Consider the following 1,130,193-nt stretch of genomic DNA (forward strand, 5'->3'; position numbering starts at 1 on the left):
GGGTGGAGACTTGGAGCCCGAGGAGTGATGACTGTGGCCCGCGAGCATTCTCTGGCGCAGCCCTTGAACCAGGAACAGCGCTGGGATGAGTGCCGGACCTCCAGCAGCTTCCGGTGCCGCTCCCTCAAGGCCTTCGGGCCATGGCCCGACAGTTCAGACAGGACCAGGAGTCGTGGTTGTCTCCAGGCAGTAGAGGCAGACGGCGTGGGGGTCCGCCACCGACATATTGAGACGGAAGGTCCCACAAAACTTAAACCCAGGCATCCCTATGTGCACCAGAGTGAACCAAAACTTACAGGAGACAAAAGGTCTCAAAAAGGTAGTCAAAAAGTGACTAAGGTACGTGCACTAACCGGATCTGCACTTACTGGCTCAGAAAAAGAAAGAACTGACATTAGCGCGCCTGGGTGGTGCCTAAGTAGTCTCTGTGCCGTCATCTCGGCGCAGATGACGCCAGCGACGGACGCGGAGCACACAACGCCAGCTGCACAAGTTACTTACCTTCGGTAACGATAGATCTGTAAGAAACAGTAGTTAGTATTAGATTCCTTACTTTAGAATACCCCCAGGCGTCAGACTGGATCCGGAAACTTTTGCGTAGGAGTACCCTTGCGCGTCGGTAGGCGTTGTCTGTGGCTCCGCGTCTGTCGTCGGTGTCGTGGGCGCCGGGATGACGTCGCCAGAGTACTTAGATGCCGCCCTCGCGCGCTGACATCAGTTCTTATACACAACTTTTTCCGCGCCAGAAACACAGAGCCATGATAAAAACCAACACTGGTGCCATGAAACTAGGGCCCTGAAAGGGGATGACCTTAACCCTAGATATCGGTTCGCAGAACGGGGAAGATGGGTGGGGCAGTAAGGAATCTAATACTAACTACTGTTTCTTACAGATATATCATTACCGAAGGAAAGTAACTTGTGCATCTGAAAGAAACAGCTTAGTATTAAATTCCTTACCTTAGAATAGATACCCCAGCAATACCAACCCCGGAGGTGGGTCTGCGAACCAATGATCACACCAGAAAGTCCTGGAGAACGGAACGGCCGAAAAAGCCATCTCTCCAGACTTGGCTGTCCAGGCAGTAGTGTCTTGCGAACGTGTGCAGCGAGGCCCACGTAGCTGCCCGCTAGATGTCCTGCAAGGGGACTCCCCGGCCCAGGGCAGTAGTAGCCACCGTAGCCCATGTGGAATGAGCCCGAAGCCCCACAGGAGGCTCCTTTTGAGCCAAAGAGTAACAAGCCTTGATGCACAAGATGACCCATCGAGAAATGGTTCGCTTGTGCACCGCCCGTCCCTTCTTAGCGCCCACGTAACCAACAAAGAGTTAGTCATCGACCCGGAAAAGGTGTGTGCGATCAAGATAGGAGAGCACATGTTTTGGGTCCAGCCGGTGGAGCCTCTCTTCCTCTTTGAAGGGATGCGGAGGCGGAAAGAAGGTGGGGAAAGTGATGGACTGCCCAATGTGGAAGGCTGTGACTACCTTGTGCAGGAAGAGGGTTGCGTCCGGAACACAACTTTGTCCGGATGGACTGAAAGGAGGCTTCGAAGAAAGGGCCTGGAGCTCACTCACTCTCCTGGCAGAGGTGATGGCAACCAGGAAAGCGGTCTTCAGAGTAAGGAGGCGAAGAGGACAGTTATGAAGTGGCTCAAAGGGAGCGCACATCAGAAAAGTTAGAACAAGGTTCAAGTCCCACTGAGGCATTACGAAAGGAACTGGAGGAAACATATGAGTGATGCCCTTAAAAACCTATTTACAACTGGGGACTTGAACAAGGAGGGCTGATCAGGTAGCCTTAAGAAGGCGGAAATGGCCGAGAGGTAGCCCTTCAGAGTGCCCAGAGGCCAGAGCCCTGCTAGGCAAGAGAAAGAAGAAAGTGGAGAACCTCCGAAAGAGGGGCAGAAAAGGGATCGACAGCCTTTACTGTGCACCATGCCACAAATTTGTTCCACCTGCAGGCGTATAGCGATTTTGCGGAGGGACGCCTGGCTGCCAGAATGACATTACAGACTTCAGGAGGCAAGTCAAATGGCTTCAACTGCCGCCGTTCAATCTCCACGCATGTAAGTGGAGACTGGACAAGTTCGGGTGGAGGACCGTCCCCTGCTGCTGCGACAGAAGGTCCTCTTGAAGGGGCAGACGAATCGGGGGATCAACAGATATGCTGAGTAGCTCAGGATACCAGAACCTCCGTGCCCACTCCGGAGCCACAAGGATGACTTGGGCCCGGTCGCGCCTGATCTTCTTCAGCACTCTGGGCAGAAGTGGTATAGGCGGAAAGGCGTACAACAGACCGCAACTCCACTCGCGACGAAAAGCGTCTCCGAGGGAGTTCCGCCTTGGAAATTCCAACGAGCAGAACTGATGACATTGCGCGTTCTCTTCTGTGGCGAATAGATCTAATCAAGGCTCTCCCCACTGCTGAAAGAGGCCTTGCGCCACGTCCGAGTTCAGACGCCATTCGTGATCCATCATGCACCGACGGCTGAGTTTGTCCGCCCTGGCGCAGAGCCTCCTGGCATAGGGTGCACAACCCCATCCCGCCCTGTTTGTTGCAGTACCACATGGCGGTGGTGTTGTCCGTGAACACCTGCACTACACTCCCCCGGACAGAGGGGAGGAATGCCCTAAGTGCAAGCCAGATCGCCCGCAGCTCCAGAAGGTTGATATGGAGCCGGGACTCCGCCGGAAATCAGAGGCCTCTGATCTCCGCCTCTCCCATGTGGCCTCCCCAGCCCTGGAGGGAAGCGTCCGTCACAACTACGTGCTCCGGTTGGAGTAGGGAGAGGGATCTGCCGCTGACCCAATCGCAGTCCGTGAGCCACCACTGCAACTGTCTTGCAGTGCCCTCCCAAATCAAGACATGGTCGGACAAGTTGCCCTGATGCTGGGCCCACTGAAACTTCAGGTCCCACTGTAAAGCCAGCATCCGTCACCTGGCGTGATGCACCAGAAGGATGCAGGAGGCCATCAGCCCCAGGAGCCGCAGCGTCAACCTGACCGAGACTCGGGATAACGGCTGAAAGATCGGAATCAGAGCCTGAATATCCCTCTGTTCGGGAGGATAAACCCGAAACTGCGCCGAGTCTAGAACCGCTCCGATGAAGAGGAGCTTCTGAGAGGGACACAGGTGTGACTTCGGCACATTGTCGGATGTCTTTTGCTTCTTGGTCTTTTATTTTTGTGGAACTTACCGAAATGACCGGGCAACTTCGACAAACTTCGACGAAGATTGATGGCTCCATGACCAATTCTGGGACCTTTCACTTGACTGGGCTGGAGACCATCGCAACAGCATCGCTCGTCAAGCGTAAAGGAGCTTGAGGGATTTTCTCCATAAGACATTAAGATGCAAGATATGTCATTGACATCTATCTGTAACAGGTGCAACAGGGCTTGAAGCAAGCTTTTCTAGTGGATAACCTTGCCAAACTAGGAGAAAAATTCTCAAAAGACTTTAATAAAAGGTCGAAAAAGGGTCAGTCAAAAAGCGACTGGGGTTGCTTTCTCCAGGTCACCGCTCACTGGCGTGGAAATCAAATAACTGACTTCAGCACACTCGGATGGCGCCTATATAGGCACTGCACACAACACTTCTGATGCAGAGGACTCCACCTACTGGCTCGCAGGGGTACTGCTCACAAAAAAATGTTCAGATCCAGTCTGACACCTGGGGATAATTGTAAGGTAAGTAATCTGTGGCTGAAAGTCTCTATCAGATACAGGCTTCTGAAGGTTCACTCTCCACTTTCACTTTTAGGTACTGGTGTAATGGCTCTGAAATGCCCTGAGCCCTGCTAAACAGGACTCTCCATGTGCTCTGACCCTCAAAATGGTGTATGTTTAATTGGCTTGTCCCCAGTTGGCATAATCCGACTTGCTTGTAAGTCCCTAGTATATAGGACCAGGGGTAACTAGGGCCTGTTGTAAGTTGAGGTGTCTCTCGTAGACTGCAGCACTAATTTGTGCCTCCACAAGTACTATAAAGTAAAACATGGCTCTTGATCTGCCACTGCAGACTAGAAGGGCAGTTTAAAACTGCTAACTTGACTTAAGCATGTGAAGTAATGGCAAAGCCAAAACCTCCCTTATTATTAATGTATCTAAATCATTCCTATGGAATGCTAACGAGCCCTAAGTCACAGTGCTGTATGTTAAAAAGTGATACCTGTACTTTTACATGTTCCTGGAGTAAAAACCCTAAATTGCAGTTTTTACTGTGGAAAGGCTAGTAGCCCCATTGGCAAGTATAGCATTATAGGCTGGCAGCCCAGCCCTGCTAACTTCTGAATGGAACTCCTAAGATTGTTACTGTTTGGTCTGTTTGGTATTAAAAGAATCAGTACATTCAATCAGATTCAATAGTTAAATAAAATGTAATGTCACTGGTAGGAAAAGTGCAACTTTAAAAGTTGTCACTGTAGGTGCCCAAGTTTTCCAGCACCTGTTTACTGATATACATGGGGTTTGTCCTACATACAGCTTCCTGCCCTCCTGTGGAGACGTGCTGACTAGACATAGGAAAGGATACAATAGGGGCCTGCATTGGAGAGAGGTGTTACCTCCCTAGGGCATCCCTTTGAAGGGCAAATGGGTAACATTTAGGAGAGGGGCACTCTATTGTTTATGCAGATAGTCTGGCATTAGGGACAAGAAAGGATAAGCCAGCTGTCAAACCGTTTTTTCCAGGGGTTTGTAGCCCCTTCACAGTCAGCCCTCTAGGGGTGGGCTAGGAAGCTCTGATTGTCAAAAGAGGGGTCTTGCCATGTTGGGAGTGGGCAGCATGGTGCACCCTGGGATAGCCAGTTGCCACACTTCCCAGGAAGCGGTCATCTGGTGGACCAGTGGCTACCAAACGTATCCTACCCTGAAATAATGTTTTGAAGATACCCAGAACTCATATCTAGACTGAATTGGAAGATGTGATGAAGAAGGACTTCCCTGCTGCACCAACGAGAACTGCTCGCCAGCTAAGAGAGACACTGTACCTGCCATGTCCTGCTCAAGGAGAAGCAGTCTCCAGATCCTAGTCAAGCCAAGAGAGCTCCAAGGGCCAGCTGACTGGCCTCCTGTTGCAGCACAGGGACACAAGAGCTGAAAAGCCTGCTGGGGCAAGTTGTTAGCCTACCACCACCGCCATGCAGCACCAAGGACAAAGGCCCGACCCACAGAGTTGCACCCCGGTTCGCTGAGCCTGGTAGAGCTGTCTGAGAGTTGCTGAGACCCTCATGAAGCCAGTTATCAACCAAAGAACGATTGGTCTGTGTCCACGACAATGGATGACTGATAGTCCAGTGGGTAACTGGACTTCGGCTAGAACGGAGAGGACTTTGTGAGATATCAACGCTGCAAACAGGACCCCCTTCTCTGCGGGTCGAGGAATCCCTTCAAGAAGACCCCCATTGATCTCATTGCATACGCAGTATTCTTAAAACATCTTCAGTATTCTTCATCCAGTGCATCAGGACCACTCCATAGGAATCCTTTGCACAGCAGAAAAGTGCCTGGAACTGCTGAAGGATCACTTCTTCTGTGAAGGCAACTGTTCTTGAGGACCTTGCTGGTCTCCCTGACAAGCTTCATGTCGGAAGTGGTCACCCCAAGTACTTCTACCAACTGAATTCACTCTTGCTTATGTTTTCCTCTGAAAAGTTTCTTAGTGTCTGACCCAGATGGGATGCATGCACATGTACGCCAACATCAGTTCCTTTCTTTCCACACCTCCAGATGCCGATCAGGGAGCTCCACTGGTCTCTCTGAGACTGTTTTTTCCCCTCAAGCTTTTCATGTTAAATTTTAGCGTCAGTGTGAGGGACATGTCTCCCAAAAAGTTGTTAGGCATTAAGCCTTGAGGCGAAGAAGTAGCCTTCTGATGGCTTACAGGCTTTTTGGACCAGAGCCAAGACTAATACTACTGCATTGGGATGTAGTGTGCTTGACCAGGGCTTGTGCCAGGTTGCAACGTGGGCGACTTTACATGCTTTCTCGAAGGACTACTGTCTGGAAAGCCCGGTCCGGCGAATAGAGCATTTTGCTTTTTCGGTCCTGCAAGACTTTTTAGTTTGAGCCAGTTCACAGACCCATCTCCTGGGAGGTACTGCTCTGTTAACTATTCTAAGATGAGGACTATGCAGTTAAAAATCACTATCAGAATAGAAGTTACTAACCTTTGGTAACGCCTCTTCTAGAAAAGAATTTGTCTAACTGCAGATTCTTCAGCGACCCACCCATCCTCCCCATTCTGCGAACTGCACTCTTTCACCTAGAAAGATCCTACTTTACGTACCTGCACACCAGTCATGACAAGTTACAATTTTTGCTCCACATCTAAGAGCGTGGAAGTGTCAGGAAATTAGATGATTGCAGCACACATGGGTGACATCTATATTGGTCAACGTACATCACATCCATCCAGAGTGGGTGATGTGATTGAAGAGCCCAAGGCACCGTCTCCTAGCATGCAGGGGTACTGCTTCAATGTTTTCCAGATCCAGTCTGAGTACTTACTACTAAATGGGAGGATATTAGATAAGGTAAGAAGGGATTTAGGGAGGGATATGAAACTGCACCCACCCACAAGTGTACCCACTGCGATTCACAAACTACACTTCGAAAGTTACTACAGTCACAAAGGTCTCCAAACACTAGTAAATGTACACCAGTGCAGCCTTTGAGTATGTTCAGCCTCACACATGGCCACTCACAGACACTGCAACACACAAAATATTGGAGACAGAGGCTTAATATAAAACCAGATAGGAAAAAATGTTAATTAAAAGAATTTTGACTGACAGAACCATATTTTTTGTTTAATGTTAGCAATTATGAGCACAATAATTATTATATTATAAAATGTAATATTTTTAAAGTTATAGTTAAAGATTTAAACCTTTAAAAATATTATACATAACTTAATAAATTTGAATGTATGTTAAATACAAATAAAGTGCTAGATGTATGATAAATGTTTACATTATTTTTAATAAATTGAATTATTTAAATATACATTACATTCATTAATGCACATTTAAATGAATGTGCTGTGGCATTTTATTTTATGTGCTCTAGATTTAAAAAAATAGCTAAAAAAAATCAATAACATTTTTGTACTATTTGTTTTGAAAGTTTAGCAAACTTAAATTTTTACTATATTTCACAATAGGGAGACCCGAGACGTCCGCTGAACTGTGAAAATTTAGAAGTAGTAACTTTACACTCACATATTTGTCTCCATTTCCTAGTTTCAGGGGATTAGAGACCCATATGTGGACACTCAAAAATGGCAAACAGTAGTAAAGTGACTCCTAAGTGTTAGGGTCCATTTACACATAGGTAAATCTACAAGTACTAGTTTACTTTTGTGAATAGGCCCCACAGGTTCTAGTCCCACCATGAAGGTAGCTTTGTCATATTTCAACAAGCCTGTAAATGTCTCAAACTAACTGAATTTGTATGCTGTAAATAACTACCTCTTGTACAAGCATTAGATCAGCAATATATTTTAAATGGCAGCAAACAACTGGCCCCCAACAACTAGTTTGGAGGTATAAATGGCAATTTAGACATAAATAAGAGAAATATTAAATCATTTTATATAGAAAATATGTAAGCTTTAATTAAATTAATGCCATTTCTACATAATCTAACTGAATTCAATGCAAAATATCAATAAAGGTTCAACAGATATGTATGCAACAATTTCAACAATGCTTGGAAGAGATACAGGCTTTTTCGCAATTACAAATATACAACTTTGACTCAAAACAATTGAATTGAATAGCCAATATTTTATAAATACACTATACAAATTGCATGGCACAGAAACATTTCTGAATAACCAGAAATTCAGTTACATGCATGTTTTCATCCTTTCATCCTTGAAGACTGAAATATGCTTCTTAAATGCCCAGTCCAGAAGGAATTTCTCCTAGGAAGAAAAACAGTAGTATAATTAGAAACTGTGCATAAAAGATATACAACTTCCAACCTCCTCATTCTGTTCTTTTATTTCCAACTGGTCGCACTCTCAACCCTCAGAAGCTGGGTGGTGGTGTCAAAACCTGGTAATTACCAACCCCTGTTCTTAAAGTCAGAAATCTATTTGTCTAATATCCTTCCTACTTTCTAAGAGATTTCCAACTTCTATAGGATTCACACAAGTACATATGAAAATTACATCTATATATTTCCAGTTGTATTCCAACTTTCCAAAAACTGATCCTACTGGATTTACTAATATGTGAGAAATAAGAAACACATTTTTCTTTTATCTCCTCTTTCTGCTGCACTCCCATGCCTAAAAAGACACTATTCCTGCATTCAACAGGAGTAGGTTTACATGACTTTCTTGGATGGGAAAAAGCCTGTTATAAGTATTTGTAAGCACACTATTACCTGAGATGGTATCCTGGGTCTGAGGCAGGTGAAGCCTGGCCTACTGAGGCCTGTCTAGTGAGCTATTCCAAGAGCCAGGTCTTCAGCTTCCGATGTAATTCAGGAAGTGAGGAGGAGGCTCCAGGATATGTAAAAGCAAGTCTGTTCAGGTCTTGGGAGGGATGTGTGAGAAGGCTAGGCTGCCACTTCTGGTTCTGCATATGCGTGGGGTGTATGTAAGACTCCGGTAAAGTGGAGGCACCTGGTAGGTTTGTGAAGACATTGAAGAGGGTCGAGTTGAGTGAGGATTTTTGCGGTGCTCCACAGATGAGATTGTGGGCATCCAGTGTGTACGGGGACTGTGTTCTTCTGGACAGGTAATGCAGATACAGCAGAGAGTGGGTGCTTGTATTCCATTCTGGTGCAGGGGTCGGATGAGGTGGGATACCATAGCAAAGGCAGTAGCAGTGGAGAGGCCAAGTAGGATGAGGGTGGCTGTGACTCCTCTGTCCAGTATCATGTGGATATCGTCTGTTAAGGTGATGACAGCTGTTTCCGTGTTTTGATTGGGTCCGAAGCCAATGGAGTGACATTGAGGAGTTGGTGGTCATTGAGATGGTTGGTGAGGCATTTGTTGATAAGATTCTCCAAAATTGTGGATGGGTGCGGGTGTAGTCCTTTTGTGAAGGTTTGGTGGGGACAAGTCTGATGGTGCGGAGGTGGTTTCATCTGTGGTGATTATGGGTCGATGGTCAAGATGTGGATTCTGATGGGTCTGAGGGTCAAGGATGACGCTTATGGAAGTTATCTTGCTGAAGTAGAATTGTGATAGCCTGTTGAGGGGTCATGCTTTTAGAAGCGGGTGCTGGGGATGTGAAATCCTTCACAATACCAAAGATCTTTGTTGCTGTTGGAGCGGAGATTGACCTGTGTTAGCGTATTAGGGTGGATTTGAAGATAGTCCAGTCCTTGCTATCTTAGGTCACTTTTCATCTGCCCCGCTGTTGTCTGCAGTGGCGTTTTGACATCTTGAGTTCTGTGTTTCAGCTGGCTTGTGGTCTGGATCTCGTGACTTTGGTGGGTTTGAGGGGAGCCAGGGTGTCAGCTCAGGTGTTGATCTAGTTGTTGAGGTTGGTGATGGCATCTATTAGGCTGCTGTTATGTTCAGGCTGGTGTTCCGTGAGTAAGGTTATCTAGTCTGTCTCTGTTGTGCTGTTCCAGTCTCTGCAAGCTAGCCTGGTGTCAGCGGCTGTATGATGGTGTGGGACAGGAATGTTGAATTTGATAAGGGCATGGTTGATCTAGGTGATAGGCAAGAGCTTGTTGACAGGGATACTGATGCAGATATGGTCCAGCAGGTTTCTGGCGAAGTGTGTGGGCTTGTCACTCTATGGGTGAGGTTAAAGTTTCCTAGCTTGCCGAATAAGGCTATTATTTCTTCAGGTCCATGGAGTCTTCTAGGTGAAAGTTCAGGTTACCCAGGAGGAAGTTATTTGCGTTGAGAATAAGGGGCGCAATGAAGTCAGTAATGGTGTTAACATAGTCGGTACATCACCGGGTTCAATAAGCACATCCAGTATCATCAGCAGTTTGTCTCCGAACCCAACAACTGCCCCAACAGGTAACCTATCATCAGCAATATATTTCCAGGTTGAGCCAAGCCAAGCACCAAAGCTCAATCAGCTAGTACCATCAAGGAATATTCAACCTCAGTCTAATGCAGAGTGTGAAGTCAATCTGGAGCCATCTCCCACCGTGAACCCTCTAGCTGCAAGCCCAGACATTCGAACACCCCCCTCAACAGCAGTAAGCAAGATCAGACCAGTACAAAGAATGGTAGTTACAGAGCGTCTCATAGGCAAGTCAAATAAAGGAGACGAAGAAAGACCCTTGACAACACTAATTAAGAAACCCGTCTCAGTGACCTTGCGCAAAACAGTCTCTAACAAAGCGGCCTCGCATCCTTGAAGTGAACTCGTAACCCCTCAGCAACAACTACCTTCAGCTCAACGGAGAATGGACCAAACTACAAAAAAGACTGAGTCCCCCATCACTGTTACAGAGCATAACTTGGCTACAGGTAGCTCTCACACCAAACTGTTGCTAATTCCGGAGTATACCTCACAAGGCCTGCACAACATCTTACATCGAGGAAACATCCTCAGACTTTTTTAATCAATTCCAGAACTCGTAACCTGGACTTTAATGACATAACTTCAATTGAATTTAAACCCTGTGACAGCAATCAAGAAACCAAAATAACACTAATTACATTAGCATCCGATGCAATAAAGGAACTGGTTCAATGAAAGGCAGATCAATTCAACAGTTAGGGCATTAAATTAATAACTCCCAGTGTCCTACGGTATCCATCAATACTTGCAAATCCCCCAGTTCTCCCCAGTCATTGGGGAAATCCACACTTTTCAATACTAAAATTGGCTCAAAGCCGCACTGTAGATGGAAATGATGGTCAAGCAAGAGAGCGTCAAGCCACCTCAAGGGCCATCTGGACCTGCTTGCCAGCAGCCCTGTTCCGGGGTTCGAAAGATTGAAACATCACTCCTCTTGGTCTAACAACATGTTCTTGGAACATCAATGGCTTTATCATGAAATCTCATTCTGTCGATATGTTGGAATTTATAAAAAAAAAACACATCATATTTCTCCAGGAAACTTGGTTGGTGACAAGCATTCCAATAGAAGGCTACCTGGAATTTTGGTCTCCCGCCTTAAGACAGCACAAGTACGGCACACCTCAGGGAGGGCTTTCGATTTATGCTGCCTTTAAACTAAACTTAAACATCAACAAGCTAGAATTTGATGAAGACTGGATTATCTGCATCAGAGTCACAAGCCTTAATTCGACAAGACAGGTGATCTTGCTCAACATATACATTTCTCTATATGCCAGAGAGAAAAAGGCTAAATTGGATCATTTGACCCAGACTGTGTGTAATTTATTAGGCGAACATGGAAATAAACCCTGTCTAATTTCAGGTGATTTCAACACAAACCTCTTTCAAACATTACAGAGGAGTATAATGATATACATACAGCGGTCCCATTACATCTAGCAGGCCAATCGAAACCTGCCAGTAACAGGACGGGCAAATTAGGAGAATATACAGTTATACAACTTAACAGTATGGGTTAAACTATACTGAATGACAGTTTTCCCATGGATACTCCACCATCCTGGACAAGAACAAACGGTCACACCCATTCATTTTTGGACTTCACGCTAAGCAACAATGAAATGCTTCCCCTGATAGAGAATTATTTCATCACATCACTCGGAGAGAGTGAACACCATCCTCAAATAATCAGTTTATCTCTCAATGTCGCCTGTCACTCGGCAACTAGTCAAACAACAACCGGAATTCGCACAGAGAATCTCAAAAGGCTATAATGGTCAGATCGCTCAATCCCAGCAATAGTGACAAAATGCAGAACTCTCCTAGGAGCAAGGAGAGAAGTTGACACTGCACCAATAGAAGCATGGGAGTTGCTCTCAAACCAACTACTCAGTAAATTTCCGTCAACCAGCAACCAATTACGTATCTCAGCTGAGACAAAATTTTTTTTAAACTCAACGTAACTTAGCCCTACGTAACACCAGGAAGAGTCCAGGAGCTGCTCTGTTACTTAAAATTTACCAGCAAGCCCCAATAAGCATTTAGGCAAGCTATTTAACAAGATAAACAAAAACTGCCAATCAGTTTTGGCTGAAATTAGTACATGCCAGCAAAAACCTCAATCCAAAGTTATTTTGGTCCCTTGTGAACAGGAGGATTCTGGGCTCATGAGGGCAAACATAAGCAAAGCTGAATGGGTATTGTTTTTAACAGACCACTTTAATGAATCCAAAAATGGAGAGGACCGATTCAGCATCTTCATACCATCTAAACCTTCGCAGCCCTTACTGGAAACAACGAGTGCTGGTATGCAAGTTCTGCAAAATGAACCGGCCGTTCCCTCTCAAGTTACTAACACTATCGCTATTGTGAACCAGCAAGATGATCTCCTGTTAAAGGTTTCAAAGGCTCCGGAAGTTCTGAGATTAAAAATAGCATGCATCATAAGCAACGCCCAGTCAGACGGAGATCCCGGGCCTAACGGTCTTCCCCAGGCCCTGTATAAATGAGATCCTAATATGTGGTCTGAACATCTAGCCCCTTTATTCTCTTACTACTGGCTCAGCCATCACATACCAGAGTCATGGAAAGGAGCCATTATCCACCCCATCTGTAAAGGAGGTAGGAGAGCCGATCCCAAAAAGTATAGGATGATAGCTCTCCTGGACGTCAAATTCAAACATTACGCCAGTCTTTTGCTTGAAGAGCTGTTTTCTTGGGCACATAAAAGCCATTATCTACCTTTTAATCAGACCAGATTTGTGGTCAAATAAGGAACAACAAGTAATCTGCTCGCTTTATCTGTATTGACTGAGAAAGCAACAGTCCTAAGAATGCCACTCCATTGTTGCTTTGTCTACTTTAAAGCAGCCTTTGACCGGGTGCCCAGGGGTCTGCTATGGTATAAACAGCAGAAATGGTGAATCCCTCCTGTCCTCTTAAAGGCAATAATCCAACTCCAATCAAATACTTGACCTCCTATAAAGCTGGGAGAGGGATCTCATGTCGCAAGAAAAATACAAACCTCCTGCAGCGTTAAACAAGGATGTGTGATGGCTCCCCTCCTTTTTAACCTTTTTATTTCTGATTTATCACAGTTGCTGGACAATGTCAACTCCCACTCTCCTCAACTAGGCGGATCCTGCATAAGGAATCTGCTATAGGCAGACAACCTTATTTTACTCAGCCACACAAGGGTCGGTCTACAGAGGCTTCTAGATCAGCTGCTTCCCTATACAACAAGAATTAAACTTATCGAAAACAAAGACAATTTCTTTCGGGAATCGGAAGCAGCCGAATGGTGGGTGGCTTTTTAATGGCAAAAACATTGAAACTGTGACATTCTATAAATATTTGGGGGTCTATTAGGACTCAAAGGGAACTTTCTCAAAACAAAAGTAGGTGGATGAGGCAAAAGCCTGTTAATCGAGGCAGCATTAACGTAGCTTGCGAGGCAGGTACTTGGTCCAAGCTTAACTCCACTTTTAACGGTTATGAAAGCTACGATTATAAATTGCCTATCTTAATGCTGAGTGGAGCAATTTCAATATGGTGAACAAAATAATAACAAGAACTTTTGAACGAGTATGACACCTGCCGAAATGCTCATCCCCAACCCAGATAAGACTAGAGTTCGGCCTATTAGTTCATTAAGGGGTTGGGGCTGGCGCCTTCACCAAGTTGTGTAACAGACTGCGTAATTCACGGGAAGGATTTCTGGAGGCTAGGCTGTGGCAAGAAATATCGGCCAGCAAAGTTGGACAAAAACACTCCCTGCAATTGCTGGACGTAAAAGAATACTGGAGAACCAACCCACCCCAGCAGGCACTAAACATATCCATTAAAAGAAGAGCCTGACTTTGGTCTTTTCATTCGTATAGGGCACAACTGGCAAAAAGAAAACATGCCTGGATGGTCCTTACGGGGTTTGATACTGGAGCAGAGACACCCTATTTATCAAGCACTTATGCAGTTCTATGCAAAAAAACATTTTTGGCCCCGAGGATGGGTGAATGGCCTTTTTTACAACATCTACCAGATTGGTGCCGCCCAAGTGCCAACACCGAGTGCAGGGGGAGCGGGCACCACTTGGAATCGATTGAGCATGTGGTATGTGTCTATTCCGCCTTACTCAACGACAGAAGTATTCTGCCGTGGGGAGAATGGGACAAACTCGGGGTCAGGTCGTCCTGACAAGCCATCATAGCAGCTGTGAATCCAGAAAACACGATGCTTAACATCCGGTTTGCCAAATTCGTTAAAAGAACAAACATTTAAGCGCAGCAGAATCGCAAGTAACCCTGCTCCAGCCTGTACATTCTTGATGATACCTGAGACTACATTTAATTTTCGAATCTCTAGAGACAATCACCAAGTTTGCCTCCCTTTTTCTTCTCTTTTTTCACCTTCCTAACCTGGGCCTGTCCCCCCTTTTTAACAATGAAGTTTTAGTGTCTGCTGGCCTACACCCTTCATTAGACAAATGACAACGCTGGAAAAGTGTGCATATTTAATATCTGGGACACTATGCCTTCTATGAAATTTTAGAAACATTATTGCTTTTTTTATAAAAGGTTCGCTTTTATTAAGTCCTTTTCATACAAATTAAATATTTTCTAATTGTTTTAAATAATCAAACAATAAAGTCAAATTCAATAGTCGGTGCATAGTCCTGGAGGTTTGTATGTGGGGGTGCAGTTAGCGTTGAATTTGTAAGTGATGTAGAGTTTGGAGGGCAAGTGTTCCATGTTGTTGGGGATTGTTTCTGAGGAGGAGGTGCAGCTAATGGTGTCCTTTAACATTATGGCAATTCTGCAGGTTTATGTTGCCGGTCCTGGCTACAAAATAGCAAGGTAGAAGGGACGGCTGTAGCGATGTTGAGGGTCGATGCAGGGTTAAGCAAGGTTTCTGTGAGGATCCGCAGGTCCGGTGCATAGTCGTACAGCATGTTCTATACACCTGTGGAGTGTTGGCTGAGTAGCATGCTGAACAGCGAGGTGTGCTGTGCTGTCGGTGGGTGAAGAATGTGGGTGAGAGAGAGGGGTGGTAGCAGCGTGGCGAACAGCAGCTTTAGTTGAGAGTGGAGAGTCATGGTGGGTGGGCCATATGGGTTTGCCTTTGACATGCCAGCAACATGCCCACTTCGTGAACCCACTACATATGTCATTAATTAAATGGGTCCTGGGAGGGCCTGGGGGCGGCGCAAAAGAGCACACAGTGAGGCAGTCAGGAAAAAGGTTAAAGAAAGGTTTAGAGCAATGAAAGAGCAAGAAGATGCCAAAAGAGGCAAATAGAATCCACAAAATACTTCACACAGAGTCAGATCCACTCTGTTTTACGGATCCAGAAGACTGGATGATGTCTTTGGATTTGCGGGGCTTGTATCTACAAAGAGGAGTACGTGCAACAACCAGGGAATTTGCTTCTTCGGGGGCACTAGCCTGCACCCCAGCTGGGGTCCCGCAAACCGGACCTGGGCTTACTACCTGTTATACCACTTCACAATGGTACAGTTGTGTACGCAGTAAAATGTTATCTCTTCATAATTTTTACATTCTTCAATTTCTACTACAACCATGATACTTCAAACCTCTATTCTGTGTATGTTCTGCATAGTTTTGCGTCTAATAGAAACCTCTAATGATACAAGTTCAGTTTCTTGTGTGTGTGGTTTCTTTAGTAAAGCGGTGAGAGGAACCCAGAAAAAAATACCCATCTTTGGCAGGTTTGTCTTTACCTAATCTGTATCTTTTTCCAGGTATGTTTAGGGGTTCACAAGACATCGGTCTGTGTTCCACACTCCGAATTTTAGTTGTTATACTTGTATTTTATTGGATGTGAGCGAGATTAGCTTGGACACATGACAGCATCACAATCTTCCTGTCACTAGACATTGTGCAGAGAAAACTTCCTTGCATTTGATCTCAAGACGTTTGTGGTGGCCTTCAATGAACACATATGTCACTTCAAGGCAATGACAAACAATGACCCCTTGGACTGCGACAACTGTTATAAATATATGACATTTGTTAGGACTGTACAGGAATTTACTTTCAAACTTACCAGATCAGATGGAAGCACTCTGACAATAATACCACTAGATGTCCCTCCCTAAAGATGGTCCATTACCCAAATTACCTACAGCTCCTGAAATGGCTATTGTCTTTTTCAGGAAAATATTTTTTCATCTTCTCAGTCCACGACAGTAGACAATCTCAGTCCATGCTACACTTCTAACTGGAAGGCTGCTTGCAAAAAACCTGAGAATCGATATTGAGATTTTATACAAAGACCAACAGCAAAGCAGAGTGAGCTATTGAGCAAAGCCTAATACGTTTCATTAAGACTACTTAGTCAGTGAAACACCTTTCTTATAATTCATACTCCTAACGTGTTTTTCTGCTTTCTTTGCTTTCTATGAATACTCTCCTCCTATTTTACCAGTCAAAGTGATTACTGATGTCATGTTGCTGCAGTTGCTGATCTCTTTTCTGTTCTTCAGATGACAAAGAACTTAGTGCCCTCTAAGTTTACCTATCAAGCCTCAGCAAATACAATATGGCATCCTTCTACAGTATCAATTGCCTGTCAAAAAGTCAAGTTATAGTTCAAATTTTTCCTGCGTGATGTGTGTCCAAAAAGCTTTCACCTCTGTTTTACGGTCCTTTTCTTATTTTGCAGTGGTTTTGTTTACCTGCAGTAAGGATTTATTTACTCCTTAAATAGAGGATCTATACAGTCTCATGTTTATCAGATCAAGCCTGCTCTGAGGCCTGGCATGGTTGTCTCCTCCACCTTCATCTGTCCTAGTGGATGAGCATCTTGAGTAAGTGTGCATTTTTGGTGCACCACTGCAGTTTTCAGTTTGTAGTACACTGGAAAGTTTATAGAGTAGCAGAACAGTCTTGCAATGCATTTTCCCATTCACTGTCTTCTGTTGTGCAGAATAATTTTTTCGAGTGAGTCAATTCTGAGATTACAAGAATTTTAAAGGAGTGGTATAGTGTCACATTGCAGCCTTCTGTGGTTCCCTGTGCTCATGTCCAATCCAGCACAAGTGCAGAAGTTCAAACTCAGCTCTGCAGGGGGATAGGAAATTTGAGAAAATGGGTCACAGTGCTCTCTGGCAGCAAATAGTCGTAAAACAACCACTGTTAGATTGTTACCTCTTGATGCATTTTGTACAGTTAACCCAGATAAGCATGGCTGCCAACAACTTTCTGGTCAATGGTGGTAGAGCTCAGAGCTGCGCTTGAATAGTGCGAGCCAACTACCCTTGGGTAACTGTGGGCGGACCCCCAGCCCTGGGACCGCCCTGGCCGTGGTGTTGCCGCTCTTGTAGCGCCCCCCCTTGCAAGGAAGCCTTTCTGGGGTGCTGGATAGCCCGATGGAGGCGTTGTGATCGAGGTGTGCCCGCCCCCGGGGGAGCGACTGGCCTCCCGTACCAACACTGACACTCTTCTCCAGGCGATCCACTCCTCTAGGACAGCACTCAAGGGGAAAATAGGTGCAGTGGGCACAGAGGTGACACTCCTGCGGCAGGATTTGCAGAATCTGGTGATCAGGTTCACAGAATCGGAGACTAGCCTGGGAGAGGCGGAAGATACCCTACAAGATCTACGTAAGGGTATGACATACTTGCAATCATCGTATAAAAAGATCTACAGTGGCAAGTAGATGATGCGGAAAACAGGGCATGCGACAATAATTTCCGATTTGTGGGCTTTAGAAAAGGAATTGAGGGATCAAACTTGTTGGACTTTCTTCATTCTTGGCTCCTGCGCATATTTCCAAAGGACAAATTCTCTATCTGCTTTGTCATAGAAAGAGCCCATAGGGCACTGATGGCCCGGTCACCTGTAGAGGCACAGCCACGGCCTGTCATAGCCTGCTTCTTAAACTTTCTCGACAGAGACAGGATCCTTAGAGAAGCTAGGAAGCTCGGGGAGATCCGAAATGAAAATGCACGTATAATGATCTTCCCAGACTACAGCAGAGAGGTGCAGAAACAGAGACACATTTTTGACTCGGTGAAGGCAAAGCTGCGAGAACACGAGATGCAATACATGCTACTCTTCCCTGCAAAACAGTAAGTGATTTTCCTAGGCAGATCTCATTTATTCCAGACACCAGAGGAGGTATGGCAGTGGCTAGAGGAACGATCCGCGCTGGAGCGGCCGGAAATTCGACCACGCCGTAAGCAGTCATCGTCAGGGAAATGCCCGGCGGTCCCCAGGCCCTCAAAGATCATTGAGACCCCGACAAGCTGACAAAGACCGACTTCGGGAGGCAACCCCTTATGCACCGAGGGATAATGGCAGACCCCGAAGACGTAGTGGCCAATCACTGGACTCTCACCTCTCAGCGGGCTTGCGCACTCTCCGTCTGACCATCCGGATCCGGATACAGAGTCTGAAACCAGAGACACTACCTCCGGAGAGGAGGAGGAAGATGGGCCCTCTCTGCACCCATTGGCGGCCCAAATAGTGGCAATGGAGCAAGACACAGCAACAGACAACCTGGCCTCACAAAGGGAACCACCGGACTCGCACTCATGAGCATGGGCTTGTGAGGTTGACTGTGGAAACAAACTGAGATTCCGGAGTATGCCTGTTGGACACTTACCCCCCTTGCTGCTCCACCTGCTGAAACCTGCGAAGTTTTGAAGACCTCGACTGTACAGTGGACGAGAGGCCTTGAGTAGCCACGGACTTGGGCTCCTTCCAACCTTTCTTTTCTATTTCTCCCTTGATCGTCTGAGCCTTTCTCTTTACCTGTTTCTCTTTCTCCTTTCTTAAAGCAGTGCTCCTTTTTCTTTGGACCTCCACTGTTTGGGGGAGACGCTTTATCTAAGAACTTCTGGGAACACTGCAGGAGTTTGAACTTGTGGCGTAAGTTGGGTTTGGGGAGGACGTTAGACCTCCACCACCTTAATGCTCATCCTGGAGCGCCTGGCAGAGGATGCGACATCGTGGAGGAGGAAGGTGTAGTGGGGGGTAGGAATGGGGGGTTTTCAACAGTTCATATTACATGGTTTGTTTTATTTTGTCCTATTTTGTTGTGCAGCAGTCACAAATTTACAAAAGCGTGCCCAAGTACCCACTTCCCCCATAGCATAGCCACCCATGCTTATGTGTCCAGAAATTGCTCACAGACACTCTGTGATTGAGTCAGGGTCTAGCCCCTCTCACTTGGAATGTGAATGCCTGGGGGATAGAATTAAATGAGAGCTGGTGTCCTCATAAAACGGATTCACCCAGACGTGGTTCTCCTACAGGAGAACCACCTTAGGGGCACGAACTGCGGGTTTGTGGTGAGGGGAGCCTACACTGTCCTAGCGCATGCGGGGTACACCTCCGGTTCTCGGGGTGTAGCCATTCTGATTAAAAAGTCCCCTCCTTAAAAGGTGACACACACGTGGATGGACCCCCAGGGAACGTACGTGGGAGTGACATGCACATGGGGGAAACGGAAGGTCACTATTGTATCAGTTGATGCTTCTCCAAAGCTACAGGTAAGGACTCTACATGGGGTGACTGACATCCTCTTGGAGACACCGAGCACGATGCATATCATTGGGGGCGATTTTAATGATATAATGTCCATCCCCAAGGACGGCTCCGGGGATCATGCTGACCCCTTCCCCCCCGACTACACAGTTGGCTCAACTGACAGACACCCTGGGTTTGGTGAACGTGTGGCGACATCTACATACAGACAAACAACAGGATTCGTATTATTCTGGGGCACAGAGGGTTCACTGACGACTAGACTATGTCTTGCTTACTCGGGGTGTTTTTGAGAATATCTATGAGGCGGAATATCTGGCCCGTGGACTTTCTGACCATTCACCCCTGTTTGTTAAGGTAGGGGGAGGTCCCAGGTGGGACGAGGGAGCTGGAGGCTATCAGCCTGGGATCTGCAGAACAAAGAGGTGTTACAGGGACTCCGGGCTGGACAGAGGAGGCTAAAGCACAGGCGACCCTCCATAGGCTATATGATGTGGGGGATAAATCTGGAAAACTATTGGCTTGGCTTAGTCGTAAGGAAGTGGAAGCCCGATGGGTGGAGAAAGTAGTAGATCCCCAGAGAAGGATGCAGACGGGAGACGCACAGATAGTTCAGACCTTCGCCTCCTACTTCCATAACTTCTATGAGGCCCAGGAGCTGGGAGCCCCATCGGAGATTGTAGCATACCTGGAGACTATCCGGACCCCGTCTTTGGGTGACGATGGGAGGGAAGGACTGGAATCGGACATAACGGTTGTTGAACTTAAGGACGCGATAGCTAGATTGCGCCCTGGGAAGTCCCCGGACTCGAATGGTCTCCCTGCGGAATTCTACAGGAAAGGGGCGTACCTCTTGTCAGTGCACCTATTAGTGCTGTTCCGGGACGCGGCACAGGAAGGGGTCATACCTCTGTATCTCAGAATGGGCATGATTATCCCCACTTACAAACCGGGGAAACCTCCCGAAGATTGGGCTTCCTACCGCCCAATTTCCCTCCTCGTCATAGAAGTCAAACTCTTGGCTTTCCATCTCCGCCAGGTCATCACTACCCTGGAGACTGGTCAAGTTTGGTATTGGCCCCAAGTTTTGACGCTGGATAGGCCTTCTATATGCGGATCCTCGCACTCGGGTTAAGGTTAATGGGCAACTGTCTGAAGATTTTCCCAACAGGGCTGCCCGCTATCCCCCCTACTTTTCGCCCTCAAAATAGAAATAGTGGCATGCGAGTAGAGATACGAGGGTTCCAAATCACCCCGACTGACGTGGGGAAGAAAAGATCTCACTCTATGCAGATGATATCTTATTATATGTTACTCGGCCGGATGACACAATCCCCGCCCTGTTTGAGCTCATGGGCTGATAAGGGTCCTTCTCGGGATATGCCATAAACTGGCACAAATCGGTCATATATAGCCCAAGAGTCTTAGAGGTCTGTCCCTCTCTCCCCGGGGCCCTTCAGGTAGCGCAGGCGGGGTTCACGTATTTGGGGATTTATTTCACCATGGACAAAAAACTCTTGTATCAGAATAATACCCAGCGGGTCATAACTAATTTTGCTGCCAACGCATTGTCGTGGGAAGCACTCCCTCTCATGATCCTTGGCCGGGCGGCGATGTTTAAATTGATCACCTTGCCCAGCTTCCTATATGCCCTACAAAATTAGTATTTCCCCCTCTCCAGGCAGACATTCTGGGTAATAGATGTGGAATTGCGCTCTCTGCTGTGGCTCGGGAAGCAACTGAGAGTCGGGCTGACCACACTACAGTGGAACCAATACAATGGGGGGATATCTTTGCCAGATATTGAGGCCTACTATTGGGCGGAACACCGATGAACCAATGGATACATGCTGAGGCAGACCACCCCACTTATAGACTAGAGAGAGATACCATGACACAGCGTACAGGCCTATATTTCCTATATGGAGGGCGAGGTAAGGTTCACCTACTCCCAGCCACACAAGTCACACTGGAAGTCTGGGACAGAGCGACTAAGATAACAGGCTGGGCACGCAAACCAACAAAGCAGCCGCCAATCTGGCACTGCTCCTGGTTGAAGGAGCTCCACAAACTTAGGGGCTTTGGGAGATGGGATGACATAGGCATCTCCACCATAGGAGATGTAGTGGCCAAGGGAGAACTCAAAAGTTTCAGGACATTAGCAACAGAATGCAGATTACACACTTCCCAATTTTTAAAATATGCGCATCTAAGACATGCTTGGTTAGCTGAGAGCTCGCTCTCCACTCCACTGCCGGAATAGGCACCGCTGGAAGGACGCCTATTACAAAAACAGGTATTCAAAAAGGCAGTCTCTCTAACATACCGGACCCTGAATAACAACATGCCAGACAGACTGGGGAAGCGGAGGGAATCGTGGGAACAGAACCTTGGTACGTTAGAAAACATTGCCTGGGAAGCGGCTCTGATGCACCACAGAGAGGTGGCCATTAAATCCCGCCTCTGACTTATCCAATATAAGATATTACACAGAGTATACTACGACAGAGCCCGACTCTATCGCATGGGCCGAGCCAGCGACCCGAATTGTATGAGATGCGGACAGCCACAGGGGGACTTCTATCATACTATCTGGGACTGCCCCATCATCCAGATATACTGGGAACTAGTATTGGGAGAACTGGGCAAAGTACTTGGCCAAACACTACCCCTAGACCCCAAATTTATACTATTGGGCATATCCGGAGATGTAGATTTGGACCGCCCACAGCTTATTTTTGCAATGTTGGGGCTGGTGGTGGCAAAATGAGACGTGACCCGCACTTGGGGGGGCGACGCTACCTCCCCAGCTTCGAGAGTGGAAGATGGGGATGGACATGTATATGGCAACAGAAAGGGTCACATACAAAGTGAGAGGGTGCCCGCAAAAGTTTCGTAGGTAATGGGGTAAATGGGGAAAATATTATGGGCTGGATTGAGGGTTGGGAGCCGACTAGCCAGCCAGTGATTGGGACCATGCTGTATCTCTGGCGAGGTGGCCAACGGGCCTGTTTTTCAGACCCTCTGGGAAGACGCACGATGTGGGGGAGGCCTTTGCAAGATTTAATCATTGTTGGGGAACTTCATATTTGCACCGCCCGAAAGAGGGAGGAGGTGGAGCTTTTTACGATGTGGATGGTACATAAATGTCTCTGCACGACTGTAACCAAATGTGACATGCTTATTGTTTTTTGGTGGATGAAAATGCAAATAAAAATATTTATAAAAGAAAAAAACTGTGGTAGAGCTAGCCAGTTTGCTATTTCAAGGTGAGTAGACAGCAAGGAAGAAACATTTCAAGCACTCTCTCACTGGCATCCAATATTTTTGTGCATTGACACTGCCTTGTTACTGCTCAGCTGTTGTGTTTTTTTGTTCAGTCTAGGTCATGCTTGCAGTGTTGTTAGTTGCTGTGCCTGTATGTTGTATTGCTGTTGAGTTTTCCATAGCCACCTTTTTTTTGCCTGACACGTTTTTTTATTTTAGCTTCTTCTTTTTATTGTTAGGTGGTGTTTTGTGGTTCTTGTTTCATGCCTGCTCCTTCTAAAGATTCAGTTTTTTTGTAATATTCCTTTCTGGCACAGTTTTCCTGCTTCACTTCGCAAACTTGTTTTCTTAGATCTTATGTCATCCCGAAGATGTTGCAGTTATCACCCCTCCAGCCAACATCAGAGTAAGGTAAGGGTTAACTTAAGGGTACCACAAGTTACTACGTCTGTAACGATATATCTGTAAGAGACATTAGTTGGTGATAGATTCCTTAACTTAGAATATCCCCAGGCGTCAGACTGGACGCAGAAAGTTTTTCGTCAGCCGTACCCCTGCGCATCGGTAGGTGGCATTGTGCGGTTCTGCATCTGTCGCTGGCCTCGTAGGCGCCGAGATGACATCTCGGAGGCTACCTAGGCACCACCTATGCGAGCTGACATCAGTTCTGTACATGACTATCCGCGCCAGGAACGCAGAGCCATGCAAGAAACGGACCACTGGTGCCATGAAGCTAGGGCACTGAAAGGGATGACCTTAACCATAGAAATCAGTTCGCAGAACGGTGAGGATGGGTGGGGCGGTAAGGAATCACTCACTAACTAATATCTTTTACAGATATATTGTTACACAGGTAGTAACTTGTGCATCTGAAAGAGACAGGCTAGTGATAAATTCCTTACCTTAGAATAGATACCCCAGCAACACCAGCCCCAGAACAAGATTATACCAGAAAGTCACGGAGAACAGAACGGCCAAGGAAGCCGTCTCCCCGGACTTGACTGTCAAGACAATAATGCTTGGTAAACGTGTGCAACGAGGCCCATGTAGCTGCCTGACAAATGTTCTGCAAGGGAACGCCGCGTCCCAAGGCAGTAGTGGCTGCCGTTGCCCTGGTAGAATGGGCCCACAGGAGGCTCCTTAGGATTAGGGATTTATAGAGCGCGTAGCTACCCTTAGGCATCCCAGCGCTGTATGAGACATGACAAGGGAATTCTAGCAGATACGTTTTTAGTGAAACAGCCATGTTTTCAATCTTTTTTTAAAGGTCAATTCATTCTCGGTCAACGAGTAACATGCTTTGATGCACAGAACGACTCACCGAGAGATGGTTCGTTTGTGCACGGCCCGACATTTCGTGGCACCCACGTAGCCAACAAAGAGTTGGTCATCCACCCGCAACTGTTGTGTGCGCTTTAGATAGAACGAGAGTGCACATTTTTGTTCCAGACGGTGGAGCCTCACCTCCTCTTTTGAAGGATGCAGAGGTGGAAAGAAGGTGGGCAAAGTGATGGTCTGCCCCATGTGGAAGGGCGTGACAACCTTTGGCAAGAAAGGACGGGTCCTTCAAACCACCTAGTCCGGATGAACAGAAAGGAATGGAGGTTTAGAAGAAAGAGCCTGGAGCTCACTCACTCTTCGGGCAGAGGTGATAGCTACCAGGAAAGCCGCCTTCAGAGTGAGAAGACGTAATGGACAGTTATGAAGGGGCTCAAAGGGAGCGCACATCAGATAGGTCAAGACAAGATTTAAGTCCCATTGAGGCATTATGAAAGGCACAGGAGGGAAAGGGTGTGTAATGTCTTCAAGGGAGCGATTAACAACCGGGGACTTAAAAAGAGAAGGCTGATCCGGAAGCCGTAGAAAGACGGAGATGGCAGAAATATAACCTTTGATAGAGCAGAGCCCTGTTGGGCCAAAGAGAGGAGGAACAGAAGGACCTCAGAAAGAGGGGCAGAAAGGGGATCCACAGCCTTTGCTGTGCACCATGCCACAAATGTGTTCCTCCTGCAGGTGTATAAAGGCGCAGAGACTCCTGACATAAGTTCCACAGCCCCACCCCACCCTGTTTGTTGCAGTACCACATGGCGGTGGTGTTGTCCGAGAACACCTGCACTACACTTCCCCGGAAAGAGGGAAGGAATGCTTTCAGTGCAAGTCGGATCGCCCGAAGCTCCAAAAGGTTGATATGGAGCCGGGACTCCGCCAAAGACCATAGGCCTCTGATCTCCGCCTCTCCAAAGTGGCCGCCCCATCACAGGACGTAAGCATCCGTCACCACTGTGTGTTCCCGTTGGGGAAAGGAGAGAGATTTGCCATTGACCCAATCACGATTCGTGATCCACCACTGCAATTGTCGCGCAGTGCCCTCCGAGATCTGGACATGATCGGACAGGTTGCCCTGATGCTGTGCCCACTGGAACTTCATTTCCCACTGCAGAGCCCGCATATGCCATCTGGCATGTTGCACTAGCAGGATGCAGGAGGCCATCAGGCCCAGGAGCCGGATGGTCATCCTGACTGAAACCCGGGATAGAGGCTGAAAGATCGGAGTCATAGCCTGCATATCCCGGACTCGCTGCTCGGGAGGATAAACCCGAAACTGCGTCAAGTCCAGAACAGCTCCGATGAAGGGAAGCTTCTGAGAGGAACTCGGGTGCGACTTCGGCAGGTTGATGGAGAACCCCAGCAAATGCAGGAGGTCGGCCGTAGTCTGGAGGTGGGAGACAACTGCCTGGGGTGAGCCCGCCTTCAACAACCAGTCGTCGAGTTAGGGGAAGACTGGAACCTCTGATCTGCGCAGATGAGCTGCAACCACCTCCATCACTTTTGTGAACACCCGAGGGGCACTCTTAAGCCCGAAGGGGAGCACAGCAAACTGAAAGTGCTCTTGGCCTACCGTGAACCGTAGGTAACGCCGGGTGGCCGGCAGGACGGGGATGTGAAAATATGAGTCCTGCAAGTCCAACGCTACCATCCAATCTCCAGGGTCGAGGGCAGCCAAGACCTGAGCCAGAGTCAACTTCTCCTTCCTGAGGAAGCGATTGAACTTCCTGAGGTCCAAGATGGGGCGCAGGCCCCCTTTCTCCTTCTTGGGGACCAGAAAGTAGTGGGAATAACAACCACGTCCTACTTCTGGCCCAGGAACGTGCTTGATGGCCCCCTTGGCCAAGAGGGCCGTGACTTCCTATTGGAGAAACGATTAGTAATCCCCCGACATGCAGAGGAGCTGAGGTGGCATAGCTGGGGGGGCAGACTCGAAGGAGAGCGAGTAGCCCCTTCGGATGATTTGCAGCACCCACCCGTCCGAAGTGACAGAACGTGCCAGTGGGAGCAGTGATGACAAATTCTGCCGCCCACCGGCATGGTGCGCACCCCAAAGCTCGGAGTAGGAAGGCTTTGAGGCAGAAGCTGCGGGAGCCGAGGTGGACTGATCCACACACTGGCCCCCTGATCCGCCGAGGCAGGGGTCATGTCCGCGGCCGCGCGGAGGTTGGTTCTGCGCAGGCTTTTAGCTGAACGATCATGTTGGGGCGCCCCTTCCGTGGCCACAGTAGGAACGAAAAGCAGACGTGGCGGGCAAGTGGTGGAAAGACCCAAGGACTTGGCCGTAGCCCGGGAGTCCTTAAAACGCTCCAGTGCACTATCTGCCTGATCTCCAAACAGGCGGGTACCATGAAAAGGCATGTCCATAAGGAAACTCTGAACATCCCCGGAGAATCCCGTGGACCGTAACCAGGCGTGGCGACGCAGGGCCACTGTGGTGGAAATTGTCCTTCCCAGTGAGTCTGCGGTGTCCAGGCCACACCGGATGGAGAACTTTGCAGCATCTTTACCCCCAGCCACAGCTTGGGAAAGCAATGCCTGAACCTCCTCCGGACACGGAGGCAGCATCTGCACAACCGTGTCCCACACAGCATGAGAGTAACGGCCCAAGAGGCATGCGGTGTTCACCGACTGCAGTCCAAAGCTGGCACAAGAACACAGTTTCTTGCCAAACTGTTCCAGCTTCTTAGATTCCTTATCCGGTGGGGCAGTAGGGAATGCGCTTTGGGAGGTGGAGGCTTGGATGACCAGGCTCTCTGGAATTGGATGGTTCGTCAAAAAGGCAGGGTCACCTCGGGCAGGGCGATGACGCCTGGCCACGTTCTTATCCACGGGGACCCCGGTGGCGGCCCTCGACCAGGTGTCCATCAACACATCACTTAACGCATCATTGAACGGTAGCAGAGGCTCCCTAGAGCTTGCCGCCGGCTGAAAGACTTCAGTGAGGAGGTTAGTTTTCAGAGTTACAGTAGGCAGGTCAAGGGCCTCAGCTGCTCTACGGAGCACCACATTGTATGTAGCACCTTCTTCCATGGCCACAGCAGGAGGAGAAACAAAACCAGGCTCAGAGGATAGGTCAAGGCCACCTGCATCCTCTGACTCTTCTGCCCACTCCTGTTCTGATTCGCACTACCGTGCAAAAGGGTCCTCAGACCCCTCCTAGTCGTCCCCCTCTTCCAACTACCTGGAGGCACAGGCTGCACGGGAGGAACAGGGGAATAAAAATGGTCCAATGGCACTGGGAACTGCGTCGGTCGGCGCTGGTCCAGCTCCATATCCCAGTTAGGGTCCCAACCTGGAGCAAAATTGTCCGGAAACCCGGGCAAGGGCAGGGGTGGAACCAACAGAACCCATTGCGGCGCCGGGGCCGGAGCCGCCTGCGGCACAGGTAGCAGAGCCAGCGACAAGGGCGGGCCCCCAGGTGGGACCGCAGGGCCCGAGCCCGAGACCTGAAGGGGTGGTCCATGGCCACAAGCAAATCTTGCAGCTGGGCCAGAGAAGACGACGGACTCTGATAAGGTGGGTAGGCCGCGGGACTCACTGGCTCCAACAGAGCTGCGGGGGAGGTACTCCCTTCCCCCGTCCGAATCCAGAGACTGACGGGGGGACCTTGGAGAGCATAACACTTCTTTGACTTCTTATGACGTCTCTTGCCCGACCACGAGGAGCGGTGATGAAGGCTCCGCGGTCGGTCCCTCAAGCGACCCCGGGACCTCGAACGGTGCAGAGACGACTGCCGGGCCTCCAGCAGCTTACGGGACCGCTCTTGCAAGGCCTTCGGAGCCATGGCCAGACAGTAGGAACATGACTCCAAACAGTAGAGAGAGAGACGCCTGGAGTCAAAGACTCAAAAAAGCGGAGACAAAAGTCCAAAAACGTTAGTCAAAAAGTGACTACGGTACGCACTCTAACCGGATCTGCGCTTGCTGGCGCGGAAATAGAAAAAACTGACGTCAGTGTGCATGGGTGGCACCTAAGTAGTCTCTGTGACGTCATCTCGGCGCCTACGATGCCAGTGACGGACGCAGAGCCGCACAACGCCACCTACCGACGCTCAGGGGTACTGCTGATGAAATACTTTCCGGATCCAGTCTGACCCCTGGGGATATTCTAAGGTAAGGAATCTATCACTAACGTGTCTCTTTCAGATGAGTGATGCTAATAATGTTCAGTTACTCAGGTCAAAAGCAACTAGTAAAATCCAAATCCGAGATACATGACTTGAAAAGCTCAAACTTCTAATGATTACAGATGAAGGGCGGGGGGGCTGGGGTTTGTGGCCTGGCTAGGCTAGACAGTGGACACACTTGCCATAGTGCGCCCAGTGATAAACTATGGTATCCTTAAAAATCTTATCATTTAAAGAGAGCGTGGCTTTGTTGAATGGCCAGGGCTACTGGAAGCAATCTTACAATCCCAGAAAATGGTAGTGAAAAGAAAGCAAAGGAACTGATGGGGCTCACTCAGCAAGCTGAGTCTGATGCAGGGAGAAGAGATACCACAGTGCTGGACAGCCAGGTGGTACTAGAGAGCCGAATCAGCCTGTTCCCTCTCACACAACTGCACACTGGTTGCAGACTGAATCACCAGAGATTTTGGCACTTGTATGGTTGGGTGGCAAGGACTATACAATGTTGGTGGTGTGATCCTGATGTGAGAGGGCTAGAGAGGTGCACTGGAACTGGGGGCAACAGTGTGGCACTTGGATGCCAAGCCAAACTACCTTTGTCTGAGGTGGTGCATAAAGGCTAGGCCTGGAAAAAGCAGCATGCAGAGATTGATTTCTCTGATGCATCTCTGATCAGCTGAGTTTCTACTTTATAAACAAAAAGCAGGGGGCAGAAATAAAAACAAAAGGACTGCACATTACCCACATGGACGAATGCTGGCACGCAGCATTTACCTGACAGAGAACCCATAGGAGCTTGCTGGGGCGAACCTGAACCATTTATCAACTCCTGTCTACATTCTTTGCTTGGTCCAAGGGAACGGCCTACATTCTTTTTGGTAAAGCATGCCCATCGGCCCATTTGCACCCCCTCCACCCCCATTGCCCCATGTACCAGAACCCCACGCCGTTAGGTGAAATATCACCTGCCTCCTTATACAAGGACTGTGTTGAACAAATTACTTACTTTTGGTAATGCTCTTTATGGTGGACCTTGTGAATCTCACCGAGAACCAGAAAACTCACTTCAATAGGTCCTGAGCAACGGCAGGTGGAGCCATCAGCCTTAGTCATGACTTTCCACTTCCGGAAGACATGGGACGCATGTGAAAGAAGTCTGCTGCGGGGAGCATGCACAGGCAGCCTGGGTTGAGGGCAACATCTGTGGGATACAGAGTGGGGTGATATAAGTGACATTGAGATAGTTTACTTGAACCATGCGCAACCGGGAGGAAATCGCTAGCTCTCGGGGTGCAAGGCAGACCTCTCTCCAGTCAGTTTCATCCAGCTCACCCACATAATCCACCCACTTCTGGTGGAGAGAATCAAAGCGATCAGTGGCATTGATGATCAGGATCCAATAGATTGTGGAAATGGCTCCCTTCCCCAGGCGCCTCAGGAAAAGTTTGGCCTCAAGCAGTCTGTACTCAGGCAGCAAAGTGGTCATGGAATGTGGGATCGCAATGCACGTTGCATCTCAAGGATTTGGCAGAATTGTGTACTGGTAAGGGTATATTGGTCTTTTAAGTCTTGGAAGGATATCATTTTGTCGCCCCTGCAGACATCCCCAAAATATGAGATGCCTATACGGTCCCCATGGGTGAAGCCCTCAAGGGTGGAAAGATGCTGGAGCCACGTACCCTGCCATAGAGGAGTCATACCAATCAGGCAGTAGTTCCAATTAATAAAACGCGGAGCCACCCTCCAGCACAAGACCAGTACCCTGGTGCAAAAAGGCAGTGCCCAGGGCAGCCGAGAGCGGAGGAGTCCCTCAAAGCCAATAGGCCGGGTCATCCCACCCCTGGTGTACCATTAATTACTAGGCACAAGTAGTACATGTAGATGTCAGACTAGCCAAGACATCTGTCAAAGGGTGATTCACTTGCTAAGTGGAATGCCACTCTGTGGTGTTTGCTAGCCCATATAACGGCAGTAAATCTAGAGGTCAGGGTCCGGAACTGTCTTCAGGGGAAAGGATGAGAGAAGCTCGCCAGGACGTATAAGTAACGGAGGAAGCAAAGCACCTTGAAGAGTGCCAGTCAGAGCTTATTTTAAATGGTAGCAAGGACTCCACAGTCGACAGCCCAGGCTGTAAGATCTCATTCAAAGCTTAGCCTTAGTTTCCCTGTAGGCAACTGTAAATCTAACACATTTTTGTTTCTGCCTCCCACCACCGCAAAAAAAGGCACTTTTCTCAGTTGGAGCCCAAAAGCTCATTCAAACCATTTCTAGTGAAGTGTCTAAGCCACTGGCGTTTTACAGGCTAAGACCTAAGTCCGTTTCAGAATAATGAGAGGGAAACAAGTTGTCCACCTTCTCCTCATCGTGTTCATAGTGAAGAATATGTTCATGTCCTTGAAAAGCCAAAGGGAACCTCCATCCTCTATTAGAGACAAGTGGGTAGCAGGAGAGTCATCCTCAACCTGAAGTGGTGCCATGGTAATTGTGTAGTGCAACGTGGGACACATCGTAGCTTCCACGTCTCCAAATCTTTCTTTAGAGACAGAGCGGAATCTGCAATTGGTAGCCCTGGGGCCAGGGCCAGATCCGAAACATTAACAATCGTCAGAGCCTGCAACAAGGGATTCAAGGTACAGCACAGTGCTGGAGGTGGAATGGGCTGAGATCAAAGGGATCAGTTGTTGTCAGGAAAAGACTCACTTGTGTAAGTCCTTATGAAGGCTCCGACAGATCTGTGGGTGCAAAAGAGCACAATAGGGATTTGCAACCGTCTTGAAAAGTTGGAGCATGGCCTTCTGGAAGGCATTAATTCGCTGTGGATCAGTGATGGCCTGAGAAACTACGGGTGCATTTGTCCCAAGCCAGTATCTCATCTGAACTGGATGTCAGCTCCATGAGAGCCAATGATGAGCCTTGCTTGGACTCCATGGGCGAACACTGTTCGAGTAAAGTGTTCAATTATGCAAACCCTCCTGCAATTAAGGGCAAATCGAACAATCCAATTGCGAGAACACCAACATAAAGCACGACCTGTCAACTCTGGACAGTGCCTACAAGCACCTAACCCGTCCTTGCATACGTAAAACGGCCACACACAGCCCCACCCACTCTGAATTGTGAAGTGTAGCTGGATGCTGTCAAACTGTGGTTTGGAGATAATAGTCAGCAGGTGTAATCAGTCTCTTATTAAGATCATCCTTAGTGCAGACTTAAGGGTGCTGCAGTTGGTTATTTGTGCTTCTGGGTGGGGGCGAAGCAAATTGGAGATTAATAGGGCTCGTCTCTGCCGCACAGTTTTATGCTTAGGATTTTTTTGTTAGCTGAGCTTTAGGAGTAATAAAAAAAATTAAGTGACTAAAGAGAACACTCGCAAGATGTATGTATGGAAAAGTAAACAATACCATTTGCATACATATACATATTTATTATAAGTAGGTTCAATCCACAGTTCTTTCCAAAGGCAATTGTGTGAAGTAACAGGATCGCAGACACTCAAGGGTAAGACAAAACACAAAAGGCAATTAACAATGCACACAATGGGAAAAATCACAATGCAAATAAGGACTTGTTCCCCAGTGCTCATAGAATGCTAAAGACAACTATATTGCCATCTATGTTTACATTTTCCTCTTCACTGCAGGTCACATGTGAAGTGCTAGATATAGATGGTAATTTTCTATACCTCTCATTGTGAAGATGACTCCTGCACACTCTCCAATTCTCTTACCCCCTTTTGGCCAATCTGAACATTAAACTTCTATCAGCTTAGCTGATGCAGTTGAATGGTGGGATTCTGGGAGCATTCTGACTCAGAAGAATATGAGTTAGAAAGATCATGTAAATGATAGTGAATATTGTGCCCAGGGAGTAGGGTTTGGGAGTGCACGGACTTGACAAATGAACAAGTTACTTACCGTCTCTAATGTTCTTTCTACTGGATTCTTAGGCTTTCCTGTTTTAGATTTAAAACTATGACAACTGATAAATCCCCACTGAAAGGGGGAAAAAAAGCCCAGCCCTCATCAGAGTAAACATATAAACACTTGCACAAAAACATACTAAAATGCCATTCAAAGAAAGGAAAGTGGGAGAGAATGGGTCATTTTTATTACTTCTTTCTTAAGGGGTCAACACAATGTAACTTTGTTATACAAGGTTGCAGCAAGAAAGACGAATTTAAGATTAAACGGCTTGAGGTTTGTAGTTAAGGAATGCCACTAAATATTGTTTCTTATTTCTTTTATTGTGCATGGTTTAAAGGTGCAGGATTCAGAAACACCCTTTCGGTCGATCTAATTATTTTATACACTGTTGAGAATCTGGGAATATTAAAATTATATTTGATCTTCTGGCAGTGTTTAATTCTTTCACTGATTGGTAAAATGTCTGGCTAATAAGAATCTTCGCTAATATACACTATCATCTTTACTCACAGACATGAAATGTTTAAAACTCTCTAATACATCAACCCCTTTTCTAACAAGTCAGTATTGATAGCAAGTTATCTGCCAAACAACCCAGGCTTTAAACATTCAATACAAGATATAGTCACTGGCACCTGTGAAGAGTACTGCCACCATGCCCATGGGATAGTGGAGAAAACAAGACCTAGATTATTACAATTTTATGTTTTTACTTTTGCACTGCGAGAAAGCAGTGAGGCGACGCTCCTCCGCCATAGCAGAAGAGCATCCATTGCCCCTGGAATATGTAGTGGATTCTGCTTCCTACAGAGTGGGTATGTATCACAAAGAGCACCCTAAAGAGGTTCTGGAGTTGTTGTTGGAAGGGTGGGGGAATTTAATGGACGTTGTCTGGGATAACCTGGTCATTGTCTGTCTGGGCCAAGGCCCAACCTCAAAACGCAAACCATTAAAACTAGGCTGTTCCACGAGACAGCTTTCTGCCTTTCTGGAGAGACGAGCCAACGACTCTCATAAAGGAGAACAACGAGGGACTGCAGACCAGGGAGGGGTTACCTCCCCCCCACAGGAAGCCACTTGGGTGTTGGCCTCAAAAGGGAGACCTCAAAGGAGAAGCTGCCATTGAAGGGCAAACACTAGGGAGGAGGGCTTCCCCATTGTTTAGACAGACAGTCTTGCACAGAAAGCAGAGAGGGAAAACCAGTTGCCAAACCGGTTTCGGCAGGGGCTTGTAGCCCTAAGGTAGCCACACCATCGGAGTGGGTTAGGGAGGTCTTAACCCCAGTAGAGGAGTGTCGCTATCTTGGGAGTGGGCAGAATAGTGCATCCTGAGGTAGTCAGATGTCACACTCCACAGGAAATGGTGACCAGGTGGGAGGGAGCCAAGTAGCCCATTGGCTACCAACTGCACCCTACCGTCAGAGCACTTTCCAAGCATAAAAGGGCACCGAGGCACCCAGACATCAGAACTCAACCGACTTGGAAGAAGGAACACAGCACCATAGAAAGACTTTCATGTGAGTCCGTCATTGACATTTGTTTGTGGCAATCCCTGTAGGGCTTGAAGGCTGTTGGCGTTGGAGGGGAGGTGATATGCCCTTTGCACTTTTGGAAAATACAGTCTATTAGGCTTAAGAGAATTTGAATGAGAGAGCTCTGGATCTGTATGTTACGGTAATTATATTTTTAAAGCGCAGCAGTTACCCGGGGTGTCCTGGCGCTAGTTACACCTCCATTAGGCAGGAAACGGAAGGAAAGAGTTTTATTGGGCAAAGAGTCAGGTTTTTAAGCCTTTCCTGAAAGTTAAGAGATCCGTGGCATTTCTCAGGGGAAACGGCAAATCATTCCAAGCTTTTGCCGCACAGTGAGCAAAACTTCTACCACCCCACCAAGCTTTTTTAGTGTGTGGCACTAAGACTAACTTGGCACCCAGTGAGTGAAGTATTCTTTTCGTACCAACGGAACTGCTGCTTTAAATAGTTTGGTCCTGTACCTTGAAGCGCTTTAAAAAACAAACAGAGGGATTTAAAACGCACCCGATTCCTTACCGGGGGCCAGTGCAGTGTTTTTATTTCCTTGGATATGGGAGAGAACCTGGACGTGCCAGTAAGAAGTCTGGCAGCTGCATTCTGCAGCAGATGAAGTCTGTTCAAGAATATTTGTTGTATCAGAAGATACAGAAAGAAAGGAACTGAAATCAAAGTATGGAGTGGCAAACTACGTAAGGACTCCAATGCTTACTTTCTAGAGAGGATGGGTTGCAAAATAATTTGATGCTGGAGACTGAGAAGATGGCCAAAACGTCTATGGGGTAGGATAGGGTATTTTGCAATTAATGGAGCATTTAAATAATCTACCTTTTTTGGATGACTTGAGGTAGTCAGCAACTACAGCTAATCTTTCTTAGAGTGATTCACTTCAGCCTGTTATCAATGATTCAGAGGTTGTTCAAAGGCATGGGTAAGGGGCAGACCAGGCCTGGAACCATCTCAGGAGGAACCGCTAAGAGAATGGGAGAGCTAGGAATGTGAGGGGTTAGTTCTAAGTGAGTGAGTGGTTCTATTTGTAGCATTACCTTATACAGATGAAACATTCAGCTATGCAATGTAAAATAAGATAAAATATATTGACATTTAAATTGAATAGAACAATGGTTCTAAATCTTTCCAGAAATTCAAGGCTTGTATTCATGAGTGGCATTTGTCATTTTAATCTTCATTGACAAAATGGTTGATGGTGTTGTATTCCTGGTTAATAATAATTCTGCAGTGAAATATAGACATCACAAAGTCTTGTATGTTTCGTTACTGATACGTTCCTATTGATTACCAATTAAAACACTTAAATAAGAAATAACTTTTTGGGTGGAAGATTTGTCTTTATACTTGAAATTCTATGTTTTTGTGGGAACGCCATACAATGTTTTTTCAAAATATTTAGGATCATACCTGATACTCACCTAAAAAAATCTTTTACTCTGCTTCTTCTGGCTTGAGGTATGGTGCACAGTCAATTACACGTTTAAGTTGACTTGCATCCACTTTTTCGGAACACATGGGACATACACTTTCTGTATCCAACATCCTTGAGGAAGAAAAAATTGAAAGACAAGATAAAGAGTGTGTATTTGATCACAAACTTTTGATAGTGTTTGAAATCCAACAAGTAAACATTTGTTTTAATTTTAGTTATTTAATTGAATTCTTTCAGCGTCTTATGAAATCGAAAAGCTAAGCCTGGGAGTGATTAGAATTGAGGGATTTACTTTTTTTTAGTAAGGACAGTTTTCATTAAGAAGCATTTTAATTAGTTTTGAGTATTTGTTTGTGAAGCACTATATACAACAGTCATTTATGTTACATGTTTCAACAGTATGCATGCTGCAACTAAAATGTCACACTTTTATAATATGAACAATGGATGTTCTAAATGTTCCCGCCCAGTAGACAAGAGCCAAATTGAAGTTGAAATTCTTAGCTTTCCTAGCACCTGGGATGAACAACATAACCTTATGATGGCTCCAGCTCTAAATTGAAATGGAACTGTGCAAAATGAAGGAAAACAGCTATCACACTCAGGGTGAACACAGCATATAAAATAAGGTGCAGAATGAGTTCATGTCATGTTCAATTATCTCTACTGTATATGGATCTGAAAACCATGGACTAGGCTCGCAGATGACTTTGCAGTGCGCATACATTTGTCCCACAAAATACTCTTTTAAGGAGACGTTTCATGTCTAAAGGAATATCCTTTGTACCATTTGCATGCAGCCATTTGGTTGTCTATCTAGTCCTGGAAGTTATCCTTAGCAGCAGGTCCCTTGCATGAGCATATTGTCATTTTGTATGCACAGGACCTCAGAATGTAGGGACTGCGTCACCATACCACATCAGTATCTATTGGCCCAAATCCGACTAGCTCACGGTGCCTTACTTGCCCTCTTAAACTTTCCAGAGTAACAGGTAAATTGGCATTCTACAACCCAACGCTCTGGTCTCCAGGTTTACTGTGGAAATAGATCATCACTTTTCGCTTTCTCACTCATGCATGTCCATATTAAATAAAAGAATGACAGGATGAAAGTTTACAATATTTATTGAAACTGTTGGGTTCTATTATGAAGCAACGGTACTGCGATTATAAAATGTATACAACAGAACAGAGTAATTAGCATTACAAGTAAACTGTATACAATGAAAAGCCCTACCACGGTAGCTGGTATATCTGACTAAGCCTACCTTCAATATGTTAGCACAGGTATATATTAGTGACCCTGTGGAGGTATATATTAGTGACCTTGTGGATTAGATATGGATGGACCCCATACCTGGCATGTGTAGTTACTTGGTGTGCATCTAAGGTTGCGCAAGGCTGTTGCACCTGTTCCAAGACCTTTTCCCTCTGCTAGAATTCTCCTCTCTATCCTCGCTAGGAGGTGTCTGCCGGGACACCTCCTAGCGAGGTAGCTGTTTGCGCTTTATAAAATGAAGTATTATTATTATTATTTTGCAACAGGAATGTCTGAGTTTATATGGTAAGAAGTGCTGTGTTGGAAAACAGGAGCTGCTCTTGTGTTGTCTCTAAATGTTAGAATATGTTGCTGATCAACCACAAAAAAAACAGGGCACACTGTTGTTCGACCTTCTAGGAAATGTTCAGACTGAATCCCAGGAAGAAGTATTGAATAATAAAAACATGTGCACCAGATTATGTTGTAGCACAAAAACAAATGTGAAATGTGTAACTGTGCAAAGCAAAGCGGCCAACAATGTGCAGTTAGGCTAAAATATGGGAGAACCAAGTGGGCCCTAAAGGGAACTTACGTGATCACCTTGCACTTATTGGAGAGTTCTGATTCGAAATGACTCTTGAGAAGGGCATGATCAGTTCCTGATAGTGGGTGGGAATCAGATAAATAAAGGTTGGTGGGGTGAGGAACAACAGAATGTTACGGTTGTGCATCGCAGTGTGACCATGTGAGGATTCCTTTGCTAAATGAGCAAATCCCATGTTTTCCCTATCATCCCATTTTCACTGAATGCAGGCCCTAGAGGCAAGTTTACCCAGAAGAGCACATGTTGGCAGGGTCACTAATTATTGGGTTTAGTCAACAAGATGTACATGGAAGGATAGGATTTTTTTTGCGGGGGGAAATAGGGAGTGGAACAGTGTACAGGCGGAGGTGGTTAGGCTGCAGGCATCTACTTAGAAGTCATTTGGAAACTCATAGATCACTCACATCACCCAAATCTCAAATATCTACACTGGCCGCCAATCTACAAACGAGCCCTCTTCAAACTCATCACGCACAAACAGAGCCTTACATAGAATTGGCCTCACGTATCTCAAGATACACATAATCCTGTAAAAACCTACCAGACAACTCCGCTCAGCCGGATTCCTCTTTGCACACCCCTCACGTTCTTCCACCTCACTCCTAAAGTCTGGAACAACCTGCCCCTACACATCAGAGCCACCTGCTCAGTTCTTGAGTTCCAGCAAGAAACTAAAGACCTGCTTTTCATCTAGCCTCAGCCCTGGCTCTGCCCATACAGCTCCCGATTCAGCACGAGGATGCCTGCCCGAGTGAGTTGTGCTCTATACAAATACACATAACTGGTTCCTTCAAGGACATTCCACAAATCAAGCTCTGTGTAAGATTCTATCCATCAAAAAAGATACATTATTGGAAACATTCAACACATAACTAGGAGTAATATACAATTCATTGTTCTAATATCTGGACAGGACTGGTATAGTGGGACAAGATGTGATTTCTTCAGTTCACGGGGCTGAGAGACTGCTTTCACAGGGTTAGGTGGACTTCCTACCAACTTCTGAAAAAAAAACAATCCAGACACAGCCTCTGCCGCCAGCCACAGAACAAAGCTTCCCTGCAGAGGAAGCTGTAAATTTATAGGCTTGGCTTATCCCAGTCATTATGGCAATAGGCGGTTTACATTGTGGCCATCAACTCCGTGGTTCTGGGAAAGTTGCAACAGGCACGGCACACCCCTCCTGCTCTTGTTACTTTTTCCCAAAGTAAGGATACAAAGAAAGAGAGGAGCCTTTGGGAGCAGCAGCTAGCAGTACCTATATTCGGTTGTAATACACTTTTGTAGACAGTCTTTGCAACCACCACTATTTCCATTACTTCAGGGTCAGCATTAATTGCATTAACTCTCCATTTAAAGGGAGGAGGAGGATGCAATTTAGCTTCCAAGCCAGGAGAATGTTGTTGACTTAATAATAGTGCCTTTTATAAGGTGGAACTGGGTATATTCAAACAAGCATATAAACAGTCTTTACATAAAGGGGGTGGAAATTGTTAGTATTTAGCATAATGGGAATACAGAATTATTGTTATTATTGATAATTGATATAACACCCTATGGCCCCTGTGCTGTGGGTGTTCTTTATAAAGAACATCAGTTACAAATGACAACTTTTAGATTATAAATATTATAATGTAATTTCAATACAAATAGGCCATAAAAATACAAAAATAGACCAGAACTAAAGAATGTGTTACTTTCCTTCGGTAACGCTCTTTCTAGTGGATACTCTATCCTTACCTTCTGAATACTCCTAGGTGCCAGACTAGATCCAGAGATTTTTTTCAGCAATTCGCTTGCATGCCTGTAGGTGGCAAAATACGGCTCTTAATCAGTTTTATCCTGGTCCAGAGGTGATGTCATGGCCACAATATAACCGTTACCTCCGCGCGTCAATGTCAGTTTCTTTCTGATGTCGGTTAACGCAGTCGGACATGCAGCCTTTAATAAACAGATTACACCAGCGCACAGATCTCTAACTTTTTTTTTTTAAATGTCTTTATTGCCATTTTAAACAAGCGATGTCATTACATTCCAACAAGCCAGTCAGGTATGAAGCAATAAAGGATCATGGATACGTAGGTACACATCAGTACACACTTATCCTGACCAATCTTTCCGTAACTCCTCTCCCCAAATCTCGTACAGGATGGTAAATTTACAATACAAAGTACACACTGTTTATCAATGTTGCCACAAATGTAATAATGCAACACACATGTGTCCCTGAGAGGACTAGTAGTACACTTGCACATCTAATCAGCAAACCAAATGCAGCGTCTCCCACTCATTATAATGGAACGTGGGTGGGAGGTGTGCACACATCACTCCTGCAATGGATTCTGCAAACTCCTTCCCCCCAGCCCTTCAACTGTCGTTTGAAATCCGGCATTCCAAGACAGGAACGGCCCCCATATATCTCGGGGTCTAGAGGAAGGTGGCAACAGTTCCCAGAAGGTGCTGAGTTGTACCTGCCCATAGGTAACACCTCCAATCCACTCCAAGGAGGGCACACACCGTCTGCCCCAGTAACCGCAACCTGATATTTTGCAAACAGGAGGAGAAGCGCATGTAGGTTACGTAGCTTGGGCGGAGTGTCCTTTACATATCCCAAAAGACCAATTAAGGGGGTGGGAGCTAGCGACATCTCCAGTATGCTGCTCACTGATTCAAAAACCTTTACCCAAAATTCGGCAATCCTGGGGTTGTACCATGGCACGTGCAAGAATGTGGCTGGGGCATGACCACATCTCCAGCAATCACTCTCGCTCGAAGACCCATAGGATGAGAGCTCACAGGAGTTCAGCAAATACTTAAAATGGATCAGCCTTAATTTGTAGTTCGTAGAGATCTGTCAGAGCTGCCCACAGCAATATTCCCATTGGGTGTCAGTCAGTGGTGGATCTAGCTCGTCATTCCAATGTGTGAGAGAGAGTGGCGTTACTATTGAGGCAGTATCTTGCATGCGGGTGTATAGGCGCGTGACAAGCTTGCGCGGGGAGGGATATTTCAGCATGTTGTCTAGGTCATGCAGTGTCGGCGGCGCTTTCGGGAACTCATCCCAGAATGAACGGCACGCCGTGCATATTCTATGATATAAAAAAAAGTTCAGTGAATGGTATCATCTGGCCCTCGGGCGCAGCGGGGGGTGGTCATTTCCAGGGTACAAGTCCTCAAACGTTTGAAGATTCATTTTCTGAGCAAGAGACTTACTCATGCTGTCTCGTATGCAAGGCATCATTGGGTTTTGTGGGAGGGGGATGGAGGGGGCATATAGCAACGGAATACCTGCCCTCTGGCGCAGCTCATCACACGACCAGCATAAGGTCCCTGCAGAATCTCTGTAGCCTCGTGGGCAGCGTGGCTTTTGATACAGCGCGACCTAGAGCGGGAGGGGGCCATAACATCGGTCTCGACCGCTACATGTGGTTGGAAGGGGGTCGGATGCACCCAGTATTGAAAAAATTGAGCTTGTGCACATAATGCATACAGTCGCATATACGCCGGCTCCCAAACCCCCCTGCCGCAGAGGGAGAGTCAGTAAATCCCAAGAGGCTCTGACCTGTTTTACGGCCCATACCAGAGTAATCAAATGGGATTTGAGGGTATCGAAAAAGTGTCTGGTGAGTGGGACCGGAATATTAACAAATAATTATAAAAATGTTGGCAAGACAACCATTTTGGCTAGTGATATCCTGCCAGTCAATAATAGCGGCAGTTTAGCCCACACCATTACTTTATCCTCCAGCCACGTCATCGTACGGCCGTATATTAGGCGCCACACCTCCTCCGTATCTCGGCTTATCCAGATCCCCAAATAATTGACTTCGTCAGCCTCCCAGCGTAAGGGGAATTCCGACACTACCGGGGGAGTACTCTCTGTCAGCGGGAATACCACAGACTTGGCCCAGTTTATAAAAACGCCCAAAAGCCCACCAAAGCGTATGAACTCTCTCAGCAACGGGTCTAGACAGTCTTCGGGGTTCATAATGTAAAGCGTGACATCGTCCGCATACAAGGAAATAAGCAGACTATGAGAGCTAAAGCCTCTATCACGTGTGGTGTGGTGTTGCTGGACACGAGCAGCCAGGGGCTCCATTGCAATGGCAAAAAGTAAAGGGGACAATGGGCATCCCTGTCTAGTGCCTCGTGAGAGTAAAAAAGGGTCTGATAGCAGACCATTTACCTGAATGCGCGCCATAGGTGAGGAGTACAGCAGTTTGATGCGATTCAGAAAAAGTGGACTAAACCCCATACGCCCAAGGATGAAAAAAAGATAAGACCACTCCAGCGTGTCAGACGTCTAGGTGGCGTTGAGGAACACCACTGCGGCCTTTTCGCTGGGATGGAGATAATGCAGTACCGAAAAGATAGTACGTAAATTATGGGAGGTCGACCTCCCCGAAATATATCCAGATTGGTCCGGCAAAGCAATCATTGGCAGAAAAGGCTGTAACCTATTAGCAATTAGTTTCGCCAATATCTTTACATCCACATTAATCATAGAAAGCGGATGGTAGGAGTCCAGTACTTCCTCGGATTTCCGAGGTTTAAGGAGCGTAAGAATCATTGCCTCTCTCATAGTCTAAGGTAACACCCCTTCTTCCAGTGCCTCCTCATAAACCGCCAGTAGCCTAGGCGCCAGTTCCTCAGCATATGTCTTGTAAAAGGCCGTAGTAAGACTGTCAGGGCCAGGAGCCTTACCTAAAGGCAGGCTTTTAATGACCTGAGCCACGTCCTCCACTGTAAACGGGAGGTCCATATACACCCTATGAGTATCGTTGAACCAGACCAATGCCAGTGTGTCAAGGAATGACTGCAGTTCTTCAGTATTGGCCCCCTGAGTTGTCTGCCTTGTTGCCAAACAGGAGACGGCCAACAAAGGGCATGTCCAAAAGGGTCGATTGGACATCCTCAAAGAAGCCAGTGGACCTCAGACATGCAGTGTTCACTGGCTGCAGTCCTAAGCTGTGGAAGAAAACATCTTCTTCCCAAGATGGTCCAGCTTCTTGTATTCCCTATCTGGGGGAGCAGTAGGGAACGAGCCTTTTAAGGTTGAGGCCTGACCACCAAGCTCTCACGGGTGCGGCGTTGGGAGAGGAAAAGTGGGTCGCACAACCAGCGGCGGAGATGTCATCAAAGGAATAGGCTCCGGGGGGGGTGTCGTAAGGTCTACCAGCAACAATCAAGAACCAGGCCTGGATCCTTGGGGGCCCATAGCCCCAGCTGAGTTTGCGGGGCATATAGGCGCGCCGGCGGAGTCGGGCTGCCCAAAGATGGAGTGGGGAGCTTCGTAAAATGCACCAAGCTGGGCAGGGGACGCTCCGGCTCCCGGGAAGGGAAGGAAGCTTGGACCCGTCCTAACTGGCTCTGCAGGCGGAAACGAATGACGATGACCTTCAGCGTCCCGTGTCACATCAGCCGACGGACGGGGAGAAGGCGAAGAGTGACGGTGCTTCTTCGCCTTCTTCTTGTGCTTCGACTTACCCAAAGACAAAGATTTCAACAATGAATGGTGGTGGTGACTCCGCAACTGGTCGCGCGACCTCCCTCTAGACAGGGACCTCGAGCGGCACGGAGCCGACTGCCGGGACTCCAGAAGCTTTTGGGACCACTCCAGCAAAGACTCTGGGCTCGTGGCCTGACAGTCAGAGCACGACTTCGAGTCGTAGTCGCGCTCCAAACACCAAAGGCACATGAGGTGTGGTTCCGTGACCAACATCAATTTGTGACAGGAGTCACAAGGTTTGAAGCCGATACGTCAATGGGACATCCCTACGTGCACCAGGAGTCGAAATACTCAAAAAAAGATTTCGAAAAAAGTCGAAAATACTTTAGTCAAAAAGGGACTAAGGATACCACTCTCTTCGGATCTGTGTTGGCTGGCGCGGAAAAAGAAAGAATTGACATCATCGCGCAGGGGTGGCATCTAGGTATATACAGCAACATCATTCCAGCGACCACGACGCCAACGACGAACATGAGTCGACTGATGCCACCTACTGACACGCAGGGGAACTGATGAAGAAAAATTCTCCAGATCCAGTCTGACACCTGGGGTAATTCTAAGGTAAGGAATCTATAACTAATAGTCTCTTTTAGATTATATTTATATCTGTACACTTTGCATTAGCGTTAGCCTTCCTCCACTACATACTTGAGTGGCATCTAAAATTTTATAGAGTAAGCCTTCCTGAACGCATCACCTACAAGATTAATGGCAAGCTGGAGGTGTTTGACAGCGTGTGGGGTGCTTTCCTTGCCTATGAACCTCGCCTCTATGTGCTACTGCTCCTCTTCCTTTGACTCTGGGGCTTCTACCCCAGACTCGCATGACAACATGTGCACCTTGATATCTCCCCACCCTTATTTAGCTTGTATTTGAATTTAGTGCCTCCTAGAATCGGAATTGCCACCTGGTTCCAGTGCCATCCTTGTTCTGTTAATATATGGCGGCGATGTGGCTCAGCTTACATTATGATCCAGAATCTTGTTCACTTCTGGCTTTTCCCCTAATCCCAGTCCAATCAATCAATCAATCAATCAAGCATTTATATAGCGCACTACTCACCCGGAAGGTCTCAAGGCGCTTGGGGAGGGGGGGTCCGCTATTGCTCGAACAGCCAGGTCTTGAGCTGCTTCCTGAAGGCGAGGTGGTCTTGGGTCAGGCAGAGGTGGGTCGGGAGAGAGTTCCAAGTCTTGGCGGCCAGGTAGGAGAAGGACCATCCTCCTGTGGTGGCTCTTCGGATGCGGGGGAAGGCGGCGAGGGCTTGGCTGGTCGATCGAAGCTGGCAAGTGGGAGTGTAGAAGTTGAGGCGGCTGTTGAGGTATTGGGCCTTGGTTGTGTAGGGCTTTGTGTGCGTGGGTGAGGAGACGGAAGGTGATTCTCTTGTTGACCGGGAGCCAGTGCAGGTCTCTCAGGTGTCCGGAGATGTGGCTGTGTTGGGGGATGTCGAGGATGAGTCTTGCTGAGGCGTTCTGGATCCGCTGGAGTCTCTTCTGGAGTTTGGCAGTGGTTCCGGCGTAGAGGGAGTTGCCGTAGTCCAGTCGGCTGGTGACGAGGGCCTGGGTGACCGTCTTCCTGGTCTCGGTGGGGATCCACCGGAAGATCTTACGTAGCATGCGCAGGATGTTGAAGCACGACAAGGAGACGGCGTTGACTTGTCTGGTCATGGAGAGGGAGGAGTCCAGGATGAAGCCCAGGTTACGTGCATGGTCTGTTAGTTTGGGTGCGCCGCCCAGGGCGGGGGGCCACCAGGAGTCGTCCCAGGCGGAGGGTGCAGAGCCCAGGATGAGGACGTCCATCTTGTCTGAGTTCAGTTTCAGGCGGCTGTTCATCATCCACTCGGCTATGTTTGTCATCCCTTCGTGTAGATTGGCTCTGGCGGTGGAGGGGTCGTTGGTGAGGGAGAGGATCAGCTGGGTGTCGTCAGCGTAAGAGATGATGTTGAGGTTGTGCTTGCGTGCGATGGCTGCGAGGGGGCTCATTTAGATGTTGAAGAGGGTGGGGCTGAGAGATGATCCTTGTGGTACGCCACAGATGGCTTCGGTGGCCTCGGATCTGAACGGAGGGAGGCGGACTCTCTGTGTCCTTCCGGCGAGGAAGGAGATGATCCAATATAGTGCCTTCTCTTGGATTCCGACGTTGCTGAGGCGCTGCACTAGGGTGCAGTGGCAGACAGTGTCGAATGCCGCAGAGAGGTCCAGGAGGATGACGGCCGCAGTTTCCCCGTTGTCGAGCAGGGCTCCGATGTCATTGGTGGCTGCGATGAGGGCGGTCTCGGTGCTGTGGTTGGCCCGGAAGCCAGACTGCGAGAGGTCGAGGCAATCCGTTAGTCTCGAGGAAGGCGGCCAGTTGCAATTAGTCCCCCTCCCTGCTGACATTTCATATTAAGACCAGCCTTGAGAGCCTATTGATGGGAGGTGTGGGAGTTAGTAGAGACTGGAAGATGGATAATAATGGGTGGGCTGTTAAGCCCCTGGTGCAATCTTACAGGGTTGATGGCCCAACTCCTCCTCGCACTTTGAGTCAGATGTGTGTTAGATTTGTATTAGAATGACTGGATGACAAAACTGTAGGTTTTTGTTCGTGTAGGATCTAAGATATACATAAATGCGCAGATGTTTATGAACATTTATATTTGAAGACCATCAGGCAGAAATACTGGAAAACTGTGACATTGGTTTGATTGTAATGCTAATAACAAAAAAATGGATTGTATGACCATTTATGCACACTAGTAGCTTTCTATCTTCATATATACCCATTCCAGTATATCATTACATTATAATGCGGTGCCCCTACTCCGATATCTTATGAATATTGGCATATGTATGCTACCTTAATCTCTTCTTGGTTTTTTCTCTTCCTTGCCCCTTCCATATCGACATCCCTCTTCCTTTCCCTCTTCCCCACACTTTGGACATCACGGCCTCCTTAAATTAACTAGGCTCCATGTTAGAAATGGGGGTCTCTAGTTGGCAAGGGCTGGCAACTTTGTCCAAGTAGAGGCCCTTCTTCCTAGTCAGGATAAGAGAGTTACACTCCTAAAATAGCCCCTGCTCACCCCCTTGGTAGCCTGGCAAGAGCAGTCAGGCTTATCTTAGAGGCAGTGTGTAAAGCATTTGCACCTAACCAACAGTAATACAATGTGAGCACTACAAAAGGACACCACACCAGTTTAGAAAAATAGACAATATTTTTATATACAAGACCAAAAAGCATAAGAATCCACAATACAGTACTTAAAAATCTACAGTTATCAAAATACGCTTTAAAAACAGTTCCTTGATATCGATAGCTCAGCCGGGGCTATCACGGCGTTGTGAGCAAACAAATCCAAACAGTTCAGGCTGGTTGCAGCGTCGCAGACCAGCTACGGTGTCAGGAAGACCCGCAAACAGTACCTGTTAGAGATGCAGGGCGCCGAGGCACTTGAAGTCACTCGCGTTGCAGGTCGAGCTCCTTTCTATTGGGATCAGGAGCGCTGGCATCGGCAGGCATTGGGTGCTGCGGTGCGGTCTTGCGGTGCCCTCAGGTCACGGTGCAAGCAGCGGCTCGGTGGCGGCGTCAGATGGCGTCATCGGTGAGACCAGGGTTGGGGTGCGAGCTGAAGGCAGTGCTTGTCACGGTGCTGGCAGGTCACGGTGTAAGCAGCGGCAGCGTCGGTGCTGAAGCGTTGTCGTCGGTTGATGGTGCTGGTAGGCCAAGGTTGCGGTGCGGGATGAGGGCGGTGCGTCGTGTAACTTTATGAACGGTGCCCTCGAACCACGGTACAAGCAGTGGCGATGATTTCGGCGTGGAGCGTCGTCGTCGGGGATACCAAGGCGTTGCGAGGCAGTGCGGAGTGCGGTGCCCAAGGTCTCGGTGCGAGCAGCTGCTCGGTGGCGGCGTCAGCAGGCGTCGTCAGTGAGACCAGGGTCGCATTGCGGCAGTGCTTTCTGCGGTGGCGGGAAGCGAGGCAGTGCGGAGTGCGGTGCACACAGGTCGCGGTGCAAGCAGTGGCTCCGTGGCGGCATTAGCAGGTGTCGTTGGTGAGACCAGGGTCGTGTTGCGGCAGCACCCTCTGCAGTGCCGTCAGGACACTGCTTCTGTTGCAGCACAAATCACACAGTTCCCAGTTCTGAGGGCAGAAGAGCTTGAAGTCTTTGGGGTTCCTGAGACTTCTTTAACAGGGGGTAAGCTCGACCTCCAGCCCTTGGAGAAACTCACAAAAGTAGACTGCAGAAAGTTCAGTCCAGTCCTTTCACTGCTCAAGACAGAAGCAGCCACGGTAGGCCAACACAGCAAAGCACACAGCAAAGGGATAGTCCCTCCCCACAGCTTCTCCAACTCTTCTTCTTGGCAGTCTTCTTGATCCAAAAGAGTTCTAAAGTTCAGGGGTCTAGGCCCCAGTACATGTACACAAAAATTCTTTGATCTGGCAGGCAGAGGGTGTCTGTGCCCGGCCATAACCAGTTCGGCCTTCTCTGGTGTGATTTCCTGGCAGGAGGTGGAGACGGCATTGTCAGAGGGAGACCAGGCCTTTTGAGGTGCAAGGAAATCTCCTCTCCCTTCCCCCATCGCAGCCCAGGTCCATTCAGCCCTTTCCTGACCTACCTAGACTATCTGGCGCCCCTCTGGCTCCCCAGCGTTCTCTCATCCAAAACCCAGACAGGCAATCCACATTCCAGCAGAGGCACACAGGATGACTGAGCAAGAAAATACCTACTTTCCAAAAGTGGTATTTTCAAACCCAGAATGTAAAAATAACCTTCACTAAATGATGCATTTTAGATACTAAATTCGTTTTTCTACCATGTTCCCTCGGTCAGTTAGGGATATAAGATGTCATAACCAAACTGCCTATTCTGTACTATGGGGAACAAATAGCCTTGCAATAGTGAAAAGCTAAATGGGCTGTAATTCACTATCAGGACATGTCACACACACTGAATGAATGAATGAATGAAGGCAATCTTATAATGCGCAAATTAGCCCAAAGGGCATCAAGGCGCCTAGCAGATGATATCACATAAGGACAGTAGAGCATGTCCTACCTTTCACACACACTGCACCCTGCCCACTGGGGTACCTTGGGCCTTCCTTAGGGGTGCCTGACATGTAAGAAAAGGAAAAGTTAGGGACCGGAAAGTGTGTACACTGGCCAAGTAGACATGGCAGTTTCAAACTGCACGCAGACTCTGCAATGGCAGGTCTGAGGTACCTTTTTAAGGCTACTTACGTGGGGGGCACAAACAGTGCTGCAGCCCATTAGTAGTTGTTGATTTACAGGCCCTGGCACACTCAGTGCACTTTAGTGGGGACTAACAAGTAAGTCAAAAACTCAATCATTGAAACACTAATCCATAACACAAATTACCACAGGAGCACTTGCACTTTACCACTGACCAGCAGTGAGAACAGTGCGCAAAAACACTACGCCAGCAAAAACAGAGTCAAAACCGGGAGAGCAGAAAGCAAAAACTCAGGGGAAACACACCAAAAGATGCCAAGTCTAACCCTCCATAATTACTTGAAAGTCATATTTAAACTTTTCCAAACAGGCCATAGCTTTCCAGGCTTGTCACTTGTGGTTCACACAGGAGGCCATATTTAATAACATTTAGGGCCAGATGTAGGTAATCCCAGATTACCGATTCTTAAATACCGAATCATACCGATTCTGTATTTAAGAACAGGCAAATGGGATGTAGGTAATTTTACCCAAAAATTACCGAATCGGTATTTACCGATTCGGTAATTGCCATTCATTCCTATGGACTTGGAGGCCCATAGGAATGAATGTCAATTACCGAATCTGTAAATACCGATTCGGTAATTGGGGGAAACATTGAAGGGTGGCAGGGTGTCACTTTGACACCCTGTTGCACCCCTCAATTGTGTATGGGTGCACAACATACATGCCCTGCGGGCAGGTATGTCTGCAACATGGCACTGAATCAATTTGAATAAAATTGCTTTTTGGGGGTGGTTTTCTTTATTTACCACCAACTTGTAATTGGTGGTAAATAACGAATCCCAAAAAGGGGAAAGCACTCATTTGAGTGCTCCCTACATTGCTAATTCGGTAATTTACCGATTCTGTATTTTAAAGCATCGGTATTTTACCGATTCCTTAAAATACAGAATCGGTAAATTACTGAATTAGCATTTTGGGCACCTACATCTCAGTAGCCTAATTCCGGTCAGTAATTTGGTAATTTCGGCCGTTACCGACAGGAATTACGCCTACTACATCTGGCCCTAAGTGTTGTGGTTGCATCATTTTTTTTGTGCGGCCATGACACAGAATGTTAGTTGGGATTTACAAAGACATGCAAATCAGATTTGCATGGCTTTCTATGGGATTTTTTCCCAAAAATAACCCAAAGCATAGTGCTGCCTTGCGTTATTTTGCATCAGGAAGGTGTTCCATGGATGGAGTATGGGTGTTCCCATGCATTCACCCATAGATTTTTTAGCAATACCAGATTTACTAAGGCGAGTAAACCTGGGATTGCGCAAAAATGCTATGCCTCCCTGACCCAGGCAAAATGAGGATAAATACCCTTAGTTCTTCTTGTTATTTCCTTTTTCTATGCCTGCTCCATTCTGCAGCACACATAGAAAGAAGAAAATGCCTCAATGGATTGTTTTTGTGCAGTAAGGCATCTCTTCCTGCACAAAAACAACCCAGCCCATACAGCAGGCACCCTTGCACCATGGTGCAACGGTTCGTACATTGGCGCTAGGCAGTGCACTGTGTACCAGAGGTAGAAGACAGCAGAAATGTGCACCATCTTACTAGATACAGAGCATTTCTGCTGTCTCTCTTGCTGCCCTGCTTTGCATGAAAGGTTAGTTAATCTGGCCCTAGTTCTGTAAAATTTTAGTATAGCTCTTTGGCGCTGGTAGGGAACGCTGACTCCATATCGACGCCAGACAAACAGCCAAACAAAACAGCCCACACACTGACCTGTCTCACAAGCCTGTCAGGCACTGCCAGACTACCTGATGGGCTTGTCCTATAATGTTCTAGGAGTTCAGGGAGTGTCAAAGGAATGGCTGAAAAACTTTGCAACACACAAATGTAAATACCTATAAATGGACTGTACACATTCAGCAGTTAGGAAACCAAAAATGAAGCACATTTTTGTAACTCTGAAGTGTGATGGAAACAAACAATTTAACAGAATTAAAACCAATCTAGACACTTTACTTGGAGATGCACAAATGATAAATTTCAATACATTATATTTTGTGTGCAATATAGTTTTATCAGTAAAACTGTATGTCTGCGCAAATATAGTGGCTATTTCAATGAAAAATGTGCTACCACACGATGCTTTAGTTACATTCAAATATTGCCCAGCTTCATGTCCACTAAAGCTAGGTGAGCTGCAAACATTTGTCGTTCTCAACATTAGGTTGTGGCTCCAAAATGTATGGGAAGCACCAGTCTAGTCTGTCCGGGCCTAGAGCTATCAGGTCCTGAATTTTCAGACTTGATAACTCCAGGCCTGGAGATACTGAGAATTGCAGATTGCAAGCTTTCATCCAGAGTAATCAGTCTGGGGATAATTCCACCACTCTACATGAGGGTCATAGTGTGTAGCTTAACAAACACATTACAGATTGCAAATAGAAACATATGATTTGATAGACTATGATCTGGAAAAACTGAAATTTTCTACATTACCAACCAATTCCACTCGAATATCAATGAATTTGGTGTGAATTTCCAGACAACAATGTTATTAAGTATCATGCAAACTAAAATGCAACTCATACTTACATTTTGAATTCAGAGTACAGAGCTGAAAAGTCACAGTGAGGGCAGACTGTCCAGTCTTCTTTGACCATGTGTCGACCCTGAAAAATATTTTTTTATTAACATTTTTCTATTGACAACTGTCATAGATGCATCAAGGGTGCAATCAAAACGCTTAAAAAATCAGCACCAAGTAGTGTATTCCATCAAAGCAGCTCATCGAGTGCTGGCCTCAGTATTAAGTCACACCTAATAGAACAAGACAACAACAAGGTCAGCAACCGGCGACATCCCATAATACAATAAGAGAGAAGGAGGTAAGCCACTGCACACGCCCTGTGATGGTCAAAAACACACATAAAGTTCACTGGCCAACTATAAGCAGGACCTAGACTATCCTCCTTAACCAGCCGCTCGGTAATGAAGCACGCCACAATTACTGGGTATGGCGTCATCACTGAATAGAATTGGCACTTCAGGATCTTGATATGGCTTTTTATAATCCTGAATAGGGTTTTCTGCGGGGTTCCTTTTTCAAGTAGAAATTGTTTGAGGTCAAATTGGCTGCTTACAGTTGGCCAACCCACTTTTATGTTGTTTTTGAGCAACTGAGAACAGCCAGCACCCCCAGCAAACAAAGAGAGGGACAAGGAGGGCTATATTTAACGGGGTCCAGTGTACAAGCCCTGAGACTATGTAAACAATGAAAGGTACGCTGTACCCCAGGGTGAAAAGAGTGAATGAACCGAGCAATGAGTGAAGGCCCCAACAAAGGAGGAAAGGGAGGGGAATCCTCCTTTTCGGAACTAAAACCCTCACACACCCAGCAAGCTAGGTATCATGCTTCATCATCTGGGGTTGCTCCTCGTCAGACTGGCGGTGGAATGTCTTTCAGGGCGGCCTCGGCCGCCTGTATTTTCACAAGAAATGCATCAGCCAATCTTTTGGCAGTCTTGACGATAAGGAATAGGAGGTTTTTAGTACACTTCCAGGATACCTGGCACCAATCCTGTTTGAATGGTCCATCTTCCAGGAAAATCCTTGGGAGGATGTTGACTATCAGACCATGTGGTGCAATATTTGCTCTCATGTATTCCGTCATTAAAGCCCCATGGATGGTGATCCTTAGCCAGTCTTTTTTCAGTTGTTTTATTATGACCCAGTCATCAGTCGTAGAGCCTGAGGCTGCAGCCCCCCCAGGGCGGGGCTGATCTCAAGGCGTCAGCTATTGCTTCTTCATCGAAGCTAAGCCCCGGGATATCCTCCATGTCTGGTAGGAAACCCTGCTATCCACACTCAAGGGAGTGTTGGTATAGCTAGTGTGAAGGTAATGGGCCAAGCAGTGTGCAATGCACTGTTGGTAACTTCTAGAGAGTCCAACAGGGGTTGCCGTGCAAGAACCAGCAAACAAAGAGAGGGACAAGGAGGGCTATATTTAACGGGGTCCAGTGTACAAGCCCTGAGAACAATGAAAGGTACGCTTTCTTGTAACAGGATGTGATCACACAGCCTGCCCCCCAATATCCTGTGGTTGGTAGACTCTTGACAACCACAAGGTGTAGATAGTTACCCTTTATAGGTCCTGATGAATTGCATTGTATCTATATGAACACATAGCATGAAACCTGTTAACCAACAAGTAGAGCATACTTCCCTGGATCATTGCACCAGTGTGTATTCTCTCCTCACTTTTTTAATAAGGTAGATGAGCACACCATTAAATTCATTCAGTGGATTTTCTGACCTTTTTTAAATATCACTATTCTCCTACATCTACACTTCCCTTAGGGCCCTCACACCCACAGCACCAACGGCAGGAACAAAAGATCTCCGGTAAAGAGCCCCTTTATGGGTGTCCGTCAGACATTGCACCGCCAGTCTGACGAGGAGCAAACCCAGATGATGAAGCATGAAACCTAGCTTGCTGGGTGTGTGAGGGTTTTAGTTCTGAAAAGGAGGATTCCCTCCCTTTCCTCCGTTGTTGGAGCCTTCACTCATTGCTCGGTTCATTCACTTTTTTCACCCTGGGGAACAGTGTACCTTTCATTGTTTAAACAGCCAGCACCCCTTCACTTGGTTCAGAAATGAAGAAGCTTTAAAGTATTATTTGGGGGAGGAGTTAAATATAGTATCTGTAAGAAAACTAACATTTCTTAAAAGTCCATTTGTCATCTTAAGAAAACAATGTCCTCCTAGTTCTGAACACTCTACTCTGCAACAGAACTATAAAAATTACCATGCAATGGTGTCTCTTGCACCACTTAGATAAAATAATTTTAGGTTTAAAGCATTTTTATTAAGACAAAAAAGGCATGGGGAAGGGGAATAGGAGGTTAAGGTTACATACAGTATGGCAAAAAAAAGAAGCGCATCGCAGGAGTGTCGGCCAATAGCAGTTCGGAGGTCCAGAAGGAAAATGCAACAAATGTGAGGCCATTAAGCAATCTGTATAACCCTCTCGTGCATCTCAACACCCCATCCTTAGCCACGCGCAAATAGCCATCAATGATCCATCAAAGCACAACAGCATACCCCCGAGCCCCCCACCCCCAATGAAGGAAAAAGGAAAGAAAACAACACCCCAACTCCCCCGTCCAGTGGCCCTGTATTAGGATAGCCCGCCCCAAACAGCCCACACCCCATCCCCCAAGATCTAGTCTTATGTGCACTCTAATCCACCGGGGCCGCCGGTGGCGTCAGCCTAAGGAGTCGAAGGTACCTCGGGCAGGTGAGTTCCCGGAATTCTGAGGACAGTAGCGCTAGGAAGGGTTGCCATAGCTCCTCAAACTGATCTACATCCCCAGCCACCGTAAGCGACATCTTCTCCATACCCAACACCTGCCAGAGTCTATGCAGCCAACCAGTAATGGAGGGGACAGTGGTAGTGCGCCAGTGGATAAGAATATTCTGGACCGCTGAGCCTAGCGCAATTGCAATCTGTCTACCCCTGCGTGACTTCAACGGATACATTAGATCATTAGGGAGGCCCAACAAAACATACGCTGGGAAGCGCGGCAGCTCAATCTCAAAGTGCCTATCTACCTCGTCCAAGACCTCCTTCCAGTAGGCAGTCAACACCGGGCAAGCCCAAAGAATGTGTGAGAGGGTACCCTCCTGTCCGCATCCCCGCCAGCAACTCTTGTCAGTGTGTCTACGCATTTCGTATAGTCTCTCCGGGGTGTAATACCAGTAAGTAGACACCTTAGTGAAGGTCTCCGTGAGACCAGTGCGGTATGCAGAGTGCCTCGCCCGATATGCAATTTGGTCCCACTCCCTATGGCTAAGTGTCCTTCCCAATTCTCTGTGCCAGCGCTCCCTCCCTGGGTTATGATAGTGGAACGGCGGGGGCTGAAGGAATTTATACAAGTCAGTGATCAACTTGGCGTCCGAGGTTCGGGTCACCAACCACCGCTCATATGATGTAATTTGGCGAGCAGCGGTATCGCGCACCTGGGGCTGGAGAGCCCAGTGTCGGACCTGCATATAGCGCAGTCTGTCCGCCTCCGTCAGGCCGTATTCCTGTCGAAGTTGTTGGAAGGGAAGCACGCCTTCCGGCCCGTAGATCTGGAAAAGCGCCCTGCAGCCCGCGCTCACCCAATGGGAAAAGGTCCCGGTTCCAGCCCCGGGGTAAAGTCCGGGTTACCCACTATGGGCGTGAGCGGCGAGGGGAAGGTGGTCAGCTCATAAGCCTCGCAAACCACATCCCACACCCGCAGGGGGACCCGTGTGACAAAAGAAGCGTAGAGGTTAGCAGGGCGATGCGCGCGGCGCAAGAACGGAACCTCCTGGAGGGTGCAACCCGCCACCGCCTGGTCTTGAAAAAGCCAGTGCTTGTCGGATTCCCACCTGCTCCACTCCACCAAGTATCGCAGTTGGGCCGCCTGAAAATATTTGCGGAGGTCCGGGATACCAAGGCCCCCCGCCTCCGGAGCAAGCGTAGAGAGGACCCTCTTCATCCGCGGTTTACGGCCTTGCCAAACAAAGCGGGAGATATCAGCCTGCGTCCTCTGTATCCAACCCACCGGGGGCTGGAGAGGCAGAGCACGAAAGAGGTACAGAATCTGGGGCAGCACCGTCATCTTAACCGCTGCAACACGACCCAACCACGACAGCAGGCCTTTGCTCCAGCGGCCAAGTTCCTCCTTGATCTTCCTGCTAAGGGAAGTGTAATTGGCTGTTACCATCTCCGGTAGTGTGGGCGCCAGCAGGATCCCCAGGTATGGCACCGTAGACGAGGACCACTGCATGGGAAAAAGGCGCTGAAGGTCCCTCCTGGTTTCCGCGGCCAGTGACACATCCAACGCCACCGACTTGCTCATATTCATTTTGAAGCCGGCTACACGTGCAAAGGCATCCAGTTCCTGGATGCACGCCGGGAGGGACCTCTTGGGGTCGTCTAGGGTCAGCAGGACATCATCCGCATAAAGGCTGACCGTGTGGACATATTGGCCCATCTTAACCCCAATGGCGTCTGGATTATCGCGGATCCTCTGAGCAAAGGGCTCCATGTAGAGGGCGAACAAAAGCGGCGAGAGGGGACAACCTTGTCTCGTACCGCGTTCGATGGCAAAACTACTGGAGCTACACCCATTGACCCGCACAGACGCCGATGGACTCTTATAATAGTTGAAGACCATGGTGCGGAACTTCTCGCCGATCCCCAGTTTCCTGAGAACCAGCTCAAGGTACGGCCAATGAACTCTGTCGAAGGCCTTCTCCGCATCAACTGATAGCAACATCCGCTCCCCAGAGACGCGCGAGGCCTTCTCTAGTACGTGCGTCACTCTCTTGGTGTTGTCCACCGTCTGTCTGCCGGGTACGAAACCAGCCTGGTCCGCCTCCACTAGTCCCGGTAGGTGTAGACCAAGCCTGGACGCTAGAATCCCTGTATATAGTTTGAGGTCTACATTTAAAAGCGAAATAGGCCTGTACGAACCACTCAAGGCACGGTCCTTCCCGGGTTTCGGGATGACTGATATCGTGGCGTTAAGGAGATCCGGGGGGATAGCGCCAGGCTTGGAGAAGGAGTTAAACAGTCGAGTCAGATTCGGGGCCACAGCGGTGCAAAAGGTCTTATAAAACAAAGCCGTGTAGCCATCCGGGCCCGGGGCCTTACCATGTTTCAGTCGCGCTATAGCGGAGATGACTTCTTCGACATGGATGTCCCTCTCTAGGTGGTCCGCCTGGGCGGAATCCAGCGCCGGGAGGGCCACTGACTCCAAATAGTCCTCGGCTGCTCGCGGCGAGGAGGGCTCCCCAGCATACAGTGCTTCGTAGAAGCCGCGAAAGGTTTCCGCCACCTCCTCGTCCCCAGAAGCAGGAACTCCGTCCGCACCCACCAGTTCCCTCACGACATTACGCTGTTGTGCGACCCGGAGCCGATGGGCCAGGAGCTTACCGCACTTGTCCCCCCCTGAGTAAAAGGCATGCTTCAGGCGTAAAGCGGCATACTCCGCCCTATCAAGATCCAGTGCTGATAGGAGCTTCCTTTCAATTGCCTCCAAACTCTCGGAGCCCCCGTGCGGCGATGAACCTGCTCAAGCTCCCTGACCTGCGCGGTCAGTTCGTCCCTTTTACGCTGCCGTTCCTTATTTTCGGCTGAGGAGATGGAGATAAATTCCCCCCGGAGGACCGCTTTCAAAGCCGCCCACTGCGTTGCTTGAGACGTGTCGGAGTTGCCGTTGTGAGTCAAATAATCCTGAATGACCTCCCCTATGCGCTTCACAACCGACTTCTTATGTAAAAGAGTATCGCGAATACGCCACATCCCTCGAGAGGGAGAGGGTCCCGGCCATTTGAAAACGCCGGAAACCGGCGCATGGTCAGACAGGGATAGGACTCCAATGTCCGCCGCCGTAGCGGCGGTGCACAGCGGTCCACTCACCAGGAGGTAATCCAGCCGCGAGTACGTGCGGTGCGCATGGGAAAAATAAGAGTAGTCCCTATCAGCGGGGTGCATAGAGCGCCAGAGGTCGTGCAAATCCATCTCCGCAATCCGATCCTTCACCGCGCGGGGGAGTTCCCCCGTCTGCGGGAAGCGTTGCGCCGACCTGTCCATAGCAGAGTCGAAAACAATGTTAAGGTCCCCTCCCAGGATAACATGGCGATCGGGCGAGGCAGTGACATCCACCAGCACGGAGTCTAAGAAACGATCCTGGTGATCATTCGGGCTATAGACCGATCCAACCGTGAAAGTTATTCCCCCTAGTCGCATGCGATATGCTAGGAGCCTCCCCTTCTGTTCGGTATACTTGTATAGAACCTCACCTCTAAAGGAGCTAGCTAAAAGAATGACTAAACCCGCACTCTTGTTCGCTGCTGAGGAGAAAAATTGAGTGGGGAACTTGGCAGAGCGCAGCCTGTGACAATCCCTGGGCAGCAAATGGGTCTCCTGCAGAAGGCATATGTCCGCCTGCGTCCCCTCCAGCAGTGATAGAATGGCCCTTCGCTTCACAGGGTTATTCAGACCCTTAACATTAAGGGTCACTACCTTTAAGAACGGCATTCCTCCCGGGGAACTGAGGCGCTATGCAACAAGCAAGGGATCTGCGGGCGGGGCGCATGGGGCAGGCGCGCGGGAAAGGCCAGGACAGGCCAGGCGTGGGCTTGGACAACATTGGACGGGACCCCCCCAACAACAAAACAACCCTTACTCCCTCCCAAAACACACTCAAGGCAACTAGCCAAAAACAAAAGCAAACACCCCATTGTCTCAGTCAAGCCCCAGAACGGGCAAGTCCGTAGAAAGCAGTAAAGTGGACGTTCAGCCACTCACCTCCAACCGCCCCTCCCCGACCCCCGGCCCCAAACCCAGCATCGTAGAAGCTAAGAATCTCTCCCCCCGGAGTGAATTTAGGCCGTCAAGGCCACAACATTGGAGTCGGCTAAGTTCTCGGCTGCTGCCCTCAAAGCATCTGCCATGTCCACCCTAATAGTAGGGGAATCAGGGCGACTCGCAGTCGCTGGTGACTGTCTCCTCGTCGACCTCCGCCGGCTCCGTCTTTCTGAGCACCTCCACGACGGCGTAGCTCCGTCTTCCTCTCCGTGGCAGTGAGTCCCAGTACTCCACAGATGTCCTGGAGGGAGCGCAATTGGTGTAGCACCCCATTCCATCGAAAGATCAGACGGAAGGGGTGTCCCCAGGAGTAGGGCGTCTCGTGTTCGCGTAGAAAGTCAGTGGCAATCCTGAAGGACCTGCGCTTCTGCAGCGTGATGGCGGAGAGGTCTTGGTAGAGCGCTACAGGCCGCTCTCTGAAAGTTAAAGGTTGCTTCCTCCGGGCCTCCGCCATGATGCGTTCTTTCAGTGGAAAATCGGGCAAGAACGCCAAAATGTCCGGGGGGGGGTGCCGATGACTGGCGCTGTCGGCCTACCCTATGCGCTCTGTCGATGCGGATAGGGAAGTCTGCGTCTTCCCCCAAGACCTCACGGAACAAGTCCTGTAGATAGGCCACCAAGTCGGTCCCCTCGTCCGCGGATGGGACCCCTCGCACCCGGATGTTGTTCCGCCTGGACCTGTTCTCGAGGTCTTCAGAGTGGGCCTGGAGCTCGACACATTGCTCCCGGAGACGGAGAACGTCCTGTTGGAGATGGACAATCTCTTCATCTCGGCGCTGGCTCGCCGTCTCTACCGTGTCAACTCGTTCGCCGAGGCCCTCCACCTCTCTGCGCACCTCACGGACTTCGCTGGCCACCTCTCTCTTCAACGTTTGGAAGTCTTCCTTGAGGGAGCTAAATAATTCCTCCATAAAGGACCTCGTGACTGGTGGCTCGCCCCCAGTCGCATCTGCCGAGGCCCGGGAGGATCCCGGCGACGGCTGTGTTCTGTCCCGCAACTGCTGGGCCCTGCCAAGCATGTCCGGCAGGGTGCGGTCTCCCCTTCTCGAGCCGCCCCTTCCAGTCATCGTGGTTGCCGCAGTGGACGAGGCCCAAGTCCGGCCGTCCCAGAGTCGCCCAGTCGCCTGTGTGCGCCAGACGTGAAGGCCACTCTGCAAGCAAGGGTGTTGCGTCACAAGCGACAAAATGGCGGCCCGGCCCGGGCACTACCAGTCGCGACGCCCGGCCAGTATGGCGACCGGGGGCCAAAGCCAGGGTCTCTCCTCAGCAAACCTCGCAGGAAGGTAGTTCAGCAGCGAAGGCGATGGCAAGCACCCACCAGCCCAAGGCGCAGACGGAGGCCACCAACTCCAGCTCCTCAGGGACAAGATGGCGGCAGGGTGGGGCCCGACCGAGCGACCCGGGCCGGCGGCACAGTTGGCGACCCTCGGGATATAGCGATCAAAGAAAGATTGTAGCCAATGTCACACAGTACCGTCGAGGGGCCAAGGTGGGCCGATCCCGGCGTCGAGGCCTCCGGTCGTCGGTCAAGGGGCCGGGGCTACACAGCGCAGAGTGTCGCAGTCACTAGTCGGAGGGCCATGGCGCGAACTCAAACCCAGAGTCTTCCGTGTCACCAAAACACCGCTCGTAGGGCTCCGCTATTCTCCGGTATTCGGCAAGTCCGGTCACCTTCGGCTCGTCAGCTTTCAGCACCAGGCCCAGCCGCGGCGCCTGGACAGCGGTGCCTGGAACGCACCGTCGTTCGCCCCGCCTCTCGGGCTCTTCTCCGTATCCAGATCTTCGACCAAACTTTTGAAATGCTTCCCCCGAGGCGATGAGGGTCAAAGTGGTATCAATGTGCGCGTCAGGTTCTCCGGCACACTCCTCTCGCCCACTGAGCAGCAGCGGTGGGAGAGAAGCGCTGAAAAAGGGGCTCGAGCTGAACTGGGCCGGAGGAGCTACGGGAGGAAGCGTCCGTTCACCCCGCCATCTTGGCCACGCCCCCCGATAAAATAATTTTATAGTAAATCCCAGTGTAACCTCTGAGGCAGAGAAAGTCAAACTGCTTAAAGTGGATATGCGGTTGAAAGAATGTGGAGCTCTTTGAAATTAACCATCATACTTGAACAGGAAACCACAGCTGTGTATTGCTACGATCTGTGTACAGGAGAGGCAGATTAAAAAATGGGAAAGACTATAGGGAAAAGTCAATAGGTACCACCTTCAGGACCTATTGGCTTTTCCGATGGTTTTTAGAGTTGTTGTAGAGCACACCATGCTAAAGAATACTGAATTATACATTAAGGGGTACCTTTACTATTTTTTCACGCAGTGTGGTATGCAGGGGCACTTGCTGTGCTGAATTGCATGAAAGGGAGAGAGCAGAAATGCCCCACTGTGGGTTGCCTAGCTCCAACACATGCATACCAACCAACCATAGTGCAAGGCTGCCTGCGTTACAGACATACAGGGATACCTTCCCGCACAAAAACAATCATCAGAGACCTATTCCTTTTTCTATGTGTGCAGAATGCAGAACACATGGAAAGATGAAATAACAGGGGGAGGGCGGTGGGAAACAACTAACAAGGTTGAGGTAAGGGGGCAATATGGAGCACGTAGGGTGGAATAAAGGAGCAAATGAAAGCAAGTGGTTGAAGAAATGGATGAGCTGGCGTGGGGGAAGTAGGAGCAACACGGAGAGTGTGAGGATGATGCATGCGGAAGAAGCACACAAGCGAGACAGCAAGAAAGCACATGCACTCTCATTGAGTGATGAATGAAACAATAAATTCCATGAATGTGAACAGTGAAACATTACAAGTCATCTAGTCCAAAGGATGGGAAGGAAGATATGCTCCAAGGTATGCCAAACACAAGAAGATGAAAGAAAGCCATGGAATAAAAAGCAAGCAAACAAGAGTGAATGTAAAGAAAACCAATGGCAACAAAGGGGCTGGCTCCAAGCCCACTGTGAGGTTTTGGTTTGGAGCACTGGAGGTCTTTTTACAACAGACAGCTAAAAGCAGCCTCTAGGTGAGACCTCAAAACTTCATTTGAGAGGCAGCTCTAAAGTAAATGTAACCGATGTAGGGATTGAAGGGCCTCCCTCTTCTCTGGGCCCCAGTGCCACTGCATCAGCTGCACCACTAACAGCTACGCCTGTGGATCAAGTAATGGCAAAGAAATGGGGGAAAAACCTTTCAATACATTTAAAAAAGAACTGTTTCCAGAGAATGCACAAATAAAACGTTCTGCCAAAATTAGGATTCCAAGATGTGCAAACATTACTGCAGAAGGAGTATTTTCCTCAGAAAAAAAATGATCTGGCATTCAGTTTTGCAGCATCATTCCAAAGCCATTTCCTACATAAAGCACCAATGTCATGCCATTTTCCCACTACGACCCTCCATATGAAAAGCATAATTGGCACACCCTTCTTCTCAGTATGTAAAGTTCAATTATGATACTAGTTACCATACACTCCCGCATCCCCTTAGAGTGTAATGCACAATTACCATATTAGTTGCCACGCATTCCACGGCAGTAGGTAAGCATTATTGTCAACCCAGCTCCAATCCTCCCTTCCCAGAGGAGCCCTAATGGCAAATATTTTTGATATACAGTTTCCAACCCCAGAATGCGAAGTACCATTGTCATAATGAAAAAAGGTGCTTACCCTTGGTAACGCATTCTGCAGCAGACATAGAAAGAGCAAATCACCATTATTGATTGTTTATGTGCAGGGAGTTGTCCCTTCCTGCATATAAACAATCTCCCCTGCAGCGCAGGCACCCTGGCCAATCGTGGCAGGGTGCCCGCGCTGGCTCTAGGCAGCTTTTTTTTAGGTAGTGCTAGGAGAAATATAGCAGTGTGCCTTATTCATGTGAATATGGCACATCCCTGCATTTTAAAAAATGGCAGAGCTCGGTGTTGCCAAATTTGGCGTACCACCGCACTCTGACATTTTTTGTAAATATGCTCCTGCCCATTGAAACATTGTGCTAAAATAAAAGCCATCCTTGTGTCCGATAATCACAGATTTTGTTTTAAGGATCTGAATGTCACAATGAACTATGTGAGACCAAAGAAATCTCAGTTCGCTGAGCGGGCGGATGGAAGGGTTGTTAAGGAATATGCTGCTAGATCCGGTCTCTACCAGATAATGTGTAGCCAAAGATAAGTAACTTGTCCATCTGATAGAGACATCTAGTCACAGGTTCCTTACTTTAGATACCAAAGTCATACCATGCCCAGAGAAGGGTCTGCTAACTGATAACATTAAAAGCCTCCTGCTAGAACAGAACCAGTCTAGACCAAGGGAAAATGACTGGACATTCATAGTAATGTCGATGAGCAATAACATACCCTACCACGTAAATTCCAGTGGTCGTAAGACACTAAAATCTTGGTAATAAAATATCTATGTTAGTATGACAAATCTGGGTCAGAAACCAACCAATAACATGAATATAAAACTATTTGCACAAATAATGGGATCCAAACCCATGCATTCTCATCCCACAATAACTGTGGACAGGACCACGGTACCAAAAGTCATACAAACACTAAAAGCATGGGGAGAACATTACCCATGACAATAGGACAATTTTGCCAAATGACCCCTTGAATATAAACCGATTTAGTCTTCTATGCAGGCCCGAACCACGTGTTCAATACTTGTGAAACACAGACCAGTAGGCCATGCCACTGAACAATACCTCTACACCATATTAATGCCCGATCTAGCCAGAAATGCCCTGATAAATTAAAAGAAGTCAAAGACAACAATATTTACTATTGGTATAGAAACAATCCTACCGTAGGAAAAACAACTAGAGTTAATACAAATACCTCTAGGAAATCCCTAATATTTATACTGACATAGAAGTAAAATAAACACCTACGCATGAACAAAAGAAAATTCCTTTACATAGATATAAATAAAAAGCCAAATAATCAGCAGAGAATACTGACATAGCAGATTGGAACTATAATGGGCTCATACCACTTAGGAGAGCTACCACTTAGGAGAGCAACAGCCATCCAACCCGTCAGAGTAATGCAAGTTGCCTGAGACACTACCATTAGGTAATAGTAGTACAAAGTTGAATCTGATATTAAGTATGAAAACGAAAAACCTGGATAACCTAGCGAAAACCAAGGTTAGTAGGTGACCTTACTCAATGAATAGAGCCCCATCTACAGATGATCCAGAAAAAGTCCCCCATACTGAAACTGCAAATTTTAAAGGATTCCACAAATAAAGAATCCGACTGATCTATTAAATAAACATCAATTTGCATATGTCATCTAGGGACCACACTTCTCAAAGGGTGAACCCCACTAGAAGAGCAACTAGAGTTGAGTAAATGGTGAAATTAGTTGTCCCCTAGAAAGGCAACGATCCTGTGTAATAGGAATACAAGTCATCTACAAAAAGCAGAGCTATGAGGCAAATGCCTATTCCCCTCATGGACCAACATATATGAACACCTTCACACAGTGGCGTAGCAGGGGTGGGGGGATGGAGCTGAGCAAGTTGCACCTGTCGACTACCACCATCCCCCCGCCTCGAGAACAAGTCGTCTGGAAGCTGCCACCCCCGCTCTTAACTGCACCGGATGGCAAACTTAGGGTCCGCCCCAGATGGCAGTAGGTCTAGCTATGTTACTGCCTTCATAGAGAAGAAAAGGTACACCATTAGGCACAAAGACACCCCCGCTCTTACCTGCACCAGGCAGCAAACTTAGGGTTTGGCCTGGGTTGCAGTAGGTCTAGCTACGCCACTTCCTTCATAGAGAAGATAAAGTACACGATTAGAGGGCAATGTCCCTCAGAAAAGAAGAAAATCTTTAGCAATAACGCTAAGTGTTAAAACAACCCCAAATGAGTGAAGAATATTAAGTGCCCTTCATAAAGAACAAGTTACTTACCTTAGGTAAAGATATATCTTAAGAAACATAGGTTAGTTATTGATACCTTACCTTAGAATTATGCCCAGGCGTCAGACTAGCTCTGGAAAGTTTTTTTGTCAGCAGTACCCCTGCGCGTCGGAAGGTGGCGTCGGTCGACTCCACATTCGTCGTCGTTGGGATGACGTCGCAGTAGCTATTTAGACACTGCCTTCGCGCACTGATGTCAGTTCTGTACATGACTTTCCATGCCAGAAGCGCAGAGCCATGCAAGACACTGACCACTGGTGTATAAAACTAGGGCTCCGAAAGAAGTCCTTAACCCTAGAAGTCAGTTCCCAGAACGAGGAGGATGGGTGGGGTCGTAAGGAATCTATAACTAACCTAGGTTTCTTACAGATATATCGTTGCCAAAGGTAAGTAACTTGTTCATCTGAAAGACATAGATACCCCAGCAATACCAACAGCGGAGGTGGGTCTGCAAACCAAGTTCACACCAGGACGTCCTGGAGAACAGACTGGCCAAAGAAGCTGTCTCTCCATACTTGGCTGTCCAGGCAGTAGTGTTTGGTGAACGTGTGCAGCGATGCCCACGTAGCTGCATGACAGATGTCATTTAGGGGGACTCCTCGTCCCAAAGCAGAAGTAGCTGCCGTCGCCCTGGTGGAATGGGGTCGCAGCCCCACTGGAGGCTCCTTCTTTCCCAAAGAATAGCAGGATTTGATGCACAGAACGACCCACCTGGAGATGGTCCGTTTGTGCACGGCCCGACCTTTCTTAGCGCCCACATAACCAACAAAGAGCTGGTCGTCCACCCGGAATTGCTTTGTGCGAACCAAGTAGAAGGAAAGTGCATATTTTGGATCCATACGGTGGAGCCTCTCTTCCTCTTTCGAAGGATGCGGAGATGGAAAGAAGGTGGGCAAAGTGATGGTTTGGCCAATGTGGAAATAAGTAACCACCTTGGGAAGAAAGGAAGGTCTAGTTCTAAGGACAACGTTTTCCGGATGGACAGCCAGAAAGGGAGGCTTGGACGAAAGAGCTTGTGGCTCACTCACCCTGCATGCAGAGGTGATGGCCACCAGAAAGGTAGTTTTCAAAGTGAGAATTCTGAGAGGACAGTTATGTAGTGGGTCAAAGGGAGCGCACATAAGATAGGTAAGAACCAAGTTCAAGTCCCACTGAGGCATTAAGAAGGGAGCAGGAGGAAAAAGATGAGTAATGCCCTTAAGGAATCTATTTTCAAGAGGGTACTTGAATAGAGAAGGCTGATCAGGAAGCCTAAGGAAGGCTGAAATGGCCAAGAGGTAGCCCTTTAGAGTGCCCAGAGCAGAGCCCTGCTGTGCCAAAGAAAGGAGGAATAAGAGAACCTCAAATAGAGGGGCGGAAAAGGAATCCACAGCGTAGGACCATCCCCTGCTGCTGCAACAGAAGATCCTCCCGAAGAGGCAGTCGGATCAGAGGATCAATGGCCAGGTTGAGCAGCCCGGTATACCAGACTCTTTGTGCCCAATAGGGAACCACAAGAATGACTTGGGCCCGGTCGTGCTTGATCTTCTTCAGCAGTCGGGCAGAAGTGGTATAGGCGGAAAGACGGGTAGAAGACTGCAACTCCACTCGCGACAAAAAGCGTCACCTAGTGAGTGCAGTTTTGGAAATTACAACGCGCAGAACTACTAACATTGCGCGTTCTCTTCTGTGGCGAATAGATCTAACCAAGGCTCTCCCAACTGCTGAAAGAGACCTTGCACCCCCTTTGAGTGAAGACGCCATTCGTGACCTATCATGCACCTGCGGCTGAGTTCATCCGCCCTGGCGTTCAGTGAACATGCCACGTGTTGTACCACCTGATGTTCCAGCCATGCCCAGAGGTGGAGGGCCTCCTGCCTAGGGTCCATGACCCCACCCTGCCCTGTTTGTTGCAGTACCACATGGTGTGGTGAACACATGCACTACTCTTTTCCGGACAGAGGGAAGGAATGCTTTCAGTGCAAGAAGAATTGCCCGAAGCTCCAGAAGGTTGATGCCGGATACCAAAGGCCTCTGATCTCTGCCTCCCCCATGTGGCTGCCCCATCCCAGAAGTGATGCATCGGTCACCACGGTTTACTCTGGTTGGGGAAGGGAGAGGGATCTGCCGTCGACCCAATCCTGGTTTGTGAGCCACCACTGCAGTTGGTGAGTAGTGCCCTCCGAGATCTGGACGCAATCAGACAGGTTTCCCTAATGCTGTGCCCACTGAAACTTCATCCCACTGCAGAACCCGCATATGCCATCTGGCATGATCCACTAGCAGGATGCAGGAGCCCATCAGGCCCAGTAGCCGGATGGTCATCCTAACCGAAACCAGAGATAGAGGCTGAAAGATCGGAATCAAAGCCCAAATATCCCGGACTCGCTATTTGGGAGGATAGACCCAAAACTGCACCGTGTCTAGAACCACTCCAATGAAGAGTAACAGGTGTGACTTCGGCACATTGATGGAGAACTCCAGCGAATGCAGGAGGTCGGCGGTAGTTTGTAGGTGGGAGATGACTGCCTGGGGCGAGATAGGGGAAGACTGAAACCCCTGATCTGCGCAGATGAGCTGCGACCAGCGCCATCACTTTCGTGAACACCCAAGGGGCGCTGGTAAAGCCAAAGGAGAGCATGGTAAACTGAAAGTGCTCGTGGCCTACCGTGAACTGCAGTTGGCGCCGGTGGCCCGGCTGGACTGGGATATGAAAATAAGCGTCCTGCAAGTCCAACGCTACCATCCAGTCTTCAGGGTCGAGGGCAGACAGGACCTGAGCAAGGGTCAACATTTTGAACTTCTCCTTCCAGAGGAAGCGGTTGCCGTTCCTGAGATCCAAGATAGGACACAGGCCCTTGTCTTTCTTGGGCACCAGAAAGTAGTGTGAATAGCAACCACAAACTACTTCTGGGGCAGAAACTTGTTTGATGGCTCCCTTGGCCAAGAGAGACGTAACTTCCTGTTGGAGAAGTGCCAGATGATCCCCCAACATTCGATGGTACTGACGTGGCATGGCTGGGGGGGTAGTCTTGAAGGGGAGGGAGTAGCCCCTACGGACTATCTGCAAAATCCACCTATCCCACGTGATGGTACATCAGTAGGGGAGGTGATGGCGAACCCTGCCACCCACTGGCATATGATGGGCCTGAAAGGTCAGACTAGGAGGGTTTGGAGGCTGCTGCAGGGGGGCGGTGGTGGACTGGCCCGCCCGCTGGCCCCCCAAACCACAATGGTGGTTCCCACGTCCCTGGCCGTGCTGCGGCTGAAAAGCTTGCACCAGCACTCTAGCGCACCGTCTGCCTTGTCGCCAAACAGGCGACGGCCATCAAAGGCCATGTCCATCAGGGTGTTCTGGACATCCCCAGACAATCCAGTTGACCTAAGCTAGGCATAGCGTCTAAGGCTACAGTAGTTGAAATCGTCCTACCCAGCATGTCGGCGGTGTCCTGTCCACAGCGGATGGTAAACTTCGCCGCTTTTCTCCCCTCTGCGACTGCACGGGAGAGCATGGCCCGGGTCTCCTCCAGGCACTGGGGAAGCACCTGCGCTAACATATCCCACACAGAGTGGGTGTAACGGCCCAACAGACATGCAGGGTTTACCAACCGCAGTTCCAAGCTGGAGGGAAAAAACATTTTCTCCCCAACGTGGTGCAGCTTTTTGGATTCCCTATTGGGTGGTGTGTTAGGGAATGCGCCTTTAAACATGGAGGCTTGGACCACCAAGCTCTCAAGGGTGGGGTGTTGGGAAAGGAAAGTAGGGTGAGCCGGGCGGTGGCGTCGGGCAATCAGCCTGTCCACAGGAGCCCCTCTGTGTTGAGCTTGGACCAGGTGCCCAAAAGGACGTCCGTGAGGGCTTCATTAAACTGTAGCAGCTCGATGCTGTCTGAAGCACCTCTGTCAGGAGGTTAGTCCTGACTGCCACGGTAAGTAGCTTGAGGTTGAGAGCCTCGGCAGGAGCAATGGTAGGAGGAGACAACATGCCACGGTCTGGGGAAGTATCTAGACCACTGGCTTCCCCCAGTTCCTCTCTCCAGTCCGGGTCATACTCCAACTGGTCAGTTAGAGTGTCTCCAGATGCCTCCCAGTCCTCCTCACCCTCCTCTGGTTGGCAATCTGGCCTGATTGAAGCATCAGGGTAGAACAAGGACACAAAGGTACCCATCAGTGCTGGATCCAGCATAGGTAGAGGCCAGTCCGGCTCCGTGTCCAGTTCGGGGCAGAGGCCAGGGTCGATGCCGGCTGGGGGCACAACCGGCTGCAGACGTGGTGCTGGTGGAATCGGCGCCGGGGAAGGTGTAATCAGGTCGACCGGCACCGATCCAGATCCAAGCCTGGATCCAAGGGGACCTTGCTGTTCTGGGGCCGGATCCGCCGGCGACGAAGGCCCAGGGCCCCCAGCCAAGTCCGCGGGCCCGAAGGCTCACCGGCAGAGTCAGGCTGCCCAAAGATGGCATCGCTTTGTGAAAGGTGCGAAGCTGGGTAGGGGTCGCTCCGGGTCCCGAGAAGGGAGGGAAACTGGGAGTCGATCCTTTGGGGTCCGCAAACGGAGGGGCACCACCCGCATCACTAATCGCGTCAGCCGACCGACGAGGAGAAGTCTTAGAGTGAAGATGCTTCTTCAACTTCTTCTTGTGCTTCGACTGACCTGAGGAGTGCGAAGACTGTGAAAAGACTGGCGGTGCTGGCTTTGTGACCGGGACCTCGAATGGTGTGGAGCCAACTGCCGGGCTTCAAGAAGATTTCGGGACTGCTCCCACAAAGACTTCGGATTCATGGTCCGGCAGTCGTAGCACGACTTGGGATCGTGGTCGCGCTCCAGGCAAAACAGTCACCGGCGGTGCAGCTCTGTCACTGACTTCAGCCGGCTGCAGGAGATGCAAGCCTTAAAACCGGGCATCCCTGAAGTGAAACCGGGCATCCCTGAAGTGCACCAGGAGTCGAAGGCTCAAAAATGGTGTCGACAAAAGTTGCCAAAAAGTCAGTCAAAAAGTGACTGGAGGTACCACTCTCTCCGCATCTGCGCTGACTGGTGCGGAAAAAGAAAGAACTGCCATCAGCGCGCGAGGGCAGCGTCTAAGCAGCTACTGCAACGTCATCCCGGCGACCACGACACCAACGGCGAAAGCGGAGCCAACCCATGCCACCTTTCGACGCGCAGGAGTACTACTGACGAAAAACTTTCCGGATTCAGTCTGACACCTGGGGGTAATATACAAGGTAAGGAATCTATGACTAATTGTCTCTTTCAGATTGTATCTTTATGTCAAGTGTGAAGCCTCTGTCATCCTGGACACGGAGAGCTTTAACCTTGACAAGGAATTGGAGTGCAGTCACATGAGTGAAGATCTGCAGGTTTGGGAGTGGAGGACAGTCTTGATAACACCCGGGGATGATGAGGAGGATGGTGACAACTCTCTCGCCCTTGTGGTAGAGCCAAATGTACTCACTCTTCTTCCCCCATTTCGCTCCAAGGTACCCTCATTTCCAAGTCTTGAAGCTTCCTGTAAGGAAACAACAGAGTAGCACTGTGCATTTTTATGAAGTGCCAGTCTGTAAGGGAATTGATGAACACATCATGCTTATCCTTTCAGGACCACTTGCTCTCCAGAAGAAAGGCATTTTATTGAGGACAGATGGCATAGTGCCTCAGGAAACAGGCAGACGAGAGGTAACAACTTGGGAACAAATTGAAGAAAAAAGGCATCTAGCTTATAAAAAAAAGTAATTCTAACAAATAAGTTGCAAACCGCAAGAAAAATTGAGCTTTTCAATGCAAAAATAGCCATATGAAAGGCAGCTGCCTACGGGCATCCTTGTTAGTGAGCCAAAAAAAACAAATTTTCTGCCTAACTCTGTTGAGTATGACAGGAAGGTGAGGCTTCAGGAATTCTTAAAGATGTAGTATCAGTTTCACAGCTTATGCCAGTCTACTTCTTCTCTTTATTTCTCATTTTTTATAACAGGAAAGAAATACTGGCGTTTTCAACTAAATATACTTTATGGCTGATTTGACCAACTGGTTTCATCATTTAAAACCAGAAAAATATTTTTAAAAATGCAGCCTATGAATAGCATAATTCTTTTGTCTCTATTTTCAAATTAAAATACAATATATTGGAAAAAAAGTGTTCCATGGAGCCTAAATACCCATTGAGATACTCAATACAGTTAACAGATGGACGAAAGAATCCTAACAGGGAGAAAAAAAATGTCAACTTTATAAGACAGATACTTCCAAAAATTAAAAGAAAATACAATGTGCCTACACCGAGAAGAATGTTTAAAGATACTTACGGTTATGATGCAGTAAGGGAGATTGTTTTTACACCCCGGACAAAGAAGTTCACATTCTGGCAATTGGAATCCACAAAATGGACAAGGTGCTGTAGCTTCTTCTGCCTCTGACGTATCAGGCCGTCTACAAGGAAAGTTCATTAATGTTTATGTTGGGGAAAAAACTTTTTTTGCAGAGTAAATTTGATTTATATATGAAAATAAGCCAATAAAGGTTTAATTTATCACCCGATGATGATCAGAATGTGAACTCATCTTCCATTTGCCTGAGCTTGTGACAGAATGTCAGCAATGGTTGAAACACGCTTTTACCATTTATGTTAAGTGGTACAAACTACTAATAGAAAAAGCATCTTTCAGGTGCGCCTGAAACAAATGAACCTGCAATGTCCTGTTCTTAAATGACAGTGCTGTCTACGTCTCACCTTTACTATGATGCAGCTTTCTGAACAGACTGAAAACAGAGGAGCTGAACATAGGCCAGTTAAGCACTCACATTTCCCTTTGTTTTTTGGTTAAATCCCATGATGGAGATGGACTACAAACTTTAGAATGATCAATGCAGATCGCTAAAACAGCCAGCTACAGTGGTAGGATTTGTGCACCATGTCACACATAAAAAAATAAAAGGAAAAACGTCAGCAGAGACTGTACAAGGTAATACAGGAACAGGAAGTAATCAGGAAAGGCAGGAGGAATGGGTGATGATAGTGTTTGAGGAAAAATGGGACAAAACAAGTGGGGGAACATCCTCTTAGAAAGCGATTTCTTATCAAATAGTAAATCAGAGAAACTTCACCTTGTCCCCTATAGCCCTATTTCCTTGGGAGCCTTCAAGTTCCAAGTTCAACTGCATTCAGGCACCATCAGATCAAAGTCAGCTTTTCCTTACGGACATAGCATGACCTTTGTTCAGTGACTCCAGAAAGATTTATACCTGAACAAAGACAGAGAGTTTCCCCTTCTTTACCTCTCAAACAGGCAGCCTGTTGCACACCACTACACCTCTCTATGTGAGAGGAGAGGGATGGTGCAAGATGGTGCTCATTATCGGATGGGCCCGAATTGAGCATATAGGCCTGCCCGGGGTGGAAGAGGCGATTTGCAGCGTAGAGCAAAATTATCCTGCATTTCAGTTCCTGGTGTTCAATGATCACGCCAGGTGTCTCACAATCAGGGAGATGCCCTGACGTTCCGACACTTCAACAGGTATGGAGCCTCCTGGCACAGGACCCAGTACTCCTCTGTGCCCTGCCTATTGCAGTACCACATGGCAGTGCTGTTGTCTGAGAGAATTTATACCAGCCTCCCCTTGAAGGTATCTGGCCATCAATGGCAGATGAGTGGCCTGTAACTCCAAAAGATCGATACGTGTCAATGTTCCGATGTAGTACAATGTACTCTGAACTTCACCTCTCCCAGATGATCTCCTCAAACCAGCAGTGATGCATCCATCACCACTGTCAGATCTAGGTGGGGACAGGAGAAGGATCTGCTGCTGATCAGGTTGTGGTTGAGCAGCCACCACTGCAGAGCTTATGGTGTCTTCACTGAAACCTGGATGACATCCGACAGGTTTCCTTGGTGATAGGCCCACTAAGACTTCAAATTTCACTGCCCGGCCCGCATATGCGACCTAGCGAAGTGGACAAATAGAATAAGTGTGGCCAACATGCCAAGAAACCTGAGAGCTGCTCTCACCACGATCCAGCACGGAGGCAGAAACATGGAATCATAGCCCAAATGTCCTGGATTCACTGCAATGGATTAAAGTCTTTGAACTGCACCATTGTCTAGAAAAGCTCTTCTAACGGGAAGCCTCTGTGAAGGAATCAGGTGTCACTTTGGCACATTGATCAAGAACTCAAACAATGTCAGGAGGTTTGCCATTGTCTGGAGGTGGTCTACTCCTGACTGTAGACAGACAGTTGTTGAGGTAGGAGATAAATGGCACTCGTGACCTGTGAAAATGGGTGGTGACCAACACCATTACTTTAGTGAACGCCTTTGGGGGCTTGTAAGGTCGAAGGGGAACATAGCAAACTGAAAATACTCATAGCCTACATTGAACCACAAGTAAAATCTGTGGGCCTGAAGGACAGACACATGATAATACATGTCCTTCAGGTCTAAGGCTATCATCCAGTCACCCAGGAATAGGGCAGACAGAATATGGGCTAGTGTGAGCATTTTCAGTGTGTCCTTCTACAGGAAGGAATTGAGAGAGCGTATATCTAAATTAGAACAAAGGTCACCATCCATCGTCAGCACAAGGAAACAGAGGAAGTAATAACCCATCCTGATTAGGTAGGTTGCTAATCTGAAAGCTGCTCTGATGTGGGCACAAGTTGTAGTGGGTCAGAAGGAAAAGGAAGGGCATAGTCATGCCGTCAATGTGAAGGACCCACCTGTCGGATGTGATGGACTACCACCCTGGGAGAAAATGTCAGTTTCTCCCTTCCACAGGCTGGTTGTGCGCTAGTAAAGGCAAATAAAAGCAGCTTGGAAGCAGATAACCCAGGGGAGGGGGACTGGGAAGATCGGTGCCTCTGGTGAACTGCATGTTGTCTACAGAAGCCTTGGAAAGACCGAAACTGATGAGGAAAAGTCAACTGAATGGCATAAGTCAAAAGATCTAACAAGCATGCTGTGCCCTGGCATTACTTGAAGCTCTCCAGGCCAGCATGAGTTTTTTTACAAAAAAGGGGAGCTCCATCAAAAGGCATATCCATAAGTGTGGCCCGCACATCTTCTGACTAATGATGACCATTTCGCCTAAACAATTGGTAGTATCCAGGCTAGCCCAAATCATGTCATCCGCGGCATCTTACCATCTTGAATGGTTTGTGCTAAGGAGACTCTAATCTCTTCCAGAACCGTTGCCAAGATCTCGCTGGCCAAGTCCCAGAGCGGCATGTGTATAATGGCCTAGCAGACAACTTGCGTTCACCAACCTCAAAGCTAGGCTGGCTGAAGAGAACGTTAATTTCCCCATCACATCAAACCTCTTAAAATTCCCATCAGGGAGTTCATGGGGAACAAATTAAGATTCATCTTGCTGGTGGAAACTTGAACCAGCATACTCTCAGGAGTAAGATTCTTTATAAGAAAATCAGGGTTGCCAGGTGCCGTGCCGTGGCATCTGGCCACCTGCCTTTTCACTGGTGGGCAAGTGCAAGGTTTAGAAAAAGTGCCCAGAACAGTATCAGTTAGGGCTTTTTTGAATGGAAAATGGAAATGGAAATGGATGTGAATTTATAGAGCGCGAATTGCTGCCCGAGGGCGTCCAAGCGCTAGAAAATAACAAAGGTGACCTCGTAGAGAGGCTAGCTAAGACTTAGTAGGGAAGGTTGAAAAGGAATGTTTTTAACTGCTTGCGGAATGAAGAGAGGTTGGAATTGGCTCTAAGATGTAGGGGGAGGGTATTCCAGGTCTTGGATGCATTGTAGGGGAACGTCCTGCCACCAGACCTAGTCTCTTTTATTCTTGGGGGCATAGCCAAAAAGGTCTGGCTGGAGCGGAGGTTTCTGCTGGGTCGGTAATGGGTGACTAAGTCACGGGTAATCATGGGACCTGTGTCCCAGGAGGTCTGATGAGCAATGCACATGGCCTTGAAGAGGATTCTCTGGTGCACTGGCAGCCAATGAAGGCTGACCAGACCGGCCCTCACTGATTGTCTGCGAGGAAGCTCGAGCAGTGAGCAAGCCGCACAGTTCTGCACTGTCTGGAGTCTGCGTAAGGTGTCATCTGGAGCGCCGAGGTAGAGCACGTTGTTAAAGTCTAGGCGAGACTGTATTAGACCCTGTATAGCTACCTGCTTGGCTTCCATGGGTAGAAGGGGATGGATTTTCTTTATCATCCTAAGGAGGCCAAAACAGGTAGCTGAAAGTTTTGTGGCTTGAGTATTGAATGAGAGGGATCTATCCAGCCATACCCCAAGGCTCTTGATGTTGTCCTTTGGTGCTGGAGGGGGGCCTAGACAAGGGGGCCACAGAGAGTTGAAGAAGCAGGGGTCGGAGGGGCCCAGGAGCATCAGCTCCGTTTTGTCCCCATTTAGTTTGAGGGATGATGAGGACATCCAGCTCTTTACTTCCTCTAGGCACTCTCTAAGTCCGCCAGACGCAGGTGTGTTGGCCTCCTGCGCCAGTGAGACCAACAGCTGTGTGTCGTCCGCGTAAGAAATAATCTTAACCCAAAATGGGCGGACGACCTCAGCCAGTGGTCTCATATAGATTTTGAAAAGTGCGGGGCTTAAAGAGGAGTCCTGAGGGACTCCGCACCTTAGTGGTCTACTGGTGGACACAGACTCACCATCGAATACTCGAAAGGATCTGTCCTCCAGGAAGGATTTGAACCAGAGCCAGGCTTTGTCCTTGATTCCGTCGCGCCCGCTGCGCTCGTCCGCTGCGCTTCCGGTAAATACACATGTTTATAGGGAAGAGGGAGGGTACAAGGGGCGTGGCCTCAAAGTGGGCGTGTCCCTTGGCTCGGCGTGGGTAATGGCGGCTGAAATTGGTCCAAGAGTTCTCCCTCTCCAGCGCTAATTCCGCTGTGTAGGGGTGCCTGCACAGAATGGTAGTAAGGGCTGGGAAGAAACCGGCCCAGGCTGTGGTATTCAGAAAGTACATGTATTTTAAGCTCAGAATAAGAAAGTTGTAAGCTCATGGCATGAGCAGCATGTCTAATGACTACTGTTAGAAAGTGTCCTTTTTGTCAAGGTCACCCCCTACCTTTTGCTCTAGATGCTGTCTTTATAGATCTGGAAGTGCACTGAGGCTTGCTAACCAGGCCCAAGTGCCAGTGCTTTTTTCCCCTAAACTGTAACTGTGTATTGGTACACCCAATTGGCAAGGCATGGTGATAGGAGGGGTCACCAGGGCTGCAGCACTTTATCGTGCCACTCTGTGTGACCTGAGTAAACGTTTGCCTGCAGGTTTGCCATTGCAGCTCTGAGCAAGCAGCCTCTCTGCTCAAGAAGAGCTCCGCACACACCAGGTGCTGCAGAGCCACACCACTACCTTAATGTAATCAAGTCACTCTTAAGGTTGTCCTCATAAGCCCAGGAAGTAAAGTGCATTATATTAAAAGTGTGGATATATATGTTCATACATATATATCCCTACAGTAACCCTGCAAACCAAGGTTTACTGTAAGTGACCAGCGGTCCACAGAGTAACATGGGCTGGCTACAGGATGCTAGCCTGCTCCAATATGGTCCCACCGAATAGTGTCTGTTAGGTATACCACACAGTGCTTTTTCACCCCCAACATGTTTCTTGTGTCGAGGGTGATTTGGCATGCACAGTGGTGCCACCCTGTGTGGGTGCCCCCGTCAGGATACAAAGATCCAGTGCCTTGGCGAGCTTCCCCAAGCTGTTTGCCGCCAAGACAAGAGTCTGCCCTCCTGGTGGGATGTGCCTGTGGAGAAGTGTGGCTCAATGGTTAGTAAGCAGACCCTGATGCAGAGGTCTAGCCCGGGACCAGGGTTCAATTCCCCGCCTCGGCGGGTCTTGGGCTCAAAAATTCCACGGACCTGATAATTCTCGCCTCGGTGCCTATTCCAATCATGGAGTCCCACTCTGCAACTCTGGTCAGTAGCTTGCTTAATCTCCACAACGGCCCCCACAACGCTAAGGATGCCTGGCTTCCACCTTGGGGGTGCCCAGGAGTAGACGCCTCATAGGGAAAGCCAGGATGGGTTCCACAGCGGTATTTGTACAAGCGCTTTGAGACCCTTGCGGGTGAGTAGTGCGCTATACAAGTATCAATTTATGTGCCAGCACTTCCCCAGGATGGAGGCAAAGGTCTCCGCTGGAAGGAGGTCACACCTCCTCCCTCCCAGGATGGCTAGTGTTAACAGTCATCAAGGCGGTGAGCCTAAAAGGTTTTCACCGCCCTTAATGTGTAATTACCTTGTACCCCACTCGAGGACAAAGACCTTGCTGTGTCGGTAGCTCAGGCAGGAGGGGAAATTAGTTATTCAGTAGGCGTACACCTCCAAAAGGCTAGCCACACATTTAGGTGTGGGCTGGAAGGTCTGTGCAGCCAAGAAGGGTCCTTCCCTTTTGGGAGACCCTGAAAAAGAGTATTCTGGGTAGCACAGTGATGTACATTTACATGGTGTTGCCACTACAGGGGTGGGTTAGCCACAGGACCAGTAGCCCATTGGCCACTGTCCATCACCTCATTAACACCCCCTAAACTAAGATTTATGGGGCTCCTCTGAAATCAGAACCTCAGTTCTAATTTGGAATCCGAAAAGAGGCACAGAGAAGACGCCGTCACCGACAACAAGACTTTGGAACCAAAAAGCTAGTGGAGAAAGTGATGACAGTTCTGTGGTAGTTCTTTGAATCTGACTGTTCAGGAACCAGGTGCAAAGGAGTAGAGTCAGAGCTCGACCTCGGTGACGGTCGAGATGGATTCGGCTGGGGGTCGGACCCCAGTGTCAGCAGAGGACCTTCCTCTAGCACAAGCGATGTTGGGAAGGGTGTAAACAAAGAAAGAACTAGTACAGTTCCTGGAGTCCGAATCGAAGTCGCCACCGGAGTCAGTGCAATACCCAAGGCGGGTTACAGGGGATGGGATTGCACAGAGGATGGATCCACTGGCAGCAATCTGTCTGGAGGCCCCTGAGGATTCTGGGGCTAGAAGGCGTGTCAGAGAGAGCTGTAAGTGCCAAAAAATGCTGCAAGGCCTCCTTAACCCCTTCCATGCTCGTGACGGAACCGTTCCATCACGAGCCTCGGGTGGGCTGTGCTGGTGACGGAACAGTTCCATCACGGCCCGCTCGCCGCGCCGCCGCGGTGCGAATTCCGCGCCTGCGCGGCACGTTCTATTGAGCGGGCGGGGCCGTGACGGAACCGTTCCGTCACAAGCACAGCTCACCCGCGAGCCGTGAAGGAGCGGTTCCGTCACGAGCACGGGACCGCCGCGCGGCCCCCCCACCCCCTTAGCACTGCGGCGGAATAGCCGCCGCAGTGAAGGGGTTAAAGGCCTTAACCTGCTGGGGTGCTGCTGATAGCCCAGGGGACTTGGAGAGCATCGGGGTCATCAGTGAGATTGGTTTCTTAATCTGTGATTGGGAGCAAGATCGAGTGGCACCTTGACACTCTCATGACTTCTCTTTAGAAAGAGAGTGGCAGGATGTGTCGGGTTCTTCTTCTATATGGACTTTGACTTACCAGATGACCTTGCTGAGGAACTGTTGTGGGATCAACCTTGACAGCAGGAATGGTCTGCACCCTAGATTTAGAGTGGGAGCAGGACTTACATGGCTTCTTTCAATGTTCGGTGACATACAGCTTCGAGTCATGTCCCAGATCACCTTAGGCTGCATGAGGGCACACTCCTCACATGACTGTGAGTCGTGCACAAGCCCAAACACCAGATGCCCATCTTGTGCTTGCCCATCACCAACATTTGTTTCTGACAGTCACACCTTAGTTTGAACCCTGCAGTTTTAGGTGGAGACATTGTTCGTTTCAACACTGAAATTCAGTTTCAAAACCTCAAACGAAAGTAAAAGGGAGGGGTTGTGAACAACCGCCCATGATGTCCATTGCGGGTTAAGTGTGCTCCTGTCTGCAGCTTGGAAAATACTCTTCATCTGTGCTGAGCAGCTCACTATCCGTGAGGCCCCAAGGCATTGGAGACCAAAGCGTGATGGACCTGGCAGTAGTGAAGGGTGCTTCCGCAGGTGAGCTCCTCACAAAGCGCACACTCAATGGTATAAGGTGAGTGACCTGGTGGACAGCGGAGCAGCGGGAGACAATTGCAGTTCACCCTCCTGCGGGTGACCGGATGGGCATTGCAGTGAGCGCAGATAGCCCCCTGGAGTTGCGGGATGAGCCGCTCATGACCTATCAATTAGCGGCACCGAGCCCGGCAATTCAAGAAAAGGAGGGATGGCCCAACCAGTGGTCCAGGCTGTATGGGAGGAAATTTGGACTTGACGCTAGATTCAGATCGGTACCGAGCATTGCATGAGCATCTTGCCACACCTCTTGGGCAACCTGATGTTGGGGGTGACTGCGATGGGGCCTATTTTTCTGGCTGTCCGCTGCGGCGCACCATTGCCCAGGGCTTTGCCCATGACCCTGCTTCCTTCACATGGATTGGTTGAGTGCAAACGGATTTCATCTTGCTGACCCCATGTGTCTAGGAGGCATTAAAAGGGGGCCCTAGATGACTTGACTCTCCTTGTGCCCCCTGAGCAGATTGTGGACCTCTACACCAGACAGAGGACAGCCTGTCTATGCCGAACCCACTTCTCTGGCGTGGCATCAGTAGAGGAGTGTACAGTGCATGGCTGTCCCCAACGCATCAACGGATTTCCTTGGACTCTGAGACACAGAAATTGGTGATGACAGGGGGTGTAGAACACTCCCGCGACACTCTTCCTAGCTAAGTGTCAGTGCACCGCCCAGCTGCCATGGGGAAGCATATGGTGGGGAGTGCGACCATCCAGCATAATCAAGGACCCATAATGGATGTGACATTGGAGGGGTGTCTGGGTGATTTGGTCTCCTCCTCCCAGCAGTCGAGCTCCCCGGCTGAACTGCAGATAAACTCAATACTGTACTAATGGCCATTAACGACACCAAAACTGAACTGGAACACACAATAGAAACTGTGGCCCTGGACCTGGGAGTCCTCTCTGAAGACCAGAGCAAGCTGTGGAAGAGGGTGCAGGCCAACGTTGGATTTGAAGGTCCTTGGCCAGACAGCTTCTGCTCACTCTTTGCAAATTGCAGAGCTCCTGCATAAAGTCTGGATCCTAGAAGAGCACACTGAAGGTAGCGCTCTGCAGAATAACTTAAGCATAGTCGGAACCCCGCAAGGTAAGGGGAGGACACATTTAACAAGCTTTATTGACTTCATGGACCTATAAGCAACGTTTGCTGTAGAACGGGCCCACAGAATTCCGACTCTATGGCCCCCTCCAGGAGCCCCGCCTCACCCATTGACTCCATGGACCTATCAGCAATGTTTATAGTAGAATGGGCCCAAGGGGTTTCGATGTGACGAGCCCCTCCTTGTAAAGTTCCAGGAATGTGACTTTATCCTGCAGGTTGTCAGGCGAAGAGACCCATTTCTGTGGACTCCTCCCAAGTGGTAATACTCTGATAAGCCTTGCTTTTTCTGGTCCACTTTTGAGTGGTGGTGGGCAATCAAACACATTTTTTCGAGGATACCAATGCAGCATGGACATGACTGGAGACACACCAAGGACTGATATCTCCCTGACAAGAGACAACCCGCCTGGGCCTTGCCCGCACCCAAAGCTGCGGAGAGCCGCAAAAATGCCCTTAGATCAGCAGCTGTTTTGGGGAACTGCCCCAAAAACCTATCCCTGTGCGGACTCTGGAGCCAATTCCTCTGACTCAGAGCCTGAATATTTGCTGCTCTTGAGAGACTTGTGAGCAACCCCACAGACAGTGGATGAGCTACTGTGATCTGCTGCGTTCTTAACCTATGCTTCGACTCATGGGAGATCCCGATCACCTATGACAGAGTAACTCTTCTGTTTACCTGTGGGCTCGCGGAACGAATTACTTAGATTTGGTAAAGCTTTCTCTGGTAGAGACTCTATCTAGCTGCAGATTCCTTACCATTGAATTTCCCAGCCGTCAGGCTGGATCCGGAAACGTTTGCTGAGGAATACCCCTTGCGCATGAAGTTGGGTAACTACACTCGGCTCTGCGTGACATCGTCAGCGCCGTTAATGATGTGGCGGTACCGATATAGGTGCCACCCAGGCGAGCGGACGTCAGTACTTTTCTTTTTTTCCATGCCAGAAGCACAGAGCCACGAAGTAACTGACGTAGTCGTGTGCTAAACTAGGCCTCTGAAAGGGGGAGTAACCCTAGCCCTTACACTATCAGTCCGCAAAGCGGGGAGGCATGGGTGGGGCTGTAAGGAATCTGCAGCTAGATAGGTTTCTACCAGATAATGCAGTACTGAAACTAAGTTCCTTGTTCATCTGATAGAGTCTTCTAGCTGCAGATTCCTTACCTTTGAATTAGATGTCCATGCCATACCATACCGGCGGTGGTTCCGTACCAATATCGCAAACTAGAAAGTCCTGTAGGACTGAATGGGCAATATGCCCATCCTGCGGACCTGGCTGTCTAGGCAGTAGTGCTAGGCAAATGTTTGCAAAGATGCCTACGTTGCTGCCTGACAGATGTTTATGACTGGGACACCCCAAGCCAAGGCCGTAGTCGTAGCCTTTACCCTGGTGGAATGTACCCTTAATCCCTCAGGGGGCTGCTTCTTCGCCAGGGCATAGTAGATCTTAATGTAGAGTATGACCTAGCGAGATATGGTCATTTTCTGCACTGCCCTTCCCTTCTTCGCTCCCAAGTACTCCACAAAGAGTTGGTCGCCCACCCAGAACTCTTTTGTGCGGTCAAGGTAGAACAACGATGCTCTTTTTGGGTCCAATTGGTGGAGACACTCCTCCCCTATAGAGGAATGCGGGGAGCAAAGGTGGTGCGCAATGTGATGAATTGACCCAGATGAAATTGGGTCACGCCCTTTGGTAAAAAGGTAGACGTGTGCGGAGCACCACTTTGTCTGGAGAAGACAATAGGTAGGGAGGGGTGCAAGGTAACACCTGCAACTCATTCACCCTCCAGGCAGATGTAATCACCACTAGAAAGGCTGTCTTGATGGTCAGCTGCTGAAGGGGACAGTTATGTAAAGGCTCAAAGGGAGCACATATTGGATAGGTGAGGCCAAATTAAGGTCCCACTGTGGCATAACAAAGGGGGTGGGTGGAAACAACTGAGCCAACCCTTTTAAAAACCTATGTACAATCTGAGACTTAAAGATAGAGGGCTGATCTGGCAGCTGCAAAAAAGCAGACAGAGTAGAAAGAATAACTCTTGAGAGTTTCCAAAGCAGAGCCCTGCTTGGCAAAAAGGGCAGTGGAAAGTGAAGCAGAAAGAGGGTCAATAGACCTTTCTGTACAGCATAATACAAATCTCTGCCATCAGCAGGCATATACCGTCTTAGTGAAAGGACGCCTGGCTGCAAAAATAACGTTACAGACTTCGGGTGGAAGGTGAAAAGCCATCAACTGCTGCTGCTCAATCTCCATGCATGGAGGCGCAGAGTTTACAGGATCAGGTGTAGAACCCTCCCATACTGCTGCGATAGAAGGTCCTCCCAAGGGGAAGCTCATCTTCAAAAGCTCTGGATACCAGACTCTCCTCACCCAGTCCAGAGCCACAAGGATGACTTGGGCCCGGTCGTTTCTGATCTTCTTCTGAACCCTGGGCAGGAGTGATTTGGGTGGAAAGGCGTAGCCGAGGCCTGAGCTCCACTCATGTCGAAAGGCATGTCCGTGGGATAGCCGCCTTGGAAACTCCAACGTGCAGTATTCCTGACACAGTGTGTACTCTTTGGAGGTGAACAATTCTAACCAAGGTTCTCCCCACTGCTGAAAGAGACCTTGTACCACCTCCGACTGGAGATGCCATTGGCGATCCACTAGGCACCGGTGGCTGAGTTTGTCCACCCTGGCATTCAGAAAACCTGCCAAGTGTGAATGCCCTGCCATTCCAGCCATGTCGAGGGCCTCTCGACAAAGGGTCCATGACCTCACTCCGTCCTGCTTGTTGCAGTACCACATGGCGGTGGTGTTGTTCATGAACACCTGCACTAACTTACCCTTGACAGAGGGAAGAAATGCTTTCAACGCCAACTGAATCTCTCTGTGCTCCAACAAATATATGTGGAGCCCTGACTCCACCAGAGACCACTGTCCCCTGATCTCCACCTCTCCCAGATGGCCACCCCATCCCAGAAGTGTCGCATCTGCCACAACTGTGAGATCTGGTTGGGGAAGAGAGAGGGGTCTGCTGTTTACCCAATCGTGGTTCATTAACCACCACAGCAGATCTTTTGCAGTTCCTTCTGAGATCTCAACCATGTCGGTGAGATTTCCTCATTGCTGTGCCCATTGGAACTTTCAGTTCCACTGCAGAGCCTGCATATGCCACCTGGCGCACAAGTTACTACTTGTGTAACCATATATCTGTAAGAGACATTAGTTAGTGATAGATTCCTTACCTTAGAATATCCCCAGGCATCAGACTGGATCCGGAAATGTTTGCGTAGCAGTACCCTTGCGCGTCGGTAAGTATCGTCTGCGGCTCCGTGTCCGTCGTCGGAGTCGTGGGCAAGTAGTCTGAGTACTTAGACACCGCCTCCGCGTGCTGACGCCAGTTTTAGACACAGCTTTTCCGCGCCAAAAACGCAGAGCCATGTCAAAAACCAACACTGGTGCCATTGAAACTAGGGCCCTGAAGGGGGATGACCTTAACCCTAGATATCGGTTTGCAGAAAGGGGAGGATGGGTGGGTCGGTAAGGAATCTATCACTAACTAATGTCTCTTACAGATATATCGTTCCACAAGTAGTAACTTGTGCATCTGAAAGAGACACGTTAGTGATAGATTCCTTACCTTAGAATAGATACCCCAGCAATACCAACCCCGGTGGTGGGTCTGCGAACCAATAATCACACCAGAAAGTCCTGGAGGACGGAACGGCCAAAGTAGCCATCCCTCCGGACTTGGTTGTCCAGGCAGTAGTGTCTTGCGAACGTGTGCAGCGAGGCCCACGTAGCTGCCTGACAAATGTCCTGCAAGGGAACTCCTCAGCCCAGGGCAGTAGTAGTCGCCGTGGCCCAAGTGGAATGGGCCCTTAGCCCAACAGGAGGTTCCTTCTTAGCCATAGAGTAGCATGCTTGGATGCACAACACGATCCACCGAGAGATGGTCCATTTGTGCACCGCCCGTCCTTTCTTAGCGTCTATGTAAGCAACAAATTTTTGGTCATTCACTCGGAACTGGCGTGTGCCATCCAGATAGTATGAGAGCGCACGTTTTGGGTCAAGATGGTGGAGCCTCTCTTCCTCTTTCGAGGGATGCGGAGGCGGGAAGAAGGTGGGCAAGGTGATGGACTGCCCGATGTGGAAGGCTGTGACTACCTTGGGCAGGAAAGAGGGTTTTGTCCGCAACACAACCTTGTCCGGATGGACAGAAAGGAAAGGAGGTTTAGAGGATAGAGCCTGGAGCTCACTCACCCTCCTGGCAGAGGTGATGGCAACCAGGAAAGCAGTCTTTAGAACCAGAAAGGCGGATAGGACAGTTGTGAAGTGGCTCAAAGGGAGCGCACATCAGAAAAGTAAGAACCAGGTTCAAGTCCCACTGAGGCATCATGAAGGGAACAGGTGGAAACGTGTGTGATGCCCTTCAGAAAACGATTTACAATAGGGGACTTGAACAAAAATGGTTGATCAGGCAGCCTTAGAAAGGCTGAACGAGCAGAAAGGTAGCCCTTGATAGTGCCCAGAGCAGAGCCCTGCTGGGCAAGAGAAAGAAGGAAGAGAAGAAACTCAGAAAGAGGGGCAGAGAGAGGATCCACAGCCTTTGCTGTGCAACATGCCACAAATCTGTTCCACCTGCAGGCATATACCGACTTAGTGGAGGGCCGCCTGGCCACCAGAATGATATTACAGACTTCAGGAGGCAAGTCAAATGGCCTCAACTGTCGCCGCTCAATCTCCAAGCATGGAGGTGGAGACTGGACAGGTTCGGGTGGAGGACCGTCCCCTGTTGCTGCGACAGAAGGTCCTCCTGAAGAGGCAGACGAACCGGGGGGTCGACTGACATACTGATTAGCTTGGGATACCAGTACCTTCGTGCCCAGTCCGGAGCCACAAGGATGACTTGGGCCCGGTCGTGTTTGATCTTCTTCAACACTCTGGGCAGAAGTGGTATAGAGGGAAAGGCATACAACAGACCGCAACTACACTCGCGACGAAAAGCGTCTCCGAGCGAGTGCCGCCTTGGAAATTCCAACGCGCAGAACTGATGACATTGCGCGTTCTCTTCTATGGAGAATAGAGCTAAGCAAGGCTCTCCCCACTGCTGAAAGAGGCATTGCGCCACGTCCGAGTTCAGACACCATTCGTTATCCATCATGCACCGACGGCTGAGTTCGTCCGCCCTGGCGTTCAGAGAACCTACCAGGTATTGAACCACCAGGGTCACGCCCTGATGTTCCAGCCATTGCCAGAGGCGCAGAGCCTCCTGGCATAGGGTCCACGACCCCACCCGCCCTGTTTGTTGCAGTACCACATGGCGGTGGTGTTGTCCGTGAACACCTGCACTACACTCCCTCGACAGAGGGGAGGAATGCCTTCAGTGCAAGACGAATCGCCCGCAGCTCCAAAAGGTTGATATGGAGCCGGGACTCCGCCGGAGACCAGAGGCCTCTGATCTCCGCCTGTCCCATGTGGCCTCCCCAGCCTTGGAGGGACGCGTCCGTCACAACTACGTGCTCCGGTTGGGGAAGGGAGAGGGATCTGCCGCTGACCCAATCGCTGTCCGTGAGCCACCACTGCAGCTGTCTCGCAGTGCCCTCCGAGATCAGGACATGGTCGGACAGGTTGCCCTGATGCTGGGCCCACTGAAACTTCAGGTCCCACTGCAGAGCCCGCATCCGCCAAAAGGCGTGATGCACCAGAAGGATGCAGGAAGCCATCAGCCCCAGAAGCCGCAGCGTCAACCTGACCGAGACTCGGGATAAAGGCTGAAATATCGGAATCAGAGCCTGAATATCCAGAACCCGCTGCTCGGGGGGATAAACCCGAAACTACACCGAGTTGAGAACCGCTCCGATGAAGAGGAGCCTTTGAGAGCGACACAGGTGTGACTTCAGCACGTTGATGGAGAACCCCAGCAGGTGCAGGAGATCCGCCGTCGTCTGGAGGTGGCTGACGACTGTCTGGGGCGAGCCCGCCTTCAACAACCAGTCGTCGAGGTAGGGGAAGACTGAAACTTCTAAGCTGCGCAGATGAGCTGCGACCACGGCCATCACTTTTGTGAACACCCGTGGGGCGCTGGTAAGGCCGAAGGGGAGCACAGTAAACTGAAAGTGCTCGTGGCCTATCGTGAACCGCAGGCAGCGCCAGTGGGCCGGCAAGACGGGGATGTGGAAATAAGCGTCCTGCAAGTCCAAAGCTACCATCCAGTCTCCTGGGTCCAGGGCAGCTAAGACCTGAGCCAGTGTCAGCATTTTGAACTTCTCCTTCCGGAGGAAGCCGTTGACGTTCCGTAGATCCAAGATAGGGCGTAGGCCCCTTTTGACCTTCTTGGGTACCAGAAAGTAGTGGGAGTAGCAACCACACCCTACTTCTGGCCCAGGAACGCGCTCGATGGCCCCCTTGGCCAAGAGGGCCGTAACTTCCTCCTGCAGAAGCCGCATATGATCCCCCGATACGCGGTAGTATTGCGGTGGCATGGCTTGAGGGGTCGTCTCGAAGGGGATGGAGTAGCCCCTTCGGACGATTTGCAGCACCCACCTGTCAGATGTGACAGTGCGCCAGTGGGAGTGGTGATGGCGAACCCTGGCCTCACATGGGCCTGAAAGCACGGACTAGGAGGGTTTTGAGGCGGATGCTGCGGGGGAAGGTGTGGACTGGCCTCGCCGTTGTCCCCGACCGCCTCCACGGCGATTTCCACGGCCGCCACCGCGTTGTATGTTAGTCTGCGGTGCGTGGCAGGCAGCACGTGTGGGGGCACCCCTTCCTTGGCCGCGAAAGGCACCCGTTTGCTGGCGCGGGGCCGAGAGGCCCAAGGACTTGGCCGTAGCCCTGGAGTCCTTAAAGCGCTCAAGCGCATGGTCTGCCTTGTCGCCAAAGAGGCGACGGCCATCAAACGGTATGTCCATCAGCGTATTCTGGACATCCGCTGAAAAGTTGGCGGATCTCAACCAGGCGTGGCGACGAATCGCCACCATGGTTGCCATCGCTCTGCCCAGTGAGTCGGTGGTATCCAGCCCACACCGGCTGGAGAATCGTGCCTCATCTCGACCCTCCGCAAGGGCTTGGGCGAGTTTAGCCTTGACCTCCGCCGGGCATTGTGGCAGCACGATCGTGACCGTGTCCCACAGGGAGTGGGTGTAACGGCCCAAGAGGCATGCGGTGTTGGAAGACCGCAGTCCCAAACTAAGGGAGGAGAATATTTTCTTTCCATAATTCTCATACCTCTTGGATTCCCGATCAGGCGGAGCCGACGGGAATGAGGTTTGGGAATTGGAGGCCTGGATAACCAGGCTCTCAGGGGTGGGGTGGGTGGACAGGAAACAAAGGTCGCCCGGAGCCGGGCGGTGATGTCTGGCCACGTTCTTATCTACAGGCTGACCTGTAGCGGGCCTGGACCAAGTGCCCAAAAGAACGTCAGTCAAGGCCTCATTAAACGGCAGCAGAGGCTCGGTTGAGCTTGACTGCGGTTTAAGGACCTCAGGGAGGAGATTAGTCCTCACGGCAGCGACGGGGAGCTCAAGGCCCAAGGCCTTGGCTGCCCGCGTCAACACCACACTGAAGGTTGCCCCCTCCTCGGTAGCCACGCTAGGAGGCGAGACAAAACCAGTGTCTGGCGAGGTCTCCAGACCACTGGCATCCCCAAGTCCACCTGTCCAGTCCTCCTGGGACTGACACTCACGTGTCAGAGTGTCCTCAGACCCCTCCCAATACTCCTCCTCATCACCCATCGCCTGGTACTCAGGGTTGACAAATGATGGGTCCGGTTCATTGAAGTAGAACTCCCCAAGCGGCGTCGAGAGCGGCGTCCAGCGGCGCCGCTCCGGCGCCGGAACCGGATCGAGGGAGGTATTGGGGATGGCGCCGGAGGTGACACCTGTGGAACCGGCGCTGGTGAGGTCGTCAGGTCGGCCGGCGACGACCCAGATCCGGAAGCGGATCCAGTGGGGCCCTGCAGCGCCGGGCCTGAAGGCGCCAGCGGCGTGGGGGCCAAAGCACCCGATTCGCTAGGACCCCCAGACGGGTCCGCTGGGCCTGAAGGTGCCGCGGAACCCGCCGGAGGAGTGAGGGACCTCATGGCCATGAGGAAGCGCTCGATCTCCTCCGGCGTCGCTTGCTGCCCAGGGACCGAAGGGTATGGGGCTGGTCGCGACGCCCGCGACTCCGAAGGAGCCGCGTGGGCGGTGTCACCCGAACCCCCGGCCGCGTCACGCGAGCGTCGGGGGAGTTGGAAGAGCGATGACGTCTCTTCGACTTCTTGTGCTTACCTGACGACGACTTCGAACCTGAGGAGTGATGTCGACTCCCGGAGCTGTGATGGCTCCGCCCCCGCGACCGGTCCCTCGACCTCCGTCCGGACAGGGACATCTCACGGGGCGGGGCAAACTGCGGAGCTCGAGCCGCTTGCGGGACCGCTCCCGCCTAGCTTTCGAGGTTAAGGCCGACAGTCGGAGCAGGCCTTGTCGTCGTGATCGACGCCGAGACAATGGAGGCACCGACGGTGAGGGTCGGTGACCGACATCAGTCGGTCGCAGTCCCCACAAGGCTGAAACCTGGCTTCCCTATAGGCACCGATCGGAGTCGAAGACTCTGAGAATGATCAAAAAGATCTCAAAAAAGTTTAGTCAAAGTGACTAAGGTACAACTTTTTCCGGATCTGCGCTGCTGGCGCGGAAAAAAGAAGAACTGACGTCAGCACGCGGAGGCGGCGTCTAAGTACTCCGACGACGTCATCACGACGCCCACGACTCCCACGACAGACGCGGATCCGCAGACGACGCCTACCGACGCGTGAGGGCTCTGCTACGAAAAAATTTCCGGATCCAGTCTGACGCCTGGGGATATTCTATGGTAAGGAATCTATCACTAACGTGTATCTTTCAGATGTGCTTTACCAACAGGATGCAGGCGGCCATGAGGCCCAACAGCCTCAGAGTCGGTCTCACCAAAATCCAGAGGAGACCAAATCGGAATCATAACCTGAATATCCTGGACTTCCTGCTCCGGAGAACAGCTCCGATGAAAGGGAGTGTCTGAGAAGGAGTCAGGTGTCACTTTGGCACGTTGATAGAGAATCCCAGCGAGTGCAGGAGGTCCGCCGTAGGAACTTAATAAGCTTTGCCAAAAAGGTACAACTAGAGATTTTTTGCTTTTAGAAGATTTTACAAGGACGTGGGTAAGGGGGGAACCAGTCTGTTTCGTGATGTTAAACACTTATTTTGTACACTTGTTAACTGTGACTGGATGCAAAACATCGGAAAAGAGGATCAAACTCCGAAACACCTGAAGGCACAATATTCACTTTCGCTATTTCTTGTCTGACGTTATTCACTTTAGTCGAAAAATATCTCAACAGATCGCTGAAAGGAGTAATGTTACTTCCGTACATAATTCCCAATCAAACTGAATAGGTAATTTTTTTTACATAATTCATGAAAATATTTTTCCAAAGTAAATATTTCTGAAGACTTTTTCTTTTTTTTTAGCCTAGTAAAGTGAATATGTGATTGTGTTTTTCACCACAATAGCATGATTTTGTAGTCGCATCACAGTTCTTTCTCCATTTCCTTTTCAACTTAAGCAGCAATGATTTTGATTTTTGAGTTAGGAAATAAAACATTTACATTTCAAAAACTTTAATATGGGGCTGAAGCATTTAAAGGTGTATTTTGGAAATACTGAAGAAAATTTACTAATCCACTCTTTCTGGTGATTGGCATTAAAAGAACCTATGGAGAGAACAAATTCTGCCTAAAGTGAAAAAAAAGTCTTCATCAGATTATTTCTGCCATGTATGATTTTGATAGGATAAGGAAGTATCAGACACCTTCTCCTTTGCATTCCCTAAGTCTAAAATTTCAAAGAAGAACATTTTGTGCTCAGACCACAAAATGATATGAAAGGAACTTATCTTAGGCCTGAAAGGAAAACTAAAACTCAAATCTAGAGTGTGGCTACCATTATGGGTGGCAGCAACTACTCTTTGCTTAAGGTTTAAAGAGGCCATACTCTCAAACAAACCAAGAACAAAGGGATGATTTGCATCTTCTCTACAATCATTAAAATCCCCTAAACCAACCAGTTTCTTAAAATTAGTAATATTGGAAACCACAATTTCATTTAATCATGTAAAACCCCGACTGAGCAGTTAGGAGTGTGATAAACTTAAATGATTCCATCTTTTAGAATGAAAATAGGAAAAGAAAGCACAGTGCCTGGGGGTTGCGTGCAAGTACTTACTTCAAAGGGAAGTTTCTGAGTCAAAAATCACAGCTATTCCTCTACCTTTTTATTAGATTTCAATCATGTGTAAGCTTCACAATGTATCAGTTATAAAAAGTGCTTGCAGTTTCTCTTCTTGAATGGTCACATTTAGAAGTTGGGATTTGGCTAGAGCCGAACCTTCATTATTAAAGCCAGCAGTAAGGACGGGTCAGTTTTTATTTGCATACACCTGCCACCCATGTTAGGACCATATTTTCCCTCCTAATTGCTGGTGTTGCCTCATAATCGGGACAGAACAACCAAAGAAGGGACTTACCAAATAGGTTTGTATAGAGAAAACTCCAGTAAATAGCATTAACCATCTCTGCTCACCTAGGCTGCAATAGGCACACACAGGCTTGCTTTAAGCATGCATCTGGCAAGCCAGTGGCTGCCCCTGGGCAGATGAGCAGTGACCAATACTAAATGGCATGTAGTTGCCCATCTCAAGACAATCAGGGTAATGGACATCCTTGTCTAAGCTATGTCAGGCACAGATAACAATAGGCAAACATAAGGTATACTGATAAATAAAACAATTAATATAATAAAGATAACACAAGAAGAAGCATATGGCTAGGTACTATCAATCAAGGGTTACAAAGGAAAACTATATATAACAACAAAATTAAAACTAAATAAAAGAATAGCACAATTTCTCCTAGGAGAAATTACACGCCACAAACTGAGCTAATGGTCAGTGCTGGGTTAAATGACAGATGCAAACGCTCTCACAACAGGTTTTATAATTTTGTGCAATGAAGGGTGAACAAACTAATAGGGCTGAAAAGCTAGCAGGAGTAATTGAAGCTAAGTTGAACAAGGCAGCTGTCCATCGGCTAGAACAGAGATGCCATCAACAAAGTCAAAAGAAGTTTCAAATCGTAATGAGGAACAATAAATATGTAAGAGAACAAGTAAAGCAAACTTTTTACAAAATGCCACACTAGTGGCAATCTAAACAGGGTAGGTTGATCAGGCAGACACCATCAGGGCCAACTGAGGGATGGACAATATAATAAGAAAGGGATTGATATTGTCTGACTAGAACCACTGAAATAAATTAGTCTGCAGCCTTTTCAGGAAGGCAAAAGTACTCAGACAGACACCATTAAAAATACAGGTGTACAGCCAAAGCATTTAGGAATTGGGGTGGATTGGGGACCATTCTGCAGCAAAAGTAGATCCACTCAGGAAAGGGGTGGCCGAATACTGAGTACTGACATATCAGTGTACAGATCCTCCGTGCCTAGACTATGTGTGATTAGAATCGGCTGTCTTATATCCTCCAGCAACGTATGCAGGACTTTTGACAGAAGCAGAGTCAGAGGAAATGCATACAGGAAGCCCTGGCAACCCACAGCAAACCATTGAAAGGGAATTCTATGGCATAGAACCAAGGACATGTTTTACTCTAAGCAGTGTGTGAAGAAATCCACAAAAGGAAACCCAAACCTATAAAATATATCCATTTGTCACCTCATGGTGTAGTTTCCACTCATGTCCACAAGAGACGTGCAACTGAGCGCATCTGTCCTCACATTGACAGAGATGGCTAAGTGACTGGGAAGAGTTTCCGTTGTACAGCTGAATTGGTTCCCAAGAAAGGGTCCGTTACCTCCACACTACCCTGCCTGCTCATACAAAGGGCAGTGGTGGTGCCATCTGACAGAATCATCTGGATATAAAAGCATCCCAGTCCAATAAGGAGACATATGTGGCCACAGGAGCATGAGCTTGCAGAGGGCTGAATGGGCGGCCCCTTAGAAGGTTGGAGTGGTACGATGCTATTAAGAAAGATACATTGACTATTGGTACCATTATTTGTAACTGACTCCATTTTCTGTGCTCTCACACAGTTGCAGGGTGGGGAGGGGATGTTTTCGCTCTTCATTTATTTTCGCTCCTTCCTGTGCAGAGTAAGCGGGAACATGTTGGTGAGATGAGCGCTTGGTAATTTTCAGGGCAGAGATTGTTGTTGCCAGAGAATCTTTCGGAATCTACAGCTCTATCTCGGAGCCAAAATACAGGGGACTGGCTAGCTTCTGTCTTGACCCTGACATAGACCAGAAAGGTCAGCTCGGTTTTCGTACCAGAAGAAAGGGGGGAGGCGTCTAGAAACTTCTCCTCAGGTCGAGTAAAAGGTATTAAAGGGAGGAAATCTTGACGATCAGACAGGAGCTTGCTGTGGAGCAGATGTGTTGCCACAGAGAACTTTGAGGGTCCCGATCAAGACTTCCCCCTGGCTGTCAAGGGCTTCTACAGCCGAGTTGGCAAGAATGTTGAACACTCTTTTGAAGATGTATTATTATTATTTACTTCATGTATATAACGTACAAGTTTCTCTGCTCCATGTATATATGCCATTTGTTATCTTGTTTTTGTGCCTATGTTACGTGATATGTGGAACTTTGTATTAACTAATATATTCTGCCTTCCTTCTAAAAGTGTTGAGGTAATAAATACACATTTTATTTTAAATGCACCTGAATCTGTTTTCTTGCCTCATCTTGAGAGTGCTGAGTCCTTTTTGTACGCGTGCCATTTAAACGTGCAGTGGTACATTTGCCTCCACTTAGGAGTTCTGAGTTTAGGTGTGTCCTATTGCTTCAAATCAAAAGCTATACAAGGGGTCCATCCACCAGTGCAGGGACTGATGCACGTACTGAAAGACCTGTACCTGAGCAAAATACTTCTTTGGGTTGCTATTGCCCCAACAGATGCCACTGGAGGGCTTTCAGCCACAATCAGGTGTGGGAAACCTATACTATGAATTCAAACTAACAGGTGCAAGACCTGTAGGACCTAGATCCAAGCTTGAGGCAGATACATTGGGATCATCGTCCGAATATCCACCATATTCTGAAAAGGAGGAAAGTACTGTGCTGTGCCAAAAACCACCCCAATAAAAGACAGCTTCTGTATGGAAGTGAAGTGAGACTTCTGGACGTTGATGGTAAAGAGGAGGCTGAGAGGAGGAGAGCCATCCTCTGCTGACATGTACAAGGACCAGCCTCTGGGACTCAGCCTTCACTAGCCAGTCATGTAAGTATGGAAATGCATGGACTCCTGACCTCTGCAGTGAAGCTGCTATGTTTGCCAGCACCTTTGTTAAGACCTATGGTGCTGTCATTCATCTGAACAGGAGGACCACAAACTAACATTGTTGGGATCTGACTGTGAACCTCAAGCATAACCTGTGGGTGGGGAGAATTGGAATATGGAACTAAGTGTTTTGGAGGTCCTGAGTTCAAACCCACCAGGACATGGCTCAGGGACTGCATACTGAAATGGTCCTGCCAGATGAACAGGTTCAGAAGCCACAGGTCTAGAACAGTATTCAGGCCTCTGTGCTTTCTGGAGACCAAGTAGTAAAGGGAGTAAAATCTCATGTCCCTTTCTTCTAGAGGCACCCTTTCTATGGCCCCTTGTGCCAACCTGAAGGAAGAGGGGTTGTCCAGTGAGGGGGACATGAAGGTAAGGGCATTGACAGATCATTAGGGCAAACCAATGGTCTGTAGCGATAGCCCCCAATTTGTGACAAAAGGGACATCATCCCCTCACCGGAAGAGGGTCCTATGAGGGGGAGGAGTCCAAGGGGCTTTGAGGAAGCAGAGTACGGTGAGGGATCATGATGATGATGCTTACGGCGATGATGCCTTCTAAGGTGACTTAACAGTCTGAGATAGTTTCCATTGTTGTAACTGCATGGCCTTGAAGTAACCACTGAACATGAAATATTATTAGTGGGTTTGACATGAAAGGTAGGCCAATACCAGAGTACCGTCAACAGACCTGCTGTTCTTGATGGTTTCCAAGGAAGAGTTGGCTTTCTCTCATAACAGCTGTTCTTCATTAAAGGTCATGTGTATAAGCCTGGGCTTTTTTTTAAATGCCAGTGGAGCACATCCAAATATGTTGTCACAACATGACAGCCGAGCCCACTGACCAGACAATGGTACCTGGATAGTCAAAGCCACATTTCCATATCTGTTTTGATGCATCTTGGCAGTCACCCACAAGATCAGAGAAAGACATCTTCATGTGCTCTGCAAGGTTGATGATTTTCAGTTATGTGATTTCCCATAAGACATGGGAATAGCAAGCCAAAATGCAAGTGGGGCTAGCTGTGTGTGTAGCATCAAGCTACAGGAAGCAAAACATTGCACCAACTTTCTTGGAGTCTCTACCCAGAGGGGCCGTAGAAAAGGTGTTCTGTTTTGAAGATGATGTCTGAACCACCAAACCCTCCAGTGACAGATGGGTGTACACAAAAATGTGGGAATCACTGGTACAGACCAGTGCTGTCTGGTGATCTGCCTACAACTTCCTAGGATCGAAAAGTGTTTCTTCCATGCAGCCATTATAGGGTCTGGGACAGCCTAGTTAAATGGGAGCAAGGGCTCTGCGCCAACTGTAGAGAGTTTCAAGACATACACAAAAGTGTTTGACTTTACTTCTACAAAAGGCGAAATCAGTTCCAAGGCCTCCGTCACTTTCTGAACAACTGTTGTGAAAGACATGACCTCCTCATAGACCGGGTTCAAAGATGCTGGACTCATGAAACTCACAAGAACAGCCCGCTCCCCAACTATTCCTACACACTGGGGAAATACTATTCCTACAGGCCTGGGGAAATACGTCCCTGCCTGCAACCTAAGATCATCCATGGGTGGCCAACTAACCTGCCCGCGGTTTAACTACACGACTAAAGGAGGGCAAGCCTTCTCCGTCCTCATACTGCAACTGTGGAATAGGTTGCCACACCACCTTGAGTACGAAAAAGCCCTGGTTCTGTTCAGGAAGAAACTGACGACTCTCCTCTTCACTGAAGCCTGGGAATAACACAGTCCAGTCAGGGGTCACATTCACTAGTGGGGAATGTAGCTACTCTTCTCTCAGCGCTTATAGACCTGCCGGTATTAAGAGCTCTACAAATCAAAATTAACATTAACATTAACACTCCACCCCCAGAAGGTAGCCCAGTGTTTTTTAGGGCCTTCCTAAAAAGATCCAGCATTGCTAGCCAGAGAGCCTCAACCTAAGCAGGATTGGCAGAAGGACTGGAGAACTCTGATCTCGACTTGTTAGGCGTTGGAGGCTCACCTGGCGCCCAGGAGGAGTGTAATGTCAGCGAATGGGGTCAAGACTCTGAACAGTCCATCAGAAAAGCTGTTCTCCATCTACTTAATGGCTCCTACTTGCTTTATGAGCCACAAGTGAGACTTCTGTTATTCTTCCTCTAAGCATCCACCTCAGCTCTCCTCACCCAGCAGATGTGACATGTCCCAATATCACTATACCCTGAGGCAACACTGCAGGTACCCACTGCCAGTACAACTGCCATCTCTTCTAGGTATGTCCTCTTCTTGTCTGCTCTGCACCTAAGCATACAGTGCCAAAATACAGGGAAGGAAAATAAAGGGAGCCACAAGTGTCAGAAGTATGAATGAATGAATGATATTGTATTGTTGGTTACTGAAAACCATTACATAAAACCAAAGATACAAAATTCACAACATTACAAAAGTTACAGAAGTTACAGAAGTACTGGCAGCACCCCTTTCCCTAACCCCTACAACATGGTCACACTGCACTCGCCAGTCACAGACATTAACACATTTTCCTGCTCATGAGGGCTTATATGCTTCTGCTTTGTGAATTCATAAGGACCACCAATGTATGTGATCTCTTGCCACCAGTCTAAGAATGATAGGTTCAGGCTTTAAGCAGCACATAATTTTTGTTTCTGCACATACATATAGGAGATAAAATTATCACAATGGAAGACAGCATCAGGGAGAAAGGGTAGCATTTCATTCATGGTAACGCTGCCATTTTCTTTAAAGGACTTGTTACATACCTCTAGACTATGTAGCAAACTACTCCCACTCATTATCATGTCAGCCTCCTCCAGCACTCCTCCTCTAATTTGTAGTGGAGTGGTAGTTCGTCTTTTGGTGCTTGCTCCATGCAGACACCACAGAGAATAATCTATTCGCAGCCCAACATCAATATTATTTGATAAGGAGGTTCTTTGTGAGCTATGCTGATACGTTTAATTAGTTGGTTCAGTAGCAGTTATCCTTTTTTTTTGTTTTTATTTTTTTAAATAAAAAAAAGTGTTTTGAATCTTTCATACACACCTACACAATGACTAGGACAACATGGAATTAAACAAAACATATATAAAGGTGTGTTTACCTGACCATTGCCTCTATCTTTTTTTTGTATTTTGTATCTATTTTATTGCGGTATTCAGGTCTCATTAACATTGCAGCAAAACTGAAGGCAGAGTTTCTCAATCCTGCTCTGTGACATTCAATTACCGTGGAGGTAAGGATTGGGACAATATCTGCAAGCAGCAAAAAAGAAAACATAAAATGTTATTGAAAATGTACATGGTATAGAGAGTAAAGAAAAACACAAAAGTTAATGCAGCTTTAACTCACTCTCAGAACAGGGAAAGTTTGGACTCAGCCCTAATTCCAGTGTTGAGAAACACACTTTCAAATACTACTAATAGGCCAGATTACGAACCACTCTGTAAATAAGGTTGTAATAGCTCACTGGGATTATCACTACAGCCAGTTATAGAATAGACATTAATTTTTAGGACTAACTGGTGATGATGTTGTTATCACTAGTCATTTACAAATTATCACTCTGACAGACTTAAGCTCTCAGAAGAATAGGTTATTTATCTTCAATATTCTTTTTGGTGGGTACTCTACCTACAGATTTCTCACGTTATGAATCTCCCAAGGCACCAGAAAGGATCTGGAAAATGTAAATAGCTCTTTAGTGGATGGTTGGTGCCACATTTCAAGCTCTACTGCAGTGCCTCCTTGTATGTGATGCCACTGAGCCATATATGGCAAGGTCCCAGCACTCTGATGTCATTTATTTATAGTTTTTTCCCATGCACCAATAGCCGGAAACAAGACTGAAGAAAATGGAAGGAATGGATTGTAGGGAACTCACTTGGAATCTTATAAAAACCTGCAAGACCACTCACTCCGAAAGGGGAGTTGGCTGATTCATTGGGGGATCAGTAAGTAGACAGAGTATCCACACCAAATGATCATTACCAAATGGTAAGTAACTTATACTTAATAAACATACTTTTATAAATTTCTCCTTGCATGAATCAATACCAAAACAGCACTCCCCAGGAGGAAGGTTGGGGGAGATAATTCAGTTAAAAAATCTTGTCCCATGGACTCATCAGGTGTCAGTCCTTGCAATCCTAGGGCCAAGATACTAACATCTGGCAAAGGCATGAATCACACATTATAGTTCAACTCATTGATTAATCACGAACACTTCTGGACAGTGCCAAAGAAACAGTTTTTTCCCCCCAAGAACAACGATGTAGCAGGACACATATGTGCTTATAACTCCATGTAACTAATCTATCCAACAAAGATTAGTCAGCCAGAAAATTGTCAAGGTCAAAGAATATGAAACTTAAAATTCAGAAAAGATGCATGTCTCTTTCTCTTCTTTGGAATGAGGCTCCAGCTAAAAGGCCTATAGAAAAAAAGCTAAACAAAGGTTAGAAGTACCAACATGTTAGTCTAAATGAAGCAAAGCATGAATTTACAGACTACACAAGTAACACTGAAACATGTCAAACAGACAATATAAAGTCATAAAATAGAACAATAACAAATGCAACTCTGCTTTGGTTCACATCATCAACCCATCAGAAACAAGGATGTGTCTAGGTACCATTGTGGTCTGATGAATGGTGAAAAAAGAAGGCATAAGCCAGTCCTATCAAGGAAAGAAGGATACTTGATCAGGTGAACAAGAAAAATCTTTGCCAGCCCAAAGGTTACATGAAGCATGTCAGCAAAAGGAAGAAAGACTGCCTCTTTAGCACATCACACAAAACAAATCCTAAGACCCACTAACATAATTTGCAGTCCCAAAAGAAGGGCAGCACTAATCCAATATAATTTAATCACCTTAGAGATAAAGCGGATAGTTCAGGTAGCCTCAGCCGTGTCCTTCAAATGAAGCTAGCCTGTCTGAAGGCTAGTCTGAAGAACCTATAGCTCTGCAATGAAAGGAGACACATCATAAATGTAATGTAATGTAATGTAATGTGTCTTGTAAAGCGCACTGCTGCCCTGAGGCGTCGTGGCGCTGTAGACCGCTGGCGAACCCGTCCTGGCTATCCCTGTGAGATGGTCCCTACTGGGTATCTCCAAGGTGAAACCAGGCATCCCCGGCGAATGTGGGGGGCAGATGTAGAGATGAGGCAAGCTAATGCCCAAAGTTGCCGAGTGTGATCCCTGGTTAGAGTAGGCACCGAGGCGAGAATTATCGAGTCCGCTGACCCTGGTCCACGACCCTGCCGCATCGGGAATTGAACCCTGGTCCCGGGCCGTTCTCTGCTTCCGGGTCTGCCGCCTCTAACCAGTGAGCCACACCACTCCACATGGAGGTGGAAGACAAACACAGACGTGTAATAGGTCCTTGTGCCTCCCCTTTCCCAGTTGTCTTGTTGCATTTAAAATTGCCTGACACCATTTTGATGAGACTTCCTCTGAACACGAATAAGTAGAAAAATGAGAGAAGGCATGAGATTAGAAACAAAATAAAACCCGACAGGAAATAAATCTCACAGAAGAAACTGTGATGACGCTCCAATGCGAAGTGTAAGTTGGATTTTCTCCAGAAGATGACAATATTTGTTAGTAAAATGATGCAAATGAAAATCATCTAACTTCTTGGTCAGCTAACTGGTCAGATATTATGGTCAACTAGCTCAATTTTCAGTCTCAATACTATATCCATCAAGGACCAAGACACAAACATTATTCACACTATCCTGTGCATAGATTCCATCTTCTGAAATAACAGGAGCAGAGCCTAACTGCACTGGTCACTCCTAGGATGATGCATGATTGTTAAGGCACCGAATAGCAACCCTATACCAATAAGAGGTGCAGAATATAAGCTGATAGTGAAGACATGAAGCAAGTGAAGAGAAGGTCCCAAAACACAGATGACCATGCTGAGGGTGGAAATTGTTTTCCGTCATGGGGAGCACTCCCCACCAGTACTTGAGACAGGGAAACAAGTGTATCCCTGATCCACTAAGATGACCTATCATAACCAACATAACCTGCATGAAGTGCATACGCCAAGCCAAAAAGCAGAACTGCCAGTTGAAAACTAGTAAACCCTACCACAAAACACAAAATTTGCCTACGAGAGTGAATGAAACACATTCTGTGGGTCGAATTAGAAAAAACCCAGACTTCAGGACTAAAGAAATCTGTGCTAGAACAGCGACATAAAGACTGCCCTAAGAAGATGGAATTCTCGAACTCCGGAACCCTCTCTATATCTTGCCCAGGGAGAGAAGGCTCTCTTCTCGAAGATGTGTCATGTCTGGCAGGTGTACAGAAAAAAATACAGTTAAATGTACAGACTCCTGAAAAGTGAAGCCACAATCCAAAGAAGTCAGTGGCATGCTTGTATGATATGCCAACACGTCAGGCTGGAAGACAGAGCAATGGAGAACATTTACCCATTTCTACCAATGATCACAGAGAAAACCATAGATTTGGCCACCAAATCCATAGTGTCAAGACTAGAGCAAAATATTGGCGTTGTGGCACTAAGTACATCCTGAACTACTTCATCAAAGTGCCCTTTAACATGTTCAAGTAGAAGGGGGCACACCAATGGCTCCAACTCCCATAAAGCATGGGAGCAGCATACCAACAGGCATGTGGCATTCAATGGACAAAGAGCATGGCATCTTGATCCATTGTGACTCTCTGCAGGAGGAAGAGGAGGGAAATGAACCAGTCTTAATGTTGGAGCAATAAGGAGTCCGAAGTACCAGACTCTTGAGCAAAGGCTGAAAGGATAGAAATGTTGGCTCTTCTACAGACAGGCAATGATGATGAGCAACCAGGCTGTGGACAGACTTGGAAGAGGCTAGCTTAACTCAAAGCAGGTATAATAGGGTCTAGAAGAGCTTCATTAGAAAGCAATAAGAGTTCTGATTGGGAGTATAAGGGCTGGAGGATTTCTGACAGTAGGTTAGTGTTTACCTCTGAAACTGGCAAAGTCAGTGAAGGACACCAACCACTTTAATTAGAAAAGTCTTAAAGTAAAGAATGTGTTTCTAGGGGACCTTATAAAAGTATTTACATCGCTGCCACTTCATAATATGAAAACCATGCCCCTAGGTTAACTCCAACAGTGGATCCAGAAGTGGCACATGGATGATACTGGTACTGGTGTCAATGGCAGAAAAGTTGTCAGGGAACTCATTGGCAAAAGACGGGCTGTTGTGAACACTGTTCAGTTCCTGTTCAAGTTTCTCTACTTCAAAGTTTTTAGCCTTATCATGCTATACTGGTGTCATTCTAGGCCTACCTTCAGACTCTTTATCACTTTTGTAGAAAGTGTGATGTTTTTAAGACATGCATAGAACAGTTACTATCATGTCTCCTTACGACCTAAGCTGACATATTGTCATGTCCCCTTACAGTGTAAGATGACATTGGGATGATGCATGTGTCGCCATGACTGTTTAGTCTGGTTGATATGTTGGTGTTTTCTAGTCTTGCATTTGTTTCATAACATATGATTACATCGACAATGAGAATCTATGAAACCCCAAGTATGGAACCATAGTCAGAGAAGGAATTTAGGCTAACACTATCACAACAGAGGTCATGCCAGTTTGGAGCGCTAAACAGCCTCAGTCGGAGGCGACATTGGGGACAGCGAGAAGAAATGGCCTTCAGTCAGTTGCTATTTATACTAAAGTCCCAAACAAGCTGTGATAGGGAATACTTAACTTGCTATATCGTAACAAAAGCTCAGATACATTAATATTGTATGCTCTAGGTAAGGATTTTAAACATAAAACATTTTAAAATACATTTTATGTTTCCTAGTACTATTTTGAGTGTGTTTTTTATTTACAAAAGGGGGCTTGGAGTACCACTGTGTCTCTGACCTCATTTTGTGGCATTGATTGTTACCAGAAAACACTTCCTGCCCAGTGTTGCTTATTGGGTTGTATATGGGTTGCCGGCCAATTGGATTTTTAATTTGCATTGGTGCTTTGACAAAGTTCTTGCACCAGGGGGGTTGGAAATTCAACCCTGTGACTCTGAGGGGAAGCTTCCAGGTCATATCAGAGCTGTGAGGTTTGGAACTGGGTCATGAGCATCACCTGGTCAACCTCTGCCAGGGTAGACATCACTGGTGGTGGCACACACAAAGATCTCACGGGCACCTTAAGGCCCAAAGGTGCACAAGAGGAAGTCAGAGGCAGTCAGATCATATCCAGCAAGGCCAGGGTGAAAGCTGTCACTTGAACGTTGTTGGCAACGCGCAGGGCTCATGCCCTCCAAAACAGTAAATGCATGTGAAGAAAACATCTAAGTAGGAGTGGGGGTGGGGAAAGAAAGGCCCCACCAACCTATCAACTTGCCCAAAGTCAGGGAGTGACATTGAGAGAAAGAAGAGTCCTCCAATCAGTACTTCTTACATGTGGTGCAGAAGTTTTTCTCCTGAAATGAATGTACCAGTCTTTACATCGGAAATTTGATCCAAATGAGGACAAGAAGGCTGGAATAAGGAAGGGATCTAAGGGGACCAATGACACTGCTGAACACTAACCAGTGGGAGCCTGCCGAGCATAACCTCCATCAGACTTTGTCGCTTTAGCTTACAAAGTTGGCTAGTGGGCCATTTGCCTGGACTCTAATCTCCCCATGTGACTGGGAGGCCACTGCACATGGCTGAATAAGAGTAAATACATTGACAAGGAATTCCCATACACCGGAGCAAGATATAGAGAAAGGAGAATCCATTGACCCACACCAGACATCTAAGTAAGTGTCTGGCACTCAAGACCAACTACATCACTTCTTGATACCGAAGACTGACACAGTAACTCTCAATGTTTTTCTGTTACATGCAGACCAATTCCATGTAGGGATTCAAGATCACCATCTTCAACAAGTGGATCAGGAGAAGACTCCATCCGTCCAAAGGACTCAGATGGGCAGTCTCTAGTGGATCAGAGGGATCCGGAGGTCAGCCGATGACTTCAGACTTAATTATCTAATGAAGGTCAGAGTATGCGGATAGGAGTGTCATTTAAACTTTCTGCTATATTCTTTGTAATTGTTTTTACTATTCCTTCAGACAACTTCATTGTTAAAGTTGTACATTTGTGGCAGGTTTGTATGACAGGCTTGCAGAGGCAGTAGATCATGCCCACACAGGAGACCATTATCCATAACTCCACACTCCACATGGGGGTAGAGCCTGCTACATAGTACAAGTTATCCCTGGTGGCTAGCATTTGCAAGGAAACACTGTGGTTTTAAATCATTGCACTGTATTATTGGAGTATTTCTACTGTGTTGTGAAGTTCAAAAGTTAATACCTGAAAGATACCAATAGTTATAAATTCCTTACCTTAGAATTACCCCCAGGCGTCAGACTGGTTTCGGAGAATTTTCTCTGTAGCAGTACCCCTGCGCGTCGGTCGACTCCGCGTCAGTCGTCGGTGTCGTGGTCACCGGGATGACGTTGCGGTGTCTACTTAGACACCGCCCCTGCTTGCTGACGTCACATTTTTTTTTCCGCCCCAGCCAGCGCAGATCTGCAGAGAACCTTGCCCCTTAGTCATTTTTTGACTAAACTTTTTTTGACTTCTGTTGACGTCTTTTTGAGCCTTCGACTCCTGGTAGAACAAGGGATGTCCCATCGTCGGACTGGCGTCAAACCTTGTGACTCCTGTCACAAATTGATGTCTGTCACGGATCCGCACCTTGTGTGCCTTTGGTGCCTGGGGCACGACCATGACCCGAAGTCGTGGAGCACGACCATGACCCGAAGTCGTGCTCAGACGGCCGGGCCATGAATGAATCTTTGCGGGAGCAGTCCAGACAGCTCTTGGAGGCGCGGCAGTCCGCTCCACTTCGTTCAAGGTACCGGTAGAGAGGAAGGTCTCGGGACAGGTCGCGGAGCCACCACCACTTGTCATAAAAGTATTTGCACTCCTCGGGTAAGTCAAAGCACAAGAAGAAGGCGAAGAAGTATTGTCGCTCTTCGCCTTCTCCCCGTCCGTCGGAGCCCGCTTCTAGGACTGCTCCGCACTTCTCTCACTTTACTGGAGCCAGAGCGTCCCCTGCCCAGCTTTGAGCTTTTTAAGAAGCACTTCATTGCATTTGTGGGCTGCCCGACTCGGCCGACGAGCCTTCAGGCCCCTCAGCTGGGGGCCCTGGGCCTTCGATGCCGGTGACTTCGGCGCCAGAGGGCCCCAGAGGATCCAGGCCTGGATCCGGATCGACGCTGGTCGACCTCACTGTACCTTACCCGGTGCTGATTCCAGTGGCAACGCCCCTGACGTTGGTTGCACCCCCAACCGGCGTCGACTCCAGCCTCACCCCCGACTTAGACACGGTGCCAGAACAAGGTTGCTCGACGTCTGTACTGGCGCCGGAGGGTAGTTTTGTACCGCTGTTCATCCCTGGTGTTCCCTATCGCCCTGAGTGGCAGCCAGAGGAGGGTAAGAAGGACTGGGAGGTGTCTGGAGACCCTTTAGCTGACCAGATTGAAGAGCTGGACTGGCGAGAGGACCTGGCTGATGCCAGTGGTTTGGATACCTCTCCAGACCTTGGCATGCTCCACCCCTACCATGGCTACAGAGGAGGGACCTTCGTACAGAGTGGTGTTGCCTAGGGCAGCTGAGGCCCTGGGCCTGAAGCTTCCTACAGTGGCAGTCAGGACTAACCTCCTAACAGAGGTACTTCAACCAGCAGCAGCCTCTTCAGAGCCCCTGCTGACTTTTAATGAAGACTTCCCTAACGTACTTCTGGGCACTTGGTCCAAGCCCAGCACAGGGGCTCCTGTGGACAGGATGACTGCCCGTCGCCACAGCCTGGGCGACCCACTTTTCCTCCCCCAACACCCTACACCCCAGAGATTGGTGGTACAAGCCTCATCTTCTTAGGGCGCATTCCCTACTGCTCCCCCAGATAGGGAATCGAAGCAGCTGGACCACCTTGGGAAGAAGCTGTTTACTTCCGCCAGCTTAGCACTGCGGTCGGTGAACCCTGCATGCTTCTTGGGCCGTTATACCCATACTGTAGGGAATATGGTTGTGCAAGTGCTGCCACAGTGCCCTGAGGAGGCCCGGGCCATTCTCACCCACACAGTGGCAGAGGGTCGAGAGACAGCCAAGTTCACCATTCTAAGTGGACTGGATACCGCCGACTCTCTGGGCAGAACAATTTCCGTGTCAGTAGCCTTGAGGTTGAGGACGTTTGTTTTCTCTGGGGTTGTCCAATCCACCCTTTTGGACATGCCCTTTGATGGACGTCACCTGTTTAGTGACAAGGCGGACTCTTCTAGGACTATGGCCAGATTCTTGGGCCTCGCAGCAACCTCTTGCCCCACGCAGTTTGCCTTTCGCCCCTTTCATAGCTACGGAAGGGGTGCCCCACCACGTTCCACCCAATCTGGCCAGAGGGTAGGGCAGGCTACACAGCCTCTGCAAGGCCGCGGACGAGGGACCCAGCGATACGGGTCTAGGCGCCAGCGGGTGAGCCATGTCACCCATGCCCCCCCTGCCACAGCCTCCAAACCCTACTTCCACGACCTTTCAGGGCCATCAGAGGCCAGTGGGCAGTGTCTGAGATTGGGCTGACTTGCTCCCCTGGACAGCATGTGTATGGCCTTGTGTGTTGTCAGCTTGGTCATTAGGCTGGATATGGTTATCACCTTCCACACTGGTAAAACATCACATCGGACAGGTGGGATTTGCAGAAAGTCTGGAGGGGCTACTCCCTCCCCTTTGAAACTACCTCTCCCTCCATGCCACCAGCATTCCATCACATGTCGGAGGATCATATGGCCCTTCTCTGCCAGGAAGTTGCAGTTCTCTTGACCAAAGGAGCTATCGAAAGGGCCCTGTGTCAGAAGTAGGTTGTGGTTGTTACTCTCACTACTTTCTGGTACTCAATAAGGGCAAATGCCTACGTCCTATCTTAGAACTCAGGGCCCCCAACCGATTCCTCCAGAAGGAGAAGCTCAAAATGCTCACCTTGGCTCAGGTCCTGTCTGCCCTTGATCCAGATGACTGGATGGCAACATTGGACTTGCATGATGCCTATTTACACATACCCGCCCTGCCAGCCCACTACCTACGGTTCACGGTAGGCCACGAGTATGTTCAGTTTATCATGCTCCCTTTTGGCCTCACCAGTGCCCCTCGGGTATTCACAAAAGTGATGGCAGTGGTCGCAGCTCATCTGCGCAGTTGAGGGGTTTAAGTCTTGCCCTATCTCGACGACTGACTGTTGAAGGCGAGCTCGCCCCAGGCTGATATCGCCCACCTCTAAACTACGGCGGACCTCCTGCACTCGCTGGGGTTCACTATCAATGTGCCGAAGTCACTGCAGAGTCAAATCTCCACATCCACCTGTTGGAGCTCTGGGTGATCCGTCTTGCACTGAATGCATTACTTCTTTCTGTCAAAGGAAGAATAGTGCAGGGGTTCACAGACAACACCACGGCCATGTGGTACTGCAACAAACATGGCGGGCGGGGTCGTGGACCCTATGTCAAGAGGCTCTTCCGCTTTGGACATGACTGGAAAATCAGGTCATATCTCTGGTGATTCAACACCTGACAGGTTGTCTGAACGCCAGGGCGGAAAAACTCAGCCACTGGTGCATGATGGATCACGAATGGCATCTTCACTCGGAGGTGTTGCAAGGTCTCTTTCAGCAGTGGGGAGAGCCTTGGTTAGATCAGTTCGCCACAGAAGAGAACAAACAATGTCAGCAGTTCTGCGCGTTGGAGTTTCCGAGGAGGCACTCGCTCAGCGACACTTTTCGTCATGAATAGAATTATGGCAGCCTGTATGCCTTTCCGCATGTACCACATGTACCACTTCTGCTCAGAGTGCAGACGAAGATCAAGCATGACTGGGCCCAAGTCATTCTTGTGGCTCCACACTTGGGCACGAAGAGTCTGGTATCCCGAGCTCTTTAGCATGGCCATCAATCCTTCGATTCGACTGCCTCTTCAAGAAGGATCTTCTGTCGCAGCAGCTGGGGATGGTCCTCCACCCCGAATCCGTCCAGCCTCCACCTCCTTGCGTGGAGATTGAGCGGCAACAGTTGAAAGCTTTTGATCTTCCTCCCAAAGTCTGTAATGTCATCTTGCCAGCCAAAAACGATTTACAAAAAGGGGGTGGTGATGAACAGAGTGTCTGAGTTAAACAGACCACTCTTACCCAGTCCAAAGATCAGGGCTTGATCCATCACCGTTATTTATCTCACTGCCCCATCCCAGCTCAGAACCTGGCTATATGCAAATCAGTCTGTCCCTGGCCCAGTGCATCATGGGAACAGGGCAGACTAAACTACCAAGCCAATTCTTCACGGTGTTGGATCTAGCCCTGATCTCTTGACTGGGTGAGAGTATTCTGTTTAATTCAGAGACTCTGTCCCTCACCACCCCTTGTTGTAAATATTTTTGTCCACCCTAAGCGTGGAAGGGTATACTCAGATGTGAGTCCCTTGCTCATTGCACCATCAGGATTCAAGCAAGCCGGGCCGAAGAGGCTGAAATGCCAGAAACCGGTCCCCGGTAGCTTGTTTCCTTCCCAGTGTAAGAATTGGCTTTTGTAGTTTGGTTTGCCCTGTTCCCATCATGCACTGGGACAGGAACAGACTAATTTGCATACAGCCAGGTTCTGAAACTGGGATGGTGCAGTGAGCTAAAAAACGGTGTTGGATCTAGCCCTGATCTCTTGACTGGGTGAGAGTATTCTGTTTAATTCAGAGACTCTGTCCCTCACCACCCCTTGTTGTAAATATTTTTGTCCACCCTAAGCGTGGAAGGGTATACTCAGATGTGAGTCCCTTGCTCATTGCACCATCAGGATTCAAGCAAGCCGGGCCGAAGAGGCTGAAATGCCAGAAACCGGTCCCCGGTAGCTTGTTTCCTTCCCAGTGTAAGAATTGGCTTTTGTAGTTTGGTTTGCCCTGTTCCCATCATGCACTGGGACAGGAACAGACTAATTTGCATACAGCCAGGTTCTGAAACTGGGATGGTGCAGTGAGCTAAAAAACGGTGTTGGATCTAGCCCTGATCTCTTGACTGGGTGAGAGTATTCTGTTTAATTCAGAGACTCTGTCCCTCACCACCCCTTGTTGTAAATATTTTTGTCCACCCTAAGCGTGGAAGGGTATACTCAGATGTGAGTCCCTTGCTCATTGCACCATCAGGATTCAAGCAAGCCGGGCCGAAGAGGCTGAAATGCCAGAAACCGGTCCCCGGTAGCTTGTTTCCTTCCCAGTGTAAGAATTGGCTTTTGTAGTTTGGTTTGCCCTGTTCCCATCATGCACTGGGACAGGAACAGACTAATTTGCATACAGCCAGGTTCTGAAACTGGGATGGTGCAGTGAGCTAAAAAACGGTGTTGGATCTAGCCCTGATCTCTTGACTGGGTGAGAGTATTCTGTTTAATTCAGAGACTCTGTCCCTCACCACCCCTTGTTGTAAATATTTTTGTCCACCCTAAGCGTGGAAGGGTATACTCAGATGTGAGTCCCTTGCTCATTGCACCATCAGGATTCAAGCAAGCCGGGCCGAAGAGGCTGAAATGCCAGAAACCGGTCCCCGGTAGCTTGTTTCCTTCCCAGTGTAAGAATTGGCTTTTGTAGTTTGGTTTGCCCTGTTCCCATCATGCACTGGGACAGGAACAGACTAATTTGCATACAGCCAGGTTCTGAAACTGGGATGGTGCAGTGAGCTAAAAAACGGTGTTGGATCTAGCCCTGATCTCTTGACTGGGTGAGAGTATTCTGTTTAATTCAGAGACTCTGTCCCTCACCACCCCTTGTTGTAAATAATCTTGCCAGCCAGGCGTCCCTCCACTAAAATGGTATACTCCTGTAGATGGAACACATTTTTGGCATGGTGCAAAGGCTGTGGATCCCCTTTCTGCCCCTCTTTCAGAGGTTCTCCTCTACATTCTATCTTTGGGCCAGCATGGCTCTGCTCTTAAAGGCTACCTTTCGGCCATCTCTCCCTTTCTGCCCCTTCCTGATCAGCCTTCTCTTTTCAAGTCTCTGATTGTTAATAGGTTTCTAAAGGGAATTATTCATCTCTTCTTCCCTATCCTTTTGTAATGCCCCAGTGGGACTTGAATCTTGTTCTTTCTTTCCTTATGTGTGCTCCCATCAAGCCACTACATAATTTTCCTGCCTCCGCACCCTTCCATAGACGAGGAGGGATTTCCGGGTGGACGGTCAACTCTTCGTGGGTTATGTGAGCACCAAGAAAGGTCGGGCTCAAACGCACCATCTCTCGATGCATCAAAATCTGTTACTCTTTGGCGAAAAATGAACCTCCAGTAGGACTGTGCGCCCACTCCACCAGAGCAACGGCAGCCTCTACTGCTTTGGGACGCGGAGTTCCGTTGATTGACATCTGCCAGGCAGCCATGTGGGCATCCATGCACATGTTCCCAAAACATTACCGCCTGGATAGCCAAGCCCAGAGAGATGGCTTTTTTGGCATTTCTGTTCTCCAGGACTTGCTGGTGTGAAATTAGTTCGCAGACCGACCTCCAGGGTTGGTATTGGTGGGGTATCTATTCTAAGGTAAGGAATCTACAAGTAATGTTCTCTTTCAGATGTATCTGTATGAGACATTCATTAGTTATAGATTCCTTACCGCCCCACCCATCTTCTCCGTTCTGCGAACTGACTTCTAGGGATAGGGACTCCCTTCCAGGGCCCTAGTTTTGTGCACAAGTGGTCAGTGTCTTTCGTGGCTCAGCGCTTTCGGCGTGGAAAGTCATGTCAGAACTGACGTCAGCGCGCAGGGGCGATGTCTAAGTAGACACTGCAACGTCATCCTGGCGACCATGACGCCTACGACGGACGCAGAGTAGACTGACGCCACCTACCAACGTGCAAGGGGTACTGCTACAGAAAGAATTCTACGGTTCCACTCTGATGTCTGGGGGTAATTCTAAGGTAAGGAATCCATAACTAATGTATGTCTCTTAAGGTAAGTAATTTGTTCTTTAAACCCAGTCATAGGGTCCTGGGTTTCACAGTGTAGAGAGCAGGAGAGTTATTGTTTATTATACAATGATAAAATACTCATGAGGGGCATAAACATAAGGAACGGAGCATGGCAAAGCCTGCCACTACACAGGACAATAGGAAACAGCTGTTGGAGGCCACTGTAAGAAGAACAGGAGAGAAGTGTTGGCCTCACAAGAAGGCAGAAACCGTTAAACCAGCATCATACCACACCAACTAGCATATACATTCATAACTTGGAGCGATCGGGGCATTCAGCTCTCTGTCGGTCAACAAAGAGTAATAGCCTAGTTTCTTATTTTCCTTACATTTGATTTGTAGTTTTAACCAACAGTAGTGGCAATACTGGTACAACACAGAGCGTTTTATAGTTTTCACACCTCCAAACACATTCTATTACATCTGGTAGTACTTTAGACTGCGGTTTATCATCCCAATCATCAGTCTGCTTGAATATTCCAGATTTCTCTACTGATTACCCAAAACCATCCATAATTACTGTTCCTCCTCATCCCAGTCCCCACCTTAAGTGGTCTATGATTTGGTGGCTCTGACAGTATGGACAACATTTCCGCCCATTCAGCCAAATCCTCGTTCATTTTCTCATCTTGTCTGTTTAATGCGCTGTTCACTAGCCTATGCCCAAACCTGTAAGTCTTTTTTCATTCTAGTAAGTTCTAGGGATCTGGGGCAACCCCAATGAATTGCAATTTGCTTCTTTGCCAGGACGGTCCTCAGTGCTAGCATTTGTATTTTATGTTACACCCCGTTTGACCCAATAGGGACTGTTTTACACATACAGGTAACCCTGCCACTGTAACATGTGAAAGACTACCAATAACCTTCCTCCAAAATACCTCAACCTTTGGAAAGTTCCAAGTCATGTGTAAAAAAAGTCTGCTTTCATTCGAGCACACCTCTTGCAAGCTGATGACCTGTCCGGGTTTATCCATGCTAACAGCTAAGGGGTTAGCTACGTCCTCTGTAAGAAGAGAAAATGTATCAGTTTGAAATGGGCATTAGGGGAGATGCCCCTTACGTGTTCCCCAGCCTTCCTCCAGCCCCCTGTGTCAGGGGATCTAGACAGTCCTCCATTCATTTAGTGCAGGCCCTCTCCATATTCCCCTCTCTGTCTGATATTAGAGCAGCATAGAGATGTGGTATGAGTTTCCTACAGATCCCAGGAGTTGATGCATAATATGATATGCTGGTGGGGCTTCTAGGAACATGTTTCAAATGCCTCTTACAGTGTGCACTATCCTGGCGTATTACAAAAATTGTCCTGACCTCACCCAAACAGATTTTGTACTTGTGTGAAGGAGAGAAACTTAATATAAAGAAATAAGCCCCTTACCTCCCAACACCACCTTCCTGATCACTCCAGAGAGACTTGTTCATGTTTTCAAATGGATGCAGTACCCACAACAAGTTCAAGTTCAAGTTCGGGAATTTGTATAGCACACTGCTCACCCAGAGGGTCTCAAGGCGCTTGGGGAAGGGGTTCATTATTTGTCAAATAGCCAGGTTTTAAGTTCTTTTCTGAAGGAGATGTGGTTTTGAGTAAGGCGGAGGTGAGTGGGGAGTGAGTTCCAGGTCTTGGCAGCAAGGAAGGAGAAGGATCTGCCACCCATGGAGGATTTTCGGATGCGCGGGACAGCGGCGAGGGCTTGATTGGACGATCTTAGTTGGCGGGTGGGTTTGTAGAAGGACAGTCGAGTGTTGAGGCATTCGGGTCCTAGATTGTAGAGGGCCTTGTGTGCGTGGGTGAGAAGGCGGAATGTAATTCTTTTGTTGACGGGAAGCCAGTGGAGGTCTTTTAGGTGTCCGGTGATGTGATCTTGGCGAGGGATGTCTAATATGAGTCTCGCTGACGCGTTTTGGATGCGTTGGAGTTTTTTCTGTAATTTTGCTGTGATTCCGGCGTATAGTGTGTTACCATAATCCAGTCGACTCGTGACCAGTGCGTGGGTGACAGTCTTTCTTGTCTCGAGGGGGATCCAACTGAAGATCTTTTTGAGAATGCGAAGTACGTTGAAGCAGGAGGATGAGACTGCGTTGACTTGTCTGGACATCGAGAGAGAGGAGTCTAGGATGAAGCCAAGGTTACGTGCATGGTCTGTGGGTGCTGTGCCCAGAGTGGAAGGCCACCAAGAGTCGTCCCAGGCAGAGGGGGAAGATCCTAGGATGAGCACCTCCGTTTTGTCTGAGTTGAGTTTTAGGCGGCTATGTTTCATCCATTCGGCTACTTCTTTCATGCCTTCGTGAAGATTGGTTTTGGCGGTGCTAGGGTCTTTGGTGAGGGAAAGGATTAACTGGGTGTCGTCGGCGTAAGAGATGATGTTAAGGTTGTGTTGACGCGCGATGGAGACGAGTGGACTCATGTAAACGTTGAAGAGGGTGGGACTGAGTTAAGATCCTTGTGGTACGCCACAGATGACTTCAGTGGCCTCAGAGTTGAAAGGGGGAAGTCAGACTCTTTGAGTTCTCCCAGCCAGGAATGAGGTGATCCAGTCCAAGGCTTTTCCTTGTATTCTGACGTTGCTGAGGCGTTGTATAAGGGTGCTGTGGCAGACTGTGTCAAAAGCGGCGGAGAGGTCGAGTAGAATGAGGGCCACTGTTTCACCGTTGTCCAGTAGTGTTCGGATGTCGTCAGTCGCTGCAATGAGGGTGGTTTCGGTGCTGTGTTTGGCTCAAAACCCGGATTGAGATGGATCGAGGGAGTTGTTGGATTCAAGGAAGGCGGCGAGCTGGTTGTTGACGGCTTTCTCGATGACTTTGGCCGGGATATGGGTCGGTAGTTTTTAAGTTCAGAGGGGTCTGCTGTGGGTTTCTTCAGAAGGGCGCTGAGTTCGGCGTGTTTCCAGCTTTCTGGAAAGGTGGCAGAGTTGAACGAGCAGTTGATGACATCACGGAGATGGGGTGCGATGATGGAGTCCGCTTTGTTGAAGATGTGGTGGGGGAAGGGCTCAGTTGGCGAGCCAGAGTGGATTGCGTTCATTAGGCGGATGGTGTCTTCAGTGGTGATTGGGTTCCAGGCGCTAAGGTTGTTAGTTGGCGGAGTAGGATCTGAGGGGTGTGGGGAGGGTTGAACGCTGGGAGTATTCTCGAAGCTGTTGTGGATGTCGGCAATTTTGTTGTAGAAGAAGGAGGATAACGCATCGCAGAGGTCTTGGGACTGAGTGATGTCGTTAGATGCTGCGGTGGGGTTGGTGAATTCTTTGACGATGTTGAAAAGTTCCTTGCTGTTGTGAGTGTTGTTGTCAAGACGATCCTTGAATGCTGATTTCTTGGCGGATCGAATCAGTTGGTGGTGTTTGCGGGTGGCTGCCTTGAGGGTGGGCATGTTGTCGTTGTTTGGTTTTTTTCTCCATGTTTTCTCCAGGGTGCGGCATAGCTTCTTGGATTTTTTTAAGGTCATCATTGAACCAGGGAGCCTTTTTGCTGGCTGATTTGATCTGGTGTTTTTTCAGGGGTGCTAATTCGTCAGCACTGTGGGTGATCCATTGTTTGAGATTGGTGGCCGCTTGGTTTGGGTCCAATGAGAGGGTGGGAGGGTTTTGGTTGAGTGATGTGAGGAGTTGGTCGGAGGTGATTTTGTTCCAGTTTCTCCGAGGAATAGGTTGTGGGCGGTTGTGGGTCAGGGTGGTTTTGTAGCTGAAGTGAACACAGCTGTGGTCCGTCCAGTGAAGAGCTGTGGTGCGATCGAAGGAGATGTGCTTGCTGGAGGTGAAGATAGGGTCGAGCGTGTGTCCGGCTACATGGGTGGGGGTGTCAACAAGTTGTTTGAGTCCGAGATTGGCCAGGTTGTCCAGAAGGGCGGTGGTGTTGCTGTCGTGTTTGTTTTCAAGGTGGTAGTTGAAGTCTCCTAAAAGAATGTAGTTCTCGGAGGCGAGGGCATGTGGGCTGACAAAGTCAGTGATATCATCGCTGAATTGAGTGCGGGTACCTGGAGGCCTGTAGATGAGGGTGCCTCTAAGTGTGGTCCTAGGGTCGGTGTGGATCTGAAAGTGGAGATGTTCGGCGGTTGCAAGATTATCATCGGAGCTGGTCGTGATTTTGATGGTGTTCTTATGGATGATGGCGATGCCTCCTCCTGTTTGATTGGTGCGGTCTTTACGGGTAATCTTGTAAGCGTCCGGTATGGCTATGGCGATGTCGGGTGCTGATGATGTGTTCATCCATGTTTCTGTAAGGAAGGCGATGTCCGGTGACGCAGTGTCGAGTAGGTCCCAGAGTTCCGTTGCGTGTCTGTGGACCGAGCGGGTGTTGAGCAGGATGCACTTCAGGCGGTTAGAGTCAGAGCTGTGTATGGAGGAAGTGGATTTGGTGAGGGTCCTGAAGCAGTTGAACTTGCAGGAGAGGCAGGCGAATGGGCCGTGGGTGCGTCCTGGGGTGGCTTCGCAGCATTGTGGTGCGCGTCCGGGGTTGAGGGCGAGGAGAGTTGCGGCATCATATGTGACTCTAGTGGGCTGGGTACGGCGGGGACCAGGAGGTCTGGCGCGGGCGCGGTCCAGGCGCGGGTGGGCGTAGACGGGCATACCTTTGGCGCACCTTCGGCGCGACTGGGGCGCGACCGCTGCGCGTGAACGCTGCGCGGAAAGACATCAGTCATATATAGATAGTGGAGGGGGAGGGGCGAGGGAGGAGCAGCTGGGAGGCGGGAGGCGGGGTGGATATCCGGGGAGGGAAGGCTAAACAACAACAAGATACTAAACAAGATGTCAGTCGGCTAAATTCTATGCAGTGTTAGGGCACAGAGTATGAATAACACGCTAAGATACTTGTATTTGGGCACAAAGAATCAAAATAGTGAAATGCAGGCACCACAGACAAAGCTCAGCGTTACAGCGCGCTATGGAGGGCTAGCGCTATGCTAGTATGCTAATTAGTACAATTGGGACTAGCGCTACGCTGCTATGACAAACTGCACAACTACTAAGGTAATGGAGCGCTATGTAAATAAATAATTCTGCAAATGGGGCGCAGCTGAAAGCAGGTCACGATACCGCAGTGAGGTAGGGGAGGCAGCGTGAAGAGGAGCGACCGCTTCTGACGAGTCAGGAATGTCAATCAGAAACGGTGATCTCTTGAGTATACCTAATACTATTTTATACCACATCTTTCCCATCTGCAGGCTAAGGTAGAGTTATGATCTACTTGAGAAGCACAAGTTACATACTTACCTTCGGTAACGATATATCTGTAAGAAACAGTAGTTAGTGTTAGATTCCTTACCTTAGAATATCCCCAGGCGTCAGACAGTAGTGTCTAGCAGACGTGTGCAGCGAAGCCCAAGTAGCTGCCTGACAGATGTCCTGCAAGGGGACTCCCCAACCCAGGGTAGTAGTAGCCGCCGTGGCCCGAGTGGAATGGGCCCTCAGCCCAACAGGGGGCTCCTTTCTAGGCAAGGAATAACAGACCTTGATGCACAACACGACCCACCGAGAGATGGTTCGTTTGTGCACCGCCCGTCCCTACTTCGCACCCACGTAACCAACAAAGAGATGGTCGTCCACCCGGAACTGGCGTGTGCGATCAAGGTAGAAGGAGAGCGCACGTTTTGGGTCCAGACGGTGGAGCCTCTCTTCATCTTTCTAGGGATGCGGAGGCGGAAAGAAGGTGGGCAAGGTGATGGACTGCCCGCCATAACTACCTTGGGCAGGAAAGAAAGACGCATTCTTAAAACAACTTTGTCCGGATGGACAGAAAGGAAAGGAGGCTTAGAAGATAGAGCCTGAAGCTTACTCACTCTCCTGATAGAGGTGATTGTAACCAGGAATGCAGTCTTAAGAGTCAGAAGACGAAGAGGGCAATTGTGAAGTGGCTCGAAAGGAGCGCACATCAGAAAGGTTAGAACAAGGTTCAAGTCCCACTGAGGCATCACGAAAGGGACAGTAGGAAACATGTGCGTGATGCCCTTCAAGAGTCTATTTACAACAGGGGACTTGAAAAGAGAATGCTGATCAAGAAGCCTCAAGAAGGCAGAAATGGCAGAGAGGTAGCCCTTAAGAGTGCCCAGAGCAGAGCCCTGCTGGGCAAGAGAAAGAAGGAAGAAGAGATCCTCTGAAAGGGGGGCAGAGAGAGGATCCACAGTCTTTGTTGTGCACCATGCCACTAATTTGTTCCAACGGCAGGCGTATACTGATTTTGTGGAGGGACGCCTGGCTGCCAGAATCACATCACAGACTTCAGGAGGCAAGTCAAATGGCCTCAACTGCTGCCGCTCAATCTCCACGCATGGAGGTGGAGGCTGGACAGGTTCGGGGGGAGGACTGTCCCCTGCTGCTGCGACAGAAGGTCCTCCTGAAGAGGCAGACGAATCGGGGGATCGACTGACATGCTGAGTAGCTCGGGATACCAAAACCTTTGCGCCCAGTCCGGAGCCACAAGGATAAATTGGGCCCAGTCGCGCCTGATCTTCTTCAGCACTCTGGGTAGAAGTTGTATAGGCAGAAAGGCGTACAACAGACTGCAGCTCCACTCGCGACGAAAAGCGTCTCCGAGCGAGTGCCGCCTTGGAAATTCCAACGCGCAGAACTGATGACATTGCGCGTTTTCTTCGGTGGCGAATAGATCTAACCAAAGCTCTCCCCACTGCTGAAAGAGGCCTTGCGCCACGTCAGAGTTCAGACGCCATTCGTGATCCATCATGCACCGGTAGCTGAGTTCGTCCGCCCTGGCGTTCAGGGAACCTGCCAGGTGTTGAACCACCAAGGAAATGCCTTGATGTTCCAACCATGTCCAGAGGCGCAAAGCCTCCTGACAAAGGGACCACGACCCCACCCCGCCTTGTTTGTTGCAGTACCACATGGCGGTGGTGTTGTCCGTGAACACCTGCACTACACTTCCTCGGATGTTGCTAGGATGGAATATTAGCTTTTGATTATAGGAGTTGGTTTGTGAGCTGTGAAGCTGCGCTGGAGGAATCTACCTTTACTCTCCAATAAAGCAATTTATCTTTCATCAAATTGACTGGAAATTGGATCTTTTCACAGAGCTGTTCGGGGGGATAAACCAGAAACTTCGCTGAGTTCAGAACCGCTTCGATGAAGAGGAGCTTCTGAGAGGGGCACAGGTGTGACTTCAGCACGTTGATAAGGAACCCCAGCGAGTGCAGGAGGTCGGCCGTAGTCTGGAGGTGGGAGACGACTGTCTGGGGTGAGCCCGCTTTCAACAACCAATAGTCAAGATAGGGGAAGACTGAAACCCCTAATCTGCGCAGATGAGCTGTGACCACTTTCGTGAACATCCGTGGGGCGCTGGTAAGGCCAAAGGGGAGCGCGGTAAACTGAAAGTGCTCGTGGCCTACCCTGAACCGCAGGTAACGCCAGTGGGCCTGCAGGACAGGGATGTGGAAATACGCGTCCTGCAAGTCCAACGCTACCATCCAGTCTTCTGGGTTCAGGGCAGCGAGGACCTGAGCCAAAGTCAGGCGTAGGCCCCCTTGGCCCTTCTTGGGTACCAGAAAGTAGTGGGAATAGCAACCACGTCCTACTTCTGACCCAGGAACGAGCTAGACTGCCCCCTTGGCCAAGAGGGCCGTAACTTCCTCCTGCAGAAGTTGCAAGTGATCCCCCTACATGCGGTAGTACTGCGGTGGCATGGCTGGAGGGGTCACCTCGAAGGGGAGGGAGAAGCCCCTTCGGACGATTTGCAGCACCCACCTGTCCGATGTGATAGAGCGCCAGTGGAGGAGTTGATGGAGAACCCTGCCCCCCACTGGCGTCGAATGGGCCTGAAAACTCGGACTAGAAGGATTTTGAGGCAGATGCTGCGGGAGCGAGTGTGGACTGACCTTGCTGGTGTCCCCTGCACCGCCAAGGCAGTTACCACGTCTGCGACTGCGTTGAGGTTGGTTCTGCGGCCTGTGGCTAGCTGGACATTTGGGGGCGCCCCTTCCTTGGCCACGAAAGGGACTAAAGGTGGAGGTCTGCTGGTGTTGGCGAGGCCCAAGGACTTGGCCGTAGCCCTGGAGTCCTTGAAACGCTACAGCGTGCTGTCCGCCTTGTCCCCAAAGAGCCGACGGCTATCAAAGGGCATGTACATAAGAAAAGCTTGGACATCGCCCGAAAAGTTGGCAGACCTCAGCCAGGCGTGGCAGCAAACCGCCACCATCATTGCAATCGCCCTGCCTAGAGAGTCTGTGGTACCCAGTCCACAAAGAATAGAATATCGTGCTGCATCCCTTCCCTCCGCAAGTGCTTGGGTAAGCTTAACCTGGACCTCCGCCGGGCACTGCAGCAGCACTTCCGCAACCGTATCCCACAAAGAGTAGGAGTAACGGCCCAAAAGGCAGGCGGTGCTGACAGACCGCAACCCCAAACTCAGTGAGGAGAACAGCTTCTTACCAAACTGGTCGTACCTTTTGGATTCCCGATCCGGAGGGGCGGTCGGTAGATCGCTGTCCGGGAAGTTGAGGCCTGGATCACCAGGCTCTCAGGGGTGGGGTAGACGGACAAGAAACTGGGGTCGCCCGGAGCCGGGCGGTTGCGTCGGGCAACGTTCCAATCTACAGGGAGGCCTGTAGAGGGCTTGGACCAGGTGCCGAACAGAAAGTAAGTGAGGGCTTTGTTGAAAGGCAGAAGAGGCTCCATGGAGCTTGCCTGCGGTTTGAGCACCTCAGTGAGGAGGTTAGTCCTCACAGCCGCGACTGGGAGCTCAAGAGCCAAGGCCTTGGCTGCCCTAGTCAACACCACGCTGTAAGCAGCCCCCTCCTCCGTAGCCACGGTAGGAGGGGAGACAAAGCCAGTGTCGGGCGAAGTGTCCAGACCACTGGCCTCCCTCAGTTCATCTGCCCAGTCCTGGCTCAACTGGCACTGCAGTGCCAGAGGGTCCTCAGACCCCTCCCAATCCCCATCGTCATCCATCTCCTGAAGGTCAGGAAGAAATGATGGAGCCGGTCGTCGGTGAAGGGTTCACCGATCGACGTCGAAAACGGGGCCGGGGGGCGCCGGTCCAACGCCAGATCCAGACCGGGGTGGGGATCGGGGACGCCGCCCGAGGAGGGAGCCGGGAGCGACACCCTTGGTGATGACGTCGACAGAGTGGTCAGAAGGTCGACTGGCGTCGAAACGGATGCAGGCCTGGATCTGTGACCTCGAGCGGCGCGGGCCGACAGTCGGGTCACGACTTGTCATCGTGGTCGGCCCGAGGCAATAAAGGCACAGACGGTGTGGGTCGGTAACCGACATCAGTTGGTTACAGTTGTCGCAGGGTTTGAACCCGGGCATCCCTATCGGCACCGGAGTCGGGAATCGACTCGAGAAGATCCAAAATAGATCAAAAAAGTTAGTCAAAAAGTGACTAGGAGTACTGCTCTTCCCGGATCTGCACTTGCTGGCGCAGAAAAAAGAAGAACTGACGTCAGCGCGCGAGGGCGGCGTCTAAGTACTCCGACGCTTTCATCCCGGCGACCATGACGCCGCCGAAAGACGCGGAGCCGCAGACGACGCCTACCGACGCGCAGGGGTACTGCTACGCAAAACTTTCCGGATCCAGTCTGATGCCTGGGGATATTCTAAGGTAAGGAATCTAACACTAACCTGCTTTTTTCAGATAAAAAGGATCTCATGTAGCCTTCCACCTAGAAACCCACTTGTCTCAATCAGAAATAAAATAACTGGGAAATAGGTGGAGGGGTAACTGATTGCGTTGCGGTTTACTTACGATTATGGGCCACTCATATGGCCAAAAGCAATGGCTGAGCTTTAAACTGAAAAGATATCATTGATAAAGGTGCGAATTATGTCACAGTCTGGGGATTTATAGATGGTATTGCACTGACATTGATGTGTCTATGTTCCAAATGTACTACCTGTCGACTTACTGTCATGCAACATACTTAATAAAAGGATATCCAGTTTGATATGAGGTAGTGACTTGAACTGCAGCATTGACTTGGACCATGATAGATATTTTTACTCAGTGAGTTCCACTGTGAGTTCCAAACATGCTATGGCCTTTAATTAATGGATGTGGAATGTGCAATGTGTTGATGACAGAACACACCAGTCTATGGGAATCTTCCTTCAACTCACCAGTACATACATTATGCATAAGTATAGGCAGATTTGTCATGAGACATGAAACACTTCAGACAATAGTATCGTCAGAATATGCAGGCAGGTCAAATTTAGATTACAGTCCCCTTATAATGACTGTCAACTTGAGCAGACTGCTTTTATTTATACCATAATGCCCATGTTCTTCTTGTAACATGGGGGTGCAATAGACCACTATTTCATGGAAAATTAGAACTCAGTAGGAGACAAAAGCATTGTTTGGGAGGCACTCAAGATAATGATCAGGATGGAAAGGGATTAGAGGTGTGATCCTGCTAGATCTAGAAAAAGGTGAGAAAGATATGAAACATTGAAAATTGGCTTCTGCTATGCACCGAACACTAAAGAGAAGCCTGAGTGCCACCTGACAGTCCCTATTTGCCTAGCTGGAGCTAATGTGCTGTTTCACCTATAACATGAACACAACAAAAATAAAATGCTCAATTGGTGATAAAGGTAGGACATTACTTGCTTCTTAACTCACAATGACGGCAGAATACATCAGACTCGGCCTGACTTCTCTACGTGACATTATGCACTAGCAAATGGATATTAATTGTATATTTGCGGACTATCATATATTATTTTAAACTCAGGCCTCCAGTAATATGCTACGCTAGTACAGGTTTACCTGGAATCGGCAGGCCTTGAGAACCTACTGCAAGAGTGAGCAAGCTCCTTAGAGCCGTCCATCACAGCCAAGGAGATGAGGAAGTTCATTTAAGCCAAGGATTTAAATAAGATGCTGGGTTTGGATGGCCAACCAGTAGAATCCTATGAGAAGTTCACCTTCAAATCGTTGCCAAAATTGTTAGACTAATAAAATGACAGGAGTCATCGGCACAAGTTGCCAACACAACTAGAGAAGCACTGATAGTGGTCTTGCACAAACTAGGCAAGAATAGACTAGCGATAATGTCCTAAAGGCCCCTGTCTTTCCTGAACCTAGAGTACAACATATTAACAAAAATACTATCCACCAAACAGGATCTGAAGAGGCCACAACTGTGTTATTCCTTGCAGCCTTAAGACCTAAATGAAGTTCTAAATAGCCATCTAATGCATGAAGCACAAGCATAAGCAGCTCCATTGGCATGCAGAGGATCCAAACTACAAGGGCAGATGTCAGAGGGGTCCAAAAAGAACCCATAAGAGTGAAAGGAATCATATCTATATGAACCTGACTTTTTTGTAGGTGACCCTTTTCCTTCAAAACACCTTAAATATGATGGTGAAAGCACAACTGTAGTGGAGAGCCAACCTTGATCCATTTTGAGGGATGTGGAAAGAATTATATAAAGGCACTGTTGTGGTGCCCTATACAATTCTGTGACGTCGCATCGAAGGAGGCGTCCGAGTTGAGCAGGAGCTATGATGTTACCTACCAGCACAGGAGAACTATTTCAATTTGCTAGATCCATTCTGGTGCCTGGGGGGGAATCATGAGATGGTAAATCTGCAGGTAGAATTATCCATCAGAAACATTTGCAACAAAATACCAAGATGATTGAAGTGTTACCATCACATCTCTAGGTAATCTTACCAATTGCTGTAAGAGGACAGAGTTGAACAAATGTTACTTCTAACATAAGAAGCTCTGCTCAGAGGATTCTGAGGTAAATATACACTGCTGTGACACAGTCCAATTTGAAAAGAATGGAGGGACTATATCAAGAGCATTGGTCTCACTGGTTTTTCATACTGATCGGATCTTGGCCTTTCCACCTTTTCTATTAATTTCCAGAGGGAAAGGGGGGTAGTAGCTGTGAATAGGTTTTGACAGTGGACATGACAGGTCTCTGTTTTTCACCTTTAAGCAATTGTTTTTCCTATCACCTCTGACATTCAGTTGTGTTGCCTCAATTGCTGTGGTCTACCATGTTGACAGCTGAATCTGTCCACAGGGTAGAACACAAGGCAGGAATGCAGGACTTAAAAATGTCACATAAACCTCTCCATGTATTCATGTGTGCAATTTAGCATTCACTAAGTGGTCTTATGTCGCCACTGTGCATCACTCTAGAGCTGAGTCACAGGTAAGGATGAGGTGATGTGGAGCATGGGGCGGGAGTTCTGATCTTGGACCTGGGATAATCTTTTAATTTTACACCTCTTTCATGAGGGTTTTGAGCTCAGTTTAGATTAAGCAATGAAAGATCAGGAGTCTATCAATTAAATTAGTCAAGAACACTGTGATGGCTGGAATACTTGGAGTGTTGTATGTACTGGCTTCACAAGGGATTTTTTCGACTTCATTCTAGTAAACAAATTGCTTTCCTATCAGAGATCTTCCACTAATTATAGAGGCATTAAGAAAGCTTTGTGCGAACATTCCTTGGAGGTTTCTGTGACGATATCCAAACTGTAGGTGATATTGTCTTTGGCCATGACTGTAACTAGCGATGTCAGGGAATTCAATATACTGATGTTCAAGTCAAAATGACTGTGGTAAACTCAGTTTCATCTGGGCCATCGTTTCATTTGGAGAAAGAGACCTCTCTTTCTTCACTTCTTCCCAATCTTGCAACCGAGCTGGAATCCTGGCACTTATTTTTGAACATTACCTGTTTAGTGGGCCTCTACCTCCACTGGTCATTTCCCTACTGTCACTATAAAAATATTTTTCATTGGTAAGAAAAACATTTTTAAGTCTTCCAATGTCATAATTTTCAGGTGTATTTCGATGAATATTTGTCAGGCCTAGGCAAGGGTAGAGAAGAATTGAAATGCCTCAGGCCATATGGCCCAGAACAATGGCTCCACTGGTCTTGAAGTTAGGTGTCTCTATTAGCCATACATCAGAAAGCTAGTGACCTGGGCTACCTGTTCTATTTTTATTTTCCACTGCAGGCTGTAGGAATGAGAGTGTGGTGCTTACTTTGGCATTACAGGCTTAAAGTATCAGTTTTTTTCTGTTTGGTGTTTATATGAATCTGCTTGCAATAGCCTTGAAGTGGTGCATTCTTTTGTTGGTTACTGCTATCGAAATGATGGCAAGCCTCTTCAGTATATAACATTTTAAAAAGGAAATACAAGGACAAGAATTCTCCCTTCCTCATGCCAGCCTTGTACCACCTCGCTTATTCAAAGAACGCTTCCATTTCTAATGCTTTTGAGGAAATACAACCAGGAAAGATTGTGGGGAGGACAACCTTTATGGTCACTCCCAAGCAACCTTTCAAGGCGCACTTTAGAGGTCACATGGTATGTAGGTACTGGGAGAATAACAGATCTGCTAAGTAGCAAAATGGGTTCTTACCTGTAGGAGTAGTTTTGCAACTTAAAGACTTTTATGGATTCACATGCTGTGCATTATTCCGCTATCTAGTGGTTGAGTCTGGAATTCTCTTTTGTATTAGTAGTCTTGTATTAGTAGACTTCTTCTCTGTTTTTTATTTAATTTTTGGTTGGCAACAGTCTACCATTTGGTGCTTTATCCAGCCTCTTATGATGTCATACGCCCTCCCCGGAAACTCCCACGTGTGGTTGCCATCGTCAGATTTTTCTTTTTTTTTTTGTAATTGCTCCCTCATTTTCTGGGGTGGTGGGTGGTACGCGTGTAAATTGGGAAAAACCTACGAGCTGCAAAACTACTCCCACAGGTAAGAAACCATTTTGTTTTGAAGTGCGAATCTTTTCTGGATTCACAGGCGGTGCATCGATTTTGTAGCAGTTTTTTTATCCTTGTGGTGGTTGGGTTGAATATGGGTTTCAGCTTGTAAATAAATGTTTTAGTACTCTTTGTCCCACTTGAGCTTCCTTGTTCATTTGTATTTCTAAGCAGCAGTGCTTTGTGAATGTGTGGAATGATGACCAAGTAGCTGCCAAGCAGATATCCTGCAATGGTATATTTGCCAGAAAGACAATCATTTTTACGAGTGGAATGTGCTTTACGTTTGGTTTGTAGATGTATTCCCTCTGTTGAGTGACATTTGGCTTGTTTATGTGATCCATCTTGAGATGCCATTGTTTGTAATTGGTTTCCCCATGTTATTGTCTGCGGATGACACAAGAGCTGTTTTTCCCTTCTAATTGGTCTTGTCTTCTCCATATAGTACATTACAACTCTTTGGGCGTCTAGCGTGTGTAGCGCTCTTTCCACTTGTGTCTTTGGTTCCTGAAAGAAACTTGGTATTTCTATTGATTGGTTTATGTGGAAATTCAATGACTTTGGGTAAAAAATGTGGGTCTACCTCATGACTATCCAGTCTTTGTATATTTGCATGCATTGCTCTTGGATTCTGAGTGCTTGCAATTCACTCACTCTCTGAAGGCTTCTCAGTGCGATAAGGAAACCCGTCATCAACGTGACCAGTTTTAATGAGGCCTTGTGAAGTGGTTAAAATGGTTTTCTCATTAGTTGTGTTCGCACTAAGTTTAAGTTCCGTGTTGGTGCTGCCCGCCCCCTAACCCCTTCTTGGTGGTGCTATTCGTTTTGCTTCCTCAAGGAATCTTTGGATTACAGGGGTTTTGAAGAAACTCCTTCCTGTATGACCGCTTGTGTAGGCCAATATTGCTGCCAAATGTACTTTCAAAGACGCATACGTTAGTTTGTTGCCTAGTAGGTGTGTGAGATATCGTAGGACTGTAGTGTCCTTTGTATGGTCTTTTAAAATGCCAAAATTGTGCCACCACCTGGAGTATCTTTTGCATTTGGCTGTGTAGCATGTTCTTGTTGTTGGTCTTGCTCTCTGAGAATCACCATTGTGTTCTCTGGTAGATTGAGATGTCCAAAATCTATGTCCTCAGGAGCCAAGCTGCTAAACTCAGGGTTTTCAGCTCTGGAAGGTGAATTCTCCCCCCATGAATGGAGAGGAGATCTTGTAGGCCCACAAGCTTCTGCATATAGTCTTGGGCTATCTGTATAAGGTCTTAGAACCAAGTTTGTCTCGCCCACTGGAGTGCAATAAGTAATAGTGTAATTTGAGACTGTTTGCCTTTTTTGATTGCTTTGGGTAACAGTGGGATCATGGGAAATCATAAGAAAATCTCTCTGACCAGTCTATCGACAGAGCATTCCCCAAGTAGTGGTATGTGGGTTTCTGGATGCAAAGGATTGGCATTTTGCGTTGTTTGGCACTGCAAACTGGTCAACTTCTGATCTTCCCCATTCCCAGAATATGTGTTTGAGTAATGTTTTCTTGAGTTCCGACTCGCATGAGGAGGATGCTTGTCTGCTTAGCTTGTCCGCTTCTACGTTGCCTTTCCCTGCATGATGTATTGTTGTTAAGTTTCTCTCTGGATGGCCCACCTCTAGATCTATTGTGCTAATTTTGACAGTACAAATGATTTTGGCCCTCCCTGTTTGTTGAGATAGAACATTGTTGTTGTATTGCATGTTTGAATTAGTAATGACGTTCCCCACAGCTATTTCTAAAAGGCTTTTACAGGTAGGAACACTGACATGTTGTACATCTTCCTGCTATTTCCAAATTTCGCTGATTTTGAGTTTCCCCATATGAGCTCCCTGTAGGAAACTAGGCTTTTGTTGAAGTAGTCCCCCCACTTTTTGCCTGGTACTTGATGCAACTTTGACTGAAGTGCACTGGGTTCCTGATAACCAGGTCCCCAGTGCCAGTGTTCTTTACTCCAAAACAAGACACCTGGTCACTTGATCCCCAAGTGACCAGACCTTTAGCCCCTCTGTAAGTCCCTAGTAAGTGGTACCTCTGATATCTAGGCCATGGGAACTAAACAGGGACCCTAAGAGCTGTAGCATATCTTGTGCCACTCTAAGTGACCCAGCACCAAACTCATGCAGACTGGCACTGCAGGCTGCATGATAAGGTGCTCCAAAGAGTGAAAACACGACATGACACACTTGTGTGTCATGTCCCCTAAACACTGTATATAATATTTGTAAGTCAACCCACAGCAAGCCTAAACAGCTCTAAGGCAGGGTGCATTATATTACATGTGAGGACATATCTTCATAAGCAGATATGCCCTTGTGCTGGTCAGTTCCATTACTGCTAGTACAAGTGTTCTGGGAAGCCATTTTAAAACATGTTCTGAACACTATTAAAAACAAGTTCCCCAGCAACATGATGGCTTCACTAAAAATAGGGATGTTTGGTATCAAACATCTCATATTAATAAACCCACACTGATTCCAGTGATGGATTTATTAATACATGCACCCAGTGGGCACCTTAGGAGTGGCACCCTGAAAACCTACCAGCTACTAGTGCGCTAGCGGACTGGTCTTACCCAGCCTGTCACCACAGATTACTTTCTGATCCCCAGGGATGAGGGCCTGTGCTCTCAGGAGGTCATAAACAATTCCTGCTCGGGCAGAGGGTGTTTACACACCCTCCCAAAGGATGACCTGCGAATTAGCACGCCAAAGGCAGGGAGCCTCAAAGAGTCTACCAATTAATCAATCAAATAATCTTTATTCAGTTTTAGATATTAAAACCATAAAAGCACATATTAAATATAATAATACAGTAGCAACATCTAGTTAAAAACAATCCTCACAGGGATCAGCTGGCGAATTAAAAATAACTTGCACCAATGGGAATGCAAAAATTTGATGGGTCCAATATCATTCATGCTGTACCAGCAAAACATTTCAACCAGGATCAATACAGTAAAAGAGAACAAGCTAGTTAATCACAACTAGATCTAAGTCTGAAGGCGGATTTAAAGAATTGAAGTACACGTAACACAGTGCTACCTGTCAGCATTTGTAAAAAGGTAAAAGCTGGGTGCACTTGTCTAAAATTAGCCTATGTCAGAATCGGAATTATGAAGGACTTTCTAGGAATTTCATAAAAACTACAAAAACATCATAAAAGGAGTCATGTCCTGTGGAGACTGACCATCACAGCCACAGGACAGCAAAGTTTCTCACTTACTACAACCCCTAGGATAAGCAAGGAGGAGGTGAAAAAGAAGGAATCTGTCATAGGAGGTTATGAATCCCAGTAAGTAAGGCTCAGCCGACTTGGAGGTTTTTAACATGACAAAGCGACGGACGCTAGGCTTCAGGAGCTCCCTCTCTTCCCTTGCCATAGCCCGCTGCACACAAAAAGTTGCCTTCATAAGGTTTCATGACTCTCTTAGTTGTCCGGTCCAGATTGGTAAAAAAATCACCGCTCCCCATGCTTGTTAAGCTCACTTTGATGTACTTGAGCCACGGTATGTGTGGGGCGTGATCAAGAGCCAAACAATCTTTTAGGATGTGTTTATTTAATGTTATTTAATGTTGTCCCCTTACAGGCCCAAGTTTTTAGCCATAGGGATACAAGATGAAACGCTACCAGGTCAGTTATATATGACATACCAAGTGTCTCATGTATTGTGAAAGAGGAGGTGCCTTGAGGAACGGATAGAAGCCGTCTCAAAAACTTCTTTTCCACGATTTGAAGGTCCTCAGTATTAGTATACCCCAAATTTCACTGCCATATAATGTCTTGGAGAGACACTTAGTGATGTAGAGCTTTAGTAAGGCTCCCACCGGTCTTTTCCCCAGTCCAGTTGCAAATTAAATAGGGCTGCGGACACTCTGGATAGGTCGTTTCTGCTATGGGTACGTTGGGGCCCACATTTTTTCCTCCATCAAAACACCCAGATATGAAAAAACACTCGACCTTCTGACGGGGTGGACCCTACCCTAAAGGTTTATGGCCTGCTGGGGTGGGCCCCTGTTTGCATGGTAAAAAACTTAAAATTGTTAACCAGGAGGTCCTGCTCCACCATAAACTGAATGAAAGAGTTTAGTAACGTTTGTAACCACCGTCCCGGCCTGACCATCAAAACAGCGTCATCTGCATACAGCAGAAAGGGAAGACCACGCCGCCCTACCTCAGGGAAGTCCGCCATGGTCTCGATAAGGTTCCTCTCCAGATCGTTAATATACACATTCAGTAGAAAAGGGGCCAAGATACAGCCATGTCGTACCCCTCTCCTGAAAGGGAATACGCGTGAGACCTTCATGTCACCCGAGTAACACACAGCCGCCCTTGTCTCTTGGTGGAGATCCTGTAAGAAAAGGACTATATCCCTGTCCACCCCCAGGAAGAGCAGGGTCTGCCACAACCTACCTCTATTCACGCAATCAAATGCAGAAGAAAGGTCCCACCACCTTTGGTAAGCAAATCTGGCTCCCCTCACAGGACAGAATGCTAACCCCACTGCCCTGGGCCATCTGGCAATGGGACAGGCGGGATAATTAGCCTTGCAGGAGGTGTGTTGTAATGCCAGACTGGAAACACTGCTAGGGTGACCAGCTGGAAGTGCACACAACTTTAGAGATTCCACCATTTTATGGGTGGTGGAATTACGAATTCTTGGACAGTGTGATGCCCAATACCAAAAGCAAGTGGCCATCTAGGGGGTGTAGTGACTTCATTGTCTACTACCCCTCACTCCTCTTAACGCCCCTAAATTGAGCATTTAGGTGACCTCCTGATACCAGGACTTCAGATTTCTACAGACCAAAAGAAGAAGTGGACAAAGAAGAAGACTGCTGAATCGAGAACTGAGGAGCACAAGTGACTTGATGCCAACCCTGCCATCCTCCCTGCTGCACCTAACCCTTGTGGAGCAACTGACTTGTCCTGCTGCTTTGCAGACCTATAGAAACTCAGAGGGCTGGCAGTGCTTCAATTTCCAAACGAACTCCATTGGAGTAGAGGAGATACTCCCCTGTAGCAGTAGGCAACAAAGAAGCAAGACCCAGTACATCGACCTGCCGCCTACAGATTCTACCAATGCAACAAATTTCCAGGAAGAGGTAGCAGTGCTCCTACAGGTCAGATCCATCCTCCCTCCATGAGTTGGGACGCCAGGACTCACCAGAGCTGCACTGTACTAATACATGGGGTACTGGACCGCATGCAGCAGCCAAGGCTTGTTGTGCCCATTGCGTCCTGTCGAACAGTTATGTGCACTGGGTCAATCATCATGCGTCCTACGTCCGAATCAGTCTTGGCCCACAGATACGGAGGCAGGATGTCAAGTAGGGACGAGTCAGTCCAGAAGAACAGTCCCGTTAGGTGCTGGCAAGTGCCTGAATGCAACACATGTTTTTTCTCCATAGGATAACATTACCGCTTTAGAAAGTACAGTGTTCATTTTGGAAAACTGTAAAAGTTCATAACTCGAAAAGTACTTACCTGATTCCGATGATCTTGGTATCTAAATTTATTTTAGAAAGTATGTCATTTTTAGGTCTTGCCTACGCAGCGCGCATGCGCTGCATAGTAGGGGCCCTCTTGAAATCGATTCGCTTTTTTGCCCAAAAACGGGCATGCTTTGCTTGCTTTTAATTGCAATGGGTGTACGTTTGGCGTTTCCCTTGCGAGAGCGAGCTTTGACGACATCTGTTTGTAATTATCTTGCAAACAGATGGTGACCCTGCTTGCTCCCGCAAGGAAAATGCTGTGTGTGCTCTCGGTCGCACTCCCCCAACCCCTCCCACTTGTTTACTGAGCGTCTCATATCTCGTATCATATTACAGGCCCATTTACAATCCGCTCCCATCTCTTTTATCCATCTCGGATAGGGACATGCGGAGTCAGACAGCAGGGCTAAAGACGAGACCTGCCGTTCACGCACTGATTTGTTCAACAGAAGTGTTGTGTCACTGAGGTATTTATTTAGGGAATTACCTAAGATTGCATTCAGGTGGAAACTTGCTCTTGAAAAGCCTCCTTTACGCACTTAATTCCCCTTAAAAATTAAATATCGTAACTTAAAGTGAGGTAAATCCTTTCCCTTTTAAAGAAGCCCGTCTTCTTCAAGTTCGATGACTTTACACAGCTCAGCCAGACCCGTTGAAGTTTATTCTTCTCTGTGTCTTTAACAAATGTGCTGTGTCTGTTTGTCTCTTCCTCCTCCTCCTGCGCTTTTCTCTCTCCACCCCTCTCTTCCAGGTTTGTACAAATCCTCCGCTCCGTCTCTTCTCCTCTCACAGAGACGACATTTCTCCACCTGTCTATTAAACAGGACGGTCTCTTCCCGTTAGAGCCATTTTTAGGCTTCATTCAAATTCAATTAATGACTCCTGCTGCCCCCAACCCCTGCACCACCAGCAAGGGGAGGGCCCGAGGACTGGGGCCCGGTGAAGCGAAGCCCCTTGAGCCCCGGCCTGCGGTGGTAAACAGAAAGTTTTATCGTATATTTCAGGACATGTTTTATTCTGGGAGCGCTTCGTTTCATCACTAACTACAGCTTTTATGAATTTTTGTCTTAGCTTGGAGGGAGGAGGGGGTCCTTTTTTATTTTCATCTCTCCCCCATCCCCCCAGTCCTATTGCGGGGTGCTCAGGTTCTGTAGGGATGAGTGATGTACATTAAAGACCAGAAATGAAGGCCCACAATAATTAATAATTGAAGTGCAGGGCGGGCTCGGGTCAGGCGCAGTAGATATTACTGCATCGCCCTCACAGATGGGAATTTGCAGCCTCGGCTTCGGGTGGGGGAGGGGACGTCATTTGGCCGCTTTTTTGCAATCACACTGAACCTCGTCTTAGAAGAGAGCGGGGGAAGGGGTTGGGGCGATAGGGAATCCTGAGGGACAAAATCAGGGTCTTCCCTAAAATGTCCTCTAGGGGTACTCGGAGGTGGGGGTCCTACGTGAGTATTTGCGAGAGTGCGTGTGAGTATGTCTGTGCATGGTCATGGGTGCGTGCATGTGTACGTGTGTTCTAGTGTGCGTGCGTTTATCTCTGTGTTTGTGTACGACCGAAGCAGTGTATATCTCTCTCTGCGTGTTTTTGCGTGTCTTTGGATTTATGTGTGAGTGTGTGTACTTCTCGGTATGTTCGCATACGCTACCCTGTGTTTGTGCGCACACCTGTTTCTTTGTGTGACAGTGTATATCTATACGTATATGTGTAAATCAATGCATGTGTGCCTCACTAGTTTGTGTGTCTGTGCATGTTTCAGCATGTGTCTGTATGTGGCTGTCAGTGTGTAACATGTGTGCGTGTTTCAACTACAGAGACAACAAGCAATGGCATAGCCAATAGGTCTCGCCTTTGGGACCTTATAAGTGTTTACCATGCAAACTTTAATGTTGTTGCACCAAGGATATTGTGCTGCATAACTAAATACTTATAAGGTCCCAAAAGAGAGACCTATTGGCTATGAAAATGCTTGTTAGGTCTCACTAGAACCAACGCATGTGCTCCTCTGACGAGATATTTTGAAGCTGGCTTTTAAAAGTGCTGCTTTTGCAGCCACCAGCTTGCTGTTACGCACACAAGTGTGCGTGATGTGCACTGCTGGCATCTTGCTTGTAATGGCTCAGTGCACGCGCGCAGACATCATCTGCTGCGCGGGCACACCGCGATCGCGATCACTTTTGCTTTCACGGCCGTTACTTTCACGGCCGCGCGGCCAATGCTTGTTTCCAGGGTTAATGCGCCGCTAAGCTTTTGGTAAGCACGCTGTTGGTAACCTCCACAATGCGCCTAATTAAACGTTTGCTTGTCTGCCCCCGCCTTGATTTCGCCCCTCTTGGTAAGTAGCGGGTTCTTTAGCTTGGCTCTCATATGAGTACAGGAATGGCACCTCTCAGTGGGCAGAGAGGGCTTTGGGTAAGTGTGTTGTTGTGTGCTTTCAGCAGCGTGCAGATCCGTGCTTTTCAGAAGCGTGCTGTCAAAGGGTGCGCTGCTAGGAGCCATCTACATTTGTTCAGGTTCTTTTCTCTTTTATCCGAAAGAAAGCTAATTAACCCGTGGGAGGCGAGTTCCTTCAGCAATATTATTTTTTCTCCGCGACCTCTAAAAGCTTCTCAGTGTAAGTCAGCTCATTAACTTCTCAGAGTGAAGTGCCGAAGTATACAGTATTTGGTAGGTAGCTGAAAGTCCTATCAGCAGGCAGAACTCACACTGTAGCTTATTGAGTAGTCTTCCATTCAGTCTTAGCAGCAGTGCTGGAACTTGGCACAAGCCCTTCATCTCCAGTCTGGACTTTAACTTGCCTGTTCGTAGTGAAAAGGTTTTGCACAATAGCATTTGTAGGAGGTTTGCTTGATTACCTGTATTGACCAAAGGTTTTTTACCTAATAATAACTTTGTGAGTGGTGGACGCACTTGTACCTGCAGAATAGCAAATGCGAATTTCTCATCTTGTGTCCCAGTAATTATTTCATGCACTTTTTTAAATGATTTTCAGGGTTGCATTGCATTGCATGTTAACGAGCACCACTACGTGTAAACTTCAAAAAACTGGTGATAAGGGTGTGTGTAAAATAGTCTAAGGTAACCACAGGAAAATTATATGTGGTACAGGTACTTTAACTAAGTAAACAAGCATTGGCATAGCCAATAAGTCTCGCTTTTGGGACCTTATAGGTATTTAGCTATCCAGCATAATATCCTTGGTGCAACAACATAAACTATGGCATGGCTAAACACTTATAAGGTTCCAAAGGCGAGACCTATTGGCTATGCCAATGCTTGTTATACATTGGTGTCAGTTTTATTTATTGAGTGTGTGTCACCTTTACTGCCTTTGTGTGTGTAATAAATGCTAAGCACTAGCCTCTGATATTTCTAACTGCTCGCCCACACTACTGTAAAAGGTAGTTTGGGGTGTAATGTGTGCCTTTGAAATTTCTTTGTGGTTTGCTTGGACTCTTTACACAGTGGATCTCTTTTTGGTCCACCATAAAAAGAGCCAGTTTCCTACATTCCTTAACCTGTATGCGATGCATCGGTAGTAATGGTTACCATGGGAATTGGGGAAATGAATGCTCTCCCCCTTTGTATATCTGTCCTATTCCACCAGCTCATCTCCTCCAGAACTCTGCGTGACTCTGCGCGACTACCACTAGATATTCCCAACTCTCTGTGGCAATGGTATGAAGGCCATTTTTCCCAGCCTTTTACACACAGTCATCACTGTCAGAGACTGACCCTTCTGGTATAGGTGATGTAGGAAGCTGGCTCTGTATATAGTATACCAAAGTAAGGTAAAGTGTGCACAGAGTCCAGAGACTCCCCAGAGGTATAGCAGAGGATAAATTAGGTAAGTACTAACAGCTCTCTTTGTGGTAGTGTGGACGAGCAGTTAGGCTTAACCAGAGGGTGTGTTAAGCAATTATTGTATTCACTCACTCAAGACTGATGGCACACACTCAGTGACAGAATCCAGACCAATTGGGTAAGTTTAGAAAAGGGTATACTTGATTGCACTTCCTGCACTTAGAATGTATTGCTGGGCCTCTCAACTGGTGGTCCTCAATCACTGGGCCCATCGTCCTACTGCGGACCCAGCGTACAGAATGGACCGCTTTAATATGACATTGGGTAATTATATGAGGGCACTATACGGTGGGCCCAAGCATGTACCTCTGTTCCCACCCACCTCCACCACAATTTCAATCTGGCATGTGCCCAAAACCGTGTTGAGTTGGAAGGGCAAAATCACACGAGTTACTCCAGTGTTAGAATCCTGTCACTTAGGGATGTTGTCACATCAGCCCTGTTTTGATAAATGGGACCTGATTGGTCTCTTTGAAGTTAGAGACATATGGGTGAAGGGCACAGTAATTCCATTTGCTCACCTGCAGGCCAAATACCAGCTCCATGTGGGGGAAACACTCTGCTACCTACAAGCACGTAGCGCACTCACCAAGGCCATTCCTAAGGGCACTGATCTCCCAGCCTCATCGCCTTTAGAAGATAGGCTTCTAGACGACTACCTGCCAGATAAGGCTATTTCCTTAACATACCGTAAGATACTCAACCACCTACCAGAACCACTTGATAAAATTTGTATGAAATGGGTGGCCGATTTAGGGGATATACCGGATGATGACTGGAAGGAGGCCCTGGCATCTCCCAGGGAGGTGGCCATCAGGTCCCGATTTAAACTTATCCAACTAAAATTACTACACAGAGCTTATTATACATCCACAGCTCTAGTTAAGATGGGATTCCTAACCTCCCCACTTTGCCCACGTGACTGTGGTGACGTGGGTACTTTTGTGCATCAGTGGTGGGACTGTCCGATCCTCCAACACTACATAAACGAGACTGTATCCCTTATGTCCCAAATATGTCGGAAACCAATAGAACCCTCCACAAGGTTATGTCTCTTAAACATTTGGGATGCTACAGATCTGAATCGTTCCGAACAACTGTGGGTTGTATTGTAGTAAAGAGGAATATTGCCAAACCATGGAAGGGAGGAGTCGTGCCCCGAAGTACGGATTGGGCTGCAGATATGGACTGGTGCATGCAAGCTGAGAGGGTGATATACAAAGGCAGAGGCTGCCCGGCCAAATGGACTAGAATATGGGGCCCATGGATTGAATACAGAGGACTTTTGTGTACCCACTTTGCAGATGATGCTCCTTATAATGTAGATTGAGAATCCCTTTAGAGATCAAAAACTACGATATGCCTATATGTCATTGTTACTGTCTATTTTAATTTGTATTGATCGCATGTATAAGACATTTATTTTCAGTGATGTATCCTCCTTGATGATTGCTTTATTTATTGTTGTTGTTTTTTGTTGTATTGTTAATTTTAGTTCCATAATAAAAAAGATTAATAAAAAAAAGGGTATACTTGTATTTTATTTCTAGAAGCAAGCAGGACTTAGTACAGGTAGGTAAAATATACTTTCTATTGTAAACCTTTACACAGAAATACACTTGAGGATGGGTCTGCAATTGTTACAGATTTGTATCATTTTAAAATGCAGTTTGAATTACACAGTAATTACTTTCAGATTACTTTTTCATTACTTTTGGATTACTTTGAGTGCTGAGGTGGTATGCCTAGATACCACACCTGAGGATCTCACAATACAAGGTTAGTAAGACTTTTTATACAGTTTAGTTCTCCTTTTTCCATACAAACATCAGTTCCACTGAACAATCTCTTAACATGGGTTCCTACGGGAGAAAAATGGTTATTGGTTTTACAGGTAAGTATACGTCTTACAAGTGGGAGTTTTGGGGGTTAGGGCCATGGTTCACCAAGTTCCAGGTAGGTACTCAAATTGCACCACCAGCGGCACTAGGGCGGCAGGGTGCAGAGTGCAGGATACCAATGTTAGACAATGTGGCTTGGGGGCAACTCGGTTGGGGGCTGATCACGGGCAGGCCACTCGGTCGCAAGAGCCAAGCTCCTAGGGTTAAGGTCAGGGCAAAGGGGGTTCCAGGTCAGCACTAAGCCAACACCACCAGTGGCGTAGAGGAGGCAGGGTGCTTAGGAGGAGTCCCGAGCCCAATGCAATCCTACAGGGGTTGCTGGTTTTGGATTTTGGCTGCACGCTCGGTCCAGGAAGAATTCTGGGAGTAACCAACAGCTGGGCAGGTAAGTTGGAGGACATAGGGACGTAGGTGCACCTCAGGTCCTCTTCTCCAGGGCGCAGGATGCAGGGGTGCCTTTTAAGGTCAATTTCACCTTACCGGGCCACTCACGGTTGGGTGGTCTCCGTGCAGAGGCTGAAGGTGATGTCAGGGAGACATGGGGTGGTCAACCCACGGTGGACTCAGATTCTGGAGTACTGAGGGACCTCGCTGGGACCGGTGGGCCACTTGGACTCGGGCCGTAGGCGGGGGTGCAGTAGTGGTTCTGGGTGTCGGGTTTCTTCGTCTTCAGGAGGCTCAGTGGCTGTCTTTGGAGTTTCTTTTGAAGAGAGAAGGTGTTTGCAGGAGATCCGGTCTTTGTTTTAGTCAGTCAGTACTCCCAGGGGTTTTGGAAGTCACTAGCTGCAGGACAAATCGGCTTTTGGTGCAGGATCTCCGGAAACTGCAGACGGGTCGGTAGGGATGGGCCCTGGACCGTTCTTCACTGTATTCTCCTCTGCTGGTCAAATTCTTCCATCTTTCTTTTTCGTAGGCTGCAGAATCTCCCTTCTGAGTTTAGGGATGCCCCCTAAATACTGTATATAGGGGACGTTTAGTTGTCTTTCGGTAGTAGCCAATGGGCTACTGACCTTAGAGTGACTACACCCTTGGTGTGCTCACACCACGTGGGGGAGTGGGCACAATCCCTAATCCTGATTGGAGAGTAACGTTGCTAAGACGGAAGTGATGCTGTTCGGTGAGGCCAAACTTCTGTGGACCCCTGACTAGTGGCCTCAAGATCTTGGCCCAGTCCCCGAGCCCAAGCAGGTGGTGAAAAACCTCGGCGTCCGGTTGGACCAGGAGCTTTCCCTAAAACAACATGGCAACCAAGTGGTGGGTTCCTGTTTCCATATCATTGGGATGCTACGGAAAGTATTTCCTTTGCTGCCAGACTCTACTAGAAAAACCTTGGTGCAGGCTCTAGTATTGAGTCGCCTGGATTACTGCAATGGGCTACTACTGTCAGCAAATGAAGCAGTAATTTCCAGGCTTCAGGTGGTACAAAATACCGCTGCTCGCCTTGTTCTAAACCGGCCCCCTCGCACCCCCTCTAAACCCCTTCTGACCATGCTGCACTGGTTATCCATCAAACAGAGGGTGAAGTTCAAAACCTGCTGTATAATACACAAATGTTTACAGGGGAAGGGCCCTGCTTACCTGTCCAATAAATTCTCCCTTTACACACCCACGCGCTCTCTGAGATCTAGCGAACAGGCCTTGCTGCGTGTACCTAGAGCAAAAAAAGCAAGACAAGGAGATAGAGCCCTTTCAGTTGCTGGCCCAACCCTATGGAATAGTCTCCCACTAACTTTGAGACTTTGTAAGGATCACCTCCCATTTAGGAAACAATTAAAAACTTTCCTATTCCAAAATTGCTAGCATTCACTGCCAGCACTCGTTATTTGCATTATGGCTGCCAAAGGCGCGGAGATACTCCTTCGGGAGTCGATCCCAGCACGATACAAACACGCAAAATAAAAAATAAATAAAGAGTGCCTGGCATCTGCAAGATTTTGGGCACTGAAAATTGGGCTTCACCTCGCCTCCCCTACCTGAGGGTTGGGGTTGGCAGAGGTGGGCACACCTTCTGGGCTGTTCTAATTTTTCCCACCTGTCTTCCTTCCGAAAAGGGAGTGAGATAGGAAGGGGTCCTACTCCTGATAGCAGGAGAGGCTGGGGGCATGTTGCAAAGGCGACAAGGCCTTTGAAGCTCCCCTGCCACAGATGGCTCTTCCTGACCTGAAGGAGGTGTGAACAGCTCCGCCCAGGAAAGTCTTTGGTTCTGGGCCCAGGGGTCCAGAAACTTGTCTTGTGGTGGCAGACCGAAGTTTACCAGTCGGGGAACCCACCAGAGGCTGGTTGTTTTTCAGGGAGCATCTCTAAGATGCCCTCTGAGTGCATTGTATAATAAATACCACACTGGCATACTGTGGATTTATTTCCTCAGAGGTTTGCTAACAAACTTCCCAGAAATCAGTAAAGCCATTATGGTGCTGTGGAGTTCATGATGACAAAACTCCCAGACTATATACCCTTTATGGCTTTTTCTGCACTTACTATGCCTAAGAATTGAAAACGACACTGCAGTGGCAGTGGGTTCCAGGCATGGCTCACAGGTATGAGACAACATATACATTGGTAATAGGTAGTCTCATAATATTCAGTTGAAATGCAGAGCTTTGTTGAGATTCAAAATGAACCACAATTTGAAACACACTTTCAGAAAACACAGATTTAGAATACCCAGTATTGGGCTTTATACAAATGTATTTATTGAAGCATGATCACTGAAATGAAAGAGCCCTTTGCAATTGTACAAAGCTTTTTATGGTTGCCAATAGGAGTAGGTATGCACATCTAGGGGGTCTATGTCACCTAGACAGGGCTAATAATGGTGTCTCAAATGATTGATATATAGGTGGGCCATACCCCTGAAAACCCACGATTTAATAAGGAAGAATGACCAAGGATATAGGTTAGTCATGTATGGTATGTAAATCCAATTGTCAAATCAGAATTATTCTGAGTATGCTGAAAACAAAAAGTCCATATGTTATCATATTATGGTGAAGTGTTTTATTAATCTTGTAGGTCTTGCTGATCTTCGATACATGGTTTCAAATACAGTGAGCGGCAACAAATGTTTCAACCTGATGCGGCAGGCAGGCTTGGGGCTTTTTCAAGGCTGTGTATAGGTTCCAGAATACCATAGGTGAATCCCATAGTAAAGTAATGTGATAACATGCGTAAATAGTGGTTTAAAATAGACAAAACGAAAAGTACCAATTGCATCATTTCAGTGCCTTTAACATATTTAATGTTTGGAAAAGAGAATACAATACAATTTTAAAAAGTTATGATGAACATAAATCATGTACACCATGACAGGACAAACAGAAAAAGAAAAAAGAAAAAAAAGTCTGCATGAGCATTTAGTTATATCATATCATAATGAGCAAAGATTGTATGCATTGGGCGTGCACTACAATCGTGTCAAAACATGTCACAGAACGCGGGACGCGGCACACTGATGGTCAATCAATATGAGCTCTAAATGATAAGGTGGCAGAGTGGTGCTAGTGTCCTTGCATGTAGTAGTCATGCATGGATAACCTAGTTATTGGATAATGCTTCATCTCAATTGTGCTTCATACAAGTGTCATTTGAGTATAACTGTATTAGGACCTTTGAAATGGTCAAAAACTAAACAAAACTGTCATCCTAAGTGTTACTGGTAGGAGAAGATGCCTACTGATAAAGCAATGGGTATGGATGGTTTAATATCTTCCGAAATTGGTAGGTAAAAAAGTAGTACATTATAGTATATGGCAATCAAATAGGAAAGAAGTCTCAGCCTCACGTTCAATGGCTCAATGTTGACTTGTCACAAGAAAGAAAAAAATTAAAAAAGAACCAAAAATTATTTTATATTATAGAGATTCTTTACACAGTTATGCAAAAACCTTACAGGAATATTGCACATCTCTTTACTTACGTGAAGGGAATTTACTTATGTTGTTAGCAACACGAATTAGCATCCTTGCCCCTTTCATGTGATCACCACGTTTAACATGAATCTAAAAAGAAATAATAGAAAATTATAAAAGTATGGCAATACTGTTTAATACACAAAAATAAATAATGGTAAAACTATTTTTCAAAATGTAAAAATTACTCTAGGTAATTCATTTATTTGGCTGTAAATTACACATTCGAGTCACTTCCAAAGCCTAAATCTCACTTTGTAAGCAGAGGTTATAGGAATGGGAACTTTAGTGTTTCCCCTGGGAGAAGCCATTGGGAACGTGGGTTGGAGCCATGGGAATGTGTGGAACAATTACAAAGTGATAACTTTTTTGCCATTTAACAGCTTTCACAATAGTTACATGTAAATAATTTTCGCACCTAACTTTAATGTTAAAAAAATAAAACTGTGAAATTGATTATTAAAAATGCCACCAACGCCAAATATTTTAGCTGGTTTAGGAGAAAGGATTTTATCTATAAAAATGTTTTTCATATGGGGAAAAAGAATAAAAAGTAAAGTTACATCAGTACTTTAACCCTAAATTTGATGATGGTATGCCATTTGAAGTTCCAACTGTTTGTGTTAGGCATTTTCATGAAAATCGATTTACATAGATTATATTATGTAGGGGCTAATATTGAGTTGGCGGGCAGAGGGTACTCCATTAGGATGATAGAGAACAATGTTCCCACCATCCTGAGGGACCTCCACCTGCCATATTTAGACGGGTCTGCCAGTCACACAGACAAATCTAAACATTGGCACAAACTGCTCTGACAGCGGTTCCTAACATTGTTCTAAAAGTTTGACGGACGGCTCCATCAAACATTTACAACGTTTTTTATTTTGTAGAAAGAAAAACTCCCAAAGCAGAAGTTTGCTTCTGAAAATTGAAACATTAATGATCCCCCACACCATCAGTGTTTTCTTCCAAGGTGACAGACAGTATAAAAAAAAGATCTTAACACCGTCCACTCTAAATCGGGTGGACAGTGTTTTGTGTGAACCTCCGATGGCCTATACTCATTCTGGTGGTCGGAGGGGTATGTCAGCAACATACTTTAAATAGGGCTGGCAGGTCTTGAGTTTGGCAAAGAGGGTGTTGCAACAGAGTACCCTTTCTTCCGCCACACTCTTAAACAGCGCCAGAGATGTAAAACTACGATTTACAACAGAATGGGAAAAGAGAGGAATCTGAGGTTGGATAGAGTATCTAGCAGAATGAGCATTAGCAAATGGAGGTAACTTGTTCTTCTGAAGGTACCTCTACCGGCAGATTCCACACCTTTAGAACACATACCAAAGCAGTTTCTCCGAAGGTGATTCAGATTAGAGTCCTGCACGACTGAATGAGTGAAATGCCCTTCCTGTCGGACCAGACTGTCAAGTACTGCTTCATAAATGTCTAAATGAATGCCCAAGTCAGCTATGAGTACTCTGATTTGAAGCAACACAACTGTGGCTGACCAACGTTTCACACTTAAATTTCAGTAGCGGATAGTCAGTAAGAGGCTGTGCACAAAAACATCCGGAGCTAGCCACAGAGAAGCTCCACTGTTGAGACAGATACCAAATCCTATAGGAAGGGATGGTGCACCAGAATTAGAAGTCCAGAGAAGTTGTAGTATTCAGAAAAAAAATCCTTTATTGTTTCAATTCTTTAAAAGGCCTCAGCCAACGAGTTTCGTTCCCGTAGGAACTTCATCAGGGCTAGATTGTTTTTTGGAGTCCCATGGAGCAGCCAATTAAATGCAAATCAAAAACCTCCACATTGTGGGTAGGTCAACTTCTTATAATAAGTAGAAGAGACGTGATAAGTAAGGTTTCAGAAGGCCAATTGACATCAAAAAGGCAGAGGTATTCGCAGTCCAGGCAGAAAAGGATAACAACAGTGGTAGTACGTCAAAATAAGTAAATCAAATGGGTCACAGTCGTCGACGTATCAGACAATGGACCATATAGTGGAAATACAACTGTTTACAGAGAGGTAATCACCTCTCAACAAGAACTGCAGCCTCAAAGTGCCCAGAGGTGTGGGTATATCAAAACTGGGGGTAAGAACTGCAATTAAGCAAAAAACGATGTGTATAGGGCATATATCCGCCTGGTCTCTAAAGAAACAGAAGTCATCAAACAGCATGTCCATAAGTGAGGCTTGAACAGCCCCTACTAAGCCAGTCATTCTCAGCCAGGCATGGCGCCGTAGGCCACTGATGAAGAAACCGCTGTCAGTAGTGAGTTGGTCATGTCAAGTCCACATATGATTCTGAACTTGGCTGCAACTGTCCCGTCTGCCATAGCTTGGGAGGGTATAGCCAGGGCCTCCTATGAGACAATGGACTGCACCTAGACAACAAAATATTACTGTGCATGGAAGTAACCGCCCAAAAGGCAAGCGGTGTTTAAGGCCCACAGTGCCAGGCTGGTGAAAGAAAACATTTTGTTGCCTAAAGTGTCCAGCCTCTGGATTCCGATCTGGTGGAGTGGTGGGGAATGTACAAGAGTTTACAGGGGAACTGGAGGCTTGGATCACCAAGCTCTCCAGGGTAGGGTATTGGTTGAAGAAATTAGAGTCCCCTGAGGTGGGATAATGGTAGCTGGCAATTATCCTGTTCATAAGAGCCCCTGTGCTGTGCTTGGACCAGGTCCTAAACCAGGACGTCCGTTAGGGCTTCATTAAATAGGAGAAGCGGTTCGGAGGGGGGTTACTCCCGGCTGAAGCACATCTGTCAAGATGTTAGTCTTGACTGCCACAGAGGGAAGGCTAAGGTCCAGGACCTCGGCCGCCCTTCTCACCACCATAGCAATAGAAGCTCACTCCTCTTTAGCCATGGTAGAGAGACCATGCCAGTATCTGGGGAGATGTCCAGTACACTGTTGTCTGCACATTCCTCACACCATTCCATGTTGAGGCCTAGATGTTGGTATTACTCAGGGTCCAGTGGCCTCTCCCAATCCTCCCGAAGACCTAGCCCATAGGAATAGGGCTCAGACTCTATTCTGGAGGTCAAGGCTCCTGTCAGCACCGGAGTGGGGCGAATCAGGGATGAGAATGGGACTGGCGCCATAGGGAGTGTCGACATCGGTACCAGTGTTGGGGAAGGTCAAGGTGGTATGACCAGTGCCGGTCAATATCTATCTGTGGATTCAAGGGTCTTGACTGGTGGCGGGGACGGACTCGCCTGCGTGGAACTAGTAGGGGCCAATCCCAAACACATGGCGCCGGAAGGCGCACCAGTGGGGACAGGCTTCCCAATTATGAGGTTAATGGCCTAGTAACATTCAGAGTTGGGCGGGGGTTGTCCGGCTCTTGGGAACGAAGCCATCCCAGGCTCAACTGTGGAGCCAGGTTTTGAATGACGATGCTCCCTTGTCTTGTCGAATAACTTAGACGGACAGGGTACTCTTTTTCTCCTTGTGGGACTTACCCGAATGACCTGACGGCTTCGACTACAATGAAGATCGATGGCTTAGCGACGGATCCCGGGACCTTCCTCTTGACCGGGATCGAGACCGTTGCATGTTGAGTGGCAAGGAGCTTCACACATCCTTCCTGTTCTGCGAACTGACTTCTAGGGATAGGGACTCCTTTCTAGAGCCCTAGTTATGTGCACCAGTGGTCAGTGTCTAGCATGGCTCTGCGCTTCTGGCATGGAAAGTTGTGTCAGAACTGACGTCAACGCGCAGGGGGGCGTTTAAGTAGACACCGTGACGTCATCCTGGTGACCACGGACGTGGAGTCGACTGATGCCATCTGCCGATGCGCAGGGGTACTGCTACGAAAAAATTCTTTGGATCCAGTCTGATGCCTGGGAGTAATTCTAAAGGTAAGGAATCTATAATTACAGTTTTTTTCAGGTAGGCGCCGCAGGGTTTGAAGCCAGCTTTCCTGGTGGACATCCCTGCCATAACAGGAGAAAGATCTCAAAACACTTTGAGAAAAAGTCGAAAAAGGCCAGTCAAAAAATGACTGGGGGTAGCGCAGTCTCGATCTGTGCTAACTGGCACAGAAAGAAAAGAAATGATGTCAGCATGCTGGGGTGGCAGCTACATAGGCACCGCGCATGCCACTTCCTGCGTGGATGATGCCCTCGACACCACATGGAGCTGACCAACAGCACCTGCTGGCGCACAGGAGTACTGCTCATGAAAAAAGTCTGGATCCAGCCTGATGCCTGAGGATAATTCTAAGGAACGGAATCTGTGGCTAGAAGTCTCTATCAGAAGTATGAGGTATTTCTCAAACACTTTACATTCTCAGAGCAGTACATTTTTGCAGTTATTCTGATTCTACACATTTTGCTTATTTTAAATAAGAGTGTGAATAAATAATAAGCACAAAGTCACTAATAGCTTTGGAACATACTATCTGCAAGTCCATCCTACAACACTGAAACCTGCTACAGCTTTGGAGCTCTGAATATTTTTTTACGGAACTCCATCTTTGTGAGTAACTATGTAAATGAAATGATAGGGAATCAGAGCAAACAAGACCTGCAGAAGCCAAACAAAATGCTAACCATTACAGAATCTTCCACCAAGAGGAGCCACCTTTACAGGCTATATATGCATTCAAGTGTCTGAAACATTAGTTGCCAACCCAGTTGAAAAATTAAGGGTTCCACCAATTAGAAGCCCTTACATTAGAAAAATCAAAATAAAATCATGCTAGGATATTTCAGGAATCAAAGCCGTTCTTGTTATGACTGGCTCATGAAAGCAAGAGGTAGTTTCTGATGTCACATATTCGACTCAGCACACTGAATATAAAGTAATCCATGCATGGTCCACTGCCTGTCCAAAAACAATCGATGAAATACAGTCAGTGAAGGTAAACCACTAATACAAAAGTTCACATACAGCAAACGTGACAGAACAAAAATTGTTCATTTACAGTAAAGAGACTGCGTTTTGCTAGATCATTTCTACTATTTTCACTCAATCACACTTTGAGGCGTTTGGGAGAATATCCATAAAAAACTGGAGCTGTTCATTGAATTAAAAAAAAAACAGGCCTACATTGAGATATATATATATATATATACATATTTTTTTTTCATTTTCATTGATATATAGCGCATATTCTTTTCTTAAAATTACAGCGTGATGGAAATAAAACTTTTTGCGAGTAAGTGTATTATATCTTAAAAGGATGAAAAAGATGAATGTACAATTCATTACCTTCACTAGAATGTAGCTGTGCAAAATCATCAAGTTTGTCGCCATCTCCGAGGGGATTTTAATTTTCTGTGTTCTCAGTTCTGTATACATACTGAATAGTACATCATGAGCATTCCGATAATTTCCTAAAATGGCAATGAACAGAAATTCAGAAGTTCAACTTGCATGTTACTGCACTCCATTTGTACACTGTAGTCAGTACACAGTTATCATACTCTGGTCAACTCACACTTGAATGGATCTATTCTAAGTGCTTATCTATAGTACAGTAGGAGGTTGGAAAGTTGACTATGTTGACCGTGTTGTGACCTGACCACCTATGATGGCAAAGAAGAAGATTCTTGTGCAAGGGCATCAAGCCTCCAATAAGTATTCTGCTGTTCATAAGGGTGTACTGAAAACAGTAGAAAGTGCTCTGATGGCACAAAATACGAGTAGTAGAACCACAAACTGCTGCTAGAATTCCGTGAAGACGTTCCAGGGTCCTGGTGATACATAAGGTGTGAATTCTGCCACCTGGCTCCACCCACTCCAATTTGCAACGCAAAATATGCATGTTTTGCAACAGCAATTGATGTGGTACACCACTGAGAGGCTAACAAGCGGTCAAAGCTGATTCGGAAATCAGATGTTTTTAGTGATGGACAGCTTTTGCTCTGTCTAACATAGTTGTTGCAGCAGGCAGAGTTCCTGAGAAACACAGCATGCTCGCTAGGATGCCATTTGCAGATTGTCTATTTTAGTTTTTTAAATATGCACTCTGTAAGTGCGGTCACGTCACAGTCAATGAGATGAAAAATTACATTCATCACAAGATCGTGGGCTCTAATATGCAGTGTTTTCTTGCTGATTAATATTTTCATGTCTTATAAGACAAGGGGACCCAAATATGATTGGTCGGGACCTAAGGTAATTGCTAGTTTTGGACACCGTTGTCCCCAAACAAGGGCAATGGACAAGACAAAGGATGAATATTGACGCAAAGCCAGTCATATATTTAAAGCTGTCCAGCCGGACAGGGATATTTTTAATATTCAAAAATTGGAACAAAAACAATAAAGTGGGACACAAGCCTGTGCTATCAGAATGTGCAACATACACGCAAGCTAATCTGCATGAGCCTTTTTTGTTTCTTGAGTCTGTATTTTGTTTGTGTTTCATATGTCTAGTAGGATAAAGGCTTGTGTCCCACTTTGTTTTTGTTCGAATTTGTTAATATTAAAAATATCCCTGTCCAGCTGGACAGCTTTAAATATAGGACTGACTGAGTCTATATTCATCCTTTGTCTTGTCCATTGCTCTTGTCTAGGGACCACTGTGTCTAATATTTTAACAGCAATTAGTAAAGTAAAACTACAACACCAATAATACTGCTCTCCCTGAGAAGAACTAGAAACAAAAAGGAAAGGCTAGCTGTCCATATTTCGAGGCTGCTCCACAACACTATACGCCACTCTATGCCCCTCCACTAAACAACACTCTACACCACTCTACTTCAATCTGTGCCACTCCACTCTACAACACTCCACTCGTACAACTCTTCAATCTGTGACACTTTAGCACTCTACTCTACAACTCCCCGCTCTATGCTACTCCACGCCACTTTAGTCTACTTTACACCGCTCCTCTCTACAAGACTCCACTATACGACCCTACTCCATTGTACGCCACTCCACTGTACGTCACTACTACATGGTGCACATGTATCAAAATAGACAACAGCGATTCCTTAATTGTGATTTTTAAGGAATTGCAATTAAAGAATCGCTATTGCCTATGCATGTGGGAATCGCAAAACAATTTGCGATTCCTACAAATTCCTTAATTGCGACCTGCAAATTGCGAGTTGCAATTAAGGAATTGATTCCAATTCATTCCTATGGGCTTAGAGGCCCATAGGAATCAATGGGAATTGCATGCGCAATTTGCGAGTACCCAACAGGTACTTGCAAATTGCGCATGCAATTTCAAGGGTGCAGGGGTGCCAAAAGGACACCCTGTTGCACCCCTGAAATTATAATTTATCCACATGTTGTGAACACACATGCCCAAAGGGCATGTCTGTGTGTGTAACATGAGACTTTGAAAAATGCATTTTAGTGCATTTTTCAAAGAAATCGCAAATTACCTTTAATTTTAGATTGACAGTAATTTGCAATTCAAATTTGCGAAATAGCAATAAAAATTGTTTAATGCATTGCATTTAAGGAATCGCAATTTCCGAGTTGTAAAATTACAAGGGGTTGCTTTTACTCATTTCAGGTTGGCTTGAGTTGGTATTTCACTAATTCAAAGCTGTAATATTGTGCCTGGAGTGGTAAATGGCTTTTGTAATTTTACAGCTCGGCAAGGACAGCACTGTACTAGTCCTATGCTTAAAGACTTTGCTGTATAAATTGCAAAATACTTTGTCATTTTCTATCTCGGCGTGGATAGCACTGTGCTAATCCTATGCTTAAAAACTTTGATAGAAAAACAGACATTTGAGGTGAGCAGATCTAGAGTGTCACTGGTGTTGAGAGTGCTCTAACAGGGGCTGCTTTCCACCTAAACTTGAGAACTACCCAGAGTTCTCTCCTTCTTTTTTGCATAATTTATGTGTCACTCTATGCCTGAAAGGGTTTTGTTTTGATATATATATATATATATATGCGCTGAATGTGATCAAGGGCTCGTGAAGCCCGAAACGTGTTGTTGCAGGCTTTGGAAAGAACGTTAATAAAAATATACTTTGCCCGAGTTGCTGTGGTGGTCTGAATTCCTGCTTCGCCGTGAATCGGAAGTGGTCAGAATTGTTTGGTTCATATATATATATATATATATGTGTATATATTAAACACACGGACCTGACTTCATGCAATTACTGCAGCAAACATGCAGGAACGGACCACCACGCAGGAAAGTGTTTCTTCAGTGCTTTATTTCTCCAAACTGCAACATGACGCGTTTCGACCGAGTTTCCCCAGTCTTGATCACATGACATGTCGAGACCAATCGTGACTTAAATACAATTGCACAGATATAATTCCCACAGGGTAATCGTTTTTTATACATTTGTCTAATTGTCACCATATAGGACACTTCTCATTTACATCACATTGTATGCTTATAAAACGTATCAGAAATATAGGGCAAGTGCCCAATTGCTCTTTGGCATCAGAAGTTTGCCAACGCAAAACCATTAAAAATCTAATTCGTCTGTCGAAATAATAAAGTGCATAGTGCAAAATTCTAAGTCTTGATACCGGACTAAAGTGCATACTAAACCTAAAGTGTAAATAAATGCAAATTACCTATTAAGATCATATCCAACTTGCCAATAGAAAAATATAATTAATAGAATAGGTGATGCAGACGCTTAAAAAATACATCACATAAAGTACTTATACACAATCGTGTTTAAGTGCCCAACAACAATATATCATGTTGTAATAAATAGATCACGCAAATGTCCATATGTGCAACTCATTTTCAGCATAGAAAGTGCAAATCGGATATACTTAAATATGTGCAAAAAACGCTGTGTCAGAGATCAGATCATATATACAATAAATATCTACAAAGTTGAACCATAATATACACATATATATATTTGATTATTTAATCAATGGTGTAGGACCAACCACTACCGGATCCCAATACCCCACAGACACCAAATAAAAACCAGTAAAACTAGGTATCTAGTAAAACCAGTTAAAACTCGATAAAAGTAAGGCTAAAATCCTAATAAATAATCGGTTCCACAAAAAAATATATATGTAAAAAGGTGAATTCATTATTACAGTAGCAGCAATGGTTCTCAAATATAAACATTACAGAAAATTATACAGATCTTCCCCAGTGTTCAGGCCATTTGGCATCTTAGTATCTAACCGTAAAATGTATTGACTCTCTAATTGACGCTGTTTCTTCTCTCCATTTCCTTCCCTTATTGATCTAGGGACTGCATTGATTACAAAATAGCTGAGTCATTTAGGTTGTTATGGTGCACTAATTTAAAATGACACACAACCGGATACGTAGAATCCGAATTGACAATCGCGCGTAAGTGCTGCAAAATACGGTTAAATACCTGAAGCTTAGTGCTTCCTATGTATTGTAGATGACCAGTGCATTCCAAAACATAGATGGCATTGGCAGTTTTGCATGTATGTAGGCCCTTGATTTTGTGAGGGGTAGGCGAAAAAGCATCTAACAATTCTTGTTTATTTACCCCAAACTTGCATGCCCTGAAGGAACTGCACTTATAAAACCCTGTTCTATTTGATAACCAATGTCCGGTTTCACATACTTCTGGACTGGTTCTTACTAGAGCATCCCTCATCGAGGGTGCCTTTATAAAAGTAATAGCTGGCAGAGCATACAATTCTGGGGCAAGAGTTATGTTAGATTTTAAAATAGACCAATTCTTGTTTATGATCTTTCTGACCTGCTCCTCCTGACAACTGAAAGTAGTAATCAGCCTGACCACTGGTTTTTTACTTTCCAGGGTTTGTGATCTCTCTACTGATGCCAACTCGTCACTGTATGACCTCAATGATACATTGTCTTGATCATGGATTTTCGAAACAGCAGTCTGTAAGTCGCTCATTCTATAACCCCGGGCCATAAACCTCTGTACTGAATCAGCTAAACAGACTGACAGGTCACTCTCATTGCTGCAAATCCTCTTAATTCTTAAAAACTCCCCATAGGGGATGCTTTTAATAAGGTGTCCGGGATGGGTATTGCTAGCATGTAATATAGAATTGCCAGCCGTGGCCTTTCTATGTAACTTTGTATTGATAATATCGTGTTCCACATAGATCTCTACATCCAAAAATTCAACTATTTCATTGCTTAAGGTTGCTATGAATTCCAGGTTCAAATTTTTCTTATTGATTTCTTCAACAAAACTTTGAGCTGACTCTTTCGATCCCTGCCACACCACACAAACGTCATCAATAAAACGCCACCACTTGATGACATTGTTGTAAAATGGGTCTCCGTGCGTGTGTGTGCTCGAGGACATGCTTCTCCAACCAACCAACGTGTAAACACGCGTAGCTGGGGGAGAAGCATGCCCCCATAGCCACACCCCTCAGTTGCTGGTGCACTTCTTTGTTGAATAAAAACACATTTCTATCATTTTTAACAACATCTTATTGTGCTGATAATAACACACACTTCTACTTGAAAGAAACTGACGTATTGCTTTTAACCATCATAGTGATTCATACTCGTATACAGTGAGCATATGTCCATTACTATAAAATAGTAATCCTTGTTCCAGGTGACTTTTCTCAGCTTCTCCAGAAAGTGGCCAGTATCTCTGGTGTAGGAGGAAAGGCCTTCTACATGTTCATGGATGAAGAAGTCTACATACTTAGACATTGATTCTAATAGCCCCCGTTGTGCTGAAATTATTGGTCGGCCAGGGACAGGAATTACTTGTTTATGCACTTTTGGAATAAAGTACAAAGTTGGGATGATAGAATGGTCTGTTTTAGGGAAATTGTATTCATCTTTACTTATTAGACCTTCTCACTTCCATTGTGCTAGCTCTTTGAACACATATTCTTTTACCACTTTTAATTCATTAAATTAAGCTTTTCTGTAGCACATGGGGTTATTCAAATGTCTCGTAGCCTCCTCCAAATAAGCATCACGAGGCCAAAGCACTATATTGCCCCACTTGTCCGCTTTATTCACTATGATGTTTTTGTTGTCATTGAACTTTCGCATAAGTTGGGAATATTGCTGTTCAACATGATTTCTGTGTTTATTTTTTTGAACCCAAGATCTGTTGAGCACCTTTAAATTCTCAATAACACAATCTCCAAATATATCAATGGCATCCCTCGGCATCATAGGGATAAACGTTGATGGAGGGCGGAAAGGAGTTTGTACTGCACTGGCGCTAGCAATGCCCATATGTTGAAGTTCATCCTGCGTGTTTAAATTAGATTCATCAGAGAACCGGCACTCACCCTTATAAAAATGTTTGTACAAACAAATTGCATTCTCCAATTGAGCTGAATGCTTGTTGACAAGTAGTGATAATTGTTATTGTCACCCCGCTGGTGTTGTTGTGTGGGTTGATGTAGTTTTTTTTTTTCCAGAGGCTTGTGCACTCATGAGCCTCTTTTGAAGGGCCGTCGTGCTTGTTTTTATGTTGCGTGCGGCCTGCAGGTGTACAGGGAGTGGACACTCAGCCTCTCACACAGGTAATAATTTATAAAGCACCTCAGAGAGCCAATATTACTCTAACTGCAAGGATGCAGCCCAAAGAGCGGGTCTTAGCAATGACAAAAGCTAATACCGCTTTGTTCCTTCCTGCTACAAGAATGTATGCTCGGGCCGGCATGTGTTTCGCTCCAAAGCCTGTGCGGTGCCAGATCCCCACTGCGTTACCTCTGACTACGATTTCCAGTGGACTGCCTCCTCCTGCAGAGCAGCGGAGCTTCAGTGGGTCCAGGCTTACTTCTGTGGCACACCCTAGGACTTGTAGTTTTTGCTTGCACATCTAGTGTATGCATTTCAAGCGTGCTTGGGGATGTGTCTAATTACCCCTGGTTGAGTGATGGAATTTCTGAGCTAATTAATTCTTGTAGACCAAGCTACAGGCTCAATATTGTAAGAAATATTTTCATTTGTGAAATGTGATCAACTTTCTCATATAAGAACTCTTGTGTCAAGAGCTCATATAAGAACACTGGGGCTATAACTGCTTGAAGCATCTTAGGTTTTGGTAGGCTGTGATGCCGAAGGAAGTGCCCAGCATAGAGGTCTTTCTTCCAGGGACAGGATGCAGACAGGCCAAGCAGGAACTTGGAAAACAGTACAGACGAAGTTTGGAGCCCAAACTGAGTCATAGGATTCCAGTACATAACCTTTTTCCTTATGCTTTCCATTGCTCATAAGTAGAAAAACATAAAATCCAGCTAAGGTTTGTGGTGTAAGTCAGAGAAGCCCTACTAACCATGACGGCTTGGACAACGCAACTCAGATTTGGCAGATCTGATTCAGGAATGAAGATGGGGAACTCGGGCTTTCAAATGAGTGATCTTGCCACTTTACTAATTGTTTTAATCCACGTACAACTGAAAGCATGCTCAAGTAAGTGGGCAGAGAACTGTCCTAGAAATCCAAGGCTGTTCCAATCACATCTTCATCGTTGGTCTTTGACAAGCATGATACCTCATAAGTACTTGGTTCCTCTCACCTATCATTCATGCTACCTCATTAAGTACTTGGTTCCTCTCACCTGTCACTGAACTTTGATGACCTTTGAGATAGTTAATGGTGTCTCAGAGAAATCAACCCTAATTTTTTTAATGCACCAACAAATGAAAAAATGGAGGCGCCTTGGATCAATTCTGTCACATGTAGGTCTTATGCAGGTCAGTTAAGTTGGACACTAAGGTCAGTTTCTGCATGTGGCAACCATGAAATTGTTTTAAATAGAAAAAGGATGGTCAAACTTTGAAATGTAAACATATTTTGTTGCTGCTGAACAAGGGAGAAGTCTTTTTGCAAAATGTTAAACAAAAAGGTAGTTGAGGAAAGTAGTCGCTGGGTCATGAATATTACAACCATGAACACTTGTAATTAGAAGGAGTAAACTAATATCCATAACAGCAGTCAGGGGAAAAATTGAACTAAATGCCGTGAGCATAGAAGGTTAAACAGGACACACTGAAAAGCACAGTGCTTAGTCTTAGCTTCTTTCACTTTAATGTTATGTTATGTTATGTTAATGACTCTTTTATCGCGTATGACTCACCCAGGGGCATCTCAGCGCTCACCAGGGGAGGGGATCCTGTGGTCAGAAAGTTTTCAGAACAACCAGGTTTTTAATTGTTTCCTAAAGGTCAGGTAGGTGGTGGATTTTCGCAGCATCACTAGGAGGGAGTTCCAGTATTTAGGTGCTACAAATGAGAATGCTCTACCGCTTGTGCGGGTTAGCCGTATCCGGGGAATGTTCAGGAGGGCAAGAGCATTTGATCTTAGGTTACACTCACGTGCGTGCTTAAAACGTTTGTCCCTAAGATAAGCTGGACCCTCACCTCTTAGAGCCTTGAAGGACAGGCAGCAGATCTTGAACATGGCGCGTTTTTGAATTGGCAGCCAATGCAGTTGTCTGAGCAGGGGGAGGGAGGGAGTTCCAGGGGGGCAGTTCAAGACCATTCTGGCCGCGGTGTTCTGTATTACTTGCAGCTTTGATAGGGTAGTGACTCCTATCTCTGCCAGGAGAGTGTTGCCATAATCCAGCCTGCTTCCGATCATTGCCTGCACTACGGTTCTGCGATGCTCCAGAGGTAGATAGGGAATAATTCTGCGTAGTAGGCGTAGGTTATAATAACATGATCCTGCGATGTTTTTCACATTTTCCTTCATATCCAGTTTGACATCCAGTAGGATTCCCAGGCTTTTTACTGAGGTAGAAGGTGTTGGTGCTGAGCCCAGTTGGATGGGCCACCAATCCGAGGTCCAGAGGACTGCGGACTTCCCTAATAGCATTAGGTCTGTTTTTCCCGGGTTAAGTTGTAGGCATTGCTCCCTCATCCAGTTTGCGATCTCCAGCATACCACCCGTAAACCGTTGTTTCTCTTCAGTGATGTTTTTACCGATTGGGAATAGTAGCTGCGTATCGTCGGCGTAAGAGATAATCTTGAAGCCAAAGGATTGAATCAACTTGGCCAGGAGAGCTAGATAAACATTAAACAGGGTGGGGCTAAGACATGAGCCCTGTGGTACCCCCTTATCCTGTAGGAACTTCTTTTTGGAGACAAATGGGCAGAGCATGATAGTTTGCCATCTGTCCTTTAGGAAGTTTCTCAGCCACTGAAGGGTAGTGCCACCGATACCACACTCACTTAGCGATCTAAAAGGATCAAGATAGAAGAGCCCTCGTCATCGAGGGTACGTCTTAGTGAGTCAGTGACCGCCAGCGTAGCTGTTTCTGTGCTGAATCCCCGTCGGAAACCTGATTGGGACGGGTCAAGCATGTTGTTTGCTTCCAGATATTGGCTAAGTTGAGTGTTTATATTTGCTTCCAGTAATTTCCCCAGTAAAGGTAGCAGAGATATTGGCCTATAGTTACTTAGTTCCAATGGGTCTGCGGATGGTTTCTTCAAAATCGTCCGTACGACGGCTTCTTTCCAAGCCCTCGGGATGAGACCAGTCTCAATTGAAGCATTAAAGATACGTTGAATCATTGGGGCACATAATGGAGAGACAAGGGCCATCGTACTGGGTGGACATAGATCCTGTGGGGACCCGGATTTGGCTGCTGATAACAGTTTGCTTGTCTCTGCCAGTCAGACATGATTGAATTGATTGAGCATAGCACAATTCGTTGTGGGGGGGGTTTCCGATTCATTGTTTGATTGGATCTTATTTATGTCCGCGACTGGGAAGTTTGCGTAGATTTTAGCGATTTTATCATGAAAAAAGTATGCAATAGAGTCACATAGTTCCTGGGATTCTGATGGTAATTGTTTGAATACTGGGGGAGAGGTGAAATCTCTAACAATATCAAACAGGGCTTTGGTCGAATTTTTTGACTTTTCTATTTGGGTTTGAATATAGGAGCACCGACACCTAACAACATTGTAGGTATTTACTGGACCTACCACAAAGAGGCAGTAATTTCGTTACATTAGGAAAAGTTGGAGCAATAAATATCATTATCAAAATATGTTTGATGGTGTATCATCACCTGCTAGGTATCACTACTTGATTGGCTCCGGATTATTTCTTGGATATATTATGTGTGTTTCTGGTCTCTGCTTTGCTCTTCGCACCTGCACTCAATCATCTTTACTGCTTCTAGTTTTTATACAGACTATGATAAACATTGAAAACAGATTACTGCAACCTTGCTTGTTAAATCTTGCTTCTTATCGCCTTTGTGTAATAATTTACAATGTCGTAGACTGTATTGCTCTTTTTCATTTAATCGAATAATTACTCTTGACTCCGAAGCTGTGGTTTTTCACGTATTTAGTTTTGATGAATATACAAAATATACAGAGTCAGACATGCAGTAGAGATCTGGGACCTCCTCGACACACTTTCAGCAGACGTCGCCTTCTTTACGGAAACATGGAACAGCTCCACCTCCGCCCGACATTGCTACCGCCATCCCAGATGGGTACAAGATCCAGAGGAAGGACCGCCTCACCACCCAGGAGGAGAACTTGTCATCGCACACAAGAACTTCCTCCTACTCACCACCTCCAGAACGAACGACTCCACGTCCCTCACGGAAAACCTCCATTTCCAGATCCAGACCCAGAATGTCCCTACGCTGCACCCTCACCTAGAGACCTCCCGGACCACAAACCGCGCTCACCACAACCTTCATTGACCTCACTGCGCCCCACACCATCACCCCCATGGACTACATACTGCTCAGAGACCTTAATTTCCACCTCGACAACCTCAGCGATCCCAATTCCACCGCCCTCCTGGACATCGGACTGAAACAGCTTGTAACCACCCCTACCTACAAGGCAGGACACACCCACTACCCTTTTTTCACAGGAGGTAACAACATCGCCTTCAGCCACACCACGCAACACCCCTGGACAAACCACCACTGCATACACTTCTCTTTCATCAAAGCTACAGCTCCTAAACCTACACCATGCCCTCCGCAAAGAAACTGGCGCAAGGTCACCGAAGAGCACCTCCACACCACCCTCCAACCTCAACCAACGTCAACTCTGCAGCTAACAAACTGCGCAGACAAGCTCGTCCCCCTCCGCAACCCCGACAGAAGGTTCCCCATGAAATCCACCAGGTTCACCACAGACCTCAGAGAATCCAGACACACATGCAGATGTCTCAAGAAATTATAGAGAAACAACAAAACCTTGGTAGGACAGACCACCTACAAGAACGCCATGACAGAATACCACCAACACATCAGATCCACCAAAGGGACTTTCATCGAGAACAAAATCCTCACCAAATCCAGCAACTCGAAGGAACTCTTCAGCATCATTCAGGAATTTACCAAAACCCCAAGCGTAGCCTCGGACGTCACACCCTCCCAGGAACTCTACAGCAAACTATGCTCCTATTTCCATCTGAAAATCAAGTCCCTCTACGACAACTTCAACTAACAGATACCAGACACCGAAACCACTACCTCCTACAGAAACGCCAGCCAGCCTACCATCTACACCCAGACCCCGCTCACCACCGAATCCACCACCACGACCATGGCGAGAATTCACACAAGAGCCTCCACCGACCCTTGCCCACCGCACATTTTCCACGGAGCCGCTGCTGCCATAGCACCCGAGCTACGATGCACCATCAACGCCACCTTCGAATCCGGCACATTCCCCGACAATTGGAAACTCGCAGAAGTCAAGCCCCTTCTCAAGAAGCCCTCTGCAGACCCGCCAGACCTCAAAAACTACCGACCCATCTCTCTCCTCCCCTTTGCGGCAAAAGTCACAGAGGAGATCGTCAACATCCAGCTAACAAACTTCATTGAAGACAACTCCATTCTCAACCTTTGCCAATCCAGATTCCGCAGAAACCACAGCACCGAGACCGCCCTCCTCGCTGCCACAGACGACATCAGCACTCTCCTCGACCAGGGCCACACCCCGGCCATCATCCTACTAGACCTCTTTGCAGCCTTTGACACGTCTCCAACCACACTCTCACTGCCAGACTCCACGACGCCAGCATACATGGAACCGCCCTCAACTGGATCTGCTCCTTCGTCACTGGCCGAACCCAAAGAATCTGACTCCCGCCCTTCCTCTCCAAACCCACAGAGATCAACTGCGGAGTACCCCAAGGATCATCGCCTAGCCCCACGCTGTTCAACATCTACATAGCCCCCCTCGCCGCCATCATCAGACATCATGGACTCAGCATAGTATCCTACGCCGATGACACCCAGCTCATCCACTCCCTCACAAAGGATCCCCGCACCACCAGACTGAGCTTCCAGGAAGGAATGAAAGAGGTTGCATCCTGGATGATGAACAGCTGTCTGAAGCTCAACTCGGAGAAGACAGCTTGGGACAGCACCTGGTGGCCCACTGCCCTCAGCAACCCCACCACTCCAGCGGACCACGTCCAAAACCTCGGCATCATACTCGACTCCTCCCTCACAATGACCCGACAGATCGACAGACTCGCCTCCACTTGCTTCAACACCCTCTGCATTCTACGCAAAACCTTCAAATGGATCCCACCCGAATCCAGAAAGACCGTCACGCATGCACTCATAACAAGCAGATTGGACTACGGAAACGCCCTCTATGCCGGAATCAACAATTTCCTGCTTGGCAAACTCCAGACCATCCAGAACACAGCGGCCAGACTCGTCCATGGCATACTACGATATGAACGCATCACCCAGCACCTGCAAGTCCTCCACTGGCTCCCCATCTAGAAGAGAGTAACCTTCAAGCTACTCACTCATGCCTACAAATCCCTCCACAACACCGAACCCCAATACCTCAACAAAAGAGTTTTCTTTCACGTACCCAAGAGAGACCTCCCGCCGCCGACCTCACCCTGACCGAAACCACACGCATACGCAGAGCCAGAACAGGTTGAAGAGCCTTCTCCTACATCGCGGCAAAGAGCTGGAACGAGCTCCTGATCAACATCAGTCACTCCCCCACTCTGTACACCTTCAAGAAGAACCTCAAGACCTGGCTCTTCAGCTGACTCGGAGCTGCACGCCCGCCCCCCAGAGCCTTGAGATCTTACGGTGAGCAGCACGCTTCACAAATCCCTGATTGACTGATTGATTAAGAATACATCAGTATTTCTAAAATAGGATACTATGTTTGGCTATGTCAATGAAAGAAAGGATTGCTGACGTACCTGCCGATTGATCCTCCCTGGCAATTATGATGGCTGTGCGAGCAGCTTCTCTATATTGCTTTAATGCCATATATAAACGAAAGAGGTACTTGGCGTCCTTGAAGGAAACAATAATGAAATGAACTCACATTTATTCTTGTACTAGTAAAATCACAAATAAGAAAGTTAAATCGGGTATTTGAAGTCTAACAAAATGAACAGCAAATGCTTTAAACTTCATTATGATACAGCTTTAGGAAGTCTAGTCAAAAGAAATCAACATGTGAGATGTTTAATAAAGGATACACTACATTATAGGCATGGAGTGGGAAAATCCTATTTTTATAGAACGCTTCTAGGCACTCTTAGGTTTGTCAGATGAAAGCATAGAAGCAAAGCAAAATAAAAAAATTTCCCAGTCACAATCCTTCAGTTTGAAGGGTTGTGCTCTACAAGTCTATCACTAATCAGAGAGGGGGTTTGCCAATTAATATAAAAGAGTCCTACTACTTAGTAATCAACGTGATGTTAGAAATTGTACATTTTCCTTTTAAGCAGAGGGGATAGTTATTTTCAGGGGACTTGAGTGAAAGCTCTTCCATATTTTATTCCAGTACAGTCCTGTGTAGAAGAACTACAATCAAGCGTTGCTACAACTAACGGAATACAAGATTTTCATGACACTCCGGTTTTACTGCTATAGTTGTACTCGAAGTATAGAAATAAAAGCTTCCTTGGATCCTTGTACATAACCTGAGAAAGAAAAAAACGGTGGGGTCCAAGAGCCTAGTGAAAAAATGAAGCACAAGTTACAAACCTGCTGTAACGAGTAGTATCCCTGCGCGTCGGTAGGCGTCGTCTGCGGCTCCGCGTCCGTCGTCGGCTTCGTTGGCGCCGGGATGCCGTTGCCGAAGTACTTAGATGCCGCCCTCGCGTGCTGACGTCAGTTCTTATACACAGCTTTTTCGCACCAGGAAGGCAGAGCCATGATAAAAACCGACACTGGTGGCATAAAACTAGGTCCCTCAAAGGGATGTACCTTAACCCTGGATATCGGTTCGCAGAACTGGGAGGATGGGTGGGGCGGTAAGGAATCTAACACTAACTACTGTTTCTTACAGATATATCGTTACAGAAGGTAAGCAACTTGTGCATCTGAAAGAAACAGGTTAGTGTTAGATTCCTTACCTTAGAATAGATACCTCAGCAAAACCAACCCCGGCGGTGGGTCTGCGAACCAATGATCACACCAGAAAGTCCTGGAGAACAGAACGGCCGAAAAAGCCATCTCTCCGGACTTGGCTGTCCAGGCAGTAGTGTCTAGCAAACGTGTGCAGCGAGGCCCACGTAGCTGCCTGACAGATGTCCTGCAAGGGGACTCCCCGACCCAGGGCAGTAGGAGCCGCCGTGGCCCGAGTGGAATAGGCACGCAGGCCCACAGGAGGCTCCTTTTTAGCCAGTGAATAACAAGCCTTGATACACAAAACGATCCATCGACCCATCGAGAAACGGTCCATTTGGCATCACCTGTCCCTTCTTAGCGCCCCCGTAACCAACAAAGAGCTGGTCGTCCACCTGGAACTGGCGTGTGCAGTCCAGATAGAATGAGAGCGCACGTTTGGATCCAGACGGTGGAGCCTCTCTCCCTCTTTCGAGGGATGCAGAGGCTGAAAGAAGGTGGGCATGGTGATGGACTGCCGATGTGGAAGGCTGTGACTACTTTGGGCAGGAAAGGGGGACGCATTCTCAAGACAACTTTGTCCGGATGGACAGAGAGGAAAGGAGGTTGAGAAGATAGAGCCTGGAGCTCACTCACTCTCCTGGCAGAGGTGATGATAACCGGAAATGCAGTCTTAAGAGTTAGAAGACGAAGAGGGCAATTGCGAAGTGTCTCGAAAGGAGCGCACATTATATAAGTCAGAACAAGGTTCAAGTTCCACTGAGGCATCACGAAAGAACAGGAGGAAACATGTGAGTGATGCCCTTCAAGAATCTATTTACCACAGGGGACTTGAAAAGAGAAGGCTGATCAGGAAGCCTTAAGAAGGCTGAGATGGCAGAGAGGTAGCCTTTGATAGTGCCCAGAGCAGATCCCTGCTGGGCAAGAGAAAGAAGAAAGAGGAGAACCTCTGAAAGGGGGGGCAGAAAGGGGATCCACAGCCTTTGCTGTGCACCATGCCACAAATTTGTTCCACCTGCAGGCGTATACCGATTTTGTGGAGGGACGCCTGGCTGCCAAAATCAAATCACAAACTTCAGGAGGCAAGTCAAATGGCCTCAACTGCCGCCGCTCAATCTCCACACATGTAGGATGAGACTGGACAGGTTCTGGTGGAGGACCGTCCCCAGCTTCTGCGACAGAAGGTCCTCCTGAAGAGGCAGACGAATCGGGGGATCGACTGACATGCTGAGGAGCTCGGGATACCAGTATCTTCGTGCCCAGTCCGGAGCCACAAGGATGACTTGGGTCCCGTCGCGCCTGATCGTCTTCAGCACTCTGGGCAGAAGTGGTATAGGTGGAAAGGCGTACAGCAGACTGCAGATCCACTCGCGACGAAAAACGTCTCGGAGCGAGTGCCTCCTTGGAAATTCCAACGCGCAGTACTGATGACATTGCGAGTTCTCTTCGGTGGCGAATAGATCTAACCAAGGCTCTCCGCACTGCTGAAAGAGACCTTGCGCCACGTCCGAAATTAGACGCCATTCGTGATCCATCATGCACCGGCGGCTGAGTTCGTCCACCCTGGCGTTCAGGGAACGACTAGAGTGACGCCCTGGTGTTCCAGCCACTGCCAGAGGCGCAGAGCCTCCTGGCAAAGGGTCCATGACCCCCACCCCACCCTGTTTGTTGAAGTACCAGAAGGCGGTGGTGTTGTCTGTGAACGCCTGCACTACACTTCCCTGGTCAGAGGGAAGGAAGGCCTTCAGTGCAAGTCGTATCGCCAGCAGCTCCAGAAGGTTGATATGGACCCGGGACTCCGCCAGAGACCAGAGGCCTCTGATCTGCGCCTCTCCCATGTGCCCCCCCCCCCCAGCCCAGGAGGGATGCATCCGTCACTACTACGTGCTCCGGTTGGGGTAGTGAGAGGGATCTGCCGCTGACCCAATCGCGGTCCGTGTGCCACCACTGCAACTGGCTCGCAGTGCTCTCCGAGATCAGGACGTGGTCGGACAGGTTGCCCTGATGCTGGGCCCACTCAAACTTCAGGTCCCACCGCTGAGCCCGCATCCGCCATCTGGCGTGATACACCAGAAGGATGCAGGAGGCCATCAGCCCCAGAAGCTGCAGCGTAAACCTGACTGAGACTCGGGATAAAGGCTGAAAGATCGGAATCAGAGCCTGAATATCCCGAACCCGCTGTTCAGGAGGATACACCCGAAACTGCGCCGAATCCAGAACCGTTCAGATGAAGAGGAGCTTCTGAGAGGGACACAGGTGTGAGTTCGGCACATTGATGGAGAACCCCAGCAGGTGCAGGAGGTCGGCCGTAGTCTGGAAGTGGCGGACAACTGTCTGGGGCGAGCCCGCCTTCAACAACCAGTCGTCGAGGTAGGGGAAGACTGACACCCCTAATCTGCGCAGATGAGCTGCGACCACCACCATCACTTTCGTGAACACTCGAGGGGCGCTGGTAAGGTAGAAGGGGAGCATGGTAAACTGAAAGTGCTCGCAGCCTACCGTGAACCGCAGGTAACGTTGGTGGGCCGGCAGGACGGGGATGTGAAAATATGCGTCCTGCAAGTCCAACGATACCATCCAGTCTTCTGGGTCTAGGGCAGCTAAGACCTGAGCCAAAGTCAGCATCTTGAACTTCTCCTTCTGGAGGAAGCCGTTGACGTTCCGCAGGTCCAAGATAGGGCATAGGCCCCCTTTGCCCTACTTGGGAACCAGAAAGTAGTGAGAGTAACAACCACACCCTACTTCTGGCCCAGGAACGCGCTCAATGGCCCCCTTGGCCAAGAGGGCCGTAACTTCCTCTTGCAGAAGTTGCAAGTGATTCCCCGACACGCAGTGGTACTGCGGTGGCATGGCTGGAGGGGTCACCTCGAAGGGGAGGGAGTAGCCCCTTCGGACGATTTGCAGCACCCACCTGTCCGATGTGATGGTGCGCCAGTGGAGGAGGTGATGGCGAACCCTGCCCTCCACTGGCGTCAAATGGGCCTGAAAGCTCGGACTAGGAAGGCTTTGAGTCGGATGCTGCGAGGGTGGATGTGGACTGGCCTCGCCGCTGTCCCCTGGCACCGCCACGGCGGTTACCACGTCTGACGCCGCACTGGATGTTAGTCTGCGGCCCGTGGTGACAGGACGTGAGGGGGCACCCCTTCCTCTGCCACAAAAAGGGTGAAAGGCAGAAGATTGCTGGCGCTGGCCCGACAGGCCCAAGGACTTGGCCGTAGCCCTGGAGTCCTTGAAACGTTCAAGCGAACTGTCTGCCTTGTCACCAAAGAGGCGACGGCCATCAAACGGCATGTTCATGAGGGAATTCTGGACATCAGTTGAAAAGTTGGCAGACCTTAGCCAGGCGTGGCGGCGAACCGTCACCGTCATGGAAATCGCCCTGCTCAGCAAGTAAGAGGTATCCAGCCCACATAGGATAGAGTACCGTGCTGCATCCCGCCCTTCCGCCAGGGCTTTAGTGAGTTTGACCCGGCCTCCTCCAGGCAAGCTGGTAGCACGTCCGCGACCGTGTCTCACAGAGAGTGGGTATAACGGCCCAAAAGGCAAGCGGTGTTGAACAACCGCAACCCCAGATGAAGTGAGGAGAACAGCTTCTTACCGAACTGCTCATACCTTTTGGATTCCCGATCAGGTAGAGCAGTCGGGTATGCGGTATGGGAGTTAGAGGCCTGGATAACCAGGCTCTCGGGGCGGGGTGGGTGGACAGGAAGCTAGGGTCGCCCGGGGCCAGGCGGTGGCGCCTGGCAACGTTCCGATCTACAGGGGGACCTGTGGCAGGCCTGGAACAGGTGCCCAACAGAACATCAGTAAGGGCCTCATTCAACGGCAGTAGAGGCTCCGAAGAGCTTGCCTGTGGTTTAAGGACCTCGGTGAGGAGGTTAGTCCTGATGGTCGCGACGTGGAGCTCAAGAGGCAAGGCCTTGGCTGCCCTCGTCAGCACCACGCTGTAAGCAGCCCCCTCCTCCGTAGCCACGGTCGGAGGGGAGACAAAGCCAGTGTCGGGCGAAGTGTCCAAACCACTGGCCTCCCCTAGATCCACTGCCCAGTCCTCATACGACTGGCACTCTCGTGCCAGAGGGTCCTCAGACCCCTCCCAATCCTCCTGGTCTCTCATCTCCTGATAGTCAGGCGCAAAGGATGGGGCCGGATCATAGAAGAATTGCTCTTCTCTCGGCGTCGAATGCGGCGTTGAGCGACACCGGATCCGGACCGAGGGAGGGACCGGGGATGACGTCGTCTGTCGACGGCGTCGGGGGTGACACTCTGGGGGTCGGCACCAGCGGAGGGGTCGTAAGGTCGACCAGCGGCGACTCAGATCCGGACCCGGACCCGGTGGGGCCCTGTGGCGTCAGGACCGAAGTCGTCGACGGCGCCGGGGCAGAAGCACCCGACGGCGCCGGGGCCGAAGCACCCGGCCCGCTTGGGCTCCCAGTCAGAGAAGAGAGCGACCTCTTGGCCATGAGGAAGGCATCGATCTCCTCCGGCATCGCATTCAGCACAGGGACGGCGGGTATGGAGCTCACAGCGGCGCCTGTGGCTCCGGCGGAGCCGCATGGGCGGTGTCGCCCGAACCCCCAGCTGCATCGTGCGAGCGTCGGGGGGAGTCGGAAGAGCGATGTCGTCTATCCGACTTCTTGTGCCTCTTACCTGAGGACTTGGAGCCCAACGAATGGTGTCGACTCGCCGAGCTGCGATGACTGTGGCCCCGCGACTGGTCCTTCAACCCCCTCCTCGACCTGGACTGTGAACGGCGCGGGCCGACTGCCGGAGCTCGAGGCGCTTACGGGACCGCTCCCGTCTAGATTTCGACGTCAAGGCCCGGCAGTCGGGGCACGACTTGTCGTCGTGGTCGCCCCAAGGCAATACATGCACCGACGGTGGGGGTCGGTAACCGACATCAGACGGTTACAGTCAGCACAGGGCTTGAACTCCGGCATCCCTAGCGGCACCGAGAGTTTACCAACTAGAAAATGGACCCAAAAAGGATTGAAAAAGTTAGTCAAAAAGTGACTAAGACGTACTGCTTTTTCCGGATCTCCGCTTGCTGGTGCGGAAAAAAGAACTGACGTCAGCGCGTGAGGGCGGCGTCTAAGTACTCCGGCGACGTCATCCCGGCGCCAACGACGGACACGGAGCCGCAGACGACGCCTACTGATGCGCAGGGGTACTGCTACGCAAAACTTTCCGGATCCAGTCTGACGCCTGGGGATATTCTAAGGTAAGGTGTGAAGGATTCTGCTGGAAATATAATCTTCGGACCCGCTCTGCTCGCGTGGTGGCACACCTCCCTGGCTCACCTGCCTTACTGACCCGGAGGCCCTGGCTGGCACCCTTTGAGTCGGGCGGACAGCTGACTCGATTACTGACACTGCCCCTGGGATCCTGGCAACCCCCCAACTCTGCCCCCGACTCCTCCAATCGTCCACCTGGGCCGCTGCTAGTTGGACATTGTTCCTTTGCCCCCAGCCGGGCCTCCCCCTGTGTGCTCTTCATTTCGGGTGGCCGACATGGGTAAGGCTGACCCCAAACAACCCAGGCTCACATTTGACCAGCTCAGTCAGACCCGCCAGGAGGGCGCAGTCGCCGACGGAGGTGACCCAACTACCCCCGCAGAGATGGCTGCCTCTTGGGAAGTTGACCTCAACTCCATCATGTTGGAGGTCAAATCTGCCGCCTCAGGCATTGCTACCCAGTTGGAACAGCTGTCCTCTCACCTGGATGTGGTCAAATCTCGAGTGGATTCACACGAAAATCGCTTGCTGCATGTCGAGTCGAGGGTCTCCGACATTGAGGATGCCGCCACTGAAGACCGTCAAAAACTCCTCCAAATGGACAAAATCCTGGACCTAATAGGCACCAAGAACGATGATTTGGAGGCTCGCTCCCGGTGGAGCAACCTCCGTATCACAGGGGTGCCTGAGTCCACCAACATTTCGTGAATGGAAGACTCGTGGAGCAACTGGTGCGAGAACTGTTTGGTGACGTACTCTATCAATCAAACAGGGATGACAGGGGGGAAAAAAGGCAATATAGGGCAGCCCCCCACTCAACAAATATGAAACAAAAAGCCCTAATCAGCCTGCATGGTTAAAGTCACAAAGCCCTGTAACTATTGGGGCCATACCTCTTATTGGCTCACCAAGGTAAAATTAGTGTTGTGTTACAGGTCCGACCATACCTTAAAACGTAAAAAATAACTGTGTACAGCTACACCCACAAAGAAAATATGTGAGAAAGCAAGGAAAGTACCTCACGGACGTAACACCCGAGGGGGTTCCCGGTTTGTTAATCACCGGTATACCCACTTCTCATCATCGGTTACTTTCCTTGTTGAGAGGATGAAACATGTGCAAAGAAGATGTGCACAGGAGAGAATAGATAGAGACAGAAAAGGAGTGTACAAATACACAACCTAGTAGGAAAGAAAAGGTGCTTAGAAAAGAATGCCAAGTGCCTACACCCAACAACCAACAAATATAAAACAAGTGAGGTTTGGCTGGCTGAGTCGATTTTATTCTGATGCTGCCAAACTTCACTATTAAAAAATGGTTAAGTTAATACCATAGATGCATTGTAACTGGACCGACATGTTTCATTGCCTTGTCATTGGCAACTTCGTCAGGGTACGTAGTTGGGTCTCAATTCTCAATCCTCCGTATTTTTGTGAGGACCTTATGCTCGACTATGGTAATCGTACCATCAAGCATCAAAGGACGACGTGTCAAAGATCACGTGTCCGTCATGGATACTCCTTGAGGTGAGTAACCACTGCCGAGTCCCTCCGGCGCTTCCGACGTCTCACAGAATGTGAGACGACGAAGTTGCCAATGACAAGGCAATGAAACATGTCGGTCCAGTTACAATGCATCTATGATGTTAACTTAACCATTTTTTAATAGTGAAGTTTGGCAGCATCAGAATAAAATCGACTCAGCCAGCCAAATCTCACTTGTTTTATATTTGTTGGGTGTTGGGTGTAGGCACTTTGCATTCTTTTCTAAGCACCTTTTCTTTCCTACTAGGTTGTGTATTTGTACACTCCTTTTCTGTCTCTATCTATTCTCTCCTGTGCACATCTTTGAACATGTTTCATCCTCTCAACAAGGAAAGTAACCGATGATGAGAACTGGGTATACCGGTGATTAACAAACCGGGAACCCCCTCGGGTGTTACGTCCGTGAGGTACTTTCCTTGCTTTCTCACATATTTTCTTTGTGGGTGTAGCTGTACACAGTTATTTTTTACGTTTGAAGGTATGGTCGGACCTGTAACACAACACTAATTTTACCTTGGTGAGCCAATAAGAGGTATGGCCCCAATAGTTACAGGGCTTTGTGACCATGCAGGCTGATTAGGGCTTTTTGGTGACGTACTCTCCCCGGTCTTTATTGTGGAAAGAGAGCACCGCTCCTTCGGATCCCGTCTGGCCCCGGATTGCCAGCCCGCCCAATCATCGCCAACATTTCTGGGATTGTGATGCAATTCTCCGGGCGGCCAGGGAAAAAGGTGAAATCCGTCATCAAGGCAACTCATTGTCATTCTACCCCGACTACATCTTGGCGGTATAGGCTGCCCGCCGCGAGTTCCTGTCTGTGAAGCGTGCTCTCCAAAAACATGAGATCCTATACTCTCTTGCTTATCCAGCCATATTACGAGTCAGGAAGGGCTCTAAGACTCTGGTCTTCCCGGATCCTAAGGCCGCCCTTGTCTTCGCCAAGAAAATTGATCGCACCCATCGCTCCACCCCAGCTAACTGCCAGGACTCAGGTGCCGCCAATCTCAGCGACAATGACTGACACAATCTTCTCCAGTGCCTTTTGTTGTTTATCTCTGCCCCCATGATTGCCTTTATACCTGTCTAACATGGTCTCATTGCGCCCTCTGGCCTCCTGAATGTTTGCCTCCTTCAGCATGCCTAGGGGCGTGGCACACCGGCTCCTTTTTTTAGGCATATGATGTATCCTGAATTCTGCTTCCACATCTGGCTTGGCCACCCTGCCTTCGCTGGCAGGGGTGTACGCTGAGGGACGCCATGCCTCCGAGGGATAATTCCCACTTTGGCTATTGACTGTCCCTTCCCAAGTTGTGGTTCCCCGGGGTGGCTGCGGGTGGGCTTCTCAACCTGTTTGGGGGATTAGAGTGGGTGGAGGGAGGGAGGGATTTGGGTGTTTGCGTCCTCCTTCTGAGGTGCTTTTGTACTTGACTGTATGCTTTCTGCTGTTTTTTAGCACGTCTCACGTTGCCGTATTACAATTTGTGTGGGGGTTAGTGTGGGTTGGGGGTTTCTTAGGGATGCATGGCCTCTTCTTGAGGCGACGTTTTAAAAAAAAAACTGTAGGAGATTAGGGTCTGCTATCCTATGGTCACCCCAATTTTTGCTTTTTGCTTCACTGGTTTTCGACTTCCTGAGGCTGTGGGCCTGCTAATCAGACCCCCAGCCTGCTGTTCTCTCTCTAAATTTATAATACATGTGCTATAGGTACATACCACAATTGGAAATGGACTCCTTGTCAGCCCCTGTACCATGCACTATAGGTGCTCAGGGCATAGGTGCCACCAAGGCCTACCAGGGGCTGAAGCATAGCTTTTGCCACCCCTGGCTGGTTCTTAAATTGACACAACTGGCTGATCACTCAGCTGGGGCAAGTGGGTGTAATCACCCCTTGCTTAGATATAGTATACCTATATCTAAACCTATATCTGGACACATATATAGCCTGTAAGCCACTCCTATGGAAGGCCTCATCAATCCTGGAGGCAGAGTGCGTGGTTTTATGTGAGATGGAGCTCTGGCATGAGCTGAGCCTGTCTGCAGCTGTCGGGAACAACTCCCTAAGCTGATCCGGGATAATGCCATACCATATACTCTTAAATGCCTTATAATCCTCGCGGTTATATAGCAACTTTGGTTTGGCTTTATCAAAACATGTCGTGTAAGGTGTCATACGATTTGGAATACTACCCCCTCGCCAGTTCTGGCGACGGGGGTAGCATTCCACCCTTCTAGAGGGATAAGACATGTTACTTTACTGAAACGCGGTTGATTTAAAATGAGCCTCAGATCCACAAAATGGATGCCTCTGCCACAGACACGGGTCTGGCCTCCTGCTGCTGACCGAAACTCAGCATATGGTGGCCTGGACAAAGAGTTTCCTGTCGCAGGGCGGTGTCAAACCACCCCAGACAGGAGATAGTGGATTGTAGTAGGGAGGTTTCAAAGAAACCAGACACTGCCTGGGGAGCACAAGGCTGCCCCTTGCATAATCCGGCCAAACCGGTTCTGGGGCCTTCCAGCCCCCGTCCCAGCGCGGCCTGGATCAAAGGAAAGGGGTGTAACCACCCCCTTCCTGGGTCCCACCCATAGGAGGGGACCTAGCAGGATGTCCAGCCCACCAGATTCGAATAAGAGTGGGAGCAGTGCCAATGCAACTCAGATCATCCTGAAGAAACATAAGAAACGAATTCTGGACCCTTCGACTTTCTACTCAAAATAGAAGACGGAAGAATCTCCCTTGTGGTCAAGGAGTGACCACCCTGTGCAAACAGGCAACATCCAGCCCTCGACCCTTGCTTTGTTGCAGTTCCCGCCGGAACTCGAGCGACAGAGATCGACGAGATCAAGCTTGCCTGCCTTCTCCCTGCCCGATCCACAGTCCCTGCAGAGCTGAGACCAGTGGAGGCGACCGGAAGCGTGGGGCACGCCATCTTGAAAAGGCCACGAGACGCTGACCGTGCAGCCCACGAGTGACCCTCGAAGCTGTACACCGGGGTTTGAGAAGCCCCCACCCCGAGCTCCACTTGCACCAAAGCTACCCCCTCCACACTCGACGAGTGCTGCGTGGGGCCCTTCTGCTTGTGTTGGCTCGACGCGTTGGACCGGTCACTTGCCAGCTGGCTTGTGGCCCCTGTGCCGACGAAACCTTAAATACGACTCGCTTTTCTGGTTGCTCCAGATCTGCACCAGCTCCTGTGAAAAGGAGCCCCCACTCTGACCCTCCTGGTTCGAGTGATAAGCAATCTCCCGGTTCCGCGTGGATTGCTTTTGCCAAGTGCTGTTTGCTGCAATCTTGAAGCCGACGGTGCTGACGGCGAGAGCCTACGTGGGACAGATCGTGACCTGCTCCTGGACGTCGCAGATGCCCCAGAGCCCACGTGACAGCGGAGAGAAGCCTATCGACAACCACCTGATTGCGCCCGACATTGCCTGGTTCCGTCCTGGTTCCACCCTGGTCACTGCTGAGTGACCCAGACTCTGTCCCCTCTGCTTTCAGGTACTTTTCTACTTCGATCCACCCTTGGAACGCACCGGACACTTCTGCTTCACATCGCCTGCAGCTGCAACAGCTCCAAGCACCAAGAGCCTGCGTGTCAAAACCCGACGCCACTTCGACCCTGTGCACCCACGGCCTGTGGGTGAGGTAACATTGCAACGCCGGTGTTCCCACACTGGTACACACCTCTAGGGTCTGTGTCTAAAGTTTTGTTCCTCTAGGTTCAGCGGAAGCCTCTTTTAATTCACTTTGTGTAACTTTTACGCACCATTGACATTGCATTGGTGCAAGCCGCACTTTCCGTGCTGCACCTGTCTCCTGTTGGCTACTCCCGACTTCAGCATTGCTAGTCCTGACTGCTCCCAGCGAATCTCTAGGCCCTAGGCCTAACCACTGTTCGATTGGTATCTCTTATACCACTTTTTTAGTATATGGTTTAAGTGGCCACCGGCCCTTATCCAAAATTGTGCAACTTTGTATGTTATACTGTGCTTTTGATTTAACGCTTGTGCCCCTTTCCTCATAAAGAGTACTGGGGAGTAATTTAGAAATAAATACATATATTTTTATAATATATACTTGTGTGGTGTCCTTTCATTTGATTACAGGATTGTATGTGGTAAAACAGCTCGCTTAACACGACCTCTTAAGTTAAGCCTTTAAGGCTGCTTAGTCCATGCTACCACTAGGATAGCTTGTCTAACAAGGTTGACTTACAACCTGACATCTTTGGGGTTTGTTTGGACTTATACCCAGTGGTTCCAGAATTGGAAACACTACCTATCAGGCCAACTTCTCACAAAAACAATAAAAAAAACATTCCTGTTGAGACTTCCCTCCCACCAGGAAAGCACTAAAATCAATATTAATTGCCTTCAATGGCATATCTAGGAGAGGTTAGAGTATGTTCCCATGAAAGCTAGTCAATTTCTCAATTGTCTAAGAGTGCCCTAGTTGGAATTTATAATATACAGAGTTACCACTACCCTTATTGCTATCAGCAGAAGAACTACTACTCAAAAATGTGCGAATCTGCAAGTTAAAATTTTGATGCAGATCTCCTGAAAGCCATGCATCAATTATATTTGATTAGCTATACTGCTTAAAAAACAAATGTGGAAGTTGCTCGCAAAGGTTTGCCAGTCACCATCTCTCAGGTTTTGTGCCTTAATTCTCTATATGTTGGCCACTTAGTGGCAGGGGATACTTTCCCTGGGTGGTAGTGGGCACTGCAATAACACTTGACACCACCTATGGGAGAGTTTCCATTACAACCACTGATGTGTAAGGTGAAATCTTTTGCAATGCACTGTACTGCATTTTGTTTTCCACACTGCAGTGCTTGTACCTAGCAGGACAGCAGTAAAGGGCAATGAAAAAAGTGGAACAATGGCAAGGATTTTAAGAAAATGAAGGAGAAAATGACATCAGTATGACAATGATTGAATGAATAGAATCAATTAGAATGACAATGAAGTAGGGGAGTTGGTCTTCACCCTTTCCATGCTGGTGAGGGAGGAGTGAACAGAGAAAGGAGGAAAAAATCTACATTTAAGAACATTAAGGTTAACAGGGAGGTCGGCCTTCATTTTCGGCATGCTCGAGAGGTAATCTACAATGTTATATTTTTAAAGCTAAGCTTCAGTGTATTGTCTAAGATGAAAATTCTCCTTCACAGGTCTTGGTTTTCTTAGTTGGTGAACCCTTTTTCTACCACTGAAACATGATGATCCTATAAGTGAGGTTCTATATTTGGTGGGGAGAAAAAGAGTCATGCTTGGAGTGGGGAAGAGATCATAGCAGCCTATCAGATAACTGTTAAGTACTAAATAAGATTTTAGTATCAAAAACAACTCTGGGATTCTTAACAGATTAGAAGAAGTTGAGAGTTCACCCATGTTACCCGGACATAAGGAAGGGAGTACTGAAGATAGAGAATACCCTGAGATATGAATTTCAGTTTTATTTTCATGTAAGGGTAGGCTGCCAGCTGACACCAGTGGCCATATTGAAGTGGATTTCAATAATGATAGCGAAAATCATCCGTGGTTCATACCAGGCACTATGCAAAAAGTAGGTTTAGTGACAAAATGGCATTAACGTTACTATTCAGATGTTACCAGACATGATCTCAAAAAAGGTGCATTTCTTAACCATGCTTTTGCTTCATTAACAGCATGGAACCTAGTAAAATAGCCGCACCTTGGATGGAGAACCAATGGGCACTGATGTCAGCAAAGTCCTAGAGAATGTCATCAAGTTAATCTCCTCACACTTAATGCATAATAGCGTATGAATCTAGTAAAGGGCTGGGAAAAGTGATCTCATACTGTACTTGTTAAGGTGTTAAACCCTCTTGGTGGATGTGAGTTCTCAAGATAGGTGATAACCTCAGGCCGTCCTTTCATCAAAGTACTGCTGGAACTATTCTGAATTAGGAGACTTAAGCCATCCACCCCCAAAAGCACATGACATCCATGATCTCCACAGAGCAAGCGGTTTTACATTTCTGATAAAAAGAAAAACATTGAAGATCTATATGACTACTGTTCCCTTCAGATCCACAACATTTCATTCAAAATGAAAAATATCCCACCATGTACATTAGATTGTTTTTGGCACATTATGCATTGTGGTCATTACCCTTGGATCATCTATATATTGTACAGAGCACACAATCAAAAGGTGAAACATTTGAGATTGATGGTCAAGGACGTCACACTACTTGATGTGGGTAATGTATGCTTTGGGGAACAAATCTAATCTCAGTTACTTTGGGTGTGCTCGCTGTGGTTTACAGCCACTAACTATCCCAAAACCAATTCTCCATTCCTTGTGGGTTGAAGAATAATAGAGGGAATGGAAGATGGTTGGAGAATAATAGAGGGAATGGAAGATGGGTGATCAATAATACTGATGCCAAGAGAATGACCATCAGCCTGACCACCACCAACATGTTGTGCTCCAAGCGGAATAGTACTGTGGTTTTCTATGGGCCCAATGTGTCTAAGTAAGCTTCTGTTTCATGTGCCATATTTCTCTTGTCTCTTATACTGAGGCTACCAGAGAAACAATTGGACTCTACTTAACATTCAGTAACTCAACACCTCCAAGACTGACATCCTTTTATTCACCAAAAACAAACAATGAGCCCAGATCTGGTTCAATGGCATAACCTGGAAGGCTTCAACCCCCAACTATCTACCAACATTAACTAACTATGATTCACCTTTGACACCAAATGCTCCCTCAAGGAACACATAAGTTGACCAAAATGGCACTAGGCCAAGCTCTTCCTTGTGAAAATAAGTGATACAGTTCCTCTTTATAAGTAATTTCAGAACTGCTGATCAAGTCCTTGTACTTTTGCAACTATCAGGCTACCATAAACATTCCCTCTGTAAGGCTTGGCTGACAAGCTAATCTTCTCTGGTGGACCCCAGTGCACCTGCAAGCCAGCCTGCCACGCTCATGGGAGACAAAGAACTGTAAGGAAGAAACATCCAGGTAACAGGCTTTCACCACCTAGGCACCCAGAATATGCAACTGCAGCTCCTTAATAATGAAAACTGCCCCAGCTCTTGCCTAATTCAGGAAAGAACTGTAAATGTGCCTCTACAAAGAACACTACTTTTTGACACCTTGGAAAGCCCGTTCCTTTTACTGTCACTTTCTCCCACTCATAAACGATCACGGATCACAATCTTTGACCTTGGGCAGATTTGCGATACACAAATACCCAATCTGAGTACTTGTTGTCAAGATTGGTTGCATCACCGATAAGGTTGTGCTAGTTTAAAGCTTTTGGAGTTGCAACACACCAAAGATATTGTCATCTTTCTTCAATTTTTTTTAAGTATTATCTACCAAAAACCTTTGTTTTCAATAAAGTATGCAGAGGTTTGAAATGTTCATCAAGAGAAATATCGGAAAGGGGCGGCCAAGCAAGATGGTTAACAACACACCTTAGACAGAGTATCTGTAAGCTCCTGGCACATCCTGCAGCATCCTGGGTTACTCTTGGCCAATACAGTGGTGTCACAAGTCAGAACAGGTGGCGTAATGATGAGGAATCCTACGGCAGAATGAAATGGACTGAGCAGAAACTGCACTTTCGAGCAGACGGGCATGCTGGGACGTGTATGCAGCAAGATGGTGGCCGCCGAGTGATAGTGTCATCCAGGGGTCCAAATCTGAAGCTGGCCTGCCCTGCTATCAGGCGTGGGTGCAGCGCACTGAGTGGAAAGTATCCCTGGGCATCGAAGCAGGCCAACAAAGTCTTCGAGCGCTTCCCAAGATGAGAAGTTGAAGAGGGGGACTGGTGCTAATCTGGGGCTGCGCATGGTTGAGCGGCTGCTGGCATGGATCAGCGTCCCTGGAGGTCAACGGGGCTGAAGGAGCAATCTGCTTGTCGATGAGGCTGCAGCAGAGCTGTTGCATTGGAGAGCGGAGCCTGAACCAGTCCGATGAGGGTTGAAGCTTGTTTTAGAGGCGCAGAGGTGGGGCGCAGAAGAGCTGCCGCAAGTGGCAGCTGATTGCAGTGAGCTACCCAAGTGAGGGGATTCTTGAACTGGGTACATTACTCCAGGTAACTACCATGGTGTGCCAGGGGACACCACTCTTGAGACAAATCTGCCAGAGACTCACAGCAGATGAGAATGGATCGATTTGCCAATTCTGTGAGGTCTGGTGTGAAGCAAGGGAGCACTGGAGCAGATCCGCTTTGTAGGAAAGGAGGATCTGCTTTCATGGTTACCCCCACTTTTTGCTGGTGTTATCTGTTTTCTGACTAGTCTGACAGGGATCCTGCTAATCAGGACCCCAGTCACTGTGCTGTTTCCTTACATGTGACAATGGTAAGTAATTTGTTACTTTCCCAATTGGCTACTGGTGCACCCATATAAGTCCCTAGTACATGCTACTATGGTATCCAGGGGATTGGTACACCAGGGGCCTCCCATCGGTTGCAGCATGTATTAGGCCACCCAGGAGAGACCACTCAAACTGTGGCTACAGGCCTGCCATTGCAGCCTGTGTAAGCTGGTGCTAGCACGAAGTACAACAGATACACAGTTCCTTATATCCGAGGTCACTGCACTTAAAACCTATAAGTTACCGCTATTGCAGGCACTTCAGTCCTGAGGGCATGGTGCTTGGTTACAAGCATTTGGGTGCCCCTGCATGAGTAGGGCCCTTCAACAAACCCCAGAGTAGATTTGCCAGGCTTTGTAAGTGTGGTCAGCCATTTTATACATATAGTGGACATTCAGTCAAATACGAGATGTCTAACTATATATTGGCTGCACCGAAACCGGTCATGTTTGATAGCAAACATGTTGGAATCCTACCCCAACACCGATTCCAGTGTTGGGTGTAGGATCCCTTGCCCTGGGGGCTCCCCTAAGGAGGCCTGTTGTATTCCCAGTACCAGCCTTTTACGATCTACCAGAAAGCTAGTGCTAATGGCTACCACAGACTAGATTCTGCCCTCCAGCTGCTGAGCCAAGCCCGAACAGGGGAAGGTAGAACATTAGGTTTCCTGTCACAGGGAGGTGAGACCACCTCCTCGGACAGGACTTAGTGTATTGGGCTGGGGTGGGGGCACTTGCCAGCGCCACCAGAATGCTTTGAAGGGCACATATGGTGCCTTCCTTTCATACTCCAGTTTGAGATAGTTCAAGGAGCCATTGGCTCCCGCTCTGGTGTGAAACTGGACAAAGGACAGGGGAGTATCCTCCCCCTGTCCAGGTCCTCCTTTTGGAGGGATCCTTGAATCGTCCCAACCCTTTCCCTAGGGTACTTAAGGGCTTACCTGTGGATGTCTCTTCAGCTTCGTCATGAGACAAGATTCAAACCCAAAACCACTTCAACTTCAACAGTCTGGCCACCTTGGACTTTGCCTAAAACCGAGAATGCATCAAGGAAGACTCCTGTTGCTCCTGGTCTCGTCGCCCTGCCAGTCTTCTGCCTCGTCTGTGCATGTGCCTCTCCAGGTCTGGGGAATCAAATACACTTATCTTATCTCATCTTATCCAGAATTTGTACAGCGCACGTACACCCGAGGGTTTCATGGCGCTAACCAGCAATGCTAGAGACTAAACCAAGGGAGGAAAAAGGGGAGTTACGCCAGCGTCTGCACAAAGAGCCACGTTTTGAGTTGCTGCCTAAACTGGAGAAGAGTGGTAGAGAAACGAATCTCCAGGGTGAGGGTGTACCATAGCTTGGCGGCAAGCGTGGCAAACCTACGTCCTCCCTTACGTTGGAATTTGAAGCGGGGAACAATCAAGAGGGTTTGAGAGGCAGACCGAAGATTGCGTAAAGGGATGTATTTAGGCAAAAGATTCTGAATGAACCTGGGGCTACGAACATTAAGGGTTTGAACGTCATGCAGGCAGCTTTGAAGAGAGTGCGTTGTACAACAGGAAGCCAATGGAGTTGCTTAAGCAGCGGTCTAGCAGATTGCCAACTAGGGAGACGATAGATAAGTCTGGCGGCTTGGTTCTGAGCCAGCTGCAGACGCTTGCTAAGGGCGACCGGGAGGCTGAGGTAAATGGCGTTGGAATAATCTAAGTGCGACAGTACCAGGGCCATTACAACCTGGGTCAGGGCGGATTGGGTGAACAATCGGCTGATCTTCTTTATTTTCCGAAGCTGGAAAAAGCACGATGACACCACAGCATTAACTTGAGGTCTCAATGAGAGCTCATCATCAATCAGTACCCCCAAGCTTTTCACAGATTTGGATGGATTAGGAGGGGGGGCCAAGTTTGGAAGGCCAATAATGTGGTCCCCAAAATAGCTTACTTTTGCCGAAAAGAACCAGTTCTGTCTTTCCGGGGTTCAGCTTGAGATGGTTACTATCCATCCATTGACCTATAAAAAGCAAGGTGGATTGAAATTGAAGGGCAGATTCAGGGGAGTCGTCAATGGTAAAGGTGAGTTGCAGATCGCCTGCATAGTTGAAGGTGGTTACTTTAAAGGATTTTAATAAATTCAACAGAGGGAACATGTAAATGTTAAACAAGATCGGTGATAAAGAAGAGCCCTGCGGAACTCCGCAGGTAGTGCGCAATTTAGACGAGGAAAAGGGAAGAAGGCCTACTGATTGGGAGCGGGAACTAAGGAAAGACCTAACCCAGTCGTGGGCGAGGCCACGTATGCCGGCTAGTTTGACACTGTCGAGAAGGATGTCATGGTCGACCGTGTCAAACGCGGCCGACAAATCAAGCAGAACCAGGGCCTGGGGAATGCCTAGGTCTGCATTGTGGCGTAGAGAATCCAGGACTGCTGTAATAACCGCTTCGGTGGAGTGGGCTGGACGGAATCCCGCTTGAGCAGGGTCCAGAAAATCCGACTGCTCGATGAAGTTAGAAAGATGAGCTTCCAAGACTTTCGCCAAATAGGGTAACAAAGAGATAGGCCTATAATTTGATAGTATGGCAGGATCCCAGCCTGGCTTCTTTTGTAATGGTATCACTACAGCCTCTTTAAAGGAGCTTGGCACCACGCCCGATACTAGAGAGCTGTTACGAAGACTCAGTATGGGCAGGGGAAGGGCAGTGATCACCTTTTTTAGGATCTGAGGTGGACAGAGGTCATGAGGGGAGCCTGACTTAACCCTAGCTATCAGGGCAAGCAAGGACGGGACATCCAGCAGAGGGAAGGAATCAAGGGAGGAAGTATTGGAAAGGAGGGTGGCATCATGGGGAGTGGGAAGGGTAGCTGGGATACTGGACTTGATAAGCCCAATTTTATCTTGAAAATATTTATTGAGGGTATTACAAAATTCTTGTGTGGCTTTAGGTTTGGGCTGGGTTCTTGCCGGATTGGTGAGCTTATCAACAATGGAGAAAATGTCCTTCGACCTATTGAGAGAGTTTTCAATAATGTTGGAAAAAAATTCTGCTTTAGCTAAGACAATGGCCTTCATATAAGTGGAGCGAGCAGCCAAGTATTGGGTTTTCACAGAAGGATCATAATTCCTTCTCTACTGGTGTTCCATCTGACGGACAATAAGTTTCTTAGCCCTGAGGTCTGGGGAAAACCATTAATGAGCGTCAGAATGACGCAAAGTTTTTGACATTTTTGTGGGGCGTGTATGTTGCTGGCTTTAACAAGCCATTCAGAAATGTCAGCTGCAGATTGGTCGAGATCGTCATTATTGACAGGGACTGAATTCTGCAGACTGTCAAGAAAGGCAGAAATGTCCAAAGAGCCCCACTTCCTAATCATGCCTTTTTTATTGTCAGTATTAGTGGAAGGTTTAGGAATGGAGATATAGATTTGGATCAAAAAGTGATCAGACCATATACACGGCGAGATCGTAGGCAGTGAAGCGCTGAGATTGGAACTCCAAATCTGATCCAGCGTGTGCCCTTTAATATGCGTGGCAACATCAATATGGTGGCTGAAATTAAGTCCTGTAAGGAGATCCCCAAATTCGCTTGCTGCCGAGTCTCTCGACCCATTATCCAACCAGTATTTAAAGTCGCCGACCATCAAAATCTTAGAGTAATCAGTGACCAACATAGCCAACTGATCGCACAAAGAGAGTGGGAAAGAGGGCATACTTTGGGGGGTCTGTACATTAGTATACATAGAAAGGTTCCTGTCCCAGAGTCAAACCTGATCACCAAATTGTCGACTGCTGGGAGGTCGAGTGACATCAATTTGGTAAATGATAAATGTTTATTTATGATGGCAGCAACTCCGCCACCCATTTTACCTGGGGCTCGATCTACCTGTAAAATATAATAATTCTCAGGAAGTGCTGCTAGAATGTCAGGTGAGGAGTCCGCGTTAAACTATGTCTCTGAGAGAAGGAGAATGTCAGGTTTTTGATCGGCTAGGAAGCGAAAAATATCCAGTTGATGTTTTACTAACAATCTCGTGTTGAGATACCAGATGTATAATTGTTGTTGAATGTCGGCTTTAATTTGGCTAAGTGGAGAAGGCCTATAGGGCATAGGAGGAGGGGATTGGTAAATACCTAATTGAGTAAGATGTCTGACTATGGAGGGGCTAAGAGGTCTAACAGTACTAGAAGGAATCTCCCTTGAAGTGGAGGAGTCACTCCCCTACATCTGCAGGCACACCAACCAAGCTGACTGGTCTGCTCCTCCGGATGTCCTACGGACTCCGAGAGGCTCAGCAACACAGGTGGTGGTTCTGCAACTCCCTCGAGGCCTGCACTGCCTTGTCAGCAAGTTTGAGGCCAGTATCCCTCATCGGAACTGCTGGAACAGAACTCATGTGCACAGCGTCGACTTGCCGTTGCCAAGGTTTTTTGACTCTGTTCTCCAGAGATCTTCAGGCTGCAAGAAACTCCAGCCTCCAGCATATCTTCCTGCCAAGATCTTCGTCCTCACCGCATCCTCTGCACCATGGGCCTGCATCTTTGGTGGGATGCTCAAGGTCCTCTTGCGACTCCTGTGTCTCTGGCCTGTGGGGCCTCTTGAGGGTCTTCTTTGGCTTCAGTGGGCTCCCCTGCTTGGGCCTGCTCTGACTCTTGCAGTAGGTGAGTCCCTTGCACCTTGCTGGTCCAAACGCTGCACCTTTTTCTTTTGCCACATCTGTTGCTGCTGCCTAGACTTGTTGGTGTTCCCGCCGGACACCGACCCCCTGGTTCTTGACTTCTGATGTGGGACAACTCGTGAATAGCTCCTGGTCTTCCACAATGCCGCTTTGTCCTCACAGCTGCAGCGACAAGGTCACCATCATCTCCCCCACATCTTCCGTCATCGGTGGTTATTGGTTTGCAGTGCCTCCTGGTCACTTCCAAGTGGCATAGGCTCTGTCCCCTCTGCTTGCAGGTACTCCTCTTGAAGAATCCATCCTTGGATTCTACTGGACTCTTTCCCCTACGTCACCAGTGGCATCCTTTCTGAAGTCCTGCAAGGCACTTCACTTAAATAAGTGTGCACCATATACTAACCACCATCCTACAACCTTGAGCTTCGCAAGCCCTAGCCCACAGCAGCGCACATTCTGGGGCCCATGGAAGGCTGCAATTAAGTGCTGGAGCAAAACATGGACACTATTACATTGAAAGTCAATCTTTTTACACACTGCCCTGCACAAGGTCAATCAATGTTCTTTGGAAACTGAGGAAAATACACGCAGGTTAACACTAGTAGTGAAGGAACACAAAAACATAGTTTGCATTCTTGCCAAGAATGTGAAGCGGTTTGACAAAAAAATGGAAGACTCAAAGGTTCGGTCGTGGCAATAAAAACTCTAAGTTTTGTTGGATTGTGGAATGTGAGGCAGGGGAGGCAACCAGGAGTTGCTTCTCGACCAGTGGCTCAGTGAGACCATGGGGATGGAGGGATTGTCCGCCTTTTTTGCTGTGGAGGGAACTCACCGTAGCACTGGTTCCCCGTTCGGCACTGGGTATTCCCCCCGTGTGCTATAATTGAGAAATTCACTAATTTAAGGGATAGAGATGGAATCCTTCAATGGGAGCACAAGCATTGAGACTCCAAGTTCAAAGGACAAACCATCTGAATTTTTTCAGAATAAACATGCAAAGTCCAGGCTCAGCAAAAGCCCTTACTGATGGTAAAGTAGAAATTGCACTGACTAAACACCAGATACATGCTCCTCTTCTCAGCAAAACGAAGAGTGGTAGAGGGTGGGGGGGGGGATTCATACTTTTTTCTCTGTCCTGAAGAAGGGTGAGACTGACTTGAAAGGGGACATCAATCTGGAGAGTGCAGCAGCACTGGCTTGGATACACACAGTAGAAGGAGAGGGAACAGATCGAGTGGTACGGCTGAGATGAGGCACTGGGGTATGGTGGTGGGCCAGGATAGGTCCCAGATCAAGGTCCTGCAAGATGGAATGCTGGCCATTGTTGAGCAATGGGCTTCAGGCTATGCAGTGGATCAAGACATCTCAGGATGCAGGAGAGTGATAAGTGCAAGGTCTAAACAGACCTATAGAATCAATGGAATGGAGGGCTCAGTGAACCATGTGGCCACTGAATGGGATGCATTCAAGAGGGTAATTAGAGTCCTGGGCGGTGCGTGAGGCGGGGTCACGCCCACGAGGAACATGGCGGCGGGCTGAGAGCCGGTCGCGGCAGCACCGAGGAGTTTCCTTATGACTGGGATTAAGGTCGTGCATTAGCGAGAGATCGCAAGTTCCCCTATGTCAAGGTAAGCAGCAGATGTATTATGCCCCAAATTTGTCCCAGGTCAGACTAAGCCGGTTCCTCTTTCTTTTGCGAGTTAACGGCTGTTTCCGCAGGGATTACAGCAGACGGCGCTAGGACCTGCGCTCACCCAGACCCGCATGACGTGGGAGGTATCGCTTTCACTGGGAGAACGCCGGCGCAGTCTATGGATCAGGTCACGCTTTGCTCTCATTCAGCTCCAGCTCAGAGGACCGGCGTGCGTGGGATCCCAGCATGTTTCACCCGGCGAACAGCATAATTACACTCCTGCGGTAAGGTGGGGAGTAAAGGGGGGATTAGTAACAAGTCCCCCGCCTTTGTTAATGAGGCAGGGTTATATGGAGCAAACATTAATAAAGGTCCCTGTCAAGAGAAATTTTTCTAAAGAGGCTCCGAAAATCGTGGAGAATCCCTCAGAACTAGACGTTGTGCCAGAGCAAGTGCAGAGGCAATCAGATCCTGTTACAGCAGCCTTAGCAGCCTTAGTCACAGCAACTGCAGTAACTGCGCCAGGTGCTTTAAACTTAAGCCTGAAAACAAAAACACTGAAAATAAGAACTACCCCCCCTCCAAGGAGGAATAGGTACCAGTTGAGATCACGGCAAGAGTTGAAGGAGGGTGGGGCCCTGGACTTCGAAGAGAGAGAGAGACCCATGCCATTAACCCCCTGCAAAAGGAAAAACAAAGGGACAACTTCGGTAAAAAAGTCTAAAGGGTCTAATATAGACAAACAGGTGGGGAAGAACACTCCCTCGCTCAAATCCTACTTCAAAGTCAGGGATCAGTCTATGAGCTCTACCACACAAATAGAGGGAAGTGTTAACACGGTGCCTCTAAAAAATTGGTTTGGGCCTTTGGAAAATTTATGTAACATGGAAGACGCCCGGCTGGTGGACCCCTTAAATGGAGGGGCAATAAGTGAAGAGGTTGGGGTTACAGAGACCTTGGTAATATCTGAGTCAGAGCATCAACAGGTTCAGTCGAATCTTCCAGAACATAAAATCTCTAACGTACCCCCCACACTTTTAACTTCCTCTTCCCTACCTCTCCCTCCCCCTCCTCCTGCTCCTTCTCATAAGACTCTGACCAGTGATAAAGCACCAGGCATACAAGACAACCGGCCATAAGAAACCTCCTGTAACAGCTACGCCTTTACTAAATGGCTTAATAGGAACCCAAGAAGGAACTACGAACCAGGGTCCATATAAAGATAGAAACCCAGAGCCCGCCCCTTCCAGATCAAGAAGAGGATCAGAAGAATTAAGTGAGCAAGATAGTGACCGATTGGGACATCTTTTTCAGTCTTTAAGGGGGGACATGATGTCTAAATTTGAGATATCCGAGAATAATCAAAAGACAATACATGACAGATTCGACCTTTTGGAGTCCAAGTTAGACGATGTTATTTGCCGTACTGGGAAATTGGAAACGTAAGTGGCAACATTAAGTAAATCTGTACAAGGAAACTCAAAAGATATAGATACCCTGAGAGCGCCAAACAGATCTCTGGTTACAGATGTCGAGAGATTGGAAACCCAGGCCCGAAGAAACAACTTCAGGATTTTGAAGATACCAGAGGGCGAGGAATTGGAAGACATTAAGGGATTTGTTTGTAGGCTTCTCAGGGAAGGAGTCTTAAAAGACCGTCCTGATATAGATCTGGAGGCGGAAATCCAAAGAGTACACAGAGACCCCTTCAAGAGACACACAGATAGGAAAGCCCCTAAAAAGATATTGGTAAATTTCCAAACTTTCAGTGTCAAGGAGCTTATCTTAGGGAGATGTCTGTCCAAAATTGATCTTCGTTATCGGTCTAACCCCTACCTCATCAGGTCAGACCTAGGAGCCAGAACTGCACAGAGACAATGGGAGCTCGGCACTAGAATGCCAGAATTGAGATCATTGGGAGCTCATGTGCAGATGAGGTTCCCCGCTCTACTTAGAATTATGTGGAAAAATAAGACTTACAGCTTCTCACAGCCTGATGAGGTAGATAATCTCTTAGGTCGTATGAGAGAAAATCAAGAAAATTAGTGAAGAATAAGACAAGATACTTATATTAGAATTGGATCTAAAAATGGGGTAAGGGATAAAGGAAAGGGAAAAAGAGAAAGAGGGAACAAAATAGAGAAAAAGGTAAGGAGAAAGGAGAAAAAGAAAAGGAAAGGTTTTTTTTTTTGATTTAACATATGTCGTGACACAATGCACCAATGCACTGAAGAGGGAAGGGAAAATCACCAGCACTATACTTTACTTGCTATAAAAGATTAGCTTTAGTTTGGATTCAGTCAGAGGATCCTCCTAGGAGCTCCAAAGGCGATGCCATCGTCTGGTATGTTGGGGGGGTTCCTCTGGGGGGAGGGAGTACACTGGGTGGAGGGAGCAGCGGGAGAAAAGACAAAAAAAAATCGTTCTATATAGAAAAAATTCATTTACACACAGCTCAGGATGGGTATGAGATCATAGTCAGGTTATGAGTAAGGCATATAAGCTTAAAGCCCTTTCATGGAATATAAACGGACTGGGGAAAAAAAGGAAACAGACTCGGATCTGTGAATTTTTAAGAGACTCAGATGCGCATCTTATAATGCTTACTTTTTAAGAAATTGAGATGGGTGCAGGAAATTATATGCTCTAGGCAGACGGGAACAACAAGGGGGGTCTCCATTATAATTCGCGCAAATTGTGGGATAAGTTTGAAAAAATACGAGACAGATCTGACAGGAAGCAGCTTGGTAGCAGCTATATCTATTCAAAATATCCCCTATACACTTGCAGTATATTATGGTTCAAACGACGTTAACCCCGGCCCGCTTCTCAAGTTAGCGACAGTTTTACTAGGGACAACTGGCCCAGTAATTTTGGGAGGTGATTTTAACTTGGTTTTCGATCAGACACTAGATAGAACCTCCAAATACAAGTATTACTCTCCCACTAAATCTCTCTCTACCTTAGGCGGTATAATGAAAGACTTTAGCCTTTTAGACGTATGGAGGAAGAAATATAGATCTACACGGGGATTCACCTTCTACAGTAAAAAATACAAAAATTACTCAAGGATTGACCACTTTTTAGTTGATCAGCATCTCCTTATTATTATGTTATTATTATTATGTTTCTTATATAGCGCCTGAATCGACCCCCGAAGGGGTATCTCCGCGCTTGCCTTGGGAACCCGTCCTGGCTTTTCCCTGTGAGATATCCCCTACAGGGCATCCCCAAGGTGAAAGCCAGGCATCCCGCCGCGGGGGGGCCGTTGTGGAGATTAAGCAAGCTTAATGCCCAGAGTTGCAGAGTGTGAACCCATGATTAGGTCAGGCACCGAAGCGAGAATTATCGAGTCCATGGACATTTGAGCTCAAGACCCTGCCGCGTCGGGAATTGAACCCTGGTCCCGGGTCTGACCTCTGCTTCAGGGTCTGCCTGCTCTAACCAGTGAGCCACACTTCTCCACTCTCCTTACAGACATTAATTCTCTTTCGTTTACACCCGTTGGGATGTCAGACCATGCAGTTTTGGAAATGGTAATTTTACTAAACTTGAGTCCCTTAAAAACAAGAAGGACCTTGGAAAGGTCATTGTTACTAAGTGACCAGGTAAAAAGAGAAGTTAAAGAAAAAAACACAGAATTTTTCACAATAAATATAGGCTCCTCCACCCCTCAGGTTGTTTGGGAAACTTATAAGGCTTTTCTGAGAGGGGTTTTGAGTTCCCTAATGGCCCACAAAAGAAAGGTTAAAAAAACCAAGAGAAGGGAAGATCTGGCGGCAATAACTAGAAAAGATTCTGAGCTACAAAACGCCATCTTATCAAACTCCGAGAGGGTCCAGGTGTTAGAGAAGGAGCTTATAGATTTACAACTTCAGCTTAAAGTCTGTGATGAGAAAATTATTAAAGAAAAATGGGAGACTAGCAAATTAAAGAACTTTGAATATGGTGAAAAATGCGGAGCCCTCAGTGCCTGGAAATCTAGAGAGGAAAGAACTAGGAACAATATCAAAGTTTTAATACAAATAGAGACAGGAGACTTGATCGAGGAAGATGCTGATATCAGAGATGAAGCCAGGAGCTTCATGAAAAGCCTCTATACTGAAGATAAAGACCCAAAGTTAGAAGAGATAGAAACCTGGTTGCTCCAGAAAAACCTACCTCAAATTTCTGAATTGGATAAAAGATATCTAGAAAGCGAGATCACAGAGGGGGAAATATCTAACCAATTAAAGAAAATGAAGAGGGGGAAAGCGGCAGGCTCAGACGGGCTTCCGGTCGAGCTCTATCTAGATTACTTAGAACAACTGTCACCCTCACTCATTACACTCTTTAATCATTTATTATCTCATGGCTACAGTATCCCCCCTTCTTGGGCTGAAGCCACAATAACGCTTATTGCAAAACCTAATAAAGACCCCAAGAAAATAGAGTCTTACAGGCCAATTTCTCTTTTAAACACGGATATGAAACTATATTCCGGGATCTTAGCGACCAGACTCGCGAAGATAATAAAATCTATAATCCATACTGATCAAAGAGGTTTCATTCCAGGGAGACAACTAAATGAACTAACCTTTCAAGTGATAGGGGCTATAGACTACGCTAAAGACAAAGGCCTCCCGTTAGCCTTGGTCGCGATAGACGAGGCCAAGGCCTTTGATCAGGTCAATTGGAATTATCTTTTGGCCACAATGACTGCATTTGGGTTCCCCCTAATATTTATAAAGGGTATTAAATCACTGTATCATAACCCAACGGGGTATTATCTGATTGGTTTGATATATCTCGAGGTACCAGACAGGGTTGCCCCTTATCTCCTCTTTTGTTTGATATTTATATGGAGCCTTTTGTTTGTGGTATTAGAAGCAACAATGTAATTCAACCTTTTAGGATGGCTAATTTGGAGTTAAAAACTGCCCTATATGCAGATGATCTCCTCTTATATACCTCTAACCACACTGAAGCTATACCCAGGCTATTTCACTTATCAGAAGAATTTGGAAAACTGTCAGGTTACCAAATTAACAAGGAGAAGACAGAGATAATGGGGTGGAATAATAATACTCCTATACAGGGGGCGAAGCAAAAAATGCGATATTTGGGAATTTACTTAACTCAAGATTTAAAGAATATACCAATAACTAGTTGGCAAACTGTTGTTAAATACATCACTAAAACATTAACAAGATGGGGCAATCTACCATTAAATATATATGGACGAGTTAACCTCATTAAAATGACTATACTCCCCAAACTGACCTTTCTGTATAATTCCATCCCTTTATCATTCTCATCAAAAGATATCACTAATCTCCAGGGCACGATTGGATCTTTTATCTGGGCCTGTAAATCCTCTAGGATAGCCTGGAAAAAATTGAGGAGGGGTTTAAAAATCGGAGGTCTAGCTCTACCGGACTTACTTTTATATTGTCATGCTTTCTACTTTAAAAATTTTAGGCTACTTGCAAACACACTAGATGCATCTTCACAGGGCCGTCTGTTCCAGGCTTTATTGTACGATCTACCTTATGGCCATGATTTTTTTTTATTTAAGTTTGGCAACCAGAAATTCTTTAAAAAAATTTGTCTTAAGATCCTACAGACCGCACTTAAAAACTGGGGGTTTATCCGAAAGGTATTGGGAATTCCCTACTATCATACGTACACTCCAATATGGGATTCTCCGGGAACTCCTGCGTGTCTTCAAGATCAGCTCTCACAGCCTTTGAGAATAGCTGGAATACTGAAATGGGGGGACTTATGGGTAGATTCGGGCCTTATGGACTGGAACTCCCTAACACTACTTACAAATGGGCTACTGACTAGATTTAAATTCTACCAATTATCTGCTTGGTGGTCAAGTTAGACCATACAGCGGGAAAAAGATACTGGACTTCTGGATGCAATTTGTAGGGGGGGATGGATTAGAGAAGTCTCATTCTGGTATAAACTGTTAACTACTGATGAAGAGAATAATCTACATCTTGAACTGACAAGCCTCTGGGGAAACATAATAGCTGAACTCCCTGAAGAGCGCAGTAAAATCATGTCAGATTATTTTACTTTATCCCACAGACTAATTAAACCAGCCAATCTAAGGCGTAATCATTTATTTACAGCTTACAAAGTATATTGGACCCCGGCTAAATTATACAAGATAACGCAAAATAACTACTACTGTCCCCGCTGTAATCTCATAGCAGCAGATGATATCCACATGTTTTTTGAGTGCCCGGAGATCCAGGAGTACTGGAGAGAGATAGTTGGCTTCCTGGGCGAGGTACTAACAACAACCATTTTATGTACACCTAGACTTGTATTTTTCGGTCTACTTTATGATTATAATATTAATAATCTACATTCACAGTTTATTTTCTATGTAGTGGTTATCGCCAGGAGAGAAATATGTAAAGAATGGAAGTCAGCTGTCCCTCCCAGATTTGCAGAGTGTCTAAAAAATATAATGGAAGTCTGTAAGATGGACATGGTCGGTCGCAATGGAAATACTGAGAATGTTTGGTCAAAACTGGAGGTCTGGTCTAACAAGTAAACGGTCCGATGATTATGCCAGAGGTTGTGTCAGTCCTGTCCTCCCCTGGCCTGAAGTATTCCATCATAGGTCAGGGGAGTGGATAAGGAAACAACCTACCTCTGGGACATTCCTGTCCGCTAAGATACTGTCCCCGGGGCGGATTCAGAAATGTCAGTATAAAAGGCGACAGTGAGACCCATCTAAGCATACAAAATCTGGTGGCATATATGAGGACAAAAAAAAAAAAAAAAGAATCAATGGAATGATGAACACTGACGAACACATATTGTTGAAGTTCTGATTATGACTCATTGACAAGTGGGAAGGACGGGGTGGACCCGATAGCAGTTTTGTTGGGAAGCATCAAGGATATACAAGTGAGGGTGTTTACCAAGGGGGAGAAGGGTTAATTTTGAAGTTCGTTGGATGTTATTCTGGCAGGCTAGGTGGAACATCTATTATATAATTGGGTGACCCATACTAGTCCACGGACCTGGGTAATGATCGGTATAGAAAACAATGGTCCTAGACAATTTTCTTAGGTAGGTATTCATTAAATCAACATCTATAAACATGATACACATAGAAATCAAGTTGCATCATCAATGCACCCCAGTTATTTCTCAATTTAAGTAAGTATATCCTCAAAATGACACACAAGCACCATAAATAGCTCAAATAGTTACTGTTTAATTTCACAGTTATTATAACAGATCACTGTGGTGAATGCTTCAAAACAGAAAAAATGATTGCTCCAGGGGGAGTGTGAAAAAAGGGAGTGTGCTCGTGAGAATAGAACAGATATATAGGGAGGGAAATCAAATAGTAATTTAAGCAATCAATTACATATAATAATATCCTTAGTAAACTTCCCCAACGGGACTGTGTACACTAAACAGGGAATAAATAGGCTGTTTTTAGACTAATATACCGAGTTGTACTGGAGCAAGTTACGGGTCGCTGGGGACGCTATTGGGGAATTCTTGGCAAAAGTAGAGCTTCCGCAACTTGAAAAGACACAGGCAGACTTGCTAAGGCAGGAGATCACGATAGGTGAAATTCGGAGTGCGGTTAAACATATGGCACCTAACAAAACGCTGGGTACGAATTGGCTACCAATAGAGTTTTACTCGACCTATGTTGATGTATTGGCCCCTAAGCTGTTGGCTGTTTTTAATGAGGCGAAGCAGGTTGGAATGCTGTCGCCCTCTACTCGAGAGGCTGTCATTATTCCATTACTGAAGCCCGGGAAGAGCCCCTCAGATAAAACAGCTTATCGCCACTTGTCCATGCTTACATCCGACAAAAAAATTCTTTGGTAGGATTCTTGCAACTCGCCTCCTCCCTCATATGATGCAACTGATCCACAGAGACCAAGCGGGATTTACCCCAACTCGGAATACTGCCACCAGTGTGCGATATCTACTCCGCATACTGGGGGAGGACTACTGTCCTACCACTTCCGCTGCTGTTCTATCGGTGGATATCGAAAAGGCGTTCAATAGCCTGGAATGGCCATACTTGTTCCAAGTTATGCGCGCATTTGGCAGTGGGGATGCTTTTGTGGGGTGGACAGAGATTCTCTACAAATCGGCGACAGCTCGGGTTCGGACGCCGACTCTGGTTTCTTCCTCTTGCTCTGTAGGGCACAGAACACGACAGGGGTGCCCGCTTTCCGCACTGCTATTTGCATTGGCCATTGATCCGTTGGCTGCACATGCTAGACTGGGATGGCACTATCTCGGGCTAGGCTTATGTGGGGTTGTGCAGTATATTTAGCTCTATGCCGATGATCTGCTTATGTTCTGGCTAATACAACGAAGGCCCTGGACGGGGTGACAACCCTTCTTCACAAATTCGGTAGTGTTTCAGGGCTTGGGGTGAACTGGGAGAAGACCTGCCTATTTCCGGTGACCCCGTCAGAAGCTGGCTCCACTCATACTAACAGCATCCGTTGGGAACCTCAGTGTTTGACTTATCTCGGAACCAACATCTAACATGCATCTGCTGACCTATTAGAAGGTAATATAGGCAGATCGGTGCAAGGGATTCGGGGTAGCTTAGCATTGTGGGGCACCCTGCCACTCTCAGTGGCCGGACGAGTGGCGCTGTTAAAGATGGTAACGCTTCCCCGTTTGCTGTATTACTTTAGGACACTGCTGATTTGGATTCTGGGATCAATTTTTAGGCAGCTCTGCTCAATGATCGGAGGGTTTTTATGGGCGAATGGTAGAGATGGGTGGAACTGGATACAAAGATGAGCCCGAGGGCTGATGGGGGACTGGCTGAGCCGGACTTTATAATACCTGGAGGCTCAATTGCAGTGGTTTACTCAAGCAGTGGCACTGGAGTTTAGAGGTCCAGACAGCCCTGATGGATGATGGATCCCACGCCATGTATTGTCCTCTATTGTTCTTCAGCAGCAGCTGCGACTTGGGATGCTTCCTAGTGAGGTGTGGACGGTGCGGCTGTGCCAGAACCCGAGCCAGCGTAGGGCTGGAATTGCCAGATACCTTTGGGTAAGTGTACCGCCTTCCCACATGGGGGGGATTGGACTGCTCTGTCCGAGTGGGAGACACTGGGGATACAAGTATTGGGTGATTTGTATGAAGATGGCACCCTGCTGCCTTATCAAGCTTTGCAGGATAGATAAGACCTCCCACGTGGGTTTTTCTTGCTACACTCGGCCCTCGTTTCGGCAATACAGCGTCATTGGAGGGAGGATCTATTGGAACCAAGGACGGCTATGGCATGTCAGTATGTAGTGATGGCAGCGGGGACCTTCAAAGCAATTACATGCATATATAGGCGCATAATAGGTAAGGGTATAGAGCCACTGGGGGACTTGCAGCGGAGGTGGGAGGGGGATCTAGGCAAGGAGATCCCTGAGAAGACGTGGACCCAACCGATGCAAGTCCTGCACGTCCAGGACCGATGCAAGCTCGGTCCTGGACGTGCAGGCGGGGTCGCCCTGAGCCATGTAAAGGTGGATTCAGGATTACAACCCCTCAGGTGGCGGTCTGCATAATTTCAGCGGTGAATAGAATAGGTATGGAGAAATCAATACGCAGAATTCAGGGCAGCAGTGTCGATTGAATCAGAACACTGGTAAAACAAGGCATCTCAGTAAGCCTTCGCGGCGCAGTTCCCGAGAATCAGCGCTGTACTCCTCGAGTCAAAGGTGGAGCATCTAGGCAGAAATACTATATGGCACAACACAACACTCCCACTGGGGCTGTATCGGGGGCACACATGACGACCTAGATGCTGAAGAATATGTCATTCCTCTCTGTCAGTATATGAGGGTGAGGGGGTCATCGCTAATGGTGGACTAGCATTGTCAGAGACACAAAAGTTATGTCCTGCAATGTTAGGGGCCTGCATGACCACACTAAGCGATATAGGGTACATTCCAACCCTCAGGCGATACAAAGTGAGTATAGGAATGCTGCTGGAGACTCAATTAGTTCATGCAGAAGCCAATAAGTAAAAGAAAAAAATGAAAAGTGCAACTGTACTCCTTAACTTATTCTACATATTGTAATTGCAATTGAATTTATATTGTGCTTACTACCCCATATGAGGTGTTGAAGCACTTTACAGTGAGTAGCGCGCTACTCCAGAACCCAAGGTTATAGGTTAATCTAGTGGTTATTGTGATTAGTCATGTGTTCAAGAAAAAACTGCATGCATTTACTCCAGTTATATTGATACAGATTATATTAATACTCACATTAGTGAGAGCTATGCAGTTTCAGGTAAATGGTTGGTAAAATAGGCTGGCAGAGATTAGGTAATGTTCATTTACAGGGATAGAGTTTTAAAGAGACGGGGTTGTGATCAATGAAATGAGATAGCCCATTGCAGAGTTACAATAAGAAGGATCAAGGCAAGATACTGAGATGAGACTATACACAGAAATAGAAGGCATGGAGAGGATGGAAGGTAAGAAGAGGGTCACTGCAAAAAGAAATTAGAGGAATCACGCGGAAGTCAGTTAGGTAAATTTTCTTGGTACAGGGTCTGTTCACTGCACAAGAGGATTTGGTGCTGAAAAAAAAGGTCCCATTCACAGATCACCCCTCACTATTATGTAATTAAAGGTTTATGATAAACTCACAAAAGTTGTAGTTATTTGGCACTCACTAGTGCACAGTCAGATTTATACTCTGATTTCTCATCTTAGTCATCCAAGTGTATGTTGTGCAAGTTTGTGTATGTGGCCAGTGTAGTATATGCATATTGCGTATAAGTGAAGCAGAGTGATGGAGGTCTGTGGGTTGTGTTGTTTTCCCAGAAAGAGAAAATGTCAGGAGTCGGCAGGAGGGAGTAGACCTAGACAGTAAAGTGAGGACAAAGGAGACAAGGCTCCTATAGAAATATGATTAAGTCCTTTACTCAGAGGGGCTCCTGACTAATCTTCCTGCAGCACTGCCACTCGGTGGATGATGTTGGTGAAGCGGGCTACAGTGTCGTGTGATCTGATGATGACATGGGCTTTGGTCTTTTTGACTAAATGGACATTAATCAGACTTTTAATTAAGTTTAAAAAAAAAAAAAAGCTAGGTGCAGATAGTTCACGTGTCTTTGTGCCTCTGTTATGGGTGCACCAGACTGAAGACTACCCTGTGGTGAGGAGCAACACCTCACACAAGGGCTGTCTCTGCAGAACAGAATAGAGGGGCAACTGAAAACAAAACCCACCCAAAACCAGTTGTCCTGCCTGCAGATTTCTGAAAAAAATAGCCATTTCTTTTTTTTCAGAGGGGGTTTTTAAGAAGTTAACAGTGGATTAAGAGGGCCAATATACAGCCTAAGTAGGATGTCTGCGGAAATGGGTGATAATGGCAGATTAAATATGTGAATGTCCCAGGAATCCCATTCTTTAGCCTGTGGACATTTAAAAGCCCCACCAGGAGATGTTTGAATGGTGATAGATGCAGTCAACAAAAAAGTAAATGAATGGGCAGCACACAGAGACAGTGTGAACATGGAATATACTGTTCAAACAGCATGCACAACCAATATAGTATACATACAAAACATACTTTGTACCATAAACATGGGACATTTTCGCACAATAAACAGTGCAATCAGTACAAAGGTCTACACATGAAACATTGGTGGTATTGTGTGTTTTGGTTGCACTTTCATTAGAATACATTTGTCACTTGAGTAACTGCATGGGCAAGAGGAGTGTCTATCTAGGTGACTACTAGGGTACCTTTTCAATTAAGAGAGGCACACACCGATGAGAAGGATACATATATTCTGTTATATGGCCTCCTGGATAGGGTGGAAATGTGCCCATTGAATGTATATGCCCCCAACCATGACAACAGTGCCTTCTTTGCGAAGATACTGAATGCCCCTGGAATGCATATGGGTATTCGTCTCTTATAGGGAGGCAACTTACAATTGTATTCGCAATGGGAACTAGGACAGGTCACCCCCGAGGAGTCTTACAGAGCCATGCATGGCTGAAGCGCTCAAAGAAATTATGGCACAAGTGGACTGCATAGATTTCTGGAGGTCATTGCACCCCACTGGCAAGGCGTTTCACTGGCAAGGAGTTAACATACTTCTCTCCGGTGCACAATATGTATGGTAGATTGTACATGGTGCTCATATCACATAGTCTTTCGGATTATGCACCACTGCTACTCATCTACACTTGGGACCGCAATAACCTGGCCATCCCTGCCTGGGTGTATTTTACGGATAATTGGGGTACAACAACAATTAGGGCCAAAGAGTATGAAACCTTGAAATTAGTCCTTTGAGGGGAATTCATCAGCGAGGTGTGTGGCAATAAGCGTCAGCTACAAAAAGACTTAGAGTCAAGAGTCACGCCTGGCACACTTAAAGCAGATGACTGTGCCAAAGCTCATGCAACATCTAAGGCGTGCGACCAGTATTAGACTAGATATCACTATAATACATTGTTTGTTGGGGTAATCCCACGTCCTAACAGTCAGAAGGTGTGATACAAGTTAGCACAACTGGGGCTATTATTCGCTAAGAAATGTATTGCTATTTGAAGGATGTCTACCTCATTGGTATGGACTAGGGATATGTCTGTGAAGGTGTTGACTGAGGAGAGAAGAATAAGGGAGGTGAGGGTAGATAAGCATGTAGAGGACAACGGTTTAGAATGGGCAACGATGTTGCAGAGTCTGATGACCAGGAAGAGGACGCCTCCCTCGTGCCGAGCTCAAGTGGACTGTTCTTGACTGGTAGACAGGAAGCAATGGCCATGGGGCATGTAAACGGAGATCATGGTGGAGTGGAGGGAGTGAGCTGTCAACAGAGAATGCAACAATCATAAATGGCAACAGGTGCAGGCTCGTGTAGTGAGTGTCTCCTAAACATTTTAGGATGAAGGTAAGGGTGGCGGCAGAAGTTTGTAATACATGCCGGGGGAACCAGCTGGAGTGATCTGGGTGTAATTATACCTTTGATGAAAGGGATGTGATAAGAAATCTATAATGTGTATGCCCTGCCAGCAGGGTTTACTCTGGAGTATTTGCTAAAAAAGGTTGCATCACTGTTGTTGACTGACTAATATACATTCCCAACAAAAATTAAAATAAAGATTTAATACAAAAAAGAGAAATACCAGAATTAATAATCAAGAACTCCTTAATATTGCAGATTAAGCGACAATTCTTCTAGCTATGGATTCCACATATTATTATGTGCTTTGACGAATCTAGACCATTGGATAGGTCTGGCTTCAAAGTCCCAGCTTGCTTCAGGCATATGATCTACAACCTTTTCCTCCCTTATCCACCACCAGCCAAAGCAAGTACTGGCATCTGTATGCATTGCCTGCCGCACTCACATTAAAATGTTATGGTGGGGGCGTGGCCACGATGGCGACGGAGTGAGACGCTCTTTCGAGTCCCTCCGGCGCCGAACCCAGCTTAGCCTTGTACAGCATATTTAGCGGCGTGCTGTCCGACTCCCAGAGGCCAGCTGTGGACCCCGGAGCGGAGGGGTAGGGTCCGGTGCTGCAAATAAGGACGGAGGTTGCCTGGAGGTGGTCTTGGGTGCGGCGGCGGACTGCGGCCCTGCGAGCCTCGGCCTCACGTAGGAAAGGGGCCGGACCTCCTGCTCCGCGGCGGCGTGGAAAAGACACAGGCGGAGAGCCGCGACGGACTCGGGGCTCTCAGCTCCCGTCCCGCCGCTTGCCGGGACCTGCGCACGCCCCTGGGGAGAAGCGGCTGCCTCGGGAGCCCCACGGCAGTCGGCGGACAAGTGCCGGTAAGACAGGCCGGCTGGGACCAGCGAGCACGGCGGCCGTGGTGCTGCCCCCCCGCCGCCTCTGACTTGACCTCTTGAGCGGGCCGCCCAGCCGAGCAAACTCACCCAACAGGGTCCTGTTGTGGCCCCCTGAACAGCGTGGTTGGGTTGGCGATATCCTCTGGCCGGCGGGGGCATAGGAGGGAACTGCGGTGATTTGGCGGTCCGCGGCCTAGGGATCCCTGGCCTGTGGTAACTGAGGGGCCCGGGCTCCCTGCCCCGAGGTGGTGGTGAGGATCCATTGGAGAGGGGCCGTGGCGGACTGAGCTCTTGGCATTCTGCACTCTCGGGCTACCACCTGACGGGGAGCTGCGCGGGGAGACGGGAGAGCGCCCTCCTTGCCGAGAGGCCACCACTGCGGTGCCGCCACGACTGGAAGCTTGGTGGCTACAGCATCGAACGGCAGGAGCCGGCGAGCACAGCACTTGCTCACTTCGTCCCCCCCAGTCTCTGACCTGACCGGGCGGTTGGGGCAGCCTGGCATCACGGCGGCGTCCTGGGACCAGGGGGTACTCCTAGGCCTCCCTGCCTGAACTGAACTTGGATACCCACAGAGATCGACCCCCCATTTGGGAGCAGCAGGCGGCTGGGCGGAGGCGTAGCACAGGTGCCTCCTGGGGTGAGGGTCCTAGCGGTGATCTCTGGAGGAAAGGAAGTTGATTTGACCCCTGGCTGAGCTGGCTGGTGGGGGTGCTGTACGGGCTGCTATTTCGACGGCAACAACGGGGTGCGGGCAACCGCATTGACGGCCCTTTGGCCACTGGAACGTGCACGGTCGTCCTGCCTTCCCGCCGACGCGGGAGTCCCACGATGTCCAACACGCTACGCAAAGGGAGGCCTGGGAAAGATGGCGCATCAAAATCCTCTCAGCAGCCGGCTTCCCCCGGAACCAGTGTGTCGTCCAAGCAATCGGATGATGAGGCCCCTGCTACCAAGGCCTTTATGACGGAACTCTTCGCCTCCATCAAGGAGGACATCTCTGAGCTTCACGCTCAATTGGCGTCGGACCTCCGGGAAGTGCCGAGAGATGTAGATGGCATTGGAGAACGAGTGGCGACGCTGGAGGATCATGACTTGAGCATGGCGAACGATGGTCACCAGTTACAGCAAGACGTCATCCGGCTCACGGAACAAAATTTGGACCTCCAGGCCCACTCGGAAGACCTGGAGAATCGTTCCCGGCGGAACAACATCCGCATTCGCACGGTGCCATGGGACGGAGAGGCGGGGGACCTGCGCGGATATGTCCAGGCTCTTTTCCTGCAGATTCTGGACGAGGAGGGTATTCAGGACATCAGAATGGATAGAGTCCATAGAGTCGGTCTGCCCAGGGGAGGAGGGGGGCCCCCCTCCGGATATTCTTGTTTGTGTGCACGACTTCCAGTTAAAGGAACGCATCTTGCAGAAGGCTAGAGCCATCCCGTCTTTGCAGTTCAGGGAGCATCGTCCGCAACTTTACCAGGACCTGGCGGCATCGACACTCCAGAAGAGACGGGAGTTCCGTCCAGTGACGACCTTCCTGCGGGAACGCAACATCTCCTACTCGTGGGGTCATCCTTTCCGCATCATCTTTCGATGGCAAAACAGACTGGCGCAGATTCGCTCTCTTCAGGTGGCGAAGGATCTTTTGGGCCTGGACGACGTCGCTCCATCGCAGGAGGCAAGCATCTCACCATCACGGAGGCGTCAACGGTCCTCCTCCTGGCAGAGAGTGGGTCCGACCCCGGACCAGAGAAGGCCAGACCGTACTACTAGCCTGCAGGAAAGGGGCGATGCGGTGGCGTCGGTGGCCTCAGCAATGTTGGCAGACTCCCAGCAAAGCTCTAGAGCGGCATGATCCTTGAGCCGCTGGTGGTTTGGTGCCGGAGGGGCACAGGATCTCAGGTCTCTTGGGTTTGGTTGTACTTTTGGAGAAGACACCTCGGACCGTGGCCCTGGGGGGCACTACGATGGTGCCCCAACCCCAGTCCAGGGGGGCCCTTACGGACTACGGTCTACTGGAACTGCTAAGTACAATGTTCAGGTTCAGTGCATTGTGTTACTTTCTCTTGTTCTTATGTTTGAAGGGGGGTGGGGGGGCTGGGTGACTTGGGGGTGGACTGCGCGGGGGGGACGTTGGGGCTCGGGGTGGGGGTGGGCAGGGGAGTGGTGGCGACCAATGGATGCTTGTGGTGAGTGTTGTCCCCTTTGGAGGACTGCTGAGTGGGCCTTTGGTGACGGTGCTTCTGTACAGGTGCTATCAATGAACCTTGCTCTGATAGGGATCCTATGCTTCCTACCGAATGACTGGACTTTGGGAGCCCTTGGAGCTTGGGGCCTGTGGTGGGAGAGAAGGGATGGGAGTCGGGCGGGGGTACTCAAGGGTGGGACTGGACCCTGGGAGGAGGCCTGGACGTTGGGGAGAGACAGGGGACGGGACCAGGTCACCATGTCGAGCGCACAGTATTGGGGCTTCATGACTCATTATGCCTGTTAGTGTTGGCACTTGGAATGTGAAAGGTCTCAACTCCCCACAGAAACGCCAGAAACTCTGGAAATACCTGTCGGACCATCATCTTGATGTGGTGGGCCTCCAGGAGACTCATCTGGCTAGGAAAGATGAACTTAGGCTCCGGCACAGACACTTCCCTCTCATCTATAGGGCGTCTGCATCCACCAAGCATAGGGGGGTGGCTCTCCTTTTCCGGGCGTCCCTTCACTTTCAGCCTGTGGGGGTGAGTAGCGATAAGGAGGGCCGTTGGTTAATGGTGATGGGGTCGTTGTATGGTCGATTGTGTTCCTTTGTGGTGTTGTATGCTCCCAATGCTAGACAGAATAGCTTTCTACAGGAACTGTTGGACAGGGTGGGGGACTTTGTGGAAGGGCACTTGTTCCTATTGGGGGATTTTAACATGGTGTGGGACAAAGATTTGGATAGCTCATGTGCACAGAGGGCAGAGGCTGGGGTCTTCTCTGATGAAACGCAGCGACAGGTGGGTGAACTGGGGTTGATTGATAGCTGGCGCTTCCTGCATCCCCAGACCAGGGATTACACCTTCTTCTCCCACGTCCACCGCTCCTACTCTCGCTTAGATCATATCTTCATGAGCCAGGCCCTTAGAGGTGATGTCCGTGTCTCCAGCGTCTTTCCACTTTCCGTGTGGGATCATAGCCTGGTGGTTCTCGGGCTGCATTGGTCGGAGGGGGGGGACGGGTGGCGGAAGTGGTATTTTCCGGCAGCACTGGTACGGGATGATGTCTCCTGCAGGGAGCTGTGGAAGGCCATTAGGGAGTTCCTGGCTCTTAACCCACCGTCGGACACCTCGGTGTACAACACTTGGGACGCCTGCAAGGCCTCGTTAAGGGGCACCTGCCTGGGCCTCAATGCGAACCTCAACAAATTAAGGAGGAAGGAGCGTGAGGACCTGGAGGCGAAACTCGCCGTATTGGAACAGGCGCACAAATCAAATCCGTCTAGGGTGACCCTCCGACCTCTAACTGCGGTGCGGGGGAAGCTGAGGGCCCACTACAATAACCGGGCTGAATTCACTCTCTTGCGCTTGCGGCGTGTTTCCTACTCGCAAGGAAACAAAGTTGGGCGGCACTTGGCCCGGCAACTCCGGGATATGAGGGAGAGGGACTACATTGGAGGGATTCAGGATCCGACGGGGTCCGTGCAGCACCGAGATGCGGACAAGGCGAATATCTTTGGCCGCTTTTATGCCGATCTTTATAGGGGCGACGCCCTAGATCGGGATGCCCAATCTGAGTTCTTGGACGGCCTCCCTATACCACAGGTCTCCAAGGAATGGAATGAATTGCTGTCTGCCCCTATCTCCAGGGAGGAGGTGTGGACGCTATCAAAGCTCTGAAGCTCCACAAAGCTCCGGGCCCAGATGGATACACTGCCTTGTGTTATAAAACGTTTGCGTCGGAGTTGTGCGATTGTCTGGTCTCCCTCTTTAATGAGATGGCAGTCACCGGGCTGACCTCTGGGACCATGGCTGAGGCCATGATTACCGTTCTCCCCAAACCGGGGAAAGATCTCACCAAGTGCTCGTCGTACCGCCCGATAGCTCTTTTCAATTTGGATGCTAAACTGTATTCCTCTATCATCGCGAGTAGGCTCCAGGACTTGATGCCGGCCCTCATTCATCCGGACCAGTCCGGATTCATAAAAGGGCGACAAACTCACGACAACCTGAGACGGGTGATCCATCTGATAGAAAAGGCCAACAGGTTTCGTATTCCGGCGGTGCTGGTGGGGCTCGACGCGGCAAAAGCCTTTGACCGCGTCGACTGGGGATTCTTGTATCGTACCTTGGAAGCCTTTGGCTTCTCTCACCATTTAATAAAAATGATCAGTGCCAATTACAGCAACCCCTCATCTAGGGTGATGGTCAATGGGCATAGATCCGCCTGCTTCCCTCACTCGCGCGGGACGAGACAGGGTTGTCCTCTCGCCCCTCTCCTCTTTGCTTTAAGTATCGAGCCTTTGGCCCTCGTAATCCGGGATAAGGAGCAAATCAAGGGTCTTCCTTTTACGGGTGAGCAGCACAAAATGACCCTATTCGCAGATGATGTGCTGCTGCTGGTGGGGGACCCGGCCCAGTCGCTACCTCACATTCAAACGGTGCTCTCTGACTTTGAGGTGGTGGAGGGTTCAAAGTCAACTTTGACAAATCGTACATACTGAACCTGACTCTTCCCCCCACGGAGGTAGACCGGGTGCGCGCGCTTACGCCCCTATCATGGTCGTCTGCCTCTCTGTTGTATCTGGGCATCCGGCTAACGTCTACCCTAGGCTCATTATTCTCGGCAAACTTTTCCCCAATGCTGATGGAAGTGTGCGCTGAGCTGGAGCGATGGAATCCGAAATACATCTCTTGGCTAGGTAGGGTCCACGCTATCAAGATGGTCCTCCTTCCTAAGTTCTTGTATCTTTTCCAGGCTCTACCTATACCGGTGGAGTTGGATTTTTTTCGCCGCCTCAAGACTTTGATGCTGAAGTTTGTGTGGCAGGGAGGCCGGGCGCGACTCTCGTTTGCAACGCTGAGGCGACCACGGAGGGAGGGAGGAGTGGGGTTCCCGGACATGCACCTGTATTATAAAGCCGCGCAGTTGCGGGTCCTGGTGGAATGGTCCCAGCAGCTATCAGAGAAACACTGGCTACATATGGATCGGAGTGTGGCCGGGAGATCCATCTGGGACTTGGCCTGGAAGCCTAAGGTTGACCAACCCAGGAATGCGTATATCAGCACTCCCACCAGCACAGTCCTAAAAGTCTGGGACACGGTCAGTGGCGATGACCGCTGGACCACGTTTCCGTCCCCGTTTACGCCTATTCACTTTAACCCGGCATTTCCTCCGGCCCTGAGATAGGGACCCTTTGGGCTGTGGAGAGAGGGAGGATGTAGAGCCCTTACCCATTTGTTCCACGGTACGGCGCCTCTCACCTTTCAAAATTGTATGCGAGAATATGGTGTTTCGCCCACTGAGCGCTTCCGCCACATTCAGCTCCTGCATTGGGCGACATCGGCGGGAGTAGTGGACGCCGCCACAAGACCATTGACAACATTTGAGGCCTTTATTCTCCGCACGTCCACTATGAAAGGGACGATCTCCTTCCTATATGGGTTGCTGCTGGACACCATGGTATCCCCTCGTCCCCGCTATATGGAACACTGGGAGGCCCTCCTAGGTAGAGACATTTCTGACTGCGAATGGAAGAGCCTCTGGCGGGACGTGGCAGCGCATAATCACTCGATATACCTTAGAGAAGCTCACCTGAAGCTCATGTTCGATTGGTACCTCTACCCGTCCAAGCTGCATCGGATATTCCCAGCCACCCCAGACAGGTGCTGGAGGGGTTGCGGTCTGTTGGGAGACTTCCGCCATATCTGGTGGGATTGTCCTACCATCCGCCCGTTCTGGTCTGAGATTTTGTCCCCCATCAAGGATGTTGTGGGTTATCCGATTCCAGAGTCGATGGATTATGTCCTGTTGGGGCTTCGTGATCCGATGTTGGAACACCAAACTAAGGCCGACAAATGTATTATATGGCTGTGTCTGGGAGCAGCCAAGTTAACACTAGCGGCAGTCTGGAAGAAACCGACTGCCCCGGCTATTTTACTGTGGCACGCGAGGCTATGGCGACTGCTGAGCATGGAGAGAATGTCAGATATATTTTTGGGTAATTTTAAAAATGTCTTGTTCCGCTGGGGTCCTCTGGTCCGATTTTTGTCTCGAGGTCTCTCGTCTGCGGTCTGTCCCTCCGCACTTCGTGCTCTTCACCTCTTCCAGATTTAACCAGCTGGTCTGTATGAGAGCCTGATATGAATGAGTGAATGGTCGCCACCGCCGGGGAGGGGAGTGTGGGGGGGGAAGGGGGGAGTTTGGTGGGGGGGGGGGGGGGGTTTGCTGTTGGGGTTGTTAGTTCTTCTCTGTTGCGACACTACTTAACCTATGGAGACGGACTATGTTGACATCTTATGCAGCTGTGTCCCCCAATCGGGGTCCTCACCTCTCATAGCAAGTTTACAGCCGATGGACCACTCGCGAAGGGGTTTGAGCCTAATTCTCCTTCTGCATCTGGCGAACATTGACTCTTGTACCTGCATTTAACGTTCATATATGCTGCCTCCCCTTGCCTCTTTTTTTTGTGAAAGCGTTCTCCAGCTGTGTGGGGTTATTTGGTGGCTTGTTGCCTGTACTTTTCTTTTTTTTCCTTCTTTCTTTCCCTCTTGTTCTTTCCTCCCTCTTTCATTCCTGCTCAAGAACAAATAAATAAAAAAAATTAAAAAAAAAATGTTATGGTGTTGCTTCTGTGGCTTAGTTATTCAAAAGCAAGAATTTGAAGAGCGATTCTGTGTACACCAGAGTGGATCGCACTGCAATACAGCATTGCATCATTACTCTGTTCAAGAGTTCAGTAAATGTTTTAAATGATCTTGGATAAAAGGCATAAATGGATAATAAAGACTGTCACTTAAGCTCAGCCCAGGTGAAAATCCTCCCATTCCAAATGAAAATCAGGCTAATTTTTAAGTGTATAGTTTAGTTTGCCTTTTACCACCAAACTGGATAGAAAGTGCAAACAGAGAAGCTCAGACTTTGGAGACACTCAAGAGCAAGTTGTTTGAAGTGAAACTTTATGTCCTTGGTGGGACAAAGGTTACCTTTGTATGCTCTGCAAACGTGGATGCCAATAACAGAGCCAATGTAACTCTAAACATACAACACAAACAATCTAGCAGAATGATAAGCAGAACACAGAGGACAGCTGGGAAGAAAAGGAAAATATATCACAAGAAGGAGGAATGACACTAAAGCAAGCTAAGAAGCGTCTAATTTTCAATATTCTTCAATTGTTTTACCTTAGGCATGCCATCACTCTCTCCCATAAGGTAGTCTATAAGCTGGTTTGTTAAGAGTTCATCTTTCGCTTGTCCAACCTGATTGATGGAAGAGGAATGTCAACTAGGTGCATCAAACATAAGCAAACATATTATTTGAACATAAATTATTAAAACAAGCAGTCTTTACACTATTTTTCTTTTTCATAGGAAAATGTAGTTTTAAAAAGCTCTAGAACTAGAATAAAAAGCATATTTGTATCTATTATAAAACACCCATTAGGAACCACAAATTGCATACTAACATTTCAACTAACAAAACTTAATCTAAATACCTTTAGAAAAGTTAACCTTGAACAAAATTTCTCAGAATTAACTGTGAATACTTTTAATTCTGCGCTAGGAGTAAATAACATACTTAAAAAATAACATAACAAAAAATGAACCCTAATAAAATAGTACTATATACATTATTAAACAATTTTGCAATTTTAAGAAACATTTAAAATAACATTTCATGAAGCATTATGATCACATTTATGAATAACTTCAAAAAGAAAAATTAAAATGATATGTTCTTCTTCTCATTTATCAAGCAATGTTGCAATGTAAAAAGACTTCATTAAATAGAACCCCTTACCCAATACTGCTATAACACACATCTCTTAGCTGAGAGGTCCTTGCTTGTATATTCCACTCCTGGTAAAAATAGCCACATTAAGCTAAAATATCACAGCAATGAAAGATTATAGGAGAACTCCAGTCATAGACTGTAGGTAAGCTGAAATAATATATGCATATCCTTTCACCCGAGGCTAGGATAATTTTCCATAGGCTTAACTGCAAACTGAAGTATATTCAAAGTTTCAGCCTGCAAGACATCTAAAGATTGATGGCAGCACTATTTGTGTTATATTATGCGATGTAGATTTGTGAGCGTGCTAATCACCTATGAAGGTATGCAGGCATTTCAGCAGGAGCGTAGGCACTAGGCCCTGCAGTATTAGTCAGAACAGCCATGTCATCAGCTTCTTGCAGTATTCAAGAAGCAAGGAGAAGGCTCTGATGTGTCGAGGAAGGTTGTTCTAGATTTGGGGTGCAATGTAGAAAAATTATTGACCACCAGTCTACTTTTGTTGGTTCGAGGTGTGTGTGTGTGTGTGTGTGTGTGTGTGTGTGTGTGTGTGTGTGTGCGCGCGAGTGACTGTGTGGCTGAGCCTAGGTGTCTGGTCAGCTGGTTAAAGTGTGTGTGGTTGATAAGGAATGCTGATCCAATGTTGTGAAGTGCTATGTACCCGTGTGTGAGGAGTTTGAATTGGCTGTATTTGTGTATACGGAGCCAGTGGAGCTCTCTGATGTGTGGTGAGATGTGGGGGCTATGTGGGAGGATGAGAATTAGTCTTGCTATAGTGCTCTGAATGGTCTAGATTCTCTGTAGGAGTGGGTTGGAGATCCAGACACAGAGTGTGTTGCCATAGTCGAGCCTGCTTGTGATGAGTGCTTGTGAGTTGGCGGAGAGGGTGTCCTTGGTGAGGGAGAGGATCAGCTGGGTGTCGTCGGCGTAGGAGATGATGTTGAGTTTGTGCAGTCAGGCGACGTCGGCGAGCGGTCCCATGTAGATGTTGAACAATGTCAGGCTGAGGGATGAGCCCTTGGGTACGCCGCAGATGATCTCAGTGGCTTCGGAGCAGAAAGGGGGGAGGCGGACGCTCTGGATTCTGCCGGGTAGGAAGGAGGTGGTCCAGTCCAGAGCCTTGTCTCGGTTCTCAGCGTCATGGAAGCGTGTGCGTAGGGTGCGGTGGCAGACACTGTCGAAGGCGGCTGACAGGTCCAGGAGGATGAGGGCCGTGGTTTCGCCGTTGTCCAGCAGGGCCCTGATGTCATCGGTTGCGGTGATGAGGGCAGTTTCGGTGCTGTGGTTGCTGCGGAACCCGGACTGGGATGGATCCAGGATGCTGTTCTCCTCGAGGTAGCGGGTCAGTTGTCTGTTGACAGTCTTCTCGATGACCTTTGCCGGGAACGGGAGCAGGGAGATGGGTCTGAAGCTCTTGAGTAAATTGAAGACATCTACATGATATCTTAATTTGAACAGTAACATCTATTGCAGTATTTGTTCAGGAAAGTAGGCCTTTTTTGACCGGCAATTAATTAAAAGGTTGGGTTTGCTTAACCACTGCATTCCTAGGATAACTTGAAAGCTGGGAGCATCTATGGTAGTTGGTAGAGGTGTAATTCCTGGGTGTGGTAAGATGTGGACCCGGATGTGAAGGTAAATCCATCCACTAATGACTTCAGGTCGAGTTTTAGTATGGGTTGGGATATGTTGCTGGCCTACTGACCTGGTGTCTATGAAGTTACAAGTGGCCGATACCTGTGGCTAAGGAAAACCATAACATGAAAACAGAGAGTAGAAGGCTATCACAAGGCACCACAAACATTCGAAATGAAGGTCACTTTCTGTCATCTGTCACTGATATTTCGCACAGACCTGACGACTTAGGAAGGTATAGACACTGTATGAAATATATGTTTTCTGATGTAATAACTTTGAAAATAACAATGAAAAAGTGCAAGGACATTGGGAAGCTCTGGAAGTTGTGTAAGACTGTAGAAATTACAGTGCCGAGGTGTCAGATAAAGGTGCTTTGTGTTGCCCCACACAGCAGCTATATATATATACACACAAGTACATTTAAAACATTAGTACACATGTAAATAAAAGCAAACACACTGAAATACAACTACTGCCTTTGTCCAAAAAACATTCATACATAATGATGAAAATAATCGCTTTTCTGTGGGAAAAAATGTCACATTTCTAAAAATAGAAATAATTTCATTGAACACCACATATATTAATACAAGCTCTTACTGTTTCAATGGCCATTTCTATTGCAGCGTTATCTTCAGTACTTGGACATTTCAAGAAGTGCTTTAATGCCTGAAAAATATTGAATTGGACAAATGAGCTAAGACAGTCAGCAAGTTAAATAAACTATAATTAATTAAAAAACGATAGAAAAAACTATTACATACATGACATTCTTTCTAATAGTTAATACTAGTAAAACAAGTATGTGCTGTGGGTAAATATGAACACACAAATGTCTAGTTAGACAGTCTGTACTGTTGCAGAAGCCAAACTAAGGTTCACAGCTGGAGGGAAATTTTAAGCTTCTTGCAAGGATCTTTGAAAATTAAGAAAAATAATATCAGTTATTCTCTTGCCTATGTTTTTTTCCTCTTTCTTTTATATTGTTTAATCTGTAGTGCACATTCTGTGCAGCAAAACCATTCCAGGGTATTCTGGGGTCGGTGATCAGCTCTAACCCCAGTTCCAGGAAAACTGAAAATCTGTAAAGAAAGTTAAGGTTCTTGCAATTAAAGGCTACACAGTAGGGGTGAAGAACAAGGTACTCACCTTTGGTAACGCTCTTGCTGGTTGATATTCAATCCTACATTAGATACCTTGCTGTAGAATATTCTCCAGGCCCTAGACTGGGTCCAGAACATTTTAAAGTAGTGCTCCTGAGCACTGCTAGGTGGTGTCGAGTGGCTCTCTGTTGGCCTTATCCTGCCCTGGAAGTGATCAGGCAAGATCTTGCTGTCAATGTCACAGAGAGTGCTTTTATAATGGGCGAGCAGAAAGTTTTCAATGACGGACCGCAAGGCTAGGCTGGCCGAAGAGGACATTTGCTTCTAAAATGCCTCAATCTTTTTTGACTACCTGTCCGGAAGAGGGGGCACAGGGCTGGAGGGTCATCGTAACTAAATCAGATTCACCCAGCTGGCTGAAGCTTTGACCACCCAGTGCTGTGTAAGAAAATCAAGGTCACCAGGCACTGGTCTTTGGCTTCTGGTCACCTGCCTGTTAACTGGTGGAATACAGCAAGGTATACACCAAGTGGTCAACAGATTATCAGTAAGGACTTTGTTGAACAGTAGTAAGGGCTCAGGAGAAACCGGCCTAGGCTGTAGAACATTTATAAGGACATTTGTTTTAACTACAACAGAAGGGAGTTGTAGATCCACACCTCAGCTGCATGTCTGATGATTACGGCAAAAGAAGCACTCTCTTCCATTGGTGGGTGAAATAGAGAAATCAACCTTGTATCAGGAGAAATTTCAAGGCCATTGGCCTGTTGCAAACCCATATAAAATAGTCAGCATCATAATGTGGGAGAAAATCATTCGCATCATTTCCACTGCCATCACCTACTAGCGGCATGTTCTGGTCAGAGTTGGAACTGAAAAAGGAGGAGGAGCAACTGACGATGGCTCCATGGTAGAGGAAGTCTTCTGTCAGAATCTGCTTATACAAGCTCGACCTCAGTTGCAGAGTCAAGATAGAATTCCCTCCAGAGCTGGTTTAGTTGCCCACAGCAAGAAGGCCGCACTTTGGTGATATTCGGCTGATCTGGGCCAAAATCCGTTCATTATCCGGCAAATGGACCACCATTTATCCTGTAACAAAGAAGGAAACAAGAGACTGTAGTATACAGAATAATGCAATGGCAGTAAGGCGAGTGAAAGAAGGATTGCAGGCCCGGGACGCATGGAATCCAAACAAAATGGCGACGCTCATGCCTCGTGGGCAGGTATAGATGATGAATCGGCGAGATGAGACAGTGACTGGAACAATGGTGTGCAGCTCTGAAAGGAGGAAGCTGTTGCAGAGCCCATACTACACGGAGCCGGTGAGTGCAATTCACTGGGAGAGCTCAACCGATCCAGTGCATACAAAGCGGGATTGGCGGGCTCTGCCTGGAAGGGCCAAAAGTGCAGCAAAGGCGGCCACCGTAGAGAGGTGAGAGCGAGCGCTGCAGTGAGAAAACACAGGTAGGCCGCGAATCCGGGAGTCGGTTCACAAATACTGTCAGAGCACATCGTCGTGGGACCCCAGTGCAGTGGTAAACACGCCTGTGCGGCGCTTGCTGGAATAACCCGGTACAGTCGCAAAGGACAGCATGAACAATATCCACGACCATAGGTGTGGAGGGCCGATATGGGGTGATGCCACAAAGAGAACCTGGGTGCTACACTGAGGCCCTTGATGCATCTGTAGACAACAGATACCTTAACCCCCCAGATGTGGCAGTCCTGATGAGCTGGAGCGAGGGGCCCTGCAGATTGCACAGCGGGCTGAAAGACTAGGCCTCCCTCAGACTATCAAAATTGACAGTGCTGGAGATAAAGAGGAACTACGGAGCATGATCTGGCAGAGAGGTGACTGGTAATCGCACCTCGTGCACACCAAGCGCATGTGACACTACGACCTGGCAGAAAGGGTATAAACCAGGACACCGGTTGGGGAAGCACTTCACCTAGATTATACCTGCCCTGAACTTGGTAGCGAGGGGGCAAAGAGAGGCAAGCATGGAATGACAGATAAACAGCAGATGAAGCTAACATTCGAGTCCAGGCAAATCACTAAATCGCAACCCCAGATTGGGTCGCATTCTGAACAGGCTATAAAAGCAGGTGGGGTCACTAACCCAGAGAGCACCCTGCTGGCAATACAAAATAGTCTGCTGTCCATTGACAGTAAGATAGACACCCTTAACTTGAGAATGGACAATACGGCGGCAAAGCTGGATATAGAGGGGGCCTGTATCAGAGAAGAAGAACAGAGGATATTCGTGGCGGAGGATACCCTAGGCACTGTACGCACCTCATGTGGGCAGATGGAGAAGCAACTGGTAATCATCCAAGCCAATAATGAACACCTGGAAGCCAGATCTAGACGGAACAATCTCTGCATAACTGGGGTGCCTGAGTCCACCAATACTGGCAGATTGGAGCTATATGTAGAAAACATGCTCAGAGACATATTTGGGGCAGAGCACTTCTTACCGGTTCTCATGGTGGAAAGAGCCCACAGATCGTTGGCCCACATACTGGTGCTGGGCACTACCCCGAGACCCATTATTGCAAAGCTATTGAATTACCGGGATCGGAACAAGGCGCTCAGACTGGGTGGGAGTGTCACAGAATATCAAGGTAACAAAATAGCCCTGTACCCGGACTATACGATGGCTGTGTAGCAAGCAAGACATGAATTTCAACAGGGCAAAAAGAAATGCAAACACTAAATATTCAAAACGCCATGCTTTATCGAGTTCACCTCAGAATCCAGATCTTTTTGTCACCTAAAGAAGCAATGACATTTATCAAGCAGCAGGAAAAGACAGAGTTGACTCCGCGACCTGGCGATGACAAAGACGATGTGGAATAAGTCTGCGAGACAGAGGAAGCCACCGCCGAGAGTTGACAGGCACACTATGGGGTGAGAAGTGGGAACCACGGTTAAGGGACGCTGAACTTAAACAACAGACCGTCTGCCAGCCAGTTGAATGCCACGGGAGGTATGTAGGGTGGAATGGTGGTCACGATGACTACTAATTGGCAATGAAGGTACCTTTGCAGCATACGGTGAATAGACATATATACATGATGGCGTGAACACTGAATTGTGTCGGACCAATTAGTTTGCACTGTCAATTCAAGACATTGTCCGAGAGAGCATCCCGACTGCCCCCCAACTACAGGGGAGTGTGACGGCCACTAGCGGCCCCCAGAGGGGATACCCTAAACGTTAAAGACTCTGAATACGTTTTCCTGTAGTCAGGCTCCAAGTAGGTTTAACTGTTTTGTAACTGTAGTGCTCTGGTTGCAAGGGAATTTCTTTAGCAGGTTTGGGATGCTAAGGTGGGTGCGTAGGGTGGTAGAGGTTCAGCATTTAGCCATAATATATTACGATCACAGTGCATGCATCAATAAAATAGCTGCGATACTGCAATTCATGATATTTGACAATATCGATAGGCTGAATGGGTGATAAAGGGAGGAACGTTGAGGGCTGCAATAAGGGTCACTTGGAACGTCAGGGGCCTTAACAATCCCAAAAAAACAAGACAGGTGCTGGCATATTTAGAGCAGCAGGGCATAAAGGTGGTGCTCCGGCAGGAAACACACCTCATGTGACATTCAGAGAACAAAGTGGCTGAGAAGTGGGCCAGGGTGAAGATAACCTCCTCTTACTATTCATTCTCGAAAGCGGTGATTATTTTCATCACAAAGAATTTGTATTTTGAGCTTATTCACACTGAGACAGACGAGCAGGCTAGATACATCATTGAACAGGGCAAAATGTGTGGTACATTGATTACTGTTGTTAATGTATATGGGCATTATACTGATGACCCTGAGTTCTTGAATTCAATATGGTCAAAATTCCACGCTCTGCCACCCTCTGCAATTGTATGGGTTGGAGATTTTAATGTTTCACTGGTCTCACATGAAGATCGTTCACCCTCAACAGGGGGAATACCTAAATAGACGACTAAGGCACTGATGGGGGGGAATGAGAAAGATGTGCTTTATTGATATATGGAGGCTGCGAAATCCTGAAAGTAAAGAGAACAAATATCATTCTTATGGTTATAACTCCTGGTCCCGACTAGACTACTGGCTAATCACAAAGGACATAAATGCTGGACAACCACAGTTCAACATTTGTCCAAAACGCTATTGGACCATGCCTCGGTTTTGTTGACAATGATGATTACCACATACACCCCATCGACATTCCGGTGGAGACTGCAGCCATCCTCACTACTAGATCAGGTCTTCAGGGAGGGAGTAAGACCAGCAATTGTAGAATATTTTGATAACAACATAGGGTTTGTACATAAAATGGGAACTGTCTGGGAAGCATTCAAAGTTACAATACGAAGGACTTGTATAGGTCTTTAAGCTGTGATTCTCACATCCACACCTGGGAGTCTCAACCAAATTGAATTGGCCCTGGGGAAACTAGAGAAGACATAAGAGGCCACTCATAGGGAAGACACGCTGGCAGAGATAAGAGAAAAAGTCACTGAGTAAGGAAGTACAACACATGTCGTGAAGGTGGCGGGCCTGGGTCTTTGGTGAGGGGGGCAGGCCGGGACGTGCGTTAGCCAATAGATTAGCAGAGCCATGGGCAAAAGCACATATACTGAAGGTGATATCTGTAGACGGCGGCCTAAGACATGATACACCGGGCATCTTGAAAATGTTTGTACAATACTATGAGCGTATGAATGTTGCTCAGCAGAGGAGCTAGAATCCGCAATATATCTTGAGGACATCGCCATGGTTTGGTTCTCACAGGGAGAGTATGAATCTTAGCCCAGCCACTCATGGTGGGGGAAGTTAAGGGGGCCATTGCTACTTTACGTAATGGAAAGGCTACTGAAAGTGATGAGCTACCCAGGGAATTTTATACAGAATACGCTTCTCTACTAGACCCATACCTGTATGCTATGTATATAGAGGTCTATCAGCGTCACTGCTTACCTGACACGCTCTGGGAAGCCCTTATTATCACACTATTGAACCCTGACAAACCCCTCTAATAAATGCAACTCATACTGCCCGCTATCTCTCATAAACACTGATGCTAAGATCCTTGGGAAGGCCCTGGCCACTAGAATCAGTCTTTTACTGCTCGTTATGGTGCTACCGGACCAATCGGCGATTGTGCTGGCAAGATCAACCTTGCATGATTTGCACACATTGTTCGTGGCCCTGCACCAACTGGATCCCACGCTCCCGGCTGAGGTGGTGTTACTAGACGCCGCCAAGGCTTTTGATTCAATTCAATGGGTGTACATGTTTGCAGTAATGCATCATAGGGTGGTACCATTAGCAGGTATGCTCTGGATTTGACTGATGTATACGGACTCGGTGGCTCGAGTACAGCTAAATAGACACACATCAGAGACCTTTTCAATTTAACGCAGTACGCAAGCGGGATGTCTACTGTCACTACTGCTATTCACAGTGGCGTTGGAGCCCTTTCCATGTATACTGAGGCAGAGGCATGCAGATACGGCATTATTATTTTGTCAAAGGCCATTGGCTATATCACTATACGCTGATGATATGGTGCTTTATGTCAGGGACCCTGGAGAGAATCTGGAGCGTCTCATATGGGAATATAGGCTGGGTTACGTGTAGGCAATATTCAACGAAATATTAGCGGGAATGTGTCACTAGTGCAACAGAAGTGAACATTGCCTCCTATTAACCATTCGATAAACTCCTCTTTTTGCAATCGCTACGTGCCCTGTCCTGAAGAGAGCCACATGTGTTTTGCTATTTTAGGTCAAAAAGTCAAAACTAGTGACAGTACTAATTATCTCCCTGTAACTTGACAAATCCTGTATGACCTACTAGATTGGAGTAATTTCAGTATAATTACATTCAGCCTGCTGTTCACGTTTGTTGCACTATTGACATTTACTTAGTTGAGCGCTTTCTTTTACACTGCATTGCACCTATCAGATTACATCTGTATAGATAGATGCATGTCGTATATTCACCTCAATGTAAGTAATTAAGTTTGCGAAAAAAAGGGTTTTCCTTGCCTAGTCCTTGCTTTGTTCTCCTATGTAAAGCCCTCCACTTCAAAACCCCCATCTACCTTGCACAAAAACTAGAACTATCCGGAGGGGGTGGACTGTCAAGGAGTGCTAATTCCCTTCTCTTGAAACCACAGATCTTCCGCAAAAAGAGAACATGACAACAAGCCTTCTCTGGCTCTGCTCCAAAAATAGGGAACTCTCTTCCACCGGAAATTCAGGGGATCTCTTCCAAGGATGCTTTCAAACTGGAAGCAAAAAGATTCCTCATGAATAAGTTCTTACCTTAACATGAGGTACAATTGTTAGCTCTAAGCGCATCAGACATACCATATTATAGGTTATTATCCCTGTATATGATTATTATTTTTGTGTGGGTTATTATTCCTGTACACGATTATTATATTAATTTGTATTTACTCCCCTTAAGTCATTATGCTCCCTCGTCTAGCCCATTCTTCGTTCCCCCAGGTGTATAAATGATCAGGTAGGTGTTCACCATTTGATTCAATGCCTATTAGACTCCCCATTTGACTCATGTTTTGATTATTGTTTTGATATTGGTTTTTATTCCTGTATATGATTATTGTACCTACTCCCCTTATGTCACTATGCTCCATCGTGTAGCCAATTCCTCGTTCACTGAGGTTTATAGATGATCTGCTATGTGTGCACTATTTGATTCAATGCCTCTTAGATTCCCCATATTAGACTCATGTTTTGATTTGTTACCTCCCTTTCCCTCAAATTGTAAAGCGCTCTGATATCCTTTGGGGTCAAGTTCATGCTATATAAATAAAATAAAAATAAATAAATAATATAAATATGCCTTTTGAATTGCTTTTGGTTTTGGGCATTAATTGGTCGAATTCAGTCATCTTTCCTCTGACCCTAGGCACAATACCCCATGTGCTGGAATACCCCCTGGAATGGTGCGAAGACCCTGCCAAGTATTTGGGGATATGCATACATAAGGATCCCAAACTGTTGGTACAATACAGTTACGGCAAAGCAATCTCACGCCTTGAAGAGCAGATTTCGAGATGGATATGACTCCCATTGTCCCTAGCTGACAAAATAGCCTTCATAGAAATGATAGTGCTGCCTACATTTTTATATTTATACACTAATATCCCCATCCGCACAGGCGCATTATGCCTACTACTGGTGTCATGCTCCGGACCATATCACGCAAGTAGCTGTGGAAAGTGATGGTCACAAAGGGAATCAGGAGTGTTGATCACCTTGAAAGAATCGGGGCTCCATACCATGGGAGATGTCTATCGAGAGGGTAAATGTATAGCCTCCTCTGCACTACATACAGAGGACACTATCTCCCCCATGCTTCTCTTTACGTACAGCAGACTATGTGCAGCATTTTCGCACACTGAACCCACAATTCCCAACTGAGCCGAGGACCCTGGGAGATCTAGAACTGACACCTACAACAAATACACGAATCCATTTAATAACGCACCTACATAACACATCACAGATAGACGAACAATCAATGGTAGAGAGCCCCATGTCTAAATAGAATAATACCATTTACACCCAAATTTGCATAGAATACTGGAGATTATGCTCTAAACTCACAGGACAGTTGATAGCAAGCTGTTACCTTAGAATTATACATTTCAAATACCTCCACCAATTATATTACACCTCAACACAACTGTATAAATTTGGATTACGAGAGAAGGTGGAATTTGCCCGGTATGTAGCACCAGAAGTAGATTTGATACATTTAGCGTGGGCATGCCCGAAGGTGCAGGTTTATTGGGAGCAAATCACAAGTACTACTCACTGAAATATTTATGGAGCAAGTCGAGTGCAATCCGCAGATATGCCTACTAGTCCTGATCAAGCACATCCAGCTGTCAAACTGTAAATTAGTGGCCATAGCCTTATTGCTAGCTAAACAGATGGTCTCTATTCACTGAGGGGTTGGGGGGAGAATAGCCCTAAAACATGAACACTGGTTGCGGGACATGGCATATTGTCGAGCTCAAGTTGAATATTCTGCTGAAGAACTTCCCCAGGTGTCGCACCCCCAAGATATATGGAGCCCTTTTACTACGTATTTGCTTGCCAGGGTTGACAACTGATGAATGCAAGTGTCGGTCACAAAGAGATGGATATATTGCAATGCTGTTATCCTATTTTATGGGAAACTAGACCTATGATTTGATGTATTGCATGATTAATGCTAAATAATGATATGCAAGAATAGATGTCTATGTTGACTAGATGTTTGTATCTGAAAAACCTTAATAAACAAATATATTAAAAAAAACTTTGAGTGGGAGATTTAGCTGGAGGTTTCTTTCGATGCACAGTCCTGGATCATCTTCAGGTGCATGAGGGCACATTCTCCACACAACTTGGAGTCGTGCCCCAAGCTGAAACACCAGAGGCACATTTTGTGCAGGTCTGCCTCTGTCGTGTGTTTATGACATACTGGTCACAGAATGGTTTGAGCTTTGTAGTTTTAAGTGGGGACATTGTTCCTTTCCACATGGAAATTCAGATTTGAAAAAGGTGTCAAACCGGTGAAAAAGAGAGCAGAGCTCTGGATCAGCACTGAAAAGAACAGAAAGAAAGTAACTGCCATTGGCGGCGAGGAATGGTGCTTACACACTGCTAGGCTCCGTCACTTTCAGGGCACAACAAAGCCAACACGGAGCTGCGGGGCATCACCTAAGAGTGCTTGGGAGCACTGCTGTATAAACCTCAGGATCCAGTATGGTGTGTGAGGAACATGTGGTCACAAGCATCGATTAGAAACAGTTTTCATAGTTACTTTTATCCTCTTGAAGCTTCACATTTTGTATTACCCAGGCAGGTACGTAGGAACTCTGTAAACTTATTCACAGAGGTGTGTTAAAAGATAGCTCGTTAAAACCTGTGGTAACAGCAGATAACAACACCCTCATTATAAAAGTTACATCCTACGCATCCCTTCTTCCATTACTAAAGTGACAAGGATCTTTGAGAATACACTTGAAAAGAGTACAAACATTTCGAAACAGACATTCATAAACACATTGGTACTCATTTAGAAGGAAATATTAATAGGAATAATAAACCACTCTTTAAGAATCAAAGGTGTATTTTACTTTCTTATTTTTAAGCACACCAAAAACAACAAGCCAGTAACCTGACACTGGAAGATGAGTGCACACCCTATAGCCTACTTGTGGGACCAGTCACTGGCGATTTGGACTGCAGCTGAGAGCAGCACGCTCAGAACAGACAGGAACAGGTCAAAGAACACAGGTAGTGCCTCCTTTCCCAATGTTGGGATGAACTACTACTGTTGCTCCAGACAAGCAATAAAGAGGATACCCTTTCCTTCCTAAGTATGCCATTTGGTCTACAGTAGCCGCGCCTTTTCCCTAATCTGGAAACAATCAGCATTGCCAATATTACTTTGATTAGTTATACATTCAGGTTCCATTGTGTGCATCGTGGAGAACTCAATAGTTGTGGCTCCTTAGCTCTAATGCCAGGACTCTTCCTTTTATTTTACATATTGGGCCCTGTTAGACCTGGAATCCTTGGCATGTATTCTCCCACGTTGTTTGCTTTCCCTCTTGCTTGCTGAATTCAATTTTGTTTGCTTTAGGACTTGGTGCACTTTACCACTGCTAACCAGTGCTAAAGTGCTTGTGCTCTTCTCCTTCAAACATGGTAAAATTGGCCTACACTTAAATTGTCATATTTAATTTACTTTTAAGTCCTGAGGAGATAGTACTACATGTATCAATGGCCTGTAAATTAAGGGGGCTTGGATGTGACACGATGAGCCATCCTGACAAAGTGACCGCGAATGAGCTATACCCAGATCCACTTACACTTCGAAGGGCTTTGCCTCCTGCATCCACAAAGGAACCTGACACTAGGCCTTCTCTGCCATCTGTCACCCCAGACAGCTTGGAGCCCTGACAGGGAAGAACGTTCCAGAATCAGATTTTAGGGTAGGACAAGGAGTCCCCCGACACAAAGGCTGACACCAGGAATAAATAGTAGACCTTCAAAGCCACTCATCAGAACACTCCTGGAAATTATAGAAGAACGGCCCTGCTGTGTGAAGGACTGCCTTGCTGTCTCAAAAGATAAGACTGTACCTGCTTGCCTTCATCCCAGGCTAACCAGAGTGACTCGAACGGTCAGTTGGCTATCTGCCGGTGTTAGCTACAGGGACACAACAAGCTTCAGCGGCCTCCCTGTAACTGACCTGCTGCAAATGGACTTGCCTGGAAGTGCAACTGGATCTTTTATGGGAAAATATTTTACACCGGGCACAGTGATTGATAATACGGAGTACAGCAATTCAACTTTGGACTCACACACCAAAATATGCAACAATGCGACTGATATATGACTGATGGTTACTTTATTCCGTTTTTTGTTGCGTCTTCTTTACTATAAAAACCTGTCCTGACTGTATAATGGTGGATCTCAGATGAACCACATGCCCGTCCTCCCTATCTTCAAAAGTGGTGGTTTCTCATCTGATCATCGTCCAAAACCTTGACGAATAAATTTGAAAGCCTGGGATACCTGAAAGCTGATCTATTGTGATGGCTTCCTTATGCACGTTAATTCAATGATTGGATCAAAGGTTCAAATCAGAAACTTGATAAATATATGGTGTCACTCAAGGATTGGAGTGTGCTCTAATTACATATGGATTTTTTGATAACCTTCTCCTTTGAATATTTGATAAGAGCAGAGGTATAGCCACCTCAAGCATTATGTTCGTGATCACAATCGCCTCCAACAATCTTCGGGCATGCAACAAAAAACTGAATAAAGTAACCACTGGTATGAAAACCCTGAAGAAGGCTTTGCTGAAACGCGTTGGTAGTTAACTCTAACCAGTGTTTTGAGAAAACGACATACATGTTGTGACTTGTGTGACAGAAATCAGACAGATCTTTGTAGATTGCATTTGATTTTTCGTTTGTACCATCTTAAGATCTACATGCTGTTCAAGTCATATCATACTATACAATAATTTGTGGTTCAAAGAACTATAAGAGTATTTAGAGAATATGTTTTATGAAATGAATAATTTATCATACAATATATGTATTTATAAATGTTTTCCAAACTCAAAACATTTTGAATGAAAAAAGAAAACAAAACATTTTTTAATGAAAAAAGAAAAAAACAAGTAAAATAAAAAGACAATATATTTTTTCATATATCAGTCGCATTGTTGCATATTTTGGTGTGTGAGTCTAAAGTTTAATTGCTGTACTCAGCACTGTGCCCGGTGTACAATATTTTCCCATAAAAGTTGTTTTCCCTGTTAGGGTAGTATTCTTTCTTTCAGGGGCCCCGTGTGTTTTCCAAAGTAAGTGCAACTGGATCTGCCTGAGCCATGTTACCTTTGCTGAAGTTGAGTCCCTGATCCCCAAGACGTGCCGCCCTTGATCCTGGACCCTGGGCTGGCATCAAAGTGTATTACTTTTAAAGAAAAGGTGAAAATACTGAAGTTTTGGCTCATGGCGAACGGGCCAGTTTGCGCGGAAACTTACCATCTGCAACAACTGCCCACGTGACACCTGCTCTTCCCACTAACGACAGTTCACGGCGAACAGCAATGCCCGACCTGCACTTCATGCTACAGCGATAACCAGCTGTGATGCTCAGACTCCTCGCAACTTCCTCCAAAATGAATGGAACTCTTTGTGCTGGACTGGGAAGATACCTTTTCAGCTGGACTAACCCGGTCCCTGAATCTAACCCGTGCCCCATCATGGTCAGCCTGAACTTGTTGCTTTCCCGCGGTCTAGCACAACCAGATGACTGCAAGCAACACTTTTAGGGGTTATTTTTACTTAGAACTTTTAAACTGTATATCTCTGGTTCTACTGATTGAAGTTTAGTCATTCTGGTATCATTTTATTTAATAAAATGTACTCTATCTTTCTAATTTGGTTTGGGATGTTTTCTTCTGTTGCATTTTCACTTCATCACTGTTTGTCTACTGCATTAATAATTTACATATTGCCTCTAATTAAGACTGACTGATTTTTGTGCAAAGCAACCAGAGGTTTTAGCAGAGGTTAATTGAGTGACTTTTAATTTACACCCCGACCAGGACTGTGAATGTTACTTGAGCAGGACTTCCACTCAACCAATAGCGTAATTTCTTACAAGCTCATTACAATTGCCACACAATTATTCCTCCCAATGTGCCTATGCTAGGGATCACAGTTTCCTGAGCTACACACCTTGTGCAATTTTCACCTTTCACATGACTAACCAGCCACTTCTCAAAGCCTGCCACAGCCCTCATGGTTTCATGTTAAACTCTAATGTAATTGAAGTGTGCAGTTCCTTCATTATCACTCTGACCAGGGCAGAAGAGTTTACTAAATTGTACCAACTACTGCTTAACAATGTAATAATATATCTATGATATCGCTGATGGTATGATCTGGATATCAGAAATACTGTATTCCACAAAGCACAAAGTCTATGTAATTAGAGAACACCCCTCCTTCGTGTATCATATACACTATGTAACAATGTTGCCATCTGGAAATGTATCAGTTTTGCTTTATTAAAAACGTAGTAAAAAAAAAGAACATTTAAAATAACTTTCCTATAGATGCCCACCTTTCCATTCCTCATTTCCAAGAATGTTACATCGGCAGGATAAAATATTCAAGTGCTTATTAGCTAGCATGTCAATTGGGGAGAGAATGTGGCCAAACAGCTAGGGCGGTTGACCTCCGAGCTGGGGCACCGGATTGGAGTCTCTGCAGTGACACTGAACATTCTGTGATTCTGGGCAAATCACTTAATCTCCCTATGCCTAACACAAATGAATGTGTCTGTCTGTAACGTAAAAACAACAGTTGATGGACAGAATGCAAAACACTGTCATACATTCACCCCAGTGCAGAGATCTGGGCCTAAATCCATAGTTTTTTTGCTCACAATGCCATTCCAGTTTGAACCCAGCCGTATGCAAATCATTTTTGACGATGTGCCCCATGGGAACAGTCCAGCCCGAACTGCCAAGCCAGGTCCTCCCTGGACTGGAAACAAGCATCCTAGGACCGGTTTCGGGCTTTCAGCCGTCTGTAACGTAACTGGTGCTCATATAAAGCGCTCTGATACCTTCGGCGCTATATAAAACTCCACACACTATTTTTTTAATTATATTGATCATCATGAAAACTAGCTCCTCAGGCATTAAGCATATTAACTTATTTGATCCATCTTTCCTGTTCTTTCATAATTTAAGTTGGCCAAGTAAACTACTGGCCTAAATTTGCATATTAGTCCTTTCCTCTTAGAGGTGTGGCCAGCAGTCGATAGCCTAATACATGTTTCACTCATAATAAAATCCCTTGAATTAATACAAGAGCACAGTAGCTACTTTGAGTCTACCAGGAGTCAGGAAACTAGTATTATCATGATAAGGGCACAGTCTTTAAGATGGCATCTGCCCTTGGGGCTCCTGTGAATATGCAGGCACAGTGAATGGTCTAGGAAGCACCAAGAGGCCATGCCTGCTGACAAAGGCACTTCATTACTCAATGGTTTCCTGTCTTGCAGAGCAGCAGCGCTGGACCGGTTGGCGCGGACACACTGAATAAACACAGCCTCTGTTTCCTGCTTACACACACACTCAAAATGCTCTAGAAATCTTCCATGGTTCCTCAACAACACTTGCAGAACCATCACCCAACACCCTCATCACCAGCAAGCTGAACTAACAGCAACACACTCTATGGTGGCATCAATGTTCAACTGATCAGGAAACTCCTGACCATACGTAACAGCCCACAGGCTCACCCTAAACCTTCGACCCCACACACACATCACCCCGCACGTCATAGAGCTCCACTAGCTCCCAATTCACAAATGAGCTTGCTTCAAATTTCTCATACCAACATACAGTCTCAACCAACATCTGCAGCATTTGCCTCAACAACCCCATAAACTTCCATAAAGCAACCAGACTCCTGCCTTTCCCTGCTTCAGTCTAAAAGACTGGAATAGCCTACCCCTGCAATCAGAGCAGCCTCCTCAGTTCTTGAATTCCACAAGAAACTGAAGACCTCCTAGCCCCAAGCCTGGCTCTGCACATGCAGCTCCTGCTTAAGAGTAAGGGAGCGGTGCGAGCACCATATCTCCTGATTTGGAGGGGGCTTAATTTGTACAGCAGCTGACGATGGGCCAATTTGACCCTTCCCTTTGGCACTTATCCCTTCCCCACCTCACCTACCCACCAGAGGGAGCAACTGTTATTGAAACTATTGTTCCCAGAGGGTGGAGACGTTTAAGGGGAGAATCATCTTACTCCACTGCCAGTAAGTTAATCCCTAACTCTCTGACTCTGGATAAGGTGATTTCTTTATCGCACCGAGTTGTGGTGAATACTGTAAAGACAATTTGAATATGAGGCTTGGGCCCAAGTCAGTGGATAGACAATGGAGTAGCCTACACCAAAGATTTTGGCTTATCCTGTGCCGAAACAGACAAACCAAAGCAGAAAAAGCTGCAATCACTTCTCTCAGCACCTCTGGTACAACTAAATGGCGCACTACTTCAGACATCAAAGTCACCAGAAATGTCCTCAGAGAGGACTGCGATACAGGTTCCCCTGCATAACCATACTGGGTGTTGCAAAAGACGCTCAGGAGACACTAGAATGGAAGATACACGTGGTGTACCTGAATCTGGGATTGTGAAGGGTGGATCAGAGTAAGCTGGCTGAAAGAGTAACTGAGAAATAAAGCCAATGGGCTACATTTTGACCCGATGCACAGGAATTATAAATGCAAGTGATAGTGTTAAAATGAAAGAATTTGGTTCCCTTAAATATTGTGCTGAAGACGTGGACAGATCTTCCCAGAGAAAAAATATACAATTAATAGGCCTACCTGAAAAGTGGAGGGAGGTAACACATGGAGTTGTTTTTCTAAAGATTGGTTCAGCAGGATGGTGACACCTGAAGGGCCTCTATCACTTCTTCACAGGTTAACTCATCTGCAAGGTCCACGCCACCCTTCTGGTATCAAGGGCACCACCCTAGTCAGTGGTGGTACAACTACTTAACTATAGGGACTAACACAAGCTGTTTCAGAGGATCAGGTAAAACAGCCCCTTTGAGATGGAGAACTGTGCAGTGCCTCTATTCCTTGGTCACATGGTTGCTTTGTGGAATAGTAGAACTTATTTCAAGATATCAAAGTAAAATTCTGCAAACTTCATCTCAAGTACATGCTGCTCCTCCCAGCCAAACTAAAAGTCCTTGATGAAGGTGACACATTCTTCTTCACAGACCCCACAGAAGAAATTAATTAGAGATAAAAGTGTGCAGCTTCAATGGAGGAGACATTGACATGGATTTCTATCTCAACCCAAAAAAAGGAGACATTTGATGGTGATTGCAACATAGAGGAGGTCAGTGAAATAATATTCAAGACACTTGCTGTAGTATCTGAAGTGAAAGTGTGTTTGGGCCGTTCACAATATATACTAGGAGTTTGGCAAAATGGGCTGCAACTCCTCCTCTAGGGTTGGCATTGGCGCCGATACAAAGGGTACTGGTGCAGGGAGTAGTGCAGAACTCAATGTGATTTCAAGGGGGACATGAGGTGCCAGGGGTGGACCTGTTGGCACAAGTACGTCTGGAAGCCCCTGCCCTGTGGATCCTTGAGCCCCAAAGGCACACTGAACAGAACCAGAAAAGTGCCACAAATGTGATGCATGTCCTCACTAAATGTCTCCATTCGCTGCAATGTCGCTGACGGACCTGGAAACTCAGGACGCTTTGGGATTTAACTCTGAATTGACTACAATGGAGATCAGAAGGGAGACATGAAGACTCCCTCACTCCCACTCTGGAGTTTGAGAGTGGTAGTGCGAGGCCAACTCCTGCTTTGACTGTTTGAGCTTTTTCTTGGAACTACATTAAGACTTCGACTCCAATGATGATATGCAGTAGGAACAGGACCTTCTTTTCGACTTTGACCAGTGGGGGCATGGAGTCTTCAATATTTGGTGTTGTACAGTTTGGTCTTGTGGTCCCCTGTATGGCCTTCAGATTCTTCTGTAAGCAGTCAACCTCAAGTCCTGGAATCATACCGTGAACCCAGGCACTAATGACACAATTCGTGAGAGTCTGTCAAAGACATCTGTTTGTGACAGTCCCTATACTGCTTGGACCCTGTTGTTTTAGTGGGGTGACATTTTCCCTTCATGAGGTACATTTTCTTAATGAAAATTGAGTCTTGAAAACCAAGGAGAAACTCAGATCGGCATAAAAAACACAGAAAGAAAAGCAATTCTACATGGGGGCACTTAGATGTAGCTCTTCTGGTCAATTCTGTAGCGGAACAATGTCACAGTAGAGCCGCACAACACCACGCGTGTTGAAGTACTGCTTCCGGATCCAATCTGATGCCGGGGAGAATTTTCACAGGGTGAGGAATCTGTGGTTATGTGTATCCATCAGAAATTATAATACACAAAGCTTCCCAATTACATGGTCACTCCCTTTACACTCAGTCTTCTATATTCCAGTTTCAACAACAGTGCTCTATGTACAGCACCTTCTGTTTATGATTGTTCCTCTTACAATAAAATGTTCTCTCGATAAGAATACCACTGCTTTATGGTGCTAGTTATCCACCGTACTAAGGAGAGACATGTGGGCAGACATCAGGCACATTTCTTAAGCATTAACTGATATACTCATCATTTGAACGGTTTGAGGGAAAACATTAGGATAAAATAACTACTACAGTTGACAATAAAGACATGGACATTTAGCTACCACATTAATTACCTTGAGCTTCATATTAAGGTTGACTTTTTCTGTCATTAATACTATCAATTTATTCCAGTAGTTATGTGCATACTTACTCGAGCGTGTTGACCACAGAGTAAAAAGAACTTGCCCGCCTGAAAATGTTTCTTTTCCCCCTCAAAGTAAAGTGCAATACTTTGGTAGTCTTCAGTGGTGGTATTTTCTGAACCTGTAACCAAAGCACATTGACAGTTCAATATCTAACAAAACTATGTATGGTTCATAGAAAGCTTTCTACTTGTACCAATCCCGCTACTATCCTTCAATTTGTCAGTACAGCTGTAACTGTCTTTCTCCTGATCAAATGGTAAAACAGGCCGTGGCAGAAGAATAGCATGGCATAGGCAGGAGCTTTTTTAAAATCATTTGTTTTATTGAAAACGTTCTGATAACATACAGTTTGACTGAGCATAGCCGTTGCCACATTGTTACAATCATATGTGCAAAGTGTAGTGGAAATAGCAAAACAGTATAGTGCACATCAGGGTGATAGGGTAGTCAGCAAGTAATTCAAGTGCAACAAAGGTGTGGATCACAGTACAATAACAGAAGAAAACAGAGCATAAAAGATGCATTGGCAGGAAACATGCGTTAAGTATGTAATCAAAAAGGCGTACACATATTATTACTGATTACTTGCATTACATCGCCATCCAAGGGCAGTGCTTTCAGCTACCCTCACTCATCACCTACAGCAGAATAATCATCACCCTGTCTCTTAGCCAACTAGGTATGGCTGGTAAAGACCCTAATGTTTCCTGGGGCAGCTCTGGGGTGAAAGTAATTCACTACGCGTGTCCGATTGTGTGTTTCAGTATACCATGTCAGCATTTCAATCCTTATGGTCGGTAGTGGACCACAAGCCCAAAGTGTAGTCACCCGATGTCTTGCAAGCAGTAAACCTATGGCTACCAGCCGCCTAACCTCCCAATCAATGTCCCCATCATACCCCAACATTGCTAGCATCGGAGTGAATTCTAATGATGCCCCAGTGATGTTCTCAGGCTCACTAAATACCGCCTGCCAAAACTCATGTACTATCGGGATGTGCAAGATGTGGAAATCTAGCTACTCTCTCTCTGCATCGCTGACACTCCGCGGTATCTCATAGTCCATATCTGAATAGTCGTTCTTAGTCCATTTCTAAATAGTCGCTGTAATATAATTGGTTAATATATTTAAAATGTATCAACCTGTGTCTACCATTCAAGGAGATAGTCTTAACTGCAGAACAACAGTATTGCCAGTGTTTGTCACTTATGCCTGTACCGAGATCCCTCTACAACTCACGCCGAGCCTTATTCAACCCAGGTTTGGGCGCTTCTGGAGAAAACGCATAAAGTCTCGCCACTAGCCTGATAGGGACGGCAACCTGCAGAAGAGAGGACGGTGCTCCATAAGATCGTCATGCAACAATTTTTATCATGTGTGTCCAGCTCTGTAAAAATGGTAGCGGGTCAGAGCCTTTGCCAATCAGTTTCTGAACCACCTCCAACTTGCACATTGTGCTATCTTGGAAGAAATCTCCCATGGAGCCAATCCCGAGCGTGAATAAGGCTTGCATCGCTGTTTTCTCCTTACCCATAGGAACATGCGGTGAATACAATATGGAACCGGCTTGGCGCTCCAGTAGACTATGCCTAGTGTGTACTGTAACATTTAGGGAATCTAAAATGCAATGCTGAGTGTCGGGTTACAAAACAACATTTGAGGTAATGTGCAGGGGTCTGCCGTGTCCCTTTCAAGAAACAGGTGTGGCAAATCACGCGGACCATATATCCAACAGTGAGCAAACATACTATGTGCTGCTTTGTAGTAGGTCTCCAAGTCCGGAGCATTCATGCCACCCACATCATAGGGCAGGGTGAGTATCTTCCGGTATACTCTAAGCTGTTTTCTTACCCAGGCTAATTTTATCATGAGGGAGCGTAAATTGTCAAACACCGCTCAGGATGAGCAACATCAGAATATTATGATACAGGAATAAAAATCTGGGTACCACCACCATGATGGGTATGAGCTCAATTAGGGATAACAGCGATTTAATCTAGCGGTCAAACGACTACAACAGTTTTTGTGCCGCCCTGCACTAATTATCGAGGAGGACCACACCTGTGTGCACCTGAATCCTCAGGCAATGCACTGATTCCATCAACCACAGAAAGGGATATTCAAGCGTTATTGGCGAAATGGCTGAGGTGAATAAAAAAATTATGTAATTGTCCCAGTTCACATGGAGGCCGGAGAATCCTCTGAAATTCACTACCTCACACAGTACAGAAGTGAGATTACGCTCAGGATGGCGCATGTATAGCAATGTATCATCCACGTACACTGGGAGTATCCGGTTGTAACCTGGGAAGCGCAAGCCCGATGTCGATGGTATCATGAAGAGCAGACATCAATGTTTCTGCCACCAATGCATATATGTCACTATTAAAGCCTGGCACATGGATGTAGGTATGATGCCTGTCTCTACCATGTCCATGTACAGTGTGACCAATTGAGAAACCAGTAGATCCTAGTAAGCCTTGTAAAAGGTTACCGAAACCCCCTGTGCCTGGCACTTTTCACGACTGCATACACTCAAGTGCTGGGTGTATCTCAGTCGGTTGCAGCAGTGTTGGCAAATGATCCCTATGTTCAGTGGTAAGCCAGGTCATAGCTATATGTGTTAAATAATCAATGGTTGTAGCATCATTGTGTGGAAGTCGTGACTGGTATAAGTCAGTACAGTATCTACAAAATCTGTCGGGTTTCTGGTCTGGGTCGCTTAAAAGTTGTCCTCTCTCATCATTTATTTCTAAGAGTACATCAGACTTCCAGCTGAGGTGCAGCAATGCAGCTAATGTAGCACTGGGGCGTTCTCCCTCACCATAAGTGCATACAAAAGCATATTTTCCTAAGTGATGAACTTTACTTTTGGCTGTCTTGTGGAACTCATCCAACTTTACTTTAAAGCTGCCCAGGATGAGGTCGCCAGCGGAGCTCTGATGTCTCCGCTCCAAATCCTATATCTTCCCTTAGAGGTGAGTCAAACAGCCCCGTAGTGAGCTAAGGACCCCTCCATGCTTAGATATCGTAACACCTCTGATATAGACCTTGTAAGTCTCCTAGACCATTGCAAACGTATTCACTGTATTGATGTTAATACAGAAAAACTTCTCAATGGCTTGGGCCAATTCAGCTCTGAATGCTGAGTTTAATTCGGAATAGGGGGAAAGTGGCAGGTAAATGCAGTAGCACTTTGGGTTCAGCGCTCAAGTTCTAACAGCACAGGCGAGTGATCAGAGTAGGTATGTAGCACAAGTTCACATCAGTTGACTCGAGACACCAATCCCCTCCATATAAGGCAAAAATCAATATGTGTGTGAATGACATGCACTGTGAAACAGTGAGAGTATCCCGTACCGGTGGGGGACCTTTGGTGCCAGATGTTAAGGAGGCCCTCTCTGCCAGCAATGTCTGAGAGCCCGCGCTGCAGCCAAAAGATAGACGCTATTATGTAATAGCCATGAGCTGTGTGGCAATAATTAGGTCCAGCAGAAACCTGCATGCCAGGACCCTAGGAAAATTGCCAGGGATCCCTCTTGCACTATAGGGCTTACAATTAAAAGGGACCGCTGAATGTTACCCTGCTTCCACCCTGCATGAGGCAGCAGCCTCAAATCCTTGCTTTCTTGCAGAACCTCAAGTGAATCACATTTTAAAAGCTGCACTGAGAACAAAATAACTCAAAACAATCACACATCTCAATGGGCACAACATCCCACATTGGAAAGAATTGGAAATTCTATAACTGCAGTTTGCTGAAAGTATAGGACATTGAAAACCATCTTTTATCTGAGTACCTATTTGAAATAATCTCATTAACTGAGGATCATTACTACACAATCACACACTGCATGACCCTCGGTCTTTGACACACATGATGGATCTATTAGCCTATAGATTAAGCATAGTAAACAGACTGGTTTACCCACTTACTAACTACATAGAAATGAGCTTGAGACAGTTCATAAGAATTAGTGACATTCGGTAGAAAGCAAAACTGCTAAGTAACAAAAAGCAAGGGAACTGCAGATGCACCATGTATGATGAATTCATTAATAGTTAGCAAAATTTTGCGTCGCTAATTAACGCACAAAGTAGCACTCACCAATGATATCAGCATAAATCTCCATCTTGTTATGCTGTTGAGCCAACTGAAATGCTTCATCATTACATTTGGACATGACCAGAAACTGAATTGCTGAACCATAATCCCCTAGTCGTAGAAAGAACCTAACCAGACAAAGAAGTGTTGTTAGAAGTGGACTAGGAAAATATAAAAACACACACATATAACACAACAAAAACTACTAAAAACAGCATTTACTGACACATCGTATTAAAGGAAAAGATGCAAGCTAAGCAGGTGGCTATAGAAAGGGGACTAGATCCTTTGCATTAATACACTGTTATGTTACAATATGCTCCAGTAAGCCTAAAGAAATACATCACTACTTTTGACATTGTGAACATACACTTCCAAAGAACTCATGACTTTCAGCTACCAGGTAGGGATTCTGATTGTTTGGTAAGGATATATTGGCTCTAAAACCCCTATGTTAATTGTTACCCAACTCAGTGGTACTCACTTTATTCAACCTCAGAAGAGGAAAAGCTGAGGGGACCGACAGGAATTCGAACCTGTGACCACAAAGATTCATGCATTAGTTTACCACACCCAGCTTATGTCCTTGTTTGGAAAAACAAGTTGACTAAATGGTCTAAGTATTTTTTTGGTCTGAGTAAAATCTTAGGCCCATTCTAACATTTAAGCTTTGGAGACATCTTTCTGACAGTCAAGTAGTACCGGCAAAGAAGTTGTTTGATACACACAAAAATCAGAATCTAACACTCTGAGATAGTGTCTTGTAGCACAACATCACGAATGATCCATTCATGACTTTTTTGTCTGTTGCGAACATCCACCGTAAGAGTTCACAATCCCAAGGAGATGCAAAGCATTCATGTAAAGATTTCTAGGAAAAATCCACTTCCATACTGCTTGCACTTCCAAAGATAGTGGTTCTTCATCTGGGGTTTTCTTGTTTACTTAATTGTACATGGTAGTGGTGTTGTCGTTTTGAATTAGTATTCTATTTGTTGCCAAAGAAGACAAGAAGGCCTTGATGTCTAATGGACTGCTCTGGTCACTGGTTTGATAAATAAATTCCCACTCTGACCATTAACCTTGCATTGTGGGAATCGCCTGTGTTTTATGCACCTTAACAGGAAGGTGGCTGAGACTACCATTTGGAACAGTAGATCTTGATGAAATGGAACTTCCTACCAAAGACTGCTTTGCCAGCACAAGAGGGGTAGAGACTGTCTAACAGCTTGTAAGAGACAAAGCTTGTCTTCATGTATTTGTCTAATCGGCTCCACTGATACTCCTGATACTGGTATATAGGTCATATGCTTATTCAGTCAGGCATTTGGTAAAATAAGTAGGCTCAATTCCATGGAGCTCAAGAGGGCTGAGATTTGTTTTGCTGGTGGACTCTGGATTTCCTGTAGTTGGGGATACTTCTTACCGTTAGTTACAAGTCTCTCCTCTGAAACAAACCTTTCCTTGGCATATATCTATGCTTACATAGCGACTGGAGTGGAGGAGAATTTCAGGAAACTGACCTGAAGCCCCTGGTGCTTAAGGCGTTGTATTGTGAAAATCATTGAAGGTCCTTTCGTAGATTGTCAACTGTGATCTGCAAGATGTCTAAGTAACATTAGAAGAATATTTTTGGCTTCCATGGGTGAACAGCCACCAAAGCCATGCATTTAGAGGAGTTCCAAGGAGCAGATGTGTGACCGATGGAGAGAATATGGTATTGAAAATGCATGTTTTTGAACAACAGGTACCAGAAACGTCCTGTATGTTTGAGGAAATACACATCCAGTAGATTTACTGCACACTCTCACTTTGGGTTGTGGGGCTATCTGATGGAACATTCATTTGTGAAATGGTTCCCTTCTGTTTCTCTTGTTAGCAGTATTTTGCTTGTTTTCATAGTTCTAGAATTGGCCTGTATTCTTTCTGTGGACCCTTTTTCTGGACAAAAACTATCTTGATACACCCCTTTCCCTATGTGAAAGAGGGAAAGGCTCTCTGACTGGTGTTTGAAGGGGATAGATGTTGCTTTGAATAGCAACTCCAGCTGAAATGTGTGTGATTTTCTTGGTGGGCTAGCTGATAGTGGTGGCTAGTCATTTTGCACAATATTCAGCTCCCATTTATCTTTGGTTATTTTCCACCAAATGTAATGCTGCAGTGTGACACTGCCCCCTGCTGGAGTGATACACTGGGACAGGGCTGAGGGGAAGTCATGGTCTTCAGTGCAGGGGGCTTCCCTATAGAAATGTATTCTTTTTTTGATCCTGCAGCTGTGGTACTCCGCCCTAAATGATGCCCCCTTTAAGTAAAGCTGATGGTTTTGTAGAAGAAATATGATTAATGAGTTGTTTTTAAGCTCTGCAAGTGATGTTGGTGGTATCACCAATCTCTTCGTTTGTTGTGAGATTTTAATTATTTTCTTCTCTGGAAGACCTACAGCTTTCAGCATCTTTGTCTCACCTTTCATGCTGTGCCTCTCACCTCTTCTTCATGAGGATCACAGAGTGATATCTTCATGATTTTCAACCGAACGTCATGCCTGAAGGTTGTTAGCCGTAACCACAGGGATCCTCTTGATCCTATTCCAATTTAAAATATCACCAGGCCTGCATAATTAATAGAGGAGCTGATCACCTGATTCCTCAGTGACTATCTTACAGAAGTCTTGTATTTTTTCTTTGGAAAGTTCTTCAGTAAACCTCTGCATGATTTCCAAAGGGACCGGTCATATCGCCCCACAACAGCTGCAACTCTTGAGGGGGCGTGGCTAGCAGCCAATGCAGACGGTCGCAGCCTAACGAGGCTCCCGACCCTCTGCCCATAATCCGCCGAATCATCCTGTTTCGGACCCGGGATCCCCGCGGAAACCGGGTCGATCCCGCAGACGATACCGAGGTCTGTCCCGGTTGGAGTGGCGAACCGCGGGAACACCCGCAAAGGGCACTGCAGAACGGAGATCTCCCGACCCTCGGAGCGCAAGATGGCGGCTGCCTGACCTACGAGTAAGGGACGACGACCGCGGGTCCGCCCGTGGGGTCTTACCGCCCGAGTAAGGAGAGCGGGGCAACATCAGACCACCGAGGGGAGACGGCGGCTGCCCGGTGAACCGGCGAACCCTGAGGGCGGTGTGCGGCTTGTCCGCGAACGCAGCTTCGGCGAGGCTCCGCCCCCTCGGCGAGGCAGGAAATCCAGTCCCCGGCTTCGCGGCCCATGACTCCGGTGAGTGCTGCCTGATCCCTGGCCCTGGCGGAGTGCCTAGAAAAGACCGCTCCGCGACGGGACTGATCCTCCGGGGACGCTCCGGAGTCTCTGAACGGGGAGCCAGCCCCAGTGCAGCCGAACCCTGCCCGGGAGGCCTGCTATGCAACCGGGTCTCGGGGCCGAGGATTAGGATCCCTGCCCACATCTGTACTGTGGCGCTAGCTTTGGCGGAGGGCCCGGGAGGGGCTCGGATCTACCACCGCATCATCGTGTTAGACCCAGGAGTCACTGGGGCAGAGAACTTCGGTGCGCTGGGGACTGCATCCTCTCCCTTGGGGGAGACTGCTTGGGGCCGCCTGAGCCCTGACCTCGAGCTGTGTGAGTTGCGGGCGCCCCTGCTTTGAGAGCTGAGTGAGACCGGCGGAGACCCCCTGAGACTGCTGCGACCCGGCCTCGTGCTCTGGGCGAGACACACCTGGGGATACCGGCACGCCGGCCCTGAGAGCTGGGACAGACCACCTGAGACCACTTGCCCCACCCCGGTGCTCTGGAGGAGCGCACCCCGCCTGCGAGACATTGTAAGTTTGGGGAACTGGTCGAGGCTTGAATACTCCTTTTATCCGGGGGAAGGCGGCTCCGACCCACCACTGCTGCATGGTGCGGACACCCCGAAGAGGAGCTGAGTGTGGTGAGGAGACCGGAGCTTGCCGCGTGGACCCTGAAGCGGACCCCTAGCTCTAGAGGCGGTAGAGGCGCACAGTGTGATCCCGAGGTGATATTCCCACGACTGGTGCCGACCTGATCCCCACGGATCTCCCCTGAGGAAGCATTACACCGCTGGACGTCGAGCCAGTAGCGGAGACGCCGAGGGGCCGCCGGCCTGCCTGTTGCCGGGGTCATCGTCTCTGCCCGACGGCTTTGGAGGCCCGAGCCCGCTCTGAGGGTGAAAGATGGGGAAGCCTAAAGGACCCAAGGGAGAGGGAGGTCCATCCACGGAAACGCCGGACGACTCCTCACGTCCTCCCACGGAGCTCCAGCAGATTCAAGACCGGATACTGGACGCCATTGCGGCCACAAAGGAGGCACTACACCAGGATATTGGTCAGGTGGCGACGGGGTTGGGGCTTCTGCGTGCGGACCATGCGAAGCTGGCGGACAGGGTCAAGGAAACAGAAGACGCCCTAAAAGATGTTGTACCGGCTCAAAAGTCGATGGAGGGACGGCTCACGGACGCGATGGAGCGGATACAAACCCTAGAGAGGAGAGCAGAGGATGCAGAAAACCGCAGTCGGCGGAATAATGTGCGTCTGGTGGGCCTTCCGGAAAAAAAAGAGGGCACGGACATGGTGGGTTACCTGACCGACTGGCTAAAAACTGTGGTTGCCCTGGAGGGCCTATCTCCCTTCTTCACCTTGGAGCGGGCGCACCGCGTGCCTTCCCGACCCCCGCCTGAGGGCCTGCCGCCCCGCCCAGTGGTCATCAAACTGCTCCACTACAAGGACAGGGATTGGCTCCTACAGCGGGCCAGGGACGCAGGCCCATTTCAAATAGATAACAGCAGGGTCACATTATTCCCGGACTACACGTTCGAAACCCAGAGACAGCGTGCATCCTTCCTCTCCATCAAAAAGGAATTGCGTACAGAGGGGCTGCAGTACTCCCTGCTGTTCCCGGCCAAACTCTGTGTGATTGTAGATGAGAGGGCGTTGTTTTTTTAAACATCTGCAGAGGCATGGACTTGGTGGGATACCTACAAAGCGGGAACGGACGGGGCCCGGTTCCGGGCGGAGGAGGAGCGCCAGGGCCACTCAATCAGACGATCACGCAGGCTTCGTAACCGCGGCAGGGGCCCCAGAAGACCGACGACCTCGCAAACGGAGGAAGAACGGAAGGCGGCACTACTAGCGGTGAAAGAGGTGTCGGGACCGGCACCGGCCCTCTCGACAAGGGACTCTGCCTCGGAGGCCCTGGCTACGGGCTCGGACACTGACTTGTCGGGATTGGATGGCGCCAGGGGCCCGAAGGTCACGCCGCAAACTTCGGGAGAGATCATCGGAATCTGACAGCTGCCTACGATTGCGGAGAGGTATGACTCTGAAGGCGACGCCTCCACGAACACTGGGACAGACCACTGTGAGACTTTTCTTTTATGAGTCACATTGGGTACTATAGGGCGGGGGGGCGTGGGGACGGGATTGGAAAGGGTCAGTAGCCAGTTCACGTACAACAGGGCCCATAAGGCCTCCGTGGTGTTTACTACGGACTACAAAGTTTAGTGGGCGCGGTTGCTCACAGGTTTGGATGGGAGCGACTACTTTGCAGTTGGGTCCTATTCTGGGGGTGGGGGGGCCTGGAGAAGTTGGGGAGACTCGAGGTGGGGTTTGGGGTGGGGGGAAGAGGGGGGCGTTGGGGATGGGAAGGGGCGGGATGGTGTCTGGTGTCCGGATGCGAACTGATATTGGACTGCAGCGATTAAGTTGGGACAATGGCTAGTATGGGTTTGCTGAAATGTGTGTCCTGGAATGTGCGGGGACTGAACTCAATGACGAGAAGGCACAAGATACATTCCCACCTTGTTCGTAGAGGGGTACACATAGCCTTTTTGCAAGAGACCCATTTAACTAAAAAGGAGGGGGTTGCTTTGCAGAGGAGGTGGAGGGGTCACCTGTTTCACACCACATACTCGGCGTTTGCTAGGGGGACACTAATTTGGATCAGGGCGGGGGTTCCCTTCCAGGTCACTAGGCACACTGTAGACCCTGACGGGAGATTTGTGGCGGTTGAGGTGTTACTCAGGGGTCGCCAGATTGTTCTATGTAGCGCCTATGCGCCGAACGTAGAGCAGGCTTCATACTTCACCAGGCTATCCAGGCTGTTGGCCTCTTATTTAACTGGGCCGGTGCTGATGGGGGGGGACTTCAACTCTATAGAGGATACCACCTTGGACAGATCGCACCCACCTCTGCAGGCATCTCCAGTACACAGACTAGCGAGGCACAGATCTACTTGGCAGGGGCGGTGGGACTTGACGGACGCATGGCGCGCACAGCACCCAGCTGAGAGGGATTACTCCTTCTACTCGGGCATACACGACCTTCATGTCTGCATAGACGCTTTCCTGTGCTCTCACTCGGTAATTCCGTCGGTTGCTCGGACGGAGTACCTGGCACGAACGATATCAGACCACAACCCCTTGCTCCTCACGCTTGCCTGGATGAACGAAGTCTCACCGATCCCGACGTGGCGGCTTCACCCAGACACGCTAGATGACCCACCGTTCAGAGGAGCGTTGGAAGAAAGGATCTCCCAGTACTTTGCGGAGAATGAGGGAACTGCCTCCTCCAGGGCCGTGGAATGGGACGCGCTAAAGGTAGTGGTGAGGGGGCACTGTATAGGGAAATTTGCGGGTGCGCGGCGGACACTTCTGGATGACCTGGACAGGGCTGAGCGAACCCTGCGAGTGGTAGAGAAACAAAGACCCAACCGCCCCGACTTGCAGGAAAGGGTATGTGCCGCGCGAGAGGCAGTGGCTGTAGAAGTGGAGCGCCTCCGTAGTTTCGATTATAAAACATACTTAACTAAGGCACTTGCTGAAGGAGACAAGACTGGGACACTCCTGGCCTGGTTGGCTAACCACAGCAGAGGCGCTGTCCCGATACTGTCAATGGCGAATGCGGATGGCACTTCATCCAACTCCCAGCCGGACATATTGCGTTGTTTCAGAGGGTATTACGAACGGCTGTATGGGAGAGACCCGGTGGATCGAGCCGAAATGGCAGACGCCTTGCTATCGGAGATCCAATTGCCACACCTCGAGCAAGAACAGGCAGAAGCCCTCGGGGGCCCGATTGAATTAGGGGAAATTAGAGGGGCCATAAAGAGAATGGCGCGCAATAAAACGCCGGGTGTGGATGGACTACCAGTGGAATTCTATAGTAAATATATTGATATCCTAGCACCACGACTCCAACTCGTATACCACGAGGCGAAAGAGAAAGGGGAGTTGCCCCGCTCGATGCGCGAGGCGATCATGATTCCCCTATTAAAACCACGTAGGGACGGCACTGATCCGGCGTCGTACCGACCTCTGTCGATGCTGACGACAGATTATAAAATACTGAGTACTATACTGGCCGCCAGATTAATAGCCCACATGCAGGACCTGATTCACAAGGACCAGTCGGGCTTCATACCCACCAGAAACACGTCACACAATATCCGCAGGTTGCTGAGGCTCTTGGCGGATCCCCCACCGCTCGCCAGAGCCCCTATGGTCATGGCGATCGACATAGAGAAGGCCTTTGACAGCCTGGATTGGTGCTACCTGTACAGGGTGATGCACTGTTTTGGCATAGGTGAGGGCTATATGCGATGGACGAAAGTGCTCTATGCGTCGGTTGGAGCCAGGGTACGAATAGGTGCGCTGATATCGGATCCCTATACAGTGCATAAGGGTACTAGGCAGGGGTGTGCGCTCTCCCCCTTGTTATTTGCCCTCGCGATGGAACCGTTAGCGGCACTGGCCAGGAGAGGAGACTATTACCAGGGGCTGGGAGTGGGCGGGATCCACCACTACATATCATTGTACGCGGACGACCTCCTGCCTTTCTTGGACAACGCAGAGGAAGCGGTGGAGGGGGCGGAGCGCCTTTTGGCGCGATTCGGGGAGATCTCGGGCCTGAGAGTGAACTAGGCAAAGACGTGCCTCTTCCCACTCCGGAGAGCGGAGCGATGTCCCAGGGCCCGCCCCAGGCTCCGCTGGGAACCGGACTGCCTCCCTTATTTGGGGGTACATATCTACCATGAGTCCGCAGACCTGCTGGAAGGCAACATCGGCCGCTGTATCCGTACATTACAAGGTAACATGACCTTTTGGGCCACTCTTCCGCTGTCCATGACAGGCCGGGTATCTCTGCTTAAAATGATAGCCCTGCCACGATTGTTATACTTCTTTAGGACTCTCCCAGTGTGGATACCGGGAAGCGTCTTTCGACGCCTGAAGTCCCAGGTGGTGTCCTTTCTATGGGGTACTGGCAGGCGGAGGATAGCTCTAGCGACCCTGACCCGCCCAAAGAACGAGGGCGGACTCGCGGTCCCGGACTTTGAACTCTATTATTTAGCTGCCCAGCTGCAGTTTTTCACACAAGAAGTGGCAAGGGTATACCGGGGCCCGGAACAGGAGAGGGACACTGGCACCCCCCGCCACGTATTGGCGTATATTACCTTGCAGCAGAAACTCACGCTCGGGGGTTTGTCCCAGGAAGAACGGATGCTGAGGCTCTGCTGGAATCGCATGCAGAAGCGGGCGGGTCCCGGTCATCCATATGCACCTGAAATCCCACTGGGTATGCTGACAGCATTTCCACATGGCGGCGACTGGTCGAACCTCCAAGGTTGGGAGGAGGCTGGCCTGCAGATGGTGGGAGACCTATACATTGATGGGGTGCTCGTGCCATACCAGACCTTGCAGGAGCAATATGACCTCCCGAGGGGTGACTACCTTTTGCATGCGGCCGTGGTACGCGTGATCCAGGCGCACTGGGGGGAAGGGCTGCTCGAACCCCCAACATCGCCAGCATGCCAATACACGATGATGGCTGCAGGGACGATCAAGGCAGTCACATGTCTGCACTCTAGACTACTCGAGGCTAATTTGCAGCCCCTGACGCGTCTAAAAACCCAATGGGAGACAGACCTGCAGAGAGAAATCCCGGACACGACGTGGGCTCAATTGGTTCAGAGGGCCAGGAAAAGCACCAGAAACGCCCGCTTCCAATTATTACACCTATACATACTCCATAGGGCCTACCTAACCCCGCATAAAATATCACAATACTTTGGCGCGGTGGACGCAGCGTGCCCCAGATGTGCGCTTTTAGGCGCGGACTTACTGCACATGCTAAGTGGCTGTCCACACCTGCAAGACTTCTGGAGGGAAGTGGGCGACACCTTGAAAGAAGTCACGGACAGAGATCTGCAATATGACAGTGCGACTACACTCTTACATTGGTTCCCACACACACGCAAAAATAAACTGACGAGCAAATTCATAGACATGGGCCTACTTATTGCGAAGAGGGAACTCACCAGGGGATGGAAGTCAAAGTCGGCGCCGACACACCGGAAATGGCTAACCGAATTTCAGAAGTGGGCGGCGGCAGAGAGCACAATCAGATACCAACTAGCACGACGGGGGTCAGACGAGAGAGCTCAGGAAACGGCACTGGCATGGGAAATCCTAGTCCAAGCACTCAGGGACAGTGCAGTGGAGAGCGAGGAGGAAGGGGAAACAGTAGACCCTGGGGTCCAGGGCGAGGCGGCGCCGATCCTTGCGCCTACCATGGACACACACACTCAATGATTTACTCCATCTTCCGTAGCTTACCCACATACTTTAGTACACTACTACCGGACACAGGCACTGGACACCACAGAACACCGGAGGGGAGGGGGGAGGGAAGAGCGAAGGGGGTGGGAGGTATAGCACCCCAATGATACCGAGACTAGAAGTACACACCGACCGGATGCTGGAGGGGGGGACCTGTTGGGGGGGAAAAAAAAGTTAAAAGCAGATGGCGGTTGACCACTGGAAATGCCTACACTGAGTAGTGAAGAGAATGCACTGATTACGATGAACGCCACCCGGCCTCAGGGATGCGGGTTATAAGGCTGTGTACATACTACTTAGAAGTAATGTGAGAAACTGGGGTCCTGCGCAAACATACTTGCAAATATGTTGTAATGATTGTATTGGAATCTGCAATAAAACTTGTTTTACAAAAAAAAAAAACAGCTGCAACTCTTGACGTTTTCATGGCTTTTATAGCTGCACCATATATTTTCCTTCCCATTGCAACCATTTGCTTTCTGGGTCTGAGGTCTGCATGTCAATTTCATACAGCTAATAATAATATGCCAGATACTAGCTTTTGGTCAGAACAAGGGATGGAAGGATCATTTGTATTTTAAGGCTGCCTCAGGGATAAATAATTGTGGTTTCTGGGGTGAGGAATTTTCCAGCTGATGATTCAGTGAACCCTCTTCAGACAGAAAAGAGCTGTTGCTTGCCCTCTTTTATCATCATCATGTTTACATCATGATTGACAATGAAGGCTATGGTGTTCAAAAGGAACATTAAACATCAGGGAATATTGTTATGTAATCCACAGGAGATACTCTAAAAGTTAACCAGGCAGTGCTGTTGGCATACATGGGTTAGAATCAGTGAGCCGATTCACAAAATCCTAAACTTACTGCCATTTTGGTATTCACAGAAGGTACTTACTCATTTTGGTATTCTCAGAAGGCACTTACTCATTTTGGTATTCTCAGAAGGCACTTACTCATTTTAAGTAAGTGCCTTCTGTGAATACCAAAATGAGTAAGTGCCTTCTATGAATACCAAAACGAGTTAATGCTAGTAAGTTTATGATTTTGTCTTAAGTTAGTTCTGTGAATCGGGCTCAGTGTCTGTATTTTGACCCCTGTGAGCTCTCTTCTTGGAGAGAAAAGAGTTGGTGTTCTCCTTTTAGAACAATGAGGCCTGGACACTTGAGGAATACTTCAAGCATCAGGTTGCGCCACTCACTGTATGGAGGATCTGGTTGTGGAAGTGAATGAATAGGGATAACCACAAAACACCAGTTTGTGTAGAGGGAGCAACATTTGGCAGAGAAGTTATCCTATGTGCAGATGCCACAGACCTTTGCCTCGGGATGCCTTTGTACAGCAATAGCATCTGCATATAGTCATCTGAAAGTATGATGATCACTGGAGGAGAAGGCTATTCAGGAGAAGCCATTTGAGTTGCAGAATACAAAGGGATACTTCTTTGCACTGAGGTTTTACAAATCAATGTTGAAGTGATGAGCGGCGGCCTTGAGAAACAACGATCAATAAATGACGTAGTATGAAGCAATGTCGCCTGGATGGACACTTGAGTGAGCTTTGCCATCAAATAGCACTTTCGCTTTGCCATTGTGTCTAACAAAGCACCGGTTCTTGACAGAGAGCATGTCTAGACCATGCAGGTTTTTGAGGGCAAAGCATCCAACGGAGAATGAGAGTGCTGTGAATGTCAGGCATGTCAATATAGCTCCTCGCTTCCGAGCAGAGTGGTCGCTCCCCTGCTGCTGCGTCCTCGTTGCAGAAGGCATACCACAAGATTTGCAGTACTTTTTAACATTTATATTCTGCTTTACGTTCTGATTGCCGCTGCGCGCTGTGTGTAACGATTTAGCCCATTTGCATAGTTAATTAGCTGTCTACTACAATTGTTGCATTGCCAGCGTGACTCTAGCTGCAGATTTAATCCCTGATTAGTTGCGTGTGCTCAAAATCGCCGCTTTGCCTATTGTCTTTGTCAATTGACAGCATTTCTCAGCATTTGTGTTTTCCCCCCAAGCGCTCTCTCCGTCCTGACCCCTCCGCCTCCATTTTGTTATTGTTGACCTCCTCCTCAGCCCGACCCGCCTCCCAGCTGAACCGCCCTCCCACAGTAAACAAACAGCGCTCCATTGCCTGAAAGCGCCGTGACTCGCTCCTCGCTTCCGAGCAGAGTGGTCGCTCCCCTGCTGCTGCGTCCTCGTTGCAGAAGGCATACCACAAGATTTGCAGTACTTTTTAACATTTATATTCTGCTTTACGTTCTGATTGCCGCTGCGCGCTGTGTGTAACGATTTAGCCCATTTGCATAGTTAATTAGCTGTCTACTACAATTGTTGCATTGCCAGCGTGACTCTAGCTGCAGATTTAATCCCTGATTAGTTGCGTGTGCTCAAAATCGCCGCTTTGCCTATTGTCTTTGTCAATTGACAGCATTTCTCAGCATTTGTGTTTTCCCCCCAAGCGCTCTCTCCGTCCTGACCCCTCCGCCTCCATTTTGTTATTGTTGACCTCCTCCTCAGCCCGACCCGCCTCCCAGCTGAACCGCCCTCGCCCCTCCCCCTCCTCTGTCCATTAATGTCAGATGGTCCCACGCGCAGCGTCCACGCGCTTCGGTCACGCCGAAGGTGCGCCAAAGGTAAGCCCGTCTACGCCCGTCCGCGCCTGGACCGCGCCCAGCGCCAGTCCCCCTGCCCCTCGCGCTGCCCAGCCCCCCCGCACTACCTACGATGCCGCCACCCTCCTAGCCCTTAACCCCGGTCGCGCCCCCAACTGCGTCCAAGCCGCTCCTGGACGCACCCATGGACCGTTCTCCTGCTTCTCCTGCAAATTTAGCGGCACCGACAACATCTCCGCTACGACCACACCACAGATTCCCGACCCCAACCACCTACAATGCATCCTTCTCAACACCCGCTCAGTCCACAGGCACGCCATTGACCTTTGGAACCTACTAGACACCATCTCTCCTGACGTCGCCTTCCTAAAGGAAACATGGATGAACGCTTCCTCCGCCCCTGACATCGCCATCGCTATCCCTGATGACTATAAGATCACACGCAAGGACCGCACCGACCATACAGGAGAAATCCATCCGCATCTCTACCAGCTCCGACGCCAACCTCGCTAACTCCGAACACCTTCACTTCCAGATCCACATCGACCCCAAGACAACTCTTAGAGGCACCCTCCTCTACAGACCACCAGGACCCCGCGCAAAATTCAGTGAAGACATCACGGACTTCATCACCCCACACGCGCTCCCCTCCAAAGACTACATCCTTCTGGGAGACCTCAACTTCCACCTTGAAAAGATCAACGACCGCAACACCGCCACCCTCTTAGACAACCTCGTCAACCTCTTACTTAAACAACTGGTCACTTCCCCCACCCACATCGCAGGTCACACACTCGACCCCATCTTCACCTCCAGCAACCATGTCTCCTTCAGCCACACTACGGATCTCCTCTGGACTGACCACAGCTGCGTTCACTTCACCTACAACAAGCCGAAACCCATCATCCACCTCCAACCAACTCTACAAAGAAACTGGAACAAAATCACCACGGATCAGATCTCCACATCGCTCCTTCGAACCTCCCCAGTCCTCTCTTCTAACGCCAACGAAGCCGCCTCCAACCTCACCCTTTGGTTATCCAACACCGCCGACACCTTAGCACCACTGAAAAAACGTCAACACAAACTTGGCAACAAGAAGGCCTCATGGTTCAACGATGATCTCAAGAAGTCCAAGAAACTGTGCCGCTCCCTTGAAAAGGCCTGGAAAAAAGACCCATCCACCAGCAACAAGGACGCCTTCAAAAGCGCCACCCGTACTCACCACCAACTGATCCGAAAAGCCAAGAAAACAGCATTCAAGGATCGACTTGACAACAACGCCCACAACAGCAAGGAACTTTTCAACATCGTCAAGGAATTTTCCAACCCCTCGACCAACTCCAACGACATCACCCCCTCTCAAACCCTCTGCGACTCCCTAGCCTCTTTTTTCCACAACAAGATTGCTGACATCCACAACAGCTTTGACAACCAACCCGGAAGCCAACCCACCCTACCATCTGCTGACCATCTTCCCCCCGTGAACACCCTTAACGCCTGGAACCCAATCTCCACTGAGGACACCATCCGCCTGATGAATTCCATCCACTCTGGATCCCCCACAGACCCATGCCCTCACCACATCTTCAACAAAGCAGACTCCGTCATAGCTCCGCACCTTCCCAGAAGACTGGAAACACGCTGAACTCACCGCCCTTCTGAAAAAACCAACAGCAGACCCCACCGAACTCAAAAACTACCGCCCCATCTCGCTTCTTCCATTCCCGGCCAAAGTCATCGAGAAAGCCGTCAACAACCAGCTCGCCGCCTTCCTCGAAGCCAACAAATCACTCGACCCCTCACAATCTGGCTTCCGAGCCAAACACAGCACTGAGACCGCCCTCATCGCAGCAACAGACGACATTCGAACTCTACTGGACAATGGAGACACAGTCGCCCTCATCCTCCTCGACCTCTCTGCAGCCTTCGACACAGTCTGCCACAGCACCCTTTTACAACGCCTCAGAAACATCGGAATCCAAGGAAAAGCACTGGAATGGATCACCTCGTTCCTCACCGGAAGAACCCAGAGAGTCCGCCTCCCACCATTCAAGTCCGAGGCCTCTGAAATCATCTGCGGCGTACCTCAAGGATCCTCACTCAGTCCCACCCTCTTCAACGTATACATGAGCCCCCTCGCGGCCATCGCCCGCCAACACAACCTCAACATCATCTCTTACGCGGATGACACTCAACTGATCCTTTCTCTCACCAAGGACCCCAGCACCGCCAAAACTAACCTACACGAAGGAATGAAAGAAGTCGCCGAATGGAACAAAGCCGTCTGAAACTGAACTCAGACAAAACAGAAGTCCTCATCTTAGGTACATCCCCCTCTGCATGGGACGACTCCTGGTGGCCGGAAGCCCTCGGAAAAGCACCCATCCCGACAGACCACGCACGGAACCTTGGCGTCATCCTGGATTCTTCACTCTCAATGAACAGACAAGTCAGCGCCGTATCCTCTTCCTGCTTTAACATTCTTCGCATGCTCAGAAAAACATTTCGCTGGATCCCCTCCGAAACAAGGAAAACAGTCACCCACGCTCTGGTCACGAGCCGACTGGACTACGGAAACACCCTCTACGCAGGTACCACCGCTAAACTCCAGAAGAAACTACAACGAATCCAAAACGCCTCAGCCAGGCTCATATTAGACATCCCACGCAACACACATCTCTGGTCACCTTAAAGACCTCCACTGGCTACCCGTCAATAAGAGGATCACTTTCCGACTGCTTACCCACGCACACAAATCACTCTACGACATCGGACCAGATTGCCTCAACTCTCGACTGTCCTTCTACACCCCCTCCCGCCAACTTCGCTCTTCCAGCCAAGCCTTCGCCACTGTACCTCGCATCAACAAGACCACCATGGGAGGCAGATCCTTTTCATACCTGGCTGCCAAAACATGGAACTCACTCCCCGCTTACCTTCGCCTCACCCAGAATCACCTAGCGTTCAGAAAGCAGCTTAAAACGTGGATATTTGACAAATAATCCTCCTCCCCTTCCTAAGCGCCTTGAAACCCTCTGGGTATGTAGTGCGCTATACAAATTTTATGACTTGACTTGACTTGACTATTTCTCGTGCCTCCCCTCTCCTCTCTGTGAGAGAGACTAGGAGTAGAAAGCTGGGTAGCAATAGAAAAAGTCCATCGGGTAGCAGTGGAGGAAGCCCATTGGGTAGCAATAGAGGAAGTTCATTGGCCAGCATCTCTATTTCACTCCTATACTCCTAGTTCCACTCCAATGTCAAGTAATAGAACTGGGCAACACAGGGGCATATCTGCTCATGCATATATGTCCTCACATGGCATGACACACTCCTGTGTGCCATGCCAAAGTCACTGCATCTAATATATGTAAGTCATCCATACAGCTGGCCTTTAAGCCCCAAGGCAGGGTGCATTATATTTTTATGTGAGGACATATATGCATGAGCAGATATGCCCTGTGTTGCCCAGTTCTATTACTTGGCATTACAAGTGAGAAAGTCATCTTAAGGTATGTACTGGGCACTGGTCAAAACGAGTTCCCCAGATACATAATGGCTTCTCTGAAACATATGGTGTTTGGTATCAAACACTTCATATTAATAGACCCACACTGTTACAGTGATGGATTTAGTCATACATTCACCCAGAGGGTACCTTAGAGGTACACCCTGAAACCTACCAGCCCTCTAGTGTCCTGGCTGACTGGTACAGTCCAGCCTGCCACAACAGATGAGTTTCTAACCCCCCAGAGTGAGAATCCACGCTCAAGAGGTCAGGAACAATGGCCGCTCTGGAAGGAGGAGTTTTACACCTACTCCAAGAAGGCTGATATATAAGAACTCCAAGGCGAGGGGCTTCAAACAGCTAACCGCCTTTAGTATGTCAATCTGTCTCCCTCCCCGACCCCCAGACCAGGGCCTATTTGGCACCAGGTCAGCGGGAAAATTAGTAGTCAGAGAGGCATGTCCACCCTCAGGCTAATTCTATCCCTGTGGTGGGCTACCTGATGTGGATACAAAATGTAATAGTCTGCCATCTTGGTGATGGTAGAACTAAAAACTCTGGGACAGGCTTATGCCCACTTCCTACAGGAAGTGGTCATGTAGGGGGCATAATGACCCCTGGGGTAAGGAGCCCAATGACTGGGGGGGCGGAGCTTGCTGGCAGCCGCGATGGCCGCCTAATCCCACAGCTCCGTCACACCACACAAACTATCCTACATAATCCTGCACCTGAGCAACACTGAGGCGATCCCGGACCTTCCCCCGACCCTCTAACTGACTGAGGACGAGGGAGGCGAGTCTTGCTGAGACGGAACAGCACAAAGGCTGGTGGCGACGCTGCGGCCGGAAACGGACTGGCGGGCCCAGAATCCCCGGCCTCAAGTGGCAGAGCTGCCCGGGGTGCGTCACGCGACGTGCGGACGAAGAGGGTGACGGCGAGCCGCCCTGCCCGGGAGGACTTCAGAGCACCCTCGGGACCCACGGCGCTGCCGATACGGTGGCAGAGCGGGGCAATACCAGCGGAGACACCTGGCAAAATACGAGCGATCTCCTGCTCCTGGCAGCCACTGCGAGAGGAACAAGAGTACAAAAGAAAGGAGAGGGCTTAAACCTGGGCCTGCCGCGCAGCTCCTGATCGGATCCTCGAAGCCTGTGAGCATAGTGGAGAGGTAGGCTGCAGTCATCACGAGCCATAGCGGGGTGAAGCGGGCATCTCCCCCTCTCCCCTCAGCAGTGCTGCATAGAGCCTCATAGTTTAACACTGGTCCTGGAATAGGAGGCTTGTGGTGGTGCTGCAACGAGACGGAGGCGCTGATGCGTTGGGCATAAGAAGGGCAGACGACCGAGGGCCCAGTAGCTTGTGAGAGCATCTATCTCCCCAGTAGGCGGCATAAATACCGACCAATACGCTGCGAGGACCGACGAGTGACGGCGGCTGCGCTCGCTAGGGAGGGTTGTGCTGTGTTGGATGGGGACAACAGCAGTGACCCTGGCCCCCGAGCTGCGCAAAGTCAATAGCATACCTAACTCCTTGGTCGCTGGGACCGCACAAGAGGCGCAGAACACCCTAGTGCCATAGGACTGGTACATCTCGACCAAATTGCATAATTTAACAGAGGTGTATAGGAGAGCGGTGGCAGACTATATTACAAGGCGAAAACGGCTACACGGAGACCCCAGAGCTCTGCCCCAAGAGCAAGCTGACATGATGGGAAGGGGTGACAAAACGCAGAGTAAACTGCCCTTCTCGCAACGACGAACGCAGCAGCAAGGAGCACCTGCAGTGGACAGTGTGGCGACCCAGCCGGAAGAAGAACAGGCAGCGGGCTCAGACATCAAATCTCTACTACTGTCCATGGAGAAAGGGCTGCAGACAAGTATATCCTCGCTGGGCACCAAGATAGACGCTTTGATTTATAGGATGGACCGCATGGCAGAACGATTGGATGAACACGCAGAGAGACTCGACATGACGGAGCGCGGGGTAACCGAAGTGGAGGAGGCCCAGACGGAAATTGATGTAGGACACAAAAAACTAGAGAAGATTATGCAAACCCTACAAGACAAGACGGAGTGCTTGGAGGCCCGCTCCTGGCGCTGTAAACTCCGCATTACGGGATTGCCGGAATCCACCTCCACAGGCCTCATGGTAACGTTGTGGAAAGACTCCTTACTACATTGCTGGGAGAGGGGGTGTTCTCGTCGATGTTTGTGGTGGAACAGGCTCATCGCACGCTGGGACCGCGCCCGTGCCCGGGTAATCCCCCATGACCTATCATCGCGAAACTACTAAATTACCGCGACAGGGACACTGCGCTCAGACTGGCGAGAACAAAGAAGTCGCTGCAATATGAGGGATCGGCGATTTCCTTATACCCAGACTTTACAGCCAAGGTACAGGAGGCACGCAAGCACTTTATACCCTGCAAGAGGCAGCTCCGAGAACTTGGCCTGGACTATGCAATGCTTTATCCGGCTAAACTGAGGGTTAATCGGCATATCTTCACAGATGTGAGGGCTCTGCAACAGGCGCTCAGGGGCTGGGCGAGGGACCAGTCCCGAGGCGCTCGCAGCTCCGATGAAGACGCCGAGGAGAGCAGCAGACTCAACGAACAGGAGTGAGGGTGATATTCTAACAGTACGTTAGGACTGGTCCATGGCGACAGTTCTCCCGCATAAGTCTTGGTCACTCTATCTGCGCACACGCCTCCCCACCTATACTTAATTACCTCTACTGCAGGTCTCTCTGGGTGGCACATTCCCCCGATGTGGACGCGGGACCTGTGCCTTGGGGCTGTGGTTTAACGGCTGCCTCTCGGCTGATTCAAGTGGAATGGGGGTGGGGCGTGGGACAAGACAACCGAAACTTTTGCTGCATGTGGTTATTGATACGTGCTGTATATCGTTGCGTGACAAACCCAAAGGAGGCTGGAGCTTTGGAACAGGATGAGGGGAGAAGGGGGAGGCCGAGTAGTGAATCAGGATTGACAGTTCATTATATAACTTTAAGGCTCACTTGGTTCTAGATGCAAGGTGTGGCAATAGCGGGGGCACAGCCTTATCAGAACTATGAGACAAGTCGGAGTGATGCCCCAGCACACATTGCACCACGGGGGGTTCTTTTTGTTTCAGTTGGGAAGTGGGAAGCTGGTGAGGGGGGTGGGGAGAGGATCTGCAAGGTCAGGTTGAGGGAGGTCTGCTGTGGAACAACTTCATTGCAAATATTAGTGAATAGTCCAATCACAGGAAAATCCACCAGTTCGTCTACGTAAGGTTCACAGGAAGACCAGGAGACTGAGGAGCAATGCATGGATGATTTTGGGCATGGTCTTTGGTGATGATGATGACTGCGACCTAGTAGCGAGCAAAACCTTGCAAAAGAAGGTTTGGGGACACTACCTTATGACAGAAACAGTTCTCTCCGCAAACTCATTTTGGGAACTCTTGAGCAAATGTTATTGCAAAATTCCACTTCTTAACGAAAGCTCTTCTGCTTAATTTGATCTCCCTATAATATTAACAGGAATTCATATATTTACTATACTGAAAAAAAAAATCGATTAAATCAATTATATTTTGGCCATGTATGAACAGAAGTTATTTTTTCAATGAAAACCTATTCACACTTATCACTTAGTACAGTGAAGAAGAACAGGCTTGTTTACATTACGTAATACTTTTTTCTGGTGGGTACTGTATCTACCTGCAGATTCCTCACCTTTTGACTATCAAAAGCGTCAGTCTGGATCTGGCAACTTTTTGACAGCTCTCCTAAGCTAGTAGGGAGAGCCGGCTCCATCTTGATGCTGCACGTGGCCCCTTGTGACATCACTAGAGCCATAAAGCGCTCCAGTCAGCATGCTGACGTTAATTTACATCCACATTTTTAGCTTGACTTCAAGGCAAAAGAATGAAATCAACATCTTACTCTATTAGACACAGGAGAAGTGTGGCTCAATGGTTAGAGGCGGCAGACCCGGAAGCTGAGATTGGCCCGGGACTAGGGTTCGATTCCCAAGGCGGCAGGGTCTTGGGTCAAAAATGTCCGCGGGCCTGATAATTCTCGACTCAGCGCCTACTCTAACCTTGGGATCCACTCTGCAACTCTGGGCAATAGCTTGCTTAATCTTCACAACGGCCCCTTCAACGCAGGGGATGCCTGGTCTCACCTTGGGGGTGCCCAGAGGGACCATCTCACAGGGAAAGCCAGGATGGGTTCCCCAGCGGTATACAGCGCCGGGACGCCTGCGGTGCGGGCAGCTGTGCGCTTTACAAGTATACAACATTTACATTTTATTTATTTTCAGTCATATTTAGAGCATGTAACAAGACTATTGGTATTTACAGCAATGTAACATGGAGGTGGGAGGGTTAGTGAGCACAAAGTCTGCACCACCAGGTGCACAGTGGTGGACGGGTGCAAATTTGGAAATAGGCCCAGTGTGTTTCAATGGAGACGGGGGTTCTTGAAGCCATGCTGCTTGCGGGTAAGTAAATTGGTTGCAGGGGTCAATCTCCGGGGATTAGAGTAGTACATGGGGCCACAAAACAGCCCCAAGCATACACTGCCAGCGGCACAGAGACAGCCAGGTGCAGGGTGAAAATAAAGCATCAGATGCCTACTGATTTTCAATGGAGAAATTCGGTTGGACAACCAGGCTGAAGGCGTCGAACTGGGGGCTGCACGAAGGAAACCAGCATCAGCAGAAGTAAGTCGAGTTGTTGCGGGTCATAGGGACACCATTGGTCGAGGTCCCCAAGGCCCACAGGCTTCAGGTGCAGGGGTGTCTTTTGACGTCAGAAATTATCTTTTCAGAGCTGGTTGAAGACGGTGGAGCCTTTGGATTCACACTGCAGGCATCGTTGTGGAGTCTAAGAGGGGCAAGCTAACACTGGACTTGGATTCAGGATTGCTGAGGAACCTTTTCTGGATTGATGGGCCACCTAGACACAGGCCGGAGGTGTCGGGTGTAGAGGGGCCAAGGATCGGGAGGGCACCAGAGTCCTTGGCATTGTTTTTTTGTGGACAGAGCCACTGTCCTCTGGAGTTCTGGTTTTCGGCAGAGGCAGGCCGGCAGGACGGTGTGTGGAGGTCGCTGACTGCTGGAAAGGTGTTGTTTCTTCACAGAGTTTTCGAGGGCTGCAGACAGGCCAGTAGGGCTGGGGCCAAGTCAGTAGGCGTCATCAGACTTCTTCGGCACAGTGTCTTCTTTGTCCTTTTTCTTCTTAAATCGGCAGGAACTAGTTTCAGGGTCTGAGGGAGCACCCTAAATACTAGATTATGGGACGTTAAAGGGGATTAGCAGGTAAGGGCTGATGGGTGCCTTACTTGAGGTGACTACACCAACTATTATAAAACCCTCCTGTGGGAGGGGGCATGGTCCTAGCCCTGATTGGAGGAGTCTCCCGATCTTTAAGATGGAGAGGACTGAAAGCTGTACTTCGCCTCTCCCCCTTCACCTTAGGGGTGGAGTTAGAGGAGGTGGCCACACCTCCTATTCTTAATAGGCTTTCCTGATAGTTTTCCCACCCAAAGTGGGGGTGTAAACCGGGGGCTGCCTCCTGCTGCTAGTAGCAGAGGCTGGGGTCATATCACAAAGGCAGCAGGCCTTTCAAGTTTCCCTTTCGAGCACTGTGCCCATCATGGAGGAGGAGGTGTGACACTTTCGTCCAAGAGGTGCTTTGTTTCTGGTCCCAGAGAGCAGAGGCTCTCGACCACGGTTCCAAAAACATGTCTTGTGGTGGCAAACTGCCTAAAGCCAGTCTGGGGACCCACCAAGGTTGGTTGGTTTGCAGCGGGCACCTCAGAGCTGCCCTCTGAGTACATGTTTCAATTAATACTAAACAGGCATTAGTGTGGGATTGTTGAGAGGTGTAGTTTGGTACCAAACACTCCTGAGTTCAGAGAAGCCATCATGGTGCTGGGGCACTCCAGTTGTCAAGTTTCCAGCCCATGTACCCTCTATGGCTTCCTGGCACTTACAAAATGTAAGAATGGACTTAAATATTGTAGGGGCATATCTGCTCATGCAGATATGCCCACACTTGTGGTAAAGTGCACCCAGCCTTAGGGCTGTAAGGCCTGCTAGAGGGGTGAATTAGCGAATACCTTTGGCAGTGCTAGTTGGCATGGCACACAGGCAGTGTGCCATGTCGACCTTGTCATTTAGTCTGCATCAGGCCATCCATACAGCAGTGGCAGTCTGCATGACCTAGGTGAGGGGTCCCTAGGGGGCCCTCTTCAGACCCAACGCCCTAGGTACCATTTGCTAGGGACTTACAGGAGCCTGAAGGGCTAATTGTGGAATAGTTTTAGGGAAGCAGCACTGGCACAGGGGACCGGTTTGGCAGGGACTCTGTACACTACAATCAAAGCCACATCAATTTCCAGGCAAAACAGGTAACCATGTAAAAATAGGCACTTTCTCACAGACAGGTAAATAAAAATGAAAATCCTGACTCATGCCAAGCTAGGGAGCCAGCAGAAGCTTTTGGGGTTTGGGGCTCCCACCTAATCCCAAATTATATCTAAACTATGGGTGTCCTAGGTGGGACCAGGACCCCAAAGAAAAAATAATGAATGGCAGAAGCCATTATTATTCACTTCTCCATCCCCGGAGTGCCCCATAATGCACTTTAAGGGCTTATTTACTTATTTTTCTTTGTTTTGTGGCACCCCAATCTGGCCAGCAGCACCACCAACATCTTACTAAGACATTGCATGGGACTGCAACAAACACAATCTTGTTTCTTTTTCTGTTTTGGGGCACTCATCTGAATCCCATTTTTAAAATCCCTCTTCCTGTCATTGAACCCTAATAACTCCTCATCTCCCTTTCCATAAAAATCCCTTATTTGCCTATCTCTACCCTCCTTTGAACGCTAAAAACCTCATGCCTCCCTTTACCTCCACCCTTGCCTTAACCCTAAAATCGGATCACTGAAAAAATATCAAGGGACAAAATATCGACTTGCAAAAATATCGTGGACAAAATATCGACAGTCAAAATATCGAGTTTGTATCTACAAACAGGTAAGTACAAAAATATCGAGTACAAAATATCGTTTACAATAATATAGTTATAAAAAATATCGACTTTATTAAAAACAGTGTTTAATTAAATAAATATTAAAATTTAATTACTAAAATATACTTAAAAATACTTAAATTAACTTATACTAATTAAATAATAAATGAAAATAATAAAAATAATTTTTTACTATCATATTTGTTAAAACATATATATATAGTAACATACTATAATTAAATAAGATACTATTATATTACCGTACAATACCAGAAGTGTAAAAAATACTATTCCCACTCCAAAGAGTATCGACTGTCACATTATCGACTTCCTAAAATATCATTAAAAAACTGAAAACTGACCCTGAACCCTAAAAATACCCCTTTACCCATAAACTGAAAACTGACCCTGAACCCTAAAAATTCCCCTTTACCCAAAAACCCAAAACTGACCCTGAACCCTAAAAATACCCCTTTACCCATAAACTGAAAACTGACCCTGAACCCTAAAAATACCCCTTTACCCAAAAACCCAAAACTGACCCTGAACCCTAAAAATACCCCTTTACCCTAAAACTGAAAACTGACCCTGAACCCTAAAAATACCCCTTTACCCAAAAACCCAAAACTGACCCTGAACCCTAAAAATACCCCTTTACCCTAAAACTGAAAACTGACCCTGAACCCTAAAAATGCCCATTTACCCAAAAACTGAAAACTGACCCTGAACCCTAAAAATACCCCTTTACCCATAAACTGAAAACTGACCCTGAACCCTAAAAATACTCCTTTACCCAAAATTTATCAATATTATTTAATTACCAATTAATTATTAATTAACAATAACAACAAAGTAAATATATTAGCACATTAGCTGTAATTAATTTAATAATTAATATTATTTTTCCCAATTAATTACTTAACAATAACACAAAATTATATATATAATTACCAATTAATTACTAATAAAAATATGTACAAAATTATAATAATTAATTAACGAATTACTATTAATAAAATTATCAATTAATTATTAATTAAAAATATTTTACAAACATATATTAATTAATTAATTATTATTAAATTACTTCCCCTATAACCCCACAACCCGCTACAGAATTACATTACGCAATTATTATAAAAACAAAATTCATTTAATAAAATATTTTATAACATTAATACACACTTTTCACACATATTATTACATAATAATACACTATAAAATATTATATATTATTAAAAATCGATATTTTTGCTATCTATATTTTATACAGTCGATATTACTTCACTTACCTTAAAAACAATATTTTTGTAGTCGATATTCTGTCCAGTCGATATTTTGTCCAGTCTATATTTAAAAGTCGATATTATGTCCAGTCGATATTTTGGAGTCAATATTTTGTCTGTGCACCCCTAAAATCACCTTACCTCTACACACTATTGAACCCTAAAATATTCTTACTTCCCTTTACCAATACCCTCCCCTGAACCTTAAGAACTAGCTTACATTAACCACTCTGATCTTTTACCCATCATTTACCCCTCAAATCCTCTATTTATAAATCATACAATAATTATGACATTTAAAGTACCAAAAAAGCGTTTGCAAAGTACTTATCTGGGTGATAACGTCCTTTGTGCTAAAGACATGGAATACAGGCTGCACACATTATCCTGCAGCTCACAAGTCTGAGACAGCCTGAAGCAAAACTCTGTAGGCTTTAAATGAGTATAAGTCATGATGAGCCAGCATAAAGCTGGCAAGATTCAATGGCAGAGCTCCTTAGAACTGATGGCGCTTTCGACATACAAAACTAAGATACAGCTAACAATACTGCCAGATGGATCCTTGAAGTACACTTCCTGCAAACAGAGAGAGGAAACAATAACCTTCTCAGAAAGACTGTAATTTGGGTCAAGATACCAACTTTGATTTTCCATTAGTGATGTGTTTATTGACCAATCTGAGACAGAGGAAAGGGCGTGAACCTTTGTGTACTTTGGAGAACAGAAAATACCATTTACACAACACTACAGACATTCAGCTTTAATGAAAAAGTAGATGGAGAAGGAGAGAATGTCTCAGGTGGTTGTTATAAACAAAGCAGTGGCCTCCAGAAAATAAGGGTCTTCTGAATAGCTTGCAGTCGAAGGAGAATTTTGCTCGACTGAGGAGACCGGGTACTCAATGAAGATGCGGTTCTAAAGGATTCATCTAATTGTATTAAAGTAGGTCCAGGAAAGCTTATTGTTACGCTCTAGAGGAGGTGTGGCTCGAATAACATCTTTAAACGTGACAGCAAGTTTTATAAAAACCAAGAAAAATGACTGTTACTTGGAGACCATGTAGAATGACTGTTTGCTGGACTTGTAAAGTGATATCAGAATAAAACACTGGGTAGATATGATTATTATTTGCGTCTTCAGTAGTATAGCTGAAGTAAAATACTGTGAAGCATAGCTTCTCTGTACCACATTGAACCATGACACTTATGGTGGATGTTTGTTAATGTTAATTGTATTTATAAAGCTCTGCTTCTACCAAAAGGTGTCATGGCGCTAGGGTAAAGTACCTAATGAGGGAGCTGGGAAATTAGTTATGAAAGCACCTAATTGGTGAAAAGCCATGTATTTTAGGCCTTCCTAAATGCCATTAAGTTGGACATATGTCTTGAATGCAGGGGGAGGAAGTTCCAGGCTTTGGCTGCATTAGTGACAAAATTTCGGCCGCCCAGATGGCTTTTTTCATCCAGGGCGTAATAACCATTTTGGCATCCGAAGATCGGAGAGTTCTTTTAGGCGAGTACCATGAAAATGTTTTTTTAGGAACTCTGGTCCTGTTCCATGCAGTGCCTTAAAAACTAGACACAAGGCCTTGAACTTGGTACGTTTCTCATAGGCAGCCGGTGGAGCTTTTTTATCAATCCTGTGATAGATGCGTATTTAGGCGTTCCAGTAAGGAGTCTGGCAGCTGCGTTCTGGAGAATCTGAAGTTTGTTCATTGGGCCTTCTTGTAACTTGAGGTATAGACTGTTACAGTAGTCTAGTTTAGACATTACTAATGCCATTACCACCATTTTTTGTGCTTCTTTAGGAATAAGGGGCATGATTTTTTTGCAGGATCTCAGGGTGAATGTGGTAGAAGATGCCACTGCGTTCACCTGGTCCTTGAAACTAAGAGTGTTGTCAACCAGATTCCCAGGTTTTTCACCTTCCTGGACGGGACTGGCAGTGGCCCTAATGAGTTCGGCCAGCAGTTGGGTGTCCAGAAAGAGGGGTTGTCCCCAAATAGCACCACCTCGGTCTTATTGAAATTTAACTTTAAACAGTTTAGTGCCATCCAGTTTCCTACCACGTACATGCAGTCCTGAAATTTGGCAGCAGTGTCTTGTGGTCGTTCTGGTTTAATAGCCACGCCGATTTGGTTGTCGTCGGCGTACAATGTCAAATTAAAACCATGGGATTCAATAAGGGGGGAAAGAGAGGATAAATAAACGTTAAAAAGTGTTGGGGCGTGGCTTAGCCGGCATCCGAGATGGTCGTGCCGAGCTAGAGCTCTCCGGTATCCTGTAACACATCTGACACACCAGCATTGTTATAGCGGCCAAAAATCGACCACAGGGCGTTGGAAAGGTGCATCATCCGATTCCGTTCCTTCCCCTCGCAAATCGACCCGCAAAACATCCGGGAAAAAGCAAAGGCGGCAAGTAGCCGCGAAATCCAAGATGGCAGCCAGGACGAGTGCCTGAGGACGCCTACTGCCCATCAGACCGGAGTCGACGCGATCGGAGGGATCGAGGAAGCCCGACACCCGAGAACCTGCCTGTGCTGGCCGGGGGTCGATGAGAGCAGGTGAGTTGGGCACATAACGGCGCGACCCGAGCTGTGCGCCCTGCTGCCCGTTTGTGGTCTGCTGCTGCGAGGCGGGGGGAGCCGAGTGCGTGGAGGGCCGGTGCATAGACTTATTTATTTTTTTATTTTAAACATTTATAAAGCGCGGCTGACACCTTGCAGGTTTCCTGGCGCTGGTGAATACTCTTAACTCAGGGGAACAGAAAGCGAGGAGCAGGTAAGAAGGGGTTGTTTCGAAGGGAATAACCACGTCTTGATGCGTTTCCTGAAAGGGAGGAGCTGTGAGATTTGACGGATATCAGGAGGCAGACTGTTCCACAGCTTAGCCGCTGCGACTCTGAAAGATCTGCCCCCCGTCCTGACTTTGTTATACTTAGGAACAATCACCAGACGGGCTGAGGCTGAGCGTAGAGCTCTGGAAGGGGTATACCATGTAAACATGGCCTGCAGAGGCTTAGGTCCAGCTCCATGGAGCGCTTTAAAAACAAGGCAGAGGGACTTAAAGGCCACACGTTGTTTAAGCGGAAGCCAGTGTAGTTCAGCTAGGGCCGCTGAGGCTGAAGATCTCCTAGTCCAACCCAGAACTAATTTGGCTGCGGCCGACTGAACTCTTTGAAGTCGGTCAAGCAGGGCCACTGGGGACTCAAGTAGCAGCGCGTTGCAATAGTCCAGGCAACTGAGGATGGTGCACCTGACTATCTGCTCCCGAGCTTGTGCGGGTAGCAGTGGCATAATTTTGCGCAGGGAGCGCAGGAGTGCTGTGCACGTTCCCACCGTTTTAACAACTTGGGTTTCAGTGTTCATTTTATCATTCAGTGTGGCCCCAAGGTTGCGAACCGATGTAACTGGCCGAGGTTTATCTGCTGTTTCCGGGGGCCAGAAGTCACAGGGGAATTGCCGAGGAATGCGACTTCCTGCACAATACAGAACCTCCGTTTTGGAGGAATTAAATTGCAGCGAGTTATTGTGTAGCCACCCAGCCATCTCCCTTAAGCAGTCGTGAAAGGCTGCAAGGGGGGTAGAGTCTTCTCCCTCCCAAGAGAGGATAAGCTGGGTGTCATCCGCATAGTTGATTGTTTTTAACCTGTGTGCCTTTATCAACGTGATCAGAGGTCTAAGGTACACGTTAAAAAGAATGGGGCTGATGGAGGAGCCCTGGGGCACCCCGTGGGGGACCGAAGAGAAGCTAGATTGATAAGGGGGGAGAGACACCGCCTGTCTCCTGTCCCGTAGGAAGGAGTGGAACCAAAGTAGGGCAGTGCCGTCTACCCCAGCCGTCCGGAGTCGCTCCAACAGGACCCCGTGGTTGACCGTATCGAAAGCGGCAGACAGGTCCAACAGGATCAAGGCTACTGCCTGGCCCCTGTCTGCGCGCATACGAAGGTCCTCCAGAGCTGTCAGGACAGCTGTTTCAGTCCCGTGAGCAGGACGAAAGCCAAACTGAAAATCGTCCAGAATCTGATTTTTCTCCAGATGAATGGAGAGACAGGTGCTAACCCAGCGCTCTGCAATTTTTGCTGGGAAAGGCAGGAGGGATATAGGCCGGTAATTGGACAAACAGTCAGGGTTCAAGGAAGGTTTTTTTAACAGTGGGGTGATGAGGGCCTCCTTCCAGGAGGATGGTACAAGGCCGCAGTGTAAGGATTGATTGCAGATCCTGCAGAGGGTGACAAAGAGGTCAGAACCAAAACTCTTCCAGACTTTTGGAGGCACCGGGTCTAGAGGGGATCCGGAGGTGATCCCAAGTGCCAGCCTTTCAAATTCCGATTCTGGAATGGGGGGAAACTCCTGCAGCTTTTCCATGAGAGGGACATCAGAGTACACCGAAACAGGATCACTAGTACAGGCTCTAGGTGTAATGAGACCACCTAGGGGAGGAGAGGAGTTCAGATTAAGAATAATGGTGTCGATTTTGTTTTTGAAAAATAGTGCAAGGTTACCGCAGAGGGCTTGTGTAGGAAGGGTAGATGTTATGGCACAATCAGGGTGGGTAAGGTTTTTGAGAATCTGAAAAATGCTTTTAGAACTGTTGGGGGCATTGCTGATCGTAGTGCAGAAATAGTTGGCTTTGCTCTGATTAATAGCCGTTTTATATGCTTGGAGATGGTTTTTCCAGATTACTTTATTCGAATCGGAGTAACCTTGTCTCCATTTCCTCTCTGATTGTCTGCAAGCTAGTTTAAGGGATTTCAGAGAGTCGTTAAACCAGGGGGCAGGAGCTCTGCTTTTTGCTTTGCCTTTCTTCAGGGGGGCAAGAGAGTCTACGGTGGAGGTAATTGCTAGACAGAAGGCTTTGAAGTTGTTCTCAACCGAGTTGGTGGGGGAGAAGCTGTTTTCAACATTGAATACAGTGCCCGCCGCTCTTAGTTTGTCAAGGGCTTTCCAATCTCTATACAGAAAATCTGAAGTAGTGCTAGGTGGGGGCCTTTTAGCTTTATCACATAAGATGTGAAATTTAATAAGTGCGTGGTCGGTCCAGCACATGGGCAGGATGTCACCCAGGTGTACCAATTGGGGAGAGGCAAAAATTAAATCCAGTTGGTGCCCGGCAGTGTGGGTGGGTTTGTTAACCAATTGTGAGAGGCCGACTCCATCACAGGAAAGCACTAAGTTGTGCAGTGCATTATCCAGGCTGCCGTTGGGCCAGAGATTAAAGTCTCCTAAAATGATAAGTTTGTGGTGGGAAGTGGCCAAATTAGTGAGAGTAGTGAGTAGCGATTGTTGCTGCTGGGCGTTGAAAACCCCAGGGGGGCGGTAGCAGATGATGGCTGTCACGGTGTCTCCCTGGTGACAGTTAATCGAAACGCCAAGGAGTTCCGTTCCGGCAACCGGGTCTATGTCAAGGATGGCAATCGACCAGGATGCTCGGGAGATGACCCCCACTCCCCCACCACGGCCCTTTGGCCTGGGGAGATGCAGTATTTTAAAATCTAGAGGGCATGCGAGACCGAGGTCGACGTTACAATCTGCATACGTCCAGGTCTCAGTGAGAAATAACGCGTCGAGGTGATGGGCGTCAATGAGCAGTTGGATTTCATTGGCATGTTTTGGTAAAGACCTGACATTGAGAAGGCCACAAGTTAGGAGGCCCTGACTGGTGAACTCGTGCAGGGGGAAAGCGGTATCAAGAAATGATAACTGACCCTTATGTGCGAAGTCACGCAGACGGAGAAGGGACTCACGCGTCAAATGTGGGAGGGGGGCGGCGGCTGGCGGAGGGATCAAGGCAGGGAGAGTTGCCCCAGTTGCGTCCGAGGCGCGGACGAGCGCAGACGAGCTTGCCTTAAGCGTGCCTTCGGCGCGCATTCGTCGCGCCCGCTGCGCTTCCGGCTGGTACTCATGTTTTGTAGAGTAGAGTTGGCAGTGGGAGGGGGGGCGTGGCCACCGGAGGTGGGCGTGTCCCTCACGCAGGGAATGGCGGCAAGACTCGGGTCCGGGCAGAGACAGCAAGCGATCTGCTTCCCTGCGCCGACCAGGTAAAGACCAGGGAATTGTGCAAATAAGCTTTTTTTAAAAAAAATACAGAGTACACCTAAAACACAGTATCAATCACAATATGGTTTAAAAATTATGGAGCTCCCGGCTAGTTCGCCTCAGGAGTATTCACGAGTGAGTGGGAGCGGCGCTGCAGTCAGCGCGAGGTTATAGCGTCCTGGGAGGGGGGGGGCGTGGCCACCGGAGGTGGGCGTGTCCCTCACGCAGGGAATGGCGGCAAGACTCGGGTCCGGGCAGAGACAGCAAGCGATCTGCTTCCCTGCGCCGACCAGGTAAAGACCAGGGAATTGTGCAAATAAGCTTTTTTTTAAAAAAATACAGAGTACACCTAAAACACAGTATCAATCACAATATGGTTTAAAAATTATGGAGCTCCCGGCTAGTTCGCCTCAGGAGTATTCACGAGTGAGTGCATACCACCTGGAGGTGCAGAGAGTCCCGCCCCACCATTTACGACCCCCCCGAGTGCTCTGCCAACAACGCAACTCCGCACCGCTCCCCCGCCCCCCCAAACCCCCGCCTCTCTGCCACAGTGCTCCATGCGAGACATTGCCCGGGCCACCTCAGCTGGGCCTACTACTGTCGCACAGGACCCTATTGCCATCATCGGGTAGCAGCGCGGCCCGTCATACTACACAATCACAATCACAAACACCGGAATCGGCACGTCCCCGAACCTGCTCATCCGCTGAGAATACTGGCCGCAGCCCAGGGAATTTGACTTCACGCACACACGCATGGAGCCCCATCAATAAATAACTGCTGCCCCTCGCCAACACGTGAAACCTTCCAAAGGGCCTATTCAGCCAGGGGGATTTTATAATTTGGAATCAGTGGTGCGTGGAGTGTTGATACAACCTGCTCCCAGGCCCCAATCCCCAGGCCACCACAGTGCCCTTCTGTGCTCCCCGCAGTGGACTAACGCCGTATGGGCAAAAAAGACCTACGGCAAGGCCAACTCTCCTTCGAGAAGTCGACGGTTAAGCACAAAGACCCGCCTCCCGGCATGGCAACAGGCGGACAGCCCCCTACCGCACCCACGGAAGAAATGGGACAACTTGGCCATTTGATACAGGAAATGCGTTCGGGGTTCAAGTCACTGGATGGCCGCTTTGATACCCTTGATAAGCACATTGCGGACTTGGGAGCTAAACTGCAAATCCAGGACCGGCGCCTGGACATGGCGGAATCTCGTACATCCGACCTTGAGGACGGCATGGCTCAGTCCCTGAAGAGGATCGACAGAATGGAGCGGATACTGAAGGAGGTGGCTATCAAAAACGAGTATTTGGAAGCCAGGAGCTGCAGAAATAACATCCGCCTGGTGGGCGTTCCAGAATCCACAGCGACTGGACGTATGGACAATTTGGTAGAGACCATCCTGATAGATCTTTTTGGGAAAGAAGCATTCACTCCAACCTTCATGGTGGAGCGTGCCCACAGATCCTTTGCCCCGAGGCCCAATCCAGGCCTTCCTCCACGCCCCATATCGCAAGGCTCCTAAACTTCTGTGATAGAGACACCACACTGCGAATGGCCAGGGAAAAAGGAGATCTTACGTGGCAGGGCTCCAAGCTGTCCGTATACCTAGACTTCACCACTATGGTGCAAGACGCCAGGAGGAAATTTCAGGGAGTTAAAGCCGCCCTCAGAAACTTGGGACTGAAATATGGAATGTTATACCCTGCCAAGCTAAGTGTGGAAGTGAACGGGCACTCCCATATATTTGAGACCCCTGCGGAGGCACAGGACTTTTGTCACTCTTACAAAACCTACAACAAAAACCCATCAGGCGTTGTATTTCCTTCCCCACCTCAGAGCGGTTCCGACGCCAGTGCCGACCTGTTCTCCTAATCTGGCCAGGGCTGAAAATATATCCTTTTTAAATATACTGCCGCTGCTTTTATGTTCTGAAGGACAATGGGTGATTACATTGACATTATTCGGCAAAAGTTACAGTTATACTGGTTAGTGAATGTCCCCCCGTTTTGGTGTACGCCTCTACCTGTGGTTGTTGCATTATTTTGTACCCTGTGATGCTAAATTTGTATACATGTCGAACGGATTGGACGATATGGGTTAATGTTGGCAATAGGTTATTCAAAATCAAAAGAGACTAGCTAGGTTTAAGCAGAAAAGACTCAAAGGAGTACGTATGTCAAGGGAAACCAGTAGGTTTTATTTGAAAGCCCTCACCCACCAACCTAGTTGGTGGCATGCTTCATCATCGGGCCCCACCGCAGTGGCACCTAACGTGCCCCGGGTGTGCTTCGACGCCAGATTACTGCGGAGCTGGTATAATTGCTGAGTGTGCAATGTGGTGAGTATGAAGGTGAAAATTTAAAAAGCCATACAGAAATCCCAGCACCCGAGGGTAAAAACTATTTTAATAAAACTGGGTATCTGTCGGCACGTTAAAAAGGCAGACGGACACAGTGGAGTATGGATTATGACCTCCAGTGTCCTGTGTGGTCTACATGTTTCAGCCTGGCCTTTCTTAATTTGAAACAGGCTTTCCTCAGGACCAAGTGAGTATGTGTGGGGGTATTAAAATAAATTACAGTGAGTGTGTTTAAGGTTCTATGTGTAGCACACACTAAGGTGCTATATGGGTGAGAAGGGGGTTCCCTCTCGCTTTGACAGTGTTTTGCTGATCAAAGCCTCCTTGGGTCGCCTGGCAGAGAAAGAGACCGAAACTGTCGATCTAGTTCCTCCCTGGACCTGTAATCCTTCTGCGGCGCCCGGATGTACATCCGGGCGCCGCAGAAGGAACCACATAGAACCACATAGAACCTTAAACACACTCACTGTAATTTATTTTAATACCCCCACACATACTCACTTGGTCCTGAGGAAAGCCTGTTTCAAATTAAGAAAGGCCAGGCTGAAACATGTAGACCACACAGGACACTGGAGGTCATAATCCATACTCCACTGTGTCCGTCTGCCTTTTTAACGTGCCGACAGATACCCAGTTTTATTAAAATAGTTTTTACCCTCGGGTGCTGGGATTTCTGTATGGCTTTTTAAATTTTCACCTTCATACTCACCACATTGCACACTCAGCAATTATACCAGCTCCGCAGTAATCTGGCGTCGAAGCACACCCGGGGCACGTTAGGTGCCACTGCGGTGGGGCCCGATGATGAAGCATGCCACCAACTAGGTTGGTGGGTGAGGGCTTTCAAATAAAACCTACTGGTTTCCCTTGACATACGTACTCCTTTGAGTCTTTTCTGCTTAAACCTAGCTAGTCTCTTTTGATTTTGAATATATAAACGGGGATCCAGACTAGCTTACCTAGTCCTCCCTCTCTCCTTTGATTTAGTGGCAATAGGTTATTGCCTTTCCGATTGGGCGGGAAGGCTGGGTGGGGGGAGGGAGAACGGGAATTGTGGTATTTCAATTGTGTTATGTTCAGATTTAGCTCAGTCGTTGATGCAATGGCAGGATGCGAGAAATGGCAGTTCACTACTCTAAAGATTAGCACACAGCTATGGCACACATAGGACATTGTACAACATAAGAAACACAGGGGGTCTGCCAGCTAACTATTAAAGCTACACTGTCAATACTGAGTCGACTAGATCTCAGAGTGTATACATCACAAAAACAGTGTATTTGTGAAGAAGAAAATTAAGAGGAATGGACTCAACATGCATAGAAGACCGATACATTATAGAGTATTCATAAATGGCTAACCAGTCCAAAACCAATGATATAGGGTTTCCATCAAAAGAGACTTAATGATCAGTCATATCATCTGGCCAAACCCTGGTGTGTGGAAGGCTGGACCCCTGATCATAGGAACCGAACCGCACATTGTTGATGTTTTGGGATTTGGTCCACCAACATAAATGAAACATCCATAATGACTGATCTTTGATGGTAGAAAAGACAGGTGCAACAAAACAAAAAGTGACTTAAAATAGGATGGAATTCCCTCCTTTTGACAACTTTATTCTATGGACATGACATGCCTCCTAATTAAAAACAGAACAGTGCAAGAAGATAGTAACAAATATCTGCCTATAAATGGGCATTTATAGGCAGATATTTGTTACTGTCTTCTTGCACTGTTCTGTTTTTAATTAAGAGGCATGTCATGTCCAGACTATGACATGAGGCGAACGGATTTACTAATACAATATAGAGAAGCAGAAGCAGCAGAGAAGGAAATACTGTATATGGGCAAATATCATAGCGCCAAGGTTTACGGGGAGGGAGACCGCCCCGGCAGGACACTAGCCCAGATGATTAGACCCCAGTATGCGAAATCATATGTTACAGAGCTGCACTCTGCGGCAGGCCATACCATTACAGACCCCCTGTTAATACAGGAAGAGTTTCTTGCCTATTTTAAGATGTTATATGCCACTAAATTGGGAACTGATCACTCTGGGCAGGAAGAGTATTTATCAGAAATTGCATCAGTCTATCTAGAAAGATTCATGCAAGATTTTTTAGCAGAACCCATCACCACGGATAACATTTAGGAGGCTATTGCTGCTCTAAACACCTCCACAGCCCCGGGACTAGACGGTTACACGCCTGAATTTTACAAGGCATATAGAGAATTACTGACCCCACACCTTTTGGATGTTTATGCAGAGGCCCTAGAGACGCAGCAACTCCCTCCCACCCTTCGGGAAACGGTAATAATCTTACTGCCGAAGCAAAGGCCCTCTCCACTGCAGCTCCTATCGACCTCTATCCCTTTTAAACCTGGGCTATAAAATCCTAGCAAAGGCCTTGGCATGTCGGCTATCCCTTTTAATCGAATCAATAATATCCCCGGCCCAATCGGGATTCATTCCACATCGCTCCACAGCATTTAATCTCAGAACCCTATTCAATGTTCTGCACCGGCTAGACCCAGAGACTCCTGCAGCAGCAATCCTATTAGACACTGAAAATGCGTTTGCCTCTTTGGAGTGGCCCTTCTTTCTCTCAATAATGAAGCGCATGGGAATGCCCCAGGGATTTATAGACACCACTGCCTTACTTTACACTTACCCCACGGCCAGGCTGAGACTGAATGGGACGCTATCTGCCTCCTTTGCTTTATCGCGTGGTACGCGTCAGGGATGCCCCCTCTGCCCCTTATTATTCATTCTAGTAATGGACCCGCTCATAAGGCACTTTCAGGAAAGACACCTACACAGGGGTTTGGTGTTTAGAACTGGCCCATTATTAGTCTCATTATATGCAGATGATACCATCCTGTACGTACACGATCCCCAAGTAAATCTGGACCCACTATTGAGAGAGATCATCCGATTTGGTAACTTCTCGGGTATGAAAATCAACTGGCACAAGTCAGTCATCTTCCCGCTGACAGAGGGGACATGTCTCTGGTCCCCAGAGTTCCCACTAGATTGGTGTACTGACTCAGTGAAGTACCTAGGAATCCACATCCACCGCAACACTGAGCAGGTGATACGGCGTAACTATGGAGAAGCAACATCCCAGCTAGAAAGTCGGATTGACTCATGGCTCAAACTCCCACTCTCCATGACAGGCTGCATTGCCTTGATAAAAATTATAGTACTCCCCAAATTTTTATATTTGTTTCAGAATATACCAATTCCTCTTACCAACATATTTTTTGGCACTTTGCGTTCTCTTTTGATTAAACTAGTTTGGAACGCCAAAACTCCCAGGGTAAAGTGGCAGGTGCTTACTCTTCCCTACGATCGAGGCGGCTATGGGGTACCCGATTTACATCTTTATTATCCAGCAGCCCAAGCTAGTTTTGCACATAGCTGGTATCATCCCGACGCCAGGATCCCCTACCTTCGCACAGAATCTGACTTTGTCCTTCCAGATGTCCTTGCCTCACTATTACCAACCGGTATTGATAGAGATCCTCAGGCTATTCGGCCAGTGTACACCACGAGCTGGGCATGGCTAAAGCTAGGTAAACTTACCCAAACAGCCCTCGTGTACTCCTCTTCCCTCCCTCTGCCAAATGCTCGTTTACTAACTATCACGGACGAGAAACTGGTTCAAAGGACGTGTGCCAAATTTAACTTTCACAAGTTAGAGGATTTCTTCCCAGGAGGCCAAATATTTGATATGGAGGACAGATCCCTGTTTCCGGAGGCCACATTTCTGGATTGTGCTGACTAGGTTGCGTGCAGCGCTGCGATCTACATTCCCTGGCTACCCATTAGAACCGCCCTCATTCTCCCCGCTCAGTTTGGTGATAGACAGCGCTGAGGGATTGCATCTCGTATCTAGGCTCTACAATGAATGCTCCGCTGTGATACCAGTGGATGACACAAGGGTTCGTTTGGCCTAGGAGGCGGACCTGGGCACTCCAATGACAGACGAGCAGTGGCAGGCATGTTGCCGGGTCACTAGCACGTTGTCATTGCATAGCAAACACAGACTGCTGCATTTTAAATACCTGCGTAGACTATATATCACACCCGCCAGAACGCACAGAATAGATCCATCCAGGCCACACTCCTGCCAACAATGTCGATCCCCACAAGCAGATTTTGCACACCTTGCTTGGACCTGCCCGCAGATCCACGTCTTCTGGGTAGACGTTCACAAACTCCTCAGCACAATGATACACATTCCGTTGACACCTCTGCCTGAGATAGCGTTGTTGGTTTTGTGGTGCAGCTCCCCTTGAAAGTTCGCAGATTCGTGGCTATTTCCCTGCTCTTGGCCAAGATAGAGGTAGCGATCTTTTGGGGCAGTAAAAGGGCACCAACAACAAAAGGCTGGCTGCAGAGCATGGCAACTTGTACGACGAAAAACGATATGTATGCTGACACTGCCCCATTGACATCCAGGCCCAAAGATATCTGGGGCCCTTTTCGAGCCTTCTTGGCCATGAAGCAACAGCCCCAGCTTACCCAGCAGGGTCAGGGTAAGGAGCCAATGGGAGTGGGCTAAAGACACAGTTTACCCCTGTTACAGAGATAGCGCCCTAGGGGGTATGACGTATTGTATTGTAGTCAAGGTTACGACCCATAGGGGATTGGATGCACTGTGTATATATCCCATAGATGCCGGAATGTTAAGCGGGAAGACCGAGTTACATGTAATGTAAGTGTCAAATTGTGTCATTGATATGCTGCGATATTATGTGTGATAGAAGACTTAAACTGCCCTGTCAAATGTATACTTGTCACGCAATAAGACTGAGCTTTGTACACTGTTTTCCTTCTGCAAACTTGCTAAATAAAGTTTTTAAAAAAACGTTAAAAAGTGTTGGGCTCAATGAAGACCCCTGTGGGACTCCACATGGTAGGGAGAAGGCCTCCGCCTCAAATTTGTCTAATTTGACAGTTTGGGTTCTTTCTCGAAGAAAGAATTTCAGGACTTTTTGGGCCTTGCCCTTAACTCCTTTCTCATCTGAACGGTCCACCAGTATTGCATGGTGGACTGTATCAAATGCTGCCGATAGGTCCAACATGATCAGGGCGGCCCTACCACCTTGATCTAGAACGGCTCTGATCTCTTCCGTTGACTTGATAGGAAAATGCTACTTACCAGTATGCATCTGTTCTTGGCATGTAGGGCTGCAGAACCTCACACTATTGCATAGATCACCATCTGGTGGTGGGCCCGGATGATTACACTTTGTTTTTTTCTTGGAAGAATCATTGTCTGTTGGATGACTCCTCCTGTAGATCGTAGTGCGCATGGGCATCAACTCCATCTTCAGATTGTTTTCGCCATTAGGGAAATGATGGAATTGTATGAGTACAGAGAAGGATGTCCATGTCTTGTGTATCTAATTAAGATATTACTGGAACAGATATAGGTAGCCGGGGAGGCAGGTGGGCGTGTGTGGTTCTGCAGCCCTACATGCCAAGAACAGATGCATACTGGTCAGTAGCATTTTCCGTTCGAGGCATATGGGCTGCAGACCACACACTATTGCATCGATTGCACAGCAGTTTTCTCCCTTAGCGGCGACCACTTGTATCTGTTGCAGTAGTTTGAAATAATGTTTTGAGTACAGCCTGACCCACACTAGCTTGTTGTTTTGCCTGCACATATACACAGTAGTGTTTTTTACATGTGTGCGGTATAGACCATGTAGTTGCTTTACATATATCATCTAGGGGTATATTTCCTAGGAATGCCATGGATGCCCATAATTTACGGGTGGAATGAGCCCTAGGGGGAATGGATAGAGTGCGTTTTGCTTTTTGATAACAGATTTGAATGCACTTAACAATCCACCTTGCAATGCCCGATTTTGAAATGGGATTACCTTTGTGTGGAGGAGAACACAAACAGTTGTTTTGTTTTACGAAACAGTTCTGTCCTATCAATGTAGTAGAAGTGAGCTCTTTTTACATCTAATGTGTGTAGAGCTCTTTCCGCAACTGTTTGCGGTTGAGAAAAAGAATACTGGCAACTCAATAGATTGGTTAAGGTGGAACTGTGAAATGACTTATGGAAGGAATTTTGGGTTTGTTTTAAGAACCACTTTCTTGTTATGGAGTTGTATAAATGGTTCTTGAATTGTTAATGCCTGGATTTCACTTACTCTTCTGAGTGAGGTAATAGCAACTAAAAAAGCAACTTTCCATGTAAGGAACTGTAACTCACACTTATGTAATGGTTCAAATGGAGGCCCCATAAGTCTAGTGAGAACAATATTTCAATTCCATACCGGAGAGGGTGGTATTCTGGGAGGAATTATTCTTTTGTGTCCTTCCATAAATGCTTTGATGGCAGGTACTCTAAACAATGACAAATGCTGTCTGTTTTGAAGGTAGGCTGCTATAGCAGCAAGATGTAACCTGATTGAGGAGTACGTTAAATTACATCTTTGTAGATGGAGCATTTAGTATATGATGTTTTGTATGGAAACATCTAATGAGTTAATGTTGTTATTTGGGCAATACACAACAAACCTTTTCCACTTCGCTGCATAGCATGCTCTAGTGGTGGGGCGTCTTGCTTCTTTTATGACATTTATGCAATCAGCCGGAAGATTGAGGTTTCCAAATTCTAAGACCTCAGGAGCCAAATCGCTAGATTGAGCTGCACTGTATCTGGATGCATGATCTCTCCATGGTTCTGGGTTAGTAGATGTGGAGAGAGTTTTAATTTTTGATGTGGTACTACTGAGAGCTCTAGTAGTGTGGTGTACCACGGTTATCTTGCCCGCATTGGTGCTATGAGAATCAATGTGAGGGAGTGTTGCTGTAGCTTGCGTACCACTAAGGGAATTAGTGGGAAAGGTTAAAAGCTTACGCAAATTTGTTTGACCAACTCATCCATACAGCATTGCCTTTGGACAATGGGTGTGGGTATCTGGTGGCGAAGCTTGGGCATTTGGAGTGGCGGTGTGTGACAAACAGATCTATTTCTGGTTGGCCCCACTTGTGAAAGAATGGTTGAAGAACTTGAGTCTTTGAGATCTAATGTGGCAAGGAAGTCGCCTTGTTTTAACAGCGGCAGAGCTTGGTGTAGTGTGACCATATGGAAGTGGTCGGATTGTATGTATAGGTTTAGGGGCCTTAGATCTAGCATAGGTCTGAGGGACCCGTCCTTTTTGGGTATGAGAAAGTATAGGGAGTAAACTCCTGTGTTTTGATGGTGTTTTGGGACTGGTTCTATTGCATTCTTTTGCAGTAAAGATGCAAACTCTTGTCTTAACCGCATCCGCGCTCAGAGAATTCTGCTCGCATGCTCAGATTTTCAAAATCCCATGCTTCATGACGAGCTGGGCTCGGCATCAGCGTGCGAGGAGGCTACGCCATGACGAGCCCAGCTCGTCATGAGCGTGGAAGGGGTTAAGAGTATGAGATGTTCCTGTGACATGGGACGTTGCCTGGTTGGTATTGTTGGAGGAGTGGAAGTGAGCTCCAGGCAATAACCTGATTGAATTATTTGTCTTACCCACCTGTCTGGGGTGATGGAGTTCCAGACAGGTAGGAACTGTTGTAATCTCCCCTGACAGGAGTGGAATGGTCAGGGGGATGGAAGGGAAGTCACTGTTTGGGAGTAGAGGCATTGCGTTGTTGTTGCATCTGCCTCTGCCCTTATTGTTGTAACCTCTATATCCTCCCCTGAAATACCCTCTACTGGGCGAGGGTTGGGTGGGTGCTTTATAAGAAGAGGAGGTGTTGTCAGTTTGAAAACCCTTAGAGGCATCTCTATATGAGGAGCGACGAAAGGACGCTCTATGGGTCTGAGTTTGTAAAGCTCCCATGGATTTTGCTGTATCCGTATCTTTTTTCATCTTCTCTAGTGCATTAGCAACTGTTGGACCAAAGAGATGTTGCTGGTCAAAGAGTTGATTTAAGATACTGACCTGTACTTCTGGCTTGAACCCTGAGATGCATAGCCATGCATTTCTACGCAACAGTACTCCCGTATTTATTACTCTAGAGGCTGTGTCTGCAGTGTCTAATGCACAGCGGATTGAGGTATTTGTAATAACCTTGCCTTCTTGTATTAAGTCAGAAGCCCTGGTCTTATATTGCTCTGGCAAATGTTGCATGAGTGATTCTAACTCATCATAATGAGCTGGATCATATCTCGCTAACAAAGCTTGTGTTAGCAATTCTACAGACATTGGCTGCTTGTGAGATGGTGCATTTCCCTGAAGAATCTAAAAGCTTGGACTCTTTATCAGGGGGTGGAGCATCCCCTGTTGTTTGCGAATTAACTCTTTTCCTCGCATTTGATACCACTAATGAGTTTAATGGCAGCTGACCTTTGATGTATGATGGGTCAGTTGGAGCAGCTTTATACTTTTTTTCCAGTCTGGGGTTACCCTGGCTCTGACGGGGTCTTTGAATACCTCTGGTGCATGTCTCACCACTCCACTAAGTATTGGTAATGTGATAGTGGTTTTATGTGACGACAATAGTGTATCCATGAGGAAGTCCTCTTCCACTGGATCTGTGTGTAAGTATACTCCATGAAAAGTGGCTGCTCTTTGAATGAGCTGTGTAAACCCAATAGTGTCATCTGGGGGAGATGGTTTAGAAGGGTATGCAAAATCTTGTGGCAGATCTGGTGCATCTGGCGCATTATAATCCTCCCAGGGATCATCTGATGGCCCAGAAATATTGTCTGGGTCATCTGTGTCATCTATGTGATGCTCACTTTCTACCCCCTGTGAATAATTGTCTTCATCATCATCATCCTGTGGTATAGGGCTATGTGTGCTGGATGGTGAGTGTACAGGAGAAATATCTGTTGGTATCTCTCTCAATGGTGAAGGAATTCTTATGGGGGAAGTTTGTGCATGCTTTTTGAGAGGAACTGGAGGTGGTTTGGGATAGTCCATTTTCCTCTTTTCAGGCACTGTAATGACATGTCCAGTCTTTGGATTAATACGAAGAGTTTTTTGCTTTGGGTCTGGGTGGAAAAGCTCTTCTGCTGAAAAATCCTTTTTCGGTGCCGATTTATCCTGTTTGGGACCGAAATGCTTAGGTTTTTCAGTGTCTATGTCTTTGGAGCAGATGTTGGCTTCGGTTACAAAGACTTGGTATCATGCTTCTTTCTCTGGTCTGTGCTTTTTGGATCCGGAATTGTTTTTCCTGAAGTGTGTTTGGAATCATCGACCTTCAGAGCCGAAGTGTGTTTTGATGCCGAAGCAGGCTTCGGGCCGACTTTTTTCAGAACCGGAGTTATCTTCGTTTCGGTAGACTTGGGAAAGTTTTTCGGTGGCGAGCTTGTTTTTGGCTCGACCAGTTTCGGTACCGATGGCTGCTTCGGTGCCGGGGTTAATTTTGGTTTGAGGACCTTTTGCTTGTCGGGACCGACAGACCGACTCAAGCCCGAGTCGACTGGAGGCTTCTTTTGAATCTTCATTGCAGAGCCAGAAGGCGGGGCGTCGGAAGGTTTTGGTCGGTGTGCACCTGGACCCGGAGGTGGAGGTGGAACCGAAGCCTGTCCCGGAATGGGGGGGTGAACAGGGTCGATGCTTGTACTCACGACCTGTTGACCAGCTGGAAGAAGATAGTCATCTTCTGACTGATCCTCGGCTCCGGAAGCTGAATTCTCTGCTTGGGAAACAATGTTGTCCTGCTGTTGTTCTTTGGACTCTACTTCGATCGGAGCCTCGTCTATGATGAGGTCTGGTGTTGATGAAGATGACTGCGCCATGAAAGACTCTTCGAGCTCGAGGGCCCCTGATGCTCATCTTGGACCGGAACGAAGAGCAGGCCTCACAGTCGCGACTCTCGTGCTCTGGAGACAAGCACAGATTGCAAACCTCATGAAGATCAGTGTGAGGAAATTTGTGTCCACACTGAGGGCACTTCTTCAAGGGTGTTCTTTCCATGAGCCAAAGGCCCAGTGGCGCAGTTAGGCCCGACGGCCCGACGAATGCTGGAATCGAGAAGCACAAGCCTTTCTTCTACATGGGTGACTGAATTACTGTCGAAGACGATACCGATGGTATGTTGTAGGACTGGAAGTCGAAAAGAGATTGGTAACAGGACCGAACGATAAACACATCCAAGCCCGATGGCGGAAAAAACAATCTGAAAATGGAATCGATGCCCATGCGCACTACGATCTACAGGAGGAGTCATCCAACAGACAAAGACTCTTCCAAGACAAAAACAAAGTGCCTCAAACAGAGCTGTTTCCGTACTATGGCTTTCTCTAAATCCATATTTGGGTGGGGTCAAGCGCCTGAGCAAGTTTAAGAAACTGGTTAACCTGATTATTCATATCTTTCTTTATTATTTTTGCTGGAAGGGGAAGTCTAGAAATGGGCCTGAAGTTATTAGCGTCAGTGGGGGTCCAGGTTTTTTTTTTTTTGCAGTGGCAGAATGGAAGCCCATTTTCAGTCGCTTGGTAAGTATCCATCTTTGTACATAAGGTTAAAGATAAAAGTGAGTTTACATGCCACAGTGTGCCCAGCTAGTTTTAATACCTCTATCGGGCAAGGATCATTGGGGGAACCGGATTTGGTTTTAACCAGGAGATTGTAAGTGTCCCCTTCAGAGAGGGGGCTGAAACAGGTACGTTTGTGATTAGAATTTTTATTTGAGTCTGTCCTTGGGTGGGTAGCGGGGTCAGATGTCATTCCATTGGATGAATCTAAATAAGTTGAGAAGATGACATTAACGTTATCAAAGAAGAATTTAGCAATTGTATTGTTGGCTTGCCGGGATAGCAGGGGCTCTAGGGTGGGCAAGAGAATTTATAGTTTTGAAAAGTACTCTGGGCGTGTTTCTGGCCTCAAGGAACTTGTCCATGTAGTATTTTTGTTTAGTGTTTTAGAGGCATCTGTTTATATTGAGCTAAACTTACTTTATATTCCTTTTTGTCTTTGTCCTTGTAACCCTTTCTCCAGTTTCTTTCTAGGTGTTTACAGATAAGTTTCTGGTCTTTGAGCTCCTGTGAATACGAAGGTGCGGAGGGTTTTGTTCCATGGAGTCAAACTGTTTTTAAGGGGGCTAGCTTATTCCCTGTTCTTCTAGCCACTTTGAGGAGGCTTTAGTAGCGTGATCCAGGTTTGTGGGAGATGGGGTGTCAGTAGATGTTAGGAGGCTGTGTATATCCTCCGCTGCTATGCTTTTCCAGGCTCTGGATTCAAAGTATTTATTAGAGGGTTTAGGGCCCGAGTGACTGGGAATGGTAAGCTTAAAAACTATTACTGAGTGATCTGATGATGTTTGTAGGTGGTGACATCAAGTATACCCAGAGAGGGCTCAGTGCAAAATAAATATTTGTGCAGTTGAGGATATAAGTCAATTCTAAGAGGCTGGCAGCATTGTTACCTTATAGTAGAATATGCATTAGGGGGGCGTGGTTTTGACGCCGATCGGGATGGCGGCGTGAGCTTGCAGCTCCGCGCAGGGTCCCGCAATTTCTCCTGAAAACTGTGCCTGGGGCGACCCCTGGTCGGCGCAACTTGTCGGCGAAGTGTTGGGGAACCATTGGTGAAAGGAGGATCCCTCTTCGGAGGCCGCTAGCCCCACGGGGACCGAGGCAGACGACGTTCGAGGTGTTGCCCGGAGTGTGAAAAACATGGCGGCGGCGGCGAGGATCGAGGGTCTCTGAACCGAAACTGAGCGGAGTTGGCATCGGCTGACGGGGTGGACCGCCCGAGCGAGATCGGAGTTGCAGGATCTGCTGGCACGGACCTGGGGAGTCGAGGAGATTGGTGGTCACAGTTGCATTGGATCATTGGAGACCGCGCTCATCTCTGCTTTCCCCCCGCCCCCCCCTCCCTCCTCCCTCCACCCCGGATCTGGAGGAAGTGGGAAGGACGGAGCTAGAACTTTTGATCCCAGGCGCGACGGACTTTGCAGAGGCTCCCTGTCACGATCGCTGCGGAGGAGCACGTCCCCTGGATAGAGATCGTCAGGACCTGGTGAGGTCCGGCCTACCAGTGTAGCTGCGACAGAGACTTCTAAGATGGCGGCTGAAAAGGGAGCGGCCATCACGGGGCAGAGCCGGGAGGATTCGGCCGCGCTATCCCAGGTTGGCGAGGCCTCCCCGTCGATAATGGATCAGGAGCAGAGACTGAACCGGCGACTGGATGCTATACTGGAAGCCATCACCTCGACCAAGGAGGCATTGCAGCAGGACATTGCGCAGGTTGCCACGGGGCTGGGGCTCCTACGAGCGGATCATGCTAAATTGGCGGACAAGGTTAAGGACCATGAACAGCTGTTGTTGGACATGAAACCGGCGGTGGTGACCGCGGAACATAAGATAACGGATATTTTGGCCCGGCTGGACTCGTTGGAACGGAGAGCGGAAGATGCTGAAAGCCGCAACAGGCGGAACAACGTACGGGTCGTCGGCCTGCTGGAAAGAATTGAGGGGGAGGATGCGGTGGCCTACATGGAGAACTGGTTCAAGACAGTGGTGGCGCCGGAGGGTCTTACTCCCTTCTTTACGTTAGAGCGGGCGCACAGGGTGCCGGCTCGCCCGCCAGCGCTTGGCCGCCCCCTTAGACCGATGGTGGTGAAGCTCCTTCATTACAAAGATCGGGACCTCCTCATCCAGAAAGCTCGGGCCTCGGGCCCGTATGAGGTGGAGAACAGCCGGGTCACGATCTTCCCGGATTATACTAGGCGGTCCAGAAGAATAGGGCATCCTTCTTGGCGGTGAAAAAGGAGCTGCGGGAGGAAGGCATCCAATATTCCTTGCTCTTCCCGGCCAAGCTGCGGATAATCCTGGATGGGGCCACTCATTTTTTCCAAACTCCGGATGAAGTATGGCTGTGGCTGGAATCATACCGGGCTAGCACGGACAGGAATAACAAGAATCAACGAGCGAAGCCTAACCCGCCCAAGGTCCGGAAATCTCAGAGGATTCGCTCCCGCACCAAGCTTCAACGAGAGAAGCGGGAGGCCAAATGGCTGCGGACAAGAGAGGGGCGCTGGCAGCGACGGTGGCCCTTACGAGGTCACAGCGGGAGAGTGACTTGGCGGCAACAGATTCCGGAGAAGACGGTGGCAGGACTGGAGAAGACTTTTCGGAGGCGGAGAGCGTAAAGGGGCCGGTGGTCACCCCCCAAACGTCTGATGAGATTTTTCATGGCTGATTCTTCTGAGGGACTTGGGACACTGTATCTGGTAGGGTGGCATCCTGTTGGCGCTGGGAGGGTCGCCTGGTGGGGTGCAGCATCAGTTAGCGGGATGGAATGCGCGGGGTGCGGGCTCCGCCTGGCCGGGGTCGGCGGGAACTCACCCCCTCAGGGCCCTTAAGGCCTTCTGTGGTGGCGACCACAGGTTAGTCGGATGTGTGTGTTGTTTTAGGTTTGGATCGGGGCTCACACTGGGTTTGTAGGCTCTGTCCTGGGGAGTGGGGTTTGGGGTGTTTTTCTTTTGACTTGTTTAGGGGGGGGCAACCGCTGTGATGTGGGCATGGAATGGCTATACCTGAACTGGACTGCTCGATGCTGGTATGGGGACGTTACCTAACTTGAAATGCCTAACGTGGAATGTCCGAGGGCTGCGAACTATGGTCAAACGCCGCAAAGTGCATACTTATTTGGTGAGGTGGGGGGTTCAGGTTGCCATGCTGCAAGAGACTCATCTCACGAAACAGGAATGCATAGCACTACAGAAGAGGTGGCGGGGTCAGGTCTTTGGCACTACTTACTCCGCGTTTGCTAGAGGGGTATTGATATGGGTGCGGGCGGGGATACCGTTCCAGGCGCTGAATCAATTGGTGGATCCTGAGGGCAGATATGTGGCAGTGGAGGGGAGGTTGTATGGCCGGGATGTGGTGTTTAGCTGCATTTACGCTCCCAATGTTGATCAGGCCCGCTTCTTTGATGGTTTGTCTGGCTCCTTGGCCTCTTTCTTAGCGGGGCCTCTGATACTGGGGGGGACTTTAATTCGATCACAGATATGGCCTTGGATAGATCCCACCCACCACTCGTTGATTCCCCTGTACGTAAGTTAGCCGCACACAGGAAGGATTGGCAGGAAAGATGGGGATTACTGGATGTGTGGCGGGAACAGCACCGGGATGGTAGGGACTATTCCTTTTTTTCGGCCCTACACGCCCTGCACGTGAGGATTGATTCGGTACTGTGCAGTGGATCCTTAGCCCCATTGGTCTCCCATACGGAGTATCTGGCCAGGACCGTGTCCGATCATAATCCTTTGCTGATGCATATCCAGTGGCAGAGGGCGCGCTCCGCGATTCCAACATGGCGGCTCCGACCCGACACCCTGGAGGACTCGGTGTTCAGTGACGCAGTTCAGCGGGGCATAGATCAGTACTTTGGCGAGAATGAAGGGACAGCTTCTTGTAGGTCTACTGAATGGGCTGCTATGAAAGTGGTAGTGAGAGGTGTGTGCTTGGGAAAGTTCTCGAATGCTCGAACGTCGGTGTTGAGTGCGCTTGCCACTGCGGAAGAGAAATTGAGAGACTTGGAGCGGCGCAGGCCGAACCGGCCGGATCTGCAGACCCGGCTGCTAGAAGCTAAAGAGGTAGTGGCCGCTGAAACGGAACGGTTGCGGAGCTATGACTATAGACAATATGCCATAAGAGCTCATGATGAGAGGGATAAGGTGGGCACGTTACTGGCTAGACTCGCTAATCCTGAACTTAGAGGCTGCCCGGTCTTGAGCATCAAAAATGATCTGGGGGAGACGGTCTACTCCCAAACGGCGGTACTGGAGTGCTTTAGGACCTACTATGCTGACTTGTACGAGAGTCAATTAGGAGTGGGGGCATGTGACATAGCGGAATATATGGAATCAGTGCAGCTTCCGGGGCTTGATGACGACGATGCGAAGGACCTGGGAGGTCCTGCCACGCTGGCCGAGATTCGGGCAGCCATTAAACACATGGCGAGGAATAAGACGCCAGGAGTGGATGGTCTGCCCATAGAATTTTACCAGAAGTATGCTGATAGCCTGGCGCCCAGACTACTGGTGGTATATGAAGAGGCTTACAAGTTAGGGAAACTGCCCGGATCGCTGAGAGAGGCATTGATAGTGCCATTGCTAAAACCTGGGAAGGAAGCGACTGACGTGAGATCCTATAGGCCACTGTCCATGCTGACGGTGGACTATAAGATATTAAGCCGGATCTTGGCCACTAGGTTGGCCCCCCACATGACCAGCCTGGTGCACAGGGACCAAGCGGGATTTATCCCCACGAAGAATACGGCGTTGAATATTCGCCGTCTGATAGGGATACTGGACGGCACGGTGGAAACGGACGGTACCCAGGCGGTGCTATCTGTGGACATCGAGAAGGCTTTTGATAGTTTGGAATGGGTTTATTTGGATGAAGTTCTAGGGAGGTTCGGCATAGGCGAAGGGTTCCGCAAATGGACGAAGGTGTTATATTCCTCGGCGACGGCGCGAGTACGACTGGGCAATCTGGTATCGGCGGCTTATCCTGTTGGTAGGGGGACGAGACAGGGGTGCTCCCTTTCCCCCCTTCTGTTTGCACTGGCGATGGAGCCACTAGCGGTACGAGCCAGGTCGGGAGACATGTACGCAGGGATTGAGAGAGGTGGCCAGTTGCACTACATATCATTGTACGCGGATGATTTGCTGCTGTATATGGAGGATACGGACCGGGCTCTGGAAGGAGCGGTGGAGATGCTGACTGAGTTCGGCCGGATGTCGGGCCTCAGGGTCAATTGGACGAAGACGTGTGTCTTCCCGCTTAGAGCGACCACGCCCTGCCCCGCCCGTGATATCGGGGTGGTTTGGGAGCCATCTTGCTTTACTTATCTGGGAGTCCGTATTTACCACGAGGTTGCGGACTTATTAGAGGGCAATATTGGGAGGTGCGTACGGGCCCTGAGGGGTTGCATGTCTTTCTGGGCGTCCCTCCCCCTGTCGGTGCTGGGTAGGGTGGCGCTGTTGAAGATGGTGGCGCTTCCGCGGCTCTTGTATTATTTTCGCACGTTGCCCGTCTGGATTCCCCAGAGGGTCTTCAGGGATCTGCGGACGATGGTCATTGACTTCCTTTGGGGGCACGGCCGCCGCAGAGTGGCACTTAATACGTTGCTTCGTCCTAAGCTTGAGGGGGGGATGGCCGTCCCGGACTTTGAGTTGTATTATTTGGCGGCGCAGCTTCAGGTCCTCACACAGCATGTGGCTAGGGTGTATAGGGGACCGGAACATGATTGAGAGCAGGGGATACAGCGCCATGTCTTGGCCTATATCATCATGCAGCAGAAACTGGAATTGCGAGGTCTTACAATGGAGGAGCGGACGCTCAGGTTGTGCTGGCAGAGGAGTCTGAGGAGGGCGAAGGCGGCCCGGCCGTATGCCCCGGAGATACCGATAGGCATGCTGACTGCGCTGCCGCATGGGGGCGATTGGTCTCCATTGTCGGAGTGGGAGGAGCTGGGACTGCAAGTGGTGGGGGACTTGTACGTTGATGGTACGTTGGTACCCTTCCGCACTCTACAAGAACAGTTTGGGCTGCCGGAGGGGAGTTTCCTCTTGCATGCGGCTGTGGTGGCGGCCATGCAAAAGCATTGGAGAGAGGGGCTCATTGAACCGGGCACGACTATGGCTTGTCAGTACGTAGTGATGCCCGCCGGCACCTTTAAAGCGGTGACCTGCCTTCATAATAGGATGTTGCATGAGGGGCTGGAACCGCTCCTAGGCCTGAAAGAGAAATGGGAGGAGAGCATAGGCAGGCCCATTCCTGACACGGTGTGGGGCCATATCCTTAAGCGCACGTGGAAGGGCACGAGGAATGCGCGCTTTCAGCAGGTGCATTTTTATGTTCTGCATAGGGCCTATCTGACTCCGGAGAAAATCAAACAATACTTTCAGGTACAGGAGGCGCGATGTCCAAGGTGCATGGCGTTGGAGGCGGATTTGGATCACCTGTTATGGGGCTGCCCAAGACTGGAGGATTACTGGGAGGAGGTTGGGGGACTCCTCAACGCAGTGACAGACAGGGAAGTGGAGTTTGATATGGCGGCGTGCTTGTTGCTCTTGTTCCCACATACGAAAAACACTAAGGTGACCAGCAAATTTATTGATCTGGGGCTGATATTGGCGCAGAGGGAGATCACTTGGCACTGGAAGTCCAGGGAGGGGCCATCGGTGAGGAGGTGGACGAATGAATTGCTGAGGTGGTCTGACTGCGAGAGTGTGCTCCGTATGAGACAAGCAGTTAAGCTTGACAACGAAAAGAACCTGGAATCAGCACGGGCGTGGGAATTGATAGTGCAGGCTCTGCGTGACTCCCTGGTGGATGATGAGGATTGAATGTTGAGGCATGAGGACACTGCGAGGCTTACGAGTATGGAGGTATATATGTAGATCTGTAGCGGAACCCATACCGGAGCTAGGGGCACAGCACACATCATTAGCGGTTGATGGGGGGGAGGGTGCGGGTGTTGTTCTAGAGTTGTTGGGAGGGGGGGTAGACACCGGGACCCGGGTTGGGGACGGAGGCACTGCTGGGCTGTGCCCGCCTCAAAGGTGGTGGAGCAGGGACGGATAGTGGCGCAGAGGTGGAGGCACAGGGTTCTGTCGCGACAGGGCCCCGCTGGGCCTGGGGGGCGGGACCACAGTATCAACAAGAGACTGGGCTGCAAGCTTGTGCTGGGCGGTGTTGGGGTTGAGTTCAGGGTTGGTGGGGTAAAATGCAGATACATGAAAGGTTTTCGACCTTCGTCCCTCAGGGATGCTCACTGTGATGTCTCACTGGCAATCCAGAACATTATGCCGCCCGGCCTCCGGGATATGGGCTGAATGGCTGTGTATACACTATTACTCGAACTCTGCGGGGGGACACCATGAGTGAGCTGGTTGATTTATTGTATGCAATGGTTTCTAATTCTGCAATAAAAACAGATTTAAAAAAATAAAAAAATAAAAAAATAGTAGAATATGCATTACAGGTGCCGACATTATCTGTAGGAACTCTAGGCTTAGCTCCGTAGTTGCAAGTACCAAGGAGGCAAGGAAACCAAAGAAAGAAATCACTATAGAACGGAGCGACCTGAGATTACCAACATATGAGAGTTTGGAAGGATCAAACTACTTTGATGTAGCAAAGTGCCAAGACAATTAAAATGGTCTTTAAGTCACTGACTAGCTAATTGAAGAGGACAATGATGTCCAAAGTGTAACATGCTAGGGTAATGGGTAGGAAGCATGGCATAAATGGGATAACTGTAGCTTCTCCTTGATCGAACTTTGTTGTTGAAATTTAGTATTGAGAGAACAAAATCTTTTGTTCCAATGTACAAATATGTTTACAGCCAAATCAACTACTGAAATAAGCTTTCGTAACTTTTGATTTAGAAACTGAAGCCACATTTATCTTACTATTCTTGTGAACTCAGACTTCAAACAATACAAGTAAAGTAACATTAAGGACCGAATTTAGAGTATGGTGATAAAAAAATTCACCAATTAATGAAGGAACAAGCTAAATTCAGAGAAGTATCCAACGGCTGAATTTACTCCACCATATGCATAATGCGGTTGAGCAAATTGAGGCAGTGACTTTTCCCTTTGGATTAATAATGTTTCTAAAGAAATTAAAGGAGTACAGCATCAATTTTAGGTTGAATTTACAGTCAGATTAAGAAACATGTATACAAAAAGCATATAAATATATTTCCTAAAACATTCAGTGACTATATCAAAGATCAGTTACCTCGCGACCATTTTGGCTCCATCAAGAGACTGGGTTTCCCTTACTATACCAACAGCCTTTTCTGGATTATTAAGGTGATCGAGATGAATGCGGATGAGGTTGTCCCAGTCTTTAGCATTTTCATAAGCAACAGCTGCTTCCTTGTATCTGCACAAAACAAACACAGTTTCAATTCATCAAAAGACCGCTGTGGCAAGATTTTTACAGTTCATTTCTAATATTTAATTACATATAAATTACCATGGCATTCTGAAATGCTGCATGTTATTAACATCCAATGGCACTCAAGCAGAAGAGTCAGAACATTGTTGGAGAAGCGAAAGGAGATATTACTATAAACATTCTTACAGTATTGAGAAATTATCTGGCCTACAGCTACATCCAAAATAAACACTTTTGAGCAGGAAGGGTTCCACCAGCATTTCATGAAAAAAGTGCTACCAATAAGAGAACAAACTATTAAGATCATGTTGATACAAAGAAATCAGCATCTGAATAACAAACACTCAAGAAGGCAGCTCTACAGTCAGATTACCACCATCACTGCAGTGAAAGACAGCATGTAACAAACATAATGAAAATACAAGCTATCATCCTAAAGGTATACAACTTCTAAAAGACGCAAGCCTCTGTATTCACAGGAGGTATTATTATTACAATGGGGCATCAAGGGGACTAATAGTGTTTATGATTCTTGGGGCAGCCACAGTACTCGAATATAGTCCCTTCAATAAACATATGCTTATCCATTCTCTGCGATCATTTCCTAATAGCAGACACATCCTTATGGTGCCAATTCTGCACAGTGCATCTTTTAAAAAAGAAGACGACTAGGTAGATAAATGTTTTAGTATGTATGTTTGCATCCAAAACCTCAGCTATGGTGCAAGTGTAATCATAGACCTACAGACAAACTTCTAAGAGACCTTCTGCCAAAAAGGTTGGAAAACGCTATAATAGGATACATGAAATCACCTTGCTTAGTGTGACAACATGTATCCCATTTATCATGCCACAGCTAGGACTCAATAAAGTACATTTTATACAAACAATTACATTCAATTCAGTGGTGTCGCACCAAGATAGTTATTTCCCAAGGTGTTATAAGTTCTTTCCTCAAGTCCCCCTAGCTGAAGTCCAACCAACTTCTTGTGAAAGTTACAGGTTAATAAGTACATCAGATGAATTAATAACCAATGTCTTTGAAACACCGTTTTTTTTTTACTGTCCTACCTATTAGTTATGAGATTCGCTTCCAGAGGATTGAGATGCCAAATAGTACGTTTTCTAATGGACACATTTGTAAATGTAAATGTGTTGTATTTGTATAGCGCGAACAGTCACCCGTAAGTATCCCGGCGCTTGTACTCCTACCACAAGGGAACCCCTCCTGGCTTTTTCCTTGTGAGGTGTCCACTCCTGGGCATCCCATGGTGAAACCAGGCATCCCTTGTGTATCGGGGGCCGTTGTGGAGACTAAGCAAGCTATTGCCCAGAGTTGCAGCGTGGGGCCCATGCTTAGATTCAGCACTGAGGCGAGAATATCCAGTCAGAGGAATTTAAGCCCGATCCCGCCGAGGCGGGAATCGAACCCTGGTCCCTGGCCAGCACTCTGCATCAAGGTCTGCCGCTCTAACCATTGAGCCACACTTCTCAATTTGCTCATAGGAACTTCTGGTACTCCTCATGGCCATACAATTAAACAAACTTGAGCCACTTACATCTGAAAAAGGTTTATTGTGATCATGACAGTTTTAAAGGGATTAAAAGAAACTTGGGAAGGAATACTATACCGTTGGTACAATTGTTTCTGATGGGCAGGTCTACTCGCATAGATTGCTCCCATTACTAAGCGGGAAATGAGACATGGAATTTTTTTCATGGACCTCCCCTTCACCGGAGTCACTGGAGTCAGCAACGCTACTTCAGCGGTGTCTTACAACTCCACTGGTAGGGGAATTCCAAACCATATAAGGCACCATGTATGCCTATGAAGTGAGTTCCATCTATTTGTCATGCATCCGATAACATAAGTATGTAAAATGATGGAGCACAAAAATGTAATATAATAAAGGCTGGGAGGATGGGAGCGCGTGAGAAACCTGCACAAGTAATCATATTATCAGAAATAATTTTACCAAATGTAACTAACTTGAACTTCCAATAGATATTAACTCCAGAAGAATGCTGACTTAAACACTCCCAAAACCTCATTCCTAAAGCAAAGGAGGAAAGACCAGGAGAGAGACCAAGCTAGTCCAAGAGGACTGTAAAACTGCATTACTAAACTGAGACTGAGATAGACACCCTATCCCATCTCCAGACAATCATTTTGAGAAAGATATACGAAAGAACCAGACTGTAGCGTTGGAAATAAAGTTCATGTGAACATCCCTCAAAAGAGCTAAAGTTGCAGAGATGCCCCCGAGGAATGAGACCCACATCCCTTTGCAGGAGTGCTCTTAAATAGTTAAAAAATGAGCATGACAGCAAACAACCTTCTACGACAAATAATCTGCTTTCTAACAGCAGATCCTGCCAATAATCATTTAAAAGACATAAACAGATTAACATCTTTCTGAAAATCCCATGTTCATTGGATATATAATGTCAAAGCTCTTTTATGATTCAAATTATGAAGCCACTCCTCATCCTGGTTAGGATGGGATAGAAAAAAGAAAGCAGGCAATGAAATAAACTAAGATGCATGGAACTCCAACACAAACTTGGGTTAAAAAAAAAAAGGTTTGGCCTGAAGCACTATTCTATTTTTCTGAAACACTGTTAAAGGAAGAGAAGCAGATAAAGCCTGCAAATCACCAATTGGCCTAGCAGAAGTGATCAGTACCAAAATAAAGCAATGGCCTTAAGAGAAACTTTAGATCATAGGAACGTGTTGGCTCAAAAGGGGAAGTCATATTATATGTCAACACCACGTTTAAATGAAAGCTGGAACAATTTAATAAAATAACTTGTGCTCACATGAGATTCATAGAATAATTACTACACACCAAGCAACAAACACAGACCACCTACTGGCACACACTGCCTGTATCAATAGCCTACGTGCTGCCAACTAAACATCTTTTTCTTCTTCAGGAATCATAAAGCAGATGAAACTACCATTCCAGGTAGAATACATCTCCCAAAATGCCCCCCATGGAAACTCCTGGGCTCCACTTCCTCCGCATGGGACGACTCCTGGTGGCCAGCAGCACTTGGAACACCCCCCCCCCCCCCCCCACCCACCCACCACACATGCAATTGGCATCATCCTCAACTCCTCGCTCTCTCTGAATCACCAAATCAATGCCATATCATCCTCCTGCTGCCACATGCTCTGCTTGCTTCGGAAGGTCTTCAAGTAGATCTCCACTAAGTCCAGGAGAATGGTCACCCAGGCGCTCGTCAGTAGCAAGCTGGACTACGGCAATGCCCTCTACGCCGGCACCACCCAAAAATTCCAAAATAAATTGCAATGCATTCAGAGCTCCTCTGCCAGACTTATCCTGGACATTTCCCACAGCAGCCACGTCTTCAGTAACCTGAGAGACCCTCAATGGCTCCTGTTCAACAAAAAAAATCAGCTTCAAACTCCCCACCGTCCCCTACAAAGCCCTCCACAACACCGGACCCAAATATCTCAATCACCCCCTCTCCTTCTACACACCGACCAACATCTCCACTCTGCCAATCCAACGGATCTGCAAGAACTTGGCTGGAGGAAGATCCTTCTTCTACCTCACAGCAAAGACCTGGAACTCCCTGCCTCTGCATCTCAGGCAATCCCAGTCACTGCGTCAATTTAGGAAAGACATCAAGACCTGGCTTTTCGACTGAACTGCAGACACCCCCCCCCCCCGAATCCCCTCCACCGCTTTGATACCCTTACAAGTGATTAGCTGCACTCTACAAGCGCCCTGATTGATTGAGCACAACCGGGAACAAAGTGACTTGTTTTTGTGGCAAAATCATCTATATGCAAACTTTCACAGATCTGGAATATCTTGCAATCCACCACTGTGTGACTCTTGAGTCACTAGTGTCGTCCTTCTCAGACAGGCACAATCTCATTCTCCTTTCCCACCAGATGAACAGCTGACAGTCCAATCTAAACACAACTCTAAGAGACTTAGGGTTTCCAAGCATAGATTACAAGAACCCAGACCCTCCTGCTTGGTTGGGTACAAAATAGTATTTAGGTTTTCACAGAATACAAGCACATGCTTAACTGATGCAGTGGTAGAAAGACATTCAATGTTAGACACATATGTCCAAAACCATTATGGCTAATTCTTTTAGTTTGACAACAAGAAATTGAACTTTGGATCTTGAAAGTGAGCACCACAACCTAGAAGTCTTGCATCTGTCACCAAAATCAATTCCAGCCAAGGAGCATGAAAGTGCTCCCCCTTCTACCTTTGGAAGGTGTTTTGCACAGTCTTAACACTAGAATACTGAGACAAATTTCGTCCTTCAAGTTTCCAAAGACAGATTCCACTGGATGTTGAGATCTCAGTAAAGGGACTGCATCTTCAGATAAGTCTGCAGGACTAGGACGCAGAACAGACTTGGATGGCCAAACGTTGTTGCCCTCAAACAACAGAATCTCTTGAATGGACCATGTCTTCTCTGGAGGGAGAAATACCTTCATAAGACAGGTATCCAAGACTGCTAATAGGTACCAAATCATCTGAGATGGATCAAGAAACTACAAAGGGTGATTGTAACCAACAAGCTCTCTGTTAACCAAAGAGGGAGAATTGGCCTTGACCAACCAGTTGTGCAGGTAGGGGTAGATGGAAATGGACTTTCGTCTCAAATGAGTTGCCACTACTGTCATGACTTTGGTAAACACTCAGCGGGGCTAGTATACACTTTGAACGAAAATGAATGAGGTAGTCATGCTCTTCTCAACTGCAGTAGAAGAGTAGAAGTAGAAGAAACAACAAATCCTTAAAAATTGGCCACCAAAGGAAACTTGAAGAAAGAAAGCTGATCAGGGAGGTAAAGAAAGAGAAGATAAGGCAGCCAGGTAGCACTCAACATCAACAGTAGAAACTAAAATGTTGCAAGGGAAGAAAGCAGAAAAAAATCAGACAGATGAGCAACAAAAGAACCCAATTTTTTTTGCATTACACCAACACCAAACATGTCCCAACAGCCAGCATACATTGACAAGGTGGAGGACTTCCTAGTAAAGATAGCATCTGATACCTATAAAGGTAGATCAAAGACATTCGGCTGACCTGGACCAATCTTAACATATAGAGCATTAACGTTCAAGGACTGAGCTGGAAGGCATGATTGCCCTGAAATGGCAGAGTATTTACTCTGTTTGGAAGTTGAGAATATATAGAAGCAGGATGGGGGGAACTCATATAGAAAGCCTTGTTCCAGAAAGAGGACAGCAGAGTACAAAGGTCAACAGACATGTCTTGTTGAGCTACACAAACAGGTCAATGCAAGTGTACTCTATGTGTGAAATTATAATTTTTGCCACCTTGCAATGAAGTACCTAGTGGTCTTCCAATCCTGACCTGTTCAAAGGAAAAATCCCATTCTCCAGGAATGACTGCCACAGATGTAAGGCCTCAGAAGAAGGAGTCTTCAATAAGATTACCATTTGCATGTCCAGATATTAGGCCGCTATAGTGTTGTCCAAGAGAACCTGCCCCACCAGACCCATAACACAGGGTAGAACGGCCTTCAAGGAAAGGCAGATGGCCTGCACCTCCAGCATGTTTATGTGCATGTGCTGTTTTGCAAGTGGTCAAAGACTGTGAACCATAATGTTTATCAGGTGACCAGCCAAGCCTCAGGAGGAAATGCATCACCACATTAGTTGGTGTCAAGGAAGGGTAAAACAGCCTTATTATTTTAAGATTGGAGGGTAAGATCCACTATTCCAGAGCCCAAAGCACCACCATAGATATCCTCAAGGTGGCAGAAAGACTGACTTGGTGCTGTGAACACTCACTCGGGAGACGCCATTGGAGAAACCTCACCCTCTACCGGACATGGGGAACAAGTATGCTACACAAGGCCATGAAGCCCAAGTGAGGGAGCACTTTCAGACCAGGTAGAACTGTTTGAGTCTGGAACATTATGATCCTATCCTGAATGTGCAAGTTCCTCTGAAGTGAAGAAAAGGTCCTCACACAGTCTAGGTTTGCTCCAATGAAGAGGTGGCCCTGGATTGAAGAAAAGTGTGTTTTCTGATGCACTTGCCTTCTGCAGCCAGTCTTCTAAGTACAGCAATAGGGGGATTCATGATCTGCTGTGGAAAAAGACTACCACCGCCAACACATTGGTGAAAACATGAGGTGCAGTCATCAGGCCTAAATGCAGCACCATACATTGGCAGTGCTGAGAGCACTCTATGAAGTGATGCTAAGGCTGGTGGGCTGGTATGACTGGGAGGCAAAGGTAGGCGCCCAGCAGAGCCACCCAGTCCTGGTAGCTGTATCACAAAAGGACCTGTCTTGGGGACACCATTTTCAAACCATGAGGCACACGTCCTTGAAGGACAAGAAAGTAGCAAGCATAACATTCTGCTCATCTCTTTTTTGGGGAACATTTCTATGGTTCCCCTCTGCAGCAGGGCATGAACCTCTCCTCCAAAATCAAGGGATGATCGCCAAAGCAATGCTGGTTAAAAGGTAGGTGCTCAGGCAGTGTTTGTTTAAAACACTCCAAGGAAGAGTCTGCCTTCTCCACGAACAGACTTTTTCCATAAATAGGTATGTTTATGAAGGAAGCCTGCATGACTCTGGAAAAGTCAGCAGTGAGCAGTCAGGCATGCCTGCCAAAGACCATTCCTGTTGACTTAAAGTATGCTACTGTACCAGCAGCATCAAGGCCATATTTCAGTATCTGTTAGGAGGCATCAAGCCCATCAAGGACTAACTGGGGATACAGCACCCTTTATAAGTTCAGGAAGGCTATTGGTAGCCAAAAGGTTATTTATTCTCCTGGGGGTGTGGACATCTCTCTCTCTCTCCAAGACACAGGTGTTATATGCAGAGAAAGGCTCTCTGACGCAAAGAACTTCCATTTCATGACATCTAGAAATTAGGATTCAAAGTCTGGCAGTGTGGAGAAAGCATTTAGATTCAGCTTTACAGAAGATGCCAGCACTATCAGGCACTCTGGTAAGGTTTGGGGTGACAGAAATTATGAGTAGGCCAGTGCAGGCCTGTGGTGGTGTGGCATCTGTTTATGGAAAATAGGCTCAAAAAGGTTTCTCCTAAGCTACTAAAACAGAGTCAAACTGGATTTCATTAAAGGGGAAGAAGCATTTTGAGAATCTTGGAAGATAGTTTCAAGATTTCTTTCAGGAAATTTGAATGTGATTCAACTGCTGGCAGAAGAAACTCAAGTAATTCTGCAGCTTTGTGCACTATAGTGATGAATAAGCAAACCATTTAGGAAAAAAAGGACCTGAAGGGTAATGAATGTCCTCCTCGAGTGTGTGTCCACACTGCTTGCATACAGGCGATCCAGATATTTAGGCCAGCATCAGTATAATGTGGAGGAAGGAAGTTATATGCTCCGATTAATCCTCCTCAGCACCCTGGAACTCCATGTTTGGTAACTACAGTATCCAAGACTAAGACAAAAAGCTAATCTATGCGGGCAAATCTCTGTTAGGGATTCCACCAATAGTTTGTTTTCAAAGGATGCTTGGACTTTCTATGTATCACAAATGATGAAGAAGCCAAATGAACGAAGAAGGGTGCAACTTGGCCATTGGAGACACTGACTTGAGAGAAGAAATCAAAAGCACCATGAAAGTTTAGCTGACAAGCACCAATAGTGGGGTGGCCAGGTCCACAAAGATGCAGTGATGAGAACAAAGCCTGGAACAGCACAGAGCTGGGAGGCAATAAGGACAAAGATATCAAAAGCAGCAACCCTTCAGGACATGTCACACCTTGAGAATTTGAGGGAGCCTATATGGAGGTGGGCCAGATCTGAGTACGTCTAGCATAGTCAGCCAAAAGAAACTCCACATTAAAAGCATCAGCTGACATAGGCAGAAACTCTAGACAGACCTTTTTTTAATATATATTTTATATTATTAAAAGAAACAAACTAAACATTAGCATCAGGTGATCAACATATAACATCATTGCAGGGTTCGAATTGTCATTCGTACAGAATCATAAATTACAATATGCATACATTTTGGGATCACGGGGAGTCCTGTGTTTCGACTTCCGTTTTTGTCTCGTCGGGGTGTACACAAATCGCCACGATGACTATTCCAGGCCCCCCAGATCTTCCCCCTCTTCTCCGGACAACCCCTAGCTACATACACTGCCCTTTCCCTAAACATACACCAGTCTAGATCCTGGGCCCACTTGGTAGTCTGGGGTGACTGGCTGGCTCCCCACAACTGAGCAATGTTACGCTTCGACACCATATATGCCAACGTCACCCATTGTCTCCGATACACATTAAAATCCGTGGGTTCCCATACATTCAATATACATCTCCGGGCTTCCGGTCGTATCTCCTCCCCCAGCATCGTGTAAGTTCATCCAATAATTTGGTATCTCTTCACAGTGCCATAGGATGTCTATGAAAGTGCCCAGTTCTCCACAACCTCTCCTACAGTCTCCGCTCATCGCTCGCCCCATGTGTACTAGTCTAGGCCCTGTGATATATGATCTATGTAGGATCTTAAGTTGCACCAACCTAAGCCTCATCTGAACCGCAACCACTTTGGGGGAGGAGACAGCCTCCACCCAATCTTCATCATCTAACTCCAATCCGTCCGCTCCCCACGCTGTTCTAATGCTCCCCAGTGGGTCTTCCATATTATTTACAAGCTTCCTATATACTAGGGAGATTTTTTTTCTGAGATGTGACCGTCAAGCACTCGGTTCTCAAGGGGAGAAGCCTCCGGAAGCTCCGTGCCTCTAGGTATGCGGGTAAGAAGGGCGTGTCTTAGGGCCTACCTCACGCCGGCGCTCATTAATAGGTATTTCCACTGCACGGATGCTTCCTGCCCCAGATGCGGAGAGTTAGACGCGGGCATCCTCCACCTTTTATGGAGCTGCCCTAGGCTGAGCTCCTACTGGAGTGTAATCGGCGAGCTGCTCAGTAGATGCACTGGGTGCACAATACCTCTTGACTGGCCGGAATACATTTTGCACCAGTTCAAGAGGCCGCCTGAAGACAAGGTGTTGTCCCGCTTTTTAGATCTGGGGATGGTGGTGGCTACGAGCCTCCTTATGAGGCGCTGGAAGGCGAGCGACCCACCAAGCGCGCAGGCATGGACCTCCTCCTTTCAGGCATGGGCCCGGGCAGAAAGGACGGCCATACACAGGGAGAAGACGGTGGGGATTTGTTAAGAAACAATGGCGGAGCACTGGGAGCATATGCTTAAAGCCTTGCAACGGACGGGTGGAGCTGGGGGCGTAGGTATTGTGGAGGACTAAATGTCGCCCTTTGTGATTGGGGTGCGCCGGGGGTTACTTTCCTGCCAAATAAGATGGCTTGACACCGTCATTGACTCCTGGGGTCACATAGGATTCAAGTGCAAGTCCAGTTGAGATTAGGGCGCATGCGCGTGTGGGAAGGGGGGGGGAGCCTGAGGGGAGGGGGGAGTGAATTAATAGGTACCAGCGTTATGGGCTTTGCCGCTATTGTTTTCTTATGCTCTTCAGTTTATTGTTTAATCACAGTTGTTGTATAAAAGCCATCTCTGTGCACAAACCTGGAGCTGGGAAGATCCACCCCCATCTATGCTCATGCACAAAAACTCAACGTGTGGACAGTCATGTACTCACTTTGGAGCGGCTGCCTTGACAACATGTGTTTTGCCAGTGTGGGGGGGGGGGGTATCCTTCATTATTAATCCGTATGTGGTCTTGTACTTCTTAATCATATGCTAACATGCCTTTAAATGCAAGACTAACGTGCCCAATTACTAGGCTATTAATGTTGAAACGTCCTATGTACTGTGATACCTTTTCAAAATGCTAATAAACAGATTTGACAAAAAAAAGAAGGGCATGTCTAATCTGTCGATAACAAAAGCGTACATTGTCATTCAGGCTGTATTGTTTTTGGAGAGTTTCGAAAGTCTGCACACAGCCCTTCCCCCACACATCTTTAATCTAACTAATTCCGATAAGGTCCCACTTATCGAACCCCTTTAGACTTCCACAAGCGTCCGAGCCTCTCTGAGCTAAACAGGGGGGTGGCCAATGTCAGTTTCCCTTCCCATCCCAAACTTCTGTTGGCCGCGTGCCAGACATGTATGGCATGCGCCGTCGGACCCGCCAACGTGAATCTTCCAGGCTTAGCATACAAGGCTTTAATGATATCTCCACCTGGTGCCTGCCCACGGTCCATAGCATACCCTGGGCCCCCCGGAGGGGCATAAATCATATGATTCACCGCCGCAAGATGTGAGGCCCAGTAATATTTTCTCAAGTCTGGGAGACCGATGCCCCCGTCATACCATGGGAGAGTCAACTATGCGGGGCCTGCCGTCTCATCGGAGATGCCGCTGAAGTGTCTCGATCTCCCTGAAGTAAGTAAGAGGCACTGGATCCATTGTGTTTTGGAGTATGTATAGGAACCGAAGCAAGGCCATCATCTTAACAACACCGCCCTCCCAAGTAATGACAGGGGAAGAGCCCTCCAGCGTTCGACATCTTTTTTTAACCGACTCAAGGGGGGCTCTAAATTATTAGCATACCTCGCCTTCGGGTCCAGTGTTATATATATGCCAAGATATTTAAATCCCACTAGTTCGATCTTTATAGGGCATGACTGCGGGACCACAGGCGGCCCACCCGATATAACAAACAACACCAACTTTGTCCAATTTATAGCAAACCCGGAGTATCTACCAAATATGGCCAGGACATCCAAGAAATTACTCAGAGACGCCCTGGGGTTAGTGAGATATAGCAGGATATCGTCTGTGTAAATCGATATTTTATCCTCCCACTCTGGTGTCCACTGCAGGCCACGTATCGACCGGTCCCTCCCGACCCAAGCTGCCAGAGGCTCCAACGCCAGTGCGAATAGAAGTGGGGACAATTGGCATCCCTGTCTCGTGCCCCTCCCGAGGGTAAAGTCAGCTAATTTACAATTATTTACGATCACTCTGGCCAATGGAGCGGCATACAACAATCAAACCCACCCAATAAATTCCGAGCCAAAGCCCATCTTAGTCAAAACCGCAAATAGATAAGCCCATTTAACCCTATCAAATGCCATAGTGGCATCCAAAGACACCAAAACCGCCGGTTCCAGTATCATCCGGGAGCCACCCAGAATCCCGTGGAGTCTCCCCAAGTTCAGGGCTGTGTTACGACGCAGCATGAAGCCAGATTGATCGGGGTGTATCAAGGTTGTAATGACCTTGACCAATCTAGTGGCGAGCAATTTCGCCAATATCTTGGGCTCTGCATTGAGAAGCGAGATGGGTCGATACGAGGAAGGGGATGTCCTAGTCTTGCCTGCTTTATGAAAAACCACAATATTCACCACCCGCTGGTCGTGCGGAAGTTGCCCCAACTCTCTACTTTCTAGAAACATGGCACAGATATGCGGTGCGATTTTATGGGCATTCAATTTATACAGCTCTATAGGCACCCCATTAGGACCCGTTGCTTTCTCAGACTTTATGTTTCTAATTGCTTGCGCGATTTCATCATCCGTAATGGAGGAGTCTAAATATTTCCTATTGTCCTCCGAGAGGCTCGGCATGCCTATATCTCTGATCATTTCGCCATTCTCAGTCTCGGTTAAACCATTCGCCGAGGTATATACTTCTTTGTAATACTCAGAAAAGACGTCTGCCACTGCCTGCAGATCAGTAATTCTATCAGGTCCCGTCCCTTCTATCTCAGGCACCAAACGAGAGGCCCGCTCTCTACATTCTAACCAAGCGATTAACTTACCGGCCTTATCTCCATGTTCGTATACTCGACTTTGTATGACATTGTTATGCGAGACTGCCCTCTCCCTGGACAGGCCCTTGTACTCATCTTGTTTCAATCTCAACAGATGCAGGTTTCCCTGAGCAGCAGTCTCAGCCACCCGTTTCTCCAACCCCACAACTTCGCCTCTACCCTGGTTACTTCCGCCTGGTGTTTCTTCTTTTTGCCTGCGATCAAGGAGAGGACCTCACCCCGCAGAACTACTTTATATGCCTCCCACAGTGACTGTGCTGAGTCGACGGTGCCCACATTCTCCTTATAATAGCATTCTGAAATTTGGCGTATCTCCTTTTTTGTGGCTGGGTCCTTCAAGTGCCATGCATTAATCGGAGCTACTCTGCCAACCGCTGGTTGCCCGATCTCAACCTGTAACCACATCGGGGAATGATCTGAGATGCCCCTCACCAGGTATCTTGCTTCTCTAATTGTGTCTGCCATAGCCGCCGGTATCAATATGTAGTCTAATCTGGACATACTGTTGTGTGTGGCGGACACATGAGTGAAGTGCCTCTGAGTCGGATTACGCACCCTCCAACTATCAACCAACCCCAGCAATTCAAGGAAGTCAGGGAGTCACTTCTGCAATGGTGAATGAATTTGTGCCAGGAATCTATCTATTCCCCCATCGAGTACTGCGTTGAAATCTTCCCCCAGCACCAAGAGACCCAGGGGCAGGGTTCGAAAAACAGCACTCAATTCTTTAAAAGTATCCGATTGAAGGCCCGGCGGTACATATATGGACAAGAAGGTAACCATACTACCTACCAGCTGCCCCGAGACACCCACATATCTGCCCCTCTGGCCTGACCATGTAGCCTGCAGTTCAAACGGAAAGGAATTTTTAATCAGATACCACTCCCCTAGACCTGGATGTACACCCAGCATGCGCCACTAGTTTATATCCCCCTTTATGGAGGGCCATGCACTGATTCCCAACAAAATGCGTCTCCTGCAATAGTGCAACTTCCGGGGAGTGTCTTCTAATTAGCTGATTCACCATCCCTCTCTTGATCTTGTCACCCAGACCATTGACATTCCAGCTCAACACTCTTATCCCTGATCCCTGGCTAGACCGAGAAATTTACCCCACACCGCTAGCATTGAATTGCAAAACTGTCACCTGATGCAGCCAATAATACTGTACTGATTACATTTGTAGTTTCAAACCCCCCCCCCCACAACTCTTGACCCCTCACCCTCCACCCTGCACCCCTGCATGTAGCTGGCGCACATCCCCAACCAGCAGTGTGCCTGTCGCCCCAACACTAGTCTACAACTAACTAAAAGAAGTAAATGGAGGGAGGCCCAAACTACCCGCCCGTCTCCTCCCCATCCAATCTCCCCATTACTTCTTCACTCCGGACTTGCCCAGTATAATTCCTAATCTAAAATAATTAACCCGTAGAGTCATTCCGGACCCGCCCCATCCCTCGCTCATAACATACAGCAAATCAAGTCCTGCAGTCGTCATTATGGGTTCTCCTATTGTTCATCTGCTTCCTCCCGACCTCGATTCTCCGCCTCTGTGGAGTGCACACTCTCCAACCAGTCCAACGCCACCTCAGGATTATCAGAAAACCAGGTCTTCCCGTCAAGTTCCACCCGAAGGCGGGCCGGAAACATCATGGCATATTTCAGCCTCTTGTCTCTCATCTTCTTTTTCACTGACAAGAAGCTCAGACGTTGTCTCGCTTGAGTAAAGTCCGGGAAGAAGGAGAGGGTCGCGTTTTGCTATTTCAGGGGGGGCCCGCACGCGCCATCTGTAGGATCGCATCTCTGTCGCGGAAATTAAGAACCCTTGCTCGACAGTGAAGAAATTGCTTAGTCCTTTAGGCTTAAGGTGGTTAAGAATAATGTACTCGAAGAACAGGTCCGGTGTTTGACCTTATGATTTCTCGGACACCTCAAGAATACGGAGGTTGTTGCGCCGGGCCCTCCGTTCATAGTAATCCAGCTTACGATCTGTAAGGAATCTTGAGGCTTTGAGGTCCCGCACCTCTTGTTGCAGCAGGGACACGTCGTCGATCAGGCTGGCCGTCTTGACCTCCAGTGTCTTCACCTTCTCACTCGCCTTAGTAAGATCCGCTCGCACCAGCCCCATCTCAATCATTACTGTATCCAGCTTATTATTTAGGGCATCCATCTTCTGACCCAGGGACAACTGAACCCCATTGATGGCTGCCATGAGATCTGTCATAGACCAAGCACAGCCTCTTCTCCGCCCACCTGGGTTCTTTTCACCTCCGTCGGGGACCCCTTGGGCATGGTATATCGGTCCAACTTGTTGGATTGAACACTTCTGGATCCCTTGGAGGATCTGGGCAGGGATCTATCCACGTCGTTCTTAGTCACCATCTCACTCCCTTGAGTATTGGTGCCAGGTACGTTCCGGAGCCCACACTAAGCGTTCGGGTCACAGTGTGTCTGCACCCCCTTGACACCCATCAACATCAGAACACCATTCACGCACCCCCCAGGGCCTCTGTCGGTCCAGCTCTGATCCTTCAGCGGATGACGGGTCAAATGGATTCCACCACACCAAGGGCTATTGCTAGGCGAGTATTATATAGTGGCCCGTTGCACCTCCAGAGGCCTTCCCGCTGTTACAGGCTCAGTCTGCCCAGATGCAGACCGTCAACGCCGCAGCGTGACACTACTGCCTCCATCACGCTTGATCGGCTACCTGGGCCCCAGGAGAAAAACAGATAGCTGGCCTGGCAGCAGAGAGTCTCCTTTGCCAAATGAGTCACCATCCGGCACGCCGCACAGACCACAAGATGTATTCCTGGGGTTTGCCCCTCGCCGCCTCCAGCCCAGTAAATCCAGCAGACACTCTGCGCGTCCCGCCACATCCAGCCACGTTGCCCCTGCACTGGCCTCTTAATTCTTTGGAGGTATGCAGCCTTCGTTGTCCGCGTTTGCCGGTGTTTTTTTAACCCCTCAGAGCTCCTGGGGTAACGTCACTGTGGGACCTAAGGGTCCGGAGCAGACACGTCCGTTATGCCCCGCACCCTTTCACTTCCGGGGGGGGGGCGCCAAATGGATCCGGGGGCGCTCGGGGCGAGGGTCAGGCCGGACCGGGGACTTTCGGTTACTGGCCCCCGTTGTTGACGCACTCGGGGCAGACACCACACCACTCGAGGTCCCGGCTTCACCGGACCTCCAGGCCCCAATTTATGGGGATGACGTATCTTCGTCTCTGAGCCTCGGAGACGGCTCAAAGTTGGTGCTGCAGGCGTCACTTCCTCTCGCGAAGCCGGGAGCGGGGCACAGTCCCAGGATATGGGTCAGGATAATGTGGCGAGGTAGGGAGGTCGGCGGAGCCGGTCTCCTACGCGGCCATCTTGGTCACTCACTAGGCTCCTCCACTCAGACAGAGCTTTTTCAGAAGTGGAGCAAACTTCAAAGAGGAAGATGAAGGTGTGGTTTGGTGAATGGTAAGATCTTGTCTCAAGAGCAGGACCTTTTCCCTGCATATCTTTTTGTTTTTTTATAGGAAAACCCATTGGAGGCCTGCTTTAATCTAGGGACTTACCTGATGGGACATAAGGACCCTTTAGGGGTCTGCTTACAGGTCCTAGTCAGGAACAACTTGCCCTTCCACTCCCTAAATCCTTCAGATACATGGAACCACACAACTCCATGAATTAAGGATCATGTTCTGGCCCCAAACACCACATGCAGATGTCATGGGGGTTGAAAAGAAAACTGTCTCGCAGCATTTGCAAAAAGGTTTCAACCCATACACCTTAAGAGATATCATTTGACCATGAAGTGGCAACAAATGTTCATCATCGGTGAAGACCAAATAGGAGCACCAGACCAACACTGGTTTGGCTCAGAAAGTCAGGAATTTGGTATATAATGTGAGGCAGTGCTATATGTAGGCTGATGCCAGTCATATCTGGGAGTTGTGTGTTAGAAACCTGGTGATGCTGGGAGGAAATTGCTTGAAGAGTATTTCTGATCAATGCTGGCGCCTAGGATATTCGTAAGGTAAGGAATCTGTAAGAATAAGTATGCATATGCCTTGGGGGTTTCTGATGCACTTTTAGGGTGTAATTCTCTGGGCTCTCACTTTTATAGTCCATCAATAAACCCTCTCCCGCAGTCCTTCTTACACATTATCCAAAGCTGTACCCTTCACTCAGCCCTGTCCATAGCTTACTATGGAGTGGAAAGTGCTGGCTACTGGTCCTCGGCCATCTCATAAGACCCCCCCCACTCAACTTTGCAGGCTATGCATTCCCCTCTAACTCAGGAGGAGCTTTGACTCAGACTTAATCCTTTCACTCCTACAGACACCAGATAAACAGGACCGGTACAATCTGGTAAAATTCACTTGTGTGGGATATCCTCCCAGTTCCCAGGAGATAAAGACACACCACTCTTTTTCCTGCCTGGTGCCTAAGCAGGGAATGGACTATCTTTAGATACAGCAGAAGTGTACTTAAAAGCAGCAGATTTCCAGTGTCCCATCTAAAAATGGGCAGATTCACAAAGTAGACTGGCACCTATAGCAGGTTTTAATGTTTGTATGTATGACATGTTCATGGTTCACAAAGATACATTGAATAGGCATTATAATTGGGTGTACTATAAACAATGTTTGTGCATCACACATGTAATTTCACCTGGGTATGTAAAAGTAGATATTCAGACAGAAGTGCTAAAAGAGTCGTGTAAGGAAATGCCTCTTTTTGTATGGTCACCTCCAACAATTTCGTCTGATGCTGCTAATTTTACGACTCTGAGAGTGAATTGAGGCCTGCTAACCTGACCTCGGTACCCTGACCCTAAAGTGTATTTCGATTTGGCTATACACAATTGGAAATAGCTAACATACCTGTAAGTTCCTAGTAAACGGTACCCTTGCACCCAGGGCATGTAAGTTAGAGGGGTATCCTAGGGCTTGCAACACCGATTGTGCCACCCTGGAGGTCCCCCAAGTAAAAGAAGTCCCAAAGCCGGCCACTGCAGACTGTCAAAGTCAAGCACTGCTAGCCTGACTTTGCCATTGAAAGCTATGGCAAAGCCACTACTTCCCCTGGACATGTGTGTAAGTCATCCCTCTGGCAGTCCTACCAAGCACCTGTACTATCACACACAAAAACACCTGGGTCTTAGGGAGGTACAGAAAGAATGTAGCCTAGCTTATCGGGGATTTTCCCTTTTAAGGACGAATTCCCTCACCCACCATATGTGGCAAGCTTTATCACTGGGAATCTCCTTGCACAGTAACAGCTATTCACGGTGCGGATTAGAACTTCCTCACTAAGAAGGAGCAGCTCTTCAGATGTTTTCAGAGTGTAGAAGAAACCATGTAGTGCACTAAATGGTGGTGAGGTATGCATAGCGTGAAAAAAGTGATATGTGATTAATACCGACTTCAACAGTTTTCTTTTTAGCTTTTTCCAGGAAATCCTGGAGTTTTTATTCGCCCAGATGAAGCTGCCTATTTTCCCCTGAATTTTAGCCAGAACTTTATATGGAAAGGTCAGTGGTATCATATTAAACAAGTATGTCAGTTTCAACAAAATTACCATTTTAACCAAATTAACACGACCATAGATTGTGAGCTGAAGATTCTGCCATCTCAGCAGAAGGTGATCAATGTATTTAGCCACTTTCTTTATGTTGGTCTGTGCTATAGTGTTAAGGTCCGATGTTATTGTTATACCCAGATACCTAAACTGACTGCTTCGGGCTCCCTCCCAATTATCTACCCCCCAGCACATTATTTCAGTTTTTAGGTTATTGATCATGTACCCAGAGTATTGGCCAAAGTCTGTCATTATCTCTTCCACTCTAGGAAAAACCTCGTCCGGATTGCTAGTATAGATTATTAAATCATCAGCATATAATGCCAGCTTACAACTAAAGTCTCCAACAGGGAGGGCTTGCGCTTCCTGACATCCTCTGGTATGCTTTTCTTTTTCAGTTGAAAAATATTCGATGCCTCCTTACTAGCCCCGATGACTCCAACTGGGGGAGGTTACTGAACATAATGGTGGAACAAGAGGGAGGCGGCCCTGGTTTTCTTTCACAAATTCAGTGCGCCAAAATTTTACAAAAAGGTGCGCCTAAAGGTACTGAAACATGCACTTTCAGTTTGGTCTAGAGTTAAGAGGAGATGGGGCATAAAGTACTATTCAGATCTCGCCCCTATTTGGGACTCCCCGGGGTTGCCGCCATGTTTGACGATAGTCTCTCTCTCCCTATAAGGAGAGCAGGGATAACAGTATGGTCAGATATAGTAACATCAGAGGGGGTTCTCCCATGGGAGGTTTTGAGATTGGAGATCGGGGATTCCTTCTCCAGATTTAAATATATTCAGATCTGCTCCTGGTTTACCGCTGAGAGAGAGAACATAGGTGGGAACTGGGATATCGAGTCTGCTCTCCAATCCCCTAGTCCCAGGAAGAAGGAAGTGGGATTCTGGTATAGAAAAATGCTTGAGGAGGAGGAATTGGAGGCCCCCCCAATGGATCAAATCTGGAATTCCTCTAGGCTGGAAGATGCAGCAGCTGCTCTCTATGATACATCTCTTTATATCTTGTATAAATATGTTAGATCAGCCTCCCTGAAGAAAAATCTTTTTTTTACCATTAACAGGCTGTATTACACGCCAAAAAAGATCGCGAAGTTTGTGAACCCACCACCATCGTGTCCTAGATGTGGATTAGTCGAAGCAGACGATATACATGTTTTTTATGACTGCCCTATTCTGGGTCTTTTCTGGTCTATGGTGGAGAAGGCTCTGGAAGGCATTTTTAAGGTGCAATTAAGCTTGAATTTAGCTAGAGTTTTCTTTGGGCTGGACATGGATCTTGTTGGTTTATTAAGGGGGGGCACAAGGTTTAGTTACTTACCTGTAATCCTAGTTCTCTTCCAGGGGTATACTCATCAAAGTCATAAGCACTGAATAGTCCCGCCCTCGTGCGGGACCCCGGAGCAATAGCAAATAATATGCATATATCTACCTATATATATAAAAACATATAAATACGCATAAAATAACTATATATATATAGATAATATGCATATACATATACATATGCAGCCCAATATACACCATATTAGGCTCAAAACCTGCCCTTACTGCCTGTAAAATCTTTACATTTGCTAAATAAAGACATATAAATTACATTATATGACAATGCAAAAAAGAAAACACTGCCCTGGTTTTCCCTGAAACACACAACCTTTATTTTGAAAGGTAAAACAGGCAGGATCATAGAGGCAGCTTTAGCCTAGATAGGCTGCATAGTAACAACAGAAAAATCTGGCGCCGTGCCTTTAAGATCTGTGTGAGCCTCCAGGCTCCCATCATGCACCACAGGTGACAGTTAGGTCTGTTCTTTTGGACGGCGTATAACAGTGTGATAACTGCATGGGTAACATGTAAAATAGACAGCTCTGGTATTCGTCCGGGGAGGAGGGTGGGTTGCTTATGACTTTGATGAGTATACCCCTGGAAGAGAACTAGGATTACAGGTAAGTAACTAATCCTTCTCTTCCAGGGGATACTCATCAATAGTCATAAGCACTGAATAGAGTAGCAAGCCCATCCCATAGCCTGCGGACCAATACCAGACTCTCTAAACAGTATACTAATATATATCACCCAAACAAATTCCTCAGGGATGCTTGACTAACTTGAGCATCCGCCTGAGTATCAGAATCAAGGCAGTAATGGCGAGCGAAGGTATGAACCGAACGCCACGTAGCTGCCTTACAAATTTCATGAACAGGAACATTTTTAAGCATTGCTATAGTAGCAGCCTTTCGTCTAGTGGAGTGCGCTCTCGGTTTGCCCGGGAGCTGTTTCCGTGCCAATTGATAAGATAACGTAATGCATGACACAATCCATCTAGAAATGGACCTCTTAGACGCAGGCAAGCCCATTTTCAGAGGACCGTAGTTCACAAATAGATGATCAGTCTTTCTAACACTTTTAGTTTTATCAAGATAAACCTTCAAAACTCTTTTCAAATCCAAAGAGTGTAAAGCTTTTTCAGCTAGAGTGTTCGGATTGGCAAAAAACGTAGGCAGTGTAACTGACTGGTTAATGTGAAAATCCGAGACTACCTTAGGAAGGAATCTTGGATGAGTCCGAAGCACCACTCTATTCGAATGGAAAACGAGATAGGGTTCTGTAGCACAAAAGGCCTGAATCTCGCTCACCCTGCGCTTAGAAGTGATAGCTACAAGGAAGGACACCTTCCACGATAGATGTTGAAGGGAGGCCTTATGAATAGGTTCGAATGGAGGACCCATCAATTAGACAAAACCACATTAAGCTCCCAAGGAGGAGAGGGAGCCCTCACGGGAGGATACACTTTTCTGAGACCCTCCAGAAAATCCTTCACAACTGGCATTTGAAAGAAAGAGACCTGCGCAGGGGACTTTCGATATGCTGTTATTGCTGCCAGATGGACCTTTATAGAAGAATATTGCAAACCTGCTTTGGCCAAAGAAAGTAAGTAAGGTAACCGTACCTGTTCCTGACCTCGAATAGGGTCATGACCTTCTGCAGCACACCACATGAAAAACCGCTTCCACTTGAAAGCATACAACTTTCTTGTAGAAGCTCTCCTTGCCTCTCTTAAAATGTGCATACAGTCCTGCGAGAGGCCTAGATGTCCATACTGGACGAACTCAGGAACCATACTGCTAGGTTCAGAAACGGCAGATTGGGATGGAACACCCTGCCGTTCTCTCTGGTCAGCAGATCCGGACAACAAGGAAGCCTCCTGTGTGGTACTTTGGATAGATACAGGAGATCCGGGTACCAAAATTGGCGAGGCCAATCCGGAGCCACCAGGATCATGTCTGTCTTGGATTTGTATAGCTTCTTGATCACTAAGGGAATGAGTGGAATCGGTGGAAAAGCGTAGAGTAATGTCTCTGACCAGTCCATTCAAAGAGCATTTCCCTTGGACCCTCGTTGTGGGTACCTGGACGCGAAGACGCGACATTTTGCGTTTTCGGCGTCCGCAAAGAGATCGATTTCTGGTGACCCCCAGGCCTGAAAGACATCTCTTATCACTTCGTCTTTTAAGACCCAGTCGTGTGCTTCTGCGAAGTGTCTGCTTAGGTTGTCTGCTTGGATGTTGAGAACACCTGGCAGATGAACAGCTGAAATTTGAATACCCCGAGCCAGAAGCCACTTCCAGATTGCTTGCGCTTCCAGCGACAGAGGTCTGGATCTCGTATCGCCCTGCTTGTTCAGATAGTACATTGTTGTTGTGTTGTCCGTTTGAACAAGCAGGGAGGATGTCTTGATCGCGGGAAAGAAAGCCTTGAGAGGTAGGTGGACAGATCTGAGTTCCAACATGTTTATATGATACAGTTTTTCTTTCTCTGACCACACTCCTTGAACTTGAAGGGACCCCAGATGGGCGCCCCATCCCTGAAGGGACGCATCTGTCACCAGCGATCGCCTGGGCATGTCCTCTTGAAAAGGCATTCCCACTACTAGATGACTCCGCTGCATCCACCATCGAATGGAGATCCGCACTGACAGAGGTAGTAACAGTTTGTCCTCTCAACGGTTTGAAAACTGGGACCACTGATCCTCCAGAGACAGCTGCAGAGGTCTCATGTGCAGCCTGGCGTTCGGAATGAGGAAAATGCAAGACGCCATGGACCCTAGCAGAGACGAGATCTGTCTGGCCGTTGGTCGAGGAGTCTCTAGCAAGGTTTGACACTTGAGGAGAATAGAGGATAGTCTCTCCTCCGAAGGATACGCTTTTGCGTCCTTTGAGTCCAGAAGTGCGCCCAGATAGTGTATCCTCTGCGTGGGATTGAGGATAGACTTTTTGAAGTTTACGTGCAGGCCCAGTCTCCGCAGCTGATGTATGCAGAGCGTGAGATGTTGCTGAAGCAGAATCGGAGATGCACTCTTTAGCAGCCAATCGTCTAGATATGGATAGACGAAAATTTGTCTTTTCCTTAGGAAAGCCGCTACGACTGCCATGCACTTTGAGAAGGTGCGAGGAGCTGACTTTAGCCCGAAGGGCAAGACTGTGAACTGGTAATGGCTGGTTTGTATGCAAAACCTTAGAAACTTCCGATGCTTTGGAGCGATGGGGATGTGAAAATACGCATCCTGAAGATCTATAGAGCACATCCAGTCCTCTTGATACAATAGTGGAATTATTTGATGTAACGCCAGCATTCTGAACTTTTCTCGCAGAATGAATTGATTGAGGCGCCTAAGATCTAGTATGGGCCTGAACTCCTTGTTTGGACCTTTCTTTGGAACAAGAAAATATCGGGAGTAAATGCCCTGTCGACGCTGTGCCCTTGGGACCTCCTCGATGGCCTTCTTAGGATTAATGCAGACACTTCCTGCTTTAAAAGATGAAGTCGATGGATCACAGTCTTTTGAGGAGAAATGGAGGGTGGAGGAGACTTGAACCTGATTGAATATCCATTTTTTACAATATTCAGCACACATTTGTCGATCGTGATGTTTTTCCACTCTTCCAGGCAAAAATGAACACTTCCCCCCACCGGAGTGGTTAACGGGCTCAGGGGAAGCAAAAACTCACTGTTTTTGTTGCTGCTGCTTGTTTCCAGGAGCAGACTGTCTGGAAATCCCACCCCTTCCTCTACCAGGACGACGCTGGGAGAACTGAGATCTTCCCTGAGTCTGCTGTGAAGACCATTGAGGGGTTTGAACCATCTGTTGGTTCGGTCTCCGATCATAAGGACGGTATTTTTTCTTGAAGTCCTTTCTCTTTTCGAGACCAACAGCTCTCACAGTATCAAGCTCTGACTTCATTCTCAACATCTCATCATCAGCATGAGAGCCAAAGAGCGATTTCCCATTAAACAGTAGATTAAGAATTCTGTTTTGCGCTTCAGGCTTAAGGCCCGTGAGTCTTAGCCAAGCTGAGCGCTTGGCACAGAGTCCATGGGCGTAACCATGTGTAGACAGGTCGGAAGCATCAGCACCTGCACTAATCACCTGATTAGCCACTAGACCACCTTCATGAAGAATTTCAAGAAAATCATGCTTGTCTTCTTTGGGAAGTTTCTCTGCAAACCGAGACAAGGAATCCCATAGTGCGCGGTCATAGCGACCCAGTAAAGCGGAGGCGCTGGCGACCTTCATGTAGGAAGCAGAGGTGGCACACATTCTCTTCCCGACCGAGTCCATAGTTTTGCTGTCTTTATCAGGAGGCACAGAGGATGACGTCGCTCCTGCCTGATTTTTACGTGCCGCTGAGACGATGACCGAATCAGGTTGTGGCTCAGACCTCAGAAATAATGGATCATTGTCCGGAGCCTTATACTTCTTTGCGATCCGCGAAGGAACCGCTCCCAAAGATGCAGGAGTCAAGAACTTATGCTCTGCAGGCTCCAACAGACCTAGAACCAGAGGAAGTAAAGGCCTTGATGATAATTTCTGATGTAACGTTTCGAAAATGATCGTTATCTTGGCAGTAGAGACAGGCATCTCAATATTAAGTTTCGCTGCTCCACGACAGAGAACTTAATTAAAAGCGATTACGTCATCAATCGGTGATATTCTACTTGGAGGAGTTGATGACAGTGTCGGTGAGTAATGCCTCTTCGAATCTGTAGACCTTGTCGAAGATCTAGCATCGCGTCTCCTAGATGAACGGTGATGCGAAGACCTCGGAGAGGGTGAAGCCCGCCTCCTCTCCGATGGAGACTTTCTCTGAGGGGTACGCTCACGTCTTCTCGGAGAATGGACCAACTGTACAAGAGGCGATCTTGATCTTCAAACAGGTCTTACCGACACAGGAGACCTGGACTTAGATCTTGGAAGGTTAATCCTCCTTATCTTCCAGTCTCTGATCTCCCCCAGCCATCGTGGAGAGATATTAACCCCTGTAGGTGAAGGCGCTCTTGAGGGCTCTGGAGAGATTTGTACAATCTTCAGCCCAGGGGAGGAAGAAGAACTCCCAGAAGACACCACAGAAACCTTAGATCGGTCTTTGGACAACGTTCTAGGCCTCTTAGCTGCAGGAGATTTGTCGACAGTCTCCTCGACGTCGATCTTTCCAACGGCGATCTCCTCAACGGCGATCTCCTCGGTGGCGACTTCCTCGGCGGCGACCTCCTCGGCGGCGACCTTCTCGCCGGCGACGTCCTCGGCGGCGACCCCCTCGGCGGCGATCTCCTCGACGACGGCGATGATTTTCTCGGTGTCGTGTGCCTCGACGCCACATGACTTGGGCTCTTCGACGTCGAAACCTCTACTGCCCGGTTCGGCGTCGACGTCATTGCGCCTCGCGACGGCGACCTTGACTGATGTTTCGAGCCTCTCGGCGGTGACCGTCGACGTCGATGAGACGACGTCGAGTCCCGTCCTCTCATAGTCGTAGGGGAGCCAGACCTGGATCGCCTACTCTCATGTCGCCTCTCACCTTGCTTAGACGGCGAATTCTTCTTTGACGGAGATTTCGACGTCGACGGATGCCGCGACGGTGATTTCCAATTTTGAGCACACAGGAAATTTTGAAGAAGATCTGTCCCTCGAAGTTGAAGGAGACCGATGTTTTCTCTTCTCCCCTCTGTCCTTACGCTCTTTGTGCTGAGAAGAAGGCTTCCTGGAGTGAAATTCTTCTCTTCCACTCACGGTTTCTCCTCTGTCATGCAGGGACTGAAGCCTGCTCTTCTCTCTCTCTCTCTCAAAGTTCTATTTGATAAACTTGCTGCAATGGTAGCAGAGTTCTGGCTTGTGTGAAGATGGTAGACAAGCCACACAGACCGAATGTGGGTCTGTCTTGGCCATTTTTTTTTACCACAGGCCGGACACTTAACAAATAAGGCCGACATTGTGACTGGAAAAAACAAACCAAAAAAACGCAAAAAATTGTTGGATTAGTCAGATAATGACTAAAGACGTCGAGTGAAGACGAAACAATTTGAGAATTACCAGAAGAAAGTGAAAAAATATCACCAACTGGCGAGCTCAATGCTCCAGGATCCTCACAGAAGGAGCCGGAAAAAAGAACTGACCTAACTGTCACCTGTGGTGCATGAGGGGAGCCTGGAGGCTCACAGAGGTCTTAAAGGCACTGCTCCAGATTTTTCTGTTGTTACTATGCAGCCTATCTAGGCTAAAGCTGCCTCTATGATCCTGCCTGTTTTACCTTTGAAAATAAAGGTTGTGTGTTTCAGAGAAAACCAGGGCAGTGTTTTCTTTTTTGCATTATCATATAATGTAATTTATATGTCTTTATTTAGCAAATGTAAAGATTTTACAGGCAGTAAGGGCAGGTTTTGAGCCTAGTATGGTGTATATTGGGCTGCATATGTATATGTATATGCATATTATCTATATATATATGGTTATTTTATGCGTATTTATATGTTTTTATATATATATGTAGATATATGCATATTATTGGCTATTGCTCCGGGGTTCCGCAAGAGGGCGGGACTATTCAGTGCTTATGACTATTGATGAGTATCCCCTGGAAGAGAAGTGGCGTTATTTCTTAGTCTAATCTTAATTGCGCGCAGAGAGATATGTAAATTATGGAAGGACGCCAGCCCACCTCTGTATGAAAGTTAGTTACGGGCGGCATTGAGTACTACGCGGCTAGAATCCGGATTGGCACAAAATGTAAATAGTACGGTGTGGGATCCCTTGTTGGAATGGGGAAGAGAGATGAGGCTGGTCTAAGGCCCTACTAGTCCTATGATTACACCGGGCCTCGGAATAAAGGGGCAGGGCGGGTCAGCCCAGGCTAATGCAAGAACGTCAGCCCCGGGCGCCCACGTCGGAATGGGTTGAGAAAGTTTATTTGCATTGCTTTTGGTGGAATGAGGAAAAAAAAAACGACTTCAAGACAAGCGTACAACTTTATTCATGCGCTCCTGGGTAATATTTATAAGAAAGACACTGTAGAGGTTGATTACCCCTGCTTAGGTGAATCGCTTAGAGTAGGTCAACATGTTTCTGCCATTTAAACTCTCAGAAGAGGTTTATTGCCATTCGGCAGGCACTGAGAGAATGGCTACAGCTCAAGGAAGCCTGGCATGGGGATCTGGATGCTCTCTGTGCTAGAGCCCCACGCCAGGGTCCCTCGAGCTGAGGCACAAAACCTGACGATTGCGGGCTGTTAATATTTTCCTTCTAATAATACCTTTGTTCAGCAGAAACACTTCTCACAAGTCCTGATGGAGCCCACTAGGACATAAATGTGGACAAGTTGAGTAAAGTAATTTGTTTATGTTTACACAGGGAATGTGCAAGCCAACTGGGACATGATTTATATTATTATTTACTCTTTGAATGCTGAATATGCTGAATATAAATATCATGTGTTGGAGATCAGAATGATGAGGGACAATAAGCCCACTACTGCATAATTGTGGGCAACTTCAATATGAAATGCGAAACCTTTGTTTTACTTGGAGCAAGTAACTGACAAACATGAAGTGTAAAATGTTTGTAAACTAAATATTCGTGCAAAATGTGACTGAAATTAACAAATACAATGAATTTATGTTGGTACATGAGATGGTAAAAAAAAAGCACAATGAAATGTGACCGTAGAGTATTTTGTTTATGTTTATACAGGAAATGTGCATATGAACACTTTAAATACAACACCAGTAATGGTGATGCTCATGAGTAAGCAAACCTGCATGAAGGTCGAAATGTGTTACGTCTCAAGTGTCTCAATAAACAGTACTATGGGAAATTGCCTTGGTGTGCTGGCATCTGGTTTCGTATGGAGGTGACCAGTGAAGGAGGATCAAAGGATAACAACTGCACACAGTCTCTTTTTTTGATTCTCTGGTAAAGGAACAGGTGTACACTTCAAAGGATACCCTGATAGGAACCTATGACATTAAGATCTGCATGGTTCACCCACAGAAGGTGAGGACGTTTTTGGATGTGCAAAGTTACTTTCTGGGTCGAGTGAGCAATTTACAGTTGGTAGAATCCAACTGATGCATAAGTCCACAAAAGAATCGTCATCAGGGTTATCCCTTTATTAGGGCCTGCTAGAGAGCAGCAATGAAACTTACCTGCCATCTGCTTCCTTTGATTTGGCATACTGCAAATGAATCTTGGGAGATGTAACATGAGGGAGTAGCTCACCAACCTTTGCCCTAAAAAACATAAATGTTTGAAAAGTTATACAGCAGTACCTGGTATAAATGCAACAACAAAATGTGAAGCACATGGTGTCACTAAATAAAGCATAGGATGAAAAAAACGCCTTTTTGACAAGTGATCCTTAGGAATATTTTGTTGTATCAGAATTGCAGATTGTTAAATAGATGAAGGCTCAATGATGAAGGTCAATGAATCTACAGCATTTCACTTCAATAATGAATCTGCTCTTATTTCATTAGAAAACATTACTATGTGTTTACTGGATGGCAGATTTATGTACAGAATGATACTGGCAAGAACTGCACAAGGTCAATAGGTAAGGGCCTTTGAGATGGTAATTTCCTTTTGGGATGGGCTTCCTAAAGAATCACTAAGTTCTTATTTGAACCATTTTAAAAGCAGGATCACTTGGTTATCATTGAAAATATAGACACTTTCAAAAATGGCTTTCATTGTGAGAATTTGTTTTTCATGTGCAATGGAAACATAGCAAGAGAGTTGTTTCTTTGAAACTGAATTCAATACTGACATATAAAACATTGATTTGTGTACTAAAGACACGAGCCGGTAAGCAGCAATAAAGAGGATAATGTTTATGGTTAGAGACTGTGTAAACATACAATCAGATTTTGCTTTCTTTCTGGAAATTCATTTTTTAACTACTTAATTTGTCAAGATGACTATTTGTATTACATAGGGTGAGGGATAGTAATTTGTTTTAAATTAAAGGGCCTTTACTATGGAATCCTTTTATTACTCGTTGAGTTGTTTTTTGTGTCCAACATATACATTTTATGTTCTTCTAGTATAGTTGATAATGCCAACAAAATTCCATTAAAAAAAAACAAGTGACTGCTGATTGTGTAGTAGATTTTTCAATCTTGAAAATATGGAATGCAATTTGGGGTCTCAGCAACTGTTAATAGAATAGAAACAAGGCTGTGTTTAGACATACCCAGTAATGCTCTGCTCCACCATACAGAATAACCAAAAGCAATGATGCCAGGAAATGTCCTAGCTGTTCATGTGCACTGGATTCTTGAACATGTATAATAAGTGATGTGCTACGCAGGGGAGTAAGTCTCATCAAGTTACTACAAATGATTCGACCCAACTATAGAAATCAATAAAGTGCCTAATTATAAATGTGTACTTATTAGAAATATAAACAAAGTTAAATTCACGTTAGACATATAGACTTACCAATTTTTACAGCGGATATATACAGAGGCTGCTTTGTCATAATATTGGCCCTTCTCATATAACTGGGCTGCTTCTGAAAATTGCTGCAGGAGGGAAATGTGTACTTCTTTTTTAATAATGTTCTTTTCCTTTTTTAAGTATTAGTTTTCATTTAACAATCAAATTTCTCAAATACAAAAAAGTGCAAAGACCTTCATGCTCTCCAAAATGGCTCCACAGTCTTTTTTCAGCAGTCGGCTGGGGTGTTTGATGGCCTGGTTCACACCTCTACGGATATCACCCATTCGTATTGACATACGTGCTACTCCAGCTAGACAAGCTTCATCATGTTCCAGAAACTGGTTTTTAGAAAAGAAACCAAAGAAAACAAATTATCTTCAAGCAGTAAAAGGTCTATTTTTGGACACTATAGATAACATTGTAATAATATTTGTTTGTTTTCAAATTCACATCAAAAGATTCAGATGTAGATTTCTATTTACTTTCATAGCAGGCGAGCTCAAGAAATTAATTTGCACAGTATAACACATACATAGTGCAAGGGACGTCAATCATCTTCACTTCAGACTTGAATAATTAACCCTCGTGAAGATATAAAAATTGACACTGAGAATGTCTCACTTGAATAGATTTAATTTAACAAAATACTACTTTAGTGAAGACAGACTAGACAGCAGTGCCAGGCATGGAGGAAATATACCTTTATTTCAAGTAGAAGTGGAGGGAGTTGTTGCTACACAGAGTTAAACACTGAGGAGATAAATCAAGGTAAAGAGGAAAATCAAATAAGTAACATTTCATGTATGACTTAAAAATAGGTGATAGAGTTTGCTTCTATATCACAAAGAGGTCAACATTGCATTATTTGTGTGTCTTCCAAACAAACTTCTAAAACAGAGGGCTGTTCTTGACATACAGTAAGTTCTCTTACTGTTTGTGGGAGCCATTAATTATTTTTCCTGCCTGAGACTGCGGTCTAAGGCACGAACAATGTACACTGGAAAGTCTGCAATAAATAGGGTGGGTCTTCTGGGAATATACTGGTGGTCCTGCGACAGATTGGTCACCAGGTCATAGGTTTCTGATGTTGCAGCCAGCAGAGGCTCTCCTGTCAAGAACCTTGTGGTTTTATGCCTCTAACGCATACAGGAAAACTGCAGATCTGGAGGGGCTCCCACTCTTCCAAATTAAATATTACCATGTTAAACCTCTTTAAAGATCAGTGAAAAACCTGTCCAAAGAATTTTTTGGGTCCATTGGAAAACACATACGTGAAGGTCAGAAGTAGAAGATTTAACAAGCACCTATATTATGGCAAAGGGAATGCTAAACCCCCTAGCTTCAATAAAGACCACGGCAATACATCTGAAAAACTCAAACCCGAGTGCTTACAAGATTGCAAAAGAAGAGCAAGGAAATTTGAGAAACTTGCACAGATCAAATAATCCTATTCCTGAGAAGCTAGAAGGAAAATAAAAGATCCCAGGTCTAATACTACATGCAAAGGCACAGTAATATATATATATATATATATATATATATATATATATATATATATATATATATATATATATATATATATATATATATATATATATATATATATATATATATATATATATATATATATATATATATATATATATATATATATATATATATATATATATATATATATATTATATATATATATATATAATATATATATATATATATATATATATATTTCAGGAACGATTTTCAAAATTAGACTTAAGGGGAAAAAATCACAATGAAAGGCTATCTTTCCAAGATAAAAAAGTTCAATGTGTGTGACTTCACCACCACTTTTTTTTCCACATCTGCCTCACCAGTTCTCAGTTTCTGCTGGTGTTCTTTCACTAAACAAACCTGTCATCCCTGTCAGGTTCCACCATTAGCTCAAAGTTGTAAATTATTATCAAAGGAGAATATAAACTAATACCAGACCCATGGTTGGTAGGTCTAACACATTCCTTTTTAGCAAGAGAAGATGTGTTTCAAGAGTCTAAGGCCAATCAGTGAAGTGATATTCCCAAGAATGTAATACAAAACAGCAAACATAGCATAATGTTTCCCCCTCACTCTCCTCCTGCAGAAATGGATGGGGACACTGTTGTATTTATTCACAAATGAAGAACACTTTAGGAATTAAATGTTCCTATATGGTGAGAGAGAGGCATTCTTAAAACCGGAGGTGAAGTATAGGAAAAAGAATAGGAGGCATCTCTGTAATTTGCTTACAGCAGGTTTCAACTTCAAAACACTGACATAGATTTAGACTTCTAAAAGTATCGTATTGTGGAAGGTTTGCAAATGTAAAACTGAACATCTATGTGGGAGGGTTGGCACCACAATGAGTACAAGGTTTCTCGGCTAAAACAAAACTAAATGGGTGCAAAAGTATACACAAATTTGATGGCATGGCGGGTACACAAGATGAAATAGGTTCTTACCTTTAGTAATACTCTCCCTATAGGATACTCTATCTAACCACATATTCCGCACCTTAAGAATATCCACAGGTGCCAGACTGATTCTGGAGAATGTTCTTAGCAAAGCTCTTGCATGCTGACAGGTGGTGGTATGGCCCCACAATTGACAGAGCCCCATATAAGCACCACGTTTCATGCTAAGGTAAGTTTCTCCTGGATGATTGCCTTCTGAAATGATGCTCTGTTGCTTCTGCTACTTCCATAGACGTAGGGCCTCCTAGCACAGGATTCAAAATTCCACTCAACCCTGCTTATTGCGGCACCACATGGGGGTTATGTTGCCCCTGAGAACCTGCACTAACCGCCCCTTGATGGATGGCAGGAAAGCTTTCAAGACCGGAGCGATCACCCAGAGCTCCAAAAGGAAGAATTGGAGCAGGCCAGGAGTAGGGGCCTCTGACCTCCAGATGAGCTCCTCCACCAAAGCATTGGCACTTCTGGTACATTGGTGAAGTCTGGGTGGGAAAGTGAGAGGGGCAGCCACAGTTCAGGCTGGCGCTTGTCTGCAATCACAGAAAATCATTATACCTGAGCTCAGTGGGAGATACTGATGATTTACCCCTGCTGGGCCCGGGTACACCGCCTTGGACTTGGAATGAGGAGGATGCACAAGGCAAGAAGCGCAAGAATCCTCAGAGCAGCCTTCTCTGAGACTCTGGATTGAGCCCCAATCACAAGAATCATGACCTGAATGTTGCAGACTGGCTGCAATGTTGGATGGGCACTGATTACTAGTGTCTAGGACATCCCCTGTGAAGGGACTCCTCTGCTTGGGTCTCACGAGGGACTTTAGCACATTGATAGAGTCCCATAAAGATATCAGGAGTTTGGCCATTTTCCGGAGGTGGTCCATGACTGACTCCATGAGATTGCCTTGAGCAGTCAGTTCTCAAGATACAGGAACACATTTACTCGTGACTACCAAACATGGACAGCAACCATTATCATCACTTTTGGGAACACCCGAGAGGCTGAGGGGAGGCCAAAGGGGAGCACCACAAATTGGAAGTGTGCACCAGGATGGTCTAGTCTCCTGGTTCCAGAGCAAAAAGACTTTGAGACAGTAAAGCATTTTTAATTTGTCTTCCTGCAGAAAGGCATTCTAGGGTCAGAGGTCCAGCAAAGGCCTGAGGCCTCCATCCATTTCTGGAGGCGGAAGTAGGGCAAATGTCACCCCCTCCTCTTTCAGATTCGAGCACCCACTCAATGGCACCCATGACAGTAAAAGGTTCACTTCTTGCATCAAGATGGTGGCATGATGAGGTAGAGTGGAAATGAAAGGCAAGGTCTAGCCCCTGTTGATGCTTTGCAAGACCCATCTGTCTAACATAACAGACCTCCATATTCTCAGCCTACTGGCTGAGTATGAACCGGCAAGGGCAAGTTAAAGCAGCATGGCAGCTGCAACAGTACAGGACAAAGAATTAGAGAAGAGCTGTCCCTTCTGCTTCTAACAGGCTCGTTCACAGACATGACATTACTTCTGCCCTGAAAGGACAGGGCCTGCGTCTGCTACACAGGTTGAGAGGCCTGGCGTTGACTGTACACCATCCCCATGGATTAACCCCTATCCTTCTTGTACTCCTGGTGAAACTGTTTGGCCCAGAGCTTGTGCTGTAGATCAACTGCCCTAAATTGTACAAGCACGGAGTTAAACTTGTCCCCAAACAATGTAGTGTCATCAAAAGAAATGTGGATATGGAACTCCTGAACATCCCCTGAAAACGAGAGTGAAAACATCCAGGTGTACCTTCTAAGCGCTTTTGTAAATAGCTCTTCCAATACAGTCCGGGGTGTCCAAACCAACAGGCAGGACTTACTTCAACGCATCCTGGCCATAATGTATCATATGATCCAGCAAGGTCCTGGGGTCTACCAGGATGGCTAGCAAGATTTTGCGGCCCATTTTCCATTTGCGTGCATCTAGCCACAAGCCACACTGCGTTCAAGGACCTCCCAGCCAAACGGATGTATGACGTTACAACGCATACTTTTACCACGCATGCCTTTACAACGCGGTTTTCACAACGCATGCCTTTACAACGCATAGTGCTTTGGGGCGCTGGATAGTGAATAGTTTAATTTACTATTCCAACTCCAGTCCCCGTGGATAGTAGGGAAGGTGTTGGATAGTAAATTAAACCTATTCCCTATCCTAGAGCAGCGCCCCCCAGCGCAATGCGTTGTAATGGTTTGCGTTGTAAAAGTTGAGTCGTAAAGGTACTTCGTTGTAAAAGTTGCGTTGTAAAGGTTGTTCACCCAGCCAAACTAGCCAATGTGTTTCTACTCTCCATCTCGAGGATTGGTCAACTGACCGGAGGCCCTAATCATGGGCCCAAGAATGGGTACCACAGCATTAGTTGGGGCAGAAAGAAGGCAGGCACGGAAAAAAAAATCACAATTTTTTATGTATCATTTATCACGACCATATGATGTGTGCCAGGACTAAATGTGGGTCGTGATAAGAGTCAGAAAATGCTTGTGTGGTATGATCGTTAGATGGTGATAGCCTGATTTCGAGTGGTGTGATGGGTCAACTCCCGTTTAGCTTTCTTGCACTTATGGCATATCTTTGACTTACAAGAAAACTTGAATGTGAAAAGGATGGGACTGAATCATTGAAAGGCAATGCTGATGGCTTCGCATCTTGGCACAAAAGTGTGATTTATTTTTCGACCGCAAATTCCTCTTATTTTTGGTGATGCAGATTTTCACCTTCAACCCATGGATAACTTTTGGGTGCATAAGGGCACATTTATCACACACCTTTGAATCGTGAATGGTATCAAAGCACCAAAGGCACACAATCATTTTAGGAGCCATGACCAACATAGGCTTCCTGCAGTCATGGATTGAATCCTAAAGTTTTCAGGGGAGACATCGTATCAGGCAAATATGTGTAATTTCTGGAGTTGTTCGAAAACCAACAAGTTGGGAGTGGAGCTCCAGATAAGGATCAAGGGGTGTGGAAAGAAAATAACCAATATCAGTGTGCAAGGCTGACGATTACATGCAGCTCTGCTCTGTCACTCCTGGGGTGGTATGATGTCACCTATTGGCACGTGAGAGCATTGATGAGAACATTCTACAGATACTGATGCAAGTGGATATTCTTAAGGTGAGTAATCTGCTGTTAGATGGATCCATCAGAGTAATTTTTAGTGAAACATTGATATTGAAATGTTTCACAGAAGCTGGCATAGCCAAATGTATTTAGGTACCTGAATCAATAGTTTAAAAGTTACCAAAATATTTTTTTGTCTATAATTTTTAGTTGTTACATCTGTTCTTGAACACAGAGAGTCCTTTATCATCATCAATACAATTACCTTATTGTCTCCTGTGATTCCCTTTTCATAATGAGCCAGAGCGTTAACGTAATCACCGCTGTCAAGCCAGAACAACAACAAAAAAATAATCAACATTTGTATGCATTATTCAATTATGACTCCACACTAGCAGAAGGAACATCAGCAGAACAGTTATAAAATAAAAGACATAACATATGGAGTAATAAACAGGTCACAACATACACGAGAAACAAGAGATCCCAAAAATAAAAACCACCAATACCTTACAACACAGATTTATTGTTTCTCCTGTTGCAACTGGAACTTTTTCTATCCCCAATATAGGCGGTAAGAAAAACTGAATTCAATGTTTACTTTAGCCCTCCTTCATGGGAATGTTAATTGACATCAACATTTGAATAGTCTCATGGGTGTAGGATCCCAGAACGGTATATATACATACATTTATTAAACAAAAAATTGACATTTTCAAAATGCCGATCAATTATATAATAAAGCCTATTCTAGACTACGTTTGCTGGATTTAGGTTTGTCTTTTACTTAACTTGACAGATGCTTATAAATACAAACATATACATACATACAAACACGCATATATAGACACAGTGATCATAATTGAGATTACGATGCAAAATCAGGAGTCACATTAAATAATTTCAAGCAGGGGGCTACATGTACTTATGGGCATAATCGCTCTTCCGAATGTATATCTGAAGAACTGTAAGGAAAGCATTCATTCTCAAACAAACAACCTGATATCTCTGTGTAATACCTTATGCCATGAGCTAAATAATTAAGATGTGCCAAGAATATCAGTTTTTTATGAAAACCCAACACACGTTAACCGCCAAGAACCTACGTGAACTCAAGTTGCATGGCATACTCCTTTGATATGAAAGAAATCTGGTTGGGAGCCAGCCGTTTTGCCAGTTGGAGGGCACTATCCCAGTGCTGCAGATCTCGCCTCATCTGAAAAAAAGAGAACGGAGTTGTATTTTGAGCATGGAAAACCAACTCTGCAAAAAGAAAGTCGCATAATGCTGTACAAGAAGTTCTATGTGCCCGCTAAAAGAGCTTTTATCAGATGGGCTGAGGTAGACATTTTTAAAGTGACTGAAAGGGACATTCAACAAGATGCCAAGACACTCCTTTCATTTGTATACATGACAAAATAGCATTTTACACCAACATAATTCTACAACGGTTTTCAGTGTTAATCTAATGAGGCGCATGTTCATGCTGCAGCACCAGCATGAACACAATATGCTTATTTACTGGATGCGTAATCCTAAGAGCCCTACAACAAATTAACATTATCTTTAGGGTGACTTTTTTACTCTAAGTTTGTAAACGCTTACACATTATCTACCTTGAGGCTACTCTGCCACTAAGTGGTCAGACCATAGAGTGTGTCAAAAGCTGTCAAAATTTGATTTTTAAGTACTAGCAACATGCATTGCAGTGGAATAGTCAGATAAATAAAATACCCTCCACTTGTAACCAAATGCCACTGAGCAAATGGGGCGTGCAGCCTGGCGCTCATTCGGGGTTTGCTTCACCCAAAGGGAATTTAGAAAACAGTGGGCCCGTGTAGGAAGCGGACTCTCTATATAGGGCACCTCAAAAGATGTACACTGCGCAGAGAGTCCAGTGAGTCCCCAACTGGTTTACAGAGGCAAAAGTAGATAATAGTAACGCTCTATTTGTGGTGGTGGGGGGGGCAGTTAGGTTTAACAGAGGGTTGTTCTAAGCATTTGTTGTACTCACAGAGGCAATAAATGAGACGCGCAATCGAGAATAAATCAGAGACCAATTTATATAAATAACAAGTCTTTTTATATATATTTTCAAATCAAGAACTATGTTCACAGGTAAGTACTGTATTTCCTATGAACTTCTCAAAGTTAGCAAACAGTTAAAAATTGTGTACAATTACGCACCATACAGTTCTATGGGAAGAAAAAGCAGGTAAGTAAATGTCAGACAGTTGGCACATTTCGCGCTGCAGCCATTAGGGACCCTCTTTAGGTTCCATACCCTAGATAGCAGATGTACCACTTAATAGGGACTTACAAGGGCCCTAAGGGTTTACCAATTATGGAAAATTGTACAGTTTAGGGAAGAACACTGGTGCTGGGGACCTGGTTAGAAGGAACACAGCACACTTTCAGTCAAAGTTACACCAGATACCAGGCAAAAAGTGTGTGGGGGTACTGCAATAAAACCCCAGTTGCCTACAGCCCTATTCACAAAACAAAATTTACATGTGCAGATTTACTAATTTGGCTCCTCCCTATCTTCCTAAATCACGTACATTTTCTTAACCAAATATTCTCAATTTTTCCTGCTACTCCCCCTCACATCCACTACAAATAAGAAAGTCTATGTATAAAATATAGCGTATAAAATATAGGAGATACTGAAGTCTCCGCATTTAGGCTTGTGAACAGCATTTTTTAGTATGCGAGTAGTACTATTGTAACACTACTAAACATACTATCAAGTGCACTTTGTGAATAAGCCTTAATGTGGAGTAACAGTTCATTTTACACCCCACCTGTCACAGAATTTTACCAAAAAAGATAGAGGCTTTCTAAGTAGCTCTGTATGGGCACACATGAAATAATCCCATTTGTCAAGTCCTACTACTGTGGCCACCCATTCATGCTTCTTTATCTCTCTTTCCATCCATCTAACCACCCATCTATCTATCCACCCTTCTCGCCATCATTTTTCTGCCTTCCATCCATTCATTCATCCTGCCTTCCTCCATCATCCTTTTTACTCATTTCCTTGCTTTTATCCCCATCCTTCGATCATTTATTTCCCTCCTTTCTTCCTCTCTCTATCCATCCATCATTCATTCCTTCTCTTCATTCACTCTGCCTTTTCTCCACCTCATTCTACCTTCTTTCTCCCCATCCATACATACATCCCACTCGCAGTCCACCCATCCAATTGTCCCTCCGTTCATCTGTGCACTCATACATCACTCCATCCGTTCAACCCCATCTTTCCATGCTTCTGTCAAGGCATCAATTTTTTTCTCCTTTTCCATCAACCCTTCTACTCATGGATCCATCTCTACATCGCTCATTCCCTCCATCCATTGTCCCATACCCCATCCTTCTCTCCAACTATCCATCTATCCTTCGCTCCAGCTAACCATCCAGTCACTCTTTTATATGTCCATTCATCCAGGCGTCATCCATCTTTCTCCTTATCCTCCCCCATTCTCGATCATTCTTTTCATGCTCCTTCATCCACCCCGTCCATCTAGCTATCCATCCATCAATCCATCAAACTGTCTATCTTTCCATCGTTCTCTGGATCCCTTCCTGCACCCTTTCCTTAAGATTAAAGTGAGAAAAGAGTAGCCTGCAGAAGAAGGAGCCTGGGTTAAAAATGTACGATCCAGAATGGAAAAGGAATGCAACTGCGAGGGACTGGGATGCTGAAAATAACAGATTTGGGAGGCATACCATAAAGACAATAAAGGAACAGAGAGGCGAATAAGAGCGGTCAAACATGAAAGTGGTAGATCATGAATACATTTAAAGATAAAACAAAGAAAATTAAGCTAAGATACGAATGTAAAGAAAGAAAACAGTGGTGTTAAAAGTATTTTAATATGTGATCACCAATGAAGATCAAAGGTAGAATGAAAAAAGATCAGAGGGGAGCAAAAACGAATAATCAAGGTAAGATAGAAGTAAAGGAGGAATTAGAATTTTGGGGGATTATTACTGAATAACTGAAAAACAACCAGTGTGGGAGTCAAGCTGGGTAAATATAGGGGAATAGTCAAAGATGACTCCAAGATTCCAAGCACAAGAGAATAAGATCAGAGGAAGATAAAATAATATAGTATGAAAGTAAAGGAATGGCTGTGTGGGGAGGGTGTTGAAATAAGTAAGGTTAAGGTGAAGGAAGTAAGAAGAGTCCAAGAGTCCGGAAGATCTGGAATGGGAGAAGTCATTTATATTGTAGTTCTACAAAAGAAAAAAGACAGGAAAGGAATAGAATATTAAAAACTAGTAGGGGAAATTAAACAGTGGAGAGGCATAGAAACAACGTTTCACCGCCGCTACTGCTCATGGTCCAAATGTCCTTGATACCATCAGATTCAGCATATGCTCATCAACCACCTTGAAAAAAAGGTGTTTCAGGCTGTCAAGAACAAGTTCTTGCTGGACTGTCCTATCCAAGAACCACCCTCCGACCTCTCCTCATGGAACTAGTTCCATGCCAAATCGACATCTGCACATTCATAATCAATTAATGTTTTTCTCATCTAAAACCCCCAGATAACATTACTTTTGTTGACAAATACACTAACTTCATCCATAAAGCACAACCCCCAGGTACCTGGGAGGTATCAACATACCAGAAACAACATCACTAAAAATGAAAACTTCTCTTCTAGATAATATAAAATCCTACTGCATAAATAATTACATCAAGTTACACAAACACACACACTCGTCAACATCCTCTCAATAAGTGGAAGATTTACAGACACAGATGCGTAATGGTTCTCCTTTTCTATCTGATTGATTACAGACTATCCAGAGAAACATTTCCTTCTCCTATCATCCGCCAGTGACTTGTGGAGTTCCAAAAAAGCCCCATCCATGGCATAGTCACCTTTAATCCTTTCATTCCTCCTTGACAACCATAATATCAAGATTCACAAACGTGCCAATAATACTCAACTGTTATTCAGTGCTCCATAAGCAAAGTCACTGACCTTTTCAGAAGTTAAACTATACCAAGAAATTATGTATACCCTTTGCCAATGCCAGCATACAAACCCATGTCTAAAACTAGATAAATAACCTGTAACTGGAAGAATACTCATCGTGACTCACAAATACATAATTCACTTCACATCATTTATCCAGAACTATTTTCCAAAATTCAGATCACAGACGTATGGGATTAAGCAACATATAGCACCCTTATCACCCACGGGAAGGGAGGTCACCTTCTTTTCTGAGGTGCATAGATCCTTTACCGGTACTGACGACCAAGTTACGTACCTTCGGAAATACATTATCTGGTAAAGACTCTATCGAGCTGCAGATTCCTTACCTTTGAATTTCTCAGGCGTCAGGCTGAATCCGGAAACTATTGCTGAGCAATACCTCTTGCGCGTGCCCTCAGGTGGCTCCATTTGGCTCCGCGTGACGTTGGCAGCATCAGTAGCATTGGTTATGATGTTGCTGTACCTGTATAGGTCCCACTCAGGCACACGGACGTTAATACTTTTTGTTTTTTCCACACCAGAAGCGCAGAGCCACAAAGTAACTGATGCAGTTGTGTGCAACTTAGAGCCCTGAAAGGTGGAATAACCCTCGCCCTACATTATTAGTCCACAAAGCGGGGAGGCATGGGTGGGGCTGTAAGGAATCTGCAGCTAGATAGAGTCTCTACCAGATAATGCGTTTCCGAAGGTAAGTAACTTGTTCATCTGATAGAGACTTTTAGTTGCAGATTCCTTACCTTTGAATTAGATACCCAAGCCATACCATTGCGGCTGTGGGCTGGGGACCGATACCTTGAACTAGAAAGTCCTGCAGGACCAAGCAGGCAAAGTTCCCGTCCCAGCAAACCTGACCATTCAGGCAGTAGTGTTTTGCAAACGTGAGCAATGATGCCCACTTAGGCGCCTGACAGATGTCTTGGATTGGGACACCCCGAGCCAAGGCCGTAGTCGCAGCCTTTTTCCCTGGTGGAATGGTCCCTTAATCCCTTATGGGGCGGCTTCTTTGCCAGGACATATCACATCTTAATGCAGAAAAAGACCCTGAGAGAAATGAGCCTTTTCTGCACTGCCCTCCCCTTCTTCGCTCCCATGTACCTCACAAAGAGTTGGTCATCCACCTGGAACTCTTGTGCGATTAAGGTAGAAAGACAGTGTTCTTTTTGGGCCCAGTCAGTGGAGACGCTCCTCTTCCTTACAGAGATGCGGCAGAGCAAAGAAGGTGGACAACATGATGGATTGACCCAGATGGAATGGGGTCACAACTTTTGGCAAAAAGGAAGCCTGGGTGCAAAGCACCACTTTGCTCGGAAAGGACATTAGATAGGGAGGCGAGCAGGATAACGCCTGCAACTCACTCACCGTTAGGGCCGATGTAATCGCCACTAAGAAAGCTGTTCTGATGTTCAACTGCCGGAGGGGACAACTGTATAGAGGCTCAAAGGGAGCACACATTAGATAGGTGAGGACCAAATTAAGGTCCCAAAGTGGCATAACAAAGGGCGTGGGTGGAAACAAGTGAGCCAGCCCTTTTTAAAATATAAGTAAAATAGTAGACTTGAAGAGAGAGAGTGGGTCAGCAGCAGCAAAAAAGCAGACAAAGCAGAGAGATAATCCTTGCGAGTTCCCAAAGCAGAGCCCTGTTGGCCAAGGGCTAGAATGAAAAGCAGTACAGTAGAAAGAGAAGCAGAAAGAGGGTCAATAGACCTTACTTACAGTATAATCGAAATTTCTGCCAACAGTAGGCATATACCATCTTAGTGGAGGGCTGCCTGGCTACCAGAATAACATTACAAACCTCAGAAGGAAGGTCAAAACCCTTAAAACTGCCTCCGCTCTAAATATAAAAAAAACAAGTTTATTACAACTGCCTCCACTCAATCTTCATGCATGGAGGCGCAGAGTTGACAGCTTTGGGGGAGAACCCTCCCCTGCTGCTGCGACAGAAGATTCTCCCAGAGGGGGAGCCTGATCGGAGGAACAATGCTCCTCTTCAGAAGCTCTGGCTACCAGACTCTCCTCACTTAATCCGGAGCCACAAGAATGATTTGGGTCTGGTCACTCTTGATCTTCTTCAGAACCCTAGGCAGGAGTGGTATAGGTGGAAAGGTTTACAGCAGGCCTGAGCTCCACTCGGGACGAAAGTTGTCGCCGAGCGATAGTCGCCTTGGAAATTCCAGCGCTCAGTATTGCTGACACTGGCCGTTCTCTTTGGAGACAAACATATCTAACCAAGGTTAGATATGATGTTGATCCTTGACCCAGTCCTGAGGCGGAAGCCGGGAGCTGGAGGTACTCCATAATTGCATATTTGTTCGTATTTTAAACTTGTGTGTGGTGTCACTTTCTTGCTAACTTGCTGCTTTTAAAGGCAAATACTGCTAACTGCGCGCAGCCGATTTAAACGCTGTCGCGCATTTAATCACCCTTCAGCCGCCGCCATCAGCCCAGGCGTGCGCGCTAAACCACGCCCACCTGCTAGGCCACGCCCACCTGACTGCCTTCTTAAACGCTGATAACAAGCGTCCTGTCATTGATCCTTGACCCAGTCCTGAGGCGGAAGCCGGGAGCTGGAGGTACTCCATAATTGCATATTTGTTCGTATTTTAAACTTGTGTGTGGTGTCACTTTCTTGCTAACTTGCTGCTTTTAAAGGCAAATACTGCTAACTGCACGCAGCCGATTTAAACGCTGTCGCGCATTTAATCACCCTTCAGCCGCCGCCATCAGCCCAGGCGTGTGCGCTAAACCACGCCCACCTGCTAGGCCACGCCCTTTCCTCCTCTGCTAGAAATGTGCATGTATAGGAAGCGCAGCGGACGAGCGCAGCGGGAGCGCCGTTTGCGCGCCTAAGGCAAGCCCGTCTGCGCCCGTCCGCGCCAAGACCGCGACAGGCGCAGGAAACTCTGCCCATTCTTCCTCCCACATCAGTTACCTGTCCAGTGACCTCTATCGACTACAGGGCACCAAGCACTGTCCCTGCAAACTAGACCCAGCTACACTAGCCGGCACAGTCAGTTGTAAGTTCTGCCGCTGGACTACTATTCAACACCCAGACTACACACCCGCCGCCCTATCACCCCCCAAAGCTTCCCAGCATCTCTTCAAAGGAGCTCTGATTAATGCACGCTCCATGTGCAAGCACAATCAAGATATACATGACCTCATCTATGACTCCGATCTTGACTGCCTAATGATAACCGAAACATGGCTAACGGAAGACAGCAATCCTGATATTGCCGTCTACCTACCCCAGGGCTTTTCATTTTGCAGACAAGACAGAGCTAAGGGCAGAGGCGGAGGTGTCGCCATTATACTTAAGAACACCTTCCCTTGCCATACTTTCAATCTAGAGCCCTTAAAAAACACAGAAGGCCTAGGTTTTTAAATTGAATGAACATACCTCCTTTTCAGGTGGTCTTATTTATCGCCCGCCTGGCAATGCCACTGAGTTTCTTGACTCACTGTGTGATTCCCTGGGACACTTTTTACTAAGATACCCACATTTTACCTTACTCGGGGATTTCAACCTACATCTTGAATCCAAATCCGATGCACAAACCATCAACTTCTCCCAAACCCTTGATATGTTCAACATCCAGCAATACGTCACTTTACCTACGCATTCGCTAGGTCATACCCTCGATGGTGTGTGCACCAACCTTTCCTCCCTAACCACCCTGCCCCCTCTTCCACAGATTTGGACTGATCATTTCCTGATCCCATTCCACATTAAGAATATGCATCCACCTCCCTGCAATAAAGTTAACTCTCACTTTACCAACTCCATCAATTGGAAAAAGGTCCAAGATAACATTAGCCTCAAACCCCTCCTGCAATCTCAATCTCCCACTTATCTGGGAACGTCGAAATCGACGCCGACCTTTTCCATAACTGGATCTCACATGAAATGAAATCTAGAAACCCTCCCAAACGTCTCTGTACCTCTCTGGAAAAAACCAAAATCAATGCCCCCTGGTTCACACCTGACCTAGCTACTGCTCATTTACTATGTAAGAAGGCAGAACGTAAATGGCGCAAGACATATGATAAGGACAATCGTCTTTCCTATATCCTAATAAGGAAAACTTATCTTTCAAAAATCAAATCGGCCAAAAAAACTTTCTACGTTAACGCCATCAAAGATTCCAGTCAAAAACAAAAGACGCTGTTTGCAATAGTAAAATCGTTCACTCAGCCCAAAGCACTCCTACCAGAAATACCCCCATCTCAAGATCTGTGTGACCAAATTTCTGATTATTTCGAAGACAAAATTACCTCCATCCATAGCAACTTCCCCACTCCAGATACTTCTCTCGTTCCCCCCCTCCCGGATTCTCGAGTCGGCAAACTTAGAAGCTTCTCTCTGGTCACCCTAGCGCAAACCAGAGAAGTTATCTTGGCCTGCAAATCAGGCTCCCTGTCTGACCCCTGTCCTCCCAAAATACTTCACCAACTAATCGAGGTGTTGAATCCTACTATCAACAACATAGTTAACTCGTCGCTCCTCACAGGATCTGTCCCCCGCCGATGGAAGAAGGGTATTGTCAAACCCCTTATGAAAAAGGCCAACAAATCCCCGACAGACCTGACCAATCTTCGCCCGATCTCACTACTCCCGGCCCTGGGAAAAATAACTGAACGACTAGTCTATCTAGAGCTCAAACGCTACCTGGAATATAACAACATTCTCCATCCTCAACAATCGGGTTTCCGTCCTAAACACTCGACCGAAACAGCACTGATAGAACTGTCCGATACCATTAAACTACTACAAGATCAGAGGAAAAACTCAATTCTCATCCTTCTCGACCTAACCGCGGCGTTTGACACCATTTCCCACTCCATCCTTATCAGCAGACTAATGGACATTGGTATCTCGGATTCCGCTCTATCTTGGATAAAGTCTTTTCTCACCGACCGATCACAAACTGTCGCTCTTGGTCCCTTCCATTCCAAAGAGAAGACGGTTTCCTCAGGTGTACCGCAGGGGTCCATCCTGAGTCCCCTACTTTTCAACATCTACCTCATCCTACTTCTGTCCCTGATCGAATCATTCGGCATACCAGTAACCTCGTATGCCGATGACACACAACTCATTGTGCCACTAGAGGACAACTCCACTGAAGCTGAGCTCAACCTCAAGCATTGCTTAACTGAAGTCTTCCGCTGGATGGACAGCAACCATTTAAAATGCAACTCTAGTAAAACAGAGATCCTTCCGATTGGAAAAAACACCTCCTTCTGCCCAGCCCTTTGGTGGCCAGACAATTCAGTCGCTCCCCCTCAGACAGTTACATCGGCCAGGAATCTTGGCGTCGTCTTTGACTCAGACCTCTCCTTTGACCAACATGCCAGGACTGTAGCCGGCAAATGTTTCGGAATAATCAAATCACTTAGAAAGTTTTTTGACTTCCTTCCAATCGACGCCAGAAAAACTGTGACAGTAGCGCTTATAATTTCACGCTTAGACTACTGCAACGGCCTTCTTGCAGGGGCAAAAAAGAACACGCTATCGAAACTCCAAAGCGTGCTTCACACAGCCGCGCGACTGGTCCTCAAATTACCCCGCAGAGCCTCTATCTTCGCAGCCCTTCGATTCTTACACTGGCTGCCCCTTCACAAGAGAATTCTTTTTAAAATATTGATCATCGCCTTCCGTGCCTTCAACAAATCCGGCCCTAGATACCTCTCCAAACGCTTTCCCCACTACACCCCCAGTCGCTCCCTTCGCTCGTCCCATGACAACCTCATCCTCCCTGCTAAGTACAATCTGAAGACGAAGGGCGGAAAAACCCTAAGCTTTCTGGCCACGAAAGCATGGAACAGCTTGCCCAAAACACTTAGACAACAGACCCTTGAAAAACCCTTCAGAAAGCTCTTAAAGACCTGGATATTCAACCTCTCTGATGACTACTCCAAGGCAGCCATCTAATTCCCCCCTCCTTCTCTAGGACAGGTCACCCAGGATTTTTAGCGCCAAGATGCTCCCTCCGGAGCGAACGTCGCGCTCTAGAAATACCCTCACAAATATCACAAAAGGTTCTTTCCAGTGTTGAAAGAGACCTTGCTCCACCTTTGACTGGAGACACCATTTGTGATCAGCTAGGCATCGAAGGCTGAGTTGGTCCGCCCTGGCATTCATAGAACCTACCAGGTGTTGAGGCATCAGGGTTATGCCCTGCTGTTCCAGCCATGTCCAGAGACACATGGCCTTACGACAAAGCGTCTATGACCCCACCCCGCAATTCTTTTTGCAGTTCCACATGGTGGTGGTGATGTCTATGAACACCTGCACTAGCTTCCCCTTTACAGAGGGAAGACATGCTTTCAATGCCAATCGAATCGCTCGGATCTCCAACAGATTTATGTGGAGCCTTGACTCCGCCACGGGCCTGTTTCCCCTGATCTTCTCCTCTCTCCTCTCCCAGATGGCCGCCCCCATCCCAGAAGTGACGCATCTTTCTCCAATGTGAATTCTGGTTGAGGAAGGGAGAGGGGTCTGCCTCTGACCCAATCGTGGTTCGTCAACTACCACTGCAGCTCTCTCGCAGTTCCATCCGAGATCTGGAATATGTCTGTGAGATTTCCTCGATGCTGTTCACAATGGAACTTCAGGTCCTACTTTAGAGCCTGCATATGCCACCTGCCATGCTTTACCAAAAGGATGCAGGAGGCCATGAGGCCCAACAGCCTCAGAAACAGTCTCACCGAAATCCAGGATAGAGGCTGCAACATCGGAATCATAACCTGGACTCGCTGCTTGGGAGAAGAGGCACAAAACTGCACTGTGTCCAGAACTGCTCCAGTAAAAGCGAGCGTCTGAGAAGGAGTCAGGTGTGACTTTGGCACGTTTATAGAAAACCCCAGCGAAAGCAGGAGATCCGCCATAGTCTGAAGGTGTGAGACGACTGCCTGGGGCGAGGACACCTTCAACAGCCAGTCGTTGATGTAGGGGAAGACTGACACCCCTAACCCGTGCAGATGAGCTGCGACCACCGCCATCATTTTTTTTTTTTTTTTTAAATATATTTTTATTGCAGGAATCAGTAAATCAATACAATAGCGACCAGCATTATATTATGAACCACGTATACACAAGAAAGCCCACCGACCCCCCTCCACAACGTTTGTGCACAGCCAATTAGCCCATCTCCCTGGGGTTGGGCGGCAAATGCAGCTGGGGTCAGTAGAATGCTGGAGCTGGTCCGGATAACACACTGTCCGTCATCTGCTTTTCTAAACAAACCCAAAACCCCCAAAATAAAACCCCCCCCTCGAAATACCCGTTAACTGTGGAACCCCCCCCTTCCCCCACCCCCCCCACCATCAGCGCCAGGGAGCTCATCTACATAGGATCCATTGCTCGACCCACGGGGAAGGTAATAGTGCTGTCAATGCTAATGTTTATCGGGACTCAGGGCGAGTTGCTTCATCACTTTCGGAGTCGCTGGGGGTACAATAATCTCTGAGGGCCTGCACCAGCGTTTCCCACTCTAACGCGGCCTCCTGCGCCTTCTCATTACCCTGCCTCCAAGCCAGCTGGTATCTTAGCGCGCTCTCACCCGCCGCCCATTTCAAAAGCTCACTATGCCATCTGCTGCCTGCAGGACCAGCCCGTGCCTTCCAGTTCCTGGTCACCTCTCGCTTAGCAAGTAGGAGCCCCAGGTCGATAAATTTACTGGAGATTTTATTCCGGGGGGTATGGGGAAACCAGTGCAAGAGCCCTACCGCCACATCGAATGATAAGTGCCTCCCCGTCACCTCCTCCAAAGTCGTCGCTACCTCCTGCCAGTAGGACGTCAGTCCTGGGCAGGCCCATAGCATGTGTAGAAGGTCCGCCTCCTGAGCCGGGCACCTAGGGCATTCCGCTGAAGCCGTGGCAAAATAACGTCTGATCTTAACCGGGGTCAGGTACGCTCTGTGGAGAACATAATAGTGGACCAGTTGGAAACGGGCGCTACGTGTACCCTTCCAGGCACGCCTCACCAGCTGGGCCCAGGTCGTCTCCGGGATCTCCCTACCAATGTCCTCTTCCCAGTGGGACTTCAATGTGGCGAGAGGAACCAACCCCTCAGTAATCAACCTGCCGTAGAGGCAAGTGACCGCCTTCACCGTGCCCGCCGACATCATCACATATTGGCATACCTGAGACAATTGGGGTTCCTCTAGCCCGTTCTGCCAGTGCGCCTGGATTGCTCGCACAATGGCCGAGTGCAGCAGAAAGTCGCCCCTGGAGATCCCGAAGCGGTCAATGAGATCCTGAAAGGACAGGAGCGCTCCGTCCTCGTATAGGTCCCCGACGAGCTGTAAGCCCGAATCCTCCCAGTCCGCCAATCGTGACCAATCCCCTCCGTGGGGGAGGGCCGTCAGCATCCCCAACGGTATTTCAGGCGCATATGGCGTCCGTAAGTGGCCTCTGGCGTGAGCCCGGTTCCAACATAGTCGGATAGTCCGCTCCTCCAGCGATAAGTCCCGTAGGACCAAGCGCTGTCGCAGCGCGATAAAGGAGAGGACGTGCCTGGCTATACCCGTCCCCCTACCGTCTTCCGGGCCTCTGAATTCCCTGGCTATCTCCTGGGTGTAGGTCTGGAGCTGCGCCGCCAGATAGTACTTCTCGAAATCCGGCACAGCGAGCCCCCCCTCGTCTTTTGGCCTCATCAGGGTATTGAGGGCCACCCGCCGCCGGCCCGTTCCCCAGAGGAACCCGACCACCATAGAACGCAGGCGACGAAACGTGGCCGGTGGGACCCAGATCGGCAAGGTTCGGAAGTAATACAATAGCCGGGGGAGCGCCACCATTTTAAGCAGGGCAATGCGTCCCGCCACTGAGAGCGGCAGGGTGGCCCAGAAGTCCATGCAACCTCGGAGCGCTCGCATGCATCGGGCAATGTTCCCATCTAGGAGGTCGGGTTGGTCGTGATACACAAATACCCCAAGGTATTTAAAGCAGTCGGGCTCCCACCTGATCTCCCTACTTAGCGCAGGAGCAGGGGTACCCCTGCGCATCGGGAAGAGGCAGGTCTTAGACCAGTTCACTCGGAGACCCGAGACTACTCCGAACTCCGTTAGCGCTAATTCCGCTCCCCGCAAAGCGTCGACCGGATCCTCTAGGAAAAGCAACAGGTCGTCCGCATAGAGCGAGACATAATGCGGGCCCGCCGCCGTCCATAAGCCCGTGTAATGGGCTCCCGAGCGAAGGTGCATCGCCAGTGGCTCCACCGCCAGTGCAAAAAGAAGCGGGGATAAGGAGCACCCCTGCCGCGTGCCACGCTCCACCGGATATCGCGATGAAATCAAAGGGCCCGATCTAACCCTGGCCGAAGCGGAAGCGTAGAGGACTGCGGTCCATTGGACAAATCCCTCCCCGAGGCCGAATCTCCGTAATACCGTGCATAGGTAGTCCCACTCCAGGCTATCAAAAGCCTTCTCCAGGTCCACCGACAAGACCACCGGGGACGGGGCATCCACGAATGGTTCCCCAAGCAAACGGAACAGCCTTCGGATGTTCATTGTCGTATTCCGCCGTGGGATGAAACCGGCCTGGTCCTCATGCACTAGGGAACTCATATGTCCCAGCAGTCTCGAGGCCAGAATGCTGCTCAATATTTTGTAGTCCACCGTCAACATGGATAGGGGACGGTAGGACCCCGGGTCGGAAGAGTCTCGGCCCGGTTTGAGGAGAGGAACCACCAACGCCTCACACATCGAGCCAGGGAGACGACCCAACCTCTTCGCCTCCCTGTAGACCACCAGTAACCGGGGGGCCAAGAGGTCAGCGTAAGCTGCATAGAACTCCACCGGGAGGCCATCTAGGCCCGGTGTCTTGTTTCTCGCCATCCGTTTGATGGCCCCGCGGATCTCCCCTAGGTCGATATCAGAACCCAGGGTGTCCGCCACTTCCTGTCCAACGGTGCGGAGTTCCAGCGGGCTAAGATAGTTATCAAGCCGATCTGGGTCACGTGCGGAGCGACTACGGTATAAACTTTCGTAGTAATGCCGGAAGCAACTAAGAATCTCCGGTTGGGTGCACACCTCGGTCCCATCAGCCCTACGCATATTTGTCGTCGTCTGGGACTGGCGCGTGGGGTTGGCCAACCACGCCAGCAACGCGCTCGACCTGTCTCCCTCCGCAATAGACCGGACCGTATAGGCCTTATAATCAAAACAGCGGAGCCGTTCGACCTCCTCCGCTACCTTCTCCCTCGCCTCTACCGTTTGTGTTTGCAGTTCCGGGTGTCCGGGACGGCTAACTTCAAGCTCGCGGAGTGCCCGGTCCGCTGTATCTAAATCAGCCAGGATAACACGCCTCATGCCCACCTTCTTAGAGATACAGTAGCCCCTCACCACCACCTTAAAAGCGTCCCATTCGAACGCCCTAGTACTCGCGGAACCGCCGTTGGACGCAAAATAATCCGTGATTCTCTCCCCTAGGTCCGCCTTGAAGACACTGTCCTCGAGGATCTCGGGGCGCAACTTCCAGGTGGGTACTGCCGGCGTCCCGGGGAACCAGCGAATGTCCAGTAGGAGGGGGTTATGGTCCGAGATGGTCCGCGACAAGTACTCCGACCGGACCGCTGCCGAAACTAGTTCGGGCGAACCAAGAAAGCCATCTAGCCTGACATGCAGCTCATGGAGGCTCGAGAAGTACGAATAATCTCTAGTCGCGGGGTGGTGCGCCCTCCAAATGTCCGTCAATCCCCAGCGGGTCTGCCAATCTTGACGACCCTTGGCCGTACGCCGGACCGGGGAATCGGGGAGCGGGGGATGCGAGCGGTCTATGTCCACATCCACTACGGAGTTAAAATCTCCCCCCAGCAGGAGGGGCCCGGCGAAAAAGTGGGCCAGCGAGCCCGATAACCTGGAAAGGAAGGCAGTCTGGTCAACATTAGGAGCATACACACAGCAAACGTTCAGATCCCTCCCTCCCAGGGTGCCTGAGATGGCCACGAAACGCCCCTCCGGGTCCAACACTGTCCTCGTGACCTGAAAGGGGACTCCTGCCCTAATCCATATTAGCGCCCCCCTGGCATAAGCAGAGTACGCCGTGGAGAAGACCTGCCCTCGCCACCTACGCTGAAGCGCCGCCCCTTCCGCCTTGTTCAGATGCGTTTCCTGCAGCAGCGCCATTTGCACTCCCCTACGCACTAAATAAGCATGGACCTTGTGACGCCTGGACATAGTGTGAAGCCCCCTCACGTTCCAAGTAACACATTTCAAGTTAGCAACATCAGCCATTGTCCCAGAGTGTTCTTGCACAGCCTCCCCGTTCGGGTCCCCACAAAGAAAAAGCATCAATCCTCCCAGCGCTGATGGCGGCCATTTTCCCCAACCAAAACCAAACTACCCAAGAATCAACAAGGCCCCCCCCCAACCACCCCAGAACAGGACCCAAACTGCACCATCTAGATCCCATCCAAACCTCGACGTATATCAACCCCCAAAACCCCCACTAGTCCCACGGTCGCCACCGTAGGAAGGCCTTATGGGCCAGGTGCGGGCTGGGCGGAGGCAGTGGGCCCTCGTCGCCCAGGCCACCAGGACTATAGCAAGCCCCCCCCGGTGTCAAAACCTCCCGGGGCAAGAGCAGGGGCCCCCCAACCCTTTCTCCACCGATGTCGGCTAAAAAGGGAACGGCAACCGCCTCCCCCCTGCCGGGCCCCCACCCAAAACAAGGCAGCATACCCCGTTACCCTTGTCCGTCCAAAAGGTCCTCCACCGATTTCGGTGTAATCACCGGTGTATGGGTGCTGTCTGCCACTGAGTCTTCCGAGTCCGACGGTGCCCCCTGAGCACCCGGGTTTTCTTCCTCCTCCTCGAGGGTTTCGCCTCTTGCTCCCGACAGTTCCGACAGAACCTCCAACACTCCCCTCCGTTCCGATGATGTCTCCGCAGTCGATGGCCCTCCCGTGCGGCCGCGGCGATTCCTGACTCTTTTGGATCGCCTCCTCTGTTCCGGCTCATCCTCCCGTTGGGTCGAGGCGCCGAACCCATCTTTCCCTGTCCGATACAGGTCAAGCCAGTCGCAGACCTCCTCCGGGGTGTCGAAGAACTGGGTTTTGTCGTCGACAATGACGCGGAGCTTTGCAGGAAATAGGAGGGAATATTGGATGCCCTCACTTCGAAGTTCACGCTTAACCGCCAGGAAGGAGAACCGCTTGCGCTGCGTCTCGTAGGTGTAGTCAGGGAAGATGTTCACCTGACTGTTCGCAACTTGAAACGGGCCATTGTGCCTGGCGGCATTTAGGATCAAGTCTCTGTCCCGAAAATGTAGCAACCGCGCCACCACCGGCCTTGGGGTACGTCCCTGCTGTGGGGGTCGTGCTGGAACTCTGTGGGCCCGTTCTAGAGTGTAGAAGGAGGACAGCCCCTCCGGGACCACCGTGTCTCGGAGCCAGGTCTCCAAGTATCGCACCATATCGCCGTCCTCGATTTTTTCCGGCAGGCCCACCACTCGAATGTTGTTCCTCCTGTTGCGGCCTTCCGCATCCTCCGCCCTCCGTTCGAGGGTCTCGATTCGGGACATGGCATCCTTTATCGTCGCCGCCAAGGTTCTCTGCGCCGGTTCCAAAGTTTTCACCGTGCCCTCCACCTCCTTGACCCGGTCTGAGAGTTTACCATGGTCTGCCCTAAGGAGGCCCAGGCCCGACGCCACCTGAGCAATGTCCTGTTGGAGGGCCGACCGAGTAGCCTCTATCGCCTCCAGTACACGGTCGAACTGTTGCTGCAGTGGTGCGCCACCAGGTCCTTTTGGGTCTCCTTGCTCTTCCTTGTCCTGGGCTTCAGAGTCCGAGGTGGTCTGGTTGGATCCTTTGGCTCCTCTAGGTTTCCCCATGCTGCCAGGGGCTCTCCGTGGGTGTCCCGGAGTATGCGTCTCCGTGTACAGGAGTCGATCGCGACCTTCCCGGGAGTTCGTTCTCACGTCGGGTATGGGCGATCGTCTTCTCCAGAGCCTGTAGGGACTCCGCCGCTCCGGCTCGCGCCACCGCCACGTTGTCCGAGGGCACCGATGAAGGGGCGGAGGCAACCGTCGCCTGGTTGGGCAGGCCCGTTCACCCACTATAGCTCCGGGGTGAGGGCCTCCAACTTCCTCGGTTGATCCGTGGCGCCAGAGTGTCGCGCCTCCCATATAGTTGGATTAGGCAGGAGATCGTAGCTGGTTGCGGAGTCGCGATGCGGTCCACCACCCGGAGCAGAGGGCACCCACTCCCGGTGCCCTCCAGTGCGTGGGCACCCGCCCTGTCGGCTAATCGAGTATGAACCCGTTGTAGAAGGTCCGAGCCTGTCAATGTCCAATGTCTAAAACAACCGGGGATGGTGAAGCCAGGTGCCAGTCGACACCCGCGAGACCTCCTCAGCCCAGTAGCTCCGATCAGGGGGACAAAGGAATCCGGGCGCCATGTTGGGTCGCACTCCGCAACTCCGCAAACTTCGGCATTTCTTCGGAACAACCCCCGTCCAAACTCCACCAGGGCCCCCGGCAGGGTGTCGTCGCCTCGCTCAACCGAATGCGGGGTCTGGGGTGCCCCTCAGCCACCGATGTTCAGGATAATCTCGGGCTTAGTCCCGGAGCCGAGCTCTCAGGCGACCATCGCCATCGGCGCCCAAGCCACGCCCCCCGCGACCACCGCCATCATGTTGGGTAACACCCAAGGGGCACTCGTAAGGGGAGCACAGTAAACTGAAAGTGTTAGCAGCCTACGTTGAACAGCAGGTAAAACGTGTTGCATGGCAGGATGGGCATGTGAAAATACACATCCTGCAGGTCCAATGCTACCATCCAGTCTTCAGGTTTAGGGTAGACAAAACCTGAGCTAGAGTGAGCATCATGAACTTCTCCTTCTTGAGGAAGAGATTGACGGTCCGAAGATCTAAAATGGGCTGCAACGCTATGCTCTTCTTCAGAATCAGAAAGTAGTGGGAATAACAACCACTGTCTACTTCTGAAACTACGACCCTTTCTATAGTTCCTTGGACAAGAGAGCTGTAACTTCCTCCTGGAGCAATTTCAGATGATCCTCTGTCAGCCGTTCCGGATTTGGCAGAATGGGAGGAGGAAAAGAAAGGAAAGGCAAAGAATAGCCCTCCTTGAATGATCTGCAAGACCCACTTGTCTGATGTTATGGATCTCCAGTGGGAGAGATGGTGATGTATTCTCCCACCAACTGGGGTATCTGCAAGACCCACTTGTCCGATGTTGTGGATCTCCAGTGGGAGAGATGGTGATGTATTCTCCCGCCAACTGGGGTAGTGTGGTCTTGCAGACTCAGACTAGGAGTGCTTGAAGGCTGTGGCTGCCGGGGGCAGGGTGGCCGATGACTTCTGGCCTCCATTCCTGGATTGGAATACACCGCGTCCACGTCCTCGCAGGTCTTGGGTAGTCTGTACAGGACAGTGGCTGGGATAGGGCTGACGCTGCTGGAAACCCTTCCGTTACAACGAAAGGAGTGAAAGGAAGATCGGCCACAAGGAGCACAGGAGAGGCCCTATGAGCTGGCCATAGCTCAAGAGTCCTTGAATCTGACCAGGTCCAAATCTGACTTCTTCCCAAAAAGACAAGTTCCCTCAAAGGACATATCCATGAGAAGCCAGTTGTCCTAAGCCAGGCGTGACGCCTTAAAGCCACTGTGATTGAAATCGATCTGCCCAGCGAATTTGTCTTTTCTAGGCCACACCGAATGGTGAATTTTGCTGCATCTCTAGCATCCTTGACTGCTTGGGACAGCACAGTCAGTGCCTCCTCCAGGACTTGCGGCAACACTTGCACAACTGTCCCCCTAAAGGGAGTGGGAGAAACGGCCCAATATTCACAGACCGCAATGCCAGGCTGGAGGAAGAAAACAATTTCTTCCCAAATGCATCCAACCTTTTGGATTCCCTGTCCGGAGGGGAGGAAGGGAATGCGCCCTTGGAAGTAGAGGCCTGCACCATTAAACTCTCTGGGGTGGGGTGTTGGCTGAGGAACCTCAAATCACCAGGTGCTGGGCGATTGCGGCGAGCAAACATCCTATTCACTGGAGCCTCTGTGCTAGGCTTGGACTACATGCCAAGAAGGACGTTTGTAAGAGCCTCATTTAAGGGCAAAAGGGGTTCAGAAGTGGAAGCCCGAAGTTGAAGCACTTCGGTCAGGAGTTTAGTCCTTACCTGCACTGAGGGTAGTTCTGGCCATTTACCTTAGCTACCCTTTTGAACACCATGTCATAGGATGCCACCTCCTCCGTAGCCACTGTTGGTGGAGAGAGCATGCCAGTATCTGGAGAAGTGTCCAGTCCACGGGCTTCCATAAGTTCCGCATACCAGTCCAACTCCACAGAGCCATCTTGGTGTTCCAAAGAGTCCATAGATCCTCCTATTCCTCTCCTGAGCCTAGCACATCCTCAAAGTGCTCAGACTACAACATAGAAGCCCTGGGTTCAATTGACATCTGAATCAGTGTTGAGTCGTCAGGGATGAGGATGGGGCTGGCACCACCGATGGGCACTAGTGCAGCGACAGGCACCGAGTCCGACGACAGAGGAGGTTGTGTTGGTATGACCAGCGTTGACCCGCATCGGGGATCAGATCCTTCCAGCGCCGTGGCCGGAGCCTATGGCGTTGAACCCGATGGGACCTCTTCTGACCCCGCAGGGCTCACCAGTGGGGTGGGCCTGCTCAAATACCCGACGCATGGCCTTGTAAAATTATTTTATCTGAGCGGGGGTCACTCTGGCTCGTCAGAAGGGAGGGAGGCGTGAAGTAGACCCAGGCTTTGGCTCCTCGAAACCGTGCCTAAAGCGTCAGTGCTCCTTACCTCTTTCGTCGACGGATGACAGCTGAGGTGAAGATGAAGCCCACTTGGACTTCTTCTTCTCATGCCTCTTCCCTGAGTGTCCTGAGGACCTCGAATGGGACGAAGAGGACTTAGGGCTCTGAGAGCGGTCCAGCGACCTCCTCTTCTTCGATTGGGACCGAGACCTTCATGGAGTCTCGCTTGACGGTGTTGACTGCCGAGCTGCAAGGATCATCATTGCCTGCTCCTTCAAGGCCTTTGGAGCCATGGCCCGGTAGTCGGAGCATGCCTTTGAGTCATGATCGCGCTCGAGACACCAAAGACAGACGAGGTAGGGGATGGTAACCGACATCATGCAGTGGCACTGCACCGCTTGAAACCGGTCTCCCTCGAAGACATCCCTTGCACACGAAGATGGACAAAAGTAAAAAAAAAAACTGTCAAAAGCAGCAGAGGAGTACCTCTTCCCAGATCGGCGATTAACTAGCGTGGAAAGAAAAGAACTGAGGTATGCGCTCCTGGGTGGTGCCTTTATAGGTACCTCGACTTCATAACCAATGCTACCGACGCCGATGACGTCACGCAGAGCTGAATGGAGCCACTCAACGGTGCACGCAAGGGGTAATGCTCAGCAAAAGTTTCCAGATCCAACCGTATGCCTGGGAAATTCAAAGGTAAGGAACCTGAAGCTAGAAGTCTCTATCAGATTATTATTTACACCTACCACGGACTTAAAGCTAATTAAAAGTGTTATCCTGTCTGCCAAGGTTCTTTCTGACCATGTACCTATTGAATTTAAGTTTTATGGTAAACCCTTGACTAGCCCCTAAAGATGATGGATGAGCCCCCGGTGACTTAAAAACAAGAAGGTATGGGACTCCTTGGAAGAAAACATGTCACCGTATTACGAAGCAGTAATTCAGGGTAAGATTATTAGCATAGTATCACACCAAAAGAAAGTACACTTAGTACAATTGGTTTAGGAGCTCCTTAGTGCCGAGGGGGAAAACAGAATAGCAATTACACAGACTGCCAACTGCACCTTGAACAAGTTAGAAAGAACCTGGCCTATATGACATGGTTGGCGAGGACTGGAGGAGGAGTCTAGATACATTTACCAGATATTAGAAAGGGATAAGAATCTCAATACACAACCAGATGAAATAGCAAACAAATTTGAACTCTATTATCGCTCACTTTATTGGAAGAATACCACAAGTCAACAAGACCACCTATCTGTCTATCTGACCTCTACATCCATGCCAAAACCATTCGCTACAGAATTGACTTAACTTGAGGGGCCCATAGCCATATCACAGGTTATAGAAGCTGTCAAACAGATAACCTCAGGTAAATCCCCACAACAAAATGGATTCCCGATCCAATTCTAAAAATGTCTTGTACATCCTCCTGGAGCAACCAATTCTGGATTTGTTTTGAGAGTGCCAGAGCCCAGGGGAGTCTTCCACTAGAACTAAGAGAGGCACACATAGTAAATATACTGAAACCGAAACCCCTTCAGAGAGGAGAGACTGACATAGAGCAATCTCCCTGATTGATACAAATGCAAAAATCCTTGCAGAGATTATGGTAATGGGCCTCACTACAATTATATCTAACCTGATTCACCAGGACCAAGTGGCTTCATGCCACACCGGACAACTGGGCATAAATTCCGTCAGACCTCTGATTAGGTCAGAGGATGAATGAGCCGCTGCACTTCAGTCTAGAAAAAGTCTTTGATAGTATATCATGGGATTACCTTTTCACACTTCTGGAATACATAGGCTTTGGATTTCAATTTGTTGCTATCATCTGCACACTCTACTCAAGGATGCATGCCTGGGGCAGGGTGGGGGGGACACTATTGTCCTACTTTCCATAGAAGAAGGGGGCGAGACAAGGATGTCTCTTTATTATTTGCAATTACAATAGAGATAAGAGACCCTGAGCAGGTCACTGGGTTTCAATGGTAGAGATCTTAGAGGACAAAATGTTACTCAAAGCTGAGAACCTCCTTATCTATTTAAGGAATCTATTAACCTCAGGCCCTACTGTAATGCAGATACTGAATTAATTTAGTTAATATTCAGGATTTAAATTTAACTTTATCCTTTGTGTACTGAGGAGGAATATGGAGCGTGGGTCAATGAAATTGAGATCAGAGTAAACAAACAGAGTACAAAATACATTGGCATACTTCTCACTAATGTAGAAGGGTTGCAGGAGTTAACAATATCACCCTTCTGCAGGAATGCGTCTGAAGGGATTCACAAACCAGAATGTTTCTCCCTTTATGATGATGGGAAGGATCCCTCTGCTGAAATTACCATTCTTATGATCCTTTACACACCACAAAACTATGTATACACCCTTTTTGCACACACACCCTGATTTCATTTCTGAAAATAAATTTGTGGAAAATACATTTGTGGAACACTGTAAGAAAGTAGGTAAGCAAAAATGCTACTTACCAGTATGCATTTGTTCTTGGCATGTAGAGCTGCAGCGTTACACACTGTTGCATAGATCGCCATTAGGGGTGAGCGCAAAATCCGTTCCGCTCGCGGATTTTGCGAATTTTCAGTAAATTCGCGATCCGCGAACTCCCGCGAATTTACCGAGAATTTGCAAATCCGCGAGCGGCGGATCCGGGGGCAAAAGTTGAAGCCTAGCCTGTTGTAACTATTTTAAGATGGCGCCGGCAAGCTGCCAGCACCATCCTAAAATAGTTACTAAGTTAGCTTCAACAGGAAGCTCTAATAGATAAAATAAAGCAGGTGCTCGATATCTATTAGAGCTTCCTGTTGAAGCTAATTTAGTAACTATTTTAGGTTGGCGCTGGCAGCTTGCCGGCGCCATCGTAAAATAGTTACACCATGCCCTTTGGTGTGCTTTTTTCCCAAATCTACCGACGAAAATCAGCTGTGATGCTGGATAGAGGCCTTTGCATCCTTGACTTTCACGAGCGCAATCCCTTTGCTGTTCCTGTGACCAGGAGGGAAGCCAGGCCAGCACAGCTCACTGAGGGGACCCCTGCGCCCTTCGGCGCGATTGCATAGTAACACACACATGGTCGCTGGAACTAGTTGAAGCTCAAATTCAGTGACGCATTCTTCAGCCCAAAAACAATTGTGAGCGTTGTCGAGGCTTGGCAGGTGTGCTTTCTTCCCAAATCTACTGACGAAAATCAGCTGTGATGCTGGATAGAGGCCTTTGCATCCTTGACTTTCACAAGCGCAATCCCTTTGCTGTTCCTGTGACCAGGAGGGTCTGTCACTTCATCTACTGCTCTGATCGGTCTCAGACCTTTTATACACACAAGAGGCATGTGAACTCGCATGGAAGACCCCCCCCCCCCACTTAAAAAATTCGCTAATTCGCGAATTTGCGGATACGCAAATTCGCAAAATCAGCAAATTTGCAAATCGCGAATTCGCAAAATTCGCCCATGCCTAATTGCCATCTAGTGTTGGGCTCCGTTGTTTGCACTTGTTTTTGTCCTGAAAAGTTCTTTGGGAGTCACAAGATAGGTGACTCCTCCTTTGGATCACATTGCGCATGAGCATCAGCTACATCCTCAGATTGTTTTTCGTCATTAGGGAAATTATGGAGCTTTGCAAGAAAAGGAAGCATGTCCATGTAAGCTGTATCTAATTAAGATAATACTGGAACAGATAAAGGTAGCCGGGGAGGTGGGTGGGCTCTACATGCCAAGAACAGATGCATACTGGTAAGTAGCATTTTCCGTTCAAAGAATATGAGCTGCAGATTACACACTGTTGCATAGATTATACAGCAGTACCCCCTCTTAGCGGCCACCACCAGTATGTGTTGCAGTAGTTTGAAATAGAGTTTTGAGTACAGCCTGGCCCACAGTAGCTTGTTGTTTAGTTTGCACATCTACACAATAATGTTTTGTGAATGTGTGAGGTGTAGACCATGTAGCTGCTTTGCAGATGTCATCTAAGAGAATGTTCCCTAAAAATGCCATTGAAGCCCCTATCTTTCTTGTAGAGTGGGCTTTAGGAGAAACAGATAAGGTATGTTTAGCTTTCTGGTAGCAAATGTGTATACATTTGACAATCGATGTAGCTAACCCAGATTTTGATATAGGGTTGCCTTTGTGTGGTGGTGAGAAATACACGAAAAGTTGTTTGGTTTTACGACAAGGTTGTGTTCTTTCAATGTAGTATAACAATGCTCTTTTGACATCTATAGCATGAAGAGCTCTTTCTGCGACTGTTTGTGGCTGCGAGAAAAAATAGGCAGTTTCACAGATTGACTGAGGTGGAAGGGAGAAATGACTTTGGAAAGGAATTTAGGATTAGTACGGAGAACGACCTCATTATGATGCATCTGCAGGAAAGGATCTTGAATGGTTAGTGCTTGTAGTTCACTAACTCTTCGTAGAGAAATAATAGCTACTAAAAACGCAACCTTCCATGTTAAGAATTGTAGTTCACATTTATGTAAAGGTTCGAAGGGAGGTCCCTTTAGCCGCGTGTAGTGACCGGATATTTTGTCCTATTTCTGAGTAATGGGGACTTTGGTCTACTACCATCCTAGTATAGTGATTAGATCCCTATTTTTAGCCTATTTGTAGGGTTTGCCTATTGGCTTTGGCATGATTCTATGTCTCTTTTGCCTCTTTTCGGGTCTAAAGTCCTAAACTAGAGAGCAGTCATCTTGTCTTCCTGCCTCAGTTGTCTGAGGCGCTTGTAGGTCAGAAGTGATCTTTAGAGTTGAGCCTGTTATTCACTAGTTAGAAACCGGTGAGGACCAGCCCTTATCGAAGGAATGTGCTTACTTCCCCGGGCTCTAGACGCAACTACAGCTGGCCACTGTGGGAGCGCAGGGAGCTCAGGGCTTGGTGCAGGAATTTGGTGGGAGGCGGGGTGCTTGCTGGAAATTTCCATGAGCAGAGAGCTTCCCATATTATCAGAGAACAGAAGAGCAGAGAGGTCAGATGTTTTTTGGAATTGAAGGAGTCAGTTGGTTTGCAGAGCTGGAGCTGAGAGCTGGAGCTGAGAGCTGGAGCTGTGAGCTGGAGCTGTGAGCTGGAGCTGTGAGTTGGACAGCTGATCTGTGAAGCAGTTACCAGGCCGATGGAAGAGTTGGAATTGTTGGCACACGATAAAGTTACATTTGGAGTGCAGTTGGAGTGAAGCTAGTACGTTGGTGATGGTGAAGGAGAGAGAGTCCTGATTCCACCAGAGAGAGAAACAGACAGATGGACCCTTCTTAACAGGGTGAGGTATTCTTAGCTAGTTTGCACTATATATAATCATTCATCCCTTTTTGTTTTCTACCGTACTGTATTATTGCAATGTTTTCTTTGTCTTGTTCTCTTTCCAATAAAGACCCCAATACCTGCCTGTACATCATGATTAATCACTTTTCTTTCAGCCATGTGTGAATTGTTTTTTTAGTAATAAAGCTTCCTTCTTGTCATTCTAATAAAGAGACCCCAATGTGCATTAGTATCATTTGTATGTTTTCCTTTGGGAGGGAGTAAGTGGGCTTTTCATAGCCAGGTGCTGACCTACAGAAGGCTGGTGGTCCCCTTCTTACAGGTAACTGAAGACAGTGAACTGTACTGCTTCTGATCAGAGAATAACTGCAAATGCATTAGTCAGATCTATGTATCTTTTTGGTGGGTATGTGTGCATTCCCTTTCATCTATATTGTTATTCCTCCTTGTCATTCTATTAGTGTGTAAAGAGGCCCCAATACGTAGTAATTGCACTTGAGAGTTGTTTACTAAGACAGAATTAACCTTTCTTTTTAGGCAGGTGCTGTCATATAGAAGGATGGGCAATTCCCTTCTTACAGGTAACTGAGAAATGGAAGACAGGGTAGTTTTGATAGGAAATAACTTCCAGTGAATATTAGGTACTTAGGAACTTCCCAATAGAGAGATAAAGAGCAGAAGGTATTAATAGGACAGTGAGATCGCTCAAGATAGAGCGTTAATGAGAGCACCAATTGGGATTGGTGTGTAATGAGATTGCTCAAGATAGGGCATTAGTGAGAGCACCAATTGGGGATGGTGTGTAATGAGATCGCTCAAGATAGGGCTTTAATGAGAGCACCAATTGTGATTGGTATGTAGTGAGATCGCTCAAGATAGGGCGTTAATGAGAACACCAATTGTGGTTGGTGTGGTAGAGTGAGCTACTCTCCACTATGAGAAGGAGGGCAGAATCGTCCGGGCCAGATTGTCGCGGGGCTATAAGGTAAGATCATAGGAAAGGACATGGAATTCCGTAGTTATTAGTGACTATTCTTAGTAATCCCTTAGATCTAGCAGTGTTTTTGATGATATAAGCTTGTATATTGCGAGTGCCCCATTCCCGGGTAAGTACTCCGGAACCATTGTAAATAGGGTCCGGGAAGGAATGGTGTTACGTTTTGGCCGGGTTGGTTGTATCTAGGTGAGTGGGTGATTCTTGGTCCGAGAATCCGGTCATTACACCGTGTGAGAACAATGTTTAAGTTTAGAGTGATAGATACTGTCTATTTTGTAGGTATGCAGCTATGGCACCAAGAAGCAGTCTAATAGACATGTAGGCTAAGTTACATCTTTGGAGGTGTAATAAGTAGCCTATGATGTGTTGAATAGCCACATCTAGAGGATTGATATTGTTGTTGTGACAATATATTACAAAGCGTTTCCACTTAGCGGTATAGCATGCTCTAGTCTAGTGGTTGGGCGTCTAGCTTCTTTAATGACGTTCATGCAGTCAGGAGGAAGGTTAAGGTAACCGAATTCTAGGACCTCAGGAGCCTGATCGCAAAGTTGAGCTGAGCTGGGTCCGGGTGTCTGATCTCTCCGTGGTTCTGGGTTAAGAGGCGTGGAGCTAGGTATCATTTTTGGTGTGGTACTACAGAAAGTTCCAGCAGTGTGGTGTGACGTGGTTGTCTGGCCCACTTTGGAGAAACTAGAATGAGGGTTAGAAAATGCTGCTGTAGTTTGCGTACTACTAGTGGCATGAGTGGGAGAGGTGGAAAAGCGTACGCAAATCTGCCTGACCAGTTCATCCATATCGCATTGCCTTTGGACAGTGGGTGTGGATATCTGGCGGTAAAGCTTGGGCATTTGGCGTTTTCGTGGGTGGCAAAGAGGTCTATTGAGGTTGTCCCACATCTGATAGAATGGTTGAAGAACTTGTGGATGAAGTTCCCACTCGTGGATCTGTTGTGTTTGACGGCTCAACACATCTGCCATGGTGTTCTGTACCCCTGGAACATGTTGGGCTAAGAGGAATATGTTTTGAGGTATAGCCCACCACCATATGTTTCGTACTAGCTGAGAGAGTTGCAGGGAGTGTGTTCCGCCCTGTTTCTGTATGTAATACATGGCTGTCATGTTGTCCATGCGGACTAATACAGTCTTGCCTGATATTTGCTTTCGGAATGCTTTTAAGGCTAAGAATATGGTTGGTAACTCCAGATGGTTGATATGGAGTAACTTTTGTTGTGGTGTCCACCTGCCCTGCACGGTGTGTTGCAGTAGGTAAGCTCCCCAGCCGGAGAGCGATGCGTCCGCTATCAATACTATCTGAGGAACTGGCTCGAGGAACGGTCACCCTTTGGAAAGGTTTTTGGTGTTCCACCACTGCAGAGAGTGATGAGTACGACCGTCCACCAACACTAGATCTGTCAACTGACCTTGAGCCTGGTTCCATTGGTGTGCTAAGCACTCTTGAAGAGGATGCATTTGTATTCTTGCATGGGGCATTATAAAAATGCAAGAGGCCATCCTCCCTATGAGCTGCATGAATACTCGAGCTGGAAGGGAGTGTTCTGGTTGAAATTTTGTGAGAAGAGCTTGCATGTTTGCTATACTGACTGGAGAGTGATAAGCTAGCGCTTTTGAGGTGTTTATTGTGGCACCGAGGTATTGTTGTATGTGGGACGGTTGCAGATGGGACTTGGAGTGGTTTATTGTGGACCCCAAGTCGTGAAGTAGCTGGATAGTGGCATGAGTGTGTTGTACACACTGGTTGTAAGAGCTGTCTTTTATGAGCCAGTCGTCCAGATATGGGAAGACGTGAATGTGCCGTCTTCTTAAGTGTCCTGCCACTACTGCTAAGCATTTGGTGAACACACTTGGTGCTGTTGTGACTCTGAATGGGAGTACTTTGAATTGATAATGCTGACCGTCTATTACAAATCTGAGATACTTTTTGTGAGCGGTGTGAATGGGAATGTGTAAGTAGGCGTCCTTGAGAACTAGAGTAACAAGGAAGTCGTTTTGTGAAAGAAGAGGAAGGACCTGCTGGAGTGTGACCATGTGGAAATGGTCTGACTGTATGTATATGTTTAGGGGTCTGAGGTCTAGAATAGGCCTTTGAGAGCTGTCCTTCTTTGGGATAAGAAAGTACAGGGAGGTAACTCCCTTGTTTTGTTGGTGCAGAGGAACTGGTTCTATTGCACTTTTTTCTAGGAGGGATATTACCTCTTGCTTTAGCAGTAATAGATGCTCTTGTGACATTGTATGCTGTCTAGGTGGTATGTTTGGGGGGTTGATGTTCGTTTGAGACAATACCCTGATTGAATAATTTGTCGCACCCACCTGTCTGATGTGATGTTTGTCCAGACAGGAAGGAATTGTTGTAATCTTCCCCCACTTGAGTGGAATGGTGAGGGGGAAGTGGAGGAAAGTCATTGGGTAGGGGTGGAGGCAGAGCAGGAGTTGTTAGTTTTGCCTCCGACTTTGTTATTGTTACCCCTGTAACCCCCTCTTTGGTAGCCCCTAGTGAAAGTGGATTGGCTAGGGGTTTTGTAAGAAGTAGAGGGGCTATCCGAGGAGTAGCCTCTGGTGTTGCTTCTGTAGGATGAGCGACAAAATGAGGGTCTGGGAGCTTGCGACTGCAAGGCTCCCATAGATTTAGCTGTGTCAGTATCCTTTTTCATTTTTTCAAGGGATACATCAACATTAGGGCCAATAGGTGTTTCTCATCGAATGGTTGATTGAGGATGGAACTCTGGACTTCAGGTTTGATACCTGAAATACATAGCCAGGCATGCCTACGCAAAAGGACGCTGGTGTTAATTGCCCTTGGAGCAGTATCTGCCGCATCTAGGGCACAACGGATGGAGGTATTAGTGATAGTTTTACCTTCTTGAATGAGTTCATTGGCCATATTTTTATATTTATTTGGGAGATGCTGCATTATGGATTCCAGCTCATCATAATGTGCCCTGTCGTACCTTGCTAACAGCGCTTGAGTATTGGCGATGCGCCATATGTTTATTTTATTTATTTATTTGTTTCATTTGTAGAGCGCTTGGTTACACCAACAGTGAGTCACTGCGCTAAGATACAATTAGATGAGTACTACTGTTGCGAAGAAGGTCTTACACTTTTCCCTCAAAAGTATTGGAGAACAGCCACGTCTTTAGCTGTTTTCTGAAAACTCTTTCGCTGGGTTCCAATCTTATGTTCGCTGCCTGTGACGCTGTTAGTTTACCAGAGGCGTCAAGGAGTTTAGACTCCTTATCTGGTGGTGGGGCCTCACCTGATGTTTGGGAATTGGCATTTTTTCGTGCATTTGAGACTAAAGGGGAGTCTAGAGGTGCAGGCCCCTAATATAGACTGGATCTGTAGGGGCAGCCTTATATTTTTTCTCAATTCGGGTGTTGAGGACTCGAGCCCTGACTGGATCTTTAAATACCTCTGGTGCATGCTTAATGATCAGCTTAAGCTTGGGTAGAATTGAAGTAGACCTTTGTGTGGTGTCAAAAGAGTCCATTAAGAAATCTTCCTTCACAGTGTCTGTGTGTAGGTCAACCCCATGGTATTGTGCAGCCCTATGGACAAGTAGGTTAAAGCCTATAGTGTCCTCTGGGGGGGGGGGGAAGGTCTGGAGGGATATATGTCATCCTGTTGAACATAAGGGACGTCCGGGTGTTATAACTATCCCATGGGTTAGAGGAAGAGTGTTCCCTAATGGATCATTCGCACCTCCCCCTGTATCATCATCAGAATCTGTATCATCATCACATCCTACTGGGGTAGGGGATGGTGTGGAAGAGTGATGTGGTGGGGGAGGAGGTGGGGAAGGGATCCTTTATGGAGAGGTTGCAATGTCTCTCTTTTTAGGAGGAGGCGCCGGTGCAGGTGCATCTAGTGGTCGCTTCTTGGAGCTAAGAACCAATTGACCAGTCTTAGGATCCTTCACGAGAGTCTTTTGAGTAGGATCTGGTGTAAAATGTTCCTCTATATAAGGCAGATCCTTGGGTGTCGAAGTTCTCGGTTCCGGAGACTTTTTCAGCACCGACTCGGTAGCTGTTCTAGGTTCTTTTGGCTTGGAACCGTGACCTTTTGGAATGTCTTTGGCTGGCGGAACGTGTAGTTTTTTCGGTTCCGAGGCCTTTTTCGGCTTCGAAGCATGGGAGTCGGGCCCTTAGGTGGCAGATTTTTGCTTGGCTCTGAGTGCGGTTTTGAAGTTGATGAGCCGGTGCCCGTCTTCGGAGCCGAGTGCTTGTGTGTGGAAGCAGCGGTCGGCGTAGATGAAGAAGATGGCTTCTTTTTCGGTGTCGCTTGTGTGTCAGCACCGGAAATAGGCTGGCTTGAGCCCGAGTCGCCTGAAGGCATAGTAGGCTTCTTTGCCGAGCCAAAGCTTGGGAAGCAGTCTCTCGGTGTGTACTCAGGCCCGAAGACGAGGGTGTGACCGAAGCTTTTTTTGAGGGTGTTGTGGAAGGGTCGGGCCAACATATGTACTTACAGTCCGCTGTGCTGGAGTGATGACCTCGACGTCTGAGCCTTCGGCGTCGGAGTAGCTGCCGCTTTCTTCGGCCTGCTGCGGTTCTGGTACATCAACGCCTTCTTCAAAGAGGTCATCGGGAATCGAAGCTGACGAGAGAGCCATTCTTCTTCGAGCTCGTCGGTCCCGAATTGTCTTTTTGGAGCGGAAAGAGGCACGAGCTGAACAGTCCCTGGCCTCGTGCTCAGGTGAGAGGCAAAGGTGACACACCTCATGGAGATCGGTGTGGGTAAACTTTGACCCACATTGAGGACACTTCTTGAATGACGTCCTTTCCATGAGCTAGAAGATAAGGACTAGGTAGGCCCGAAGGCCTTCGTCGACGACCGCAATCGAAGGCTGCAAAATTGTCGAGACTCGCGTCAAGATGGGAAGCGCGTTCGAGACAATACCGTCGGAAACAGGTGAGGGATTGCGCTTCAAAAGAAACTTGGTTCCATACCGGAGCGCAGAAAACACATCCGAGCCCGATGGCGGAAAAAAACAATCTGAGGATGGAGCCGATGCCCATGCGCAATGTGATCCAAAGGAGGAGTCACCTATCTCGTGACTTCCAAAGAACTTTTCAGGACAAAAACAAGTGCAAACATCCGGTCCCAATACTAGATGGCGATCTATGCAACAGTGTGTAATCTGCAGCTCATATGCGTCGAACATAATTTTATTTGTGTGATTAATAAAAGTTATTACAAAGTTCAACATAAAACAGTACAGTTGAGTATAAAAATGAGAGCTGTTTGGTCTACACAAAAGGCAGGGCTTAAAGAAGCCAATTCAAACTAATTCAAACGCAGTAATTTTTTTAAGAGATACCTTTCATACAATCCTGGGAATGTGGTCTTAGGATGACCCTATCAATTTCTCTGATGTCTAGGTCATAGTACATGACCAATCTGCTAAATAGCTGCATGTAATTGCCCAGAACACTGGGTGGAGTTGCTTCTTTTATTGCAAGGAGACCCAATCTTAAAAACCATGTCTGTAGCAATTCAACATAAAGGTCTAAAGGGCATGGACAAATACATAATATATAAGGAAAGGATTCAGGCTTGTAACCACATCCTCTACACATCATTTGCAGCACATAAGACTTTGGGATGTCGAAGTAGCACGAAAATCTGCTACGGCAAGAAGTTGGAACCTGATTCGCAAGAATTCCATTGTAACAGATGGTTTCAAATTCAATGACATGTAGTTCTAGGCTGCAAATAATTAAATGTAAGCGGGCTGTGGCTGTGAAGCACTTTGTTTTGAAAAAAATTAAAACCTAAAAAATCTTTCTACACAACGCGAATCCTTTGGATTGAGAACGAGTTTCTGTGCAAGGATACAAATTGAAGAAAAGTGCTGATTGCACAAGGATAAAAGTGACTTTATGTAATGTGCGCTGGTGTATCTGTTCTCTGTTAATATGTAAAACATGCTGCATCACATACAAATCAATAGCAAACACCACATCCCTCCTAATCATCTGGTAGAAACATTGCATAGCGATAGCGGTCAATGCTTCACAGTCAAACATTTCATCTGCAGAGCGCAAAAAAAGCTTCTAAAACACCTGAAATAACCCTTCACCATATAAGTACCCATATCTAGCACACTGTCTTGCCACATACCAGACTTGCCCCATTACGCCTGCTGTTTAGGAAAGCTCTGAAGCTATACATCTCCAAGGAGCATCTATTAATAGGATAAATGACACCATTTCCCTTGCACTCTGAATGATCAAACAACCTTTTTGCTCACTCAAACCTCTGTTAATGATCTTGAATAGTCTCCCTTCCCAGTTGCTGTATTTTGATGCTTCTACATACAACGCTCCATCAACATACCTCAAGTGCAGCAATAGGACACGTAGATGCCAGGTATAGATCCTGTGCCAGATTGAAATCACCGGTAAACATGGCAAGGTGACCGGCTATGAGGTTGTGATCTTCTATCCCCTGTTAACAGAAATACTGAAGTAAGAGTACTTATAAATTCTGATTTGTTCAGCTTTGCAAACACTCATTTTCAATTTCACATCATTGTATGTTTATTTATTTATGTTACATTTTATGGCAAAAGCAGTTTTAGTTCTAGGGAAACAAGATGGTAGGACTGCTGACAACAAGAACATGGATAATCACAGAATGAAACTGAAACTATAACATGTTTCACAACCTAAAATGCATTGCAGTGGTGGGAATAGTAAAGGAAATGGAATTTCACAAGATATTGAACTGTCGTAACTCGTAACATTTTATAACACATAGCGTCTTGAAAATCTTGAATGTTTTTCTTGAATATTCTGAAGTTATTAAAGTTTCAAAGGGCATCTCATTAAGTAGGGTATCTCTATGCAGCACACTCACAGATTTCAGTATATGTCATTCTTGATGTTAGGAACTGGAGCCTGTGAAAGAGTATCTGAGCTTAGTAATTTCAAGCAGGTACAATTATTGTTCAGTTTAATGTGACTTTTTGGTAGATGGAAATAATTTTTGTAATGTTTAATTGTTTTAATTTCTAAAGAAAACAACTCGTACAGTATACATTTTAGCAGCTGTTTGGATGCTTGTAACATATATGAGAGTTATTGATATTGCTCTACATCACTGTATCATGGACATATGACTGGCAGAGGCTAAAAGGTGCAACAGCACTATTGCATTTGCACACGGTGGACACTACTCCCACTGTTTTGCCATTCTTCACAATGTAGACTTGGTTACCAAAAAGGTTTATATTATGAATTAATCACAAGTTTGCAATTTCAATGGTTGCTTCAAAGTGAAAAGGTGAGTACGGTGCTCGTCGTAGTGCTCGTGAAGGGATGGGGATGTGATAGTAAAAATACAAATGCCAATATTTATAAAGATGAAAGCGACCTACCTAACTATGTATCATAAGACTGACTAAACAACCCAAGTAATAGAATGCCATGAATGCATAATGAATTATCGGCTTCTGGGCAGAATGGGTAAGTACAGGCCCGAATGTAAGCAAAGTTGATGTTTCAACCCGAGAAACTGGAAGAAGGTAATTTGTTCCTTACAACAGGGTCTTCATCAGGACCATTGGAGGATCAACCTCAGTAGAGCCCTGCCCGATCGACAGAGGAATTTATGTGATGGGGCGAAGTTGCTCCAGGTACATGAAAATGTAGGACACTGCGGGTACAGAACTGAAAGATAGAAAGGCTTCACAGCAATTGGTGAGGGTAAGCCTTGGAATTACTCAGGCATAGAGAATTGAATCCAACATGTGTGAATATGTGCTCAAAAATTCAATGTAGTGCAGGATAAATCAGCATTATTTTGGTCAAGGTCGATGAATCAGCCCGGGTGTCTCGAGCACCATACTCACCTTTTCACTTTGGAGCAACCATTGAAATTGCGAACTTGTGATTTATTCATAATATAAACTTTTTTTCTAACCAAGTTAACCTGGTCATTGTTCTATAAAATTATTGTGGGGTGTTCTCTAATTTTGTTTCCCTCCTTGAGAAGTTCACCTGTCAGTTGGACCACTTATTGTACGTACTATTATTGGCCCTGGACCAGCTGGCTACTGGGTATACCCTATTGTTATGCAACAAAATACATTCTTCACAATGTGGCAATGAGCCATATACCCACACTGCACCATGACCCAACAGTTGTCAGACCCTAAACACAGCAAGAGAAACCCTAATACCAGTACGCCGTCCTGTTGTCAAGCAGTTTCCAGACTACCTTTTCATTTTATAATACTGCATGCACAACAAATCACTTCAGTACAAAGAACTTTAAAAGGGATTCCACTTCTGAAGGGTGGCCAGTGCTGTCACCCAACTGAGGTACGCTGGTTGGCTAATGCAGTATGACTCTATCCCTCACCTAGGGTCCCTGAACAGTGATATGTGTACTTTCCAAGGTGAGGCTGAGGACACCCTATCAGCATCTGCTGGATGTATATGATTATGTTTAAAGGAAATTTGCAGGATTAACGGCATTTACTATTTCATAGATACCAATTCATAGAAGGTCTTTTTTTCAAATCGGCATTTGCATGCCTATTTTATTTTAAGGTGTAAATGCAGTGGTTGCAGGTCTTACTTTCAGAAGCATTTTCGTCTGAGGTATTTATTTCAGTTCTTTACCTCAGGAGACATTATTTCAGATTTATATCTTTTACATTGTTATATGCTTTTAATTCACTGACCCCTCACATCCCCTAAACACAATTTATTCCTGTCTCTTTCACAACCCCTAAACACCATCTACCCCTGCCCTCTACAAACCTTCCCTACATTTAAACTCTACCCATCCTTCTACAATAAAAACACATATCACACCTAAACTACACTGTAAGGTGAGACGGGTTCTGGGGGGAACTCCATCATGGCGGGCACCATAGGCCATAACCATGAGATCAGTAGCGCCTTAGTGCTTCTAGGGAAGGAGACAACCGAGTGGCCGTACCCCCCTGGGGTTCAAAAAGAGAACGAGGAGAATAGCAATCTCATGGAGGATCTGAGCAGAAGAAAAGACGCTTGCGGATCGAGACCCGGTGATCAGCTATGGACAAGGAACGTGGGCGGAAGGACAGCAACAAGACCGAAACTGCTGCTTTCGGAATCAGCTGAGCAAGAGGAACAGTTGGAGAGGTGACAGTGGTGCAAAGGGATATTGATGTGGTCAGACTTGCCGGTCGATTGAGGACACCCCAGGACAAGACTGTTCAACGGAAGCAGTCGGCTTCCAGACTGGAATTGGAGGGAAGGAGGCATCAGACGACAAAGTGCTGCAGTACACTGCTACTATGCCGGGCAGCCAGGAGAGTGACACAGACACCCCAGGTCTCATCGCCATAAACCCAGAATATGGGTGACGGGGGCACAAATTTCTTTTGGTGGGGGTGGTGGGGTGCACGAACGATCGAATACATGGGGAGTCAGCAGTTGTACCATGTTATCGACTTAACCTAGGTGTATGAAGACAGCCTAGGCACAACCTCCTATTGATGGTTGAACTGTTGTCAGGTTACAAAAATAACTGCACTGATCCTAGTTTGTTTGGGTTTGCTTTTGAGGAGTAACGTGTTGTGGTCAGGATGCCTTGTGAGAGGATCCTACACATACCTACGAAGTTATTAGGACAAGAGTAACCTGAGAATCTTGTCCTGGATACACCACTAAGACTTGACTGTTGTTACCTTGTTCTCAAATCCTTAGAAAATAAAAGCCTAAAAAAATCCCCTTAGTTGGATCTTACCATTTTCACTACTACTTTCACCCATCCATGATACCTAAACTCCACTCATCACTGAACCCTAAACTCCCTCAATATCCTTATACACCATCCATTCCTGAACCTTAAAAAACCCTTTCTTTAGCCTAACCAGCATAACCTTAAGCCCTAATAAACCCTCACTACCATTAAACACCATCTATCCAAGAGCCTAAAAAAAAAACCACCACTCTTAAACTCCGCCCATCCAAAAACCTTAAAAGCCCTTTTTACATCTAAACACCACTCCTTGAACCTTTAAACCACTCACCGCCCTAAATTCAACCCATTTCTGTACCCTAAACCTATCTCTGCATATAAACTCTACCCATCCCTGACCCCTTAAATCCCTTAACACCCCTAAACCAATCTCCTTCCTAAACATAAAAAACCTTCACCACCCCTAAACTCCACCCATTTGTGGACCCCTAAAACTCCTCAACACCCCTACACTCCACCCATCCCTGAACCCTAAAAACCCATCACCACCGCTAATCTAGACCCATTCCTGAACCCAAACCCCCTCACTACCCATAAATTCCATCCAAGTTTCAAATAATTTTGGATCTTTTTCTTAAATTGAAATTTATTTCAAAATGTTTTCTTTACTTTTTGATTTATTTGAATTTCTGTAAAATTGTCTTTAATTAAAATTGTTTTTGCACAATTTAATTTCCTCCAATGTGATTTCTTACTTTTCATTTTTCAGTTAATTCACATTTATCATTATCTGCCACCTCTTCCTGCTCAATGAAGAATAGTCCATAGTACTGACCAAGATAAAAATGTACAGAACACTTTGCACATCACTGAATCAAAAGTGATGGCAACACTGTCCCAAGTTGAGCATAAGCAAGAAAAAGCTGCTGGTATTTAGTAGCCTATATGAGCAGCCAGTATGACTTTTTTTTCGGATTTTGCAAACTGTCAAAGGAAGAAGAGCTAGTGAACTTGGACTAGTAGTTTCTAAACAAAGATGTTCTGCTATCCAGGGTCCCACTCAGAACAAAAGTTTTTACGGTATTTTGAAACACCACAACAGGCACTGGTAGTACTAACCTAACAGAAAGCACAATGACAGTACAGACAAGTGATGGAAGGCAAGAAAGTGTTAAGAAATTCCTAAAGACACTGCCAGGTTACTGGGCCTCAATTGTAAAAACAGTGCTCATTATTCACGGGTGCCATAAGCTACACAATATTAATCCACTCCACCGGTATGATCAAGTGAATCTCCTGTGGGACTTGACTCTCAGAGGGTAGTGTGGTTAAGTAGTCAAGATTTACTCAAATGGGTTGTGGAGGTTAGACACTCAGGATAGAGTTCGATAGGTAGTACTAATTAATAAAGTTAATGTTCAGTCAGATCTTTAAAAGGGAATTATCTGTAAGATGTATAAACTTTAACTGTACACCTCTGATGTCAGTCAGAAGAGCGAAACACATTCTGGGCTTCAGATCTGACCAGAAGCAGATTTAAATATCCACAAACTAATTACTAGAAATCTAGTTAAGATTGTCTATGTGGGTGGATTCAAAATACTTTTCAGTGATTGGAATGGGTAAGAAAGGTACCTCAAAGGCACGGAGAGCATAAAAAGGAAGCAGGCTAATCTACTCATTGAAGGCGACAAGGCCTCGCCTGCATCCTGATGATGTTGTAGGTCTTGTTTGCTTATTGGTCAGCTGAGGACTTTCTATCCACAGGAAAGTCATTGTCTGGTGAACTGTTCCACACAAGCCCTTGTAGTTAGCGGGGCTCTGCTCATCATTGAGGTTTGGTCACTCCTCCTGGTTGTCACTGCGCACAGCTTTGTTGGCTGTTTAGTGTTCCTCTTCACTCAGGTCAGCAGCAGCTCTGAAGTCTTGTATGAACTTCTGTCCAGAGTGGGGAGGAGTAGCAAACTACAGAGGTTCTCCTCCTGGATCACTGGGGGAGCTGATGAGACAAAACTGTCCAGAAATATACAAAGACAGGGAGGAACAATTTCACAAGGAGAGGGGTAACATACAATGAAAGCATTGGAGATATCCTGAACCTCTGCAATATTTGAAAAAAGTACAAACGTAAAGGTAACATTGCTGTGCTTCTCTTTTTAGACACTAAGTTTGATGAAGAAACTGAGCTGAAACTCCAGTTTTATTTTTTTTCTCAAAAGGAATAAAGTAAACAGGAGCAGACAACAAACAACTTCATAAGAGAGAGATTAGACACTGTCAATTTAAGGCAGCAAGTTAAACAGGGCATCCACTGCAGCAGTGACAGTGGGCTCACTGTGCACAGTCTGAGGAAGGATTTAGATATGGAAATTCAATCTACTCGACTTACTTTACCAGGGACAGGAGCAGGTGACTTATGAATTGAACCTGGTTACAGGTAATGGAGGACTATGACTACAAGTAAGTAAAGGTTCCAACTTCAGCATGAGATTTAAACCGGAGGCGGGTATGCCAGCAGGATGGAGAAAAGAGGTAGAAGAATGATTTACCAGATGCATTCAACAGAGAAGATTGGCCCAATAGAGTGTGTCAGTTTTCGAACCAGAATCAACCAATGCTTGTTAAAGGTGTGGACTTATCTCTTAAAAGCTACTCTTCAAAGATAGTACCCAACTGATTACGAACTGAATACCTGTCAGTAGTAAATTCAGTGATAGAGTTTGGCATTACATATGTTGTCTCACGATATTACCTTTTATTTTTCTTGATATTAAATGGTAGACCAGTAAGGGACATCAATATCACAAGAGAACTAAACAGCACTGTCCGTTGTCACCTATTTTATTTGCAACCTTTACTGAGCCTCTTGCAAGTGCATTAAGATCAACATAGTTGATTAAGACAGCTGTGCTGAGCCCCCCCAAGCTTAAATTGTATACAAACAATATAGTTGTATTTTTAGATTCTAATAGAGCTCAATAAAGCCCCTGCCAAGGCATGTGGAAAAAGGAAGCATGAGTATGGTGTCAATCTAGATGCTTTTGTTGAAACGGGCATTTCTATCTCTATCTCAGGATACCCTAGACCCTGTCCTTAAGGGCGGAAATAGCGACAATGATTTTCCTCCCACTGACACCCCAGACCGTTTGGATGGGGACTCGGATGTTGACCATGGCCCCTGCAGGCCCTGGTAACAGGATGCTGATGCAACTTAGAGCTATTGCAGCAAGGTTTTTTAGTGTCAGCAAAGCAATGGGTGCACTGCCAATGATAGAAGCACAAGAGAATGTATCTCAAATGGAACAAATAAGTGGTGCAACTGGGTGAGTGGAAAAACCCTAATAACCACTCATTTGTTAAACCAGCAAGCTGGTAGAACACAAGGATTCAAGGAAAGCAAGCCACATACCCACTCTGCTATTCCCTCACTCCGATCCGCTGATCTTGATGGTAGACTGTTGGGTTATTCGCTCTACATCTTCTACAAGCTACAGAGCTCCTGGGATTCCTGTCCGATCGTACTCTGTCGGCAGAGAAAGTCTCTACTTTCCTGTTCTCACTTGAATTGGTCACGGGCCCCACCGGGTCGGAAGTATCACCGGTGGAGCGACCTTCGACATATACGCAGTAGATTTTGAGCCCTGAGGATTCGCGGAAGCAATGAAACACGTGTCGGCTGGCTGCTGTTGTGTTAATGAAAATTAAAGAACTGAAGACTACCTTTTCTGTTCAGGAAATCACTGTTTTCTGTAGCCTTACTTGTTTTACTTGTTGCATGTCCAACTACATATGTTTATTTCTGATACTAGATGTGTGTGCATAGGGTTTCCTTTCCTTGAACAGGCTGCTGATGTCTTTAACACATCCTCTGCCCAATGGCTCAGGGAAAGACATATCTGCTGATCTCGACCCGGACGCCCTCTGGTACCCCCGCTTTTCTGAGTGGTCTCCGCCCAAGAAAGTAACGGCATATTTGGCAGGCCGCCTCAGAAAGCCTTTGGCACCCACCTCAGGGCAGAATTGCTGCATCCTTTCTTTGCTGGCAAAGTGGTCATGACCCAGAAATTGATACCAGGATGGCAACATTTTTGGGGAGGTATGTACAGAATCTAAAGATGAAGATACATTGTTGGATACTACTAGTCCCATTAGTAAGATTTTAAACATGGCCGAGGAAGCCAAATAATCGGGATCCCTGATCTCCCCTGAAGTCCTGTATAGGTGGACTCAACAAGCAATCATTTACTTATTTTATTTATTTTACAGTGTTTTATATAGCGCAAACTTGACCCGAATCAGGTATCAGAGCGCTTTACATAGCACCAGTTGCATTACATGTGGAGACATTCATTTTTGTTAGGCACGGGGAGATTAAGTGATTTGCCCAGAATCACAGGATGTTCAGCGTCACTGCCGAGACTCAAACCTAGTTCCCAAGATTCGAGGTTGACCGCCCTAGCCGTTAGGCCAAATCCTCTCCCCTTCTTACGGAGTGCTAATTGCGCCCTATCTATTGAGAAAAGCAGATCTCCTTTCATCAAAGTCGACCCAAAGCTTGGAAATGTGGACTCTTCAGAAGTAGGGGTGATTGCGCAAGGGGGGCTTGTTTGGTGTGCTGATACCTGCCAACTCACATGGTGTCATTGTGTGACGGATGATATAGGCTCCTATCACACGTTCGCCCGGTGAGGAGCCAGTGCCACACAGTAGCAGGGAGCACGAGCTGAAAACCACAGTAAATAGTCATTTTCAGGTCGTTTTCCCAGGCTTTGAACAGCCGACATCCATTAAGGGGTGTGAAAACATCCCAGAACTTCGGTATCAGCCTAAACACGCTTTTTCTTCTTTGGGAGGGGGGGCTTAAGGGTGGTGTGGGGTTCATAAGTGCCTCTTAGGTACTTCTTGGCAGATTCTGTAAGATTTTTAGGTCGAAGCCTAGAATAAGACTGCGCACATGCGCAGTCTCGCTGGCGAGATTAAGTGATATTGGGTAGCTTGCACTAGCAGGCTTTAAGCCCCGCCCCTCTTTCCCCTTGGCCGACGTCACCGTTTATGCTAAACGGTGGCCGGCCATTGGGAAAGAGGTTAGTGTGACATACACATTTCTCTTTTTCTGCCGTCCCACTTGGACAGACTGCCCTGACTTCTTGCTGGCGTAAAAGGTTTGTTATCTTTATGGGGCTAATAAAAACCTTTTACGCCAGAATGAAGTCAGGGCAGTCGTCCAAGTGGGATAGCAGAAAAAGACAAAAGTGTACGGCACAACCCTGGATGTCTGGCAAGCGCTTACAGACTTGTCTACTTAGCTGGTCGGACCCACCCGAATTGAACAGAGGAAATGGAGTTGAGGAAAAAGGTTGAGCGATGACAGTAGGGCAGAGGTACGTCTTTTTCTTTGATCCAGGCCTTTGTATGCCATCTTCCTCTGGGCTTTGTTTAACTGACTGCCAGGAGGAGGAGGAGCGTCTTGCGTATGCAGGCAAGGAGGTCTGGCTTATCATTTTCTTTGTCCTGGCTGTCGGAGAAGACTGTGGTGGTTACAGCTGGAGAGTAGATAAGAAAATAACGTTGCACAGTATCCTTCACCACCTGCTAACAAAACCTATGGGCCTTGCGGGTGCATGCTTGTTTATGAAATTATAAATATGTATTGATGATTTTTTCCCCGTCAAGTTTTTGTAATGTATTCCACTGTGTTTTATTTATTTTTCATTGCGCTTTCTTATATCGTAATTTTATTTTCCAGTCCTTTATGTAACTTCATCTCTAGATGGTATTTAAGAAGCAAATCATGTTTTTGTGTGTGTAAACGCCAGTGCCTTTTATTTTTTATTTTTATTCAAAATTTGAACTGTTTAAAGCAGAGGTACAGAGCATCCGTGCCCTGTGCCCCGGTTGAGTCATGAGGTCTGTGATTAGCACTACGGGTGATGTAGGGGGCACTGAGCCAGTACTGTGGTAAACACATTAAAGTGCTGCCTAAGAGAAGCGCGAGGAAGGGCGTCTTAGTGGTGAAATCAAAATAAAGGTCTAGCAGGGGGTAGTGTTGGAGAATAAAAGGGGGGTCTTTACCTAGAAACAGGAGGGCGGGCCGGGGTGCACCAGTCCGCCACTCTTCCAGTGATGACCTTCCATGCCTTTGATCTCGCCCCTCGTCAGGAAGTGACAAAAGGCAGGATTGTTCCTCCCTCGCGCAGAGTGAAATTCTCGAGTTTGCCAAATGGAACTGATTGGCTTTGGAATGCTGAGCGCACCCTTGAAGTAGATTAGGGTCAGCACGGCCTCATTTTCACTCAGACAGCACTCGCCGGCCTCACCGTGATAAGATGCTTCCAGGGAGCCCTCCCCCAGGCCTAGGACAAAGGGCCGCAGGTGTGTATGGCTCGCCCCGGGGGTGTTGTTTGAGCAGGACCCTACTAAGGGCGGCATGGGAGGAGGCGCTGGTGTTTGAGGCCTTTGTTCCCCCAGGATATCTTATGCATGTGGAGAGACTCTGCTATTGAATTACTCGGAGTGTTTCACTGCTGGGGGAGGGGCCAGCAGTAACCTGAACCTGGCCAGGCCTAACAGAACGAAACTTGGGCTGGTGCTTGGCATGCCAGCACTTGGGGTTTCTGTCATGTGGCAGCCTGCCTCCTGCTTCCCACCTGGTGTGCTCCCCATCACTTATTTGGATTGTGTTTAGCAGTTGGCTTTAGCAGTACTTATTATACCACCGGTGATTAGTTCGTGTCTGCCTGCAGAGTGAGCCGTGTTTACGGGCATTACCTGCAGTGTAAACTACAGATGGGTGCTGCATTGTCTGCAGTGCGGAATGCAGTGTCGCAACACCCTTCAGTTCTCTCAAAGCCAGACTTGAGACAAAGTCTGTATTGTTGGCTGGAGGCGGCCTCCGTGAAAAGGTATTTGTTGGCCAGTGGCTCTCACTGTAGGCAGAGCCAAGGTGGAATCAGGCATATGGGCACGAGTGAATCCCTTAAACACACACTCTTCACTCTCTCTTTATAGAGTTACTTGAGTGTCCTGGCTTGGAGGACTGAACCAGACCACTCCGTGTTCTGTTCTGCTGCTTCAAAGCCCTGTACGTTCTGGCCCATGTCCTAGAGCTGCCCTAAGCAAAGGACCGCCGTCCTCTCCACCACCCTGTACACATACAACATCTGATGCGCACTGGGGTAGTGTAGGGCGCCACAGACCTCTTCAAGGATGCCCCATGGTGCCCTAGAGTCGGCCCTGCACACCAGGGTTTCACATCCGTAGTGTGGTCCAGGCAGGCCAGGTTAGCAGCTTTCAAGGGCCCAGTGATGGGGCTGTGGAAAGATGTGGGTGGTTGTCTGGGTGATCACCACGCCAGGTAATTGCAGACACTTTCCATTTCGCGCCTTTTGATCATTGCTTTAGGGCATTCTGGGTGTTGAAGTCTTGTGTTGCTTCCATTGAACTCATTAGACTATCAGACCATCAGACCTGATCCCCCGTGATTTGAGGGTGAAACGTTCAGAGATAGGGTCGGTGTCAGTAATAACCTGGAATGAGGCAGCCACCCTGTTTTCAAAGGAGAGCACGGGGAGGAGCTCTGACGTGTCCTGGGTCTGTCGTTAAATCTGAGGCCTTACTCACGGGGCTGCGCACCCGAGGTGCCGCTCTGGCCTCGGTGCGCTCCTCGCTGCAGCTTCGAACCGTGATTAATGACAGAAGCGGAGTAATCTCTCTACTACTCACTCTCTACTAATCTCTGTAGTACTCACACTCTACTCTCTACTACTCACCCTCTACTCTACACTACTCACTCTCTACTCTACTCTCTACTACTATTCACACTACTACTCACTCTCTACGACTCTCTACTACTCACTCTCTACTAATCTCTCTACTACTCTCGCTACACTACTCTCTACTATTCACTCTCTACTACTCTCTCGCTACACTACTCTCTACTATTCACTCTCTACTACTCTCTCGCTACACTACTCTCTACTACGACTCTCCACTACTCGCTTTCTGCTACGACTCACTCTCTGCTACGACTCTCTGGTACGACTCTGCTACGACTCTCTGATACGACTCTGCTGCGACTCTGCTGCGAATCTCTGCTGCGACTCTACTGCGACTCTATTCCTCACTCGCTACAACTCTCTACTACTCACTCTCTACTAATATCTCTACTCCTCACTCGCTACTACTCTCTACAACTCTCTACTACTCACTCTCTACTAATCTCTCTACTACTGTCTACTACTCACTCTATTAATCTCGCCACTACTCACTCTACTCTACTCTCTACCTACTAATCTCCACTACTCACTCTACTCTACTCTCTCTACTACTCTCTCTCTACTCTCTAATACTCTCTCTACACGCACACATATGCATATGCATTTATATATATGTATGTGTATATATATACATATACACATACATATATATACACATCTGTATATCTATTTAAATACAAATATAAATGCATGCATACATATGCATGTTATGTACATGAAAGTTTGAAAAACACTAATAAAAGCAAAGCTAAAAAGCCACCTAATTACAAACAGAATTGCTTTAACTTAAACGAGGGCGAGACCAATTGCATTTTCAATGCTTGTTGTTCAGGTTGGCAGGTATGTGACCACTCTATTGAAGAGTTGTTGAAGTTCGTAACAACCTTTACTCCCTTGGTCACGGCAAGAAGGAGAAATTTCGCCCCAGGGTTTTCTTCAAGGGGCAGTCATGGCAGAGGGCACTCGGCCGGCTATTCCCTCTTTAAAGCCCCTGCAAGAGGCCAAAGCTTCCAACGTGGCCAGTAGCAGGATCAGTCAAGATTTGGGGGATTCTTCCCCTCCAGAGGCTTCTAGCATCACTAAAAAAGCAGAGGCAGTTTCCGTGAAAATTTGCTAAGAATTATTTGCGGTAAAAGTTCTCCCTTTTTCCCAAATAAAAGTGGAAGGGCAGTTGGCACATTTCATCCACAATTGGAGGAAACTAACATCCGACGCTTGGGTCCCTTAGACGGTCAAAGGTTTTCAAATAAAATTCTATGGCATGCTGAGGCAAACTCAGAAACCATGCCACCTCTCTTTTTCGGATTCCTCTTTTTAGGATTCCTAAGATTTCTGTTTCGATCCCGGTGATTCTGGACCTATGGGATCCAAACAGAAATCTTAGGAATCCTTGGTTGAAAATCAACATCTGGCCATTGAAATCAACTTGTATATATGTATACACTGTATATATTATTACACTTATTGAGCACCCCTTTTACCAAAAAGTCACAATATTGCACCTTTTCATGACGGTCATATCATGCATTGTAATGTATCGCTTTGATCTTATGACTTTGCTTTTTGAGCATTTATTTCTCAAAATTACGTTGTGTATCAGAGAGCTCTTTTGTTTGTTTGCATTAATAAGCATCCTCCAAATAATCTGTCTTACCCGACAGAACCATTGTCTTGTTTAACTATTGAATACCCAGGTTCTGAGGGACACAGGGTCACCCCTTTTTTTGTTAACCTATGGAAACTGACACAAGGATCCTCATGGAGATAGAAAACAGATGGGACCTTTTCACAGAAGTCCTGTTCGTCTTGAGGCTGGACCATCAGGTGAACAAGTACTTCATTTGGAGGTCAGATCTGCAAGCTTTGGCGATGGATGCCTTCCTTCAAGACTGGAGTGTAAAGGCGGGGTATGCATTTCCCCCATACACAACGATCACAAGGTTGTCAGCTCAAGTCAGAAGACAGAAGGCGAACTTGGAGGTCATCACATCGATCCAGTTCTGATGGAACTTTCTTAAGATTCTCCAATTCATCTTGCCCTGTTTCAAGAACCTTTCCTGAATCCTCTAAGGAACCCACACCACCATGTGGTGAGTGGCAGACCACATCTGACGGCATGTTAGATTACAGGGAATGATGGAAAGTCCCTGAACTTTCACGAGAAGCATAATAACATCTGTGAAACGCATGAGCAGATGGAAGAGTTAAGCAATACAGAGCCAAGATGGATGGGCTGCTGTCTGCAGAGTGCCATGGATCCAGTGGGGTCTGACTTCATGCGGTATTGAATGTGGAGTCACTCTTGGCTTCTAAAGGAATTGCTTATAAATCAGAGAATATGTCCCGGTCAGCCATGAAGAACAGCCCAGTAGAAGGATCTCCAGTCAAGGAACACCGTTTGGTAAAGAAACTGATGAGTGGAATACGTTTAGCTCTTCTCCCAGAACCCAAGTATTCATCTCAATGGGACATGAATAAAGTCCCTAATCTTTTTTTTTCCTGGAGGAAAAACAATTATCTCTCCAGAAAGGAGCTTTCGAGTAAGCTAACAAGCTGCTGTGTTTGATCTGCTGCAGAAGAGCCTCCAACAGTGCTTAATTTGTAAAAGACCTATGTGCCAGGGCTCTCTTCACAACATAAATGCCGCTGCAATGATAGTAACATCACAACTGCTAACCATCACAATTCAGACTATTTCTGGCCCCTAAAGCTATAAGAATGGCTTGAGCAACAGGTAATAGTCCTTTTTAAGTCTCGCCTGAGCCACTGCGCTTGCGTGGAGGCATTTAGTAAGGGCTTTAAACTGGAAACACACGCTTGTGCATGTGCTTTTTTTGTTTTAAATCTCCCGCTACTGGCCTTTGCGTGGGTCTTTCTAAGACAGAGAGCACGCAATTGACCTAAGGCGGTGCATGTCCCGCCTTCTATGTCCCCTGGCCTAAGATGCTCGGGAGCGAGCAGCAGCGCGCCCAGGTGCCAGCTGCATACCTCGCATCCCTGGCAGTGCACGCGCACCGCGCTTGTTGTTTTTGGGGAACTGAAGCTATTTCCTGATAACCATGAGTGTCACGAATCATGTGCAGTCTAGCGACATCTGATGACTGATGCAGCTCCTACAGTATTATGACTTTGGAGGCATTTAAACCACAATCGTCTTCTGAAGTGCTGACCCTTCCATGACACACTATGCAGTAATCATCTTTGCAGACTGCTTGGTTTTCTTACATGCTCAGGGTGTTTGAAGTCCAATATGAAGTTGTACTGCTGGGGGGGAAGGCATACGCTTGCGATTTATAAGAAGATAATCACATATGTACTTGTTTTCTCTTGTTCTACCGTACTCAGACTGTCATTTTTCTTTTTTTAGGTCTCGCCTATCCCATTCCGCAAGGAATGGATAGGGGAGAATTTTTGAGGGCAAAATAAGTCCTCAAACCATCAGGCGGATTTCAAACAGTTCACGTGAACACAAGCACGCATTTTTCCCTCGCTCCCGAGCCGCCTGCCTCCGAGAGCTTCACTTCAAAGGGCTCCGCTCCCCCGCCCACTACTTCACACTTCACGGCCGCCAGGCCGTGTCTCGCATTTCTCCTCCCCTCCTCCCCACAGCAATACCAAGAGCTTGTTAACTATCCCTGTGCGTGGTGCTGCTGTGCACTTTGTCCCGTGCAGTAATTTCTGTCACTTGCTTCTCATGGCTCTGGCAGTAACCTTTAACTATCAGTGTGCCTTTCTTTTTTGCACCAAAATCGCCCCTAGTTGTGATGATATTACCTCACTGTGCCAAAATAGCCGTCCTTTTAGGGAGCCTTAATTTGCTTGTCTTTAGCAAAGTGAGCACGGCACAGATTATGTGGCTTTACAGCCGATAACGAGCGGCACACATTCCTAAAAGTGGTAATATTGCCATGGGAAGTCTGTCTTTTATACAAAATCAGGGGCGTAGCTTCAATTGGTGAAGTGTCAAAGGGACCCAGAGATGTTGCGGGCCTATTCAACCCTGAATTTTGCTGGCTTTTACAATTCAAACAGTGACTAGGGACGCTCAGCTCCTTCCTCGTACTAGGGCCATTGCTAAACTTTAAACATGCTCAAATAATCCTTAAAGCCGCTGCAGCTACTATCAGGCCATACATGGCGGTGCACATGGTCACAATCAGGAGTATAGGACTGTGCACCCCTCTCCCCCACCCCCCATTTCAGGCCTCCATTACATTCTAAATTAGATAGGGGCTGAATTAGAATTGGTCCCCATCTCAACCAACCCCCAACTTCTCCTGTTCTTACTAGGACCATTCATTCCCCCCACCCCCTCCATCTCAACTCATTGCACTGGAATGCTCTCTGCTGGCAACATAGTGGGTGCAGTGCTCCCTAAGAAGAACCTTAAGACCTCCAGGTTTCCTTGAAGAGCAGCTTCGGTGTCGTATATCCTGAGGGGCTCGTGTTACACTGACAGTAGCTCTACTTCAGGAGCGTGGTCAAAACCACATCGCCTCTCATCCTTCCAAGGCGGATAGTAGGAACACTTCTGTTTAAAAGCAACATCTTTAATGAATTCCAAATAAATATGTATAGTTACTGCTGATTTGTCACACTTATTTTATTTTTGCAGTTCTATGTAATGCGAACTCGGCCTAAGAGCATTGACGCGCTTTATATGAGCACACGTTACACTACACAAAGTGAGATCTGTTTTTTAGCTTTTAGCCCATCGAAAGATAAGGTGTTTTGTCAGAATCACAGGCTATCGAGTTGAACCCAGGACTCAGAGGCTTCACAGTTCTAAAGTTGGCAGCTCAGGCAGTAACGTCACAACCTCCCCAGGATACCTGGTGGCTAGTTATTGCTTTATGTACACGTGGAATGCCAGTGCATTCTGTCTGCATTTTTTTTTTTAATGGCTTTTATTGTCCGGCAACATAAACAATGACTACTGTAATGATAAAATGTAGGTGTTTAATGATGATGAGCGAGTAGTTTACTATTAACCAGCATGCGTCATGACGTAGGTCATGTGTCAACTCTACACAGCTGGGCTCCCCTTGATAGAATGTTGATTTCAACTTTGTTACATTTTATTTGGGAGGCCGCGCCCTTTTCTTTGATCAAAGGGTGCCTCCAAAACGACTGTGATGCTTTATGTTTCAGTATGGCAGACGTGACTAACTTTCCATTTACAAATACTGTGCACGCTTCCATGGCGTGTTTTTCAAATGTTTATTTAAACGCTAATTGCTTTCCCCATCAACTAGTGTTTCATACCCCAACTGGCCCGCCATCAGGGTCTCACAAGATCACAGCAAATGGATAAACGGGTAAATACATGCATTTCTCTGTCATTTAAATAGTTCAAAGGGCCTGCTTTACACAAGAACTAGATAACGATCATGGTTGGTATGCTTTAGAAAGTGTCTAATTATTAAATAGTGCAGACTAATTGTTAAATGGAATAACATCTTTCTCCATTTGCAGATCAAGCCCCAAAATTAGAGAACATTTAAACAGCGTGGTAACATGGAAAGAGGATGTGGCCTTTCGGCCAGAGCAGTCGACTTTGAAGTTGGGAAAGCAGGTTTGAGCCTCGGCGTCGGTTCATCATCCTGTGATTCTGTGCAAATCACTTAATCTCCCTGTGTATAGCAACAATGAATATGTCCTTGTGTGTAACGTAACTAGTGCTCATTTGAAGCGCTCCAATACCTTCGAGTCGAGTTTGCGTTATATACTTCTATAAGAAAACAAATTGGGCACGGATTACTTTCAGGTTATTAGTTCAATTTAAAGTTGTAATATGAGCGCTCTCTCTTGTTTTTGTTGTTTTCTTTGCTTCATCCAAAAGCACTGCTATGAAGTTATTTTCCAAGGATCACACAGTTATGTTTAACACGTTTTCCCAGGATCACACAGTTATGTTTAACACGTGGAAGCCAGGATCGTATCTTAGGTGTCCTGGTTTTGCAGACAGCAATTTAGCAACCAGGCCACATCCTCTGCAAGGAGGGGGGAAGCTGCATATCACATGCCTGTGACAGAGCAGCCAGAGACTGAATTGCCTCTACGTACATCTGCTACCCAGCTCCCCACAGTGTGCCGTGTTACTTACTGATTTTAACCACCATCATAAATCTGCTTTCAGGGAGATAAACAGAACGTGAGAGCTATGAGGCAGATTAACCTCTCTAGCGCAGCCCGGCGTTCTGCAAAAGCGTTTATTTTTGCATATACTCCATAATAGGCATATCAATGTAAGAAGTTCCCAAGAGTCCGAATTTTTATCTGAACATTTTTGTCACATTAAAATTAAAGATATTAGGCCTTAGAGTCTTGTAATCACAATTTTTAAGAAGTGTTACATGTCTCCTAGAAAGTTTTTCGGTACGTTTACATGGAGACCCTGTGCAGTATTTCTCTTAAACTACCATAGAACAATCATTGGCATAGCCAATAGGTCTCTCTATCTATCGACCTCACTCTATCTATCTATCTATCTATCTATCTATCTATCTATCTATCTATCTATCTATCGCCCTCACTCTATCTATCTGTCTATCGCCCTCACTCTATCTATCGCCCTCACTCTATCTGTCTATCTCCCTCACTCTGTCTATCTGTCTATCGCCCTCACTCTGTCTATCTATCTATCTATCTATCTATCTATCTATCTATCTATCTATCTATCTATCTATCTATCACCCTCTATCTATCTATCTATCGCCCTCACTCTATCTATCTAACTATCGCCCTCAGTCTATCTATCTAACTATCGCCCTTACTCTATCTATCTGTGTATCGCCCTCACTCTATCTGTGTATCACCCTCACTCTATCTATCTATCTATCTATCTACCTATCTATCTCACTCTATCTATCTATCGCCCTCACTCTATCGCCCTCACTCTATCTATCGCCCTCACTCTATCTATCGCCCTCACTCTATTTATCTATTGCCTCACTATATCCCTATTGCACTCACTCTATCACCCTCACTCTATCTATCTATGGCCCTCACTCTATCGCCCTCACTCTATCTATTTATTGCCCTCACTCTATCTATCTCCCTCCCTCTATCTATCTATCACACTCACTCTATCTATCGCACTCACTCTATCTATCTATCGCACTCACTCTATCTATCGCATCACTCAGCACCACCACAGCATCACTCAGGGACACCACAACATCACTATGCGCTACCACAGCATCTCTGAACGCCACAGCATCACTTGTCGCCATCACAACATCACTCAGCACCACCACAGCATCAATCTGTGCAACCATTCAACAACAACTGGTTCAAATATGTTCTCTCAATGTTTCAAGCTTTATTACAAATGTCACAAAAATATGTTAATATTTCACTTCTGTTCTTGGATTTTCGTCACACTAAAATACACTGAGCATAATCTTTACAAAAGTTATTTACAAAAGTTTAAGCTATTGCCATTATAAATTACAGTAACTTTTATTTAAGTATTACTTATTTAAAAAAATTAAAAGCCATTTTTATTTGTAATATCAATACATCTAAGTCACGTAAATACAACACATACTGCATTACAAATGCTATAGGTGTCACATTTGCGAAAGTTAAAACTATTGGCATTGTAAATGACAAAGCTAATAATTTCTCTATTTTCAAAACCAACACATAAATAAAAAATGTGTCATTTACAATACCAATAGCTGTTTTCTTTTTTTTAGGATAATGCTATTTTGTATCTGATACCAAATTTGTAATACTCATATGAAAATGGTGCTGTATTTATTATGCCTTTTCCTTTTTTTCATCATGAATTATTTTTTGTATCTGTATTTTTTGTATCTGCCAAATAAAATCCAATAAAAAAAAAAAAATACAATACCAATAGCTCAAACTTTCCTAATGCGAGACCTCTTGCATTGCAAATGCTTGTTTTATATTCCTTCTTTCGCCCTATTGTTTAGTTTTCCAAATGTTCGCATTCGCATTCTACAAGCTTGGATAATCTTTTGTCTGTCAGCTTATCTCTAATTCAGAACTTTTACTCTGTATTGCTTGTGGTGTCCGCAGCTCTGCTTTGTGGGCCATAGTTTACCATAGCCTTTGTAGATCTAAGCTACAAAGTGCCTTACCAACATGGCTATGACATCACAGATAACATACAGTGAAATTTGAAGTTTATACTGGGCTCTTGTTTAATTTTCTGCATTTAAAGGTAACACGCGGAAAAAAATATTTTTGAAGCACACATTGTTTCTGTTCTGTATTGTAAGAAACGCTTTTTGTTCTTGATAACACCTCTTCTTAATGTGCCCCTTGAATTTTTTTTGTCTATTGTCATGATATGGTTTGCTTCATGTACTCTCCTGAGTTGTTTACTCAAGTTTGTCTTGGTTTTTTGGGGGTGCCGCACCCTGTAGTGCCTGGCGTCGCCACTCCCCCGCCCCACCAGATGTGAAGGAACGCCCAATGGATCCATAGCAGGCCTCCAGCCCGTTCTCCTTATCTTAAATTCCTCCTCCAGGGCAACCTTGTAATTAGACCCTTCGCTGCCTCTTTCTCAAGCTGCCGGAATGAGGGCCTTTGCCTGCCCCCTACCCGCTGCTCCCACTCATGCGTGCTTTTGTCTCCCTCTAACCCGACTCCAGTACTGAAGCATTTTACATGAGCATCCATTGAGTTACACCAGGACAAATTGCTTTTTGTGGTAGATAAAATAATTTTCCTAGGACCCAGGATATTGAACTATGCCGAAATACGAACCTGATTCCGCCACTCCAAAGTCAGCAGCTCTGAGCATAGGGCAGCTCCCTTCCCCCTTAAATCCCGCTATTGTCTACTGTTGTCTTGTGACGTACCCAACCCCCTCTTCAACCATCCTCACTGTGCCTATTCCGATTACCCTGGTGCCCACCCAAGTTCTACCCAGCAAGGACACAACCCCTTACTCATGATTTCCACACCCGCTTGTGGCAAACACCACAACTCTTGCCCTCCACCACCTAAGAATGCGCTCTTCCCCAGAGATCTCCTGTCACCCGTCCGTGCCTTAGAGCCCGGCATGTCACATTGTTCGCTTGTGTTGTGTGTTTTTCAGATTTTATGTCGACAGCATTTTAAAAAAACGTAAACATCCTGAGCAGCAGACAGACCCGATGTAAGGTGTGGACTCGGAATAGAGACCCTAAAGATCTTGTGCCTGCGATGCCATCATGCTGTGGGCAGGTGCTCAGTTGTATAGCTCACTAATGCAAAGTAGTAGGCACTTGTGGTCGACGACGCTAGGTTGTGGCCGCCTCAGCGGGGTCCCAGGCGTCTGTTGGTCTAGTGTGAGTTGAACCCTCCAGTGTCCACGACCCATATATGGATGCTAGAGGTGGGGGTTCGCGTGTAGTTGCATTCGCCCGGTGTCAGACGGCAGTTATCCCGAGCATGGCCCACATCCCTTGTGTGTGGTGTGCTGTGGCCTGTCGTGGCAACGAAGGTGTAATGTGTCCACAGGTACATGTCATTCTGCGACTTGTCACGGCGTGTAGGCTGTCTCCGTTAGTAACAATAGCGGACTTGGTCAGAGAACGTGACCAGTTAATAAACAATTACAAGTATCAACACAGTGGCGAAGGAACTAGGGAAGGGAGGGGAAAGAAGTTGCATGTCTACTGGCGTATTAGGGGAGGGGTGGTAGCAGTTCCGGCGAGGGGTCTTCGGCTCTGGGGCGGGGTGTGGCGGGACGGTTACTGAAGTGTGGAGGGGGTCCGGGTGGAGGCGCATATGCTATGTCTCCAGATTGTAGCTATCGGAGAGATCTTTCTCCAAAGGACATGGTTTGGATCTGTCATGTGGGAGATATCATGTGGCATGTCAGATACGTCGGTCTTCAGCCAGAACTCAGTTGCACCCTGTTGTAAACACATGGAGGCCACTACGTTCAAATTATGCACCACAGGGCTTTAAGTGGTCCGGGTTGCTCCGGGTCTCAGACCCGGAAGTATTTTAAAACAGACATTGAAATGGGTCTCTTTCGGGCCCTGTATTCATGTCCTTAACTCTTAGTGAAAAAGGCACTGATCTATTTCTGAACAAATGAAGTAAAAAACGTAAAAGCATCTGTTAGACCTGTCGGCCCTTTGGGTGGTCCCTCCTTTTATTTATTTATTTTTGTCCCCTTTTGCCTCCTAACACTTTCCATTTTTTCCTTTTTCATGTCCACTGGGATTTTTTAATGTTGTCCCGGGGGCTAGGTGCTGCTGGGTCCCTATGATTTTCTGAGGCCTTGGTGCCCTTTTTGGAAGTGCCTTTTTGACTAAATGTGAAAACTCACAAAATGGTGGCTTATAATTGCCATGATTTTTACCTCAGGCTCTAGGGCCATAGGGAGCTATGGGGAGGTTCTAGAACCTTCTGGCTTGTTCTGAACACAGTGGACTAAGAGTATATAAGGCCAACACCTGGGAGGCCATTTTGTCATTCTAGGGCCAGTTGGAGTTTAGGCTGTGGCAGTAGGAGGTTAGCGCAGAGTGGGAAGCTTGACCGCCTTTTGGGGCTGCTCTTCCTGTTTCCTGACGTTACCCCACATCCACCGATCTAGCCCAATCAGGGTACCAGCCTTTAGCCCTGGTATCTCCCAGGGTGTGTGAGCCCCCAGAAGTGATCGCGACATCACTGGACTGAACTTCCTTGACCCCCCCTCTTCCTCCCTCACGACAAGTAAAACGGAACGTGGCCGCTGTGTGACTTTGGGGCAAGAACTACTTTGCCTGCGGCCGCGTTCTGCCTGAGGTGGCCCTACCAACCCCAAGAACCTACCAGAGTGGTGGGTGGTTCGGCGACTCTTCAGGGCTTTGCTGCAGTGGCGGACCTCCACGCGACAGGTGATAGAGGTGAGGTGTGTCGCGCGAAGTTGGCGGAGCATCCAAGCAGCGTAACAGTGCCGGTGAGGGGAGGCGGAAGCTGCTGAAGGAGGCCGCCGGGAAGAAAGGTGGGAGTGACGTCCCCGCCCCCCCAAGGCATTGGCGGCTGCGCAAGGGGAGGGGAAGGCCAGTGGAGGCCGGACTTGGGCGGGAACTACCCCAGGTGAAGCCCGTCAGGGGGAGGAACCCCGAGGCACCCAGGAAGTACTGTCAGAGCCGGCGTGGGAAGAACCGTAGGAGTTCCATGCAGAGCGCAATATTTGCCGGCAGGAATTCAGCCAGGAATCAGCGCTGAGGTGGGCCGTCTCCATTTAACTTTTGTGAATAGTAAGGGAGCAAGGTCATTAGGAGAAAACCGTTACTGAGATTTTGGGCCCAAGCTGCGGGTAGTGGCTGCGAACCTTGACAGATTGTAATCCCCTCAAAGCTTAATGCTCCGATTTCTATTCTGTCTAAGTTAGACACTTTCCCCGTTTGTGAAGAGACTTTCTCGGAGGGCGGAGGGGAGATTCTTGTGCTAGTATTCAAGGGGACTCTCAAGTGTGGACAAACAAAACCACACAGGAGGTCCTGGTACACGTTCACATGGATAAGAGAGAATGTATTGCAGACGCATGTACTTAATTCGAGGTTAGAGAAATTCATGTTGGGAACTAGACAGGTCAGGCGACTGCAGCAGGAATTTAAAAGGCTAACTGTGATAAATGTGTAATTTGCCTATTCCATTTCTAGATTTGGTTGCTCAGAGATATTTATGAATACAACCAAATCACCTACGGAGCTATAAGTTGAACCCTGAACTTCAAAAGTGAAATAGCCAATGAACCGTGAGGGGTAAAGTACATACTAAATTCCTCATAGGGAAGTGTTGTCTTTATTGCTTACCTCATCTATTTTTGGGAACAAAAAGCTAAAAGGTGAAATGACAGGGTGAATATTGAAAGTCTTTCAACTTGTGGAAAAGGTATTTATTTATGTAAAGTAAAGTCTTAAGAATGTCAGAAATTGAATGTGGAGACATTTTACTGTTCTGTATGTAATTCCTGCTAAGAGGCCAGAAAATACCAAACAGAGTTTATACAGTAAGCCGTATTTTTCTAAACCGGTGTGGCGTCCTTATTTTCAGTGGTGGAACGCTGGGTTACTGTGAGTGAGTTTTGTAAGCACAACACATTTGCCTTGGAGATTAGCTGTCCCCGCTATGTGCCAGGCTACCCTATGTAGACTGGTAACCCCAGGTCTAACATATTTGGTGATCAGTGGTGGGATAGGAGCTTGTGCTTACATCCAGTTAGTAGTAACGCAGTACGTGCCACAGGCCTACACCTGGAGTTTTCTGCAAGCGGACTCCCTATTTAAAATTTTGTTTTTCCAAATTCTTTCCTGGTGGTGGGTGGAAGTAATCCTTACTTTACGCCCTTCCTTGTCTCCTAAGTGGCTATCCAAGACCCTGGTGGCAAAATGGAATTTGATCTGGAGGAATTGGAGACCTATACTGCGGCCCAACTCAGGGATTTTTGCCAAAGGAAGGGGGTGTTTTACAAGCGAGGTGCGAAAAAGAGTGAACTTCAAACTAGCTTGAGGGCATGGGTGGAAGTTCACTTAGAGGGGAAAATTGAGGAGGAAGAGGCAGACCGGGACACTGTCATCGGGGTAGATGTATTGTACCAACCTGAGGGGGAGAACCTACTGACAGGTCCCAGAACACTCTCAAGGGAGGGCAGCAATGTCTCTGTGAGGAGCTTAACTGAAGCGGAACTAATGGACCAGAGAGAAGAAAGGCGGTTAAAGTGGGAGTTGGCAAGATTGGAGAAGGAGAGGGAGGAAAGGAGGCTGGCTCACGAATTGAGTCTCAGAGAGTTAGACCTCAAGGCCCTGCAAATAGGGACTTCAGTACTCCTAATGGTGGCAGCGAATACAAAGACCTGACCAGGGAACCCAGACCCTATCTACCCAAGGACGAAGTCGCCAGCTACAGCGCAGGGGATGACATTGCAAAGTGGCTGGCTGCCTATGAGGTCTCCTTAAGAGCCCATGGGATTTTGGAAAAACACTGGGGGGGGGGGGGGGGGTGGGGGGGGTGGCTTGTATAAATACATGCCTCCTGCAGGAAGGGATACCCTTTTTGCCCTAGAGCAGGAAGAGCAGTCCCACTACCCCACCATGAAAGTGGCGCTGATAAAAACGCTTGGGCTGACTCCAGAAAAGTACCAACAGAAGTTTAGGAGCAGCCACAAACTAGGCACACAGAATTGGGTGGATTTCCTAGACTATGCAAAGAAGGCCCTAGAGGTTTGGGTGCAAGGCAGCGAAGTGGGGGACTACGAGGGGTTGTATAATCTTATCCTCAAGGAGCACCTACTCGAGAAATGTTTTCCCGAGCTGCGACAACACCTGGTGGACAGCAAGCTGACCAGCCCCCGGAAGCTTGCTGAGGAGGTGGACATTTGGACTAGTACCCGGGTGTCCTCAAAGGGGACTGGAGGGGATTCCCAAAGGACCGGACAGGGCTCCCCCCAGAAGAAAGAGGGGGGAGATAAGAAAGGGGAGTTCTCTAAAGGGCCCCAAAACAGTTTCCAGGGAAAGGGAACAGGACACAGTCCCAAGGGTAACCCTCCAAGAAACCCTCATCCTGGCCAAAGTCAGCAGCCAAGGGTTGTCCACTGTATTGAGTGTGGTGGGGTTGGGCACTATAAGGGGGATGTTAAGTGCCCAAAGAGACCACCCCCTCCCACTGGGAGGAAAAGCCCCAGGAGAAGCTAGTGTAGTGCTCGGGGAGGAGTTGCCCTTAGATAAGGGGGCAGAGTGGGCGGGTGTCACCTTAGTGTCCCTGGGAGATTGGGAGATGGTTCCTAAGATCCAGGTGCCCCCAAATACTACCAAGTATGGGCAGTTGGTCACCATCAATGGCCAAAGAGGGGAAGCTCTGAGAGACACAGGAGCCAGTATGACTATGGTAAGGAGTCATCTGGTGTCTCCAGAGCAGGTGATTCCACATGTACTCCACCCCGCCGCGATGGCTGACGGCAGAATGGGTCACTACCCGGTGGCCGAGGTTCCGTTTGAGTGGGAAGAGGTTGCAGGTCTACTTCGAGTTGCCGTAAGCCCTGCCGTGTCAGTTGATTGTTTGTTGGGGAATTATATGGAGCACAATGCTTGGAAGGAGGTGGAATACCGAACTCATACTGAGATGCTGGGTACACCTGACTGGGCCTGTGCCAGCACAAGGTCCGCGACTACCCGGATGGGGAGTTCGCTTACGCTGGGGCCTGGAACAAAGGCACAGCCAGCTGCCAGAAAGGGAATGAACCGGGGACAGGAGAAGCCTGCCTCGACATCCAAGCCTCGTGAGATTGATAGGCCACCTGCGGTGGTGGACCTGGAGTCCACGGAGGGAGATGTTGTCTCACTGGAGAACCTACCAATCCCTGCCAAATGGCATGTGGAGGGAGGGCCTACCGGGGAGGAGTTTTGTAAGGGCCAGAAGGAGTGCCCTACCCTTGAGGGACTAAGGCGACAGGCCGAAGCCCAGGCAGCAGGTAACGTTGCGGGGAACTACCACATTTACTGGGAGGATGGACTCCTCTACAGTGAACCCAAGGCACCAGTGCACGGTTCGTCACGGGCATTGGTTGTCCCACAACGTTACCGAGCCTTTCTATTAGAACTGGCTCATGAGATACCCTTGGCAGGACACTTGGGCCAGGACAAGACCTTTGCCCGGCTTGTCCTCCACTTTCATTGGCCACAGATGAAGGTGGCGTCCGACACTTACTGTAGGACATGTGTGTCTTGCCAAGCCAGTGGGAAAACAGGGGTGAAGCTGAAAGCTCCCCTGGAACCACTTCCTGTCGTTAGCACCCCCTTTGAAAGGGTGGGCATCGACATTGTGGGGCCATTGGATCCACCAAATTCAGCTGGTCACAGGTTTATCCTGGTTCTGGTGGATCACGCCACACGTTACCCAGAGGCAATTCCTCTGAGAACCATCACTGCACCTGCAGTGGCTGTGGAGAAGTGTGGCTCACTGGTTAGAGCAGGCAGACCCTGAAGCAGAGGTCAGACCCGGGACCAGGGTTCAATTCCCAACGCGGCAGGGTCTTGAGCTCAAATGTCCACGGACTCGATAATTCTCGCTTCGGTGCCTGACCTAATCATGGGTGCACACTCTGCAACTCTGGGCATTAAGCTTGCTTAATCTCCACAACGGCCCCCCCCGCGGCGGGATGCCTGGCTTTCACCTTGGGGATGCCCTGTAGGGGCTATCTCACAGGGAAAAGCCAGGACGGGTTCCCAAGGCAAGCGCGGAGATACCCCTTCGGGGGTCGATTCTGGCGCTATATAAGAAACGTAATAGGGCCCTGATGGGGATCTTTACCCGAGTGGGTTTCCCCAAGGAAGTTGTGTCCAACAGGGGGACCAACTTCATGTCAGCGTACATGCGGGCTATGTGGAAGGAGTGTGGGGTTACCTACCGGTTTACCACTCCTTACCACCCACAAACCAATGGTCTAGTGGAAAGGTTCAACAAAACCTTGAAAGGTATGATAAGAAGTCTGCCTGAGAGCCTGGGGAGGAAATGGGACATCCTCCTACCCTGCCTGTTGTTTTCCTACAGGGAAGGGCCACAGAAGGGAGTGGGCTTCAGCCCCTTCGAACTTCTGTATGGGCACCCTGTGCGCGGACCTCTCAGCCTGGTGAAAGACGGATGGGAAAAGACTCCCAGAAATCTTCCCCAGGATGTGGTGAGCTATATTCCGGAGCCAAATGGCTAAGTTGTGGAAGCAAGCTTCTGACAACTTGGAAGCCAGCCAAGCAGTGATGAAGGAGTGGTATGACCACAATGCTCACCCTGTGGAATTGGAGCGTGGCCAGAAAGTGTGGGTGATGGAACCTGGAGAGCTCAGTGCCCTTCAGGATCGCTGGACAGGCCCATTTGAGGTGATTGAGAAGAAGGGTAAGGCCACTTACCTAGTGGAACTTAAGACCCCCCCGGCAGCCCCATCGGGTGCTCCATGCCAATCGCCTCAAACCACACCATGAGAGGCCCGAGGTCATCTTGATGATGGTGACTGATGGAGCAGAGGAAGAGGAAAGCGAGCCTCTCCTTGATCTTTTTTCGTCTCAGGAAAAGGATGGGTCGTGGAGGGAGTGATTCTCTCACCATCCCTGACTCCTGAACAGCAGAGGGACTGCCGCCAGGTCCTGGAGCAATATTCCTCGCTGTTCTCCCTTGTCCCGGGAAGCACCCACCTGTGCACCCACGATGTGGACACAGGAGACAGCCCACCTGTGAAGTCTAAGATCTACCGGCTGTCAGACAAGGTGAAGGCCAGCATCCACAGTGAAGTCACTAAGATACTGGGGCTAGGAGTAATTGAACCTTCAAGTAGCCCCTGGTCCAGTCCGGTGGTTCTGGTACCAAAAGCTGCCCCACCGGGCACCACTCCAGAACTAAGGTTCTGTGTGGATTACCGGGGACTGAATTCAGTGACCAAAACAGATGCACATCTGATACCTAGGGTGGATGAACTCATTGACCGGCTGGGAGCTGCCCAATACTTGAGTACCTTTGACCTCACTTCAGGGTACTGGCAGATCTCCCTTACAAATGGAGCTAAGGAAAGGTCAGCCTTCTCCACGCCTGAGGGCCACTACCAGTTCTGTGTAATGCCCTTTGGGCTCAAGAACGCTCCTGCCACCTTTCAGCGGCTGGTGAACGAGGTCCTCTCCGGGATGGAGGCCTTCTCTGCTGCTTATCTGGATGACATTGCCGTCTTCAGCAGTAGCTGGGAGGACCATTTGTGTCATCTACAAGCTGTTCTCCAGGCCCTGAAACAGGCTGGCTTGACAATCAAGGCCAGCAAATGTCAGATCGGGCAGGGGTCGGTGGTGTACCTAGGCCACTTGGTGGGCAGGGGAACGGTGCAGCCCCTCCAGGAGAAGATTGAGGCTATCATGGCCTGGGAGCCCCCCAAGACCCAAACAGAGGTCCGAGCTTTCCTGGGCCTCACAAGTTACTACCGTCGCTTTGTGAAGGGGTATGGCACCATTGTGGCGCCCCTAACTGAACTTACATCCAAGAAACAACCCCGACGGGTAGTCTGGACGGAGGCTTGTCAGCGAGCCTTTGACACCTTGAAACAAGCAATGTGTGCTGCTCCAGTCCTCAGGGCCCCTGATTTCTCCAAGGAATTCATTGTCCAAACAGACGCATCAGAACATGGCATTGGGGCAGTGTTATCGCAACTCAAGGAAGAGGGTCTGGATCAACCTGTTGTCTTTCTGTCCAGGAGACTGCTTCCTCTGGAACAGAGGTTGAGTGCAATTGAGCGGGAAGCATTTGCGGTGGTATGGGCTCTAAAGAAGCTGCAGTCATACTTGTTTGGCTCGCACTTCCTGGTGCAGACCGACCACTAACCCCTTTGTTGGCTGATGCAAATGAAGGGAGAAAATCCCAAAATGTTGAGATGGTCCATCTCCCTACAGTGAATGGACTTCCGGGTGGAACATCGGCGTGGAGTGGACCACGCCAATGCAGACGGTCTCTCTAGGTATTTTCGCCTTAGTGATGAGAACTCCCAAGGGGGTGGGTAGCTCTCCCCACTTTCAGCTGGGGGGAACGCGTGTTAGACCTGTTGGCCTTTTGGGTGGTCCCTCCTTTTATTTATTTATTTTTGTCCCCTTTTGCCTTCTAACACTTTCCATTTTTTCCTTTTTCATGTCCACTGGGATTTTTTAATGTTGTCCCGGGGGCTAGGTGCTGCTGGGTCCCTATGAATTTCTGAGGCCTTGGTGCCTTTTTGACTAAATGTGAAAACCCACAAAATGGTGGCTTATAACTGCCATAATTTTTACCTCAGGGTCTAGGGCCATAGGGAGCTATGGGGAGGTTCTAGAACCTTCTGCCTTGTTCTGGACACAGGGGACTAGGAGTATATAAGGCCAACACCTGGGAGGCCATTTTGTCATTCTGGGGCCAGTTAGAGTTTAGGCTGTGGCAGTAGGAGGTCAGCGCAGAGTGGGAAGCTTGACCGCCTTTTGGGGCTGCTCTTCCTGTTTCCTGACGTTACCCCATATCCACCGATCTAGCCCAATCAGGGTACCAGCCTTTAGCCCTGGTATCACCCAGGGTTTGTGAGCCCCCAGAAGTGATCGCGACAGCACTGGACTGAACTTCCTTGACCCCCCTCTTCCTCCCTCACGACAAGTAAAACGGAACGTAGCCACTGTGTGACTTCGGGGCAAGAACTACTTTGCCTGCGGCCGCGTTCTGCCTGAGGTGGCCCTACCAACCCCAAGAACCTACCAGAGTGGTGGGTGGTTCGGCGACTCTTCAGGGCTTTGCTGCAGTGGCGGACCTCCACGCGACAGGTGATAGAGGTGAGGTGTGTCGGGCGAAGTTGGCGGAGCATCCAAGCCGTGTAACAGTGCCGGTGAGGGAGGCGGAAGCTGCTGAAGGAGGCCGCCGGGAAGAAAGGTGGGAGTGACGTCCCCGCCCTCCCTAAGCATTGGCAGCAGCGCAAGGGGAGGGGAGAAGCCAGTGGAGGGCGGACTTGGGCGGGAACTACCCCGGGTGAAGCCCGTCAGGGGGAGGAACACCGAGGCACCCAGGAAGTACTGTCAGAGCCGGCGTGGGAAGAACCGTAGGAGCGCTCAAGCACAGCAGGATATTTGCTGACAGGAATTCAGCCAGGAATCAGCGCTGAGGTGGGCCGTCTCCATTTAACTTTTGTGAATAGTAAGGGAGCAAGGTCATTAGGAGAAAACCGTGACTGAGATTTTGGGCCCAAGCTGCGGGTAGTGGCTGCGAACCTTGACAGATTGTAATCCCCTCACAGCTTAATGCCCCGATTTCTATTCTGTCTAAGTTAGACACTTTCCCCATTTGTGAAGAGACTTTCTCGGAGGGCGGAGGGGAGATTCTTGTGCTATTAATCAAGGGGACTCTCGAGTGTGGACAAACAAAAGCACACAGGAGGTCCTGGTACACGTTCACATGGATAAGAGAGAATGTATTGCAGACACATGTACTTAATTTGAGGTTAGAGAAATTCATGTTGGGAACTAGACAGGTCAGGCGACTGCAGCAGGAATTTAAAAGGCGAACTGTGATAAATGTGTAAGTTGCCTATTCCATTTCTAGATTTGGTTGCTCAGAGATATTTATGAATACAACCGAATCACCTACGGAGCTTTAAGTTGAACCCTGAACTTCAAAAGTGAAATAGCCAATGAACCGTGAGGGGTAAAGTACACACTAAATTCCTCATAGGGAAGTGTTGTCTTTATTGTTTACTATGTAGAGAAAGACAGTGTAGCAAAACTCTAAGGGCATAGATAATCCCTAAATCAAAATCCAAACAGAATAATAGACCCTCCAAAATAATCGAATAACTGTGTGCTGAAACGGGAATTTATACAAAAATTCTTCAATTTATTTATTTTGTTTGTTATTTTTATCCTTTGTACAAATTTCATTTACTTATTTAATTCATTGTCCATAAAGAAAGAACCTTGGTGTATAATACATGATGTTCAAACACAGGCAAAAACTTAATTATTTACAACTAAAGACGTACATAGTCAATAAGTGAAAACAGAAAAAAATTACATGAACACAATTACAAAAACAAATTAACCCAGTGATATACGAGATATTCAGTCGTTGGAATAATTGATGAAGGCAATGCGGTTGAATGGAACTACGCGCGTTTCGGCCCAAGGCCTTCGTCAGGTGACCGTCATTCGTATATTTAAAATAAATATAAAAGGTGATATAACACAACAATGGACAAGTTGATGAATCAACACTTCACTTCCTATGGCGACAGTTTTAATTTCATTTGTACCGAGTCAGTTATGCTCAGATATCCGAAATATTTGTAAAGTTTTTTTTCCCCTTCCACTCAAGGCAACCCGCAGAAAAAGTCAAAGGTTTTGGTCACTTTCCTTGTAGTCAATCTTGATGTAGTGACGCTGGCACATGAACGGGCTGAGAATATTAGCCACTTTGTCTTATGACTCTTGTGCGTTCAGACGGGGGTTCTGATCAGTCGATGCTTCTAAAGTCCGCGGTCTTTATTGTTTACCTCATCTATTTTTGGGAACAAAAAGCTAAAAGGTGAAATGACAGAGTGAATACTGAAAGTCTTTCAACTTGTGGAAAAAGTATTTATTTATGTAAAGTAAAGTCTAAAGAATGTCAGAAATTGGATGTGGAGACATTTTACTGTTATGTAAGTAATTCCTGCTAAGAGTCCAGAAAATACCAAACAGAGTTTTATAAAGTAAGCCGTATTTTTGTAAACCGGTGTGGAGTCCTTATTTTCAGTGGTGGAACGCTGGGTTACTGTGAGTGAGTTTTGTAAGCACAACACATTTGCCTTGGAGATTAGGTATCCCCGCTCTGTGCCAGGCTACCCTATGTAGACTGGTAACCCCAGGTCTAACAGCATCCCATGTCGTCCATCCTTATATATCACATCCTTTAATTAAACTTGCATTCGCTGTGAGTGTTTCCCTATCCACGATGCTGTGTTACTTTTTTTTTCTCTGACGACATATTACTCCTATCTGGTGCATCAGGGCTTTAAGTGAGATGAAAAAAGTGGGGGTCTTTCAAAGGGACGTGGCCTGTATAATTCAGGGTGTGGATTAAAAAACATAAGCTAAAAAAAACAGTGGTTGGCAATGTGTGCCACCGGACTGGTATTTTGCTGTTTCAGTCAATGCATCCAGATTTATAATACAGCAAGTAACATTATATCTACAAGCCAGGACTATTGGCTTTGTCAGTGGTTTTTAGCTGCATAAGTTAATTAAGCAACACCTATGGCTTTGTTGTACAGAATATTGAAAATGCTTTAGTTTGGAAATGATGAGACTGTGTAAGAAATTCAAAGATTCTCTTTGAAGTTACCTCAAAGGCAGTGAAGGGTGGTAATGCTCCAAAGTTAAGATTTTTATTTTCACCCTGAGGGTGAGAGCAGAAATGGAGAGCCCGATAGCGACCTGCCTCAGCACGTGCTTTTTAGAACTGCCGGTAGGACCCGGCCCATTTGTGCACCGCCCAGACACAGAGCAGTGCATTGCTACTTTCGTTCCATTAAAACAAATAGCATGTCCTTTTGTTGAAGTTGCAACAGCCCACTTTGTTTTGTTTGTTTGTATGGACAAGGTCTCAGAGAGCCTCAGTGAAGCAGCGAGTCCTGAACACTGCTTGATTGATGCAAACTCTGCTGAACATTTGGGGCAGGTACTATTTCCTAACCTCCAAACCAAAACACCCCCACCCCCCATAAAATAAAACAAACTATAAAGAGTTGTGGAACAGGCAAGAAGTTGCCAGCACTGCAAGGACAAAAAATTAGCAGAAACTTTTATATTCTTTCTTTAATAGGGTCGTTCAGATATACATAATGTCTTCTTGGTTATATTTAAAGTAACAAAAATGCTTATAGCACTTTTATATTATACCTTTTCAACATACTGCACAGTAACCACACTGCTCTACAACATAGCTTAAAAACATTGGCAAAGCCAATAGCTCTGCCTAAACACTTATAAGGTCCCAAAGGTGAGACCTATAGGCTATGCCAATGCTTGTTATGTATAGTTAATTAATAATTAACTGTAGTTGTAGTCATCTCAAAATTAGCCAAACAGCGCCCCCTTTTGTCGGACTGTAACAAGCGCCGGTGTTGACGATTAAGTGCCGGTGCCGAGCATCGGAAACCACTGGTTCAAATTAAGCACTGGTCCCCAATGTCAGGACCCTGGATATTATAGATAGAGTATTTACCCCTGATGGGGTTACTTTCATGCTTCCAGAAGAACAAAACGTAATTCCAGGATCAATTGATATCCAGCCTTTAAGGACACCTCAGACTTGTGTGTATTTAGGTTTATCAATGCCTATGAAGACGCGACTATTGAATTCTGTCCCCCAAGTGAGTGACAGTTACTGCTTTCAATTTGTATGCCTTTTAAGGAGGTTTCATCTCCCAATATAGCAAGATGGGTCAGGTGGACCATGCAAGAGGCAGGCACTGAAGCCTCAGTTTTAGGGGCACACTTTGACAGCAGAAACATGGCTATAAATGCCTTCTCCCTTGGGCCTCATTTGGAGGATTTAAAAGGTTTTACTTTAAAATGGTTTTGGATATGGCCACTTTGGTGGTAAGTAAGCTTTGAACTAGCCTAATCCTCATCTCCGGCCTGACATAGGAAATATCACATTCTATTTTTCGAAAAGGAAGCTTTCAATTCTATGACACAAAGGCAAGGATTATCCCACCAACAATCAAAAGGGACAGTATCACCACCCTATCATGATAAGGAATAAGAACTGCTGGATTGTGTCAATGCATATATATATATATATATATATATATATATATATATATAAGTATATATATATATAAGTATATATATATATAAGTATATATATATATAAGTATATATATATATATATATATATATATATATATATATATATATATATATATATATATATATATATATATATATATATATATATGTATTTGATGACTTTTGGTACCTGTCAATATCTTATGTTTAAGAAAGTTCTTTGTACATTCTATGACACAGGATAAAAATTATGAAGTGTGTGCAAAAGGTCAATGTATGGTTATATAACTGACACTGTTCGCTGATGGATTGGACCAAGGTACATTAAAGGAGTTTACTGTTGTAGGAAACAAAATCTCTAAACAGGAGAAATATCGGGCACAAAGAAGGCCTGGGTCGCATGAAGAAAGCGGGCATAAGAGTTGAAAAAAGACTGTAAAGGACAGCAAGCTCTGTGATTGGATAATAGTTTGTTTCTTCCTTTCCTGTAGTTTCTGGTTATATTAAGGATGTTGGACATTAATAAAATAAAAATAAAGAAAATTGAGAATAATTATCACCTCCATGTCCTTAATAGAACTGGAACCTCCATTAAGTAAGCTGGGAATTTTACACTCCACAAGTTCTCCCATGCTCCCAAGCCCTGTACTACATTGCAGATCGAAAAAATATCTAAATATTTTGATTATTCAAAATTATGATTACTTTTATAAATTAATTTATGATCAGTTGATTCAGAAAATTAGATGTTGATTAGAAAGATTATGTAACCTTCCTTCATAAATCAAGGGTAAAATTTTGATTATTATAATTATTATTATCTATACTTTAATTACATTTTATTTCTCTACACTCACTGTCATTTTGGAAAATATTGCTTGAAAAAAATGAAGAAATGATTAGTAGCTTTCTATGGAGCAAAGGCCCCCCTAGAATGATTTTGAAAAAATTATACTTCCAAACAGAAGGAGAAGGGCTGGCCATTGTAAACTATTAGAACTGTTAATTATCCGCGTATTTAATGGTGTACCCCTTACAATGTATTAAAATTAAAAACCTTTGATAATTTTTTTTAGATATAATAAAGGAGATAAATACTAACTTCCACCTTTGTAAAAAATAAAAGATCTGAAATCCCGATCTTGTACAATATCGTCCTTTAGATTCGATAAGACAATACGTATTTCATTCTTTACAGATACCCAATGTACATGTAAAGACAACATTAAGAACAATCTGTATAGAACTGTCATCAAGGGAAAGAAATCACTGAGAAACAATAGGCTTAAGCAATGCATTTATATCTTGGCAATATGTAAAGGAATCCGTACGCAAAAATAGGGGCCATTTCAATGTTCCTATTGTCAAATAAGCAGGATGAAAAATCCAGCGCCACAGTAGTCTCTTTTTAAGGTGGGCCCATTGCAGCAGTGTTTTGGCCACTGGGTTCTACTTTTGAAGAAGCAAAAAAACACTAACGTGCTGCTTGAGCAAATATTTAGAAAGTGGCAGAATGAAATCTGGTTAGTGATTAATTCTATAACTTGGAGTGAGGCATGTGAGTGTAGTTTAAACACTAACCATAGGAGGATGTGCACAGTGTCTTATTCTACTCCTGCTTATTTGTATAAGTGTACTCCAAACTTAATGGACCAATGCCATAGGTGTGAAGCAACAGGAAACTGAGTGCATATGTTAATGGCTGTTTGATCTGCAAAGAGATTTTTGTGGTAGGGTTTTCACATTTATAATGAACTGTTTAGTAATTCAGGTAACACTAGATGATGTTTCTATGTTATCAGGCTGTACAAGTGACATGGAAATTACATCAAAGCTGTGTTACATTGGTGTTTTTCAGTAATTATGACAGCAAGATCAGGGATAATACCTACTGTCTCCCTAAAGATCCTACACATTTTGCTTTTGTGGGTCAACAATGTATTTTAAGTTTTCAGCATGGAAAAACATATGTAAAGTGCACTGGTGCTCTAAATAACTTTAAAAAGATTTGATTCAGATATCAGAATTTTATGTAAATGACTTAACTGGTTAAGTATGCATTCAATATTTAAAGTATGACATTTATGTTACATTTGATAACCAAAGCTGAATTTTGAACTTAATTGTACCAATTGGGGAACCTAATAATAAAACAAATAAAAAGCAGAATTTGTTATAACCAGAGACAAGGTAAGATTTACATCTAAAGATTTAAATTTAAATTTGGATTTAATTTAGCATATTTCCCAATATTTCTTGCCTAATATGATGTTCTATAAAGCTAAATGTTTCACATAGGTTTTTGCTATTTGGAGTAAAAAACACTTTCTACGTTTTTATATTTCTGAACTGGTAAGGAATGCTGAACCTGTTACCTATATTATCAGGAATTTCTTATGCCTTTTGTTTAGTCTCTTTTTAGCAGAGCTGCATTTATTTGGTTTTCATCAAAACTCCTAGCCTGCCAAGAAGAGATTCTGCAAGACGAGTTCTGCAACTTAGAAATCATCCTATAAAAGACCACACTATGCACTGGAGTGAGAGCAATGTTTTGGCATCTATGAAGGTTGGCTTCTACCTGCATTCATCAGTATTCAAGGTGTAACCCTTTATTTTATGCAGGGAGGTCAGAGATATTCAAATCCAAGAGTAATTTAAATGTACAGTTGTGATTCTGAACTAAAATCATGTTTTGTTCCTACCCCAATATATCCTGTATGTTATATGTGAGCAAACCGTGTTATTTGGATGATCATTAGAATGTTTCAGATGTATATTTTGAGTGTGTAGGTGAGAAAAATATATCAAGAGTATATTTTTACACAGATACTGGTAAATTTCAACTATTTCAATGAGTAATTGTAATATGTGTTGAAACTCAAAGACATCTAACCATGTTTTGGTGTGGAGAGGTAGATGCAGGGGTGGGGTGATGCGCAGATTGTTATATACGTTTAGAATGGTTTATGATACTCTAAAGAACAGCATTTAGTTTTTTTTTCTCCATAAACTGCACTCAAATAACCACGCTTGGTGACATCGCAGAGACTAAAGTTCACTCTAATTTTCTTCATAGAGAGCTGATGGCTTATCACAGCCCTCCACATGACAGTGAACCATCTACAGAGAACAAATAAGTACTTGGTGAGAATACATATTTACAGTGAATCTTTTCATACATTTCATAAAATTGGCAAGATGGGGCATCCCTTGGTCGCTATTGAAAGCACTAATAGCCCTACACACAGACACTTGGGTTAAAGTAAGAGTTACATCGAGATGGTCTACTTCTAACAAAATCTATACTAGCAGAGGACTAAAACAAGGGTGCACCCTTGCACCATTACTCTTTAATCTGTACCTCGCAGATCTCCCTGAATGGCTGTCCCGCTCCAGAGCCTTTCCCCCAGGAATTGATCAAAGACAAATCCAAATTCTGCAATACGCAGGCGATACCATTCTCCTAGACCAAACTCAGGTGGGCTTTCAAAGACTGCTTGACTCCCTCGCCCAGTACTGCAACATCAATATGATAGAGATAAATGTTACTAAAACCAAAGCAATGGAAATATATTCTGTGAAAATAAAAAAGACCATGTGGTTTATTGAAGGGAAGCCACTGGAAACTGTCACCGCATACAAGTATCTGGGCGTTTGGATCGATCACAAAGGGAGACCCTCTGTGCATACAACTGAGATGCAGGCAGTTGCTCGTAGCATGGAGGGGGCCTTCATAAGAACGAAGAACGCTTTGCGCTCCCAGGACTTAATCCCGTTAATAAAATTGATTACTGCAAAATCTTTTTTGGTGCAATAATCTTTAAAGACAAAATGAATAACTGGTTAGACAGAGCGCAATCGTCATGTTACCGCAGGGTTTTTCGATTGCCAAACTCGACCTCCCATGCCCAAATTCGGAAAGAATTTTCTCCATCCTCCATGCGTTGGATTATGAGCGCAAGATATATCACCTATTGCCTAAAAACGAAACAAGCTAGCCCTCAAACTTTAAAGAGCTGCATATGGTCACTGCTTAGCAACCCCAAAACATTGTGGAATAAATATTTGACATTCTGCCTCGAATCCCTCAAAGCAAAGGACATATGGTCAACTCCCTTGCCAATTGAGGTGAAATCAAAGCTTTTAACCAAGCAAGCAAAAATTCTATCAAATGACCTTGGCGCGCAACAGGTACTCCAGCTCTTCCATGGCTCTTGAGCCTCCAAACTATATGCCCTGAAAACTCTACCGTCTTATCTTGCATCCTCCATGAAATCACATACAAAACTTCAACTAATGAGATTCCGCTTCGGCTTAATTCCGCTGAAGGCATGTAAGTTTGGCCAAGGATATAAGAAAGAAGCCTCCTCCCAATGCCGTTTTTGCATCCAGGAAGAGGAAAACTTCATTCATATCTTGTGTATCTTTCAACGCCTACGAGCCCAAAGAATTTTCTGGCTGAGACCAATTTGGCTTCTTCTGAATATCAGGACATGCCAAGAAGCACTCGATGCTTGCATGAGGGGAGACTCACCTCAGATGGCGACACGTTTTGTAAAGTTTATTACAGAAATTAACTCCTTGATCTTACCATCTGATCAAGTCTGAGCTTTATCCCCCTCTAAGTGACATTCCTCTCGTTCTTTTAACCAACAAACCCACTGTCTCTTTAATAGACTTGAATATTCTCTTTTTACAACGGTCAATTTTGAATGTGTATATTGCAAGTATTTTAATTAATTGTGCAAATACATTTTTTTACTTTACTTTTCATACAAGTTTAAACTGATTTGATGTTCTGTTACCTTGTAGCAAATGCTGCACAATAAAACCCCACATTTCTGAAAGAAAAATATTATGGGAACCAATAAAAATATATGGCTCACATATGGACATTAATGCATCAACATAATTACAAATTACAAAGAAATTTTGCTTTAAATTACATATTTTTTGCCCATGCACACATGTATTTTTACCTTGATCTGTTCCAAGGACATCACCATGCCAACATTTCCAATTGTCCGGTAAACACGTACTGCAAACTCTACCTCCATGTGGTGAAGGCATGCTCTGGCCAGCTCATTCCAACCTGATTGCTCATTTAGAATTTTACAAACTTCCCAGGCTTCCGAAAACCTAAGAAAGAACAAGGTGGCAGCACTATTTTATTTTTCTTTTGATTTATTGAGAAGAATTACATTTTCATTTTGATATACTAAACAGATAATTGAAATATGAAATGGAACAATTTAGATAGTAAGAACATCTCATGAAGTTTTAGTTTATTGGTATTCTGCATCATCTGTTCTCACTGGCATCTGTGAGGAGATCACTGCCGATCCAGGCCTTAGACTGTAAAATCAGGTTGTTCTACAGATCAGTACAGCACTGCTCAAACTAACCTAGAGTAACACTTGTCAGTACTGCAAATTGGGTTTGAGATGCCACAGTGACCAGTATGTGATGTGCAGATAGGGTCGAGGGCATAGATTTAATTGGACAGTAATTAAAAACTGTTCTTGAAATAGGTTCCTACTGATCCCTACATTCATGTACTGTACAACAAAGACTGTAGAAAGCCTTGAGGTAAGGCGTAACAATGCAGATTGTACTTATATTACATTTTTTTGTGAAACTTTTTTAAAACAATATGTTTTTTTTATGCTGCATGTCTGTGGTACTTTCATCTTATGTGAAATGAGTCGCCTCAGATCCTCCAGCCACCTTTTTAATCACTTTTAAATTAACACATTCATCTGACCAATGCAAAGCATTGAACTTTTACACCACACTCAGGCTATTGTGTGGCACTTGAAACCCAGTGCTTCAGCAATTAAAGTTGACTCATTCTTTTTTTTAAACTTTATTTTCATTTTGCATACAAACTGAAATCTAGACAATCATCACATTTAAGGCAGCAGCAAACCTAGTGGTATGATAACAATATAACAATTATCTCTTGGTTACAACCATTTTGTTTGGTACATTTGAAAGTTTTTACACACACCTGGTTACATACACGTTGCATTTTGGAAACCACAGCACATTTTTACTTCTATTTAGAGGCTAACGGCCTAGTCCCCCATACCATACAGTGTTGATGATATCAATGGTGTGTCTCCATTATTTATATGTTGGTTGAGTCAACTGACCTGTCATGTTCTTCCCCTGAACCTATGGACGGTGTATGACGAGTAGGATAGACCTTGAATGGGTCCCATATATATTTTGGCTGACACCTGATGGGCATAAAAGAATTGACATTTTCAGGCTGTGTATTGTAGTATGACATGTCAGTGCACCATTCCTTTAATGTAGGGGTGGGCCCCTCCATCCACCTCATCACTACCCTATGTTTTGCCAGCAAGAGACCCAGCGCAAGCAACCTGCGTGTACTCTTCAGGTACTTTTTCACATAGCCCAATAAGGGCTCCAATGGTGTTAACCTGAGTGTCGCTCCAGCTTTATCCTGCAAAGCAGCATGTATGGTCTCCCAAAACCTAAAAATATCAGGGCAGCCCCAAGCAAGATGAGTGAAATTAGCCGAATCCGCCCCACATCTTGCGCACCTCTCATCCTCCCTAAGACCTTATCTATATAAAGAGAACCAGAGTGTAGTACACCCTTTTCAGGTACTTAAAATGTGTCAAATGATGCCTACCATTTTGTGAAATTGACTTTGTGCTTGCGCAGCAATACTTCCAATGCTCGTCTTTGATTTCTATCTCTAGCTACAAACGCTATTCCTTCAGAGCCTTCCCATGGACAGAGCTTGGACCTGTGTTGGAGAGTGTATAGGACATCGAAATGATGTGTTGTGAGAATGTAGCTCTTAACAAATACGTCAGGGGGGCGTATTCGCGCGGTTCTGACATGCCTTCACCTAACTTTGCTCGCAGCGCGTGCTGTGCACGAAAATAGTGGAATCTTGCTATCGCAGGGGGTAATTTTGTAGCTGTTCCCATGTTTTAACCGTACCCTCCTCAAAGTAGTCACCCGCGGTAATGATGCCTAGAGACCGCATTGTTGTGATGAAGTCCTTCTCCTGCCTCATTGGTAGCCAGTTGCAGGGTTTGATCGGTAACTTAGGGGATTAAGCAACGTGATCCCTGCCTACGCGCTGCCCTCCAAAGCAGACTCCTCGTGTTTCCTACTGGGTCTATGACGTGATAGCGCCTGCGAGGAGTCCCACTCAGAAACTGCAGTAGTGTCAAGGGAAACACAGCCTGTCTTTCAAAGTGTATTTGCGGGCTGTCCTGTGGACCATGCAGCCATAAGTGAACATGCATCTGTTGTGCAGCACAATAATTAAGTTCAAAATCAGGGGCATTGAGTCTGCCTTTAGCATAAGTTTTGGTCAATATGCCCCATGACACACTTGCTTGTTTGCCTGCCCAGGCAAGGCGGATCAGGAGAGAGCGAAGTGTACCAAAAAATGACCTGGGCAATAAAATTGGGATGTTGGCTAATAAAAACAAAAATCTCGGGAGTACTATAATTTTCATGAGTGAGATTCACCCAAGCAGTGACAATGGTAACCGAATCCATTTATCAATCTATTACGAAAGTTTCTGTATTGCTCTGCAGTATTTCTCTCGAACCACAACCTCAGGGTCAGTGTGCATTTGTATGCCCAAGTACCTGGTGGGCTCTGATGTCCACTCAATAGGAAATGTACTCGCTACTGGAAGCGTATTAGGGGTCAGTGGAAACGCGACGGTTTTGCTCCAGTTAATACGAAGGCCCACAGTGTTGCCCAAATCGCTCTACCTCCTGCAGTATTGGTGTAAGTTTCTGCGCTGGTTCATGAACATATAGAAGGGTGTCGTCAGCGTAAGCCATAATTATTAAGTTGTACTGCGGAAGGGTATGCCTCAGAACCAATGGTATTCCCTCAGAGCACATGTAAGAGGTTCCGCGCCCAAAGTATATAGCAAGGGGGACAGAGGACATTCCTGTCTCGTGCCTCAAGTAATAACTATTGGGCCCGAGAGAAGCCCATTTACGCGAACAAGCGCAGTAGGCTGCTTATACAGCACGTCCACCAATTTAATAAATATCTCGCCCACTCCCACCCATTTCAATACTGCCCTCAGAAAGCACCACCCTACGGAATCAAAAGCTTTCTCAGCATCGAGAAAGACCGCCGCAGCACTCACCTCTGGGTCTATGCCAGCAATAGTTCCAAAAAGGGTCCACGGATTACTAGTCAACGATCTTGTGTGTACAAAGCCCGACTGTTCAGGAGCCACCACTAAGGGGAGCAAAGGAGCGAACCGGTTCGCAAGTATTTTGGCAAACAATTTGGTATCTGTGTTTAACAACAAGAGCGGCCTGTAGGAAGAACACTGTTGTGGGGGTTGATCTTTTTTCAGAAGCGTTATCAAAGTGGCCTCTCTCATACTGGGGGGCATGATACCATCGTGGCCATCTCCTCGAACAGGCTGACCAGATGGGGGAATTTAGGTTGACTCTTATTGTAGGAGTTACCTACTATAGAGTTGGTTTTCCTCTGTCTGAATCCCATCATGTATATAAGAAGTATCTGACATAGTGTCTGCATGTCAGTGATTTTATCTTGGTGCTGTCAAGTCCTAACAAAATTTGTCTTTGTTCACTTTCAGCTGGTTCATGTTGGGTCTTTAAAGCCATCAGCACTGCACAACTGCTTCTCTTAGGCATTAGCTGAACTGTTACCCATTTGCCTCTGCAATGCAACAGTGGATCACTTGGCCACTATTTGTGGTGGTTCTAGATGTGCCCTGAGAACAGCAGCACAAACAGGTACACTTTACTGACAGTTCATTAGCTTCCTGATGATTAGTTCTTCTTAGGTCTCATTTTGTGTCATTCTGAAGCCCTAAAAATAATGAATGCCTCGATAAATCAGGGCACACGGTTAACACAGCTGCTGGACTCACACTCATGTGATGTTAGAACTAAAATTTACATGTCAACAACATATTAAACACCATTCTGAGATGGTTCACTCCTATTCTTTCTGTTAGAGCTTCGAGCACTGGTCAAATCACAGTGTCACATAAAAGACATCATGTTTATAGATATGGAATTTTCTATTGCTGGTGAATGACAGTCACTGTGTAGTATCAGGATTCTTGATGAGATTTGGTAACTGTGCTTCCCCATCATAAAGATGTATGGCACGCCATTGCCCAGGTAGTAGGGTACATGCCCTACAAAGTCACTAGCTACTTTTTACAGCTCAGCATGTGCACAAGGGGAGTAGCTCCAAAGCCAGCAGCACCAAGGTCATTTACACACATTCATCTGGGAACACATGCATACTCACACACAAGTTCCATGTACATATATATACCACATACACAAAGTAACTGTTAATCACCCGTACACAAAACCTGTCCATTGTCCATGCTTGCACAAATACCCATCAATCCACAGACATTTTCCTTTCATATGCATTCTCCGACCACAGACATTCACCATTTGTCTACTCATCCACATAGCCAAACACATTCAGCATCCCTCAAAACATAAATTCATTAGCCAGCTCATCTGCCACTCACCCATATTTCCACAAGCTCACTTCACCCACTCACTGATGTATCATTACAGATATTCACCTTTCCACACATAACACAACATGACATCTATACTACTATTATAAAGAGAGAACACAAACCTTTGAGCCAGGTAAACTACAAAAGAAATGCACCAATCACTACACCCAATACACCATTTGAAAGGGGAGATGTGGCAGAAGGACATAGGCTATAGATATGTACACCATATACATTAAAAAAGCAAAAACGCCAAAAGTGGTAAAGTAGTCCCTTGGGGCGTGGCCGTGGGTGTCTCAAACCACAAATGTGGGTGTTTACAGGGCCGTGCCAAGTGCAAATAACAAACAATCGATCACTCCGATCAATGAACAATTTCATCATGACGGTTCCCCGCACTAGAACAGTGGCTTGGGGTGATCGCAGCTTCTACGTATCGACGGCATAACTCTGGAACTCCCTTGATTCAGACATTCGATCTGCTCCCACTCTGACTGCCTTTAGGAGAAAAATAAAAACATGGCTTTTTAACCAGTAACTCACCTTCCCTTTCACCCTGCCCTCATTCATAGCGCCGAGACGCCCTTGGGCAATTGTTCGCGCTCAATAAATCACATAAATAAATAAATAAATAAACATAGGTCGAGCGACTTCACAACACACTTACATATGCACACATAGAGCGGAAATGCACTTTCACTGAATTTAGAACGCACAATATGCAGACAAAGAGTGGAAATGTGCTTTCAATGAATTTAAATTCACACATAACACCAATATACAAAAACAGCAGAGGTGCGCGCTATAAAAAATATACACACATTCGTTGCAGTTACCCAGACAACATTGATGCCTTCGCATTAAAAACCGGGCGGGCCTTCCATCGACGAGGAGTGTCAAATGACGCCACACAGGGGGCAGGATTAATAGCATACTACACCAATCACAACGTACTAAAGAAAACACACACACGACTTCGGCTTACCAAAAAAAAAAAGTCTTTAACCATTGGCCATTGACCAACGACGTCACAGGGGGGTAAACACGAACAAAAAAAGCCGACATTTCTTAACGGAGAAACGCAATCGACTGCGCATTCACAAGACTTTCCTCACATCTTGCGGACAAGATAAAACGCTTACAATAAGACATACTAATAACGAAAATAACACAACTGCCCATAATTACTCGAGCACTGCCAGGACTTCACCACACAATTGACAAAACAAAAGGGAAACTTCTTTGAAGGGAAACAAAAACGAACACACGGAAAGAGTTTTCGAAAGAAAAAAAAACATTAAACAGTTGACACAACACTTTCCTCACATCTTGCGGACAACATAAAACACGGAAAACAATACATACGAATTAAAAAATAACACAAGTGGGCCAAATCAGTTGAACAGGGCCAGGACTTGCACAGACAACTCTTCTGCGGGGCGGGCGGGCGGGCACCCTGAAGCAGTCTTTTGCTCCCGGACAACGTCGGGACGGGCTGCTAGTATATATGTAAAGCGCACATTCACTCCCGGGGCATCTTGGTGCTGAAATGACAGAGGTTTGTATTCCATCATACATACTTAACCATTTACGTGCTCAACCGTCCATGCACTTACCAAATCCACACAACCGAACTGAAACATTTTTTTGAGGAAAATGTCTTTATTCACATTTTAACAAACATGATTGCATACAAATCTTAGCATGATCAACATGTTGCATATCTGTTTCGACATATGACCAGACTGTCAACATACCGCTGGCTACAGATCCAATACTATATGTGGCAGATCCAGGTAGTTCTAAGAATATACAAAAAAATACATCAGTCAACAGGATCACATATTTATAAGAAACTTTCTATAGTAGAAACAAATACTTTTGCGATAACTCCTCCAACCATTCCCACCCCCAGGCATCCATCTAGAGATCAGTCATCAGGTATACAATCAGAGATAAGAGCTGGCTGGTCAACCAAAGTAGGTGCATGTCCAGAGGATAAATCCCAGGCTGTTGGGTAATTCAGGGAACCGGCCAGGGCTCATTATTTGTAAACTTGTTCCAATTTTTGAAAGTGTCGATCATGGTTTAGTAAAATTGTTTTTTTTGTTAGTCGCTTGTGGCTTCCTCTATTAGATTGGCTAGAGCTTGTGCCATTAACCCAGAAGAGAGTAAATCTTCTGTCATCTAGTCATCTCGTCTACCACATGTGGGCCTCTTCTGCACCCGCCCATTCCAGCAAGTCATTTGTCTAAGCTCATGTTGTAGGAGGTCTGGTACTCAATCATCCTATTGCAATACGTCTCTTGGCCATTATAAGGCCTAGAATCGCAAACTGACTGCTTAATTTATTTTTGAGATTCTCCAGGATCAGGCCCAACAGACATTATTTGATATTACTAGGGAACTCCCACTCAGTGACGGTTTTAATATGGGACAACACCTCTGCCCAGTACATTGTAATGGTTGAGCAGTGCCACACAACATGAAGTCATCATTGGCGCAACCACACCTAGCGCATTAGAAGATCTATCAGGATATGTACTGTGTAAACTCCATGGTGAGAGGTAGGCGAGGTGTACGCAATTACATTGTATTAGTATGAACCAAGTGTTTATGGAGACCCCATATACAGTCTCATGAATTTTGATCCATTCCCTAGAAGTTAGTGGTTCCTCAAAGGCCTGCTCCCAAAACTCCTCTAGTTGGAGCAGTGCTACCTGCTGATCTGCATGGAGTTCCCAATATATGAGTGTTATGTATTTACGACCTCCAGCTTGGGAGAGTATAGTAATCAAGGTTTGCGCAGGTTCTGGGGCCCCCGGGAATTATGGCCAAAACTGCCTAGCTGTAGCTGTTATCTTGGCATACTGTAGAAACTGCCCTTGCCCAACGCCCACACGATTCAGAGGCGTCTTGTATGGTAACAAAATGGCTCACTGGGTAGAGGTCAGAGAGCATGAGACATCCACCCTCCTTTCATTTATCCGTTGACATAGCCTGGGCAATCTGTGCAAAGGGACGCACAATCCATAAATCTAAGTCTGGGGAGTAAGGCGCCAGTTGTAGCATCCGCTGCACTGTCCATTTCCCATAGTCAGCATAACAGCCGGATCACATGTGTTAATGAGTCACAGACATTTTTTCCTCTCATCAGCAGCACACTCAATTGGATTGGTGCCATTGTGGATACCCGCTAGGAGAGACCTCTCCCAGTTATCATCATCATCGAACCAATGAATGGCATGCTGAAGGTGTGCCGCTAAGTTGTACAGCTAAAGGTCTGGGACCTCCATACAGCCCTTTCCCTAATCCCATTTAAGAGTAACTAGGCCAATCCTGCACCTTTTCCCAGCCCATAAGAGTTGCACCAACAGGCCATCCAGCTCCTTAAAGACCCGGTGTGGAACCTCGTACATGGCTCCTGACGAACAAACAAGCACCTGGGCAACACTAATATTTTGATAAGGGCTATCGTACCCATAAGTGACAGCTCCAGAGAGTTCCAAAATTCTATTGAAGGACGGACATTACATATTATCCGTCCTAGATTTAGCTTATGGGCCTTTTGCTGCCCTTGCCTGGCATAAATAGCCAAAAATTTGACAGTATCAATTTTTCATGTTATACCCTTCTCTGGTAGCTCTGTAGTGGGTAATCTAGTCAAAACTCCAATTGGGAAAAGGGGCCACTTAGTATTATTAATGCGTAGGTCCAAATATTCACTGAAATCTTGCATGGCCTTAAATAAAATTGGGACTGATATATCGGGTTTGCGCAGGTATAGCTTCGCATCATTGGTGTAGAACAAAATTATGTGATCTGTGTGGCCAATACGTACACCTCAATTAAGGGGTACGTTTCTAGGAAGACACAATAGATGCTCCATTGCCAGAGCACAGATCAAGGGTGACAACAAACATCCCTGTTGTGTGCTGCGTTATGGTAGAATCTCAGCAGAACCATATTGGTCAGAGCACACTCTTGCGATGTTGCGCTCACACTATAGCTGAACACATTTTATATAATTGCGACCTTGTCCTATCGCATCCAACACCTGCCAGACATAGTACCAGTTAACTGATTCATGACTGCTCTATGTCTAAGAAGGCAAGGGCATAAAGGTCATCCACCAGCTGGGGCGCATGGAGGTCATTTGCTAGGCGGCAGAGGTTGCATAAGGTATTACAGCAGGGAATGAAACCCGACTGATCAATATGCATTAGTCGTGGAAGGGAGGGCAGTAACCGTGCCGCAAGTGTATGACTGAGATTTTTTTGATCGACGTTCAGCATTTATAGCGGGCAGTACAAGCCTGATTCTATTGGGGCTTCCCTCATAGTGTCTAGCAGGGCCTCTATCTCCCATGCCTCCAAGTACACAGCCAGGAGTCTAAACCCCGCTGGTAATCCATCATGCCCAGGTGTTTTAGAATGTTTTTGCAATTTCACTACGCCCAATAGTTCTTATTTGGCCAATGGTGCACCCAGAGACTAACAGTCCTTGGGTGTAAAACATGGTATTCCCCACAAATAACTAGGGAGGGTTTGGAGATCAGGGTCATGTGGCGTTGTATACCCTGCCCGCAAATGACCCTCAAAGACCCTATTCATCGCATGTTGGGTGATAGCAATGTGCCCCGTACAATCTCTCAGTGCCAATATAGGCTAAGTCGAGGTCTCTAACCGTATGAGGCATGCCAGTAGATGTCCCGTACTATTTCCTTCCATGTATAATCCCCTACGGCCAACTAAGCATGTAGGTCTATTTAGTTGATCCCTCAACGTGCACACCAGGTGTCACTGCCTATCCCATTCTGCCAGGACTACGGGGCTGTTCGAGAGTGATTGTGCTAGGGTTCTCAGTATCTCCTCTCCCTGCGTCAAGTCCCTCTACAATGTTTGACGTATGCCCACCGTTATCACTCTATAGCCCTACTGCCCGCACTATCCCAAGTAGTCACAAAATAGCTATCGCCAGCCTCCATAATGTGTTGGAGAAAACTGGATCTGTGAGGTCTTCTACTCTGAATCACCACAGTGGTACCTCGGAAGGTGTGCGAAGCAGTGAGTATGTGAACGATAAGGGTGAATGATCAGAAATGTACTGTCCCAAATAGGTCGGACCTAGTACACACTGTGAGGTAGTCGATTAAATAAGAAAGTAATCCAACATGCTATGTTTTTGTGTCACCAGGTGAGAAGGTGCGTGTATAAGGGTGCTGTGTCCGCCATGTGTCCACCAGTCCCATACCTGAGCGCAGCTGCGTAAGGGCCGACGTCATGTTGGGCTTTGTGGCCTGGCATGGGGGGACCTATCTGGCTGTCCATCAATTACACAATCAAAGTTGCCAGACTCCAGGTGCAGCTGGGCTGCCGCCAATACCTTGCAAAGAATGTGCCTTCATCAAGCATACGCATTTATCAAAGATACGTTATGGCCATCCAGTGTCCAAGCTAGTATAATACAACGGTCATCTGCTTCTACCTGACTTCAGAAAGGACACTCCTGGGGCAATCAATATCAGGATCCCACGTGCATACCCTGACTTATGTGTGGCGTAAATTATGATCTCGCCACCTTCTCTTCAAGCACCTCCCCACACGTGTCTCCTGAAAGAAGGCCATCGTCACCCTATATCGTATTATACCCTGTTCTTCTTTTCAGGTTTATTTAGGCCTCCCACATTCCAAATGACAAATGTGTATTTGGTCCCTCTGTCTGCCATAGTGCACTCTAGTATCACCACCAAGTCTCTAAATGACGTACATTTGACTGCAAACTTGTGAATCGTGAGAATCAACGGTGGAAGCCCCCAAGCAACAACAATACTAGATGTATCTTAGTTCCCCCACTTCCCTCTCCAGTCCTTCACAAAGGAAGGACTAACAGACCCGGCCCCCAACACAACCCGTGGCAAGTTGGGTCCCGATTCACGCCCCACGCTCCCACCCCCTGTATCCCAACTAAACACTAATAAAATTGTAAGTGTAGATATTATCTGAGACACCTACACCTGAATGAATAGCCAGTCCTGGGAGTGGTTCTCAGCGACTCAGAGGAAATGTAGCTCCCAGAAGCTACAACTCCTGGAGTAAATTTTACCATCTGTTAGCATTTTGTCACAGAGGTGCTACAAAAACAGTAACAATGAAAATGTGAACTGTGCACTCAGATACCCAGTAAGAGCCAGCCCTTCTCCCTATGAAGTGTGGAGCATACATCAAGTACAGTTTAGATTGTCTGTTGTTACCTGACAGTTTTTACCAGTTTAATATCTAGCACATAAGTAGACCCAATCAGCATGCATCCATGCTTTCGCTAAGAGTGTCCAGAACAATTTGAAGTTGTGAAAAAGAGTTTTGTGTTGCTAGGTCTGCCGTCTTGTTTTTCAGGGTCCCACCTGGACAAACTAGTATGCGTCCACTTATCTACGCAGCAAATTCCCAGGAGTGGTCCCTCTGTTACATCTTATTCCTGTTGGAGCTGCGTACTCCCTACCACGTTGGTTCATGCCATTTTGGAGTCTGACGTTCTTGAGCCAGTCCTAAACTATCAAACTAGTCAGCCACCGCCAGGGGTGACTCTAAGAATTGGACCCTGCCATTATGCTGAACTCTTAGCTTGAATGAGATTATTAGACTGTGCTTCATGTTGTGTTCTCGTAGGAGTTTTTAACCGGTACAAAGATTTTACGTAGGTCTTGGTCCTTTCGGGTAAATCAGGGAAGATGAGTATGGTCTTGTCCTTGAATTGTGGGGGGCTATGGGTGCCCACATGCTGAAGTATCTCATCTCGATACCTGTAGTTGAACAGGAAAGCTATTAAAGTGCGGGGACAGCTGGTCGAGGCCCTGACACCAGGGCTCGATGAGCCTGTTCAACTGTAAAAAAACTTTAAGAGGCATTTAGATTTGAGCATATTGACTAACCAATACTCCAAAAACAACTCAGGAAAGGCCCTCTACCCACACTGGAAACCCTATGAGGTAAATGTTATTTGTTCTGGATGGCTCCTCTGCATCTTTGATGCGATCTGCCCTGTGTAATGTACCACCCCTGATCTCTGCCACAGTGGCCCGAAGGGACTTGATTTCTGTTTTTAGGGTGGGTTTTTCATCTTTAGTGCCTGTGACACGTTTGGCCACTTTCCGGAGGTCCAAATGCAAATGTTTATGGTCAATAGCTATACTGTCCATCTTAGCCTCAGTGAGGTCCTGAAACCCTGTATGGCCGCCACAATCAAAGCAGTGGCTGGGGCCTGAGCCCCCAGGCCCAGGTTGGAATGCTCCCCCTGCACCTGACCCTGGGGCCCCTGCCCTAGGATGATGTATTGATCAATTGTATTTGATTGCGCAACTTTAATGCCTTTGTCTTTTCCCATCATTAGCTCCGTTTCACAGTACCAACAGCAGATTTCACCTCCAACATCACTAGTTTTGCAAACAGCTCAGGCCGGCAGGGTCCCCAGCCCCCCCTCAACCCAGAGTCGCCCCCTCAGAGCAAGGACTCTTATATATATTCCAATGCAGGCAATACAGGTCAGAACTGCACATCGTCACCCTCTCAGATGTGATGTTTCCAGAGGTATCTTGTCTACAAGATTTAAAGGGGGAATATGAACGTCATAGTTAACCCCTTCGCTGCTGATGACGAGCTCAGCTCGTCATCAGCCACGGGTGGCGTGTGCTGATGACGAGCTGAGCTCGTCATGTAACGCGGAAAATGGAAAACAGCCGCACAGGGCAAAAATCACCGCAGCTTCGATGCGGTTAACAGTGTCCCACCCCATGTCTCTTATCACTACACATTATTGATAGTGGTAATGGGACTCATCAGTGACAATGCCTGCGTCAAATGGTTGGAAGGGGCAGTAATAGCAATAGAAGCCCCTGTCCTCAGCCTCAGGAGGCTCACAGGCCAGTCAAATGCAGCCTCCACAGTTGCAACCAGCCTGTATCATACATTACAGGAAATTCATTGGGCCAGCTATTTTCATTAGGGGAGGGAGCGGGGGCTCCACACAGCAGCAGGCCACCTCAGTAGGCCCCAAAGCCCCTCTCTGCCCTGCAAGTGACCATGGCTAAGATCCCTTCAGTTGTGACCATGATGTGCCAACAACCAGCGGTGGTGTTAATGGGTAGTGTAACCCCAATATGGTCTGAAATTCAGGATTCTCAGATGGCCTTTTCAGCAGGGAGTCAAGCCCAATCTGTCCATAGCGTGTCAAGGGGGAGCAGCCGGTCCGGAAACCAGCCCTTGCGCTGCCTTTAAGTGCATGTGAGTCAATTGAGCTTATCAGCCTCTGTTACACTCGCCATGGCTTTCCCCAGTGCACGGATCAGATCAATGTGGGGGTCTCAGCTAGTGGGCCTCAGTCTACCAGCCCCCACTGCTCCTCACCTCGCGTCCAGTTTCCTCCGACACACAACAGGCAGTCTGGAGTTTCAGCCTCAGCACCCCCGGTAACAGCAGGGACAAGGGGATCACAGCCAGCAATTACAGGCAACGGTCCAGCTGCACATAGCACGCCAACGCTGCCTCCACACAGTCTATTATCTTTGTTCGCTCATCGGTAGGATCCCAAGCATTACTCTCACACCATTCACCCCTCTCACCTCATCCGAGCAAGTGCTGCAGTCAACACCGCTGATATGCCTAAGGTGGCCACCAGGCCCCTGGCACTATCCCAGTCTCCAGCAGCTTCCCAGTAAACGTGCTGTAATCACCCTCTAATCACCAGCGACATCATGGGGAGAGCAGATTCTGCAGGTGGGCTCAACACAGGTGTGGCTAGCTTCGCCCCCACTCGTCTCCTAGGGCTGGATAGTACATCCCCAAGGCACTGCAGACCCCCCTGAGCCGAACCCTCTGTATTTGAGCAGGAGCAGTACCTGGCAGCCTTCGTCTACTCCTGTGGCCCATCGGTGAACACTGCCATGCCTCGGCCCACGATCCGGGAGCCAATATGCTTTCTGTTTGGCACCTATGAGCCCGTCAGGGGACTGTACCACCGCCCGGCCCAGCAAGGAACCAGATGCCACGGAAAATAGGGGTGCTGCAGGATTGCAGGATTATGTAAGATTCTTATTTCCACAGCGGGAGCGGTAGCAGGGCACGTCTAGTCGGTCATCTTGGCTGGCCACGCCTCACCATACTGAAACATATGCATCAAATTGCCAAGGGGATTTCAGCACATCTGCTGTAGCTGTTATGTGACAGAGGAGGCTCCACTGATACTTGATAAGCTTTACCTATTCTGCAACAGAATAAAGCATGTACTGCTATTAGTGTTCTGTCAGAAGTGTGGCTTCCACTGCTGTGCCCATTCTGTACCTGTTCTGGCACGGAAGGAAGCATGCACTTTTCCCCATGCTGTACCTGTTGCATAAGAAATTGGAGCATGCACTGCTGATGCCCAACTGTAGCTGCTATGTGGGGCATGCCCTTGTCAGCTGATTCAAATAGTGTACCTGTTCTAAGCGAGTAGGACACTTGCACTGCTAATGTTATGCTGTGCCTGTTTTTAGAGTGACCCTTTCACTGCCGATAGTGTGCTGTTCTTCTGTGAGGGAGAGAAGCTCCCTCACCTGTCTCACTGAAGCTACTCCTCTCATGTTTCAGGAGCATTAATGACTCCCACTGTTGTGGACCTGGCTATTAGTGTCATTGAGTTGAATCTGGCTGTGGGTTGTAAACATGACTGTGAGCATCCAGATGGTGTCCAAGGTTGCACCTATCTCAGTAAAACTACTGGTCATTTCTGTGTATTCTGAGGTTATGGGAGGACCAGGATTTGGTACCTAAATTGCAGATTGTGTAAAATAGCCTATATTCTTTTTATTTAACATCAATTCTGCCTTGATTTGTATTAAAGGTCTAGACTACTTTGGACCTGTTGTCATCTTGTAGTTACTGCTTTATGTTAATATTTCGAGGGGGGAATACTGTTCTTAAATTACAGCTTGTGTGAAACATAACAATTTTTCCTTTATTTACATTAAAAAGCTTTAGGAATAGTCTAGACAGCTCTAAAATACTTCTAATATGTTATTATCTAGTGGTTGCTGCTTTATGTTTATAATTCAAATGGGCAAGATACTAGATTGTGATTTTCATGATTTTTTATTACCTAACTTGGCATTAAAATACTGGTCCGATAAATGGTCCCAGTTTCAATCCTCTTTAAATAGCTTGTATAGTTAATGTACTTACACCAAAGCATTCCATGTAAAGTTAGATCTCACATTTGTATTCTAAGTAAGATAGTATAGAGAGGGTAATCTTTTGTTACAGATACTCTTAAGTAAACACCTCCTAGCTCCCTTCCTTTTGTGTCTACCTAAAATTTCCCCATCATCTGACACAAAGAGGGTAGCGGTGGGGTTGATGATGTGGACTTAGTGTCTCCCATGTCCTTCCTGCCTCTGCCATTTTCCATCTACCCTTTCTATCATTATCTCCCTTTAAATTATCGCATTGTGGTGTCCTGTATCATATATATCAAAAGAGGGAGTGGAGAGGAAATGCGTCTTTACAGACACAAGGGGCGGATTCTCTCCCCAGTTACAGTTAATAAACAAAGATAATCCACCCATATAAGATAGGTGAAAGACGGGAAAAAGAAGGGAGTGTGCCTCCTACGATGGTGGGATGCACACAGTGTTCTTTAAATACCCCTCACACACCAAAAAGGCCCTTGGTGTCATGCTTCATCATAGGGGTCTTTGCGTCACTCTACGGAACGCGGCGTGCTACTGACCAGCGAATACGAGGGGGAGCACTGATATAATCGCTATGTGTAGTGTGTGAGGGTAGTGAAAGGTAGGGTCATGGGTGAATGCTAAGTGAATGTCCTGGCAAGTAAGGACTATGACGAATTGTAATATACCTCTGTTCTGGTATTGTTAACAAGCATTGGCATAGCCAATAGATCTCGCCTTTGGGACCTTATGAGTTTTTAGCCAAGCAGCATATTATTCTGGGTGCTTAACATTTATAGGTTTTACTACGTGTAGCACTAGGTGGCTATGTGGGCAGTGTTAGGGAGATTGCAAGCAAAACAAACGTACGTATGAAAGGTAGCCTGTAGGCTACCTTTCATAGCATTGTAGGTTTTGAACTGTTCACATATGCGACAGGAAACTGCTTCACTAGATTTAAAGTCTGCAACAGTAGCTTTGAAACCATGCCTGCTGTTGCTATGCAATGTTGTATGCAATGTTATGCTTCTTTTATTGTCAGAGCAATGATATCAGAAAATAAAACGCTAAAAATTCAGTAATTATGACAATTTGTTAAATGTAACAATTCACCTTATCTAAAAAAAAAAGTTATTAAAAAAAATCGAAATAACACGATTGGTTTATTTTTAGACCCTACAGCTGAGAGACAAATAACTGAATGACGAACAGTAATATGATCTTCTTTTCCCAGCAGAATGACATGTACTTTTGAAGTATCACAATACCAGTCCCTTCATAGGTTGTGTATAATACATTTTATAAAAACTGTCACTCAGAAGTCTCTTTTGGCACTTTCAAGCTGCCCTGGTGTGCCGGATTAATGCCCCAGACATCAATGCAAAAATTAAAATAAATATCCTTTCTCTGTATCACTCCCCCTTAAAAAAATGCTTTAAAAATTCCCACTGCATGCATCACCCGCTTGCACTTCTATCACAGTTGAAATACCAGTGCAAGGCAGAACGTCTCAAAAACAGGACATGGTTCCTAATGGTTTATGACAATTATTTATTTCAGATACACCGAAGTGGTGTAGCAGAACAGTCACGTCCCCTGTGTGTATTGTGTTTACTGCGAGGAGGGTTGGCTGTGCTATTCTTTGCGGCATGAACAAAAGCCAAAATTTCGACTTGCTGCAACTGGAAGCTAAGAAATATCAACATATTGACAGGAATACCTTTCCTACGTGAATATTAAAAAATATAAGAACTATAAAAATAAATAAATCTGCATTTGTAAAGCGCAAACTACTCACCCTTACGGGTCTCAAGGCCCTGCGGGCTGTAGTGGAAATTAAGTGAGCTTTGCCCAGAGTCACATAGTGCAGAGCTGAGCTGTCGCCGGGGATCAAACCGTGAACCCTGTGCTCCGAAGTCAGCTACCCTAGCTGCTGCACCAAACTTCTCCACTGGCACAGAAAAAATTTTTATTTAACAGAATCTCAAAACTTGGTTAAGTGTGAGAGGCCGGATCAGAACTCGGATCACACGTAGAAACAAGCACCTAAACATGGACCCATGTAGCGGAGGATTTAGAAAGTTATGGGTCTGAGCAAATCTTTGGTGCAGATGGACGCAATACAGAGCGGAGAGAGGTGTGAGAAGAGAGGAGCCCACTGAAGGGGGTTTGAGTGGAGCGGGGCCGGCAGCGCCACAGTGGGGAACGAGGGCGTGGCTTCGAGGCTCGGTCCAGGGTTTGAGGGGAGCGGGACCGGCAACACCACACTGGGGAACAGGGACGCGGCTTCGAGGCTCAGCCCAGAACCCCAGAGCAACCTAGTGCACAAGTGCACCAATAGAAGAACATTTTTTTTTTAGTTAATGCGCAACATCGCACGCGTTAAAAACAAGTACTTTGCTGAGGAACGGGTGGGAGGGGGCGGAACAGACATCAAAGTTAAAAGAAAGAAGAAATGTGCAGCCGCAAAAGTGACTGCCATCTGTTTCCAATTCGCGAGACAGGCCAATGTCAAGAAGCGCGGGTGCGATAATTAGAAACAGATGGCGCAGCTGCTCGCTCCCGAGACACATAGGCTATGGGAGGGGACATTTAAAGATAAGGCAGGACATACCCGAGCCTTTGGCCATTTGCGTGCTTTCTTTTGTGGAAGCATTAAGCAATGGCCAATCAAAGCCGGGGCAGTAAAAAAACAAAAAAAATCAAGGAAACGCTCTGGGAGTTGGAAGTCCTTACAATAAGCCTCACAGAGCAGTACATGCGCACTGGCTCAGGCGAGACCTAAAAAGGGTGTTTCATAGCCCTGAAAACCTTGGGGAAAAAAGTCCAGGATGCGAACTAAGAATATGCAGATATTGCTGAACCGAAATACATATTTGGCAGACACGGAATCAACGACCACTGCAAACAGTTTCATTATGAGAAGAAAGCAAACATTTTCTTTCCATTTAAAACATTGCATGAATGCTTTGCCTAATTGGCCGAATAACTGTGTACTTAAATATGGCGAGTACATTCACTTTATCAAAGGTGTACACACATAAGAAAATATTTTATATGGATACAAATCTCTATACCCTTATATAAATGATTTATTTTTTCTTTCTCTAAGTTTTATATAGCGCAAACTTGACCTGAAATCACGTATCAGAGCGCTTTACATGAGCACCAGTTGAGTTACACGAGGACACATTATTTTTGGTTAGGCACGGGGAGATTAAGTGATTTGCCCAGAATCACGGGATGTTGAGCATTGTTGCTGAGACTCGAACCCGATTCCCCAGATTTGAAGTCCACAGCTCTAACCGTTAGGCTACATCCTCTTCCCAAATTTCCTTGAGTAATGCTTCCCAACGTCTTACTGTTAACGTGTGTTAATACCAACATGAAATAACTTCTGTAAATCAATCTCAAAAGGACAGTTTTAAAAACTCTTAAGTTATCAGGGGTGCGATCTGTCCCAGCCAGAAGTTGTGTATTAATTAGGATAAGGGAGTGCCACCCCGCTTCACTTTTCCAGTCACTCCAAGGGCCTGAGGTGAAATACTCTGGACATCCATGAAATACTTGTACCCACCATTGGTAAAATGCTGGCCCTGGCAATAAGATATTACCTCTTGCCCACAGTAGTTATCCATGGCAGGAAGGTGTTTACCAATCAATTTCATAAATGTTGACCCTGGGATGATAGTGGTAATTCTTGCCAAACTGTGGGCAGTCATTCCATGAGGATGACCTCTCCTGGTAAAATCCCAGCTCAAGCATAATACTCCTACTTACTAGAATACTGTGGACATCAATGCCTAGATAAAGCCTCCCCTCCCCCGGTATAGTGCTTGATTTGCAATGGTTGTATCAGATTCCATGGCCCGATAGTGACCACCCGTGGTGTAATCTTGCCCTGACATAATGCTAGTAATTCAGAAACTGGACAACCAAAGCAATGTATTTCCCCACCCGCCTCAAAGCCTCGTCAGGGGTAGTAAGTGCTATATAAATGCAATTACAATGCAATACCGTTGATATAATACCCTAGCATACCGATGGCAATTTGTTGCATATTGTGGACATCACTGGCATAATAAAGCCTACCTATGATAAAATGCTGTCACTCACATTTTAGTAATTCCTGGCATATTTCATATCTATGGCCTCATTGTTCCTACTTCCGGAATTAGGGTTGTCCTGGCATAATGGTATTAATTCCATGCAGGGGAGTCATGAACCCCCTACTTTAGCAAATACAGCAGGGGTGGTGTTCTTTATGGGCCTCTTCTATGTGCAACTCGGCAGACAAAGGCTCTTCATTAATGCTGGAATACAGCGTCAATAGAAGAGCAAGCAGAAGCAAGAAACACAATACACTTGGGTATATTATATAGAACAGAGAAAAAGAGAAGGAATACTGGGAGGAATGGTGAAAAGAAGGAATATGAATGAATGAGTGGGTGGGTGAAAGGATGAGTGTGTCAAAGGTATATAGACAAGTAAAAGAATGGTAACATAGAGGGATGGATGGTTGAGTGAGTGAATGGATAGGTGGATGAACAGGTGAATGGATGGGAGAGTAAAGGGATGGATGGAAAGAAGATGGACAGGCGAAAGGCTGGCAGAGTGAATGGTTGGGAGTGAATGGATAAATGGTTGGACAGGCCAAAGAATGCCAGAGTAAAGGGATTGACAGAGAGGTGGATGAACAGGTGAAAGGATGACAGAGTAAAGGGATGGAACAGTGTGAAAATATGAGTTAATAGATGGCAGAGTGGATAGATAGAAGGCAGAATGGAGGGCTGGATGATGGATAGAGGCAGGATGAATGGCAGGGTAGCTGTATGGAGTGGATGGATAGATAGAAGCATGGAAGGATAAAGTGCGTGGATAGATGGCAGAATGAATGCATAGCTGCCAGAGCAGATGGTGGCTGGTTGAATGAACGGATGAGTGATTGGCTGGATGGATGGATGGATAACAGTGGATTTATGGATGGCAGAGAATGGATGGCAGAGTGAATGGATGGATGGATGGCAGAGTGTACAAATGGATGGGAGAGTGTACAGATGGATGGCAGAGTGTAGGGATGGATGATTCGCTGAGTAGATAGAAGGCAAAGTGGGTGTACGGCAGAGTGGATAGATCGATGGACGTCGGAGTAGATGGATAGATGGGAGAGTGGATGGATGGCAGAGTGGATAGATGGAAGGGTGCAATGGAAAAGAATGAATGATGGAAAGAAAGAAATAATGATAACAGAATGTAAAGGTGAAATAATGGATATGAGCAAATGGAAGGGTGAAAGAATGAATGGTAGATGCATTGATGAAAGAAACAAGGAAGCTGTTCTAGGGAGGGTTCAGCTCACGTGCTTCGGTTGTTTGGTGGCTTAAATTCAAAGTGGGGCGATTTTAAGATTCTGGCTACTCTCTTGATTCCAGGCATATCTTGGGCAGCCGCAATGGTAACCTCCAAAGTGTAATGCACACCCTGGCATAGTTATGATTATTCTTGGCTTACTTTAAAGCATCCATGGTGTGATAATGCCCAAGCCTAGTATAGTTTTGGTTGTGACATATTACAGGTAGATAAAAGTAAGAGAAGTATAGAAGGGGAGATAGACAGAGGCTTTAAAAAATAACCGTCATATAAAATTGCATTTTGTTTGTTGATTTTATCACTTATGGCTTTTTTGACAAGTAATAGGAAAATTATGCCAAAATATGCACCATGTATTCAACAAAGTCTTATTGGTAGATGGACCTTCCTTCCACACTCTTTGGGAGGGTCAGACTTGCTTAGAACATCATAAAAGTCCTGGAATATTTCTTGAGTGCCATTTCAGAACCTACAACTTTTTCAATCAAATCAATCAAACAGGACTTATAAAGCACGGCAAATCACCTGTAAGAGTATTCAGGCCAGGCTTGATTAAGGATTTGTCTGGTGTTGAGAGCAATTTGAAGATCTTAAGAATCTTTTGAGGGAATATAGCTTTAAACTGCGTGAAATACACTCTCCGCCTCGTTTTTTCAATGTTTTTTCTGACTGAGAAACTTCTTGGGAACCCTGGGAGGAAATGGAGCTCACTTGCTTCAATTTGTGACCAGTATTATTGCCCTAACATGTTCAATGATCACCAACAGTTAATGGCCCCTGTCTGTACATGCCTCTTCCAAAAAGAACATTTTCAGATTTTATCTGCTTTTAATCCACAGAACAGTGGCAAATAAATGCCTTAAAGTGGCTCTGATAAAAATAATAGCGCAGGTCTGTAATTTATATTTAAATGATGAGTAAGTAAGGAGAATGGATAGGTGGAGTAGAGAGACAGTAAAAATAAAGAGGAAAGTACAACGAATGGGGGGCAAGAGGCAGTTAGTGAGGACAGATGTGAAGTATAAAAATCCCCGCACAGAATGAACCTATTAATACGGAAAAGACGAGTGAAAGGGGGGTGGGGGGTGGCGGACGGGTGAATTGAACGACAGAAAGGATGAAATGACGGAGTAGTGTGAAGAATTAACTTGGTCACAGAACACGTAGGGCTGGGTCTGGGAACGCACTTTGGGGGAGGCAAAGAGATCAACTTTTCCCAAAAAGGAACGAAAACAACACGGTGCTGATCTACAGAGTTATCAGATACCTGGCGTGGTGAGAGTGCTCCCTGAGAAGGCGCACACTTACATAAACAAACTCTCACAAGATATACTCACGGTTTGCCCCAGCTCCAGGTCGAAGCCCACCAAACAGAGACAGTGCAGCCAGGCAGAGAAGCAATCTCAGGGCAGACAGAGCAAGTCCCCTGCAAGGGAAAGCAACTCTGACAGCCTTCGGGCCAGAGCCGGTGCCTGGTCCTCGGGACTACGCTCCCCTAACCCAGAAATCCCCGGTAAGGACATCACGGAGCAAAGATCTAGCAGAGTGGCGTGGATGGAAGCTGTCGTACAGCAGCAAACAATTCTTTGACGTAGGTTTAAAGTGTGTGGTTGTTCTCAATAGACCGTCTTTAGGGTAGATATTGAGATCCAAAAAAGACAGTTTGTCACGGGATGCTATGCTAGTGAATTTTAGGTAGGGATTTTGTAGGTTCAGCCTCGAAACATGTTGACGCACCCAGGAGTTCATGTACATTAATTAGACTATACCCCCAGCACACCCCTTTTTAGGTCTCGCCTGTCGATGCGCATGCGCATCGAGCAAGGCGAGAGTATTGGGACTTATCCGCTCTTTATCCACACTGCAAGGAATCGTGGCGATTCCTTGCAGTGCCCGTGACTTTTAAGCTCAATGCGCATGCGCATTGAGCTTAAAAGCGCGTGCACGTCCGTCTTTGTTTACCCGCTCCGCCCCCTCCCCTTCCCGCCGTGTCGCATTTCTCCTCCCCCCTCCCCTCTCTTCCCTCCGGCTTGTTTCTTTATTTGACCCGCTCCGCCCCCTCCCCTTCCCGCCGTGTCGCATTTCTCCTCCCCTCTCTTCCCTCCGGCTTCTTTTTTGTATATTTTACCCGCCGTGTCGCCGTGTCTCCGATCCTTTCGCTTGTTTACTTTCTTATTAAACTTCTCTGCCTTTGGTTACAAGTCATCTGTTTTTAACCCTTAATACTGTACATCTGCTTAAAAAATAAAAATAATAACACACTCCTCCCTCGAACTGGCTGCAGCAGATCAGTCATTTTATACAGAGGGTGATATTTGGCTAAAGCACACACGACGCTTCGCTACAGATCTCTTCCGAGTCCAATGAGCTGTTATTTGCATTCTGCAATCAAGATGAGAAAGCAAAAGTGCACGTAATTGAAAAGGAAATAGACAAACAAGGTCTAGAAAAGCCCTGCACACCTGCCATGTATCTTTCAACATCCTCTCCCAAACACTGCTCACGGAAAACGTAGTTACTGCAAAAAGTTTACCCAGTTTTTTTTATAAACTGTCTTAGATCTTTTTAATTAAAAGGAGACGAGTTTTGAGCTTTTGGAAGACAAATCGACCATGGAAGGCTACAGCACGAGACGGCACCAAAGGGCGACACCAAAGCAAAAGTGGTCACATCTGCCTCAAACTAGTAGGCGCTGCACTTAAAAATATACAGGCCGAGTCCATCCTGTGCAAAGCCTTCCTCCGACACTACACGGGAAGCAGTCCACAAACTACAGCGCCAGTAAAAAGCTAAACAAACTCCAGTCATCAGACTCCGTGAAGTCTCCAGCACCATTACACTGACAGGGTTGATCCCCCTAAACTGGACTCCCCGAATTGGCGGATGTCACTTACCTTGTACACATCGCCGTAGGTCCCGCTGCCCACCTTCTGGATGAGTTCGAAGTCCTGCTGTGAGTTCCTCCTCAGGATGTCGGCGCTCGGCCGCCCCAGCCCTTCCATTCTCTGAACTGCGATTGCCCAGCGGGAGGGACCCGATCAGTGGCCCCTGGCTCCGGTTCACTACCGGCCACTGGGCACAAATAATGCGGCTCTGAGGCGACGAGGCTTCGATGTAGACAGAAGCCAGCCTGCCCCGACAGCGGATATGTGAAAACTTCTGGAACTCTGTCTGCCGTTGCCAGGGGTTCGGACAGTAGCCCTTGCAGGGCTTTGTCTGCGGTCCCTGTAACTTTCTCAACAGAGACACCGGCACTTTGGCATAGCGCAGACAGCTGTGCCCAACTCTGCCAGGAAACGTCACACGCACGCCACCCAGCACGCGCCTCGCTCACTGACACCCAAGAAACCCATCTTCCGTTTCTAGTCAGGCGTTTCTGTCAGAGAACTTTCACTGAAAACAAACAAAGGACACGAGTGTTCGAAACCCCAAAGTAACACGACGGCCATCTTGAGGTAGGCGGGAGGGGGCTGAAACCCACATGAACTGCAGAAGACTGAGTAGAGCCGCTTTCTGAAACGCTTGTTGAAATATAAGTCGCTGCTATAAACCTCCAGAATCCAATGCTAAAGAATATTAATACAAATTATTTGTAGAAAATCTATTGCCAACAATTGTTAACATTACAGGCAGAGAATAGAAAGATTTGAGGTAGCCACCCTCTCTCAGATAAACCTCTCCCAGTCTTCCCACTCTAGTCTCCACCACCTCTCCCATTCTCCCCTCCCACCCATTCCCTCAACCCCTCACCCTCACTCACCCTCAACCCCTCACCCTCACTCACCCTCAACCCCTCACCCTCACTCACCCTCAACCCCTCACCCTCACTCACCCTCACCCTCACTCACCCACACTCACCCACACTCACCCACACTCACCCTCACTCACCCTCACCCTCACTCACCCTCACCCTCACTCACCCTCAACCCCTCACCCTCACTCACCCTCAACCCCTCACCCACCCTCAACCCCTCACCCTCACTCACCCTCAACCCCTCACTCACCCTCACTCTCACTCTCACTCACCCTCAACCCCTCAGCCTCACCCTCACTCACCCTCAACCCCTCACCCTCACTCACCCTCACTCACCCTCAACGCCTCACCCTCAACACCTCACCCTCAACACCTCACCCTCACTCACCCTCAACACCTCACCCTCACTCACCCTCACCATCACTCACCCTCAACACCTCACCCTCACTCACCCTCAACCCCTCACCCTCACCCTCACTCACCCTCAACCCCTCACCCCCTCACCCTCACTCACCCTCACTCACCCTCAACCCCTCACCCCCTCACCCCCTCACCCTCACTCACCCTCACTCACTCACTCACCCTCACTCACTCACCCTCACTCACTCACCCTCACTCACTCACCCTCACTCACTCACCCTCACTCACTCACCCTCACTCACTCACTCACCCTCACTCACCCTCACTCACTCACCCTCACTCACCCTCACCCTCACTCACCCTCACTCACCCTCACCCTCACTCACCCTCACCCTCACTCACCCTCACTCAGCGCAACCACAGCATCTTCACTAAATATATGTAATAAACTTTAAGCTATTGGCAATATAAAATAAAATCCATTTTATTTACTTATTAATTATTGATTGTTTTTTAATGCCATTGATTTTTTTAATATCAATACATATAAGTCACATATAAGTCCCGTTAATACAAAACATGTTGCTTTACAAATGCTAGAGGTGTCACATTTACAAAAATTATAACTATTGGCTTTGTAAAGAAGAAAGCTATTAATTTAGCTATTTAGAAAAAACAACACATAAATAAAAAACAAAAAAATAAATAACACCTATAGCTCAAACTTTCCTACTGCGAGACCTATTGCATTTCCAATGCAATAGGTCTCGGAGCATTTGAGTTAGAGCTTTTAGAAATGTTTATGGCTTTTTTTTTTTAATTCTTTAGCATTGGCTACAGGAAACAAAAATGCTAAAGATTTACAAAAAAACCCATAAACAATTCTAAAAGCACTAACTCTAATGCTGCGAGACCTATTGCATTTCTAATGCTTGTTAACAATACCAGCACGGAGGTATATTAAAATTCTTCATAGCCTCACTTGCCAGGTATTTTTTCGACATTCACTTAGCATTCACCTATGACCCTACCTTTCACTACCCTCACACACTACACATAGTGATTATATCAGTGCTCCTCCTCGTATTCGCTGGTCAGTAGCACGCCGCGTTCCGTGTAGGGACGCGAAGACCCCTATGATGAAGCATGACACCAAGGGCCCTTTTGGTGTGTGAGGGATATTTAAAGAACACTGTCTGCATCCAACCATCCTAGGAGGCACACCCCCTAATTTTTCCCGTCTTTCACCTATCTTATATGGGTGGATTCTCTTTGTTTATTAACTATGTCCTGTATCATGCCAGTGGCTGAGGAAACAATCCCAGGGCCATCAATCAGCTACAAGCCATCCAGAAAGTTCTGCGTTTGCCAGATCAGTAGTAGATTTATCTTAAGCCACACTACAGAATAGTACACATTAAATACTATTCCCATCACTATCATATGCACTGCATTGATCAAACCAAACACAAAATGAACCCTCAGTTCTATATAATGGAGGCCTAACTGGAGAAAAACTCACCTACCTAGAAGGCATACTTTTAGAGGACAGTTGCCCCACCCACGAAGGGTGGCATGCTTCATCATTGGGGAACCTTCTTGTATCATGATGTCTAGTCATGATACGTCATGAAAGAGCTTTTTCATATAGTATATACCTCTACCCATAAAATGTTGTATTTGGTTTTTCAAATCTGGGGAGCAAACCCTTGAGGTATATCAATCTTATCTAACCCCTCCCCCCCTTTTGTGAATTACTGCACAGATCAAAGCCATGCATTTATTTTAAGTGTACCCTGCTCCCTCAGTGGCACATCCTTTCAAGTCATGCTGATCTTTTAAGTCCCATTGACAAATGATATTCTGTGATCAACCTACATATGTACTGTAAAAAGGTTAGATTAAACCTACCACATTCACCAACGCTTAGAATGGCGCGTCTTGCAGGCACGATTCTGGAGACTCATCGGAAGTGGTTCATCTCACGATTGGAGAAAGATTCACCCCTGACTTTAGAAGAGGTGACCGCTGACCTGGGTAGTAGCGTTTCGCACACGGCATAAGAATTCAGGTACAGTGTTGTGCACAAGATTTTCCTGGTGCGAGTCGGGGCACCCTGACTTGGTGTTTTCTCCATTCACCCTTGTCCTGAGGAGGCCAAGAATTTTCTGGAGGCAGAAACGCGTCCGTGTCAACACATTATAAATTGAGGAGTCCGATGATACCATTTGAATGAATTTTAAAATTTATATTTTTATATTTATATTTTTCGACAATCCTTGAAAATTGGGGTTCAGGACTAAAAGAGAACCAATTGTGTTTTGATAGGACTACCTCAGAGTGTACTTCCTTTATGGAATAGGTGGACACTCCTCCCACCCCTCTTTTTTTTGTTTTGACCTATTGGGTGAAAAGGAATGATTTTGTATGAATATTGTTAGTTTTCACTTGTCTTTTGTATATAAATGTTGTATATATATATGTGTATATATGTGTATATTGTGCGCTGGAAAATAGTACTATAAAAAAAAATAAGAATGAAGTATCTCACTGGATTAATATAATTAAAATATGTAATCTTGATTTCAATAGTATGTGATTGTTTCTTTTTCAAAATAATAAATTGAATTTCAGGACATTGTTTCTAGTATAGGGGAATTGATAGTCCCCTAGTACTTAAAGATCATCAGATATTGATCTCTCCGTGTCATTTTGTGTATTTACCAGTAGAATGGCATCAAGGCCATAATTACAAAGCTTAACTACCGTTTGAAGCCAAGCAATAGACAACTGTCCATCCGAGCAGAAAAAAACAAATTGCAATGTCCTTCAGCACACAAAACCGTGAACATAATCTTCACATCTGTAAATTTGTAATACCATTTCTACATTACCTACAAGATAGAAAGAAAGAGGGATCACAGGTTACTTACTGTGAAGATCACAACAGTGCGCAAGTTAGTTACAAATTTTCCTTTTCTGGAGTTTTAAGTGCCTTTTCCATTGTACACTGCTAGGTATTTGCAGTATTCTCTATTATTTTTCAGCTTTCCTCTTACCCTTCTAGATAACTCTCTTGTAAAAGGCATACTCTCGCTACCCACAGTAAACCTGCTCTTCTGGTGATAGGTATGGGCTTGGCTCTCTGCTCTACATTGCTGTGAGGAACTGGGCTACGATGGACAACACACAGTCCTCAGACTATCTCACTGAGGTCTTCTACTGACTGAGCTTACTTTTTCAAATAATTAAAAACTAATGCCCCTAGCCCTTTCCATTACCACATCCAATGGCACCCACCTGCCATATCATTGTTAGTTGGGGTACACTGCCACACACCTTTCTAACATTATTGATTTAGCTAAGACCCTTCACTTAGGTTGTATGGACCATTAGCAAGAAAAAAAAGTTTTCGATCATTGCCAAAACAGCTTGCACTATCACCTAGCGGAAAATGGGAGGATTCTGTCTGCCCTACGATATCAAACTGAAAAAGAAACAGTTACTTACCTGAACCTGTATTTCTCCAGTCCTGGTGTAGAATCACATCCCTGCATTATTCCCAAGCACCAAAAGTAGTGTACACATACACTCAAAATAAGACTGAAACTGCCATGGACTATCGTTAGCCTATCAACCTCATTTCATGACCCAGTCTCTAGCCAGCGAAGTGCAGAGGCTCAGAGCTCCAGCTACCAACAGTGTACTCACTGTCAGATTTTCTGTTTATTTATAACACATTTTATTGATTTTGCTACAGACATAACCATCATCAATGTACAAAAGCTTATATAATTCAATATTTAGGACTGATAATATAACTGTTTTGCGGGTGAGTGTTTGTTTACAGCAAAACAGACTATATTACCTTCTGGAGTCGCTCTGTCCCCCTCTCAGACAGGTGTCTACTTGCCATACATTCTTACTTCATCATCCAGTGTTTGTGATAGTGCCCCCCTTCCCTATATTGGCACCATTTGGACCATATTTTGTAATGTTTCTTTGGGCAGACCCTTACCGCATAAATCTACTGTCAGATTTTCACAGTTTGGCAAGTGTAACAATTGGTGGCCTCATGAAGAGGAAGGAGTTTGCATCATAAACTATAAAACATCATTGAACAGTACTGCTGTTAATATACAGCTTGTTTCAAATCATTTTAATGTGTGGTGTACTCAATTTCAGTCCTTTAATGCAATGTGTGCGATTTTGTCTCTCTGTTTCTAGGGATCATTCTAATTGATTGCTTCTGAATCTAGAAAAGTGCTTGAATGCCATTGCACATACCAAAGTGTGCATTTTAATTTTATTCCAAACAACCTTCAGCTGGTTAGATTGCCAATTTTTCTTCCATCAATAATAATTTCACTCAGATTCATTACATTTTCTAATTCTTAAATTCCGTTTGCTAAATCTTTTACTTGAATGTATATATGACATTACCACTCCACTGATCCCAATGTGCTCCTCCCTCTTTCTGCAGGTTATGATTGTTATATTAGCCTGGACTAAGGTCAACACTGCCTCCCTCTTTCTGATTGGACCCAATCTGGGAGGTGAGGAGTAAAAGGTGCGACCCTTGACCCTGGTTGAGGCCAGTCGCTCCCCACGCAGCACAGCTCCACCTGAGTGCGCCCATCCCCGCTGCTGCTGAGAGCCCCGTGTTCGAGGCTACTGGTCATCCCCGATATTGCTTAGTGTGCCGGGGTTTGCGCTGTAATTTCTGTTATATTTCTCCGCAATTTCTGCTGTTTTTCACTGTATAATCTGTTGTTTTCTTGCCCTTCTCTGTAGTATCCTTTGTTATTCTGCCCGCTCCCGCCGCCTTCGCCGTGCCTCTCCCGCCGCCGCCCCCTGCGGCCCTGCCCCCTTGCATTCCTTTGCCCTCCTGGTTTCCCACAACTTCGTCCCCTGCGGCCCGCCCCGACCCCATTGGCTACCTCCGACCCGCCTCCCAGCTGCCCCTCCCTCCCTCCTCCCGACTTATAGCTGACGCTGCGCAGCCACGCAGCGGATCTAGACTGCGCCCAGCGCCAGACCCCTGGACCATGCGTTCTCCACACCGCCGGTCTGCGTTACGCCGCCAACACCCTCCGCGCACTTAACACCGGCCGAGACCTCCGCTGCTTCCAGGCTGCCCAAAAAGGAAAAGCGTGGACCCTTCTCCTGCCACACCTGCAATTTCACCTGCGACAGAACCACCAAAACCCCAAGGACCAGACCCAACCACCTTCGCTGCATTCTCCTCAACACCCGCTCCACACGGAAACAAGCCATCGAGCTATGGGACCCGCTCGACAACACCGCCCCAGACGTTGCCTTCCTGACCAAGACCTGTTGGAATGACTCCTCGGCACCTGACATCGCCATAGCCATCCCGGACAGCTACAAGATCACCCACAGAGACCGCACCAACAGGATGGGAGGAGGAATAGCCATCGTCCACAAGTCCACCCTCCAGGTCCACATGCTCGCAATGACACCCTCAACATCGGCGAACACCTACACTTCCGAATCCACACCGACCCCAACACCACCCTCAGAGGAACACTTGTCTACAGACCCCCCGGGCCCTTTTCAGTGACTCCATCGCCGATCTCGCCAGCACCAACGGACTACATCCTCCTCGGGGACCTGAATCTCCACCTCGAAAACAACAACGACGCCAACACCACCGCCCTGATCGCCAACCTCGGCATCCGAAAACTCTTCACCGAACCCACCCACGCCGCCAGCCACACGCTCGACCCAGTCTTCTCCACAGGCACCCACATCACCTTCAACCACACCACTGAACTCCACTGGACGGACCACCGATGCATTCACTTGACCTTCACGAAACCAGCCACGCACCACCGCACCCAACAGCTGCCCCGCCGCTGCTGGAGCAAATTCACTGAGGACCAGCTGACCTCCACCCTCACCCAGAACCCACCCACCGACCCCGCTGACACAGACACCGCCGCCTATAATTTCAGACAGTGGATCAACGACTGCGCCAACATCTTCACCCCGACCAAGAAAGCCACCTGGTTCACCGAAGAACTCCAGATCTCCAAACGTACATGCCGGAAGCTGGAGAAGAAATGGCTCCATGACCGCACACCAGACAGCCACACAGCCCACAAGGATGCCATTTGCAGACATCACCACCTCCTCAGAACAGCCAAGAGATCTTCCTTCAAAGCCCGACTGGACAACAAGGTACACGACAGCAAAGAACTTTTCAACATAGTGAAGGAACTCTCCAACCCCAGCGCCAACAACAACGACATCCCGCCCTCGAGAGATCTGTGCGACTCACTGGCCACCTTCTTTCATCGCAAGATCGTCGACATCCACGACAGCTTCAACTCCTCATCCGCCCGACCACAACAAACCACACCCCGAACGCCACCTGCACCAACCAGCTGACCTCCTGGTCCCACGTCAGCGATGAAGAGACACGCAAGGTCATGAACTCCATCCATTCAGGATCTCCGTCAGACCCCTGCCCACACCACGTGCTCAACAAAGCGGACCCAACCATTGCTCCCCAACTGCGAAAGATCATCAACATCTCCTTCGAACCAGCAACATTTCCGGAAAGCTGGAAGCACGCCGAAATCAACGCCCTCCTCAAGAAGCATAAAGCGGACCCCAAAGACATCAAGAACTTCCGGCTCATCTCCCTGCTCCCCTTTCCGGCGAAAGTCATCAAGAAAATCACCAACATGCAGCTGACCCGCCACCTCGAGGACAACAACATCCTAGACCCATCCCAGTCCGGATTCAGACGCAACCACAGCACCGAGACCGCCCTCATCGCCGCCACAGATGACATAAGGCGCCAACTAGACAATGGCGAAACGTTAGCCTTCATCCTCCTGGACCTGTCAGCCGCCTCTGACACGGTCTGCCACTGCACACTAAGAACACGCCTCCAAGAAGCCGGTATCCAGAAGAAGGCCCTGGACTGGACCACGTCCTTCCTCTCCGGCAGAACCCAGAGAGTCCGCCTCCTGCCCTTCCGCTCCGAAGCCACCGACATCATCTGCGGCGTACCCCAGGGCTCATCCCTCAGCCCGACGCTGTTCAACGTCTACATGGCCCCCCTCGCACAAGTGGCCCGCCAGTACGACCTGAACATCATCTCCTACACCGACGACACCCAGCTCATCCTCTCCCTCACCAAGGAACCGCACAACGCCAAAACCAACCTCCACGAGGGAATGAAGGCCATCGCTGAATAGATGAGGAGCAGCCACCTGGCACTGAAATCGGACAAGACGGAGGTCCTCATCCTAGATCCCACCCACTCTGCGTGGGACAACTCATGGTGGCCGACCACACTAGGAGCAACTCCAACTCCCACAGACCACGCACGTAACCTAGGGTTCGTCCTGGACTCCTCCCTCTCCATGTCGAAACGCCATCTCCTCCTCCTGCTACAACACCCTCCGCATGCTTTGCAGGATCCCAATCGAAACAAGAAAAACAGTGACCCAAGCCTTCGTCAGCAGCAGGCTGGACTACGGCAACGCACTCTACGCAGGAATTACGGCCAAACACCGGCGACAACTACAACACATCCAGAAAGCCTCAGCCTAACTGATCCTCAACGTTCCGTGCCGCAGCCACATCACCTCCCACCTCAGAGACCTGCACTGGCTCTCCGTCAACAAGAGGATCACATTCAAACTCCTCACCCACGCACACAAAGCTCTCCACAACACCGGACCAGCTTACCTGAACAACAGACTCAACTTTACACCACTGCCCGCCAGCTCCGCTCCGCCAACCTCGCCCTTGCCACTGTACTGCGCATCCAACGAACAACCTCCGGCGGCAGATGTCTTTCTTTCCTCGCAGCGAAGACCTGGAACACCCATCTATGACAGACCCAAGACCTGCTCACCTTCAGAAGGCTCCTCAAGACTTGGCTCTTCGAGCAGTAGCAACAACCCCCCTCCACCCCCCTCAGCGCCTTGAGACCCTCACGGGTAAGTAGCACACTTTACAAGTTCACTGATTGATTGATTGAAGGTAAAGTCATGTTAGGTCATTGGAGAAGGGTGGTACCTCATTTTTAAAGCCCCATCTCATTTAAAATAGTGTGACTTCCCTGTTCTGATCAGTGAAGGCAGCCCGATATTTTCCATACTTTCCATTGAGGAGGCCAGCTTGGTTCAGTCCAGGATGAAGGATGGCCAGGAGACCTACTCCCACTGTTCACTGACATAGAAGGTTGGCTTGTTTCCATACCCACCCATAAGCACTACTGTCTGTGGGAGCTGGCCAGCTCAGTGGAGTCCTTGCCTTGAATGCAGATGCTCCATCCTGAGCCTGTGTGGAGCTGGTCTGTGCAGGAAGTCCTCCACAAGACATATGCTTAAACGTGACTGTCAGCAATACTATCTGATCCACTTTTGGTACAACTTATGTAATATAAACTGGGACTATGACAGAACCCAAATTTATTGGAAAAATATTCTGTATAGTGACATTTGATCTTACGCTCTCCTGCTGTTTTCACAATTGTGGATAGGGAAATGTTAAACACTTGAAAAATTATAAAAATTTAAAGGAGTTCCCTTAACTGATCGGTAATGCCACAGATGTACACAATTGTGGTCATTTATTATACAAATTAAATCATAAGACATACAACAGCACAGAACAAGCGTACCTTTTAAGTGTTAAAGTCTGTGTCAGCATCTGTTTCAGGTCATTAGATCCAGACTCTTTTAAATTGCCAAGGAAACTGTGAGTGTTCAAATAGAAATGGTTTGTTTTTCCACTTTGTGTCTGGCATGTTAACTCCCCATTATGTAGCATCAATGGTTTGTGTGAAAATGGCAATTTCGTCCCTCCGGCCAATATTACTTTTGATCCTGTGAAAACAATCAAGCGAATAAAAGCAAATTAGCAAAAATAAATTCTCTGTATGTTTTTTTTTATGTTCACTGGATGGTCAATTTCAAATGAGTGGCATTATGTATAATGTCCAGCATTCACAAATTCAGTGTAGATAATTGATAAGTGATATCTGTTTTATCAGTGCCTGTTCACAGGATGGGCAAGTTGGTTGTGTTTATTGAGATGAGGGATCAAAAGGACATATAGAACCTGTCATTTAAGATGTCAGCCACCAAACTCACTGATTATAGTACATCTCATAAGTAAAGATCACTTATGATAAATTAATGCCTTCAGGGAAAGTTAAGCGGCTCTACAAACAGAAAAGTGCACAACACACTACTTAAGGGTATCTTGAAACTCTGTTCTCAGTAGAGATTGGATGAAACCCATTGAAATTTTCCATAATGACTCAGCCGACTGATCATCTGTTCTCATTTCAGCGAGGTAGGAATGCTCAAAGAAGCAGTATAATTGTACAATTCCCAAAACCCCTGTGAGACCCTAAGACCCCCACCCCAACACTAGGGCAGTTTGGACAGTTAAAGGCGAAGTGTAAGTCGATTCATTGTGTCTACATAGGGTTCCATCAGAGGACGATACTTTCCAAGTTGTTGGACCCCAGACTCTATCCATTATTACGAAACTGTGAAGTACTCTCATGAATTATGCAGAGGACTCAGAAGCATTGAGGGCAAATGAGTTCCCTATATTTTGCCAACAGAAGTGTCAGGAAAGATCCCCAGTCAAATTCAAAGGATTTGAGTCTATGCTCCAGGGCGAGCGTACATTTTCCAAGGCTAATATGTCCCAAAGACTAGCCATCGATTCTCTCAGAATCTGGACTGTCTGCTTTCCACCAGATGTGCAAGGGTGTTTGGTATTCCACAGACTCTACAGCATTCGCCCTCTTGCTTTTATCTCACAACCTCTCTTGGGTGTGGTACAAAGATGTGAGTAGCATCTGTTGCATTTCTTTCCCCTTTACACTAAGCATGTAAATTCTGTCATATTGTGAATCATCTCCCATTCTCCATCATTGAGCTCACTCACCTTCTTCTTTTTCCCATCTTTTATCGACCAGGGTTTTCCCCTCAGGCGTCACTTCCTGAAGCATCCTATACAATGCTGATATTATATGGTTATTGTGACTCCTGTCTTTCAGTAATTTCTCAAAGCTAGTTAGATGTCTGGAGGCTCCACTTCTGACTTCGGGTTGTAGAGCCGAGGGTCAGACTTGTAGGCAGGGAACCCATGTAGTCTCTGGTAGGCCACATAGCTTCTTAATCATATCCTCAAAGGGCGTAATGGTCCGATTTGAATGAATGAGTAAATGAATGAATGAAGTAGATTTATAGACAATTCAACTACTCAGAGGCGTCCTGGCGTCCAGAGTAAGACCGGAAACAGCCTAGTTTTCAGATTTTTTCAGAAGAGAGAAAGGTTTTGAATGCTACATATTGAAATTAGAAAAGAGTTCTGGGTTTCGGAGGCAAGATAGCAAAGTTATCTGCCTCCAGGCTGATCTTGGTATGTGGCAATATGAAGAGAAGAGGCTCTAAGCATGTAGGGTAGACTGCACCAAAGAAGTCTATTTCTAATATAAAGAGATACAGAATTGTGAATAGTAAGGAACAAAATACAGGGAACCTTCTTGCTTCTTAACTGGATAGTGTGTGAAGCCAGAAGTTGGGGTTCAGAGGAAGGAATGTTCAAAAGAATCCTCACAGCAGCATTTTGTACCACTCAAAGTTGGTACTCCTAGTAATAGGTGTAGAAAGCTGGCTCTGCATATACTATATCAAAAAGAGGTAAAGTGTGCATAGAGTCCAGTAGGTCCTCAAAGGCATAACAGAGGATAAAATAAATAATACCTTACTCTCAATTTTGTGGTAGCTGGGCTGAGCAGTTAGGCTTATCAGAGGGTAGTGAGAATGCATTTGTTATACATACTCATATAAGGGATGAACATATACTAAATGACTAACTCCAGGCCAACATTGGTAAAAATATTACTTTAGTTACTTTTATTTTAGGAACCAAGTGGAACTGAGATATAGGTAAGTAAGCTTTTCAGAACTGCTATACTTTCAATTACAGTTGGCAAAGGTTTGTATAAGCATCATTTTTTTTACAGGTGCATGAAATGTGAAAGAGATACTTTGTTTTATTCTCAGAATCAACACTTATTGCAATACAGAAAAAACCCAATGCAATCCCGTGGGAGGAAAGACAGGCAAGTAATTTCAGGTAAGCAATCGACTTACAGGTTCAGTCTTCGAAGGGTTTGACCAACACAAGGCAAGGGTCGGAATAAGGTAGGTACAGCACCACCAGCGGCACTGGAACAGCAGGGGGAAGAGGTCACAGGGCCAAATGTTAGCCTGTGAGAGGTGGGGGCACTTCAAAGAGGCACTGGTTGCAGGTAAGTACCCTTGGTTCAGGGACGCAGGCTCTGGGGGTTGAGGTCAGCATTAAAGGGGTCACCAAGTAGCACCAAAACTGCACCACCAGCCATACAGGGGCGGCCGGGTTGCGGGGTCAAAGGAGGCATCAGGTGCCCTGAGAAATCAATGGAAATCCTTGGCAGAAAAAAACAGCTGCAGGCTCAGACCAGAAGACTGGCTGATGAAATCCAGCGACTGGAGAGGTGAGTTGGATAGTGGAGGGATGCAGGGATACCATTGGTTGGGCAATCTAGGGGCTGGGGTGCAGGCGTGTCTTTAGAAGTTGGGTTTCTCTCACAAGATCCGGGCGCGGTGACTGTGTGAAGTTGGCCTGATATATGATGTTTACACCCGACAACGCCTGGTTCCTTCCTGGTTCCTCGCTGGTCACTGGCTAGTGACTTTGAACATTGTCCCCTCTGCTTTCAGGTCTTCACTTCTTCAGATACACCCTTGGATCCACCGGAACTCTCATCGACGACACGCCTGCAGCATCTTCATCTCCAGGCTCCATAGAACAGCACAACGAAACCCGACGCACTTTGAGACATATGCACCCGCTTCCTGTGAAAGGTAACTCTGGCACTCCGGTGCTCCAGTGTAGAAATACACCTCTAGTGTCTAAGTTCCAAGTTCCTAGGTTCTAGGTCATCCGGAAGGTTCCCTTTTCTTTAACTTTGTGACTTTTACGCACCCATTGAAATCAATAGGCGCCCGTGTGTAACTTTCAGCACTGCGCACGCATTCCGTGGGCCTCCTGGTCACTAACTTTTGTTAGCTCCTTGCAGTCCCAGCGATTCTCAAGGCCCTAGGCCTTCTTCCTCTCTGATACGTGGTTCTTATAACACTATTTTAGTATATGGTTTGAGTGGCCACCAGGGCCAATCCATATTGTGCAACGTTTGTATATTTAAACACTGTTTTGTTTTAACGCATTTGCTTCTGTGCTCATAAAGAGTATAGGGGATACTTGTAGTAAATAAATATATATATATTTTCAATATATATCTGTGTGGTGTCCTTTCATTTGGTATTCAAGGAGAGTGAATATGGTAAAACAGCTTGCTTCACATGCCTTTATAGAGTTTAGCCTAAGACTGCTTTGTCCACGCTACCCCTAGGATAGCTGGTCTATAAGGTTGACTTACAACCAATCATCATAAGGGTTGTTTGGACTGATACAAGGTGGTCACTAGAACTAGTGAACATCATATATCAGGCCAACTTCTCACATTGGTGAGCAGCGGTTGGGATTTGAGCTTGCTGTTGTTTCACCATTGCAATCTTTGAAAACATCATCGGAAAGATCATACAGGTACCGTTAGGTACATATAAAACAAGACTAGTATACTTAAGTTCTACTGAACTTAGTTGTTGTAAAACAAAGGGATTAGCACACCCTGACTACAACTAACTAGAGAAGGTTTAGTAGGTAAACACCAGTGTAGGTAGATTGCAACACATCCACCCACACTAGAGCAATGTCTGGAGCAGAGGGGTCCACTGGTTCTGTCCCTGTTGAGAGTGACCCTACAAAGGCACCATCCAAATTTGCTGTGTTAAACTTTAAAGAGTTGAGGCAGCTGTGTACCTTAAGAGGTCTCAAGCCGGGTCAGAACCCTAGTACAGCCCACCTCAGAGAGCTTTTAGACCAGTCTGAAGCTCTAACAAGCATTGGAAATGCAATAGGTCTCGCATTAGGAAAGTTTGAGCTATTGGTATTGTAAATGACACTTTTTTTTATTTATGTGTTGGTTTTGAAAGTAGAAAAATTAATAGCTTTGTCAGTTACAATGTCAATAGTTTTAACTTTTGCAAATGTGACACCTATAGCATTTGTAATGCAATGTGTGTTGTATTTACGTGACTTAGATGTCTTGATATTACAAATAACAATGGCTTTTAATTTTGTAAATAATTAATACTTAAATAAAAGTTATTGTAATTTATAATGGCAATAGCTTAAACGCTTGTAAATAACTTTTGTGAAGATTATGTTCAGTGTATTTTATTGTGACGAAAATCCAAGAACATTGCATTTGCACCTACACACACACAGAGCCACACACATATAGATGTGGTGGTGGTGGATCTGGGGGATATGGTGGTGGTGGATGTGGTGGTGGTGGTGATGGTGGATGTGGTGGTGATGGTGGTGGATGTGGGGGTGGATGTGGGGGTGGATGTGGTGGTGGATGTGGTGGAGGTGGTGGATGTGGTGGTGGAGGTGGTGGATGTGGTAGTGATGTGGTGGATGTGGTAGTGGTGGTGGATGTGGTGAAAGTGGTGGTGGATGTGGTGGTGGATGTGGTGGTGGAAGTGATGGTGGTGGGTGTGGTGGATGTGGTGGTGGTGGATGCGGTGTTGGATGAGGTGCCGGATGAGGTGGTGGATGTGCTGGTGGATGTGGTGGTGGTGGTGGATGCGGTGGTGGATGTGGTGGATGTGGTGGTGGATGTGGTGGTGGTGGATGCGGTGGAAGTGGTGGTGGATGTGGTGGTGGTGGTGGATGTGGTGGTGGATTTCATGGTGGATGTGGAGGTGATGGTGGATGTGGAGGTGATGGTGGATGTGGTGGTGGATGTGGTGGTGATGTGGTGGTGATGTGGTGGATGTGATGGTGGATGTGGTGGTGATGGTGGATGCGGTGGTGGTGGTGGAAGTAATGGTGGTGGGTGTGGTGGATTTAGTGGTGGTGGATGAGGTGGTGGATGAGGTGGGGTGGATGTGGTGGTGGATGTGGTGGTGGTGGATGCGGTGGTGGATGTGGTGGTGGTGGTGGATGTGGTGGTGGTGGTGGATGTGGTGGATGCGGTGGAAGTGGTGGATGTGTTGGTGGATGTGGTGGTGGATGCGGTGGATGTGGTGGAAGTGGTGGATGTGTTGGTGGATGTGGTGGTGGATGCGGTGGATGTGGTGGTGGATGTGGTGGTGATGGTGGATGTGGTGGTGATGGTGGATGTGGTGGTGGGTGCAGTGGTGGTGGTGGTTGTAGTGGATGTGGTGGTGGGTGTGGTGGTGGTGGTGCACGTGGTGGTGGTGGATGTGGTGGTGGTGGATGTGGTGGTGGATGTGGTGGTGGGTGTGGTGGATGTGGTGGTGGATGTGGCGGTGGATGTCATGGTGGATGTGGAGGTGATGGTGGATGTGATGGTGGATGTGGTGGTGGTGGGGGTGGTGGATGTGATGGTGGATGTGGTGGTGATGGTGGATGTGGTGGTGATGTGGTGGATGTGTTGGTGGTGGATGTGGTGGTTGTGGATGTGGTGGATGTGGTGGTGGAAGTGATGGTGGTGGGTGTGGTGGATGTGGTGGTGGTGGATGCGGTGGTGGATGCAGTGGTGGATGAGGTGGTGGATGTGGTGGTGGATGTGGTGGTGGATGTGGTGGTGGATGCGGTGGTGGATGTGGTGGTGGATGTGGTGGTGGTGGTGGTGGTGGTGGATGTGGTAGTGGATGAGGTGGTGGTGGATGTGGTGGTTGGTGGTTGTAGTGGATGTGGTGGTGGATGTAGTGGTGGTGGGTGTGGTGGTAGTGGTGCATGCGGTGATGGTGGATGCGGTGGTGGTGGATGCGGTGGTGGTGGATGTGGTGGTGAATGTGGCGGTGGATGTCATGGTGGATGTGGAGGTGATGGTGGATGTGATGGTGGATGTGGTGGTGGTGGGGTGGTGGATGTGATGGTGGATGTGGCGTGATGGTGGATGTGGTGGTGATGTGGTGGATGTGTTGGTGGTGGATGTGGTGTTTGTGGATGTGGTGAAAGTGGTGGTTGATGTGTTGGTGGAAGTGATGGTGGTGGGTGTGGTGGATGTGGTGGTGGATGTGGTGGTGGATGTGGTGGTGGATGTGGTGGTGGATGTGGTGGAGGTGGTGGATGTGGTAGTGATGTGGTGGATGTGGTAGTGGTGGTGGATGTGGTGGTTGTGGATGTGGTGAAAGTGGTGGTGGATGTGGTGGTGGATGTGGTGGTGGAAGTGATGGTGGTGGGTGTGGTGGATGTGGTGGTGGTGGTGGATGCAGTGTTGGATGAGGTGCCGGATGAGGTGGTGGATGTGCTGGTGGATGTGGTGGTGGTGGTGGATGCGGTGGCGGATGTGGTGGATGTGGTGGTGGATGTGGTGGTGGTGGATGCGGTGGAAGTGGTGGTGGATGTGGTGGTGGTGGATGTGGTGGTGGTGGTGGATGTGGTGGTGGATTTCATGGTGGATGTGGAGGTGATGGTGGATGTGGAGGTGATGGTGGATGTGGTGGTGGATGTGGTGGTGATGTGGTGGTGATGTGGTGGATGTGATGGTGGATGTGGTGGTGATGGTGGATGCGGTGGTGGTGGTGGAAGTAATGGTGGTGGGTGTGGTGGATTTAGTGGTGGTGGATGAGGTGGTGGATGAGGTGGGGTGGATGTGGTGGTGGATGTGGTGGTGGTGGATGCGGTGGTGGATGTGGTGGTGGTGGTGGATGTGGTGGTGGTGGTGGATGTGGTGGATACGGTGGAAGTGGTGGATGTGTTGGTGGATGTGGTGGTGAATGCGGTGGATGTGGTGGTGGATGTGGTGGTGATGGTGGATGTGGTGGTGATGGTGGATGTGGTGGTGGGTGCAGTGGTGGTGGTGGTTGTAGTGGATGTGGTGGTGGGTGTGGTTGTGGTGGTGCACGTGGTGGTGGTGGATGCGGTGGTGGTGGATGTGGTGGTGGATGTGGTGGTGGATGTGGCGGTGATGGTGGATGTGATGGTGGATGTGGTGGTGGTGGGGGTGGTGGATGTGATGGTGGATGTGGTGGTGATGGTGGATGTGGTGGTGATGTGGTGGATGTGTTGGTGGTGGATGTGGTGGTTGTGGATGTGGTGGTGGAAGTGATGGTGGTGGGTGTGGTGGATGTGGTGGTGGTGGATGCGGTGGTGGATGAGGTGGTGGATGTGGTGGTGGATGTGGTGGTGGATGTGGTGGTGGATGTGGTGGTGGATGCGGTGGTGGATGTGGTGGTGGTGGTGGTGGATGTGGTGGTGGATGTGGTGGATGCGGTGGTGGTGGTGGATGCGGTGGTTGGTGGTTGTAGTGGATGTGGTGGTGGATGTGGTGGTGGATGTGGTGGTGGTGGTGGTGGTGGTGGATGTGGTAGTGGATGAGGTGGTGGTGGATGTGGTGGTTGGTGGTTGTAGTGGATGTGGTGGTGGATGTAGTGGTGGTGGGTGTGGTGGTAGTGGTGCATGCGGTGATGGTGGATGCGGTGGTGGTGGATGCGGTGGTGGTGGATGTGGTGGTGAATGTGGCGGTGGATGTCATGGTGGATGTGGAGGTGATGGTGGATGTGATGGTGGATGTGGTGGTGGTGGGGTGGTGGATGTGATGGTGGATGTGGCGTGATGGTGGATGTGGTGGTGATGTGGTGGATGTGTTGGTGGTGGATGTGGTGTTTGTGGATGTGGTGAAAGTGGTGGTTGATGTGTTGGTGGAAGTGATGGTGGTGGGTGTGGTGGATGTGGTGGTGGATGTGGTGGTGGATGTGGTGGTGGATGTGGTGGTGGATGTGGTGGAGGTGGTGGATGTGGTAGTGATGTGGTGGATGTGGTAGTGGTGGTGGATGTGGTGGTTGTGGATGTGGTGAAAGTGGTGGTGGATGTGGTGGTGGATGTGGTGGTGGAAGTGATGGTGGTGGGTGTGGTGGATGTGGTGGTGGTGGTGGATGCAGTGTTGGATGAGGTGCCGGATGAGGTGGTGGATGTGCTGGTGGATGTGGTGGTGGTGGTGGATGCGGTGGCGGATGTGGTGGATGTGGTGGTGGATGTGGTGGTGGTGGATGCGGTGGAAGTGGTGGTGGATGTGGTGGTGGTGGATGTGGTGGTGGTGGTGGATGTGGTGGTGGATTTCATGGTGGATGTGGAGGTGATGGTGGATGTGGAGGTGATGGTGGATGTGGTGGTGGATGTGGTGGTGATGTGGTGGTGATGTGGTGGATGTGATGGTGGATGTGGTGGTGATGGTGGATGCGGTGGTGGTGGTGGAAGTAATGGTGGTGGGTGTGGTGGATTTAGTGGTGGTGGATGAGGTGGTGGATGAGGTGGGGTGGATGTGGTGGTGGATGTGGTGGTGGTGGATGCGGTGGTGGATGTGGTGGTGGTGGTGGATGTGGTGGTGGTGGTGGATGTGGTGGATACGGTGGAAGTGGTGGATGTGTTGGTGGATGTGGTGGTGAATGCGGTGGATGTGGTGGTGGATGTGGTGGTGATGGTGGATGTGGTGGTGATGGTGGATGTGGTGGTGGGTGCAGTGGTGGTGGTGGTTGTAGTGGATGTGGTGGTGGGTGTGGTTGTGGTGGTGCACGTGGTGGTGGTGGATGCGGTGGTGGTGGATGTGGTGGTGGATGTGGTGGTGGATGTGGCGGTGATGGTGGATGTGATGGTGGATGTGGTGGTGGTGGGGGTGGTGGATGTGATGGTGGATGTGGTGGTGATGGTGGATGTGGTGGTGATGTGGTGGATGTGTTGGTGGTGGATGTGGTGGTTGTGGATGTGGTGGTGGAAGTGATGGTGGTGGGTGTGGTGGATGTGGTGGTGGTGGATGCGGTGGTGGATGAGGTGGTGGATGTGGTGGTGGATGTGGTGGTGGATGTGGTGGTGGATGTGGTGGTGGATGCGGTGGTGGATGTGGTGGTGGTGGTGGTGGATGTGGTGGTGGATGTGGTGGATGCGGTGGTGGTGGTGGATGCGGTGGTTGGTGGTTGTAGTGGATGTGGTGGTGGATGTAGTGGTGGTGGGTGTGGTGGTAGTGGTGCATGCGGTGGTGGTGGATGCGGTGGTGGTGGATGCGGTGGTGGTGGATGTGGTGGTGAATGTGGCGGTGGATGTCATGGTGGATGTGGAGGTGATGGTGGATGTGATGGTGGATGTGGTGGTGGTGGGGTGGTGGATGTGATGGTGGATGTAGCGGTGATGGTGGATGTGGTGGTGATGTGGTGGATGTGTTGGTGGTGGATGTGGTGTTTGTGGATGTGGTGAAAGTGGTGGTTGATGTGTTGGTGGAAGTGATGGTGGTGGGTGTGGTGGATGTGGTGGTGGTGGATGCGGTGGTGGATGAGGTGGTGGATGAGATGGTGGATGAGGTGGTGGATGTGGTGGTGGATGTGGTGGTGGATGTGGTGGTGGATGTGGTGGTGGATGCGGTGGTGGATGTGGTGGTGGTGGATGAGGTGGTAGATGAGGTGGTGGATGTGGTGGTGGATGTGGTGGTGGTGGATGCGGTGGTGGATGTGGTGGTGGTGGTGGATGTGGTGGAAGTGGTGGATGTGGTGGTGGATGCAGTGGATGTGGTGGTGGTGGTGGATGTGGTGGTGGTGGTGGATGTGGTGGATGTGGTGGTGGTGGATGTGGTGGTGGATGCATGTGGTGGTGGATGTGGCGGTGGTGGATGTGGTGGTGGTGGATGTGGTGGTGGATGCGGTGGTGGATGTGGCGGTGGATGTCATGGTGGATGTGGATGTGATGGTGGATGTGGTGGTGGTGGATGTGGTGGTGAAGTGGTGGTGGGTGAAGTGGTGGTGGATGTGGTGGTGGTGGATGTGGTGGTGGTGGTGGATGCGGTGGATGTGGTGGTGGTGGTGGATGTGGTGGTGGTGGTGGATGTGGTGGTGGTGGATGTGGTGGTGGATGTGGTGGTGGTGGATGTGGCGGTGGTGGATGTGGTGGTGGTGGATGTGGTGGTGGTGGATGTGGCGGTGGTGGATGTGGCGGTGGATGTCATGGTGGATGTGGATGTGATGGTGGATGTGGTGGTGGTGGTGGTGGATGCGGTGGTGAGGTGGTGGTGGATGTGGTGGTGGATGTGGTGGTGGATGTGATGGTGGATGTGATGGTGATGGTGGATGTGGTGGTGGATGCGGTGGTGGTGGTGGATGCGGTGGTGGTGGTTGTAGTGGATGTGGTGGTGGATGTAGTGGTGGTGGGTGTGGTGGTGGTGGTGCAAGTGGTGGTGGTGGATGTGGTGGATGTGGTGGTGGATGTGGCGGTGGATGTGGAGGTGATGGTGGATGTGATGGTGGATGTGGTGGTGGTGGGGGTGGTGGATGTGATGGTGTATGTGGTGGTGATGGTGGATGTGGTGGTGGATGTGGTGGTGATGTGGTGGATGTGGTGGTGGTGGTTGTGGATGTGGTGAAAGTGGTGGTGGATGTGGTGGTGGAAGTGATGGTGGTGGGTGTGGTGGATGTGGTGGTGGATGTGGTGGTGGATGCGGTGGTGGATGTGGTGGTGGTGGTGGTGGATGTGGTGGTGGATGTGGTGGATGCGGTGGTGGTGGTGGATGCGGTGGTTGGTGGTTGTAGTGGATGTGGTGGTGGATGTAGTGGTGGTGGGTGTGGTGGTAGTGGTGCATGCGGTGGTGGTGGATGCGGTGGTGGTGGATGCGGTGGTGGTGGATGTGGTGGTGAATGTGGCGGTGGATGTCATGGTGGATGTGGAGGTGATGGTGGATGTGATGGTGGATGTGGTGGTGGTGGGGTGGTGGATGTGATGGTGGATGTAGCGGTGATGGTGGATGTGGTGGTGATGTGGTGGATGTGTTGGTGGTGGATGTGGTGTTTGTGGATGTGGTGAAAGTGGTGGTTGATGTGTTGGTGGAAGTGATGGTGGTGGGTGTGGTGGATGTGGTGGTGGTGGATGCGGTGGTGGATGAGGTGGTGGATGAGATGGTGGATGAGGTGGTGGATGTGGTGGTGGATGTGGTGGTGGATGTGGTGGTGGATGTGGTGGTGGATGCGGTGGTGGATGTGGTGGTGGTGGATGAGGTGGTAGATGAGGTGGTGGATGTGGTGGTGGATGTGGTGGTGGTGGATGCGGTGGTGGATGTGGTGGTGGTGGTGGATGTGGTGGAAGTGGTGGATGTGGTGGTGGATGCAGTGGATGTGGTGGTGGTGGTGGATGTGGTGGTGGTGGTGGATGTGGTGGATGTGGTGGTGGTGGATGTGGTGGTGGATGCATGTGGTGGTGGATGTGGCGGTGGTGGATGTGGTGGTGGTGGATGTGGTGGTGGATGCGGTGGTGGATGTGGCGGTGGATGTCATGGTGGATGTGGATGTGATGGTGGATGTGGTGGTGGTGGATGTGGTGGTGAAGTGGTGGTGGGTGAAGTGGTGGTGGATGTGGTGGTGGTGGATGTGGTGGTGGTGGTGGATGCGGTGGATGTGGTGGTGGTGGTGGATGTGGTGGTGGTGGTGGATGTGGTGGTGGTGGATGTGGTGGTGGATGTGGTGGTGGTGGATGTGGCGGTGGTGGATGTGGTGGTGGTGGATGTGGTGGTGGTGGATGTGGCGGTGGTGGATGTGGCGGTGGATGTCATGGTGGATGTGGATGTGATGGTGGATGTGGTGGTGGTGGTGGTGGATGCGGTGGTGAGGTGGTGGTGGATGTGGTGGTGGATGTGGTGGTGGATGTGATGGTGGATGTGATGGTGATGGTGGATGTGGTGGTGGATGCGGTGGTGGTGGTGGATGCGGTGGTGGTGGTTGTAGTGGATGTGGTGGTGGATGTAGTGGTGGTGGGTGTGGTGGTGGTGGTGCAAGTGGTGGTGGTGGATGTGGTGGATGTGGTGGTGGATGTGGCGGTGGATGTGGAGGTGATGGTGGATGTGATGGTGGATGTGGTGGTGGTGGGGGTGGTGGATGTGATGGTGTATGTGGTGGTGATGGTGGATGTGGTGGTGGATGTGGTGGTGATGTGGTGGATGTGGTGGTGGTGGTTGTGGATGTGGTGAAAGTGGTGGTGGATGTGGTGGTGGAAGTGATGGTGGTGGGTGTGGTGGATGTGGTGGTGGTGGATGCGGTGGTGGATGAGGTGGTGGATGAGGTGGTGGATGAGGTGGTGGATGTGGTGGTGGTGGATGTGGTTGTGGATGTGGTGGTGGTGGTGCTGGATGTGGTGGAAGTGGTGGAAGTGGTGGATGTGGTGGTGGATGTGGTGGTGGTGGTGGATGCGGTGGATGTGGTGGATGCGGTGGATGTGGTGGTGGTGGATGTGGTGGTGGATGTGGCGGTGGTGGATGTGGCGGTGGTGGATGTGGTGGTGGTGGATGCGGTGGTGGATGTGGTGGTGGATGGGGTGGTTGTGTATATTGTCTAGAAGCCTTGTATCAGCAGAGCTGGGCAATATTGACATAACAGCAGTGGCACACAGGTGGGTAACATGCACGTGACCTGGTGACCCTGGAGGCGTGAGTGGTAGGACATTGTTACACCCCTACAGTGTGCGTCTGTGTGGTGTGTCCTGGTGCGTGTCTGTCCGTTTTCACGTGCATTTATTCTGGGAAGGTCTGTGTGTCTCTGTCAGTCTTTGTTAGAAAATGGTTGAAGGGACACCTGTTGTAGAAGTGTTTGTGTGTTTGCGACTGTTTCCATGTGAATGCGTGCCTGCGGGTGTTTATCATCATCTGTGGGAGTCTCTTTGCAAAACGACATGTATGTTCGTGTGTATGTGTGCTCGCACGTGCCTGCGTTAATGTGAATGTGCGTGCTATTGTGTGTAGTGTGTGTGTCTATATGCGTGCGAGTGTGTTTCTCTGTATGTGTCTGTGCGCGCGCGTTTGCACCATTGTGTGCGTGTCCGTGGGCGTGTGTGCGCAGGTAACGGCTTGCTGTGCACACGGTACACACTAGAACAAGATTTCCCCTGGAGTGTAAAATAAATATGTGTACACTCTTCGCAAATATCTGTCCCGTTTGTCCAAATGAAGCCTGCTATTCGGATGTAAGTAGATTTATTGAGAACGAGGATAACTACCTGGGAACTGAGATGGAGAACCGTGTCTCAGGATGTCACGCTACGGATCATGAATTAAAAAGGTTAGCAATGACTTTGTAAAATGTGCTAATGAAGCGTTAAGAAATAGAAAACCACTCCTGGAGAGAGAACATTCGCAACAGAGATTCAAATTAACAACAGCCTGCTGGAAGCGCATACTAAGACTCGGGGCTCCTGGACACTTGAGGGCATTGCTGTGGGGAGGGGGGAGGAGAAATGCGACACGGCGGGCAGGGGAGGGGGCGGAGCGGGGTGAGGGTGTGAAAGCAGCAGGGGCCTTTGAAGTGAAGCTAAGCTTCACTTCAAAGGTGTGGGAGGAGTGCGGCTGAGGGAACAGACGGCGATTTGGTGATGTGCACGCGCATTTTAGGTCAATGCGCTTGCGCATTGACCTAAAAGCCACGGGCACAGCACCAAATCGCCCAGTTAGGTAAAGTCTGTTTAAGACGCTATAGTCTCGCCTCTTCAATGCGCTTGCGCATTGAGAGGCGAGACCTAAAAACCTCTAAACCAGACCCCACAGGGAATGGAGAAGGGGGCTCTCCCACTGAAGATGATAACACTGATGTCCCTGTCTCTAATGTCCAGAACTCTAATGAAGCTCAGAATGAGAATCAGCCTGAGAATAATGAGGTAGATGAGGATGAGGCGGAAGATGAGGACAGTGAATCTGATGATTGTAGAAATAGTCAGGTGCCAGCCAGAAGGCCTAGCCAGGCTAATTTAAGCATATTTGGGACTGATACTGGGTCAAACCCACTCAGACCCCCAGGTGGACTTCACCAGGAGTCTAGGAGGAGAAGGAATCACTCAAGTGACTCTGACACCTCCCATGCTTCTAGAGGTTCTCATGGTCACTCCAGAAGGAGGATGGCAACCCCTCAGAGGAGGGAACATGAGGCCAAAATGAGAGAGGCTGAGCTTAGGATCCAGAAGCAAGAATTAGAAGTTGTCCTGGCCCAAGAGAAACTTGCTAGAGCAAGACAGGCTAGAGAGAGTGGATTAGGATCCACTGGTGGCAGCATTATCCCTAAGGATAAAAACAGGTCCTATGACAATAGACACCTGAGTAAGATTGTGCCCCCCTACAGAGCTGGGGATGACATCCACAAATGCATAATTGCACTTGAGAGGGCCTGAAGAGTACAGCAGATCCCTCAGGAGCAGTGGGCAGCAATGTTGTGGCTCTCCTTTGAAGGTAGAGGCAGAGACAAGCTCCTCGCAGATAGTGATGAGTATGCTAGAAACTACCTGGTCCTGAAGAGTGCTCTGATTGATGGGTTAGGCTTAACCACTGAACAGTACAGGTTGATGTTCAGAGAGACGCAGAAGACACAGACTCAGGACTGGTCTGAATTTGTTGAGTGTGCCACTAAGGCTCTGGAGGGCTGGTTGCTGGGAAGTAAGGTTACAGACTATACAGGATTGTACAATTTACTTATGAGAGAACAAATCTTAAATAATTGTCAGAACCAGCAGTTGCATCAACACCTGATTGACTCAGATCTGACCTCTCCCCAAGAATTGGGAAAGAAGGCAGACAAATGGGTTAGAACCAGGGTTAAGCAAAAGAATCAGAACCAGAACCAAGGTGGTGATCAAAAGAAGGCAGACCAGAAGGGTGGGGAGCAGAAAGCTAAAGACCAGAAGTCTTCAACAGGGCCCCAAACTAATAATGAGGGTGGGTCCCAAACCTGCAAGAAGAAGAAGAAAGAAGGTCAGAAGAAACCCTGGTGTAATACTTGTATAAACACCTCTCACTGGACAAGTGAGTGTAAAAAGGGTGGAGCCCCCAACACTGCAGCCCCTAAGGTATCTGCACCCACTAGTACAGTTGGCAGTGTTGGTCCACAGACAAAGAGGGTAGTGGGTATCACCTTGGGAACTGAGGGAGAGTCTGGCCTAGTCAGAATCCCTACACAAGCTGTACTGATTTGAGATGGGGACATGGATTTGTCCACCACTATAAGCCCCAGTAATCTGGGCAAGTACAGACAGACACCTTTAATAAATGAAAAAGTGACTCAAGCATACAGGGACACATGTGCCAGTGTCACTATGGTGACACCTAGCTTTGTGGACCCTGGACAGTACATACCAGGCGACAATTACCTGGTGACCAATGCCAGCAATGTCACTACTACACATAGTGTGTCGATTGTTAATTTCTCCTGGGGAGGGGTAACTGGTCTAAAAAGAGTTGAGGTTAGTGCAGACCTCCCAGTTGAATGTTTGTTGGGCAATGGCCTTGAGAGCTCTCTATGGTCAGAAGTGGAGTACAGGACTCATGCAGAGATGTTAGGGATTTCATCACATGTCCTTGCTGTGACCAGGTCACAGGCCAAATAGTGCCTCACTGAGTCGCAGGTCTTGGATTCTGGAACAATGGACCAAGCACCTACTAAGAGGAAGAACAAGAGGGTTAAGGCAGTGCCTTCCCACCTGCCTACAAGTGTAGATCAGCCTTCCCAGGAAGATGATCTTGAGACCCCTGAAGGAACTGTCCCTGAAGAACTTGAGACTGATCAGGTTGAGTTTCTGGGGACAGGGGGACCTTCTAGGGCAGACTTGGGACAGGCTCAGTTAACCTGTCCTTCTCTTGAACCCCTTGGACAGCAAGCTGCTGCTGAGGCTGCTGGGAATGCTCAAGGTACCCATAAAGTGTATTGGGATGATGGGCTCCTTTATTCAGAGGGTAGAGACCCCAAACCTGGTACAACCAGGAGGTTGTTATACCTCTGCAATTTAGGGGCTTCCTTCTAACCTTGGCCCATGATATTCCTTTAGCAGGACACCTAGGCCAGAACAAGACCTAGGACAGGCTTGTCCCTCACTTTCAGTGGCCTCACCTGTCTGAAGAAACCAAGGAGTTTTGTCGCTCCTGTGTCACCTGCCAAGCCAGTGGCAAATCAGGTGGCACAACAAAGGCCCCCCTTATACCACTACCTGTGGTGGGGGTTCCCTTTGAAAGAGTGGGGATTGATATTGTACGTCCAATGGATCCCCCTACAGCATCTGGGCACAGATTTATACTGGTGGTAGTGGACCATGCCACCAAGTATCCAGAGGCAATTACCCTTAGGACCACCACAGCGCCTGTGGTGACCAGGGCCTTACTTGGAGTTTTCTCCAGAGTGGGGTTTCCTAAGGAGGTAGTATCTGATAGAAGTGCCAACTTCATGTCAGGATACTTAACAGCTATGTGGAAGGAATGTGGTGTCAACTACAAGTTCACCACCCATTATCATCTACAATGTAATGGGCTTGTTGAAAGATACAACGAAACCCTAAAGGGTATGATCAAAGTATTACATGAAAAGCTCAGGCGGAGATGGGACATCCTTCTACCCTGCCTTCTGTTTGCTTACAGAGAGGTCCCACAAAAGGGGGTTGGCTTCAGCCCCTTTGAATTGTTGTTTGGGCACCCTTTAAGAGGACCCCTATGTTTGGTGAAGGAAGGATGGGAGTTAACTCTCAAAAAGCCTAAACAAGACATAGTGGACTATGTACTTGGTCTCCGCTCCAGGATGGCTGAGTATATGGAGAAGGCATCCAAAAACCTTGAGGCAAGCCCGGAACTTCAAAAAGCTTGGCACGACCAAAAGGCTGTCTTGACTGAGTACCAGCCAGGACAGAAGGTATGGGTGTTGGAGCCAGTGGCCCCTGCAGCACTCCAAGACAAATGGTCTGGACCCCATACAATTGTTGAAAAGAAGGGAGAGGTTACCTACTTGGTGGACCTAGGAACTCCCAGGAGCCCCCACAGGGTGCTCCATGTCAACAGACTGAAGAAATATATGTTGACAGGGAAGACATGGGCTTGCTCATGGCTACAGATGAGGGACAGGAGGAAGAGAGTGACCCTCTCCCAGACCTGTTGACTCAGAACCCTGAAGATGGCTCAGTTGATGGTGTGGCCTTAGATGGCAACCTCACTGAACATCAGCAAAATGACTGCAGACAAGTTTTACAGTCATATAGACATATGTTCTCCTTGACACCCAGTCAGACTAACTGGTGTACCCATGTGGTGGACACTGGTGACAGTCTTCCTGTGCAAAACAAGATTTACAGGCAACCTGATCATGTCAGGGACTGTATAAAGACTGAGGTGCAAAAGATGTTGGAGTTAGGTGTCATTGAACCCTCAGAGAGCCCCTGGGCTAGCCCAGTGGTTCTGGTCCCCAAACCTCATACCAAAGATGGAAAGAGAGAAATTAGGTTCTGTGTGGATTACAGAGGGCTCAATGCTGTCACCAGGACAGATGCACACCCTATTCCAAGGTCAGATGAGCTCATAGACAAATTGGCTTCTGCCAAATATTTGAGCACATTTGATTTGACAGCTGGCTATTGGCAAATCAGGTTAGCTGAGGAATCCAAAGCCAAAACTGCGTTTTCGACCCCAGGAGGTCATTACCAATTTGTGGTGATGCCCTTTGGTTTGAAGAATGCACCTGCCACCTTCCAAAGGTTGGTGAATCAAGTCCTTGCTGGGTTGGATGACTTTTGCGCAGCTTATCTGGATGATATTGCTATCTTCAGCTCCACCTGGGAGGATCACCTGGTCCACCTGAAGGAAGTGCTAGAGGCTCTGCAAAAGGCAGGCCTCGCTATCAAGGCCACTAAGTGCCAGATAGGGCAGAGTAAGGTTGTGTACTTGGGCCACCTTGTGGGTGGAGGCCAAGTTCAACCACTGAAGAGTAAGATCCAGACCATCAAGGACTGGTCCCCTCCAACTACCCAGACTCAGGTCAGAGCTTTCTTAGGCCTGACTGGGTACTACAGGAAGTTTGTTAAGAACTATGGGTCCATTGTGACTCCTCTTAATGATCTGACATCCAAGAAGATGCCCAAAAAGGTTCAGTGGACAGTAAACTGTCAAAAGGCATTTGATGACCTGAAGAAGGCCATGTGCTCTGCACCTATCTTGAAGAGTCCTGACTACTCCAAACAGTTTATTGTCCAAACAGATGCTTCTGATTTGGGGGTGGGAGCTGTGCTTTCACAACTTAATGTAGATGGCCAAGACCAGCCCATTGCTTTCATTAGCAGGAGGCTGACCCCCAGAGAGAAACGTTGGTCAGCTATTGAGAGGGAGGCCTTTGCTGTGGTGTGGGCCCTGAAGAAGTTGAGACCATACTTATTTGGCACTCACTTCAAGATTCAGACCGACCATAAGCCCCTCTTATGGCTTAATCAGATGAAGGGTGAAAACCCCAAACTACTCAGGTGGTCCATTTCCCTACAGGGGATGGACTTTACAGTGGAGCACCGCCCAGGGGCTGACCATGGTAATGCAGATGGTCTCTCCAGGTACTTCCACTTAGAACATGAAGACACAACTGCTCAAGGTTAGTCTAATGTCCCTGTGTTAGGGGGGGGGGGGTTGTGTAGGAGAGTAGGGTCTGCTATCCTATGGTCACCCCAAATGTTTGCTTTTTGCTTCACTGGTTTCTGACTTAATGCGGCTGTGGGCCTGCTAATCAGACCCACAGCCTGCTGTTCTCTCTCTAAATTAATGCAAATGCACTCTAGGTGCATTACCAATTGGAGCTGGTTCACCTTATAGGCCCCTGTAACAGTGTACATTAGGTACCCAGGGCATAGGTGTATCCAAGCATACCAGGGGCTGCAGCATGTATTGTGCCACCCCTGGCCTGGCCTAGCTATTTGATACAACTGGCTGATCACTCAGCTGGGGTAAGTTGGTGTAACCGCCTCTTACTTAGATATAGTATATCTATATCTAACATATATGGACACATGATAACCTATAAGTCACTCCTATGGCAGGCCTCGACAATCCTGGAGGCAGAGTGCTTGGTTTCATGTGAGATGGTGCTCTGGCATGAGCTGAGCCTGTCTGCAGCTTTCGGAGCAACGTCCTTTAGCTGTTTCATGATATTGCCATACCATATACTCTTAAGTGCATTATGAACCTCGCGGTTAAATGCTGTCTTTGGTTTGGCTTTATCAAAACATGTCGAGTAAGGTGTCATATGACTTGGAATACTACCCCCTCACCAATTCTGCAGACGGGGGTAGCATTTCACCCTTCGAGAGGGAGACGACATGTACCTAACCTGAAACCCGGGTAAAGTTAAACATGAGCCTCAGCATCACAAAATGGATGCTGCCACCACAGACACAAGTCTGACCTCCTGCTGCTGGGAGTACCTCCAGCTTGGGAGGCCTGGACAAAGGGTTTCCAGTCAGGGGAGGTGCTTGCACCATCCCAGACAGGATTTTGTGTAGTGGGTTAGGGAGGGCTGAATAGAATGAGACATGCCTGGGGCACACAAGGTGTCCCTGTGCATATGCCAGTTCAAACCGGAGCTGGGGCTTTCCAGCCCCAGTCCTGGCAAGAAACTGGACAAAGGAAAGGGGGTGTAACCACCCCCTTCCTGGTCCCACTCAGAGGAGGGACCTAGCAGGTGATCCGGCCCCTAGATTTGGTTTAAGAGTAGGAGCTGTGTCCTAAGACTTCAGATCATCCTGAACTCGACTTGAAAATAAGAAGAACCCACTAATTTCTGGCCTAGCACCTTTTCCGAACCAGTGTTGGCATCGGAGTCAGCTCGTAATTTAGGGGTCATGTTTGGCCCTAACTTACAATTAGAACTACATGTCAACAAAACCACGGGAACATGTATGATGCTGCTCCGTATGTTACGCAGAGTTTTGCCTCTGCTCCCCGCCCAGTCCAGGCCGGAAATAGTCCGTGGGACTATTTTAAGCCCGCTGGATTATTGTAATGGTCTTCTCCTGGGGGCCCCAAAAAACTTGATAGGGAAGCTGCAGAGGGTGCAGAATATGGCTGCTAAACTGGCCCTCTCACGACCCAGCTCTAGCTCTTCTACTCTTGCGCTTCGTGATCTGCATTGGCTCCCGGTAGATCTACGGGTCCAATTTAAAGCGGCCTGTTTGGTGTTTAGAGCGATACACCTCCTAGGCCCCATCCCGTTACAAAACATGTTTACATGGTATTCTGCCCCACGGCTTTTGCGGTCGTCATCGGCTCACCTTTTGGTGGTGCCTAGGTTTCAAAGAGTGAGGATGGGCGGCCGCTCATTTAGAGTGGCGGCAGCCAAATTGTGGAATTCTCTCCCACTTACTCTTAGGAGCTACCAGGACTATCTTCCATTCAGGAAGGCTTTAAAGACACATCTCTTCCCCAAGTAATGGCTGCGCCTCTGTGCTTGTTTAGTGCGGGGGTTCTCTGATCAAAGCGCCAGGATGCCCTCTGGGTGACAGGTCTGCGCTCTATAAGTATGCTAAATAAATAAATAAATAAAGAATACTGGACTTCGAGGTTCTGCTGCACAGAAGACTGAAGAGCGTCTCCCTTGTGGCCAAGGAGTGACCACCCTGTGAATACAGGCACCATCAAGCAACTGGACGTCTGCTTTGCCGCCGCCTCCCGCCGGAGTCTGAGCCCAGAGCCAGACAAAACCTGGATTCCCAGACATCTCAGAGCCTGATCCACAGTCCCTGAAAAGAAGAGACCCTTGGAGGCACCGAGAGATGTGGGACCGGCCATCTTGGAAGATCCACGAGAAGCTGACTGTGCAGCACCCGAGGCATCCTCAACGCTGTGATTTGGGGTTTGAGAAGCCCTACCACCGAGCAGCATCTGCACCGAAAAGCAGCCCTCCAGCATCTCCACGATCTACGTGGGTTCCTTGTGCATTTTGCCACTCAACGCATCGTCCCGGTCACTGGTCCGTTGGCTAGTGGCCATCTTGGCGACGAAATCTGCAACCAACACCGCAGGTCTGGTTGCTCCAGACTGGCCCTCGCTCCTGTAAAAAGGAGCAGCCCCTCTGACCTTGCTGGTCCGAGTAACAAGCTTTCTTCAACTCCTGAGTGGCTTGCATTAGCCAATCAAGTCGCAGACACCGCCATCAGCTAGAGCCTGCGTGGGACAGCTCGTGATCGACTCCTGGACGTCCTCGACCTCTTCGTGTCCACGAGGCTGCAGAGACAAGCTACCCTTCTTCACCTGTTTGCACCCAACAACGCCTGGTTCCTCGCCGGTCACTGACTAGTGACTGTGAACATTGTCCTCTCTGCTTTCAGGTCTTCACTTCTTCAGATCCACTCTTGGATCCACCGGAACTCACCTCGACGACCCGCCTACAGCATCTTCATCTCTAGGCTCCATAGAACAGCACGACGAAACCAGACACACTTTGAGACATATGCACCCGCTTCCTGTGGGCGAGGTAACTCTGGCACTCCGGTGCTCCTATGTAGAAATACAACTCTAGTGTCTAAGTTCCAAGTTGCTAGGTTCTAGGTCATCCAGAAGGTTCCCTTTTCTTTAACCCCTTGCGCGCTAGCGGTTTTCCCGCTGTGTGCTGGGTTTTTCAAAAACCCGCGTCACATGACGAGCTCAGCTTGTCATCAGCATACGAGCACCGTAGCTGATGACGAGCTCAGCTCGTCATCAGAATCGAAGGGGTTAACTTTGTGACTTTTACGCACCCATTGAAATCAATAAGCGCCAGCGTGTAACTTTCAGCACTGCACATGCATTCCGTGGGCCTCCTGGTCACTAACTTTTGTTAGCTCCTTGCAGTCCCAGCGATCCTCAAGGCCCTAGGCCTTCTTCCTCTCTGATACGTGGTTCTTATACCACTATTTTAGTATATGGTTTGAGTGGCCACCAGGGCCTATCCATATTGTGCAACTTTTGTATATTTAAACACTTTTGTTTTAACGCATTTGCTTCTGTGCTCATAAAGAGTATAGGGGATACTTGTAGTAAATAAATATATATATATTTTCAATATATATCTGTGTGGTGTCCTTTCATTTGGTATTCAAGGAGAGTGTATACGGTAAAACAGCTTGCTTCACATGCCTTTATAGAGTTTAGCCTAAGATTGCTTTGTCCACCCTACCCCGAGGATAGCTGGTCTATAAGGTTGACTTACAACCAATCATCATAAGGGTTGTTTGGACTGATACAAGGTGGTCACTAGAACTAGTGTACATCATATATCAGGCCAACTTCTCACGGTGACCATTCAAGTTGAGGCTGAAGGCATTGTGGGGAAGTTCATGAGAGGTTGTCCAATGCTAGATCTCAGGTCAGGATCGCCAGGGAAATGTTACTGGATCATTGGGCCACCTGGACTTGGGCCAAAGGCGATGGGTGCAGAGTGGTGCAGGGGTCGCGGATCTGCCTGAATTCGGAGTCCTTAGGTTGGTTTCTTGTTGGACAAATCCGGTGTCCACAGGAGAAAAGAGTCTTTGTCGAAGGAAGCTCAGGCCTCTAGGGTTCTTGGAAGTTGCTGGTTGCAGGACACGCTGGTTTCTGCAAGCAGGGGCCTTGAAAAGGGAGACAGGCCAGTAGGGCTGGGGACAAGTCAGTTATCTTCTTACTCCAACCTTCAGGTGCCCCCTCCCTTTGGGGAGAGAGCCACATCCCTATTCCTATTGGGGCTAATTCTCCAAATCAAGATGAAGAATTCTCAAGAGAGGGGTTTACCTGGGGGACGCTAGAAGGCCCGAAGCAAGATGGCCGCACATTAGTGCAGCTCCGTCGGCCAGGCGGTTACAATCCACGAAATATCCGTCCATCCAACATCCCCAACACTTTGAACAGAGGCGAATGCATGCCACCGAACCCTGAACCTGCCGAACTGCCCGGAAAGACGTACGCCCGCTGCGGTGTGGCTTTGACCGCGTGGTGAGTGCGGCGGGCCATGCCGGACCCGAGCTAATGTGCCTGACGCGGAGCTGAGCGCTGGGAGGTGAGAGCCTAATAGACATATAGGGATTCTCTGCGAGTTCTGGACCGGGTGAAGCCCTTGTTACTTGCTGCCATTGGGAGAGCTGTCTTTATACCTGCACCTCGCCGCACCCGCTTCGCGGATTTGGTCATCGGAGGGAGCCACTGTTTGTTGTTGGAGCCGTGAGTGCTGACTGGGGGGCAAGAGGGCTAGTTCAAAGAACGCGCCGAACGCTGCAGGGACTCCAAGTTCCAGGAGTCCCTGCCTGACACAGCTGGTCACGCGTTAGGCTGCAAAGCCCCGCCCGCACAACATCGCTAAAACTCACTTGCCTCTACACCGCCTTTGGGATTCTCTGCGAGTTCTGGACCGGGTGAAGCCCTTGTTACTTGCTGCCATTGGGAGAGCTGTCTTTATACCTGCACCTCGCCGCACCCGCTTCGCGGATTTGGTCATCGGAGGGAGACGCTGTTTGTTGTTGAATCCGTGAGTGCTGACTGGGGGGCGAGAGGGCTAGTTCAAAGAATGCGCCGAATGCTGCAGGACTCCGGGTACCAGGAGTCCCTGCCTGACACAGCTGGTCACGTGTTCGGCTGCAAGCCCCGCCCGCACAACATCGCTAAAACTCCCTTGCCTCTCCAGCGCCTTTGGGATTCTGTGCGAGTTCAGGACCGGGTGAAGCCCTTGTTACTTGCTGCCATTGGGAGGGCTGTCTTTATACCTGCACCTCGCCGCACCCGATTCGCAGGTTTGTTCATCGGAGGGAGCCGCTGTTTGTTGTTGGAGCCGTGAGTGCTGACTGGGGGGCGAGAGGGCTAGTTCGAAGAACGCGCCGAACGCTGCAGGGACTCCAAGTACCAGGAGTCCCTGCCTGACACAGCTGGTCACGCGTTCGGCTGCAAGCCCCGTCCACACAACATCGCTAAAACTCCCTTGCCTCTCCACCGCCTTTGGGATTCTCTGCGAGTTCTGGACCGGGTGAAGCCCTTGATACTTGCTGCCACTGGGAGAGCTGTTTTTATACCTGCACCTCGCCGCACCCACTTCGCGGGTTCCGCTTCGCGGGTGCCGCTTCGTGGATTTGGTCATTGGAGGGAGCCTCTGTTTGTTGTTGGAGCCGTGAGTGCTGACTGGGGGGCGAGAGGGCTAGTTCATAGAACGCGCCGAACGCTGCAGGGACTCCAAGTACCAGGAGTCCCTGTCTGACACAGCTGGTCACGCGTTCGGCTGCAAGCCCCGCCCGCACAACATCGCTAAAACTCCCTTGCCTCTCCACCGCCTTTGGGATTCTCTGCGAGTTCTGGACCGGGAGAAGCCCTTGTTACTTGCTGCCATTGGGAGAGCTGTCTTTATACCTGCACCTCGCCGCACCCGCTTCGCGGATTTGGTAATCGGAAGGAGTCGCTGTTTGTTGTTGGAGCCGTGAGTGCTGACTGGGGGGCGAGATGGCTAGTTCAAAGAACGCGCCAAACGCTGCAGGGACTCCAAGTACCCGGACTCCCTGCCTGACACAGCTGGTCACCCGTTCGGCTGCAAGCCCCGCCCGCGGTAACCTCTGGTGCTATATCATAGACCTCGACCTCCGCTACGCTGGAGCGTCGGCGGGACCGTCCTAGGCCGTCGCAGGCCGGGCTGGGCCACCCCTCTAACATTTTGACTTCCTGGCCTTCCCTCTTGACTTGCAAGTTTTGTTTACTCTTATTTTTAGCCCACTGTTTTGCTGTTGCGGGGCGGTTGTTGTACTCAGGTTGTCTCACTGCCCATGCCAATGACAACAAGATCTGGAAAGGATAGGAAGGCAGGGGGGTGGGGGGGGGGGGGGGGAGTGTAAATGGGACCCTGGACAATTTTATAACTCGAGCCTTCCCTGTGTTAGAGAAGGAAATTGCTTTTACAGAGCGCAGACTGTCTCTTGAACCTCTCTTCCTTAAGCGTTCCTCCCTAGGGACCCTAGCAGGAGCGACTTCACCAGAAAACACTACTGTGCTTGGAGCAGAAATGCCCAGACCCCTGATCGCGATAATATAGGTGCCATTAGGGCCAGCCTGGATAGGAGCAATGGGGTAGTTATCTCTAGGCTAGAGTCTTCTGTTCCCTTTGAGTCGCCAGAGCCTTCTCTCCCCTCTGAGCCGCTCGTGGTCCCCATGCCCGTTACTAACCATCTCCACAACCCCAATATCGCTAGTACCATCCACCCAAATGGGAAGATACAGGGTGGTGGGGGCCCCAGATATCCCGCTCTCAAACGAAAAAGACCTACCAACAGAGCAAGGGGTGGATATGTCAAACCCTTCAAAAAGTTTAAAGCTAAATACTTCAGTGATGGTAAGGAACCCATGGCGTCGGGGAGGGATCATCCGCAGAATCGACTTGTAGGGAATAGTGCAACCCCTGACCAGACCAATTCAGCTAAACAACAACCAGAGGACCCAGTAGCACGCACTCCTGCTACTGGTCTCCCCTCATTCTCGCCCTCAATATAGCAGATCGAGAAGTTGGTAAGATGGTGTTACAAAGGGTTAAGGACATTGCAGAGAGATTAGTCAGATTGGAGCAGTCAACTGTGGATAATTTCTTTTCCCTCAAATCCTTGGTAAAATTACAGGCTAAGAACATCTTAGGAGAGAGTGAGCAGGTTAGAACTCACGGGGAAGCTTCAGCCCTTGATGTTGTACGAGCTCAGCCTACCCCTGTAATAGCTTGCACTTCCGGGTCCGTGCAGCGCTGCATTACCGGCTGGCTTTGCCACTGGTGTGCTGTCGTCTAGCACTAGTGCCCCGAAGGTAACGGAACAACTGCCAGTTAGCTCTGTTCCCCAGGCTCCAATCCCAAAGGGTCCTAATAATACGCGGTCTAAAGCAACCCGGCTTGGGAAGGACCCTAAAGACCTCCTTGAGCAACCTAGTAGAAACAGCCTCAATTCGGTACCAACCACCCAGCTGTCTCGGCAGCAACCCAGTGAGGCTTCCAGACTCCCTTAAATCTCCCGCCGGACTGTCAGCCCTATGTCGCTGTACTTACCAATGTCCCGCCCCTGAAGGCTGACCAATATGAACCTTACCTGGCGCTCAAAAACAAAGCTAGGCACTGGTTAAGAGAGAATAGACCTCTCCCTAGTGAACTAGATGGCCAGATACTCAACGTTAGGAGGGTAGGGTGGGTAGGCAACGGACATAAGCAATTCCAGGGGGATTGTGTGGTGGTGAACTTTAAGGATGCCAGGGTCGCCCAATTTATGTGCAACCAGCAGCCTGGTTGCGGAGGTGGGGGAATTGGAGTAGTAGACCTGAGCTACTTTTATGTCTGCCATCAAGGCACTTCAAATGCCAGTTACCATGGGTGGGAGGGTAGGCAAGACTCTTTTTTCCTGGAGAATCATTATAATTCTCTGTCCTACCCACCGATGATGCGATCAGCTAACCACAGGGGGGCGTATGGGTACTGAAATGATACTTGCTCCTGGGACTCATTGATGTGTTTGAGCCCAGTAGCTGCTCCGACGACCGATGCCCCGGGATCATTCAGAGCCCACCTTTCACCACAGCACAACCTTGGTCGTCTTCCCAACTCCAGTCCTTCTAGCCCCAGGCAGCTATTAGATCTAGTATCTAGCCCTGCTGTTACCAACATCGGGAGGTTTAAGAGCGAGAGCTCATCACTGGCTGTATCTGGTTGGGTGGGTCCATCTAGGCCCAAATCCTGCGGCGAGCCGGCTGTGGCGGATCCAGTCCTTAGGATTCTCAGCTGGAACGTTGCTGCTATTTCTAGGAAGCTGGATCTACCCGACTGGAATACCCTAGTGGAGGATTATTTAATCTGCATCTTCCAAGAAACCTGGAGCAGGGAGCCCTGCCACAAGGTGGGGTACTCATCGTTTTTCGTACCAGCAGTGCCCCCCTCCTTAGGGAAGGATCGCCCCTCAGGAGGCCTCCTCATATGGGTTGATGTCTAGCTTGGCTGCCAAATCATGCAGCATAAGATTAGTTCCGCTGATCTCTTACAAATTTCACTCAAGGGGCCTCGGAGAAGGCTCACCCTGGACATTATTAATATCTATGCTAGGGGCACGAAAGGAGGTTCCCAATCACCCACAATTTCAGGCTTGGAGGATCTTCTTAGGCAGTGCCCGGACAAATCAAATGTCCTGGTCGCAGGGGACTTCAACTATTCGTTTGAGCCCCTTGCGACGGAGGACATCCTGGGCACTGTCGATGAAGACGCTAGGAGAGGTAAACCTAAACTATCCATCCCACCCATTAGGAGGTGGTCCCAACGAGTTGTACAACTCAACTCTCTGACCCTGGAATATGGTCTGAGAGCAGCTAATGGAAGGACGATTTCAGACCAATCGGGAGCCCACACTTATAACAGGGCAAACCATACGTCGAGGATCGACTATATTCTCCTCGAGGTTAGGCTTTGGATCTTTGTGCGGGATATGGAGGTTCTTTCCACAGTCGATAGCGATCACAACCCCCTCTCTTTGACTCTGTCCCCCTTGTGGCTCTAGGTCCATGATGTGCCCTTGCCCCCCAAACCAGTTTCAACCTCGGTAAACGTCCCTCCAATTGTGGGAGACGTCTGAAGTGGTGCAGGGTCGCTATGGACGAGGGGAAAATGTTCACTATAGGGGCCCTCATAGCAACAGCTCAGTCTAAACTGGACATGTCCTCCCAGATAATTAGTGAAGTGACAGCTCTATTCTGTAACACAATAAAGACTCTGGGTAATTTCTTCCAACTCCCAAGTAGGGACCCTCCAGCTGGAGAAATCAAGAGCCCTCAGAACCAACCAGGTTGGTTTACTAAAAAATGTAGGAAAAAAAAATCTGACCCGATTTCCGCTGTCGAAGGCAAATCCCCGGTGGAGATCAGGCTTGCTAGGAAGGAGTACACCCAGATCACTAGTGCAGCCAAGAAAGAGTGGGAAGATAGGTACTGCTCCGATATCAAGGAAGCAAGTGCGGGCAGAAACTCCAGAGGGTTCTGGGATCTAATAAGAACAAGGAATAGACCAGATAGTACCTTAATCACGTGCAACATCCCAGCCCAAAATTGGTATAATCACTTTCATTCCCTCTACACCTCTAATGAGGTGTATACCCAGACATCTCCCACTAGTGGTTTCCTCCCACTCGAATCCCTCGAATCCCTGGGGGGTCCAATGGGTGATCCTTTTACCCCTAGAGAAGTCAAAAACGTAATAGAAACCTTGGTTCTCCTTAAAGCAGCTGGACCAGACGGGATACCGGGTGATTTGTTACGTGCTAATCCTAAAGAGTGGGGGAAGCTGGTCTCAACCCTGTTAAATGCAATCAATAATGGTGCACCTGTCCCTGAATCCTGGAAAGGGGCAGAGGTCGTCCCGGTATTCAAAAAGGGGTGTAGGGATGACCCTGCCAACTACAGGCCCATAAGCCTTATTGACTCAAGTCAAAAGGTGGCGGGGAAAGTGATCTTGGGGAGGGTGCTCCAGTGGGTAGACGATAATAACATTCTATCGGACTACCAAGCCGGCTTTCGCTCCGGAACAGGGACCATAGAACAGGCCTTTAGACTGGTCCTTCTTTACTGGAAGGTGGTGGTGCTGGGCAAGGGCAGTCTTTATCTGGCCTTTATAGACCTGAAGACTGCCTTTGACCTAGTACCTCGGGAGGGGTTGTGGAAGGTCTTGTCTGAGATGGGGTTGCCCCCTTATATCTTGTCCCTACTGGTGAAGCTCCATGCTAACAACTTTGCGCAGGTGAGGTGGGGTAAGCACGGGGAGAAAACTGAGAGGATTCCAGTGGAAAGGGGTGTCCGCCAGGGATGTGTGCTCGCTCCAACTCTGTTCTCTCTTTATGTGAAAGGAGTGGTAGAGCATCTGCTAAGAAATCCTGCGGATGCCCCATCCCTGGCAAGCAAGCGCATCCCCACACTGCTTTTCGCTGACGATACTCTTCTTATCTCCAAGACCCCTGTAGGTTTGCAGAGCCTCCTGAATAGTTTCCAGGAGTTCTGCTCACAAAGGGATCTGATAATAAACACCAACAAAACTAAGTATCTGGTTCTGAACCCTCCCAAAAAATTGGGCCGCCCCCCCCGGTGCTGAATTCCGGGCCCCTGGAGAGGGTGGATGAATTTGATTATTTGGGCATTCGCCTTACGGACTCAATGCACTGGAACTCGCATATACAAAAGATGCTACTTAGTCATAAAAGGGTGGGCGGTGCCCTTCTTAAGGAGCAACGCTCCTCCACAACTAAGCCTATTGCCCCTGTTATAGAGATTTATAAAGCAAGAGGGGTCAGTGCGGCATTGTATGGGGCGGAGTTGTGGGGCATGTGCAATCTGGAAGTACTAACCAGAGCAGAGAACAAATTCTTGAAGGACTTGATGGCTCTCCCTCAGAGCACTCCAACAGTTCCTGTGCTAATTGATTTGGGATGTAGATCAATCAAAGATCAAGCCCAACTCCGTCCCTTCCTACTTTGGGCGCTGCTGTGGTGTGTGCCAGAGCTGGGCTCATATGCGGAGGCCTTGCGAGAGGTTATGCTAATTGAGGGATGGTCTAAAATCAAGTGGTTGAGGGATGTGAAACAGCTGTTAGGGGATCTAGGCCTTGGGGATGCATGGGAATCCAGGACAGCTCTCCCTAAAGCCGTCCTAAAAATGTTGTACTGGAATTGGATCTCTTGCAAAATCCTCACAGAGTCGAAACATTGTAAATCCACTGCTGACTTTGTGAGGATTAAGGATGTGGTGGCTTATGAATTGTTTCTTGATATTATTTCTAACCCCATAGATCGGGCCTTGTATTTTAAATTTAGAGTAGGGGCCCTACCTGTAGGCGAATTGACTGCTCGCTGGAAATCTTCCCTTCAGTCTTCGCCCTTTTGCGCGATATGCCTAACACGTGTAGAGTCGGTTGCCCACATTTTTTTCGAATGCCCGGCTTACATAGCGCCGAGGCGGCGCTGGCTCAAGCCTTTATGCAGATTAATAGGCACTCGGCAGCATAAAGTGGCGCTGCGTATTTTAATGTCTGATACATGCACCTTGTTTTCCTGCGGTGTGTCCAAGTTTTTAAAATGGTCATGGATAATTCGATCGAAAAGGCTTTGTTTGTCTTTTAATGCTTGTTTTAACTATTAAGCAATGTTTTATTTGTGTAAATAGAAAGTGCCAGTTTTAAATGTTGTATTTTAAATTCACTGTACATTGCTTTTATGATATTTTATATATCGAAATAAAGCCTTCAATCAATCAATCAATCAATAGACAAGCCGATCCTGCGGGGGTGGCCTTGAGGCACAGCTGGCCGGCGGGAAGCATGATAACAGTTGACTGTCCTTAGGCACAGGCCGCAGATCTGGGTAATCGATTGAGGCCCACAGCGCCGCATTGCCGAAGGGGCTGGGCCTTGCGGAGCTCGGGTACACCAACGTGACAGCAGCGCAGCTGGAGTGGCCGCGGCGTGGACACACACCTTCGTTGGGCACCAAACCGTGGGTGCAGGGAGACCTGATGACACCACTGTCGGCCAGCAAGTGGAGGCGCCATATTGTCAGCTCACGGTAGGCTAACCCCAACACGGCGGGGGATTTCAGTGATATTGCTGTGTGTTCCCCTTAACCCCCCCTCCGCAGGGAGGTTCACGGGAGACGCAGGGACTTCCATACGGCATGACCCAGACTTGGGGGGTGAGAACCGACAAGCAAGTAGCCTATGTTCATGAACGGGGCTAGGCCTAGAGAGTGGGCCGCGAAACGTTGCTGGCCCAGTGTGCAAGCTCAGTGCCCTGATTCAATAAATCCCCTGCTTTGCTCTACGGATATCCCATATCGAGCTGTTGGAGATACTAGGCCTGGAACTGTGCAAAGAACGACATCATGCCCCTGTCTAGCTGACACTTGCTGCCACTTTAGCTGTGAAGGTCATTACATTGGACAAGATGGGAAAACCGGATAAAGGGCAGCCAAGGCCCACGTTTGAAGCCAAAACACAAGGGGACCAGGGGGGCGCTGAGCAAGATCCTGCCGACCGACTTCGTGTCAGCTAAACTGGACAAACAGGCCTCCAGACTCTCAGAAGCGGAGCAACGACTGTCCACGGTGGAAGATGACATGCAGGCCACGACGATCAAGTGTTCAGAAATGGAGAAGCTAATCAGTGTCATCCGAGCCAAAAAAGAAGCCTTGGAGGCGCGTTCTCATCGCAGTAACGTGCGCATAGTGGGCATACCAGAGTCTACGAATACAGGCAAAATGGAGTTGTATGTGGAACAGATGCTCACTTAGATGTTCGGCCAGGAAAGCTTCTCATTTGTCCTGGTGGTTGAGCGCGCCCACGGGATGCTGGTTTGTTGTACAGGAGGGTAACAAAGCCCACCTAAACCATAAGGCAGCTCCTTGTCCCTCTTTCCAATCACAACCAGGTCCTCTGCCTAGCCCACAACCATAAAAACTGGAATGGCATTGTGAGCAAAAAAACTATGGATTTAGGCCCATATCTCTGTACTGGGGTGAATGTATGACATTGTGCTGCATTCTGTCCATCAACTGTTGTTTTTGCATTTTTCAACCCAAGTGGTATGGGTATGCCCAGACGTGGGTCCCGTGCTCTCCATGCCCCTGGAATCAAGCTATCCTGGCTGAAGAGGGGTGAAACCCCGAAACCGGTCCTAAGATGCTTGTTTCCAGTCCAGGGAGGACCTGGCTTGGCAGTGCGGGCTGGACTGTTCCCATGAGGCACAGGGTCAAGACTGATTGCATATGGCTGGGTTCAAACTGGAATGGCATGGTGAGAAAAGAAACAATGGATTTAGGCCCAGATCTCTGTACTGGGGTGAATGTATGACATTGTTCTGCATTCTGTCCATCTACTATTGTTTTTGCATAGCCCACAACCAGGCGGGCGGGGGTCACTAAGGGCTAGAAAAGACAGAGGAATACCTTTTACGGCGGTTCTATTGGCGGGGTGTCTTCACTGACATCAGGAGGTATTGCGCGGCCTGTCCCCGGTGTCACCCAGCGCATGTTCCAAGGGCACCCCTTTGGCGCCTCCCGACAATCGAGGTCTGTATTTCCAGGGTGGGGATGGTCCTGATTGGACCCCTGGTTACCTCATCAAAAGGGTACAGATACATCCTGGTTTTGGTCGACTACGCGACATGATATCCCAAGGCCATCCCTCTTACCAGCATGACCAGTAGCAGAGTGGCACAGGGTCGTGTCCCCGTGGGAGCTACTGACTGACCGGGGAACACCCTTCATGTCCAGGTTGATGGCACAAATATGTAAACTTCTAGGTGTACACCAAATACGAACCTCTGTCTACCCCCCCAGATGGACGGTTTAGTAGAGAGGTACAATCACACCATTAAAAACATCCTCCTAAAAACTGTCTCAGACACAGGGAGGGACTGGGACCGACAGTTACCGTTAACCGTCTTTGCGATCCAAATGCATGCTCAGTCTTCCACCGGGTACAGCCCCTTTGAGCTGGTGTTTGGGAGGAAGCCCAGGACCCTATAAGACATGGCGGCAGAAAGATGAGAGGAGGAGGAAGATGAACGGAGGGCCCTCCTTGACTTTGCAGCCGATCTCAAGGACCAACTGTCTACCCTGTGGGAGGAAGTCCAACAGAATCTTAACACAGCCCCACAAAAGCAAAAGAGGGGATATGACCACCATACTACCCTGAGACAGTTCCTGGTCAGGCTAAATTTCTCCTCCTTCTTCCCTCCTCTGATAAACTCTTATCCCAAAGGCAAGGCCCCTATATAGTGCTGGCCCGGGTCACACTTGTCACCTATAGCATAGCGGTCCCACACACAGGGAGGGTGGGGCAGATATACCACGTCAACCTCCTAAAGAAACGGAGAGACATTCCAGTGGTGACTGCAGTTCCCCCCACCAACCTACTGATATCCGACAGCCCGCCATTCCGATTCCTCAGGTTGATGCAGTTGATGCGGTCCTTGACTACAACAAAATCCCTGGGGAGTCCCAGCTACTGCCGGAGCAAGAGAGGACCCTCTTGTCAGTCGTGAACGACTTCCGGGATCACCCAAGCCAGGGAGAACCCCCCTTGTACACCACAACATCCAGGCTGATGGGGCCAGTCCAGTAAGGCAACGGCCTTATAGTATACCAGAAGCCGGAAGGAGGGTGGTGGAAAAAGAAGTAGAGGACATGTTGAGCAGCGATATTATTGCGCTCTCTCACAGTCTCTGGTGCTCCCCGATAGTACTGGTGCCGAAACCCAACGGCACGGTGAGATTCTGTGTAGATTATAGGTGCCTGAACGCCATCTCCCCCTTCGATTCCTATCCAATGCTAGGAGTGGATGAGATGATAGAAAGGCTAGGTAAAGCCCATTACCTGACAACCCTGGATCTAACAAAGGGATATTGGCAGATAGCCTTGACTTCCACAGCACGGGAAAAGACAGCATTCCCCTCCCCTTTGGGCTTGTACCATTTCAAGGTCTTACCCTTTGGTCTCCACGGGGCCCCAGCCACTTTCCAATGCCTCATGGATGTGGTGTTACGGTCACACCATACCTATGGCACCGCATAACTAGATGCTATTGTGGTATTCAGTCATACATGGGACCAACACATCACACACCACATAGCCGTATTGAACAGCCTTCGAGAAGCAGGACTAACAGCAAACCCTGAGAAATGCATGTTGGCCACAAATGCCATTCAATACCTAGGGTACCATCTACAAGAAGGCCGGATACAGCCCCAGGTGGATAAGGTGGATGCCATCAGGTCTTTAACAACCCCCTCTACGAAGAAGGGCATCAGGGCCTTCCTGGTGTTAGTTGGTTATTACCCCGTTTCGCGGAAGAGGCTGCCCCCCTCACAGACATTTTGAAAAAGACGTGCCCAAACACCACCAAAGAGTTGACCCCTGTTCAGATACAAAGCTTCAACCTCCTTAAGGAACTGTTATGTCGCAATCCAGTCCTTATCTGTCCGCATTTCGCCAAAGACTTCACCCTACAAACAGATGCATCGGACAGGGGCCTTGGTGCTGGCTTGTCCCAGGATCTTGGCTCGGTAGTGCTACACCCTGTGATCTACCTCAGTCACAAGTTACTGCCCCGGGAGGTCCGATATTCCACGAACGAGAAGGAGTGCTTGGCAATCAAGTGGGCTGTCTGTAAGAAAGTGACTCTGTATATACTAGACTAAAGTAAGGTACAGTGTGTACAGAGACCACAGTCCACAGAGGTTTGGCAGAGGCTAAAGTTAGATATAACCTCACTCTCTAAAGTGGTAGCTTGGTCGAGCAGTAAGGCAGTATCAGAGGACAGTGTAAAGCATTTGTTGTACACACTCAGTCAGCAAATGGTCTCACACACTCAAGAACTGAACTCTAGGCCAATTGTTTTGTATCAAAATATATAGTTGTTTTATTTTAGAACCAACAAGGTATCAAAATATACTTTCTCAGAATGGATTCCTTTAGTTAAATACTTTTCAAATAGACAATAGACTCTTTGAATACAATAGTCACAGTTTGTTGCAATAGGCAACACAATTTCAAACACAATGCAACATTGAGCTCAATGGGAATTTCGAGTTAAATGCAATTAGTTACTTTGTAGATTAATTGGCTAACCTCAAGACTGAATCCTAGATTCAGTCCTGGGACATGTCCTGTGAACAGTTAAGTAAAAGCGTTTTGGTTACAGTAGTGATTTTTAAGGAATTATGGGTCATATGTAGGAAGCAGTTTGCGATTCGCAAACGCCGGAATTCACAGAATTCCGGCGCTTGCTAATTGCAAACGGGGTTTTGGTATGTATGGGTCACATAGCAAAATAAGGAATCGCAAAAATTGTGATTCCTTATTTTGCTCAAGCATTTAAGGAATCACAATTTTGCGATTCCTTAAATGCTATGTAGAGGTGCCTCGCAAGTTGCGATTTTGGCCTAAGGAATCGTAAAATACCGCCTACTCCAAGTAGATGGTATTTTGCGATTTCCTGTTAAAGTGCATTTTTAAAAAAAATTCTAAGTGCCATGTGGCACACAGACATGTCCTTAGGTCATGTATGTGCGCCACATGTACATACATGCACATTCCAGGGGTGCAACAGGTGTCCTTAAGACACCCTGGCACCCTTGGAATTACGATTCTCAAATTGCGATTTTCTCACAGAAAATCGCAATTTGAGAATGTATCCCCATTCATTCCTATGGGCCTCTTGGCCCATAGGAATGAATGGAACACTCATTCCATAATTGTGATTTGCAATTTGCTAATTGCAATTACGGAATTTGAGAGATTCGCAAAAAAATTGCGATTACATACATTCCATTTTGCAATATATAAATAGCGATTCCTTAACAATCGCTATTTGAGAATCGCAAAATGTAAATTACATACATATTCCACATTATTGTATTTTAAAATTTGACACTTAGAAACTTTTTCAGTTGAAATTACCAATGTTATCCTATTGAAGAAAATTCAGTTTGCAGGTAAAGTATGTTTACGTCACTTTTGTAATCCAGTGATGGACTCCTAGGTTCAGCACTGGGACCTCTATTTAAAATAGGCAAGTAATTACGTTTTTATCGTTGGCACGATTTTTAAAGAATATTTGTAAGTTTAAAAAATCGATACTTTGAAACTTTTTCAGAAAAAAGCAGGCAATGATATCCTATGGAAGGAAATTGAAGTTACTGGTAAGTACGGTTAGAATTACTTTTCAGGGTCAGTACTGAGCTCAAAGATGCAGCAATGAGGTCTCTCCTGATAGCAGGTGAGTAAATCGAAATTCATTGTTCAGCTGATTTGAGATGAATATTTTAAAGTTCCCAAACTCCAGTCAATGTTAGCCTATGGAAGAAAAGGGAGTTATCGGCTTTCAGGTAAGTACCCGACTGGTAGAGTTAAGGTTATGGGCATAGATTCAGGGGTCTCCCAGGGTCAGGTAGGTACAGTTGGTACACCCTCAGCGGCACAGGGGCAGCTAGGTGCAGAGGCAGTTAGGCCCAATGTTATCCAATGAGGGGCAGGGGGCCTTCGGTTGGTAGCTGCTGGCTAGCAGGCCACGCAGCAGTGGGAGCTAGGCTCCTGGTCACTTGCTCAGGGCAAATGGGGAAGTAGGATAGGACAAAGGTTGCACTGCCAGGGGCACTCCGGCGGCTGGGTGCAGGGTGCTATTGAGCCGTCGGGTGCTCGATGTTATTCAATGGAGATCTTGAAAAGTGAACAAAGGCTGCAGACTCAGGGATGGAGTATCTTCTGGAGTGACCAACACTTCGAGGGGTAAGTTGGGATCTTAGAGGGTAGGTAGGCACCTCGGAGTTGGGCACAGGGGGCCGGGGGCACCGGGTGCTGGAGTGTCTTTTGGCGTCAGGAAATCTTACACTCTGCTGGTCGCGTTTGGAGGGGTCCCTGGTTCTGAGGCTGAAGGCGTCGCCCGCATCATCAAGGAGGGTCCTTGGGCACTGGATTCCAGGTCAGAATCGCCGAGGGGACGTCTTCAGGGTCTTTGCCTACTCAGACACAGGCCGGGCTCGGCGGGCGCAGAGTGGGCTGGATTTGCGGTTCCTGGCTGGCACCAGGGGTATTGCGGTGTGAGCAGAACCACTGCTCATGGGAGTCCCAGTCTCTAAGAGGGTCAAGGCAGGCAGGTTCTCCAGGGTTCTTGAGGTTGCTGTCTGCAGGAGACATTGGGATTTAGCAGGAGCAGGTTCAAGGATCAACAGGCCTGTAGGGCTGGGGCCAAGTCTTGTTAGAAGCTGCATGGCAGGTCTTCTTCTTGGTCTTCTTTCTAGTTTTGAAATCGGGATCTGAAGATGGAAGGTTCAGGGTGCCCCTAAATACTAAATTTAGGGGCGTTACAGGTAGGGGAAGGGCAAGAACCAATAGGTCCCTGCCCTGGGTTGAGTACACCCCCTATCCTGCTCCTCTCCTGTGGGAGGGGGGCAGGAGCCTATCTATGATTGGGCAGGGCTCCCCATCTTCAAGATGGCCGGAGCCCGGAGTACAGCAAGTGGCCTGGAGAAGCACACAAAGGCAGCTTGCCTGTGAAGCTTCCCCCTGCCCATCCTGGGAGAGGAGACCTAGCACCTTGCCCAGGATGTGCATTGTTGCAGGCGCAGGAGAGCGGGGGGCTCTCAACCCAGGGGTCCAGCAACATGTCCGCTGTGTGGCAGCCTAGACAGTCTCACAGACAAGACTTGAATTGTAGGTTAGGTTTCAGGGGGCATCTCTAAGATGCCCTCTGTAGTGCATTTTACATTAAATCCCACGCTGGCATCAATGTGAGTTTAATGTGCTGAGAAGTTTGTTATCAAACTTGTCAGGCTTCAGTGTAGCCAATGTTGGTGCTGTGGAGTTCGTAATGATAACCTACCAGACCATATACTCTTAATGGCATCACTGCACTTACAGTGCCCAGGAATGGTCCTGGGTACTGTAGGGGCACAGTTGCACCTGTGCCGACACCACTGGCATAGGGCACCCAGCTAGAGGGGTGACTGATGTATGCCAGGGCAGTATGTTTGTGGGCATCGCACACAGGGATGTGTGCCATGTCGACTCTTTGTTTAGTTCTGCACCAGGACACTCAGCCTGCAAAGGCAGTGTGTGCGCGTCAGGGTGCAGGGCCCCTAAGGGTGACACAATAAGTACTGCAGCCCTTAGGGGTCTTCTCTGGTCACCATGCCCTGGGTACCTAGGGTACCATTTACCAGGGGCTGACATGTGGCCAGAGATGCCAATTGGGTTTTAGCTTCAATACAGTTTTACGGAAGGAACACAGGCCTTGGGCACCTGATTGGTAGGAGCCCAGGGCACACTCAGTCAAAGCACATCAGCAATTCAGCAAAAAGTGGGGGCATGCCATGCAAGAAAGATGGCACTTTTTCACACTGTCCAGGCCCTCCAATACTATTTGTTGGGTCGTCCTTTCCTTCTCCTGACTGACCATGCCCCTCTGGTTTGGCGGGCGCAGCATCTAACGCCCGTGTTCTTTGCTGGTTTTTGGCATTGCAACCCTTCTCTTTTCAGGTTTTCCACCACCCAGGTTCCCAGCAGGCCAACGTGGATTGCCTTTCCCGGTCCGCTGCTCTTCCATGGCCCGATTCGCCATGCCTGGTGAGGAGGCTCTGTGACGGGGCACCCCCAGAGGACAGCCACGTGTGCTCCAGGGGCACCGGAGAAGAAAAGCCACAGGTGTCTCTGCTGACGTCAAGGGGGCGGAGCCTGGAAACAAAGAAGGACCCGGAAGCGGAGTCAGTAGATGCCGGAGAACGCGAGAAGGAAAGGAGGAGCAGAAGACCACAACTGGAGGAGGACGGGACTTAGGCTGAAGGCGAGGAGGCAGAAGAAAGCAAGGACGAGACGGAGGACGCGAGAAGCCCAGAGGACAACGGACCGCACAGTCATCCACGGGAGGTGGCGTCCACAGAGGAAGGCTCCCAGGACGAGGCGGCCACGACCCTGTCAGCGGGTATCGGCTTCAGGCAAGTGCTGTGGGCAACAGGGCGCATTCTGGGAGGGTTGATGTGCACACAAGCGCTGTTAATGGGTCTGTGAGGGAAGGGGAAAGAGCAGGGTACAGACAAAATTGGAAGGGCTTCCTCTTTCATTATTTTGCTGAAATATTCTGCTTTGCTTATAATTTAGTTTTGGGTTACAGGGAATCACAGTGTTACCAGGTGGGCTGACCCTGACAAAGGCAAACGGGCACAAAAGCTAGGGGACACCTGAAGCAAAGGCTCCCCAGGTTTAGGTGTTTGACCCTCCCAAAGTGTTGTGAGGAACCTCAGGGGCATATCCGAAGGGAGCGAGAGTGGAGATACTTAGGAGGCCATAGAGGAGAAAAGGGACTTCGTACTGACAGCCTCTCCTTCTTGTCTTCTTTACCGAGGGAACAGCCTGTGTCTAAGGAGCCAGGAGGAGAAACTGAAGACTGAAAGAGGAGAAAATGGGAAACAGACACTGCGAAGACAGCGGAGTTGAGTCAGAACAGCGGCTAGCCCTTTTGAGCCACTGTATCCGACCCAGTTGACCCCAATAAAAGCCTCTATCAAACATTGGTTCAATGAAAAAACGAAGTTCACCTGGAAATGCACTGTCATTTTTTTTGTCTAACATGTGCTGCGGCCAATTGGGATACCCAGTGCTGAATCGCCGCCGGTCCCCCGGGATGTCGGCTGAAGGGCTGTGTTTCACTGAAGGTTATTTTTCTTAACGAACGCTGCCGGCCCCCGAGTTGTAGGCACACAGCAGAGGTACATGTGCAATGCTTAATAAAGCCTTTTGAACTTTAAAAAAAAAAAAAGCCTCTATCAAAAGCAGTACAGTTGTCCATGGTCTTTGGGTGGGTGACAGACCCCTCTACTGTTTCTTGGCTCTGGCCATAAACAACTTAGCTTCTCTTTTTTTCAAGGCCTTAGGACTCGTCTGTCTACACAACGAACAAGCCTCAACGTCGTGGTCCGATGACAAACGCCAGGGGCAATGCTCATGCCGGTCATTAATAGACATTTGACCCCCGCTGTCCCAACACGGCCTAAAAGCCAACTTCCTTGGAGAAGACATCTTCAACAGCTACAAAACTGCAGTAGGATATCCCGAAGAAAACTCCCAGAAATGGAGAGACTGGAAAAAAACGGTACGCGTCAACAGCGTGGAAAAAAGGAAACTGTTGTCAGCACAGTGACGAGGTCCCCTTATTGCTCTGATGACATCTTGCGCAGATCCATGTGGAACTGATACATTGTGACTTCCTCGTCAACGTGGGAGAGCTATGGAGAAATGTTTCAGTGGAATGCTGTGCATTGGGGTAATTCAAAAGGTGAGGAATTCATGGGCAGATGTATCCATCAGAAAGATCGGTTTTACCTGCCTTGGGGTGTCTGGGTACAGAAGTGCTTTCATCGGTGGTCGGCTCTGACGCTACGTGCTGTAGTCAATAGGAGAAGTACCTGTTGAAAAGAGGCTGCAAGGAGGGACTAGTGGACCGGTCCGACAGTACCCAAAGAGGGGGCTCTGCTCTTAAGGGACACAGGGACATTGTCAATCAGCTCAGACTTGGGTGCAGAGGTGTTTTAGGCATTGGGTCGCCACTGTTAGAGACTCTCACGTGCTTTGTCGACCTGGAGAAGGACAGCAGGGCTACTTTGAGGGGTGGCCTCTGCAATGGAGACGTCCCTCATCGGCTGGTCAGTCTTTGCTGTTTTGAAGTCCGGATTGGACTGCAAATGAGCCTTTGTTGCTGCAACGAGTCCGGTACCCCGGGTATTAGTGTTGGGCGGCTCCTGGGGGTCCCGGCATCTCTAAACTTGGTGGGGAGATGGATCTGACCTGCTGGAGCAGTGATTTCCACCTGGGTGGCTGTTGTGTCGGTGGACCCAGCAGAATGGTTAACCAAACGTAGTGTTGGTGCCTGCAGGTTGCAGGGAAGAAGCTCCACCACTTTAAGGGATATGCTGGCTGGTTGGCGAAGTGCTGGCAGCCGGCCGAGGCTTTTCGAGGATGTACAGCTGCATGATGGCTCGGGATGTCGCAATTATCAGGACATGAGCAGGCAGGCAGAGTTTGGCCTTATACAAAAAGCCCTAGTTGCACAGTACACATCATGTCCAGATTTTTATGGCTCTCCTTTTCTTCCTTTTGGGCAGGGAGGTTCTAGTACCTACTTATGAACCAACCCATATGTGTGTTTACTTTAATAAGATTAAAGCATGGAACATGGTAACTCTTACAAAAAGTAAGAAAAGTAAAAAGAAAATTATATTTAGGAAGTGCCTCACATAAACAAACAGCAGGGAGCGATGGGCAGGTTCTCAGCAACTTGCTCACTCTCTCATTCAAAGGCAGGAGAGCTTCTTCCTCACAGGCACTAAAGAGTTAAAAATGAGTTACAAAAAGGCAAACTGCATCTGTCGTTACTCTATAGTGCCCACACTCATGATTAAAAAACCATAAGAAGTTTAGACTATTTTAAATTCAACGGCTGACATGTTTTATTGCTACTTCACTTTTTGGCAAATTCATTGTGCACGGGGACCCAATTCTACCTTTAACCCCTTCACTGCTGCGGCTATTCCGCCGCAGTGCTAAGGGGGGAGGGCGGCAGAGCGGCGGGCGCATGCTGGTGACGGAACCGCTCCGTCACCAGCGTCGGTTGCGCTGTGCTCATGACGGAGCGGTTCCGTCATGGCCCTGACCGCTCAATAGAACGCGCCGCGCAGGCGCGGCGGCAGGGCCATGACGGAACCGCTCCGTCATCAGCACAGTGCCACCGCAGCAGATGACGGAGCGGTTCCGTCATCAGCAGGGGAGGGGTTAAGATGCACCGGACCATGTGGCTACTAGGTGGGAGCCTGCCAGCATCCCACAGGCAGAAACACTGGGAAATGTTTACACCCAGTCGCCACCGGACTCAGCCTTTCCACATCTGAGCAAGAAGTTGCATGTTAAAAGGTGGAATGTGGTCCCAGTGCCTGATGAAGTTGGTATGGTTTTTAATCATGTGTGCGAGCACGACAAACAAAGACAGATGCAGTATGCCTTTTTGTAACTAATTTTTAACTCTTTAGTGTCTGTGAGGAAGAAGCTCACCTCCCTTTATGGTAATCCATAGGGAACACAGATGTTTATATGTGTTCCACACATAACTAGTAGTCTTTAGGATACACACACACACATATATTCTTCCACACAGGTTTTCGGTGTTGTTCCGTTCCCTTTTGTAGGAAAGTGTTGATGATGAGAGAGTGAGCATGTTGACGAGAACCAACCAATTGATCCCTGGTGGCTGCTTACGTGAGGCACTTCTTGAATATAATTCTTTTTACTTTTTGTACGTTTGTAAGATTCACCACGTTGCCTGGGATCTGCTTGAATTTTTTTTTAAAGAAAACACACATATGGGTTGGTTCATAAATACGTAATAGAACCTTCCCCGCCCAAAAGGAAAAAGGTGAGGCCCCATACAAATCTTGACTTGATGTCTTTTTGTATATTGTATTGATGTTGAGTGGAGCCTCTTAGGCTCCTCTTTGTTGAATAGGCAGAGTTTGGTACCAAAATCCACAAGTAGTCCAAAGTTGTCGCTTCTTCGGCTCTTCCTTGTCCTTCTTCTTCCTTAGTCATGTGACTCTGAGTTCCTGGTGTCAGGGACCCATCTAAATTTTGAACTTAGGGGCATTAAGAGTAGTGAAGGGCCAATAGGCTACTTACTCCTGGGGTGACCACATCTCTTATATGACCACTTACTGTGGGGAGTGGGCATAACCCTGTCCCAGAGTTCCTAATTCCAGCACAATCAAGATTGTGGAACTCTTCTTTCGTGGAGCACATCTGGCAGCCCACCTGGTAGTGCAATACGCCGTCTTGCATAGCTAATTTTCCACTTATCCTGGTGCCAAATGGGCCTCAGGGCAGAGGGTGGCATCTCCCAGGTCTTGGGGAAGCCAGGGTTGCATTTCAAAGGTGGCAGGGTTTTGAAGCTCCCTGCCTTGATATGCTAAATCAGTAGCCATCCTTTTGGAGAAGGTGCAAACACCTTCCTCCTGAGCAGGCATTGTTTCAGGCCTCAGAGAGTGTGGACTCTCACCTGCAGGGGGTCAGAAACATGTCAGCGGTGGCAGGCTGAACAATACCAGTTAGCTAGCATACTAAGAAGCTGGTAGGTGTTCAGGGAGCACCTCCAAGGTGCCCTCTGGATGCATGTTTTAATAAAACCACTACTGCCATAAGCATGGATTTATTAAGACAACGTGATTGATACCAAATTCCATAGGTTTCAGTAAAGCCATCATGTAGCTGCGGAACTCGTAATGACCAGTACCCAGTACATATTCTCGAGATGGCCTACCTGTTCACTTGTGTTATCTAGTAATTGAACTAGACAGCACAGGGGCATATCTGCTTGTGCTGGTTTGTCTTCACATGTAATATAATATAGCCTTAGGGCTATCGGGCCTGCTGTAGGATGACTTACATATATTGCATGTAGTGTGGGTGGGCAAGGCACACAAGGTGTGTGCCATATCGTCTTTTCACACTTCTTTGCACCATTTCACGCAGCCTGCAATGGAAGGCTGCATGAGTTTGGTGGTGGCTCTCACAGGGTAGAACAATGCACGCTTCAGCCCTTAGAGACCCTTTTTAGAACCCATGCCATAGGTACCAGAGGTACCATGTCCTAGGGACTTCCAGAGGTGCTAGAGGGTACCTTTGAACAGTTCTCTTGTTTTAGGGAAAGAAACTGGCACTGGGGACCTGGTTAGCAGGAACTCAGTGCACCTCAGTCAAAATTACATCAAATACCAGACAATAATTGCGGGTGACCATGCCAAAATGGGGCACTTTCCTACACTAACAAACTATAAAAGATCATGTATAAAAGTAATGGAATGCCATCTGGGCCTAAGGCCTTCTCTATTTTGAGCGTAGCAATGGTGGTAAAGACCTACTCTTGCATTATTGAGTCAACCGGGCCTTCCCCTCTCGAGGGGGAATACTCTCCTACCTAGGTTGCTCTATAGGTAGACTTCAGCATTGTGGTCTGATACTGTGTTTCATGAGTCCCAGAATGCATTTGCAATTTCTTTTTCGTCTATCAAAGGATCACCCCACCCCCTCAATGCAAACCTTCTTACTACTTATTTGGTTTTCAGTTGTTAGCTAGAAGCCTACCAGCCTGATTTCCAAAGTCGTAGTCTTCTGCTTAATTCAGGGAATGATGCATTCAGCCCTACCCATATTTAGGGGTCACGCTTGCACTCAATGTGCTATTTTCCTCTACAACATTTTCAAGAAAGTGTTCTTGTGCATGACCACCAGCTCGCCTGAACGCAAAGTCTCATTTCCTTTTCAAAAGGTCATCACTGATATTAAATCACCCATTAGAACAGTTTCAGTGCATTCCTGATATTGGCAATTGAGATTTCCCCTGAATCCTTCTCTACTAGGTACTATTTAACCCTTTGTCTAAGTATGCTCAAACTATGGGGTCGAGTAGAAAGATCCCAGTCGTGGGGAGAATGGTGCTTTGATTCAGTGCATGATCAGGCAATGCGATGTGCACAAGAGTCTTCTACCTGGGGCATAAGAGTGGAATTGGCCCAACTGCACATATGTAGCAGCTGCACAGGGTAGAAGATCTAGTCTACCTCCACTCTATATGCGTCTCTCCTAGCATAAGTCAGGCCCAGTCTCTAAAGTGCTGGGACGCCGCCTTGTAGTGTCCAGCTCTTTGATGTGAGTGATCTTTGGTGCCTTCAATCAATATGTAAAGATCTCCACCCAAAATAAACTGCCACTCAGAATATGGGAAAATGTCAGAGAAAGAGGATTTAAGAAAGCTTTCTTGGTGTGTGTTGTTATTGTGTGCATGTTGGGGCACAGCTCTATAATTAAGCTCAGAACACTTCCTGCCTTGTTTGATTATAAAATCTTGACTGTGCCCCAGAAGTTAGGGCCACACAGTATGGCCTACATGCCTGTTTCCCAGGCCAGATGAAAAGAACTGCAGAGGGAATAATTTCGAGTGGAATCTGGAGCTGTCTTTTTTTTTTTAACAGTGAAATTAATGTGGGAGGCAAATGCCTACCCCCTCTTTGTTGAAGGAGGTTAGGGACTGCGAGTCATTTTGCTGGTGCATTATGCACCTTGACATTTAGGATCGCTATTTTTTAAAATGTCAATCAATCAGGGGGTCCATATACTTAGAGGGTCCATTAATTGGCATCACATCTGACACTTGGACCATGGCAGTTGTGCACTCTGCACTTCATATCGTGCCCCAAATGAGAGCATTAACCTAGTCACCATGCCCTACCTTGAAACTAAATGACCTACCCCCAATGATCCCCCCAAACTCCCTCTTCCCTAATCCGAACAGACTTGCTCCACCCCACTCCAGACCAGTGTTGGTCATCTCAATTTCCTTTGTGTAACATCTGCCCTCCTTGAAATTAGACCGTCCTCACCTGGGAGGGAATGCGCAAGTTTGTTAATGGATTTCCAAGGGACAAGTCAACCTAGGGTTGCTACTCTACTTTCTCTGGCTACGCTTTATTGTCTGCCTAATTTCTGAACTTGTAGCACTGCCTCGAATATGGCCGTCTCAATCTCCCTGGGGGAGGATGTTTTCTTACATCTACTTCAAACAATCCTCCACTAGCCCAGTGGGGCTTCCTTAGCCTCATAACATAACCCATGTTCGCAATCTTGGTCTAACTCCCTGGCAATTCCCAGGATAGTGTGGGCGTCTTCGAGTATCCTGACGAAACACTTTTGTTGATAAGAGATGAAGATCGTCCTGAAAGGGTGCACCCACTGCTCTGGTACGTACCATCTGGTATGTACCACCGTCAAAGGAGGCCAGTTCTTTGTCAGTGTAAAGCTTGTGGCTTTATATAGCACTGAATTGCACATAGACGTTTCAATGAGTCCTCCTTGAGGCATTAATCCAGGATTGTGCCTTCTCCATAGGAGGGAGGCCATGACAGCACTGGCACATTCATGTCAGTGTTTGTCACCTACTCTACCAAAGTGACCGTAGGTGTGGCTTGGGCATATAAGTCAAATGAACAGCAATAACGCCTTACAAAGCCAGTAAAACTGCATTAGCATATACAACAGAATGTCAGGAGAGGACAGTGGAGTCATCCTGTGCAGCATGCAGCCAGTTAAAAACTACAGGGGCTTTCGCTGGCATGATTTTAAACATGACTACATGGGAAGGAACTGGAATGTTAGAATGGTAATGATGCAGGCACTTTCATATACTAATATCAGTCTTATCTTTAGAGCCTATAAATAAGTGACACTCAAAGTGCGGCCCAGGGTCCGCATGCAGCCCTACTGAACTTTACAAGCGTCACCGTCCTCAGGAGCAACACTGGGCTGCTTTTTTACTTGACTCAACCCTAACATCAAGGCTATAACAAGTAAACTGGCATGCATTTATTTAAAGGGGTTATATACAATACAGGGGTTGAGGCAAAGAGAATGCACCTACTTTCAACTGTGGCTTGTAAATAAGAATGATGGTGCTTGTGATTCCAAGGAACACACCCCTGTTTGTTCCTTCAAGGGCAAAGCCCACAAATTACAATCAATAATAAGAAATCAACACCCATCCAAAAAGTATTTTCTTTGTAGTTTCAAATATCCACAATACATATAAAAGTGCACGATCTTGTAAAAGAAGTCCGGATTCTTGCAAGATTGTCTTATTCAAGTTCTTTATTGTGATATTTCAACACAGAAAAAATCCAAGGACACAAATGGATTTTCTTCTTAGCCAGCCAACGCGTTTCGTCTCTGACAATGAGACTTCTTCAGGGCTTAAACGTTAATTGGTAATCATAAAACAGTACATCATGGTAGATTTCCTCAAAAACAGCGTGTTGTGATAATTTCTCTTTATCCTGATGAGATCTGTTCAAAGGGATAGAACCCGTACACAATCAGGAATCCCTGTCTATTGGAAAGTTGTGTTTCTAACACTGTTCTTGTTGTGCTTAGTCTTGATTATCTAAGAAAGGTATGGTAACCAGCAGATGTTCCACATCAACGGTAGGACAGCAACTGTTGGGTGGTGTGGGTTTCTATTATACATGAACAACATTCTAGTTTATTAAATCGCACACATGAGAAGGTTATGTACATCGCAAATTCTGATGTCATGTGTTTTGGATGTCTTCTTATATGTGATAATGAAGAAAAAGTAAAAGAAAACAACTGCATAGGATCACACAATTTGGTTAAGTCGGGAAGCTGTGCAATTAAGCCACTAGATTTATATGCTTCACTTACCCTACACCCAACTTTACCACCAATCCCCTTCCACAACTGCCACCTTGGCTGGCATCAATACAGCCCTCGGTCACATCACTGACCAACTTCTTTGGTCCCTGGGAAAATCTTTGCGAGTACCTATACTATAAATGATTATTTATTTTCCCTTAACCTCCCTATGCCCTTTTGGCCTGTTATCCAGGCATATAAGTCAAGTGAGGGTCAAGTAATAGATTGATTCTAAGGTCAACAAAGCCATGTTGTTAAATGCTACTTTAAGTTTAACTGCTGCTTGTTTTAAACATAGTAGCAATAATAACCACCACCTACAGCCTTTAAATTATTTGTAATACCAAAACACTGGTTTTGCCAAAAATAATGCATATACAATGTGTAAGTCATTCCAATTTGAAAGAGGTCTCATGAGTAAACATCATTAGTAGTGCAAATTAAGTACCTTGTATTGTGTCCTTATGAAATGCATAAGTGTAAATTTTGTCGTCGTCACAGGCACAGAAAACACCTTTATCCGTTGGAAAGTTTTCCCACAAAATACCTTTTATAGATGGTGATAAATTTGGAATCTCATACACACTGTCATTGACCTACGAGACATAAAAATTAGTGCAGCAACTTTAAATGCAAATACATATTTGAGAAAACTGCAGTGACAATTGATATGTGCCTCTGTAACTCAATTGTACAAGGGAATTCAATTTCTCACTCACTGAAATCTCCAAAGCTCTTCCTAGCACTGCATCTCAGTGACCAGAGATTTCTTTTATAACAAAATACATCAACATTTCTAAGAAAAGAACACTGACTCATACATAAGCTAACGTTTCAGAAACAGTGGATGACATCTCAAATGTAGAATAGCTGGATGGCAGACAACTATACATGCTGTAAAGAGGGTTCTTTTAACCTAAATTAAAATGAGAACCTGAAGAGTGTGTTGAACATAACCAAGTCGTAGTTAAGTGCTGGATGCAGTATTTTTGGCTCCGCCGAGGAGAAGAGGAGGCAACACTCCTTTCCCATTGCCACAGTTTCTGACCAGGACAACCAACTACAAGCTACTGAAAGGGGCGAAACAAAAAATCCTAAAAGCAAATATGAACAACAGAAATTTTTGGAAGTGGGATATGGGACTACGAAAACCAAGATAATGAGCATGGCAAATTCAAAGTATCAAGTTAATTGGCCATTAGCTTTTTATTTTGCTAAAAACGGAATACTAGTCAGAACCAGAACAACAAATGTGACATCATACCTAAGTGTCATCATTTTGGACATGATCCAGGTGAACAGTATATCATAGCCAACAAGAATCACTTGTCCCCACTCAAAGCCTAATCTACAATGCCGGTCTTAATCCTAATTCAGTTCATGGTTCTGTCCTCTAATGCATTCCCTACTCACCCTCTTCCTTATGCCTGCCCTCAGCTGGGAGTTAAAGCACATTTCAATTGCCTGCAGTAGAGCAGAAAAATCCATACACCCTGCTCCTCGCAACCAGCAAATTGGTCCTGGTCTACAGACTCATTGACACTAAAATGCCACACCATCCACTTTATCTTCCTTCTTTATTCAACCCTGCTGAGACATGGCTTCATTTTGTATACAGACTTCCCACCATCTTTATTTTCATTTTTGTAGTTCATCTAGAACTGTAGTCTCTGTGTTGTAGTCTGTGCTTTATTGCTGCAAGAGCATGCAGAATAATGGACTTTTAACTGAGAAATACTGTGGACAAGAAACAGTAAACCGGCAATAGACACAACTTGTCTACTTGTACTATTTAAAAAATGGCCACTGTAGTTAACATGTTAAGAATGTTGTTCTGAATAACGAATACAGAAAACGGTTTCAAAACAACAATGCCACCACTGGTTTCAGATGCTAGTCAATTTACCATGCCCAAGGAAGAAACAGGGAGCTACCAGATCCCTCCTCCATCCATCTCAAGTTGAGAAACACAGGGTACAGGCAAACAAACAAGGGTTTCAATTCCATGATCTTGGACACACTTCATAAATCCCTGCTCTTTTATCTTTTGAGAGAATTAAATGGAGAGAGTTTCAACTGATATGCCAAAATAATGTAAATTTTTCCTGAATAGAACTAAAGAACCATTTGGATAGACATATTTACAGCCAGGAAATGAAATGAGTGCAAAAAAACATTGAATGAGCTAATCGGAAATTACACTTTGATAATTCAACTGACACATTAGGAAAATGCTAGTAAGATTTGGGTTTAATGGGTGGATAGTTGGAAGGGAAACAAGTGGACTAGGCATGAGTTTCTTAAAGGGTCCAACATGTCAGGCTGGTGCGGGGTGGGGAAGTTCACAACATGTGAAGCTTTGTACAAGAATCTATCCCTTATGAGGTGTCTCGAATTGAAATGTTAGATATAGATCATCCTATTTCATCTGCAGGGCTTCTTGGCAAATACTTGCACTGGCTGGAAAGAGATCAGTGGAAGTCCAACCTGCCCAAGAGGGTAGTGGGCCAATAGATATGGCTGTATATCTACATAGAGGTTAAAATCTTTGCCATCATTTATGAGTTCATCATGCCTGCAGGCTCCTCTAACAACATCATCCTCATAAGACCTTTTCAAATGCTCTCAGAGTTCTTCCGTAACAAGATCACATCCACAAGCAGCAACATTGACCCTCAACTAGACTCAGTCGCCCTCACTACTTATCTACCCATCTTGCCCGCAGAACTGACCCTAACCACATGATTAACCGTCTCCACGAATGTGATCGTTACTACCATGAAGTCCATCTACTCCTGGGTCACATCTCACCCCTGGCCTGACCACGCCTTCACCAAAGCACTCAGAGCCATCAGTTAAGCTCTTCTCGGAAACATGCCACAATCACCACTCTGCTCAAGAAACCTTCTGCGGACCCAGCCTCTATCACCAGCTACAGACAGATCTCTCTCCTGTATCCAGCAAAGCTCCTTAGGAAGCTAATCAACAGATGCCTCACCGGTCACATCATCAACCACCAGCTCCTCGAGACCAAGCTGTCCAGCTTCAGGTGCAACCATAGTACAGAAATAGTACTCATTGCTCCCACAGACGGAATTCACATGATCATGGACAGAGTAGACACAGCAGCTCTCATCCTGTAGATCTCTCTGCAATCTTGAAAAAGATCTTACAGCCCATCCCCATTGGACACCAGTTTGGCATCCAAGGACCTGCTCTCTGGCAGCTCTTTTAAAAAAATCTTTTTACTTTATTTATTGAATTTTCCAAAAAAGAGACATCAAGTCTATTGCAATAGCCATAAGGGAGACAACGCTTAAATAATCAGTAATTCATTTCAGTGACATATCTGGATATAAAAAAATAGCTGGCCATGCACATAATAAAGTGTTACAGGGCAATACGCACCACCGCTGGAATACAAGAGATAGGTAAGCAAAACAGGGCATCATACAGTTACTGTTACATTCTGTACCAAAAAATAACAAAAGAATAAAGAAAAAAGCTCAGGGATTGTTACAACACAGTGGATCACTACGATGGTCAGGCAAGAGAAGTCTGACCAGTAGATGATGTGGATGTAGAAGCTGGTGTAGGCAGCTGTCAAGGTGTAGCGGCATCTGCAGTGGGGTGTTCAAGTAAATATGTCTGCAATGGGCCACAAATATCCAGAAGGCGAGAGGAGCAGGGAAGAAGTTCTGCATAAGTGCTAAGTTGAGTTTTCCATAATATTAAATCTAATAACCAGTCCTTAAATTTAGGAGCTCGCCCCCTACCCCAACGACAGGCTACGCGCCGCCTAGCAATTGAAATGAATGAAATTAGATTTCTTAAGCGCATGGCTGCCCATGAGCGTCCCAGCGCTGATACACACAGCTAGCTTCCCAGATCCTCAGATAGCGGACTCATATTCCTCTTGGAAACAGGAATGTCTTTAAAGATTTCCGGAACCTCTGGAGACAGGGTTCAAGACGGAGAGCAGCAGGAAGATCATTCCAGATCTTGGCTACGTTCACAGAGAACCTCCTGCCTCCTGAGCGAGCTCTCTTTACTCTTGGGATAATCAGTAGATTGCTCCCGTCAGAACGGAGGGGACGAGAGGACTTGTAGGGGCAAATAAGGTCCCTAAGAATTGGGGGGCCCCTTCCCTGGAGAGATTTAAAGGCGATGGTAAGGGCCTTAAATTTAACTCTCTCCCGAATGGGGAGCCAATGGAGAGCTCTAAGAGCAGGCTTGGCCGAAGTTCTTTTTACAGTGCCTGTCAAAACCCTGGCCGCCGCATTTTGTACCCGCTGAAGGGTGTTGATAGCTGATTCAGGGGCACCAAGCAGCAAGGCATTACTGTAGTCCAGCCTTGACAGTATTAGCCCCTGAATCAGGAGTTTCCTTGAACTAAAAGGGAGAAGAGGCAACACCTTTCGGACCGAGCGTAACAAACCGTAGCAGATCCCTGCCACTTTCTTCGTATGTACTCTGAACGTCAGGTCGGGCTCGAACCATACTCCCAAGCTCTTAATCTCATTCTTGGGTAGGGGCGCCTCACCCAGACAGGGGGGCCACATGGTTTTGGGAAGGTATGTGGAAAGGTTACCCGCCATCATAAGTTCCGTTTTGGACCCATTGAGTTTTAGCCGAGATTCTGTCATCCAAGCCATGATACCAGTCAGACAGCACCCAAGTCTTTCTGCCGCATTATCATGATGGGATAGCGAAACGACAAGCTGGGTGTCGTCCGCGTAAGTCACTATTTTCACCCCAAAGGGTGAAACCACATCCTCCAGTGGGGCCATGTAGATATTAAAAAGCGTAGGGCTCAACGAGGAGCCCTGCGGGACTCCACACTGGAGGGGGATCGACTCAGAAAGGTTGGTGCCATCGCAGACCTGGTAGGACCGATCGTTCAGAAAGGAAGTAATCCAGCTGAGGGCCTAGCCAGATATTCCCATCCTAGTAAGGCGCTGAGTGAGGATACCGTGATTGACGGTATCAAAAGCCGCGCTGAGGTCTAGGAGGACCACAGCTGCGGAGCCTCCAGCGTCAAGAATGCATCTAGCTTCCTCCACTACTGCAATCAGGGCAGAGTCAGTAAACTGCCCAGGGCGAAAGCCCTTTTGTGAGTGCTTGAGCAGGTTGTGATCTTCTAGGAATGTGGACAGCTGGCGATTGACAACCTTTTCTGCAATTTTGCCCAGGCCAGGCAACAAAGAAATTGGGCGAAAGTTCGCCAGGTCGTCAGGATCAAGTCCCGGCTTTTTAGGGAGAGCCTTAACCATCGCCTTCTTCCAGCTAGGGGGAACTTCCCCAGCGCCGAAGGAGGCGTTCAGGAGATCCGGCCCGCGAGGAGATGGTCTGAGCAATCCTCTTAAGAATATGAATGGGCATAGGGTCAGAGGGGGAGCCACTTTTAAGATTAGCTAATTCTTTGCGGAAGTCTTCCTCAGTTATGGGAGTGATAACTTCCCACAAAGGGCTCACACCACTCACGCCCTGCGTGGGGGACTCAGAGGAAGGAATACTAAGAGGAATACTTTGTAGAATTTTCCTGACCTTGTTATCAAAGAAGTGTGCAAGCTCGTTGCATCGAGCTCTGCTCGTAACTGTGGCAGTGAAGGAGATGGGGTGTTCAGGAGTTCCTTAACTATAATAAATGTTTCTCTTGAGAAGCTGGAAGCAGTCCTGATTCTCTCTTCATAAAAGGTCGCTTTCGTGAGGTTACAGGCTAGCTTATATGCCCTCATGGCTTCCTGGTAGGGCACTTTACTATTAGTAGACCAGTCTTTCCGCCAAGCGCGTTCCAGACGTTTACAAACTTTTCTAAGGTCGCGCAGTTCAGTTGTGTACCAAGGGTTTTTAAACCCATTACTTTTCTTGGTACTACACTTCGTAGGAAGCACCGAATCCAGTGCTTTTAGTAACCAATTATGGAAACTGCAATCTGCTTCAAGGGGGTTCAAGATCGGGGCTGGAATAGATTGTTCAAGGGCAGTGATTAGATCGTCAAAGGACAGTTTAGGCCAAGGTCTATGAGAAGATCGACTAGAGCCTTTACATTCAGATCTAGAATCCGTCATAATTGTCAGATTAAAGGGAATAAGAAAGTGGTCTGACCAGGGGAGGGGACATGGCGGTGAGGCCTTCAGGAATGAGACATTGGAAAATATAGGGTCCAATAGATGACCCTTCAAATGCGTGGGTTCATTATTATGCAGGATCAGATTACATGCTTCAAGGTCAGCCAGCAAATCAGCGGCCACCTTGTCTCCCCGGTCATCCAAGTGGAAATTCAAATCTCCTAAAAGAAGGAAGTTGGGGGCTGAGGCTGCCAGTGTAAGTGCGGTCTCCAGCAGGGAACTAATGAACTGCTTGACCCCACCTGGAGGTCGATAGATCAGCAACCCTGACAACGAATAATTAGGGGAGAGTTGGATGGAAAACCTAATGCTCTCTGCATCAGAGATCTTGCCATTTTCTATCCTGCAGGCTAGTGTCTCCTTATGAATAATAGCTAGTCCTCCACCTATGCCACGAGGCCTATGCAGGCACTGTATCGCGTAGCCCGTAGGCATAGATTTAACTATATCGAACTCAGAGCTGTCAGAGAGCCATGTCTCTGTAAGAAACAGCACATCAATTTTATGGTCCTGGATCATTAGGTTGACTTCATCCGAGTGCTTGACCAGAGATCGGGAGTTCCATAGGGCAAAGGACAGGGAAGAGGACGTGAGCTCTCCCTTTTTGGCACCATTACCGGACTTGGGGCAGTGAGCACACCGACTATAAGGTGCTTCCGGTCTAACTGTATACCAGCAGTGGTGATTGGTAACAGGACGGAATGACAACAACTCGTCCCTAGAATAAGATGAGGGAATCAATGTACCTGTGGTAAGAAGGGTACAATCGGGCAGAGGTTTAGGCCCTAGGTCCGTACTGGCCCGGACGGGCCCAGACGGGCTTGCCTCCGGCGCGCCATCGGCGCGCCCGCTGCGCCCGCCCGCTGCGCGGACGGGAGTTGGCTGCCATAAATGAAGTGCCGGTTCCGAGAATCGCCCGAGCACTAGAGCGCTGAGCCTCGAACTACCCCCAAGATGGCGCCTGAAAAGCTTGCGCCCGGGAGTACAGCGTGATTCGACCGGGGCCCTAAATCGGCCCTTCGAAAGCAAGTCGACCCTAAAATCTAATATGAGGCTGTCCTGGAATTAAAGCGGTGCAAGAGTAAGGCAACAATTTTACTACTAAATTCACACAAATTCACGCAATTTTAAACAATAAAATGATCAGTGTAAAACCAGTATTTTTAAAATTAGGCGTGTAAAATGAATCCTGCCTCCGAGGGAGTGCCAGGGAGCTAAGAGTGTCAACCGGAGGTTAGGCAACAGAAAGGATTTATAGTGCCGGTTCCGAGAATCGCCTGAGCACTAGAGCGCTGAGCCTCGAACTACCCCCAAGATGGCGCCTGAAAAGCTTGCGCCCGGGAGTACAGCGTGATTCGACCGGGGCCCTAAATCGGCCCTTCGAAAGCAAGTCGACCCTAAAATCTAATATGAGGCTGTCCTGGAATTAAAGCGGTGCAAGAGTAAGGCAACAATTTTACTACTAAATTCACACAAATTCACGCAATTTTAAACAATAAAATGATCAGTGTAAAACCAGTATTTTTAAAATTAGGCGTGTAAAATGAATCCTGCCTCTGAGGGAGTGCCAGGGAGCTAAGAGTGTCAACCGGAGGTTAGGCAACAGAAAGGATTTATAGTGCCGGTTCCGAGAATCGCCCGAGCACTAGAGCGCTGAGCCTCGAACTACCCCCAAGATGGCGCCTGAAAAGCTTGCGCCCGGGAGTACAGCGTGATTCGACCGGGCCCTAAATCGGCCCTTCGAAAGCAAGTCGACCCTAAAATCTAATATGAGGCTGTCCTGGAATTAAAGCGGTGCAAGAGTAAGGCAACAATTTTACTACTAAATTCACACAAATTCACGCAATTTTAAACAATAAAATGATCAGTGTAAAACCAGTATTTTTAAAATTAGGCGTGTAAAATGAATCCTGCCTCCGAGGGAGTGCCAGGGAGCTAAGAGTGTCAACCGGAGGTTAGGCAACAGAAAGGATTTATAGTGCCGGTTCCGAGAATCGCCCGAGCACTAGAGCGCTGAGCCTCGAACTACCCCCAAGATGGCGCCTGAAAAGCTTGCGCCCGGGAGTACAGCGTGATTCGACCGGGGCCCTAAATCGGCCCTTCGAAAGCAAGTCGACCCTAAAATCTAATATGAGGCTGTCCTGGAATTAAAGCGGTGCAAGAGTAAGGCAACAATTTTACTACTAAATTCACACAAATTCACGCAATTTTAAACAATAAAATGATCAGTGTAAAACCAGTATTTTTAAAATTAGGCGTGTAAAATGAATCCTGCCTCCGAGGGAGTGCCAGGGAGCTAAGAGTGTCAACCGGAGGTTAGGCAACAGAAAGCAGATGTTTAGCAGGGGGTTGCTCGGTATAACCTAGGAGTGCCAACATTGGAGATCTCAGAGAAGTAGAGAGACCATGGAGTCAAGGGCCGCAAGGACATCGTCCCAAATAATGCGGACATCAGGGCAGTCCAGAAGCAAAGGCTTCGTTCACGCGCAATGTTTTTGAAGAGTCCATCCTGCAACAACGTTAGGTCAGGATGATATGTGAGCGGAAGGAGAGGGGAATATAAACTTGATGCATGCATGTGACCTAATATGCGGGACCAGGCCGAAATCGTACAGTCCACAGAGGTTGGGTTGCTGCCGCAGGGCAATGCAGAGGCTAGGATGACTCCGTCCAGTGGGATGGGATCTGCGAGCCAATGTTCTGTGGAGACATGGGCAGTATAACGGGGTGAATGGAACCAAAAGTGAGCGAAATTAGCTTGCGCACAAAGGTAATAAAGTTCGAAATTGGGAATATCGAAACCACCGTGAGAATAAGGCCGCATCATCACATTCCATTGTAAACGTGGTGGTTTTCCTTCCCATAAAAGGCAAATCAACTCCGACCAGAGCGTAGCAAAGAAGAGACGACCAGGGTCGTACGGAATGTTTAAAAAAAGGTATAGAAATTTAGGCAGGATCACCATCTTTATAAGGGAGATACGACCAGCCATGGTCAGGGGAAGGCAATCCACCGGGTGATGCAGTTTGTGACATGTTCCATTGTACAACCGTAGTTGATGCGCATCAATTCGTCCCGTTCCGATGTCACACGGATCCCTAGATACTTATCATCATCTGTGCACCATACAAGCGGGTAATCAGTTGCAAAGGACACAACCGAGTTGGTCAAGGGGAATATCTGCGATTTGGACCAATTTATATGTATCCTGTATAAGCCACCAAATCTGACGAACTCCCGCAGCAGAGTATTTAGATTTTGTTGGGTATCTTTAATATAAAGGGTCACATCATCCGCGTACAGGGAAATAAGTATCGGACGCAGGAGACAACGCAGACCCATGTGATTGTGATGTTGTCTAACCCTCGCTGCCAGGGGCTCCATAATCAGGGCGAACAACAGGGGAGAGAGCGGACACCCCTGTCGTGTGCCCCAGGACAAAGGGAAGGAGGGCAAAGTGTGTCCATTGATCAAAACTCTTGCAGTGGGTGAGGAGTACAAGAGCCTAATCCAAGTGAGGAAACCTACTGGAAGCCCCATACATTGTAAAACTGCGACTAGGTAGTCCCACTCCACTGAATCAAAAGCCTTTGAGGCATCAAGAAACACAGATATCAATTGCAATCTAGGATCTATGGTCTGCAAAATGGAGAAGAGGGTCCCGAGATTGTGGGACGTCGCCCTGCCCGGAATAAACCCAGCCTGATCAGGAAGGACTAGCTTCTCCATAAGTAGCCGGAGACGATTCGCCAATAATTTAGCCATAATTTTTGCATCGCTATTAATTAGTGAGAGTGGTCTATAGGACTCGCAGTGATTTGCGGGTTTGCCAGGTTTGAGTAGTGACGTGATGAGCGCCTCTCTCATGGTGCAAGGTAGGGGTAACGTCTCATGAGCCTCAAGGAACACTGCTTTCAGCAGTGGGAGCAATTGATCCAGGTACATTTTGTAAAAGTCAACAGGCAGCCCATCCGAGCCGAGCGCCTTCCCGGATGTCATTTGCATTATGGCCTCCCTAAACTCATCGTCCTCAAACAGGGCCACAAGAAACTCACATTGGGTATCCCCTAGCCATCCAAGGGCTATGTCGCCAAACAGGGGGGAGAAATCCGGAGGGGTCGTACGCTGCGAGCTATAGAGTTCCAAGTAGTAGGTAGTGAATATCTTGAGAATGTCTAAGCTGTCTCTATAACGCACACCGCCATCATCCACAACATCCAATATGTGGGTTGAGAAGCGGGGCATCTTGATAGTGTGCGCGAGTGCACGACCAGGTCTCTCGCCTTCGCATTGCGGCGGGCAGTGTAATATTTCCCACTGAACTTCATCTCAGGAGTCGCAGTGTCGGTATACTCCGTGAGCAGCTCGCGAAGTGCAGCACACTTGTCTCCAGAGCTAGTCGCCCACATGTCTGTTTCTAGCTGTTTAATTTTGAGTTCGAGACAATTCAAATCCCTCCTAATGTCACGGAGCACCCCAACACTTTTGGACATACATACACCCCTAATTGTAACCTTGAACGCTTTCCCAGAGCAAACTAACACTGTCAACAGAGTCTTTATTCCCCTAGTTCAGTTTGGAACACGATGTCCACAAGTGTTGTTCTGGTACAAGCCTCCAGCAGCGGGGAACAGCCACTGAATCAGGAAGTACTAGTGCAAGGCGCACCGGGGCATGGTTGGAATGCGTACGCGCCATATGAGTGGCCATTTGAATCCATGGAGCAACCCCCCAGGAACATAACCAATAATCCATTCCAGACCATGAGGCATGCCCGGTTTTATAAAAAGTATCCTCTTTGGTGGCAGGGTGCACATGCCGCCAAGCATCAACGAGACCATGCTCCGTAAGTAGCCCCGATAGGACGTTCCATGTTATTGTGTAGTGCTGTGGAAGAGGGTTGGGAAAGGTCCGTAGAAGAACAAAGGACTGTGTTTAAATCCACGCCCCAAATAACATACGTAGAACCTGTCTTGAGTATATGTCCCCAGAGGGTCGTAAAGTAATCAGGGTCATCCGAGTTAGGACCGTAGCTGCATACAAGAGTGACAGACTGTGTAGCCAAGGTGCCCCAGATGAGACAGCTGCCACCAGAGGGATCGCCGTTCATGCCTCCCAATCTGAATGGCGTGTTTTTCTTTATTAAAATAAGCGTGCCTCGCGAATATGAGGAGTAGGATGAAAAGCCTCTCACAGAGGCCCATCAAGAGCCAAAGCTTGAGGGTCGCTTAGGGTCAAGGTGTGTCTCCTGGAGCATGGCAATTTGTATGTGGTGTCTGTTCAAGTATGACAGGATCTGGCGGCATTCGCGGGGATCACAAAGGCCCCTAACATTCCACGTGAGGAAGTTAATGCAGGGGGGCCTAACTGTGACATAAGTGCGGGGAAGGCGAAGTCTAGAAGAGATTCGCTGGCACGGTGTAGCAGAGTGCCCCAGCGTAAAGTAGCGGTGATGATGAGTAGTGAAAATTCAGTGCATATAAGAGTAGTATAACCAGCATTTGTCATCACTAGAGTGTTCAAGTAATAAAAACTGCATTGCATTGTCTCCAGTAAAAATGAACAGTCCCACATCCACCCCCACCCACATCGGCACCCCAATCGGGCTGGGATCCTGTTTCCCACCCAAATCCCGAACTAGAAAAACAGGCCAGTCCATTCTAACAGGACTAGGCTTAGGTAACAAGAAACATTCAAGCCAATGTACTATGAAGAGTAAGTTCTGTATAGGGAGAATTCCGATGTAGGGGGCACCAGACGGCAGTCATCCCTTCCCGTAGCCAATTCCCAAGAAACTGCGATGAAACAGCCCCTGGTTACAACCCACTAAAAGTGAGGGAGTGGCCTAAAAGGGGAAGGGTGCTTGGCACCGTATCAAAGTTCTACTCATGAATAAACTTCATATGCCAGAAGTAATAATAAAAAAAAAATGAAAAATAGAATAAAGGAGCATAGCCTAACTGGCACTTATCTTTCGCTGAGTGCAGTCCAGGTGAGGCGACAGGGCCAACGCTGCAAACTAAAATGCCAAGTGTCCCATATTGAAGGCAAGTACATAGAGGGTCTCGCCCGTGGCTGGATCCACGCCGCAACACGCAGTTCCTCGCACAGGTCAGGAGCAAACACAGTTGGAGGGACAGCAATCAGCAGCAGGGCATAATCACCGATCGGGTCCCAGCGGGGGCTTAATACCACGTGTGATGCCGTGGACTCAAGCAGCCACGGCCGCCGGCCAGCCCTCCAGCAGGAGCAGTCAGGCCAGCCCCCACAGCATTAAACCTCTCGTAACTGGGCCCACAGGAGGATAGAAGCGTCAGTCTTTTTACCACCAGAAGCGGAGGCAGTAGCGATTACCTAGAATGCACCATCTCACGGCAAGCTTGAGTAAAAGGCAGGATAAATGTCGGATGTTTGTGCCATGCTTCCAGAGCCTCACAGGTGTGCGGCCATCTTGGATGTGCGCCACCTAGCGCCCCTCTGCTCTCTGGCAGCTCTGCTCTGTCTTGTCAAACAGAATGCAAGCTGTCAACCTGGCACCATACTCCTCACAAGCCCACAAACTCATCTACAGAGTGCCTAAAGGTTCGTCGCTCAGACCCACCCTCTTCAACACTTACATGACCCCACTGGCCAATCTCATCAGTGCACACAACAGCAACAACCTCACCGACATTCATGACATGAAGCTCATACTCTCCCTCTCGGGCAATACTGCCTACACAAGGAACAAGTTCACCACTTGCATTGCTGAATCAGCCCTCTGGATGAAGGCCAACTGTTTTAAACTCAACACAGATAAGAAAGAAGTGGAGATCTTCAGAAAGAACACCTTGCCCTGGGACACTACCTGCTGACTGTCCGACTTGGGACCCACACCAACCTCCAGATCCCAAGGCAGGAACCTTGGGATCATCATGGACAACAAACTGGACATTATGACAAGGCAAACCAATTATGTCACAGCTTACTGTTTCCACCCCCTGAAGATGCTGAGGAAACACTTCAAATGGCCCCCAAACAACACTTGAAAAATATCAGTCATACCCTCATCATCAGCAAGCTGGACTATAGGAACGCCCTCTAAACCGGAATCAGTGAGCAACTCAGATGACCACAAACCATCCAGAAATTAACAGCCAGACTCTTCCTCATCCTCCCATGTAGAACACACATCACATCTCATATTAGGGGGCTCCAGCGTCTCCTGATGCACAAATGTGCTTAGCTCAAACTTCCCAATCACATACTGCGCAACATTGGCAATGCCTAGCTGAACACCCACATCGCCTTCAATTAACCACACAGAAACCTCCTCTCCTCCAGACTCTAAGCATCCGCAGAAACAAGGCTGGGGCTGGACCCTTCTCATACGTCACCCCTGAAGCGAGGATCGACCTCCCACTACACATCAGAACCTCCTTCACACTTCTTGAGTTCTGCAAGTAGTTGAAGGCCCGGCTTTTCAAATAACCACACGCCATAGGCAAGTCTTGGCGCACACACACCTGACCAGCACCAGGATGCCCTCTTGGGTGATAGTGCACTTTACAAATGACCTTAACATAACATGAGCCAGCGTCACAGTTGACAATATGTCAATCTGTCCATCAGTCAGCTTAAACCAGGGCTTACAGTATGTAAAAAAGTGTATCTTGCTGCCTAGGAAAATAATGAAGTGAGCCACTTAGGGTGACCAACCGGTCGTAAATTTCACAGATTGTCCGTAATTTGGACCTCACGTCCATTGTCCGTGAGGATCCCTTTTACGGACGCCTTTTGTCCGTAATTTTGGGCATTGCAGAGAACAGCACTGTTACCTGCATGAAGCCTCAGCACCCTAATGGGGCCGCCTCGCTCTCTTCCTGGGAGCACAAGAACAGCCCCACCCCGCCCATTGTCATTCTGTATGCCGGCTAATTGCCACATACAGAATGCCAATGGGGCAGTTTGGGTTGTTAAAGCATGTGGTGGCCTCCTCCCCCCTCAGTGTACAGCAGGGCATTCTGTCAGATGGATAAAAGGTAAAACACCCATGCTGCAACTTGAGAATACAGTTTATATAAAGAAGTTTGTGAAACAAGTAATAAACAAAGTGCTATAGTTCTTTTAGAACTGACACATTTTAAAATTATATTAAAAAAAGCCATGATTGCTGCTTTTTTTAATTTTAAGCAACTAACAACTATTGACAGAGCCAATAGTCCTGGCTTGTTGTAGGTGTAATGATACTTGCTGTATTATATATCTGGATGCAATGACAGAAACAGTATAATATCAGTCGGGCGGAATACTATGCTAAGCACAGATTTTTAGCCTAGGTGTTTCAAGCCATGCCCTTAATTACGTTGAACACCCCCTTTGAGGAGACTCTCCACAATTGTTTTACCCCACTTAAAGCCCAGGAAACAACACCATGTCACAGTCACCTCAAGTCCTGGCACTGTGCATCATGCATGACTCATGACTTCTACGTTTTTAGATTGCCTATGTACAGGGGCATAGTGAACCCTCCCCACCCCACCCCACCCCTTGCTTTAGGAACTACAGTGAGGGTGAAGTTCTTGATGGGCCTCTTCTGTCTGCAACTCTGCAGACAAAGGCTCAACTCATAATGTGAAAAGGTGGGTGAGTAAATAAGTGAAGGAATGTGTGAATGGCTGGATGGATTAGAAAAAGGATTAATGAAACGGTGAATGGATAGATAATGAAAGAAAGGATGGATGGATGAGTGAGTGGAAGGATGGATGAGAGAAAAAGTAAATAGATGGATGCATGGGTGGAAGGGTACCTGGATAGGTGGAAGGGTGGATGGATGGGTAAAAGGGTGGATGGGTGAGTAAAAGGATGGATGGATGAGTGAAAGGGTAGAGGATAGGCAAGTGAATTGGTGGATGGATGAGTGAAAGGATGGATGGATTGATGAATTGATAAGTGAAAGGATGGATGAGTGAAAGGGTGGATGTATTGATTGATGAGTGAGTGAAGGGGTAGAAAAAAAGGATGGATAGATGAGTGAAGAAGTGAAAGGGTGGATGGATGAGTGAAAGGATGGATGAGTAATAGGGTCAATGGATGGATTCATGAGTAGATGGGTGGAAGGATGGATGGATAAGTGAAAGGGGATGGAGAGAGAAAGGGAGGATGAATGACTGAATGGGTGGAAGGATAGGTGGCTGGGAGGATGAGTGAATAGATGGATAGGTGGAAGAGTGGATTGCCGAGTGTACGGATGGATGGGGTGAAAGGGTGGATTGATGAATAATGGATGGATACATGGAAGGGTGGGTGGAGGAATGGATGAGTGAAATGATGGATGGAAGGATACATGGTGGCTAGGTTTTCAAATGGTTGAATATGTTTGGATATAGATGGGCACACAGATGGAAGGACAGACTGAATGGTGAAAGACCGAATGATAGATAAAAGAATGATTACACCTTGTCGCACCCTTTATCTTAAGTAACATTTCCTTTACATTGACTTTCACATTTATAAGAGTCATTGCCTCTATATGATATGTATGTGATGTAACACACTCCGACACACTGCCCTACATACTTGGAATTAGTAATACTATAAAAGAAATTAAATGCACATGAGAGAGGGCATATGTGAAAAGGAGGTTAACCAATGGAGGGTGTAGCACGGCCAGACTGGAAGGATCGGGCATTGGGTGTTTCCCTGGGAGGCTGGAAAGCGGTGGGGCGGTTTTGTTACTGGTGGCTGGCACTGCAAAGTTCCTTGTATATCTAGTAGTTTACAATCAACAATAAAAGTGGCCTCACTTATATTCAGGTGTGGTTCACCATTGTCTGGTGACTAATACCTGCTGGGGTGAGATGTGAATTTTGAATCGTCTAAGGTAGCAAGTTGCGGGCATACTGAAAAACCGTGAAGTGCACTATTGTCTCAACCTAATATAAACTTATTTTGACTTGCACTTAAGTGGTTGTCTATATACTTACTTTTATACTATTACGCGACCTCCTCTGACGTGTCTGTAAAACGTACCTTTTTTCCCCGAAGTTTTGTCCTGAATTTTGACCTCCTGTTCTGAATTTCTGTCCTGACGTTTGACCCTTTGTCTTGAATTTTTACACTCACCATCCTGAATTTGCACCCATGCCAGTTGGTCACCCTTGAGCCACTTCCTAAAGATTAGTGAATTCCAAACCTCTGTGGGGAGCCAAGGTAAGGGTTTTGGTTGAAAGCATTCTACTTTTTATCCTTCTTCGGTCATAGGGAGCAGTTCAATGGTATTTGAGCAAGTGCATACTACATGTGCAACTGAATTTTGCCCATTCCAATCAAACAGTATGCACATCCGAGTCGCTTTAAAATATTTTAGACAGCCGGATAGACAGGTGCCTCGTTTAGAAACTGTGTGGGAGCATTCCCCAGCCATTGTCAGCCTTTTGTTTTATTGATTGTAATTGTATATGTTGAAATCTAGTGGCTGCACACTAAGGCGGTTACTGGCTTATCTCATCCCATGTAAACACTAACCTTGTCCCTGATTATTGCTAGTCATGTCAGGATTATCACATCCATGTGCAGCAACATTGACCCTCAACCAGACCCCGTCGCCCCTAGGCGTGGGTTCTCACCACATAAAAATCCCTCTTTTCCTCAGAATATCCCAAAACTTCGCTTTAGGGATTGATACTGGCAAAAACAGAAATAGAGTAGTCTAGGAACTATGTTGAGATGTGTGCCCTTTTCGAACATGTTGGCAAAAAGATTTCTCTAGTATTAAGATGCTGGCAAGCTTGGATTTGTAATAAAATGATTAATTGCTGAAATAATAATAAAAAGATTTTCAAAAAATAAATTTCTGTTCTCATTAAATGAATAGTTTGCGATATTTGCATGAAAATGTCAAAGCTTAAATTTGTGAAGGACGGAAATTAACAGTTAGAATTAGAAGATTCTAAAAGTGGCACATAGCAAAATATGTATTACATACATTGTGCAACTAAACATAACATGAACTGGGAAATACAGCCTAGACCATTACAAAAGACATGACAGATTTAATTGACTAGTGACTTACTGGACAGTAGACAAAGCCATCACTTTTTTCATCAATGAAAACTAATCTGGTCCCCGAGGGATCTGGGAAAACTTTTCTCACGCCAACCGTGTGCCGATATTCGTTCACATACTGCCAGTCTTCTATGTAGAAATACTGAATAACTCCAGTCTTATGAAAAAGAAAAGAGATACATCATATCAAATTAACGAATAGAAAAGATGGGGATACTTGCAACACATTTTACCGGAAACTAACCACGGTAATGTCTTAGTTTTGAAAATGGGTTATAAAAAAAAAACATGTCTGCGTCGAAATAGATTGTATCGAGAACATATTGATAATAAATCTGCAAGTGAACATAGTTTGATACAATTTTCGTTCTCCTATGAGTCAGAATAGTTAAGGTCGCTGTTAGCAATATCTAGTGAGAAGATACAATTTATGTAGGTCATCGAAAGGCTATTAAAAGTATTTAGACAAGTAACAGTTGAAACATCCGGTTTCCTACCTGCATCTGTGCAGGTGGGCTGTGAAAGTTGTGTGCTTTCACCTTACTCCAGACCTGTTCATGAGCTGCAGAGGAGGCACACTGCAGCGCTCCCTTGCCGTTGGCCTCCCTATAAGCAAGTTCTTTTGTAGTACTGCAGTGCTCTCTATTCAGCTCTGGTCCTCCATTTTGGAAATGAGTACAGCTGCACTTGTTGTTTCAGTGCCCAGAAAGAGATGGGCCTCTGAAGATATTTTGTTGCAGAGCGCAAAAGTGCTCACTTTTTAGGTCTCGCCTGCGTTGCAGCGCATGCGCTGTTCGCTTGCGAGATGCATTGCAGCACATGCGCTGCTCGCTTGCGAGACCTATAGTCATTGGTTTTCTGTCTGGTTTCTTTGGAAGTGGGGTTGGTGACCGCTCTGTCTCCCTTAGGGCCCACCCCTTAGGTCTCGCCTGTGGTGTGGCGCATGCGCTGCTCGTTTGCGAAATCTATAGTCGTTGGTTTTCTGTCTGGTTTCTTTGGAAGTGGGGTTGGTGACCACCCTGTCTCCCTTAGGCCCCACCTCCCTAAGTTTCGCCTGCATTGCAACGCATGCGCTGCTCGCTAGCAAGATCTATAGTTCTTGGTTTTCTGCCCAGTTTCTTTGGAAGTGGGGTTGGTGACCGCCCAGTTTCCCTTTGGCCTCGCACCTCAGATCTTGCCTGCGTTTCAGCGCAGGCGCTGCTCGATCTATAGTCGTTGGTTTTCTGTCCAGTTTCTTTGGAAGTGGGATTGGTGACCGCCCTGTCTCCCTCAGGCCACGCCCACTCGCCTAGCATTGCAGCGCATGCACGTCTCTTCACGTTGTGTCCTTGTCTCCAGTACCCCATAATATAATATTATTATGCCCGGTGTCCGTGCTTTTTTTGGACCCCCATCCCCACGCCCGCAATTTGCTGCCATGAATTTTCGCACCCCTCTATCCCGCCACCACTCCGCTGTCGGTGCATTGGGGTTTCTTCACATTTCCCCTTTCTTCCAAAACTGAGAGCTCTTGGATACTGGCACTTTACAGGTATTAAGGATTATATGCACAAGCACAGGCAAGGTCAATAGCTCTGGCTTTGCTATAGTGCATGCACACAGGGACTAACAGGCACACTGCAGGGATGTTGAGATTATACATACAGGCACACGCCCACCCCTCTGCACGCCTTGCGACCCCTGGCACCAGCTTCCATTGCTGCAGATGCAGCGCCTTCTCCGAAGCAGACCTCACACTGACTCTCTCAGCAGGGGCGCTGTAAACTAGCAGACCTCGGAGCTGTAGCACCCCCAGGTAGCCTTCGAGGAGGTAAGCTGGATAATATAAGTCATGAAGAGGCCCTGGCGGTAAATTTCTTGTAACACTTTCTGTTTTTCAAAGACAGGGTTTCAAATGTCGGTCTGAATCCTGTGATTAACAGCTTCTAATTCGTCTAATGAGGAGGACTGCGTTGTCCCTTCACCATCATCATCACAATAAAGTTAATTCGATTTCATGCAATCTTTTAAATCCATAAAGGTGTAAACCGACGTGTTTCTCTTTAATTTCTCGGCAAGGTGAGTGCATTTTAAACCTTATCTAGGATTCTTGTGCTTGGAGCACAAGAGTCAGACATGGGATTGTTTACGGTATAGAAAACGTTTTCACACACATGTTAAAAAAGCATTTGCTTAATTTGTGAAATTCAAAATCTATTAGAGCATCCGGGAAACCGACTTGACAGAAAGTAAAAACCACGCAACAACACTGAGAACAACGCGGGAGCTGAGAGCACAGCAGCAGGAGCCCGCCTAAGTGTCACGCCTCATCATCATCCGAGAAGGTCTGACTTGGGAGCTGGGTGGACAGGGTTCACCTCCTGTTTAGGGCAGTATGAACCAGGGTTCACCTCATGTTTAAGGCAGTATGAACCAGGGCTCACCTGCTGTTTAGGGCAGTATGAACCGGGGTTCACCTCCTGTTTAGGGCAGTATGACCCAGTGCCTCTGTGCCCCTTCTCCATTTGCGACCCTGACAGTCTCCTGGTTACTTTTACAGTATTTTATGTTTAAGGCTTCCCTTCATCTTTCCTTCTGCTCACGGCTCTGTTTGGGTTGCACAGCGGGCAATTTCATTGTTGATACTACTGTGTGATTCATTGCCCCTCAGCTGCTGCGTGAGAGCCTGGCCCTGATCACTCAGTCCTGTCTCTGGGGTGCGTGAGTTCCTTGTTATAAGCAGGCTTTCAGGAACAAAGCACTAAAAATGATATCCTTAAAACAACTTAATCCAAAGTGTAAATCAATGAAACAACAACTACACCGTCCTCATTATTACCCACTGAAAGAAAACAACAACTATTTGGGAACCCCGAGCACCCAATCTCATAATTAATAAAGAGGGAGTGAAGCCTCAAGTTTACACTCACTAGAAGAGTGACGTCATCCAGCCGCTGTTCATTGGTCGCAGCTCCTTTCGATGGGGTGGTTTCATCGGTTGGTAATTCCGCTTTGGCTTAAGCTCTTTTACAGACCACAGGAGCATCAGCCTTTATACTCACTCTGATGTGCAGGAATGAGCCCTGACTAAGGCTAGGGCCTCTTCTGTTGTTGAGGTACCCAGGGTTCTGCTGTTGAGGCACTTACGCCCAGGTTCTGCTGTCGAAAAACGTAGGACAAGGTTCTGCTGTTGAGGAGCTTAGAGATTGATTCTGCTGTTGAGGCACTTAGGCCAGAGTTCTGCCATTGAAACACTTAGGCCAGAGTTCTGCCATTGAGACAATTAGGCCAGGGTTCTGCTGTTGAGGCACTTAGGCCAGGGTTCTGCTGTTGAGGCACTTAGGCCAGGGTTCTGCTGTTGAGACACTTAAGGCCGGGTTCTGCTGTTGAGACACTTAGGCCTAGGTTCTGCTGTTCAGATACTTAGGGCCAGGTTCTGCTGTTGAGGCACTTAGGGTGGCCATCACGTCAGATGCAACCAAGCTGCCTCTTACAACCATGTAGCAAAGACCACCCAAAAAGCACGCACTAACAAGTTTTTCCCCATTGTGCGACTTTGCAATTTTTTTTCACTGTACTTAGGTGTGACATTTCAGTGCCTTTTTCATGACACACTAGGGGAAACATCTTATTGCCATAAAATGCAGTAGAATCAAAGTTACTACTACAGCCATTTAAATTACCACCGTTTGTGACACTTGTGAAGTAGAAAGACCCTTAAAACAACCCTTCCCTTGACATGCATCCTATTTCAAACAGGAAGGTTCTGGATAATTTTGTGGAATAACAACAAATAAAGCATCTAAAAGCAGGGTTTAAATGTGTCCTGAATCACTCATGCTATAAACCTTACCCACAAATGTTGCTTTTCGCGCTGCTCAGAAAGGCTTTGGAGGCCTGTCCGGGCCCCACAGCAGCTGCCTGCTCTTCACAGCCTGGGTAAATACAACTCTGGGCACCGAATGTGGTCTTGTGACCACGGCTGTCTGACTCCCCACACAGTGGCAGAGGCTAGGCTAAGAGGCGCTGCCTTTGGACATGGGGGGGGGGTGAGAATTAAACTTTTGGTACCTTTGTGTGGTGGCCCGAGAGACCGAGGGAAAGAGAGAGTCAGTGTGTGTGCAGGTTTTTTTGATTTGTGTTATCTTCTTTTATGTTCTCAACTTTAAATCGTACAACCAACTGAAACATATACACAAGCATTTGCAATGCAATAGGTCTCGCATTAACACGAGTTTGAGCTAGTGGCATTGTAAATGACAATACCTTTTATTTATGTTTTTGTTTTTAAACATAAATAAAAGGCATTGTCATTTACAATGCCACTTGCTCAAGCGTGCGTAAATGCGTGACCTATTGCATTGCAAATGCTTGTTCTTCTGCTCTTTGGTGTCAGTCCCTGGAGAGATGAAGTCTCACAGGGACAACCTGGAAATATTAAGGGAGACGCCACGCTGGCCCACTAGGCAACTTTCTACCCAGTGAATTTCCACAAGCTGCCAATTATATGCTATGTGTGCTCAGTCACTGCACCACACCTCTCCGTTTTTCTTCTGGCACCAATAGGCCATTTAAATCGATAATTGTCTCATTTTGCTACTGGTGGCAGGCTCCAGCATTCCTTAGTGGCCTCATGGCCTTTAACCTCTCTTTGCGCCTAGGAGTTACTTTCTTCTTTGCTCTTCCTCCACTGAGAAAGAGCTCAGGGCCTGCCTTTAAGATCCTGGCCGTGACATACTTCTTGTTCAGCACCTGGTGTTCTCGTCAGCCTGGAGTCACTTCCAGCTGCACCCCATAGTCCTCAAGGGACAATAACCTTCCTGTATGCACTCATCGATCTCACGGCCTCATTTGGACAATAGGAAGGGCACTAAAGAGGGCTACCCCTCAAGGGAACTCTTCTCCTCCAGGTTCTTATAACAGGTCCATCCCTCTATTTCCCCTCAGTGGTGTGCAAAGGAGCCAGTGCCACTGGCCCTGGGAGTTAGATTCACGGAGTCCCATTCTGTCCAAGTTCAGAGTGTCCCAGCTTTCCAGACAGGGGCCAGGTTTTCTTCAGGGTCCTGTAAAATCCGGTGGGCACCTCTGACCAATCTTGGGATAACACATCATCACTCTACCCCTTTGTCACCCTTCTGAACTGCATTTTGGGACATTGCAATATGGCGACTGGAAGTTGTCTGTTGAAAGACTACTGGTAAGACTGTGAAATCACAACCCTAGCTGCCGGGTTCCTTCCTCCAAATGATCAGAGGGGAACCCCTCCTGTGAGTGACTTCAGAGGTCTTGCCTTGTTAACTCGCTGAGCTCACACATGTGCAAATGCATGTGTTCACGTACAGTCAACCCTCAGAGAAATCAGCTGAGAGAGAACAGAGTGGACAGTGCTCCACTGGGATGACTTATCTTTTACAACCACATTTCCTCTAATGATAGAAACAAAACCTCTGCCCAGAAACAAGTCCCTGGAAGTACAAATTGGCAAAATGAAGCATCTGCGTGATTCCTCAAGTTAGCTAGAGAATTCAGAGATGCCCCCAACAAAGGAGCCAAATGCATCAAGTCTCATTAAGCTAAACTGTGCAAACATTAAAATGGAAAGGGAAAATAGGATAAATGACAGTTTTCGCAATTTATCACTTCGTATGTTAAGAAAATGCATACATCAGTTCCATAGATGAGGAAGTCACTAGTTAAGGCATGACACCAAATCCGACATTTATCATCGAGTGCTGGGAAGAGGCGTGTCTCTCGTTCTTCCTGACTATCCAATCCTTCACTTTCAATCTGCAATAAAAAGAATAAAATTTATAGTGAGTCAGGGTAAATTAATACTTATCAAACAGAAAAGATTGGTCTGTATACAAACAAAGCTGCAGCAGGGTATAAAAACTACAAAACATCTGTCTTTGACAATGCATTTCCAGACCCAGAACAGAGTCCGGTTCACCGTTTTGCTGTTCACTGGGTTCACCAACACAGCAGACACCCAGGAAGAGGGTACCTCACTCCTAGATATCAGATCCGTCTAACCACCGAGTCTGAAGTCACCAGGTACAACCGGAGCCTCCCGCACTAATACCCAGGGTACCGGAAACCTTGCAGCAACCAAAACTTGTTTGAGCCCAATCCAGACTCCAACGCCGCAGAGACAGAGCAGTCGACAAGGGGCATCAACACCGTAGAGACTGGCACAGAGAGTGGCCAAGTCGTCCTGTTTTGTCTCTCTTTTGAAGGTCTAACAGAGACTCATTGGGGCCTTTGATACACAGGACCAGCCAATCTAAACCCTCTGTACCCGAGCTCCCCGGCCCTGGTTCACAACAACCGACGGCGTTCCCCTGCTCCCAAGATTCTCATTAAGGAAGCCACCTGTTTGGAGCTTCTGGACTTGTCCCCAAGTCCCTCCCACCGCAGCCTGTTTCTAGGTGGGCCCCTCTTTGCCTACAGTGTAGCGTGCAAGGCTACCAACGTGCAAGGTGCACCTCTGCACCCGGACACTCCAGGGTAGGTAAACTTGAACTGCTGGTGGTACTTTGGACCTTGGCCTCTTTGCACCTTAAGTACTTAAGGATACTCCTGCATACCGTTTGCAAATGCCGGTAAGCAGTATATGCCTTTCTCCAAAGGAAAGGATTAACGCGTATAAACGCATTTGAGTGAACTTTCTTCCTTACCTGCAAAAACTGATAAACGGAAAAGTACTTAACCCATAACAAAGTTCTTGGTGTTTCTAAATTGGTCTTAAGTGTCTTCTTGAGTGCATGTCTCCTCTATTAACTCGGAGGGTGTGAGCAACAAATGCATTAACACCTGTGATAAGCCTGAAGTGCTTGCCCACGCTACCAAAAATTAGAGTTCTGCTTGGAGGCCCAATATGTGTTTCGTCCAGGAGCTGGCAAGTATTTAACCCATACTAAAGTTCTTGGTGTTTCTAAATTGGTCTTGAGTGTCTTCTTGAGTGCATGTCTCATCTATTAACTCGGAGGGTGTGAGCAATAAATGCATTAACACTACCTGTGATAAGCCTGCAGTGCTTGCCCACGCTACCAAAAATGAGAGTTCTGCTTGGAGGCCCAATATGTGTTTCGTCCAGGAGCTGGCACCGTTGAACAAACCTTATATCTTCTCAAAATTTCAGGAAAGTACGTCCAAACTAGGGGGGAGGCCTTACATTTGGCGTTTATGGACATCTCAATAGCTTTTTACTTGGTGGACAGGGAACAGTTATGGCTGTTGATGGGAAAAGCCAGGATTGAACCTGCTTTGATTGATCTTCCTAAAAGACTCAATTGGAATACCAAGGCGAAGATGCATTTTGATAAAAATAAAAAAAGGCGATTGCACCAACCCTTTTTTTATTCCAACAAGGGTGTAAGACAAGGTTGCATCCTTGCTCCTTTTTTATTTCTTTTCGGCATAAATGCTCTAGAGGGAGTTTGGTGGTAAGTGGGATAGATCTACCTAGGATTGGGAACCGTACCGGCGCCGCTTTGCTTCACGTGGATGGCATGGTCTTGACCGCTCGTACAGTAAATAGTCTCCAATTGTTACTTGACATTTTTGCAGACTTTATGGGGGAACACAATCTAATAAAAATCAATCATTCTAAATAGTACTCTATGATTATTGGGCCTGAAAAAGACCAGCACTCGCCCGTATAAGATAGCTGGGTTCTACATCACTAGAGTACATAATTTTAACTATTTGTGGATCCTAATGTCAAGTGATTTAAGTTGAGACAAACCATTGAGTCAAAAAGTAGGTAAATATTGAGAGGGCTATAGATGCAATTTTTAGGTTTTCAAAGCGTCTTAGGCATAAACCGATTAAAGAACTTATTACACTGTATAGGAGCAAATACCTCTCTCAGGGAATTTATGGAGCGGGTGTTTGGGGTTACACTGTGCCAGGAAATCTCCAAGCGATTAAGAACAATTTTCTGTGCAAATTTTTGTTAACGTCTAGGAATATGGCCATCTTGATTACACACCTGGAGTCTGGCCTCCCCTACTTGGGAGATTTAGTCCAGATTGCCCTGTTACTGTTGAGGCTCAAAGTTTGGCATTTGACGTACACTTCTTTTTCCCAACATATAATTGAGGACTGTTTAATGCAAGATCACGCTGTGTCAATTCCTTGGCTGCCATATGTCCATAAGACTGTAACAAATTTAGGATTGCCAAACATCTTTTTCGCCCCAAAGAAATCAATGGAAGTGCAAAAAATAAGGCTAAAACTACAGATTTGTATTATCGCCATCATTATTATTATTATTAAAACTTTTATAGCGCGCTCTATTACCACGGGGTATCCTGGCGCGGTGAGTGATTTAACAGCAAGAGTGATAGATCAAGAGCAGATCTGTTAGAGTGGAGCATTAAACAGATAAGTCTTAAGTTCTTTCTTAAAAACAGTAATGGTCGGAGAGGCTCTAAGGAACAGGGGGAGGGCATTCCAAGCAGAAGCTGCCCTAAATGAAATAGATTGGCCACCCAATCGGGTGTATTTGTATTTGGGAATGGTCAGTTGGCATTGGTTGGCCGATCGTAGGGCACGGTTGGGAGTATAAAATGAGAACCGTTTCTGCAAATACGTCGGTCCCTGGCCATGAGCGGCTCTGAATGCCAACACAAGAATTTTAAACAAGATTCGGTGTGGCACTGGGAGCCAATGCAGACTTCGTAAGTGGCTCCGCACGCTCGACCTCCTGGGAAGAGAGAAAAGCAGACGTACTGCAGCGTTTTGTATCACCTGAAGGCGATGAACCATGTACGCAGGCAAGCCACTAAATAAGGCATTAGCGTAATCGAGCCGAGACAAAATCAGGGCTCGAAGAACAGTCTCCTTGGCTGCCCTGGGAAGAAGAGGGAAGCATCTTCTCAAGGCTCGCAAGGTACCAAAGCAGATGCCGGTCAATTTTTTAATATGGTCCGAGAACTTCAGGTCCTGACCGAACCAGACCCCCAAGTTCTTAGCTGGGCCTCCCATCGCACTAGGGCAGGGCAGGTCCGGGGGCCAAATCTGGTCCTTGAAGTTGTCAGGGAAAGAGCCAAAGAACAGGACCTCGGACTTGTCTTCGTTGCACTTAAGTTGAACTTGTGCAAGCCACCGAAAAACTTCCGACAAACAATGCTGGACTGCTGATGGATCGGACACACCCTTAGGCCAGGTGAATAGCAGCTGTGTGTCGTCTGCGTAGGCTATTATCTTGGCTCCCAGCTGTTCCGCCAGATAAAGTAAGGGGGTCATATAAACGTTAAACAATAAAGGGCTTAACGTAGAACCCTGCGGAACTCCAGTTGTCAGTCTCTTCGGGGCCGAAGAGTAGGGGGGCATCCAGACCTGTTGAGTTCTGTCGCTCAAAAACGATGACAACCAATCAAGGGCCAACCCTGAAATGCCGACGGCTCGCAGTCTTGCAATAAGCAAGGCATGGTGCACCGTATCGTAGGCGGCAGAGAGGTCCAGTAGAATCAGGACCGCTCTGCCACCCCCGTCCAAGCACTCTCGAACTGCCTCCGAGACCTCGACTAGTGCTGTCTCGGTACTGTAGGCTGCTCTAAACCCTGACTGAGCAGGGTGTAGGGCGTGAGAGGACTCGATGAAACTATCCAGCTGTTTGAAAACCACCTTCTCGCACACCTTCGCCAGAGCTGGCAGCAATGAGATGGGCCGATAGCTCGATGGCATTGATGGGTCTAGACCAGCCTTTTTTAACAGAGGGAGCAGTTTTGCCTCCTTCCAACTTCTCAGAATCAAGGCTGTGGAAAGGGAGAGGTTGGTGATCTGAGTCATCAAAAGAGAATTAAAAAAAAATCAAAAGTAGATGGTCCTGAACCTTATCTTTTTTGTGTTCAGAATTCTGAACACAGGTTTTACTTGACCTGTCTGCGATTTTTGGCAGCCTACCCTGAGCAAGGCACATAGTTTCACACCCTTCCCATTCGCACTTGAGATGGCAGCTCTAATCAATCGCTTGCAAATTTTATTTTGTTTGTGGCTTTTATCTCTGTCCCAGATTGCGCCTTTTGCAGCCATTGCTGTGCTCTTTTGGCTTCTATTTTTATCTTTTATCTACTATTTATTTATGATATTAAATTGTTTTTTAAAATGCTTTATGTGCATCTTTTTTTTTTTTTGAAAATCTTTTTATTAGCAAAGTTGTAGAGCAACAATAGTATATAGAGATGTTTATACAATACTAATGTTAAGCACCGTCGCACATGTATGCGGTTGCTCAAAGCAAATATACAAGCTTGGTAACTTCGATTTTTCATTTTGTCGATGAAACATTACAACTAACAAACCCCATTCATTCTCGATCCCACCCTCCACCCTGCGAGTTCCCACCCTTCACTCTCTAAACAGGTATATGATCTAAATATCGCTATGCGGGTCATACTCTAGTCATTACACATAGTTAAGGTCAATACAGAGTCCGGTTAGGTAGCGGAATGCGACAGACGGGTTCGATCTACCCGTGTTACCTCATAGTGCACCGCAGGTATTGTTCGAGGCAGTGCATATGAGAATGAGTATGGGCGAATCCGCACCCCAACTGGCTATTCACTAATATCCTCTTCATCGCTGTCATTACCAGCCTCAAACACCCCCAAAGTGTCAAACCATTCCAGTGAGATAGGTGTTTTGCGGAGGCCCCTACTCTCTTCCCTTTGCAGTGCCTCGCCTTCAGCCTTACCCCAACGTACAACTTCCGCCCTCCACAGGTCAGGGTTGGGCGGTTTCGATGACTTCCACCGTATCGTGATGGCACGCTTAGCCAGCAACAGGGCCAGATCCGAGAAGCGCGCCGCCACGGTCCTGGTGCGGGTCGATGGACCTAGCCCTAGGAGCATGTGTTCAAGCGTAGGTGATCGGGTCAATGTACCAGCCTTCTCAAGCGAGCCATGGACAGTAGTCCAGAAATACCCCAATTTGGGGCATTGCCACATCATGTGTATCAGAGATGCGTCGTCTGCATCACATCGGGGGCAGTTGCTCTTGGATGCAGGGAACATCATATGCAGGCGGTGTGGTGTTAGGTAAGCTCTATGCAGCAACATCAGTTGTATGAACTTGTACTTGGGATTTCTAGCTACCTTTCTGGGGAATTGCAGTATGCGCTCCCACTCCTTATCCCTTAATGGCCTCCCAATATCCGCCTCCCAAGTCGCCCTTAGTGGTGCTAGTGTAAGCGCCCTCCCCGCTTTAATGCTAACAGTGAGCCACTTAGTTAGATGGCCGCCCGTCCCCATGAGGTAAAGCATTGTGACTAGGGGATTTGCAGTAGGCTCCTGTCCGTCGGGTGACCAGCTGCGCAAGATATAGTGTCGGAGACCGGCATGCAGGAGAAAGGAGCCGCCGGGTACGCCCTGCGTGGTTCTGAAGTCTGCGAAGGACAACAAGTGCCCCTCCGCAAACAGGTCACCCACATGTGTCACACCCGCGTCATGCCAGGGCTCCAGTAGAGTCGTTGTAAGTGTGCCCGGGCCCAGTGGTATGCCCAAGAGTGGTATTGTGGGGGCATAAGGTGTCCCTGTGGATGTATATTTCAATGCCCTTCGCCAAAGTGTGATCGCCAGTTTGAGTAATGGCGTAGTGTTTCTAGGTAGATCCGATCCAGGCAGGAGCAAGATATGTAACTTCCCCTTAGCATGGTCCTCTTGGGTCAGATTAATCTCATGAAGATTGCGGCCCGCCACCCAGTAAGCCAACCATTGTAGCTGGCATGCATAATGATAAGCCCTAAAGTCCGGTAGGCCCATGCCTCCGGAGTTGGAGGGAAGCTGCAACTTAGCCAGTCCTATTCGCCTGCGGCCATGTCCCCACACAAGTTCTGTGAGCAGGGAGTCGAGGGTCTTGAATGTTACTGCTGGGACCTGGAACGGCAAGTTGGTAAAGTAGTAGATAAGTCGGGGCAACATCACCATCTTGGAAATCGCCACTCTGCCGGGTATGGAGAGCGGCAATGTAAGCCAAAATTGAACTTGAGACTTCAGCGCTCTAATGGCCCTCCCCAGGTTGCCGTCTATCATCATGCTCGCCTCTCTATATATCTGTATTCCCAGGTAACGGAAGGTGGTTTCCGCCATCTGGAATTCATGTGGGGCAAAAGACAGGGGGGTCGAATCACCCGCAGCCACGAAGGCGAAACCGTAGGACTTAGACTCGCTGATGGTGAGGCCAGATATTTCTCGAAAATCCTCAAAAACCTGGGAGACTGGGCCCAGCTCACCCCTCAAATCTCGGAGATATAATATGATATCGTCCGCGTATGCAGAGACAATGTGGTCCGTACCATGCCACCGTATACCGTAATGGGGGGCTAACAGCCTAAGTCTGCAGAGCAATGGCTCGAGGGCAAGAACGAAGAGGAGAGGGGAAAGTGGGCAGCCCTGCCTGGTGCCTCTGGCAATGGCCATGGGGCCCGAGATTTGGTTGGAAGTGCGTACCCTCGCCGTGGGGATTGTGTATAATAATCTGACCCAAGCGAGGAATTCCGGCGGGATCCCATATTTTGATAATGTGGCAAACATATAGTCCCATCTCAGGGAATCAAAAGCCTGTTTTAAGTCCAGAGAGATGCACCCCTCGGTGCCCACGCCCGCATCGTTCCCAAGCATGAGCTGGGCCAATCGCCGAAGGTTCATGGCCGTATTACGGCCTGTGACAAAGCCGCATTGATCCTGGTGAACCAAATGTGGCACATATTGTACGAGCCTTGATGCCAGTATCTTGCTCAGAATTTTTGAGTCAGTATTAAGAAGGGACAGGGGTCTGTAATCGGCCAACTGCAGACCTTCTTTGGCCGGTTTTAAGAGGGACGTAATCAGAGCTTGCATGGTTGATTGTGGTAGAGAGGCTGTGCGTAGAGCTTCCAGATAAACAATGTGTAGTCGCGGGGCCAGGAGGTCCATGTAAGTGGCGTAGAAGTCGGTTGGCAGGCCATCCGTTCCCGGGGCCTTACCCTTAGGGAGGGTTCTGATTGCCTGTCTGATTTCTGCCAATGTTATGGCACGCTTCAAGTCTTTATTCTGATCTGCAGTAAGCTGCGGGAGAACCAGATCCGCCATGAAGGTCACTAATGCGGGTTCGGACAGGGGTAGTGGGGGGCCATATAGCGCGGTATAGTAGTCCTTAAATGCTGTATTAATCCCTACTTGGGTAGTAGCCAGCTGGCCCGAGCGGTCCAAGATCCGCAGAATGGGTTGGCTGATCGGGGAGTCCCGCAGGATGCGGGCAAGTAGGGGGCCGGCCCGGTCGGCCTGAGTGTGCTGCCTATTCGTGTACTCCCTATAGTCAATAACTCGCAGCTCCTCCAGCAGCTCTGCATGTCTAATACGTGCCTCCTGCAGTGGGGGAAAGGGAGCGTTGGTACCCGCTGCCTCGTTCTCTAAGGATGCAAGTGAGCCCTCCACCTCCTTAAGCTGGCTAAGTACCTCCCGTTTCCTTCCCACCCTAGTAGTCATAGCAGCCCCCCTCAGACATATTTTGAAAGCGTCCCATTCTATCTGCCGGGAGCTAGCCGTGCCCGCATTCGTGGAGAAGTAGGTATCGATAGTGTCGGAGAGGGAGGACCGGAAAACCGAGTCCTCAAGGAGGTCAGGGTTTAATCGCCAGGTTGGTATGGGGGCTAGCCTCCTACCCCACTGCCATGTAATTTCCACGGGGCTATGGTCTGAGAACGTTTTCCCCATGTGCTGTGTTTGGACAATCAATGCAGTAAGGGATCTTGAGCAGAAAATATGATCGATTCTGGTGTGAAGCTGGTGGGGAGGGGAGAAAAAGGTGTATTCCCTGTCCATGGGGTGAATGCTACGCCACACATCTGCCAGGTCCCAACCCTCAGCCCAACTCGCAAGCGCAGCAGCCTGTTTCCTGCTCTCAGTAGCCAGTAAGGGGGGGTGTGACCTATCCAGTAGAACATCAAGTACAGCATTAAAATCTCCCCCTATTACCCAGCGAAGGTCAGCCCAGTCTGCAAGCACCCCGTTGACACTGGACAGAAATTCCAACTGGTTCGTATTAGGCGAGTACATGCACCCCACAACAACTTCCTCCCCATCCAACAGACCCCTCACAAACACATAGCGACCCTCCTTATCAACCCGTTGCTCCAACAACTGGAAAGGAAGAGACCCACGCATCCAAATTGCCGCTCCCCTTGAGAATGCGGAATATGAGGTGGCATAGAGCTGTCCTCTCCACTTCTTTCGCAATTTCACCGCCTCAGCAGCGTTCAAATGTGTCTCCTGTAAACAGGCAATTTGTGTCCCTCTCCGGTTGAGTTGTGCAAGGATTCTATGACGTTTATGCACTGATCCCAAGCCACGAACATTCCAGGTGCACAAGTGGTAATTGTTAAGAGGTCCCATTCCCATCTGTGCGGTGTGGCAAGGTGTAACAACTGGGCGACCCCACATGTTCTGCTGTGCTAAAATTGAAGAGTGTCTCGCAAACAATAAACCCCCAAACAAAAAGGTCCCTGAGCCAACGTACCCAGGAGCCAAACCATGGTGTCCAACGTGGGCACAACACAGTCAAGTACGTGTGCATACCGGGGGGTGGTGGACCTCCGACGGTTGGCACTGAACTGTCTGCGTGGGCGTGAGAGCCCACAATATGATGGATCCCTGCACACTCAACCCACCATATGCGAGGGAGGGGATTTGACATACGTTACCACTTGGAGAGGAGTAATCGTGTCGTGGCTCAGAACTCCGCTGCCATCTGTGCCGTGATCTTCGGGAAAAGTTGCAGGCTGTCAACTGAACCAGACACCTCAGTATGAGTGTCAGTGGTAACGGTGAGTCTGTCTCCGGTTGCTCCCGCGTCGTGGGCAGCCAGGGCCGCCTCAGTGAGACGCTGATGTGTGGATGATGACGTGTGGTCTGGCGCCTGTTGTCCGAGAGTATGCGCCGCCCCCGATGCTCCATGAGATGAGCGATGTCCAGGGCTGTGAGCGTCGTTCCGTCGGTCCGGCGAGCCCCTACTGGCGTTGCTGCGGTGGTCTGTGAACTGGTCCTGCGACGTCGGCGGAGTCAGGGCGACCTCCATCCATTCAGACGCTTCCTCAGGCGAGTCAAAGAAGTGGGACTTGTTGTTATGCAGGATTTTTAGCCGAGCAGGGAACAAAAGGGCATATTTCATGTTCCTGTCACGCAGTCTGCGCTTCACCCCCATGAAGGTGGACCTGGCTCGCTGTACAGTGGGCGTGAAATCAGGGTAGACCGAGATGGTCTTGTCCTCGAAGTGTATCGGCGCTTCCTCCCTGGCCGCCCGAAGGACAGTGTCACGATCTTTGAAATGGAGGAGACGAGCGATCAGTGGGCGCGGGGGTGCCCCAGATAGTGGGGGCCGTGATGGCATCCTATGCGCCCTCTCTACACTGTAGAGAGCGGTGAGATCTCTCTGGCCCACCAGCTTCCTAAGCCAATCCTCCACAAACTGCGTGGGGTCTCTCCCCTCGCTTCTCTCCGGAATGCCCAGGATGCGGACGTTGTTGCGGCGGGCCCGTCCTTCCGCCTCATCCACTCTTCCCCACAGCTGCTTCAGTTGCTTCTCCACGTTTTCTAGTTTCGCGGAGTGTTCCGTTTGCTGCGGGATAATGTCGTCTAGCGCTATTTTCTGCTCCGCCACTCGATCCGCCAATTTGTTGTGGTCCGCTTTAAGTAAGGATAGGCCGGTCGCCATATTGTCCATGCGCAATTCGAGCGCTTCGCGCGTCGCGCGTATTTCAGTCAGGATCAGATCTAGCTTGGCGTCTTGAGTTCCCTTACCGGTCGGCGGGATGATGTCCATACTGGAGGAGGCCAGTGGGTCCTCCGAACCGGTGGACTGCATGTCCGTTCGGGTGCTCTGGTCCTGACGTTTGCTCTTCGTCCTGCCCATAGACCTTGTCAGCAGGGTGGCGTTGTAGTAGAGGCAGCAGCCCGCCTTTTTCCCTTTAAATGTACGGCAGTTGTTATGGCCTGTCCACCCTGTACTGCAAAGAGGTAGAGGCAGTGTTGGCAAGGGTGATGTAGGATACCCAGATGAGGCGTCAACCAAGGATGAGTCGGTGCGTCGCCTGTGCCCTGGTGAGGTTCGCGTAGGTGACAAGGGTGATGGGAACCAGTGCGCTTCAAAGTGAATGTATCGTGTCTGAGAGCGCAATGATGTCTGGGCTGCAGCGCTGCATGAAGGCGTCAATGCGCGAGGCACACCACCTCTCCACAGTCCCCCTCCTCCGTGTGCTGCCGGTTTCCAATGTCCGCCACCCTGTTTTCACGTGGCCTGAGTGAGTAGGGGTTCATGAGGCACCACTTACCCCAACGTGGTGACAAGATGGCGCCAGAGCGTTGTTGATGCCAGCCAGGTCCTCTCCTCGACTCCGGGATTCCGTGCGTGACAATGCTGGTTTGCGGCGCAGGCTATGCCGTGTGTGTCGCCCGTCCCGAGTTCTCGGACCCAGCGGTGGCAGCGCCGGGGCCCCGGCGGGTTACGGGGGACTGCACGAAGACGCTCCTGCGTTTCGGTGGGGCTGCGCAGCAGCGCGGGCAGCCCGTGTATCATAAGCCGAGGGAGGGGGGGCAACAGAGCCTCGGTAGGGGGTGTGGGCACCTTGCCTCACCCCGCGTCCCTGGTCGGCAAAGCGGCCGCAGCCCGATCCTGGGTCCCGATTGGGCCACGAAGGGGTATGTGGGTAGGCCGGCCAGGTCGAGCACGCGAGACCGGGGCTTCACTTTGCGCAGCAGGCCGTAGCAGGGTCCGTCGGCCGAACTTCCCACAGGAGCGGTTCCAGACGGGCAACGTGGCACCGTTACACGCCGCTCGACCCCGGAGACAATCTAGGCATGAAGCAGGTGGATTGCAGGCAGGGGATCATAGGATAATTTAGCTAGTGTTCAGGGCACAGGACGGAGCTGGCAAACTACACGTCCACCATCAACAGCTCCAGGCCACGCCCCATGCTTTATGTGCATCTTAACTATTGAATTATGTATGTGTTGCTTTTGTCTTTTATGGCTTTGTGCCAAATAAAGCTTTTGACTGACTGACTGAGAGCATTTGGGATAATTAAGTTAAGCCTTGTAAGCCAATAAGGGTTGTCTGGGCGCTCTAGTATACTTCATGTTGGTATATTACATAAAAATCCAGCTTCATATACTTACATCATGAACAGTTGTAGTCTATACAAGCAGGAACTTTTCTTCAATCAAATCATCCAAGCATTTTTGTGTAGGAAAATATGGTGAGATTGAAGACTTCTTGTCTTAGTAATGTTAGGAAGATAAACCAGTAAACACTCTTTATTTGTAAGGTCTGTCCTCCAGCTAGATCTTTTCATGCAGTATAGTTGGGAGTTTGAAAAAAGCCCTCACAACTGACTCCAATAAAGCGTGGTCCCACATGGCATAATAATAAACTCTAAACTAATAGCCTGCAACTGGATCCTGATTGGCAAAAGCCTAATTTAACCAGATTATTCCAGTATTGTTCTAGGATTACTCAATCAGTTGCTGCGTACACATCGTTTCATATACAATTTACTTGATAGGTCCCCGGTGATTTCCATGTCTTTCGATGTGTCCCATATGTATCTCAAAAGAGAAATACACAAAAGATGTGGGATTGTATAACCTTTTGTCACACCATGTGCCAAGCAATTTATCACAAGTCTTCACAGTAATGCTCAGTTAGATTGAATTATGAATTCTTACAGACTTCACATTATGACATGTTTCTGTTGTAGTTGACTCTGAATGAGCCTTTGGGTTGGCGTAAGGAGACACTTGCAAACTCATTAGTACAGATATACATGTCTTTTCATTCGTTCTTCACATCAGATCAAAAACTACAAACACCCAACAGTTCAGAAAGACCTCATACACCTAGGGCCATATGTATGATCACTACAAATTTAGGTGTCCAAACTCTCTGACTTCAGGAGCCAGATTGTTAGGTTGAGCTCCTTGGGGTTTGGGTGTCTGATTTCTCCATGGTTCTGAGGAGGAAGGCTGGAATTGAGGTGCAGCTTTTGATGTGGAATCACTGATAGTTCTAACAGTGTGGTTAACCATGGATGACAAGCCCATGTGGAAGCAACTAAAATCAGTGTGAGTGATGTTTGCCTGAACCAGAAACGGAAGGAAAGGAAGAGGCGGAAAAGCATAAGGATATACCCATGACCAGTTCATCCATACAGCATTGTCTTTGGATAGAGGCTGTGGAAACCTGGAGGCAATGTTTGGGCATTTTGAGTTGTCAGCTGTGGGGAACAGATCTATTTGTGGGAATCCCCATTATTGGAAGTAGGGAACAGAACCTGTGAATGAAGTTCCCATTTGCTTTTTTGTTGCTGCATCATGCTGAGGAGGTCGGCAATTTGATTGTTCGCGCCTGGGAGTTGAATTGAGAACATGAATACTGGGATGAATTGCCCAACGCCAAGTGGTCTGAGAGAGGCGTGGCAGTTGTAGAGAATGTGTCCCCACCTGTTTTTGTACATGTAGATGTAAATGTATTTGAGCTTATATAGTGCACAGGTACCCACAGTGGGTTTCCCGGCGCTTGCTTCGGGAACCCGTCCTGGTATTCCCCTGTGAGATAACCCCGGCAGGGTATCCACAAGGTGAAAGCCAGGCATCCCGCCGCGAGGGGCCGTTGTGGAGATTAAGCAAGCTATTGCCCAGAGTCGCAGAGTGTGAACCCGTGAGTCGAGGAGGCACCGGAGCGAGAATTATCGAGTCCGTGGAATTTTTGAGCCCAAGACCCGCCGAGGCGGGGAATTGAACCCTGGTCCAGGGCCGATCTCAGCTTCCGGGTCTGCCACCTCTAACCCCTGAGCCACACTTCTCCACATAGTACATGGCAGTCATATTGTCCTTGCAGACTAGGACAACTTTCCCTATGTGGTGAGGTTAAACGCTTTTAGTGCTAGATACACAGCTAGAAGCTCTAGGGAGTTGATGTGGAGATTTTTGTGCTTGTTGTCCCATAGACCCTAAATTGTTAGAATCCGTAGATGGGCACTCCAACCTGTGAGAGATAGTACGATCTGTGGAACAGGGTCGATGAAGGGCAGAGAGCGATGGGTGTGGCTGTCTACCAATACTAGATCAGTTAACTGACCCTGTGATTGATTCCACAGACGTGCTCAGCATTCCTATAGGGGACGAATGAGTAATCCTGCATGAGGCACTCCTGCGATGCATGATGCCATCATCCCAGTAGCTTCATAAAAGTCCTGACTGTTAAGTATTTGTTGGTTTGAAATTGTAGTAACAGAGTTTGAAGATTTCGAACCCTGGCTGCATTGGGAGAGGCTAGAACTGTGTGACTGTTTAGAGTCGCTCCCAGATAGGACTGTATTTTTGAGGGTTGAATATCGACTTTTGCATATTGACTGTAAATCCCACTTGATGGAGATGGTGTCCGAGTGTGTTGCAACCACTTTTGCTGTGTGCTGGCTTTAATGAGCCAATCGTATGGATATGAGAAGACATGAATTTGTTGTCTTCTGAGATGTGCTGCTACTACTGCTAGACGTTTTGTGAACTATCTGGGGGTAGTAGTAACTCCAATGGGAGTACTTAGAACTGATAATGATTTCCTACTATCACAAATCTGAGATATTTGCCATGTGCTGGGTTAACAGGAATGTGGAAATATGCGTCTTTTAAGTCTAGTGTGGACATACAGTCACCTAGCTGTGTGGACAGAAAGTCGCCTAGCTGTAGAAGTGGGAGCACTTCCTGAAGCGTAACCATATGGAAATGTTCTGACAGTATGTACAGCTTTAAAATGCTTCTGTCTACTATTGGTCTTAGGGACCCGGCATTTTGGGAATTCGGAAGTACAGTGATTAAACACCTGACACTTAGTGTTGTAATGGAACTGGTTCTGAAGCTTCTTTTATTAAAAGAGCTTGTACTTCTTGTTTGAGGAGCTGTAGGTGCTGTAACGAACGTTTGTGAATGCGAGGTGGAATATTGGAAGGATTGCTGGTAAGCTCCAGGCAATAACCATGTTGGATAATATCTAATACCTATTTGTCAGATGTTAATGATTGCCAAATGGGAAAAAAATTGTTGAAGTCTTCCCCCAACAGGTGTAAACTGATTGATGGGAATTATAGGCAAGTGACTGCTTATTGGGAGATGGGGAGGTACGTTTTGGTGTGCCTTTATCTCTACCCTTGAAATTGTTTCCTCTGTTCCCACCTCTATAGAAACCTCTAGATGGAGAGGGTTGAGTGTTAGATTTATATGAAGAGGCAATAGGGTCTGAGGAATTACCTTTGGATCCTCATCTATAGAATAAACGACAAAAGGAGCATCTGGTAGATGGAGACTGAATTGCTCCCATAAATTTTGCTACCTGTGTGTCATTTTTAATTTTTTCGAGTGCCTCATCTACTTGAGGTCCAAAAATGTGTTCTTTGTCAAAAGGAATATTGACAATAGATTGTTGAACCTCCAGTTTAAACCCAAACTCCATGCATGTCGTCTAAGGAGAATGCTGGTGTTAAATCCACTTACTGCAGTGTCAGCAGCATTTAGAGCACATCTTATGGAGGAATTAGAGCACATCTAATGGAAGAATTAGATATTAGTTTACGTTCTACGTTAAATTCTGTGCACTCTTTTTATGCTCATCTGGGAGATATTGGAGCAGGTCTTCCATTTCGTCCCAGTGGGCCCTATCATGTAGGGCTAATAAGCCTTGTGTGTTGGCAATTCGCCATTGTTTAGTGGATTCACCAGCTACTCTTTTACCAGATGCATCTATTAATGTAAACTCCTTATCTGGAGGACGTGCATCTGCTGAAGTCTTTTGAATTTGCTCTTTGAGAGCATTAGATACTACTACAGAATCTAAAGGTAATTATCCCTTAATAAAAATGGGATCAGATGGTGGAAGTTTGTATTTTTTATCAACCCTAGGTGTGAATACACGTGCACGTACAGGGTCTTTAAATATTTATATGGCATGCCTCATCATGCCTTTTAACATAGGCAAACTTTGACTTTTTCTATGTGTCTAACCTAGTGTCTTAAACAAAAAGTCTTCTTCTAAAGACTCTTTGTATAATGTAACCCAATGGTAAGATGCTGCCCTGGAAATCAACTCCTGATATGCTACGTGGTCATCAGGAGGTGATGGTTTTGCAGGATATAAATCAGGGTCATTATCCATTGGTGGATCGATATTATATGAAAAATGTCAATGTGCTGTTCCTAATTGTGAAGGAATGTTCAGGTCTGTTATAGAGTGCCCTCACACACCCCGGAGGATGTCATGCTTCATCATTGGACCTGCTCCTCGTCAGGCCGGCGCTGCAATGCATGACGGGCACAAGCGAAGGGGCTCTTTAGCGGATATCTTTTTTTGATGAAGCCGTTGGGTGTGTGAGGGTATGTGGACAAGGTAGCGTGGTGAGTGTGCAGTGTAGTTTGAAATAGGTCTAGTACTGCCCTTGTCATTAACTTTATTTTGGGTGTGCACTAACCTAACTCAAAACTGTGAGCCCTACCTGGAAACAATGATCCTGCAGGATCTTTCTGGTGCAAGTATTCAACATGTTTCATGCCTAAAAAAGCCCCAAGCGGGTCTGGTGGCAATTCATCAGGACCATGGTAAAAAGGAGAAGGTGATCTTGACTCTTACACTACTGCAAAGCTGGTTCTGGACGTCACAATGTAACCAGCGTTGCTGTTTTTCACCAGGTCGATTGGCCTGGAGTTCTGAGACCGGAAATGAGAGTGGTAAGGATGCAAAGTTTTAAAAACAATGAAACGTGGTTGTGATGTTGGGTAAGCCCATATGGGTCTCACCGACCTCCTAGTGAGAGGAAAAAGTGATGATTAGACTAGTCCCTCGTGATCGATATTTTAGTCATCCCATGGGTCTGTTGGTAGTAGACTATTGTCATTTTCATCATTCCCCATATCGTGCTGCATGTGTGGAGAAACCTGAGGTGTTATGTGTTCAGGATCTGAGCCTGGTAATGGTGGTAGTGGTGAAGATGGTGGAGGGGATTAAGGATTAGGGTAGATGGGACTTGCAGCCATGTTCTTCTTCTTTTTTTAGAGGAATTTTGTAGCTAGTGCCCTCTGAGATAATCTTTCTTTTGGAAGGTGTCACAACTTTAGCTAATGTATGTCCAGTGTCTGGGTTAATATACATTTTCTTTTGCTTAGGGTCCAGATTCTCCTTCATAATGCCCAGGATAGGTTCCGGAGGCTTTTGAAGGGTATCTTTTAATTTCGGTGCCAAAAGTTTTGGTGCCTAACCGGACTTGTCCTTTTTGTCTTTCACAGCCGATGGTTTCGGTTCTAAAGATGTCTTTTATCGACTGAGTGCTGAGTCGGAAGGCTTGACTGACTGTTTTGGTGCCGAGCCTGAGGACGGGGTGTTGGAAGCAGAGTATCAGTGCTGACCATGGCCAGAAGGCAGTGGTGGTGCCAATGCCTTTGGATTAATCGAAGAGAGTTTGAGGGGAAAGAGGCTTTGTTACTCATTGCACCATGTCTTGGTGTAACGTCTTCGGATTCTAACTCAACTTTCAGGTCGGAGTCCGATTCTTGTATGGAGAAGACCTCCTCCTCTTCTGCCACCGACCCCTCCATCTCTTCATGTTCGGTGTCGCCCCTGAAGATATCTGGAGTTCAATGTTTTGTAGCTGCATGTCCCTTTGTCGAGCCCGACGATCTGGCAAAGTCTTATCCGATCGGAACGATCAACAAGTATCGCAATCCGCTTCTTTGTGCTCCGTGAAAGGCACAAGTTGCAGACTTTATGCAGGCCGGTGCGCTGGTACTTGGAGTGGCATTGAGGACAGAATTGAAGAAGAGTCCATTCCATCAGCAGAAAACTGGCTAAGACGGAACAGAGTGGAAGTCAACTGACGAGTCTAGGACCGAAGGCTGCCCACGATGTCGTCTCGATCGAAGATGGAGAATGTTCTGATTTATTCGATACACGGAGAATAGTGAAACGCATACGTGAACAATGCCGATGAGGGTACAGTGGATTGCGCACTGAGAAGAACCTGAAGGACGTTATCAGACCGGAGCACCACAATTCACGTCTGAAAGCGATGGTAGAAAGAAAACAATCTAACAATGGAGGTGATGCCCATGTGCAATATCACTGAAAGGAGGAGTCACCTTACCTCGTAACTGGAAAAGACTTCTTTGAAGAAAAACAACTAGCAAACTTCCAGACCCAACACTAGATGGCAATTGTATGTATGCACACATGCCTCGGAGGGCGAAGAAGGAACTACAGGGCGGGGGATAAAGGCGAAGAAGGGATTTGGCTGGTGTGATCCACTGGGGACGTTCACCATTGCAGTACTGTTACCCACAGAGGGGAGAGACCCACCAGGTGTGAATCAGAAAGGAGTGGGCGGCACTGCCCGGTACAGACAAACCGATACAAAAGGGGATGATGGACTGAGCGTTTGAGCAAATAAAACACTCACCCCCAGTCAACTTATCTGGGTTTAATCCATCACCATTCTTTAGCTCACTCAGCCACCCCAGTTCAGACATGGCCAAATGCAAATCAGTCTGACCCTGTGCCTCATGGGAAAAGTCCAGCCCGAACTGCCAAGCCATGTCTTCCCTGGACCGGAAACAAGCATCCTGGGACCGGTTTCGGATTCATAATCCTCATCAGCCAGGCTATCTTGAATCCAGTGGCCAAGTGAGCAAGGGACTTACGTCTGAGCACACCCTGCCAACTTAGGGCGAACAAAGCGATACAAAAGGGGATGATGGACGGAGCGTTTGAGCAAATAAAACACTCCAGTCCAGTGAAGACATGGCTTGGCAGTTCAGACTGGACTGTTCCCATGAGGCACAGGGTCAGACTGATTTGCATATGGCCATGTCTGAACTGGGGTGGCTGAGTGAGCTAAAGAATGGTGATGGATTAAACCCAGATCAGTTGACTGGGGGTGAGTGTTTGATTTGCTCAAACGCTCCGTCCATCATCCCCTTTTGTATCGTTCGGTACAGACAAACGGCATAGTGCAGTTGGGACTGTGAGGAGCCCAGCATTGGGTTGTGAGGCATGTGAAGAGGTGCTGTGGAAGATCGCAGCTGCATGGAAGACTCCGTATGCATGCAGGAGACACGGAGGACATGTGGTTCAGCTGTAGCCTCTCTCTAACCGGCCACTAGCACCTATGGAGTGACAATGCAACAATAATCGCCCAGATCAAGTAGCTCAATGCCTCCTGGGAGAGACCATTGATACCCCTGCTGGGGTGATTTACCCAAAGGGTCACTAGGTGTTATTCCTGAACACGCCCAGACGCGCACTAAGCTACGGTGACAGCAGATGGGCGGGCCTTCGCTGGTGGCTCTATCAAATTTGCTAGGCCACTATTGGGAGCTGGACTGTGGAAGGTGCCATTGGTGAAGTGAGTGTCTGCATATATACTAGTCGACCCATGTGTGGGAGAACTATGTTTGGATTGCCCTACTAGAGGTGCGCGGTTGCGCGGCATATATTGCCACGGTTGCCCTCCTGTGGAGCTTAGTCCAAAGAGCAGATCTTGGGGCCGATCTGAGGTTGACTCATATCCAGTAGCGGTACGTGGGTGCCACAACACCATCCTCCCTATTCTCCCCGTTCTTCACCATAGAAAGGGCTCATCGCATTCCAGGCAGGATACCTGCCCCAGGCGCAGCAGCAAGGCCGCTTATCTTCAAAATGCTACATTACAGAGATCGAGATATGATCCTACAGAAAACCAGGAAATTGACTGAGGTAAAATTTGAAAACATAAGGGTTTCGCTCTTCCCGGACTACACAATCAAAGTCCAGAGACGACGGGGATCTTTCCTGCAAGTCAAGTAGAAGCTTCGGCAGCAGGACATCTCGTATTCACTGCTCTTTCCAGCAAAATTGTGAGTGATCTCTACTGGGAAAACTAGATTTTCTGTAACGCCTCAGGACGTCTGGGACAGGCTGGAAACGACAGGTCAGTTCTCGGGGCCACGCCGAGCTGGCCTCACAGGCACCAGAAGAGGTACTGCTAGTGAATGGAATCGTCGTTGAGGCCCTAGATGACAAAGCTGCACCCTTCTAGCAGCACCAAGACCAGACCAAGTACAGCAAGAGAGACAGAAAGCGGTTCAAGCGGAGGAGCAATTGAATGAAGAGGTGGAAGCAGTCAGTAAAGAAGGCACCCCACCTCACTCTTCTGAAGATGAAGGCTCGTCCGCAGCCGGGCTATCTGTTGCTGTGTCATTACTGCTGCCCGATGTCACACACAGACTGCAGATGGTATTGTATGATAACTGGGGGGGGGAATGTTTGTACTACGAGCAATACTACAGTACTTCAGCTAGTGGACGCTTAGTACAGGTACATTGACTCTGTAGTACATCTTTTGTGTGATGACCATGGAGTATTGTGTCTAGGATCACAGGTGGAGCTTGGGGGTTACTATTTGTTACATATATCCTTATACGCATAGACATGCTTCATCTGGGGATAGTGCAATGTTCTGTCCCAGAGGACCTCACATCCCTCCTTTTTTTTGTTGTAAGGGTTTGGGTAGCGACTGATGTTTGTAGGAGCCACTCTTATAATGTTTTTGTTTTGCCCTGTTGGCACCCTTACTTTTTCATTAGTCAAAGGGGTCCTTTTGAAGGCAAGGGGTGATAGCTTAATGCACCGCTGCCTAACACATACACCTGCATGCAGGGTCCAGCTTACCGCTTATTGATGCATAGTGTAGAACCACGATGAAAGACACAATTCTCACTTTGAATGTACAGGGGCTTCGTACACATTCTCGTAGGTACGCAGTCTACTCTTACCGGAAAAGACATAATGTGCGTATTCTCCTCCTACAGGGGATGCATTTAAAATAAAGCAAACACAATGAGATGATGGAAGGAGCGCTGAAACTTTTCAGACACTCCCCCCCAGTCACAGATCTGGGTTGAATCCATCATCGTTCTTTAGCTCACTTCACCACCCCAATTCAGACATAGCTATATGCAAATCAGTCTTGAACGATGATGGATTCAACCCAGATCTGTGACTCGGGGTAAGTGTCTGAAAATTTTCAGCACCCAGTCCATCATCTTCTTGTGTTTGCTTTGTTCACCCTAAGTTGGCAGGGTATGCCAAGACATGGGTCCCTTGCTCACTTTGCCACTGGATTCAAGCTAGCCTGGCTGATGAGGGCTGTTAGCCCGAAACCGGCCCCCGAATGCTTGTTTCCGGTCCAGGGAAGACATGGCTTGGCAGTTCCAGCTGGACTGTTCCCATGAGGCACAGGGTCAGATTGATTTGCATATGGCCATGTCTGAACTGGGGTGGCAGAGTGGGCTAAAGAACGGTGATGGATTAAACCCAGATCTGTTGACTGGGTGTGAGTGTTTGATTGGTTCAGATGGTCCGTCCATCACCACCCCCTTTTCTACCGCTTTGTTCGCCATAAGTTGGCAGGGTATGCTCAGACGTGAGTGTCTTGTTCACTTTGCCACTGGATTCAAGCGAGCCTGGCTGAAGACGGCTGGAATGCCAGAAACCGGTCCTAGGAAGCTTGTTTCCGGTCCAGGGAAGGCATGGCTTGGCAGTTCGGACGGAACTGTTCCGATGAGGGACAGGGTCAGACTGATTTGCATATGGCCATGTCTGACCTGGGGTGGCAGAGTGGGCTAAAGAACGGTGATGGATTAAACCCAGATCTGTTGACTGGGTGTGAGTGTTTGATTGGTTCAGATGCTCCGTCCATCACCACCCCCTTTTGCACCGCTTTGTTCGCCATAAGTTGGCAGGGTATGCTCAGACGTGAGTCCCTTGCTCACTTTGCCACTAGATTCAAGCAAGCCTGGCTGAAGAAAGCTGTAATGACAGAAACCGGTCCTAGGAAGCTTGTTTCTGGTCCAGGGGTGGCATGGCTTGGCAGTTCGGGCTGGATCCCTTGAGGCACAGGGACAGACTGATTTGCATATGGCCATGTCTGACCTGGGGTGGCAGAGTGGGTTAAAGTACGGTGATGGATTAAACCCAGATCTGTTAACGGGTGTGAGTGTTTGATTGGTTCAGATGCTCCGTCCATCACCACCCCCTTTTGTACCGCTTTGTTCGCCATAAGTTGGCAGGGTATGCTCAGACGTGATTCCCTTGCTCACTTTGCCACTGGATTTAAGCAAGCCTGGCTGAAGACGGCTGTAATGCCAGATACGGTCCAAGGAAGCTTGTTTCCAGTCCAGGGAAGGCATGGCTTGTCAGTTCGAGCTGGGCTGTTCCCATGAGGCACAGGGTCAGACTGATTTGCATATGGCCATGTCTGACCTGGGGTGGCAGAGTGGGCTAAAGAACGGTGATGGATTAAACCCAGATCTGTTGACTGAGTGTGAGTGTTTGCTTGGTTCAGATGCTCCGTCCATCACCACCCCCTTTTGTACCGCTCGGATTACTAAGGCCACACACATTCCAATCATAATTCACAGTATGTCACGATGGTGTGGGAGGGTGGAGTTCCCGGCATTCCTACATGGCGATTACAGCCGGCGATGATGGAGCACCCAGTTTTCCGAGACTCGATCGGGGAAGCTATTGGGGAGTATTTCAGGCAAAACACTGAGACTGCCTCATCTCTGGTGGTGGAGTGGGCAGCTAGTAAAGTTACAATACGGGGACAGTACTTAGGGCGGCTAGGCTGTGGCCTGAAGAGGCAGGAAGAAAAGGAACTGACGGACCTGGAAAAAGCTTTACTTCCGCTTGAAACTCAGGCATTAGGGTGTCTACCTGGCTCTGCTTCACTATTGGAGGCACAGAAAAAGCAGACAGATCTCCTAGAAAGTCAGCACTGCCTGAACTTCGCTTGGTGTGAATTGGGGGAAGTCTTGTCTGTTCCTCTTCACTGACGGTGCAGAGGACCCTCAGCTGGTGGTGGATGGGGGGTGGTGACCTGGCAACCGGTTATGTGTCGGTATTTGGGTATTAAAGTGTATCACACTGACCGTGATCTCCTGGAGGGTAATCTTTTACGGGCAGTCTCGGATCTCAGATCTTAAATGGAATTCTGGTAGACACTGAATCTTTCAGTTGCAAGTCGGGTGGCTCTCATTAAAATGGTAATGCTGCCCCGTCTACTTTATTACTTTGCCAATTTCCCATTATTTGTACCTGCATCCTTTTTTCGATCATTGGCAGGCATGGTTAGGGAATTTATATGGTGTAACACACGCTAAAGGGTGGCTTTAGCTAAACTATAACTACCACAGGAGCGGGGTGGCCTGGCTCTGCCCAATATGGAACATTACTACTTGGAATCTCAAATACAGTGGGTGGTGAAGTGAGTGATAGAACTACAACTTCGGGATACTGCTGCGCGTAGGCCCCTGTATACATTGGACAGGCTCCTCTACATCTTTCATCCATGTACAAACCTGCGTGCAGTGCATCCACTTTTGGTATTTATTGCGTTGAAGAGCTTTCACAGGGTCCTCTACCTCACTAGAGCGGTAGCGCCATATGCGCCACCTGTCCCATTGTTGGGTATGCCAAAGGGGGGCGAGTTGGCATGGCGGAGCTAGTAGTCTGGTATGCTGCTGACATACACACTATTGGGGGACCTATTTGTAGATGGCGTGTTGCGCTCATTTCTCTCACTGACTGAAGAGGATAGAGTTTCGCTGGGGCATTTCTTAAATCATGACTCCTACTGGCCATGATGGGGCAGTGCTGGGTAATATTTCACAGGAGCTTCCGACACATCTTTTGATGAAGTATGTCCAAATGGTTGGCAGGATCTATCTGCAATCATACCTTGACAGACCTCACGCCACTGCAGGCTAGATGGGAAGCAGATATTGAAAGATCCTACACACCTCAAGAGTGGACATTGCTGTTTGGAAGTCCAAGACAGATCCCTAGGAATGGCAGATGTAGGCTGATCCAATTTTACATAGTCCACCGAGCATACCTTTCCCCTGACAAAATTAATAGGTATTTTCATAGGACAGACGCCTACTGCCAGCGATGCAATGTGGTGGATGCTACCTTTTTACATATGATGTGGTCATGCCCTAAATTGCAGAGCTACAGGATGGAGGCGGCACAAATTGCTGTCTAAATGCACTGACAGGGCATTGCCAACAAAGTGGATGGCATTTATTACAGGAAAAGCCTCCTCCAGATTCATGGATCTGGGTCTAGTGGTGGCCAAGAGACTAGTGACAAACCGCTGGAAAGCCGTAGATCCCCCATTGGTAAATGCCTGGACTCAGGCTATGTTGAACTGGGTTAAGGCGTAAGCACTATCACTGGCAAGGGAGGACGCGCTAGGATTACGTAAATATCCCATTGCAGTAGCTTAGAACACGACCCTAATAGCCCTTCCAAGTGGCAATAATCACAGAAGACCCACCTGATACTACATAAGTATGGACTGTTTATGCGTGATAATACGACACAGTTTTGTGCATCGTTTATCATGTACATTAGAACAACAATGTAACAATGTGGGGATATGGGCACTGTGTTTTATACAGTAATTGTGGATAGATGTAGCGGGTTTAGATTACCTGCTCCTCACTCGGATTCACTCTGCATTATTTTCACCTCTGTTCCTCTGAGGAGTTGTTATATGTTATTGTTTTCTCCTTTTTTCTGATCCGTTTGATCGCTGACCCTGACAATGTGATATTTCTAACATGAGTCACAAACATAGTACTCATGAAACACTCATGCTCATGTGCTGGAATCAGGTGATTGGGTTACATATTGAAATAATAATAGGTTATGTTTGAAAAAATTTGTGTAGTTACGTAATTAATGTCTGTTGCATTGATCAGATATAGACTGTGAACACGTTTATTACGTTCAAAATACTAAGCAGTTTTTGTAAACTCTGAATTGTATATACCTACAGGTTCTGCAAGTATAATATGTGCTGATCGATCTGATGTACTATATATGCAGAAGTGTAATAAACAGATCAAGCATAAAAATGTACATGCCTTTAACATGCTTCTTCCTAATAACTACTCGCAAACCCTATTTTGTGATTCGGTAATAGGTTACTGACTCGCAAAATAAGGTACGTACATATTAAAAGTCTATTTAGCAGTCACAAATGGCCAAATTCTCCATTTGTGACCGCTAAAACCTTTTGAATTGGCCCAATACTTTATAAATAAAAACAGTTCTTATATAAATGCATATAGTACTTTTTTAGGCATCATTACATGTTTTGGGCGACACTACTGTACTGCATAGAATGGCAATTAATCCTGTTAATTCTACGTTATTACATATAAATTAGTGTGAAAATGTGCAGATGTCGTAAAAAGAATAACAAGACATACCACTTTCAGAACAAAAGAGTAGGGTGGCTTGAACTGGAAGCAAACACTTACTTGAGTTAAAACACACACACACAAATGTTTGTAAATGAGTATGAATGCACCACAAACAATCTTGGATCTTGTTGTGACAAACTACAAAAAAGGAGAGAATTGGGAAGAAGGTATGGGGTACAGGTGGGCAGTACACCTGGTGTCATCATAGGGACCAACTCTTAGAGATGGCTAATGGACACCAATTGCCTACATATATTTCCATAATGTGCTGTGCGTATTGCCAGAAAATGAGAAACAATTAGAACTATCAAGAAACTTTATGAAGAATCCAGAGACTCCAGAAGATGCATGTCCAACGTAGGTACACCAGAGATGGTTGCTCTAGTGATGTATACTACCAAATACTATGATTTTATAACAGTTTGATGCCTGGGTGTTATATATTTCTGTTTTAATACTGTATTTTGTTACAATACTTTTTCAGTTATGTGTTTTTGTAATAACCCAACAAAATTCAACCTTACCACATGAAGCTGCACTTTGCCCTCAAACAAAGCAGCCGCATAATCTGAGTTAAGGCACATGCTAGCCACTGTTCCAAGATACTCAACATCCTTAAGTGTTTCTACACCTACAAATGTAATCAGAAAAGAAAGAGAAATTGTTGGAGTACAATTCTGACTTTCATATTCAAAAAACAGTTTTCACATACAAAGCACAATTCTTTATAGTTCAATTTTACCTGAGATATTGTAGGATATTAGCACAGAGTGTGTCCCACCTAAGTATACAGTAGCTTTACAACAAAGTGGTTTGGTGCTGAAAAGAATATGATTTTCATTAAGATATATGATCTGTTTTGTTTCTGTACAAAGAAAAATCTAAGGTTAGAAAGATAACACAACCATTGAATTGTCAGTGGGGAAATTATTGCAGCTATTGATGGTTATACCCTGAAGCTGCTCACCACAGCACTGACCTTGTAAAAATAACTTTAAAAAAAAGTAAAGTATTTATGTAAGGCATGCATGCATGCATGTGATTAACCAAAATAGCGCATTTGAAAATTCTACTTCAAAGTATAAACATCTTCAGTGACAAATAGGAAATGTCAGCTAAAGACACCAAACGAGGTCCAGGTATTATGGTACAGTGGTATTCATTCAGGATCACAAAACTGGAGAAATACACAATTTGGAAAGAAGACTGGACATGCATGCCAAAAATGAGATGGAGAGGAGAACCTAATTCATCCAAAGAAATCCATGGAATACCCTCCACTGAGTTTGCAAGAATCCCTCTGGAAGCAGATTAGGCAATCAAAGTCTTCCTCAAAGCCTGAACTTGAAGGACTGATGGTTTCAGACAGATGTGGTATAGAAGGCTGGAGAATGTTTGATATAGGAGAAGATAAACAGGAAATAATTTGACTATGTACCAAGGAAATCTACAGTGGTATGGAATGCTGTATATCGCCTTTCATTATTCCTGTTTGTTTGTATGAACATTCACAGAGAAAAGATATTTTGCATACTATGCATACTATTTTCTTTGTAACCCTGCCTTTCATTTCCTTATGATACACTTTTTGAATGGAGGTTGCAAAGGCGGACTTTGTGATCAACAGGCACTCTGATTTTGATACAGGATCCTTGGCAGAGACTTGTTCAACCTCTGGAAGAAGTAGCGTGGCTGAAGGGGTACATACATTTTGGGGAAATTTGACTTTGAAGTGTCATTGACTTCAAAGGGAATGTTTAATAGATGTGGCTGGATGACACCAACATTTTATTTTTATTATAGTTTAGAAATAGGATTTCACTGTTCTGAATACAAATTCATTAGGTAATGCAAAATACAACTTTAATTCTCTAAATATAAAAAATAGTCTTTGGGTTCCATGTTTTAAGATTTGGAAAATACAATCTGAGGGAGTCTGGCCACAACAAATGTAATGGGAAAATGTAAATTTATCCACAGGATTGTGTTTAAAAAATTACACATTTGCTCATAGAGGCTGCTGAGCAGATGCACGAAGAATTGATTTCTTTTACAACCTTTAATAAAAAACAGGATCCTCACAAAGCACCAACAGAATGGTCTGTGCTGGAGTGAGGAGGTGTGCCTTTTCAACAGAAACACTCAAAAAATTAAACAAAAAATACACGGCTCATTTCTCTATGGAGGCTTAAAATGGGATACTCAAAAAGCCAAATATTTGGGGTTTTGCACACAAGAAAGCACCATTCTTACAGGTAGATATTGCATTTTTTAGGAATCTGCTGGTAGTGCAAGAAGGGGGAAGCAGTCTACAGATATTTAGCCAGGTCTCCAGTAACCCTTGTGGGTTATGGATAGTACTTTAATCTGAATTCCAGGGGCCACAGAATGAAATCTAAGCCCCGCACAGGACCCATAGATCTGTTTTCAACAAAATAGTGCTGGCTACGGCGCAGTGTGTGCATTCGCAAACTCAGTAATTATGAGAGGTAGTGCATGCTTTGCCCATCGGTGTATGCCTAAATGAAACATGTTGGAAGGTTAAGACAGGTAGGGAAAGAACCTGGATAGAAACTGGGCTTCAAATATGTTTGGACCTCAAATGTAGTGTTTGACACTTGTTATGACTCCACCAACTAAAGTAAATAGATATCCGATGTGTCCCAAAGAAGGTGGTTAGTTAGTAGGAGTAAAAAATACATTTTACACAGTAACTGAAAGGTTTGGGTCAGACACACATGTTGCGAATTACGGCAAAGACAGAAATAGAATAACAAGTAAGGCAAAGCTTCTTTCCATCAATAGCCCACTGAAATATTATTGAAAGCATACTCACCATTGTCTGCAAGTGCATAAAACCAAGCACGATTATTCATTCCCACGGCCAAATGAAAAGGACCTACAGCAACAAAGCTGGGTTCCACTTCAACCGAAACCGTGATTGGTTGTTCCTATAGAAATATTAAAGCTGTAAATGGAGAGTCTGACATAGCCAAATCTCTGAGCTTGTTCTTTTGTCCTAAAACATAGTTTTGAAGTGACTATTAAGGAGATTAGGTGCGCTTTCTACAAGTAAGCTGTGAGCAAGTATGTGTTCAGATCTGCTGCATGAAGTGGTTCTAATTTAAGTACAACTACCAAACTCTTTCAAACAAGAACGTATTTAAGGGTTCTCTTCTAGGGAAATGCGATGTCATTAAATTTGTAATGATATCGGTCAAAAAACCTTAGTAGGCTTGGTGACCATAATGAAGTATAACGTGTCCTTAAAGTTGTTAGCTTTTATCCCATTGTTAAGAACTACTGAGAGTAGCACCTTCAAAATTATTTTGTTAATGAAAATGTTGTTAACCAGACAAAGGAAATTTTTTTTTTATCTCAATATAGAATGTAGTTTATAAATGAATTGATTTTTCATAATCCGCTCATACTAATAATTTACCAATGTTTCATACATTCTACCTATTTCTTCCTTTATCCCTGATGCTACATTCCCTTATGCTTGAAGTAGATTCTTTGTTGTCTTATCTTAATTTGTCAAATGTTTTTATAAATTGATTTCTACAAGCTATTGTGCATTATATATAATTGAGATGAAAGTACATATATTAAATGTATGACAAATAATATTCAAAGTAACTTTTTTTCAAATTAAAAAGTAGCTCATATTTTCAAACCTCCTTACATAAATGGTGAAGCTAGGATATATGCATATTGTGAACAGCTTGCAGATATGTTTTGTCTCCATATGCTGCCAAGGTAATGGGAGAAAACTGGAAAGGAATACCAATTTGAACTGAGCTCCTCTGCCCAAAGATAAATGATCAATAAAAACCAATGTATAAGCTGCCAGTCACTACAACACAAATGTTTCTAACGCTACTAATAACGGAAAGTTTAATGTGCCAGTTTTTCTGCCCTCTGCCTGCAGAAACAAGACCAGCAGGCTCTAATTTATATACATGCCTTCCAAATGTCTTCATAATAGTCAACAGCAAATGCCCCATTGATGAATGAGCTGCTGTGAAGAGCAATAGGCAGTGTGCATAAAGGAAGATTCCTTTCTCTGATTCTCCAAGCCAGTTGTATCCTTTTGTTGAGGGAGAAAAGGTATCCAGGCTGCTAGGTACACCAATGTCAACAAGAGTGATATAGGAGACGAGCTATCCACGTTTAGTCCAATGCCCCAGGGGAAGGATTTTGAAATGTACACAAACCCTTGCAATGCTGCAGTTAGATACATTAAATGAACATTGGCCTACAGTCTGTTCTACAATACCTTAGGCTTTATCTAAGTCAAAGGTGTTTCAGAGCCTAAGAAACCCAAGTTTTGTGTCTCTACTGTGCTTTCTACTAATGTCAGGAAATAACAGACCACATTTTAAATTACAGTCAGTTCAACTTTGTTGACACAAATGCAACTCAGTAGGGTAGTAATTCAACACTCCAATATCTGAACAAACCAATTTGCTAAAGTTTGTAGGAAAATTCTGACCTATGCGTTTTGAAAGGATTGAAACTATGGTGCCCACATGTCTCAGCAACAATCTTCTGATAATGAAAAAATTCTTAGATCAAATATGATCAGCAGCAACTATATAATTAGTAAACTGGCTCTCATATGCCTTGAAAAACTGCAGAATAATGCACAGTGGTTATTTGTAAAAGCATGTTCCGGTCTTCTTTCGTTCTAACCTGATTAAAGTCATTTATATAGCTCTAACAATAGATTAACAATGAATGAAAATAAAGAATTATTCAAAGCAAATCTAAAATATAATCATCATTATTAATAATCGTTTTTCAATTGCAAACATTTTCTACTGACATATTTGACATCAAGATCGCTACGTAAGTAATAATGATATGTGCGAGTGTATGTATTTGTAAAATAAAGGTACTATAGCTTTCTTACTCCTTCAATGTAGTTGGCCACGGTGACTTCGAGGAGAGAGGTGAGATAAGCAATCTTTGTCCCACACGTGTCACCAAGCACTGGAAGTTTTGTTAAGAAGACGTGCAGTGAACCTCTTTGTGTAGATACAGCCAGTAATTGCCCATCATCTGTCCAGGATAACCAGTCTAAACCTGAGGAAAGAGAACGCACTAACTATTGTAAAAATGAAAACAATCAATACTTGGAAGAAAATCAATATGCCAACAAAAGTAGTTAATTAATTCAAGCTACAACAAATTGTGCCTATAATCACCAGTTACTGTACATGCATAAAATCACCAGTCCTTTAGATATGAGACAGTACAATATTTTTCTACTCAACAAAGTGAATGGTCAACGTAGCGGAAAAGTAGGTTGCTCTATTCTAAGACTCAGTGGAGGACACGATTTGAGTCTTATATCCTCCATACCACAATTACATCTTGAACTACTTTTATAATGTTTCTGTTTAATCTAACACCTCTTCCCCTTCACTTGAGCCAAGTGAAGGGGATTGTCTCTGTGGTGTCCCTGCTGGGACACCACAGTGGCGAGACAGGAGATGGTATTCAAGTATTGATCCTTGTAATCCTAAAGGTACTCAGTCCCTAAGTAGTGGGCCTCCAGTAACTGGTGCATAGGCCCACACCTATTAAAGACCCCCCCACAGCGACTGATCAAAATGACCTGCTGTGATCAGAGAGGTGGTGAACTGTGGCTGGCAGGTGCACTCCACCATGCTCCCAGCCTAGGGCTGTTGTGTTTCTTTAATTCTTGCAACCTGGAGAAACAGGAGGACAAATAGGAAGTACAGTTAAAAGGACCTGCCATAGTGCAGTTGGGTACCAGTTTCCCACTTAAATTTGGTGTGGATATCTGAGTGTACCCTGAGAAAGCAGGATCCTTAATAGGAGGGGCCTTTTGAAGAAATAGTTTTGAAAAGGGGTAAGTGTGTTCTCCACAGAAAATCACATCAGTTTTTCAAGATTAATATCCATTCTTTCCAGATCGTGGTATGGAGGACAGAGACATTTTTGTTTGCAGTGAAGTTTCTTTATTTTCATTCATAGAACAAGGACAGCCGACACGTGTTTCGCCCCCTCTTGGCGATTTGCGCCGGGGCTTTCTCAAGGCTAGGTTGGCTAAATCACATAGACAGTTGTCGTTTCCATATATTTACAGTTTCCCAAATACGAAAATATAATTCTTCAAAGGTAAAACATTTTCTTAATTTTCAATTGGTTTTCCAAAATATTTTTCAAAAGGTTGCTTCAGTAAAAAAGATGAAAAACGTGCACATCTGTGGGGTGGCAGGTCAGAATGTCACTTTATGGATGATAGCGCTCGGCTGTAGTTTGAAGCAGTATATCATTCGTCCGGTGTCTTATGGTTAATTAGGACGAACCACATCCAAGTCTGGCGGTGCAGCACGCATCACCCGACTTCCGGGTAATGCGTGCTGCACCGCCAGACTTGGATGTGGTTTGAAATACTTGAGATTGTTCCACGATTGAAGAACGTTTGAATAAAGTTGGGCTTCACCGCCCACGGCAGAAATGACACGCTGCAACTGACCGGGCATTCTGAGTTGAAAAATAAACGCCCAGTCGAGTGGTGACTTTTAAAGCCGCATGAGGTTTCCTAATTAACCATAAGACACCGGACGAATTATATACTGCTTCAAACTACAGCCGAGCGCTATCATCCATAAAGTGACATTCTGACCTGCCACCCCACAGATGTGCACGTTTTTCATCTTTTTTACTGAAGCGACCTTTTGAAAAATATTTTGGAAAACCAATTGAAAATTAAGAAAATGTTTTACCTTTGAAGAATTATATTTTCGTATTTGGGACACTGTAAATATATGGAAACGACAACTGTCTACGTGATTTAGCCAACCTAGCCTTGAGAAAGCCCCGGCGCAAATCGCCAAGAGGGGGCGAAACACGTGTCGGCTGTCCTTGTTCTATGAATGAAAATAAAGAAACTTCACTGCAAACAAAAATGTCTCTGTCCTCCATACCACGATCTGGAAAGAATGGATATTAATCTTGAAAAACTGATGTGATTTTCTGCGGAGAACACACTTACCCCTTTTCAAAACTGTCTCTTTATTTGAAGCCCAAGAGGTCCAGAGCTTCGAGTGTGTCTCCACCCACCCATCAATACTACTTATTCAAGTGTTGTTCAAGCCTTAAAATCCCTGGACCTTTGCTACCCCATTCACGCCTTTTGAAGAAATATAGGGCCTAAAAAGTGGGAAAGCTGGCTCCAGGAGAGGCGAGGGAATAGTAAAGAAAAAGGCCCCAAAGTATAGGCGGTGAATTAGGTAGTGGGGTGCAGATACTGCAGTCTGAACAACTGAAGGAGAAACTCCTACACAGGAGAAACTCCTACACAGTTGGACAGTAGGCTGATTAGTGTTACTGTTGCTGCCACTACTACCACTAACCTCTTCCTTTATAGTGCAAATATACCCTCAGAAAAACACTGCTGGATTGAACTTTACCCATTCACCATCCAGCTTGATGTAGCACTTATTGGATGTCATTGAGTGCAAGAACTCAGTACTTCACTGGAAGAGATTCTTATCCAACTTTTTAGTGGATGATGGTGGGCCATCACTGTACAGTGGGTCTCAACTTCCACTGAGAAAAAACATCAATAGGTGGATTTTCAGTCACAGAGAAATGTCATGGTTAGAGTATGCCCATGTATCTATTAAGTGGTTATTTGGAAAATCAATGCACTGAAATCGTACAAAGAAACCTATGAGGAGAAGATTTAGACATTTAAAAGAGTGCTTGTGGATTGGCCTCCAAGTTGTCAGAGAAAATACTTTTTAAATGGCTGTGTCACTATATTTAACCTGTTACCTTATTACACATAGAAGGTGCTGCCTGCTTCTGGATGAAAACCAGAACATCTTACAAGATTTTTCATGACCAAGACACTCCACATCCACTAATGAGTCCTCTGGGAACATCCTGCAATGTGCTGGAAGAATGGGTGTTGAGTGACCAGTTGTCAATGTCCCAAACTACTGACACATGTTGACTTTCACAAAGATCACGTTTGTATCTGGACATTTTTACAATAGGCTACACTGCCAGATCTCATGAGGAAACTGTCTAATGAGAAAGAAAACCACAGTACAGTCACAGAATATACCAAAAAACTAGTACTTTTATAGGGAAATCGCCATCAACTTTTAGGTTAATTGCCTATGATAATAAGAAACGTGTGATTTTCTTTGATCAGAAAATGTTAAAGGAGGGTTTATTTACCTTTTGTTTCATCGTCCAGGTTTATAATGGCATACATTTCTTTAAGTTCTGAAAGATCGTGGATCTTGATGCTAAAACAAAAACACAAGTTTCTGTTATTCTTGACTGACCTCCAGGCCTTAGAGCCTCCCTAGGACTGGTTACGTTAGTGCCACTCACATTCAAAGAAACACAATCTAATTTATACTCATCTATTAGTTTGAGAATAAAAAGGAGTTTCCTAGAGACAAGGAACAGATGGCTAATCTTGGCATATTACATGCAATCTGTGGAAGCAGTCTTTCACATTATAGACGTGATAGAAAACTGTATTACTACAGCAAAATTATTACAATTAAGGTATTACTTCTCATACAACAAAATGCATTACACAAACCTCTGGCCGGAGATTTCTAACTATGCCTCTCCTATTTTTTCTGTGCAGCGATCTCATTCACTGGGGTGGTGATCTCCGCAGACATAGGTATACACATAGTAGTTCATGTGGAAGGGACGAGGGAGAGTAGTGGCAAAATGGGGAATAATAACTACTAAATGGGAGGAGTTAGGGAGATTTAAGAAGGGATTTGGGAGGGACAAGCTAAAATAAAAAATATATCCACAAGAGAGAGAGATAATTGCAAGTCATTGACTACAGTTCTAAATTTACGATGGCAATATATGTGTCAAAATAGGCTCTATTGTACTCTATGCCATCCTTGAGGTAATCTAATCAAAGGGAGGGAACACACCCAAAAAGGAAGATGTTCTGTGTTGCACATCCACCTGATAAAGAAAGCGGGCTATCTATGCAGTGCACCAATGTAGGGGAACATTATGCAGAAAAACCAGGAGACACTTATTGGCTTACGAGGCGTAAATTAGTAATCCCAACGCTCTCTTTGTGGTAGTGCTGGCGAGCAGTTTAGGCTTATCAGAGTTTTAAGCATTTGTTGCACACACAAGGTCAATAAATAAGACACACATCCAAAAACATTGATGACTGACTGACTGAATTATTTGTTAAGCGCACTTATGGCGTGGCGTCTTGGCGCTGCGAGGGAAGTGAGGATTCTGCTGGTTAGCTAAAGCGTGGTAAACAGCCAGGTCTTTAGTGCCTTTCGGAAGCTATTCTTATTAGGTTGAAACCGAAGCTTAACGGGCAGGGCGTTCCATAGCTTTGCTGCTTGATGGGAGAAGGACTTGCCTCCCCAGCGTGCTTTCCTTATTCTTGCGGTGGTAATTAGGCCCTGGCCCATAGATCTAAGAGTTCGGCTAGGGGTGTAGCGAGGAAAGAGAGCTTTCAGGTCCTTAGCTCCTCCTCCTACAACTGTTTTGTGAACTAGGCAGAGGGCTTTGAATTGTACTCTTTGCCGAACTGGTAGCCAATGGAGTTGGCGTATGGCTTTGGAAGTAGGATGGCGCTTTGGGAGATCTAACAGAACTCGTGCCGCGGCATTCTGGAGTGATTGTAATTTGGTGAGTTGCCTTTCACCCATTCCCAGATATAGTGCTTTGCAGTAGTCGATGCGGGAGAGAACTAAAGCCCCGACCACGGTCTTCCTCAATGTGGGAGGGATCATAGGCAATATTTTCCTGAGGGTTTTGATGGTGAAGAAGCAAGCAGATGTCACTTGATTCACTTGTGCAGTGAGAGCAAGGTCTTTGTCTAGCCAGAAACCTAGGTTTTTGACTTTCAATGCCGGCTCAGGACAGATTCCTGCCTCCGGAGACCACCAGAGTTGGCTCCAGATGGAGGTGTTATGTCCAAACTCAATCACCACAGTTTTTTCGGTGTTTAATTGTAAGACATTTTTATTCATCCAGCATTTTATGCTTAAGAGACAGCTTCTAAATTGCTCTGCAGTGACTTCAATTGTTTGTGTAAGTGACACCAACAGCTGAGTATCGTCAGCGTATGAAACTAGTTTTAGACTGTGTGCTTTTATTAGTGATGCTAACGGGGTCACATAAAGATTAAAGAGAGTAGGGAAGAGTGCCGAGCCCTGTGGGACTCCACAAGGGAGGGAGTATTCTTCTGATTTTAATCCTTCCCAGTATATTTGTTGGGTTCTATTTTCTAATTAATATCAAGTACTTTTCAAGTTGGCGATTATAGAAAATACAACTGCAAGATTTGATGCATGAGCCACAAACGTTGTAATAATATTCTATGGGAGATATATTCACTACATAGGGTCAAACGCAAATGAGTTACAGGACTGTTCTTCTGGACTTAAGGTAAGTAGGGGCCAAGGTCCTTAGAACCACCAGCAATTTCGGTTTGCATGCGCTGGTGTGTCTGGGTGCAGAGATGCCGATTGCAAGGGTAGCCTCGTACGCTACTGCTACACTCAATGGAGAAAGCTACCTTTAAGAAAAAGGATGTAAGTGGGGACTGGGGAAATTGTCTAGCAGAACCCAATGGGGGGCTTTGCGCTTGAGGGTCTGTGAAGCAATCGTACTTGCAGAGTATGGACAGCGCACACAGGCAGTATGTAATGTTGTGTTTTCAGAGGGCTTGCACCCTTTAACTCATTCTGCCTTGGCAGTCTGACTGTAACTTTTGTATGGGTCCCTTAGGCTGGCATAAGACATGCTGCAGCCCTAAGGGACCTTCTTTAGTACCCATGTCCTTGGCACCAGGGGTACCATTTGCTAGGGACTTACAGAGGTGCTAAGGTTTTTGCCAATTGGGTTACAATTGAACATGCCAGTTCTAGAGGAAAAACCACAGGCACTGTAGCCTGATTAGCAGGCTTCAGAGCACTGTCAGAGTAAAAAACACTAGCCTCTAGTAGTTCAAACAGGTGCAAAAAAGTGGGGGGACATGTGTAAAGAAGTGAAGCTTTCTATAAGCAAGACATCACTTTTAGTTTTTAGAAGCACTCTCAACCACTCCGGTTCTCTTTAGTAGCATGCTTCATCATTAAGTCCTCGCCCAGATACAGCCACTATCTTGGCATGCTCAACCTTGGTTGTCAAGGGAGCTCTTTTCTGCTGGGAAGGGATTTATATCATCAGTTGCCTCAGGGTACTCTATGTTTATCTTCGGGCCCCTTGGCAAGATTAATGACAACATGCAATGCTATAGGAGAATGTAATCAACCCCTGCACCTGGGATCTACATGTTTCAGTCATAGATTTGCCACACCTGGTCAACTGGTTTTCACCAGGACTAAGCAAAGAAAATTCCCTATGCTAATCCCTTTTGGGTATATTAGTGTTCCTGCATTTCAGTGCACCCAATTCTGTGCCAAAAGTATCACAATCATACACATTTCTGACATGCCACACATAGCCTCCTGAAGGACTTCCACAATCTAATTTCTGTGAGTTTAAAGAGAGAAACTGTCATTAATAATCACATTCACAAATTGTCATGTTTGCTGTGATACACATGTGGAGCACTGCACATGACAAATGAAAATGCAAAAGCACACATGCACGGTCAATGGTTTGAGAATTCTTTCAAACTGTCATTTTCTATACCTCAATGATTTGTTTTGTGATTTCACAGTGGAGTATTCCTTCATGCATATTGTGATGCAACAGGAAAATGGGGTACTGCAAAAGTAGGTTACGCACATACTTGAGTGTATATTTCACTGGGCAACAAGCATATTATTATTATTATTATTATTAAATTAAATTTGTAATGCCTGCAGCTACCCAAAAAGGGGTTCCCGGCGCCTAGCAAATCGCTAGAGGGAGAGTGAACAGGGGAGCATTTACTGCAAGGTTTCTTCGGAAGCTAAGATACGAAGAGTCGTTCTTCAAAGAAACAGGAAGGGAGTTCCAGATCTTAGGACCAAGGAAGAAAAAGGAACGGCCACCCATTCTTACTAGTTTTAATCTAGGGATCACAAAGTCCCCATGAGCTGTGGAACGCAGGAGACGAGATGGAATATAAGGATGGATGAGCTCTTGAAGATACAATGGTGCAACGCCTTGTTTGATTTTAAAAATATAACAAAGAGTTTTAAATGTGATTCTTTGATCAATGCAGAGCCAGTGAAGAGCGGGGAGGAAAGGTGAGATGGAAGCCTGTCTAGGGACTTGGCAAAGAAGGCGTGCTGCAGAGTTCTGCACTGCCTGTAGATTTCTCAAGACCATCTGACACCCTCGAAGGGAAAGAACGTTGCCGTAGTCGAGGCGGGAGGTGAGGAGTGACTGGACTACCGTTTGTTGGGTTGAGATAGGGAGCATCCAGATGATCTTGCGGAGCCATCTCAAGATCGCAAAACAGATGGCAGCAACATTCACCACCTGTTGCCTCATGGAGAGGTTTTCATCGATAACAAAGCCCAGATTACGGACATGAGTGATCGGTCGGGGGAAGGGGGCCCATTTCCTGAGGCCAGTGGTGAGGGCCCCATCGGTCCTTGTGCTTGCCCAGGATGACAACCTCGGTCTTGTCCCCATTCAACTTCAGAAAGTTGAGGCGCATCCACTCTGTCACTTGCCGTAAACCACACTGAAGGGCAGATGTTGTGACGTCCTTAGTGGTGGATAATAAAAAAATGATCTGCGTATCGTCAGCATACAAATAGAGGGATAGACCCGCGTCCTCCACAATGTTTGCCAGGGGTCTAACATAAATGTTGAAGAGCAAAGGGCTCAAGATAGACCCCTGTGGGACTACGTGTGCTGATACACAGATCTTTGATGAAGCCTTGGCAGAAAAGACCTGAAAGGTACGACCACAGAGGAATGATGCAAGCCAGGATAGGGCGGAGCCTTCCTCCCCAAAGGACCTAAGCGAGTTAAGCAAGATGTTATGTGACACCGTGTCGAATGCGGCACTCGGATCTAATAAAATGAGTGCCGCAGTTTCCCCTTGGTTCAGATGTTGACGCAACTTCTCAGTGACCCCAAGCAAAGCAGTCCCTGTTGAAAAGTTGGCTCTGAACCCTGATTAGGAATGATGAAGAAAACCAACTTTTTCAACATAATGTGTCAATTGGGTGTTAATGTGCTTTTCCAGGACCTTAGAGAAGGCAAGGAGCAGGGTTATGGGCCTAAAATTAGACAGTACGGAAGGACCCGCTCCAACCTTTTTCAATAAAGGAACGACCATGGCCCGCTTCCACTCAGGGGGGACCAGGGCCTCCCACAGAGAAGTGTTAAGAAGTTCTATAAGAACGCCTTTAGATGTTAAAGAAAGCGGACGTAGAATGTTAATGGGCAGTGGGTCAAGTGGAGAGCCAGACTTGACACTACTTAAGCAGTCATGGAAGGACTTCTCATCGAATGGGAGCCAAGAGTGGAGCTTGGCTGTCTGATTATAGTTACTGTGGCACGTGGGGTGGGGCAAGGAGACCGCACTACACAAGGAGGAAGAAGCAGAAAGTGACCCATAAATAAGTTCAACCTTCTGGATGAAAAAGTCGGCAATGTTATTGCATTAAATCTCAACAAGGACAGGGGGAGGGGGGCTGGCGTCAGAGCCAGCCAGCTTCTCCACTACAGAAAATAGGGCCAGAGGGCGATTCGATGCCTGAGTGATTGTGGTTGCAACATAGGAAGTTCTTGCCGCTTTACACGCTGCATGGTAACTTTTAAGGGCAGCTTTGTAATCACCTTTACGAGTAGGGGAGTACGATCTCCTCCAACTTCTTTCTAAGGCTTTGCACTTGGACTTTGTGATTTTAAAATCGTTGGTTAACTACAGGGCAAGATGATAATGCGAGCAACTGCTTTTAGGCACGGGGGCAGACAGATGTCTACGGCCGTAGTTAACCAGTCCGAAACAGCAGTGTTTAATGAAAGCAAGGGTAAATTAATATCAGGTATGTTAGTTGACAGAAGAGTGTTAAAAGAATCAACGTTCAGCTTACCCCAGAGTCTGAGACCACCTAAGCTAGTGGGGGAGGCCATTGTCCTCTGCGTAAAATTCTGCAGATTAAATGGGGGTGCAAAATGACCGGACCAATCTAGCCCAAGAGCGGGGATACTACAGTCATAGCAGAGGTTAGACAGAATTGGATCGAGAAGATGTCCCGCCATGTGAGTAGGGCCCTGGTTGCATAGCCGTAGATTTAAGGCCTTCAGATCAGATAAGAAGGCACGGCAGGTACTATATTCTGATTGTCCTCAAGATGAAGATTCAGGTCATCTAGAATTGTAAAATTCGCTGCCTTCAATATGAAGGGAGCGATGAAATCTGAGAAAGTGGAATCCCAGGAGCCTGGGTTCCCCGGAGGACGGTAAATTAATATGCCAGACAGGGTCAACTGAGGGGATGTTATGTTATGTTATATTTTATTTGTACAGCGCACAGCTACTAAAAGTCTCCGAGCGCTAACTCCAGAAAATTAGAATTTATCTATACTCCGATGTCAGTCTTAAAAAAGCAGCGTTTTTAGTTTTTTTTTAAAAAGCAATGGGTCATGAATACTCCTCAGAGCCATCGGTAATAGGTTCCAAGCCAAGGCGGCTTTGCAGACAAATGAGTTACCGCCTAGCCTCTGGCGGTTGAACCGAGGATTTTGCATTAAAAGCTGATCCGATGAGCGCAAGTGTCGGGAAGGTTTATATAAGGCGCATCGCTTCTGCAAATAGCTAAGGCCAAGACCATACGGAGCACGTTGAGCCATGGAAAGCATTTTAAATTTGATGCGAGACTCCACCGGGAGCCAATGCAGTGTACGTAAATGAATACGGACACTCTATGTCTACGAGGCAATCCCAGTAACAGTCTGGCGGCCACATTTTGGACTACTGGAAGTTTCCTGGTCAAATAAGCCGGGCTGCCAGCCAGCAAGGCGTTAGCATAATCTAGGCGAGACAGAATGAATACTCTGACCACCGTCTCCTTAGCGCTCGCTGGCAGCAGAGGAAGGAGTTCTTCAAGATTTTGAGGGTCCCAAAACATGTCCCTATCAGCTTTTTTATCTGAGAAGAAAAGTTCAAGTCTTCATCGAAACAAACCCCTAGATTTTTGGCAAAGCCGTTGCTCACAGTAGGACGTGGGAAATCAGGGGGCCATAGCCTAACCCTGAAATCCTCTGGGAATGAACCATACAGAAGTACCTCTGATTTTTCTTCATTACACTTCAACTGTGCGCTTGCTAGCCAATGAAACACTGAGGCTAAGCAATGCTGCACAGCCTCCACCGCATCCTCTCCCCTCTTCCAAGAGAACAGGAGTTGTGTGTCATCTGCATAGGCCATCACCTTAGCCCCCAAGGACTCCGCAAGATAAACCAGCGGAGTCACATAGATGTTAAAAAGAAGAGGGCTAAGAATTGGCCCCTGAGGAACACCAGTGGCCAGATGTAACAACGTAAACGCGCAGGGAGGCAACCACACCTGCTGTGATCTGCCCGCCAAAAAAGCTCGAATCCAGCTCAAAGCCGAACCCGAAATACCAATTGCCATTAGGCGATCCAAAAGTAAAGGCTGGGGCACCGTATTGAATGCCGCCGAGAGATTGAGCATGACCAGAGGGACTCTCCCGCCGGCATCCAGGCACTCGCGGATCGCCTCTGTCACCTCCACAAGCGCAGACTCCGTACTATGGGCCGCACAAAATCCCGATTGCGCTGGGTGTAACAGACCCGCCGCCTCAACATAGTTGGCAAGCTGAGATGTCACAACCTTCTCACAAACTTTGGCCAGGCTTGGCACGAGTGAGATAGGCCGATAGTTGGCAGGAGACATTCAATCAACGGACGGTTTCTTAAGGAGGGGCAAGATTAGTGCTTGCTTCCAAGGTAGCAGAACCCTGGCCTCGCGAAGTGACTGATTGATCACTAGATTGACCTCGCCATTAATTGTGTCAGCCACCTCCGCTAGAAGCCTAGCGGCACAAGGATCTTTCGGCGAGCCTGATTTGAGTGCTTTCAAAATTCTAAGAGATTTAGTTAAATCCACTGGACTAAATGCAGAAAAGGTGCCACTCCGCTCCTTCTCCTGTAATCCCAAAGGAGCAGCCAGAATTGTCTTGGGGCCACTCAAAAAAGATTGCTGAATGCAGACTATTTTCTCCTGAAAGAAGTTAACCAAGGTATTACACCAGGTAACAGAGGATGGTATCACCGCCGCCTGGGCACTAAGAGCCACAAAGCTCTGTACGATGGCAAATATTTCTTTGGAATTATTATTGGCCCGCTCAATACGAGCCGAGAAGTAACAGCCCTTGTCTAGGCCAATAGAAGAATAGTAAAAGCTACTGTTTAGCTCTAAGTGCCTGTTTAGCAATGGGGCAGTAGCCACTGGAACGCCAGGCTCTTTCAAGGATCTTACAGGCGTGTTTCAGTGTTCTCAGCTCCGAAGTAAACCAAGGCTTAGATGGAGACTCTCTCCTGAGCTTACTATGCACCGGGATAGAGATAGCACTGACTGAGTCAGAAATCCAATCAGCAAAACTGGCCACATTCTCTTCCAGGCTGCCCAGAAGAAGAGGCCGCCCAGCAGCTAGACAGCCGCTGAGTTGCCCCGCGTCCAGTTTCCTAGCAGTAGGGGGACGATGGTGGCTAGCTGCCCGTAGCGGGCGTTGAGCCTTCCATAAAAAAATATGGGGAAATGGTCCGACCAAATGACCTGATGGGGCTTCACCGTAGATATAGGGAAATTGGTGCAAATGGGATCCAGAATATGCCCCCCTTGGTGGGTCGGATGAACGACCCATTGGGAGAACTGGGCCATCTGAAGAGTCTCAGAAAAGGCGACCGATTCCGCCGAGTCTGTAACATCTAGATGCAAATTGAAATCTCCCAAGAGCAAGTAATTCGTAAAGCAAAGTGATCTATCTGCCAAAGCGTCCCCAAAAGAATCCAGAAACGCCATAGCAGGCCCCGGAGGTCGATATAATGAGGAGCCCCCTAAAGTAAAATGCGGAGATAATTGTAGGCAAAAGTCAAGCGCCTCACAACCCCCCCACAAGGAGGAGGTTTCAATCTGCAGAGACCAGAAGTCCCTGTATAGGATGGCCAAACCTCCGCCTCTACCAACTGGGCGATCCAGGCGATACATTTTGTAGCCTGTCGGGGTAGCCAACGTGACAATCGGATTAGAGAAGGTATCAAGCCAGGTCTCCGTGAGGCATAGGAGATCTACCTGATTATCGGTCATCAAGTCAGTTATATCATTAAAATGCGTCCTCATTGATCTTACATTCATGAGACAGGTATTAATGATTCCCTGAGAGCATGGGCGGTAAGCTCAGCATCCGTGGGAAGAGTCAGGTGGTAAGATATCCACAGTCGGAGCGCCCGATGCTGCTGATAGCCCCTAACTGGTTGGTTGTCCGAGATGGACAAATGGGAGTACTGTATGACTTGAGCACAGCGCTCGAGTACTGAATGATCCTTCTATTGCTTTTATAGTGGGGAAAACCGGCAGAGTGGCTCGCCCTGAGCCCTGCCTTAGCGCTGACGGGCGCAGACGGGCTTGCCTTCGGCACGCCATCGGCACGGATACGGAGAGTTTGAACAAGGCGGCTTCATACTCTGTAACTTTGCCTGTGCCTCAGTCTCTCTTGACGATGACGTATCCAGGAGAAAGGGCTGTAGCGATGTCTGGGCCCGAGCTGCCGTGAACCATGTTTCGGTTAAAAATAGTGCATCAGGCAATTTGGTGCTAAGAAGGTCAAAAATATGATGCTTATTTTTGACCAAGGAGCGGCAATTGATGCTCCAGAAATTGAGATTCTGGCAGCGGCCTATAATAGCAGAAGCAGGGCTGCGACTGAGGTCCAATTCTGGGGGTAATTTTTATGGAACGCATAGCACCCAGTGTAAAGTTGCATTGGGTGCAGTTGAAGCCATGATGTGGAAAGACACAAACATCGCATTTGGGGGAGATGGGCTTACTTAATTCAATAAGTTGTGCAGCAGTGTATATAATTCTGTTGGTAAAAGTTATCACATTTTGGCCATAGTTTCTGGCCGCTGGGCGTGGCCGGACGCGGACGGGCGCAGATGGGCTTGCCTCTGGCACGCCTCCAGCGCGCCATCAGCGTGCGTGCTGCGTGCTTCCATCTGGCCACTGAAATAGAGTAGGAGGATCAAAGAGAGCAGCTAGAATGATGCACCAGTATGGCGCCTACCAACGAGTGGCCTGGACCAACTGATGGAGCAGGTGGTCAAGGGAAGGCCATACTACAAAGTGCTAAATAGTGCTGGACGGAGTGAAAGACCACTGCCGGTAAAGTTTAAAAAACACAATGAGCACAAACAGTAATTAAAATAATGGAAATAGCAGGAGAACTTAGGCCCCCATTAGGATGACGGGCAGACTTTGTCCGCCCGTGGTCTATCCCATCCCATCAGAAAAAGGGACCGCACGCCATAAGGGCTGGGGTCCCGTGGGGGGTATTAGGATGTGCCCGCCACAGTGGTGGGCACATCCTGCATTTTTAGCATTGTGGCGGGCGGTACTCTCTGCACCGCCTGCCACAATGCTAAAAATGCATTAATGCATTTGCATAGACAAAGCGGCAGGCACCGCGCGGTGCCTGCCGCTTTGTTTATGCAAATGCAGGGGGGTACCACAGGTACCCCCCGTGTGTACCACCCACCTCTCCTTCACTCTGGGGGCCCGCAGGGGGCCTCCAGAGTGAAGACCGCATGCCTTTCCATAGCGGCATCGCAGCCGCGCAAAAGGCATCTCACCAGGCCCATCATAATATGGCTGGCGGTGTCTCATAGACACCGCCACCATGTTAAACCTTTCCGTCCGCCGCGGTCCCCCTCGCCATCCTAAAATGGCGGGGGGAATTCAGGTGCGGATGGCGGGCAATCCGCCCACCATCCTAATGGGCCCCTAAGTTCTCTGTGAAATTGATTTCTTTTAAGGTGCAAGTCTGCGGAGGTACAATTTTTAAAAGATCGTCAAACGACAGTTAAAATCAGCACAAAGCAAGCAAAATGCGGCGGACACTCATGGGTAGCCCACTTGCATCTGGCCACTGAAATAGAGCAGGAGGATCAGAGAGAGCGGCTAGAATGACGCTCAGTATGGCCCCTACCAACGAGTGGCGTGGACCAACTGATGGAGCAGGTGGTCAAGGGGCGGCCATACAACAAAGTGCAAAATAGTGCTGGATGGAGTGAAAGACCACTGCCAGTAAAGTTTAAACAAGCATTGGAAATGCAATAGGGCGCGCATTAGGAAAGTTTGAGCTATTGGTCTTATAAATGAATTTTTTATTATTTATGTGTTATTTTTTAAAATAGCTAAATTAATAGCTTTGTCATTTACAATGCCAATAGTTATAACTTTCGCAAATGTGACAACTATAGCATTTGTAATGCAACATGTTTTATATTTACGGGACTTAGATGTATTGATATTACAAATAACAATTACTTTTAATTTTTTTTTTATTAATACTTAAATAATGTATTTAATTTGTAATGGCAATAGCTTAAACTTGTGTAAATAACTTTTGGGAAGATTATGTTAAGTGTTTTTTATTGTGACGAAAATCCAAGAACAGAAGTGAAATATTAACATCTTTTTGTGATTTGTAATAAAGCTTGAAAGCTTGAAAACAGCTTGAAACATTGAAAGAACATATTTGAACCAGTGATGCTGTGGTGGTGCTGAGTGATGCTGTGGTGGTGCTGAGTGATGCTGTGGTTGCGCTGAGTGATGCTGTGGTTGCGCTGAGTGATGCTGTGGTTGCGCTGAGTGATGCAGTGGTTGCGCTGAGTGATGCTGTGGTAGCGCTGAGTGATGCTGTGGTTGTGCTGAGTGATGCTGTGGTGGTGCTGAGTGATGCTGGGGTGGCGCTGAGTGATGATGTTATGATGCTGAGTGGTGCTGTGGTGGGGCTGAGTGGTGCTGGGGTGATGCTGAGTGATGATGTGGTGATGGTGAGTGGTGCTGAGTGATGCTGGGGTGGTGCTGAGTGATGCTGTGGTGTTGCTGAGTGGTGCTGTGGTGGTGCAGAGTGGTGATGTGGTGGTTCTGTGGTTGCGCTGAGTGGTGCTGTGGTGGTACTGAGTGATGCTGTGGTGGTGCTGAGTGATGCTGTGGTGGTGCTGAGTGATGCTGTGGTGGTGCTGAGTGATGCTGTGGCGGTGCTGTGGTGGTGCTGAGTGGTGCTGTGGTGGTGCCGAGTGGTGCTGTGGTGGTGCTGAGTGGGAGATGGGGAGAGGGAAAAAAGGAGAGCAGGGAGAGGGAGAGGGTAAAGAGATGGAGAGAGGAGAGAGAGGGGGAGAGAGAGCGGGAGAGAGAGACGGAGACGGGGAGTGAGGAGAGGGAAGAGAGGGAAAGGGAGAGAGGGAATTGAGGGAAAGGGAGAGAGGGAAAAAGAGAGAGAGTAGAGGGAGAGAGGGGGGGAAGAAGAGAGGAGGAGGACGAGAGCGAAGGACAGAGGGGAGAGAGAGGGGAGGGAGAAAGGGAGAGGGAGAGAAGAGCAGGCAGAGGGGGAGATGGGGAGAGGGAGAAAAGGGAGAGCAGGGAGAGGGAGAGGGAGAGGGTAAAGAGATGGAGAGAGGAGAGAGAGGGGGAGAGAGGAGAGAGAGCGGGAGAGAGAGAGGGGGGAGAGGAGAGAGAGACGGAGACAGGGAGAGAGAAGAGGGAAGAGAGGGAAAGGGAGAGAGTGAGAGGGAAGTGAGGGAAAGGGAGAGAGGGAAAAGGGTAGAGGGAGAGAGGGAGGGGAAGAAGAGAGGGGGAGGACGAGAGCGAAGGACGGAGGGGGGAGGGAGAGAGGGAGAGAGAGAGGAGAGCAGGCAGAGGGGGAGATGGGGAGAGGGAGAAAAAGGAGAGCAGGGAGAGGGAGAGAGCAGGGAGAGGGAGAGGGGAGAGAGGAGGGAGAGAGGAGAGAGAGCGGGAGAGAGGAGAGAGAGACGGAGACGGGGAGAGAGGAGAGGGAAAGGGAAGAGAGGGAAAGGGAGAGAGGGAAGTGAGGGAAAGGGAGAGAGCGAGGGGAAGAAGAGAGGGGGAGGACGAGAGCGAAGGACGGAGGGGAGAGAGAGGGGAGGGAGAGAGGGAGGGAGAGAGAGAGGAGAGCAGGCAGAGGGGGAGATGGGGAGAGGGAGACCAAGAAGCGAGTTCCTCCTGCAAACTAGCTTGAAAATCCAGAGCTCGGGGTATGGTGGTTTGAGTCTGCACGGGCACACCATGCCGAGCAGCTGCAGCCCTGGCAGGGCGATGTAGTAAAAGTCTGTGGGAATCCTGTAAATATAGTACCTTTTCAATTCCCCTGGGACTGTACTTCATTACATGGTGTTCACAGCAACAAACAATATGAGAGTGGGGGCCAGTGACGGACGGCACGCTGTTCCTTTAAATCCTTTAAAAAAGCTTTTATCAGTACTAGCCTTCAGAATGTCAATCCAAGCAAACCAATTTTGATATTGAAATTACGAATTAATAGCACCCATAGGCAAGCAAAGTCTAAGAATGTATTATCAATTATTGACGGCCAAAAATACAAATAAGCTCTCTTGAATTAATTTCTCAATGTGGCCATCACAATCGGAAAAAAAGATCCCTTTCGCGTGAAAGTAGCACAGCAGATACAAAAATAAGTCATTTTCTGACAATTCTACTCTACGTGGGGGTATTACAAAGAAAGGTTTCTCAACGCCTCCGAGCCAGCTTGCAGTTGTGACTAAGTCCCTGGGTGGATAACCACATTACCGCACTGAATGGAAACGAGCTGGTTCGAACAATCGAGATCTGTTGTGGATGCCATAAGGAGGGGCAGATGGATCAAAGGAACCCCGAGCCCTCCCCAGTGGGCTATTTCCTATCCAATAAAGCATTGCCATGAAACAAAATGGTTAAGACATTCATTTTGGTAACCAGGATAATGGTTCTGTGAACACAACGAGCTAGAAGGAAAACATGTTGCTGGTCTTGCAAACAAGTGACTTTTTGTGCAGCAGTTTTGCATTTCTTTGTAAAACTATGCACTTTTATTTATGTGGCAGCGGTGTTTACTTTTCTCCGCTCCAATGGCCATGCGTCACGCCACACTGAACATTATTGTAATGCAACGTCCCATTGTTGGGGCCATACCGCAAAAGCCTCAAACTATGTGGGTTAATTAATTATGGGTGTGCTTGCCATTTTAAAAACCAAATGTGTTAATAAAAAATAAGTCCAGCATATTTTCAATAAAGCAGTAACACAACAAAGTCGTCAAAGCAGTTGCGTAAGGAAAGTTTAAGCCCCCCCGCCCAATGTACACATAGGGCCCCTGCTCCGAATTTTATCCGGAGCACTCAAAGCAGAGTACTGTGCTGAGGGCCCCCCCTGGAGCTGCCCCCGTACCGCTTGGTATGCGGTGGCCTGTGCGGAGTCGAAGTGCAGACACAACAGTCACACCTGCAATCAATATCGATACTAGAGGATGGGGTGCCAATGGGGCAGTAGCAAGGGGCTAAAGTAGGCAGGAATCGATACATGGGAGTACAAAAAGGTTGGGCATATAAAGCTGAATAAAAGGTTACAGCACAGAGATAGTTTTGCAGACATGCCATACATTCAGAAGTGAAGTGCACTAAAGCTTTTAGATCAAAAGTGCATTTTTGTGAAATGGTGCAGGTCGTTCACTTAGGTTTTTACAAACCACAGATGAATGCAATCTAGGCTGCTCATTGAAATGTATCAAACTCTCGCGGTGTTGGCAGATCGGATGCCTTTGTGTGGTAAACCATCCACTTGCAATAATGCCTCGCTTAATGCATATGTGGTAAACAAGCATTGGCGCAGTGCGGCAGAAACGAGAGACACGGCCTAGCGGCCGTGAAAATGAAAGCATGGCCGGCCGGCAGTGAAAAAGCCTTTGATGCAGCAGGGGGCAATTAGGGGAGGAGAATGGCTGGGCTGATGCTGAGCGCAAAGCCTTTGATGCAGCAGGGGGCGGAGCGGGAAGAGCTGCTGGCGGCACCAAGCTGACGATTTGATGCTGTGGCCTGACATTTTAACTCATTGTGCATGCGCAATGAGTTAAAAAGCACATGCACTGCATGGAATCGCCAGTGGAATCGCCAGTGGTTAAACTCTGGATAAGCCACTATAGAGCTTCGCCAGCTATGCGCAAGCGCATCAACAGGCGAGCCCGAAAAACACAATGAGCACAAACAGTAATTAAAATAATGGAAATAGCATGAGAACTAAGAACTCTGTGAAATTGATTTCTTTTAAGGTGCAAGTGTGTGGAGGCACAATTTTTAAAAGATCGAGAAACAACAGTTAAAATCAGCGCAAAGCAAGCAAAATGCGGCTGAAACGTATACATAGCAGGGTCTGCTTTGTAGTAATGCATTGGGAAGGGAGGAGTGGGAACTCTAGGCTGAGTTAATGGAAACATGTGAGATTTATTTTAATTGATGCATAGCCCAGAGTCCTTGCCAAATCTAAGAATCTCCCTCATAACAAGAAAGACTATGTTCCCGGTGTCCCATAAATACCAGGTTTTCATCCACATAGAGTGATAACAAAAATCGGCATTCTCAAAATCTTAAGTCGCTGAAAACGTTTTGCTCAAGCAGTGCACAGGACACGTGCTCAATAGCAATTGCAAATAACAGACAAGGGGAATCACTGTAAAGTATCTCTATACATATTGTGATAGGAGCTGATATAAATATGTTCATCAGCGTGGGGGCCATATACAACAGGGATTTCCTGGCTACGCCGTTCTCTAGGCCTCCCTTGTGGAGAACCACTAACAGAAAATACCATTCTAGTGAGTCTCATGCTTTTTTTCAGCACCTGAGAACACTACGGCTGGTGATAGTGGAGGGTTGATTTGATGCATTAACACAGAGTGTCCAAAGATTGTGGAATGTGAAGGGGCAGGGATATACCAGTCTGATTTGGAAGCAGCAGACTTGTCAAATAGGAACCTCATATATTTTGCCAATATGTTTGTGTCAATATTGTTGAGAAAAATTGGTCTGAAGGAAAAACTGGTGAAGGTTTCTTACCTGTTTAAGCAGAGTAGATATAATTTCTTAAATTAAGGTCATAGGCAGGCGCCCCAATTCTCTAGCTTTCTTAAACTCAGCTAGGAAGTGTGGGGCAATCATTTCACTTTACTGTTTATAGCATTTCCTCACCCAAGCCATCAAGCCAGGGTGCACTGACTCCCGCTCGCTCACCATGTGTTTAATAGAATCTTTATTTTCACATTTCCTGATCAGATACATTAAGGGTTCTTGTTCATGCTTTTTCAGCCACACCATTGCAATTCTAAGGAAGTGCAATATTAGCATCTGTGGGACCTAAATGACCAATAGAGTTGAGTATAGTATTTGATGAAGACTTCAAGGAATTAAAGGTCAATATGTACTGTTCACTATTTCCTGCTCAGCCCACAGCAGCTTCATTAGTCTAATAAGGGTTCTACCTGGTCTCTCTATCTCTCCCCATACTGTCTGTCTATCTTATATATATATCTAATAACCTCTAATCGCTTATTCATGATAGAAAGATATATTTACTTTCCAGTGCTCTAACTTCACCATCTAGTTTAGTAAAAGGGGCTCAAATTAATTTGAACACTCCAGATAGTTTTGTAATAAAAACACCCCAGATATAGACCTAAAATGCCTCCTAGGGTGTGTTAGCAGTAGTTATCGATCTTCCATTAAATTGGAAAGATTCAGCAAATAGTCAGTGGTACCTCGGTTCTTAAAACTAAATACAGCAGAGCCTCTGGTGAGCAGCACCTTTGTTCTACAACTATTGCTAGAGGCAGGCAAGGTGAGTCCAAATTTTACTGGAGACTTAACTGATAGGATAACCCAGGTATAGGCATCTTCTGTGAGTATAACAATACAAAAGGACTGTCAATGGTCTGTACAACTAATGGGGACAAAAAAAAAATGTGACGGACTCTGTGTCTACCTATAAAGTGTGTACAACAAAAAGGAAATGAATTTGAATTTGAATTTAATGGTTTTTGTTGAGCGCACGTTTACCAGGCGGTTTCATGGCGCTCTTGAGGAGGAGTCCTAAGTTGGGTGGCAAAGCGGTTTAGATATTAAAAGCCTGTGAGAACAGAATGCTTTTCAGAGTGCTACGAAACTCCAGATAGGATGGCATCGATCTCATTGGGAGAGGTAAAGAGTTCCAAAATTGCGGAGCAAGGACAGAGAACTTAGAGCCTCCCATTCTGCTCTTCTTGAACCTGGGCACCACTAAGAGGGACAAAGAGGAGGAATGCAGTTGTCTGCCGGGAATGTAGGGTTCGATTTTTGACTTAATAAAATACGGAGCTGTTCCTGCGAGGGCCTGAAACGTGATACATCCCATCTTAAAAAGGGCCCTTTCTTTGATAGGGAGCCAATGAAGGGATCTTAGAAGGGGAGAAATGTGATGTGATTTAGGTAGGCCGTAGATCAAGCAGCAGCTTGGTTCTGCACCAATTGGAGTCGCCGGAAGGCGTAGGCGGGGGCTCCATTGTACAGAACGTTGCCGTAATCTAAACGGGAAAGGACCATAGCCATGAGGATCAGTTTAAGAGCTGAAAAGGAAAAAAAAACGTGACATTTTTCGAATAGTGCGCAAAATAAAAAAGCAAGAGGAGACCACCGTGCTAATCTGGGAGTGTAGGGTGAGATGTTGATTGAGCGTAATCCCCAGTGTCTTAACAGAGGGTGAAGGAGAGGGGGGAGGACCAAAAGAGGGGGGGCAAAAAATAGAAGATCAAGGGTTGAGTTTACCACCAGTGAGGAGAAGCTCGGTCTTATCAGGGTTGAGCTTAAGATGGTTAAAGCTCATCCAATCCCTGATAAAGACCATCACCGACTGGAAGTTGTGTATAGAGTCAGGAGAATCGGAGAGGTTAAAAATGAGCTGGAGGTCATCGGCGTAATTAAACACCCAAAATGAATCTCATCAGCCCACCCATATGGCAGAGCTTCATCATCTGGGATAGAACCAAAGATGGTCCGGTTAAGGAGCCACACACCTGTTGGAATTATGTGCTTCTCCAAACCCAAGGAACCACCAGTGATGGATCGTACTAAAAGTCAAATCAGTTTGGAATGGTGTGGGATGTTAACCCCTTCCATGCTCATGACGAGCTCAGCTCGTCATGAGGCACATTGGAGCTGTGCTCATGACAAGGTGAGCTCGTCATGAATAATGGGATCCTGCATTTCTCAGCACACAGCGGGAATTGCCTTAGCATTCAAGGTGTTAAATTGCAGTGAGAAAAAAGTGTGCAAAAAGAATCAGAAAGTGAGATGTAAAATTGGCTACCATGATTTAAGGAAAACTTTATTAGGGAAAATCATGGTGTCAAGACTAAAATGAGTGTGAGACAGTTTGACACAATAACTGTCTATTAAGGATGGTATTTGGTCTTCTGTGAGTAGCCAATAAGCTGTACATGATGCAACATCATGTACAGATGATTACAGTGTGAAACCAGTTATGTTATGCAGTCTTTGTCTCCATGTGCCTACAAGCTCATAATGCTGCCTTATATGAAAAAGAGTGTTGGGCATTGTCGATATGGGTCTGGCTATAGCTGTGAATTGAGCACAGCGTTAAAACCCAAATCTAAATACAGCATATAGAGATACACCACTATATAGGCAGAGATGTCCCTGTAATAAAATCTGGGTTACTATTGTTATTATTGTTTGTCCCGCGTGTATTAACTAAAGGAATGAATATGCCCGCCAGCAGCTCTTGTGCAATGCTGGATTTCTGTTCTGTTGGACAGATGGGGTCCCCTCAGCCTCACTGCCATACAGTGTTTGATCCTGCCTCAATATTATGAGAATACATACTGCGCTCAACTTCAGGATCCAGGCCACATCAGCACCACAAAAATGGGGGAGTGCTCTGCGAGACCCTATGTCTCTATCTTCACCACAGCTGATGGAGAGAACAGGAGCATCAGATTCAGACTTAATTGTTAGTAAATCAGGTGAGGCTCTCAAACTACAGCTGTCTTGTTCACCGGCTCAGGCACTCTCTTGTGGTTTCAATTTTAATATTATAAGTATGAGTCAAAAAGCCTAGTATGCACAGTCTTGGTGGCTATTCATTTAATTTATTTTTTATAATGGTCATTGTATTCCAAACAGTGTTTGCATACATGGATTAAACATGGGTGGTCTGTTGGTTAAAAGAATACTGATCTGTATACATGGAAGATGAGCTTGTGGCAAAGAAGATGATATGGGGAGAGGGAGATTTAGATCAGACACACTTATGTTCCTTAATGCAGCAGTTGCGCTCTTGTGGTTCAGAGAATCGATGAGGATTCTTTCATGCCTCAGAAAGTACTGCTCTGCAAACAGAGGAGGAGATGCGGCATAGAGCTCCATAAGCTGCCAACTTTCGAACCTGGAGACCCAGGTTCGAATTATGGCTTCGGAGCTAGACTCAAAATCATGTGATTCTGGGCAAACCACAATCTCCCTGTACTTAAAATGTGTGTAAAAAGTATTACCCATATGTGCGCTATAGAAATACCAATACATGTATACATTGATTGAGCACACCCTGTATCCCTCCCTCAGGAATATCACCCCTGCATCCCTGCTTCAGGGAGACATTTCTCTAAATTCAATGGCTTCAGAATTGATTGATCACATTATGGAGCTCTTGTACAGATCAGTCTCCGACACTCAAAAAAAGCCCTTTTCAGATAATACATATCCAGTAGAAGTCAGTGGCTATATCTACAATGAGCTCTTGCATTTAGTGATTACACTTTGCATGTACACATCAGTCAATGCCCCTGCAAATTAGATTTGTTTCAGCAGGCCATCACTAGAAAGGGGAGAACCTTTTAAGTGCATGTCCATTACTGTTGGGCGACAGAGAAACTCAGAACTATTACCAGTTGCACGGTAGAAACAGGATATATGTAAAAAAAATAAACAACAATAAGGACATTTGCTGTGTTCATTGTTTTTGTTGAGACTCAAAGAATATAATTTGTGACCAATGGTAGAAATACTTTGAGAGTGCCTGGTTTTTGTAAGCCACAGCAGTCACTGCAGTTATCAGCTCTACATCACTTTGGACAGAGCCATAAGATCTGAAGCGACTCTACCCATTCTCTCCCTTCTCTCATGGTCAATGGATGCATACACCCTAAGGCACTCACTGGCTCTCTCCCACATTTTCAGGTTTTGGCTACAGACAGCTTAAGGCAGCCCTATTTTTTCCGGTACATAACATATACCTAGAGTGAGATTAGAGCCAGCCCCTTGCATATTATTGGATAGCTTTGCTGTCTATCTAAGATCCCTGATCCGGATTCAATGGACTGCCTCCCTATTCTTTTGTTGGTCCCTCCCAGGATTGTTCTAGACTCTAGGTGTCCTGATTGCATGATGTATCTTTCCACTGCTGATATCAGACCTTGTTTGTAGTGCATGAAAGGCACCATTTTCCCCCTCTTTCCCCTGTTCCCAACTCTTTGCTCCTCCTTTTCAGCCTCCTTCCAGCGTCCTTGTGCCTCCCACATCCCTTTTTCTTATTTACTTTGCCAACAAGTGTTTCCACCAAATCAGCCGCGCACCACCTCTGTCACTGCAATCAAATGTCTTCAGAAAGGCTAAGAGAAAGCTAAGCAGTCCCGCCGCCAACTGCACTTGTCACAACGGAGGGTGAGATCTGAATCATGCAGGAGGCACTGTTAAAGCCTCTCCATGTAGCTGATGTGCTGCAAGGCACTAGTGGTGAGGCAAATCCAGGCAGATCAGTGTTGCTGTGTGACGAGCACATGTTTCACATCTGCTGTGAACGGAGGAGCTCTGCCCGCAGCACTGCTCGCACTTCAAGTGTGTGCAGAAGGACATGCAGAGTTAAATGCTGGGGATGCCGGAGGGCTGAGGCTTGTTTCCCAATGTTTTCTTCAGCAACCCTCACTGGTCACTCAATCCCCCCACCTCCCAAAAAAAACTCACCCTGCACCTCACTATCCTTTCAAAGCACATTACTTCTGTTTTCTGTAAATATAGATTGTGTGATTGGTGCTATCTGGAAAAAGGTACAGTTGAAGGCCTAAAGCATTTCATAACCCCTCGCAAAATGTAGCTAAAAATGTGAATACCCACTCAAAGGTTGTGATATGTCATTTAACACTGAGTTACGAAAATATTGTTTACGTCTCAAGAGACCCTTGTTTGGAATGGCCAACCTTCATTTTTATGGAAAAGAGAAGATTTTGTGACATTCAAAGCATTTATTGGAGCTACACATTTCAATGGCAAGGTCAGGTTGGACAAGTATTTCCCTTTCAGGTGCCCCTTATTCTAAGCTTGAGAGCTACATAACTTGTTTGTTGACATTAAAATCAAAGTTCCTTCACTTATTTATATATCAAAGGGCGCACCAATATTTTAGAAACAAGTGGGTACCATTAAACATTTTGAGTCGAGACTGATTGGCTTTGCCAATGCCAGTTTCCTATTGTTCCAGCTGCTAACTTAATAAACATGTTCCTTCCATGTATTCTATTGGGCCAACTGCTAGAAAAATAAAACCTATTTAGAAGCAAGTCAAAGAATCAGATTGGGAAAAGGATCGATGAAGATATCCACAGCTGACAGGAAGTCCAAGTAAATAATACTCCGGAAGCTTTAATTCAAATTCAAATTTGCTTTATTTGATCACTAGAATCATAAAAGCAATGTACAACAAACATACAAAAGTGTTAAAATTATACAATGATTCACATCAAGTTAAAGCATGATCAAACTAGATTTTGATTTGCTAAATTCATAAACAATTGTATGTAAAAGGAAGGATACTAGTAAAAGAGATAAGTCCTGGGTGAATATTAAGAATGATAAAAACAAGGATGTATAAAACAATGTAGGGAGAAGCATTAAAGCACCACCAAGCAGTATTATATGAAACATGGGTATATACAAGCTTTACAAGAAACACTCACAAACAAAGAGAATGTATCTCAAGATAGGGCACTCTGTTTTTAAAAGCACATGCATTCCTGGTTCAAAACTAGTGAACTCTTCAACATATTGCAATAAAATGTAAGGTGGGGGAGGAACTGCCATTATTACTTGTCACTCGGCATATGAGAGCCATTCAAAGCTTTATTTCTGATGATCCAGGCGCAACTCAAAAGCTTGGCCACCCCACAAGTGAAAAGCATGCTTGGGTCAGTTTTCAGAAAACGCACGGCGACCCTTTGGTCATGTGTGCCAATGGATTTGCAAATTGGTTTTATCCATTTGGACCTGGCGATAAAGTAAGCTGGGCAGGCAAACAAAACATGGGACATACTCTCCAGCGGAGCTCTGCAACAAGGGCAGGCTTCGTTTTGATGTTTATGCGAGCGCCATTTAGATGTTGCATGAACTGGGAGTGTGCCTAACCTAAATTGGTTGTATAGCAGCCTATCACGTGGGACCTGGGTAGTATCCAGGTAAGGCTCTAAGTCTCTGGATTGCTTGTGACTGAAAAACACATCTGTCAATCTCCCCTAGTTTGGATTGCTCAGCTTGTTAGAATCAACCCAGTTTCAATAAATATGCTTGAGCTCTGCCTTGTTGGGTGGGACTTGAGTGTCCCAAGATTCCGAAAGACTCACCTGTGTCAGTGTCTTTCTAACATTGGATATCCACTTGACCCTGTGCCCCACATCTAGATTAATCACCTCAGTCAGTGCAGCAGCATAATTTGCAAGCTCAGGGGTGCGCATTACGCGGGCCCAAAAAAGCAATGGGCGCAACTAAGCAATATCCCTGAGCGGCCGTCTACTCATGTCAAACATTAAGGGGGTTAGTGGGTGTTACGAGGGATCATCACCAGATCCCTCAAAAACTTGAGCTCGGATCTGCAGATATCCACGATGTTATCAAAGCACCATAGCTCCCCCATACAGTGCAGAGCTAACTGCTTTGGCTTCGTAAATTACAAGAGCTGGAGTTACCGGCCTGCTGTACGAGGACCGGTAGTCTTTACTTAATGCCCCAACTACACGCTTGTGGTTCATGAGCATCTTAGCTAAGTGAGGCTTTCAATGCATTTTGTCAGAAAGCCGGATGTCCAAATAATCAAACATGCTTACTGTCTCCAGAAAAGTGTCATTTACAATTAAATTATTTTAAAAAGACTTATGAGGATTAAAACGATACATTTTGTTTTAGTGAGATTTATAACTAAACCCCGAGAGTCACAAAATAGTTAATATCTATTTAGCAATTTTTGCAACCCATATGGAGTTTTTGACACCAGCAAGCTGTCATCTGCAAACAAGAGGGTTGGGACTTTGTCGCCTGCCAGGATTGGCGTGTCGGTCGAGATTTCCTGAAAAAATCTCACCACCCCATTGACATATAAAGAAAACAGGGTGGGGGCCATGACGCAGCCCTAGTAGACTCCTCTGATAACTGGTATCTTCTCTGTAACCTCCCCTTGGGGCCCCCATCTCACTTAGGCATAATTTCCTACATGTAACCAAATTAAAAAAATTAAGAACTGGGAGGGTGGGTGGGGGGGAGGGGGGGGGGGGGTATTGGGAATACCCAGGTCCCTCAACGTCTGCCACAATCTCATCCTGGGTACGAGATCTAAAGCAGTTTTCAGATCGATGAATGCAAGGTAAGACTACAGTTGCCAATAATAAAGACCTTCCAATATATGAGTAATAATCTGAAGACTTGGTCGATCGTTCCTGTGCTGACCCTAAACCAGGCCTGGTATTCAGAAAGGACATCCTCCTCTTCAGCCCTGGTCTGTATTCTCTGGAGGAGGACTCTACCTACCAGCTTTTGCATAGCATCGATTAAACTAATTGGCCTATAGTTTGATGGGTCTTCCCTCTCCCCTTTTTTAAATTTTGGGACCACCATCGCGCCTTTCCATGAATCAGGAATTGGGCATCCATTAGCTATGGCCTTGATGAAGAGTTGGATATAACGCAACCAGTTTTTAGGATCAGCCAGAAAAAGGTAACCAGGAAGACCATCCGGTCCGGGGGCTTTTTCCGTGACTATTTTTGTTATTGCCATTTCAATTTCGGCCACAGAAAATGGCTCTGTAATATTACTTTCCAGAGGGATGTCTGGAGTTGCTTAACTCCTCCAGACATCCGTCAATAGGAGCGGAATTCAGTTTCCTGAAGTGGTAATGCCATTCTTGGCTTGTAATATGATTAGATGGAGGGGAGGGATCTCTAATATTGCCCTTACTTACTAAGGACCAAAACTAATTTTTATTTTTCTCCAGGCTGGTGACTTTCAATCTCTGCCAATGCAATTCGTACCACTCGATTTTTGCATGGTATAGGGCGACCTTATACTCTTCTGTTCCTATTTTGACCAGATTTGGATTCTTTGTCCTGATCGCTGAAGCTAAAGCGGGTCTCTTTAGCCTGCATTTCTTAGTCAAACCACATATGTTGTCTTCTTCAGGAGTCCTTAGATTTATTGTGATTAGGAGTAGCTAACAAGAAAGTACTCAGCTGCTCTATAGTGCGAGAATGAACTAAGGAAGCTCCTGAACAGAATTCAGTGGCCAGCAGGGTTGCCTGTAGCGCTTGTGTACTAGTAGTGACGACTTCCCTTATGCCAGCTAATTTTATTTCTTGAGAGGAAACCTTATGCCATTTCAGATGTCTTTTTACAATCCAAAGGAACGATAGCAAAGATGGAAATTGGAGCCCTAATAATCTGAGAAAAAATTGGTAGAGCCCAAGGAGATTTTAATACCATACAAAGGGGGTTATGATCACTATTGGTTGTGGCGCCCACATACATGTCTACCATATTGTCCCATAATTTCACATCCACTAGAATGTAGTCTATGCGCGAAGGGCAACCTACCCTGTTAAAAGTATTCGCCCCTGGGGTGTCCGAATGGGTTCTACCATTGGCTGCTTTAAGGTCATAATCAATAGTGAGTGCACTAATATGGATTGCGAGCGGGGTCCATTTACTAATTGGGGGAATGTTTAAAGGGTCGACCGCCCATTTCAGATCCCCTTTCTCCAGCTCCAACATATCCTCTGAACTTTGAGGCTCGAAAGTGCAATTAAAATCTCCTGCAACTATGATTCTGGCATAGGGCGAGCAGCTGGATAAAGAGTGTTCTAAGGTTGTGACAATAGGCGATTGTTGTCCTCCCTTAGTGCCTCTAATATAAACATTGAACAGCTCCAATAAACACCCTCCATTTGGTCCTTTAATAGTAAGTCTCAAGATGTCTGGGCTTAAAGTTGGCTGGACGATGCTCACCCAAATAATCAGTCCACCTGACGGGCGCCCTCTCCCCTTTGTGGCTGCCGGGATACAATAGCAAGCGTAACCAGATTTATAGAGTGTAATCAGGATCCAAGTCTCCTGAAATAGACATATATCAAAATCACTTCCAGTGTGGAAGTGGTACCTTATTTGATAACCCTGCCACGTTCCATGTTAAAAAATTAACTGCTGTGGGCATGAAACCAAAGCAACATCAGTGGTACAAATCAAGGTTGTGTTACAAGATAGATCTAAGTAATGGGATGTTATTGTTAAGTCAGGGGACACGCAAGGAACAATCACATGTGGGTCCTGGAGGGTGTGCTTCGCCGTTTCCCACATTTCAATCAATGAACCTTTGATAACTCGAATTGGAAATCTATCCGATGTCCTAGAAAGATGCCTTTCTCCAGCCAATTCTAAAAAAAGTTAATGCGGATCCGGAGGTTCCTGGTAACTACAGATCCATCTCTCTACTGCCTGCCCCCGCGAAGGTCCTGGAGAAGCTAGCTTATCAACAACTGGCCGGCCTAATTGAGTCTAATGACCTTCTTCACGAGTCTCAATCCGGCTTTCGGGCCGGCTATAGCACGGAATCAGTTGAAATGGCTGATTCGATACGCTGGGCGGTAGATGGAGGTTCAGAGGCGGTTTTAGTGCTGCTAGACTTGTCCGCAGCATTTGACACCGTCTCACACTCTATCCTCCTGAATCGACTTAAGGCCATAGGAATTCAGTGCACATTACTGACCTGGATAACGTCCTTTCTCTCAGACCGCAAACAACAGGTCCGGACCCACTCTTTTACATCCCCGGTTAAACCTCTTAAATGGGGCGTGCCACAGGGCTCTGCCCTGAGCCCGCTTCTTTTTAATGTCTACTTAACCCCGCTTGCGGAGATGATCTCTAAAACTGGGATCAAAATTATATCTTATGCTGACGATACCCAGCTGCTATTCGCTTTTAAGGCGATATCTGTCACCACTTTTGATCCCCTCAAGACGTGTCTTAAGAACATTGCGGCCTGGATGAACCGCAATTTCTTGAAACTTAACGCTGATAAGACCGAGATCTTATTTTTTAATCAACCCTCCCCTCTCTCCTCCAATCTGTGGTGGCCGGAGGAACTGGGCACAGCCCCACTTCCCAAAGAATCGGTCAGGAATCTGGGTGTCAGATGGAACAAACAGCTATCCCTTGGAGTGCAGGTGCAAACAGTCACAGCCGCCTGTTTTGGAAAAATCAAAACCATCAGGAAATGTATTAAATACCTGCCTAGCTCTACACGCAAAACGGTAGTCCAGGCACTAATAACCTCTCATTTGGACTACGCGAATGGATTATACCTGGGCCTTTCCCTGGGATTAATCCGCAGACAGTACAAAATGCTGCTGCCCGCCGTCTGTGGCGCTCCTCTCAGATAACACATCTCCCCCTTACTGCGTAAACTCCATTGGCTTCCTATTGCTAAGCAAATCGAATTCAAGGCCCTGACACTGGCATTTCGGGCGGGTAAAGGGCTAGGGCCGGTCTATCTCAGAAGGAGACTTTGCCGTTATGCTCAGACCAGAACTCTACGGTCCAACACCCAATGCCAGCTGATTACACCCAGATTCCAAAAAGCAAGATTTGGTGGTAAATCATTTGAGGTGGGTACCACTCAATGTTGGAACAAACTTCCCATGCACCTGCGCCTCATTCAGTCGGAAACCTTTTTCATAAATCCCATAAAACGTGGTTATTTAGTCGTCAGGAATAGTCTAGCTTGGTCAGTTGCCCTCCTCACTGTCTGTGATAGCGCCGGGACACCCCGTTGGGGTAGCTGTGCGCTTAACAAATGCCTATTTATTTATTATAACAGGAAAAGCAAAAGGTCCATGTGGGCTACACTTATAACTTGGAGTCAGGACGCTTTGTTCTCTATGGTTGTTAGGCTCAAGAAGCAGTCACTCAACAGATTCGAGCACTGAGCCACCCTCTGGTTGGATTTGAGTCCTAACCTCAGGGGTGCTTGTGTTCGTCTAAAGTGTATGGCTGAAGTGACAGGGGAGCAACTTCGAAATTATAAAGCTAGAAGGTTCTTTGCCAAATCAACATTGGAAAAAGTAAGTTCAATACAGTCATATGACTGGGCAGGGACTGAACATCTACGTGCCCTAGTGATATCTTCACAAATTACTGAGCAACAGCTTCTGGTATGGCGTATCCAATGTATGACTTTGGTGGTCAAGGAATCTGCACTTTCTAAACCGTTATTTGGACTATGTTTGGGTACATTCACCATATAAATGTTAGGGCCTTGCAATGGCGGTAGAATATACGCGTCTCTCCGTTGTAAAAATTTCAATGGAGCATACATAGGCTGAGCAAGGTCGGTGACACGGCAGAGGCCTGGTCCTTAATTGGAGGAGCTAGTGTAGTATGAGGGTTATTTAATCTCTTGTGCTTGGAGTTACAGTAGTTTTCAGATTTAGGACCTAGCAAGATGTGACTTCTGGGAGTTTTTGAAAATGAGGGGACATCTTGGCACACAACGACCCTTTCGGTGCAAGTTGGCTCAGCCAGGGAACAAGTTTGCTGGTCTTGAGCAAGTACCCATTTCTCGGGCTGATGTCCAAGTCGAACCAGGGGAAGTAATGATATAACCTAGAGCGTAAGGTCTGCGATCATACATTTCATAGATATGATCTCAGACCTAAGGGAGTTAATAGTTTTCCCTCTGAGGCGGAAGCCGGAGGTCTGATTGTGCTCCCTTGCACCTCTGATTTATTCTAAAGTCGCCAAAAACGATTGAGACAATAATTGTTTTTACGCTTTGTAAATATTTTAACTGGTGCGTTTTTAGGATACTGTCTTCCTGAGGCGAGATTACTTCGCCTAGACTCGAACTTCCCTCCCTCAGCGCCGCTGTAGTCAGGCGCAGGGAAGCTTTGCACTGAACTTGGCCGCCATCTTCCATTGGGAAGGCTGGCCGAGAGCTCTGCGCCCCTCCCGCCCTCCCAGGGTATTTAAATAGCGTCTTCTAGCAAACGCCTGTAATTGCTGTTTGTTTTCCCTCTGAGGCGGAAGCCGGAGGTCTGATTGTGCTCCCTTGCACCTCTGATTTATTCTAAAGTCGCCAAAAACGATTGAGACAATAATTGTTTTTACGCTTTGTAAATATTTTAACTGGTGCGTTTTTAGGATACTGTCTTCCTGAGGCGAGATTACTTCGCCTAGACTCGAACTTCCCTCCCTCAGCGCCGCTGTAGTCAGGCGCAGGGAAGCTTTGCACTGAACTTGGCCGCCATCTTCCATTGGGAAGGCTGGCCGAGAGCTCTGCGCCCCTCCCACCCTCCTCCCGCCCCGCCCAAAGTATGCATAAAAACAACACTACCGCCCGTCCGCGCAGCGGGCGGGCGCAGCGGGCGCGCCGGCGGCGCGCCAGAGGCGGGCCCGTCTGCGCCCGTCCGCGCCGGGACCGGGCCCAGGGCCATAACCCCTGCCTCTCGCATCTCTTATTCCCGCAACGCACTCATGGAGCTATGCCCATCCTACGCCCCGCTGTGTACTAAACTTGATGTATCCCTCATACTGTCGGCATCACATACACAGTGTTCACACTGTAATACCCCGTCCATGCTTATTAACCCTACGTTGCATACTAAATCCTTAGCTACTGAGGCTGACATGCATATCTTCATGGCACTCATTAACGCGCGCTCTCTGAGCAAACACTGCCAGGATATAGCCGACCTCATTAGTGATTTTAATCTGGATGTGCTTTACATCACAGAGACATGGTCCGACGAGGCATCTGCCCCCGACTATGTCACGGCAGTTCCCCTAGGTTATAGTGCCTATCGGCAGGATAGGCCTATAGGGAAAGGAGGTGGGATAGCTATCATAGCGAGAGACCACTTCAAAACCCGCTGCTCGCCAATCCCTATTAAATCATGCGAAGCCATGCATTTTGATATAAACTTGTCCCCCACTTATAATTTCAAGGGAACACTGATCTATAGACCCCCTGGAACTAGATCTGCGTTCCTCGCAAATCTAAGCAATATCACTGAATCTATAGCTACAGAAGAATCTACCACGATAATGGGTGATTTCAATTTTCATCTAGAGCTTCTCAGTGATAGGGATACCATAACCCTCGTATCAGATCTAGACACGATGGGCCTCAGACAATTTGTCACGACTCCTACCCACCAGGCAGGCCATACGCTGATGGAATCTTTACAAACGTGGAAGGACTGTCTATTACCTCAGTTCTCCCTATGACCTGGACAGACCATTCAGTCATCTTTAGCAGACTCACTATCAAAAGTCCGCAGAGAAAAAAAGTGACCCCCGCGATAAAGGGCACGTTTAAAGCTTGGAAGGACATCAATCCTAACGATTTAACGTTGCTTCTCAACACTACAACCCCGGAACTATCCACCGATCCAACGACTGCTACTAATCAATTCCAAAAGTGGTTGGGCGAAGCCTCAACTCAGCTGGCACCCACCAAATCAATCTCAAAAAACAGAAATATGCCTAAAGCTCAGTGGTACACGACAGAACTAAAAGCCCAAAAACAATATACCAGGAACAGGGAACGACAATGGCGAAGAACCTATGACAGTGAAAATAAGGAAAAATATAAGAAAGCCCTGGCTACGTACAAAGCTATGATAATAACAGCTAAAAAGATTATTTCACACGCCATATAGAAACTGCAAAAAACTCCAGCAAACAGTTATATCACATTGCAAAAACCCTTGCTGGAAATGCCCCGGATCTCAATCCACCCCCATCGCAAACTTTATGTGATGCCCTTTCGGATTTCTTCTTTGCTAAAGTCAACGATATCTATCAAGCTTTCAATCTTGACCAGGCTAGCAGTAGTGCTATCACCCCCATGATTAATCCGAATAGCACCACTATGACCTGTTTCAGCCCCCTCACCACTGACCAAGTTAAGAGCATATTTATAACGATTAAAGCTGGATCAGCTTTGGATCCCTGCCCAACCTCCGTACTTGCTACTGTGCCAGACACAGTTATTCCCATTATCACCACCGTCTGTAATACTATTCTGGCATCCGGATCCTACCCTGACTCGCTGAAAAATACATTGATCAAACCTCTGCTTAAAAAGCCTGGGCTAGATAAAGGTGAACTAAAAAATTACCGTCCTATTGCAAGTCTCCCTTTTCTAGCGAAGGTTATAGAAAAGGCTATGAACCAGCAGCTATCAGCTTATATAGAAAACAACAATCTGCTGGATGATACGCAGTTCGGTTTCCGCAAACACCATGGCACAGAAACCGCTCTCATCAAAGCAGCTGATGACATAAGAGTCATCCGTGATCAAGGAGGTACTGCTTTATTAGTCCTCCTAGACCTGTCAGCTGCTTTCGACACGGTTGACCATAAGATCTTGGTCGACCGTGTCGAGAGGATGGGCATCCAGCTCACTGCTAGGGATCTACTTGCCTCCTTCCTGGCCAACAGAACCCAGGCGGTTACACTGGGCCCCTTCCAGTCGGCTGACCTGTCGTTACCGTGTGGGGTACCCCAAGGCTCATCCCTAAGTCCGACACTATTCAATATATACGTGTAGGACCTCGCTAGTGTCATCAAAGCCCACGGGATGAGCCTGACCTCATACGCCGACGACACTCAGTTGGTGCTGGCTATAAAGGGCGATGGACAGAGGATGGCGGAGAGATTCCAAGGTGGGATGATTGCTATTGGCGAGTGGATGGCTAGGAATTGCCTGAAGCTTAACTCCGATAAAACGGAGGTGGTTATCTTTGGCAATCTCTCCCCAGTCTGGTCGGCAACCTGGTGGCCATCGACCCTGGGCACTCCTCCCCGCCCCACGGTCAAAGTCAGAAATCTAGGTGTCACCTTCGACGATCAGCTCAACTTCATGGCCCATGCAAACAAGGTGGCAGCCAACGCCCATTTCAAGCTACGAATGGTAAGAAAAATTACACCTTACTTACCAGAGTCAGCAGCAAAAACATTAGTCACCTCTCTAGTGCTTTCCTCATTAGACTACTGCAACGGTCTGTTGCTCAATGCCCAGAACAGAGTCACCAAAAAATTACAGACCGTGCAGAATGCCGCCGGCCGCGTACTTTCAAAAAAACCTAGATTTGCACCCATCTCGGACACCCTTAAAAAATACCACTGGCTGTCCATCCACAACAGGGTCAAATTTAAATCTCTGTGCACAGTCTTCAAATCATTACAGGATCAAGGACCTCGATTCCTTAAAAAGCAACTGATTCCTTATAACCCTCCGAGAACGCTCAGATCCACCTCTCTTAACCAACTAGTGGTTCAACGCAGCCGAACAGCTTCCTGGGGCGATCGCCGCTTCTCAATCGCGGCCCCTAGACTCTGGAACACCCTACCTAATCACATAAGAACTAGCCCCACTCTTCTTCAGTTCAGAAAAAAACTGAAAACATGGCTATTCAATCAGTAACCCACATCTCTGCACTTCCTGATTAGGGTGAGACTTCAATGCAATTTCAGCGCCGAGACGCATAAGGGTAATTGTACGCGCTCTACAAATGGCATTAATAAATAAATAAATAAATAATAAATAAGCCCAGGTGAATCAAATGATAGTTGCTCAACATTACTATCACATTGTAAGATACTTGGTTGTGTCTCTTGTTCATTAGTAGAATTGGAAGAAACTGCGAGTGGGGCGAACCTATCAGTGCAAGGGATATTGGGCTTCATTGAGTTAGCTTCCTAGAGGTTATTTGGTCAGGATCTACAACTTTCTTCCCTTGTATCCCAGCATGGTTGCTTTCTTTGTTTTTACTCAGGTGCCAGATCCTTTGCGAGCATGTTTTTGGAACATGGGAGGGACAGTAGGTAACAACGGGGCTTTTGGAATCAGTGGGGGTTTGGCTGCTATTACAAAGTGGCCCCGGTGATCTGCCACCAGTATGTTCTCACACTCACTAATGAGCTTGTCTATTCTATAAAGAAGCTTTAATTTCATTCAGTTCGGCTGACAAGGGGTCCAAGTCTATGATAGTACTGAAGCTTTGATTTCATTCATGCCGTTATCACTTTGCTGATCACGACTGCTGTTCTCACGATAACTTAAATATGTTTAAACAAAGAATATCATGCCTTAGGACGACTATTGTAGTGTCAGTGCAGAATATTATTGTTACTTACCAACTGTCCCCACATGAAGCCGCTTTGTTAAGTGATTGAGAGATGGAAATACTGGTTAGGTTGTCATTATGATTGTGAGCCTGGAATAGCTCTTGGCCAATCTCTCGAATATGTGTAGAAATTACCACAAAAAATCCTTGAGAAAATCCGATCATGATGTAGCCATCACCATACCTATATGAGTAAATAAAACATGCACATTTAAGCAAATCTAAAATGTGTGGAATTAAACAAATTCACATTTGGAATCAGGTATTGTTAACTCACCACTTATAGGATATTATGGTGCCATAACGCTGCTGAAATGCCAACTCAATTGGATTGTCTGGATCATTTAGATTAAACAGAAACAGTGTTTTCTTGCCAACCACCACACTTATCTGTAAATATGCAAATGGAGTACAACAAATTCATATTTTTAATTATAAATTAATCTCTACAGAAAATAAATTACAGAATTCATCAATGGTCATCCTGGTCAACAAGCAGCTGAAATAAGTCAATCCATGTGATATATCCAGGATCATTTTTTCAGGAGAAAGGTTTCTTTAAAAAAATATTTGTAAAGATTTCCTATATCAACGCAGCATTCTCTTTACTATTTATAAATATCTATAAAGACAATTTAAATCTGGCTTAAAAATGTTAAGTTAGCCCTCCTCAATTCTTGCCTTACAAACTGATAAAAGGAAATAGGGTTAGGGAGGCCTCACTGAAGAGCAATTTAACCTTGCTACTTAGGAAGCAGCAAGCAGTAGAATCTATAATGCAGTGCAGTGTAACTTAATTTTAAGTTAAATTTGAAAGCTATGCTACAGTAAAGATGTTCATACTACCCAAGTGCCTTCCTGGCTTTACAGCAGATGTGGGTGAATTGTTGTTAATGTTCATAAGCACTAGAATCGAATGGCAAGCCTATACCCTGAATAGGGGTAGTGAAGCACCAAGAAAAATAGAACACACGTGAGATAGTAAGGGCAACTGGAAATACATATAGTTGTGTTTGTGTGGCGTTTTCTGTGTAGTTATGAATTTACTACACATGCCAAGCACAATACTTTCAAATAAAAATAACTGCTTCTAGCTCACACGGATTACAAGTAATTAAAAAATAAAACTGAGAAAGATGCGGTACAGCTAGGTCGCAAAAATTTTGCAAATGTTACCCTTTCGTGTTTGAAATGTTAAAATCACTATTCAAGTATTAAACTTGTACTAATGAGCTCCACACTTTGCCCACGCTTTTAATGTTCCCACCTGATGAACAGAGAGGTAGTTTTTGTCTGCATTATGAAACAATCCTGAAGATTCAATCCTCCTCGAAATAGTGATTTCTTCTTTGGCATGAAAATGTGCAAACTCATGTTATCCCACTTGTACTATTTTCAGCAGCTGTTTCAAGATGCACTCACAGCACAGAAAAAAATTACTTTTTGACTTCTCTTATGTAGGTTTGAAAGATGAAATCATATAGTACCCTCAAAGTGAGACATTTATATTATACATTTGGAGGCACATTGTGTGGATACAGAGTAAAACCCAAAAGAAATAAGTTCTAAAACATAGCTTGTATAAGCTGTTACATGACAAAATAATGAGAAAAAACTGCCATGGAATGTGCTGTATAATAATCCTTTGAATGGCTAGGAAAATTGGGAAGAAGAAGCATCCTTGGCTTCAATGCCTTTCAGAATATTTGTTCCTTCCTCTGTATGTGTGGAATTTGCCAAAGCTGTAAATTTAGAGTGCTTCGAAAGATACAACAGTAGTTGATGCATGTGAGTAATTATTCAATGCCCAATGAACATATGTCAAATATGGTTCCTTGTGGAGAGGGATTGGGTACGAACGGTGTTCTGGAAATCCTTCAAAATGTATATTTGTCTTTCTCAAGACATTTTCAAGCTCTTCCTGCTTACATTTAACTGATAAATAATTGTTAAGAGTTGAGGTGTTAATGGAAATGTGGAACATTGATCCTCGATGTAGGAAGGTACCTCCTGACTATGGTTGCCCCCAACTTTTTGCCCTGTGTTTTAGCTGGTTTTTGACATAGTCGACCTGGGACCCTGCCAATCAGGACCCCAGGCCTACTGCTCTCTCTGTAAAATGGATTCCATGTACCCTAGGTACATTTCCAATTGGTACTGGGCCACCTTATCAGACCCTGTAACTCAGGGCATAGGTGTACCCAGGGCTGCCAGGGGCTGCAGCATGTATTATGCCACCCCTGGCTGGCCTCCTAAATTTGACACAACTGGCTGCATGACAGCTGGGGCAAAGTCGTGTAATCACCCTTTGCTGTAGGTGTAGTATACCTATACCTAACCCTAAAATGGACACACAGATTCCTATCAGTCACTCCTATGGCAGGCCTTGACAATCCTGAAGGCAGAGTGCTTGGAATCGTGTGAGATGGTGCTCTGGCATGAGCTGAGCCTGTCTGCAGCTTGCGGAACCAAGTCCTAATAGCTGTTCCATGATATCGCATACCATATACTCTTAAGTGCATTATAATCCTAGCGGTTAAATGCTAACTTTGGTATTGCTTTATCAAAACATGTCGAGTAAGGTGTCATACGAATTGGAATACTAACTCCTCGCCAATTCTGGCAACGGGGTTAGCATTCCACCCTTCTAGAGGGACACGACATGTATGTAACTGTGAACCCCGGTTAAAGTTAACTGAAGCCTCAGCTCCACAAAATGTATGCTGCCACCACAGACACGAGTCTGACCCCCTACAGCTGGGAGTCCTCCCAGCGAGGGGAGCCTGGACAAAGGGTTTCCTGTCAGGGGCGGTGCTAGCACCGTCCCAGACATGGTTTTGTGTATCCTGGGTAGGCAGGGCTTTTCAGGAAGGTGACTGCTGAGTGGCACCCCGGTGCTCACTACGCATAGGCCGGTCTGAACCAGTTCCAGGGGCACACCAGCCCCTGGCCTGGGGAAGTCCGGCATGGCAGAGGGGTGTAACCACCCCCCTCCTAGTCCCACCCATAGGCAGGACCTAGTCACCGGGTCAGCCCCCTTTTTTAGTATAAAGATGGGAGCGGGCCCCCTGTTCAAATTAGATCATCTTTGGAATCAAGACACGACTTTCTTCGAAAGGACATCAAGATTTCTTCTTCAAGATTCTCCCTTGTGGCTAAGGAGTAGTCACCCTGCATCAAGCGGGCACCATCCTAAGAACACTGCGGTCTGCTGCAAGTCCTTCTTCACGAATCCGACGACCCAGCTCGACGAGACCCGGCTTCCCTGGCACCTCTGACCTCTACTCACCTCTACAGCAAAGCTGAGAACTGTGAGTGCGACGAGACCTCGAGGGACCGACGATCGCCAAGACTGCACGACTTCTTTGCAACAAGCCCACCGAGTCTTCCACTGGTGAGTGCTGTGGGGTCCGAGAAGCCCCAACCCTGAGCAGCTCCAGCACCGAAGACCAGCCCTCCAGCATCTCCACGATCTGCGTGGGGCCCTTCTGCTTTTGCGTGCTCACCGCGCTGTGTGGCTACTAGCCGGCTGGCTTGTGGCCTTCTACACGACGCCCGACGACATCACTGCTGCTGGTCTGGTTGCTCCAGACTGGCCCTTGCTTCCTTCTTCAAGAGAAGCACCCCGGACCCTCCTGGTCCACTCCAGACGCCATTTTAAGTCCACCGCGTGGGCTTGAATTTGCCAAGGCTTTGTTGCCCAATCCTGGGTCCAGCGACGCCGACAGCTTCAATCTTCGTGGGACAGCTCGCTCCTCCATCCTGGTCGCCGGCAACGCCTCCTGGTCCGTGAGATCTGCGAGCACAGCGTCACCCACTCACCTAGTCGAGGTGACTACCATCCGGTGCCCTCCTGGTGCCACCTGACTACTGGCTAGTAGTCTCGAACTTGGTCCCCTCTGCTTTCAGGTGTCATCTTCCTTCGATCCAGGCTTGGATCCATCGAACTTTCTTCACTGGTCGCCTGCCAGCAACTTCTTTCTTCCAGGCTCCTGGTCCGTCTACGAGGATTCCCGACGTCTTTTGAGACCTATGCAGCTGCAGCCCCTGGGCTAGGTAACTTCGGCATTTCGGTGCCCCAGCATAGCCTCACTATCCAAGGGTCAGAATCCACTTTCGTTTTCCTCCTACCAGGTCGGGTTCGCCCGAGAACACTAACTTTGTCTTTACTAGCTACCATAGACTTTGTCCCGCATCACGCGTGAGAGTGCACACTCTGCACCCGAGTCCCCTGGGTCTCCTAGAAGTAATCTGAAGATTCTATAGTCAAGATCTAGCGATTCCAAAGCCTATTAGTACTGTACTTACCTGCTAGTAATTTCGCATTCCACTTTCAGAGTATATGGTTTTCCGTGCCCCTCGGGCATTTGTATATACAGTGCTAACTTAAGTATTTTCGTAAAGGTTTTGTTTTGTGCTTAGTACCCTGTCCTCATAAAGAGTACAGGGCTGTTGTGAATCTTAATAAATAACTGTTTATTTTCATAACACTTGTGTGGTGTCCTTTCACTTGGTATTCAAGGGGTATATGTGTGGTATAACAGCTGGCTTAACACGCCCTCTCGAGTCTTTAGCCTTAGACTGCTCGTATCCACGCTACTAGGATAGCTGGTCTATAAGGTTGACTTACAACCAATCATCAATAAGGGTTGCTGGACTGATACATAGTGTTCACTAGAATAGTGAGCACTGCATATCAGGCCACCTTCTCACATTGGTGAGCAGCGGTTGGGATTTGAGCTTGCTGTTGTTTTACCACACGTATCCTAAGAATATCTTGTTGAAAGATCACATAAGTACTTCAGGTACATATAACTAAGCTTAGAATACTCTGAGTTCTACTGAACCAGCTGTTGCAGCTCCTCAAGGCTTAGCACACCTTGGCTGCAACTCTTAGCAAGGGATCAGTAGGCAAACACATAGTGTAGGTAGGTGCATCACTTACACCACACTAGAAACAGTATGTCAGACAAAGGAGGAAACTCTGAGTCTCCCCTTGTGTCAGTGGACCCTCCACAGGTCCTCCCTTCCAGATATACTGTGCTTAGCTTCCATGAGTTACGACAAGTGTGTACCTCTAGGAAGATTAAGCAGGGGTCTAACCCCACAACTTCCCTTCTGATTGGTCTCTTAGAGGCTTATGATGCCAGTAGGGCTGGTAACCCAGACCCTTCTAATCCAGATGGGAGTTTGCCCTCCTTACAGGGACCCTTTGATAACCATGACCATCCCCTCCAGGAAGCAGAGGATGCTGAGGAGGAGGATGAGGATCAGTTGTCAGGGGATGAGGCAGATAAGGGACAGGTAGAAGTCAGAAGACTAACCAGGTCCAACTTAAGCAGGCATGAGAATGGTACTAGGGGACCCCTGGGACCACTCTCAGGTCAGCTTAACATTGGGAATGGACGAGTTAGGTCTCTATCAAGAGGCTCTAACAGATCCCTTCGAACCAATGGCTCTCACATCTCTTCTCACAGAGGGATGACTTCCCCTCAGAGGAGAGTGTATGAAGCTGAAGAAAGGGCAGTCAAACTGAGGATTGAAAGGGAAGAACTTGCCCTGGCCAAAGAGAGACTTGCCTTTGCTAGAGAGCAAGAATTATGTGGGCTACAGCCCACTGGTGGCAGCAATAAACCTAGCAATAGGGAAAGGAGTTTTGATACAAAGCACCTGAATAAGATAGTGCCCCCCTTTAAACAAGGGGATGACATCCACAAATGGATAACTGCTTTGGAGAGGGCCTGCACTGTGCAGGGTGTTCCCCAAAGTCAGTGGGCAGCTATCTTGGGGCTCTCCTTTGATGGTAAAGGTAGAGATAAGCTCCTCACTACTAGAGTTGAGGATGCTAACAATTACCAAGTCCTGAAGAATACACTGGTTGATGGGTTTGGTTTAACCACTGAACAATACAGGATGCTGTTCAGAGATACCCAGAAAACTCAGTCTCAGGATTGGGCTGACTTTGTTGATTGTGCCACTAAGGCTTTTGAAGGCTGGCTACTGGGTAGTAAGGTTACTGATTTTAAAGGATTGTACAATCTAATTATGAGGGAGCAAATCTTAAGTAATTGTCAGAACCAGTTATTACACCAGCACCTGGTAGACTCTGATCTAACCTCTCCACAGGAATTGGGTAAGAGGGCAGACAAATGGGTCAGAACCAGGGTCAGGCCTAAAAACCAGGGTGGTGACCAAAAGAAGGAATCAACCAAGCCTCAAGAGAAGGGTGGGGATAAATCCACAGAGAAGACTTCCCAAGGGCCCCAAAACTCCAACAAGGGTGTGGGTCCCAGAACACTCCTTCAGAACAGAAGAAACCTTATTGCCATACCTGTAAACAGGTGGGCCATTACAAAAGTGATGCCAGTTGCCCTAAAAATGGCAATAAGGGAAATATACCCCCAGGTAATACTCCTAAACCTCCTGTTACCACTAGTGGTAATCCCCCAGGTGGTGGGAGTGCCCCCAAGAATGTGGTGGGCATTACTTTGGGCAATCAGGAGGACTATGGCCTAGCCAGGTCCCCTGACCACACTCTTGTCTGTGAGACCTGCATGGGGTTTGCCAACTTCACTACTGGACCCCACATTTTGGGAAAGTATAGACAAGAGGTCGTAGTGAATGGTCAGAAAGTTGAGGCATTCAGAGACACAGGGGCCAGCATCACCATGGTGATTGACCATCTGGTCCCCTCTGCTCAACTGACCCCTGGTTTTACTTATCAGGTGACAGACATTCATGGAGTGAAGAGAAGGCATCCCATGGCAGTAGTCAAGCTCAGCTGGGGTAATGTCACAGGGCCCATGAGAGTGGCAGTGACAGATAACCTACCTGTAGATTGCTTACTGGGGAATGACCTGGAACTCTCAGCATGGGCTGAGGTGGAGCAAGAAACTCACTCCAGAATGATAGGCCTATCCAGACAGGTTAGTGGGGCAGTAATAGCTACAGCCCCAGTCCAAGCACCATTCCTCCCTGAAAAGGTTGGAAGGGCAGTGGTAGCCACTGCCCAGGCTCAGACAGACTTTCCAGAACAGGATAGGAGGGCTGTGACAGTCACAGCCCAAACACAAACTGAGTGCCCTCCTGAAAAGGTTGGCAAGGTTGAAATGGTCTCAGCCTCTACTCAAACAGATAGTGAGGTTGTGAAGCCTGAAACAATGGATCACTCCACTCAAACAGAGAGCATTGAGGAGGAAGAAGAGTCTTCCCCCTCCCAGACACTAGGTGAGAGCCAGCCTCCTCAGGGATCTGACTCTACCCCTGTTGGAGGAACTGCCCCAGAGGTAGTCAGGCCTAGCCTGGCAGAGCCCCTGATGGCAGTGGACCCTTCCCAGGTGGGACCCAGTCTGGAGCAGGTAACCTGCACCTCTCTACCCTGCCTCAGTCAGCCCAGGGCTGTGGAGGTCAGGGAGGCCAGTGGTGGACCCCAAAGGGCCCCCTGTCCAAAAGAACCCCTTAATCAGCAGATTAGGATCACTGAAGCTGGTAAACCTAGCCAAGTGAAAATAAAACAGAATCCTGAGGGATCCCCCTTAAAAGTAGTTAGGGACCTCCCACAGCTGGACACTGTTGGGCACAGCCAAACCTGGGGCCTAAAAACCCCAAACCTGACCTGTCCCTCCAGTAAGCCAAACAGAGGGACTCAGCCTCCAGCTTTAGGTAGCCAGAGGCTGACCCTGAGAGCTCAGTGCATCTCAGCTAAAGAAAGAAAGGCACACATGATGAATGGTGATTGGAGGAAGTTGAGCCCAAAGGTAGAGGAGCCTCACTTCAGTACTCCATCCCAGCATCAGCCTTTTACTTTCCCAAGACACACCAGAGACAGAGATTCCCTATGGTGGAGACCCTCAGATGCCCTTAGGGTGAGGGGTTGCCTAGTGGACCATGACACAGGGGGAAACCAAGCCAGAGCTGGTCCTTCCTTATATGGCCACTTAGGTAATAGAGGCTTACCTGGACAAGGATAGCCTTATCTCCTTTCGTTTGGGGGGGGGGTGTGTAGGAAGGTACCTCCTGACTATGGTTGCCCCCAACTTTTTGCCCTGTGTTTTAGCTGGTTTTTGACATAGTCGACCTGGGACCCTGCCAATCAGGACCCCAGGCCTACTGCTCTCTCTGTAAAATGGATTCCATGTACCCTAGGTACATTTCCAATTGGTACTGGGCCACCTTATCAGACCCTGTAACTCAGGGCATAGGTGTACCCAGGGCTGCCAGGGGCTGCAGCATGTATTATGCCACCCCTGGCTGGCCTCCTAAATTTGACACAACTGGCTGCATGACAGCTGGGGCAAAGTCGTGTAATCACCCTTTGCTGTAGGTGTAGTATACCTATACCTAACCCTAAAATGGACACACAGATTCCTATCAGTCACTCCTATGGCAGGCCTTGACAATCCTGAAGGCAGAGTGCTTGGAATCGTGTGAGATGGTGCTCTGGCATGAGCTGAGCCTGTCTGCAGCTTGCGGAACCAAGTCCTAATAGCTGTTCCATGATATCGCATACCATATACTCTTAAGTGCATTATAATCCTCGCGGTTAAATGCTAACTTTGGTATTGCTTTATCAAAACATGTCGAGTAAGGTGTCATACGAATTGGAATACTAACCCCTCGCCAATTCTGGCGACGGGGATAGCATTCCACCCTTCTAGAGGGACACGGCATGTATGTAACTGTGAACCCCGGTTAAAGTTAACTGAAGCCTCAGCTCCACAAAATGGATGCTGCCACCACAGACACGAGTCTGACCCCCTACAGCTGGGAGTCCTCCCAGCGAGGGGAGCCTGGACAAAGGGTTTCCTGTCAGGGGCGGTGCTAGCACCGTCCCAGACATGGTTTTGTGTATCCTGGGTAGGCAGGGCTTTTCAGGAAGGTGACTGCTGAGTGGCACCCCGGTGCTCACTACGCATAGGCCGGTCTGAACCAGTTCCAGGGGCACACCAGCCCCTGGCCTGGGGAAGTCCGGCATGGCAGAGGGGTGTAACCACCCCCCTCCTAGTCCCACCCATAGGCAGGACCTAGTCACCGGGTCAGCCCCCTTTTTTAGTATAAAGATGGGAGCGGGCCCCCTGTTCAAATTAGATCATCTTTGGAATCAAGACACGACTTTCTTCGAAAGGACATCAAGATTTCTTCTTCAAGATTCTCCCTTGTGGCTAAGGAGTAGTCACCCTGCATCAAGCGGGCACCATCCTAAGAACACTGCGGTCTGCTGCAAGTCCTTCTTCACGAATCCGACGACCCAGCTCGACGAGACCCGGCTTCCCTGGCACCTCTGACCTCTACTCACCTCTACAGCAAAGCTGAGAACTGTGAGTGCGACGAGACCTCGAGGGACCGACGATCGCCAAGACTGCACAACTTCTTTGCAACAAGCCCACCGAGTCTTCCACTGGTGAGTGCTGTGGGGTCCGAGAAGCCCCAACCCTGAGCAGCTCCAGCACAGATGATCAGCCCTCCAGCATCTCCACGATCTGCGTGGGGCCCTTCTGCTTTTGCGTGCTCACCGCGCTGTGTGGCTACTAGCCGGCTGGCTTGTGGCCTTCTACACGACGCCCGACGACATCACTGCTGCTGGTCTGGTTGCTCCAGACTGGCCCTTGCTTCCTTCTTCAAGAGAAGCACCCCGGACCCTCCTGGTCCACTCCAGACGCCATTTTGAGTCCACCGCGTGGGCTTGAATTTGCCAAGGCTTTGTTGCCCAATCCTGGGTTCAGCGACGCCGACAGCTTCAATCTTCGTGGGACAGCTCGCTCCTCCATCCTGGTCGCCGACAACGCCTCCTGGTCCGTGAGATCTTCGAGCACAGCGTCACCCACTCACCTAGTCGAGGTGACTACCATCCGGTGCCCTCCTGGTGCCACCTGACTACTGGCTAGTAGTCTCGAACTTGGTCCCCTCTGCTTTCAGGTGTCATCTTCCTTCGATCCAGGCTTGGATCCATCGAACTTTCTTCACTGGTCGCCTGCCAGCAACTTCTTTCTTCCAGGCTCCTGGTCCGTCTACGAGGATTCCCGACGTCTTTTGAGACCTATGCAGCTGCAGCCCCTGGGCTAGGTAACTTCGGCATTTCGGTGCCCCAGCATAGCCTCACTATCCAAGGGTCAGAATCCACTTTCGTTTTCCTCCTACCAGGTCGGGTTCGCCCGAGAACACTAACTTTGTCTTTACTAGCTACCATAGACTTTGTCCCGCATCACGCGTGAGAGTGCACACTCTGCACCCGAGTCCCCTGGGTCTCCTAGAAGTAATCTGAAGATTCTATAGTCAAGATCTAGCGATTCCAAAGCCTATTAGTACTGTACTTACCTGCTAGTAATTTCGCATTCCACTTTCAGAGTATATGGTTTTCCGTGCCCCTCGGGCATTTGTATATACAGTGCTAACTTAAGTATTTTCGTAAAGGTTTTGTTTTGTGCTTAGTACCCTGTCCTCATAAAGAGTTGTGAATCTTAATAAATAACTGTTTATTTTCATAACACTTGTGTGGTGTCCTTTCACTTGGTATTCAAGGGGTATATGTGTGGTATAACAGCTGGCTTAACACGCCCTCTCGAGTCTTTAGCCTTAGACTGCTCGTATCCACGCTACTAGGATAGCTGGTCTATAAGGTTGACTTACAACCAATCATCAATAAGGGTTGCTGGACTGATACATAGTGTTTACTAGAATAGTGAGCACTGCATATCAGGCCACCTTCTCACACTGGATGTCTGAAACTCTCTGCTCCAGTTCAATGATTCTACAGGAAAACACAGCAAATTTATCATCTATCTTTTTAATCTATGAATTCAGAAGCGAAGCAGTTGCAGTTTGGTTGAGCTCTTTAATCTCTTTTAAGATACACTTGAGCATGACATCCTGTTGTGGTTTGTTTTGCAGTGGTGGTTCTTTGCACCATTACAAAATATAAACATATAACATGTATGTCTGCATGTGTGCAATTTAATCCATTGATACTTCTAGTTTACAATAAAAAAAATACAGAAATTTAGTTAAGAAATGTGTACCTATATAGGCTATATTGCATATGTTTTAATACCGAAAGAGCAGAAATATAGGATTAATCTGTTCAGAATGGTCTTAAATTCTGATACAGTTTAAAAATGTCCGAGCAGCATAGGTTACAGCCTGCAGAAAAGAAGGTGCAAAGACGACATAAGAAGACGGCAAAGGGTTATGGCTCTATGGAAAGGAGGAGCATGAACAGCCTAAAGATAGGACAATCAGTGGACTACTGTCAAACAATCGATTCTGACAATGGAGCAGACTTTAACATTCATCAGTTAAGAACTTTCAGTTTCACTAATGTCACAAACAGTTTCACTAAGCTCACAAACAATGTAGATAATTCTTTGAATGGTCTTACTGTACTTTCTCCCGCTGATCTCTCATCGGTTTTCATCACAGAAAATTGAATGTCGCTAGGCTCAGCTCTCACAGTAGTCTACAGAAAAAAACAATGGAATCTAAAGATGTCTGACAGATTTGCAAAAGATTAAAACCAGACAGAATGAAACGCTTGAAGGGAGGGCAGTAACTAATGGCACAGTACAAAAACACAAAATTTTAGTAACACTACACAGAAATATGTTGCTCAACATAGTGCATATTTTCTTGGCGCATTGTGAGTTATAGGACATGCCAGTCCTAATCAAAACTATACGTATTACAACTTTTTTCCAATGTACTGAAAATGGTAAAGAATTAAAGGAACAAGCGTTTTAAGCTGTTCTTTGGGTATAGCAGGTAGTAACTGAGGTAAGCTTGATGGTTTGTGGAGAGCCACTTAGATGGCACTGCCTCAACCCACCCCCGCAGCAGTTGAAACATATTCTACGCTTGTTTCATCCTACTCAGACAAAAGCTCCTTCCTTCCAGGGTCTACTTCACATAGCACATACGTGCTTTCACAGGAGCCTATGTATCACAACACAAACTCTTCCTTATGCTCCTGCCATTCCCCTACTGGGCTCCCCACACAACCAAGGTTCAGTGACACCCACTGGCCTAGAGGGCTAGTATGAGCTAACAGACCAGCTTAACACTGCCAGTGAGCACTTTCTAACGTATCACGCATTGCGTCATGCATTATGATTCAGCTGGAACATTTGATTTGATTTGAATTGTTATTTATAGAGCACAGCGAATGCCGAGGCATCTTGGCGCTAACTGTGATACATAGGTGACTGGAGCGACCTGACTCTAGATGTTTAGGTTTTAGCAAACAGCCAGGTTATTAGTTCTTTCCTGAACCTCATCCGATCTGGTTGAAGACGTAAGGTGGATGGCATCTGATTCCAGAGTTTTGCCACACAAAAAAGACAGTGTTCGCCCCCCCCCCCTCTCCTACATCTACCCTTGCGTGTTTTTGGAGCACACACAAAGCCCTAAGTAGAGGATCTAAGAGTTCTTGTTGGAGAATACCTGGTAAAAAGTTTCCGTACCTCTCCGGAGATTCCTCCATAGAGGGCCTTATGTAGGGACTTAAAATTGGCTCTTTGATGAACAGGGACGAGCCAATGAGGCAGAACCTCCACCTCATGCTGTAGTGCAATATCTCCACTCCATGACCAACAATCACAGGCCTATCAGCTGGCTGTCCAAGGCTGTTGGGGAGCACACCCAGATGTTTCTCGCCAGCATTCAAAAGAGGTGGGAAACCGAAAGAGAGTGGGACTTCCCCTGTAAGGAATGGGATAGGGTGCTGGCATATCTGGCTGCGGTATCAAAAGCGTAAGGTTCAAACTCGTCCAATTCTTCACACTGCATAGAGTATATCTACCTCTCAACAATATTAACAGGTTTTCCCTGTAGCGAATGCCTGCTACCCTCATTGTCAAATTCCTGACATTAACTTACACCACGGGATATGATCGTGTCTGTCTTTGTCCCAGTACTGGTTAACAGTTACTTTGCAGCTCGCACAAATGGCTGAAACAACTATTCTTTACAGCTGGTAGGTTTGCATCTTGGGCTCTATCCCACACACCACGAAAAACAAACCAATAGCATGCCTTCTCGATTTGGGTCTGCTCTTGACCAAGCGCACAATCACGCAATATTGGAAGGCTCTTCTTCCCACTGCTGTATTGGCATGGCAGTGTTCACTGTTGGTTTGGTTTGGGGCAGAAAGTACTGCTCTGAGAATGGAAGAGGCTAGAGTCCTCCGGAAATACCCATCTTCATGGAATGAGAGTACTACTACTCAGCTTCTAGGTGCTGACCAAATATGATTCTCTTCCCCCTGGATCTGCCCCCACCTTGATCTAGTAGCGATATCTTTCACATGAATGCACTTCTGGAAAAGCAAACCTTGCCTGTGCTCTCCCCCCACCCCCCCCCCGCCCCGCCAACACTCCTGTGCTGCTACAACTTAGTTTTCTTAAACTGGTGCTTGCTGGCTGGGGGGTTGCCCCATACAGACAATATGCATGAGGTCTTAGGTGTACACAAAGACTAACATTCACCCCAAGATCCTGACAGTGTGAGTATAGATATTTACTTTCTTGCCTTTCGTTGTATACACATGCCCCAATAGCCTGTCTATATTTTTGTTACATCCTCCCCTCTCCTTTCTTTACCCTTTGTGTTCATTGACACAGTTTGTGCATGTGCTAGTAGTGGTAATGCTGTACTAAATCCTACTATCTTGAATGTAACAGCTTTTCCCCGCGGGTTGCCATCACTATGTACGCAACAATGTACATTTCTACTGCACTGCTTGAACTCTACTGTAAAATTACAAAAAAGCAGGTAATAACTATCAACATTGGTTACAGTGCAAAACAAAGATTCCTAAAAATATCACATATAATGAAAAGTAGTTTAGATTGCTATCCATCCTTCTTACATAATGTCTCATTTCAGTTATCTATTAACACATTTCTTGGAACCGACCAGATTGCCCGAATTGGGTTAGTGACTAACATTAGTAACCGGAATGTAATGTTAGGATCTGATCAGCCAAACAAAAGACTCTGACTGTTGTCTATGAATGTCAAGATACAGCAGAAAAGGTTTAACTGCTGTTAATGTTGGCACCACAGGCAAGATTCAACCCTGTTGCTAATTTCCCTTGCCTTATGTGATCAGGTAGCTTCCTCCTTTTCCCACTAAACTCCAATTTATGGCTGTAGGCTCTTGCCCCTATGGCTCTTGTGAAGAAAACACAGGGAGCGACCACACTTGCCAAGAGACAGGGTACCACTGGTAAATACAAAGAGAGAACTCTCTTGGACATACACCAGAATCTACCTAGAGTCAGGTGCACAAACCAGTTATCGCCCAACATACACTATTATATCATGCATACATATATACCCATCTCAATATATTGCACAAAGATAAAGAGCTCAAATATTGTGGTATACATTTGAGCTCTTTATCTTTGTACACATATGGTTGCTTTTTCGGTTCAGATTTGTGTTTTTATCGAGACGGGTATATATGTATGCATGATATAATAGTGTATGTTGGGCAATAACTGTGGTTGATTGTGCACCTGACTGTAGGTAGATTCTGGTGTATGTCCAAGAGAGTTCTCTGTTTCTTTTTACCCTATGGCTTTTGGCCAGAAAGTATCAGGGTGTCTGCATACATTCTGGGACAGGAGCAGGAAGAAGAGAGTTTCAAGTGAAGGATGAGGGAGAACATTCAAAGGAGAGAAAGCAGTTCTGAGTTAAAGAGTATGTTTTGGGTGGGGATGAGAGCAGAGCCGAGAAAGTTAACAAGAGGGTATGAAGCACAAGGTTCATAGTGAGAGCAGAGCAGGGAAGATGAGCTTGGGCTAAGAAAGACCAGGGCACATAGAGACTTGATTTGGAGATTGCATTCATATTGCTAAAAGTATTATCAAATGGATATGTAGGTAATAACACTCTAAATCAGATCGCCCATATCCTATGTATGGACCACAGATGACCATCAGTAGTGGATGGAAAATTGTGAGTGAGGACAGGTGTGTGGGAGGAAGAGATGGTAAGATGGATAATGCTACAATATGGTGCTACAATGATGGGGTAACCTATAATCACCTCAGTACTTATATGATCACACTGGTGAGCCCCAAAGGGAAGAAAAAAATTAGTTTTATTTCTTTGCCCTATAATTGGTTAGGATCAGTCCCTAAAAAAGATTCAATCCTTTGGAACGATTCAATAAGTCAAGTTAGAGTGGACGTCTTAAGGCTGTATACAAGTCTTTTATTATTCATTTTTTAAGAGCTAGTTTTCTAACATGAATTTAGAAACATGCATACTCACTCCCTCGTCACCGATAACAAATCCAAAGGTGAACTAAGAGGCAAATCAGTTATGTGCACTTTTTGGGTGGATGGGGTTGCCATTATACTTGCACAACATTATAACTTATAAAATCAACCATAGGGTACAGTTTTGCACATCGCACATCGTTACGTCAGTCATGTATTTCGAGATCCTCTTATATGTGATAATGAAGTAAAGTGCCTAGCATCACACAATTTGATCTGAATGAAGAAACCGGAATTGATCCCAGGTTTTCTGATTCCCATTGTGAAATTAAATTCAAACACTAGATGTACCTCCTTCGCTTCACCAACACCCACTTTACCCAACCCCCTCATCTTACCCCCCACAACCTCTCTGCTGACATCAGTGCGGCCCTCGGTTACACCACTGACCAAACTTTTTAGACCCTGATAAGATGTTTGAGAGTACCCATGTTGTATAAAGAGGAAACATTAATCTCCTTGTTTCTCTCCTGAAGCTTCTTTTAAGCACCATTGTAGATGGCTTACTTTGTTCAACTAGGTCCTATAAATGTATCCTCACTTTTCACTTTGAAGTCAAAGTGCAAATAACATTTTCTGGCAAGTCAAGGTTTAATAATAATAGTCACATGGTTGTTGAGTTACCTTATTTAACCAGCCTTTAATCAATATAACATTTATACTATAATTTCAGTTTAAAGGTAATTGCTCCCCCATATATATATATACATATACACACCATCAACAGTAGCTTACCTGGCATGCTCAAATCCTCAATATAGATCTAAGTTCAAATATCCTAAAAGCAAATAAATCTTCATATGCATATGCATAAAGCTAGCTTAGAGTCAGTTTATACATTGATAAGCTGAGTGCCCTTTTCGAAAGTAAACAGACACAAAGGTGAACAGTGAACAAAATAATCAGCTTGTTTGTTTCATAGTTTTTAATAGTATCTGATCAATTTTCTACATTTCTATCATCAAGTTTTTATTAGATTTTGGTACAATCATACCTTCAAGAAGTGAATATGTACATGTACTTCTATATTACCTGTCTGACAGTATCACCTTCCTGGTTGCTAACAGTTATAACTTTGTCTTCACTTCCCAGTGCAAGAAGATTTTGAGAGCTCCAACAACCACATGTTATCCGCTTAGTATGTTTACCTAAAATAAAATTAGAAAAATTAACTGCTGTAAAAGAACAGAAAAACAAATGTAAAATATATATTCACTCCAGATGTCCCTCCTGTATCATGCAATAATAATAGTTGTCTATTATATAAAAATATTGATTTTATACCAGTCATTTTACATAACCAGCTGGTGTGGTGGTAGTTTATGTTGAGGTGATAGTTAATACAGTGTTGTATTAGGTTAGGGTGCCTTCATATGTTCCATAAGTTCTTGCAACAATCGGTGCTCTTTTGCAGGAAAGACATTATCTGTATTTTGTCATGGAAGACCACATAGGAACATTTTGCTGTTGCAAAAAAGCAGTACCAACGTTGGCAAACTAAATATACTGGTATCTGCTGCATTCATTCCTACACAGGGAAATGGGTAGAACACAGTTACAACATGTAATACAGTGCTAAATATCAAGTTGGTGCAAATTAACATCACATGGGTAAACATTTCTATCAAACCCATGCAGCATCTGGGTTACTCACCTCCTTCCGACCTCTGTTGACATTGCACAAACCTTAGATGTAGATAACACTAGAGCTTTACTTCCTGCATTACAAGCTCACAGCCGAACGTTTTAAACTCTTGTCCTTGATCCTCATATACCACATCTTCTAATCTTCCAAACCGGGCCACGTGGCAGGTCAGATGGATTTGTCTTATTGCGCCGCTCTGGAATCGGGTTCTGCCAATCAGATTCAGGGTTCAAGAACACAACTGTGTCGTGGGCAAACACGGTAGTCAGGGGCGGCTCTAGGCCCTGGGCAGGGAGCGTAGGTAGGGGGCCCCGGAAGAGGGGTTCTGGGCAGGGCGGAGCGTAGTAACAGTTGCCGATTTCCAAAGCAAATGAATTTGCATCTGCTCGCCACTCGAGCACTGGTCATCACGTCAGATGCAACCAAGCCGCCTCTCACAACCATGTAGCAAAGACCACCCAAATAGCTTGCACTATATGTTTTTGAAAACATACAAGAGTAGCTGACAAGATTTTTCATATTGTGAGACTTTGCAATTTTTTCACTGTACTTAGTGTGGCATTTCAGGGCCTTTTTCGAGACACACTCGGGGAAACATCTTATTTCCGTAAAATGCACTAGAATCAAAGTTATTACTACAGCCATTTAAATTACCAGTTTGTGACACTTTGAAGTAGAAAGACCCTTAAAACAACCCTTCCCTTGACATGCATCCCATTTCAAACAGGAAGGTTCAGGATTATTTTGTGGAATAACAACAAATAAAGCATCTAAAAGCAGGGTTTAAATGTGTCCTGAATCACTCATGCTATAAACCTTACCCACAAATGTTGCTTTTCGCGCTGCTCAGAAAGGCTTTGGAGGCCTGTCCGGGCCCCACAGCAGCTGCCTGCTCTTCACAGCCTGGGTAAATACAACTCTGGGCACCGAATGTGGTCTTGTGACCACGGCTGTCTGACTCCCCACACAGTGGCAGAGGCTAGGCTAAGAGGCGCTGCCTTTGGACATGGGGGGGGTGAGAATTAAACTTTTGGTACCTTTGTGTGGTGGCCCGAGAGACCGAGGGAAAGAGAGAGTCAGTGTGTGTGCAGGTTTATCTGATTTGTGTTATCTTTCTTTTTTAGGACGGTGCTCAACTTTAAATCTTACAACCAATTGAAACATATAGACAAGCATTTGCAATGCAATAGGTCTCGTATTTACAGGAGTTTGAGCTAGTGGCATTGAAAATGACAATACCTTTTATTTATGTTGTGGATTTTGAAACATAAGTAAACTGCATTGTCATTTACAATGCCAATAGCTCAAGCTTGCGTAAATGCGAGACCTATTGAATTGCAAATGCTTGTTTTTTTTAGGGAATGTGCTCCTGGAGGGTGAGGTTGGTGCCCAGGGTGAATCCAAGCAATGTGGTATTTAGTGAAAGTTTGGGTTTGAAGCTGTCAAGGTTCACGTCACTAACAACTTTAATAGTGTTTCTTGATTGCTGTTCTTGCCAAATAACATAAATCTGCTTGGTTCGGTTGAGCTTTAGGTAATCACTCGACATCCAGGTCTGGATGATGTGCAAGCAATGTTAAAGGCATTGGATGACGAAGCAGAGGAGACTTTCAAGCAAAGATGTGTGTCATCATCATATGGATGAATCTTAATGCTGATAATTATGATGAACCAAGGTTGGTCATTGCTTCTCCATGGAGAAGATTACTTCCACTATGCGACAAATTCCAAAATAATCATAGCTATAAATTCACACAACTTTATTTGTCCACAATTTGTCTCTATGGATATAGATTTTCTGAACTGGAATTTCATTACATATTTAAAGGCCCTTTCCCTACAATGTAGTATACTTAGTATTATTATTATCGACAAGGAACGACAAACATCAATAAAAAATTCAGATGTAAAAATACAAGGTACACACATAAAATTGCAACCAAATTGGCAGCCACCATGTCAACTGTGACACTGTGTTACAAAAAAGTATGTCTTATTTCGGCTAATTATTTTGGGAAAAATCAATGGATGCAACCTTGTCTATAGCTCTAAATTGTTCTCATTATGAAAGCTCCGCTAGTTAAGTGCCGGCTGCTGCAACTTGTGGGTTGAATGGCTGCTGCAACTTGTGGGTTGAATGCCAGTGAGAAATTTGTCCTTCCAATGGAACAAAATGGAGTTAGATAAAAAACTGTGATATTTGCAGCTCTTCAAGGATGGAATAATCATGCAGTAAGTACTAAAAAATAGCATTTTGATTATATTATTGTTATTATTGTTGTTATCATTATAAGGGATCAAAAACTGATGAGACAGTCACGCAGAAAATTGTTTGCTGTAGGGTGACGCGGAAAATTGTTTGCTGTAGCTCCAGAGCCCGAGCGCCTAAAGGATTTCAACAGAGGAAGGAGTGCTGAGCCATTAAAGCCTGCCTGCTGCCTGCAGCGTCCCCCTCCTGCCGCCGCAACTGAGCAAGAGTCGCGGCCGCCGAGCGGAGGGGGACACCAAAACTACATCCCCCAGCAGGCCTTGTGGCGCCAGACGCCCTCCCATCGCGCCAGGCGGCGCATAAAGGTAGCGTCACCCCGGCAGAGCGGCTGACGCGGAAAATTGTTTGCTGTAGCTCCAGAGCCCGAGCGCCTAAAGGATTTCAACAGAGGAAGGAGTGCTGACCCATTAAAGCCTGCCTGCTGCCTGCAGCGTCCCCCTCCCGCCGCCGCAACTGAGCAAGAGTCGCGGCCGCCGAGCGGAGGGGAACACAAATACTACATCCCCCAGCAGGCCTTGCGGCGCCAGACGCCCTCCCATCGCGCCAGGCGGCGCATAAAGGTAGCGTCAGCCCCGCGTCGCGGGAGCGCCCGGGGCTAAGCCCGGGCAAAGGGCGGGCCCTCTGTGGCCCTCAGGGGACCAAAGGAGACGGGACGGGCCACCCCCCTAACTGCGCACTAAGGTGACTGTGATTTCCTTCTTTTTCCGCCTCAATAACTGTTTTAGTAGCCAATATTTATGTTGTACTAAATACGGATTATTCTGTCAAAATGACTAAAGTAAGAAAGACTCCTGTGGCCACAAGATCATCCACTAGAAACAAGACCTTACCACCCACACCTTTGCCGACACTAACTGCTATTGACCTAATGTTACAAAAAACTATAGGTGTAGTTGCAGATGCAATCCAAAATACGGAGAGGCGTCTTTCATTAACCCCAGACTTGTGTTTTCCCAACTTATCACAGCATACTACTGCAAATACCACCGCAATCAATAACACCATGGACTCCTCATTAAATCAGGAGGAATCTCTCCTACTGCAGTCTTTTACAGGGTTGCCAAGTGGTCAAAAAAGCAGTAAGAAAACCGTTCTACTGTCATCTCCTATAATTGTAAATAGTTTAGAACAAAGCCCTTTGCTTGTTTCCAACTTGGGGGGCATTGTTTGTTCACCTCAACCCGGAATATCTACTCCAAACTCGCAAGGGGGTACTTGTGTTGAAAGCTCACCAAATGTAAATGTAATAACTGTTGACAAAACACTATCCCCCAACAAGAGAAAGCGCCAACAAAAGAAACATCCAAAAACCAAATCAATAGTAAGGAAAATTTATAGACCATTAGGTCTTCATAAGCCATCGGCTAAGGATGTTTGGTTAAACTTTAGGTTGGCTAAAGCATCTAATGCCACACAAAACCCTACCTCTATACTTGCCACTAAGAATACTAGTACACTAAATGATATACAGGCAGATCATACCAAGACTTACTCAGTGCAAATGTGCCAGACTGAAAAAGTTAGTGCAGTGGATAACATAACATCAACTGATCTGGAAGAATTGATTAAATCCTTATTGCAACCTTTGTGTGATAAAATCACCTGCATAGAGCAAACCTTTGCGAAATTTGAAAAACAACAAAGAAAGGACACCTCAAGTATTCTAAAGGTCCTTTCCGTGCCAAAACCAAAAGAAAGCTCCATACCACTTAAAAGTAATCTTAAACAAACAAAGACTCTGAAGACACAAACCAATACCATTGCCTCAAGTAGCAGTTCTGTTTTGACACCTTCTCTACCCGTAAACACATCAGTGCAAAACACTTTAAAACCACTGACACAAGCCAATAACAACACAGATACAGCACAATCCCTGGTTTCCTCACCTGAGAGCCATATTCCTGACACTGATGAGAGTGAATGGGCCGCGGAAGGTACATCCTCTGAGCCTTGCGGAGGTCAAACTGAGCCACAAAGGCCAACAACTACACAAAACGCTGCTCCTGATACACGCCCTAATCAAATACCCACAACAATAAAACCAAAAAAAGCCACCCACATTCACCTCCCACCTGACTCTCATCGGCACACCATAGTAATGATTGGGGTACCACAACTTGATACAGGTAAAACAGAAAGCTATGGAGAACTGAAAAACAAAGTAAGCCATTGGCTAACTGTTCACAGACCGATTCCCCCATACATCAGCGGTAAAATAACAAATGTTAGAAGAGTGGATTGGGTGGGAAATAGATTTAAGTCCACCGAGGGCGATTGTGTTGTAGTTAACTTTAAGGACGGCCGCACGGCAAAGTTTATAACGGACTGGAAGGACAGCTCTATTAGCAGTCTGATCCGCACTATGGATCTGAGTTATTTTTACCCCCCGAATAACCATCCTCTAACATCAGTGCATTATTTTTCCACCGCTGAGCATGTGAGAGCCCCAGATAACTTTAATCAATATTACAGTGGGATAACATCTAGAAACCAAGGCCACTATATTGCAGGGGAACAGCGTCAGCAAAGAAGGAACACATCCTGGGAACCCAGAGAGGTTAGATATGAAGGTACCTATCCAGAGAACTGGGAGGTTGCTCAGGGGACGTATTATCATCAAGAACACCCCCAATTTATAGATCCAAAGACCTACTACAATGTACCTATCACTAATAGGTTTGACGCCTTTTATAACCAGAGTGACCTGGAGGGGGTTGACTGACTACAGGCTGGCCCATCTACATTAACGCCAGACGATTTCGCAGAACCTAATCACGTACAAGGAGAGACATACAACCAAGCCATAGTAGCCCCCCTTTGATGACAAAGCTAGACAATCCCAGTAAGCCATTGCCAATCATGGACCTTCCATCCAATAACAACAAATCTCCTGTTTTGCCTGAAGCCCATAACCCCCCCTTGGCCAACTTAGAACCAGACCTGGCCAGCACTGTGAACTTGGGGGCTATACACACGGATATAACCAACCCAATGATAGCTCCAATTATCAGAGAAACTGTCATAGAAACAGTACCTGGTGATTGTAGTATGAGCTTAGTCTCTTGGAACATAGCCGGCTTGGCCGATAAATTATGTGATCCCGCCTGGTTAATACCTATCAAAAAATACACAATTATATGCCTTCAAGAGACATGGATGGAGGATAAAAATGTCCATATTGAGGGTTTTCAAAGCTTTGTCATACCAGCAGCTGCATCAACTAGGGGCAGAGCAAAGGGGGGCTTGGCCATCTTCATTAACTTAGGTCTGTGTTGTAAAATAAGCAACTGTTATAATGCCAATCGGAACATTCAGATGCTTGAACTAAAGAGTGGCAAAAGTGTTTTGACCCGATTAATTTTTACAATGCTAATAATGGTAATGGTGATTGTAATATTGTGTCCTTAACAGAGATGTTGAGAAAAACTGTATGCACCGTGTCACGGAAGTTGTTGATTGTAGGTGATTTTAATGTACACCCATGTGGCAATCCAGGCTCCACCCCAATGGGTTCTTTGGGATGTAATAATGTAGAAGGTTTCCATTTTGCCCATACTAGGGGAGGTAAGAACTTAAACGATCTAGTGAATGAAAACAATTTAATTGTAGCCATGTCCATGGTTCCTGAAACAAAGGTCTTTGATGTCTCAACCTTTAAAGGACCTGGTCAGGGATCCCTTATAGACTATATATTAGTCTCCACAGATCTTGCAATTTGGGTCTCGAATTTCACTATTCTTTTGAGTGTTCACAGTGATCATAATCCCCTAACTATTAAACTGGGTGAGACTTTACTTAAACAACGAATGCCCCGCAATGATCGGGGAACGATGAGCTGTATAAATGGCAGACGCCGCATAAAATGGACAATGGTAAACCAAGATATTTTATACACTAAAATAAATAAGGCATGTGAGGAGGAACTGTTAATTTGTACATCTTCCTACTCACCCCCTGAGAACATCTTGTCTGGGTTTGAGGCGATAGTTTCAACAATTGGTCCTATGCTAACGGCACCAACCAAAGGACAAAGCGAAAATAACTCTAAATGGTTTGACCATAACTGCTCAAAGGCAAGTAGAGATTTGAAGAATGCTTTCAAAATCAAACCTAGAGATTATGATCAAATAAGAAATCTTCGTTCGATCTATAAGAAGGCATTAGCCGTTAGGAAAAAAGAAATCAAGGCCAACACCATAGAGTCCTTCCTTGACCCTTCAGTGCTGGGGAACAGTAGTAAGTTTTGGCAAATTATCAACAAACCTTTGTTTGATATCCCTAATGATACAGCCCTTGGTACTAACATCTCAGAGGAGGAGTGGGTGACCCACTTTAGTTAAATTTTTAAGAGTAATGAGCAACGGGCAGAAAATGTCTTTTTAACTCCATCCGTAAATAAATTTTTTGTGCTTTTCAGTTAATGAGGTTGAAAGGGGTATCCAGGGACTAACTAGTAATAAGGCCCCGGGCCCGGATGGTTTACCACCGGACCTTTTTAAGTCCAGTATATCCTTCTGGGCTCCCGTCCTCACTGCGGTAGTGAACGCAGCAGTGATTTCGGGGTTCCCAAATGCGTGGGGGTAATCGACTATAGTCCCTGTTTTTAAAAAGGGCGACCGTAGTAGCCCATTATGTTACAGGCCGATATCTTTAATAAATTCAGTAGCTAAAGTGGTAGGTGGAATAATTCTAAACAGGCTATCTTTATGGGCTAAAGAAAACAATATTTTATCACCTATACAATACGGATTCAGACCCGGTCATTCGACAATTACACAGTGTCTGAACCTTTAAGTAAATATACCCTGTCCAAACAAGGAACTGTCTATATGGCATTTATGGACTTATCGTCCGCTTTTGACTGCGTGGACAGAGGCATACTATGGGCTACTCTGATAAAAATGGGCGTAGAGAGGAACCTTGTCAACTTTTTGGCCGATCTGCACTCGGATACAAGAGCCAACGTTCGTTACACCCAAGACCTAAAAGTAACGGGTGAATTTAGAATAAATCGGGGTGTACGACAGGGGTGCATCCTGGCTCCATTCCTCTTCAATTTGTATATCAACGAATTGGAGGAATTTCTTCTAAAGACTGAAGCAGACTACCCCTTTGTAGAGCGCAAAGGGGTTCCTGTGCTGCTTTATGCAGATGATGCTGTACTCATTTCTAGAACAGCAAATGGCCTTCAGAAACTACTAAATTCCTTCTTTAAGTTCATGGAGTCCCGTGGCCTAAGTATTAACAATTCTAAGTCCTATGTTATGAAAACAGGACAGGGCACACGGAAAACTAACTCTTTCTGCATAAATGAGGAGAAAATCCCTACCACCAATACCTTTTCATACCTTGGAGTCCTCTTAGATCACAAATTATCCTGGGGTCCCGCAGTCACCAAAAAGAAGGGTGAGGCAACACGTGTTAATGCGGCCATTCTTGGCTTTGCGAAAAAAAATGGAAATTGTCCAACGGCCGCCCTGCTCAAACTATACCAGGCAAAAAGTGTTGCTGTCGCCTGCTATGGAAGCGAGCTTTGGGGCTACTGCAAGATAAAGGACCTAGAGGTTACAGAAAATAATGTTCTGAAAAAGATACTGAGGCTACCAAGGGGCACTGGGAATTTTTCGGTACATGAGGAGTTGGCTGTCCCCTATTTAAGTGACAGAATAGCAGTGAACCCGGTACTGTGCTGGTTGAATTGTTGGCTCAACAAAGATATACCTCTCACCCAAGCTTTATTAAAAGAAGCCCTAACACTTGATGGGAGGTTTAAAGTTCCGTGGTTGAAGTATATAAAGGACTGTCTGACGGCAATTGGCCGGTCTGATTTGTTTTTTGCTCCCAACTTGATCACGAAACCCGGTGTTATCTTTGTTAAAAATGCTTTGTTAATACTAAGATGCTCAGACAGAGAAGAGGTTGAGCTACAGAAGGACAGCGTTAGGAAACACCTACTTCTCAAAACCTGTCCACAAATGGAACCTTATTTGTCATCGCATATGACTGGCTATGAACGTGTTTTATTAACAAGGTTCCGCTTTGACCTATTCCATCTCTTACTGGCGGTTCCAAGCGGGGCTCATCGGGGTGAGGTGTTGCCAGCTTGCGGCTGCGACGGGAAGTCTCCGCAAGACCTGGCACACTTTTTATTCATTTGCCCTTATTACACTTTACCACGGAAACTATATCTTAAACCGTGCCTCAAAAAACTGAACTTCGCACAAATCAAACCTGCACTTTACTATCTCCAATTGCTGCATTGTGATTGCACTTTATTTGTCTGTAACTTTTTAAAATCAGCCATCACCTTCAGGAAAAGTATGGATGGATAATTATGCTGCTAATGCCTTAGGCACTTTTAATTTTTATAATGAAATTATTTATGTTTTTAATGTACTTTTAATAATGCTTATGCTCATTTTGCCCGCTGCTTTCTCTTTTTTACCTTATACTGTGTATTGGATCCCTTACTTGTCAAATGAATTATCCGGACTGTTTTTAATTGTTTGTTGATGATATGTATTTTTATGATTGTAATGTTTACAATCGAATAAAGTTATTTGAATTTGAATTTGAATTTCAGTCATCTGCATCCTATATACAAGCATTTGATAAACTGTATCCTCATACATATAATTTTCATGCCTTGAAAGCGCTGAATGAAAAGATACATATGGAGGGGAGACTGCTATCCCTTACCAAGCACCGGAACTTTGCGAGATGTTTGAAGGTTATAAATCAGCAAGCTGCCCCTAGATGTTCCAACGGCCAGCAAAGCCCCAGCTTTCGACCAAAGCAAGAAAGACATCAGATCTCTGAAAAAAGAAAGTCTTATGAATCATATCACTTTTTATTAATCCTTTTAAGAGATATAATAGGCCTATTTTCTAAGTAAATAATAGTGAAGAAAGATTTTTGCAATTCAAAAAAATTACAATGAATTCATGTGGAATGAATCGAGTATTTCAACAGTTGCTATATAATATTGTTGACTTCCTCATTATAAACTCTTAACTGGTAAGCCTGGGGACATGTATACCATTTGGGTAGTTACAAACACTTTTTGCAAAGCAACTTGAGCATGCTCCTCAGTACCAAAACCAAGGGTTACATTAGGGGCAAATAAAGCTATCTAAACTGTGACTCGTGAAACCAATGCTACATTAATATGAAAAACTTGAATTAAAAAAAACTTGAAAACACAAGGCACATCTTCGGCTATGCCCAGGGCTAGCACAACGGACTGGATAAGGGTCCTTTCTTCTGTACATCTATCCCCATGGGATGTAATATATGAAAGGCGACCCAAACTGCACAGACTGAAAGCCTGCCTCATAAACTAAACTCCACCTCCTATTCCCTGCTGTTTGTTCTATCGGGCATAGGCTGAACTGTGATTAGTCAAGTTATTATTTGAAATCACCTTCTTTCTTTCAGTCCCTACACCTTGACAGTAGTAGCCTCCTTTCACTAATATATAGCGGTGTTTCTGTCTCATCTACAGGTTAGCCCTTTTACTTATACCAGTGACGTTGGCAGCTCCTTAGCTCTTCTAAAGCTTGCAATCTGTATATTCTATTGGCATAGCTTTATCACTGCACATACATTCAGTCCACCTTCCAGTTTAAAACTAAAACTTGGTAGGCGCTCGGACAGTCACAGGAGTAATAAGGAGGAGAGCCATTATCGCTTTTTTCAAAAATACAAAAAAGCCATAAGGAAATACTTAATTAATCTCAGTCACTGGTAATTAGTCGGGGTAGCATTTCATTCCATAATTTTTTTTTTTGCCCACCATGACACCTCAAATCAGACCCCACCACATGCAATTCAGCCGGAGTACTGCGGCAATAGGAATAGTCCAGCTTTAACTGCCAAGCCAGATACTCTTTGAAATGGAACATAAGTAACCCAAGACCTGTTTAGGCCTAATTTGACCTCTTCAGACGCGAGTTTCGTGCTCACTGTGCCACTGAAACCAAGCCGCCTCGACTGAAAGGTTGCTTGCGTTCCTGTATTTAGCTTGGCATTTCCGGATGGACTGTTCCTTTTGGAGCAGGATCAAGGATGATTTGCATAGGGCTGGGCCTAATTTAAGGTAACATGGTGGGTAAAAAATGATAGACTGGGATGCGCCCACAGGTAATAACCAGTAGCTCAGATTAATTTAAGCATTCCACCCATCACTTTTTTGTTTACTTTAGTGCAATGCTACAAGTGTGACAGGTATGCCCAGTCATGGGCCTTGTGCATACTGTGGCACTGCAACGAGGATGTGCATGACTAAAGAGACACAAATAGGCCAAAACCGAACTTCGGTTTGTGTTCTGCTTCAGAGAAGACCTGGCCTGACAGTTCAGGCTGGACTGTTCCTTCTTAAGCACGACCAAGGATGATTTGCATATGGCTGGGTCTAATCTGAGGCAGCATTATGGACAAATGAACAATACATTTGTAATGCAGCCCAAGTAATTATCAGTGGCTGAGATTAATTTGAGAATTCCATCATCACTCTTGTATCCTAGTATACTAATGGCTAAGGGGTAGAAACATACCTGCTATTAATGGAACAATAGGGAAGATGAGACATCTCAGAGAAGCAATGTGTAACTAATGAAGCACTACATTCCTGCAATGAGTGGCAAGAAAGTGAGATACCCCAAACAAATTGAAGGTTAGTTGACTGGTTACAGAAATGTATGCCACTAGGAATAAGAGAGACAACCTATGACAGTCAGGGAGAAAAATGCATAATGGAAACGTAAGGGGAATAGAAGAACCGTACTTCCAGCTCAAGGTCACAGCGATATCACAGCAGGTAATGTTGAATGGGCAAAGACGCCCCTGAAACTGATAAAGAGGAAGATATGCAAAGCAGTGAAGAAAAGATGTACACAGATGTATAGGAAAGGGAAGATGTATAGGCATGCTTGGAACAAATAGGAACAGACACTTTTCTGAAATTAAGGGTGAATGCGTGAACAAGACATCTTTGTAATAAGGACAGAAAGAAACATCCTAAGCTAGTGTCGAAGGATAGTGATAGGCCTGCAATTAATGCAGTGTAAATGAGACATGTCTAAAACTAATAATAAGGGAGCAATACAGCTGTTCTGATTTTTCCCGCCTGTCTTCCTGCCGAAAAGGGGTGAGACAGGAAGAGGGTCAGCTCCTGATAGCAGGGGAGGCTGGGGGTTGTGTAGCAAAGACGGCAAGGCCTTTGAAGCTCCCCTGCCACAAATGGTCCAGCCTGATCTGGGAGGGTGAACACCTCCACCCAGGAAAGGCTTTGTTTCTGGGCCTAGGGAGTGAAGGCTCCAACTCCAGGGGTCTTGTTGTGGCAGGCTGGTGTTCACCAGTCAGGAACCCACCAGCAGTTGGTTTGGTTCAGGGGTCCCCTCTAGAAGGGACCTCTGAGTGCAGGGAATAATAAATCTGACACTGGAGTCAGTGCAAATGTATTATTTATACAGGATTGAGTAAAGCCCTTATGGTGCTAGGAAACTCGAATGACCAGTTTCTAGAACATATACTCAAGATGGCTTTACTGGGTACTTATAATACTTATAGGGATCTGTCTGCTCGTGCAGAAAGGACCTCACATGAGGTATAGGGCACCCTGCCTTAGGGGTGACTTACCTTGGCCTCATGCAGTGCTGGGCAGGCATGGCACACAATGATGTGTGCCATGTTGAGCCTTCACTTTTAGCTGCACCACAACACACAGACTATAATGACAGTGGTGCCTGTTTGTGGTGAGAGGTCTCTGGGGGTGGAATAATGCTGCAGCCCTCAGTGGCCTTTCCTTGGCCACCATGGCCCTGGTACCATAGGTACCCCTTACAAGGGGCTTGTAGGTAGGGCAGATCTGTGCCAATTGCGGAAACAATGGTGCGGGTTAGGGAAAGAACACACACACTGGGAACCTGTTTGGCAGGGATACAGGACACACTCAGTCAAATTGCATCATGTAGCTGGCAAAACGTTAGGGGACTACCATGCAGGAAGGGCACCTTCCTACACATGGTGATTCATGATCCAAGGACCGTGGTGTACCAGATAGTCAGTACCTGCCATTAGTTCTCTTTTAGCCATAAGAAATAACATTCTAAACATGGCTCATTTTAAAACTGTGCTTTCCTTGCTACTCAAATTTGGTAGTGAGTCTGTCTCAAGCTTATCATCAAAAGATAAAGGAGCAAAGGCCTTGGGATAACAAAGAGTCAGGTGTACTATTGCATCGCATAAAGCAGTCTCAATTTGCGACCAGTGTTTTTCCTACCTGTGTGGTCACAAACTATGTACAAATTCCAAATCTGAATGAGTCATTAATATTCATGAGGTAGGTCGCAAATAGCTTCTCGATTCGATAGGACACAATCACAGAGCTAATGATCTGCAAGGGTCAGCAGACCACCAATGTCTCTGATAGCTTTATTTTATTTTTAAATCGGCCCATTTTTCTTAAAATAAACAGGGGTGAACTCATATCAATTGGGCTTTTGAAGGGGACACTCCTCATATGCCCTTCCAAGTACTGAATTGATATGGAGTCCAAGCCCATGTTGAAAGCCGTTAAAATATTACGGATTCCTAAAATGGGTTTAGTAAATAGCAAAAAACATTTCTGCAGATGTACACAGCTATTTGGACTGCTTGCGGCCATGAAAACGTTTATACAACTTGCTTCATTTCTGCACAAGATAAGACAGTTTGGTGAAGCTGAAGAACCAAAACTATAATTGCTACTTGTTCCCAGTATCTTGGCTTTCCCACTACATTTGATGAGTAAACCAGAAGACTGGGTTCAGTCATCAAATACATAATATCTATTGAGCATGTGTTGATTTCCAATCTAGTTTTATTATCACACACTTCTACAAACTCTAAGCCAAATTCTAAATTTGTCCAATCTTATAAAGATAACCAAATTCTGAAAATAAATGTCTAAAATTACAGGACTGGTGGGGGGCGTGGCCAAGATGGCGAGCGGGTAAGAAGTGTTCCTCTTCGTCTCCCCGCTCCCGGGTGCCTGAATCTATCCCCATCGGAGCTACGCAGTCCTCTCTGGGGCGGATTTAAGCGCAAATAACCTCCAGCCCACAACGCAACTCCTTAGACTGTATTTGGGGCTGGAGGCTTGACGGCGACTCACCTGGTGGTCGGCGCGGCTGAGAGACTGAGTTGTGGGTCTCGAGGTCGGGCCCCACTGCGAGTAAGCTGCCGGTGCGGTGCAGTGAGGCATTCACTGGACTCGCAGCAAGCATTGAAGAGGCGGACAGTGGCTTACTGCTCCCTCCTGGCGCAGGTGAAGCGGCGGACGAGACGAACCAGGCAGCATCCACGCTTGGCGGATTTCGGCCGGGCCTCGAGAGGGAGCAGCGAGGTGAGGCCTGGTGGGCCGGGAGGCACAGCACGGACGAGGGCCCGTACTACTGCCGTTCGACTTCTACGCAACCCGTGCCCTCAGCTAGACAATCGACTGGCATTGTTGGGAGCCTACAAGGTGTGCGCCTGAGGGACCCTGGGCCCAGAGGCCGCGCACAGCTGCCGAGAGCCTGTGGCTCTCGCGAGGCTTCGGCCAGTTGTCTCGGCTGGCGCCCGCTTGAGGGATCAACAAATCGATCTTCAGTCCCACGCGGAGGACCTCGAAAACCGCTCAAGGTGGAACAACATTCGGATAAGGGGGGTTTCATCAGATGCAGAAGGGTCCGACATGGTCTCCTACCTGCAGATGCTGTTTCGGGTGATTCTGGGGGAGGCGGAGGGGGTGGACATCCGTATTGATAGAACCCACAGGGTTGGTCTGCGGAGGAGGGCCCCGGCCCCGCCGCCTGACATTCTTGCCTTCCTGTCAGACTACCCCCTAAAAGAGCGAATTTTCCGAGCAGCCCGAGCGAAGCAGTCACTCCAACATAGGGGCACTCTGTAGCGTTGAATCAGGACCTGGCTGCCATAACATTACAGAAAAGGCGAGATTTCAGAGACGTGACCTTCCACCTGCGGGACAAGGGTGTGGCATATTCATGGGGACATCCCTTTTGTATCATCTTTAAGTGGGAGGGCAGGCTGCAGCAGATACGATCGATCCAGGAGGCTCGCAAGTTATTGGGTCTGGCGTTGCACAGCCAGGAGGACAAGCCTACCTCGAATCCATGATGGCAGAGAGTTGGCTCGAGACGTTCGTCGGGGTCCTCTCAAGGGCCCGGCCCAAAGCGATGGCACAGGAGAGGAGGGCAGCGCTGGAGTCGGTAATCAAAGACACAGCATCAAACAATGGTTCTTGAATGGTGCGGGCCTGACTCCGATTATTCTGCTGATGGGGGCGGGTGTGGGGTCTGGGTGTGGGTGGGGGGATGAGATGCCCTCTGAGTCACGTCATGTCCCTGTTAACCTGTTTTTCCAGATGCAGGAGAGGAGGGCAGCGCTGGAGTCGGTACTCAAACACTCTCTCTAATAAAAGAGATGGACCCAAAACACCAAAGGGAGTGGGTACCAGAAGACAAATGTCATCAACTAGAAGTCCCCTTGGGCATATAGATTTGAGTAAAAATACCCATACAACTTACACTCCACACATCACTAGGTATATATGCAGCAATTACAAAAGGGCCATGCAAAAAGGTAAAATACAAATAATGTATGTCACAAATTTATTACACAAGGCAAACATTAAAAATGACCAATATGGTCCAGATCAAGTAAATACATTTAATAAAAAACAGAACACAATATAATCATAAAAACAAGTTAGAACGGGACAGAAATATAAGGAAAAGTTGAATTCCTATTGGTAAAAAAGGAAACACAGGAAATGATGAGCATAGTCAAGCTTAGCGTCAAAGAACTGTTATCTCTCAAAGTGTCATGTGTTTTTCCTTTAAGTATCTTGACGCGTTTCGGTGAGCCACACAAATATCATCACCTTCTTCAGGAAAGCATATTACCATCCCATTAAAATCTTAAAATCCGAATCAAAGTAGCAATTCATAAGTAATCTTGGAATCTATTCTTCTGGTCGATTTAGTAAAGCTTCTCTGTCTATGAACAGGAACGGCTTACTTCGGTTATACTTTAATCCAGATACATCATATCAGTTCTGCATGCTGATACGGGGAACTCGTCTCCCGACGTTGCAGTATAAGATCCGTCTTATCACAAAAGTCACTATACACGGACTTAGAGTCTCATTAATCTGTTCTTAAGGCGATGAAAAAGACGTGTTTAATGTCGCAATGGGCCAAACCACATAACTCAGCGGGCTAGCGTATTCAAGCTGAGCACATGTCCGTAACTCTAAGCATCCAGCCGCAACATGGTCCAAAAAGCCTCATTCGATGGTACTCAAAGACACAGCATCAAACAATGGTTCTTGAATGGTGATGGCCTGACTCCGATTATTCTGCTGATGGGGGCGGGTGTGGGGTCTGGGTGTGGATGGGTGGGGTCAGATGCCCTCGGAGTCACGTCATGTCCCTGTTAACCTGTTTTTCCAGATGCGCACGTCCAACTCCAGCAGGCTCTGAACATTGGGGGGGGGGTTAGAATGGGTTAGTTCTGTTGGGGTTAGGGAGGGGGAGGGGAAATTAACATGTTGGGGTTAAGGAGGGAGGGGGTCCGGTTTACATTCTATGCTATGCAAAAGTTCCTGGATGTACAAGGCATTATCTTCTGCACACTCACTTTCCACACGTTGGGGGGAGAGAGTTACCCCATATGGGAGGACCGCACGTCCTAGGGGATCCACTAGCGTTTACTGTCACCAGGGATCATGGTCACTAAAGAAGTGAAGATTCTAACACTTAACGTTAAAGGCTCAACAACCCTGTTAAAAGGTGAGCCATTTTGTCTTATCAAGCCTCCCTAGACTACCTTCAATCGATGACCATGTCCACGCTCACCCCAGATCAGGGAGCGCCTTGTGATGCACCATCCGAATTGAGGAAGTAATCACGGCGATCTCGCACATCAAGTTGCTAAAGTCTCCCGGACCAGACGGTTTCCCCGCCCTGTACTATAAAACATTCTGTCACATGCTGGCTCCACTCATGGTACGGTTGTTCAACTCCTTTGGAAGGGAGAACCCAAACACGATGCTAGGGGCGACCAACGTGGTCCTGCCAAAGCCCAGTAAGAACAGGCTGCAATGTGGTTCATACCGCCCAATCTCGCTACTTAATGTAGCCTTCAAGATATTCACAGGAATCCTAGCCACCCGCTTAACTTAATTGAGCCGGACCAAGCCGGGTTTATCCAATCTCGCCAATGTGGGAACAACACCAAGAGGATACTCAATCTCATAGACAAAGCCTACCAAACGCAAATGGCCGCCCTTCTGCTGACGGTGGACGCTGAAAAAGCATTTGACCGGGTCGACTGGCGGTTTCTTGCTCAAACGCTGACTAAATTTGGAATGGGGGAGGAATTCCGGGAGTGGGTAGATGCTGCTACAACAGCCCCACAGCTTCCATTAGAGTGAATGGCACATCTTCGCGACCGTTCGCGATCCAGAGGGGAACCCAGCAGGGATGCCCCCTGTCCCCCTTGCTCTTCGCCTTGTATATCAACCCTTCGCGCAGCGGGTCAGGGATAATCCCACTATTAAGGGGGTTCCATTCAAGGGAGAACCACATACGATCAGCCTTTACACGGAAGATGTGATAGTGGCACTGACGGAACCGAGGGTCTCGCTTCCAGCTTTTTTAGCTGGACTGGACACCTTTGGCATAGTGTCAGGCTTTCATGACAATGTGGGTAAATCGCTCATCTTAAACCTAAATCCAGCTTCGTCACCACCCCACTCGCTGAATGATCACCTGTCCGGCATCCATATAGTGGACTCCATAACTTATTTAGGACTGGACCTAGTGGCGATAATGCGTCAAACGGTTCAATTGAACTACTCTAAGCTAGCAAGGCGGGCGAAACAAGATTTGGGCACAGGAGCAAACTTCAGCTCTCCCTGCTAGGCAGGATAGCAGAGGTCAAAATGTCGCTATTGCCCTAAGCACTCTTCCTGTTTCAGACTTTACGGGCGCTGCCTCCCCCTGGGGAGATTGCCTCACTGCAGCGAGACATCAACCAGTTCTACCTCTGGTTCTTGACAGCGCTATAGAAAACTTCCTAAATAAAAAATAAATAAATAAATATGGGCAGGGGCGAGAACTCGAATGAGCAAGGCCTTAGGATACAGGCGGCCCGAGCAGGGAGGACTAGGGATACCCGACCTACTCAGCTATTACAAGGCGGCCCAGTTGAAAAATCAGTGAAATAGGCACGGCCAGAAATGGGAAAACGCCCGAACAGGGACCCCTCCCCCACCTCACGCGCCGGAAGGTGCGTTGCAATCCGTGTCCCCTGCCATCAGTTAGACGGACAACACGTGTACTGGCAGGATTTCCTGCATCCCCCTCTGACACACGGAGGTGACGAAGACTGCGATCAGTGCCCAGACGAGGCGGTGAGGAGTGCGGAGGATCCCGACCAGAGCCCAGCCGAAGGAAGCAAGGTCCGAGGTGTGAAGAGGCCCACCAGTTTTCCGAAGTTTTCCGAAGTTTTCCGAAGTTTTCCGAAGTTTTCCGAAGTTCCGAGTCGAGTCCAGTCGAGTTTCCGAGGCCTTCTGTTTTCCGTGCTTCCCGGTGAGTACCATTGCTGGGTCGTATCTAGACGGGTTTGGGTACGCAAGTCCGGTCTGCACTGTTTTTAGGCAGTGTATCTGTACTGTTTAGCAGTATATAAAGTATTCCGAATTTCTGCACTGTTACAGCAGTGTATCTGTATCGTTGAGCGGTACATTCAGAGTAAGGGGAAGTTAGCTATGTCTTTAAAATGTTTCATGTGATTAATGTCGTGGTATGAATGTGATTGTTTTTGTGCATTATTGTGTTTTCTTGTTTAAATAGTTACATGCTAATTAAGTATTTAGGATCAAGCATTCCAGTATCAAGTAGGCACAATGCCGTTTTTCAACAAATTAAAGCAGATAGGAACTAGGAAAGGGATGTTAGAGGAAGAAATTCCAATCCCCCCTAGGGACACTCCAGGTAATTTCATGTATAATAAGCATGGCATAGACGCCATCTTGTATCTAGAGTTATGGACAGATTATACCAAGCACCTAGAGGAAAGATACCGATGGCCAGTTAACGGAACATGGGATGCCGAGTGCATCATAAAGGTAGAAGAAATATTACGGAAAAAGAAAGCTAGACAATCTCAGAAAGACGCCATAGAATTTTGGCGTAAGGAATCACGTAAGCGTGCTGATAGAGCACTCCGTAGAGAAGACAGGCTTAAAGAATCAGAAAAGGCCCAAGAAAACGAATTAGTTACTGAGGGAATTCGAGTAAAAGTAGAACAAATAGATCGTATCCTAAATGGCAAAGTGAACAACATGTATCTTTTGGCCGATGGTACCCCTGACGCCATTTCAGAAATACCGAAAAATTTGCCGTCACCATTAGTTCCAACTAAAGTAATGCATAAGACTACTAAAGACATATTCCTAAATTCATATCTCGAAGATGTAGCGCCAGCTTACACCAATCTGCCTGTTCGTGCCCTGCCTACTGACAGGGCCGGGGGTGGTACTGCCCCCCAAGATCACTCTCAGCCGACACCGAAAAAGACTAGTTCCGTTCCGCCAGCCCCGCCACTTCCCTCACCTAAAACTGATCTGCCGAAACCACTTCAATCAGATCCTACTAAAAGACAAATTCAGATACTGACTACCCACAGAGATAATGCCCAAGCTTCCGCTTCAGAAGGTGCGACCGCGGGTCTCCAGACCCCGCCACCGACTCACAGATTAAATCTCAGAGGTCTGCAGAGTCCTCTTACGTACAGATCCCCCCGTTCTTCTAATTCATCCCGTCTTGATGCACTAAAAGAAAATATGTCAGTTTGTAGATACGATCCAGAACCTGGACAGGACGACTTAATGGTATTAGCGTCTTTACGGTTAAGATCTGCTACTGATAGTTTGTTATGTTATGCAGGAATGAAGGAGCACCTAGATAGAATATATGAGTTCGTTCAAACGGGAAAGGACCCCGACAGTATTAAGGATGCCCTGGAGAAACAGAAAGTTACCATGCAAGCACTGATACTACGATTTTTCATAAATTGTCTAATAAGAGAACGAGACAGGCCCGGAACAGAGCAGAGTGAATTGGATGCATTGAACAAGTGGGGTCAAAATATAGCCGATGGAAAACATGACAGACAAAATTGCATAGAGGCCATGTATAAAAAGATTAAGAAAGCAGTGATAGCAGTACACGAGAAAGAGAAAGAAAAGGCTCCCTCCGAGGAGGAAGAAGAATCTGAAGAACCAGAACCAACTACAAGCACTATAGCATATGTAGGTAGGGGAAACTACCTTAGGAAGGGTATCCGTCCAGAAAGCAAGAGAGTTTTCTTCTCTGCCTTAACGAATCCGAATTCTGCTGAACATCAGTTCCAGGAAACTGATAAACGGCTTCGAGATCGAGTTGGGTACCATGTACTCAATTCTATGGATGAACAAGAACTAGCCCGATCAGCGGTATCATGGGCCGAAAATGCAAACATATATAATGATGACACCGTAGCACAGACATTTCTGAACCTCTCCCCCGACGAACAGAAATTAGCAGGTATATATATGATTCAGCACCTTCTCATTAAGTACAGAAAACATTATTCCGATCCAGGTCCCTTACATGAGACACTAGAAGCACTACTGATGGATAGATGGAGAGGCCTAAGCACTAAATTAGTTCAAATAATTCTAGAACAACGACGCAGATATGACACCTTTGTAAATCCTGAATATGTTCCCGCCCCACCTCCAGAAAGGAAAATGTACCATATGCAGTGCGGGGGTGGTATTGAAAGTCAGAACCCCTTGCGAGAAGTGCACCCTGTTATGGGTGAGGATAAAATTTTGAAACGCGTGTATGTACACACGCCTCTAACTAAATTAGAACTGTTAGAAATGAAGAAATTAGTACCGTGCCATGATAAAGACCCTGCAGGTTTTCATAGAGAGCTCAAAGACATGTTACTGATGGGGGACTACACATATGATGATATCATGAAAATGTTGAAAGTATTATTGCCTACGGGTATATTCGAGAAATTAAAGGAAAAGGACTGGGAGGTGGGAGACGCAAAGATTGCCTGGGCAGAAATAGAAGACGAAGAGAAAAAACGGGTTCCAGGGTTAGGCCTTGGGGACAAAACTAAAGCATTACCAGGTTTAATAGTACAGGTCCTGCCCAGATTATTGACAACTAGAAAGGAGGATTGGGATGCAATCTCGTCCTGTAAACAGAAACATGATGAAGATACTAGCGACTTTTATTCAAGATTCGAGAAATGTTTTATTATCAATAGTGGCCTCCAGCCAAGTAGCGAGTCGTACCCACATCTTTTTGTATCAAAGTTAGTCGAGAATTCCCTACCGTTAGTTAAAAATAGAGTGTATAAAGTCGAGAGTACATGGCAAGCAAATACGCCATCCCAGATGTTACAAATGTTACAATATCACCAGAATAGAATTAGGGAAGAACAAGACCAGGAACAGAAGCGCATGAAAGACACGAAAATGAAAATGTTAGTAGCCCAGACAGTTCCATCCGACAGTCACAGGAAAGGTACGACCCAGACAAGTCACGCTGCAGCTCCTGTTAAAGGGACATGTAATTATTGCAAGCAGCCAGGTCACTACGTACACGAATGTGCAGTTCTGAAACATAACATAGCGACAGGTAAAACTAAAGAGAGACCGCATCCGCCTAGACAAGACCATAACCAGCATCAGTCTACACAGAATACACAGCCCATGCATGCATCCGCACAGACAGCACAGACCGTAGCAGTACCACAGCCACAGCCCATTGCTGCAACTCAGCAAGTCTCACAACAGATGTACCAGTATGCCCAGTCTGCTTACCCCGAATATTCCCGATATACATGAAACAGCCTAGAGAGGGAAGGTGGCTTGCCTCTTATCGAGATTCCTGTAGATCAAGAAGGTCCTTATGTACACAGTCAAGTATTGGGGAAAGATAGAAAGTTTTTAATTGACACAGGGGCAAGTCGCACTACAATAAGTCATGACGAAGTTCCAGGGGCACCCCTCTCAGGCTCACAAAATGTTTCCCTTGGTTTTTCAGGACAACCTATTGTAAATGAAGTCTCAGAACCAGTTCCCCTGGCTGTGGGTCCATTATCACGCGTTACAGACCTGTTACTAACAAAATCATGTCCGGAGAATCTGTTAGGAATTAAAACACTGAAGGCTCTAGGAGCTATAATATGTTGCTCCCCGGAGGGGGTTAGACTCTTTCTGCGGGATTTCAAGGGTCATTACGTCCTTCGTGAGTTTGACGTCAGATTGAAAAATGTACCTGATTACTTGTGGGCAAAAGGCCCAACTGATGTAGGATGTATGCACATTACACCATACCGCGTTACCCTCAAGGCAGGTGTTGTATTACCCAGAATCAGACAATACAAGTTACCACCCGATGCTGTAGCGGCTTTACTGAAAATCATTGAAGAGCTCATTGCCCAAGGAGTGGTCGTCGAGACCGACTCCAATATCTGTAACTCACCCATCATTCCGATTCTTAAACGTACTGATCCCAATGCACCGCCAGTATATCGGCTGGTGATTGATCTCCGAGAATTAAATAAATGCATTATCCCACAGTATCCTGTGGTCCCCGATATATCATCTCTCTTGACTGCTATTGATTCAGAAGCAACGTTCTTTACTGTAATTGATCTCAAGAACGCCTTCTTCAGCGTGCCTATTGATCCAGAGAGCCAATATCTCTTCGGATTCTGTTTAAATGGACGCAGTTTCAAATTTTCGCGCGCACCTCAAGGATTCACAGAAAGCCCCAGCATCTATAGTCAAGCACTGAAAAGACAACTAGATTGTATTCAAATGCCAGTTAACACCGCTTTACTACAATACGTCGATGATCTGCTGATCACCGCACGAAGTGAGCCCGAATGTGAAAAAGCATCACTGACAGTTTTACATTTCCTGGCCGACAAGGGACACAAGGTGTCTCCTTCGAAGCTACAATTCTGTGTTCAGCAAGTTGTGTACTTGGGTCACTTGCTGTCCAAAGTGGGGAGACAGCTCACTCCCGATCGCATTCAGTTAATTGTGAACATGCCGCAACCCAAGACACAAAAGGAAGTGCGGGCCTTCATAGGCCTCACCTCGTACTGCAGACAATGGATTCCCCAGTATGCATTTCTAGCTAAACCACTCATCCAGTTAACGACACAGGAGGCAGCGACTTCGACTGTCCTCCCTTGGACTCAGGAACACACACAAGCTTTTGAAGAATTAAAGAAAGTTTTATGCCAAGCACCAGTTTTAGCGACACCATGTTACAGCAAACCGTTTACACTTTTTGTCACAGAACGTGATGGCACAGCGTTGTCTGTCCTCACTCAAGACCAAGCAGGTTCACATAAGCCTTGTGCTTATTTTTCTAGTACATTGGATTCAGTAGCTCAAGCACTCCCTGCGTGCTTAAAGTCAGTAGCAGCAACAGCGTTAGCAATAAGACAAAGTGATTCAATTGTTTTAGGTCATCAGTTAACAGTTCAAGTACCACATTCTGTAGAGGTTTTGTTAAACAGAACCCAGACTCAACACTTAACTATAGCACGACTGACAGGTTATGAATTAACACTATTCCAGCCACACATAGAAATCAGACGTTGCAGCATCCTGAACCCAGCAACACTGTTACCTACAGTTATGACAGATCCAGCTCCGCATGATTGTATAGAAATAATTAATGCAGTAACTAAGCCTAGACGAGACTTAACAGATGTCCCATTGACAAATCCAGACCTGACACTTTATGTGGACGGTTCATGCATGAGAACAAGTACAGGAGAATTAGTGGCCGCGTACGCCGTGACCACTGAAACTGAAATTAAAGAAACACATCGTATTGACACACTGTCTGCTCAAGCAGCAGAGCTCATCGCTCTGACTCGAGCCTGTATTCTAGCCAAGAACAGAAATGTTAACATATACACAGATTCCCGCTATGCCTTCGGAGTTGTACACGACTTCGGAGTCCTCTGGCAAGAACGAGGTTTTCTGACTTCCCATGGGGCCAAGATACAACATGGCCCCCTCATTCAAGCACTGTTAGAAGCAATACATTTGCCCTCGGGCATATCAGTCATGAAGTGTAAGGCACATACTAAAGTCACAGATTCTGTTTCCCAGGGTAACGACCTGGCAGACCAGACAGCAAAACATACAGCATTGACTCACACCCAGACTACTGATGTGACAAAGACAATAGTCCAGACCCAGTGTATGGCAGTTAGAGATCCCACCCTAGATGTAATTGATATCCAGACACATGCTACTCCAGAAGAGATAAAGAAATGGACTGAACTAGGAGGGATTCAGACAGATCAAGGTTGGGTGACGAAGGGAAAATCTATATGGTTTCTCCCCGACTCAATGGTTCAAGTCATGATAAATACAGCACATAGTCCTGCCCATCTTGGAGAGAAAGCCATGTTAGACAGTTTACAGAATCTCTGGTACAACAAACACTTACGAGCAGCAGCGAAACAGAAAGTGCGTACTTGCATGATCTGTTGTCAGTTCAATCCAGGTAAAAGCGTCCCTGTTGAGCAAGGTGGATTTCATCCTCCCGATCACCCTTTTGAAGTCCTCCAGATGGATTATATCCAGATGAATAGCTGTAGAGGATTTAAGTATGTCCTTGTAATTGTTTGTGCTCTGTCCCGCTGGACCGAAGCATACCCAGTCCCAGACTACACTGCTCCGACCACTGCCAGACAGTTGGTTCGTGAATTCTTCCCACGGTACGGTTTGCCCCGTGTCGTGTACTCAGATAACGGACAGCCGTTCTCGTCCGAGCTGATGAGACAAGTTTCCCTCTTGCTAGGATATCAGTGGAGGTTCCACTGTGTCCGACATCCCGAAGCAGCCGGCCTTGTAGAAAGGCATAATCAGACACTAAAAATCCGTCTTGCCAAGATCTGTCAGGAAAAAGGGGTCGACTGGATAGTCGCCCTGCCCGTGGCACTATTCTACATGAGAATGGTTGCCCACTCGAGATCAGGGCTATCTCCGTACGAAGTGGTCTTTGGCAGACCGCCGAATATGTGGGGGACGCCCGTTCCGAAAAAGATCACTGATATTGATTGTAACATGTTGACAGATTACCTTGCCTCCTTGATGTCTGCACTCCAATCATGTCGTTCACAGGTTGCCGCAGCCTTCCCTGACAACACCGATGTAAAGGCGCATGAGGTCCGCCCAGGTGACCTGGTAGTCGTCCGGAATTTCGACCGGAAAAGTCCGCTGGAGCCCCGCTGGAAGTCTCCAAAGACCGTTCTGCTTACCACCAGGACCGCCGTGAAAATAGAGGGGAGAAAGGGGTGGGTCCACACGAGTCACATCAAACTATGCAATGAACTAAAAAAAGGAATGAAACAGGACTCTGACTCGTCCACCCCCACCAAAGACTGTGTCGAAGCACAAGACGTTACTGTGCCTAAAAGAGAAAAGACTCCTCAAGAACTTTACCGAATGAAGCTTCGATCTAGCAAGTCAGACAGTTTAATTGTTTAAGTCCTCCCTTAGGTGAATCGGTTAAATAGTTTCTGACATGTATCCCCTAGATCGAGTTAGAGAGAGAGAGGAAAAGAGAAGAACATATTGCAAATCACTTCGTAGTCACTGCATAGTGACACTAATAATCATGTTTATTCTGAGTATTCTAATTATTATTGCCAGCATTCTGCTTCCTATGTACTGGCCTATTTTCAGGCGTGAACAATCTGCTTACAATGTCTCTGCTGAACACACTTTTAGTGAACTTCCTGCACATGAACTCTCTTACAGACTTGCGCTGCGCAACAATACATTCATTAGTATGTTACACCATTCCCATCAGACAAATAATGCTACAGACTGTTGGATATGTGGCCGACTCCCTCCCTACCAGAATTACAAGGGAGCTCTGCCTCTCTTTCCGTACCCATTCACTCACAATGGCTCCTGTGGAGCATGGTTTAAAATAATTAATTCTTTAGATCCTGATATTGCTGTTTTCGATGGGGGCTGGGTTTGGGGAAACTTGAACTTAGTCCTGCTCAACGTCTGTTATCCGGATAAAGAGGGACTTCCCACTCGAATAGGAACTGATCTAGAAAATGAAGTATATGGATTAGGTAATTACACAATTAGCCTTATGATCCTCACTGTTGAATCTGAACCTGCTCCAGTTCTGCCCCATATGTTAGTACTACCAGTCACAGGTGAATTATGTGTTAGCAAGAAAGGTTCAGTACACGTAGGTCATAGTAAATGCACTACTGTGGTCGAGTTCAGTGACCATGGTAAATCGTCCTTTAAAGCTATCAGTCATTCCTACTTTGTTTGTGGTCATACCGCATACATACGTTTGCCCCCAGATTGGGATGGTACCTGTTACATTGCCTTCCTTCTGCCACCTGTTTTCCTAGCTCCTCCTGATTACCATAGAAATACGAATCTAGCACCGAATAGACCCAAAAGAGATATTCCCCTTGTCGACTATACAGAAACGGCATGGGAACAGTACACCGATTTCAATAAAGGATTCTTTTTCTTCCTAGGACCTGTCCAAAACAGTAAATTAATACGCAGATTAACGAGAACACTTGAAGCAGTAGTGAACGAAACTGCCTCCGCTCTAGGTAACTTAACAGAGGAGCAGTCTGCTATACGGACTGTTGTCCTTCAAAATCGTCTTGTGATTGACGTCATCTTGGCAGATAGAGGTGGAGCTTGTAAGGTCATCGGGTCAAGTTGCTGTGTTTTCATTCCACAAAACGCACCATCTGTCTATCAAGCTATCACCCGTTTACATAAAATTGCAAATCAGATACATCAGAATCCAGGCACCTGGACTTGGTCCGGTTGGTTCTGGACTACGTTGACAGCTTGGGGATGGAAGATCTTATCGTTCCTAGGCATTGGCCTTGTTATAGTATTCAGTTGTTGCCTGTGCCTGCAGTGTGGGCCAGCGATATGTGGACTGTGTGCCACATCCTGCATTGAGCATTCCAGTTGCCTCTCAAACAGTCAAAGAAAGAAAGACGAACATATAATGTTACAAGAACAAACTGATCGATTTATGAGGATCGATATATCATGAAGGGTCCGTAGGGAACAAGGAGGGAATGAGGTAATATAAATTTTATGGTCATGTTGTGTTCCCTAGCGAGTACCCCACCGACTCCATGTACGAGTTAAAAGTGCATGTAACTTCCCTCCTGTACCAGCTATGAAGACGCAAATACATTTGCGTCCAACGTTAACTTGTCCTCTTTCAGACCCACCATGAATGGGTTTGATGGTCCGTTCCTAAGTATGCTATGCCAACGTCTTTTTGAAGTGTACTCCTACGTTTTTCAGCCTGGCTGAAAGTAGGCCCTGAATCTCTGCCACCGAGCCTCTTTCCTGGCTTCTGACTGCGAGGGCCTCTGCCCAAGCAGCCCCCGTACCCGTGAACTCTGACTTACTTCTAGCGCGGCCCTCCGTGCTCAGCTCAGCCTGCTGCCTGCCAAGATTGACTATAACCTTCGAGTTATCTGTTTTCCTCCCCGAAGATACATTCCGGCCTGCTAGCTTCAGTAAACATCCTTCCTCAGCTACAGGGCTAAAGGGCCGACCTGTCTTTATGCAAGTAATTCATAGCCTCTGTTGCCATGCTTCCATGGAAGGCCCCATGCCCCCACGCTTCTCATACAGACACTCAGGCGCTTATACACGCACTCACAGCAAGTATAGAATAGCTTCTGCTCTAGAGACCTTTCTGCCCAGATAGCTTAGTTCCTAAACATCAGATATCGGATATGATAGAAGCACAAGTTGATCTGACATGCCAGACTTCTGTCTCTTTCCGTCAGTGTAAATGTCAAGTCCCCTGCACCCCGTCTATCACACGTCATGCAGCTGCGCGCACATCCAAGCTTCCGATTTCTGCTGACATTGCAACATTCTGTTAGCACCACCCCTTGGTGCCACCCACTTGCGTCACCTATCAGTGACGTTTCTAGCACACACGCCTAGTTCACGCCTAGTTTACGCCTCTTGATGATGTACTAGCACCACGTGTATACTGTTATCTTGTCTTCTCTCAGCTGTTACGCCTCTTACATTGAACATTATGATGTAAATCAAGTATATAAGCTATGTATTGTCAATAAACGGCGGCGCGCTCATCTATCCCTTCTGACATCCTGTGTGGTGGTCAGAACATGATATCCTGATTCCTTTATGAGGAATAAAACCCTTAGAAACTCTTACACCACGGACTCTGTTTTCCTTCTTTCCGATTGAGTTATTATTGATTACGTACTTACCTGCATAGAAATTAAGAGAGTAAATTAATTATTTACATCAGTTCTTTAAAGTCTGAGCCCTAGCAGGCATCCTCCTTTGGAAGGTTCCCTTCTTAAAAAAAGCTCAATGGCCGCGCAGCCTGATGAGATCTCCCATCACCAAATCGGTGATGTCTGTTTGGGACGGGAAACTTAACACCTTCCCGTCCCCCCTGACTCCACTATTTGGGAATAGTGAGTTCACACCGGGCTGGTCAGACAAAGCATACGTGGCCTGGCGTGACACTTCTTGCCGCTCCATGGGCCATCTTTTCGACCTCTCATGCGTCATTTAATTCCCCCAGATGAAGCAGGAGAATGGGATTCCTGAAACGGAATGTTTATGTTACTTGCAATTAAGACACTGGGTACTCCAGCCGGGGATGAGAGAGGAGGTTGGAAGCAGACTGACTAAGTATGAGAAATGGTTCATCACTAAGCTTATGGACAGGGGCCTGATGTCAGAAATGTATGACATGCTCAGACATAGCTCATGTCCACAGTCTACACCGAGCCAGCAGAGATGGGGGAGGGAATTGGGAGGCGACATCACTCAGAAGGACTGGGACGGCATCAACTACAGGGCCAAACACACAGCCAAGAATGTACCTAGCATAAAAACCGCCATGAAAATTGCCACCTAACACCGGTGCGTCTTCACAGAGGCAAACCACAGAGGAGCCCCGCTTCTTGGCGAGGCTGTGGCAATGAGGGGATGCTCCTACACATATTGTGGGATTGCCCGAGGCTTTCTTCCTACTGGAGCACGATCCCCAACATCATAGACAAACTATTCGATACACCGATCCCGAGGCCCCCTGTTTACGTTGTCCTAGGTCTCCCTAACCCCATCACGTATCCGCTTAAGAGTATGAGGGGACGACAAACGGAGGTGGCACTGGGGGCAGCACTACAAAATATATTGTCTCATTGGGGATCCTCCGCTTCACCCACCCACACGGGTTGGCTGCACATGCTCTTGTATATTCAGGGTATGGACCGCATCTCAGCCACTCTGAACAACTCCACGGTCTCCTTTCAGAAAGTTTGGAGCCCCTTCCTAAAACTGCTCTCGTCCGAATTCAACGAGATCACACAGCCCAAATACCTACGTGTGTTGCTCCTCTCAGAGCTATGGCACACTCCACCAGCTCCTCCAACTGCTTAATTTGCATGGCTAATGGCACAGGAATGAGGTTTGCTCCAGGTCTTATAGATGTTACCGGACAGGGTGGGGGGAGGGGGTTACTGTTTCTTTTTTCTTAAAGGGGTACAGCTTCTCAGGAGGCAACCCACTTATTGGGGAGCATATGGCTATTGTATTTTATCCTCATCGAGTATGACATGCTTTTTCTGGCCACGACTGTAACTGTGGATTCTTCTTCTTTCTGAAATGCTTACATTATGATACCTATGTATGATTCTTCTTTTTTGAATATGTCAATGCAAATATTTAAACTTAAAATTACACAACTTAGTCTCAATCGGAGACCAGGAATAAAAATCTTTACCCTTGTTCCACAGTTACCAAAATGCCCACTAGATTATGGATATGGGTGTGGTTCTGATACCGAGATGCAAAGAAGACGGTCCCCAGGGATAAGACACTGTTGGTGGCCAAGCCCAGATTTAATGCAGGGTTTATTATCAGCATATTTTGTTAAAGTGGTAACGGTGTGGTTAGATGTAAAAAAAATTACTTTCATTATCCTTCCCTCTTCTATCCCTCCACTATCATTTTCAATCCAAATAACAGACTAACATATCCACCGCTCAAATTAATTTCATATGTCCCCAGACTAATTCACCACTAATGTTTTTTTGGTTCCGGAGTAGCGTGCTACTTGCTTAAAAACGCTTCAACACCTCATCAGCAAGCGCTACATGAATGCAAACCTTTTACCTCTTCCACCCCTACACTATCCTTCTCAATCCAAAAAACAGACTAACATAGCCACCGCTCAAATAATTTCCTATTTCACTATACTAAGTCACCACTAATTCTTTATGGGTTCTGGAGTAGCATGCTACTTGCCGAAAAAGGGCTTTGACGCTTCGTATCGGGTAGTAAGCGCTATTTCAATACATACAATACATCCCTACTACTAATGCAGAATAAAATGGATATCTCTAGTGCTAAAAGGAGGACGAACAATCATACATAGAGCTAATAAGGGAGAGAAAGATTATGGATATTATGGGGATGAGTTAAAGTCCAGTGCTTAAATTACACAACTAAATAATAATACAAAATCGGTGACAGGCCTCAATGTTTTTTTTAGGAGCCAACACCCGGCACTACCGTAGGCTACCTAATGCGGATTCTACCTCATACCTCTTTCATTTGCCACCCTATACTTCCTAGATCTTTATCTTACTCTTGCTTGGTCTTTTTCATACCTGCTTTCCCCCATTGTGGTTGTGTTCCTATCTTTCCTTTACCCCTTCTTTCTACCTATGTCACTCTTGTTCTGGTTCAAAGGAGGACAATGAAAAACAGGTCTATTCCCCAAAAATGAACACAGGCGTCTACCACCTGCAACTGCCTTCACAAACTATGCACTGAGAAAGACCATGCTATTAAAGTGGGTCCATGGATATTAGGCAAACACAAAGAGATGATGGACGGAGCGCTGAAACTTTTCAGACACTCACCCCAGTCATTGATCTGGGTTTAATCCCTCATTATTCTTTAGCTCACTTCCCTACCGCAATTCATACCCAGTTATTTGCAAAGCAGTCTTGGCCCTGTGCCACATGGGAACAGTCCAGCCCTAACTACCAAGCCAGGTCCTCCCTGGACCAGAAACAAGTATCCTGGGACTGGTTTCGGGGTAACACCCCTCATCAGCGAGGCTATATTGAATCCAGTGGCAAAGTGAGCAAGGGACCCACGTCTGGGCATACCCTGCCAACTTATGGCAAGCAAGCCAAACTAGACTCCACTAGCACGCTAATAAGACAATAGCCTCAATCCCATTGCCTATGCTTATGGTATAATACACACCTTGCTGATTCCATCTTTCCTATACACTCCCTTGATTGCACTGTAAACTGTTTGCAGTTCTGGTTCAGTTCAGAGTGAGGAACATTCTTTTTGCTGTCGTATCAAGATAAGGATCAACCGTGGTAGCTCACAACTCATCCTGATGTTAGCACGATATGTTTAAAAAATGGATTTAAAAAAATGCACTGTTGGCATTGTCAACCTGCAATATGCTTACTTCAAAATGCAAATAAATATTTGCTGAATTAAACTGAAGATTAACAATGTCATCCTCTATCAGCCCTTCTCTTTTTGAGAATAATGTATGACAAAAGGTTTTGGCGACCCCATGCCTTTAGCACATTCTTTTCATGGGTAGCGCTTATAAGGAGAAGCAAAGACATAGCTATTTATTAACTATTGGTGCACCTTTTAAAGACATCTTACATAAAGTATTTTGTGTGATATTAGATACTTGAAAGCATTCGCTGAGATTTGGAGGGAAGAGACGACGATTTCTAAGGATTCAACTGAAACAATAACTTTTTTTAAGATGGGCCTTGTTAATACAGACAAACAGATTCATGTGGTTGTAAATAACACTGGTGTCATGATTACCCAATCAGTGTGCTCAGAGAGAGAGAGAGAAAGTGTGTGAGTAATTGAGTGAGGGACTGACTGTAGGAGACAGAGAGAGAGAGAGAGAGACAGTAACGTAACTGGGATTTAAACAGCCCATGTGAAGTACAGGAAAGGCCAAATAGCACAAAAGTGTTACTTAGAAATGGGATGGAAATAGCACTTCTTTGCACAATCTCCAGGAATAAATAGCAGCATGCTTCATCTCTTGTCCTGGAAATCTGCTCCCCTAAAAGACATAACTTCACAACATACACCAATAATTTCTAGTTTACTCGACTGCCCTGTAAAAGGAAAGACACATGTGCATCTTTATTACAAAATTCTTAAGCCCTCATCAGGAGAGGAGACTAAACACCATGATAAAGTTTATGATCACCTCTTATTTTTGACTAACATGAACATTCTCTTTTTTACATGTTTCCAGCTACAGAAAATGAAGACACTCTCCCCATTTACACCAAAGTAAGGTGAGGTCTATAATTACCACACATTGAATTTATTTCCACAATAAATGTATGCAGTGGATTTTCCGTCCGGTAGCTTCTCTGTTGAGTTACAGATGACTTTGTGCCGACATATCACGAACCGTTGGGTACATTCCTTAATGATTTGATAAATATGAGCATTGAGACATCGACGAAGCTGACTGGCATGGTGCGACTGAATGTGATTTACTGATTCTAATAAGCCTGCTCTATAAGGAGATCTAACCCTGCCGATACAATATGTGTGTAAATGCTTCATTTAGTGTACAGTACATACGAGGCTTCTAGAACGTGGTATATCAATTGAGAGATATAGCCACACAAGACAGTAACTGCCAGTGGCCCTCTCCAGTATAGTATCAGCACTAGTATTCCCTGGGAGTGTCAATATTGGTCTGATAGCTGGCTATGGCCCTGAGGATGGTGGTGCTACCATTCTTTAAGCCACCGAAAAGCGCGTCCACCAATGCTGCTCAGATCCTGCTATATGCAGTCACTTTAATTGGTTGCGGAGATTATACAAACTTTTGTCTCCCACCCTCCAGATATATGTACTAGGGAATTTGGTAGGAGTGTATTTGAGATGGAACGTATGTGAGGTAGTATGTATGAATGTTTTCTTTTGTTTTCTTACTCGGGGTTATTGATGCAAAGACTGTTCTGCATTCAAATGTTATGTAATAATTATGTAATATTGCCTGTGTATGTTTAACATATTGGTTTAAAATGTAAAAAAATGCAAAAGAAAGTAAAAAAAAGTTTGATAAAACAAAGAAAATAAATAAATAATGTGAATATTTATAAACATGGTTATCTTCTTGGATGTTGTTGTTGTTTAGCTCTTGTTCAGCCCATGTTGAATTCAATTTCAGTTTGATAAAAGAAATATAGGTCACAAGGAAGTTATTTCAGATTGTGTTGCAATGGATTCTTTGTCACACTTTAATTTTCTTACCTCATGCCACTGTCCAACTGACTGGTTTTACTAGTGTTGGGTTCCCACAGGTAAATAGAATTTGTTTTGTCAGCAATAATTGCAAGGGTGTCTCCATCTTTGTCCCAATCCATACCAAAACAGATCCTGTAAATAGACAAGGTATCAGCAGAGGCAAGAAAACAAGTATTACGTGCTGCAATTAGCCTGCAAACTAAACACTGCCAGGTATCAAAAGTTAAAAACTGAAAGAGCCATATTTTAGGAATTTTAACATTTCCATTGATGTTTGTGGCTCCAGTTTCCTCGAGTAACCTGTACTCAAAAAGTTTTGACCCTGCTAACGTTAAGATCCACACATATACAAAAATATTATTTTACTCCGATAAATGTACCAATGGTGACTTAGAGTGAAATTGTAAAATTCAAGCTAAATTGGTCTCCATACAAGAGTCAGATTCCAGAAATGATTATCATTCAATTGAGGCCAATTAAGGGCCAGCTAATTCCAGATTTACCCCACAGAAAGTGCTGATGTAGTAATGTCAGAGTATCTTCAGCAGAGTACTGGGGCTGAGCAGAGGCCAGTGACCTCCGCAAGAGGAGGATAAGTAAAGGAGACCAAGGCTTGACTTCACAGGAAGTGAAAGGGAAGACTCTGGCTCTTGAAAGATGAGCACTGGCTGGCAGTGCGGATAGGAGCCTGGAAGAAGTTCACTCTGGAGGTGAAGGTGCTTTTGGGGATGAAACCTCGGACAGGCAGGATGAAGGTCTGCACCAGGATACAGAAGCATGAGGGAAATGAGAGGGGGGGGGGGGGGCAGATCATGACGCAACTACATTCAAGAGATTACAGAGAGCTGAAGGGGCAAGGTATCCAACATCACATAGACCTGTACGCGGATGGCCTACTGCTCTTCCTCCAAGACACAGGGGGATATGAGAGATGCCCAGAATATGTGGGATGGGTTCGGCCGACTCTCGGGACTCAAGGTGAATTAGCAGAAATAAAGACTGGTCCCCACGACAACTAATAGGCCCCTCCTGGGTGAGCTGGGATGCCTGCAGTGAGAACCCATTTGTCTAGAGTATCTGGGAGTAAAAATATATCACAAAGCTGCTGACCTTGTGGAGGGCAACATGGGCAGAGCAATACAGTCCCTCTGTTCCTCAATGGGGCTCTCTGCCATTGTAGGTGGCGGGTAGAGTGGCCCTCTTGAAGATAGTGGGCCTGCGCCTGCTGTATCTCTTCGGAACTCTCCCGATATGGTTCTCACATGTGAATTTCGAGCCCTGAAATCGCATCTTACAATGTTTATCTGGGGACCGAGCTGCAGGCGAGTGGCATTGGACACAATGCAGCACTCCATCGCAACGGGAGGACTGGCAGTCCCTTACCTTGAAGCATATTATACTGTGACACAGCTTCAATGGCTAGTGCGATGGCTGGCGACCAGGAGGAACTCAGAGGGGACGCCCTGCCTGTTCACCCCAGAGCCATCGAAAATATTGCTGCAGATAAAACGAAGGGTGCAAGGGTACACATAGGAGGCTAAAGTAGTGACCTGGTGCTGGACTAGATATATGCAGCGCGCCTAGTACAGGGTACCCTACTCCCCTAACTTCCCCATGTAACATTTGCGGTACCTACCGCATGGGGAAACAGGACCGGTCTGGACGACTGTAGAGAGGCTGGGGCAATGGTGATGGGGACCTTTTTCGGGACTCTGAGATGCTCCCTTTCGAAGACTTTCATGCAGAATTTGACCTGCCTCAAGGCCTCTTCCTGCTGCACAGAGCCCTCTCCACTGTGTTTAAGAAACATTGGGGATCTGGATCCACGGAGCTGCTGGCATTGGATTGTTGTAGATATGTGGCCCTGTCGGCAGGTAGGATCAAAATGATCTCCTGCATCTATAGGGCGATCAGGAATGACATACAGAGACCCATGGAGCAGCTAAGGCTTCAATGGGACGAGGACTTGGGAGTTCGGATTCAGGAGGCGAGTTGGAGTGCCATTGTAGAGAGGACCCCCAACATATAAATAAATGAGCGGTACAAATGAATAAACTATTATGTCCTACACAGAGCGTATCTTAAGCCGTTGCGGATCAGAAGGTACTTCAAGCGGAGACGTGGCTTGCCCAAGATGAGGGGAAAGAGAGGCCCATGTGCTACATATGTTCTGGGACTGTCTCAATCTCCGCACATTCTGAGAAGAGGTACTAAGCGTGGTAGAAAATATCATAGACCAGGAGATTCCACACACACCAAGACACTGTTTACTGAGCTGGTTCCCACACACAGACAAAACGAAGGTAACAGCGAAATTCCAAGACCTTGCGTATGTATTAGCCAAGCAGGAAATCACTATAAATTGGAGGTCGATGAGCGGACAGAGAGTAGAGGCATCAAAGAGAGGGTTGGAAAAGTGGATGAGTTTGGAAGGCAGAATTCTGCTGAGAGAAGCGTGGCGAGGTATAGGTACACTGGACACAGCAAGGCCTTGGGGGAGATTAGTAGATGATTTAAAGACTATCAACTCTGACGAAGCAGCGGCAAATCCCTCGCTCTCTCCATCACCTGAGAGAGAAGGGAATGGAATGGGTCAGAGAGCATAGGAAAAGGCATTCACCAGCCTGTACCTTAACTTACCTTATGACTTCTCCGGGAACAGAAAGCACACCGTAATCATAACCATACATCCCTAGGACTGACAGTCAACAGTGAAGCGACTCAAGGGGTGGTGGGAGTTGAGTAACAGGTATTAACAGAGAGGGGATAATGATAATACAAAAATGTTTATGCATGAGAAATATTGAAAGCAGACGTGTGTACTATGCTGAATAAAACCCAAAGAAAATCTGGTTTAAAAACAAAAAATATATATATTTTAAAGTAATTATTTGTAGAAGAGTGGTTTGGGACAAACGGACTCTTAAAGAAATGCCTATACAAATGTTTTGTCAATCAAAAAAGTGCACAATGTATCTGTATTTAAACCAATGCCACAAGAGTCACACAAAGTAATAATAGCAAAACAAATGAATTACAAGGATTATACTCAATTCTGCCTTCAGCCTAGAGAAACTGGTCATTTGTTGACAGTAATATTTTGAACCACTGTTGGCCCACTGCATGCAGTAGGGGCAGCACTTCAGAAAAACATTTAGCTGAGTCAACATGAAACTGCGATTTTTGGGATAAAATACTGTTCATGTTTTCAGCCACGTTTGGGATTACCACTATTTACAAATCCTGGCGAATCAGAAACCCGAGCGGGACTCAGCAGTGGATAGACAGAAATCAGACAGAATTACCAGAAAAAATAAATAAATAAATAAATAACCAGAGTGACCAGCTACTGTGAGACCGTAAGTAAAACAGAGTCAGACTAGCGTGAGAAGCATCTCGGGTAAAATGAATAAATGACTGGGAGGACCCGCTGGGGGGAGTACTGTGTGGGTGGCCAAACATGTTAGCGGGCAGGGAGGAAATGATATGGCTTACACAGAAGCTCACATCTCACTTACAGAGTTGTCTCAGTGGTAATTTATCCCACCTCTTTGGTGAAATGACAATGGAAGGCAGAGGGGTAGGAAAACGTTTGACAAGGAAGTGGACTGGTACAGAAGGTTGTAACGCTTACATTTCTCCATGGGTAGCTTACTCTTAATCAAAGCAAGGAGGTAATATTTCATCACCTGTTCATTATCATCAAACTATGGTTGCGTGGGGTACTGGATGAAACAAGAGAAGCTGGGGGCGACAAGGTATGCCTGAGAACATGCACAGTATGTTGTTTTACTAGCACTTGTACAGTGCCATCAACAGTGATGCATCATAGACCTAGATGGCCTAGCTGACAACTGGGAAGGGGAAGGGGTGAGAGGTTTCCATAGTTTATTGACAGTAGCACCGGGTTTGTCATGAGGACAGGGATAAGGAAGGTGCATCCCCTTGCTCAATATGCAAGCTGTTCCTAAGGATGGCATAATATAGAATAATGATCTGTGATGTCATGGGTGTCAATTACAACAAAAGCCTCAATTCATAACATGTGAGAAGCAGGAGGACAGCGGCTAGTAGGCTGTAGGAAACAGGGCTGAACGGAGAGAGAAATGGCAAACTGGAACTAGGAGGGATAGTATGTTCTCAGCTGCATACAGAAACTATGAAAACATGCATTATAAATAGGGTGGCTGGGGTACTCTCAGACAGGAAGGGAGGACTATAATATTAAGAGGTGTGTTAAAAAAGGCCAAATGGCATGTCTGATAAATGTATACGCTTCTGCTGTGAAACTGAATCACAATTACACTCTTCTCTAATGTTGTGGGGAAAGAAGCTGCAAGTAATGGCAAAAGCGTCATCTGGAGGGGAAATGCATATTAAACTCCACTGTTGGCAGGATGTCAAAACTCGGTAGTCAACAATCAAAGGCATCAACGTTTCTGAGAAAAGTACCAAACAGATTTGTCAATGTAAAGCCTGGAATTGTGAAGGTCTGGAAAGAAGGGGTCAAGAATACAAAGATGTACTTATGTATATATTTCAAGTTTTCTAAGATTACAGTATTTGCTATGGGGCACTTTCTTGGAAACTGTTTTTTTAGGCAATAAGATTGGGCATTGCAATGATACAAAGACACTCAAATACACATACAACGCAAGCAAGCAATAATAGCAGACTAAAATGTGATGTCACAGCTAACGCCACAGGTCCTTGGCATCATGGACACGAGAGACATGTTTATTCCTTCATCAATCATTGCACCAGACATCGATCACCGATTAATCTCTCAAGCTCTTTGTACATTTCTGGGGCCATGAGCGAAGCAATTATTTAGCAGAAGCCCTTGTGTGGGCTTATTTAACAGCCAGCTTCCTACTGCTGACCTCTTGAACAGTACATTTGGGTGCATTTACTTTCCAGGAGATGCAGAGTTCATTTGGAGAATAATTACTTTTGTTGGAGCACGGGTGCCGACACAGTGTGGAATCACTTTAGAAGGCTGCCATGGACCCCACTAGCATCATACAACACACTCTGTGGTGAGGGGTGATCACAATCTGAAGGGTAGCACTTAATGCAGCTGAAAGTCAAGCAGCAAGCACTGAAGGGTTGAGGATCCAAGAACATAGCAGCAATTTCCAGAGCCAGGGGTGCGGTTGCCCAATAAAGAACTCTGATTGGCTAGTAGTCGAGGAGGCGTAACAGTGGCAGTTGTGACACAAACAGCAGGTAGCTAATATCAGTTACTATAGGATTTGCTTCCCCCAGTAGCTAAAGTGAATAATAAATTAGCAAAAAGTGCAACAAAGTCAACTGTACTAACCCTGGTAAGTTAATTTCATCTTTCTTTTGTCCATGGCGATCAAAGACTTTTACAGTGTGATCAGCGCTGCAAAAAAAAATACAACACACATGAATACTTTGATGTATATTGACAAATGTGTATATTGTTTTGATCTTTATTTTTCATACAGCAACACCAGAAACATAGAACACTGGTCAAAAAAGTAGTCATCTGCATTTGAGAAACCCCCATAAGCCCTTTTGGGATCTTACCTCCAAGCACCCACACATGCCACGGATATTGTTCCTCTGCCGCGGATGCAGCATCGGAAAGGACCTCCACTTTGGCATCCAAATCGTAAAAGAACATTTATTTACTGCAAACTTTTTCAGATTTTCTGGAACATCCCCACCCCTCATAGACCACCCTCTCCACTTCCATGCATCTATTCATACCCCTTAGCCACATAATTTTAATTGGTGTTTGCATCTGACACCACATTTGGGGTGTGAGACGGCGACATGGACCCCCCTACCCAGAGAACGCCCTCTCACCCCTGTGCCGCCTTCCTTTCCGCCGGGACTGCAACCCCGCGAACGCTTCCCCATGTCAGTAACGGGATTCGGAGCAGCAACCATAACCAATGGAACCCCGCCTTCCTCTCTCTTTCAGGAGCCAACCAGAGACCTACGATCAGAGGAAGTACAACCCTCTAACCCCGGAAGTCCCACCCCCGTGGCAGCGTCAGAACAGGGAAAAGCTGAGACCTGGGACAAGAACGCCGTTGGAGTATCGTGGCAGGACACTCAGACTGGAGCGGAAGAAGGAGAAGAGGCGACCGAAGAAGACGTGTGGACGGAAGATTGGTGGAGACCCGAGGAGGTGGCTGAAGAGCGGCCGCGACTCACTGGAGAGTTGCGGCGGACCGTGTGAGTACCTGTAATCCCACCTCAGAACTCGCTAGGTGCTCGTAGTAGAGACTGTGTAAATACCTTCTCTCTTAGGCACAAACCTAGTAGTAGTCACACTGTACAATAGCTGTAAAGCACCCTCCCTGTGTAGATAGTCCTCCCCCTCACGAACCCACCTGACACGCTCTCGTCTCCTCCCTCCCTTCTCGATACCTCCCTTCCTCACGGTCTTTTCTTTCTCTCCCTCACTAACCGGGTGACGGTGAAAGTATACTCCCGGGAAGCCCCGACAGGACTAACGGTTCTCTTGTGTCTCTTATTGCCCTCCGAGGTTCCTCCCCGACGTCGGACCCGCCAGAAGTCCCCGAAGAAAAGAACTGGACCCAAGCTCCGAAGAGGAACCCGGACCCTCTCCTATGGATTTTTCTCTTATTTCCGCCCCTCCTGTTTTCTGACTTGTAACTAAATAAACACCAGCATAGCCCACTATATCCGGCCTCCTTGCCTGCTTTTCCAGCCTGCGGTACACCCACCATCACATCTGGTGTCAGAAGTGGGATCCGCTGGAAGCATGGAGGCCGTCGTGAGAAAAATGGCGGAATCACAGGAACAGTTCGGCAAATTGATGGAGCAATTTTTGAAGACCGCTGAAGATGACAGGGGACCGCTTCACGACGTCCTTAAAGGTCAGGGGGTAGTCCACGAACAAGCGATGGGAAAACTAACCGACGCCCTGGGACAACAAAGGCCTATGACCTCACTCCCTTCCGTGGTCCTACAGAAGTACGTGCCGGGAGAAGACGCCGACTACTTCTTCATTAACTTCGAGAGATTAGCCCAAGCCGCCAACTGGTCGGTGGACCGATGGGGCCAATATCTAGGACCTCTGTTAACCGGTGACTTGCAGGCCGCGTATCAACAGGCCAATGTGCAGGGCAATACACCGTATGCGGACATAAAAAAATGCATACTAGAACGCCTTGGTATAGACGACGACACCTATAGGGTAAAATTGAGACAAGCGAAAGAGAGACCCCAAGAGAATCCAAGGGCCCTCTCTTTTCGTATTAACGATCTCGCAAATTTATGGCTCAAACCTGAGGCATCCACAAAGGAAGACATCCTTGAGAAAATATACCTCAAACAGTTCTTGAATTCCCTACACCCGGTGACCCAACGCTGGGTAAGACAACATTCCCGCCTCACACTGGACACAGCCATCGAAATTGCCTGTGCCTTTAGCCGAGCTCAAGAACACCAGCGGGGCAAGGAGGATCATCTGCACAGGCCCCACAACGCGACGGCTCCTCGTCCTCCCCGACCTCCGTTTGTCCGAAGAGCAGAACCTTCTCCTCTTTTGCCTGCACCGGTCCTGTTTCGGCCCCCCAACCCCGGACCCCAATGTTATTCATGTGGGGGTTTCGGACACATCGCCCGTGTATGTCCACAGAAGGAAGAGCCGATGGAGATCGGCCTCGTGAGGAACTATGTGTGCACCACTCCGGGGACCGCACCCCCTCCCTTTCACTGCCCTGAGTCTTGGCCCTTGCTGATACCGGGTGCCGTCAGAGTGTTCTCCGACCTCAAGATCTGGACCATCCGCTTGGTACCCCTACGGGTGTCGTGGCTATTCAATGTGTCCATGGAGACACCAAGCGATACCCCACTACCCAGGTGCGAGTTCAGCATCACAAGGATCCCGGAACGTGCCTCACAGTGGGTCTTGTGCCAGCTCTTCCGGAACAAGCCATATTGGGGAGCGATTACCCCGGACTGCCCTCGCTTCTCCAGGACACCACTGACTCTTTGGCCCAGTGGTGGAAGGAAGCCCCTTATTCGCAGGGTCCGACATTCCCGGATAGCGAACCAAAACCACACAAGCCCAAAAGCCAAAAGAGAAAAGAAAAAAAGGACTATACAAGTGCGTATCCCGCTCTCACGGAAGACCACCCCTGGCAGACAGACCGGGAATTCAGGGCATCACAACAAGAGGATCCCCTCCTACAGGAAGCCTGGGGAAGGGCCTTAGAGAATGAGGACCCCTTACAAGTAGGTCCCTACTTCTACAAGAAGAACGGGTTGCTATACCGAAAAGGGGGGGCACAACAGAACCCACAGCTACTAGTCCCCGCTTCTTTCCAAGATAAAGTCCTCTTCTTAGCTCACAGCCACCTATTAGGGGGTTATTTCGGTGATGAGAAGACTAGTCAGACGGTCCTCGAGAAATTTTACTGGCCTGGTGTGCACCAGAGAGTTAAAACCTACTGCCGCGAATGCACGGTCTGTCAAAGAAATAGCCGTTACCGACCCCCTAGGGTACCATTGCAACCCCTCCCCATCATTGACATCCCGTTTAGCAGAATAGGGATGGACATCATAGGACCCCTCTTGCCCTCACGAAGCGGGTGTCGCTATGCGTGGGTCATAGTCGATTATGCCACTCGCTTCCCTGAAGCCATACCCTTGCGCCAACCCACAGCCCAGAATATCGCCAAAGCCCTTATCTCTATATTTTCCCTGGTGGGGTTTCCCCGGGAAATCCTGACCGATCAGGGCACGCCATTTGTTTCTGCTCTCATGAAAAATGTTTGTTCCCAATTGGGGATCAAACAAATCAGAACGTCAGCATATCATCCTCAAACTGACGGTTTGGTAGAACGCTATAATGCCACAATCAAGCAAACACTGAAAAAACTATTCGGTTTAGAAGCAAACCGCTGGGAAGACATGCAACCACTGGCCCTATTCGCCATTCGGTGTAAGACACAGAGTAGCCTGGGATATTCCCCGTACGAATTGTTGTATGGTCGCCCCCCTCGTACCTTGTTGGACATGGCTCAGGAAGCCTGGGATGCGGAACCAGACCGTACACGTCCGCTCCCAGAATACCTAGAAAACCTGAAGACCCACCTGTCGGTGATTCGGGACATAGTCCGGCAGAACCTAGAGAGTGCCAAATCCTCTCAGAAGAGGCAGTATGACAAGGGCACCAAAAACCATGTCTTCGCTATAGGCGATCTGGTCCTCCTCATGATGCCCTCCTCAGAACAGAAGCTCCTGGGTCAATGGCAAGGCCCCTACACTATCCGACAGCAGGTGACCCCGGTTACCTACGAGGTAGAGCTGGACCCCACTCGGGGTACGTCCCAGATTTATCATGTGAACCTCCTAAAAAAATGGGAAGGACCCCGTCCCATACTATCCGGGACCTGTCTCCCACCTCCTTTCCCTTTTGACCCCTGTCTTGATCCCGACCTGAACACAGTACAAGCACACGAACTCCGTGAAGCCCTAGCTCCTGTGAAAGGGGTCTTCTCCTCTACCCCTGGTAGAACCTCTATCACTGAACATGCGATACAAACAGAACGAGGGAAAGTTGTCCGTTTACGACCCTACAGGGTCCCAGAGGCTCGCCGGACAGTCATAAAACAGGAGATAGAGGAGATGCAAAGGATGGGGATCATAGAGCCCTCAGTAAGTGAATGGAACTCCCCTATCGTCCTTGTGCCGAAACCTGACGGGTCTGTCAGGTTCTGCATTGACTTTCGAGAAGTCAATAAGGTATCCAGCTTTGACACCTATCCCTTGCCCCGTGTGGATGAGATGATCGAGAGGATCGGAAAAGCGAAATACATCTCCACCCTTGATCTCTGAAAAGGGTATTGGCAGATACCCCTCAGGGAAGAAGACAAAAAGAAAACCGCCTTTTCCACTCCTGAGGGGTTGTACCAGTTTATAGTCATGCCCTTTGGGCTTCATGGTGCCCCTGCCACTTTTCAGCGTGCTATGAACCGCGTCTTACGACCCCACTCCCAGTATGCCGGAGCCTATTTAGACGACATTGTCATCTTCAGTGATAGCTGGGCCCAACACTTGGTCCATCTTTTCAATGTTGTCTCTACCCTTGACTCCTTTGGCTTTGCTATCAACCCTGCAAAAACTACCCTGGCAGCAAAAACAGTCAAATACATGGGCTATCTCCTGGGGGATGGCTTGATAAGACCCCAAGAAAGTAAGACAGCGGCCATCCAATCCCTGCCCTTTCCTCAAACCAAGAAAGATCTTCGAGCCTTTTTAGGGCTTCTGGGTTATTATCGGCGGTTCGTACCCAATTTCTTACAGAGATCAGCACCCCTCACCGATATACTAAAGAAAACAATCAGATCCGATGAGATACTAAAAAACCCCACTCCCGTATTATGGCAGGCCTTCACGGACCTAAAACATGCCCTGACCTCCAGTCCGGTCCTGGTGAGCCCTGACTACTCACTTCCCTTCATTCTGCAGACAGATGCTTCCGATCAAGGGTTAGGGGCAGTGTTGTCACAGAAAGATGTGCTAGGGAACGAAAAACCCGTTCTCTATTTGAGCCGAAAACTATTCCCTAGAGAAAAGAACTACGCAGTAGTGGAAAAAGAAGCCCTGGCAATAAAGTGGGCTGTTGAAAGTCTACGATACTACCTGGAAGGCAGAGACTTTGTCCTCTGCACCAATCACGCCCCCTTGGAATGGATGGCCCGGAACAAGGGGCAGAACGACCGGGTCCTCCGCTGGTTCCTGTCCCTACAGCCCTTCCACTTCAAAACATTGCACGGAAAAGGGTCGGACCAAGGCAATGCCGATTACCTTTCCCGTTATCCCCTTACTCCAACCCCTCCAACCAGTACAAGAAGGACAGCTAGGGGACGGAGATGTGAGACGGCGACACGGACCCCCCTACCCAGAGAACGTCCTCTCACCCCTGTGCCCCCTTCCTTTCCGCCGGGACTGCAACCCCGCGAACGCTTCCCCATGTCGGTAACGGGATTCGGAGCTGCAACCATAACCAACGGAACCCCGCCTTCCTCTCTTTCAGGAGCCAACCAGAGACCTACGATCAGAGGAAGTACAACCCTCTAACCCGGAAGTCCCACCCCAGTGGCAGCGTCAGAACAGGGAAAAGCCGAGACCTGGGACAAGAATGCCTTTGGAGTATCGTGGGCCGCGACTCACTGGAGAGTTGCGGTGGGCCGTGTGAGTACCTGTAATCCCACCTCAGAGCTCGCTAGGTGCTCGTAGTAGAAACTGTGTAAATACCTTCTCTCTTAGGCACGAACCTAGTAGTAGTCACACTGTACAATAGCTGTAAAGCACCCTCACTGTGTAGATAGTCCTCCCCCTCACGAACCCACCTGACACGCTCTCGTCTCCTCCCTCCCTTCTCGATACCTCCCTTCCTCACGGTCTTTTCTTTCTCTCCCTCACTAACCGGGTGACGGTGGAAGTATACTCCCGGGAAGCCCCGACAGGACTAACGGTTCTCTTGTGTCTCTTATTGCCCTCCGAGGTTCCTCCCCGACGTCGGACCCGCCAGAAGTCCCCGAAGAAAAGAACTGGACCCAAGCTCCGAAGAGGAACCCGGACCCTCTCCTATGGATTTTTCTCTTATTTCCGTCCCTCCTGTTTTCTGACTTGTAACTAAATAAACACCAGCATAGCCCACTATATCCGGCCTCCTTGCCTGCTTTTCCAGCCTGCGGTACACCCACCATCACATGGGCTTTATCACATCTAGTGACCATAAGACTCAGTGTACAAAAAACAGCTGCGACCTCGGGATATCCACATCCCACGGAATACCCAATAAGACGAACTGTGGTGTCCTGGGGATATTTGCACCCAGTATGCTCTCACATTTGGGCATGTCCAACTCATGTGGATAATAGTGTCCTCCTCTATGTAGTGTTGTAAACATATTTGGCTCGGGCCCTTACCATTTTGAATAACCTGTTTTTATTACAATATATCATATGCAAGATTTTGAGTTGTATTAGTCTCAGTCTGGCTTTAATTGCTACCTTTTTAGGATACATCAAGGCCACCTCCCTAGGATGCATCAAAGACGCCCACCGTCAATGCATTTCATGGGTCCCAGGTCGGTCTCCCATCTGTTTTGGTGTTTGCCCAAAGTATTATTAAGGGTAACTCAGAAAATATGAGACACCAGTTTCTGTGTAATCGCACCCATCAGGACCCAGTTTTCTATTAGGCTGGACTCCGGAATATCTGTTCTTCTGAACCCCTCTGTGCTGATGACAGGTGGCAGTTGCACATATGTATATCTTTGAGTGGGCAGTAGCTGAAATTCGTTCTGCAGTGCCTTGAAGGGCACTGTAGAACGAGCCACATCCCTGCAACACAAGTCATAAGAAGCTGATCCCTAAGTGCTCCCATTGTTTAAAACCGGACTGTTTTCAGACCCCCTTGAGCACTGTCCCATTCCAGAGTGGTGTGGCCTGTGTTCTCTTTCCCTGCGAGCCCGGAGCTTTATTAGTGAGACTCTCATGCTTCACCACCAAACGTTTTCTGTCTCGGGCCCACAGATGCAATTTTGAATTGAATTTGAATTTGACGGGATTTGTATAGCGCTCGTACACCTGGCGGTTTCTTGGCGCTCACTGATAACAGCTACTCAGTCGGTCGGAAAAGGGGGAATGGTGAAGAGATTCAGGATGGGAAGGCTTGGGTAAAGAGGAAAGTCTTGAGATCTCTGCGGAAGAGGGGGTATTGAGTACAGGATCTGAGGGACAGTGGGAGAGAGTTCCAGAAAGCTGGGCCCGTGGTAGCAAATTTGGAACCACCCCATTTCTTCCGTTTGAAACGGGGAACCACGAGAAGGTGGTGGGAGGAGGATCGGAGGTCTCGTGACGGAGTATAGGAATGTATAGCTGAGTTGATGAAGGAAGGGGCGGAGCCTGTCCTGGCTTTAAAGATAGTACAGCCGAGCTTGAATAAGACGCGCTGCCGGACAGGGAGCCAATGGAGGGAAAGAAGAAGAGGAGTAACATGGTGCGATCTAGAAAGGTTAAAAACCAGCCGGGCGGCCTGGTTTTGAACCAGCTGGAGGCGCCTCATGAGGTAGTCAGGCATGCCATGGTATAGGACATTGCCATAATCTAGGCGAGATGTCACCATGGCCAGAAGAATTAGTTTGAGTGCGTCTGGGGCGAAAAATCGTGAGACTCTACGGATAGTCCTGAGCGACAGAAAGGCTGATGACACCACAGCAGAGACTTGGGAATGTAAGGAAAGTTGGTTATTGATTTTGAAGCCAAGGGTTTTGACAGAGGATACTGGAGTGGGTGGGGGACCTAATGATGGGGGCCAGAAGGAGGGGGACCAGGGACTGGAGCAACCACCTGTCAACACCAACTCCGTTTTATTGGGGTTGAGTTTCAGGTGGTTGAGGTTCATCCAGTCCTGGATAAAGGTCATGATGGACTGAACCTTAGACATGGACTCTGGGGCAGAGGACAGGTGGAAGATGAGCTGGAGGTCATCTGCATAGTTGTACACAGAGACCTCCAGCTGCTGTAAAGCAAAAATAAGGGGGGCGATGTAGAGATTAAATAAAAGGGGGGATAGTGAGGAACCCTGGGGGACGCCGCATTGGATGGGTAAAGATTCCGCAGAGAACTCTCCCAGACGAACCGCCTGAGTCCGACCGCTCAAGAAGGAGGACAACCATAGTAGGGCTGTTCCTCGAATTCCCGCCGCCTCGACCCGTGAAAGTAAGATGGTATGGTCCACGGTGTCGAATGCGGCGGAAAGATCTAGGAGGATCAGGGCCTGATGTTGATTGGTGTCCATTCCTTGTCGGAGGTTATCCAGAACTGATGTTATGACGGACTCAGTTGAGTGGGCTGGGCGGAAGCCAGCCTGTCTTGGGGCCAAGACCCCATGACTTTCCACGAAGTCACTCAGTATTTTGACCACGTGTCGTTCCAATACCTTTGCCAGGAAAGGCAAGAGGGAGATTGGACGGAAGTTAGCAGGGTCGGAAGGGTCCGCTCCAGGTTTTTTGAGGATCGGTACGATCACTGCTGATTTAAGTGCTGGGGTAACGATGCCCTGAGTCAGTGAGCTATTGAGGAGCGCTAAAGGTGGTGAGGGGCAGAAGGTGTAAATCTGCTTTAAGATGTAAGCAGGGCAGGGATCCAGCGGGGAGCCGGACTTGACCAACGGAAGAATGGAAAGAAATGAGTCGGTCGATAGGGGGGGAATTGAGTTCAGATGAGCGGTGGCTGGGGGACGTCGGTAGTCCGTGAAGGTCGGGGATGGGGGGGGAATTTTAATTTTAATTTTACTGATTTTATCTAGGAAGAAGTGATTAAGGGAATCGCATAGTGATTGAGAGGGTGATGGTTTGAGTGAAGCTCTGTCGGAGAAGGCGAGGTCTTGGATGATAGAAAAGATTTCTCTCGGCCGGTTCTCCGCTAGTTGAATTTTTGAGGAGAAATAGTCTTTCTTTGTGTCCAATATGGCTTTCTTGTACTGGGTAAGAAGTTCAGTATACCTGGTTTTAGCAATGGGGCAGTAGTTTCGTCTCCATTGTCGTTCGGCTTGGCGGAGAACGAGTTTTAGGTTCTTTAGATCGTCTGAGAACCAACGGTTTGCATCTTTAGAGCGTTTGGTTGCGATGCGTTTTAGAGGGGCGACAGTGTCGCACCCGGCTCGTAGCCAATCGGTGATGGCGTCTACCTGGCCAGAAGAGGGTAGCGCAGTCAGGTCGGGGCTGGAAGAAGAGAGGAGGGTCGATAGTGCTTTGATGTCGACACGATTCCATGAGCGCGCCCAGACATTCCTCGCAGGGGTGGGCTTGGCTGGTGGGACGGGAGCTAGGGATAGGGTGATCAGTGAGTGATCCGACCATGGACATGGGGAGATGGAAAGAGAACTGACCGGGCAGTCGCGTTGCCAGATTTGGTCCAAGATATGACCCAACCTGTGTGTGGGAGTATTGACGACTGATGTAAAGTTGAGCGACCGAAGAGAGTCTGAGAATTCCTTAGACGTGGCGCATTCCGCAGGGTCAAAGGGCCAAAAATTAAAATCTCCCAGGACAATGATGGAAGAATGGTTGACAACCAACGTCGCCATTAGGTCTTGAAAACAGGGAAGGAACGTTTGAGGGGAAGACGGGGGTCGGTACACGAGGACACAAGTCAGAGGGGGAGAAAAGGAAAGGGATCGAACCACTAAACAGTCTGAGGTACCCATGGAGGGGGAGGCTAAGGGGTGAAAAGTGAGCTCCTTACGAGCGATAAGGGCTACCCCGCCGCCAGGCCTGGCCGAGGGGCGGTCGGCTCGAATGGCATAATAAGTCGGGGGGAGTATTGCCAGCAGGGAGGGAAGAGAACTGTCTGAGAACCAGGTCTCAGTGAGAAATAATAAATCCGGTTGATGGGAATCCAGTAGAGTGAAAAGGTCAAGCTGGTGTTTTACTGCTGATCGTGTGTTTAAGTACATAGCTGTTATTGCTGAAGGGGGGAGGACGTTCTGGAGCGGGTTCGAGGAAGTGGTCTTTAGGGGCGAAGACAGGATGTTAATGTGGGTTGACTCATGTACAGTTAGTAGTCCAAGATCAGAAATACGAGCTAAGGTAGCGGCAGGTAGAGTCCACTTGCCTTGCTGAGCAGTGAGTTGCGAGTGGGAGTATTGAATGCGAGGAGCAGGGTGTATGGCCTCGGGCCTCGGTCGGTCGCGGACGGGCGCAGACGGGCTTTCCTTAGGCGCGCCTTCGGCGCGCAAACGGCGCGCCCGCTGCGCTCGTCCGCTGCGCTTCCTATGGAGGCACATACTTATAGAGTAATAAGTAGATAGGCGGTGGGCGTGGCCTCCGAAGGGGGCGTGGCCTATCAGTCGGCCGTGGCGCTGGTAATCGCTTTGCGCGCCGGTTTTAGAACAGCGGAGGGTCCGCTTCTGTTTGACAAAGGCTTAGGGTAAGAGTGCAGGTTTTTTAAAATCACAAAGTTACACAGTCAACAAGTTTTAAAAAATACGAGCGCTCTCCCGGCTTTCCGCCTCAGGAGCAGCGTGTCAGCAGTAAGGGACGCTAGTGATCAGCGTCGCTTTTATTCTGTGGGCGGTGGGCGTGGCCTCCGAAGGGGGCGTGGCCTATCAGTCGGCCGTGGCGCTGGTAATCGCTTTGCGCGCCGGTTTTAGAACAGCGGAGGGTCCGCTTCTGTTTGACAAAGGCTTAGGGTAAGAGTGCAGGTTTTTTAAAATCACAAAGTTACACAGTCAACAAGTTTTAAAAAATACGAGCGCTCTCCCGGCTTTCCGCCTCAGGAGCAGCGTGTCAGCAGTAAGGGACGCTAGTGATCAGCGTCGCTTTTATTCTGTGAGCGGTGGGCGTGGCCTCCGAAGGGGGCGTGGCCTATCAGTCGGCCGTGGCGCTGGTAATCGCTTTGCGCGACGGTTTTAGAACAGCGGAGGGTCCGCTTCTGTTTGACAAAGGCTTAGGGTAAGAGTGCAGGTTTTTTAAAATCACAAAGTTACACAGTCAACAAGTTTTAAAAAATACGAGCGCTCTCCCGGCTTTCCGCCTCAGGAGCAGCGTGTCAGCAGTAAGGGACGCTAGTGATCAGCGTCGCTTTTATTCTGTGGGCGGTGGGCGTGGCCTCCGAAGGGGGCGTGGCCTATCAGTCGGCCGTGGCGCTGGTAATCGCTTTGCGCGCCGGTTTTAGAACAGCGGAGGGTCCGCTTCTGTTTGACAAAGGCTTAGGGTAAGAGTGCAGGTTTTTTTAAAATCACAAAGTTACACAGTCAACAAGTTTTAAAAAATACGAGCGCTCTCCCGGCTTTCCGCCTCAGGAGCAGCGTGTCAGCAGTCGGGTTCCATAAGTAGCCGTTCCAGTCAGGCCCCCAGCTCATTATGTGGGTTAAACCTCCACTCGCTAATAACCTGAAACTGTGATGCCCAATACTATGCCCTTACATCTGGGCGAGCAATACCCTTGTTGTAGCACGAGACATATAGATTCCGCAGGGCTATCCTCGGGTGACCCCCTCCCCGCCACCCACGGCCCAGAGAACCGTCTGTAGTGTTTTAGAGAACCTGTCAAAGTATGCTTCTGGTATCTCATAGGGAGCATTCTGCAAGATATACCATAGTTTGAGTAGAGTAACCATTATAAAAACGGAGGCCCTGCTCATATGTGATGAAGGAGGTTCACGCCACCTCTTTGCTTCCTCCTGAAATTTACCAAGGGGCCCACCCAGATTCCACTCCAAGAACCTATCTCTGTTGTGGAGAGGTGTGGTGCAGCGGCCAGAGCAGCTGACTTCGGAGTACAGGGTTCACGGTTCGATCCCTGGCTCCGGCGGCAACTCAGCACAGCACCATGTGACTCTGGGCAATAGCTCACTTAATTTCTACGATGGCCCCCAGCGCCTTGAGACCCGTAATGGTGAGTAGTTCGTGCTTTACAAATACGGATTTACATTAACATTTTTATTTGTTCGCCATTATGACTATTCCCAAATACTTGGAGCTTGTTCTACCTACCCAAAAAACCCTGCTCACACCGCCCAGTCTTTTATCTGATACAGGATTGATTAGTCCCAGTTGATATGATTGCCCGAGTAGGTCTCAAAGTTGCGGAACACAGTCAGGAACATCAGGAGCAGTGCCTCTGGGTCCGTAAGATAGAGGCAACTTCCACATATAGATATAGTCGCTCCCTCTAATTGAGCACTTCTGGAACTCCCACTCAATAAGCCCTCTCTGGCCCTGAGTTTATAAGTTGGGTGCGTTTACTATACACAGAGCCTCTCGCCCAAATAGTTGTAAATAATCGGGTCACGGCATCCTTTCAGCTTGGTCGGGGCATGCGGCAGGGCTGCCCTCTCTCTCCCCTTCTTTTCTCTCGGGCCCATGAACCTCTAGCGGCTTGGTTGCGCTGGGAACAATCTATCCGGGGCATTCGGTGCACTGTCCCATTCAAATCAACTCGGATGGGTTTAAGTATTTGAGGATTTTCATCTCTCTTGACCCAGCAGTCAGGTATGCTCAAAATCTCCTTCCCCCACTTTGCAGAGGCTTAGGAGTGATATCGCTAACTGGAGGAAACTTCTGCTCTCTTTGTTGGGGCGTGCAGCTCTTTTTAAAATGAAGGCTCTGCCTCACTTCCTTTATGTCCTACAGAATACCCTAGATGTAGTGCCAGCCAGTTACTTCCGTGACGTGGAAGGGTTGCAGCGTAGTCTCTTGTGGGAGGGTAGACCCTGTATCACGTTAGTTAAGCTGTTGCTCCCCTGGTATGATGGAGGCATTGCCTTCCCGGATATTAGGCAGTATTATTGGGCCTCCCAGCTGGCTGCGATCAACCATGGAAAGTATGGTCACATCGCCGACCACGACTATGCCATGGATAAATGGCTTCTCCCCGGAGGCAGATATAATAGGGCGCTGTACTCTAAACCAACTAAATTGGACTTGACAGGGCTGACTAAACATGCGTTCAGATTTGGCATGATGCCACAAGTTCTCTGGGATGGAGGGACAAACTGACGTTGGCTACCCTACTTTTTGACTCGGAGCGGCTAGGTAAGCTCTGGAGGACAAAAGGGTTTGATAAGTGGGACCTGATAGTGATCTCCACCATCAGAGACATCTGGGTCAAGGGGAGGATTAAGTCCTTCGAGGAAATGCAGGCTGAATTTGAGCTGACGAGTTTTGAATACTTCCGCTACGCACAAATATGACACTCACTCCATGCCGCTCTGCCCGTGGACGCGGATCTCCCGGAGGCTTCGCCTCTCGAGGATCGAATTTTGATGGTCACCTCCCCGAAAAAACAATCTCCCTGATTTATAAGAAGCTAATTAATCACAGGGCGGATTTACTGGGGGAGTTGAGGGAGAGGTGGGTGCGAGACGGAATAGAACTGGATGATGGGGACTGGCAATCGGCTGTTGTCTTCTCCTAAGGTGGTTGCTATTCCTGCTCGGCTGCGGCTTGTTCAGCTAAAAATACTACACAAGGTCTATGTTACAGGACCCCGCCTCATACATATGGGTCTGTCTGATACCGGATTGTGTAGACGGAAGTGTGGTTGCGTGGGCACGTTCCTTCATATCATCTGGGAATGTCAGTATATCACTGAGTACTGGCGTAAGGTTCACAACACTATACATGAGGTCTTGGGGATCTACTTGCTGCCGGAAACGAGGAGATGCCTCCTTAACATATGGGAACCTACAGACCTAAACTCTGCACAGACACAGTGGGCCATGTTGGGGTTCATGATATCGAAAAGGAATATTGCCCAACTGTGGGGTGCCGAACAGTCTCCCAGCCTTGAGGTATGGAAAAATGACTTAGACTGGAGTATGTTTAGGGAGAAGACTGTTTGGCAAGAGGCCGTCCTCGAAAGTGGGCTTTGGTATGGGGACCTTGGAATAGATATAGAGGAGAGATCTGTGTGCCACCCAGGGATGCTGTTTTTGATGTACCCCTATCCCCGTGAAATTTCTGATATCGTGTGTATTCTTGGTTCCTGTACCCCCGAAGATGATGTACTTGATATGACCATATTCCTCTGTACTGTGAATTTCACTGATGCTTTGTTTTATTAAAAAGAATTGTTAAAAATAAAAAATAAATAAGCCTTCTCTGTACCCAGTATGCAAGCGGCTCCAGGCAGAGTGCAAATCGAAAGGTGGACAATGAGCATCACTGGCTTGTGCCCCTCCCCAAATCAAATTTATGAGAGAGGACTCTGTCCACCCTTATCGCCACAGTAGGTGCCTTATATAGCAGTTTCACCCATCTACAGAAGTTAGGACCAAATCCAAATCGTTTTAGAGTGAAATGGAGCTACCCCAATCAACGGAGTTTAAAGTCTTTGCGACGTCTAGCGATATATGGCCTTGGAGTACTGTTCATCTTTTCTTTGGTCTAGCCAGATCTGAAACATATGAGATTAAGGGCTAGATGTAGGTAAATAGGATTTACCGATTCTAAAATACCACATTTTACCGATTCGGTATTTTAGAATCGGTAAATCCTATGTAGGTAATAATTCGGTAAAAATTACCGAATCTTTAAGATTCGGTAATTACTGAATCAGTATTTACCGATTCAGTAATTGGCATTCATTCCTATGGGCCTGAAGGCCCATAGGAATGAATGTCAATTACCGAATTGGTAAATACCGATTCGGTAAAATAGGGAAATAGTCAAGGGTGGCAGGGTGTCACTTGGACCCCTGTTGCACCCCTGAATAGTGCTGGTGTGTACATGTGGCATACATACATGCCCTAAGGGCATGTATGTCTGTCACATGGCACATGTGTAAATGCACAGATTTGCATTTACACAGGAATTCCTTAATTATCAGCCTATTTCAACCGTTACCGACCGGTAATAGCCTACCTACATCTGGCCCCAAGTCTTGTTGCACTCCTCGGCATAAACTCCGTTTGATCCTCGTGGATAAGGGAGGTGATCACCCTGGATAATCATATTGTCAGAATTTTTCCAGTATCTTACTTTTGGTGTTCAAAAGCGAAAGGGGCTATATGACACGCAAAGATTGGTAGGCTTATCCTTTTTGGGGATCAGCACAACAATAGCATCTTTATGGTCATCGAGAAGTGCTTCCTCCCTTTAGTCGTGCGGAAGAGATTCAAGAGATGTGGCTAAAGGAGTGGCATCAGTCTTTTATATAACTCCACTGGGAGACCTATTGCTCCCAGTGTTTTCCCCGATTTCACAGGGATCAAACCTTCCTGATTTCTTCCAATGAGAGATCATTTTCGCAACCCTCCCAGTCGACTTGGCTCAGGACTGGGACCTGGAGCTCGCCAAGGAATGCCTCTATGTCTTTCAGAGTGCAGGGTTACCAACTTTTATAAAGGGTTTGATAATACAGTGTGAAGGCTTAAACTATCTACCAGTCAGTTCACACAGTCTCTTCACTCTCTGTTTTTATCTCGGCCACCCAAAGGGCCTCCCTTTTTTTCACCTTTCTAACCACGCTAGCAGGCAGCCTGTCTTATCCCAAGTTTTTTACAACTTCTTCTGCATCGAGAGATAATGCTGTCGAGCGGCATTGTGAGTGAGGTTTCTGTACTGCTTCTGAACTGCCACTAGCCACAAGTAGGTTGCCTGTGCCCCGGTCTACAACTAATAACAAAGGGAGGTGCCAGTACTGATAATGTTTATTTAATGCTAGAACTAATCCCCCACAGCAAGAAAATTAATTCAAGATCGGGTACTGCTGCTTAGTCGCAATTTTATTATATAGAAATTCAACAATTGTTATAAAATTTATCTTTACATCAGAAAAGAGAAGCATTAGAAAAATCAGAAAAATCCGGACACATCAAACTACATTCAATTGAACACTTCAAACATTCCAAAACCTCAATCATGTCACATTCACCACATTCAAATCAGGATCAAGCATACCACATACTACTGTTACAATAAAAAGAAAATACAAACTGGATCTGCATCAATTATACAATAGTTAAGTACAATTGTTTAAAAATCGTACATTCCCATAGATTTTTTACATTTTTCACCATTCATTAAGGGATAATACAGATAGGTAGTGTACACAGGATGGTACGGAGTCTGGAGGTAGAAATGACTCCTATACACACAAGCAGACCAGTGGGAGATTAGGCCTACGCGTTTCAAATCCCCTTTAGTTCGTCGGGGATTCTCATCAGGGCCTCAAGCACACCCAAAAGGCTAAGCGTAGAACCTATGGGGGTCGGGACGGAATAGGCTTCTCTGGAATGACAAGCCGCTCTGTGAATGTAGGTGAACACAGGCGGTCGAAGGTTTATGGTGTCCCGTGAACCAAGCAAGATTCTTGATTAACGGTAAAGCCAACAATCGAGTAAACCAGGATAGGAGGCGTCGGCGTGTAACGGGAGGTGTCTCCGTCACTGTCAGGAGGAGTAGAAACGCTGCGTGCCCGGTGGGTCAGGGATTCCAAGTCCTTGGGGAAGCGGTGGGAAGTGGAGGACTTGTGCCGTGTTAATCTTTGATACGTAATGAAGGGCAGCGTCAGCACATTCAGAATAGATCGCGTGTACAGGAAGCTAGATTCCAACGGTGTCTCCTTTGCGCTGGAGCCGGACGGCGTCAAACTTGACACTAATCACTCGCGCAGTCTGCAACTAGGCAGACTTGAGGGACAATACTTTGTCCTCCAGTACCTTCACCTGTTTATCTGTGCTCTTCTTCATAGAAATTATGTTTTGGGTTTGTCCCTTAGCAGGATTAGGCCTCCCAGAGTATGACTGGACAAGCCATTGATCCCTCGTTTTCCTCAAAGTACAGTTGTGAATCTACCTGCAGGGCTGAGATGACCCCCCCCTGTCCTGCAATGCCCATGAATCAAGCATCCTGGAATGGGGGATTCCCCAGAACCAGTCCTCACTTTTGAGGAGAAGAGATTACTATCAAAAAGCTCCATCTCACTTACCCACTGACCTCATTTCCTGGGACAAATGTTGCTAAAATATGAATTTAACTTGAAAAACAAAGACAAGAGGCGGTTGGCAAAACAGGAACAGTTGGTTTAATTAAACACTTCGGCCGGGAGTACAACCTACAGAGACAAGTCTGAGAACTGTCTCAAAGTACAAGCAATTTATGCAGGCTTATATACAGTTTTGGGTACAATAAAAGTATATCCAGCTATCCTTTTTTGGTGAAGGAATGTGAGCTTTGTCCGTGGAGTCATAGATAAAGGGTCTTTGACTACAAATGCAAGTGGTTGGACCTTATGTGGACACAATGTGGGTCAGTGGGCAGTGTGTCCAGATGTGCGGCATGAGGGGCACATGATCGGTGCGTGTACAGTGTCCTGATTGACTGTGTGTTCCTAACTCCATGTGGCATCTAACTTTATGGTGTTTGGGAAGTGCACGCACCTCTCTGGCCATGTGTGCTTTATTGGGGCCAATTTCCCTGGACCATTGTGGTGTTGCTGTACTTATGTGGGGACGAACTTGAGTTTCCTGTTCGCACATATGTTTGCCAGCTACGTGTCACCCCACCTGTGACCTGTCAATCAGTTACTGTGGGCCTGGGTTGCAGAACCTGCTTGATCAAATATTTTCAAGTCGGGTTGGAGAGTTCATGACAGATAAACTTGACAACAGCGATGCGATTTAATTTGTATACGCGAGTGTACCCTCATAAGCATTAGCATCATTCCTTCAATATCAACACAAAAAAGTAGTCCAGACATGAGGAGGCCCTGTGGATTACTGAAAGAAATAAGTATTGTCTGTCAGATGGATGCCAGAATCTCCAGGTATCCATGAGAATCAAAGCATGTGTGAAGCGCACCAACTCCTTAGGTACTTGTGTTGTCATCATGCCTGTGGCACTCATCCCTATCCCACTCCATTACGTCATTGTAGTCTCCCTCATCATGTGCAATCACACCCCACCTCATTCAGAATAGGACCCAACTTTTGATGTACCCTGCGCTGTAGTTTGGGAGGTGCATGGACGCTGGCTACTGGGGTATCCCGTCTGCCCCATTTTGTCCTAAGGGCCACTTAGCATTTATCTATGAGGTAGGGAGGTTGTTTCTTGGCCAGTATAGCTACCCTTCTGGAGCCACTGAAGAAACCCTGCATGCGCCAGTAACTATATTGGCCCAGGTGAAGGCATTTGCAGTTATTACCCTGGAGGTGAGTCTTTTGAAGCAGGTCCAGATCAGGGAAGTGACTAAGCAAGTATTGCACCACTACCTCGTGCTGATCCTATAACCGGGACCACTGGAATTATGTGATTGTCGCAGGATTATAGATTATATGCATTTACCATATAATCTGTCATCTACGCACAATCTGCAGATTTTAACAAAAATAAATTTTGTTTCTAGCTCAAACAGTTCAAAAGTAACAAGAAATGTGACAACGTGTGTTCATGCACAGCGGAAGGCCCTTTCCAAAGCTGAACTGGTCATCTTTATGCTGTTTATTGATATATATTGGTGCTAAATTGACACTAATGAGGTGCATCCAATGCACAAAGACTGTTACCAAGTTTAAAAAAGACGAAATAATTTAGTAATACTATTACAAAATGCAAAATGTGCCTTTTCTTGCAGCATCATTTACTCAACCCTGTCACATAAATGTGCCCTCTCCTGCCGCATAATTCCACTGGCCCTGCCTATAAACCAACTCATTCATATTCTAGGAGTACCATCAGCTGTTCAATCATAGGGTGGGTGTATACTCTGGTAGTGCATCGCCTGCCTGGTAGGCGAGGGGGCGGGGGGGTTGAACCCAGCCTGGGGGCACCCTTGAGGGTTCCAGTGTCTCCATGTGTATCTTGACCTGGTGTGAACTAAAATACAAATTTCAATTCTTGCATTTCCTAGATTTGGGAGCTGGGCCGACCCAAGCTCTCCTAAATACGGTTCTAAACACAGGCTATGTGCCCTAGGCGCGGGGTTAGGGGACGGTGGTTTCTCCACCCATGGCCTAGGACTTAACAGTGTTGAAAAAATAAGTCTTGGCCATATAAATGACCTTCAAGCGTGCAGGGTAGAGGCGCTTATAGGCGATCTGCACTGCCCGTAGGTTCGCTTTGATCTTCGTTGTTATTGTTGAACATGGGCATCCTCGAATAGCACGTGCTGCATACATATATTGTTAAACTACATTGCAGGAGGAGGAGCTACGCGGGCATCCAAGATGGTCGCGTGAGCAGAGAGCTCCCGAGACCCGCGCCGCCCTTATTGATCTATCCTTCTGCTATCCTGGTCACTTTGACGGGATTTTGAAGTGCTGCTCTTGCTGATGCTGCTGTACTTTTTTGGGCCGGAATCGGACTTCGGGGACCATATTTACGTCGTCTCAAACTTTCTGGCCTGGCCCCGGACGGGACCGGGGACTCTGCTGCTTCGGATGGCCGAGCAGTAATGCAACAACAACGGCTGCCTGGCATCTGCTTCACCGATGGTGTGCCACTTTCACTTTCTTGTCCATCCTTGAACTGACTGCCTGAGACCTACTCTACAATCCTGGTTTTGGTGGTTTCACCAGCAGCACGTCTCCATCGCAGTGCCGGCTCAGTGGTCTGTGACATTTTTTGCAAAACCAGACTTTCGAGGTCCGGTGGGTCGCTGCCATTCTATCGCACCCGGGAGGTCCCAGTGGGGTGCTGAATCCAATATGGCGATGAAACCCGAGATGGAGAAGCGCAGGAAAGCCACCACTCGTGGGGGATCGGTCCAGTCTAATGTGATCGATCGCTATACACAGCCGAGAGGTTCCCCCAGTGCTACCAGCCGCGGTTTGGAGGACCCAAAGACGGACATGGCAACCTCATCGGAAGTGTCACTTCAAGACCTACTGGCCGCCATTGCAGGGCTCAAGGCTGATATGGGTCAGCAATATGAGGCCATCGTGTCCAAGATAGACACGGTGGCGGTCGATGTTACCCTTATTTGAGCCGAGTTAGCCAAGACAAACGAGAGGGTCAAGGCACTGGACCTAAAAGCTTCCAGTCTGGTGACGGACATGGCGGAAGCGCAGTCAGAGATTGGGAATCTGCGATCGTCACAGGACCTGCTAACCAGACGTATGGAGGAATACGACAACAGGGCCCGACGAAACAACATCCGCCTGGTCGGGGTGCCGGAGGACAGTGGTGCTGCCTCGATCGATTTACTGGTTGAGGAGCTAATTGTTGCTAAACTCGCTCCCGCAGGCCTCAGTAAGTTTTTTGCGGTTGAGCGCGCCTACCGCTTCCCAGGTGGACAGGTTAAGCCGGGGGGACCCCCGAGGCCTATAATTGCTAGGCTGTTTCACTTTCGAGACAGGGACGCCATTCTTCAGGCCGCCCGCAAACACGGCCCGTTGACGTTCGACAACAACTCTGTCTCGATTTACCCTGACTTCACTCCTCAAGTGCAGCGGCAACGTTCTGGATTCCTCGGCGTGAAGCGTCGCCTGAGAGATTTGGGACTAAAATATGCGATGCTGTTTCCCGCTCGCCTACGTATCGAGTACAGGGACCGTGCTTATTTCTTTGATCAGCTGGACAGTGCCAGTGACTGGTTAGACTCATTGCCAAAGGACGACGCCGAGAGCGGAGGCCCCGGAGGTGCGGACGGAGGCGCAACGGCGCAGGACTGACTTTGGGCCCTGAGGTCCGGTTTTGGATCGTAATCTTTACAGAGTAACTTATATCATGTGCCTTATTTCTATGCCCGGGGTGGGGCGGGTTGGGGTAGTTTCTCCCTTCCTCCTCAGGGGTTTCTTTGTGTAGATTCAGATGGGGCGACAGGCACACTGCAGTTTGGGGTGGCTTTTTAGTCAGCAGGGGTGCAGGGTGGGGGGTGTTGTAACGGGTTCGTGGTTGGGGGGTGGGTGGCGGGGACTTGGTTATGTTTCGTGTTTTCTGTTTCCTTTTTCACATGGTACTATATTGCTTGCGTACATCCTTGATCTGAGGTTCCAGGAGGGGGTCAGGCTGGGACAATCTTTTTGGGATGGGGGGGGGGGGAGGGGGTGACGTGAATGTTCTTTCTTGGAACGTTAATGGCTTGGGGGATAGGATCAAGCGTGGTATTGTGTTGCAATTTATAAGACGTCATGCCCCTGATGTTGTTTTACTCCAAGAGACCCATTTGATTGGTAATGCCTGTAAAGCTCTTGACCGTCGAGGCTACCGGCTTGTCGCTCACGCTGGTTTTACGTCCGGCTCCCGAGGGGTGGGTATAATGATAAAATCCTCTTTAGCCCTTGCAATTGATGATGTCAGCCTTGATGATCGGGGTCGCTATGCTGCTGTCTCGGGGAGATGGGAGGGGAAGCTAATTGTAATTGTTGCTGTTTATGTTCCCCCGGGGCTGCAGGCTACCACTTATGCTGATCTCGGCAAGACTCTCCTGGGGCTCCCTGATGGACTGCTGATCATGGGTGGGGATTTCAATTCGGTGATGTCGGGCGAGTGTGATCGGCTGCCCCCTGTGGCTGACTGACATGACGGAAACCTTCGGTCTGATAGATGTCTGGCGATCGTTACACCCCTCACAAACTCAATACACTTTCCACTCTGGTGCCCATGGCAGCCTCTCAAGGATTGATTATTTCTTTATGCTGACTGCTAACTTATCCTTGGTGCGGGAAGTCTGACATCTCCCCAGGGGTATCTCGGACCACTCCCCCTTGCTGCTCGAGGTTTCGGTGGGAGGTCTTTCTGGAAGCAGAGTTCCCCCTGTCCAGCCCTGGCACTTTCGGAACCCTCCGCTCCGCTCGGATTTGATTAAGGCGATCGATTGTTACTTCGATGAGAATGTAGGTTCGGTTGCTTCCCCTACGGTTCTTTGGGAGGCCTTCAAAACTGTTATACGGGGTTCCGCACTGTCTCTTATTGCAGCTGAGAGGAAAGCTAGGAGGGAGGCTGTGCTGGCCCTTGAGACCGAAATAACTACACTCGAAAGTGAGTTGGGTGGGGATGACACGCCTGCACTTCTACACTCCTTGGAACTGAAGCAGGCGGATTATAGAGCTTGTGTGACTGATGCTGCTAGGGTGATGCGTGTGAATCAGCTGGGCCGTTTGTATGATGTGGGTGACAAGGCTAGCAAACTCCTGGCGTGGCTGGACAAGGCTGAAAGGATGAACCGCGTGGTGCCCGTCATCACCCGTGAGACTGGTGAATGTGTGTCTGATCCCGGTGCGATTGTTGACTGTTTCGTGGACCATTTCCGGACGGTTTACAGCCCAGTGAGTGACCGTGATGAGGCCGACTCCCGCTTATTGTTGCGTGACATTGCACTTCCCTGTGTATCAGAGGAGGATAGATTGGCCTTAGAAGCCCCTTTTACGGTAGATGAGATCGCTCTTGCCATCAGGTCCTTGCGATCGGGTAAAGCGATGGGGCCCAATGGTTTGCCTATCGAGCTCTATAAACTTCGACCAGACAAGATGGCTGCTCACTTGCGGACCATGTTTCTGGATGCGTTTGAGGCGGGAGTCCTTCCGTCTGAACAGCGCTTGGCTACCATAGTGGTCATTCATAAAGAAGGCAAGCCTCGTGATCGCTGCACCTCCTACCGCCCCATCTCATTACTCAATGCTGAGCCCAAAATTCTTGCCAAAGTCCTGGCTAATCGGCTGTTGTCTGTAATCTGTGACTTGATCCATCCGGATCAATCCGGTTTCATACCCCATCGAAATACAGCCCTTAATCTGCGTAGACTCCACGGCGTTCTCACGAGAGCTGGAACTCTCACTGAGCCTGCGGTGGTGGCCTCCTTGGATGCTACAATGACCTTTGATACCATAGAATGGCCATATTTGTGGGCGGCCCTCTCCAAGTTCGGCTTCGGCCCTAGTTTCATTGCATGGGTGAGGCTCCTGTACGAGCAACCGTTAGCTCAAGTCGTGGTGAACGGCAGAAGCTCCGATTCATTTCCATTGGGACGTGGCACCCGTCAGGGGTGCCCGCTTTCCCCACTTCTTTTCGCACTGGCACTAGAGCCCCTTGCGGCGTGGCTTCGATGGGAGCCCTCGATTAAAGGGATCCGGTGGGCACCGGATCTGGAGGATCGCGTCTCGCTTTACGCTGACGATATCCTTCTCTATTTCACCTCACCCCAGAAGTCTTTGAACGTACTCTTCGACGTTCTCACTTCCTTTGGTAAGAACTCTGGGCTGGTTATCAACTGGACCAAGTCATGTGTCTATGTCATAGCGGGGGTATTGCCCCCGCTGCCCCGTAGGTTTCCTATCCAGGTGGTGGAAGATGGTTTTAAATATTTAGGGGTCTTTGTTTCCATGGATTCCTCTGTGCGATACGATCGAAACCTCTACGCTCCCCTCCGTCGCCTCAAGCAAGATGTGCGGCGGTGGCGTGAATTGCCCTTGTCCCCATTGGGACGAGCGGCACTTTTTAAAATGATGTCGCTCCCCAGGTTCCTTTATGCCTTGCAGAACTTTTTCGACCCAGTCCCCGCTCGCTATTTCCGTGAGATCGAAGGCCTACAGAGGCAATTGATTTGGGACGGAAGTGCCCGTATTGCCTTATCTAAACTTACACTCCCCTGGTATGATGGCAGGATTGCTTTGCCCGACATTAAACGATACTACTGGGCCTCACATTTAAGTGCAATCAATCATGTGACATATTCTCCGGAGCCCGCTCCCGACTTTGCCCTGGATAAACTCCTGTTGCCAGGTGGCAACTTCAATAGAGCTTTATACTCGAAGTCACCACTCCGTCTCCTGACTGGCCCTACAAAATGTGCCGTGCGTGCCTGGAAGGATGCTACTGTGGCTACAGGTTGGGGCGGTAGATTGACGCGTATGACCCCGTTGTATGACTCTGAACGGCTGGGCAACCTGTGGCGGACGAAAGGGTTTGATAGATGGGATATGATTGGGATTAGCAAAGTGGAGGATCTTTGGGCCAGGGGTACTGTGAAATCCTTTGAGGCCCTAAAGGTGGAATATCAACTGGATGATAAGGAGTAGTTCAAGTTCAAATATAGCTTTTTTCGATTTTAACAAGGAAAATCATAAAAGCACATTTAATACAGCATAAAAATGAGTACGAGGCTCAATCATAAAACATACAATTTTAGAAATGAAACAAAAAATTTAAGGTTGTGCAAATTATGGCTGTCGGGGAGCAGAAGACAGTTAATTCATGGACGCTCTACACCTTACTGCAAATTTCAGGAAGCTAGTAGCTGCAATGATTGTAAGTTCATCTTCGAACATGTATAGCTTGAGTAAGGCTGGCCTGCACTGTCTTAAGCCCCACAGTTTCAAGAGTGGGAGGAGATGTTTCCTTCTGCCCCAGTCGTAAAATTTGCAAAATAAAATAACGTGAATGTTGGATTGCTTAGAAACATTGTCACAGGGACAGGCCACCAGAGTAGTCGACCAGTCATTTATGGTGGGAAATGTTAATAGACGGAAAAAACAATCCGTCCTCATCCTTGTTAGCAACATTCTCGTGTAGGTTGTAAGAATCGGGGAAAGATAAAGGGGAATGCCAGCATCATAAAGTAAGAGGTTGTGGTGAGCGATCGATGGTTTATTACCTTCGAGATAAGAGCGTCTGTCTGAAAGTAGACCTAAACAGTGAGCCTTGAGGTCCTTTTTAGAAATAGTTTGGCACATAGTCGGGTTGATATACAAATGAGCCAGATCCAATGAGATTAAAAATTTCTGTACATAGGCGAGCCAGGGTATTTTTCTTGAGTCAGTTAGGGCCATACAGTCCTTAATTACATCTTGGTTCAACACCGTTTTTTCCGAGGACCATACTTTATGCCATAGTAAAATTGGTGCGATTTTGATTATGTCCGAGATGTGTACACGTGCGAGCTCATTGTGACAGACTGTGGTTGAAATAGATCGAGGAACAGTCAGCAGAAATCTTAGGAAAGCATTCTCGCTGGTTTGTATCTCTCCACAGTCCGCCAGACCCCAGATACCAGCTCCATATGTTGCGGTGGAGACGCATTTGGCAGCAAATATGTCCAACAAAATCCTAACCGGTTTCCCACCTAGTTTGGTGGCAAATTTCTTTAAGGCTCCAATTTGTCTGATAAAAGCCAAATTTCGAGTGTGTACGGCATTCTTCCATGAACCTGTGCTGCTAAAAAGTATACCCAGGTAGGTGAAGGTTTTCGTGAGGCTGATCTTGGTTGCGTCAATGAACGTATTGCAGGAAATGTTCTTTTTGTTACTGCAACACATTGTAAAAGTTTTGCTTACATTGATTTTGAGACCTCTCGAACCCATAAAAGTTGAAAAGGCTGACAATGCTTTTTGAAGCCCTAGTTGGGTCCTGGACATGATAACAGCGTCGTCCGCATATAAAAGAATCGGAACCGCGAGGCCATTTATTTTTGGGTAATTAACATCTAGATTGGCCAGGCAGTCAGCGACGCTGTTAATATACAGATTAAAAAGAAAGGGGGCAAGGATGCAGCCCTGCCTGACCCCCTTTTTGATAGGAAACTTGCTCGTACAGGCTCCGTTCTTTCCGTAGCGAACCTTGGCCCCAGCTCCTCGATATAGTTCTTTTATAAAGGCTAGGATGTTAGAGTCAACGCCCATGTCAATAAGGGTAGACCAGAGTAAGCTGTGGTTAAGGCAATCAAAAGCAGAGCTTAAGTCCACGAAAGTCATGTATATATTGCCCTTTTTTGCCATCACGTATTTGTTAAGGAGTATTTTCGGTACCTTCAGGTACGGCATGCCTTATCCTCCGCTTTTCCCCCCGGGACTGACATCCCCCAGTCATCCCCGTTGGAGGATCGTATTCTTGATGGCCATGTCCCGGACAGTACGATTTCCTTAATTTATAAAAAACTTATTAACAACAGGGCTGACCTGCTGGAGAAGCTTCGTGCCTCCTGGGTGGCGGATGGGCTCAAACTGGATGACGAAGACTGGCAAATGGCTATTTCTTCCCCTAAGGAGGTGGCTATTCCGGCTCGGCTTCGTTTTGTGCAACTAAAGATCCTCCACCGTGTGTATGTGACTGGTACGCGTCTGGTATGAATGGGGCTTGCGACGGATGGACTGTGTAGACGTGGCTGTGGTATGGATGGTACCTTTCTTCATGTCTTGTGGGAATGCCCGGTTATCTCTGCTTTCTGGTCTAGGGTCCATGATGTGATGGGGCGTGTTACTGGGGTCCCCCTCCTTCCCGAGGCACGACGCTGTTTGCTTAATGTGTGGGAGCCTACGGACTGTACGGCTGCTTAGACCTTCTGGTTCACTCTGGGCAACATGGTCGCCAAGAGGGACATAGCTCAGCTCTGGGGCTCCAATAGACCGCCTAGGCTCAGTGCCTGGAAAGATAACATGGATTGGTGCATGTTTCGGGAGAAGACGGTGTACGAGGCACGGGGTCGTCCTAGGAAGTGGAACAGGATCTGTGCGCAATGGAACGCATACCAGGATGACATCTGTACCCCACCACTTGATTATGCAGAGGCCATTCCCTCCTCCCCATAGATCACGTTCCTTTCATTATTTTTCATTCTACATTCCCTTCATCGTTCCCCTCCCATAGTAGACTTGCTTCCATTCTTGTATACTGTTTCCCGTTTCCCCCCCCCTCCTGTAAGCCTTGCTATTGATCTACCATGTGTTTGTTTCTTTGTTTGTTTTACTTCAACAAAATCACAAAATTGAACCTTCGATATCCTTTTGATTGCTGTTTTATGCACTGCACCATAATGAACCGCGAAGCGGCCTCCCCCGCTGTATATTGTGTTCTACTTTTTGACTGCTTGTCATAGCGGCCGGCCCAAAAGGGTTGTAGGCAGACGCTGTGTAATGTGCATTTGGTAAATAAAGGTTTTTAAAAAAAAATTAAATAAAAAAAAATATATACATTGCAATAGCACAGCTACTGATCTATATTAAGGTACACAGTGTGATGTTGTTCTCATCAGTTCAATGACATAGATTTGCCTCACCCCTGCTCTTTATATGTTACTGAATCTGGTGTGCAATCATAACCCACTCATAAATTATGTTCAGGCAACTTAATCTTCTTGCAACATCCAAGCACTCCTGTGGGACATCTAGATTTCAATCCTTTTCCATTATTGGAATTTTCTCGTGATTAAAATGTGCTTCATAATTAACCACACTTCCACACCCGATCTGGCACAGTAAATATGTATTAATGAGAAATATGTTTTGATTGCTGTCATCTCTATTGTGATGATCCATTACCCTTCACATTCAGAACCTCCTCCATATGCTTACGTACCAGACATCTAACAGCTTACGTACTATATAAATCTTGCTATTGAAATCAAGTAAAAAACTAACTGATAGTCCTAAGACCATCAAAGTCTAGAACATAAAGAGTCTCATAGCCTTTTCTTCCGGTGAAAAATGTTAAGGTTCTCAGGTCTACAAGTGTGGCAATGTGAAGGGATTTACCACAACACTATTCAGTCGAAATTTAGAGAAAAGTGAGCTGCATAAACAAGGTTTTGATTGCTTCTTTCCCTGATTTGTTCTACTCATTGTCCACAACAGGCAGCCAGCACTGATTATTTACATTCCCAAGCCAGCTGCCCTTGAGCAGAGAGTACAGAATTGGAGGATGGGTCCTGGGCGACTCAACAATCAAAAGTATCTCAAAAGATGAAAACACTTTGGTGGCGGCTGAGTACACTGAACATGGAATGTCAGGGGTACCAGTCGACAACCTTCTGTAGTTACATCTGAATACCATCAAGGTTCCAGTCCTGGTTAACTGAAGAAAATCTAGCCTCATTTCCAGGGCCACCATTGACATCTACAGGAAATGTTGGGTCACCTTCAAAGGATACCATGATTTCCACCTACAATTCTACCAAGTTCAACCACTGACAGCATGTTAGTCAAATATTGTAGAGTCTGAATTAGCTATGAGTAGCCAATCCGAAAAATTCCAAACCTCAACAATGTTTTTTAAAGGTACTTTACAGGGTGCACCTACATTGGCAAACGAGGCTATGGCCTTGTAAACCCAGCAGCACAAAGGGGTATGGGCTGGGTGCAGGCTCTGAGAACCAAACTGGCACACTGGGGAACAATCTTGTTCAGGCAGCTGGGGTCAGACAGGGGAACAAACTCTCGCTTGGTCTCTAAAACTTTGGCCGTCTGCTACATTTTAAGCAGTGCCGGACAGGTCTTTTATTCCACATGGCATTTCCGCGGTGGGCTGGAGTACTTGGAGGCCGGTTGGCTCAGGTCCGCTTCTAGGGTCTCTATCACTTTCCCCAGTTCCCTCAGGTTAATAGCAGCAGAGAGGGAGGGATGGAGGCAGAGAGGGCGGGAGGGAGGGAGAGAGAGAGGAATAGGGAGGGAGAGAGAGGAATAGGGAGGGAGAGAGAGGGGGAGAGAGAGAGGGAGCGAAGGTAGGGAGAAAGATCAGAGAGGGAGAAGAGAGAGACGAGAGAGAATGGATGGATGGAAAGATAAAGACAGCGGAAGGAGATAAAGGGAGAGAGACCGGTTTGAACATTTTTGCCGGAGTTGCTTTTGGTTCCCCAATCCAGCCCTGATTGTTAGAGTGTGTTGCAAACATTTTTCTTTAGTCTCCTTCTGGCTCCCTGCAGGCGTGTCATGTATGCACAAAGTCTGGATACCTTAGAGTTTTTGCAGCCTGACATGATATTGGACTGACTGATTGAGAAAAAGCATAACCACTCTAGTTCAGCTGCAATGCTTTATTCCATGCCATGGTAAACACAGAGAGAAGTCCCCCTTTCACCTCTCTGACGAATTAACCATTTAATGTTTTTTTCCAGACATCCTCACAAAGCAAGAGTGGAATGTGTTTAATACATAAATGTCCGGCTTTATAGTGGTGGATGTGAAGAAGCACCTCACTAAAACAAGCAAGCGCCAACAGGACCAACTAAAGGCCCACAGCTGCAAACACTTCCAAGATGAACCAACACAATATGGTGTCTTGATAGAGCAACATAAGTTGGAGAGCTCACGTGCATAAAGGATAGTGGAGGACAAAGGTTGAAACCACAACAAGAAAACAATAGTGAAATGGAGCTTGGCAGTAGCTGACAGTGATAGAATGATGTGGACGGCAGAGCCTAATGTCAGGCGGAATAAGTGAGCTAGTGATGAGACAAACACCTTAGGATAAAAGTGCGTTTCAGAGGCCTGATCAGATCTGAGAAGAGCAGGTTAGTTAATACTTTGCAACTGACCAGTCTCTGAAGAGAAACACAATTCAGAAATGGAGTTCCAGAAGGAAAGCACAGCAAACCTCATTGTACTGGAACAGATCTAATCACACTCGTGCTTCTTAAATGGGTCTAATGAGGTCAACAGAAATGGAAAAAAGACTAGGCTGCCCTGCGCTTCCACTAGTCCAGTACCTTAAGAGCTCTGCAGCGACCTTATAAGCTGATAATAGCACTAAACTCATTTTGGAAACATAACATCTTTGTGCAGTATTAAAAACATTCAGTAAAAAATGAGGTGTCATAATTCGAAATCATAGTAACTTACCCTGTAACACAAATATAATTTCCAATACTTTTCTGCCAGATGTACTGGATAGGAGATCCAAGCAAGCCTTTCTCTGACAAAGTGAACACCCTCTAAAAAGGAGAGAAATGCCAAACTATAAATAAACACACTAAGACCTAAATGTATAAATCATTTATTTATTTAGTTATTGGTAATATATAGCTCAAACCAAACCGTTGCGATGTCAGCACGCTTTATGAGTGACAAGATTATATAGAATAGGTGCAGAACAATTACAAAAATGATACACTCTATAAATATGAAAAGTCAAAATTACTACTGAACTCTGCAGAAGTTACGGGAGGCTTGGGAGGCAGATGTGGGTGCCTTGGAAGAGGAGGACTGGAGGGAGGAGTTGGCCGGGCCCCGGGGTGTCGCCATATCCATACGCCTTCGGCTTATACAATTCAAATACCTCCATAGGGTGTATTTCACTAGGCAACGATTATGGCGGGCAAGTCTGATAGGCTCCCCGGACTGTCTGCGATGTGGGCGGGAGGTTGGAACGTTTTTACATACGGTATGGAGCTGTCCTTCACTGGCCAGATTTTGGAAAGGGGTGTGAAATTGACTATCTGAAGTGCTTGGGTGGGACCTCCCCCGTACACCACAACTGGGCCTCCTTCATGTATTAGAAGGGGTGGGAGGGAACTTATACAAGAGGCATCTGCTATTGTTGGGCCTCACCCAGGCTAAGCAGAATGTGGCTAGAGCATGGAAGGATACTCGGGCCCCTACGGCCGTAGCATGGAAGAGGGCGCTTGACTTTTGCATGGGTCTGGAGGAGCCGATATTTGTTGCCCGGGGCTGCCCAAGAAAACACTTCATAATTTGGAAAAGGTGGGCCGATTTCAGGGGCCTATGGCTCGAGCCTCCGGTAGATCACGACCCCCTGGTAGATGTGGGCTGAGACACTACTAATGGATGCACACCTTAGGATTAGATGCACTGTGCGGAAGCAGAGACGAAGAATGTTGACCATGCGACGGGGGGGGGGCAATGTTTATTTCCTGCTCCTGTAATTGTTGATTGAACACCTCGCTAGAAAATTGGATTGTATTTACTGATTGAAGCATAAGAGTCCTGCAGTTATCTCTGGGGTACAGAGACCTGCATGTTGTGTACAATCTTCAATAAAATATGTTTTGAAAAAAAAAATACTACTGAACTCAAATGCCTTGTTAACAACTCATGGTAATAATAGCATGTGGGCAACATGTCAGATTTAAAATGGTGTTTAGACAGAAGACATTTCAGATCTTTTAAAAGTATTTTATAAAAAAGGTAGGTCAAAATCCATGGAGGAAAAGAATTTAAGATCTCGAGTGCACTGTGTAACATGAATTAGCAAAGCCAATAGGTCTTGCCTACGCAAGAGCTACTGGCTTTGGTAATGTGTTTTAGCCATTATGCACACCAGTGTGGCTGCTCTTCATAATGGCTAAAACTTAGTGGGGTGGAGAAGATTAGAGTGAGGTAGATTGGGGTACAGTCGAATGGGGTAGATTGTTGAAGATTGTCGTAGAGTGGAGTGGGAGTACAGTAGGGAAGAATGGAGTGGGATAGATTAGAGTAGGGTAAATTGGAGTACGGGAGTTGGGTAGATTAGCGTCGTAGATTGGAGTGGAGTAGATTGAATTGGGGGAGAGTGGAGTAGATTGGGGTAGATTAGAGAGGGGTAGATTGGGGTGGGGTAGATCAGGATGTACTGGAGTATAGTGGAGTGGGATATATTTTGGGGTAGATTGGAGTGGGGTAAATTGGAGTGGAGTTGGGTAGTGAAGTTAGGTAGATTGGGTGGAGTATAGTAGGGTAGAATGGAATGGAGTGGGGTTAGATTGGAGTGGGTTAGATTAGAGTGGTGTGGGGCACACTGGGGTGGGGTAGATCAGAGTGGAGAAGATTGGGGTAGATTGAATTGGGGTAGATATAATTGGGGTTGATTGGATAGTGTGGGGTAGATGGGGGAAGAGTGGAGTGGGGTCGATTAGAGTGGACTGGGTTAGACTAGATTGGGTAGATTGGAGTGAGATAGGAGTGGGGTAGTTTGTAGTGGAGTAGATTGAAGTGGAGTTGGATAGAGCGGTGGGGGGGGCAGACTTTAGTGGGGTAAAATGGGTTAGGGTGGGGTAGATTGAAGTGAGTAGATTGGATTTGAGTAGAGTGGGGGTAGATTGGAGTGGGGTGGATTGGATAAGGGTCCTTGGGGTGGAGTAGGGCAGGCAGGGTAGTTTGGAGTAGGGCAGGGTAGGTTGGAGTGGGGTAGATTGGACTGGAGTGGGTAGATTTGGGTGGCATGTGGTAGATTAGAGTGGAGTGGGGTAGACGGGGTCAGAGTGGAGTGGGGTGGAGCGGGTGGGGTGGGTAGATTGCAGTGGAGTGGGGTAGATTGGGGTACAGTGGGGTGCAATAGATTGTAGTAGATTTGATAGAGGTAGATTGTAGTGGGGTAGACTCGGTGGGTTTGATAGGAGTGCGGTAGATTGGAATGGGGTGGAGTGGGCTAGATTAGAGTGGAGTGGGTTGGGTTGGGGTGGGGTTGAATAGAGTGGAGAGGGGTAGACTGGGTGGATTGGAGTGTGGCAAATTGGAGTGGAGTGACGTAGATTGTGGTAGATTGGAGTGGGGTAGATTGTGGTGGAGTGGGATAGGCTCAAGAGGAGTTGGATAGATTGCAGTAGAATTTGGAGTGGAGTGGGGTAAACTGGAATAGAGTGGGGTAAATTGAAATGGGGTAAATTGGAGTGGAGCGAGGTATATTGGAGTAGCTGGATTAGGGTAGATTGGAGTCGGGTAGGGTGGATTGGAGCAGAGTGGGGTAGATTGAGTGGAGTGGGGTAGATTGGAGTAGAGTGGAGTAGATTGGAGTGGGGTAGATTGTAGAAGAGTAGGGTAGATTTTAAAGGAGTGGGGTAGAATGGATTGGAGTGGAGTGGATTGAGGTAGCCTGGAGGAGGTAAATTGATTAGAGTGGGGTAGATTGAAATTGGGTAGATTGAAGAGGGAAGGGTTAGACTGGAGTAGGGTGGGTAAATTGGGGTGGGGTATATTGGAATGGAGTAGACTTGAGTGAAGAGGGGTCGACTGGAATGCAGTAGATTGGGTGGAGTAGATTGACGAAGATTGTAGTGAAGTGGGGTGGGGTAGATTGGGGCACACTAAAATGGAGTGGGATAGAGTGCAATGGGATAGACTCTAGTGGAGTGGGAACGTGGTGCGGAGTGGAGTGGGGGAGCTTAGAGTGGAGAAGCGTCTTGTGGAGTGAATGGTGTAGACTGGAGTGGCGTGGAGTCGAGAGGAGTGGCATGTTGTGTAGTGGAGTGGAATATCGTAGAATGGATTGGTGTGGCATAGCGTGGAAGTGCGGGGAGTGGAGTAGCGTAGTGTGGAATATGCATGGTGTGGTAGCACACTGCCATTACAGAAAACACATTTTCAATTGAAATGACCATTACTTTTGCACCGAAATACAGTTTTACTGCACACAAACGATAATGTGTGCAAATGTCATCATCTAGTGTATTGATGTGTTTTGATAATAATCAAATATTTGTTTCCACCACACTTAAGAATTACAAAAGAAGTGTGCTTTATTTGTACTAATTCTGATATATTCTGAAACATCAGTGCAGTTCTTTTTTTGTGTGTGCATGCTAAAAAACATTCTACACCGAGCACTAATCAAGAACTTGATATTTGACCTCTGCCTTTGAATGCACAGAAAATGTGACAAGATAAAGAACAAGATTTGAAGGCCTTTTTCGGGAAAGTGAGTTTGTGGAAGAATACAGTAAACAAGGTTTCGGCAATGGGAGGGATGAACTCAAGCTGAACAGCCTAAAGCAAATAAAGATAGCAAATAGAAAGTCAGAAAATGTGAGTTACAAACCACAAAACAAATGGTAAGCAATGGGCGAAATGCATTCCTAGACCAGCTTTCTGAATGTCTCCAATATGTCTTTAGCAACCCAGACAGCCTAACAAGCATTTACAATGCAACTGTCTCACCTTTGCAAAAGTTAGAGCTCTTGGCATTGTAAATGACAACATTTTCATTTATGTGTTGGTTTTGAAAACAGATAAATATATGGCATTGTCATTTACAATGCCAATAGCTTAATCTCTCTCAAATGCCACACACAAACACACAGACCAACATCCACACACAGCCCCACACACACACACAGAGCCCCCCACACGCACAGAGTCACACAAACACACACAGCCACAAACACACACAGAGCCACACACAGAGCCACACACAGAGCCACACATAGAGCCACACACAGAGCCACACACAGAGCCACACACAGAGCCCAACACAGAGCTACACACAGAGCCACACACAGAGCCACACACACAGAGCCACACACACTCCTTTTATGGTTGAAGGGATGAGATTGGCGACTGCTGTAATAGGGGCAATATTGGATAAAGTAATAACTTCTGCATCACTGTGTTTTGTATTAGGTGAGTACAGATATCAACGACTATATGTGACAACATCATGAAGTATAAAAGATTGTGTGTTATGTTTACTATGGGCTCTCTTTCAGGGTTATAGTTTTTTACAAGAATCTTTCAGTCCCACACAAAATTTGTGTGGAGGTGCCAGACACTGACAGCTTCACAAGCAACAGTGTTTCAATAACTTACAATAAGGCTTGCACCAGAATCAAATATGCGCCTTTAAGAGTCTTAGACATTCATTCTGATTGTTTTGCAACCCTGGAATGTCCCTTTTTTTGACCCCGTAGCTGAGGATCTCGCACCAGGGCTCGTCTCCTGCCAAGGGCATGTCTCGCTGATGTGGTCTCAGTGTCTCGGATGCCACAGACACTCGTGTCCTCTTGACCTCTTGACAGCTACTTGAGTTTGAGTGGTTTTCGGGATACGCCCATGCACTTTCAATGACAAAGAACTTGAAACACCTGGTAATCGGGGTATTACGTGTAACGTGAGGTGCACTTTCCTGCAACTTCTCTTGAGGGTGAGGCCTCGAATACCTGCTGCAGAAAATGTAGCGAATTGGGCATTTTCAAACATGTACCAACCCCCTGGCTCACAGTTATTTTCTAAGACAGCCGATGTCGTTCTGAACATGTTTAATTATCCTGCAACCTCATTTTCCTTACAACATTCTTTCTGTAAACACATCATATTCCTTGTGCATCAATTTGCTGACCTCATGTGCAGATGTGCACGTGTTTAGTGTTCTAAGTGCAGTGCACTTGCACCTCTGTTTGAATTTTCCGCGCACTTTGTCAATGATTTCCATCTGGTCAGGTGGTTAGGGATCGATGGTGCAACAGGTGCAGTGGCACCGCGATCCTGGAGTGTGACTGGCATCTGGCTGTTGTATACTGCTCAGCAGGGCTACAAGTCCATTTTCCTTGTTCATTAGGGCCCTTGACATGGCTGTCTCACTTCCTTGGTGCAGCCCATTTTGAAGCAAGTTGTAACCCAATCTGTTTTGGCAGAGAGACAAGATCGGAAAGGGAACTTGTGAATGGATTAAAGAGATCTTTATATCACTTGAACGGCGCGGACCTGCCCTTATCGGGTGTAGCGCCTGACAGCCTGGTGTGTGCACTTCACTTTCGGGCTGTGCCAGCCCTCACTTTCTCCCCCCGTGCAGTGCACGCTGGGACTCGCAGCTTCAAAGCCCTCGCCACGGGTGATTCAGGCAACTTTCAAAGCAGGGTCAGCATGGCTGCAGGGCTGAAGGGGAAGTCATCCTGCCAGGGCCTGCAAGAGAGGGGACGACACCCATGCGTCGAGAACCCACTGGTATTATTTTAGCTGTTTAATGCTGTGCGAGCCCTCACTTTCTCCCCCCGCGCAGTGCATGCTGGGACTCGCAGCTTCAAAGCCTTCGCCACGGGTGATTCAGGCAACTTTCAAAGCAGGGTCAGCATGGCTGCAGGGCTGAAGGGGAAGTCATCCTGCCAGGGCCTGCAAGAGAGGGGACGACACACAGGCGTAGAGAACCCACTGGTATTATTTTAGTTGTTTATTGAGAGTGGGGATAGACCGGAAGTATCCTGGCTTCTAGACTGGGCAGGACTCACACAAAATATGAACAGACTCCAGAAGTCTGATTTATCAGCATGGCACGCGCTTCTGCAATAGCCCGGAGAGATACTCAGTGGACCGTAAATCAGCGGCTGTCTTATCAGTAACCGGCTGGCATGTTTGTGTACTGTACACTGAAAGGTACTGTAATTAAGGGCTTAAATCATGTACTCCAATACTGCTCTAGGCCTCAGGGGCTGCACACTGGAGCCTGCTCACAGGAATATGTTCTCGCCGGAAGGGCTGGATTGGAAACCAAAACCAGCCTTGGCAAAAATGTTCAAATCAGCCCCATCCTGCAGAAGGCTGCTAACAGGAGCGCTGAGAGTTGGGTCAAAGCAGCCCACCCTGCTCAAGGCAGCCCCCTGCCCTTCAGCCCATCGGGAGAAGCTAGTGGTAGATCGGACAGTCCGGCCCTGTGCCGAATTTTAAAGCGTCGGGGAAGTTGCCACAAAATGCCTCTCTCGTGGTCTATATCTTCTGCAGAACTATTATATGATGGAAATACAATGAACTGATTGTTCAGCAGTGATGCAAATGTACTGTACATACACGCATTGGTGCACATATTTTATAAATATGACTAAAGGAAATATGCTATGAAACTATTTGGTAGATGCATTTCTCTGCGCATGGGACAGAGATGCTAACATACCGCATCCAAGGTGATGATGCCAACACCGCAGGCAGTGTTATTAATACGTTAACAACGCACTGTTATGTGGAAATGTCTTCCAAAAATGAATATGTTCATGTGTAATGTAACTGGTGCTCATGTAAAGCGTGCCAGTACCCTCTGGTCGACTTCGCGTTACATAAAACTGCTAAAATAAAATGTAAACAATGGTGTGCATATGCAGTTTCTATGCAAATACATCTCTCAAGCGTGCATTTATGCAAATATTATGCATATGCAGGCCGTATCCATCTATGCTTTGAATGAATTTATTGATGCAACTACTTAGCACACAGGCGCTTTGCAAATATTCTGCACATGGGGTAGTGATGGTAACACAACATATTAGCAGGTAATTATACAACTCCTGTACATACCTGCAGTGCTGGAACAATACAACATACGAACGTGGACGCCTTGATGAAATATGATGCATGTGCAGGCCGAACATATCGATTGTTGTGTCTGATAATTAATGAGTTCTGTTATTACTTTTAAGCGTAACAGAAGGAATTTAAGAACACTCGCACTGTAGAGTTCGGCCTAACCCGGGGGTGAAGCCTGGGTGTTTCCTGGCGCGGCTTCCCTCATGTGGGCTTAGGGCCCCGGGGCGAACGAGCGGTAGCCCAAGGCTCTCCAGGCCGCCGTCCCTGGGATACAAGGCGGAGATGGGGGGGAATAACGTACTCACCTGTCACCCTCCATCCCGTGTGGGAGGCTGGCGGGGTCCCGTCGCGGAGCCCGGAGCCTGTCTAAGGAGGAGCTCGATCCAATATGGCTGAGGCAGGTCTGCGCTGGGGAGCAGACTGTCCTGCACAGAGCCAAGACACAGCACAGGCCGAGGGAGGTACTGCAAAGGCGCACACACCACCAAGAGCACAGCCAGGAAACCAGCTGAACGCAGGAGAGCGGCTGTGGTGGAAGAGGAGGAGGAGGGATAGAGTGCACTGTATGGAGCCCTACAGGTACCGAGGAGCAAAGGCTGCTGTATACACACTGTCAGGAGCGCGGGGATTCCTGAGAAGTCATCCTGAAGCAAGGGTCTCTTTGGCGAGGTGAACGGAATACAGATTACCAAGAAAAAGTCACAATATGCTCAAAGAGCCAAAGCACACGCCTTACACTTTTACAGGAACACGTATTTGCAGTAATTGTCTCCATTTACAATGCTTCACTCCTTTCACTAAAGTGTACGGTACACGGCGGAACAAAAACCAGCCCTGGCAAAACAGCCCCGTCCTTTTCAGACTGGCGGCATGTTTTTCTTTCTCCCCTCTTCTCCATTGGCTGGAATGTAAACAACGGGCGTGTTTTTGACTGTTGTTTACCATTCCAGCCAATGGAGAAGAGGGTAGAAAGAAACTAAAAAAGATGCCCCCCAACCCGAAAAGGACGGGACTTACAGTGAGAGAATGTCGTCACTGGGACCTCTTCTCCAATGGCTGGCTGCTGTTTAGGAGGCCAGACAATGGAGAAGAGGGGCGGGGCTTAACCTCACTACTCAGAGACATTTAAATCTCGCTAGCGAGACTGCGCATGTGCGCAGCCTATGCTAGCCGAGACCTAAAAAGGACAGGGTTAAGGATCTCTGTGTTTTTTAAACTTAACTGAAGCTATATATATTGGGGGCAACTTTGTTTGTTGAATATATATATATATATATATATATATATATATATATATCCAAGAAAGTACCGTCATTAGTCGTTCACATGACAGAGAGTCGAGGCCCCGTTCAGCTTTGTTTAAGTGCTTTTAATCGGCAACAACACCCAACGCGTTTCGCATACTTCGCCGCTTGTCACTCGTGTAAAAGCAGCGAAGGCTGCGAAACGCGTTGGGTGTTGTTGCCGATTAAAAGCACTTAAACAAAGCTGAACGGGGCCTCGACTCTCTGTCATGTGAACGACTAATGACGGTACTTTCTTGGATCTTTAAGGGGCAAGGCGAAACCCCGTCGAGGCCCGCCATTAACTAAGAGGCGCAGGCGTGAATTTCGTCAGTCTTTTGGAATATATATATATATATATATATATATATATATATTTATTGTGTTTCATGAAATATATCAGGCATAGATAAAATAATTTGGAGCTTCATAGGATAGTTACAACTGCTCTCTTCTACTGTAATGTCAAATGCCAGTGTGTTGAAAATGTAAAACAAAAATGAATTTGGAAAACAGCTTATAAGTGAGGTAAGACACACAAATTCATAATTTTCTAACATATTCGTTTAAGAAATACTCGTTTTGGGGACATTTTTCAAATCTTGCAATAATGATGAAACCCTTATCTAAGAGGAGCTGCGAATCACTAAGTTGGCCACTGTGTTTTCAGCTTGAAAATATTTAAAGGTGAAAATGACTTAGCAAGAATTCGAATCTGTGACATCCAAGCTGCACAACAATACAGACTCATGGGCCCCAGGTTCCTATCTTGAATATACTTTGCCCTCAATGGGGTCTATTCACAAACATAAACTTACACATGAGTGAATTTACACGTGTACATTTACTCTTAGATTTTAGTAAATGTAGTACGTATACTTGTTCACCGTTTGCAAGTGTAAATTTACTACAAGGTGTAGACTTACATGTAGTCACCCTCTGAATGTGGGTGGGTGGGTTGGAGACTAATTTACGAGTTTAAAGTTACTACTAGTAACTTTTAACATGTAGGCAGAGAGCTACACTATTGGGACAGAGATCTCCTTATTGTAAAGTATAGGAAAAAGTAAAAAAGTTTAGTGAATTAAAAAAAATAGCTACAATATTTTTATGATAAAATGTTAATGTAAATTAATTGTATTTATATATTATATACATTTAGAACACACTAGAAATTGCTACCAATATTAACTTGAGTTTGGATTACATATTTTGTAATTTAAATCTACTAAATTAAAATTAGCCTTTCAAAGACATTTTAAAAAATGCTACCTAAAGTAAAATGTTTATATTTATGATAATGTATTAAAAATATTAAAAGTTATGTACAGAATAAATTTAAAAGAATTCAATTACGTTTATATATATTTTTGAGAAGTCGAAACAAAATAATGCATTTTAAAATTATTTCCTATGAGTATTTTTTTAAGTCCCTGCCTCCATTATTTTCTATTGGAGATTGTTGGAGTACCAGTGGCTGACCATTTGTGGTACTGGACCTACTCCAGGCTGAGCTGGAAAATATTTACTATTGTTTGAAGATCAGTTTTGCTTTAGAGCACAGTGCTTACTCTTTTGGGAGTGGGTGCATGTCCGTCCCTAGAATCTTCTTTAGTCCTCCCTTAACTTCTCCTTGCTCCTCCTAAAACCCCTTCCATTTAGTAATTACTACCCATTTTCTAGCCACCCCGTGCCTCCCACATTTAGAACTAAACTGAAGGCAGACATGTGCAGAGATTTCCGCATTCCGCACAGGAAAGATAGGAGAGGCAGATCATCTGCACGCAGGTTTGTGAATTGCATTTTGTAGTATACATGAGCAGTATACCTGTACTATTGTAAATTTGTGAATAGCCCCCATTTATAATTCAGGTAGAATAACGTTAGCTTCTTGCACCTTACTTTCCTCTTTTTGCAAAACGGGGAGCTCTTCAACAACAGATAAATACACGTACAGTGTAATCAATAAGTAAGCAATTTATTTATTGGCAATATACAGCTCAGCGAGCTTTGCAATGTGCTCCAAAAAAGTGTGCATTTGATGTGTGAAAATCTTTAGGCGGACCTCCCGCCATTTTATCTTCCTGGTAATGGCCAAAAAAATTGAGCTAGCATCCAACACTTTCAGATTTTGCATCCTGCAACCACTAGCTCAAATTAAGCACTGAATAACACCATATCTTTCTGGCTTCCAGAAATGTGACAGCCCCCTACAACATCTACAGAGATCAAAAACCTATGAATGATCAATTATAAGCTCTTACTTGAATCCAAAATAACAAACTGATAAGAGGCTCAGTCTAGTTGATAACAATTCAACATATCTTCTCCTACTTAGGTCTCTTACACAGGATAGAGGCCCCTCTCAGTTATATCTGGTCTGAGCTTTGGAAATGGACTCAAAGAATTTTCAAACTACAAAGAATTTTAAATTCAGCAGGATAACAAGTAATAAATTCAACCAGACAAGTCCACATTACTCCTGTACTGTGGCAAAAGGGGTATTCTTCAATGCACATTGCATTGTGCACAGTGTGATCCATGGGACAGGACAAACCTACTTACAATGTAAAGTAAGGCAGCCTTCTAAATAAGTTGGGAAGGGAATACAGTGCCAAAGAGGATAAGGACCCTAAAAACTATCACAAAGGTAGAAGAAAAAACATACCTAGCTGGACCCAATCAATTACATGCCACAAACATAAGCTGCACACCAAGTCTGGAGCACACTATCTGGGCTCACACACTACACCGAAACTCAACCAAAGTAAGTCTGACTACTAGCAACACCCTTCTCTTCCATTCATGCACTAAAGGTACAGTAATTACTCACCACATACCACCAAAGCTCTTAGACGCCTTGACAAGAAGTAGGAAAGCATTATAGACATATTACAATACAATACAGTATGTCTCTCTTTTGTGCTGTCTCAATTCTGTATCTCTCCTTCTGCTACAAGGAACAATTTGTTCAACTGCTGTGAATATAATTTTCTATCATTCTAATGCAGTCTAAAATAATGTTTGAGTCAAGATTCTTGACAGCATGGTCATGTGTTTGCATACCATTTTTAATAGGTGAATAGTGCTATCCATGTATGTTTTGTTGCATGGAATGTAACGAAAATAGACAAAAAAGTACGGTAGAAACTGATTCGACACATTTGTTTGTCAAGTGCATGTATGGCTTTGCATTTTTAATTCTATGTTTGCAGGTGGAGAATTTGGTAAAGATGAAAAAGTATCTTGCTGTACTGCTCTCAAGGATGCCAGTTTTTGGACATGCTATCTGTTTAAACTGGCTAATACAAATCAATGACTTGATACTGGGACAAAAAATAGTAGGCAATGGAGGCTTTGGGTGACAGATATTTGCAAATAATGGAATCTGATGTTATTCAAAATGTGAGCCACCAGGGTACCTAGTCTTAGGCTTGAGCACTACCATTGATCAGTATGCAGGAAACACTCAGCTCCATTTAAAGCTGTTGTATTTGGCAGATGTTCACAACTGAAGAAAGGATGTCCCAAGAGATTAGTGTTAATGAATTGGGAAACAAATTTAATTTCTTCTGTTCCGTTTATCTACAGTACTTTTTGTTCAAACAGAATTGCCAGTCTTTCTTCATTTAACTACTCACGATACATACTTGGGTGGTACAACCTCCTGATTTTCACATTGTATTATGTTGTGGTATTTCACATTTACATTGCATACTCTGTCAAGTCTTGTCTCTACAGTTTGCTATTTTAGAAGAATTAAACATACTCTCCTCCTTTCAGTCATTCAATACACCTTGCAGCTATTGCCATTACAAGACTTGTTGGCGTTGATTACTTTTTTTTCACTGAATTTCCTGTTTCTGCTTTGGCTCCACTAAAAGCTGATTTTTACACCAAGAAGCAGTGAAAGTCTGAACACTGGATTGTATCACCCCAATTCTTTTTAATTTTCGCTGGATTCCTTTAAGGTATGGAATTCTATTCACTCAAAAGTGGCTGCTTTACTTTTTTTTTTAAGTTGTCATGTGCCAGGTTGGTAACTTAGCATGGAAGTTGTGGATTGCAGTCAGTTGCACAGTCATGCTGAGCCCATCATGTGTACATGTCCCAAGATTCTGACATACAAGATACTGTAAATAATCAATCACAGTCACAGTCACAGCTCTACGGCTGCGAGATTTCAAGCCAGTTGAGATTCTTAGCATGTCTACTCACCTATTATATAGGAAGGTGTTATATCAGCACTTTAGTAGACAGACTTTCTGTACAGTATTTTTATGATGCCTTGACAGGGGACATGGAGAACTAGTTGAGACTGTCTAACATGGCTTTTGACAACTCTAAAAGCGCTGCAGTAACGATCGCCATAAACAATCACGGATGTAATAAACAATGGTGGTAGGGCAAGGCCCTAAGTACTAACACGAAATCTTATGTCCAATGGGAAATTTAGTATGAGTTCCAAAACGTGGACCACACTGACCAGCTGCGGTCTGATCAAATTTTCCTAAGGTTTATCCACTTGCCAACTGGTGTATCACAAAAAGTAAGGAGCGACGTACGGCAGACGTCCCTACCAAACCAGAACACATGCCGCTGTAGAATTCCGGTTCTCTAAACACAGTTCAAGAACATACCTTCATCTTCTCCCAGGTTCGGGCCAAGATGTGCAATAAAGGCAAAGCGCATGCGCATCACCATAGCAATCCCACCATGCATCGGGTCTGAGGCGTCTGTTGTCGCCATAGGAATGGGAAAGGAGGCGTTTTAGCCAATGAGAGATCACCTGCTACCGTGCAAATCGTCACAGCACCGCGGCAGCATCCGTAACACTGTGGCAACCAGGAACACAAAAAAAGGACACGTTTCTTCACGAGTCCGCCATCTTAAAGTGGTATTTTCGACCAAAGAGACTTCTAGTAGAGCAATAGAAGCATCGGAAGACTACATTTTTCCCGTTAACGTCACCTGCGATTGCTATTGACCGCAGCCTGTTCGTTAGAGAAATCCATATATATGAACTCGCTTAAAGATGTATCTTATTGTTTATGTTATACATGCCTGTTTATGTGAGCTAGTCTAACCTACGTATAATTAATATCATTAGTATTAAGGGAATGCCCATCTGCACTTTTATTTATTTTATTTAATGCACTTTTATATAGCGTGAACTTTACCAAAAGGTGTCAGAGCACATAACAAAAGAACCAGGTAAGTTACAAAAGCTACACAAGATATACTAAACATGCTAACAAGTTACATATATACAGTTACAATGGTACAAAAGATAGGCGGGTCATGTTTAAAAGTAGACATATTTGCAGTTACAACTCAACAAGTTGCATATTTATATTGTAAAAATTACAAGGTGTCAGTGTTAAGTTAAAACAGGAGTAAAATGCATATTTACAAAGTTGACCTTATAAGAGTGCTAGATGGCGGTAAGGGTCAAGACATGGGTTGAATTATTCCACTTTGGAGGAGAGAGTTTTAAGATCTGTTTTGAAGGTTCGGAAAGAGGTGGTGGTTTGGAGGTATGGAGGAAGTGAGTTCCAGATTCTGGCCGCATTAGCAGAGAACGATTGAGCTATAAATCTTTCCCTATTAAAGGCAGGAGGTTCGAGCAGTAAGTTTTCCGCATTGCGTAAAGGTCTAGAGCCTCCTGAGATTTTGAGTGTATTAGCCAGATAGCATGGGGTGGAGGTGTGCAAGGCTTTGTGGGTGATACAGGCAGTCTTATAAATTGACCTTGCTTCGCTAGGAAGCCAGTCATAAGACAATAGTATGGGTGTGATGTGATAATTTCTTTTAGCCCCATGTACGAAACGAGCTGCTGAGTGGATGATGGATTTTAGATGGGAAAGGTGGGATTTGGGGAAACCAGCAAGGAGAGAGTTGCAGTGGTCCAATCTGGAAAGAACCAATGATTGGACCAAGGTTTTTAGGTCTTGTTCAGGAAAGAAGCGCCAGTGGCGTCACTAGGGGGGTGCGGGGGGTGCGGACCGCACCGGGTGACACCCTCACATGGGGGTGACACCATCTGGTTACGCTGTGCATGTAACACAGTGACAGCTCTGCAGCCTTGCCTCTGCCCTGCTTGTATAAAGTATTCCTGGGCGGCGTGGGCGCGGCCTAATTTTCGGACAGTGATCTGTGTCAGTAGAGGCCGTGCCCAATTGCTGTTTTCGCTTTGCAGGACGTTACGTAATGTTACGCTGCCGCTTCCTGCGGTGGCGGGAGTGAGGCTTAGTACTGCACCAGACTCGAGTCTCTCATGGCCGCCCACCGTGCAAGAGAGGCAAGAGAGCATGATCGATTGCGGCGGCAAGCAGGAAATTCTGATTTTAAAAGTAAGTGTGCCATCGATGCAGTGCACTCTGCCTCCAGTCTTCACCCCAGGCTGTTGGCAGTCGAGTCGACTCGTCCCGCCGCAGGAAATTCTCATTTTAAAAGTAATTGTGCCATCGATGTGCACAGTGCACTCTGCCTTCAGTCTTCACCCCAGGCTGCTGGCACTCGAGTTGACTCGTCCCGGCCATCGACTCGAGTGCCAGCAGCCTGGGGTGAAGACTCGAGGCAGAGTGCACATCGATGGCACACTTGCTTTTAAAATCAGAATTTCCCGCTCGCCCGGCCTGCCTCTAAGAGTTCATTGCCACCCCTGTGCCAAATTAGATAATAACAGGAGGAGTTCGGTGGTCGTCCCGTCACCTCCTGACCTCGACACTTCCTGCCTTTTTAGTCCCTGTTGTGGGCGGGGGGGGGGGGGGGGGGGGGTGTGTCTCTGAAGGTTGTGTCCCACACAGCGTGAGTCTGAGAGCAGGTGCTGTGTGTCTTTAAAAGGCACAACAACAGCACGGCTCTCTAGAAAACAGTGCCATTTAGCAGATTATATAACGGTCATCACTACCTGAAATGTGTCCAGATTGCCAGCAGCTGCCTGTGTCCAAGGAGTGTGACAGACAGTCTGCATCCCCAGCAGTCTTTAGATTTTCCGCTGCAGCACTGTGACTCGTGAAACTTGGTAAGAGTAAAAAATGAAAGCTGCTGCCATTTTAAATGTTCATGCTAAGGTCAGATTTTAAGTTTTATTAGATAGCTGCCAAGGTTTCAGATTGCTATGTGTGTCATTTTCATAATTTTTGTATAATTTGTTATATTTATATGTTTCCCTCATTTTCATTGCTTGATTTTTGCTCGCAAAAAGTGTCACTCATATTTGTTGAAATGTCACTCATAATTGCACTACAATTATGAAAATGTCACACATAGCAATCTGAAACCTTGGCAGCTATGAGGCTACAGGTTTGGAACTGGAAGCCTGGCTGGGCAATTGCGACTGTGAAGGCCGCGGTCATAGAATCAACGCGACCGCGGCTGGAGCTTAGGCACACGCTACAGTACTGCAGCTGAGCCTTGAATGCAGCGGGCTGAGGGAGTCCAGTAGATAGTTGAGGCCTGAAGGACTCACTATGTAAGCTTGGGGCGGCCCGGCCTCAAACCGCATTTCCCGTCTGCCGTTCACCCCCTGTAATGTAAGTACATTTATTTTCAACAGACTACTGCAGGTAAAATGTGCGTTATGTAGCGCGGCTCGCTGTAACGCACTTTATTTAAATCATGCGACGTTAGCAATGGCTCTTGTGCATGCGTGCGTGCGCGCCTCGCACCCTTGTCCCCGGAATAAATAAGCGGACCGGGGCTCTCTGACGCGACGCCTGTAAGTCCACTCAAGTTTTTTGGCTCATTAAGGCAACTCACCTGGGCCGCTGGCTACATCGGTGCCCCGCCGGCTACACTGGTGCTTGGAACGTAGCAGCGCGCTGACTGGGCCGCGGACCTCTTCTGCTTTGGGTAAGAGTTTGTTGGAGCCTCGCACATGATTGTTAGGGCGGCCTAGTCGTGAAGGGCACTACGTTATTGCCCTTCCATTTGTGGTGCTTTGCAGCAAACTTACGAGTTTTTCATTGCTCATATAGGTGTTATTTATATTTGTGTTTCCCTCGTCTTCATTGATTTTGCTTGTGAATGGTGTCACTCCTATTTGTGGTAATGTCACTCATAAGTACACTAAAAATATGAAAATGTCACACGTAGCAAACTAAAACCTTGGCAGCTATGCTTTGCTTTATCATCAGGAGGAACCCTGGGTGGAGAAGGCGACGAGGAAAGGGTTAAAAGACCAGCAGGCGGGTGAGGGGGCTGCAGGCGGAGGGGGAGCGATGGTGCAGGCGGAGGGGGAGGGATGGTGCAGGCAGAGAGGGAGATGGTGCAGGCAGAGGGTGAGATGTTGCAGGCGGAGGGGAGATGGTGCAGGAAGAGGGTCAGATGGTGCAGGCAGAGGGAGAGATGATGCAGGCAGGGGGTGAGATGGTGCAGGCGCAGGGGAGATGGTGCCGACAGAGGAAGAGATGGTGCGACAGAGGAAGAGATGGTGCCGACAGAGGAAGAGATGGTGCAGGCGGAGGGGAGATGGTGCAGGCAGAGGGAGAGATGGTGCAGGCAGAGGGAGAGATTGTGCAGGCAGTGGGGAGATGGTGCAGGCAGAGGGGAGATGGTGCAGGCAGAGGGGGAGATGGTGCAGGCAGAGGGGGAGATGGTGCAGGCAGAGGGGGAGATGGTTCAGGCAGAGGGGAGATGGTGCAGGCAGAGGAGAGATGGTGCAGACAGAGGGATGAGATGGTGCAGGCAGAGGGGAGAGATGGTGCGGACAGAGGGAGAGATGGTGCAGGCAGAGGGGAGATTGTGCAGGAAGAGGGTGAGATGGAGCAGGCAGCAGGCAGGGGGTGATTTGGTGCAGGCGGAGGGGAGATGGTGCAGGCAGAGGGGAGAGATGGTGCAGGCAGAGATGGTGCAGACAGAGGTAGAGATGGTGCAGGCAGGGGGTGAGATGGTGCAGGCAGGGGGTGAGATGGTGCAGGCAGAGGGGAGATGGTGCAGGCGGAGGGGAGATGGTGCAGGCAGAGGGGAGATGGTGCAGGCAGAGTGGGAGAAGGTGCAGGCAGAGTGGGAGAAGGGGCAGGCAGAGTGGGAGAAGGTGCAGGCAGAGTGGGAGAAGGTGCAGGCAGAGTGGGAGAAGGTGCAGGCAGAGTGGGAGAAGGTGCAGGCAGAGTGGGAGAAGGTGCAGGCAGAGTGGGAGAAGGTGCAGGCAGAGTGGGAGATGGTGCAGGCAGAGTGGGAGATGGTGCAGGCAGAGTGGGAGATGGTGCAGGCAGAGGGGAGATGGTGCAGGCAGAGGGGATATGGTGCAGGCAGAGGGGAGAGATGGTGCAGGCAGAGGGGAGAGATGGTGCAGGCAGAGGGGAGAGATGGTGCGGACAGAGGGAGAGATGGTGCAGGCGGGGGTGAAATGGTGCAGGCAGAGGGGAGATGGTCCATCCGGTAAGTTGTGAGGGGGTGACACCACGAGTTACCCGCACCGGGTGACACCAACCCTAGTGACGCCTCCCCAGAGAAGGCGCAGTTGGTAACGTCCATTCTTGGCGATGGTATTTATATGGGGCTGTAAGTTGAGCCTGTGTCTAGGATGACGCCTAGAGATTTGGCACTGACAACAACGATAGGCTTGTTGTTGAGAATGTTCACATTGTTCATCCAAGATTGGATAAGAGGAGGCGATAGTGAGGTCGAGAGTAGAAGTAATTCTGCTATGGAAGGATTCAGTATTAGTTGATGAGTAGACAACCAGTGGTGAATGGACTTGAGTGGTGTTGAGGATTGAAATGTCATGAGTGGAAGATACCTTTAGGTAGAATTGTGTGTCATCTGCATATAGGCGATAATGGATCCCAGATGTTTTTAGGAGATTACCCAGAAGTTTAATGTAAAGGTTGAACAGTGTGGGGAGCGAGGATCGAGCCTTGAGGGACGCCTTGTCCAACAGCCGTTGAAGTGGAGAGACAATTAGCTATATTGACTGTTAGACCTGTCTGCCCTCTGGGTAGTCCCTCCTATTTATTTATTTATTTTTGTCCCCGTTTTGCCCCTCACATCCATTAATTTTTATGTCCACTGAATTTTTGCGGTGTTAACAAGGGGTTAGATGCTCTTTGACACTCGTAGGCCTTTTCCCTGAGGCCTAGGTGCCACTTCTGACTAGATTTGTGAAACCCACAAAATGGTCGCCATTAACTGCCATAACTGTCACCTCTAGATCAGGGACCATAGGGTTACATTAAGAAGGTACTAGAACCTTCTGGAGGGTTCTGATAGCCAGGGCTAGCCTATAAAAGGCCAGAACCAGAGCGGCCATGTTAGGAGTTCTGGGCAGAGGAAGTGTGAAGTGGGTCTGGTCAGGAGTAAGGCGACTTAGTGAGGAGGAGCACGCACTGAGAGGGGAGAGATTGACCTTGGGCAGACTACCCTTCCATGCTGACGTGTCCCCTTGTCTGTCTACCAAACCCTGCCTCCATGGTGAACACACCTGCCCCCAGCTTATAACCCTGCCTGCTCCGGAATACCCAACAAGGAGTGAGGAGTGGGGTGAAGCTGATCCTGGCGTGTCACCGCCTCAGTGTATTAATTGGACCTCTCTGCTAATTGGGGAAGAGCTTCCTGACTGGGCCGCGAGTTCGGCCCCACCCCTGCTGAGGGGCGCTGTGTGAAGTCGCGACCGCAGGTGCTGTGAGGAAAAGCTTACCGCACAGCTGTTTTGCTCCACGGTCAAATCGACTCTCGGGGAGGACCCCAGTGACGCGTGAGGAGGCGTGGAAGCGTCGGAAGAGGTCGGCTGCCGGAGGACCCCAGTGACGCGTGAGGAGGCGTGGAAGCGTCGGAAAAGGTCAGCTGCCGGAGGACCCCAGTGACGCGTGAGGAGGCGTGGAAGCGTCGGAAGAGGTCGGCTGCCGGAGGAGCCCAGTGACGCGTGAGAAGGCGTGGAAGCGCCGGAAGAGGACGACTGCAGGCGGAGCCCTGAGGGAGGAGTCGGCGAGGAGGAGTGCACGGAAGTCCGCCCAACGCTTCAGCAGGAGCGGGAGGCGCTCCGTGGAACGCCTGCCGGTCTGCCAGGGAGCGCCGAGTGCTGCTGAGTGACACGCACGGAAGGGCGCCCGCTCTCCTGACAGGGGAGAGAGCAGGGAAACCCTTTCCTCAGAGAAAGAAGTACACGAAGAGGAAGGGGGTGGTCGTTGACCGGAATACGTGAACTACTCGGCCAAGTAAGCTGGGAAGGTGGGGGGAGCAGCAGGACAAGCCCAACGTCTGTCAGGAAAGGAGAACTGGGCAGCACTGCATCTAGCCTATTCAATAGCAACTAATCAGTACGGCACTGGCTGGTTCCAGAGTTATCTAGGAAAAAGGGGGCCTGCTGAGAAAAGGTATCATAATAAGCCAGCTGATTCATCTTAGTTGCTAGCGGGGTCTCCTCTGGGCAAGGCTACACCTGTGTAAGACTTAGATTCTTCTTTTGTTGAGGGATTGGACCTGACATAAGCCAATGTGAGTTAATTTGCCTGTTCTCTCCCAGCTACAGTGGTATGTAACCTTCTTCATCCATAACAGGAGAAAGGGTTCCCTGTCCGGTGGGGTTATCTAGAAAATTGTTAACCTTGAGTCATCTGGGGAACAGTTCATGCCAGCTTGCTTTTCCTGAAATGAAATATGTGTGGGTATGGTTTAATTGTATGGTAAGAGTATAATTTCAGGAGGAGGTATAAAAGTGGTTACTGGAGAGCTTTACTGTTGCACATAACCTGTTGAAAGATGTAAATGTCTACCTGCTCAATGAAGAAAAGAAATGGGATTGTGAAAACTTAATTACATTAAATTGTGGAGCAGTTGGAAAACGAAGGAACTAAGAGAACTTTTATAAAACAGCTCGTATTTTTCCAAACTTGGTGTAGTGTCCTTATTTTTGAGTGGATGGATGTTTTGTTACTGATGGGTGTGACGCAAACTTAGCACATGTTCCTTGGAGATAGGCCTTCTCACTTAGTGCCAAGCTACCTTATGTGACTTGGAGGACCCAGGTCCAACATTGACCATCTGGGATCTGCCGGAGAGGAAAGATTCAAACCACTTGAGCACTGTGCCTTCAAAACCCATTCTTAGCTTTAAAGTGTTCTAAAGAGTGTTGTGATTAACAGTGTCAAAGGCTGCGGATAGGTCAAGAAGGATCAGGAGACAGGCTTCACCTGAGTAATGTACTCGCAGGGCATCATCAATCACTTGAAGTAGGGCTGTTTCGGTACTGCAGCCTTGTGTAAAACCAGATTGGAATTTGTCAAGGAGGGAATTGACCTTCATATGTTGGAAAAATTGCTTTGCCACACAACTTTCTGTAAATTTAGCAAGAAAATGAAGGTTGGTGTTAGGGCGAAAGTTTTTGAGATCTTTTGCATCAGCTGAGGGTTTCTTAAGAAGTGGGTATAGCCTCTCCTCTTTTAAGGGCAGCAGGAAGAGAGCCTTGGTTGAGGAAGAGGTTTATCATACTGGTCTAGTAAGAGAGTGTGTGGATGTAAAAGTCAATGGCAATGTCACTGGGGATGGGGTCGATGGAATGGTTAGAGGGTGTTGTTTCTAGAATGCTTTCAAGGAAGGCCATTTTGGTGATGATGTCAAAGTTCTGCCTCGGAACTAGGGATTTGCGGTCCTCAGGGGTTGTAGGATGGGTAACCTGATCCACAAGTAATTTTACTTTTTCATCAAAGAATACTGCAAATTCTGCCACTACCTTGGGGGTGGGGGTCGTCAAATATGGTGGGAGAGGGAGTGATGTTGGTGTTTTTTAAGTTTAAAGCATTTTATTGGAGCAACACAAGTAAACAAAACATACAGAGCATATAAAGTTTCAAGTCACCGCGGCTAGAGCCGCACTCTCGGCGACAGTTTCTCCAAAGGACATCTCAGCTGAAGACTAGTCCGCAGCGACACATAAAGACAGGCAGTGTTGCAATAACATAACAATCCCCCCGAACTTCCACCCCAGTACCCCAACTCCCTGATCCCCTTACTCCCCCCCCCCCCCCCCCCCCCCCCCATCGTCCAGTGCACAGGCCTATCCCTTTGCCGTCCACCCCGGCCACCCTTTAGTAAAAGAATGTAGCCCAGCGTCCATTCAAGAGGTCGACTCTTCGGGCGTCGTAAGCCTTAAGAGGCGGAGGTATCTTTGGCAGGTGATTTCCCTGAATTCAGTGAGCAGCAGGGACCGGAACGGCTGCCAAAGGTTGTCAAATTGCTCTATATCCCCTGCCACTGTGAACGACAGTTTCTCCATTCCTAACACGTGCCACAGTCTATGGAGCCAGCCTGTGATAGAGGGAAGCGTGGCGGTGCACCAGTGTAGGAGGATGTTCTGTACTGCTGAGCCTAGTGCAATAGCTATCTGTCTGCCTCTCCGAGATCTAAGGGGATACATCAACCCGTTCGGGAGTCCTAACAATATGTATGCTGGGAAGCATGGCAGTTCAGTGTCGAAATGGGAGTCAATGTCATCTATCACTTCTTTCCAGTAAGAGTCTAGGAGCGGACAGTCCCATAGGATGTGTGTCAATGTGCCCACTTGCCCGCATCCCCTCCAACAATTGCTATCCTTATTATGGTCCATTTCATGTACACGTTCCGGGGTATAATACCAGTAGGTAGAGACCTTGGTCAGTGTTTCGGTGAGTCCCATATGGTATGCCGAGTGCCTTGCCCTGTATGATATCTGCTCCCATTCCTTATGGCTCAGTGTCCTGCCTAATTCCCGTTCCCAGCGCTCCCTCCCGGGATTGTAGAAGTGTGAGGAAGGCGGCCCCTTTTTCCATCCCCGGAGTAAAGTCCGGATTGTCGACCAGCGGCGTGAGTTGTGAGGGGAATGTGGTAAGATTGTGAACGATGTTGGTGGCATCCCAGACCCGCAGGGGCACCCTGGTGACAAAGGAAGCATATAAATTTGCGGGGCGATGAGCTCGACGCAGGAATGGCACCTCCTGTAGGGGCCAGCCCGCCACCGCCTGGTCCTGGAAGAGCCAGTGCTTTTCCGATTCCCACCTACTCCACTCTACTAGATAACGCAGCTGTGCTGCTTGAAAGTACTTGCGGAGATCCGGTATCCCTAGTCCCCCCGCCTCGGGGGCTAGCTTAGAGAGTGTCCTCTTCATTCTGGGCTTCCTGCCCTGCCAAATAAAACAAGCAAGATCTGTCTGCGTTTGTTGGATCCACCCCGCGGGCGGCTGGAGTGGTAAGGCCCTGAACAGGTACAGAATCTGGGGTAAGACCGTCATTTTAACTGCAGCTATTCTGCCCAACCAAGAAAGGGTGCTGCGAGTCCACCATCCGAGTTCCTCCCGGATCTTCTTGCCTAAGGTGGTGTAATTAGCTACTACCATAGCCGGTGTGGTGGGAGCCAGCTGGATCCCCAAATATGGCACCAGATCCGATGACCAGAGCATTGGGAACAGGCCTTGTAAGTAAGATCTAGTGGCTGGCTCGAGGGACACGTCCAGAGCCACCGATTTCCCCATATTCATCTTGAAGCCCACAACAGCAGCAAAGGAGTTTAGCTCCTCAATGCACACCGGTAGGGCAGTCCGGGGGCTGTCCAACAACAGTATGACGTCGTCTGCATAGAGGCTTATGGTGTGAGTGAAGCCCACAAACCTCACCCCCGTTGCCGCCGGGTTGGTACATATCCGCTGGGCAAAGGGCTCCATATAGAGGGCGAAGAGCAGGGTCGAGAGCGGGCACCCCTGCCTAGTACCCCTCTCGATGTCAAAACTCCGCGAACTGTAACCATTCACTTGTACTACCGCTGTCGGGAATTCATAGCAATTAAAAATCATGGATCGGAATTTCTCTCCTATACCCACTTTCCGCAGGACCTGTTCTAGATAGGGCCAGTGTACGCGGTCGAACGCTTTTTCGGCGTCTACCGCCAACATCAATCTCTCTCCGGGGATTCGGGAGGCCTTCTCTATAAGGTGAACGATCCTCTTGGTGTTGTCCACCGTCTGTCGCCCGGGAATGAATCCTGCCTGGTCCGGTTCTATAAGTCCCGGTAGATGGGGGGCCAATCGGGCCGCAAGAATCCCGGTATGCAGCTCAAGGTCTACATTTAAGAGAGATATCGGCTTGTATGAGCCGCATTGCGACCGGTCCTTCCCCGGCTTGGGGATGACCGTGAGAGAGACCCGTAAAAGGTCAGGCGGGATGGCACCCGGGTAGTTGAACGAGTTCAATAGGCAGGTGAGGAGTGAAGCCAACGACGTGCAAAATGTTTTATAAAAAAGAGACGTATATCCATCCGGCCCCGGAGCCTTACCGTGCTTAAGTTTGGCAATGGCGGAAATCACTTCCTCGACTCGAATATCTCTGTCTAGGTATTCTGCCTGCGAGGGGGCCAAAGAAGGGAGGGTGACCGAGGCCAAGTACGCCGCCGTCGCAGGTTCATCCGGGGGATCCCCGGCATAAAGATCTGCGTAAAACTTGTGGAAGGTTTCGGTGATATGGGCGTCCTCCGTAACCATCGTCCCCGCGGAGTCAGAGACCCCCTGCACCACCTGTCGTTGGTGCGTCACCCGTAGCCGGTTTGCCAGCAATCGTCCACAGCGGTCCCCCCCGGTGTAGTAGGTATGGCGCAGGCGCAGCGCAGCGTACGCTGCGTGGTCCATATCCAGGGCCGTCAGGAGTTTCCTCGCTCCTGTGAGCTGCTTCCAGATTCGGGGGGCCCCCGTCCGACGGTGTATGTGTTCGAGTTTGCGGACCCGCTGGGTGAGTTCATCCCTCTTACTCTGCCGTTCCTTGTTTTCAGCCGAAGAGATGGCCACAAACTCCCCCCTAAGTACAGCCTTCAGGGCCGCCCATTGTGTCGCCAGGGAGGTGTCAGAGTTATCATTGTGGGATAAATAGTCCCGAATAGTATCCGTTATGCTTTTTACCACTGCTTTCCTATGCAATAAGGTGTCTGTAAGGCGCCATACCCTGGGAGGGAAGGACACCGGCGGTAAGCATAGCGTGGTGGGCACCGGGGCATGTTCCGATAGGGACACCACTCCCATCTCCGTCGTTGAGGCCAGAGCACGCACCGGGGTTGTGACCAAGAGATGTTCCAGTCTCGCGTACATTTTATGTGCGTGGGAATAATATGAATATCCCCTGTCATTGGGGTGCGTGCAACGCCAGAGATCACGGCCACATCTCCGGACATCTGAGAGACCTGCACTGGCTCCCTGTCAACAAGAGAATCACATTCCGACTTCTCACCCACGCACACAAGGCTCTCCACGACCTGGGCCCCAGGTACCTCAACAACCGCCTGACCTTCTACACTCCCACCCGGCTGCTTCGTTCAACCAGCCACGCCCTCGCCGCCGTTCCACGCATCCGAAGAGCCACCATGGGAGGAAGATCCTTCTCCTACCTGGCAGCCAAGACATGGAACTCCCTCCCCATCCTCCTCCGTCAGACCCAAGACCACCTCTCCTTCAGGAGGCAACTCAAGACCTGGCTGTTCGAGCAGTAGCAGACCCCCCCCCTCCCCAAGCGCCTTGAGACCCTCCTGGTGAGTAGCGCACTATATAAATTTCTTGATTGATTGATTGATTGATTGGAGGTCCACCTCTGCCAACTGTGCCTTACACCCAGCCGTGAACTCCCCGACTTGCGGAAAATGTTGTGCGGACCTGTCTAGGGCCGAGTCAAAGACCATATTGAAGTCGCCTCCGATGACAATGTGCCTGTCCGGCGTGGCTGTGACGTCTACCAGTGCCGACCGTAAGAAGCGCTCCTGCTGTTCATTAGGGCTATACAGGGACCCAATCGTGAAGGCAACACCCCCAATCCGAAACCTGTAAGCCAGCAGCCTGCCTTTGTGTTCTGCATGTTTGTGGAGGACTTCCCCCCTGAAATGCCGGGCCACCAGAATCGTCACCCCCGCAGTCTTAGTGTTGCTGGAAGTAAAAAATTGTGTCGGGAACTTATAGGAGTGCAGCCTATGGCAGTCACAGGGCAGCAAGTGGGTTTCTTGAAGAAGACAAATATCCGCCTGGGTGCCCTCTAATAGAGACAACACCGCCCGTCTCTTAACGAGGTTATTTAGGTCCCTGACATTAAGAGTCACAATTTTAAGGGTCGTGGGTGGCATGTGGGATGATGGAAGTAAAAGCATAAAACTCCCGCTTGAGCGGAACAAGGCGTATGAGTGCCTCTAGGGCGGCTGAGACCTGCATAGTTCACCGGACAACCCACCCTCCCCTCCCGGTTCCCCTGCCCCCAACCAGAACTCCCCCGTCCCTCCCCCCCGGCCACCCCCCCTGACCACAACTCAGAACAACCCCAACACCTCCCCCATCCCCGTGCCCACAACGAATTCCAGAGCCCCATAGTCCCAGTCCAGTCCTCAGGGGACAAGTCTGTGGTAAGTTACTGAAGTGGACGTCCAGCCACTACACTCCCGCCGCCACCCCCTCTCCTCCAGAACCCCCGAACCTGCACTGTAAAGAAGGCTGTGTCGATCTCCCCCCGGAGTCCTCTTAGGCTGTCAGCGCGACGTCACCCGAGGCCGTGTCCCTGGCCACCTCCGCACTGCTTTATCCATTTCCACTCGGATGGTAGGCAAGTCCGGTCGAGCAAAAGGTGCAGAGGACCGACGTTCAGAGACCCTCTGCCAGCCGTCTCTGGTGGTGCGTCTTCGACGTGGTGTAGGCGCATCTTCGTCCGTCGCGGTGATTCCCAGCACCCCGCAGGTATCCTGGAGGGAGCGAAGCTGGTGCAGGGTGCCATTCCATCGGAAGCTGAGGCAGAAAGGGGGGCCCCAGGAGTATTGTGTCCCATGGTCTCTCAAAAAGTCCGTCGATATTTTAAATGCTTTGCGTTTCTGGAGCATGATTGCTGACAGATCCTGGAAGAGAGCAACCAGGTGCCCTCGGAAGCGCAGCGACTGCTGCTTCCATGCCTCACGGAGGATCCTTTCCTTAAGTGGGAAGTCAGGCAGGAAGGCCAGGATATCAGGCGGTGGCACCAAAGCCCAACGCGTCAGGCCCACTCTATGCGCCCTGTCAATTCTAGCTCACCTAGTACCCCCCTAAACAGGGTCTGCAGGTACCCCACAGTGTCCTCACCCTTTTCTTTAGGAGGCACCCCCCGGACCCGGATGTTGTTCCGGCGGGACCGGTTTTCGAGGTCCTCATTGTGCGCCTGGAGGTCCAGTTGTTGATCCCTCAAGCGCAGCACCTCCTCCTGCAGCTGCACGATTTCTTCATCCCTCGTGTGCCCCGCTCCTTCCATGGTAGCCACCCTTTCACCAAGGCTATCAACCTCTCTCCGCACCTCACAAACTTCTCCGGCCACCTCCTGCTTCAGTGTCTGGAAATCATCCCGTAGGGAACTGAAGAGAGATTCCAGGAAGGATCTGGTGACCGGTGGTTCCCCCCCGCTCGCCTCCTGCGAGCCTCTCGAGTGCCCGGCGAGTGCTGTCCCTTCTCCTGTTTCGCTGGGCCCCTGTTCAGCATTTCGGGCAGTGTCCGCTCCCCCTTCTTGCTCCCTCTGTTGCCAGCCATCGTATAAGCGGGTACCTCTTGGCTAGAGTCCTATCGTGCTTTCGGCCAGCTTCAACGGTCAGCAAAGTTCAGGGACTGCAACCAACCCGGGGAGTCCACCTCCTCTGTTGCCAAGGCTCGGCCTGCCTCCCTCGATGGGCGCAGCAGTCCCTCCTCTGCCGCAGCTCCCAAGGTCACTCTCTGCACCCGGTCATAGGTCGGCGGCCATTACCAGCCTCAGATCGGTCGTGGTGGGGCTCGTCCCAGTTAGTGCGTCTAAGCCTCGCCACCGCCCTCTTAACACTTACTGCTGTCGTTGTCCCGCCGGGCACCGGGCTCGCCAGGTATCTGCTACTGTCAGGCAGGGGGGGTGGTCACTCTCTCCTGCTACCCTAAGCTACGTCCCCCAGTGGCCGCCTCTGATCTGTGGCCCTTCCGCCTTCGATGCCTCACCTCCACCACCAGGGGTCCAGTTGGATCTGTGAGAGCTCGTCCGTCACCCCGATCCTCCTCTGCAAAGGCCGGCCGTCCTCCCGGCCGCTCGCTGAAAAGGCCGCGCTCCACAGGTGAGGCAGACCTGGGCAATAGCAAAAAGGAGTCAAGAGGGATATGGAACGGTATAGGGGATCGCCCTCCACTCTAACCAGTAAATCAACAACAAGATCCCTATACCTGGGGCGCTAATAACTTAGCAAAGACATGAGTACACATCACTCGAGTTGCATTTATCTTTTACATATCGAGCTAAACCCCTGCTATCTATCGCAGTGTGGTATTGCTCCTCTAATGTCTAGTTGTCCCCACTCATTCTATGGTTCCGAAAAAATTAAATACTGCGGTCTCAATTCAAAAAGTGTCCAGCGTGATGTCCTATAGATGTCTGCCGTATAGACTAACAGTGCATCTATCCACACTTCACCACATGTGTACACTCCTTAAGAGGAAAAAATGTGTGGTGGAGAGGAAGGCACCTCACGGGCGAACACCCTCGGGGATGTTGGCAGATGTTACCAACTCAATGCCCCTTTCTCATCATCGGTTGCCTTCCAATCCGAACAGAAAACAGAAAAAATTACAACACACAAACTGAAATGCGTGTAAAGGTGCAACATAAAGAGTCCAACAACATTAACTCATAACAGACAGAGTGACATAAAATCAACAGCCACACCCACTCAATTATTTTATTCTTCGTATCAGTGTGAGCTGAAGAATTAAAAATGAGGTTGGTAGCTTAATATCGCCTACCAGTACCTGATACCGACATGTTTCACTGCCCCGTAAATTTCGGCAGATTCATCAGGGTATAGAACACTCGGTCAATGCACCAATCTGTTGAACATCCGTTTTGGACACTATTGAATTGAGACACAAATAAAAACCAGAGACGTGCCATATAGTCAAAATAGGTTCATAGGTTTCCACATCAGTGTAATGGTGTGTAGGCATATATTTATTTATACAATTCTCATAATAATTACCCCTAGTCAGCATGTGTAACTCATACCGGCTGACCGAATCACGCTTTGACTTGATTAAAAACGATTGAAGTAGCAATCTATAGAGGGTACAAAGGGAGGAAGGAGGATGAGCACTGACATATTCCAAGCTCAAAACATTATCAAGCATGCCTAGCCTTGTATAGCACATTGATGACCTGCCACCACCTATAAATAGACAAGTAGGGGCGCGCTCCAACACCCGTAATGCCAGGTTTCCCAGTATCAGTAACCGGGGCGTCCGACACCCAATCCATTCTGTGCCTCAATGTTTCAATATTCTTCAAGTGGCCCCCAGCTAAGTCTCAGCGCGTTGTTAAAAAAGACTGCTCGTTGTTAATTTTAGCTAAATGCAGCTGTCTGCTCGCCCCCACTCCTCACCGTACGGTTTGGAAACCGGGACCGTATCTCATCCCAGGAACACCGCGCACCCGCCGGCGTTTGTTTTTAAGCAACCCGGCAGGGTCCGGTCACCCGATAACCCGCGCATGCGCATCCGCCGGCGCTCCGGTAGGAAACGCAGGCGCCATCTTAGAGCGGCACAAGCCTGATGCTTAAGTTCAATTGCCCTGATATTAGCGACTTCATCAGAAGGCTGAAAACCGCTTGGACACTGTCCCAGTGCGAACTATTTATACATGTACGCAAAGAGTATTATTAAGTTTTGTACATCTTTTATTATTTTTCAATTTTTTGTTTGCCATAGGTGATATGGGGCAAAGCCATAGAGTCAATGCAAGTATCATAATGCATTATATGTGTATCCTAACCCGTAGATAAAACTATTCGGATGGGAGGTATGGATGCCAAGCGGGGCAAAGTCTAGATGGTGTTCCATTGTCTCTCCGTCTCCGACCTCATAGTCAAATCTGATCAGATACCATTAAAGTACATCCATGACAGAGCACACTCGGCATATTTCTAGGGCAACATCAACGCCCTCACGGGTGGCAAATGATCAGCAAGGAGCACCTAGCAAACAAATGGGGATCAATAACAGGTAACCCACCCTAAAGAGGTTATTTCACTCGGTTCCACTCCAGGATTTCATTAAGGCCTACAATGTCGCTGCGTTCACTGTGTATCCATCTGGCTTCTTTACTGAGCAGCACTGTTTCTATGTTCTGTGGATTTCCTTTTATTACTTCCAACACAGTCCATGTGAAGTCATGCTTTTCTTTGTGACAGTGTTGTACCAACCTTGTGGTCAGTTTGCCCGCCTTAATAGTACTGAGGTGTTCTTGGATGCGTACCTTGATTTTCCTTGTGGTCAAGCCAAAGTATTGGAGACCACAGCAGCATAGCAGTCTATATACCACATGAGTGGTGTTGCAGTTACTAAAGTGGTTGAAAAACCATACTCTCCCTGTACTTAAGGTCACACTGTTGCTTTTTTTGGTAAGGGGGCAAACCGAACATGTCCCACAGGGATAATGTCCCTTGGGCAAAGTGGACAGATCTCTTTTGTTTGGTACTGGGGTGCGAGTATGGACTAGTTTGTCTTTAAGGTTAGTTGCTCTCTTAAAGGCAAACCATGGTGGAGGCATATGGAAATCTTTAGTAGAAAGTAAGTCCCAGTGTTTCCTGATAGATTGCCTAATTTTTGACGCCATGGGGTCAAATGTCATAACCGCCGGGAGGCAGTCTCTTTTTTCTTGCATTGTGTGTTCCAGGAGGGCACACCTGGGTGTATTCAGTGCACGTTTTCTGGCATTCTTCACAACTTTACTGGGATAACTGCGCTGCACGAGTTTCTTAGACAGATCCTGTGATTGCTCCAAGAAACTGCTCGTACTGGAGCAGTTCCTTCTGTACCTCAAGAACTGGCCCACCGGGAGGTTGTCACGGAGGGCTCTGGGGTGATACGAATTGTACAAGAGGAGTGAATTCCTGTCAGTAGGCTTTTGGTGTACCTTGGTGTTCAGGCCACCCTCCTGTCCTGTCTCAATGTCAAGGTCCAAATAGACCGCATTGGTGCGGCTGTAGGTCCATGTGAATTTCAAGCTCTCATCTTGCAAATTGAGCCAACTCAGGAATTCTCCTAGGGATTCTTCCGTGCCCGCCCAGATGCAGAGCACATCGTCTATATATCGCTTCCAGAGGCAAATGTGCCGCTGGAAGGGGTTGGTATCAGAATAGACGATGTGCTCTTCGAATCTACCCACATAAATGCATGCCAGACTGGGGGCCATTGTGGCCCCCATGGATGTATCAGAGGTTTGTAGGTAGATATGGTCCTTGTATGCAAAATAATTCCTTGTGAGCGCGAGCTCGACGCATTCCATGACGAATGATTGGGGCGCATCATATGGCCACTCGAGGTCCCCCAGTGCGCGTGCTGCTGCCACCAGCGTTGCGTCCTGGGGGATACTCGTGTACAAAGATTCAATATCGATAGTGACAAGGAACTGGGTACTTGAGTCATAAGGGGTATTCTCCAAAATATTCAACACGTCGGTGGTGTCCTTAACAAAGGATCGTTGGTTGATCACCGACTCCCGTAGGAAATAGTCCGCAAATTGTGATAGCGGCTCCAACACAGATTGAATCCCCGACACGATAGGCCTACCGGGCGGGGGACGGGTCGGCTTGTGAATCTTTGGTAAGATATAGAAGGCTGGAGTCCTGGGGGTGTTGTTCACCAGGAACTAAGCTTCTTTTACCGAGATCCATTTGTTGGTTTTGGCTTTATTGACCATTTCTTTTATGGTATCAAGCAATTGATCTACTGGGTCTTTACTAAGGGGTTTATAATTGGTGCGGACACTTAACAGGCGGAGCACCTCTGTCTCGTAGTCCTGGGTATTAAGTACCACCACCGCACCCCCTTTATCAGCTGACTTAATTGTCAACGCGAGATTTTTTTCTAGACCTCTTATTGCATCCCAGTCCTCCTTGGTCATATTAGAATGTCGAGAATGTTCCTGGGATTTCTCAAAATTCTCGATGTCCCTAAGGACTCTTTCCTCGAAGACAGATACTTCGGGTCCCACAGCTGATCCTGCCGGACAGAAAGTGGACGGTCTTTTCAGATTGGTACCTCGAAACGAGGTGATGTCTTGTTCGTTCTCCTTGTGTGCGAAGAATTTCTTGAGCTTGATCTTTCTCAATGTCTCATGAAATTCCACGCGACATTTAAACGAATCATGTTTAGGGGTGGGCACAAACCCTAGTCCTTTATTTAGTACCCTTTCTTCACTAGGTGTCAAGATATGATCTGATAAATTGACCACAATGCTCTCATTTAGTTGTCCGTTCGTCCCCGACTGCGGGTCACTCTGGGTGAGAATGTCTGCCATTGGGGTGTCGAGCTGCCTCTCCCTCGGCCCCGCCCTGTGGCACCCCTCCCCCTGTTGTGGTTGGATCTCTGACCCTGTTCTAAAAAAGCACGTAATAGTGCACCTAAATCCTCTGTCTGGCGGTTAGGCTGGTTAAAACGCACCCTACTGCTTTGCTGAGGTTCTTCCTCTTCCTCACTCGAGGTGTTATCAAATGTCCAGTTGTTTGGTGTACGTCTCTGCTGTTGTTTACCTCCCCTGCCTCTGTATCTGCTATTGGTGTTCTGTGGGGCAGGTGCTTGTTGATAGTATTCTTCCTTCACGTAAGGGAAAGCCCACTCGTGGGTGTACCTTTCTAAGTTCTTTGTCAACCCTTTTATCTTCTGGTTGACCATATAATTCTTGTACTCCACAAGGTCGTCCTGGATTTTTTGCAAGTGCTCCTTGCTGTCCACCAATGTGGTATCTTTTGAGATTTTCTCTTCCAAATCGAGGATCTCCTTCAGGAGCTCCTCGCTCAATCGTTGAGCAGTGCTGATGATGAGGATGAGCCAGTCCCTGGTGCACTTATTAGCAATGAAACTCCAATCCGTGCGGAATTTCTCGTCATCCAGGAAAATGCGTGGCTCAATCCTGACTATGAGGCTAGGTGGTGCTACCCCCGCCGTGTAATACTCTGTCATCAATGCACCATGCAATGCTATTCGAATCTGTTTTTTCTTTAGTGTGGATAGTTTTTCCCACTCCTCTCTCACGGATACGGATCCCCGTAATGGAGCCCCTAAACTCAAAGAGGGACCTGACAAGATAGCCAAGATCTGCTCTTCAGAGAAAGCCAGGCAGTTCTTATCCATTTGTAACAATACTGTCAAGCAACTCAGAGGGTTTTAGAGAACACAGACCACTAGTTCCTATAGAAAGGGATAGGTAAATGATACTACCCCTGGAGACCTACAGAGGTAATTCTGTATATATGCAACTACATGTCACTCGAAGGAAACGGCTAGGCCATAAGGGCCAAGCTAATGAATATATGTTTGGCACGTTTCTTAATATAAAAAGTTTCAATTTTTAGACTCTCACGGCTCATCAGCACTGCTCAACGATTGAGCGAGGAGCTCTTGAAGGAGATCCTCGATTTGGAAGAGAAAATCTCAAAAGATACCACATTGGTGGACAGCAAGGAGCACTTGCAAAAAATCCAGGACGACCTTGTGGAGTACAAGAATTATATGGTCAACCAGAAGATAAAAGGGTTGACAAAGAACTTAGAAAGGTACACCCACGAGTGGGCTTTCCCTTACGTGAAGGAAGAATACTATCAACAAGCACCTGCCCCACAGAACACCAATAGCAGATACAGAGGCAGGGGAGGTAAACAACAGCAGAGACGTACACCAAACAACTGGACATTTGATAACACCTCGAGTGAGGAAGAGGAAGAACCTCAGCAAAGTAGTAGGGTGCGTTTTAACCAGCCTAACCGCCAGACAGAGGATTTAGGTGCACTATTACGTGCTTTTTTAGAACAGGGTCAGAGATCCAACCACAACAGGGGGAGGGGTGCCACAGGGATGGGGCCGAGGGAGAGGCAGCTCGACACCCCAATGGCAGACATTCTCACCCAGAGTGACCCGCAGTCGGGGACGAACGGACAACTAAATGAGAGCATTGTGGTCAATTTATCAGATCATATCTTGACACCTAGTGAAGAAAGGGTACTAAATAAAGGACTAGGGTTTGTGCCCACCCCTAAACATGATTCGTTTAAATGTCGCATGGAATTTCATGAGACATTGAGAAAGATCAAGCTCAAGAAATTCTTCGCACACAAGGAGAACGAACAAGACATCACCTCGTTTCGAGGTACCAATCTGAAAAGACCGTCCACTTTCTGTCCGGCAGGATCAGCTGTGGGACCCGAAGTATCTGTCTTCGAGGAAAGAGTCCTTAGGGACATCGAGAATTTTGAGAAATCCCAGGAACATTCTCGACATTCTAATATGACCAAGGAGGACTGGGATGCAATAAGAGGTCTAGAAAAAAATCTCGCGTTGACAATTAAGTCAGCTGATAAAGGGGGTGCGGTGGTGGTACTTAATACCCAGGACTACGAGACAGAGGTGCTCCGCCTGTTAAGTGTCCGCACCAATTATAAACCCCTTAGTAAAGACCCAGTAGATCAATTGCTTGATACCATAAAAGAAATGGTCAATAAAGCCAAAACCAACAAATGGATCTCGGTAAAAGAAGCTGAGTTCCTGGTGAACAACACCCCCAGGACTCCAGCCTTCTATATCTTACCAAAGATTCACAAGCCGACCCGTCCCCCGCCCGGTAGGCCTATCGTGTCGGGGATTCAATCTGTGTTGGAGCCGCTATCACAATTTGCAGACTATTTCCTACGGGAGTCGGTGATCAACCAACGATCCTTTGTTAAGGACACCACCGACGTGTTGAATATTCTGGAGAATACCCCTTATGACTCAAGTACCCAGTTCCTTGTCACTATCGATATTGAATCTTTGTACACGAGTATCCCCCAGGACGCAACGCTGGTGGCAGCAGCACGCGCACTGGGGGACCTCGAGTGGCCATATGATGCGCCCCAATCATTCGTCATGGAATGCGTCGAGCTCGCGCTCACAAGGAATTATTTTGCATACAAGGACCAGATCTACCTACAAACCTCTGGTACATCCATGGGGGCCACAATGGCCCCCAGTCTGGCATGCATTTATGTGGGTAGATTCGAAGAGCACATCGTCTATTCTGATACCAACCCCTTCCAGCGGCACATTTGCCTCTGGAAGCGATATATAGACGATGTACTCTGCATCTGGGCGGGCACGGAAGAATCCCTAGGAGAATTCCTGAGTTGGCTCAATTTGCAAGATGAGAGCTTGAAATTCACATGGACCTACAGCCGCACCAATGCGGTCTATTTGGACCTTGACATTGAGACAGGACAGGAGGGTGGCCTGAACACCAAGGTACACCAAAAGCCTACTGATAGGAATTCACTCCTCTTGTACAATTCGTATCACCCCAGAGCCCTCCGTGACAACCTCCCGGTGGGCCAGTTCTTGAGGTACAGAAGGAACTGCTCCAGTACGAGCAGTTTCTTGGAGCAATCACAGGATCTGTCTAAGAAACTCGTGCAGCGCAGTTATCCCAGTAAAGTTGTGAAGAATGCCAGAAAACGTGCACTGAATACACCCAGGTGTGCCCTCCTGGAACACACAATGCAAGAAAAAAGAGACTGCCTCCCGGTGGTTATGACATTTGACCCCATGGCGTCAAAAATTAGGCAATCTATCAGGAAACACTGGGACTTACTTTCTACTAAAGATTTCCATATGCCTCCACCAAGGTTTGCCTTTAAGAGAGCAACTAACCTTAAAGACAAACTAGTCCATACTCGCACCCCAGTACCAAACAAAAGAGATCTGTCCACTTTGCCCAAGGGACATTATCCCTGTGGGACATGTTCGGTTTGCCCCCTTACCAAAAAAAGCAACAGTGTGACCTTAAGTACAGGGAGAGTATGGTTTTTCAACCACTTTAGTAACTGCAACACCACTCATGTGGTATATAGACTGCTATGCTGCTGTGGTCTCCAATACTTTGGCTTGACCACAAGGAAAATCAAGGTACGCATCCAAGAACACCTCAGTACTATTAAGGCGGGCAAACTGACCACAAGGTTGGTACAACACTGTCACAAAGAAAAGCATGACTTCACATGGACTGTGTTGGAAGTAATAAAAGGAAATCCACAGAACATAGAAACAGTGCTGCTCAGTAAAGAAGCCAGATGGATACACAGTGAACGCAGCGACATTGTAGGCCTTAATGAAATCCTGGAGTGGAACCGAGTGAAATAACCTCTTTAGGGTGGGTTACCTGTTATTGATCCCCATTTGTTTGCTAGGTGCTCCTTGCTGATCATTTGCCACCCGTGAGGGCGTTGATGTTGCCCTAGAAATATGCCGAGTGTGCTCTGTCATGGATGTACTTTAATGGTATCTGATCAGATTTGACTATGAGGTCGGAGACGGAGAGACAATGGAACACCATCTAGACTTTGCCCCGCTTGGCATCCATACCTCCCATCCGAATAGTTTTATCTACGGGTTAGGATACACATATAATGCATTATGATACTTGCATTGACTCTATGGCTTTGCCCCATATCACCTATGGCAAACAAAAAATTGAAAAATAATAAAAGATGTACAAAACTTAATAATACTCTTTGCGTACATGTATAAATAGTTCGCACTGGGACAGTGTCCAAGCGGTTTTCAGCCTTCTGATGAAGTCGCTAATATCAGGGCAATTGAACTTAAGCATCAGGCTTGTGCCGCTCTAAGATGGCGCCCGCGTTTCCTACCGGAGCGCCGGCGGATGCGCATGCGCGGGTTATCGGGTGACCGGACCCTGCTGGGTTGCTTAAAAACAAACGCCGGCGGGTGCGCGGTGTTCCTGGGATGAGATACGGTCCCGGTTTCCAAACCGTACGGTGAGGAGTGGGGGCGAGCAGACAGCTGCATTTAGCTAAAATTAACAACGAGCAGTCTTTTTTAACATAGCGCTGAGACTTAGCTGGGGGCCACTTGAAGAATATTGAAACATTGACGCACAGAATGGATTGGGTGTCGGACGCCCCGGTTACTGATACTGGGAAACCTGGCATTACGGGTGTTGGAGCGCGCCCCTACTTGTCTATTTATAGGTGGTGGCAGGTCATCAATGTGCTATACAAGGCTAGGCATGCTTGATAATGTTTTGAGCTTGGAATATGTCAGTGCTCATCCTCCTTCCTCCCTTTGTACCCTCTATAGATTGCTACTTCAATCGTTTTTAATCGAGTCAAAGCGTGATTCGGTCAGCCGGTATGAGTTACACATGCTGACTAGGGGTAATTATTATGAGAATTGTATAAATAAATATATGCCTACACACCATTACACTGATGTGGAAACCTATGAACCTATTTTGACTATATGGCACGTCTCTGGTTTTTATTTGTGTCTCAATTCAATAGTGTCCAAAACGGATGTTCAACAGATTGGTGCATTGACCGAGTGTTCTATACCCTGATGAATCTGCCGAAATTTACGGGGCAGTGAAACATGTCGGTATCAGGTACTGGTAGGCGATATTAAGCTACCAACCTCATTTTTAATTCTTCAGCTCACACTGATACGAAGAATAAAATAATTGAGTGGGTGTGGCTGTTGATTTTATGTCACTCTGTCTGTTATGAGTTAATGTTGTTGGACTCTTTATGTTGCACCTTTACACGCATTTCAGTTTGTGTGTTGTAATATTTTCTGTTTTCTGTTCGGATTGGAAGGCAACCGATGATGAGAAAGGGGCATTGAGTTGGTAACATCTGCCAACATCCCCGAGGGTGTTCGCCCGTGAGGTGCCTTCCTCTCCACCACACATTTTTTCCTCTTAAGGAGTGTACACATGTGGTGAAGTGTGGATAGATGCACTGTTAGTCTATACGGCAGACATCTATAGGACATCACGCTGGACACTTTTTGAATTGAGACCGCAGTATTTAATTTTTTCGGAACCATAGAATGAGTGGGGACAACTAGACATTAGAGGAGCAATACCACACTGCGATAGATAGCAGGGGTTTAGCTCGATATGTAAAAGATAAATGCAACTCGAGTGATGTGTACTCATGTCTTTGCTAAGTTATTAGCGCCCCAGGTATAGGGATCTTGTTGTTGATTTACTGGTTAGAGTGGAGGGCGATCCCCTATACCGTTCCATATCCCTCTTGACTCCTTTTTGCTATTGCCTGTGGAGAACGGCGGCCCAGCCGTGAGAGTCTAAAAATTGAAACTTTTTATATTAAGAAACGTGCCAAACATATAGTCATTAGCTTGGCCCTTATGGCCTAGCCGTTTCCTTCGAGTGACATGTAGTTGCATATATACAGAATTACCTCTGTAGGTCTCCAGGGGTAGTATCATTTACCTATCCCTTTCTATAGGAACTAGTGGTCTGTGTTCTCTAAAACCCTCTGAGTTGCTTGACAGTATTGTTACAAATGGATAAGAACTGACTGGCTTTCTCTGAAGAGCAGATCTTGGCTATCTTGTCAGGTCCCTCTTTGAGTTTAGGGGCTCCATTACGGGGATCCGTATCCGTGAGAGAGGAGTGGGAAAAACTATCCACACTAAAGAAAAAACAGATTCGAATAGCATTGCATGGTGCATTGATGACAGAGTATTACACGGCGGGGGTAGCACCACCTAGCCTCATAGTCAGGATGGAGCCACGCATTTTCCTGGATGACGAGAAATTCCGCACGGATTGGAGTTTCATTGCTAATAAGTGCACCAGGGACTGGCTCATCCTCATCATCAGCACTGCTCAACGATTGAGCGAGGAGCTCCTGAAGGAGATCCTCGATTTGGAAGAGAAAATCTCAAAAGATACCACATTGGTGGACAGCAAGGAGCACTTGCAAAAAATCCAGGACGACCTTGTGGAGTACAAGAATTATATGGTCAACCAGAAGATAAAAGGGTTGACAAAGAACTTAGAAAGGTACACCCACGAGTGGGCTTTCCCTTACGTGAAGGAAGAATACTATCAACAAGCACCTGCCCCACAGAACACCAATAGCAGATACAGAGGCAGGGGAGGTAAACAACAGCAGAGACGTACACCAAACAACTGGACATTTGATAACACCTCGAGTGAGGAAGAGGAAGAACCTCAGCAAAGCAGTAGGGTGCGTTTTAACCAGCCTAACCGCCAGACAGAGGATTTAGGTGCACTATTACGTGCTTTTTTAGAACAGGGTCAGAGATCCAACCACAACAGGGGGAGGGGTGCCACAGGGCGGGGCCGAGGGAGAGGCAGCTCGACACCCCAATGGCAGACATTCTCACCCAGAGTGACCCGCAGTCGGGGACGAACGGACAACTAAATGAGAGCATTGTGGTCAATTTATCAGATCATATCTTGACACCTAGTGAAGAAAGGGTACTAAATAAAGGACTAGGGTTTGTGCCCACCCCTAAACATGATTCGTTTAAATGTCGCGTGGAATTTCATGAGACATTGAGAAAGATCAAGCTCAAGAAATTCTTCGCACACAAGGAAAACGAACAAGACATCACCTCGTTTCGAGGTACCAATCTGAAAAGACCGTCCACTTTCTGTCCGGCAGGATCAGCTGTGGGACCCGAAGTATCTGTCTTCGAGGAAAGAGTCCTTAGGGACATCGAGAATTTTGAGAAATCCCAGGAACATTCTCGACATTCTAATATGACCAAGGAGGACTGGGATGCAATAAGAGGTCTAGAAAAAAATCTCGCGTTGACAATTAAGTCAGCTGATAAAGGGGGTGCGGTGGTGGTACTTAATACCCAGGACTACGAGACAGAGGTGCTCCGCCTGTTAAGTGTCGGCACCAATTATAAACCCCTTAGTAAAGACCCAGTAGATCAATTGCTTGATACCATAAAAGAAATGGTCAATAAAGCCAAAACCAACAAATGGATCTCGGTAAAAGAAGCTGAGTTCCTGGTGAACAACACCCCCAGGACTCCAGCCTTCTATATCTTACCAAAGATTCACAAGCCGACCCGTCCCCCGCCCGGTAGGCCTATCGTGTCGGGGATTCAATCTGTGTTGGAGCCGCTATCACAATTTGCGGACTATTTCCTACGGGAGTCGGTGATCAACCAACGATCCTTTGTTAAGGACACCACCGACGTGTTGAATATTCTGGAGAATACCCCTTATGACTCAAGTACCCAGTTCCTTGTCACTATCGATATTGAATCTTTGTGCACGAGTATCCCCCAGGACGCAACGCTGGTGGCAGCAGCACGCGCACTGGGGGACCTCGAGTGGCCATATGATGCGCCCCAATCATTCGTCATGGAATGCGTCGAGCTCGCGCTCACAAGGAATTATTTTGCATACAAGGACCAGATCTACCTACAAACCTCTGGTACATCCATGGGGGCCACAATGGCCCCCAGTCTGGCATGCATTTATGTGGGTAGATTCGAAGAGCACATCGTCTATTCTGATACCAACCCCTTCCAGCGGCACATTTGCCTCTGGAAGCGATATATAGACGATGTACTCTGCATCTGGGCGGGCACGGAAGAATCCCTAGGAGAATTCCTGAGTTGGCTCAATTTGCAAGATGAGAGCTTGAAATTCACATGGACCTACAGCCGCACCAATGCGGTCTATTTGGACCTTGACATTGAGACAGGACAGGAGGGTGGCCTGAACACCAAGGTACACCAAAAGCCTACTGATAGGAATTCACTCCTCTTGTACAATTCGTATCACCCCAGAGCCCTCCGTGACAACCTCCCGGTGGGCCAGTTCTTGAGATACAGAAGGAACTGCTCCAGTACGAGCAGTTTCTTGGAGCAATCACAGGATCTGTCTAAGAAACTCGTGCAGCGCAGTTATCCCAGTAAAGTTGTGAAGAATGCCAGAAAACGTGCACTGAATACACCCAGGTGTGCCCTCCTGGAACACACAATGCAAGAAAAAAGAGACTGCCTCCCGGTGGTTATGACATTTGACCCCATGGCGTCAAAAATTAGGCAATCTATCAGGAAACACTGGGACTTACTTTCTACTAAAGATTTCCATATGCCTCCACCAAGGTTTGCCTTTAAGAGAGCAACTAACCTTAAAGACAAACTAGTCCATACTCGCACCCCAGTACCAAACAAAAGAGATCTGTCCACTTTGCCCAAGGGACATTATCCCTGTGGGACATGTTCGGTTTGCCCCCTTACCAAAAAAAGCAACAGTGTGACCTTAAGTACAGGGAGAGTATGGTTTTTCAACCACTTTAGTAACTGCAACACCACTCATGTGGTATATAGACTGCTATGCTGCTGTGGTCTCCAATACTTTGGCTTGACCACAAGGAAAATCAAGGTACGCATCCAAGAACACCTCAGTACTATTAAGGCGGGCAAACTGACCACAAGGTTGGTACAACACTGTCACAAAGAAAAGCATGACTTCACATGGACTGTGTTGGAAGTAATAAAAGGAAATCCACAGAACATAGAAACAGTGCTGCTCAGTAAAGAAGCCAGATGGATACACAGTGAACGCAGCGACATTGTAGGCCTTAATGAAATCCTGGAGTGGAACCGAGTGAAATAACCTCTTTAGGGTGGGTTACCTGTTATTGATCCCCATTTGTTTGCTAGGTGCTCCTTGCTGATCATTTGCCACCCGTGAGGGCGTTGATGTTGCCCTAGAAATATGCCGAGTGTGCTCTGTCATGGATGTACTTTAATGGTATCTGATCAGATTTGACTATGAGGTCGGAGACGGAGAGACAATGGAACACCATCTAGACTTTGCCCCGCTTGGCATCCATACCTCCCATCCGAATAGTTTTATCTACGGGTTAGGATACACATATAATGCATTATGATACTTGCATTGACTCTATGGCTTTGCCCCATATCACCTATGGCAAACAAAAAATTGAAAAATAATAAAAGATGTACAAAACTTAATAATACTCTTTGCGTACATGTATAAATAGTTCGCACTGGGACAGTGTCCAAGCGGTTTTCAGCCTTCTGATGAAGTCGCTAATATCAGGGCAATTGAACTTAAGCATCAGGCTTGTGCCGCTCTAAGATGGCGCCCGCGTTTCCTACCGGAGCGCCGGCGGATGCGCATGCGCGGGTTATCGGGTGACCGGACCCTGCCGGGTTGCTTAAAAACAAACGCCGGCGGGTGCGCGGTGTTCCTGGGATGAGATACGGTCCCGGTTTCCAAACCGTACGGTGAGGAGTGGGGGCGAGCAGACAGCTGCATTTAGCTAAAATTAACAACGAGCAGTCTTTTTTAACAACGCGCTGAGACTTAGCCGGGGGCCACTTGAAGAATATTGAAACATTGACGCACAGAATGGATTGGGTGTCGGACGCCCCGGTTACTGATACTGTGAAACCTGGCATTACGGGTGTTGGAGCGCGCCCCTACTTGCCTATTTATAGGTGGTGGCAGGTCATCAATGTGCTATACAAGGCTAGGCATGCTTGATAATGTTTTGAGCTTGGAATATGTCAGTGCTCATCCTCCTTCCTCCCTTTGTACCCTCTATAGATTGCTACTTCAATCGTTTTTAATCGAGTCAAAGCGTGATTCGGTCAGCCGGTATGAGTTACACATGCTGACTAGGGGTAATTATTATGAGAATTGTATAAATAAATATATGCCTACACACCATTACACTGATGTGGAAACCTATGAACCTATTTTGACTATATGGCACGTCTCTGGTTTTTATTTGTGTCTAAATTCAATAGTGTCCAAAACGGATGTTCAACAGATTGGTGCATTGACCGAGTGTTCTATACCCTGATGAATCTGCCGAAATTTACGGGGCAGTGAAACATGTCGGTATCAGGTACTGGTAGGCGATATTAAGCTACCAACCTCATTTTTAATTCTTCAGCTCACACTGATACGAAGAATAAAATAATTGAGTGGGTGTGGCTGTTGATTTTATGTCACTCTGTCTGTTATGAGTTAATATTGTTGGACTCTTTATGTTGCACCTTTACACGCATTTCAGTTTGTGTGTTGTAATTTTTTCTGTTTTCTGTTCGGATTGGAAGGCAACCGATGATGAGAATGGGGCATTGAGTTGGTAACATCTGCCAACATCCCCGAGGGTGTTCGCCCGTGAGGTGCCTTCCTCTCCACCACACATTTTTTCCTCTTAAGGAGTGTACACATGTGGTGAAGTGTGGATAGATGCACTGTTAGTCTATACGGCAGACATCTATAGGACATCACGCTGGACACTTTTTGAATTGAGACCGCAGTATTTAATTTTTTCGGAACCATAGAATGAGTGGGGACAACTAGACATTAGAGGAGCAATACCACACTGCGATAGATAGCAGGGGTTTAGCTCGATATGTAAAAGATAAATGCAACTCGAGTGATGTGTACTCATGTCTTTGCTAAGTTATTAGCGCCCCAGGTATAGGGATCTTGTTGTTGATTTACTGGTTAGAGTGGAGGGCGATCCCCTATACCGTTCCATATCCCTCTTGACTCCTTTTTGCTATTGCCTGTGGAGAACGGCGGCCCAGCCGTGAGAGTCTAAAAATTGAAACTTTTTATATTAAGAAACGTGCCAAACATATAGTCATTAGCTTGGCCCTTATGGCCTAGCCGTTTCCTTCGAGTGACATGTAGTTGCATATATACAGAATTACCTCTGTAGGTCTCCAGGGGTAGTATCATTTACCTATCCCTTTCTATAGGAACTAGTGGTCTGTGTTCTCTAAAACCCTCTGAGTTGCTTGACAGTATTGTTACAAATGGATAAGAACTGCCTGGCTTTCTCTGAAGAGCAGATCTTGGCTATCTTGTCAGGTCCCTCTTTGAGTTTAGGGGCTCCATTACGGGGATCCGTATCCGTGAGAGAGGAGTGGGAAAAACTATCCACACTAAAGAAAAAACAGATTCGAATAGCATTGCATGGTGCATTGATGACAGAGTATTACACGGCGGGGGTAGCACCACCTAGCCTCATAGTCAGGATTGAGCCACGCATTTTCCTGGATGACGAGAAATTCCGCACGGATTGGAGTTTCATTGCTAATAAGTGCACCAGGGACTGGCTCATCCTCATCATCAGCACTGCTCAACGATTGAGCGAGGAGCTCCTGAAGGAGATCCTCGATTTGGAAGAGAAAATCTCAAAAGATACCACATTGGTGGACAGCAAGGAGCACTTGCAAAAAATCCAGGACGACCTTGTGGAGTACAAGAATTATATGGTCAACCAGAAGATAAAAGGGTTGACAAAGAACTTAGAAAGGTACACCCACGAGTGGGCTTTCCCTTACGTGAAGGAAGAATACTATCAACAAGCACCTGCCCCACAGAACACCAATAGCAGATACAGAGGCAGGGGAGGTAAACAACAGCAGAGACGTACACCAAACAACTGGACATTTGATAACACCTCGAGTGAGGAAGAGGAAGAACCTCAGCAAAGCAGTAGGGTGCGTTTTAACCAGCCTAACCGCCAGACAGAGGATTTAGGTGCACTATTACGTGCTTTTTTAGAACAGGGTCAGAGATCCAACCACAACAGGGGGAGGGGTGCCACAGGGCGGGGCCGAGGGAGAGGCAGCTCGACACCCCAATGGCAGACATTCTCACCCAGAGTGACCCGCAGTCGGGGACGAACGGACAACTAAATGAGAGCATTGTGGTCAATTTATCAGATCATATCTTGACACCTAGTGAAGAAAGGGTACTAAATAAAGGACTAGGGTTTGTGCCCACCCCTAAACATGATTCGTTTAAATGTCGCGTGGAATTTCATGAGACATTGAGAAAGATCAAGCTCAAGAAATTCTTCGCACACAAGGAGAACGAACAAGACATCACCTCGTTTCGAGGTACCAATCTGAAAAGACCGTCCACTTTCTGTCCGGCAGGATCAGCTGTGGGACCCGAAGTATCTGTCTTCGAGGAAAGAGTCCTTAGGGACATCGAGAATTTTGAGAAATCCCAGGAACATTCTCGACATTCTAATATGACCAAGGAGGACTGGGATGCAATAAGAGGTCTAGAAAAAACCTCGCGTTGACAATTAAGTCAGCTGATAAAGGGGGTGCGGTGGTGGTACTTAATACCCAGGACTACGAGACAGAGGTGCTCCGCCTGTTAAGTGTCCGCACCAATTATAAACCCCTTAGTAAAGACCCAGTAGATCAATTGCTTGATACCATAAAAGAAATGGTCAATAAAGCCAAAACCAACAAATGGATCTCGGTAAAAGAAGCTGAGTTCCTGGTGAACAACACCCCCAGGACTCCAGCCTTCTATATCTTACCTAAGATTCACAAGCCGACCCGTCCCCCGCCCGGTAGGCCTATCGTGTCGGGGATTCAATCTGTGTTGGAGCCGCTATCACAATTTGCGGACTATTTCCTACGGGAGTCGGTGATCAACCAATGATCCTTTGTTAAGGACACCACCGACGTGTTGAATATTCTGGAGAATACCCCTTATGACTCAAGTACCCAGTTCCTTGTCACTATCGATATTGAATCTTTGTACACGAGTATCCCCCAGGACGCAACGCTGGTGGCAGCAGCACGCGCACTGGGGGACCTCGAGTGGCCATATGATGCGCCCCAATCATTCGTCATGGAATGCGTCGAGCTCGCGCTCACAAGGAATTATTTTGCATACAAGGACCAGATCTACCTACAAACCTCTGGTACATCCATGGGGGCCACAATGGCCCCCAGTCTGGCATGCATTTATGTGGGTAGATTCGAAGAGCACATCGTCTATTCTGATACCAACCCCTTCCAGCGGCACATTTGCCTCTGGAAGCGATATATAGACGATGTGCTCTGCATCTGGGCGGGCACGGAAGAATCCCTAGGAGAATTCCTGTGTTGGCTCAATTTGCAAGATGAGAGCTTGAAATTCACATGGACCTACAGCCGCACCAATGCGGTCTATTTGGACCTTGACATTGAGACAGGACAGGAGGGTGGCCTGAACACCAAGGTACACCAAAAGCCTACTGATAGGAATTCACTAATCTTGTACAATTCGTATCACCCCAGAGCCCTCCGTGACAACCTCCCGGTGGGCCAGTTCTTGAGGTACAGAAGGAACTGCTCCAGTACGAGCAGTTTCTTGGAGCAATCACAGGATCTGTCTAAGAAACTCGTGCAGCGCAGTTATCCCAGTAAAGTTGTGAAGAATGCCAGAAAACGTGCACTGAATACACCCAGGTGTGCCCTCCTGGAACACACAATGGAAGAAAAAAGAGACTGCCTCCCGGTGGTTATGACATTTGACCCCATGGCGTCAAAAATTAGGCAATCTATCAGGAAACACTGGGACTTACTTTCTACTAAAGATTTCCATATGCCTCCACCAAGGTTTGCCTTTAAGAGAGCAACTAACCTTAAAGACAAACTAGTCCATACTCGCACCCCAGTACCAAACAAAAGAGATCTGTCCACTTTGCCCAAGGGACATTATCCCTGTGGGACATGTTCGGTTTGCCCCCTTACCAAAAAAAGCAACAGTGTGACCTTAAGTACAGGGAGAGTATGGTTTTTCAACCACTTTAGTAACTGCAACACCACTCATGTGGTATATAGACTGCTATGCTGCTGTGGTCTCCAATACTTTGGCTTGACCACAAGGAAAATCAAGGTACGCATCCAAGAACACCTCAGTACTATTAAGGCGGGCAAACTGACCACAAGGTTGGTACAACACTGTCACAAAGAAAAGCATGACTTCACATGGACTGTGTTGGAAGTAATAAAAGGAAATCCACAGAACATAGAAACAGTGCTGCTCAGTAAAGAAGCCAGATGGATACACAGTGAACGCAGCGACATTGTAGGCCTTAATGAAATCCTGGAGTGGAACCGAGTGAAATAACCTCTTTAGGGTGGGTTACCTGTTATTGATCCCCATTTGTTTGCTAGGTGCTCCTTGCTGATCATTTGCCACCCGTGAGGGCGTTGATGTTGCCCTAGAAATATGCTGAGTGTGCTCTGTCATGGATGTACTTTAATGGAATCTGATCAGATTTGACTATGAGGTCGGAGACGGAGAGACAATGGAACACCATCTAGACTTTGCCCCGCTTGGCATCCATACCTCCCATCCGAATAGTTTTATCTACGGGTTAGGATACACATATAATGCATTATGATACTTGCATTGACTCTATGGCTTTGCCCCATATCACCTATGGCAAACAAAAAATTGAAAAATAATAAAAGATGTACAAAACTTAATAATACTCTTTGCGTACATGTATAAATAGTTCGCACTGGGACAGTGTCCAAGCGGTTTTCAGCCTTCTGATGAAGTCGCTAATATCAGGGCAATTGAACTTAAGCATCAGGCTTGTGCCGCTCTAAGATGGCGCCCGCGTTTCCTACCGGAGCGCCGGCGGATGCGCATGCGCGGGTTATCGGGTGACCGGACCCTGCCGGGTTGCTTAAAAACAAACGCCGGCGGGTGCGCGGTGTTCCTGGGATGAGATACGGTCCCGGTTTCCAAACCGTACGGTGAGGAGTGGGGGCGAGCAGACAGCTGCATTTAGCTAAAATTAACAACGAGCAGTCTTTTTTAACAACGCGCTGAGACTTAGCTGGGGGCCACTTGAAGAATATTGAAACATTGACGCACAGAATGGATTGGGTGTCGGACGCCCCGGTTACTGATACTGGGAAACCTGGCATTACGGGTGTTGGAGCGCGCCCCTACTTGTCTATTTATAGGTGGTGGCAGGTCATCAATGTGCTATACAAGGCTAGGCATGCTTGATAATGTTTTGAGCTTGGAATATGTCAGTGCTCATCCTCCTTCCTCCCTTTGTACCCTCTATAGATTGCTACTTCAATCGTTTTTAATCGAGTCAAAGCGTGATTCGGTCAGCCGGTATGAGTTACACATGCTGACTAGGGGTAATTATTATGAGAATTGTATAAATAAATATATGCCTACACACCATTACACTGATGTGGAAACCTATGAACCTATTTTGACTATATGGCACGTCTCTGGTTTTTATTTGTGTCTCAATTCAATAGTGTCCAAAACGGATGTTCAACAGATTGGTGCATTGACCGAGTGTTCTATACCCTGATGAATCTGCCGAAATTTACGGGGCAGTGAAACATGTCGGTATCAGGTACTGGTAGGCGATATTAAGCTACCAACCTCATTTTTAATTCTTCAGCTCACACTGATACGAAGAATAAAATAATTGAGTGGGTGTGGCTGTTGATTTTATGTCACTCTGTCTGTTATGAGTTAATGTTGTTGGACTCTTTATGTTGCACCTTTACACGCATTTCAGTTTGTGTGTTGTAATTTTTTCTGTTTTCTGTTCGGATTGGAAGGCAACCGATGATGAGAAAGGGGCATTGAGTTGGTAACATCTGCCAACATCCCCGAGGGTGTTCGCCCGTGAGGTGCCTTCCTCTCCACCACACATTTTTTCCTCTTAAGGAGTGTACACATGTGGTGAAGTGTGGATAGATGCACTGTTAGTCTATACGGCAGACATCTATAGGACATCACGCTGGACACTTTTTGAATTGAGACCGCAGTATTTAATTTTTTCGGAACCATAGAATGAGTGGGGACAACTAGACATTAGAGGAGCAATACCACACTGCGATAGATAGCAGGGGTTTAGCTCGATATGTAAAAGATAAATGCAACTCGAGTGATGTGTACTCATGTCTTTGCTAAGTTATTAGCGCCCCAGGTATAGGGATCTTGTTGTTGATTTACGAGGCAGACCTGGGACCAACTCCTCCTCTCCGGCGACGTTGCAGTGCCACCCTAAGGGTCCTGCCCTCCGCTGCTATCCTCACCGCTGCTGGCTTCTCGCCATCACCCTGCCATCAGCAAGGCCTGCTGCCGCCCGGTCTCATGCAGGGGCTCGAGTCGCCCCGTTAGTAGGCCGCGTCCCCGGCCTTGCGTAGGGACACAATGCAGGCTCACGTGCTCCGGCACTGCCACCGTCCGATTCGGGGGTCCCCTCGTCGCGGGGCTCCGCCGGTGACTCCACTAAGGCCTCACCCCCACTGTTAGGCGATCTGCGCCACTCGGATCCGCTTTAGGCCAGGTCTCTATGCCTCCACCTCCACTAGCGGGCCTCGGTTCTCGGCCCCTCCTCCGCTCCATTTCTGCTTTCGTTCGCTACTCGGGGCTCTATCGCTGCGTTCTCCGAGATTGCTCAGGGCTCCGGGATGAGCCCGCGGACGCTCCACCACCTCCGTTGCAATTCACCAGCAGACCAGGGGGAGCTCGCGGAGAGTGCGACCACTCACCTCGCCATCTTGGCCACGCCCGTTGGTGTTTTTTATAAGGTTAAAAAACCTTTTAGGTCTGTTTTTGGCGGAATCTAGGAGGGTTCTGAAGTGCATCGGTTTTTCACAAAAGATGTGTTTGTGGTAACAAGATCTTGCGAGGTGGAGATTGGATAGATTGGTGGTTGATGGAGAATGTCTTTATAGTTTCTCAAGGTTCCTCAGGTGTTTTCTTTCTTTGTAGAGGGATTGATTGAAAGTCAAGCAGAAGGAGTGGTTCTGTTCTTTTTACTTTGCAGTGGAGTAACATTATCAATTTCACCTGATAGACTGGTGAGACATTGGGCGGTCAGGTCAGTGACATCCGAATAGGGGGGTCTAAGATTGGAAGAGAGCTCATAGCTGTGGTGCACAAAATGTCCAGGTCGATGTTTTTAGTGTTGTGGAAAAAGGTAGTGTATCTTTTAGGTTGGCCAAGAGTAACAGAATGAGATAGATGAAGAGAGAAGTGGATGAGGAAGTGGTCAGACCAGTCTACTGGTATAGGATCAACAGCAGTTAGCATATCTACTTTAGAGATAACAAGGTCAAGAATGGAGCCCTTAGAGTGCGTCAGTTTTGTTTTATGTTGAACCAGATCGTTTCCTAATAGAAAAGTGGCAAGTCTGTTGGCCACTGAGTCTTCCAGATTGCCCCAGTGAAGATTAAAGTCTCAAAAAAAAAATCTGTTTGTCGCTTTGCGAGTATTGGTTGCTCGCAAAGTCAGTGAATTCAGTGAGGGAACAGGCCATTGGCTGGGAAAGAGTGTTGAGGGTAGCATTCCAGATGGGAAAGGTGGGATTGGGGGGGGGGGAGAGCAGGGGTGGGGGAGGAATAGCAGGGGTGAAGGAGGGTAATGGGACTACCAGGCTGTGCCCCAAGGGAGGGCTGCAGACAGGTGTCCTGGAGGTTAAGGAGAGGCGAGGGAGAATTGAGGGAGGGGTTAGATGAAGGCTGAGAAATGGTGTTCCGGTGAATAAGGGGAGGCGAGAGAGAACTGAGGGAGATGTTAGAAGATGAGACTGGAGGGATAGGAATGCCATAGATGGCGAGCAGAGGTGGAAATAGGTGGTCGAAAAGAGAGAGCTAAGTGTCCTTGGCTTGGATCAGGACCGGAGTCAAGCTATCCTGGCTGAAGATGGCTGACAGCCAGAAACCGGTCCTAGGATGCTTGATTCCGGTCCAGAGAAGACATGGCTTGGCAGTTCGGGCTGGACTGTTCCCATGAGGCACAGGGTCAAGACTGATTTGCATATGTCCATGTCTGAACTGGGGTGGCTTGGGGAGCAAAATAACGATGGATTAAACCCAGATCTGTGACTAGGGGTGAATGTTTTGCCATTGTGCAACATTCTGTCCATCATCTTGTGTGTTTTGGATCAGGACTTTGCCATTGTTGTAAAGTGAGATAGTGAGTGAGCCATTAAAACAAGCTGAGGGGGAGATTTTTAGTTGGTGCCCATGTGGGATTGAGGAGGAGGAAGCAACATTGAGGGAGTGATTGAAAATGGTGGTCCAGGATGAGATGTTTCAGGTGAAGAACATGAGTTCAGTTTTGAGACTCCCAAAAAAACCACTATGGTATTGGTCAACGAAAAGGAAATCAGAAAATTGTTTAAGGGTGTTGTGTTTGAACCTTGGTGCTGATAGTTTGGACAAATAGGGGGGGTATGATCTTGAAACAGTTGGCTCCAGCTTTCACTCGTATAGATGACATATTTGTAAGATGGAGACGGTGAAGTGAGGTAGATGTAGAGTAAGAAGAGAACGCTATGAATGATGTGAAGGCAAGTAGCAGCAGAAGGAGGAGAGGGCACACTATTCAGAAAAAATAAGTAAGAAAGGTTATTGGAGAATAAGGGCGAAGAGTAGAACCCATTGAAGATAAGGGTAAGATGATGTAGCTGAGCCTCCTGGGCAAGAAACGTAACAGTTGGGGTAAGTTGCATCAGCTGATCTTCTGCAGAGTAGGAAGAGGGGGCACAGGGAGAGTCTTCGGGATAGACCAATTGAAGCTTGTGACGGTACCGCACAATGTGCCCAGGTGGGAGGTCACAACGTCCTTTTAACGGGGATGTGCAGTGAGAGGCACATACTTCTTGTGGTGGTGTCTTGAAGGCTATATGATCACTCTAGTGAGGGTTTCTAGTTTACTCGCAAACGGGGAGGGGAGGGGGGGTTGGCCACCAAGATAGCAGCGAAGCAGGATGCAGTGAAGGATGGCTAAAAGGTTTGTATTTTTTACTAAAAACTAGGCATGCCGTTTGTGGGATGAGGAAAGACGCTAAAGTCATCAAGGAGATAATTTAGGAGGGTCCTGACAATTCTACATGAGTTCCAGATGGATTAAGAGTTTGTTACCAGACAGAATACATTTATATTTTGGAATCCTGAAGTGGCAATGACGTTTTAAAGTGAGATGAGAGAATTATGAGCATATGGAAAAAGAGGTCCTGCCTATGCCCAGACTCTTGAGACAAGTTATTGGATAGTAAGGATTAGACCGGTCTCTCAATATCCTAATTCTGGCTGTTAGATGGCTAAAACCAGTGTAAATTATGCTTTTGAAAGTATTCTTTTTTTTTTTTTTTTTAAACCTTTATTTCGACAAAGCAATACAAATACAGACCTACAACCACAGGGGCCGGTCAGGAACAGCAAATATCGAAATCCAGAAATAGTACACAGCTCATCAGCCGACAACCCAGGGGTTCGGCAGCGATATAATATGCCCAGACGATATCCTGGTGATGAAAGGAGGATTAATGAAAGGTTTCACATTTTTATTTTTTAAAAACAAACATAACAACCTAATTCCGAGGTGACGTGTAAAGGGTATGTGACTGTCTCAGATAGCAGGGGGAGCGACCCAATTAAAGGCAGATATAAAAAGGATATGAAAACATAAGGAGGGAATGAAGGGGTCAGGAGCGGATAACCAGGTAAAGTACAACAGGATATGGACGCATGGAATGTTCGGTCACGGGGACAGAGGGATATCAGTGGTTTCTACGAAGGGGGGGTACAAATCTCTCCACGATATGAGTTCCATTGACCCCATATCCTCCCCCATTTCTTAGGTCGTCCACGGGCGATGTACACAGTTTTCTCTCGGAACATGCACCAATCCATGTTTTCCTCCCAAGTTGAAACCAGGGGTACCCGTTGAGACCCCCACAGCTGGGCTATGTCTCTTTTCGCAATCATGTTGCAGAGGGTGGCCCATTGAGTCTGCGCTACGCTATAGTCATTCGGCTCCCACACATTCAACAGACAACTCCTGGCCTCTGGCAATAACAAAACACCTGTGACCTCTTCCATAACCTCATGCACTCGTTTCCAATATGCCACCACACCAGGACATTCCCACAAGATATGAAGAAAAGTAGCAAGCATACCACAGCCGCGCCTACACAACCCATCCAGAGAATAACCCATGCGCATCAGGCGTGGACCCGTAACATACACACGGTGTAAAATCTTCAATTGCACCAGCCGGAGACACGCCGGAATCGCGACTTCCTTAGGGGAGGATATCGCGGCCTGCCAATCTTCGTCGTCCAGCTCCAACCCATCACCAGTCCAGGCCCCACGAAGCTGCACAAGAAGATCCGAGCGGTCATTAATTAGCTTTTTATAAATGAGGGAGATGGTACTGTCCGGGACATACCCGTCAAGCACCCTGTCCTCCAAGGGAGAGGATTCTGGGATATCAGTACCGGTCGGGAAGACAGATCCAAGTGCATGACGAACCTGCTGATAATGGAAGTGCTCTCTATCGCCCAGTTTATATTCTTGTTGAAGTTCCACAAAGGATTTGATCCTATCCTTGACCCAGACGTCTCCTACACTGCTAATCCCAATAAGATCCCATTTGTCAAACCCCTTCGTTTTCCAAAGACAGACCAGTCTCTCAGCTGCATAAAGCGGAGTGGCTCTGGTCAGCCGATCTGTCCATCCCGTGGCAGCAGTCGCCGCGTCCCAAACTCGCACCGCAACCCTAGTAGGACCGGTTAGATTTTTCCCCGCCGACCTAGAGTACAGCGCCCTGTTGTAGTCTCCTCCCGGCAGCTGCCATCTATCCATCTCAAATGCCGGGTTAGGGACCGGGCCATACACTGCGTGGTTGATAGCACTCAGTTGCGACGCCCAATAGTACCGTTTTATGTCAGGCAACGCTATACCACCGTCATACCAGGGCAAGGTCAATTTCGCCAACGCAATGCGAGGTCGCCCCCCCCCATACCAGCTTTCTCTGGAGGCCCTCGATCTCCCGGAAGTAACTAGCAGGCACCAGGTCAAGCGTGTTTTGAAGGGCATACAGAAAGCGAGGGAGGGACATCATTTTAAACAAGGCCGCTCTCCCAACCGGGGACAGCGGCAATCCGCACCATGCTGTAACGTCGGACCGAAGCCGGCGTAGTGGCGGGAGCAGATTCCTCTCATATCGTATGGCTGAGTCTAGGGAGATATAAATCCCTAAGTATTTAAAGCCGTCACGCGATATCGGTATCGGACAGACACGGGGCAAGATTGGCATCTCCGCAGTGAGCGGGTAAATGCAGGACTTAGACCAATTGATGGCCAAACCCGAGTTCCTTCCAAAGGAGCGTAATACGTCAAGCAACACTCCTAGGGACTTATGAGGGGAAGTGAGGTATAACAGAATGTCATCAGCGTACAGGGATATATGGTCCTCAAAATCAGAGGACCATCTAATGTCCTTAAGCGACGGTTCCCACCTAAGCCACGCGGCCAGGGGCTCAAGAGCAAGCGCGAAAAGGAGCTGTGATAATGGACAGCCCTGTTGCGTGCCTCTGCCTAGGACGAAAGGCTCCGAAGCCCTACCGTTTACAACTACTTGGGCCATTGGTTGTTCATAAAGAAGTTTCACCCAGCCGATAAAATGAGGACCAAAACCGAATTTAGCGAGGGCCGCCCACAAATACGGCCATTCAATCGTGTCGAAGGCCATCGAAGCGTCCAACGAAACCAAAATGGCCGACTCGCGAAGTGACCCCGCCCTTGCAAGCACACCATGAAGGCGGCGTAAATTGAGAGCCGTATTACGGTGAGGAATGAACCCGGACTGATCAGAGTGTATCAAATCACAGATAACCTTGATCAAACGATTCAACAAGAGTTTCGCCAAAATTTTGGGCTCGACGTTCAGGAGCGAGATCGGCCGGTATGAAGAGCATTGATCACGAGACTTCCCATCTTTATGAATAGCTACAATGGAAGCCAATCTCTGATCCCGGGGAAAAAGCCCAAGATCTCGCGATTCCAAAAACATTTGGCGGAGGTGTGGCGCCATTTTGTCTGGACACAATTTATACAGCTCTATCGGGAGACCATTCGGGCCAGAGGCCTTCCCTGAACGAAGGGAGCGGATAGCGAGCGCTATTTCATCAGTAGAAAAATCCACCTCCATAAGCTCTCTATCAGACTCCGAGAGGCTAGGCAGCTCTATATCCCTAAGTAGCAAGTGCGAATCCTCCTCTGGCCTGCCCGAGACCGGCGCGTAGACCTTCTGAAAGTGCTGAGCAAACACTGCAACTATCCCATCCGGGTCCACAACCCGCTCGCCGTCCTCCCTTACCACAACAGGCACCACACGATTCAACCTTTCTCTCTTATCCAGCCACGCAATCAACTTCCCGGCCTTGTCACCAACATCGTACAAACGCCCCTGCTGCTCACGACTCATCATCCTCGCCGCATCCGTCACCAGCGCCTTGTAATCGGCCTGTTTAAGGGCCAAAACATGTAAACCCTCGGGCGAGACCCCAGATTCCAATTCTTCATCCAAAGACGTGATTTCAGTCTCCAGTCTCACCACTTCCTCATTCTTGCTTTTCCTCGCGCTAGCGATCAGGGAAAGGGCTTGACCCCGAACAACTGTCTTAAAGGCCTCCCACAGGGAAACCGAAGAGGACACAGACCCAGCATTCTCCACAAAATAATGGTCTACTCACTTAACCACCTCAGCCCTTGTTTTCGGATTGCGTAGGTGCCAGGGGTTGATTGGGGCAACCCAGACCCCGGCTTCCAATTGCACATCAATCGTAAGCCAGAGAGGAGAGTGATCTGAAATCCCCCGAGCAAGATGACGAATTTCCCTTACAGAGACCAACTGCACCGCCGGCACCAGGATATAATTGAGCCTAGAGAGACTCCCGTGTGCTCCCGAATAGAAAGTATATTGTGCCTGCCCAGGGTGTAGGTGCCTCCAGCAATCCACTAAACCCAACGCATTCAAGAAGTTGCTCATCCATAACTGCGGAACACGGAAGTGCACACCAGCAGACCCCCCGTTACGGAGAAGTACCATCAGTATAAAGACTTAAAATTCGTCACAGACTACCCAGAAAGATCAGGACCTTTTATACTAAACAAAAGGAATTAAAAGAAGTACATGGTTTCCACCAAAATAAGAGGAACAACAGAAGTTTTCACCTAAAGAACAAAATAAGGACGATATAATTATTGCGCAAAAAATATCCTTTCTTTTAATCATTTAAATTGAGATTATCACGTGGATGTGTACCGGAGTATAATTTGTACTACGGTACCTATGACCTTTACTTCCCGTAACTTCGATCTTGGGCCCATCTGTAGACTTCAGGGGACATCCGAAAAGAGAGAAATGAAATAGGAAAAGAAAATACCAGTGTTATATATATCTCGACGATGTCCCACAGATACTAAAAATAATCAATCAGCTTTTTTTGAAAAAATCAGAGTCTACTCTTCACCAAAATAAGTTAAAGTTTATGTTGTACACCAGTCTATATGTAAAATACGAATGACGGTCACCTGACGAAGGCCTCCGGCCGAAACGCGTTGTGTTCCATTTTACCGCATTTGCCTTCTTCATAAATTTCTTCCATCGACTGAATATATCGTATAGCACTTTTTCTGTATCTATGTTCAAACTGTCCTGTTCCTTGTCAATATGAGTATTGTATGTCACTTAATGTCATTGTTATGAATTATATATGTCTTTTTATGAACCAAGCAACAAAAAATATAGACTTTTTTCTAATATCAAAAAAATATAAAAAGTAAATAAATAGAATGAAAAATAAAATAATCAAATAATTTTGATATACTACTGTCTCAGTGAATTATTATTATCTATCAGACAGTATTTGAAATGAGGTCGAAATAAGGGCGATAAAACTATCACTGGTTTGCTAGATATTACCTTTCTCAACTTGTGCTTATATATTCCCTACGATTAGCAAACTAACTAGTATGTAGGGGTCCCCATTTTTTCCAAACTATCATCCATAACTGCGACCTCAAAAGAGTCTGGGGGGGGGTGACGATCTTCTCTACCACAAACAACCAAGTTAAAATCCCCACCAACCACCAACATACCCAGAGGGAAATTCAGCACCACTCTACCCAGATCAGAAAATGTGACGGACTGTAAACCCGGCGGGACATACAAAGAAAGAATAGAGATCGTCTTCCCCTCCCAGCGACCCGTAATGGCCGCGTACCGGCCTCTCTCATTTAACACAGTGCCATCTATCTCCAAGGGGAGGGAACTCCTAACCAAGACACCCGCCCCCCTCGACCCAGTAATGAATCCTGAATGTGCCACCAGACGGTATCCCCTTCTGTTCATTGCCTGGCAGGCATTTCCTATAAGATGTGTCTCCTGCAGTAATACTAAATCAGGTGAAAGACGTTTCAGATACTGTAAAACAATCCCCCGCTTGATCCTATCACCCAGACGTTAACATTCCAGCTCAGCACCCGCAGCCCCCTACCCCCCATTCCGAGAACGTGAGCTACGCTCCCCCCTTAGAGAAACAGACACAGTGATCGAAGTATGCAGCGAAACAGAACCTCGGGATAAACAAATAAACCAAAAGCCACCCCCAGGAAAACCCTCAGAACACGCCCCCCCACCCTGCACCCCTGCGTTAGACCCGAAAGCCACCCCAACTTGCAGTGTGCCTGTCGCCCCATTGAACTAATCTACGGAAAGAGAGAGAAAGACCCCTTAGAGGAGGAAGAATCCCGAGCCCTCCCACCCCTTAGCAATCAACAGGTCATGCACATAGTAGTAATCAAACCCCCGCTGTAAGTCTGTATAGATGGCACGCCGGTGGGGACTCACTCCACCCGTTCCTCCAGGCCACCTTCAGCTCCCGTCGATCGGTCCTGTCTATCACGATGTGCCGGCAAAGTGTCGAGCCAGTCACTGCCAACCTCTGGGCGATCAAAGAAGAGCGCACGCTCCTCGTATTCGATCCTCAAGCGAGCCGGGAACAGCATGGCATACTTTAGTCCCATGTCTCTGAGGCGCCGTTTCACACCGGTGAAACTCATACGCTGTTTTTGCACCGCCTGCGTAAAGTCTGGATAAAAGCTAACCGATGCGTAATCAAATTTAGTAGGTCCATTGGTACGTGATGATTGCAGGATAGCGTCTCTATCTCGAAAGTTGAAAATCCTGGCAATAATAGGCCTTGGTGCGGCGCCCAGTTTAGGCTTACCACCTGGGACTCTGTGGGCACGCTCCACAGTAAAAAAGTTGCTGAGTCCCTTAGGCGCGAGATGATTCAGCACAAGATCCTCCACCAAAAGGTCCATGGAGAGCTCTGAGGAACATTCCGGAACACCAATAATACGGACGTTGTTGCGCCTGGCCCGGCTTTCGAAGTAGTCCAGCCGACGGGCAAACAAGTCATTTGATGATCGGAGAGTACGAACCTCCGCCTGTAGATCAGATACATCCGTCGTGAGGCTTGCAGTCTCAATGTCCAGCGACTTGACCCGCTCGTTGGTCTTTGCGAGGTCAGTTCTGATGAGGTTGACTTCAATCGCAACCGTGTCTATTTTCGAAGCCAGGGTCTCATACTGCTGGCTCGTCGAGGTCTTCACGCCAGCAATGGCGCCCATGACATCCCGCAGTGTCAAGTCTTCCTTCCCAGGAGAGCCATCTCCAGTCTCATCCAAAACTTTACCCACTCCACCAGGGGATCCCTTCGGGCGGGTGAAGCGATCAATAGTATGAGATCGGGCTACACCTCCTCGGAATGCACCCCTGGTGGCTCTCTTCTCACTATCCGACCTGCTCACCATACTGGGTAGCGGGCCCAGTCGGGCCGTTCGAGATCTGGTGAGAATGGCTCCCCACAACACCAGCCAACAATGGCAGGGATGAGGGCAAGAGAAGAAGAAATGTGGGGCCAGCAGCCGGGCGAGGTCAACAGTCGCAGCAGACAGCGAGTCCCAGTAGATGATGACCGAAAGCGAAACTGAAAGTACCTCAGGGGCGACAGATGGATCTCAGTGGCCATTGTTGTTCAATTGCCACCTGGGTACTTCAGAGACTCGAGGCCGCGGAGGTTCGTCGATGTAGGCCACAAAGTTCCAAGGCGCAGAGAGTCCGGTTCCCAGCGGCCAAAACAATTTCTGAAAAAAGATATTATGTCAGCAGGGCATCAGCTAGTATAACCCGTCGTCCAAATCAGGATATGTGGCAGGATAGATGCGGGAGGTGGAAAGGGTCTCGGGAGCCCTGTGCTCACGCGTCCATCTTGGATCCGCGCGTAGCTCCTCCCTTTTGAAACTATTCTTAGTGTTAATTTGTTTATTGGTCAATTATAATCATAGAAGTGATCAAAGGGAGAGCGAGAGAGGGGTAAGGGGTGCGTCCTGTTCCCCAAATAGATATTAGACTTAAACAATGTGGACGGACCCACTATGTGTTTTGTAAATTAATGACTATATGTAGTATATACATGGACCCATTAGGTGCTTTTAAAAGACCCCTCACACACCAACCTAGTTGGTGTCATGCTTCATCATTGGGGTCCCAGCCGGGCGGCCGAGTGCCCCCTGGTTGTGCTACAACGCCTGATTACAGCAGAGCTGGTGTGGTGCGTAAGTGTGATGTGTGGTGATATTTTACAGTTAAAAATATCTCTGAGAATCCTTGCCTTTAATTTTAGTATTGGCTGCTCTGGACATATTAAAAACTAAAATAAGTGATGCAACTAATCTAGAGTTATTACCATTTAGTTGGCTTTGTAAGGCGGTCTACATCTTTCAGCCCGTGAAAGATATTAAAAGGGCTTTCTTCAGGACTAGGTGAGAGCAAATTGAGTGACAAATGTTAAGGATGCCACGTGAAACCTGTGCTGTACCTACACACACGCTAAGGTATGTGGTCAAAAATGTCAGCGTACTCACTGACACTTGAAAAACGAAAAATTCCTGTTGGGGAGAAAAAGACAAGACAAAACATTTAGTATCGTAACATAAAATGCAATCTTAGTGACATCTAGTTGTTGTAGTCATTGTCTGTGTGACAACTACAGTGATTGGCTATGTGGCCCATGCCAGTGGCAACATACAGGAGATTCTGTGCATGCAGCACCTATCTGTGCCACACCTTAACACCAACTGAACTGACAGTCCTAGAAAAAGGACTCAGATTTGTACCCACGGCCAGATTAGATAAATTCCATCTACAATGCGAGCTAGCAGCTTTCTTCAGAAAACTCGGACTTAAAGCCTTCTTTGAAAACACACCACCTCAGACTACTACTGCGCAAGAAGGACATACCTCATTAAGAGCCAAATCTACCTTCATGCCTCCTCCCAATACCATTCCTCCCAAGGTAGCAGTCTATGAACAGGCCGTCTTCAAAGACATTGAGGAGCTCAATGAGGACCACACTTTTCAGAACACTAGCACAGCTAAGCGCGCTGCCATACAATCACTCAGATGTAACCGATCCATTGTCATAAAACCTGCTGACAAAGGTGGAGGAACAGTCATCATGAATACATAAGACTACCAACAAGAATGTGCAGACTTCTCAATGACACTAAGAACTATGAAAAAATCAACGAGGACCCTAGCGAAAGTCTGAAATCACGTATCCAAACACTGGTGGAAGAAGCAGAAACAACAGTACTAATCACCCCAGGAGAAGCCAAATTTCTCACCACAACAACGGGCAAAATACTGTACTTTTACATAGTACCAAAAACACACAAAAACACACTACCCCCCCCCGGGTGCACCATTGTCTCCGGCATTGGCTCCCTACTAGAGCCTCTGTCCCGATACTGTGACTTCTTCCTCCAACCCATGGTCCAAGCCACCAACACCTACCTACAGGACACAAAGGACCTCCTCAGACTACTGAACAACATGGCTTAGAACCCAGAGACCTCATTCCTAGTAAGCCTCGACGTGGAGAGCCTCTACACAAGTCTCCCACAAGACGACGCCCTCTACACAAGTCTCCCACAAGACGACACCCTCAGAGTCTTAGATTTGGCACTGGACACAACAGACTGGCAATACCAGACCTCCAAGAGATTTATTTGGGAATGTGCCAAACTTGCGCTAAAAGACAATTTCTTCAAATTCGAAGGCCAACTGTACCTCCAAAAATACGGCACTTCGATGGGGAGCGTCTTTGCCCCCAGCATAGCGAGCCTATATGTACATCATTTCGAGACCAAGTACATCTTTACCAACAACATGCCACGTATTCCTGAAATCAAATTCTATAAACGATATATAGACAATATCTTACTCATCTGGGAAGGAAACACAGAATCACTTAACACCTTCTGCCAGTGGCTCAACACCTACGACCAGAATCTCAAATTTACCCACAGCTTTGATCACCAAAAAACAACATTCCTAGACCTGAGGCCGATGCTGGCTTTCTCAAGAGCAAAACACATTTCAAACCCACTGCACAAAACTCACTCGTGCATTTTTACAGTTTTCATCCCAGGACCCTGAAAGAAAACCTCCCTTATGGCCAATACCTAAGGTTACGAAGAAACTGCAGTAATGCGGCAGACTTTAAAGATCAAGTCAAGGATTTGAGCAACAAACTCCAAGACTGTGGTTACCCCAAACACATCACTGAAAAGGCCAAGAAAAGAGCGAGAAACCAAAACCGGGAAGGACTCATTGAGATACACCCCGTGAAGCTACTCCGATACCACTAACTTGCGTCACAACCTCCAACACGGCCTCCAACAAAGTCTCTGATATCATAAGGAAACACTGGAAAATCCTAAAGACGGGGAACTTCAATTGGGACCCCCCCACTATTATCACACAAGAAAGCTAAATCCATAAAGGACGCACTGGTTTCCACCAGACCAACCCAAGAACGAAAGCAAGGGAACACTGTCCTTAATGCATGGGGGCTTCCCAATGTCACTGGCCATTTCACCTGGGGCAATTGCAGTGTATGCCACCTAACTGCAACCACTAAAAATCTTCAACTAGAACCTGGCAAGACATGGGAATTGCGACAAAATACTAATTGCAATATGGCATAGGCAATATACTGCATTGTGTGCCCCTGCAATCTACCCTATATTGGGATGACAAACAGAAAAGTAACAAGCACTGGCGTTGCCAATAGGTTTCGCATTTGGAAAGTTGGAGCTATTGATTTTGTAAATGACATTTTATATTTATATATTGTTATTGACAATGCCAATAACGATATATAAATATAAAATGTAATTTACAAAACGAATAGCTCCAACTTTCAAAATGCGAAACCTATTGGCAACGCCAGTGCTTGTTTGTAACTTTTGATCCATTTGAGCTAGAAACTGCTAAAATCTGCCAATTATGCAACAGATGGCGGATTGTGAGGCAAATCCATAATTATGCAGAAAAAGACACAGAATTGCATAATTCTAGCGGCCCTAATAATAATCTGTGCAACATACGGGGTTTACATGACAACAGTCTGTTTTTTTTAGTTCACTAATTGTTCATGTTTAAAATACTCACTTTTAATAAATGGTTCTTAGTGCAGTGCTTAAAGTCAAAGCTCACCGCGTCAATACGCTTTTTTTTTTTTAAATCTTAAGAGACTTTGTTATATTTTACGAGATGTTTGTTGTAATATTTACACAGCAAACATTTTCAGGGCTCGGCTAGTGTACGGGCTCTAAGAGCCGAGCCAGACCCTTTTCTCGATTCTCCATCCTAATGTGTAGCCTCACCCACCTCAACCTTGACGTGCAGTGGGGAAATAGTTCTGACGGTGGAAATTTGACAAATCATACCGGTATGACGAAAACAAATCGAATTTGGCTCGTACCATGTTCACAAAGGTAGAGCAGAGTCAGAGCAAACAGACACTTCCAGAGCAGCACCTCAGTGTGACCTCAGCCCACACACTGGCTTGGTGCCTGGCTGCTCGGAGCAGGACGGGCCGCACTCCTGTGCGAGGAGGGCTATCTGCAGAGTGAAGAACCGCCAGGCACCGGCCTCCCGCCCTCCCACGCATCCGGGAAGGAGCCTCCCTCCACCAGGGGCAGGCACCACAGGGCTCAGACACTACGGCCCTCCACAGACCTTGCCGCCTCAGAGGTACAGCAGGCAGGGCCAGACACCGTGCACCTGTCAGACGAGGTGGCCGAGACTCCGCGGAGCCCCATGGCTGCCTCAGGCCCGCGCGCGCTCCTGCTCCTCGTGGGGGCCCTCTGCGGGCTGCCCTCAGCTGCGCGAGCCGCCCTGCGTCAGCGCTACGTGGGCGCCGTGATGGTGGACTGGAGCTACCAGCCTCTGGAGGAGGGCCATACCAGGTAAAGAGGGGGGCTGACCCTGCTCGGGGCCTTAGATACACCCCTGGGCAGCGCAGAGTAATGGCAGCGGCCGCTGGGGGCAGGGGGCGAAGAGACAAGGATTAGATGCCATAGTGGGTCAGCTAACCTTTGTCAACAACTGGGGAGGAGTAGAGCTCACTCAGGCTGATAATAAATAGCCTCTCCCTATCAAACACGAGATGAGCGAGGTAAATATGGACACAGGAACTCAGACGCACGCTTTTTGTGCACACATACATTCAATTTGGGTGAGTTTAAAAGTGACCTGTGGGAAAACTTCCTTTAGGACTTGATGGAGCTTAGTATTGAAGTAAATCCTCCAGTAGGACACTTAAGATCCACAAACCCTTCTTCCATTAGTAGATGAGAATCACTTCTGGAAATTAAGAAGTGCGACAAGGTTGTCACAAGCTCACATAAACGTTTGTTAATCAACCCCCCTGGCTTTATTTAAAAAAAAAACCATGGCTATGGATGTAGGTAAGGGATTGGTTGTGGTCCGCATCTGGAAACATGCTCAGCTTCACGAGTGTGTGGGTATTCATAACCGTATTTGGGCCCTAGCCTGAAGATGTGCGCTAGACCAATGCAGAGAAGAATGCCTGTATTCAGTGTCTTCACCAAGGCATACATTTAACTTTGAATTTCTCCAAGTTAATGTATGGGCTGCAGACAGTGAAGCTCTGATTGAGAGAGAGGCTTTCACTACTTACTGTTTCCGAGTTGTGTTCCCTGCAGTTCATGCACTAATTCGGTGAAATTATGAGTTAAATTTATGTACTTTGGAAACTACAAGAGGAAAAACAGACGAGCGCCCATCACTGCACTGTTCCAGCACAGCTGTTCACGATCAAGCCTTGAAGATGTTTCCCACCCTGGAGATGCTCGTAAATCTTCTGAAAAATGTAGATGTCCCTTCCTTGCCAGGTGGAAAGGGGAAGAAAGCATGAACTTATTACATGGGCAAAATTATTTCTCAACAGAAAAACGGGGCAGTGTCACCAACAGCCATGCTGCGTCAGCACAGAGATGAGTGCTTGTTTTGTTGAAATAGCAGAGCAAAGGGTTTGCCTATTTAACTCGGAATTTCGAGTTGGCGTATGAGTTCCACATAGCACAGCTCGGATGGAGAGATAGACAATTATTACTGCGCACTGTTTCCAAGCGGTGCATTCCGAAGGTCGAAAACACAGACAGAAAACGTCTGCATTAATCAGGGGCACTTCAGACACAGCAAACGCAAAATAAAACAAGTCAGGTCCCGGGCCGTGCTGTGATTGGCTGGCGTCACGGGGGTGTCCCGGGCCGGCAGCCAATCACAGCGCGGCCCAGGAAATGAGATCACGGGGGTGTCCCGGGCCTGCAGCCAATCACAGCGCGGCCCGGGACACACGGCAAAAGGGGCGGGGCTTAAAAAAAGACCCAGAAACGCCCCCGAATCGCGTTTTCACCAGAAAGCGTGATTGACAGCCTCTGTCTCCCAATGGCTAGCGTCCATTTATGGAGCTAGCCAATGGGAAACAGAGGTGGTCCGAACATCCATACTGTTGACAAAAGTTTTCGATCTGGGAGGGGCACTGCGTGCCCTCTCCAGGTCGAAACCTAAAAACTAGAATCTGTGAACATCATGGACCATAAGATGCAAAAGAAACACCACCAAAATGACTAATCCTTTCCTTGAGGCAGGACACACGACCAACGACATGCGCTGGGTCATCACAGAGGCTCTAGATTCCAACATGCCTAACAGCCAGCAACAACTGTTACAGAAAGAACAACGGTGGATTTATCACCTTTCTACCCATAAGACAGGTTTGAATGACAATATTCCATGGAACAGCCTCAATAGACAATAATCACCTGTTTATTGTAGAAGTTGTTCTCCCCCCCTCACTGTGATATCGCCTCTCTACCCATAAGACAGTTCTGAATAATAGTATTCCTTGGAACGGACTCACAATCACCTGTTTGCTCCAGAGTTGTCCCCTTTACTGTGATAAAAAGGCTGAGTACTACTTATAAGACCTACATCGACACACTTTGAAAAACGTCAACTATTCGCCCACTTCATGCTACTCCGTGTATCCCATGATAAACTTCACCACACTCTTGATCCTATGACTACGATATCCTTGGTAACACAGATGTGGACCATATTGAGAATCGCATATATATATTTGCCCCAATACACTCATTGTATGGGCATGTTTTCCGTCCTCCTTTGCCCCAACAAATTGGACTTTTCGATTCAAGTCCCCTCTTCAAGATGGCTGCCGAATCGGACACCCCATCTGTGTCTGCCACATCGGAAACCGCTAGCATGCGCGCACATGTGCAACGTAACTGGATGCCGAGTCATGGACCAGTCCAGACATGCACACTTGCACGTACCATGTCTAATCAGCGCACTACTTAAACTGGTTTCCCACCGAGACCCAGCACCAGCCGGGACCACGGGAACCTATTCAGGTTGAAAGCGGACGACTCTTTTAATCCAAATCGGACCTGTGAAAGAGCTCCCTAGCCCCCCAAGACTCGATATCGGTGTACATTCTAAAATCATTGAAACTATTAACTACCTGTATGCATGTTTTAATCTGCTCGTTTCCAATGTGGTCACGTTTGTTTTACTCATGACCCAAATTAGAAACACTTTTACTATCGCAAAATGTATAACAGTCTGCATGAACATTGAAGCATTTCGCGCACCAGACCACTAGGCACTAACTATAGTGGCACCAAAAGCGAGACAGCGCCACATAAGGTACAGCTACCAAACAGCATAGATTGCCAGCGCGACCATCCACTGGGCTCCGTGGCCCATTACCGCCACTGTGGCATTCACTGTCCAGCGCCATGCAACGCGCACCTTTTACTGAACTGCCCATCACAGATAGGGGTGCATGCACAGAATCTCCTGCATGTTGCCACTGGCATGGGCCACATAGCCAATCACTGTAGTAGTCAAATAGACAATGACTACAACAACTAGATGTCACTAAGATTGTATTTTATGTTGCAATACTATATGTTTTCTCTTGTCTTTTTCTCCTCAACAGGAATTTTTCATTTTTCAAGTGTCAGTGAGTGCACTGACATTTTTTACCACGCACCTTAGCGCGTGTGTAGGTACAGCACAGGTTTCACGTGGCATCCTTAACATTTGTCACTCAATTTGCTCTCACCTGGTCCTGAAGAAAGCCCTTTTAATATCTTTCACTGGCTGAAACATGTAGACTGCCACACATAGCCAACTAAATGGTAATAACTCCAGATTAGTTGCATCACTTATTTTTGTTTTTAATATATCCTGAGCAGCCAATATTAAAATTAAAGGCAAGGATTCTCAGAGATATTTTTAACTGTAAAATATCACCACACATCACACTTACGCACCACACCAGCTCCGCTGTTATCAGGCGTCGTAGCACAACCGGGGGCACTCGGCTGCCCAGTTGGGACCCCAATGATTAAGCATGACACCAACTAGGTTGGTGTGTGAGGGGTCTTTTGAAAGCACCTAATATGTCCATGTATATACTACATACAGTGATTAGTTTACAAAACCCATAGTGGGTCCGACCACATTGTTTAAGTCCAATTAAAATCATAAACATAGCACAGTACACAATACCAAACAATAGAAAGAAAACACCAAAACATCATAGGACTTCTTCAGGCATAAAACTTCATGTTTTTGGGCCTTTACATGTTCCTTTACCCCTTCCTTTCAATTGTAATAAAAGTGCCCAATACAAAAAATAAAAAAGTGTCACTATGGCTTGATCAGGAAACAAAAAAATTGTAGTACTCCCTATTAACATTCTCCTAAACACACCCCTATGGGTGTAAAAGTGCTTAAGTGCAGATTTGAGCAGCAGTAGTTGGTGCTATACTAAGTAAACAATGGTTTTCAGTCAAATATAGTACCCAAGTATGAGACTGCGCTTTAATAAAGACCGATGTGTAAGACAAATGTGCCAAGTTAAGTAAAATTATTGTCTTAACAAAACGAGGTAGGGAACAGCCACTATAGGGGACCCTAGCAGCAACGAATTTATAGCACTGCAGTTTATCGTTCTCATAAAAACACTACTATAGGTGTTAAAGTGCTTGAGTGCAAATTCAAACAGAGAAATAGGTACTAGGCTAAGTGGATGATGGCTTTCAGTCAAATATGGTACCTATGTGCAAAACTGTGCTTCGATACTGAACCAATATGCAAAACAAAGGTGCTGCGTTGAGTAAATTGCATGATCATGACGGGATAGGGTCTAAAGAGAACCCTAGCAGCCCAACCTTACTGTTTACCAGCTTGTATACCTTTACTTAAAAGAAAAAAAAATACCACAATTAACACAGCCTAAAATCAAGTGCCCGGACCCTCTCACACCAAGATTATTCATTACATTATATTAATCTGTTACAAGATTTTTAAAAAATAGCCAAAAACTGCACTAGTCTAATGTTGAACTTTGTGATAGTTGGGTCCATTGACATGAAGAGTGCAGTCCTACAGGATCTGATTTCCCGGTCTAGAAATTCACGCCTTAGTAGACTACTACTTTGATCGATCAACATTGGACAGATACTTATAATGTGGAGCAGAGTCTCTACTTCCTGATGGCACAAACGGCAGGTCCGGGCTTCGGAAAAACCACCCATCCTCCATTTTGGGATAATGTCCAATGTGGGAATATCTCCAAATCTAAGAGCCAAAAATGACTGTTTGACCTTCCGATCATAAGATGCTGCCAACAGTAGCTATTCCCTTGGAAATTAATAAGATTTCAACACCAGCCACCCATGCTGACGGTTGGACAGTATTTCCTTATCTGCTGTCCAGCTTTGCAGTCTTATTGACTTATTTACTGCTTTCTCAAAGATTTGACTGGTGATCTTCGAATTCCAAAGGTCGCCCAACTCCAATAACCTGATGCTGTTGTCAAGGTGTTTTTTATGGGAACCGTTTCCCCATTGTAGATTGATCTCATACCAGACTAGATTTGCCAAGGTGTTATCGGCCGCTCCACGCAGTTTATGACAACGCTTTACAAATGCGGCTGGCCTGGCAAGTGACTGTTTTATAAGTAAAAATTCTATCCGGAGTTGAGCAGGCGAGGCCGAATAGGGTAGCCGGAAGATTTGTTTATAGGCTCCAATTGCCAGTTTATCAAGCAAAGGAGCCTCATCACCCAACATTATCTCTGACCCATATGTGAGGGTTGGCAGCAATTTTGCTTCCATCACAGCTCCCATAGATTTCAATTTGTGGCCTTGTATCGATCTTGCCAGTGTTCAAAAAACATAATTGATGGCCTGGGCTTTTGAAACTATTCATTCTGTGAGCTGCAATACTCAACTATTTGGTCTTGTCTAACCTATCCACTTTCCTTTTTTCCATCCGGAACGTTATTCCTCAATACTGGGACTTCTATGCAGCGTTTTCTACAGCGATTCGATAATTTTTGTATCATAGGTGGGCAAATAACGTTTACAAAGGCCTAATGAACTTTAAAATGCATCAATTTTCACATAATGTAGAATCAGGAGACAACTTCACACGCAACCTTGTAAAGTGGTCTTTGAACTATATCCATATCTGGCCAATATTACCATGCGTTAATATGCATTAAGGTTCCAAATTGTTCACCATGGAAACAACCACCCAGGCTACTGAGTGAATTACCATGAATGTTCTCTGTGCTGCACAAATATTGCCCTCAACTTTGAGTTAAAAGTTGAAAATGTGTTCTGAGGGGTGGAACTCGAATTTGGAGGTAATAATAACTCATTCTGAGATACCACTCCCAACTGTATCAGCATTTCCTACCAAACAATACAAAAGTTGTTTTATAGCATTTTCTTCCACGTTGGGCGTTTGGTTAAAAAATGTGATGGTTATTAATTACGACGGGGTGTGTACTACATACAGTGCCCTGAGGGCACTACAGGCAGGTGCACCTATTTGTGCCCTTGAGCTCTGTGGCATTACAAAAGGGGGCACCGACGCTTCAGCGGCCCCATTTGTAATGCTGATTGCACTGGCGCCATATGTAGTGCTAAGGTTGTCCTGAGAGGGCATTTCATCATTTGCATGGGATCTGTGCCCCATGCAAATGAGGAAATCCCTTTGCCGCTGCTCCCGCGTCTTATGAATATAGATGCAGATGCAAAGTGAATTATAAATATTTATAATCCATGTAATACCTATCAATATATGTCAAAAGCCGTCATTAACTTTTTCTAAGAATTGTTATTTTTTTTTAAAATGGCTGGCATGTGATTTATTAGTTCCACTTCCTAGTGGCAACATTTGACTGCTTTGGTTACAGATTGTATTCAGTTTTCCAAGAAATTCTTTAGTACGAAGTTTCTTTAATGCAGCATCTTATGATGAGGCTTCAGTATCTTGTGTGTACACATGCCCGTTTGGAGTGGACCTCATGTTAATGAAGATGAGAGCTCGTGCATCATGCCATTTCAATTGCATTTCACTACATATTTTGACAAGTTTGTTGCATGCAGGCGTTCAAGGGCCCTTGAATACTCTGAATGTTAGTGGTAATGAAACTGTTGTACAATGTTGAGGGCCTTGAACGCCCCCTGAATAATCTGTGCAGTAAACGACTTTCCCAAGCTAAAGCCACATTTTTTATTTTACAGAGTTTTATAAAGCGCGAACTTGACCCGATTCGGGTATCAGAGCATTTTACATAGCACCAGTTGTGTTACATGAAAATACATTCATTTGTGTTAGGCACAGGGAGATTAAGTGATTTTCCGAGGATTCAAACCCTGGGAGAAAATCTTTGAGTAGGCATTTGATAACTGTTTTAGCATCCACACACAAAAAGGTCACAATGGCGTCTTCATTCCTGGACTTTCCAACTAAAAAACATTGATTAAGTCTAATTAGCTCAAAGGAGGCCAAACAGCACCCAGACTATTTTAGACTATCAGATAGAAGCCCAAACTAGAAAAATTGTCCCTAATGACGTCGAGAGAGGCGGACACACATGGGTATGCTTCCACCATCCTTAAGAAATATTTAAAACTGGGTATTTGTATGAAATCCATCTGGGTGTGTACAAAAGGAATCCATGGCGTTGGCTGTGCACCTCTCACAGTCCTGTCTTCTGTACATATGTGCTTGACAGATGGCACATGAATGGCATTACTAGGAAGCCAATGATGAAAAACAATTTTGTAGAAACGAAGAGACTAGGGGCCCGATGTAGATAAATCTACATTTACCACTTCATAAATACCGAATCATACCGAATCGGTATTTATGAAGTGGTAAATTAGAGGGGGGGGAGATGTAGATATTTCAGATTCGGTATTCGAATCTGTAAGATTCGGTATTTACCGATTCTGTAAATACCGATTCGGTATCCCCCATTGCTTCCTATGGGCCTTGAAGCCCATAGGAATCAATGGGCATTACCGAATCGGTAATTACCGATTTGTGCAAGGGTGCAGGGGGTGTCACTTTGACACCCTCTAGCACCCCCAAAACAGGCATGTGAGCCATGTGGCACACAGACATGCCCTAAGGGCATGTCTGTCTGTCACATGGCATAGGTGTGCATGCACACATGTGCATGCACACCTGGATTCGGTATTTTAACACCCAATTGGATTGGGTGTTAAAACACCGAATCTGAAGGGCCTGTGGGACAGAAAGTAGTCCCACCTACATCCCAAATGTAAAAATCGGTAAAATTACCGATTCGGTATTTTTGCGATTCGGTAATTTTACCGAATCGGTAAAATACTGAATCGGACAAAAAAAGGTCCACTACATCTCAGTAGGCCAAATACCGGTCGGAAACGGCCGAAATCGGCCGTTTCCGACCGGTATTTGATACCTACATCGGGCCCCAACTCCCTTTTGCTCATAAGTACTACAAGGTACACAAGAGCATAATAGTGTAATAAGAAGGCAGGTGCCACCACCTGGACAATAGGTGATTGCCAAAGTACATGAAGAGTCTGTGCACAACCATTCTTAAGTCACACTTCCCATTCCTGCAATGCACAGTCATTTTGGAGGGAGACCAGGTCAATTGATGAACTTGAAGTGGGCTAGTAAATAAGAATTGCGAAGAGAATGTCTGGGTGGAGATACACATAAAGCGTCATCCACACAAGCATTCCCTCTGGAGACATCCTCCGTGATGAGCAGTACGCTTGACAACAGCAATTTTAGAAGGTAGATTAAGAGCAGAAGGCAAATGGAACACGCATATACCTTTGTTAATGGGTTCTCCAGTTGACTTAAGAAAACCCTCTGTGGCCCACACCAGGCCACAGTTGTGCACAATGTGGAAAGCATTTATTGAATCTGTGCAAACTAGAACTGTATTTCTCATTGCCAAGACACAGGATATAATGATTGATTGATTGATTGATTATAGTGCTTATATAGCGCATACTGTCACCCTACAGATATCCTGGCGCTTCAGACTAGGAGGAATTGACCAGAATGGAATAGGTCAGAACGGAAAGACAAGGAAAAAGAGGTTGAACCCTAGGAAAGAGCCAGGTTTTTTAGAATCAATTTGTTTGAGGTTCTGGGTAGCTCGTTCGATAATAAGGGCTACACCTTCAGCTGCCTCTAACAATGATTTTGACAACAGTGAAGACAGTACATAATGCATCGTACGTCACTAACGGGCTATATATTACTTTCACAGACATGAACAAATCAATATAAGTTAATTAATCTGCATTAGGAATAGAAATGACTCTCAGTACATTGTTAAACAACACGAGCTTTTAGTAGTAAACAATCAGATGTCTTTCTCCCATAGGGAGTAGGTAACAATGAAGTAGAATTGAGTGGTGTGGAACCTACCAAGGAAATTTGGTGGTCGAGGGGAGAGAATCAATTCATACTTTTTGAGCATAGCATTAGTAAGGCGCTCAGTCCTTGCTTTCAAGAGAAGTTTGGGAGCTGCATGAGGAAATGCCACAGTAAGTGGGGTACCCAAAATAATGTGTTCTGCAGACTGCACTAACACCGCTAGTGTGGTCAAAGAATGGAGAGCGGGAGGCAAAGCAGCAGCGACAGGATCCAAAGCAGAAGAATAATAGGCAACAGGACATTGGTGACCTCTGTGCCTATGGGTAAGAACACCTAGAGCTAAACAATCTCTCCAGGCAGAAAAGTGTAAAGGGTAATAGCTATCCGCAGTCCCAAAGCAGGGGAGGAGACTAACACTTGTTTGAAAACTATGACTGACTGTTCTGCTTCTGTTGACCAGGAGGCAGGACAAGAGAATATATGCTTAGTAAGATCCTGTAAAGGCTTACAATGCCCAACATAATCAGGTATCTACTATCTCTTTTGAGGGCTTGTGAAGAGAAGACTGAAGGTAATTTAGTATTCAGCTGGATCAGCCTTGTTCATGTCTACTGGTGTTCCCGGTGGGTATAAACAGATAAATACTCAGGATGATATGAGGTGGTATTGAAACAATGCCACATACAAAGCAATTATATTCAAACAAGTGGAATCCAGAGGAACAGAAAAAAACAGTAGCAAGGTTTGGAACTATAGGTAAAGATGGAAGGAGTACGGCATTAATCATTATGAAGTCTTGCACAAATAGGTGAGTGTCCGCCAACTCCTTCACAGGAAGCGAAAATATATTATAGGAGCTGCTTGTAGGAGCAATCACGATCTGTGATAGAAAGGAGGCAAGGACAGGTGCTATAGAATGTTCAGCCTCTAGGGGGATACTGGGTATTTCAGGAAGATTTCCTGGCTTCAGTATACTGGTAACAGACTGAACAGCAAACATTGATCCAACCTATTTGGCCCCTTGGACCACAAATTAGCAGGTATAGAGGAAAGAATATATGCAGGGAAGTGAGAAGGTCAGCTGAAAATATATAAAGAGTGGCACCGATCTTCTCTTGGAATGCAGAGTAACACAAAAAAAAAGCTTTGTCCTGGGTGCTGTAAATAGTGCAACTTAATTTATATAGACCGTCCCGCCATAACAAATTAACCGGGGATGTTGGGTTAGAAAGGAAAGCATGTTGATCTGAAAGGGATCCTACCATTACAGTGATGGGCTGCGACAGCGTTTTGAAACTGTTCTGTGGAACGAATGTCTGTGGCATGTTAGGAGGCTGTTGCATTTGAGGAATTTGAGGAACCTGCCAAAAAGGTGCCTGGAATTGTATACCCACTCAGGGGTGTGTGTCCCCTCCAAGGTTGAGGACTGAAGAAAGCTTGGTTAGAGCGGCGACCAGTCCTAACTGGACACTCATTCTTCCAACCAAGCACAATTATGGTCGAGGAAGAAATCCCCTTTATCTTCTCGGACTTCTAGTTCCCCTCCTGTGTCCTCTACCTTTACTTTTCATGGCAAAGGCTGTCCTCTACCTCTTCCCATATGTCTGTTCACATGTGTGTAAGTTCTGCATCATCAGTTTTTAATTGCCATTAACCATGTTCCTTTTCCTTAACTTGTGCACAAAATTAGCAAATTCTATGACCGTTAAATTGTCTCAGTCTGCCGACCCACACACACTGGTTGCCATTGATCCCTAATATTAGGTTGCAAACCCACCATATAAACTGTCACCAACAATATTTGTGCAGTCTGCATAGCATTTGCACTACCTGAATACCTTTTAAAAATGGATTGAATGTGTACTGCAGAATACTTTATTCATTCCCTTTTCACCTGCTGGCAGGAATTTCCCTTTCTTCGGCGTAATCTTCTTATCTGTGTAATGCTTCTTCTCTCTTATTCTTCGCATTTGCAGAAGAACCCTATTTGCATTTCTATCTGGTTCCGGTCTTGCCAATTCACCATCATGATAAGTTTGTGTCCATACATCTGAGGAAAGAATCACTCTCATTAATTTATTACAGCCAGACCATGTAGGCTCACAGCAGACAGTTTGGTCCTTTAATTCTTGCATTCATTTCTCTGAGCCTCTCTAATAAAAGGAAATAGCAGAGTAAATCTGTGCATGTCCTGTGTCAGTCAAGACACATATATGTACACACTGTCTACCTTTGGCAAAGGGAGTAAACAGATTTTATTTTTTGTGTAAACTAGTTCATTCATGTCATCTGCACTTCTACCTGCAGGCTCTTAAGACCTAAATGGAGTTCCTATGTCCAAACTTTTAAACGACCTGACCCTAGTTGCTTATTTGCAAAATCTAGATCATTCTGCTTTATTGTCTTATTACTATTCTTAAATCATCATCATCATCTAGGTGGCCACAAGCCATGTCTACTACGGCATCATCTTTGTTTCTAGCAACAGAATTGCTCCATCTTTATTTTGTGGTCTTAATTGCTTTCCATCTATTCATGAAAGCAGATGAATTCCGGGGGTTGGTGGTCGGGGAGGTATTGTTGCATTAAGCACTTGCCCATGGGCCCTTATTGCATGTAAAGTTCATGCTAATTGTTGGACTTAGCCCTTTTATGGCTTAAGTTCCCTAAACCTTTTGCTTTCCCCCAAGACCTTTTTTCTGACATGCTGTTGCTAACTTAGATGCTTTGGGCACTTTGCCACTGCTGATCAGTGTCAAAGTGCAAGTGCTCCCTGTGTAAAGTGTAATGGTAATTGGTTGTCCATGATTGCTATGTTTGCCTTACTAGTAAAGTCCCTAGTAAAGTGCACTATGGGTGCCAGGGCTAGTAATGCAAATGCTACTAGTAGGCCTGCAGTACTAATTGTGCCACCCACACAAGTAGCCTTAAAGAGAGAACTCAGGCCTGCCACTGCAGTGCCTGCACGCAGTTTATTAAACTGCCATGTTGTCTTGACAAGTGCACCCACTTGCCAGGCCGTACCCGTCCCTTTCTATGCACATCAGACACCCCTATGGTAGGTCCAAGGTACCCGCTGGGCAGGGTGCAGTGCATGTGAAAGGTAGGACATGTACTAAGGTGTGTACCATGTCCTGAAAGTGAAATACTCTCAATTTCGTTTTTTTCACTTTTGAAAGGCCATCTTGCCCATAGGACAGAATGGGAAGGCTGTGTAATATGTTTTACAGCCTATCTTCCCAAAGGCTTAACAAGGAGATGTGAAGTTTAGTGTGCCGGAATTCACAATGTAATAACACATCTTTTTATGAAGGTGGTTTTTGCATTGTGTGTTTAGAAACCACTCTTTTAGAAGTGGCTGGATTTTTGTGCTCTAACATTTCTGTGTGTCTCTGCCTGGTTGTGGATTGACTGTCTGGATTTGAAAGTGATAGGCTCTGGGGAATGTCTTGACCCAGGGGAGGAGGTAAGACAGTAACAAGGTGACCTGCATTTGGAATGTAGGGGGGAGGAGTAGCCCCTAGAGGTGAAAAGGCCTGGGTTGCTGCCATAAAACAATGGTCCCATCTCCTGCTGAGTGATTGAGAACCCAGACCCCCACTAATCAAAGGAAGAAGGTGTCACTGCCAGGGAGGTACCCAGAACTGGTTTGAACAGGGGTTAGAGCCACCCTGAACACCAAGACTTCAACTTGGTATACCTATGAGAGCTGAAGCCCCTGAACTTTGGAATGGAGAAATGGAGTGATCAAGACTGTAAAGGATTGAACCACTTCGTGATCAAGAGGAACCTCTGCCAAGGAACAAACAGCTAAAGAAACTGAAGGAAAGGACTGACCCTAGCTGTGTGTTCTGGGACTGGCCTGCAGTTTTCTGCTTTAACCAAGGAGAGGCTAAAGGGACTTGCTGTGTGCTGTGTCCCCCTGCTTTAAAGGACTTTGCTGTGTGCTGTGTCCGGAAGTAACTTATCCCCAAGGGCCCGAGGTGAGCTGTCTCCCTGTTGTGGAAGCTCAGGTACACGAAAGTTTCCAGGAGAGTCTCAGCGACGCTGTGTGCATGTGCTTTTTGCAGCCTGAGGCCCTCGTAAGTATTGGCCTGTGATCGTTAGCACCTGGAGTTCAAGTGAGTCTCAGCGACGCTGTGTGCTTGGGCTTTTTGTAGCCTGAGCCCCTTATGGGGATTTCCCTGTGATTGTGTGCACTGGAGTCCAAGTGAGTCTCAGCAACGCTGTGTGCATGTGCTTAGTGCAGCCCGAGACCTTTGTGAGGATTGCCCTGTTATCGTGCACACCCGGAGTCCAAGTGAATCTCAGCGACGCAGTGTGCGTGTGCTTTGTGCAGCCTGAGACCTTCGTGAAGATTGCCCTGTTATCGTGCAACCAAAGCTCAAGTGAGTCTCAGCAACGCTGTGTGCGTGTGCCCTGTTACAGCCTGAGATCTTCGTAGCACCAGCAGCCCAAGAGGAGCTGAGCTGCTGGCCCAAGCCCGCCGTTGCCAGAGCGGGACCTCGAATTAACCCAGTTGAGGGAGGGCCCGAGTTCCGATGCCCGGTATCCACAAAGTTGCATGGAGGCCAGAGTCGCGTGAAGAGGAGAGCAAGGTCGCACCCCCCAGGTAACGTATGTGGGGTGCGGGCTCGGTGGGAGATCCTATCGGCCTCTCCTGTCCTGCAGCGCGAGCCTCTGCTTCGTTCGTATTGTGGCTCGTAATTGCCAATGAGTGGCAGAACCGGGGCCGGAGTGTGGAGCTGAACTTTGGTTTACTCCATACCCGTGCAGGGGCATCTGTTGACAGAAGCTGACCACGTGCCAGTACGAGTGGCGGAGAGACCGCCTAAGGCACCATGATCAGTGCTGAGTGTATTACGCTTTGCATTATTTGTGCATTATGAACTACCTGATTGTCATATTACGCAGTGCATTATTTCTGCATTATGAACTACCTAATTGTCGCATTACGCATTGCATTACGAACGACCTGATTGTTGCATTACGCATTGCATTATTTTTGCATAATGAACTACCTGATTGTTGCGTTACACATTGCATTATTTTGGCATTACAAACTGCTTGATTGTTCCATAACGAACTGCATTATTTTTACATTGCAGGTGCCTGATTCTTGCATTATGAACTGCATAGCATTGCATTAGGACTGCAGTGGATCATTTAGAATTGCTCATTAATATCACCAGAACTTCCAAGGGCTGGCTGGCCTTACAATCGACCAAGAGGAATATTACAAATACACTTATGTTGGATTTATATCGTGTGGTATCATCGTATATATTTTTTATATAAATTTATACTTGTTTTTATGAAACTCGTGTGGAGTCCATTTGTGGTGTCATCATTGGGTTACTGAGAGCGTGATTGCAAATACTTTACACACTTACCTTGAAGATAAGCCTGGCTGATCGTGCCAAGCTACCGAGGGGGTGAGCTAGGACTATCTGAGAAGATGTCCTTCCTTTCCCTCACGTGTAAGCAAGGGTCCCTATTTGGCCTAAGGTACCTACCTCAGCCAACTAGCGACCCGCACGTCTAACAGTAATGTTATGTTTTTTAATCAAAGTGCAATAAGATCAGGGGTGAGCAAAGTGCTGGAGACTGGAGTAGAGATAAATGAGCCCTTGCAAGGTGTTAATTGGATGCTGTTGCTGCGGTCTCCAAATTCCCTGGTGTGGGGGGCAGTTGAGAAGTCATTTCAGCATCTCGTCAAGCTATGTGTCAGCCCAGGATGTGTCTCCTTTAATCAACAATGTTTTACTTGTGCCAGGAGTATGCTGAGGACTGAAATATCATGTGATGGGAATGAGTGTGTGTGATGGTTGAACAGATGCCATCACCCCAGGACTATCTAGATTAGGTGGCGAGGACAAAGTATGGGCTGGTTCATTAATGCCTAAAACAACAAATCTTCATGATCACTATCGTCAATAACATTTACATCACTTTCTATGTCTTTTGTTAATGCTGGTATATAAATGCTACCTCATTATGGCATTTCTGAGCATATTTTAGCACTTTTGCAACTTTTTTTCCAATTTCCTCCAACAGACTCTATACTCTCAATTTTTTTGTTTTCATTGCATTCTCACTCAACTGGAGGTGAGAATTCCACTGATCTCATCTAACCTTGTAGCATTTCCCCCCCTTCTGATGAATAACAGATTTCAAATAATCTAATATATCTAACCTAAAAGTGCCATCCTTGGGGAACATTAACCCTTTCGATGCTGATGACGAGCTCAGCTCGTCATCACCCACGGGTGTCGTGTGCTGATGACGAGCTGAGCTCGTCATGGTGCCACTAAAATGGCAATTTCCAGCACAGGGGGGGGGGGGGGGGGGGGGGGAAACGCCTAGCAGCCATGTGGTTAAGACTCTCTGTCTTAAGCACAAAGCCACTAGAACATTAACCAACAACATATGTGCAGACTCTTATTCAACCACATATAATATGCAGGGGATGCCTAGGACTGCTGCAGCAAGACTTCCTTATGTCCTTCAGTCCTCATTTCTATTCCATCACACACACACTGCACACAATAAAGGACATATGGAAGAAAACTCTAGGAACCCTTGGATCTTGGTACTCTATGGGTAAATGAGAAAGAGAGGGGAGCGTGGCTTGGCAAGATAGCAAAGTAGACGTGTGCACTGGCTCCTCCAGCAACTGCAGCAGCAGCCCTACGTGATCTTGACTGCACTAACCTTTACCCTTGATGGAAGGGGGAGAACTGGCCCACAGGCTGATGTCAATGAGATTCGTGACGACCTGCAACATTTGGGCCGCTTACTTTGGCGTTTACCATGGTGGTGAGACTGTGGCTGTCTGTGGTGCTGCCCCCATCTCTGGTTCAGAGCTCCCCATGGAGGGACGCATTCCGGAGAAGAGCATGAGCTTCCCTTATTCCTGCCTTGTGAGTGGTTTGATAGCCGGCACTTAGGCCTCTGCCTGAGCTGTTGAGGGGGGGAGGGGTGGGGGGTGACGGAGAGCCTGGTACACCTTGCCCAGGGCTTGAGAGTGATTGGGACACTTGGCCTGCTTGCTTTACATCTTCGGTGGCACAATCATGGTTAAGGAAACAAAAACACAAGCCACAGCAGAATAATACCATAATGCAATACACTGCTCCTCACCGTACTACACACCTTACAGAATCTCAGAGGGTGCAAAAGCAGGGATGTCACTCTGAGGAGTCCTCGTGGGTGGACAAGCTAGCCACTATACAGAACTCCTGAGAAGCATTGGAGTGGAAAATAGCACACATTGCTATAAATGTAAACTTGGTGTGCACAGACTTGCGTAAATAATAATAATAATAATAATAATAATAAAGCCATTTTTAAAGCACCTGGCTGCACTAAAAATAGTGTGTCCCCGCGCTAGAATGCTACAACATCTCAAGAAACAAAAGTGAGGGATAGTGAAAACGGGAGTCAGAGGGAGGAGGGAGAGTTGGTGCCTGTAGAGTAGCTGAAAGAGTGAACACCTTGGAGGGTTCGATGTCAGACCTACAAACTGAAGTGAAAGCATCAAAGGAACAGGTTACCTCCCTAAAATCGGTAGTCAACATGTTGAATGAAAGGGCAGAGGATGCAGAGAATCATTCCAGACGCAATAATTTATGCTTCATGCATTTCCCGGAGTGGCGGAGGGTGCATACGCAACATCCTTTTTGGAGATCTGGATTCACTGGATTTGTTGCAAACTGTGACCAACAGGCCTCTCAACTGTGTTCGTGCTGTGTTTGTGCTGGAGTAGGTGCATAAGACCCTGATGCCGCGGCCACACACAGAGCGCTCCACCTAGAGCAATAATTGACAGTGTACTGAATTATAAAGATCAAGACAGTATTCTACTGGAGGCTGACCTCCTAGCATTAAAAACAGGACTATCTCCATTAATACAGATTATTCCAGGAGAGTGCAATCACTATAAAAATCCTATGCAGAGGTGAAAACAAAATGTAGAACTATGAATCTCCAATATATGTTGCTCTTGCCCACCCGCTTCAAAGTGATTTCCGAAAGCAAAAATCACTTTCTTTTCTCACCTGTCCAGTGAGCCTTAGAAGCCTATGCAACCTCCCTACCAATGATGGGGAAGAACACCCATTAGATCGTACTACTAAATTATGATTAGGACATTGATTACATGAAATGTCCATGGGCTAAACAACTCTACTGAGAGATATCAGATGCACTCATACTTGCGGAGATATAGGGTACAGATGGCACTCCTTCAACTGCTGAGGGCAGAGGCCACACGTTTGAGGAAGAGATGGAGGGGTCATCTGTTTGCAAATACATACTCCAATTAGGCTCAAGGGTTTGTGACATGAATAGCCCATGAGTGTTATGATATTGTTGTGGTGACACTGGATGGGTTAGGCACTAGCACTGTAAATACCTATGCACTCAGTGTGGATGACAAACTGTTTTATACATACACAAGTCTTTTGTGCACGGGGTACATACACTGTGTGCTTACTTGGAGTCTGGACAGAGATCACAGAGCTCCCCCTAGACAGAGCCATACCCCTCACATTGAAGCCTCTCTTCAGGAGGTGGTGAAGACCCTCCACTTGTTGAAAATCTGGCGTCACCACCATCCAGTTGATAACAGATTTTCATATTACTCTCCTGTGCATGGGATTACAGCAAGTTAGATATGGTGCTAACGCGGGGAGAGGACATAGATCTGTTTAAAAGTTCAGTGTATCTCAACTATTATCGGGCCACTCGCTACTACTTGTAACGCTGCTCTCTGGGTGGACCAGGCCTAAAATTCCACTTTGTAGACTCCGTATGGAGGTGCTCCAAGATGAAGCATTTCTGGAACACATAAAGGAGTTCACCACACACTCCTTCTGAGAGAACTCCAATACTACTGACAATTGGCTGACTGAATGGGAGGCTTATAAAGTGTCACTGAGGGAGGAATGTATGGACTCCATACATGGGGTGCCTCTGCAGCTAGGGAAAGAGCTCACTGACTAGGAGCATAGGCAGAGAGGCTGGGATAGCTGCACAGTCCAAGATCCTAGCACCTGTCATCAGCTGGTACAGATCAAGTGCCAAAGATACTTTTTCATGACTGGAGATATACTCACATACCCAATACAGACAAAAACTGTTCCAATAATGCAGGCAGGTTGTTGGCATTGCTGTTAAAGAGAAATAGACCACAGTCTCACATCCTCTCACTGCATGGGGAAAATGGGAAGGCTATGGAGGCCTGAAATCAGATAAATGATGCCTGCTGAGGCTTTTGTCAGGATGGCTTTTCGCAGTCACCATTGGCAGCCGCTGGAGTTCTGGAGGATTATCTCCAGACAACTGCACTTCCTAGGCTGATCTAAGAAAACCACAAGCTCCTAGAAGAAACCCCTGGAGCTGGAAGAGTGAAAGGAGGCGCTGGTGGAAATGAAGCAGGGTAACACCCTGGGGACTGATGGCCTTCCGGTGGAATTCTATCTGATACTGCCATCGGTCTTAGTGGCGAGAGAGAAAGGGGAGCTACCCCACAATACAAGAGAAGCAACTATAGTGCTCATACCTAAAGTAGGGAAAGACCCTGCTGAAGTCTCCTTCTAAAGGCCCCTGCCCATGCTCAACACAGACCCAAAGCTACTGTGTAAGGTCTTAAAACTAGGGGTCTTAATTGATCCCAGGGGCCGCCAGGCCCTGCCCAGGAGAAGTATTACCCTGACAACGGTGCTTTGTTTTCAGTGAAAAAATCAGGAGCAGTAAGTCACTCTGTAATGGGCCATCACTAACATCTTTTTTCATTCATATCCTGGCTGGGAGTAGGCGTCAAAGTGGAAGGGACTCCAAATACTCCTCAGCCCCCACCTTCTCCTTTTCTCATAAAGAATCACACTTTTACACCTTAGTACTTGGATATTTTTAAACCTTAATAAGGCCTGGCTGACCAGAATAGTATGTTGGCAAACGTGTATTTGGTTGCATTTTTTAAAGGGTTGACTGAACTTAACTGGAATGTTTAAATATGGTTAGAATTTTTTTTTAAACTTTTTCAATTTTACTGAATAATTGCAAAAAACGGTTTCCATTCTGGGGACCGTAATGATTTATTCTTTTACACTGGCGGGACGCGGCATTAAAACGTTTGAAGATGACTGAAGTAAGGTGTTGGCCTATAAACTCCTGCAAGTGGTTCAAACACTTACATTCAGACCAGAGAAGGGTTTATGCCAGGCCCTCTGGGCCGGTCACACCACGCACCGCGCACACTCTCCGTGAGTGAGCCCAGGCTGCCCCGATCCCGCCGAGTGCCGCCGCTGCCCGCAGCTGTGCTCCTGACCACTGGTGTGCTCCTGACCACTGGTGTGGTATCCGCCTCTGTAGCGCAGCGCTGTTTTTTCCCCTGTTTACTGCTGTTTTCTCCTCTGTTGCCCGTATCGTGCCCAGCCACTGTCACCTGTTATATTTAGTTTGTTACCCCGCTAACTGCTGTTTTCTCCTCTGTTGCCCGTATCGTGCCCAGCCACTGTCACCTGCTATATTTAGTTTGTTTCCCCGTTGACTGTTGTTCTCTCCTCTGTTGCCCGTATCGTGCCCGCCACTGTCATCTGTTATATTTAGTTTGTTTCCCCACTGACTGTTGTATCCTCCTCTGCTGCCCTTACTGTGCCCAGCCATTGTCCTCTGTTATATTTAGTTGTTTCGCTGCTTTCCCTCCTGCTGTGCCCTCGCCGCGTGTCCCGCCACCTCACCGCTCCCCACTGCTGCTCCCCTGCGGCCCCCCCCTTCCCTCTGGGACCCTTCCCATTCGCCGCCCCGCTCCCGCCTCTCAGCTGCTCCTCCCTCGCTCCGCCCCCCCCACTCTCCACATATGGCAGAGTGGCAAACGAGCAGCGTTGACGCGCAGCGGGCGCGCCGATTGTGCGCCGAAGGTGCGCCAAAGGAAAGCCCGTCTGCGCCCGTCCGCGCCTGGCCCGCACCCAGAGCCCGGACCCCGTAGACACCAGCCCACCTGCCGGACCTACGACGCCACCGAACTCAACGCACTCAACACCGGCCGGATCCCCGGATGCTACCGAGCCACCCCGAGACGTACCCACGGACCCTTTAGCTGCCATTCCTGCAACTTCTCCTGCATCCGGACCAGCACTGCACCTGCACCCGCCAAGCCGAGCACTAACAGCAACCACCTGAAGTGCATCCTTCTCAACACTCGCTCCGTCCACAGACACGCCGTCCAACTCTGGAACCTGATCGACACAACATCACCAGACGTCGCCTTCCTCAAGGAAACCTGGATGAACGCCTCCTCAACACCCGGCATCGCCATCGCCATCCCAGACGGATACAAGATCACCCGGAGGAACCGCGGCAATCAGACCAGAGGAGGCATCGCCATCGTCCACAAGAACACCATCCGCATCACGACCAACACCGACAACACCCTCAAAACAGCCGAACACCTGCACTTCCAGATCCACACCGACCCCAAGACCACCCTCAGAGGCACCCTCATCTACAGACCCACGGGACCACGCACACAGTTCAGCGTAGACATTGCCGACTTCATCAGCCCGCATGCCCTCCCCTCCGCTGACTACATCCTCCTCGGGGACCTCAATTTCCACCTGGAGAACAACAACGACCGCAACACCACCACCCTGATGGACAACCTCGGTCTCAAGCAGCTGCTGACCAACCCCACCCACTACGCCGGACACACGCTCGACCCCATCTTCTCCTCCAGCAAGGACATCGCCTTCAGCCACGCCACCGGTCTCCACTGGACGGACCACAGCTGCATCCACTTCAGCTTCAGAAAGAACACGATCCACCACCACCAGCAACAGGTAGCACGCAGAAGCTGGAACAAGATCACAGCCGACCAGCTCGCCGCATCCCTGAGCCAGGACCCCCGCCAGCTCAGCGAACGCTAGCCAGGCCGTCAACAACCTCACGAAGTGGATCAGCAGCTGCGCTGACGACCTTGCCCCTCTGAGGACCCCGCCCAGCAGACCCGGCAGTAAGAAAGCACCATGGTTCACCGACGAACTCAAGAGCTCCAAGAAGAACTGCCGAGCCCTCGAGAGATCCTGGCGCAGAGACCCAACACCAGACAACATGACCACCCTCAAGCTCGCCACTCGAAAACACCACCAACTGATCCACGCCACCAAGAAAACCGCATTCAAGGAACGACTGGACAACAACGCACACAACAGCAAGGAACTCTTCAACATCGTCAAAGAGCTCTCCAACCCCAACGCCGGAAACAACGACATCACCCCTTCACAAGACCTCTGCAACTCCCTCGCCGCCTACTTCCACAACAAGATCGCAGACATACACAACAGCTTCAGCACACAGCCAACGCACCCCACGACCGCACCGGCACCCCCCACCACCACCCTCCGCGCCTGGACCCCGATCAACACCGAAGACACGCAACGCACGATGAACTCCATCCACTCCGGATCTCCAACCGATCCCTGCCCCCACCACGTCTTCAACAAGGCCGACGCCGTCATCGCACCCCACCTGCGGGACATCATCAACACCTCCTTCGACACCGCTACCTTCCCGGAGAGCTGGAAACACGCTGAACTCAGCGCTCTACTGAAGAAACCATCAGCAGACCCCACCGACCTCAAAAACTACCGCCCCATCTCGCTCCTCCCGTTTCTGGCCAAAGTCATCGAGAAGACCGTCAACAAGCAGCTGGCCGCCTTCCTCGAGACGAACGGATCCCTCGACCTCACGCAGTCTGGCTTCCGGGCCAACCACAGCACCGAGACTGCCCTCATCGCAGCCACCGATGACATCCGAGCCCTGCTCGACAACGGGGAGACTGCGGCCCTCATCCTCCTGGATCTCTCCGCGGCATTCAACACTGTCTGCCATCACACCCTAGTGCAGCGCCTCAGCAACGTCGGAATCCAAGAGAAGGTGCTAGAATGGATCATCTCCTTCCTCGCCGGAAGGACACAGAGAGTCCGCCTCCCCCCTTTCAGATCAGAAGCCACCGAAGTCATCTGCGGCGTTCCTCAAGGCTCCTCGCTCAGCCCCACCCTCTTCAATGTCTACATGAGCCCCCTCGCGGCCGTCGCATGCCAACACAACCTCAACATCATCTCTTACGCCGCCGACACCCAGATGATCCTCTCCCTCACCAACGACCCCGCCACCGCCAGAGCCAACCTACACGAAGGGATGAAAGATGTAGCCAAGTGGATGATGAACAGCCGCCTGAAACTGAACTCAGATAAGACGGAAGTCCTCATCCTGGGATAATCACCCTCCGCCTGGGACGACTCCTGGTGGCCCTTTGCCCTGGGCAGCGCACCCAAACCAACGGACCACGCACGCAACCTGGGCTTCATCCTGGACTCCTCCCTCTCCATGACCAGACAAGTCAACGCCGTCTCCTCGTCGTGCTTCAACATCCTGCGCATGCTACGTAAGATCTTCCGGTGGATCCCCACAGAGACCAGGAAGACGGTCACCCAGGCCCTCGTCACCAGCCGACTGGACTACGGCAACTCCCTCTACGCCGGAACCACTGCCAAACTCCAGAAGAGACTCCAGCGGATCCAGAACGCCTCAGCAAGACTCATCCTCGACATCCCCCGACACAGCCACATCTCCGGACACCTGAGAGACCTGCACTGGCTCCCGGTCAACAAGAGAATCACGTTCCGACTCCTCACCCACGCACACAAAGCCATACACAACCAAGGCCCAAGATACCTCAACAACCGCCTCAGCTTCTACACTCCCACACGCCAGCTCTGTTCGACCAACCACGCCCTCGCTGCCGTCCCCCGCATCCGAAGAGCCACCACAGGAGGAAGGTCCTTCTCCTACCTGGCCGCCAAGACGTGGAACTCCCTCCCGACCCACCTCCGCCGGACTCAAGACCACCTCGCCTTCAGGAAGCAGCTCAAGACCTGGCTGTTCGAGCAGTAGCGGACCTCCCCCCCAAGCGCCTTGAGACCCTCCGGGTGAGTAGCGCGCTATATAAATGCTTTGATTGATTGATTGATTGATTGAAGAGCTGAGCAGATTTGTGGATGTCTTGAGGCTACACACAAGCATACTCCATTCACTCCTTAACTGGGACATTACAGTTTTTAACTATGCCGACGATTTGCAGATTATTTTTCCACTCAATTCTCCCAATGCAATAGACAATTTTCACTCTGCTATGCTTCATATCCAAGATTGGATGAACCCCAACCAGTTGAAGCTAAACCCCGGGAAAACCGAGCTCCTCCTCCCGGGCTCCAGCTTTTCTTCCTGGGGAACCCAGTTCTGGCCTTCCGAACTGGGCCCCTCGCCGATCCCTTCCACCTCTGTAAAAAGCCTCGGCGTAATTATTGACGCCGAACTCTCCCTCCGACCTCATATCGGCTCCGTGATCTCATCCTGCTCCTTCCAGCTCAGAAAAATCCGGAAGGTCAGCCATCTGCTTCCCACACCTGCCCTGACCCAGGTTATCATCTCTCTTGTGCTCTCCCGTTTGGACTTTTCCAACTCTATCTTTCACGGACTCCCTAAAACTCTCCTCCACCGCCTTCAGGTGGTCCAAAATCAGGCGGCCCGGATCATCTTTAAATCTCCCAAATGGCAATCTGCCAAACCAACGATACACAAACTTCACTGGTTACCAATTGAACAAAGGGTGGCCTTTAAGTTGGGCTGTCTCACGTACAAAGCCCTCAACTGCCCCAGCCCTGTCTTTTTGAGTTCCCTTATCATTCCTTACTGTCCAAACCGCAACCTCCGTTCCACCTATCAAAAATCACTTATCACACCCAAAACCAGAACTAACAAATTCGGTGGACGAAAATTTGCCTTTTTAGCTCCGAAACTCTGGAACTCCCTTCCTCTGAACATCAAATCAAGCAGCTCCCTCCTTCATTTTAGGAAGTTGCTTAAAACTTTTCTTTTTCCCTCACCCTGCTAAACCCTGCACTTTACCTCAGTCCCGGAATTCGATGTCTCATAGCGCCAGGAAACCCATGGTGTCAGCGCGCTCTACAAATTTCATTTAATAATAATAATAAAAAGCAGAGCTGAGTCTAAACTATTTACTCTGGCCAGACCAGGGCGAGCGGACATGGTGCTCATGCAGGAACCGAGCCTCCAGTGGGAGCGAGACACTTTCCGCTACCTCGGGATCTGGGTCAGTGGATGCCCTGTAGCCCATTAGGACATTAATGTGGGCAGGATGCTTTGGGGCTTGCTTGATCCATCGAATTCTTGAAAATGCTCCCGCTATCCATGATGTGAATAGGCTAAGTAACTAAAATTGTGTCCTTGCCACACTGCCTGTATGTGATTCAGAGTGCAATGCGCCCGATCCACATTTGTACAACTGGATAAGATGCTAGGGCACCGGTATGGGAGGGTGGACAGTGCTGGGTAAAACTAGAAATGCTAAAACTGCCTAGGAGGGAAGGAAGCCTCGGTCTACCGTATCTCTTCTTATACTACGCGGCCATTAAATTACAATATGTGGTGCAATGGCTTGATGAGGACCCTATCTGGGAAAAGTTCTCCTGGCAGGCAGGTATGGCCCGCACACACTACTGCAGGTCTTCATGATAGGGACAACAGCCCCTAATTACCTCCCATACTTGTTGCAACAGATGGGTCGGGAGAGGCAGCGAGTAGTGGCCATGGTCTTGTGAAGAGCGCCCTATGCACAAAATCTGCCCCTGTGGGTTCTGATGCCATTTTCTGCTCTTCTGGAAGATATGTCCTTTGTGAGGTAGCGGGAGTTTGGCTGCATGAATGCAGGTTCATCCCCTTTGAGCAGGAGCAGCTTGGAGTGAACAATTTCTACAGTAAGCTAGGTTGCCTCATGGAGCTCTGGAGCTCATTTCCGGAAAAGCAGCAGGGACATGCAGTATTGAGACAGCTGGTGAATCTGACAGGCTGTAGAAGACTTATCACATACCTCCATGTAGCACTACTTGCAGACAGAGTGGCATAGACAATACGCAATGATAGGTGGTGCGTGGATTGTGTAGATAAGCAGACTGATCCTGAATAGATCAGCTGGTATCACCCAATGCCTGCTTCAGGCTTATCCAGTTTAACTTTCTGTATGGCTGGTAAGGCTCCTGGATGGAAGTGGTTACCACACTGCCCCATATAGATTTGAGGGACCCTGACGGAAACAGTGAAACTGTTTGCTGGGAATGCTCCCACGAGGTAGGGTACTGAAAATGCTGGGACTGATGATAGAGTTTGGGGTGGTCACGGTGCGACAATGAATCGTTTTATACTACAGGGCGCCCCAAGGGCCGGAGTTCCCAACATCACACATATCAGCACATCAAACATACCAGCAGGGACGATAAGGTAGTTGAAGATTTAGTGACCTGGGGGGAATAGGATTATGAAAAGAATGGACCCCCAGATACTAGGCCGCCATAAATGTCGCAGTGGGAACGCACGCACTTGTTGTGGATAACTAAATGGTTGAACATATGGCGGGCTGGATTGAGGGTGGAGAGAATTTCTGAGAAATGTGACTAAAGAGATTTGTAACGGTATGTGTTGTGGAATGGTTGCACTTGTGACATGGTTTTGTTATGAAATTGTCATTTGAAAAGGCTAATAAACATATTAAAAAAAAAAAGGGAAGGCTATGCACAAGGAAAGGAGAACGTATGTTTCAACCAAGGCACAACGCAGAACAAAGACTGACTCTAAATAAATCACTCATCATCGCTCCTGTTGAAACTGTAGCCAGACGAAATAGCAGATGTTGGAACACTGACCTTAGGTGTGGTCTTGATCAGATTGCTGGTTAAGTCCAAAATGAGAACATGTTTTAGCTAGTGTTGGTGGACCAGGCTTGCTCACAGGATCACTTGAGCAACTTACACCACGTACCCTCAGTCCTACAGTAAAACCAAGTCAACCCACATTCGCCACGAAAATTGTCATAAAGCCAACTTGCGCTCACTCAGAATAACATTTCTGGAGTCTTGGATACCAGCCAGGAAAGTGTATTCTTCATCAGTCAACAATGCTCGGAGGAGGAGCTCGGCAAGAGGTTTCTCTGCACAAGTCCGAGGTCCTCTGGTGTTGATAAAAGCACTTGTTTATATACACAATACACAGCCAATAGCAGCATTCTGCAGCATTGATCTGGTGGAACCTGGATACATGAATCACTAAACAGGCAGGTATTGATTATGCGTTACATGACCTCTGACAGGTCAGCCAGTATGAGCAAAACATATTAATCGCTGGGTAGCAGTACATTTTTACCATATTAGGCATTGTGTATTGTGAGCAAATTAAACATCTGGGATGGGTCACCAGTACAGAGCTAAATTCCAGAAAGTCAGTTGAAATCACTCCCTAACCTCTAACCATAGGTTTGTTTTCTGAGGACTATTGTTTACCTACAATGTCATTGTGTGCACAGCTTCCTGCAGTTTACACACCTCTTGCCACAGCCTTCTGTGGCCTCTACTTGTGTTTGTACTTCATCTTTTATTGTACGTAGCAAAACTCTGACCTGCCCAAGCCTCCAACATCACTTTTCTGTAATTCTACCGCGTCTATCCACACAGTCCCAAGTATTTCATCACTGCCATAGCAGTTGAGTAGCTTGACCATCATCAGGCATGGGAGGGGGGCACCCAAAGCAAGCTGGGGTCTCAGAGATTGGTGGGCTCACTCGACGAGAAAATCCGTGGACAAATGGGATATCTCATGTGCAATAGAAATCCTTTTTCGAAGAAGTCTTACATTTCCCCTGTTTCTGCTCTCTTTTAGGGTCACCATGCATATGTCGTTGTCGCGGACATTCCTCTCCAGGACTTCGTCTTTTTAAGTAATCTGATGGAGCTTCTTTTCATTTCGTTTTGGAAAGTTGAGACACTGCAGCCAGTGCAGTCATAATGCAGGGGGCACACTGTGCAGTTGCCCGGGTCCCCCACGAGTTTAGAGTCCCCATGCAGACCAGAATTTAGCACACATTTCTGTGAGTGGTTGTGTAGGCAGGGCCCAGTGCACTGCGTTGCCCGGGTGCCTTTAATGCTGTTAAGTCGGCCCTGACTGCAGCCACAAATTCCCCCACCCTCTCTAACTCGTTCCTCTGTCTAATAGGCGTGGTTGGATATCTTGCACAGTCATAATTAGATGCGGTCACCCTTCCTGCAAGTGTGTTGAGTTTGGTGGATGTGAAAACATGGTTGGCCATTACTTAGAACGTTAATGTCAACAGCGTGCTTTCACTTTCAGGCTGGTTCCCTGCTACAGGCATGGGCACAGTATGAACACATTCATAGTTGAACGGGGTTGTGTCCTAGACTGGATAACTACCAATGACTTTCCTGCGTGGAACTGTGATGACTGCCGACGGTACACTTAAAGTACAATAAACAAGCATTTGCAATGCAATAGGTCTCGCATTAGTGAAATTTTGAGCTATTGTTGGTGCAAATGCTAATGTTTTTGTTAAAAAATATCTCCGCAGCAATAAAATATTTTCCACGAGCCAAGGAAAGGGTGCAGTGCTTCAGGCTGTTACTAGGTGTCCCTGTGAGTTGTAAAGGGACCACTATTAGCTCCACAAGCTACTGCACCCTTAATGCAATAATAAAGAGAAAGATTGCAGCTGAGCATATGTTTCCATTTCTTTTGGAAGTGTGATTTCTGTTAGCAAAGAGTTTTTGTCACAGGGTGGTGTAGAGTGGCCAGGATGGGGGAGCACAGAACTGAAAAACAGAGGCAGAGCAGACGATGGGAAAGTAAGGAATGCAATGAAAGTTCATCGAATGGGAGAGCACATGTTGGGAAAGCAAAGGGCATGAGAACACTGCATTGGAGAGAGAACCGGACTAAAGAAAGTAGAAGATGGACAAGAAAGCACACGTGAAAGCACCGGATGGAGAGCACGGTGAGGTGGTGTGGAGCTTTGCATGGGAGATAAAGGAATGGGGACACATATGTGGAAGGCCATAGGTTGATTCAGCACACAAAGGAGCCCATCATAAGTAAGAACAGAATGGAAGAGGCTAGACTAAATGAGTAAATTGGAGAACACACGATGGAGGAGCACAGAGCACTAGATGGAGGAAAAGAGAAAGATAGATAGAGAGAGAGCGAGAGAGAGAGAGAGAGAGAGAGACGCACCGAAGTAGTGAGCAAAGGATAAACAAGTACAAGCTGTAGAAAGACAACACGTCCGGATAATATTACAGAGGTTAACAGAACGGGCAAGCGCAGACAAAATCCATGTCACGTCATGTAAATGCACACATGCATCATTCGGCACAAAACATACGTTGCCTAAGCAGAACATGAGTGCCAGAGCTGGAAACTCTGAAGTCAAGTGCACTTTTTAGGGGTAAGGACCCCCTTCCGACAAAAGTTTCTAGAAACTGGTACTCCTCATCATCATCTTTTGACAACCATAAATGCGCCTGTTAGACCTCATCACATCCATCCATCATTCATCCACCCACACTTTCACACATCCATCCTTTCATCCTTCCATCCATCCATCCTTCATCCATCCACCCTTTCATCCTTCCATCCATACATCCACCTTTACCCTTCCATGATCCACCCATAATTCATCCACCCACCTTTTCACACATCCATCCATCCATCATTCATCCTTGCAACCTTTTATCCATCTATACATCCATCCACCCTTTCATCCTCCCATCCATACATCTATCAACCATCCATCCACCCTTTCATCCATCCATCCACCCATCATTCATCCCCCCCACCTTTTCACACATGCATCCATGAATCATTCATCTATGCAACCTTTTATCCATCCATACATTCATCCTTCATCCATCCACCCTTTCATCCATCCACCCATCATTCATCCTCCCACCTTTTCACACATCCATGCAACATTTTATCCATCCATACATCCATCCTTCATTCCATCCACCCTTATATTCTTCCATCCATCCTTTATCCGTCCACTCTTTCATCCATCCATCCATCATCCCCCCACCTTTTCACACATCCATCATTCATCCATGCAACCTTTTATCCATCCATACATCCATCCATCCATCCTTCCATCCATCCATCCTTCATCCATCCACCCTTTCATCCTTACATCCATACATCTATCCTTCATCCATCCACCCTTTCATCCTTCCATCCATCCATCCATCCTTCATCCATCCACCCTTTCATCCTTACATCCATACATCTATCCTTCATCCATCTATCCTTCACCCATCCACCCTTTCATCCTTCCATCCTTCATCCATCCACCCTTTCATCCATCCATTCACCCATCATTCATCCATGCAACCTTTTATCCATCCATATATCCTTCATCCATCTACCCTTTCATCCTTCCATCCATCCATCCACCCTTTCATCCATCATTCATCCACCCACCTTTTCTGTGCCTCTCTCATGGGGGGGTGTGAGGGAGCAGTATCTCTCTGAGTCTTCCTCCTTCTTTCCCGATCCTGGGAGGGCATCTTCGTGCCTCCCTGCTGGGGGCGGGGGACGTGTCCCAGGACCCACAGCTCCAGGCGCACAATATCCATTGACCTAAAAGGGCTACACTACAGCCTGCTCCCCCAGTCCCCCTCCGCCCCCCCCCCCCCCCACATTCCCTCCTCCCCCAACTCGAAACGGCTTCAGGGACACACACACACAGCCACACCCGAGTACTTGACAGGTCTTTAAAAGACCTTTTACTTGTTAATGAGGCTTTGATGTTTTTCACACCTCGGTGTGAATTAGGCCACCACCGTGAGAACCCTCGATCAGCCCAAGCCAGGAACTGCACTCTGACAGAATCTAGGACCCCCTTCCAAGGACTCCACGACCCCCCTGGGGGTCGCGCCCCACCGATTGAAGACCTCTGCGTTAGAGGATGCCAGCTATCAATGCCAGCTCGACTCCTCTTTCCTGTTCTTAGCCAAACAGGAAATTACCTCTTTGGGTGTGAGCAGACTCTGCCAAATTGAGGTGGGGGGAATGGGTTGTGCAGGCCGTTGCCTAGGCGCAGGGGACGGTAGCAATAACAGAAATATTACAATTAAAAAAGTTTGATCGCAAAAGTATGCCCTGGCGATTTGCCTGTAAAAAAGGGACTAAATGTCCCCCCTCTTCAAATAATGGCACGGATGGTGCCTCACTCCATGCACAGGGAAGGGGTGGCGTGAGAGAAACACTACATTTGTGCTTGGTGGGTGGGAAGAGGGCTCAACATGAATCAGGAGGGTGAGAGCGGCTCACTTTGAAGCTCCGAGGTGGGCTCCTGTGGTGCCCACCTCGGCATTTGCATTGCAATAGGTCTCGCATTCACACGATTTTGAGCTATTGGCATTGTAAATGACAATGCCTTCTATTTATGTTCTGGGTTTTTAAAACATAAATACAAGGCATTGTAATTTACAATACTAATAGCTTAAAAAACACAATAAACCTCACCATCTGTACCAACAGAAAGGGCGCTTTAGATAGATCAGGTTAAAGAGCAAACACCCCGAGTGGCACAGATGAAAGCACCTCAGAATGCACCTGCTGTAGATTTATGTGTTTTAACCTGCTGGTGACATGTTCAAAACCTATTGAGAAAGCTCAGTTGGTTAACGTATCTCTACAGAGATATCTCTAGCCAGTTAATGCGTCACAGGTGCGAGTTAGCTATACGTCCTTCCAAGGTGATAAAATAAGTACCATTGAATTGGTTTAATATTAAACTTGCTATTTAAAGGACCTACACGTTTTTATTTTTATTTTAGAACACATGGACTAAATTGTGTTTTGCTGGAGAGATAACCATTTTGGTGGCGGGTTCACACGCATGGGTCATGACGATTTTCATCCCCATCCTCTTTATAAGAGTGCATGGCACCCAAGAGACAAAGCCCACTGAGTAAGGCTAAAATCTAAGCCTGGATAGATTCACATCCATATCGTTCAGGGATTTGCAATGCTGCGTGAGCCCGTGCTCCCTCGCAGGATGCTTAACTCTATTGTGGGTTCGAACCATAAATTCTGCGAGGGAGCCAGGCACATCATGTGATCCTGGGCAAATCACCTGGTGCATGAAACCTGTTGCTGCCCATAACATATGTGTAGCTGTAAAAGGCACATTCACCCCTTGCCGTGGGTTGTCTTTGTCGCTTAATAACAGAGGTGTATTGTTAACGCCTTCACAGTGCTCATTTTATCGACCTTGGAATGATGAAAGGCTGAGTGGATCCGCCTGCATTCGTACTTGTGAATTCGAACGTACTTTAGTCCTCACCTTGTCCATCCCAGAAGACTCATCGGTACACATCCCAGAGCATCTTAAACCGTCCTGTGGGTGCCGAGGGAAGGGGGAGGTACACGTGTACAATCAAACCATTTCCCACCCGGAATCACAGAACAAAACGACTCACACGTCCCCAGAATAAAAAAAACTGAGCACTTGCCAAGCCTCGCTCAGTAAGTAACGTAACACTAAATGGCACGTGCCCACGACTCCCCTATCTTGGAGTTGCACGGCCCAGAGGCAGAGCGCCATACCAATATTTAAGCAGAATTAACACACATTCTACCATCCCAGACCACCTCAGAGGTGTCACGACTCTAGATATATCTGTCCCGCATGCGTCGTGTCTCTTAAAGCACCTCGAAGCTGGGCACACCTCAGTTGGACATAAAAGCGCCGTAGCGATACGACATACCACCTCAGCTACTGTATCAACTCCCTGTGCCTGGCTGACACCCCGTGTCAGCGGCTGGCCTGGACCTCGGACACCAGCTGCGCTCTCGGGCCCGCGCCGACAGCTTTATCGATTGCGGAAGCATCTGAGCATGGGAGGAAGGCCAGCCTGCACTCTCAGAATGAGGCTGCACGGGCCCTGGGCAGGCTGTCTGGGGCTGCTGCAGGTGGACGGGCCCCAAGGAGACCCTTAGGGCTTGCTTACGGGGGCTTTGGGTGCAACCATGGCCAGAGGAACCCCGTGATCTGCGTGGGTCGCTCTGTAGGGGTCTGGCCTGAGGCCACCCGGGGGATCAAAACCCAATTACATTAATGTGTTTTATAGACGGGGCTGCGGGCGCATCCAGTTTGATATTCAACTTGATGAATGATCTCTGGATGAAGCCACTAAGAGAAGGAAAACCTAGACTGGATCACCCCGTCCCCTGGGAAGGATTCTGCGCGAAGGTTTATCTGCACCGAATGCATGTATGTGCCCAGGGAGCGCCCACGACAGATATGAAACACAAGCTCCGTTTAGGCAGTAGAAAAAAAAAACACAACTCCACTAATTTAATATGACAAACCCAAGTGATGATTATACTTATGCAAATTCGCAATGTTTTTTCTCTCGCCCCCTCTCTCCGCGAAATTTAACTGTAAGTTAATATTCCTCGGCGAAAGTAGAAGCCCACACTGTTCCAGTTAATGCCTTAGGTATTAGCTGGCCTTAACGAGGCACACAAACGTCTCAGGGGCCGGCTGGAGCTGTAAACAAGGAGAAAAGGCACAACTTGGCTGCTGTGCGCCACTGCCTACTTCAGGGGAGCTTTTAAAAACAAGACAAGTAACAGATGGCCCGCTCTAAAGATAATAAAGTGCTTCACGACAGTCGTGAAGCAGACAAGCCTGTCCGAATGGGCCGTCTGAAAAGGAGAAAAGGCAGAGAAAATAAAAACAATTTCCAATGGCAGGCCACCGTTTACCATAAACAGTGACGCAAGCCAATGGAAATGAGGGTCAGGGCTTCGAGCACCCTTCTTAAATCTCCTTTCTAACTACACGTCTCGCCGAGCGAGCATCGCATGTGCTGCAACGCTAGGCGAGACCTAAAAAGGAAGCAGCGAGCTGAACAAAAGGAAATAAAAGGAAAAAAAGATGTGTGGCTGCTGCATTTATTTACTTTTGTAGCAATCATAGCACGCAATGCTTTAACTTCAAATGGTTAAAGCTAAAGCGTGGAGTGCCGTGATTGCTACAAAAGTAAGTAAATGAAAAACAAAAGCAGAGGCTGCATGCTTTTAAAAATCTATTTATTTACTTTTGTTTGAATCGCATCACGCGATTGTAAGAAAAATAAATAAATAGAAAAAAAGGCATGCAGCTGCATTTATTTTCTATTTATTTACTTCTGCAGAAATCCCAACACTCTGCCATTTAGGTTGAAATGTTTAAAGCTAAAGCGCGGCATGCTGGTATTGCTACAAAAGTAATAAATGGAAAGCAAATGTGGCAGCCGCATGCTTTTTTTCCCCCCATTTATTTATTTTTGAAGCAATCGCTGCACGTCGCACTTTAGTTTAAACGTGAAGCTAAAGTGTGGCGCGATGCGAATGCTAATAAAATAAATATTTTTTTAAAAGCATAACTTTGTAAATTTAACAGTAAAGCACACTTTAAACAAATTACCTCCTCTGCAGCGTCACAGGTTGCAGAAGTGGGGTAAGATGTCATGCTTCATACAGTCACTACAAACGCGGACGGGATATAAAAGCCAGACAGCATTTCATGCCTGCTTCAGCAAGACATTAATTAACTAAATAGTGATCACTAACTATTAATGAAACCTAGAGAGTAAGGACACATGCAAGAGGAGCTCTCCTCATGGGGGGTAACAATTGAAGAGAGGGAGGTACTAAGGAGGGACTACTAAGCCTCTTCACAAATCAAAAGCCACGATTTACAAAGGACAGTAATAGGGGCCAATTAAAAAGATGGTCAGAAAATGGGCAGAGCTTAAAGCCCATAGCTTCATACAGCATTTCTCTAAGAGTCAGCACAAGCACTGTCTACGCGAGTCCTAAAGAGTTCAGTCTTTAACACTCGCGTAGACAGTGCTCACATCAAAAGAATTGGTACAAAAGGGGGTGGTGATGGACGGAGCATCTGAATCAATCAAACATTCACACCCAGTCAAGAGATCTGGGTTTAATCCATCACCGTTCTTTAGCCTACTCTGCCAACCCAGTTCAGACATGGCTATATGCAAATCAGTCTGACCCTGTGCCTCATGGGTACAGTCCAGCCCGTACTGCCAAGCCATGTCTTCCCTGGACCAGAAACAAGCTTCCGAGGACCGGTTTCTGGCATTCCAGCCGTCTTCAGCCCGGCTTGCTTGTATCCAGTGGCAAAGTGAGCAAGGGACTCACGTCTGAGCATACCCTGCCACACTTATGGAGGCCAAAAGCAGTACAAAAGGGGGTGGTGATGGACGGAGCATCTGAATCAATCAAACACTCAGTGGCAAAGTGAGCAAGGGACTCACGTCTGAGCATACCCTGCCACACTTATGGCGGCCAAAAGCGGTACAAAAGGGGGTGGTGATGGACGGAGCATCTGAATCAATCAAACACTGGGTGTGAGTGTTTGATTGATTCAGATGCTCCGTCCATCACCACCCCCTTTTGTACCGCTTTTGGCCGCCATAAGTGTGGCAGGGTATGCTCAGACGCGAGTCCCTTGCTCACTTTGCCACTGGATTCAAGTAAGCCGGGCTGAACACGGCTGGAATGCCAGAAACCGGTCCTCGGAAGCTTGTTTCCGGTCCAGGGAAGACATGGCTTGGCAGTTCGGGCTGGACTCTTCCCATGAGGCACAGGGTCAGACTGATTTGCATATAGCCATGTCTGAACTGGGGTGGCAGAATGGGCTAAAGAACGGTGATGGATTAAACCCAGATCCTTTGACTGGGAGTGAGTGTTTGATTGATTCAGATGCTCCGTCCATCACCACCCCCTTTTGTACCGCTTTTGGCCGCCATAAGTGTGGCAGGGTATGCTCAGACACGAGTCCCTTGCTCACTTTGCCACTGGATTCAAGCAAGCTGGGCTGAAGACGTCTGAAATGCCAGAAACTGGTCCTCGGAAGCTTGTTTCCGGTCCAGGGAAGACATGGCTTGGCAGTTCGGGCTGGACTGTTCCCATGAGGCACAGGGTCAGACTGATTTGCATATAGCCATGTCTGAACTGGGGTGGCAGAGTGGGCTAAAGAACGGTGATGGATTAAACCCAGATCTTTTGACTGGGTGTGAGTGTTTGATTGATTCAGATGCTCCGTCCATCACCACCCCCTTTTGTACTGCACGTCAAAAGAATTAGCACAGTAGGCAGGCCAGGAATCCCGCCGTGGGCCCATAAACCCTAGAACCCAAGGCCACAGCCAGGATACTGCCCACAAAGAAGATATAAAATGTTACAGTTCCAACAGTTACTTCTGTTGAAAGGGAACAGAGTAACTATCAATTCCGGAACTGTGGAAAGAGGGGACCATAGCCCAGGACTCTCTTAGTACAGCAGCACATGCAGAGGTGCAAACTCGAATGAACCAGAGTAAATAGGTCTTAGGCAGCTCCAGCAAGGTTCATGCACCCCAGTGTCTGAGGTGTAGGAGAGAGAGAGAGGCTGGCCTCCAAAGGGAGGGATCAATCCAATCAGAAAATCTAAAGAACAACCCTAAAGGAAGGTATACTGATGATCTGACAAACAGTAATATGCAGGGAGACTACACCACCAAGCAGCAAGACCTGGTTCAGCCAGAGTGATCTTAAAATATTACTCCTCACTTTCAGGTGGATGATGTTCACAGCAGCTTCTTCGCAGCAACACATCTGGCCAGACTGCCAGAAGCACTTGCCAACAAAGGACAGCACTAGGCCAAGGCTCTTGGGTACCACCAGGCAAATGAAGTGCCGGCCACTCTTTTTGTATTTTTGAAGCATGCAGAAAAGCAGTCAAAGGAATCTGCTGAGGTGGTGTGGGCAAGGTGGTACCAGGCTAGAGCAGGGCTGTGAAGGCTTAGGGAAAGTTATCGGAGCACGTTGCAAGTGTAAAGATCAACAGTTTCAATCTCAATGCTCAATGTAGGGTTACCTCCACCCCAAGAGGGTCACAGCCACTGTCTGCATAACTAGTCAAACCCTGCCTGCAACCATTGTCAAAAGAGGTCAACACAGAGGTGGTGGAATTGCCCCCTACAGTCCCAGAGAATAGCCACAATGTCATCTAAATTGGTGGGAAGGGAGCAAAGTGGCAGGATGGGTGAAGATACACCCTACTAAGTTGGAGTGAGGCATTTACCACATCTGGTTCACACTGATACATCAGGCCGTATTGTTTACTGGATGTGGTAAATACTGTATAGTCTGAGTTTTTCTCTGGAAAATGGGAAATGACATGCAGGATGAGTATTTTTCTCACCAAAGGCAGTATTTATCAGAATTTACAACGCAGTTTACCCAGCATGACCTGATGAAATTTCCTAGGGTAAAATTGTAGGGTACAATTATTTCAGCATTACTAAGAATTCAGATCCATGTGATAACTCCGATTAAACACTTATCTTGTAATTGAAAGAAATCAAACACTGACATGAAAGTGTTTCTAATGTTGGAAAACATCTACAAACTGCTAATGTCTGCCTCTTTCCAACTCTATATTTGTATAGGAATCCAAAACCTTTAATCCTACCAACCGATATGAGCACAGCAGTGCAGACGTAGGGACTTCCCTATGTAGGCAAAGGAACTGCAATACTTGTGGGCCTTCCCAAGTCCACAATTGCAACTCTCAAAGCCATCCTTCATGCAGTAGCACACGTGGTCACAGGCCTACCTCAAGCTCACCTCTTGATTGAAATAAAGACTAAACAGGATTTAACTTTTTACTAAATAATCTTTATTTACTGTACTATAACAGCTATGGTATCAAATAAAAGATAATTCATCAAATGTTCCTTTCAGGGTCAAAAAAACAATAAATATGGATTGCACAGGCATTCACACATACACTCACATTGAGAATGTGAACAAGTACAAAACATTTCGAGACTGAGGAGGTTAAACAATACTTATTTCAGGATATTTTAAAAAACTAAACATATTTCGTTGTCAATAATTAGCAACATATTTACTTATTATAAACAAAATACACAAAGCACAGAAAGGAAATAACGCAATTCAAGGAAAGAAGCTAAGCATTCAAGTAGTTTAAAAAGAACAGTGTGCCAAATAAAGAAAAAATGAATGCAGTTAATGAATATGCAGAGCAGAAATTCAAATATGTAATTACAAAACATTTATGCTGTATGAGTGCATATTCCCTTAATGTAACTCAGTCAGGTATTCATTTGAAATAAAAGAAAGCATTGGTCCACATATAAATTTGCCTTCTCATTGTTAATAAGTAAGTTACTAAGCTTTCCGGTGACAAATTTCTTTCATAGCTTTCTCAAAATATGTAGTATGTTTGAAGTTGTCAGATATTGCTATTGATCTGGATGATACATTACCCATAATTTCACTGCTGTCAATTTAAAATATGAGGATTTTAAAAGCATATTCTAAGTAATAAAAAGTGAAAAATAAAAACAAACCAACACCACAAAATTCTGACATTGATGTATGTGAAGTATTTCCTTTATGTACAAACGCACCTTCAGATATTTAAAATAAAAGGTAAGACCATGGTGGAGTAATAAAAATTAGCATGTTGACAGGTATGAGCGCCAAACAATCACAGGTAGTGGGCTAGGCCCAGGTGCATGACAAAATGCAAATACGGCCAACTTGGATAAGGTCCTGAAATACAGAGTGACAGACAGTGGGGATGGCAGTAAGCTTGCTCTGATGTGGAAGTGTGTGCTTACTGAGGTTTGTACAAAGGAATATTGGGGAGGCTTTCCCAAATTTGATGGTATAACATAAGGTTACAGGATCCATAAATGTGGAATACAGTTAACATCTTTGGTCAATAATAGGCTTTATTAAGCCTCTTAGATTGAAGTAAGTGATCTGGGCATGAGTTTAAAAACCCAACCCAATTGGAGACTAACATTAAAAGGTTTTCATATAGTGCTTCATACTACAGTTCTGCTGTTTTAAGCACTGTAAATAACAGATGCCCCTATTACCTAATTTCATGGAACTCCACAACCTTAAAAAATTAAAACCTCTGATCTGTACTCCGCACATCATAACAGGTGTCATAGATGAGTGTTAACTTACTGAGCCATTGTGCACGCATGAATCCAGTATTTTATAGTCTGCATTCTTGGAAAAGCTCTTTAAGTAACCTGTTCTGTGTCCTCGCCCTTAAAACTAACTATGTCATGATGGTTAATGCTTGCAAAGATTCAGCAAAAGAATAAGTAATTTTGGGGGAGGGTCCCGGAGCACATTCCAGATAGGCGGTACCAATTAATGCTGTTTAAAAATAAATGAAAGCTGGTTATAATTTATAATACTTCGATTTCGTGATCCTGTGCTTGCACACCTCCACTGTGACTTTTTCTCTGTATTACCTACCCACCTGTATTATCTGTGTCTTCTGCCCATGAAAAATCCCCAGTAAAACATGTGGGCACTGAAATTGGAAGTGAGATTAATGGGATACCCAGAGTGTGGAGGAATTACTTAAAAAAAGAACACAAATGTCCCCGCAGGGCTGCAAGCCACGTATGAGTGTGCACATTTTGCTGGGAAAACCCAGGAAATCGCCCTACAGAAGACTGATACCGCCTCCCTACCCAGAGTGCCAATCCGGAGGCACATTCCTGTGTCGAGCCACCTCAGTTCTTAGTGCCAATATCGGCACAACCCAGGACCGCTCTTCCCCCAACTTTCCGAAATAAAAGACACCACACTATGAAATGTTGGAGAAAGTTGTTGGAGCTTTATTAGCATATACATTATGCCAACATGTTGGGTTATCTTACGGGCGATCCAGGAGCAGGCCGCCCCTCGCGACTCGCCCACCTCAGGAGCCATAACCCCCCCGTGGTGTTAACCGCGGGGGCGTTGTCAGTTAGGGGGAATGTCTAACCCCTCCCCCCGGTGGACCTACAATCCGCCCCATACTCACGCCCCTTCCCCCTACAGGGGGCGGAGCGTTACTGGCAACCCCCGGTTGCTCAGGTATACAACCGCCCAAAGGACCAACAGGGTGCCTTCACTCCTCCAGGATCCCACCTTGGATCTCCCTGGGGATAATTTGCTTTCACACCCTTCCGGTGCTCCTGTAGAGGGTACCCTTCTGTACCTTCCTGCATTGGATCGCCCTGTAACTCCGCCTGCAACACAAAAGACAGTAATATTAGTAGCAACAAGCTCCCCCCTTACTGCCCGAAAGCAGGGTAAGCGGATGGGCAGGAAAAGCACCGGGCAGCCACACGATAAGTCCACGAGAGAGGGGGCAGGGACGAGGGTCAGCTCGCCACCGCGTCCAGTAACAAAGAGGGCGCTTGACCCTCGCCCCCTGGGTCATATAGTCACACCCACCCCGCCCCCTGGTCATAGGAAGTGACATCACCAGGGGGACCATCCGGTCCCCCAACCACTAGACCGCTCCTGGGTCTGTGCCATCCTTTGGCACAAAGGGTGGCTGCCCTCGTAGGTGGCCACCTTTGGTGTCCCAGGGCAGCCAGTCATAGTGCCAATATCGGCACAACCCCGGACCGCTCTTCCCCCAACTTTCCGAAGTAAAAGACACCACACTATGAAATGTTGGAGAAAGTTGTTGCAGCTTTATTAGCATATACATTATGCCAACATGTTGGGTTATCTCACGGGCGATCCAGGAGCAGGCCGTCACTCGCGGCCCACCCACCTGATGAGCCATAACCCCCGTGGTGTTAACCGCGGGGCGTTGTCAGTTAGGGGGAAGGTCTAACCCCTTCCCCCAGCGGACCTACAATCCGCCCCTTACTCACGCCCCTCCCCCTTCAGGGGGCGGAGCATTGCTGGCAACCCCCGGTTGCTCAGGTATACAACCGCCCAAAGGACTAACGGGGCGCCGTCACTCCTCCAGGATCCCACTGTGGATATCCCTGGGGATAATTTGCTCTTGCACCCTTCCGGTGCTCCTGTAGAGGGTACCCTTCTGTACCTTCCTGCATTGGATCGCCCTGTAACTCCGCCATGGCTCTGGGTGCGGCAGCCGCCGCCCCAGAGCCCCCCACATACTCTTCCTCCTTTAGATACAACCCGCTGCTCCCATTGCTTCCGCTAAATCAAGCAGAAAAATAGCCATCCCTACTTCAGATAAATGCACACCGTCTTCATCAAAGCAACCCGTGCATTTCGTGTGTAGCAGACCGTGTCTTATGCAACCAAATCCCCTTTGCTCGGTGAATTTGCGCATGGCGCTGTTCACCCGCCTGTGGGAAGTCTCCATTGCCACCCCTGACCTAGTGCCTTTCCAATGAAGTCTTGGTGTGATTTCGGACCACCATAATTCACAGGTCTCCAGAGGGTTGCTCAATTCGCACAAAGTGTTCCTCATCATCTGCAACAGGCCCTTGCGGCCCATATGCACCAACTGCTCGCCACCTAAATGTATTATTAATAATTAGGGTGGTGATTCACCCCCATCCAGTAACTGCCGAATTTCGTGCTTCAGGCTACTCCAATACATGTCGTGCGACACTATCCACCTTATCTTGGTCGCTGTGAAACCATGTTTCCACTTTCTGCTATCCGCCCACCCGGCTACCCTTTGAGTTCTCAAATGTCCTGTCACCCAGACCAATTTACCTAGTAAATGAAAGATGCAGATGTTTTACACCTTGTTTATTAACAACATACAAAGATATACACACTGCAAACCAATAACACTGACTGTAAGTCACACACAAGGAACAAAATGTTTATTAGACCATCCTACGAACGTATATATCGTTTGTAGCAACTTGACTCCCAGCGCCCCACATGTTTTATATTTTCTACTGGCAAGCCTGCCTGGAACGCCGTGGTCGCTGCCCCTATCCTGAAAGAATGATTACAAAATCTTTTGCCCTGTACTTTATTACCAGATAAGTCTAGACAGGTGTCCATAACACGCTGCACTTGGTACTTGGTCAAAGGTGTTTCGTCCGCATGAACCAGCAGATAACCTTCAGCAGGAGGGCCCAGGGAAAGGTATCTCTCAACCAGACGTACCGGACAGTACCTGGCAACCTCTAACTTGTTTAGCACTATTACTTTGCCAGCCTCTTCTTGATCCGTTTTAGATTGTCTCAATCTTAATGATAAGCAATCCCCAGACAACAGAGTATCCTAAATACCCAAGGCTACGCCTGATCTATCATTCTTTGATTTTGCCACTATCTCCCCTATCCTGAAAGCACCAAAGAAGGTCAGCGCGAATGTTGTGGAAAAAAGAACTGCCTCAAACGCAGAACTCGTGGTACTTTCTATGCTATCCAGCATCCCCTTTAATGTAGCAAGGTCAATCGCTGCCCTGTTATCTGGAGCATGAGGCTCGCTTCTGGACCAGCCCTCCAGTGCCGACTTGATTAAAAATGACTTTGTTGGGTCTAGCTGCCCCCTCAATTGAGCGTGATGGCTGAAAGGTGCCCAGCAACCCAAGATTGTGACTTGCCCTCATCTTTCGCCAACAGAATGAAGTCCTGCGTCCGGGATTCCAGCGTAGGCCTCTCCTGTTCTCAATCCCCGGTGACAGCGCAGAACTTCTCCACGCCCACCCGGTATCGTTTGATCGTCCGCGGGGCCAAAGCCAGCTCCCCATGCCCTCTCAATCGCCTCTCAGATGCAGAATGAACCATAGGTGCTCGGGGAAACGGATCATCTCTTCCTTTGCTCTCAGCCACGCCTCCCGAAACCTGTGCCACTGGAAGCGAGAAAGAGCGTCAGCCGCTATGTTCTGGACCCCTTGAATATGTCGCGCTCTACACTCCACATTGCTCACAAGGCTAACCCGCATCAACTCCCCGAGTAGGCATAGAATTAACGGGCAGGAAACTGACTGAGAATTAATGGCCTGCACCACAGTTAAATTGTCCGACCACATCAGGATCCTAAGTGCAGCTAGCTTCTCTGGCCCAAGGTGAAAGGCTACCACAATGGGGAACAGTTCTAGCACAGTGATGTTGGATGTAACCTTTTTCCGCCACACATTCGGCCATCCTTGCGCGCACCACTCCGTGTCCAAAATGACACCAAAGCCTTCTCTTCCAGATGCATCAGTGAACATAGCAAGTTTAGGAGACCCCGCCCAAGGCGCCTTCCAAACTACAGAGCCGTTGGAAGTCCCCAAGGAAGGTAGCCCACATCTTAAGGTCCTCTTTCATGCCTTTACTGATCCTCACTAAATGTTAGCTCTTGCTGACTTTCGCAGATGCCCTTGCCAACCTACGCGCAAAGACCCTTCCCGCGGGGATGATTCTGGCAGCGAAGTTGAGCTTGCCCAGCAGACTCTGTACGAAACCCAGCGTCACCTTATCCTGCCCCAGAGCGGAATGAATGGTCTGTGCAAGATTCCGAACCTTGTCTGCTGGTAACCTACACTCACCCTTCACTGTGTCGACTTCAATCCCTAAGAAGGTCAAAACCTGCGCAGGGCCGAATGTCTTACCCGGAGCTAAGGGGACCCCATAGCTAGCAGTCAGAGCTTCAAAATTCCGCAATGCCTCGGTACACTCCACTGACCCTTGACTTCCTATAAAAAGGAAGTCATCCAGGTAATGAGACACCCCGCTGATCACATAGCGAGACTGCAGTGCCCACTGCAGGAAGCTGCTGAACGCTTCAAAGTAGGCACAGGACACTGCACATCCCATCGGCATGCAGCAATCGTAGTAATACTCCCCATCCAGTTTGAAGCCTAGCAAGTGTTGACTGCTGGGGTGCACAGGTAATAACCTGAAAGCCGATTCAATGTCTGCTTTGGCCAACCATGCCCCGCCTGCTCTTCTTACTAGATCTAAAGCTACATCCAGTGTGCAGTATGAAACGGAGCAGGACCCTTCCTCTAGACCATGGTTGACCGAAGTTCCTTCAGGGTGAGAGAGGTTGTGGATTAATCTAAAGACCCTGGCTCTTTCTTAGGGACCACACCCAGAGGTGACACCACAAAGTTTTCTAAAGGTGGACTGGGAAAAGGGCCAGCCACTCTCCCTAACAGTCTCTCCTTCTCCACCTTTGCTTTGACTATAAGAGGCATCTCCCTAGCGGACCTTAAATTCTCTGCCTCTCTGGGACCCTCACGGCCCACGTAAGGTATCTTAAAACCTTCGTTCAAACCATCCAGAAGCAATAGCTTGTCCAGCTGGAGCGGATACTTTAGCAGGAGGGGTAACATGTTAGTCAGGATCACGGGCGAGGGCCCCTTCACAGTGACAGGGTAAGCATTGGTTTGTGCGATGGGGTGCAAGGGAGGGGGGAGGCTGACGGGGGAGGACAGTCACTACTGTTATTGCTTGTTACCTGCATCCTTAGTGATCTTTGCAGTGCTCCCTTGCTGCACTGAACAAGATCCTGCAGAGTGGGAGCCCCCACATTTGTTACAAGAATGGGCAAACTTGCAGGACTTTCCCCAGGTGCAATGACCGGTGTTGAATGAGCGACATATCCCTGGGGGCGACCTCTTGAACGACCCTCTGTTGCCCCCTCTACCTCTGTAGCCACCCGAAAGGGCTGTCTATCCCCAGTGTCTCGCTACGCTGTGTATTACTGCCCGAGTCCTTATTCCCCTGCTTCCTATCCATGCTCCCCGCATTGCGGAGCAGGTTGGAACCCATGTGATCTACTCACAGTTGTACTTCTTTTTGGTCCCATCTCATCTCTGGGCACAAGGACATTCTCCTCCTAAATTCTAGGTCGTAACTCACCCAACCCTGCCCGCCCCAACGAGCAGCTTCCTTCCTGATCAGTGTGCTGTATTGTACGAGTGCCTGCGCTTGTTCTGGGTGCTTCTCTAAAATAACTGCCTGTAAGATGGCAAACGCATCTAGCCAGTTCTCTATTGTCTTCTCAGGCCATTGCTTGTACTTTGCCTTTTTATCCTCCTCTTTCACCCCAGCCTTCCTGACATCTGTCCCTTCCTGTCCGAATAGCAACAGTGAGAAGATATCGATCAGTTCTCTCCTCCATATCATTTCTTTGGCAGCTAGGGGTACCTGCCAGGCCAAGTGACAATGACCAGACAGTAGGGGTGCTGCCTCCACTTTGAGCTCCGGAGTAGGTGCGGTCAGTGGTGCTGCCAGGGGAACAACGCAAGCAGCGCTTCCTGCGGAAGAAAGGGTGTTTGTCGACATTTGATGTAAAAATGCACCGCTACTTAGAGTAGGTGCAGAAGACAAGACGTACCGGAAGGTGGAGCCGAACTGATCACCCCTGTGTCCGAGGAGATGGAGGTTACGCTGGTGTTTGTAGGTGTTGATATTGAAGGAAGAACGGGCGCCAAAGAAGGAGGAGGCGACACAGCTCCCCCAATGCTTCCGATAGGCAGCGGCGTAGTCAACGATGCCACCATAGAACTGGTGCTGGCCACGTGAGGGAGAGTCGATGTAGATGGCATCGGAGCAGTCGGCGGAGCGACCCACACAGAAGCCGCCGCCTTTGTCCGCAGATCTACTCAATGTCATAACAGGGGCCGGGGAGACCCTACTTCCCAAAAGCACCTTCATGAAGTCTTTCAGGGAATCAGACAATTTACCAAGGTCCTCCAGTGGGGCATAAACAGCTGAGTTCTGGACAGAAACCTGTGGAGCGACTGGTGACACACACAGTGATGCGATAAGCGGAGGGGGCTCGATTTGAGGTATCACTATCCTGCTCTTGCCTGCAGGAGGGTCTGGCGGGAATTCTTTGGACGTTTGCTTCCGCGCCCTCTTAGACGATCTAGTGGGACTGGCCTCCTGCAAGTCAAGATCCGGCAGGGGAGCCTCACAAATGACTCCGGAGTCATCTCCTTCGAGATCCCTCGCAATCCCCGTGGCCCAGGCTAGCCCTTTCCCCCTGGCCATCTGCATGAATGCCGCCCACTGCGCCTCCTGGGATGCATCAGGCAGCGAGTCGTCCACCTGCGACATCTGAGAGAATAGCGATGGGTAGCCCTGGCTTTCCATATAGCGTCGTCGGATCGTCTCTTAATCTGAGGGGGGAGGATAAAGGGAGAATGAGAAACGTCCTTGACACTCTTAGTAGCTCGGTCAACCCACCACGGGCCCTGCAACCTCCATGTCCCCTGAACCCCGACTTACTTACTCAATCAGAGGCAATAGGCGTAAGCGAGCTTCAGGCCTGACCAAGACTTCACGGTGCGCAATGGGGATGAAAGAGAGGTTTTAGCAAAGTATCTCATACCATGTGGCCAGTTGCTCACGACAGCCTGAAGCCCAGCACCTCCCTGCCCTCCCTCCTAAACACCTCGCTCTCTGCGTTCCCTGTTATACCTGCTCCCAATCCTGTTTCCAACGTCCACTCAGTGTTTGTATTTTTTAGCAACTACCTCCCTCGCAAAAGCACTGGGCAGCCACACGATAAGTCCACGAGAGGGGGGGGGGGGCGAGGGTCAGCTCAACATAGCATCCAGGAACAAAGAGGGCGCTTGACCCTCGCCCCCTGGGTCTTATAGTCACTCCCACCCCGCCCCCTGGTCATAGGAAGTGACATCACCAGGGGGACCATCCGGTCCCCCAACCACTAGACCGCTCCTGGGTCTGTGCCATCCTATGACACTAAGGGTGGCCGCCCTCGTAGGTGGCCACCTTTGTTTGTCCCGGGGCAGCCAGTCAGAATCCTCTCTCAGTGCAGCCCCCTTGCTTCTGCAATCGCAACTTGGACATCTCACCGCCGCACTGTCCTCAACACGCCACATATAGATTTGCCTTCTCATTGTTAATAAGTAAGTTACTAAGCTTTATGATGACAACTTTCTTTCATAGCTTTCTCAAAATATGTAGTATGTTTGAAGTTGTCAGATATTGCTATTGATCTGGATGATACATTACCGATAATTTCACTGCTGTCAATTTAAAATATGAGGATTTTAAAAGCATATTCTAAGTAATAAAAATTGAAAAATAAAAACAAACAAACACCACAAAATTCTGACATTGATGTATGTGAAGTATTTCCTTTATGTACAAACGCACCTTCAGATATTTAAAATAAAAGGTAAGACCACGGTGGAGTAATAAAAATTTGCATGTTGACAGGTATGAGCGCCAAACAATTACAGGTAGTGGGCTTGACAAAATGCAAATACGGCCAACTTGGATAAGGTCATGAAATACAGAGTGGCAGACAATGGGGATGGCAGTAAGCTTGCTCTGGTGTGGAAGTGTGTGCTTACTGAGGTTTGTACAAAGGAATATTGGGGAGGCTTTCCCAAATTTGATGGTATAACATAAGGTTACAGGATCCATAAATGTGGAATACAGTTAACATCTTTGGTCAATAATAGGCTTTATTAAGCCTCTTAGATTGAAGTAAGTGATCTGGGCATGAGTTTACAAACCCAACCAAATTGGAGACTAACATTAAAAGGTTTTCATATAGTGCTTCATACTACAGTTCTGCTGTTTTAAGCACTGTAAATAACAGATGCCCCTATTACCTAATTTCATGGAACTCCACAACCTTCAAACATTAAAACCTCTGATCTGTACTCCGCACATCATAACAGGTGTCATAGATGAGTGTTAACTTACTGAGCCATTGTGCACGCATGAATCCAGTATTTTATAGTCTGCATTCTTGGAAAAGCTCTTTAAGTAACCTGTTCTGTGTCCTCGCCCTGAAAACTAACTATGTCATGATGGTTAATGCTTGCAAAGATTCAGCAAAAGAATAAGTAATTTTGGGGGAGGGTCTCGGAGCACATTCCAGATAGGCGGTACCAATTAATGCTGCTAAAAAATAATTGAAAGCTGGTTATAATTCATTTTCCCTTATCTTGTGGATGACTTTAATACTCCGAGGGATAAATGGGAAGAGAAATTAGGTACAAAGGATGTATTTCTGGAAGAATCAATTAAAATGGCTTCCTCTATTTTATTTTCTGGGCGTAATCGTACTCAACATTATATGATTTTGTGTGATTTATACTATACACCGGCAAAAGTTCTGAAATGGGGGAGTATTACTGGAATCAAATGTAATCGGTGTAATTTAAGAGGGGCCGATACGTTACATATGTTTTATTCGTGTGTAAAATTAGACGGATTAATTTGTGATGTTAAGAAATTTATTGAATACATTCTTTGTAAAAATATAGTCATATCGCCTGAACTTATATTGTTTGGCGTTTCCAAAGATTTAAAAGATATTGATCAAAATAATCTATTATTTATCATGATGGCTGAATTTCGCGCATGTATATCTCAGGATTGGATCAGTCCAGAATCACCATCTTTCTCCACATGGAGGGGTCGTCTCTTAGCTAGATATAAGCTTGAATCAGCAATATATCCCACCAAGGGGAAAAAAAGGAAACAACTTGGGTTAAAAATCTGGTCACCAATTCAGAAATGGACTGATGAAGTAATGATATAGCGAATTTTGTATATTGCGTACTTATGTATGTTCCAGTTCTTCTTTATTTTGTATTGGATTGTATTATGTTCCTCTTTCTATATATTGTATAACATCAAGCCGAATTTCTTTTCAAGAAGGAATCATGTCATAATCTGTGTAAACTTGCAACGCAAATATCAATAAAAAAAAAAAAAGAAAGCTGGTTATAATTCATAATACTTCGATTTCGTGATCCTGTGCTTGCACCCCTCCACTGTGACTTTTTCTCTGTATTACCTACCCACCTGTATTATCTGTGTCTTCTGCCCATGAAAAATCCCCAGTAAAACATGTGGGCACTGAAATTGGAAGTGAGATTAATGGGATACCCAGAGTGTGGAGGAATTACTTAAAAAAAGAACACAAATGTCCCCGCAGGACTGCAAGCCACGTATGAGTGTGCACATTTTGCTGGGAAAACCCAGGAAATCGCCCTACAGAAGACTGATACCGCCTCCCTACCCAGAGTGCCAATCCGGAGGCACGTTCCTGTGTTGAGCCACCTCAGTTCTTAGTGCCAATATCGGCACAACCCCGGACCGCTCTTCCCCCAACTTTCCGAAATAAAAGACACCACACTATGAAATGTTGGAGAAAGTTGTTGCAGCTTTATTAGCATATACATTATGCCAACATGTTGGGTTATCTTACGGGGGATCCAGGAGCAGGCCGCCCCTCGCGACCCGCCCACCTGAGAGCCATAACCACCCCCCCGTGGTGTTAACTGCGGGGGCGTTGTCAGTTAGGGGGAAGGTCTAACCCCTCCCCCCGGTGGACCTACAATCCACCCCATACTCACGCCCCTCCCCCTCCGGGGGGCGGAGCGTTACTGGCAACCCCCGGTTGCTCAGGTATACAACCACCCGAAGGACTAACGGGGCGCCGTCACTCCTCCAGGATCCCACCGTGGATCGCCCTGGGGATAATTTGCTCTCACACCCTTCCGGTGCTCATGTAGAGGGTACCCTTCTGTACCTTCCTGCATTGGATCGCCATGTACCTCTGCCTGCAACACAAAAGACAGTAATATTAGTAGCAACAAGTTCCCCCCTTACTGCCCGAAAGCAGGGTAAGCGGATGGGTGAGAAAAGCGCCGGGCAGCCACACGATAAGTCCACGAGAGAGGGGGGGGGGCGAGGGGCGAGGGTCAGCTCGCCACCGCGTCCAGGAACAAAGAGGGCGCTTGACCCTCGCCCCCTGGGTCATATAGTCACTCCCACCCCACCCCCTGGTCATAGGAAGTGACATCACCAGGGGGACCATCCGGTCCCCCAACCACTAGACCGCTCCTGGATCTGTGCCATCCTCTCTCAGTGCAGCCCCCTTCCTTCTGCAATCGCAACTTGGACATCTCACCGCCGCACCGTCTTCAGCACGCCCCTCCTTTTCTGCAGGACTGTGGTCTATGCTGCTAAAGGGAATCTATTGTGAAACCCTACCCCGGGAGTCTCCACGCAATTCTGGTGATGGATTGGTCTTTCCCTCATGGAGCAGAAGCGGTCCCGGTGAGCGTGGGGGCCTTATCGTTGTCCCGCAATAAAGAACCAACAGATTGGGACACAACTGGGCACCCTTTATTTATTTGCAAAGCATTCCCAACATGCTAGTATTACCCCAGCTCAGACATTGACCTCATGTACCTTGAAGTCAGACCCGTACAGTCCCCGCAGCGCAGTGGTGCACTCTAAATAACCAGGGGGATTCCTGTTATATTCTCCCAACGCTTTACCGCAAACTTTAGAGTCCCAGCACTCCCCCGAACATTTGACCTCCCACAAAGGTTTGAATACCTATCTGCAAAAGTTACTGTACCAACTCTAAACGAAGCCCAGTTTAAAACCACTGCTTTTTGATCTGATTTACTTATCAGCACATTCCTTGCGATTAAGTTTATTTAAATAAGTATATTTTTCTAATCTGGTGAGTTCTTTTTGTGTGGGGTTTTCCCTGTCTTACTGTACGAAGTGTTGCGCAAATACTTTATACCGTGCCTTTTTAGTTAAGCCTGACTGCTCTGTGCTGAGCTTCCAGAGGGTGAGCACAGGTTACTTCAGGTTGTGTATCGGATTTACCCTGACTAGAGCGGTGAGTTATGCCTGGCTTAGGTGCAAACCCCAGCCAACCAGAAGCCCCATTTCTAACACAAGTCTACTGCTTATAAGGGCCTGGGTGACTGCATCTCGTGTCAATGGGGAGTCACTTGCAAAGTATTCTGGGGATGAGGCAGCAGGATGTGATCAGCGTTTTGAACAGTTTGTTCATTGTGGGTTTGCCGTTAAGGATGATGCTGAGGTTTCTGCTGTGGTCTGTGAGGGTGGGGGTGGAGCCCAAGTCAGGTGGAAACTGGGAGGAGTCCCATGGGGAGCTCTGGTTTCTGAAAATCAAGATCACTCTTTTGACCCTGTTGAGTTTAAGACGGCTCTTTCGCATCCAGTTGGTCACATTGGACATACGGGAGGTGAAATTGGTTCTGGTGGAGTTGTTTGTGTCAGTGAGGGAGAGGAGGAGTTGAGTTTCACCAGCTTAGGAGACAATGTAAATGCTTGTTCTCTTATGATGCAGGTAGAGGGGTTCCACGCACACGTTAGAAAGGGTTGTGCTGAGCTTCTTGTGTAGAGAGGTGAAAGTTGAGAGTCGGACTCATTGAGTCCTGTTGGAGAGGAAGGAGATCCCACTCAGGGCAGGCCCTTGAATTCCTAAGTCCTTGAGTCTAGCGCGGAGGGTTCCATAAGAGACGGTGTCGAAGGCCACACAAGAGGTCGAGCTGTGGTTTCTCCTCGGTCCATGATGGACCGAATGCCGTCTGTTGCTGAAAGGATGACAGTTTCCATGCTGTGGTTGCTGAGGAACATGGACTAGGTGGAGTCCAGGAGGTGGTGACGTTCAAGATGGATGGCGAGTTGCTTGTTCATCTCCTTCTCTAGGACTTTTGCCAGAAAGAGCGAGATGGGTCTGCAGTTGCTAAGATCTTTCGTGCTGAGGGTTTCTTCAGGAGAGCGGTGACTTCTGCCGGTTTCCAGGCATAGAGGAAGTTTCCACGGAGGATGGAGGAGTTGATGATTGTGGTGAGGTTGGCACTGATCAGTGTGGGATTCTTTTTTGCTTCTTGAATCAGCCCCATAATGTATATCTTGGAGATCACTGGCTTGAGTCTTAATTGGCGATCCCATCCCTTCACTTTTATTGTTTCAGATTAAGAATTGGGTAGCAGGAAATGAAGCTTACCAGTGTCCTTCCATATAATGAACTATGAAGCGAAGGTGATTCGGCAAATGAGTGAACTTTCATGGCACACCATGTGGAATAAACTATCTCTGGCATCTGTCCTAAACTATTTACAGGTCCAATTGAATGACTCTTCATCAACTACAGATCTCAACATAGAAAGGGGTTGCCAGGGGCAGGATCCCGTGTGTGACCTGCTTGTTTCTCAAAGTTTATAGCGCTCCAGTTACAGGATAGGGACAATTACAGGAACGTGATAATCAGATAGTTAACTGTATGCAGAAGTGCGAGGAAATATATTATTGTGATAAAATGATCCAATAGCCACATAATAATAAAGAAGTAACACATTCTAGGGTAGCAACCTTGCAAAGGTGTAGCATTTCACTGAAAAATGCCATGGCCTTGTAGAATGGACAATGATGCGGTCTGTGAAAGCATAACATGGAATTAACTAGTTATTGGTACATGGATTCCTTAGTGAAAGTGTTGTTTCATCCAAATTCCAAAAACGGAAATATGGGTTTGGGTAATATAACTAGCACAATAATACAGTGAGTGATGGAAAGAAGTTACTGCTTTGACAATGAAGCTACTATTAATGCTAGTATTAAAGATAACTTACCGTTATTGACAGCAGGCCATTCTCCTGCTGGCACAATATATTATGCAGGAGGACTATAGGTGACAAGGATAAGGTAACGCTCTTACTTAGAGTCACTTTCTAATATGCAAAAATCCACAGTTTGCATAGCTGCAAGGAATAGGTCATCAGGGCGGGGGATGTAGGAAATTAAAAGGCCATCACAGGGAGACATCATCCTGGATAAAGCTAGTGAAAGTTACTTTTTCAAACTAAATGAAGACTACTTGAAATTTCAGCTTTTTGTGTGCTGAACAGAGGTTGTCTTGAAGAAACGTGAAAGTAGTATGCCCTTCGTACACTTCAAAATCACCTCTACAAATTAGATAATCTTCGGGTCAGAGACACTATTTTGAATCTTTTCCTGCACCAGATTTGACCTCTAAGATCTAACATGGTCTGAGTTTTAATCTATTCTGGACAATGTCATAAGAGATTAAAATACCTGCTTTCTCCCAGTTTAACTAGAATCACCTCCGTGCATTAGAATCCAGAAGATTAAATCGTTTTTGAAGAAGTGTTTTATGAAAAGGCACTCCAGGACTTGGGCAGAATAACTCATTTATATTGATTCCAGACTCAAATAGAGAAATTCTTCCTCCTTACAGAAGAAGCATAAAAAGCTGTAGTGATGATAGGTCTTTTACAACAGTGTCACGTCTATAGTTAGAAAGTTGTAGGGATGTCAACATCTCTTAAAAGAACTACACCAAAGGCAAAACAATCCCCAGTCACCAGGCTACTCTCCTATCACAAGTCCCTCGTGCATTCCTGATATTCAGTCACCATCTCATGTGAGCTGCATCCTTCGCTTGTTGGGTTTCATTTGCTCCAGAGTACTCTAAGCTGTGTTCACGCTGTTCTATCATGTGTGCTGTGACTACTCTAGAAAGCAATACAAGACACTGGGGCAGAGGGGACGGCCCACAGTGTACTTTTCATGCTAGGATTATGTCATCACGCTTGGTAGTAGAAAGGAAATACAATGCCATACTAGGATTTGGGGGTAAGTAAGACGATGCCACACCTCTTGGGGGATGTTAATATAGTAGGACCTGACACTGAGGCAAACAATACAGGAAGGATGCTGCAATGAAGCAAGAGAGTCCACAGTTGGGAAGATGGCTTAGTAAGGCAAATGCTACACTGTGGCAGGACAACATAGGTTTGATTACCCATCAAGTAGGAAGAAGGATGACACCACGAAGCATTGTGAGGGGACCAATAATCAGACTGGGGAGCAGGGCCGGACTGGGAACCAGAACCGGCCCTGGCAAAGTGCTCAACCGGCCCCCCCACCCCCCTCCGGGAGGGGAAGGGGGGCGCGACAGCGCTCTGTGCCAGGGCCGGTTTTCGGCCGTTTTTGTTACAGGGCCGTTTTTGCTGCAAAAACGGCCCTGTAACAAAAACGGCCCCCAGGGGCCCAAACCGGCCCCCAAACATGCGGCCCACCGGGGGATTGCCCGGTGCCCGCAACGGCCAGTCCGGGCCTGCTGGGGAGGATGCAAGATTCGACCATGGAAAAGGAGAAGGCGGCTGGTTAACGGTGTGGGGGGCAGTAAGTAGCTCCAAGACTAGAGAGGGGAGAGGCTGCCAGTGGACCAGTTATGAACCAGTGTTTTGGGAAAATTTCCCCATGGGAAAGAAAACCTTCTGATTCAACTAAAATGAGGGAAACAAAAGCAACACTGTTAGCTACTCTGAAGCTGGTGATGAAATGAAGAAAATAATTTACTGAAAATTGAAAAAGATTGATTTCGAGGTTTCGGTAAGAGTTCTCATTTTCTTGCAGACTATCTAAAACAGTGTAAATGATGCACTGTTAAAAGTTTAGTGTATTCAGAGTTTTTGGGTGACAAAGAGCATGATTTAAAACTGTGCTCTTTAACATGCACAGTCATAGGAGCATAGTGGTACTCCGTTTTTGAACTCTAGACTAGCCCACCCTGTACAATCACAGTCTAGTAGGTCTTTTAGACCATACTGACACAAACATATTGCAAAATCAGCATCCTACTATGCTGAATGACTTTTTCCAAGACTACAAAGGTTGCTAGGATGATTTCTGAATTCCTCAGAACATACTGCGAAACAATTACACTTAAATAACCAGTGTGTTCTGAACAAAAGTATCACTAGAACACAAAACTGGTGTGAGTCTGTTAAGAAACATGCCGATGAGGACGTAACTGCTGTTTAGAAGGAGGGCAGGACATCTTTTCATTCCACATCTGGGTTTAACCACCTACGACACACACAAAAAAGTGCATAGCAACTTTCACCTTCATCGGTCGTCGGATCTGCCTATTTTCAGTAAGGAAGGGAACAGACAAGGTTACATAAATATGTCCCATAATGCTAAGTAAGTGATTAATACTGCTCAGGAACGTAGACATATCTGCACCATTACATTATTATGAGGATTAACATACAAGTCATGTCATCTTTCAGGAAAGTACATTCCACAAATTGAGGGGAGGGAACAGTCTGAAGATCAATACAATTTCCCGTACCTGACACTCTGAATGCACTCGGTTCGTTTTTACCCAAAATTAATTATTCTCTGAAAGTAAACATTCTTTTTTCAATTTAATAGGGTAATTCATTGAATGACTGTTTTCAGAGCGTTTTTTGACTTAACAGAAACAAGAAAACAGGCATTGCTATGATCAAATTGAAAGCTTCAAAAATCATGGAATACGATCAAAAATAACAGATGCAAACAAACCACTCACTCACATACCAACACTTCTCTAAAAACAAATTGTCAATATTTGCATTACAGATAATTCGATAAAAGAAAAGGTAAAGGTATGAAGAAACATGACAGAAAAACAGCAATAAAAAGAACCTGTGCTTTACAAACACAAAGAACATTTTGAGACGCCTTCATTAAATTGACAGTCACATTTTTAACAAAACAAAAAAAATTGCGAAAAGATAATATTTAACATAAGGCTTTGGTTAAATAAATACGCACACAAGACAGGAATTGTGGTAAATTATGGTAAAAGTGCAATAAACTGTGGTCATCCTTCTTTTCACAGGTAATACTTAGAGTGCACTAGCTGATTACAACTGTTGCTCTGAAATATATATAAAAAACAATCCAATACTCTAACTGTAGAAACTTTGCTTACATTCCAAATATAGGAAACATACCTTCCTAAACTTTTTTCTTTTTTTACATATGATACACCAGAAGATATAAAAGCTGATCTTGTCTTACAGTATAAACAAGTATACCATCAACGTCCTACATGTACAAGGCGTACAAGGGTATGGTCGTGCAACTGTACATTTCTGGAAATATAGGAACTTCTTGGACGGGTCCTCTCTAATGGTCCTTTGGATTTTTGTGCAGTTTCGCTTCAAGTGGAATAATCTGTTTTTAGAAATCAATATCTCACAGAATGTATAGCACTTTTCTTTGGACAAATCCACGTAGGTCTGGAATGTATTGTCTTTGAATGTACATTATATTTTTACATTCACAACGCATGCACCAGCTCTTCCTAAGCACAATGGCGCAACCTGTAAAAGAAGAAAATACTCCTTAGTAAAAGTTACATACCTGAAATAATTAGATGTAGATACAGTTTGGGAAAATTCTACAAAACTGCCTGGGATTAAAATTAACAATCTGCAAAACTTGATGAATCAACTTCAGTGCCATTTTCTCTACCATCTATTTCACAAGGTAAATAGGATAGGACCGCAATTAAGATCAATTGGCAAGTATTGTTAGATGTTTTTACCTGTGTCCACTCATTAGTCTGAGGATCATATGCCTCCACTGTATTTAGATAAGCTTGCCCATCGTATCCTCCAACTGCATAAAGTTTGTCACCAAGAAGGCACACCCCAACAGCATCTCTACTAATGCTCATAGACGCAACAGCTGTCCACATGTCTGTCTTAGGATCATATCTGTAAAAGAAATACTGTGTTTCATTTATAAACTTTTAAATGGGGTTGACTTCTAATAAAACGCGTAGCATGTGGAGATTCATACAGAGGAAAGTGTTTTTTGGGGCAAGAGGTCAGTAGTCAGTACATGTGGCATTGTTATTTGCCTGCTTTTTCTACAACTATGCAGCCACTATGCATACACTCTAAACTTCATGGCATTACACTACTGTGTCTCCCGCTCTCTGGTGCCATCGTTCAGCTCTGTTTTCACAGTTTGTTTGCATGCCTAGTTACCACTATTCTTATTTTGTTGTTCCTGTATAGTGTCCAGTGCAGCGCCTGGCTGCCTAATTGCACTCCGACAAATGAAAGTTATAGCAATGAAACCATGCATCATCCTCCATTTACAGCAAATGGTAAGCAGGACTTTTCACATTCCAAAGCTTAAATGGAAAAGCTCAGCATGGCACTCAATTATGGGTAAAAAAAAAAAAAAAGAGAAAGAACCCCTCAAACCAAGGGGATGGGATAGTTAAAAACCAAGAACAAAAGACCACCCGCCCCCCAGCGCACACAGTAACCTAAACCTCAGCTTTTAATGCACACAATCTTCAACTTACACACAATAAACAAACCTTCATCCATCATCAAATAAATCCGAATACCAGAGTACTAGAAAAGGATTATGGGCCAGATTACGAGTTCGGCGTCACCGCCGCACTGGTGGTCCGACTACTATATTCCCAGTGTGGCGGTGGGACAGCCACAGTAGCACTGCAACCGCCAGTGATCATGGACCCCGAGGCAGTGGCCTGAGGCTGCAATATGCGGGCAGCGCCGCCTAGCATATTACGAGTTGCCTCACTGCAACCCTATCCACGGCGGTGAACCCGCCATGAAAAGGGTGGCGGTGAGGCAACTCTGGGGACCCGATTCACGGCTCCCTGCCCCTCTGTGCAGAAAGGGTGCATGTAGAAGGGCACATGTTGTGCCCCCTGTATGTTAACACCCCCATTTCCTGCATGGGAAGAAATGCACAAAATGGTGCATTTTTTCCCATGCAGGGACTTGCTTCAGCACTACCATAGCGCTGGCTTTCTATGGCTCTTCTTTGAGCCTTATAAAGGCACTGCCGTGGGAACGGCGCCACAGGACCGACCGTACCAGATTCAACTAGTAATCCAGCAGGCAGTCTGGCTACAGGTTTGGCGGCCCGCTGCAAGACCGGCAAACTCGTAATCAGGACCTATGTTACTAACCTTGTAAGCATCTATTCTTGGCATGTAGCACTATAGATTTACATGCTCTGCATACGTCTGCCATGTAGTGTTGGGTCCAGATCTGTACAAGTTGTTTTCTTCAAGGAAGCCTTTTGAGTCACAAGACAAAGTGACTTCTCCGCTGGGTGATATTGCGCATGGGCATCTACTCTATTGCTAGGTTGTTTACCAGCAGATGGGTGAGAATGGAGTGAAGTAAGTATCAGTAAAGAGATGTCCATGTGAATGAAATAGTGTAAAGGTACTGCAGCGGCCAAAGGAGTCCGGGGAGGAGGGTGGGCGCATGTGAATCTACAGCACTACATGCCACAAATAGATGCTTACAGGGCCAAGTACCATAATCCGTTCAATGGCATGTGTGGCTGTAGATACACATCCTTTGCGCAGACTGTAAAGCAGTCCCTCTCTAAAAGTGGTGGCTATCCTGGGGGTGTTGCAGTTGTTTGAAAGAGTACGTAGAACTGCCTGTCTCTCATTGGTTTGTTCGCATGTTAAAACACCCACTCAATTTTGTTTAGTGAAAATGTGTGGTTTAGACCACGTAACTGCATAAGAAATATGAGCTATTGGGATTTTGCACAGGAAAGCCATGGAGGGCCCTATTTTACATGTAGAGTGTGCCCTACGGGGTGTAGGCAACGTTCTTTTAGCTTTGGCAGAACATGTCTGAATGGATTTAATTATGGATTTAATTATCCATCTATCAATGCCTTAGTAGATTTGGGATGTCCTGTGGGGGTGCAGGGTAGGGGTTAAAAAGCAACAACTAATTGTTTTGCTTCTACAGAACTCTTTGTTCTGTTAAAAAAATACATTAGAGCTCTTTTGACATCTAGGGTTTGAAGAACTCTTTCAGCAACGGAATCAGGTTGCGGGATAAAAAAACTGGTAATTCAACTGACTGATTAATGGTGGAAAGATGGAACCACGTTTGCAAGGAATTTTGGGTTGGTTTTAAGGACCACCCTATTTTCTTCCAAGGTCAATGCCTGGAGCTCAGACACGTCTAAGTGAGGTAATGGGCACTAAAAAAGCAACCTTCCAGGACAAGAATTGTAAGGGATGATTGTCCAATGGTTCAAATGGTAGACCCATAAGTCTATAAAGTACTGTATTGAGATTCCATGAGATTACTCTTTTAAGGCCTTCTATGAATGCCTTAATAGCTGGTACCTTGAACAAGAATTATGCTGCATGTTTTGTAGTAAGGCAGCAACTGCTGCTAAATGTAGATGTATAGAATTGTAAACGAAGCGACTAGAATGAGGGTGAGAGATGGTTGCCTGAGCCTCTGAACCACAAACGGAAGGAGAGGGAGAGGTAGAGGTAGAAAAGTGCAGCCAAATATCCCTGACCAGTTCATCAATAGGGCATTGGCTTTGGATAGTGTGTGTCGGATCCTGGAGGTGAAGTCTGGGCATTTTGTGTTGTCTGCAGTTGCAAACAGGTCTATCTGAGGAAACCCCCACTTGGAAAAGTATGGGAGAAGGAATTGTGGGTATAGTTCCCACTCGTGAACCTGTTGCTGCTTCCTGCTGAGAAGGTCGGCAAAGTGATTGTCCATCCCTGGGAGGTGTTCGGCCAGCAGATGTATGCTGTGATGTATTATCCAACGCCAAATAATTTGAGATAGGTGTGATAACTGTAGTGTGTGATTGCCCCTGTTTTTGTAAATAGTACATGGTTGTCATATTGTCTGTCTGGACCAAGACAACCTTGCCTGTGAGGGGAGTTAAAAATGCTTTCAATGCTGGGTGAACAACTTGATCTCAAGATATTTGATGTGGAGATCCTGGTGACTGGTACCCCAGAGACCGTGAGCTGTGAGATCCTGAACATGAGCACACCATCCTGTAAGGGATGCATCCGCTGTGAGAATGATCTGGGGAACAGGTTTGAAAAATGGCCATCCCGTTTGATAAGTTTAGTGTGTTCACCACTGCAGAGAGCGAGGAGTGCGAATGTCCACCAACACTAGATCTTGTAGCAGACACTGTGATTGAGAGCATTGCCATACCAGACATTCTTGCAGCGGGTGCAAAGGAGTCGGGCATGTGGTATTATTGCAATGCAAGATACCAAGTCAAGTCAAGTCAAAATATACTTTTATTTCATTCATTAAAAAAATCATAAAAGGATGGACAACCATCATAAAACGCAGTGCTTTAGAATATACATTTTAAAAACCTAAAAGGACTTAAGGTCGATGTCACAATAAGGAGATGCTTATTATTTTAAAAATAATAATGCGTTTGGGAAATATCTGCTAATTAGTTGGCTGCTTGGCAGGGTCGCATTTTGCCAGTTCTTTTGCTGTGATTTTCCATAGTATTATGGCTCTGCAGGACAGGGAAATTGACGACCCTCCAAGACATTTAATGACCGCAGCTCTACATGTTCTTATTTGTTCCTTCCTTAGAGCCTCCCGGAGGATGGATTTTCGGGCTTCCAATAAAAAAGAGCAAGTACATAGTAAATGTAGTAGTGACCTCGTGCTCCATCGACGCAGGTAACCCCCACGGAGGCATGGGTGAGTGCCCGTGCCAATTTCTTCACCTCTAAGATCAAGTTAATTCAGGACTCTTTTCCCTTGAAGGGGCCTGAAGTCTCTTACTATTCAGAGGGTGTCTCTGTTTTAACAGCTAGTGCAGACCCGGTTCTGGCAGACTTTCCACCACTATCAGCTTCCTCATCCTTGGACTTGATGGCCTGCCTTAAATCAGGATCACCTCTTGACGCATGCCCTGCCAAATATTTGGCTAAAATGGCTGAAGTCATTAATCCCATCGTAAATCCTATTCTGAACGGCTCTCTCAGTGAAGGTGTGGTCCCTCAGGCCTGGAAGCAGGCGATGATCATCCCTTTGCTTAAAAAGCCTGGCCTGGATTCGGAGGTGTTGGCTAATTACAGGCCTATCTCGCTTCTGCCCGCCTTTGCCAAGATTCTTGAGAAGCATGCGCACAAGGTGCTCTCCGATTATTTGGAATCCCATGATTTACTGCACTCCACTCAATTCGGCTTCCGCACCAACCTATGCACCGAAACAGCGCTCCTGGAAGTTTTGGAGGCAATTAAGGAGGTGCTGGATTCAGGAGGCAAAGCGATGCTTGTGATGCTCGATCTGTCGGCGGCCTTTGACACCGTCCCCCACGAGGGTCTCCTCGCCAGACTTTATGAGATCGGTCTGAGGGGGACGGTGTTCAGCTGGTTTAGTTCATTCTTGGCCGGCCGTCGACAAACGGTCTGGGCCTCCTCTAGCTCCGCCGAGATGCCGTCATTGGGTGTCGGAGTCCCTCAGGGCTCAGTGTTGAGCCAGACTCTTTTTAACATCTTTATGACCCCTTTGGCGGCACTAGCGGAGTCTTTCGGGGCCCAGATCGTTTCCTATGCCGATGATACCCAGCTCCTCTTTACTTGCGGGAAAGGAGCGGATTTTGACGGAGAGAGTATTCGGGGTTGCCTTGGGGCTGTTTTTAATTGGTTTCAGCTTAACAGCCTCTAGTGCAACTCGGATAAATCAGAGGTACTTTTCTTCGGCTGCAGATTGGACCCAGACTGGCAGGAATGGTGGCCTGCGAATATGTTTCCTCCTGCAGGCTCCTCCCAGTTAGCCAAGAACCTGGGGATTAAGATCGATAATGGCCTGACGTTACGATCCCAGATTCTTGGTCTTACTGGCACCTGCTTCGGGCTTCTCCGGATGCTCCGCAAGTTTCTTCCTATACTACCGGAGGAACATAGGAAGATAACGGTTCAGGCTATAATCGGTTCGAGAATAGATTACTCGAATATCCTCTATCTCGGCCTGCCGGAGTATCTGCTGCAACGACTGCAGGTGGTCCAGAACTCGGCAGCACGGGCCATTTTTGGATTACCCGGTCGTGCTAGAACCTCGGGCCTCCTGCAGTCACTCCATTGGCTCCCTATCCGGAAGGGGATAGTCTTCGAGGCCCTGACCTTGGCCCCTAAAGCTCTACATGCTTCAGGAGCAAAGTATCTTCAAAAAAGGTTAGCTTTTTACCATCCTGCAAGGTCCCTGAAATCGGGGACTTTGTTTCTTGCCGTGGTCCCTCGCATAAAAAGGGCAGGCATAGGAGGTCGATCTTTCAGACTGTTGGCCCCGCAACTTTGGAATACTCTGCCAGTGACACTGCGTAGTACCTCCAATCTACTGGCGTTCAGGAAGGCCCTTAAAACCTGGCTTTTTACTTTGTAGATATCAGTTTTCACTGTTAGTTAGGGATCTCCCCACTTTTCTGTTTTCTCTTCCGTTATGTTGTGATACAGGTTTGCAATAAAGCGCCCGGACACTCTTTGAGTAGCCGTGCGCTATACAAGACAAAAATAACATAACATAACATAACATAACATAACTCCTACCCATGACCACAGAAACGATATTCCTTGGATGGCCATATTTGTTTCCATTTTGGGGTCAAATCCTTTGAGGGGAAAGACCCCATGCGTAGCAAAGTCAGATAATGTTTTTTCTGATGGGAGAATTGTTCCAACAGGTATTGTTGCGGCTTCAGCCTCTGGTAATCCTTTATCACAGCCCAGGCATGATGTTTTTTTGCAAAGGACGTTTTATTAGTTAATAAAGAGGTCCGTTTGATAGCGTTATTGACTACGATTTTAAATCCGGAGTACGTTGCGAGGGTGAGCCAAGCATCCTCTAACTGTAATGCCGATAGGGATTCCTTCAGGGCTGCTGTGGTTGAGTTGGCTAGGCTCTTTTGGTTTTCAATATCGACCCAACAATAGTGGGCTAGAGTGTTGTCTTCTGCCTCCCTCATCCTTCAGTAGTATTTTACTAGGGCGCCTTGTCTGGCTATAATCTGATTTTTTAGATCATATTCTAGGCGGATTTGTGCCTGTGAGGAGTGTAGCGGAATTGAAAACAGTCTCTTAAATAATATGGATTGTGCTGTATTTAGAACTGTGGCATCTTTAGTATTCAGAATTTCTGAGCTGTATGAAATGGAAGGTAAACATTTTGCAGCAATCACTTTAAGCAGGTGGGCGGTAGAGCATCCTATAAGTTTTTTCCTTAGGGTTTTAAAAGCGAACAACAGTTGTTTGGCTTTTATGCGACCTTGGTCCAAGTGTGATTTGAATTTAACTTACAATCTAGCTGGAAGCCTAGGTATTTATAGCACATAACCCTAGTCAATAGATGCTCACCCAATTTCCAGGAAAAAGTTTGCCTTTTCGATGTTTTAATAGATTTCGAGAAACACATAACTTTTGTTTTTTTATGGTTAATCGTGAGTTGGTTCAAGGTGGCGTAGTCTCCCAATTCTGTAATCAGTTTCTGCAGGCCTATAGGAGTTTGTGCTAGCAGGACGATGTCATCGGCGTATTGGAAACAAGGGATCGTTTTTTTTCCCAATTTTGGAGGGTCGGCTTGGATTAACCTGAGGCGCTTATTGAGGTCGGAGGTGTAAATGTTAAATAGGCAGGGTGCCAGTAAGCAACCCTGTTTTAGCCCATTGAAAGTTGGAATTTTGCCAGTTAAACTGGACCCATCTCCTTTCCTGATTTGTACCCACGTGTGTGAGTATAGATTGATGATGGCCGTCAGGAGTCGTGGCGGAACCCCCCAGTCTTGCATTTTTGCCCATAAGTTAGCTCTTGAAACTTTATCGAAAGCTGCTTTTAGGTCGATAAAGCAGGCGTACAAGGGCCTAGATTTTGCAAATGACTGATTGGCTATGAGAGTAACCGCTGAAATATTGGTGAGGGTGCCCATCCCTGCCCGAAATCCAGTTTGCGTGTAAGGTATTAAGTTTGATCTGCTGACCCAAGCCTCTAACTCAACCAAAAGATTAGATGCGTATAGGTTCGTCTCCACATCTACCAGTGCGATTAATCTGTAATTGGAGGGATCCGAGCGGGAACCAGACTTGTGGATTGGGTTAAGGATACCTCCTCTCCAGGACTCAGGGATCAAACCGCATGTTATGGCTTTGATAAAAAGGGGAGTCAGGAGGCAAGACCAAAATGGAGGGTCATGCTGAAACAGAGCATTTGGTAGTCCATTGGGACCTGGAGCTCCCTCAGGTTTTAAGTTTTTTATTATTTTTAGTACTTTTTCAGCAGAAAAAGACTCTAAAACTTGAGAGGGTTCATGGTTCAGCGTATTGTTGGCTTGTCCTCCGCCGCCGGCCCCATTTGCTGTTCTTGTTCCGTTATTCGGGGTGATTGGAGATCGAGTTTCGTTGTATAGGTGTTCGATCTGGGCTCTCCAAGTTGTATCCATTACATCCGAGTTATGGTGTCAATTCCTGCTGTTAATTAACTGATTGATTTGATCCCAGAAATGCTTGGAGTCCCTTAGCTTACATGCATAGAGAAGTTTTGCCCAGATATGTTCATTGTACTCTATTTTGGCCAATCTTATACCCCTATTGTGCTCCTTTCTTGCTTTTGCAATTATAAGCAGGATTCCCTGATGGTGTTCTGGTCCCCGTGATCGTAATTGTCTGATGTACTTATTTAGTTGTCGTTTTTGTTTCCTCAAGCGTTCGGTGTACCAGATGCTATCATGCCTAAGAGTCGCATAACTATTTGACTGGCATATATGTTGGTGGAGTTCAAACTCCATTAGTAGCATTTGGATATTTTGGATCCTGGCTACATTTGGGTATGCTAAACCCAACTGTGTGTTGAGCATGGTCCCCAAGTACAGCTGAATGTAAAGGTTGAAGGTGTAATTTTTGTATGTTGATAGTAAACCCCAGTTGATGGAGAAGATAGACACTTATGGTGCATTAGTTATTCTGAATAGAAGAACTTTGGACTGATAATGCTATCCACCTATAACAAATCTGAGGAATTTGCGATGGGCTGGATGGAATGGAATGTGGAAGTAAGTATCCTTTATATCTAGAGCTGACATTAAAGTCATCTTGTTGAACGAGTGGGATCATGTCCTGAAGAGTGACTATAAGAATGTGTTCTGATAGTATGTAATGTTTTAAGGGCCTGAGATCTAAAATAGGCCTAGGTGAGATGTATTTTTGGGGAATTAAAAAGTATTGAGAGTACACTCCTGTACCTTGATGTTGAAGAGGGACAGGCTCCATGGCTCCTTTGAGTAAGATAACCTGCACTCCCTGTGTGAGCAGATTTTGATGTTCTATGGAGAGGTTGTGTCAGCCAGGTGAAATGTTTGGAGGTGTAGTTATGAGCTCCAGACAATAACCATGTTGGATAATGTCCAACACCTATTGATCTGAGGATATGGTTTTCCAGGTGGGGAAGAAATGTAGTCGTCCCCGACATGTATTAAGTGGTTGGGGAGAATAAGGAGAGAGTCACTGTTTGGAGGTGGAAGGGCAGAGTGTGTTAAGGCACCCTTACCTCTACCTTTTGAAATCTTCCCTCTATATGTGCCCCTGTAATATTCACTTGAGGGGGTGGTTTGTTGTTGCCTAAAGGAGGAGTTAGAGCCAACAGGTGGTGTTGTTTTGGCTCCGTACTTATAAAAGGAACGTAGAAAGGAGCCAGGTGAAGCTGGGGTTTGTGGTGCCCCCTTTGATTTAGCCACCTGGGTGTCCTTTTTATTTTTTCTAATAATTGGCCCACGTGGGGACCAAACAGATGCTCCTTATCAAACGGTATATTCAATAGTGTTTGTTGCACTTCTGGCTTGAAACCAGATATACGTAGCCAAGCATGTCTACGTAATAAAACACTTGTGTTGACTCCCCTTCCAGCTGTGTCCGCTGAGTCTAGGGCACATTTAATGGAATTATTGCTAATTAATTGTCCCTCATTGATAACCTCATGTCCCCTTTTTATATTCCTCTGGGAGGTGTTTTTCTATCTAATCCCAATGTGCTCGTCTTATCTTGCTAAAAGGGATTGAGTGTTAGCAATCCTGGAGGATTGAGCTGCTACCAGCTTGCTTGAACCATCTTATCAGGTAGCGGAGTATCTGCTGAGGATTGAGAATGGCATCTTTGACGTGCATTAGATACAACTGAATCTAGGGAGAGCTGACCTTTGATGTAAATAGGGTCTGAGAGTGCAGGTTTATACTTTTTGTCAGCCCTGGGTGTGAATATGCATGCGCTCAATGGGTCTTTGAAAATGTCATCAGCATGTCTAAGCATACCTTTAAACATAGGCATGTACTGACATGCTCTATGCATATTAGACAAGGTTTCAAAAAGAAATCATCCTCAATAGAGTCTTTTTGTAGGGAAGCTTCGTGGCAGGCTGATGCCCTAGTGACGAGTTCTTGAAAAGATGAATCATCATCAGGGGTGATGGTCTGGCCGGGTAGAGATCTGGGTCAATAACGCCCAGGGGATCAACATCATATCTATCCCAGGGATCCGTGGGCAAGAATCCTCTCCTCCCCCATAATTATCTGTAGAGACTGTGGAGACCCTTGGGGTGTGAAGTCTTGTGGTTCACCTTGTGAATGAGGTAATGATGGTGGTGGTGGAGGAGGGGGTAGAGGTGGTGGAGAAGGAGGAAGAAGAGAATGCAAAGGGCCGGTTGCAATGTCCTTCTTTTTAGCAGGCCCTGGAACATCTTTGGCCTTCGCAAAGGAAAGCTGGTGCTTAGATGATTTGGATGCTGAGTGCACAGCTTGAGCTAAAATACAGCCAGTTCGAGGCTGTATGAGTAGCCTTTTCTGTTTCAAATCGAGCCGCTCCTGCATGATCTTTAGGATGGGTTCTAGAGGCAACTTTGATGTGGAAACTGAAGATTTAGGTGCCGAAACAGTTTTCTTTTTCAGATCCGCGGTGCTCTGAGCCAAAGGTGGAGGAAGCGCGGTGCTCAGAGCTGAAGAGGAGGATGGTCGACTCGGTGCAAAGGCTGCTCAGCTTGGTGTGAGAGCTTGGCTTTCGGTGCCGAGCCGGAGGGTGTGGCGTCTGTAGCAAAGGTTAGGTGCTTAACAGGGCCTGCTGGTAGTGGTGGCCCAGTAGCTGAAGAATCAGTGGAAACCAAATATTTTTGGGGAGGAAGGGCAGGGGTACTCATTGTCTGCTGGCACGAAGGAAGATCTTGGATGTGGAGTCCAGAGTCTAGGTCGGTATCGGAGGCAGAGCCCGATTTGGAGTCACAGATGGAAAAGGCCTCTTCCTCCCCTGCAGAGGCCTCAAGAAGTTCCTCTTGTTCGACATCTTGAACAAAGATGTCTGGTGTCTCTTCGATCACTTTGCATTGTATTTCTCTGTGACGCGCCTGACCTTCCCATAATGTCTTTTTCGAACTGAAAGATCTACACACTTCACAGTCAGCTTCAGGATGGTCTGGAGACAGACATAAGCTGCAAACCTGATGGAAGTCGGTTCTCTGGTATTGCGCTTGACAGCTGGGGCAGAATCAAAATGGAATGTATTCCTTTAGCAAAGCATTCTCTGTTGAAGTTAGCAGAAAGAGTAGGCCCAAATGGGCGAGGATAGGAGCACATCGAATCGATGGGTGAAAGTTCTCTGATTTTCTGGACGCCCAGATGGAAATGCGACAAAACGATAGCAAAGAGGGTGGAAATGAACAGCAAAATTAAATGAACCGGAGACAGTTTTGGACCGGAGAGCCATAAAACACGTCCGAACCCGACAGTGTAAAGAAAACAATCTAACTTTGGAGTCAATGCCCATGCGTAATATCACCAAGAGTAGGAGTCACTTTGTCTTGAGACTCAAAATACTTTTTTGCAGAAAAACAGCCTGCGCACATCCAGATCGAACACTAGATGGTGGAAGCATGAAGAGCATGTGTATCGACAGCCATACATGCCATCGAACATATATGTATAAATTAATCCACCAAAATCAATTTATCCGCTTCGCCGTGGCGGAATTTGACGCATGGGCAGAACGGACTGCCCCCTGCCGTCCGATGCACACGCCATCCGTTGCATCGGACAACCTGGGGCCGTCTGATGCATCAAAGAGGTTATACACATTTAAAAAGATTTTCTTGATTAAAATTTGATACATAAACACATTTTAGACCAAATAAACAACAAAAGAAGAGAAATAACTAAAGCAGACCAATCAATATGTCTTTTGACATGTACATTCATACTACACTGTCGCTGGGCATTCATAACCCTTTATTCCTATTTAAGAATGGCCAATGCCGGCAATTGTTGTCACTTGTTCAATTCAGTCCCGAGGCCTTAATGTGAATATGGGTTGAGCTTGGAAGTGCAATATACTGGAAGGATAGCTCATTGCAAATACAGCCCCCGAGAACAAGATATATACTCAACTTAAAGGTTCCAATCCAATCCTGGCAAAGGCACCTAGCCTCTAACCCTTACCAAAGTGATGAAATAATGATGGCTGAGATATGTAATACCAACATGCAGTAGTTACAGGCCTTTCACTGAGGCTGTCACAGCCATGATGTGTTTCTGCAAAGCTGAATGCTGCGTAACAAACTGACAACGTTTCTTATTTTATACACAGATGGAAGCCCTTTTCAATTAGCAAGTAATTATGAACACCTATTTAACAGCATTTGATTGTAATTACCTTTTTAACAGATATGAAAGCAGTAAGGATGCATTTTTTAAATTAAATAATCTTTATTGATTTTCAACAAATTGTACAAATAACATCTGTATGACAATGATCCAGCATTACAATGACAGTAGCTTGAGTGGCTTAGGTGAGATATCGATAAAATCTAAGACAGTGAAGATTAACACTTTGTTAGCTTAGTCGTTTCACATTTCCACGGCAAGGTTCATCTACAGTCAGTTACATGGGGTAAAAAGAAAAGATCGCAGGTATTACACGAATCAATTTAACCATTTAACTGTATATGAATAGCAGAATGTAAATGTAGTTGAGCTTATATAGCGCACAGCTACCCGCAGTGGGTGTCCCGGCGCTTGCTTAGGGAACCCGTCCTGATATTCCCATGTGTGATAGCCCCAGCGGGTATCCACAAGGTGAAAGTCAGGCATCCCGCCGCGAGGGGCCGTTGTGGAGATTAAGCAAGCTATTGCCCAGAGTCGCAGAGTGTGAACCCGTGAGTCGAGAAAGCACCGGAGCGAGAATTATCGAGTCCGTGGAATTTTTAGCCCAAGACCCGCCGAGGCGGGGAATTGAACCCTGGTCCAGGACCGATCTCAGCTTCCGGGTCTGCCGCCTCTAACCCCTGAGCCACACTTCTCCACAAGAAAGAAGAAGAAGAAAACAAAAAGGAAACTAAGTTGATCTCTACGTATTGGTTCGAGCGCAATTGCACTTGCTGGTGAAGTGTGTCACAGGGCATCGTATGTGCGGTTGAACGGGTATGGGGACCCGCGTGGTGTGGAGTAAGAAGGGAGGAGTGCAGGGGGGCTGGGGCTGCACTACAACTATCTGTAGGAATGTGGTTCTTCAGAACACAAACTGGGGCCTGGGTGGGGGGCTGTTATGCGGCTAGCTTGATCTCCACTAGCGTCAAGTAGTCCAGTGGGGTTCTGGCGCGGGGGCGCAGATGCTGCATTAGCCAGTTGATTCGTGTGTTCTGACACCAATGCCCTGCGGAGGTCGAGCAACCACGAGTGTATATTGGACCGTGTTGCACCTTCCATGCCATGGAGATTTTACATTAGGCGAGGTCCAGAACTAGATCTAGAATTTTATTGAGGCCTTTGCGGGAGGCGCTGGATTTTGTAATTCCCAACAAGAAGGGAATGGGTTGGACCACAACCCTGGGCCTCTGCTGCTTTCGTAACTATTGCAGCTATTTCAGTCCAGTACAACTGAATACATGTGCGCGTCCATATCATATGCGTGAATGTGGCCTACGGGTCCCGGCACCTGGGTCATACAGCGTTAGGGTACTTGCACACCAGCCTGTGAGGCGTCAACTACGTATGATACAAATAATTACATTGAGTGTATTTCAACCTGGCATTGGTTGATATAATTTTAGGGAAGTTGATGCATTGCGCCCACTGTTTGTCAGTAATAGTGGAGGCTAATTTTTTATTCTTCTTTTTAAATATTTTTATTGGAAATTTTACAACATAAACCAAGCAAAACGAAAAGAAGAAAAAGCAGCGTTACACAGACTGTAGTGCGGGCACACACACATTCTCCTTGTACAGTGATTCTACATTAATACATCAAAATGATACCATGACACAGTGATACTACCAAAAACAACTGACGACACCAGGATGCCAATCCCGTTCTCCCGGGGCTCCACCAGTCCATGTACCCACTCCACTAATTCTCAATGCACGAGGAGGCAGGGAGAGACAACCGCCCTGAACGAGAGAGCGGGTTACTTATGTACCAGAGTCTTCATCAACAGGGGGATCCATCGTCTGGGAGTCAGTGTCAGAGCCGTCAGGGGTGTCTGAAGTATGCCTATTCGAGATGCATAAGGACCAAACGTTTTTGGGTCTGTTACGTGGGGGGGAGCAGCTCACAGTAATTTTCTGTTTGTGTACAGCAGAACAGCATATCTCTTGACCATTGTGTAAGTGCGGGGGTCGGGCCGCGCATCCAGCATAACGCAATACATCGTTTAGCCAGGAGGAAGACTATATCCACCAGACGTCTGCGCGACTTAGGGAGCGGTTTAGAGTAGCCCAATATGGCCAGCAGCGGGTCCGGGGTCAGCTCCATCTCTGATACGCAGTTCACTTCTCGAAAGACCTTATCCCAGAATCGAGCGATCCCGGGGCAGGACCAGCTATGTGCAGGAATTCAGCGACCAACGTGCCGCAACGCTCGCACCGAGGGCTCTCGCGAAGGCCATATCGATGGAGTCGTTCAGGGGTGTAGTACACCCTATCTAAAAATTTAAAGTGGACTAACCTGCGGCGCCCATTGAGAGATATTCTCTTGGTGCTAAGGCAGCAATATCTCCATATATCGTCTGATAGTTCCGTCTGCAAGTCCAGTTGACATGCTAGACGGGTTTAGTGTATGTGCCCTCTCTTGCTGCCATCGACGTATGGTAGAGTCTAGATACCAGTTTAACTGGAGATTGAGCCTTGACCACCACCGACAAGGCCAAGACCTCCGGGGGCTCCGCCATGTTCTCCCCCAGCAGCGACCTGAGGGCATGACTTGTTCTATGTAGCTGGAATTGTGCCAAAGCCAATGGTGTTTCCACCCCCTCCATGATGTCCCCAACGGAGCGGGCCACACTGTCCGCAAAAAGATCCCCCATGGTATGCATGTTCAGCGACCGCAGTGCGGTGACAACTCCTCTGTCTCTGCATGGCACCAACCAGTAGCACCAGTCTAGTCGAGCTAATGGGGAATACAATAGATTACCTGCAAGCGCGTTAAGTATACTGTACCACGCGTGTGTTACCGAGGTCAGTGAGTCCAATATACCCGTGCGCCTGTCATGAGGCGAGAAAAGGAGTGATGGTATTGGTTTGGGGTCTGGGACCATGGTTTCCATCCGAATGTGTGGAGTTTCGGTAGGGCCGTGTATCCAATGATATGCATGAGAGCCCTGTGCTACCCTATAGTATAGTTCGAGATCTGGCGCGCTCAGGCCCCCCATCCTGTGTGGGAGAGTCATTATTTCCCAGGCCACCCTGGGTTGCTTGCCCGCCCACGCCAAACGAACCATCAGCGATTGTAAACGCTGAGAAAAGTTTTTGGAAAGAACCATAGGGATGTTGGTAAAGAGGAAGAGAAAACGAGGCAACACGACCATTTTCATCAGAGACACTCTTCCCATCATCGACAGTGGGAGGCGTATCCAACCATCTATGTCGTCCTCCAATTTGGAGCTAGCGACCCCATAATTTTCACTTAGTACCGTTTCCGAATCAGTATGTATCTGAATGCCCAGATACCGCACAGGCTCAGTAGTCCATTGTAGCGGATACTCTGGGTCAAAAACGCATCATAGTGGGCGTCAGGGGGAACATAATGGACTTGCCCCAGTTGACCCTGATACCAGAGAGGGCACCAAACATACCACTTTTCTAAACACAGGCGCAAGGTTGGTCTCCGGGTGTCTAACATATAGCAGGGTGTCGTCAGCGTACGTAGAAACAATGAGTCGATAATTTGGGAATCGGATGCCCCTCTGTCCATGATATTCCCGCAGGACACATGTCAATGGTTCAGCGGATAGTGCATAGAGAATTGGGTATAGGGGGCACCCTTGTCTTGTGCCTCTGTGGATACGTATGGAATCGTTGACCATTGAGCCAATCCGGATACGGGCCGTAGGTTCATGGTATAACGTCGTCAGCAGCTGCAGGAATACAGACTCGACACCCATGTGACTCAGGACTTGCCTTATAAACGGCCACTCGACGGAGTCGAAGGCATTTTCCATGTCCAAAAAGACCGCGATTGCAGAGATCTTCGGGCGCGTGTGCTGCATAGCAGCGAACACCGTTCTTAAGTTGTAGGTCAGATTCCGGGTAGGCACAAAGCCTGCCTGCTCCGGGGCCACCAGAGATGTGACTAGAGGGCTAAGACGATTAGCTACAATTTTCGCGAAGATCTTCGTATCAACGTTCATAAGGGATAGAGGTCTGTAAGACGCGCAGTCATCTACCGGTTTTCCCGGCTTAAGCATAGCAAGCAGAACCGCCTCCCGCATAGTCCGCGGCATAGTTCCGAATAGCGTGAGGAGGTGCGGCAATAAAAGGTCCTGGAACGCCTTATAGAAGGCGACAGTGAGTCCATCACTGCCAGGTGCACTCCCCGTCCTCATCCCTGAGACAGCTAGCACGATCTCATCCCGTTCAATAGGGCGCATCAGGAACTCGTGGTGTGTGTTGGTCAGCCAGGGCAGCTCTATATGGGACAGATAGTCCAGGATATGCCCCTCTGAAGCGGGACCTCGCGAGGCATAGAGAGCCGCATAGTATTCCTTGAATTTCTCCGCCACTTGAGTCTCCGTTAATTGGGAGTCTCCCTGCTCCGAACACATCTTTGGAATATCTGTTGTGTCCTGTCGATGTTTAATAATTTGCGCCAGAACCCTATCCGGCCGCTCCCCCTCTCCATATGACCTTGCGGTGGCGTATTTCCCGAGATGTTTTAAATCCAAATCCGCCTCCTCATGAAAATCACGCAACGTCCGCGAAAGCTTATTGTCCAGAACGGTATTTCGTTCAATTCCACGGGCGGATTCAAGTTCCTTTAGCTTACGCTTGAGTGCCGTCAACCATACACGTATCAACTTGAGCACCCCAGCGTGCTTTGAAATAGTAACCCCCTGATATACGCCTTAAAGGCCTCCCAGACGGTCTGAAAGAAGGCCACCGATCCCACATTAGTCTCAAAAAACGTCTCTATGGATAGGGCCAGTTCCTCCTTGAATGCACTGTCGAGGAGAGAGTATGGTGGAAAGCGCCACGAGAACGGGGGAAGGCGCATTTTGGGGTAAACCAGAGAGATTAGCAATGCGGAATGGTCAGAATAGGTGCGCGATAAAATTGTGCAAGCCCTGAGATGTCGAAGTAGTTGTCGGGAGGCAAACCAATAATCAATCCTGGTGTAGATATTAAATTGCGCAGAGTAGTGCATGAAGCCGCCCTGTTGTGGATTCTCGTGCCGCCAAATGTCCTCCATGTCATGTCCCTTGCGGCGGCCGAAGGTAGTCTGTCCGGGCCATCTGACCTGTCAATAGAGTGATGTCTGGTGAAATTGAAATCTCCCCCCATCAGGATACCCGTCTGGGCAAATGGCTGCACCATCTCCGCCAGGTCATTATAAAAATCTGGATTGTCATAGTTAGGGCCGTAAACATTTAGGATAACCAATTCCAACCTCTTCCCGTGACATCTGGAGAGTGTATATCTGCCTTCTCGGTCTGTCGCCAGGGGTGTCAAGGTCACAAGTGACATCGGATTCACCCAGGTCAGAACCCCTCTAGCGTGTGAGGTGAAGCCCGCCGAGTAAATATTACCCAACAGGCCCTTGGAGCCTGTAAGACGCGCAGTCATCTGCCGGTTTTCCCGGCTTAAGCATAGCAAGCAGAACCGCCTCCCGCATAGTCCGCGGCATAGTTCCGAATAGCGCGAGGAGGTGCGGCAATAAAAGGTCCTGGAACGCCTTATAGAAGGCGACAGTGAGTCCATCACTGGCAGGTGCACTCCCCGTCCTCATCCCTGAGACAGCTAGCACGATTGTCTGGATGAGGTGTGTCTCTTGTAGAAGAGCGATGTCCACCTTATGGCGGTAGAAATAACGGAGGATTTTGCGGACCTTACGATGGCCATTGAAACCACGGACGTTCCAGGTGAGTAATATTAAAGAGTCTGGAGTGTCATTCGAAACAGTCAGAGGTGTGGCAGTAACGAAGGGGTGTTTCATGGCAAATCTGTCGGGGGCCGCACGGTGAGACCGCACCAAGTCAAAGTTGTGCAACGCAACATAATGCAACAATCAACAATATAAAGAACCCTTCTAATCCCAGAAACCCCCCCTACTGGTGCAGTGACAGCAGCATGATAAGTCGAGTAATAAGATAAACATTTGTCCATATAGGAACCTGCAAAGGATATCGAGAGCAAAAAACAGACAACCGTTCTTTAAAACAAGCCCCACCCCATACCCACCCACGCCTGCCCATCCCCAACTCGGCCGCGACCCCAGCCCTCCCCCCTGTCAACAACCCCCCCACCCCGCCCCAAACTTTAAAACACATCCCAGTTGTGATTCACTCCGAGGTGGATGTAGCTCGCAGAATGGGATGACGAAGTGAGGACATACCCCTCCATCTACCAGACAGGGATTCATACAGCTGCCTCAGAGCTCAGTGAAGCTAAGGCAGGCTGAGCCCCTAACCGCAAAGACTGAAATCGTTTTCAGGACTTTGAAAGTTTCATTTAGACGGCCTATTAGGGTACCACTATGTTGCATCAAGTGGGCACTATGCTAAATAATTCATTGAATGGGGACCCTCCAACAACCCGTACAGTGGGCAATCAGAAGAGGGTCCGGGCGTGCGTGGAAGTGAGCCCCAATCCCTTCAAGTAGCAGTGGGATTACCGTCTGTAAAATGCCTAGTGGGAGTGCCTCATCAAATCCAGACCCTGATGTCCAGGGACACACTCCTCAAGTCTCGTATCTACCAAGTGGAAGCCCCCCACCCCCCAATAACAATCCAAAAATACTCAACAGACCATTTCTGGATTTGGCATTCAGTCCTGTTTATCCATTGACCTCCCGGCCGCTTCAGCCAGGAGATGGCGATCCGGGGAGGTGCGCTGCTCCTTCACCCAATCCTTCATCGCTTTCTGTAGTGCCTTGGGGACAGTGAAAATGAGCGAGCGCCCCTATCGATTAACTCTCAATTTGGCAGGGTACAGCATAGCATAGTCAGCTCCAAGATCGCGTAACTGATGTTTCATGGGGGCAAACAAATGTCGTGCCTCCTGCACCTGTGCTGTAAAGTCCGGAAAAAGTGAGATTGTTGAACCCTCAAATCGCAGAGGTTGCTTCTCACGAGCCAAGCGAAGGGCCACGTTGCGATCCCTGTAATTCAATAATTTAGCTATTATTGTCCTGAGGGGTGCCCCTACCCTTGGTCGCGGCCCCAGGGAGCGGTGGGCTCTCTCCACAACATACATCACAGAGAAGGCGGTGTCACCTAGGAGCGTTTTCAAAAGTTTTTCCGTGAAGAGTTCCATGTTCCCGGTGAGGGTATTTTCGGGCAGGCCCGTAATGCGGAGGTTACAGCGCCTGGAGCGGGCTTCCAGGTCCCCTGTCTTGTCCTGAAGTATCTTGAGAACCCTACCCAGTTGTTTGTGCTCTGTATCAAGGGTGGTCTGTGCCTCCTTCGCCTCTGTTAGCCTTCGCTCCGACATGTCCAAACGTTCGGCATGCTTGTATAGTCTTTTGGCCATGCGGTCCATCCTATATGTGAGAGCGTCTATCTTAGTGCCCAAAGAGGTTATCCCGCCCTGAAGGTTCTTTTCCATGTTGACTAAAATACTACGGATATCCTGGCCCGGCTCGTCCGCAGCCTGCTCTTTATCGCCCAAACCCTCCTCAGGGGTGGGGTCCCCCGTCCTGGATTTCTTCGGGTCGAACGATAGTTTGAGCTGTGTCCTGTCCACCCGCCCCATTCTACCAGAGGGGTGAGGATGACCCCATCAGTGGCCGGGAAAAACTATCAATACCAGTGCTCCCACAGGCGACGATGCCGTCCGCACCTCAGAGCAGCCCGCGACGAACTAGGTGACAGCGATACCCCTCTTCACAAGTCCACTGAGTTCCAAAATCCGCCTCAAGGTCCACCCAAGGATCGAATCTCGTCCCCCAGTCGCACCTCCAGCACGTCTTCAGGGATCCAGGGGGGAAAGAAGGTGGCCTGTGTGCGATCCACAACCCCCGTCTATGGACCCAAGCTGATATCTCACATGCACCGTCAGTAGAGGGGGGAGGGCGCTCAGTAAACCACAGTGCGACACTCCATGCGGGCCACAACACATCACCCTTCGTAATTGTGTCTCAAAACAGACGCCGCAGCAGTTCCACTAGGCCAATGCCCTGAGAGACCCCCTGAGCAGCCACGGAGCAAGGCCCAGCCCCGCACCAAGATCAGAGATGCCACCGGGGCCGCACCAGTTGCCGTTCAGGAAGGGAGCTTGTTCTTCCCGCGGGGGGCTGCACGGTGGCCTCACATGTTCTTCTGTAGTGTTTCAGGGGAATAGGGGAATGGCAGCTGCAGGATATTGTAAGGATAGTGCGGTGGACTGGGGAGCACTCGGCTCAAGCGGCCATCTTGGTCGCGAGCTAGCTCCGCCTCAGTGGAGGCTAATTTTGCGACCCAATATGTGCACAGTGCTGTTAGTGGGGGGCTGTCGTCCAGTCTGGAAGAGGTGTATACTGCCATTATTGTGTGTCTGGCTCGCCTGTGCGTCAGCAACGTTTGCAGGAGGTGCGACGTGGGGGGTTCAGTGCAGTCACTATCCCATGTCTGTAGGAAGTGGCATGTAAGAAATGCATGGAACATGAACAAACTCATTGGCACCTCAGAATTGGACACTAAGGGCTAGCTGTAGGTGGCTAAATACCGGTCGGTAAAGCCGAAATTTGGTAAATTTCATTGTTACCAACCGGTATTTAGTCCTGTGCGATGTAGGTATTACCGAATGCCAACGGTCATACCCCATCGGTAAATTAAAGGAAAACAGTTACCGATTCCTTATTTACCAATCGGTTAACACCAAAACTTCAAAATACCAAATCGGTAAATAACGAATCGGTAAAAATTTTGTAATGCGATGTAGCAAAATTTGGTAATACCAAATTTGTCCAAATTCGGTATTAAAGAATCGTAATTACCACTGACCCAGAGCAGGTGGTAATCAGGTTCAGTGCATAAAAACAGCCACAAAATGCAAGTGTGACCACAATGGCGGCCCTCTACGTCATAGCAAGGCGGCTAAGTTTGCGAGCAGCAGGACAGAGGATTTGGAGATGGGAAGAGCGTGTGTACAGACTGCGTGTCACACTGTTCCAAATAACTGAACCAGAAATCCATGACAGGTACAGGCTACACCCACACACCATCCTTGACCTGATACGGGACCTGCAACCATACCTGGAGCATCAGACACCAAGGGCGCACGCAATACCCACCCATGTACAGGTACTCTGTTGCCTGCACCTCCTGGCATCAGGAAGTTACCAGAGTGTGATAGCCGCAGCAGGAGGTGTGTCACAGAGCTGCCAGTCTCGTTTCTTCAACTCCTTTCTGGACGCCATGATGCAGAGAATGCATCACTACATAAGCTTCCCCAGCACACAGGCGGAGCAGCAGCAGACCAAGCTGGATTTCTACCAAAAGGCACAGTTCCCACATGTAATAGGCTGCATCGATGGGACCCACATACCAATCTGCCCACCTGCAGCTACAGAATACATATACCGCAACCGCAAATCAACGTGCAGGTGATATGTGATGCAAACTTCATCATTACTGACATTGTGGCCAAATTCCCAGGGAGTACCCACAACTCCTACATATTCAGGAACAGTGGGATCTATACACGTCTGGCTGCTGGTGAATTCGGAGAAGGATACCTACTAGGTAACGAAATAACATGAGAGGAGTATCACCACGAGGACCTAAGCAAAGGTTCTGAGTGGGATGCCTATGAAAAAAGAAAAGTGATGTTAAAAATTGTCCTGGTATAACTTATGTGAAAACGATAATAATTACGGCATATTATCATGGATTTGTTCTAGCACACTGCTGGTGTGTATATATTCAGAATGGGGTGCACACGAAGTGAACAGACACGTGTGAGTCGACACTACGTTACAGGCACGTAACTGGTTTGTCTGTGACTGCTTTCTTCTTTTCCTCCCACAGGTCTTTTTGATTTTTCCTCACCTATTCTAGGTTTGAGGTACCACCTACTACAGATTTTTGCCAGTAGGCACTAGGAATCTAGGACTGGCTGCACGTTAGTGTGTGCAAACCACCCATTTTCCTCCTTTTTTCTGGTCCTGACGAAAACCTGGAAATCTCCACCCACAGGTTGAAACATGTAGACCAATCACATAGATACACACGGTCATAAAAACCCTTTTTTGTATCTTCACACCTTTTTAATATTGTCCAGTAGCTTCTGAATAAAATCGTTTTCACATAAGTTATACCAGGACAAATTGTAACATCACATTCTGCACCATTTGCACAAAAAAACAGCTCCACTGTAGTTCAGGTGTTGTAGCACAACCTGATGGCACTCGGCCGTCAGGGTGGACCCCGATGATGAATCATGTCACCAACCAGGTTGGTGAGTGAGGGGTTTTTTACAAAAAGAAAAATATTTATTTTTTCATAGGCATCCCACTCAGAACCTTTGCTTAGGTCCTCCTGGTGATATTCCTCTCATGTTATTTCGATACTAAGTCCAGGGGACTGGGAGTATTTTCCATTCATCAATGTGAATAAATCCCTTACTCTCTCTTTTTGTTTATACGTATCTTGGCAGCGCACAGCTGCAAGAGTTTTGAAAGCTTCATTTGTTCATTATTAACACACCAACACTCAATGCTCACGATGGGGGGAGAACCAAGGCTTGTCCTACTCAGCAGAAGAAGTAGATGCCATCATGAACGACCTCTCCGTGTTTGCGGACACAAGCATCGCTCAAACCATCTCACAGACCACAGACTGGGAGAAACTCTCTGAAATGAAGAGAAATAGAATCAGAACAATACTGCATGGAACTATATTGAAAGAATATGTGACAAACAACATGGCCCCAAAAGGCCTTCTGGTCAATAATGCACCACGCATTTTCCTTGATGACCCTGTCTTTAGAAAAGACTGGGCCCTCATTGCTTGGCACTGCACCCATGACTGGATCGTCCTGATCCTGAAGACAGCCTTACGACTATCAGAGGCCATTATGATTGAAATTCAAAAAACAGAAAACCATATAAAAACCAGCATCACAGGCTGCAAAAAGAAACTTGACGAACTAAACAAAGAGATTAATGAATACAGAGATAACCTGACACAACAGATAGTTCAAAAGTTTCACAAAGACCTTAAACGCTTCTCTTTTGTAAAAGCTTATCCTTACTCCGACCCAGATTACACCGCGCCAGCAAAACCTGACTCTGATTCTGATGCTTCGAGCAATTCCTCGAACAGCAGTAATGGATCCCACTCAGGCAGTATGGAACAGAAGCCAAGAGGTGGATACAGAACCCAGAATCATTGGCCTCAATTCAATCCCACCAATGTTTCAGGGACCTTACAACCAACAACACTTCCCTATGTATGGATGGCAACCTCCCTTCCAACCATCGCCTTTTCAACAAAATCCATTCCGACCTTTTTTAGGCAGAGGCAGGCAGGGAAAGGGAGAAGAAAACCAATGAATCAAGTGCACTGGGAGGAAGACGACCCAGTGTGCAGCTACACCCGGAGCAAAGCGGGAACAAGCAACACGAAAACCTAGTAACTAATCTGTCCACCAGAACCCTCTCTGGAACGGAAGAATTGTTCTGAACAAAGGTCTGGGTTTTGTCCCTACTACACGTCTTGATAAGTTCCAACTACATTGTGAACTGGCCGGCTTTTTTAGAAAATTGAGACTAAAGGCGTTCTTTGAGAAACAAAGGGCAACCACCACAACCGAGAATCCCAATGAGACTGGACTAAGAGTAAAATCAACCTTCGTCCCACCCCCACACACAGTTCCAGTGGAGCTGATAGCTTTTGAACAAGCTGTATACAACAACGTTGAGAAAATGAGTGTCACATCACAATTCCAAAATATGAGCAAAGCTGAAAACAATGCGCTATCTGAACTTCGATCTTGTGACACCATTATAATAAAACCCCCTGACAAGGGCGGCGGACTAGTGGTAATGGACAAAACCGCGTACCGCGATGAATGTCTAAGACTACTGAATGACACCAAAAACTACCAAAGCTTGCATTCTGACCCTACTCTGGAACTACAATCAGATATAAAACAACTAGTAGAAACAGTGGAAATGTCCGGAAGAATATCTAAAAAGGAAGCCGATTATCTTTGCAACACAGAAGGCAAAATCCCTTACTTTTACATTTTACCTAAAATGCATAAAGGCAAGTTACCACCACCAGGGAAACACCTGCACAGCGGACTTTAACGCTGTTTGACGGTGGGGAACAGCGCTGCCGCCTTCGCGCGCTCGAACCGCAAACCACGCCCACTTTGAGGCCACGCCCACTCCTGGCTCTATTTAGTCGCGCTGACTCACGAACGCGCCAAAACAACCGGAACACTCCTGAGGCGGAAGCCGGGAGATTGAGCTTCTGTATTTTAAAAACTGTGTCACTATTCTTGTATTTTTAAAAAAGCGCACTTTCACTCCCTAAGCCTCTGCTTACTTGGCTGTTGGGAAACACCTGCACAGCGGACTTTAACGCTGATTGACGGTGGGAACAGCGCTGCCGCCTTCGCGCGCTCGAACCGCAAACCACGCCCACTTTGAGGCCACGCCCACCGCCACAATAACTATGAACCCTCCCAGGACGCGCAGCGGACGAGCGCAGCGGGAGCGCCGACTTCGCGCCGAAGTCGAGCCAAAGTCCAGCCCGTCTGCGCCCGTCCGCGTTCGTACGCGGTCCAGGGCCCCAACCCCTGCTCCTACACAGGGCCACATACGGTGGAGCAAGCAGGACTTACTGAACTTATGCCACAATATCAATGACTCCTGCAAACATAGCCTATGTGTGGAAAACGTCATGGGTTGCGAACACTGTCACTTTTCATTTGACAACGGTAAGAATATAAATAGTATGGGCTACACCTTACATTGCGGACTACTTAACGTACGGTCACTGAGAAAACATAGGCTAGACCTCTATGACCTACTCACCGAAAAACAATGGGATCTTGTGTTTCTAACAGAGACATGGCTAGATAATGAGTCTACCCCCTACGCCCTTGAGGCAATTCCAGGAGGGTATACTATACATAGACAGGACAGACCCACTGGCAGAGGAGGTGGCATCGCAATTATAGCCCGCGAAAACCTACGCTGCCAGCTCGACAGCTCTCCCATCCTGGACAGTGAAGCAGGGAGCTTCTCTGTCAAAGTGAATAACAACTACACACTAAAGGGCATGCTTATTTACAGACCCCCAGGCCCTATAGCCAGGTTCGAGGAGAGTCTGGTTGAAGGAATCATGGAAACCGTACTGTGCAATGATAAGTTCCTGGTTCTTGGGGATCTCAATCTACATCTAGATAACCCCTCAGACAACGTCAGCAAGAATTTCGGTCAGGCACTGAGAGCCCTCCAACTGAACCAAATTGTTAAAGGCCCTACCCACCAACTGGGCCATCTGTTGGACCCCATATTTGTCAACTGGGGGGAAGTGGAAGCCCTGACCCCTACTCCCATCCCTTGGTCGGACCACTATCTGGTCCCTTTTTCCATACGAATACCCGGATGTAGACCCCCACAGCCACCAGTCATGTACCACCTTAAACGGAAATGGGCAAATTTTTCTCAGTCCAAATTCTGTGAAGAACAGACGAAAGGTGGAAGCCCAGGGGGGGAGGATGTGGACACAGCCAATACTAACCTCTGCACACGGATTAATGAGGCACTTGACTGCACAGCCCCTTTGCTAAAAACCAAATCTGGGGGCCGGGTAAACAAAACCGCCCCTTGGTTCAACGCTGAACTAAGAGTCCAGAAAACCGCACTGAAAAGAACTGAAAGAGAATGGCGTAAGAGTTTCTCTGAAGAAACCAGAACTAAGTACCTAACCGAGAGACGAACCTACCATGGACTAATCAGGAAAACAAAAAAATCATACTTTACGTCTAGGATTAGTGAGGCGGGTAATTCAACAAAAGAGCTGTTCACACTCTATAAAACTCTTTCAGGCGGAAATTCAGCTACTATCCCTGATGACTGCTCGCCAGAATTGTGTGACAAAATCGCAGACTTCTTTTCAGAAAAAATAACAAAAATATACTTAGCATTCCCTACGCAGCCCAAAACCGGGGCAGAGTTCGCCGAAAACCCAAGGGAATGGGGAGATAAACCTAGACTTACCAACTTTGTCACCCCTCCCACGGAAGATCTTCTAAAAATCTGCAGGTCGGTGAAGTCGGGCTCTCCTCGAGACCCAACCACACCCAAACGCCTGACAGATAGTCTAAGAGTACTAGAACCATACATTAGACATTTGCTCGATGTATCTTTTAGCACAAAGACAGTACCTAGGGATTGGAAAAAGGCGGTTGTTCTACCCCTTAGGAAGAAAGCCACCATCAGTTTTGAGAAACTCGACAACCTCCGCCCAATTTCACTCCTTCCCTACCTGGCCAAGGTGGCGGAAAAAACGGTCAATATACAGCTAATGGACTTCGTGGAAAAGGCTGCCCTATTACACGACACCCAATTTGGATTCCGACCCCGCCACTCTACAGAGTCCGCAATACTAACAGCAGTAGAGACCCTACGCCAGGGGGTGGATGAGGGACATACCATGGCCCTCATCCTATTGGACCTGAGTGCAGCATTCGACACTGTAGCGCACTACAACTTGCTACAGTGTCTGAATAATGGAGGAATATCCGAAGCTGCACTCCAATGGCTACAATCCTTCCTGACAGGGAGAAGCTTCCAGGTTCGCCAAGGTGACCACTACTCGAGAGACATAGGCTTGGGACAGGGCGTTCCCCAGGGTTCGTCCCTGAGCCCAACTTTGTTTAATCTCTATGTCTCTCCAGTGGCTTCAATTGCCGTGAGTCACGGATTGAGCATCGTGTCATACGCCGATGACACGCAGCTGGCTATCTCCCTATCGCGTGCACCCGGTCTTGCGATGGACAGTTTCAGGGATTGCATGCAAGAACTTGCAACCTGGATGTCCACCAATTGCCTTAAATTAAACGGCAACAAGACCGAGGTGCTCGTGGTGGGGAGGGACCCATCTGCCTGGTCATCGGCGTGGTGGCCTCCATGCCTGGGCGAGGCTCCCATACCCACCCAGGGAGTCAAAAATCTTGGCATATGGCTCGACGCTGACCTATCTTTTGGACCCCAAATAGACCGTGTTGCAGGGGTCTGTTTTGGCATCCTAAAAACCATAAGGAAGGTCCTTGACCTTCTCTCTATGTCAGCACGGAGAACACTGGTACATGCCCTGGTGACATCACGCCTAGACTATGGCAATCTACTTTACCTGGGCACCACCTGCAAAGCCATGAATCGCCTTCAGGTAATACAGAACGCGGCTGCCCGTCTCATCTTAAAAATCCCAAAACGATCAGACACCAAAGCCGCTCTCAAAACCCTCCACTGGCTGCCAGTTAAAAACAGAGTGGTATTTAAAGCCCTCTGCACCTGTCACCGCATCCTGGCTAAAAAATCTCCGATCCCACTCCAGAACTTGGTGACAAGGTATACACCAGCACGTGATCTGCGCTCAGCATATGGGGGTCTACTACTGGTTCCAAGAATCAAAAAGGCCCGCATGGGCGGACGCTCCTTCCGCTATCTGGCAGCAAAGAGCTGGAACTCCCTCCCTCTCCATCTTCGCCTTGATTCATCCGAATCCAGCTTCCGCAAGAACCTTAAAACATACCTGTTCTCCAGATAAAAGATCACCGGTCTGTAACCCTCGCAATGAGTTTTTCAGTTGTAGCGCGGGGACACGCTTTTGCGTAACCATGCGCTTTATAAGCTACCCTTATTACAGGGCGACCTATAGTCTCGGGGATTGGCTCCCTCATGGAACCTTTGTCCAGATTTTGCGATTTTTTCCTAAAGACAATTGTCCAATCTACCTCAACCTACCTACAGGACACCAAGAGTCTACTGAATCTCTTGCAAGACATCTTGGTAGATGAAAACACCATTCTGCTTAGCTTTGACATAGAAGAAAGCTTGTACACCAGCATACCGCAAGATGACACAATAACAGTACTTGAACATACCCTGAACAATACCAACTGGACTTTTAATACACCTAGAGCATTCATATTAGAGTGTGCAAAACTGGCACTAAAACAAAACTATTTCGAATTTGAAGGCTCTCTCTACCTGCAAACAGGAGGTACATCAATGGGGAGTATTTTTGCCCCCAGTGTGGCTGGTTTGTATGTTTTTGACTTTAAACAGAAATTCATTTTGAGCGACCAAAACCCCTTTCTGAAGAACATAAAATTTTGGAAACGTTATATTGTCGATGTCCTTGCAATCTGGCAAGGACCCATCGATACACTAAAGGAATTTGTCACCTGGATCAATACATGTGATCGGAATCTCAAGTTCACCAACTGCTTTGATAAAGAAAGGATAGTATTCCTCTACATTGTCATCACCAAAGAGAATAACCACCTGGAAACTAAAACACACTACAAGCCCACTGCAAAAAAACAATTTGCTTAAATTCGAATGTTTTCACCCATGCCCCCTTAGGGAAAACCTCCCATGTGGGCAATACTTGAGACTGCAACGTAACTGCAGTAAGGTCACCGACTACCGCAAACAAGCTGCCGACCTGACTGAGAAATTGGTGGCGAGAGGCTACCCAACGAAGATTGTTTATAAATGCCAGAAAAGGGCCAGAAACCAGCCAAGGGAAGTACTCCTGGAAAACAAAACGCCCACTGAGAATACCACACCACTGACATGTGTAACAACCTTTAATGCCATCGCCAACCAAGTGACCAGGAGTGTGAATAAACATTGGACGATCTTGAATACTGGTAACCTACATTGGGAGAAACCTTTATTCTCTTTTAAAAAAATCTCACAGCCTTAAGGACACGCTGGTCAACACAAGACCAAAAACGACAATTCAGAATGAAAATCAATCAATCACAAGAGCATGGGGACTACCAGAAATCACGGGGCATTTTTGCTGTGGGAATTGAAGTGCTGTCATCTAACAATGAACACGAAAACACTGGATCTGGAAGAAGGGAAGGTTTAGAGACAACTGTCTCATACAAATTGCAACAGTAGCAATGTGATCTACCTAATCAAATGCACCTGCACAAAACTGTACGTTGGAATGACAACCAGGAAAGTGAAGCAACGCATCTGCGAACACCGCAGCACCATCCGCTGCAAGAAAAGTGCTACAAGACTTACTGACCATTTCCTTGAAGTACACCACACCCCTAATGATATGGTGTGGACAGTAATCAAATAGGTCAAAACAGGACCCAATCTACAAAAACGCCTGTACGAGAAAGAACAGCGATGGATTTATAGGCTATCCACGAATGTAACAGGACTTAACGATAATATACCCTGGGCTAGCGTCCTTTAGTTAATGAGTCATTATCCTGACCAGCTCAAGATTACCCTGTTGGCCTTAGCTATACCTATTTGCGCTCATGGACGGCACTGTTCCCTGGAGAGTTAGGTACCTTTATACCTTACCCTCCATTTGAGCGTAATTATCCTATGCTTGTAATACTTTAAATCCTCTTCAGGATTTACGCTGTGTTAAATTCCACAGCGTCCTACCCTTGTACCTCTTGTTTTCTACTCTAACCAGAATCTTTGGCAGTTCAATCCCACTCATGGATTTCTTGATACAGTGGTTTTAAGTCAACCCTGCCTGGGCCTTGCCCTGCCTGCAATTGCCTTTTGTTCTCTCTCCCATGTCTGTTCTCTTTATGGACTTGCGGGCCTCCTTCCACCTAGACTTGCTTTTTGTCCGCCTGAGACCACCATACCGGCGTCTCAGGTAGTTGCCTAGCAACGCGTGGTCACGCGCGCACGTAACTCCGCCCACCCTGGAAGCCCGCCATCACTTTAACAGCTCGCCGGCGACAGTATCTTCCTAACGGGAACGGCACAGAGAGGCGCGTAGGTGAACGGCCCACGATACTCAGCAAAACTGTAAGTAAGAAGCCTGACAGCATCCGGTCATTTTAAGACGAGCGGCCCCCCGAGCGCTACCACGCTAGCCGCTGGCAGTCGTGTATGGGCGTCATCGTGCTCAATACGTCTCGAGTCTGATTCACGGACACGCTACTTAGCGGGTCCGGGCTCCCGGGTTCCTCGAGTCACGTGATTCCTTCGTGACGTCGCCATCTTGAGAAGGCTGGTTCCTTCCTGCTGGGGTCAGCGCGCTAGCGCTTGTTCCGCCACTCGCCTATTTAAGGTGAGCTGTTACTCGGGGTCAGCCTGGAGAAGGTGACCACCGCGTCCCTATTGCGCTTTGTGCAACTATTTGAACAGCGTTGCGCTGTGGCTTATGCTCGCTTTTAAAAATACCCATTTTTGTATTTTCTTTAAACTGTGTTCTTCTACCCTGTTTTTATCCTCGCTATTGCTGCGACCCCCCCCTGGCCCTTACTGCACTATAATATAAAGTAAAGCACCGCTACTTAGCGGGTCCGGGCTCCCGGGTTCCTCGAGTCACGTGATTCCTTCGTGACGTCGCCATCTTGAGAAGGCTGGTTCCTTCCTGCTGGGGTTAGCGCGCTAGCGCTTGTTCCGCCACTCGCCTATTTAAGGTGAGCTGTTACTCGGGGTCAGCCTGGAGAAGGTGACCACCGCGTCCCTATTGCGCTTTGTGCAACTATTTGAACAGCGTTGCGCTGTGGCTTATGCTCGCTTTTAAAAATACCCATTTTTGTATTTTCTTTAAACTGTGTTCTTCTACCCTGTTTTTATCCTCGCTATTGCTGCGACCCCCCCCTGGCCCTTACTGCACTATAATATAAAGTAAAGCACCGCTACTTAGCGGGTCCGGGCTCCCGGGTTCCTCGAGTCACGTGATTCCTTCGTGACGTCGCCATCTTGAGAAGGCTGGTTCCTTCCTGCTGGGGTTAGCGCGCTAGCGCTTGTTCCGCCACTCGCCTATTTAAGGTGAGCTGTTACTCGGGGTCAGCCTGGAGAAGGTGACCACCGCGTCCCTATTGCGCTTTGTGCAACTATTTGAACAGCGTTGCGCTGTGGCTTATGCTCGCTTTTAAAAATACCCATTTTTGTATTTTCTTTAAACTGTGTTCTTCTACCCTGTTTTTATCCTCGCTATTGCTGCGACCCCCCCCTGGCCCTTACTGCACTATAATATAAAGTAAAGCACCGCTACTTAGCGGGTCCGGGCTCCCGGGTTCCTCGAGTCACGTGATTCCTTCGTGACGTCGCCATCTTGAGAAGGCTGGTTCCTTCCTGCTGGGGTTAGCGCGCTAGCGCTTGTTCCGCCACTCGCCTATTTAAGGTGAGCTGTTACTCGGGGTCAGCCTGGAGAAGGTGACCACCGCGTCCCTATTGCGCTTTGTGCAACTATTTGAACAGCGTTGCGCTGTGGCTTATGCTCGCTTTTAAAAATACCCATTTTTGTATTTTCTTTAAACTGTGTTCTTCTACCCTGTTTTTATCCTCGCTATTGCTGCGACCCCCCCCTGGCCCTTACTGCACTATAATATAAAGTAAAGCACCGCTACTTAGCGGGTCCGGGCTCCCGGGTTCCTCGAGTCACGTGATTCCTTCGTGACGTCGCCATCTTGAGAAGGCTGGTTCCTTCCTGCTGGGGTTAGCGCGCTAGCGCTTGTTCCGCCACTCGCCTATTTAATGCTCGCCTTTGACGTAGCGGTCTAGCGCAGCGGTCGCGCCTTCGCTACGCCTGAGTCTCGCCAGAGTCCTGCCCGTCTGCGCCCGTCAGCGCTAAGGCAGGGCTAGGACAGGGGACTCTGGGCCTCGTAGCATGATATCTGCAAAGAATCTGCGTCTTTTACGGCATCAGGTATGTGACTCCTGCGCTGGCTCCTTGGATCCTCTTAGTGGTCCATATCAATGCCCTACTTGCTCATTCAAACTCCCTCCGCCACTGTGCATTAATAGTCTTCAGTCGAAGCCCCCGCCTTCTACTCCACCGACAGACATTACAGGCCTAGTCAATCAATCCACCCTTAAAATATTTCATCTGAATGTTAGATCTATGTCTTGTCACTCCCAAGAAGTTTTTTCTTTGATTTCAGATGACAATCCGGACATTTTCTTTTTCACGGAAACTTGGCTACATGATCAATCCATGGCGGTTATTAATCTAGCACTCCCTGCGGATTACATTATGCACTCCCTCCCACGTAAAACCAGAGGAGGAGGCATTGCAGTCGCGATAAAATCTTGCTATCCCTGCATCTGGAAACCTGCCACCATAGCTGGTTGCGAGAGTGCTCTCTTCAATATATCAGTGAACCCCCATTTCACATTCACGGGTCTTCTAATCTATAGACCACCTGGGCCCGATGCCGCGTTCCGCCAAAGCCTCCCTGAGGTTATTTCCTCTTTGGCCCTGAAAACCGCCAACTTCACGGTTATTGGCGACCTTAACCTGCATATGGATGCTCCTCTTTCAAACTCGATCCATAGTTTGTTGGCTGACATGGAGGCACTCCAACTGACTCAATTGGTACAATTTCCAACCCATACAGGAGGTCATTTATTAGATCCCATTCTGACCAACCTCTCTCCGAACATTACAGTACTTCATCCCAGGCCTATGGCATGGACTGACCATCACCTTATTGAATTTCATATTAGAACTTCCTCTTCTCCATCTAAGAACAAGTCCTCTGCCAGTCTTAGACGCCCCTGGAGAAATTTAAATCTAGAGCATTTCCATCAGCTCCTGTTGAAATCTCATCCTTCACCCCCTACTGAAGTGTCTAGCGGCTATGACAGTTTCTGTGACTGGTTAAATCACTCACTTGACTTACTTATTCCGGCTAAGTGGAGCAAGACTAGATCTAGTCCCTCCAACCCCTGGTACAATGACTCGCTTAAAACACTTAAAATCTCCTGCAAAAAGGCAGAACGCGCATGGCGCAAATCGTATGATACTGACCTCAAGGCAGCCTATAGGGCCTGCACTAGAGTGTATCATCGGGCTATATGCACGGCCAGGGCTGCGTTCTACTCCTTGGAGATAAAAAATAGTACCAACCCCACCAAGGTCATTTTCAGGGTGTGTAAGGACCTTACTGGTAAAAGGATTGATACTGCCGCTCTCCAATCTTCCATGTCACATTGTGAGAACTTAGCCTCATTTTTTGTAGAAAAGGTGGAGGCTATCTACAAGTCGTTTGCCCAGCTCCCCATTGCGGAGACTAGCTCTATGTCTCTGGTCCATAAACCACTGCTGATCATTCCCAGTCCGACCCTGGATGAATTTATTGCCCTGACGACTAAAGTCAAATCCGGCTCCCCGGACGATCCCATGAGACCCAATCAATTTCGTGCATTTGCTGAAGGCTGCTATCCTGCTTTGCATGGCCTCATTAATTTATCCTTCAGCTCGGGTAGTGTCCCCAAAGCTTGGAAACAGGCGACGGTGATTCCGATTCTTAAAAAACCCGCCCTTGATCCGACCAAGCCTGAACACTACCGACCCATATCCCTTCTTCCTTGGCCAGCTAAACTGGCAGAAGCTCACGCTAATGCCATACTATCTTCTCATCTGCAGGAAGCTAATATATTGGATATTTCCCAAAATGGATTTCGTGCAGGCCACAGCACAGAGACTGCCCTCCTGGCTGTGGTGGAACACATCAGGCATTTGCTGGATCTGGGTCAGACGGCGGCACTGATCCTATTGGATCTCAGTGCCGCTTTCGACACCGTGTCTCACCAGATTCTGCTACACCGCCTGATGGAAGCTGGAGTTGGAGAGGTGGCACTTGAGTGGTTTCGCTCCTTCCTTCAAGATCGTGCCTTTAAGGTTTCCACTCCTCCTTTTGTTTCTGCCCCTCGCCCTATACTCCAGGGTGTCCCCCAAGGGTCGGCCCTAAGCCCTACCTTATTTAATTTATATGTCCAGCCATTAGCGGAGGTAGCCCATAACTTTGGTCTCTCCTTAGTGTCATACGCCGATGACACGCAGCTGGCGGTGGCACTCAATGGCGATTCCAATATGGATGCCTCCACCTTTCAGTCAGCTCTTAAAGCTTTGGCTGGTTGGTTGGCTGACAATCGGCTTCAACTTAATGCCTCTAAGACCGAGGTCATTATTTTTGGTAGGGAAAGTGAATTATGGGGAGATCAGTGGTGGCCGTCCGATCTTGGCCCTGTCCCCACCCCTGTGGCAGAGGTTAGAAACCTCGGGGTGTGGTTTGACAATAAGCTTTCTTTCACGTCCCATACAAAACGAGTGGCCGGTACTTGTTTTGGTACTCTGCAGTGTCTCCGACCTATCTTCAAGTTTTTCGATGCGGAGACCAGACAAATTATTGTCCAAGCTCTGGTGCTAACTAGACTGGATTACGCCAGTTCTTTGTTTCTGGGCCTAAACCAGGCTGAGCTATCTCGCCTACAGAGGGTCCAGAATGCGGCGGCTAGGATGCTTGTTGGCCTTCCTAAGTTTGTCTCGGCTCGTCGGACCATTCAGGATCTTCACTGGCTGCCGGTGGGGCAGAGAATTAGGTTTAAAGCTCTCTGCTTAACCTTTAAAATTCTTAAAACTGCCTCCCCTCCTATCCTTGCACAGACCATCCAGCACTATGTTCCCACCAGAGCTCTTCGCTCTGCCGGATCTAATCTGGCTATAGTGCCACGGTTTAAAAAATCAAGGTTGGGCGGCCGCTCCTTTTCAGTGATGGCAGCATCCCTTTGGAACTCTCTGCCGGCTTCCTTGCGCTCTATTCCTGAGCTGTTTCCCTTCAGGAAGGCACTTAAAACCTTCCTTTTTGCAACTACTTAGGCCCACCTTTTTAACTTCTATCACTTATTCTGTCGTGTTGTGTTGTTATTCTCCAAGCGCCGGGACGCCACTTTGCTGCGGCATCCGTGCGCTATACAAAAACCAAATAACATAACATAACATAACATAACGTTTTATCTCCCTCAGATTACGTACCCTTGCTGAGACTAGCCTTCCCTCTGCCCCCGGGAAGCCTTAAGACCCAAAATAGGAGTAAGATCTCTGTTTGTGGTCCTTTTATGTTTGTTTGTCTTGTGTGTTATAATTGTGAAATACTTTGCACATCGTTCAACTTACGCTAATGTCTGAGTCAAGTCGTGTCACGCACCCATTATGACGGATTGTGAGTGACCGATTTAATTACGATTATTTATCACCAAGCACACCTTTATTGATCTGTGTGCCTGAATGAGCCATAAAGGGCTATGTCTTAGTATATGTTAGCCTGCCTCTTACAATAAACCAGCACCATAATTACGGCATATTAGCATGGATTTGTTCTAGCACATTGCTGGTGTGTATATATTCAGAATGGGATGCACACGAAGTGAACAGACTCGTGAGAGTCAACACTACGCTCCAGGCACGTAACTGGTTTGTCTGTGACTGCTTTCTTCTTTTCCTCCCACAGGTCTTTTTGCTTTTTCCTCACCTATTCTAGGTTTGAGGTACAACCTACTACAGATTTTTGCCAGTAGGCACTAGGAATCTAGGACTGGCTGCACGTTAGTGTGTGCAGACCACCCATTTTCCTCCTTTTTTCTGGTCCTGAGGAAAACCTGGAAATCTCCACCCACAGGTTGAAACATGTAGACCAATCACATAGATACACACGGTAATAAAAACCTTTTTTGTATCTTCACACCTTTTTAATATTGTCCAGTAGCTTCTGAATAAAATCGTTTTCACATAAGTTATACCAGGACAATTTTTAACATCACTTTCTGCACCATTTGCACATAAAACCAGCTCCACTGTAGTTCAGGTGTTGTAGCACACCCTGATGGCACTCGGCCGTCAGCGTGGACCCGGATGATGAAGCATGTCACCAACCAGGTTGGTGAGTGAGGGTTTTTTTACAAAAAGAAAAATATTTCTTTTTTCATAGGCATCCCACTCAGAACAATTGCTTAGGTCCTCGTGGTGATACTCCTCATGTTATTTCGATATTAAGTCCAGGGGGCTGGGAGTATTTTCCATTCATCAATGTGAATAAATCCCTTACTCTCTCTTTTTGTTTATACATACATACTAGGTAAATCACTCTGATGAATACCTTGGATTAACGTATTGGTGACCCAAAATAATGGCACTTTCTTTCCCATTTAGGTGACAGCGCATACATTCATACTAACACCATACCTCAACCCATCCACCCCAAGGGAGAGGAGATACAATGTGGCACATAAAAGCACGCGCAACATTGTGGAGCGTAACTTTGGACTGCTAAAAAGCAGGTTCCGTTGCCTCCACAAAACTGGAGGTGCACGTCCGTACCGCCCCATCATCTGATGCAAAATAATAGCAACATGTGCAATGTTGCATAACTTTGCCACAAAGAAAGGAACAGCAGTCGAACTAACTGACTCTGAGGACGAGGGTGAGGATAATCCACTGCCAGAGCCCTGCGCCGCTGGTGTGGCAGCACCATCGGATGGGAGACACAGACGGGCTGAGTTAACACGCAACTATTTCTGAGTGAGTAAGGAGACATAGCCAGTTACTGTATTTGCATGATGGTGTTTAATGACCAGTGCACACCACCAAGATCTGAATCAGTCTCCATACACCCATGGGTTACCATACCCATTAATGTACAACCATGGCTGGCTCTATTTTTTGCGCCCACGCGCTGCACTGCCACGTTCCTTGGCCCCACTGTCTGCACTGCCAGTATGTTCCCGGGCAGCGCTGTGGTGTTCGCTGCGCTTCCTGGTCTTGGTGGGAGAGGGCGTAATGCTACTACGGCTAGTAGCCTCCTCACTGTCCACCCCCCTCTGCTGTAGTGGCCACCATCTCAGTTTGCAGCAGTTCAAGTGCTCAGGTCATTATGACCATCCCCCTGCCACATCCCAACTACAGTGTGCCATCTCCTCCTGCATGGCAATAGAGCGCCTGCCCATGAGGGAGGTAGCAGTGGACAGGCGGTTCACCACCTTGGTGTAGGCATCAAGTCTTTGCCTCTCCCTGCGCCTAGCCAGGCGGTCCTCTCAAACTTGGTGCAGAGCTGCCTCACAGCCGACGCCACATTACTCATGCCCTCAGACATGGTGTTATTAATCGCACTGATCCCCTTTTCGATGCGATGCATGTGCGCATTCATGTGTGACATTTCCCGCTGCACTGACCGCATTGCTCTCCATTGCAGGCGCTGGACCTTCAGCATGTTGCCTTCCAGCCCAGCGAACACACTGTCACCTTCGCCCGGGATTAGAGGCTGCCCTTGCCCTGCAGCGCATTGAGGATGTGTGGGCGCGCTCTGATGGGGACTCGGATCTTTCCCTGTTGCCATCCTCAGCCACTGTGGACTGTTGGTCCCCTGTGCTCTCTTCCTCCGACACCTCCATCTGCTGGAGGGTGGACACGGGATGCCTCCTGCCTGACTGTGGTGGTGGTGCTGACTGTGGCAGTGGTGATTGTGTTGTTGGTGATGGCGGCGTTCTCTGGAGCTGTGGTGATGATGGGGATGGAGACGTTGGTGGTGCTGGTGGTGGTGGGGTTGTCTGCCCTGCAGGTGATTGCTCCTCCTCCTGTTATCTCCCCTCTGGCCTGGGTGCCTTCCCTCTGCTCCCCTCTGCTGCACTGTGAGATGTCTCGCCTGTAAAGACAGAATGTAGATATACTCACTTATCTGGCTATGTGGCAGCATTTGCATTGCATTAAACATTATGCCTGCCAATCACACCGACTGTCCTTTGCTTGCTAATTGCCGTCACATCCCTTTGGGTTTGCTAGACTGACTGTTCTGAACATGTGTTACTTAGGACTACATCTCCCATAATGCATTGCAGGTTATGAGAGAAACCTGGAGTGGGAGTACCTATGCCTCTCTGGGAATAGGAGTTGGGGAGGGGGGTGAACAGCATGCTGTGCATGAAGCTTACCTTGTTTCCTGGCAGCTCTGGCAGAGCTGTCTGCGTCACCGATCCCACTCACACTCTCCGGCTGGAGGGTAGACTCCACCATGAGCTCCAGGGCTGTTGGTGCAGGTGCTCTACTCCTCCCTCCACCAGTTTTGGTAGACTGCCTCTGCCTCTCCGCCATCCTCGCCTTCGCAGTCTTCCTTCACCTTTTCTTTATGTCCTCAATGGAGCGCTGGGTGACCCCAATGGCATTTATCTTGCTCTGAATCGCAGGCCAAATCTGTCTCTTCTGCGATTCTGAGACATGGAGGGACTGCTTGCCAAACAGCTTTTTATGGTCCTGTGTGACTTCTTCTATGAGGACCTCCAGCTCCTTTTCACTAAACTTCTGTTTTCGTTTTCTTTCACCTCCATCCTTCTCTCTTTCCTGGTTTGCCATTTTGCAAATGTTTTTTTCTTGGCAAAGAAAGGCTGTGTTGCTCCTGGCACCTCTGCTCAGCTACCTGCCTCACAGTCAGTTCCAGGTTCAGTGCCGCTGCCTGGGTGTGGCCACTTCCTGTTTGGGAGGTAATTGGGATGCACAGGTTTGGCTGATTCAACAAATTCCGAATTTTTAAATTACCAAATCGGTATTTACCGATTCGGTATTGGATTCGGTATTTACGAATCGGTATTGGGGTTTCGGACCGGAACCTTCCAATTCGCTATTTTTTACCGAATATTATCGATTCGGTATTTTTACCGAATCTTAACGTACATTGGAGATACAGATTCCTTTATACCGAATCGGTAAAATGCGGTATTAAGGAATCTGTATTTCAAGATTACCTACAGCTATCCCTAATTCCTCAAACGTTTGTAGCTGTGAGTCTACATACATGTCACCCCATGTGTCCAACCCCCCTACCTTCCAGGGCCCAAGCTCCAAGCGGACGTGACAGAAAAACGTGCCCCGCAGGACATCTTACGGCAGACCAGGGGCGTATGGCTTGGTCTGGTTTTTGGGCAACACGTACCTAGTACAGTTACGTCTGCCCGTCGTCATTAAGAGGTTACCTCGTTTTTTCTGTATCATGGTGCTAGTGCCCGGCAGCCACTCCTGTATTAAAGGTTGCTACCAGGATATGGTCACTGTCACCAGTTTGGTGGTGTTGCGCTTGGCCATCCATCACATTGGCCATTGTAGCTGTTCTGCGGGGTAGTAACGTTCATATTTTGGTGCACCTAAGCCACCCTCCAATAGTGGCAGATATACTTTATGAAGAGCCATCCTGGCCTTGGAGTTTCCCCGTATCAGAGAGACTATGAATGACTCCAAATCCTTAAAGAGTCTCCGAGGCAGACGGTAAGGGAGTGTGGAGAAAAAATACAAGAGACAGTGGAGTACCAGCATCTTGGAAATGGCCACTCGTCCCATGGGGTACAAAGGGAGACTCAGCCAAAACAGGAGAGCCGATCAGGCTCTAGTGATGGCACGCCCCGGGTTGCCATCCATTGTGTTTGCACCTGAGTGATAGACCTAGACCCCCAGATACTTAAAGGTATCAAACGCCCACTCTAGTGGCGTATGCAGTGCGGTATGTCTTTGGTCAGGTGACATTGGTGGCACTGGGAATACTACTGACTTGAACCAGTTGACTCGCAACCCAGGGACCTGTGCATGTTCGTTCAGTAGGTCCATTATCTCCTGCAGCACTTCAATCTGACCGCGTAAATAGATCAGCGCATCATCCGCGTATAGTGACACTATGTGCCACCGCCGATCTGCATATAAGCCCAACTTCATTACCCATTGACACGACCTACCTACACGACCAGTGGCTCCACGGTCAGGGGGAAGATTATTGGTGACAAGGGGCATCCCTGATGCATGCCACGCTCTATCATAAAGAGTGGGGAAAATGTGCGACCCGCCTTTACCCTGGCCTGTTGTTTTTGATATAGCAAACGTATCCACTTTAGAAAGTTGGGGCCAATGCCAAACCCGGATAACACTGCCTGTAAGTAGCGCCAACTCAGTACATTAAATGCTTTTTTGATATCCAAAGACGCTATCCAAGGTATCGATAGGTATGAAACCGTTTTGGTCCTCGTGGACCAACACGGGGACAGCCGCAACCAGTCTATTGGCCAGAAATGTCCCTAGAATTTTATAATCGACGTTCAACATCGATAGTGAGCGGTAGGAGGTCATTTAAAGGGGGCCCCGGCCCAGTATAGGCAGTACCACTAACATCGCTTCTCGCAGGGTAAGCGGAAGTTCACCCTTTTCAAAGGCCTCGGTGTACATTCTTGCTAACCAAGGGGTTAATTGTTCGGAGTAGGTGGTGTAAAACTCCGGCGGCCAACCATCTGACCCTGGTGTTTTGCTCGTTGCTAGTTGCCCGATGGCCTCTGTAATCTCGTCCACCGTGATGGGGGTCTTCCAGTAAATCGTAGTGCTGTTGTGTAATCTGCGGGAGGTGAATTTCAGCCAGGAACTTCTGTATAGAGGTAGAGTCGTTAATGGGAGGGACCGCATATAACGTGGTGTAGTATTCATAGGAGGACTGGTTAATTGTTTCTTGAGTATTCACAGTGATCCTAGTGGATGTGCGTATTGCTGTAATGAGAGATTGGGAAGTTCAAACTTTAGGAGCCACACTAGCATCTTACTTGCTTTATCTCCCTCCTTATGTCTATGTGCTAAGTATGTCTTGTAGTCTAACGTACAGAGATCGTCTAGTGCTTCCGTGTACACCAGGCAAACCTGGGCCAATGAGGGACCAGTCAGGGGATCAGTGGGTATGAGCTGTTCGCACCTCTGTATTTCTAGTTCATGCGTTTGGAGAACGTCTGTCCGTGTTTGACGGGTGCCAGATATGGCTTTAATGCCTTGCCTCTGCTAGGCAGTTCGGTCTTGACTGTTCCCATGAGGCACAGGGTCAAGAATGATATGCAGATGGCCATGTCTGAACTGGGGTGGCTCGGTGAGCAAAATAAAGATGGATTAAACCCAGATCTGTGACTGGGGTTGAATGTTTTGCCATTGTGCAACATTCCGTCCATCATCTTGTGTGTTTTGCTGTTCGCCCTCTGAGGACAGTCTTAAAGGCGTCTCATTCCATCCCTACTGACGAAGCAGTGCCTGAATTTGTAAGAGAATACGAATCAATAGACCGTGATAGGGTGGCGCGATATGATGAATCGGCGAGCACCGCAGGCAGCAATCGCCAGGTCGAAATCTCGGACCGCCTCACCCCCCCCCAGGACAAACCTAGCTGTAATGGGCTGTGATCTGAGATTGCACACGTTAAGCAGTCTGCCTCCAGTATGCTGAGTAGAGTGTTATCCGAGCAGTACATGTTGTCTATCCACGTATAGAGGTCATGGATTGTCGAATAACGTGAGTAGGTGCGTGTCGCAGGGTGTTTGCTGCGCTATGTGTCTTGTACCTGCATATTAGTTACCCAATGTCGCATGTGTTGCGCTAGTTTAATGGACTGCGCCCCTGGGAGGGCGCAAGCAATCCAAGCCGAAGTCTTGTACGCCGTTAAAATCCCAGACCCAATATGTGGGCACTGTGGGGTCTGTGAGCAAGGACGGTGTGATTGCTTGCAAAAATGTAGATTAGCCTGAGTTTGGAGCATAGAGGGATATCAAGGCCAGTGGAGGCCCATTCAAGAGACCCTCCAGGGTTACATAGCAGCCCTGCGCATCTACTCTTGAGTGTGCGACCTGCAGTGGGACCCCTGGCGCCACCCAAATTAGTGCTCCCCTGGTGTGTCCCGAGTACGTGGTGCAGGGTTAGGTGCGTTTCCTGTAATAGTGCACACGAAATTCTGTGGCTGCGCAAATACTGGTTCACTTTATGTTGCTTAGCACGTCCTGAAAAGCCCCGCACATTCCAAGTCAATAAAATGTAATCCCCGACTACCATCTATCCAGATATAAGAAAAATTATTGGTTGCAGGTTATCACTCATGGTTCCAGTCCCTTCCCGCGACCCCATCCCCGGCCCCCCGCATCCCATCCCCCATAAATAATAAAATATATACATAATCAGCCTACACTACCTGCAATGTTTTGGCAAATAGAGAGATCGATGTAAACAATAGAATTCACCAACATCCCACCCCAGGCACACTTGCCAATGGGCAATTGGCCATCTGCACTGAAATGCGATTTGTGTAAATAAAAAAATAACAATACTAACATAGGTTGTGAAATAGCGTCCCAAAAGAGATTACTGTAGGTAGCTTGAATATGAGAAGGCAGAGGGACCAAAGAGTAAAGTCGAGAGTTCGAGAATGGGGTTAACAGAATAGAGAGGGTGGAGAGAAAAGGGAAGAGAAAGAAGCGTGTGCTAAAACATAAAGACAATAGAGATGCTATATCAGCTACTTATCGCTCTCTGGAGGGGGCGCAGCAGGGCTGGATGTTGCTGCCGATAGGACACCTCACATTACTCGATCTGGCAATTTTTTTGCGTATAATGAACAGTTTATATAATATGGTCATAAGTGGGGTTCTGAATTGTTCAGCCTAGTGCCTCTGCGGGGTGAAGGCCGATCCTACCCCTGACTGTGCCTCATACTGTGAGACGGTGAGGAGAAGTATTTGGTCCATGGCCGTGTCCGAGTCCAATCTTTGGGAGGATCTGGGGCTTCCGATGTGTTCGGTGGTTTTTATGACCTGAGATTGTTCCTGAGCCAATCAGGCTTTTGTTGGCCGTGGCAGTCTTTCTCTGCCGCAGCCCCTGCGAAGTTCCACCTACTTCCAGGCCTGTTGGGGGTTTGATGAGGTTGTGGCCGGTATGTGTGCTAGTCCTTGCTGGTCTATCCAAGGCCAGGTCTCCTCGGGATTGGCACAGAAGACCATGCTATCTTTGTGGCGGATGCGTAGCTGGGCATTGCAGTGAGTACTTGACCTCATGTTCTCTCAGGCACTTTTTGACCTCTAAGTAAGAGGAACAACAACGTTGTACCAATAAGGCATAATCCAGTTATGTGGACTGTGGCATTATCAACTTGCCATGGACCCTGAGCTCGGGTTATTTGTAGTATGTGATCTCTATCCCGATAATTAAATAATTTTGCCACCGCTGGTCTGGGAAAGTTGCCTGGGAGTGGGCCCCCCCCTGCACCCAGGGGGCTCTTTCGATCGAGAAAAACTTTGAGATCTTGCCTTGCAGGAGTTCCTTAGAAAACCAATCCTCCAGCTAGAGTTCCATATTGTGGCCTTCTGCTCACTCAGGGAGTGCCACTAAACGCACGTTGTTCCAGCGTGAGCATCCTTCCTGGTCATCCTCGCGGGCCCTCAGGTAGTCCACTTCTTGTTGGTGGGATTGCAACTGGGTCGTCGCCGCGTGCACTGTGGGGAACATTGAAGCCAGAGTGGATTCTGATTCTTCCACCCCGTTCTTCAGTTTCTTGCGGTCTTCCCTTAGAAACCCTTTGTCTACACCCAACAAGTCAATTTTGGTGCCTACGGTGGTTTTAATATCTAGTATCGCCGCCATCAGTTTGTCAAACCTGTGTGATTGATCCTTGCCGTCCCCAAGGGTTGAGGGCCCGGGATGCTCCATGTCCTTCGCACCTGGAGCCAAGGGTTCTGTGTCTGTTGGCTGCGATTGAGACTTCTCTGCTCTGGGCTTGCCCATCCCGGCGATGTCAGAATGCGGGAGCACGAGCCGAGATTACTGGTAGTTTGAAGGTTTTGGGGCGGAAGTTAGTGTGGCGGGTTTCTTGTAGCCACCCAGTATTTCACCCTGGGTCATCAAGCCTTAAGTAGAAAGATCTAATGAAGTCCAGCAGCGGGGTCCCTCAGGGTGTCGAGCATCCCTCGCTTGCTGTTAGCAGAGATATCTTTAGTGGTGCACCACAGGCCCAGTTTCCCCAGGTGCCTCTCGCTTAATGGTCCGTCATGTTTGCAAGGATCGTTGTGCCTTTGGGGCCCAAGGATTGCGGAGGGGACCAGAGCTCGGATTGCCAGTGCCATTCAGCAAGTATGTGCCAATATGGGGGCAATGTGACACAGCTGGTTCACGCGGGGACGTGTGCACGAGGTTGCAGTGGTGGTTAGGTCTGTGGGGTGCCCAAATGCACTCCAAGCAAGATCTTCGTGGCCTCCCTGGGACCTCAGTGTGCCCCGCTATCCGTATTCTCAAGGGGGTCTCAACAGTGACTCACTCCCCGTGAGTATCAACTCCAACTCTTCAGTTGCGTGATTCAGTGCACTGTCAGCATCTCCGTGTCCTCACAGCGCCACACGTGTTGAACAGTGCATATTAGGGATGTAGGGCCAGTGTGTCCTGGGTAGACTCGTTATGCTCCCCAGTCTTCGCCTCGGGGTGTCTCAAAATGGGCTCCTACTGTCACAGCCTCATCAGCCCAGAGGTGGGTGTGCTCAGGCGTTGGCTGCGCGGCTCTGTTTTATGCCGGTGCCTCAGGGATCCGGAGAGCCTCCCTCTCTGCGGCGCGGTGGACCCCAGCAGCAGAATCGTTGGCAGCTTAGCCCGGTCCTCCAACAATGCAGGCACAGGCCAGAGAGCTTCCTCCGCTCTCGGCCGATGCCAGTGAATTTTTGCCGTATGAGCAGGCTGGAGTGTCGTCGGCCTGTGCGGGTCTCTGTACGTCTGGACTGTGCCTCGGAGCTAAGATGTACACCGCAGGGCCATCCGATAATTAGGCTCTCTACGGCCCCGCAGTTAGCTCGTCGGCACCGGGGATCTCTATATTCGTTGCGGGGTTGCTTCCGCTGCAGGAAGCGTTGTTCATTTCCGGCCAGGGCAGGTTGGAAACAGGATTTTTACAGTGGGCTCGGAGCTCAGCTCAGCACGTCCGTACTCATCACTAACTTGGCCACGCCCCCCCCCCGCAGTAAGGATGTATTTAACGTTTTCACACAAGGTTACTGAATCCTGAATGATTTTTTTTGTTGCCTGCCTCTCCCCCGAAATCATGAGTCCATATCTGCCCAACAGGTTACATACAGTCCAGTACCAGCTCCTGATTTGCTGTGCAGCAGTCTGGCTCTGATCCACAAACGAATATGTGATGCCAAATATCCCCAAGGAAATCAAGTAATAGTGTACCTTTGGTAGCTTGCTGTCATGAAACTAACAAAAAAGGAAGATGTACTTTGATTAACTGGTTCCCTCCAAACATGTGGGGGACAAGTTTGAATTTCAGTAACTAATTAGCATGGGTCTGACTGACAGTATTTTTAAATTTACATTTGCCTTTAAGTTAACCTGGAGTTCATCTTCTGACTTTGATATAGCTTTGTACACCTGTGGCGAGAAAGGCTTGACCAGAGGCAGGATAACTTGGCTGCACCCACCTCCTTCACCCCCCCCACACTGAAAAAGTAGGAAATGTAGTCCAAGACATAGGTAAAGACTTGCAGCTGCAACCTATAATGAGAAAGCAGATAGACTGCCTGCATGCCCCAGGCCTAGCTGTTCTACAAGTTGCTCTATTGAAGCTTTGTTCAACAAAGTTCTGCTAAAATTGGAGAATGGAGACTGCTGCCAAACAGGGTTCAAAGGTGTATCTACAAATGGCAGTGAGGTGCATAGACAGTGAAGAAGCATATCTCTCCTTCTGGTTTTATCTGAAACATGTGAGCTATGCTCAGAGTAGAGCAAGAAATCCTCCATGGTCTGTGACCTCCTTTGATGACTTCCTCCGCACTGTTTTTGTGCAATCTCAAAAAGCTCGGTGTCAACCATCCAGTAAGGACTGGGAGCCTCCTGACATTCTCCCTTGTGGCTTGGTTCTCCCTGAACACTTCCATCTCCTGCCACCAGAAGCCCTGAATGCACAAACACTAGACAACATAGTAAAAATGACAACTAGGAAGAATTGTATTCATTTAAAAACTCAGCTACTGCGCTTTGCTAAATCTCGCTTCTCATTTATCTTGTAAAGACCGAGATGAATATGTAGACTACTGTGGCATAGTGACACAGGAATTCTGCAGATCCACACCCATTCCCTTCCTGAATTAATTTGTGAGATACATTAATGGTCGACCACACAGAAAACCTTGAAAAGTGATTCTTGACTGTTCAACCTTGCTACCTTCTGAAATGAGGAAAAGGGACTCTACACACAGAGTATAACAAATGTGTTGTCAAGATTAGATCCTTTGCTGTACTGCTGCTTTCCTTCCGAACTAGACCAAGGTCTGGGATTGTGTGTGACATGTTGTGCAATCACCTTAGAAGAGATGGTGAGGCTACCTGTCTGAATAAGCAGCTGACTGCATGCACAAGGAGAGGATGAACTAAACCCATTGTGCAGCTGACTGGAGAAGCTTTGAGGAGAATGTTTCAATGGAATGAGGTCAACAAAGAGTTACAAAGTACCCACAGTCCAGCTGGTCAAAAGAATCAAGAAGTGAAACATCTGAGTCTTGAAGTTTGAGCATTGCCTATGTTCGTGTTGACGAAACTTTGACCCATCCCGTGCCTGTCAGGGTGCTCCATTGCCCCTTCCCAGGACTCAGAAGGCACTGGAGAAGGTTCACATTTACACCCTTGGTATAGTGTTTGTTCTTTTGACTAGAAGATGTATCTTGATTCCTGAGCCATTACAACACTCTTTCCCGCTTGTACGGTTCTAGAGATGTCAATGTTTTAAGTCAACGTTGACACCCTCAACTTAAGTCTTGTTTCTAGTAGTTAATTATCAAGTCATTGTGTTCAGTACGTGCACTGCTACCAACAAATTCCAACTGTGACTAGTACATTTTGAGATATCTATCCCTATATTTTAAGCACCCCTAGACACTTTATAGTGGGTGCTGGTCTACTAGTTGCAAGACTGAAAAAAAAAAAGAAGAGTTCAAAATTGTTTTTTGGACTCCAATAAAGTAAATTTTGTCTTGAACTGACCCCATATATCACCACTAACTATAGGCACTGGATGTGGACGGCATCAGTGACGTTTTTGCATGGGTTCCTTGTTATTTGAGTGTGGATCAATGCTGTGAGCTGCCCAGAATTGCACCAATGGGTGCCACAGTACATGGACTGGTCCAGAAGTAAATTCTATGTATCACTAGCCCAAACCTGAAGAATTTTTCGTGTAAAGGGCTCTGCAAGAAACAGACACCCAATAAGCTCTGACGATCCCTTGGTAGACCCACAGGTCAGTGACCATAAGACAAAGATGAAGAAAATCTAGCATCTATAACTTGGAGAAAACCGTTTGGAGACATGTTTTTCTCAATGGTAGAGTAAAGTCCTAGAAGCTATAGCACTGACTTGACATTGAAGTTATTGAAGCGTTATTTACTGGGTCATGTTGTATTTGAGTTTCTAAATTCAGCCACCTCTGTGAGTAGGCATGACTGCTTGCGCTCACTGGCTGAATCAGGTGCCCAAAGGGAGTAACTTGTTTATCTAATTTCAGTCCAAAGATATTGTGGCACTGTGATACCAGTGGAAAACAACTGTATCGAAACAGGACACTGCAGCACTGTGATATCCTGGAAGTCTGAGTTTAAATGAGATGGTTTAAGTTATGGCTATAAAAATCAATCTATAAATACTACCTATTTACAGGAATCAAAAGCCCTCGTCACGCTATATGTAAGGAAGGCTAATATTCTTGGAGTGCACTTTAGAGTAAGTACTGTGGTCTGGCACACACATAGTCCTTGTGAAAATACATTCAAAGTAAGATATTAATTGCAGCTGTGGTCCTACCTGATCTAACACTCCTATCTGATAATGTGTTGCTATATTATCATTTGATTTACTTTCATAACAACTGCACTAATGCTTTCCACAAATGCTGAATTTATGTAGTGCCCTGGTTATAACAAAGTGCATTTACAGAGCTGATGTCAAAGGGAGAATTAATGTTAAAATATGACTTGTACTCATTAACACTAAATAGCTTTTAGTATCTCACAACTGGATTCAGTCGGTACTTTTTATTATTCCTGCAAGAGAGAGAGATCTATCAACTCGATTAGTAAAGTAAAACCTTTCTATGCCAGAGGCAATTATTCAACAGCTAATAAAGTGCTGTTAAACTGCTCAACATTATTAGCAGAGTGAGCATCTTCATGAACATGGCACAAGTGAAGTTTTGGACCTAGTCATCAGTTCCTGAAATTCATTAACATCCACTAGCTGCTAGCAGAGAGATGTAATAAAAAGTATCACCAAGTTAGGAATTATTTAAGACAGCCTAATGGCATCGCAGAGAGGAGCAGAGATTGCAACAGTCACCTGGTCCCTAAATAATATTATTTATTATTTTATTATAGAAATTTGTTAAGCGCACGGCTACCCCCAACGCGAGTGTCCCGGCGCTGCAGACAGAAGAAACCGCGAGCACCAGAAAATATGCTAGAGATTAGAAAACAGCCAGGTCTTTAGGCTGCGCCTGAACAAGGGTTCTGAATCAATAAGACGGAGGCTAAGGGGCAAACCATTCCAAAGCTTAGCTGTGACCACCGCGTAAGCTCTGCCTCCTTTCCTGTGGCGTTGGAACCTGGGGAGGAGATTGGATCTGAGAGTGCGGGCTGAGTGAACCAACTTAAGCCTATTCCGGAGATATCCAGTTCCCCTGCCGTTCAGACAGGACCAGGGCCTTGAACTGGATGCGGGAGGAAACTGGGAGCCAGTGAAGTTTCTTCAAATGCGAGGTAATTGAATGCCGGTACGGGATGTTGCAGATCAGCCTAGCGGTTGCATTCTGTATGATCTGTAATTGATGGATGAGGTAGGCTGGAGCTCCCACATAGAGGCTGTTGGAATAATCCAAGTGGGAGGTAATGGTGGCGTGGATGACCGTCCTGCGCGAGTACGGAGGGAGATACGGGAAGATTTTTATAATCATGCGCAATTTGCCAAAGCAAGCAGAGGTGACTTTATTGATTTGGACTTTGCATGACAATTCATTGTCTACTACAAAGTTTCGAGTCAAGTGGGAGAGGGGGAGGGTTGAGCTCAGCCCACCACCACACCGATGGCAGCAATGGGGCCTTTTGATTAAAAAACAACACTTCAGTTTTACCAGTGTTTAGTTTGAGAGTATTACCAGTCATCCATGATACAATCTTTGTGAGGCACTGTTTAAAATTAGAAAGGCCTTTATCAGAGTGATCTCTAAAAGAAAAGATCAGCCTAGTATCGTCAGCGTAAGAGACCACTCTGACCCCGCAGTCTTCTTTGACCTCGGCTAGTGGTGCCAGGCAAACATTGAAAAAAAAGAGGGCTGAGAGTCGATCCCTGGGGGACTCCACAGCTCAAGGGCAGACCTGCTGTGTTCTTCCCGTTAAGAATGATCTTATCCAGGCCAGGGAAGTGCCCCTAATCCCTAGGTTGTGTAATCTGTCAAGCAGGATGGTGTGTGAGACAGTATCGAACGCCGCGGACAGGTCGAGGAGGACCAACATGGCCACTCGCCTCGGTCCACGCTCTCACGAATAGTCTCACAGACTTCCAATAAGGCAGTTTCCGTACTGTACCCAGATCGAAATCCAGATTGCGAGTCATGAAAGAGTTCTCTGGATTCCAAATAAGCAGCTAGTTGTTCCTGCACAACTTTTTCCAATATCTTAGCAGGTTTTGGAAAGAGTGAAATGGGTTGGTAATTACTGAAGACAGCTGGGTCAGCCTCAGCTTTTTTCAAGATGGGCAGCAGCATGGCCTGCTTCCATGCCTTAGGGAACTGGCCTAAGGATAAGGAGGAATTCCATATAGAGACTAGAGGGGCTGTGATTACAGGTGCAAGAATGGTAAAAGTCTGGGCTGGAACTGAATCTAATGGAGAACTGGATTTGCACTGTAGAACTTTCAACAGAGCAGTGTCCAAAGAGACTGGTTCAAAGCTAGATAACATTATGTCCTGAGAGAAGGTAGTGTCGTGGGCAAGGCTATACGACCGACTGACAGCAGGCTGTTTAAAGCCAGAGAAGAGGTCAATGATCTTATTATGGAAAAAATCGGACAGCCCATCGCAGAGCTCTTGACTGGGTGCAATCTTGCTGGCAACTGCCGTAGGGTTAGTGAATTCCTTGACAATTAAAAACAGAGATTTCGGGGAATTCTCCGCTGCATTGATTTTATTCATAAAAAAGTATTTTATCGTAGCCCGTTGAGTTTATGAATTTTTTTTAGCGCGGCTCTATAGATGGCTTTGTCCAGGGGGTCATAGGAGAGTCGCCAGCGGCGTTCAAGCTTCTTGAAACCACTCCTTTCTTCCCGTAAGGCTTGTGAAAACCAAGGTGCAGTAGGTTTGACGCACGCAGAGGACAAAGGTTGCGAAGGGGCGATGGTATCTATAGCTAGGGACAGTTGTTCATTAAAATTAGCTACCATTGTATTCAAATCATCTGAGGGCGGCCAGTTCACCTTAGCTAGAATATGCTCAATGGCCTCACAGGTTACTTTGTACCATTTCCTACCCAGTTTACCCGCCTTAGTGGAATGGGCAGGCGTCCGGGGGAAGGTCAGGATGAAAGGAATTAAATAATGATCTGACCAGGTGAGGGGGAGAGGAGCCGAGGTAGACACGCCTGACCGATTAGTAAATATGAGGTCCAAAGTATGGCCCGCCCGATGGGTGGGACCCCGTACCTTCTGATCGAAGTTCATGCCTGACATAGTATCTACAAGAGATAAAGCTTTTGCGCATGTGGTGTCATCTACGTGAAGATTAAAATCTCCCAGAATAATGAAGTGCGGATGTCTCAACGTGAGATCTGTAAAAGTTGCTAAAAGCTCCGTGAGGCAGGATGGAGGTGTGCCGGGGGGAGGAAAGGGGGGGGCTTGTATATCAGAACCCCAGCCGCGATCAAGGGTCTTGGATCGGAAATACTAAAATACATGGCCTCAATAGGGCCAATGTTTTTTAGTTTTCTGGACGTTATAGTCCAATGCGAGTGAAGGATGACAGCAATTCCGCCTCCTACTTTGTCGCCAGAGCGATTTATCCCTACGAATCTATACTCCGGTGGAATTGCCAAGCTAACATCCGGATTAGATGCATCTTTGATCGGTCAGGAATATCAAGTCCCAGGCGTGAGAGGTCAGAGAGCCAAATATCGCCTGTATGTCGGGGAAGGGAGCGACAATTGAGCAGGCAGGCTTCAATTACCGCTGGCCTTTTTGTAAGTGGATCTGCTCTGGCCATAGGCCGAGATCGTTGGGAGGGAGGTGGGAGGGCGAATAGGCAGTCTTTGCAGCTGAAATGGCTAGTTAGTAGCAGGGCAGGATCACTATGCGGGCCACTGCTGCAAGTCGCTGTCCTAAGGGCTAATAATTGAGCCCTAGACCAGCAAACGCGAGGCAAGGGCAGGCCAACGGCAGCATGACTGGCACTGGTCGCGGAACAGGCGCGGACGGGCGCAGACGGGCTTGCCTTAGGCGCTCGGCGCGCCCGCTGCGTGCGTCCGCTGCGCACATCCGCTGCGCGAACGAGATGGAACTCCCATTAAATGCCTCAACCCCCTACTCCACCCACTGTAAGCCAGGAATGATGATTGGACGCCGTGCCTCGGGCGTCAGCTGATTGTTGACGTCAGTGCAACCACCTCCCCCTGTCTTTCCCGCAAAGATGTGACCCCGCTGCTCCCTCCACAACAATCAGGCCAAGCCCGTGGTGGACCGGAGAGCGGCGGTGAAGAACAGGTAGGAAAGTGTGCAAGTTTAAAAAATCAGGCAGTGCAACCAGGGGATAAGATTTAAAAACGTACTTCACCTCGATTAGCGATTCTGCATCTCGCAGTCTCGCGTCCGCTGAGTGAAATGAGAGGCCACCAGTTATAACCTCGGGCGTCAGCTGATTGCTGGCGTCAGTGCACCACCTCCCCCTGTCTTTCCCGCAAAGATGTGACCCCGCTGCTCCCTCCACAACAATCGGGCCAAGCCCATGGTGGACCAGGGAGCGGCAGTGAAGAACAGGTAGGGAAGTGTGCAAGTTAAAAAAATCTGGCAGTGGAACCAGGGGATAAGATTGAAAAACGTATTTCACCTTAGCTAGCGATTTTGCATCTCGCAGTCTCGCGTCCGCTGAGTGAAATGAGAGGCCAACAATTATAACCTCGGGCGTCAGCTGATTGCTGACATCAGTGCAACCACCTCCCCCTGTCTTTCCCACAAAGATGTGACCCCGCTGCTTCCTCCACAACAATCGGGCCAAGCCCGTGGTGGACCGGGGAGCGGCGGTGAAGAACAGGTAGGGAAGTGTGCAAGTTTAAAAAATCAGGCAGAGCAACCAGGGGATAAGATTAAAAAACGTATTTCACCTCAGCTAGCGATTCTGCATCCCAAGGACTTATTTTAGTAATGCGAGGACTGAGGAAGAAGATTTGGATAATCACAGACTGTCAAGAGGTGAACCTAGATCTTCTAAGGTGAAAAGGACAGAAACAGTGCTCAGGATCACATTAGACTGAAGCGACAAAATACATTGAGCGCAAGTTCGCATTCCACCTACTCGCTGCTAAAGTTATAGGAAGCAGACAAATATAGTGATCAGCTTTGAAGAAGGCTCCTCACACAAGGTACCTCCTTGGGTAACTAAGCCTAGATGTCAACTCCAAGCACAATAGGTGGAGAAACTAAATTGGTTATACCTTTCCTTGGTTCTGTTACTTGGGCAGGCTACTAACGTCTAGAATGATTATTTACCAAGAGAAGGGAACTCAGTAGCTTCATGGTAAACATTTTAGGCACTGGCCCTTGGGCATTTCCTGCTACACTGAGCTGCTGACACCAAAGGTGCTGCCTTTGGCAATAGGGAACCTTATTCGAGTCTCGACCTCCTGTAATTCTGGGCAAATCATTTAATCTTCTGGTGCCTAAAAAATGATTGTGATCTTGTGCAATGTAACCAGTGCTCAGGTACAGCACTCCTATACCTTCTAGTAGCAACTATCCTGCAGTTTTCAACAAAAGCTTGCATGGGCATGCTGCAGAGTAAGAATGACCCAAGTGAAACCATATATGTGAATACATGCCGTTTTTGTGCCCTTAATTCTTATGCAGGGGCTTACCTATTAAATACATCAAACCAATCAATTCTATGTCAAACGCTTTTGAGAGCTGAAGTGAAAAACATTAGAAGATAATTCCGGAGAGCTGCTCTTCACAATAAAATTAACCCAGGATACTAGACTACACAGCTGAAAAAAGTAAGCTCTGGCCCACATTATGTTTTATGAAATCCTTGGCATAGAAAGTAACTGGAGAAAGATAGGGTTACACTTTTCATCGGTACGCTACTTGAAGTCCATAGAAACCTTCCCATCATCAATTTGTGGGTATCTAGTAGCAGGGATAACCTTCTTTAGTTGTTTGAACATCGGGTACTTGAGTGTTTGACACTGCATGCCAATGTGTACATCGTATGTCGAACAATCCTACAATTGCTGTCATGTGTAAAGGGCCTGCACAGGGATGTAAAAAAGAAAATACACACTCTTAATATTCTGTGAAATTATATAAAAGGAAATATCTGGCCTTCATCTACTCTCACATAGGCCTACCCTCAAGTGACAAATTTCATTTTCTCACCGTTTATTAAAATATATATATATATATATATATATATATATATATATATATATATATATATATATATTCACTGAAAAAAACCATAGGTTTCACACCAGTTATAGTTAGGAATTAGCATTTAAAAAACCTATTAAATTCACTGAAAAAACCATAGGTTTCACACCAGTTATAAAACCATTGAAATTCCCACGTTATAGTTAGTTGGACTCACTATAACTTGCGCGCCTGCAATGCACTGCTGATGACGTCACATATTACATCACTCATGACATGGTCAGTGACATCACTCATGGCATCACTGATGACACCATCCAGTGAATGTGTGTCTTTCTGAAAAATAAATATGTTTTTTATATGTATATGTAAAGGTCGATGGAAAAATAAATGTTGAAATAAGTGTCTTAATGTATGTTTTTTTATATGTGTGTGTTAGTGAGTGAATGACTGTCTCACTAGTGTCTTTATCAGTAACTACATATGTTTTAATCTAGTATATGTGAGTATTGATGTATATAAGTGAGTATTTGTGAGAGTGAGAGATTGAAAGAGTTCCTGTTTAAATAAGTATCGGTTTCTATAAGTGATTGTTTAAGAGAGTAAGTATGTATAAGTTTCTTTAGAAGTAAGGTGGTAGTGTGTGTATAGTTGTATATGTAAATAAATGGATGTTCAATAGTTTATTTGCATGTGTGAGTATGTGTGTGAGTAACTTTTGGATGACTGTCGGTGTGTAAAAGGATGTATAGGTGTTTCACTACATATGATGAGTGAGTATATGTATGAGTGACTATATAGAACTGTTGGTGAATGAGTGGATGTGTATATAGATGGTGGTATTACTGAATTGGTTGTTGTAACTGGTATGGGTATCTCTATTTTTTTGAAAATTTTAGTTTCTATTTTTGAATATGTGTTTCAAGGGTTACATTACACTGAAAGGAGGTCTGTCACTCTGTCACAAGGATGGTGTCATCAGTGATGTCATGAGTGATGTCACTGACCATGTCATGAGTGATGTAATATGTGACGTCATCAGCAGTGCATTACACGCGCAAGTTATAGTGAGTCCAACTAACTATAACGTGGGAATTTCAATGGTTTTATGTTAGTAAAATTTCCAGCTAACTATAACTGGAGTGAAACCTATGGTTTTTTCAGTGAATTTAATAGGGTTTTTAAATGCTAATTCGTAAATATAACTGGTGTGAAACCTATGGTTTTTCCAGTGAATTTCATAGGTTTTTTAAATGCTAATACCTAACTATATATAGGACCTCAAACCTATGAAATGTAATTGAAATGTAATATGTTTTATAATGAATCCTATATTGTATATTTATATAATACTATTTTATTCTTTATTTTTTTTTTTTTGCCCTGGTGCGCTCCCGGGGCGCGTACCGGGGAGCGCCCCGGTCAGCGCAATTTTGCCGCGCGCCCCGGGGCGCATACCGGTGAGCGTCCCGTTAGCGCTATTGGCGCGAATTAAATCATCATGACGTATCGCGTAGCCGCGTGATACGCACGGCGTAAGCGCGCCCGGAAGCATCCACGCGCATACGAACGCGCTACGTAAGCGCGTCGGGTCATGTGACCTGAAAATAACACTTTTAATTGATTCATAACAGTTTTGGTTTCATAATGATGAAACCCCTGGTCTTGTGACCTGAAAATAACACTTTTCATTGGTTCAGAACAGTTTTTTTTTCCAAATGATGAAAGCCCCCACCTTTTTTCCTCATTCTCACTTTGTACTTTGAGTGAGGAAGGCCTGTTTCCAGAGCTTTTTCTACCTATTTCTTCTCAGAAATGGCTACAGTAGCAGCAGCAGCTGGATCATCTGCCCCACCACCACCACCACCACCACCACAAGGACCACCAGAACATCTCATTGGTGGTCAAGAAGAGGAGGAGGAGGAGGAGGAGGAGGAGGAGGAGGAGGAGGAAGAGGAGGAGGAAGAGGAGGAAGGGACAAGGCAGGTCCTGCAAGAAAACACTCCACCATACAAACCTAAGGAGCACATCATATGGGAGTTTTTTAAAATCCCAACTGGTTTAAAAAAGTAAACACTGCAAAGGTGACCTGTCTCATCTGTGGTGCTGTGCTATCCAGGGGGAACCCTACAAAAAAAATATTCCTTTGGGAATCATACAATGATTCGGCATATGCAGCGTTTCCACCCTATTAACTTTTCAGCAGCAGTGATGAGAGAACTCTAAAAAACCTACCCCAATCATCTGGCACAACCTCAACAACCAAAGAACCCACTCCATCGGGTCCAGAAGCAAGTCAGTTGATTTCAAGTATCCAACCAAAGTTTGGGGGATACAAAATTGTTTGTGTACATTGTGGGAAATTAATCACTTATGGTGAGCAGAGCATTACACTCATCATGCTTGCTGGTGATAACCACAAATGCACAAAGAAGCCTTAATTTTTTCCAGTTTTTTTTTGTTGCTCCAGTTGAGCCGTTTCCAAATCCCTGTTTTTTGTTTTTCCCTATAAAAAATGCAAAAAAAATATAAAACTGTTCATAAAAGCCAAAAAAAGTAAAAAATGTTCAAAAAAACAATACAAAAAATATAAAACAACAAAAAGAATAAAAAAACAGTTCTTTTTAGAACTACCTCCAATTTATAAAAAAAGGCTTCATTTTTTTTAAAGTCTGTCATTCTTTTTTCCCCATGGTACGCTCCCCGGTACGCTCCCCGGTGGCGTACCGGGCGCTCCCCCCGCTCCCCCCTTTTATAGCCCCCACATCAAACCTAGAGGGTCAGGGGGGTCTACTCTGCCCCCTTATGGTCATTTCCCCCTTTGTTTTTGCCACCTCTTGGGTTTTGATTTTACCGAGACACAAGATGGCGGCCGCTCCGGACTGTTTGGAATGTTTACATACATCCGAGAGCCAATCAGCTTTCCGTGCGCAAGTCGCGTGGCGCGCCCGGTGGGCGTACCGGGGCGCTGCCATAGATCTATATTTTTTTTAACCTAAATTACTCAAAAACCACTGGAGCACATATCTTGAGACATAGCAAAGGCACATCGGGCTACCAGTCCCTACAATTTTGCCAAGTTTGGTGGAAATCCTTTCAGCCGTTCGGGCTAAAAGTGAGGTCGACCGCCCTATGGAAATTAACATGGGGAAAACACGTTTTGGGACCCCCCTTTTATCTTGGCCCCCGCTTGACGAATCCCCCCCAAACTTTCAAGGAAGGACCGGAGCTCCGCGAGGCAAATTTTCAGGCAGATTCGTCAACCGGGGCCAAAGTTATTCCAAATAGAATTTTGAGATTTTGCAGTGAAAAAAATCCTAACTATAACTACCTACTGGCGACCGCCAGTAGGTAATATCTATATCTATATCTATATCTATATCTATATATATATATATATATATATATATATATACAACATTTAGTAGCCTTCTGTGGAAAGAGTAAGTGCACCCCATGACTCAGTAATGTATGGAATCCCCTTTAGCAATTACTTGCTGTAAAAGTTTTATGTATCAATCTCTGCACCACCCTTTTAGGTTAAGTAGCACCAGCTCAATGTGGGTGAGGGGTGGACTTTGTTTGACTTGATAAATACAACCATTCGGTCGTAGGTTTACAGTTGTATTTTCGATCAAGGACACTGTCCTGTTGAACAATCTTCTTTTGGAGAAGACTTAGCAGTGGAAAGATCGTATCCCTTTTCTCATTGTACAGAGAGGAACTGAAGGTGGACTCAATAATTGTAAGGCATCCAGTTCCTGCTGCTGTAGAGTGTGTTTAAATCATCACATCTCCACCAAAATGGTTGACCTTTCGTACGAGGTTCTTGCAATGTTTAGTTTTCGCTAAACATAGTGTGCATTCCGGTTAAAGAAACCACACTTTAGTCTCATCTGTCCAAAAGACATTAATCCAGCTGTGTGGTTCATGCAGGTGCAGTTTTACAAACACAGGTCAAGCAGCAAAGTTCTTCATATTTGTTCCATTCCTCCCTAAATATTTATTGTATTGACATAGGCCTGTAGATCCCTGCATGTAGCTTTGGAGTTCTCTGTAATTTCTAGCACATTAAATAGTCTAATATTGATGTGAGCTTGGTGGGATACCCACTTCCAGAGGACTGCAGATCCCTATATGTAGCTTTGGGGTTCTTTGCCCCTTTGGACATCATGCATTCTGATCCTAGGGTGAATGTGCTGAGATGCCCACTTCTGGGCAAATGCCTAGAATTGTAAATAATCTTTCTCACTGTGGAATGATGGTCTTCATATTGTTTAGAAAATGCATTGTAACCCTTCATAGACTAATGAGAAGCAACAATTCTTTCGCTTAAGGTGTCACATATATCTTCTGACCCGGTATGATATGTTACGACAAACTTGAATGTTCCAGATCAAACAGACAAAGTTACTCGTTTTATATGCAGGTGACAGGCTTTCCTGATGATCATGCAATTGTGATTATTGTTTAGCAGACCCTAATTGTAATTACCTTCTTAACTGATACAACACAGTAAGAGTGCAATACCTTTCCAGAAAAGGCTTCTTCCCAGCATTCTAAAGCCAGGACCAAAGATGGATGATCAAGGATGAGCAAGGACTAGTGTTCTCACAAATGGTCCCAGTGCTCCTTCAGATGGAATTGCAGGTTAATTGGAGTCCCAGAAAAATCTGTAATTGCAAGGATGTCACCCTCTCTGGAGAAAGAAAGCCTTTTGCCAGTCTGGAGCCTTAAATCTGCCCTATGAACTGAACCCTTTTTGGAGGTAACCACAAGGATTTAGGGTGGTTCACTGAGAACTCAGGTCTTATGTACTAGGTTAAATATCAACTTCACACTCTCCCTTGACACCGATCAAATGAAATATGGGTACTAGTAATTCTACTACTATCACTGGAAGAACAGGAACAAAGGTTTGCCTAGCACCAAGACTAAATTAATCTGAATGGAACTCCTTGGCATAGTCGGCAACTATCCCAATAGTTAGGCACGAATACAGCATTACTAGACTCAAGTTAGATACTACTGGTACAGTTTATGGGCTGTAGAATGTGTGCTGGCACTATACATAAGGAATACCTTGTGTTCTTCTACCAGAGCAGCCGCACAAATTGAATACAGCACATATACCAACACCGCAGTTATAACACCTATTTGGTTACGGAACTACAACTTACTCTTTGCATCTCATTCCACTCAATAGAGACTGGCATACACATGATACAACTACATACTAAATTATCATTATATGAAATTGCCTACATTTTACCTTTCCACACAGTCTGAAAGCCTAGAGGTCAGGTTAGAAGCTGGTGCATCATGCCCTCCGATAGCATAAAGGAACCCATTCCAGGTAGTCACTCCTACTCCCCCTCGTCTCTTTGACATCTGGGAACAGAGAGTCCATTTGTTCGTGTGTGGATCAAAGCACTCTACGGACTTGAGACAAGAACTGCCATCCCGACCACCAACAGCAAAAAGTCTGCCAAGAAAAATAAAACAAACAAATTATATTGAAAGAGTAAATATTAAATATTAAAACTGAAACACGAGTTGCAAAAACACTTGTTCATGCATAAGCCAGCATGTCAATTAATTCAATAAGTAAAGTTGTGGAAACTGAAAGGAGTCATAAATTACAATGAATCTAAGCGGCTAACAATATTGTGTATAATTTTATGAAACAGTCACTTTAGACTAGATCATGAACAAAGTTAGAAAGGATATTTGTGTAGACTGTGGTCTTTAAATTTCTGACATTCTGGGATACACCAGCCATTTAGTTTTCCTAAGCACAAGTCATATATATCCATGCTAGATCTAAACCTGGAAGATCTGATTGTAACATCATGTATATACAATACTTAGAAACAGTAAAAACTGTTATGAAGAACTGCATGAAAGACGATATAAGCATTATTACTTTATGTTAATGTTTGTCTCGTATCTTAACAAGAGAAATAATTTTCCCTTTGAAGAACTGTTTTTACTATACCACATGAAATATGGGGTGATTAATGCTCACCCCTATATTTTTAGGGGACTCAATATTATAATATGTGTGCATTTTGAGCAGGAAACTGCAAAACTGTAATGAATAATTAGAAAGTATGACTTTCCAGTTGTCCACAAAAACAGAATTTATGGCTCATCATTGCTACTGAAAATAAACATTGACAACAATATTAGGTCTCGCCCATGAGACCTATTGGCTTTGTCAATGCTTGTGTTTTTGCAACTTAGATGGCTGCCTGGCGTGCACATATAGCGGCCATTTTAACAGGATTTTTTTTTTTTAAGCGTAAGAAAATTCATTCAAATATGGTAGTTCCAACACAAGTGCATGGGCATCTGCACAAATCCATGAAAGGATTTTCTTTAAAAATACCAAAATAAAGATAGCCACTGCAGATGGATGCGTACTTGTGACGGCCATGTGTTAATATATTTTCTTATGCATTATCAACATCCATTCAAAGATCGGCATGGCAATTGTGCTGGTATCAGCGATGGCCAGTTCTAAATGGATTTTCTTAAAGCATAGGAAAAACACAAAAAGATGTCCACAACAAAGATGTCCACAACATGTCCATATGCACGCACTGAGTGCCACCTTGCAGATGCTGTGGGGTTGCTTTTCGACAAAAAGAGGGGACTGGGAGATCTGAGAGAGAGCAGAGAGAGAGAGTGGCAGAGAAAGAGAGAGAGACACAGAGATAGAGAGAACATAATTCCTCACATTAAGGGGCCGATTATGATGGCGGACGGACCTGAGTCCGTCCGCCACCATAGAGTAGGAGGGAACCTCCGCATGGCCTGCGGAGTTCCCTCCTGTGCAATTAGGATGTGACCGCCACCCTGGCGGTCACATCCTCTATTTTTACCATTGCGGCGGGTGCGGCTTCAAGCTGCATCTGCCGCAATGGTAAAAATGCATACTTTGCATTTGTACGCATAAAGCGGCAGGCACCGTGCGGGGCCTGCCGATTTCTGCATACAAATGCAGGGGGGTACCATAGGTACCCCCCATGTGCCCCCCCCCCACCCCTTCTTCACCCAGGGGGCCCGCAACGGCCCCCCGCAGTGAAGTTACACATGCTTTTCCACGGCGGAAAACCCGCTGCGGAAAAGCATTTTTCACAGGCCATCCTAATATGACTGACGGTGTCTGAGAGACACCGTCACCATATTAGAGCTTTTCCGCCGCGGTTGTAAGCCAACCGCGGCTGAAAAGCGGCGGACGTAAACCAGGACCCACCAGACATCCTAATGTGGCGGTGGGTCTTTGGTGGGTCCGCAGAGGATTTTCCGCATCCTCCAGGCGAGCGGTGGCTTCCGCCGGCCCAGAGGATGCGGAAAATCCTCCATCGTAATAGGCCCCTAAGTGCAGTGCAAGGTATGATACCAGCTAGAAAAGGATACATACTATTTATTCAAAGCATAGAAAAAACAAAAAGTTCCTGAGGTGGACATTCGATTCATGACATTTACAGAGTGCACAGCTATCTCGAAGGAGGCGTCCCTTGCTAGCGGAGACCTCATAAGTGAAAAGGGCCATCAAGCATTACACACCCATTAGACAGGTGTCAAAAAGAAGAGATTTAAGTTTAAGTATGAAAACTGATTCCGAGGGACAGCAACGCCAACTGAATGACAGTACATTCCACAGTTTGGATGCCAGATAAGTGAAGGATCGCCCACCTCTTCTAGCTTTGTAGATGCAGGGCACTTGGAACAGTTTGAGTTTGTTAGATCTTAGAGCTCGGTAGGGGAGTTATGGCTTATGCCTTCTCCTCGGGTAAAGAGGGCCTTAAACTGGATCCTCTTAAAACAGGAAGCCAGGAAGACTGGCAAGCATGGGACGAGCTTCAGGATAAGGTGCACGGCAGAATTGTGGATGATTTGGAGCCGTTGGATTAAAAAAGCTGGTAGGGCCAAACATAGACTAACAGCGTAGTCCAATTTAGACGTAACCAGAGCGCGGACAACAGTTTTTCAGGAGTTCACCAGTGTGAGGTGGAGCATTCTTTAAAAGAGATCTAAGGGAAGGAAAACAAGTTATGGAAACTGACATAATTTGTGGCTCAAAAGTGAGATTAGCGTCGACTTTTACCCCAAGGTTTCTAGCCATCTGTGCGTGGGGAGCAGCACCTAGTTCAGGTGCCCACCACAGACTAGCTCTGGGAAGGACTTGGTGCCAAAAAAAGGACAACAAAAAGACATAAAGGACCAAGAGGAAAGCCATCTAATCAGGAGCAAGGACGTGAGCGAGACAAGAAAACCCTCCAATCACAAGTAAGGGAATTACTCATAAGCCACTGTATTCTTCACAATATGTCATCAGCAACAAACAGGAAACACAAAGAAACCCTCTGATCTTTTTATAGGATCACATGATCTCTGCTAATTGATTACTAATTTTCCAATTTAAAGTGATCAAATCCACCTTAGGTTTATAGTAGCGAGCCTAATGATGATGAACAAATTACTTACTTTCGTTAATTCTCTTTCTGGCAGAGACTTATAGACAAAGATTGCTCACCTTTTGAATCGATACCAGAGCAGTACATATGGGAGGTGGGCAGTGAATGGACTCAAATGAAAAAGTCCTGCAGAACTGAGTGGGCAATTGCTGTTCTTGGCAGACTGGGCTGTGCAGACAATAGTGCAATGTCAACATACGAAGAGACGCCCACGTAGCTACCAGGCAGATGCCTGGGACAGGACCTCCACATGCTAACGCAGTGGTAGCAGCTTTGGTGGAGTGACCTTGCAAGCCTTCTTTGCCAATGAATAGCAAATCTTAATGTAGAGCATATTCCAGTTTAAGATGGTATGTTTCGGCATAGCATTGCCTTTTTTTTTTTTTTTTTAGCTCTGGCGAATCCCAGAAACAATTTTATCCACTCTGTGGTCTTTGGTACGAACGATGTAGTAACTAAGCACTCCTTTGATGTTCACGCAATGCAGTCTTTCCTCTTCTTTAGATGGGTGAGGCCGATGTGGAACTTTGTCACAACGTTCGGTAGAAAGGAGGCTCTAGTTCGCAAAACCAGCTTATCAGGAAAGAAGGTGGTCTATGGTGGATGAACACAGAACCTGAAGCTCACTCACATGCCCTGCAGACCTGATGGCAATCAAGAACATAGTCTTAATGGTGAGAAGCAGCAAGAGACCGCTGTCTAATGGCTTGAATGGAGTGCACATTAAATAAGTAAGGCCAAGATTGAGGCCTCATTGAAGCATCCCAAATTGAGAAGAGGGAAACAGGTTGTAGCCCTTTCAAAAATAGCATCACAGCTGATGATTTAAACAAAGAGGACTGATCAGTTAATTGTAGGAAGGCCGAGAGGGCCAAAAGATATCCTTTAACTGTGTACAGAGCAACGCCATTGCCAGGTGAGAGACAAAATAATAAAACATCAGCCAATTTGGCCTGGAGGGGTCAACATGGCAAGTGCCACACCAAACCACAAACTTTTCACAATGACAGGTGTATACAGTTTTTGTCGAGGTAGAGGAAGACTGACACCCAAAACCTTAGATGTGCAGCCACCACCATCATCACTTTTGTGGAAACCCGAGGGATGCTGATGAGACCAAGGGGGAGCACTGCTAACTGAAAATGCTCCTCTCTTACCATAAACCACAAGTAGCACGGATGTGCTGTCAGGACAGGAATATGGAAATAGGTGTTCTGCAGGTCCAGGGGCACCAAGCAATCTCCAGGGTCGCGGGCAGACAAGACCTGGGCCAGGGTGAGGATTCTTAATTTTTCCTGGAGAAAGACCTCGGGGTGTAGGTCTAGAATAGGCCAAAGACCTCCCTCCTTCTTGGGCACCAGAAAGTATCGAGAAAAAACAACCACTTCCTACCTCTGGCTTGCACTTCCAGCCGCAAAACGGAGATATGGTCTTCCATCAGTCGTTGGGTAGACAGTGCAAGGAGCTGCGGGGACGAAAGGAAGGGTAAGGCATAGCCTTTGCGAACAATCTGAAGGTCCCACCTGTCCGATGTGATCACTTGACAACCAGGATAGAATCAGTGGAGGTTGCCTCCCACCAGGTGGCTCTGTAAGGGTACTCTACAGAGGTTTGGAAGATAGGGCTGCACAGGGAGGTCTTGGTGACGCGGATTGAGCGTTATGCAGACGTTGGTCGCAGGGGTGGTGGGCACCACAGCCTTTCCCACTAAACTGCTGGGTTCTCTGCTGGGAAGGGACAGTCTGTCAGTAAGGAATACCTCGTCCAAAGACACAAAAGGAATGTTGAAACTGCTGCTAGCGAGGCTGGGTAGAAAAGCCCAGAGAGTGAGTGGTAGCTCTACTTTCCTTGAAACGTTCAAGGGCAGAATCAGCCTTTTCCCTGAACAGGAGAGTCCCAATAAACGGCATTCCCATCAGAAAGGACTAGACATCACCTGAGAACCAAGGTGATTGTAGCGATGTATGGCAGAGGATATCAACACTGGTGCCAACAGCTTGTCCACAAGAGTCAGTGGCATCCAAGCAACAATGAATTGTGAACTTGGCTGCATCATGACCATCCTGAATGGTCTGTGATGAAAAAGGGAGACGTCTTTCAGGAGCACTATGCCACAGAGTCCCAGAAGCCATGAGAATAGCACCTCATCAAGCAGGAGGCGTTAAAGGACCGCAGGGCCAAACTGGCTGATGAGAAGAAATGTTTTCCTATTGTCTCCACTCACTTTTATTTCCTGTCAGGGCAGTGGTAGGAAATTGTTGGGGTTGGTCCGGAGGACATCAGAAGAAACTCGTCCCTATGGATATCAGTGGGGGCTTCACTCACCTCGTTGTTTGACAATTTAATATTATACTAATAGTGAATAATAGTTCATTATTCACTATTAGTTTAATAAGAAATGGAGAACAAATAGCTGGAATATGACTTTCCCTGGAAGCTGAGGTAAGTAAAAAAAAAATTTTTTTTTAAATGTATGAATGTTCTTCCGCCACTCCCGGACTCCTGTCCACTGGAGCTGGCGCACACTTCTTTCAAGTATCTGGGGATTCATGTCACCCGAGACGAGGCAGAGTTCACACGACTGAACTTACAGCCCCCACTACTCCGTCTCCGTAGCGATGTACAACATTGGAAAGAACTCCCCTTAACGCTACTAGGGAGGGCAGCGCTCTTTAAAATGATGGCTCTGCCGCGCTTCCTATACGTCCTTGAAAACACTCCACATTTGGTGCCGGATAGCTTCCTCCAGAAAGTAACGGCACAGATTTCAGGCCTGCTCTGGGGCAACCAACCAGCCCGGATCTCACACACAAAATTGAATAGGGGGTGGTACGACGGAGGCATTGCGCTGCCCAACGTACAACTGTACTACTGGGCGGCCCAGCTTAAAATCCTTAATCAATGGTTACACGCCCCGCAAGAGGACCCAGCGTTTAAGGCGGACAGGGCACAACTGGGTACGAACAGTTTGTTGGCCCCACTATACCACCGTGGTGTAGCGGCAAAACTTGCTGGACCTACGAAACACACTGTTTGTCTATGGTACAAGGCACAGGCAAAGTTGAAATGGGATGGGACCATCACAAAACTTACACCTCTATGGGACGCAAAAGCATTGGGCCACCTGCGGCGCTACAAGGGCTTCACGCAGTGGGACAACATCGGAATCTCAACAGTAGGGGACATGTGGACGAGGGAAGGAGTAATTTCTTTTGCGACTCTACAAGAGCAATATGAGTTGAGGGACACGGAGCTCTACAGGTACATACAGGTCAGGCACGCACTGCAAGCGGCGATTCCGCCAGACATATCCCCACCAGAATCCTCCCCTTTAGAGGACCGCCTACTCACTGACTACTTACAGGAAGGGGCGACATTGATGACGTACCGTAAATTGGTTAATAATATGCCTGATCCACTGGGGAAACTGAAAGACAAGTGGATGATGGAGGTGGGTGATCTAGATGAAACCGAATGGAACGCAGCCATGGCGTCCCCACGTGAAGCAGGCATATCCTCCAAATTCCGCCTGGTGCAGTTAAAGATTCTGCATAGGATCTACTACACTCGCACGACATTACATAAACTCCACAGGGCTGATCATCCTTATTGTCTCAGAGGTTGCGGGGTGGAAGGCTCGTTCATACACACGATCTGGGAATGTCCGCTGATTGTGAATTATTGGCGAAGAGTTTTGCGCACCATAGCCCAAACACTACACACCTCACTTACTCTGGACTCCCGGCTGTGCCTCCTGAATGTCTGGGGGCCGACCGACCTCACCTTTTATGCAAAAACATGGACTACAGTGGGGTTGGTGACGGCGAAACGGGATATAGCACAGAAATGGGGGTCGGCTGATCTCCCCACACTGGCTCAGTGGATCCGCAACATGGACATGCTCATGCTGACTGAAAGGGCGGTGTATAAACTGAGGAATAACCCGCGTAAATGGAAAGGGGTCTGGCAGCCCTGGAACTCTTACAGGGGGGACATATGTGAACCACTGGATGAGGAAGATCTTGAGGGATCTGAGAGCGAAGAAGACCAGTGACTGGGTATGAGGATGCTTGTTGGGCGGTATACACCGGAGCGGGCGGGACTTGCATTTGGAGGTTGGTGTGGGGGGGGGTGGAATGGGGCGGGGGGCATAGGAACGTCTGATTGGTCCCTCTATAGATAGCCGGTGATGCGAGATACTGAAGACACTACTTCATTCACATGCCGAGCTATGTGTGCACTGTTATTGGTTTAAGTTTCCTAATTGCAAAAATCAAACAAAAAACACAAAATGCAAACTGTAATTTGTACAATACATGTATATTCCTCTTCATCATGTCACCCGGATCGCCGGGTCCACAACATGACTTCGAGGTGTTGATACACCTTCAGCCGTTTCTCATGTATTCTGTAATGTAAAGAGACACTAAGAATGTATATGGATATGTGACTGATGAAGTCAATGGTAATATCTCTGTTTTGCAACAAAAATAAAAATTTAAAAAAAATGTATGAATGTTATGTGCATGTTTGCGGTTTTGAGTGTGTTTATGTAGGAGAGTGTGAGCATACGTAGGCAGTGTGTCTATGTGTGAGAGTGCTTGTGTATGTATGAATAAATATGTGGGTATGTATAAGCATATGTATGTGTGAGTGAAAGTAAAGGTCAAAGGGCACTTCCGCTACCCCTGAGGTTTTGGTGAATTGACGTCCATGAGATGGGCCATGGGATTTGGCAATTTGCAAGCTCACAGGAGGGCCGGTACAAGACTTAGCCCAAAGCCCCTAGTAGTGTGTCTGTCAAGGCCCCATTAAAAGGTAGAAGGGTCAGAAGCAGTCTTGCCAGGATGTAGGACTTTCGTCATGATGCTTGTTTTCACCTGCATGGTGGGGAGGTGAAGGTCAATGACTTCAGTCACCTTATGGATAACCATGGCATAGGATGCAGATTATTCTGTGGCTTGGCTGGGAGGGGAGAAAAGGGTTGACTCGGGGAAGTGTCCAGACCACTAGCATCTTGCAAGTCCTCATTCCGATTGTCATCAGCATAGGGCTCGGCGAACTCATCACCCTGGTCATACTCATTATTATCATTATTATTATTAAGACATTTATTAAGCGCACAGCTACCCCAAACGGGGCGTCCCAACGCTATAGCAGACAGAGAGCAGGGCGAGGAGATGCACAAGGGCTAGTCAATCTGACTAAAGAGCCAGGTTTTCAAAGACTTGCGGAACTCTTGTTCAGACTGAATCAAGCGTAAATGGGTGTGCGGGGGGAGTAACTTATTCCAACATGTGGTAGCACCCACCTCGAAGGATCTATATCCCATTCTGGCTTTCGAAAACCGAGGGGTGGCAAGGAAGTATTTATTGTTGGACCTTAAAGATCTAGATTGTTGATAGGGTCGGAGTCTCCTTCTTAGGTAGGCCGGCCCTCTCCCTTTTTCTGCCCGAAAAGCAAATGTCAAAGCCTTAACATCGATTCGCTTGGTAATTGGCAACCTATGAAGTTGTCGAAGATAAGGAGAGATGCGGTGGCGGAGTGGAACACCGCAGACTAATCGGACTGCAGCGTTTTGAACGGTCTGGAGTCTACGGAGCAGACCCAGATATAAGCCATTCGCATAATCCAGGTGGGAGGTTATCAGTGCATGGACCACGGTTTTACAGGTTGCATTAGGCAAATAGTTGATGAATTTCCTAATAAATTTGATTTTATCAAAGCAAGCGGCCGAAACCGTTTGAACCTGCGTCGAGAGGGATAGATGTTTGTCCCATCTAACACCCAAATTCTTGACCGAGTCCTTAGGTGAAGGGGCATTGCCTAATTTATCAGGTCACCATAAATTCGAAGGAAGAGGAGAGGGTTGGTTAAAAGATAAGACCTCGGTCTTATCCGTATTAAGTCTTAAGAAGTTGTGGTCCATCCAAGCGGCAGTATTCCTAAGGCACTCTTTTAGTGGGTCAAAGGTGGAAGCTGATACATCACTAAAGGTGAACAATAACTGGGTATCATCAGCGTAAGAGGTTATATTGATCCCAGTTTTAGAGATAAGTTCTGCCAGGGGAGTTAGGTAAACAGTAAAAAGCAGCGGGCTCAGGGCCAAGCCCTGGGGAACACCCCAATTAAGAGGTTTAACAGGAGAAATGAAAGGATGGGGTCTGAACTGTTGTTTATGGTCAGATAAGAAAGATGATAACCAGTTCAACACCGTTCCCTGGATGCCTATGTCTTTTAGCCGATTCAGGAGGATGGGGTGGGAGACGGTGTCAAATATTGCAGACAAATCTAACAGCACTAACACCGCCTTAGAGGCTCCATCCACCGCCCAATGTATTGAATCAGCCAATCCAATCAGGACAGATTCTGTGTAGAAACCAGAGCGGAAGCCAGATTGAGATTCATGAAGAAGGCTGTTGGTCTCAATTAAACCAGCCAGTTGCTGATGCACTAGTTTCTCCAAGACCTTCGCAGGGAGTAGTAAAATAGGTCTATAGTTTCTAGTGATTTCCGGATCTGCGTTTGCTTTTTTTTAATATAGGCACAAGAAAGGCATGTTTGCAACATGCAGGGTAAATACCCTGTCTGAGTAAAGAATTCCAAATGTCATTTAGATAGGGATTCAAGCACTCCGCTAGGGCGCTATATTGTTTGGCTGGCCATGATTTGCACTTCTGCAATTCAATCAATGAGGTTTCAAGTGTTACCTCGGCAAATACCTAGAGTCCAATACTCGGAGTCTGCTCTAGACAATAATCATTAATCGTCTGGGAGACATCGAGTGGAACAGGAAAAGAAGCATAGATCAGAGTGATTTTATCCTAAAAAAAAGTGAGATATTTATTGCATAATATCTGTGAGGGAGGATGTGTGTGGGTAAGTTGCAATCTCCCATCTAGTTTTATGAATGATAGCCACACCCACTCCCTGTTCCCTCCTTGCCTGTTGGCACAAACTATGCCATAATCCTCAGGAATGGCTAGAGTCAGGGCAGGGTTAGTATCATCTCGAAGCCACGTCTCAGTCAGGAACATAAGGTCCCAGTTTTCGTCTGTGATGGACTGATAAATATCCAAGGCATGTTTGGGCATGGATCTGCAGTTTATCAGACAGGCTTTTAAATTCACTTCTTTGGGTAGCACAACCATATTTAAGTTACCGGGGAGTCGACGCGCATGAAATGCCACTGAGCGCGAATGCGAGTGCAACACAAAGCATTATCACAGTCTGTTCCAAAAAGAGAATGTAAACAGTGTTACCTGCCTTGTGGTGACAGGAGTGAAGAAACCTGGGTCGGATTTGGGTGTGATGTCTGTCGACTTTGGACCGGCATTGAGTCCGCATTGGAAAGGACAACTGGGGCCACTTCTTTGGGAAATGAAGTTGGCATCAGAATTGACATACCTGGAGTGGGCATGGGCATCAGAGACTGCATCAGTACTGGAGCAGAGGACAGAAGTGGCTTAAATGGTCCAGCTGGTGCTGAGGGCAAACCTGCTGGAAGTAATTGGTAGTCTTTTCAGTTCCCCGGTGCGCCAAAGGGAATCGGTAAAGAACCGAAGAGCCGGAGCACAGGTGAGTGAAACACGATCTGGGGCAGCGTGACTGAAGGTCTCAGATAGGGTGACCAACCGTCCGTAAATTTCACGGACAGTCCGTAATTTCGGCCGTCTGTCCGTTGTCCGTGAAGGATTGTTTAACGGACGCCATTTGTCCGTAATTTTAACTGGTCACACAACCGGCACAGCTGGCCCCCACCTCTCTTCTTGACTGAGATGCTGCTGAGGTCGGGTGTAACAGACTCCGAGGCAGTACAAAAGCTCAGATACCCATCAGCATTGGCGAGGCACAGCGGGGTGGCAACCCTCACACCTTCAGCCCTTGATGAGCTGTTAAGAGGTGCTGAAGGTGACAGAGGGAGGGGTGGCAGCTTCAGGAGCAGGGGCATCTATTCAGATGCAAACAGCACTGAATGCGTCTTGTATCTTCAATTGGTGTGAGACATTCCCTTTCGGCCCAGGGTTCCAAATATCCTAGAACCGGCCCTGATTACACCGAGGCAGCACGTGGTTCACTTCACAGAGCTTAATTACTGTCACTAAATTGTAAACAAACCTCGATTCTTCAAACATGCAGTCTATATTGTAATAAAATAGAGAAATGGCACAATCACACTCACACTGATTAACAAAGTATGGAGGACAATCAGTTAAATCAGTTCTCTTCGAGTATCTCCTTTCAGTACTGTACATCAGTGTGGGGGGAGGGGGGGCAAACTAACATTTTGGAAACAGAGCCTGTCTTATCGTTGTCTTATCCAGGAGGGGGTAAGGAGCCCTCCCCCACCCTGGAAGAGACCAAGATGATACTAGAATACTGCATACCCACGCCTGTGTCCACCCTGGTGGATCCTGTTCCCCCTCCAGTGATGGTTCTTGTCCCCCCATGTGGTGGCTACTGCCCCCCCCCCCCGCCTGTGATGGCTCCTGTCCCCTCCTGTAGTGGATCCTGTCTCTGCCCTGGGTGGCTTCTGTCCCAGTCCTGGAATGTCTCCTGCAGCGAGGGTGAAGTTCTTGATGGGCCTCTTCTCAAAAAGGCTCAGCTCAAAATTAATATGAAAAGGTGGGCTAGTGAGTAAGTGAAGGAATGGCTGGATGAATTAGTGAAACGGGGAATGGATGAATGAAAGATTGAATAGATGGATAAAGGGAGGGGATGGATGGATGGATTGATGGGTGAGTGGAAGGATGGAAGAGAGAAAACGGAAATAGCTGGATGTATGGGTGGAGGCAAGCTGGATGGGTAAAAGGGTGGATGGATAAGTGAAAAGGTGGATGATGAGTGAGTGGGTGGATGGATGAGTGAAATGATGGATGGATTGATGAATTGATAGGTGCAAGGGCGAATGGATGGACGGATGAGTGAAAGGGTGGATGTAAGGATGGATGAGTGAGTGAAAGGGAAGGTAGATGGACAAAATGATGAATAGACCAGTGAAGGAGTGAAAGGATAAATGGATGAGAGAAAGGATGAATGAGTGATAGGGTCAATGGATGGATTCATGAGCGGATGAGTAGATGGATGGATGGGTGGGTGGATGGTTGGAAGGAAGGAAGGAAGGGTGGGTGGGTGGATGGATGGATGGAAGGATTGCTAAGTGAAAGAGTCGATGGAGAGAGAAAGGGAGGATGATGGATGACTGAAAGGGTGGATGGGTGGAAGGATCAGTGACTGGGTGGATGGATGAGTAGGTGAAAGGATGGCTGGAAAGGTGAAAGGGTAAATCGCTGGATGGATGAGTGAATGGATGGATGGGTAGAAGAGTGAATGGCTGAGTGTACAGATGAATAGGGTGAAAGGGCGGATGGATGGATGGATAATGGATGGATGAGTGAAAGGATGGATGAAGGGATGGATGAGTAAAATGAAAGATGGAAGGATACATGATGGATAGGTTTGCAAATGGCTGAATGTGTCAAGATATGGCTGGGCTTACTTAAATACAATTGCGCGACCTCTGATGTGTCTGTAAAACGTATCCAATTGTCCTGAAGTTTTGTCCTGAATTTTAACCTCCTGTCCTGAATTGGTGTCCTGAATTTTGACCCTTTGTCCTGAATTTTTACACTCCCCGTCCTGAATTTGCACCAATGCCAGTTGGTCACCCTAGTCTCAGAAACTCAAGTTGTGCCAGAACCAGCAGCGGAATCAGCTCTGAAGTTGCCCAGATTTGGGAACTGTTCAACTGGCGCCACCCACACACTTCATCTGAGGACGGAGAATAGTGCGAAGGAGCAGAACTCTGATTCAAATTCTTATTTTTCTTGTTTGCCTGAGGAGTGCGACGAAGACTGGCCTGAAGAGTGGCTCTATCGACTCTGGGAACAGGACCGGGAACGAGCTTTGGACTTGAAGCAAAAATTGGAGCGGTCACGGTCCTGCGTCTTCTTGTGCTCGGTGATGTAGAGTTTCACCTTGTGGTCCCCGATGGCCATCGGGTTCATTCATTGACGAGCAGTCTCTGCAGGTCTTGAAGTTGTGGTTCGATCCCAAAACTCACAAGCAAATCTGGTAGGAATCTGTCAAATACATTTATTTGTGACAGTCCTTACAGGGCTTAAAACATCCCTTGCACACTGCTGAAAATTTTTAAGAAAAATTGCAAAAAGCAGTCTCCGAGAGAAGCTCCGGATCCCAGTCTGGAGGCCTGGCAAGAAAGGAACTGACGTCAGCATGCAGGAGTGGCGCTTATGTGGGCCCCGCACGTCACTTCCGAAGCTGCAAGGTGCTATCTTCCAGCACGCAGAGGTAGTACAGAAAAGTTTCTCGATCCAGTCTGACACCTGGAGAATATTCAAAATGTGAGGAATCTGCAGCTAGAATTCTCTATTAGAAATTAAATACTCATAAAAATTCTGGCGTTTCAAATACTAGATAAACAGAAACACTTTGATGTAGCTTGTGAAACATTTTTGTCGCAAATTAATGCATTTCCTAAGTATAATGTCAGGGGTTCCTGAATAAGAGCCAAATTGTGTTCCTTTCCTTGATTTAATAAAAATGTCACTCGTTTGTCTATAGAATACCTCTAGATGGCACTCTCGCTTTAGTAATTTTGAAAGTTAAAATTACAATGAACCCTAGAAAGAAGATTACACTTATAAAGCAATTATACATAATTTTACGTCCAGTCTTCGAGAAATACAGAAATCTGCAGCTATTACACTAAACGATCCTGTTGAAATAACAAGTCACCCTAAAATATTACGCAAGACGGATCCACCAGGTTTCGCACCTGAATTACAAGAGCGTCATCGCGACAAAAGAGCATTCCGTTATCAAAACGGGCGTGTTAGATCTAGAGGCCCTCCACTAGGGGGGTCCAGACCGAGAAGAAGCTCATTCCGAATGCTCCGGTGGGATAATAATGCAGCATGGGGAATTATTGAGAATGACCAGAGTGCAGTATAGCCACATGGCTAGAATGGGTCTGATGTGCTAATACCGCATTGAATCCCAGCTACAAAAGTTGGAATATTGTTTCACCATCACCAATTACCCACCCCAACCATCCCCCAAACGAATATGTCACCAGGTCAATCCAAGCGAAATCTGTGCAGGAAAAACTACCGGGACGGTGCGGTCATTTTGCACAAAATGTCATCCTGAATCAGGCACCAATTCGAGCTTGTGCTCAAATCCAGAATACTGGTTCCAATCCGAATCAGGGGCACAGACGTATTTCATGAAGTTACAGTTTCACCTGATTTCCACCATTCTCCACCAGAGACATGACAGCCATGTATACGTTCTTCCTCTCCACCACATGACCTCATAAAAGCCAGAACAGAGTCAAACGTTAAGGCATGGGTACGCACAAATATTTTCCCAGGGGCCAAAACCTTTTGTCTCTGGTGTGACCGAGGCCTCACAGATACCAGCAGGGGGCGGGCGGGGTGAGGGGGGGTGAGGGGGCGTGAGGGGGGGGGGGGGGGAGGGGGGAAAGGAGTTAGGTGGTTGCAGGGCTTTAAGTGGGATGAAAAACTGGAGGGTCTATCAAAGAGGCGTGGCAAATGTAATAAAAGGCGTGGCTTAAAACACAAACTAAAAAACCTGTACTTAGCCCAGTGTGCCGCCCGCCGTGTATTTTGCTATTGCGGTCATTACATCCAGCTATATGATGCAACAAGTAACATCCTACCAACAAGTCAGAACTATTGGCTTTGTCAATGGTTTTTAGTTGCATTAGATAAATAAGCAGCAACTATGGCTTGTATTGAAAAAGCTTCCACTTAAAGCCCTGGTGACACCACGACAAATCCAGAGAGAAAATGACGCTTTAAAGGATTTCCCTTCCCCTACAAGGCATGACCTCAGGCACACAACACCCATTACACTCCAAGGGCTTCATCCACCCCCACTCGTCGTGTGTGGCAGCCCGGGATGAGACAGCTTCCCGGGCACACACACAGTCACACCCGAGCACTTCACAGGTCTTTAAAAGACCATCTGCATGTTAACGAGGCCTTGCTGTTACACCCCTTCTAAGAGCCCCTGCAGCTCCACTCTGCATGTTGCTTAAAGATTCAGCCCCCCCCCCGAAATTTTTTCTTCCCCCACCCCCCTCCGGAAATTTGGCTCTAGTTGCGCCTCTGCATGACGTCATTCCGTAACTTTTCACAAGGGAGCAGTGTGAGCAAGTGCACATGATGTGCCTGTTGTCACTGCAGTCCGGAAAAAAACAGACCGCCTATGCCAGGGCACAAAACAGAGCCCGAAAGGGACCTGTTTCGAGGCCCCCTTTAAAAACACTGCCGGTGCTCAGCACCGGTGAGACCCGGCCCACTTAAAGCCCTGGGTGATAGTAGGTAAGCGAAATATGTACATCTACTGGCTGGATTGAACAATCCCGGCTTTCCCGCTTGATCCAATTGTGTGATCTTGGACAATTATTTTATTCTACTTTTCCTTCATTTCAACATGTAAGAACATTTCGAAATACGTGACTTCAGAATGTGGGCTGTACAAAAATGTATCTTCTGTTTCATTTAATAAACTATAATGTTGTTCATGTATGATAGCAACCCCAGCCACCCAAAGGGTGCACATAACAACTGACTTGCCCCGTTAATTCACTGCTGCCTTTGTTGCCAGGGTGGTGGGGAAGCATGAATATTTTTAAATTCATGTTTGAAAACATCAACTTAAAAAAAAATACTTCTCAAGGGACTGATAGAATCTGAGTGATTGAGTGAGGGGAAACTTATAACGCGCAAATTAGCCCAAGGGCATCAAGGCGCCAAACAGGACAGAAAGTCTCAAATCACTGAATCAAAGTCTACGAGTAGGCCTCTCGAAAGAACCAGGTTTTCAATTCTATGCGAAAACGCGCCAAAGAGGATTGTCCTACCAGTTCAGGTGGGAGGGAATTCTGGAGCTTAGGTACCAAGGTGGAAAAAGCTTTATCTGAATCTGATTTACTAAGGTGAAAGGTTCTGCATGGTAATAAAATACACTTTTTTGAATTTTAAAGAAACTGCTCCTTTACATTTAAATGCAGTGGTTTTTACACGCTTGCTCCAAGATGTCTTTATAAATAGAGGTGTTCCTAAAGTTAAGCTTAACTTAAGAAATCCCTAATTAATTCCTCTCTTTAACTTCAATTAACAATTAAATAAATGCTTGCCCGTTTATTTAACATATTTTTAATGTCCAGTAAACAGCAGCCCAGTGCGACTATTGACCAGAGGGCCGCAAGTAAAGGTCAGTAGTAATGCATGCGGCCACGGCCGTACTTTGAGTCAGGTCGTACTTTGAGTCAATTCAATTAAAAAAAGGCTTTATGTTATATATGTTATGTTATATAAAAATGTATAACGCGCGCTATTACTCTTGAGTATCCTGGCGCGATAAGATTTCAGAACTGTGGCTAGAGAGAGTGTTAATAGGCTTGCTTGAAAAGGTGAGTTTTTAGAAGCTTCTTAAAGCACCGGAAATCCTGAGTGTAGCGCAGCACAGCAGGGAGGGTATTCCAGAGAGTGGCTGTTTTGACTGAAAAAGACTGTCCGCCCATCCTGGAGCGACGAAAGCGGAGGATGGCCATCAGTCGATGAGATGCAGATCTTAATGCTCGACGAGGAGTATAGAAGGCCACCCTTTACCTTATGTAGGGAGGGCCTAAATCATGTAAAGCTCTTTGCGCTAAAATGAGAGCCTTGAAATGCACCCGCTGGACCACGGGCAGCCAGTGAAGATCACGCATTTGTGATCCGATGCTAGATCTTTTAGAAATGCTGAATAGAAGTCTGGCCGCCGCGTTCTGAATCAATTGCAGTTTACTAACCTGATATCCAGGGATGCCAAGGAAAAGCGCATTAGCATAATCTAGGCGGGATAAGATAAGCACCCGAGCCACCATCTCCTTGGCTGGCTGAGGGAGCAAAGGGAAAAATCTGCCTAGGGATTTAAGAGTTCCGAAGCACACGCCCGTAAGTCTCTTGATGTGATCCGTAAACCTGAGATCTTCAACAAACCAGATACCCAGGTTCTTGGCCAGACCACCCTCAGAGAGTGGACGGGGGAAATTGGAGGGCCACAAGGTTTCTGTAAAGAGAGGAGGAAATTGACCGTAGAGTATAATTTCTGATTTCCCCTCGTTGCACTTAAGTTTGGCCTGAGCAAGCCATGTGAACACGGCAGCTAGGCATCTTTGGGCCCTATTCGTGCAAAGATCGGGGCCATCCCAAGTAAACAGAAGCTGGGTGTCGTAGGCGTAGGCCATAATTTTGGCACCCAGTTCTTCCGCCAGGGAGATCAGTGGAGTCAAACAGATGTTAAAAAGCAGAGGACTTAGGATCGAGCCCTGAGGGACTCCAGTCAGGATCTCCCTGGCAGAGGATGTGAAAGGAGGCATCCAGACCTGCTGGAAGCGGGTGTTCAAAAAAGATTCCAGCCAGGTCCACACAGCACCAGAGAGGCCTATGGTCGATAAACGAGAGAGCAGAAGCTGGTGAGGTACCGTATCGAATGCGGCAGAGAGGTCCAGTAAAATCAGAGATGCTCTGCCGCCCCCATCCAAGCATTCTCTGATAGCCTCTGTTATCTCCACTAGGGCCGTCTCTGTACTGTAGGATGATCTGAAACCAGACAGTGCCGGATGCAGGACCCCCGCTGTTTCCACAAATGCATCCAGTTGACGGAAAGCCACCTTCTCGCACACTTTAGCCAGTGCTGGTAATAGGGAAATGGGCCAATAATTGCGGGAGACTAAGGATCCGCTGAAGTTTTTTTTAAAAGCGGAAGAAGCTTAGCCTGTTTCCATTGTCTGGGCACCATCGCCGACTGCAGCGACCAATTAACAATAGATGTGACTGCTGGGCCTACAGCGTCTGCCGATCCGGCCAGAACTCTGGCCGGGCAAGGATCAGAAGGAGAGCCTGATTTAAGTGATTTGAGAATGGTAAGAATATCTGGCAACTCCACCAATAACCATAAAAGCATATACATACATCATCAAAATCAATTCTCATTACATTCATTTTTTTAAAAAAAGATCATAAAAGTCATAAAAAGTCATCAATTAATAAAGGGTAAATTTAAAACATCATACTTTTCCTAGCTTCAATAGATTTGAGCAGAAACGTTGCAGTAAAGAAGCAAACATCTAATTCATTCATTGAGACAATCAGCCTCATAGCAGCATCAGTGGTGAAAGTGCAATATTTTAAAAATAACGGTTTTAAAAAGGCTATACGAAAATTTTTATACAATTCACAGACTAGGAGGAAGTGCAAGGTGCTCTGTTTGGTGTGGCCATCCCACGGGCAGGGGGAAGTTGGATATTCTTCGATCTTAGGGAATGTGACCAAATGGTGTGCAAGCCCAAATCTCACCCTGGTTAGGACATATCTGTGGGATGCTCTGGTAACAGAACTCAAGTATGGTTGGAACCCAACAGCATCTGAATAGCTAGAATAGTAATGACAGGTTTTTAGCTGTTCGTTGTCACTACTATTCACCATAGTTCTGTTAGATAAAAACAGGTTCTTAATTTCTAATATTGTCAGTTCTGTTGTTGTCTCAGGGTCATCTTTTATATTTACTTTAAGCAGGTCATTAAAACATTGTACAACATATTTCAGCCAGGGGATCTTATACAAGTTGTCCAACCGGAGGCAATATTGGATAATTACTCTATTAAAAGCTGTTTCTTCTTTACTCCAGATTAGTCTCCAGGACATTAGAGGTCTAAGTGCTAGTTTATTTGACAATTATCTGATATCTAGTTCCCTATGAATAAGCTCGGTTGATGCCGAGCTGGGAAGGCTAAGTAGATTTTTTAAAAACTTACTTTGAGTCAGGTCACTCCTCACGCCGCACGGCTCCTCCTGTGCACATGTGACACCCCACTGCTGCCGCTGCCAGGTGCTCGCCGCGGGCGTGTTCCCGCGGTCTGGTGACTGTCTCTGTTTTTGCCTTATCTGCACTGTGCTTTGGTACACAACATACTGCTGTGAATCTTGCATCGTTGTTCTGTGTCCTGTATGTTTTCTTTCCACTGTACCCAGTCCCTTTGTCCCTTGCCCTCCGTGCTCCCTACTTCCCGCCGCTGCTCCCCTGCGGCCCACCCCTTTTCTTCTGTGTCCCGTCCCCATTGGCCGCCCCGCTCCAGCCTCCCAGCTGCTCCTCCCTCCCACTTCGCCTCTTATGGAGGACGCCGCGCGGAAGCGCAGCGGACGCGCGCCAAAGGCAAACCCGTCCGCGCCTGGACCGCGCCCAGCGCCAGGACCCCTGGACCTCGCGCCCCCCCGCAACGCCAGACTGTACTACGACTCCAGCACCCTCCACGCACTCAACACCGGACGAGACTACCCCTGCTACCAGGCCATCCCAAAGCATACCCAAGGGCCTTTCACCTGCTGGAACTGCAGACTCACCAGCATCCAGCCCACCAAGCCACCAACCATAGACCCCAACCATAGACCCCAACCATCTCCTAGACTCTACCGACCCAGATGTCGCCTTCCTGACGGAGACCTGGCTGAACGCCACCTCAGCACCAAACATCGCCATAGCCATCCCACAGGGCTACAAGTTCTCCTGCAGAGACCGCACCAACGGAGTTGGAGGGGGAATCGCAATCATCCACAAGGACACCCTCAGAGTCTCGACCAACACCGACGACACCCTCACCACTGGCGAGCACATGCACTGCCAGATCCAGACCGACCCCAACATGACCCTCAGAGGAACACTCATTTACAGACCACCGGACCATGACCACAGTTCAGCGACACCATTGCCGACCTCTTCAGCACCCACGTCCTCGACTCCACAGACTACATCCTCCTCTGGGACCTGAACTTCCACCTCGAGAACAACAACAACGCCAACTCCACCGCCCTGATCGACAATCTCGCCAACCTTGGACTCAAACAGCTTGGCGACACCCACCCACGCCGCTGGACACACGCTGGACCCCATCTTCTCAGCAAGCCCCCACGTCTCCTTCAACCACACCACCGAACCCCACTGGACCGACCACAGATGCGACCACTTCACCTTCAGGAAACCCACCAAACACCACCGCACCCAACAGTGCCCCGCCGCTGCTGGGGCAAGGTCACCAAGGACCAACTGACTACCACCCTCACCCAAAGACCACCAGCCGACCCCACCGACCCCGACGCTACCAACCTCAAACAGTGGATCAACGACTGCGCCAACACCCTCGCCCCTCTCAAGATCTCCACAAACAACCACACCAACAAGAAAGCCGCCTGGTTTACCGAAGACCTCCAGATCTCCAAGCACACATGTCGGAAGCTGGAGAAGAAATGGCTCCGCGACCGAACACCAGACAACCACACAGCCCACAAGAACGCCACCCGCAGACACCACCAACTCATCAGGACCACCAAGAGGACCGCCTTCAAGGACCGCCTAGACAACAACGCACACAACACCAAAGAGCTCTTCAGCATCGTGAAAGAGCTCTCCAACCCCAGCTCCAACACCAACGACATTCCACCATCACAAGACCTGTGCGACTCTCAGGCCACCTTCTTTCACCGCAAGATCACCAACATCCTCGACAGCTTCAACTCCAACACCCTCGCACCCACCACCCCTGCGACCTCCACCCACACCAGTCTCCTGACCGTCTGGTCCAACGTCAGCGACGAAGACGCCGTCAAAACCATGAACTCCATCCACTCCGGATCCCCATCCGACCCTTGCCCTCCCCACACGTTTTCAACAAAGCCAGCACAACCATCGCACCCCACCTCCGGAAAACAATCAACATCTCCTTCAAGACAGCAATCTTCCCAGAAAGCTGGAAGCACGCTGAGATCAACGCCCTACTGAAGAAACCCAAGGCAGACCCCAAGGACCTCAAGAACTTCCGGACTATCTCCCTCCTCCCATTCACGGCAAAAGTGACAGAGAAGACTGTCAACAAACAGCTAACTCGCTACATCGAAGACAACAACATACTGGACCCATCCCAATCCGGCTTCCGCAGCAACCACAGCACCGAGACCGCCCTCATCGCCGCCACCGACAACATCAGGATCCTAATGGACAAAGGAGAAACAACGGACCTCATCCTTCTGGACCTATCTGCAGCCTTCCACACGGTCTGCCACTGGACACTATCAGCACGCCTCCACGATGCCGGAATCCAAAAGAAGGCTCTGGCCTGGACCAACTCCTTCCTCTCCGGCCAAACCCAGAGCGTCCGCCTCCCACCCTTCCGCTCAAAAACCACCGAGATCATCTGCGGCGTCCCACAGGGATCCTACCTCAGCCCGACGCTGTTCAACATCTACATGGCACCGCTCGCCCATGTCACACGACCATATAAACTCAACATCATCTCCTACGCCGACGACACCCAGCTGATCATATCCCTCACCGAAGACCCCCACACCGCCAAAGCGAACCTCCACAGAGGAATGAAGGCCGTCGCCGACTGGATGAAGGGCAGCACCCTCCGAATGCTCCGCAGGATCTTCAAATGGATCCCTCGGACACGAGAAAAACCGTCACCCAGGCCCTCATCACCAGCAGACTACTACGGGAACGCCCTCTACTCAGGAACAACAACCAAGGTCCTGAGACAACTACGAATCCAGAACGCCTCAGCACGTCTGATCCTCGACATCCCCCGACGCAGCCACATCACACCCTACCTGAGAGGCCTAAGCTGGCTCCCCGTCAACACAAGGATCACCTTCAAACTCCATATCCACGCACACAAAGCACTACACAACACCGGACCTACATACCTCAACGACTGACTGAGCTTCCACACCCCCACCCGCAGCCTGCGCTCGGCCAACCTCGCCCTCGCCACAGTTCCTCGTATCCGGAAAACCACCGCCGGCGGCAGATCCTTCTCCTACCTCGCCGCCAAGACCTGGAACGCCCTCCCTACCAGCCTACGACAGACCCAGGACCTGCTGGCCTTCAGAAGACTCCTCAAAACCTGGCTCTTCGATCAGTAGCAGCCCCCCCCAGCGCCTTGAGACCCTCATGGGTATGTAGCGTGCTTTATAAATGCAATGATTGATTGATTGATTGACTGCTCTAAGGCTTCAAGCTGGCACATGGTAGAACATATGGGATATGCACTCCTACAAGTCACCACGTGACTCAGTTTACAACAGTGCACCTGGAGTATTGACCTTATTTAGAGCAGTAGCGGCCTACATAAACGAAGGATGGTGGGGTGGGTGGGGTCGTGCGGATGGGGGAGGGAGTTAATACAATATAAAAAAATATATATAAAACATACCTTTTGTCGACGCTGCCTGCTGCCTCCAGCCGTTTCTTTTCTTCCTGGGTCCCAGCAGCCCCTTGGACTCAGACTCACATCCAAGCCCAGTGCTGCACAGGGATTGGTCTGAGCAGGCAGGGAAGACGCCCCGCTAATACCAGTTCAGGGAGTTGTTGGCTCCAGCTCTGGCGTGAAACTGGACAAAGGACATGGGAATTCCCTCCCACTGTCCGACCCCTCCCATGGGAGGAAACCCTGAATTGTCCCAACCCTTACCTTAGGGTACTTAAGGGCTTCCCAATATTCGTTGTGGGACAAGATTTAAAAAAAAATTGTATTGAGATTTTATCTAGTTGAACAAATATAGCCATATACATGCAAGTGTTCACTCATGTACAGTCGGTAATGACACGCTGCTAAGGTACTGTAATACATTAAAGTAATACATTTGAATGATCTTACTAAGTGCATACTCCCACAAGGCCTTTTTGGCCACACAGTTTCCCTCCTCCTGCCACATCTCCAAGAAAATTTCCAACAAGAACAGTAGACCGCACATTAACATTTTCAATTAATGACATATGGTGAAGGTATGTGGCCTACCCCTTTTCTGCGCCAGGGAGCATTGTATCTACAGATACAGCAGCAGGTCCAGTGTCACGGCGTCTGAGGTAAGTTATAAACGGTTCCCATATATCTCGAGGGCCACTGTTTTGTGGCTGCAGTTCACAATAAGCAGATAATCGTTCTTGGCATTATACAATGTCTGTTAGCCAATCTTGGGACCTGGGAGCAGGCGCTCTCCCCCATTGCATAGCTACCTGCAGTTTTGCTAGAAGTAATATTGCTACCAACCTCCGGGTGTCCCAGGCAACCTCGCCCATATACCCAAGCAGTCCCACTAGTGGTGACAAATCAGCATCCCTCCCCGTGATCCCCAATATTATGTGAAAGACCTCGTCCCAGTAGGTCACAACAGCAAGGCAGCACCAGGCAAGGTGAATAAAGTCTGCATTTGATGTATAGCAACGCTGACACCCGGGAGTCAGGGATCAGCCCCATTCGGAATAACTGTGCCGGTGTATGGTATATCCTATGTATAAATTTAAAGTGTATCAGGCACAATCGGTAATTGGGAGACAGCATCTCCAGCTGACTACAGCAAAACGACCACTGTGTGTCCGACAGGTTAATAGCTAGGTTTGCATTCCAGGCCTTGCGTGTCCATCAGAGAGGTCACTGGTGCGGTCTTAATAATAGACACAGTACGTGAGATGGTAACCACACTCCATAAAGAAATCTTGGAGCTGGAAGAAAAACTGAAAGCCAGTCCCGCAGTAGAGGAAGCTAAGAAAACGCTCCAAGAAATAAATGAAGAAATTGAGGAATTTGACACCAACCTTATAAAAAAGAAAATGGATACATTGAAAAAAAGACGTACGCTGGTTCACACAAGAAAAAATGTATCCTTATCTAAGACCAGATTTTGATCAAACACAACAAAATAATGAAACCCCAGGAGGTCCAAGATCATATGATCAAACACAATATAATCAGAGATACAACAAAAGAGTAAGGATTCAGAATTTTTCTGAAACGAACTCCTCTGACTCTGATCAGGATGGACACATGGGAGAAGAAGAATTTGACTATGGCTACCAAAATAACAATCAAAGAGGACAATACTCAGGTAGATTTAACAGAGGTCCTAGGCAACATTTTTTGTCGAGAGGCAGAGGCAGGGGCAGACCCCGATACCCGGGTGCGAACACGAACCAATACCCACAGCCGAACCCTCCACATCCTCAGCCCTGTGTACAAACCAGGAGACAGCAATATTGGAAACAATAGTATCTGGAAACCATGCTACTATCCCCATTTTTAGGGCTCGTCCTTTCCTATTCCTTAGGAATAGGAAACGAGCCCTAATGCAGACAACCCACTTCTTTAGGCCCAGGGCTCTCCCCAGGGGATTTTGGGAAGTGCACGCCTCGTGCACGAGCTTGCATTTCCCCACAGGCTTCCCCCTGCCAGCAGCATTTGCCACATCGCTTCCCCAGCGTGCGCAGTGCGCGCTGGCCTCAATTCTCCTCCCCCTAATTGCTTTCACGGCCACATCAAAGGGATCCTTTCCCGGCCGCTTTGCCTCATGCATTTCTGCCAAGAGCTTGTTCTTCGTTTCCTCGTGTCCTGTCCGTCCCTTCACACCTCTTTGTTCTGTCCCTTTCCTCTGGTCTTGTTTAAATAGTGTATATAGTGCTTACATGCCATTCTCAAATTACTTTAATCACTTCTATTCAGTTTTATTCACTTTCACCACTTATGAAAACAATTTGTTTTACCTTTTTTCAACATAAATACGATTGTTTTGGGCTACGCATTTATTATGCTCAGAGTTGACCATTTGTTCATGTCAATTTGTATCTATGCTAGCGTGTAACAGGCGGAATTCGAACTATTCCCAAGGCACTGGTTGAGTTTTATTTATTTATATTTCCTCCTTAAGTACTGTCGGCTTAGACTGTGACCCCCGAAATAGAATAGTTCACTTTCAGAGCTACGTGCCGCTGATGTCAGTACGTAACTGTCAATTACTTTAATTACCATTCGCTCTGGCTTGCCGATGCCTTTTCAAGGCGAGTTTTTACCCATATTCACGGATTTCAACTGTGTAATCAGACGCCGCTTCCTTGTTTTCTTCACCCGGTGACTGTAGGCTCATGCTGTCACATTCCTCCATTGTTGAGCAGTGTTTATCCTTTTGCGATCTCTCACAAGTCATTAGTCCTTGACTTGATTCTGTGATCATACACACTTGGCATATAAATTCTGATTCAGTTTGTTTCTGATTTGATCACTCGTGTTGTTGCAAGTGTGTGTCAGGTAAAGTTCAGTGCCAAATATCTATGCTAGCGTGTAACAGGCGGAATTCGAACTATTCCCAAGGCACTGGTTGAGCTTTATTTATTCATATTTCCTCCTTAAGTACTGTCGGCTTAGACTGTGACCCCCAAAATAGAATAGTTCCCTTTCAGAGCTACGCGCCGCTGATGTCAGTACCTAACTGTCAATTACTTTAATTACCATTCGCTCTGGCTTGCCGATGCCTTTTCAAGGCGAGTTTTTACCCATATTCACGGATTTCAACTGTGTAATCAGACGCCGCTTCCTTGTTTTCTTCACCCGGTGACTGTAGGCTCATGCGGTCACATTCCTCCATTGTTGAGCAGTGTTTATCCTTTTGCGATCTCTTTCACAAGTCATTAGTCCTTAACTTGATTCTGTGATCATACATGCTTGGCATATACATTCTGATTCAGTTTGTTTCTGATTTGATCACTTGTGTTGTTGCGAGTGTGTGTCAGGTAAAGTTCAGTGCCAAGGTAATTGAATTCCTCACATTGAACAGGGCGCCGCTGTTTTTTCCTTGTCGAACCGATTCCTTTTCCACAGCGCGCTCAGCCATCCGGTGCGGACATCAACCACACAAACACCCACACACACAACCACGCACACAAACACAGCACACAAAACCACACACACACAACCACACGCAGAACCACCAGCACACACACAACCCCACACACAACCCCACACACAACCACAAGCCCGCACAACCACACACACACAACCGCACACACACAACCACACACACACAACCACAAACACACAAGCACACACACATACAACCACACTCACACACACACAACCACACACAACCACACATACAACCACACACACACAACCACACATACAACCACACACACACAACCACACACACAACCACACACACAACACACACACACACAGCCCCACAGTCAGTGCACACTTTCAACAGGCACAGACACCATCAGTCGTCAGTGCACGCTTTCACCGGGCACAAACACCACCACAGACACACAACCACACACACAACCACACACACACAACCACAACACACACACACACACAACCACGCACACACACATCCACACACACAACCACACAAAAAAACAAATAAAACATTTGTCATTTCCAATACTAATACCTCTAACTTTACTAATGCCAGCCCTATTGCATTGCAAATGCTTGTTAATTTATCCACGCACACCCTCTCATCCGAAGAAATCAAGGTTCTTAGCAAAGGACTTTCCTTTGTCCCTAGCTCAATAGCCAACAAATTTAAAATAACTTAAGATATTTTTTCTTTCTTCAGAAAAATCAGGTTGAGAAAGTACTTTGATAACACTGAGAATAGAGAGGAAGAAGAAAATATCTCGGGGTGTAAACCACCATCTACCGTCACACCAACACTGGACATGGTGGGTCCAGAAGTGGGCATATTTGAGAAAAGTGTCCTAAAAGAACTTGAAAGAATTCTAAAATACATACCGAAACCACAAACTAATTTGGAAATGACAGAAAGGCAAGCACTTAAACAGCTACAAGAGAATACAAATATAACAATCAAACCCTGCGACAAAGCAGGAAGGATAGTTGTTATGGATACAGATCACTACTCTAACAAGATCCATCAAATGTTAAACATCGAAGAGCACTATAAAAAGATCAATAGGAGAGTTTTGACCACCCTAAGAGAAGAAATAGAAGAAACAGTAAATAGAGCTTTCATAGAAGGGTACATCTGCCAGAAAGAGATGGACTTCCTAATAAAAACTAACCCAGTAGTTCCAGCCTTATATGGTGTCCCGAAGACACACAAAAATGTTACTGACCCTCCACTGAGACCGATAGTGGCATCCATCAACTCTAGTACAGAACCCCTTTCAAAATACCTCAACACTTTCCTATGCCCGCTAACTACTACCTATGAATCCTACATTAAAGACACCGGCCATATGATTGTAGTTTTAGAACATACACCCTTTAACAATATCACACAGTTTCTAGTGGCGTGTGACATAGAATCTTTATACACAAACATACCCCAGGACCAAGCCATGGATGCGGTGGCAGCGCTCCTGGCAAGGACACCGGGGCAAAGACCTGATGGCTTTATCCTAGAATGTTTAAAAATTGTCCTCCAAAATAACTTCTTTGAGTTCAAGCAAGAACTCTTCCAACAGATCAAAGGAGTCAGCATGGGGGCATCGTGTGCCCCCAGCATTGCAAACATCTACATGGGGGAATTTGAAATAAAGAACATCCTCAATGAACTTGCCCCCTTTTTATGAGAATATAACTAGATGGCATAGATTCATCAATGACGTCTTATATATCTGGACAGGGTCAGAAGATATGTTAAAGGAATTCATAGAATGGCTAAACTTAGCAGATCAGAATTTGAAGTTCACTTGCAATTTCTCGTCTGAAAAAATAGAATTCTTGGACATTTGGATCCAAGACACAGAGGGAGAACTCACAGTCAGCCTATACAGAAAGCCAACGGCGAAAAACACCATTTTAGAGCATGGTAGCTACCATATCATCATGTCAAAAAGATTCTATCCCCTTTGGGGAGTTCCTTAGAATAAAAAGGAACTGCACCAACATGAAGGATTTTATGACACATGCTACCAAACTCACAGACCGTTTGCTGCTACGAGGTTATACCAAAAGACTGGTTCGCGAATCTATGAAAAGAGCCAAATATTATAACAGAGATGCTTTACTCCATCCAACTGAAAGAACTACTAGTCAAAAACTAGTCTGTGTTCTAAACCACTCAACCTTAAACAACAAGATCAGACAAATAATAAACAAAAACTGGAAGATCTTAAACACTAATGAACACACTGAAGAACTAAGTAGGCCTATGGTAGCCTTCAGGCGGAATCAAAACCTGAGAGATAAATTAGTTCACAGTAGGTGGAAGAACCAAGGGACCACTCGTCAGCTTACCATAGATGGGAAACCACTTCCTAGAGGCAACCACAAATGTGGCAACTGCCATGCGTGTGACCAAATTATTCCAGGAGATATATGGACTTATGGCAAAAACTCTGGCCAGTTAAAAGAGATGACCAATTGCAAAACCTCCAACGTAGTCTACCTCATAATGTGCCCCTGCAACATTGGCTATGTAGGAGAAACAGCTAGAGAACTGCGAATTAGATTTTCAGAACACAAGTCAGCAGTGAGAACAGGAAAGGTGAATGCCACTATGGTATCACACTACATACAATACGGCCATACTGAAAGAGATATTCGATGGCTTTTCTTAGAACGCATTCATGCCATTCCTGGTAAAGACATAACCAGCTTAAGGAAGCAGCGTGAAACCTACTGGATATACAAACTTGATACTGTTCGGCATCGCCACAATGAAGAAATATCGGGGATAGTGACTGGCTAGTACTATCCGCCTGTAGATACCACATGACATCATTAGACAACATTAGGACATGTAAGGCAAGTTCCAAATTAATCCAATTAGCCTCTAATCTTACATATGTGGTATAGCACAATATCTATGACAACATCGATTTTTTTTGAAGATCGATAATTTCTGGTGCGAGATTAGTTATGCATAAGTTGCACAGACTATGTAACATCCAACTATTTCTCCTCTGTTTCTTTTTAAATATAGAGGCAATCTCGTTGTATATTTGGGGCGTGCAAAAACTACATGGCGGCCATCTTGAGGTTAGCAGTCGAATAGTATCACTTCGCTAAGACAGTCCCACCTCTATATGTAGCGAGAATCCTGCACGAAAGAGCAGCAGCAGTCCTAGAAATAGTTCAAATCACGTACGCTTATTACAAACACCTGGGATACAGCGTTTTCCAGACGTCGGAATCCCTTCATATACCACCCTAATAGAGCCGGTCATTCGGTAGCAGCACGCACACTGGGGGACCTCCCATGGACGAGTAGCTACAGGCCGGAATTGGTAAGATCCCTTAACAGACGGCCCTTTGCAGTTTTGTATTACGCACTAGCGCTTACTCTTAGAAGCCTCACAGCAAACGCTTTACATATAAATCGAAGCGTGACTGTGACGAACACAGACAAAAGTAATCTCTTATATATAATCTCCGTATAATATATGTTTTTAATTTTGCCTTTAATTTTCTTTTGCTAACCCTCCGTAAAGCATAACTTGTCAACAATTATCGCATAAATATGCATGTATAAGAAAGCATGTAGGATACCACAACCTGACTAAAGAGAAGTCCGACTTTGAAACAATGCCGTTACGTTATTTTATAGCCCACAGTGCGAACTTCGGCTAGACAGATAGCTTTACCTGTGAACAGTTAAAAATGGCAATTGATAGCCAAAGGAGTACCGCGGTATTCTCAATATATCACATTAAATAAACTATCTAAGTAGAGCACCTGATCTTCACCAGTTTTAACTACAACTGCTAGAAAAAGCTATCTCAGATTGTACAAACAAACCTGGGTTTATCTTCACAGAGGATGATGTGAGACACAGACACCGGCTACCTATACAACAAGGCTAAGAAGTGCAGCTTGCCCTTGTCTTATCTCCTTGTTCTTCCAACTGGAAACAAATATCAGGTAAAAAAAGAGACTATGTATTTTTGCCTAACAGAACTGTAGCCCCTAAATATATAAGCGTATACTGACACTCACCACTATATATCCCCAGGTCGAACCACACAAAGTATTTTAATAAACAAGGAACCTCCATAAAGAACAGGTCCCCGCATGGTATCCAGAAAATCAGATAAAGACAGGAACTATCCTTTACACAGGTACCCTTTTTAAAGGTAACACGACTATATGCGCATTGATGTTGGCTAACACAATGTCTCAAGACCGCCAATGGTTCTTTTTTATTGCAGAACTGATACGGATAATGTGAAACTGAGCCTCTCACCAAATTAAATAGCTCGGGACTGGTCGTCACCGCTAATTTCTGTCGAAAGTAATTCCCTAAAACTTAGTTGCTAACATTTCCAATAGCAAATGGTTTAGGAAATCCTAATGTAAAATGATTCTTTTCATACACATGGAGAGAGGATATCTCCAATCACTATGCTTTAAACTCCTCTTGTCTAGCTGAATATTTCAAAGCTTTGTTTCTTGCCCGTATATCTCACTTTCTATGCACGAGTAGACACTGGGTGTTCCTCATCTCACACTTCGGGCTATCTTACAGAATATGTCCTAGACATAGGTTCTATCTGTCCCTATATACTATAGCATGCGAAGCAACTTACAATTATGCCTATTTAATAGTATGATTTATTACAAGGATGCATCAAAAGAAATATAATTAATTTGCATTATGACATGTTTTCTATTTTCAGAAACCTAAGAGCATTTGGTTTTAGCATTTGGTGTATGTATTTGTATGTTGTCTAGTTTGTTCTGGCCCTGAAGAAGGTGAATCAAATATCAGAAATCACCGAAACGTACGTAGGCCGTACGCATCCAAGACCCCCATATTGAAAGTCAACTTTCGCATGTAAAGAGAAAGAAGCAAAAACTTGTAAAAAAATGTATAAATTAAAAAGTGAATAGTTCTCAGGACTTCTTTCGCATATTAACTCATAGGGGTCATATAAGAACAATCCATTGTATGTCTATTGTTTTTTGTTAGATATGTCCACACAGTTCTTTAGACCAGGAAGCGAGTGTAGTAGTATGCATGATGGTATGAATGGTATGAGGATAAGATGAACTTTTTGGGGTTCTTTTTCTCTTTCTAGTGTCTAATTATGTATTGTTTAGATTGATCAACAGAAATTGGTACTTAATTTTTTGTATGCAAATAAATTGTTATGGATTTATTTTTAAGAAAAATAGAACGAATGAAAAAAATTAAAAAATAAAAATAATATGTTTGAATAAATTCTATGTCTTCTCCATACTTATAGCATCCTTCTTGAAATATATTGTGAAGATTATCACTGAGAAAAAAAATACATAGGTCTGACTAGAGGTACTTTTTTGCACTGGTGCGGTCTGGTGCATGTGTTTATATAGAGACATTATCATCATATGCTGTGAAGAGGCGGTGTATCTGTATTTCAGGACTGACAGGGTCTTCGGGGGGCTGGGAAACTGTCATGTCACACGTGACATGTAGCTCCTTATTGGTAATAGAGCAGGGCATCCAGGACTTCCAGCTCCTTCCCTGTGAGGTCGATGAAGCCATCTCCTGGGTATAGATCTGCAAAAGTGTTTATACCTAGTTGTAGTGCAAGGTTACTTGCACACCTGTCCGGCAACAGGGGTAGGGTGGGGTGATTGGCTACAGGGACCGATGGGGCATAGAGCTGTGCCACGCCCGTGCTCCACCTTATTCCCTCCCATGCCCACTGCATGCATTGTGTAGTGTCTATATCTGGAGCAGGTGATGTATATGGGAGAAACAGCGCCGTGGCCAGAGGCCGGGAGAGACTCTGTCCATCTTAATCGCAACGTGCAGCTGGAATGATGTGCGGTGCGTCCAGTAATGAAGAAAGTGTGCTTGAGAACATAGTGCATAAAGATAAAAATCTGGGGCATGTAAGCCGTCTTCCGACTGCAGTAACGTTAAAAGTTTCTATGTCACCCGAGGCTGCTTACCGGCCCATATTAGCGCTGTTAAATTAGAGTGAAGCCGCCTAAAAAAACTCATGGTAAGCTGGAGAGGAATGTTCACTAACAGATAAAGGAATTTAGGTAACACTACAATTTTTGCGATGGCGATTCATCCCGCCATAGATAGAGGGAGTTTAGAACACACAGGTATTAGCTCCTCCAACCAGTTAATTGCTTTACAAAAATAACACTGCTAGAGCGCCTCAATGTTTCTGCTTATCATTATGCCTAGGTATTTGACTGGTCCTGCGGCCCACTGTAATGGGTATTATGTGTCAAAGGGAGTTGTTGTGTCCATGAGACGTAAAAGTATAGATTTTGACCAGTTCACCTGGATTCCAGAGATGCTGTGGAACCGGACCACCTCACTGATCAGAGGACCTAAGTTGGTCTATGAGTTTTTAATGTACAATGCGGCATCATCGGCATAAAGGGATAAGGAGCCCCGGGATGGAAAATCCAGCCCTCTGTTGGTGTGATGTTGCTGCAGCCGTGCTGCCAAAGGATCCATGGCGATGGCAAGTCGTGGGACAAGATTAATTTCAAGACACCACTTCTTCGACCATCTGGGCATGCTGGACTTTGCTCTGGGCATCAAGACTGCAACTAGGAAGACTCCTGCTGTTCCTGGTCTAGTCGCACTGCTCATCTGCTGCAACATCCGTGCCTGTGGTCCATACAGGAACCTTCCAAGGCCTGTGGACCTCCACGACACCTGAAGGAATCTCCCTTGAAGTGAACGGAATCACTTCCCGCATCCGCAGGCACCGCAACAAAGCTGACCGGTCTGCTGATCTGAAGCTCCCATGGACTTCGAAAGACTCAGCAACGAGGATAGTGGTTCTTAACATTCCTTGAGGCTTGCCCTGTCCTCTCACCAAGTTTGAGGCTAGTATCCCTCGTCGGAGCTGCATGAACCAAACCCCCTGTGCACAGCATCGACGTGCAGGTGCAAAGACTTATTAGCTTCCTTACTCCAAGATCTTCAGGCTCCAAATTGCCCCAACCTCAGGCATCTCCTGTGACCAAGATCTTCGTCCTCAATGAATTACGTGCACCGTGGGTCTGCATCTTTGGTGAGCTGCTCGAGGTCCTCTTGCAACTCCAGTGCAAAAGCCTGTGGGTCCTCTTGAGGGTCTTCTTTGATTTCTGTGGGCTCCCCTGATTGCTCGGGGCCTGTCCTGTCTGTGGTGAGTCAGTAGGACCTTGCTGGTCCCGACACTGCACCTTGTTCGCTTTCCACATTGTTTGTAGTTGCCAAGGCTTGTTGGTGCTCTCGACGGACACCGATCCCTCAACTCCCGACATTCGACGTCGGACAGCTCGTGAACAGCTTCTGGTCTTCCGCAGCATCGCCTGCTTCTCACAGCTGCAGCTCCAAGGTCACCGTCATCTCCCCAGCAGCACCCTACATTGGTTGGCACTCGTCTTCCGTACCTCCTGGTCACTCCTGAGTGGCATAGACCTTGTCCCCTCTGCTTTCAGTAACTCCTCGCCTTGAATCCACCTTTGGGTTCCACTGGACATTTACACCTCCTACAGCAGCGGCATCTTCCTGAAGTCTCATATTGAGTTCAACAGCGGTTTCCGACGCCAATTCACACATATACACCCAGCTTCCCTAATATAGGTATCCTGGTTCTTAGGGTATTCACGGGTGGGGTAGCTCTCCAACCTTCTGTCTTCCACAGGGTTTCTTCAGAGTCCACTGGCAAGGGTCCTTCTTTAAAATTGCAATCAGGACTTCCCCATTGACGTATATTGAGCATGTGGTTGTGTTGCATAAGTTACTACTTGTGTAACGATATATCCGTAAAAGACATTAGTTAGTGATAGAATCCTTACCTTAGTATATTACCCAGACGTCATCTGGATCCGGAAAGTTTTCTGCTTAGCAGTACCTCTGCGTGCCAGTAGGTGATGGCGTGCAGCTCCGCGCCTGTCACAGGTGTCGTAAGCACCGGGATGACGTCACGGAGGCTATTTAGGCGCCACCCATACGCGCTGACGTCGGTTCTGTACACAACATTCCGCACCGATACGCAGAGCCATGCCAGAAACCCGACCTTTGGTGCATAAAACTAGGGCGCTAAAAGGGGATGACCTTAACCCTAGTAATCAGTTCGCAGAACAGGGAGGATGGGTGGGGCGGTAAGAAATCTATCACTAACTAATGTCTCTTACAGATATATCGTTACACAAGTAGTAACTTGTGCATCTGAAAGAGACACGTTAGTGATAGATTCCTTACCTTAGAATAGATACTCCAGCAATACCAACCCCGGTGGTGGGTCTGCGAACAAGATTACACCAAAAAGTCACAGAGCACAGAACGGCCAAAGAAGCCGTCTCTCCGGGCCTGACTGTCAAGCCAGTAGTGTTTGGTAAACGTGTGCAGCGAGCCCCACGTAGCTGCCTGACAAATGTCCTGCGAGGGAACGCCACGTCCCAAGGCAGTAGTGGCTGCAGTGGCCCTGGTCGAATGGGCACGCAGCCCCACAGGAGGCTCCTTCTTGGCCAAGGCATCCCTACGTGCACCAGAGACAAGAGAAGGAGCCAAAAGTCTAAAAAAAGTTGTAAAAAATGACCGAGGTACTTGCTCAATCCGGATCTGCGCTTTCGGTGCGGAAAAAGAAAGAACTGACGTCAGCGCGCATGGGTGGCGCCTAAATAACCTCCGTGACGTCATCATGGCGCTTACGATGCCACCTACTGGCGCGCAGAGGTACTGCTAAGCAGAAAACTTTCAGGATCCAGAGTGACGCCTGGGGAATATTCTAAGGCAAGGAATCTATCACCAACGTGCCTCTTTCAGATCCCACTCTACACAAGGCCTCCGTGGGGTTCCTGGTTACTTACCTCAGTGGTTCCTTGGGCCCCTGGCGATTCTATGTCTTCTGGATATAGTCTTAACTCGAGTTGTGGTTCGAATACCCCTATATTAATATATGGTTTGGTATCCCCTGTGCCACTTACCAGTTTCTATTGAAAAGTATTGTGTGCATTGTGTATATCTCCGGCTAGGAGATATCTGTATGTGTTAGTGAGTGTCTTATAATAAATACATTATTTTATAAATACACTGTGTGGTTTGTTTTCACTTAATCTATACCAAGAAGATTAGGTTCTGGTAAAACAAGCTGCTTTACACCCCTTCTGGAATAAGCCTGAAGGCTGCTCTCCACAGCTACCACTTAGAGAGCTTTCTAAGTTTGTCTAAGACCACTAAAATCACCATTAGGGTTGTCTGGATTGGTGCAGGGTGGACAAAGAATGTTCAGGAAAGAGGGCATCACAGGTGTGTATCCTTGTTCAATAGAATTAATGAGGGAATATTCTCATGAATGCGTCACTAATGAAAGGTCGGAATAAATTGCTAAATCCAAGCCTTTTGAGACTCTAGTATTACACATTGTGGGCTCATTTTTTTTGCATGTAGAGAAAGGGCTAGAGCACCAATGGATATTTATGACTGAATTCATCCATCGCACAAAGTACTCTCTCCCATTATGCCATTTCTGTCTGACCCACCTGCACAGACTTAGGAAGTGCGTCTCCCAGTAGCATATGAAGTTCTTGGCAGACACCCTGGCAGCCTGACTCAAGAGAGCAATGAGTTATTAAGGAGTACTGTCTACTGAACTTCTTCCTGGGTGAAGATACACCATGTGAGTGGTTTCATCATTCAGTGACTGGGAATTCCAAGCCTTCCATTATCGCTGGTTAAAGCCAAGGCAGATCAGGAGTAGTTAGTTAAGACTGTTAAAGGTCCTAGAGCTGCAGAGTATTAAAATTATGGTGCTCAGCATCCAATAGTGGATGCTTGGAAACAGTCTAGGTTTAAATACAGATCAAACAGAGTTCCTCCTGTTCGTGAGGTCTGACTTCATGTTAACACCTTGCCTGCAGCAGGAATTCCAGCCCGTGCTGGACATTCCAATTGCGGGTGTGGTCGTGATGAAACCCAGCCGTCATGCGCACAGGCCGCCCGTGGCTCATGACGTGTGGGTTCCGCCATGAGCATCGAAGGGGTTAAGTAAGACCACCCCAACATCCCGGTGAAACAAAGTCACAGAATAATTTGGTGTCACATTTGATGAACGTCTAACTATTGATGGTCAAACCAATGCAGCTCTCACAGCCTCAAACTACCATGTAAAGGTACTGTGACGGTCAGACCATTCTTAGATGAAAGCAGTCGGGTAGGCAACCATTGCAATCACTGGCACAAACTGGATCATGGCAACGCCCAGATGACTAGGGCTTTGTGGAAGAACACAGATAAACGTCAAACTATTTTTAATCAAGTAGTTATCGCCGCAGAACCTACTGTAGCCATGGGGCAACAAGGAATGGATAGCAAAAGTGTGAAAAATAAAGCAGCCATTAGACAGTGGCACTATTTATATTTTTCAAAAACACACTTCCTAATAATATCTAATGGATAATGTCAAAAATATGAAAAGTGCTAGAACTATACCAACCCCCTTTTTTGGCAACCCTTTTTTGTGATGTCACATACTGTAAAAAAATACACAATATGGTAGTTAATGTGGCACCTGTTTAAAAGACCGTTAAGAAATCTATTCTAATAATCCTAAACATGACTTAAAGTTCACTACTCTCCGGATACAGAACTTCATCCAAAGGGCTTTTCCAATATCAAAATTAAAAATACAGTAAAGCTGTTTGAATAATGGCAGATCTCTGCTTCTGAGAAGACCGCCCGTAAAAAACATAATAGCAAACTAATCTCGAGGGTAACATTGGAAATGTCTCATAAGTAAACTTCATGAAGAGGCCTTTCAAATAGGTTGCACATCCAATTACCATAAATGCGCACAAAAGTAATAACGAATTAAAGGTGGTCATAGATACTATAATCTTGGCCTAAGTGTCCTAAAATATCATGTTAATGTTAATGTTAACTTGTATTTATATAGTGCCTAATCACTGGCAGGTCTCTTAGCGCTTAGAGGAGAGTGGCCCGAAAACTTGTTGAAGGGTGATATGAACAGTGTATGGACAAGGGACTAGACCCTATTCAGGGCCTCTCTGAACAGAAGAGTTTTGAGCTGCTTCATGAACAAGAGGAGAGTGGGTTCCTTTCGTAAATGTTCAGGTAGCTGGCGAGCGAATACAAATGCGCAGTTTGTGCATATGTATTTTCCATTTTCAGCATCTCCTACGTAGGACATACAGCCTTCAACATGTTAAATATATGGAATAATGCCTGCAACAAGCAGAAGATACAATCTAATATATTCATCATAGAAATGACTGCACTATGGGGAATTTCTGTTTCTAAAGATTAAGAATATACAGATAAGACACATCAATTACAAAAATAAGTTATTATTGGGATTGGTAATGAAGTCAATTATCGATAATGTTACCCACTTTGTGTATACGGCCCACGGACCCTGCATCCCTAGAGTAATAGGCTACTATTAGAACTGCACTGGAGATAAATGCTTTTTATCTCCAGTGGAAGGCGTCTGCCATTTTGTTGGCTCTGTGCAATCACAGTTATTTGTAATATTCATTTGTCTGCATGCATGCTATGTAATATCTTGAAGAACAACGCACTTACCTTTTGTAACGCCTTATCTGGTAGAGACTAGCTTGCTGCAGATTCCTTATCTTAGAATTATCCACGGGCATCAGACTGTATCTGGGAATGTTTCATATATACCGTACCCATGCACGCCGGTAGGTGGTTTTGTTTGGCTCCACGTAGCATCATCCTCATAGGTTGCGGTAGAAGTAACAAACAAGTTACTTACCTTTGGTAACGCCTTCTTTGGTAGAGACTATATCTAGCGCCGATTCTTTACCTTTGATTCCCCCAGGCATCAAACTGGATCCGGAAGATTTTTCGTGAGCAGTAGCCCTGTGCATTGGTAGGTGGCGTTGGTCGGCTTCGCTTATCCGAGATAGAAGGGAAGTCCACATCACCTATAATGGCGCCGTATCAGCACGCTGATGTCAGTTACTTTTCATGACATTCCACGCCAGAGGCGCCAGAGGAATCACAAACCCCTAACTTGAAAACAGACATGCCTGACGACCAAGAAGAAATGGATCAAGTTATTTGACTAGTGCAAACCAAACAAACAGAAGCAATTTTAGGAGTATGTAGCCAAGATGGAAAACACAAAAACGGACAGGCAGAATTTAGTTCCAGCAGAAGCCAGGCTTACTCGACGGCAGGAATCTACATGGCGAAATCCGGAGGTCAAAGTATCACGAGGACCCACCCATGGCCCGAAGGCTTCAGTTGCGGAAGAAGACGACAAAACCCACGAGGCGGCACACTACAGGAAGATAAGGAGATCATAAAGGTTATAAAAAGGGAAAGAACCCCAGGCCCCAACAGCTTACCGAGTGGCCTGTTTTAACAGGATCCCCAGGGGTGAGCGGAGCTGCTATCACCTTTGTATATGGAATGCAAGCTTTAGCTGATGTACCGGAATCCTGGTGCGGCTCATTACTGCAGCCAATTAATAAGAACGGAGCAAAAACATATCCCAAAAACTATAGGTTCAGATATCGAAAGCAAAGCATATGCCAGTACCCTATTACAAGAGCTAACAGCCTGGATCGAGGACAATGGAAATTTATCCTTTTACCAAACTGGAGTCCAAAAAAGCTGCTCCACTATAGATAACATAATGGCACTCTTCTTCTTGGCGCAACAGGCAAACTCCAGAAACAACTTGCCGGTATTTGCATGCTTTATCGACTATTCAGCAGCCTTTGACGCGGTAACCTGAAGAAAGCTATGGCATTAATTGCCCAGCTGGAACATCCCCGGCAATCTACTGAAGGCAATTAAGTCACTGTACACCAACACCTGGGTAAGAATCAAACTGGCAGGGATACGGTTACTCAAAATTGTCAACAGATCCGAGGACTAAAGCTAGGCTGTGTCCTTGCGCCAAAACACTCTTCAGTATACGGTTGACCTGGGAAATGCCCTACAAGGGGCAACCCTGCTAACCCGGAAAATTCGACAGTAACGTCTACACGTGCTCAAGTTCGCCGATGACCTGGTGATTCTTGACCACACCAGAGTAGGCCAGTAAAGAGGTTTGAATTCATTAACCATCTATAACGAGGCAAACGAGCGAGTGGCTAATCCCTGTAAAACGAAAGTTGTGGTCTTTGGGCAATATCCAAAAATAGTGGGCCTAAAGTGGAGACTGGGCAATAATAACATAGCAACAGAAAGAGATATCACTATCTAGGAGCGTCAGGTCAAGACACAAGCCAAAATTAAAGCCATTATCTATGCATTGTGCAAGCTACAGGGCAAATTACATAGCCCTACTACGGAACATATAAGAGTGACAAAATCAAACTTGCTCGCAGTCACTGGATATGCAGGGAACATGGAAAAAGATCATAGAAAAAGCCCAGTGTCAGTGCTACAAAAGGCTATTAGGGCTTCCCAAATACACACAAACGCAATGGTCAGAGTTTAAGCTGGCACAACAAAAATATGAATGCAGGAGCACTCTGGTAAAATTCTGGTCTACGACATTAAAAGCCCAGAAAGGATCCTTCAAAGAGGTACTGAGAACTATATTTGAAGGGGCACCAAATCCATGGCAGAAGTAGTGTCTAGAGACAGTGGCTGAGTGGGGACTCTCCACAGCGTGCTGGTCCCAAGAAGAAGTAAACTATTCAGTAATGAAGAAGGCACTAAATAACCAAACCATCCAGCTATCCAGGAAGGCTAACATAGCCAGATTCAAGGGCGTTGAGTGCTGGCAGGCCTAGTGGTAGCATACGAGACGCACACAATCCAGCCATAGTTGACCAGCTCCCTAGGAAGGAACTGCCAGAAAGAAATCCAACTTGTGCACCTAGTGCCACTGCCAATTAAGGAACTGAACCCTGGCTGGAAATCCCTGAGTAACATAACCAGATGCAGGCTGTGTAATTGTAGTACAGAATCATTGGCATATCTAAAAGGTTGCTGCCCCGCTTTACTCCAAGACTGCCATAAATTGCTAAACCAATGTTTCTAGGGCACGGGATCAGAAAATGCATCGAAGCAGTTGCCTGGCTCCTGTCCTGTACATTGCCTCGGACCTGGCCAAATTTGGCAAATACAGGACCATGAGGGGCTCATGATATACTGTAATACATCAGTAGTCTCTCTTTCCCACAGTCAACAAAATTATATGGGAGCCGGACAATTTTTTACTTGTATTTTTAATCCTTGTATTTTACAAAAGGTCTGCGACGGTTTTAAATGTTAATTTTGATACACGATTTGATACATGAATAACAAAAGGTGTGATACAGTTTTTCTTATATTAAATTAGATACTGTGCTGCAATTTTGCAATGATTTTAAGTAATTATTGTCCAGTGTGTATAGAGAGACGTGGAGGAGCGAAGAAAGTGGGCAAGGTGACAGATTAGTCCACATGAAATGGTGTTACCACCAATGTTCCCTCTGTGCGCTGCAGCCAAGGCTATGAGCGCAAGTAACCCGACCGCGCGCGCGGTTGCAGCAACAAATATCAGTGCAGATTCTGTTAGTATTCATGTTCATCTCAGTGCCAGTCATGTGCTGCAATTACCATGAATACTTTCTCAGAGGTACACAATATGCTCCGCACAGGTCGGCCTTAGCGCTGGTGGCGCCCTTTGTGACATCGTTTATTGGTGCACCCCAATGACCACCCCGTCAGTGATTCCCTCACTATTATCCTTTAACAGTGCCCCTCAAGGTCTTCATTAGCACTCTCTCTGAGATGTATTTACATTTGTTTTATAACTTCTCTCATACCAGTGTAGGGTGTACTTTACAGTGCACACATATTAAAGAGACAATCAATCATAGGTATGTAAATCAGTGTAGAAGTAATGTTACATATGACAGAGGACTGCAAGGTATAGGAGTGACATGTCATTCATACTGATAGGCAGTATAGTTTAAGAGTGCTTTGTCTGGAGAAGCACAAACTCAGAATTTAAAATGTAACACCAGGGTTAGGATTTCTCTTTAATAAGAATCACTGTGTACCCAAATGAACTCTATTTGCAACATTAGGATAATGAATGGCTAAGGAAAAAAATCATAACTCTCTAATCGAATCCTTGCAGTATGCATGAAGTTCTTTGATGACAGTTAATAGTTTACTGTTCTATATTAGGATTTTAACTTATAAACTGCATGTAACAAAATGGCCTCTCGGACATAAGCAGTAAACCGCTAACCAATTTTCATTCTATGTACTTTGTGATCTGCATGGTACACTTTCTTTGTAGCAGGCATATTAACCCTCTGCTCTACCTTAAAACTTCCACTAGCGAAAAGTCCCATCTCTCTAATACAACAAGTAACATTACACCTACGACAAGCCAGGGTTGTTGGCTTTGTCAATGGTTCTTATTTGCATATGATAAATAACCACCAACTACGCCTTTGTGGTGTATAACACAGCAAATGCTTCAGTTCTAACATGATGACATTGAAAGAACTATATGCGAAAAAATAACCGCATTCAATAATAAAACTAGGGAGCAAACCAGTATGTAAAGCACACAAATCAATTGAGAATTGAACAAATTCAATTTATTAAAAAAGTTATACATTCAAATGTTATCTAAAAAAGACATGGTCAATATAGTAATGTTAAAAAATGCACAAAAGGTACTGCAAAACTATTGGATCAACAATTATACATACAATTAAACATACAGAGTACATAAACACTTCAGTGGCAAAAAATGAACTTTATCGACGCGCGTTTCGGCGTTATCAAAACGCCTTCATCAGGAGCCACATTCAATCTGCAAAACATATTTTAAAAGAGAGTTAAACACAACTCTGGTTAAGAAAATTCATAGCTAAATACAAATTATTAAAAACATCTCATTGTGCTTACATACATAGGAAAAACCCTAATCAAGCAGTTACAGTGTGTAGCTGCAACAGATACAGACTAATCGATGTATATTTGAGCAGTAAAGGGGCCCCACAATTTGTAATAAAATAGGGGGAGGGGGAGGAAGGGGGAAAAAAGGACTTGGGTAGTCACAGTCTGGATGGTGTTAGACATATCTGATTTTGTCATCCCCTAAAGAGTATTCAATGCAAGCAATCTACCATGATGAAGATAGCTACATACATGGGAAGTTACTAGATTAGATCTACTTTCTATTTTGTATTCCTACCTGGAGGACACAGGATGAGTGTTCTCTGTTAGTACTGGATGTATTTCAACGTCTGATTTCTTAGTGGAAATACAAGTCACTTAGTTCGAGGGTGTTTAAAGTCTGAAAAACATGTGGATTGAACAAATCAACTCTTCTGATAAGGACATTATTTTAGGAGGGCGGGATATGAATCAATTTGTTCTACTCCTAAGTAGAGGTTTTACTGGTATAATCTCAAAGCTTGGTCTCATGGCGCTGATTTTATCAGGTGAAATTAGATTCAATACCTCGTTCTGCTTTAGCTAAGTTAAACAGCTTCATCTTGTGTTCATCTAGAGATGGGGATATCAAAAAATATATGTATATGTACACCGATATTGGTGTCAGAGAGACATTAGTAGTTCTATAAGTCACTTCTAAACCATGCCAAACTGATACGTTTTCTATTGCATATTAACTCGCTAACCTAGTCCTAGGAATACAACTTGCACATTCGGCCTTTAACATGCTATGAAAGCATAGTTCCTTTTCTATCAACATGCTGTAATTACTACTGTGCACGAGTATTTTTACCCTTGAGATGAATGTCCAGAAAAATTAATCAAGAAGGGCGATACTAGCACATCATGTTAGCGCAATCGCAGAGTGGTATGATAGGACCAGGAAGGTAGCTTACCGAAAACAATTCGGTCCGTGTATTCTAAATATCGCCAGGGAAACGTTTGTTTCTTTGAGGATAATGTGGCGTCTCACTGCTGCTGAGATGCACGTTTGTTTTCCTAAAGGATATATATACATGCCTCAGTTAATCAAAATAAAGCGCCGTGCGCCTAGAGCTAACACAGTGACATGCTGTGGGGCCTGAATCAGTAGAGCGCTTACCGGGAGTGATAAAAGTAAGTCCGAGTGATTCAACTCTGTGCGCCGTGCAAAAGGGTAAAAACGGCGTCCTGCAGCCGTTGGAAATCGACGGGTGACCAGCTTGATATGCGGTCTCCCTGTCAAGAATATACATACAAGCCTCAATTAGTCAAGATCATGCGCCGTGCTACTGGAGTTAACGAGGTGACACGCTGAGGGGCCTGTCTCAGTGGGGCGCTTACCGGGAATGATAAAATCAAGTCCGTGTGATTGAACTCTGTGCGCCGTGCAGAAGGGCAAAGACGGCGTCCTGCAGCCGTTGGAAATCGATGGGTGACCAGCTTGATGTGCGGTCTCCCTGTAAATGCACGGAAATTAGGTGTTAAAAGCAAATAGCTATTGCTGTACTGAAGTTCCTGACAAACTGCTGCAATGCTTACCGAAAAACGCTCGAATATAGTCCGTGTCTTCAACCTGTAGGAGCCGCGCACGAGGTGTCGATCGGCGTCCTGCAGCCGTTGGAATAGGATGTTTAACCTGAATAATAGGCGGTCCCTCTATATATACATGGGTGTGTACCTTAAAGGGCAAGCAGCTATTGCCGATCTAAGATTCTTAAAGGGCAAGTACGTATAGTCATGTCCAGTAGAATGCAAGTATAGGTCATGACCAATAAGTATGCCTATATCGACTAGTTCTAGAAACAGTGGAAAGATGATATATTTTAATGGATGTTGTTAAATGGATTCAATATTATCACTATCTATTTCGAGTGGAACATTAGGATTCAGTGTGGGGAAACTAAGTAGCAGAGGAGAGCACCTTAGTGTAACTCGCAATCTGCAGAAAGGGAGAAAATGAAACATTAAAAAATGGCATTCTCCCACGGGATTTCATTATTTAAACCCTTTTTAAAGGTGTTCAAAACAAAAATCCAAAAAACTTCACGTTTCTTACGGATAGCACATCCACCCTTATTGTCAGCAAGCTTAATTTTTTCTAGCACTCTCCATTGGATGTCATCCGGTTTGTGCTGCGCTTCTATAAAATGTTTAACAAGTGGAGCATTGAGTTTTTTGGTGTGGATAGCAGATCTGTGCTCTGTAAGGCGTGTGTGAATGGATCTGCATGTTTCTCCTACATAGCCCATTCCGCAGGGACACTTAATGAAATAGACCACATTCGCGGTCTTACAATTCCATAAATCGTTCGCTTTAAAGGTGGAACCATTGTGTGTGAACGATTCCCCTGAAAAGACCGATCTACAGGATTTGCAGGTGGAACAGGGCACAGTGCCTCTAACGGGCAGATTAGTCAATAATGCTCTCTGGGTATTAGAGGCATGGGGTGTTTTGTGATTGAATTTTGAATGGACAACTTTGTCTTTCAGATTACGGTTTCTTCTATGGGCGAACAGGGGTTTCGCCAAAACCGATGTAGAAGATGGATTGCAGTTGAGAATATGCCAATTACTATTGACTATCTGTCTAATGCGTTCATCCATCGTCGAGTGAGTAGTTACACAGACGATGCGGTCCTTTGATTGTTTGTTGTTAGAAGCTAATAGAGCGTCACGGTCAAAGTACCTTGCACGCTTATAGGAATCTCTTATTAGTCTGTGGGGGTAACCCCGATCCAAGAATTTCTTACGCATGATTGCAGATTGTCTGTCAAAGTCTCCTAAATTAGTGCAATTCCTGCGGACTCTCAGGAACTGCGAGAAAGGGATACTTTCTCGCTGGCATTTTGGATGGAAACTGCTAAAATGCAGCAGTGTGTTGCGAGCTGTTTCCTTCACATAGAGATCCACCTCCAATTTCTGTTCTTTGGCTCTGATCAGTAAATCCAGAAATTCAACCTGATGTTCGTCGTGATGGGCTGTAAATCTCAGATTAACGTTAGTCAGGTTGATCCATTCCAGGAATTCAAGGAGTGTTTCTTTCCCATTGGTCCAGATAAAAAAGATGTCATCAATGTATCTGGACCAATGGGAAATTGACTCAAAGAACGGTGCTATTTCATTGTATATGAAGATTTCTTCAAAGTAAGACATATATATATTGGCTATAGACGGAGCGACTGACGCTCCCATGCTGACACCTCTGAGTTGGCGATAGATGTTATTGCCAAATTCAAATATATTCTCAGTAAGAACTATGAAAAGGCAGTCTATGAGGAACTGTTTAGGACAAACAATATTGTGAGTGTCTATGAACCAATCTGTCGCCCTGATCGCTTCGTCCAGTGGTATGTTGCTATAAAGGGATTCGATATCCATTGTTACAAGTATATCTCTCCCTACTGTGAAGTTCAGATTTTCTACAGTATTGATCATATGACAGGTGTCTTTGATGTATGATTTGATTTTCGGAATGTGTGGTCTTAAAAAGTGATCAACATACTTGGAGAGGGGTTCTGTTGGAGTGCCAATCGTTGACACTATCGGTCTATATGGAGGATTTTCTTTATCCTTATGTATTTTTGGCAGACCGTAAATACATGCAGTTTTCATTTTATTAGTGTTCAAAAAATCATGCTCTTTTTTACTTATGTCACCATTAGATAGTGCTTCATCTGTTAGGGTGCTAATCTTTTTAACGATGCTATTGGTTGGATTACGATTCATTTGTGAATAGGTGGAACTGTCATTTAACATTCTTAGCATGTTCGCCTCATAATCATTGGAATCTAAAACTACAATACCTCCACCCTTATCAGCTCCTTTGATAGTAAGGTCTTTATTATTCATCAAGTTTTTTAAAGCTACTGATTGCTGGTAATCTAGATTGTATTTGGGCTTTGGAATGAATTCTAGAGATTTTTCCAGTTTTTTCATGACTACTAGCTCGAAGGCCGCTACTTCCGGGCCCAACTGTTCTAGACCAGGGGTGAAGGTGGAGGGGAGTGAGATTTCACTCATCTCTTGCGTTATCGGATCGTTAACATTGTTCTCCTTGTCCTGGAAAAACTTTTGTAATCTAATTTTCCTAAAAAGGGAAATTATATCCCTGTGGAGTTCAAATATGTTCACGAAAGAGTGGGGTACAAATGAGAGCCCTTTGGATAATAGGGCTTCACTTGAATCATCAAGTTGCCCTTTAAGAATCTTAGATCGGCAATAGCTGCTTGCCCTTTAAGGTACACACCCATGTATATATAGAGGGACCGCCTATTATTCAGGTTAAACATCCTATTCCAACGGCTGCAGGACGCCGATCGACACCTCGTGCGCGGCTCCTACAGGTTGAAGACACGGACTATATTCGAGCGTTTTTCGGTAAGCATTGCAGCAGTTTGTCAGGAACTTCAGTACAGCAATAGCTATTTGCTTTTAACACCTAATTTCCGTGCATTTACAGGGAGACCGCACATCAAGCTGGTCACCCATCGATTTCCAACGGCTGCAGGACGCCGTCTTTGCCCTTCTGCACGGCGCACAGAGTTCAATCACACGGACTTGATTTTATCATTCCCGGTAAGCGCCCCACTGAGACAGGCCCCTCAGCGTGTCACCTCGTTAACTCCAGTAGCACGGCGCATGATCTTGACTAATTGAGGCTTGTATGTATATTCTTGACAGGGAGACCGCATATCAAGCTGGTCACCCGTCGATTTCCAACGGCTGCAGGACGCCGTTTTTACCCTTTTGCACGGCGCACAGAGTTGAATCACTCGGACTTACTTTTATCACTCCCGGTAAGCGCTCTACTGATTCAGGCCCCACAGCATGTCACTGTGTTAGCTCTAGGCGCACGGCGCTTTATTTTGATTAACTGAGGCATGTATATATATCCTTTAGGAAAACAAACGTGCATCTCAGCAGCAGTGAGACGCCACATTATCCTCAAAGAAACAAACGTTTCCCTGGCGATATTTAGAATACACGGACCGAATTGTTTTCGGTAAGCTACCTTCCTGGTCCTATCATACCACTCTGCGATTGCGCTAACATGATGTGCTAGTATCGCCCTTCTTGATTAATTTTTCTGGACATTCATCTCAAGGGTAAAAATACTCGTGCACAGTAGTAATTACAGCATGTTGATAGAAAAGGAACTATGCTTTCATAGCATGTTAAAGGCCGAATGTGCAAGTTGTATTCCTAGGACTAGGTTAGCGAGTTAATATGCAATAGAAAACGTATCAGTTTGGCATGGTTTAGAAGTGACTTATAGAACTACTAATGTCTCTCTGACACCAATATCGGTGTACATATACATATATTTTTTGATATCCCCATCTCTAGATGAACACAAGATGAAGCTGTTTAACTTAGCTAAAGCAGAACGAGGTATTGAATCTAATTTCACCTGATAAAATCAGCGCCATGAGACCAAGCTTTGAGATTATACCAGTAAAACCTCTACTTAGGAGTAGAACAAATTGATTCATATCCCGCCCTCCTAAAATAATGTCCTTATCAGAAGAGTTGATTTGTTCAATCCACATGTTTTTCAGACTTTAAACACCCTCGAACTAAGTGACTTGTATTTCCACTAAGAAATCAGACGTTGAAATACATCCAGTACTAACAGAGAACACTCATCCTGTGTCCTCCAGGTAGGAATACAAAATAGAAAGTAGATCTAATCTAGTAACTTCCCATGTATGTAGCTATCTTCATCATGGTAGATTGCTTGCATTGAATACTCTTTAGGGGATGACAAAATCAGATATGTCTTACACCATCCAGACTGTGACTACCCAAGTCCTTTTTTCCCCCTTCCTCCCCCTCCCCCTATTTTATTACAAATTGTGGGGCCCCTTTACTGCTCAAATATACATCGATTAGTCTGTATCTGTTGCAGCTACACACTGTAACTGCTTGATTAGGGTTTTTCCTATGTATGTAAGCACAATGAGATGTTTTTAATAATTTGTATTTAGCTATGAATTTTCTTAACCAGAGTTGTGTTTAACTCTCTTTTAAAATATGTTTTGCAGATTGAATGTGGCTCCTGATGAAGGCGTTTTGATAACGCCGAAACGCGCGTCGATAAAGTTCATTTTTTGCCACTGAAGTGTTTATGTACTCTGTATGTTTAATTGTATGTATAATTGTTGATCCAATAGTTTTGCAGTACCTTTTGTGCATTTTTTAACATTACTATATTGACCATGTCTTTTTTAGATAACATTTGAATGTATAACTTTTTTAATAAATTGAATTTGTTCAATTCTCAATTGATTTGTGTGCTTTACATACTGGTTTGCTCCCTAGTTTTATTATTGAATGCGGTTATTTTTTCGCAGATTGTTTATTTCCCTGTATTAGAAATTTAGTTTTTGAACAGGGGGTCCTTGTTGTTCACATTGATTGAAAGAACTATAACAAGTCTCTTTGTAGTTACATAAAAGGCAGTGAAGGGTGGTACTTCCGCAGAGTTGGAGAAGGAGGAAATGGGGAGGGGGGCTACTGTATATGTCTGCGTCCGTCCACACCGAGAGGTGCTTTTAAGCAGCTCCCAGTCACACGTACCACTACACAAAGGAAACAAAAGAAATGAACACATTTGTGGCTCGGCACTACAAAGCTTGCTGTGATAACTGCCTCAAACCCGACCTCAGTAGCTCTCAAGACAAGCGTGCGCCCGAAAACTGCCCCTGTTGACACATCAGAAGTAGAAGCTGTTGCCAAACCATGAAGGCTCCGACAACACGAGCCCGCAAGTCTCTTTTGCACTCCAGAGGACGTTTACCCTTAAAACACGGGGCAGGGTTTATGGGCAATTAAAATCTGGTTTTGGGTAGCCTGCCAGCAAGTTTTTTTTCCCACTGGTCTTAAAACGTTGTTTTGCAGAATATTTTACAGAGAGCCAAATGCAGCACAAGTCGTGATTGTAGACTTCTTTGCATTTCTTTTGTTGAAAGGGCGCGGCTGCAGGGCAGATTATGTGCCTTTGTTAGAGTAATCATGTTAATTACAACGCATGAAGAGCGCAGCGATTAACATGAATACTTTCCCAAAGGCTTACAATCTGCCCCGCAGCTGCGCCCTTTCAACAAAAGAAATGCAGAAAGTGCAGGAGGCACTTGATGCTGGACTAACCAGCGCTGTGCGCGCTTCAAATGCCACACTGTGCACTCAAGGAGAGACCAGTGCGCACACGCCCGTGCGCGCAGCTTACTGGGAACAATGTTTACCACTTTCGGCAGGAAAGACGCCCTAGTGTGAAGCACAGGTTTCTCCAGATTAACAGAGAAGAATGGAGCATTTGAAGATAAAGCCTGCAGCTCACCCACCTTCTGGGCCAATGTAATCACCACAAGAAAAGTTGATTTGATGGTGAGCAGCCTTAAGAGAATATTGTGCAATCAATCAATCACTGGTGGGGTAGGAGGGGGGCAGGTCCGGATCAGCTCAACACACAGGTCTTGAGGCTCTTCCTGAAGGTGTGCAGGGTAGGGGAGCGCCTGATGTTGACTGGGAGCTCGTTCCAGGCCTTGGCCAAATGGGTCGAAAGGAGCGCACACCAAGATTGTGAGAACCAAGTTAAGGTCCCACTGAGGCATAATAAAAGGGGAAGGGGAAACTATTTACAATAGAGGACTTGAAAAAGGAGGATTGGGCTAGCAGCCGGAAGAAGGGTAGAAAGAGCAGAAAACCCTTGAGAGTGTTCAGAGCAGTGCCCTTTTAGGCAAGGGAAATAATGAATAACTGTGCCTCAGAAAGAGGGGTAGAAAGGGGATCTATGTGTTTGGATGAACACCATGTCACAATTTTGTCCAACAGCGGGCATATACTGTCTTGGTGGAGGGACGCCTGGTTACAAGAATGACATTACAGACTTTGGGAGGGTCAAAAGCTGTCAACTGCCACCGGACAGGTTCGGGTGGAGGACCCTCACCTGCTGCTGCAACAGAAGATCCTCCCTAAGGGGCAGCCTGATCAGAGGATCAACACTCATGTTCAGAAGCTCGGGATACTAGGCTCCCTGTGCCCAGTCCGTTGCCACAAGAATGACTTGGATCCAGTCGTTCCTGATCTTCTTGAGAACACTGGGCAGGAGTGGTATGGCCAGAAAGGCATACAGGAGAACTGAGCTCCACTCAAGGTGAAAAGTCTATCTGAGCGAGAGAAGCCTTGGAAACTCCAGTGCGCTAAACTGCTGATATTCTGAGTTCTCGGCTGAGGCGAACAGATCTAACCAAGGCTCTCACCACTGCTGAAAGCGTCCTTGTGGCACCTCTTTGTGCAGACGCCATTCGTGATCCACTAGGCATCGATCGCTGAGTTAATTTGCTCTGGCGTTCAGGGAACCTGCCAGGTGTTGAACCACCAGGGCTATGCCCTGCTGTTCCAACCATGTCCAGAGACGCAGGGCCTCTTGACAAATGGTCCACGACACCACTCCGCCCTGTTTGTTGCAGTACCACATGGCGGTGGTGTTGTAGGTTGTTGCTCCGAAAAATTGGAACTCACTACTTGTTGAGCTACCGAAGTGCACCAATCTCCTCCTCTTTAGGAAACTCCTAATGACAGGTCTTTTCTGTAACGGATTGCTCTGACCTGGCATACTCTTCTCCTACGCGGAGATACCCCAGTGGGGACGATTCTGGTGCTTTATAAATTCCATCATCATCCTCAATATCTTGGACTCAAAGCTCGGGAGGATAAGCCGAAACTGCAGTGTGTCTAGAACAGCTCTGATGAAAGGGAGTGTCTGAGAGTGAGTCAGTTGTGACTTCCCCATGTTGATAGTGAACCCGAGCGAGTGCAGGAGGTTCGCCAAAGTCTGGAGGTGGGAGAGCACAGTATGTGGCGAGCACGCCTTCAGCAGACAGACGTCTAGGTAGGGGAAAACTGGCACCCTGACCTGTGTAGATGAGTTGCGACCACCGCCATCACCTTGGTTAAAACAAGGGGTGCTGGCGAGGCAAAAAGGGAGCTCGGTGAACTGAAAATGCTTGTGGCCTACCGTAAACCGTAGGAAGCACGGATGGGCAGGCAGGATGGGATGTAAAATTAGGCATCCTGCAAGTCCAATGCCTCCATCCAGTCTCATGGGCAGACAGGACCGGAGCCAATGTGAGCATCTTGAACTTCTCCTTTTTGAGGAAGTAGTTGAAGGCTCTGAGATCTAAGACAGGATGAAGACCCTTGTCCTTTTTGGGAACCAGAAAGTTGCGGCAATAGCAACCACAGTCCACTTCTGGCACCGGATCCTTCTCCAAGGCTCCCTTGACCAAGAGTCATGACTTTCTCGCGCAATAGGGACAAGTGATCCTCCGTCAACTGGTTGTAAGATGTTGTCATGAAGGGAGGGGTAGCCTCGAAGGGAAGGGAGTAACCCCTTCGGATGATCGCCAAAACCCACCTGTTTGATGTTAGGGACTGCCAGTGGTAGAGGTGATGGCAGATCCTGTCACCAACTGGACGCCCATGATTTAAAAAGGCAAAATTAGGAAGGTTTGGAGTCTGCAGCTGCTGGGGAAGCAGGGTTCGGATCAGACCACTCGCTACCCGACCTCACCCTCGTACACACAGAGACTGGGGAGATTTGCACGATTCAGTGGCTGGGATAGAGTGGGCATGGTTGAAAGTCTCTTTGTTGGCCATGAAAAAAGCGCAAGGTAAGACTGTGGATGAAACGGGGCAGCTGGGAGGCCCAACGACTTGGCCCTAGCCACGAGTCCTTAAAGTGATCCAGCACAGAGTCTGCCTCATCTCCAATGAGATGGGTGCCATCGAAGGGCATGTCCATTAGGGAAGCCAGGATATCCCCAGAAAAGCTGGATGTTCTCACCTAGGCATGTAGTCTGAGGGCCACGGTTGATGAAACCACTCTGCCCAGTGAGTCGGTCGTGTCCAATCCACAGAGTATAGTGAACTTTGCTGCGTTTCTCCTGTCTGTGACTGCTTTGGAAAGAATAACCCGGGCCTTCTTCGGTACCTGTGGCAGCACTTGTGCAACCGTTTCCCACAGCGTGTAGGAGTAACGGCCCAATAAGCATGCAGTGTTCCCTGACCGCAATGCAAAGCTGGGGGAAGAAAACATTTTCTTCCCCCAAGCTGTCCAGCCTATTGGGTTCCACGTTTGGGGGAGCGGCAGGGAACGCCCCATGGAAAGCGGAAGCTTGGACCATCATGCATTCTGCGGTAGGGTGCTGGGTGAGGAAATTTAGGTCCCCTGGAGCAAGGCGGTGGCAGCGGGCAATCATCCTATTCACTGTGCTCGGTTTGGATCAGGTCCCCTGAAGGACATCCGTGAGGGCTTAGTTAAACAGGAGTAGGGGTTCAGAGGAGGAGACTGCAATTTGCAGCACCTCCGTCAAGATGTTGGTCTGCAACTGAAGGTAGAGAACCTCAGCCGTCCTCCACTCCATTATTGCATATGTAGCTCCCTCCTCCATAGCAATGGAAGGGGGAGAATGCATGCTGGTATCTGGAGACATATCCAATCCGCTGGCAACACCCATTTCCTCACATCAGTCCATGTCCTGATCATAAGGCTGGTATTCTAAATAGTCCAGCAACCCCTCCCATTACCACCCAAGGCCTAGCCCTTCAGAATAGTGCTCTGGCTCCGACCCAGGGTACAGGGGTTCTATCGGTACCGGAATCAGTGTTGGCCGACACAGTTCTGTGTCAGATTCGGGAATCATAATGGGGCTGCCGCTGCAGGTGGGCGCTCGTAACATCAGGGCCAGCGCTTGGTAAGGTCGGAGGGGAATGACTGGATCCATAGAGGACCGCCTGGGCTGGAGTCACCAGTGCAAAACCAGATGGGCCCCCCTACAACTTAGCAGGCCCGAAGGAGCACTAGAGGGGTTGGGTCGCTCAAATATAAGATGTAAATCCTCATAAAACTCTTTAATTTGGCTGGGGGTTGCTCTGGCTCTTCGAAAACTAGGGTGGCACGGAGTCGGCCCGGGACTGGGTTCTGAGGAACCATGCCTCCAAAGGCCAATGTTCCTTTGTCACGTCGGCCGACAGATGAGGAGAACTCGAAACGCGCTTCAACTTCTTGCTTATTTTGTGTCTCTTACCTGAATTCCTGGCTTTTTCAAGTGGGACAAAAAAGACTTTGGACTTCTAGAATGGTCCCAGGACCTTCCTCAAGAACGTCATTGCAGCAGAGTTGAAAGCAGGGCCGCTAGCAGCTTCAGGGACCACACCCTCAAAGTCTTTGGAGCATGGCCTGGCAATCGGAGTACGACTTGGAGTCGTGGTGGCGCTTCAGGTACCACAAACATACAAGGTGTGGGTCTGTCATTGACACAGAGTGGTGACGTGGAAAACCTGTTTTCCTCAATGACATCCTCAACACACCAGAAGGAAAAAAAAAAGGACAAAATGTAGCAAAAATCCAGTCGAAAACTGACAGAGGGGTAGGTCTTCTCTCGGATCCGCGCTGGCTGGCACGAAAAGAATGGATAAAAAATATCAATGGGGGGAGTGAAGAGGTGTTGCTCAGCGGCACCAGGGTGGGCCTATCCTCCTCTTTTTAACACCCACAATAAAAAGGTGCTCCAGCGTAGTCGCTTGTCGCAGCACTGCCCCGTCCCGCAGCGGGCGGGAAGACCCCGATGATGAAGCATGACACCAAGGGCCTTTTGGTGTGTGAGGGGTATTTTAACACAGAGTGTGTATTCCATGAACATCAGGATACATACAAACTCTACGTGAGGTGGACCTTTGTTGATTAAGTATACGAAAAGAATGGATGTCTGCGCGCCTAGGTGGTACCTATATAGGTGACATGGACGTCACTTGCGAGGACAATGCCGATGACCCCATGCGGAGCTGACCGATGTCACCAATCAGCGCGCAAGGGTACTGCTCACGAAAAATCTTCTGGATGCAGTTGGATGCCTGGGGAAATTCAAAGGTAAGGAATCTGCAGCTTTAAGTCTCTGTCAGGTGTGTGCAGCAATGTGCCACTCGCTAACCTATATACGTTCCAACCCAGCAGGCTCACATCAGTTTCTTTTTTTGGCTTTCCATGCCAGAAGCACTGAGCAAAGAAGTGCACTGACCACTGGTGTGTGAAACTAGCGCCCTGAAAGGGGAAAGCCCTGAATCTTAAAATCAGTTCGCAGAGTGGGTAAGATGGGTGGGTCGGTAAAGAATCACCAGCAGAAACCACACTGACTACGCCACCTAGAAATCAGTCCTCAATGGCTACCACAGTCAGCTCAAAGCCACAAAAAAGGAGGCCCGGACCCACCGGCTCAAGAACAGCACCAACCAAACCAAGGAACTCTTCACCATCGTCAGAGAGTTCACATGATCGCCAGCCACCTAAAACTCGAACCCCTGCCCACAGACACACTGCAACGCCCTCGCGAACCACTTCCAAAACAAGATCGCAACCATCTATGAAAACTTCGATCCCCAACCCTCTGACCTCTTCAGCAACCCATTTATACCCGCTGCCGACCACATGCTCACTACCAGGGCACAACTCAGCACACCGAACACAACCAGCCTTATGAACTTTGACCACTCATCCGTACCCACCGACCCAGGCTAATCACAGCACAGAGACAGCCAAGCAGCCAACGCGTTTCGTCCAGCTTCAGTGGACTTCATCAGGGCTTATTATCAACTTTCAATCTTATTTCGATATAAATTGCAATTATGCTGCCCAACTCCAAATAGCTCAATCGTTTTGAACTATTACCTCCTGAATACAGGGTAGGTTCACTATTTCTTGGCTCCTGCGTCAGCCGCTACGGTATGATTGAACGCCAAAATCTGCTTCCTCTCCATGTGGATGGAGATTTTGGCTTTCAATTATACCGTAGCGGTTGGTACAGGAGCAAGGAAATAGTGAACCTACTCTGGATTCAGGCTGGTATAGTTCACAACGAGGTAGATATTTGTAAATAGGCAGCATAATTGCAATTTCTACTATCGACATAAGAGTGAAAGTTGATAATAAGCCCTGATGAAGTCCACTGAAGCTGGACGAAACGCTTTGGCTGCTTGGCTGTTTTTACCATGAATGAAGAACAAAAGAGACTGAATAATAACAAATATTTGACTGAACTAATTATTGCATGATTTGGAATTGGTGGTGCAACCCACATTTGTGACAAGTCTATTATTGGTCTTGGAGACTGTTCTCTGGAAAGGGCGGAAGTGGTGGAGGTGCACACCGTCAGAGTAAAATACTCATTGAATTCTTTGTGGGGGATTTGTGATTTTGGGCCAGGTGCGTCACACACACACCGAAGTGTCGATATTAGGCTTCCTGTTTCAGGTTTTGCATTGTACAGCACAGAGACAGCCCTGATCGCCGCAACAGATGACATCCACACCCTACTCAACAGAGGAGAATCACCTGCCCTGATCCTCTTGGACCTCTCCGCAGCTTTCAACACCTTCTCCCACCACACACTCATAAATCGACTATGCCAGATTGAGATCACAATCGATTCACTCACATGGATGTCATCCTTCTTCGCGGGAAGAAACCAGAGTCTGCCTCCCTCCTTTCACCTCGCAACTCAAGCACACCCTCTGCGGTGTACCCAAAGGCTCTTCCCTCAGACCAACCCTCTTCAACACCTAGATGACACCACTTGCAGACATCGTCAGATCGCACATCATCACCATCATCGCCTACGCCGACGACACCCAGCTCGTCCTCTCGCTCTTAGCAGACACCACCTCGATGAAGACCATTTTCCACAACTGTATGAAGAAAGTCTCAGCCTTGAAGACGGACAACTGCCTAAACCTCAACACGGATAAAACTGAAGTTCCGATTCTCTGCAGATACACCACCCTGTGGAACGACTCCTGGTGGCCGGTGGTGACCCACTCCCGCCCCGTAAGACCATACCCTTAACCTTGGCATCATCCTGGATAGCGACATCTCCATTAAACATCAGGTCAACGTCATTTCTTCAGCGCATCCACGCGCTATGCAAACTCTTCAGGTGGCTCACCATCAGCACCAGGAAAACTGTGAAACAGGCCCTCATCACTAGCCGACCAGACTACAGCAACACACTATGCTGGCACCCCCACTGAACTCATGCAAATGACTCCAGACGATCCAGACAGAGCTGCCAGATTGATCTACACCCTACCCAAGAGGACACACATCACCCAGCACCTGAAGGACCTCCACTGGCTCCCCGCTCAGAAGAGATGTAGTGTTAAGCTTCTGACCCAAACCTACAAAGCCCTCCACGACCAAGGAACTGTCTACATGAACCACCGCCTGCACTTCCACCAATCCTCCAGGAATTTCCGACCCACACACCTCACTGATACCTGCAGCACAGCACCAAGTACCCTCTAGGGTGATAAGATACCCTATACAAGTACTTGATTGATTGACTGACTGAATCTGCAGCTAGACAGATTCTCTACCAGATAAGGCGTTACCAACGGTTTGTAACTTGTTCATCTGATAGAGACTTCTAGCCACAGATTCCTTACCTTAGAACAGATACCCAAGCAATAACTCCAGCAAAAGATCTCATATGAAAAAGTCTTGCAGGACCGAACGGGCAAAATGGCATCACTAGGGATCAGATTGTCCAGGCAGCAGTGTTTGGTAAACATGTACAGAGATGCTCACGGTGCTTGCTGGCAGATGTCCAGGACTGGGATCTGTCTGCTAAAGCAGTGGTTGCAGATTTGGCTCTGGTGGAATTAGCACTCAAATTCTCAGGGGGTTGCTTCTTTCCCAATGCGTAACAGATTTTGATATAGAGCACAATCCATCGAGAGATGGTCCATTTCTGCACAGCCTTCCCTTTCTAGGCTCAGACATTATCCATGAAGAGTTGGTTGTACACCTGGAACTCTTTTGAGTGGTAAAGGTAGCACGATAACACTCCTTTTGAGTCCAGCGGGTGAACTCGCTCCTCTGCTTTATAGAAATGAGTTGGAGTGTAAAAGGTAGGCAGGGTGATGGACTGGCCTACAGCAGAATGAAACATAACGAGGGTGCGCTGATAGTGCTTGTAACTCAAAAACCCTCCTGGCTGATGTTTTTGCTTCAAGAAAGGCTGGCTTGATGGATAATTATGGAGCGGGTCAAAGGGAGCACACATCAGGTAGGTAAGAACCAGGTTGAGGTCCCACTGAGGCATAATGAATGTGGGAATATATGCTGGAGAACTTTCAAAAATCTATGTAAAGTAGTGGACTTAAACAAGGTTGGCTAATCTGGCAACCACAGAAATGCTGAGATTCCAGGAAGATAGCCTTTTAAGGTGCTCAAAGCAAAGCCCTGAAGGGCCAGGATGTGAATAAACCATAGAACTTGTGAAAGGGGAGCATATAGGGGGTCAACCTGTTTTTCTGAACACCAGGCCACAAACTTGCTCCAACAGCAGGAGTATACTGTCTTCGTGGAGGAACGTCTGGCTGCCACAATAACATTACTGATTTCAGGCAGTAATTCATAAGCTGTCAACTGTTGGCACTCCAGTGTTCTGTCAAGCGTTGACAGAACCTTCCCCTGATGCTGAGACAGAAAAACCTCCAGAAGAGACATCCTGATTGGAGGACTGATTGACATGCTCAAAAGACTCTCTGTCCCCAATCCAGAGTCACAAGAATTTCTTGAGCCCGGTCATTCCTGATCTACTGGAGAACTCTGGGCAGGAGTGGTATTAGTAGAAAGGTGTACAGGAGCCCTGAGCTTCACTTGAGATGAAGAGTCTGAGCCACTTTGGAAAGTACAATGTGGAAAGCAGCTGACATTGCATGTTCTAGGGGGTGGCAAACAGATCTAACAAAGGCTCCCCTCACTCTTGGAAGAGATCTGGCACCACCTCTGGATGGTGACAATATTCGTGATCAGCTAGGCATCGACAGTTGAGTTTATCCACTCTGGTATTCAGAAAGCTCGCCAGATGTTAAAACACAAGGGAAATGTCCCGACGTTCCAGACATGTGCAGAGGAGTAGAGCTTCTTGAGAAAGAGTCCACAACCCCACCCTGGCCTGTTTGTTGCAGTACCACATGGCAGTGGTGTAATCCATGAACATCTGCACTAGCCTTCCCTTAATAGAGGGTAGAAAGGCTTAACATGCCATCCAGATCAAACAGAGCTCACACAGGTTTATGTGGAGTCCTAATTCTGCTGGAGACTAGAGTCCTCTGATCTCCACCTCTCCCAGATGACCACCAAAGACCTGAAGTGAAGAGTCTGTAACTACCATCAGATCTGGTTGGGGAAGAGAGAGAGGTCTGCTACTGACCTGATCGCGGCTCGTCAACCACCACAGCAGGTCTTTGTAGTGCTCTTCGAGATCTTGACCACATCGGAGCGATTCCCCTGATGCTGCGCCCATTGGAACTTCAGGTCCTACTGCAGAGTCTGCATATGCCAGTGGGAATGCATAACAAGCATGATGCAGGGGGCCATGAGGCCCAGCAGCCTCAGAGTTAGTCTCAACTAAATCCAGGCTAGAGTCTGAAACACCAGTATCATAGTCTGAATATCATGGACAAGCGGCTGGAAGGGAGCATCTGAGAAGGAATAAGGTGCGGCTTCGGCATGTTGATAATGAAGGACAGCAAGTGCAGGAGATCCACCATAGTTTGGAGGTGGGCGACATCTGCCTGGGGTGAGCCGCCTACAATAGCCAATTGTTGGGATAGGAGAAGGCTGGCACCCTGATCTCCACAGATGAGCAGCAACCTCTGCCATTACCTTAGTAAACACCTGAGGAGGACTGGTAAGGCCAAAACGGAGCACTGCAAATTGAAAGTGCTCATCACCCACCGTGAACCACAGGTAACGTCTGTGGACAGACAGGATGGGAATGTGGAGGGATGGATCCTGCAAGTTCAATGCTACTGTTCAGTCTCCCAAGTCCTGGGCAGACAGGACTTGAGCGAGCGTGAGCATTTTGAATTTCTAATTTTTCAGGAAGAAATTGAAAGTGTGCAGGTCTAAGATGGGACAAAGGCCTCAGTCCTTCTTGGCACCAGAAATTAGCAGGAATAACAACCACAGCCTACTCCTAATGCAGGCACGCTCTCTACGGCTCTCTTGACCTACGAGGTTAATACCCAAGGCACTGGAAGGCCAGATCAAAGTTCTGCCATGGCGCGTCTGACAGCTGGATAGCGTGCGTCATGCGCATACTTCATTAATAGAATTCACACTCACCTGGGACACAGACCATGGTGACTGCAAACAGTAGTGGGCGGACAGTAATCTTGTCACAGGAGGCCGCGTTCCAGCGCAGACAATTGTGTCCAGATATCGATCTGGGTAATAATCAGCATGGCATAATTTTACCAACCCCTCTGCCTTCTCACTGGTGTTTTTCTGTACGGCACTCCAAATACAACTGAGTTTTACGAACAGGCAACTTCTCAGGCATAAATTCTTGTGTCCTGATGATGATCCCCCATCCTTAGTTGGGATCGAAATTTCGTCGACTTTAGTGTCTTAACTTTAATTGTTTAATTTATATTCTTTATGAGCAAAGATACTTTGCAATTGTAACCTACTGATTGTGCATTTATTTTTCAGTCACTCAAATGTATAATGCCTGAGGTCTGCTAATCCCGTGAATTCCATGTTTCTGCCCACTTATCTTTTTTTCTTATGGTTTTGAATTATTGCTTGGTTGAATAAATGACCTATTTCTCCATTTGGAGAGGACAAACATAGTTTTCATTGTATTTCTATGTTTCACTGATTATCACTTTTGGAAGGGACTATTGTTTTGTTATTGACTTTTAGAAAGTGGGTATTTTCTTACTTTACCATTCTGTGTGTCTGCCTGCCTGTGGAATCCACATCTTGGTTAGAATGACAGTTGGGCTATTTGCACATTCATACACAAAGGGAGCTGAGGTGTGCCTTGTATATCCTGAACGGCCCATCACCAGGCTGATGGGCCTTCCTGAGCTAGAGTGATGGGAGGAGAGGTAATAGACACCTGAAGACGGCTGTGCCTGTCTTCACACAAAGCTGTCTCCACCCCCATGCAGTGTGTCTGGAGCCAGGTCAGGGCAAGGCAGGGCCTTGTGCACTACAAAGACTATCCTTTGAAGTCTGCCTAATTCAAAGGCAGAAACTGGTATAATTACTGGAGATATGACCCAACATTTTTGGAATACTTCTGGACTAAGAGGAGAGTCTGCCAAGAAGAAGAGCTGGAGAAGCTGTAGGGAAGTGAACTGCCACTCTGCTTGTTGCAGTGTTGTACTGCTTGCTGCTTCTATCTTGGGCAGTGAAAAGTCTGGGCTCTGTTTTCTTGTATCCTGCTTCCCAAGGTTCTGATCTGTCAAGTGGTGCCAATTCCAGCTCTATGCCCTAAGAGGTGGATTTGCTGCAAAGAAGAGAAGAAAATCTATGCATCGCCCTTCAGCACCTGTTTTTCCTGACGCAGCACTGCCATGCGGCTGAAAAACCAAAGCATTGACACAGTGCGTGCGAAGAATCGACGCAGCGCCTGCCAGGTGTGTGAAAGATCGCCACAGCCAGAGTCCGGTGTACCGTGTCTCCAATGTCCGAGACGCCCACTCTGACTCTGACGCAGGCCATGATGTGCAGCTTAAGAAATGAACGCATCACCTGTTAGCGGCTGGGAAAATCGACGCAGCATCTATTTCCCTGCGGCTGCATTGATCCTAGCGCATCCAGATTTTCCATGCAACGCACCTTCGCGCCACATTCTCCATCGATGTTGCCCAGCAGTAAGGAACAGAGGCCACGTGTACAGAGTTCGATACATCACCTCCCCTCGCAATAAGGAATCGACGAATCACCTCCACTGACAGCAAGGAATTGATGCATCACCTCCTCTGCACCGCAGCAAGGAATCAACACATCACCTCCCCTCGCAGTAAGGAATAGATCCATCACCTCCCCTGGGAGTAAGAAATTGACGCATTGCTTTGTTTTCAGGCATCCTATCTCCCCTGCACAGGTTTTCACCTTTTTGACACATCCCAGGTACTTTGTACTAAAAAGTGACATCTATAGTTTTCTATGGACTGAACTGTTTGAACCTTTTTAAAGTGATATCTTTGGTTGTGTATGTTGGATTTTTGTTGTTTTATTCAAATAAATATTGGTTATTTATCTTAACTGGTGTGGTGTCAATTTGCAGTGTTTTCATTGTGTTCCTGTGTGTTTATGTACAAACGCTTTACATATTGCCTCTGAGATGAGCCTGACTGCACGTGCCAAGCGACCAAGGAAGTGAGCAGGGGTTATCTTAACTGTATAATCCTCTTGTGCAGACTAGAATAAAGGTACCTACTTGGACAGGGTGAAAGCCATTGTCCACTAGTAACCCCCATTTTTAACAGTTGCTCTTCATTTAGCTTGGAGTAATGAAATGGCAGCACATTTTTCGACTTTCTTTGGAATATCTTGCACACAGCCCAGAAGGGTAATCAGCAGGGTTGTTGAGCTATCCACATCTAACATCCTTGTCAAGGTTGAGAAACAGCTACTCCAATATGCCTGTACCTCTGGACATTTTCAGGCTACATGTATGAAATCCATCATTAGATGCTGATACCTATGGCACATTGGGACGTTGGTTTGGGTCTAGCATGTGTGAAAACTGCAGTGTACAATAATAAAGAAGTAATATGTTGGAAGTAAAAGTTTGCATCAACTTAATGGATCATTTATATCTTCACAAACACACTGGTAAAATGTCTAGAACCTTGTAAGTGGTATGATTACTCAGGAAGCTGAATGCGGACTGCGGAAACCTGCACTAGCGAGAAGGCTCGGCATCTTTACTAACCTACCACTGTAATTCATAAATACACAGTAGGCAATTTGGTTTGTGGAGTGTGCTATATAAATGCAAAAACATTTAATATATGTAAAAACAAACAATTATCAGAATATTTTGTCTGTATGTTTAAGACACATAAATCAATGATCTAACACCTAACAGCATCCAATAGCTAGTAGGAGTGTCAAAGACACCTAAAAAATGGAACCTGAATCGAGAGAAACACTTGCATGCTACTACTTAACTTTCTTCATATGAAGATCTGTTCATATACTAGACCCTTTTTATTTTTTCTTTCTTTCAACATATATGAATATGCCTTTTCAGTCTTGCCATCTAATAGTGCTTATGTTGTTATTTTGTAATAGGACCAGATTTTAGGTTCAAAGGTACAGAGATCCCTGGGTAATTACTGACAATGTAATTTAAGAAAATGATTTGTATGCTTACTTTCCATTCAGTACAGCCACACCAACTGTACTCCGTGGTGTTGACATGCTTGCAACAAAATTCCACTGACGGGCCTGTGGATCCCATCTCTCTACTGTGTTCAGATAGCTCCATCCATCGTGCCCACCAACAGCATACATGGGGCCTTCCAAAACAGCGACCCCTTAAAAAAAAGATATATACTTTTTTAATATGACAACAGGGGAATTCTAGTTTTTATTATGACTTGATCTGGTAATGGCAGAAAAACGATACAGTGAACAGTGATGTAAGGAAAATGAAAAACATTTAATCAATTTTAACAATTCAATTGAGGGTTATGTAGGAAAGTGTCCCTTTTTGACATGGTCACCTCCATTTTTTCCCTGGTCATTGAGGAGACTTCCACTTGAAGCGCACTGGGTTGCTGCTAACCAGGTCCCCAGTGCCAGATCTCTTTCCCAGAAACTGAACAATTGTTCCCCCAATTGGCAATGCCTTCAGCACTCTCTATAAGCCCTGAGTAAATGGTACTCCTGGTACCTTTGGCCTGAGGTACTAAAGAGGGTCCCCAAGGGCTGCAGCACGAATTTTGCCACCCTAAGGGAGCGCTCACCAAACTCATGAAGGGCTGACATCACAGGCCGCATGTTTTGATGCAGACAAAAGTGAAAACACGACATGACACATCCCTGTGTGCCACGTCCCCGAACACTGCATATACTATTTGTAAGTCACCCCTGCAGCAGTCCTTCCAGCCCTACGGAAGGGTGCCTTATACTACATGTGTGGTCATATCTGCATGAGCAGATAATCCCTGGTGCTGGTCAGTCCTTTAGTGACAATACAAGGCGACAGGGAAGGCATTTTAAAACAGGTGCTGAACACTGGTGAAAACTAGTTCCCCAGCTACATGATGGCTTCACTGAAAATAGGGATGTTTGGTATCAAATATCTCGTATTCACAAACCCACCCTGATTCCAGTAGTGGATTTGTGAATACAAGCACACAGCGGGCACCATAGAGGTGCCCCCTGAAAACCTACCAGCCACTGGCGTGTTGGCGGAAAGGTCACTGCCAGCCTGCCACGTGAGACAAGTCTGACTTCCCAGGGTGAGGGTCTTTGCTCTCTGGAGGTCATAAACAAAGCCTACCTAGGAAGAGGGTGTTCACACCCCCTCCCTCAGGATGACCTGCTGATTATCATTCCATGTCAGGGGAGCTTCAAAGAAGCCACAACTTTTGAAATGTGAATCTGGCTCCCCTCACAGGAGAGGAAGTCGACCCCCTTTTTCCAGAGCCCTTTGGCACCTGTCCAGGCAGGAAAATTAGTCAGTCAGGTAGGTTTGTCCACCCCTAGGCTAGTACCACCCCTAAGGCGGGCTAACTGAAGTGGATATTACTTTTCAGAGTTGGCTATCTTTATGACGGCAAACATAGGAACTCTCGGATAGGGTTATCCCCACTTCCCACAGGAAGTGGTCATATAGGTGGTGTGGTGACACAAGGGTAGGTAACCCATTAGCTGCCACTCACACTCTCCTAACGCCCCTAAATTCCATATTTAGGGAAGCCTCTGGCACCAGAAAAGCGGATCCTGCCGACCTGAAAGAAGGTGGACATGAAGAGTCGTAAAGAGCAAGAACAGAAGATCCAGCAACTGACTGCCGGCCTGTCAGCTGACTTTGACAACTGCGCCAAATGCCAAAAGACTACTTGTCCTCCAGCTGCCCTGTCCTTGAAACCCAGAAGACCTGTCAGTACTTCACCCAGGAAACAAGTACTCCTGTGAAGCAGCGGACCTGCTTCCCTGAATCCTGCATGCACCTAAAGAGACAAGGAGGACTCCAAGACAGCAGAACCCCGACCCCCAAGTACACCATTGCACCCGTTGTTCCAAGCCCTAGTTGAAGTGGACGAACTGTGCCTACGTGGTCCTGCAGCCCCAGGAGACAGAGATCACTGTGGTTTCGCCTCTCGTGGACTTCCTGATGCCGCTTGCAGCCTCTGTTCCCAGGCCCCCTCTACTGCGACTGCTCCCAGTAAGGAAAACCCTGCCCTTAATGACACCTCTGCACCTTTTGCCCCTGGCCCATGGAGAAGAGGACCAAAGATGTCCCTCCGCCCCTGAGCATCGTAAGGCCCGAGCCCCCCTGTTGGTCCAGCCCGACCGGCCTCCCAAAGACCAATCCCCATTGACTAACATTGGGCACCCAACGCTGTTTTGCATCCCTGCCACCGGCAAGCCTAGTGCCGCTGGTGCTGCCTTAGACCGTGCCCACTACTCACCTTAACTCCTGGAGATTGGTCCTGTAAGTTGTTGTACTGTACCTGAATGACATACTTGTTCTTCTTCCCCTAGGATTTATTTATTTTTGACATTTCTAGAGCGCGACAAATACCCGCAGGCGTCTCGGCGCTGGGAAATACACTTACTTGTGAAACAGGGGGTTGAAGAGGAGTGGTAGGGAATTATTGGTCAAACAGCCACGTCTTTAAAAGTTTGCGGAACTGAAAAGGGAGGGACTCAACCTGATGTTTTGGGGAAGAGTATTCAACAGTTTGGGTGCTGCCACTAAGAAGCGGTGATCGCCCCAAGACACTGTTTTGGAGTGTGGAATGACTAGTTGGTTGAGGGTAGCGGAACGAAGCAATCGACTGGGTTTGTAAGGTTGAAGTTGATCTTTAAGAAAATGGGGTCCTTGATTGTTAAGTGCCTTATAAACTATACATAAGGATTTGAAATGTATTCTGTTCCGAATCGTCAGCCAATGGTATTCCTTTATAATTTTTGATATGGGTTCATATTTGGTCTTCCCAGAAAGAAGACGTGCTGCAGCATTCTGTATTGATTGTAATTTCCTTATGACTCTGGACTGGGCATTGAGAAATAAACCATTACAGTAGTCCAGGGTTGACAGAACTAAGGAGCTGACCAGTGTTTTGATGGCTGTCTCCGGAAGAAAAGGACGGATTTTTCTAATCATTTTCAATTTATAATGGGCTGTGGTAACTGTTTGATTTGCATGGTCCATGAAATTGAGTCCTTCATCAAAGATGACTCCTAGATTCCTAACTTTGGCTGTCGGGCTCGGGGGAGCGCCAAAGGATTCTGGCCACCAACCTAATGGCCAGGCTGGGAGAAGGGGTCCAAAAATAACTACCTCAGTTTTTTCTGAGTTCAGTTTTAAACAATTAGTGGCCATCCATTCTCCTATGTCAAGCATTCCATTTTTAAATGTCTTTGCTACTTGATCTCCATCTCCTTTAATGGCCAGTACCAACTGAGTATTGTCGGTGTAGGAGGTTAGGCTCATCCCGTGTGCTTTGATGACATAAGCAAGGTCCGACACATATATGTTGAATAGTGTCGGACTTAGGGATGAGCCTTGAAGAACTCCACATGGCGACGAGAGTTGGGCAGATTGGAAAGGTCCTAGAGTGACTGCTTGCGTTCTTCTAGCCAGAAAAGACGCAAGCAGGTCTCTAGCGGAGTGACAGATGCCGAGCTTTCCGACACGGTCGACCAAAAAGAAAAAGAACAAAAAAACAGTTATTTTCAGAACTACCTTCCATTTATATCAAAATTGCTAAAATTTTTACACCCTGTCTTTCTTTTTTTCTCTTTGTTGCGCTTCCCGGACCGCTGCCCGGTTCGCGTACCGGGCGCTCCCCCTGCAATTTTTTTTAAACGTTTTTTATTTTTGGCCTATATGAGCGTCCTAAGCCCCCCCTCAGAAAACCTAAAGGGTCAGGAAGTGTCTACTGTGCCCCCTTCTACCCATTCCGAACATTGTTTGCCCTCCATCTTGTGTCTCAATTCTATCGAAACACAAAATGGAGGACTCCCGTAACGCTGCCGGTACGCGTACCGGTGCGCGAACCGGTAAGCGCTCGATAAAAAAAGGTGGGAAAGTAATTTACAGAAAAACCACTTGAGACACTTTCATCAAATATAGAATAGGCCCTACTACATAGCAGTCCCTACCATTTACCCAAATTTGATGGAATTCCATTGACACATTGTCAATTACTGCTGATTGCCCTTTTGTGTGGGGAGGCATTTGATACTTCTGTGGGGAGCAGAGTAATTAAATTGGCCCATTGTGGGGGCGGAGGGCAGAGAACAGAGGCCTGGAACCTGATGAACAGAGTCAGATAAATATGATGACTCTAAGAGTCATAAGATGTGGGTTACTGGGGGCTTCAAATTCAAACTATGTGTGCATGTTGGGTACCTTGCTGGACCCTGTAGGACTAAGTGGAGCAAAAATGTACTGAACACCACAGATTGTCCAATAAGCCCTACCGTATCAATGCCCACTCATATTATAAGTGTGCTGTGGCTTGGTAGCTAGTTTTTGAAATGAAAAAGTAGAATGAAAAGCAATACATGATAGTGAGAAGCAATTTAGAACAACGCAAAGTAATATGAGAACTGTAACAAAATAACTGAAATGAGGAATATGAAAAGTGGTGCACAGCTTTTATTTTAACCAGATAGAGAGGTAAATCCTGTATAATCCTTCACATTATAAGCACAAATGATATGACCACGAAAAGCACTGACAATTATATCTAAAACGTAGGGGTCAGAGAAACAATCTACAGTATAGTACCTAATATAATTTAACATTGAAAGAAAAACAAGCATTGACAAAACCACTAGGTTTAGCATTGACTGGCAAACTTTTGGCTTGGCCAATGCTTGTTTTGTCACTATTTTTGTAAAACGTTATTGCTGGGGGAGTTGCTAGGCCCTTGACAAAGTAAACACAATAATTATTATAAGCAAAAATATGTTTTGGTCTCAAATAGCACACATTCCTAAAGTAGCCGTTGGTACTGTAAGGACCTACTTTGTCTGTGGGTGTGTTATTTGTGAAATGAGAGCCTGTAGTCACTCACAGTGAAGTTAGCCAATGGCTGCAGTGGCCTGACCCACTGCTCCATGCTATTTGCTGTTGGGGCGGAAGAAAGAAAAATGTGAATGTCAGAACAGCAGACCACTGAAAGAAGAGCGTTGGCTGAAGTCCTCTACACAGAAGTATATAATATACATTTTCTAATTAAATGGAAAAAAAGGTCTTGGCCAAGGCCAGACCTAGTAAACACAATTCATCAGGATCTGGAATGCACTCCCACCTGAAACCAGGCTTATCTCCTCCACTGCATCTTTTAAGAAAGAGGTAAAAGCCATCCTTGTGGCTAAGTTCACCTGAACTCTAATGTTGCTGGATCAAAGACATTGCACGCCTTTTGTACTATTGGTTACCTGACTGTTTATTGCTATTATATTTTCTACATGATTGCTATCCTATTTTGCTACTCACTTACTACCGACTAGTATATTGCGTCCAATAGTTTGTTTAATCACCCTCTTGTTGCCCCCACCCTTTGTTTCTGTAAAGCGCTCTGATATCTGCAAAGATCTTGTTCGCGCTATATAAAACTTTGAATAAATTAATAAATAAATGCAATTTCCTGAAGTAGCTCAATATACCAGGCAAGAAAAGGGAGTCCTCTGTGGAAATAGCAAAAGAAAAAGTTCAATTTGCAGGGCACAATAGAAAAAATGTAGGGGAAATGATTACTCTGCTATATAGTTGGAATAAATACATTTGAATTTTAAAGAGAATAAATGAGAAGCATTCTTTATCAAAATAAGTTTTTCAAACGCAGTCCGAGCACCAACGCCGGCAAAGAAAAACCGGCAGATTGCTACCTGTGCATGAGAACACCATTGCATCTAGTCATTTTCGTGAGGACTTTAACGAGACATTACTCTTACCAATTTACAACAAGGTCAGTGAACTTCCCCGGAAAACCACAGATTATTAGACATTTTAAAATCCAGCAGTCAAGATTCTCGCTGGCACCCTGCTATATAGACTGAACAAACGGCCAGCAAAGGCTGGACTCCTACCCCTTAACCTGTGTAGGATTCCGGAAAGAATTGCCGTCTGGTCCCGAGCACCACGGCCTGGAGCCAGCGGCACAGACCACTGTACGAAAAATAGTAGGATTGGGGCACCGATTTCACTGCTAACAGTAATACATGAAATATACGTGAAAAACAATGACAGATAAGGACAAATTGAGATGCAAAATGAAGTGCGACAGGAATGCAAAGCTGAGGTACTTCCTCTCAACCATAGTGTCTAATCTATGCAGCATTGATATAAATAAACTTCATGCACAGACAACTGTTTCCACCAAAGTTCCAGAAGACCAGAATTCACCTCATAGCCTGTGAGGGTGACAGTACTATAGACAAAACTCCATTATTAAGAAAACTATAAAAACGCAAGTACGACTACGGTTTCGGACTACGGACATGGAATCCTTAGTAACAAGAGGTTTTCACGAGACCCAAAGTCTCCCCCACACATTCCCGAGCCTCAAACTCCACCTTACACAAGCTGTGGGGAGACAAGCCTTAACACCTTGGCTGCTAGGCGTTTTCCCCCCCTGTGCTGGAAAATCCTCTTTCCCTTTATTCATGACGAGCTCAGCTCGTCATCAGCACAGCTCAACTGTGCATCATGACGAGCTGAGCTCGTCATCAGCATCGAAAGGGTTAAACAGAATACTAGCTGCATGACTACATCCCCTCCCTCTTAAAGATCTATATCCAACCGGGAAAGTAAGGTCAGCCTTTATTATTTATTTATTTATTTAAGAAGCTTATAAAGCGCGCAGCTACCCCCGAAGGGGGTGTCCCGGCGCTGTAAGTACATGTTAATCACGAGGAGGGAGCTACCAGGTGCATGTCCATCATAACCTGAAGCTACATAGGGCCACAAGGATAACTTAATCAGAGATTGGTGAACAGCCAGGTCTTAAGTTTACGTCGGAAGACTTGCTCTGACTCAATGAACCTAAGGTCCAGAGGGAGGCTGTTCCAATACTTGGCCGCGGTCACTCCGAACGTTCTGCCGCCACTCCTGGCGAGCCGAAATCTGGGGGCCACCAAAAGACGAAGGCTGTTTGATCTCAAAGATCTGACTGATACAGATAATTTGAGTCTTTTACTCAGGTAAGCCGGGCCAATTCCGTGTATAGCACGAAAGGCAAGGATCAGAATTTTGAATTGAATGAGACGGGAGATGGGGAGCTAGTGTAGTTCGTTCCGGTAGGCTGAGACCGAGTTGCAGGTAGGGATGTTTCCGATGAGTCTAGCTGCCGCATTCTGAACAATTTGCAGTCGATCAATGAGATAGAGGGGGGCACCGGCGTACAGGCTGTTGGCATAATCTAGATGTGCCGTGATAAGAGCATGGACAATCGTTAATTACAGAGTGCCGCCTTTGCAACTACAAACGTGAGTCTTTGGGCAATATTTTACTCTGCTAGCCCGCAGACTTTATCTTAGACCAATTCTCCTCCATCTGGGCACTCGCACGGCACAGGAGGCAGTCCTTCGCCTTTACGCATTGGACACAGTGAAGCACATGGCCAACGTTGGCAAATTTGTCCACCTAACTTGCCAAAAACTGACGGACACCTCGCCCTAGGCCGCTAGGCAGATACTGCCGGGACTGCCGTTCAGCCTCCTTCTCAAAATAGACTGATTTAATACAAAAGACTGATTTAATACAAAAGACTGATTTAATACAAAAGACTGATCAACACTTGGCTGTTTTTACCCAACAAAGCAAAGAGAATCTTAACATTGTACTGTATATACACTTGCTTTTTAAAGATTTTTAGATTTTATACAGCGTTTATATACATTTTATTTTTTGTAATGGTTTTAAGTAACCACACAAATAATTCATTCATTCATTCATACTATAGATAAAACACTAACTCACACGCAAAGTGCCCTCAATGTGGTTTCATTTCAGTACACGTGATGAGTCGCTGTAAATGAAAGCAAAACAGAAATCATAATCTTTGGAAAAAGCCCATTCAGCATACAAAGAATATAGGGCGAAGTAAACTGAAACAAACAAACCAGAAAAGTACTTGTGAATGTGGGTGGACAGCAGCGAAGACGGAAATACAAACACGACCAAAATACATCCAGCTCTAGCAGGACGAGGTGCCTCAAAGAGAGTCGTCTATCACTGCTAACCGCCCTTAATGAAAGGCGACAAAGCAAACGGAGCACCCTTTAATATATCTGACAGGACTCTGGCAGCCGCACAGGAAGCGTTCTGCAGACACTCGAGGCAAACCCTGCAAGTAGCTATTTCCATCTTCATAAATGGACACAGAGATAATTAAGGTGGAATGTAATCTATTTTCAGCGTATGCACAAGACCAAATACAAATAATTATATCAGCGAGGGAACAGGAGCCAATGGAAATGCTTCTGCCAGTGTGGGCACAAGGCCGCATACATATGCTTCTACCAGTGTGGGCACAACACCCAATGCAAAAACTTCTATCAACTTAGGTCTTGTGCCTATGCTGGCAGAAGTATTTGCATCGGATCTTGTACCCAACACAAATACTTCAATGCATTGTGGGCACAAGACAAAATTCAAATACTTTCACCACCATAGGCCCAGGACCTAACACAAATACTTCTACCACCATGGGGACAATACCTAAAACATTTACTTCTAATGTTTTTTTTTCATTCTCCCAGAGCCCTGGATTGTAAATTGATGTAGAAATTGTCATCAACCTGAGTATTACAATGACTAGGTATTGTTCAGTAGAGAGGATTAAAGTATTAAACTCAGATGATTTATATATAAACCTTTCAGTGGAAGTGAATCAAATAAGAACGAGATTAAATAGGGTTTTATAATATTTGCACGTAGGGTTGATAAGAAGGCACAAAATGAAAAGCAGCATGATCATGTACACATCACCCAGTGCACTTCAAGGGAACTACCAGTATATTTTAAATGCAACGCTGAGATTATAGTTTTTGAGGATGTGAACAAGTAATGTAAATATTGAGAGCATTAGAGGGCATTAACTTGGATCTAAAGTGAAAAACTGACATGCTGCTACTAACCCATAAGAGTAATTGAAACGATGATGCATGTACTACAGAAAATCCCTTATTTTATTAAGCATCAGATTCCTATTTTAAATGCATCTCCGTAAGCAGTGGATGCATGATTAAATAACACATTCCTTTTTACAGTAATAATGAATACTGACCTCGAGGATACCATAGTTGAATTGTGTTTCTTTTGGAACACTTGTAATCGTTTATAAAGCTAATTTTGTTTGTTGTTTTATGAATGCTTATACCTTACGTAGAACAAGTCACTAACCTTCGGTTAAGCTTTTTCATGCTGGTTACTCTATCTAACGTCAGATTTATCACCTTGAGAGTAACCCCAGGTGCCAGACTGAAACAGAAAGATTTTTCTACATAGCCCCTTCTTGCGGCAAGTGGCATTGTGTAGCTCTATTTCGACCCCAAAAGTGACCACTGGAGCCACATACAGTCGCTACTCAAGCGAACGACTGTCAGTTTGTTTCTGAACATCGTCTGACGTCTTGGACACTGAGCCCAAAAACCAATTATTTGCGCCAGAGTGCGGGTCTCTCATTTGGGACCTTCTTAGATGGAAAAGAGCCCATTCCACAGAACGGGAAGTGAGAGGGCCCTGAGGAATCTGTGGTTAGATGGAGTATCCACCAGAAAGTGTGTTATCGAGGGTAAATTACTTACTCTAATGAATACTTCTAAATGCAGATTTCTTCATTTTAGAATAGACAAAGCTGTACCTCCCCTGGAGGAGGGTCTGTGGAAAGCCTCAGATCAAAACGTCCCGCAGGACATAACTACCAAAACGCCCTGTTGTACCAGGCTGTAAAGGCAGTAATGCTTCATAAAAATGCCCACATTACAGTCTTATAAACACACAGGACAAGCACTCGACATGTCAACAAAGTGCTGGCAGCCTTAGCCCTGGGGGATGGGTCCTCAATCATTCTGGAGGATGTTTCTTGGCCAACACGCAGTAAATCCTAATGCAGAGAACTATCCACCTGGAAATGTCATTTTCTGCACTGCCTTGTCATTTGTTACCAACAAGGAGCCCACAAATAACTGACTGACCACCTGACGGTATTTGGTGTAATCCATGTGAAACCTTAAGTCTCCTCTGAAGTCCAACTGGTGATGCAGAGCAAATAACGTTGAGAGGGTGACTGAATGACCAGCGTCAAAAGTAGTCACAAGTTTTGTCACCAAGGTTGTCTGGGAAAAAGGTGGTATAGGTGTCCGCACTGAACTAGCCTGAATCTCACAATGGTGACAGTGAGCAAGACAGTTTGGAGAGTCAGAAGACGCAACAAGAAGATATGCATTGGCTAAAAGGGGATGCACATAAGGAGTGACAGGGCCAAATTATGAGCCCACTGAGGCATCACAAACTGTTTGGAAAGGAAAATTTACGTCAAACGATTAATAAACAGCATCACAATTGATTTAAAAAGGGAGGTCTGTCTGGCCATTGCAAAATGGCCGAAAGGATCAACAAATAACTTTTAATAGTAGCCACTGCAAGACCTTGTTAGGCCAAAGACAAAACAAATAATAAAACATCCAACAGTTTGGCTTGCATGGGGCCGGTGTTGTGGACTCCACAACAAACCCAAATGTATCCCACTGCGTGCTGTTAATTAACTTTGAGGAGGGACATCTAGAAGCAAGACTAATTTCCACAATCTCAGGTGGTAGATCAAACTGCCATTGTTCAGTCTCCATGCAAGGAGGTGTAGATTCCATTGGTTTGAATGCAGAACCCTGCCCTGCTATTGTGACAGAAGTTCCAGCTGGAGTGGTACCCTGATTGGAGCCTCTGGGTGGAGGTTTAAAACAGTGAGTGGACGTAGTGACCACAACGCTAACAATTTCCAAGCAGCTCTATCAGTAGTGATGGTGGACATGGAAAACAGGCACACCATGAGAAGGACCAGTCGAGGTTGGGAGAATGGAGTTCATGTTAGGGGAAAGAAGAAGCAGAGGGAAGGTAAAGTAATGCAGACGTTCCGTCACCTCCGTTTGTGATACTGTTGTCTTGCTATCCCTTTATATTTTTGAATTTGCTATAAACTATCATTGAAAATGTTGTTGAAACACAGTATCATTTTTAGACTGAGCCTATGCAGCGCATGCGCAGTCTCTTCGAGATATGCTGTATTCACTCCGTGGGCTTACAGCCCACCCATTGCATTTGTATTTGTTGCTTCAACTGCCCTTTAAAAAGATTAAAGAGGACTGATTGCTAGTGGGTAATCTTACCTCTTTGTCTGTTCTTATCCTCATTTCTTTCCTCCCACAGAGCAGAGTCTAACTTCTGGTATCGTTCCACTCTAGTGCTCATCTATTTATTTCGGGCAGTATTTTTTTGTCAGTGTTCTGATGGTCTTCCGAGCTCCGCACCTTTTCTCCGATCGCAGTTTTTTGGGTGTTTTTTTATTATCCCGTCCTGCCTTTCATTCGTCCTTTATCCATGTTGCCTCTGCTCCTCCCTCACCTCCTCATACAGAGTTGTAAATTGACTGCCCCCACACCCCCTCCAGTAGTCTGTGAAGTCCACCTCAATCGTCCCTGCCTCTTTCCCTTTTCTGGGCACGTGGACCAGGCTGGCCAGGATATATTTGTACAGCTAGCAGCTGACAGCTTCCTTGTTTTCCCAGCGATGGACATTCTGTTCATTTCGTTCCCATTGCTATCTCTTATTTACTACGCAGTTAGTGTATGGCTGACGTAAAACGTGTCACAGATACAATGGCTTGCCGGGCACTGTAGTCCTACGTGATGCTCCCTGTAGTCCTACCCTGCATATTTGCTCTAGACTTTCTGGGAGTTGCAATATATGATGTCGACTGGCGGCCGGGTGCGATACCACTTGTGAGAGAAAACGACAAAGCCCAGAATGTAGGCCGCAGCAGGTGGGAGCTTTTGATGTTGGATGTCAACCTGGGGGTTGTCAGACAGACCAAGACAGCCAGTCTGATGGGATTGAGGATGGGGGTACTGGGGCAGGCTGGAAGGGAAGGGGATCTTCGACCTTTCCTGTCTCCAATCATCAACTTTGATTCCTCACAACGAGAGGACCAAGACTCTGGGTCAGGTGTCACATGCGTTTCCTCCAGCTGCTGCTGCTCCTGATCCTTCAGCTCCCTCAGGTCAGCAGCTGTCTCTCCCTGCTGGGCACTGTTTCGGTGCATGTCTCTGCACTGCTGCAGCTTAATATTCATGCAGGGGGTGGGATGCTCTAGTTCAGTACCGTTTAGTGATGCTTCCTGGCTTCATCTCCCGCCCACACTCATACTGAAGAGATGGACGGGTTCCACACTGCTGAATAAACAGACCTGTGTTACCCACCCCTATGGAAGATAAGGCATTAGTGTGTATATTTGGGATCCATACTATCCAACTCCCAGAAGCATTAGGGTTTTTAGACAATGTCGAGTCTGGGCAGATGTTGCATTGATCTTTTTTTAGGTACTATTGCAATATACCACAAATGCAATATTTTGCTGTTGAGAAGAGAAACTGTTTTTGTTATAGTCTTGCAGTGGAGTTAGAAGTATAGTCAGATAGTGCTAGAAAAAAGTTGAGACTTATCAATACTTTAGTCTGCGCAAAAGGGAGTTTGTTGTTAGAGATGGCATGCATATGCATGGATTAATTTCACGTGGGAAAAGATGGCACCAATGAAATTGCCACCTTTGTGTCGCAGTTTTCAAGCATAATGCATACATACCGTCCACAGGGTGGTAGCCCTTCATGCGTTGTGGGTTGCTTAACGAGTGTGTAGCAGTCGCGGCCGGCATGACTCCCAGGTGGGGGTGCGGGGTGACACAGGGAGGAAGAGGGCACGCGGGAAGGGGGGGTTTAATTTAATTTATTTAAAAAAAGACATAAAAAAACATTACCATCGTCTCTGATCCCGGAATCCCGCGTTGCGACTCCTGCTCAGTGCTCACAGGATTCAGAAAAGGGGGTGGTGATGAACAGAGTGTCTGAATTAAGCAGACCACTCTTACCCAGTCCAAAGATCAGGGCTTGATCCATCACCTTTATTTAACTCACTGCCCCATCCCAGCTCAGAACATGGCTATATGCAAATCAGTCTGTCCCTGGCCCTGTGCATCATGGGAACAGGGCAGACCAAACTACCAAGCCAATTCTTCACCAGAAAGGAGACAAGCTTCCGGGGACCGGTTTCTGGCATTTCAGCCGTCGTCGGCCCGGCTTGCTTGAATCCTGATGGAGCAGTGAGTAAGGGTCCCCGGAAGCTTGTTTCCTTCCCAGTGAAAGAATTGGCTTGGTAGTTTGGTTTGTCCTGTTCCCATGATGCACTGGGACAGGGACAGACTAATTTGCATGTAGCCAGGTTCTGAGCTGGGATGGTGCAGTGAGCTAAAAAACGGTGATGGATCAAGCCCTGATCTCTTGACTGGGTAGGAGTATTCTGCTTAATTCAGAAACTCTGTCCATCACCACCCCCTTTTCTGAATCGTTTTGTCCACCATAAGCGTGGAAGGGTATACTCAGATGTGAGTCCCTTGCTCATTGCACCATCAGGATTCAAGCAAGCCGGGCCGATGACGGCTGTAATGCCAGAAACCGGTCCCCGGAAGCTTGTTTCCTTCCCAGTGAAAGAATTGGCTTGGTAGTTTGGTTTGCCCTGTTCCCATGATGCACTGGGACAGGGACAGACTAATTTGCATGTAGCCAGGTTCTGAGCTGGGATGGTGCAGTGAGCTAAAAAACGGTGATGGATCAAGCCCTGATCTCTTGACTGGGTAGGAGTATTCTGCTTAATTCAGAAACTCTGTCCATCACCACCCCCTTTTCTGAATCGTTTTGTCCACCATAAGCGTGGAAGGGTATACTCAGATGTGAGTCCCTTGCTCATTGCACCATCAGGATTCAAGCAAGCCGGGCCGATGACGGCTGTAATGCCAGAAACCGGTCCCCGGAAGCTTGTTTCCTTCCCAGTGAAAGAATTGGCTTGGTAGTTTGGTTTGCCCTGTTCCCATGATGCACTGGGACAGGGACAGACTAATTTGCATGTAGCCAGGTTCTGAGCTGGGATGGTGCAGTGAGCTAAAAAACGGTGATGGATCAAGCCCTGATCTCTTGACTGGGTAGGAGTATTCTGCTTAATTCAGAAACTCTGTCCATCACCACCCCCTTTTCTGAATCGTTTTGTCCACCATAAGCGTGGAAGGGTATACTCAGATGTGAGTCCCTTGCTCATTGCACCATCAGGATTCAAGCAAGCCGGGCCGATGACGGCTGTAATGCCAGAAACCGGTCCCCGGAAGCTTGTTTCCTTCCCAGTGAAAGAATTGGCTTGGTAGTTTGGTTTGCCCTGTTCCCATGATGCACTGGGACAGGGCGAGACTAATTTGCATGTAGCCAGGTTCTGAGCTGGGATGGTGCAGTGAGCTAAAAAACGGTAATGGATCAAGCCCTGATCTCTTGACTGGGTAGGAGTAGTCTGCTTAATTCAGAAACTCTGTCCATCACCACCCCCTTTTCTGAATCGTTTTGTCCACCATAAGCGTGGAAGGGTATACTCAGATGTGAGTCCCTTGCTCATTGCACCATCAGGATTCAAGCAAGCCGGGCCGATGACGGCTGTAATGCCAGAAACCGGTCCCCGGAAGCTTGTTTCCTTCCCAGTGAAAGAATTGGCTTGGTAGTTTGGTTTGCCCTGTTCCCATGATGCACTGGGTCAGGGACAGACTAATTTGCATGTAGCCAGGTTCTGAGCTGGGATGGTGCAGTGAGCTAAAAAACGGTGATGGATCAAGCCCTGATCTCTTGACTGGGTAGGAGTATTCTGCTTAATTCAGAAACTCTGTCCATCACCACCCCCTTTTCTGAATCGTTTTGTCCACCATAAGCGTGGAAGGGTATACTCAGATGTGAGTCCCTTGCTCATTGCACCATCAGGATTCAAGCAAGCCGGGCCGATGACGGCTGTAATGCCAGAAACCGGTCCCCGGAAGCTTGTTTCTTTCCCAGTGAAAGAATTGGCTTGGTAGTTTGGTTTGCCCTGTTCCCATGATGCACTGGGACAGGGACAGACTAATTTGCATGTAGCCAGGTTCTGAGCTGGGACGGTGCAGTGAGCTAAAAAACGGTGATGGATCAAGCCCTGATCTCTTGACTGGGTAGGAGTATTCTGCTTAATTCAGAAACTCTGTCCATCACCACCCCCTTTTCTGAATCGTTTTGTCCACCATAAGCGTGGAAGGGTATACTCAGATGTGAGTCCCTTGCTCATTGCACCATCAGGATTCAAGCAAGCCGGGCCGATGACGGCTGTAATGCCAGAAACCGGTCCCCGGAAGCTTGTTTCCTTCCCAGTGAAAGAATTGGCTCGGTAGTTTGGTTTGCCCTGTTCCCATGATGCACTGGGACAGGGACAGACTAATTTGCATGTAGCCAGGTTCTGAGCTGGGATGGTGCAGTGAGCTAAAAAACGGTGATGGATCAAGCCCTGATCTCTTGACTGGGTAGGAGTATTCTGCTTAATTCAGAAACTCTGTCCATCACCAGCCCCTTTTCTGAATCAGTGCTCACAGGAAGCAGAAGCAGGCAGCCTCCCTCTCCTCCACTAAGCAAATCGCAACGCTGCAATGGCAGCGTTGTTATTGGCTAGGATGCTGTCCTTACAGGCATCTATGGGGAGGCCGTTTTCTTCAGCCAGGCTGCGCATCAGCCTGCATGGAGTAAACGGAGTGTGCTATGACTGGTTTGGTCGGCCCTGGGGCTGACCAAACAGTCAGCGCCCATAACATTGGGATAGTCACTCCTCCCTGACCAGCCCACCCGCCTGCCCGCCCCCAACCAGGCATACCCTTCTGCTTTTTCGCAGTGCGAGAAGCAGAAACGTAAAATGGTATTCATACCATTTTACGTTTCTGCTTCTCGCACTGCGAGAAAGCACTGGGAAGACGTTCTGATGCCCACGTGGAGCCGACCCTGCTCTGTAGACTTTTATTGGGATGACCATTGAGGCAATCGGAAGGTCATTACATGCTGAATCGATGCCAAGATATGAACATGTTGTTTCTTTTGAACCAACCTGGGGGAGTGATGGTCGAAGTTTTTTTTAGTGTGCAGCTGCCTCGTTCTTGCTTTTAAAGATGATGTTGCATTTTAGGATGTCCGGACCAGAAATAAACGACGTATTTTTACATCACTTCTTTGTTAGCAACTACTTAGTCTTCTATTGGGTATAATTTTACACTTGAAGACATGCATTTTTCAGTTTGTCCTGCCTTTTATTTTTGTCTGACATACACCTCTCGCTGTTGTAGACTCACATTTCAGCAAGTGACAGCTCTTAGGTTACCATAAATTATTGGGGGAAAGTGAAGGACTGGTTGGTCTTGTTATTTTGTATCTGTAACTCTGTGATGGGGCTGGGAAAAGAAGAGAACCTTATTTGATACTTTTCTGTAAATATCCTTTCTTTGTATTTTATTAGTTCGTACCCCAGTTCTTACCTTCGCCCCCCTCTGTCCAGTGACCATTACTGCATTTTTTCACTGTGTGCGCTGTGATTGGGCAGGTTTTGTTTCAGTTGAGCTACAGTACTGTTTTAGTCTCATTGCACTGCTGGAATAAGACTGCACATTACCATCTCCTTGCAAGAATGAAGCAGTTAAGATATGAATTAATGTAGGAAGTGCGAGTTTTTTTTGTTTCTGATGCAACTGTGACAGTTTAACAATGGAAACTATCGGATTATAACCAGTTGTAATATAAACTAAAAAAATATAGAGTTTTACTTGTTGGTTTTACTGTCAGACACACGAATGTTGTCTCCAATATTTACATAAGCTTCACCTTTCTACTGTGAATCATTCTCAGTGTTTGCATCATCATGTCCCATTGCTCAAAAGCCAGCATCACCCTATCTTGTTCCTTTTAGTGGAAGCAGAGTGGTCTTACGTTATGTCATGAGATACATGCTTAGCACACGTACACTTAAAAGTTTTTTTTTTATTTTGCCCTTGCTACACAGTGAAGAGCTTCGCCAAAAGCACTGGCACAACCAGCAGGCCCCAAAGGCGAGACCTATTGGCTATGCCAATGCTTGTTAAATGTTATAGGTCAGCACCACTCGTGCACAACAATGGATCACAGGAGACTTTGTAATGCGAATGTTTGATAGTAGACTAAAGCCTGAAGCTTTGGCATAGTGGGGGCGGGGGGGTGCTGTGGTAGGATGCGGTCACACTATATCTTGTGAAATGTTGCTACAGTCCACAGTGCGAGCCGGCCCTGGCTCTGCATCTCACGGTCATCGTGAAGCAGAGGAATGGAACTGCATGAGTATGGTACGGGTGGCATTGTGCACTCGCTTAGAGTGACCCACTCCCCCAAAGTTTCATATAATTATTCTAGAGATTTCTAGCTGGTCCCACGGCTGTCAGATAGCCATCTTCATTAAAGCACTCGGAAAGACACATATACTTCAGGACACTGCCTCATGTGAGCTCCTTGCTACTGCAAGCAAGACAAGCATTTGCAATGTAATCGGTCTCACATTGGTAAGAGTAAAAGCTGTTGGCGTTGTAAATGACAATGTATTTTACCCATGTGTTTTTGTTTGAAGTGGAGTGGAAGTATGTGGTTTGGAGTGGAATTATGTGGGTTGAATCTGAATTATGTTGGGTGGAATTGTGTAGTGTGTGGAGTATTTGTGTAGTGGAATTATGTGGCGTGGTGAATAGATAGGGGTGAGAGCTGCACAGGATAGATAGAAAGGAAGATAGAAAGGGATAGGTAGTTTGTGCACGAAGTGCAGATAGAGGGGCAGAAAGTGTGTGTGAGAAAGGGAGAAAGAAGCAGAGAGCAGGCCACAGATGCATAAAGAGGGAGGACCTTTGCACGCAGAAGACACCCTAAGAAGAGGAGGAGAGCATGGACTTGGGGGACGCAAATCTTGAAAAGGCACGGGAAAGACACTGTGCTCAGAGACCTAAAGTGACCCAATACGAGAGAGGCGGGAAGAGTGCATGAGAGAGGGGGAGAGATACGAGTGTGAGAGGACACCCAGAGGGGGACATCCAGAGGCTCCATTTGTATTTACTGAGCATGGAATGGAATGTATAACATAACAAGGAGAAGAGTGAGAGAGACTGTAGAGCGGAGACAGAACAGGCAGGGAGAGAATAAGACGAGATAAGTAGGAAAAAGGGTAGAGCAAAAAGGCAGATTGTGAGAGAGGTAGGTTGAGAGAAGTGAGAGAGGAATAAAGGGAGAGGAATACTGATTGGGAGGGAGAGAGAATTAGGCAGAGTGTAGACAGACGGGAAGAGAGAGAAAGTTACCCTGGGGTTAACGAGAACTGGTTGTTGCAGGTAGAACGACAGGAGAAGAAGAGGCCAGCAGAGAAATGAGGAAAGCGGGAGGTAGGAGGCACATAGATGAAGGTGGGAAGTAGGAGGCACATAGATGAAGGTATGAGGTAAAAGAAGACACAGTGAGGGAGGCAGTGAGGGCCAAGTCTGGCAATTCCCCGCAAGACAAAGGCAAATAAGAACAGACAGATGAAATTAAGCCATTCAGAAAAGAGAAATGGGTAGCAAAGGTGACAGGCCCACGGGGGAGGGCTAACTAAATATACAGAAAGGGATGGCATGAAGGAAGAGGAACAGGCAGGGAGGGAGCCATGCAAAACTAGAGTGAGAGAAAGCCTGGCAAGCAGGGGTGGGAGGGACACACGGGGAGGTTGGCCACAACAGCCACAACAAGCATTTACAATGCAACGGTTTCGCCTTTGCTAAAGTTAGAGCTATTGGCATTGTAAATGACAACATTTTTATTTATGTGTTGGTTTTGAAAACTGATAAATAAATGGCATTGTCATTTACATAGCCAATAGCTTAATCTCTCGCAAATGTGAGACCTATTGTACCCTACTGGACGAGCTCAGCAGACAGCAATTACTTCCACACACACACACACCCAGAGTCAGCCACACACCCAGAGCCACACACACACACACCCAGAGCCACACACACACACACACCCAGAGCCACACACACACACACACACACACACACACACACACACACACCCAGAGCCACATACACACACACCCACACCCAGAGCCGCACACACACCCAGAGCCACATACACACACACCCAGAGCCACATACACACACACCCAGAGCCACACACACACACACACACACACCCAGAGCCACACACACACCCAGAGCCACACACACACACACACCCAGAGACACCCACACACACACAAACACCCAGAGCCACACATACACACACACACACACACACACACCCAGAGCCACACACAGAGCCATACACACACACACCCAGAGCCACACACACACCCAGAGCCCTTTCTAATTTGTTCATCATACCATATAAACGTATAATCAGAAGTTTTAGTTTCTCCACCTCTGCCCTTAATTCCATAACTTGAGATGTAATGATAGTTGTGTCTCCAGAGGGTGGACGTGGCGAAGTTATTGCACCTATAGGCCCACAGGGAAATGCAGGGTTGCTTGCTCCCCTACATAGGGCAAGAAGCGATTACTGCAAGGTAAGGCCTCTACGGTGGAAGGTAAGCTGTGATGCTGTGGGGTGTTATGCTCTCTCCTGCATGCTGAGTCTACATCAGTAGATAGAGAGGGCGGCCTTGGCAGTAGATTTTCTAGTCATTTTTCCTTTAAAATAACCTGGAAGGGTTTGTGGTTATTTCTTGGAGCTACCCGCTAAAATCGCCTTAGGTTGCAGGATCCGCACCTACGATAAATTTGACCTCTTCTATTAAAGAGGTCTATTTCATTTAGGGTACAATTGTTAGGATGTTTAGATCCCTTACTATGCTTTGCAGTGCCCTGCACGAGGCCCAGTGCCTTGCGTTTCCCAATCTGTAACAGATCTATGTGAGTAAAGGAGTCCACAGCCCTAATAAAGGGTAAAACAAAAACCAATGTAGTGGGGGGAAAAGGACTTCAATGCTCAGCCAGGTTATGGAAAGTAGTCTAGTGAAGTAATCTATAACAAAGAGAGGGGGGTAGAACAAAGAGGGGCAAAGTAGACCAGTAAAATTTAAAAAACCTTGATATACAAGAAACTTCATTACACTTCCCCAACGTAGCCAAACCTTGAGGGTTTATTAAAACCCACAAACAGAGAAAAAGAACACTGAGCATGGGTGTAAAGTTCACAGTGGCTGATGGGTCACCCCAAGGAAGAGCTCTTTGAATGTCACTTTTAAGAGTCAAGGGTGCAGGAAAGATAGGGCAGAGTGAACTTATGAACATAAGTGACAGTGAAAGGATATTGAAAAACGCAGTACCTTTGGTATCATAAAAGGAAAACCCAGGAGGGGCGCAGGAGAAGGATGGGCCAGCCCACGACCCACATGGGCCCCATGCATTGGGACTGAAGCAAGCGCTTGTAGCATTTTCGCCCCGCCCCCTTCCTCGCAGCTGTTAGCACAAATGCCACCTGCCGTGAACAGTGTTGGGGGGTGGAGTTCCCTTGATTCAGGTTAGTCTGCAGGGGCTGAGAAATCCTTTTCCAAGGTCTGAAGTGTCCCAAATAGTCAAATCACGATACTTGGTAAAACACAATTTAGCCTGCAGCTTGGGCAGCCATCATGAGTCCCTTTCTGTTACATAAGTTTCAAATGCAGCAGCAACAGTGATAAAGCAACATATTTGGTAAGCATCAACGACTTCAGATACAGGTGCAAACTACATTACATCATGTAAGAGGTTATACTAAAGTCCTAGTTGCCATCATGTTTCTTATGCTCAAATTGACTTCTTTTTGCAGCAGTTTTATGCCTCGTGGCTTCTTTTGGCATACTTTTATATTTCCATTAACATGGTCTCAGAAGCAAAATAAAATGTCCGCTGAATTGTAACTCTTTAGAGGTGCTGCAAAATTACAACTTGTGAAACGGAGGCATCTATAAGAGGATTTTAAAAAATACCATCTGCTTTATGCTATCAGTGCTGGCATGTAGCATTACCTCTAAATACAAAACATTTTAAGTTACTTCAGTGTATTAGCGCCACAGTTACAGCTGTCCTTTCAGATCACCCCACAAAAATATCCTAAAGTGCCAGCTCATAAGATCTGTATAATGTCTGAACACAGTTAATCCACAGAATGCATCTTTTAACACAACTATTTCAAAGTTGGGTCGCTTTCTTCCAGATGTGAACATTCAATATGAGATGGACTTAGGCGTTGATCTCAAAGGGGAAGGAGAAAATGCTAAATTAAACTTGAACCTCTCAGACACACTTCAGCTAGAACAAATAGTTTTCTAATCAATGCATTCTCCTTGCAAGCAAATAAAGGTCAGTCCCCCGGCAAAACAGTGAAGCGAGTTCTACCCTTCGTATTGGCAGAACTCAGTTACAGTCCGGTAACCCTGCCTACATGTTCCGGTAGAACGTGCATAGTGTGAACGGCGAAGTCGGAGAACATTTTTCCAATCCTAAGCAGATTGATTTCATTTTCTTCCAAGATGAAATGTCCCAGAAGATCAGTTTGTAATACATGAACGCTGGCTTTTCTTGCTTTCCTTTGAATGGACATTTCATGATTACACTGAGAAAGACAACAATGGTATTTAACATTAGAGCAGTGGCGTAGCTAGAGCTTATGGTGCCTGGGGCGATACCAGAGTTTTTCGGTGCAGGTAAGAGCAGGGGGTGGGGTGGGCGACAGACAACGGTGAGCGGGGGAGGGTGACAGACAATGACGAGGGGGGGAGGGCGACATACGATAAGTGGGAGGGGACAGACAATAAAGGAAGAATAACATAAAAATGCTCGAACCTCTGCTTTAAGGACGCAGACATGGTGAAAGCTCTTGGGCTCAGCTCTGGGGAGGGGGCTGGGGCTGGGAAGCTTGGGCACTGGCAGGTTAGGATTGTCTCCCTCAGCTCTCGGGTTTAGTGAGGGGGCTGGTGCCGTGTCAGCTTCCGGGTCATATGTGAGGGGTCGTCTCGGTTTCTGAAGTGTCAGGAGTACTGCACCGACCCCAGCCTCACCGCCTCAGGCTTGTCCAGGATCTTGGCAGCCGCCGATCTCAGCTGGTTTGCGAGGCCTTCGGGCAGCTGCGAGGCCAGGAGGTTGGTGTCTAGCTCCAGGAAGGGCATCTCCACGTCGCCGTACGTCCGCGGATGTAGGAGCGAAGCCGGTGGGAAATGCGGCGAGATAAGTGCAGAGACCAGAATGCACCTTTGCACACCCACCTCACTGTGAAGTGAGGGTCAAACGAGGCTCGCCATTGGATGGCCGGGAACCGCCTCTCGGTGCTCTAAAATGGGCCGTACACTGACCTTGGAGTTTGCTCTGAATTTCCTGAAGTTGTACATCAAAGGGAGAAAGTTAGTGGTTACAGCATTACGAGAGAAATTGTTAATGTGATCACCAATCACATTTCAACCCCTGGCGCAAGATTTGTAAAAAGAAAATAAAACCTGTCAATTTCTAAGGCACTCGAGTTCTGGCAAAGCTTAGAAGTGTTTGTATACTTCAAATATAACGATACCGCTAGTGTCGCGTGGTGTGTCCACTTGTGTGACAATGGGCGTGAAGAGGAGACTCTACAGAAGACAGAAACAAGCATTTACAAGTGGGGTCGGAGACACGGACAGCGGGAGGGGGGTCGGGAACGGGCACACGGACACCAGGAGGAGGGGGCGGGAAAGGGCAGACGGACAGCGGGAGGGGAGGGGAGCACTCACCTGGACTTCTTCCGGCGGCGGTCGGCCTGGAGAAATGACCAAAAAAAACCTTCGAAGAAAAAAAATAAATAAACCACAGCCCACCGCCGCAATGACGTTCTTAAAGGGGCGGAGAGCGACAAAAATCGCCGGAACGCCCACAAATCTGCTCCGACAATGACGGACAGATCTCTCTTCCAATGGCTAGCCTCATTTATGGAGCTAGCCAATGGAAGAGAGAGGCGGGACAAAGCCCCGTACTGTTCTAACATAAGACTTCGCCTGCGCGAACACTGCTGTGCAGTGGACGCCAGGCGAAACCTAAAAAGGGCCGAGACAGATAAAAGGAGAGACATGAGGGATGCACCCAAGCAGGTTTAGGGGTCAGATAGAGTGATGGAGGGACCCAGCAGAGAAGAGGAGGAAGGGGAGGCTATGATCGTGGGAGGCAGAGGGTGAACATTGAATGGAATAGATGCGATAGACAGGGATGGAGTGAAGTGGGCACAGAGAGTGAGAGGGAGTGAAAGGGAGCGAGAGGGAGGGAGGGTTTGGAGAGAGGCATGTAGCCATTCAAGAGCAAAAAGTCAGGCTTAAAGTTAAAAACAGGCACACGCACACCCAGATACTGAGGGGTTTATAGAGAGGCAGAGTGCGAACAGACCAGAACAGAGGGAAAGAAATACAGGCAGATAGAATGGCAGTGAATGCAAAGGTATTGAAGGGGAGACAGCACAGAAGCGGAACAAACAGGGCAGAGAGGATTGGGAGACAAGCAAAAGCTAGAGGGAGAAGGGCAAAGCAAGCAGAAAGAAGAAAATATATACGTAAAGAGGCAGTCGCAGACTGGAGAGACGCTTAGAAAAAGAAGGACATAGAAGAGAGAAAGGGATAAGCGGGAAGAGAACAAGACAATGGATGAGCTATAGGTTCTACTGATGGAAAGGAAATGCAAAAATGTGCATGTGAGAGAGAAGAGTGAAAATGTGAAGAGAGGATGCACACAAGCAGGCTTAGATAGAGAGCTGGGTTAAATGGGAAAGAGCAGAGGGCATAGACAAGGAGAGAGGGAAGAGATGGAGAGGACATGCATGTGGTGAGTGAGAGAGACAGATAGATACAGAGTGAGGCATAGAGCGAGACAGGAAGGTGAGGTGTAGAGAGAGAAGCGCAGGAAGAGAGGCAGGAGGCGGAGAACACAAGAGGTCGGTAAGGAAGGACGGATGCTGCTAGTGGCACTGTGCTTGCAATATGCAGTCTTGCCTGGGGTTGTATGCAGAAGGTGTGTAGTTTGAGCAGGGCCGGATTAGGTTGCAAGTGATGCACGAGAAGGATGTGGAGCATGCGCTGTACATCAAGATCTGGCTGCACTTAAGCATGTCAAAAAAACGTTCATCTTGTTAATCAACAAAAACACACTTAATGAGCATCACAAAACTCCCCCTTCAAAACTATTATAAAATGCAGAAAGTTGAGTGAACCCGACCCGAAGGTCTTATAGCACGTTGATAGAGCACTGGGTACATGACAAATGGCCATATACATCGTCTACAACCTACATGCCTCATGTTACAAGGTAATTTGCATATCAGTCGCTGACTTCTGTGTGGTGAAAATACTTTGGGCCTGTTAGTCAATTTAAACTATTCCGTTGGTAACTTTATGCCGCAGCCTCGGCCCAAAATCATGTGCAAGAGTCTTGTAGAAGCCTCCTGACATGAGCGCGATCAAGAATAATTGGGTAAATCACAGCTTGTGATGCTAGGCAATACAGCAATTTTTCTTTTAGTGCCAAATCAACTCAAAGGTATCGGAGCGCTGTATGTGCCATACAGTTCCATTACCCAAACAGAAAATCTACCCCAAAGCGGACTGGAAGGAGGGTGGGGGGACAAAAATACCCACACTGGTAATGCCCACCAGGCAAATGGTTCCATCGGCGCAACACAAGGACCCAGATGCAATTAGCCGCCATGCGGATGGTCCGATAACCGGAGGACACTCAGATTTCCCACCTTACAGTCTTGACCGATGGCGCTGCTATTTGCACCCCACAACACCAGGACCCTGGAGAAGCCGATCAAATGGGTGCCAACTAGAGGTAGGAGTAATGACCCCCTTTTTAGCAGGGTCATCCCCAAAAAGGGGGGCTGCAAACTCACCGCTTTACAAGAAGAACACTGCTTCCAGATCCGATTTGACGCACTCAAATCCCTCTGCTGCTGGGCACCAACGAAAATATTAACAAGTACAAACCGATTAATCTGTGCCGTGCTCCCTGCTACTGTGCTGATCAAAGGTGCCTGGAAATGGAACATGGCATTTTGCTGAGGAAATGAAAGTAAAGTTGTGAGTGCATGCGTGCTGAAATCTGGAGTCTAAGGCCGTGGATGGCATTTACCACAGTTAATTATGCAAGAATTAAATGTTCAAATGAAAACACGACGAGTGGTTGCAGAAAGTAAAAAAGAGTTCTCCCTCAGAGCATCAGAAGTGGGAATGCATAAGGAAACTGTGATTGGCAGGTGAGCCTGAGCCTTGAACGGACATGAAGTATGGCCAAAGTGAACGAGTGAGGGGGCACCAAAGAAAAGCAACATTGGAGTAGGCCAAAGGTAAGGAGGAGGCAGGAAAAATTGATAACAGATCTTGCAGACAGCGCATGCACGCTGATGCTCAACCTAAAAACGGGCCATGAGGCCTCCTGTTTGGGTAGTTAAAGATAACCAAGTGGGCCACAAAGACCTCTAAGCCTCGGTGAAAATGCACTTGCTGCACCATGGATATCTACGCCACCTGGTTTCCCCTAATCATTTCTGGATATGACAAAGACCCAGAAAGGCAGCCACTTCTGTACTCCTTTTGACGGCTTTGACCTACAGCATCCCACATTTTTGCTTAATGCTTGTTTACAATTAAGGTAATATTTGCTTTCTATTAAAACTTTCCCTCAGCACTTTGAAACCATCTACGGGCAACACAAGTGCAGCACAAATAACCTAATTCATATATATTACAACTGAGAAATTGTTGAAAGCTTGAGAAGCATCCAATATGTACTTCCCTATTAACAACCTCATCATAAATTAGAACTGGAGCGGAATAATAATATACCGTGCCAGACGTCAGTTCATAACGAGATGACATTTGAAAGTTCCACAGGTATTGTTAATTTCAGTTAAATAATTTTACATATAGCATTGTAAGCAAGAGAGCATATCTATATCTATATCTATACTACTATTATAAAGTGAGAACTGGAAACCTTTGAGGCGGGTAAACTCGGGAACCATAGAGCCAATCCAAACACCCAATACATCATTGGAATTGTCAGGGTAAGCAGATGGACATAGGCTATATATGTCAAAAAAATATATGGTATAAGAGCAAAGTAACTTTTTTGGAAAAGTAGTTCCTTCGAAGTAGCGCCAGCTAACGACGTGCGTGCTGACATCACGGGTCGGCGGCCAGGAGCGCGGAAGCCGGAAGCAACACCCGGTGAGGGCCGGAGCGATCACGCCATGCTCAGCCGGGCCCGTCGAGAGTTGGCAGAAATGTACAAAAAAGTAAGAATCTCTTCACATGGAAAAGAATGTTGCGCAAATAGCAATGCAGCCCCAGAGAGGAACAGGAAGCGCGCTGCCTTTCCTTCTTCTGTCTTGGTGGGTGTCTGTTGATTGGCCTCTGCTATTCCCTATCGCCATGCGTGTCTGTGGGCGCGGGGGCGGCGGCGCAGGATGACTCTGCCAATAACTGCAGAGTGAGGCCTGCCATGATGCGATCGATGCTGCCCCGAGGCGAGCTGCGCCATGCGTGTCTGTGGGTGCCATCGCCATGCGTGTCTGTGGGCGCCGGGGCGGTGGCGCAGGATGATTCTTCCAATAACTGCAGAGTGAGGCCTGCCATGATGCGATCGATGCTGCCCCGAGGCGAGCTGCAGGCGGTGTTCCAGCGTGCCCACAACACATGGGCAAAGGAGGTGAAAGCAGGAAGTGAGCCGGCCACTGACTTCTTTAAATAGAAGGGAAAACAGCACCGACATGCCCAGGGGAGCGCAATGCTGGTGAGTACCTTTCACCGAGCAAAGCCTACCCGGACAACGTCGAGACGGGCTACTAGTATTTGTATAAAACAAGAAGTGAAAGGATTATGCAAGACAAACAAGGACACACAAAAGCGCACTACGTACCTAATGTGTGCACTTTTTCATTCACGTGCACCTAACAAATCTTAACATGACAAGACGTCAGCACACAGAGTCGAATGCAGTGCCTTCCACTGCGCCATTAGCTCGACATGGCGGCAGCAGAAGTATTCATCCCACCAAAGGGTGTATTTGTGTCACAGTGCCGTAGCCAGTGCTCCACAGGCCCTAGCATGAGGAGGGAAATAACCCGCCTGGACACTGTTTGAACTGTGAAATACCGTAATATTCTGGGTGCAGACCTCTGGACCCTGGTACCACTCCACCTGCTGCACCAATAGATGCTACTCCTTGATTGGGGTGCCGTGTACAGCCGCTAGGTAAGCATACGTACCGAGGCCGTGCCGGTGCGTGGACATGGGCGGCATCACGCTCCAGGTTTTGGTTTTAGGATTGTAGCATTCGACTGTATTCAACGTCTTCAGGCCATCTCTTCCCCCGACCACGTACAACTTATCGTCGAGCACTGCGACCCCGAACTGCAGTCTTCTTCCATTCATGTTCGCTACTGGAGTCCACATGTTTGTGCGGAGGTCATACTTTTCGATGCTTGTAGCGCCTGGAGAGAAATAGGTGCTAGGTTAACATATGGCACTCTGTAAATGAAGACTTAACTTAGATCAACTGAAACGTTATTATATTTGTCAACACTTTAAAGAACACAAACTACGCAAATAGCGTGACAGCAATGTATGCAAGTAATAGTATTTATATAGGATGAACTTGGCTCGAAAATAACGACGCGCTGCACAGGGTGGATGTCGGGAAAAGATACAAGATCGTATTAATAAAATAGAGAGAAACGTCTTTAAATTATATTTCATATTTTGAATTTCACATCTCAAGACTCAGATCAGAGGAGGTTGAGTGATTTGCTCAGAAAATCATGATTTTGGTGTGAAGTGCGGATGCTAAAGTTAATAGTTTTGCTCGCCTTACCATAACTCTGTCTCCCTTTGTACACATCTCGACTCCCTTCTATCGACAGCTAATCTCAATCAATTTCCAGAAAAGTAAATGCTAAACATGCACCGCAGCGACCTTAATTAGGATTGGGCTAGAGGCAATAAAGTCAAAAATTACAAAAATCAATAAGACAATCTATTCTGCACTGACACGTTAACTTCTTGAATTACTCAATTTGCCTGCCATGTTATCTTATGAAAACACAAAACAATGATAGAGAAAATGGCGGATAATGTTATTAACTACTTAAGTACACCAATCTGGTTCTCAACTGCACCCTGGCAGATGCGCCAACACATTTATATTCTAACAATTCCAGATACCCCTTCCTATGCCAAGGTCTGTGGGGCAGAGGCGGCCATGCTGGAGGCCACTGCATGAGGATGAGCTCTTGGGGTGTTCCAGGTCCAGCTGGGAGGTGGCTCACGGTGGCGGCAAGCATACAATGCGCAAGCTCTGTATGTGCGGCCCCAGGAGAGGCCACAAGTATTGATTACAATGAGGCACTCTCAGCTGGTACACATTTATCACTCTCTTAGCGGCCCTGCACCTGAACAGCCTGGAAGATCACAGCCACCCGCAAGAGTGTGATCCACCCACTCCTTTACTGGGAGCCACCGCTGCCAGGTAGGATGGCAGTGATCCTGTCCTACTGTTGAGAGCTCTTAATTATGCCCACTGAACTATTCTGGGTCTGTTTTAGTAACTGGGTGTTCATTTTAGGAAGACTGTCCATGGGCACTGCCATAGTTCAGCACACAGGGCGCAGGGGAGCCCCAGGTCTTAGTGAGGGGCCTTATGCAGTCCAAAGCCACTGAATATCTGTGACACTTGGGAGACTCAAGAGCCCCTGATCACAGGGTGGGAGGGGTGCCGGGCATCATTTTGGGTTCCACCACTGAGTGGGGCACAACAAAAAATATCTACCAAAGCACACTCAGTTGATGGGCACACTGCCCTGCACGTCACAGACAGATATAGTGCAGTCAAATGAAAACGACCATCTTCAAGCATGTTGTGCATCTTAATTTGTTAAATAAATGAATTCCCTTCCGCAGGTTGTTTTTATCTTAATAAATCTATGCACGAATCTAGATTGTATAAATGAAGTGGGGCTCTACAGCACCCCCTCAGACTTTTAATTATTCTTCCTGTTCACTTGTGTACCTACTAATAGCACTATGACACAACCATAAGTTGGTTTGCAGCGCTTTACAAAACAAAATAATAGTACATATTTTACTTTGCATAATTACACATATTTACAATGTGAGGCACATGGGGATTAAAAATATCCGGTCAAGTGTGCAATCAGAGAAAACACAGATCCTCTGATCCTAACATATGTGACCACCCCATAAAAAAGTAATTCTCTGAATGTATACTCTCCAAAACATTATTATTGCATACCAGCCATATGTCTGCCTTTTAGTCAGACTAGAGACAACCATCTGAGACGGTACGACTGCATCCTAATGCGGATCTCACAGAGGAGGTTTTCCAAGGAGTTGAGGAGTCCCCTCAAACATTCACTCCACTGTGGGGCCCCACATTATCCTGGCCACAAACCTGTCAACTCAGGCGGCCAACGCCACCTTTGATACTCTGACTCCCACCTTCAGGCCTTGAGGACAAACATTTGGGCAATCCTTCAAGGAATGGAAGGGCTTCCAGGCTGTAAAGCGCTCTTCCACCCACCTACGAGATGCTCAAAAGAAAGAGGAGGAGCCTTTGCTCCAGCGTCACTTTACCCTTTGTGAGGCTCCTGACTGGGCCACACACTCCCGAAACTAATCCCTCCTCACTATGGCAACTGCTACCATGTCTGTGAATATTGTTTAGATTTGCTGACATGAATAATTGTTTTTCAACTCTTTTGATTGTAATATTGTACTGCTTGTCTCTACTACAAGATAGTCACCTTATACACTTGTATTATGTGTATTAATTGCTGTTGTTTAGCGGCTCCTATTTGAAGAACTCTGCACTACAACAAACTGCTACTAAATACGGATACTTGCACCTATCAATAGGTTTACTGCCTCTTGTGCCAATTTCATCTTCCACCTTTATATATGCAAAGTGCGTGTTTCTTATCATAGGTCTTAAAAAGAACCCCTTCTGTTACACTGAATGTTTTCCACATAGATATATTTTCAGCCAGTTTTCTACCTTTTTTTCGGCTGAAATTGTCCTGTTTTAGATCCACTTTCTCAATGCCCTATTTACTTCAGTCTAAACCCCTGCTGCTACCTGATCTGCAAACCACTGAAAGAGTGGACAGCGTCCCCACCGCCTTAGAGACAAAAGACTCTAAAATTAGTTAGTAAAAACAAGAAAAGATCCAGTATCGCTACTGAAGCCCCAACTTTAGATTTGACTTAATTCCACTCAAATCCAATCGTTTTTGTAAATTCTGAAAGACCTGCTACTCTCAGGATCCTGACACCACTGACCACTGTTAATCCCGAGCTAGCCTCTCTTTTTGTAACAGTTAATGCGGACATTGACTCTGTGAAGATCTTTGGACCATGGCCTAAAGAAGCAGGGTGTCATGCGGTGAACCCTAAGGGTCACCCTTGGCACCACTATGTTTCAACACATTTGGGTACCCACTAGTTCTGGTAATTGGCACCACCAAATACAATATCAGATGTATCCTTCTGACACTCAGATCTATCATAGACATGAAGATGAACCTGGAGGCCAAAGCAACATCTGACGGTCTAAACTTCTAAGGCATCTCTCATCAAGATTGGGGAAATCATTCTCTGCACCAAGAGTACCAGAGTGGGTATTCTGTTAACAGGTGGAACATAAGATGACGCTACATCTTCAGAAACAGCCACAGTGCCGGCAAATCTATTACATGACCCCGTGTGCTAACACTAACCAAGTTGCAACAGGATCCAACTTGCAATTACCTTTGTTCCTTAAAGTCCTACCACTCCTTCAAAAAGAATATTGAATGGAGCTGACCAGATTGCTATTGTAAGGTGATCTACACAGGCGTACCCACAATGGTCGTGATTGACTGCAAAGTGCGTAAAATCAGCAGGAAGGCTGATCCTCAATTCTAAGCTGTGTCCACCTCATGCATACTTTCAAACCCTTTGTTGGCTCCTACTGGAAGCCAGGATTTAAAAATGATTTTTTTTTAATAAGAACATTTTATCGCTTTTATTACAAACAGTACATTCTGTTGTTCCGTAGCTCTAACAAAATAATACAGCACAGTACATATATGTTCCATTTAGCCCAGGGCATTCCAACTCCCTCCCGCCCCCTCACCCGGTGGTTGCGATCAGCGATGGAGGCGAGTCTCCCCCTGCATACCCATTAATGCCGAAATAGGTCCACCACTTGTGTGATGTTTTCGTATACTTGTGAGGGCATCCTTTCGAAGTGTAAAAAGGTTCCTCCACCTTTGCGCACCAGTCCATGCTGTGAGAGGCGGTGCCGAAGGAGAATTCCAGTGCTTAGCTATGTCCCTTTTCTCTAGAAGTGTGCCAAGACCCACCAAGATTCTATCCCCCAGGGCCCTCCCAGCAGTGCAATCTTGAGGTTCAACTCAATGTGTGTGCCTACCACGTGTGTAGGGGTGGACATAATGATCTCCCAGTACTTGAAAATAACAGTACAGGACCACACCATATGAAAATTGCTGTGAGGATCTTGTCATCTAGTGCACAGACCCAGGCCCTCTATCGGCAGCGAGGCGTAAGATATGCCTGATGCAAGTATGTGAAATGCAGAAGTTGGAGCTTTGCCAAAATGGCCTCGTTCATTTCTCCCACTCATTCTTCCCATTTCGCTTTGAGGGAAAGCAGCTGGTCCGGTGAGTGTGCTATTAGGGGTTTATTCATTTGTGATATCTCCTGCCTTCCTCAGAGAGCAGCCGCCCATGTAGTGGATTGTACTCTGGGACGTCATCAAGATCATGCAAGTGAGAGTGAAGAGCGTGCCGAATTTGTAAATAATGGAAGAACTGGGAGGTAGGCATGCTGAACTCCTTATGGAGGACCTGAAAGGATTTAATGCGGGTCCGGTCCCATACATCCCCCAAATGCGATGGCCTATCCTCCCAGTTGCACTATTTGTCTTAGCCAACTGCCTTCACAAAGGGGAGTCTCCAGGGTGAGCTTATGTTTCCTGCCTGTTCAGCATAAAGCTGCTCTCCACACATGGAACACTGACTGGGTTGGTTCAGGGAACATGATCGGGATAGGAGCTCCGTACAGAATACCCATTATGTCATGAAAGTCAATGAGGGCCAATTCTCCCTGATATGTTTGGTCTTCCCACCCCTCATGCATTCAATCACTGAGGATCAATGGCGGGGCTGCCCAATAGTAGAGACACACATCAGCCATCCCCATCCCTCCATCCTATACCAGACATACACATTTGCCCAGATTTACCCATGGGGAGTTTTGTGCACATATAAACGTCTTCTCATTGCTACCAATAGTGTGAACCAGGATTGTGGAATGTGAAGTGGATCGTTCTGCAAGACATAAGAAGCGAGGGAGCATCATTTCGAGAGGGCAATTCTGCTCAAGAGGTTTAGAAGGAGTTTGTGCCAGCGGACCATGTCTCCTCTGGCTTTCTGCACCAGAGGGCGCAAGTATAGGCTCCATGTAAGCCCTGGCCCAAGTCCCAGGAAATGTGGACCCAAGGTATAACAAGCATTGGCATAGCCAATAGGTCTCGCTTTTGGGACCTTATAAGTGATTAGTCATGCAACACTTGATGTTGTTTAATGAAGGGTATTGTGCTGGATAAATAAAAACACTTATACTGTCCAGAAGGCGAGACCAATTGGCTTTGCATTGGGGGACATTATAAGTGTTTAGATAGATCTATTGACTTTGCCAATGTTTCTAACCTGTGCTGTAGAGAAGTGTGTTTGCTGTGCAGCATGCTGAGAAGTTGTAATTAAAAAGTGTAAGAAGCACTAAGATACGCTGTGGTGTCGTTGAGTGATGCAGTGCTGGCCCTGAGTTATGCAGCGGTGGCGTTGAGTGATGCTGTGCTGGCCCTGAGTAATGTAGCGGTAGCGCTGAGTGATGCTGTGCTGGCCCTGACTGATGCTGTGGTGGACCCGAGTGATGCTGTGGTGGTGCATAGTGATGATGTGGTGGTGCGGACTGATGCTGTGGTGGTGGGGAGTGATGTGGTGGTGCGGAGTGATGTTGTGGTGGTGAGGAGTGATGCTGTGGTGGTAGTGAGTGATGCTGTGGTGGTAGTGAGTGATGCTGTGGTGGTAGTGAGTGATGCTGTGGTGTTACTGAGTGATGCTGTGGTGTTACTGAGTGATGCTGTGGTGTTGAGTGATGCTGTGGTGTTCCTGACTGATGCTGTGGTGGTGCTGAGTGATGCTGTTGTGGTGCTGAGTGTTGCTGTGGTGAAGGTGAGTGATCCTGTGGTGATGTATAGTGATGCTGTGGTGGTGCATCGTGATGATGTGGTGGTGCGGACTGATGCTGTGGTGGTGCGGACTGATGCTGTGGTGGTGCGGACTGATGCTGTGGTGGTGCGGACTGATGCTGTGGTGGTGCGGACTGATGCTGTGGCGGTGCTGAGTGATGCTGTGGTGGTGCTGAGTGAGGCTGTGGTGGTCCTGAGTGATGCTGTGGTGGTCCTGAGTGACGCTGTGGTGGTGCTGACTGATGCTGTGGTGGCGTTGAGAGATCTTGTGCTGGCCCCGAGTGATGCTATGGTGGCCCATAGTGATGCTGTTGCGCTGCAGAGTGATGCTGTGGTAGCGCAAAGTGATGCTGTGGTGGTAGTGAGTGATGCTGTGGTGTTCCTGAGTGATGCTGTTCTGGTGCTGAGTGTTGCTGTGGTGAAGGTGAGTGATCCTGTGGTGGTGTATAGTGATGATGTGGTGGTGCTGACTGATGCTGTGGTGGTGCGGACTGATGCTGTGGTGGTGCGGACTGATGCTGTGGAGGTGCTGAGTGATGCTGTGGTGGTGCTGAGTGAGGCTGTGGTGGTCCTGAGTGATGCTGTGGTGGTCCTGAGTGACGCTGTGGTGGTGCTGACTGATGCTGTGGTGGCGTTGAGAGATCTTGTGCTGGCCCCGAGTGATGCTATGGTGGCCCATAGTGATGCTGTTGCGCTGCAGAGTGATGCTGTGGTAGCGCAAAGTGATGCTGTGGTGGTAGTGAGTGATGCTGTGGTGTTCCTGAGTGATGCTGTTCTGGTGCTGAGTGTTGCTGTGGTGAAGGTGAGTGATCCTGTGGTGGTGTATAGTGATGATGTGGTGGTGCTGACTGATGCTGTGGTGGTGCTGAGTGACGCTGTGGTGGTGCTGAGGGACGCTGTGGTGGTGCTGAGTGACGCTGTGGTGGTGCTGAGTGACGCTGTGGTGGTGCTGAGTGACGCTGTGGTGGTGCTAAGTGATGCTGTGGTGTTGCTGAGTGACGCTGTGGTGGTGCTGAGTGACGCTGTGGTGGTGCTGAGTGATGCAGTGGTGGTGCTGAGTGACGCAGTGGTGGTGCTGAGTGACGCAGTGGTGGTAAAGACGCTGTGGTGGTGCTGACTGATGATGTGGTGGCATTGAGAGATCCTGTGCTAGCCCTGAGTGATGCTGTGCTGGCCCCGAGTGATGCTGTGGTGACCCTTAGTGATGTTGTGGTGCCCCTGAGTGATGCTGTGGTGGTGCTGAGTGATGCTGTGGTGGTGCTGAGTGATGCTGTGGTGGTGCTGAGTGATGCTGTGGTGGTGCTGAGTGATGCTGTGGTGGTGCCGAGTGATGCTGTGGTAGTGCTGAATGATGTTGTGGTGGCGCTGAGATGATGTGGTGGTGAAGTGATGCTGTGGTGGTACTGAGTGATGCTGCAGTGTTCCTGAGTGATGCTGCGGTGTTCCTGAGTGATGCTGTGGTGCAGGTGAGTGATCCTATGGTGGCCCTGAGTGATGCTGGGGGGGTGCATAGTGATGATGTGGTGGTGCTGACTGATGCTGTGGTGGTGCTGAGAGATGCTGTGGTGGTGCTGAGAGATGCTGTGGTGGTGCTGAGTGATGCTGTGGTGGTGCTGAGTGATGCTGTGGTGGTGCTGAGTGATGCTGTGGTGGTCCTGAGTGATGCTGTGGTGATGCAGAGTGACAGTGTGGTGGTGCTGAGTGACAGTGTGGTGGTGCTGACTGAGGCTGTGGTATTCACATTATTTGAATCTTTCTAATCAAAGCCTATTGAGTGTCAGGAGTATTAGTGGTGGTGAGGTAAGAGAGTGCTCTAGGAGGCTCCTTGTCTTTGCATTAATTCAAATATTGGTGGATAATTTGAATTTGTTCCTTTTGGTAATGGATCATAGTGCACTAACATCTGTCAGTTGTGGAGTTACTGAATCTTCTCAAATCAACTGCTCAATTCACTAAAATTGACATTTGTTTTTGCGCACTTTAAAAAAATAAATGATTGTACATTTTTGTTTAGAGATTTCCATCCTGGCATTTCTATGAAGCGGAAGTAAAACAATTCTAGTAATACAACATGAAAAAAAACATTAACTGCTCTACAAGGCTATTGCTAGTACAACTTGCACATACATGTGCAATTGCTTCATTTTATTGAGGTGGTCAATGGGGTTTCTGACACTGTAAGGACAAGGAACTTGATAGGAGATTAATCAGGTAAAGCAGAGCCACAGGGACACAATTTCATTGGTGGTTAAATTATAAGAATTCGAATGAATTTTTAATATTTCCAGTACTCGAGAAAGTCAGCATTCTGAAATGAGTGCCGTACATTCGTAATGGTGCACTTTGAGAAAGATTAATGCGTATTTCGCTTTGTTTTCCTGAAGTTTGCTTGCCCCATGAATGATTTTCTTACAGAGTGTGACGGGGCGAGTCTGCCTGGCAAGGAACGAAACACTGACTGGTGGTCCACCACTCTCCCCTGTTACCCACTTCCTTTGCTTCCCAACAGCCGCCTGACCCCCCTTGGACTGAGGAGCCGGAATCATGCTGGCCGAGCAAGACTGGGTGCGGCGGACCCTTTAACTATGCGGCATGGGACAGCTTAGCCCCACCAATCTACAGACAGGGAGGACCGTCAAAAGGGAGACCAGCCCCGGAAGCAGCGGACGGTTTTTCCCAGGCGGTGAAAGGTGAATCGAGATTGGAATACGGAGAGGAGTCGGGAGAAGGAGAAAGAACCGAGACGAGAGATGGAGAGCGGAGAGACGGATCCGAAGCCAGGAGGCCACCGGTTTCACGCTTCACCCCGCCACGCACGCACAGGAGGGGCGTGGCTCCAACAGGTACGGGGCGAGTGGCGGGTTGGGTGGGACGTAGAGTCCAGCCTCCTGATTGAGTGTATAGCCCTTGTAAATATCCCAGCCTTAATCCCCCTTCCTACACGAGCACCTCCTTCACGGTGTGTACATACTTCACTACTTCACCGGTTTCCCTCACTCCCGGTCCCGCAGAAGTGTATGGTCTCATGTTGCTGTCTGACACGGTCTCTCTCTCTCTCCCTCTTTTAACACGCCTTGGAGTCGGAGAGGTCCAGAGACGAAGCCTGCCCAGAGTCACCCTTGAAGCAAGCTGGATTCATCGCGGAAGACGCCCTTTGACCCTGCAGCGTTTGCCAGAGAACGTATAACCAGTCGGCAAAGACACTGTTATATCAAAAGAAAACCTTCATTGAAATCTCTATTGAAAGACTCAGCCTCTCACTTAGCGTCCTCCCCTTAGCCATCCCGGTGGAAACCGACCCCAGCCTAGTCAACCCCCTACCCTAGGACTCAGAGGAAAATAAGTTTCAACAGTATAATTTGTGTGCCGTAAAGAGGGAAAGTTTGCTCTGCAGCATTGGCTTCGGAAGCAGGCACTCCCTAAAGATGGAGGACAGCTTTCATGATTGGATGATGTGGTGGATTGTTCTAAGTATTAGATCAGCTGCGCATGCATAAGTGGGACAGACTTTAGTGAGCCGACTGCATTTTCACAGTGTTGTAGCTTAGAAGGAGGAAAAAGTTATACGCTGCTGCCATCGCGTTGCTCTACAACCTGGGCCAATTAGATGCGATGACCCTTTGCACTAGTTCTTGCCTGAAGCGTCAGCTGGTATGAGAACGTCATAACGACGGGTGGCTGAGAAGGACAAAGTTAATGTTCTGACATAGCGAAAAGGAGGAGGGAGGGAATCAAGCTTATGGGTAGGGCACAATGGGTAGCTCAGCTGCCGTGCAACCTGCTACCCGGGCTGAGGATCAGTGATGCAGGAATGCGAGGTACAGAGCACAGCAGAGCAGACAATCATCCATCCTCCAAGCGGCTCGGGACGTGTTTTCTTTGACCAGTCTGCTTCAAGGTGAAAGGTTATTTAAAGTAACCGCAAACTTGAGGCCAGCAAAAGCGTGTGATAGCACTTTGAAAACCCACTTACTAAATGTCTTGCAGAGCAGTGCATGCGCTGGCTCAGGCGAGACCTAAAAAATCTAAGGCAAATAGTGTAGGGTTGCTGTTGGCTCAATGGAATATTGACAGTGTAATGCTATGCCTCAATGCCCTTTAAATTCAATATAAACAGTTTGACAAAAAAAAAAAAACGACAGCAACGTAGCTAAATGTCGGGATGCCAGGTCTTGACCCAATTGTCTCCCTGAATAGGGACGAGGAGAGATTTTTTCCAGTTGACCTTCAGGCCAGATATTTCCCCAAAGGCGGGGACCAGTTTCGCTGGCCATGCAAGGAATAGCAGAACATTGTCTGTATAGAAAGCTATCCTGTCCTCCGTGGCTAAACCCCAATCAAAGCCCCATACTTGGACGCCGCAGCGGACCCAGACTGCCAATATTAAATGCATATGTTCAACAGACAGGGCAAATAGGAGGGATGATGGGAGTACCCCTTCCTTGTCCGCTGCCGGATCGGGAACCAATGAGACAAAATGCCATTGGGCCAGAATAAAATTAAAAGTACAAATCATAAGGCTGTCTGATCGAATGGTCAATAGCAGAAGAAATACATGTGAAACTTACTTAAACAGATAATAAGTTGGCAGAAGACCTAACTGACTGGCAGTCACTAATAGTGGAACTGACACACCCGGTGAACAAACTGCCTCCACGATTCAATTAATCATTCCACCCTTATTAATAACACTGAAAATACGTAAAATTAGAGCAATATGTTAAAATAGGATACATTAATAATTATTCCCTTCTGTACATGAAGATACTGTGCTATGCAGATTATTAATTAACATTTTTGGATTGTCACCAGACTGCTTGTAACCTATGCTATTATCTTTATAAAGTCAATAAAGATAGTAAAATATAGTAAAATAAAAACGTTGTAACTGTAAATAAGAATTTGTGGAACAAGAGCCCAGTCTCTCGCAACAGCAGTCCCTCGCTATACTTCAGCCAGGAATCTATCCCTCATCTGCGGAGTGTTGGTGAACCCAAGTTCAAGCAACAATTCGCTAGGAGCAACAATAAGAGATTCGTGAGTGAGAACCAAACCATCCACTCTTCAGAAAAGCTCCAGAATTTAACAACTCAAACAGAGCGTTAAATACTGGGCTCTAGAGACGCAGTAAATAAGTAACGCAGGAGGGACATTAGCTGAAAGCAATAGACAAAACAAGCATTTGCAATGCAATAGGTCTCGCAGTTGTTAGAGTTTGAGCCATTAGAATTGTAATTGGCAATGCATTTTATTTATGTGTTGGTTTTTAAAATGTAAATAAAAGGCATTGTCAATTACAATGCCAATAGGTTAAACTCTCACAAATGCGAGACCTATTGCATTGCAAATGTTTTTTTTTAAAGTTTCTGTGTTTGCAAACATATATTCCACCTGTACGGGGAAATTTGGCTAATTAAGACGGAGGCCAACCATGAAAGAAAATTTTAAAAATTTAACCTCGTGCAATATAAGCTGCATTCTGATTGGTGAACCGCCAGTCACTATATCAAGCTAAACGGACTATGGCAAACAAAAATGATTCAAAAAGTAGAGACTACGATAGGAGCTTTCAGTCTCTTAATGAGCGGTACATTTCTGCTAGATTGCCCTTTGTCTTGTGACACCTGAACCCTCTGCTTACTCGTTGTCTTGTGGCAAACCCAAGTTCTCTTTAAGCATTGTATTACAGGTCCAACCAATATATATATTGTAAATGCTTGGTAAGGTTTAGCCAGAGCTCAGATACAAGTGATGCCTACTTGCCTTGCCAATGCTTGTTGCCGTGGCCAGTGCATTTCACATATGACATGCATGACCCAGGATACTATGGAGAATGCGGGTTCCAGTGGAATACTGATGAGAAGTATCTTTGTTTTGGGGTAGGGCGGTGACAGGTGAATGTAATTTACAGACAATTTTTTTAACATTACACATAGATACCATTTGGGTCAGTGCAGAAAAGTTGATTTGATTAACAGGGTTTTTTTGTCAAGTCAATCATTCAGCATCAGCAGCAGAACCCAGAATTCCAGGTTCCAAGTTCGACCTCACTTTAGCTCCTACAAGCCCCCCCTTTTACATAGCGCCTAGATCCAAATGGAACTTCAGTACACTATCCATACATGACAGCGCTAAGCTGGCCAGCCTACAAGGTACAGAAACGTGTGAGTAAACAGTAGGAGCAGAAAGCACGGAAGGGCAGCGTCCCCCACTGCCGGAGAGAGACCCTTACAGCTCCAGCAAAGCTGCAGCCATCAGCCACGACAGACAGAAACAGCTGCACCGTCTCCGGCTTCCGTCAGGAATATGACAACCAAACAAAACAAGAAAGATGATTTCATAACCTGCTGTTGGAATCCGTCCAACATCCACGGAGGTAAAAAACAGAAGCAATGAAAAATAATAGGCCGAGAAATATGCAGGGTGTAAGGGACGCGCGGGAGGGGGCCTACGAGAGCCCACGGTATTGACTTGTCAGCCGAGCCAAAGACAATTGTAGAGCTGCAGAAATGGAATGTATCACGGCAGGGATTTGTCGGAAGCAGTCATCGCCTCTCTTCTGTAGGGGAGAGTTAACGTGGTTGTGTGCTTGCAAGGTCCCCCGGGACTGGCAGGCTGGCTGAAAATAACTAGTGCATGCGCTGTCCCTAGATCTGCGGCTAGTGCCCACATCCGTGCCGGGGAGGAGACGGGGGTGGGGGCCCACGGGCTGCTCGTGCATGCGCTGTCCCTGGATCTGCCGCCGTAATTAGGGGAATGCTGCAAGAGTCGTGAAGCCGCCACCGGCGCTCCAGAAATGATTGTCCCCAACAGCAGTGAGTAGCGGCTATCGGAAGCAGGTAAGAGGGAGGCCCGGCGGGGGCCTGTGCAGGAGCGGACTCCCATAGACGCAGACTCTACCCTCCCTCCCTCCCCTCGCACGTGTGTGTGTGTGTGTGTGTGTGTGTGTGTGTGCATGCATGAATGTGGCTGTTGCGTGTGCGTGTGTGCGTGCCTGCCTGCGTGTTTGTGTGCATGTGTGTATGTGTGTATGTGTATGTGTGTGTGTGTGTGTGTGTGTGTGTGTGTGTGTGTTGGTGCACTTCACGGAATCTGAAACAGGAGATGTGCACGGCGCCGGCCTGGACGTGCACGTCCACAGACACCAATCGCCGCGCGTGCCCGACCCCGGTCTCAGATTCCCAGGAGGCGGGCAACATTAGTTGTTGAGCTGGACGCAATGCTTCGCATTGCTTTCTCCAGCTCGACCTAAAAATTGGACTGCGTCAAACCTTTAAGTATCACATATCTATACCCTCTTTGTAACTAAATGTGGCCCAGAACCTGGCACACTCCGCATGATAGATGAAGCTGGCAGACTGCACCTTCACGTGACTCAGTTTAGTGAGAACAGTGCAAACCATAACATAAACAGCGTTGGTAGCAGCTAAAATGTCTAATCTGTCCAATTATTTAGAAGTAATAAATCCCTAAAGGTTACTAAATAATAGCAGGGACTTTAAACCAATATTAGATCTCTCCATGAGCCAAACCCGCTGAAACGTCATCAGAGGCATCCCCTGTTCGTGGTTGGCACTTGCACGCATTTGCTTCCACAGAGTTCTCCGATTACTCCGGGCAGGGGTAAGGACTTCTGGGTTTTGGGGTACTTGACGCAGACAATAACCCTGTCATAGTGCTGACTGCTCAGCAGGAATTTCTTTCCTTTGGGTTCTCTGGTTCGGATGCATAGTAAGTAGACTCTCAGTCCACCTCTGTTCCGCCGCAGAACTCCTCAGAATAGTTGGGGTTTGTGAAATACCTGCGCTTTCATGTTGTAAAATAACTTATTTTCTTTTTGACATCTCCACTGTTCATTTTGCTAAGCATAATTTACATTTACTCTTCTAATTCAGGCTGCCCACACAATACAAGTGGCTAGTTAACAATAGCAATCAAAAACATTTCAAAATAACATAAGCAAACTCAAAACGGACACCGTGTGAATGATGGACTTACAATGTATTCAAAGTAGGCAACAACCCCGGCAAGCATATATTGGACTATTTTATTTATATTCATGCTGCTCAACGTGTACTCAGGTCTTTGGTTTAAACTATACACACCTCGGCCAGCCTGGTTGTGAGACAATGTAGACACATGCCATGTACTCCCCTCTAATCCATGTACTACTTCCTACCCGTTTATTTCTGATTTTAGAAAAATAGGGGTTTGCAGCTATTGTTGTTCATATTTGTAAGCAAATACAGAAGGCCCCACATGATGGAATCAGAAAAGCAAAGAAACAGGTCGGGCCTTTGCAAGCTGGTTTGATGGTTATTTTAGAATGTTTTTATAGCAAGCATATGCCACAAAAAGAAAAAAAGAAAATATACTGCCACCTAAAGTGGTGGTCATATGGTCACAATAAAATATTTAAAAAAAATAACTACTGAACTAGTTTGCCAATGCCAGATTAGCAATGCCATCTGGAGAGAGAGAACTTCTACACAAGTGGTTCTCTCGAATAGCACGTGACAGGCCACCAGTACTATAGCAAACAATATTGGAGCGAGAGGATCCCTGCTGGTATTTCCAGCTTTCAATCCCATTTGAGTAGGAGACATTCACTCTCTCACAAGCCGGAGCACAACAAAGAAATCCACCTGATAAAATCGTCGCCCAGACAAAGCCTGCATTCAGAGTGCCACAAACAAAGCTTTTGTTGTCAAGAATGACTGTTGCTGCCCATACCTCCGGGCGTGTCCGGTGAGCATTATTTATATATCGATTACGACCCGTGGCGTAGCAGGATGCCAAGGGCCGTACTGCAATCAAGGATTAAAGCGTCCTGATGTCTAGTTGGAGTGAAATACAGCAAGAATCTGTCTTCAGTAGACCACTCGCGCTTCTAGGCCCTTTAATACGGTGGTTTATGTTACAGTATATTTTTTATTTCATCTCATTCTTCCACCGTGCCTCATTCTTCTGGTCTCTCTACTCTGAGTTCTCACTCTTGGATATGCAAGTTATTCAAATAATATTGCACCATTTAATTTATTTCTGTACATCACGTTAGCGACTTCGCTTTAGAAATCATGTAATCAAAACTAAATAGCAAACCCCCAACTAATTAACTCATAAGGGGTCACAAAAACAGCTTAGAACGGCTGCAGTGCTTTGCTTAGTCAGTAGTAGTTAGCCATAAGGGATGCGATGTGAAGGTGGGACCCTAGAGCGATCCCTCTTGTTCAGTGTCTGCATTTGTTTGGTTGGTGCTGACCTCTGTATTCTTGCACCTTTAGTATAATCCTCCCCTTGCTGTGCTAGTAGCTTTTCTTGGTAGAGTAGCCTAGATTTCCGCAGGAGTCTTGCCAATAATCAGAAGAAACTGTTGGGCTTGTTGCTGGACCGATGCAGCGTTTTCCAAGCGTCTTTCGGGAGCGAACCTAGGAAAAAAGGCTTTTTATTTATGTTTTAATCCTGTCATCTATTCCGCCGTGGCATTTTGAAGCGGTTCCCATTGCTTTGAATGGGCCTGATTAATTGTTTCATAATAAAGGTGGTGACTCAGCGTGGGATGTTTGTAGCACTGTTCCTGGTAATTGGTGCCAGACTACTCGTGGCAAGATTCGTGCGTCCACACACGGTAGTGAGCATGTGCGCACGGCTCTACCTCCCTGTGGCTTGAGGCAGGACGTACACCATTGCCTGGAGGCTCGTGGTACAGCCTGTCCATCACTCAGCACCACCACAGCACCACTCAGCACCACCACAGCATCACTCAGCACCACCACAGCATCACTCAGCACCACCACAGCATCACTCAGCACCACTCACCACCACCACAGCATCACCACAGCACCACTCAGCACCACCACATCACTCAGCGCCACCCCAGCATCACTCAGCACCACCACAGCATCATTCAGCGCCACTCCAACATCACTCAGAACCACGCCAGCATCCCTCAGCACCACGCCAGCATCACTCAGCACCACGCCAGCATCACTCAGCACCACGCCAGCATCACTCAGCACCACGCCAGCATCACTCAGCACCACGCCAGCATCACTCAGCACCACCACAGCATCACTCAGCACCACCACATTATCACTCAGCACCACCACATTATCACTCAGCACCACCACAGCACCACTCAGCACCACCACAGCACCACTCAGCACCACCACAGCACCACTCAGCACCACCACAGCACCACCACATTATCAGTCAGCACCACCACATTATCAGTCAGCACCACCACATTATCACTCCGCAGCACCACCACAGCACTCAGCACCACTCATCACCACCACAGCACTCAGCACCACTCATCACCACCACAGCACCAATCAGCACCACCACAGCATCTCAGCACCACCACAGCATCACTCAGCACCACCACCGCATCACTCAGCACCACCACAGCATCACTCAGCACCACCACAGCATCACTCAGCACCACCACAGCATCACTCAGCACCACCACGGCATCACTCAGCACCACCACGGCATCACTCAGCAGCACCACGGCATCACTCAGCACCACCACAGCATCACTCAGCACCACCACAGCATCACTCAGCACCACCACAGCATCACTCAGCACGACCACAGCATCACTCAGCACGACCACAGCACCACTCAGCACCACCACATCATCACTCAGGGGCACCACAACATCACTATGCACTGCCACAGCATCACTCGCGACCACCACCACATCACTCCGCGCCATCACAGCATCAATCTGTGCAACCATTCAACAACAACTGGTTCAAATATGTTCTCTCAATGTTTCAAGTTTTATTACAAATGTCACAAAAAGATGTTAATATTTCACTTCTGTTCTTGGATTTTCGTCACAATAAAATACACTGAACATAATCTTCACAAAAGCTATTTACAAAAGTTTAAGCTATTGCCATTATAAATTACTATCACTTTTATTTAAGTATTAATTATTTTAAAATATTAAAAGCCATTGTTATTTGTAATATCAATACATTTAAGTCACGTAAATACAAAACATGTTGCATTACAAATGCTATAGGTGTCACATTTGCGAAAGTTATAACTATTGGCATTGTAAATGACAAAGCTATTAATTTAACTATTTTCAAAACCAACACATAAATAAAAAAAATGTAATTTAAAAGACCAATAGCTCAAAGTTTCCTAATGCGAGACCTATTGCATTGCAAATGCTTGTTTATAATGTGGGGAAATCTTATTTTCACTCAGTATAACATTTAAGCGTTATTTGTTGATGTTTTTTGACCCCCCCCCTACAAACTGTCCCCATTTGACCCATGATGTTTCTTATTTTATTCATTCACCTGATTAAGGGTTTTTAATCGAAATGTCTTGGGTTATGACGTCAATCATTTGTATAAGAAGATTGTCTAAGTTTCATCCAGTTTTATGAGAGTGGAGTAACATTTGTACGTGCATCACGCAAGTTGAGACTATCATTTTTCCCAAAAAACTGTTTGAAACAGTGAAAAACAATAGTCTTGTTTTGAAAAGGGATTGGCCCGTCAAGAAAGAACAGGATTGGAGACGGATTACATTGAAGACCAATGAGCCTATCTAGGTTGTGTGCCTTGGGTCTTGTGACTGAAATTTGAGAAAACCACCAGGGTCTGGCAGTTTATACAGGAGGGGCCCCAGTACTAACATCGTTCCAAGACTGCTGCACCCAGGGCTTTAAGTGGGATGAAAAAACGGACGTGGTGGTGGTGGACATGGTGGTGGACGTAGTGGTGGTGGACGTGGTGGTTGTGGACGTGGTGATGGAGGTGGTGGTGGGTGTGGTGGTGGATGTGGTGTTGTTGGATATGGTGGTGGTCGACGTGGTGGTGGTGGACACGGTGGTGGTGGACGTGGTGGACGTGGATGCGGTGTTGGTGGTGGATGTGGTGGTGGTGGACGTGGTGGTGGTGGACGTGGTGGTGGTGGACGTGGTGGTGGTGGACGTGGTGGTGGTGGACGTGGTGGTGGTGGACGTGGTGGTGGTGGTGGACGTAAATGTGGTGGTGGACGTGTTGGTGGATGTGGTGGAGGTGGACGTGGTGGTGGTGGACGTGGTGGTGGTGGACGTGGTGGTGGTGGACGTGGTGGTGTTGGTGGTGGAGGATGTAGTGGTGGTGGATGTGGTGCTGGTGGACGTGGTGCTGGTGGACGTGGTGCTGGTGGACGTAGTGAAATGAAATGAATGAAATGAAATGAAATTTATATCGCGCGACTAAGCCCGTAGGCATCAAGGCGCCTAACCAAAGAAAATCATAAAAAGGCAAAACCAGAGTGGTGGTGGACGTAGTGGTGGTGGATGTGGTGGACGTGGTGGTGGTGGACGTGGTGGTGGTGGTGGACGTGGTGCTGGTGGACGTGGTGCTGGTGGACGTGGTGCTGGTGGACGTGGTGCTGGTGGACGTGGTGCTGGTGGACGTAGTGGTGGTGGACGTAGTGGTGGTGGACGCAGTGGTGGTGGACGCAGTGGTGGTGGACGCAGTGGTGATGGGCGTGGTGGTGGTGGTGGGCGTGGTGGTGGTGGTGGGCGTGGTGGTGGTGGTGGGCGTGGTGGTGGGGGACATAGTGGTGGTGGACATAGTGGTGGTGGACGTGGTGGTGGTGGACGTGGTGGTGGTGGACGTGGTGGTGATGGACGTGGTGGTGATGGACGTGGTGGTGATGGACGTGGTGGTGATGGACGTGGTGGTGATGGACGTGGTGGTGATGGACGTGGTGGTGATGGACGTGGTGGTGATGGACGTGGTGGTGGTGAACGTGGTAGTGGCCTCGTGCTGGACGTGGTGGTGGCCATGGTGGTGGTGGTGGATGTTGTGGTGGTGTTAGTGGTGGTGGTGGTGGACATGGTGATGGTGGATGTGGTGGACGTAGTGGTTGTGGTGGTGGTGGATATGGTTGTGGTGGGTGAGGTGGTGGTGGTGGACGTGGTGGTTGTGGACATATTGGTGATGGACGTGGTGGATGTTGTGGTGGTGGGTGTGGTGGTGGTGGACGTGGTGGTGGTGGACGTGGTGGTGGTGGACGTGGTGGTGGTGGACGTGGTGGTGATGGACGTGGTGGTGATGGACGTGGTGGTGATGGACGTGGTGGTGATGGACGTGGTGGTGATGGACGTGGTGGTGATGGACGTGGTGGTGATGGACGTGGTGGTGGTGGACGTGGTGGTGGTGGACGTGGTGGTGGTGGACGTGGTGGACGTGGTGGTGGTGGACGTGGTGGACGTAGTGGTGGTGGATGTGGTGGACATAGTGGTGGTGGATGTGGTGGACGTAGTGGTGGTGGATGTGGAGGTGGACGTGGTGATGGGGGATGTAGTGGTGGTGGTGGACGTGGTGGTTGTGGACGTGGTGGACATGGTGGTGGTGGACATGGTGGTGGTGGTGGACGTGGTGGTGGTAGACGTGGTGGGGTAGTGGTGGTGGACGTGGTGGTGTTGGACATGGTGATGGTGGACGCAGATGTGGTGGTGGTGGTGGTAGTAAATAATTAAATGAATAGGAGATGTACACAAAGAATGTTGCAAACTGAATTCCTGTACATTTTTTTTAAGTGCCTGGATCTGTGTTTTACAAAGTACTTTTTGCAACAAGATTCTCACAAAATACTAGAGTGCATAAAAACCCAATTTTCCGCATCTTAAAAAAACGAGGGGTTTTACACGATATTTCGTGTACAAAAGTTCAACCTTAAAACAAAAACTTAAGTTGCGTTCTGTTCTATGACATCTACCCATATCGTGCCTTCCAAAACGATTCTGCTAGCAGGATGGCTCAGTGTGTTAAATGAAATGCTCACTGCTGAGCAGTGGAGCCATCCCTAAACATAATTTTGATTCTTGACTGCGAGCCTGTGAAAGAGGAGGCGAAGAGGGGAACATGGGGAGAGAAAGATATCAGAGGAGAAAATATGAGAGGAGAGTTCATGAGACCTGGACCGAAAAGGATTATAGAGAGAGGATGGGTGGCTGAAGCCAGAGAACAGATTTAGATCAGGTTAAATGAAAATGAGAGGACAAAATGGCGGAGGAAAAAAAAGATAAACAAGCTTTTGCAATGCAATAGGTCTCGCATTAGGAAAGTTTGAGGTATTGGTATTGCAAATGACAAATATTTTATTTATGTGTTGGTATTGAAAGTAGGGAAATTACTAGTTTTGTCATTTACAATGCCAATATTTTTAACTTTTGCAAACGTGACACCTATAGCATTCTAATGCAATATGTGTTGTATTTACATGACTTTGAAGTATTAATAATACAAATAACAATGGCTTTTATTTGTTTTAATAATTAATACTTAAATAAAAGTTATTGTAATGTATAATGGCAATAGCTTAAACTTTTGTAAATAACTTATGGGAAGATTATGTTCAGTGTATTTTACTGTGATGAAAATCCAAGAACAGAAGTGAAATATTAACATATTTTGTAACATTTCTAATAAAGCTTAAAACATTGAGAGAACATATTAGAACCAGTTGTTGATTGGTTGCAAAGAGTGATGCTGTGGCGTTCAGTGACGCTGTGGCCTTCAGTGGTGCTGACTGATGCTGTGGCCTTCAGTGGTGCTGAGTGATGCTGTGGCCTTCAGTGGTGCGGAGTGATGCTGTGGCATTGAGTGATGCTGTGGCATTGAGTGTTGCTGTGGCGTTGAGTGGCGTTGAGTGATGTGGTGGCGTTGAGTGATGCGGTGGTGTTGAGTGGTACTGTGGTGTTGAGTGTTGCTGTGGCGTTGAGTGGCGTTGAGTGATGCGGTGGCGTTGAGTGTTGCTGTGGCATTGAGTGGAGCTGTGGCGTTGAGTGGAGCTGTGGCGTTGAGTGGAGCTGTGGTGGCGTGGCGTTGAGTGGTGCTGGGGCGTTGAGTGGTGCTGGGGCGTTGAGTGGTGCTGTTGTGTTGTGGGGTGCTGTGGCATTGAGTGGTGCTGTGGCATTAAGTGGTGCTGTGGCATTGAGGGTTGGAGTTGGAGGGTGGAGTTGGAGGGTGGAGTTGGAGGGTGGAGTTGGAGGGTGGAGTTGGAGGGTGGAGTTTGATTTTGAGGGTGGACTTGGGTTCTGTAGTTGTCTTGCATATGGATTTGGAGGGTGGATTTGGAGGCTGGAGTTGTAGTTGGAGGTTGGATTTGGATTTTGTAGTTGGAGGGTGTATTTGGATGTTGTATTTGGAGTGTGGAGTTGGAGGGTTGAGTTGTAGGGTGGAGTTTGAGTATTGTGAGGGTGAGGGTATGAGGGTGAGTGAGGGCGTGTAAGGATGAGGGTGTGACGGTGTGTGAGGGTGTGGGGATGTGTGGGTGAGGGGGTGTGAGGGGGTGTGAGGGTGACTGAGGGTAAGGGTGTGAGGGTGATTGAGGGTGTGAGTGTTGTGAGAGGGGTAAGGGTGTGAGGGTGAGTGAGGGTGTGTGAGGATGTGGGTGTGAGGGTGTGATGGTGTGTGAGGGTGATAGGGTGAGGTGTGGGGGTGAGAGGGTGAGAGGGTGTGTGATGGTGTGTGAGGGTAAGTGAGGGTGTGTGAGGGTAAGTGAGGGTGTGTGAGGGTAAGTGAGGGTGTGTGAGGGTGAGGGGTGGTGAGGGTGTGTGAGGGGGTGTGAGGGTGAGGGGGTGTGAGGGTGAGGGGGTGTGAGGGTGAGAGGGTGTGTGAGGTGAGAGGGTGAGTGAGGGTGAGAGGGTGAGTGAGGGTGAGAGGGTGAGTGAGGGGGAGTGAGGTAGTAGGGGGAGTGAGGGAGTGAGGGTGAGGGGGTGTGAGGTTGAGGTGGTGTGAGGTGGAGGGGGTGTGAGGGTGAGTGGGATGTGTGAGGGTGGGTGAGGGTGTGAGGGTGAGTGAGGGTGTGTGGGTGAGTGAGGGTGTTTGAGGGTGGGTGAGGGTTGTGCACAGAGGAGACGAGTAAGATGAAAAACGGAGCCATTGCTGGGACTTTTCTGGTAAAATACTTGATGAGAACCCAGGCCAGTATAATGCTGTCTTCTGCGTGCAAGTCTGGGAAGTCATGGTGTATTCGGCAGTGGTGCAAGTACCGTGAAAAACGGAGCAATTGCTGGGACTGTTCTGCTCGTAACTAAAAAAAAAAAAAAAGGCAGACAAATGGTGGTGCGCGATATGCACGGGGGGCGGGGGGATACCAGAAACTAACCACTGAAATCTGCAAGACTAGAGTGACCAACTAAGCCCAGAGAGAGTGCAGCCACAACTAGTAACAATCCAAAAACATAACATTGTGCACGCAGATACAATCCATGCCTGTGACACTAACAGCTCTGAATATCTGTGACAGCGTTACAGGCGGATGAGAGAAGGGGCAGAGGAAACAGACTAAGAAGTGTGGAAATCTAAAGCCGAGCTGGAGAGTGAGAGCGGACGCACTAAGGCTGGTCTGTCTGTGAGAGAAAGGCAGGCTGCAGTATTAAGTTATATCAAGAGAGGAGCTGGGAAAGAAACTGCAGACAGAAGGTTTAACAGAAGTGCACAGAGCCACTTCACAGAGAAGGAATAGCAGAGGAGGTATTGTTAGCAGAAATGAATACCAACGGGTGACACTGAGGCAGATAGCAAAGAGTAAAGCTAGGAGAGAAAGAGTCCTGAAACAAGGAAAGCTAAAGTAAATGGGAAATCTAAAGCGGAGCTGGAGAGTGAGAGCGCACGTACTAAGGCTGGTCTGTCTGTGAGAGAAAGGCAGGCTGCAGTATTAAGTTATATCAAGAGATAAAAACTGAAAGTAAACTGAAAGCAGAGCGCAAAGTAGAGAGCGGCCGTGAAAGAAGTGAAAACAATGGAGGAAGGGTGACGAGACGCATGGGGAGCAGCAGCCTTTGATGTGCCGGCCGGCCATGTAGTGAATAATTAGGGGAGGAGAAATGCCGGCCTGAGGCCGAGCGCAAAGCAACAGATGGCTTTGATGTGGCGGCAAGCTCGTGCACGAGGCTTGCACTTCTCAAAATCCGCTGGAGAGCCCTTGGCAGAAAGTATGGTTTGGCTGCATTAGGGCTCTTTTCCTATTCCTGCGGAATAGGAAAGGGGCGAGCCCTAAAAAGCAGCCTGAAAGTCTGCTCTAGTGTGAAACATCAACATGTTTAAGTGCTGGGAAAGGAAACCAGGACGAGCTAATTGAGTGAGAATCAGGCTTGTTGTAAAGATCCTAATCTTTCCGTTTGCAGCATCTGTGAGATGCAGAGCTTTAAGTTGAGGAAAACAAGCATTGGAAATGCAATAGGTCTCGCAGCATTAGAGTTAGTGCTTTTAGAATTGTTTATGGTTTTTTTTTGTAAATCTTTAGCATTTTTGTTTCCTGTAGCCAATGCTAAAGAATTACAAATAAAAAAAGCCATAAACAAATCTAAAAGCTCTAACTCAAATGCTCCGAGACCTATTGCACTGTGTGAGGGTGAGGGGTTGAGGGTGAGTGAGGGTGAGTGAGGGTGAGTGAGAGTGAGGGTGAGTGAGGGTGAGTGAGGGTGAGGGTGAGTGAGGGTGAGGGTGGGTGAGGGTGAGGGTGGGTGAGGGTGAGTGAGAGTGAGAGTGAGGGTGAGTGAGAGTGAGGGTGAGTGAGAGTGAGGGTGAGTGAGAGTGAGGGTGAGGGTGAGTGAGTGAGGGTGAGTTAGGATGAGGGGTTGAGGGTGGGTGAGGGTGAGGGGTTGAGGGTGAGTGAGGGTAAGGGGTTGAGAGTGAGGGTGAGTGAGGGTGGGTGGGTGAGGGGTTGAGGTTGAGGTGTTGAGGGTGAGTGAGGGTGAGGGCGAGTGAGGTGTTGAGGGTGAGTGAGGGTGAGGGCGAGTGAGGGTGAGGGCGAGTGAGGTGTTGAGGGTGAGTGAGGGTGAGGGTGAGGGGTTGAGGGTGAGGGTAGGTGAGGGGTTGAGGGTGAGTGAGGGTGATGCTGAGGGTGAGTGAGAGTGAGGGTGAGTGAGGGTGAGTGAGGGGTTGAGGGTGAAGGGTAAGGGTGAGTGAGGGTGAGGGGTTGAGGGTGAGGGGTTGAGGGTGAGGGGTTGAGGGTGAGTGAGGGTGAGGCGTTGAGGGTGAGTGAGGGTGGGTGAGGGTGAGTGAGGGTGGGTGAGGGTGAGTGAGGGTGAGTGTGAGTGTGAGTGAGTGAGTGTGAGTGTGGGTGAGGGTGAGTGTGGGTGAGGGTGAGTGTGGGTGAGGGTGAGTGTGGGTGAGTGTGGGTGAGGGTGAGTGAGGGTGAGTGTGGGTGAGGGTGAGTGAGGGTGAGTAGGAATAAACCCTGGGTGGGAACGATTACCATAGAAAGTGACAGCGGTTTAGACTATTTTTCAAGCATTGCTCCTATCATTTTTGCGTTTCCTAGCTATGTGTCCAAGAAATCTATAGCTAATGACATTCCATTAACTTAGTAACCGAATGCCCTGTAGCTGTGGTGTCACACCAAAGGAGACTGCACAGCAACATGAAGAGAATCCTGCAATGTCCTAATTATGGCCTCAACATGCACTCTTCTTTCGCAACAAACACATGTATAATACCCCCTTAACGGGTGAAGCTGAAAATGCATTAGAAATAATTTTATGCAAATAGGCTTGAATGTAAATCGAGCCAGAGTCCACCTCTAACCTTCATGGAAAGAGTCCACCACTCATGGGATTAAAAGAGCTCACGACAATCACCACAGAGCCATGGGCAGACCTAGAGGAAGCGATGAAATCCGGAACTCAGCTCCACACAAAGACACTCTTCAGTGTGTTGTTGGCACAGGGCCGGCAAAACACTTTGGACTGATTCAAAAAGGGGCAATGCTGCTTAAGCGCTGGCATGTGATTCAAAATAACTACGCTCTCCCTGTCTCCATACCCCCACTGTAAACACACATCTGCAGCAGTACACACAATGTGAACGAAGAGGGTGCTGGGAGAGAGGAGGAAGCCAGCCATCTTTGGTGCAAGAATCTACAAATCCGCTACACCATTAGCAAATCGAGTTTTGTTTCCAAATCGCTGCTAGGCAGTGCCGATTCTAGCCTGGCGGGGACAGGCTGATGTAATCCAATACAGATTAAAATATACATACATGCAGACCTCCTCGATGATGAGCTCGTGAAACAGAGTGAGGGGGCGGAGCGGGGGTGTGGGAGGAGTGCGGGAACAGACGCTGTCTCCATCCCCCCACTGTAAACACACATCTGCAGCAGTACACACAATGTGAATGAAGAGGGTGCTGGGAGAGAGGAGGAAGCCAGCCATCTTTGGTGCAAGAATCTACAAAGCCGCTACACCATTAGCAAATCGAGTTTTGTTTCCAAATCGCTGCTAGGCAGTGCCGATTCTAGCCTTCACGGTTGGTTGGATTCGGCTCCTAATGATAGTAAACACGGGGCACATGGTCAATAAAGACACGGTTCGAGAATGTTATCAGATTTCGGTCACACTCTGTTACACTGTAGTTGAACTTGCCCGAGTCTATGGGTTGATTTTCCAACATTTGTCCCTCGCCTCATCATTCCGGCATCACAGGAATGCGGAAGAGGGCGTTGCTACTCGAACACGATTACTTATAGGGTCAAAAACTGTACGAGGTCGCTGATCTCTACGCTTTGCATTTCGGTACTTGTAGTGTTGTCAAATGCAGTTTGTGCAATTTAACACCTAAGGGGTACATGTGAAAGTAAAATGCAGATCGGAATATCACTGGAAAGTTGGCGTGACCTGTCTAACGATATTAATGGATCATTCTGAGTCTTAAGGGGCTGCTAATATCTGTGCTATAGATGTGGGTACTTCTAGTTAAATAAAAAACAAGACGGAGAGAGGGGAGGGGGGAGGAGAAATGCGACACGGCGGGAAGGGGAGGGTGCGGAGCGGGTAAAATAAACAAGACGGAGGGAAGAGAGGGGAGAGGGGAGGAGAAATGCGACACGGCGGGAAGGGGAGGGGGCGGAGCGGGACTTCCCTCGTGTATGTAGTCTTATGCGCTCTACGGCATTCAAGTGATGCAGTGAGTTTTTGGTATGCAAACCTAGTGGAAATAACATAGGCCCACATTATTTGAGTACCAAGAAACTTAGACTGTGGCCAAGTTTTTACGTTTAGTTAAAGTGATTGGCAATGGAATCTTACTTGTAGCACATAGATAGTCAGTGGGATGCCATTCAATTTGTGAGGACTGGGGAGGATTGCCTCATTGGGCTGATGTGATCATAAACTGTTGAAAAACGGAGTGACTCATTAGTGTGTTGGGCCGATTTTAAGAAACGTGAAGTTAAACTACTGCTCGTAAAAAATAAAATCGCATAACTTACTTATTTTAGGAATGCAGCGTCAGCGTGTTTGGGGGACGTTTTGTTATTCACGGTTGGTTGGATTCGGCTCCTAATGATAGTAAACACGGGGCACATGGTCAATAAAAACACGGTATGCGACACGGCGGGAAGGGGAGGGGGCGGAGCGGGTAAACAAAGACGGACGTCATTGGGCTGATGTGATCATAAACTGTTGAAAAACGGAGTGACTCATTAGTGTGTTGGGCCGATTATAAGAAACGTGAAGTTAAACTACTGCTCGTAAAAAATAAAATCGCATAACTTACTTATTTTAGGAATGCAGCGTCAGCGTGTTTGGGGGACGTTTTGTTATTCACGGTTGATGCAGACCTCCTCGATGATGAGCTCGTGAAACAGAGTGAGCGGGCGGAGCGGGGGTGTGGGAGGAGTGCGGGAACAGACGGGAGGGGAGGAGAGTAGGAGGAGGAGTAGGGGAGGCACGGCCTAGCGGCCGTGCAATCAAGAAGTGAGGGGGCGGGAGAGTAGGCAAGGCAGGCGGCTGGGGGCATGTGCACGCGCTTTTAAGCTCAATGCGCATGCGCATTGAGCTTAAAAGTCACAGGCACTGCAAGGAATCGCCACGATTCCTTGCAAGTTGGATAAAGAGTGGATAAGCCCCCATAGTCTCGCTTACTCGATGCGCATGCGCATCGACAGGCGAGACCTAAAAAGCTAGATGGAAAACGTGTGAAAACAACTGTAGTTTGGCAACTTCAGCGCTAAGATGCCCAGGCATTCACGAGCTTTATAAAACTCTTCATTCATTCATTCATTCAGGCACACGCATACAAGTTAAACAATATTTGAATGGTCTAAAACATTTTAAAGATGGTCCCAATGAGACAGAAGCAGCCAGTGGACAAAATGTTGAAGGCAAGCAGATAATGGGAGAGATAGATAACTTTTCAAATAAGGACAGGAGGTGGTTGGAAAGAAGGAGGGGGATAACAAATAGAAAAAAGCCTGTCATGCTCTGCAATTAAAGCTCCTGACTCTTCACACTAAACACAGTTTAAGGATTTACTGGACACAGTAGGTCTGTTGCCAGCAAGTGAGAACTAAAAATTCTGCTGGCAGGTTAAATAGTTGCATCCCACAAAGCCAATGTTTGCAGAAGCAGCTGAAGCCAGGCTTACACTTATTGCTACCAGAATTCCGTAATACCTTATCAAGCATTAAATTACGTGAATGCACTCCACTTTCACTCCAAACCCTGTCAGAGAGCCATTCACCATAAGATAGTCCTGACTTTCTTAGAACAATAGTCTTCAAATGGATTTTTAGGGTACTACTTAGCATTTGAAATGACAAGTACACAATTACTTCAGAGACACAACAACACCACAAAGTGTCTGCACTCAACTGTTTTTCTGATTAAGGCTCCAAACGCCGACTTAATATGTTTTGCTTCAAAATACATTCGCATTTTATTCCGTTTAGAGGTTGGGACATGTATCACATCAGTGCTGCATCAGTGTAAATCACTTGCAACTTTGAAATAAGAAGCATTGTTTGGCTTTCTAACTACGAGCTTCATAACGATACTAAAACGTAAAGAACAAGCATTGGCTGTGAGGGATGTTAATTAGGGGGGAGGAGAAGTAAGTGAGGCCGAGCCTGACTTTGAAATAAGAAGCATTGTTTGGCTTTCGAACTACGAGCTTCATGACGATACTAAAACGAGCATTGCTTGGCTTTCGAACTACGAGCTTCATAACGATACTAAAACGCAAAGAACAAGCATTGGCCGGGAGGGATGTTAATAAGGGGGGGGAGGAGAAGTAAGTGAGGCCGAGCCCGACTTTGAAATAAGAAGCATTGTTTGGCTTTCGAACTACGAGCTTCATGACGATACTAAAACGAGTATTGTTTGGCTTTCGAACTACGACCTTCATAACGATACTAAAACGCAAAGAACAAGCATTGGCCGTGAGGGATGTTAATTAGGGGGGAGGAGGAGTAAGTGAGGCCGAGCCCGCTGGGGGAAGCAACAGATGGCTTTGATGTGCAGGCAGGCGGCAAGCTCGTGCACGAGGCGTGCACTTCTCAAAATCCGCTGGAGAGCCCTTGGCAGAAAGTATGGTTTGGCTGCATTAGGGCTCTTTTCCTATTCCTGCGGAATAGGAAAGGGGCGAGCCATAAAAAGGGGGGGGCGGGAGAGGAAGAGCTGTAAAAAGAAAAACAAGTCCTTTGACAGTGTTGGCATTCTGATGCCTATGCAAATTCGAGCAAGCAGACACACATAGAAGAAACACTGCGAGAGCGCACACACACGCACACAAACACGCACACACACAGGCAGGCAAATGGCTGCAGACTTGACTCAGGTGGTAGACCTTACATATTTTGTTTCTACAGTTTTATAAAGTGCAAACTCAAACCAAAGATATTGTGCCAGTTTCCATTTGCACCTGATACATTTCACAATGTCACATTTTTTTTTTATTCACAAGGCGAGAAAGTTATTTCTACGGAATCACAAAATTTTAGACAGGTGAACTTGGTTCCCCAGTTGCAAAGTCTGAAGCTCGGGCTGTAATGGCACAACTTGTCCATGCTGTATGAGGCATTGGGTGCAGTGGGAGAAAGGAGAATGCAGCTACGTTTTGGGGCGAGTCTTACCTAAGGGGATGTTATATGAGCCTAAGACCGCTTACATAAAAAATAATGAGAGGTTGTTACTCACATATAAAAAAATATATATTTTGAGGACTTGATGTTACATTAAACTTGAAATGTCTATTTATTTTAATAGGTCTAAACGTTAATATCCATCGTGCATGCAGAAAGCAATGTGTAAGACCTTATTTGGAAAAATGTGTTCCTGCAGTAGTAGCCATTGATGCTGGATACCGCTTTCCAGCCTTTTATATCAAACACATTCTGGTGCAGGATTAGTAGAGGCCATTTTAAAAAGCCTTTGGAGGAAAAATGTGGGTATGACAACATTGTAGCAGATATTTATGCAAAGGGTGCTTAAAACACTTTATATGTAATGAAGATTAAAATACAAACTGAGGCACTGTTGAGATGGGAAATAATATAATTGAGGTGCTCCAAAAAGCTCCATATTTTAAGTTTGAAAAGACAGCGATAAGGCAAACAAGTCTATGCCTGCCCTGGCCTCGCTGTAAACTTTCACGAACTTAAGAATTCAATGCAAGCAAAAAGCAGTACTTAAGAGCAACACTCTGACGAAGTCGATCTCAGCAATACATATGGGTGATAATACAATGTTAAACTGTAGTTTGTGTAGCGCGTGTGCTTCAAGTGCAGGAAAGCGCTAGGTAGACAGACTCGGTGCTAGCCTAGCAGTGGGCCTGCCCTTAACTGATTTCAAATTCCAAGTTTTCTTCATTGAGCGGGCATTTACCTCCACAGGCCACTGGGTGGCGAACTTGCCTATTTCATGGAACTGTTTGGGTTCCAACTAAACCTGTGGACAAATGAAAGAGTTACGAAGCAGAAAACTATCGAGATATTTCACGTCGTCAACATAGAACACTCTAAACACGTTTAGGACAAGAGGTCGTCCAGAGCAGATTAGTTCCTAAGGAGTTAATGAATATTAGTCAAATCATCTATGCACGGATCAGACACCCTAGCACCTCTGGGATACATGTCAATCGACCCTGTTGAGTGTGGAGGCGGGAGGCACGATTGTTGAAGCCAAACAAGCTCTCGGCATTGCGTGGGATGGGGGGCGGGTATCGGATTCCTTTGAAGTCTGATGCAGAGGGGGCGGGGGAAAGGATTCCTTTGAAGTCTGATGCAGAGGCACACAAGCTGATGTGTGTGTGATGTGCACGCGCCTGGCTCACATGCACTGTAATCAATCCGCCTTTGGGTGCACTTTTGAAAGCCCTTACTTTAATCTCTCCAACAAGCATTGCTAAAGCAATGCCTTAGGCTCGACCTAAAACTGACAGTGCTCAGCACCGGTGAGACCCGGCCCACTTAAAGCCCTGATTGCCCCCATTTACGTGTAGTAAAATCTGTAGTCTGGTCACCGTTGTTGCATGGCACATTCCAGATGAAGCCGTTAGTTTTGAAGTCCCCTCCCCCCCCTTCATGCACTACAAGTGTTAAGTAAGGGGAGGTGGGCAATGACGCCGCTGTTGGCGCTCCTCTCTCGGTGACACACTGAGCCGGAGTACGAACGATGCTTTAATCATCGGAAAGTTTATAGAACTGTGGAGTGAAAATACACAGCTGCTGCAAAAAAGGAAAATTAGCAGCTGGTTTGGGAAAAGAATAAAGTAATTGTGGCGGAAGGTAATCTAGCGAGCGCCCTCCCATCGTTCACAGAACCGTATTAGTTAATCTTAAAACCTGTGTGTGAATGCAGGCCAGTGCTTTAAATGGGCCGGTACTCACCGGTACTGAGTACCGGCACTTCTCCGTGCTGTCCCATTGATTTTCGGGACTTCTCTTTTGTGTTAAGAGAGTACCGATTCTCCCAGTCTCTGGGTTATGGGGGCGCGTGACAGTTAATGCCGAGTGTATTCCGGCGCTAGGTTGAGGTTGCAGCCCTGCACTCAGAGCTGGCATTTGTTAAGCTGGCGCCTTAAGCGGAGAGAAATTGGACGCTGATGCTAGAGACTGAAATGAGGCAGCCGGGGGTCCTTTTTGTTGAGTTGAATGGCCAGTCCCTGGATGAGCAGTGACTGCCCCCTGAACCCAAACGCCTCGGGACCTACCCCAGCTCACCTAAATCACCGATAGCTTAGCTGCCTCACGGTGATGGGTCTGTTGGTGTGTGTGTTTGCATGGGTGAGACGGTGAAAGGAGCGGGAAGAAAGGGGCAATGAGGTGTTAAAGCATTGCGCAAAAGTCTAATCATAAAGGATTAAAACAACTCTAATCTAGCAAGTCAGACAGAGGCAGGGACATGAACAAGGCGTTTGCAAGCTGACAGGGGTTCTGCTGCTGGAATTGTCTTAATGTGCACAGCTCCGTTTGCCCCTCGGAATACTGGCGCCCTGGGCCTGGGCCTGTGCCCAGCCTGCCCACTCTACAGGCCGGCCCTGCTCACACCCTGATCGCGCAACAAATTTGACAGCTAGAGCTCTCGACTAGAACTGTCACGTTGTCAGTTATAGGGAATGGTTGCAGCACTGGAAATTGGAATACACTTGCCATTGTCTATCAGAGTGCCTTACACCCTTCAGCCAAGTTCGGTTTTGGCAGGAGGGCATTACAGTGCTTTACATGAGAAGCACACGTTCCACATGAACGCATACTTTTTGTTTTTATGGCAGAGGTGAAATCCCAGCGTGGGCTCAACATCGCGTGATCATGGGCAAATTACTTAAATCTTCTTGTGCCATAAAAAAAAGTCTGCTTTCGCCTAAAACTTCTGCTTCTCACGTTAATGCCCTCGTGCTAAGTTCACGCTTATGTAATTACAACTAACACCAATTACACCCTGCAGCTATGAGCAGAACATGACCAAGAACACTGGCTCACTTTACATTGAAGAAGAAAATAATGATAGTTTACAAGGCTGCCTAGAAGCCACGCCCCTCCCAATAAATTTGGTGAGTACCGGCACTTCTCTTTTTCCATTTATAGCACTGATGCAGGCCCTGTTTGAAATAGCGCTTACGTGGAGCCACGCTTGTAACAGCACGAGGAGGGCTGCATGCCACTTGCTGTTAAAATAATAACAATCAATTAAAAAGCATTAGATTACTTCTGGTTGATATAACTCGCCATGTTACTGGTTTGCTGCACCAGCAGTTAAAATTCTCTGTAGGCAGAAGTTTAACAAGTAACCCAGCAAACACACGACACTGCCTGCGGTCAAAATCTGGTCATGATGAGAACGTATTCATTCGAGGTTCCCTCGCTTCTCGTCTCATGGCGTAGAGCTCAGCAGGCTGTCAGAACTGGTGAGAGTAGTTAAAAGCAAACTACGGAATTCAGCTCTCCTACGAGCGGGTTTCTGCTCTCAGGACCTGATCATTATTCTTACAATGGTCTTGAAAACAAGCCGAATACACAAACGATAGACTGAAATTACTCCACTGCTGTCTGCAGGGGATAAACAAGAAAACACGTACGGTTGTAAAATAAAGCAAAATGTCATTCTTCTTGGTTACTGTGCTGTAGGATTAGTGTATTGATATTCTTTAAGGTACACGCATGTACATAAACAACCGACAAGAGGGAAGCACATATTTCAAAAGAAATTCACATGAACACGGAAATCACTTTGGGCAAATACACCCCCCTCCCCAATTCCCTACCTGGATATAATTTACACATGCTTTTGAGAGGCGTAAATCTGACCATATTCAGGGTGAGACTAGACAGTAAAAAAAGTTGTAAATGCTTAGAAAGTCACAAGTTTATTGGTATTCTGCATCTACTGGTTTAGCGTGACCTTACATGCAGGGCCGAACTGGCCATAGTGGACATCGGGCATTTCACTGGAAGGGCGGGGGCCGGATTTAAAGCAGTGCGGTCTAGTTTTGATTTTGGGGGCTGTTTTTTAAGCGGTGCTGCAATTTGGGCCCCCAGTAATAAAAGCAGCAAGTAAGTGTTTCCAGCCTCCCGGGGCCAGGCAGTGCTTCCCTTGGGGCGGGGTTGAGGAAAACTGCCAGGGCTGCTTAGTTTTCAAAGTCCCGCCTTGCTGACATGGTGGCCATCTTGGCTGCTTTGTCTCTGGCTGTGAAGAAAAGAGTTGCAATATGCAATCGTAAAATAGATGCTTGGGGAAAAACGCACCTGCACATTGATCCTGTTGGATTAAGGGGGGCTTTACTCAGATTATCGGGATTAACTTGGATTTAACATTTATAGTTATTTTATGGGTCCTCTAAGGGAAGAAAGTACTAGGGAAGCACACCTTGTATTGGCAATTTCATGGGGTGGTTATGGAGTGGAAATGAGCACACAGAACTTCATGATCAGATCTCCACAAACTTTTAGGCAACAGGGCACATGCCTCCAATTAAATGGATTGAATGGAAGAAACACTTCCTTATCTATATTGTGACTATTGACTGACTTACTATTATATCTGCTTAACAGAAAATGAGGATCTAATTGGACTTCTTAGGACCACAATGCCTGAAAACGTGCAATCAAATTACCAAATGTGCGCTCACCAGTGACATAACTGTGTTTAGAGCTGTGTACACAGACCTAGACAGTTATTTTGGTCTTAAAGTATGTATTGGCATCACCCATATTTTCTGAGGAAACAAAGAGGGCTGTCAGATGAGGACTATATTACTGCACTAAAAAAGAAAAACAGCCATAGTTTGTAAATTTGCGTTCTGCATGATCATCTCATAAACGACCAAGTGGTAAGGCACGCATGTGATCCCCTCGATTCAGGAGTGCCTCTGGGTGGATGGGGACACTAAACTGGAAGATATCATACCAATTGCATGCAAAGCAGAAATGTGTAGGTTCCGTGCAGGTTTATCAAACGTGAGACGGGGAAGAATCCTACTGTGTGATAGGAAAGATCAAGGACTCGAAAGACTGAGTCGGCAAGCTGAATGGTGAAAGGAAAGGAAGGAATGAGAGAACTGCCGATGTGTTACAGGTGCACTAGTCAAGAACATCTGGTTTTCAGTAAGTCATGTCCTATGACTAGGCAAAAGCGTGCAGTTTGTGGTTTGATGGGCCATTTCACCAAAGTGCACATAAAGAAGAAGGATGGTGCTGTGAATGAATGAATGAATGAAATAGTTCTTGTATTGCGCAAACTTAGCCCAGTGGGCGTCAAGGCGCCTAAGTCAAATGCAGAAGCTAGCACCCTCCCAAGTCCTATTCTATCATAAGTAGGCCCTCTTAAAGAAGTAGGTTTTGAGAGCCTTTTTAAACGACTCGATGGAAGGGAGAGTTTTTATTTCAATGGGGATGGAATTCCAAAGCTGCGGAGCAACCACGGAGAAAGCTCTGGCTCCTCACACTGTGAAGTAAAGTGTGTGAATGATAAAGACTGTAAGGACAATTGTTTGAAGAGTGATGAAGGAGTCAAATAGGCATAAAAAGAGTTCATGAGTTAACGGATTTTAAAACACAAGAAGTGTTCACAGTAAGCAACAAACCACTGTGCAGAGTATTGATAGGTGGTATACTGTGGGAATTATTATTATTTGTTTTTTACAAATTGTGGCTCACCTGTCAAGATTATCATTGAGGATCTTTGGAAGGAGAAATTTCTGAATAAGTTAGGGAGATGTTTGGAGAGATCAGACATCACAAGGAATATAACAGGGAGATAATTGAACTGTGGAGCACAGATAGTTGTTTTTTCTATTTCATTTCTGGGATGCAGTAGGAAAGTTGTTTATTGCAAGGATCAGGCCACTTTTGCTTGGGTGGATGGAACTTTATGTATGGTATTAGACATTAGTAGTCAGTGTTGGTAGCAGGTGAAAGGAAGGCTACTGGAGAGGCTATGTTTGAATAATTTCCGGTGTCTTTAGTAAAATTATACGAAAATTCAGAGGATTTTAGCACCATATTCATGTTAAAGAAAGATATCGACACAAAGGTTCATAAAGCCAAGAACGTTCCACTTCTGGTAAGAGAGGAACTATCCATGGAGTTAGTGAGAGTGAAGTCAATGGAGAAAATTAAAATATGGAGGCCTCGGAACGGATTGCTCCTTTGGCGACAGCATGATGTAGTAATGGAAAGATAAGGTTATACGTTGACCTTTACGATCTTAACAATTATTGACAGATTTCAGTTACTTCGTATCAATAAGATCTTGTCATTAATAAAGGATGCCAGAGTGTTTTCAATTGTTGATTTATCGTCCGCATATCACCAAATACCTTTAGAGCTGAGCAAGAGATGTGCGTCCGCTACCATGGTAGAGGATGCCATGGCCGAAGTTGATGATCCAGTAGTTTGACAGTAAAAAGAATAATGTGATTCCAAGCTGATATTCTGATTTATGGAAAGGACAAACAGTCGCATGATTCTAGATTGAGGCATGTGTTGGGTGTGTTGGAATGTAATAGTCTAAGAGTAAAATTCTCCAAGTGTAATTATGCTGAAGAGAGTGTTACTTATCTGGGTCATATGTTGTGTAGTGGAGGTGTGAGGCCAAAACCTGATTAGTGGATGACATCCGACATACTCCAGTCCAGAGCAATAAGGGTAATGTGCGCTCGATTTTGAGGTTAACAGAATTTTATATATGCCCAATTTTGCTAGTTAAATATTTCATATTCGGCAGTTGATAAAAAGCAGGGTTAGATTTGAATGAACAGGAGAGTGTCAAGATGAATCTAATGGCATCAATTAAGCATTTGTCAAGACTATATCACTGTAAAGAACTGATCCTGAGGCACAGAGGGTAGTGACAACAGAAGCTAGAAGTAAAAGTATTCATGCTATGCTTTCACACACTGAATGTTCATGGTAGGGAGTATGTGACGGGTATGCTTCTAGATCCTGGTCACACGTCGCAGAAAAACACTTGGTCCTTGGTCGTTCAATAAGAAATACTGGTGCGTGTGGGTCTGGGGGGGAGGTTTTAGAAAATTTCAGGGCATACATTTGGGGAAAGGTGTGTGTTGCACATTGTTATCACATATCTTTGGTAAATGTTTTGACAGCGAGCGATACTGTGAGCTATGATTGAAGCATCATAAAGGATTACTTGGATGTTAATGAGGCTGCAGGACGTTTATTACACACTATTATATGTGACAGGTTGTGGTTGCGTATTTTTGTCACATTTGGGAAAGACATACCGAAGAATGGCAGGTGGCCTTTGTGCTAGGAGATGGTGCAAATGTTACTGACAAAGGATTGTAGGCATGCCAGAGTAAAGAAGACAAAACTCTACAAAATGTAATGGGGCGATTGAGGAAGGATGGCCACAGGAATTACTGGATGCAAATGAGAGGCCATTTTGGGAAGTGAGATCTGAATTGTCGGTGGTGAAGGAGGTGATGTTCTGAGGTGATACCGCCATTCCTCCTGGTTTGGTAAGAGAATCTGTGGTGAACTTGGGGTTAAATTGGCAAACTAAGCAAGTTGTAAAGCAGTCTTATTGGCAGCGTAGATATTTTTATTGAAATGAAGATTAGGGAGTGTACCTTGTGTGCCATTACTGATAACACTTCGAGAACGTTGACAACACTAATGTGTGAGGGGGCCATACTGAGGATTCCAAAGGAGTTGCAGTAGACATTATGGGCACTGTATATCCAGCACAGAAGTTCATCATTGTTCTGATGAATCAATTTTCACTCTGACTGTCAGAGAATATAGTTGCAAGGGCCGATATCGATTCAGTTTTAGAATTTTTGGATTAAGCATTTTGAAAGAGGGTATTCCAGCATCGTTATTGAGTGACCATGGAGTACAATTGTTTTATCACAAAAAGCAACCTCCTTTCTGAATAGGTTCAGTGAGAAGCACAGAATGTCTTCTCTTTACCATCCTAGTTGTGATGGTATGGTGGATAGATTTACCAGAGTTCTCAAGTTATTGTTAATTGATATTTGTATAGCGCTAAATCACCGTCAGGTCTCTTAGCGCTAGGGAGGGAGTATGCTATACAGCTAGCAAACTGTATTGGTACAGATTGGCGGTTACAAATGCTGAATTAGGTTTGGGGCTACAGAGTTTCGAGGAATAAAGCAACAGACCTTTCTGAATTTGTAATTATGAGAGGTAAAAACACGAGGACTAAATGCAACCCAGGCGTGATTTTTTTTTTTTTTATATTTTTTATAAGACCTTTATTTTACCATAAAACCAATACACAGCTACTGGCCTACAACCCCGGGGCCTGCCGCCACTTTTCTCATACTTGCATTACTTTCTGGGTTACACAGCCCAAGTGCAGACAACCCGGGGGTACGGCGGCGTTGTATATCAAGTTGTGCATATAGGTCACCCTTCACATTCGGATTTAGATAGGTCTGGTTTTTATATTTTATAACTAAGACAATTCAAACAAGAAGTTACCACAATCTGTCATACGGCATACATGTGACAGGCGCGTTTCCCTCAGCACAACGTCACGTTATTCAAGCTTCTGTTGTAAGAGAGTAGTTCCGAGGCCCCCCAATCTGCCGGTATCTTAGTCCTTCCCAACTATGTAGATTAGTTCATTACTCGGAAGTTACACATTACTCCGCCCTCCTTCCCCTCCCCTTCCCATTGCTGTCCGCAATCACTCCCTAGAATTCCACTTCCCTTCACCATCTAGATCTTAGTCCTCCTCCCTCTCCTCGCCTGACGACAGACCTTCATCTTCCTCCAGAGGTTCACATATTTCCCCCCTGTACACATTCCACGGGGTCCATACCTTGTTCCACTTGCGCGGGCACGCTCTAGTAATGTATACTGCCCTCTCTATGATCATGACCCTATCCATGTTCATGTTCCATTGTGTCAGTGTGGGGGTTTCTACCGCTCCCCATTTTTGTGCTATGTCGCGCTTTGCTACTATCATGCCTATCGTGGACCATTGCCGCCCGTGCCTGGTAAGGTCGTTGGGTCCCCATATATTTAGCAGGCATTTCCTTGGATCAGGGACTAGTGACACCTCCAGTGTTTGTGACATAGTACGCATTATCTGTCTCCAAAATTCCTGAATGCGGGGACACTCCCAGATAGTGTGGAATAGTGTTCCTTCCTCTCCGCATCCACGAAGACAGTAGGGATGCTGCGCTCTCTGTATTGTGTATAGCATCTTCCTTGTATAGTACACCCGGTGTACAACCTTGAGTTGTTCTAACCTAAATTTAGATGATATTCCTACCTCCTTAGGTGACCCTAGCGCTTCATTCCATTCAGACTCATCCACCGCTCCTATGTCCTCCACCCACTTGTCTCTTAGTTTTGCTGTTGGGTCAGGCAGATTATTTAGTAATTTACGATATGTGAACGACGTAGCCCTTTCCTGCATGTAGTCTGTGAGAAGACGATCCTCCAGGGGAGATGCCTCTGGGATCGTCGTGTCGCGCTGGATTGCTGATAGTAACGCGTGCCTCACCTGTATATATCTCTACAGTTCCGTCTGCCCCAACCCGTATCTTTGTCTTAGTTGTTCGAAGGGGATAACTGCATCTTTTTCCCATAAAACCCCTATTGTGGATAATCCAATATTGTCCCATAGCGTGAACCCCTTACTGCGTCTCAGGTTGCCCAGTGCCCGTGTATCCCATAGTGGGGTGAGTTTAGTGAGTCTCCCATTCTAACCCAGTTTTGTCTGTGCTGTGTGCCATACTGATACTATGAGTTTTGTGGGACCCTTGAGTGTGTGCACCCTACGCCGATCATAAAGAGGTGCCAGTAAACTGTTTGTACCCAATTGCGCCCTGTCTGCCCTATAAGCTGGGTCTTCCTGAGGCGTATGTATACATTGATTAACGGGTTTCAGCTGGGCGGCCCAATAGTACAGTTGCAGGGTTGGCAACGCGATTACTCCATCCTACCATCCCCTGTGCAATTTTGCTTGCGCAATGCGTGCCGGGCGATTGTTCCACATGAGACCGGCCATCAACCCAGACACCCGCCTGAAGTATCTTGGTGGTACAGGATATGGTGTGTTTTCCAGGATATATAAAAATCGGGGCAGGGACATCATCTTATACAGAGCGGCTCTGCCTAACAACATCAGCGGCAGCGCTGCCCAGGATTTAACATCTTGCTTCAATCGTTCCAACGGCGGCTCCAAGTTCCTCTGAAAGAATTCACCTGGGTCCCTAGTGACATGTATACCCAGATAGGGGAAGGAAGTCCCCGCCATCTTCAGGGGGCAGTCCTCATGTAGTGTGGGGGGCGGGCCCCGCAAGATATATACCTCCGACTTCGCCCAGTTGAGAGTGTAACCAGACACTCTACCTTGTTCATCGCATAGCGCCAATAGCGCCGATATACTGTTCTCCGGATCCGTCAGGTACACCAGCATGTCATCAGCAAACAGTGATATGCAGTCCTCCCACACCTCCACCCAGGAGATCCCCTTCAGCAGTGGGGTAGAGCGTATCATAGTCGCCAATGGTTCCAGCGCAATCGCAAAGAGCAGCGGTGACAGCGGACAGCCCTGACGGGTCCCTCGCTCCAAGAGAAATGTTCGGGAGATATGCCCGTTCGCCACCACATGTGCAACAGGCCTGTTGTAGAGCAACCGGATCCATGCAACGAACTTGGGGCCAAAACCCATATGCGTCATTACTTCGAATAGGTATTGCCACTGCACCATATCGAACGCCATCTCCGCGTCAAGGGCCATTATAACCGCCGGTTCCGATAGCGACGCTGCCCTGGCCAACACCCCGTGTGCCCTACGCAGGTTGAGAGCGGTGTTGCGGTGCGGCATGAAACCGGATTGGTCGGGGTGTATGAGTTGCGGGAGGTGTGACATCAACCGCGTGGCAAGGAGCTTAGCCAGTATTTTAACCTCAGCATTGAGGAGGGAGATTGGGCGGTAAAATGTGCATTCCCCGGGCCGTTTTCCGGGTTTGGGGATTGCAACAATGGAGGCCGTCCGCTGGTCCAACGGAAGTTCAGCACTCTCCAGACTATCCGTATACATTGCCAACAAGGGCCCCGCCAGACCCTCCGACGCGGCCTGGTACCATTCTATCGAAATACAATTCGGTCCAGAGGCCTTACCCGTCTTCACTGCATGGATTGCCCTTTGTATTTCCTCCTCCGCGATGTCCTCTTCTAGCTCTGTGGCAGCCTCCGGCGTCAGGGTCTAGATGGGGATGTGACCCACCACTTCCCATCTCTACCGTAACTACATTATCTGGAGTGTATACTTCCTGGAAGTAGTCCGCTAAGGTCTCGACTATCTCCTCAGGGCTTGTGTGCTCTACCCCTTGTCTATCTTTAATCCGTATTATACCCCGGCAGTCCCTCCCTTCTTATCTAACCAAGCCAACATTTTCCCCGCCTTGTCCCCTATGTCGTAGATTCTATGTGTCGTCTCATTTGAGTTACTGACTGCTGCTTCAGGTGCTCCGTATATTGTTGTTGCCTCAGAATCAAGTCATGGGACGTGTCAGGTGTCGGATCCGTCTCGTGTGCCACCGTCGCATCCTGCAGGGCTAGTTCTAGCCCCGCCAGCTCACTCTGCCGCTCTCTTCTATGCCCCGTAATAGACGTTATCAATTGTCCCCTCAACACAGTCTTGTATGCCTCCCACAGGGTAGTAGGGGATTTTACAGACTCAGAGTTCTCAGCAAAGTAATGGGAAGTCGCCATTTTGAGAGCCTTTCGCACCTTGGGGATCTTAAGGTATGTTGCATGGATTGGGTAGATTCTCCTACGTGTTTTCTCCTGTGTGGACATTGTGAGTGTGACCGGGGAATGATCCGATATCCCCCTGGGGTGTATCTCAACATTATCTACATGTCGCAATCCGCCCCCAGCGCAAGGAAGTAATCAATCCGCGACAAACTACTATGGACCGTTGAATGATATGTGTACTGCCTCGCAGATGGATGCATGGGTCGCCACAGATCAACCAAACCCATCGCTGTCAGGAAGCTCTGAAATCGAGAAGGCCCCCCAGTCCATGGTAACTCCGGAAACCTACCTATCTGGGTGTCTATCGTGGCGTTGAAGTCCCCTCCCAATATTATGTCTCCTTCGGGTAAGCTTAATAGAAAGTCTCCCAATGCTGGTAGCATCACTGAGTGTAGTGCCGGGGGGATGTATACTGATACCACATGTAGGAGCTTCCCCTCCCACTGCCCCTGGAGCGCTGCAAAGCAACCCTGTGTGTCCACCTTGGTGCTTAATACGATGAATTGTGCCGACTTCTTCACTAAGATACCCGTGCCCCTTGAGTTTGTGGTGAATTCAGAGTGTATCGCCATTCTATATCCTTTCCTATCTAGGGCCTTGACAGCACTGCCAGTGAGGTGCGTTTCCTGGAGAAGGACTAAAGCCGGACCCTGCCTCCTTACCTCATTTATCACCAACCCTCTCTTTATTTTATCTCCCAGCCCTCTCACATTCCAGGTCATGAGTCGGAGAGGCTCCACACGCGATCTCATCGCTCCCCCTTCAGGTGAAGATATATTGTGGTTGTGTATCATTAATCCTACGCCTAAAGTAGTGAGTACTAGGTCCTACTCCCTGAGCGCACCCGCCTCTAGCATGTCACTTGTAGTGCAGTTTTAGTATTGTGGTATTCAACCTTACTTGTGGAACTTCAAGAACTAACAAACAAAACACCCCCACAACCCCCCTCCCTGCCTCCCTGCTTACCGGGCTTCTAACCGCCCGCCTCCCCAACATAGCAGAGTGCTTAACCCATCCCTTTAACAGTTTACTTGCGCGCTGGGGTGGGGTGTCCTCCTGAGCAGGCGGCATCCCTGCTCTCCGTCGTGCTCCCCAGGTCAAAGAGCGCCCAACAGGCAATAATACCACACCTGTCTCAATGTCTTGTTTCACCGAAATATCAGGATTCTACACCCCCTTCTGCTCCCAAGGAGCCATGTGTTGGTGACTTATGTTGCCCGCCTCTCCCTGACCTCTGGGATCCCGTCTGGCTGTCTTCTTGGTGATTCTGGGAGCCGTTTTGCTGGCGGCTGGGGCGTCCTGCGGTCCTCCAGCCCTCTAGCCAGTCCTGCGCCGCCTCCAGTGTATCGAAAAACCAGACTTTGCCCTCCGCCACTACCCGAAGTCGGGCCGGGAATATCATGGAATAGGATAGTTCTTTTGCCCGCAGTGCCCTCTTTACCTCCAGGAATGTTCTCCTTCTGTGTGCCACTTCTGCTGTATAGTCCGGGAAGAAGGCAATCGTTGAGTTTTGGATTTGGACGTCTGGATACACCATCGCTGCCTGTAATATTGTGTCGCGGTCGCGAAAATTAAAGAGTCTCGCAAGGATCGTTCTTGGCGGGGCTCCCTGTTTCGGTTTTCCACCGGGCACTCTGTGGGCCCGCTCCACCGAGAAAAAGTGTGAGAGTCCCTTGGGGCTGAGGTGTGTCTTGATCAGCTCCTCCACGTAGAGGTCTATGGCGCCCTTGCCTTTTGATTCCGGAACTCCCAGTATTCGGACGTTGTTCCTCCTCGAGCGTCCTTCCGGATCGTCCATTTTATCTCTCAAGGATTTGTTTTCAGCCGCCATCTTCTCCATCGCCACTTGCAGGTCAGAAACGTCCTCCACTAGGGATTTCGTTACCACTTTCACCTGGTTCACTCTCTCATTCATTTTTGAAGGTCCGCTCTGATCAATGTGACCTCCGTGGCTGTAGTTCCCACTGTAGCTTGTACCTGTAGCTTGTACCTGAGCCAGGGCTCGCATCACGTCCTCCAACGTCACCTTTTACGCTCCTTCGCCTTCCGGCGTCTTCCCCGTTGAATTCCGGGGTTCCGCTTGAGGAGTATTGTTCCTGTCATAGGCGAACTTATCGAGTTTGGCCTGCGTCAAGTTATGTTTAGGGCCCCTGCCTGTCATGCTTGTATCGGAGCCTGCCCCTCTTCTGTGTTGCACTTTCACGGTTTCTTGAGGGTTCTCCTGTGGTCCGCCCTTTCTCCACTCTGACCGCAATCTCCTGGTCGTCTGTTGATCCTCGGCTGCCAGCGCTGGTTGTGGGGTGATCTACTTCCTAGGAACTCAGGTAAGGCCTGTAGGGAGCGTGCCTTTCAACTTGTCGAGTTCATGTAATGGTGTCGTGCCATCCAATGCTTCCCCCACAGTGTCAGGGGGTGGGGGGCGGGGGAGGGGGAGGGGGGGGGGGAGAACCGGGTGCGGGGGGAGCGCCACTAAAATAGTTCAGTTGGTGTCAGGCAGGGTGATCAGGGATCCGATCCTGTTATGGTATTATCTATGCGATGTCCACTGTTGCCTGCGCCTTCCCTGCCACCTCTCTGCGTGTCCCCCAACGTGCGTTAGTCGCCCCGTAGGACCAGGGGGCACCTTGCTGGCTTCTTCTACCACTGCCCCCACTGTTCACAGTGTTAGGGAGGTGCGGTGCGGTCCGCCGCTACTCCGTTCCCGAGTTTTACTATATTTAGTGCAACTGGGGTCTGATTTGTGATTTGCCCCCTGTGTCAGCAATGCGGCCGTGACACAACACCTTCCCGCTCCCGTCGGCCTCCCCGCGTTGTTTCTCGCCGCTGTCTGTCGGAGGGCTGTTACGGGAGGAGCAGCAGCACAACTGCCCCCCCCCCCCCCACCCCCTGCCGCTTACCGGCTGCCCGCTGGGTCTTCCTCCGCAATCGGCAGATGTGGCGTAGCGCTCCCTCTTCTGTTCCTGCACCGCCCTGCCGCCGCTTTTCTTCTTTGCTGCCCGCAGGGTCCCGGATCCAGTCCGCCTCTTCCTCCGATCTCCCGCCTGGGTGCAGGGTGTGCTTTTACTCTCCTCTGAACTCGATCACCGCCCGGTTTCACTTTCCGCGCTGACTTCCGGCGTCTCCGTCCTGCTTTACCTTCACTTCCGCCCGGCCAGCCTCAGCAGGATAGTCCGTTGTCCGTGGCCGCAGCAGGGCCTCACAGCTCGGAGTCTCGACTTTCACCTCTCCCGGTGTCCTGCGGCTCTCAGACTTTCCCCGCTGGGCTTCACTCGGTCCTCAACCCGTCTCGCACTTCCAGAGACGTATTTGTTACGAATAAATGTGCCGGATTGACGTGGGATGCCGCTTCACTCCTGGAGCTTCCCCGTTAAGCGGCCGCCATTCTCAGCAGCTAGCCACGCCCCCCCGCCCCAGGCGTGATATTTAAATCAAAAGTAGAACACTAGGAAGTTGAAGGAGAAGAAAGAGCAGGTGGACTAATTTTTGTGGATTAAAAAAAATATATAAGTTAATGTTGTTGTGTTTGTTAGGGAGGTTACTTAGGTATGAGTTTCAAATTAGGGAAGGATGTATTGTGGTGTCTTGCACACGTGAGAATGTAGGAAATGAGGACAAATGAGTGAGTGAATATATGGAACAATGGATAGTATATGTTCTTGTATGAGGATAGGGGGTTGTATGCTTGGCAGCTGGAAGTATTGGTTAACATGGTGAAGGTCAGTTATCCTTGCATTGGAATAAACTTATTTTAGATTAGAATCTAGGCTTTTTGGATTGAGCATAACGTACACTTCAGTTAGCATTATTACTGAAACTATCAAAACCTTCAACTAGCCAAAACTAATCTGGTAAGCTGGTCCTTGCTTTGGCAAAAAGGTGAATAATGAATTGATTAATCAGAAAATATTCTTTGGCCATCCAGCTAAATCTCTCTATCGGTAATGAGAGGAAAAGACAGTTTAGGAAATAGACAGGTTGTATGCAAAAGCTGACACGTAGGATAATAAGAGACCCTACATGTTCAGAGAAGGACAGGTGAATATTGACATGTCTTATACGAATATTTACGAGGTGAATGCGGACATTCACTATGAATGTATATGGACTAATATCAGTTATACTGTATTGTCATTGTGGGAATGCTTCTCATTGCGTCCCGACCAAAACATTGCAATGAAATCTGCATCTTATTGTACAATGTGAAACGCAATGATTAAACACTATTAACAAGTGGGGCAGCGGTGGGTGTGCAAAGAACTGAGGCCCAATATGGGTCAAGCGCTAGTTGTGCCACAGGATTCAAGCTATACCTCACTGATGAGGACTGATGGTTATGCCCAGACATGGGTCCAGAGTTTACTGTGCCACAGAATAAGTTGTTTCTAACTAATGAGGCCTAAATAGACGGAAACCAACCTCCGATTGCTTTTGTTACCGTCCAGAGGAGACCTGTTTACACAGTTTGAGCTGAAGTGGCATAGTGGATGAAAAACACTGAACTGGATTGCAACCCACGCGATTGCCATTGGCCAATCGCGTGGCCAATGGCCCATTGCTATGGGGATTCCTCAGTTCCCTAGACTGGCCTCGCCTCTTTGAATGTGCGGATAAGAAGCAGTGGCAACGGTACGTACTTCTTTAAATGATAGATGACATTCCCTGGGTCAGCTTTTTGAGTGCTCACTGGTGATACTTGCATGTCCTTTGGTGCTGTTGTAAAGGCTGCACCAATGACTGCAACAGAGGTGGCTGTAGATAACCCAAACCTTTCCGGGATGATTGTTGGGGGTCCTGGAATGCACTGACATTGTAGGTGTGGATGGACAAGTGCACAGATTCGGCAGCAATTACGAACTGTGTGCCATGTTCTGTGTGCAATGTTCCTCAGCCATCCAAGATCTGTTCTTGTTTAGATAGGCTGGAGCCCCTTCCCAGCGTGGGTCCTTTTAACAGGGCTTTTGTGTCTATTTAGGACGCTTATCACATCACTCGCTACAACGGTCTCTCACACCATGAAGAAGCTCACCACTCTGGATGCAGCATCAGCAAGGAGACCAACATGCCACAATGACAGACCCAGAGTAACCAAGTGGGGTTGTCACAAGCAAGTGGGGAAGTGACTCCTAGGAACATGCAGATTTAATGAAAAGAGATCAAACACTGCTATGGTTCATTAAGGTATTGCATGCGAACATGAACTAAAATATGAATAAAATTCAAACTGAAGGGAGAACTGTTAAAGAAAAGATTGAAGGGCTGGCTGCTAGAGTCTTGAAGGTGGAACAGCAATCTCTGACCATAGCAGCCATGCCACAGAAAATCAAAGGTGAGACAGAACTAATGAAAACTCCTGCACAATATACAGAGTTGGGGCCTAGCGCCAGGTACAGTGGTCCATGCTTCTATTTAGGTGTACTCTCTCCAAGGGGTGATGTTGGATCTGTTCCAGAATCTGCTACGGATGGATAATGGATGGCCATATGATAGTGCAGAATGTGTACTGGCTACTAGTTAAGTAGCATGGAGAAGGTAACTTGCCTGGGGGCACCATGATGATGGTCTTGGATTCTGTGGAGTGCCACAAGTCATGTCTCAGAGAAGAACACACCAAAGCAGTGCTCCTGATACCACCCACTTTTTCTCATTCCCTGATCTTTGCTAAGAGTCTCTGGCTATGATAAACGTTTTGCTGGCAGGTAAGAAGAAACTGATTGAGCTGTTCATAGGCTTCACTGTTCAATTAAGAGTAACCCACAAGGGGAAAACATGTTTTTTTCCATTGTGCATGTGGATATGCCATTTTTTGAAGTTGGTACAAGGGAACAAACAAACATAGTGAGCTAGTACGGACGATTCTTCCTGGGAGAATTTTCAAGTAAGGATACATAAATTGTATTCAGACCTCAAATATAGGAAACGGAAAATCCCAACATCTACCACGCAACTTGATACAGATCATCAACCATCAACCAGATCATCAACCAATATGTGAGATTTCACATGGGGGGAGGGTGGTGGGCGAGGGTTGGAATGGTCAACTAAGTGATAAATCTAAAGCAAAGTAACCGGTTTCATATGGAGGACTGTCCTTTCTTCTACTCACATGTGAACCTCTCCATGATCCACACATCCAAATTTGAGGCAGGGGATTGCCAACTAGATGTATTATTGCATTTTATTTTGTGAAAATAAACATTATGTATGGGGTTCTAGTATTATCACATAAAATGGGAGAGACAACTCGCAATAAACAGAATCTTCAGTATTTACTATGTGTATTTAGTATTTATATTCACACATTTATTTAACAACACATTTTGAATCCATAGAGAAGGCCAAAACAAGTAGTGACTTTGGCTTTTAAAAATGCAAATCAACACGTTTATGATAAAGCCTTGTGCAATCAACGTCTTTACAAATAAATTCTATAAAACTGTACCTTTGGTGGCATCCATTCCTCCCACTGCAAACAATACTCCGACAGTGGACTTTCTAGGTTTGGTACGCGGACTTTGTAACATAGGCCTTCTCTCTGGTAGTAAATGGTATTTCATTGCTTCCATGATGAGTTTCTGACAGTCAATGTCATCCCTAAAGAGCACATTGTTTTCCATGTCAGCTAAAAACTGCAGAAAAAAGAAAGAGACCTCTTCAGCTACAGTAAATACATTCACACCAGAGCATAACATCTATATGCATTTAATTTTCTTCTCATCACCTTGATTTAATAAACTGGCAGGATATCCAGGAACAGGAGCCGATTTACAAAGCTTTCCTCTTAAGCAGGTGTCTCTTTACTTCCGTCCTCGGTTTGAATTACACCTGCAATTCTAGGCCTGCTTTGCAAAGCTCTCCCTGTAAGTAGTTATGCCTTACGCCAGACTGAGGTGTAACTTACTCATCAAATTCCAACAGTAAGACAAGCCTAATCACATAACTAATGTTTTTGATTCACAAAGTGTTTATCTTTGAGTCTCCTCTCTTACTCCTGGAAATACATCTTCAATTAGTGAAGGTTATAACTGTCTTAATGCTTATAAAATTAGTGATTGCTCTAAATTCGTGGAGAAATGGAGCACTAAGTTGGGGCTTAATATAACTTCTAATTAGATTGCTTCTTCCCTGTGTAATATCAATAATCTTGCTCAATCTTCGAGCTTAAGACTGCAGCAATTTAAAACAACATGTATGTTATATTACACACCTGAAAGGATCTCTAAGTGGTCTACGAATATTTTGTTTAGTGATCGTAAAAAATGCCCTAAATGCGACCTTGTCGCAGATCTGGAGCACATGTTGTTTTCTTGTCCGTCTCCGACCGAGTTTGTCAGCTCTGGACAAGATCTTGAAACTAAAACTGGTCAGCTCACCCTTTCTTACGGCATCTATAGTATTATTAGACATACATACTGTCACTATCCTGCAACAAGCTCTAGTTACCATATTATTGTCATGTGCCAAACTAGTCGTTGCCCGTGCCTGGATTTCACCAAAGCCCACTCGCATAATGGAATGGTGGTCATTGGTCAATGAAATCTATTTTATGGAGCATGCTCTTGCAAGACTAAGAGGTGCTCGATTTGGGGTACCTTCCTATAAATTTCGGTCTTAATTTTGTTTATATACGTGGCTACTTTCCCGCAACGTTTTATTATATTTTCTTCAATTTTGAACTGTAAAGCATTGTTTCAATTTTCATTCTGCTACATTGTTTATTCAAATCCATGCCCAGTCTAGCCGCCTGCCTGTGCCATGCATGTGTGCATCTCCAATTTAGACATAAGTATACCTTTAGCAGTTTGTGTACTATACTGTGTACAGTCTGTACTGTATCCTTTTGTAGATACATTCATTTAGTGCTTCATACCCCCAACAAGGCGCTGAAGCGCTTCCAGTGGAAGATAAGCATGCTAGTTTATATATCATAGTAAAGCGAAAGCCCATACCTGGGGCACGAGCAGAGGCAGCCTAATGTAAGCTAATAATTTACTGAGATCCTTCCTCCTCTCTTCCAAGTCATGGCGCACCCATGTCAGCAGTGCGTTCAGTATGGTTTCTTCAATGGGGATGTTCATATCGTCGCTCGCCAGCAACTTCGCGATTTCGCTGCTTGGTAACAACAAGAATTCCTGATTCTTTATTACTTCCATAAAGTGTTCCTGCAAGAAACAAGAGATTACAATCAGTAATTCATCCTTTCCTTGCAATCATGTAAAAGTGAATGTACCAGCTGCAGTTAGCAAAGCTGCCTATGATGTGCACATGGTAGCTGTGCACCATTCTGCAAACCCTGCGGTCCGCCTAGGACCAATGCCAATGGTTCTACGTCAGTAGTGAACTAACAGGTGATGAGAATCAGTGAGTATTTCCGATGAATAACGAACCCAAAGACGATATCCAGCTTTATTCAGTCATGTTTGTATTTGTGATTTAGTGTAGCACACACCAGGCCAGAATGGGTTACGAAATACATACTGACAAATTAACATAGCTATGTGGATAACCAATAAAAATTTAGGACGATACCTAAAAAGACTAATTCCAGCCAATCAGAGGATGGTCCATATCCCCGTTTACAGTCAGTCGCATTAGTATCTCTGACTAAACCATCCCAGGTGAGTCTCAGGGTACAGGTGATAAGCAGAGGGAACACACACACATCTTAGGTCACTACTGTTTGACCCTGTAACAGGACATGCAGACAGCTTAAAAGTGTTAAAAAACAATAAGCATCTGCCATTGTCCCGTGAGTGCTGTGGGGGTAGGGAGCAGCCACTTTTAATGTTAGAGCAACATAGCGCTCCATACGAGAAGCGGCCGCCTTTGTTCCCATTATTCAATAAACAAAATAGTGCCCACCGACTTATAACACAGACCGTGTAACAAGCAAAGTAAAAGGTCCAGTCATTATTGGAGGTAACAAATGCAGATAAGGCGGTATCAAGGAGGGACTAACAAGCCTAATGAGGAATCTGAAGGCAGCGTTTACAAAGAAAAAGGACACAAGCCAATTAAAAATATGGGCGGAGAAGCGGCCGCCTTTGTTCCCATTATTCAATAAACAAAATAGTGCCCACCGACTTATAACACAGACCGTGTAACAAGCAAAGTAAAAGGTCCAGTCATTATTGGAGGTAACAAATGCAGATAAGGCGGTATCAAGGAGGGACTAACAAGCCTAATGAGGAATCTGAAGGCAGCGTTTACAAAGAAAAAGGACACAAGCCAATTAAAAATATGGGCGGAGAATGGGCAGGACTTCAAAGCCATACTCCACTACTGCATGCCCCGCAGCAGCACATACGCTGCCCATGCTCGACCTAAAAAGGCCTTGATATTTTTGGGGAATGCAAGTGGTCAATGGAAATGGACGCATTTTATATTAACATTATCTATCAAATTGTAGGAGTTTGATGTTGTTTATAACTTTCAAACTTTGTGAATTTTATGCTGTTTGCTAAGCTTTAAAAAAGTAGAAGAAAAAACCTGTGGAAAGAAAGTTCACTGGAGCAAAAACAGCATAAAACAACTCTTAACAGACAAACTGAGTTAAGTCAAGCTATACAAGTACAAAAGTTATAATTTTTGTGACTTTACCAGCAGAATTGTAATTCCTCACACTCCTACCACCAGAGTTTGTTCTGGGGAGAGAGACAGAAGCCAACCCAGAAAGATAACACACATTTTAGATTATTTTAAGATATTCAATAAACCAGCAGTCTTACTCTGTATCACTACTGAGAAGGCTTGTGATCCCATGGACTGGCGCTTTTAGTCAGGAGAGGGATGCTGCGGCATATGAAACCTAGCCCTAACTCAGCAGAATGGATCTTGGGATGTTACAAAAGCTCCCACTTAAGATACTTCTGAATGGTTGTCCTATGAACAGGGTGAGAATAGCCATAGCAACTAGGACTATCCAATGCCCCCTTCACCGTCCTCCGTGTGGGTCAAACCTCTGGTCTAACATATTACTACTACTAATAATAATGATGAGAAGATAAAAAAGTGTTACCAAAGGACAGTATGGGTTACAAATCCTGTTTGATGATAATATCCTGGTTTTGGGACAGAATCTTGAGCCTTCATAGGTACTTTCTTTAGAACTTATTACTGGCGAGTGTCATAATCTAAACTTAGTGAACAAATCGGAGGTTTTAATTTTGCAGAGTTTTTAACATTCATCTGTCACAAGCTTCATGGGGTCAATCATCCAGTGCTCTTTGCTTAAATCTATGATAACCTGGGCAAGAGGTAACATCACGTTGTTAGCCACTGGAGAGGACTACTAAATGCACTCCACTATTAAATGTATTCTGTGGTGTGTCAGGATGGAATGTGGCAGGATCTCAATGAAATACACACCAGTATATATGTAATAGTAAGAAACTCAGAATGTTAAATTAAACTGACTAGACCCAAGTCTAAGCATGGTTTGGCATCCCCGGCTTGGTGTACTGAAAGGAGCCTGAACCTCTGACAGAACGTTGTAGACAACCTTGAGGGGTATGTGTTTAAAGGTGTATACGCAAAGACCGGTGGCCCTATATATACAAATATCATGAATTACTAAGATTAAGTACGAAACGGGAATAAGATCAGGAGAAAGATGGAAGCCACTCTCAACCATTTTCCATTCACTATACCACTTAACAATATAGGGCCTGATTACAATGTTGGGTGATTGCTGCGGTCTCGGACCGACCAAGCAGCCTCTGGAGGGAGGGGGGGGGGGAGGGGGGGGAAGGAGGGGTGTGGGGGAGGGCAAGGGGGAGGCGGTCCCGACAGCGCCATTACAATGCGACTGCACATGGTGAGGTTGTGCTGCGGCCGTAAACCGGACAAAGCTCCCACTGAGAAATGGGAGCCTGTGTAAATCCCTACACCGCATGGCACACAGTGGAGGGATTTACAGGGCAGCACCAAAGGTGCCCCCCAGGCTCCCAAATAAAGCCTGCAGAGACATGGGGGCCCTGCTAGGGATCTCCAAGGTCACTTTCCGACAGGCTGTTCATGTTGGAAACCCCAATGATAAGCCTGTCGGAAAGCAACATCATAATTCCCATGGTGTAAGCACTGAACAGAGGAGATTATGAGTGGGCTCCGATTGGCCGACGAGCTCCTTGAGCCCATCGGAAGCCAGTCGGTCCGACCAGCCGGTTTCAAATCAGACAGTCTGTATCATAATAAGGCTGTCGGATTTGAAACCTACAATGTGAGTCGGAAAAAGCCTCTGACCTGTGGTCAGAAGTTTTCCGACTCATACCGTAATAGGCCCTGTAGTCTTGGAAAGGTGGAGGGGAAGAGAGGATTGTGTACTTAAACATACTTTTGTAGACAGATTATTCATTTTTCTGCTCAATGCTACCTGGAATTCAACTTGGTGTAAAGAAAGGGATATGGTTATATCCAAATAGGACAGACACATGGTCATGAACAAAGAAGTTGGAGAAGGAACCACTGGAATTCTCATGGCTCTTGGACACCATGATCATTTACTTCTGTCTCTGTGGACTTCATTTTGGCCCCAGGAGTAGTACAGCCATTCCTGGAATCAATGAAATAATCGAACTATCAAGCAGTTTGGTACAGGGAGCTGGGCATTTAGATACCTAGCTAAGAGTAAAAGGCGTTGTATGCTACAGTTAGCACTCATGTTATAAATGTGCAGAGTGAGGGATGTTGTTCTTTTAAAATAATACTAGCAGCCCGTCCCGAAAAGTCCGGGTATGAAAATGTATGATTGTAATGTGTGTGCGTCGTGAGTTTTAATGATTGGCCGGCGTGAATGTGCGTTTGCGAGGGCTTGTTTGAGTGCCTGCGCGTTGTCTGTATATCTAGCTTCTTCTTTGTGTGTGCGTCCTGACTTTTAATTATTGTCCTGCAAGAATGTGCGTTTGCGAGGGCTGGTTTCAGTGCCTGCGCGTTGTCCGTATATTTAGCTCCTTCATTGTGTGTGCGTCCTCATTTTTAATGATTGTGCGGCGTGAATGTGCGTTTGCGAGGGCTTGTTTGAGTGCCTGCGCGTTGTTTGTATTTTTAGCTCCTTGGTTGTGTGTGTGTCCTGACTTTTAATGCTTGTCCGGTGTAAATGTGCATTTGCGAGGGCTAGTTTGAGTGCCTACGCGTTGTTCGTATTTGCATTTCCCCGAGTTTGAATCATTGTCCGGCGAACGCTGCCTGTCTTCAGTGTCCGCTGTAGCCGTGTGACCGAGCAATTGTGAGTAAAAGCAACTCCATAAAATGAGTGAATCTATATGTAGTGTCTGTAAATGGATCGCAACGGCAAGGCGGATCGTGAATGTTTCCGGAAGCAGCGTCTTTTTTTTTTTACTTTGTTGTAGTGCAACCCCCTGTGACCACGCTTACGCGTCCAATCACGAGAAGGGTATGGTGGAGCGCGAATGTGCGCGCACGTTGCTGTTGCAAGCCGCGCCCCTTTTTATGTTAATTAATATTTTTTGGAATGGGCTTGCACCTTGATTTTAGTACGCGCCATTTACACGCCCATATTGTGAACGGTGCGCATGATTCACGGGGCCCATGATGCAGCGGCGCATTTGGTTCGATGACACGCCACTTAAATAATATTTTTCGGAATGGGCTTGCACCTTGATTTTAGTACGCGGCCATTTACACGCCCATATGATGAACGGTGCGCATGATTCACGGGGCGCCTGATGCGGCGGCGCATTTTGTTAGATGAGATGCCACGACCCACAACACGCCCACTTTTTCCGAACGGGCTTGAACATGGATTATAGTACGCACCCATTTACACGCACATAACACGCCCACGACATGCCCACTGGAGTTTAACGCGCCCACGACAATGCCCACAAGGGACTACTTTATCCCTAATGTTCTTTGACCTTTCTAATGTATATGGTGGTCAGCTGTATAGCCTATGTCCATCTGCTGAAACTACCGTTTACAATGGTGTATTGGGTGTTGTGATTGGTGCTGTACTTCTTGAGTTTACCCGCCTCAAAGGTTCCAGTTCTCTCTTTATAATAGTAGTATAGATTACACTCCTGACCAACCTAAGCAGATAGATCAAAAGATATCGGCTCTATGCTAGAGAAAATATGAGGTGGTTGGAAACACACTGTGCATAATGTAGAACTGCCAGAAAGTTATCCACTTCTAGAAGGATGGACTGGATGAGGTAGAAGCCACTGTCGAACTTTGACTCACAGAGACCTTCTGAATATTTGATTGAGTTGGGCAAATTATGAGAAATATCTGTTATACTACAGCAACAGTGGATTTATAACTCTAATCCTGCTCGCAGTTAAGCAAGTATGTGCTTTTCCATGATTAAATCACAAAAAAATGTTTTGGATTTTCTTCCTTTGGCCTCAAGGAAAACTGTAACAGTTGTGCTCATAACCTCGAGCTTGGATTATTGTAACAGCCTCTATTTAGGCCTCTTTAAGCAACTTCCACACAGGCTCCAATTTGGTTCAAAATTTAGCCGCAAGGCTTGTGCTCAAACTTCCTAGGAAAAGCTCAGCTTCTCAGGGGCTTAAGGAATTGCATTGGTTGCCTATTTACAAGAGGTTTATTTTTAAATATTTGTTTCTGGTTTTCAGGTCCTTACATGCTACTGGTCACAAATACCTATATGATCATTCCTTTCATTATAGGACCCAGAAGACTCTTAGATCTTCTAATTATAATCTATTAAAATCTCTGACTTTTAGGATAAAATCCATAGGAGGCAAATCTTTTTCTACTTAGGGATCTGAGGCATGTTTTGAACTTCCTGGTTCTCTTCGACTAATACTTAATGAAGCCACCTTTAAGAAGAGCTTAAAAACGTGGCTATTCTCTGCCCCTGATCAAATATGTCATTACCTAGTTTAAATTGTTTCTGCTCAGGGGTGTTTGTGTTTTATTTCAGGTGCTTTTTGACCGATTTACCTTGCGACAGCTGACGGAGGATTGGTGTTTGAGTTAGAGCCAGGATGCTCTGTATGAGTGACAGCGCGCTTTATAAGTACCGTTTTCAATCATTTCATACATTCAAGGAATAATAGCCAAATGTAGTGCAATTTCTAAGCTAGCAATGATAGGGATGGCATGGTGACTTCCTGACTATGAAAAAAGCTATTTACTTTATTCAATAAATACATGCCTAATCTACGTCCATATGCCCCCTTGATAACATACATGCCAAACAAATTAAACACCCAAGGATGCTCTTCAATACTTCGGACAGTGACTGCCCTCTTCCGCAAGCTGGGGTATTAAGAAAACATGGGACCGTCCTGTATGTCACATTCTAAGTGAGTTGGTACAGACTAAGGAAGGGGGCTTAACAAATAAGCATTTACAATGTTAAAATGTATTGCTAATGAAATGTACTTGAAACAACCTGAGGGGTTTAAAAACAGGTATGTCCCAGTTTATACATAGTGAACATATTTTATAATTGCGGATTAGTCTTTTTACTCATACTCTTGAAATTAGATACATTGTCATTTTTTTCTATTAAATGTATTGAATGTTTTGTTCCGTTCATACAGCTTGGAATAAAATAAATTACTTTCTTGAAGATGAAATTTCAATTGGTTTCATGTGGTTTCCATAGTAACCTGTGTTTAAGAGAAAAGCAACTCATTCTGTTGCAATTCATTTCTGCAAAAAATAATAATACAATTCAGAACACGGATGGTACTGAACAAAACGAAAACGCCGTAGGATGCTAAATTAATTAGCTGAGAATGTCCTTTCAAACGGCGCTAAGGTTGGACGACCTGAGGACATTGCGTTATGCTCCTGTATAAAGCACAGCCTCCAAGGAAAGCATGTTGCTTCAATCCCAGAAATCTGGCTCAGTTTACAAATGAGATTATCCCTTTCTTTTCAAGAACATCCACTCAATGGTAGGAACGAAAACGTAAACCACTCAAGGAAAAAGAGTCATTGTTGACAGGTAGCTAGCCGACTACTGGCAGTGATCAATTGTTTTCAGCATTATCACTTCTTGTAGTATTATGACCTTTAAGACATTTTAAGAGATAATTAAAAGGAAGGGCAAGCGTACATTGATGTGGCATGTTTTCAGATAACGTCGAGAGCTTCACACAAGGATCCAAATAAATATATGAAACGTTCACATGTATGTTTTGAGGCCGTGCTTTCTGCACCCACTTTAGGCATATATCAACAGATGGAAATCAAGGTAATTGAGGCATACCTCTTGGTGGATTATAATCATGTCTGTACAAAATTAAGATAGTATATTTTTAAAACATATAACTATACAGGCTGTAGCTACACAAGAACGGGATGCTTACCACAAATATGATATGTACAATGGCACAGATCTATTTGTGTTCACAGGGCATATCTGCACACTGTAGATTAGAACATATCTTTTTAGCCGGCCATCCTCTTTGAAGGCCAGCTTCAGGAAACTTATTTTATTTCTGTACCAACAAAAATGAGTGAAAATTGCACCTGAAAGCAGCATGATGGGCCATTTCATAAGCGCACTCAATATTTTTATCTTGCTAATTTGGACCTTGCACCACTATAGGAAGCTTTGATCACAATGAGCACTGTGTCCCTGTGGAGGTGAGCTCGCTACAGGAGTAGCTGGGAGCCAACGCGCTGTTTGTTTGGGGCATTCCTTGTCTTGGTGAACCGGCCGCAGAGGAGGTGAGAGGCGCGGCGAGCGGGACTGCGAGGTCCAGCATCCATAGTAACATCGTCAGCTGGTTCCTCTTCCCGCCGCGCCCCCTCCCAGTGCCACGCCCCCCCCGCCTGGAAAGCTCTTTACTTCTCGCGGCCCCCGCTTCGCGGGTGCCGCTCGAGATTGACTGTCCCTGTGGAGGTGAGCTCGCTACAGGAGTAGCTGGGAGCCAACGCGCTGTTTGTTTGGGGCATTCCTTGTCTTGGTGAACCGGCCGCAGAGGAGGTGAGAGGCGCGGCGAGCAGGACTGCGAGGTCCAGCATCCATAGTAACATCGTCAGCTGGTTCCTCTTCCCGCCGCGCCGCGCCGCGCCCCCTCCCAGTGCCACGCCCCCCCCGCCTGGAAAGCTCTTTACTTCTCGCGGCCCCCGCTTTGCGGGTGCCGCTCGAGATTGACTGTGTCCCTGTGGAGGTGAGCTCGCTACAGGAGTAGCTGGGAGCCAACGCGCTGTTTGTTTGGGGCATTCCTTGTCTTGGTGAACCGGCTGCAGAGGAGGTGAGAGGCGCGGCGAGCGGGACTGCGAGGTCCAGCATCCATAGTAACATCGTCAGCTGGTTCCTCTTCCCGCCGCGCCGCGCCCCCTCCCAGTGCCACTCCCCCCTGACATACTTAGGCGCACCTAGGCACGCGCATCGCGGGACGCGCGCGGGGCGATCCCCGGGGCGAAGACCGGGCAAAGACCGGGCAAAGAGCGGGCCGTTTTAGGCCGTTAGAGGCCGGCAGAGACCGGACCGGGCCACCCCTCTGACGCTCTCTTTCCCCCAGCCCCACTACATTTACTCTTCAATGGCGACCAGAACCTCACGGAGTAAGTCTGCTCAACAAGGATTAAGTACTTTGGAAAAATTCTTCCCAAAGGCGAGTATTCTAGTTAGCAAATGCCAATCAGTGACAGAAACGCACCTTGAGATGGGTTCCGAAAGCGTGTTTCTGGATCAAGGGGATGCCTTTTCTACAGATGCTAGTACATCTATGCCACCGGACGCCACTCATATGTCTCTAATGGACAGTATTGATCGGACCATAGAGTCGGTCCTCCAGCAGTTGAGGACTCCCTTAGCACAGAGGGATAGGAACTCTTCCCGGCCATCTGGGATTTCTGAACACTCTGCCACTCCGGACAATATGGGAGCAGACATGCAGGAAACGGGACAGGCTGTCCTGCTCATAGAGCCTGCAGGCAGTGGAATGGTACAACCCCCAAAAAGGAAAAGGCCCAGGAAACTAAAGAAGGCAAAAAGGGCCAAAGTTGATATTATCGAGCCTAACCAGGATGTCAGTGCAGACATTTCGGCCTCCCCTGACCTTATCCGGTCAGGGTCTAGGTCAGATCACCTGGCCTCCCCAGCACCTGAGGCCCCATCTTTAACCTCGGGCCCATTCATTTTTGGTGGGGTAACTCCAAATAGTACTGATACAATAATCAACTCACTTATAGTAACCATTAAGGAATTGCTAACCCCTATTTCAGCCAAATTGGACGCCATAGAGAGTAGACTTAAGTCCTTGGAAAACCTCCAAACAAGGAAGAGTCCTGGGTCAGCTACTGATGTACCTGTGGCTGCCCAGGTCTGTTCTGGGAATAGACCGCTGTCCTCTGTATTGTCCCAGGTCCCTAATACGGTACTGCAGAGCACAAGTGGTGCATCTGCTTCTCAGACGCACACAGTGCCACCTCCAGTGCCTAGGCCCCCTGTCCCGGCCCCTAGGAGATCTAGGCAACCTCCTGCGCCACTACCAGGGGTGGCAGTGAATTCCATTAATGGCTCCATTGGTGGTACCACTCCCCTCCCTGATAGGCGCAGGGTGGTCAATTTGCCCCCAGAAGCAGTCCCATATACAGCAATCATGGTGGGAGTACCTGAGTTAACTGGTGATACTAGGGAGCCTCAAGACTCCTTACGAAATAAAGTCATAAGCTGGCTTAGTATTAATAGGCCGCTCCCACCAAACCTGAAAGGTGAGGTCTTGATGGTCAGGAGGATCCCTTGGATTGGCCTTACCCCAAAGAACAGGGCAGGGGATTGCATTATCGTAAGTTTCAAAAGCCCACATGTTGCCAACTACATTTGCAATTGGCTTGTAAGGCCTGACAAGTCCAATATTGAGTTAGTACCCCTATCACACTTCTACCCTAATGTTGGTAGCACTGAGGGAGGGTGTGAGAAGGGGTGGACTAGAGTAGGCTTTGCTGTAGATGGCTCACGTTATAGACCAAGGCATTACTTACCACTTGGACAGCCCAATTTTATTCATCATAACAGATTTTCTTGCCTAGATCAGGTCGACTGACCACAAACCGGGGAGATCTCCTTCAGTCCTGGGAAGATGGTGGACGAGGTGCAAAGTTGGGGGGGACCGAGAATAGCCCCAGTAACTGAACATGACCCACAGGATATTGCTAAAGATCGAACGGCTAACATGGATGATAGTCTGGGTCAACAGGGGCCCCCACCAAACACCGGGTCTGGTCACATTTTGCAACCTGGGGTCGTGGAATTGGTTGGGCCATCGTCCTCTGAGGTGTCCAATATTGCTTCCCTAGACACCTACCCACCCCTAGCCGCTGTGCAAATTCCTACCATAGATCAAGGTACTATACCATCAGACCCGGGGCTGAGAATTCTCTCCTGGAATGTGGCAGGAATTGCAAATAAGGAAGGCTCACCGGAGTGGGATCTGTTAGTGGGTAGCAGTGATATCCTCCTTTTGCAGGAAACATGGGCGAGGGGTAGCCAAACTAGGAGAGGCTTTGAAATATTTGAAATCCCTGCTAAATGGAGTGGGAAGGGGAGACCGTCAGGTGGCTTGGCAATCTGGATTGCGAGTCACACTGGATGTCAGGCAGAACAGGTACCTACGTTCTCGCAGGACATTCAGTGTGTTCGGCTCACGTGGCCTGGCAAACCTCCGTGGGCTATTGTTAATGTCTACTCGCGACCAGTTGCCGCGCTAAATGAATCACCGACCCTACATGATCTATCCTCCTTTTTGGGTCAACTTCCGGGAGACTTCAAGGTGGTGCTTGGAGGAGACTTCAACTGCCACTTTGAACCCCTGGAGGGTCTTCTGGAGGGCGCCCTCACGACCGAGGATGATTACTGGGGGGTTCCACCCTAGTCTTCCCCCCACCCCAAAGCCTGGTCCCCCCTAGCAATACAACTCATGTCCCTTACCCTAAACTACGCACTGAGGGCTTGTAATGGTCGCACCCCTTCCGATACCCCCTCAGTGTGTACTTTTAACAGGAGGGGCCATGAGTCGAGGCTTGATTATATCATGCTAGATATTACGCTCTGGCCAAAAGTCCTCGACTTTAGGGTAATAAAGAGGTCTGATAGTGACCACAACGCCCTCTGTTTAAACATCCAGTGGCCCTTGCCCCCAGCGGGCATATCCATAGGAAGTGGAGGAGAAGATACGGGGGATTTGCTCCTTACAACTAACAGGCGTCGGGTTAAGTGGGGGAAGCTTGTGAGTTCAGAAGAGGCTATTAGCAAGCTATATGAGTTGGCACTCCCCAGGTTCATGGAGGTGGAAGCACTTCTAAATGAATCATGTACCCCGGAATATAATGAGAAACTGGGCAACATACATCTGGATTTAGTGAGGGACTTGGCCGAGTTATTTCATCCAGAGGTGCCAATCAGAAAGAAAAGGACCCACGCTCCCACTTGGTATACCTCCTCCTGTAGGGCAGCAAAATCTGAACTTATTGCTGCAATAAAAGAGGGGTCCAATAAGGACAAGGTACGTGACCTTAGGAAGCACTACAAATCAGTGATGGCGACTGCCAGGAGTGAGTGGGACTGGAACCACTGGCAGGACCTTCACGATGCCCTAAAAGTCAGGGACTCTAGGAAATTTTGGGCCCTTGTAAATAATGGGATAGGGCAACTAAAAGAAGCAACTGAACCCAACATTGCCCCTGTGGTGTGGGAGGCCCACTTTGGGGCTCTTTACCAAGACACGAATTCCTGCCCTGACACAGCTGTGTTGGCTCCCTTAGGCTCCCATGACGTGATGGAACTATCCCTGGGGGAAGTGAAGGTGGCCCTAGAGCACTTATCGCTGGGGAAGGCACCAGGTCTGGATAGGTTACCCGGGGATCTTTTTAGGCATCACCCGGACATCTGGGGCCCTTACCTCCTCATCCTTTTTAATGCCATTCTAGGAGGTATGGCAATCCCCGGGTCTTGGCTGGGGGCAGAGATTGTCCCGATCCACAAGAAAGGTTCCACTCTGCTCCCCGCCAATTACAGGCCTATTAGCCTAATAGATGTACCCCAAAAGCTTTTTGCGCGCCTCATCCTTAACCACCTCCTGGACTGGGCGGAGGACAATGACATCATGAGCCCCCTTCAGGCTGGCTTCAGAAAGAACACGTCGACCATGGACCAGATCTTCCGACTCCTTCTCCTATATTGGAAGACGGTTACGCTAGAGGGAGGAAGGCTGTACATGGTCTTCGTGGATCTGAGGTCAGCCTTTGACCTAGTCCCAAGAGGGAAACTATGGGAGGTCTTGCAAAAGCTAGGAGTACCCCCCCACCTCCTTAGTATTATCATCAGGTTGCACGAGAACAACTATGCACAAGTGAGGTGTGGGAGGGATGGCAAGCTCTCGGGTAAATTCCCGGTCCGTCGAGGAGTCAGACAAGGCTGTGTACTGGCGCCGACCCTGTTCTGTCTGTTCATTAACAGTGTCATCCAACATCTTGACACTGTTAAGGACAACGATGCTCCGCTCTTGGCAGGCAGGAGGGTCCCGGCAATAATGTTTGCTGACGATACCCTCCTGCTTTCCAAATCCCCCATGGGTATTCAGAGAATTGTGGATGGTTTTGGCCTTTTCTGTCACCAACATGGGCTGGAGGTGAATACGGAAAAAACTAAGTTTATGATCTTTAACCCTCCCGCCAAGGCCAGACCAAACCCTAAACTGGGGGATGTTAGTCTTGAGAGGGTTTCAACTTTTATATATCTAGGGGTCACACTCCAAGAAAATTTGTCCTGGGACTGCCAAATAGCGAGATCCAGGCTGAAACTCTCCCAGCTATCGGGCGCACTTCTGAAGGTGGCTAATAAGTCCACCTTTAAGCCCGTAAGCCCGGCCTTGGAAACATACAGGTCACAAGCAAAGGCAGCAGCCATGTATGGCAGTGAGTTGTGGGGACACAAAGCAGGGAAGGCTCTGGCAGGGGTGGAAAATAGTTTTCTGAGACGCTTACTTGCTCTCCCGCAAGGAACACCACTCCTCCCCCTAAGACTTGACCTGGGCCTTCCCTCTATTGCCGAAGACCTCCTGTCAAAACCTGTGAAGTTTTGGCACCGGACATGGAGCACCAAGGAACTGCACCACTACAGACAAGATCTTATGCATGTAATGAGGCTGAATGCTAACAGCAAAATTCCCTGGCTGGCTTTTATTAAGGCGGAACTCTTTAGCTTGAATCTGTCAGATTTATGGGATGACCCAGTCCAGGGCTGCCAAAGGATCACGCGTAAATCTCTTGTACAGCTGTATAAAAACAAAAACCTCGTTGACATGGACAATGCTCATAATAGCGGCACCTTGACGGGACGTTTTTTAGAATCCAAAAATTCTTATGCTTTTGAACCTTTTATGGATTTTATTTTTCCTCTGCTGGCAAGGAAATTGTTCCTTCAATGGAGGTTTGGTACACTCCCCACCAAAGTATTTACCAGCAAATGGTCCTTAGGGGGTGACAAACTTTGCCCATGCTGTAAAGCCCAGGATGAAGACGACCTACACATAATGTTTGTCTGCCACGCTTATCAGAGTCCTAGGAAGCGTTGGATAGCACCGTTGTGTCGGAACCTGGGCTTCAGGAAATACCTGCAGGCCTACAGGGTCATGAAAACTAATACTCTGGGCCACATTGTCTTTGCTGTGTCAAAATACTTAATGGCAGCATGGACAATAAGGAAGAAAATGTCCCCATGAACTGGAACTACCTTGCACTTAGTCCATGTGGGTTCAGCAGAAAGCTTTTTATATGTAAATACTGTCTTTTAAATATATGTATTGTATTTTATTGCATCTTTTATGGCCTATGTGGCCGAAATAAAGAATTTTTGGAATTGGAATTGGCAATGAGCAAACCAAGCGTAACTTTGAACTGGAGCAAAGTTATTTGCCCCTGTTTGTGCTTTCTTTATAGCTTATGTAGAGTACTTCATGAGAGCAATCCATAAAATATTAATCCTTTGGCATATGCACACAATTATATCACAACACTGATCACTTGCCACCATAGCTGTGTTCTTAGGTCAAGAGCTATGTTTAACAGTTCATAGGATGCCAATGTTTATTGTTCTGGAGTTTCTTACACCAAGGACTATTTTTAAACGATATAATTCCTCAGAATACAGTGTGATTTTTAGGTAAGGGCATTATATATTTTTGGTGATTAGACTTGTATTAAAGATACAACATTCAAAATAAAATGTTTTACAGAGTTCCCTGAGCACAAAAGTATATGAGTGTATCTGTTAGATTTACAGATGATATCAATTCAAACAATGAAAGTCCATATCCATGTATCCAAGTTTGAAAAAAAGTCCTTATTTTATTTCTCTTCCAGATGATCACGAAGACTTGTGGATACAGCAGTACAGTCCTGATATCAATTACAACAGCCAAACGCCTCGATATCAGGACTGTACTGCTGTATCCACAAGTCTTCGTGATCATCTGGAAGAGAAATAAAATAAGGACTTTTTTTTTGCTCAGGGAACTCTGTAAAACTTGTTATTGTGACAACAATTACGTCTGTAATTTACTGTCTCTTGACAGCGGTGGGTGGTAGCTGTCTGTGGTTCCCTAGATGCCCCACTTTTGAGATAACAAGCTGTAAACTTATTGCTACATAGGCTATGCGCTGTTAAAACCTCACTACCCATCGTTCGAAGTGTGATTCAAATTAAAATATCCATCTAACTTCTACAACTTTCAGAAGTCCTCTTAAATGTATACCATGTAAGGGATTTCCAATTGGCGGATGATAATCTGACCAAACCTTAATTTAGCATGGGTTTTAAGGCCATGAATGACTGTGTTCATGTACTGACGCAATGCTGTGTAAAGCAGTGGGAATGTTACATGTAAAATGAGGTCAGGCAGAGTGAAGTCGAGAATGGGAAATCGACAACTAGGATGACAGTGTACACTTCTCTGTAATGCTTATGCCACACTAGAAGCATATTCTTTGACCTACTATAGCCGAACGATTGAGGGACCTGACATTTGAACCTCGTAATAATAACAATACTTAAAGTACAATACTAGGGTTGCTGGAACATTTCTGCATTTTGGCTTCAAACATCCCTTCGAAGTATTGTAAACTGATTTTAGATAATTACTTGATAGATGCTGCTGCCTCAATTGAGACCAAGATGTTATGGTGTTGCACTAATTATGTTCTCTTGTGCACCGGATGCGACTATTCTTTGGAAGTATGTTATCTTAGGATACTCTTCCACACAGGACACCTGATGGAGGAAAATACAATCTAAGTAAAACAAGGGTATAGTTCTCACTGGTGAGAATATAACAGATTGTGGTGCAGGCAGATAATTCACAGAAGTGGAGGCAGTGATCGACCCTGGCCTCATCCTGTGAACCAGATTCCAGGCCCCTCATTTTCAAATGGTTGACAAGAAATGTTTTATTTTTATGCTGGACTCAAAATTTCAAGAGACAGAGGCCTACTTTAAAGTTATCAGAAAAAAGACACTAATTGCAATCAAAAAATGGGTACTCGCATCCAACGAGCACAAAGTCCCTCTTTTAGAGCAAGACCTGAATACAACAGAAATTTCGCCAACATTTGTAGCCATTTTAATTTTGAGTTGGTTTCATCCTTAAAAAGAACTGTATCCATTCATCTACAACTGTTTCCTCAATATTACCCATTTGAGTTATTTTGCCCTTGTAATACAGCATTCGGGAAACTTCATTTTATATCTCAATTAAATCGTTTCCTGAACCCATAACACTTAGAACATACCATGGTGTAATTGTGTGCCACTTTATGCAAATCTGTGCACCCCTGTGCATCAGCAAATGACCGGATCCCCAGGCAGTTCGATGGGTGAAGCTGTTTCATCAGGAACTTGCAGCATGCTTCCACAACCTGCGATAACTGGAGAAGGCAAGCAGTGGACAGAAGGCACTCCACAGTATCTTCTTTTAATTCAAGGCGACCTGAAAAGAGACATTTTTGACTAATTAGTTGAAATCCTTGATATCTGCTCCCACCTTCCAGCAAACATTACATTAAGTAAGCACAATATTCTTTACCTAACTAAACACATTACATGTGTACTACACTCAGCCTCCAAAGAGCCAACATGACGCCAAACATCTGAAGAAGAGCAAGAGTGGGAGCACAAGGTCTCAGAAGTTTGTACGGTTCTAAGACCAGTGGATGAAGTAGGAGCTCCAGAGAAATTGGGATAAGTGGAAACAGTATAATTTTTGCTATTGGTGGCTGGCTAAAGCTCTATGTGGTGTCCTCTATCTGCTGTCTTTCTGCCCAAGCCTGGATTTACACCCTATCCCGTCTGTTTCTCAAGCTCTAGAAACCTACTCCCTCTCACCACATACACTTGGCATGGCAAAGGAAGATTGCGATAGAATAAGATACCTGTGTCGACTCAAGAAGCAGCCACTCCTGAAGAAAACACCAGCCTCTTCTTTGTATCTGAGAACCAGATCCAGCAAATACTAAAATTAATCTCTTCAAGCAGGACACAGACACCCTCCTTGTTCATCGAAGCACTGCATCCATAATAAAGTTTGAGCCAGAAATTCCAAATGCCCCCGAGAAAGCAATAGAAGAATGCAGAGAAATTCATCAGTCAGGGAAAAGGTAAGCCCCAGATCTGAACAATACCTCCTCCTGTAGTCAACAAAAAAACTGTAATCCAGTGGGAGGTTTGGATCCCACTTTTATAGTAATTTTGCAGACAGGAGATGTGGATCCAAGTGTTAAAGGCCTGGAACTGGTTTAGGTAGTTTTGCTTTGTGTATTTCAAATCCAGGAAACAGTAGTAATAATTATCTCTGATGCTGGTCTACTTAACAGGTGTTGATGAGAGTTGTACTTCACCGAAGCATCCAAAACAGCAGCACAATCCAGTGTGAAGCTATGCAGCTGGCTGTCAATAACCCTTTTAGGAGAAGCACTTACAAAAAGACAGACCCTGTGTGAAAGATTCCCTTTTACCCTGGAAATGATCTGCTGACCCACCACCACCTGTCATTACAACAAATATTTTACCATGACCTATATTTACAAAGCATCATTTGCAACACTTGGGTGTTTTGCAACGTATGCATTTACAAAGTTCAAGTTGGTAAGTAATGAGATTTTAAAATGATTGAATTTGGTAAAAGAATTTGAAGTTGTTTTTGGGAATGCTTTTGTATGTTTTTTAATTCAAGAAAAAAAATAACGAAAGCCAAGATTCATCTCTTCAAGCAGGACACAGACACCCTCCTCATCCATAAAGGTACTGTAATTCATAAAAAATCTTGAAGAAAGCAGCGAAAGTCCGTAGTCAGGGAAAGGGTAAGCCCCAGATCTAAACAATACCTCCTCCCGTAGAAGAAATTGGAACCCAGTTTAAAAGTTTGGGTTCCACTTTTATAGCTTTTTCCCCAGACAGGAGGTGTGGATCCCGCATCCTGGAACTGGTTTTTATGTATTCCAAGAAAAGGGAGCAGTTGTAATAATTGTCTCGATGCGGGCCTTCTCAGCAGATTGATCAAAAGAGTTTAGAATCTATAGTTGTTTTGGGAATGATTTAGAAAGGTCACAGAATTTTGTTTAAAGAATTTAAAATGCTTTAATAAGTTTTTTATGAAAATAAATAATGAATTGTGAATTTTTGGGGTGATTTGTGAGATTTTTGGGGTGATTTGTGAGATTTTAAAGATAAAAAGGGCATTTTTGAAATGTAACTTATTTAAAAAAAATGACAATGTTATTTTTATTTTTTTATTTAAAACAGGGATTTTAGGGTTGTAGTGGACAATTGAGGGGAGTAATTTAATTTTGGGGTACATTTTATTTTAAGTAGTGAAGGTATCCAATTTAATTTTGGTAGTGTTAGTAAATTACAATTTCTAAGGGCTTAGAACACAAATTAATTTTTGAATATTTTTGTTTAGGATCATAAAGGAGCGGCATATAAGGGTTGTAGGGGATAATGGCGGGAGTCATTTTAATTTTGGGGTACTTTTTTTTTTTTAAAGGAGGAGTTGGTTTTCATGTTTTGGGTGTGTGTATTTAAAACATTAAGCATGTACAGCATTGTAACAATTCTTTTGTCTAGATCATGGCTTTTTAGGAGCAGAATGTTAAGGTTGTGTGGAATAAAAGTGGGAAGCATTTTATTTTCGGGGTACTGCATTTAAAAAAAAAGAGGCATGGTGTTAAATGTTTTTTTGAGGTGTGGGTATTTATAAATGTTTTAAGGGGATTAGTATTGAAAATATATATTTTTAAAATTTGAATATAATAATATATACACTTCTCACCAAAGTAAAAATACTATAATGATTTATTTAATAAAAACAATGTATTTGATAAATTAGTGTTATTTGAAGAAAAAAGAAATAGGCATATACATCTAATTATTAAAAAAGATATTCTTTTATTGTGAAGTAGAGGTCAGACCCGGGACTAGGGTTCAATTCCCGACGCGGCAGGGTCTGAGCCCAAGTGTCCACGGACTTGATAATTCTCGCTTCGGTGCCTACTCGAAACACGGGTTCACACTCTGCAACTCTGGGCAATAGCTTGCTTAATCTCCACTACGGCCCCACCGCGGCGGGATGCCTGGCTTTCCCCTTGGGGATGCCCAGTAGGGGTTATCTCACAGGGAAAAGCCAGGACGGGTTCCTAAAGCAAGCACCTTGAGACCCTTCGGTGAAAAAGCGCTATATAAGAACCTTTGAAATGACATGACATGACAAGTGAAACAAAAACATTAATAGTTTAAAATAATTTAATGTTCAAACAAATATTTGTACAAGCGTGACTTGTAATAAAATAAAATACTGAATGAATAACTATAACTTTAAAAAGGTTTATTAACAGCAGTTCCAAAATGTCTTTTGTTTTTATTTTTAGATGGCCATTTTTTCCTGGATTTGCGTTTATTTCAACATTATGTGCAAGACTGCAGTCGAGGAAGGACAAATACAGAAGTTCCATGGTAAAACACACTTTTTAAATTGTACATTTTCACCACTAGATAAAACATTTATTGTAGGCAATGTTTAAGGGAGGTCAACAGAAGTAGAGTGGCAATGTAAATGTATTTAACTGTAACGTCCTTGCACTGGTCATCACCATTGCACTGAGCATTCTCCATCTTGAAAACGCCACCGGATCTATAATCACCAGTCAGAGGAAATGAACAAGTTTAGCCGCAGGGATCAGTTACTCAACAAAGCCATGCAGTTTGATTGCCCATACCAAACTAGACTTGTCCTGGCTCCCTACAGCTTTGACAAGCAGCAAAGATGCATGATTAGGGCTTATGGGAACACCACTTCGCCAAACAAACCAAATCACTAATACAGCCAGTATAGAAAGATCACCGCCAGGCACAATGGAAATTTGTTTGTGGAACATCGCAGGAATTCACAATAAATTCCCAACGTTGAAACTGTCAAATATTTGAGGACATTTCATATTATCGCTATGCAAGAAACCCAGGCTGAGAACTCCATACCCTTAATGGGACATCTGGAATACCTCAATCTACCTATAAGAACCAGCTCAAGTGGCCGGCCAAAAGGAGGGCTCAAAATCTAGATCTCAGCACACCAGAACGTAGAGGTAGAACAGCTATATTCCCCGGAAAATAGCTGCAGATTGACAAAATAGATGGTTGTATATGCAGTGACACACAGCTGCTTATCCTGATTAACATATATATCAACCCAGGGAAAAATATGTTCACATAAAATAGTCATCAAGAACCTGATGAAGGATCACAACACACACCATGTGATAATCACTGTGGGCTTTAACCTTTTCCATACGGATATTACAGAAGAATGTGTCATATTTCAAAATTGAAGTATGGAACATTCCAGTGCAGGTAGCATCAGCTACAAGGTGATACAACTCCCAAGGCACCCGTCTAGTCTCAGCTCCAGCTGCATTAGCATTGTGTTTACTAAATGGAAGATTCCCAGGGGAGCGGACCCCATTCGCAAACATATCACAAAAGTCCGGCACTATAACAGACTACACTGAAACCTCAATAGCCTTATTCAAACTCATCAGAAACTTCAGGACTGAAGACTGAGAAGAGAGTGACCACAGCCCACAGTCTATAACAAAGACCTGCAAGTACAACACTCATGATCCGGCCAACATATTAATCTCCAACTCAAAAAAAGAAAATAAGAAATGATTGCAATGGAAAATTAGGACACTGGAAGACATCCTGGATAAATGCACAACCCCATTGGACGGGTACCTACTCACTAGGCTCAGTGCAATCACAATGGGCAATATTGCAATGTGCGTGGCACCAATATGGTAGAAACAATATTGAAGCTCACTACATCTAAGAAAGTCACCCGCTCCCGAGGCATTGAAATAACTCTGCAGGTTGAATAAAGAGTTAAACAGAGAGTAGTGCCAATTAAAAAATAACCACACTGACAAAGCACAGCTACCCAAGGCATGGAAGCTTCAAAAGCTTTAGAAACAAGCATTGAAAATGAAATAGGTCTAGCCTTTGATTAAGTTAAAGCCATTTGCTTTGCTAATGGTATTGTATAGCAAAGCAAATGGCTTTAACTTAATCAAAGGCAAGACTTATTGCATTTTCAATGCTTGTTTGGGGGGGCGTAACTCACTGATGAACAGGACCAAAGGGCACATTACAAGTCTTGGGAGGAAAATGCCTCATTAAACCCCTCTGGGGGTGGCGCCTCTGCCACCTATTCCTCCCTCAATCTAACAACTTTAGCTTTTGGCTCCTGATAATTATGGCAATATTATAGTGCTGCATAAAATTAGGCCCTACAATAAATATGTGAAATAAAAGTCCAGCACCCATGGACCCCTGTCATGGCCAACATCTGATGTGTAAGAGCTGAGCAGTGACCTCTGACACCTACAAGAAGTCCGCCAACTGAGAAGTGCCCCGTCAGTAGCGCCCGTGATTAACGGGGAGGAGGCGGGCCCCCTGTGCTCACTGAATAAGTATATACATGGAGACTGCCTCTGGGGATTGGCAAGTGGCCTGGTGGCGAGAGGGGTGCAGCTCTGGGATCCTTGGCAGCCAGGGCCCGCACGGATAAGGACTCAGAAGCCATTTAGGGAAGGGGGTTGAGCGCAGTCTAGAAAAATGCACCCCAGGAGAACACTGGAAGAAAAGGAGAGACTGACAGAGGGGTGCCAGTGTGCCACCATAGGACAGGAACCACTGCTGCCCAAGGCACCCCTGATCGGAGGTTTGAGGAAGGGGAGGGCGCTGATATTTCACTACCTTTCCCGGTGACACCGCTGATACTGGGGTGGGGGTCCCGCTGGATCTGGCAAGAGTACCCTGGATTCCGGCCTCACAGCAGCAGCTCCATAAGCAGGAGTCGGGCCAGGACGCGAAGGGGGCGTGAGTAGAAGCCGGAGGCGCGCCTGTAACTCGATGATTCTCCAGCGCCCTTGAAGAGCGGGTAGGAGGCGGGGCAGAGGCGAAGATGGCTATGGAAGGAAGGTCTGAGGCGACAGCAGGTGGTGCTGTGAATGGGCCACAAGTGCCGTAGTCTCTGAACCGGCACTTCTCTGCAGCACTGACAGACTTTGAACAGCACATGTTTTGCACATGACTTATTGGCACTTCCTGTTGGCAGGCTTGGCGCGTAAATGATGGATGTGGTTTAGAGGGAGAGATTTTCCTCATGGCTGTGCTTACCGAATCGGGGTGGAGAGGGTGGATCTTAAGAGCTGTTGGTGAAACCTATAGGGATGAGCAGCATGTCATGAGGGTGCCTCCGCTGGACATTTTATACTGGGGGTGTGTTGCACCTGCGCCCCTCCACCTCACCCAAGGCAGCTGCTGTGTCTTTATACTTGGGCCGACTCTGCCTCATTTCATCAGCCCCGTTACGAGCCCTTGATTACCCTTGTCTGCGGTGTGTTTATCTGGATCTCCATGTGAATCACTTTCCCTGCCACTGTGTTCCCACGTGTCTCGTTCTGGTGTTTCCCCTTCTCATTAGACGTTGCCTCTGACCTCCAGAGTCCCAGGCCCTCTGGTTCCCAGGCTCCCTGTCCCCCGAGACTCCTCGCTCGCCGTCTGGCCTCCTTGAGCTTAGCTATGATAGTAAGTTTCCTTGGTTCATTCTTGTGCTGGGACTGCCCCTCTCCGACACATGCTTGTTTCATCTTCTGCTAGTCGCCTGCTTAAAATGTTTAGATTAATCCTGCCTGTGGTGCGAGCTTCAAAGGCAGATTCCAGGACCAACCATTGTGGCTGTCGCAACTTAACGGTGGTGGAGGTAAACAAAAGAAAATACATTTTAAACCAGCGAAAACGCACCCAGCCTTAGAAAAAGTATAGCGCGCCATGCACCCGCTGTGGTCACGCAGGGACAAGAGATGTGCACGCGTACGGAGTGCCCATCTCCTGTCCCCCTTCAGAGGAGACGCCATGCACACGCACATCGACATTCCGTGCGCGCACATGGTTTGTCTCCCTTCGCTAAGCAAAGCCACAATAGACTCGCCAAAGCGACGCATCGCATGCGCTGCGTACGCTAGGCAAGACCTAAAAAGGCACTATGGCAGGCCAAAAAAGAACATACTGATGAGTTCTAGGTAAACTGCTCCACACCTGCAAAACAGATAACAGCAGATTTTTCTGGAAAACAATCAACGGAGTTGACAAGGACCCTACTTCTGCCCTTCATGTAAGCATATCTGAGGAGGCCAGGGTACAGCACCCTAGGTTGTACTATTAAAGCACTCCAGTGCTGCCTGTTCGAAAAGACAGATGCAGTGACGATCATGAAGACGTTAAAAAGAGGACCAGCTGCCTGAGACATCAAATTCTCCTGGGCTCCTGAAACAAGCCACTCATCAGAGACTGCACTAGCAAATAACACATCCCCTGCAATTTGTAATAAAGAAGAGCAGAGCTGATGATGCACCTGGTCCTAATATCCTTTTGCCACCTCTCTGTGGGTTCAGAACTGAATTTTGGGTAAAAAACCTTTCAACCTTGTACAGTGCAGTGAGTCTGCAACAGACCACACAGGAGTCCAGGTGTGGAAGCAGAATCCATCCAATCTGCGAAGGGGGGGCAGGAGGGATGCCTCAAATTATCAATTGATGGCATTTCTTGACGTGGAAACAAAGTAATTTGCCAGCCTGGTACTACAAGATCTGTCTGTTTGGGCAGTCAGCCAGGAGCTTATCCCCTGGAATCAAAGTGGCTTCTGTGAAGGGCGGGGCACCCTATAGAACTTAACTACCTTGGTGATCTGTATGGATAAAACGAATAACAGCAAATCCACTTCATATGCCTGGTGTATCAACTTCAAAGCTGTATTTTACAGGGTGGCACATGACCGCTTCTGGAAAAAATTAATAACGGCCGGGATTCCATCAAAATTATTTAAGGCTATTCAACTTTTACACACGAATACCCGGCTGCGTGTGAAGCTTAGGGATAGCAAAAAACTCTCCCTCAAGATCTACCCCACAGATGGTTTGAAAGCAGGGATGTGTTCTTACAGCCCTGCTGTTTGACATCTACATTTCGTGCCTTTCCAGAAATCTTGCTTCAATAAAAGCCCACCCACCGAGACTCGGAGGTCATGCCCTCACCCATATCCTATATGACCTGCTATTAATGAGTCAGACCCTCGTGGGCGAGCAAAGTTTTTAAGCGTAGTCTCTGCTTGTTCTTTAAGAAACAAACTGGAAACCAACCTCATGGAAACTGGGTGAATTTCTAAAAACTTTTTTTTTTTTAAAAGACATGAACAAAAGGATTTTGGTTTATCTACAGCATATGGGTCACCTATGAGACACAATACAAATTCCTAGGGGCCAACATTCGACACTGTCGCACCTGGTAGCAATAAAACACAAGTCTGTTGTCCGGACAGCAGAATTCATGACCCTTTCAAGGACACGAAATGGCCAATTATGGGGCAATTGCAGAATGTGATGTCTGCCAAATTTCTTCCATCAGTCATGTATGGTTGTGAAATTATTTTGGATAAAGCCGTTAGACCAATTACTGGCCAAAGAACACAGGACTGTGTCTCGGCTACCGAATAACACCACACACGCTTTGTTTGAAATTTGGACAGAACAAGCAATTTTGGGCGATCAGATGGTCCTATCAAGATGTACGCCATAAAATCAGACTTGCAGACAGAAATCCTTTAGCATCAAGTACCTGGCAGGAAATAAACCATTTCCAATCCTAGGTATAAATATAGCTGAGCACTGCATGAACCAGTACAATTACTAAAAATGTCTAACTTGAGGAGCACTGGGGTCAAAACTCGTATTTAAGAAAGAAGTGAGGGCCTGATAAGAGTTTGGCGGTGCGGGAGCAGACTGCCACGCTGGCGGCCCGCTCCCTCACCACCAAACCTGTGTGCCCCCATGCCCACCATATTACAAGTTTCCTCATGTTTGGCAGGCGGTGCCTTTGAAAACGGGCACCGCAATGGGAACACCCCAAAAAATTACTGCGCGGCATAGACTGTAAGGTCCATGATGCAGGAACTGGAAAGCATGCACAAAAGGGGGGCACAAGCGGTCTTCCCCTGCATGCATCCTCCTGCAAATGAGCAATAGGGGGCCCTTTGCTTCATGACTGCCAGCCTTTTTATGGAGGAAAGACCTCCATGACATAGCTGTCGGTCCTAAAACTTGTAATATGCATGACGGTGCCACAGTTGCACTACCAGCATACTACTTAGGCCCTGACCACCGCGCCACTGCCAGGGAACAGTGGTTCCCTGTAGCTGCGGCCGTGCAATGGCGGTCAGACCAACAAAGTTGTAACTGGGTGGCCAGACGGCCAGTGGGGCAGTGGCTAGACTGCCACCACCGCACCCATACGAGTCGGTCGGTCCTCAAACCACCATACTCGTAATTAGGCCCTTAATGTCATAACAAAAATCCGCTCCCTTCAAAAGTACAATTCAACCTTAGCAAAGAGATCTCACGAGTGGCAGGTTATTAATTCCTATAGTTGTCTCACGCCTCAAGCCTATTTTGACCAAGGGTACTTGTATTACACAAAGCTCCAGTTTATGCGACTCAGGCTAGGAGTCCATACAACCCTGGATGCAATACTACCCTGGTTACAAACTGCTGAAAAAGAATCTTGCAGATTATGTGACTGCAGGAAAGAAACTGAATCATATGCTTTATATCTGCCCCCTGAACGTAGACAGTTGCATAGAGGGATTTTTAACCAAAAACATATACGATCATGAAGACAGTCCTTATCACAGCACTCAACCCTGCGCACACTCAAACATGTGGCTTGTCAAATTCTTGGCAACTTTCAGTGCAAAGCTAAAAACCATTGTGACAAAACAACCACACTGAAGATAGTTTGTCGGAAAGGAGACCAAATAAATACACACTTTAGTTCCATATAAGCCGGATAGCAAAGAGATTACATCGAAATGTTCTGTCACTTTAGTTTCATTACTTTGAGTTTTGAATGTTCGCGGGAAAAGAGAATACATAGATATGCACTGTCACTTTACTACTCATTAGCCTGCCAGCAAAGAGATTATATAGGTATGTTCAGTCATTTTGCTTATTAGTGTGTCTTCCCTTACAGCTTTGTTGCAATGTTTGCAAATTTGCAAATGCCTGATTTTAAAATATGTGCTATGTTTTAAAAGACAAATTGCGGAAATGTGTAATATGTAATTGTTTTAATTAACTATGCACCCTTCGAAATAAAAAAAGAAAATGGCGGGCAATTCATCTGCCATTCACTGATGGAAAATCAAGTCCCCCAAACTCTAAATAAGACCTTATGTTTTTTTCTTTATAACTGCACAGCCTCTTACACATGCAAATACCTTTAAAAATCAGACAGTTATGTTTTTTGACAAAGGCTAGAAAAAGTAGTGAAAACTGTACACAATGTTAGGCAGAAACCAGTAGAAAGCATCTTTCTAAGATGCCTAATATTAATGGAATACCATTTCTATGACCAGCATACTCAGCTAAGAATTAAATATCATTGACCCAATTTGTGAGCAAATCAAATGATTTATTTCAGAGGAAATATTTTCAGAACATTTTAACTTATTATGCAGGCTTCCATTTAAGCCCCATGTTTACCAGCTGTACCACCACAAGAGGAGTATATTCACGTGTTTTCTACAGAGAAGCTCAAGTTATCACAGATAATCTAGACTCATATGTACGAAAGCATTTTGCATTTCCTAATGGTGCGATTAACAATTTCAGGTAATTGAGAAATCCCAAACCAAAATGGCATTTCGAAATGTACGAAAGGCTATTTTGGTGGTGCATTTTGGAATTCGCTGACTAAGAAAATCGCAACAAGGGATTTCCAAATAGCAAATCACTAACAGCATGTTCAAAGGATTTCCTAATTGTGAATAGTCGTACAATTGCCATTTAGGAAATGCAATTACCATCAATCTGGATCAGGTTGTAACCAGGTGCAAACTATTTTAAAAAAGCACCCAAAATGCACCTGGCTCTTTCACGGTGAGGATTTTGGCTGGCAGACAGAAGGAGGAGGAGGAGGAGGAAACAGGAGAGAATATTTAGAAAAGACTAAGGAGGAGATATTTGAGAAGTACAGTGAGGTAATCCTAGAATTAATTACTGAATTACAACCTCTGCTTCAGACTGCAACACTCAGGAGCAATGCAATCCCACCACAAGTACAGGTATTATGTTGACTACACCTCATAGCTACTGGCAGTTAACAGGGGGCCATAGCAGTGGAAGGAGGTGGAGTCACAAAGTGCCTTTTCCAGGTTCTTTCGCAGGTTTCTGGACATCATAGTTAGCTAAGTTAAACAATAAATATATTTTCCAAATACCCCTCCCAATATTTGCAGCAGACCAAATTAATGCTTAATCAGGTAGCACAGTAACATAATGTAATTGGTTGTGTTGATGGCACACATACTGCCATATGTCCTCCCTCAGTAAATGAATTAATCTACAGAAACAGAAAAAGCTCACACTCACTCAATGTGCAGGTAGTGGGTGGTGCTTCCTGTATCATAACAGACCTTGTTGCCAGAATCTCAGGCAGCACCCATGACTCCTTCATGTTCCGCCACAGTAGATTACAAAACCAACTGTCACAGGGTGAATTTGGCGATGTTTTTTTTACTAGATAAGAGAATCCCTATCCATATTCGAAAAATTGAGAAGCTTCCACCTTTTAGGAAAGCGATCAAAACCCATCTCTTCTGTTAATGTACACTCACTGTGACAGAACCAACTCTCACCACCGTTACACCTCTCACGGCAAGCGCCAGGACGCCCCTTGGCTGGGGCAGCCGTGCGCATTACAAATTCATTTAACATTAACATTAACAATTGCTGACTCAATGAATACAGTGACCAGAACGATTTGTGTAATGTGACGAAATGGTTTTCCTTCTCATGCTCTGAAGGAGACAGTGCATATGCCTTGCATCCTTGGATACTCACACCATACCGGACTCCAACAACAAGAAGTGAAAGGCAGTTCAACAAGGCACACCAGACAATGAGCTCCATCCTTGAAAATACCTTTGGGATAAAGTAGTCCAGGTTCTGCTGCCTCCACAAGAATGTCGGAGCACTACTGTTCAGACTTATTTATTTTTGTTTTTTTATATAGCGCGAACTTGACTAATAGGGTATCAGAGAGCTTTACATTCACATAATGTTATCCACGTATCATAACATGTACACCTTGCAGTGTCAGTAAACCTAATCATTATACAGTAAGTTACTAGCAACAGTTATGTTACGAGATCATAAATTAGTTGTACATTGAATTGTTATAGAGACATTTTGTGCATGACATACAAATTTACAAAATCGAGATCGAAATGACGTTACTGGTCGATGTGTGGTAGTGTCTGTATTAAACAAGAGGGTCATCTGATAATGACCGGCCCACTGGAGTTATGGCAGGAATTTGCTCAGACCTGAGACGTACTGTGAAATTAGTCATACTACACAACATCGCCATGAGGAAGGGTCTACACAACATCACCACTGAGGACAAGTCGGCCTCAGATGATGAATTACCACTGCCACAGGTGTAGCAGGATGGGACACGTGCAGCAGAGGGTCGTGCATGACACACAGAGATCGACAACAACTATTTTTGAAATAAGAGTGATTACAACATCCAAGACATGGACATCAAACAACAGTAATGCATGGTGCATAACTGAAAGATCACCCTTTAGTCAGGTTGCGAGCATAATGTATCTAGTAAATTAACTGTACCCATTGAGGATATAACATTGTGTCAACTAGGTGACAAAGAACTTTATTACAAACAAAAGAACAGTAGACTCATGACCGAGTGTTTAGTGTATTCACTCTCTCCGTCCTCGTGTTGGCGTCTTGTCAGCAACATTGGTCTGTGGAAGTGGGGAATATGCCAGATCCAGAAGTGTTTTGTTGGCGTGCATGCCTGGTACAGCATACCTCCTGCATAGATGTGGCACTGATGCTAGAGCCATCTTTACTTTCAGGTGACAGCAGAATATTGGGGACAGAGAGGTTGTGGGTCTGTATGTTTTCACCAGTTGTGGCCACTTAAACTAGCCCACATGCAACATCCTGAGAGCAGTGCCCTATGTCATTTTGTATGTTTACATTCTCCATGCAAGAGTTGTTGTGGCTACTGCCAATACATTAATGGAACGAGTGAAGGCATCAAAGCATGCCAGGTACTGACTGTGTCTCTGCACATGTTGCTCCTTCTCCATTGCAGTAATCCACCGGTGTTGCTCTTTCTGCAATCGTTGGATCGACCATGACATGCTTAACAGATGCTTACTGACAGTCTTGATTTGTTTGGTTTGCAGGCACTGTACAGAGATGAAGGACTTCTTCATGCCACCAAACAGTGGAGAACTGTGCCATGTCGTTGGACACATTCTCATTGTGGACTGTTGCTGGTTGGCCTCTACGGTGGCTGTATGTCCGGTCCACAGAAGTAGTTGTGTCCCTGCTTTGGGATTGTCCCTCATCACCGTCCACAAAGTCTGGCAAAGGTGTAACAGTTGCTCTCCTAGGAGTTGAAGTGATGGACATAGGAGTTGGTGATGTGCTGTCCTCCATTTCCACACGTGTGTTAGTAGCTTCTTCAGCCTCAATTGTTTCTTACACGTCCTGGCTGGTCCAGTGAGGAGCTGCCCAATGATGAAGCATGACACCCACATGGGTGTGTGAAGGCTCTCGCTTCTAAGCAATCAGATCCCCTGATCTGTTGTCTCCGGTTCCTTGACCTAGATCCTCCCATCCTTCCCTCCCCCAGGAACTGAATACCTTGTGTATTACACAGTATCCTAGTCTCCCTCTATGTTTAGCTGTTGAGGGCAGGCCAGGGACCCAATGTCATGAAGCTCATTCTGTCCAGCTTTGTTTGATCTTCACCAGGATCAGGTATCTCAAGTTTGATTGCCTTCTTTCGAGGTTTAAGGCAAGGATACTCTCTTTTGTCTCTTGTTTGCTTGGTACATGGCGCTCCTACACAGCACTTGGATAACAACAAGACAATTTTAAGGGTGTATCTGTATGAAAGACAATAAAAAAAAAAAGACACAAAAAGTGGCTACCTGGTCATCTGCATCCATAGATTTTTGTTAAAAACGACCTCTATTAAAACAATAGTCCTGACATGCTGAATTATCTCAACTAAGACCTGATCTAGTGAAACAAATTCAAAATATTTTGGTCTTGCCGGATAAACTGTTTCAAGATAAACTTCCTACTTTATTGTCTTTACGTGGCTCATACCAGCCTACTTAGATTATCTGCAGACACTCACAAATTTCCATAGCAGGTTCCTCAGTTTAATTTGGCAGGACAAACCCCCGAGAGGGGTGCAACATGCACTCTGCAGAGCTGTACATGGCAGGGGGTTGGGAGTACAAGATGCCGAGATCATCACAAACCAACTTACATTTGCCTTTGAGTAGATGGTAATCCCTACACACAAGCACTGACTCTCTCTGGAACAGGAGATTGGCAATAATTCCATCTGTAACTCACTATTGTTTTAATCTATATGCCTTTACAAGTATGGCAATCTTCCGAAATTCATTCATATTTAATTATAGTATTGTATGAAGCTGCTGAGTGGTTGTGAAATGGTCACAATTTCCTCTCTATGGACCCCAGTACTGAAAAATCCTGAAATATGTGAATGCTTTTCATTGAGGGTGCTGAGACACATTACATATTCTGTATTTTGGCTAAACTGGTTTCTTTTGAAAATGATTTTGTCTTATTAGAAAGGGGTACCCTTCATTACATTTTAGTTAGGCTACTGGCTGCTCCAGGATAGAATCAAGCCAGGCAGTAAAAAAACCTCACCACACTGAGTCGGTTTTCGCCTAGAGATCTACTTTATTCCCGGCCCACATCCACCTTATGTCTAGCACTAGTAATGGGATCGCACCAGAAAACATACAATTATATGATAGCTTGGATAATTAATGTATCCTGGGACATTTTAGGCGAATCTTAATTAAATGTATGTACTAGGCCAGCGTATTCCTCAATCTGCTCCTAACAAAAGGAGAGTGCCTCCAAAATATGTTTTATTTGCACTTAACACTAGCAAGACTAGCGCCCATACAACAGTACCTCACTTCCTCCTATTGAGGTTGCCGACAGCAGGCACTTACGACGTATGGGTGGCGCATGTACAGTGGTATGGTTACCTCTAAGAAAGAAATTCCAGGCACATAAAAACCATCACAGATATGGGAGACCATTTCAGGTCTACCTCACAAGTCACATATCAATCTACTAGGTAGAAGGGAATTTTTGGTGACTGTATGTATGAAGGTAGGATCTATGTAGAAGAGAAATTAAAAGTCCCAGGTTCCATTCTTTTTGGTCTGTTTTTGGTGGTGAACTGTGACCAAATATTTTTTACAGCCCAATCATAACAGTACTGACATTATTCACTATCCCCACCATACTTGCCTTGTCTAATAAAAATGTTTGGCTTTATCTTGCAACATTTGACAGTGAATGTTGGACAGTGAGGGCATGGAGATACTTGTGTGGATAACCCGGAGCAGCGTCTACTAAGAGGAAACAGCAGTAGGACTAATTCAGTAAATTGAACGGTTTGGGGTTCTCCAGAAAGCCTTTCACCTTAGTGGACAGCATATGTGCTGAGAAAATAATCTGTACAGCTTCAAACCAAAGCTTCGCAAACAAATACGATGTGCAAAAAAAATAAATGTAAGACAGGATGGCAGGGCAAGACAAGACTTTCAAGCCCTAGAAGTGGAACTGTGCAGACAAGCAAGAACACATTGCGGTATTACAGCTTGAACAAAATGGCCAGTATTTAGATCTGACTGAACACACGTCTTTGGCCCAGTTCTAAACAATTCCACTGTCCTATAGTATCCACCAGAGGCTTAACTGAAATTACAGGGGCGACAGAGCTGTGACGGAGAAGCGTAGGGTCAGATCTCTGTACTGGGGTGAATGTATGACATTGTTCTGTATTCTGTCCATCAACTTTTATTTTTGCATTTGTTACCCCGAGTGTGATGGGTATGCTCAGACGTGAGCCTCGTGCTCTCCATGTAACTGGAATCAAGCTATCCTGGCTGATGAGGGCTGAAAGCCCGAAACCGGTCCTAGTGAAGTAGTGTGGCTCACTGGTTAGAGGCGGCAGACCCGAGAGCAGAGGACGGCCCGGGACCAGGTTTCGATTCCCGGCGCGGCAGGTTTCTGGACCAGGGTCAGCGGACTCGATAATTCTCTCGCCTCGGTGCCCACTCTGATCAGCGATCACACTCGGCAACTCTGGGCATTAGCTTGCCTCATCTTCACTAACGGCCCCACCAGACCGCCGGGGATGCCTGATCTCACCCTGGAGATACCCATTAAGGGACCATCTCTCAGGGAAACCAGGAAGGGTTTCGCAGCGGTCGAAGCGCCTTGGGACCCTACGGGTAAGTAGTGCGCTATATAAATGCCTATACATTTACATTTACATTTAGGATGCTTGTTTCCAGTCAAGGGAGGATCTGGCTTAGCAGTTCAGGCAGGAATGTTCCCACGGGCACAGGGTCAAGACTGATTTGCATATGGCTAGGTTCAAACTGGAATGGCATGGTGAGCAAAAAAACGATGGATTTAGGCCCAGATCTCTGAACTGGGGTGAATGTTTGACACTGTTCTGCATTCTGGCCATCAACTGCTGTTTTTGCGGGTGGCGTGGCAGCAGACATCAGCATGACAGCGGGTGTCACTGTCAGGGCAGTAGGCCATCACTAAGAGTAGATAATGCACCCTCCAGAATCTGACAAATACCTGTGATGTGGAAGAATGCTTCAGCTGGCCACTCTACTAAAAGATCTAAGTTGAGTAATAAGGATTGAAAATGATATGTGATGGTCACAATCCTGGAAAGAAAATATAGGTAGGCACAGCAAATTCTAATACAGGTGCTACATCTTAAAAGAGATCGAAAAACACAAGATATATAGGCAGCATTATCCTGGTCCCAGAGGCCCACCCCAAGAGCCTGAAAATAAAGCAATGCAACATTTTCCCGGATCTGTCAAAGAAAGTACAGGGTACAGATATTCAAACTGTGAAAAGGAAATGGGTACGTTCATAGAAGATTCTCAGAAATTTCTATGCAACAATTTTTTTTTTTTTAAAGAGCAATGGTTCGAAGGTGTTCTGTACAGTGCAACTGAAACTTTTGAGTGAATTCTGCAAATAATAAAGGATAAAAACGAAAGCATACAAAGGAGTTCCAGATCCCTCTCACAGATGTAGATTTCCTTGATCACTGGGTTTAGGAGAAAAGAATCTACAGAAATAACGATAGATTTGACACAGGCTTTGATTACAGTGGCCTCAGTATCTGAATAGTATTTACAGCATGATAAATAATTATATCCTGCATATCATTATTTATCAGATGTGATAAATAACACCAGTTACGCTTTTCCCAGCAAAATGCTTAGCTAAACAAACTGCGCACGGCCCTGAATTTTCTGAGCCATTTTCCAGCAGTTGATATTAGCAAGATTGGCCTGACAATAATTGCCTTTGGAAATCTCTGAGGGATCAGAAAAAAAAGATCCAGTCGTAATGTTAACATGGTGCACACAAAGGTTTGCATTAGTGCAGCACTTTTCTGAGGGACTCATAATTGTGGCCATAGGGAGTTAAAGACAGTACTGTATGCCTAGCTGACAAAGATTTGTTTAAGGAGACAGGAGACACTAGGAAATTGCAGAAAGTGGGCCTCTTGTCTAAGTGGGGCAAATCTTTAGACTGAAGATGATGGAGCAGGCAGCATGGTATAAAATGTAAATGTAAATGTATTTGAACTTGTATAGCGCACAGCTACCCGCAGTGGGTTTCCCGGCGCTTGCTTAGGGAACCCGTCCTGGTATTCCCCTGTGAGATAACCCCCGCAGGGTATCCACAAGGTGAAAGCCAGGCATCCCGCCGTGAGGGGCCGTTGTGGAGATTAAGCAAGCTATTGCCCAGAGTCGCAGAGTGTGAACACGTGAGTCGAGAAGGCACCGGAGCGAGAATTATCGAGTCCATGGAATTTCTGAGCCCAAGACCCGCTGAGGCGGGGAATTGAACCCTGGTCCAGGGCCGATCTCAGCTTCCGGGTCTGCCGCCTCTAACCCCTGAGCCACACTTCTCCACACATACATGTTACAGATTAAGGATCAACGTCAAATGGCAACATTAACTTCTCTCATGATCCTGAGCTAGATTTTAGGATCTTGTGTGCTTCATTCGAAAACCCTATAACAAGGAATGGATTAGAGGACATTCTTCGTAGACAAAAGGCACACGAGAAGCCGGTGAGAGACTGATTCAAGCAGAAAATGTCTCTCAGTCCAAGAAAACATGCCTGCAAAAAGGTATTTTCAGCTGAGACCAGTCTCACACTACCAGAAAACAGGAATTATATGAGATTTCCTCGCATAATAAAATATTAACTTGCACCTGAAAGTAGCATTGAACTGTGGGTTCGCATCAATCTGAAGCTATACTTAAAGCAGACAAAAGAGAATAGTAACAAATTGGCCCTCTGACCGGTATTAGTACATTGATCCCATGTAAAGTTACTAGTGCATTGATCAAAAAGAAAATAGTGTTGCAGTGCCACATTTACCCTAGAGAAGGCCCCAGTCTAAACACTAAATTGAGTAATAAGGATCGAAAATGATACAGAAACCCCAAACATTACCTGTATATGCATACTGAACTAGAGCCCAGAGTGCATTTGGCTCCACGCCCTCCATCTTGATTTCTTCCTGCCTTGCTTCCCTCACATCATTAGTAAACATGGCAGCAAAGTAGTCCGAGACCGAGGAAAGCACCAACCTGCAAGCACACAAGGGAAAGAAAACCCATCAACTTTCATCGGGCAGTCATTCAGTAATGAATTTTTCACTTCATGTCCTCTGAAGACGCACGGTGCTGAGGAAAGTATTTTAAATTTGACAAACGGCTTCACGGCTCAGTTCTTTCCCATGAATAATGAATGGCCGACACTAAAAGTACATTTTACAACGAAGGCATAAATATCACTTCAGCACCCAATGATTTGTCCTAATTTTATACTTGAAATCAATGGCTGAAAATGTGCAACGATAACACGATAAAAGAAGTCCTTCTCTCATCTGTTTTACAAGGACAGGTTCCTGCAATGAAAGGTTCAATGCATATATCAGTCTGCTGGTAGTGGAAGTGATGTCGCCCTCCACTCAGGAACAGTTTAAGGTTCAGCAATCGCTTGAAACAGTACTCTGCGTGTAACGCGCGTTTGTAGTATATTCTGAACATTCATTTTATTCATGCTGAGAAAAGTGGCAAACTTCAGAATTTAAATTCAATGGCAAACATAATAGTCATCAATCTTAATAAAGTACTAAGAAGAGAAAATAGAGGGAGGAATGAACGTGAATAGACTAGGCAAGATATTCCACGCTCAAAGAAAGAGGGAAAGGTGGTGGAATGATGGAAAGGGTGGTCAGAGTACTCCAAGTATGTGTCGTGGAGGCGTAGAAAGTAAAGTAAAAGTAACGTAGGAGTTCCTATCCTGCAGAATAATATAGGAATGGTCCTAGGTTCTGCTAACCTCATCAGATTTCATGAATGATACATTTCCTGTTACCCTTAAAGGTTAATATGCTCCGTTAGTCTCTTCTATGAGCTCATAGTCTCAATTACTAAACAGTGGCAGGATGTCTCACCAGTTCCATATTCTTCTTTGAATTTTGAGGTTATTCTTATATCTGAGCCACCGAGTTTCCTCCATCAGTGTGGTCCAAGCTACAGTTATGGGTTTTTAGGTCACATACTTTGTGTATCTGTGTCGGGTCCCCTGCCTTATTAGCGATTCCCATAGGGGCGGCTATATTTGTCTAAAGACACTTAACTTATTGGTGACAATGTACACTACTCTTTAGTTTATTGTAAATTTTACCATTATTTTTATCCATTCCTCTCTAGTGAGTAGTGACAGAAGCTAGTGAGAATGACAACCACTTGTGTTTATGCCCTGCCAGTCCTACCTCGGAAAAATCATGTAGGATTGCAACGTGGGTCCTTCTGACATATCGGTTTTATTGATTAACATCAATATGACACATACTCCAGTCCATAGCAACTGGACCTTTGAACAATTCCATACAATTCTGTCCAAAATCATATTCGGGCTGGATGCATCTTCAGCAATAAGAATGATTAAGAAGGTCTGCTCTGCCGAGTCAGAAAAGTGTCTTGAACCCATTATGTAGTATACTAAAAATCGAACCAGTCTACCTCTGTGAAGTGTTTCTGCAGATGTGCCTGCTCGTATGTTCTTGTACATTTCTCCGTTCCTTGATCGAAGTATTGCCCATCCGTATCAGCTTGATTTTAAGCCCTCTTATTAACTTCACAGAGCTAGCGTTTGTAGGATAGTTGTGAGAAAGTGAATTATTAGGCGGGTGGATCGGAGTCCATCCAGTAAAAGTGTAGGCAATTTAATTTGCACATTAGGGGTACCATAGTTCTTGTTCCCCATTCCTCACTCTTTTCCATTCTTACCGTCCACTTCCAACATCCTGTTTACTACTAACTGTAAATGACTGTGGTAGGATATATCTGCCCTTAATGCTTTCATTCAGAGGACACCTCATTGATTTTAGAGTCCGTATTTCCCATAGAGGTTCAGATCGCTAATAATTCTTTCAAAATGGTGTTCAGGGCGGGGTCAGGCATGATTGAAGGAGACATTGTAGCTGACCTATTTCCATCAGTCAGGTAGTCTGAAAATAGATGCTATCAAGCAGGTTTCATCGATGACATCGGAAATGCCACTTGGTTTTTGTGGGTAATGTCTTGGAATGTAGCAGGCCATTGCACCAGCAATGTGACTTCTAACAGTTAAAATGTATGTTCAATATCCTTTTCTATTTTGTTGGTTCACTGAAAGCTATATGTCTCAATTGGTGTTTCTCTTCCTTCTTCTGTGCCCGCCCCTCCACAGTGGATCACTGAGCAGATACTCAAAACTTCACCTAGAGTTCAGAAACCGAGGTAGTTAATTTGTCTTAATTAAGTCGTTCTGGTAAGCCTATGGTCTCACATATACAACTCTATGTTTTTTTTTTTTTTTAATATTTGTTTTTTATTAATTTTACAGAGAAGTGAGCCGGAATTTGTAAAGCAGTATATAAGGACACAGAAACACATGGCATAACACGACATGGTAACAACCAGTATAGGATAATGCACTTTAACAACGTCAGACATCCATAATCGTCCTCGAATGCAACATGCAATGAGCCAGAAGCATCATACAGGTTCTAACAATATATCAAAACAGGTCTTTCTCCGTATTTCCGTGTACACCAAAAGTGTGACGAGATGGATGGCAAGTCGCTAAATAAACCTGAATGTAATATAGATAAAAACATCTTAACAAAAAAAAAATTCAATCCCACCCCCCCACCACCCCGCGTGCTCAGCCCCCGTTACTCAACAATGGCATTGACCTGTCATCCATATCCACAGGTGTTTGCAATGTGGTTTCAAAGTCCGCCAAGATTGTATTATACAGTCCTGTGAACATACCAAGCATAGCGCACAGTCAACATGAGGAGCTCAAGTGTTCCATATCCGCAGGTCAGATCCCCTTGTGACATCCCCAACTTATCCTAATAGGACAAAATATCTATCGCAGCGTATTCTTCCAGCATTGCATACCAGCTCAGCAAAATCAGAGTTTTCCTTAGACCTCTACATTCCTCCCTTTTCAATTCAGTCCCCTCTGCCCTGCCCCATTTCAACATTTCAGTGTGCCATTCCTGTAAGGACGGGGCTCTAGTGGCCTTCCATCGTGTGGTTATGGCTCTTTTGGCTAGGAGGAGTGCAAGGTTAACAAAACGTGAGGTAGGGTTACCCTTCTTCTCACTGGGACCCAGGCCCAGTATGCAGTATCCCAAAGTGTCATTCAGGCGCACCGGGGCCACCGCCGTCAGTATTTTGCACACCGTCGCCCAGTAGTGTCCCAGTCTAGGGCAAGCCCATACCATGTGTACCAAACTTGCGTTGGGTGCGTGACAGCGTGGGCAGCCATCATTCGCCCCTGCAAACATAACACTCAGCCTGCACGGGGGTCAAGTACTCCCTGTGTAACAGCATCAATTGAATACATTTAAATTTGGGGTTATGGGAGACCTTCTTGGGGAACCCCAATATAGTGTCCCACTCTGACCGTAAATGCACGGCCCGCATCCCCTTCCCACTTGTCGCGCAGCGGCTGTAATGAGATCGCCCTCTCTGCTCGAATCCCGTGAGTTAGCCATTCTGTCAGTCGGGCCCAGTTACCCATCAGGTACTGCATGGTAAGCCGTGCGTTCGTAGGTGGTTCAGCATCTTCAGGTGACCATGTGGTGCGTATATATCTGGCAATATGTACGTGTAATAGGACCAGTGTATCCGGGGCACCATGGACACGTACAAACGTTTCATGTGACATTAGCACACCCCCGGAAAGAAGTCTGCTAGTGTAGTGATGCCCGCCTCCGCCCACCTCTGCAGGGCACGGTTAGAGGTAATTCCCGAACGTGTGGGAATACCCAGCAGCGGAATAGTGGGGGCATACGGTGCTTTCCAACCAGTATATCTCACAGCACTCTGCCAATAAGGAATAGCCAATTTCAATAAGTGGGGCGCCGAGGTCGACGGGGGTGCTTGTGGTAGTAAGAGCCTGTGAATGATCCCTTCATACCCATCTCGTGATGACATATCCAGCTTGTGTAGATTGCGACCAGCAAGCCAGTATGCCAGCCATTGCAACTGGCTGGCATAACAATATGCACGCAGGTCTGGCACACCCATCCCTCCGGGCTGCGCGTGAAGTTGCAACTTTGCCAGGCCAACAGGTCTACGCCCTGTACTCCATATTAGATCTGTCACCAGAGCGTTCAACACTTTAAAGGTCCTCGCAGGGACAAGTAGCGGTAGGTTGGTGAAGTAGTAAAGGAGCCACTCTGCCTGCCACTGACAGTGGCAGTGAGACCCAGAACCGAATTTGGGATTTTAGAGCGGTAATTGCCTGCCCCAGGTTGCCATCAAGAAGGTCCGAGTTATTGCAGTAAATTCGTATTCCGATATATTTAAAGGTGTCTGGTGCTATGTGGAAGGCCCAGGGATCGAACCGAAAGAATCTGCACCTCCCATCGCCGTCAAAGAAATACGCATATGACTTAGCAGCATTGATTGCCAGGCCAGAGAGACCCTGGAATGACTCAAATATGGCGGGCATAGGATGAGGGTCAGCATCGATATCCTTGATGTAAAGAATGAGATCATCTGCATACGCTGAGACAGTGTGGAACGTACGACCACATGTTATACCCCGAAAGCCTGCGTAGGAGTGGTTCTAAAGCCAGGATGAACAATGGTGACAAGCCACCATATATTGTCCTAAGACGTGCCGTCCTGTGCGTGCTCGCGGCGTGGGGTTCATATACAGTACGCGCACCCATGCTATGTATTCCTCAGGTATGCCAAAGCGTGCAAGGGCATAGACCATATAGTCCCATCGTAGGGAGTCAAACGCCTGTCTCAGGTCAAGGGATATGCAGCCTTCTGTAGTTCCTGTACCGTGGGTGCCTAACATAACTTGGTGTAGTCATCTAATGTTGAGTTCTGTGCTCCTACCAGGTACAACCCCACACTGATCGGGATGTATCAGCGCGGGAATAAACTGAGTAAGGCGAGTGGCCAATAGCTTACTCAGGATTTTATAGTCTGTGTTGAGGAGTGACAAGGGTCTAGTCTATAACTCAAAATAAGTATAACTCTATGTTTAATTGAACGAATGGTACGTAATGCCCCTTTATGTTCACTTTGGTTTGGGCTGCAATTTCAGGTCCAGCCGTGCCGTTTTATTCTCATAGGTGTTGAATCCTTCTCATTCATTAGGAGTGTCCCATTCCTTTTGTTTTATTCTGGAAATATTTTGGACTGTGGGATCCACTTCGTAAGTACCGCTGCATGGTCTAGAGCGAGGCCAGGTCACTTCTCACTTTTCATTAAGTCCAACTGACTTTCACGTACCTTCATGGTTACTGCATTGGCTTGCTGTTGTTTCCCAATCTGTGCCTTTCTACTACTCCTTTTGGTTTTGGGCGTTATGATATTTGGTCACAGTGCACCCACTTTACGTGTGCAGTACCATCCTTTTCTTTGCTATTGGTGCCCATCTTAGATGCCACTGTCCTTCCAGCCTTAGGCCTACAGCACAAATGCTGTAGATGGTGGGAGTGAGAGGGTCATTCGTCCTTCAAAGGTCTAGTCACAGCCAAGGATAATTTTTTTTGCAACTATCACCTGGGATAAATAATTGCTTCTTGTCTATAAGAGCTAGACATTATTATAACGTTAATGCCATTCAGTGCCAGTATGGGCTCTGGGTTGTGCCGCGTAGTAGAGGTTCTTCACAGGATAGTCAAGCCCCACCTCCAGGCAGTGCAGATTTAACTGCATCTATGTACTTAGCATACTGAGGCACAGGAGTATTTTATTCAAGATTAGGCTGATTTCAAGACTTCAAACGGTTGATCCAAGCCGGCAAACTCCAACCTTCACTTGTTTAACTTCAAGATCCTTCCCTCGTTGGCATGTGGAGTGACAAGATGCTTCAGCAAACATAATACTTAAACTACACCGGTGCTATATGGGATTAAGACGAAGGTCAAATTCCGATTTCACCCTTGGCTAAGATTGATCGGAGTGCAGCACGAAGTTCCTCACATTTACATGCACCAAAGGTGCAATTTTTCATCATACCACTTAAGCTTTGAAACTCTCACCACCCAAATCTTCATGCAATGCTATCCTGATGAGCCTTTCTCATGCATAACTTAAAAGCTGGCAGAGACAACACCACTAAGTCACGCTCATCCGTACCACGCAGGAGCATCACCTCATCCAGTGCCTTTATGATAGCTCTCGAGTTATGAAAAGGCTTAAGTCAAGATTGGCAGTAGTGGAGGAACACTTAGAGGCAGATAAGAAAGTAGTAAGCAGTCATATGTATGGGTTAGGGCTTTGATATATACAGGCAGTTGTTAATTGGCTGCTTTTTGCCATACACAAATGGAAAGGGCAATGATAGTTCCACAAGTGAAAGCTTGAATAGATGCTAGAAACACCTGGCTTCCGCATCTCTGATGAGTTTGTTTATTTTTCATGATGGCTATCCACCAGGACGGATTCAACATCCTGGGAATGCCATTCATTTAGAAAAAGTGGATGATAGAAAAATTAATGGCGAACATTCGTCTAAAAAGTTCCACATGCTATGGGACCTCTCCATCATGGTAGACAGTTGCTACGCACTGGCAGTGGTTTGGAGTGCAGACAAAGTAGTGGCATGGGGGACCAAACACCAAGTTGTACAGTTTTGTCCTACGTTAATCTACTGTGGTCAGACTGTCCTACTGCAACATGGCAAGATGTGATGGAGGCTACTGATGACAGTCCCTCACTTATCTTCTATTTTTATTTTCATTCACCAGATTTCCTATTTTTGCATTCTATTCTGCCAGCCCTTGAGTTACTTAAGCTTAACTTTAGCCTGTTCAATTTATTTTGATTCATCACAGGTTGAGAAGCCTTCTATTTCCCATAATTTCCTGGCTTTTAGGAAATGTGAACACAAAGATGATTCTGGCAATAATGAGGTGCAGTATGGCATGCTAGGCTTTGCGGTGCAAAATTAAGCATCATTGGACAGCAAGTGCCTTTTCGAAGCACTTCATAGCTATCACATAGGGTGAAGTGAGGGAAATCTGGTTGGTACGAATTTCGTGAATCACCACAGATTCCAGAACTTTCCCTCATAGAATTGTGAGGAAAATGTTAAGTTTGATGTTTGCAGGGCATTCTGAATAAGAAAACGTAGTGGCTCCTTGGTTGCCAGCTGATCTAGAGCCAAACAGTGCGTCCATTCACCATGGCAGTTGTATGGAAAGTTATTTACCGCCTCTCTGCCGGCCCACATTTCAAAACTACCCCCATGAGAATCCAAATTTACTCTCAATTGCTATGGTGAAGAGATTTTCTATGCACCAGGGGTGCATAAAGACTTTTGGGGGTCTATGGCTCTGGGTGCAGTCAGGACGTATTGATCTCTACCAGAATCCATTTTTAATACATTCATGGCCTCCAGTGGGCTTTCTGCCCCCCAGTGGGAGCTGATTGAGGGTAAATCCTTGAAAATGCCCCCCCCCCCATTCAGAAAGAATGCTGGGGCATTCTATGTAGGAGTATCGCCCAATGTGGGCTGGCCTTCACCCCATTCTTTTTAAGAAATAAAATCATCTGTGGGTGCAGTCTAGTGGGCTTTCTACCCACAAATTGGAGTAAATCTCTCCAATTTCCTCCAATTCCCCCCTCCCAGAGGAGGCATTGTAATAAGTTCCCGTTTGGGCCCACTTTGATTCTCTCTTAGTTTCGCGTATTACACTTTTTAAGCTGCTTTCGCTTTGCACAGCCACACAACACATTTATTTTCTGCCATGATATTGTTTTAGAAATACGCGGCACATGTTATTATTAATCAGTTCTTCTTCTCGGGATTCAGTCTGAAGATCTTTTATACAAGGTCTAATAACATGTTGTACTGTGTTCCTTGTGCCTAGGCAGCAACATCTTCTAATGTTTTAGAAACAACACAATGGCACAGCTGCTGTTTTCCAGCACAGTAGTTCTTATCATATAAACTGAGACTTGTCCCTTGGAAAACAGAGAGGAGAATTCTAGCAGAGTGGGTCTTTGAACGGGTGCACCAGCCTTGTGTAACTTGAGTTAACACCTATGATGCGGACCACCTAACTACAAATACCAGGTATGGGGTCCGGTGCTAATTCCAGAGATCACTCATAGATCCCTGTGCTCACTCTGAGGGTAGGCTTAGAAAGATATATATTTTGCCATGGTAGGGCTTTTCATTGTATACAGTTTGCTAGTAATGTTGATTACTGTGCTTAGTTATATATGTTTTCTAATCGCAGCACAACCACTTGAGAATAGACTATGGCAGTTTCAATAAATATTGTAAACCTTTCTCATGCATTTCTTTTGTTTATTATGGACATCATGAGTGAGAAACGAAAGGTGATGATCTGTTGCCACAGTTCCCTTGGGGAATAGAGGGTTGTGTTCTAGGTTTCCAATTCACCTGTTACTCTGGGAAGGTTAGGAGTGCATGTGAGGCATTGTGAGCTAGTTGGATTTTGGCCAATAGGTACTGATGTGGTAGAGAGACTCAGTCTCTACACGCTGACGTCCTGTGGTCCCAAAGCACAGTTCTGTTTCTAAGAAGAACACACAACAATTGTACGATAATCAAGTTAGACTATATAGATGCTTAACTGTTTCGCTCACCTTGTTGGCTGTTCCAGCAAGGGCTGGCCTGCCAGGGCAAGCCCAGTTGACTGCAGTGCCGACCATAAGTCCTGTGATTGATTTTTCATTCAATTATGGGCAAACTTCCCACAAATCATGAGGAAATTCCATTTGGATCACTAAGAAAATCGATCAAATTGAAGCAGTGACAAGTACAGAATACTGACAACGAGCTTACCCCATGGAATGGTTCCCGGAATAGGAGACTTTACCTCATGGGGCACAGTCTTTGCTGCAGTCCATACCATTAACCATGATACTCCGGCTATATCAACCTTGCCGGAGGTATTAAAACAAAGTACAGAATGAGCACGGGGCAGCTGCTGCCATGGATTTGGGAATGAAACTAATGGGAAATGTTCCCGTAGTGCGCCCAATGAATCTGTCTCACATCAACTTTTCTGGGTATACACCAGTGGCTCACGCCGGTCACACAAGTCGACCAGAAACGTGTGCTACCTATAATTATTGCAGGTGTCTAGACTAGAACACAATAATTTGGGAACCAGACCTACTAAACTTCCACTTGGCAAACCTAGTTCCGACAAGGATGCAGCCAAGCAGAACCCGGAGTCTGTAAAAAAAAAAAAAACAATGTGTCAAATCCAAGCCTAAACAAAAAGGTAAACCTTGAGGAGGTTCTCCGCCTCCAGAGCACTACGAAAGGCGCTATAATTTGCGTGATTGCACACAAATCAAAACACCAGACAGGTATCAGATTTCTGATACACGTCCTTTTAATTCTTTTACGGGCTAGTCTAAAAAGAAATACAAGAGAGGAGGGTGTTCTGATCGCAGACAGGAAGAGTACGTGAAACCGAAGAGGGACTCAACGGTCATCTGATGTGAAGATAAAAAAGGGTGAAAAACCTCAATTAAATCTCCAATTTCAGAAAGAGATAATTGCATCTATAATTGCTAAATATGACACAAACTCAGGGAACTCTCCTACTGAACAGTAGTTGAGCGGGGACTGTCCTCAACAGTGCAGCAGAAGTCACTGTAGTGTGCAGGAAATTGATATTTCCAGTGTTTATTTCTGCCAAAATGTTGCGACTGATAGCAGAGACTGATTTAACAACAAGCATTTACAATGCAATGGTTTCGCCTTTGGAAAAGTTAAAGCTATTGGCATTGTAAATGACAAACTTTGTATTTATGTATTGGTTTTGTCATTTACATTGCCATTAGCTTAATCTCTCGCAATGTGAGACCTATTGTACCCTACGGACGAGCTCAGCAGACAGCAATTACTACCACACACACACACAGAGCCACACACACACACAGAGCCACACACAGAGACACACACACACCCAGAGACACACACACACCCAGAGACACACACACACACACACCCAGACCCCCCCCACACACACACCCACCTAGAGCCACACACACACACCCACACCCAGAGCCCCACACACACACACACACCCAGAGCCCCACACACACACCCTCAGAGTCCCACACACACACACCCAGCCAGAGCCCCACACACACACACCCACCGAGAGCCCCACACACACACACCCACCCAGAGCCCCACACACACACACACACACCCAGAGCCCCACACACACACACACACCCAGAGCCCCACACACACACACCCACCCAGAGCCCCACACCCACACCCACCCAGAGCCCCACACACACACACACCCACCCAGAGGCAGGGCAGCCCACATCTCACTTCTTGCTGTTTGAACAATATATTTGGGGACTAAGAGTGTATTGCTACGTTCTCCCTACCTCTCTTCACAGAAAAATCTAGGACTAACACAAAAACACACAAAATCTTTCACTCTGAGGAAAGGCAAGTAACCATATACATTGCTAATCCACGGTTTCTGAGGAAAAAGCAACGGTCAGCCACCCCGTTATTGTCATCTACCACGCACTGAAAAATACTTAGCCAACAATTGCTTTTCCATCAAAACCTGAACAGGAATGAGACTTATAGGCAAAGACACAGAAACTCGATCCATAAAGAATGGAAGAATACCTTGGTGGTACCCATGTCCGCATTCTGTAAGCTCTTGTGGGTGAAAGCAGTATGCGATGAAGGGAGCTCACCCAAAGCCCCTCTACGTTGTAGGTGGGTATATTTTTTTAATTGTGTATTTTTTGATTGGATCTGGCTTGTGAATTAACTAGAGGTGTCTCCAGACCAGGTCTAAAAGGCCTAGCACTGATGCAGGGAGTAAGTAGCCAGAGCGAAAAGCAGAGGTGCCCAACATTGGTTTATGAAGGCCAAAGCCACTGTAGATTTCCAGGATAACCATCGACTTTATCATTTCATGCAGGTAATGCACAGCAACCAGAGTGACCAAATAACTCCAGGCCATGTCACACAGGTTCCAGTCCTAGGCTTTAATGTATCAGCCAAATGCATTCTGGGTGTCGTAGTTGCTCCTATTTAAATAATTAGACAAACTTAACTGATTACTATGATTTGTAGGGAAACAGTTCGGGACTTGAAACAGTTTGTGTGATGTACTGAAGTGAGGCCTCCCCCCACCCCCCCAACCAAACGCACAGCGACTGACCCGTCTATTTATTTATGAATCAGAAAGGAAATCAGAGGCGGAGGGAAGCGGACAGTTTGAGGATGTGGTGCGAAGAGGCGGGAGGAGAAGTACATACGCACAATTTCCTACGAACCTCGCATTTCCTTTGCGGAAAACGGTGTTATAATGAACACGCGTTTCCGTGTGTAAGAACCTTCAGCCCCCCAAGATTTCACAACCCCGTCCTGTCCAGCCCGCAAACAGAAGCACAACAGTGACTGCGCCCCTCTTTACCAACAGACCACGTGCCATCCACGACGCCTGCACCAGTCACTCACCCACCCTCCCCGGGGCTTCATTTGTGAAAGAGTAAGTTCAGGGCCCGAAGTTTTGCTCAGAAGCTCGTGGCCAGCGCGGGAGTCCGGGCCTCATAACACTGTTCATTCTGGGACTGCTCGAATTGTCACATCGTTCGGACCGTGTGGCACCTGCAGCCACCCCTGCCGCGCCACCAGGGGCAGATCCGGGCCCAGCTTCAGCACATACAACCCTAGCAAGAGCAGCCCCCAGCTTTAGGGTGACCTGGCGTCCCGGTTTGTCCGGGTGGGGCCCGCTTTCCAACAGATATTTCAGTATATGTAAACAACAAGGAGATATTTTAAATCAACCAGGCAATTTAGGCGCACACCTGTGTGTCCGCACGGTAGATAGCACCGTAGAGTAGTGGGTACAGGCAAAAGGGCGGGCGGTAATCTCACAGAACCGCTCAAAGTTGGATCTAGAGGATCCACACAAGTAACATAAACACAGCAATGCCCATGCGCTATACAAGTATATGAAACATTTGCAAAAGTTACATATGTAGTGAGAGAACTTCAGTTAATATCTATCCACACTTTAGGACTAGTTTTCGAGAATCAGTTATTCCAGGTTCAGGTACAAAAGTTTCACAAAAAGACAGAGAAATATTGTGTCCTTGATGTTAAGTCTTTGGTTTATTGTTCCTTTGTTAATGCCAACACGTGTTTCATCGCAGGGAACATACTGCGAATCTTCAGGGCTTTAGTGAGGAAAGTATGGCAACCAATTATAAAGGCAAGTCCATGTCAGGACCGTATTCGTGTGAGTGGGTTACGGAGTATGTAGCACGCTGCCTGCGTGATTGGGGGATCTTATTCAAATTGGTGTCGATCAAAAACCGGGAGGAGTTACTGTGAGTCAAAGAGGTGTCTCGGTATGAGACCCGAAGTACTTTGACAGGCGGGTACACCTTGTCAGTGTTGAACTCCCTCTTAAGATTCCCGGTGCCGTTCTACGAATGACGGTCATACCGAGACACCTCTTTGACTCACAGTAACTCCTCCCGGTTTTTGATCGACACCAATTTGAATAAGATCCCCCAATCACGCAGGCAGCGTGCTACATACTCCGTAACCCACTCACACGAATACGGTCCTGACATGGACTTGCCTTTATAATTGGTTGCCATACTTTCCTCACTAAAGCCCTGAAGATTCGCAGTATGTTCCCTGCGATGAAACACGTGTTGGCATTAACAAAGGAACAATAAACCAAAGACTTAACATCAAGGACACAATATTTCTCTGTCTTTTTGTGAAACTTTTGTACCTGAACCTGGAATAACTGATTCTCGAAAACTAGTCCTAAAGTGTGGATAGATATTAACTGAAGTTCTCTCACTACATATGTAACTTTTGCAAATGTTTCATATACTTGTATAGCGCATGGGCATTGCTGTGTTTAAGATATTTCAGTATATCCCGGTTTTTACAGTGGGTCAGCTGAAAACAGTGAGACACTTTTTCAGGTGTTCCAAAACAGGGCTGGTTAGCAGCTGTTATAAGTAAGCACTTTTATTAACGGGTCTGAGGCCGATTTTAAAAATTACCTTTTATTTATTTGTCTAGTGCCCCTACTGCGTTGATGAGGGCTGTTATTCTTTGCCACTTCGCTGTGTAAAATTGTAGTCCTTCCTCAATTTTTGCTAAATGTCCCGGTTTTTGGGTCAAAAGATCTGGTCGCCCTACCCACCTCCCAAATGAGTCAGACCCCGTTCATGTCCTCTGCTCGCACTAAAAGGAAGTATCCTGCCCCCTCCATCATCAGCGAAAGTCTCTGTCCCCACCCGGCAGTGACGTCACTGCCAAGTCACCCCGTGTTTTGTCACCTTGGGTCAGTCGCAGCTTGTCAGCCAACACCCCACCTTAACCCCGCGCATAGATGGATTTCTAAGCCCACACCTATATTTGTGAATGCGAGGCGAAAACAGGTCACGTGACTCAGTGGACTGACGCATCAGCTGAGACCCCATGGTCAGGGGGTACCACAGATTTTCATTGATGGGAAAAATAAGCACCACTAATTAGGTTAACGGTAGCTAGCGCCATGACGCATCCTGCTGGATGTGCGCTTTACAAATAGGTATATTATGCGGCTGGCTAAAAAGCCTGGACTGGCTACAGGTGTCTGTCATGCCTGAAGCTAAACTGACAGCTCAGGAATGACGCCCCCCCCCCCCCAAATCACAGACAGGAAGGAGCCTGTCTCAGGGGAGCAGAGACAGCCCCTGCTAACTCTCCCAGAGGGGACGCACCTCCCAATCAGACTCCATCTCCCACAATCCCTTGCTCTGCGAGGACTGCGCCCCCTCTGCAGGGACAACCTCGGCCCCTCCAGCAGCTTACAGCCCCTGCCTTGACCCCTCCCCCCCCCCAAAGCTGGCGCTCTCTGCATCTCCACCCCTCAGCCCTGCGCGCCCCTCACCTCCGGGTGCTGCTCCTCTGGAGAATGAGAATGGAGAATGCAGAATGAGGAGGGGGGACACGGAGGAAGGCAGGACCACACGGAGAGCGGGAGGGGGGAGAGCGGGAGGGGGGACGGCGGGAGGAGGGACACGGAGGAAGGCAGGACAGCAGCAAGCACGGCCCGGCCGGACCAGATTCGGGGGCGTTCCCGGCTTCTGGCTGACGTAGCATGACGTAGCCAAAAGCCAAAAATTCTCGGGAACGCCCCCGAATCTGGTCCGGCCATGACGGACGCCTCTCTGTTCCAATGGCTAGCCTCCATTTATGGAGCTAGCCAATGAAACAGAGGGCGGATTCCAGAGCAACATACTGTAACTCATTAGATTTCTCCTGCGCAAAAGCTGCTTGCGCAGCTTTTTTGCAGCCGAAACCTAAAAAGGGGTAACCCTTTGTCCCTCAGAACCTGGGTGTGTGTGATTAAACAAAAAATGGTTCTGTCGGGTGGCTTAACGAATTACTTTAAGTAAAGGCTATGTTAGCTCATAAAGTATTGAAAAGAATGATAATCAATTACATTCAATTACACCTCTCTGAGAACAGATTTAGTTCAAGGTTTTTATGTATGAAAAAGTCACAATTGTAATACACTGGAATTTCTTCATTCCATTTCAAATTCAATAACTGTTAAAAACATGTGAAGAGTGACTGTTGGTGAACAAAGTGAATAGTGAAACAAATTCAGTGACACTTATTTACAAATTTATACAGTATTGTACATGGGTAAAAAAAGGGGGGGGGATGCAAGGTTTTTGGTTTTGGGGGTCAGAGTTCTGAATGAATGCTCCAAGGACACAGATGGTTATTGCGCCTATTCCCGGAGGTTTCTTGACCAATGTTATGCGTCGACGTTTCGACCCTTAAGTGCCCCTGTTGGTGGTCACGGCGGGTCTTTATCAAGACAGGGAAAGGGGGGGACAAGGGGTCTGGAAACCTCCGGGAACAGGCACAATAACCATCTGTGTCCTTGGAGCATTCATTTAGAACTCTGACTGCCAAAACCAAAAACTTTGCACCCCCCCCCCTTTTTTACCCATGTACAATACTGTATAAATTTGTAAATAAGTGTAACTGAATTTGTTTCACTATTCACTTTGTTCACCAACAGTCACTCTTCACATGTTTTTAACAGTTATTGAATTTGAAATGGAATGAAGAAATTCCAGTGTATTACAATTGTGACTTTTTCATACATAAAAACCTTGAACTAAATCTGTTCTCAGAGAGGTGTAATTGAATGTAATTGATTATCATTCTTTTCAATACTTTATGAGCTAACATAGCCTTTACTTAAAGTAATTCGTTAAGCCACCCGAGAGCAGAGACTGGACTGCCTTCTCAGCACACTGCTTTCAGCGCAGCTTTTCCAGATTGCTTATGGGCTACAAGAACAGTCCTGGACTGTTTGCTGCCTGCATGTTGTCAATTCTACAAGATAATGACCCTGACACATTTCCTATGTGGATCATATCTACTTGATGGGCGATGAACTTCACGAACAAGTTACTTACCTTCAGTAACACATTATCTGGTAGAGACTATCTAGCTGCAGATTCCTTACCTTTGAATTTCCCAGACATCAGGTTGGATCCAGAAACTTTTGCTGAGCAATACCCCTTGCACGCGACATCGGGTGGCTCCATTCAGCTCTGCGTGAGGTCGTTGGCGTCGGTAGCATCGGTTATGGCGTTGCAGTGCCTACGTAGTCGCCACCCAGGCGTGTGGACATCAGTACTTTTCGTTTTTCCACGCCAGAAACGCAGAGCCTCAAAGTAACTGATGTAAACGTGTGCAAAACTAGGGCCCTGAAAGGGGAGTAACCCTAGACCTACAACATCAGTCCGTAAAGAGTGGAGGCATGGGTGGGGATGTATGGAATCTGCAGCTAAATAAAGTCTATCAGATAATGCATTACCGAAGATAAGTAACTTGTTCATCTGATAGAGACTTCTAGCTGCAGATTCCTTACCTTAGAATTAGATAACCAAGACATATCATCCCAGCGATGGTTTGCGGACTCATGGGCTAGACTAAAAAGTCTTGCAGGACTGAGCAGGCAAAGTGCCCGACCCTGAGCACTTGACCATCAAGGCAATAATGTTTTGCGAATGTGTGCAATGACGCCCACATCACTGCCTGACAGATATCTTGGACTGGGACACCCCGAGCCAAGGCCGAAGTCGCAACTTTTCCCCTGGTGGAGTGGGCCCTTAATCCCTCAGGGGACTGCTTCTTCACCAAGGCATAACATATTTTAATTCAGAGAACAAGCCAGCAAGAGATAGTTAATTTCTGCACTGCCTTTCTCTTCTTTACTCCCATATACCCCACAAAGAGTTGGTCATCCACCCGGAACTCTCTTCTGCGGTCAAGGACACCTTCAACAGCCAGTTGTCAAGGTAGGGGAAGACTGAAACCCCTAACTTGTGCAACCATCGCCATCACCTTGGTGAACACCAGAGGGGCACTATAAACTGAAAAGTGATCATGGCCTACCTTGAAAAGCAGGTAAAGCCTGTGGCCCAGCAGGATGGGAATGTGATAATACGCATCCTGTAGGTCCAACACCACCATCCAGACTCCTTGGTCTAGGGGAGACGCGTCCTGAGGTAATGTGAGCACCGGAATTTCTCCTTTTTGAGGAAGAGATTGACGGTCCGAAGATCCAAAATGGGCCAAGCCCCTTGTTCTTCTTCGGAATAAGAAAGTAGCGGTAATAACAGCCACTGCCTACTTCTGAAGCTGAAGCCCTTTCTATAGCTCCTTTGGTCAAAAGAGCTGTAACTTCCTCTTGAACCAGCTGTTCCTGACTTGGCAGAATAGTAGGAGGAAAAGAAAGGAAAGGAAGAGAATAGCCCTCTGGACGATCTGCAAGACCCACTTGTCTGATGTTCTAGATCTCCACCAGGGGAGTGTGGTCCTGCAGAATCAGCCTAGTAGTTCTTGGAGGCTTCGGCTGGCGGAGGCAGTGTAGTAGGCGACTTCTGGCCTCCATTCCGAAGACGGAGTGTACCGTGTCCATGTCCATGCGGTTGTATGATTTAACAACTACCTCTGGAATCACGAGTGCCTAAACCACGAAGGATAAACAACGACCAAATCCCAACCACTATGTTTTTTACCCATGACTCACCGAACTACGAAATAAATTCCATTTAAATATAAACCAAACCCACTACTATGTCTCTATGGTTCGCTCTCAGTGCTTCAAGTCTGATTAGGGCTACATAAATGCTATAAAAACTATTTACGGAGTTACACTATTAAAAGGTGCAGGTTAATCTGCGAGAGTGTTTTTTGTGCCAGACTCAAAATTAGCGGTTACATGGTACTATAATAAAGAAACAGACAGTAAATAAGCGCTGTTTGAGGAAAAACTATACATGGTCTAATAAATAAGTCACGTTTCCATATCTCTTATATTACACTTGTTACCTAACAAGAATTCCCAAGAGCAGCATAAGGTGGATGGGCGGAAGGCCCCATGGTCCCAGCGGTCGACTTCACTTGCACAGTCTCTACAGCAGGGGGTGCACCAGCACCTCTCTCTGGGCCCCCACTGCATCCAGCAGGGGTCGCTGCGCCACACTGCCCCTCTGCAGTCCTCATCCTTGCAGCAGGGTGTACTGTGCCTCACTCTCTCAAGGGGTGCCATTCCACACTGCACCACAGCCTCCATGCCCCCAACCTAAGTGCACAAGTCAAAGTGGCCCAGGGCGAAGGGGGTGCTGAGAAACAGTTGATCCTTGTGGTTTGCCACAGACCCCCACTGAAAAACAACATGTCACACAATGCAGGTCTGTGATCTCAAATCAGAGGTTTCATCTGCTTTAAAACAGTGAAACACAGATCCTCGTGATCCGTGCCCAGGGTCCTCCTGCCTGAAAATAATCCCACAGTGCCATCTACTGTCCAAATAAAACCAGGTAAATTAAAACGGACTATCATTAGATGTTTATTAAAATTGGTGTACGTTTGAAGTGTACTTTAAATAAATTAATTTTTTTTCATGTTTAAAGGTTGGAGTCGTTCTAAGGCCACTCGTTGTTTAATGAAGCAGTTGTTAACGAGGTCGTGGTTCAGTCCCAGGTCGTTGTATATGAGTCGTTGTTAAGGCCACTCGTTGTTTAAAAAGAGTTGTTCAGGCCGTTTCCCTGTCCATGCACAGCTTGGGCAGTCCGAGCAGGACAGTGGCTAGGATAGTACTGACGCAGCCGGAAACTCCTACCATTGCCACGAAAGGAAGACTGGCCACAAGGAGTGGAAGAGAGGCCCAAAGATCTGGCCGTAGCTCGAGAGTCCTTGAACCTAACCAGGGCAGAGTCTGCCTTTTCTCCAAAAAGGCCGGTTCCATCAACAGGCATGTCCATCAAACTGACCTGAACATCCCCTGAGAATCCAGTTGTGCGAAGCCAGCCATGGCACCTCAAGGCCACTGTCGTCGAAATAGATCTGCCCAGAGAATTGGTTGTATCCAAACCACACCGTATGGTGAATTTTGCTGCATCTCTCCCGTCCTTGACGGCTTGGGAGAGCACAGCTCAGGCCTCCCCTGGGACTTGTGGCAGCACCTGCGCAACCGTCTCCCAAAGAGAGTGGGAGAAACAGCCCAATAAGCATGCAGTATTTACCGACCGCAATGCCAGACAGGAGGAAGAAAACATCTTCTTCTCAAATGAGTCCAGTCTCTTGGATTCCCTATCTGGAGGGGAAGAAGGGAATGCGCCCTGGGAAGTAGAGGCCTGCACCACCAAACTTTCTGGGGTGGGGTGTTGACTGAGGAACTTTGGGTCGCCCGGTGCTGGGCGATGGCGGCGTGCAATCTTCCAGTTCACAGGAGCCCCTGTGCTAGGCTTGGACCATGTTCCTAGAAGGACGTCTCCAAGTCCCTCAGTAAAGGGCAAAAGGGGTTCAGAAGTGGAAGCCCCAGGTTGAACCACTTCTGTCAGGAGATTAGTCCTGATCTGCACTGAGAGTAGCTACAATCCAAAAGCCTCAGCTGCTCTCTTAACCACCATGGCATAGGACGCCCCCTCCACCGTAGCCACTGTAGGCGGAGAGAGTATGCCAGTGTCTGGGAAAGTCTCCATACCACTGGCTTCCCCAAGTTCCCCATATTAGTCTATAGTCTCCTCAGAGACATCCTGGTCTAATGGGTCTCCAGACTCCTCCCATTCCTCGCTTGAGCCTAGCATGTTCACAAAGTCCTCAGGCGACAACATAGAACCCCTGGGTTCTGTCGGCATCAGAATCGTCGTCGCTAAACGCCGTTCCAGCTCCATGTCATAGGGTTGGGGCTTGCGCCGCCGACGGGCGCCGGCGACGTCGGGGTCCTGACTTTGGGTTCGACACCGAGGAAGGTCGGGTTGGCACGATCTGTGTAGAACCAGATCTGGGATCGGATCCCTGAGGCCACACCGGTGCCGTGGCCGAAGCAGACGGCATCGAACCCCTGAAGCCCCATCAACCATGTGGGCCCGAGGGCTCACCAACGGAGTCGTTCCACTCAAATAAGTGGTGCATGGCCTCGTAAAATTCTTTAATTTGAGCAGGAGTCACTCCGGAAAGGGAGGAAGGCGCAAAGTTGACTCAGGCTCCGGCTACTCAGAACCGTGCCTAGAGCGTTGGTGTTCCTTACCTCTTTCGACGACGGATGCCAGTTGAGGCGAAGTCGAAGTCTGCTTGGACCTCTTCTTCTTGTGCCTCTTCCCCAAGTGTCCAGATGAACTCGAATAGGAGGTAGAGGACTTGGGGCTCCGTGAGCGATTCCGCTACATCCTCTTCCTCGAACGGGATCGTGACCTCCTCGGAGCCTCGCTACACGATGTTGACTGCCAGGCCGCGAGCAATTTCATCGCCCGCTCCCTCAAGGTCGTGGGAGCCATCGCCCGGACGTCTGAACACGACTTTGAATCGTGGTAACGTTCAAGACACCACAGACATAAGTGGTGGGGATCGGTAACCGACATGATGCGGGTACAAGTCCCGCATGGTTTAAAACCTGTTTTCCTACCAGGCATCCCTCGCACACCAAGTCATCACTTTAAAAAATATCGAAAAAAGTTGAGAAAAAAAGCCTGCCAAAAAGCGTCAGAGGGGTAGCTCTTAATCAGCGCTTAACTGGCACGGAAAAAAAAGAACTGACGTCCGCGCGCCTGGGTGGCGCCTATGTAGGCACCGCGACATAAGAATCGACGCTACCGACGCCAACAACATCACGCGGAGCCGAATGGAGCCACTCGAAGTCCCGCCCAAGGGGTATTGGTCTGCAAAAGTTTCCCGATCCAGCCTGATGCCAGGGAAATTCAAAGGTAAGGAATCTTTAGCTAGAAGTCTCTATCAGATACTAATTTAGCAAGAGTGGATCACATAATATTGGGATTTATTTAGTCTGGCTAAAAGTTCAACTTTAAGAAATCTAATATAGCATTTCTAAGTGTCTTTTTCTTGGGAGATGAACTTACTCATGAAGGGAAAAGCCTTGCACCACACTTCTTAGAGAAATGTGCTCAGCTACAACCTCCAAATACTCTAAAGAAACTTCAATCCTTACTAGGATTCCTTAATTTTGCCAGAACTTGCATATTTGATTATGCACAACACATCAAATTACTAAATGATCGGATTCACCCTGATTTTCAAGTTCACATTGGACAACAGAACATACAGATACACTCAGATCTTTACAATCTGACTACTGGCCCCACGTTAATTACATATACGTGTAAATACCACAAACCTAGTCATCCGTTTAATTGCTGGTGCTATTGGCTTCACCTATATCACCTTAATGAAGGTGAGACAGTGCTGATTGCTTATAAATTGCATTTATATTTCAATGCGGAAATGCGTTTTGCATCCACTGAAAAATTCTGACTATGGTGCAGAAGGATATTCTTAAAGAGCGGCCACCTGCACAAAGGAAACAAATCATTGTTGTTATTTCCTTGCCAGCCTTAAAGGCTGATACAACAGCAAGTGTCAGACCTCCATCCTCGATTGATGCAGTGGGCAACATCCTTAACAGCTGTTGATGTAGACTTCTTCTTTGACCCTTCTTTACAGACACAAGAATTTCTAAAATAATAGCATGTTTATCAAATGCCCAGCACGATATTACCACGGGACCAGAATTAATATGTTTTTATACTGATGGTTCAGCACAGCCTGCCATAGGCACCAAACACCACTAGTCAGCGGCATTCTCCACTGTTCTTGGTGTGATGTTGGACGGAAAATTCCAACCGCTAAAACACTCGCACCCATTCCTTAGGGGACTGCACTGCATAATGGCTGAACTGAAAGTTTTGCTTCTTGCACTAAAGCACATGGATCCTGAATTCCCCAAACTTATAGTGCGTGATTCGCATTACTGTGTCCAGTCATTTAATGATAATCTACATTATTGGCGCCAAAATGGATTCAAAGATTCTAAAAGCAACACAATAAAGCATAAAATGTTTGGCCTGAAGTGGCAGACCCGAAAGATAGGTTACCAAGGGCTCACGTCATTCATACCTTGCGTCATTAATGTGTGAATACACATTGAGGGGAATTCTCTAGCCAAATCTGCAGCTGTGACTGCAACAGTTGCTGTGATTACTCGTTCGCCAACAAGGATAGATAACGACACTCTGGGGCAGTTAATGCAAACAAAGACAGCACCCATTTAAGGCTAAATATACATATAATTTAAGTGAACTTAAAGTTTCCTTTGTTCCGATTCCAGAGGTTGGTAATCATGTGATAACCAACTAATACTGCAGACTAGCATTAGTGAGAGCTGCACAAGAAAATGTTGCTTCAGCACAAGCAAGTGTGGTGGCCACAATTTCTTTGCTACAGCAACGCTATTGGTGTCATGACAGATTACCAGGCCAAAAAATATTTCCTTTGTATTGACATTTGTCAACAAATTAAAGCTTCCATCGTGGCTCGTCCACCGCCGACACACTTGTTGATTTCCAACAAACATTTTGGCTGCATTTATTTGGACAACGGTGGCCCTCTTTCCAGATGGAGCGTTTAAATTTATCCTAGTTGCAGTTGATTCTTGCTCAAGGTTCCTCTGGGTTTGGCCACAGCATTCGGCTGATGCTTGCACTGTTATTAAAGAAATCCAAGTCTTTATCAGAACACATGCATGCACTGCATTCCACTTGGACAAGGGCCCTGCTTTTGCCTCTAAAGCTTAAAGGGATACAATGTCTTCCCTGGGTGTAGAGGTGCATTATTTTTCTCCATATTGGCCCAAGGGCAATTCTGTTGTGGAGAGGATGAACTGTGACTTAAAGCAGTCCTTAACAGCTATAGTATTAGGTATATGGCGTAGGTGGATCCACCACCTATATGGGGTACAACAAGCACTTAATTTCCCTAAAAGAACTCTGGGTGGCAGGACCCCATACGAGGTCCTTCTTGGCATCAAAATGTATCTTCCAGACCTTGACCATCCAGACTTTGTGGCAGCAGCCACGCCCTTATTATTATTATTATGTTTCTTATATAGCGCCTGAATCGACCCCCGAAGGGGTATCTCCGCGCTTGCCTTGGGAACCCGTCCTGGCTTTTCCCTGTGAGATAGCCCCTACAGGGGGGGGTTCACAAGGTGAAAGCCAGGCATCCCGCCGCGGGGGGGGGGGTGTTGTGGAGATTAAGCAAGCTTAATGCCCAGAGTTGCAGAGTGTGAACCCATGATTAGGTCAGGCACCGAAGCGAGAATTATCGAGTCCATGGACATTTCAGCTCAAGACCCTGCTGCGTCGGGAATTGAACCCTGGTCCCGGGTCTGACCTCTGCTTCAGGGTCTGCCTGCTCTAACCAGTGAGCCACACTTCTCCATGTAAATGATTGTTGTGCTGCCTAACAAGATGTACAGAGCTAGTGTGACAATCAATTCAATGAGCAGTTCAAGACATCTGCCTCTTCCAGAACCGTCCGGCTGGATTCCAAAAGTTGGATCTCTCATATCTGAAAAGATGGCAGTAAAGAAGGAGTAGGGCTCATAATACCAGGCACCGGCGCCAGTCCTTTGCATTCAAGGTACAAGAACTGTAATTTTGCCACTGCTTCCGGTTTCTAAAGACAATCATTTTGTCTCCATTGATCACATCAAGTTACGTTATGTGGCCGATTCTAAATAGTAGGCCATGAGGAGTCCTTGAAAATTCCCTAACTCTTCTTGCTACCATACAGGAAATTCTTTTGCAGCTTTTAACCACCAGCGAAGCGGTTTCTCCCCAGCAGGTGGGAATAAAATTCAGTTAAATCCTTCTTCCGCTACACATGCCAGTAATAAGGCTGAAGTGAGTACTGTACTTATTGCTATATCTTTTACAGCTAATGTCATTTTTACTGATCCACCCCTCATGAATTTTACCAGTTCTTTAACTGCACTTGTGGCCCTAGTTTTTCAATAAACTGCTTCTGGATATTATGTGGGAACTCATCATTTTTCATCCGGCTCTTGACAGTTCCTCCATTTTAGACACTTCAGTTACATGGGCCTGTGTTTTCTTTTCATGGCTAAAGCACACTTTTCTGGTCTCTCCTTGGATGCATGTTTGGATAATACATTCCTTTGTTTTTCTATTACTATGGATTGGATTTGTGTTTTCATCTGGCTGATTAATGGCCATTACCTTTCAGAACACTCTGCCACAGAACTGGTCGATGAGGTATTGACACCTTATTCATCTTCACATAATCTAAATAGAGACGTGTCCCTTGTGAACATATCAGCTATTCCAGTAACTTATGGAATTGTTTGGGATACAGTACCTTATGATATATAGGATCCTACAGAAATACTGTAGATTTCTTATGAAGATTCTTACTCTGTAGTTTATCCCTCTCATTCCTGGTGGCAATTCAGTTTTCCCTCCAAATTTTTCGTTTGCTCTGTGCTAAGACCTTTATGTTAGAACAGTGCATAATCCAGCCACCATTTTGTGTTCACAAGCCAGTGAAACCAGCCCCCCTGCCTCCCCCTTCCCCTCCCAGCAACAGGGATATTCTACATCAGAGGGTGCTTCTGTGAACTGTTTAAACTGTGTTTGCTAGGGACTGTGCACTTCGTTTTTTGGCCAGGAGAGGGAGTAAAGTTGTATTCAAACAGTATTGTTAGATTTCAAGTTAGTGAGGCCTTTACCTGCAGAAGTCCAAAATGTGGATTGAGCCTGTCTGTCTCCTAGGAGATTCTGAATAGGAGAAGCAGCTTCGAACTCCCTGGGCAGCAAACCTGGTCTGAGGTCGCTGGGAGCTTATATGGTCTGCTGGTGGTTGGTACATGTGTACACTGATTGGTGGTTGTATCTGGTGTTTATATTGGATTAGGGTTGGTGTCCTCATTAGTTGGGTTTTTGAGGGTTCTGATTGGTTTCTGGGTCTGTGATTCAATCAATGTAGGGTTGGGACTAGGGCTAGGATTTCTTTTTAAGTAGGGACTAGGGCTTCTTATGTTATTGGGAGTAGGGTGGGACTAGGGCCAGGGTTAGACATTTAATTGGAAGAAGTGATTAGGGCTTCTGGAGTGATTGGTTGCTGGACTAGTTGTGGGACTAAGAGTACGGTAGGTTTTCTATTGAAGTAGGGACTAGGGCTTCCTGTGTCACTAGTTGCTTGGACTTGGGTTGGGACTACTGGTAGGGCTAGGGCCTCTATTGGACGTAGTGATCAGGGTTTTTGAACTGATTGGGTGCTTGGAAGGGCGAAGATTGGCTGTTAGGTCCTGGTCTCCTATTGGTTCTAGATTTTAGGGCTAGTGTTGTGATTGGATAGTGTTAGGGCTAGGGTTCCTGTTGGCTGAAGGGGTCACGGGCTATAAAAGGCCAGGGTTAGGGCGTCTTAGCCCGGGCGTCGAGGACAAGGGCAGAGAGGACAAGGGCAGTTGACTGTTCGAGCCGGTTAAGGGCAGAGAGGACAAGGGCAGTTGCCTGTTTGAGACTGACCAGGGCCAGAAATGCTGCCCAATATACTTACCTCCTTTATGTATCTATATACTTTCAATGTACTTATGTATCTATATATTTATCACTTTCTTCTAATTTAGCATTTCCAATGCACTACCCTATTTCTCAGCCTATACTTTGCTCAATATATCTTCTAGCCCAACCTTCTGACTCATCTCAAACTTCTTTTTACTACTCTTTCCAATGTACTAACCTATCTCTCATCCTATACATCTATCAATATATTCTCTACATCCACTCTCATTTATCTAAAACCCCATATCACTACTATGATCACCATAATAACCCCTTCTAGACTCTCTCCTACTCTACTTCTCCTTGCATTATCTGACATCTCTGTTACTATAACGATCCCCTAAAACAAGCCTTTCTAAACTCTTCCCTTTTTTCTACCCCTTCCCAACACTTCTCAATCCAAATAACTAACATATCCACCACTAAAATTACTTTCATGTTTCACCATACTAATTCAACACTAATCCTGATGGGTTCTAGAGTAGCTTGCTACTTGCGCTTCAAAACTCCATCAGGAGTAGCAAGCGCTATATAAATACAAACCTCTTTCCCTCTTCTATCCCGCCACCTACCCTTCTCTACCCAAATAACTGAATAACGTATCCACTACTCCAATTACTTCATATTTTGCCATACTAATTTTCAACACTAATCCTTTATGGGTTCCGGAGTGGCGTGCTATTCGCCAGAAAAAGCGCGTTAAAATCCATCAGGGTAACAAGTGCTATATGAATTGAAACCTTTCTTCCCCTTTTATCGCAAACTTTTCTTCCCCTTTTATCCCTCCGTATCCTTTTCACTCCAAATAACTGACTAATATCCACCATTGAAGTATCTTCATATTTCACTATATTAATTCACTACTAATCCTTTATGGGCTTCCTGAATAGCGTGCGTCAACACCCAATCAGGGGTAAGAAGCGCTATATAAATACAAACCTTTTTTCTCCTCTATCATTCCGCTATCATTCCAAATCCAGATAACTGAATAACCTATCCACCACTTAATATGTACTTGCAGGTTTCACTATACTAATTCAACACTAATCCTCTGTGGGTCCTGGAGTAGCATGCTACTTGCCAAAAAAGCGCTTTCATGCCTCGTCAGGGGTAGAAAGCGCTATATAAATGCAATTACAAAATAATACAATACAATGTACCTTCCATGTACTTGGATCTGTGCGTCTGTTACCTTTCTCCTGAAAAAGCATATCCAATGCACTACACTATTTCTCATCCTGTACCTCTATCAATATCTTCCATCTATATATACTTACCCCCTCTATGCATCTATATACTTTCAATGTACTTATGGATCTCTATATTTATCACTTTCTTCAATATATTCTCTGGCCCAACCTTCTGACATATCTCATACTTCTTTCACTATTTCCAAAGCACTACCCTATCTCTGACCCTATACAAATATCAATATATCCTCTACATCCACTCTCTCATTTATCCCAAACCCCATACCACTACTTTTATCCCCAAAATAACCCTTTCTAGACTCTCTTCTACTCTACCCCTCCTTGCATCATCTGACATCTCTTTTTTCTATACCGATCGCCCAAAACAAACCTTTATAAACTCTTCCCTCTGACTCTTCCCATGATAAACCCCTTTTACATATCCAAAAGCCTCCGCCTCCTTCTAAGGCCATAAAAAAAAAGAAAAAAAAGAAAATGTTTTTTTATTCTTCTGTCCCTCCATTATCCTTTTCAATCAAAATAAAAGTTTAACATGTTCACTTCTCAATTTACATATTCAACTATACTAATTCACCACTAATCCTTTATGGGTTCCAGAGTAGCGTGCTACTTGCCAATGAAATGCCTCAAAACCCCATCAAGGGGTAGCAAGCGCTATATAAATACAAACCTTTTTCACGCTTCGATCCCAGAACCTACCCTTCTCTATCAAAATAACTGAATAACATATCCAACATTCAAATGACTTCATACTTCACTATATACATTTTTTCAACACTAATCTTTTATGGGTTCCAGAGTAGCATCCTACTCGACAGAAAAGCGCTTCAACACCCATCAGGGGTAACAGGTGCTACATGAATGCAAACCTTTCTTCCCTTTTATCCCTCCGCTACCCTTCTCACTACAAACAACTAGCTAATATCCACCACTCAAATTACTTTCATATTTCACCATACTAATTCAGCACTAATCCTTTATGGGTTTCCGGAGTAGGGTGCTTCAAGATTCTGCTATCTTTCCAAATCCGAATCCAAATAACTGACTAACCTATAACTAAGTAACCTATCCACCACTTAAAATGTACTTGCATGTTTCACTATACTAATTCAACACTAAACCTATATAGGTCCCGGAGTAGCGTGCTACTCGCCGAAAAAACGCTTTGATGCCTCGTATGGGGTAGTAAGCGCTATATAAATGCAATTACAATACAATACAATGTGTTTAGGGTATCTATGTGTGATGCAATTGTACCTGTGTTACATTCTGATGATTTGGAAGTTGAAACTTAACTCCATGCTCTCTAAGCTGGAATATCAAACTGTTTTTGAATCGGAGAATCTATACCTCAACTCTGCTAATTATGGTGAAATATTCTCCTACCAATATTATGGACGTCACTAGTTACATCGAGCTAGTGTTCAACACACACTTTTAACTACACACATTCTGAGCCCTACGTTATTCAACCTATACGTGTCCCCCTTGGCCAAACTCATTAAATCTTTTGGGTTTCAAACAGTGTCTTACGCAGATGACACTCAGTTGTTAATCACCATGGGATCAGATGTCACCGAAACCAAAAAACGCTTCAAACTCTGTATGATAGCCATAAACAACTGGATGACGAAAAATTACCTTCTTCTTAATGCCAACAAAACAGAGATTGTGCTTTTTGAGAATGCAGCCAAACTATTGAACAACGATTGGTGGCCCCCTGTGTTAGTATCTTGTCCCTCACCTAAGACAGCTGCACGTAATCTTGGTGTAATTTTGGATTCCAAACTTTCTATGTCAAATCACATCAACAATCTGGTCCACATCTGCTACGGACTAATGCGCAGTTTTAGAAAAATATTCAAATGGATCCCACTCGCCTCCCGTATGCCCCTTGTACAGGGACTGATTATTAGTCACCTGGACAACAGCAATTCCCTACTTGCTTCTACTAATGTAGAACTCCTGGCCAAGCTCCAGGTCGTGCAGAATACGGCAGCCAGGCTGGACCTCAATCTGCCCTCGCGTTCTCCTTCCGTGCCCAGTTTGAAGACCCTACACTGGCTTCCAATCAAAAAAAGGATCCATTTTAAACGGTGTTGTCTGGTGCATAAGACACTCAATAATAAAGGACCCCACTATCTAGCTAAAAAACTCACCATATACCAACAGGCCAGAACCCTCCGGTCCAACAGCAAATATCTTTTGACAGTGCTGAAGATCCGAACCGCCAGAAATGGGGGTAGATCTTTCTCACGTGTGGCTCCAGAAATCTGGAATACTTTGCCTTTATCCCTCCGCCTGGAGACGGACCATAAGAAGTTCTGTAGACTCCTTAAAACGTGGCATTTTTAGCCCAGTCCTTCACACCTGACTGCCCTGTTTTCTGTCCTGTCTTGCCTTGAACACTAGCAAGCGCTATGAGACCTTTGTGGTGATATATGTGCTCTATAAGTACCAAATACAAATACAATGAGAACATTGTCCAACTCCCCCGAAAGGGAGCTCGAAAGCAAGGGATAAATATACATGTTTTTCAAGATATGACACGTTAGACCCAAAAACCTTTTATTTTTAAATTTGTCCCTACACCACCAAAGAAATATATGCTTACACAAACCAAGCTAATATATGCAGATTTGTTTGTCACACAATTACCTGTGGAAGGCTATGACTAATGGAAGGATACCATTGACATGAAATAAACTTTGGGTACTGTTAGAATTGGGGGTCTCTAGTTGGTACAGGTAGGTACTTGTGACAATAGGAACCCTCTCCTCTAGTCAGGATAAGGGGATTACACTCCTAAAATAACCCCTGCTCACTACCTTGGTAGCTTGGCACGAGCAGCAAGGCTTTATCTCAGAGGCGTTGTAAGTTAAGCATTTGTGACCACATACAGTAACCCAGTGACAACACTACATATGGACACCACACAAGGTATATTTTATATAGAGTTACCACAAAACCAATAAACGACAAAAAGAATCCACAGTACTATTAGATTTCAAGAGTTCTGGTTAAAAGGCTTAAATCAAGGTTCTGTGCGAGTCGGTAGCCTGGTCCGGCTACAGCGTTTGTTGAGATAACACAGAGTCTATAAAATCCAGCGGACCGCGTTGGTACGGGCCCACTCAAATGTCGACAGACTCAGTCACAGTACCTTTTACTTGAGGCGGCCGGCATGGATGTGCGAGCCGGTTCCGGTGTTCGTTGCGGTGCAGAAAAGGAAGCGTTGCAGGACGCTTTGTCACTCGATGCAGTGCAGGCAGCGGCCCGTTGACAGAGTCCGTGGATCCAAGGCTTGCGTTGCAGGGCGAGACGGTGCTTCGATGCGGTGCTTGCAGTGCGGCGACAGAGCCGGAGTTCGGGAGCTGGCGTCGATCAGTCCGGACAGCGGTGCGAGTCGGGCGGTGCGTCGCAAAGCGTGCAAGGCGGTGCCCAACTCCGGTGCGTTCACAGGACTCAAAGTCAGCAGCAGTGACCGCGTCGGTCTGACCAGTACGAGTCGGTGTAGCGAGGCATTGCACGTCGCGGTGTGTGTATGAATAGGAAGTATCCCCGACTAAAGTTCCTAAATTGGGATCACTATACTATTTGAAAAGACGAAAATTTAGGAACATGTGTAGAAGGTGGACTCAAACTGACAACAGGTGGCACTGAATATGGATTAACAATTCACGCTGTAACATATAGTCAAAAGATTCTTTATTATTATTTGTATTATATTGTCATGAATCTAACCTTCTTACATTCATTGGTTTAGATCCGGCAATTGTACTCTTATTGTGCACATTGTGCTTTTTGTGTGTCACAATACATTACAATTTATATGTACAATTCATTGATAGATCATAAGATACAAAAATACAAATATTGATAATTATTATTTAAAAGACATGGCTAAAAATTGATAATAATTGCTACGCGCGTTTCGGCTATCAGCCTTCATCAGGAAGCCATGATGTGTATAATAAAGAATCTTTTGACTATATGTTACAGCGTGAACTGTTTTTTTGTTTTTTTTTAATTTTTGGAAGACCTTTATTGATGGAAATCGCAAATACAACTCAGCAAGGAGCCCGAGGGCTCACAGATACAGTACATTGCAACATAATAAAGCGCAAAGGATCGGTTACAGAAATACTGAGGTCTAATTATAAAAAAATTTCCTGAAGGATAGACAGGAGCAGGATATCGCAGCACAACAAGTTGGTTCCGTTTTTTTACGATCAGGATAGACAAGCACACAATGTAATAAACCGCCGGAATCGCTGCGCGCCACCCAGAAGATAAACGTCTAAACCCAGAAAGGAGAAAAAGAAAAAGAACAGAAGGCCCATAGAACCAAAAATAAAAACAAACCCCCCCCCCATCCACCCCCCACCCTGCACCCCTGCAGCTGGCTACGGCCTAACCCCCCCTAGCAGTGTGCCTGTCGCCCAATAAAAGGAGTCCCGAAATATAGAGAGTAAGAAAAGGGTCCTAATCTAAAACTCTCATTAAATAAAGTAAGGCCAGTAGCAGCACAAAATATGATGCCCGGTGATAGTATACATTACACGCAAAAGAAATTGGAAGCACAGAAGTAGCGCACAGCGAAGTCAAAGGTAGCAACGCCCAACCCACATGTCTAGGGCAGCAACAAGGAGATCGCCAAACCATGAGCACAAGCGTAAGCCCCCGACCCATTCTCTCTACTCCACCAATGCGAACTATGGAAATCCAAAGGAAAGCCGTCCCCCGGCTGCACCCTCCCGCAAGTACAATGCGAACACAAAATAGGCAGTCCGGTGACATGAAACAGTTCGCAGCACACAGCGTAGAGCACGAAGTCAACCCATCGCACCATCAGAAATAACAGCACACCACCCATCTGCCTCGGTCAATAACGAGGAATCTGCCAGTCTGTAAGAAGAAATGTTTATCCCTGTCCCGTTTTCTCCTTACCGCCGCCGCAAACCAATGCAATCGAGGAAGACGTATTCGGCAGTCCAAAAGTGTCCCTGTGGTGTAAGCGCCCCGACGTGTCCAGCACAAGTAAATCCAGTAGTCCCAGGGAGGGTACAAAGTACACCATCTTCGCTTTGTAGGGCACAGCCGGGTCAGGGAGGAAGATCCCAATGTCCAACTCCTTCTGGGGCGGATCTCGGGGAACTGCGAGCACGACGCGGGGGGAAAACTCCCGGCGCGATAAAAACTCTGGAGGCACATATCGTCTCGGGAGATCACCATCCGCAGCGGGAATCGTTGCGAGGCTCGGGATCCCAAAGGCGCCACTGTCGCATAAGGCCGCCATCTTACCACAGGCAGTCGTGGAACCAGGAGAGACGCTGCGACCCTGCGAGTCAGCCATTTTGACGCGGCCCGATACACTCAGCATGTCGTCCATCTTGCCTATCAGGGTGCAACCAGAATGTACCATATCGTGGCGAAGGGAAAGAACCGCTGCCAGTAAAACACCGTAGCCATGAGCGTTATCACGCACCCTTCCAGACATGTCTCTCCACTCAACACGTCCATGAACACAAGTTATACCCGACTCCTCAAGATGCATTTTGTTGTGCCACTCACAGTATCAGGCAGAGACACTCCGAGTCGGCTCAGGCTGCGCCCCATAGGGCATCAGGTTGCCGCGTCGCGAGGAACAGATGACAGAGCCAGGATGTAGCCAGAAGCACAGTCCGCTCAATATGTCGTCCTGGTCGATTCCGAGTGCTCGGCTAAGCCGGGAGCCCCCCGCCGTTAGCGGGAAAATGTGCAGGCAAAAGTTTTGCAAACAACAGTCCGAGTGGCTATGGTCGCATAATTCCCGCAATCAGGTCTCCAGGCTCGCTTGTCTCAGCGTCAGCGAAGCAGTGGGACGTCGGTTGCAAGGTCAGCTGCCCCTCGGTAAAGTACCGACCGACACTCCATAGTCGCCAAGCCCGATTTTGTGAGCCTGGCGGCCGGCCTCAACGTCCACGCGAGGTCTCCGTGCTGATGCGGGCCGCCAGCTGTGCTCGATCGTTTCTCCCACTTGCAGGGAAGCGAAAGCCCCAGGATTCCGCAGCAGGTCGTCGGAACACGTCCGCTATCACAATCGGCCACTTCAGTGCAGGATCTCCGGCAGGATAGTCTCGAAGGAGGAGATAGTCCGCGGAGCCGAGGGACTAGACGTCCGACCTGGACCCCATCTTGGCTCCTCCCCTACAGCGTGAACTGTTAATCCATATTCAGTACCACCTGTTGTCAGTTTGAGTCCACCTGCTACACATGTTCCTAAATTTTCGTCTTTTCAAATTGTACGTCGCGGTGTCCAGCAGTCGCGGTGCAGGCAACGGCTTGGTGACGGCGTCAGGACGGAGCCGGTGAGCTCAGAGCTTGCGTTGTTCGAGGCGGACGTTGCTTGATGCGGTGCCTACAGGACACCGGGCTGGTCGTGAGAGTTGGTCACAGCGTCCTGCCTCTGTAGCCACTGAAACAGCGTTTCCAGCATCAATTCACAAAGGCTGGTAAAGACCACTGGTCCTGGGACTTCGATCAGGGGGCAAACTCTCTTCCAAGCCCTTGTAGATCTTTTGCACAAGTTGAAAGTAAAGTCCACCAAGTTCTTTCTCCTCTCTTCGGCCGTCAGGCGACCACTGCAGGCCAATCCCCCAAGCAGCATTTCAGCTTGGGAATAGTCTCTCCTCCGTTTCTTCAGGTTCCTCTCCTCAGCAGAGGTTTTGTCTTGTAAGTCCAGAAGTGATCTAATTTCTTGGGATCGGGGTCCCAATATTTATACCCCAAAATCCTTTGTTCTCCGAGGGGAGAGGGGCCTTTGCCCAGTCCAAACCAGTTCTGAAGCACTCTGTTTACCAGACTTCTCCTTTCCTTTCACAGAGCAGGGTAGGCACATCAGACGTCCCACAAGAGGTGGACCCAGCATTGTGGAAGGCAAGTACAGTCCTGAAGCACTTTGACAGTCTTCCTTCTCTTCGTTCAGGGTGCAGGGCAGAGACATTAGACTCACCACAGGGGGTGGAGCCGGCATTGTATAGGGAAGGCCCAGCCCTATTCAGGTCCCAGGTGCAACTCCTCCCTCCCATCTAGATGCAGATCTCTCTATTCACCACTGGGCTACCCCAGCCTGTCTCCTGGAATCCCCAAGCCCTGTCACTCACAAACCCAGACAAAGGAATACACAACCTAGCAGAGGCAGGTTTGAAAGATTAGGCAAGCAAATACCTACTTTCTAAAAGTGGTATTTGCAAACACAGAATAATAAAATAAACTTCACTAAAAAGTATATACATATACAATGTTACATCTCAAGAAGTTGGAACAGCTCTTATTCACAACAGCAGAGACACCCTCCGTTGTTTGGTTAATAGATGGCGTAATACTTTGCCAATTTAATCATTTCAGTTCACAGCTTATGTGAAACATTTCCCTGTCTGTAGATATGAGCCCCGAGCTTCATTCATGAATTATGGTAACTCCCATTTTCTTGTCATTGTGAACAGGCCAATATAGAGGTCTTCCTTACAGGAAAGGAATGCAACTCTTCTGTCAGACCTTCACTCATTTGTAAACACGTTACTATTCACGGAGTATGTAATGCTTTGGTAGTGAATTTGGCCTGTTTTGTAAAAGGAATACCAGCCCCTTCAATTCTCCTCCTCATTGCGGTCTTTTCAAATTTAAGCTATTTAACGTTCAGCAACCAGGACTGTTGTGGAATGAAGGCCGGAATCCCATATATTTTATTGGCTTCCCAGATAGGGACCTGCTGTAATAACATGCTGTTCTCTCCCGCTCAAGGAGTTTCAATAGCTTGTTGTGGCCTTCAATTCCAACTCTGAAGGCAGGTTTTAACAAGCTAAGCAGACTCAAAGTACTATTCTTTCAAAAAGATGTAGCATTAACATCTGCTCGAGAAACTTTCTAATTGCAAGTTGCAAGGACATCCAGTGAAATCTGGTCCATCTTGAACACCAATCTCTCATTACATTTCAGCGAGTTAGTCCATTAAATTTTTAATGTGTCCAATACTGTCTGAATAGCACACTTTTAAGCTATTGGGACTGATTTGATCAGTTCCTTCCAGAAAATCCTTGGAGTAATATCTGCCTTTATTAATTCCCTATTTCCAAGTGTGTTCAGAGGCATGCCTTTGGTGTTATTCCTCATTTGTGGCATCTTCATTCTATTTTTGCATCTCCGCAATAAATGTTCAGTTCCGAAGCCCACTGGTAATGGAACTACCATGGGTCCAGCTGTCGTGAGCACATGTTAGGATTCTTTGGAATCCCTTTGCTCCAGATGCTGAACACTAACTGATCATCGTCATTCGGACCCGCCTGGTTTACCTGCGTATAACTCGTGTTTCATTACCTGTGGTGCCCCTTCGAATGGGCACTGGATATTTGGCTATCTCTGCAAATTCTGGTTCCTGTGGGCATAAACCTGTTGAGGAGTCCAATAACGAACCATTTTCAGAGTTGTCCCATCAATTTGTGGCTTCTTCAGGATTCACAGTATGAGCCACTCCCTCCAGGGGAGATGGGTGCCTCAGCACCAGAATTACTGAACTCTGGTTCTAATAACAAGGATGGAGGGCAGCAGGTTACATCCTCAGCATTGGCTGATAATTAGGATCATGTTCTTTTGAGCTTTTAAACTGGGCCATTGCGGAATCGTCTGCAGAGAATAAATCCGTTCAGGACTCCCTAATCATTGATCTAATGGAAGAAATCCTGGGTGCCTCAGTCACCTTAATTTGGTCACATTTTCAAAATCGAGGTTATATTTTTTATTATGATTATAATTTTTTGTAGTACGTGCTTATTAGCAATGCAGTGAATTTGCTTGGTTTGTGCTTTAAGTATGTTTATAGTCACTAAGTTACTTTCCCGACCAACGAGGGGCTGTAGTAAGTTCCCTTTTGGGCCAACTTTGGTTCCCCCTTAGTTTAGCGTATTACGTGTTTTAGACTGCTTTTTCTTTGAAGAGCTACACATAACACATTTATTTTGTGCCATGATATTATTTTAGAAATACGCTGCACAGGTTATTATTGTTAATAATAATAATAATAATAATAATAATAATAATAATAATAATCCACATTTGTAAAGCGCACAATCACCCGTAAGGGTCTCTAGGCGCTGGGGGCCGTTGGGAAGATTAAGCAAGCTATTGCCCAGAGTCACATGGTGCTGGGCTAATCTGCCGCCGGCCCCAGGGATCGAACCGTGATCCCCAGATTCCGGAGTCAGTCGCCCTAGCCGCGGCGCCACACCTCTTCCCATTGTTCAGATTTCTTCTCTGGATTCAGTCCGAACATTTCGTACAAGGTCGAACAACATGGTGTACTGTTTTTCTTGTGCTCAGTCAGCAACATCTGCTAATGTTTTAGACACAACACAATGACACTTCTGCTGTTTTCCATCACAGTAGTTCTTATCATATAAACTATGACTTGCTCCTTGGAAAACAAAGAGGAGAATTCTAGCAGAGGGGGAAAGGTCTTGGAACAGGCGCACCAGCCTTGCGTTACCTGAATTTACATCTATGATGCTGACCACCTAACTACAAATGCCAGGTAAGGGGTCCGGTGCTAATCCCAGAGATCACGGATATATCCTTGTGCTCACGCATGAGCGTAGGCTTAGGCAGATACATAATTTGCCATTATATGGCTTTTCATTGTATACAGTTTGATGGTACTGCTGATTACTCTACTTAGTTGCATATGTTTTCTAATCGCAGAATAACTGCTCCACAATAGGCCACAATAGTTTCAATAAATATTGTAAACCTTCCTCATGTCTTTCTTTTGTTCATTATGGACATGCATGAGTGAGTAATGAAAGCTGATTGTCTGTTTCTATAGTTCCCTTGGGGACTAGAGGGATGTGTTCTAGGTTGTCAATTCACCTGTTAATCTGGGAAGGTTAGGAGTGCAGGTAAGGCAGATTTGGGCCCATGGGTACTGACGTGGTAGAGAGACTCAGTTCCTACATTCTGATGGCCTGTGATCCTAAGGCACAGTTTTGTTTCTAAGAAGAATCCCTGCAATAGCAAAAAGACTGCTGGGTCTATTAGGGGTGGGGGGTTGGCCCGGTGGCTTGGTGGAACACACTATTACCTCTTTTTTTACTAATTTTTTAAAAGTAATTTTCCCTGGTGTCTAGTGGCATCCCTGCCCCTGGATGGAAGGGATGGGGCTTTGAAAACAACTTATGAGACCTTTATGGGGTGAAGACACAACATGATGCCTGGAGGGCAGCCTCTACAAATTTCCTTGGTGCTAAGCAAGCTTTCTGTCCCTCTGAGTGGCATTGAGGTTGGGGCGGGCGATAAGCTCCTCAATGAACTCAATGCATGTGATGATGTGCTGAAACACAATTAACTAATATCTTGTTAAAAATGTATGAGGGGAAAAGCCTCCACTAATGTATAGACAACCCTGAGCAGCTATGACTATATGTACAGTAAATGTTTAATATATATATCAACAATTTTAATGTATTTTATTATAGACTAAATATCTTTTTAAAATCCCTACATACACAAAATACCATGATTAATTTACAATGTAACCTCAATTGAAATGACAGTGGACAAATATCCACACAGTCACCCATTCATTCGACAATACATCAACAGTGTAGTGAGATTGCTGGTATTTTCATTTACCTAATTGTTCCACATGGAGTTCAATTCAATCCAATAACATAATTAATTATAATTCTCTCAAATACTGATGTCACACAAACATGATTATAGGACAGAGATACTGTCTTTAGGTTATTGAAGAATCTTCATGGGATCTAAAGCCTCCACTGACATTTTTTTCTACTCCGGCAAATTGTAAAATAATTTCATATACAACAAGGTTTTTACTGCTAGAAACATTGAATTACAAGCAACGTTAACGAATATGAATATGTAACAATAGTCTCATTTAATGTATCTAAACTAACAGAAAGAGGGTACTGTAGGTTTGTCTTGTGATCACAGAACACTATCCTGAGCAACTGCAGCACAGAAGAGTTCAAGATGATAAAATAGACCCCATGTTTTGCAAAGTGGAGCAGCTAGTAAGCACTCTCCTGACGATCAAAGGGTTCAATTGGTGCTTCAAAAGGAAATAGTGAAGTCTGAGTACCCAATATCCAACAATCCAGTTTTCTACTGAGAAGTGCAATTTTTCTCCGTTTTAGAATACTGCACCCTTGCCTTAGCACTTGCCTTGGCACTTCCCTTTCCAATCAAACAAGCATCTGCAATGCAATAGGTCTTGCAAACTCCCTTAAATGCAAGACCTATTGCATTGCAAATGCTTGTTAGATTAGTGAGTAGAAAAGCTCCCTTTCAGCCCGCACGGCAAATTAATTAACTAAAAAAGCGTGGCCGCTAAAGTGGAAGCGGACCGCGCAACAAATAAATAAAAAAAATAGTGCTTACCGAATTATGAAGGAGACATGTAACGCCACAAGTAAAAGATCCAGTCCTCATGGGAGGCAACGAATGGCTAAAGGGCAGTAACAAGTAGGGACTAACAAGCCTCATTATCAAACGGAAGCCAGCATTTACCAAGGACAATGACATCAGCCAATCAAAAATATGGGTGGAGAGAAGGCAAGGCTTCCACAGCATAATAGACTACTGCATGCCTCGCAGAGCGAGCAGTGCATGCTCGCTGCTACTAGGATCGACGTAAAAAGCACAGGAACTCAGTGCCTGACAGTTTTTTCCCCATCTAAAGCAGAGGATAAGTTAAAGGGTTAATTCAGTTAAACAACGAGAGAATGGGGGCGGATTAAATGCTGGAGTCTCTCTAACTTCGGGAAATATAACATCAAATAAAAGCGGACACTTTTAATGTTACTGATAAGCTACTCTAGCTGGTATTCACTGTAACACACGCTTTCACTATCACAAAATGTCACAAGAAGGATCTGAGAAAACATGGACGAATATTGTAATATTACATCTGACCTTTTACAACTGAGACCGCTGCACAGGGAGCGTCCTATGCTGGAGAAAGGGAAGAGGTTCAGAACTGACACAAAAGGAGAAACATAGTGAAATGGCATTGCAAGGAAAGAAAGAGGCCGATGCAAGAAGGCAGAATACAGAACATGACAACTGACATAGTTAACATTCTATAACACTGCACGTGGACACCATACTTACAATACAAAGAGCTAAACTCACCATACTCGCCGATGCCATAAGACAACATAACGAACCTTTTTTATACAAGATAAGTAGACACACTGTAACACACAAAATGAAGGCATACAATCCAATCGTAAGGGTAAGGTGAAAATAAAACTGTACATATCCTCCATAGACAGCAGCTGAAAAATAAAGGTTCAAATACAAGAAAAGGCAACATTGCATCTTCTTATATAATCATTTCTCGGTGCAGGCTGTCTCTTCTCTCACTCAGACCTTTATGTATTATTTCGAGGCAAACTTTATGTGAAATAAGTTACCATTTTCATTTTTTATACTCAGTTTCACCTGGTCCCGCTAAGCAGTTACAGCATACACGTGGTCAACCTTTCAACATGCCACCATTTGCCTGATTCCAAACAGTCAGCAGACGTAGGCACCTGCTTCATGACTTATTCAAGCCCAAGCATCCAAACTCCTTTTCTCACAGCACGAGGACTCTTGATTCTCACCACTCCGATACACTGGCTTTTGACTCAATGTTTCTCGTCATACCTGACTTATGATCCTTGTCTGCATAGCGTCTATATATATCCTCACTAGCCAGTCTTAACAACATGGACACGATGAAACCCACACATCATTTTTGGGTAATGGGTGTTCATCAACGCAAATAGCCTGATTCAACTGTACAAATCAATGCACATTCACAACTTTATTTTTTATTTTAAGGCCATGGCCACCACTATGGAAGACTACTACATGCTCAATAACTCTTTCCAAAAATAAATGTAGACCAGCTAACAACTCCTTGGGCATTTTCGGATGGATCCCTCTCAATTACTGGTTGACAGGCAGCATCCACCCTTTGAAATCTTCCAGCACCTGCTAAAAACTCCTTGATGCCTCACAAGCACATCGTACATTTTTTTACACATTCATGGTTGCACATTTCAGAACTTGCTGCAACCTGTAAATCCAAGAACCCATGGTAAATCCACCCCAACATGCCTTGTCATTGAATAGAGATACACACTATTCCGAAAACCTGCCAGTCCATTATGCCATTACATCTCCTGTGTCCGCTTCTGACTCCATATGTGCCCCAGCGTAGTTTGCGCTCACTGGGACAACATCAAGTGATCGTACCTCGTACCAAACTATGCCGTATTGGTGGTCGCTCCTTCTCGGTGTTGGGAGCCAAGCTCTGGAACTCCTTTCCGGTGTGCATCCGTGGTATGGAGAACTTGTCTGCTTTCCGGAAAGCCGTCAAAACCTTTCTGTTTCCTCCTCCTTAGGGTTGCTTGTCCCAGCTTGGCCTGCCTCTATCGGTACTGCATTTTTTTGATCTACAAGCGCCGGGACGCCTCTTTGCTGGGGCAGCTGTCGCACAAACTACTAACATAACATAACATTACATTTAATGGTAGTTTTAAAATAGGCAATCAAATCAGTTATCAATCCCTTATAAGCTAGAGACATAATTTTTCTAGATTTCTCTAGAAATGCATAGGTCGATTTTCTACACACTCTGGAAGTAAGGACTTAGTCAATGTGCCAACCCGAAACAGAAAACCAGTTGCACTATAACTATTACCCAACCTACTCAGCAATAGCTGAGCAAGATGTGGTCTAGGTAATGATCAATCACATTAGATGTTACAGTGACATTTAGTGGAACTTCAAACCTTTTTTGTTGAAGTACATGTCCTCATACCTGTTTAAACAATGAAGTTCTGTGTTCAAGGAAATAGCAAAGCCTGATATTCTCATCTCACAAAGACTCTCTTCCTCACTGAAACATGGCTCAATCCAGCCTCACTTCACTGATAATTCTGTGCATGATGGCTAAGTGCCTTTGGTTCCGGTACCCTTCAACAGGAGCTTGAGCTAGTATTCTGTACAGCCGGTTCCGGTAGACTTCAATATCAACTGGAGCTAGGACTCTGTACAGCCTGTTCCAGAGTCACCTGGTGTGAAAACTCGCCTCTTCCGTTCACTTTCTGTGATTATCTTTTATAACAATCATCGAGCGTTCTCCGGCTCTGCGCCGAAGATCTGGAACTCTCTCCTACAGGAAATACGCTGAATTTCCTCCAAGGTTGCCTTCAAATTGGAAGTAAAAAGATTCCTCATGAACAAGTACCTACCTTAAAAGGGTCTTGAATTGTCTGCTCTAATGCTCTGGACTTACACCCTATATCCTGCCTTGGGTATTATTCTGCTTTTCTAGTCACCTGCTCCCCTCCCAGTTGTCTATGGTTCAATAATTATATTTCCCTTTGTTGTCCCTTATGCTCACAACCTTTCTGTTGATATGCATATTTGATTTGCTTGGGTTGGATTCCTTTTTTGACTGTACTGAAACTATTGTAAAGCGCTCTGATATCCTTTGGGATCAAGTTCGCGCTATATAATACTTAGAAATAAATTGTGGTTAAGAAGTCTTGGTGAAAACAACTGACAGAAAGTGGTCTGATGCCCATTCACTTATTTTCATTCTACAAGACGGTGTTCTTTGAATAGCAACAAAAGAGACACAAAGTTATCAACTTTCTATAAACTCTTAGAAATGAATAAGATAAAGAAAATATGAAACATCCAGTATTTAGACAAAAATTGCAAATATATTCACGTAGGCTTGATTATCTCATTACAGAACATGAGAATATAAACCAAATGTGTGTAACATGAACCCGCTGCCTGGGTTTTCCCACCCAGGTTTTCCCTGCTCATCGTATTTCCCACCAAGAAAAGCCACTCCCACCACCTGACATATTTTATGAAGACCTCAGCACGCCTGGCCAACGTGAGCGCCACTGGTCGGTCAAATGCTAGCCCTTCTGCGCCTGTCCACACCTGGACAGCGCCAAGTGCCAGGAACCCTGGCCCCCACGACCATCCAACACAACACCACAACCACAGCTGCCCACCAGAGACAACAAACATCGCCACTACTCCTCCGTCACCCTCCACGACCTCAACAGCACCACGGTAGGACCTTTCTCCTGCACTCATTGAGATTTCACCTGTGACACCTCATACATTAACCCACAACCTCCAAACAACCGATCCACGCCGCCACCGCCACCACCCTTTATCAACTGTCCGCCATGGTCCTCAATGTCCAATCCCATGGGAAACACTCTCTTCCTCACTGAAACATGGCTCAATCCAGCCTCCAACATCGCCGCAGCCATCCTGCTTGCCTACAAAATCATACACCAGGACCGAACCCATAAAACAGATGGAGGCCTCGCGATCATCTACAAAAACACGGTTGACTGAATCACCTCCACAGACTTAGACACCAACCTTATGGCACACCTCCACTTCAAAATATGAACGGACTACAACACCACCCTTAAGGGAACCCTCAACTACCATCCTGAGAACCCAAAGCAGAATTCTGCAACCACATTGCAGACTTTATTGTTCTCCTCTCCATCAGATCAACCAACTACATCCTCCTCAGGACCTCAATTTCCACCTGGAAGACACAATAGACCCTAAATCCACGACCCTACTCGCCAGCCTCAGCAACCTCGGACTCACCCAGCTCGTCCAAGGATCAACTACACAGCAGGCCACACCCTCAACCCTATTTTATCCTCCAACAACAGTATCATCACCACCATCCACATGCCCCAGCTCACATAGTCCAACCTCAACATCATATTTCAAGATATCCGCACACCAAGCCACACCACGAGAAAAACTCAAAGCACCATCAAGAAACTGGGGCAAAATATCTGATGAAATCGGACCAAGACCCTACAGTAACACCCACCCAAACACACCAGTAACCTGGACACCAAGCTATACAATAAATAGCTCGCCGCTTGCACCACCTGCACTGCTGCTACCAGAAACAGGACCCACAAAAACAACATATTACTCTGCTGGTACATGACGACCTCAGTCAGTCCAAGAGCCACTGCAACAAACTTCAGTGAGAATGTAGACTTGATGAAATCATCACCTCAAGATCCAAATAAAAATCTGCCCTCAACCTCTACCACCAGCTCCAACAACGGCAAAGAACTCTTCACCATCGTCCCGGATTTCTCAAATCCTGCAGCTGCCAAAAACAACATCATCTCATCTCAGGCACTCGGCACCAACCTCTCAAACTTCTTCAAACAGAAGATTGCTAAGTTCTAAAACACATTTGACCCACAGCATATCAATACGAACTCCCCCAACTAGCCGGACACCTCCTTCATTGCCAAACAGCAGCTAAGTAACATCACCCTGATGAACATCATCCACTCTGGAGCCCACTTAGACCCATGCCTCCACTGCATATACAACCCTGGAAGAACCATCCTCTCCATCCAGGGAGCAATCTTACTGCCTGGATGAAAAACAACTTCCATCGCAACACAGACAAAACCAAAGTCCTTATCTTCTGCAAAACCACTCCCATAGGGCACTTATTGGTGGCCCTCCGAACTTGGCCCCCCACCCACCCCTGCGGACCATAAAAAGAACCTCGGAATCATCCTGGATGCCAACCTCTCCATGAGCAGACGATCAATGCCGTCTCCTCATCATGCTTCCACATCCTGCAAATGTTACACAAGATTATCAAGGGGATACCACTGAACATCAGATGAACAGTTACCCAGGGTCTTATCACAAGTAGACTTTATTCCGTAAACACCCTCTACATTGGAATCCCAGCCCATGTCCTACACCGACTTCAAACCACCCAGAATGCAGCCGCCAGACTCATCCTGAACATCCCATGAAATAACCACATCTCTCAACAACCTCCACTGGGTTCCAGTCCAGGAAAGATACAAGTTCAAGCTACCCACACATACAAAGCTCTCCAGAACACCGGTCCAGCTTATCTCAACCACACCTCAATTTCTACCAACCCATTAGACTCCTTCGATCTGCGTCCCAGGCAACAGCACATCTCCCTCCCATCAAGAAGACCAGATGCGGAGGACGACCTTTCTCATACCTCGCAGCAAAGACCTGGAACAACCTACCAAAACACCTCAGAACCTCCCCCTTCCTCCCTCATGGACTTAGGAATGAACATCAAGAAACGTCTCTACCAGACTAAACAGGCGTGATCTCCTCCTCCCCCCTCAGGTCTGCCCTACTCAGTGACTGGATACCCTCACTGGTGATTAGCCATGCTCTACAAATTAACATAACATACTATTCGTTTTCAGCATTTTAACAGTTTAGCACATGTAACTCAAGCAGGGTAATGCCCAGGATAGAAAAGACACAATGTTCATGACAGGAGTATATCTGGTTTTTATCAACATCTACAACTCCATCAAAAATCAAACGTGATATCAAAAGTTAAAGTAATGCTAGCAACCTAATCCACTGGCAAGTCAATTGGATCTCCATCTATCGGAATATTGGTTTACGGAGCTCTATCAATATTAGCTTCCTTTGTGGCATTTGCTGTGCTAATTCTTCACACCACATTATTCATTGTCTCTTGCTACTCATTGTCAAGTCACTACTTTAATTCTTTCTTTCTTGGGGCTGCGATATAGTCTGGGGAAGTGTCCCTACTCTCCACAATTACAACAAGTCCTCTTGAGAGGGACAAAACATGACATTTGCAACCTGGCTGAGTCTACCACATATTTACCAACCACTGCTAGTTGATGGTTGTAAAAAAAATGTGTTAATGACTGCTCTCCTTTCAAAACACTTGTTACTTCCCTTGGGCCTTTGAACATCACAAACTGTGTCAATGCCACGTTTGATCAATGTCATGGCATTCTCTAGACATGTCCCTGCTGTTTCTTGTAAAATCATTCTTGTATTTGCTTGTTGAAAAACCTTACCACTGGGGGGCGTGGCTTGCGCGTCGTCTGAGATGGCGGCTGAGTAGCGGAGCTCCCGCGATGACCTCAGCTTCTTCCTGATTCTCGACGGCACTATCTGTGCAATTTCAACAAGCCCACTTCTGTGCCTCTGAACAAGAGGTGAGCCTGGCGCATTTTCATGGCTCTTACTTTATAAAATCGTTGCAATTCGTTTTTTACCGATTCCGGCCGCCATTTTGTTTTTTCCTCCCCTGATTTGCCCCTGAGATTGCGCTGTGTAATGGAGCACTCCTCCTCATTCTTCATGGATTTTGTTTTTCATGTGATATCTTCCTCTTTTCGGGCTCTTCTCCAATATTAATGTTACTACATTGACTTTATACTCATGATATCTCCAGAGTTGTTTTTGACGCCATTTTGAATTCTTTCTCTCAACGCTGCTTCTAAGGGCAAGAATGGGCACATAAATAAGGAACCTTGGAACCTGTTTGACATTTGTGACGACGCTGCGAGGAACATAGGACACAGTTTATGTATTATAGATGAACTGTGCGTCGTAGTCCTTGCCACTCTGTTTGGAGTGCCAGAGCTGCGGTCTCCTTGTCCCGCTTGACGGAGACACATAGATACATACATTTGACCCTTGAACACGAGTGAGTAAGGCACACAGTCATTATTTTTTTGTGTCTGTGACTTTTTGAGCCCTCTTCTTTTCACTTCTTTATGGGGAAATTGCGCAACCTTAAGCTCTCTGCGACCAAAAAATCCACTGTCTGCTCCGACTCTGATTCCATGATTTAAAATATGGAGGAGAATCCTGTACCAAGGTCAGAGTTTCATCCTGGCGCATCTCCCAAGCTGCATAATACCAGTAAACTTCCAACAACGGTAGTATCTTCTAAACGCCTAAAGAAGGATCCCCCTTCTCTGAGCTCTACTTCCTCTATGGATCTCATCCTGGAAGAAATACGTGCCCTCAAACCATTTATGGACTATGCACGACAAATAGTCTTCATTGGATTCTCGTGTTCTGATTTTAGAACAGTCAACAGAATCTCTTCAAACTTCCTGCTCTCGCATTTCCTCAATGGAAGCGGACATACTCTCTCAAACGCCAAGCAGAGATTTGGAAAATCGAAACAGCAGAACAATCTTCACCTTTATGGTCTTCCAGAACTTTCGGAGGGGTCCAACCCTACTGCCTTCTTTCAATCTAGTGGAGTGGTGTAGCTCACTGGTTAGAGGCGGCAGACCCGGGAGCAGAAGTCGGCCGGGACCAGGGTTCAATTCCCGACGCAGCAGGATCGTGGACTTGGGTCAGCAGACTCGATAATTCTCGCTTCGGTGCCTACTCTAATCAGGGGTCCCACTCGGCAACTCTGGGCATTAGCTTGCCTAATCTCCACAACTGCCCCCCCAACGCCGGGGATGCCTGGCTCCACCTTGGGGACTCCCAGCAGGGACCATCCCACAGGGAAAGCCAGGACGGGTTCCCCAGCGTTGCACAGCGCCAGGAAACCTCCGGGTAGCAGCGCGCTTTACAAGTGCAAACATAATAATAATAATAATCTTTCCTCCCGAAGATTCTGGACTTACCCGCCTCTTTTTCCATCAACATTCAAAGAGCCCATAGACTCGGTCCCAAAGTGTCTAACAAACCCCGGGGTGTCATCATGTTGTTTCTCCAATACACTGATCTTCTGCAAGTCCTCTCGGCTGCCAAAGCCAAAAAGCAAATTATGTGGGAAGGTCACAGTCTTTATTTGTCACAAGATGTAGCTAAAACAACCGCTGACCGTTGGAAAAAGTTTTTGGACATGCGTCCTCAATTACGGGCTCTCAACGCTAGGTATGGTTTGCTTCATCCATGACTCTTCAAACTTACTTACAAGGATAAAACCACCACGTTTGAAGATCCAGTAGCTCTACAAGAGTTCCTTCGTCATCACGGAGCGGATGCAATGGATGCCTCTGGCCATGCTTAACTGGTTTATTATAATGTTCTAAATGTTTCTCCATGATGTTGGCTCCGTGGTATAGTTTTCTCGTCATGTTGGTCTTTTATTTGCTGTGTTTGACTTTTCACTTTTCACTTTGTCTAAATTTGCCCATTTCCTTCTCTTATGTTTATTTCTAATATTGCCTACCTTCTTTTCACAGACGTCACCTCCCTCCTTCCCTACCCGATGTGCCCCATATGTTTCATATACTCCGGATGTTTTTTGTAGCGGTTGTTCGGTACGTGCTCTTGTTGTTCAGTCGTCGTCTTTTGATGCCGTCACCCTCGTCTTTTCGTTTGTTTCCGTAAGTATGTTTTTCAGTCATCTATTTTTGACTTGTACGGTCTTCTTACTCCTAATCCTTTTTTCTTCTTACTGTATCTCATCGCTTTTCTCTTTCTTCTTCTCTTTACACTCCTCTTCCCTTTTCTTTTTCTCCATTGTTCGCCTCATTACTTTTTTCTTTTATATTCTTTCTTAGTTGCTCTCGTGAGCTCAAGTTATTTGTTCATATACTTTTATTGTTTTGAATTCCAAGTTACTACATGGAATGTTAAGGGTTTGAATAATCCGATTAAAAGGCAACGGGTGTTGTCTCATCTTGCTAAGCTTAAGACTGATGTAGCCCTGATTCAGGAATCCCACCTCTCAGATAATGAGGCCTCTAAGCTTAAAAGATGTTGGGTGGGTCAGGTATTTAATTCCCCAGCTATGGGCAAGAAAAATGGTGTGATTTTATGCCATAAAAAGTTGAATGTTTCTCTTATTTCTCATGATTCTGATGATAATGGCCGCTGGGTGATGGTTAAATTACTTATAGATAAGATTTCTATTGTTATTTTCAACGTTTACGCCCCTACTGGTGTTGATAAGTCTTTCTGGCCTAGCATTTCAGAAAATTGTATTCGCTTAATGATGATTACCTTATTTTTGGCGGAGATTGTAATCAAGTCCTTGACCCTATCCTTGATCGAAATTCCACAGTTAAGTTTTGTTCATCCAAAATGCATACTCAATTTACTGCTTCCATTCATCATAAAGCTTTGGTAGATATTTGGAGACTATGCCACCCGGACCTCAGAGAATACAGTTTCTACTTGCCTTCCCACCACTCCCAATCTCGTATTGATTACATTTTCCTTAGTAAATCACTAGCCCAACATGCCACTTCCTCTGACATTGGGTCCATTCTAATTTCAGACCATGCCCCGGTTCATGTGGATATTGACCTCATTCCCTTGTCTCCTCACCCTGGCCGATGGAGGTTTAATAACTCCCTACTCCTTGATTCCAATTTTTTGCTAAATTCACTGACTTTGCTACTGAATTTTTTCTGATTAACCACACCCCAGATTCTTCTTTTGTCATGGTGTGGGATTCTTTTAAGGCTGCTGCTCGAGGTTTTATTATTAATTTTGTCTCATAAAGGAAAAAATTATTGGAAGCCAAATCAACCCAACTTCTTGATCAAATTAAACTCCTTGAATACACATATTATCATTCTAACACAGAAGCTTCTCTCAAGGAACTTATTGACGCTAAAATCACAATTAATAAAATCACTACAGATGCGACTTCAAACTTTTTATTGAAATGCAATTCCCATTATTATGGGGGACAAAAGAACATGGGGAAATTACACGCCAATTATTTGAAAGTACGAAAAGAAAGAACTAAAATTGATTCTATTGAAAGTCCTACTGGTGATGCTCTATTTAAAGATAAAGATATTCTCCATGAATTCGTCAACTTTTATCAAAATCTTTACACTCCTGAGTCTACCCCGACTTCAGCCGATCTCCTCTCCTATTTTCAATCTATTCCTTCTCCACCCTCTACCCACGTTGACTATAATTCCTTAGATTCTGACATTTCACTCAAGGAGATCTCATGCTGTCTCAATTTTACGTCGTGGGAAAGCCCCTGGTCCCGAAGGTTTTATCATTGAATTCTATAGTCATTTTGCTTCATTTCTTTTACCAAAATTATTTATTTTGTTTCAATCTTTCCAAGAAACAGGTTCCTCTCATGGCTCGTTTCAGGAGGCTATGATTTGTCTAATTCCTAAAGAGGGTAAGGATCATACTCTTTGCAAGAACTACCACCCTACTTCTTTGGTTAATACTGATTATAACATTTTTGCAAAGATTTTAGATCATAGAATAGATCCATTACTACCTGATTTGATTGGTCCGGAACAATCAGGTTTTGTCAAGGGTAGACTTTCTTCTGACAATTCTCACGTTTTCTTTAACGTCCTAAGTGAAGCATCTTCGCTTAATTATCCTTTAGCCGCCATCTCCTTAGATGCGGAAAAATCTTTTGAGAGGGTTAGTTGGGACTTTACGTTTCATGCTTTGCAATGGGCTGGTTTCCCGTCTAAATTTATTACTCTTATTTCTTTACTTTATTCTGGTCCCCGAGCTTCTATTTTTGCTAATGGTGTGGTCTCGGATTACTTCCCTTTACATAGAGGTATTAGACAGGGTTGCCCACCGTCTCCTTTATTTTTGGTTTTAGCTCTGGAGCCTTTTCTGACCAAAATTCGACTTGACGATAACATTTCTGGATTTCATTTTGACTCTTAACAAGTTAAACTTTCCGTTTATGCTGACAATATACTTTTATATTGTTTTGAACCTCAGACTTCTCTTCCTTTCTTCCTTCAACAGGTTTCCTCTCTTTCTCAAGTCTCTGGTTACCGACTTAATGTCGATAAATGTGGAATTCTTCCCTTAAATAATTTATGCCAAAAACATCTTTTTGACCAATCTGGTTTTTCCTGGCAACCCTCTAAGATTAAATATCTAGGAATTTGGATTGCCCCTCTTTTGTCGGATACTCTGAAAATAAATTTTGACTCTAAAATTGGATTCAGCTATTTCTCACTGGAATCCTCTCTTCCTTTCCTGGTGGGGTCGCCTTGATTCTATTAAAATGATGTCAGCCCCGATAGTTTCATACACGATCTCTATGATTCCTGTCCATATTCCTAGTTATTACTTTAAGAGAATTGACGCCACCTTGCAAAAATTTCTGTGGAAAGGCAAACATTCTCGTCTAGCTCTTGTAACCTTGAAGAAGGATAAATCGCATGACGGTCTAGTTTCCCTGATTTTAAAACTTATCATTGTGCTTTCTCACTGAAACAGGCTACCCGTTGGATTTCCACTGATCTCTCTTTCTACCCCCCTCTTTGGCTAAAAATAGAATCTTCCTTTTTCTCTCCTTTTGACTTTCAAGAAATCCTTTCTTTTTCTTCCAAATTAACTTCTCTTCGCCACCCTGTTATTTCACATTCTCATAATCTACTTCTACCTTTTTTACCTTCCTCCTACCCCTCTTCTGATTCTATTGATCTACAACCTATCTGGCATAATAAACATATTCAAATTTGTAACCATACAATTTTTTGGAAATCCTGGCATTCCAGAGGAATATGGTGGATTTCTCAACTTCTCTCTCATAATCAACCTTTTCCCTTCTTGGCTCTTCGATCTCAGTTCTCCCTTCCCATGTCTTCGCATCAACAATATGACTTGCTTTGTCCTGTCCTAGTTCAATATATCCACTCATTGCCCACAACTGCCGCTATTCCAACTGAATCTCACTCCATTTCCTCCACGTTAGATCAATCTCCCTCTGCTTCTTTTCTGTATAAATCCCTTCAAGTTCTCATCGATAGGCCTAAAACTAAAACTGAATTAACCTGGGAAAAAGATCTATCTGAAGAATGGTCAGTTCCTTTATGGGATAAAATATGGTTTAAGATTCATAAGACCTCTAGAGCTGCCAATACCACCCAAACCCTCTTTTTCATTTATAATCGACTTTTATTTACTCCACAGATTCGGTCCACTTTCTCATCAGATACCCCTTCCACCTGTTGGTCTTGCACACACCATTCTGCTGATTTAAAGCACATGCTTTTTGACTGTCCCCCCATTTCCCAATTTTGGTAACGCCTTTGGTCCCAAATTCAATTAATTTTTCACGTCCACACTCCCTTTTCCATCTCCCTCGCATTTCTAGGTACTCTCTCCCGTTTATGGCCCCACTCCTCACCACAAAACAAACTCCTTGATCTCTTAATTGCTGTTGCATTTCACCTTATCACCTCTAATTGGAAATATGCGAACAGTGTGACCTTTCGCTCTTGGTGGAACGCAGTTTGTTTTCATCATCGACTAGACACCAAATATGTCACTCCTATCTCCTTAGCAATCAAAAGGGATCTCCTGTGGTTACCTTTAACTAATTATTTAACGCCGTTTACTTCCCCGCCTTCCTCCTCTACCACTCATTCTGATGATGTCCGCAAACCACCTTGAACCCCCTCCCATTGCCTCTTTCATCACTGATTTCATTTTTTATATTTTTTATATCTTTTGTATTACAGTTGATTATCTTCTATCCTTTGTTATGGTTATGCTTACGATGTAGCTTTACATTTGTATTTTTTGATTGATTCTCTTCTGTGTCACTTCTACTTTACAGGTTTTTTTGTGCTAATTATGTTTTTATCACATGTTTTGTAAGACTGTATCATTCACGCGTTTTCTTCATTTTTTGTTCCTGTTTTTTGATCTCAATAAACTCAAAATAAAAAAAAAACCTAACCACTCCTCAATCGTTCAGTGAAACATTCAAACTTGCATGCTATTGCTAGTAGTTGCAAAGCAGCTAAATGTTCAGTCATTGCTTCCATATAAGAAACAAAATATGTCACCTAACAACAATACTTTATACTAACACATTTCTCTAGTCTCTTCGCCAGTTCCTCATATTAATCTTTCTCTTGATCATTTAGAGAACAGCTACAGGAAGACGTTCAAAAATGTTTGCTACTCCTTCCAAGATAATGATCGAGCATGCATTTCTTACGGTCTAGTCTAAACCAGTATCTGTCAATTGCCTATAAGTACACATGAACCACTCTTTCCAGGATACAGGTGGTCTGCCTTGTCAGGCGGCAGGTTTAATAACGCTGTATAACTAGCAAGCTCAAGTATAAGAAAAAATGGATCCACCATTTAAACAATAATAATTAAGAAAAAAAATATGAGCAAGATTCATGGAGGTCAGAAAAGTACTATCTCCTCCTGATGACATCAATCATTCAGAACAATTCCAAATAATGTCAAATTCCTAAGCCACCATGCTATGATTGTTGAGATAAACAGGAGATCATGAATGTAAATGCCATTACTCAAACAGGCTACCTCTCGCAGCAAACCTCTCCCTGCCTGAAGCCTCCTTTCACAGCGATGGAAGTGCTGGAACATCAACAGGGTACCTCAAGTGGGCAACCAGCTCCTAGCCAAGTGCCATGATACATCACAGTGTTCACCAAATGCATCTAAAATTACAATATGAATGCTGCCAAGTTACCCAGACCACCAACAAAAATTATGATATAAGCTTGTTGAGGACGGTCCGTCCAGAGTCCATCAAGCAACACCCTCTAATATTGTTCCATCTAGCTCCTTTACCAAGTAGTGGAAGAATCTTCACAAATGCTATCAAGACAATCTTCAATGCTCCCATATCAATGATAGATCTCCAAGCAATCTCTGAAACACCTGGAAACAATTCTGATGAACTTTCCACATATTAGAATGTGTGCTACAACCTGACTGCTGCCACTTGGGTGCACTGCTGCAAGGAAAGCACAATGCAGAAGGCAGCAGGTAGATTATCTGGTTTAATGCCACTCACACCAAGGACCATAGCCTGTACCCGGCCTCTACAAAGGTTCCCCGCAATCTCTCCAACATTTTCAGGCATGTCCACACACATTCACATCATGTTCAATCTCGCATAGATCAAGGCACCAGACATAGTTAATATTCCACAATATGCATGTGGGACAGCGCACTTACACAGAAAAATATTCACCACTAACATTGCACACAGCATCACACATTAGTAGGTAACAATCTCATCAGAATGCAGAGGACAAAAGGAGTGTAGATTATGTTTAATGTGCTGATTTCAGACAGCGTAAAGCTTTTGATGTAGCAATGTTTCGTCTCTACGCATGCTTTTTCTGCAGCAGTAATGACATTTTAAACTGCATCAAAGTAGCATTTCATTGGAGGAATTATTTTTAAAATTAGTACCTGTGAGCTGGAATTCTGCGGTCCCCAGCAACTAATACCACGTCACATAACTGTTTGTGCCTCAGGTAATTCTCCATCTTTTTAAAAGTCTGTTCTGCATGATTAAGAGCTTGGAAAAATTCATCTGGTGCACAAGGCTCCATGGTATGGCACGATGACAGCGTCTGAGTGCTATTGGAGGTCCTGAAAGAATGTAAACATTCATATTTAGATGAAACCCACACACACTCTTGACAATATTGTAATGAATGTTTCACTGACAGAAAAATTCTAAACTAACAAACACCCTGAACATCGTAGAATGGGTTATATGAGGAGAAATGGAATTCAAATACCGCTGGTGAAGTCGAGTTAAACTGACAATTTTGTGAAATACAAAGTTGTCGACTTCCTACGTCAACGAAATTTAAGATTGTTTTTCCTGCCACAAGTGTTTTTCAGGGTGCTTCTCTCGCAAAAAGTATTTTGGATCGTGTGATCTACCTGTTTATGATACAAAATACTCGATAATTTCACAAATCGTTTCAAGATTGAAAAATAAAAACCACAAAACCGTTATTTCGCACACAGTAAGATAAATGGCATATTTTAATGAAGTGCATAGTACCGGCATAAAAGAACATGGTGACTGAAAAATCTCAAGGTATTAACTCTACCAAAGGCCCACAGCTACACTGCCAGTACAGTAAGACCACAATCAGAGACTAATTCAACGTGTTCCAAGGATGAGGTCCCAACCACACAGAAGACGTGTTTAGAATGGCAACGAAAAGAATCATTTATGCATCTTTAACACCCAACACAAATCATTATCAGTTCAAAAACATATGTTATAACTTGTACTTGCCTAACCTGCACTATATCTCAATATAGTGTTGTCAAAAGAAATAAGATGCACCTGCTTTGGAGATCAGCTATATTGTTCGTTAGTCACGTCAAGTGAGATGAGGCGCTAATGTCCCTGAGGGCCCGTATTCTATTACATCTGCAACACATGCATCCACAGCGAAACTTGCCACATGACAAGTATGTGTGCATGTTAATATAGCAGGCCTGCCACTAGGTGGCGCAGTCCGGGGACAAGACAACCAGGGATTTCTGTATATGCTGGCAGTCCTCAATTCATTCCATATATTTGCAGATGTTCATATATCTGAAGGCTGTTAACAAAGGCGGTTTGGGGAGCAGTCGGCCACAGGGAGTTCTACCACCCCCACCCGGGTTATTTTGGGGAGAGTGGAGTAGTCATGCAACTCCCATTTTGTTTGAGCTACTGTGCTGCCCATTATAGCCCAATGGTATACAGAGGCTCTTTTGGGGCTTCCAGACACCATTTTAAGTATAGGTGACCTGGTGGCAGGAAGTCAGTAGTTGACAATTTTCCCACCCTCCGATCCCTTTAATTTATCTTTTGTGTTTCATGGTGCTCTCTTTCTTTTGGCTTCGTTGTTGGGACATGTGTGCAGGGAGGTGGGCGGAGTTATTGTTGTACGGTTGTCGCTTGAGACAGGTGCTTAGCAGTGACCAGGAAAGTTTTGTAGGTGGTTAAAGAATCTGAGTGGCGGTGCCACTGGTGAAACACAGGGAAAAGGAGGGTAGGCAGGAAGTTCAAGGTTAAGGATAGGAAGTTTAGTAGATTTGAGGTTAATACTTGCAGTCATAGGCTGTAGGGGAACGTTAAGGTTGAAACTGTTGAAATGATCTTTAATAGAAATAAGATACTTGTGGGGTGGGGTATGTGGGTGGGACGGTAGAGGTGGGGGTAGGATATTGGATAGTTCATTTGATGTTTAGCGAGTTTTTAGTTTTGTAAGGCGGTTTGCCCAGAAATAAGTTATAATGTGCATCCCTTTATCACAACATAAAAATGGTCAGTGGCCTGTGCTGAGCCCCCCTCTCCCAATGTGTTACTTGTGTCATTCTGAACTTCACTTCTGATTTGCCTGTAGTGCTATATTTACTTCTCAGCAGAAAACATACCCCAACATCAACCGGTGCCAGACTCAAGCCCTGGCCTCAATATGTATAGGGTGCAACTGTGCGATTTGGCAGCTGCATCTTTGTGATGTCATTGCTAATTATAAATTGCTAGAAACTTTATTCATTACATACCAATGCTGAATAATTCTGTAACATGCAGAACAATCTGGAATCACCACTCTATTAATAAGAGTGAATTGCTTTACAGCCCTTTTTTAAAGGGTATTCAGCAGTCCCTGGTCTTGTGAATTATTCAGATTTCCTTTACCCATCTCTAGATGCGGAGTGCTGAGTAAAGCAAAGTCAATAAAACAGAAACTAGCCTTGTCCCAAGGTGATGCAAAACCACAATGGCTGGGTGTGCTTGTGCTGTGCAAGCAATCATCGATTATATGTGTGACGTGCTACATAGGCAATGAAGCTCATCTCAACCATAGGTTATAAGCGTATTGCAAGTCATCGAACAGTCCTACGACCACAGGGAGGAACGAGGCCCCAGGCCGAGTGCCATTAGGAGGTCAAAGCACTCAGAGGGAATTTACAGTACATTAACATGGGTATGTTACTTTTACATTGCATTTTTACAACAACTTACTTTTACCACAAATCTTTTACAATGCATGTTAGAAATGGGGGTCTCTAGTTGGCAAGGGTTTGCACCCTTGTCTAGGTAGGGCCCTTCCTTCTAGTCAGAATAAGGGAGTTACACTCCTAAAATAACCCCTGCTCACCCCCTTGTAGCTTGGCACGAGCAGTCAGGCTTAGCTTAGAGGCAGTGTGTAAAGCATTTGCACATAGCCAACAGTAATACAGTGAAGATACTACAAAAGGACACTAAAAAAGTTTAGAAAAATATATTCAATATTTTATATATTTAAAACAAGACCAAAAACGATAAAATCCAACATACAGTTCTCAGAAATCTTCAGTAATCAAAATAGACTTGAAATACAGTTCCTTGAAGTCAATAGCTCCATCTGGGGCTATCACGGTGTCATGAACAACAAATCCAAACAGCTCTGGCTGATTGCGGTGCCGACCCGCAAAACAGTACCTTTAGAGATGTAGGGCGTCGGCGACCTCTCGATGAGCTTCGAAATGTCGGTGTCTGCAGGCGTTGGTTCCGGAGGTCGGTGCAGGTGTCGTCAGGTCCTTGAAGTCGCACGGGTTGCAGATTGAACTCCTCGCGGTCGAAGTCAGGAGCGCCAGCGTCGGCAGGCGTCAGGCTTCGGTGCAAAGTGCAGAGGTGCGCTGTGAAGTGCCCTCAGAGCCCCGTGCAGGCAGCAGATCAGTGACAGTCATCCAGAGGTGTCAGTGTGACCAGGGCTGTGGTGCGAAGTGATTCGGTGCTCGTCGCGTGAAGGTCACGGCGAAGGCAGCGGCATCGTCGTTGCTGAAGCGCTGTCATCTGTTGACAAACTGAAATCGATGGCGCCGGTAGGCCAAGGCTGCAGTGCGAGATGAGGGCGGTGCGTTGTGTAACTTACGAGTGGTGTCCTCGAACCACGGTGTCAGCAGCAGAGTCGGTGTGGAGCAATGTCATCGGGGATACCAGGATGACAGTGTGAAGCGAGGCGGTGCTGATTGCATTGCCCATAGGGCACGCTGCAAGACGCAGCTAAATAGCAGCGTCAGGTGACTTCGTTGGTGAGACCAGGGTTGCGTTGTGGCAGTGCCCTCTGAGGTGCCTTCAGTACACGGAGTCGGCTGCGGCGTCGGGTTGCTTTTTCTTTTGTCGCAGCACAAAAAGTTGCAGTCCCCAGTGCTGAGGGTAGAAGAACTTAAAGTCTTTACTGTTCCTAAAACTTCTTGAACAGGGGACAAGCTCTACATCAAGCCATTGGAGAAACTCACAAAAATAAATTGCAGAAAGTTCAGTCCAGTCCTTTAACTGCCCAAGACAGAAGTAGCCACTGCAGACCAACACTGCAAAGCACTCAGCACAGTGGTAGTTCCTCCTCACAACTTCTCCAGCTCTTCTTCTTGGCAGTCTTCTTGGTCCAAAAGAGTTCTAAAGTTCTGGGGTCTGGGCCCCAATATTTATACCCCAAATTCCTTTGTCCTCTGAGGCAGAGAAGGTCTGTGCTTAGTCCAAACCAGTTCTGTCCTCTCTGGCCCAGCTTCCTGGAAGTGGGTGGAGACAGCATTGTGGAAGGCAGACCAGGTGCAAGGAAATCTCCTCCCACTACTCTAAATGCAGCCCATGTCTAATCAGCCCAGCTTGGACCAATCAGACTCTCTGGAGCCACTGCACATGCCCAGCCCCTGTCACTCCAAAACAGACAGTCAATCCACATCCTAGCAGAGGCACACAAGATGGCCAAGCAAGAAAATACCTACTTTCTAAAAGTGATATTTTCAAACACAGAATGTAAAAATCACCTTTACTAAAAGATGCATCGTTAGATTTTGAGTTCAAGCATACTAAACTTTTTTTTTTGTTGAAAACCTTTATTAAGAGATTATACGGTACATCAGTATAATAAAACATCTGCACATCATTTGTTACATTGTTCCACTTATGTAGGACACCTTCCTGTATCAGTTTGATGTAACGTTAACTTCCCCTCTCAATCAACTTCGACATAGGTCCAGAAAACACTACTAGCAGTCCAACTTTGTCAGTACAGTATATCAGACTATGATGCAGGTAACAACTTACAGCAATGTACACTAGCTCTTAACAATACAAATGACCTGGATATCTCAGACGTAGTATAATTGTGAACTTAGTGCCCCACTTCCAGGTCCAGCAAGCAGAACAAGGGGGGGCCATCCCATCCAAACCGTGTCCCCCAGTCTCACAACGTTGACCTTGAATAGAGCTATACACCAGGCAAACCCTGCTGCGGGGATGGGGACCGAGTCACAGACCCAGTCTCATGTTCTAATTCCTAGTACGAAACTGCCCCGCTATATAAAAGGTCCCCCCAAGTGTAATACTTGAGGCCATCCAGCATCTTACGACAGATGTCCTCACTCGTGACCCGCAATAAAAGATTTCGCGACAGGGACATTTTGGGAGAGTAAAGCACAGGGTGGTCCAACTTGCGAGCAATTTGATGCCACGCCAGTACGGTGCAATCTACTGAGGATGGGTCCCGTCCATGCTCCTTCACTGCTGTGAAAAGGTAACCTGACGGGGTTGTCGGGCCATATAGCCATCTTCGACCGCCATGTGCAGCATGAAGGGTGGCGGGTGGAGCCAGTATGTTGCAAAATGAGCCTGTGCACAGTAATAGTAAGTTTCGGGACATCCTACCCTCCCCCGGTGGTATGGTAGGCATCAACGTGTTTAGAGTAAGGCCTGCCTGCTTCCCGCCCCATATGAGCCTCGTAAGTTGAGATCTGAGAGTATTAAAGAAGAAAATCCCCGGGTGGTATGGGATTTTAATAAAAACCTATATAAGTTTCGGCAAAAACACCATCTTGATTAACCCCTTCACTGCAGCGGCTATTCCGCCGCAGTGCTAAGGGGTCAGGGGGCCGCGCGGCACCCCCATGCTGGTGACTGAACCGCATCGTCACCAGCCGCGGTTGCGCTGTGCTCATGACGGAGCGGTTCCGTCACAGCCCCGCCCGCTCAATAGAACGCTCAGCGCAGGCGCGGAATCCGTGCCGCGCAGGCGTGTCATGCGGGCCGTGACGGAACCGCTCAGTCATCAGCACAGCGCAACCGCGGCTGGTGACGGAGTGGTTCCGTCACCAGCATGGGAGGGGTTAAAGAGATCCTGCCCGCCATGTAGAGGGGGAGCCGCAACCACTTGGTTATAGTGTCAGTTATCTTATCTATAGTCGAGCCGTAATTGGTTCTCATTAGCGTGTCACTGTCTCTAGTGACTGGATGCCCAGATATTTCAAATTGTCAGCTTCTCAAATTACAGGGTAGTCCAGCTGGTGTGTCAGGGTGCTATTTGTTAGGGGGAAGATTGCAGATTTTGAGCAATTTATTTGTACTCCGGATATAGCTCCAAATTTAGTTATCTCCCGCAATATGGGGTTGAAGTTTTCTTGTTTTGTTTTTTAACATACAATGGCATGTCATCTGCATATAAAGAAATAAGCAGCTGCCTAGTAGGGTAAATCAATGCTTTATCATTATGGTGCTGTCGGAGCAGTGAGGCTAAGGGTTCGATGAGAAGGGCAAATAAAATAGGGGATAAGGCGCGTGCCACTGGAGATAGGGAAGGGGGGAAGACTTAGCGCTATTCAACAGCACCAATGCCACTGGCTGGTTGAAAAGCAGTTGTATCCATCGGAGGAAGATAGCAGGCATCCCCATGTGTCCCAAAGTACCTAGCAAGTAATCCCACTCCAGGGAATCAAACGCTTTGGTAGTGTCACAGAATACCGCCACCGCTTAGCAGTTAAGATCAATATCTTGTAGGACAGCAGCAAGGGTTCTAAGATTATGTGACGAAGCTCGACTAGGGATAAACCCCGCCTCATTCGGAAGTACTAGTCGCTGCATCAGTAGATTAAGTCTGGTCGCCAAGACTTTAGCAAGTATTTTTGTGTCGCAATTTAATAAAGATTGGGGCAGATACGAATCGCAAGATAGAGGGGGCTTCCCAGGTTTTAATAATGAGGTTATAAGGGCCTCGCGCATGGTTTGTGGTAAACAGCCTTCTTCCAGTGACTCATAAAAGACCTCCTTCAGAATAGGAGCTAGGATCGGAGTGAAGGTTTTGTAAAATTCTGTAGGCAATCCATCTGACGCTTGGGCCCATCCAGATTTCATCTGCATGATAGCCTCTGTGATTTCGTCCAGCTCCAAATCCAAGCTCAGGAATTTCCGCTGGGTATCCCCCAGCCAGGCCAATGCTGTGTCGTCGAAATACTCAGACAGGTTAAGCGGGGTACCTCTTTGGGAAGAGTACAGAGTTCTGTAGAAATCTCTGAACGTGTTGAGTAGATTGGGACGATTCCTATGTGTGTTGCCCTGCGCATCTTGAATCTCTGTGATATAGTTTGAGAATTCAGGAGGCCTAGTCGCAGCTGCCAGGGCTCCCCATATATCCTCCCCATGTGTCGTTTTCCCCTAAATTTGCATTCCCTGTCAGCAATCTCACCATATTCTGTCAATTTGCTGCGCATGGCGGCTCTGAGTGCATGAACGACAGTACTAGCGCTACACACCACCAACTAATCCGATCTGCCAAGAAAGCCGCATTCATAGATCGACTAGATAACAACGCCCACCTCAGCAAGGAATTATTCAACATCGTCAAAGAATTTACCAATCCCTCAGCCAACTCCAACGACATCACCCCCTCTCAAGCCCTCTGCGACTCCCTAGCTTCGTTCTTCCACAACAAAATCGCAGACATCCACAACAGCTTTGACAACCAACCCGGAGACCAACACACCCAACCTTCTGCCGTACCCTCACCCCCCTTGAACATCCTTAATGGCTGGAACCCAATCTCCACTGAGGACACCATCCGCCTGATGAACTCCATCCACTCAGGATCCCCCACAGACCCATGCCCTCACCACATCTTCAACAAAGCAGACTCCATCATAGCACCACACCTTCGCGACGTCATCAACTGCTCCCTCAACTCCGCCACCTTCCCGGAAAGCTGGAAACACGCAGAACTTAGCGCCCTTCTGAAAAACCCCACAGCGAACCCCACCGAACTCAAAAACTACGGCCCCATCTCGCTCCTTCCATTCCCGGCCAAAGTCATCGAGAAAGCCGTCAACAACCAGCTCGCCGCCTTCCTCGAAACCAACAAATCCCTCGACTCCTCACAGTCCGGCTTCCGAGCCAAACACAGCACGGAGACGGGCCTCATCGCAGCAACAGACGACATTCGAACTCTACTGGACAATGGAGACACAGTCGCCCTCATCCTCCTCGACCTCTCCGCAGCCTTCGACACAGTCTGCCATAGCACCCTTCTACAGCGCCTCAGAAACATCGGAATCCAAGGAAAAGCACTGGAATGGATCACCTCGTTCCTCACCGGAAGAACCCAGAGAGTCCGCCTCCCACCATTCCACTCAGAGGCCACTGAAGTCATCTGCGGCGTACCACAAGGGTCCTCACTCAGCCCCACCCTCTTCAACGTATACATGAGCCCCCTCGCGGCCATCGCACGCCAACACAACCTCAACATCATCTCCTACGCGGATGACACTCAACTGATCCTATCACTCACCAAAGACCCTAACACCGCCAAAACCAACCTACATGAAGGAATGAAAGAAGTAGCCGAGTGGATGAAGCACAGCCGTCTGAAACTGAACTCAGACAAAACAGAAGTCCTTATCTTAGGTACCTCCCCCTCCGCCTGGGATGACTCTTGGTGGCCAGAGGCCCTTGGAAAAGCACCCATCCCGACGGACCACGCACGGAACCTGGGCGTCATCCTGGACTCCTCACTCTCTATGAACAGACAAGCCAACGCCGTTTCATCATCTTGCTTCAACATTCTTCGCATGCTCAAAAAAACATTTCGCTGGATCCCCACCGAAACCAGAAAAACGGTCACCCATGCACTGGTTACAAGCCGCCTGGACTACGGAAACACCCTATACGGCGGTATCACCGCAAAACTCCAGAAACAAGCATTAGAAATGCAATAGGTCTCGCAGCATTAGAGTTAGTGCTTTTAGAATTGTTTATGGGTTTTTTTGTAAATCTTTAGCATGAGGTTGAGGGTGAGTGAGGGTGAGTGAGGGTGAGTGAGGGGTTGAGGGTGAGGGTGAGTGAGGGTGAGTGAGGGGTTGAGGGTGAGTGAGGGGTTGAGGGTGAGTGAGGGTGAGTGAGGGGTTGAGGGTGAGGGTGAGTGAGGGTGAGTGAGGGGTTGAGGGTGAGTGAGGGGTTGAGGGTGAGTGAGGGGTTGAGGGTGAGTGAGGGGTTGAGGGTGAGTGAGGGTGAGGGGTTGAGGGTGAGTGAGGGTGAGGGGTTGAGGGTGGGTGAGGGTGAGGGGTTGAGGGTGGGTGAGGGGTTGAGGGTGGGTGAGGGGTTGAGGGTGGGTGAGGGGTTGAGGGTGAGTGAGGGTGAGGGTGAGTGAGGGTGAGTGAGGGGTTGAGGGTGAGGGTGAGTGAGGGTGAGTGAGGGGTTGAGGGTGAGTGAGGGTGAGTGAGGGGTTGAGGGTGAGTGAGGGTGAGTGAGGGGTTGAGGGTGAGTGAGGGTGAGGGGTTGAGGGTGGGTGAGGAGTTGAGGGTGAGTGAGGGTGAGTGAGGGGTTGAGGGTGAGTGAGGGTGAGTGAGGGGTTGAGGGTGAGTGAGGGTGAGGGGTTGAGGGTGGGTGAGGGGTTGAGGGTGGGTGAGGGTGAGGGGTTGAGGGTGAGTGAGGGTGAGGGTGAGTGAGGGTGAGTGAGGGGTTGAGGGTGAGGGTGAGTGAGGGTGAGTGAGGGTGAGTGAGGGTGAGTGAGGGTGAGTGAGGGGTTGAGGGTGAGTGAGGGTGAGTGAGGGGTTGAGGGTGAGTGAGGGTGAGTGAGGGGTTGAGGGTGAGTGAGGGGTTGAGGGTGAGTGAGGGTGAGGGGTTGAGGGTGGGTGAGGGGTTGAGGGTGGGTGAGGGTGAGGGGTTGAGGGTGAGTGAGTGTGAGTGAGGGTGAGTGAGGGTGAGTGAGGGGTTGAGGGTCAGTGAGGGTGAGTGAGGGGTTGAGGGTGAGTGAGGGTGAGTGAGGGGTTGAGGGTGAGTGAGGGTGAGTGAGGGGTTGAGGGTGAGTGAGGGTGAGGGGTTGAGGGTGGGTGAGGGGTTGAGGGTGAGTGAGGGTGAGTGAGGGGTTGAGGGTGAGTGAGGGTGAGTGAGGGGTTGAGGGTGAGTGAGGGTGAGTGAGGGGTTGAGGGTGAGTGAGGGTGAGTGAGGGGTTGAGGGTGAGTGAGGGTGAGGGGTTGAGGGTGGGTGAGGGGTTGAGGGTGGGTGAGGATGAGGGGTTGAGGGTGAGTGAGGGGTTGAGGGGGAGGGTGAGTGAGGGTGAGTGAGGGTGAGTGAGGGTGAGTGAGGGGTTGAGGGTGAGTGAGGGGTTGAGGGTGAGTGAGGGTGAGTGAGGGGTTGAGGGTGAGTGAGGGGTTGAGGGTGAGTGAGGGTGAGGGGTTGAGGGTGGGTGAGGGGTTGAGGGTGGGTGAGGGGTTGAGGGTGAGTGAGGGTGAGTGAGGGTGAGTGAGGGGTTGAGGGTGAGGGTGAGTGAGGGTGAGTGTGAGTGAGGGTGAGTGAGGGTGGGTGAGGGTGGGTGAGGGTGGGTGAGGGTGGGTGAGGGTGAGTGTGGGTGAGGGATTGAGGGTGAGGGGTTGAGGTTCTGTCATCAGACTTTGACCCAGAGCAGGAGTCAGAAATGCAGAAAACAAAGAAAGCAAAAATGGCAAACCCTGCACGATTGAGATCGTCACAGGAGTGGAAGGAAGAGGCGTGAGGTAGAATCCAGAGTAAGCAGCCTTGGTATTAAGCAGCGATCTCTTAAGAAAAACTTTTGGAGTTACACTTTCAATTTTTATAATCGAATTAAGCACTGGGGTTAGATAGATGTGTGTGTGGGCCGAAGGGCGTTATGTTGCGATGGCCTTGCATGACGTGCAGATAAATCAGTTGTGTTTAATCATCTGTGGGCTGTCTGACGTGTTCTGGCGTTTGTTTGATGTTGGGCTGCTGATGTGTCACATGGGCGGGCAGGCCAGTGTCTCACAGTGGATTCTGCTTGTATATCCGGGTTTTCCTTTGTGTTGTTGGGGGTGGCTTTACATGGCACTGGGAGGTGTTTGCATTGAGCGGCTGCCTGGACGGACAAAAGGTGGTGCTTAGCGGGACAACGAATGCTGCCTTCTCTTTTGTTTTGGTGCTGTCATGTATGATGGGGTCCGCCTGAAATGACGTTGTTAGGGACGTGTGTACAGCATCGGTGAATCGACTACCATGGTTGAAGATCTGGAAGGCTTTCCTTCTCTGACGCTGGTTCTGGTCTCTGTGGCGGCTCCCTGTCCCTCGGAGCGAAACAAACAAGGCATCTTTGTGCTTTTTCCCTTGACCCAGTAAGCGCAGCACGGCTTATTATGGCGGACTTAAATGGCGCTCTGGATTGAGGTATTGAGAGCAGAGGGGGAGGGGCGGGGGGACCTTATGCAAGATCCGGATTCGTTGTAGGTGCAATTGGCGTTGGAAGCAGAAAGGAAAGATTGTTGATGCCTTCTGGTTAAGGGCCCCATCAGGATGTGTTTGGGTGGTGAACATGGAGGAAGTGCCGCCCGAGCATGAATACGTGTTACTGGGTATTCTGTTTACCACTGTGCCATGCCGTTCTGAATCTGTCCCTAATCTGTCGTCAAATGTTCTAACAGGGGGTTATACTGGGGGTTGAATAACAAGACGGACGGACGGAAGAGAGGGGAGGGGGGAGGAGAAATGCGACACGGAGGGAAGGGGAGGGGGCGGAGCGGGGAGGGGAGGGGGCGGAGAGGGGAGAGGTGCGGGGAGGAGAAATGCGACACGGAAATGCAGAAAACAAAGAAAGCAACAAGAAGCACAGTCATGCTCTTGGAGTGGGTTGGGGGAGGGGAGACAGCCTCTCCCGGTCGCACACAGGCTCTCACCATAAGGCCATTAATCTACCCCTGTGTATTGATGCATCAGCTGCAATGAACTGTGTAAAACTTCCAGATCTTGGCAGGGTTGGCTGAGAACTTCAGCGTTTCGTTGCTGATGGGGGTGCTCGGTCTTTTAGATGGACGACAGCAGAATAGGTATCTATCTCTGATCACACACACCAAGCCGTAAAATAGTCAAACATATATGCGAAATATTAACTGCAGCAGTATTCTTGAAATAAGAGCCTGTGGCTGAATCATCGAAAGCGGGACTTGAATGTACCTAGCCAGACAGCGCTTCAAGATCATAATAATGGTAATATAGCGCTATAGTATTCTCAAGTAACATAACACCACTGAGAAGCAGATTCAGGTTGTGCAAAGCAAGCATACTACATCTGGGAAAACAAGCACAGCCTAGAGCTGTGATCTGCTGGACTCACATGACAAATATCTGCAGACAGACACAAACGCACCACATCAGAGGAAAGTAAACGCAAAGGCAGCATCGAGACAGTGAGCTTGAGGGAGAGATTTGATACAGCTTTAACGGTTAGAACCATGATCACGGTATTTCCCACGTCCTGTGAGTGCAATTAATCCAGTATGGCTTTCTATGCAATCTCCTACATTTCCTATTCCAATTAAAACTGTTTGAATCAAAGTATCAGACACACATAAACAGCAGAACCGGATGGATTTACGCCATGCAAGAAAAGCGTCAGTCTTGCTGTAGGCTGCGACACGGCGGGAAGGGGAGGGGGCGGAGCGGGTGAGCTGCGCGAGGGACGCAAACCGCGTGGAGTGTTACCGGGGGAGGGGGGGGTGGGCTTGGAGGACGGAGGGTTAGCCTTAGTGTTAGGAAAGACGAGTGATGTGACCGTTGCGGCGATGTTACACGGAAGGAAAGTTAGACGGAAGGAAGAGAGGGGAGGGGGAGGAGGTTACACGGAAGGAAGTTAGACGGAAGGAAGAGAGGGGAGGGGGAGGAGAAATGCGACACGGCGGGAAGGGGAGGGGGCGGAACGGGGGCGGAGAGGGGAGAGAGAGAGTAGGCAAGGGTAAACAAACACGGACGTGCACGCGCCCGTGACTTTTAAGGTCAATGCGCATGCGCATAAGCTTAATGCGCATGCGCATTGACCTTAAAAGTCACGGGCACTGCAAGGAATCGCCACGATTCCTTGCAGTTAGATAAAGAGTGGATGAGCCCCTATAGTCTCGCTTGCTCGATGCGCATGCGCATCGACAGGCGAGACCTAAAAACTCCAACGCATCCAGAACGCATCAGCCAGACTCATACTAGACATCCCGCGTAAAGACCACATCCCTAGTCACCTGAAAAACCTCCACTGGCTCCCCGTCAATAAGAGGATTACTTTCCGCCTCCTAACCCACGCACACAAAGCACTTTACGAACTTGGACCCGAATGCCTCAACACACGACTCTCCTTCTACACCCCCTCCCGCCAACTAAGATCCTCCAACCAAGCGCTTGCTACCGTACCTCGCATCAATAAAACCACCATGGGAGGTAGATCCTTCTCCTACCTCACAGCTAAAACCTGGAACTCACTCCCCACTCACCTTCGTCTCACTCAGACCCACCTAGCATTCAGAAAGCAACTTAAAACTTGGATATTCGACAAGTAACTCACCACCCTTCTTCAAGCGCCTTGAGACCCTCCGGGTATGTAGAGCGCTATATAAATCTTTTGACTTGACTTGACTTGAATGTCATTTTCTCATTTTTTAAGTTCCACTTCCAATTTGGTGAGGTCATTGCGCAACCTTTTAAGGATGCCCCCCCTTTAGATATACACTAGCCCCGCACCGCAACTTTAGATGCCTCCCATACTGTGGTGATACTGGGAACAGATTGGATATTTCGCTCTCCTGTAGCAGAGCAACTGTGATTTGATGCCTGTGTGAATATTCAAGTATCTGCCTTTTTTTCCTGGGGTTGTTCAGCCCACGTACATTCCATGATGCAACCATAAGTCTATCTACATCTTGTGTGTTGTCTGTCATAAGAGTCTCCAAAGCTGTACATAACCTTACATCGATAAGCACAGATAGTCGTATAATCTGGAACATTGTAAACAAATACCACCCTCCCGCCACCAACTCCGGCTTCCCCAACTTGCTAGGCACAGAAACCCGTCCCACCCAAAACTCCAAACGCTGCACAACAATCACGGTCTCTTCCCAACATAGCTTTAGGGGTATGCCCTCGAGGGGAAACACCAGGGGCCCACGAACTGCCCTCTTCCTCCATACTCGCACCCACCTACTACTCCGCTTTAAGGAGGGCAGCTACGGGGGGACGGAGGCAAGGTGTTGAGCAGGATACTACACAAAAGGCATTTAAAATGTTAATACATCACCAGCGTCAAGCAGTCCGTTAGGAGCAGAGTATCAGTAAGAGTTCCGGGAGAATCAGTGTTCATCACATGTCTCAACCTGGGTCTGACAACGGAGAATGAGATCTGGAGCGCCCTCTCGCTCCCAATTCCATGGACGCTGCCCGGCGATCTCGCTTAAGGTAGTCTTCAACCTGTTGTGGGTTCTGGAAGTAGTGCTGCTTACCATGATGAGTGATCTTCAATTTAGCCGGGTATAACATAGCATAAGGGATTTCTTGTGATTGTAGTTTCTTCTTGACAGGAGAGAATTTACTCCTGCCATCTTGTACTGATTGTGTGAAGTCCGGAAAGAATACCAGAGTAGTGTTTTTGTAATGAACCTGCTTCTTTTTGCGAGCTATGTGAAGGACTGCTTCCCCATCCCTATAGTTTAAAAAATGGGCTATTACCGACCTCGGCGGTGCCCCGGGGGGTGGGCGGGCTGCCAGGGATCTGTGCGCCCTCTCCACCGCAAGGTGCGCTGAGAAGGGTTCTCTGCCAAATAGGTCAACTACCAACTTTTCGGTGAAATCCTCCATACGGCCCACATTTGTTAATTCCGCCAGGCCAAGGATGTGGACATTATTTCTTCTGGAGCGGGCCTCTAAGTCCTCATTTTTATCAGCGATGATCTTGAGCAGCTTGTCCATCTGCGATATCTGCCCTTTGCTTGTGGTGGCGCCATCCTCGAGATCCAAAACTCTAGTCTCAGCCTCCTTCAAACGTAGCTCATGTTGATCAAATTTATGGACCATAGATTCCATGGGCATGTTCATCGTATCCATTGTTCATCTATGGATGTGAGGCTTTGCTTCATGCCTAGCAAGAGGGCCTTCCAGTCGTCCTCAGGCGTGTCCGTGGCATCAGAGTCTGCAGGTTTCGACGAGTTCGATCTAGGTGTTTTGCGCGTTTCAAATGAGATTTTAGTCTGTTTGGCGTCAGTGAGCCCCATGTCGTAGGCAGGCCAATAGAGCAGAGGCGTAAAGCAGGGTCTCCAGGGGGTACAGTCAGCTTTCAAGAGTAACTCAGTGAGCAAAGATATCCAGTAGTGGAGACTTCAACAAGTAGGCGCAGGCGAACAGTGCTGGCAAATTCGCATCCTAAGGCGGGTCTAGCAGCTTCAATTCTAGCAATAGCTGGTCAGCCCCCGTCTGAGGCCATCACCCATGCATTCACACAATGCTAATGAAAGCTGCGGGAGAGGGCACACTCACCGACAATTACAGTGGTGATATGGGGTAATAGGGATCAGAGTCTCTTCGAGGGGTCCCAGAATGCTGCCGGTCAGCTCAGGGGTAACGTAGTAACAAGGCACAAGCGACGAGTGACACCAGCACTTCCAAAAGAGAATAATTGCTCTTCTTCTCCCAGGCCCAGCGCCACCAAGGAATCCCTACGGCAACTAGTTACGTCGATGTCCATTTTTGCAGCAAGTGTAGGGTAAACAGTATAGTTTATGCGCAGCTCCGGTAATAGGCTATGTTCGCATAGAGCAACTAAATGACAGGTCCGCTTGGTCGCGGACGGACTCGCTCAGTCTCCAGGGGGTCTTTGCGCATCCCTCGTGTTGCGGCTGTGCGGCGGAACAAAATGGCAGCCATGTGCGCCTGTGGACAGGTAATGGCGGCGGCCCGAAATAATGTCTGCACCAGTCGGGGATGCGTGGGGAGATGCCAGATGTGTATCACAGATCAGTCCTGGGTTCCCCCGAACTTTAAATCTTCTCTGCTGCCAGCGGTCAGGTCACACTGTGTGCCGCCCGCTCCGTAGCGCTCTGTGCTCTCGAGCCGCAGCACAAGTGCCAACGATGCCGCCCGTAGCCCGGTCAGTCCGTTGCAGCGCAATTATCTTCTCACGCGCCGGAGCGGGCCCCTACCTCACCGCGCCCTCCAGCCAGGCGCAGAAGGGGACAAAGGTAATCCACTGACGCACGCTGCTCAATTCTTTATCCACCACACTGTCTCAGCTCCGGGCTGCCTCAGCGAACACACCCGCGCCTCAAGCTCCAGTCCAGGGCTCAGCAGATCGCTCGCGACGCACGCGGTGAGTTAAAAAATGCACATTTTCAATACAGGATGAGGTGAAAGGATATTTTCTGCTCGGCAGGGCTGGAGCCTCACATGCGTGCGGCCATCTTGGTTGTGCGCCACCCAGCGCCCCCCCCCCAAGAATACTAAACTTTTTTTTCCTATCCGGTCCCAATGGAAGGTTATATTTATAAGATATTATAAATTCGCTCCCATGCTTTCCTTAGGGCCAGATAGCCTTTCAATAGTGAAAAACAAAATTGGAAGCATTTCATTATCAGGACATGCCACACACATCATGGCATTCCCTAACTTTCACATACACTTCACCCTGCCACCGGTGTACCTAGGCTTACCTTAGGGGTGTCTTCATGTAAGAAAATGAAAAGTTAGGGCCTGGCAAGTGGGTGCACTTGCCAAGTCGACATGGCAGTACTAGACTGCACACAGACACTGCAGAAGCAGGTCTGGGTTACCTTTGAAGGGCTGCTTGTGTGAATGGTATAAACCAGTGCTGCAAGCCCACTAGCAGCATTTGATTTACAGGCCCTGGGCACACAGTGCACTGTATTAGAGGCTGACTAGTGAATCAAATGACCAACGATGAAATCACCAATCCATAACAACAATTTACAAAAGGAGCACTTGCACTTTAACACTGAACAGCAGTGAGAAAGTGCGCCGAGACACTAATCCAGCAAAAACAGAGTTGAAACCGGGAGGGCAGAAAGCAACAAAAAAGACAGATGAAACGCACTAAAAGATGCCAAGTCTAACAATGATTGAGCCTTTAAAAGCCATGTCTTTACAAAGTAGGAGAGGGGAGTAGCTAGTAATAAGTTATGGTAAGAGTTTAAGGGGTCAGCGGTTGATAGATGTAAAGAGGTGTGCAGGTTGTTTAGGGTTAAGAGGTGGACAGAGATAAAGGTGGGTAAGAATGTAAGGGTTCAGGGGTGGGAAGAGGTAAAGGGGTATGGATATTTAAAGTTCACAGCTGGGTAGAGGTAAAGGGAGGCAAGGGTTTTTTAAGGTTTAGGGGTCAGTAGAAGTAAATGGCGATATCAGTTTTTTAGGGTTCAAGGAAGAGTAGAGGAAAAGAGAAGTAAGGAGTTTTTAGAGTTTGTGGTAGGGTAGAGGTCAAAAGTAAAAAAAGACACAAATATAGTAATTGAAAAAACAAAAAAGTTTAAGTGACGTTTTAGTTCTGTGAAAATGACAGTTTAAACACACTGATTTAAATTATCAAAATCACTGAAATCCACCTGTTTTTAGTTCTCAAGTAACTATAACTCATGGCCTAAATAACTATAACTTGCAACCCTAGAATGCACACTCATCTCATCAATGACTTGCTTTCTAATGTTGCAATCACATAATCAATGATGTCATAGGACATTGTCAAGAGCTATGTAATTTTGGAGGTAACTAGCAATGCATTGGGATGGAGCGAATTATAGTTACTGTAAGAAATTGGCTTACTTGTTGACAGGGTGAAACATTTATTCAAGCAGCAACCATAATCCTTGTGAGGCACAAGCAAACCCCAACTTAACCTGTGCTCAACCCCCTTGTAGCTTGGAACAGAGCAGTAAGGTTTAAATTAGAGGAAATGCGTAAAGTATTTATGCAGCACTTCAAACAGTAATAAAGTGAAAACACAACACAAGAAAAATCCCACACCAAGTTAGAAAAATAGAGTACATTTTAATAAGTAAATAAAGACTTTAGTGAAAATAATGGCAAAAAGGCCAAAGCAGCAACTGGGGATACTTGATCCTGATAGACTGGGACAAAGTCACAAGTTCAAGCTGACCGCGATGGAGTGCGGGCCAGCTACAGGGGCCAAACTAGGCTTGCTGAACAAGAATGCCTTAAATCCTGGTTGTGAAGAGTTGCAGCGTCCAGCCCGATAATGGGTAGTGCAGCAAAGGTTATGTGTTGGTTCCAAGAACCTGTGAGACTGCAGTGAGAGATCCTACCTTGTTGTCGAGGATCCCACCAACGAGAGTTTGCGATGCGAAGTCTTGCATCAGTGATGCATTGCACAGCAGCGGTTCTGATGGGGCTACGGTGTGAAGTCCTTGCGTCTCGAAAGTCCACGCGGCAGAGGCAAGTCATTGGTTCTGCTCAGGGTTGAGCTGTGTAGCAGAAGAGATGTATTGGGGTCTCTGGATCCACAAAAGGGCTGACAGAGCATCTTCAGTCCCACTTCCAAGGGTCGAGAACGGGGTGGTATCACTTGGCAGGGTAGGACTCCCACACAGCAAAGTCCAGATTCTGGGTTCAAGGCTGTTGGAGCCTTCTGTCCCTGAGGGTCTAGTCGGGAAGTCAGCCAACTAGCCCATGGAGCTAGTCTGGGGTCCTGGGTTCCACAGAGACAAGTCCAATCTTTCTCACTACGGCCAGAAAGTAGCAGGCAGCAGGTCAGCACAGCAGGGAAACAGTACTTCAGAGCAGCAGTCCAGCAGAGTGTTAGTCCTTTCAGAAGCACAGCAGTCTTTCTTCCTGGTAGGGTCCACAGATCCAGAAATGTACTGAAGAGATGGGGTCCAAGATCCAATATTTATATCTGATGCCCACTTTGAAGTGGAGGAAGCTTCTAGAGGTTTCCACCTATGTGGTGCCAGGCATCCTCTTCCTCACTGTCCTAGCCCAGCTTGTCTGGGGTCACAAAAGACTAGTAACAATCCCTTTGTGAGAGTGGTCAGGCAGTGTATTTGTGATGCACAAGTGTGGTAGGTGACAGTTCCTCTCCCTAGTTAACTCAGAGTGGCCCATCCAGCCAACACCCATCTTCCCTTTGTCTATCTGTCTGGGAGCAATGCACAAAAACACCCAGTCATGTGACTTAACCCTTTAGGTGCTGCGCACGTTCACCGGCCGACGGCACCACTACCTCGGGAGTGCTGCCGTCGGCCGTTGAACGTTGAACGTTCGAACTGCACCTGCGCAATGGAAAGTCCAGCACTGTAGCTGGACGTTCCATAGCAGCTATGGTGTTAAGAACAGGCTGCAGGCACCAAATTGTTAGGACAAGAATATGTCACCTTTCTAAAAGTAGAGCGAAAGCAAGTACTGCCCTGTCAACCATAAATTCATACCACTTAACAAATATAACTCGTATTTACTCTGGGTTTATAAAACCTACAATTCAATATGCATTCAAATTACTCTTACGTTCCCTATGTCTCCTAGGAGGCATAATAAAGTTAATCTGCCTGAAGATGAAAATTAAAACAATTCACTCAATTCCATGACAAAGAATCTTTTCAAACACAGTGTCCTGAAAAAATGGAGCAATATATTCTAGTTTTACAAAGTCTGGGCGTGGAGTTGGCGTTTTTTTACCAATTCAATTCACATAGGTCCAGAATTCTTGATGACAAATGATAGATGGGCATCAGTTCTGGTTCCCCCATCTGTAGGTTTGTCTTTGTCGGAGCCGCGAGGAGGAGATATATAGGCGAGGCAGTGTCTTTGGTGTAAGTGTGACTATAGGCACCCTTCCTACCCTATCTAAGGCTCATGGGGCATTGTCTCCACTGGGAACACATTTCTAAATAGAATACCTAGTGGGTAGTGTATCTTGTGCATTACAATTTGCCTTTCATGTAGTAGCACTACTTGCACATATATCACTTTTAACCATTTATTCACTTTGTACTAATCTTTCGACATCGTCTCAATATTATATTGAGTCAGAAGGGATCTCACTTGGTCCTGAAGAAGAAGCCTGAGCGCATCGAAACATGTTAACGTACACAGGAGGGATTGCCTATTAAAGCAATACACCTCCAACCCACTCTTAACAGTACCAGCTCCAAAGAATATTAAAGTTTCTTAGTCCATAAGAGTCAGGTACTTTTTTAATTCACTACTTCACTCACTCCTTACCCTTCTACTCGCTTTCCTACACAACACATAGTTTCTGAAAATCAGTGCTCCCACGTCACAGTACCAGCTCCAAAGAATATTAAAGTTTCTTAGTCTATAAGAGTCAGGTACTTTTTAAATTCACTACTTCACTCACTCCTTACCCTTCTACTCACTTTCCTACACAACACATAGTTTCTGAAAATCAGTGCTCCCACGTCGTAGCACGCCCTGTCCCGCAGCGAGGTGGGAAGACCTCCATGATGAAGCATGACACCAAGAGCCCTTTTGGTGTGTGAGGGGTATTTAAACAAACACCGTGTGCTTCCAACCACTGTAGGAAACACACAAAACCTGTGAATACATAATTCTGAATCTATCGGAGGGTGGATCTTTGTGTTTTTGAAACGTTTCAAGAGGAGGACGTATCCAACTCAGTGCACCTTTTTTGGACACTCTCTTCACTCCCCTTTTTGTTTTTGTGGGTGTTGAAAGATACAGCAGTTTGTAAGACGGAGTTAGAGTGTGGGGTGGGCAATGATTGTGAAGGGAGTTTGGTTAATGGAGGCCGACTTACTGTGCACTGTACGAGGTGACTGTGCAGGAAACATAAAGGGACCTGAAGCAAAGCAGTGACATCACCACTCAAGAGGACACAGGGTGCAAGTACCCATAGGCGTTATCCAGTTGACTAGAAGATCTGTAAAGCTGAAAAAGTATGTGTTAACAGAAGCTAATAGTTTTGCAAGAGGTGTAGGCATTCATGTTCATGAGTGTAGGGCCTCAAATTATAAACTTTTGTAATAAAGTTTATAATAGAGCTTGGACTCTCTGGAGTCGTTGTCCTAGCCCATCTTGTAAGTTCCAAGGCCACAGCCCTTACTATGCTCTGAGAGCACTCTGCTGACATGGTGCAAGCTACAATGTAGAGGGGTGTGTTAAACTGTATAATTTTCTCATGATATTTAGAGAAATGTAATGAAAATTTCACAAAAATAGGCTAACTATATTTGTGCGAAATGTGTTCTTCTCGTATATAAAGCGACTTATTTTTACGCAAGGGCATAGTTGGTATAAAAAAAGTCATTTGAGATACCGGGAGGGGTCTAATTTGAGAAAATAAAATGTCTCACTATAAGACATTTTCTAGGCTAACCAGTCACTGGTGGGCATAAATACACAAAATCACATAATGCTAAATAAATCTTGAGCAATTTTATGAATTGCGTATAACAAATTTTGTAGGCATGATTTATATTTCCTTTTAGCCACATGAAGATTTTGATAATTAATTTAGAGTATAATATAAAAATATTACACAGCGGAATTATGGTAGAATTACTGACATAAAAATATGTAAATGTGTGCAACAAATAATCTTGTCCCTTTTCGATGTCTTCAGTAAAAAGATAATATTTAGTGGGAGCATGAGGAACTCAAACAACTGAGCTTTCCTCGTCCAGGCTTTAAAAACAGGATTTTCTCTAGTGTTAACATCGTTCATTTCATTTAATTTCTTTTGCAATTCTATTTTCAGAATGGAGAAAGCAGATGGAGTCTGGATGTGTTTTTGATGCAGATAGTGTAGTATTTCTGAGCCAAAACATAGGCATTGAGTGTCCTTTGACAGCAAGATAGTCATGGTAATCTAAAGATGTGTTTATATAATGACATTGATGGGATACGGTTACTTCTGTAGAAAGGTCTGTGCTTATCAGTAGAATGTTTCTTGGGAGGTTGCGTTTGTTCTGATAATTAGTGATGAGGAAACATTGTGTGGCGAGGAAAACAAGTTCAGACAAGTTCACAGTTCATTTAGCAAAGAAAATTGAATTTAAAAGTTAGATTTTAGGGGTGGGCATGTCCAAGATGGCGCCTGTGTAGGAGAAGGAACTACGGAGCTCCTCCGCACTGTTTGGGCCATCAGTAGAACTAGGGCCGTGGAGCATCCATCCCTGAGGTGGTGAGCTCATCAAACAGTGCACGTGAGGGGGGGCTCCGACTTTCCTCGTATCGCTGCAGGGAGCCCAGGCTGTCCAGCTGGAGATGGGACGATCCGCACAGCGGGTCTGTGGCTAAAATGGTGGCTTGAACTACTGACTTGGCTGAGGCTCCTTGGCCTATTGACAAACCCATTGGTGCTTGGGAGGCCAGCTGGGCCCTATCTGCCACAGGTGGCAGCTGCAGCTCTTGTGTTCTGGGCTGCGGTGAAAGATGAGCTGGCAAGGGCGAGCTGAGGCCAGGTCGGACAACGCGGGGACCGGCGGTAAGAGACACTGCAAAGCGTGGCGGCCTGCAAGGCCCCCTACCTGGGTGATTGTGGGCTAGACAGCGGATATCTGACAGCTGTCAAGCCCGAGTACCAGAGTCGGCGCTGCTGGTGGGGGACGGACACCCCGACTGGAGACAGGAGAGGCAGCGGGGACACAAACAGAGAGGGAGGCATTTTACTTTGTTAAACTTGAGAGCGGTGGTCCTTAAATGCATCGGAGTTCTGTGGTGATGAGACATTTGCGTGGAGCCGCAACTACAGGGAGTGAATGGAATGCACCTCACCCTGCTCAACACTGCTGAAAGAGCCAGGAATGCTCATCAGACAGGGATGGGGCAATGCCGAGGGGCATTTGATGGAGATTCCTCTTGTCTTCTCCAGTGTTTTTGGAAGAGCCTTGGTGACCTGGAGACAGTCGTTGTGGGGTCCTGCTCTTGCCTATCTGATTGATCCCAAACTCAATTGAATGATTAGACAGCAGAGGGACCTGGAAAAGCAAACCTGACAGTCTGTGTTTGTGGGGACCAATAGGTGGGATTCAGGGTGTGCTCCTCAGCAGTTAGCCAAGGCCCTGTGGGCTAGGTTGGCCCAGCAAGGGATTTAAAGGGTTCAATATTTTCCTGGTACACCCACAGAATTGTGAAACGCACAAAAGATAGCTCACAGCACTAGAGAAATGACAATGCCACATAATAAGTGGACCCCAAAATAAGGGAGCTGTTATCCAAAATCTCTTCAAGGTGGACGGCACCTGCCAAAGAAACTGGCTCCCCATCTCAGTCCCTCCCCCGCATCCCCCCGTTCTAAGTTCACCCGATACTAAGGTCTTGATCGGTGGGCATTTAAACTTAGTACCCGTAGTTCTATTATATTGCTAAATACAAAGGGTGGTCCAGACTGGCAGATGTACTTCACAGGGCCTCCTGTGGCTCGAAGAGGCAGCTCTGGTGGATGTGTGGAGGTTCTTGAAACTTACCACAAGGGCTTACTCCTTTTTTTCTGTAGCATACCAATCTTATGCTAGAAACTATTATTTTTCAGCTACAACCTCTTTCGTATCTGTAGTGATCAATACAGATATCGGAGTTGCGGCTCTCTCTGACCATGCTACAATCACGATTACATTACACATGCCTATAAGCTGGCCAAAATCACAACTATGCTAACTTAATCCTAAACTTTTTGCATACAAGCCCACAGTTAACAAAATAAAGGGGGTGAACCAGGGTTACGTTGACATAAATAACAGCACACATACACCATTGGCACTACTTTGGGACGTCATTAAGGCGGTGGTTAGAGGGGCATACATAGCTCCCTTGTTGAGGGAGTCTATATGGGAGGCCAAACCAACAAGCTCGCGATGTACGCACATGATGTGCTTCTAGCAATTACTAAGCCCTGTGAATCTGTACCCTCAATTTTAGAAGAATTTGAGTGGTTTGGTAAAGCCTCCGGATTCAGAGTGAACCCATGCAAATCCAGAGGCCCTTAACCTAAATATTCCACATGCTGAGCAAATCCAACTATTCTTGGGCATCTAAGTGAATCCCATACTTAGGGATCCAGCTTTTCTCCACACCAGATAAGACTGTGACAAATAATTATGAATCCCGATTAGTGATGGCTCGCTCTATTGTGCAATCTTGGCATGGGGTCCCATCTCATGGATTGGCCGGATAGCATCTATCAAAATGTCTCTGTTTCCCAAGTTCTTGTATCTCATGAAAATGCTGCCACTTCAACCTTCACATCATGTCCTGCAAAAACTGCAGCATATCAGAGGGATTCATTTAGAAAGGTAAACACCCTAGGATAGCCAAGGAGCGATCATACTTGTCGGTGACAAAGAGCATGATTAGGCATCCCACACTTGATGAAATATTATTGGGCGGCGGAGCTGCCCTACCTTGTGGAATGGCATCGCCCGACTACACAGAAACATTGGTGCTTTTTATACCAGGCTGTGCCAGGTATACATATTTGGAAAATACTGTGGCTTCTGCCAAGATACTAACCGCCAGGGGTGTATATTTCTCCAGTGGTACGGGCGACAATGGGGTTGTGGGATAAACGTAGTGTGTCGAAGCAGCTCTCAACCCCCATCTCCCCACTCACGCCCATTATAGGAAATACAGATTTCCCCCCTGCTTTGCAGGGCACATTCTTCTCCTGCTGGCAGGAAGCTAATTGCAAAAGAATTGGAGATCTCTTTGACGTCCAGGGCTTACTAGATTTCTCAGAACTGCAGAAGGATTTTGGGTTATCTGATGACAGAATACTGGCATTGCACCGCAATTCGCCATTGGGTGACTCTTCCAGTGGGGTGGCCCATGCAAGCGGACCAACTACCCCTTTTGAATGATGGCTCCTTTCTCGGAAGGATGGCCAATGTCCTCTTTCTGACATTTAAGCCATCCTAAACAATGTTCCTTTTGAGTTGGCCTCTCCTGCACGAGAATGGTGGGAAATGGAATGTGAGCATAGGTTTTCGGAGAAAGAATGGTCTGATATCTTGCAACAAACTTGCATGTCCCCCTGCAGTGTCTCTGGTAGAGAAACCCTTAGGATCACCTATTATTGGTATTACACACCCTCATACATTGCAAAGTGGAAAAGGGATACAATAAAGGCTGCTGGCACCACTACAACACTTTAGGAACCATGTCTCAACTATTGTGGCATTGCCCTAAACAACACCGATACTGGGCAATGTTCTTCCGGACATTGACCAGAGGTTTAACAGTGACATACCCAGTTTTCTCAGTTATATTTTCTTAGGCTTCCCCAACACACTGACATACCCCTTGAGATCAAAGAGGGGAAGAGCCATTACTTTGGCAATTTTTGCTGCCAAACAAGTCTTATTATCCAACTGGGGAACAGACACCATACACCCAACCACTCTGACTAGTTACACAAACTTTAAGACTTTCTCTGTATTTTAGAAGTTAACCTCCATCGTGAAATTTTTATCCAGTACCTTTGATGAACTTTCCTGCCCAATGTACCTACGGGTACTCCGTCTTACCATAGACTAGTCGGATACAGCGTAATCCTCCTACGAAATGGAGTGGCAGCTGGAAATTACATTTTGATATTACTGTGCAAGCGCACCCAGCTTCTTCTGCAGACCTTCTACTATTATCTTCCATTGATACATTCCTAATTCTTTGTTTCCTTGTCGGCGGTGGATGTAGGCGAGTGCTTCTGCTACCTGTTTTTTTTTGCTTTTTTAAATCAATAAAAAAAAGTCGATTTAACCCTAAAAGTTATATTTTGAAATAACTAGCAGTAACATTGCTGATATTTAAATCCACATGCTAAAACAATCTGTTTAGACTTCGCTTGACAGCAAAGTCTGCCGTCATGTAATCACAAAGAGAGCATTAAAAACCATTACAAAGAGTAGGGCTTAGCACCACCCCTATGCTGATTTTCCTCTCTACAAATATTTAATTGGGCAGAAGGTGTGTCATTAAGAGTTTGCATTGCAGTACACTAAAATAGTGAAGGTCACATACACTGTGATGTAGGTATATGCACTGTTCTAGTTACCTGACTCTAGACACCTCTCTCCTCTCAACCACCGACAAACAGCCCACCATTACCACCTAGAAACCGGCTACCAACGAAGACACTGCCACAAACATTATGAACACCCACTGGAGCCCCCACGGACCTCTGCCCGTCGCACATCTACCACGGAGCTGCCGCCACCATAGCACCCGGACTATGCCGGACCATTAACACCTCCTTTGAATCCGGCATCTTTCCAGACGACAAGAAGCGGGCAGAGGTCAGGCCCCTCCTCAAGAAACCCTTGGCTGACCCGATGGACCTGAAAAACTACTGGCCCATCTCTCTCCTTTCCTTCGCAGCCAAAGTCACAGAGAAATTCATCAGTGCACATGATACTCGACAAGGGCCACACTGCAGCGCTCATCCTGCTAGACCTCTCTGCAGCCTTTGACACTGTCTCCCACTCCACTCTTGCCGCCAGACTTCACGACGCCGGCATACGGGATCCGCTCCTTCCTCACTGGCAGGACCTAAAGGATCAGACTCCCACCATTTCTCTCCGAACCCACAGAGATCAATTGCTGAGTACCCCAAGGTTCCTCGCTCTGCCCCATGCTCTTCAACATCTACATGGAGCCCCTCGCGGCCATCGTTAGACATGTTGGGCTCAGCATCGTATCCTATGCTGACAACACCCAGCTCATCTTCTCCCTCACAAGGAACCCTGAAAACACCAGACTCCGCTTCCAGGAACGAATGAAAGACGTTGCAGCCTGGATGAACCATAGCTGACTTAAGCTCAACTCTGAGAAGACAGAGGGCCTCGTCCTTGGACCCTACTCCACCGCCTCGGACAACACCTGGTGGCCTTTCGCCCTCGGAAACCCACCCACTCCATCAGACCAAGCCCGAAACCTCTGCATCATTCTAGACTCCTTCCTCACCAAGGCCCGCCAGATCAACGGCGTCGCCTCCACCTGCTTCAACTCCCTCCACATCCTAAGCAAGACCTTCAAGTGGATCCCCCCCCCCCCCCCCCCCGAATGGAGAAAGACGCACTCATAACCAGCAGACTGGACTACAGAAACGCCATCTACGTCGGAATCGACAAAACCCTGCTACACAAGCTCCAAACCATCCACCACAGTCGGACTCGTCCTCGGAACCCCACAACACGAGAATATGACCCTGCAGCTACGAGACCTCCACTGGCTTCCCATCAAGAAGAGAGTAACCTTCAAGCTACTCACCCACACCTACTAATCCCTCCACAGCATCGGACCCAAATACCTCAACTAAAGAGTCTCCTTCCACGTACCCAAAAGGAACCTCCACTCCGCCGACTTCGCTTTAGAGACCCGAGCAGCTGCAGAACCAGAGCAGGAGGAAGAGCCTTCTCCTACGTCGCAGCAAAAACCTTTAACGAGCTCCAGTCAACATCAACTGCTCCCCCACTCTGCACACCTTAAGGAAGAGCCTCAAGACCTGGCTCCTTGACTGATCCGGAGCTGCACCCCCTCTCGCTCAACCCCCCCCCCCCCAGCGCCCCGAGACCCTTACGGGTGAGTAGTGCGCTTTATAAACCCCTGATTGATTGATTGACCATATATTTAAGATTATTTCGTTCATATGTTTAAATAGGCACCAATGGTCCTTCAGTGAGGTACAGGTGTGCCTCTGAAAATATGCGTCATGCCACATGAACCAGCAGCAGAAGTGCCATCACCATACGGCCTGGCAGTCTTTCTTCCATGACTAAGGGTAAACATGTGTCACTTTACAAAAGGACAATGGAAATGGCTGGCTTTGCATATCTAGCTCTGCAGTCTCAGGCATGGTGTTCCAAGGCAGCACCAGTATCCCTTCTACCTGTACTCCGATCTGCAGTAGGCACCACTCCCCCAGCAACAGGGGCCAGGTAGCTCCATCTTCACTCATCTCCTGTCAGGGCATGAGGGAAGCATATGTGCAGAGCCTGCTACACCCCAGAACAGACATGCACCAGTTGAGTTCCGCATAACCCTTCTCCCAGGGTAAGCAGCGAAGATGGCAGGGAGCCAGGTTCAGTCCCCAACTTGCCACAGTTGCTTCTTTAGGGCCTGCCCAACAGTTCTTTCCAGTGGTCATGATGGAAGTACTTCCAGTGGCTGCAAGTCAGCCAGAAGACCGGACTCATGAGCTGTGCCTTGCGCACAGAAGGATGCTGCAGATGCAATGATCTCATTATGGGCATCCCCATCATCAAACGACGGCTGCAACACCACATCCCAGCCAAGCACCTCTTCAAGAAACCTGTCTCGCAGGTTTGTGTGGGGTGCAAAACTCTCAGACGTAAGTGCAGGAGAGGGACAGAGTGCAATAAAGTCTTAGACCACTAACCTGTCCCGCACGCAGCTGGCAAGCTGACTTGCTGTGCAAATACTAATCTGTGGTACCTCTGACGACCTCCGGTCACACCAGGTCCTATCAGTTACCAAGTGCACCACGCCACCTCTTCACAGTTCGTTTAGTCTGGCCAATGCCGGACACACAACATGTACTTGGAGATCTTCTCTAGCTGCTATATGCACCACAAATTCCAGCAGATCTGTCACCCATCTTCCTTGAAGCCGCGGCCACTGCATGTAAGAGCAGTGGGGCGGTGGGGGTGGCTGGTGGGGGGGATTTCGAAGGACAACCACAAGGGGAAATCAAATAAATAATTTTCCCTCGTGGTCGTCTCTAGAAATCTCCCCAGCCAACCCCACAGCTCTTACCTGCAGCGGCTGCTCCCCTGAACCAGCGTCACTTAGCATACCGATACACAGTTACCTTAAAGACCTCTAAAATCCTTTTCTCTGAAATCATTTTCTTTCATTGTTGTTCAAATTGTATACATTGCTATGTAAAATTGTATAAATAAATACCATTTAATTTCTATAAAAACGTGCCGGTTAGTAGGGTCATATTTACATTCCCTAACCTCCGCAGCACATTCTGTTTTTTGTAACGGTCTAGGCACATCACACAAATCTGTGCACAGCACCTCATGTTTGAAAAGCTCTAACGATAACAAACTTTAGTAAAGCCAATAAGTCTGGCGTGCATTTCCAGTAAAAAGCCTTTGCCAATGCTTGTTCCGTAAGGGAAATATCCCAAGAACTTTAACGTTGGAGTGGACTTATGGTGTACGGTTTTAGCTTAATGTAGAACATGTTTAGTGTTTACGTTTTTCTATGGCCCAACGTTAACACTGTAGATTACTTTTCGTGTGTATCCCAAGTTATTGAATATACATATTTTTTGAGTTTTCTATATCGCTGGTGAGACCCAACGTTCTAACCTAGCATGTCTAGCTCGAAAATACCCACACGATTTAGACAAACATTAATCTGCAGTATTTTCTGCGCAATACCTGTTTTGACTTCCAAGTAATCAAAACCCTGTACCAAGATTGGCATCTACATTTTATTGACTCCTCACAAGGTGGCTACCATTGTATTGCCTAGTTCAATAAAATGATGATTGATAAATACGGTATAGTTTGGTTTAATAATGTTCAAACTAGAACACGAGGCAGATTATAAAAGTGTTGGGAAGCACTGAAGGTAGATACAACACCTACTAATGTTGGGAGGTCTACTAAAGACCATGGTTGGCAGATGGTGACTACAGGCCCTCTGCTCCAACATCCCAATGTTTTTGCAGTGCATGCCATGCCTTGTACGTGCTCTGTATGAACAGGCAGCTCTCGATTAACACAACAGAATCGCTTCAGAAAGCAACAGGTTCAGTTGCAGGACCGAGTGTATCCATGGGATACCCCACCAAGAGCATGGTACTGCCTTCTTGATCCTCAGAACCCAACCGGTGTAAACATCAGATTGAAACTCCAAGTGATACAGTAATATTCCATGAAGCATGATACTCATGGCAGAGCAGGCACACGAAGAATATAGGGAGAAGACCTAAGATTCAACATATATCTCTCCTTTCGGAACACTTCAAGCAAGCAACCGGATTCTGGACAAAGTGAGATTGCACAAACAAGTTGACAAAGCTCCGAAGCGAACACAAAAATACCTGAAGCAAGCTAAAAGACCAGACTGTACAGGGATACATAGAATATTATTAACAAGACCTGCATGTGCCAAGTAAACTTCCACGTGGGACCTTAACACACCTTTTCTCATTGCTTTGGGAAACAACAAACAGGTGGCACATGTAGCCTCACGCTCAAGGTGGAGTAGAGACACTTAGAACACAGAAAAAGCAAGGTGGACCGTTTTGCTTTCTGTTTCTCCAGTTATCTTGGAACGTTCAGCTCTCTGTGGATAGGATTTTCTGATAGGAGTATAGTGTAGCCAGATGTTTAATGCCCGCTCCCAGGTGTAACAACAGATGACAGTGGGCTAGAACGCCATAGAACTGTAGATAGGTATTGTAGACAAGAGAATAGTCTTTCCTCCATTTCCCTTAGTCCCATGACATAATGCTCAGAGCTATGGCATAATGCGCTGCTATGACGTTTTATGTGTACTCAAAACTGTTCCTTGCCAGTAACTCAACACTGGCAGTCACGGGAGCACCACCATGCCGGGCCGTACAGAATAAACACTGTTTTCAAGTGACAAACTACACAAAAAGAGAGAAAATCGTGTTGTCACTTGCAACCCGCGACAGCTTATGTGTACTCAAAGGCTCTTCGTTCACAACATTAAAGACTTCCCATTTAAGCTTTTCAATCTTCTATTCACCCAACCAACCATATATGCATGCACTGGCCTGTAACGTGTAAAAAGCCCTCTCATATGATGCTACAGAAGAAGACATCCGCATGACGGTAATATTCTGTGGGTGGAAGAAAAAAATAAGCAAACAAGCAGTAAAAAGGTGATATGGGTGAGGTGGGTGTGCTTAGCACGCTCTATGACAAAAGAGGCGCCTCAGCCCTGATCGGCCCAATGGCACACACGGTAAAGCTATGGTACGTGGCTCAGGCCCGTCTTAAATGTACAGACATACTTACTCAAATGACGCCGCTTTGGTCGTCGCGTCAGCTGGGCAACCTGCGTAATACTAAAGGCTTTGGAGCATGGGACATTATTGGGATTTCGACTGTGGGGGATCTATGGAAGCAGGGCAACATTCTGACGTTTGATCAACTTAAGACCCAGTATGACTTAGCTACTACGGAGCGATTTCGATATCTGCAAATACGCCACGCCCTGGGGTCGATCATCCAGCCAGGTGATATTGTGCCCAAGTCTACTCCACTTGAGGATAGGCTTCTCACGGAACACATGCCCAAAAAAGCAACCTCCTTTGTATATCGTAAGATAATTAATAATCTACCCGACTCTACCTTGAAACTAAAAGACTCATGGGCCAGTGAGGTGGGAGAGTTGGATGAAGTGGATTGGCAGACTGCGCTTTCTTCCCCCCGGGAGGCAGCTATACCCTCCAGACTTAGGCTTGCACAATTGAAAATACTGGATAGTGTATATTATACTAAGATTACTTTACATGCAATTGGGAGAACCTCACACAAATATTGTTTACGGGGATGTGGGGATGTGGGGAAGAGGGGTCATTTTTTCACACTATCTGGGATTGCCCCTTAGTGGCCCAGTATTGGGCCAAGGTCATGAGGTCTATGTCACATTTGGTAAAGGTATCGGTGACTCCGGATCCTAGGTGCTGTTTATTGAATATCTGGGGACCAAATTATTTAAAGCATTCCACACAAGACTGGATGGCATTGGGCATAATGTATGCTAAAAGGAACCTTGCCAAATTCTGGGGGTCCCCAGCGGTGCCTACGGTCAAGGATTGGTGCAACGATTTAGACTGTGCAATGATAGCGGAAAGGGCTGTGTATCTGAACCGGAAGTGTCCACGGAAGTGGGCCCGATTGTGGGGCGCATGGAACGAATACCGGGTTATTTGTGCGAGCCGCCAGTGCTGGAAAGTGAGGATGATTCGGAGTGAGGGTGGCGGGGAAAACTGACTCATTAACACTTTGCTGGGTACTTTCGTGGTCATGATTGTATGTATACTTTTCAGCTATATTCTCAATTTGCATGTTCCAAGTGCTGATCTTTGCACGCACACTGTAAGATCAACGTATGCCCTATGGTTTCTTTATAAAATAATAAAAATGGTTTAAAAAAAAAAGTGATATGGGAGGAGCTAGAAAAAGATTACAGATTTAGGAAGGCGTTCTATAATAAAGTTTTTAATTTTTTCCGGAAAGGACCAACACTTTCCTGGCATCTCGAGCTATCAGGGTGAGAGTTCCACATGAAGGAAGCTACGCCAAAAAGGCTTTAATCACAACAGAATGGCACTTAAATCTTTGAGTGGAGAAGAAGAACCTTTTTGGTAATTAAGTTTATTAACACTGGATATTTCTTAGAGCAGAGTCGAGGTAAATTGGGTTTTAAGTTTGAGTGGTTTGTTAGTGAGGCACTCCAGTTTTAATTCAAATCAATCAATAAATCATATCATTTGTAAAGCGCACTACTCACCCGTGAGGGTCTCAAGACGCTGGGGTGGGAATGATGCTACTGCTTGAAAAGCCAGGTCTGGAGGAGTTTTCTGAAGGTCAGCAGGTCTTGGGTCTGCCGTAGGTGGATGGGGAGGGTGTTCCAGGTCTTTGCGGCGAGGTGGGAGAACAATATGCCACCTGAGGTCGCTCTTCGGAAGCGGGAGACTGTAGAGAGGGCGAGGTCGGCGGAACGGAGATGGCGGGTGGGGGTGTAGAAGCTGAGTCGTCTGTTGAGGTACGTTGGTCCGGTGTTATGGAGTGCCTTGTGTGCGTGGGTGAGGAGTTTGAAGGTTATCCTCTTGTTGACAGGGAGCCAGTGCAGGTCTCTCAGGTGGGGTGTGATGTGGCTGCGGCGAGGGATGTCGAGGATCAGGCGTGCAGAGGCATTCTGGATGCGTTGGAGCCATCTCATTAGTTTGGCCGAGTCTCCTCCGTAGAGGGCATTTCCATAGTCCAACCTACTGCTGACAAGGGCCTGGGTGACTGTTCTTCTCGTTTCAGTGGGGATCCACTTGTAGATCCTAAGGAGCATGCAGAAGGTGTTGAAGCAGGAGGAGGAGACTGTGTTGACCAGTTTAGTCATGGAGAGGGTGGAGTCGAGGATGACCCCTAGGTTGCGTGCGTGGTCGGTGGGTGTTGGAGCGGTTCCCAGTGCGGTCGGCCACCAGCAGTCGTCCCAGGCCGAAGGGTTGGACCTGAGGATGAGGACCTCCATCTTGTCCGAGTTCAGCTTCAGTCAACTGTTCCTCATCCATTCAGCAACGGCCTTCATTCCTTCGTGAAGGTCGTTTTTTTTTCGGTGTGGGGGTCCTTGGTGAGGGAGAGTATCAGCTGGGTGTCATCGGCGTAGGAGAGGATGTTGAAGTCGTGCCGATGAGCGACGTGGGCGAGCGGTGCTATGTAGATGTTAAAAACAGAGTTGGACTGAGGGATGAGCCCTGGGGTACGCCGCAGATGATCTTGGTGGCTTCGGAGCGGAAGGGGGGGAAGGCAGACGTTCTGTGTTCTGCCGGAGAGGAAGGAGGTGGTCCAGTCCAGGGCCTTCTCTTGGATCCCAGCGTTGTGGAGGCGTGTTCGTAGTGTGTGGTGATAGACCGCGTTGAAGGCGGCTGACAGGTCCAGGAGGATGAGGGCCACCGTTTCTCCATTGTCCAGCGGGGACTTGATGTCATCGGTGGCGGCGATGAGGGCAGCCTCGGTGCTGGGGTTGCTGCGGAACCCGGACTGGGGAGGGTCCAGGATGCTGTTCTCCTCGAGGTAGCGGGTCAGTTGTTCGTTGATGGTCTTCTCGATGACCTTTTGCTGGGAACGGGAGCAGGGAGATGGGCCGGAAGTTCTTGAAGTCCTTGGGGTCCGCCTTGGGTTTCTCGAGTAAGGCGTTGATCTCTGCGTGCTTCCAGCTCTCCGGGAAGGTTGCTGTCTCGAAGGAGGTGTTGATGACTTTCCGGAGATGGGGTGCGATGGATGTGCTGGCTTTGTTGAAGATGTGGTGTGGGCATGGATCTGACGGAGATCCGGAGTGGATGGTGTTCATGATTTTGATGGGGTCGTCGTCGTTGATGTTGGTCCAGTAGAGCAGGCGATTGGTGCGGATGGTGGTCGTGGGGGCGGAGGTCTCAGCGGTAGTCGGGGCCGTCGTGGCATTGAAACTGTCGTGGATGTCTGTGATCTTGCGGTGGAAGAAGGTGGCCAGCGAGTCGCACAGGTCTTGCGAAGGTGGGACGTCGTTGGTGTTGGAGCTTTAAATTAAATTAAATTCTCACCTGCGGGGATAAACCATAAAGTTCTCTCAGAACAGCTGTCTCATATTCAGACACGTTTTTTGCATTCTGACGAGCATGTGGTCACTGGAAAAATGTTTGTGGGCACCAGGGTGTTTTAGATGCTCTAATCAGAAGAGCACTTTTGGAGTCAATTAAACAAAATATAATGGCTTAAATGAATGTATGCCAATTGGTTTGATTTAGGCAGGGTTTCAGTCTTTTTACAAAGAGGGGCAGTCTTGCCGATTTGTTTGTATGTTAGATTGTGGGTTTCATGGAAAGGTTTGAGCCTAACCAGTAGCCAAGGAATTATGCTTCTTGGGCTAGGCAAGGAGAAAAACATTTCATAGGAAGTTCATTTAGCCATTGACTATCTAACTTCCGATGGTGCTCTCTGGCAACGAGGATGAATCCAGTATTTTAGGGTGTTTAACTTGAGGACGTTTTTGGACATCAATTTGTTTTAAATGTTTCAGAGGCAGTCCTTGAGATGAAATATTTCCATAAAGGAGGTAATTTTCATGCATTGGTGAGGGACATCCGGATACTGTTGGGTAGACTATCTAGTTATTCCATATTGACTCTCAGCATTTCCATGTATAAACTGCCAGAAGCAGAATAGATATCTGCAGGAGGATATCAATGTGCCTCTGATGATCAACTGTGTCATAGACCACTTAGAGGAAAAGAAGGATGGTATTATATATAGTATAAAGTATATGGCATATAATAAAAGAATACTGAATGGTACAATGGCCAACTAAATATATGATCACCACTCTCCATATCCGATGTATTATTTGTGACCAACACAGCGTTATCCATTTGCTACAACCTAATAACATTTGTTATGAAAAAATATATATGATCACCCTCTGCTCAAACAGCCAATCAAAGAATAAATCCACTTGACATCAATGGGAATTTGGCACACATAGAGATGGTCACCACAGCCTTTTATAGAACAATAAGCAGACTCTAATAATATGCTCTCTTTCGGAGGTTGGGCTGGTGGTCAGGCATGCTCAACAAATAGAGAGATGGGAGATTGTCCCAGGAGATTGCCTTATATCCCTGTAGGCTAGTTTGCTCGTGACTAGGGAGGACACAGAAAGCATAACCAATACATAGAAACCGTTTCTGGGTTTACAGTGGCAGCTGCCCTGTATGCTAGGTCAACTTGTGTTTGCATAATGTGTGCTCTACGCTACAGATCTCAAAGAACAAGGAAGAAGAAACACATTACAATTTAACTTGTCCTCAAATGCAGGAAGGTTCTATACATCGGAACTTTAATCACAGTGAAGTGAAAGAACACAATCACTGCCCTGTTAGTGAAGGTTTTAAAAAAAATAAAACATACATCTGCTGAGTGTGCAGTGCCACGTAAAGGCACTTAATGGCACACATGGATAATGCATTAGTGCGGGTTCACAAATGACTGTGTTTGTAAGATCACTGCACATGAAGTATTAAGGGCTCCTCCCTAAGTCTCACTATTTTTAATCTGTATATGCTCCCCCTTGCCAACATTGTGCAATCGTTTGGATTGTCATTTGTTTCTTACGCCGGTGACACCCAGCTGGTCATGTCTATCTCTCCTGACCAAACTTCAAATTATCTATCTCTGACTCCGTGCCTCCAGGAAGTAGCCAGTTGGATAGCCGGCTGTACATTAAAACTTAATAAGGACAAGACGTAAGTTATGGTGTTGGGCAATACCCTCTGGAGCAGTGTACCGCGACCCCTATCAGAATACTTGAGCATGCTGCTGACGCCCAATAAAGAGCCTGGGGATGTGGCTTCATCCCAATCTCAAAATGGAATACCAAGCTAAAAGAATTTCAGCCAGCTGCTAAGGCATTCGGACTCAAATTCCTCCCTCTTACAGCCAGTAGAGCGATTGTACAGGATTTACTGCTGTCACACCTTGATTATGGGAATGCCCTATACCACGGCTCACCTTGCTATGTGGTGAAAAGGGTACAAACTGTGCAGAACGCGGCTTCTCGACTTCTTTTAGCTACACCTAAATATCACTCAGTTACTAAGGCTCCCAAGGATCTCCACTGGCTCCCGGTGGAGCGCCAGATTCAGTTAAATCTTTGTGCATTATGCATAGGGCGATAAAACAGCAGAGGCACCCTTTTACTACGGTCATTAGCCTCCTGTACGTGCCCAGGAGACGTCTGCCATCTACTAAAGGTCCCCAGCATTCAGAGATTGCATTGGGGTGGATGTTCCACATCCTTTTTGGTGTCCAAACTCTGGAATTCTCTCAAACTACGCCTTCTGGAGCAAGAACTCACTTTCCGCAAAGCCTCGAAGACCTGGCTGTTCAAGAAATAACTTTTTAGTCCCTGGATGTTTTACGGTATCTGTGGCAGCACTGGGAGGCCTTCTGGTAGCCATGCACTATATAAAACTGCCGAATAGAATACCTATTCAGCTAGAGCTAGTCCACGCTAGTGCTACTGAGGAGGGCGTTCATTGTCGGACATTAATCCGAGGTTTGTACATCTTCCCCGTCTCCCCATCATTAGGCAGCCAGTGATCCTTTCTACAGAGGTCGATTCCGCTCACTTCTATGTGGCACTGGAAAAGGATTAATGGCTTTTACCATCACACACAAAGGCCCATGTACAGGCTCGAACACTTCTTGATCGACATTCTCTTAAAAACGACACTAATTCATTGGAAGGCTCACTGGCATCTGTAGACCCATGCTGCGCCTTCAAGGTTACATCCCCTGGCTACTGACAGCGTCGGTCTGCCTGGTGCACTTCCCGCCCTTGATGAGGGACTTGGATGGATGCGTTCATTTGTAAGCCCTGAAAACAATCAAGGGTCTGGCTAAAAGGAACCGTTAGCCGGCGTCTAAAAAAGAAAACAAAAGCTCTCCTGGTTGTGAGCATCTACACATTAAGGGTGAATAAAAATGCAATCAATGAATTCCAGAACATGTCACTTATTTCAAAAAAAGGTTTCCTGTCAAATCAATAACTAGAACCCGTTCTCTCCTATATAAAAAGTGAACAGCCGATATTCAAAAATAGGTGTTAGATATGATACGCACATACCATTACAAGGTATTAATCTGGACTGTTTGTAGACAGAATAATCATCCACACATGCGATACGCCTCACTCGCAGGACTGGAGCTTACATGGAGTTGATACTGCGAAACACATCTAGTTCGCGTGCTTAACATATATATGTTTTGATTATGTTTATGTGCAAGACACACTCTCAATGCCATCATCGAAGCAGTGTGGCTTGAAGCCAATGGCTGATAAAGTATACGGGCAGCGCCTCCGTATGGGCTTCGCAGCACTCTGGAGCGCGCAGCCCCTCACCTGCATGAACTGCTGTCAGACTCCACGTCCTCCTCACTTCCTCGCTCGTCGGCTTCCGGCGGCTCGAGCCAGCGTGGCCCCTCGCAGTCCTCTGAGGTAAACTCGATGGTGGGCACTTCGGAGGGGGACGCCATCGGGCAGCAGAGGGTTGGGTTCGGACTGTCCGGCTGCCTCCGGTAACCAATGGAAGCCAGGGGCAGGGGCAGGTTGCCGGGGTCCAGGAACTTTCGGCCCGCAGTTGTTCCCCGGCTCCAGAAGTCTCCCTGGTGGCCGTCACCTGCGGAGGACGAAGGTGTCGCCTGGTGACCAAACCAGCGCCATCGGCTCTTCAAGATCTGCTTCACATCAAACTCCCTGCGCGAGCCAGACATCCTCAGAGAAGGACCGCTATCGTCTAGGCAACAGAGCAAAAAGCACTACACGGAGAAGGGGGTTTGTGCATCGAGACACGGCAGACCGCGCACATGCTATGTCTGTCAGCAGCGAGCAGGTCTGAGTGCGGGAAGGAAAATTATCTATTCACATTCGGTACGCACGCACGCGCTAATATTCTTTAACCCAATCAAAAGCTAAGCAAGTAGCAAAGGATGATGAAAATGGAGCACCAAAAAACACGGCAAACGCCAATCAGCTTATGCTGAACCACTGCACTTTCTATTACCCAGCACCACATCTCCCGACCATTAGCGCTCAGACACTGACAGCATTCATTAAACCCTCTCAGATGCGGAACACCACCCCCTGCTCTCAAACCACAAATGACAGAAAGCCCCAGCGCTGCCGCTGGACCGTTAACCCATTCGGTACTGGATTAAGATGCCCAGAAGAAATGTACACAACTGCTTTTCTTTTGGGCTCGGTGGCAAGCAAAACGCAAAAGATAACACACGATTACCAATGTTTTTTTAAACACAAATAGAGATGCATATACATGAAAGTTGCAGTATGATAACCATAACCGTCAGCGCGCAAGGCCAACAAGAATTATTCTTAAAGTGATGCTTTTTAAGGATTCCAGAGATGCCTTTTGTAAAATTACAATTTAAAGTTGGACACGGACAAAAAATGCAGCATTTCATCCTAGCTCTGTTAGATGTGTACCCACAGCACGCTAGACTCCACGTCTCGGCTCTGTCACGGTAGGGGCAGCAGCACGCATCCTCTGTAGCCAAGAAAGGTACTCAAACATTTATGGCTGCGCCGTTCATCACCGGGCATTGCTCTTCTGAGGTCACAGGAAGCCCTGGGCCCCAGGCCGCAAAAGGATATATCAGATGTCGGGTTGCATAATGGGAGGATGTGAGGAGGCAAAAAACGAGGAATTCCCTTCATGTAATGCAAACGTCTCAGATGACCGTGGACAGGCCTAAAAGTCCCCTTGGGAACTGAGGCAGCAACAACTAACCACAGGCTATCGCTTCAAGACAGATGAAGCCTCAGACCACGTCCAAATCAGATGCGTTTCATCTCCTCTCAAAGCTGCAGGAAGATGCAGATGCCAGAGGGCACAGGCGAACAGAAGAGTGGTCCAACGCCATGCTCGGAAGTCACCAAACCACGTTCTTTATGACCAGGCCAATGTGTCTGCTCCAGAGGAACGCGATACCAAAGGGTATTGCTTTGCTACAGAGGAAAGGCATGAAGACGGAGAATCATGCTACAAAATATCAACTCTGGGCACTCAATTTGTGGCAAGCATTTGCAAAGCCAATAGGTGTGACTTTAATATACTAACACATTCAAACACAAGCACGCAAAAGTGTGCTCAGAGTTTTGGTGGTGTCTCCCTGGAAAACTTGCCTTGGTTTATGACTCCTACGTCTGTGCCCTGTTTCTTATTCCCTGAGCAGGTGGTGCTGCACGGCACCAGCACCACAATCTTAAGGATTAGAAAATAGCAATACCGCTTGCTGGGAATAAAATCAGGGCCGGACTGGGAACCAGAACCGGCCCTGGCAAAGTGCTCGGCCGGCCCCCCTCTCCCCCTCCGGGAGGAGAGGGGAGAGGGGAGAGGTGCGACCGCGCTCTGTGACAGGGCCGGTTTTCGGCTGTTTTTGTTACAGGGCCGTTTTTGCAGCATAACGGCCCTGTAACAAAAACGGCCCCAGGGGCCCAAAACCGGCCCCCAACCATGCGGCCCACCGGGGGATTGCCCGGTGCCCTCAACGCCCAGTCCGGGCCTGAATAAAATACAGGTAGGCTTTCCTGTTTTCAGTTTCTATTTTTGGTAAATTCTGGTGTTTTTTTTCGTGTTTTCAAGCGATTTCAATACCTTAACCCCTTGCATGCTTGTGACGGAACAGTTCCGTCACAAGCCTCGGGTGAGCTGTGCTAGTGACGGAACGGTTCCGTCACGGCCCGCTCGGCGCGCCTGCGCGGCGCTGATTTCGCGCCTGCGCGGCGTGTTCCATTGAGCGGGCGCGTTCGTGACGGAACCGTTCCGTCACAAGCACAGCTCACCCGCGAGCCGCGACGGAGCGGTTCCGTCACAAGCACGGGACTACCGCACGACCGCCCCACCCCCTTAGCGCTGCGGCGGAATAGCCGCCGCAGCGAAGGGGTTAAAAAACAGTGGTTATCAGTGGTCACACATTTTTGCGCCATTAAAAACAACAGAAACATTGTTTCTCCGGTGTTTATGGAACGTTTTGCTTCTATTCTTGCTTGCTTTCTGCACTTATAGTCAATGGTATATAGACAGTGTACGTACAGTGTATATGAGGTCCAAATGCATTTTTGATAATCAAACTTATTGTAGTACACCATACAATACTTCTTCAGTGAGTCTTTGGTCATGTGCACTCACTTTTTCCTTCGCATGTAAACTTTTTCTGTGAAAGGGCCCTCTCAGCATTGGCACTTGAGATGGGCAACGCCAAAACAGCCAGTACACAATTTGCTAACTCTGACCACTGACATAGTGGTGCACTTGAAGACTGCGATTCTCTGGGCAGGTTCAGGAACATTGCGATGAACTGGGTGCTTATGCCCTCAGAGTTATTGAATTAACGGGGAACAAGGACGCTCCCATTCCGGAAGCACTGTTGCGTCGCAAAGAATACTTGCCACCATAGTAATCCGTTCAATCATTTTATTCATATTGTTCCAATCTTTTCAATTTTTAAACTCATCATGTCACATGAAATCATAAATTGTATAAAAATCTGATGCTGAAGGTATGCCCATCCAGGCCTTTTCACAACAGCAGGACATATACAAATTGTTCAGAGTTATTGAAGCATTCAAAAATGAAGCAACACTTTTGAAACTACGGGGAGTGAGGTTTCATTGACTTCAAATGCCATGGTTGGTGAAAGGACACTTCTACGTATCATTGCAAGCCATTTCTCATTCATTGTAAAATGAAAGGTCCTCAATTGCTTGTCAACATTGCTTTGCTTACCAAGTGGCAAGCACTCTAACATGGAACATGTTGCAGTGCCAAAGTCACTAATGATGTCGCCCAGCCTACTCTCAAGGAGATGTTTCACATCTACACTAATTATGCTGAACACTTGGCAGACAAGGGTGTTTTCAGACTCTAGTTGTTTTATTATGTCCACTAAAGCAGTTATGTTATCCTGTAAAAATCTAAGAATGCAGTAGAGTGTACTTTTTCACATCACTTATCAATATGCAACCATAGATCCTCACATTTCTTTCTTTTGGCATTAATTCTGTTAACCGTTGCCACGTGGATAATATAGCAGTTACAGCCCCTTGGACTGAGAACCATCAGCTAAGTGACACAGTTGAGAGGACTCTTTCTTTGATGCCACACAAAGAGAGAAATATTTGCATTTTAGTTCCTGCTCATAACAAAACAGGGCACCAGAATGGACTAAAAAGTCAATAGCAGCCTTCATTAACTCCGAAGATTTTAAAGATGCATACAGCATATTATCTAACAAGTTGCAATCATCTCCTACAGGGAAGCACTTCCTCTCAGGTATCGATTTAGACAGGTCATCGTACAACTTTTTCATATTCGTAGCTGAATCACTGCAAATACAAACAATATCACTCCAATCTTTGTTGAACTTGGAAATAACTTTTTAGCATCAGCATTACAAATGTTACTGCATTCCATGTTTTCCAAAAGTCTGGTGTCATGTTTTCGCCACTATCCCAGATGCTTGGTGAGCGCACTCTTTTCACATATACTTGTCACTATACACTGCATTGAATATTTAAGCTGGAGGTGTTGGCAATTCACCTATCAATACTGACTCACTAGAAACTGGAGGCTGATGTATCAAGGGCTTTTACCCATTCTCTGTAAGTAGATGTGATGGCACATATTGGGAAAGATTCTAACAAAGCCAGCCATTTCACCTATCAGTGAAAGAATCAAACGCAGCCAAAATGTCAAATATGATTTCGATGTTTCCTGATTCTCTACAGTTTATAAAATCATTAAATAAGACCTACAACATGCTTCTAAACCTTGCATCTTTAGACCAAAGACTACAAAACTGAAAAAAGCAAAAGGAAGAAGAAATAGTATTTTAGTGACATCCCTAAACAACAAAACTCAAGCAGAATAATGTTAGCCCAGTCTTTCTTGCTGCTAGCTAGTATAACAAAGTTACATTGTATTGGCCCCTTCAAGAAGAAAAATAATGACTCTTTCACTCTCCTTTTCCTTTCTTCAATCGCATTTAGTTTGTGGTTCTACAGGTGTTTTTTCAGTGTTTATATGTTTACACTGGTGAGGGCTATTTCCCTTACGGTGGGATTTTATCCGTTATTATAGATTTAAACCTAAAACCGGACAGCCTAAATACAGGACACAGATTTAGAAGATACAGAATGTGAAAGGACGCACAGAGACACACAATGATAGTCTATGATCATTTGTGCTTGCTTGTGCTAGCACATTTGCGCCAGATCTATTAGCTTTGCCAAGGTTTGTTGAAAATGTGTTTGAGATCTCTAGATTTTAGCCGGTTTGTTATCCGGTGTAGAAGTCTGCATTAAATTCAGGATTTTGAAAGAAATTAACATGTCTGACCAAATTCATGAGGGGTAGCCATTTACATGCAAAAATTCTTTATTACATAAAAAACGACCAGGGCACTGCCCTTTTGGGGGTAGGGAGGTGCAATGTTGTAGTGGTTAATGTTTAAAAGAAAGGATTTGTGAAGGAATGTGCGAGTGGCTTCATGTTATTCCCGGTGAAGGTTGAAATGTCCTTGAAAAATATTATCACATAAGGAGGTGAGCTGAATAGTGCTTTAATCAAGAAAACCATCAATTAAACTCTTGTTGCCAAGTGTGCAGTATACGATATTCAGCCATTATGGTTTAGGTGTAATGTTTGAGATCTCCACAGTGAAGTACTTTAATGAGGAGGAGTTTCTGGAGTAAAAAAAATTACATTTAAGAGCCTTTGAGTGGTTAGAGGCAACACTTCCCCACTAGGCTTTAATGTTCCTTCAGACATTATTAACACTTTATTGTTCATTTTTTTCAAATAACAATGCAATACATTACATATATAAAAAAACAATTCCGCCTTCGTACCATAGATCAGCGAACTATTGAATCAGTTTGAATGACTGACAATACAACTTTTTCAGTTGAGATGCATGGAGGTTTGTCACTGTTGACATCTTGATGTCTCTGCAATTAATCAATTAATGCTACCCTCTTCCTCCACCCTACCACTCGCATAATGTTCTCTCAAACATTAATACGTTAAACCCTAGTGGTCAGATGATGACCAGCATAGGTTTCCGTGAACACGGTAGCAACAAGGTGACAGTCTCAAATGTGGGAAGATATGGAAGCTGTAGTAGTGACGGCAGTGCCGGAGATAGGAGGCAGCTTTGTTGTGATGTGTAGGAGATGTGTTACTAAACTGAGAGGAGGAGACCATTCTGAGTTAGATTAGCAGATTGCTTTTAGTGTTTGGGAAGTCTAGCTACGGAGACTATGCTAGCAGGATGTGTTGTGACATCAGACATTACAATGTATGTGGGGGCCTGGGGTGTGTTAGAAGTATTGTGCATGGAAAGATAATATGAAGCATTGAGGTTTCAGTGTACATGTTAGGCTCTTCAGCAGTGGCTGTATCAAATCAAGTGTCAGGGTGAGAGGTTAGGTGAGTCGCCCTTGGGAGGAGGGTGCATTTCAGATAGAGTGTGCAAGTGATTGAGCTGCAGTTAGTTGTGAAGTAGTTTATTTTGGTGAGTGGGTACAAAATGTGTGTTCTGATCAATCTTAAAGGTATGTAATGAAGAGTGAGGCGAGTAATCACCCCTCCCATATACATCCTGTCTAGGAGTGATCAATTTCTTCTGTGGAGAGACAATGACATTCCCAGCGAATGGTGGGGGGGGGGGGGGGGGGGGTAAGCACTGAGCAGGCCATAAAAGTGAAAAACAGGCAGAATGGACACACATTTTTGATCAGTTTAAGGATATTTGTCTCTATAATAGCAAGTTATATTCCGACAATGTTTTCAGCTAGTAATAAGCAACAAGAAAATTAAGTGATTTGCTCAGAATCACACTAGATATATAAAAATTGGGATGAATCCAGGGCCTCTCAGATCTAAAGACCGCAGAGTGATCACCAGTTCTTAACCTCTCTGATAGCTCTGCAAGAAAGTGAAGGAAAAGTTAACACGATCCTCGCTTCTAGGAGCCGACCGAAGGGAGGCCTCCCCCGCCCGGGGAAATTTGGGGCCGGGGGAAAGGGGGGGGAAGGGGGTAGAAATGGCGCCGCCCGGGGACAGTTCCAGGTTTGGTAGCTTTTGGGCTGGGGGGCGGGGCTTGGTGGGGCTTCCTCTGGGCTGGGCTGTGGTTTCCGCCCGGCCACGCGGCAGAGACACCATTTTAAGGTGAGGTGTCTCGGCCGCCGGGCGGGGGGTGGCGTTTGGGACAATTTTTCCCTCCCACCCTCCCTGGGCATGATTCGGGGGGGTGGGGGGGGGGGGGGGGGTGCCAAGGTCCGGCATCTCTTCTTACGGGGGAGCTCCCTTTGCGGGGGAGTTTGGGGGTGACGGGGAATTTGGGCCGTGTTTTGTTGGAGGCTGGTGCATACAGGGGGTGTTTGGATTGGGTGGGGGGGTTTTCGCATGTCGCTGGAGCAGGTGTGGGGGTGCATTCTGTATGTAGGGGCGGTTCTTCCTAATATATGGGGGAAGAGCAGGAGAACTGTTTGGATTATCGGGGGGTAGGTCAAGCACAATAAAGTATTTAGCCAGGTGGAGAGGCAAATTGACGTTATGCCAATTGTTACTGTTGTGGATTGTGGTAAGCAGTTAGGGGAGGGGGTGGGGGTGAGGCAGGAAATTACATATTCATGAGGTTTAGATTGTGCGGCGCAGGCCAAGGATGTTATTGTGTAGAATGCACCTGCTTCCAATAAAGCGGCCTTTATCACACTTACATTGAGCCTCGGGTCGGTGCTTTCTCCCCCCCCCCCTTTCGCCAATGGGCCCCAAACAGTTTCTCGGATGGGTATGATGAAGCTATGTAGTCTGCATCATTTTAGGAGACTGCTGCATTCTACTTTCAACAAAGCTACGATTCCCCCCACAGCTACAACACCCTCCAGGTGGAGATCAATGTGTGGTTCATAGGTCGCCAGACCCACCATGCAACGCAAAATGCTACTGGTGCAGCAAAATGTTTTCATAATTGCAACTTGGAAACACCCTATTTTCAAAAACGTTTCAAGGAATAAGGACGAAGATGTGAATGTTTCTTAACAAGGTTAACTTTTTTGCTGAATTTATTTATCTTGCCGAGTAGTAGCAGGCAATGTGCTCTTCTCGGAGGGAGAACTTCATGGATATGGTATTCGGGGAGCCATTTCACTGATAAACACAAACACGATGAGCATGATAAAAGCATTAGTTAATTGACAATTATCTTGATGTGACTCCCCCTTATTTCTTCAGTCCAGTTGATCACTGGAGCAAATGTACGTGAATCAGAACTGTAATGTTAATAGACCCTTTTTAACCCTTTCAAAGTTTCAAGCTGTGGTGTACACTATCGAGGGGGTATCTGACAACTAACTATTTACTATGATCTTTGAACAAGCCCTACAATTGGTTTGAAATGCTTAATAGGTGCATTGTTTTGTGTGTAGCTTTGCCTCCGGTTTTAATTGGCTTGTTTTGAATAAAAACAAAGGCATGCAGGAAGAGGACATGTTTAACAATGTTAGTGGTTCCAGTCTTTTCTTTCTGGTCAGACTGATACCAGCCATCTGAAGCAAGCTTTCTTGAAGGCACAACACAGACCATCAATACCCGCAGGAGTTAAAGAGCCACGCACATTCAAAGGGATATCAGTTGTTTGTAAGCCTATTTATGAATTAAGCATCCCTGTCAGAATGATGCAAGAGGAGTGTATAAAGATGAAGGTGCCTGTGAATCATGGTTTAAGACAACATCAAGAGCCTGTCCTCAAGTGCAGGAGACGGATTGCCAGATATTTGACAGTATAGAGAGGTCAGGGAATGAAGCAACCACATTAGTCACACATATTGGATGTCTTCCCCCGACATTGGAAGCAAAGGGTTGTGAATATATTCTGAGGCGATATATGACAATTTCACAGTAAAAATGGCTTTGGAAAAATGTTAACATTATTTAGTAAAAACAATTAATTTCTTAATTAAAGTCAGGCTAATAATATTGTATTGTATTGTATTGTAATTACATTTATATAGCGCTTACTACCTCTGACGAGGCGTTGGAGCGCTTTTTCGGCGAGTAGCACGCTACTCCGGGACCCATAGAGGATTACTTGTTGAATTAGTATAGTGAAACATGCAAGTACATTTTAAGTGGTGGATAGGTTAGTCAGTTATTTGGATTTGGAATGAAAGCAGGAGGGAAAACGATTTGTATTTATATAGCGCTTGTTACCACTGATGGTCCGGAAGCCCATAAGGATTAGTGGTGAATTAGTATGGTGAAATATGAAAGTAATCTCAGTGGTGGATATTAGTCAGTTATTTGGAGTGAGAAGTATAGCGGAGGGATAAAAGGGGAAGAAAGGTTTGCATTCATATATCACTTGTTATCCCTGATGGGGTGTTGAAGCACGGAAACCATAAAGGATTAGTGGTGAATTAGTATAGTTGAATATGGAATTTGAGAAATGAACATGCTAGTCTGTTAATTTTGATTTAAAAGGATAGTGGAGGGATAAAAGGGTGAAGGATTTTTTTTTAGGTCTTAGCAGTAGGAGGAGGGTTTTAGATGAGTAAAAGGAGTTTTGGAGGGGGGAGTCAGGGGGAAGAGTTTAAAAAGGTTTGTTTTGGGAGATAGGTACAGCAGAAAGAGGTGTCAGATGATACAAGGAGGGGTAGAGTAGGAGAGAGCCAAGAAAGGGTTATTTTGGGGATCATAGTAGTGGTATGGGGTTTGGGATAAATGAGAGTGGATGTAGAGGATATATTGATAGATGCATAGGCAGAGAAATAGGGTAGTGCATTGGAAACGCTAAATTAAAAGAAACTGAGAAATATATAGATCCATAAGTACCTTAAGTTTGTGGATGTGGATGGTGTGGGCTGGGTATTGCTAAGTGGGAAAATGGGTAGCATTTCTGTCCCTGCCCTGGTCCGTCTCAAACAGGTTCAACAGGCAACTGCCCTTGTCCTCTCCACCCTTAACAGGCTCAAACAGTCAGCTGGCCTTGTCCTCGACGCCCGGACTGAGACGCCCTAACCCTGGCCTTTTATACCCCTAGTAATCAGGTAACTCCTTCAGCCAATGGGAACCCTAGCCCTAACACTATCCAATCACAACACTAGCCCTAAAATCTAGAACCAAGAGGAGACCAGGACCTTACAGCCAATCTTAGCCCTAGTCCAAGCACCCAATCAGTTAAAAAACCCTGATCTATACGTCCAATAAAGGCCCTAGCCCTACCAGTAGTCCCAACCCAAGTCCAAGCAACCAATAGTACAGGAAGCCCTAGTCCCTACTTCCAATAGAAAGCCTAACCCTACTATTAGTCCCACAACTAGTCCAGCAACCAGTCACACCAGATGCCCTAATCGCTACTTTCAATGAAAGGTCTAACCCTAGCCCTAGTCCCACCCCACTCCCAACAACCAATAACATAGGAAGCCCTAGACCCTACTTCCAATAGAAATCCTAACCCTAGCCCGAGTCCCAACCCTACACTGATTGAATCACAGACCCAGAAACCAATCAGAACCCTCAAATACCCAACCAATGAGGACACTAACCATAATCCAATAGAAACACCTGATACAACCACCAATCAGTGTACACATGTACCAACCACCAGCAGACCATATAAAGTCCTAGCGACCTCAGACAAGGTTTGCTGGCCAGGGAGTTGGAAGCTGCTTCTCCTGTTCAGAATCTCCTAGGAGACAGACAGGCTAAATCCACAATTTGGACTTCTGCAGGTAAAGGCCTCACTAACTTGAAATCTAACAATACTGTTTGAATAAAACTTTACTCCCTCTCCTGGCCAAAAAACGAAGTGCACAGTCCCTAGTAAACACAGTTTAAACAGCTCACAGAAGCACCCTCTGATGTAGAATATCCCTGTTGCTGGGAGGGGAAGGGGAGGCATGGGGACTGGCTTGTGAACACTAAATGGTGGCTGGGGGTGCACTGTTTTAACATACAAGTCTTAGCACAGAGCAGAGGAGAAATTTGGAGAGAAAACTGAATTGTCACCAGGACTCAGACGGATAAACTACAAAGTTTGGACTGCAAATTCAACACGTTAAATGGAAGCATTCATGGGCAGCGAAAATCACAAGTTTAAAATACAAAACAGGTGATAAAATATGCAATCACAAGCAGGTTAAAACTACAATTTTAAACTGTAACAACCACAGGCAAAGACAGTAATCATAGAAAGGGAAAGTCGTTTTTTTAACAACTTTTGTTTTGGGGAAGAGACAGCACTAGTCTGTCTCCTTACCACTCCCTGGACTCTGCTCACTGCAATCTGGGGCACAGGAAGGCTGCAACTCACAAGATGGAGGAGAATGATTTGGGGTACACCCAGCAAAGCATTAAGGGGCCTGGGCAAGTGTGAGGGGAGGACTCAGACTTGCCTGGTAGCTGAATAGCAAATAGTCTACTGGACTTGGAGTGGGGGCTGGGGGTGCTGCTTCTCCTGTTCAGAATCTCCTAGGAGACAGTTAGGCTCAATCCACATTTTGGGCTTCTACAGGTAAAGGCCTCACTAACTTGAAATCTAACAATACTGTTTGAATAAAACGTTACTCCATCTCCTGGCCAAAAAACGAAGTGCACAGTCCCTAGTAAACACAGTTTAAACACCTAACAGAAGCACCCTCTGATGTAGAATATTCCTGTTGCTGGGAGGGGTGAGGCAGGGGGTGGTTTCACTGGCTTGTGAACACAAAATGGTGGCCGGGGGTGCACTGTTTTAACATACAGGTCTTAGCATAGAGCATAGGAATGGAAGCAATCATAGGCATCGAAAACCACAAGTTTAAAACACAAAACTGGTGATAAAATATACAATCAAAGGCAGGTTAAAACTACAATTTTAAACTGTAACAACCACAGGAAAAGACAGTATTCACAGAAAGGGAAAATCGTTTTTTTTAACAACTTTTGTTTTGGGGAAGAGACAGCAATAGTCGGTCTCCTTACCACTTCCTGGACTCTCTATCATGAAAGCAGAGAGCAAAGGACATGAGCAACAACACAACAATTGATCACTACAAAGAGATTGCGAGCTACGCCAGAGAGAATAAAGATAAATGGTTTAAAATCCCAGCTCTGCAAATAAGTCTATTGGTGTTCCCATCAAAGTGCTGCATAAAGCAGAAGACCACGACATAATATGCAAGACAAATACCGGAGACTGTGTACTGCAGCAAATCATTGAGGTCGAGGACACCCTGAACTGCCAGATGTCCAATATTACAGTCACAAACAGAGATGCCAGAGTAGCACCGCTTGAACAGGTCTACAGTCGAGGCAGGCATACTTTGTACACCATTAGCTAAATAACATTTCTTACAAACAGTTTATTTTCCCAATGATAAATGTATTCAATACAAATTGTAGATTGTGAAAAAAAGTATTTCTGATTCATTGTATTGTAATTTAACAACGTCATTCTGAACATAATTTCATTGTTATTATAAGATATAATAAATCTTCATCTGAACCCATGTTTTATATGTTTATTTATAACAGTGGCCCCTGAAGAAGGGACACTCTGTCCCGAAATGCATTGGGCAATGGAAATCGCAATGTGGAATACACAGATGAAGATTTATTGTATTTTATAATAACAATGAAATTATGTTCAGAATGAAGTTGTTAAATTACAATACAATGTGAAAAATGTTTCTTTCGGATTCATTTTAAAATTTGTATTTAATACATTTGTCATTTGGAAAATCAACTGATTGTAAGAAAAGTTAGCTAACAGTGTACAAAGTATGGTATACATTTTGTATACAAAGTGATTGAACAGTAGACATTGCATGCTAAATATATTTGGCAGTGCTCACAGGTTTTTTAGGCTCAATTCGGTCCATAACATGTTCACTGTTACTGTAGGAATTTAGGTAATTCCCGAATCCTGTGATGCACGCAACATAGGAATGCATTGAAGAAATTGTTCACGCAGCTAAATAGGAGTGCCCCGTTCACCCTACAATTTTACCAGGTAGCTGTTGTATCATGCTTGCAATCTGGTAGTACTCACAGCTATCGAGACCACTCACAATATGTTGACAAGTATGTAGACAGTAGACAGATACGCACCAAAAAAAATGCCAATCACCATAAGATATTACACCAGTTTTAATAAGATTCATATGCGATGGCATGCACAACATCCGCTTCATCGCCTCACGGACTGTATCTGTCATTAGGGTCACTCTTATACATGTGAAGTAGACTTGTTTCAGTACGTATGAAAGCAATCAAAGTCAAGCACATTCATCCAGACCAATATTACTGTGTTATTATAAATAAAATATGTATTCTCATTAAGGGATGCACATAGGCATGTGCCTATAGAAAGAGAACCACCATTCTAAATCATTTGTATGCTGCTAAAAACAGTAGAAGTCAATAATCAAGGCTGAAGAACAAATATATCAAATGTAGAACTGAATGGCACACTAATGTCTAGAATAAATGTATTTGCCGGGATAGTTTTTACACACCACTGGTAGAAAACCCGGTTCCAGTTCAATAAAACATGACTGCCAATGAAACAAAGTAAGTCAAACACAGGCAGGCAGAACTGCAAGGCTCCAAATCATATTAGTTTCCCCTTAGTCAGAGGACACCCAACTGGCTGCCCTCTGTATAGTTTCGGTCAAAAGTTTTAATCTCTCATCACAGGAAGTTGTTTTTTTTAACCACTATTTTTAAGTGCTTGTCTACGGAAACAAGCAGCACGTCCTTTTCAGACTTAGATGCGCACGTATGTGACATTAGAGAGTCATGACTTCACCACGTGTACATGTATGTATGTACGAACGCGCAGCGGTCACGCGCAGCGGGCGCGCCGATTGTGCGCCGAAGGCGCGCCAAAGGTAAGCCCGTCTACGCCCGTCCGCGCCTGGACCGCGCCCAGTGCCAGGACCCCTGGCCCGCGAGGACCCCGAGCGACCCGCCTGATGTACACAGCCGCCACCCTCACCGCACTCAACACCGGACGATTCTCGGGATGCTGCAGAGCCACCCCACGACGTGTCCACGGGCCCTTCAGCTGCAACACCTGCAAGTTCACCTGCATCCGGACCTGCCCGACACCAGCACCTGCCAAGCCGAACACCAGCAGCAACCACCTCAAGTGCATCCTGCTCAACACCCGCTCCGTCCACAGACACGCCATCGAACTCTGGAACCTCCTAGACGCCACAGCCCCTGACGTTGCCTTCATCACGGAGACCTGGATGAACGCCTCCTCAGCGCCCGACATCGCCATCGCCATCCCAGAAGGCTACAAGATCACCCGGAGGGACCGCAACGCCAACCAGGAGGCATCGCCATCATCCACAAGAACACCATCCGCATCACGACCAGCACCGACAACACCCCACCCTCCGCCGAACACCTGCATTTCCAGATCCACACCGACCCGAAGACCACCCTCAGAGGCACCCTGATATACCGACCTCCGGGACCACGCACTCAATTCAGCGAGGACATCGCCGACTTCGTCAGCCCGCACGCCCTCCCCTCCGCGGACTACATCCTCCTGGGGGACTTCAACTTCCACCTGGAAAACAACAACGACTGCAACACCAGCATCCTACTCGACAACCTCGCCAACCTTGGACTCAAGCAGCTGGTGTCCACCCCCACCCACCTCGCCGGACACACACTCGACACCATCTTCTCATCCAGCAAAGACATCGCCTTCAGCCACGCCACAGAACTCCACTGGACGGACCACAGATGCATCCACTTCACCTTCAGAAGAACGACGACCCACCACCACCAGCAACAGGTTGCCCGAAGAAGCTGGAACAAGATCACAGCAGACCAGCTCGCCGCTTCCCTGAGCCAGCACCCTCCGGCCAGCTCAGCGAACCCCAGCCAGGCCGCCGACAACCTCTCGAAGTGGATCAGCAAATGCGCAGACAAACTCGCCCCTCTGAAGATCCCACCCAGCAGACCCGGCAATAAGAGAGCCCCTTGGTTCACCGACGAACTCAAGAGCTCCAAGAAGAACTGCCGAGCCCTCGAGAAAGCCTGGAGAAAGGAACCCACACCGGACAACAGGACCACCCTCAAGCTCGCCACCCGGAAACACCACCAACTGATCCGCACCACCAAGAAAACGGCTTTCAAGAACCGACTGGACGACAACGCACACAACTGCAAGGAACTCTTCAACATTGTGAAAGAGCTCTCCAACCCCAACGCCGGAAACAACGACATCACCCCATCGCAAGACCTCTGCAACTCCCTCGCCTCCTACTCCCACAACAAGATCGCGGACATACACAACAGCTTCAGCACCCAACCGACGCACGCCACGACCGCAGCAACGCCACCCACCACCACCCTCCGCGCCTGGACCCCTGTCAACACCGAAGACACCGTCCACATAATGAACTCCGTCCACTCCGGATCTCCGACCGACCCCTGCCCTCACCACGTCTTCAACAAAGCCGACGCTGTCATCGCACCCCACCTGCGGGACATCATCAACACCTCATTCGACATCGCCACCTTCCCCGAGAGCTGGAAGCACGCCGAACTCAGCGCTCTACTCAAGAAACCTACAGCAGACCCCACCGAACTCAAGAATTACCGCCCCATCTCTCTTCTCCCGTTTCCAGCCAAAGTCATCGAAAAGACCGTCAACAAACAGCTGGCCGCCTTCCTCGAGACGAATGGATCCCTCGACCCATCGCAGTCCGGATTCCGTGCCAACCACAGCACCGAGACCGCCCTCATTGCCGCCACTGACGACATCCGAGCCCTGATGGACAACGGAGAAACAGCGGCCCTCATCCTCCTAGACCTCTCCGCGGCTTTCGACACGGTCTGCCACCGCACCCTAGTGCAGCGCCTCAGCAACGTCGGAATCCAGGAGAAGGCACTGGAATGGATCGTCTCCTTCCTCGACGGAAGAACACAAAGAGTCCGCCTACCACCGTACAAGTCAGAGGCCACCGAAGTCATCTGCGGCGTCCCTCAAGGATCCTCGCTGAGCCCTACTCTCTTCAACGTCTACATGAGCCCCCTCGTGGCCATCGCACGCCAACACAACCTCAACATAATCTCCTATGCGACGACACCCAGCTGATCCTCTCCCTGACCAACGACCCCGCCGCCGCCAGAGCCAACCTGCACGAAGGGATGAAAGAGGTAGCCGAGTGGATGACGACAAGCCGCCTGAAACTGAACTCAGATAAGACGGAGGTCCTCATCCTGGGCTCCTCGCCCTCCGCCTGGGACGACTCCTGGTGGCCCCCCGCCCTGGGCACGGCACCCAAACCGACGGACCACGCACGCAACCTGGGTTTCATCCTGGACTCCTCCCTCTCCATGACCAGGCAAGTCAACGCCGTCTCCTCGTCGTGCTTCAACATCCTGCGCATGCTGCGGAAGATCTTCTGGTGGATCCCCACAGAGACCAGGAAGACCGTCACCCAGGCCCTCGTCACCAGCCGACTGGACTACGGCAACGCACTCTACGCCGGAACCACCGCCAAGAACCAGAAGAGACTCCAACGCATCCAGAACGCCTCAGCCAGACTCATCCTCGACATCCCACGACACAGCCACATCTCCGGACACCTAAGAGACCTACACTGGCTCCCGGTCAACAAGAGAATCGCCTTCCGCCTCCTTACCCACGCACACAAAGCTCTCCACGATCAAGGCCCGAGCTACCTCAACAACCGCATCAACTTCTACGCTCCCAAACGCCACCTCCGATCTGCCAGCCACGCCCTCGCCGCCGTCCCACGCATCCGCAGAGCCACCACAGGAGGAAGGTCCTTCTCCTACCTGGCCGCCAAGACCTGGAACTCCCTCCCGGCCGACCTGCGCCTGACCCAAGACCACCTCTCCTTCAGGAAGAAGCTCAAGACCTGGCTGTTCGAGCAGTAGCGGCACCCCCCCCCCCCAAGCGCCTCGAGACCCTACGGGTAGGTAGTGCGCTCTATAAATGTCTTTGATTGATTGATTGATACGTTGTCACGGTAACACAAATACAACAGTTCTGGCAGTGGGGGCGCAGTTTTCTTCTTCATAGTCCTACCTCATAACCGTGTTGGACTACCAAGTGACAATTTGCGGATTATCCTCATTATTACAATGGACGCAACCCTGCCCCATCACACACACAGATCATAAGTCTTTGTTTCAAGCAATCCAGAGAGTGTTTTTCTTTTTTAACAAAATGTCTTGTTTTTCTGATTTGATGTTTTAACTGAAACAGAGCCCATTCTCTCTTACAAAAGGAAATTTCAGGGGCCGCTACACCTAAATCATGGCTAGTTACAGCTGTATTTTTCCAAGGAGTTCACATGCTATAGTCATAGGAAGAGTTAGTGACTTGACCAGAGTCTCCTCTTCTCTAATCTCAATGATATAATGAATTCCCATCTTGCTGTAAATGTTGTAAACTCATAGCTTTAGAACTTTATTAAACAAGATGTTAGGAAGTGTCCTGAAACAAAGGAGAGGAAACTTCCAAATTGTGATTTACCTCCTGCCCGAATGCTGCAGTGATCTCCGCAGAAACTTGTGATCCTGCATATAACCTACATGGGCAAGAAAAGTTGCCTGAATAATTAGGAACTTCATGAGGCAGGCAACTTGTCCTACGCTCACAGTGAGAGAGGTGAGACTCAGTGCAATTCCCAACTGGCCTCCCACGAGAACCTCCAGAAGTAGACGAATCTGGAGGAAGGGGAGTCTTGTTGCTCTGAGATGAAATTAGAGTCCCCAGAATTTTTCCCCACTGTAGTTCCTGATGCTGAAAGACCACATCAGCCTGGTAAAAGAGACAAGAGAGGGTTCTTGGAGGTAGCTTTTGACTAGTTTTTCTTCTGGTGAGATCAGAGTGACCGAGGTGAAGGTATTATCCACAGAAGGATACGCTAATGAGGAACTGCAGCACGGTGACAATTTAGAGACTTGTTACACTTTGATGTCATCAGTGGGAGTGTTTAAGGGGTAGTAAAGCGCTTGCAAAGGCACCCATCCCCTAACTGTGGTGACTGAACTCATACATTGGGCCTAGTTTGGTGTGATGTCAAGTAAGTTATCTGGAGGAAACTTATAGACCTCCACAATTGTCTTGAGATGACTGGTACAATCGTGAACCAATAATGGTCCTTTGGTTGGATGCTAAAGAGGCACTTAACTCAGTAGAGGGGCCCTTCATGTTAAGAGGCCTGCAAAACCGGGGGATTATTTCCCATATTCCCAGATGAATCGAGTTGGCAAATGGATGATGAGGTATGATGAGATGTCGTAGGGGAAAAGAGCATCAATGGTGATTGTTATTTTTTATTTGGATTGAACATAGACACTGAAAGATTTATTTGAAGAGATTTATCCTCTGATTTTTAAGGAAGCCATGTAAACATGACCTTTTATAGCAATGGCATGTGTTTTACTATTTGTTGCAAAAAAAAAAAAACAACAATAAAAGTCTGTGCAAAAGAGGATGAAATGAGCCACTCCACTCTTGTGATCAGTTGACAGGGACAGTGTCTGGGAAGCCCATAATGATTCATTAATATTTTCACAAGTCTCTTAATCAATTCACAAAAGATGTTAAATTGTATCCCTGTCTTATCTGTGTCCGGGGAGGGAAGTGAGACACACTAACTTTTGACGCAACAATCTGACTACAAGTTATTTTTCTACTCACAGTTTGCATAAAGCTCTCGGACGTCACCGACGCTCCTTTACAACGGTGGTGCCTGTCTGAGGTTATACAAAAGAGACTTCATAAAACCATCTCACACTGAGGGGAAACATCCTCCCCACGGTTCAGTTCCTCTGTATAGAAAGAGGCACACACTTGATAAGTTTATTTTCGGAAGGCTGCATCATGTTTGGGCCTCTCTGGGTACTTCACCTGAGGTCAGTGATGTGTTTATGAGACTGGTAATAATGATCTGTGCTGAGGAGGGGTTGGTGAGCAACAGAAGGCTCGAGCCATCTGGCTGTGGCTCAGCACGAGGTCATTTGCAACTCACGTGCTAAACAAGAGCCCAACAGACTCCAGCTAGTTCTCTCTACAGCTGTGCTTCCACCGATGCTGTTACTGCTTCCAGGCGCTCCCCTTCTAAGAGCTGGCTCCTGACGCCTCGAGCACAGGATGCGAGTGTAAGAGGGAGACGGGGGGGACTGGAGAGGAATAGAGTGGAGAGGAAGAGAGTGAGAGATAATGAAGATGGAGAGTGTTTTTTTTTTTAAGAGTTTGTATAGCGCGAACTAGATTTTTGTTAGGCACAGGAAGATTAAGTGATTTCCCCAGAATCACAGGATGTTGAGCGTTGTTGCAGACTCGAAACTGGTTCCCCAGCTTCGAGGTTGACTGCTCTAGCCGTAAGGCTTCCCAATCGGTGGCGGCTGGTAGTAAGGCTGCCCAATCGGTGGCGGTTGGTAGGGTACAGTGGCAGGGGTGAGAGGAGACGGTGTTAGAAAAATAGAAGAAGAAAAAAGACCTATCTGCTCCTCGCTGGTCACCAGCCGCAGCCTCTCTGTCCTCGCTGTTCACCTGGCTCCCAGCAGCACCAAGGCTCCCAGACTCCCCTAGCCAATCTCGACGCTGCTGTCAACAGCATGACAGCAGCGTTGTGATTGCTCCGAGTGTCATGGTTCGGCTCTCAGACAGAGAGTGGGAGCCTGTGCATGTTCTCCACCCAGTATGTGCAATACAGCCGGGTGGAGAACATGCTAAGCGCGCGTGGCGGTGGCCAAGCTGTCATGCGCAATTAGGGTGCACATTATACCACTCCTCCCTCTGATGCAGTGAGCCCATCCTGTCCTAACCTGGCTCTAAACTCCACTAAAAATAAAATGATAATAACGTTCTGCTATCATTTTATTTTTCCTTTGCACTGCTCCAAGAGCAGTGGGGTAACCCCCAGCTTTTGCCAAAGCAATTTAAGCATAGGGACATATTTGTAATGAATATGAATGTTCACAAATATTAAGGGTATGGTTTTTACAATAACACTCATGAACTTGAAAAACAAAATGAAAACTGATTGCGATCACTTTTAGGGGACATGTCATTAGGATATCTTTAGTTGATCAAAAACATCTGTTTAGTTCAAATGGTTGCAAGCTGGAAGATGGATGCCACTTGCCACAGCACAATGAAAAGTCTCCTGAGCAGACCCTTTGAAATGGCACATGTCTGGTTCTACAAATGTACGCGGCCCCAACACTGCATTCCAGAAGCCTCTCTTCGAAGAGGGAAACTTTGCCTCAACTTCGCTGAGGGAAAAACAAGCCTTTGCATGGATATAGTATGGAAGTGTGCCTTCACCTCTGTTGCAGGGATTCTGCACAAATACAGAACTATGCGCAGGAAATGAGTCGTTGGTTTATAGGGACTTAGTCTTCCCACCAACTTAGTACCTACAAATCCAGGACCGACAAGCTATAGTGTCACACTTGCCCTCCTACTCACTCCCAGAGAAATAAATGATTAGACACCCCAGAACAAAGAAATAAATGATTAGACATCCCAGTTATCTCAGGAATCTCGTTACAAGACACACCTTTTAGCTCACTCTCTTGTACTCGTCCACAAAAAGATCCAACGGAGACACGGAGCAGTTTAAAATATTTGTTTTAACTAGCGTGCCCTTACATGAAGTATACGAGCCACAAGAAGCAGGAAAATGCATAATACAAATATTGTCAGCATAGCAGTCAGTCCATAAATCATGAAGGGAGATGTCATCATAAAAAGACAATGGAGAAAGGACTATAGTGCCTAACCTCCCTTCCCATGCTAAAGAGAAGTATTATTATATAATAGACGATCTTTGGGCTTTGCCAGCAGACCCCATATTTTAGCCTATAGATGGTAAATCTACATCATAGGCGCTCGTCTCCCTGGAAAGATCCCTCTCCAAGTGTGCACCCCACTAAAAACCCAAGTACGCTATCCAAACAACAGCTGCATCCGTATGTTTTGTCTAAGGGCTAAGGACTGGCCAGAACAAAATAACAAGGGGCATTGTTGTTTGACCTTGCATATAATGTTCAGTAAAAATTCCAGGAATATGCAGAGAGAAAGCACAGTGATGACTTCTTATGTGAAAGCAGTCTTTGGAAATATAGCAAAAAATAAAGAAGTGTAGTAATGTGTGCAAAGCAGCAGGCAAGCTAAACCGTGCTCATGCTAAGTTTGTGAAAAACGACAATGTCCCTATGGGCCACGTGACACCTAACTGAGAATTGTGAATCCTGGAGTCCCCTCCAGCTTACTGAATATCTACACAGAATCAGACCAGCATTGTTGCTGTTGTGCTGTTCCCTGTGCTGACCTGCATGCTGCAACTTTCCTAGAAGCTATAACTGACAATGATGCCTTGCTCAGTCTTCTGGCCCACACTGTCGCAGCAAAAGTTGCCAGCATGGTAGCCGCAAGCAAGTCTCAGCGGAGACCAGATGAAGACTATAAAAGAAACTACATCCCACAGGTGGAGATGAGTGGGACAGTGACTCTGCCTGGAGTCAGTGTGCCAATAATTGTGTGTGCAGTCGTTTACTTTTGTTGGACACCTGCTTCCAGTTTCCCAGTACTAAACAGGCAACATTCGGCATGGTGTTAACTGCAGCCCCATCACCAACCTAATACAGCCCTCGTGCCAGAAGAAGTGTTCTGAGCCTCACTTTGTGATCAACTGGCTTACAGTGCAGAGATCCAACTTTTGAATGGCTTGCACTGTGTAGCCTGTGGGCTCACACACCATTTGTTATTGTAGGTTAGACAGCTGTCTGGCCTATATAAGTAGAGAGATCTGCCCCTCCTGATTATGAAGCCATTGATCTGCAGTTGCTACAACCCCCATGGCCCTGGGCAAGAGACAGACATTTTTTCAAGAAATTGGCAGACCTTTCCCCTAAACCAGGAGAGAAGTATCTTCCCAGTTCTATTACTCTGAAAGCTGGTGACCCAAGACATTTTATTCTACTGTTGTTGTATTTAGTCTTCTTCCTTTTTGGGTTGTCCAGATGAGATTAGTCGTAATGTAATATTTCTAGTGTTCTCAATTGGCTAATCAAAAAATAAACGAGAGGGGTCCAAGTCGGCCAAAGGGATAGGACACCAAAAGTAAACACTTAAAACAATGATCCCTTTGGGCTCTGTTTTAATACATACGGCACACACGTACTACTTCCAATCTTTACTCATGCCAACAGCACCAATTGAACCCAAGAACGCCTTTCTGCATTTTTGCTGTGACCTGGTTGGAGTTGGGAGCTCGGAGTTTGCCATCAGCCATCAACCCACTTCTTGCGGAACCCGCTCCGCGGGTCCCGCTGCGCTTGGAGTGCTGCCTGCCATTGTTTACAGGGGGACGCTGAGGGAAGGATATTGGTAGGGGCTGCGAGCGAGCGCGCACGCTGCACTGGGACTACATATCCCAGGAGCGCCCGCCTGCCTGCCTGACTTGCTACACCTGGGCCGCTCTCCCCGACCCCTCCCCCCTCTCACCGAGCATTTATCAGCTGTTCTTTGGATCTGGCGAGTGGGACGCCTTTCTGCATTTTTGCTGTGACCTGGTTGGAGTTGGGAGCTTGGAGTTTGCCATCAGCCATCAACCCACTTCTTGCGGAACCCGCTCCGCGGGTCCCGCTGCGCTTGGAGTGCTGCCTGCCATTGTTTACAGGGGGACGCTGAGGGAAGGATATTGGTAGGGGCTGCGAGCGAGCGCGCGCGCTGCACTGGGACTACATATCCCAGGAGCGCCCGCCTGCCTGCCTGACTTGCTACACCTGGGCCGCTCTCCCCGACCCCTCCCCCCTCTCACCGAGCATTTATCAGCTGTTCTTTTGATCTGGCGAGTGGGACGCCTTTCTGCATTTTTGCTGTGACCTGGTTGGAGTTGGGAGCTTGGAGTTTGCCATCAGCCATCAACCCACTTCTTGCGGAACCCGCTCCGCGGGTCCCGCTGCGCTTGGAGTGCTGCCTGCCATTGTTTACAGGGGGACGCTGAGGGAAGGATATTGGTAGGGGCTGCGAGCGAGCGCGCGCGCTGCACTGGGACTACATATCCCAGGAGCGCCCGCCTGCCTGCCTGACTTGCTACACCTGGGCCGCTCTCCCCGACCCCTCCCCCCTCTCACCGAGCATTTATCAGCTGTTCTTTGGATCTGGCGAGTGGGACGCCTTTCTGCATTTTTGCTGTGACCTGGTTGGAGCTGGGAGCTTGGAGTTTGCCATCAGCCATCAACCCACTTCTTGCGGAACCCGCTCCGCGGGTCCCGCTGCGCTTGGAGTGCTGCCTGCCATTGTTTACAGGGGGACGCTGAGGGAAGGATATTGGTAGGGGCTGCGAGCGAGCGCGCGCGCTGCACTGGGACTACATATCCCAGGAGCGCCCGCCTGCCTGCCTGACTTGCTACACCTGGGCCGCTCTCCCCGACCCCTCCCCCCATCTCACCTATTCGTGCATATATTACGGGCCCTGCTCTTCCGCTGCGCGGGAGCGCGCGGGAGGGCGCCGGGAGAAGCCCGGGACAAGGGCGGGACTGTCTGTGGCCGTCAGGGGCCGAAGGAGGCCGGGCTGGGCCACCCCACTGACGAGTAGGACTTGAGATCTGTTTCCTGTAATTTGTTATTCTCGGAACTCCATTGATTCATTATATTGTGTGCCCCACTGTGTTTATGTACTCGTAAATCCTACCAATAATGCCTCACATGTTAAATACCACCAGCTTACCACCTCCCCATTCTGAGGGTGGTACGACCATTCTAGGCCCCCTGGATAAATTCTTTTTCAATCGTCCCAATCAAGATATAGACAAAGAGATCTCACTGGCAGAGAAACGTGCAGACCGTAGGCTGTCCATTGAGCTTCTTAAAAGCTCCATGGAAAAACGGTTGCCGCAAGCTTATCCGGCATTGGTAACCCCTCTGTCCTCTATAACTTTGCCTGGGGTGATTGAAATACAAAACACTTCTCCCTCTACTTTGGAGATTGAGGACGGCCCACTACAAAGATTGGACAATGCCACTCTGTCCACATCTTTACCTTTAGACCCTATTGTTCATTCATCTACAGTGAAAACCATAATTAAAACTAGTATGTCAGGCCCAAAACCATGTGTAAAAAGGAAAAGGATTACTGCCCCAAGGAAATCCCATCCTTCCAAACCCCCTAACAAGGTAAGAAAAGTGGTAAAAAATCCTTTATTTACACAAAAGGCACACAACGGGGTAAGTGGAAGTGGCGACTTACCAAATGAGGGGGACAATGTAGTTATAGAGAGTTCTAATCCACCATTTAGTGACCCCCAGGGGAACGGGTTGGCTGCGAACATTCCTCCAATAGACTCATTGATACCTGAGTTGGAGAAATTACTAAGGTTGCTTTTGACACCCATTGAGGCCAAAGTAAATAAGTTAATGGATCGACTAGACCACTTTGAGCAGGCTACCCTGGACAATTTTTTCCATACTAAGTCACTAATTAAATTACAGCCCAAGATAACTGAGTCTAGTAGGGCTGAGGAAATTTCAGAAAAAGCACAAAATCTGCCTGTTGTTGTAACACTCCCCCAAGCAGGCTGCACTATAAGTAAGACCCAGGCAAAGGGACCAAGTCAACCGCTTATTTCACCAGAGCAGGTCTGTCCGAGCACTAGTGCAAGGGAAAAAGCATCTAAGGTCCAACACCCTATGGTAAAGGACAAGAATAAGACGGGCCTACAAAACAGCAACACCGTTGCAAGTAACCATCGGCCAATGCCAAGTATTTCCAATCCCGACACAAATATTGGAGCAGAGGGCCTTAATGGCCCCAGGACAACTAAAGCTTTATCCACAAATCCTCAGCAAAAATCAAATATCCCTAACCCTTGTCCTAGTGCCCCGGTTAATAGACCACCACCGACTTATTTGGAGAAACAACCCCGAAAGATTCCTCCTGTGAATCTTACCCCGGATTCCCATCCTTTCGTGGCGGTTCTCACTAATGTTCCACCTCTTTTAGTCGGTCAAAGAGAAAACTTCCAGATGCTCAAAAATAAAGTAATGCACTGGTTGAAGGAAAATAGACCACTCCCGGGGGGGCTGGACGGGTTGATAATAGGGGCAAGGAGGATCGACTGGATTGGGTACACCAGTAAAAACTTGGGGGGTGACTGTATTATCATCAATTTTCAAGACCCCAGGGTGGCTGGTTGGATTACAAGGCAGGGTTGGGGTACAAGTAGTGGTGGAATTGGTATCGTGGATCTTTCTTTTTTCTACCCAAGACAAACATGCTTATTAAAAGGCGGGCCCATGAATCTAAATAGTTCCACCAATCCTCCGTTGGTAATGATTGCACCCCCACCCTCTACCCTACTGCAATGGCAACCCCAAAATATTGGTTCAAATCATAACAATCTGGAAGACACTCAATGTTTGAACTGGGGATATTGACCAAAGCTTAACATAAGGGGATGCCTTTCACACCAGAAGCCAAGTTGGGTCCCCGAAACCCCGGAAATGAGTACTGATGTTGTGTTGAAGGTAACAGAAGGCGATGAAAATGTTGCATCTGTAGAGGAAAATACCGGGGATTTAATGCAAAACATGAGTGGTGAGGTGTTAATGGAACAGAATACTGTGGACAATGATCACAATTTGGGAGATGAGGATGGTGGACAATTGAGTCCCATGGGATTGCCCATTTCTGATATAATGGGTAGTGATAGCCCTGCTATGGAAAGCTTTGTATCTTGGAACATTGCAGGATTGGGGAGTAAGTTGATGTTACAATCGTGGGCCGACTTCATTAACGGGTTTGAACTGTGTTTCTTCCAGGAGACTTGGGCCTGTGATCCTATTTACCTCCAAGGCTACCTAAATTTTTCAATCCCGGCATGTCGAGGTCCTAGGGGTAGACCCAAAGGAGGCCTCACAGTCTGGATTAGACAGAGTTCCGGACTTACTGTGAAAATGTGGGACTTGGGCTGCAGAGATATTCAAATGCTACGAATTTCCTCAGTAGAGCGGGGTGTGATAGATTTATATAATGTCTATGCCAGAGGTTGCAATAATGGGAGTTCCCCCACTTTAGAGGCTCTATTTAATTTTCTGCAATCAAAGTCCCTTGGGAACAGAATAGTAATAGCTGGGGATTTAAATAGGACTTTTGAGCCTCTAGACAGTACCGAAAACCCATTAGGACAGGAAGAGGACAATCTATGGGGTGTTCCCTCCCTGAATCTTGCCCCTGTGAAACGTTGGTCAAAAGATATTCTTTCCTTAAATGCTATGTGTTTAGAATATGGGATGCGTGCCCTCAATGGTAGAACAAAGGGAGATAAGGAAGGTATGTGCACATATGATAATGGTCATAATAGAAGCAGGATAGACTACGTTATTTGTAGTCTTAATCTTTGGCAGGGGGTTTGTGACATGGAAGTCAAGGGCAGGATAGAAAGTGATCACAACCCCCTCTGTGTGACCCATACCTGGTGGAAGCACACTCAGCCTCATCTACATGCTAGTAATGGGTTGCTCCCAGACATGGCGAATAATATGCGTAGATTGAAATGGCCCTCGGTGTTGGCGAATGCAGCCTCCATGGATTTTATTGGGTCTGAAGTGGACAAAGCAATTCTTTCCATGGAATTAGCTAGTGCAACACTGCCAGGATCTAGGGCGATCACTGAAATCCATAACAATCTTTTCGCCACCCTAAAGCCATACTTTATGAGAACATGTAAGGGTAATCGCACAGCTTCCTCTAAACCAGCAGGGTGGTTTAACAAACAGTGCAGGGCAGCCAGATTAACACTGGGTAATGCTATCAGAAGCAGGGACAGTGTAGCAATCAAAACTGCCAGGAAGCAATACAACACTAGCATTTTCTTGGCCAAAAAAGACTGGGATGAGAAGCATTGGGAGGAACTGAAGGAGGCCTCTGGAGCAAAGGATTCCAGGCTTTTCTGGAAGATAGTAAAGTGGGGCAGAGGCGGTACCCCAAACAAACCGGATAATAATGTTGCTGAATCCGATTGGGTGAATTACTTTAGGCCCCAATATGCTGAAACAAAGGAGTGGGGTGGTGGGGATGTAATCTTGGCTGTATTTCCTAAGGATGATTTGTTTTCCGCCAAGGAAGTTGAATCTGTAATTAGCTCCGTTCAAGGGGGTAGGGCCCCGGGATTAGACGGGATACCCTCGGACGTTTTTAAAAATGATAAAGATAGGTGGGGCAGATATGTGCTCCTATTGGGGAACGCAATTGCAAAGGGTGCGCAAGTCCCGGAACAGTGGAGGGGAGCCATCATTATACCCGTCCACAAAAAAGGAGATCGATCCCTTCCAGCTAACTACAGGCCCATAAGTTTGATTGCCACCGTCCAAAAAGTAATTGGGAAGATGGTGGTAAACAAACTTATGGACTGGGTGGACGAAAATGATTCTCTTTCCCCTTTTCAGGCAGGCTTTCGAAGGGCTACCAGTACCATCGACCAGGTGTTTCGCTTCACTATGTTACGGTGGGGGACGGTTCTTCTTGGTGGGGGCAGCCTGTATGTCGCTTTTGTCGACCTGCGGGCTGCCTTCGACCTAGTCCCAAGGGGTAAGCTCTGGGCAGTGTTAAGTAAGATAGGCATTCCCGCAGAATTGCTTACTTTGGTTATGAGGTTGCACGAATGCAATTTTGCCAAAGTACAGTGGGGGACAAATGGCCAATCCTCAACTGACTTCCCTGTGGAGCGTGGGGTGCGCCAAGGTTGTGCAATGGCGCCCTTGCTCTTCACATTATATATCAATGAGATAGTCAGCAGGATGCAGGACGCTAGTGTGGATGCGCCTTCGTTGGCGGGCATCAGGATTCCGATCCTGATGTTCGCTGACGACACTTTGATAATGTCCAAAACCCCAGCTGGATTGCAACGGGCCCTGAATGTTTTTGATGACTTTTGCCAGGAGCATGGCCTGGAAGTAAACATAGGCAAGACCAAGCTGATGGCTTTCTCCCAAGGACAGAAGCCTCGCCCTAGGATACACTTGAATAATATTGGGCTTGAGGTCGTAAGAGAGTTCACCTACCTAGGGGTACAAATCGCAAGTAATTATGGTTGGTCCCACCACATAGAAAAGGTGGTCCTGAAACATCAGCAAATATCGGGGGCCTTACGGGTGGAGCACAATAGATCCAAAACAAAACCCATAAAACCTGTCCTCGCTGTATACGATGCTAAGGCAATAGGATCGGCCTTATATGGGGCGGAGCTGTTTGGTTTTGACAACTTAACCTCATTACAGATAGCTGAGAACAGGTTTCTTAGGGGTATTACGGGATTGCCCCAGAGTACACCATTAATCCCTCTTAGTCTTGACCTGGGAAGAAGATCGGTAACCGACCGAGCCAGACTGCGTCCCATCTTATACTGGAGGCGACTTTGGTCCACCCCTGAAATTAGGCATTATGGGGAAGGCTTCCTGGCAATAATCAAGAGGGATACATTCCATAAAATATCATGGCTGAAAAACCTAAGGGTATTGCTAGGCGAACTAGGTCTTTCCAACCTTTGGGATAATCCGTCGGGGGAAGTGTTCCCAAGCAAAAATACACTTAAAGCACTATATTGGGAATGGATAGACGAGAGGCTTTGGAGAAGGGTTAAATCTGACTCAATGGGAGGTCGCTTTTTGGAAAGTAAAATGTGTCCTGCTCTAGAAAATTACTGGGACAGTATAACTGTTCCTATGGACAGAAAATTGTTTTTCCAATTAAGATCTGGTTCCCTCCCGTTGAGAGATCTAACAGGCAGGTGGAAGAGTTTGAACACCCAGTGCTGCCCAGCATGCGGCGCAACTAAGGAAAGTGTGGGACACTTCCTATTTGCTTGTAAGGCTTATGCCTCCCCAAGAAGGGTCTGGTTAACCCCTATCTGCAAGAACCTTGGGACATCCAGTGCGGCTGAGGCGCAGAGAATTATTTGCACTACTTCTGAGGAGCCTATTGTTATGGGAATAGCAAAGTACCTGGGGTGGGCTTGGTCCATTAGGCGGAGAGCCCTTTCTGTTTCTCCTAATGTTTCTTGATTATGTTTTATTTGTATAATGTTTTGTTTTACAATGATTAAGCTTGCGCAACTGTTTTAATGTACTGAATGAAATGCCCTGATTAAGTGTGATGTTTTTATAATATGCATGTTGTGCTTTTATGAGTCTATAACTCGAATAAAGCTTTTCTACTTTCTACTACTGAACCCAAGAACGCACCGTAGAAAAATCATGAATTTTTATTGTTCACTTTTTTATTTAAAGAAACATTTTTAAGAATCCGTTGATTAAAAACTTATCTCTTAAGAAATGTTTTTTTAATAGAATTAATTGAAATAGTTTTTTTATGTTTTGCAATAAGATCTTTTAAGAGATAAGTTGAACAATAAAGAGCCCAAAGTGCTCAATTGGTTAGTGACAGCAAACCGTGTTTAAAACATACCCTTGATTTTGCAGAGTATCGCGATTGTCCATGTTCCATTACAAACACTACAGTGTTTGTGACCAATTAGCGATCAGGAGTAGTGCATATTGTATTCAACTTCAGCAAAGAGTGTAGCACCTACCTACCTTTCATTGGGTCATTTTGTTCACTTGGTTTGTGCATTTTTCATCGTTTGATTTGATTTGGGTTTTATAAAGCACAATCAATTAACCGGAGGCGTCTCGGTGCTAAAGTTAAGTAAAGTTTGCTTACTATTTTTACTACAAGTATAGTTATATGTTTTGAAGGATTATTAAAGAGCTATATAATACAACAACTCAGGGTGGACGTTCCAATCTTTACTGCAGAAATGAAATTATAGTGGTGCTGTGCCTCGATTTCACACTATCTCCTTTGGCCAAGATATCTGGAGAATCAGGGTAGCTTGGGAGGCGCACTCTGCATTTCAGATCGAGTACACTGTGACCTGGTATCTGGGGAACTTCTGCAACCTAACCTTTTATATTGCTAGGTCACCCCTGCGACAAGCATCAGGAACAAATCCTAACGACAGGGGAGATCCTTGGGCCCCAACTGTCAATGGTTGTTTATTTATAAATATATGTGGACAGATGTAATCTGTTGGTGATGTTTCAAAAGGGGCATCTGAAAATGGTGAGGACCTCTTCAAGCAGAGATGGTATCCGTAGTGTCACCTACTGCTGAAAAGTAGAGAATACACCACAGCGCAACTCCCAGAACGACTGTAATTGGGCCACCACCAACTTATCCACAATTTTCGTCAGGGCTGGAGGCCACGTAATGAGGTAATAACTGAACAGCTCCAATGCATGCGAACTAGACATTTTGTGTATTAGTGGTGTGCCAGTATCTTCTTACAGGAAGTGAAGGGTATGCTCTTCAATGAAAGACAGGTTGATAACAGCTTGAACCGAATGGGCAAAACAGCACCCCTCCACTTGCAGTGACAAGAGACCAGGTGGTATTGTAAGCATTACAGTGTAATGGATTAATCAATAATCAATCTAACAACCAAGCTGGAATAGGATGATCCAAAGAGAAATAATAAAGTATTAAAACACTGTGCCCTTCAGAGTGCGGAGGATCAGAGATTAATTAGTGCCAGAAGCTAACATATGTATATATGAAAATATGATTGTATGGTTGCACTCTGCATGGATGTTTCCATTTAGTGGCAACTGCCCACTTGTGGTAGGCTAGCCTCATCCCCACCCCCAACTGTACCCTCCAACTGTACACATGTTCACCCCAACTGTACACATGTTCACACGTGTAACCTCTCAAATAAACAAGTCTGGCAGCACAGATACGTTTTAAGGTATGGGCAAAGTGGGCCTTGCCCCAGAACCCGAGCCAGCTCTGTTCTGCAAAGAGTCTTGCCCAGATGACCTTGAATAATTCTTTAAAATACTGTGTTGAATAACGTTTTCCTTTCATTTATTTTTAATGTGGGCGATGTGTAGGAGTTTATTACAGGCATTTTGTGGAGAAATGTGTTTATGTTTGTAGGCGTGGGAGTAGGTACGACCGTGACACCAAGTAATGGGGTTAAAGAGGGTTTTATTTTTATCTCTCTTGCGGGTTTGGACATCAACGTCTTCCTATGTCTAAGCGTTAGTCTCTCTCTTGCGAACACGCTGGGGTCCGTGGCGCTGGTGTTCTGGTCTCTTTAAGACGGTTGGTGCAAGCCTGTTCTCCCAGGGGTATCCTCGACGAGGTGTTCTCTCAGTTGTCTCAGGCTCGGGTACATGAAAGGAAACCAACAAAAGGGAGCCGTTAGTGTCTTGTCCTCTATGGGGTTTGCACCAGGGGGACCGGGGTACGTGAGGGAAACCCAGTGTCTCTTGTCTCAATCTATTTACAGTACTAGGTTAGTGCCAGTGAGTTGGGGTGAACAGGTAGGTACAGGAAGGGAGGGTGGCGGACGGGAAGGGAGAACCACACAGGGTAGTAACGAACAGGGGCTATGCACACTATTTTACACTCGTTCACTTCGCCTCCCCAACCAAGCTGCCCAACGCCGCCGTACCTGTGTTAGCCACACTCCTCCCTCGGGAGCGTGGCACGGCGGTCCGCAGGGTCGTTGGCCTCCTGGCTTCCCTTCGCCTTCTGCTTCTCCGCCTCCTCCGCGATGTTCCTCCGGGCTGGCTTCCTCCACGCTTTCTTCGGTCTCGTCTCCGTTCTCCGTTCCTCTTGCTTCCGCCTGTCTCTCCTCCTCCTGGGTGCTTGCACACCCAACGAACGTCACTTCCCTGCTTTTGGCCAATCGGACGCCTCTGACGTCCATCGAGGGTGTGTCCTCCTCCTCACCGCCGAACGCCCAGTTAAAGGAGCCGCTGTTGCTGTCGCAGTCTTCCATATCGCGTCGCTCCTCTCCCCAACGTCCTGACTGAAAAGAAGGAGTCGGTGGAGGGTCAGCAGGGCGAGGGTTCCACCATTCATGAGAGGTATGCGCCCCTACCTCGTTACACTCCTCCCCCCCTGGATTCGCCCGTTCGGGGCGAATAGGCATCCTGGAAAGGAAATCGGCGTTCCCATTGTCCCTACCCTTCCGGTGTACCACTGTGAAGGAGAAGGGCTGCAGGAACAAAAACCACCTCAGAATTCTCGCATTTTGAGATCTATTTTTCTGCATCCAGTGCAGAGGGGCATGATCTGAAAAGAGGACGAAGGCCTTGCCCTCCAAGTAGTATCGTAGCTTATCTACTGCCCAGCGAATAGCTAGGCATTCTTTTTCCACCGTTGGGTATTTGCGTTCCCTCGGGTGTAGTTTCCTACTCACGTAGAGTATAGGATGTTCGATACCATCCTCCCCTTCCTGGGACAATACTGCACCGATTCCGCTGTCAGAGGCATCGGTAGCCAGGGAAAATGTCTTGTCAAAGTTTGGTGGTATGAGGACCGGACTGGTTGTGATCGCAGTCTTCAGTGCTTGAAAGGCGTCCTGGGCCTTTTCGGATGGAGGCATCGGAAGGGTGTTCTTGACAGTTTTTTTAAGTAAATCGGTAAGGGGACTGGATAGGTCTGCAAAATCCTTAATGAAGCGTCTATAGTAACCGATAAGGCCTAGAAACGCTCGTAGCTCTTTTTTTGTTGCTGGGAAGGGTGTCTGTGAGATGGCTCTGACTTTCTCTTCCTGTGGGGCAATCACTCCTTCGCCAAGCATGAACCCCGGGTATTTCACTTTCGGGAATGCAGCTCGTGATTTTTTTGCATTCACATGCAACCCTGCTCCCTGTAGGGCCCTCAGGACATTAGTTAGATGTTCCAGGTGGTCTTCCCAGGTGGTACTGAAAATGACTATGTCGTCCAGATACACAGAACTATATCGGGTATGTGGGGCTAGTACCTTATTCATTAGTCTTTGAAATGTTGCTGGGGCTCCGTGGAGACCAAAGGGGAGTACATTGAACTCAAAGAGTCCATCCTCTGTGGCAAAGGCGGTTTTGTGGCGGTCCTCCTCCCTCAGTGGGACCTGCCAATATCCTTTGGTGAGGTCAAGGGTAGTGATGTATCGTGCCTCCCCAATACGTTCGATTAGTTCGTCTACCCTGGGGATGGGGAAGGCATCGAAGGAGGATATATCATTCAAGGCGCGGAAATCCATACAAAAACGGGTAGACCCGTCGGGCTTCGGAACCATGACAATGGGTGATGCCCAATTACTCCTGGACGGCCTGATCACTCTTAATCTCAACATGTCCTGTACCTCTTTCCTCACATCGGCCCTCTTTGCTGCTGGAATCCGGTAAGCCCTCTGTTTTACCACTTGGCCATCCTTCGTTTTGATCTGGTGTTCTGCCAAATGGGTACACCCCGGGGTGTCTGAGAATATAGCAGAGAAGGGGGTCAGGGCTTTGGTCAACTCCTTTTGCTCGTTATCAGTCAACTCGGGATTCGTTGGAAGATCTCCCAAGGTGGAGGTAGGGTTGCTGGAGGGCAACACTAGGTGGGCGGACCGAGGGGGAGGTCCTAACCACCGCTTTAGGAGGTTAATGTGGAAGGTCTGCCTCCGGTTGGGAGACATTTGCAGTTGGTAGGTCGTCCTCCCATACGAATTGAGGACTTTATAGGGCCCTTTCCATTCACTTTTAAATTTTTGTGAAGAGGACGGAAGGAGCACGAGGGCCCACTCCCCTACATCTAGGGTCCTCCATTTCTTGCCCTTGTCGTAGTACTGTTTTTGGCTTCGTTGGGTTTTCTCTAGGTTTGAGTAAGCCAAATCCCTGAGCTTCCCTAGTCTAGACCTCAACTGTTGGGTGTACTCTAGTAGACTTCTCTGTTCCGCTGCCTCCTCTGTTTCCCAGGCTTCTCTAGTGATTTCCAGAAGGGATCTGGGCTGTCTTCCATAAAGGAGCTCGAATGGTGAAACACCTAAACTACTCTGTACTTGGGCTCTCACTACGTATAGGGCTAGTGGTAACATCCTATCCCAGTCCTTGTTTTCTGCAGTCAACAATTTTTTTAGGGTGGACTTTAAGGTCCTATTGTACCTCTCTACGAGGCCATCCGTTTGGGGATGATAGGCGGACGTTCGGATATGGCGGAGGTCCAGCAACTTACACACCTCAACCATCATCCGAGAAACAAAGGGTGTTCCTTGATCCGTCAGGATCTCTCTTGGAAACCCTACCCGGGAGAACAACTCAACCAGTTTTTCTGCTACATTCTTGGTTGTAGGGGCACTGAGGGCGAAGGCTTCTGGAAACCTGGTGTTGTAATCAACTACCACGAGGGCGTAGGTGTGCCCTCTGGAGGTCCGAGGAAGGGGACCGATGAGATCCATACCGACTCTATCCCAGGGATTTCCTATGATGGGTAGGGGCTGTAGGGGAACTGCAGGGGGACGGGTCAGATTCTTTTTCTGACACACCTCACATTGTTTGCAGTAAATCTCTGCCTCTTTATAAATCCCTGGCCAAAAGAATAACCGTACTATATTCTGAGTCGTTTTCTCGGCCCCACTGTGTCCTGCTGTGAGGTGGGTGTGGGCGTAGAACAGTATCTGCTCTCGGAACTCTTTTGGGACCACTAGCTGCGACGGATCACCAGCTTTCCCTTCTCTATACAATAATCCGTTCTCTATCTTGAACCTGGGGTACCCTTGAGTTGGTGTGTTTTGCGCGATGTGAGCCGCTTCCCACGCATTAAGCAGGGAAAGGTCATTGGTTTGGGCAAATTTAAATCCCCTATCTAAAGCCCACGGCTCGACCGACAGGTATGCCCCGGCTGGAAGGTCTTTAAGTTCCCTCTTAAATAGGGACAGGAAATCGGGGTTGTCAACTCCCAGTATGAGTTCTTCAGGTAAGGTCTCCACCACCCCCACCTTCACTATACAGGGCTCTCTGCCTATCGGATGGATAGATATGCGTGCTAGAGGGTATGTTTTGACGTCTCCGTGGACACATCTAATGTGCACGCTACCATCGCGGCCTACCTGGTCAGGCCGTAGCAACTTTCCCTGAATAACAGATTGCCTACACCCTGAATCAAGGAGGGCTTTCACTGGTCTGCTATTTACCCGTACCCTTACATAGAATGATGGTCCCATTTCGGCGGTGTACATCACGGCTTTAGGGATGTAGCCAACTTCCATGGGCTCCTCTGTTGTTCTTCTGTGGGGACACAGTCGTGCTATATGTCCCCATTCTCCACATTCATAGCATTGTGGGCCCTTCAGGAAGGGGGGTCCTTCAGGTCGATAGGGTCGGGGCTTCAGTGGCTCGGGGACTGGTTTCTTTCTATCCTTCTCATGTTTGGCCGGGGGGGGGACTGGCTTGCTGTTCTTGTCAGTATCCCATGTGAAGGTTCTGGGAGCAGCCCTGTTGTAATTCGAGGCCATTTCAATGGCTTGGGCTGCCGTCAGACCTGGATGTTGCCTCAACCATCTTTGGGTGCCATAGGGCAAAACATCCATAAACTGTTCCAGGATAATGCTAGACATTATCTCCTCCTTGGTGCGTGTGTCGGGTCTTAGCCATTTCTCGGCAGCCATCTTGATTCTCAAGTACATGGTTTTAGGGTTCTCCCCAGTAATACCTTTCTCTTTTCGGAAGCGAAGCCTGTATGCCTCCGCATCCATTCCCAAATGGTCTAGTATGACTGCTTTAATGTTCATATAAGAGGAAGTACCGGAGTGGTTGGCAACTTGGTAGGCGGCCTGAGCCTCTCCTGTCAACAGGGGGGCGAGGAAGAACGGCCATTTGTCCTCGGGCCACCCACAGGCCCTAGCTGCCCTTTCAAAATTCAACAGAAACGCGTCTGGATCTTCCCCTGTCACGTATTTCTGCAGGGCCACTCCTGATGGGTGTGGTCCGCCTAGTCTCGGTATCGTGGCACTAGGTGCTTGTACGACTTTGTGGAGATTGTCCATTTGCTGAGTCATGGAGGCTTTGAAAAGTTCTCTGTCGGCATCTGCAGTGTTAATCTGCTGGCTAATCGCCCATTCTAGCTTTTGTTGTCCGTCAATGAGCGTCTGGATTACTTGTTCCATGGCCATGGTCGTTTCCGTGGGGGAAGATCCCACTTCTGACACCAGTGTAGGCGTGGGAGTAGGTACGACCGTGACACCAAGTAATGGGGTTAAAGAGGGTTTTATTTTTATCTCTCTTGCGGGTTTGGACATCAACGTCTTCCTATGTCTAAGCGTTAGTCTCTCTCTTGCGAACACGCTGGGGTCCGTGGCGCTGGTGTTCTGGTCTCTTTAAGACGGTTGGTGCAAGCCTGTTCTCCCAGGGGTATCCTCGACGAGGTGTTCTCTCAGTTGTCTCAGGCTCGGGTACATGAAAGGAAACCAACAAAAGGGAGCCGTTAGTGTCTTGTCCTCTATGGGGTTTGCACCAGGGGGACCGGGGTACGTGAGGGAAACCCAGTGTCTCTTGTCTCAATCTATTTACAGTACTAGGTTAGTGCCAGTGAGTTGGGGTGAACAGGTAGGTACAGGAAGGGAGGGTGGCGGACGGGAAGGGAGAACCACACAGGGTAGTAACGAACAGGGGCTATGCACACTATTTTACACTCGTTCACTTCGCCTCCCCAACCAAGCTGCCCAACGCCGCCGTACCTGTGTTAGCCACACTCCTCCCTCGGGAGCGTGGCACGGCGGTCCGCAGGGTCGTTGGCCTCCTGGCTTCCCTTCGCCTTCTGCTTCTCCGCCTCCTCCGCGATGTTCCTCCGGGCTGGCTTCCTCCACGCTTTCTTCGGTCTCGTCTCCGTTCTCCGTTCCTCTTGCTTCCGCCTGTCTCTCCTCCTCCTGGGTGCTTGCACACCCAACGAACGTCACTTCCCTGCTTTTGGCCAATCGGACGCCTCTGACGTCCATCGAGGGTGTGTCCTCCTCCTCACCGCCGAACGCCCAGTTAAAGGAGCCGCTGTTGCTGTCGCAGTCTTCCATATCGCGTCGCTCCTCTCCCCAACGTCCTGACTGAAAAGAAGGAGTCGGTGGAGGGTCAGCAGGGCGAGGGTTCCACCATTCATGAGAGGTATGCGCCCCTACCTCGTTACAATGTTTAATGCAACATCCATCAAAAAAAACATTTGGATCAAAACCAGATCTCACATATGAATGGGGTGGAGGGTCACAGAGATTATTTGCAATAATATTAGTGAGCTGCTGCTGTGTTTCAATATAGAAAATACACCGATCTCTGAATATTAGATGTAAACAGATTTAGAATTTGGACCAGTGTCCCTGCACACAGTCAGTGACTTGGCCAAAGAGACATGCCTGCCAAGTACCACGCTTCACTTGTGACGCTAACGCATTTCAGTGTGGTGTTCCGCATCAGCGCACTGAAATGCGTTGTCACGCATTTAAATGCCACTGTCTCACTTTGCTGTACTAGCGCTGAAACTGGTTACCAGGCTGCTAGGGCACGCACTGGCTCTGCTGCTCCCTGCAGGGACTTGCCAGCAGGCTCAGTAAACAGTTAATAATCTTGAACACTGTCTGCTGCTTGCTACAATGTTACTTCTTTTAGCCCTGCTGCCTCTGGCCTTAGAAATTCCCGCCTGCGCCGCAAGTGTCCGGAAGAGAGGTCGGATTTAGGAAGTGGCGGGCGGGGGACTCGACTCGAGTGGAGTGATGTGCTGAGTGCTGTCCCAGCGACGCGGCATAATAAGTGCGCTGCTGCCTGCGCATATTTATAACCGGGGCTTTGGACCGGACAGGACAGCAGTATCAACACTCTCACCATCATGGCAGAGCATGAGTCGAGGCCTCGGGCGTTGCGGGAAGCAGCAGTCAGGGCTGTGCGGCCGCGACAGGTGTGGCTCAGCGCAGCCGCTGTACCGAAATCACGCTCAGAGTGTTGGAAATGCAACACGGGCAACTTGTTTGCAAGTGTAAGTAAAGCAAAGCCTCCGAAGCCTGAAAGTGCTGTCAGACAGGCAGAAGATAAAACGGACTTGCCACGTCAGACCCATGGATGCACTCAACCAAGGCCCCTGTGCTCAGTCATTCCCAGGAAGGGCAGCAGGCGAGTATGTGAAGTATCTGAGCGGCAATCGGAGCTCATTCAAAAGGTAAAGCAACCCCTCAGAGGCGCAACTAGAGTCAAATTTCGGGGAGGGCTAAGAAAGAATTTCAGGGGGGACTGATTCTTCAAGGAAAATGCAGAGTGGAGCTGCAGGGGCTCTAAGCAGGTAGGGGAAACATCAAAGCCTCATTAACAAGCGAAATGTCTTTTAGAGACCTGTGAAGTACTCTGGTGCAGCTGTTTGTGTGCCCGGATTGCTGTCTCATCCCGGGCTGACACACACGACGGGGGAGGGGGGCTGAAGCCCTTTGAGTCCAATGGGCGTTGCGCGCCTGCAACCCCCGCAGTGCACCCCAAAGTGGAGACTCGGTGATGTTTTCAAGGGCAGCGGTGCAGCTTGCGTCAGAATGAGGTGAACGAGCCACACTAGTGCCCGTCCAGTGAGGTCGCTTTCCATCGGGGGCCAAAGCACCCAGACATAAACCTAGGGAAGTTTGAGACACTAACGTGTGGCATGAAATCCCTGCAAGACGTACTTGTCCCAAAGAGTGCGGTTCAGGTGCAGTCTCTCGTCACTAGTGTCACCGCACAGCTTATGCGACTAACTGTCACAAGGCTCATGTCCTCAAGACCCTGCTTCATGAAGGGCCCCCCACTGCGGTTTCAGGGCTGAGGACACTAAACGGGATACAAGTGTCTCCACATCACTGAGGCTGTCCACGTGTATCCCATGATGGCCGGGTGCTGATGCAACTTTAGCCTCAGAAAGGAACATAGAGCCTCTTGGAACAGGACCGGATTGAGCTGGCCGATGGTCCGACCCCATGGTAGCTGCTCATGACCGGAACACAAGGAAAATACACGTGTGTGCAGACATGTGTACGCTAGGCTGAAGCAGATAAGGAGTCAGGACAGCTGATCGGCCTGGACGAGTCTACTACTGGAGACGGACCGGGCGGCAAACTCACATTTCCACGACCCGCAGTGACTCAAGGCCTGAGCCTGCCTGCAGCAGGCCTTGCAGATCAGAGTCGCTGCCTTTAATTATGGGGGCACTGCGCCAAAAGCGCAAGGACAGACATTGGTTAAGCGTGTTAACCGTTCAGGGAGCCCGGCAACTAACCTGCTGCCCCTGAAGGTGTCTAGGCACTTGATCTCATTATGGTTAGAGAACTTTTCTCTAAGTTGATATTGTGACGTAACCGTACTGTGCTAACTTCAAGGTTTGCGAGGGAAAGGTTGGTGTTTTTCCCCGAATAGAAATCCCGTACAGTGACTGTTTCCTACATTAATTGAAAACAAGATCTGTATTATATTTAATTAGCTTGCTGCTCTTCCATTTACAATCCTGTAGCACTGAAATACGTAACATGCATTAGTGTCGTTAAGCAACATAATTTAATTTGAAAAGTAATTCTTCTTAAATAAATGTGCAAGAAACTATCTAAAACAGTGCCCGGTATATTTTATCGCCGCGTCCTAGGCAACAGCTGTAGCCAAGCATCAGTCCATAGACCTGAATTTACCTGAATTAATTTTTCTCTCTAGTGCAGCTCTTTTATTCTATCTCTGTGATTGACTGTCTGGCTGACAGATCTTACCTGTGTATGTGCTACCGTACATATATATAGCTTTCCCGTACATATATATATAGCTTTCTTTGTGCTTAGGACTTATCTTCAACGTTACAAATGGGGAATGTCATTTCTGAATGGCCATTAGTCTCTAGACACTTTACACATAACTTTTTCTGACTTTAATATTTGTTCCAGGATTTTGTGTTTAGGATTATGGAGTCCTCATCTGGGGAACTGATAAAGAAGTGCTCCTCATCCCAAAACGTTTGGTGGATTAATAAAAAAAAAAATGAAACTCCACACCCCTTTTGTTGCCTGTGTGAAACTTTAACAATTTCTCTTTTGGTCTGTCAGCGTCTGCCATACATTTGCATTTTCTCATGAAGGGACATACTATTATACACACAACAGCATCCAGGCTGTAACCTATGTGTGCTTCAGCCTCACTCTCCTGAGCATTGCCCAATGCAGAGTGTGTGTGGCCACTGTCCAATCTGATTAGTTAGTTCCCTTCCATTTCTAGAACTTTGCAGCTGTTTTAAGATCTCCTTAGAATTTCTTGTTGTTCAAATGGATGTAATTTCCGATATTTATAGGTTTCCCTCATCTTTATTGCTTGATTTTGCTCAGTAGAAAGTGTCACTCATAGTTGTTGAAATGTCACTCATTATTACCGTGAAATTATGAAAATGTCACACATAGCAATCTGAAACCTTGGCAGCTATGAAGAGAGCATGAAAGAGCTGAAAATGGATCATAATTGTATACCTGTTACGAACAGGGGCCACCAAAATACGATGGCCGAGGGCCCCCAAAATCCTTGTGGTGTCCCTGGTCTGGCAAACAGAACTAGTGTCTGTTCACTGGAGCGGTGGGAGGGGAAGTATGCAGTTTCTGGTCAGGCAAAGCCCACAGAGAAGAAGTGGACTGCTAGTGTGGTTGTTGGGGACACCGTACACGTGGCATCACACACTGCGCGTGGTCACAGGAAGCTCAGTGGGTGGGATGGAGAGGAGGGGGGGGCGCGAGGGAGACAAACACGGGGGACTGCTGTTCACAAAATAATGAAAAGAGAACGTTGTAAAATGTACTCCGCTCTCGCCCATCCAATTAACGGTCTTTGTTCAAACTGAAAGCCCTTTGAAGAAGCACGCTGCAGCGCACTTCATAAATGTTACCGGCGTCAAGAACAGTGCGCGCGGGAAGGGCTGAGGCTTAATTGCGCGCCGGATCGAGTTGACGTGCGCCTCTACGCATGCCTCACACTGTTGCATAGCAACAATGCAATGTTGGGTTGGAGGGCTCTTTGTCCTTTATGGCTGTTCATCAGAACATACGTTGCCATCCTTCAGGAAGTGAGGGTTCTCTGTTAATAGGGAGCTCTCTGGTTGCTTCTGTGAGATATGCACCATGCACCTGCTGTGGGCTGATAACTTAAGTGGTGCACTTTGTAAAATGAGCAGGAAAGCAAACTTGGTATTCTCTGAGCTTTGCTCGTGTAGTTCTGAACGTCAGTTGTCTTGTTTCGTGCTCCTGCATTGTAGTCTTCCCCTGTTTGCCATCTCAAACTGGAAATTGAATATAAGAAAGTTTGAGTCAGTTTCCAGTTAGTAAGTGGGTGTCTGCCCAGCGCCATGTGTGGACGCGTAGTTTCCGGCTCTTCTTTGAAAAAACATGTTTTCAACTACTCTCCTTCCTCTGTGGTTGTCACAAGTCGGCATCGAGGTGCTTCTCGGATCAACTGATTCATCTTTACATTTTTCTGCTGCACTGTGTCGGTGTGGTGCACGTGGTTCAGGCGCAGGCACTATACCTCAAGTTCACTTTACTGTCAAGCTAACTAAAACCATCCAAATCTAAACAAAGTAAAAAACTCTTTACAAATCACATACAACCAAACATCAGCATTACAGCCTCCACTATCAAACAATGGTTATTCCAGTCCACCGACGGCCGTCTCAGGCCTGCACAAAAAGGGCACACAGATAGAAACGACACTACAATGCCATAACAATGTTGTTTCCACAATACAAATGTGAACATAACAAAAATACTTCACATTGGAGCTTGTGAACCCGCATCATATCCCAACGGTTGCATTCCAGATAGTCTTATCAAACCATGTGCCAGTGGCATAGCCCCACTAACACTCAAAATCTTCAACTCTTCCCTCGAAAAAGAGTCCATCCCATTATCACTAAACCCTCATGGGATCACACTCTTACTCTAACCATGATTCCACAGAAGTGCAAATCCTGACCTAAAGAGTTCTTTCCTTGAAAAATAATGAAAAAGGCCGTCTCGTAACGCTTTTATTTCAACTATCAATGACCTCTTGAATGCATTCAAAGTAGTTTGTTGCCCCAACCACAGCAATGGTTGAAGGTGATGGATATTTAGCAGTGTTGCTTGAACTGTCAGAAACATTTGATGCAGTTAACCACAAGATGCTTCTCCCTCTCCTTCCTAGAAGAATTCGAATGCATGGGCGTGTACTGGATTTGTTTTCACACTTTCTCTCTCAACAAAATCATATGGACACATTCAGTTCATGCACCCTTCCCCTAAGCTGCAGAGTGCCACAAGGATCTATTCTTGATAACTTTCTATTCAATCTTGACGTGGATTGTTTGGGCAATATCTCCAACGGAAAGGGATTAACATCCACTCCCATGATGATGATACCCAACTTTACCAAGACATCTCTGTCCCACCAGATGTAGCAATCCTGAAATAGTTCAGAGAAGATCTAAATAGCTGGATTAGCTCATTCTCCCTAAAACGAAATCAGCCAAAACATAATTTCTCCTCCTCTATGGCAGACCATTGCCACTCACAGTCAAAAAATATTTAAAGGAACTATAACATCTAGGCATATGCTCCACACTGGTACACTTGGTATCCATGTCTTTTCCTGCCTTTGAGCCCCCTGACAAGGCTGCTCAGCTGCCCGTTTTTAGGCGTCTTTGGCGTAAATTGAAACTGGAGGACTTTCACACAATCCTCATTGCTAATCATCTGGAACCGTACAATTATGCTGACGTGGGCTATAGATCTTTTTGTAATTGGATTGTCCAAGCATTGGACTCCCTCATTCCAGCCAGATGGTCTAAAGGCCGTGCTGCGGACTCTAGCCCTTGGTTCAACGACTCCTTGACTGCGCTGTGTAAAACGTGTAAGAAACTGGAGTGCTCTTGGAAAAGGGAATATGAGCCGCTGGCTAAAAAGTGTTATTTGGCCGCCAATAAAAACTATCATAGATCCATCTGCACTGTTCGATAGGCCTACTATGCTAATGAAATCAAGCTCAGCCCTAATTCGGCCAAATGTATTTTTAAGATTCTCAAGGACCTCAGTAAGAAAAAATTCCACCGCTTCTGTGATTACAACTGAACAACAGTGTGAGGACCTGGCAACTTTTTTCATCAATAAAGTGAACACCATCTATCGGTCCTTCTTACAAGGGTCTTTCCCTTCTGCTGATCTTTGCGGATCTCCTTTATCGCACTCACTGACAGCTATTCCCAGTATTACGTAGAAAGAGTTTACTTTACTGAGCAGGAGAGTTAAATCTGGATCCCCGGCCCATCCTTTAAAACCTGCCCAGTTTAGGGACTCGCTCTCACTCTCTTCCTAGCCCCTTTGTGCCAGGTTCTTAACACGTCTTTCTCTACTGCTGTGGAAACAAGCAAGGGTATCTCCAATACTTAAAAAAACGTTGCTTGACCCGGCTAAATATGACAATTTTCGGCCTATTTCCCTTCTTCCTTGGGTGTTTAAGATTGCGGAGGCTCACGTTAATAACATACTAACGAGGATCCTGAACACCAATAACATCTTGGATCACTCCCAGAATGGTTTCCGCTCCGGCCACAGCACGGAGACTGCCCTCCTGGCTATAACAGAACACCTGCGGACCATCCTTGACTCCGTTCATATGGCGGCACTGATCTTGCTGGATCTGAGTGACGCTTTTGACACAGTCTCTCATGAGATTCTTTTGCGGCGTCTGGAGGCAGCGGGTGTTGTGGGCCTAGCGCTGGAATGGTTCAGATCGTTCTTGACAGAGATATCATTCCGAGTGTTGGCTCCCCCATTTCTTTCCCAGGCCCATGCCATCGGTTAGGGTGTGCCTCAGTGTTCGGCACTGAGCCAAGTATTTCTTAACCTATATGTTCAACCTCTCGCAACGGTGGCCAGGAATACGGGCCTTACCATGGTTTCATATGCAGATGATACGCAATTGGTGGTGGCCCTATCTGATGATTCCACGCAGGACACGGCTAGGTTTAGGAGCAGCCTGGCTGCAGTTGAAGAATGGAGGACTACAAATTGCCTCCAGCTGAATGCTAACAAAACGGAGGTAATGCTGGTAGGGAAGGACAGGAGTCTTTGGAGTGAGCAATGGTGGCCAACGGCTCTGGGTAGTGCTCCTACCCCTAAGATGGTGGTCAAGAACCTGAAGGTATGGATGGATTCTTCCCTCAGTTTCTAAGAGCACACAAAAATGTTTCTGGCACCTGTTTGGGTTCCTTCGGGGATTTAGGCTGTTACTGAGGTTTTTAACCCTCCTACGCGCCAGCTGATTGTTCAATCTTCTATTCTATCTCGACTAGACTATGCTAGTTCGCTCCTTCTGGGGACGGATCAGGCTGAGGTCATGCGTTTGCAGCGTGTTCAAAACGCTGCTGCTAGAGTCATGTTGGGGCTCCCGCGTAAGTGCCCCTCTACAGATGCCATCCGGAGACTGCATTGGCCTAACGGATCCATTTAAGGCTCTCTGCTTGTCTTGTAAGATCTTGAAGCTTGCTTCACCAGGCCTCTTAGTCAACTTGTTAGCCCTGTATGTTCCAACTCGCCAGCTGCGCTCCTTGAGACAGCACCTGGTTAGAATTCCACGAGTGAAGCGTCCTCGGGTCGGTGGTCGCTCTTTCCGCTTCTTAGCAGCTAAGCTATGGAAATCCTTGCCTCCCCAGATTTGTAGCTTGGACCCCATGCTGGCTTTCAGGAAAGCGATCAAAACGTTTCTCTTTCCTTCTGTTTAGTCCTCCATTGCTTTTCTGTATGTTGTATGTGTTCTCTGGTTTGGTCTCTTAACCCTTGGTTCTTTCCAACGCTGGCAGCGCTGGGACGCCTCTTTGCTGAGGCAGCTGTAGCTATATAAATCAGTTAACATAACATAACTGGTACCTTCAACATGGTTGCTTTGCTTCATCTTTTTTATTAGCAAGAGAAGGGACTACTAGGGCTTATTTAGGAGATCCAGCATACATGCCCAGTCAGACTCTAATCACAAAGGGTATGCAGTTACTCAAGGCTGACAAAGTGATAACGAGGTAGGAGGAAGAGGATCCTCCTTGTCAGAACTAGAGTCCTCACACACCCATCATGCTAGGTGTCATGCTTCATCATTTGGACCTGCTAATAGTCAGATCGGTACTGTAATACCCCATGGGCACCCTTAAAGGGGCTGTTTGGCGGAGATCTTTTGTTCCTTTCCGTATGGTGCTGTCGGTGTAAGGGGTCTAGATGGTGTAGATGTGATGAAAGTGAGTGATATTAAAAAAGGTTGGATAGTCCAAATAAAACTTTTATTCAGGCTGGCTATCCACCTTCTTAAAAGCAATTATAGTGGCCGCTCTATGACTTTATGGTCGAGTGGAGCTAGACTCAACTCTCAGGGTCGACATGTTTCATGCACAGTGGTATGGTGTGATCCGTGGCAACTCATCAGGACCTAGTTTGTGCACGATCTACACGCAGTAGTTGGTAAAAAGTTCCTACCTACCAAGCTTCATGAATGCGAGCACATTGTCCCGCCAATTCAAATGGTGACCTAACTGGAGGGAGAGTGTCACTCCATTCGGTGTTCGGCTCTAGACACCAGTATCGCCATGTGTACTATCCTCATTGGGATGTATGCTGATACACCTACCCCTTCTCTCCCAAACCGGAAAAGCCTTGCTTCATCATCAGCATTAGGGGCTCCTCAAGGGAGTGCTGCGGGCGGTGAGGGGGGGCGGGGAAGGAGCAGGGTTGGGGGTAGTAAACTCCGGCATACGGCAGAATGGAGGTAAGTAAAGAAATAAAACTAATTACATTGCGCGCGCTGCATCGCAATTTGGCGTTGCAGTGTGCGCAATTTAATTACTTTTACTTAACTTCGTTCTGCTGTATGCCGGAGTTTACTACCCACCCACCCACACCCCCCCCCATCCTGTCACGCCCCGCAGCCGTCCCTCGAGGAGCTGCTACTGATCACCAGCCCCACGAAAGTCATGGTATCCCAAATAGCCAAGAAGACTTATACTGCCTCATTCTAGTTATCTGTTCTCAGAAACACTAAAACCAACTATTCTCACCTCTAACCCTAGAGCAGTAATTCAGCCACCTGTGGCTTAGTGCCCCTTCAGAGCAGTCTAACATGCAGCAGCACGACTCCTACAATGAGCAAAGAAATCAGAACCCATCTCCCCTATTCTCAGAGTCCTTCATTTGCTTCCAATGGAAGACAGATTCAACTTCAAAATGGACAGTCTCACACAGACAGCTCTCACATCTCGACTTACTCTGTTAATGTAAAATAAACTCCTCACCAGAGGAAAAAGCCTTAAATGCACATAAAGCATTGCATTGTAAATAAAAAAGAATACAAATAAAAAAAAAGAATACCAAACTCAGAATCCAGTATTCTCTTGACAAGCACCAAGAAGGGAGGAACACCTGCTGAAGGAAATAAACCCTAAGGTACTAGCATTCTGAATAAACTTAAAACACTTCCTTTCAAGAGTACATGTAAAGGACTATGGGGCTTTGGTGTGGAGGCATTCGAGGCTCTCTAGCCGCAACCCAGCTACCGGAGTTACAGAATGCAGCATGTGCGGCTAGGCTTTGTTTGCCAAAAAGCATCTGCTGCCTTGGTAGCACTTTTTCAACAATAACAAATGATGCTGGCTGGCACATGTTTTGGACGCATGAGGTGCAACCAATGTATTTATTCATTTTAAATTTTCCTAAGACAAAGGGGTTAGGGTTGTTTTGGGGGAATGTTAAATCAATGTACTTGGCACACCGGGAGCTCTCTCAGTGCATTTGGGACATCGATGCCATTTCCTTGTAGATACAACCTCTGCAGACATAGCATTGGTATCTTTGGCCTGAATAAGGAGGGAATTCTTACCCTGTATGTATTTATTTTGATATAAAAGTATTTTATCGGTTTTCCAATACACAAGTACATTAACATAATGAAATCTCAAAGAAAGTACATAACATCTCCCCATACACCATGCCTCAAGTGTCTTGTTAAGGCCCTTCATCACTGGCGGTTGTGCCTCAAGGCAGGTTCATCAGGCCAATAGTATCCCCACCATCTGCCCCATATCTTGTGGTATTTGTGGGAATTTGTGGCTATGTATATAAGTTCTTCCTATTTTGCACACCAGTGTATTCCGGATCGCTATTTGGATAGTGTTGGAGGACTCTGGGGTTTCCATTTGCTTGCAATGTCTTTTTGGCGACCATTGTTGCCAGTTCCACAATTATGTGATCCCTTCCACACCCAACATCCTCGAGGAGACCCAGTGGAGCTTTTTTGGGTGATGGCTCAATAGGTCTCTCCAAAACTCAGAAGAGAGCTTTGGCTACTTGCTTCCAGTAATGTGCCACGCTGGGACACTGTCATACCATATGAAAGAAACCAGCCTCCAGGAACGAACTGCCAGTTCATCGGAGCTCAGGAAGTATCCCTGCAAGCCAGAGATGCTGCGGTGTGAGATCTGTCATATGCAGACAGCGTTTGCGCTTTTTTTCTTGATCTGTTTTTTACTGGAGAAATTGCGCTTGGTACCTGTCTGCCACTGAACCTGCGCTTAGGACTACAGCGCCCAGAAAGCCGCGGGGGCTGCCACGAGACCAACCCGCCCCTCCCTTCCCCTCTGCACTGAGCCGGTTATTTCAGCATCTTGCGTCTCCCGCTCCGCGGGAGACGCTGAGCTTGGTACCTGTCTGCCACTGAACCTGCCCTGAGGACTACAGCGCCCAGAGAGCCGCGGGGGCTGCCACGAGACCAACGCGCCCCTCCCCTCTGCACCGGGCCGGTTATTTCAGCTCCGCAGGAGACGCTGCGCTTGGTACCTGTCTGCCACTGAACCTGCCCTGAGGACTACAGTGCCCAGAGATCCGCGGGGGCTGCCACGAGACCAACCCGCCCCTCCCCTCTGCACCGGGCCGGTTATTTCAACTTCTTGCGTCTCCCGCTCCGCGGGAGAAGCTGCGCTTGGTATCTGTCTGCCACTGAACCTGCCCTGAGTACCACAGCGCCCAGAGAGCCGCGGGGGCTGCCACGAGACCAACCCGCCCCTCCCCTCTGCACCTGGCCGGTTATTTCAGCTTCTTGTATCTCCCGTTCCGCGGGAGACGCTGTGCTTGGTACCTGTCTGCCACTGAAACTGCCCTGAGGCCTACAGCGCCCAGAGAGCCGCGGGAGCTGCCACAAGACCAACCCGCCCCTCCCCTCTGCACCGGGCCGGTTATTTCAGCTCCGCAGGAGACGCTGCGCTTGGTACCTGTCTGCCACTGAACCTGCCCTGAGGACTACAGTGCCCAGAGATCCGCGGGGGCTGCCACGAGACCAACCCGCCCCTCCCCTCTGCACCGGGCCGGTTATTTCAGCTTCTTGCGTCTCCCGCTCCGCGGGAGAAGCTGCGCTTGGTATCTGTCTGCCACTGAACTTGCCCTGAGTACCACAGCGCCCAGAGAGCCGCGGGGGCTGCCACGAGACCAACCCGCCCCTCCCCTCTGCGCCTGGCCGGTTATTTCAGCTTCTTGTATCTCCCGTTCCGCGGGAGACGCTGCGCTTGGTACCTGTCTGCCACTGAAACTGCCCTGAGGACTACAGTACCCAGAGAGCCGCGGGGGCTGCCACGAGACCAACCCGCCCCTACCCTCTCCACCGGACTTACTTAGTGAAGCATCTGACTCCGCAACGCGGACGCGCGCCGGTCGAAGCCCGGTCCAAGGGCGGGCCCGTTTGTGCCCGTTCCAGCCAGGTCGAGGCTGGGCTGGGCCCCCTCTCCAAGCCCTTGGTATCGGGTAGGTACATTTGCATGTTGACTATTATTACTTTCGTTGTGGTACTGAGAAAATTTCTGGGTAACATGCCGCTGAGAACTGGCACTGGGAGGAAGGGCGCAGCAACAGGAAGTGTTGCAGGGACCCTTGATCAATTTATTATAAGAGCTTCCTAAGTCCTTGCGCACGAGATTGAGCTGACAGAGCGTTGTCTCTCTATGGACCCAGTTTTTACAAAAAGATCTTCTGTGGGGGCCATTGAACGTGCCTGTACACTGGTCAGACAAGGACAAAGTGACACAATAACCGCCCGCAAGAGGAGAATATAGTCACCCAGACTGCTCGGGACCCTGAAAACCCTCAGAGCTGGGAGGCAAATTTAACATTGCAGGCCAGAACTATTAGTTGAGCGTTTGCGGGGGGCAACCAGTAAAAGAAAGTGTGGGGCAGCCCCAATAGCTCCCGACCAGAAAGGGAAACAGGCGAAAAAAGGACGGAAAAGCCCTCAGAAAGAAACCGATGTTGAGGACAATAGAACTGGGGACAATCTGCAGACTATACAAGATAAAGGAACTGCCCTAGAGACAGTGGTGACCTCTGCGGGAAAGGAGGACTCATTCTGGAGAAAGCTGGAGGCTGTTCTTTTAGCTCACTTACAACCGCTGGAGGACAGACTTAAAGCGATTGAATATAGACTGGGGAAGTCAGAAGAGGTGATAAAGGACACTTTAGCAGGTCTAAATAATAAGCTAACGAGGGGTGACCTTCTGAAAAATATAGGAAGAGGGAATGCAAGAGAGGGAGAAATAGACCTAACCCTCAGTGAAACAGCAATGCAGTAAACACCCCACCGAAGGAAAAAACAGGGGGGGTAATGGAAGGCAAGAGATTGGACACTGATGAAAACGGTTTGCAGAAGGGCCCTGGTAAGGAAGGATTGGGAAAGATCAGTGTAAAGAAATTGCAGCTCAATCTAAATCTACCCCCAGACTGTGCCCCATACGTTGCGGTCTTAATGGGGGTCTCGGAACTGAATGCAGAAGTGGAGGAATCCTATGACCAATTAAAAAACAAAACAATACATCGACTAAATTGTAATAGGCCTCTGTCCCAAGAAGCTAGATGTAAGATCTTGCAGGTAAGGGGAGTGGGCTGGGTGGGAATTAACAAGAAAAATAAAGCTGGTGACTGGAACGTGGCGGGGCTTTCAGCCAAATTTCAAAATACTGAGTGGCTGGAATATGTAAATAAATATAATGTAATTTGTGCCCAAGAAACCTTGGAAGTCGAACCGACTAATTTTAACCTGGTGGGGTATAAAATGTTCGGAATCCCAGCTGTCAGATCCACGGCAGGCAGAGCGAAAGGGGGCCTCCTTCTGTGGGTCCGCCTGAATCTGGACGGGACCTGGAAAGATCTTAACTGGAAGTCAGACTGTGTGTTAGCGGTACAGTATAGAACTAAGGATCTTAATTTGATCATAGTAAATTTTTACAACGCGGGTGGTAGCAGAGTGGGGGAGCTGGAGGAAAGACTAGGGACACAGAGAGAGCGGATTAAGGATGCTTCGGCTCCACTGGTTTTACTCGCAGGGGATTTTAATTGTCACTTGTGCCCTCAGTTGATACCCTTCACGGAAAATTAGTCTTCCTGTAATATAGAGGAGGGAGCCCATTTTGACCATACGGCGGAAGGGGCTAAATGGAGTATGATGATGAAAAATTTTGAGTTGGAACATTCTATGGACCTGTTATCTTTTAACTCCAATAGAGAGGTCAACCCTACCTTTAAAGGAAGAGGGTACTGTTCCTATATTGATTTTGTAATTGTGTCGTACCTATTAAAACAACGAATTCTGGGATTAAACATTGACTGTAGTGGTGTTAGTGACCATAACCCCTTCACAGTGACAGTGGCAGTGTCACGGGTGACAAGTGAAATAAGAACATCTGAAGTTAGGGAGATGGTCACGGACCAGGGCTGACGACTAAAATGGGTAAAATTGGATGGAGATAGGTTCTACAAATCATTATTGGTAGAGTGGAAACAGCACATAGAGGTGTGCCTAAACCTAGAGATAAATGGGCCCCCGCTGGTCGAGGCATTTGAAGAAATAGGACGGCTAGTAGATAGCCTAATGCACACGACAGGGAAAGGAAACAAAATAACTAATCCCAAATGGTTTGATGGAGGATGCTCCTTAGCCCAAAGAAATCTTAGAGCAGCCCTTAAACATAAACCCAGAGATGGTTTAAGGGTTATCCACAGTAGATTACAGTACAAACAAGAAGTAAGACGCCGGAAGAAAGCCCTCCAAATCCAAACGTGGGCAGACTTACGTGAGGCAGGAGAAAGAAGGGACCTTTCCACTTTTTGGTAAATAATCAATAGACCCTGCTTCCAAGACGGAAATAGCCCTAATATAGCTTCAAATGTACTCCCCGAACAATGGGTGGAACATTTTGGTGGTCTATATAATAGAGGGAGCCCGATGGAAGGTGAACAGGATGACAGTAAGGAGTTTGGCCCAGAGGCGACAGTATTTACACTAAAGGAGATTGAGGGGGGTATTAAGGGCCTCACCCGAAATAAAGCCCCCGGCCCAGATGGGATCCCGCCGGACCTCTTTCTAAGTAACATAGAATTATGGGGTCCGGTATTGACTAGAATAATAAATGCGGCCATAGTCTCGGGCCTACCCCGCTCATGGTCGACGGCCACAATAGTACCAATATTTAAGAAGGGTAGTAGGGATAGCCCCCAATGTTATAGGCCAATCTAGTTGATTGATGTAACAGCTAAAGTAATGGGTAGGGCCATTCTGAACCGCCTCATGAGTTGGGAAGAGGAAAACCGTATCCTTACAGATGTTCAGTATGGTTTCCGGGCGGGCAGATCCACAATAGACCAGTGTTTAAATTTATATTTATTGGTCACGAAGTACACGGTAGCTAGTAATGAAAAAGTAGATCTAGCTTTAATGGACCTTGCAGCAGCATTCGATTGTGTAAATAGAACAAAGCTGTGGGCCACATTGTCTGATCTGGGGGTCGATGTTGGTCTCATTAATATCCTGAGAGCCCTTCATCAAAACACAACAGCAACAGTGAGGTACAACTTGGAGGGAGGTCAAACTGAGTCTTTTAAATGTACGAGTGGGGTCAGGCAAGGATGCATATTGGCACCCTTCCTGTTCTCCATTTATATTAATGGTCTAGAAAGTTTTTTAACCAATTTAAAAGTGGACTTACCAAGAATTGGAAGTAGATTAGTCCCAGTTTTGCTCTACGCGGATGACGCGGTCCTGTTGGCTCGTACACCATTGAGACTGCAGCGTTTGATTGATGGGTTCGTAGAGTTTATGAACAGGTTTGACTTATCTGCTAATCTGACAAAATCATAAGTCATGGAGGTGGGTCCAAAATACTCCGGGAAAATTTTTAACTATAGAATATGCTCTACAAGCTTGGCAAAGGTACAGACCTTTTTATATTTGGGCATTTTATTTGATAGGAATCTGAGTTTTAAACCACTGATCGAGGAGCATTGTAATAAGTTTGCAGCTAGCTCAGGAGCTGTAATGAATTTCGGCCGCAGATTGGGTCGATGGTCTCCAGAGCAAATGCTGACTATGTATAACTCGATCACTTTCGCTAAAGTAGCGTATGGGGCAGAACTGTGGGGGATGGCGCATGTCACTAAATTACAGATAGAGGAAAACAAATACCTGAGGAGGCTCCTTAAAGTTCCCCAAAGCATATCATCATACATAGCACATGAGGAACTAGGTTGTAAGTATCTGGAGGATAGGGTGAGGAACAGGCCCCTTGTGGCCTGGTTAAAGATATGGATAAATCAGGAAGCCAACCTGACTCAGCAGATAATTACAGACTGTATGGGTAGGGAGAAAGGAATGTCTATTCCCTGGCTGAAATATGTGAATGTGGGCCTTGAGAGTATTGGCTGTGCAAACCTGTTTTTAAACCCACAGAGTATTACCAAACAGGACCAAGTTAGAGTGAATGAGATGCTCCTCAAATATACAGCAAGAGCAGTTGGTGTGAGAAATAAGCAGTCAGTCCAGGCACGCGCTGTAGTGAGGTCCTGCAGTGGGCTGGAGCCCTACCTTGCCCTTGTATATATTCCCCATGATAGGTTTTTGCTATCACGTTTTAGGCTCAACCTTTTCCATCATTTATTAGCGGAGCCTGCAGGTTTCACTAATTCAGTTGAGTCAAAGGGTCCCTGCGGCTGCGATCACCGATCTCCGCAGGACACCCTCCATTTTGTATTATGTCCATTTTATCAAATGCCCAGGCGTCGTTTTTTAATAGAACTTTTTTAAAAGGCCAACCTTAGATCAGTGAAAGATGCCCTTGTATTTTTAAAAGTGTCCAGAGATCCCCTGACTATTTTGTGTGACTAATTTTTTAAGACCCTCAGTTAGATTAAGGGCTACCATTGGAACAGGAGAAATGATACTGTAGCATTTTGATTCAAAAGGGTGGAGAGAAAATATTGCTTTTATATAGGACTGATGAATTAAGTGAGATGTATCATAGTGGATGTCATTTTTAAGAAATGTTCGTATATTTTTAATATTTTACTTTTATGGTGTTATTGAAATGCCGAATAAAGAATATATGAATGGATGTGAAAACATGCAACTATTTTAACAATGCTGGGAGTTTTACATCCTTAACATTTAGTTACCAAAAGGCAAACAGCAGTTTAATCATGAAAGCTGCCATATATTTTCAAATGATAAAGAAAGGACACTTACAAATAAATGCCAAATGGGGTGGATCAGTTCTCATCTCTTAGAGGAATCTAACATTTTTTCAATTCTAATTATATATATATATATATATATATATATAAATACACATGCAAAACTGATTACGCTATCTACATCCTCGAGTGCCCTTGCGGGCTCCGGTATGTAGGGAGCACAATCAATGAAGTCCATAAAAGGATTTTGCAGCACTTGCGTGCAATTAAGAATGCCGACAGGGCCTATCCTGTAGCCAGGCACTTCGAGTTGATGCACAATGGGGATGCCAAAGGATTGACATATTGTGTGATCGACTCTATTCCAGCTAGCCAAAGAGGGGGGAACAGACTGAGCAAGTTGAGAAAATTAGAATCTATGTACATAATCAAGCTCAACACTAAGCAACCGAACGGTCTTAACATTGAAGAAGATTTGCATAGACACCTTTAATATCTTCAGTGTTTTACAAGGAGTGTCTGCTATATTCATATATAATGAATTTATTTTGATCACTTTGATTAATGTATGGACAGCACAATGTGTAATGTATTTATAAATCAGGTCTAACATGAACTGAGACAACTGAAAACAATCTTGGTTTGCTTTGCGTAAGGGACAACCAGAGTGCTCGCTCACTGGAGCTTTATTAATTTCTGCAATGTTTTGTAAAACGAGTTGTGATGAAACTCAGTGTGTAATGTTTTAAGCCTAAAGGCAAATCGGAATTATCTTGTTAATCCGACAGATATTTGGGTACGCCCACATGGGCTAAATTTTTCGACTTCTCATCATTAAATTGGTGATAAGCGCTGGCAAGGTGCCTTGTCTCTTTGTCAACATGTGCCACTGTGGATAAAGTTTTTTGAATGCGGTAAAAACAATCCCCAAACAGCTCGTAATACGATATGTTAACACAAAGCAATAAATTGTCCGTGTTTAAGCAACCATTTGTAATACATACACGTTTTTTGACCAAATCTGTATAATTATGTTAAAGGAAAAGTGAAGAAACACTGTTTTGGTAATGAATTGGTAAAATGAAGTCTGTCCTTTCTGTCAGTTGACATGTGGTCACTGACGGATGTGATGATGAAAAAAACTTCCTTTAAAATGGCCGCGCGCTTTTTTTAATCACAACCAGTGATCAAGACTACTGTGTAGTCGAAACGCGTTTGGCAGCGGCAATAAAGAAATCGTGAAAATCTCACCTGGCGTGGTCGTTTATGCAAGGAAGTGTGAGGGACTCAATCCAAGGAGTCCTACTGGGACGACGCAACTCTCGATCTGGTGGAGGCAGTCAATACTTGGATTTTCTTTGTATATATATATATATATATATATATATATATATATATATATTCACTGAAAAAAACCATTGGTAATAGACCATATATAGTTAGGGATTAGCATTTACAAAACCTTATTTTACTCGCACAAAACCATTGAAATTCGCATATATAGTTAGTTGCGCTAACTATATATCGCGCACCCGCAATCCACTGCTGATGATGTCACATATTACATAATTCATGACATGGTCAGTGACATCACTGATGACATCACTGATGACATCTCAAATGACATCACTGATGACATCATCCAGTGGCTGTCTGTTTCTGTAAAGTTAAAATTTGTCTTACATATTGAAGAATGAGTGGATGTATAAGTGTCTGGATGAAGGATTTAGTAGGTGCATGACTGACTGTATGAGTGAGTGCTTAAATGTGTCTCACCGAGTGCATGGGTTAGTGACTAAACTGTCTTAATGTGTGCATCATTATGTCTGTTGTTCTGTAAACTGCTGCATGTGTTGATCAGGAGCTATATGAGTAACTATATGGGTTATTGGTTGGTTGGCCAAGTTTTTGTATGGGAGACTGAGTGTGTGTGTGGGTGGCTGGGAGGTGTATGACTCTGTGCATAGATGTGTGAGCAGTTGATTCACTAGATCTATGGGTTCAAAAGTGCATGTGGAAACAGCTGTATGAGCGGTTGACTGTGTGCATGAGTGTATTGGTGAGTGAATGGATATCTCAGTGCTACATGTCAAAGTAAGTACATATGTAAAACACAGTACATGTGAGAGTTGACATATATAAATAACTGTGCATAAGAGCCAGTGAATATGTGAGTTGCTGTATGGATCATTGTGAACTTGTATCAGGGATTGGATAAGAGAGTAAATATGTGTTAGTATATGTTTGAATAAGTAAGGTGTGCATAACTGTATAGTTGAGGAAATGGAGATGTGATTGATTCTTTGCATGACTGACTAGGTGTGTGAGTAACTCCATGGATGAGTGACAGTCTGTGAGTTTCTGTTTACACTGAGTGTATCTAAGGTTATATTAGAGTCTGAAGAGGTTCATCGTATTATCACATGAATGATGTCATCATTGATGTGATCAGTAATGTCAAATGAGATGTCATCAGTGATGTTATCAGTGATATCATTTGAGATGTCATCAGTGATGTCATCAGTGATGTCATTTGAGATGTCATCAGTGATGTCATCAGTGATGTCATTTGAGATGTCATCAGTGATGTCACTGACCATGTCAAGAATGATGTAATATGTGACATCATCAGCAGTGGATTGCGGGTGCGCGATATATAGTTAGCGCAACTAACTATATATGCGAATTTCAATGGTTTTATGCGAGTAAAATAAGGTTTTGTAAATGCTAATCCCTAACTATATATGGTCTATAACCTATGGTTTTTTCAGTGAATTTTCAAGGTTTTGTAAATGCTAATTCCTAACTATATATGGTCTATAACCTATGGTTTTTTCAGTGAATTTCATTGGTTTTTTAATAGCAAATATCAAATGCTGTCAAATGTCAAGTACAAGATAGGTAAAAACATTTTCGTGTTTATGCACGCTGATGTGCTTTGAACGCTGCCCCCCCCCCCTCTTTTCTCTTATGAGTACTCTCTCTTTGCAGATAGTGAAGGGTAGTTAACGCAGGCCTTTGCCCCCGTTGTAATCCGTCGTGCCTGCTTCTCTCTCTATTTGATTGATTGTTATCCAAGCATTTAATATTTTTGAATTGGTTCTCTTTGGTTCATTCTGTATTTACAAACAAGCACAGAGTCGCAATACTCTGTTTAGTCTTTGCAGATAGTGAAAAATCGTTTAAAAAAACAAAAGGAATCGAGCAAAATCAGTAGGCCACTAATGGGATCTGTTTTTGACCTCGCTAAAATAGAAACATTAAGAACAACCCCTCATGAGAAATACGAAACTAGTGAGATGAACTTAGCTCCACACCATGATGGCTGCAAGACAGCTCGACTCTGCCGCCCACCCCACCCCACCCAAAATAACGACAAACCCTATGCAAATATTATAAATATAAATATATACAACACACCAGCAAAGTAACAGGGTAAAACATTTTATTAAATAACTATTTACATAACTATTTTATACTTTTTGTTGCCCGATCCGGCTAGCTCAATCGATCGAGCATGAAACTCATGCACTCTGATAGCAAGGGTTGCTGCTGATGCTATGCAGACAAAAACTGGTTTTCAGTTTGTACATTCTTCAAGATTTTTCCATCCAAGGCTGGTTGAGAGTTTGTAGAACGTTGGCTTCAGATTTTCAACATATTTCAACAAACATATTTACAACATACGGTGTGGTGGCGCGGACTGGGAGGGGGCGCTTGGCTCCTGCCCCCTCCCCAAGTAAGATTTTCATACGTGAGTGTACGTTCATGGTTTTGGTCCCCGAGTTGCTTCGATATGTCTGCCATTCTCAAATGGCATAAGTCCTGGATGTTGGGTGCCATAGTTCAGAGTTCTGAGCAGCGCTTGTAACACTGTCTGAAGCTTATTTGCACCTGCTGCAGCTTCACTATTCTCAAAGTAAGTGAGGGCCGTTTGTGGACCTGACTGCATTGGAAAACAATGTGACGCGGTGCCTCCCTGAACCGCTTGACGGAGGCCCCCGAGGGGCGGTGAGATGGCGCGGACTGGGAGGGGGCGCTTGGCTCCTGCCCCCTCCCCAAGTCGTGTTGCCCTGGTGTGGCCTGAGATCGCCCCTGACATAGGCGGCCGGCTCCCGGGGTCCGGCGGAACTTTTTGCCTTTTGATGACTCTTCCATTCTGGACCTTGTCCCACAATCCGTTTGACCTGAAGACACACTGTAGTGGGGCGCCCCTTTACCGTTTCAGTTGCCATTCCGCCCGCTTTTGCTACACTGTGCCTCTTCCGCCATTCAGCTGTTTACCGCCCGCTCTTGCAACTACAGCGTCTCGCTCACCATGTAGTTGAGTTGCAACCGCTCTTGCGATGCAGCGATAGGCGGCTGCCACAGGACTCTCAAAATGGCGGCCGGCTCTTCAGATTTGGGCGTGGTCCACTAAAATGGCCCTGGGACACCTTGGAACTCGGACGCTTGTCTGCTAGGGCTTGGGCCCCATTCTCGAAAGCGTCCCCTCAGCCTTGAAGATTCTACAAAAGTCTTGGGGGCCCCCCCGACTCCCGCAGGCTTCTGGTGGGGAGCGGCTGCCATGATTGCTCGTGGAATGGCCACGACTAAGCTACGAGATGGTGGTGCTCTCATGCTGATGCCAGCTTCAGTCTGAAACATCCAGAAACACTGTAGACTACCAATTCGATCAGTTCCGGTAGCGCCCCAACGTGACCCGGTAGAGAAGAACTTGCCCTCCCCTCTTTGACTGATGGTTCTTGTTGCCTGTCCCTTCTGTTGTCATTTAACAGAACTTTTTAGACTGCTGAAAGGGGTTGTGTTCCGATCGCTGGTTGGTGGAGACATTTTGACTATATTCTGGACCTACGTTGTCGCGTAATGCGTTATATGACACGCCGCGTTCGCGCACCGGAGCACTTCCGGGTGCGCTAAGCGCAGCTTCCCGGAAGCGATCCGGGGCGCAGCGCGTAACGTAAGCATAACAGGTCATGTGACTTGTTAATAAAACTTTTCATTGGTTCATTTTACTTTTGTTATTTTAATGATGAAAGGCTTGGTCATATGACCTAAAAATTACGCTTTTTATTGGTTTCGAACATTATTTTTTCTTAAACATATATGTTATAATGTTTCAAGCTAATGTACTTTCCCGGAAAATTTACAACTGTCCTGCAAGTAAAATATATTCCTTTCGAGAAAAAGGGCGTTTCTTCGTCCCATGACGGAGCCGTTGAGTAAAAGAGGCTCGGCCTGCTGTCTTAGTCGCCGATACGCCTGAATATTAGATTCTTATCGATCACTTTATGTTGCAGGAGTGGAAAACACAACTGCCCTTGACCATTTATCTTTACTGCGTTCCTGCGTATTATACCTTTTATCCGTCATGTAATTGGACTGCTTTATTTCACTTGCCTTTTACTGATTCGAAAACAGTGACTAAAATTAAAAACTTTACCAATGTAAATACTACTACCATGTTTTGTTTTAAAAACCTTTATTGTGAAAATGTCAGTATACAAGTACGGGCCTATAACCACGTGGGCCGGCCACGGAGCAAAGTGGAATCGTATATGATGAGGAGACATTTACATTGTAGAGGAACGTAACGAGCGGGCCATTAGGTTGCAAGAACTAAGGTGTCTAACAGTTGCGGAATCGGTGGACGTACATTTTGTAATTAAAATACGACAGGGCCACTTTCAATAAAATTATCTAGATATACATTTGCGGGCAAGTACCATGGGTGACGTTAATTCGAACTTTCAATAGTACAGTAATCAAGAACACATCAGAACTTAATATCAATCAATTCTCGTCCCCGCCCGGCATGTGCTTCAAAACTGCATACGTATCTCGTGATATCAAGGTTGTGCAACCAGTACACAACAAGAAGTTACGAGTCCCATTTATACCGGCGCCATTTTGGGCAATACCACCCTTGACGCAGCCCTTTATGCTACAAGATGGTGTCTTCCATTCAGAAAATATTGTTGGCAGCATTTTGAAAGGAAAGATAAACAGCCGTTCTCCTAGTGAGTCTCACATTGTTACATTTAGGAAGAATGTTGAAGAGTAGTATGTTGAAAATCTAAAGCCATTGTTCTACAAACTCTCAACCAGCCTTGGATGGAAAAATCCTGAAGAATGTACAAACTGAAAACCAATTTTTGTCTGTATAGCATCAGCAGCAACGCTTGAGTCAGCTTTGTGTGAAGCCGCCATTTTGATTCAATCAATAGCGTCCCCCTGCACACATTCAGGGACCTGGTCGTGTCTTCAGGTCAAACGGATTGTGGGACAAGATGCAGAAAGGAAAAGGAAAAAAGTTCCGCCAGACCCCGGGAGCCGGCCGCCTATGTCATGGCCGATCTTTGGCCACACCAGGGCGATAGTGAAGCTGCAGCAGGTGCAAATAAGCTTCAGACAGTGTTACAAGCACTGCTCAGAACTCTCAACTATGACACCACCTCGGTGCCATCCGGATCCTGGCGCCTTGTGCTGGTTCCGGCCTATTCACACATCGGTCTGCTACTGACACCACCTCACAGGCCAACGGGGCACCCCACGCCGACTTTCGGCGCAGCATTGTAGGGTGGCCACACCAGTGCGGCAACTTGCTGGACACCACCTCGGTGCCATCCAGATCTCGGCGCGCTGTGCTGCCTTCGGCCTACTGTAGCTGCAAGTGTGGACGCAACTCAGTTGGACGGCGAGTGAAACGCTAAGGGGCGCCCCACTGCAGCCGAGGAGCCTCCATCTTGGGGGAGACGCACAGCCCCCACTGACTGACGCGACCTCACAGGCCAACGGGGCGCCCCACGCCGACTTTCGGCGCAGCATTGTAGGATGGCCACACCAGTGCGGCAACTTGCTGGACACCACCTCGGTGCCATCCGGATCTCGGCGCGTTGTGCTGCCTTCGGCCTATTCGCACATCGGTCCGCTACTGCCACCGCCTCACGTGCCAACGGATTTTCTACGCTATTTATAGCCCAATGCCGCATAACAGGTCATGTGACTTGTTTATAAAACTTTTCATTGGTTCATTTTACTTTTGCTTTCCTAATGATGGAAGGCTTGATCATATGACCTAAAAATAACACTTTTCATTGGCTTAAAATTTTTTTTTTTCCCAAACGATGAAAGCCCCACCTTCTTTCTGGATGTTTCAGACTGAAGCTGGCGTCAGCATGAGAGCACCACCATCTCGTGGCTCCGTCGTGGTCATTCCGCGAGCAATCATGGCAGCCGCTCCCCACCGAAAGCCTGCAGGAGTCGGGGGCCCCCAAGACTTTTGTAGAATCTTCAAGGCTGAGGGGACGCTTTCGAGAATGGGGTCCAAGACCTAGCAGACAAGCGTCCGAGTTCCAAGGTGTCCCAGGGCCATTTTAGTGGACCAGGCCCAAAAAGGAAAGAGCCTGCCGCCATTTTGAGAGTCCTGTGGCAGCCGCCTATCGCTGAACCGCAAGAGTGGGCGCAACTCAGCTGAATGGCGGATTTTGGCACAGTGTACCAAAAGCGGGCGGAATGGCAACTGAAACGGTAAAGGGGCGCCCCACTACAGCACACGAGCCGCCACCTGGGGAGGCCCGTTCACGCCGCCTCCCCCCCCCCCCCCCCCGGGGCGCCCCAAGGCGCTTTTTCGGAGCAGCATTATAGGATACCAAAACCAGTGCAGCAGTTTACTGGACATCACCTGGGTGCCATCCACACCTCAGCGCGTTCTGCTGCCTTGGAACTATTCGCACAACAGAAAGCTACCGACAAGGCCTCCCCCGGGACGCCCCACGCCATTTTTCGGAGCTGCATTGTAGGATACCAAAAACCAGTGCGGCACCCAGGTGACATCACCTGGGTGCCGTCCAGAACTCAGCTCGTTGTGCTGCCTTGGGACTATTCGCACAAAACACAGCTACTGACCATTGC

General features: G+C 46.8%; 2 protein-coding genes across 4 annotated transcripts in view; both read right to left on the minus strand.

The window, feature by feature from the left end:
* Nucleotides 1-7,590: 7,590 nt before the first annotated feature.
* WDR19 (WD repeat domain 19) lies at nucleotides 7,591-645,262 on the minus strand. Its single transcript, XM_086963976.1, has 37 exons — nucleotides 645,159-645,262; nucleotides 632,078-632,169; nucleotides 602,382-602,447; nucleotides 597,065-597,190; nucleotides 573,256-573,371; nucleotides 563,675-563,790; nucleotides 558,740-558,817; nucleotides 547,643-547,755; nucleotides 547,376-547,549; nucleotides 515,061-515,131; nucleotides 511,750-511,922; nucleotides 509,671-509,785; nucleotides 507,359-507,465; nucleotides 482,170-482,292; nucleotides 476,534-476,683; nucleotides 459,798-459,945; nucleotides 412,353-412,557; nucleotides 379,437-379,596; nucleotides 341,058-341,168; nucleotides 308,776-308,885; nucleotides 307,935-307,992; nucleotides 302,284-302,430; nucleotides 302,093-302,175; nucleotides 300,799-300,882; nucleotides 273,803-273,949; nucleotides 222,651-222,775; nucleotides 218,548-218,660; nucleotides 201,111-201,179; nucleotides 198,260-198,337; nucleotides 154,471-154,567; nucleotides 141,622-141,746; nucleotides 136,408-136,489; nucleotides 94,607-94,757; nucleotides 69,298-69,421; nucleotides 50,282-50,358; nucleotides 35,126-35,250; nucleotides 7,591-7,929 (listed from the first exon to the last, which is right to left on the minus strand). Exons 1-36 carry the CDS (start codon nucleotides 645,162-645,164, stop codon nucleotides 35,139-35,141), a joined length of 4,032 nt encoding a protein of 1,343 aa, XP_086820102.1. The 5' UTR covers nucleotides 645,165-645,262; the 3' UTR covers nucleotides 7,591-7,929; nucleotides 35,126-35,138.
* A 102,597-nt stretch (nucleotides 645,263-747,859) lies between these two features.
* The window catches only part of KLHL5 (kelch like family member 5), a 551,601-nt gene continuing 169,267 nt past the window's right edge, over nucleotides 747,860-1,130,193 (minus strand). For 2 of the 3 annotated variants that reach the window (XM_086963979.1, XM_086963980.1), the window contains 10 exons: nucleotides 1,031,999-1,032,181; nucleotides 979,660-979,796; nucleotides 961,170-961,366; nucleotides 945,380-945,592; nucleotides 943,873-944,059; nucleotides 896,857-897,081; nucleotides 869,651-869,813; nucleotides 807,469-807,681; nucleotides 749,046-749,217; nucleotides 747,860-748,821 (listed from right to left, as the gene is read on the minus strand). In XM_086963979.1, the coding sequence (XP_086820105.1) occupies nucleotides 748,765-748,821; nucleotides 749,046-749,217; nucleotides 807,469-807,681; nucleotides 869,651-869,813; nucleotides 896,857-897,081; nucleotides 943,873-944,059; nucleotides 945,380-945,592; nucleotides 961,170-961,366; nucleotides 979,660-979,796; nucleotides 1,031,999-1,032,141 (1,707 nt within the window). In that variant the 5' untranslated portion in view covers nucleotides 1,032,142-1,032,181 and the 3' untranslated portion in view covers nucleotides 747,860-748,764. Of the gene's footprint in view, nucleotides 748,822-749,045; nucleotides 749,218-807,468; nucleotides 807,682-869,650; nucleotides 869,814-896,856; nucleotides 897,082-943,872; nucleotides 944,060-945,379; nucleotides 945,593-961,169; nucleotides 961,367-979,659; nucleotides 979,797-1,031,998; nucleotides 1,032,182-1,069,259; nucleotides 1,069,945-1,130,193 lie in introns of those variants that run through there. The other variant, XM_086963977.1, reaches the window with a different exon arrangement.

Source organism: Lissotriton vulgaris, chromosome 3_2, assembly GCF_964263255.1.
Source record: "Lissotriton vulgaris chromosome 3_2, aLisVul1.2, whole genome shotgun sequence".
NCBI classification, from domain to species: domain Eukaryota; kingdom Metazoa; phylum Chordata; class Amphibia; order Caudata; family Salamandridae; genus Lissotriton; species Lissotriton vulgaris.

Bases quoted from the DNA above. Each gene is read 5' to 3' on its own strand.
- WDR19 (XM_086963976.1), bottom strand. The intron at 307,993-308,775 runs GTAGGTTCTTGG...CTGGCTTGACAG, and splicing joins GCCATGCAACTTGAGTTCAC to CGGTGATTACGTTAACGCTC. The intron at 201,180-218,547 runs GTAAGTATGCAC...AATATTTTTCAG, and splicing joins TCTGTGGTCAACACGCTCGA to GCATTAAAGCACTTCTTGAA.